This window comes from Anopheles arabiensis, chromosome 2 (genome assembly GCF_016920715.1).
Source record: "Anopheles arabiensis isolate DONGOLA chromosome 2, AaraD3, whole genome shotgun sequence".
NCBI lineage: Eukaryota > Metazoa > Arthropoda > Insecta > Diptera > Culicidae > Anopheles > Anopheles arabiensis.
In genome coordinates this window covers 51,010,187-51,979,031 of record NC_053517.1, presented here as the reverse complement: position 1 = coordinate 51,979,031, position 968,845 = coordinate 51,010,187, and the positions used below count along the sequence as shown (strand labels likewise).

The 968,845-nt window shown below is 43.5% G+C and overlaps 54 protein-coding genes, 4 long non-coding RNA genes and 2 other non-coding genes across 129 annotated transcripts; 28 read left to right on the top strand and 32 right to left on the bottom strand.

Moving 5' to 3' along the window:
* The first annotated feature begins 8,587 nt into the window (after positions 1-8,587).
* Positions 8,588-9,955, top strand: LOC120897054 (aprataxin-like). The gene is made up of 3 exons (XM_040301662.1): positions 8,588-8,784; positions 8,863-9,088; positions 9,158-9,955. Exons 1-3 carry the CDS (start codon positions 8,623-8,625, stop codon positions 9,337-9,339), a joined length of 570 nt encoding a protein of 189 aa, XP_040157596.1. The 5' UTR covers positions 8,588-8,622; the 3' UTR covers positions 9,340-9,955.
* A 2,027-nt stretch (positions 9,956-11,982) lies between these two features.
* LOC120908365 (SKI family transcriptional corepressor 1) lies at positions 11,983-58,645 on the top strand. Its single transcript, XM_040319288.1, has 7 exons — positions 11,983-12,100; positions 12,949-13,850; positions 46,532-48,150; positions 48,954-48,990; positions 51,404-51,512; positions 54,650-54,814; positions 54,885-58,645. The coding sequence occupies exons 2-7, from the start codon at positions 13,821-13,823 to the stop codon at positions 54,947-54,949; spliced, it is 2,025 nt and encodes a 674-aa protein (XP_040175222.1). The 5' UTR covers positions 11,983-12,100; positions 12,949-13,820; the 3' UTR covers positions 54,950-58,645.
* Trnaq-cug lies at positions 54,379-54,450 on the bottom strand. The gene has a single exon. It is a non-coding gene; the product is annotated as a tRNA-Gln (tRNA).
* A 170-nt stretch (positions 58,646-58,815) lies between the features above and the next one.
* Trnav-aac lies at positions 58,816-58,888 on the bottom strand. Its single transcript has one exon. It is a non-coding gene; the product is annotated as a tRNA-Val (tRNA).
* Positions 58,889-60,067: 1,179 nt separating this feature from the next.
* On the top strand, positions 60,068-68,418 carry LOC120894984 (integrin alpha-PS3-like). 3 transcript variants are annotated; one of them, XM_040297917.1, is made up of 7 exons: positions 60,068-60,513; positions 61,476-61,925; positions 63,232-63,602; positions 63,672-64,394; positions 64,476-65,571; positions 65,658-66,630; positions 66,704-68,418. In XM_040297917.1, exons 2-7 carry the CDS (start codon positions 61,714-61,716, stop codon positions 66,770-66,772), a joined length of 3,444 nt encoding a protein of 1,147 aa, XP_040153851.1. In that variant the 5' UTR covers positions 60,068-60,513; positions 61,476-61,713; the 3' UTR covers positions 66,773-68,418. The 3 variants fall into 3 exon arrangements, with proteins under 3 accessions (XP_040153851.1, XP_040153853.1, XP_040153852.1); XM_040297919.1 differs by lacking the exon at positions 60,068-60,513 and adding an exon at positions 61,038-61,370; XM_040297918.1 differs by lacking the exon at positions 60,068-60,513 and adding an exon at positions 61,038-61,387.
* Positions 68,419-70,140: 1,722 nt separating this feature from the next.
* On the bottom strand, positions 70,141-99,892 carry LOC120903403. 2 transcript variants are annotated; one of them, XM_040312823.1, is made up of 3 exons: positions 99,268-99,892; positions 76,884-78,101; positions 70,141-76,798 (listed from the first exon to the last, which is right to left on the bottom strand). In XM_040312823.1, the coding sequence occupies exons 1-3, from the start codon at positions 99,418-99,420 to the stop codon at positions 73,052-73,054; spliced, it is 5,118 nt and encodes a 1,705-aa protein (XP_040168757.1). In that variant the 5' UTR covers positions 99,421-99,892; the 3' UTR covers positions 70,141-73,051. The 2 variants fall into 2 exon arrangements, with proteins under 2 accessions (XP_040168757.1, XP_040168760.1); XM_040312826.1 differs by lacking the exon at positions 99,268-99,892 and adding an exon at positions 78,311-78,691.
* Positions 99,893-101,768: 1,876 nt separating this feature from the next.
* LOC120895427 (putative GPI-anchor transamidase) lies at positions 101,769-103,134 on the top strand. Its single transcript, XM_040298786.1, has 4 exons — positions 101,769-101,901; positions 101,959-102,678; positions 102,746-102,915; positions 103,001-103,134. Exons 1-4 carry the CDS (start codon positions 101,836-101,838, stop codon positions 103,080-103,082), a joined length of 1,038 nt encoding a protein of 345 aa, XP_040154720.1. The 5' UTR covers positions 101,769-101,835; the 3' UTR covers positions 103,083-103,134.
* Positions 102,921-105,088, bottom strand: LOC120895426 (ataxin-10). The gene is made up of 4 exons (XM_040298785.1): positions 104,678-105,088; positions 103,745-104,580; positions 103,385-103,651; positions 102,921-103,316 (listed from the first exon to the last, which is right to left on the bottom strand). Exons 1-4 carry the CDS (start codon positions 104,752-104,754, stop codon positions 103,156-103,158), a joined length of 1,341 nt encoding a protein of 446 aa, XP_040154719.1. The 5' UTR covers positions 104,755-105,088; the 3' UTR covers positions 102,921-103,155.
* An 8,432-nt stretch (positions 105,089-113,520) lies between these two features.
* LOC120893961 lies at positions 113,521-115,425 on the top strand. The gene is made up of 2 exons (XM_040296220.1): positions 113,521-113,982; positions 114,059-115,425. Exons 1-2 carry the CDS (start codon positions 113,679-113,681, stop codon positions 114,976-114,978), a joined length of 1,224 nt encoding a protein of 407 aa, XP_040152154.1. The 5' UTR covers positions 113,521-113,678; the 3' UTR covers positions 114,979-115,425.
* Positions 115,426-122,064: 6,639 nt separating this feature from the next.
* On the top strand, positions 122,065-127,137 carry LOC120898271 (calcineurin subunit B type 2). Of its 2 annotated transcripts, XM_040303877.1 has the most exons (4): positions 122,065-122,377; positions 122,719-122,758; positions 123,888-124,186; positions 124,497-127,137. In XM_040303877.1, the coding sequence occupies exons 1-4, from the start codon at positions 122,375-122,377 to the stop codon at positions 124,665-124,667; spliced, it is 513 nt and encodes a 170-aa protein (XP_040159811.1). In that variant the 5' UTR covers positions 122,065-122,374; the 3' UTR covers positions 124,668-127,137. The 2 variants fall into 2 exon arrangements, with proteins under 2 accessions (XP_040159811.1, XP_040159812.1); XM_040303878.1 differs by lacking the exons at positions 122,065-122,377; positions 122,719-122,758 and adding an exon at positions 123,679-123,807.
* Positions 127,138-127,191: 54 nt separating this feature from the next.
* Positions 127,192-129,734, bottom strand: LOC120898269. The gene is given in 4 exon segments (XM_040303874.1): positions 127,192-128,346; positions 128,450-128,597; positions 128,599-129,029; positions 129,400-129,734. Coding segments are annotated over 4 exon segments (1,149 nt in total). The 5' UTR covers positions 129,431-129,734; the 3' UTR covers positions 127,192-127,807.
* A 296-nt stretch (positions 129,735-130,030) lies between these two features.
* On the top strand, positions 130,031-130,656 carry LOC120898272 (signal peptidase complex subunit 1). Its single transcript, XM_040303879.1, has 3 exons — positions 130,031-130,166; positions 130,229-130,375; positions 130,455-130,656. Exons 1-3 carry the CDS (start codon positions 130,143-130,145, stop codon positions 130,572-130,574), a joined length of 291 nt encoding a protein of 96 aa, XP_040159813.1. The 5' UTR covers positions 130,031-130,142; the 3' UTR covers positions 130,575-130,656.
* On the bottom strand, positions 130,629-131,958 carry LOC120898270 (tRNA-uridine aminocarboxypropyltransferase 1). The gene has a single exon (XM_040303876.1). The coding sequence runs from the start codon at positions 131,686-131,688 to the stop codon at positions 130,711-130,713; it is 978 nt and encodes a 325-aa protein (XP_040159810.1). The 5' UTR covers positions 131,689-131,958; the 3' UTR covers positions 130,629-130,710.
* A 111-nt stretch (positions 131,959-132,069) lies between these two features.
* On the bottom strand, positions 132,070-135,742 carry LOC120898268 (ubiquilin-1). The gene is made up of 2 exons (XM_040303873.1): positions 135,577-135,742; positions 132,070-134,979 (listed from the first exon to the last, which is right to left on the bottom strand). The coding sequence occupies exons 1-2, from the start codon at positions 135,676-135,678 to the stop codon at positions 133,474-133,476; spliced, it is 1,608 nt and encodes a 535-aa protein (XP_040159807.1). The 5' UTR covers positions 135,679-135,742; the 3' UTR covers positions 132,070-133,473.
* Positions 135,743-137,669: 1,927 nt separating this feature from the next.
* LOC120898863 lies at positions 137,670-145,478 on the bottom strand. Its single transcript, XM_040305288.1, has 3 exons — positions 145,324-145,478; positions 144,797-145,237; positions 137,670-138,450 (listed from the first exon to the last, which is right to left on the bottom strand). Exons 1-3 carry the CDS (start codon positions 145,357-145,359, stop codon positions 138,328-138,330), a joined length of 600 nt encoding a protein of 199 aa, XP_040161222.1. The 5' UTR covers positions 145,360-145,478; the 3' UTR covers positions 137,670-138,327.
* A 140-nt stretch (positions 145,479-145,618) lies between these two features.
* On the top strand, positions 145,619-148,710 carry LOC120898862 (leucine-zipper-like transcriptional regulator 1 homolog). Its single transcript, XM_040305285.1, has 5 exons — positions 145,619-146,474; positions 146,555-146,718; positions 146,807-147,283; positions 147,354-147,511; positions 147,615-148,710. The coding sequence occupies exons 1-5, from the start codon at positions 145,905-145,907 to the stop codon at positions 148,553-148,555; spliced, it is 2,310 nt and encodes a 769-aa protein (XP_040161219.1). The 5' UTR covers positions 145,619-145,904; the 3' UTR covers positions 148,556-148,710.
* A 54-nt stretch (positions 148,711-148,764) lies between these two features.
* On the bottom strand, positions 148,765-154,080 carry LOC120898861. Its single transcript, XM_040305284.1, has 3 exons — positions 153,652-154,080; positions 152,636-153,092; positions 148,765-152,554 (listed from the first exon to the last, which is right to left on the bottom strand). Exons 1-3 carry the CDS (start codon positions 153,947-153,949, stop codon positions 150,154-150,156), a joined length of 3,156 nt encoding a protein of 1,051 aa, XP_040161218.1. The 5' UTR covers positions 153,950-154,080; the 3' UTR covers positions 148,765-150,153.
* A 436-nt stretch (positions 154,081-154,516) lies between these two features.
* Positions 154,517-155,525, bottom strand: LOC120896439 (molybdopterin synthase catalytic subunit). The gene has a single exon (XM_040300567.1). It carries the CDS (start codon positions 155,497-155,499, stop codon positions 155,035-155,037), a length of 465 nt encoding a protein of 154 aa, XP_040156501.1. The 5' UTR covers positions 155,500-155,525; the 3' UTR covers positions 154,517-155,034.
* Positions 155,513-155,942, bottom strand: LOC120896440 (molybdopterin synthase sulfur carrier subunit). The gene has a single exon (XM_040300568.1). It carries the CDS (start codon positions 155,806-155,808, stop codon positions 155,533-155,535), a length of 276 nt encoding a protein of 91 aa, XP_040156502.1. The 5' UTR covers positions 155,809-155,942; the 3' UTR covers positions 155,513-155,532.
* A 2,747-nt stretch (positions 155,943-158,689) lies between these two features.
* On the top strand, positions 158,690-187,970 carry LOC120894198 (tubulin polyglutamylase TTLL5). Of its 9 annotated transcripts, none has more exons than XM_040296644.1 (7): positions 158,690-158,869; positions 160,130-160,395; positions 174,055-174,145; positions 181,885-181,965; positions 182,255-183,289; positions 183,380-183,593; positions 183,699-187,970. In XM_040296644.1, the coding sequence occupies exons 3-7, from the start codon at positions 174,093-174,095 to the stop codon at positions 185,610-185,612; spliced, it is 3,297 nt and encodes a 1,098-aa protein (XP_040152578.1). In that variant the 5' UTR covers positions 158,690-158,869; positions 160,130-160,395; positions 174,055-174,092; the 3' UTR covers positions 185,613-187,970. The 9 variants fall into 9 exon arrangements, with proteins under 9 accessions (XP_040152578.1, XP_040152573.1, XP_040152576.1 ...); XM_040296639.1 differs by having other exon boundaries at positions 158,868-158,960; XM_040296642.1 differs by lacking the exon at positions 158,690-158,869 and adding an exon at positions 158,873-158,950.
* Positions 187,971-188,775: 805 nt separating this feature from the next.
* Positions 188,776-213,095, top strand: LOC120895077 (neprilysin-3). 3 transcript variants are annotated; one of them, XM_040298093.1, is made up of 11 exons: positions 188,776-188,892; positions 190,598-191,730; positions 203,939-204,539; positions 204,623-204,915; positions 205,019-205,183; positions 205,916-205,999; positions 206,106-206,381; positions 207,976-208,128; positions 208,218-208,324; positions 209,867-210,307; positions 210,391-213,095. In XM_040298093.1, exons 2-11 carry the CDS (start codon positions 191,572-191,574, stop codon positions 210,488-210,490), a joined length of 2,379 nt encoding a protein of 792 aa, XP_040154027.1. In that variant the 5' UTR covers positions 188,776-188,892; positions 190,598-191,571; the 3' UTR covers positions 210,491-213,095. The 3 variants fall into 3 exon arrangements, with proteins under 3 accessions (XP_040154027.1, XP_040154028.1, XP_040154025.1); XM_040298094.1 differs by having other exon boundaries at positions 188,780-188,892; positions 190,548-191,730; XM_040298091.1 differs by having other exon boundaries at positions 188,780-188,892; positions 190,412-191,730.
* Positions 213,096-213,453: 358 nt separating this feature from the next.
* LOC120894471 lies at positions 213,454-219,296 on the top strand. Its single transcript, XM_040297069.1, has 4 exons — positions 213,454-213,749; positions 216,577-216,690; positions 216,962-217,058; positions 217,252-219,296. Exons 2-4 carry the CDS (start codon positions 216,639-216,641, stop codon positions 217,805-217,807), a joined length of 705 nt encoding a protein of 234 aa, XP_040153003.1. The 5' UTR covers positions 213,454-213,749; positions 216,577-216,638; the 3' UTR covers positions 217,808-219,296.
* A 2,866-nt stretch (positions 219,297-222,162) lies between these two features.
* LOC120896973 lies at positions 222,163-358,245 on the top strand. 2 transcript variants are annotated; one of them, XM_040301525.1, is made up of 9 exons: positions 222,163-223,022; positions 276,005-276,108; positions 295,715-296,406; positions 299,097-299,400; positions 300,298-301,751; positions 348,341-351,385; positions 351,474-351,664; positions 354,198-354,497; positions 355,157-358,245. In XM_040301525.1, the coding sequence occupies exons 3-9, from the start codon at positions 296,110-296,112 to the stop codon at positions 355,308-355,310; spliced, it is 5,745 nt and encodes a 1,914-aa protein (XP_040157459.1). In that variant the 5' UTR covers positions 222,163-223,022; positions 276,005-276,108; positions 295,715-296,109; the 3' UTR covers positions 355,311-358,245. The 2 variants fall into 2 exon arrangements, with proteins under 2 accessions (XP_040157459.1, XP_040157458.1); XM_040301524.1 differs by having other exon boundaries at positions 222,163-223,517.
* Positions 230,264-267,230, top strand: LOC120896976. Of its 2 annotated transcripts, XM_040301528.1 has the most exons (3): positions 230,264-230,281; positions 231,351-231,563; positions 261,111-267,230. In XM_040301528.1, exon 3 carries the CDS (start codon positions 261,118-261,120, stop codon positions 262,651-262,653), a length of 1,536 nt encoding a protein of 511 aa, XP_040157462.1. In that variant the 5' UTR covers positions 230,264-230,281; positions 231,351-231,563; positions 261,111-261,117; the 3' UTR covers positions 262,654-267,230. The 2 variants fall into 2 exon arrangements, with proteins under 2 accessions (XP_040157462.1, XP_040157461.1); XM_040301527.1 differs by lacking the exon at positions 230,264-230,281 and having other exon boundaries at positions 230,288-231,563.
* LOC120896977 lies at positions 313,651-331,152 on the top strand. Its single transcript, XR_005738482.1, has 3 exons — positions 313,651-313,734; positions 314,248-314,455; positions 330,664-331,152. It is a non-coding gene; the product is annotated as an uncharacterized LOC120896977 (long non-coding RNA).
* A 1,150-nt stretch (positions 358,246-359,395) lies between the features above and the next one.
* On the bottom strand, positions 359,396-361,420 carry LOC120896974 (tubulin--tyrosine ligase-like protein 12). Its single transcript, XM_040301526.1, has one exon. The coding sequence runs from the start codon at positions 361,310-361,312 to the stop codon at positions 359,447-359,449; it is 1,866 nt and encodes a 621-aa protein (XP_040157460.1). The 5' UTR covers positions 361,313-361,420; the 3' UTR covers positions 359,396-359,446.
* Positions 361,421-363,825: 2,405 nt separating this feature from the next.
* On the bottom strand, positions 363,826-378,391 carry LOC120908355 (zinc finger protein 184-like). Its single transcript, XM_040319277.1, has 3 exons — positions 377,435-378,391; positions 365,965-366,495; positions 363,826-365,894 (listed from the first exon to the last, which is right to left on the bottom strand). The coding sequence occupies exons 1-3, from the start codon at positions 378,352-378,354 to the stop codon at positions 364,946-364,948; spliced, it is 2,400 nt and encodes a 799-aa protein (XP_040175211.1). The 5' UTR covers positions 378,355-378,391; the 3' UTR covers positions 363,826-364,945.
* On the top strand, positions 366,874-375,186 carry LOC120908407 (AP-1 complex subunit sigma-2). Of its 5 annotated transcripts, XR_005741132.1 has the most exons (7): positions 366,874-366,987; positions 367,205-367,383; positions 367,461-367,569; positions 367,659-367,796; positions 369,555-369,596; positions 369,948-370,240; positions 374,226-375,186. XR_005741132.1 is itself a non-coding variant. In XM_040319363.1 (5 exons), the coding sequence occupies exons 1-5, from the start codon at positions 366,985-366,987 to the stop codon at positions 374,268-374,270; spliced, it is 474 nt and encodes a 157-aa protein (XP_040175297.1). In that variant the 5' UTR covers positions 366,874-366,984; the 3' UTR covers positions 374,271-375,186. The 5 variants fall into 5 exon arrangements, 2 of the variants coding, with proteins under 2 accessions (XP_040175297.1, XP_040175298.1); XR_005741133.1 differs by lacking the exon at positions 369,555-369,596; XR_005741131.1 differs by lacking the exons at positions 369,555-369,596; positions 369,948-370,240 and adding an exon at positions 372,257-373,386 and having other exon boundaries at positions 374,226-375,181.
* Positions 378,392-393,606: 15,215 nt separating the features above from the next.
* LOC120893711 lies at positions 393,607-394,907 on the top strand. Its single transcript, XM_040295762.1, has one exon. It carries the CDS (start codon positions 393,741-393,743, stop codon positions 394,776-394,778), a length of 1,038 nt encoding a protein of 345 aa, XP_040151696.1. The 5' UTR covers positions 393,607-393,740; the 3' UTR covers positions 394,779-394,907.
* Positions 394,908-405,232: 10,325 nt separating this feature from the next.
* On the bottom strand, positions 405,233-589,079 carry LOC120898368 (protein groucho). 15 transcript variants are annotated; one of them, XM_040304139.1, is made up of 17 exons: positions 588,602-589,079; positions 574,362-576,471; positions 512,891-512,926; positions 478,419-478,510; positions 468,174-468,237; positions 449,796-449,840; positions 423,851-423,988; positions 422,655-422,687; positions 410,209-410,412; positions 410,012-410,113; positions 409,226-409,282; positions 407,974-408,153; positions 407,636-407,883; positions 407,307-407,556; positions 406,796-407,219; positions 406,522-406,721; positions 405,233-406,432 (listed from the first exon to the last, which is right to left on the bottom strand). In XM_040304139.1, exons 2-17 carry the CDS (start codon positions 574,395-574,397, stop codon positions 406,325-406,327), a joined length of 2,217 nt encoding a protein of 738 aa, XP_040160073.1. In that variant the 5' UTR covers positions 574,398-576,471; positions 588,602-589,079; the 3' UTR covers positions 405,233-406,324. The 15 variants fall into 15 exon arrangements, with proteins under 15 accessions (XP_040160073.1, XP_040160079.1, XP_040160078.1 ...); XM_040304145.1 differs by having other exon boundaries at positions 406,796-407,216; XM_040304144.1 differs by having other exon boundaries at positions 410,209-410,409.
* Positions 589,080-614,007: 24,928 nt separating this feature from the next.
* LOC120897442 (DNA replication licensing factor Mcm2) lies at positions 614,008-617,095 on the top strand. The gene is made up of 2 exons (XM_040302355.1): positions 614,008-614,151; positions 614,243-617,095. Exons 1-2 carry the CDS (start codon positions 614,146-614,148, stop codon positions 616,937-616,939), a joined length of 2,703 nt encoding a protein of 900 aa, XP_040158289.1. The 5' UTR covers positions 614,008-614,145; the 3' UTR covers positions 616,940-617,095.
* LOC120897453 (zinc finger CCHC domain-containing protein 10) lies at positions 616,946-618,562 on the bottom strand. 2 transcript variants are annotated; one of them, XM_040302377.1, is made up of 4 exons: positions 618,222-618,562; positions 617,971-618,132; positions 617,282-617,874; positions 616,946-617,236 (listed from the first exon to the last, which is right to left on the bottom strand). In XM_040302377.1, exons 1-4 carry the CDS (start codon positions 618,257-618,259, stop codon positions 617,220-617,222), a joined length of 810 nt encoding a protein of 269 aa, XP_040158311.1. In that variant the 5' UTR covers positions 618,260-618,562; the 3' UTR covers positions 616,946-617,219. The 2 variants fall into 2 exon arrangements, with proteins under 2 accessions (XP_040158311.1, XP_040158310.1); XM_040302376.1 differs by having other exon boundaries at positions 616,946-617,874; positions 618,222-618,560.
* A 109-nt stretch (positions 618,563-618,671) lies between these two features.
* On the top strand, positions 618,672-648,707 carry LOC120897446 (synapse-associated protein of 47 kDa). 5 transcript variants are annotated; one of them, XM_040302364.1, is made up of 12 exons: positions 618,672-618,833; positions 619,968-620,007; positions 622,243-622,447; positions 627,160-627,432; positions 633,741-633,752; positions 635,714-635,793; positions 635,878-635,975; positions 636,074-636,211; positions 636,297-636,436; positions 636,513-636,640; positions 637,208-637,531; positions 646,758-648,707. In XM_040302364.1, coding segments are annotated over exons 2-12 (1,533 nt in total). In that variant the 5' UTR covers positions 618,672-618,833; positions 619,968-620,006; the 3' UTR covers positions 646,892-648,707. The 5 variants fall into 5 exon arrangements, with proteins under 5 accessions (XP_040158298.1, XP_040158297.1, XP_040158296.1 ...); XM_040302363.1 differs by having other exon boundaries at positions 627,160-627,441; XM_040302362.1 differs by having other exon boundaries at positions 627,160-627,441; positions 633,738-633,752.
* Positions 638,208-646,240, top strand: LOC120897458. Its single transcript, XR_005738529.1, has 2 exons — positions 638,208-638,662; positions 641,213-646,240. It is a non-coding gene; the product is annotated as an uncharacterized LOC120897458 (long non-coding RNA).
* A 566-nt stretch (positions 648,708-649,273) lies between the features above and the next one.
* LOC120897439 (protein bride of sevenless) lies at positions 649,274-658,833 on the top strand. 8 transcript variants are annotated; one of them, XM_040302353.1, is made up of 6 exons: positions 649,274-649,422; positions 653,422-653,927; positions 655,062-655,943; positions 656,114-656,560; positions 656,654-658,104; positions 658,175-658,833. In XM_040302353.1, the coding sequence occupies exons 2-6, from the start codon at positions 653,861-653,863 to the stop codon at positions 658,514-658,516; spliced, it is 3,189 nt and encodes a 1,062-aa protein (XP_040158287.1). In that variant the 5' UTR covers positions 649,274-649,422; positions 653,422-653,860; the 3' UTR covers positions 658,517-658,833. The 8 variants fall into 8 exon arrangements, with proteins under 8 accessions (XP_040158287.1, XP_040158280.1, XP_040158281.1 ...); XM_040302346.1 differs by having other exon boundaries at positions 653,408-653,927; XM_040302347.1 differs by having other exon boundaries at positions 653,394-653,927.
* Positions 658,834-661,134: 2,301 nt separating this feature from the next.
* Positions 661,135-662,649, top strand: LOC120897455 (lysophospholipase-like protein 1). Its single transcript, XM_040302378.1, has 2 exons — positions 661,135-661,383; positions 661,527-662,649. The coding sequence occupies exons 1-2, from the start codon at positions 661,308-661,310 to the stop codon at positions 662,201-662,203; spliced, it is 753 nt and encodes a 250-aa protein (XP_040158312.1). The 5' UTR covers positions 661,135-661,307; the 3' UTR covers positions 662,204-662,649.
* Positions 662,650-662,769: 120 nt separating this feature from the next.
* Positions 662,770-674,712, top strand: LOC120897443 (hexosaminidase D). 3 transcript variants are annotated; one of them, XM_040302359.1, is made up of 5 exons: positions 662,770-663,602; positions 663,682-663,894; positions 671,800-672,136; positions 672,577-674,165; positions 674,241-674,712. In XM_040302359.1, exons 3-5 carry the CDS (start codon positions 671,860-671,862, stop codon positions 674,403-674,405), a joined length of 2,031 nt encoding a protein of 676 aa, XP_040158293.1. In that variant the 5' UTR covers positions 662,770-663,602; positions 663,682-663,894; positions 671,800-671,859; the 3' UTR covers positions 674,406-674,712. The 3 variants fall into 3 exon arrangements, with proteins under 3 accessions (XP_040158293.1, XP_040158291.1, XP_040158292.1); XM_040302357.1 differs by having other exon boundaries at positions 671,800-672,223; XM_040302358.1 differs by lacking the exons at positions 662,770-663,602; positions 663,682-663,894 and adding an exon at positions 668,014-668,860 and having other exon boundaries at positions 671,800-672,223.
* A 54-nt stretch (positions 674,713-674,766) lies between these two features.
* LOC120897444 (zinc finger protein 436-like) lies at positions 674,767-677,275 on the bottom strand. The gene is made up of 5 exons (XM_040302360.1): positions 676,854-677,275; positions 676,475-676,770; positions 676,099-676,395; positions 675,243-676,031; positions 674,767-675,153 (listed from the first exon to the last, which is right to left on the bottom strand). The coding sequence occupies exons 1-5, from the start codon at positions 677,095-677,097 to the stop codon at positions 674,839-674,841; spliced, it is 1,941 nt and encodes a 646-aa protein (XP_040158294.1). The 5' UTR covers positions 677,098-677,275; the 3' UTR covers positions 674,767-674,838.
* LOC120897459 lies at positions 675,619-684,083 on the top strand. Its single transcript, XR_005738530.1, has 3 exons — positions 675,619-675,710; positions 675,812-676,050; positions 683,833-684,083. It is a non-coding gene; the product is annotated as an uncharacterized LOC120897459 (long non-coding RNA).
* On the bottom strand, positions 677,736-683,157 carry LOC120897448 (UDP-glucuronic acid decarboxylase 1). The gene is made up of 5 exons (XM_040302367.1): positions 683,097-683,157; positions 681,802-682,304; positions 679,089-679,676; positions 678,721-678,987; positions 677,736-678,648 (listed from the first exon to the last, which is right to left on the bottom strand). Exons 1-5 carry the CDS (start codon positions 683,155-683,157, stop codon positions 678,526-678,528), a joined length of 1,542 nt encoding a protein of 513 aa, XP_040158301.1. The 3' UTR covers positions 677,736-678,525.
* Positions 684,084-684,397: 314 nt separating the features above from the next.
* LOC120897451 (O-glucosyltransferase rumi homolog) lies at positions 684,398-685,924 on the bottom strand. Its single transcript, XM_040302371.1, has 2 exons — positions 685,783-685,924; positions 684,398-685,706 (listed from the first exon to the last, which is right to left on the bottom strand). Exons 1-2 carry the CDS (start codon positions 685,922-685,924, stop codon positions 684,649-684,651), a joined length of 1,200 nt encoding a protein of 399 aa, XP_040158305.1. The 3' UTR covers positions 684,398-684,648.
* Positions 685,925-686,166: 242 nt separating this feature from the next.
* LOC120897450 (mitochondrial chaperone BCS1) lies at positions 686,167-687,673 on the top strand. Its single transcript, XM_040302370.1, has one exon. The coding sequence runs from the start codon at positions 686,328-686,330 to the stop codon at positions 687,600-687,602; it is 1,275 nt and encodes a 424-aa protein (XP_040158304.1). The 5' UTR covers positions 686,167-686,327; the 3' UTR covers positions 687,603-687,673.
* Positions 687,674-687,752: 79 nt separating this feature from the next.
* On the bottom strand, positions 687,753-692,533 carry LOC120897438. The gene is made up of 4 exons (XM_040302345.1): positions 692,319-692,533; positions 689,135-692,231; positions 688,759-689,055; positions 687,753-688,664 (listed from the first exon to the last, which is right to left on the bottom strand). Exons 1-4 carry the CDS (start codon positions 692,355-692,357, stop codon positions 688,417-688,419), a joined length of 3,681 nt encoding a protein of 1,226 aa, XP_040158279.1. The 5' UTR covers positions 692,358-692,533; the 3' UTR covers positions 687,753-688,416.
* Positions 692,534-693,460: 927 nt separating this feature from the next.
* On the bottom strand, positions 693,461-709,578 carry LOC120897434. Of its 2 annotated transcripts, XM_040302335.1 has the most exons (6): positions 707,740-709,577; positions 703,167-703,231; positions 700,858-701,226; positions 696,998-700,450; positions 696,646-696,741; positions 693,461-696,432 (listed from the first exon to the last, which is right to left on the bottom strand). In XM_040302335.1, exons 1-6 carry the CDS (start codon positions 707,810-707,812, stop codon positions 694,963-694,965), a joined length of 5,526 nt encoding a protein of 1,841 aa, XP_040158269.1. In that variant the 5' UTR covers positions 707,813-709,577; the 3' UTR covers positions 693,461-694,962. The 2 variants fall into 2 exon arrangements, with proteins under 2 accessions (XP_040158269.1, XP_040158270.1); XM_040302336.1 differs by lacking the exon at positions 696,646-696,741 and having other exon boundaries at positions 707,740-709,578.
* A 1,138-nt stretch (positions 709,579-710,716) lies between these two features.
* Positions 710,717-711,827, bottom strand: LOC120897457. The gene is made up of 4 exons (XM_040302380.1): positions 711,655-711,827; positions 711,308-711,510; positions 710,975-711,152; positions 710,717-710,889 (listed from the first exon to the last, which is right to left on the bottom strand). The coding sequence occupies exons 1-4, from the start codon at positions 711,770-711,772 to the stop codon at positions 710,843-710,845; spliced, it is 546 nt and encodes a 181-aa protein (XP_040158314.1). The 5' UTR covers positions 711,773-711,827; the 3' UTR covers positions 710,717-710,842.
* A 1,254-nt stretch (positions 711,828-713,081) lies between these two features.
* On the bottom strand, positions 713,082-723,592 carry LOC120908341. Its single transcript, XM_040319253.1, has 8 exons — positions 723,384-723,592; positions 721,860-722,091; positions 721,604-721,740; positions 721,237-721,532; positions 719,382-719,400; positions 713,797-714,028; positions 713,591-713,727; positions 713,082-713,492 (listed from the first exon to the last, which is right to left on the bottom strand). Exons 1-8 carry the CDS (start codon positions 723,448-723,450, stop codon positions 713,182-713,184), a joined length of 1,431 nt encoding a protein of 476 aa, XP_040175187.1. The 5' UTR covers positions 723,451-723,592; the 3' UTR covers positions 713,082-713,181.
* A 5,152-nt stretch (positions 723,593-728,744) lies between these two features.
* On the bottom strand, positions 728,745-738,990 carry LOC120897441 (cryptochrome-1-like). Its single transcript, XM_040302354.1, has 6 exons — positions 738,329-738,990; positions 737,792-738,048; positions 737,233-737,687; positions 731,595-731,846; positions 730,613-731,510; positions 728,745-730,528 (listed from the first exon to the last, which is right to left on the bottom strand). Exons 3-6 carry the CDS (start codon positions 737,676-737,678, stop codon positions 728,954-728,956), a joined length of 3,171 nt encoding a protein of 1,056 aa, XP_040158288.1. The 5' UTR covers positions 737,679-737,687; positions 737,792-738,048; positions 738,329-738,990; the 3' UTR covers positions 728,745-728,953.
* Positions 738,991-744,351: 5,361 nt separating this feature from the next.
* Positions 744,352-746,120, top strand: LOC120897449 (zinc finger protein 239-like). Its single transcript, XM_040302368.1, has 2 exons — positions 744,352-744,787; positions 744,857-746,120. The coding sequence occupies exons 1-2, from the start codon at positions 744,534-744,536 to the stop codon at positions 746,070-746,072; spliced, it is 1,470 nt and encodes a 489-aa protein (XP_040158302.1). The 5' UTR covers positions 744,352-744,533; the 3' UTR covers positions 746,073-746,120.
* A 256-nt stretch (positions 746,121-746,376) lies between these two features.
* Positions 746,377-805,409, top strand: LOC120897452 (Kv channel-interacting protein 4-like). 5 transcript variants are annotated; one of them, XR_005738528.1, is made up of 8 exons: positions 746,377-746,547; positions 750,649-751,430; positions 751,609-751,662; positions 790,852-791,043; positions 802,941-803,014; positions 803,113-803,325; positions 803,413-803,674; positions 805,044-805,409. XR_005738528.1 is itself a non-coding variant. In XM_040302375.1 (6 exons), the coding sequence occupies exons 2-6, from the start codon at positions 779,413-779,415 to the stop codon at positions 803,521-803,523; spliced, it is 861 nt and encodes a 286-aa protein (XP_040158309.1). In that variant the 5' UTR covers positions 759,944-760,050; positions 779,171-779,412; the 3' UTR covers positions 803,524-803,909. The 5 variants fall into 5 exon arrangements, 4 of the variants coding, with proteins under 4 accessions (XP_040158309.1, XP_040158306.1, XP_040158307.1 ...); XM_040302375.1 differs by lacking the exons at positions 746,377-746,547; positions 750,649-751,430; positions 751,609-751,662; positions 805,044-805,409 and adding exons at positions 759,944-760,050; positions 779,171-779,683 and having other exon boundaries at positions 803,413-803,909; XM_040302372.1 differs by lacking the exons at positions 746,377-746,547; positions 750,649-751,430; positions 751,609-751,662; positions 805,044-805,409 and adding exons at positions 759,944-760,050; positions 779,171-779,683 and having other exon boundaries at positions 790,846-791,043; positions 803,413-803,909.
* On the bottom strand, positions 777,156-778,366 carry LOC120897460. The gene is made up of 3 exons (XR_005738531.1): positions 778,170-778,366; positions 777,360-777,740; positions 777,156-777,303 (listed from the first exon to the last, which is right to left on the bottom strand). It is a non-coding gene; the product is annotated as an uncharacterized LOC120897460 (long non-coding RNA).
* A 3,694-nt stretch (positions 805,410-809,103) lies between the features above and the next one.
* Positions 809,104-842,668, bottom strand: LOC120897435 (MICAL-like protein 1). 7 transcript variants are annotated; one of them, XM_040302337.1, is made up of 11 exons: positions 842,540-842,648; positions 841,995-842,133; positions 836,396-836,561; positions 821,201-821,362; positions 819,320-819,504; positions 818,320-818,378; positions 810,716-813,579; positions 810,501-810,636; positions 810,357-810,428; positions 810,080-810,280; positions 809,104-809,988 (listed from the first exon to the last, which is right to left on the bottom strand). In XM_040302337.1, the coding sequence occupies exons 4-11, from the start codon at positions 821,350-821,352 to the stop codon at positions 809,923-809,925; spliced, it is 3,735 nt and encodes a 1,244-aa protein (XP_040158271.1). In that variant the 5' UTR covers positions 821,353-821,362; positions 836,396-836,561; positions 841,995-842,133; positions 842,540-842,648; the 3' UTR covers positions 809,104-809,922. The 7 variants fall into 7 exon arrangements, with proteins under 7 accessions (XP_040158271.1, XP_040158275.1, XP_040158272.1 ...); XM_040302341.1 differs by having other exon boundaries at positions 818,320-818,372; XM_040302338.1 differs by having other exon boundaries at positions 841,995-842,227; positions 842,540-842,608.
* Positions 842,669-842,998: 330 nt separating this feature from the next.
* On the top strand, positions 842,999-845,719 carry LOC120894736 (protein-lysine N-methyltransferase EEF2KMT). 3 transcript variants are annotated; one of them, XM_040297502.1, is made up of 4 exons: positions 842,999-843,100; positions 843,656-844,000; positions 844,149-844,983; positions 845,051-845,719. In XM_040297502.1, exons 2-4 carry the CDS (start codon positions 843,890-843,892, stop codon positions 845,161-845,163), a joined length of 1,059 nt encoding a protein of 352 aa, XP_040153436.1. In that variant the 5' UTR covers positions 842,999-843,100; positions 843,656-843,889; the 3' UTR covers positions 845,164-845,719. The 3 variants fall into 3 exon arrangements, with proteins under 3 accessions (XP_040153436.1, XP_040153438.1, XP_040153437.1); XM_040297504.1 differs by lacking the exon at positions 842,999-843,100 and adding an exon at positions 843,176-843,511; XM_040297503.1 differs by lacking the exon at positions 842,999-843,100 and adding an exon at positions 843,176-843,517.
* Positions 845,701-848,257, bottom strand: LOC120894735 (transcription initiation factor TFIID subunit 6). 2 transcript variants are annotated; one of them, XM_040297500.1, is made up of 3 exons: positions 847,271-848,257; positions 846,351-847,182; positions 845,701-846,223 (listed from the first exon to the last, which is right to left on the bottom strand). In XM_040297500.1, exons 1-3 carry the CDS (start codon positions 848,126-848,128, stop codon positions 845,856-845,858), a joined length of 2,058 nt encoding a protein of 685 aa, XP_040153434.1. In that variant the 5' UTR covers positions 848,129-848,257; the 3' UTR covers positions 845,701-845,855. The 2 variants fall into 2 exon arrangements, with proteins under 2 accessions (XP_040153434.1, XP_040153435.1); XM_040297501.1 differs by having other exon boundaries at positions 845,701-846,211.
* Positions 848,258-849,824: 1,567 nt separating this feature from the next.
* On the top strand, positions 849,825-893,963 carry LOC120895423 (sodium-dependent phosphate transporter 1-A). 2 transcript variants are annotated; one of them, XM_040298781.1, is made up of 7 exons: positions 849,825-850,547; positions 885,294-887,233; positions 887,311-887,736; positions 887,838-888,420; positions 888,568-888,939; positions 889,018-889,203; positions 889,288-893,963. In XM_040298781.1, exons 2-7 carry the CDS (start codon positions 887,041-887,043, stop codon positions 889,583-889,585), a joined length of 2,058 nt encoding a protein of 685 aa, XP_040154715.1. In that variant the 5' UTR covers positions 849,825-850,547; positions 885,294-887,040; the 3' UTR covers positions 889,586-893,963. The 2 variants fall into 2 exon arrangements, with proteins under 2 accessions (XP_040154715.1, XP_040154714.1); XM_040298780.1 differs by lacking the exon at positions 849,825-850,547 and adding an exon at positions 876,093-876,409.
* Positions 893,964-900,234: 6,271 nt separating this feature from the next.
* LOC120895422 (serine-rich adhesin for platelets-like) lies at positions 900,235-924,920 on the bottom strand. Of its 7 annotated transcripts, XM_040298778.1 has the most exons (8): positions 922,908-923,145; positions 919,148-920,106; positions 910,617-910,915; positions 910,147-910,557; positions 909,851-910,034; positions 908,894-909,787; positions 907,768-907,809; positions 900,235-906,878 (listed from the first exon to the last, which is right to left on the bottom strand). In XM_040298778.1, the coding sequence occupies exons 2-8, from the start codon at positions 919,224-919,226 to the stop codon at positions 904,276-904,278; spliced, it is 4,512 nt and encodes a 1,503-aa protein (XP_040154712.1). In that variant the 5' UTR covers positions 919,227-920,106; positions 922,908-923,145; the 3' UTR covers positions 900,235-904,275. The 7 variants fall into 7 exon arrangements, with proteins under 7 accessions (XP_040154712.1, XP_040154708.1, XP_040154710.1 ...); XM_040298774.1 differs by lacking the exon at positions 922,908-923,145 and adding an exon at positions 924,802-924,920 and having other exon boundaries at positions 908,894-910,034; XM_040298776.1 differs by lacking the exon at positions 922,908-923,145 and adding an exon at positions 924,816-924,920 and having other exon boundaries at positions 908,894-910,034.
* Positions 924,921-932,300: 7,380 nt separating this feature from the next.
* LOC120897571 lies at positions 932,301-934,210 on the bottom strand. The gene is made up of 3 exons (XM_040302554.1): positions 934,097-934,210; positions 932,936-933,061; positions 932,301-932,787 (listed from the first exon to the last, which is right to left on the bottom strand). Exons 2-3 carry the CDS (start codon positions 933,044-933,046, stop codon positions 932,560-932,562), a joined length of 339 nt encoding a protein of 112 aa, XP_040158488.1. The 5' UTR covers positions 933,047-933,061; positions 934,097-934,210; the 3' UTR covers positions 932,301-932,559.
* Positions 934,211-941,367: 7,157 nt separating this feature from the next.
* LOC120897356 (mucin-5AC-like) lies at positions 941,368-946,059 on the bottom strand. The gene is made up of 2 exons (XM_040302192.1): positions 945,174-946,059; positions 941,368-943,993 (listed from the first exon to the last, which is right to left on the bottom strand). The coding sequence occupies exon 2, from the start codon at positions 943,990-943,992 to the stop codon at positions 941,524-941,526; it is 2,469 nt and encodes an 822-aa protein (XP_040158126.1). The 5' UTR covers position 943,993; positions 945,174-946,059; the 3' UTR covers positions 941,368-941,523.
* Positions 946,060-947,292: 1,233 nt separating this feature from the next.
* Positions 947,293-949,387, bottom strand: LOC120895388 (glutathione peroxidase-like). The gene is given in 6 exon segments (XM_040298700.1): positions 947,293-947,516; positions 947,519-947,545; positions 947,548-947,560; positions 948,376-948,503; positions 948,705-948,939; positions 949,260-949,387. Coding segments are annotated over 5 exon segments (510 nt in total). The 5' UTR covers positions 948,904-948,939; positions 949,260-949,387; the 3' UTR covers positions 947,293-947,373.
* Positions 949,388-950,177: 790 nt separating this feature from the next.
* Positions 950,178-952,122, bottom strand: LOC120895387 (probable phospholipid hydroperoxide glutathione peroxidase). Its single transcript, XM_040298699.1, is given in 5 exon segments — positions 950,178-950,540; positions 950,908-951,029; positions 951,128-951,223; positions 951,226-951,367; positions 951,783-952,122. Coding segments are annotated over 5 exon segments (648 nt in total). The 5' UTR covers positions 951,876-952,122; the 3' UTR covers positions 950,178-950,345.
* A 1,968-nt stretch (positions 952,123-954,090) lies between these two features.
* Positions 954,091-967,417, bottom strand: LOC120896493 (chromatin modification-related protein eaf-1-like). Its single transcript, XM_040300657.1, has 4 exons — positions 967,062-967,417; positions 957,859-958,184; positions 956,113-956,413; positions 954,091-956,028 (listed from the first exon to the last, which is right to left on the bottom strand). The coding sequence occupies exons 1-4, from the start codon at positions 967,081-967,083 to the stop codon at positions 954,635-954,637; spliced, it is 2,043 nt and encodes a 680-aa protein (XP_040156591.1). The 5' UTR covers positions 967,084-967,417; the 3' UTR covers positions 954,091-954,634.
* Between the last annotated feature and the right edge of the window lie 1,428 nt (positions 967,418-968,845).

Here is a 968,845-nt window from a genome sequence, read left to right as displayed (position 1 = left end):
GAAAATTGTGCGGAAAGTTAAGCACGGATTACACACCGATGACATAACAGCGGGCTAGATAGCAAACTTGATGGTGTGCTTTACGGCGAAAACTTTGTGGCTAATTTTTACAGGACTGTTGCAAACATCTAATCCAATTTTTTTGTAAATAATAGTAAAATACTACTAAAGGACCATAGTTTCCTAAATAAGAGGAAATCACATATACTACATGTCCTCATGCAAACGCATGTGTGGTAACTGGGTGTTACAAGGTAATTGTCAAAAAATAATGGTTGTAGAATGTCATTGAAAAGTCGACTCTGTTTCGATTGAAATTTTTATATCGCTTATAACTTTATGACGTGGTAGTGTCGTAAGGAGTGTACAAATAGTTTAATAAGATATTTAATTTTCGGTTTACGTTTGTGCAATTTGTATATATTTATAAGAAAAAGAAAGCTGATCCCTTGGTACAGCGTTCAACTCAGATCAGGCGGCGCTCTGACACCAATCGAACCCGACATCGAACATGAGAGCGTTTCTACATACACCGAGAATGCAGCTGAGAGATGGCTGTGAGAGAATTGACAACTGGTTTCTCACGCCGGTGTGTGTAGAAGCTCCGGAAAGCGCCGAGATGAGACTTTTAAAATTATGTTGAAAAAATCCATTTGAATCGCTAAAATGAAGTAAAAAAATTCTAACACCGCTAATCTTCCCGCTAATTTTTATGTTTTTGTGCCAAATTTCAGTTTTTAATTCAGTTTGGAAATTTAGGAATTTCTGTCCTTTAGTAATGGACTCATTTGTGTACCATTCTGTAGCCTGTTTTTCCATTTCCTTACGGTACAAATCTTTGGCATCAGTAAACCTTATTTTATTGTCTAATTCTACACTTCTTAGGCATCCTTCATTCGCTAATTCGTCTGCGACTTCGTTTTTGTTTATACCTACGTGCGACGGTATCCAAACAATTTGTGTGTTAGTGCTGGTGCATCTTTGTTAGATGTTATATATAATTCCTTCTATTTGTGGTTCTTTTTGTGCTTTTTTTAGGATGTTGCATGAGGTCAGGCTATCAGTATATAGGGTTATGTTTTTTTTTTTATTCAGGAGTAACGATCCAAAAAGGCCGTATTGCTTAAAGGGTTATGTTTTTCATCTTATATTTTTTAGCTATCTCCAGAGATTTTTCCAGAAAATTGTTGGTCCATTATTGTTGCAGTTTTTCATCTTTTCTAAGGTTATTGATTTAATAGTCTCTTTATTTTTGTTTGTTTTGGTACCTATTTTTTTATTCAGTGTTGTGTCTATGTTTATTTTTGTTGCAATGTTGTTCATTTGGCTTATGGATAGATGTTTTAGAATGTTGTAGTCTTCTTCATATATTTTCTCTTGGTATGATTTTGAGTTATTATTGTAGTTATTATCTTTTATCTTATTTATTTGTTTTCTTAATATGTGTGAATATACTATTATTTTTGCTAGTTCTTTACGTGCTATGAATTTAGATCTGAATTGGAATGGGATTTCGGCTGCAATAGCGTGCAAGGTGTTGATGGGTGTCGTTTTTGTGCATCCTGTAGCTTTGCGTATCGCTTGGTTAATTGTTGTATTTATTTTTTTCCTATTGCTTTTGTTGCTATTGTTTAAGTATGATGAGCCCGTTTCAAATATGCTTCGCATAGTTGACCTGTGTACTATTAGAGCTTTTTGTGGGTCTAGATTGTTATTTTTTGCGCATAGTATTTTTAAAATGTTTAGTCTATCTATGGTTTTATTTCTCAGGTATTCTATGTGTTTATGAAACTTAAGCTTATTGTCTATTATGGTGCCGAGGTATTTGTATGTGTTTGTTATTTCTATTTGTGTGTTTCGTATGTTGAGGTTGAAATTTTGGTTTTTATTGTTAAATATCATATATTTAGTTTTGTCCGTGTTTATGGGGAGATTTAGTTCTTCTATTTCGTTTATGAATGAATTTAAAGATGTTTGAAGAATGGTCTTCAGTTCGTTTTGGTCCTTTCCTCTGGCAATTATCACAAAATCATCTGCATATTGTATTAATTTTGTGTTTTCATTTGTTATTTTATTGTGTATATCTTTGGTATATATATTGAATAGAGTTGGGGACATTACATCTCCCTGGGGTAATCCGTTAGTGACTAGCATTTTGATCTTTGTGTTACTTTCTATCTCTACTGTTCTATTTTTAAGGAAATTAGTAACCCATAGAGTTATTTGGTTTGGTGTGTTAGCGTCTATTAATTTTTGTATCAGTGTTTTAGTTTTGACTTTGTTATACCAAAACAAACCATCGCCAAAGAACGGACACTACACTCACACAATCGCACGGCTATCATGTCAATCCTACAGGGGTCGCCTGCCTTAATAATACTGACGAATTATTGTTCCTGTACCAAAACGTTAGAGGATTGAAATCTAAATGCAATCAAGTATTTGACTATGTTTCTACAACCCACTATGACGTTATTATCCTGACTGAAACATGGTTGGATTCAACGATTGATTCCTCGGAATTGTTCCCGGATAATTATACAGTGTATAGAACAGACCGCAGCAGCAAAAATAGTAAAAAATCAACCGGTGGCGGGGTTCTTATTGCCGTTGCTTCACACCTACGTACAATACTTTGTCCTACACAGGATACCGTTGAGCAACTCTGGGTAAGAGTTTATGGTAATAAACGTACTTTTATCACGGGTGTAGTGTACATTCCTCCAGATTTAGTAAACAACACTACTACCATGCAAACTATCTGCTCCACCATAGATAATATTGCTTGTGCAACCACCGATACGTTTCTCCTATTCGGGGACTTTAACTTCCCCAATCTTTCCTGGAACACCGATGATTCTAACGTTCCTGCACTGCGAATCAATTATGAGAATTCACGAATTACGGACAACTGCCGCTCTTTGCTTGACTGCATCTATAGTAATGGGCTTTCTCAGATCAACTTTATACCTAATGCATCGAATAACATTCTCGATCTCATAATTGTCTCTGACGAGATCCTACATTATTGTGCCCCACCGGTGGTGTCACCTTTCCCTATGGTTGCCGTTGATGTTCATCATCCTCCTGTTGAACTACATTTAACTGGTGCTGGCAATACAGCTCGTTCCTGGCGTTCTACCGCACCGAACCGTGAGTCCGGCACACGTAACTACAGGCGAACTAACTTTATCCGTCTAGCTGAACTGCTTCAATCTACTGACTGGTCTTTCCTGGAAGGTAATCCGGATGTTAACTCAGCATTGGAACTATTTAACACAACACTACTGGCGCTTATATCTGATTGCTGTCCTCTAATGCCACCGCGTCGCAGTCCACCATGGTCTGATGCACGTTTACGCCGTCTAAAGCAAAACAAAGCGTCATGCTTTCGCTTTTACAGTACAAATGGTACACAACACTCCAAATTAAGGTTCATTGCTGCCCATAATGTATATAGAAGCTATAACAGACAACTTCATACTCGTTATCTCATTCGAGTGAAATTCTCGCTCATCAGACACCCAACACGATTCTGGAGGTATGTTGAATCAAAACGCGGTAACAGCTCGCTCCCCGATGTTCTCACATATAACAACGTCTCCACAAGCAGTAAGGAAGGCATGTGCAACTTATTTGCTGATCGTTTCAAGGACTGCTTTACTACGGATGATGCAAGCTTATCATTAGAAGCAGCTTTAAATAATGTGCCCCGTGATGTTGTTGACATTGACGTACGCGATATTATTATCTCGGTAGATACTGTACTACGTGCTCTGCAGCAGGTCAAAACCTCATACAACCCTGGACCCGATGGTATTCCTACGGCAATCCTTGCCAAATGCCGCGAATTTTTAGCAGAGCCTCTGTCTCAAATCTACCAACTCTCTTTTGCACAAAGTACTGTACCCACGGCCTGGAAATCCTCTGTGATGTTTCCGGTGTACAAAAAGGGGATAAAAACTCTGCTGAGAACTACCGCGGTATAACCACCTTGCCTTCTTGTGCCAAGGTGTTTGAGATCGTCATACAAAACTCGCTAATGTATCACTGTCGTTCTTATATTTCTACACGCCAGCATGGTTTCTTTCCTCGACGCAGTGTTACCACAAACCTGGTGGAATTCGTCTCCAACTGCCATGCAGCCTTTACTTCCGGAGCTCAGATGGATGCAGTATACACTGATCTTAAGGCTGCGTTTGATCGTGTGAACCATCGCTTGCTGTTGGCTAAGCTCGCCCGGATCGGTCTCTCTACTCCGCTGGTGAATTGGTTCAGGTCCTATATCTCTGAACGTAGCTACTACGTACAAATCGATGGTGTCTCCTCTAACGTTTTCGAGAGTTCATCTGGCGTCCCTCAGGGCAGCAACTTGGGACCACTGCTGTTCTCGCTTTTTATTAACGACGTCACACTGGCCATTACGGAAGCAGATTGTCTGCTTTATGCGGATGATGTTAGGCTGTTTCGTATCGTACGGAACACTTCCGACTCTCTTTCTCTGCAAAGATCGATTGATGTTTTCTCTGACTGGTGTATCAACAACGACCTGCTAATTTCTGTTGATAAGTGTACGTCAATGTCTTTCTTTAGAATAGCTAGTCCGATAAGTTATATCTATAGCATATCAGGGACACAACTACCGCGGTGCAATACGGTCAGGGATTTAGGAGTCACCCTGGATCGCAAACTAGATTTCCGACAACATTACTGTGATATTTTAGACAAAGCTAACAAAATGCTAGGATTTATTCGTCGCCATTCGAGAGAACTCAATGACCCACACTGCCTGTTAACTCTGTATAAGTCCTATGTTCGTTCCATCCTCGAGTTTAGTTCTACAGTTTGGTGTCCGTTCTCTAGTGTTTGGTCCAATAGAATAGAAGCTGTCCAAAAGAGAGTTACTCGTATTGTCCTACACTTCACTCCGTGGCGTAATGTAACCCCTCGTCCATCGTATCATACTCGTTGTTTGTTGTTTGGTCTGGACACACTTGCTAGGAGACGTGATAATGCCCAATGTACGTTTTTGTCCAAACTTATTGTCGGTGAGATAGATTCGCCAGAACTACTGGCTAGAGTCAACATAAATGTCCCTCCTAGAGTGTTCCGTAACTACAGACTAATAAGAACTGACCTTACAAGACGTGCATACAGCGAGAACGACCCAATGACTGCGATGGCCCGTAAATTTAATCAGCGTTACATTTCATTTGACTGGCACCTACCTACTAGATTTTGTTGATCCGTTTTGTCATTGTACACTGCGTTAGTTATTTAAGTTTTAGTTTTAATTCAGTGATAAGGCCGCTTGTTTGGCCAATCACTTAATACAATAAACAATACAATACAATACAATATGCCTTTTCTAAGTCTATAAATATTGCCCCGGTCATGTTATTTTCCCTTTTGTTTTGGTATGCTTGATTTGTTAGGTAATTTATGCATTGATTTATTGTTTTGTGTTTTATAAATCCAAAAGAGGTTTCTGGTAGAATCTTTCTTAATTCTATGTGTCTATTTAGTTTGAGGAGTACTGCAGAGTTTAGAACTTTTGTAGGAGTCGGAATGAGCGCGATTGGTCTGTAATTGTTTATATTGTTTGGATCTTTTTCTGGTTTTGGTATAGCTATAATTTTGATTTGTTTTAGATTTTTGTGTATTTTCCCTTTCATCCACGTATTGTTTGCATCTTTTATGATAACATTGAGTGTTTCTTCGTTTATGCTACGAAGCATTTCGTAAGTTATTTTGTCTATTCCTGGTGCTGTATTTTTCTTGTTTTTTAGTAATTCCGTCCATATTTCCTTATTAATTAATTCCATGTCTATTTGAGTTGCATTGTTTGTATCTGTTCTAAATTTGGATAGTTTATTTTTTTCGAAGTTTAAATCTTAAAAGTCTTTGGCTATTTTATTATCATTGTGTATAATGTTCGATTCGTTGGCATGATTTTTGTTATTATTATTATTGTATACTAAGTCCCATAGTTCTTTGGTATTAGTTTGGGAGTTTATACTATCTAGAGTGCGGTAAAATAGTTCTCTTTTATGTTTTTTTTCTGGCTATGTTTCCATACATAAAGGCAGTTTTTAATTCTTCATTCCACCATACTTTTAGTTTATGTTTTGTTCGGTGAGTATTATTTTTAGTTATCTGTTTAATTTCATTGATGCATTGTTTTATTGTGTTAATTTTTGTGTGATCTAGTTCATTTATTTATTTTTATTTATAACGAATGTGGGTGCGCTGCTGTTTTTAATTTTTAGAGTAATTTTTATTACTTTGTGGTTGCTGCTTGCTATATGATAGTCTGTGATTTGTTTGTTTGTTTCTAGGAATATATCTTTTGAAATTATTGATAGGTCTATTGAAGTTTTTCTTTTGTTTTTGACTGTTGGAATGCATGTGTATGTATTGTTATGTAGGATTATTAGTTCTGAATTTTCAAATTCTTCCAGGATGATTTCACCTTTTTGATCGGATTTATCATCTCCCCAGTATCTGTGGTGCGCATTGAAATCGCCCACTATTAAACCTTTTTTCTTATCTTTGGTATTGTGTATTATTTGGGCTATTGTATTTTTTATCTGTACATTGCTTGCCTGTGGTGCTATGTATATTGATATAATATTCATTTTTGTTTTGAGTGTTACTATTGCTGTGGTTTGAATTGTTTCTACTTGATTTGTGATGTTGATTTCTTAGTATTTTATTCCTTTTTTATAAGGATACAGCATCCTCCACAGCCATCTGATCTATCTGTTTGAATGGTGTTGTACGCTTGTATTTTAATATTCTTATTTTTTTGGTCTATGTCTCTTGTAGGTCCATGTCTCTCCATCAATGTCTTGTGTTTGCGTAAGATGTTTAAGCTCTTCTTTGTTTTTTCTCAGTGATTGTATGTTTGCTTGGATAATATCGAAAAAAATCATTTTTCCTGCTCAAACATGGATATCAACACCATCGACCATTATTCAAATCTCACTTCCCAAGTGCCACAAAACCACTAAACGACCACTAAATGGGTTCTAAACGATCTATTGAGCCATCTATTGAGCAAACCAATGAAACTATGGAGCTTTCGTTTTTTTCCAGTCGTTTTAATCTGTGGTGCTTGGGTTTTCTTGATGATCTTCTGAACTGTTGCTTTAACAGTAGAGTTGGCAACCAAATTTACATTCGTAAGTTGGCAACCGGCATTCCCAGGTATTCCACACGTTTTGATCCAAAAAATTAACGGTTTTTATAGGTAAACAATGCTTTCTATCTTTTAATGCCGTAAGCAAGTAATGTCGACCATATTCTCTTCTTTTTCATTTATTCATTTTTTTTCTTTTTATGATAAAACTAACGGTCTATTTGAAATTTTAAATCGCTTGAATTTGACTCGAAAATAAGCACAATACGAAAAGAGGAAGAAGAGAAACGTCATTCTCCATACAAAATGTATGGAATACCCGGGTATGCTGGTTGCCGACTTACGCGGTAAAGTTTAAAATAAATCAAATTAAAATATTTCCAGCATGTTTAAAAATTACATTTTATGCACCAAAAGTCTGAAATTAAAAGTTGCTGGGAGGCTACGGAAAATTTCAGGTCAATAAAAGCAATGAATCAAAAGTTATTTCAGTTTGAAGTTGAAAAAATACCCGGATATCCGGTTGACAACTTAAAGGTTAAAGTTGAAAAAATACCCGTGTATAGTTTATTCCCGAGTTACGCGGTTTCTGCGTTCCCGGCGAATCCACGTAACTCGAATATCCGCGTAAGTCGAATTTCACGTTCTTTGACTAAAATATTATTGATTACTCGGATTTTTTTATTTAATTTAGTATTTTTATACACTTTATCATTTATTTGATATGATTCGTGCAGAAAATTCTAAAATGTCTGTCTTTTAAGCGGTTTCAACTTGTTAGCAAAACTGCAATTAATTACGAACTTGAAGAAAATTGAACTGATTTGACATTTAATCTATCAAATTTAGAAAACTGCGTATCTCGGAATCCGCGTAAGGCCCGTGTCTGTGCTCCATCGGATGCGATTTTATCGGAAGGCCTGCCAAATTTTATATGAAATTTGACAGATAACGTAATAATTCAAATCATAACTCGAGTTAAAGGATCCTTTATCTTTTTTATCGATCATAGAAAAATTCTGATAAATTTATACAATACTTGTAACATACAGTTCTCAAAACTTTTGAAGCCATTTTGCTATGAAAATTTTATAAAGTACTCACAAAAAATATTTTTTACATTTTGTAATTATTTAAAAACAAATCCTGTCAACTTTGAAAAGCTATAACTAAACAACGGTAGCGAGTTTAACCAATCTATGCACAGTTATAAAAACTGCATTAGTTTATTTAGTTTTCATCAGAATATTGCATCAATATTGGATAACGCATTCAAAAGTTATAAGCCTCCAAAGTCGCTGGCTACCCGGGTAGCCCGGTTGCTTGGAATATGATGTTTTTTTTGGTTGTCAGTGACAGGGTTAAACTGCAGGTTAATTATTGCAGTATTCAACGCATGAATTAAATTGTCAATCAAATGTCATCCTTCATGCCAATTGACGTTACCTTCTCGTGGTGCAGTTTTGTACACAATCTCGTAAATGGCAACTCAGGCTTGGTCTGATGGACTAATTCATGCGATAAGCAACGTAAAAAAACAATTATTCGTATCCGATTTGGCCGTCGTTATCAAGGATAAGTATCCCAAAGCCCTTCATCATTTTTTGGTACTACCCTGGAAGGACATAGATTCGGTATATGATGTGCGTATGCTATACTGAAGCAGTTGCGCTTGGTGATTCGACCACGAATGAATTGCGCACTATCCGCTTTAATTTTAGCTATCGTCCGACGACGATGGACTGTTACAGAACATGTACGAGCTAGGCTTAAAAGCCGTTGGTACGACTGGCCTCACAGTTGATCGGTTCGATTTTGGCTACCATATGAAACCCTCCATGAGACGCTTGCACCTCCACGTCATCTCGAAAGATTATTACTCGCCGTGTCTATCACACCGATACCACTGGAACGCATTCAATACCGAGTTCCTTCTTAAGCATGAAAGTATGTTAGCAAAACAGACGTTTATACCGCGAAATCAGATTATTGATTCCAAAAGACATGTATTTACAGATGTAGTGGAAAAGCTACACGGAGCGGGACACATACATCGACCTTCCTTGCATTACATTATGAAGCTTCTTGAGACACCGTTGCAATGCAATCAGTGCATGTACAACCCGAACAATTTTTCGGACCTAAAGCTGCACCTGAAGCAACACGTGGAAAGTGATATCGAAAGCACAACCAGCTGAAACAAGTGTTCGTGTGAATCAGTCTCAGGGAGGCGTTTTATACACAGGTAAAGGGATTGAATAGTCGAATTTAGGTTGCCAGTCCGATTAGCTTCAAGCGTGCTACAAGAACATTGTTAGAGAGATTCGAGGCCAAAGCAATATTCAGTAGTACTGATTGAATTGGCACGGGGAAAATTTCTCTACGTGTTTTGCTGTATCTGCCTTGATCGAGGCAAATGCCAATATGCGGACAAAGTGCCCCTCAAAATAGCAGAATATATTTTTCAGATCGTTTTTCATACACTTCGCTAAACAAGAACACAAAGCCTGTGAATCGGCGCAACGGAGTACGGGAGCAAAGCTTATGCTCATTCTAGTTAGAAACTTGCGTTTGAAAAGAACTGGTTCCGGCAAAATGAAGCTATATATAAGCTTTGCTCAGGGAAAGCTTAGTTGAAGAATGCAGGAAGTAGGAAAAAGCTCAAACTCATCTTCAAGCCGAAGTGCACAAAGCATCACATACAAGAGATTGCCATTTTCTAGTGCATAATTATTAATTATCGGTTACATTTTCACAAATATTGAAAATAAGTGTACGTACAATTAAAATAAACTGTTTTCCTTTCCTTGGAAAGTATTTTTTTATCAAAAAACAAAATACATAACCTGTATTGAAGTATCGAGCCAGCAGTCCTAAACCGAAATGTCAAACACGCTACCCAGAGAACATATTTCAAGAAACCTATTTGTGCATGTATAACAGCCATTCGTATAACAGTCTCAATATAAACTGTGATACGGACGTCACACGAAGCTTAATTTTGGCGTAAACTGAATTTCAGCCATACAACCCTTTAATTTTTTGACAGGAAGTTTACGCTCTCCCATACAAATCAAGCGTAAACTTGTTGAGTTTACGCCTCGTGTGACGTCCGTATAACTACAGTCAGAATTCAATATAGGCGGTCCAGAGTTGCGCGAATTTTTATTTTTGATAGGTCATATGTCAAATCAGTACAATTATCTCCATTAATTGTCAATTGAAAAAAAAATACGATTTTCCCAAAAGTTTTACAATATACGCGCGGTAATCCGTACCTTTTTTATCCGCATGCTTGATCCGCATGCGCACCTCGATAATTCGCACTTTTGACAACAAAATTCATGAGGTGAACATTAATACACTATCGCATATTGTTTTGAATAAAATGTACGATTTCATAGATTCCGACTCTTCAATTTTGGTTATAAACTTTATATAACTTTATATTCACAGATATTCGACATAAGACTATTTCGACTTACGCCTTGCTTTGAGACATTTTTTCGGTCCCAAATACAGTCGTATCTCGGGGGACACCTGTATATTGAACCAAAAATGGATTTTAAATCATTCAGATTTGTTAAAGCTTAGGCCGCAAATACACGACGCGCGTTTCCGCGGGCGCGGAAACGCGTATAACAATCCAGCCATAGAAATGAAATGTCATTCGAACGCGCTACCGCGGAAACGCAGAGATGCTCAGCTGGATATCTCTGCGGAACTGTTATACGCGTTTGAACGCGCCCGCGGAAACGCGCGTCGTGTATTTGCGGCCTTACAATAAAAAGCGTATTAGGCCGCAAATACACGCGTATAACAATCTAACCATAGAAATGAATTGTCATTCGAACGCGCTACCGCGGAAACGCAAAGAAGCTCACGCTGGATATCTCTGCGGAACTGTTATACGCGTTTGAACGCGCCCGCGGAAACGCGCGTCGTGTATTTGCGGCCTTACGTGTTTTTGAATGTATTTTAGTGAAAAAAACGAAAAGTTTAAGGCCGAAAATACACGGACCGGAATTTTGCGACCGCAGAATTCCGCTTGCTGAAAAATATATGAATATGACAGCTCGGAAAAGTTGCCGTTGACAGTTTGTACATGGGTTTGACAGCAGGCGAAATTTTGCGGCTGCGGAATTCCGCCTGCTGTCAAATCCATGCTCAAACTGTCAACGGCAACTTTTCCGAACTGTCAAATCCATGTACAAACTGTCAACGGCAACTTTTCCGCGGCCGCGAAATTCCGTTTGCTGAAAAATTTATGTCAAACTATATGACAGTTTGGGAAAGTTGCCATTGACACTTTGTATATGGGTTTGACAACAGGCGAAATTCCGCGGCCGCGAAATTCCGGTCCGTGTATTTTCGGCCTAACCGTATCAATAAACGATGCGCAATCTCAGATTTATCTGTCAAACGAATCGGTTTGATATATTTATCTGCCAAAAAATATTTATATATCTCGGACATATAATCTTAGCGCAATCTGAAATTGTATGGAAATGACGTTTATAGCTCAGGGTTGGCTAGAAGGCTTGTTTGAGGAAAAGTTTTCCCCGTTCTGTCAAAAATTGACGTCAAATGTTGTTAAAAAAAACAGGCTATGAGATAGGCTACATACACTTTGATCGAACGTACGGATTAAAAAGATGCGTATTACCGAGCGTATACTGTACACCTCTCAACACATTTGACACATATGGGTTCACGGTGCTAGATGGTTATTGACTGTCAAACGTCTTTGCCTGTTTGTTCGCTCGTGGTTTGCATCACCTGGCCAGTGACATTTACTTTGCGTTCATGTGTTTGGCATCAATAGAAAATAGGTGGTGCGTTGTTGCCCTCGTTGGTGTGCTTTTTCATAGGCTCTTTTTCAATGGTCGAGACTACAGACGGACTCGCATCCGTGGTCATTGTATAGCAGTTGCAATCAATCGATCGTATCCCGTCGAGGTAGTATAGTTTCGTGAAACTGCAGCATTATATCGTAAGCGGAGAATAGCAAGAGTAATATCATCTCACACACCTTTTGCTCTAGCTCGCCAATTCGTCTGTATTACATCGATGCGAAAGTGCGATCGTTTTTTTTTATGTGTGGAACTAAGGCCAAATTAGAGCTGCTCTTGGGAACGAAAAGTTTCCAAGCAGTTCAGAGTTTCGCTGCGTTAACGGTGTGGTGAAAAATACAGACGTATGTGTGTCGAGTGACTGTGTGTAGGCGTTTGTATGTGTGCAGGAAGTGTGGTGTTGTAAAAAGAGGTTTTGGTGAAATTTTACATCTTTCGAAGAAAAAAAAAACGTGTTGTTCGCTCTCAGCCGAGAGCAAACACGTCAACGCGAGAGTGTTGGTTGTTCACGCTGCAGTAGTATTGGTGGGAGCGAAAATAATTCTGAAGTTGCGCCACGACGTCGCACTAGTGCTAGCGCGAAAGCAGCGGAGAGGAGATTGTGTTGTTTGAAAATAATACCAACACCCGTTCAATGTATGGGTGTTTACATTTGTGAGACATCACGGGCAGTGGTTTTCTGGGCTCGTCGTCGTCGTCGTCGTGGTTGTTATTGGTGATTCGCTGGTTGGTTGCTTTAGCAATTCACAATTTCCGTTCCTCTGCTGTCCCAGTCGAGTATCTTGAATTTGAGGGCGATTTTCCCATCGCAACTGCATGTCGTGAAGCTGACGCACACGGCCAAAATTAAATCGATCGTCCAGAAAATACAATCATGCGCAAAAATAAATACCCGTGCAAAATGACGAGCTGCTAGAAAAGGTTTGCTTCAACCGATTTTGTTTGTGTTTTCAGGTGCAGTCCCTGCCGAGCGGGCCAGTGTCAAAAGCGCTCGCCAGTGAATACCTTCGATTAGTAATGGCGAATCGCAGTGCCCTTTGACAAGTGCTCCTAGTGATTGCCATCGCCACAAAATTAAATACCCATCGCTCCAGCGCGAGCTTGCTTCTTGCCCATTTCGCTCGGTTTTGTTGCGAGGTGCATTATTGCATTGTGATACATTCAACAAAATCAAATGATGTGAATTTGTTTGCCCTTCCTTGTGGGTGTGTGCGTGTGTGTGCGTGCGTAAATGTGTGTATGTGTGTGCGTGTGTGAGTTTTACGGTTTCATATGAAGCGAAAATTGGGCGAGAAAGTTCAGAAAAGCGCCGCGTTTAAATGCCTGCTTTGATCAATATCTGTTAACCAATGGTTAGCTAAATTCGAGGCACCAGCGAGGTCACACTGTGAAAAGTGATAGTTTTGAAAAGTGAAGTTTTGTAAAGAATTGAGAAGAAACAAGCACACACCCACCATTACGGCCGCGACAGCAACGGTTGTATTGCCGTTTACCATCTTTTTATTTCGACTGAAGTCTTCTGGGCAATGCTATTGTGCGTGAAGAGAGGTTTTGCATTGGTTGCTGGAAAAAATAGGTAAAAAAAAGATTGAAGCTAGTAGAAGAAAAAAACAACCTTTCCGAAACAGATCCATCAGTGAGGTACGAGTGAAACGTGAGGTACGCAAAGGGCAATAAATAAAGCGGATATCGCTTGGCATTGTCTCGAGAGTGCCGAGAGCTACACGGGGTTCACCTGCACCGCATCCGGAGAACTGGGAAAAGGGAAAACAATAGAAAGCGGATTCTAGCGATTGCCGACCGAGCTGGAAAAGAAGGCAGGCAGGATGTCGTCAAAAAACATACCAGCTGATAAGGTGAGTGGCCTGGAAAGTGCAGGATGCATTTTATGATAGCAAACGATAAGCGTAGGCAAAGGTAAACATGTTTGGGAGACACACCTTCCTGCTCCAACCTGATGTATTCCTACATTACCGCGACTTTCTGTTAAACAGCTTTGAACATCAAATTATGTTTAATTCCATTTTTTTCTGGCTGTGCTACTATTGCACTGTGGAGGAAATTATGCATGATGATTCTAAAAAGTATTTACATCATAGACTAAATCCGCGTTTATCATCAAACATCAAATCAAATTCATCAAATTCGCGCAATTCAAGCAAAAGCTTTGATACATGCAACTATAAATATATAATCAAAGGGAATGATAGACAAAACATTGCAAACTTTGCAATACGATGGTATAGCATGGTCTGTTCCCGTGTTACGTGTTTCTCGACTTACGCGGATTCAGTGATACGCGGGTTTCTAAATTTGACAAACCAAATTGAGTGCAATTTGCTTCAAGAATTGTCCAATTGCATTTTCGCAAAAACAAATCCCTTAGAAGCCAGAAATATCAGAATTTTCCGATGATAAAGTGTATAATGGTTCTTAATGTAATCGAAAATGTCGAGTAATCGAATGTATTTTAGCTGAAAAACGCGAAATTCGACTTACGCGGATCTTCGAGTTCCTCGGGAACGCATACACTGCGCATCTCGGGAACAGACTGTACACCGATAACAGTCGATGATTTAATTACCATAATTCATTTACATTATGATATTTTAGTGTGTTTCGGCAGGGAAACATGACATTATTGTGCTAACTTTCAAACGTTGAATTTAACATTTTCGCGTTTTTTCAATGCCAGTGCATAAAATTGAAGTTGTCCTTTAAATTGTTGTAAGGCCTGTTTTTAGTCTTATGTTGTCTATTTATCCTCCATTTGTGTTGTGGTGTACTTGCACTAGTTACCATGCCTTACTGATCATAAAGGTTGGACATTTTCCCTATTTAAAACTTACTTTAAATCTCTGTAAGCATCCTTTAATGTGCCGGTGACAATCGCCTTGTGATCAACCGTTGGCCCTTCCTCACCACAATATTTCACAGCCAAAAATGAGGGATGCTTTTCGTGTGGACAAATTTGATGAATGATTAATTATGAATCAGGCTCACTCGTAAAATACGATGCCTAGCAATTGCTTTCCGCAACGCTTGACTTACCGTAAATCATGGAGCGAGTTAAAAGGACCTTTAATGCTACGAAAATTCTTTGCAGACCCGAACATTTCCTCCCGTTTCCCATTCCGGAGGATGGGTTTTGATGGAATGGCTAGTGGCCGTGTGAGGATATCGCCAACATCAATAACCACCATTTGGCAGGGGATGGCGTATTTAATTAATTAACTAATGAGCACGACAATAAATTAAGGCGATAACGGAAGGCTATTTTTTTGTTGTCTTAATTGATGTTCCCATTGATCTTGCTGGAGAACCATGTTTCAATTTTTGCATTGTCGATACTGGTTGGCATTTCCGATTGCGGCTACCTTTCGAGACACGGTTACTTGGGGTGGATTTCATTCCCCCAATTCATTAAATCACTTTTAAGCTGATTTCGTACCCAATATTGTACGCTTTGCGTCATTTGGTACCGAGACAACTGTTACTTTTTTTTATTTATTCAGAAGATATCTAACAATATCATAAAATACATCTTCTTGAAACAACACATCTAAAACTTAGCAAAAAAAATCATCAAAACAGCTTGATAAAATAAAAAAAAAACCTCGAAGCAGTATTTAAATTTAATTGATCGTCTCTGCAAGCACAACGGCAGAACAAAGAAAGGCTTCCGAACAACATATTTAAAACAACAACAGCACGCCCGTGTATCGTAGAGCAGCCGATGATTTCCCATTCGATGTTCTACCAACTTCTGCTGGCTGGAAAATGTACCATTCCTTCATTCCGTTCCCCGTACCGTCAAACCAAACGGGCAAAATTTCGACCCGGAATCCCTTTTGCCAACTGACGGAGTGCATGCGCGATGTAACCATCAGGATATGGAAGTCGTCCTTGCCGTCATCACCGTCATTTTCATCATCATCATCATGAGCATCACACACCAGCACTGCCACCATCATCATGATACTATTTGGCGCTCTCTCAGAGCTCTGGGAAATGGTTTGCTCTCTCTCTTTCTCTCTCTTCCGTGCGCTCTCGGTGCAAATTCCAGAACCATTTATTTTCGACCCGTCTTCTACAGCAGCACGTTGTGGTATGATTTGCTCGCATGAGCATCCTTTTTTTCTCCGCTCAACAGCAGCAGCACCCCGCAGAGGTTGCACATAGCATATTTTTTGTTTTGTTTCCGGAAAAAAGGATAATTCAAACACATACCACACAGGGAGGAACGCTGTGCATATCTTTTTGTACTATTAATTTCTCCAGCACACTGCACCTTGTTCTACCGGGGAGAGTTAGCCTGAAGTAAACAGCATCGGAGACGTCCATGTTGCTGCAATTGTATTTGTTTGGTACAATTTGAGTTCAATATTTACGAAAGTATGCGCATTGCGTGTTTTTTGTGTGTATTATTTTATGATTAGTATGTAACAAAAATATGACCTGGTTTATTTGATTTATAGGCTTTCATTCGCCCACTTCCCTTAATTTTATCCGTTCGCTTCCTGCGCTACTTCTTGCGCTGTCAATCGAAATCATCGTAGCGTGGCACGGCTATGGGGGGGGGGGGGGAATGTTTTCTCCGCACATGTAATTCAATGTGTAGGATTTTGATTTGAATTGATTTTTTCTCCTGACTCTTACTATTGCTTAAGCCACTTGTCCATCAAGGCGTGGCTCGGGGCAAATTTGATTACTCAATCTCAGCTGGTGACAGCTTGCAGCAAATTGCTTCCCTTTAGTTGCGCTAGGTGGAACAGGGTGGACCGAATCAGCCTCAGCGCGAGCCTTATGCGCCCAACCACTGGATGGTTGAAATCTTGCCACTGTGATGAACCTCTGTGATGCGATGCTCGCACAGGAACCTTCAAAATGAAGGTGTGTGTGTGTTACATTATCATCGTTTCGGTGCTAAGTGACTGTAAGGCTGGCAAGGGATAAGTGAGGCTCATAAAATCGTTTACCAACAGGCAGGCGTGTGTGGAGGAGGGGTGGGGGCAGGACTCCGTATTCTCACTCGAAGGCATCTCAGCTCAATCGATTATGCGTTCGTTTGTAAGACGTGATTTGTTTGCTTCAAAGTGACTGTGACGTTTAGGCGGTCGCCTGTTTAACACGCTTCAGCTACCACATGTGGCAGCCTTTCCGCCGAACAAGAATGGTAGTGGAATATTATTACGACCTCCTGCCGGGAACATCAAGCACATGATATGGTGGTGGTGTTGTAAGAGCACGACAGAGGCACACGCGGTGGTGTGTTGGCGGACTTGCACTACCCTTGATGTCAGCTGTATGCTAATGGTCTCCACTCTAATGTCCTCTCGGTTGTCCTTTTTTTTGTCCTGTTCAGTTGTATAATATCCTTGATGGGTCTTTTTCTTTACGGTTACTCTTCGTTGTGTTATCCCCTCACCAGAAACTATTCATGAGATTGCGGTTATTTTCTTTCCATTTTGTTAGTTTAAGTTGTACAAATTGTACAATTGTACAATTGTACAATTGTACAATAATGAATGCGAATTGAATATGTCAAAATAATTTGGTTTTTAAAATGACCTGTCGAAGATGACCACTTGATAATAAAATGGGTTTGAGGGAAAAACAAGAATCTGCATCTTTTTCTCACGGCCGGGATAGGTATGTTAAATAATAAAAAAACAGTAAATATTAGGCTGTACGCGTTCTCACCATCCTTTGGTGTAACCAGCCTTATTTCTAATGGCGCATAAATGCACGAACAGCATCCTTACCGTAAGAGTTTCTTTACCGTGCATTCCAAGTAAAGTCCGTCCTCTCAAGAAGTCTTGATTGTAGTAATGGAATTTCTTTACTTTGCTGTGTGTTGTGTGGACTTGGTGCTATCGCGCCTTTCATAAGCCCCTCGCCCTTCACTATTGACGACAGTGTTGTGAAGCGTCGCTCGGAGGTCTCTTGTTAGTTTAGTTGCTCTCGGAGGGGTTCACTTTGTGCGAGGGAGGAGACCCTCCTGTAAATGCTACGCTAGCGCTAGCATTTCATTTCATTTTTTAAGTGCCCGATTTCCTTCCTTTCGATGGCTGATGTCCATGCCAGAAAGGGAGACGATACCTAAGAAGCTCTGTAACGGAACGGAAACTGCATCAATTTGTCTCGAGCGCGCCTAGAATGTTGTTTGTCCGATGCGTCGTTTGAGCGCGTGCCGTGGGAAGCTTCACGTTGCTGGTTTTAATACCATTTTTATTCCCGCTCAGCAACAAATTGCATACCGCGAGGTTCGGCCATCGGGTGGTGGATGATTTCTTTTTTTAATTTTTTTTTTACCGACCAACCACACCCAGGAAGCATAATGGTGTGCGAAAATTGTCCTCCCAGCTACGACGATGGCTAGTAAAAGGACTTTTCTATCCAGCTTTTTTAAAATACGTACGATGATTTCAACGAGGGACTGTAGGCAGAGGGCGAGTTTGGGGAATTTCAATTTCCACCATTGTGTCCCTTCATGCAGGAAACATGCAGAATGTCGATTGAAGATGTATTAGAAAGAGAGAGAGAGAAATAAAACGAAGAAAGAGATGTCGAACAACTTTCTGCGTTTTTGCTTTATCCTTTCTAGGCACTCGGAAGGACAGAGCTTAAACAGGGTGCACACACAATAGGACAAGAAAAAAAATTAAATGCTTTCGAAGTATATACTATGTACAGATGTATGGGTGTGTGTGTTGCGGAATTGGGAAAAAGTTGTTCCATTCGGGAAACGGAAGCCAACGATGGGAGGCAGTAGGGGGAAGTAAATGATAGGGCGACCAGATCTGTTCGCAGCATCAAGTAGCGCTCCAGGAGTAAATGGAACGAGAACAGCGCGCGGGAAGAAAATTTAATATCCCTGCTCGATAATGGTTGGTGAAGATAAAAATCACACAAATGTAAAAGCAGCCGTTGCGGCCAAACGGGACAGCACTAAAATAATTTAATCGTGTAAAAAAAGTGTTCGAACGAAATTTGCTGTGCGATGGTTTTGTCCCCCTGGAAAAGTGTTCCAGTCCAGGGGAAAAATGTTGAGTTATTCTCTGGCACCATTGCTTGGTGGATGGTAATATTTTAGAAGGACGATCGAAAAAATTGTGCTGTATTACAAAGTTGGTGCTAGTGTTGTTCGTTTGGTTCTGTTATTCATAATGATGCCCTGCCACGTATCGTTTATGTTCTCGCCATCGCTATCACGCTGTTGATCACGATAGATGCAGAATCTATGTGTTTTTTTTTATTTGGCTCTTCTTTAATGGTTTGGGCCGCGCTAATATCGCTAAACATCGAACAATAAACTTTAATAATACATTTTTTCCTTTTTTTGAACGGTGTAATAATGCTGAAACATAATTCTTATGAAAATAAGGTAAAACGGGTAAATATTTTGGATAGATAAAATGGACGAAATATTTCGTTATTGTCATAATTTGAAACTGGATTGAATAATGGATCGCATTGAAAGCCACTTTGGGAGTCGCTAGAAATGTATTTCCTTGGACCTTCGCTATCCGTCGTCGGTGGCACACATGCTTCACTCCCGTGTCTCAGAAGTGCCAAAGTTTCGTCCCTTTTCTTTCCGCTACATAATGGAGGTTCCGTTTTGAGTCCCTTTGCTAATTGGATATTGGTTCCCGCTCAGGGAGTTTTGCTACGTGCTTGCTACGGGTGCGATGCCAGTAGAATCCCAGCTGTGGAATATCGCAATGTACGTACACAGCGTATTACATGGTTGTAAAGTACATTGAATGAAAATTTAACATATTTTCGTAGTGCCGTACTGTGTGTGTAGATGCACTGCATAGCTACATTTGAAGAATCGAATAGACTTACCGCCTATGCAACCGCGTACGTCATCTAGAAAAATGTGTTTGGTTTGCGGGAAAGGGTTTTCAGCGCTACGCAACCTCTACGACAGTCAATGGGAACATAGTTGCCAGTTGTGCAGCCTATTAGTACACTTTGAAGGACACGGGCATAGCGAAAGGTCAAACATAGGAAGCGGAACGGTGGCAAATAATACTTTGTGCGGTCCTTTTCCCTTACCCGGTTCTGATGGCAGGATCATCGGTTCGGTCAATTTTCCTATTCCGGGCGCATAAAAGCATTCTACGCTTTGCGTCAGCCGCAAGACGTCACGGACGACGAAAGGGCCTCACAGCTCTGTGGCACAGGAAATACAGTAACGACGTGGCCTATAGTGGGGAACAATAGCTATTATATGCTATTGTTTGTTCACCGTACTGCCATTTTATGATACTCTATCGTATTACTTACGCTTGCTTCCGTTATCTAAGAAGATTTCCGTTTAATTATTTATTCGTACTGCGTTGGTTGGCCATTGTTGTATGTGTGTATCTTATGAGAAAAGACAAGGAATAAGGAAAGCACCAGGCACCTTGGTGTAGGCCACGTATCATTAACCAAATTAGGCGGGGATCAGCATTAGCAGGCTTTGTTGCATAGTTGATAAAGCTGTCGAATTTTGTGCAATAATGTTTTTGTGGAAGAGTTTTGAGACAGAGGCTGTTTTCGGACTGCAGCAGACCACAGTATTAGTTACATTCCAGCAGGCTGGCATCTGTCTTGATCATTAGGAACCTTGATGTTTGTGTTAGGTGTTCATTTTGATCTTTTCACTTTTAACTTTCTGTCTTGCTTTTTCTTTTTGTTCGTTCGTTCATTTGTATATTTTGTGCCGGTCTTGTGATACAGTCGTCAACTCGTACGACCTGTTAGGTCCCATTGAACCAATATTCCCGTCATAGGTTCAAGCCCCTAATGGGGACCGTGCCCGCGTAAGACTGACGGAAGACTGACTATCCTGCTATGTGTAATCAGTAAGTCACTAAAAAGCCAAGCCCACTTTACTAGTTGGTACAGGCAGGATCAAATTTCTGAAAGATACGAACAAAAATATAATCAAGTCAACCCAACTTTACACCACCAGTAGTCTACCTGCAAAGAGATGAATGTAGTCGCAAGACTCAGAATCTCTGTAAACAAATCTTACTACTACTACTACTACTACTACTACTACAGGCAGGACTTAACCAACAACGGTTGTTGTGCCAAAAGAAGAAGAAGAAGATTTGTGTATATTGTACGAACTTTTTTGTTGTGGTCCTATACCCTCTAGATAGCTTTACGTTGCACGAGACCTTCCGTGCCTTTGTGCCGTGGATCCTGATGCTGTGTTACGATGCGCAATTGAACTATTCTAAACTCTCGCAGCTCCTAGGATAGAAAGAAGGAAAGAAATCGACGCGAGATGGTCGCTTAAGAGGGCTTTCTGTTTGCGGGTGAGAGAATTCAAAGGGGAAGAGAGGGATTTGATTGTTCGTTGGTAAAATTCGAAGGTTCGGGATTGATTCGAATGATAGAGGGAAGGTGAATGGCATATTACTGTATTCTTGTTTCCATTTCATCCTCATCCGTATCTCTGGGCTCTCGCGAAGCTGATCATCGTCACGATCGTGCTGCAAACGCTCCGGCGAAGAGTGCCTGCCGGAGTACGATAATCAGGGTTCAAATTGTGAGATTGAATTCGTCGTAAGCGGCTGTTCCATCTATTTATCTATCGTTCCTTCTGCTCCACCCCCTCCCCCCCATCGCTGACCATTAAAGAGAGATTATACTCTAAACTCCAGCAGCTTGGTATACCTGCTCGATGCAGAGATATGTGGCCTCTATGTTTCCTCTGCTCAAAGTTCACCTTTCAGTAACCCCCAGCCTCCAGGCCCCCTCTCACCCACACCCTCTAGAAAGCTGTTCCGTTTGAACGAGCAGGTTCTGTAATAGCTTTTTTTTCTGGTGCTCGTAGCAAAGGTCAATGGCTAGACGCGTACCTCCGTCGTCGTTTCGGGCCGCTTTCGTCTTCAACATTTTGTAGCTTTTTTTAAGAGTGAAACGCGATCCGTCTCGGAGCTTATTATAAAGCATAGCGGTTTTCATTATAATCGTGCACGTAGCCCTTCAATTCACCGCAGCAGAAATACAATGGAAACGAGCATATTTGTTAATTTTAAATTTTGAACGTTATGATAAACACTACGAAAAATCAACCAGTATTACTAGTTGCATTAGAAATGGCCAAAAAATTGTATTATTGAGTCCCGAATAATTACTTAAGCTACAAATGTTTAATTTATATTTTTAAAAAATGTGTGGAAAATAGACCAGTGTCTGAAAAAATCGACACCTTAGTTTCAAATCAATGATGAATCGGTAACGGGTTTTTTTTCTACAGAATCCACATGGAAACATGCACATACATTTGCATCGTGCTTTGTCATCTATCATCATGTTTTATTCAAAGCGAAAGAGATTGCAAAACTCCACTTTCTTTTTCTCGTGTTTGTTTTTTTTTGTTGCGGATCTCTATCTGTTTCTGGAGCGCGGTAGTAGCTGTATGGAGCACCGCCAACAAGTTCGATAGCAAGATGTCTCATAAAAGTGTGTCGTAAATTTTGCCATTAGCGGGGCGCGAGGTGTAACGCTGCCCCCTAACGATTGGTAGCGAGAAAGGGAAAAGGGTGGCGTTGCGCAAGCATATGTACGAAGCAATAATTAAAGGGAAAAAAATCAATCAATATTTGCTTACGAAGTCCAACGACGAACAGGTTGGGGTAATTGTGTGTGTGTGTGTGTAGTGCGCGCGTGCTTGAGCGAGTTTGTCTCGACTGGGGTGCAGCGTGCTGCCCCCCGGATGTATGTATGTGCTTATGTTATACGAACCCCGCTTTTGAGCAGTTGTTACGTCTCTTGCTCTATCTTGACGTACTAAAGCTCCGTAGATCATGTACACCTTCCAGCTGATTGCCAAAACTGTTCCATCAAGCACACAAGGCAGCGGGAGAAACAATTTTAAACAATCGATGCTGGGGCCTGCAACATGCGCTCATGTTTCGCAAGAAGCAATATGTTTATGCTTCGGTTCGGTGTAGTGTGCCTTCGGAATCTCGCAACCTTGTGACCTTCTCCGTGTTGACGCAAAGCGGGTGTGTGTACACGTGTGTTAACGCTCGCGTCTGTGTGTGTGTGTAGCTTTAATATATTATTTACGCTAGTGAAACACGCATTCATCTCGATGACGACTTCATCGAACGGGCGAAAGCATTACCAAGTGAACGTTTCGTCCAGAGCCAGACCCTCCAATTAACCGGTCACTGCTTGATCACATCATCATCATCATCATCATCGATTTGTTCACTTTTGCATGGCATTTGTATATGCGTGCATCCGTGCGTGTCGCAATCGGTGTCAAAAGTAGCGACAGTGTGCTGTTGTTGCTACAAGGTCATCGATCGCGTTCCAAATCGATCGAATTGGACCATTCAAACCCTTGCGAGAGCGCTTGCTTCCGTTTCGATGCGAATGGCTGTGATTTCATGGTAGAACATTCCAAATAGTAGCAAACGCGTCCGCCCACCCTACCTTGGCTTGGCGCCTGGCGAGGACTCATCCCGGTTCCCATTTCATCGAGTTCCTACGGTGCGGCAAAAATATCGAGCGGCAACTTCTGGTACGCTTCACTCAACGCTCGTCTCTCATCTGCAACATTCGGACGGAAGTGGGATGACGCGGGGGTGGTGGTGCGGTGATCGCAAAGGTGGTACCTTGAATAGCAATCTGCGTTGCTCAACAGATCGTATCGATCTGGGGCAATGGTACAGTTGGGTCATTCATTTTACTGATTCGTATTGTTGAAAACTACGTTCGCATTTGGATGTTGGCATAATTGAATTAAATTTTGTAATTCTTTTTTTATCTGCATCTGTAGCAATGGTGAACCTGATTGATTCATAAGTTTTCAAGGTCAAGAAGCTTCCGGCTAATTGTAAGGCCATTGTAATTGTTTGAATTTAACCAATAAATTTAAATGTAACTGTTTGAATGTAAACGATCGAATATTGTATTCAAATTCATATAATAAATTACAACCTTTTTAAATTGGATCATACATTAAATAGAGAGATTTTTAAACACTTCGATGTTGTTTTTTTGTATCATTTTTAAATGCTATAAGTGTTATTATCAGTTATTGCGTAAATTGAAAATAGTAGAAAATCATTCAACAGGGCTAGATGCCTCGCCGCCTTGTATTAGTTATTGTTTAATTATGGCCTAGCCTTCGACGGTGCGCTGTTTCTATGCTTGAAGGTGTGCGCTGTCTCGCTCTACATCCACTGTTTAAGATTGGTGGTGTATTCGTGCGAGTTTCTCTCAAAAGTCCTTTCACCTTGAAGTTGTATGGCTTTTGCAGTGTTGTTTTAAATGCATTTTTTAAAAAGCAGAATCGTTTTTGTGCCATCTAAATCAAGATATATGGTGGCTTGGTTCGTATTATTGTTCGGCTCATCCTTCGACCGACGATTGGCGATGACCTTCGGATGGATCGGCTTGCCCTAGCGTAGTGAAATCGAGTTTACGGCCATCGGCCTGCTCGTGTTAAAGAAGAGGCTAACCGCAACACCTCCATCGGATGGTGTTTGCTATTCGGTAGAACGAATGTGTAAGACGTTCTGCTGGAGCGCGCCGTTCACAAATAGATCGATTCTTTGCCACTCCTTTGCGCTCCTTGGTATGCGAAGCTCGCGTACACGTGCAAATGCAGCAAGCTTGCATGTGTGGACGTGTGCACTATCTTATGCGCTACATCTGTCCGAGGCAACACGCGTGCATGGGCGCTGATGATGCGTTGAAGCTAAATTTATAGTTTACGCCACGGTAGAATGCAAATTGACCATGTACCCGGGTGCATCGCAGCGCAAACGGAAACGCAAGCTATGCCCGTATGATTACACCCGGCTGCACTGAAACGGATCCAATTTAATATCAATTGTAAGGTCCAATCGAAGGCCGTTGTTTAAATGTCTCTCTCTTTCTCTCTCTCTCTCTCTCTCTCTCTCTCTCTTTCTCTTTTTCTCTCTTTCTCTCATCTCTCCTCTCGCTTACTATCTCTATTCCGTACGATAAATAATATTTCATTTCGAGGAAATAGTCGTGGGAAATGGAAACATGTTCTTTAAAGTTGTTGATTTGTTTTATGTTGCTAGAAGTCTGCCATGGTACGTTTCGTTTTTTCACCTTGCTAAAAAATTTGAAATCAACAATACAAGCAACTTATCAGAATGCAACTAAGCGATGCCACATGATACACTTTACGCCCATTAAGGTTATCATTATTCACTTTTGCACTCAAAAAGAAACCCGTGTCTTCTGAAAGTGTGCTTTAAAAAAACCCGTACACCAACGAGTGGGAAGTGAGCGGTCAGCTGACCAAACCGCCCAGTTAAACAGCCTATTGTGTTGTTGCGGATTAACGGGATGCATCGTCTTCCCGTACAGACACACACACACACACACCCGACGGCATTACTCTCCCACTCCCACGGAGCGTCGTGTCCGATTTGCGCATCCACTGATGTTTGCTGTTCCTGGTTGAGATCACGGTGGCCTGGTTCGGTTGGCACTACTGGTACTAACGGGTGGCCAACCCTACACAACTCGAACCCGTTCAAACGTGAAGCGACAACATCGTGGACGAAGCCGGTCAGTGTGTGCATTCATTTCTTCGCTGGTCGCATCGTTGGTAGCGGTTGTGGCACATAAAATGCGAACACCTTCAGAGAAGAGGAATCGGAGCGTAATTGACCCAGTTCCAGGTCCGCGCTGCCGCATTCAATTACCATATACCCGCTACCGCGCCTGCCAGCAATGCCATGCGAACGATTTAGAGCCTCCAAACGCCTTGACATAATGTTTTTTTTTGTTTTTTGTTTTCATTCACGTTAAAGATCCCCACTAGTTGGTTGCCGTTAACGTGGTTCCGGTTGACCTCTTAAGTGTGTAGATTGGAGATGGTTAAACATGATGCATATTTTGAACTTTTTTGGGATTGATGTTACACCTAAATTGAGAACATGCATTGCAATGGTTTTTGCAGATAAAAGCAGACTTATACTTCTTCTATTTGGCGTAACGTCCTACGCGGACATGCCGGGCCTGTGCAGGCTTTCGAGTCTTAATTCATTACCACACAGCCGAATAGTCAATCCTTGCTACGGGGGGACGGTCCGGGCTTGAACCCATGGCGGGCTTGTTATTGAGTCGTTCGAGTTGACGACTGTACCACGGGAACGCCCCAAAAGCAGAATTATACACATCTAATTACTAAGAGCTGAATTATTACTGAAAAATGAAAAACAAATACAAACTGAGCAGCTACGGTATAAAACTAAGGAAGTATTTTGATCGATTGATTGTTTCAAAGAGAGCGGTTTGGTAGGAAACCATGTTGAACACGATATAGAACTGTGTAACATAAAGTTTCTCTCGGCTTGTGATGACAATTACAAATAGCCTATTTTTAAGAAATCAAACGATTTTACTGTCCAGTCAGATCGATGAACAATAACATAAGTTTCCCTAGGATTTGGCACCGATTCAAAACACGCACACGTTTACCATTTCCCATATATATATATATTCGTCCTTTTCCGTAGTGAAATGAAAGCAAAAATTGGCGCACCCTTTGCCGCCGACAACAAAGCGCAAAATTGTAGATCGATACCAAGTCCCTCCATGCATTCCGAAAGAGCAGACCGCATTCCGAACCTGCCCAAAACAACAATCCATTAATTTATTATTTCACCAAAACCATTGTGTGTGCACCCATCTAGAGTGGCGTTCGAATCTTCTAGCCGCGTGTGCTATGGTGGCAAGGTGTCGAAAAGGGCAAGGGAGTAGCAATGGTGGACTGCCCAATTTTCGCCATGCCATATCTATGATTTATTCTACAACTCCAAACGAAATGGCCTTTGTGAACGGGAAGCTTTCAAAACAGTTAAAAGCATTCTGGTTACGGTGATGGGATGGGATATGATGGTAGTAGGTTCGGGACCGCTGGAGAATGAGTTGGTATCGTGCAGGGGGTACCGGGGTCCTTATTGGACGTCGTTGCTCCAATGCTCGAAACATGGAATCCATTCTCGCCGTTCCGGGGCTGTGGAAAAGTGTAACGGCTTTTGGAACGCACAATTTTCATCAACCAATTTCTCTGTAGGGCAATGTACGGCGAGGACGCCGAATGAGAATGTATGGTGCTGATGTTGTTTGAATTACCGTCCAAATGTGGTCGTATAATGTTCCACATACGTCATCTAATAGGGTTGATAGAGCGGTACGTTAAAGGGGACAAAGAAAATGTTGACTTTTCATTCGCTCCTTTACAACCAGACACATTTTCCCGCATCCTCGGGAAAAAGCATCCATTAAAATAAAACCTCCCTGATGGTTTGCGATGTCACGATAGTGTAAAAAGTATTTTAGATGATTTCAACAAGTTCGATTTTGTACGAGACCTTAACTAACGATTTAGATCAATGTATCATCATGTTCGTTTTTAGCGTCTCTTGAACAGATTCCGCATTCCGATTTAGCTTTGGTCCGCGTAACTTTTTCTCCCACTAAACTTCGATTCGCTCTGCGATGGATGTAGCGCAGCTTCTCACTGAGTTTTCTGTAGCCTTCAGATGCGTGACCTACAAATTGAAACGCACAACTTTCGATCATTCGTCGACGACTCGTCAGCTAACTGTGGCTCGCAAACAACGCAGCCTGTCAGCTGATACAAGGCAACCAGTTAATCTGCTCACACACAATAAAATATGTATCGTACTCTCCCATTCATTGGTGTGTAACTTTTGCACACCATGATAGGTGGATCTTGTTTCGATGTGTTTTTTTGTTGTCCAACGCACCCACCGAATGACATTGAGCCACGATTCCGACTGGATTTGAGTCGTCTTTGCTTTTACATTACCTTCAAAAGCTTTCAAAACATCGCAAAGAGGATGAGAACAGCACTTGACGCGCCGTGAATGTTTTGCGGTTATTTTCCATCTATCTATCAGTGCATTCCTTCGGTTGGTCGTCGCGGTTGTTGGGTTCTAGACTTCTAGCGCATTCGCATTCGTGGGGATTGTCAAGTGCAAAATGGAAACGCAAACAAACTCGAGATTGCTGGAGCAACTGAGTATATTACCTTACCGCAGTATTGCATTGATGTAATAGGAAGAATTTTGCTTATAATGAAAAAAATACGTGTGTACCTTTTATAGATTTATTGGTTGTAAGTTGCACATCCATCCAACGGTGCAGACCATGACAAAGTCTATTTTTTATTGTGCTTTGATTTTATTCATATAATGTTATACAACCTTTATAACACAACGCCGTTTCTATAGATTGTATATCAAACTTTTCATCCTTATTTATGAAGAAAATAAAATAAAGTTGAATTATTCGGATTGGATCATCTTTCCGAAGACAGCAGTTATTAGCCATGTATAATGACTCGTCCAGAAGGTATTCAGAAAAAGAAGTTCATCATTCATTCTGGGCTTTAAGGCTATAGTCGATAGTCCTGGATAGTCTAGGAGATTTGGCCCTGTTCTTCTCTGATGGCTTTGTTGGGCATATTTATATTGATTATGCTGCAAGAGGTCTGCGCGTTTGATACGTGTTCATTGAAATGTTGTGAGATGGGTGTGTTTCGCTACAAGTACATAAACCTCTTCTTATTGCCAAATCCTTCATTGGGGGCCTTCACGATTCTAGTTAGCTTTTTGTATGGAGTTTGACAGTTGGAGGCTGAAATCATGTAAACACTACTTACAAAACCACACAAAAAACTAGCCTGCAATTTTCAGTCTAGATTATTCTAGCCACAAAGCTAGAATTAGATTCGAGTACCTGCTCGAAAACACGGTTTTGTTTACATTTACTTTTTGACAGAACGAGTGAAAACTTTTGCTCCAACGAGCTTTCTGGAGGCTTGACGAATACTCAAAACACTCTTAAAATCTTTATTAAGAAGCAGAAGCGATAAAAATCAGTCTTCTAAATTCATACACCTTGGGATAAGCCCACCTGTACATTATACTCACTTAGACAGCTGCTCGAAAACTGCTATACAATGCAAACAGCTGACAGGCTGAAATTTCAGCCTACGAGCTTCAAACGGAAAGGGCCCCATTGACGAAATCACAACAACCAGAATGTTCTAGAATGTGTATTAGACTAACAGTTAAAAAAAGGTATCCAAAATTCATTTTACCGCTTACTGCTTGCGAAGAAGTATCGAATTAGCTGGATGATTCTGCCAATTATCAATGCGCAGATCATGCGAATTGATAAGAGTGTGATTGAACGTTCCAGTACATGTGTCTTTATTGGTTCTCTGCATACATTATGCGAACCAAAAAAAAAAGAAACAGATTTCATGACACACAAGATTATTCACCTCGTTATCTGTGAAACGGTTGCGTGGTAACGGAACCCAAACAACCTCAGTCGTCAAGTGCGACAGTCCGGGAGTAAACAATACTTGAGACACTTCATTTGACAACAGGAAATGGCGGTTTGGTAATGTGCGGACAGAAGAAAAAAAACTAACACACACACACACTCATACAGACACAGCTAAAATTGCGTCGCCCCAGAGCAGACACGGACAGAGAGGCAACTAACTAGCAGCAGCAGTAGCATTAGTAAGGTGTGTGTAGGGTAATTAACATATAATAAGATCGCACAGCCAAGACGATTACGACGCCTCCGCTGCCATGCCGGGTTTTACTTCAGGGCAAAATCACTCCCAATTGCTGGCACCCCCTTTCCGCCAAACCCAGTGTAGGAAACACTGGCACAAACAACAAAGAGGTCATTGTTTTGCGTGGAGTTGCGCAGTCCTTCTTCCACCGGTGCACCCTTGTGTTCGCCCCTATTGCTGCTGGTGTTTTTCTTTGCAGCGTGAATTGCAGCAGCTGACGGTGGCGGTTTCGTTTGCCACTCGCGCATGGTGTCTGCCGCCCGCGAGGGGCCTTTTTTCATCTTTTCCGGTGTGCTTTTTTGTTTCTACCCTTCCCCTGCCCTCTGATGGTGGGGATTTCGCTTTCGCCATCGGTTTCGGTAACGCCAACGCAGGCTGGCGCGGCGAGTTGCTGTATAATGCTGCTTCAGCGGATTTTTCCACCCCGGGGGCTATGATTGCTCAACAGCGAGGGAAGCCTCGTCGCGTTTACCTTTTGCCGGGCAAGCCGAGTGTTTGCGACCGGGCCAACCAGCCAGCCAGCCAGCCAGCCATCCGATTTCTCGCAAATGATGGAGACTGGGAGGCAAGTGGTCCATGTTGTAGTATCTTCGGAATGGGATCGGCAGGCAGCTAATGATAATAATCTTCATAATGAATGCGACAAAACCTTCGCTTCGTTAAAGGCGTCATGGGCCGTGAATAAATGTTTAACGAAGGAAAATCACTGACACGCTAAAGGAAAAAGCTCGCTGGGTGGGATGAACGGGGGCAGTTCCATGTTCCATTTGGCGGGCTTTGTTTTCGTTCTGGTTTAAAAATTTTACCCCACGAGCAACCTGTCTGTCGCAACATATAAGGCCCCGCAGTGAAGCAAGAGGCAATCAGCTCAGAATAAAGGGGAGCGGAACCGTTTCCCACGGCTCACAGGCATTCCGAACTGTTTCTGTGTGTGTGTATGTATGCGGGGGCAGGTTTTGTTTTTAGACATTTTCCTAGTTTTTCCAAGACCCTGCCTCTCCCAATGGTCGACGGGGAGGAGGACCTAGTTCACTTCCTTATGTCTGTCAACACAGCAACGTATGGTGGAGGTATGGGAACAAGTTTTGCATCTCTTCTTCCTCCCAGCTGTACGCGCATTAGCGCATGATCGCGAAGGGCAGGTTTCTGCTTCTGCTCGTTTTATTCCTTTCAGGGTGGCGGCGACACTTGCGCGCGCTGTACGTTGTGAAAACTATCACGGACGGCACGTCGAGTGGTGCCATCTCGCGCGCATTTCCCATGGACGGTGCAAAATTGCGGGCACTAGGCCCTCTTTCGCTCCGCGTACACCCCCCTTTACATTTCCCACTGACCTGCTCCGGTTGGGAATGGATGTTGTTTACGCTAGCGCGCTCCGTTAGCTGATACAGTTTCGATAAGAGCCGATGGACCTTTGGCAGTCGCGGCTTGGTGGTGGGGGTCTGATTGCTGATTGCCCTTGCGCTTAAAACCGGATTAACATGGTTGTTTGGGATCGTCCATTTGCTTATCAGCTTACCGTTTAATCGACTCTGATCGCTGGATCTTTGACTTTGGAATGAAAAATGTTGATTGAAGCTATATCCCAATTTCCGCTATTTTAGAGGGACACAAGTTTGCAATGGGACCTGCGATCACGGAGCTTAAGTGCCCGATAATCGCATTAGATGTTTGAACTCGTTTCACCTGGATTAGGGCTATTAATATTTCATAAAAATAATTCATCTCTGTTGCACTACTTTGTAAACCCTTCCGCTGTCTCTGTATGAATCCGATTAGATTAACTTAGTATGCGTGCGTTGTAAAGGTTCATCCACTAACTTTCTTTTTCATTTTTGTGTTCGTCCCTTCCCAGGTAAGCAACCCCCTCTGGAACCGAAATTGGCAACCACCGTGACGTTAGCTGAGGGAGAAATGTTCCAGAGCACCGTGGAACCACACCGGCAAAAGGAGCACATAATCCTAGCACAGCAGCTTCGATCACGTCAAACATGGGGAGTGGGTTAGACACACAGCTGGTATCCATCGTTTGTTTAGTCTTCCGCATCTTACCCGTGTGGGCTTTGGCTACCTTTACCTTCCCGGGGCACTTTGAAGCTCCCTTCCAGATATGCACAGTTTCCTCAAGCCCTCGCGCGGTGGTACCGACTGTGTGCAAATTGAAACTTTTCTCCGTGTAGCTGATGTACGAGTGTGTGTGTGTGTGTGGATTCACTTTCACGACTGTTTACTAGCCAACATGGGCGAGAAAAAGAGAGTTGCACCGTACAGTAGGCCACTAACACACAGTCGGCGCTTGTGCGTAGATCGTGGTGGTGGTACGCTGGCAGCAAGAAGCAGGGTTGACAGTGACAGGAATCGGTCTAATGACAGACATCGATGAAGGCGGAAAACTTTCTCCTAACTGCTGCCCGGAGGCTGGTTGCACCGGAGCGAGTTTTCCATTTCCTCCGACCCACTGTTTTGAGAGCGGGTAATGCCTGCGTCCCGCGCAGTGCTAGTTTGGCGATGGGGTTAGCACCAGTTTTACTACGCAAAATCAGAGAACATGTGGAGAGCATTTAGTGGGGCACGTATGGCACAATTAAACCGTTCGTGAACCGTTGGGGGCAACTTCGGTCCGTGCGTGTGTGTGAAAGACTTTCCTGGACATTTGGAAGTGAAAAGTTAACTTATCTAGTTTAACAAATGTTAATAACAAAGGACAGCTAGGCGTCAGTGTTATTTAGATGTTATTTTGTTTGCAATCATTACCAATACTTCAAGTTTGCCTTATTTGAGTACGTTTATTTCCGAAGTACGGGGTTGCTACACGCTGATGCTGTTCAATCATTTGTAAGATGCATGTGAAACCAAAATTATTAATCGGTACTTTGGCGCAGAAATTGGTTCAATTTGTGCCACATTTGTGCTTTTTATCCCCGCTCTGCCCGGAGTCGTACGAAGTTACCACACTGTAGCGCGCAGGCCATTACGTTGATTGAATCGCGAACGAGGGAGAGAGTTCGCTCGCTGTCTCCAACCATCGCGTCTGCACACGGCCGTGGATTGGGTATGACTTTTTCGAAAAACCTGTTCCTTCCTGAGCAGCAGACCTGCCTCCTACTCCTCATCCTCCTCTCGCAATCTGTTGCGCAGAAAACGCACCGCCGCTTGATGACGAAACGACGCTGTGGCTGCGGTCGGAAACGCGATTCGCTGCCGTTGCTGGCGCGAGACTAACGAAATAAGCGTTAATTATTGACGGGCTCGCGCTGTACACAAGGGCGGTCGGTGGGAGAACCCGTAAGTAGCGGACATTTTCTGCCGCTATCGGTCGTCGATGCTTTGATGGTCGAACGCCAGTTGGCTGACTCTGGCGTGCTGTTTTGAAACACGTCGTCGGCTCTCTTGTGCATCGCCGTGACCCATTCGTGGGATACGCCACCGAAAAGCTGGTCATGGCGACGGATCATCATTGCTCGGCGGCAGTCCGTCGCAACACGGTATGTTCCGAATCGTGTGCTGGTTGATGCGGGGTCGATCGTTGTTGCCATATCGGGAGGGCACTATTTGCACCGAGTAATGCAACTGCTGGAAATAGGAAAAAGGTTCATGGTTGCTTAACTACGATGAAAACGATAGTAACGGCATCTAGCAGCAGCAGCGGCGAGACATGTTGCCATATAGAGTTGGTAATTTCCCGTAAAATCCATGTGTATTGCTAGCTAGCTGCAGGTCTTACATTTCTAATCCTTAACAACCAAATTGTGTCTTCGGTTATTTTATTCTTAGACTGAAGCAACTCGATGTTTTTCTGGTGCTGGTTCTCAACGTTCTACGCGGTGGCTACGGTTCATTCAGTGACCACCGACTGCTGTGCAGGAAAAGGTTGAAGAAACGTTCAACCATGTTACTTTTATTGGCCTCCCAGCCATCGACATCTGTGTCATAAATTATCCGATATGGAAGTGCGTTCTTTCAACGGTGAACCATTTGTACTCGCTAGCTTCCCATCTTTGGAGCATTATTGTTGGCAATTGTGTGTATGCGCATCTAATGGTATGGTAGTTTTTATTGCTGCACTCCTAATCGCGAACGTTTATGATGATTTTAGCACGAAGTTCGTGGCTGACACCGAATCGTTCGAGCATTTGCAACTATCGGTTGCATTTTGTCATTCGTAGCTGATCTAATTTGTACGAACAAAGTCAAAATTTATGCTCAATCACGACGGGTACACGAGAGCCAATTCACCCATTAGTACATTTCTCAATTTTTGTCTGTATTGGAATTACAATACTTTTTTTATTGCCACTGTGCGAAAGTTGTCTAATGTTATTCACCTGGAGATGTGTGTTCTACAAACTTCCCGTCTCTTTATTCTTTACTCAACTTTACTTTACTGTGAGTTGATAACGATTAAACACATCAACAGCAGCTTGTGTTGTAAATTTGCCGGTTCAATGTACACCAATGCTTACCCTTCTGTTTTCACACTTTTCCGTCTGAGTCACTGTCTTTCTTGCCGGGGCATACTAACTTAGGCTGAACAATCATTAGCTTGATGCAAGATTCATCATGATCGTTGCCCCCCCGGGTGAAGTACCGGTTGAACAAAGAAAAGTAAGTCACGATGATGCGCTTGTTCTGAGACAATCTTAGATAATTGTCGTCCTCCGACCGGATGGTGGAGTACGGTGGGTGATGAATTCACGAACCGTGTGATCAGCGTTAACTCGTCGCCACGCTTTCTTTCAGACTCAGCGGGAGGTGTTGTCCGTGAAGCAAAAAAACAAAAACAAAACACACACACATACTACCCTTTTCTTCGGCGAGAGCATTGACTAGCGCGTGGTGGTGGCATTTGTACTTGGATGAAGAAAATACACTTGTGCGTTTCTTGTTTCCTTGCCAATGGTGTTGTGACTGGTCGTACTGGATGGAGCGCGGTCGCACCCAATCCGTTGTGTTAACTAATACTGTACATTTAGAAACACCAAGCTCTCGCACCCTGTAAGGCCTGTGACGTAGCCCTTCGCTTTGTCTGGAGAGAAAGATACGGAACGTTGGAGCAGAGAACCGCACGAAATGACGTTTCTGGCTCGCGTGCGTGACGCTTATGCCACTCTTGATTGTTATCAATTTGTGTGTAAATTGCATTCGGTCTGTTTCGCGGTGGGATGTGGCTCGCTCGGTGGCAACTCTCTTTTCTTTCTCTGCTTGTGTGCGTATTGTCGTCTGGCTGGTCCTACTTCTCGTTGTCGTTGGTGCCGTTGTTCCCGCTGACTACATTCATGACGTTGGCTTTTTTTTCTTTTCCATTTCTATCTTCTACAGAGGTTATTTACCTTTGATGTACACACTGGTGCGCAGCATTGTATGTGTGTGTGTGTATATATATTAAAGCGGTCCTTGTCGCGTGTCCACTATCCATTGAGACCCTATGGCACCGGACTTGATGGCTTTTGGCGTTCACATTGTGGGTTAGATATTAGAAGTTCCTCACGCGGCATATCGTGTTCAAATGGTTTCACCTCTATCAGTGCGTTTTCAGGCTTTACGAATCATCATTGACGGTCTGGCAGGGCCAATAGAGATCTACAAACATCACCAGGTGCAAATGTGGTAGCACGCCTTTTAAGGATTCAATTCGCGTTCGACGCCAAACTACACTGGCGTGGACCGGAATTACACTTTGCACTGTGCTTCTGTAGCGAATATGCGGTTGGGTTACAAAGCATTCATTTTGGAGTGTATCAAACTTTCATGAAGCGATGAAACTGTTCGCTAGTTTTGGCATCAAATCCTGCAACACAAGTCACGGTTCGTATGTTTTGCGTTACTGGAATTTAAATGAGCCGGATATCAAATCTTTTTAAACTGTTCTTGCTAGTACTGACCGATCATTAGGTTAAGCTTGTTAATGAAGAACGTTCTTAACTTGTATTTTCACCCATTCAACCATTTCGTCTTATTTGGTGCAATGATCCTCAACGGGTCACTCTTCATTATTTCATTTATTTCAGTAAAAATAACTTCATACATTTCATGCGAAAAGGAATATGTAAAAATTGCTCTAAATTACTAACCTACTATAAATAAAATTTAAAATAACTCAAAAGAAACATCACCGGAAATGGACTCAATCTTGATAGTCGGAAACTGTTTCGTGAAATATGCATCCATCATGATCCCGTTGGAACTAGAGTGAAGTGTTAGAGATTATGAAAGAGATTTGTAAAAATTGCGTCGACAGTGTCGTGTGTAAAAATGAAGGTGTGTGTGTGTGTGTTTGTGTTGCACAATGCAGATCGCCCGTGCAGCTGCGCCAACCATCAGCGCGTCACCATTTGCATAACGAAATGGCATTCGCGCAGCACCCACCCGATATACACTACGGCTGGCGTTTGGCTGGCCTTGCGCAACTAAAGTTCACAAGTGAGGCTAATCGGCAGCAGCAACTCCTCTAAACTAAACTAGTAGTAGTAGTAGCAGCAGCAGCAGCTAACGCTGGTAGTGTGGTAACAGCCATATATCGCTGCTGAAAGGGTTGTGCACCGCGTAATGAGGCGAAATGCCTGAAGGTCATATGGCACGGCTCTGGTGTCACTCAGAGCGGAGTGTGTGTCCCACCATCGTCCTTTGACCTTGAAATTGTGTCACCCTTGCGAGGGGTGCTGATCGATAGCTTTCGAATGGGTGCTGTTGTCAGTCGGTGGAAAGTTGTGGCCTTTTTCTACCCACTTTCTACTATGGCAAATGTTTGACATTGATGCAAAATCGAATGTCGGCTCGGTAACGATGCTGCATTTCGTATTCACATCATACGCCAAAATAACCATTGTCGTTAGTGGCGTCAAACGTTGTTGCTGGTTGAAGTGGATGAAAAGCGGAGGTTTTATGCTGTTAACCGTATCTACATTTCTGGTTCCTACATTTCTGTAATTGAAGAAAATTATAGTTTCCTTGAGCCACATATTGTAAACATATGTGTAATTGTTACACTTACGACTAGCCAAAAATGATTTTTCTGGCACGTTTTCTGTTTCTTGGGAATTCCTTTCGCTCCGATCCGACTGCACGCACCTGTCGTTAACGGTGACGCATGCGGCACGGTACAATAAATCTACCGCTGCTTCCGATCGCATAAAAGCCTCCGCACCTGTCCTGAACCATAGAAGCGTGTGACAGGAATCCAATTGCTGTCTTTTATCGCTCCATTGAACCATGCTTCATTATTTGTCCTTCTGTTTGAACGGGAGCGCTTTATCAGCGAAAACGTGACAATTGCATAAACATACTTCTCGACGCTATGAGTTTCCTTAACCCAGACATCAATCCCTACGGAAGCTAATGTCCGAAAGGGTGCAACGTGACAGAATTCACTGCCCGATACTGCTGTCGTATGTATGTGTACGTGCGTGTGTATTTCGCATCACTCTTTTTCTCATACCTTTTGCATCGGCTGCTCGGGTTAACGATGATCTTTTTCGCTTTGTTTCACCGTGGTTCACACTGCTGCACGTGCGATATAAAGCATGCTTTATGTGCTTCTGCTCATACACTTTCTCCCGAACCAGTGATGATGACAGACGATGAATCTGGTTACGCCATGCCTGCCGATTACACATTCCCCTGCGTTAGCCCATATCTGTGACACTTATGCAAATTCTTCGGCAGGAGATTTTAACATGTCCCATGCCGCCACTCCACACAACCACTGCCAGTATCGTTGGCGTGTTTGAGTCTGGCTTGTCGAAGGATCGACTTATTGAATATCGCAGAGGAGGTGTGAGAGCATATGCGAAGAAGCGGCAATCAATTTTAACAAATCTCTTTCTTTCGAGGATTTGTCGGACATAAGCTGAGTTTGGTTGTTTGGTGTGTATTTATTCTTGTGCTTTCTAGGCAGACAAGGCAACTACCTATAATTTACGGTACAAATAGAAGTTGCTTTGGTAGGTTTCTAACGTCAGTATGGTTTCAATTCAGTATTTATTTGATGTAAAGTTTTTGTTCTTTAAAGTTTAATACAATAAGATTCGCTACAATGATCTCAAATTTATTTATCGTACTTCGACGATACAGATAATTTCAGTGTTGTCATAATTTTTCATCAGCACAATTAAAACCAGTTTTCTTATAAAGGGTAAAGGATAGAGAGGGTAAAGATTACAGCTAAACAGAAACGATAGTTTTCACGGTAATAATTAAACAATAACATACCAATGCCTGAAAGGAAAGCATTATTTCGTTGGTCTGACCGTAAGGTGTATAAAAACAGTAGAAAGCCAAACACTTATGTTGACAGTAGTGTCAGAGTGAATGGAACGATGGATTATTAGTGTAAATGTCAAACCCTGTTTATGCTTAAAGAGCATTTTGATCTCCCTGTTAATGTTTATGCATCGTGCTGATGCATCAGTTGCCGCAGACCCTCTCATGTTGATGTCGTTGCTTTTGACAGCTACATGCGCACACAAATCGTTCCTCAAAGGCACAGCAAAAGTGGTGGCGATGAATTTAAATTAAATTTTCATACATGCATGCTTTACACGTACGGATTTGGTTCGTGTTTTTGTTAGCCTTATGCCACTTGCTTTCACGCAAAATACTCTATATTTTACACTCTATTAACAAATGCGCCTGCTCCAGAGGGAGGAAGAGCACGTATTTTGCTAAGAGCTAAGCTTAACTGAATAAATGGGACAGAAAATTACCTTCTGCTACTTTTTAGCTGTAAACCCCCCGTCAAATTTTCTCGTTTCACTCATTCGCTCCATACATCGCAGATGCGGTTCTGTTCGAAAGCCGATAATGGCTATGCTGCGAACGCTCAATTTATGGTCTTTATGTGAGGGAGAGTGTGCACTAATTAAATTTCATAGTAATCTATCAAACCTAATAAATTATGTTCGTCTGATTCTCCATTTGGGATTTCTCTTGGGCATATCCATCGGAGGGTTAAACAAAGATGTACTGTTCCCTTTCATTGTATGACTGTATGAATTTTGTTACATAGGATATGATAAAAAATGTAATATGTCAAAAACTCTTTCTTCTTAAAGTATTCTTACGTATGGAGTGTTCAAATTTGGTTGAGAAACCTGTCTAACGCAAAGCAATTTTTAAATTCAATTGGGTAGTTTCATTTGAAGATTTTTCATAGAAATAAGAGTTGGTTATTCGAATTACTTGCGAACTTACTTACCATACTTGTTATATGATGGTTTATGACATTCTCTCTTCTCTGGCACAACAGCAGTTGTTGGGCAAGGCCTGCCTGTACCGCTAGTGGACTTGGCCTCAGTGACTTATTGATTTCCCATAGCAGGATAGTCAGTTCTTCAAATATGGGGAAGTCAAGCCCCATTTGGGTCAAGCCCCAGTTGGTCCATTTGGGGCTTGAACTCATGACAGGCATGCTGTACAGTCGTGCGAGTGGACCACTGTATCACGAGACTAGCCATTATGACATGATTATGACATTGGCTCTTAGTTTTTCTCAATACTTGACATAGTCAATTCCAAATTTTCGAACCAAACTGTGAAATTTATTACATTTACTATGTACATATTGCTCCAAAATAGTTGCGTCCTTGAGTGTATTAAGTTCGATTCTAATTACGTTTTAATGGAATGAGTCTTTTGAATTCCACCGTTGAATTTCGTTGGGCTATTCACTCTTGACTGAGCATGCATCTAAGTATCTAATAAGTAAGTCTTTACGTAAAATGGTTTATACTCTTTCTATATTTGATATTCAATGATGTTATTGCTGTGGTTTGTGGTTGATGGATTTCATTCCAGTGAAGGTTGGGATATTTTTCTAAAATAATCCTTTCGGGATTAAAACGGAAAGCAACTGTGTTTCACTTAAGAAGTATCTTTCTACCCGTATAAACGAACGCAAGAACGCAAGGCTGAAGTTTCTCTTTTGCAAAAAATGGTCGATTGTGCTTCACTTCAGGGACTCTGGATATGTCCACAGGCATTTAGTAGGGAAAGTTAATGATCCCGGGGGTATTCAAATTCAATATTCCTTTGTACCGCTGTTGCTGCTGCGCAAACGTTCATTTTTCTCCCCTAACTTTCTGCTGTGTGGGCTATTAACATAATTGTAATCGGTATTGTTTCGAGCATTTACGCTGCAAGAGCGGATAGTAGTAGAATACTGTCAAAAGAGGCAGATTAATCATAATTACTCTCCAAAAGAGATAACAATCCTACTGCTTTGTTTGTTGCACGCCAGTTACGGCTTGTTAATCCTTTATTCTTAAAACTTGATTCGAAAAATAAATAATGAAATTGTTGTGGAAAATGAAAAAAAAAAATCCTCTATGAAATGAGATGCAGAATGGAAAATGAATCACCACATACGTTTGTTAATTATTTATTCATTAAGCCGTCTAAATTTAGCTCACAAATCGTCACGCGGTCAACTGCAGGAAGGAGGTGTTGGTATGGATGCACCCACGATGCTTTTCCATATATTGTGTCCCCACTTTAGTGCCGTACGGGCACCGAAATGCAATTGCAAATCTGTGTCACAAAGCAGTCTTACAGTGATCCAGTTGCTGTCGTTGAATCCTAGCCGTTCTTTAATAGTTAAAAGGAAACAGTCGCCTACAGATACAGAAACATAGATACATAGGCTATAACATTGGATAGGGGTTTCTATTCAAAGCTACCATCAGGGGACCAGGTGGTCGTTGATATTACACATCCTTTTTGAAATCTTCTTTTCATTAGACGGGACGCTACGTTACCTCTTTACATGTGCTACCTTTTTATGTTGTCTCTCTTTCTCTCTCTCTCTCTCTCTCTCTCTCTCTCTCTGTCTTAAATTGGATTGCGCAGAAAATGCAAGAGAAAGTTTTACAAAAAGATGGCTAAATTCGAACATTATAATATAGAATAAGCACTACAAGCATGAAAGTTGTGATTGTATGTGGAAAACTTGCTATGTGGTAGATAGTTCGCACTCACAGATTGTTTTCCAATAGTGTATGCATTTTTTATAGCTCTCAAATGCACACGCGTCACGCTGGCTGGCACTGAAAGGTCCATCGTTGCCCTAACTTTGCGTGGGTAGTTTCATGTGTCTGTATGTGTAAGTTACGAGTTCCATCTCAAGGAAAACGCAGCTGAGCAGTAGACTCGGTGTATGATGACGTTGATGGTACCAACGGCCTACCGCAAACGGTTGCACAAATATCAAAGTGCACCCAAGTGAAGATGGTTGGATGATAATGATAACCAGAGGAAAGCAGGGAAAATGTTGACACCAGGTGATGCGAATTCTGCTGCTTCTTTCTTTAACTACTGACGATACTGGTAGCAAGAGCAGCATCGATAGTGGTAACGTTGGTAGTTTTGGTAGTAGTAGTAATAGTTGTTGCAACCAGCGCATGCATTAAAAAATAGCTGCTGTTTTTGTAGGTCAACCGACACACTGATACGATCCGAGTTTAGTAGACCTACGTCATCTCGCAGTCGGCTTGCAATGCGAACAGGCGAAACGTTCTGCAACCCTGCTGAGTTGAGTGTATGATTCCACATTTTTTGCTTGCTCCAGTAACGAATTCTCTGTAGCTCTCTAGTTGGTACAGCGACAAACGACGGTGTATGCCGAGAGTGTTTGTGTGGGAAACCGCTTATCCGTACGTGTACATTTGACAAGTTTCCCATTGAGGCGACAAGTGGAATTTTCATTCGTGGTGTGTATGTGCATGAATCACATGCTGTCACACGTGTGCATTTTTTCGGTTCATGCAGCGTGACATTGCGTGGCCCAAAGAGCACACTTTTTCCATCGAACCGAGTACGATTTCGTATTATACGGCTAGTATTCGTGACATGGTTGCTTCCTTCTCGCAGACTCTCGGTCTGTGCTGGTCATCGTTAATTATCATTACCGCACAGGGAGTGAACCTGGGCTGTTGGTGAAGCTCCCACCATCATGACTCTCTTGCCAGTGCAGAGCGCTGCCAGTCATCAAAGCGTGTGCAAAATTATGATCCGATGTGTACCTCGCTTATGGGCGAAGAACATTAGACACATTTGGAACCGTTTGGGAGAAGGACGAATGAGCGTCTAGTGGTAGTAGTAGACATTTGTCAGGTCATTGTCATTTTTCATCCAATATTGCCGCTGCAAAAGGACTGCTTTACGTGTGTGCCAAGCAGCAGCGGACTAATACGTGTTTTTCCACTACACGTGCCCGCACGGACATGCAATCCGTATGGAGAAAAAAAGAGTACCACCACAAAGACGGTGTCGAGTGCGGCAGGCGTACAACTGTTGTTCGCTCATTGTTCTACTGCACTGACGTAGTGCAGTCACCGATCAATCAGTCGCGAGTGGCACTGCTCTAGAAGCTGCATTAACCCTGTTCGGAATTGGAATGATAGGAAGATAAGACTACATTTTTGGGCTGATTATCCGCAAATCATATCACTCCCCATACCATGCCAATAACTTCTACTACGTGTTGAAGATTTTTCAACACTTGTTTTGCATCGTTTTCAACCTCTTATTCCAAATGTTAGTTTTAACATCATCCTAAAACACTTTTTTTTAGCATTTATTTATTTATTATCCAATTATGGGTCCTCCAATTTTTGGCTTAAACCGTTTAATTTAAACTCAAATTTAATTTCGCGCAGCGACACATGACAAAGTAACAAGGAAATACATCAGATTCTCATTCATTGGCAGGTATCGTGGTACAGTTGTCAACTCGCACGACTTAACAACATGCCCGTCATGTATGTGTTCAAGCCCCGAATATCGTGCTCGCATACGTAGGACTTGACTATCCTGCTATTGTAATCAATAAGTCACTGAAAGCCAAGCCCTACTATCGTTATCCTCGGAATGCCAGAGGCGGATTTTAAGCCAAGTGGAGGCCATAAGCGGTCACACGAATGTAGGTCTGGTTGAAGTATCGTACGTGTACTACAGGTGGTTGTGTCAAAGATAGTCAACGAGAGAATTTAACCAGAGGATAGAGTAGCAATTTAACTTTTTTCCTTTTTCAACAATTTAACCTTTTTCGGGGCCCCTCGAGAACACGGGGCCTCATGCCGCCGCTCAGTTTGCGTAGTGCTTAATCCTCCCTTGCTGATAGTTATAATAAACTACTAATTTTATCATTTTAAATTAGTTTATTTGTAATTAGTGTTTCTTACTTGATAATCTTACTAATTACTGTCAATAAGCTATGTTAGTTCTTCTTCTGTTTGGAGCAATGGTCTACGCAAAAATGACGGCTTATATAGATTTTCCAGACTTATTCAGTACCACGGGGTACAGTTAAATATGTGATTTTAACCCATGACGGGCATGTTATCGAGTCGTACGAGGTTACGACTGCTCCATGGAACCATCCCGTGTTACGTGATTAAAATAAAAATTTGGGTCTTTTAAAATCCGACGACCAGTTACTGGTTACTAGTTTCTGTATTATTTATAAAAAAAAGTTACCTTTCTTTATTTTGTTTAAAAATATCTCTATCTCTAGTGATCTAATGTCATTTTAAAATAGTTTGTTTGTGCTTTAAAACCTACACACTCATTGGTATAGTACAAAAAATCATTGACAAATGAAGGAAAGAGGCAGACTGCGATGAAACCATCTTTAACCGGAAACGACCATCCTTATTGTCTCCAGTGACGGTCATCCACCGGTGGCAATGCGAAAACATCCGTCTCCGAAACGACAACCTGTGGTGCGTGTGTGCCGCATACACACAATGCACAAAACGGGAAATACCGAGAAAAATGTGCACGTGTCTTGAATTTCAGCTTTTTGCGACAGTGGGACCCATTTTTCGACACCCTTCACCCCCTTGCCTGCTATACATTGTACGTGATACTAATGGTTTTTTCTCGTTTTTCTTTCTTTCTCCTTTCCAGGTGAGTGTATATGTGACCAGGAAATGCGTCCCGTTATGGTAAATCGAGGTATCGTAAAAGTTCAACCAAGGTCACCAGCTCCAACAGTAGGATCCTTCCATTATGCACCACGTTTGTATGTGCAATTGAATTTATGTATGTATGTATGCGTGTGTCGAAAGCTACCATAAAGCTTCTAACAGCTGTTGGGTGACCCTTGTACACCCGTTACATTGTTTGTGGTAACTTTTGCTAGCTTCAATGTGATTTCCACGTTATCGACAGTTCATCACGAATTCCGCTGTCATGTTGTAAAACTTAACATTTTTATTATTTTTCCCGTACGTAGTAATACAGAGCAGTTTGCATTCATTTTGACGTATGCTTATCAAATAGCATATACACCAGTGATTAGTTGTATTTGTGTGTGTTTATGATTTAATTTCATCAACGAAGGGCATTAATATCAGATGATCTCATTTACTTATGGAGAAGGAGAATTAACAGCATTACTATGTGCGTGAAGTAATCTGCAAATCAGCTATTTGCAAAAGGAACTAACATCAGAAAAGCGCAGAAAAAAGACTATGCATATAGTGCAGACAAATAAAAGAGAACAGCAAAAAGAAAAGTGTTACACGCAATGGATGTGATTTCACTTATTTAATCTGACGTTGGCATTTTCCGTTACAAATCTGCTGCGGACAAATCTCTGTGCAAATGCTTCGAATGTGGCTACCCTCCGCTGGATCGGAATCAATCGGAACGTAACGTATTGTATGTGATCGAAAAGAGACAGCGAATGACGAAGAATGTTTAATTACAGTTATTTCGATACAGGCTGGTATAAAAATGGATTAGTGACGACTAGACGGCCAACGAAAAGCCCGTGACCACAATCTATATAATCTGGCGAAACAAACTAACAGTGCCGACCACCAGCCACACACACCAGCCAGCTCTTCAATGATTCGGAATCGGATGCGATAGCAATCTACCGACTTTCTGTCCACGGTTCTGTCCGCGCACCCAATCCGGGGCTTTTGGTGGTCGGTGCAGAAATCCTCTACGCAACAACCAGCCCGGTGACATGAGATGAAGAAGCAGCACTAATCCGGTTCAATGGCCTGTCGATGGATTGTTCAATCGAGCATGGAGCAAAACACCCCCAATTCAGCGCCATCATCAGCGGAAGAAAGCAAACCACAACAGGGCCGATCCGATTCGTGTTTATTCACCACGAATACGCCAGAACCCCTACACTCTCCTACGTGGCTAATAATCTTTTGCTAAATTGAACACCGTCTTAGCAGCAATAACTGTAACCAGATAGGTTTCCGGGACAACACTTGTAAATAGGGTTAATGGAGTGAACCTTGCGACGTGCAAAGAGCAGCAAGAGCAGCACTTTCGTTCGTTGACTGCGTCAGAAATCGACCGATTGCATCTACTGACTTGTGGACTTTCATTTATTGTGCGATGGCCGGCCGGTCGGCTGATGTCGCTGATAATGCTCAATTGTGGTAGAATTGGCAGGAATTGGTGAATGGCAAACAACTGCAAAAGAAGGAGCGGGGTAACACACGATCCCAAGGAACCGGCTCGGCTCTCGCTCTCCGGGGACAGCTGCGGGTGTGGCAACGCATGTGATGTGGTTTTAATTAAGGCTGAACTATAATGACCCGTAGGACGGGGCACGCTTGGAGCTCTAGATACATGCTAAATATCCAGCCAAGATTGATCAATGGTCAAGCACATTCGATTAGCTTGCACAAATGCCAAACTGCTAAGACGCACCACCATCAGCTTTGTTTGTAACGTTTCGTGCCTCGTTGTGTATCTTCCGTGCTAGGAAATGGTCATCCTAAGAAGCAGCACTTTGTCCATTGCTTTCCCACGGGATTAATTAAAACCGATTAGCCACGACCTCCCGAATCAGTACTTGACTTGGGGGACCTCAAGACAAGTGCAACCCAGGGAGAGTGAGAGGGAGAAAGAGAGAAACAGCGGGCGTTAGGCTGTTGTTGGTGTGATCAAGTTGCACCATGCCTTCTGGTTGCGTAAACGCCACTGAAATACTTCACAAGTGTGTGCGAGTCTCAAATCTGAAACCATCCCCCCATCCCCTCCTTTTTCCCCTCTTCTACTTCAGACTGTTCTATGGCCATGTGGTCAAACCTCCCCTCATTTTCCTTTCTTCGTATGTCCTTCGAACGTGGACGCGAGCAGAAGGAAGGTCGACAAAGGCTTTCGCGTACTGCTCAACACAATGACCCAGACCACAAAACCCAACGCCGGTAGTACGCTCAATAAATAATTCGTTATTACTGTGTTTAGTGGTCTGTGCCGGTTTCCTGCCAATACAGTACAAATCATGACTGTACGTCGAAGCTCCCCCTATTTTACAGCCTACCCGGGCGAAAAAAAGTATCTTCGGTTGAAAGAACCTGCGGCACCAACTGGTGGGCCTGCTCGAATTACGATCTCTGGGGTTTTGCCTCCCACCCCTGTGCCATACGTTCAGAGATATTTTCCGTTTGTTATTAGTTCATCGTTTGGAAGGTATCATGTTACACGCTGCTCTTTACGGTAAAAAGGCTTGTATCATACTGCACGGGACGTCGTTGGTTGACTGCTGTTGCTGTAGAGTGCGCGGAAAAGATTGCTAGCTGCATCGGCACTTGTAAGGTTCTCGAAGTAATTTCCGCTGGACCCGTTCTACCATCTGCTGGGCGGTGTGTTGTAACATTTGGTGCGCCTTCTTGGTTTTGTTGTAAAACAGCTAATCGTGATTGTGAACATACAAAGAAACAGTAATGTTTAAACGATTGATGCAAAGATGATCATGATCGTAGATTTAAGACCATTTATATCAAGTTTGTATTTAGCGTCGAACAAGAAGGTAGTATCTGTCGGAATTTGGAAAAAAATAATAAAATGTTCTCTCCAATATTGTGTCTTTCCTTTTTTTCTAACAATTTATCGAACTCTACTCACTCACTCATGCTCGCACTTTCATAACAGATCCGCACGGTATACATCTATGGACAACCGATCATCTCGCTGTTTGTGGAGAACCAGGAGCGGCTCTGTCTGGCACAAATTTCCAGCACGCTGCTGAAAGACTTTAGTTACAACGAAATCCACAATCGCCGCGTTGCACTCGGTATCACCTGCATCCAATGTACACCAGTGCAGCTGGAGATCCTACGACGGGCCGGGGCAATGCCGGCCTCCTCCCGGCGCTGCGGCATGATCACACGGCGTGAGGCGGAGCGTTTGTGCAAGTCGTTTTTTGGCGAATGCTCGCAACCGGCACTACCAGAAGGGTTCGCCTTCAGTGTGTACCACGAGTGTGCCTGGGGTTGCACGGGATCGTTCTCGCCAGCGCGCTACAACTCGTCGCGTGCCAAATGCATCAAGTGTGCGTACTGCAGCCTGTTCTTCTCGCCGAACAAGTTCATCTTCCATTCGCACCGGCTGAGCCCGCACGACAAGTACGTGCAGCCTGACGCAGCCAACTTCAACTCCTGGCGGCGCCATCTGAAGCTGCAGGGCAGTCCGCCAGAGAAGATCATTCACGCCTGGGAAGACGTAAAGGCCATGTTCAATGGAGGCACCCGCAAGCGGTACATCCTCTCGACCGCGCGAAAGTACGCCGGTGGCTCAACGCCGGCATCATCTGCCGCGCAATCTTCGGCCGTTTCTAGCAGCGGCAGTGGTTCGGGCGGTTCGGCCGGAGGAGGAGGCTCCGTCACAGTAACATCCCGCCCGTCACCATCGTCGTCGCTGGAGAAACCAACGCCGCTAGTGGTGATGCCAACGCCGACGCACGCCGAACCACGTCAAATTCTGCCCGTACTCGGCAGTGGCATTGTCGTACCGAAAAAGGAATACTCGGACCTGCAGCCGATCGATGCGACCTACAATAGTGACAGCTGCAGCAACAGCACGAGTCCGTTTGCTCACATTCCGCATCTGCTCTCGAGTAACAGCTCGAGTGTGTCCGCACCGTCGGCTGGAGGTATGCGCGCCAATGCGACAGTACCACCGGTGCCAGCAGCCCCAGGTGGTGGTGGTACTCCGGGAAGCATCGCGTCTCCCGTAGCGACCCCGGTAATGGTTGTTCCGGCCACCGTACCAACACCATCCAGCTGTAGCCCATCGGCAACGGTTGTATCAACAGCGGCGGCGGCCGCGGCGGCTGCTGCTGCTGCAGCGGCGATGGTATCAAATCATGCAGCGGCCACCTCCACCGTGGTGACCAGTTCGGCAGCGGTTGCTGCAGCCAACTTCGGATTCAAGCTGTCCTGTCTGCAACCGTTCGCTTTTAACGGCATCGGTCACTTTCCGGCAATGGTGCCGAGTACGGCCGGATACCTGGTGCCGCTGTTGCGTCCCACCAACCCGAAAAGCATTTCGGCAGCCGCTATGTCCGCATTTAAGCCCGTGGTAAGGGCGCGAAAAAGGTATGGAATTGGCACCTCAGCCCTGGTGAGGTGGAGTGGACCAGATCAGCAAGGATCTTTGGGGAAATGTTTGTTAAATCTGCTACTAGGCAGCTTAATTGTGCTATTGCACCACGATTGTTGTCACCCTGTCACACTTGTCACACTTGTCACGAACGTTATTTCAACCGATCAGTAATTTACGCATCATCACGAACGTTATCCACCAATCGGTGCGCCGGATTCGATGTGCCGGTGGTAATTTTTTTTATCTAAACTTTAATACCTTTTTTTTTATTCAGTAGGGACGGCTTTGCCGTATTGCTTAAATCAACTTTAATACCTTAATGGAAATGAAACAAACGGGCTCTTACTAAAATCATAGCAAAATGAATGACTGTGTTTATGATTTTGTTAAAAGCATGTTTGCCCATCTTCCAAAAGCTTCTACCCGTACATCATAGTTTCGATAGTTTCTCTCGATTGTTTCAAAGCTCGCAGAAGAAACATGCTTCCGCGATGCTGCACACTTCTACCGGGGGGTTGGTTTGTGCAGCCCCCCGGGCTGTGGAGGTGGCAAGACATTGTTGTACAATCATGACATCTAGTTGTCTATCCACTAATTGTCGCTTCTGGAACTGGCCAGCCAAAAGAGTGTCCAGACCTTGTCCCTGCCTGGTGGTGTTAGCGGAACTGTCGCAACCGTTTGCTAACCGCCTTGTTTCTGCTTCTCGGTGCTTTCGCGGAAATCCCTTTCTTCGGTTTTGCTGAATTGGCCGGAGTTGAGCGTTTCTTGAAAGGAGAAGGTGGCTGGCGGTGTTGCTTTTCTTGCGAAGAGTTAAGCGAAGATGATGTTGAATTGTCCTGCAATTGGAGCAGCACACGCAGGCTGAATCTTATCCTGCGCTCTCACCGTAATCATGGATAGTCTCGAAAGGAATTAAACCGTAACTTCTGGTTGCGAAAATTGTTGATTGGGATAAAACTTGATCACACAGATTTTCACAGAGAAGTACAGAAGAGTTATCCAGGCAGGTAAGTTTGAGTGAATTTGATTATCCTCAGTGTGTTGGTTTGACATAATATTTATGTTACTTAAAACAACAATCTAAGTACATTTAATTTGATTTTCTTTATCGATATCATAGTTTGCGTTTATTTGGTTTTTTACTCTATTTATTATTTGTTCAGTTATTGATAAAAGCAACATAAATATAAGATCTTAATAAACGGTTTATTTATGTTTTTCAAGCGTTATTATATGCATGAAATGCTTACACCGCTTTGTCAACAGTGTGTCAATTGTATGGAACCACAGTCGCAATCGAAGGTCAATCCGTTTTGACGGTCAAGGACGCGGTGTATGGCGTCATCGCTCGCCTTGATTTGGGCCAATCTTTTTCTTTCCGTTCACAGTTGTGTCATGGGCTCTCCACTGTTGTTTGAAGAAAGCTTGTCTGAAGTATTACAATGTTCTCATTTGCCTTCTTTCTTTGTCGTGGGATGTGTCATAGCAGTTCCTCGCGAATAGAAGAATGTCGAGAAAGGGAAGCATTTTCACTGCTTGACCTTAAGGTCATGGTTATGTGCCATAACGTGTCGATGGTTCTTGAGAATATGTTTTTACGTTCTTCTTCTGCTGTATGTGCGTTCCTTGTGCAAAAGCTTCACTATTGATTCAATCAACAAGAAAAAAAACCCTCTAAACTAGCGCCATTCGCGCATCCCCGGCCCGGTTTGCGATAGGATTTTTCAATATTGAGCGTACTTCTTGAGGGGTTTTAAATCGTTCAGCAACCAAGGGTACTTTAGCCAAGAGTTCTCTCCTGCCATGGAGAGGAAGATCGTTTGATTTTTACCAGTGAGCTCTTTATATGAGTTTAAAGAGCTTATTGTTTCCACGTTTATGACGCATTGGTGTTTTTTTTTGTTTTTGTTTTTTTATGCTAACATTGGAACATAGTAAAATATGTTTTTATTGTTTAGTATTGCGGATCAAATTAAAAAAAATAATAATTTGATGTAACATAGTTGCTAGCATAAAGTATACATTTAACAAATTTCTCTCACTACAAGCATGTAACTTTTGAATACTATTTATCAGCCTTATGTTTAGTATACCTTACACAACTTCGTCAGCTAATGTAAAATAAGCTTGAAATTTCAAAAATCTCAAACTCGTCATAAACGATAAATGCGTACGGGTTTGTGCAATCTCTCACTGACCTCTGTTGATATTGCATAGTAGTATCATGTGTTGCTTTGAAGCTTCCGGAATGTTTAAACTATGAAACCGATGCATTGCGTCATGTAGTCCATCCCGGGGCAACCGCCACCGATACAATTCATTGCGTGGGCCTCCCCGACGCTCACCGAAAGACCAAACCAAGACGCAAAGCAAAGCCTGGCTTTTGCTGTCTCGTTGCGTAGCGCCAAGCTGCCAAGAGATGGAACATTCTTGCGAAAACTCCCACTGACAGCTATCGCTCCAAGATTAACCAATTTTCGCATCCGGAAGATTCTGCTCGAGCACGTGGCAGCAGCTTCGATATTGCGCGCGTGTGTTTGTAAGAAAATCTCCAAATACCACTCCCATTCCACGCGCGTTCCACAAAATTTGAATGCTCCCTCGAGCGTGGAACGGGGATGAGGATGGAGTAGATTGTGGAGCATCAAAGGGAGAAGGGATTGCAAACAAAATAAAACAATAACAACACACTGAAATATGCTGCTTCGACCAAAAACAACAGATAATCGAAATCGACTGCCTCAACGACGGTGGTACCAGCTGCGGCAGTATGTGTGGTTGTTATCCAGATTCGCCCGTTGGTTTTATGTGTGTTTATTTCAGTTCTTATGCATCGCATCCTGACAAACCCAGCGCTCGGAATCATCGATGTGGTGGTCGCCAATACTACCTACCAAGCTCAGAAGGCATTTTATTACAGTTTATTTATGTATGATCAAATATTGTTTTTCGCGTTTCCCATGTGTTGATTGTTGTGTTGCATTTTGTCCCTTTTGCCTTTCGGTTTATGTCTTATTTTGGATTTTTATTTCTTCTTGCATTTCATTTTTGCGCGTTTCAATGTGCGCTGGGAATGGTACCATTTTTAGCTTTAAGTTATTTCATTAGTAATTGATAGTATTTTGTTGGTTGATGTTGTCGTTGTGATAATGAGCAATCGCTATTGATTTATGTCCAAGCATTTTAAAACATTGTTGTTAAACAAACAACCTGTGTACGCTAGAAGTAAGCAAACAATAACCTGATGTTCTACGCGCCAGCATTGCATTGTGTAAGGACATATTGTGCATTATATGGTGTATTTGATATAAATATCATGCCCACGCTCTGGGCAGTCCTTTGTTTGTCCTTTGTCTAATCTACACATGTTTATGTTCTCTTTTCATTTTTCCTTTTTACCCATAACAATGCGCGTTGTAGATAAATCTGCGACTAATACTCGTCAGTGGCAAGACGAAAGAATTCCTCTTCAGTCAGACGGACTCAGCCGGCGACATAGCACTCACAGTATTCGAAAATTGGCCCGATGGTAAGTGTTGTATTTTTTTTTGTAATAGTTTTAACCTACAATAGACCAATTTTAAATGTTCGTTTCTGTATACTGTAAGGTCTATACGATGTATTTTGTAATTAATTGATGCTTTCATGCGTAGCTCTTTGAAACTTTATACAACCTTGAAGAATTTTGTTTGATTTTATTGTTGAACACCAACACTTACAGGGATTGTGTTTTCCTACGGCTGCTATTCGCTAATATTGGTCCTTTTTCCTATTTGCAATTTAACTGAGACGAGGAAATAAACTTACTCTCGCTTACGTCAGGTTCTCGAGTTACCGCTGCAAGATTATTCAGTAGGTGTATCGCTAGGCTGTGTGCTAGGTTCATAGTAGGAAACATGATACATCCAGCGGATGCTCCCGTTTCGATTAGCACCAATGATAAAAATGGAGAGGTTTAAATGTCGGTTGCAATGTTCAAATAAAGCTAATCAATTGATCGACAGTTTCACACACGACGTTGGAAAGAGTGAGAGATGCATGTCAACCTATATTGAGCTCGAAATCCAACCAACACTAACACACATATTCCGAGTACAACAGCATCATCGCTACACTACCCTCGTTCGTAAGCCCCGGAAATGGTGCTGTTTGGTGTAGCATTGAGCCTCTCAATCCACGCGAACAAAATCAATGATCGATACATTGGGGTGGTGGTGATATGTGTTGGAGAGAGGATGAGATAATAGGTGGAGAGATGGATATATGTACAAAACATGCAATCGCAGCAAAACATTGTTTCGCAGATGGCTTCAGGTGTTTCATCCCTGCCCGTCGCCGTTGTTCTGCTCGCCGGTCAGAGCAATGTACGCTACGTAACACAGCAGACTAGATACTAGAAGCGTATATTTTATTTGACACTAATGAAGACAAATCTATGATTTGGGAGAATGCTTTCAACTTTCTCGCGAAAGTTAAAGGGCCATACATAATGGCAATGCCTCCGAGAGCCGCCGTCGTTGAGTAGCACGGTTTAGATGTGTGGTATAACTTTTGGGAGTGCTTTTGCCTGGAGGTGGTAAACCTAGTACCATCACCAAATCACTTAACGCATGCATGCGGATGGTTGTAACGACACACTGGCCGGTACAAACCGGCACACTGGACGATGGTTTTGAGTTTTCTATCTCATAGATAGAAAAGATGCCATAGATTTGCTGTTAATATACATTATTTAGCATAGCATTATGTTTGTGGAACATGTGTACAAAACTTCAATGTTCAAACAGACATCATCAAACGAAAGAGATCTGAACATTGATTGTGCTTGCTCTTCAATATTTACGTTAATTGATGTAAGAACAAATTGATCAAACAATACGTTCCGTAGTACGTGGAAATAAATTAAGCACGCTCTACACGGGAACTGTAAGTTAGCTCTATTACATCTGGAATCATTTGTGACGGTTGCCATTAAAAATTGACGAAACAATAGTTCATTTTTCATGCATGTATAAAGTTTCTACTGTGTAGGTTTTGAGCATGTAAACCTATTTTTATGAAGCCAAACCCGCCAACGGATACATCCACTTTAAGCTTAGTAGTAACAAAACAAAACAGCAGGCAACACTCGACATCCATTCCACCAAACTCTCAAGGTGCCACTTTGTGTTGAATTTATTTGTTCCATTTTTATCTTGAGGGTTATTTTCTGCTTACAGCAAAGATGTGTCAAATGCAACGGTCCCTTCATACATTTGTAATGGGAGTGTGCCTTTGCTAATATGTCTTTGCGGGAGGGAAATGAAGAGCAACGCGGAAATCGAATGGTGTTAAGGCACATGTTTGCTACGTAGGCTGATGGTTGGATGGGGCACCAATATGTAGCAAAATGGCGTAGATAAAATAAATCTTTAACGTGTATGCTGTGAATGTTAGTACAATCGTGCTATTCAGTACAATTTGGGTAAATCAGAACGAAAACTGATCCGATGCAGGAAATTTAACCATTTAACATGTTTGCTACGTAGGCTGATGGTTGGATGGGGCACCAATATGTAGCAAAATGGCGTAGATAAAATAAATCTTTAACGTGTATGCTGTGAATGTTAGTACAATCGTGCTATTCAGTACAATTTGGGTAAATCAGAACGAAAACTGATCCGATGCAGGAAATTTAACCATTTAACACAGAAAAAACTACCAAATAATACATTAGCATTGAAGTACATAACACTGGAAACGTTATAATGAACATATAAAGTAATGCTAAAAGAGTCTGGGAAGAGCGCAACGGTTTGTCGTTATCCCATTTACGGTACACGCTCACGTGCGCCTGAAAAACATTTTTCTCGCTCCTGTATTTTCCATAGCCCTTATGACTGCCTGCTGCAACACATTCTACTACTACCTCGTTGCAACAACATTAAAGTTCCTTGTCGGGGCGAAAATGGCCGAATATAACATATACAGCCAAACATAGCTCAGCAACGATGCTTGGGCAGGAGGAGTCAGAACTCCAGGCCGAACAGGAAGCTAGCAACAACATTTTGGAGGGACATTACAGAAACAGGCCGGAACGCCGTCGTGATTAATTGCCTACATTAATTACAATCAAAGACCGAAGTGAGAACAACAACTCGGCCAAGTTTTACATAGCAGTGTGTACTGTACGGTAGAAAATGAGGATGAGGTTTTGGCTATTTTTTCGTGCCATATTTATTGAGCCAAATCGTTCCAATTTATGTTCTATTAGATTTAAATCTGTATGGCATTGCAAGTTCATTAAACTTTAGCTAGTCTCTGTAGTTGATATTAAATAAAATATGCTGAAATAGACGCAATTCGCTGGTATGGAAAATAAATGTGTTGGTGGGAAAAAAAGATTCTGATAGAGTAGGTTCCACCGAGATTTGAACTCGGATCGTTGGATTCAGAGTCCAAAGTGCTAACCATTACACCATGGAACCCGTTGAGAAGGGAGGGTTTCTAATCCGTACTGTAGCCGCAACGCAGCACACATGTATCACTTCAAATGTTTGACTAACATGAACATCGGATGAACCTTTCGCCGTGCAATCGTATTCATTCGGAGTCGTGTATTATTCCAGATAAAAATGTAATGTTTTTAATAATTCCCATTGTTAAATATTTTCTCTCATTTTACAGATTGGGAAGCGGAAGCGGTAGCCAAGGCCGAAATCTTAAGACTAATATACCAGGGACGCTTTCTACACTGCAACGTAACGTTAGGGGCGCTGGGGCTACCATTAGGCAAAACAACCGTGATGCACTTGGTACCGCGTGATAATTTACCCGAGCCAAACTCACAGGGTAAGAGTGTATCCCCCCGGTGTGAATGCGTACGATATGCTAATCGACATGTTTCTTTTTTGCTTTGTAGACCAGCGACAAAAGAGCAAAGGCGGTTCCAGTAGATGTTGTTCCACGAGTTGTTGTATACTGTAACCACCATCACGACGACGAAGAGATGACACAGGTGCTGCTCCGGAACGGCCATGGCTGGTGTGTATTATGACTGCGGGACGTGCCGGCGGACCATATGCAGCTACATAGAGGGGCGGAGAGCGAGAGAGAGAGCAAGTGAACGTTGAATCATCGATTGGAGGCGATTGATCTGATATGTTGTGTACATTGTGTCATGTTGACCGTTGACAACAGTTCGGCATGTTGCGGGTGCACCACACGCGCCCAGTGCGATTGGAAGCGAGGAACCAATAACGACACCGAGAGAATGGCACCGAATAGCAAAGTGTTGTTGTTATTTGGTTGTTCGTATTTCCCGTAGGATTAGCGCGAAATCCGTTAGCGCGTGTGCGACGCAACGGTGGGGTCTATATTCTATGCATGTTTTTCATCTCCTATGGAGTGTCTGTGTGCTGATAGTAGTGGATGCGGGTGCGTAGTTTGTTTTAGTATTGACACAATTCCTGGTGCACAGATAGAGGAATAGCCCCCGCCAGCAACACCCAGTTTCCAAAGTTCAAGCGTCATTAGTGTTCCAGTCGGCTTCAAAAGCTTTGCAAAGATTCGTCGTTCACAAAACCACTCGAGCAGACACGCAAACGCGACGTCATGTAGCCCCGAGAGTAGCGCCGTTGTGTTGTGGCGCTTTTGTATTATTAGGAAGCAGCGAATTTCGGTAAATGTTATTATTAGAGAGATAGAGAGAGAGGGATAGAGTGTGGGGAATAATAGTGTATTAGCAATCGAGATATGATTAGTGTTATGTTTTTTTTATTGATGAATAATCAATCCATCGATCCGGTTTAATTATGCTTTCTGGTTTTACTCCTTTGTTTCCAATGACTGCCTTATTTGATCGTGGTTTACTTCCTGATGCCCACACCCACATGGATTGATCCGAACGACGGTTATCCAAAATATGGTACAGTTTTAAGGGGAAATATTAGATAGAAGGGAGAACATAGTATCGTGCAGGAAACATGATGCACATCTGCAACGAGTATATAAAAAATCTCATTTGACTGACCAAATTAAAAACGTGTCCGTAAGATGTATGACAACTACGCACTACCGCTGACCCGAGCACGAAGTGAACGCAAACGCCTTGCGTCACGAAGGTTCATGAGTGAACACAAACGCTAACACCGAGCAATAGATGGCGCTGTACGGATGGTGATATTTTGTATTTCGCTCGAGGTGAACGCGCACGGTGAACAGTTTGAGAGAAAATACGTACCAGTCCATTTATTGCCACAATTCTACACAAACACACACACATATCGTTCGCTGTTATTGTTTCTATTCCAAACGTGCGGGAGTGTAGCGTTTTTCGGTACCAGTTTTAGCTCTTGTTTTCTTATCACGAAGGAGAAGTTTTCATTTCACTGAACTAACGATACACGCGTGTGTTGTGTCCGATTTGCTACCATTTGAGAAATTCCGCCGAATAGAAAAGAGTTTCAGAATGAGATAAAGGTTAGAGCCAGATATATAATATTATTGTTTTTTTTTTTGTTATCGTAGCGAAGAAAATAATTGTTTGAAATCACATGACAGCAGCTGAGTGAGAGTTATTCGTTTGAAAAGGGCGGACAAATGGAAGACACATAATGCAGAAACTGAAGAGCAAGTCGATAGTGAATGGAATACGGCAAAAGCAAATGTGGTTGTAGTTATTAAAAGTAAATACAAAAGTATATATATAAATAAAATGAAACCTATAGATGGTGGTATAAATATTACTTTACAAAAGAGCTACAAAAATACTATACCCTAGAGGAAGCAGCCGGACGACGGAATGTGTGTAAGGCACGGGTTGGAAGCGATAGACAGTTACGTTGCAAGCAGCAAAGGTAGATAAAACAGAAACGAATCGGTGTACACGGTGCGGTGGCCGAACGGTACCGCTAAGAATTGGAATCAAATGACTAACTTAGGCAAAAAGAAATTATTATACTTTGTTCTCTTCTGTTTAGGTTAGTTTAAGCAAATGTATTTGAAAATGAATCCTTAACCGGAAGAGAGGGGAGTCACGAGAAGGTAAACTACCAGCGAATAGAGAGAATGTGAGGTGCGTGTGTGTTTGTACTGTTTCGGTAGATTGTAAGAATGGTAGAAGGAATGGAGGAGGAAGAAAGTATAGATATATACGTATATGTATATGTTTCGTGAACATAGCAGTTTGAAGAGTAAACATGCAACCTGTTGTGCTATTATTGCAAAAACTTACCACTAACTAAAACTCATACTAAACACAAACAAATCTTTGCCAGTTTGAGCGTATTCAGGTTTACCAAAAGCGTCAACGGACGATTTAAACTTCTATACTTTCAACTTCTCGACATAATGAGCACAATATCATCATCTCATACACATCCATGTCGTCCACCTCAATAAATTCCCCAGTAAGCCAATAAGCAATGCAAAACCAGACTAGAAGAGGCCATTGCTGTACTACTAGTAGGGCTACATGGAATGCAACTCACTAGAAGAACCCGCATCACCACTCTAGAATGTGTAGGAAGGAGGCAACTGATCGAAGTTATCAACTGGTTACAGCAACCGGCCCACTCGTCTCTTCTTGGAGCGCGCTGGAGCGTTAGCATTACGATGGTGAAGCTCTACTGTTGCTGCTTCGAGCGAACCGAGTGTGTATGTAAATCAAAATCTCACAAATGTTTATTGTTTGTTCATCTGTGTCAGCTCCTCTAACCCAAAGCGAACGTTTGCTCTCCCCGCATTTCCGGAAGAGCCACATGTTGCTTTCCCTTCAACAACCAACATCACCCGCGTTGTCACCACCCCACTGTTCATACTCTACGAGTCCGCGTACGATTGTTTCGAACAAAATCAAGACTAAAAAACCCTCTCCCACTCGCCTAAAATATGTGAAAACAGTTGTATGATTTTATTGATCATCGTTTAAGGTAGTAGTGTGCAGAAAGTAACAAAGGTGCATACAAAGTAATTAGTAATCCAAACATACATGCTATACAAGGATGAACACAAAAGCAAACACTAATCAAACAGAGGAAGAAAAACTATGGATGTAAAATTTCGACGCATGTACGATGATATTGGCTTAGTACGGGAAAGGGAAGCGGGAAAACGAAACTGATCGGGATTATTTTATTACGTTAGAAGATGATCAATTCGAACATGGGCGGCAAAGGGACCTATAGGATGGGGAAAGAGAACGAAAACAAGAATGCTCACGCGGGTGGAGTGGGGTAACGAGAAGATAGGGTAACGTGTTGTGGTTGCGGATGGAAAATGAAGGGAGAAACAAAACAACAAAACAAAAACAAAACAATTCAAATCGTGAACGTGTATTTCCTGCGTAATAGAAGTGATAAGAAATAGTAGCAAATTTAGTTCCGATGTGACAGCGGAAGAAGAGAAGGGAAAAGTTAAGCGAACGTGATGACGATAATAGTAGTGAAGGAACGAGTTGTACGTAAAGAGAAAGCTTGTAGAAAAGCAGAAACAGAACATACACAACACACACACAGAGAGACGAAGAAGAGAGCAAAGGCGCAAGCAACGTTGCGATCAGGCACGGAACAGCAACAGCTTGCCTGCGTCGAGTGCTTGTGCGTATGTGTGCTGCGGAAATCTGCCGGAAGGGGAGGCAGCATGGAAAAGCATAATAAAAGCTGAAGATGTATTGTTAAAATGCGTGATGTGTGTTTGCTTATGTTTACTGCACGCTGTTTGCTGAGCAAATTGAAAGAAATATATAGACAATAGAATAAAGTAATATAATTGGGCACACAAAATAAGGTTCGCGTAAAATCAATGTCAATGCACATCAAACTACAAAAAAAATCGTTACCAAAAAACTTCTCTGTTTCCGCCCGGGATCGAACCGGGGGCCTTCCGCGTGTTAGGCGGATGTGATAACCACTACACCACGGAAACAGCTGACAGAGGGCAGATCAATACGCTATTTAAGCAAGATTGTTTACATATTCATATGATTATATGGTTTGTATGGTAATAATTTACACTGATTCGAGTTTTAATTGGTACGCAATTTTATCTAAACGTTACAGGATAATTATCTTTATCATAATAATACACATATGGTCATGTTCTCCCTTGAGTGCATTCTGTACGAAGCAGTCATTCGGATTCCCTTCGTGATTTTTGTACCTACTTATAAACTTTTTAGGTTATTTTTAGTAACACAATTTACACATATATGTATACTTAATATAAAATGAATACAATTAAAGATTCTTCTTCTCTGGCTCAACAACCGATGTCGGTCAAGGCCTGCCTGTACCCTCTTGTGGGCTTGGCTTTCAGTGACTAATTGATTTCCCCCCATAGCAGGATAGTCAATCCTACGTATGGCGGCACGGTCTGTTTGGGGATTGAACCCATGACAATTAAAGATACAACAAATAAATCTACCTTCATACATAAGACACAGGTGGTCGGGATTCCTGAGTGCTTTTCGGATAGAAAAGCTCGTGTAAGGTAAGAGTAACACGAATGCTTGAAAAAAAAATCAAATAATGATCTGTTTTGTTGTTTGAAATTGTTTAGATCCTTTCACATGTTCTTTTTTATTACTCAAATCGTCTTATGCTTATGCAAATGTCTTATTGCAAATAAATCCAAGTGAATTTTCTGTACAAAGCCAAACTACCACGTCACGACACACATACTTTGTACCCTGCTGAAGATGTTCACCACCATCAGGCGCTCCCATCATGTCCGTCCGATATCAATGCAAATTTGTCTCCAGCTCGATCGTTCCTGTTACCGCGAGTGATTCATCAGTGGAATGCACCTTAATTTATAAACCCGCTAAACCACCCCGCAGCGCAGAAGGCTCAGCTCCCCAACAGTAGTAAACAAAAGCTCTCACCACGCTTTTTCGCTACATAGTTCCTCATCAAGGTGAGTGCTTTTAATGACGTCAGAGCGTGAAATGCTGTACGCGGGGCACCAAACAAGAAATCCCAGACCGGCCGTCAGCATGGATTGTGTGTGCAGCACGTTGCGTATAATTTGCGCGTCCCCTTTGGCGGGTAGTGCCGGTTGGGGTGAGTTCCCGAATAGAGTTTGTGTGGCTAACAGAGCACGCTAAACACGCGCGTAAACGTTGTTTGGTCATACGGATCGGCGAACTCGACGGGTGCGGACGTGAGCGACACACAGCACGCTGCTCCTTTTCTTCTGAAGTTGGTGAGCCACTCGCTAAGGCTTGTCCGGCGCGCCATCATCGTCATCATCATTACCACCATCATCAACATCGAGATTGTCTGCGTATCGGAGTGTAAAGTGTTCGGGCTCGCGCGCGCGCTATCACAAGCTGTGTTTGCGTTATCCGGTGGTAAAGTGGTGTGGTCTTATCATGGTATTTGGTGATACACTGTCAGTGCCGTCAGTTCTCCCCTTTTAACTAACAAGTGTACTCTGATATCATTTGACTCATTTTGCACGTCGAAGTGCAGTGCTGCAAGAGGTCCAGCAAGGTGTGGTTCCGGTTATATGCTGTGCTTCGTTCGGTGTTTCAATAAATGAAGTGAAAAGTGAGTAAATATACCTACCAACACCAATTCCGGCAGCCAATAGATAGAATGACGTCAGGTGCAAAAGAAATGAAATTCGTGCCGTATTTACTCTCGTGCGCGGTTCCGTTTCAGCCAAAACGTGGGTTTTTGTGGAGTCCCTTTTTTCGTGGAATGATCGCGCTCTCAAGTCAAATGCGGCAACCAACGCTTCCGGGAAGGGACTTTATTTTGTTTTTGTTTTGTCCTTTTTTTGTGTTGCTACTGCTTTGCCCACTGCTCCCCTGCAAAATGACCGCAATTCCTGCGCATTGAGCAGTCACCCTCCACACTCCACGTGACTCATCGAAATTACCGAAGCGATCGGCGCTTGGAAGCTGAACCGATCGTTTGGAACGGACCTTAGCAATACCTTCCGATATGCTCTCGGAACGAATGTGTCACACTGTGTGTGCGCGGCGCTGTCTCTCTCTACGTTGCGATTGCGTGATTCACCTACCGGCTACGCCACACTACTGCTACTGCGTAAACGGACACGGGAAAAACGTGTGTTTCGTTTCGTAGCCTTTTTTTGCTTTTTTTGTTGTTGTTGTTGTTTCCTCTCATCAACCGGGACAGCGCGATAGTTCAATTAGGGCGACAAAATGAAGCCATTCAAAAAGAAATTACTGTGACAGAAAACTAAGCAACCACAGCAACACACTAGCCCCAGCCGCCGCTGTCATCGGGAGATGTGTTTTTGGGAAGCGATAATCATGGGAGGGGTTGTGTGTCAGAGGCACCGGCAGTTTTGTTTGTTAATGCTCCACAGAGCCCTTTGCTAATGGAACGGAACCGTGTATCTACGTGGAGCAAAGCGGCAGGCACACCATTCGCCGGTAGATCGGAATAAGATGTAGGCAGGCCCGCCCGATGGACCGCAACGGGTAGCAGCGAGTTCATTAAACGTTTTTTGTTTTCTATTCCCCTCCTCATCCTCGCAGCGATGTGAAACCAGACGCATGCCAAACGGAGAGCTTCAAACCGGTGGAAGAATTATCATCAAACGAAACCAAAGTTCATTGAATCGGCATCGGCACCAAAACCATCGTTTAGCACTCAAAGGCGCGCGAGTGTATTTAAGACATTTTCAAGATTAAGGAAAGAGCTTTTGAGCAGGACTGTGCGTGTGTTTGTGTGTGTGCAAGTGAGATAAAAGAAGATCAACAACAGTTCTCAACAATGAAGTCATCCCAACAGAGGGTGACCCTTGGTGTTGGACAGATCGTGATGCTGCTGCTGCTGCTGCTGCTGCTGCTGCTTGCCGGCGATGGCGATACGTTCAACTTATCGCCAGTGCCGAACTACGTGTTCGGAGAGCCCAACCTGCAGCTGCATATGGAAAAAGGTCGAAGTTCATACTTTGGATATTCGCTTAATCTGCGCCCAGGCGGGTAAGTTGTAAAGTCGTGAAGGATGACTGCGGTGAAAGTGAAATTTAAAAGGCGGCTTTGAATGAGCGGTAATGTCTTTGTTTGTCGTGAAGAGAGACGGTCATTAACGTAACTGTTCCGTATACCTGAAGGTGAATAAATGGCCATCGAATGGCACGTAAAGGATGTCACACGCTTCCGTAATGTAAATATGGCATAAAAAATCGCACTTGAAGGAGTTGGAAGGCCATGGAATAAACAATGGTTACAACAACCCTTTTAAGCGCTGCTTGACATGACTGGATTGTTACAAGTTTAAATCGTAATCTTTTATAATGTAAATCTTATTGGACTGTTTGTTCATCAAACATTTGTCTGGTACGTGGTATATGAAGTACATATATTTGTACGTATTTTTTTATTTCTCAAAATAATCTGCCATATTTAGGATTCGAATCGATTCTGCCTTCTGTTGACCTATTTAACATATCTCTATTTGGAATAGGGATACGAATTAGAGCTTAAAAAAGAAGTCTTATAGGTCTTAGAAATTTTATAAGATGTCACATCGTGAATTCTTATACGACGTCACAATAACTGTTGCCATATTTGCATGCTTACATTCAAACGTTCACAGTATAACATTGCCATACCATGCTAACCGATTGCCGATATGTTTGATTAAGGCAGTCGCTTTGGTTATAAATGTAAAAGGGAAATTAAATTGCGATCATATTATGAAATGTATGTTTTTTGTTCCATTTCTGACACACGGTACTGAAATTTTCCCCAAACAGAAGCGTAACATGCAATGCGCAACGATTCCTACTGGTATTTACCTCAGCAGTTGCTGATTCACAGTGCTCCCCTACTGCTGATTCTTTCTCTGCTGATTCCTTTTGGGAATTTGTACGCTGGTTTGGATCTTCGTTTCCATTTTCGGTGCTGCATTTCCCGCCGAGAATTAGAGCTGTCACGCTAATTGAGACAACTTCATAAAGCAACACTTTTGCCCTTTAACAGAACGGTTTCGTTACAAGCTCGTATGCAAACAAAGAATGCCACACCTGGATAAAATCATAAAATGTATAACAAAATTCGAGCAATTTCCACTTTAACCTTTGGTGCATTAATAACCTGTATTAATGTTTCTATATAAATAAGTGCGTTCCCGTGGGTACACTATTCGGTCATTGCCAAAAAACAAAACAATTGCATAACTAAAGTGCAACATCAATATTGCTCAAAAATAAATAAAATTATAAATAAGAATAAAGCATCGTTTTTGTACTTTGAAGTATTTGACAAAACCTTCCCATCTCCACAGTGTGATTGTCGGCGCACCGAGAGCCCAGTCGGATTTGGCAACGCAGCGGAAAGTGAACGAAACTGGTGCCATCTATCGGTGCCACTTTACAGACGGCGAATGTGCGCCGTACTACTTCGACAAGGCCGGCAACACGAAAGCGGAACAGTCGGACTTTGCGTACAATTCGGAAAAGAAAGACTTTCAGATGCTGGGCGCGGCCATGGATGGCCATGGAACCGATGGTGACCGGTTTGTGGTGTGTGCGCCGAAAACCATCAGCGAGCTGGTCGACTACTATCTGCTGCACGGTATTTGCTACGTCACCGACGGCACTGAGCAGGAGCAGGAGCCGAAGGAGATCCGCAAGATCATACCGCTGCGTGCTAAAGGTAAGGTCGATCCAAACGGACGCGTGAAGCACATTCTGAATTAATGGGGTTGCATCAATACACTTCTAGACAAACAACTGCACAAGGATGCGTACGGACAGTACTACAACTACATGTACGGCGAGCAGGGCATCAGTGTGCACGTGACCGACGACGGGGAGGAGATACTGATCGGAGCGCCGGGTGTGTTCAACTGGCGCGGCACGGTGGTGCGCTACAGACGGCGCGTCAGTGATGCGGGCGGCCTTAGTCGACGTGACGATTGGTCTGCCCAGCATCGTCCAACGAATCGGCACAAGCGGCAGATCATTCAATACGTTAGCGACGTACCGAATCCGTACTTTAGCGCCGTTCAGGACGATTCCTACTTCGGGTATGCAGTCGGGTCGGGCGACTTTCGCGGGGACAAGAAGATTCTGTACGTGGCCAGTGCCCCACAGTCCAGCGGCCAGGTGGGAGACGTGTTCATATTTGACATCATCAATGCTGACTCGTTTTTGGAAACGCAAATCAAGGTGCACTACACGTTTCCCGGGCAACAGCAGGGCGAATACTTTGGGTACGCACTGCTGGCCGAAGATTTCAACGGCGATGGATTTGCCGATCTAGCAATCGCGGCACCGATGCATAGCCGTTTCGGCGACCATGACAACGGCGTCGTGTACGTGTACTGGAACGAAGGGGAACTGAACTTCCAGCTGCAGGGGAAACTTTCCGGCAGCCAGGAAGTGGCCGGGCGTTTCGGCACGAGCCTCGCCAAGATCGGTGACATCAACATGGACGGATACAATGGTAAGCAGGGGGAGGTGCAAAGCACAGCGAATTTGCGGTTGCAACCACTAAATCCACCTAATCTTCCCTCTCCACTTCCAGATATTGCTGTTGGAGCCCCGTTCGAGGGAAATGGTGCCGTGTACATTTTCCTCGGGTCGGTTGATGGTTTGCAGTCAAAACCGAGTCAGCGATTAACAGCACCGGCGAACGAGTTGCTCTCTCCCCAGCCCATGTTCGGCTTTGCCCTGTCCCGTGGTAGCGATATCGATGCGAATGGTTACAATGATCTCGCCGTCGGCTCACCGAACGATGAAAAGGTGTACGTGTACCGAACGTACCCGGTGGTAAAGATCGATGTGGACGTCACCTCATCCAAGCGCGAGCTAACGCTAGAGGACACTACGTTCGATTTGTCGATCTGTATGAATGCAATATTCGCCACTGGCCAGCAGTTTGATGTACAGCTCAATTACGAGCTGAGCGTCGATGCACAGGTTGGACGCGTTACGCTTCCCGGCGTGGGTGGCAACAAGCGAAACGAAACCATCACCGTTACCGGCTCGAACGAATGCCGGCGCATCGACGTTCGGCTGAAGGCCACAGCGGCCAGCATCTATAAGCCTGTGCTGGTCGAGCTGTCGTATGAGCTGGTGCGCCAGCTGCCCGCCGATACGGACGCTGGATTCTGTGCCGAGTGTGCGCTGCTCGACCCGACCGTCCCGAACCGACTCATCCAGAAGATCTCGTTCAAAACGGGCTGCCAGGGAGAGGTATGTGTATCGGATTTGCGTCTGTCCGCTCGGTGGCTAGACATATCGCCCGTGTACGTGCTCGGCAGTTCGAAGAAAGCGACGATAGAGTTTGAGGTGTACAATGCGGGCGAGAATGCCTATTTGCCACAGCTAAACGTAACACTTACGCCGGCCCGCTTGACACTGGCTAAATTGACGTCGGAATGTCAGCAAACGATTACCGTCGAGGGAGTTAATGTGCTGTGCGATCTGAACAATGGTTTGCCGCTGCGGTCATCGCACACCTCCCGGTACACGCTTATCCTAGACATGACGAAGCTGGAGGGCAGCAGTGCCGAAATACGGGCCGAAGCACTGAGCTCCAGCGAAGAGTCGGCGCAGGAGGACAACTTCCTAGAGCAGGTGCTGACACTGCAAGAGTTTAGCGACATCGAAATTATAGGGTGAGTTGTTGGAGATCTGACAACACTATCGTGGGCATTGTAATAATAATTGATTTCGTTTCCACTTTCCCCATTCATCACTCTAGGAAAACGTCCACCTCTGAGGTGTTCCTGGAGCAGCAAAGTGGTCTGCTTAATATCACGTACGAAATTCAGGTCCACAGCAACGGTCCCAGCACGTTCCGTCGGTTGGGCTTTACGCTGGACGTGCCGCTGGTGTATCACAAGCCCAGCGCTGGCCGATCGTTTCAGATTATCAACCTTAACAACATCGCTGTAGCGGGCTACTACAGCTACAAAACGCTCGACTACACCTGGACCCAGAACGAAACCATTCTGTTGCCCAATCCGATCGAGCAGGACCATATCCTTCCACCGGTTGTAGACGTCGAGGAGCTGCATCGCTTACCGAGCGACTTTGATCTCCTTTCGGGCGGTGGCGGTGGAATGGTCGGATATCCGGGCGAAAACCAACCGCACGGCTATGATCCAAGCTCGGTGGGTATGCATCGACGGCGCCGGAACCTGGATGGTGCCCCGGAGTCCACCTACAACCGGTACACCGGCCAGCTAACCAGCCATTCGCGAACCCGTCGCAGCTTGTCGAAGGTGAATGAAGCCATCGTGCAAGCACTGCCCGGCAATCGCACACTGTTCTTCAACTGTGCCGTGGAGGATTCGTTGATCGAGTGTGCCCGGCTGAACGTAGCGGTAGACATCTTCCGTCCGACGAACGTGCCGATCGTGATAACGCTGCACTTCCAGCTCGACCTGGACGCCATCGGTGAGGCGTTCCTCGAGCGGGAAGACATCTTTGCACTGACGATGCTAGCCGACGTGCACAAGGAGGGCGATCCGGACGGTGTCACCTTCCGGCAGGTGCGCAGCAATCCCTTCACGGTGGTGTACCGCTATTCCGATGGCAGCACACCCATTTGGGTGTACATTGTATCCGCGCTCGGGGGGCTGTTGCTGCTCGTTGCGATTTCGTACGGTTTGTATCGAGCCGGGTTCTTCAAGCGCGCCACAAAGGAAGAAATGGAGAAGCTTCATCGGGAGGTAAGCGTGTGTTTGCGTGCAAATTGTTTTTGTGATGAGGTTTTTTTTAATAACTTCATTTATCCTCTTACAGAGCACCCGTCTAAATGAACCAGAGCAGATGAACCAATCACCGGCGGAGGTTAGCACCGAACTGAACTGAAAACCTGTTAGCTGCTTTTTGTTCGAAAAACACGCATAGCGCTTAGTAAAGCGTTTCTTTGACACCAAATCTTATTAATAGCTAAGTATTACATAGTGGTACTGCTGTACGCGGTAGTGTTGTGTTCGATTTTAGTGTAATGCATAGGTGTAATGTTCTTCTGCAAAAGAAGTTGTTTGCAGCTTTTATAGTTTTGAGAGTATGTTCAGCTAGTTCAACATTCATTCCTAAGTAAATGCTTTTACCGCATGCATTTCCTATATATTTTGGAGTGTGTTGAAACTTTATAACTTCAAGGTTTAATGAGCCAGAACAGGCAACTCATCTGAGCATGCACAGGCTTATTATCGTTAACAAGTGGCAGGCTAGCTAATTTCTTTTTTCGAGATTTAATTCATTACCACGCAGCCGGATAGTAAATCCAGTCAACGGTCCATTCTAGGCTTGAACCCATGCTAGCTAACACAGATGTGAATTAAATGCCGTGCGCCGTGTATGTGATGGCCGTATGATACGCTATACGAGGAAATGTTGGATATTTGCCCTGAAAATCAATCATATTCGGACGGTAATATCGAGTTCACGCAACATTGATAATTGTTATTTGATACATGCAAATTGTGCTTTTGGTAGACATTATCGTATAACTTGCGTAATAGCAATTGCACAGCAGAATCAATCCCATTTTCAAGAAACACATCAGGAGAAAAAGGTGTATTTTGGTTTCTAGTCAATTCTTTGTAGCTCTGTTATTATTGATTGCTGACTACAAATCAAGCAACGTAGTAAGGAAAAAACTGTGTGAGCTATACGACATCATTTCGAGATAATAACGCTTTTAGAAATGTAGTTTACTTCTTAAAATAATATATGAAAGCAAGAACTGAGACACACAATGTTTTTTTGGTGCGGAAAATTGTGTTTTTTCAATTGTTTTTCTTTGAAAACATGCAAATAAATTATGAAATGTGCACTAACTGAAGGTTAATTGAACTCCCCAACTAGTAGATATCATCTCTTATCAAAAAATTAATTATATTCTTTTCAGTGATTAGCTAATAATTTCACGCAAAGGGCCGTAGAAAAATTAGGGGCAAAAAACAACGAAAGGGCTTAAGTTTACTAGAATCCATATTTATTCGTGGAGTAATTCCATTTCCTATTAGTTGCATGCATGAAACATCAAATTTTGAATTATTTTACGGAGTAAATAGAACAAAAATACATTTCATTTTACTTACAACGAAAAAAATGGCAAGGCGTGTTAAATTATGTAGAAGTAAGAATTAGAAACAGTTTAATTGGTGATGCCAATTTTTCTGTTGGTTTTCTACACTAATCGGACCTCCGGTTGGCATGTCAAATGGTCATGCACTTTATGCCTTTACGAAAAGATGATATATGCTGAATAACTTAAACTGCGAGGTTGAGTCGCGCTTCGGCTTCAGAGTCCAGCTCCCTGGTCCTCTAAAAACATATTATTTTCATCCACCTCTATACAATTAGAATCGGCAAGTTATTGATTTTAGTTGATTTTAGTTAGCGAAAGCATATGTGTTACCTTTCCTATTTTGAAATATGTTTAATTATTCGTAAATTCTATTGATTGAAAATTGATACAAATAAATATTTTTTTTATTGCATTTTATCAATTTTATAAATTAATACATGAAAGAATTAAAAAGAAGAGCAGTTGAAGGACACCAGCTTGTTCTACAGGAGATTGAAGGAGGCACGGAGCGGGTTTGCCTCTAACACCGCAATGAGCCTGGATGCGGAAGGAAATTTCTTGACGAACGAGCGGGAGGTGATCGAAAGAAGTGAAAGTGCTACTAAGAAGGACATCTGAATGGAGCAGAGGCAGGAGAGGCTGGCTCAAGTGGTAGTACAAGGCAACCACGACAGCAGCAGCACAGCAGTAACAACAGCGACAGTATTGGCGCCGATGACGAGGTGCCCCGCCATATTTGGATGAGATTGCTAGCGCCAGCTTAAGAGCAATAAGTCTGCTGGCAGCGATGGACTCGCGGCCGAGCTCGTTAAGATGGGGCTGGAGAGGCTTACCTTTGAAATGCATCAGCTGATCGTAAAAGTCTGGAAGCAGGAGGAAATACCGGAGGAGTGGAAGCTGGGTGTTATTCACCCAGTCTACAAAAAGGACGACAGGCTGGATTGCTCCTTAGTCCTTAATGCCGCCTACAAGATCCTGTCCCAGATCCTTTTCTGCAGACTTGCGCCCCTTGCTACAAATTTTGTCGGCAGCTACCAAGCTGGGTTTGTTGGAGGCAAATCCACCACCGACCAAATTTTCACTCTATGGCAGAACCTCCAGAAGTGCCCAGAGATTGCCAGATCCCTACGCACCACCTGTTCATCGACTTCAAGATGGCCTACGACACCATAGACCGGAATGAGCTATGGAGCATCATGCAGCGGTACCATTTCCCTGGGATCCGGCTGGTAGAGCCCACCATGAATGGGGTGCAGTGTATGGTGAGAGTATTAAACTTGATGTCGGAATCGTTCGAATCTCACAGGAGTCTGAGGCAAGGTGACAGACTCTCCTGTTTGCTCTTTAACATCGCCCTGGAAGGTGTCATTCGAGGCGCGGGGCTAGACAACGACATCCGTGGCACGATCCTCTACTAGTATCTCCAATTTCTTGGCTTCGCGGATGACATCGACATCATCGGTAGGATATCAGCGAAGGTGTGTGAGGCGTCGAAGTACCCCACGAAGACGAAGTAACTGCTTGCCGGAGACTCAGACCATCTGGAAAGCAGTGTATTAGTTGACGGCGACAATCTCGAGGTAGTAAAGGAGTTTTGCTATCTCGGGACGATCGTTACTTCGGACAACAACATCAGCAGCGAAATCCGGAGACGATTTGTACAGGGAATCGGGAAATATTATGGACTTCTCCGACTGCTGAAATCTAGAAGACTTACGAGCTCTCTCACGAAATGTCAAATATATCGCACATTGATTCACCCGGTGGTCCCGGTGGACACGAGCCTTGGACCACCCGTGCAGAGCGTTTCAAACGCTCTGGGTGTGTTTGAGCGTCGCATCCTCCGGACCAACTTTGGCGGTGTGTTCGAGCATGGAGCTTGGAGGAAAAGCAAGGAACCACGAGCTTGCTGAGCTGTACGGCGAACCGAGCATCCTGACGGTGGCGAAGGCTGGTAGGATACGATGGCTGGGGCGTGTCATGAGGATGCCGGACTCATGCCCCAGCAAGAAGGTGTTCGACCGCGATCCCCAGTTCGGCATAAGGCGCAGCGAATTGAAAACAGAGCCATCTTTCGCATGTTTTAACACATTTAACTCATTTTCTTTCTTGCATCAATCGAACAAACAAGACAATCTTTTTAAATAAATACCCTTTATTTAGTACTTTTCTGGCTCTCATTCAATGTTTGCCTAACTGTGTGATTGGATTTCTCATCCATAATACCGGGCGGGTCTGTTTTTTTTTATTATTGTTATTTCCCCCTTTCGAGGACACTACCTTCCTTCCGAACTGGAACACCGGTGCTTTACCGTTTTCATAGTGCTGTGTTATGGTTAGAAGTGTTTATTATCCTTCCACAATCTCATTGCAACACATAATTCAATCGAGCACGAGGAGTTCCTTCGTATTGGTGTATTCAATTTCATTTACTACTATTGTTTCTGTCATTTTGTCTCCACTGATGAGGTTTCTATCGCTTGATATATATCTATTTCTATACTGTTATGTTGGTGTGTATTTGTTCAACAACAAAATCCATCCGTTTCCTATCGAATGTATATTCTGTTTCTGTGTACTATTGCGTTTCAAGTGCCGTGTGTTGAGAGAAGAGGCTTTACCCAACGGTGCCATAGTTTATCAGTGCGCGCGGTTACGAGTTGAGTGAGTTGTTGTTGTTGTTGTTGAGTATACAGGTTCATGTGGCGCCTATACGCGCACCATTGGAGTATGTTTGGGCGAACTACTACTTGAAGTTAATGGAAGAGTGAGTTGTACGTACTACGCTACGTCTCATAGTGATTTTGCAAAAGTGGGGTGTAATTTTCCATCTCCTCGGTACTGGTGTGTGTACGTGTGTGTGTGTTTATGCATCTAATAATATAGTTTTGCTATACCTCTTTCCATTAAACTACTACTACTACTACTACTACTACTACTACTACTTACTAAATGATGTAACGCTTTCTAACTGCTTTACTCTCTATACACGAGGCATGCGCTTTACCACTGTGTGCTTCTGCTCTCCGTGTGTGTATGGAAAATCGGGTCTATCATGTACAAAATTTAAACCTAAAAACAATAAAAACAACAAACAATAAGCACAAACACATTCAAATGTTGCTGTGCCGTGGTTGTGTTGTTCGGACTAACACAACTTTGCTTTTTTTTCTTCAACTGGGGAAATTCTACTAAATAAAAAAAAAAGGATTTTTTTTGTTGTTTCTGGAAGAAAACAGTACTCTTACAGTAAATTTTTAATACCTCAACTACTTTCTCCCCCCCTCCCCCCCTCAATTAACGTGTGTTGATAGCCTCATTTTCTAACCATTTCTCATTCAAGTTGTGGTGTGTGTGTGTGTGAAATACAAAAGGAACATACATTTATTTGTTCGTGGTAGAGCTTTTGCCACTCAGTATTCACGCGACAAATTGAACCAAAAAAAAGGCTTACTTTAGTAACAATGGTGGAATTAAAACATTTCTAGCGAAACAATAATGGCGGATCCTCTCTATCCATCCATGTGCATATAATTAATAACATTTGTTTTGTTCCTGTTCTTGTTCTTGTTCGTTTGCTTTGCGCTTTTATGTTTTACTACTATATACAAGTTTGTTTTAATTCTAAACATGTTTTTTGCTAGTGTTTTCATCCGTTCTCTCGGCATCGAATGGGCGAATTAATTATTAACAATGTCTTACTGTTTGCTGTTTTTTCCCAAATTGGAATTATTGTGTCTTTTCATATTTTATATTCCATAACATAATACATAATAACATATTATATGTAAATTTCATTTACCTTCTCGCAACGCAAACATTCAAATAGTTTGAAACTTTTCTATAACCTTCCTTCGGGATAGCATTGCTAAATTTAGTTCTATTCCTATTCTACGCTTACATAAATACAAAATTTAAAAAAAAAATAATTAGAACGGTCCTGCAAAACAACCCCCTCGGTCGGGTGCTTTCCAGCCAAAGTTCCGGCTTCAGTCTAGTGGGAATTGTTTTGATTCGCTAAAAACCTATACCAATCGCGTCTAAGATGACGCGACGCTATAATTTATGCTAGACCGGGGCCAGACGACGAAAACACAGACGACGGCTCATAAACAGTGGGCCGCCGCACGGGCACGGGTTGTGTTTGGGTTTTGTTTTTTAACCGCAGCATCAAAATCAAACAGGTTTTAGGGGGTCGCGCGAGACACCAATATGCTGAAAGCCTTGAACGGTGCTAGAAATCGATCATGGCTAGCAGCACCTCTTTCTGTACCTCCTTCCTTTTGCGTGTGTCTAGGCTTCATTAACGCGTGTCTGGGCGGAGCGATGATCGTCTGTTTTCCGTGCCTGTTTGTGGCCCAACGATACACACACACACCGATAAGCGTGCAGAGAGATGGGGGAGCAGTACATTTGAATATTATAAGCATACAAACAGCGATATTAACGTCGTCTGCCTATTTTACTCATCATCTCGCTCCGCCATCCCAGAGGCCTTTAACTCTTTCTCTTTTAACTTTAACCGAATGTAAATAGATAAAATAACGTCACAAGTTCCAACATCCAAGCTCATCTCTGTACCTGTTCCTTTTGTTTTCGTCTCTACTATATGTTCTCCTATCTTTTTCAATATACTAATAACATCAGCATCTTCCAAGAAGACGGCACATCCTCACCCTAAACACGTAAGAACTAATTTTGACTGGTTTCGCACAAGGAATGAAAGATAATTTCAGTTATAATTAATTTCAAAATACAACAAATGGCCGAGTTTGTGAAGTAATATTCTAGAACCGAGCTCGAGTGTCCCGCTTTCCCTTATCCTTCCCTTCTCACCTTCTTCTTCTGCAATCCAAACGAGGAAACGGAACCTCTTTTCCTCCCCTATCTATGTGCGTATACGTGTCGTAGCGTTAACTGTTGTTTTGTTTCAAAACTTGTTAGCGACTGTGCTCTAACTGAAGATTTTTCGAACATTGAAAGTCGCAACCGTTGAAAAAGGAACAAAGTGTCGTCTTTACTACCGATCGCCTGATCTAGCGGCACGATCATTGCTCGTCGTCCCCCTCTATCTTTACCTCTGGCGTGATGTCGATCAGGGGAATTTCGTCACCGCTGGCATCGCCGGACAGTTCGCACTCTTCTGCATCGCTGCTGTCCGGCGGCTGCGGTGCGCCATTGTGCCGTCGATGCAACTGCAACTGTCCACCGGCACCGTTCAGCAGCAGCTGCTGATGGTGCTGTATTTGCTGCTGCAAGCTGGCGGCCGATCGCTGCTGCTGCTGCTGCTGCAGGTGATGCTGGGCGAGCGCATGGACGGCGTACGTGTTGAAGTTTTCCTGGCTGCCAAACACCGAATGGTAGCTAAGATCAAATCCTTCCCCTCCATTTGTACCACGCCCACCACCACCAGCCTCAGGATGGTGCTGATCCCAGAGGGAATGGGTTTCTTCATTGCCACGCGCTGCTGCACTGCTGGCTGTGTCATTCGGCGAACCGCTCATCTGCATAGCGTAGTCACTGTAATCGATCCACTCGTTCGTCCCATTGTGGCCACCGTTCATCGATCCGTTTGCGACAAGGGCGCCGCCGTGTGGGGTGATGCCACCGATCGCACCGCCATTTAGCATCGACGCACCATTCATATTGCGCGCCATCAGCTCGGCAGCATTGGCAAGCATCCCGTTAGCGAAGATACTGGCGCCAACGCCGGGCCCGACACCGACACCGTAAGAAAACGGCACCAGTTCGGACTTTTTCCTGCGACGGCGCCGTCGCGGCTCCCCTTCCGGCCGTATCTCGTGCACATGCTGCCCGCGGAACTGATCGACCGTCCCGTCGGCGTTTAGATAGACGGCCGCGTGGCAGCTACGGATCGCGGAACAGCGCCACACCTTGCGCCCATCCTTGCGGACGTAGTGCAGGAAGTAGCGGCAGTTTTGAAACACGAGCACGTCACGATTTTTCCAATTTTTTACGATCTTGTAATCACGTGTTCCGCGCAGCTCGTCCCCAGTAGGCGGTGCAGTTATTAATAAGGCTGACTGATCGGGCCGATGCTGTAGCGAACGGGGATGGTATTTATCCGGCCCCATTAGGTAGTCGCTCTGGTCGTGATTGTGCGGCTGCTGATTCGATTGGATCACGACGCCGTTCAGGTCGGTGTAGAGCGAGGCGTGGCACTGGTTTTTCTTTGCATCAAAGTTAAAGCATCGGAAGAACGCACTCTGCTCCGTGGGATGGCGCGATATGAAGCGGAATTGAAACCCATCGTAAAGGATGATTTTTGGCAGCATCGATTCCGGTCCGGCGCCGCCCGACACTCTCGCCCCCCGGTCTGCGATCAGATCGGTGTGCGTTGCGCCTTCTTCCTCATCATCGTCGGACTTTAGCTCGATCGGTTCCGTCATTAACTGTCCGACCGATTTGGCGTCTAGCGATGGGGCCTCTCCCGCCTCCCAACCGTCCGCGGTGGGATGATTGTGGCTAAAGTCTTCCGGCACCTGTAGCGTCTTGTTGGGCAGCAGCAGCACAGTCGCCCGGCATCCGGACACGGCCGAGCAGCGAAACACAATCCTGCCATCCTTGCGCGAGTAGTCCAAATAGAAACGCCCGTTGCGGTAAAGCACCAGATCACGGCCCTTGGAGTTCTTGGTCAGGATGAAATCCGTCGTGCCCACTTGCTCGGCTGGCATCCGTACCTGGGGCAGCTCGTCGTCAATCTGTCCGCCGGCCACCTCCGGCCACACGGTCGGTATGGGATGGTTGTGCTCGTGGTTTCGCGTACTGACCAGCTCGTACGTGTCCTCCTTCGTGTGGAACGACACCGGGCACTTGGTTTCGAGGCGCATTGCGCACCGCCAATAGATGGTGCCTTCGCGTTTGCGGGTCGCGAACCGGAACCGATGACCCTGGTGCGTGATGTAACGGTGGTACGTTCCACCACCGGTCAGCAGCATCGAGTCGCCCGTCCCGTCGGCCCCGTTCCCAAGCGAGTAGTCGAGGGAGGAGGACACATCCAGCATGGCTTTCGTGTACTCGCCCCCATCGATCGACGAGTGGCTGATGATCTTCTTCGGTGGCGAGTGGTTGTGATCGACCAGCTTGGCAAAATTGATTGACCCGTCCGGGAAGAGGTGCACCGAGCCGCGGCACAGACGATGCGACGAGCAGCGCCACACCTGGCCGCCGCTCTTCTTTTTGTAGTCCTCGAAGTAACGCCACCCGAGGTAGATCATGATCTCCTTGTTCTTGTAGTTCTTGATGATGCGGTACCCGTTCCGGCGCGCTACCTCTGGGTCTTTGCTCAACGGCTCTATTGCGGCCGTGTCACCGTGGCCTCCTGACTCAACGCCCCGCTTTCCACCCTCGGTCCCACCGTCCGGCAGCTTGATCGGGCTCGTTATCAAGCTGTCCTTGGTGATGTACTTGTCCATATCCTCCACCGGTGGGTGCGTGTGGATAAAGTTCTTCGCCTCCTGGATCGTACTGTTCGGCAGCAGAAACGCTCCGGCGGGACAGTTTTTAAACATCGTGCACCGGTACGACCGTCGCCCGTTCTTCGACTCGTACTGGAAGTAATACCGATAGCCCTTGTAGATGAGGAACTCTCGCTTCTGGCCACTCTTGACCAGCTTGAAATCGGTCGACCCTTCCGTCGCTTCACCCTTGGCTGGCAGTCGAATCTCGCACAGCATCGCGTTCTCGTGCGGTTCTGACGGATCCGGCGGTTCGTGGTTGTGCGGTTGATCGTTCACGTTGAGAAACTCGAGGTTGCGCTTGGTCTGTATCGACGCCAGGCAGTCCTTATCGTGGCGCAGCACGCAGCGCCAGTAGAAGCTGCCCTCGGGCCGTGCATGGCAGTACTTGTACCGGTAGCCCTCGTACACGATAATCTTCTGCGGCCGGCGACGCTTGTCCTCCTCGCCGCCTTCCGCTACACTTCCACCCGCCGTCCTGTACCGATCAGCAGCGCCTCCGTCCACCGGGAACTCCATGCCGTAGTCCACGTTTTCCTCCTTGCACACCTTGGCGATGCAGCCGTTCGAGTGCAGGAACACGGTATCCGTACACGGACGGCCTGCCTCGCCCGACGCCTGCTCCTCGCCACCGACAATGCTCGTGCACCGGTACACCCGCACGCCATCCTTGCGCGTCATAATCAGTCCATGGGTGTGTCCAGCGTACAACAGCAGCTCCGAACCATCGTCCGCCATTCGCAGCTCGTAGTTTCTACGTGGATCGTTCTGTTCGGCCATGCAGCCGTTGTTGTTGTGGCTGCTGCTGCTGTTGCTATTGCTGCTATCCAGCCCGTGCATCGAGCGCTCCAGCTCGGTGGAATCGTTGCGGGACGAGTTGGCAGCCGCCGCCGCCATCAGCGCTGCCGCTGCCGCAACACGGCGCTGCGCAAGTTCCACCTGACGTTGACGCAGGAGTTGCTGCTGCTGCTGCTGTCGCACGAGCCGTTGCTGCTGCATTGCGTGCTGTTGCTGTTGCTGATGCAGCAGCTGGCGCTGCAACTGTTCCGCCTCGACCGGGTCGGGCTGTATCGTTTCGTACTTGCTGTCCGCGTCCGGTTCCGTCGGCGGGTGGGTATGGGACAGCTCGTTCGTGCGGAACAGTCGCCCGGTGTAGCTGCATATCTTCACCGGACAGCCGGTAACGCTGCACGCCCAGTACCACTTGGGCAGCCCGCTGACGGATTTGTTGCGCCGCAGGAACCGATTGTCGTCGAAGATGATGTTGTACGAGTTGAAGCGTGCCTTCACGACCTTGAAATCCGTCGAGCCTCCGTCCTAAAACGAAACGAAATTAAACGATAATGAAAGCGTTCTTACAAGCTGGGGCAGCTTTCCACTCCTCCCGGTACCGTCTACATACCCGAGCGAAGTGCGGGTTTGGCGCACCGGCATTGTAGATTAACTCCCGCAGTCCATCGTCCAGAAACTTTTGCACCTTTTTCGTGGGTTCGATCACACCGCCGAGAACGCGCGTTGTCGTGCGGCCATGCGGAGGGTTTGCGAGCGCCAGTGGCACCCGTCCGTCGGCCTGCAGTCGCGCATTGGCCAACCCTTTCAGCCGTTGCCACTGCTGGTACATTGCGTCTCCGGGATGGTACGGCAAAAAGGTGTTACCACCAACACCACCACCACCACCACCACCACCTCCACCGGATGCGGCCGCTGCCGCTGCCGCCGCCATCGATAGCATCTCCGTAACGAAGCGCTGCGGACGTCCGCGCTTCCCCGTAACATTGGAGTAGTCGGTTATTTTGAGCGTTTTCAGTCCGGACGAACCGGGCTGCGGGGAGAATTCCGTCGTCTTCCAGCCACGCTCGAACAGCTGGGGCGGCTGGTGTTGTCCAGTCGCCAACCCACCAGCACCGCCACCATCACCACTCTCGGCACCATTCGCAACGACAAACTGCTGCCCATCGCCATCGGAACTGACGTCATTGTCTGCATCCTCGCCGATCTCGTCCTCTTCGTCGATTTGTGTCTCCTGGGCGAGGAATTGGTTCGGATTGAAGTACTCTTCCTCATCGTCGTCTTCATCCTCGAGATGCTGTTGCTGCTGATTGCGGTTTTCCTCCTCCCCGTCTCGGTCCGGATCGATAGCTTCCTGCTTAATTTGATACGGTCCCAGGTCAGCTTCCTCACCATCGTTCTCCACCTTTCCCGCACCTTCCCCGTGAGCGTCACCATTGTAGGGCTTCTTTATACTCCCACTGCTGTCATCATCATCGTCATCCGGAAGGCCCCCGGTTCGGTGTCGTTTACGGTCCGTCGATAGCTCGTCGTCGTCCTCCTCATCCTCATTGCCTAGCTCTCCGCCGTCTCCATTGCGTGACAATCGGCGCCGCTTGCTAGACAGCTCCGGTGCCGCCGCCGCCGCCGTCGACTGGTACGAAAGATCGTTCGCCCCGACGATCCCGTCACCTGAATCGGCCGCCAGCCCGAGCTCAGCGAAGAAGCTGACCCGCTTCTTGCGCAGCAAGCGATCGTTCTGCACGCACTGGGCTTTGTACTTGAAGAAGGCCTCAATGCTGAGGATGCAGTTGGCGCATATGTTTGCATCATGATCATCGCGTACGCTTAGCTGCAGTTCCACCGTTGCGCGCAACATCGCCACCATCATCATGCCGGCGGGGATCATTCGTGTTCGGTCACGTGAGCCAGCAACGTTTGGAGGTTCAACCCGCGAAGAGAGCAGCGAGCATGAAAGAAGAAGAAGAAGAAAAAGAAGAAAACGATATATTATAAGAAATGTGTCGGCTGTCTCATTCTGCCGCGGTTTTATGTTCTCACCACAATTGTGGAATTTTTCAATTCGTTTGCATAGAGATAAAAATGGTTACCAAACACCACACCACAGAGTAAAACAGTGTACATACACCACACCACACACACATAAGCTGAGGGGTCTACCAACCGCAGGGTAGCGTCCGGGTGTGCCAACCAAAGAAAAAAAAAAACAGCGGGGCGATAAATTTGGAGTGTTCGCCTTTTACAGATTGTCAATTCAGAATCGAGCTAGGCCTACTACTACTTTCAGCCAGAACATGACGGTGGTGTAGGAAACTGAGACGAAGGCGACAACAACGACAACGATGCGACGATATTGGAAGGTTTTCATTCCCCCCGACCCAAAAGATAAGGGAATCCATCCCGGGCGCTGCCGTTGCCGTTTGGGAGTGAGCGCTTAACTTGCCTTTCGGGGTCGTCTATCAGCGACACTGCCAGTGATGGATGTGGGAACAATAACAATACAAAAGGGACGGGCAAAAAGTGTACCACAATTTTTTTAGGGTTTGTGTGGTTGTGTGACTGTGTTTGTGTGTGTTTGAGTTTTTGAAAACGACTCGTCACACATTAAAAATTATGCCATCGCATGGTGCTGCCGTGATAAGTGTGTTAACCTGTTGGCAATGAGCTGAAGAAGAAGAAGAAGGGATATATGGTTCGAACATATCAAGCCAGTTCTGTCTGGCGGTCGGTCGGACGATTGGTCGGTTGGCTTGCGCGATTGCGTAACGATGAATTCTTTATTTAAATATTGACATATCGATTTTAAATCAAACCTGCCCTTTTCCTGCACACTCGCACTCGCCCTGCCGGTACACCTCACCTCCGTGGTACTGTGTGTTTGCGTGCTAACCCCCCCCCCCCCTGCGAGAGTGCGTAACAAGAATTTAATACATCTCTATCTGTAACTCTCGGAAAACCGCCGCTCGACGGAAAACTGCTGCAACGTGTATCATGTACCATCATCATCATCGTGTTCGAAAAGGAAACGGTATTACTTCAGAGCATACGCATACAAACACACACACACGGTTGACTAACTTTATGTTTCTTCCTGCTGTGTTGCAAAACCACCCCTCCCCCCACCCCCTGACTCCTCGTACCGCATTTTTATTATTATTATTATTATTATGTTGCGCTCTAACCAATGCAAATGAATGGAATGAATGCAACCACGGTGGGGATGGCTGTTGTTGTTGCTGCTACTGTTGTTGTTTCTGTGCAGTTTTGCTGTATTATTTTCCCGTGTGGCTCATCTAATTACACTAATTGTGCAAACGTAAACCGAGCATCGAACGTTCGTTTTACGTTTCACATGTCTTTTTCTGTGTTTTTTTCTGTATAGGGCTGCCGAGGAGCAATGTATAGATATCCGTCTTACTGTACTGTATAATACATAAAATGTGCGAAAAAAAGAGTCACATGATGTGGAAGAACGGCACACAGATGAGGAGGTACAATGCAATACAATCTTTTAAATCTTTTTCTTCACAACACCACACACACACACACACCCATCGATCATCGCAGGAAATGGAGGTATTTGTGTTGAAGCTGGTGGTGTATGTAATAACATTTTTAATCGACCCCGGACAGACAAAGCGCGCATGTGGTTTTCTTTTTTTATCGTTGCTTTATAGAACATATTTGGCATATTGGCGTCCTCGTCGACCCCCATCGTTCGATCGATGTATTGATGTTTTTTTTTTCTAAAAATGTTTGTGTATTGTAGTTTATTTTTACAGCTAAAAAACAAAGGACAAACACACATATACATTTTTCAACGGCCAAACGGTTTTGTACGCTGGCGGTAAGAGGTGGGAGCAATGACAAAAATCAATAAAAAGAGCAATATTGTACGCCCATACAGCATTTTGTAATACAGGGTTTTCCAAGACAGTTTCGAATGTAGAAATTGTTATTCACCGCATGCCAAATGCTGTTCCAAATGGATCTGGCATTTCATATCCATCATATTAATTTTTAATTTCTTCAACATGATTTTTAACACGACTCAAGCTGGATTGAGTTTGACAGTTCTATGTTATGGTGTTGAAAATCATGTGTTGAAAACAAGGTGGATTTAAAAATATCAGGTGGTGGAATCAAGAGCATTTTGACAATTCGTCACTTGACGCAAGGTCCCCAGGATTCAAACTTTGTTTACATTTATTTAATTTGTTCATATAATTTATCTACCCCATTTTTTCGATTGAATATTCTTTAAAAATATATTTTGGGCTTTGAGAGTTCGTATTTAACATTATAACAATGATTTAAGTGTGTTGTTTCATGTTATTCCGTGAATTTATTCTATAATTCATTGTGATTTCGACATTTTTGAAGATAAAAACTAAGAAATCATTTTTTTTTTCAATTTTCATATTAATTCCTCATTATCAACGAGCCCCATGGACAATTTAAGTGACATTAAAACTCTTACTCACATGATTTTACGTGTATAAACAAATCATCAAATCTTTTGTTAATATTTCTCTTTTTTTTATAAAATCAATAGACACACAAAAATGCACGTAGTAATAAAGAAATCTGTTCTATTTGCTATGCTTTGTGTGCGGAAACCATTAGTTGACGGTTTTAAAATGACGTAAAGTACCTCAACTATGCCGCCCCCCCCCCCCCCCAAAGGCCCTTATATCCACCACCTGATATTTTTAATCCACCTTGGTTCAAACTGAAATTTCATTTTGAAACAAATAAATCATTTGACAATTGTTCAAAAACATCTTGGATGCGTGAATAACAATGTTTACATTCGAAACTGGCTTGGAAAACCCTGTAACTTAGTATATGCGTTAAGAGGAACGGTAAGCGTTTAATGTGAGAATTAGACAGGAGGTGTGTGTATGTGTGTGTTGAGGTTGTGTGAGAAGTCTCTGTTCGTTTGATCATGCAACCAACAGCAGCCCTGTGGCGCAGTCCATATTAAAGATTGTAACCGTGTACAGTTGATGTTGAGTTACACAGCTTTACAAAACTAGTTAATTTGTGCTTAATGCATATATATGGGAGCTATTCTTGCAACTCCGATTCACAGGTGTAGTTTGGGATCGTTGATGTTGTATCCATTTTGTATCTGTTTCTGTTCCAATTGGTGATAATTGGCTTTCTGTTCTAGATTATTTTCGATTGAAGATCAAATCCTGTTCTTTAATTAAGATCTGCTTATGTTGAATATCCCGGTTAGTAACTATTATGATCTAAAAGGCTGTGATCACAACTCTACCCTTTCATCCAATCCCGTTCCTGGACGTATACTTGAGCCATGTATTTCGGGTTGTGTTTGGGTTTATTTAATTATTTAATTAAGTTAGTTTAAAGATTCTATCCATAAATTGTACAAAAAAAACGTAAACAACAAAAATCATAGCAATATATTAGTGAATTGGTGAATTGGAAATGATGAAATTAATAAATAGCTTTCTACTATCCACGCTTGAGTCACGGGGTTTTGACCGTCTCTACAGAAAAAACTGCAAAACAACCCAATAAAAAAGTGCATTTCTATCTAAATTAGGTTCGAAAGGAGAAGGAGAGAGAGAGAGAGACTTTTGTAAGATAGTGACGTCAATTCCGAGTTAAATTTGCATAACATATCACATGCCGCATGATACAAGGTCAATAGTATTAAGTTTGAAACATAAATGTGCCATTCTCCGATGGCCTTTTCATTCGTTGCTTTAGCACATTTGGTGTTTGGTGTGTTTTGGTGTAAGCAAACGTGTTTAAATTTCCGTTGAAATCGTAAATTCCGCCACACGCTGCACCAAAACACGCTGTATTGTAAAGGAGCGTAAAAGTTTTATGGAACAGATAAACTATGCTTGTTGTTTTGTTTTGGAACTTTGTTCTTTACTTTTAACTCATTAGCGGTTTCAAGAATGTTTTTTTTTCTGTTTCTTTCGCACACACTTTTAAATGTAAGTAATTTTTCATTTTCTTAACCCTTTTCCGAACAGCATGATGTGTTCACTGCTAGGCCTACATATTCCGTGAAGTGAGTTTAAAAAGAAATAATAACCGTGTATTATTTTACTACCACAAAAACCCCGACCATTGGTGGTCGACGCAATCTTTCTACAGAAACATGCTTTGGCTCGCAGGCATTGCACAACGTCTGGTGGTGGTCTCGGGTATATTTTTCAATTCTCAGGCCATTTGCTTCGATGCCCTGGCGCAGGGTATTCCCCCTCCCCCCCCAACACACCCAACATGGAACAAAAAGAAAGATAGTTATTTACCATAACTACACTGAAGAGAGGAATTGAAAACAATTATGATAGAACCCAACTACACACAAAACCAGTCCCGATGGGGGGACACACGGGTTGGTAAAAAGTTGCAGCTTTTCTTGCGCAGTTTTACCATCGCACCCGACCCGGCCAACCAACCAACCTCCGAACGACTCTGACGTCGTTAGCAGCGCATACTACGATTACTGATGCAAAATGCTAAGTCACGTCCAATTGTGGCTACTTGCTGGAAGTTTGCAACCAATCAGGGGTTTTCAAACGAAATGAACAGGATTTAAATTGCCCCAAGGGGTTCATTGTATTGGCATACGATTGGGCATTCTAGAATGTGATGTGTTCTGGTCTAATTCTCTATCGCTTCTAAGCGAGATTCTTCAAGCATTGAGAAGCTCTGTTAAAAGATGTATGTATTCAACGTTGACAAACCCCGATGGGCAAAACAAGATATTCTAGACCAGCAGAGCGAGCTAGCAGCAACTATTAACCTTACACAGCTTCAAGAAGTGACTACAGGCACACACACAGCTTGCCCGCTTCCACATCGACCACTATATGGAGATGATGTTGCATTGCGACTGGTATGTTGATTTGCATTTTCTTTCTTTCCCCTTTCCCTGCCCCTGATCCTAATTTTGCTTTTTCCTTTTACTGCTCGTTATTTGCGCTATTTCATGGCGTTATGTTTCTTCGTTCGGTGCGTAGTTTTGTACTTATATTTTGTACAGGCAGTATCACATAAATGTGTGTCTGTGCTGTTTGCGCTTTACTCCTCTGCAAACGTTAAATCCAACACAATCGCATTTTATTACTGTGCTACATTGCCTCTCGTTCTCTCTTACACACAAATCTTCTTTCTCTGTTTTTGCCGACCTCCCCATCACTTCCATGTGCACCATGTGGAATGCCAATTTATTGTATGTTTTTATTGTATTGTTTCCAGTTTTGCATTAAAAAAAAACCTTCAACAACAACAAAAAACCCTGCCCCACAACTTTACACCAATCACCATTTTAAACCACTTGAATCGCAACAAAAGATACTCTGACAAACAAAATCAAATAAAACAAAAAGAACTCCATGATCATACACACACACACACATTTACCCACACTAACACACATAATTAAGACAAAAAAAGAGTTTACAATCGGAATGATCTTATTATAAAAATTTAAGTTCAGCAAAACACAAACGCAATGTTATTGAAAAGATATGTAACTTCCCCGTTACAAACATGTTTGTTGTGCTTCAAAAATAATAACAAACGGCATGGTATTAGCCTGTTGCTTGAAAAGGTCAGTCAAGTAATTATTGAATTCACTTTTGTGTGACGAGTATCATGTCAAGAAGATGGCATATTTGTATTTGCATCCAGTTCACTGATATTTAAACACATTTTTGACTTCAAATGTTTGATTATGTGTTTGATTTAACTTTTATTTCTTTAATTTCCTACCTACCAGGGTACGTTCAGCTAATTAATATAAAACAGCTTGTTGTCAAACATGTTTTTTTTTCAAATGGTATTTAAAAAATAAGATGTTTTAACATATCTAATGTGAAATTTAAAAATTATATTTGTACCACCTAGGCAGGTTGAAAATGTTTAATTCGGTTTTGGTTGTACATTTTGTGATGATAACCTGTCATTTGGTATATTTATTGCCAATTACATTTATGTAAATTAATTTTCGAAATCAATTTTTAAGTAACTACACAAAACCAACTATTATTTGCAAAAAAGCAGAACATTTGACAATCATTTTTTGCAAATAAAATATCAAACTCCCTAACAAAATGTACGACCTAACCGGGGAGGTTTATAACCATCAAGACAAGAGTGTAGTTTGGGCTTTGTATGATGATGTTTATTATTCACCGTACGACCAGCCAGACAGGGTGAAATATACAGCGAAATAAACTATTTGACAGGTAAAGCCAAAGGATTGAGGGAGATGCAACATCCGCTTTCGTTAATCATTCACAATGAGTTTCTTTTTAAGCGGAGCAGTCACAAATTGATAGAAATAATGAAAATTAATGAAAGTTAACGAAATGCTTGATTTTGAAGTTATTAGAAGTAATGCTCAAGCTCATTCAATTTGTTCATTTCGCTGTATATTTCACCCTGTCTCACCATACCGTCAGACATAATGGCTAAAGACGATAAAGGGAGTCACCACACGCAAATTTCAAAAATACGCAAATCCTACTTTAAAACGATGATTTACAAGCTTTTACAGCTTTTCAGACATTGCAGCTGCAGAAAATTCCGACTGATTATTCAGAGGAACGATCAATTTGCCGTTCGAATAGCTTATGTTGGAAAGAACGAGAGTTTTTCCAATACAGTTTTCTACAATTCTCAATTTCATATCATTGTTTTTCAATTTGCAGGATAATACAAATTTAATCATGACGCATTATATTTTACAAGAACAACAAAAATCATTAAAAAAAACATCGAAATTCCCTCCAAAATGGGAATTTCCCCTTCGGAAGAAAACTGCTGCTGTATACCATCTTTGAAGAAGGCTTTCCCCGCGTTCATGGGGCAATCCATTTCAAAGTTCCGGGACGAAAACAGATCCAGACACGTACCTCAACGCACTGGCTCCATACTGAAAATATCAAACGGGTTTGTCTCGAATTTCTGAACTTGTTTTCAGAGTAGGTGGACATAAGTTTTGCAAACGTTCTTTGCGTTGTTTTTAACACCTTTCGTAGCCGTATTTCCTTCATCTTACAGCTAAAAAACTACGATGCAAGGCTTTTGTAGTTTTTAGTTTTGCGCTTTAGAGTCTGATTTTTTTAGAACAGCCAATTTTACATTTTCCAAACATTTATTTAAATAAAAAACTGCCGCTACTAATGGCGATAGGACATTAATCGGATACGCAGGGAGACAAATTGATTTTATTAATGATCCAAAATTACCCAATAAAGTAATTAAAAGTAAAAAAAAGTATAATATCTTAAGACCCTCAAAAAATCATCTATTTTACCAGCGGTCGCCAAAGTATACCACCCCAATGAAAAATTAAATGTAAAATATTCAAGTTATTATGTATATCAAAAGGGATATTTTGTTTTATTTTTGTGAGAAAATACCTCGAAATATTACAAAATAATTAAAGCATTTGTTTTGTGCCTCGAGCAAAAACATCGTAAAAATGTCATATAATCATTGAAGCATCCTAAAAACAGTTCATTTTATGATCCTGGTAAGGCATCCGAAATTAAAAAAATAATAATAACTATAATAAAATATTTCATCCAATTTCATCGCAAGTCGACCAATTTCGAACAGAAAAGTCGGGAAAATTGAAGCTCAAAAGAAAGAAGGTAAATATAATTTAGCAAAAACAAAAAGCTAAGATCACCATCATATTGGCAACATGCCCCTTCGCTGTACGACAGTACGAGATGACGGAGGAAAAGTCAAATGGAAAATAACCCCCCAAACCAGAACCACTGGATCCTCAGCACAGCGCAGTCAATGTCTCGAATTTCCGTGCATAATAAAAATGAGCAATATTTCATCATTTCTCATACGCCGAAGAATTGCGTGCGAAATGGATGCGGCGGCGCTCGCGCGTGGAAATGGACGAGGAAATTCGATGCGGCATCTGAGGCCCGGAGTTCGGAACGGGTGGCGAAGGCGCCCCCCGCCGCCCATGAGAGATGTACTACCCAACTCCCTCCGACCCCTTCCTGTCGTCTTCCCCATTTTTTTCTGTCGAGTTAGTCGCTTGTGTGCTCCGGGTTTCTGTGCCATCACATTATTATGATTCGTTTTTCGTTTGCAACACAGAGAGGAGCTTGTTGTTTTTCCACGTGGCCTCGATTTTCATGTTTTGTAGTAGTTTGTTGTTTCGTCTTGTTTTTTTGCTCCTTTTTTCTGTGCGCTATCTGTATTTAACCTTTTTTTAAGTGTGTGTGTGTTTTTGTCGCTTTCGAAAACCGTATTCTACCGTTCGGTTTTTCCGTGCTACCTACTAAAACACTACAAACATACAACAAATGGCGAAACAACGCAGCACTTCTTGCCAAACGCAAAGCCAACAACAGCAGCAAAGCAGCAGCAGCAGCAGCAAGCAAGCAAGTAAAACAACATTCAACAACGAAAAAACATTAAAATATTCCTCCCCAACCGCCCAACGCAACCACCCCCTCTTCCCTCCCCCCTTTCCCCATCACTGCATCAATATACACGCACACACAAACAGACCAGCATTGGCTTATTATGATTTCCATGTTTTTTAAAAAGCTTCTCCCCGGCTTCGTTTTGCTATCTGTTTTGCCATCGAAAGAGAGTGAGCGAGCGAGCGAGCGAACGTCGACCCGGTGGCGTCGCGAGTTCATTCTTTCGATGAACGCGCGGTGGCCGCGCGTGGTGGGCCTTGGGCCGGTTAGGCGGTTAGGCTCCCGCCGGTTCATCATCATCGTTCCCGGTTGATCCGAGAGATCGATCCAGGACAACAGCCGAGAGGTGGGAAGTTGTCTGTCGTTCGTGTGCCGTGGTTGTGGGGGGAGGCGGAAGGGTGGTACACCTTTTTGTTGGTGTGCGCTTGATAGTCTGTTTTATGATTATTATTACCATTAGTCCGTACCATTATTGCTGCTATTCTCGATGCTTTCGATATTCATTCGTGCTAAAAGTTGAGGTTGATTCAAGAGAAGAAATAAACCAAACTCGCCAGCCAGCCAGCCAGCCAGCCAGCACGAACATCCGACCGAGTTCTTGTGCGAATGTTATTCTGAATCGATTGATTGAACACGCCAACCAGGCCGTTTGCGTTTGTGTTTGTAGATTCGTTCGATTGGATTGGAAAATTTTGAGCTCAGAGTTTATTTCATTTCATCTCGTGTTCTTCCTGCATTTTTCATAGTTTGATCCGCACCCGCGGCCGCCAAACCCCGGCTTACCCCGCCCAAATGGCCACACGATTGTGTATTACAGGGTTTGGTGGGGATTTTTATGGATAGTTCCCGACTTTATTTATAGACTGTTTACCTAAAATATTTATTTTCGTCTTTTTTTTTTTTAAATTTGGACTGTTGCCATTATATCGTGGGATCAATTTAAAAAAAATGTATAGAAAACGATAAAAAACCGTAAGACAAGTTCAAAAAAATTTGGAAACTAGCCAATAACGAGTGCGTTGATTTCAAAAATATTCCTAGAAACATCCAAATATTTTTGGAAAACAACCAAAAACCCTTGGAAAACCCTGCGTAATGGGGCTTGCAGTCACGCAGGCAGGCAGCCGGGTGTAGGGGTGTGTGGGATGGATGGATGCGACATAAATCGGATCAACCTCCAGCCGCCGCTGTCCAGCACTCTCTCTCTCTCTGGACGGACAGATTATGTAATTGTGCAACACTGACATATGCCTGCCTTAAGCACCCCTCACGCCTTCGGCCTCCCTTCCTGCTGTCCGTCCCTGTGTCTGCAGAATTCATGAATTCGAAAATGTGAATCGAAAGAACCACACCAGCCAATAGAGTGTATATGTATGTATGTATGTATGTATGTTTGCAACACACCATTAAAATAAAACTTTTCACAATTGTAATATCCTGGAGATTTGACCCCTATTAAGACCATAGTGCCCAATATGCCGGATCAGAATATGACCATCACCGTGACAACTGTGCGATAATCTGAATGTCAAAATAAAGATCATTCGTTTACGGATCGTTGTACTGACAACACCTTCAGCCTTCTGTTTATTCTTCTACTTTGCGATTTTAATCCTTTGTTAAAACTTGAACGCTTAATTCAAATTGGTAAAATTCGAGGTTTTACATCTCAGAAGTGGGATACGTCTTATCGCCTGCACCTGCTTTGCTGTCCAATCCAGCACGGCACAAGATTGTGTATCGAAGAGTTTGTTTGTTTGTGTGTGAGATGACGCTACCACCTGCCATTGCAATGCGCAAAAACGAGAAGCTTCTGTGTGTGCTTGCCGGTATAGGCAGCCAATTCGATGTTTAGGCAACGATTTGCCTCATGGCTAGACCAGATTACGCCAGATTCACCAGCCACAACGATATCGATCCCTGCAACCCCAAAGACACCAGCCTTGCATTTAGTGTGGCCGCCATCTTGTTCATCTTGCACGACAATGACGACACCGCCATTTAGTATGAATACGGCCGCTGGCTATTCTTTTATCATCGCTCATACTTGGAATACTGGAAAAGCTTCGCGCATCACTTCTGTTATTGCATGTGCACCGCACGCCGTGTTGTCATCGCCTCCGATTCATCGTGTGTATTGCCTTCCGCCACTTAATGGATTGACCCCGCTACCACCCTCTACCGCCGCGTCATGTTCGAGTGCTATGGCATCAGTTGTAGCATGCTGAGCTGTTGAACAACAATCATCGTGGTGTCGTTCAGTATTCAGGTTCATCCTGATCGACATTGTCCTTATGCTTGGCTGTAACTTCTGTAAACGTCAGCAAGACTTCTGGAGGAGATGCCGATCAGCGGCAGCAGTACTTACACCCACTATGAGATTGATTCAACCGCACGCATCACATGACGACATCATTCAGGATCAGTTCTTTTCGATATCAGCATCGTCCTCATGCTTGGCTGTAACTTCCGTAAACTTCAGCAAGAATTCCGGAGGAGATGTTGGTCAGAAAAGCAGCTGTGATTGAAATTGACCCAACTTTACGCATCATATGACGACATCATTCAGGATCAACACCTTTCGATATCATCATCGTCCTTATGCTTGGCTGTAACTTCCGTAAACTTCAGCAAGACTTCCGGAGGAGATGTTGGTCAGAAAAGCAGTTGTGATTGAAAGTATGTGAGTTATTCTCATTCTCAGCTCTGTTCAATAAGTATTGAAGATTTCTACAGTAAAGCCGCTCAAATTGAGGTCAATTTGTTTGTCAGGATAGCCGAGCTGTAATATCCTGGAGATTTGACCCCTATTAAGACCATAGTGCCCAATATGCCGGATCAGAATATGACCATCACCGTGACAACTGTGCGATAATCTGAATGTCAAAATAAAGATCATTCGTTTACGGATCGTTGTACTGACAACACCTTCAGCCTTCTGTTTATTCTTCTACTTTGCGATTTTAATCCTTTGTTAAAACTTGAACGCTTAATTCAAATTGGTAAAACTCGATGTTTTACACAATCCACTTTTTTAAGCCGCTACCCACACCCATACAGCAGGGACGACTATAATAATGGACATAAAAAAAAAGACGAAAAACTGTTAAAGCCCCGCATACAACAATTATGATATTGATCATACGCTGCTGATGTTGCTGGGTGTTGTTGTTGATGATTTTACTCGAGAGGACAGATACATACCCGCCCGCCCGCAGAAGGAGATGGGAGATAAAGCTGGTGAGAAAATCAATCCTGATTCTCACTCCTCATCTCACTCGCCCTTCAGTATCTCTCTTTCTCTCGCTCTCTTTCTCGCTTTTTGTCTCCCTTTTTGCTGTCCCCTTCAGCTCCATCCCACCTCTCTACAGAGCTCGCTGCATTGCTCCAACGCAAAAGTACGTGAGATGTGTGTGTGTGTGTGTGTGTGTGTGTGTGTGTGTGTGTGCATGGAATACACAATTAATGAAACGAGATGAGAAACTCAAAAGTGCAGAAGGAGAGGGAAAATTGTTTAAATGAAACAGCTCGCCAAGTATGGAAAGAAATTGACGAGAAGTTGTCTACATGAGTGGCTTGTCACAGGGGGTGGAAGAAGGGAGGAATGAAGGAAGAGCGAGGGAGGATTGGGGGTGGTGTGCGGATGAAGGCAATGAAACTTTAGAAGTACCATTTATCGACCCAGCGCAGCAGTACAATAACAGCAACAATAACAGTAATAGTATGTAGCGGCAAAACAGTACAATTGTGTGGTTATGTGGTGGTGGTGATGATGGTCATGGTGGTGGTAGTAGAAGTTTAGTTATTGCACTTGGGGTAGAGGCAAATGAGGACGCAAATTCCGCTACAGAAATAATGTACGTACGTACGTAAAACTACACCAACCGTAGTGATGTTAGTAATAAAACTCAACTAGACAAAAATGAGCACACACAACCCCATTGGCACATGAGTGCAGGGAGAAGAGAGGGAGGCGGCTGACTGCTTGCACGCAAACACACACCAGAACACAGATAGCGCTGCTAGGCGTAGTAGTCGTACACTAGACGAGACGCGCGCGTCGTTCGTATCTAAAGATTGCACATGTCAGGACAGAGAGAGAGAGGGGGGGGGGAGCGGGAAGCATTAGAAGAGTGGTGTAAGATGATGGAGCAGCACCGCGCACGTTTGGATCAAATCAAATACAATCGCGCAGCCTCTAAAACCCTTCGTTCGAGTGAGTGAGAGAGAGAGTGAGCCGAGCGATAGAGTGAGCAATTGGAGTGAACAAAAAAATATACAAAAATGGAATTTGAAACTACACACAACAGTTCGTAACAACCGAGCAGAAAAATATAACGAGCCAATCAATTCAATCAATTCAATGGTGTGCACGCGGTTGTAATAAAAAAACACAACAGCAACCGCCTCAGCAAATATACCAATACACTGAGAGAGGAAACACAATAAGATTAAACCTATGTGTTGGGAGTATGGGAGCGGAGGGACATATTGGGGGACGGGAGACAGGAGGACACAACACGCAGGATAAGGAAGGCGTAGAATATTCTCTCAAATGTTCAAATGGCTGTGTACAAAAAAAAAAAACAACAACAGCCAGATCGAAAGATGAAATGGAGCCGTAAAGGAGAGGAAATGAATCCGTAAACGAAGATACCAGAAGAAATAGAGCCTGAAAACGGTGCTCGGTGTTATTATGCATCATAAAAAGATCACTAGCGTGCATACACATTCGGGCAATATACACTCACACACAAACACATACTCGCACGATCTATGCTAATGGGGAGTGACGTGGCAGGGTGGAGGCAAGGGGGTTGGGTGGAGCATATAGTTGGTTGTTAGTTTGCACAATGAAACAAATCAAAAGCCGCTGCACAATCGTTGGATACACAACCGTTCAACCTAACGCTGGATGTGGTATTTTAAATGTTTTATTGAGTTAGTGTTTTATACACTTTCTGATATATTTTTCGTTATTTATCTTACTATGTTTAAAAATGTAGAGTTGCAAACAATTGATTTTTTCATAAGTCAGAAGTGGCTAGGGATTTTCATTTATTTATGGAAGAACGGTGACAGACTGAGAAATATGTGCCAGCAAATTTAAAACTAATATACCGACTAATTGGAAAGTGCAATAACAAGGACCAAAATCCAATGACTAATAATTACATAAAACTTAGGCATGATAGGCCTTTGATTTTTTTTGTTAGGTGTTCATTTGGTCATTGAAAATAGTGTTTCCCATGGGTATTTTGAACTCTTACGTTTTATTAATGATTTGTTTCAAACAATTCAGTGGCTGATTCTAAAATAAGCGAGAAACGATGAATAAATTGGTGAACGAATCCTGTAACTGTCTGGAAGCAACCCGAAACATTATAATCTTTAAGGAAAAATGATCCATTTATTTTGTACCTGTCCGTCATTTTGTCGTAAAATGAAATTATGATCCTCGCAATGGACCGGCTTACAGTATCTTATTTCAAAATCTTATAGATTTTTTGTCGTTATTGTTCCAAACCATTATTGACCAAACGTTTGAAGGTACCACCACAAACCCGTTTTTGTTTTAATAGCACCCCGACTAAAGGGCTGTAAAAAAAATGTTAGCTTGTGTGGGGTTTCAAATTTTTGTTTCACATGCTTTGCTTGTTAAACGAATAAAGTCATTGCCCTTTTTCGAGTTTTTGTGAACAAATCTTACACAAAATATGTAGACAGCCTATATACCCAGACAGGATACACCGAGTGTGAACTCGAATATTCTTATACTTCATCGAATAAAAAATACTTCATTTCAATTCGTTCATCTAACGAATCAATATGTTATTTGACAATCAAATTGCGGATGAAGTCAAATTTGATTTATTTAAAATATCAGTGGCTAGGGTAAATTTACCAGTATTGGGCAGGTTAGTGCAGCAGTTTCACAAAAACTGCTTGTAAACTTACAATTTTTATTACTTTTCATCAAAATGACGTTATTTTCGACGATAAACTATCGAATTATGTTGTGCTATTTTTTATTTGCCGTTTCAAATGCATTTTCTAGCGATATTCATGAAAATGCAAACACTGTTTTTGTTCCTATTTTCGGAAGTTTGCTCCTATTTACGGCAGGCTGTGCTCCTATTTTCGGCAACGCGAACACGGATCGGTAAATGTTTTAATTAATGCCAATAGGTAGACAAAAATGTTTAAAACAGTTTTACACTCTTTTTTTCCTAAGATTGGTGTTGAAAAGTACTTAGATTATTAATTTTATGTTGCCCATTTTGGGCATTTTGCTGGCAGTCACTTTGATGTAAGTTACAATCAAAGCAGGCATTGGAGAAATGAGACTGCCTGACGGCTATAGAGTACGGCTCCGACTGGCTTACAAATTATTATTTTTATCTCAAGTTATTGGATGATTTATAGTGAAATTGGTGATGTTTGATACAAGAAATGTGGTTTTATGTGTCGACATACGCGTTACAGTTTTCTGACCAAGTTATACAGGGTTTTCCAAGCCACTTCAATGTTGAAACTGGAAATTTCAATCACGTTAAATGTATGCTGAAGGCTGCACGGGTGAATTCAAGTCTGAAAAGCCAGTTCAATACAAAATGTTTTGTTTTCAAAATCGTTAAACTATTTTTCAATATCGGTATAAGCCATTTCGATCTGTCAGTTTGGCGGGCTCTCGCCACTATGGGATAGAAGGAAATGCAATACGTCAAAATGTTCAGTGAGTGAGGTTTTCTGCATACTATTGGCATACTGCATACCGAACTATTGGCTAAAAGCAAATCTGCCGAAACATGTTGAACTCTGCACATTTTGTTTGATATTTTGAAAAATATGCATGGAAATGATGTGAAACTTTGTATATAAATAACAAATAAGCAAATCTCTATGTAAAAAATATGTGTTGATACAATTTTCAACGCGTTTTTGCATAATTACCAGTTTTTAGTTACCCTGCCGAAAACAGGTACACTGCCGAATACTGGTACAGTTACCCTATTATGTTGTTGTTTTGATTTAAAAATAAAAACATTCGAAATAGCTTTGCCTTTGTACAATTATTGTATGAGAATTTGATTCTTCTTCTACTTGGCGTTACACGTCCTACGCGGACATGCCAGCCTATACAGGCGTGTTCGAGACTTATAAAGTACCACACAGCCAGATAAATAGTCATAGGCTATAGGCTTGAACCCACGCCGGACATGTTGTTAAGTCGTACGAGTTGACGACTGTACCACAAGAACGATCAGAGAATATTATTGGTTCATCTAAAAAAACCTTTTCGCAAGATTTTCCTCATCGCATGGTCACATTTTCCTCGTTTCGTGGAGAACCTGCCGATGGTGTTGGAAAGCGGATGCGAAGGCGGTAGACAGCAGCCAGACTGCGAACACTTGCTGCTTTTACACCACAGCGTGGAATAAGAAAGGCGAAAAAGGGAGAGAAAGAGAGAGAGAGCGAGAGAGAGAGACAGAGAGAGAGAGAGAAAGAGAGCAATCGAATGAGAAAATGCGAGTGAATTGCAAAAATGTGAAACAGATTCTTTCTCACCAAACAAACGTACTCCTCCCGGGGGATAGAACGGCTCAGGCTGCGAGCTTTAGCAAATACAACAGCAACGCAAAGAAAATCCACATCTTGACATACTTTGACCTTTCTCCTATTTGCTAGCGGAATAAATTGATGATCATTTCCGGAGCGGAGAAGGAGAAGCAGGAACAGGACTGGGAGGGCTCGCATAGATGATAGAGATCAGATTTTGAAGCAGTAACAGAGCAGCATGTATTAGTGTGAGTGGGGAATTCATAATAAAACACATTTGAACATCGAATGTCCTGAATATGTTTGCCCGATGGAATCACACAATTTATTCTACCCCTCCCTCCCATGCTGGTGTGCTGGTGTGTATTATTATCATGGATCTGACGATACGGGCCTGGCAAGTTCAGATATCGTTTCATTCGTCTACTAAGCATGGTGTGCCATAAAACCCATACACAAGCCAAGATAAGCGTAAAGAATGATCTAACAATGTGACTCGTGGTTGCAGTCATCGTTGTCGTTGTCGTTGTCGTTGTCGTTGTCGTTGTCGTTGTCGTTGTCCTCTTCACTGACTGACGGTCGGAAGATTGTTAATTTTGTGTCTAAATTGCTTTTATTTAAAGCTAAACTAACACATGCACAGCCAGCAAGAGCGCTATATAGAGCCAAAGGGAATGACGTGCAGGTTCCGGGGCCAGCGAGCGAAGGATTTTAAATGAACCAACAGCACACATATAAAAACGAGTCACAGTAATAAAAAACAATCGTTATAAATGAGAGAGAAAAAACAATCTTTTTTTACAACACACCGAAGGCGAAAGACGAAGTTCAATTTACGTAAAATAAAACTCAAAGATGGGAAAAAAGCGATGGAATGTAAAACTCAATACCACCAGACGAAGAAAAGTACAAGGGGGGGAATAGAAGTAGAGTACGAACCGCACACACACACACACACACACACACACACACACACACACACACACACACACATACATCGCATAAGACTGCATGAAAAAGCAGAACGTGAATACATGAGTCGCCAAGAAAAGAGTAGAAGTACGAAGATTAATGATCGTCTATAAAATGCACATTTTCTTTGCTTCAATACCAAAATTAAAAAAAAAAAAGTGAGAGCAGGACGGCCGATCGCCAAGTTCATAGTTTCGTTCTCGCGCAAACATCGCTTCCACCCATCCCGACCACTCTCTCTGTTCCATTACCCTTAGCCCTTTCAACGAGGAGAGCACTTCTTTCGCTTATCCGATTAAAGTACACCGTACAGCCAGCCAGCACGCGGGGGAACGAGCGAGAAAGCAGCAAAACAAACTCCAACAGAGCAAGCGAGAACGAGCGAGAGAATTTAAGTTAACGAAGCAACAACAAAAAACCATACCGGAGCATATGACAGCAACAAATGGGTTGAAGGGACGCCACGGGGCGTTGGGGAAGGTGGTGAGAAGGCAAAAATAAGTTAATACAGAAGAGAGATAGAGGAAACATAGCATATCTCGTTACCGTTTTCTCTAGTACCGACCACCCTCCTCCACATTCTCACTCCCACTGTATCTAGCTGCCGCCACCGCCGTCGCTTATCCCTTCCATCTCTCCTGCATCCACTAAATCCTATGCTGTACACGGCATTCATAAGTAAGCGCTCCACATACATACATACATACATGCATGCCGAACGTTGTTAACAAACACACACGCAAACACTCACACAGGGATCCGGAGCGCGGAGCTGAGGCAAATGTTTTACAAAACTCATGAAACTAAATTACACTTTTGTAACTTCATGAAAATGGGCTATTTGCGTTATGAGTGTATTTGCGCTGTGTACTATTAAATGGGAGCGCGAATACCACGATGAGAGAAGGTAGCTAGAGAGAGAGAGAGCAAGAGAGTGAGAGAGAGAGGGAGAGAGAGAGAGAAAACTAAGGCGTGTGAGAGTGAGAGCAGAACGGAGTAACAGTGATGGACGAAAGTTTAGTTGCCGGTTGACCGACAGTTTACTAGATTGGATGGATTTTATGCTCATTCGCTAAGGACAGACAGCAAAGGTTGTTGCACAACGGCACCAAAAGATACTGAGACAGCGGGAGGCAGGGCGGGGGGGGGGAATGGGAGGTTGTTTGGAGAAGTATGGAGAGATTGTCGTTAAAGAATACTAGATTTGCTTTTCTTCGTGCGCTTTCAAATGGAGCAAATATGGAGAGAATGGTAACGCAATCCTCGCTAACTGTGACTGACAGAGTGTGCACTTTAGCAGCCGCGGCAGCCCCGATCTCAAAAGGGGAAAAGATAAATGCTGAAAAACTGATGGAGCCGTGGTGTAGTGGACGAGATTTAGTTAAGCGACGAGCGTAAAGAGATAGAACCTTTTAAAGCAAATGGAGACAGAACTTCAACACAGTCCCACCAACACGCCCGTGCCCGTTGGGGGACGGACGCACACACTGCTAAATGTGTTGGAGCCAAGTGAAAAGCATAAAACATTCTTCACAGTTATTGCACTGTACAGAGCCGAGGGGCAGCTCGGATGAGGCGAACGCAAGCAGCAGCTCTGGGTTTGTGCACAGCTTGGTAAAAGACCTAACAATATAGCGATATTTTTCACAACATAGTGTTAAAACGGGAACGCAGCACGACGAACGCAAAGCGAACGACGACAATTGACGCTCTGGTTTCAATTGTCAAAAGGAGAAAAGAAAGATGATCATACCAGGGGGGGGGGGGGGGAGGAAGGGGGGGGGGTAGAAGGAAAAGAGTCTACTGTCCGCCCCAATACCAGGGCTCCCTCTCCAACAATCCAGAGCAGCAATAATGTGAATAAATATATAACAATTTGGAAACTTCAGACCCAATTTCGTCATGTGCCGAGACACGATGGATTGACTTGATTCGTAAATTTAACGAAATGAATTTTAAAGAATGAGCATTAAACCCACGTAGCGACAGCGAAGACGGGCGACAGACGAACGAAACATGCTTCCCGAAACAACCGATCAAAAGGGAGAACAGATCATTCCAAACACGGAAAGTTGAGCTTTTTCCCTCGTTGTTTGGCAAAGCTTCCTACTAAGCCTGTGTTTTTTTTTCTCTCTTCTATTCCACGAACCATCGTTTGAACGGTTTTTGACTTTGAATGGTTTTAGGAATTCTTACACAATTACACACACCCGTCTAAGCATTCATAAAATGATGAAAAACAAAAAATAAAAACCACTTCTACTACAGCCTTCATTCCTTCCCCATGCCGTAAAACCTGAAATGAGAACTATCTATGGGTAACATACCAAAAACATCGAAACACCACTAGCACCAGGGATGATCAACCCGTTTAGGATAAATTGTTTAACCTTTTAAAAAAATATATTTTATGTATCAAAAGGTACCAGGTTCGGTTTCTCCCCGATAAAAAATATATCATGACAAATTGCAAAACAAATCTTCAAACAACACAACAAATTCGACGATCTTCTGTCAAAGTCAAGTAGCAATTGGGAAAAGACCAGTAACAATTTTCCTCCGGATTGGCACAAAATGGTCCCACAGCTTTCAAATAAACTTTTACAAATTTCAAATTTTCTTCAATCAATCAGTCTTCAATGCAAGACCTTCAAATATCAAATCAATCAACTAACAGTTTATTTTGAACCAAACGTATATTACTTTCTACGTACTGGGTTATAGTCATTTCAAGACCATTTTATAAAACAGTGTGTTCCAGTGTCACAGCCCAAAAGCATACTACAAACACAATTGTCATAGATATTGAAAACTCTTTAATGACTGTAACAATCATTCAATCATAAAATTGCCCCTTAAGGCAGACATGTCGTTGCCCATCCCTGCACTAGTCAAACGGCTGGCTTAAACTTGCCTTGTATAGGATGAATGTACGCTATTTCTCGCCTTCCTTGAAAGTTGCCTTTTATAATATGCCAGTGTGCCAGTGTGTGTGTGGGTATGTGTGCGCGCGCGCCTGTGCATGAATGTTTTTGTGTGTTGTTTTATTATTGCTGTTACTCTTCTTACGAAAGCAAGAAAAAACAACAAGTCAGGCAATTAAACTTTGAATTATCCATTTCCCTTATTCATACTCTCGTGCCATCTCCCTTGCGCTCGCACACTGCGTCGTATCACATCTGGCGTGCGCTGGCTCTTTCTTTCGCACGCACACACACCCGCCGCGTGGTGGTTGCACTATCTTTAGCTCGTTCTATGGAACTATGCTGAGGAAGGGAGCGGGCTGCGGGAGGCAACAAGCAACCACTCCACTCCACACACACTGTCTACACCCCCTTTCGCGGGCCGGTCACTGCTCCATGATAATAATAATGGAATTGTGAATGCTCTCGCGCTCTGCGTTTCCGCCACACTACTGCCATTATGTTCCTTTGTATCTATTCCATTCTTGGCCTTTCTACACTTTATCGATTCTTCACTGTTTCGCTAGTACTACTGCCTAACCTAACTTCAGTTCCCTCCCTCCCTCAGCAACCCCTGCCTTTTTTTCTGCCTTTATCCCGAGAATGCCAGCTCTGCTTAAACTGAGCCGCACGAGTTCATGCCTCAGCACCATGTGTATTTATTACGAAAGAAGTAGAAGAAAGGAAGAATAAAAAACATTCGACCCACCCAACGCCCACACGTACACATACATACATAGAATGGCCCCAACTAACTACGGTAAGCGTCGATATCTTGCGAGTAAGAGCGAGAAGATGCATAGATTCGTAGGCCAATCTAAGTAACCACCTTCCGCAATTTAAAGCATACATGCATTCAAAAGATCACATTTCTGCTTCTTACAGTAAGTATTATTGGAATAATAAAATCTCATTCGCTTGCTTTTCTCTCGCTCTTTCTCGGTCGTGTGTTGTTTTTCTCTGCTGCTTCTGCTAGGAATTCCAATCAAAGACAGCCACATTTGAACTACTTGCCTAGTAGAAGAAGCGAGCGAGTGCCACTTACCGTTATGGTGGTGCAGTCGAATATCTTATGAAGCAGCGCTTTGTTCGGAATGTTTGGCGCAGGAAACAAGGGGCACAGGTCTACCGCCTTGTTGAAGCACAGTCGACAGAACTGACCATCCCGCTGTTCCGCCTGCGGATCGGATTCGTACATTTTTGGCCACCGTTTTTTTGCCCGAAGCTGGCACGATCCGCGTATCTGTGTGACGATGTTTTGTGGCCCAAGTTCTATGCTCAAGCTGCTACCACTACCACTACCACCCGTCGACTACCCTCAGATAGCGCGCGCACAATCAACTCTCTCCATCATGGGGGCGATCTCTTCTATTCACCACGCTTGCCCCCCGCCCGCAAACCGATCAGGACAAGGTGTAAAAACAGTCGACAGGGCACCGTTTGGTTTCACTTCCTTCCGATACGGTTGCTCTGTATGGCGCGTCACAGTTTGCCAGTGTTTAGTGATTATGATACTTTTGAAACTGCCACATCCTAGATCGCTGTCGAAGGACCGCACACCGAGCGAGCGTCGGAATTGCACATTGATGCCAATTGGACAACAATGGCGCGGTGAACTATGAGCAGGTGTGGGCGAGTCGTGGGCAACACCCGGGAACCAAAACGACCAGTTGTTTAACGCCGGAACTGACAGAGCGAATGAGCAGGAGCGAACGATTCCGCCACTGTGCACAAATTACACAATTATGATGTTGTGCAGCCCCACCACCCTCTCCACCTTTTTTTCACTGTTTCATTGCATTATACAAGGCTTCCCTTCCCCCCTAGTCGAACCTATACAACCCATCGTGTAGGTTGGTTTAGCGATCTCGGTACGAACAAACAAACAGAAAACTGGCAATTTTCGATTACTCCCATTAACAAGCGCAAATCACAAACACAGACACAATGCACACCGACGACGATGGTTGTGCTTCACTACCGAACCAAGTTTAGCCGTGCGCACACAAAATACCAAATACGACCGCGATCGCAGCAGGCACTACTGCGGTTGCTACTACACCACCGCTTACTGTTAACGGGGTTTGAATGAATATATGCCACCACCGCCCAAAAGCGGCACCCAACGTGACGGTTTGTTTTTAACACGCGTGAATCTATGTTACCACCGCGTGTGTGTCACTATTCGCTTCACTTTCTTGACTATTATGTCTTCGCGGCTTCTAACGGTGGTTCCTTGATCGAGGCGGCGGTGCACCGTTTTGCTGCCGTTCTGTGGTCGACAAAATGCAGCTACTACGCACAATACGGACACTTTGCATAATTTGCCACTTTCGGGTATGTAGTAAACTCAATTGCCAAATCATTTGTGCAGGTAACTTAGTCTACAGTGTATTTTCGTTCACTTTTCTTCGGTACATTTCGTCGAAGAATTCTGGATTATCACGATGCAGGTATCGGCAATCACATTGAAGCACACACATATACACACAGTCACGTGCTTTACGATGTCGTCCGATTGCTTCTAGCTAATCCCGCTTAATTTACGTTGAACAAAAAAATGAGAAAAATAACAATAAACGAAAATAATGCGGAACGATTCGGCAAAGACACGCTCGTACGCCCGCCGCGTCCGTAGAACGGTTGAAGAATGAGTGAAATAGACTAGCAACAACGTGAGCGTACCGGCGGCAATCAGCGTTATTTAATAAGCGCGAAAGAGAAACAGTATGCCAACCTCCAATTATCTGTACGCTTTACTCATGAAGCGACGAAGCGCGTCCAGCTGAGCAGGGAGTACCAGTGCCGTATAACCCCCTAGCGCTAAATATAAACATCGAATTTGAATAGCTTTGTTGTAATAAAATTCCGATCGATTCACTGTATAGACTGCAGGTGCCAAACAAAAAATCGTTCATTACAATTTCCTCCAAATTACATGAAAAACTACTACATCAAAATAAAAGTTTAGGCAGTTTTGATAAGTTTCTGTTTTCTCTTGAAAATTATAGGCCCTATTTTGTATTTGATTGTGTCGTTTTCTTCGCTTGTTGGTAAGATACGTAAACTACACGTTTGCTACCTATTCTTTTTGTTGAGCCATGGTACGCTACTGTTAGAAGCGAGACGAATATATGTTTCAGCATCCTGTGCCCACTCACACACACACACGTATCGTTCACATAAAAACAATTGACAACATGTGCTGGATTGGCCCAAATAACATATTCAAAGAAATTTGCCGGCTATACACACGGGTAAGGAGGATACAACAATTTTTCTCTTATCTAATTTAGTGAACTATCATAAACTAGCGAAAATTGCATATCACATGTAACATAACTAAATAAAACATTTTTTTTGTGAAACTGACGTGAAATTTACAAACACGTTTGAGAAAATAAATAAAATACAAACCTTTAAATACAAACAATAAAATACCTCCATGCCTTATGGAACTTATGGAACCGTACCCGTGTGTAACCCGCCAATGAAAATTTGACGACGTTTGTCGAAATCACACCTGATTTTGACGTTTTCGTTAAAGTGTCGTTAAATAAGGTTTGTTGTGAACTCCGCCCGGTGGAAAGTGGTACCGCCGTTTGCGCAAAGAATGTGGCTTCTTCATGGATTTCTGGTCATTAGTTGGGGTTTGCTCGCTTCTTCAAACGAAATAGAGGTAAAACGGCATTGATTATATGCTGGCAATAAAGTAAACCGTCTCACTTCATTACAGCTACCCGCCAAGTTTGTTACCAGCAGTTCGCACACAAACAACTGGGCAGTGCTGGTTGATACGTCCCGCTTTTGGTTCAACTATCGACATATTGCAAATGTTCTCTCCGTGTACCGTTCCGTGAAGCGGCTGGGCATCCCGGACAGTCAGATACTGCTCATGGTGGCGGACGATATGGCGTGCAATGCGCGCAATCCACGGCCAGCCACAGTTTTCAACAATGCAAAACAACACATCAACGTGTACGGGTCGGATGTCGAGGTGGACTACCGGGGCTACGAGGTGACGGTGGAAAATTTCGTACGACTACTGACGGGCCGAAACGAAAACGGCACTGCCCGTTCGAAGCGATTGCTCTCCGACTCAGGAAGTAACGTGTTGATATACCTGACCGGTCACGGAGGGGATGGATTTCTTAAGTTTCAAGACTCGGAGGAAATTACAAATCAGGAGTTGGCTGATGCGATCGAGCAGATGTGGCAGAAGCAACGTTACAACGAGCTGTTCTTCATGATCGACACTTGCCAAGCCGCCTCAATGTATGAAAAGTTCTACTCTCCGAACATACTTGCCGTGGCCAGCAGTTTGGTGGGGGAGGACTCATTATCGCATCACATCGATCCGGCCATCGGTGTGTACATTATCGACCGCTACACGTACAATGCACTCGAGTTTTTGGAGCGCGTAGAGTGGAACAGCAAGAAGACAATGGGCGATTTTGTAAGTGCATTTAACCGGTTGGGTTCAGTTTTACCGGTTATAGTAATATTTTTGCTATTGTTTCAAGCTTTCCGTTTGTCCTAAGCGAGCGTGCATCTCGACGGTGGGTGTAAGGAAGGATCTTTACCCGAAGGATCCCTACAAAGTTCCTATAACGGATTTCTTCGGTTCCATTCGTCCGACAGAGATTTCGTCCGACGTAGTCAACGTGACACTGTCAACCATTCCAGAAGTATTGTACGTAGATTTTTTAAATATATTTTTTCACTTCTTTCCAATAATGATTAACTAATGTACGCATCGTACATTTATATTTCTTTAGGTCATCGCCAAAGCCAATCAGCAAACCAAATGCTCAACTGTTTTACGAACAGTTTCCAACCAAACTGTTTCAGCGATCCTAGTTTGGGCCAGTAGCAAATAAAATCTGAACAAAACAAACGACAAGAAAATCAACTACTCTTTGTGGCCATTACTTCACGCTTTTCCATCGCTGATTCGAATCGTTCCGGACTTGTACTCCGTTAGCAATGAGTTTTCGGCATCGCCAAGTTTCTTCAGTCCTGCGATGAATTGCTGATTTTCCAAATTATCATCACACAGGTTGTGTATTGCCAGAATGCTCCATTCCTTTATAACTGAAAAACAAACAAACAAATTTTTTTGAAATTATGCAACTTGCTGCACTTTCCGACTCGTTCCTTACGCGGATTGCGAGCGTCCAGGTTGGTGCATTCTAGAATAGCCGCGATGATGTCCATCTCTCGAGCAAGTTTCTGATTTTTCTTTGACTTGTACGTCAAATTGGCCAACCCTTTTACAACTGCCGACCGCAAGGAGTAGGAGATCTGAGATTCAATGTCCAGTTCGGTGTCACCTTGTTTAATTCGTAAAATTTCTTCAATCTTCTGCACCGGTGTAAACATGTTCTTCGTCTCAGACTTGCCAAGAAGCTGCATTTGACGCAAAAGACCTGAAAGCCAAAGATATAGTTCACGAATTAACCATATGATTAAAATGCGAAAACGCTGGCAGATGCTCGCATAGGTCGTATGGTGTTGCTTACATCCAAGATTTAAAAATAACCCTCCGTCGTGGCGCAGAAACGAACCATATGGTTCTACGCACGTCGAGTCTGCCACCATCACCAGCAACGTAAACGCTTCCTCTGTGTCCTGTGCATCGAGCTGTACATTGTCGGTTTTAAGTATCATGTCGGACTTCTTCTTAAATTCAGCCAGCAGGTGCTTGAATACATCCGGGTGGATCGGATGGATGCGCCGATCTTCCTGCCGTATGTACTCGATGAGGTATCGATAGAGCAGCAGCTTTTTGCTAACGTCAATCTTTTCCAGCACCTGCACCATCTCGTTACTTTCAGCAATAAGGTACTCCAGAAATATGCATACGAATTCCGGCACATCTGTTTGAGCAGTTTGATTAGCTTCCACGTTGTCAAGCAAACGGGCCAGCACGTCGTGCAGATTCAAGTCAACTGCTTTGTAGATAAACCCATTGTACAAAATCATTGCCGATGCATTTGCATAGCTTCCGTTGGAGGAAACGTTGGTGAGCAGAAAGGTTTGCATGTACGTAATGATCCTTTCTTGGTTGCTTCTGTTCTGGACGCAAAGGTTGGCCAGCAGTTGCAGACAGTTCGTGCGCACATTTTCCGGTATTGTTTTCTTTTCGTCTACCAAAATATCGCGCACACGCTCAAGGAATTCCACGCGGGATACTATGGCGTTTTGAAATGATTCTCCACGGGCACAGGCACGTTTCAGCAGGTTTAAGCATTTAATGGCAATGCGGTTCACGGTTTCCTCTTCCGAACCATGGCAAACGTAAAAGCTTTCCAACAAGATATCCACTTCGCACCGGAACGAATCGGCGTCCGTTTCGCTAAAAATGGCATATTTAAATTGATTCATTTATCCTAGCACGTTCCTCTTCACACCCCGGGCTGTTTTCCACGAAGAGCACAAACTAGTTCGCTTACCTTATGTTCAATGCGTTCAATGTTTCCAGAACCTTTTCATAGTTTTTATCCGTTATATTTTGCTTTATATCAATCATGGTGAACAGGAATTAGTTTGCTAGTTAGCAATTTACTGTGCGGCAATAGAAGAAAATAAGGTACCCTGCTCGACACTGTGCTTAGAAAACATCCATCTGTCAGATTTGACCTCTGCGTACGAACTGCTACGAATGGGGCTCACGTAAAATTAGGTCAGGTTTATAAGCAATGTTGTATAATTCCTCCCCAAAATTTGTGATTTTTTTACTGCGGATTGTCTGCAAAAGTGGCTTGGTAAGTAATATATTTATTTGATTTGTTTTATATTTTCAAATTTATTTGCCGAATCAAAACACAATGAACTTGAAAACAAAACAAATAGAAAGAGATGCAACAATGTCATTTTTCCCAAGCAACAATTTGAGCCAATCTTAGCACCATGTCTACGTGACGGTGCGCTAATCGCACTTGAGAAAATCGCACATGAAACTAAAACAAAAGAATCTCATAGTCGCGACTCAATTGATTGCGTTGTTGTTATTGGTGTTGTTGTTGTTTGAACAGTTTATAGAGGCTTTGGCTCCTGCGGAGTTCTTTCGTCTCTTACATTAATTGCGTTGATAAATTTCACACCGCGTAGATCAAAGTAGCTCAGTTTACCCAGTCAACCTACTTGTTTTTTGTTTAAAAACATAAAGAAATAAGTTGAAATGAGTTCTAGGGTAACTGTACCAGTATTCAGCAGTGTACCTGTTTTTGGCAGGATAACTAAAAACGTGTAATTAGGCAAAAAGGCGTTGGAAATAGTCTCCACACATATTTTTTAAATAGAGATATACTCATGTGTTGTGTTGAGCCGGTCTCGTGCTACAGTCGTCAACTCGTACGACTTAACAACATGCCATGGGTTCAATCCCCAAATAGACCGCGCCGCCAGACGTAGGACTGACTATTCTGCTATGGGGGGAATCCAAAGTCCATATATACAGAGGTCGATGCATAGCTCGATTTTGGTCCACCATTTTGAAAGCTTATTTTTGACATTTAGATGAAAAAGCGTTCACAAACGATTCCAAACAACCATACACTTTTAAGGGCTAATTGTGCATTTTGTGCTCAAAACTTAGTTTAACTATACATTTTTTTCTCATGAACGTGGCATGGAGTAGTTTTTTCAGTAATTCATCACTTAAAAATGACCACAATCAGAAATCTGGCCCCTTAGCTTTGACTCTTTTGAGCTGCACATGATTTCGTCGTAATTTTGGGCACTGATCTTGTTGTAATTGATAATTTCACTATAATTCTATCTTTTCTTGATATTCGTCAACTTTTTAATGTACAATATTACAAAAAACGATGTAAAAATGACCGAAAATGCTTTCAGACCACTGCATGCACAACAACTAAAACCTCAATGTATGCTACGATGAAGCTATTGAAGCTTTTTCATCCAGCTGTCAAAACTTTCCCACGCTTTTTGATCAAATGTTCTGGACGACTCGACCTCTGTATTATATAGACTTTGGGGGAATCAATTAGTCACTGAAAGCCAAGCCCATAAGTGGTACAGGCAGGCCTTGACCCGACATCGGTTGTTGAGCCAAAGAAGAAGAAGATACTCATGTGTTATTCATATACGAAGTTTCACATCATTTCCTTGCATATTTTACAAAATATCAAACAAAATGTGCAGAGTTCAACATGTTTCGGCAGATTTGCTGTCAGCCAATAGTTCGGCAGGTTTCATTATTAAGAGAACCAGAGCACTAAAACAATGAAAGTGTGGTTTTTAGGAAATATTCTATGCTTGTATAATTTATTCTAGTCCGTTTAGAATTTTAAAATCACGAAAAACAAGTAATTATTCACTTTAAATACTGTCAAAAATAGTTACAAGGTATATGTTGAGTTTTGACAGATCAATGCAGGAACCCTCTTGCCGAAACTTGGAACAATACTCACTTTTCATTTTGATGAATAATCTTTTAAAACCTGACCAGACCTACAAAACACTAACACTACAAAACGTATGTCGACACATAAAACGACATTTCTTGTATCAAATATCACCAATTTCATTATAAATTATTCAATAACTTGAGAGAAAAATAGTAATTTGTGAGCCAGTCGAAGCCGTACTCTATAGCCGTCAGGCAGTCTCATTTCTCTAGTGCCTACTTTGTTTGTAACTTTCTAAGTGCCACAAAACCACTAAACGACCACTAAACGGGTTCTAAACGACTCAAGCTCTCAACCTAAACGGAATATAGAAAGACTTCGTTTAGCAGACGGCAAACGATTCATGCATTCTAAAAATAGCAAAAAAGCTGGTGGGATAATACCCCAACCAGTGGAGCTTCCTCGCTTGGAGAAAGAGCCTTCTCATTTCCTTTGTACTGTTGTATGGTTTCGCATTGAAGTTATGCATCGTTAGAACTAGAACGGCGATACGATTGTTTAAATACTGAACTACAATGGAAACCATCAGCACTGAAGCAAGTGAGATTTGAGTAATGGTCGTTGGTGTTGATACCCACATATCTGACCACACAACCATTGATATAAATTTTTGTTTGGAAAGTTAGAAGGCTATATAGGTCATAATTAGATGAAACTTGTCGAAACACATTGCAAGAATAGGACAGCAATATAATGATGAAGTTATGATACGCCATCTATTGAGCAAACCAGTGAAGCTATGGAGCTTTCGTTTTTTTCTATGGATATTCCATTTTCCAGTCGTTTAAGCTTAATCTGTGGCGATTGGGTTAAATCAAAATGACTGTAAAAATTTGCCAGCAAAATACCCAAAATGGGCAACATAAAATTAATAATTTAAGTACTTTTCAACACCAATCTTAGGAAAGTGAGAGTGTAAAACTGTTTGAAACATTTTTGTCTACCTTTTGACATTAATTAAAACATTTACCGACCCGTATTCGCGTTGCCGAAAATAGGAGCACAGCCTGCCGAAAATAGGACCAAACTGCCCAAAATGGGAACAAAAACAGTGTTTGCATTTTCACGAATATGTCTAAAAAATACATTTGAATCGGCAAATAAAAAATAGCACAAGATAATACGATAGTTTATCGTTCAAAATAATATCACTTTAATGAAAAATAATAAAAATTGTAAGTGTACAAGCAGTTTTTATGTCACTGCTGCACTAACCTGCCCAATACTGGTACATTTCCCCTAATTTATTTTTTGATCAATTATTTCTGGCTCGTAAACAAACTGGATAATTCGACTGTTTCGGATGGAGCAGAAATATCGCAGGAGACGAGCTCTGTTTGCAAAATTGAGATACTTTTTGTCGCGTACGACGTTGTCGCACTAGAAATATTTTAACGATTATCCCCTGTTTACACATGCCATCAAACTCGTGTCAAAATTATATGGAGTTGAGGGTACGATGGGTTCGATAGATCCCAAGTGCCATAAATCCACTAATCGACCACTAAACGGGTTCTAAATGACTCAAGCTCTCTACCCGAACGGAATTTAGAAAGACTTCGTTTATCAGGCAGTGAACGACTGATGCATTCTTAAAAAGGCAAAAAAGCCGGTGGCGCCATCTGTTGGTGGGATACCCAACCAGTATTAGCTTTCCTCGTTTTAAGAGCTTTCTCCTTCCTTCGCATCGCTAGAACTAGAACGATGATACGATTGTTTAAATACTGAACTGCTTTGTGAACCATCAGAAGTGAGATTTTAATAATGGTCGATGGTGTTGATATCCACACACGACCATTCATATAGATGTTTGCTCGAAAAGTTAGAAGGCTATATAGGTGATGATTAGATGAAGCTTGTCGAAAAATATTGCAAGAAAAGGACAGAAATATAATGATGAGTTACAATACGCCATCTATTGAGTAAAGCAGTGAAGCTATGCGGCTTTCATTTTTTTTCTATGGATATTCGGTTTTCCAGTCGTTTAAGTTTAATCTGTGGCGCTTGGGATGTGTTTTCCACTTGCGGGAATTCTGTAGCTCAGATTCGAAAGGTTCGAGAGAGCTAATGTAAACGCACGGTTACTGGGTTTCCCACGATTTACTGGTTGGTTCCTGTCATTTTTCGGTTGTTTCCCACATTCGGTGTATTCCCGCGATTTTTTTTAGCGTTTCCCAGAATTTTTGGTTAAATTGTTCACCCAGCCTGATAATGAAGGATAAACATAGATAAATTATTAGGGTAGGTGCATTACTTGTGGACGAGTTTGTACAGCGTTTGAACTAAAACAAGAATTGTGACGAAAATACTGAATAAACATTCAGTAATAAAGAAAGGTGAAGTATATAGACACATATCTTAGCTAAATTATTGCCTTTCTTCTTCTTCTTCTTCTTTGGCACAACAACCCGCTGTCGGTCAAGGCCTGCCTGTACCCACTAGTGAAATGAGCTTGGCTTTCAGTGACTTATTGTTACCATAGCAGGATAGTCAGTCCTAGGAATGGGGACGCGGTCTATTCGGGACTTGAACCCATGACGGGCATGTTGTTACGTCGTACGAGTTGACGACTGTACCACCAGACCGGCCCAAAACAATATTGCTTTTACATTTTGTAAATTGGAAACTTTTTTACAAAAGTTAAGGCCATTTTCAAAAACCTCCTTCATGTATCAATTGCTGTGCAATGTGTTCCAAATGTTGTGCAACTCCAAAAAATGTGCGAGATATGTTTAATCTAAGAAAATTGATTCTCAGCACTAAGGTTAATGTTCTCAAGGAATGTACAATTGCTAAATTTGATAACTAAACGTAGAAAATCAATAAAACTTAATATTGGACATGCACACTTAAAAATATTTCACGACCTCGGTTAAAAAAACTGCCGAAATCCGTCGGCTCTTTGGATTCTTGCTGATATGTCTGTTGAAAAAACCCAGTAGCCGAAAATCAGTACCATTTAAAACTGAAATATCAGTTAAATAAAAATTTGAACCGAAACTCGGCAACACAACATGCCGAGCACATACGTTAACACTGCTGTCACCGAGATAATCCGTCAAAATAACCGAGATTTCAGCTTTATTATTTGGATTAGCCGAGGCTCGGTATTCTATCTGTCATTCACCATTCTGTTAATCTCGTGCTAATGAAACGAAAACCTTTCGGAGTTATGTTGTGATGTAAAATAAAAAATGTAAAAAAAAGTGAAAATGAGTCTCTCAGCGTGAAAAAAACGAGAATCAGTAGCGTGCGATCGAGCACAGGTATGGAGCGGGGTTGGGGCTAGGAAACTCCATCAGCGCACGCAACCGGTGCTCTTCAGAGCGTCGCTCGGAGCAGTCCCTATTCAAGGATCAGATGTGGAAGCTAATCCGGTTGGTTCAACCTTTGCCAGACCGTTCAAACTTCCAGGATTCATTTCCGGTCACCTACAGGAGGTAAGTATCAACACTCGATCACATGAAATCTAAAAAGGGTTCACTCAGACTCGTTTCACTCTGCCCGCTTTACAGAACCGTGCCTGTACCAGTGCCCGCTCCTTGTCCGGCTCATTTTCCTGTACCGGTACCACATCCAAACGCTGTACCCCATCCGGCGGTTGAAACGGCGCCTGTCCCAACGCTTTCCATCACATCAAAAAAACCCATTTGATACGCAAATAAAATCACTAAAATAAAAATAAAATGTTTTTATATTTAGCCGAAATCTCGATTTGCTCCAACCGAAAATCTCGGTTAAACGTAAACGTCAAAACAAAATGACATTAACCGAGATGTCAGCAACAGAAATTTAACCGAGATCTTTGCCGAGATCTCAGTTGTGCAGATCTCGGCAAAAATTAACCGAGATTCGGCAAAACATTTTAAGAGTGTGGAACTGTAAAATCCTCTCATCGGATATAAAGACCCTTGTTGCGTGTGAAGTGCATGCAGAATAAAAAATAAAAGTGAAAAGACAGCCACGCAAACAATGAGACCCCAAATTTTGAGTGATTCAGGCCGAGGGGTATGAGGAAGCTTGAGGAAGCACGGAGAAACGCGCTGCGATGAGAGTTCGCATTCTGTTTTACACGCGCGCTTCACTAACACCAATACAAATACCGCGGTATTTGTATTGGTGTTAGTGAAGCGCGCGTGTAAAACAGAATGCGAACTCTCATCGCAGCGCGTTTCTCCGTGCTTCCTCAAGCTTCCTCATACCCCTCGGCCTGAATCACTCAAAATTTAGGGTCTCATTGTTTGCGTGGTTTCCACGAAACACCAGCCGCACCCCCCGATGAACGTCGCTACCAGCACGCGCAGCACCGGTACCGTCTACACAAAGCCTGATCGATGAGGAGTTTCTGGAATCGCCGGTGCGAAAAGATGTCGCCGGGAGTGACAATGGAAACCGGGAGCGCGATGGGAGTTGGGGACAAACGGGAATGGGAGTGGGAGAAAGGCGTAGAATTTTGGGTTAGTATCGTGCAGAAAAATTGTGTTGAAGAAATTTTTTTTCGTATATAAAGGCGGCTCAAGCTGGAGCCAAATCAGATTCGAACGATAAGCCAAAACGTTAAGAGCTTCATTTCATAACATCCGAAATAATCCGAATCTCATCAAGGAACGATCCCCCTTTCGTTGGCATAGACTCCCGAGGAAGCGAGGAGCACTAGCTGAAAGGCTTGGAGAATTCCCCGTTGTAGCCGTAGGAGCCGGAACCTTCGCCCGGCGGAGCCCCTCGGCCGGAACAACCCTAATTGCGCTCGATGAGGTCTGGGCCCACGGCTTCGAAATACAGTAGAACGTCGATTATCCGGGCAGCTCGGGACCGGACGGTTGCCGGTTAATTGATTTGCACGGATAATGGTCCAATAAATGTCAAATTCATATAAAAATTATAAAATCCACTATTTTTATGATTAATTCATCTTTAATCAAACGATTAATCGTTAGTAGAATATTATTTTAATCAATAACTATAGGTTTAACAACTTTTCATGACCAAAAATGAATTTCGAAAATACCACTAGACACTACAGAGCTGCAAAAAAAACTGGTTGTTCACTTGACTATCGCTGCAAATGTTCGCTGTACGTTTGAACAGCTGTCATATTTATGCGCACGGTTAAGCCGCCCGCCGGTTAATCCGCCCCCGGATAATCGACGTTCTACTGTAATAGCACTTCAGGAGGTATGCTGGAAAGGCGTTACGGTGCGGTGCGCCTGTACCGTTGCAATTGCACAATCGGATTGCACAGATGTGCAGGTTGAGGATTCGTGACAGATTCTTCAACCTGATCATTATTAATGTGCACAGACCTGTCTGCTCTTCAACAACACCCTGGAAGGTATCATTCAAGGCGCGGTGCTAGACAACGACATCCGTGGCACGATCCCCTACCATCGAAGGTGTGTGAGGCGTCGAAGTACTCCACGAAGACGAAGTACCTGCTTGCCGGAGACTTAGACCATCTGGGAAGCAGTGTATAAGTTGACGGCGACCACCTAAGGAAGTAAAGGAGTTCTGCTATCTCGGGACGGTCGTTACTTCGGACAACAACATCAGCAGCGAAATCCGGAGACGATTTGTACAGGAAATCGGGAAATATTATGGACTTCTCCGACTGCTGAAATTTAGAAGGCTTGGAGCCCGCACGAAATGTGAGATATATTGCACATTGATCCGTCCGGTGGTCCTCTATGGACACTAATCCTGGACCATCCGAGCAGAGGATGCAAACACTTTGGGCGTGTTTGAGCGATGCATCCTCCGGACCATCTTTGGCGGTGTGTTCGAGCATGGAGCGTGGAGGAGAAGGAAGGAACCACGAGCTTGCTGAGCTGTACGGCGAACCGAGCATCCTGACGGTGGCGAAGGCTGGCAGGATACGATGGCTGGGGCGTGTCATGAGGATGCCGGACTCATGCCCCAGCAAGAAGGTGTTCGACCGCGATCCCCAGTTCGGCATAAGGCGCAGGGGAGCAAAGCGAACTCGAAGGCTGGACCAGATGTAGCGAGACCTGACGGAGATCTGCATGGATTGGAGGTTACAGCCAGGGACCGAACATCCTGGAGAATTCGTGAGCAGGCCAACAAGAGAGAGAGGGAGAGGGAGAAAGAGAGAGAGAAACAGAGAAAGAGAGAGAGAGAGAGATAGAGAGAGAGATTTATTTCACGTTTAGTTGTTGCAATTGATGTTCATAGACCAGGGCCTGCGTAAGGGGTTCGAATCATAAGGGGTTTGAATCCATGACGGGCATAATGTTACAGGGGTTTTCGAGTCGTTATTACAGGGTTTTCAAATCATTTTCGAATGTAAAAGTTGTTTTTCACCGCGTGTAAGATGTTAGACATCAATTTGATATTTCATTCCAATCATCATAATTTTTTATTTCATCAGCATGATTTTCAACGCGTCTCATGCTGGATTCACAGTTGTTTATGATTTGTTAGAAATCATGTGTAAGAACTGAAATTTTATTATGACGCAAAATAAACTATTTGACAGTTGTTGAAAAACATCTTGGAGGTGGTGGACAATGATGTGCATATTCGAAAGTGACTTCGAAAACCCTGCAAGTGGTGCGAATTGATGATTGTACCCCGATACACTATATACTTATTTATTTTTCATTTTCATTTGAAATTTTATTGAAATTTTTTTCAATGTTTTTACCATAATATTTTAATGTTACGGTTAGTCAAACTTAAGGATCAGGATAAGAAACTAACGAAAACATAAATATTTGCTAACACAACTTGTAGTGGAATTTTCCATAAATTTCCCGTTTTATAAAGAAGGCGGAGTCATCAGGATACATTTCAATCGGAACATGCGCAGGAAACGCATTTTACAGGCTGCACAGCAACATTCAATGTCGAACTGAGTTAAAATATTCCACCCCTCATTCGTGATTACGACACTTCGCCGAAAGGTTATACTCCTCGGTATTGCTGCAAATGTGAGGAATATTTTTTAAAGTTTTGTTCTATTGTGCAAGTGCTTATCGATAAAGGAAAAATAATCCTTTGTACAATGGAAAACAATACAAGTAGTGATATTGATATGTCAAAGCTTGGACCATCAGCCAAAGGCCTGTTGACAACGTTTGAAAACGCCAATGCAAGCCTAATGGCATCGGCCTTAGTGTCCTCGATTCAATTTGTGACCGCTGCGAAAGATGTGGCCGAAGCAACGCGACACAGTGACTGTGAAGTGCAAAGCCGACCAGACGCTTATTTTAGTCGTAGCCCAATGCAGGACCTTTCCGACGATGATATGTCGGACTTTTCCTCCAACGAAAGTGATGGGCTAGAGGAGCTAGATCTGAAAAATTCCGGTTAGTGTGTTGCTTTACGTTTGATATTTATTTGTTATCAGTAAGTCGAGCATGGTTTCCGTTTTATTCCTGCCAGGCCATGGACCCAGTGCTGAAGAAGAGACTAGTGGTTCGAATCCTGACGGCTGTGGATCACTTGAGACATCCATGCCGGTGCTTAATCTAGCCGGCACTAAGCTGGGAATCGGAAGCAGTAGCATTAATGGGTCCGGTGCCGTCGTCAGAAAAATGTTCACCAATACAAGAGAACGCTGGCGTCAGCAGAACGTATCGGGTGCATTCGCTGAGCTGCGGAAGCTTGTGCCGACGCATCCGCCGGACAAGAAGCTATCAAAAAATGAAATACTTCGCATGGCCATCCGATACATACGGCTGCTTACGAATGTGCTCGAGTGGCAGAAGAAGCAAGAAGCAAACGATCTTCGCACTCCGTTGAAGCAACGAAGCTCACAACAGTCTCAGCAGCTTCTATCGATCTCACAAACGACCGGGCATGCAATACAACAACAGCATTCTAACAACGAGAACCATTTCACCGGCAACTACAGAGAAAATGGCAACAATCTGTTAATGATCGTGTCGCCTAAATCCTTTGCCAAATCTACCAACTCTAGTAACCGCACTGTTAAGCTGGAATCGAAAATGGAACAATGCGTTGAGATAGAGAAGATCAAGTTGGTTAGCAAACTGTGCCCGCCGGGTAAAATGGCCAAGCCTGGTCCTGGTGCATCGAGCGGTAGTGCAAAAAATCGGCGTAAAACCATGAGCAGCACAGTACATATGCGGTCCGGTTTGCATATCAAAACGGATCTGATGGCGCTCGCTCAACCGTATGGTACAGTACCCACTATGATGGAAACTGAAATTAAACGTGAACTAACGCACCACAGTCAAATGGCTCTACTCGATGGAGCCGGACATAGTCGAGATTATTTAAACAGTGATGGAAGCACGCAGAAAAAAAATACCGAAAAGGGAATGGAAAAGCAAAAGTAACTCACACTACAATCAAGGACATGGATCGGAATGATTGATTGAATTTTAACATTAACATCGTAGAACGTGCATTATCAGAGCGAATTCGAGTTGGTGTTTTGCATTTTAATAAAAAAAACTTCATTCGTAGACGACGGGCTTGTGCTAAAAATCTAATTTATGTCTATTTGTACCACTTTGCTTCTTTCACTGAACGTTGCTTGATACGTTAAATGTAAGTTTTCAAGCAGGTGATGTCGATATGTGTATCGTGAAAATGTGATACAATGAAAAACACTTTTTACGATAGTATTAAAGTATTTTAGCGTGTATAACGACACCCTTTTAGGTAGAAAACTACCAAAATTATATTAAAGAGGTAGTAACTTTTAGCTTAGCCGATCTTGTGGTACAGTCGTAAGCTCAAAGGACTTAACAACATGCCCGTCATGAGTTCAAGTCCCGAATGGACCGTACCGCCATACGTAGGACTGACTATCCTGCTATGGGAGGAATCAATAAGTCGCTGAAAGCCAAGCCCACAAGTAGTGGTACAGGCAGGCCTTGACCGACATCGGTTGTTCAGCCAAAAAGAAGAAGAATAACATTTAGCTTACATCTGAGAAATCACATCATTTAATCGACTGGTCATGGGTATCCACAAAGATAATGACTGCAATGAGGGTTGCCAATGCATTAGGAAAAACAAAGAGGTTTACAAACTGAGTAAATAATTGATCCAACTGAATCTCCAAATTGGTTATTCAAATTCATAAAAAAGAATCACTTTAGTGTCGTTAAAAACTAAACTTGTTTAGAAAATACCAAAAGAATATGAAAGTAATGGACTTCCATTCGCTTGTACTACAGGCACGAAACAAATTAATCTGAATCAATTTGGTGACATAAAAAAGTTGTTTTTTTTTTTTTGTTTTTATTGTTAAACGTAAGTAATCCTTTTTCTGAAATTTTGAATTATTTATTAGAGAAGTCGTTATACACGCTAAAATACGGTACTACCTTATTGACTTATTGAGTACCACGCAGCCGAATAGTCAAAACAGCAAGTTATTATGTCAATCACGGGCATGTCATTAACATAATAACTTAATGCTATTACTAAACATGTTATTATTCCAGTGCAATTGCAGTATTACTAGATTATAAGTAGGTGATGGCCTCACTGGCAATTTAAAATGGTTGAGTGTACTATAATGTACCATTCATAATAACTTGACACAATTTGTGGTACTGGCAATATTTAATCAATAACGATTTTTTGCAGTAATTAAAATTGCACCTTTCGACTATGCGACTGAATATTTCGTGAAGGCGGCCGAAAACAATGTTGCAAATTGATTTCAACTCATACGCAGGTTTAATTTTATGTTAATGCATGTTAAGGAATGCAATTAAAAACAAACAAATGCTATCGTTCCTCACTCTCCCGTGCGGCTGGCAGGTCTTTTGAAAGGTGTCGAAACCTCCTTACGCACAACTCATTGTTCTAATATTTTTCAGTTTCATGAGGCAAAACTTGACCTTCTAGGATTGTTGCCAAATAAAAATAAAAATGCAAAATCACTTAAATTATGTGTGCTGTGAGCATTATCAGTAAACTGAAAAGCTGTCTATTTTAAAAAAACACATACAAGAGGTCTTTTTTATCTCTTTTTAACCACCAATGACATCCACGTCCACACACGTGCATGAAGGTAGTAGCAGTAAAAATCATAAATTGTAAATCAAACTCCTCTCCAAAATAACCAAAATGCCGAGATAAAGACTTACTATTGCCACCGTTCACTAATCCATTTTCCCAATGATATCACATGAACGGGCTACACTTTATTTGTACAAAATTCTCGATTTAAATTCATTATACCAGTCTCATTTGGACGATGGCACGTGTTTGACACATCGTTTTGCGTTGAGGTGACAAATAAGCCAACGTGACGAGTGAAAACTACGCTGAGAATCTGGTTCGGTGTAGATAAGAGAATATGCTCTCCTCCCCCTGGTATGACTTTCTGTTCGCTCGAGGGAAAACGGAACCTCGTGCCCACCAACATTGAGCAAAACATCCGAGGCACTTTATGCCGTCGACAGTCCCACAATTACTTTCAAATGATGCTCTTCTTCCTTCGCCACACGCCAATCCCGGACACGTGTCATCATCACCTAGCGCATGGTTATCGATGGCACGAGTGGCTAATAGGATAAAGATTAGTGTGTTTAGTTTATTTTATTGATTAGTGCAAATCACAATTTAATATAGGGTAGATAGTTTCATCTAAACGAACTCGTAGAAGCTTAGGCTAGACCATAGGAAATGGACTGAGAATTTTTAACTCCCCTTGTACTATCCATTATCCTTTGCAAACCACGCCCACTAAAGAAAGTAAAACGAAAGCAAAGTATTTTTGCACTGCAAAGTTTTGAAATTAAACGTAGAAAAAGATTACGTTGTACTGGTATTCAGATTGAAAAGAGGTTCGATTTAGCAACAAAAAGTGTAGAGAAAGGTGTGAAAATTGTTTCGCGATAAGCACCATAGCTGACAGCCAAGGATAAGTGCATTTAATCCTTTAAACACAACAACCCTTGTTCGGCCTTTATCGGTTGTTTGTCAACCATTTTAATCAGATTTTGAACTAGAAAGGTGAATTTCAATCAACAAAAATAGAAGAGATGTTAGTCATTTTAGTTTTATGGACATCAGTTCATTGATTACAATAAATATATTTTAAATTTGTAAACTCACAGAAAACTTGTTTTGTAAATCTAAAACGTATCAATAAGTATCGTCAGCAGTATTTGCTTTAAAATGTTCGTACTATTCATGTGAATTTTATACGAATTTTGATATTTGTATCTTTAAATTAATATGTATGATTTTCACACACAATCAATCTCATTCAAGGCAGACATAGAACAATCTAGAACGGCATTAGAAAAGATGATAAAAAAATAAATAAAGATAATAACTAGGTCTTGCATTTGAGAATTTGGCTGTAATAACATTAATGTGCTTGTAGCACCTCCGCAGAACCATAAACTTAGATTTTGAGTTTTGGAGTGTCATCTTCTCCAAGCTTTTTGGTACAGTGGATCGTAATTGTATAAACATATAAGAATTATAACGTATCAAATACAGTTTAGAGGTTCAAAGCATCAATAAGTCCAATCTACTATTATGACTATGAGCTTCATTGCTGACCGGTGTTTGGAGCGACCCGATCGTATTGCTGATGAAATGAAATTTACTAGACTAATTAGTACCTCGCAACCGGATAGTCAATGAAGCTATTGGCGAACGTCGATGGTAAATTTATTGCTAGTAGACAGTTCTTTGACAGTCACATCATATAATCTAGCAGTGTGAGCCAAAAACATAAGCAATGAGCCGAGTGTAATTGATTTTTTCGATATAATTTTCTATGGATATAAATTGCCATATATTTCCAATAACTAAGGCTTTGGATTGATAGCAACAATGTTTCGAGAACACATATTTGTAGTAAAATGTACAAAAAGACCCTGGTGGGATACTCACCCATATAATATACTTCATTCATACGATAGTCCGTTGAATAAAATTGAAACACTTTATAAAATAAATATAATAAAAATAATACTTATAATAATATAATATAATAATCAAATCATAATAATATTAATAATATAATTAATATTATACGAAGCGGTGTAAGAGGTCAGTAGGCTTAATGTTTTTATAAAAATAAATATAAAAAATACAAGTCGCAAACTACATACTACAGTCCGATCTCACTGGTTGAACTTCGATTCCCTGCCAACTATTGAATATGTGCTTTTTAGTTGCCACGTTTTTCCACACAACAAAATTCTGAAATTTTTCTCGGCAGGCCATGAGATATTTGTGAATTTTTCAAAACCGGTTATTGCATACAAATGCATGCTTTTTAATCGAACTGTCAGCCAACTATTGAGCGTTCAATTAAAAAGCATGCCAACTAAAAGCGTTCAACTATTGAATTGTGACTGTAATTCAATAGAACCAATTAGGTGAGTCAAACGGAAAAGTGTCAAATAAAACTATCTTAGAATAACGGAAACAAAATTGGTATTATACAAACTGGTTAGTGCTTTCTTTATTTCTTTTCAATCATCTCTATAATAAACAGCCATTTTCCCAAACTCGATTGAATTCGGGAACGATCGTAGCGATTGTCAAAATGACACAAAATGATGGTTTCCTTGGATGTTTTTCGAACATTTTGCCATATTGTACGCGTAACTGAGCAAGATACTCATAAAATAAATTAAACCAACCGTTGTATCGAGGCAACAGCAACTATCGTTCCTCTTCGATCGAGTTTGGGAAAGTGGCTGAAAATTCTGGTATCCCGTGTGGCTGGCAGGTATTTCCAGTGGATGCTTGTTCTGGGCTGATCTGGGCTGATCAGCGTTACTTTTCAGCGGATGCTTGAATGCTTTTTGTTTAGTTTACATCCATACAATGGCAACCGCTTTGGTTATGGAAAACGCAACGCCGATTTAGTTTTTAGTGTTTGGAAAGGTTAGGAGAAGAATGATACAAATTACAGTCTGAATTCAATAGTTGAACGCTGTTTAGTTGGCATGCTTTTTATTAATATTAATGTGTGATTTTTCGATTTTTTTTTCATGCATCGGCCTAAATTTTGGCCCAAGCATTGCTAAAGAATCTACGACGAGTGAGCGAAGTTTTTCAATAAGTGGTCCAACTGTCCAGAAAACCAGAAAGTTCCAGAAGTCAACAGACATGCGTCCTACTTTAGATGGCCGCCACTCTAGGCCCGGATGTATAAAAATGTCGCAGCAACAAAAATTATTAAAAAAACAAATAATCTTCTTTTAAGGTTGGTTTTAAGTGGGTTGTACAGGCTTTCGATACTTTTTAGTTTTTACTTTTTTAGTTCCATGACTGAGACAGATTCTGGTACTGTAATTGGAGCCGAATTAAAACTGCAACAGCATCAGGACCTAGATGAGGGTCTTGATCTATTCCAGGTCTGATAGGCAATCTTAATCAGTTTAATAACCAGTATGGGTTTGGGATCAGTTCCGTTGCACACATCCTAAAGATATTAAATACCCCAGAAATTACCTAGTAATATAAAATCAGCATTGTTGAAATTTTCTCTAGCACTAGAGTCTCCATAATTGGCGACATCCAACAATTTTTGATTGCTTGGCATGGGTTTGTTTGACACTTGAACTCCTTCGTCACTGGAAAACTCGAACATGAAAGATATCCTTTCCTGATCTAATTTCATAGAAGCAGTATTGATTAAGAAACGGTTTGAATTATTGTTTTGTTGATTGTTATTATATTTTTACGAAATATTATCTAGAATAAAAAAAAATTATCTAGAATGAAAAATAAAATTTTCAATACGGCGATACTTTTTCATCGTGTAGTCTCGCAATTTAAAATGGTCCCGAGTGCAACACATTGGTTTTAGTGTGTACAACAAACGCTACAATGTTTTTTTTAGCTCGTTGTATGTAGCGGAACTCACCGCATTATTTTAAATAAAACTACTTATTAGTGCTTGCTTACTCTTTATTTAACTTATTTAACTATTTTCAAATAAAAACATAAGTTATTCGCTTCAATGTTCCATCTACATTTTGGCACTGAAGCCTTTTGGCACTGTTCAAATACCTTAAAGATTTTAATAGTGCAGGACATTTTGTGAAAAATAACTACAGATTTTAAGTTCTCTGATAACGTATTACAGTCTAAACTCACCGGTTGAACTTCGATTCCCTGCCAACTATTGAATATGTGCTTTTTAGTTGGCACGTTTCTCCATACAAAAAAAAAATGAATTTTTTCTCGGCAGGCCATGAGATATTTGTGAATTTTTCAAAAACCGGGTTTTCCATACAAACGCATGCTTTTTAATTGAACCGTCAGCCAACTATCGAGCATGCAACTAAAAAGCATGCCAAAAAGCGTTTAACTATTGAATTCTGACTGTATCATAAATAACTTTTTATCACTCATATTTTTGCCGAAAACGTGTTAGTCGACTAACGCGAAAACCCGAGACGCGAATGTCCCTGGAACGCATTAATCGCGTAACTCGGAGAAAGACTGTATTTGAACAAACATATCGCCGTTCTAATTCTAGCGATGCATAACTTCGATGTGAAATCAAACAACAGAATAGAGGGAATGAGAAAGCGCTCAGAGCGAGGAAAGCTCCACTTGCTGAGTATCTCTACAACAGAAGATGCCACCAGTTTTTTGCCGTGTTTAAAATTGCGCCAGTCATTTATCGTCTTCTAAACGGAGTCTTTTTAGATTCCTTTTAGGTTGAAAGCTTGAGCCGTTTAGGGCGGTGGCAACGGTGATCCGATGCGATATTATCGGATGAAATTTATATGGGATTTGACAGATAACGTCGGACGTGCGACTCGTACGATTCGGACGAATCGCACGTTCCACGTTATCTGTCAAATCCCATATCAAATTTTGACAGGCTATCCGATGAAATCGCTAAAATGCATTGCCACGGCCCCTAGGCCCTGTTTGGTGACCGTTTAGTGGATTTGTGGCACTTTCCAAGCCCTAAACTTCCCTTAAACTGCACCAGCTTAGCACCTTTTTGTTTCTTTCTTCTGGCAGAGAAATAACGTTATAATCGTTATAATTGGTCATAAAATTATTTCACACTTGAAAAATACAATTTTCTACAAAATAACGTTACACAAAATTTGCTTTCGTTTTTCATCAAAAGTCAAAGCTATGAATTTAAAATGAGCTCGACTGCAACGTCCATCGATAGAAGAAAGTTAGTTGGAAGTTGTAAATTTACGAACACACAACATCTTGCCGCTTTCAACACACTTGATCACACACAAATCCACAATTTTAGGCGTATCGAGTACTTGTCGAGCAGATGTGTAAACAATTTAAACAAATTCGAGTAAATGTCACTTGGGCAACGTCAACCTTGCTCGACTCGAGCTCGGTAAAAAAAACAGCTCGAACGAATTGTTCGCTGGGTCACCCAGCCCTTGTAGGGTAGAATTGTAAGTCTACGGGAGTGTGTGTGTGTAAAATACTCGTCGCCGCATTCGTGGGGGTGTGTTGAGTGCGCATTGAACGGTCCGACGTCGTTACACTGAGAGTGTGTGTGTGCAACGCTATTCCTCGTCGTTTTCGGTCGTAGCGAATCTTCTTCTAAGCTCACGCAAAAAATCCCGTGCAATTACCATAGCCCGTGTGTGGTTCTGTGTTTTGGCGAATTTGTGGCCCCGATTAGGTATCCTGTAATCAGGACAGCTTAAAGTACGTGCCCAAGTCATAGTTAGGAGCCCCAGCCGTAGGCAACGAGCAGCGTCTTTCGAGAAGCCATAGTATCGAGCAACAGATCAAGAAATGGTAGGTAAAATTCATGTTTCATTTTTACATGTGCAAATTTTCGAGTTCATATCGGTTTACGATCGAAGGAAAAAGGGGGAAAATGGTGCAATTGTACGATTCCCAAAACTGTGTCAATCCTCTGCGTCGTACAATCGGATAACTTTTACTACACCAATATACCTTGGTGCAATGTCTAGGGGTATTGAAAATTGTACTATAGCTTGAGCCCAGATCGCCCTAGATCCAAAGGTATTATGGCGCCCTCTTACCTGTACAACAATTTCGATTGAACGACGGCCTGACTGACTCCTCGTTTGACACAGCCAAACTAACTCAACTATGGTATCTTTCACTTACAGGGAAATGAAACCTCGCTACCGATGGAGCTCTGCTCAAACTGTAAGTAACTATTATATGCTTTTTTTAGGCCAACCTCGAACCCATTTTGTAAGTGCAGTGCATTCTATTAGGCGAAAGAACAATTGCGCTACATAACGCGTGAAGAAAGAAAAACACGCGTATCATTGGTGGGATCAGCGCGTAGCAGTAGGCCACGAAACATCCGTAGTGTACACACGCGCGCGTTCTCTCTCCTTTCGTGTGATTTTGTGCATGACCGTGTGTGGTATGCCAGCGGTGGCAGCAGCAGGCAGCAGCAGTGGAAGCAGCACCAGAAGCATACGGCTATTCTCGAAACAAGCAAGAGTTTATCGATTTTCCCAGTGGCAAAAGACGCTAATAATAAGGCGCATACGACCACAGCATGCAAGATCCATTATCTTGTCTTGCAGCTCTCCAACTTATCCTGTAGCTACTGACAACTAGAAAGTTAGGTTTATTTTATTATGTGTATGTTGGTAAAATGTCCATAATTGTTCCACCACTATATTGGCTGTCCTTTGTTCATGAGGCGCCGTTTATCCATTAAACCGATTCAACAACCACTTATATCATATGATAATCGGTTATTGCACATTTGCCGAATGTTTCTCTTTGTATTCTCTTAATGTTACTTATCTTTCCACTTGCCGACAGCATGGCGCTTGTGTTGCTAATTTTATTCAAACGCTCGATTCACACCCTCACGATCGCCGCGGCGTTTTGCCCAGTGGCTGGCCGAGCGCAATGTTTTTGTTTCTCCCTCGTTTTCGGTATTATTTACATCTGCCAGATATTTGTCACTCGGCTACGGTAAAGCGGCGTGGGCCGGTCACCACTAGCTAGCTGAAACGCTTGCGGACGCGCTACCATGGGAACGGCGACAGTCCATAGTAACACGATCGCTCATGCCCCCTACACAGCTGGATATATAGGGATCAATCTCTCAGTTTCCTTTTATCCAGCGAACGAAGTGGATCTTCTTTCTGTGGTCGCCCGCAGCTGGTGTGTCGTCGGACGTTAGTGCTAATAGAATCTAATTCCAATGGGCCAAATCACATCTCGCACCCGTACGGAGTGTTTTTTTTTTTGCCAACCGTGCATCACATGGTCATTCTAACGTGGTAACATCCTCTCCGAATACTTCCAGTTGACGCGGACGAAATCCGTCGATTGGGCAAACGCTTCAAGAAACTGGATCTCGACAATTCGGGCGCACTGAGCATCGATGAGTTTATGTCCCTGCCAGAGCTGCAGCAAAACCCGCTGGTGCAGCGTGTGATCGACATTTTCGACGCGGACGGCAATGGGGAGGTCGATTTCAAGGAGTTTATCCAGGGCGTGTCGCAGTTTAGCGTAAAGGGCGACAAACTGTCCAAGCTGAAATTTGCCTTCCGAATATATGACATGGATAACGATGGATACATCTCGAATGGGGAACTATTTCAGGTAAGCGGGGCAAATTACGGGCCTACTGATGTAGCGCGATATTATCCGCGCAGCGTCCAAAAGTAGCCGTCGCTCGAACGAACGATCTTTACCACACTACTACTACGCGGCAGGGGAACGTTGAATCAATGCTAAAAATAATCATTCATCGTTCCGGGCTACCTTGAATACCATGCATGCCCGCCAACGTTCCCACGAGCACAAGCGACGTTAGAATATCTGCTCGGGCTTCTTTTTTTTTTAACAAAACTCATATTTCCTTTCATGCATCCGTCGTCGTCCCCCTTGACACCGACACGCCCGGATCCAGGTGTTAAAAATGATGGTCGGTAACAATCTGAAGGATACGCAACTGCAGCAGATCGTAGACAAGACGATCGTGTTCGCCGACAAGGACGAGGATGGCAAGATATCGTTCGACGAGTTCTGTTCGGTGGTGGGCAACACCGATATTCATAAAAAGATGGTCGTGGATGTCTAAAGATTCTCGTGCTGGGTTCGGTTTACCTCTCCGCCAAGGGCATAGGCACCATCAATATGTAGTAATGAGCGGTACAGTCCGTCGCGTACTGGGTAAAAACACACAAAGAAACAATTCGTCGTCCTGCAAGCTTCATTTGAAACACTATTGCAATAATCTGCACCTTAATCTCCCACCCGCGGTGTTGCTACGAACGATGGTGAAAACAGTGTGGGATGATTACGAATGGGTAGTTTTGTCACAATTTTACCATTTTTACCTATTCACCCAGCGACACACATAGCCCCAGATATACTTACACAAACCTATCCTATACAATCGCTTACGTGTCATATTTGGAAACGCTCTCGCATCATCTGTTTTATTCCGTCGTTGATTTAATTCCGATGAAAATGGTAACATATTTGCATCAGATGCAACTATTAAAAAGAAAGGTAAATAGTTACGGTGCGCGTGCAATAAGGGTTTTGTGATGGTACTATCCAGTGTTTATCTTTCAATTTCAATTAATCTACCGTTCATCAATATGTCCTTAAAAAACAATATTTTTGTTTGTTTGTTTGTTCGTAAATGTTTAAGAGAGAGGCAATTCATGTTTTACCTATTTACATATTGTTACAATTGTCTCCTTGTGCGGTTAGTCTGTGAAACTTCGTTATCAACGTTTTTAAAACAGCAAGAGACGATTAATTATGCTTAGCATTATACGTTATATGAGTTTGTTTTGTTTCAATCGATTACACTTACATATTATATAGACCAATGTAGTTAAGTAATAATATTAATAAAAAAAAGTGCGATCTGCCGAAGATGGATTAACTGGTGAATTAACTCTGGCAGAAAGTGGCAGCAGAAAAGGAATGAATGTGGAATGAATAAACACATTTAATCTCAAATCCACCGCCCATAGCCAATGGAAATTTGCAATTGTTTCGTCGTCTCCAACTGCATGTCCAGGATACCTTACCCTTTCCTTTGGTTCCATCGTCAATGGTATATGTTTTTATTTTACTGTTTTGTTACTAATGTGTCGAAAGGGGAAAAAAGCGTCAAGCGAATTGTACTTCATTAATTCAGATAGATCATTAAGATAATTAAAAAAGCATTAATATAATGTAAGCACCATTCTTCTCTCGATCTTTAATCTTAACGTTTAAAAGAGTAAGGAGAAGGGACTACAAGCACCAAACAAATGCGCAGGATCATTTGGAAAAAGTCTAAATACGGAACAGATAAAACCTATACTAAACTATTGATCATCGTCACTTGCGTCATACAATTGTGAAGAATGCTTTTTTTAATACAAACAAAGACAAAATACAATCAGTGGTAGGCAGCAAACATTGTTTTCAATAGAATGGCATCAATTAGCAAACAAAAAACCCAAACCATAGGAAAGTTCATAATGAAACAAAAGAAAGGAAACTACTGTTAACATCTTTTACGAAAAAAGTGGATGTTTTTGGTATCAATTCATCTATTCTATTATGAAACAATTGCGCAAAATGCATACCAAAAACTAGACAAGATGACGCGTTATTCGTACTTACGCATGTTCGAATCAACATCAACTTATGAATGGATTGCAAGTTTGTTAACATAGTTCTTAACCCAATGTTTATGTGCAGGATAACGCGAAGGATACATCTCTCTTCCGTTCATTTTCTTTCAACCTTTTGCTAAAACCACCAACGTACTAACACATTGTTCAATGGCTCTCCGATTAGCGTAATCTGCATTAAGTGAACTTTTGGTAGTATCATCATCGCATGCTAATTTCAATTCCCAACATAACAAAATCATAAGCAAAACCACCACCATCCATTTAGCTGCATCATCGTATGCATCAGTGCAAGAGCCATATTTTCACGTTTGAACAGTTTCTTAGGTTAGGAGTAAATTTACTTACAAAGGAGTGCGTAAGATTCGAGACATATTTATACAACATCCTTCTGTGGATCGTCAAGGAGCGTGGATCATCATGAACCATCAGCACAATTGCATATGGCGTGTCCTTACACTTACGTGCATGATTGTGGTGTGCAAGAGGGACAACTAAATGAAAGCAGTCGAATCACATGACCGTTAAGGGAATGATGCTGCATCATATTACCTGCGCGGCTCGCAATGCCATTGTCTCTGTGTCCCCCCATGCGTTTGTACGTTACATGCACTCAATGCATCGAGGATGCACCACATGCACAGTAGTTTATGTTGTTCATTGATAACGCTCTTGAGACTAAACACCACGAATCTCTCCAAAATAGTGTGTCGTGTGTACACGACGATGCTAAATGACGCTTTTCTGGATTAAAATCTTTGCATCGGTGTCATTTTCACAAGTTCACTAAAAAATATCGATAAAAGAACCATACCGAAACACGGGAAGGAACTCTAAGCGCCGAATGGTGGCGACAGATTATCTCTAACTAATGTGCTACGAATAAAGAAGAACTCTATCTGAAAGATATTCACAACGCTTCGAAGAGAGTCTGATTTCAATGCCGAAATGGAAAGCGAAATGTGTAAGTGTAAGCAGGCATGTATACTTTATTGAGTCAAATATAATCGCCGCGACCGCTATGCGCTTTTGCAACTTTTATGATAAAATTTTAGGCACATGGTACACTTCAAACAAAAACGCAATATAATACAATCCGTAGATTACATATCCACAAATTATGCAGTTTCTACTCACACACGCGTACAAGTTATCTAATATTGGATCAATTTTGTTCCATCGTCGTCGCTTTAGTTAAGCTAGTGATAATCACACTCGTAGCACCGATTGGAATGGTGATAAAAAGAGAAGTACACTTCCATTAAGATCGCGGTGCCGGAGATCACCTGGGGGAAGTTGTGGTGTACATCGATCGCTGTCTGTAGCACCTCATTGTGTACGCTTGGCGTTAAGGTATGTCTTTCCCATCATTAGTGTACAATTTACGTTATCTAGTCTTTTCTTCCTACCTTTCTCTTTCGTAGGATTCTGAATGCTGCTTTGTTTGGACGTGACGCCAAATCCACCACGAGATCGTACTAGTGTATGTATAACAGATAAGAATACGTATATAATGGGCGCTGGCCAAGCGCTAGTGGAACTACTGCAAACGTACGAGCAAACGAATAGTAAATACGCCTCAGCCAAGTAAGGTGCGCGGAAAATGGCCCATATCGATGAAATCCTGCACTATCTCCTCTAGCAGTTCCCTCGTGATCCGGGGACGGCGCAGCTTGTACCCGTACGATTTAAGCTTCTCGTTGCTCAGATGCAGATGCTTCTGAAAGAGCAGCTCCTGGTCCATGTACGGCGTGAGCGGTGTATTTTGCACACCGTCCCGCTGGCACAGCTCGGCCCACGGTCCAAGGTGACGGTCGTTAATCTCCTCGATAGCACCTGCCATGTCGAGCTTCGTCATATTGGACATCGTAACGCCCCAGTAATCGATCTTGATGGCGAACATATCGGCTAGCAGCTCGCTGATCAGTCCCTGGGTAGCGTCACTGTCATCGCACACGTTGATCGTTTCGTGCAGCGTGCGATCGGTTTGCAGCAGCTCCCAAATGCTGCCGCACACGTCCTCCACGTGCACCACGTTCATCTTCATCGTGCCGGTCCAGAGTAGCTTCATCGTTTCCCCGAGATGCTTGTAAATCCCGGCTATAATAATGCGCGGTGCTGAAACGAAACGAAACGAAACGTAAACGATTGAAATGCAATCGAACGGTTGTGTGGAGCGCGTTGCTACTGGCGCTTCGAATCAAACGCTCCAGGCACGTACTCAGCCCTTTCCGGTCTCCTACGCCATAGCATATCGGCAGTCTCAATATGGTGTAAGGCAAATCCTTTATGGCGATAAGCTCCTGCTCGACCTTCGCCTTGTACTTGCCCACCATCGTCCAGGGCTCGATGGGGCAGTCCTCCTTTTTGCGGCACCTTCTCGTCGGAGCACATACTGCCAGTGCTCAGTTCAAGGTAGCGCTTAGCCTTACACTTCACAGCCTCTGTTGCACAGTTTAAGCTTAGCTTCAGTATACCCTCCTGGTAGACGGGATCCGTTTGGCCGGGTTTCGTTTCGGCCGCACAGTTTATCACATAGTCCCAACTTCCGCCGACCGTTTGCGCCTGCTTCTTCTCCTCCTCCTCTCCTCCTTCCTCCTGCATACGGAACGCATTTTGGCACGAGGTTGGATTGATCAAATTGGCACTCGCAAACTCGACCCGTGCGTCCGCGAATGCTTGCGAGTGTCGGCTGTTAAGCCACGCCATTAGTGGCGGCGTCTTATCGACCACTTTAATGCGTCCCGCTAGATCATTCGCAACCAGATGATCCACTAGATGCCGTCCAATAAATCCGCATCCTGCATGTTGCGGTGGGCAGAGGGGTATGAAACAAAGAAAGAAAGCAAAACGTTCTTTAAAAGCGAATCACTCGAAGCAGAAGATCAGAGATTGATCGACGGCACAGCGCGGTGATGGCATTGAACCGTGATTATCGCTTCCGAACCGGCTTTGTGGTAGGGGCAAAACGAGTCTATCGACAGCAGCGCGGTCTTGCGAACGCAGGCTGCGCAGAATATCGATCACGGGTAGCAATTATGTGACATTAACTTAATTATGAGCGGTCGGCAGTCCGGATTGCAGGAAGTGTTGTTGCGCAACGAGATTGTTGCTTCACACCCCCGCACCTTTAGGCCACAACGTTCCAGGATTAATTCCCCAGTAAATTACCTCCAAGGACTAGAACGTTCGGTTTTGACATTGTTTATTCTACACACACTACACAGCTACAAAACTGTGGAACTGAATTGCACACGAAACCGAAACGGCAAACCAAAAAAAAGGTTCAAAATAAGTCACGATGATTTAACTAATCCGTATAGTACGGAACAAAGCACACGAACAACAATTAAATGGCACTAAACAGGAGCTACGGCTTACAGAAGGAAACGAAAAATGTAATGAATGTACAAAGTGCAACAAAAAAATGTAACACAATCGGTGCGGGGAAATTGCGACCGTTGCGGCAGATGAGTTGTTTTTGTTTTCTTTTTATCTCTCGGCCGCGCTTGCTTTATATCATGTGCGGGATCGCTCGAGAATGTGTGCGGTTGGCTCATTGACGATGATTGACATACGGCGTGCGTTCCTTGGCAATCAGTGGCTCGAAAAGAAAAACTAAACGTTATGAATTAAATTTACCCTTTTGGGTGTGATTTTTAGTTTGATGCAGCATTTGTAACTTTTTTTTTGTAAATAATTGCACGGGGAATTATTTTGAGATAACTTTTTTGCTAAATTATATATATATTTTCCATTTGACAAACGAAACGCGTGTGGCCCAGCCTGGATATTTGAATAGTGTCATTCTCGCCAAACTAGTCTGTCTCTGTCACTGTCCCAAAAGGTCTCTGACGTGTTGTTTTGTTGATGTACACTTGGCAATTTAATTCGCAAGCCGCAAAAAGTTAAAAATGCTGAATATCCAAACACATATGGTAAATATCGATTGGGCTACGCTAACGGAAGCTCGCACTACTACGCATCTGTTACTTTTCAGGACTTTGAGGGTCAGGGTAGGGCCGAAAAGCTTTCCCGCATCATCATAACCCTGTTCGGAACCGTCGGTCTAGTGTGGGGCTACATTATCCAGCAGTTTTCGCAAACGGTGTACATTCTGATTGCCGGAGTTTTGCTCGCCTCAATTGTAAGTAGCACCAACGGTATTCTTTTCGGTAAAAGCAATATTCTGTTTTACAATCTTCATCTGGTTCGCCCGCGTACAGCTCACCATTCCACCGTGGCCAATTTATCGCAAGAAGCCACTGAACTGGCAAAAGCCCCGTCCTGATTCTCAGACTGCGCAAAGTGCAGGAGACGAAACGAAGAAGAAAAAGAAAAACTAATAATTCCGATGATGTGCTGAAGGGCTGAAACTACTACTAATAAAAACAACTATGTTGGACTTGTATTCATCTATTTGTCTTAGAACGTGTGAGTAGCGTTTTTTCTGCTTCTTTTTTTTCGCAATGAATTACGCTTCTAATACAGCGGCCGCTTGTACGCTTTAAGCTTTTCGTGGTCGTAATATTTATGTATCAAATTGTACATATGCCGAAAGAAGAACAACACATTGTCGTACTGCCCGTTGTACGGCGGTACTTCGTCCGGGTTCATCTCACCGGGATGCATAATACGCTCCTTCGGAATCTGCTCCATGTTCAGGTGAATGTGCTCCAAGCCCCGATATCGACTGTCCAGACCCCAGGCAGCAATGTGCACCTCCAGCACGAACTGATGGATGGCTTCGACCGTGGCAAGAAACCATCGCGGACTGTTGCGCTGATGGCGCCAGAATTGGGAAATTCGGTTCTGTATCACAACGGTGCGCAAACCCGACAGCCGCTCATCCTTGTAAATACCCCGACACTGGCTCCAGGTGCTGTCGATGAATACGGCTCGCTTTACCGGGAAACTCTCACCGTCGCAATCCGCTGCACCGCCATTCCGCTCATCAGTCGTCTCCCGGGGGTGCAACGGTGTATCCACGATGTCGTTCAGCCGGAAGCGCAACAGCGTGCCCATATGGTATCCTTTGGGAAGACCGTAGTTCTCTTTCATCTGGTACGTTTCGCCGCTAAATAAGCTGGCCACGGTGAGCGCGGTCGGTGTGGGAAATATCAACACCACACCGCTCTCCTCGCGATAGTCCGGGATGTCGGGGTACGTGTAGATTTTAACATCATCCGGCGCCAGGATGGCAGCGTGCACCGCCGTACTTTTGCCATCAATTTCGTTCCTATGCTTTATGACATCGATTTTTACTGGCAGGGAAATGCGCGGTACACGGGCTGCTATTTCCGGGACTGGGACATAGCAGGTGTAGCAGAAAAACTTGCGCGACTTCCCACAGACAGTGCAGGAGCTTCGACCCTCCACGCTCATCAGAAAGTCCGTGTCCGCAATGTGCATACCTTGGAAGGGGTCCGGTCGCTGGTTCGATGGTTCGGTCGCTGCCATCGTCTTTTGTTTCGTCGGATGCAAATGGCAAAGTGTGGCAAAGCGATGAAACTGGTAGTGTTTTGTTTACATTCTGTTCGAAACTGCACATGAGTTTGACAGTGCTAGTGCAATTCAAATGCGTAACGCGTCGAAGCGTTAGGCGTTACACAGTGCCTGGCACACATTATGCTGCACTGGGACGTATTCAGTTTGGAAGGTAATTTTAGTGGAAACAACCGTACGAAGCAAAAGTTAGTTGATTCAAATTGAAATAAAACACACAATACAATTGTTAAATAATCAACAGGGTGGAAATTTAAAAAGTTTAAAAAATAGTGGCAATATACTAGTAACTGACGATTACAATTAATACAAATGAAAGAAGGGACCACAAACATATAATTACTTGCACCGTGCAGTTGGTTTAACTTTTTATTGAATATACTAGTACTGTATGTATATGTATATAGGTATATCTATCCATCGACGCTGGTATGGATGGGAGAAAGTAGACACAGCAGTAGCAGCTTTGCATTCGCTATCCACAAACAGACACACACACACACGCACACACATCTTATATCATTTCAAATCTATTGATTTGGCTGTCCATCTTTCGCTGGCATTTTTATTTCATTAAATTTTCTATTCGTGTTTCAAGAGTCAGAGCAAGATAAAAGTGTATTGTTGTGTGCGCAGCGCGCGCTTGTACGCGCCCAGATTCCAGAGGCGTGTTCTAAATGTGTTTGTGTTTAACTGCATGTTTTGCATTGTTTTACATTGAATAACGACGAAGAACAGGAGGAGGTGTGGGTAGGTGTGTTATTATTTTTTTTGTAGCGACTTATTTTGATAGCATTCTGGAACTAGGAGTTTGTTGCTAATCCAAATTGCTATGTTCTTTTTTTTTTCAATCATTATCCACTATTAATTCACCCTTCTCACTACCATACATCCACCATATTTTGCTACATTCCGTTCTATCCCCACTTGTAGTACAATAAAACATAACCATAGTACAACGTGTTTACCATCCGCCGTATGGAGAAACACTGGCCGAAAACAAAGATGCGATTAAACGGCGCACATTGCAGGCAAACATTGACGGTACTACGGGTGATCCTAGAGTTCTTTGTAGTCAGTTTCTAATTTCGACACATTGCTTAAATTGGGACATTTATCAAAAAAAAAAGGAATTTTTATCGTCAAAAAAGGACAGGACATTGTTGCTCATTACGCTTAAAGCAGATGCCATTCGGTGAGTATCAACTATCAGCAGATGAAGGATACAAACAGAAACGCTAAGCGTCACGATCCGCTAACAAGTGCTGCGGAAAATGAATTGTGTGCTAGGTGTTTTTTTTATAAAGAATATCTAATTTATGTCCTGTTTTCCATCATTGTCTCTGTTCAATAATTACTACCCATTTTTCTCCGATCCGATTCGATTGGAAACATATATATATATCCTTTACCAGGTGTAATAGAAGAGGAAAACAAGAAAGAAAATGAAAATGCTCGTACATGCTCTCGCTCCTGCTGTTCAATGTTGCTTACGATATTATGCAAAGATTACTATTCCTGGTGTGCACAAACACATCTTGCACGGCGTGGGCCAGGTGTATTGCACACAACGGCGTACGGAGTGTGGTGCCCTTCCTTTTCCTTCCCTCCCTCAAAGGGAAGAATGGACCCCCCCCTCAAAACGATACAAATCGGACACAAAAATATTGAAGCAACGTGTTAGCAAAGGTCGTTCCCCTAGTCGTTTCGCTCACCGGTTCAGTTGAGGGGCGCACATTGTTAGCTTAGCGACAGCTGGCCAAGCGCAAGCAATCGCTCGATCGCCGCATTGATGTCGCCGAAGGAAGCAATCAGGGCCTGCAGGTTAGCTTCACGGTTAACAAATCCCATCGCCGTCAGTTGTTCCAGCTGCGCCCGGTAGCGCTCCTCCGGTGGAATGTTCGTATCAGCCGTACCCGATGCCATCCCGTTGATCATGCGGGACATAAACTCCGAAAACAGCGCATCGTTGTTCGACGCCTGTGCACCGGCGCCACCCGTTGCGGTGGTAGCCGCGCTGGCCGTGTTCGTGGCACCCGAGCCGGTAGTTGACGGCGGTGCACCCGGCATCGGCGGAATGCCCATCGTGCTCATTAAGCCGGGCGCGGCCGAGCGCAACTGTTCCATTCCTTGCTGAATCTGCAGGATCGCATTCAGTGCCTGCGGATTGGTGACCATTTGCTGCACTTCCGGGTTTTGCATCTGCCGCATCAGCTGGGGCATCATCGTGCGCAACTGATCCTGCAGACCGGGGCTGTTGGCCAGCAGCGGATTTTGGCTCATCAAGTTCGCGGCCATGGCCGGATCGGCGGCCAACGCCTCCATCATGCTGCGGGTAGCCGGCGAATTCAGCATATTCGACATAATGGATGGGTTCTCGCTCATCTGCTGCAGCAAGCTCTGCATGGCCGGTGTGTTGAGCAGTCCGAGCGGAGTTCCGGCAGCATCCGTGCCAGCACTGCCGGTTCCGGCTGCCCCACGGTTGCCACTGCCGGTGCCGCTGCTAGCGCTGCTCCACGGATTCGGCAGTGGGCTTCTATTTTCGGTGCCCTGCTGCGGATTGGCACCGCCTCCGCTAGTGCTGCCCGACTCGGAGGTCCCGGAGTACGGATTGCGGAAGGTGGCATTCATCATCGGCTCCTGGATGTCGCGATAGATTCGCTGCAGTGCACTGTACCCGCCCGGCACGCTCTCCAGATTCGAAATGGCACGATCATGCGAACGCATTAGCTCCTGCAACATCGACGGATTGCGGGCCAATTCCATCGTCTGTCGCAGCAGTTCCGGGTTGTTCAGCATGTGCGAAATTTCCGGATTGCGTTGCATCAGCTCCTGCATCTGCGGATTCGAGGTCAGTATCTGGCGCATCGTGTCCGGGTTGTTCATCATCTGCTGCACGAGCGGGTTGTCCAGCACCGTGCGCATCAAGTCGGGGTTGTCGAGCAGCTCGTGCTGCATGCGGGACTGCAAATCCATGAAGTTGGTCTGATTGCCGCCGAGCGCACTGAGTCCGGCGAGACCGCCGAGTTGATTCAATCCGAACGGCGTTTGCGACACATCCGCCGGCGCTCGCCGCGCACTCTCCGCATCCGCACGGGGGGCCGCCTTTATGACCAGGTACACCGTCAACCCCTCCTTGATGTTGTGTGTCTTGAGCGTGTCGGTGTCCTTCATGATCTTACCAGCGAAAATCAAACACACCAGCTCCGGGTTGGTCTCAAACTTCTCCGCGACAATGGCCTTGAGCTGAAAGGGGAGAGAGTAAAATCAACATCATTTTCGAATTGCATCATTCACTCGTTCGTGAAACACTGCTCTGCCAGAGATTCCCCCCTCTGTGCGGATTATATTCAATTAAGCAATTCACATAGCAGCCAGCGGTGATAAACACATTCCAGCAGCAGCAGCAGCATTTCCAACCTTCACATCATCGCTACTGGTCAGCTTGTGCGTGTATGTGTGAGTGAGGCAATAGCCGCGCTCCAGCGAATGGCAAACCAGAGAGCACACGCACACACTGACACCCATGTGCCATGTTTTTGTTCGATTTTTCCGAGTCACTCCGCACGAACCCAAAAATGCCCAACATTTTGTCGTCGGCCACACACATTTGCACCATCGCAGGGAGTAACGATAAAACGATAAATACTCTATCGATTTAGAAAATTCATAAACCGGCAAACCTGCCGCAACGCACTGTCTGATTCGAAGGTGGAGAAAATTCTCGAATCACTTAACGCCACACCATCGTACGACGCTTGCAGATTGTGGTCAACACGCCCGCCATCACGAGCGGCGATCGCTTGTTCGGAAATTCACTTGTGCCGCTACCGAATCACTTACATCTTTAATTTCTGCATCGTCTTCGATCTCTATCGATTTTCTATCTTTGGGTGTTTTCACCATAATGGTGATCTTTTTCCCACTAGCTCTATTCTCCGCCATTATTGCTGCTGCTTGTTTGTTGTAAAAATCTTTCGTCACTGAATCTGCTGATGACGGCTAGGTCGGCAAAGAAAGAGACCGCCAGAGTGACCAGAAATACCGATTTATCTGTATTCCTACCGATTTTTTATATGCCTACCGATTCACAGATGACCGCCCTAAAACTACCGATTTTCCATTTATCCTACCGAAAATCACAGATATTTGATTTTTCAGTCGTTTAAGCTTAATCTTTGGCGCTTGGGATGCTATTTCAAGGATTGTTAACCACATTTGTTACTTAACGCTCTGATGCACGTTTGTTTGCCTGGCACTTTTTATCCGTTAAAATTTAATGTTCATAATAAGTAGAAAATGTCAGTTGCGTGGATTCCGAAAATTTCTCGTAAAAGAAAGTCATTTAAATATGAATTTGAATCTCACTCTCACATAAGTTAAAGCTTACCCGACAGACAAAGAGAATGAAATTTTCAGGCGAGGGGAAGGTAGAAACACACGGAGGGGGTCCGGCCCAAGATCGGATCCGAAGTCCGTTGTTTTGGGCTGATAATTAATGAATGGCGGATGGAGCGCTACCACAGGGAGAATGCGCTCTCTTGCTCATTCTTCTTCTTCATTTGGCACAACAGTCGCTGCCGGTCAAGGCCTGCCTGTACCCACTAGTGAAGTGGGCTTGGCTTTCAGTGACTTATTGGTACCATAGCAGGATAGTCAGTCCTACCTATGGGGGGTCGGTCTATTCGGGGCTTGAACCCACGACGGGCATGTTATTAAGTCGTTCGAGTTGACGACTGTACCACCAGACCGACGCTCTCTTGCATGCCTTTAAAAAACACGAGGCGCTCTCACTGAAAAGAACGCTCGCTCGCGCTGTTTCACTGTATTTCCCTCATACCCCTTCCTTTCCGTTTCTTCCCGAACAAGCTGCACTAGTGCGAGCGAGACACCGATACCACCATGCCGCTAGGAGAAAACCAAACTGAGCGCGAAGGCTGAAAGTGAACGCACACATTCACACATGTGTAATTGTGTGAGTGCAAAAACTTTGTGGAAACCAAAACACGCTCGCGGCTCTGCGTAATTCCGTGTTCCAACCGTCTCCCCCTGCTTCTACATGCCCCTCGTCTGAAATTCGCACACTTTTTCATTCTCTTTGCTAGCAGGATAATCATTAAAATAATTGATTAAATTTAAATTGTTGCGTTCTGAACAGTGCTCCTGCCGAAATAATAATGCCAATATAATCTGGCCACACTGGACCGCAGGGCAAAAGCTCACTCGAAAGGTCAATAACCGTCGCAAAACGTCAAAAACGACCGTCGCCAGCGCCTCGAAATCGTTGCGAGTTTCGCTCGCTGGCGACGTCGGTTTGCAGTACATGCGACGCCGGTTTTGACGTTTTGCGACGGTTTTGCGACGGTGGCCGCCAAAAGCTCGCCTTGGCCTGTGGGCAAAGTGACCAGAAATACCGATGTATATATATTTGGGTTTGAAGGAAAAAATCTCAATTTTTTGTAATCGATGAACGATGAAACTCAGCCAAACAATCAAATCAATCTAAATAATCCAGCGAATCAAATCAAATCATAATCAAATTACAGCACGTACGATAAAATCGTATCCAATGGAGCACTGCAATGGCCCTAAGCGGTCGCGTGGATCCCCAAGAAAAAGAACTTGCCACCACTGAGAAAAAAGAATGAGCATCTTAGTTATTCTTTGGTTTAGAATTCCTAGTACCATTTTCACATCAACACTTCAGAAAGACCTTGATTTGTGTAACCGCTGAACCAAATCTAATCCATATCCTAAGTAAAGGATGCTTATTCTTTTGAAATGGAACTTTAATTTTACGCATTAGTACCCCCCCCCCCGCCCCGCGGTTTCAAATACCGTTCTATTGCAAATAGGTTCAATTGCGCGCATTTTTCATCATCGTAAGCATTTGGAGATTTGAAACTTTCTCAATAATTGAATTGTCTTCTCAAGTATTAAAATTGCTACATACACTTGACAATTGCAACATTTATTATCAGATTTGGAAATGGAAATCATAAAATCATCAGTGTCGATCGTGAAAGGAAAGTATATCCGTACTGTAAGATACGTGTTTTATCAGCGGAAACATTAACATTTGAAATAACGCGCGTATCAGTAAATCCTAGAGTTTCATTGAGTTTCAACAAAGAACACTAGAAATCGTCCAGTGAGCGTCATATGGGATTTCAAGTTTCAGAAATATCGAATCTGTTAATTAGTTGTAATCAAATCCTGTTCGATAATTGTTTTCAAGTTTACAGTATATAGATGTGGGTGGCTATTTGTGTAAGTGGGAGTTGTATTTGTGTAGTAATAAATGGATATATTGTGCTACTCAATTTTACTAGTAAAATCTTAACATTCAAGTGCCGGTAGCTAATCATGTTAGCTTTATAACTACAGTCTTTTTTTTAATTTCTTTTAGCTGCTACACCATCAATTAGCGTACCACATATTACTGGATTTATACGAACCGAGTACCGATGCTAAGATGTTGGATGCAGCGTATCTTCGTGCTGTGCATGCTTGAGTATGAATTTTGCTTCCTCTGATCAATTCCTTCCCCGTTGGGTAATATTCAAGGATGTCCCCCTCCCCCTCCGATTCCTGCTACAGTTTGCAGTAGTTAACGCGCAACGTTCTCCAATGTGTTAGGTAAAATACGGTCCAAACCAAGTCAGGTACAAATTGTCCATAGAGTGCACGCAAGGTCCGCACGAGCGTGCGTTTGCCCTACAAGATAGAAATAGACAAATGTCTCTCGTTTTCGCAAGAGACCCTAATAATCGCAGGTGGGAAATGCATCCCGAAGGATAGCGAGAGCTATTCGGGGGCAAAGAGAGCAAAGTACGATTCATGTTTTCTGTCTTGGAAGCAAATTAACAGGTTACGACGACTGGTTAGCCATTAGTCGATCCTAACGTACTTCGCGCTTTCTTTCCCCAAGCATTCCGGTGTACATCGTGCGGAAAAATTCGAAGTTTTACTTGATGTGCCACGAATGATTTTCCAACAGTATGTGAATGTATGATAAAATGAGCTGATGGGGGCACATTGTTTGCGAATGTTACTCATGCATGCACTATGTTTTAACAACAGCGTTGGGAAATGATTGTACGTTCTTGATGGGTTTTTGTGCATATTCTATTGACACGATTGAAGGCATAAACTCAATAGCATGCCGCTGTGTAAGTTCGAGCATTTCATTTGACTAACAACGGTAAAAACGTTAATAATAGAAAAAATAAAGTGCTCAAAAGATACAGGTTGGTAACTGTCCGTTCAATTACACAAACAGTACGATGCAAATAGATGCGATAGAAAACCAAATCTACGTAACACTCACTCGATATTACTTTACGTCTAACGTTTGCTTACGCTACATTTTAACATTGCATCAAATTCAGCTGAACTTTTGCACTTTTTCAACTGGCACATGAAATGGGCTACGTGTATACTAATTATCTTTTAAATGCTTTAGAATATAGTTAAGACATATATTTTTGCGCACGTGAGAGCTTGTTCTGGTGTGTATACTGGGTGCACGAAAGGTGCATTTGAACGTTACTACAGTGTTGGGGGCATTAACACGCACTACTACCCTTTGTTCTAAAACTTAATTTAACATCGCAATGCAAGAGAACATTATCGTCTACGAAATCATGCATATCGTGCATACGGTAAAGGTTAAACTGTGTGAAAATACAAAAAAAAGGAACAATTTTTTCATTTGACTAACAAAATGAATCAAAAGATAGTCTTTAGATGATTCTTGTATAAAACACATGCAGGAGGACATGAAAACATGCAAACAGATTCAACATAAAGGAAAAGAAGATGCAAACATACAGTACTGTGATTACTTGGTTTCAACTGCGTCGGATATATCATGGTTATTCGTGCGTGTTGTTTCCTCTCTGGTCACTCTAGTTTCAAAACATTTGGAACCCTTGCTCGCGTCCTTACTACCCCTGTACTATTCAAAAACTGACCTCCTGCGGTCTCGTCAACTATCCTAGCGGAAAGAGAAGCTATTGCACTTCCTGCATGGGTCAGAATGAGATGTAAGCTTAATGCATGCTTTCATAGGATTCGCTAATTCGCTAACGGGATTCTCTAACGATTTCTGTACGATCGGCTGGTTGGATTTCAGTTTCCAATTTCCGTTCCGAACAGGTTGTTTGCCTGTAGTGTTCGGCTTGCGGGCAAAATGAAGGATGAAGGACACTGACTGGATGATGACAACATGATGCTGCAGCTGGTATTTAAAGCCACATTCGGTTGTGATTGGGAACGAAACCAGAACAAAAGGAAACCGAATGCAATATTATTATTATTATTATTATTATTATTATTTATTTATTTAAATTTGTTGGCCTCTAGGGTTTTACAAATGTGTTCTTATAATCTAGGGAAACATAAGGGATGAGGATTCACGAAGACGGGAGCGGAATTGGGAAACTGGGACGTTGAAGTCGAATAGGAGATATGAATCGTTGAAGGCAGAAAGAGCGCGCAAGAAAGGGTCATTCTGGCCATGACGAGTTTGGCGGGAAGGAATAAGGAGCGGGGGTCGGTCACGAAGACGACGTGAGGGGGCATAGATAGGAATCGAGGATAGGAGGGCGGGAACATCCAAGTCATTGGAAAGGAGGCAGGCAATGAAATATGACTGGATGTGATAAATGCGCGTTCTTAATGTCTCTAGCCCGAGCAAACGGCATCGGATAGGATACGAAGGAATTCGATCCGATCGTCCAAGAAAACGACGGATAGCGACACGAGTGAATTTCCGCTGGATTCGTTCGATCCTATCGACCAGTGTTAGGCCGGCAGGCCACCAAACTACCGACGCATTTTCAAGTATCGGGCGGACCCAACAGCAGTACAGGGACTTTAAACACATAGGATCAGTGATCTCAGAGGACATACGAATAATGAGACCGAGCATTTTATTGGCCTTATTAAGGGTGATTTCGATGTGTTCTTGGAACGAGAGTTTCTCGTCGATCCACACTCCAAGGTCCCTTGTGACAGTAACTCTGTTAAGTACAGTGTCACAAAGAACGTAATCGTGCTCGATCTTATTGGACGAGCGGCCATATGAAATCACACAACATTTATCCGGAGACAGACTAAGACCGTTAGAGTTACACCAAACATTAAAACAATCTATGTAATCCTGTAGACGCGCACAATCAGTTAACGAGGTCACTGGTAGGAAAATTTTGATGTCGTCAGCGTAAAGCAAACAACCATCAGGAGGAAGAACATTAACACAATCGTTGATAAACAGTATGAAAAGTAGGGGACTAAGTACGCTGCCTTGGGGTACCCCAGAAGAGGCAATAAAAGGCTCGGAAAAACTATTTTCGACTCTGACCTTATAAGATCTACCGTAAAGGTAAGATTTAAGCCAGGATAGAAGGGGATCACCAATTCCGAGTTTCTCGAGCTTAGCAAGTAAACAAGCTAGCGATATAGAGTCAAAAGCTGCTTTAAAGTCGGTATATATAGTATCCACTTGAGAGCCACGCTCCATGTTGTTAAAGATCGAGGATACAAGGCACATTAGGTTAGTAGAGGTTGAACGTTTTGGCATGAATCCGTGTTGATATTCTGAAATTACACTTGTAACACACGAACGAATAGACGAATGAACAATTGACTCAAACACTTTGCAAGACGAACACAATATGGACACACCCCTATAGTTAGCACATGAAAAACGGTCGCCCTTTTTGTGGATTGGAATGAGCCAGGCTTTTTTCCACAGTGACGGAAAATAGCCATCCTGTATTGATCTATTGTATAATCGGCAAAGTAGAGGAGCGAAAAATGTAGAACATTTCTTTAATAATGCTGATGGTATCCCATCAGGACCGGGGGAAAAAGATAGTTTGAGTTTGGATAGGGCAACCAACACAGAATCAACATGAATTGAGACATTATTACACGAAATCACATTCGACGGTGTATGAACAAGACAATCAGAAACATTAACTGGACTGCTGCTGGGGTCAACGAAAACACTAGAAAAATGTTTGGCAAAAAGTTTACTCGAGTCTTCGGGAGAAGAAGCGGACTCATTATTAAGGGATAGGTTGGAAGGGATGCCATTCTGTTTCTGACGCGATTTACAGAAACGCCAGAAAGACCGCGGGTTCGATCTAAATTGGACTTGCAGCCGTGCTACAAATGATGAGTAACACCATCGATTGTAGGAGCGGTATGCATTTGTAGCGTAATTATGGATACGTAAGGTGTAATTATTGCGGTTATTGAGAAAAATTCGGCGGGAACGACGTGCCTCGGCTCTCAGCGATCTGAGCGTCCTATTCGACCACAGGGGGTAAGGTGGGGGTTTGAGACGAGGACAACATATAGGGAATGTGGAAGTAATAACAGTATTGAAGACAGTAACTGCATCGTCCATGCTGCCCGCATCTTCGATGAAAGACCAGTCGACATTTGATAATGTCTCGATGAAGTGGGCGTGGTTCATTCTTTTAAAATTGAATCTGCATGCCGGTGTGGATCGATGGGAATGGTGTTGCGGCGGCGTGATGGTTGAACTTGAAGAGACAGGAACGGATAATTCAAGTGCCGGGTGGTGTCGATCCAATGGGAGTAAAGGTGCAACGGAAGGGCTTATGCAGGAAACAATATCGGTAGTTGCAGCATTGGCGAAAACTAAATCAAGTTGACGACCCAATCCGTTTTTTACATCGGATAGTTGATGAAGCCCATTGAACACCATACCGTCTATGAGAGCGACATTACTCGACGATGAACAGCAAGGATATAGGTGTCTCGATGAAGGGTGGGGGAATTCCCAAGCGAGTGACGGCGTGTTGAAATCACCGAATAATATTAGTAAGTCGGTAGCGCGCATTCTTTCGCAAATCGCGCTAATATCGTCATGCATAGCGTCGAATACTGTTGATGATGAGCTTCGGTCCGGAGGAATGTATATAACACCGACATACAGTGAACGGTGGCTGAGTCTGATGCATACCCAAAGCGATTCGAGCGAAGCGTTGGTGTGAGTGAGTACCGAACACGATAGATTAGCCGAACATGCTATTAAAACGCCTCCTCCGCGAGAGTGAGAACTATTCTCTGGGTTACGATCACAGCGAAAAATCTGATAGGAGTCGTCGGTGATGAGCGATGATGGTATTGAGTCGTCTAACCATGTCTCGGTGAGCACCCATACATCGAAATCAGAGTTAGATACGGTGAGCCGGAGATCGTTTAATTTTGTGCGTAAACCTCGGACGTTTTGATAATAGAAAAACAGATCGGTTTTGGTTGTTGAATGGGAAGCTGAATCTGCTGTGGTGTTTAAATTGGTGTGCTGCAGCTGTGGTGCTGCTCTGGTGTTTACATTTGTTCTGGTGCTATTGTTTGCGTATTGTGTGATTGTGCTATTGTGGATGGTGCTATTGTTTGTGTCAACGGATGGTGTATTGTTGTGTTCAAAGGTTGGAGAGGTGCAGGCTCCTGGATCGTTGAAGGTGGGTCTCGAGGTGCTGGTCGCCAAAAATTTGGGGCTGTAGTGTTGCGTTGGTCGATGAATTCACGGTAGATGATTCCTTTGTGCCATGTAGATGCGGACAGAGCCTTGCCCTTAAGGTCAAGCGACATCCCGACTTTAAATGAGATGAAAGTCAATGTGCTTGCCTCTCTGCCGTTTGGTAACAGCTTATAGATGATGACGTCGTCAGTGTCCAGTTGAGTAGTTACCATTTCACGCATTTCCTCGTCAGTAACCGATGGGGCTATACGCGTAATGTATAGCCAGAATCTGGGACCGTTTGGGACGTTCCATGGAACGGTCAACACAACACGAGACGAAGGTGTAACGGGGGCTATACCAGTGTTTAAAACAGCAGCAGGGTTCGCATCAGGTGGCGTGAAGTCTACAAGCCTACGTTTAGGCGCGTTGCGTTGGGGTGCGTTACGGGAGGCCCAGTCGACATCGCCTGGGCGCGAGCTTAGTGGTGTGGTGGTAGTGGTGATATTTTCAGTGCTCGGAATATTCAGAGTAGTGTTGGTTGCATACGTGTTTTGCGTTTTCATAGATGTGTGAGTATCGAACATGGATAATACATCCTTGCGAATGGTATCCAAAGCGGCAGAAACACGAAAGTCAAATTCACTTAGCAGTTCCGATTTTAGGTCCATGAGTGTAATTGACAACTCTTCCAAGAAGGCACCTTTCCCACGGCGGCGAGCATCCATGCAACTAGGACACAACCAGAGCGAATGGGAATCAACCCGCTTCAACTCCAGTACTGCAGCTTCACTAATATCCAGGCACGTAAGATGGTATGAAGACTTACAGTAACCATCACACTTATATGCATCGATATCGTTTACAGGAGCAGAGCAGGATGGACACACTTCCGACATAGTTGGTAACACACTAATACAGGCTCACTCGATCCGACGATAAGCAGCAACAAAAATCGCAAGCAGTGGCGAATTTTTGAACGGATGCAAACACAAAATACACAGGACACCGATTGTTATGAGATGCTGCCAATGGTCGTAGAGCACTACGGTCCATTCACCAACTGAAGTGCAAAATACTTTGGCTGAGCACAACGTAGAAGCAATCGTAAACAGACAAACAAACGGAGCACGATCGAAGCACAAGCACAAGCGCAAGCACCATATTATATATATGTATATAAAACAAATATATATAAAACAAATTAAATTAATTGGCAAACAAACAGACAGCCACACACACACACACACACACACGCATACATGATGAGCGGGCGAGCGGATCGTCACCCGTTTTGGCAGTCGGAGCACCGTTCTGACAGGCTATTGTCGCCGCTATCCGTACTAATCCGGGGAATGTCGATGGCGATGATTGCGTATTGCGTGAGTGTGCACGCGCCATTAGGTGGCGTTTGCGGAATCAACGTATGGGAACGTAATGCGTGATACCCGATAGTAAACGGCAGGCGATGTTTGCAGTAAGCTGATCGATACCAGTGAGGATAGTGCTTCGAATTTTACCAAACGATGCACGGGAACGGTTTACTCAGTTCTTACTGACACTCTTCAGCATGCCCGCGGCACGCCTCGGTCCGTGATCGTGCACGGTAAGGTCTGGTTGGGGCAGCAGATGCGGCGGGTGCGGGTGCTGTTGGGTGTCACGCGCTTCGTGCCCTGCATTGCGGGAAGACGAGCCGGCCGGTGGCGGCACAAGGTGCACCGGTATGGAGTTGGATTCAATTTTCTTCTTCAGCCCCCGGAACGTTTGCGTCATGTTTCGCAACTGGTAGCGCAGCGAGTTGGTCATTTCCTTCTGCAGCTGCTGCACCTCCTGCAAATCTTTGCGCAGGTTCTGGTACTCGTTCTTGACCTCCGTCACGGACTCCAGCAACTCCATCACTGACTCATTTTCGATCGATTCTAGCTCGTTTTCGTCCAGATTGCGCTCCACATCCGTCAGTTTCACGGCCAGTGAATCGAGCTGGACTCCGGCCGTGTACACCTACGGGAAAACATCGGCACAAGCAAAAGAAGGCGTCAACCGCAGCAAGGAAAAGGAGAAAAAATGCACCACCAGTTCGGACTTACACATTTCTCCAGATCGCACAAAGCGTTCGAGATCATGGTTACTACATTAAAAACAACGTTTTACAATTCCACTCGCAGATTATCACACTAAAAAATCCTACTTTAATAGCGCACTAAGCATCGCAACAAACTTTTCCAAAGAGTTTTTTTTTGTTTTCAACAGCAAAAAGGTCCTGGCAGCTTCTGTCAAAGTTGAAACAAAAAAAGCGGTTATCAAAATGGTGGCAGTGTTGCCAGTCAACGGTGTGTTTCAATTGCGGTTTGATGTGCATTTGAAATGGAAATAGCTGTATAAATACTAATGGACGTTAGTATTTTACTGGTACTTATTAATTTGCTGATGAGAAATTAGCCATTTACTGCGCCACTCATCCGCAGAAGCGGAACAATTTGAATAAAGCTCTGAACTTTATGATTTAAACGGAGCCGCCTTCCCACACATACAGACAGAACGGCAACAACAACAAAAAAGACAAAACTATCGATTTGTTGTGAACTTGAACTGGAGAAACAAAGCATCGCAAAGTAGAACGGTATTACAATACGCTTTACGCGATAAGCCAAGTACGATCGCTCGAAGCATGTCCACAGGGCGCTTCGTATCGTCTGCGTCGATCGGCAGCACCAGCACCTCCTCGAGCACGCAAATATCGGCCAATGTGCCCATCTCCAATACGGCCAACAAGTGGAAACGGGAGAGCGATTGCGATGAATTTGTGGGCGCCCGTCGCTCGAAGCACACGGTGGTGGCCTACAAGGAGGCAATCTACGTCTTCGGCGGGGACAATGGCAAGAACATGCTGAACGATTTGATACGCTTCGGCGTGAAAGACAAATCGTGGGGCAGGGCGTTTGCTACCGGGACTCCTCCAGCGCCCCGATACCACCATTCGGCCGTCGTGCACGGTACGTCGATGTTTGTCTTCGGAGGGTACACTGGCGATATTCACTCGAACTCGAATCTCACCAACAAGAACGATCTGTTCGAGTACAACTTCCAGAACGGGCAGTGGACGGAATGGAAGTTTATTGGGCGTACCCCGGTGGCACGCAGTGCTCACGGTGCGGCCGTTTACGACGGCAAGCTCTGGATATATGCGGGCTATGATGGGAATGCCCGTTTGAACGATATGTGGACCATTCGACTGACGGTAAGCAGTGCGAGCCAAGTGCGGGCGAAAGCGTTACAAACACAATTGTTTATCCTTTACCCATCCGACCTTATTTGTAGGGTGAAACGCATCAATGGGAAGAGGTGGAACAGAAAGGAGATCGACCACCGACCTGCTGTAATTTCCCTGTGGCCGTTGCCCGCGGCTGTATGTACGTGTTTTCCGGTCAAAGTGGACTGCAGATTACCAACACACTGTTTCAGTTTAACTTCAAAGATAAAACGTACGTATACGGGGCGATGAATCCTATCCCATAGCGAATGCTGCGTTTAATGATGCGTTTTGGTTTTGTCCTTTGCGAATCAAAACAGCTGGAGACGAATATCGACGGAACATATACTTCGTGGTGCTCCACCACCGCCCGCTCGTCGGTACGGCCACACGATGGTACACCACGATCGCTTCCTGTACGTGTTCGGTGGGGCGGCTGACTCGACGCTCCCGAACGATCTCCACTGCTACGATCTGGACAGCCAGATATGGTCGACTGTAACACCTGCGCCGGAATCGCAAATTCCGAGCGGTCGGCTATTCCACGCAGCAGCCGTCATCGGCGACGCTATGTACATCTTTGGCGGTACGATCGATAATAACGTACGCAGCGGCGACACGTACCGCTTCCAGTTCTCCAGCTATCCCAAGTGCACACTGCACGATGATTTTGGGAAGTTTTTGCAGAATCGGCAATTTTGTGACGTTCAGTTTATCGTCGGCACGGAGGAGGTAAAAATTTCCGCCCACATCGCAATGATAGTGGCCCGGTCGCAGTTTTTACGGTCGAAAATTTTGTAAGTAATATGGACGGTGGTGGAAAGTAGCAAAAAGTGCAACATGCTAACCGTTTTGGCCGCATTCTAGGGCTGCTCGGGATGCGCGTAATTTACACTTTGAAAAACTGTTTGGAACGACCGATGTACGATTGGCGGAGCAGCCGATACTGGAAGTTCAATTGCCGGATGCACAACCGGAAGCGTTCGAGATAGTGCTTAACTATATCTATACCGATCGGATTGTATGTAAGTATGGTGCAGTATGTGATGGACTAGAAGAAACCCGGCTATTCGAAGTGCATTATTGCAACCCACAATGACTTACCAACCTTCCCACAACACGCTCTAGTTAAGGACCCGTTCAGCCACAAACTCGTACTCATCATGATGGATGTTTATCAGCTTGCGGTGCAGTTTAACATTCCCCGTTTGGAGCAGCTTTGCGTGCAGTATCTGGAGTTTAAAATTTCAAAGTCAAACGTCCTCGATGCGCTGTACAACGCGGACCGCATGGGACTAACGCTGATCAAGGATTACTGTCTCGGGTTCATTGTGAAGGAGGATCATTTCTACAACATCGTAATGTCGGCCGAATTTGCCGCCCTGGACAAACCACTGATCGTGGAAATCATTCGCAAGCGGCTTAACCCGAGCAAGCACACCACGGACATGAAGTATGACAAAACGATCGGCACCACGCTCGAGAGTGACATGGCCGTGTTTCTCAAATCGGGTGGCAAAGAGTTCTGTGACATTAATTTGGTGCTGGAGGAGAAGATCATACCGGCCCACAAATCCATACTCGCTGCCCGTTGCACCTACTTCCAGGCCATGTTCCGCTCGTTCATGCCCGCGGACAACACGGTCAACATACAGATCGGCGATATTTCACCATCGCTCGAGGCGTTCGATTCGCTGCTACGGTACATCTACTACGGTGACACCAAGATGCCACCGGAGGATTCGCTCTACCTGTTTCAGGCGCCCTGCTTCTATGGCTTCGCCAACAACCGGCTGCAGGCGTTCTGTAAGCACAATCTGGAGAATAACATCACGTACGACAACGTGCTGCAGATACTGGAAGCTTCGGACAAGATGAACGTGCTGGACATTAAGAACTACGCGCTCAAGATGGTCGTGCACAACTTTAGCCAGGTGGCGAAGCTGCCGAAGATGCAGGACCTGTCACGGGAGCTACTGCTGGACGTGATAATGGCAATCGCTGACATGAAGGTGGAAAACAAGCAGCGCATCCACGACACATTCATCAGCCAGTACAACGATATTTGAACTGAGTAAGTAGTACTGTGCTTGATTTTACCTCCAGATGACTCTGTTACCTTTTTGCTCGCGTGGCAGTAATTTATTTACCGCAACTGTCGCACGCATCAAATATGTTGCAAACTATGAAGTATAATAAAATTATATATTGATGGTTGTACTAACAGGTGGTACAGTGTTTTGTGTCGGTTCGACCGTGGAAAGAAATACATCTTTTCGTTTAAAATATTTATTTTCTGACCATTAAAATAGAAACAGAAAAACACTTTGCTTCCAATACGCTTGCACAAAACACTTTTTTTATAGCTACGGGTGGGTACTGCTCCGCTCCCTTTTGATAGTTGAGACATTATCGTTATTTGCTATGTCTTTACACAATTTCCGAATATACATAGATTCACAATCCACACCAAAGATTGTAGTTTCAATTGCTTAAACACCGGCAGTCAATAAAAGAGCTACTTTTCCACCTGCGCATACACAATTTCTGACCAAATGGAAAACGTTACGAGCGAACGGTATTCCAGCAACAATTTGAAGGTGCTCTATAGGAAATGTATACCAACATAAATCGTAATTATCGTAAGTTTGCACACATGCTGATGAAATTGCGCTAAATAACGACTGTGAATCTGCGTAAGGTTTTGGATGATCGGACCACCTGAGATATTACCTCACCAGTTTGCCAGTTTTCTACCACAGTCGAGGCACTTTTTGAACCTAAAACATTTTCGTTTCTACTTTGGCCTAGGGTTTGCACATACGTTTTCGTAACAATTTACCAATTAGCCTCTCTACTACAAGAAAATGCGCTACAGAACTCACGCACTATCATCACGGTGCGCGAGTTCTCTGTTTTACCTGCCTCTTTTCAATCCATTGTACTATTTGCCTGTAAGATTTGTGTGTGTGTTTGCACGGTTCCAAAAATATATATTATCCACCCCGCCCCCCTTAACCCTAGTACACATAAACTGATGTATCGGTTGCTCTATAGAATCTGTTAATATATAACTTACATAGCAAAAACGAACATTATGTATGTAAAAAACAAAATGGGATTATTTTATCAAACGCATGAAGAAAAAAAAACATAAAACAAAATTGTACTCTAGATGGGGATAAATTATGCTATACACACATTATGGAAGTGCACTATCAATAAAAAGCATGCCACCGGTAGGAACAAGATGTTGAAATGATTTGAAATGATTAAATTGACAATTTTCCCCTAATTCGGAGATGTGGTTTTTACAACGACAAAACAAAAATCACTGTTGGGATTATGCTTTTTCACACTCAACCGGCACAATAGGCTAATTCAAATAGCAGGGGGAATTTCAAACAGAAGAAGGAAAGTTGTGTTAGAATGATAAGAACGAAATTATGAAGTTTTGCGCATTAATCGCACGTAATAAATGAGAAGGTGAGATACAGACGAAATATGATTGCTCACAGCCCTTTCTTCTACAATCTTTTTTTTTTGTTTAACTTTTGTTTTTAACCTACTATTCCTACGTTATCGCCAAACTACTAGTACTACTACTACACACACACCTATTGCCACGGGATGGGATTGATCGATCCAGCGTTCCCTACGCTTTCGGTCATTGGGCACGTCGTAGCTGTTTCGTTCGTTTGGATCTTTCCATCAAATCAATTCCACTGCAGGCGATTGCTTTCCCTTTGCTTGCTTGCATTTGCCGCTGCCGTTCATCATCCAGCTTCATGCGCCTCGTGCTGCATCCGCTTCTGCTTATTCGAGTTCGGTCGTCCGCAGCAATCACGCTCGGTTTAGCCTTGATTGAGTGCATCGCAAGACAACGATTGGGCGCAGTAGTTGAGCTTACCAGATGGTTCAGCAATAATCCTTGCCGTTGGTGCGTTTGACCTGCAGCCCGCATTGCTATGCTGCGTGCAGCATCGCCTACGACATTATCGCGCTGCCCAGTGCCAGTTAGCACGTGTCTGGCAGAATTCACTATCATTCCGTTCGAGCGTAATGCTCTGCGCACGAACGTATCGGCACTAGCGGTCGGTGAACCGTTGTCGGGATGGACAATGCTGGCGGCACGCATAACGGTGGACGCTTTTCGTCGCTTTACTATACCGCCAAATGAGGCAGGTTTCAGGTCCGCCCTTTTGCGACTGCAATCAGCAAAACTGTTTGATGTTTGATTTCGCGCTCGCGACTGACGCCGACTGCTGCGCGTTTCGTAGAAAATCGTTATTACGCGTGACGATGGTCCGGGTTTTCTTGGGCGTTGTTTCACCAGCACCGGCAGCACCATCTGCTTCACGCCGGTCGCAGCATTGGTTGTTGATGAGGCACTGTTCTCTTCATCGCCACTGTCTCCGTGGCTGGTTGTGCTGGTGGTGCTTTCGCTGTCCGAGCTTCCCAGCAGCATCTGCGACGCACAGGCAGCGGTACCGACGTACGACGACGAAACCTCGTTTATTTGGATGCGATGACCGTGGATGGCAATGATCTGGTGCTGGGCCGGTCGATCCGACGATGTGCTGTCTTCCTCCTCGCCTTCATTCGCGCGGGAATGTTCGGCCGGTATGAGTTCATCGTTCCGGTGTTGCACCACCGTTGGTTCCAAGACGGGATGTGCTTTGTCCTTCGACGTATACTTGCTGCACGTTGCTTCGCAAGGCACTATCGTTTCATTGTTGTTGGCCGTGTGCCTGTAATCGTAGCGTTCCATCTGGTAAGCGGTAGCGTGCGGAAAGCCGTGCGGTTGATAGTGTGAGCCACTGTGCTGCTGCTGCTGGTGATAATGCTCATCCAACTCCATTTGGTATTGGTGCAAACCGTGGTGCGTTAAACTTCGCATCGCTCCGCCAATCGTTTCAATGCGGTTCGATTCACCTTCGTTTTCCTGCGAATCGGTACGACCGTGGGTAGTGTGATGCTCGTCGTACTCACCATGCGGTGCATGGTGATAGTTGTGAAAATGCTCAATAATCGCCAAATTTCCTGTCGCGTAACCACTTGGCTCGGTTCGTGGTTGCTGCTGATGGTAATATGCATCCGGAGAGCTGCACGATTCTAGCATTTCTGCCCGCAATCGTTCCGATTTGGTTTGTAAGTTGGTCAACGAGTAGGTGGAATCACTCGCCGTGTTTGCGGCTATTAGTTCATCGTCTGACGATCCGCCAGAGTAATCAAACATCGTTTCGTCGTCCTCCTCGGGCGCCACACCCTCCACCATGGTGGCCTTATTGCGGTACGATTCAGCGACATCCTCGGCTTCGAGGCCGTGCTCCGTGACGGGGTGAAAGAGTGATGTGTAAGAGTGGTCCGTGTTTTCAAAGCTCCTATTTAGCAGCGAATTGTACGATTCGGCAAAGCTGTCTGAGTAGGCAAGGTCCTGATGGTAAGAGGTAGATGGAACGGCGGATTGATTGTACGGATCAGCAGCTTGTAGATGAGACAGTTGGTGATGTTGGTCCGGATGCGGCTGGTGCAGCGCGCTGTGATCGTTAGTATGGCTTTCCGATTCGCAGTATTCTTCCGTGCTGTGGTGTGGATGATGATAGTGGTGCTGTGCATCTAGATTATGATGCATCCTATCAAACCTTGCATCAGCCAGGGCCGGCAGTTCTCGGCGAGAAAGCTCCTCCGACATCGTAGGCATCGACTCGCCCCGTGTGATGCAGTCGAATAGGTGGATAATATTGCTGCCCGCTGCTCCCGTACCCGCATGAGGCTGATCGTTTGCAGCGTGCTGGATCGTATCTTTGACCGATTTCAACACATCTCGCTTCGGTGGCCCAGGAGGGTCAAGCATAATGATAACGACGGAAGTATTATCTGCCTTCATGTTACTGCGACTCCACCGGTCCAGTGCTTCGTTGACTAACAATTTGCTGGGATTTTTCCACTCGTTTCCACCCTCCAAGGCAATGCGTACGTTTTCCATTTCGGCATTCCGAACAATGTCTACCGCATTCTTCGGTGACATCACGTTCCACAGGCCATCGGAACCGAATATGAGACACCTAATGAACAAGACGCGTGTTGAAAAGGAGAAATATAGGTAAATGAACGTTTGCATTATCAGTCTGTTTCGGCACGCTTACCTGTACTTTTTCGGATCAATCTCAATGACCGAGACGTCGGGCACGGGACTCACGACAAACTCATCCATTGCCGAATTATAGCTCCACAAGTCGCCCAGACTTCGGGCGACGGCTAGAAACGGTATTTCGTCGATCGGTGTGCTCCTCCGCACCGGTCCCTTGTGGCCAATGCGTGGCCGATTCCATACCACACGTGGCACGCCCGATTTGGTAACTACCTTACCGCCACAACTCATAATGCGCATCTTTTCTGCGTAGCTTTCCGGTTTGTGGTCTTCGGTGAGCGGTGTTGCCACCCAGCGCCCATCGTTTGCCGATTCCTTATCGTTCTGGTAACCCAACACGATGCCAGAGTCTCCTACGTGACCGATGTAAATTTTGCCCCGTCTTATAAACGCAATGCTGGCCGTCGTTCCCGCTGTGCTCGGCAATCCGGACGACGTTTTTGGCCATTTCTCTGTTTGGGGGAAGATGAAGTTGAAACCATAAGCATCATACATTGTCAGTAGCGTAATCATGCACTAAGTGCCAGTTTCCCGCCCAACAGTGCCCGAGATACATGCAAAATAATAATAAAACCAGCTGAAGTGTACAATTGGAATGACATTAGTTGTCTGCGTGTAGGGTACATGGTATTCAAACACAGAGCACACTCACCCTCACACACACACTATCATGAGCGTCTAGCGTCAAGTTGGTGTGCGTGAGCAAGTAGGCTTACGTCAACCCGTCCGAACAAATGAGTGGGAAAATTAAACAACACGAAAATTCATGAAAACGCCAACAGGATGTCACTTGAACACGGCAATCACTTTCCCAGGGCGCCCTCTGCACCAGATGCAGATTTTGTGCAACTTTTTGCAGCGCTTCAGACACCACAATGCATTTAATAAGTGAAAGGCCACCAACATCGTACAAGGACCCCCCACCACAAAAGAAAGAAAAAGCCAGCACTTTAACGCACGAGAGGGCGTCGGGGGAAGGAGGGAGAGTAAGTTGTCTTCTACGTTGTTTACCTTGCTCGCGCCACATCGAATAGTGTGTCTGGATGTAGCCTTCGCGTATTGATTTCAACACATCATCATCATTTTCCGACCAGAACAGCTTCTGGCTCACTATCGTATTCATCAGATGCTCCTTGGCGTAGAGGGACGCTTCCGCGCCACCATGCCCGTCGTAAATTCCAAAGTACGCGTACTCCAGATTTTGGTCATTCTCCGTTTGCTGATAGGCGACGGAAAAGTAGTCTTCCTGGTATTTGCGGCCACCGATTGACGTGTGGCCCGTCACACGTAAATTCACCCCGATCGACATGTGTAGAATTTGTTGCACTCGCTGTATGTCACACGGTAGGGAAAACTTTCTCGCGTACACAAAAATAGAAAACAGAACAAACAACGACGATGCAGCTGAATCGATCTCTGCCAACAATGCTCGTAAAACCAGGTCAGCTCACACACGGCTTGTTACATATTTGGACGCCATATTGAATTGAAGTTTGACATGGCATCGGAAATGCTCTTCTGTTTGATCTTTTGTCTGGCAACCAAAGTTTACTTTAGCGACTTACTCTTTTCCAAACTATTTTGAAAAAAAAAGTTAATTATTCTAATTTTAGAATAGGAAATTGTGGTAAAATTTTGATTTTTTCTGAAATTCAATTCATTGTTTAGTTCAAACTTTGGTTGATCTTGGCAACACTGCTCATTTGTTTTGCATGTGTCGCATACAGCGTTTCTACACGACAGCGCGCAAATCGCATTTAAGCAAATGGCACGTTCAATACGAACTACACTAGCCAAAAGAATCGGATCAATTACAAACGTATCTGTTTATAAAAATGCTTATAATAAGGTAAAGAAGTACAAAATTGCAAATTAATTGTAATTTTATATGTGTATATTTAAACGGGGTTCTTTTACAAAAAAGATTGCACTGTGTTAACATTTTATAATTTAACAAAAAAATAGTAAACTTTTCAAACTATTCTTTTAGTTCCTGTATTTCATCTTCGGCTTCGCCCATAAACACTCGACCATGTTGATCTTTTCTACGCGCTAGGGTACGATCGGTGCTAGATAAAAGATGACCTGCGAATGGAAGGTGCATCGCCCACTTGAAACATGACTCAGCTAGTTTTGCATGGTAAATACTAATATCTAAATCTATCGGCAATGTCGTTGAAGTTGATTGAAAGCACCGTGTGATTTTCCTACCCGTTCCGATTGTTCGTTTCTGGAAATTCTAACCCTTTTTGTTCCTCTATACAATCTTTGATTGCATGTGATCAGTCATGCATGAAAAGTAGTGTTGCTGCCACCAGTACAAATTATAGTGACTTTGATCCGCTAGGCTGCTTTCGTCACTAAACGTTATGTTCGGTTTGCGAAACCTCATTGCTACAGTATATGGTTGTCCTTGTACTTCTTCGACCATGTGCATTCGCTGTTCTCCTTCCATTCAGAGCTGCCCTCTCCATCGTACAGCTCCTTCTTCCAAACAGGTACGGATTTCTTCAGCTCGTCGATGGTAAAATGCACCGCCTCTAGACTGGACTTGCGATGCGGCGAGCTTATCGCTATCACAACGGACGCTTCCTTTACCGGAACCGTCCCCAGCCGATGGTGTATGCCGATGTTGACCACATCCGGCCAGCGCGCGCGAACCTCCTCGCACAGCAGATTCATCGTTTTGATCGCCATGGCTTCATAAGCCTCGTACTCCAGCAATACGACGGTTTTGCCCTCAAAGTTATCTCTGGTCGTGCCGACGAACAATGACACCGCACCGCAGCTTTCGTGCGCCACCTGATCGTTCAGCGCCCCGACGTCCAGCTTATCAAACGTTAACTTTAGATAATTCATGATCTATTGTATCTCGATGCGTCGCGGCAACGTCTACCCTCCGGAGATGGGTGGTATCACAGCCAGCTCGTCCCCGTTGCGTATGCGTATGGTTTCGCTCAGATCGGCACAGTACTGCTCGTTATGGGCTAGTATAACATTGTTGCGGATGATGGAGAGATTGTACCGATTACAGATCAGATCGAGCAGCTCGGAGCACTTGATTTCAGCGTGCGGCACCAGGAAATCGTCCGTGCCAGAGACTCCGGCTAGCTCCCGGGATTTCGCGAAAAACAACAACTTGACCCGAACGGAATCTGTATTGCTCATAGTATTGCACTACAATTCGAGAGTTTTAGCAGCTGCTAATGCACCATAGCACATTCTACTTCCTGCTTCGCGAAACAAACAGCAGCACCGTGATTACGCGAGAGAGCCACCCTTCCAAATGACCCCACTTCGTGACAGCGCTTCAGGGCTGAGCGTGAAGCTAAATTTAGACAAACATTCGCAAAGTTATTAAAAAAAAATGTCGTCATCAATTAAGTTAAGATCGTAAACACATAGGTGTCTATTTATAGATAAAAACTTTTCTAATTTAAAAAAAAATTGTTCAAAAATTAACAATTCAAATTGTATTCAAAGATGCAACATTTAAAAATATACACAATCGCAGTTCAGCCCTGACCATCGGCACCCGACGTCAACCAGCAATCACTCTCTTGCCTAGCGTTCAAAAAAGGCGGTTTTCAAGAGCTCGCCAACGCTCCAAATCGGTGCGATTTTCGCTCGATTGCGAGCCTTTTTGTAAGTCGTTGTGAGGGAAATTGAGGGTTCAAGAAGGCCGCCAAAATGCTCACGCTGGTGTGCAATTATGTTGGTGGGCAACATTTAACGGCCAAAAAATAAATTCATCCACCTATCCTCCACCTTCCCCTCATAGACCCCACGGCCCAAGTGCCACAAATCCACTAAACGACCACTAAACGGCTTCTAAACGACTCAAGTTCTCTACTGTAGGGATTAGGATAGACAAGGAAGTGATAGATAGAGAGAGAGATAGGACGAGCGTGAAAGATCATTCGAGATGACAGGAAATGCGAATAAACGTCAGTCGTGTTAGATTAATCAACGGAAGAACATGACACCGTGTGTTCCTTAATTTCTTGAATCCGAAAGGTTGCTTTAAAGGATGGTGGCTTGGCCAGATCACGACATCTACCTAAACGGAATATAGAAAGACTTCGTTTAGCAGACGGCAAACGACTCATGCATTCTAAAAATAGCAAAAAAGCTGGTGGCGCTCTCTGTTGGTGGGATACCCCAACCAGTTGAGCTTCATCATCGCTTGGAGGAGAGCTTTCTCATTTCCTCTGTACTGTTGTATGGTTTCGCATTGAAGTTATGCATCGCTAGAACTAGAACGGCGATACGATTGTTTAAATACTAAACTCCAACGGAAACCACCAGCACTGTAGTGATGGGTAATCAGGAGCGGAGTCATGGATCAACTCCGACTCCGGTGCGCAAAATATGACTCCGGCTCCGGATCATAACTGGATTCGACTTTGGATCAGTCCGGATCAGTCCGGATCACTCCGGATTACTCCGGATCACTCCGGTTTACGTTTACTCCGGATCACTCCGGATTACTCTGTCACTCCGGATTACTCCGGATCACTCTGGTTTACTCCGGATCACTCCGGATTACTCCGGATCACTCCGGATCACTACTCTGGATCACTCCGGATCACTCCAGATAACTCCGGATCACTCCGGATCAGTCCGGATCAGTTTTCGTACATATTAGATGTACGACTTGAAAGTCAATGAACTCATCAAGAATTGTCTAAACGATAATGGACAGTCATTCCGGATCCGGAGTGATCCGGAGTAATCCGGCATGATCCGGAGTAATCCGGAGTAATCCGGAGTGATCCGGACTCGGAGTCGATGAGTCCGAGGGTTTTCCCGTACGCACCCCCCCCCCCATAATACGCCATCTATTGATCAAACCAATGAAGCTGTGGAGCTTTCATTTTTTTTCTATGAATATTCAATTTTCCAGTCGTTTAAGCTTAATCTGTGGCACTTGGGGGGGAGGGGGGTCCTACATTTCATGTGTGTGCCATATTAGCATCTGCGCACCGGCGTCTCACTTGCTCATACATATTACGATATTGCATCAGCTGATTCGGTGGTGGCTTTTTATGTACTGTCTGCATTTGCTTGTGGCCTTGAGGCGCTGGGGGAACCGGGTAAAGCCGGCATTTAACTTTTAACGGAGCTTTTATTAATGTATTCCCAAGTGCCAAAAATCCACTAAACGACCACTAAACGGGTTCTAATCGGCTCAAACTCTCAACTTGAACTATTAAAATACTTCAATTAGCAGACGGCAAACGGCTAGTGCATTCTAAAAATAGCAACAAAAAAAACTGGTGGTGCCATCTGTTGGTGGGATAGCGACACAGCGGAGTTTTCTTCGCTTGGAGAGCTTTCTCCTTGCCTCTGCAGTGTTGTACAGATTGTCTCCTTCCACAGAAGCCATGGGTGCAGCAGGTCCGCTAGGTAGAGGAATCAACGACCCAAACGCTTAGTGTAAGAAAACATAAGCGACTCTGTCCCAATGGTGCAGCGAGTTTAGGTCGAATCTTGAACCTATTTTGGTTCAAACCCGACCCGAACTCGCGCCCGAACGAGTCAGAATCGCTTATGCTTTCTTGCACTTACCAGGTTGATTCGAACAACCCCACGATGGTGATGCCAATAGGTCATACATTACTTCGCTCTCAAGCACCTTCTTGACAAGGCATTTGTCCGCAATATGCTTTCTAAACAAGCGAAGTTATCAAACGCGTTGGACTAAGTACGAGTGGCGCATCCTCCGGAACATCATTAACGATTTTGTTCTAGCATGGTTTGTAAAAGGAAATTAAAACATGCTTGGTGTGTGCTTGTGGAGGCGAACACATGCTTTGTCAAGAGGGTGATTAATACAAGATGCTGTACGGCATCATGCGCAGAATCGCATAGCGTCCTCCAGGGCTGGATCAGGTTGAGCTGCGTTTGTTGTAAAAATGAGCGAGATGCAGCGATATTCGAACGTCAAAAACCCTCGCCACGTTGTACGGGGCTCGTGGCCAACCATATGTTCTCTGCTCTCATTTTTGTTTACAGTTGGTCTGTCAGTCTCACCGGGCGATGTAGAGAGAAAAAAAAAAAAAAAGAAAAACACGAACCATCGCCTGCAGGGCCAGCTTTAAATACTCTTTCCACCGGTGGTCCCTTCGCTTTTCACCCGCTGCCTTTCCATCCGGCCGGCGAACCCATCCGCCGGAGTGCGACTGCGGAACAATAGCATGCTCTCACACACAGCGCGCAGTTCGCGGTAAACATCTGATCGATGCGGTTCATGTGGTTCCGTGTGTCACACCGATCGGTCTTCGTGCACTATCCAGGCAGGAGGGTGGTTGGTTCCTGTTAGTTTTTTCCACAACCCTCTCCGCTCTCTTGGTTCTCCATTTGTCTGATTTGTGTGCGGAATCAAGCCAGCAATCGCCTACTGCTGAAACATCGAGAAAGTCGTGCGTTTGCCAATTTTATGCATTGTTATTTTTCCTTTTTTGCACTGTAACGTGTTTGTGTGTGAGAGTGTGTGTATTTTTGGTGAATGGATCCTTTCACAACAGATATACTTGAACACCAATCGATGCGTGTCGAATACGGTGCATGGTTCGTGCTCAAGCAAATTAGTCATGTTTGAAGCAGAAGAAATAAGTAGCAATACCAAAGCTCGTGCTGTTTGTATATTGAGCAACAAACAGGGGATAAAAACTGCCATCCTGCCTCCTCAAAGACACTGACAAATTGTGCTTCCCTTTTCACACAATCCCGAAGAGGCACGGTCATTGCCGTAGTGAGTTTGTGTGCGTTCTATACACACATGCACACCTGTCCTTGTACTTGAACAAACTTCACCTTATCCTTGCCAAGCTGGCAGGAGTAGACTCAGTTCAATTGCTTTACTCTAACAATTAGCCATTAGAACTAGCCATTACTTTGTGGTAATTCAAAAGTGTGTTTATTGATAGTAATAAAAAAAACTTGAACAAATGTGTGCATTTGCAGTGAACAACTATTTTGACAATTGGCCCTCATCACTGCAACCGTAGGTCGCAGTAAACTGTATGCACTGTTCTATCCTAGCAACGGGCCAAACGTGCAAATTGAGGACACACAAAAAAAACACTCCCTGTACAGGCACACTTGATTGTAAATACCTTTTCGACCAGAGTGCGGCAACTTTCACGCACTTTTCGTATTGTTTTATTTCTGTATTTTTTTCCTTCCCCTGTTTGGTGATGTCAGCTACTTCGATAGCATCTCCGCGGACTTCTCTCCGTCGACGTGGGCTCGTCTCCAGCATTATTGCGAGAGTAATATTCGGCTCGGAAAATCTGCAGTGAACCCGACTGCAATCTCTCATCGTGTCTGTGTGCGTGTGTGTGTGTATGTGTGCAAACACGGTGCAGGGAAAACAGGAAGCCCGGAGATTCCGGAAGCAACAAATTTCGATTCGATTTTCGTTCCCGTCGCACGGCAATGGTCTTATCATTCGCTTTTTCTTTTACATTTTTCCGTACTGCAGATATCCCGGTGTCATTCTTGTGTTTGGTTGCGTGTGTGGTAAAAGTGTTCGAAATTTGGTGCTTTTAGTAAAGTTTGGTGTCCATTGAGACCATTTATTTGTGTGCGCCGGCCTGCCGCATGAACCCGCGTCCGGAGAAAGAGTACAGTTGGAGCCGAAAATTTCATCCAGTGTAGTGGTTAAATTGGATTCCGCTAATAGCTGCCAGCCCAGTTGAACACGTCCGAGGCGACAAATCGTTCCGCAGGCTAGACCGTCTCGTCTCGGTAAGTGTGTTTTTCGATAAGTTATCTTGAAGCCGTTTTGCAGATGCATTTTTTTTATTATAAATAATGGATCCATGGGCGATAACGATAGTAACAGATATGGTAGTTGATTAGGACTTTTCGGTGGCTTAAAGCGAAGTCTTATCATATGGTTTTGTATATAAAAGGGTAATAAAAGTAATTGCATTCAATAGGTATATTGTCAGCTTTGCCAAGCAATGCTCATTGGCTCATAGAGTTTGTTAAACGCTTATTAGACTATCCCAAACCTTAAATATAGTTAATTATTTGAACTGTTTACTGGAAAGCAACGCCTCCATAACGATCATCGGAACGTGAATTACACATTCTATGCCGGACGGAACCAATTGATGTTGTGCCACCCTTCCTCGTCATGCTATGATGGCTGTACAGCTAGCAAAACGGTTTTGTCTGATGCATTTTGGCCACCCCACCCGAAAACTAGAAGCATCTAACGCATAAATGGTACATACACAAACACACACACAATAGTTTTGTGAATGCTATTTGAAAAATCATCAATATACGCCATTTAGACCGTACACGAGAACCTATTGAAGTGAAGAAGCTAAATAATTTCAAAAATGTTTGCGAAAACTATTAAAAAACAATGAAATTATTGATTTTTTTTATTCTAAATGTCTATCTCAATTTAAAATCATATGATATGTTCAACCATTGCTACTTATATCGTAGAATAATGTTGATTATCTAACACAAAACCATTACGGCATGCCCCATTTTAATTAACGTCAATTAACACTTGTCTAAATGGGTACAATTTCCCAGCATTCATGTTTTGTTTGTCTAATTTGCACACGGTCGTTGAAATCACGACAGCTATCAAGCATTAAAAAAAGGACTAAAAACAACCAGAAAACCCAAACTGATAATTGATACCAATCAATCGTTCAAGCAGCCGATGCAAATTAAAATACCTTTGATTGATAGTTAATAGACCGAGCCAAACCCCCCCCCCCCTTTCCTCTCCCCTCTCACTTTCCCCTTCCATTCACACATAAAAAGCATCAACAGGTTTAAGGGAACGATGCGCCCCCCCCCCCCCCGGCATGGAGCAGAGAACGGGTTTGCAAATTTTCTTCGTTTAGAACTGTTGAAGAACCGTGGATGACTCTTTCCTCGAGCAGCACCAGGTCTCATTCATACCCCTGGCTGGCTGCTCGCTAGAATGAGCAAAAAACATTGCATGAATGGAAATCACATTTTCACGCAAAAACAATTAAAAGCGGCAACATAATGTGCACGCTTAGGAAAATAAAACGTAAACCTCAAGAGTTTACTTCCATCAACGGGGCAAGGGGGGGGGGGGGTAGGTAATGCAACGGGGTCCGACTATCAAAGTCGTATCGTGTGCTCCAATAAACTTATTATAGTCTTGACTTGATGATACGTACCTTTTGCCGTTCCTGTCCCTGGCCCAGTCCCTGTCTTTAGCTTGTTTGTGTTGTGCTAATTATAAAACAATTCTTAACTGAATAGCTGAATGTGTACACAAAAAAAGGACAGGGAAACACCGTTCGCACTGGTTATAATATCGCGTGCAGTGATATCCCTTTTTAGTGGCATGGCGTTGGCGGACGAAAAAGGCGTTCACCGCAAAACTTTCCCCCGAGGTTTAGGGGCTCGCTGTTAGGGCCTCGCTGTATGTACGCAACACGGAATGACAGTTCTGACTCTTCCATTTCGTTCAGGCAAGGGGCAGAGCTGATCTGGCCGCTATGCGATGGTTGAACAATTTCAAAGTCGCCAGAGTGTTAGATTATGATGTCATATTCCTCGTTGTGATCGCCTGCCGTGCCTCCAACGTGGTGCCATACATTGTTTGTGTGTCGCCTAGCGAAAGAATTCAAGAACTGAGGCGCCACGGGCATGGCACAGGCAAATTCCTTGCTCAAAAACACACAAACTTTTCCTTTAACAATTTATCCATGAGAATACTGCCGGAAAGCACCAAACCCACAATGGTTGTCCAGCATGTGTCACACGTATAAAAAGGAAATGAGCTCGCTGGAAAACAAAATCACTCGTTGGGCGTTATGGTCTTTATTCGTGCCTGGCAAGAATTAGTGATAATCTTAGAGTTGTCTCTTCTGCTAACAAGCAAGGACACACCGGTGACGATGACCTCTGGGCAGTTGAAAATGTACGCAGCATGTTATTATGATTGGGCAAGCTATCGCCGAACGAACCATTTTCTGGCCAGTGGCTCGTGAATGTCAATTCGGTGTGACAAGTCACTCTCCCCAGAGACACGAAGTCGTCCTCTATTCGTCCCAAACCCCCGGCCCAGGCCCAGCCAGCACCGGCCAGATCGACGTGTCGATGAAACTGCTTATTTGCAGGAAGTCATAGCAAGTGAGAGAAAATCGATGCTCATGAAAACTGCAATGGCTTTCGTGTCTGCTTACCCTTGACATGGCATCGCATGCAGTAGTTGGCTAGTGGTCAATTTTTGTGGACAGTATGTGTGCAGCTATCGGAATTAAATAGTTTGTTTTTGCAAAGAGTATAAATGGACAAATTTTTGGAATTTTGTATAAAATTTATCGCTGATTAATGAAATAGCAGATAGAAATCTTTATTCCTCGTTCATTCCAGGGGGGACTTTTGAGGACTGTTCTACGTTTAATGAGTCGTACCAAGGCTAGTACCTTTGGAACAGTATTTAGAAATCCTTTCACGACAGGGACACAAACTGGTGCCCAAACGTTGATATAAAGCTGCCAGCGCTTAAACCATTAGCTAGTAGCACTATCACCACCTATCGATTGGCGGGTATGGCCAGTTGAAATGTCCCCAAAAGTGTGACCGAAAGTTCTACCACGCACAAAGGTCACAGGATTTGCGTTGTGCCAGCATTCAACTATCAAAGTATTTCGTATTTCGAAAAAAATAAAGCATTAATGACATTTTCTCGATCTGCTGGTAGCAGTTCGACAGTTCCCAAATCAATCGATCCTACTGCCGAGGCCGAACAGTAAATGGGGCCAAACGAAACGAAAAATTCCATTTGCATGGCCATACACGTCATTTTACCATTAAGGATGATAAAAAAGGTGCGTTTCCGCGTGTGTTTGAGCATAAAAAAGCACAGGAACGAGGGGGGGGGATGAGATAGATTTGGAGCGTTAGGCACGCCGTGTTGGAACTTTCCAAAGATTTTTGTTGCTGTTTATGCGTGTGTGTGCTCGTGAGTCCTTTGGTGACGACACGATAGCTTGTTTTGACTGTGTTGGTTGAGAAGGACGTGAGATAAAGTTATTGCGATGCAGTATAACAAAACCAGTGCCACTACACACATATATCATACGCTTTTATGAGTCCCGTTTTATTGTGTTCCCTGTGTCGGAGTTCCTGTGTTTGTTCTTTGTTGAGAAGTTGATCATTTGTTGGTTAACGTGACACAGTGACACAGGCTGCAAGTGAGCAGCTCCTGCAGCAACATATGCAAATCTCAGCCTACGCACGTCGCTTGATCGTTATCAAGAGCGCAAACAAGGCCTGCACTACCTGCTCCGGGGAGTGTGAGTTTGTGTTTTCGGCTAGGCTCTCGTTTTCCTTCCGCCGTAACCTACATCAACTTGGGCAGTGTTTGCGATTTGTTTGGTACGATAAAATGGAAGGAAACAAAGTTTCCCAATCCTGGGCGCGTGTTTGGGCGGTTGGGAGCCCAGGCAAGAAGTAGGACAGTACGGAGCAAAGCCACGTAAACGGAAGTTAGTTAAAGTGAATATTACAAGCGGCAAACGGGTGACGTAAGCAGGATCGAATTCACGCTTCCGGTCTGCTGCCGTCCCGTTGCCTGGTCGGGCAGAAGAGGTCAGGAGGGGGTACAAAGAGGGGAGTTAGTTGTATGGGTGGACGGGGCCACGATTAATTTTGACTATTCTGTTCCCATGTCAACCAGCTACGTAGCCTTAAGAATGTGGCCGTCCTCAACAAACGATGAGGGGCAATGCTTTCCTAACCTCTGCGACATGCGGCACACGCCACGACGGAGGTTCTGTTCAAGGGGCTACACTAATTTCCACTCTTCGAAAAGTAAGCAAGGGTTAATGTTGACTTTTTAGGGAGTCGATTTTAATGGGCAAAGTTAAGTTTTGCGTGGAAGCACACTTGAGGAAGGTTCTGCTTTGCGAATAGTTTTTTTCTCTTCATTTTCTCTTCATTTTAAATTAATTTCTCGCTCTACCCTGTTTAAATAATTTGAGGCAATTTATAAAATGGCATATCAAATGGTTGCTTTTAAATTTGAACAAAACAATCGCTTCTATGTCAGCAGCAAAATTATTTTCCATTTCAGTCATTGCTTGCAGACAAGTTTATTCAAATATGCCAATTACTTGTCTGTGTTTGGCAAGGCGATGCGATGGTGGACTTTTTTTCGCATACATTAGAACAATTATATCTGCCGGTGTCTCATAATCATCCTGAATTATCGTTGCTTTGTTTAGTAGACCGCTATTCAGAAATGCCAACACGGAACAAACCGATTAGTAAGCGACATACGGCATACAAACAACCGGCTACAATCGTTAAGACAAGTTTTTTGTGTTCTGTGGCAAGGAGCACATTTATTTCACAAAAACTCGGTAGCAGTGTACCGTTTGCGTAAAGCTTACCCATAAAATATTTGGAATAAAAAATTTGCTCCATATAGGCGACAAAATGTGTTCGCATTTTACGCTCCGTGTGTTGGAACCATAAAGTGATAGGTTATTGTGCCACAAAGAATCCTTTTATCTGTACCATCCGGAGGATGAGAAGCCCAAGCAGAAGGCACGGGAATGTTTGACCGTATTTTTCCTTTCTTTTGCCTCTCTCTCTCTCTCTCTCTCTCTGCGGTGGCATTTAAGTTCGGCACCCAGCAATGGTATGGCGCTTCAAACATACCCGCACACGACGATGGTTGTTTCTTGTTCTTGCGAGGCACATAATAATATTTTTAGAAGCCCGGCCGGCCAACCAACGGGCCGCCCGGGCTGGAGTGGAAATGATCGTCCCCCGGCGCGTTTGGTTATGTGTGAGGGGGTGGAAAAAAGGAGTGGTGGGAGTGACGACGGAGAGGCAAAACAAACCCAAACACCTTCCCAAAGCACGTATTCCCATGACCCATTTGCATTCTAAACGAGAATCGAAACGGCGACGGGTGGTAGTGACCTGCATAATCCGATAATCTGTAATCCAGCGGCCAAAACAATTATCTGCTACCGATGTCACCTTCGAGCGGGAACTCTGCACGGAGACAATGCGCCGAAAAGAGGAGTTGCATGTCTAGTGCCAATCTTGGTCCGTTTGGACAAGGAGCGAATGTGTGGGAATGGGTAAGCAGCATTATCGATCCATCGGTAAATCTGGCGATGGGGAATTGGCTACAGAATGAGAGACACTTTTTCTAAGGCTGTGTTTGGTGATCTGTGAATTTTTTACGTGTTCTAACAATGAAGTAAGTGTTCAAACGATGTTTTTATTTTAAACTAGTAGTGTACAACAGCACTGTTCATTTCCTTGTTGACGAGTTTACTACACCCCTGAAACGCTCAAACGCTTGGATCGAGTAATCCACTCAACATGCTTACCCGGCTTCCGCTGGGGGTACTTAAAATTGTTTTGCATACACTGCTGGCCATAATTGTTTGATAAACACAGACGAACAGAAGACAGCCTAAATAAAACCCTCTCTCATGTCATTCTGCAATGAGCGTGATCGGGCGTGGGATGTTGTTGAGCTGTTTGTTTTTCTATTGTTAATGTTTGCTTTAACATAATGTGTAATGGCTGCTCACACAATTCTTTAGCAATTGGATCGTTTGTGAAGGTTTTTGGTGTGGTGTTAAAAAAACTACATTACTCATTACCCTGTTTGTTTTCTGCCAAACTAAAAATATATAACATGTGATATAAATGATTAATTGTATGTGCTGATAATTAGTGCTGCAAAATGGCATGAGTATCACGAGATTTTCACCAACAAAAACAATGAACATATCCGTGGTAGCTTGATGCTCATTGCTGATAGTCAATAAAAGTGCGTCATGACATGCTGAACACGACATGTGAATTCTTGAGTCCAACGCGATACTCTGACTGACAAGCTTAGCTTAATGCCAGCGCAAGCATAATCATGATTTTTTTCTGGCTGTGAACAGTGCTGGCAAATATCACTGTTTCAGTCATCAACACTCTTGACTGAAACGAAGCTCAAATCAGATCACGTACACAACTGAGATGATCAGTGACGATACTCAAACAGTTGGAAAATAAATGACATGCTTGGTGACATTTTGATTAGCACCCAACTCTTGGTCACTCACTTGGTCACGACATTTTCTCCCAATGATAGTCACGACATTCTTGGAATATACTTGGCGCGTGGGCTCTAACAACAAAATGAGCATGCTTTCTCCCTCTATCTGTTTTGATTATCTGTCGGTTCAAACAGAGCGAGAAAACATGCTCATTTTGTTCCTTGGAACCACTTGCACGTACCGCATATCACCGACTGAAAATGTCGCGACCAAGTGACTGACCAAGAGTTGGTTGCACACAATGTCACCAAGCATGTGATGGTCGCACCAACTGTTTGAGGCTCGCCTCTGATCATTACAGTAGAGCTCGTGACGCTGAGATGATTTTGTTTCAGCCAGAATTTGTCATGACTATGTCATTTTGCAAAACTGATCACAGCAAAAAAAAGTCGTGACATAGTGACTGACCAAGCGATGATCACAAACATGTCATGAGCATGTATTGGTCACATCAACCATTCTGAATATCACCTCTGATTTTTACAATTGAGTACGTGACGCTGGTATGGATTTTGTTTCAGTCAGATTTTTTTGTGACATTGACAGTGACATTTTGCAGCACTGCTGATAATATATTTTTTTTAATTTTGAGAACATCACCAGGAACAGCTATGAGTTATATTAACCTTAAAAAGACGTAAAATTGTTTTCGTAAAAAAAAATTGTGCTTGTAAAATTGTGCTTCGTAAATTTGTACTTAAAAACAAATTATCGAACATTTATGCACTACACTGTACTATCCCTTCACGGTTCACGGGCGGCGCAACTTCAATGTACGCGGGTTAGCGCACAAACAAACCGCCTGCATTAAATATCGCGGCTGCATTTACGATTTCGCTCGCAATGCCCGAACCCAAAAACGACTCGATAGCGATCTTTTACGACATGTTACAATTGCTGCACGGTTCATCGGAGTAGCGTTCAAGCATCTGTGCCGCTGTGCTTCATCCCAGTGTCTAGGTCATTCCGCGATCTCGCACCCTCTGAGATGGGAGGATTTTTGCCATTTTTTTTCCTCGCTTCAAGTTCATACGTTTGTTTGCGTTTCGATGAGCGTTCGCTTTTCAAACAAGAGAAGCGCTATTTGATGCCTGCAGGCAATCGATTTTGGCCATGTATCGTTCGTCACCACATTGGCACGCAAGGCAAATATTGACCGAACGTTTTTATGCGCAAATTGGTCATTCGATAATCAAGCAATCCGTAGGGTGAGAAGTAGTAAATGAGGCACTCGAATGGTAAATCGGAAAGTATAATGAAACGCGGTATGGCGTGGATTGGAGCAAACTTTGGGACTTTGAAGAAATTAATGTTTCGCCGACTGATTTCTTGTGGGATGAAGTTAGATAGTCAGCGTGTTGATTAAATATTGAAAAAAGCATAACATACAAGAACATTAAATATACTTTTAAATCATCGAATGTAAAATAAATTATTTAATTTTCTTGCCGAAGCCGCCAATTTTAAATGTGTTTTTTACATTTTCAATATTATTACAAGTTAATGCTTTTATCATTAATAAGAAATAAGACTTCCGTAAGAATGATAAAACTAAATGACTACAACTCGAACTGTTCGCAGCAACATTAAATTGTACAACTGTTTCCTCCTCTTCCGATATTAAGTGCCGAAAATAATTGTTTTTACCCCGTCTGTCCGAGCATCGAGCGCGCTTGACCGATGTTCAAGCAATTATGAACAGTGTAATGTTCGTACCGGCTTCGGCATCATCTCATGTGAAACACTTCCATCATTGAAGTCCTCAACCGTGACCACACTTTTCACTCGCTTTCGAAGCAAGTGTGGGTGTTGCTTTATTTGTTATCGTCACGTTTGGGATGAAATTTTGGCGCTCGGATGAAACCAACGCGTGCGTGATCGCCGGAACCAACGAGTAGGAAGTTATGCGCGGTGTTAGGAAGGTCTTAAACCTTAACTTTTGTATTTTGTTACTATTTAGCCACATGGTTTCAGCCAATATGCTCTCTCTTGAGCACACGAACGCGGCCGTCCAGCGCTGGGGGCAGGGCGTTGTGTGAAAGAAATGATCAGCCAGCCAGTGTGACGTTTCTCTTTGACCATGGCTCGATGACGGTCGCAGTTGTGCTGAAATGGCCCGATTGCGGTCGATGGTTGGTAGAAAGCGCAAAGCGCAACCCCCCATTCCACCTAATGGCATGGGGTGAAAATGATTAAGTAATCGCACAATGCGCTTTCAGTGGCGCTGGGTTATGAAGCAATGGGCAGCAAGGTAGCGTAGGAAACTGTTTCACTGTTTCGCACATTACACGCATTTCTATAACGCTTCTTTAACGCTGCTTAACTAGTTTCAGTGTGCGCAGTGTTTGGCAATTGCAATGTAAACAACGGTTAAACTATTATTGCCGCATACTCTCTGGTGCAACGTTTGCTTGTAGGTAGATTATTCATACTTTCCCCAGAAACTTCGATTATTTGTAAGTGTGAAAGACGATCATGGGTGAACATATGTCGATTGCCATTCGTTTAAGTTTGTGTGTTTGTTTTTGTGTTACATATCTAGCGATGGTTCATTTTGTTGTGATGAATTACATTTTATGTTTTGCTTTTAACCATTCCCCCCTTCTGCAACATAGCAACATTGACATGTACGGCCGATGTTGACAGTGGATGGAGGGTATAAATGTATTGAACCCTGTGCACCAACAACAACGGAGCAATGGACGCTGCTGAAAAGATTGCCTTTAGCAATTTCCTACGCCAAATACTTCCGGCCATTTTTCAAACCACACGTATATGCTCTTTGAATGCCGTCATTCAATGGTGTTTACCGCATTTGAATGATACCAATCAGTTGGCCCCGATTTGCGCGTTGCCGAATAATGATGTTGTATTGGAAAAGCAGCAGCAGCAGTAGCAAGCAATGCACCACTTTTGACAACATTGAATAACTATGTACGCTTGCAATTGCGTATTTCCATGTCGTTTGATCGTAACATTGGAGCGTAGACAAAGGTGTGTAATGTGTGGTTGGTGGATTGCAGGAAAAGGTGCGGTGGAGGATATCACCAGACTGAATATGCTTACCAGATGGGTGTGAAGTAGCAAAATACCACCACCCAGTTCCATTGTCACTTTGATTGGGCTTTTTTATGGTTTAAGGTTTATGGCATTCTTGGCACTAGAGTTTCGCTAGTTGATATTTGACATTCGACTGCAAATGTTCTTTCCGGTGCCTTCCCTTATTTGGCTGTCGGCTGACTAACGTACACATGCATCACATAATCTCACCAGTTTCTGGTCAGACACCACTGAGTACTGGTGAGTGAGTAAATCGATAATTTGATAAGTTATTGATGGATGTATTGTTGGGTTGGTTGGTTGGTTGGAGGGAGCATAGCGTAAGTTTTCGTTCAAGATGGCACAACACTTTCGACTAGCAGCGGTGCAAAATTTCGTGCAAACGGGCTTCGTGCAAGATAAGTGGTTTTTCGGTTTTTGGCAAGAGAAAAGTAAAATTACCCGCCCAACCTGCCTTTAAAGGACCCGGTTCCCGTCCATCGTGACCTTGTTTCGTCGCTTTGATGGAGCGCATTTTAACACGTCAGGCCGTGAAAATGGGGATGGTTGCCTATGCTTTTCTTCTTTGACTGCTTCGAGACCAGTAGCAGCTTTCCTTCGTGTTTGATCCGCGTAACGGGTGCTAAAGCGAGTTTGCGACAGCTACTGTGCCTACATCGGAAGGTGTGTACGCGTCCGTATTGATGGATGCGATGGAACAGGGAACCCAAATTGCATTATTACAACGCCACATGCACCTGACAGTTGGTGCGCCTGATGGACGGGTTCTAGATTGAACGACCGAAATTTCCTCTAGCAGCTTGCCCGAGCTACCCGTGCGCTTCGAGTGTGCTACGAGCTGTACAGTGCTGCAATTGAATTAGCACAGTAAAGCCTCCTCTCCTTGTGGAAACAGGAAGCAGGAAAATCACCGGACGATGAGCTTCTTGAGTGCGCAATCTGTTCTGGTGGCGTTAGGGGTAAACCGGCTTCCTTGGTGGCAAAGGATTTATGTCTATCTAGGTTCACGCTCAGAAAGCACTTATTACATTTGACAGGCACTGTAGTGTTGATGTACGTTAGCAGTATTTCCCTGCATAAAGGTGTCTACCTTCGTTTCGGAGTTTCGGGATGTCAAGGGACTCTTCATATTATGACAAAGCTGATAATTGAGCACGTTTTAATATTATGATAATGATTCTCATGTCAGCATTTCTAAATGCTAATTCAGAAATCCTCACTTTAATCCCGAGATACGTGATAAATGACCAATTGTTTGATGATATGTACCAAAATCTCCTTCAATTTGGATTTGTTTGAGATTTTATGTTTGAGAAGATACAAATCATGCTATGGTTTTTCATAAATATTTATGAATATCCATGTTTTCATTGAATTTTGAGTTTAATACGCTTTCCATGTGTGTAATTATTACAAGTTGTGGTAATGTAGGGAAAAGATAGAGAAGAGTTCAGGTAAAGATAAAGCCTAAGTCATTTGGGTTTATCACATTATAGACAAGTATTTTTGAAAATCATCGCAACAACTCTTCGTGACGTGCTCTTGCTCTTAAACTGCCCGTTACACAAGTTTTGACAACATTCGTAGAAGAATGCTACACTTCACACCCACACTAAAACAGATCTCACCAAAGGACTCGTACGAGCAGTACAAAGACTCGTCGCAGAATCAGGAACACTTTGTCACTTGCTTAACAATACCGACTTATTTACTTATTCCGCGCTTACTTAATCGACTAAATATTTAAAAATTTATTGTTGGACTTGCTTCAAACGTTGAGTAATAATACAAGACCAGTTATATGCCATACTAAGTGTGTGCATTTGTGTTTCTTTAAAATCATGTGACTACAGCTATAACAAAATTCTATTTATAAGCCACACCATGCTTCCGGTGCTCCAATTTGGTTAACATTCAGCATTCATTTCCTTTGCGCTGGTTCTAAAGGTTCTTAGAGGAACGTTCTTACGCACCAAAAATATGAGACTGTGACTCACGCTTCTTTGGTTTGTCAACGCCGCTGTCAGCCAAGTGTAAGAGCGACAAACGTAAAACGGAGAAGCAATCAACCGATCAATCGGAATTCCAAGCTCTTGTGACGAAAACGGCAAGCATGGCTTGTTTGCCCTGTCAGCCGTCGTCGATCATCCGGCGAGCAATTAGGTATGCACCGGCGCATGTCGCTACCACCGCAGTACGGCACCGTAAGGTCTCTTCAATGTCGGCCGGATTCTAATCTGCTTTGTTCCAGCGCCAACGGCATTTCGTATGCAAAATACGGCCGAATTTGGGCGATGACTTCATGTAACGGTAGTGCACGCATGTTTTTCGCGTTTCTTTCACTTGAAAGTTACTCATTGGCCTACGATGCACACAAGATGGTACCGGCAGTCAGTGAGGACCGTAGGTCTGATCAAACGTTGATGCTTGCTGGCGTCTAATAATAGATAGGACTTGCCGTTTGTACTTTAAATGGAATTGTAGCGAATGTTCTACTGCAGACAACAAAACGAAAGGAAGTAGTATTACAAACGTTGTGCGTGAGTGTCGATCGATAAAATTGATCGTGAACAATTTTTGTATCGTTGTATCGTAATCGTTAAGAAACAATATTATTTCTTTTCTCTTTCAAAGTCTTTGCTTCAAAAGATTTGTTTCCAATACATTTGTTAATTGGCTGGGGTATATTATCGCAAATATATTTATTTAAAAAAAATCGATCGTAATCGCAACCAACTACGCAGAAGGTGAACGAAATTAGTATGTCATATCCTTCTAACCCAGCGATCGACAAAGTACGGCAAAGTATAGTGCCTGCGGCTCGTTGCTGCATTTTAACTCTTGGGTTACCCATTTGGTTCTTCAGGTAGAGCTCTGCAAACATTGTTGTAGAATTTGGCTCTTTAAAACGGCAAAGTTTGCCGATCCCTGGCTTACCCTTTAATACAGTTTTCATTGACTAGATTCGCTAAAAACCATCACGTTACGTTTAAAATGTGTGTGGCATGTAAAAAAAAAAATGTTTTAGACGATGTAAAATGATCAAATACAAATATTTTGTCTAAAAATCAATATGTATGTTGTGTTGAGTCATGATGATAGAGTTACTAGTATCGATAAATTATTTAGTTTAAGTTAAAAACTTAATTTGTTGGTCATTATACTTGTTATTTATTTAAAGTTTTTTACTTCTGTTGAATGTATTGTGACATTTTTGACAATAATACTATTCTGTGCAAAGCTAGACCGTTACTTTGTTTTATTAGATTTACTTTTATTCATTTTTTTATCTACTAGTTTATTAGATTTATTAGATTTACTAGTTGTTTGCAGACGTTGAACGTTTTAAAATCTTCTCTACCTGGTAGTTTAGAAAATCGATACCATCGACACAGCCAGACATGGGACAATAGCGCACCTTACTATAAAAGCTGCTAAAAGCGCGATGATTGATCGCAATTGTGACGGAAATAGCGATAAGGAAAATGGCACCAAATGTGATTTGGAAGTGCTGATAGTTGTGACGCCGAACGTGTCTAATGAGCTTTGGCACTCAGGCGGAAGCAGCGGCCAATGGTGAAAGCGGACGTAGTGATTAATGGAACTATTTTTAACCAGACATTATTATAGATTGGACGATTTAACGAAATTAATTGATCCAAAGAGATTATGTGTTTGTCGTTTACAATTTGTAGCTTTTAAGGGCGTTGCTTAGCTGTGAACAATTTGTATGAGTTGCAAGGATTTCCATATTTTTGGGTTATTTCCCTTTTGTTTTCTAAATTTTGTGCATTCCTCTCATGAATTATTAGACGGTTAAAAATCTTACAACAAACGCCTTATTTGGTGTTTGTGCAACCCATAGTTTATCCGGCAGCTTATATACAACTATATATAGTCTGATTCGTTTCCTAATTAACCATTCGAGAATAAAAGTCTCCTCCAGCCAATCGTGGTCAACAGCTAGTCTGGGGCTTGATTATTGCGTTAGTTGAAGCACGAGTATAAAATATTCACATAATTAAGCAATAAACCGTCATAACGTAGCGATCGATAGATCGATCGTGGTAAGTGCTGTTACATGTACGCTGTATAATGGTTCAAATCATTTGGTGTGCAACATAATCTGTGATTTATGTAAACGCCAGGTTAATGCTACCGTATTATTTCTAGCTCAATCTCATTGTGGCTGTGCTTGTGCTTAAAATCAATAATTGGGGTTTGTTTTTTTTAATTCTTTTCTTTACAGATTAACACCGACATCAGTACAATGCCGCGATAGAGTGTATGCTTTCCACAGCTTCTGGTATCAACTACAACAACAAATTAATTGTTTGTGGGTAAGTTTATTTATACAATATCTATTTATGGATGTAATTAATTGATGCTGTTATTTGAACCCATATTGAAGGTTTACAAGGTTGTTTAAAAAACTATGTTTATGTTTAATCAATTTGATAGTGCAACATTGTTTTGGCGTTGACATGTCTGTTTGTTTTTATCTAGAGGCCCTAGAATAATTGTTATAGGGTAAACGTACCTACAGTGGTGGTAGTACCAATAGTAGTGGTATTGCACTAAAATGCGTCACATGCGATAAATAAACAGTAGCTAATTTATTTATGATAGTGTGGAATGTTCTCTAGCCTTTTACAAAGGATTTTAAAGGTAAATGGGGCCATTCCGTTTCATAGTGACCGAAAAATTCATAATTTTGTGAATGGTATCAACATTTTTCGAAAATCCTTAGGATAACATAACGATACTCATATTTTTGTTAACGTTCTAAATGACCATATAACAACGCAATTATTATTTTTTTAACATAATTGTTATCAAATGATATTGTTTTATTCAAATTCATTGCCTTTTGACCATATTTAGGTATTTTTAAGTGTTTTTTACGATATTGCCATTATGGGTACACCAAACAGGTATGTTCCTATAGTGGTCCTAGTTTTAAAATCAATAAAAACAGGTAATTTTAGATTTTTTTCGATGACATTTTTGACATGTACTGTTTTCATTAAAATAAGCAACATAAATGAGTTTTCTGTAAGTAATTTACCAAACAAAGGCCAAAAATCGCTTATCTGGCTGAGTGAAAAATCGACTTTAAATCAAGCAAACTCTTCTGGGTGTGGGTTGACGACAGGTGTTATTCAGTACTTTAGTCAATATTTTCATCGACCAAATTCAGACATTTTTTATGGTAAAAATGGCTGTGATTGCAAAGATAATACATATTCCATTTGTTATGTGTTAAAATATTCAAAAATTGTCCTTCCTGACACTTTAAATCCATTAAAACACATCTGTACCACTATAAATTTCACCACTGTTGGTACATTTACCCTAGTGTCGTTATTAATGTTTGTTCACATTGGTCAATCGCTTTTGGTTGTCGCTGTAGGTGATTATTAAAGACAGATATTCAGTTCAGTATTCAGTATTATTTTCAATTTCTAAAAGATTGATACAACATACAAAATTGCAAACCGTTTCACTTTTCAATCATTCTTTAAATTTTTTTATTCTATTATTTCAACTAGATGTATTAATAATACGACCGAGCCGGTTTGGCAACCATCCTAGTAAGAATTGTTAGTAAAAATTGTTGGTCGGACTTGAAGACCAATCTTAAGGTAAAAAAATAAACCCGTAATGGGTTCAAATCTCGTTTAGACTGAGTCTTTCATACTTCTAGCATATCTTGCTATGGGCATACCAATCAGTCACAGCGATTTCTCCTTAAGAGAACGGCGCGCGCGTGAAAATACAGTTAATGTATGTACAGAAGTAGACTGCTAAGTAAATATGTAAATGTCGCTTTATTGCACACAATGTGTCATCAGAATGCATATAAATGGAAGAGGAATGTCCAAGACTCGTCAAATGTGCCGTGAATGGCAGACGAACGTCCGTGATTCAAAATGCCAAACCACTACAATCCTCCCTCGTGAAACATCGCCAGCCAAAAACGCTCTGCATGTGCCATCATCATGGATTTTATGAATGGTTTTATAGTGTTGGTGAAAGCTAAAACGGTTAAAACCACCCCCCAAACCTTTCAGTGTATGAGTGCGACTGCAGTTCAATGTTCTCCCACACTGTCCGTATGATTTTCCAATCGGTTCCGAGGATGGAGGCTTCGTTTAATCAGCGAAATTCTACGGTGCAAACTTTTCTAACAGTGCGCACGAAAAAGGACGAATTATGCAAATGTTGATCGAACTGTTCGTGGGGCTCTAGCATTTTCATGTTTGGTTTTATTTTCTCACATTGGAGCATTTTCACTCTCGCTCCGAGTCGCACCCGCGGAGGTCTCGTGTTTACACTTCGTCCCTACCTAGTTCAATCGCCTGGTGGGACGGGCAAACGGTTAGTGTCACTATTACGAGTTTCAAACACTTGCGTCGCCTTGGTGCAGACACCCTCCCCAGGGAAGAGCATGCTGTTTATAGTACCGCCCGCCCAGGTATTCCTACCCTGTAAACATTCTACCATCAACTAGCGCTGTTTGTTATGGTAACTGGTGTTTGGTTGTTTTCCTGTACTCGATTGCATCGTTCCGTTTCGAGTACGATGAGGGGCTGTAGTACGCGGGTATTGAAGGCAATGATCGGATGACGGAGGTGGTTAAGGGATCGGGAAATGGAGGAGGGACCCCCCCCCCATAGTGTACTGAACGATGTGCATCCTTATCTAGAGCGCACCCGCTCGGATGGCCTTTGATGGCAGGCCCAACGCCACCAACGAGTGGAGTTGCTTGAAGCGTTCGCAAGTAAAGCGCCAAGAAAATGCACCAGTGTCTTTTCGGGACCCGTGTTCCGGGAACGGTTGGTCGATGAAAAATTAGGTTAGCCAGTCAGACCACGATACTGGTCGGTGGGAGAAGCACCATCGTTTCGTGGTCAATTTCGCGGTGAACAGTGTTGTTTGGAAAGCCAGAAATTAGTACGAGTAAGAATGCCACCATCGGATGGACCTATTTTTTGGCTTTGGGTCTGTTTTTGCCTCTGTGTTTATGTGTGTGCGTGTGTGTTTATTGAAGCCTTTTTGCTTGCGCAAATTAGTGGTTATGGTAGCAAGGATTTCTATTATTGCCTAAATAAGGTCAGCTGCGCTCTGCAAACTATGTTGGGCAAATATCTACAATGAGTATCGAATACGGTGGCAATACCTAACAAATAATCGTTCGATAAGTAAGGATGGAAAAAGTGAGACCCGTATCTGTGTGTTTTATCGTAAAGTAACACCAAATGAAACTACTTAGTTGATTTTAGTCGACAAACAACTATTCGCCGTACTCGCTGAGAGGTAAAAAGTGCTCGCGTGCGAAATTAGTGTTTGGTGCGTAGTTGTACGAATGTTGGATTATCCATACCCTAGTGCAGTGTGAATAAAAGAGAGAGAGAGAGAGAGAGAAATCCGCCTGTTTGTCGCTACAATCGACCTTGTCCATTACATTTTGCTGAACCTTGTGCCCACTAGGCAGTGGGCTCGCGACAGTGTCCAGTCGGTATAGGTTGTCAACTTCCAGACGCAGACGCCGGCCTCCAGGTCTTGGGACGAAATGTTGTGTCGCGGGCAGCACCAAATATGGCAAAGCCGTCGCCGTTATGCTGTCGTCGAGGACGGTGCAACATTGCCACCGTAGAAACTCCCACCCCGACTACACACGGCGGGCTTGGATCCGTGGGCTGTCTGCCGCAACACAAAAAAACACACCAAAACCTGTAGATACCAGCCAACGAAGCGTCTGTTTTTTTGTTTTGCTCGCCGCGTGTTCGAAGTGCACCGCCGACGACGTGGGGTCGGGTTCCCGCCGATTCGACCAAGGGAACATGAACAACTTCCAGCGCCTCAGCTTGTACAAGTATGTGTGCCCACACGGTGGGTATAAGTTAGTAGCTCTTCTCTTTGCTCTCATCGACATGCATTTATCATCATCGTGCATCCAAAGGCTTGTCATACGCTTACTACACCCTTAGCGTCCACGTGCTTTTGAGGGAGCTGCTATGTGTAAAGCTCGTCATTCGACCCCCATGTTTATCTTTTCTTCGTTTCATTCCCCATCTCGCGAATTGAGGACGGCCTTGCCCGATTTGGAAGAAAGCCGCTAGTGCGCAAGCTTCCAACGCTAAATACTTACCCTTATAAAGCCCTGTACCTGTGTCCGTTGCACACCAGATGGTCAAAGTGGGTTTTGATATGAGCTGTTCTGTAGTTGGGTATATCGTTTAGGCACGGCAAGAGCGGCAAGGCAAGAGCAATCCTCCACACACTACAACTCTATTTTAGTAGCCCAACATTACAGTTTATTTAACCATTTCTTCTTCCCAATTGACTGTACAAATCATATTTGACATTCAATTGTTTTACATATTGAATATAATTATTGTTTCCAACAGAGCTAAACATGTTTTTATCCGAATGAATTTTAGTGATTTTTCAACAAAAAAATCCCTTTTGAAACGCAATTTATTTATTTTGTTTATTTATATTTGGAGGGTCCAACTTTTTTTTCTTTAAATGGCAATTTGGTGTAGTCAATAATGAACAATTTAACTTTAAAAAAATAATTTCGCACATTTTTTCTATCCAAATATGTTGTATTCTATTTGTGCCGTATTATGTTGTATTCAATATCTCGACAAAATAGTCAATTATATGCCCGAACAAAACAACAACTCGTTGAACATGTCAAAATAATCCTCGAAAACCCTGTAATGTTTGCTGGAAACATGTCATTTATTGAAAACACTACTTATTTACTGCATAAACCTATTCTTCTTCTTGTTCTGTTGGCTCAACAACCGTTGTCGGTCAAGGCCTGCCTGTACCACTTGTGGGGTTGGCTTTCAGTGACTTATGGGTTACTTTCTCCCTCATAGCAGGATAGTCAGTCCTACGTACTGCGGCACGATCTATTTGGGACTTGAACCCGTGACGGACCTGTTGTTAAGCCATACGAGTTGACGACTACCACGATACCGACTTAAACCAGTTCAATAACATTTCTAAAAATCATGTAGCTTTATCACTCTTAGTGGATTAATATATATCTCTACAATGAGTTTGTTTACTTCTTTTCAATTTTCTATGTAGGGGTCATAGGTGGGTCAACATCATCATCATCTGTTCATCATCTTATTCTTAGTAAAAAATCACTATACATCTAATCCTCTCATAACGAGTACTCCTTATAATGAGTTTTTCGCATAACGAGCCTATCTAAATGCTCAACAAATACCTCTATTAACGAGTAGAATCTCGCATAACGAGCAATTTCATTGGTGTTTAGGAACCTAGCCTACGTCTAGATCACGATCGGTTAACATTGAGCATTTCTTTAATTTTGATTGTCTTTCAGGCACATGAGTTCCGACACTAAGAATCGTTATAATCGTTAATATAAAACTGGCAACAGGAGAAGAAATGCCGAATAATTGTGCACAAGTTTGTGGTATATTGACGAGTGTTTTTTTGTTGCTGCATTTCGATACTAAGATTGGATCGCATCGCATCGCATGATCTACCAATTTCTAGTGTTATGAAGACATTTTTCAGTTTTTGAGCCTCATATAAACCCTTTCAACCAGCATATTGTCTGGTCCTGGAACTATTTACTTCACTTTTTTTTACAAATTATATGGAAAAGAATCTCTCGCATAACGAGCTTTTGTGATTACGATCACGAGTTGCGATAGCGAGTTTAAGTTTACTTTTTTTCTCATTCAATATACTTTTTTTATTATTTGTTACTTCTCTACATCATTCAATTGTTGTAGTTATATTTAAGTTACGCTAAGATACTCAGTTAAACCTTAAACACAGACTGTGAAGGAAATAAATTAATCGAAATGAAATGAAATTGAATTAACGCGTGAGTCACTGGAACGGATTCAACTCGTTATGCGGAGTTCCACTGTATATCTATGCTCCAACAGCTCTACTACGGTCGCTTCCACAGCTTAATGTTGCTTGCCATAGAACAAGCCATGTCGCTCAGTTGACCTTATAATTTCTATTTGCAGAACATTTAACAAAGTTCAATTTTTTTCTTAAATTTTAATACCACATTTAAGTAATTTGTGTCATTTATCATTTATGTCTTTTATAGCTGATCATTGAAAACTTATTTAAATACAAAATTAATGATTAGTTTACTCAACAGTTTCAAGTCGTTTGGGCGCTTCAAAAATAATATTTATTTAAACTCAATTAAAGTGTATCCTTTGCTTATCGCGAATGGCAATCATTCATGGTATGGAATGGTATGTTGTATACCACAATATGACAGTAATACCATAGTTTCCTGTGCTTTCGTGACCTGAATTAACCTGTCCTTTTAGTTCACACTAATGTAGGGAGGGTAAGAATATAGTCAAAGACGGTCTCTGTCAGGACTAGCGTCGTCGTAAAGAAATTCCATGCGGAAGGAAGCTCCCCAACGGACGGGCGGACGGGGGTTGGTGGGCCACAAACGGAAAGGCAAGCGCTAGACCGCCTACCGCCATTTTTTCCCTACCGTGAGACGTTTGTGTTGGAGCAACGGGTGTGTAATTGTTGCTTAGAGCGGCAGTACCTTGGAGTTGTTGTTTGGGAAGGAGAAGGCGGCCGGTGTGTTGTTTGCAACATGACAGCCGAACGTCAACCGCAGTTAATACTACGGGGTATAAAAGATCAAGTGCTGAATGGTGGCAAAAGGAGGAGAAGTTGGTGGGGAGTTTGGGGTTAAAACCGTCTAAACAACACACGATGCCGCGGTTGTCCTTTGTGTTTGCGGACCTGAACGCACATTCCGACATTCGCGTGCCGTTCTAACAACTGAAAAGTGTGGGAATCCGCGGCAACCAGTGACTGGTAAGGGGAGGTGGGCAGATATAACGAAGGGTCTGCTGGTATCGCGGCAAGCCAGTTTGAGTTCACGGTGTAACACATCCGATATTCAAATCAGTCGAATCCGGCATACCTTGGAGTGCAGGTGCTACTTCCTTATTTGTGATTCCTGCATGTGTGGTTCCTTTAGTCGTTAGTGGGACATTTTTCTAAAAGAGAGATACAACTTACATTACAATAGCCAGTATACGATCCATTGAAGGTGTAATTTATTCCTTGATACAGTTCTATACTTGTTCTGTGCTCCGTCCTGTCGTGTAAAGAGCGTAATTGAAGTGAGATGCGGCTACGTGAACAGTTGGCACGCGAAATTTTTGATCCAAATTCTTGCCTAAGTCAGAACATTATCATCAGAGAGATGGTGTTACAGCATAAGGAAAAAATGTAACGTATATGTTGTGTGCAATGTGGTTTTGGAATATCTTCTGGCGTTGCAATTCGTTTAATTAAAAATTGTTATTATGAAGGGTATTTTTACTCAGAATAAATCAACTGTGTACTAGTGAGCTGTCTTAAGGTCGTTTGAGGGCGGTAAAATTAGGTCGTTTATGAATGTTTCATAAATAAAACAGTTGTACACGTTTTTTTTCTTTTAATAAAAATATGATATTTTTTTATTCAAAAGAACCGCTCTGCCGTAATGCTTAAAAATAGATTACCAAGCATATTTTACTTATTATTTGTATCTGGTTCAAGACTTGTATTGCCAACTTGCTGCTCAGTGTGGAAAAGTCAACGATCTTACAAAAGGATAATCATGTTGTACCATCGTTTCAAGCAGACCAACTCCCTCCTGAGTTAACTGATCGAACATAAATTATTACCCTTCCTTTTTTGCAGCAGTTTCGGCGCACAGCACGGTGTGAGTTGAATTGCCCCGTATTACCACCATGTCATGTGGTTGATTTTATATCGAAGCGGGACTGGCGATGAAGTTTTTCATAATTCATAAGCTTCCTGTTTGGTTGGTGATGGTACACCCGCGCCGAGAAACTGAAAAAGGGTAGCTTTACTTATGGGACATTAGAAATTATGAATTGATTATGAGTGAGTTTCCGATCGGCGCGGTGCGGGTGGAATGGGAATGTGCCCTCGGGGAGTTTTTTTAACAGTAGAAATATTGCTAGTGATGTGATGTTTGATGTAGCCTTTTCCCTTTTTCTTTTACTTGCAGGCGGAAACTAAACGGGTACTCTAGTTTGGATTTATTCGTTATGCCTATAACAGACAAGCCGCGATTAAATCACTCACAAAAGTAAGTATGAAATCGAAGCGCAGTCGAAGTTTTCGTTTCGCCAGTAGGTATGTATACTAGAATTTTGGGGATGATTATTTATGACGTCGGGCACTGCACCGAACAAATTTACGACAGGGACGACGGTTGGAAAACTGATTGACGAAAGTGGAAACTCAAATTAGGGGAAATTCCAATAAGTTTTGTGAACTCGTACTATTTTAATGATATTATTGATACTTTTGTATGCGATTATTATGCGATGAACTCAATAGACCGAGTCTGACACAGTGCTGTTTTCTTCTTTCAGTGCCAAAAAAACCATACCAACTACACCCAACCCATGGGTCATCGGCGGTCCACCGGGTGGCAAAGACGCCGTTCTGGCATTTCGTACCTACGCTCTTTCGCCTGCGGCTTCTGAGAATGGCACGGATCTGTCTCCCGGGGGCAGCCCCTCTGCCACACCATCGTCGGACGCTACGTCCAGCTCGTGCCCAAACGAACCTGTAGCTACCGGTAGCGCAACAACCGCTCGGCTGACCGAGCTAAAGAGCGCAAGCAAATCATCCACCGCCACTGCCACCCATTCTTCACTGCCGAAAAATTTTAACGTTCAGCGAAAAACGCGCGGAACGGCACCGAGCAGAAGCAGTACCACTACCGAGGACGAAGAAGACGAGGAGGATGGCGAAGATGGAGAGGAGGAAGACGATGACGATGAGGATGAGGTAGACCAGGATGAGGAAACTGCAGCACGGGATGTAGACGTGCAGGACGAGGAGATCGACGAGGAAGAAGGTGAGGGTAACGACGACGAGGAGGGTGGAGATGAAACGGATGCCGGTACAACGTCGCAAGAGGAGTCAAGTCCTGCCAAGGGCAAGCCGACTGTCGGCGAAGCGGCGCGCACAAATAAACCCAAAAAACGCCAACTCGAGTCGTCCTCCTCGTCCAGCTCGCTCAGCAATGCGTCCATGTCGAGCGTGAAGGGAGGCTCGGGAGACGAGATTGACACGGAAATGTCGACCTCCAAATCGGAACCCTCGCTGGCGATGGCTGCGCTGGATAAGAAGCTGGCCGCCCAGCGCAAGCAAAAGGAGGAAAACAAGGAGAATCAGCAAACAGCGCCGATGAAAACGGAAATGCCTGCCGCCCAGCTTAACATTTGCTACAAGTTCATCAACACCGAGACGCGACTGCTGCGAAAGATTTTGAATGCGCACGGCATGGGCGAGAGTGGCCCGGAGTGCAATGACTTCAATCTGCTGTGGACGGGAATACACCTGAAGCCGGACATATTGCGTAATTTAGCCCCGTATCAAAGAGTGAATCATTTTCCCAGGTGGGTGTGAAGTTAGCATCACGCTTTTGATAATTTGCACATACCGGGAGTACAGGGTCGTGTTTTTAATATTGTCTTTTTCGATTTTAGATCCTACGAACTGACCCGCAAAGATCGTCTATACAAAAACATCGAGCGGATGCAGCATCTTCGGGGCTACAAACATTTCGACATTGTTCCACAGTCATTTCTACTACCACAGGACTACAAGGAACTCATAGCAGCGCACAACAAATGCCGCGGCCCGTGGATCGTAAAACCGGTTGCATCTAGTCGAGGTCGTGGAATTTTCATTGTAAACTCGGTAAGGAAAGTGTAGGAAAACGATTCGTCAGTTGATACGATGGTTGGCTAATTGTTCTGTGTCGTTTTAATCTTCCATGCCTTCGGTTTTAACGGACAATCGCAGCCGGATCAGATATCGTCGTTCGAGCAGGTCGTGGTGGCAAAGTATATTTCCGATCCGCTTTGCATTGACGGGCACAAGTGTGACATACGCATCTACGTTGCCGTGACCTCGTTCGATCCGCTCATCATCTACATCTACGAGGAGGGTCTGGTCCGGTTGGCGACGGTCAAGTACGACAGGACGGCAGAAAACCTCTGGAATCCGTGCATGCACCTGTGCAACTACAGCATCAACAAGTACCACACCGATTACATAAAGTCGAGCAACGCGGGCGAGGAAGATGTCGGGCACAAGTGGACACTGAGTGCGCTGTTGAGGCACCTCCGCAGCCAGGGCTGCAACACCGAGCAGCTAATGCTCGCGATCGAGGATTTGATAATCAAGGCAATTTTCTCCTGTACGCAACCAATCGTGTCGGCATGCCGCATGTTTGTGCCGCACATTGGCAATTGTTTCGAGCTGTATGGGTTCGACATCCTGATCGACGATATGCTGAAACCGTGGCTGCTGGAGGTGAACCTCTCGCCGTCACTCGGGTGTGATACGCCGCTTGATACGAAGGTGAAGGCTTCGATGCTGACCGATCTGCTCACAATGGTGGGCATACCGGCCATCAGCCCGCTGCAGAAGGCGTGCTACGATAGCAAGGGCCAAAAGATACGCAACCTTACGACACCCTACCGGCGGGTAAACTCGGCCGATTTTGTGCACACCACCAGCGGACGGAAGGAAGGTGCTGCAACCGGTGGCAGTGGCCAGCAGCAGCAGGGAAAGGGAGACGGTGGTGGTAAGCTGCAGACGACGCTGAGTGCGCTGACGGCGGAGGAACTGAAGATTGTGCGCTTTGCGCGATCCCAGTACGAGCGACGGGGTGGCTTTGTAAGGATCTTCCCAACAAGCGATAGCATGAACCGGTACGGATCCTTGCTGGACCCAATCACGGGCATTCCCACGTCGGCCATCACGTCTTCGAGCAGTGGCACTTACCTGATGATCATTCCGCACAACTACAATCAAATGTTGCACTCGCAGCTGTTTCCACCTGGTAGTGAAACTGAAAATCGCATTGTCCATCGCATCCAGAAGTACGAACGTGCACTGGAAAGCTCGCTACCGATTACCATCGGCCCAAAGCACGCGGCCCCCAAATGTGTCGATGAGGCGAAGCGGCTGCGATTGCAGGTGCGCAAACTGATTGAGAACGGGCACGAAATGAGCATTCTGCAAGCGAGGCGTGCCTTCGGCTTCTACCTGGAGTACATCCTTAAGCGCCTCTCGTCCGAGCCGAAGCACAGCCACGAGGAGCTGATCATGAAGTTCTTGTATCGCGTCGGGGCGCACATGAAGACGCCCTTTTTCTTCCGCAACTTTGGAAACAAGGCACTGGGCAAAGATCGTGGCGCTATGGTAGCGAAGCAGCTGGGCGATTATCTGCATTTGTACAACAAGGAAACCGAATCGTACGTTGACGTGTTTGACATCGTCGGCATGCTGCCGATCAAGCTGTTCGACGATTTCCTTATGCAGGCCGGCGAGGCGGATCTCGAGTCCGTGCTAACGCTGCACACTAATCTCACGCAGCAGATGCCGTTCCTGTACAGTGGCTGCTCGACTAGCGTGCCACCGGCACCTCCCATCCCGGTTGGTGCGCACGGATTCCTGAAAGCCCTGCCCAGCATGGCACCGGGCGGTGCTAACAAGGAGCTCATCCGGTTGGATCCGTTCTATCGACGCGTTGAGAGTAGGCTACCGCTCGGCGCTCGAGTAAGTGGACTGTCCGAAGTGCGCGGAGCGGGAGGTGCAGGGGAATCGAAAAGCTCGGCAAGGCTCTCGCCCATGAAAAAGAAACCTCCGATCGGGAGCATGGTGAAGTCTTCGCGCGAGCGAGAGCAGCGTTCGAACTGGCTCTATTGAATTGACGCTAGCGGACGTTGCGTTGTAGACTCGTAAGGGCATTATTTATTTGTTGTATGTTGTTTTATATTTTATGTTTAGTCGAATCATGTGTGCTTTTAGTTCGTGCTAGTTGTATTGTTTTGTAAATGTTATTGTTGTAGGTTTTGTTATTTTTTTTATATGAATATTATCATCACGCAACAAAATGTATTGCTTAGCTTAAGCGAAAGCAAAAGCACGACAGCAATACTCATTTCACTCATACGGTTTTTCTAAAGACGGCTGATAGTAATCATATTGTAGGGCAAAAGAAAGTCGGTTCATACTGTTCATAAAATACGAATACGAGGCATCGATGCCTCGGTAACTAGGCGCATCATCATCATCCGTTCAGGATACAAATTTAGTTCAAATAACGATCGAAGAAATAACGCAAGGATATGTTTTTGATTGTGTGATGGTCTCATTTAACCGGATCGTTTCATGAGCTACAACTTTGCATAAAAACAGCACAAAATAGGAAAGATTTCTCATTGAAATTGAACGATCATTTCATGGCAGCCACACTGAAAACTATTGTTGGTGCATATAGGCGGCCGTAGTTAATCTGGGTGGCAGCTAACACTGGCTCGCCCCAAAAACGTCTAAAACGTCTAGTCATGTATTCCAAAAATGGTGAAATTCGTTCGAAAAAAACAAACAAACAAACAATACAATTAACAGGCTGCGTTGTGATTGATGCCGGCTGAAGATAGTGTAGAAAACTGCAACATTGGCAAAGCGAATACTGAACCTGTACCAAATACTGAATTAGCGAGAGGGCAAACCGAAACGAATGAAACACAAATGCAAAACATTACCCCTCGATTGTGATATGAAATGATATAAGATACTCAGATGCTGCTGAATGGTTGGATCCACAAACGAACAGAATACAAACTAGTGCAACAAATGACATACATTTAAGCAGTTCAAACGTATTCCGTCATATATGAAACGAAATCAAGTGCTTTTTCCCTCGTCACTCGCACAGGAGTTTTAATGTGTTTTAGCCAGGTAAACTAAAAATACAAAACAAATCAATGTTTCAACAAACAAAAACAAACAAAATGCAACGATTGTGAGGCCGTTAAATGAAAAGCTGCTTTTTAAGCGGCTAAATGGAAAAGTAATAAGCACAAAATACAAAAAACATAGTAATAGTAATCTACCTTTTTTGGGGAGAAAAGGAGTAAAAATTATTATACCGCAAGCGTTCATTGTGTGCTCACGATGGGCGCAAGTTTAGCGCTAAAAAGCCATTGCTTAATAGTAGTAGAAGTTTAAACTGATGCCTGCTCACTGATTCGCTTGTTGTAATAAATAGCCAGCGATTTAAGTTTCGGTGTGCATTGATTTCAAATCGTTAGCTCTTGGCTTGATAATAGACACTCTTTGTAACGATACGAAAGCTATACGATGCGTGTGAGCATGTTTCGAACGTTATTGGGCGATCGCCCCTTAAATATGCACAATTTTGAAACAATTGTTCTTCGGCATGCGTAATTAAATAATACAAATCACTCCAACACACACCAATAGACAACTCCAAGAAGAAAACCAGTTAACCAAACGAGCACCGTGAGTGAGTGTGCTCAGCAGAATTTACAATCATTATAGAGCGCTAGTGATATAAAAAAAAATCCGGGCCTGAAGAACACGAAGAGATTCAGGGCAGCAGCATATATACACGGCACAAACCCTGTTGCTTCGAACATACATTTTAAGCGTACATAAAACAGCACAATATTTTGCAATACTTAACGTTTGAACGAGTAAATGGTGATACATGGTGAGGACTTAATAGTGCGGCACAAACATTATGGTGGATAATGCAAATGTGAGGATATTGCAAACGCACCTAGCTCACTGATAAGCTTTGCTATGGGTGATAAGCAACAACAGTTGGATACCGCACAGATTTTTAACATATTCTTAAGTTTTGTAATGTTTTTTTTGTATGAATAATATTATTTTATTGCAACATGTGGCGCTCACTTACGGACTTGTCTAAGAGTAACAGACATTCATACGTTCCGGGTGCAAAGTGTATCGGATTAGAGTGCACAAAGCCGGTGCACACGATACAGTCGTTGAAGCAAATATGTGTATAAGCCGAAGCGAATGGTTTTCCTAAAAAAAATCCTAAAACAGCAAGCAGGAAGAGTTTTTTGGTAAATGAACCGATAATAGGAGAATGCTTTAAACTATCCAACACATTGAAGTTTTTTCCAATCTTTTCAATAATAAAATAAAATGCCGGTAGGTTGTTTACAGAAAAAAAAATCCTTATATTTGCAACAGAAACCACAAAATAAACTACCAATTCAAAAATGATTTTCCATTGCATATTTAATGCTAAACCACGTATCCACGATTCCGAAATTCGGCGGGACTGGGCTGGGCATAAAAGAAAGCAATCAAATGTGCATTAATGTGTTGGTGCCAAATCTTTTGTGCTCCATCTTCCCGTTTGTTTGCGTAATGCGTCACACATTTCGGCAGCGCAAGTAAAAAAAAAGCGCCATAAAATGATCAGCAGATGTGTTTTTAATCGAATCATCGCGCCGCACCGCTATTTCTGTCAGCTGTTTTTGGCGCAAACTTTGTCTGTCAGCTACTTGGAGAGTGGGGCAATGTGGGGTTGATGGCTGCGTAATTGATAAACTTTCGTTCCGCTGCTCGTTTCTCTAAGTAAGCTGTGAGATTTTCGGCGCTGAAGGAAAACGGAAACGCTCTCTCTCTTTACCGTAAACCTTTTGCACTATCTTCCCTCATTCCTTCTCGGCACTGTCCCTTTTTCTTGACTTTCTTCAACTGCTGCTCTCTCTCTCTCTCTTTCATACACACACGCACACTCTTCTTCTCTTTCTAAACTAATTAGAGACGAGTGAGCTTTGCCGATGCACAGCTGGAAAAGCTTTCTCAGCTGTCACCTTGGCCCTACGCGGTTCGGGTCGCTTAGCCGTACACCACCCATACCAGCACAATGGCTGGAATGTGTCCGTGTGTTTCGGCGCCGACGCACTAAACCACACCGAGTAGTTCGTCCGTCGGGCGGTACTGGCGGTTTTGGCCACCGGGTTATTTTTCCCACCCTACCTAGCGTCAGACTGTGCAGCGACTTGTTATCCACGTCAGTAGTAATCGTGGCGTGGTGCACAGATCGTCCGTTTGCGGAGCGCTCGCTTTGGTTCCGTTTTTGCTGCACAGCGGTTTGGCAGGAACGAAACACCCAGCCAAGGGTCACCATTGACTGGTAGGGCTAGCGGGTGGAAGTGCATTTGTGAAGAAGCAAAAGTGTGCTCGAGGGTCGTGTTGATGTTGAGCTGCAGCTTAGTTATAATTAAGCTAGTGGCTGATGCGAGCTGCTTCGTAGAAAGCAGCTGTGGACCCTTATGGCGGTGGTGAGCAAAAAGTTTTTCGGTGTTTCGCTTGTTTTCTGAGCATGTTGCCCTTTGGGGGAAATCCCAGAAGCACATAAAGTACACGGTGTATTTGTTTAGCGAATTGTTGTGCCGAAAAGACAGGAAAGAACAACGCACAACAAGTTGGTTTGTTACACAGCATACACAGCTAGCACACACGGTAAAAGGAAAGGAAAGCAATTTTCCATTCCGGTGGGGAGTAATGTTTTACATGTGCTGCAAATTAGACCTTTATCTCGTGCTTCAATTTGCGATCCATCAACAACCTTTTCAGCGTAATCGCAGTAAGCATCGAAAAATGGGAGTTTAAAAACATTAGTTGATGCTGTGAAATTTGCTCCATGATGACATAATAACCTGTCAAACAGTTTCCATGCAACCGAGTAGCCCGCGATTTTCCTTCCCGAGATGGACTGGGGTACTGTCGAGGGGGGTACGACACGGTAGGCGAGCGATAGGTGAGAAGGTGTAAACGATCGGGCCTGATGAGTGAGTGCCTCTGTTCGAGCGTTTTCCAGTACATGGAAACTTCGCGTGGTCGGCGAACGCGTTCATGTGTTTGTGTGTGTGAGTGTGCGTTTGTGTGTAATTTAAGATTGTTAGTCCGTCGAGGACGTGAGGGGGGCTTTTTGACATTTTAAAGCATTTAATGTTCCTTTTTGTGTGTGGTTCGTACTGTCCATATTACTACTACTACTACTAATACTACTAACACACTCTGAACATGCTTACAACCGGTCAGTTGCTTCACTGTGTGTGCTTGATGGGGTAATGTTTTCGCACGTCGTCGTCTTCACCAGTGGATCGTCATCCCTGTGATGAATGATAGGACGGCATGCGGAAGCGTACGAGTGCTGGAAAATGTTAGTTTTCCCCGGGAGGGTTCAGAGTGTTCTTGTTTCCATCGCATGAGACCTCGTGCGACTGTGGGGCGAGTGGGACTACGAGTGAGATGTGTTTCCCGATGACGAGAGCGTGAAATAAACCAGATGGCCCGATAGATGCGGGCGAACAGTTTGGGCATAACGCGTGTAAATCTGTTCGCCATCACTTCGCGTGGAGAAATATTGTCGAGCTGTGGTGAAAGTCGAAATCGCGGTTCGAATGAATAGCCGCTTGAATTACGTTCAATGGAGCACCGAAACATGATGGATGGTTAAATTGAAGCGAAAACGAACAGGAAAGTTAATGTTTTTTATGTGGATTTAAAATATCGATGGAGACGCATGGTGGCTGTTGTAGAAAAAAAACTAAATGAACTAAAGTTGTACATAAATGACTCCAATAGCACATAAAAACAACTATTGAATTCCAGTACGGGAGCATAAATTTACATGCTCACTGGGGGAGCTAGGGGAAGCGTTATAAAGCATAAAACATTCAGCTCATGCATACACTCCGCGAACGCCACTAACGGGGGAAACTGGCCCCCATCGATAACCTGACAGTTGTTTTCACCCCACGCGTCCCATCGTACACCCAAAAGGCAAATTGATATTCCCAAAGCAGTAACAATTTTGGCATCCCCGAAAATAGAACCGCACGAAAACAGCACCGCGCGCGTGTGGAAAACAAATAGAAGTGTTTGAACGAAATACTGCTTACACACATACACACATACACACATGCATGCATGCATTAGTGGACGCGTATGTTTTGGTCGTAAAAGTTCCCATCGAGTGGGTGGATAAATAGCAACAACAGCAACAACAACAATAAAACGAAGCACGAAAAGCTTCTCAGGATCGAAGCATGCTTCGGATTTTGTTATTTGTGTGAGTGTGTTGAGAAAATCGGTCGGGCGGTGAGTGCGTTACCATACCAGTGAGTGCCAACCATACCGCGGATGAGTGGTGGAAAGTTGTTGTATACGGAGCGTCGCTACTGGTAAGAGGGTGAGCTCCCTTGTTCCTGCACGTGCGCGCCCCTATCGTAGTGTGTCACCTTCGGGTGCCATGTGCTTTTGTTTACGACCCACGTGCTTCGCTGGAACGTCGCTAACGTCGCATTCGACTCACGGCTTTGGTGACGTCACATCGGTGGTATCCTTGTTCGTCGTTTTCGTCGTCGTCGTCGTCGTCGGTGGCAGCGCGTGTTGGACGCTGTCCGATGGTCTGTAGCAGAAGCAGCAGAAGCAGTAGTAACGCGGACAGTAGCGATGGTTGTACGGTTACGGCTGGTCGATCCACTACCACGCGTAGTGCCACTGTGTGAATGTACATCCAGTGGATAGGCTGGCTGGCGCGCTTTACGCTGCTGGACAACGCTGCCAGTGTGGTGTGTCCTGCGTTGGAGTGAAGAAGAGCGTTCGCGTCTTTCGGCGGTACGTTGAACGTGCCGTTTGGAGGTCGTCTGTGACCCGCTGCTGTGTTTGTGTGTGTATTGTGTGCGTGTGTTTGTGCGCGTATTTTTATTATTAGAAGCTTCAGTTGCCTCTCTGCCGCCTTTCCGTTCGAAAGCGCGTGGTGTCCGCCCGCCTTCCCTTGTTCTCTCCGCCGTGGATTGTGCACATGACCGGCGAACCAATGACTACCCGTGGCACCGTTGCTGGACGAGCACCCCATCTACAGCCACCGCACGCCAACCATCCCCTCCAGGCACTGCGAACGGACGACATCGAGGTGCAGGTGCTGGAGCAAGGGATCGAGCTTTGTAGCAGCGAACGAAAGGTAAGTGTGCCGCACTCGACCCACGGCAAGGAACCGTTTGGCTACATAATAAAGTGCTCACCAGCCGCCACTGGAGGTTTTACCTCTTTCACGCACACGTCGTCGTCGTCGTCGTCGCCGCTGCCGTCCCCGTGGACGCAAAACGGGATGTGACACACGCGACGCTCATTAATGTCAGTGTCAATCAAACGGAATCAATCCGTTCCGCTTCACCACATAAGCTTAGGAGGTTTTTATATTGGATATTTATGGCGAGAAAAAATGGAGCAAAAAAGCAGCGTTAGCGGATGTAATAGAAGCAAAGGAAAGAAGGAGGAAGGGGAGGGGGAGGAGAAAAACACAATTTATCCTTTTTCGCGAAAGCTTATATCACTTTCTCATAGGGCTGTTGATAGGAGGGTTGACGATGGTCGCTTCGAGCTGCGGTTCAGATTTCGCTGTGGCGCGCAAAGTGAAGCTCTGGCCAACAGTTACGTAATCGGGTCGTGTGTGATTTGTTTTCCACCACCACCACAAGTGTGTGTAGCTCTCTCTCACTGAAGCGTTGAAATGAGATGGAAGGGCCACCGTTTAGGAATTATTTATGCCAAGAAGCTGTTTGTATAAAGAAGACAGATAAATAACATTTCCTCGACGTTTCCAGGGAAGTGGTTGAACAAAAAAATAAGCTTTTTCTATTTTTTCTTAGTTTGTGAAGTTTTATATTTTACTTTTTTATATTCCTTGAATTGCATTCCGGTACACAAACTTCACATAAAATATAAATGAATAAAAGTCGATCTACTCTCTTACCCTCACTACCCTCGGCACACACTCCCTCCAAACTTTGGAGCTAAAATTACAATTTATAGATTGCTCACCCGGCAAGCTCCGGACGATAAAATTCAGCTCCGGAAGTCGTCTCGCAGTACCACGTTGCTTCAATTATCTTTTTACGAAGCTTTTTCCGAAGATCCGAATCTGATACGAAACGGAGCAGGCGGTGATTTTTTTTCCTTCGTTAGTCCAATTGGAAATTGGTTCCATCTGGCACGCTTAATGGACCGTAGAAAAATTCGAAAGCAATGTGCTCACTCATCGCGGAATGGGGAAATGGGAAGTTGTTGGTGGTATGGTACGCAGCAAGCAGAAGTCACGACGCTATTATAATATTTGCTGAAGCGGAAACTAATGTTGGGCAAAAACAAAAAAACAAAGCAGCAAGGGGAACAAGCGAAAGCGAGGAAGTAGAATGTCTAATTGAGCGGTACTGTGTAGATTTATTGCACGGAAAAAGAGGTTTGCCACGGCCTAGAACGGCTGGTGGAGCTTTTTGCGGCGGTAGTTGTAGTTAATGTTACAAAACAGACTTGTTGGGATTCCGTTCCGTTTCGTAATCGTCTTTATCCGCCGCTCTCTCGCGTTAGTAGGCTTTCTAAACCATAATGTTTTCTTCCACATTGTGTTATATTAGTTAGTGCTGTTTGTTAGCAGTGACCCCCGGAAGGAACACATTTTATCGTACCGTTTTTTCTTCTAAAATCATTAAAAAAGTTCCTCTGTCAAGGTGGAATAAATTAAAAATGTAAATAAACGATTGGGGCCCACACTGGACGATCGTATTGCAAAAACAAGTTTCACCATCAAACATTTTCTGCCGGTAATTATGTGCAGTGTAACAATACTTTTCCCCCCTATTTATCGTTTTAATTGGCACTTTGTAGGCCCATTGCCTTATAAATAGGGAGCCCAAGCAACAAAACCAACAAAAAACTTCGATAAACTTTGTCTTTTTTTCTACGACCCTAGGTTTCGTCGTACGGAAAAAGCTGTCTTGATAATGGGACTACACACTTGATCGTTCTTTATTTTCCTCATTTCATCTAACCACACCGAGGCTGTGGTTTAGGCTCATTGTGAACAGCTGTCGACAGAGTGTGGCGACTTTTTGGCTTGTTTTTTTTTTTTTTGCTTTGCTGCCCATCCCCTTCAGGTTGTCCTGCGGCAAGCCGTTCCACTGCTTTAGCCCAAACACACTGCCACTGTTTTATTAACGGCTGGCAGGTTTTATTTTGTGTGCCTGCTTTTAAGTAATTTACACCTTCGAGCCGGCTCGATCGATCGGCAAATGGGTGGTGGTGGTTCAAGCTGCTGGCTGGCCCCGTTGTTCGCTCTTGGGGAGTGAAGTGAAGTGGCAAATAGATACTGCCACACAGAAAACCCTTCCACAGAGTGGTGTGCTAAATTCACCCTTTGGACGTCTTAAAACTGTGTTCCTCCCCGAGCAGCGAAGCACCGTGTTTGCCAAACACGTGTGTTGGATGAAATGGAAGGATTTCACGTTAAAGCTTTTGTTGGCACACCGGGAAATGGAGCAGCCTGGTGGTTTACTGTCCGCTCGTACCGTACGTGCGCACTGTACCGCAATGGTTGTACACGACGCTGGCTGTCGCACCGTGATTGGAGCCTTTCGGTTGTTGTGCGAAGCAAGCGATACAAAATACAGAGTGCAACGAAATGAGAGTATAAAGAAAAATAAGCAAAAATGCGATCCTTCAGCATTCACCATATGAAGAGGGGTTCGTCCCGTTGTCATTGTCTTCACCCGGCGACCGGAAGCAGAACGCACGTAATTTATGATTGCACAACATTAAATAAGTAACGAGTAAGTCTCGGGAAGTGGCTGGCCCTGCCCTTAGGGCATGGAATTTTGCCAAATGGAAACATGTGCAAGCCCCGAGCGCCACGAAAAGTGCTTTGTTAGCAGCAAACCGCTTGTGCGAATGGGATTGGTTTATTGGTGGTGCGTTGCGGGCAACTCTCTTGGCCAGTGGGCCGTTGGGCTGCTGCGGAGAGCAGCAAGTTGTACCAGCAGCTCTCAGCCCGGTCCGGTTCCAGCACTGATTGAATTGGTAATTGAATAGGGGATAATAAGATTGTTTCGTAGATTATCCACTTATAGCACTTAGCACTCCTGAAAGCCCTTTAATTATAGCGGACACAAACAAATTGTGACACAGTGCGCGGGAGAGAAAAGCACACACACACACACACAAAAGCACACGCACACACTCTGTGTTTTAGTAGCAGAAATAAAAAAGAACAAGCAAAACTCTGTGCGTGTGATGGCATAAGTTTTAATTGCGATTCCAAGCATGTCCCTGTGCTATTCGAACAAAACCCGTTAGCTTGTAAATGTGATGTGCTGCAACTCGACATGTTTAACAATGTTCTTTGCCCCTCTTCCTGGTATCCCCGCTCGAACGCCTCCCCATTGTACGACACGCCGAGTCATTCGAAGTCATTTTGTATTATCGGATATCCGACCCTTGCGTCGGAGAGGCCTTGCTCTCAAAAGTTGTTGACAACCGAACCGAGAGGGGGGGAGAAACTTTTCCACCCTGGAAGCGCCATCCTGCAGCATCAGCAACAGAAGAAACCCACGTAGCAGAGCACACCCTCTTATGTCTTTACTTTCGATTCTTTATGAATGTGTGTGTGTGGGTGCAGATGGGTGCGTATGTGTGATGAATGTGTGTCGTGATGGGACGGGTATGCCCAACACTCCAGCGAGATGAAACTGTTGTTCCCGTTCAGGTACGGAGACACAATGCTCCATTGTGTCGGTTCTCGTCCGTTCAAGTGTCCGCCCTTGCCTTTGTGTGGTGTAATTTTGCCAGCGGAAATATTGATCGAATGTGAGTAAGAAAATAATTTATTGTCCTCTGAAGAAAAGAAATGAAACGCCAGTGCAAACAAAGTCCAAATAACTTCTTCTCCCCATACACACACACACACACACACACACACACACACTCGCACGCGGGCCAGTTCTTTAGAAGTTTGTGGCACATTTCTTTGCTTGTTTGAGCCGATCCGATGATTGGCGAACTTTTCAAACCACCCCACCACCAACGGAGTTGAACTGTACCCGAATGGGGTGTGAAGGTTTATGGATATCGGTTCGGAAATCTATTCATCCTGATATTGTCCAACTTTCCTCATTACCCCGGATTTCACGACGGCGTGGTGCCACTATTTGCTTACCAAACAAACGGAATAGTTTAGCATAGTTTAAGCTGGTCTGGCTTTAGTGTTGTTTACTTGCGGCCAGAAGGGAAGGAAGGTCGTTAGTCGAAGCTTAGCTGGTTTGTGTGTGTGTGTATTGGATATTCCATGTAAACGCTCGATAGAGAAAGTCAAGCTACTGAAAGGCAATTGAAAGTACAATACCATCGAAACCTTCACCGACTGGTTGGAATGTGTGTTTATCGTGTGGCTGAGAACATAATTTCAAAGGCCAACAGTGACATATTAATGGCAATGTAAGGAATCGCATTTCATTAGCGAAATGAAAAGATTAATTGGACAACAGGCCAAATATGTAAACATGAGTAACAATAGTGTTCAATAATGTATTATTCATTTATTTATTCATTTATGTGTATTTTAGCAATAGGAAGTAAAATCCAATAGGATTTTTTAGAAATTTAAGCTTCACTTACTTACTCCCCCTGTTGTTTTACTGCATTTCTAGTAAAGCCTATCTTTAATATTTGTCTTAACAGAACGATATGCAAATGATGATGTTGCATTATAGGAGACATGTTCTTTGTGATATTATTTATGAACGAGGCATGACTCGACAATACTGTGTATAACAAGTGATCATCAACAACAGCAGCTCCAGTAGATATCTAAGCAGATAATTCCATTTGACAGAATGAGAGCAAATAGTAAAATAAACATAAAATCATGTTCATCTGCATCAGTCGCCACTACACAACAGCTTGCTGAACCGCTCCGACCCACTCACCCAACTCAAGCATGGAAAACCATTTGATTTGACGCTTAATCCAGCTTACGTCTGCCATGGTCATCACAAATATTCGATTAATTTCCTTGCCTCATTGCCATCCTCTTAGCCATCATAAAGGGGACATTCCACGTTGCGGGTCAGCATAATCGCTGCCCAATTGTCGTAAATCATTCATCACTCATCATTACCCGATCATTCGTCAATGTGAAACGTGCCCGCCGGGCGGACAAACAACCGGTTCAGCACAGTTCAGGCCCATAAAACCGAAGCAATCGAAACACGCGCACACAAGTAGACGTACACGCGTGGAGCGAAAATGCAATTATCCTTCGTCTACTTTGTTACCGCTTTGTTATGTTTGCACCGGTGTCAGTGCCCCGTTGCCCCGTTGCAGTATGCAATAAATGGACAAACTTTTCCTAACGGCTATTGCGCAACGGGCATGGGGTAGCAGCGGAAATCATTGAAACTGGTGATTTGTACGTGTGCAACGATGCAGATTCTAGCCAAAAGTACTTTATACTTGCAATGATACTTTATCTTTATTGGAGAACACTAGCAAACATATAAACATGGCAACGTACAACACATTTGTTCGTTTTTCTTTGTTTCTTTCATATACATATAGCAATGATGAATTGAATATCATCCAAGAAATTAAAGGGATGTATTCACAACGAAAAGGAACAACGTTTAGCATGTAGATATACTTTTTAAAGCATTAAATATAATTACAAAGCGGAAAAACCTAAAATTTGGCTTATGATTTCGACGAAGTTCTGATATTTTCGAGGCAATAGTTTTTTCTAAAGTTGTGAGCTACGAGTTTGTAATTTTCCCTGTGAAGAAGTAAAAAGAAGTAAGAATTGTTTTATAGATATTATTCAGTGTTTCATGGATTATTTTAACTTAACCTAAGTATAGTACCAATATTGTTTTTTACTATACCTACTTTAAATACGAAATTGTGCATGTTAACACTAGTGTTGGAAACTGTTATAAGGTTCCAACGGACTGCAGCCAAGGCGATGTTTTGTGCGTGCGGCAAAGAGATAAAAGGCAAGTAAACCACGTAAACAGGGCAATAGCAAGAAAATATCCAAGAGTGATTAAGCGATAAAGGAGAATAAAAGTAAACAAATTTTTTGGTGCACCTATAGTGCCAACCTAATAAATTAATTTTGTTCAATTTTTCCGAGTTAGAGCGGCAGTTTCTAACAACTAAGATTACGGACATCTCTTATATACGTCAATTTGACGGGTGGATAAAAATACGTATTTAGATTGATTAAAATCATGAAAACCCCTATTTTATTAAAATTATTAATTCCATAAAAGGTTGTCTGCAAAATGCTAATTTACTGTAACAGTCGTTATTGTTTCACCGAACACATGAACCGATGTTTGCGGGAGTTTAGAAAAATACGATGTATGAGTCGATAGGCAAATCCGTTTGAGGCTACTTTATTTAAATCATTTATCAAGATTTTTTTTATGGTACTCAGTGATTTATAGTTCTCTTTCATCATTCATTCATTCAAAAAACCAAAAAATAGTAGTGGGAGCTCGGAATCGGACCTACCCGATTCCGATTCCGTGTTGGAAGTCAATTCGGGACCGATTTCGATGCTGAAATCGATTTCGATTCCGGAGTCGATTCCAGAGCCGATTTCGTAGTTGTTTCTGGAGCCGATTCCGTAGTTAATTCCGGAACCGATTCCAGAGTTGCCTCCGGAGCGAAATCAGTCCGAGAATCTCCATAAGAATACATCTTTTACAAGTAAATTTTGATTTTTTGCGGTTATACGTAGTATGATTGGACCCAAACGCCTATTTCTATGGGGATGCCGAAACTGACTCCGTTTAGAAACCGATTTTAATTTAGGAGCCAATTCCGATTCGAGAGCCGATTTAGATTCCGGAATCGATTCCGGAATCGATTCCAGAACCGATTCCGATTCCGGATTCGATTCCGGAATCAATTCTGGAGCTGATTCCGGAACCAATCCCGGAGTCGATTCCGAAATCGATTTCGGAAACTGATTCCAGACCTACTTTCCGAAATCGATACCAGAAAACTACGCTAGCCGGAATCGATTCCGAAAAAACTACATTTTCCCATCACTAATCTGAAAATCTATGAAACTTAAGAAAATAATACCTTTGCTACAAACTCATCGTATGTTATGATAAATTTATGAAAAGTAAAAATCAAAAATTAAACAAAAGGCATTTTTTGTATTTTAATTCAAACTTTATATTCTTTCAAATTGACGGGTTCCGTAAACCTAGTGATAATTCTACTAAAAAACCCTCATCACTTGATTGCTGTTTGTTTGTTTGTGAGAGAAAAAATCAGCTATTTTTTATATGTGCAGTAATTGAAGCATCTAGAGTGCAGTTATTCATAATATTCGAATTAGTTTATTTTGAAAATAAACATTAATAAAACAAAAATTTGCAAAATTACGTCAAATAAGATGAAAGGAGCATATTAAATAAATTAAATCTGAACAATGGTTATTCTCCTTTTCTTCTTTAGTACAACAACCGTTGTCGGTCAAGGCCTACTTGCTTGGTCAAGGCCATTAAGTAGGGTTGGCTTTCAGTGACTTACTGATTACACATAGAAAGATAGTCAGTCCTATGTATGGGAGCACGGTCTATTTGGGCTTGAACCTATGACGGGCATGTTGTTAAGTCGTACGAGTTGACGACTGTACCACCAGACCGGTGGCCGGTTAAAACCCGAAAGTTAAATTTTATACGTGCTGATGAGTAAGTTTAATGATACATAACTTGAATATTTGTTTCATCTTAAATTAAATAGACCACCGTATGTTACGAATCTATAATAAATTAAAATAACTTGAATAAAATTAGACGATAACGCACTGATATTATTTGAGCTTTTTATTAGCAAATTATTGACTTACTAATTTTACATATTACCAAGCCATGGGTAACATGTAAAATTAGTATCAGATTATATTAGTTTCTTAATGCATGTTCGTAACACATCTAGTTTCGGACAATCAATCGGAATAAATTTGCAATGATTTTATGCATACAACTTAATGTTTTAGTCAAGAAATATAAAATTTTCTTCAAAATAAATATGCACATATTTTAGTGGCCAGCTTTTCTATCAAATATACTAACGTATCGTCCTTATGAAATACCATTGTGCATACAATCGTATTACCGATCAATTTTCAATATTCGAATATAAAATTTGCTACAAAGTATCCTTCTAAGCAGTTCTTAAAAACATTGTTCAAAATGTTTTATAAAAAAAATCAGTATCAGTTATCTCGATGCTCAAATCTACTGTACATTTTTATGCAGACAAACAACTGAGAAACATGGGGGGTAAAAAGATAATTATTGTGTAGATTATATAAGATTCAGAATGAAAAAGAAACTGTTATGTTTCCTTTGGTATCAGCTTTTCAATCAAATTCATTTTTGTTCAACATGAGTGCTACCAACATAAAAACTTTTGGTTCGAAATTAAATTTATCTGCTTTCTTGGGGAAATATGAATTTGGTACACAAAAAACTTTATATCCCATTTATTTTATTTGTATTTTCTCCACGCTCTAATGCAATCGCTCGACACAGGAGCAAACGCCCGAATGCCAGAAATGTCGTTATGAGAAGCATAACATAAAATATGAAATAAGTATAGATGCTAGTAAAAATTCTCGATCAACTGACCGGGAGACCGAGAGCGCTCTGACAACGGACACAAACATGCGCCCGGGAATGGCAAACGAATGCGAACGGCCACTGGCCAGATATTCAACTGCCACTTACTAGTATGATTGTGCAAAATTAGGTTAAAAGAATCGATCCGTTCGTGCTCCGGCGTCGTTGCTTGTGCAATCCACGTTTTGGTGGAAGTGAACCTTCTGGATGTCTGATAAGAAATGGAAATTGTGCCAAATCGAAATGGCGAAACGACAAACCGCCGGTCCCTCTTGCCGTGTTTGCGCTCCTGTTCAGGAGCGTCCAATATACGACTGCTCTGCTCGAGACAGGAAAGCTAACTCCTGTCAGTTTGTGTCATTTGTTCTTGCAGTGGACAAGTGACGTTAAGCAAAGGAAGCTAAAGCGACGCCCTGGAAAGGGTTTCAATTTTTGAAGAGAAATGTTGCAACATACCATCAGCTACGTGTCCTAATATGCATTGCTGCGTTTGGACGCGTGTACGTGTTGTATGCCCAGGGTAGAAGGTGGCAGCTTTTAGAGCAGATGCGATTAAATTATTCAGCTGCCAAACATGCCATGGTTACTGAGTTACTGAGGATGAAACAGGGGTCGATGAAGGCAGGTGAAAGCTTTCCATGTGCCAGCTGTCAGTAGTTGACAAGAATGGTAGCACTAGTTTTCTATCACTAGGTATGATGCATTCCAGGAAATTGATTTCTCGAATAAACATTTGCCTTTTTCCCATTCTGCTAGCTATTCAACTAACAGTATGCTTCTCAAGAATATTTGATTGTCACTTTTGTGTTTCTTACACATAAAGAACAGTAAAATAGTAAATCTATTTCACACCTGAAGAGTCTTAAAGTCGTCGGACCGTTGAAGGCATGTTGATTATAGAATTGTTAAATGTGGTTGGGGTTTGTGCTCTGCTGAATGAAATTCACTGGCATTAAACTCTTTGGCCGATACATTAAAACATCCCAACATTGCTGTTTACATCTTTACAAATTAGGCTCGGTGGTTTACTGACGGAACATGAAATCATTTCTATTGGTCAAATACTGACGTTTTGGGTCAAACACTAATGCCTTGTGAGTTAGTTGTTGAAAATTTAAAACTTTTATTACACTCTACCAAAACCACTTATCCTGTATAGTCCTATCCTGATAAACTATAAAGTCATGGTGAAATTCATCGATTGTATGCCAATTACAATATATTCCTGAGTTGATGAGTTCTGAAAGAATTGAGTTTTTAAGCCGAAATAGGGGAAGGTAGGTGAGCCGGTCTGGTGGTACAGTCGTCAACTCGAATGACTTAACATCATGCCCGTCATGGGTTAAAGTCCCGAATAGATCGTGCCCCCATGCGTAGGACTTGACTATTCTGCTACTGTAACAAAAAATCACTGAAAGCCAAGCCCACTTCACTAGTGGGTACAGGCAGGCCTTGACCGGTAGCGGTTGTTGTGCCAAAAAGAAGAAGATAGGGGAAGGTAGGTAAAGACGGACACGTTAAGGAAAATGGTAAAAATCTAGGGATAATATATATAAGGGCAACGACCATGAAAATGTGCATACATTATCTTACACCCATGTTTTATCAGAAAATGTGTTGAAACTTTTAAGTTTCCATAGATTTTTGCGTTTTTTCATGAATAAAAAACATGGTTTTTTCGTGCAGTTTTGAAATGTTCGGGTAAGACGGACACCTGATATGGTAAAGATGGACACCATGAAGGGTAAGATAAACACCTATACAAAACGTTGGAAATGGAAGAGGTTTTTAGTATTTTAACATATCCTATTGCTTTCCACGTCCTGGTACGTTTATAAACCAATTCGTGGCGAATTTCAACGACGATTCTTTCATCCGTGAATTTAGTTGTAAGCACCGCTTCTAACATGTCGTAGAATGCAACATCTAAAGCATTATTGAAATATCGCGCACTAACAGCTGACGTTGCTCCAGCTTACAGAACAACAGTCTAGAACTTCCTTTTAGGAAATTACTCCGCGAAAAGTCCACGACCGCTGTATTTTTAGAGGGACTTGTTAATAATTAAAGCCATTTTCCATTCAACAATTAATATTTGTAATCCCATAGAATTTCTCATCTATTCCTGAACAATGTTGTATCAATGCCTCATATTCTTATTGCTTTAAGTTGTCCAATTCGTGACAAGATATTGGATTTCGTGAAGCGCCTCATAAGCGTCGAGCGAGTAATAGCATAACGAATGGCTACTATTTTGACCGGTGTTTCATTTCTCGCTTATTTCAATACCTTATGTAGATGCTAGATGGTTTATATCTTCAGAATACCCTTATTAAAGTTGTTTGATGGAATAGGTTCATCACCAATTAATATCAGCAGTCAAATAAACCAATAAATTCGGTGTCCATCTTTCCCTACAACAAAGTGTTCGTCTTTCCTTCTTTGGTGTCAGGATGTTTAAACCACCAGAAAACAATATTTTGTATTGCTTTTATCCTCGTCCTTTCGCCAGTTTTTTCCTTAATGATCACGACAACTCATTCATGAAATAAAACTTCCGGAAATATAAACAATACAAATTGTAGAGCTTAAGATCCGCAGTATTAAAATTAGATCCACAAGGGTGCACACGGTTGAAAATTTGTTTTGTTCGTGAATTTAACCTATTTTGCGTGGATTTAACCTAAAAATATTTTCAAATGTGTTGTTTCACTTTAAGTTAGGATACGGAATTGTTGATTTTTTCGAAAATTACCTTTTCCATGCATTTATGAGAAGTGTCCATCTTACCCGCAGTGTCCGTCTTTACCTACCTTCCCCTACTTTAGAAAACCAAACAGATAAAATTTTCTATTAAATTTATAAGCCAAACTACAGCTCATACATAACACTTTTTTCAATATTTCATATTTCATTTTTGTGGTATTTGGGCTTTCCATTAAATTTTTGTCCTTTTTTCCTTACAGGGTTTATGGAACCCTGTAATGTTCCAAACAAATATGGAACCCATCCAAAAAATTATGGGAACCAACCAATGAATCGTGGCAAAGCCTATGTTTGACGGGAAAAGAGTACCGTAGAGTCTTCTTCCGAACACATAATGTTCCTCTGTGTAGTATCTATTTTTTTATCGAAACACATATTTTCAATATAAGTGAAAAGGTGAGAACTATTTATAAGAAATTTATAAAGAGTAAGTTGCCCTACTTGAAGAGCATTTCGATGCTTTGAAAGCTTATCTTTAAATTGGTGTGAAAGTTGGCCATGTATACTAAAAATTGGCCTAAATAAACGGGTACAAAATCATCCAGGGCAGTTTTATCACCAATTCAGTAAGCCTCTGTATGACATTTTACTATTTACTATCGTATTTTTAAACCGTTAACACCTTTCGACAGCATTGACGTCAAGGTTCCGCAAAGAACTATTGTTGCCCGTGGGTGCTGTGCTGGCAAATACTTACATTTTAACACCTTTTGTCTTATTCCCATTGTGCCACTACTGGCAATCGTACTGTCTTCCCCCTGCCTAAGTAAACCGTACATGCATATTTTACAATCTAATTAGATACAACCAAACACTACACCTAGGTTCGGATGTGCAAAGTATTGCCACTATGCCTAGCCTCTAGTTCATTCTTCTGGTGCAGTAATTGACTTCAGTTTTGTCTGTGTGTCTTTTTGTTTCTCCTTTGCCTAGACTAACGCCACCAGCGGTCCGACAGCCAGCAGTAGCAGCAGCAGTGGCCCAAAACCTCCCACAAATTTTGGCCGTGGCCGGGTCAGCCTTCAATCATCCACCACCGGTACCACGTCCCTTGTGACGGGCACCAGCGGACTAGGATCGGCAGGGCCCAATGGTCCAGCGGCGGCACCCAGTGGCCCAGTGCCGCCCGGTTCTCGGATAGCTTCCCTCAAAAACCCCGTCGGATGGGTATGCTGTGCGCCGTGCATTTGGCTCCGGAGTTCCTCGGCCGTTCACAAAATGGCAATTACGGCTGCCACACTCCTGGTGACGTCGCTGCTCGTCGCCTCGCCAATACTGTTCCTCATATCGGCCGCACCCTCACAGCTGCCGCGCGATTGCTTCGGGGCCGATGAGGACGACTGCCATCCAACGCCGGCCCCGCCGCCGGTCTGCGCGGATCCGATCTGCCGAGCGGCGGCCATTAGCATATCGTCCCGCATGAACTGGGATGTGGAGCCGTGTCGGGAGTTCAAGAACTACAGCTGCTCCACGATGGAGAGCAGTTTGCGGGCGGTTAAAAGCGCACAGGAGCTAGCCGACGCGCAGATGCAGCGTAAGTCATGAGGGATTTGCATTTGGCAGGTTGAACGGGTTGTCTTATCTCTTGTCACGTGGCTTACTTACCGTCTCATACAGAGCTGCTATCGCTTAACACAACCAGTGGGATTTTCCGTAAGCTGGGCCGGCTGTACGGTAGCTGTCTGCGGCAGGAGCTGAACGATACTAGCATCCGGAGGCGGTTGGATCAGCTCGGCGGCTATCTGCACATCGGATCGGTGGGACCACAAAGCATATCGCCGTTGGTAGCGAAGATCCAAGCAATTGGGCCGCTGCCATTGATCGGCATCTACTACGATCTCAGCTACGGTCGCAAACCCCAGACGCTGCTGATCATCGATGGACCAAATACGCCACCAAACATACTCGAGGTACGTAAAGCGTCGCTTGACTGTTGTAGTTTCTCCAGCTAACTAACGGACGGCGTCCATCGTTCACGGTCAATCGTCGACCAACGATTATTTGTACACGCAGAACCCTGTGCGATGGAATGGACCAAGGGCGCCGCCCTATGACGTGGAGGAGGTGCCGGACCTGCTGGACGAACTAATCAATACGTTTCTACCGTTAGGGTTGAGCAGCGACCAGCGCCAGTCGGAACGGAACCTTATTTTTAGCTTTATTCGTGAACTGAACCAGGTAATAAAAAGCATACACATATCGGATCGAATAAAACTGGTGACGTATGCGTAGGCTCGTGAAAGTCAATTAGTCCTGCTGACGCTCGGTATCCTGTTGATTATTTTTTTTTTGTTTTGGCATTTTTGCATTAAAATAGTCTAATGATAGATTTAACTAGTCGTTTGTAAGCTAGCATAATAACAGAAAGTGTAGTTTGAATACTGAGCTAAGGATGTACATGATTATTTTTATTATTAACATCGCTCTTCTGTCCTTCGTACGCTCTATCAAACATCGGTTTTCCACACAGCGGGAATATGATTCGTTCGCAACACACAATGGTACCGATTTGACCTTAATTTCTGATATCAGATTACATCTATTTGTATCTCATGATTGACATAACGGGTACGAAATTAGGAAATGTGCGTCATAGTCACATAGAGTAACTGCAAAAACGTCACGATGAATTTGATTCGTGATTTGAACACTGTAAAAACTCTTTAATTGGAATTGTAACTGGAAACAATTCATAATTCAACCCGTACAATATGAAAGCATTAGCAACATAGGAATAATTTCAGCGCCGATGAAAGCTCAGTTTGTTTTACAAAACCGACCATTAAATTATGAAGTTATCACTACTATTAAATTTTGTCAATTTTATCAACAACTTCATCGTATGGCACCGCGTTAAACAGCAATGAATGATTTTTTTGTTTCTTTTTTACTCTCCTTCCCTGATCCAAGATCCGTCGAAATTATGTGCAGAAGGACTTTACCAGCAGCTACGTGCTTAACAACGTGACCGCCCTGTCTAACGCCCATCCTTTCGTAAGTGTATTACCAGCAGAGTGGTTTGCAACTCACGGTGCAACTCTCCACTGCTTCGAAGCAGTTCCACTTCATTTGGCATTTCTTCACGCACCGCTCATTCTAGCTCATCTGGACCGAGCTTGTACCGGGCAACTGGACGGGACCGATCGTAATTCGAAGTCCCGAGTACCTGCGCCAGCTGCGGAAGCTGCTGCTCCAGTACCAGAACCGGGTCATCCACAACGCGCTGCTGATGCTGTTCGCGCTCAACACACTTCCCCCGGGCCGACCGTCGCCGTTGGTTTGCACGCGTGCTACCAATTGGGCCCTGCCCGAGGTCACTTCGGCCCTGTTTGTGGTTCAGTACAGCGAGGAGGTCATACGGCACGCCATCCAGCGGGTGAGTTCAAGGGCAGCTACACCACCGACGTGCGTTTCGTTGACTTGCGTCCTTGGGAGCTACGGGGGTCGATTGGATGTAACGAAGTGAGCATGAACGGTACCGTTTGACCGCGTTTGACCGTGACTGAGACCATAAGCTTCATGCACGAAATTATGATTGGTCTAATTTTGTCTGGATTGAATAATGGATGGAATTGAGGGGGTTTAAGGACAGCAGGAGCGTGTAGTACTATTGCTCTTTTCCCATAGCAAAATCAATCAGATCAATAATGTTTGTGTGATTTTGTTTTCAATGTGATCAAAGCAATGATCCACAATTTTATGTTTTTCATAAGTAAAAGGATGGCATCACATAAAATGTTCCTCATATCTGACTGCCTGTCTGATGCTTTTGAGCGCAACTTGTGGAGTTAATAGTAGTAGTGGGAGCTCAATTCCGGAATTGGCTCCGGAATCGGCTCCGGAATCGGAATTGACCAGGGAATCGCAATTTGCCCCGATAATGGAATCATAATTGACTCCTGAATTAGAATTAGCTCCAGAATGTTAACTTGTTCTTGAATTGAAAAAAGAAGTTTTAGAAGCAAAATCAGTCCAGGAATCTCGATGAGAATGGATCTGTTACAAGTAATTTTTGATTTTTTGCAGTTATCAGTACGTAGTATGATTGGACCCAAACGCCTATTTTTATGGCGATGCCGAAACTGATTCCGATTATAATTTAGGAGCCAACTCCGATTCGAGAGCCGATATCGATTCCGGAATTGATTCCGAATCCGGTTTTGATACCGGCACCGATTCCGATTCCGGAATCAATTCTAGAGCCGATTCCGATTCTAGAGGCAATTCCGCAACCAATTTCGGAGTCGATTCCGGAGCTGATTCCGGAATTGATTCCGGAAACTGATTCCGAACCTACTGCCTGGAATCGATTCCGACAAAAACATTTTTCCAACACTAGTTGATAGAGCTATGCTTTATGGTAATTTGACTAGGAAATGTTGTGAAAACAAATGTGATTGCGATAAGCAAATTCAAGCCCCTCAATCCAATCTCGATAGTGCGTCCTACACACGGGATGCGGAATTTCACGCAAGACATATCAACATATTTCCGCCAAATTCATGCCAGTGTCACGATACACAGTAAATAGAACACTGATACGCTGGTCAGAAATAACAGCAAAAACAAAACAAAAAAAGTACACCAAAACATCCCTCACGACATGATTTATGCATGCTCGCCTGGCAACAAAACGATAACATCATTACTCATCCGCTATGTAACATGCGTTTAAAGGTTAATTTACGAGCACGTGAAACGGGCATGTTTGCGACGCAACAACTCCCAATTTCCTCCCTCCCTGGGTCCGCCCACTTCTTTGGCCAGTTCATCCCAGATTATCCATAAATTTAGCCGGTGTAATTTTGTGATTTTCTGCCATTTCTGCCAGTGATTTGATTTACCGCTCAATGGAGGCGCGTTTTCCCCATCCCAGTCGGGTTATGTTGTCGGGAGGATTGGAGGACTAATTTTTCCTTCCCCTGGGATTTGATTTTTTTTCTTTTCTTCCCTGTTTGGCTCTCTCGTAGACGGAAGAGATGTTCGAGAACATGAAGCAACATCTGAAGCGGGCTCCATCGCTACGTGGCGCTGCACTGGTGCGCCTGTCTCAGCTGAAGGTACAAGCGAAGGTTTGGCCAACGCTGTTCAATCGGACGGAGATTGCTTCCGTGCTGGATGAGGTGAGTACAAACTGTGTGTGTGTGTGTGTGTGTGTGTGTGTTGGAGAAGCCGTTTGGGCTAGCTTTTAAATGCGCCTTTTTGCTTGCAGCTCGAAATCAGCTCGGACAATTGGTTCGAAAATGTGCTTAAAATCTACGAAATCAACAACAATCGCACGAAGGCGGTAAACTTTACCGTGGACTCTTCCCAAACGGCGTAAGTAGGGGAATGGAAGGATTTGTATTGGGCGTAGTTTATTCTCCTTAATCGTGTCGTTTCCATGTCTAGCTAATGAAGTATGTGGTGGGAAAATTCCACTGTGGTGTTAATTTCCTCAACTCAAACGAAATTGAAATTGAAAGTGAAGAAGCTGGAGGTTTCACCGTAGCAATGGATCAATGACTAGTTTAACCGTTTACATAGTACAGACAAGGACGTCACGACCCCGTAGAACGTTATGCCTACAAGAAAAACAGCCTAAAATCGGACATCTTATCTTTTCACCTATCTTTCGGCATTGTGGCTTTCTGGACAATTTGACCATTGATCACTTACTGGAACATTGTCTTCGCACTGTTGTGCAAGAATACTCTTTTCGAAATACTCCTGCCGAAAATTAGGTCACTGTGTTTATAATCAAATGTCCTCAGAATACAACACTCAAATATCTGAAAAGTGTAAAATATATGAGGTCCTCTAAAAGTCTGATAGTCCCGATTAATTAACGAAATAGCCATGTAGCTTTCAAAAATAAACTAAATTTGATGTCTAAATTGGTTAATCTTAGTAATTAGTCAATAGTTTGAGTCAAATAGCCTAGATGTGTGAAATAAATAACCTATTTTTAGAACATTAGTACCAAACATTACTAACTACCATCAATATGTTGCACCACCATTGTCAAAAGGTATCCTAATCGATACGTGAAGGTGTGGTTTAATTAATTGTTCAGAAAGTCACAAAATAAGAATTAGTAATGGTAGCTCGGAATCCGATTTTTATTCTAAAATTGCAGTCAGAAGTTCCAGACGCGGAATCAGTTCGGGAATCTACGTGAGAATGGATCGTTTACAAGTACATTTGGCTTATTTGTGGCTATCGATACAATCGTGGCTGCATAGGACTCATATGCCTATTGCTATTCACATGAAGATGCCGAAACCAACTCCGACTCCAGAGCCGATTCTGGAATTGATTTCGGAAACTGATTCTGGACCTACACGGATTCCAGAAGAATTTGGAACCAAACCAGAATCAATTTCGACCAAAACTTCATTTTTCCCATCACTGGTGTATCGGGTACCATGCATAGTCAAAATGAGATGTCCGACTTTAGGATACTGCCACTGTATGTTATCACTGTAAGTCGACAACGAGTTGTTGTATTTTTTGTGTTGATTTGTATGGAAAAGATTAGCCATCAAAGCTGAATTTTTTGACACAGTGCCGAAACAACCACCACTCAATACTGCAGCATAGCTCCAGCATTAAACAAAAGATTCTTCAGAAATAATATACTATTTATCATGGGCTTCCCAAATGAAACCCGCATTGAGTCTACTCAGTCTAACAACAGGATACAAACGCTTAGTTACATTTCACTTTGTCATTCTAAATTGATAACCTATTGAAGCAATGCTTTGGCCATTGACTTTGACACGATAAAGGTTGAATTTATTCTCACAATTTGTTGCAATAGTGTCCTTCGTGCTGCGCATCCTCGACAATTATTATCCTTCCTACATTTCCACATTGCAGATACGCTTACCCGCAAATATCGAAAGTATTCTACGACACGCTGTCACACTCGATCGTCGTACCGCTGTCGGTGATCCTGGTGCCGTACTTTAACCCAGTGCTTCCACCGTACCTGCACTATGCCTCCCTCGGCACGACCCTCGCCAAAGAGATCCTGCGCTCGATCACGAAAGCGTTCGAGACAAAGATCATGCAGTGCGTCCCGGGCGCCGTCAGCGTCTTCTCGAACACGAGCCGCATGGAGCTGCTGATTCATTCTGGCGGACTGCAGATCGCGTACCACACACTCCTCTCCCTATCCGGGCCGATCAAGGGCATGAACCGGTTGCTCGGGCTGAGCTTGACGCCGCCACAGATCTTTTTCCTCATCTCCGCCCAGCAGCTGTGTGCCGAATCTGACTACATTGGGATCGATGTGAATTCGAGTGATTTTGATGAAATGTAAGACGGCAAACGACGGAAACGATCACGTCAATTGACACACCACCTAATCGTGACCTTACTCCTTACTCCTTTCTTTTCAGACTGGCCTGGCTCATATCGCAGGGTGGCAGTGCATCCGATGTCTTTCAGTGTCATTCGACCACTAAGTTAAGTTACCAGAAGAATTGCGATATATGGTAGGCGCGGAGCGAAGGAGCTCAATCCCTGCGCATCATCTCTTGGATCCAAACCGTGTATCCCATCGGTAGAGTAGCTAGTAGTTGTGTATGTGTGTGTGAGACAGAGAACTGAGACAAAACGTGTTCAAACACGGATAAAGTTCTAGTGATAATGAAAGGAGCAATCTTTGGTAGGAACATAAGTATTAGAAACAAACAAAAAATGCAGTGGACAAAAAACATTGTAAAAAACCACGCGATTGTTGCACACTAAATTAGGGGAAAGTATGGAATTTTAGCAAAAAGAAGTAACGTGATAGTGTTTAACATTGACTAGGAGTGTTAAATACTCGCAAATATAATTTATCTTAAATTCTCTACCACGGAAGGAGAATAAAAGGCATGACCGGGTCGGAGAGTTTAAAAGAACGTACAAATCGTTGCGCATATCGTCGTCAAAGCTTTCATAAGATGATTTTGCAATGATTTTTGCCATGTTGTACATTATCCTTCCACAAGCGCAGCTGAGTCAGCATGCGACCCGTGCATGATCGTGCCCGTAGCACTAGAACTAACAGATAAGTCAATTAAGTTATCGGCTTGCAGTGGTCGTCATTGCGTTTGTTTGCGCCTCTCTATTAGTCTAAGCTCGTTGTTAGTTAACAGTTGTTCTTGGTGGGTGTGTTTTTCGGTTTTGTTCCACAACAATGAGCAAAGCTCTCGCAAAGCAGATTGCTTAGCAGATTGTTTCGTGCCGCGGTGAAGGTTGAACTAGAGGCAGATAGTTTATTAGCATGTACATTGTTGACAGACCGTGACAATATTTCCACCACCGAAAGCTGGAGGCTGGAGGGAGGGTAACTAGTGAGGCTTATTATAGGGCAGATTAAGCTGTTAGGAATAGAGAGTGGTGCATTTTGATTAGAACGAATGTTAGGTTTTTATTTTTAATGGCCTGTAAAAGGGGGGAAAACACACACACAGAGAGATACCGTATGTTAAGGGGCCACTCCGGAAAGGGAAGGCACCGCTTGGAAGGAAAGGATAGGGAGTATTTGTTACTACCGTATCCACTGTTGTAACCTAGCGTTGTGCATTTGATATTATGATTTTCCGGGTGGACGTTCACACCCTATATACACATATACACATATAGTGGTTGAGAACTGTCCGGTTAGTAGTGTAACAGTAGATCAGCACGTAGTACGGTAGTGCCGTTCGAATAGTGTACGGTGGTGTATACAGTGGATGACGATAGACATTGTTTTGCGTGTTTAAGAGAAAGTAAGAAGGATAAGATTACAATAATTAAAAAAACACACACACACAATGAAACAAAACCAATTTACAAACGTCCTAAGATTGTTCTTTGGCCAGTGCATTAGTAGGACTTAGTAGGACAGCAACACTAAACACACTCGATGATGTAAAACGCTCGGAATTGAACACTACATTTAGAGGGAAAATGGAGAGGAAAGTAATTCAAAACAAGAAACTACTGATGCTGGGACTCACCGATATCAACGTAGAACTGTAGCTAACACGATGTTTAAGGATGTATTAGCCAACCGATAGGGAATTGACCGAACACGAACAATCCAATCACAAACAAACACAGTAGTAGTTGTTGTTACAAACGAATGAGGAAGCCCGAAAGGACAGAAGTGTACCTTAATGTTACAAAAAAGCGATATATCCCGGAAGAACTGAGTGTAAAGTGCTGTGCGGACAGTATGCACTAGCAATTATAGTTGAAAAAAAAACAAAAACCACCACAATCACGGACATGCCACATCCCGAACCACCCCCGGTAATAGTGCATGGTAATGGTAGCTCATTTTATTAGACATCCTTTTACGGAGCAAGAACACCAACACTTGCGGGGGCGGAGACTTGTTCGACTGTAGAACGTAAACCACGACACATAAAACCTGCGATAGAGAGATGGACTGTAGAGAACGAGACACCTTTTAAAAGCCACATTTAGGATGTGTAGATGCATCACTCACAAATTTTACGACACAGCTATCCAGCCCTAGGCAAACCCCATTTGCAATTACATCCCCTTTCGTTTGTAACGAATTATCCCCAACGTATTGGTGGCAGACGGAATGGTAGCAATTTTAACACTAAAATCCCACTGAGAGCTTAATGACAATTATGGCACATCAAAGGCCACGCACCGTTTGTGTGTATTACAACAGCTGATTGTTATTGATATTTATTTGAAAGTATTCCTGCCCAGCCCACACCCAACTTGAACGGATATGAATGTAAGCGAAGGGGTAGTGATGGGGGGGGGGGAGGGAGGAGTGAAAGCCCGATCATGCGATCACGGGACTGGGCGTGGTAAACCTTTATAGCAATCCTTAGCAAATCGTGCCAAACAAAGAGAAAATCAGTTGCAAAACGAAGTATGTGTGTGTGTGTGTGTGTGTGGATGTTAGAGTTAATAATAGTTTAATTAGCAATCAAGCCGTTCGAAGCGTTAAGAAACGAAGGCACGAGAATGAACTGTTGATAATTATTTCATTTGGCGCATGAAATGCGAAACAAGACGCAACTGGAATGCGATAAATACTGAGATAGAATTTAGCAATAAATAAAACAATGTTCGATAAAAGTAATACATTGTGCGTTATTTTATATTTATTTGGTATTGGATCTAGAGTTGATGAATTTGACCACAAATTTCTGATTTAAATGTGATGTGCACACTTAATTGAGCATTAATTTATGTGACCATCTCCCATTACAACAACTCGATTAAACTCCATCAATCATTGGCGAACAAAAACACGAAACGACTGTCTCATGATTCGCCACCTGTCACCCGAATTATCGCATCTTGTTGTCCATTTAATTGGTGCAAAATTGATGCAACATTTAAAACCAGTCATCGAAACGATGACCGAGAACGAAGGCTTCGGGCGATTCCGATCAATCAGCTGCTAATCATTGACAAATTGACAGTCACCTGCGACCTTGCCGCTTGCGTCCGCGTTAACCGGCCGGCTGTCAATCAACCCGGGGGGTGATGATGAGTGGTAAATTAATTTCGCATTGATTGACTCCCGACGTCGTACGGAAAGTGCTGATTTCGAAGATGACGATCCCAGCAACCATTGCGGTGACGCTTTCGATGAAGTAGCCCGTGCGTGGTGCAGTGAACCGAAGTGGATGAGCTGAAGTGCTGAAATCTGAAGGAAACATAGTGGAAAATATAGATTAATTGGGGGAGAAAATAAAGCAACGCACAGAAGGACGCAACACATAAGCTGGTAAGAAATTGGTGCCTAGAGAGTGAACAAGATGGTTTTGTTTATGTTGATGAACTGATTTATGAAAAACAAGGAACAATGAGCTGCTGTGTAGTTGTGATGAATTAATTGTGATTTTGTTATTTGATCTGGTGTAAATATTTCAGCATTTTCCAGCAACTAAAGCATTTTAAACGTCTAGTTTATTTAGCTCTTTCTTTATCGTTGAAATGATTGTTCCACAAAAACTTTTCCATAGATGCTGTGAAAATGTTTCCCTTCTCTTCTTTGCTATTACAATCAACGTTGCCTTACAGTGGTGGTCACTCTAACCCGACCACCTAATGTTCCTTTTACATTACACCAGATATGGGCTTACGTTGCAGCTTCCTGGGCAGTTCCTTAACCACTTATAAGAACACCGCCTTTACACCTATAGATGATGATACACTTCAATTTTATTGCAGAGTTTTTCTAATATTCACCATACATTCCTTTGAACTGAAAATCTTTTACGGAACCTTAATGATTTACATATAGCCTAGAAAGGACTGTGCCCTTATTACTCATAAAAAACTCTGCGAAAAGAACGAATGTGTTCTTTTTGGAAGTTGTAACGTCAGTCAGTGCTCTATACCAGGGGTTTCCAAACTACGGCCCGCGGGCCACATGCAGCCATTAAGAGCGTGTAATGTGGCCCGCGATTCCTTTGTAAAGGTTTAAATAAATAGCTTATGTTTTAGACTAATTATTGAAAAATATTTTTTTGTACTTTGGAAAGACGAAAATCAAGATTCAATAAAAGAAAGCTGTAGAATTTTGATGTATTTAGTTTGTATTTTCTTGCTAAAACAAGATTTGAACTTTCAATGGCCAAAATCAACAAAAATTGAACAAAAGCAGTTGAACAAAATAGTCCTCAACAACGTTATTTGTGAAGCAATGAGGCCCATGAACTGAAGAATTTGAAGACCCCTGCTCTATACTATATAATTGTACACATATATAATTCAGATATATAACAACACATATATAATTCAATGCTGTAACATGCAATAAGGCCTAATTCAATATAATTAGCTGTAGTATTTTCTATTTAAAATGCTATTTTTTCACTCACTAATACAAAAAAGCTGAAAATATTCAGTACGAGTAGAGCTATGTTTATTATCATCGCTTTTCCTGGACAAAATAACAAACAAATTATGAATTGTACGATTGTTTTGATAAAGGATTTGTATGATATGGTCCCATCTTATTAACATACAAATTGATGCCATGTAAAACACCGTTAAAGATTTTTATTCAACTTTGTTTTTAATTACTTGCTTTTAATTGTTATTAATTGATCAACTTATGTCATACTTCATCAGTTTACTCAATTTTCTTTTCATACATCACTTGCTGTAACTATATGGACAGTCTTTTTTCTCGATGTACGGAAATCCGGAAGAGTTTATGTATGATTTCTACAAAATGAGATTCACATTTTTGTGATTTTTTTTTAATTTTATATCCATTTTTATATGACTTATTAAGAAAAAAACGAAGGATCGTATCAAAACTAGAAATACATGTCGAAAAATAGGTTGTTTGTATTAATAAATGCATTTCAAAATCGTCCAAAAATACAAATAATATATTTTAGTAGGGGTTTACAGAAAAAAACATTTTAACGATTTATAAAAAGTATTGATTCAATACAAATTTTAAGGCTTTATGAGTTTTATTAAGTATTAGAGTTTATGGAAGTTTTATCAATCTGGTAATTTAAAAATTTTAAATTAGGCATATCTTTACTTTTTTTCCAGATGTTCAAACACTATTTTCAAATTGCCATGAGAGCCTTACCAATTTAATGAATAACGGATCAAAACTGATTCGATCAATTACTAGCGACACAAAACCTTCAACAACGATTTTTTAGCAGAACCTAAAGTTTTGCTTTGTTACAAAATTACTTTTCTTCTTTGGAACAACAACCATTGTCGGTCAAGGCCTGCCTATACCACTAGTGGGCTTGACTTTCAATGACTTATTTATTTACCCACATCAGGATAGTCAGTTCTATGGACACGGTCCATTCGAGACTTGAACCCATGAAGGGCATGTTGTTATAATCATAACCTGATATTTGTTTACCTCCCATCACTTACTCAGCATCGATGTTCTCTTACACTGCTATTAAAATGTACAAATCATTCATTTAATGTTTTTATATATGTCTTCCTGATTTTCCGGAAAACGGGAAAAACAACTGTCCATATAGTTACGGCAGGCAGTGTATTTGTTTAATATTTTCTTTTTAAATATTTTTTTTGCATTCTTTCGATCCGTCCTTCCATCAATAAATAAATAAATAAATAAATAAATAAATAAATAAGTAAATGTTCAAATACTGTACTGGACAAAGTGACAGACACACACATCTGTACAACGTTTTACTATAATGCTTACCATGTATGCTTCAAATTCCATTGCATGAAAAAAAAAACACTTAGTAAATAAAATTTTGTATTGAATGTTTGCAGTTTAGTGTAACAATTAGAATGTAACACGAGAAAACAAAGTTTATCGTTGAACGGAGTGTTTTCCAAATTTTGATTTAACACGAAATGATTATTTTTAACAGAGCACCAATATCCTATGAGTTGTAGATTCGCGTATGATTTTGTTTGCTCATCTACTATTCGTGTTATAAGTCCGATGTACTGCAGTACAATCGATATTACATTGCCTAGTTTAATCGTGTGCATGCTCAGCCCAGCATATCGGCATACTTAAATGTAAAAAAATAAACACAAACTTTGCACGCCTTCATTAACGCAAACGTTGTTTAATCGTACAGGTTTCAAGCAATCGTGAAAAAACTCGCTGATTTCTGAAAATATTCGCCTAAAAAAGTTGAGAATGACAGTTTTGGAATGGATATGGAATTGTTTCCTGCTTCTGCTGTGTGTAGGTAAGCCATCATTCTGATTGTAACTATTTTAATATATTTGAACCGATTTAATAGATGCCCTTTCGTTGTTGCTAATGCTCAACTAGACGGAATCAATCCATAATTTGATACTGCTCTAGGTAGCTTTAGTTGTACTTGCTGAGCTCTTGTAATCCTTTCACTCTTATCGGCACATAATGAACAAAATCAGCCATTTCTGTTTATTCATGCATTTTATTACTGTGTAACACCTTTTTCTATCGCACGCTTTAATGACGCTGGTTTGCGAAAGGTATCGCGAAGGCGGCACTATCATTTTATTGGCCGTCGATCGGAGAGTGGAGATATGACGATTTACACCCATCCCTTCGGTATCACGAGTCGTGCAGGTACGTAAGCATATACCCGTTGCTTTATAATGAAAGGCAAATAGATAGATAGATAGATCCTCCGCACACCTCAAAGTCACGCGGCATAGGTTTATAGGGTGTATTTATTCAAAAAGCGATTTATTATATGAATTAACTCATGTCATGGTAAAAGAGCACTCTCACCCTTGAGCACCATTTTTTTTGATTTCAGAACGAAGCAGCTTCTCGTGAATAGCGTCTTTTTCGTTGTCTATCCTTGCGTCCTGGGCGCCCGTTGGTACCCCGCGAACCGGCAGTGGTCGTTGTGGACGGAGGATGAAAAAGACAAAACCGACGCTTACGTTCAGTATTCGCGCGAGGAGGAAGAACTTTTGCGCCATGGTATGCTCCGCGGGCGAATGATAGTACAGAAGGAAATTGTACTGCCCACCGACAGTATCCCGGAGGAGGATGAGCCATCGACCTACAAAACGTACGGTATGGTAGATGATTGCGTTGTTGCAGTGAACGAAGACGAACCATGTAATGAGCGGAATTATTCTCCAAAATCATGTGAACCACTGAACTTGTCGAGAGATGGTGAGGTGATAGATTTAAACGATGAGGACAACATCCTGCAGAAGCAACCTGTCAAAACCGCTATGGAGAGTATGGATTCATCTGCCTCTAGTAGCGAAGCAGAAGATCATGATAACGTAAGATTAATTCAATCATCGCCGAAAACATATCGTGGTATTTTGTCGGTTGTCGCCCGAGATAAAAGTTAGTGCTACGTAAGCTCAGCAACGTCATTTTTCTTTCCTTTTGTAACATATTATTCTGGTTTTGCCATCAATTATTAAAACTAGAAGGATTCGTTGAAAGAGAGTCGCCGGGAATTCAAAGCAGAGCTGAGAATTAGTTTAGTGAACGGGTGAGTGAAGAACAACTGATCGATGAGGTGGCTTGAAGATTTATCCTACACAATATATTACTTCCTGCGACTTGTATTGGTCGATGGGCAGCATAAATCTACGCTTCCAAATCCAAAAATAGCAAAATCAGTTCATTAAATACACAAACTCTACCTTACCCCAGCACCGTAGCTAGCACAACAAAGGGCGGATGGATTGTTTCAACGCCAAGCATCGCACGATTATGTTTCCCCAGCTGATGGATGATGGAAAATTGTTGACTCATAAATGTGAAAATATTTGGAAACAACACCAGCTCATAGCTTGGGCAGCCAGAAGAGAACCAGCGCAATGTGTTGTGCGGACCAAAAATGGAGCAGCACCCACCCCGGACGAGTTTAAAATTATAACACCAAAACGAGAATGCGTTCCACCAGCGGTCATGGTGCGTGAGCGGCTGACTCATTTGGTTTTCCAACGGCCACATGCCACGATGCCACGCTACATGCCGTCGTAAAGGGGGAATGCTGCTGCTATTTTCGAAGATGTCATACATGAGCCGCCCTCGCCAGCCGCTCTTGGTTTTGAAATTTAATTTCCGTCTATCGCGAAGGGTTATTTGGTGGTGGCCATGTCGGATGGCGGTATCTGTACTGCCTCTTCCCGACGAGCGATGCTTTATCTGCCTCAAGCACGCCATCGTTTCTCTTGCACCCACGCACGCAGACGATTAAACCCCCGATCTAAAGTGTTGCTAGATCGCAAAAGTGAACCCTGATCGGGCGGCATGCTTTTTGACCGTGACAGACACCTCCACGAAACAACAGTGTGCCCACGTTAACCCAATATCGGTCCCATTTCCGACGCATAATGATAACAACGGGAGCGTTCTGGGTATGTTGCCCCGCAGACGCATCGAGCAGCATCGAGTCGGCCCGCGATGGGAAATTAAACGAAGCGCAATCTTGCGAGACCCGCCTGCACTTGGATGGTCGAAAATGGTGTGAATAGCAACAGCTACGAGTGTGAACAATTTATGATCCCACTCCTGGAATGCCCCGAGTGGTTGCACAACGGCAGAAGAAGATGTGCCGTCGTTTTCTCGTGATGTCGGATGTTGTGATGATGCTGAGTGTGTGTTGCTTTACAAACTCTGGGAATGCCACGATCTGCAATTTGGATTTGGAAAAAGCGACAAAGCAGCGGCAACCGGGGAGGGTTATGGTGACTTGCATGACAGAGTATGGCTACTTTTGACGACGAGTTGATTTACACTGAACAAATGATGATCCCACCATGGAGTTCGAGAACAGTTTGAACAGCTTCGTTGCATCGTTTTCAGGATTTTCTGTCAATTGCCATTTTTCTAGGTGTGGCTTACAAAGAAATTCTTTATTAAAATTAAATCTTTTTCTTTAAATTAAAATATGCAGGCGAGAGTTGTAGCTGCTTAGAGTGAACTATACTACATTTGAAATTAAATTAAAATAGAACAATGAGTATCAGAGATCTAATGAACCTGAGAGCGAATTAACTTTGTTCTACTGTAAAAGATAAAAACAATGTTAATCTTGAAAATGTTTTTGAAGTTTTCTTTTGCTTCAATTGTTCAAAATGTATATATTTTTTATTGTCTTTAAAAATCTTTCACAGATATATGGAGCAGTCAACATAAGCTAACCTTAATTACTCACAACAAAAGCCGTATTTAAGTACTCAGGTCAAAGATTAAGTCTACTTGTCTGCTCCCAGACTAGCCAACTACTACATGAATTTTCAAAATAGGGGCCGGCCCCGTTACATGTAGAGTTGTCAATTTACACGACTTAACAACATGCACTTCTTGATATATGTGTAATCAGTGAGTCACTGATATTCAATCCCATTATGGATTAAAGCAGACCTAGATCGACAACGGTTTTTGCGTCAAATAAGAAGAAGAACCAGTCAGAAGTTTGAGGCTGTAGATCCTATATATAACAAACACACTACAGACAGTGGTGAGAATTTATCACATTGAAAGATGCGAGCCTAAGGAGGTCTGGGGCTGAGCAATTCTAGCTAGGACAACTACACCTAGCAATCTAGCTAGGACAACTACACCAATGAGAGCAAAACCGGACAGTCCACGATTTTGTTGAAGGAGACTATTGATGAATACCCGTGTGGTATATTGATTCCGATTTGCCAAAAATAGCAGTTTACACGGCAAACACCTAATTCGTCACTCAATGTGGCTTTCCTAGCTATAAGTGCAACGCATAGGGAAGCGTATGAAGTACTCTATCAACAATCCAATAAGTGAACAGAACAGTGTAATAGTCCGTAAAACGATAATGTAATACACGACAGCACAACACACGAACGATAAAATCATAGGAATTGTTTAACCAATAAGGCAGATTAATGCAAGAAAGGACGCCTTTAGGGAAATACAACGACACCATCCGTAGACGCAATGTTAACGGGAACCGTGACTACTACGGACTCCAAAATCTGCTGAGTTCTGGAAGGCTTCGTAAACATACGTAAATCGTAAGATATCCTAGCTGGAACAAGTGTGGAGTAAGTCGGACACCTGTCCTACTTTGAAGGTGATCTAGAACGACTTGCAGTTTGGCACTAGGTATAGAGGCACGCAGTTGTCTTGATTGCGTGATCAGGTGGAAAAGGGCATTTAGATAGTCGGGCGCAGATGAGAAGGATAATATCCTGTGAATGATGAGCCCAATGATCTGAATAATGGTTCGCAACCAGACCTACGGATCAATATGACATGCACAAATTTTAATGGACCTTGATCTTAAGAATTCTTTAAAATAGCAGCGCTGCCATCTGTGGAGGTGATTAAACTGAGATTAAAATGTTGAAGCAAAGAAAGACTTTTAAAATGAATTACCAAAGTCTGAATGCAACAGTCTGAATCTAAATTGCCTGATCATTTATTTAAATCTTATTTTGACTAAATCGCTTCAACTTAATTGCATGCACCCTCAACGCACTATAGAAATCTGTTTCTTTTGTTAGATATTTCCTTACCTGATAATAATTGATCAACTTCGTTCGACTCGTTGAGATGCAACCAGTAATGATAAAAGCACACCACACAAGTATGCTGCAAACGATCAAGCAGTGCATCAAGTGGGCCAGCGCTCGGCAGAGAATAATGAATGCAAGCAGTGTGTATGTATGTGTGCGTAGGAAGAAAGTATGCCCATTCAGCATGCCTTATTTAAGAGAGCATAAATGGCCATAAAGAGCCACAACCACCCCAGAGGGCTGTGTTGCATGTGAAGCAATGAGCAGGCCTGCGCGGTTGGAGCACGATGTCTTCTAGCAGCATCGCCATGCTCATCGATCGCTTTCTTGGCTTTCGTACTGACTGCTGAAACAGACGTCTCCTGCAGCAGCGGAACATGGTTCCCATACCATCCCTGTCCTGCTTTCTAACGGGGAATCGGTCCGATGAGTTGGTTTTGTTTTCGTTCAGTCTCGCTCGTACTTGCGCACAGACCGGGTGGAGCGTCGTTCGATCCTGCTCACACGTTTTCAGCCCATGATGGCGGCGCCAAAACAGGGCGGCAAGTGAAGGGATGTTGAGTGAAGAATCTCGTGAATTGATCGAATCTCCGCTGCAGCGTGGCATTTCCATGGCGACGAAGAGAAGAAAAGAAAAAAAGTGTGAGTAAATAATTAGAGAGAAGAGGCTAAGAGACAAGAGAGGGTGATCACGGGAGCGAGAGAGAAAGAGAGAAAGAGAGAGATCGAAGCAATCCAGCTCCTCCAGCCTCGCTTGTCCTTTGGTCCGTGTACCGTGAAGCGATCAAACTAGTGAAGTCGAACGAGACGGTGGCGCGTTTAAGTGGTGGCAAAAGGAACGAGATGCATTGACCGGTTGCGCCCGTTACCATTAACATCCGCTCCTACTCGCTCTCTTTCTCTCGCGCGCTCGCTTTTTCGTTTCTCGCGCAACGGTGAGCGAGATGAGCGCGCATTTACGCGGTGCGCGCGATGCTGCGGCCCCGGTCGCCACCGCCCCATGGAAAGGACGGCGAAAGGTGGCCCCCACGCAAGCGGGTAGAGGGATGCCTATCCAGCACCGGAGGAGGGGAATGCGGGGAGGCGGGAGGGTTTTCAGGGCGAGTCCAGCGGAATTGCTTTCGGAATCGAATCTCGAAAACTTTTTCTCTTTTTATGCTCAGTATCGGTACACCGTTGGTTTAGTATTGCGGCGATCTTTACTTGCGATCGATGCGCGCGCGCACACACACGCTCTCTCACACGCGCGCCGGTTTCCTCCCGCTCCGTCGAACGCATACATGCACGACGCGTACCGCGCAATCGATTCACACACCACCGCGAGAGCACGCCGGAGAATCCGCAACAACGTCAACAAAAATATCTATAGAAGGTTAATAGCCAACGGGAGGTGAGGAAAGCGAAGAGGAAGAAGAAGAAGAAGAGGAGGCAAAAAATACACGACTTACTCCACACGATCGCGACCGCGCCAGCTTTGCGCCCGTGTACGCGCGCCCGTCCGTCACTCTTCTTCGCGCAACGCGCAAGTGAACGTGTCTCGCACGCGGGTTTGTTTTGTTGTGCTACCGATAGTTAGGTTGTGTGTGTTGTGTATCTTTTTTTTGTTTGGTTCGCCCTTTTTCCGCATCGACTATCCCCCGCGGTAGCTGTGTGTTATGCGAACGCCCAAACGATTCGTGATCCACGGGGCAGCTTGGTTTTGTGTTCGTTTTGGAAACGCTGATCGCGAGACATTTCGTACGTGCAGATTCAGCAGAATGTGAGTTTGTTCGAGTCCGGAGGAGGTTTGTGTGTTCATTTGCCGTACTATTTGCCATCACCGTATTTCGTAAATCGTCAGCCCGCGGGTTCGGGGCTTTGGCAATTGTTGATGGCCGTGCAATGATCGTGATCATCCATCCCACGGCAAGCGAATTGAGTTTGTGTAAACCCCGCAGATGCAGTGCAGTGAAGTGCGCCAGTGAGTAACACACCAGCTGTGCCGTGTAATAATGTTTTGCGCAGGAAATGCAATCAAACGTGCCGGGTTTTGATATTCTCCATCAGCCAGGTGAGTGTTTGCGTCGTTCGTTTATGTGAAATCGAAGATCGTTCGTGAAGCAATTGAAATCTCATTCACGCCGTCACGAAACGAGTGTGGCAAGCGTGGCGCAAAAAATAAAAAAAGAAAGGCGCATCAGTTCCAACGCGATTCCAGTGAGCGCGTTCCAGCGACCGCTGGGAAAAAGTAAATAACAGTGTCAACAGTGTGCTGTACGGCCGGCAAGGTGGTGGAGGGTAGTGTGATAGGAAAAACAGGTTTTTCCTAACCACCGTCGTCTAAGCATCGGCCAGTGCCGTCCCAGCCCTTACTGGGACGGGCAGATTTGTCGCAAGTGATGTGTGAGTGTGTATGTGTGTGTCCGGTGGCAAATATTTCAAGATAAACCAAGTTCCCCGGATCGGGTCCCGTGCCTAGGGGTTGCTGTTAGAAGAAGCGGTTCGGCGCAGAAAACCCGGTGACCGTGAAATCATCCGTTTCTTTGCCAGCAACAGCAAAAAAGAGGTAATGTGTTTCACAGTGTCAGCGTGTATAGCGTTTGCTGTTCCCTTAACCTCCCCTAACCACCAGCAAACCGTCGTCCGAAAGCTGACGAAATACAACCAAAACCATGCGGTGCCGTACAGGCAAATGTCTCTCTGTGTGTGTGCGTGTTGGTGTGTTGTTCCGATCGTGCGCCCTTCACTGCCAAAGGTGAACCCGACGACCGCAATCAATCCCCGGTGCGAAACCAAATCTCCAGGCCAAGCAGAAATCGAATGCCGCACATGGCTGGGGAAAAAGATCATCTCCAGCAAATGCACGATCACCACACCGCGGACTCGATTCGATCCTCGGCCTTCGTGAGGCACGGTCGCAGAGCTGTTGCGTGATCGAAATTGACAACATATTTGTGGCACCTCGTTGTGCATGTCACCCCTTAAAAACCGGTGCCGACCAGTGCGGGAAGGCGCTCCAACGAAAGGTATTGCAAACCTTCCACCAATTTCAAGGCAAACCGCCTCTTAAGGGAACTCTCTGTTGCTCTGTTGCGTGTAGTAGAGCTGTTGTAGTTTTATCTTTTTTACCCCCTTACATGAATGAACGCATACCTTCGATGGGAGCAGGGAATCAACTCATAACCCGGCGAGACCGAGGGCAAAAGACAGCACGTTGCGTTTAGCCTGTCGATCAATCCGGTCTACAAACCATTCCCATTACCAGAGCCGTGGAGTAGAGTTTTCGACAGCGGCAATGCCTCCGCATTGCTCGTGCCACCTCCACACTCTCTCTCCGGATCATGGTGGCGATAGATTTGATGAACTTAGACGCTGGGAAGTTCATCCCTCCGAAATATCCCGTTAAACGTAGGGAGTAAAAGGGGGTTGTGAACTCCGGCTCAGGGTGGGATGGTGGGGGGGATGCAGAGCTAAAATTAACCAACTCTGGAGTGGTCTGGTAAATGCGCGTTCGGTCGTGGTCGGCTAGCAGTTCCCCTGGTGGTTCCGCCCGGTTTCATCTTCCGCCCGCGGGATCGGCTGTGGATGCTGGAAGCTGCGGCGGCGATTCTATAATATCACGAAGCCCTCGCAGCGAAGATCGTTCCAAAACCGTTTCAAGTGTTGCTTAATGTGGAGGTGCTGGTGGTCTCATCTCGGCAGGAGTGTGACGCAACGCTACCACCGGGGGAAGTCGTTTCTCTCCCTTCGGCCAGCATCAACCAAGTAGCAGCTGGTACGGTGGAGGTTAAACTCATGAACGTGAACTCAGGCTCCAGAGGCATAAACGTTAGCGCAGCACTGAAGGAGTGAGAGCACTGAATTAGAATAGATACTGTGAATTGGTGGAGTAGATTGGTTGTAGAAGACACAATTGTACCTTAGCGAATCGTCTGTTCCTTGACAAGGCGCTTATCCATGAAGGCCATTCGGCTCCTCAGCATTAGCGACATTGTAGAGCGTTGAAGTGCGCTAGAATACAAGGTTCCTCCACAAGGTCTGCGATCGTTTCAACGGGTCGTGTACGCTTCCAAAAGGCCCGCGCACAGAATCTCCTCTCATCGACACGCAGGGGGATCGCATTAAAACGAGACTCGAAAATGGTAATTATATGCCTATATTTAACCGGCCCGAGAGACGTCCTCGTCGTCGTCGTCTTCAACGTCACACCGGTTCTCCCACCGGGATCGCGCCACGTCGGGGATAAAACAAAACAAAAGTTCGTAAACACATGCACGTCGATCGCTAGAACGATGCCGCCAGATCGAGGCGATGCGTTCCGATGCCAGAAGGAAGGCAGAAGGAATGGAAGCTTGCTGGAGTACGAGACGAGAATTCCGCCGACATGATCTTCATTAACAACTCCATCCGGTTCGGTATGTACGCCGGCGGGAAGGCATAATCCGCTTCTCTTAATGGACGTAACTCCTACGACCAGTTGCTCCGATCATGTGCTCTTTGCGAGTGTGCCTGATTGCCGGGGCCGGATACAATTTGGCCCCGGTTACTTGGGGAGCGTTGCAAACGTAGCGACGCTCCGCCAAGATCTGTGTTTGCCCGCTTGACAGACTTCCGCCAGGCACTTGTCTTCTTGTACCGGTTGTGTCATTTGAATGCTGTTTGAGCCATAAAAATTAGCCCACGAGATGACACGCGTGGTGAGGTGTCCACGGCCCGTCCGTCCATTCGTCGGTCTGTGTGCGTGTGTTTAAGAGTTGATGAGTGCATTGAGGTACACGAGCGAGCAATGGGGTGTGAGGGCACCACCTATATGTGCGGGAAACCGGTCGGCGGACTGTGTGACGCCTGCTCGCGTTGATTGTGGAATTAGTCTTGTCAATTATCTGCCTGTTTTAAGCTCTTCTCGTCGCATTTTACCCGGCGACACAATGTCAAACTGTCATTTACACGCATGCGAACCGGTGAGCGTTTGTCAAGGGTGGCGATATGGTGGCGCGCGAATGCTAAACAGCCGCTCCAATCACAGCTGGCAATTACGGATCGCGCGAGCCGCATGGCAAAGGCGGAAAAGACCGCAAACTTTGTCTCGCATACCCATACCAAACAGGTATATTGAACGTTGCGTAATAATATAGCTTAGAAGCGGTGCTAAGATGCACCTTGTGCTAAGCGATGGCCGTGACGGACTGCGCGGAGAAAATGATCATTAACTTGATCAGCATGAGAATTGCATACAACGGGGATTGGAAGTTCGTAAAAAAAATATTACACCATAAGTCAACATGACTCTTTTAGAACATGCATTAGATGTGTAAGTAAATTCAGTGAAATAACATATAGCACAATTCTTGTTAATTTATGAATTTGCCGTGCTTGTACATTTACCGTGCCAAAAACTAACTTGTTCAGTATTCTTTATTACATGGTATCCGGCGTTGAATGTTTAAAATCATCCCTCGTACCTGCAAAATTTGATTTAAAGCTGCTTATAGACGGATTGGATGGTATAACAATAAGTTAGTGTTGAAGCTACGAGTATAATTAAACATTTCGTTGCATGTTTGGACCAATTGCGTAGTTGTGTTGCGGGGTAAGGGGAAAACAGAAAACTCTCACCCTTTGAATCCCCGCTCCAGGGTCATTATCTTTCACTTAGAAAGGTGGTCTCACACTGATGTGTGTGCTGACTTTTTTTTCGAACTGAGCCCGATACTCGGGAAATCAAACCCCCATGACTGTTCCAGCCGAGGGAGCACTGTTTTCCCTTTTCTTTGTGCCGGTTTCCAGTGCCGCAACCAGCAACAGTGTTGTTGCTGGTTGCCGGTGAAATGAGGTAGCAGAGATTGATTGACGGATTTAGTTTCTTTCGTTCGTCTCGATGGCGTTGGCTCGCCCCGGCAGCTCAGGTTCGGGATACGGGCTCTAATCAATCAATCCTATGCGCGCTCTAAGATCGATTGATTATGAAATATGTAATTTAATTTTCGTTAACTTTAGTCGATGCAACAAATGCATGCTATAAATATTGATAGAAAAGCGAAAGGTTCCACTAATCGTTCACATACATTGGTACTAGTTTACAAAGTGTTTGTAATAGCTCTCTTATTTCGTCCTGTTTTTTTCCTGAACTAATTAACCAACCATATTATGCTTTATCTTCTTGACTTAAAAAATAGATAAGATATTTAAAAATACTTTTTAATTTGGTAGAAATCTTGCTTTTATTGCTTCTGATGTATTCTTTATTCATTACAAGTATTGCAAACTACTCGTTTTTTTATATAGGAAAATCATACACAGTTGCTGGAATAATTAGCTTAAATTTTTTGGTTCAATTTGTACTTCATTCGGTCTATGTAAGTACCATTTTTATAGATAATCTTTGAGTAAATCAAAAGTGCTGTTAGTTTGTTTTTGTTTTCATATTTGTTTTTTCCTACAATGTTCATACTCAGGCCTACACTCGTGTCGTCGCTTAGGGCCTCCTCTCGTCTTCATCCAGCACTGCTCATACCACTTAAAGGTTTCTTAAATTTTCTATATTTCATTCTATATTTATCAGAATATGGCTCATCGTACACCAAAAGCAAGGATATCAATTCCCCAACTATTGAGATTATAAAATATGCTAAAAAATTAATTAAATGCCTTTCCTTTTCATTCCCCGATGACCAATAATTTTTCACCGTGAACAAAGCGGAGAATCACAAGGAACTGCAATTAATTTATCAATAAAATATTTTTTATAGTGTAATTAGTTGGAAAATTTAATATCCTTTCTTTTGGTGTACGATAAGCCATATTATGATAAAAATTTATTGAAATATAGCAGAAAAACCCAAAATTTCACGATCAATTTTACTGGGGCTCTAACGCGGGCGTAAGAGTTGATTGGAGGAATTATGTTTCTTATTACTTTTTATTTTTACATTTACTATTTATTTTCATTGGCCTATCCTTACACCTACAAGCAGAGATGTAACTTTGTGTGAACAGGTCTTTTGTATTTCATCTTTTAAAATCTCAATTTCTTGAACAACTGTTTTGTTTCTGATCGATCAACATTATTATTTTTCTTTTCACTGGATTATTCTATGATTATATTTATCCATAAATAAGAAATGACAAAATTGGAGCAAATTACTATTTAGGAAACAATATTAAATTTTGTAATCCGAATGATTTTGATTTTTTAATCATTGATTAATGATACCGTCATTGCTTGAAATTTACATGACATTTTACTGGGTATTTCACTTGGTTGCATAATAACAAACTTTAAAATAATTTGGTATAACATTAGTTAAAAGATACTTTGTAATAGAAATTCAAGCTTGCGAAACTTCTAGGACAGGGGTCTTCAAACTTTTCACTTCGCGGGCCGCATTGCTTTACAAATTTCGGTTTTGAGGGCGTCACCCATTTTGGCGTCACCTTCAGCTAATATTCGAACGTTTAAATGTAATTTTAATGAGAAAATTCCAATTGAATATATCAAAATTGTACAGCTTTCTATTATTGAAGCTATATTATAAACATAAAAAGTAAACATTGTAATTATGATTAAAATAATCAAACTAATAAAATGTGTGTTTTAGTCTTTACACAAACCACGGGCCACATTATAGGCTCTTGAGTTGCCATTTTGCCAAATGCGCTCTTGTTCTTCCCTGATCGATAGTAAGGGCTAGTCTTGGCCAGAAGATAGTTCAATAATGGCTACGATTCTTCTTTTAAGCTAATTCAAACAGACCACCCTGATTTGTGCTCCTCTGCGTATCGCACTGAAACGGTTGCTGGCTTCGGTATAGTTTCGTGAGCAGGTAATATGAAGGAATATCCGGTGATATGAAGTGTGTCCAAACTCGGTATTATCAGAAAGGTGTAACAAAGCTAATTTTTAGAAGGATTAGTCCCATCTATTGTGCGATTAATTGAGCGTGGCTATCAATACAACCAGTGATAGAAAACGAATATTTGAAACTATTTATTTTACGTTTTAATGGCGTTTACATACTTATATTTGTGAAGTGAACATATAATTATTTGATTTGAGTTAAAACAAAATTACAAAATATTTTTTTGTGTAAATATCCACGAGTTTTGGCCTATAGCCACAATTGGTACAGCTATGGCGAATTGCTAGGAAAACTAAAGCCATAATTGGTAACTAGAGAAGCAAATTTTAAATGATTTTTTTAACCGTTTTGATAAACACTTAGTTAAAATATGGATTTTTTAAATGTTACCTAACATTTATTTTTACACGACTAAAATCGTTATCTTGACATAATACAGCCACAATTGGTACACTTTCCCCTTATCTTTTATATCTTCATCTACTTCTTTTTTATTTGAGACTGCCTGGAAGGGATCATGTTGGGTATTTATGAAACAAAAATCAATTAAGTATTTCATTTTTTTTTTTGTATAAGTTGATATAATGTGGCACTATGGTATTTTTGTAGCTATATTTTTTTGGCTATTTTTTCCTTAAAAACATTCCATTAAAAATGGGGAGAAAGGCTGAGCGGGAATCGATCCACTTCTCAGCTTGTGGGGTCTGACGCGTCTAGCCTTGTGCTTTTGAAATAGATTTATGTAAATCAAATATTTTATTTCTATAAAAAATACACAAATTTAACAAATTTTATTAATATTTACTTTGATACTACAACCAATACCTCGTGCTTCTAATAAACTAGCATTTTATAAGAATTAATAGTCAATTCTGGCTAAGAGATGACGGTTCAAATGGGAATAAGATCCAGAAATCCATACATCTGACTGCTAGCGTATTCGATCGTGAACACTTATTTTTTTTATATTTCTGTTTGTTTTATGAGTAAAATGCCAGAAAAATTCCCTTCCAATGTGCACAATATTTAAATTCTTCGAACAAAGAAATAATGCAAATAAAAACAATAAATATATAAGAAATTTAAAATTATTTTCAAAATTTCAAATATTTAGATTTTTCCTTATTAAAATATCAGTGAAATGGTCTGGTTTCTTCCACCATAGCTTTTGTTTTAAATCAATTAAAAATAAATACGATCCACTTTGCAGCCGTCGATTTTTGATCAAAACGGCTGCAAGACGGCTGAAAAACATTTGCTTGAAAATATACCCCACGCTAAAACTTGCCTGCACGCAGCAACACACCAGCAGCGTACCTTTGTTTGTGTACGTTTGAAGCGGACGAATCAGAAACGTCAAATGGCCGACTCGGAGATGTGAGCGTTTGGCAGTGTGCGTACCATCGCCGCTTATGTTTGCTGGTGTGCTGTGAGAGCGGGTCGTAAAACTTGTTCGAATGCGAAAAAAGAGGTTGGATTTCCGTCGGACGCTCGTTCGCTTTCTGCTCGAAGCTTTGAACGCAACCGTGTGTGTCTGCTAGGTGTTTGGCGTGATTCTGTGCTGAAATCGACTGAAAATCTTGTCTTAAGTCACCTCTAAAGCAAGCGTGTACTGCGTAACGGTCCGTTGGTGCAGAATTGCTACCATTCTGGTCGAAAATCGAGCGAACTGTGGCGGTTTTAAGTAGCAAACCGTAGTGTTCACCCGACGTCTATCGCACATCATCATCTCCCCTGGCAGACAGCCACGGCTTCTTCACGGTGTAGCAGTTGCACGGTGATTACTATCCACACGAGACGAACGTCGGTGGCGGAGCCATCGATAAGTAGTGTCCTCCCAGTGTGTTCTCACGCCGATCCGCGTTGTGAAATACGGCAGCATCCTTTTGTGCGACGGTGAAGAATCTTCCGCTGGCGGGTGCTTCTGTGTGAAGTCGCCGTGTGAGAGAGAGAGAGAGCGGGAAAGAGAAAGCGTAGACACGCGAGAGGGAAAGGGATCGTCTCGCAGCCGTCATCAAACAACTATTGTGTTTCGTACCGTGTTTGACGTTTACCGTGACTGGCAGACCGTTTTTTGGACGTCGGTCGATTGTTCCGTTGGGTTTTATGGCCAAGAAAAACTAGCAGCCCGACCGCTTTTTGTGCCTGTCCGCGTTGTCCGTGAGCAGCCACATACTCTATCGCGTCATCATCGCCAGCAGCAGTAGCACTACCACCATCACCAACATCATCATCATCATCAGCATCGATCCGTTCGTCCGACTGGCGCAGCGTGTGCGACACAATAGTGCGTGGAAAACAATATCAAACGGTGTACGATCAAAGCAGGCTCGGCTGAAGATTAGTAAAAAGCTGTTAGTCGGCACCCCCTTGCGATAATCATATTGCAGTGTTTCTGCTAAACCATTCGTGGTTGTGTGTATCTGTGTGTGTGTGTGCGTGTGCCAAGTCGTTGGTGTGTGTTGGTGTGCATACGTGTGTAGTGTGTTTATGTATGTATGCGGAATTTTCCACCATTAGCGTCGTGCAATTTTTTCCAGCAAAACGTACCGCGATCTCGCAATAAGGATCCTGTGGAACGAGTGCGGCTTTGTGCTTAAGTGAAATTTGTGCACGGGATTTGCTAACCCATCCGTCGAGGAACGTCAAAGTGTGCTACGAAACAGCGCGAAAGAGAGGCAGTATTACCGTCAGCAAGCGTACCACCATCGCAGAGAAACCCGAACCTTCGATCGAACCAGACCCGGTTAATGGTAAGTTGGAAAATTTAGTAAAGATTTGAGCCCGGTCTGTTTCCCCGTTTTGCGCGCGTTGACATCAATCGCTTAGTGTTTAGCGGGAGCGAAGCGATCGAAGATGAAGCATATCCCCATTTCCGATCCGTGGGTAGCTCTTCTGTACGCGGCTTGAGCTGGCAGGGTGAGAGGGTCACTTGAAGAGGCGTACCGCGACGCACCAGAACGTGTGCGCAAGCGAGACAGAGTACACGCGGCTTGCCTGGTAGCGGTAGCTGCCAAAGTTCTTGTGTGCAGAGACGAGATAAACAGCTGAAAAGTGATCAAGAAAGCTATTTTGAAGAGGCTGAAGAGGGTCAGCCGGTGGACGGCATGGGTGCGGGAGGAACCGGCAGAATTAGAGTAAACATGCAAAAAGGACACATGGTAGCAGGGGGGGGGGTGAGAAGCAGAGAAGGAAACCCTATCAGGTGTGTGTATGTGTGCATTTCTCTCGTCTGCCTTTGGGGGTAGAATTTCCCCCTGCCATCAATTGGGGTTTGGGAAAGACGATGTGAAAGGTCATGGTGTGTGTAGAGTGTAGGAAACGGCGCGGGGTAGTAGGTAGTGCTGCTATATCCGCCATAGCCCTCCTCATCACTCCCACCATGTAATTTGTTCGCCGTCTCATCATCAGCCGCTGAGTGAGTGTGTGAGTGAGCGGAGCGCAATGGACGGTCGACGTCGTCGAAAGCGGTCGAAACGTCGTTCATGGGAGCTGGTGCTGTTGCGATGAAACTGGCAACCCGGATGGTGGCGGTATGGTGTGCGTGAGTGCGAATGAAAGCGCACTAAACGCGTGCATCTCGCTCTGGCACTCGCGATGGGAACAGGTCTTCTTTGTTGCGCGTTGGGATGTGCTTCGTTTCGCTGGAGCGGTTGCTAAGAGTTTGTTGCCGCGGGTGTGTACGGCATAAATGAGGCTAGGCCAGTAGCGTTAGCGTGAGTGAGCTAGCTGTATGTTGGATTGTGAGCTAGAGTGAAAGAGGCCGTTATTATCCCTTGTTCACGCGAATGGTTAACCCTTGAAGGTGATTTTATGAGTTTTGTTGGGTTTTTGTTATTATTTAATTGGCTGAAAAATACCTTTATTCGCGCTTATAAATGGATTTCGGTGCATCATGTAGTTTTCTCAATGATTCGTGTATTACAAGTTATTTAATATTTTGATTTATCATCATTTGATTAATTTATTTTCGCATGTTAGTATGTTTAGCTTACATAGTTATGAGTCCAATAAAGAATTGTCTTTTGTTTACAACAATGTTTCTAATAGACACAGTTGTCTATCACTTGATCACACGTCAGCTGGTGTAAGGTACTCTGTCCAATTTAATAACACAAGTTTCATCTTCGATCCGTGGCACAACTCTCAGATTCGATTGAGTCAGATTGAGAATATTAAATTTCATGTGATGTAATTTCAGTGAAATATATATTTTTTAAATAATAAAAAATCATAGTGAAAATAAGTTGTTTTGTTTAAAGTCGATTTATTCGAGTCAAATGCTAGTCAAACCCGTCTGTATTTTCACTTGGCGTATCGGCCTACGCGGACATACCGGCATGTACAGACTCTCGATACTTATATTCAGTACCAAGCAACCGGATAGTCAAGTCAGTCCTTGCTACGGGAGACGATCAATTCTAATATTGAACCTACAACGGGCATACTATTAAGTCATACGAGTTGACGATTGTACTACGAGACCGCCCCTCTAGCCGTCTTTATGAGTTCTGTAAAAAGACACAGCAGCAGCCTTCATGATTATCAAAACAGCTAGCTCGTCAAGGACAGCTCAAATAACTTAAAAGAAACGCACTAGAAGGCGCTGTAGAGACTGATAATGACATAAAGATATACCCAAAGGCGAAACAACTAGCAAATTAAACTAGGGTTAGTAGCAAATTAAACTAGCAAATTAAAGCAGTTAGAAGAAAGTCTGCCAAGCTACCAAATAAATAAATTGTTACCAGGTGTAACAAAACATACTGCAAGCCAATAAATGTTATCCGTAAATGCGTGTGCAACGTTTGGATGTATATTATAAATCGTTAGCAGATAAGCAGATATTACAGTCGCTTCTCGGTAGGGGGACGAGATGAACATTTTTATAGAAAAAAAAAAATAATAATAATACAATTCACGTATGATTGATTAGGGAAGATTTTAGTAATAATGATCTTCAGTAATGTAGATTTTTTTTGCATTTCTAAATTATTTTTTAGGTTAATATATTTCATATTCAACTGTTTCACTAGCAGAAATTTTCTAGACTTTTTTGTAAAGTGAAACGTTTCTTGTTTATTCTGGTAACAGTTTTATTTTTATTTCGATAAGAACATGTTTGAACATTGTTGTTACCATCTTTAGAATTTTTTGGATGAAACAGAATCCCTATAATTAATTTTTAATTCATTCTAAATTAAAGAAGTGCCTCATGTTAGTTAAGTCTGCTCTGCCTGAAGCATTTTTGCAAAATATTTACTTCAATTAAAAGAGGAATTATGAAGAATATCTAGAAGCACATGAAGTTTTGAAAATTTGAGCATAGTGATAGCGTCGCATCCCGAATGGTCTAATTTTATACTAATATCAAATAACCATCCACCACATGCATTCAAGGGTTGGGTATTACCTCTGCATAGGGAACCGTTGCGCATGGTTGCGTGAGTAGAGTAGAGAGCTTTGCTGGTGTGAAGGGTGTAGTGCTGTAGCACAGTCGGTCGATGTTCGCTAATATGGTGGCAATGGATAGGGGCAGTAGCAACAGCGGCACGGCAGCGCATAAACGAATGAGTGCAGGCAAACAGCGAACCCTTGTAACTAGCTCGCCCATGGTAAAGCAGCAAATCTTCTGCTGTGTGTGTTGGTTGGCTCTGGCATGAAACAGCTTGAGGGTAGAGCAGTCGGCCTTCGTTTTATTCATTTCATTCGTTTGGTTTCTGTTGGGTTTCGAGATCTGATCGCGCTCACGTTCGCATGTGGAATGACAGCCCAAAGCGGATCGAAATAACATCGAGCACAGCGGAGTAGAGAGGGTCGAGATGACAGTAAAAAATGTATATTTTTTCTGAGTTCGCCACCTCGGCTGCTGCTGCTGTGTGGCGCTGCGTTGTAGTGTTGGAGTGTGTGTGTATTTTATTCATGGGCAATGATCGATCGTTTTTCTCTTTGCGCTGTTCTGTGTCTCGCTGTTTGGTGCGATTAAGGTTTCTATATTTAAGAGAGTTTTTCATGACTTCTGTTATTAATAAAATGTCATTTTCCTTTTGGTTTTTTGTACCAAAGGATAGGTAAAAAATTATTATGTGTTCCTATATATTTAATAGTTTTAGAGATACATATTTAGACAAACGTTTCTGTTTGTTTAATGTTTAATGTTTTCTGTTCGTTTAATTTTTGTCCGAATTCCATTCACATTATAATGCAAGCTTTACGTATTAAAGTTGTAATTTAGAAGAATTTTATAAATTGATAAATTAAAAATGTCCTAATTTTTCGCATTCATGAAAACATTGTATGAAACTATGAATTTTAGCAAAAATTTGATTGCATTGCATTATGAAAATTGAATTTTTATTACATAAAATACCTGTCTCGGTCTGTACATTGCTTTAGTTATCTGACTGTTGCATTTTTACTCAGTAGCAATACATGCATTGAATGGAGAATGTTTAGCCGGCACTAAAACATCGCCTGAAATCGGCAATCATCAACAAACCGACACCCACCCACCCACCTTTAACAAATGTGCTAGTTTGTTGACGGTCGAACGATGTTAACGAGGGCAACAAAGCAGGAGAATGCTGTTGGCGTATTGACGTTATGTGTTGTGCCTTCGTCAAGCATCTGTTCCGCGCTCTGTCGTGTCCGGTATAATAATAACAGTAATGAGAGAAGTATGCTACAAGATTGGGTTTGTTGGGTTGAGCAGTGGAGACCGGTAGATAGGTAACAGCATAGCAGCCGCCAAGTACAGGTTGTGCAGGATGTGAATAGTAAGCAAAAGCTGAATAATCTTCTGCGAGAGTGTGTGTTATTTGGCGCACGCTCTGTCTCTCTCTCTAAGTATGTACCTGAGTATCATTGTTACTGACACGGGAAGGGAACCTTTGGCTGTTCGGTCGTATTTCGAACAGTTTTTATGTATATTTTCTAGAAAGCCGTAAAGTATGCTACAACCAGTCTAGAAGCACATGAAGTTTTGAAAATTTGAGCATAGTGATAGCGTCGCATCCCGAATGGTCTAATTTTATACTAATATCAAATAACCATCCACCACATGCATTCAAGGGTTGCGTATTACCTCTGCATAGGGAACCGTTGCGCATGGTTGCGTGAGTAGAGTAGAGAGCTTTGCTGGTGTGAAGGGTGTAGTGCTGTAGCACAGTCGGTCGATGTTCGCTAATATGGTGGCAATGGATAGGGGCAGTAGCAACAGCGGCACGGCAGCGCATAAACGAATGAGTGCAGGCAAACAGCGAACCCTTGTACCTAGCTCGCCCATGGTAAAGCAGCAAATCTTCTGCTGTGTGTGTTGGTTGGCTCTGGCATGAAACAGCTTGAGGGTAGAGCAGTCGGCCTTCGTTTTATTCATTTCATTCGTTTGGTTTCTGTTGGGTTTCGAGATCTGATCGCGCTCACGTTCGCATGTGGAATGACAGCCCAAAGCGGATCGAAATAACATCGAGCACAGCGGAGTAGAGAGGGTCGAGATGACAGTAAAAAATGTATATTTTTTCTGAGTTCGCCACCTCGGCTGCTGCTGCTGTGTGGCGCTGCGTTGTAGTGTTGGAGTGTGTGTGTATTTTATTCATGGGCAATGATCGATCGTTTTTCTCTTTGCGCTGTTCTGTGTCTCGCTGTTTGGTGCGATTAAGGTTTCTATATTTAAGAGAGTTTTTCATGACTTCTGTTATTAATAAAATGTCATTTTCCTTTTGGTTTTTTGTACCAAAGGATAGGTAAAAAATTATTATGTGTTCCTATATATTTAATAGTTTTAGAGATACATATTTAGACAAACGTTTCTGTTTGTTTAATGTTTAATGTTTTCTGTTCGTTTAATTTTTGTCCGAATTCCATTCACATTATAATGCAAGCTTTACGTATTAAAGTTGTAATTTAGAAGAATTTTATAAATTGATAAATTAAAAATGTCCTAATTTTTCGCATTCATGAAAACATTGTATGAAACTATGAATTTTAGCAAAAATTTGATTGCATTGCATTATGAAAATTGAATTTTTATTACATAAAATACCTGTCTCGGTCTGTACATTGCTTTAGTTATCTGACTGTTGCATTTTTACTCAGTAGCAATACATGCATTGAATGGAGAATGTTTAGCCGGCACTAAAACATCGCCTGAAATCGGCAATCATCAACAAACCGACACCCACCCACCCACCTTTAACAAATGTGCTAGTTTGTTGACGGTCGAACGATGTTAACGAGGGCAACAAAGCAGGAGAATGCTGTTGGCGTATTGACGTTATGTGTTGTGCCTTCGTCAAGCATCTGTTCCGCGCTCTGTCGTGTCCGGTATAATAATAACAGTAATGAGAGAAGTATGCTACAAGATTGGGTTTGTTGGGTTGAGCAGTGGAGACCGGTAGATAGGTAACAGCATAGCAGCCGCCAAGTACAGGTTGTGCAGGATGTGAATAGTAAGCAAAAGCTGAATAATCTTCTGCGAGAGTGTGTGTTATTTGGCGCACGCTCTGTCTCTCTCTCTAAGTATGTACCTGAGTATCATTGTTACTGCCACGGGAAGGGAACCTTTGGCTGTTCGGTCGTATTTCGAACAGTTTTTATGTATATTTTCTAGAAAGCCGTAAAGTATGCTACAACCAGTTTCGAGCGGTTCTCATATCATCATAACAAAGTATATCTATTCAGCCGCCTTTGCACCTAGGTGTAACACAGGCGAGACTCCATAAAATAGCGTGGCGTGTTTGGTTATAAAGGTATAATTCAAGTTGGTTTGAACACGACAGAGAACGTAAGCGGTCGTGTAGAGGTTACCTTGGATTTAGTCGTTCGTAACGCTTGGTTCACCGTCCGTCGTTCGTGTATCCGACCGAGGGGCTTCAACTCGCTCGAAGCGGCAACTGTAAACGGATATCATCATTGCCTGTGCCTTTCCCTGTGCTTCCAACGGCAACGAGGGTTGTTGGGACAGAAAAAAGGGGCTCAAACCCTGCTTTTTGCTCTTTTCCGGCTGGTTAACTACGGGTAATGGCTGTGTATGGGTGAGCTTCTCCCGTCACGGTATAACAGTGTCGAGATGCTTGTATGTGTTTGTGCTGTACGGCGGTGCTGACGATGGCGGCCGATTTGCAAACCTACACAACGCCACTTGGGAACGTAGCAACGAATGAGCGAGTGAGAGAAAGCATATTTTCGAAAATCCAGCGGCGGCGGCTAACTATGTTATGTTCCCTTGTACAAAAATGTCCCTTTTTTCACCCTCTGTGTTAGGGTGTCCTGCATGTTTTCGGGTTTCGAAAGAACAATGATTAAATTGCCTTTCCGATTTGGTAGTTACATATGATTTGTCAAATCTTTTCAAATATATTTAAAACAATATTTTTATGTTTTTTGGAACATATCAATTCACCCAAATTCTCTTAATTATTTTTGTACAACTATTTTAATAATGATTTTGAAGTGCTAAATTTTTTACTTCTTATATGGTTGTCTAATAATTATAATAATCTTCTTTGAATCGTATAATTAAATAGTTCAATCTGTTAGGTGAATGTTTCAACCAGGTAGTGGAATCGTGCAAGCTTACTGTGGCTACCGGCTCCCATAGTCTAATGACAGCTTCACAGCCAGCTTGCGAAATTCCCCTATTCGGTTGGAATACTTCATTGTATGATTGCAAACCTCGATTGCTAATTTTAATTCAATAACTCTTGTTTTTTGTTTGAATTCTTTTGAGAATTCTAATAATTGTATTTGTTTGTATTATTTATAGCTTAAATCAATTTCAGTTGATGTTTTATGAACACTGAAAGAGTTATTACGCGTAAGATATAATATTGTATTCTTATACCTATTTGTCTTTAATGCAAACATAATAATTTTCAGTTCAATTTTATATTCCTCTTTTATTCATTAGTTTAAAGAAAGAAAGACTTCACAAAAAAATCATCTGTTAATAAAATCATCGATTTGTAAGCAATAAGGCAAAGTCGTTCATCATGAATAAAAAAAACCATTAAATTCGTTGGAAAAATGTTTTACAAATACGTTGTTGATGAAATGTTTGCTTAACAGATGATAGGTTCCAAGAAAGTTTGCAAGTCGTGAATTTGCACGGATTGAAAAATAAAAAGTAAAACACCTAGATGATTATTTGCTCTGCCCTTGATCCTTGGGTGGATGAGGCATTAAAGATCCTTTTAGCATTTTAGCAGGGGAGAGTTATTTCATTCTTCATCGATGTTGTCATTCTCCCCTGGAATGATTCGTTATTGATCTCTGATACTCGTGCAAACATCCTATCCTATCCTATCCTATCCGAGTCGCTTTTCTTATTTCTGTTTTCACTGTCAATCGCAACTGATCAACTAATGGACGGTTGGATTCATACAACTACTTGTTTTCGATCTTTCATGTTTAATTTTTTATGCAAAATCTTGAGCTTGCTTAGGCATTGTGACACGTTCTTAACTACATAACATTTTTCGATTATATGGTTAATGTGTGTGGTCATTTGTAATTGTAGACTATTATGTATTCAAAAACATAAAAATCTGAAACATAAATCTTAAAACCAGGATCTTTGTTGTTTTTTAATTGTTTTATGGAACGTGATCAACTTTCTAACATACTTTTTGCGGTAATTGTTAGCATATTGTGCTTATATGATAGTGAATATATGTTTAATGAAGGTTGGAATTCGTGATAATTTCCATTCAATTTCTAATTAAACTTAAAAATATGCCAACTTTTCTCTATGTTACTAAGTGAATTTTCATATTATTAAAAAAAAACAAATGGAACAAATGCTCAGTTCATCGACACTTACACTTTTGAATGGTTGGCTGGGGCCACTGTGGGTTGTGTTGTGTCGCTTTGGGAGTGACATGATTTATTTTGCTGCAGCAAATCGAATTTCTGCACCTTATTACGGCATTGGCGGGGATGGTGCCTTCCGAAGTGAATGTGTATATTTTGTTCGTTCATGCTTTCTTTCGTACTTTCGTTGGTTCGTTCGTTTGTTCGTAACGCGATCGATCCCCCACCGCTGTTCCACAGCAAGTTTTGTCAGCTCGGATATTAGATCATTTGAAGGAAGTGGTGTCCCTAAAGACCTGCCCACAGCGATGACCTTTCGTAAGAAGAGTGCTTGCGGCGAAGCTCGACGTTGTTTTCAAGTTAGAAAAGTATAGTCGCTTGGCATGTACACTGGGGTGTACGAATGGCATACATCCTCCGGATAACGTTTGGTTTTACTTTGTTCAGTCTCTACGGAGATAGCACCCGCCTTGACCATTACCTTGACGCAATTTTCTAGTCGACGAAATAGACTCGCTAACATACGTCCGGTGAAATATAGCCGTTTATCGGAACTTTCTTAATTGATTATATCGAAGCGCAAAAGATGGTGGATCTTTGTCAAGAGGTATTGTGGACTACTTTAGACCACTAGCTCGGAAGACACAGGACGAAGATGGTTTGCAGATTGACGTAATAAGAATTTTAAGTCGGAAATCAATTAGGATTAGTTTTCCTTCATTGGATGTTGTCGTCGAAATTTTGTATTTCCATGGAAAAGCGTTATCTAGTTACACGTTATGCACTAAAACCTTTTGGCGAAAAATTAATTTCATTTTGCTGTTTGACAGGAGGAGATGAAATTGTGAACTTCAATAGCAATACTTAGTAAAACATTTTTTATCAGGTCCCGAATGTCTTTCCTCGTGTTCGGGGTTTAAGTATAACGTATCGTATCTTCTCCACTGCTTGTCGAGTAATACCCACAATGCTAATTAGGTTTGAAGATCTATTGACAATGCTCTTGTTTTTACTTCATTGGAGAGCGATCGATACGTCTGTCACTTTGGATGGATCCTTCTATTAGCACTCGAAGGGTTGCAAGTGTTCTTGGAAGATAGTTCCAGAAGTAGTCGGTATATTTTACCAAAGAATTTATTGGAGAGTGTTCGAGAATTGCTCTCATGCCTACCCTAACATTTTAGAAATGAAGCAATATCTTCATAATTGTTAAATACTTTAACGACTAAACGAATAATTATTGTATGTAGTTTAATGAATATTCTTTAATATATTGAACATGTTATGTTGAACAAGTAGGAAAATAAATTATTTACTTGTATTTCTACAAGTATTGTATTGTTGAACAAGTATGAAAAAAATTATTTACTTGTATTTCTTTTTTAACACGAAAACCGAGTCCCCAATAATGGAAAATTGTGCTTCAAATCGAGACTTGAAGAGAAAAAACAACAAACATCATTATCTATATCTGTCCCTATTCATTGTTGCACGGAATTACTGCATGGTTTTAAACATGCAAAAAAGCGAGATTTATTTATTGCCCGCATTATTGCTTTATGGAAGAAGCGTTTCCTGATTTATCTTTCTATTTTATTTATGGTTGGGAGCTCACTCACTCACACGCAGCGCGAAAACACTCATCCATCCAAACGTTGCAAACTGGGAAGAACAAGAACTTCCACACAGAGAAGAACACTCTGAACACATTGTTTATTGAAGGAGGTGCTATTACATCACCTCCAAAAAATGGCCCAGGGTGGCACATAACGTGATGCTATGTGTAAGTATATGATTACTTTCGAAGTAATTTTATTTCTATCACATTTTCCCATTATTTCGTCGTGCGATAAGAAAGAATCAGGACGTTCGTTTCAACACAATCACCCTCACACACTCCCCTTGGTCTCCCATGCTACGTCCTCAGAAAGTAAGTGAAGGACGCTTGTGCAAACGACCGGGCTCTCGAATGTTGTGGGGTCAAGGTCATTCTCGGTTTGTGGGTGGGAGATACACGAAATGATGATGATTACAATAATCGTAAACATTGCTTATCGTTCATTTTTCCTTCATTTTTTGAACTTTCCTGTTAGGAGTTGTTTGCCTATGAGCATGAGCAACGTGTTTAGGATGAAGATTCGAGCGGTAAAGAAATGAAAAGAAATGTGTATTTAATAATTAATAAATTGTGTTTCACAGCGGCAGTATATGTGTCTAGCCCCCTTACTTGTTAATAAAAAATCTCAGTAAAAGAAAAAAACAGACGTTTTGGGCAGGAAAGCGAGACAAACATAAGCTTCTGCTGTTCTGCAGCAGACCGAAAAATGTTTCGCACATCCTGCCCTGCTGCGCTTGATTTTACGGTAAATCCTAATGTAAAGTTAATAATTTCTCCGCAGCGGCACACTTTAATGCTTCCCACAAGATCGGGCCCATCTTGAGAGCTACGGCTGTTTTTTTTACAGTTCTCGGTTGGTTTGTCGCTTGCTGGTGGAGGTTCCTCTTTACCCCGGTGCCGTTTATCTTGATTTTTAGGTCGCAGCGCTTAAAGAACAACATCATTATCATTGTCGCGATCGCTCCCCGACAGCAAGATGTTGCAGAAGCGCGCAAGCATGCTTTTCTCGACCCTTAACTCTCCCACCGTGCGGAAACGGTATGACTGCAGGAAAGACATGCAAAAACAAAAGTAACGACACCGTAATAAAATATTGTGATGTCTTGATTTTGTAATTTCATTTCCAAGACCTTTTGCCCACTTGTTTTGGGGTGCTTGTCTGCTTGTGTTGCTAGAGTTTTTTGTTTGTTTGGTGTAGGTCTTCTCCTTCGGTTTGCCGCATTTTGCATCAGCGACGTTTTGTGACACGATTTAAAGGCTGACTCGTAAGTGGATTGACTTGGTGCGCTTTCCCCTGTTCTGAGCAGCTTGGGAGTATTATCTTGCAAAATAAAAGATGTTGTTTTAGTATTGGTAGTTATTTTCACTACCTTTGCTTTAATTCGAGAGACCTGGAAAAACTAAAGGATGTTGACCAATGATTCTCCAAACTGCAGTACATCTTCATTGTTTGGAATGATCGTCACGATTATGATGCTCATTACATTAAAACAATTTAAACAATAATACAAATATAATATATTTAAAAAAGCTGCTCGCAACTGATCAAAGTTGGTAATATATAAAAAAAGGCTTGTGCGGGCTATAAATAAAGGAACAATTTTGCCGCTCAATTTCGTCGAATAATCGCTTTTTAACTATTATCGTCGACCTCGATGATGTCGAGGCTGTCAAGTCGAGCTTCACAGTGTCGATTTTGGGAAATTCCTTTACCAACTATGGGGGTCGGAGGACTGCTTGTGGTAACGCAAGCAATAAACTTGAAGTCCTCCTAGCACATCATCTAACTCAGGCATGGTAAAACTGATGCTCTTTTATGAACTTGATAAATATAATCGGGATATGAAGTAGTGATGCCTGCAAGAGGAATCAACAGCAAAAGACAGCCTCTCAAGGCCTCTCTGTCTCTTCCACGAACCCTCCCTGCGGTGGAAAGGGCAGCTTTTCTGGAGCACGCACCGAAAGAGCTGAGAACCGTAAAAAGGGAAAGTATCATATTTTTAAGAGATTTTTCTGCTCGGGTATGATTCACGCCTGTGGATGGTGGGGAGTAAAATGCCATCTCATACAAACCCCTCTGGCCTTTGTTTAGTTTTGGTGCACGAGCACATTTTTTCCCTTCCTTTTGTAAGGGGAAGGAAGGTCAATGTCGTCACAATCAGGACATATTTACCTTTGCCTGTGTGTGTGTGTGTGTGTGTGCGTATTTCAGCTCCGTTGGTTTAGGGTGGAACGGCAAACAAAAATAGACAAAGCATTCCCCCCTAGTTTTCCAGCGAGCAAATGGGGGTGGTGAAAGAAAGTGAAAAGGCTCTCCAGATTTCTGTGTGTGTGTGTGTGTGGAATTTATGAGTGGGACATAGAATAAATTTGAGCAGTGTTTTTTTATGCGCTGCTGCCGCACGGCTCCTCACGTCGACTTTGGGGGACGGTTAGTTAGTCAAGATTCTCTTTTCTTAATTCCGCCCCTTTCCTTCGCATCGTAATCCCGAGAGTGAGATCATGTCATGTGCGCTTATTTAGGAGCTTCTTTATCTGCAAGTAAATTTTCTTGCTTTCCGGGATTTTCCGCGGTGCACCATACCGTATCAGTCTTACTTTTCTCATGTTTCAAAAACTGTCCCCTGAATGGAGGGATGGGTCAAAAACTTTTTTTTTTTTTTTTTTTTTTTTTTTACCACTGCAAAAGACAAGTGGTGGGCGAGTTTTCGGTCTGCGTGCTGCGTCCTTTTGTCCATGTGTGTGTGCAGTACATAAACAATGATTTATATCGGTTGTGTTTTCCGATGCGTTCTCGCTGTGTCTATTTCGTGGAGTCTTGGAGCACCACGCAAGGCAGGCGGCTCAAGACGACACGCACAAGACAAATGGTTCTTTGGCACTACAAAACTTTGGCCCTTTCACCTCGGAAATACTGGTGGAAAACTCTCCCCCAAACCATTGCCATACTTCTTAGTCACTTATTGTGCGCGCTCCATAGGGTCGCCTTCGAAGAGAATAATAATAAATGCGCGAGATGTAAAATTCGCTTTCGAAGGGCGAAGCTTTTTTCTTGTTTTGCACTTTTCTCCAGTTCCAAAGTGGTCCTAAGAGCGCCAGAGCGTAAGGGTGGAAAACCAGGACAACAGGAAGGATGGTACAGTTGGTGAAACATTCCAAATTCCCGCCCTGGTCTCCGGGAAAATCGGCAAAGCTAATTTAAACGCTTTTCCGCAAACGGTTTCTGATGTTAAACCTCTCGAGTGTTTGTTGTGTTTAGGAAAATAAACGTCCCTTGTTGTTGATTGCCGGCTGGTTGGGCACATGTGTGCCTCATATGGTGTGTATGCGTCGGTGTGTGTGAGTATGTGTGCGCATTATTCACTAGGATCGCAAGATCGACTTTTTCCCGAGCAAGATGGGGTGGAAGGTGGGTGGGACATCGCCGTTTTCCACAAATGTGCGTGTGATATGCCTCGCTCGTGCTTGTGTCTGTGTGTGTGTGCTTGCAATTGCTTGTGGTTGTCAGGCATCAAGAGGAAGAAGAGGCGGCAAAAGGAGGAAACCGCAATGGATCAAACACACCAACAACAGTGCCTTTGGGAGGAAAATTGTTGTGTGTGATGTATTTGAAGCATCCGAGAAGCGACTTGACGGGTTTCCGTCGTTGTCGTCGTCGTCGCTGACTTTGGCGGTTTTCCGGCGTGTGTCGTCCTCCTCGATGCTTTGAAGGTTGACGGCACGCACGCACACACACATCCACCACCCTCTTGTGCGCGTGTGTTCGCGTGTACTAAGGCGTCTGTGTCGCTTTTCCATTTCCCACAGGAGAATGGTGGAGAAAATTTATAGTCCCGAAATTGTAGTACTCCGCACGAAGCGAGAAGATGCTTTTCGTTACACCTTCTCAAGAAATGAGGATATCTTTTTCTAACTTTCTAACTTTCTTTATAACGTCTTGCTCTTGGTGTAAACTTTGTTCCTTTTTTTGCTTCCGAAAATGTCATCACTTCTGCTGATGCCCGGGGGAAGTCAAAAAGTCGGTCTGGCAAAGATATTGTTGTTTACGGTTCCCAGGTCCTCCGGCCGCTAAGGAGAAGCCACGTGCAAAGACTTATGAGAAGCGGAAAAATCTCCCTATACAAAACGAAGTAAGAGGTGACGCTCACGTTACGCTCACGTTACGCTCATAGGTGACGCTTGCTCACTATAGAAACTCTGTGTACGAAAAAGTTACTCACTATAGAACAGTGTTGCTAATCAAATATGGGTGCTTGGATGATTTTTATTTCTTTGCGGAGTTTCCTTTCTTCGAGGCAACAAGCAATGGTAGAGTGATTGAATCATTGAGGTATTAAAATTGCAAGAAATCATTGTATTCTTCTGCCGACGTATTGAAAGTGTATCAACAATTATCAAATTATTCCCAGTAATTCTAAATAATTCTGTGGTAGAGATTCTACCCCGTTCCATCCATTTGATTATACGTAGTAGAGTTGTGTGACTCAAAACGTTTAAATAATAATAATAAAGTAAAACAAATAATTACTTGCTTCGAACTATCATCCGAGTGCAATCAAATGCTCGCTTGAAAGGATTGCAGAATCGTACACTATGAACGTTGAACAAATACAATTTTTTATTATAGATAATTCAAAAATGCGGGTACAATGCAATATAGTGAATACATTGGAGCTGAAAAACTGGGTCCAAATGAAGATCTTAAAAACATGCATATAACGGGTTTATATTTCCCATGGATCGGGCCTCCATACGTAGATGGGTGGATAAGGCTTTGTACGAGTTGTGTTAAACAGTTGAAAAAAAAAACAAAAATAAATAATTGAATTTTAATATTTATTCATCCATTGAAAGTATATCTTGCGAGAAAAATTATCTTATGGAACAGCAGTGACATTACAACTAAACTGAACTGAAAAGCTGATATGAACAGCAACTCCTATATGGAAAAGTAATGAGACAATAACATACACGGAATAAGGACATTCCTAGGTCAGGGTTTCTTTTATACATGGAAAAATGATAAAGCAACAAAGTTGAATGAAGTTGGCTTAATTGTTTTTATTAGCATTTGGCACTCATGGACATACATGGTTAATTGGTGCTCAAATATTCTTGCCGAAAGTGGGGCACGGGTCAATAATAAGCCGTGACAGTGAGCTTTTCCATAAGTTCAAATCGACTAAATTTTCTGTGGCGTCAACATTACCATACGTCACATCTTAATCAAATGCCATGGTTATACAGCAGAACGCATCACCTGCAAATTAGACCACAGCATCGACACCATCCTCTCACCAGACAGCGATTGCCAGCGTAAACTTCTAAAATGCCTTCTTATTACTAACTTTTATAAATAAATCTAATCAATATCACAATTGTAACAAAAAATAAAATCAACGGATAGCTTTAAGTAAACTGAGAGTACCCGGTAAAAGGTAATGTGTACGCCACAAATGCCTTGCAAAGAACATTGTAAAATAGATTAAATTATGAAAAGAGGTGAATGTGGTCAATCGGCTCAAAGTCTCATTGAAAAAAAGAACGACTAAATTGAATTTTTGTATGTCGTATGTGGTTGTAAAATCCACATCGGGGCTTGGTTTTCAATAACTTTTTGATAACCCATAATAGTCAGTCATACGTATGGGGACACGGTCCATTTGGAACTTGAACCCATGATTGGCATATTGTTAAGTCGTACGAGTTGACGACTGTACCACGAGTCCAGCCGATAGTCAAACATACTGAGAAAAAATGTGGACCATGGTTACTAATGTAATGGAAACAGTAACATTTGCCACATATTGTAGATACAACAAAAATATGGAAGGGCTATGAACCGGGATAAGAATTGGATAGGAACCTGTACCAAGATAGCAACACGGTCAAGATAGCAGATAGAGTTTTACTAAAAAAACGTCAAAAGAGAACAGAATTGTTTATCTACATGTGCATGAAAACCTTTAAATGTGCTCTGCAGGCAGTATACACATCTAAGGTTCTGTTGCGAAATCCTGCAACCGGGCCAAATAAACTAGTAGGCAACAAAAAAACGCAAAAAAAATGTTACGAATCACGCTGCTTTGACACCAATGCAAAATATTGATCACCGTTCACTGAAAGTCAATTAAATTATGATGCAAATTTAATGACTGTCTTCTTTACGGACATCCGTGGGTGCTGGCCAATGTTAAATCGAAGCCAGTGGCGGGTGGTGTTTTTTTTCTCTCACAACTATTAAAAGCATTTTTCATTGCCCATTGCTTGCAACCTAAAAGGGGAGGGGGAGGTGAATGGTTTTGCGCGATACTGGATAGGATTTATTTTACCTGTCCCATAAATTTTAGACGCAACACCATAAATTCTGTATTCTGGACGTAAACTGACTCGTACGTGGTGCAACAGAAAGGCAGTCTGTCTGTCTGTTCGCAGCTTACTGTAGTATCTATCTCGAATTCCATTGCTGTTTTCGGTGGAAATGGTACGTGATTGTGTGATGGCTTTTCAAAAGATAAAGTTCAATCGAGTTCAGTTACGATTATTGAACGATTGTATTTATCTTTTAAGAGGCGTGTCAAATTACGGAATGTCTATTGTACAAGAATATTTCATACTATAATAGATTATAAACACATGCCTATTTGCACATTTAATTGCGCGTATGAATAAAATCAGATGTAATTTGCTATTAATATTTCCAGAGTGTGTGTGTGTTGTAATATTTAAAGCAAAATTAATAGAAAATGATAAAGCACAGCTCTTTACAATGTTCATAAGAGCAGTAAATGAAAAGCGTGTGTAGTTACTTGTGTAGTTGTAGTTGTGAGCGAATTGTGTAAAGTAATTTCGAATCATTTCGATTCCCTTTAGTGAATGCAATGGCCAACAGTAAATGGAAAAAGCCAAAGTTTACGGTTCCTAATTCGATAGCATAACTTTCGCATTATCAATAAACTTATGGTGGTACTTTTGCGCAGATCGCCGTAATATGATTTACGGTTACGATGCGCCCCCTACACCCGCGATGGTTGGTGATCATCCAGTGTTGCGAACAGAGGAGGGTGCAGTTTTTTTATATGCCCTTTTATGCCCCCAATAGCATCTAAATGGCATTGTCCAAGGACAGAAAAACCATCAATCGCACTGGAGAAAAGAAAACACCATTTGGATTTATGTGCTTCCCCGTGCTTCCCATTTCTTAACGAATTGAAGAAGAAAGAAAGTTCGATATTTGGACTTCAACTGTTGATGTTCTCCTAAACTGAAGCCAATTTGCGATAACCAGACGACCCCGCATACTCTCTTTGAAAAGGTAATTTTTGTTTATTGAGTATGTATGCAGTAGCGTTTGTGACCATGTTGCATAACGCTGACCATGTTTTGCTGTCCTATTTTTCGATGTCAATCACCACCGCTCAGTGATTTGCATACTTGTTTGGCACAATTGTAAACCTTTCTCTTGCGAAATGTATCAACAGAAGTTAAAAAACTGGATCAAATTTTAAAATAGCATAGCCACACAAAAAAACGACACATTTCTGCGCCACCGAATTGAGACGAAAGGAAAAGTAGATTAATTTAATTTGATTCGTTTGCTAATATCTTTACAGCATATACCTTGCTGAGCTGTGTTGCTGTTGTGCAGCAATTCGGGTAAACGAATTTATTGCCCAATCGGTAATACTTTCAATTTTCATTTTAATCCGTGTCCTTTCGCCCAATATCCTTCCACAATCTACCGAGCGAGAGAAATGTGTTGCCTATTGTTAGCAACACAAGAGTTGACCACCTCGCTTCTCTAAGGTATTGCACTGCGCGAAGGGGGGCATCTCGTGAAAAAGTAACAAGTTGAAATGGACTGACTTTTCTGCCGCCAGTCGACGCGCTTCGACCACCAACCGTTGTTTCTTGTATTGCTGTGCAGCGCGCCTGACAGCCGAACAAAGCCCGATAAACTTGACTTTGACAGTTAGCAGGGAGCAACGAGTTTGAAAGCAGGTCAAGTGGCCAACGACTGAGACCGACCACCCTTTGCTCCGTCTGGTCCGGGCTGGCGTAAAACACGTACGGCTGCTGCTGGTGGTGGTGGTGGGTGGTAAGGAGATGGCGGGGATATAAAACTTTACCTTTTCTAGTTGGTAGTTTATTGGAGCCTAGCACGAGCAATTTGTTGTCTCTTGTTGTTACCGAATCTCTGGAGGATGTGTGGTGCTGCTGCCGCTGTACCGAAGGAACTTCGCTCTCCACTGACACGAGATTAACTGTGGACACAGATGCTGACTGCACAGGAACTTTTGTGCTCTGTTTTGAAGATAAACGGATGCTGTAAATATTCGATACCGCACGACGTGTTTGATAGCATACGATTTTGTGTTGTTGTCTCGCTGCTCTATGACTTAGTGTGAAGTTTATGAAACATATGCAATGTGAAAAATGTAGTAAAACGTATGTTCGTCTCTCTTGTACAAGTGTCGTTGGTTTAGAGTGATTGAATGGCATTGGAAGAAGGTTCAGAGCACTAAATCATCTCACTTTTATTCCTCCATTTGTTTATAATTACACCGAGAATCGTCCATGCGTGATCATTACGATGTTCGCACCTCCTTTATGTAATGGATGCTTTATTACTGGTAGTGCTTTGTACAATTCTTATGCTGAATTTAAGAAACACATGTTTACTGCTTTTTCCTGCCTTCTTGTGCACGCCAGCATTTCCGCCGGCAGGCATGCTAATGATGAAGACTAATAAAAAAAAACTCACCGCCATAACGCTACTTCGTTGCAAGGTGTGGCGATGATAATGATCATGATGATAGGTGGATAGGAGGAGGCACATGAGGCATCCCTTTTTTTAGGTCACAAGGGTGTGAAAATTGAACTCTCAAAGCTTCTCATGCATTCCCGCAGTGTGAGCCGGGCCGGAGAGCAGACACAGAAGCATTAGTCGATAAGTGTCGATAATCTTGCACGGTGTGTCTCGCGGGTTTGGTTTCGGTTGGTTTACGCCTAACGGGAGGGTTTACGTCTTCCGAGCGACGATCAGTTACACACCGGCTGGGGCTGGATAGCAACAATCACACCTTTTACGGAATGATGCTTCTTTCTGCTTCAAGTGCAATCCACCATATCTCTCTCCCTGTATCGCAGAGCGTTTTCCTGCTCGGGAAAACGGCCAGGCACACCCACCACGACACTGACCCCCCTTGCTACCCCGTAATGTGCTCTTGTAGCCTGGATAGGCTCACAATCGGTTGGAATGCCGGCGCGCAGCATCCGCTGGAATGATGCTCCGTTCGTTCCCTCCATGCGCCAGGGCGAAATGGGAATCGTAATGACTATAATGGTACTTCCAACAGAAGAGGTACCCATTCGCCGGCCGACGCCTTATTGCAGATGCGGGGGAAAAAAGTAATGCTCCGGAAAACGAACCAACACTCGAGGAAAACTATGGAACAATTATTTCTTTCCCTCTCAATTGCTCTCATGCAGGTAATGGGACGACGGTGAGCAAGTATCGTGTGATGGGTTGGGCCAGTGTGTGGAGCTGGCTGCTGGCTCGGTAAAAGGGAGGACCGGACGCAAACCGCGCTCACCTCGAGTGCTGAAAAAAAAAAGACAATCCGGACGGTTGGCGGCTGTGGTGTGTTCCCATGCCAAAACGAAGCAGATGACTGTGGAACAGGAAAAGGAACGTGTGTGTCAACGAGTGTTTATGATGGTGGCCGCACGCTATTCTGAGTCTCTGGGGCAAGCTGGATGTGAGCTATAACTTTCCAGAGACAGATGGAATGAAGGTGTGTGTGTGTACTGCTGGCTGCTGCACACGTTAGACAATAGCGAAATGTTATCTCTATAATTGAGAAGGTGAAAGTTTTCCACTTGCCCGCAGCCTACAAGACACCGATGTGTTTTTTGTTGCTTTCTTTGGAGCAATTTTCTTTCCTCGATTTCTCCACTCCACACATGTGTGTCACAATTGTGTTGTGTTGCGTTTAGATGAGTTCGACTTTTCCAAAGTGATTGTTCATCATCGCCAACATTACGATTATTGTTTTCGTTTTTCCGTTTATTTCGGGGGATTTTGACGTGTTTTTTTACCCACACAAAGCCTATCAAGGTGTTGATGATTGTTACATTTGTTGTGAAGTAGTCGGTTGATGGATATTCAGATAGGTGGCAACAACAAGATGTTTGGTCGAAAACGGTGTGATGAAATACATGCACTTACTTCATGTTGTTATGATGGTGAGTTGCGAGAGTGTGAGTGACACGGAATTGGCAGATAAATGAGGCATGATCGAGATTCTCTTGCTGCATCTACAATGTTACATACATAAGCCATATCGAACAACGGGAAAGAAGTAGCATTTAAATCGATAATTGGTTGATTTGAAGCTATTTTGCATGGTTTATATGAACATCGGCTTCCTGATTTATGATTGCCTAACTGGCTTGGCTTCACCTGCACAAGCGGCTGAGATAACATAAATTACGTGTCAACGGCGAAGTTATTCATCCTTTTATGTAGAAAGAGTTTTTCTTATGTGAATCATTTGAGCAATAGCAAACTTTCCTCTTTAATGTCATTGATAAAATTCGAGCAGAGAGAGAAAGAAAGAGAGAGAACAGCAAGCCCCCCCCCCATAAGGTTCATGCAAGATTGAAATCAATTGGAAGAAAATAGAGACGTAATCAGTCGTGTAAAAGTGTGGTAATATATTATGCACTCCTCCTTTTGCTTGTGTGTGTGCTTCGGGCAGTAGAGCTGCTCTGCTGCTGGTGCCTATGACTAGCAGTCACTTGCCGCACTGTTCCTCCAAACCTCCAAAGTTTTTGTCACCAATGGCCCATGGCATCGACTGGCTGAGGCGACTTCTTCACGATTGTATGCAAATTTTCCACGCTCGATAGGGTTCACCCATGCTCTCACCAGCGTGATATTGCAAAGTTCCAACACGATGATGCTCTGCTGCAGCACGAACGGCGGTGTGTTTGCTGTCCGTGCTAGTCGCTCCCTCGCTGGCACCACCCGGATTATGGAGCATCCTGACCAGCAGCTGCTCGACGCAAAGGAGAAATGGGGAATGATTAAAGTTGTTAGCATAATCTGCAATCGATTGACGTTCGATAGAATGCGTTTTCAGCCCTATGGTCGGTCGTCTCCGGTACACGATGAACGTGGTCGGTCGGGTGGGTGGGTGGGTGAGTTGCAAAAGAGTGCGATGGTTTTAATTGAAATTGATGGTCCGGTGCACAGATAAAGTGAAAAACTAGCAGCAGCAGCAGCAGCAGAGGTCTTTTTTCCGTCGATGGGTGGTGTCGTTATTTCATTTGTTCCTCTGCCGGGTAATTGTAATGCAAACAAGCGAAATAATGCTTCGGCAGCTCTGATTGAAGTTGAAGACAATCTTATAAAGGTAATATTATGGATCGAACCCCTCCTCAAAACCCAACGAAGCTTCTTTCTATAGATAAAAAAAAGGAAAAAATGTGTGAAAAATGTGTATCGATTTATGTAATTTAACGAATGCCTTGGGAGGTTTCATTTCTTGTAATAGTTAAAAATGTTGCATCGCCTTCATCGTAGGATGCAGATAACTTATCAGTGTTGAAGTGTTTAAAACCCATGATGCTCATGCTTTCCCTCATGCTGCTGTGCTGTTCAAAAACTTTTCTTTATGCTTTTTGGCGCGTTTTTTGTTGCTTCAAGTTATTCTAAATCTTGGCAGGCAATGGTTGAATGGTTCTGCACCAGCGGCAAACTTCTTGAGCGTATCATGGTGTGTGATCTGATGTTGGTTTAAGAGCGAATTTAAAATACTTTCAACGATGGATTATCCCAACACATCTCGCTCTCGCTCTTCCTTTAGCTTTCCCTTCTTGTGTGGAAACGCTGTTGAAACTTTCAATTCCATTCCTCAATCAGCGTGCACCGCACATACCTACGTCGCTCGGTGCGCAAGTATGTGCTGAAAGAGAAAAGTTGTCTATGCTTCCATCCATTAATGCTGCCACCGGGAAATGATCGATCGAAACGATTCGTGCTACGACAACGAAACTCAAGTGCTCGATCCCCCCTCCTTTCCCTATTGATCTACTGTAATGCGTATGGATAACGTCCTAAGGAAGTAGGAAGAAGCGTAGGAGTGATTTTAAAACCGTGAATTTTAGTTTACATTCCTCTACCAACTCCATCATCTTGATATTCGTTTTTTTCGCTCTTATTGTAATCGTCGGTTTCGTTGTTTAAGAAAAGCTCATGCTTGAATTTTCCACCTGGCAGAGCAGGATCACGGAAGAGGATCCATCCTCCCCCAAACGGCGGAACATCGAGTGAAAAAGTTTGTGTCTTATAAAAGTTTGCCAGAATTCAATTATATCAATGCTATATATTGATTGTTGCACTTTGCTTCCTCCTTATCGTACAAAGTCGAGCGCAATGTGCTGAGATAATACTCAAAAAACAGGAAGAAAAGCAAAGTAAATCTCATCTCACTATTCGCAAGAGATAAGGGAAAAGTTTTCCCTGTCGTGTCGGCCGGCGGAACTTACATAGCCTTGGGATGGTAGTGTGTGTTGAATTTTGGTAGCATTTTCTTGCGTCCTGCATCGGTCATGGATTAATGGTGAAAGGAATAAAACATGTTGACGGATGAATAAGGCATATTGTTTATCTGTTTGCACCAATAATAATACTTAGTTTACCACTTGAAAACAGTGAAATGATAACTTTTTTAATTCATTTAACGATTCAGCTAGTCAGCTTTAATTTTGAAAATTGCAAACCAATTAACAACAGATGTTTCCCTGTCAGCGGTGTGTTCTACTTTCTGGGCTCCCATGTTTTTGCCCAGAAAATAAACTCAAACGCCGAACGAGAACAGTCCAGTGTGTCATCATTCATCGAACCCCGAGAAAAGGAAAACGAAACCTGTATCATCACGGGGTATGGTCATGCTTTACCTCTATCATTGACTCCCTATCCGCACTGTCATCGGCCCGGGACAACATGTTGTAGGCATGTTAGCGTGTCCAAACCGTCACCACCACCGTCACCGTTCGGCGCCAGTTGAAGATTTGGATGGTGTGTCCGAACCGGCAAAATATCTAAACATAATGTCACATTTGCTCTCTGCTCGCTGCTGTGGACATACAGCACATAGTACACGACGACGGCCCTCGACGGCGTGTGTGGAATCGTGTGCCCCGGTTCACGTTCACAAGACGCGATGCCTTGTGCCTGTCAAATCGCGACCTCATCGTTGTTGTGTTGTGGTGGACATTTCAGCATTAAACTGCAGTAGCAGCGGCAGCAGCAGCAGCAGCTAATTGCCTCCTGGCGCGGTATGAGAGATACACCGGGAGACGGTACGGAAATTGTTCTTTTGGGAGATGGAAGCGATTAAATGTGCTCCCGGAACACGGAAACATGAAGTGGGAGAGGTAGTGTTGGCGTTGGTGCGACTCGGTCTGCTTCTCGGTACAGGCCGGCCCGGGTATGGTACCATTTGGTCGGCAGTGTAGCAATGTGAGTACGTTTGTTATGCGCCACGTGCGAGGGCCGTACAACGTTATGTCACTAGGAGGTATTTATGTGTCCGAAAATTGAACGCATGTGTCACATGGTGGTGTACGGTCGACTGTGGGAGGGGGCCTCAGCGGTTTTCGGCAAATTGCTGTCGAATTCTTCACCCCCCCCCCCCATAATCTGTGTGTCACCGTTTGCAACTGGTGTTTGAATCGTTGCAAGAGTGCATCGCTCTGTTCTCGCCAATGGAGGGAATTATTTGAGGATCTTTCTCCCGCTCGTCGTAATTACCATTTCGCCAGATTGCAGCACACTTTGCAGCTGGGGAGACTTGATGTACGTTTGCCTGTGATTGTCACGATGGTGTGAATCGTGTACAATACGGTAATTGGCCGATGATGTTCGTCAGTGAAACGGAGAGCCTCCATTTTGTGGGTGGTAAAGCTGTGACATCATATGTTTTTCATAAGCCATGTTTGATCATGTGTAAGTTCGAATAGACATTGTAATTGTGATATCGACTTACCAGTTGAGATAAAGAAAGCATTTTTATTTATGCTGATTCTATTAAACCCAAAGTTTCAGCACGAGTTTGAACTGTGTTAAAAATTCAACGCGGAATTTCAAAAATCGATTACAAGCATTACCGGAAAAGTTCGGTGCGCGCGTGTCAACGATCGATGAGAAGAAGTGTGCCATAATCGTAAAACGGAATGAGATGCTCATTGCTTTTGCCCCGTTACCTTTTCGCATTCTTTTTTTTTCTTTTTTCTTTGTGTGGCGTTTCGAGCCAATCGGTGGGTGATGCAAGAAAGCTGCGCACGATTTCGAGAAGCCAGAACATCAAATATCTCGCCGGCGGGTGTTTTAGCCGCAGTTTACAGGAGTTTTTTTTGTTGTTGTTTGGGAAAGTACAATCCTCATTGGTCTCCTTTTCCTTTCCGCCTTACGCCATCCCACCGTACTGATATTACCCGTTCTGTGTAAACGCCACGTGATACGCACCATTTTGGTTTTGCTTCATTTCAACCAAGGATCGTATCCTTTTTCTCTCCGCGCTGCTGCACGCTCGCCATGTCCTGGAGCTTTGCAGCTTTCGCTGGCACGGTCGGAAAAACCCGAAAACGTTTGCCGGTTACATGAACGGTACATCCTGTCCGCATTTTCGATGTCTTTTATTTAGCAGATCTGTTAACCGACTTTCAATGCGTCTAAAGTTCAAGGACTCGAAACGTTTCGGTGAGTGGCAAACAGTTTAACACACACACGCACACACTCTCTGCACCACACATTGCCCAAATGACGACGAACATTTGATCCTTCCCGGTTCCGGTAGAGGACAACAACACAGCACGATTGGCGTTCGAAAAAGTGCAGTAAAATGGGAGCATGGAATTGACTCCTGGGCACTGAACCTGTGTAATGTGTTGCGGGAAAGTGGGGTTAATTTTATAATAAAAAAACAATGGAAACATGAACATACCATACGCTTCCCGACACAATTTGTTTGTTCACAAGGGTCGTGTAATTAACAAGTAGTGAGTTTGTTCGACCTGTCGGACCAGTAAATGTGTAATGCATCGTTTTTTTTGAGGATGCAAGGGATGCATCAATAATCCCTTTGTCGTTGAGTTTTACTTACTCACCATACAACACGAAATCGAGGATAACGTTGAGTGTTTTTTCCGAAAGCAGAACATTTCCGCTTAGAATTGAACGATGCTTACGATGAAAGTCATTGTTTGTGTTGTGGCGTGGTGGAGAGTAACAAACTAAGCAGGAACTTTTCGTGTGTTGATGGTTTGAAATTGTTTACTTTATTTTGGGAGACTCGGTAGTAGTGAAGAGAAACAAGATTGTTAGACGATGTTGTTGCATTTCCGCTCGAATCGTTGAGCTTCTTCTGTGTTAACTCAGGGCATACATCTGTGAGCAAATAGTGCACTTTCTGGATGGATTCTGAGATGAAGGATTCTGAATAAAATGTGTCGTATTCGTTCTATTTTTATACATCTTCAAAATAACGAAGCATACACATACTCACAATTGTAGCTTAATTATCAACAGTTGGCAAAAAACAGACAAATTGTTTGCTTTATTCAGCGTGTGCTCAGCGTGTTTTCCGAAACGCCTGAAACGAAGGGAAGTAACAGTAAATAAAAAGTTAATAAACAAGTAATGCAAACGCACTCTTCCCCGGCCTTAAACTTTACCTGACAGTAGTCAAGTTACAGGACTTTTCTCCTACACCACCGATGGGGTTTCTTCAGTGTGGTGTCCTGAGGCAGCTCAGGGACGTTTTCCCCTACGGGAATAACGAGCACAATAGGGAAATATGTGTTGGAATTGTTTGAATTGGAACGCCTTGCGGAGGCGATAAACCATTGGAATTACAAAGAAAAATGTTTGGCTATTCTCTTGATTATTTTCCATTTCATCTTTATCCAATCTCATTTTCTGCGGGTTAGAGTTTCACTCAGCTTAATAATAGGAAATGTATTCATCGTGTATTATCCTCGCTGGAATTATATCGGCTTGGGTCTCTATTTTTAGATAAACTTAATAAAATTGTGGCTTTCAGTGACTCATTGATTACTCATAGCGGTCTGACCTATGTATGAGGCCTCGGTCCATTTGGAGCTTGAACCCATGAAGGGGCATGTTGTTAAGTTTTGCGAGTTGACGACAGTACCACGGGATCGGCCAGTTGCTACAACTACAACTTCCCTTTTATTTTGGACTGGAAACCAGATAGCTGCTACCAATCGCTAGTCCTCGTCGTTGGTTGGTTGGCCACGGCGAGTACCATGGTCCTAGAAACTGTGCGTTTGTCATAGTCCTCGCGTGAAGGGTTCGCGACATTGCAGCCACAGCAGCAGCAGCAGTAGCAGTAGAAGAACGTGTATTTATGGATAAATCCTTGTCTGCCTTCTCTCGTGTCAGTTAAAACGCACAAGGAAGAAATGCTGCGTTTGATATGTTACAGCAGCTCCAACGACGCTATGTGCGCGGTGATGAATTTCCGCTGCTACTTCACTGTCTGTCTATCTGTCATGTGCGCCCATGTGGTGTGTGATGGCTGCAGGCATCAGCTTGCCAACTGCACAGCAGAACGGCTGACGAAACTGTTGTTTCATTTTGGGTCTGTTTCATTTGTGTGCGGAAGGTTCAGTTTGGTGCGGATGGGCTATGATAAACGAGCAATACATGCAAAAGAAAAATGAGTAAAAGCAACAGCAAAACATGTGTGTGTGATTGTGCAGTGTAAGTTGAACCCATGGAATTGAAATGCAATGCAATAACATCCACACGAACTGGTTTCCACCACCCTGCGTACGGATGAAGGCATAAAGAATTGTACTCATCTTTTTTGTATCTATTGCTCAACGATGTTGTTTGAGTTGCGCCATTAATCTGTTTTTTGTACGAAATTGCATTTAACTTATCCCGCAAGCAATTAAACGGTAATTTGCATTGCCTTAAATTCACGTGCGCACACTCTTTCTGTGTAATTTTGTGCACGTTCTTCAGTCATATGCGGAATTCGCATCCAGCAATTAATAAAAATAAGTCAAACTGTCGAACACCGCACCAATAGCAATCGCCATATAAATTAAGATTTGTGCGTTCGATTTTATATAACTTCGTTTGTTGAAGGAAGCATTCATTTAATAAAACCGTACACCTCCGATGGATGGGCATACGCGCAAGACGTTTGTGGAATACGACAAATTGTGAGTGGAATTGAATTACCGTAAAGTGCCTCCTAAATTCGGTTAAGAATTGGAAGCGATCGGTACAAGATAATAGACCCAGAACGCTGGGTTGTGATTAAATGGAGATACAACTTTTCCCAATGGAAGAGCTTGCATTTTTCTTGTGCTTTTCCACGTTCAATTCTTCTGCTCGTGCTTTGGCCAGCCACGGTATTCAGAGATTCCTCCCATTCTGCTTCACTGTGAGAAAAGTGCGGGCTCGCTGCTTTCGTTCGTTCATGATGCGGCCGTTGGTGAAGGAATTTCGTGCAATTTATTTCTCAATCCCATCCCAAGTACGTACGTATTTTCCCTTCCTGTGTTGGCCTTGATGGGGCAGGCCATTATTTAGCCGTTCGGGTTGCGCTGATCCGGTCAATTCGTCAATGACGAAGATGAATGGATAGAAAAGGCATCATTCTTTTCGCACGCTTCCTCAGCTGTCGCCCCTTAACCATGTCCATGTTTCAGTTCGAGTAAAGTACGATGGGAATTATAAAGTTAATCTTTTCCCTTTACAAATATTCAGCCATCGGAAAGGAAGCGTAAGCCAGTTGTATTTCTGTAAGTTTTGTTATAAGGGGTATCGAGAATAAAGGAGCGAAAAACTAAAAATAAAAACAAAAGAAAACATTCGGTTCCTTCGGGTATTATTTATTACTCTTTTCGACATCGAATTAATCCAGCAACGACCAGCGGGAAAGGATTTGTATGCAGAAGATAAAAGGATAATTTGTAGTTAATTCGCACCGGTTTTGAACGAATGAATGGAACACAGGATTGTGCGTTTACAATGTGACAAAAACGATATTCGATACTCATAGCTAGGCTTTACTTCGTACGATAAATGCACGATTTTTTTTCTGTTAAATCCTCAATATTATTGTTTTCCAACCATGGAGGATGGGAACCCGAAACGACTAACGGATATTTAATTTCCTTGACATGATTCATACAATCGATCAACGGCAAACAGCCACCATTCGCCACACACTGCACAATGCTGTTTGTTGTACACTAAATGCTATTTATTATAACTTCCTACAACTCGCACTCGTTCGAATGTATAGAGTAAAGTGCAAAAAAGCCATATCGCTTTGGCTTGGCGCGTTTGCCGTTGTGTTTTGCACCATGCTTTAACCGACCCGACAGCGGTTGATTTATAAATCGATGCAAATCGATGTGCGGAATTAGGCACGCATTGCGATGCATTATTTATGTGCGATCCGTTATCGTGCTAAGCCGCACTGTTGTCTCCTGCTTCTGTTGCTTTATGCTGACGGTGGTAGGTAGAGCGATTTAGATTTTTACTCTCTGCCTGGCCCGTGCCCGTCGTCTGCCTCGTCTGCAATTTTACGACATCCGGCATCGTGTGCTCTCCACCAGCCTGTGCCTGCGTAATGCATTTGTTTTATTTGGCAATTTCCCGTATTTCATGATGACTGGTTCCGACGATGGCCGCTGCTGGGCTGGGGTGGTGGCATTGCTGCGCCATTGGTTGCATTGGACTTGCTTCATTGAACATTCGGACCTTCCGGATCGAACGGTACGTTGATGTTAGCTTTTTTGCTGCTGCATTTTGCACCTGCATGCACACAAAACCCCATCTCTATCAGACATTATGGGTACGGCGGGCAATTTTCGTCGTCGAGCGACCCTAGAGAGGTGTGTTCTCGTACATCCTGACCTCGCGGGTATGCTTCGTGGGCTTTAGTGTTACGGTGCCATGAATATTTACCACCAAGAGTCGTTCTTTCGCCATTCTTTTGGGCGTCCGCATTTCCTGTTCCACGGCCCGTACTACTACTGATCGAGAGGAATGCAGGGAAAATCGTTGTTGCATAGCGTTATTGACCCAGCAGTAGCATAAACCGGACATGCTTCGCATGTGTGTTTGGCGTACGTGGCGTACTCTGGATGGTACCATTTATGTATGTCGATACATCATGCTATTTCTGTATCCCTTTGCATCCAACGGACGCGTGGATGATGCTGCCGGAATGTGGGAGGTTGATTGCTCTGTACCGTGCAAGATTATGCTTCCGTGACGTCCATTATACTGAACTCAACATGTACATTTGTGTGCTGTCTGACATTTGCTTTAATCAACGGCTGGCTCGGCGGTAGTGTGTAGCAGCTACTGCTCAATACACTAAGCTTTCCGATGTTCCGATCAGAATGACGTATGTGAAAAGGCTTACCCTTCTTTGTCGGACGCGCTTGGAATGCAACCAATAAAGCATTCTCCTTCGCTATCTGCGGTGTTCATTATGAGGGGCGCAATCCGGCTAATGAGATGCTACACTGATGTGACTGATGATGAGTTAGGGTCAAATACATTTAGGGTTATAAACGTTAATTTCATGGAGATCATCGATCATCCATAATACACATTTTAAAACAATATGAAATCCATGGTCTAAGTGATAAACCATGAACTTTGTACATCACTTGTACTACATGCTTCGCACTAAACTATTGATTGATGGCAACTGCGGGACACGATATTATATTTCTGATACTCTTTTGGTCTTAATACTAATTTTTAATACTAATGATGTGTTTTTCTGCTCTTATTTCATTACAGCGAAACAATGGCAATTGTCAAGGATAGTGCAACATTCTTCCAGCACGGCAACTCGGCCCAGTTCGACTACGTGCTCAAGCTGTACCCGAAAGCCCTGAAGCTGAAGGCAGAAACGAGAGGCAACGGCAAAAAGGCAGATAAACTATTACGCCTCGAAAAGTGGTACCAGAACGAGCTGCCGAAGTTGATCAAAACTCGTGGCCGCGATGCTCACCTGCTGCACGAAGAGCTGGTACAGACGATGGAGTGGAAGCAGACGCGCGGCAAGTTCTACCCGCAGCTGTCCTATCTCATCAAAATCAACACACCCCGGGCGGTGGTGATGGAGACGAAGAAAGCTTTCCGGAAGCTGCCGAACCTGGAGCAGGCCCTGAATGCTCTCTCGAACCTGAAGGGTGTGGGAATTACGATGGCATCGGCTTTGCTGGCTGCTGCTGCACCGGAAAGCGCGCCCTTCATGGCTGACGAATGTCTGATGGCAATTCCGGATATTGAGGGCATCGATTATACGACTAAAGAGTATCTAAAGTTTGTCACACACATCCAGCAGACAATGGAGCGGCTAAATCTGGAAGAGGAAAGCAATGGCGCTGCAGAAGAATCAGCGGGCGAAAAGAAGGACAGTGCCACTAACGGCGGTGGCGGAGGTGGTGGCACAGCGGAGGCTGTTGCGGCCGACGGGGAAGGAAGTGAAAGCGCCGCCAAGGAGCCGGCAGGCAAGGAAGGCAAGGGTGATGCGACCGAAAATGGTGCGTCGGACAAGACGGGTCCGAAGCCGAAGAAATGGTCAGCACATTCGGTCGAGCTGGCACTATGGACGCACTACGTCGTGTCAGATTTACAGCCGGAGCTGCTTGGCGGCATGCCTGGAAATGGCAATGGCGTTGCGGCTGATGCTGAGGGCGACGCCGCTCAGAACGGAATCTCAAAGGAAGAGGGAGGTGAAGATGAGGATGATGACGAGGTAGCCGATGAGGAGGAGGTCGATGGAGACAATGGCATCGTCGAGGATGAGGGTAATACGAACGACGAAAACTCCCGCACCGCTATGGTGGAATCGTCGGAATCGGAAAGCAACGAAGCAGCGGCTGCCGGAGGCGTCGTGTCCAATGGCAAAAGTACGCCGGGCTCGAGTGGCTCTGCTCAGGAGGACGAAGAAAAGCTCCTCGATGCTGAGGATACGTCCAAGGATGCCACTGACAATAGCAGCACGGCCGAGGCAGCAGCGGTCACGATGACTGAATTAACGAACAATGGTACCTCGGTTACGGAACAGGTGCAGACAACCGCCGCCGCCGCCAACACACAAGTGACACCTCTCGTCAACGACTGCACGAAAGCATCCGGTGAAAGCTTAGGCGATTCAGCAGTTGCTGGAAAGGACGCGTTGAGCACGACCAGCCCCGTCGCGGACAGTACCGAACCGGACACGCCGATCTCCACCGACAGCAGCAGCAATGGCAGCAACAAACGTCCTCTCTGCTGCGACGATAATGGCGAAGACACGCCAGAACTTAGCGCTCCGAAGCTGATAAAACTGTAGAGTGAAACGAAAGTCAAGAGAGCGACACAGGACGTAGATGTGTTCGTGGGGGCATGGTAGGGAGGAGCGAGGGTTTAAAATGGGGGTGCATATGGTGAGCCATTGTGCTTGACCGGGGATGTGGCGAGGAATATGAGGTGTAATGCGTAGGATAGTATAGTTTTTAGCACAGTACAACAACAATCATTACGGTCACTAAAAGAGGGGATATATCCAAGACGAGACTACAGTAAACGGAAAACAACACGACACGACAGCGATACAATGCCTGTGCATCATACCGTAGAGTGGCGAACCGACTTTTATTTGTACAACACCAATAATATCTAAGAAAGGACGTAAAGAACATACATGCGCGGGTTTATTTAATTGGAAGAGAAAAACGAAACACCTAATGTGCGTGTGAGTGATCGTAAGTAGGAGTTGATCGATTGTTTTTTTTTTCACAGTGAGAATTAAACGATCTAATTAATGATCGCGAGCATTGGCGAAGCTCGATCTAACGTTTGACGACATCTTAAAAAGTGCATCAGCATCCCAACAACACGCATGTGGACATTTCTTTCGAAGGGTATGGCTTAGTTGTATTTTTTGCACAAGCCGGATTCGTTTTAAAATATAGTTCCCAATGTTACGATTGGTTTTGGCAAGATTGTTTGTATTAATCTTGTCGGGCATAGTAACGAAATTTTAAATGAAACAGTTGAAAATTAAGGCGCAAAAAAAACCTAATCCAAGTTGAAGTAGTTTCTGTGTCCTAGTCGATCTCACTGCAGCTGCACATCGTCGAGTTTATTAGCGCATTGCTTAACGTAATGGCACGAAGCACTCTGTGCATTATTATGCGATCAAAATGTCCCCTTCGTTCACCACGCACGCAATACAGACCAATTATTCTCAAATCAGCCGAACGTTTGAAGAAACGGAATGGATGTTTATTTAACCTGTCCGTAGTTTCACTTTATACGTTAGTGTAAGTGAAAAAAAATGCATGTTTATCTCATAGTAGGTACGATCTAAGTTTTTGTTCATTTTACTGTATTTATATACCTTAGGATAACCGTATCCAACATGAGCCGTCAGCTAGAAGAGCACGATTTTGTGTAATGAAATGCTTTTGGGGGCGTTATTCGAGAGGCAATACGAAACATTTCTTTGGAGGTTTGTCCCTTGAGGATTTTACGTATATTCTCATGGTAACCATTTTAACACACAGTGGCCAATAGTTTTTTTGGGTTATTGCTTTTAATTATTCGACCATTAGGTTTCACCGTACGGCAATAGAGACAAAAATAAAACACTGCAAATTTAGACTGGGCGTACACACACACACATCTGACAGTCTACAAAAGCAAAGTATTTACTGAATAAATTGAAATAGACTGTTTACTTTGAGACGAATTTCATCTTCGGTGAACGTTTTTTTCAGAACGTACATGAAACACGCTTTCGAATGTTTTAAATATTCGATTGCATTCATCCGTTAAATTTGTTGCTTCTTCTTATTTGGCGCAACAACCTTAGTCGGTCTAGGCATCACTAAGCCTCTTGGCCAGCTTGGCTATTTGTGGCTTGTTGGTGTATTCATAGCAGATTAGTCAGCCCTACGTATTTGGGGGCTTGGTCCGTACGGGGCTTGAACTCATGATGAGCATGTTGTTAACAGTACCACAGGGCCGGTTAAATTGATTACTCCCAGCATTTTTACACTTTTTTTCTCGGTTAACCGGGGGTAGCCCGGAGATCAATTTGACGGATGTGTCAGCTCCTACAAGGTTGGACTGTTACGGTTGCGTGGTACTAGTAAGCCTGTTTAGGCCAGTATGAGCCCGCAGGTCGTTACGGCATGAATGATCGTTTCGGTTCAGCATGTTACTTTTCACACTGCTGATCATCAAAAGCTTTGAATGGTTGATTGCGTTTATCGATTGTGTTTCAATCCAGCAAATAGTTTAGGTAAAAATCAAACACTGTAGAATATACACATGTCTGTACACCCCTTGCATACAAAAACAAATGACTGAGATTTATATAGAAATACTTGGAGTTGGGTAGAGCTGATGAACACACACACACACAGGACACTGTAAAAAATGCTTGCAATTGAATGAGTATGGTATGAAAGTGTTGTGTGAGTGCCTGTGCATTAATCTTTTTCTACACCAGTACGAGTGAATGAAAGCATGAAAGTAGGAAAAAACACGTGCATGTGATTTGGAAGGAGCTTTGGATGGCTTTTTCAGTTACTGATAGAAATAGTGAATGATAGGATATAGTGAAGTTTGCATCCAATTACCAAGGAAAGAGCATTTTCGGATAAATTCAAGCAAGTAAGAAATGAGAAACAAATGTAAAGCCAAACACACGATACAGAAACACGCCCGAATGTAGAAACTGAAACTACAAAACAAAATAAATAAAACTTAACATCCCGAAAGGAAGGCTACTCTTGCACACGGGTGCAGCATTTCATCCAACTGCGCAGTGTCTCTCGAAAATGGTGGAACGAAAACGGAGAAGGTGTAAAAATACTACAATACAAGTGACTTATTAGAAGAATAAGTGACAATCTGCTGCGGTGTTTATAATTACTATCATTTCCTTGTAATTGTATTTGGGCAATCCAAGGAAATGCTCAACAAAACCGCCCCAGGTCAGACAAGTTGCTCTGCAAACATTACCATAAAGCGCCGAAAACAAAACAAAAAAATCCGTAAACCTCATGACCTCATGACCTTCTGATCGTGTGAAGATCAATTTACATTGCGACCGGAGAACGTTCCACTATTGCTTCCTTCCGACGCCGAGCTGGTGGAATTCGGAATTGGATACTTGCTGTACGTGGAATGAAAAGAAAGGGACATACTTATCACTCTTGGTTTTATTGAACATTGACGATGGAGGAGGATGTAGACGAGACCTGGTAGTGTAGAGGAACAAAACGCGGAAACCTTTAACAGAACCTGATTTGTTTTGTGAAGGTAGTATTATTTTCTATTAAACTGATGATTACAAATACAATGTTTACTGTACGTACGTCCCGATACTACTGATGAGAATGAGTAAAACACAGAGGCATTTGCATTTACAATGCCTGTGTGTATGGTCGCAAACTGTTTGATTGTTTTCGGGTTTACTAGAAAAAGCTGAGTATACACCGTGGACATCTAACCATCATATGCAAGCATCAATAAGACTCATTAAATCTGACTAAGAATAGTGTTAAACGAAAGGTGAATTGTGCACGCCGAGCAGCAGCAGCAAGTGACTAAACAGAAAATGAATGAATGGTGCGCACTCCATGTGGTGATGGAAATGTAAGAGAAAATTGGGGCAAAAAAAAATGGAACAAACTAGCGTAAAGTACATATACCTGCACACAAACAAACTAACTCATCTTATACCGTAACTTCGTACAGCATAAAAATGATGATTCAAATGGAATAGAGACACGATAGATGAGTCACTGCAAATTGTTAGTGGAGTAGAGAGAAGTTAAAATTATTAGTACGTGGTAAGACAAGCAAGAACGATCTGGTGGGGAAAAGCGAAACCGCAAAGCAGAAAGGAACGGCGTGAATGAGTCGTGTGTGTGTGAATGAGTGAATCGGAAACAGTGCTGAAAGAAATGGATGAATGAGTGTGTTGGAAGACAGTTAAGAAACGGTGGCAAAAGGCTAATAAAACATTTTTAATTATTATATGAAAGCATTAAACGGAAATAGAAGAAGGAAAAAACATACAACACACAAACGAGAGGGAGAGAGAGAGCGCGCCGAAACAAACATTTGAACATAATTTGGTGAAACTGAAAACAAAAACCCGAACCCAGAAAGGCGAATGTTAGCGAATAGTTTATAGCGAAAGTGTCGATGGAGAGGAAAACAATATTTACGAATTAAATGTAACGATCACATGATACGATGCTAAAACATAAACAGGACACAAGACCGTAATATTTAAGGATAAGGTAATATTAAAAAGAAGGAGGAAAACCACAAGTTGAAAACCACGGTATCATACATTAATTTTAAAACAAACAAACGCCTGCACCCGTAAAAGTTGAACAATTTATACCTATACAAGTACAGTGCTGCGGCGGTGACCGTTTTGTGGGGGTGGATGGAAAGTTGGCGAAGTTGGCGAAAAGATAATTTATCCTTCTACACTACCGACGCTGATAATAACATGAACCAACAACAACAACAAAGCGGCGAAAAGCAGAGCAAAGTAAAGCAAAACAAAACAGAGACAAACAATAGTGAGTAGATTCTAAAATCAATCAGAACAAACAATAGTGAATAAATAAAGCAAGGAAAGTACAGTTTATAGAATGTAAGAGGAAACCATCGCAAGAGTCAAAACAAATTCAAAACAAGTACATTGGCAAACCAGGCAAACACAAAACAAAAAACGCAACACATTTACAAACACACACACATACACACTGAGACAAATGCAGCCAAGGCGCACCCTTACATGCACACAGACGAAACTTTATAATTGCATATAGAGTTTTATAATTTAAGCAGAAAAAGGAGAATAAAAACAAACAAAAAAAATCTTATCAAAATGTATTTCTGTGTTCATATTTGTGTTCTATTTCTATATGTCTGTTGGAAGTATCATTTTCGTTGTTTCATCTCTTTTTGTGTTACTTTTTAAATCTTGTGCGCCAGATTCATGTTGACCCACTTGGTTTCGATGGATTTTTCATGAACCCTTTATTTCAAATGGATGGAGCAAGAACACAAAATCATCCATATTTGATCAGATTTATTGGATCCCACTTACTGATCGCATTAAAATGCACGCGCTAGAGGTACATGACTGGCACACTTTTTTCCAACGATCCAACAATCCCGCTTAATCCGTTTTAACAAGCAAAACATCCTACACACAAACAAACCCCCCTTCCATACTCACGTGGCCCCGCATGCATGTATGCAGAGCAGAGGTAAAGTACATCTAGAATTATTAACAAAAAAAGAACCGATAAAAAATTGGAAGTACCACCACCCACCCACTAGGCCCTGCTTCACAGGGATGGACTCGGACAGGACACGATCGGGGCACTCCGGGTGCACTTCCTCTAAATCTTCTCTAACTGCATTTCGAATGCATGTTTATGGTACGGCTTTATGGGCGCGCTCCATGCTGTGTGTGTGTCGATGTGAGCCGGCTTACTGCGATCTACTCTTTGCGGCGGGGAGAGCATATCGTGCGCCCGTGTACGTGCAACCTAAAGCCGGCGAGAACAGCAACCTGGGGAGGGTCATTTAACGTATCTATCTACGGGTTCGATGTTGACTAGCAAATGGCGATGCATCCACAACGACCGGGGACGACGACGATGCCGCCGAAGTTTTGGATGCGCTTTTATGTTTAAACGATTATTTCCACTATTTATCACATGTGTGCGCGGTGAGTGTTTATGCTGTTAAAAGGTACGCTCGCTTTCAGTATCCTCATGCTTCTCTCTCCTTCTCTCTCTTTCTCTCTATCTGTCTGCGAGAGGGAGTGGTTGGTGAGGGCTGTGGAGTGTTTTGTTGGTAAATTTGTGGCTTTTTTTTCAAGAGTCACTCTTAAACCGAGAGGAAACTATTGTATACACTTTATCTCTCTTAAATGGTTGCGTTTTTTTGTGGCTCCGTCCGCACTGCAGGGGTTTGTGTATGTGTGAACGGACAAAGTACAGTTCGAATAAAGAGTTCATTTTTCGTATGTAAAAAAAAAAACCCCAAAAGGGTGTGGCGGGGAGCAGTGGTAATAGAGCATCGCTTCCGCGGGAGAAGGAAATGTTTGAAAATACTAACATCGCGTGTATTGGTAACAAAGTGCGTCCCGGGTTGGGGAGAGGAACAAGAGCACACAGCTAAGTAAACACGAAAAATAATCAACGCGAGACACGTTCGCTGGTCGTGCCAGGGGCTGGGGTTGCCAACTTTACCAACCATCGCTCGGTGTGCATCGCTCCCGCCCGCTCTGGCTCTCTTGATCCTTGGTATGACCAGTGTTATTGCACGCCATACCAGCTTCACCACACACCGTGGCAAGCAGGTAGAGAGGAAGGAAAAAAGAAACGAGATAATAAAACGAAACGAAAAACACGCGAGCAATTTAGATACGAACACGCTGAAAAGTGTAATCTCGCAAAAATGGAATAGCGTTCGACAACACCTGCCCACTGCCATACTACCATATAGTGCTGCGCCACACTGTGCTATGGATGCTGGGAGGCTAGACGCATCAAAAATCGGCAACAAGCGCAGGTTGCTTACGGTGGGGTAAGGAGCGGCATGGGGAGGGGGGGGTGTATGGTGAGAGGAAAATGGCGCTTTTTACATTAATGCATCAGACAAGTGCATTTGCATATGTGCATACACACACATTGGTTGGCAAGGGCTGTATGATGTTGCACCATATTTGCTGCACTCGGTGCCTGTGTGCCCATCACGTACCGTGCTGTGTGTTTGTTTGAACAACTTTCATCAATAAAAATAATAATATAGGGTATTTTTGGGTGGATCCTTGTTGATCCTGTGCAGTTGGGGGCAAAGTGTTTGGTGTGCGTTAGTGTAGTATGGGGTAGTTTACACAGTTCCGAAAAGAGAGGGTTAAGTTTTGTGATTCAATTTCCTATTATTTAATTGCAGCATCCGAATTTCCGAACCCAGGAGGTGCATGTGAATCAGATTTAGATTACATTCCATAGATTTTAACGTTAATGCATGCATTTCTGTGGATGATATATTAAACCCGACAAGCTGTTTTTGAGAAAACCATTCACATGGTGCTCGAGTAATGTTTACATCGAGATTTTCATTCAACCACTGTATAATATCATGCACTTTTATTGCATGTATTTTTAATAGAAATAAATCATTTTAAAATGGGTAATTTTCGGGGAAAAGAGAATGAATGTCGGGGTGTATAGTAGTTATGGGTTCTTTTTCCATAGAACGTTCGGTTCAAATGAAAACACAAACATAAAAAATCAGCCTATATGCGGTTGAACATAACAAGTTTAAAATAGACTCTTTCATTGGAAAGGTAATCAAAAATAGGAATAAAGCAAAAACATATGCTCTTTTTTCCTGGAAATTTCAGGTTTTTTGAGTTTTATTATTTCAGGTTTTTAGTTTTCCTGGAGTTTTTAAAGGTTGTTATGTTCGTTTCTTCTCTTGTTATTACTAATTATTATAGCTATCTTTTATTATGATTACATTAAAATTGTTACTCAGTTTTATAATTGTTATTATTAACTTTACTACAGCAAGATATTTTGGATTGCAAGTTGATAGTCGCTAGAAATTCTAGAAAATGCTAGAAAATCCAAAAGAAAAAGAACACAAATCGTGAAAAAAACATGTCAAATTCTAAACATCTTTTCAAAAATGATAAGATGCAAGTAGTAGGTTTAATTTACATTATATGTTCCATTTATTACTGGGTAAAAAATGATGAAATGTACCAATCGCCAGGACATACTAATTCGATCCATTCCTCTGTTAAAACAAGATCGCAAAATAGTAAGTATAAGTGAAGCTTTGTTCTTGTACACTTGCATTTCCCGAAACGTTGCAACTTTTCACATTGAAAAACGGATGATTTAATTGGGATTTGAATTGCGAGGATTTCTCGCTGTGGCAAACTTGCCAACAATGAGCAAAACCCAGGGTTCAATCGTTAACCTCCATCCTTCCCTTAAACCCGTTGCCCAGAATTACTATCTTTATTGCCAGAATATGCCTGCAATGCATAAAGCAGCTCAGAAACGGAGGCTGGTCAACAATCACTGTTGACCCCAAACGTGAAGACCGCTCCCCTTACTCCGTTAACCATTTCCCCTACGATTCTTTAAATCGTAAAACAAACAATTAGGTTGACTGGTTGTTCGGTGCAACCTTTTTGTCCTTTTTCGGTAAGCACCGCCAGCAGCACGCGTGTTTCTTCGAGATGCTGTGCCCGAGGAGTGCAAGCCCAATGCAGGCCACCGATCCCTTATTTGGTCAGTGATGAAAGACGCCTTCGGTGTAGACTCTCGGTCGTCGTCGTCGTCGTTGTATGCGAACAAAATAGCGAGAGTGAGAAGGAGAGCCAAGCAAAACAGGTCCATCGTAACCTCCATTTCGACGACAATATCAAAACGACGACAACACCAACCTCTCGATGGCGTGCTATTATTGTTGTGCGCTTTCGATCGGAGAATCCATTCATTTTCCTTTATGCTTTTCGCTGGTTGTTTCTGTGTTTGGAGCACCGTCTGCTGGTCGGTTTATGGTTGCGGCGGCGATTGCATCGTACCAGCACGCCCTGGTTGGGGGAAGATGGTAAGGGTCGCATTTGCAAGGGTTTGCGTCTAGAGGCGACCATCCCAAGAACGAAACCTTGAGACTGGGCATAATAAAATCACTCTGTTTCTGGTGTTTTGCTGGGCGGATGCTATTCCCGTGCTGTGTCGATCATTATGATACTTTTACGATGCATACAGCTGGTGCATAACGAGTATGGGCGTACCAACAATATTGAAACTACTGTCAATGCGTTTGAAATGCGGGCGAAGATATGGGCACGTAAACATGAAAATTGAAGTCAGCAGTTAAGTGAATTGGTACCTAGGAACGAATGGTTTTTGTTTTGTTGGAAGCGTGTGATTCACGCGTACCACTTTTCAATAGCTTGAAAGCTCATTGGTTTGGAAGTTTGTGTGCCAAACAAAGAAGTCACATGGACGTTGTTATATTTGGGGAGTGTGCAGTTAGATTTGAATTAATTATTTAAATACAGTGAAGAAACTGAACCAAGTGGCCTGTGAATCAACTTTGCAGTATTTAGAGCGATCTTATTGTGCAATTTTTGGTACGATAAGCCTTCAAATGTAGAGTTCAGAAGTAGAGACAACACTACACGAGAATGCGCCAGGGAAATCATTCCACTTACCGATGATTGAAGACCGTAAAAGTGTAAAGTTTTAGCTTCTTCTTTTTTATTATTTATTTATTTAATTATTTATTTATTTTAAAAATGTTCTTACATGTATGTGGCCTAAACAACTTGACAACTATCCTATGCTATGCTGAACTATCACTAATTATTCTATTAAGAGCTGATTCAAAAGATTTAGTAGGTGATTTTGAATAGAATAGAGTGATTAAATTAAAATACACATAGTTTAAAAACTCTAGACATGGACAACAAAGGTTCATTAGAGCTATACTCTCGCCTCTTAATGTCAAAACTGCTATACTGTCTCAGTCCTAATTTACTTAAGAATTCACGATATGTTAGAGTACTAGTTGCTCTATTGATTTTGCCCAGCAACTCTGAAAAGTCTTTTTGGAATCTCGCCCAAACTGATAAGGCTAGTTAGAATGACTATGACCAATGTCATTTGCCTGTCTCCTATTCAATTTGGCGCTGAAGTGGGCCATCCGCGACTCGAGGCTGGAGACTTCGGGTTCCTGACATACGCTGATGATATAGACACCATTGGTATTCGGTTCTTCTATGTAGCAGAAGCCTACCAACTTGATGGACCACTTGATAGATACAAAGATTAATGTAGTTTTATAGAGATAGGGTAAATGTTCCAATAGTGGTGCAATTTGTAGGGGTACAGATGTGATTTAACAGATTTAAAGTAATATCTTTGATCTTCGCAATCATAACCATTTTTACCATCAAACACCACAAATTTATGAAAAAATACATATTTTGTGACTGCTTCGTTATACCTACCGCTATATGTATTTTAGTGAAAACAATACTACCAATCAAAAATATCGTGGAAAAAAACTAGAATGTTATGTTTTTATTGGTGTTATGACTATAACCGCTATAGGAACATGCTAGTTTTGGCAGACTTATAATGGCACGATGGTGAAAATCACTTAAAATGCAAAAAAATATCGTCAAAAGGCAATGAATTTTGGCAAATCAATAACATTTCACGACAGTTATGTGTTATGTTATGTGATCATTTACAGCCATTTATGAAATCCTAAGGATTTTGGAAAAGTGTAGACACATTTCACAAAATAATGGATTTTCCTGTCACTATGTAACGGAATGGTCCCATTTAACTTTTAAACCCTTTGTAAAAGACTCTGTCTCAGATTTAACAACAACATAAAAAACTTAATAACTCTTAAATTTAAGCATCTCGTATTTACAGTCGTTGCCGCTAAATTTTGACTCTAACTCACCTATTTTTGCCTGGAAGGCATCAATTTTTGACAGTGCGCATCAATTTTTGCCTCGAAGGCATCAATTTTTGAATGTGAGTCAATCGTTTTATTTACAAAATTTTACGTTATTTTTGAAACTGTGTGTTCTGAGATTATTGAACTGAATATGAAATTAAGTTAAGTAGTGAATAATTTCATAGATAGCATTTAAAATAAAACAATTGTTTTATACATTTTGAAAAATTTAATGGAGTGAAAAAATTGGCATGTTTTTTCAGCTGAAAACAAGGGCTTTAGAATTTATAAAATTTATTCATTTTTTCGCAAAAAAAACAATTAATTTACACAGTTTATGTATTGTTTATGCGATGTGAAATTTCAATTATTAAAAATCTGCTTGAATACCTTGTAAAATTGTCATGATTCGAACAAGAGTAAAAAATTGAAGACTTACAGACAAAAACAGGTGCGTTAGAGTCAAAAATTGATGCCTTAGAGTCAAAATTATGTAGCAACGACTGTAAGCATCAAGCACCTCGTATTCTATCATATATAATCTATCATAATTTCTATATGGTGTTGGTTCGTGGAAGTAACTATACCACGTTTGCCTTATAAGTTTTATCCGTTTTTTCTTACGCATCAAGTTTGAACAGGAGACAGGTAAAGCGCGTCCCTTTGGCGCAATTTGACGAATTTTCAACCGTCTTGCACCGGACGTTGTACGTGAAATTATTTTCAAACTGGAAAGATATATATTTATTTTATATATATCTATCTATGAAAAACAGCAACACAAGGATTGCAAAAAAAACAATGATTATAAAAAGTGTAATTTTAAAAGCACGTCACAATACCTGACAATGTTGTTAGTGGACTAAACTGCTCAACCCTGTACAGTAGTTTGTTAGCACACCCGGGTACATAATTTGCATCACTTCTCTTTTTATTATTTCATCATGCTTAAAAAAGCACAATATAGCCGATGTACTAGCACCAGTTGCAATAACATTTGCGTATGCAGTCCGGAGACTTTTGCTCCGACTGTAGTTGGTTAGCATTTTCCATTGTTTGGCTTGGTATTGTGACGGAATGCTTTAAAGGATGCACCATAAACAGACACACAAATACACTAGACGCAGAGCTGCATAGGAAACTCGTTTCGATCGTGTATTGCATCCGTTGTTTCACGAGCGGGGTAGCGTAATATGGACTTAATTAAGTCCGGCTATCATCAGGGTAGCGCCAGTAATTAAAACCCTTTGGAACCCCTCTTTACGCGCGCACCGGCCGATTTGGTGATGCGAAATAAGTATGCTTTTGTTGTGGCAAAAGCAAGATTTCTTTTATTTAGTAGCGCCCTTTGTTCCTGAACTTTACTGAGTTGAGCCTAATGGTAATGTTTGGTCTCTGGAGCAGAGCGAGAAGCGAATAAAATTATGTAGATTTTTGCTTTCGTTCGTTTATATTTTATCTGTGCGTTTATTGAGCGTTGGTTTGGTGAAAGGGAGCAAGTTTGGTTTGAATTTTCTTCCATTTTTTTGTTGGTTGTCTTTTCAAAATCGCACCCGTACAAATAAAGCACTAGCAGCTGTGAAAGACATTGTGCCTCCGTGTCGCCCCGTTTCACTGATTACCTTTGATGGCGTTGGTCACACTTGAACCGTAAAATAGCCACCGACAGACAAACGATAAAAGTTGTTTTAATAATGCTAATAATGCTAATATCGGCCAGCACTGGTCGGAGGAACGCTCCGGTGTAAGAAGTGCCATTGTTGCCGGCGCCTGGAATGGCGCTCACGGGAGCAATCACGCGAAAGCTTGCCACAGCTTGCCACACCGCCGCCGCTGGGGTCACGAACGTCGTTGCGCGCTGCCCGATTTTCAATTAAGACTTTGCCATTATCACGTATCCAGCGTATCGTTTGTGTAGCCAGCCACCCGGCAATGGCGGCCGGCATAATGGACGGGAAAAAAGTCAAGCTTGCAATCTCCAATTTTCCACCCCTTATGCTTAATCTCCCTTATGTCGTTGATGTGGCGTGGTGAAGCGTGGGCTAGAGAGGAAGCTTTTCATTCGTGTGCACGGGGCCATCGGCACAGGACCCCCCGTAACGAGGATCACATTTAGTGACAGCTTTTCGGAATTGGGGGATGGGGCCGGTGAAACGGGCAAACAGAGATTATCATCATGGTGTGGAGACTTTGGTTAATTTTCCGGCGACAACGACAAGAAATGTGCTTTGTTTCTGCCCTCGAGACACACACTGTGCGAGATGATTTCGCACACCGCGTTGAGCGAAGATTATGAATGTTGTTGTTAGAAATAATCATTCGTTCAAGATGCAATTGAAATGGCTTTTAAAACGCTTCAAAATAGTAGTTTGTGCTCACCTCACCTCAAAAAAGCTCACCTTGTTCCATAGAGCTCGTTACTTACAGTAACCGTTCATCGGTCCAGCAATGTAACACCAACGTAGAAAGGTATTTGACTCTACTTTAGAGCGAGCATCCGAAACTCCGGAGATTGGCTAAAGGTTAATTATGGGGGCAAAATACCAGTATACACCTTCTGCACCCAAAGAGACAGACAGAGAGAGAGAGGGGTTGGGAGTGGTCTCAGGTAATCAGTAACTGACAAAAACCAACTTAACCAAGGAACAAACTACTGGGATAAGCTTACACGCGCGCTTGCTCCATTGCCACCGAGCTCTGCCCCTGGCCCTGTCTCGGGCCCGCCCACCAGCTAATTTCGTCGAATAAATTATGCATCCCTACGGCTGTGGACCGGTGGGGGTGCAGGTGTGCACGCGCCACCGGCTTTGCTGGTCTCCCTTTGGTTGTTGGGTTCACAAGAAAATCAATTAGCATCATTACTTATGCAGACTAAACCGTTTCCGGGCTCACGCTCGGGAGGCGGACGGATGCGTACATACGCGTAGATGCGCCACATATCAACCACCGGGCACAACACAGGCAGCGCTGGATCCACACCGGGCCCACGGTACTGCACAGATCTGCACAGAAAGGCTAATGAATTTATCGTCGCGTTGCACGGTGTTAACAGCCGCTCCGCTCAATTTGTGTGTGTGTGTGTCGGTGTGTGCGTGAACGTGTATGGGTTTAGTTTAACTAATGTGCTACTATCTTCTCCGTTTCAGTTTCTTGGCCAGGCCACCGTGGAAGGTGTGATGACACAGGGCGAAACGTAAATCTATGGAGGATAATTAACACTTTTGCCATTGTGTTGGGTGAAAAGCGATAGGTAAGTGTTGGTTTACCCGTACATCTTCTCTACAATGCCACTCCGCTCGAAGCGTTCGAACAACCAGTCGTAATAAATGTCAGAGTACGATCGTTTCAATGTAACATGCGTTCCTTCTTCTTATTCCAAGCTTTTTCTTTTGCCATTCTTCTTCGATTTGGCATAACGTTATGTCTTATGGCAATTTTAGTTGTGAAAGCGAATGAAGCGTTTAATCACTATACAAAGTGACCTTGTTTCTTACGCTAATTCCTACGCTTGTTCCTACCTTACAAAATTACTACAGGGAATAGTTAGCCGACGTGCGAGTTGTACTACTGGTTCAAAACAGGAATTGTATCGGTTCCAGGACCGATACAGGTTCAACATTCGTGCTAAATTCAAAAGTAGCTACAGTTTCAGGACTGTAGATATAATATAGATTTCCAAAATCGGAATAGACTAGTGAATGGTTATAAAGCCGATGTGGGTTTGTGATCTGTTGCTACAGTTTTACCTGTTAGAGTAATGGTCAGGCAAAATCGAGCGAAACATCCAAAGCCAGTAAACTTCTCTTTCACTCGACCGAGTGAAGAAATGAAGAGAGGAGTTTCCGGGAAAGCCTCAGTTAATCAAAAGTGTGCTAAAAAGGTGTTTATAATTTATATCTGTACATGATCAGTTCCAGTTCACAGTCAATGGTACAGTTTAACCTAGTACATTATGGATTCGTGGTTGTTTCGAGGAACGGTATGGATTAAGCATCAGTTCCATATTTGTTATTTGTTATTTATTAAGTTAAATTCAACGGACCGCGAGTGACCCTCTTGAAGCGTGTTCGGATTCATTATATTAAAGTCACGTTTCAATCATGGATTTGTCACGTTTAGTCTTAGGTAAAAATAATTAACGCGTAGAAGATCGCACGGCATGAATACAATTTAACAACGCAGCGCGCGACATGTCATGTTGATGACGTTCAGAAATACTGCCCTATGAGGATATCGTAAATCGCGCAAACAAAACATTAGGATTTATTTTTAAGATGACAAGAGATTTTAATGGCCCGACTGCCATTACCGCACTTTATGCTAGTCCGGTTAGATCTATTTTAGAATACACGTCTATTGCGTGGTGTCCTTACACGCACGTGTGGATAGAGAGGATAGAATCAGTCCAAAGAAAGCTATCTCATTACGCTCTTCGGATGTTACCTTGGAATGACCGCTCTCGGTTGTCACCCTACGAATCGCGTTGTCTACTACTGGGTCTTGAGACGTTAAGCAACCGCAGGAAAAATGCTCAGGCTCTGTTCGTAGCAGGAGTTCTGAACCGAACGATAGACGCACCGCGTATCCTAGAGCATATCCATTTCCACGTACCCAGAGTAGCAGCCCGGCATTGTGTATTTCTCTCACTCGATCGAGGCAACACGCGTTACGGAGAAAATAACCCTATAGTAGTGTCCATGTCTAGAAGCTTTAACTCATCCGCTGATTTGTTCGCCTCCGACATAAGTCAGGCTACATTCAGGGAGCGTTTACGTCTATCTCAATTAAGGACCACATAAACCGTGTTTTCTTCGTCTTTTGTCGTTTTTACATATCTTCTTCTTCTTCTTCTTTGGCTCAACAACCGTTGTCGGTCAAGGCCTGCCTGTACCCACTTGTGGAGTTGGCTTTCAGAGACTAATTGATTTCCCCCATAGCAGGATAGTCAATCCTACGTATGGCGGCACGGTCTATTTGGGGATCGAATCCATGACGGGCATGTTGTTAAGTCGTACGAGTTGACGACTGTACTACGAGACCTGGCTAGTTTTTACATATAAAGATACACTTTCATGTAAACTTACACGCGTAAACTAATATTAGATCACCCGTTTAAACCACATGAGTTCGATGGGTTAACTTTCAAACAAATAAACAAATTACATTTAAACTCACGGCACATACGAATAAACGGATCAGAGGAGCCGAAGCGAGTTCTGCGTTCCTCCACGTCGAGTAGCGATCTAGCTCGGAGCGATAGCGGCGGGACATACATGTTGAGCCTCGAAAGAAGCGCCGACGGAATGGATCCGATTGTCAAAAGTCCCGCGACAAACAGCAACTGAGCGTTGCAGTGCTGTTGCTTCAAAGTCTCCAGGCCAAGCAGCGCACAGTGCCCCTCATAGTCCAGCTGGACACTCCAGGAGCGCAAAGCGAACCGCGTGATCTTGCGCTGGATCGATTCTAAAAAGGTCAGGGGGTGAGCAGCTGGTAGATCAATGGTAGATACATTTAACGCGTAGTCGTAGGCTAAAGCCCCAAATCATTCACAGAGTACCAGGACTGGAGGCACTTAGAGTGGCTTGGAGGTGTTTTTTTTTAAAATAGAAACTTTAAGTCAATTGGCTTCATTCGCCTATTATAATCGGTTGATTAATTCTAAGCTTAAAATCTAACATTCTTCTTTGCAAGTCATTTGTGGCTTGCAGTTACCTTATACCGGTTAATCTCGGTTTACGTAAAGTTATTTTCTGATTAGAGTTCTTTACAAAGGTTAGTTATACGAAGGAATTTTAACAGCTTTCGCTAGCATTCGCTGTCTGGTGAGAGGATGATGTCGATGCTGTGGTCCAATTTGCAGGTGATGCATTCTGCTGTATAACCATGGCAGCATTTTTTGCAATAAAAAGGTGTGAGTGAGCCGGGTGTGTAATGGCGGAATCAGTTTGACTGGTCACGAATATGCACAGGAACAGCTTCGCATATGCATATTGATTCACGATCAAGTACCAGGACGAGTATGAGTTGAGTATCAGTACCAAGGCTGGTACGGGTTTAAGATTAGTTTCAGTTTCGGTGTGGTTTCGGTTATAAGTCATCGGATAGCTCGTCACAAGTTCCTGATTTGGATTGGGGTTTCAAACATTTTCTTTTAACATTTACACCAGAGTCACGTAAAATATTTTAAATGTTGACTTTGGGTTTGTTATCAATAACATTTAACAATAATAAAACAAATCAATTTTTGGATGGTTCCCCCTGTATAATAAAAATAGATGCTAGTCACAATCTTTTATAAACCAAAAGCTGTAAAAATACAGGGTTTGTCAAGGTGCTTTCCATAGTTTGTTGGGCTTTTCTCAGATTTTTGTTGGTTCAATTGTAATGATGTTCAATGGGCCAATACCAATAAGTCGTAGGAACGAACCAAAAATCTATGGGATACGATGAATAAATCGCGCGACGAGCCCAAATAATTACAGGGAACCAACCAATAAATCGTGGGAAACTCTGCAATAAGTATGCATGGGCTACAATTGAAATATTTCATGGTATTGTTTAAAAAGCATGGCTCAAAAGAGAACAGTAGTAACAATGAAAAAAGCTTCTGGCAATTATGAATCAATCACAACATGTAGCAGGCATCATATCATATAAAAGAATGGTGGTAAATTCAAAAGTGTTGTAGAAATGTAATACAATGTAGCATTAATATAAGAAAACTCTACACGCTTCCATACAGTTTCCTTTGTTCGGATGGAATAGCTATTCTTCTGTGTCCATGCTAGAAACGATCATCCAATAGCTTCTTTGTTCCGGCGCCTTAAAATCGGCAACCCAAACCGGCCGGTATAATAACCGTTTATCAAACACACGCACCAACCGGCTCGTACAATGGCGCTTCGCACCGTCCTTACGCATGTCTCGGGAACGTTCAACAGTGCCACCAAACGTCGCTCACTTACCCAGTGTCGCCGATATATATATGTGTGTGTGTGTGTGTGAAGATCCAGACAAGCAAGGATCGTTAAGAGCAGAGACCGTATGTGAAAAGTGGCATTACTGCCAACACGTTGAAATTTATTCACAAAACTATACAGCCCCGAACATTCGTGTCATTTGCCGTGGTCCCAAGTAATGGGGCCAAGTAACCGAATAGACCCTCCGGACAGAGAGTAGAGAGGCGAAAATGATACCAATGGCTGTGTCTGTGTGTGTGTGTGTGTCTGTTATGCTACACACGGGAAGTAAATTATTCTCCGGCCAAGAACCGCAGCACTATCCCCGTTCCATAGCCGGAAGTAAGCATGGGCAGAATGTAAAAACAGGTTTACATGGCGTCCGGGGACAATTTTGGGGAAACCGAACCGAACGACGGCAGCGCAAAGTTTCTAATATAACCCCCAATGTAATAAATAAGACAATTCGGCGATGGTGAAGGTGACTGAGGATAGGGTGGTGGTAGAGGCTCTTTTTTCGGGTGGGTCAAAACTGGACCGTCTATTCCTCTACCCCTCGCCCGCCGGGAGGAATCGAAATCGCCCAGACGTGCCTGTGCAGCTTAAGCATCAAATTGATTCGAAAAGATTCGTTCCAGCTTTTCCTTAAGGACCGATTAGAGGTAGTGTGAAAGTGGAGATACTTACTTACTTATTCGACGGTAAAACAGCTTTATGGAATGTGCAAATATGTTACTATTTTTCTAGTAATCACCACAAAACAAGACCACATATGACGTTTTTTGCATTAAAATGTTGGCAATTGAATTTTTCATTGATGAAACATGAATTTCTGTTAAATTAAGCACTTTTAATATTTTTTTTGTAAACAGTCCTGTTTAAATTTGTCCTAAGAGAGAATACAATGACCTCCAGTTTGATCATTTGATTCATTTTATTTTTGCACATTTTAAAACGAAAAACTACCACAATTTTTATTTTCGTGCTTACGCTACCTCTGATCCCACCTTTACAGCTAAATGGATAAGGGAGCAGTCATTCGCAGGGTCAACTGAAGTCGGGCGCATAGCCAGGGATTGGACAGTAATTTTCCCACAAAGTCTAGCATATTGGTAGCTTGTTTTCTTTTGTTTTGTCTGGAAAACACATCGCCCGGTTGCGGTTTGGCTACGGCACAACAGAAGGAAAGTTAAGATTAGAACATATTTATAACGATAAAACAACCGCATGCGTTTGTGTGTGTGCGTGCGTGTGTTTGTGGCCCATTTTGTTACGATTGGTGTGATAAAAACAACGTTCAAAGCTATGTATTTTTATGCTCTACCGATAGCAGCATTTGATTTGATTCGAAACTTCTCGAAACTGACCGACCGGCCGGCCCCAATGGAAACTAATGTGAACCTAAGAAACTCGGTTCCAGTACCTGACCGCACCACCACAACACGTACACAGGTAAATCATGCCGATAAAAGTTGATCCCTATCATGCATCATCTCGTTACCGTTGTGGGAGTCCGTGTGCATGAAATGTCGTCGTGGATCGTGGGCAAAAAGTAAGTAAGTAAGTTCGTTGACCATTGCAACCGTGCTCGTGCGAAGATCGAGGTGACCCGCTGGTGCGGGTCGTGCAGTTAAACTCCCGAAAGTTACAGCCATTTCCGTCTCACGGGTCACGCTGCTGTTAATCATAACATATGGTGCACAATTATCGTAAAGTGCGCCCCAAAAACACGATCTTTTCAGCGCTCTTTCTTATCTCAACGGGGCTGGTGTGGTTGAAGGTTTACTTTCCCTTTCCTGTGATTGCTGTCCGGGTATGGTGGCACACGTGCGTGCACGGGTGTTGATGGGTGATTTTGCGAAGAAAATGCTTTTAGTTGATTGAAACCATTGGGCGGCAAGCTAGTGGGATGGAGTCGGTATGTCGGTGGGATTACCTGCAGGAACGGAGCAAAAAAAAAAAAAAATGTTATTACATGTATCCACATATGGATTGTTGTTGGTGCGTTATGCTTTTGGTTGGAGTGTAAATGTTGTGATGTGGATGGTATTTTACACCTTTGTTTTGAATTGTCTTACGAGATTATTTAGGATATAACGCCACTTAATTGAAATATGTTTGAACCATAGCTTAGCTAATATGCTTGATCACATTCGGTGTTAATTATAGCTATTTTCTAACACCAATCTTCAATGGGCGCAACAACTGTTGTCGGTCAGGTCAAGGCCTGCCTGTACTGGTAATGGGGCTCGGCTTTCAATGACTTATTTATTACCATAGCAGGATAGTCAATCCTACGTATGAGGGGACGGTCCTTTCGGGGCTTGAACCCATGACCGGCATGTTGTTAAGTCGTATGAGCTGACGACTGTACCACCAGCCCGGCCCATAAGAGAGTGAGGAAAGAGTTACGTTGACTAACGATCGTTTGATTTGCTTTGATCGTCTTATTTATTTATTTATTTATATTGTATTTTACATCTGTTCAATTTGGAAGTGTAACACAAAATGGACATTTATTAACACATAACCAAAGCTTACTTCAATTCGATGGTTACTGTTGTAACAATTTATTTATTTATTTTGTATAAAGGGTTTGAGCTTATTTGCCTCATTTATCATTTAAAAAATTCTACTATTAAATCTCTCTCTTTAAATTGTCTACCGCAATGGTGCAATAAGAAGAAGTATACATTGATTCGACGTTCAACCATCGAAGTGAAACAACGTGTTTGGTTTTCAAAGTGACGGTTTCGGAGTGTGTTTGTGTCTGATACAGCGATCCAGTGATACCAGTCGGGATAACGAAGACAGAGGGAGGGAGAGAAACGTGAAACATGGGAGTTCATGACCCAGGAGGGGGCATTCTCCACGGAAACTATTATGAGATGCTCGAGAATGAACCGAAGAGAAAAATCGAGAAGAGAATCAAAATGGTAACATTAGATAATGAATGCTCAGAAGAAGAAATATTCCTGTTGATGGAAGCAACAACGTCTAACAAAGACCTAAGCCGAGTTAATGCATTCCTAATAGCAAAAATACTGCACAATGCGATTAACGAAAAACCGACTCAGGTAAATCGCCTGAAAGATGGTCAACTGTTAATACGTGTACGTAACCAGAAAAAGGCGAAAAAAAATAATGACGATCAAATCAATTCCGAACTATAGAGGGGAAATAGTAGAAAAGGCAGAAGAACACCTCACACTAAACACATGTTAAGGCCTAATAAGATGCCCTGACATTGAGTTTCTGACCGAAGAAGAAATCATGGCAAGACTCAAAGAACAAAGAGTAGAAGAGGTCAGCATCATGAAAAGAAAAGTAAACGACAAACTAGTGAATACTAGAACGGCAATAATAACATTTAAGGCAGGAAAAGTCCCTCGCATGCTAGACTTTCGATTGCACCCACTGAAAGTGGTATTGTACATCCCAAGGCCCATGCGGTGCAAAACGGGCATGAAGCTCGGTCACACAAGAAAATGGTGTAATAAGGAAAGAATATACGCTGACTGCAGCGAGCCAGTGCATCCGAACATATGTAAAAAAATAAAATATGTCTCGTGTGGAGAACCACACAACAAGCTCGACTGCCTCCACTGCCAAAAACTCATCTTCTAGGACGAAAAGGAGATAAGCAAAATTAAAACGGAAAATAAAAAAAACGTATGCAGAAGCAAGACGCATTAGAAGACGGCAATGCCCTGTAATACCTAGACTCCACACAACAGAACGCACATTCACACAAACAGTGAATCCACCAACGAGAACACCTGTGCCCAATACAGACAAGAACACAGAGATCACCAATACCACCATGGCAAAAATTACAGAAAAAAAAACAATTCAAAACACAGAAGGCAAAACCACACCACAGCCAGTGTCGTTCGGATCGGACGAGTCCATCTATGTGCAAGAAATAAATGAGACACCACAAATTGCCATGACAATTGTGGAAGAATATATCATTACAAATGCTGAAACTGATCAATCCGATGAAAATGAAAAATTGCAAATCTTTAAATAGATTACACAAGGAGAACTTCCATGAGATCAAACATATACCGAAACGAAAGAATGATAATAATGAATAGAATATGTCAAGACAAAACTCGAGAAAAAGGAGACACAATCTGCATAGTTCCGTATTTTTGCCATGGTGAAAATACTTATTACTGGGCACTTATAATTTTTTTAGATTTTGAGCAACTCCATATCAAAATATCTGTGTTAGATATGATACATATGGAAAGCTTTATTTACAACGGAAAGTGAGAATTTTTGGAGAATAGATAACGCGTGAACGCAATAAGAGATTGGATGATAAGAAGGCAATGAACTAACGATGAATTCGAATGCAGAACAAAAGATGAAGTAATGTACTCTATATGAGCAAACGAACAAACGAGCAATTCAGAAAAACCTCAGAAAACCAAAAAAAAAAAACATTAAATTGAACTGAAAACCTGGTAATGCCTTAACCTTGCCTTTACAGCAAAAAGGACGTATGGCCTAAATTGCCGGTCCTAGTGTTTATAGAGGTTGGTGAATAAAACCACCAGTTGACCAGGACTGGTTTTAAGCGGGCCCAGGAAGCTGGACTCTGAAGCCGAACCGCATATAACCTCACAAAGAGAAGAAGAAGAAGTAAAGAGAAGAAAAACATAACAATCCTCTCCAGTTATTAAAAAAATAGTAAATTACAATTTAGTTTCATAATATTCATTGAAATTTTATTTTGAAAATGTATCGGATAAATATGTTTACAAAAACAATTATCTAGACAAGAAAATCAATCAAACAGTCAAAACGGATACAAACATAATACAATGGAATATTAAAAGATTAAAAGGATTTAGCAGAAAAGCCTGTGCTCATGATGAAGCGTATCGCAAGTTCTTATTCAGGCTGAATTCTGACAGCAATTGCAAAAGACGAGGAGAGATATGGATGGGAGGTCGATTGCGAAGGAGGATAGGAGAGCAGGAACATAAAGTTAATAAGATAAGCGACTGACGATACATGGGATTGCGCATTTGAATCTCAAAATTTAATGTCCGACCAGCCTGCCCGGTGCTTGCAGTGGATATAATAAGAGGGCCCATGAGTGCTATAACTGTCTAGAAATCTACGCAACGATGACACGCGTCTATTTCCTCTAATTTCCCTAACCTATGTTTTACGGTACCTTCTGCAGTGGGGTATGTTACGTAGGAACAGTCCAATTTGATACGGTCCCAGCAGAAGTACAGTGTCTTGGTTCATGCATGGGTCTCGTTTTACAGTGGCCATGCGTTTATAGTGATTTTCGAGTCAGAATTTGTCAACAAATATGCAACAGCTGTGCTTTGGTGCAATAATTTATTATTGCAGTGGAACCCTTCATAACGAGTGTGACCCATTGCAGTGACTCACTCGTTATGCAATTTTACAATGAGTGCATTTTGCAATTTGTATGAAAAGTGAAATAACTGGATCCAGGACAAGGTTCAGGTATATAGGTGTTATATACACATAAAAAATGAAAAAAATATTAAGATTGCTAATAATTTTGAGGATTTTTCTAGATCACTATTTTATTGTCTTTTTTATTCAGTCAGGTAAAAAATCACAAATAGTTGACTATTTTCAGCCTTTTCTTTGACACTTAACGGAAATTAAAAATAACGTTTGCTTCATACACTCTATTGCTTGTAAAGCTTCAATGTTGTCTGATGATGATGTTTGCGAACATATGTGGAAACAGTATCCCATGCTTTTGACATCTTCTGTATGTCTTCAGTTAATTGTTGATTAATCTTTTCTGTTGATGCGGAAGCTTTCTCTTCGGAATTAGTTTTTTGCATTTCAATAAGTTCTCCTGTTGTTGGGTGTGCCATTTGTTCTGTTAGAACTTCATCGATGTTATTTTTTTCAACTTCAAGTCCAAAAAATGGGAGATATAGTCACGAATGGCTATATAGTCATGGTTCTTGGTTTGTGTCGTTTGGTCCAGACTCCGAATCACGTCCCATATCAGGCCAGAGTTTTTTTTCCACGCAGATCGTTATGTTCTCTTTGTAATTCCTTCCCATGTTTTTTCTATATATTTTATACAAGAAACAATATCAAAATGATGTTTCCAAAATTAATTTAATGAAAGACCTGTTCCTTCTTCCTGTTGTATAAAAGCAATGTTGGAAAAGCTGTTTCATATAATAATAACGCTTTCTCAATGGTAAAACATTGTTGTTAACTCGCCGAGGGTTCAGGTGCTAATGTCTATTCTCTGTCAAATTCACAGTGCTTCTAACTCTTCTTATTTCTAATCTGTGCTCTAATCCTTTATGCACTAATTGTCCTAGTTGTCCTAATACAAATTGCGCCCTGTAAATTGCCTACCGTACGCCGTCAACATATACAGTTTTTAAAAACTGCTGATAATAGGTAACCATAACATAACCTGCTGATCCATAGGTTGAAGAATTGGAGTCGTTTTACACGGAAGAAACTGGATTTTAACGTATTTTGAATTTGAATTTGTTCGTAAGGATCTCAGCCAGGGTTTTGGGATGACCAAGTGTATTACCGAGGACTAGAAAAGCAGGGAGGGGTAGATTATTTTCAATTAAATATGTTTTTACGCTGGGACAAAAAGTACAAGTTATTCGCTCAATAAATATGTTATGCTTTTTTCTTAGATTTCCACAACATTTCCACGTCAATTTTGTTAGATTTGCTCGTTATGCGACAAACTCAGTACAAGAAATACTTATGAGGGGTACCACTGTAAAATGAAATGTAAAGTATCAACTGACGGAGATCCTTTATTGTAATCACGGAATTAACCCCAGATGCACCGGATCGATGCTAATGCGTTGACCATGTTATAGATAGTTACTTCCTTTACAGGTTTTATGACAGATCTAGACTGATAACGGTTGCTATTTTATGTAAAACAATATTTTATCATTATTATTTTGCATTTGCAAATGAATGTTTCTGCTAACAAGTTTTCTAAGCACAATGCTATCAAGAGCTAGGTTAGATTTTTGTCTGTGAACTAGTGAAAATTGTCTCATGGTTGGTAAATGCTTGAAAAAATATTATGAACTACCATCCTAAAACATATCTTAAGTCGTTCAACCAACATTTCATTAGCTACAAAAATCATTTGTATTGATAAAAATAATGTATTTCTTTTTATCATTTCTAAAATTGTTTTTATTAATGAACATAACTACTCTAGTAATGATGTCTCAATAAAAATTGCACTGAACATGCCCATTCACAATCATAAAATTAACCTGCGAAATAATTAGAAAAAGTTCTAAAGCAATAATTAAGCAACTAATAACCCACTACGAACCTAAAGTTTCATGTGTTGCACTCGCTTGGGAGTTGATGCAGCTACCTCTGAATATGTGTATGTGCAACATAGTGCTACTGATTCATCATAAATTCATTAGTGCACACACTCCGCCAGCCAATGGAGTGATGATAAGGCATACAGCTTAATGAGAAATCATTTCCTACATAAATAATGATGCTAATTGATTTTCCCGCAGGCTAGAGCCAGAGCCAGCTCACAGGACGATGCCTTCGCGAGCGTCTTGATCGAGGGAGTCAAAGTTCCGCCCGCTTTTTGTTCGCCTGCCTTGCATCTATGGGGACGAGCAATTAGCTGACTTTAGCTGCGTCTCTGCAATGCATACACTTTCAGCGTATCTGTCACATTCACACAGTCAAATCGTAATGTCCCGAGGATGTGCTAGTGTGTGTGTGTGGGATAGTTATCCTTATGCATTCTTCAAAGTCAGTTTGTGCTGTCCGGTGAATGTAACGCTTGATAATTGGGTAGGATTGGTTTGATTGCGAAAGTTGAATGTGTCGCATCATTAGGCAAGGGAGAATTGGGAAAGTTTTCCACCAAGCCACATGGTTCGCTAACTGGTTGACGTAAACGATCCTGCTTGATGGTTGGAAATTGTACAATGGAGACATTTGGATACCATTTCAAAGTTTTCGTAGTTATGTTCGGGTTTGAAGTATATAAGTGGGTTCGATTTGAAAGAGAAGAATTGCTCTTGCTCTTTATGTTTGCTTACAAAGATCTAATGTTGGAGATGTTTTTGATTTTCCTTACTGTAATGTTAAAGTTGCAACGTTCGGTTTAAATGGACAAAATCCAATCCAATGGCTTTGAATGTTTCTATTAACTTTAACTCCATTCTGAATACATGTTTTAAAGTGCTGGGAAAAGTGGCACTAAAAACGAATGGATGAAAAAAATCTTGCATCCCGATTCATTCGCCACCGTTTTTCTGTAAAGTGTAATAGAAAAGAGATAATTTATATGCATACTCGGTATGTTGTAAACTGTAATCTAATAAAAGTGGTTTTGCATTTTACCAACCCGTCTACCCGCCACCCGTGTTTCGCTCCAGTTAAGGCATCGGAACCGAGCCAACCAGCAACCAGCCAACCAACCCGCAGGCTAACATAAATTATAATCAAGCGGAAACTGTGCCTATCCGCCGCATCCGATCGTAAGGTGAAAAGAATTCATCCCCCAATAGCAGCACATGCTGCTACGGCTAAATGAAGTGCAACGAGCGAAGAAGGTAAAAGAAATATGACGGCTAAGCTTCGGTCTGTGCCGGGTTTGATCCGCAAGCCGTAGCAGCAGCAGCAGCAGTAGCCGCAGTTTGCAACGTGATGCCATGATGCAATTGCTCTCGATTTTTACTAGCACATTGAAGAAAGCTCTGTGCTCTTTAACGATCTTCGCCCGTCTCCCACACACTGCAGCTCGTCTACGGCGACGTTCCGTTCGTCGGCATCGGACAGCGAGTGCTTGGCTTGACTTGCAGACTAATAAAAGCTCAAGTGGCATAAAAACTTGCGAGAAAGAAGAAGAAGAGGGAGGGAGAAACCAACACGCAACGATGCGGATTGCGAAAATCTATCACCGTGCGGGCTACCGGAACCGATACCGAAAAGCGAACAGGAAATGATTTATTCATATTCATTGGAAGGGAAAATTGGTTTTAAACGAAGGATCAAATTGCCATGCGACAGGAGCGTCGTTCTGATCCGTCCCAGCAATTCCAGCGCAGAGACAGAGAGAGCGAGCTTGATCTTCCAGTACATGACAGTGACCGAGTTCGGTACGAGCTTTGTATAGGTTGCCAAGCTAATACGGCCAAGCTTCGATTCGATTGAAGGTGTTGGACGGAATTCATTAGTCACTGGTTTTAGTGTGCTTTAAAGTAGCAAAAGAAGGACAGTACAATGAGATATAGTTGGCGATGAAAAGACTGGAACGATATTCTAGAGGTAGCAAATACCCATCAAAACTCAATTACATCGATGGAAATCAATTCAATGTGCGCAAAAGATTTCTAAGCTTTTTAATGAAATGATAAAACAAACCTATAACAAATGATGTAACGTATTCTTAATATAAAAGGGTTTTACACTGTTAATACAGTGTAATATGAATTCAACAGACAACCCCTATTATTAATAACAACACTAAGTTACATTGGTTGTGAAGATCAAACCAAAAGATTAATTTAAAATTAAATTAAAAAAAAAAGTTCATAAAATAAATATTTAAATTTGGATTCTTTATACTTACTTACTTATTGGATTCTTCATACATCATACAAAATATTACTAGAAGAACCGAAGATTCGTCAATTAGCAATAAAATAACAAAATCATCCTTCAATTTTTGAGCGTTTTATCTTAAGCCTTGAATTCTCTTTTATACAGGATTCTTTGTTTATGATTAAAATATTAAATTTTCTTAAAGTACCATGCGCCTCCATTAAAATGGACATACAGTGGGATGCCGTTTATACCGGTACTTTTTGGTATTGAATAATGAAAGTTCAATAAAACGATGAGATTGCGTGCTGAGGAGCATTTTAGAGAAAAAGATCATAACAAAAGACATTAAATTTTACAGCAAATATTTGCATGGAAGAAAACTGATTAGTTTTTACCAAGACATGAAGCAATTTAACATTAGGTTTACGTTACCCGTCAAAGTGAGAGGTGGGTTTATTAAATTTAGTTTATGTAGTCAAGTTGTAACATTTATCAACAGCAGTAAATGTAGGAATGAAAGAGAACTATAAATCACTTATTACCATAAAAAATCATAAATGATTTAAATAAAGTAGCCTTAAACAGAATTGCTGATCAAATTATTCCTATTTTCGTGTTTTTCGAAACTCCCTCGGACATCTGTCAAAATGTGGTATCGAAAAGATATCGGTTTATGTGTTCGGTGGAACAAGAATGCCTATTACAATAATTTAGTATTTTTACATTTTTTTGGACAACTTTTTATGGAAATCAAACCATGTTAAACGATTAATAATTTTAATAAAATAGGGGTTCTCATGATTTTAACCAATCTAAAATTATCACTTTTATCCATCCATCAAATTGACGGGTGTCCGTAGTGATAGGTATATAAGAGACGCCCGTGAATCTAGTGTTAAAAAAACCACAAGAATCTGCGTTAAAAAACATACAGTGACCTATTATCTGTGTTATTTGAGTATCCAGGTGAGGACGTGTTCAGATGAGTCCGGTTAAAACGACATTCCACTGTATAGTAATTCATTTTCAATTATGTTCGAATCAAACTAAATCGTAACAACAAAGCAGGAAAAAATCGTTCCCAACGACCTACTTTACGCATTCTCCCTACAGTCAGTCCACTGCGGGTGCTTTTAATTAATCGCCCAAATGGCACTGAATAGTTTAACTCCGTTTGTTAGCCATCCCCCATTCCCCATTGACAAGGGTGAGAAAGCAAATGAAGTGAATGCGAACGTTGCCGTTTCTTTTCCTTCCTTCATGTGGGTCTGCTGTTGTGCAGCGTGTTGGTCTGTGATTGTCACACAAATTATAGGCAATAAATCTCGGCACCACGCCCAGCATCGCTGGCAGACTGGCCGGCTGGTTCTGTGCCTTACCCGTGTACCCGTAATTCCTGCGAGTCCTCAAAGCAATTAAGCAGCAGCGTTCGGAACGGAAGCGTGACGAACGTAAAGACAAACATGAGAAAACTCTCGACCCTCGGGAGGATTTGCTGACAGTGAGGTCCAACGGGACACGCCGGCTTACTTATTCACTCGCACGGAACGGCTTACTCGGAAAAGTGGGCATGGTGCGGCGGATAGGACGACGCATGTCACGCATCACTGCCCTTGAAGGCTAATTGATTATCCACCGAGAGCGCAATGGGGAGCACGGTTCGTTTTAGTGAAGAGTTCAACACACTTACACGCCGTGTTGCGCTCACACTCACTGCTAAACGTCGTCCAACATGTTTCAACCGACGGGCATTCCGGGCGGTATGAGCAAACGAGGGATTAAAATGTTGTTCCTGATTGTTTCGTTTTCATTAGATTGATTGATCGGACACACTTGGCTGGGAAAGATCGGGTGAGATATTGAGCGTAGCGAACCCCATGGAATATATGTAAATATATGCGCAACCCATTGGCCATTTTTCCTGGCCTGTGGCGCGGGATGCACTAGTTTGGTTGATCAACTTCCAATTAGTCGAGGGAGTACCGTGACGGGTTTTATGTATGCCAGGAAATTGACACTGTAGAAATAGAGCGAGCCCTAGATAGATAGCCCCGATTACATTTGCTGGTTGGCACAGTGGTTTAACAGCTTTCTATGCAGCATTCCTTGTTTCCTTTTAGCTATGTTAAATAAAATAAACTTGATAAACTCTAATAATATTTGCGACTTATTTTATTCAGCAGGAAGAAGTAGGTTTTATAGATGTAGCGATTTTTTATTGAAAATTCTAATTTTATGATCGAGTTTTGAGTAGATAAATTTTATGATCGATATGATGGTGGTCCTCTGTTTGGTGAACACATGATTTAGAGCATAATTATCTTTCAAAAGTATATTATAAAACAATAAATTTTAACAAAAATAATAAAAAATGATATAATGTTTACGAAATGGTTAAATTGTTCAATATCAGGGAAAAGGAGCTGGTCTCATGGCACAGTCGTCAACTCGTACGACTTAAAAACATGCCCGTCATGGGTTCAAGCCCCAAATAGACCGTGCCGCCATACGTAGGACTGACTATCCTGCTATGGGGGGGGGTAATCAAAAAGTCATTGAAAGCCAACCCCATAAGTGGTACAAAGGCAGGCCTTGACCGACAACGGTTGTTGAGCTAAAAAGAAAGAAGAATCAGGGAAAAGGAGGTGGCGTTGTGTGGAACATTCGATTTGTACAAATTAAGAATAATGGATAAGGACTGACTATCCTACTTCGTGGTACTAAAAAGTCTCGGAATGTTCGTATGGTCTCGGAAATGAGCGCTAAAGTTGTTACTCCAAAAATAAAACAGTTTTACAGTTTTAAAAGGGTTGATTGAACTTTTTTTAGGTTTTTCTGCATATCATGTCTCAAATCATTAAAAAGATGATCATATTATCGCGAGTCCCTATCATTAGGCTGTTTACCAATCCTATTTGATGTGAAAAAATGACTACAAGTGACATTTTTCTGCATACATCTTCCAAACCTTGCCATTAGTAATCTATAATGAGAAATACAATTAGATGCAAAGTCGGTAGATGTTCAATTACACAAAGCTGGACTATGATCAGCTTCTGCTTTGAAATTAAATGAATCGAGGATTGTGTGATCAATCGTTCTGCTTGGCATAATTCCTAGCGTTATTCCTACGTCCTACGCGAACATGCCGGCCTGTTCAGGCAGTGCTTGTTGCGGGGGGACGTCCATTCTAGACTTTAACCAACGGTCGGGATGGTGTTAAGACGGGCGAGTTTACTTCTGTACCACGGGAACGCTCCGTGTGATAAATTATTTATATTTAAATGTTTTAAAATTTAAATTTTAATTTTATAAATGTAGCCGGTCTCGTAGTACAAATAGACCGTGCCGCCATACGTAGGATTGACTATCCTACTATGGGGGGAAATCAATTAGTCACTGAAAGCCAAGCCCACAAGTGGTACAGGCAGGCCTTGACCGACAACGGTTGTGGAGCCAAAGAAGAAGAAGAATTATGTATCTCCCTATACAAAACGAAGTAAGAGGTGACGCTCACGTTATGCTCACGTTACGCTCATAGGTGACACGATTGCTCACTATAGAATCTCAGTGTACGAAAAAGTTACTCACACTATAGAACAGTGTTGCTTACCAAATATGGGTGCTTGGATGATTTTTATTTCTTTGCGGAGTTTCCTTTCTTCGAGGCAACGAGCAATGGTATAGTGATTGAATCATTGATACATTCAGATCAAAAGACATCATTGTTTTCTTTTACACACGCGTAGAAAGTGTATCAATAATTTTCAAATTATTCCCAGTGATTCTAATTAATTCTGTGGTAAAGATTCTACCTCGCTCCATCCATTTTATCATGCTTAGTAGTGTTTTAATGTGTAGTTAATTCAAAACGTTTAAATAAAAAGACTTGCTTCAAACTATCATGTACTTGCTTCGATCCAAGTGCAGTCAAATGCTTGCTTGAAAGGATTGCAAAATCGTACGCTATGTACGTTTAACAATTACAATTTTAATTGTACATTAACCCGAAAATGCTAGGTACTTTTCAATAAAAAGACTTGCTTCAAACTATCTTGTACTTGCTTCGATCCAAGTGCAGTCAAATGCTTGTATGAAAGGATTGAAAAATCGTACGCTATGAACGTTTTACAATTACAATTTTAATTGTACATTAACCCAAAAATGCTAGGTACAATGCAATATAGTGAAACCATCGGAGCTGCAAAATTAGGACTAAGTGAACAACTTTAAAACATGCATATAACGGGTTTATATTTCCCATAAATCGGGCATCTATACGCAGATGGGTGGATAAGGCTTAGTAAGAGTTGTGTTAAATATAAAAAAATGATCTATTTAATTTTAGTATTTATTCATCCATTGAAAGTATATCTTGCGGGACAAATAATCGTATGGTTCAACAGTGACATTACAACTGAACTGCAGTGTAAAACTGAAATGAACTGCAACTCCTATTGGCAAAGTAATGGGACAATACTATACAAAGAATAAGGACATTCCTGGGTCATGTTTTTTTAAATGCGCACATGATGAAGCAACACAGTTGAATGGAGTTAGCTTAATTGTTTCTATCAGCATTTAGATCTCCTAGATACCCATGGCTGCTTGGTACACAAATAGTCTTGCAGAAGGTGGAGCACGGGTCAATAATAAGCCGTGACAGTGAGCCCTGTGGAAGAAAGACTCTGACCAATATGTCATGACATTTAATAGTATGATATAGTAGTCAAACACAAGCAACACGGCAAAGCCGTCCCTACTGAATAAAAAATAGTAGTCAAACATCTTCTTCTTTGCCACAACAACCGTTGTCGGCCAAGGCCTGCCTGTGTCACACCGGAGCTTGGTTTTTAGTGACTTTTTGATAACCCATAGCAGGTAAATAGGCAGTCATACTGGAACTTAAACCCATGATAGGCATGTTGTTAAGTTGAACGAGTTGACGACTGCACTACGAGTCCAGCCGATAGTCAAACATACTGGAAAAGAAAGTTGACCACGATTGCTAATGTAATGGAAATACTAACATTTGTAAATAAGTCAACAATATGGAAGGGTTATAAACCGGGATGAGAATTGGATGGAAACCTGTACCAAGATAGCAACACGGTCATAATATCAGTAAAAAGACAATAAAAGAGAGCAGGATTGCTTATCTACATGTTTGCATGAAAACAGTTAAATGTGCCCTGCAGTCAGTATACACGTCTTAGGTTCTGTTGCGAAACCCTGCAACCGGGCCAAATTAACTAGTTACTACAAACTGCTATAAAAGCATGACATTTTCTGTTCCGATTGTGGGACTATAGGACAAAATATCTTAAATTAAAAAAAAGTACCGAAAGGCAATCATTTTGAATAAACCTATTCGGAAGCATAGTAGTTATATGGTACGAAATAAGTAATTTCGTAGGTTTGCAGTCATTTACAGCGTTAACAGAAGCACGAGTTTCCTTAGAAAATTCTGAGGATTTAGATCCATGAGATCCATTCAACCACCAAGAGTACTGTAACATCGCTGTAAAGAAAGCGAATTGAATTTTCTCCTTGAACCTTGAGCCTAAAATCGTTAGAAAGTGAAAGAATTTCTATTAACGCATTTTTGTTTCACACACTTTCGGAGTATGACGATGCGCGTCACAACTTTTACAACCAGCAGCGGTGAAAAGTTTACCAAGGCGTGACATAATTCACACCCAAAAATTTATTTAAAAAAAAAAACAACAACAACAACAAAACCAACACACCATTCAAACTCCCACGCTCTCCTACCATCTTCATCATTTTGCTCAACCTAGTCTGGCATTCGAATAGGGAAATGATGATGATGATGATGACGTTGGATAATAATGTGGTCGCGAGTATATCAATATTCATAGTGGCACATTTCAGCACGTACACTGGCGGCATTCGTTTGGTCTGCATTTCATGCTAGAGTACACTGATCCGCACACAAGTAACATCTGTGGAATTACGCACATTTACACCGGTCGTGAACGTGGGCTAAGCCAGTGCCCAATGTCAACACCGCGCGCATTGTTTGTCATCGGAACCACAGCGGACAAAAACACCCCTGCGAGGGTCGGAAAATTCAATTATGATTTATTTTTGCATCTTGATTATGTTTTTTTTTTTGAAAAATGCACCCAACAAGAAGAGGTGTGTTTTTCGGAATTTATTCGGATTGCCTCTCTATTGGCAATATGTAGTACCAAACAACTTTTTCACCTGAACGTATTTGCTTCATTGTTCACATTTCTCCGTTTTTTCTCCGTTCCCTCTATTCCACAGCCCTGCTTTTCATCAAACATAACAGTACGTGCCCGAGGTCGACGGATAAGCGTTTCGGATCCGAACGTTGCTATCGGCAAAAACCAGCCGCAGCAGCACAGCAGCAGTCAGCGACCGGAAAATGGTGTGAAAAAAGTCAAAACTAATCGAGTGGTCCTCTTTATCACCACGGCAACCGGTACGGTTGGGGCGGCTTTGTCGTCGCGTGAATAACATTGAAGCGAAAGTTGTTTTGTGCACTGTGTGCTGGTGCGCGCGAAAACGATTGTTCGACCGCCGGAAGCTACCGGGCCAGGCTGTTTTGGGTGAAAAATCGCACCTTCCGCACGAAACACGGGGATATGGGAATCGATGGAACGGTACAGCAGCAGCAGCCAACGCCAACGAAATGAAAAATGTCTTCGCTGAGGAAATCCGCATCGTTTCGTTCGAGAATTCCTGTGCGCCGAACTCGCCTACCGCATAGACGCTGTACTAGTCCGGACAACCGCCAGGCCGGCACGGGCCCGATCGGCAACAGCCACGGTTCGGAATCGTCCATCGCAACCGCACTGAACGACGCCGACACAGGGCTGTTTGGGAAAGCGGTTGGCCAGCAGCCAAAAGCGTGGTACGATCGCAGCCATTGCTACTCATCCTCGAGCTATTCGAGCAGCGACGAAAGCTACGACTCGGAAGCGGCTCCATTTCAGGTGAGTTCTTGTGACGGGTAGTGCCGACTATCGGAAAACGAGTGTTTCACGGGAAGTGTTTTTTAGCCCGCTTCTTTGCACTTCTACACTGGTTCATACGTTTCCAGGGGCAAAGAAAGCAACGACAATGATCTCAATATGTAGGACAGCCTACATTCGGGCGTTTTTTTGCTTAGTAGCTTGTTTGCGATACATTTTATTGCTTGCTGTGTGCCGTGTTCACTATTGACTCTGTTCGTTAACGCATTTATAGGTGAAATGGAGAAGATTTTTCGGTAGGAATGTACGTCTCGCTGTCACAATAGAACTGCAGTTGCGATAATACACTGATACACTAGATTTATGGTGCCAGAAGAAGCTCTCCATTGAAGGGGAAGAACAATCAATCATAATTATATCAAAATACCACCAGAAACTGTTTTCAATAATATCGATCATGATAAAGCACATAGGAGGGATTTGAAAAGAAAAGTATGACTCACATTGGCAATGTCCAAACGCCTTTCTATGGCCTTGAAAATAGAAAATATGGTAGTGTTCTAATGGAAAGACGCACCTGACACGCGCTAGATCGGAAGGTTCGGATATGGAGTTCGAGCTGAATCGTTTTCTTTAATATCTTGTAATTTAAGATGGTACAGGATAAGTTTTTGTCCTAACCGTTAAAACAATTGTTAACTGTAATCTTAGCGATCTTACCAACTTTTTTGAGCCCACAAATGTTTTTGTAGGTTTTTTTGAGTCAGTCCCAGGGACTACTGTGGATGGAGAAGCAATTCGGTTCCTAATTCGTAATCGTTTTCACCACCTTTTTTTTACACTATTTGTGAAGTGGAGCTCTCGCGCGAAGATTTTGCTTGTCCATTTGTTTGTGCATCATATCATACACATGGTTCTTAGATATCGCAAGTACTTCTGCTATCTCGATCAATGTTACAGTCGTTGTCGCTAAAATTTTGACTCTAACTCACATATTTTTGTCTCAAAGGCGCCAATTTCTGACAGCGAGTCACAATTTTTGACTCTAAGGCATCAATTTTTGGCTGTGAGTTAATCGCTTCATTTACAAAATTCAAGTCTTTGGGTTCCAAAATTATTGAAATTACCTTAACTTAATTAATAATTAAATTTTGGAAGTTTTACAGGGTTTTACAAGTCAGAATCGAATGTCAGCAAAACTATTTCAGAAGTCCAAGATCCAATTTAGTTGTCAAAAATTGTTGTTTCATCACACCGATGCTATTTTCACAGGCGCAATAGGATTTTTAAAACGATCAAGCGGGGTTTTTGGAGGCCTTTTACATCGTTTTGCAAATTCAATCACGCGTTATTGTTCAGATTATTGAGATTATTATTGTCGTAAGACCCTGTAGTGGAGTGAAAAAAGTTGGCATGTATTGTCAGGTGTAAATAACGGTTTTAGAACTTAAAAAATCCATTTTTTTCTCAAAAAACAATCAAATTGTCAAAAATCTGCTCAAATACCTTGTAAAATTATCATGATTCCTACAAGAGCTAAACTTTCATGACTTACAGACCAAAATAGGTGCGTTAGAGTCAAAAATTGAAGCGTACTGTCAAAAATTGGATACCTTAGAGCCAAAATTTGGTTACTACGATTGTATTTTACGAATATCAAAACTATTTTATGGACTTTTTGGTCAAACAACCTTTCACTACGGACGTCACCCACTGACAGCTCCCCTGCCAACGGCGAACCCACAGGATGAAGCAGCAGTCTGTACACAACACTCTTGCACTACGTTCGATTGTGTCACTACGGCGACTTTTTAAAAACACGAAGCCAATACTTAATGTTTGAAGTTGATGATGTAGTGTCTGAGTAACACTTATCAAGCCATTGTTTTGTTTGAACAGTGTTTTTACCCACCAAAAAAGCTCCAAAAGCTTTTAACGTTAGTCTTCAATGTCTGAAGATTGCAACCAGCGCATCTTAAGTAATTACGTAGAGTATCCTGCAAATAGTAGCAGATACTTTAGGCACTCAGATTGGTTTGCTTTATTCATATTTGCACTTGAAATTGCGATTAAATTATTAAACAGTTCATTATTTGCGAGAACAACTGGCGGGTTGTGAAAATTCTCTTCCGGGTATGATTCGAGCCAAAAGGGGAAACACAATCAACACCACAACTACTGCCCCTTAGGTATCAGTGATCATGCAACGTTAAAAACCTATCAGCCAATGTGTGATTGCATTGTGACTTATTAATCACTAGTCGGAAAACACTTTGTTGAGTGTTGTTTTTTTTCTCTCGATATCTGTACACGGATTGTTGCTCAGGAGTATCTCTATGAGAGCTATGCATGCTGATTGCGGGAAATAAATAAAACCGTGTAGGGTCGACAGAAGAGACGTGTGTGTGTGTGCGCATTAAATTATGCAAAATAAATCATAACATCGTGTGGTAGTATCGCTTGTTCGTGCCATTGAATCAATTTGTTCAATAAATACGCCTAAGTGGCCACAAAACGAGTGTGCGGATAAGCTGCATATCATGGTAAACAAAAAAGGAAATGCCCTTGAAGCCAATGACCTAATTCACCATCGTCATGAAATGACGAAAAGCATTCCGTATGCAAAAGTGTGAAGAAACGAAAGAGCCACAAAAAAAGCGAGACATTTTCATAAATACTAAAAGCAGATTTATGTGCCATTTCGATTGCAGCATCTCCTGAATCAATCATCATCGGTGGTGGCAACCGGTGCTGGCGGTCTGTACGAAAGGCCGACACAGGAGCACCAACAACGGCAACCCGAACTGCCGTACCATCATCATCATCATCAGGTGCCGCCGTACGGTCAACAGTTTGAGCAACCGTTCCTGCCGCACCAGCAGCAGCAGCCCTCCTTCGCCACGTCCAGCTGTTTGAGCACCTCGACCGATGCCATGAGCCTCGACGGACTGCTGGATTGCGTCAGTACGGGAACGTTCTCCTGTCCGCCGTCACCGAAATCGAAATCATATTTGGGTAAGCGATTATTTACGACGCGTGCTACGTAAAATGCGGTCAGTTTTTCCCCTTTTAACAACGAAATTATGTGCGCCCGGTGGAGGAGGGTCGGTGCAAGAGACGACGTTCCGGCGACTGAGGTGGGTTTTGGGTTTTTGGTTGAATTTTAACTTTCCGACGTCGGCATTGATGCATTGATGCGGAGGACCGGCACCAAAGTGCCATGGCAATGGTGGCGTTCGATTCGGTGCATGTTGAGGCATTGACACTTATTAATTCCTATGAATACGATTTACTGCCATTATTTCATGTCAAGTGCGTGGGTATGAACAGTACGTTCACTGGAATATGGCTCTGTTCGATGTTTAATTAATTTGCCGTCTGCTACTGAAAGGTAAATTAAACAAGCAATCAGGTTAATGAGAATTGGTTTGGCAAAATTTTGATGCTTGATACATTAATATTTTATTTTGGAGTATTTAGTTAAAATATTATTCAAACAATTCAGTCTATTTGCGTTTGTTTTATTCTTTTTGCACCAACGATGAAAATGATCATTGAATTGTTGGGAGAAATACATCAACGACAAGCTTTTCGAGTGACGCTCGCGCACTCGGATATAAACTTTTGGCAAAGAATTCCGGACGGTATTTGGAATGTTTTGGCCGATTTCGCTTTATTGCATTCACGCTCTTTATTACTATCCTTAGACGCCTTTTCGCTGCGTTTTGCCCGTCCTTTCCCCGCACTAGCTGGCATTTGGCCTTCGGAGCTGGAGCTGCTACATCGAAAGCGAACCATTTTCTTTTAAAGAGCGTCTATCGAACCTTCGACGTGCACCCACATTTCCGAATAAAAATACCAGCGTATTAAACATGGTGCACTATTTCATCGCACGCTTTCGCTTCTTCGCAGATACGGAAGATGGAGGTCGCCAGTCCGGATTTTACGAGTCGCTGGAAGAGTTAAACTACGCCCTCAAGACGCTCATAATATCGGACTCGTTTCAAGCGCAACGAAACAACCGGAACGCAACCGCCACTGGTACCGCCGCCGACCTCTGTGTCCCCTTGGCCGATGGGTCAATTTCCCAATCCGGTACGATGGAATGTAAGGACCAATTTGGTGCATCGCTGGAAAAGGGCCAGCAGAGGCAAGGCTGCTACAAGGCGGGTAGTGAAAATCTCGACGCACCCAAGCATCTTCAGCAGCATAAGCAGCAGCAGGTAGAGCAACCGGTGGAGCAGGCCACGGTGGAGGAGGATGATGATCTAATTAAGCAGCGGAAGCTGAGCGATTGGTATTACATCAAGACAGCGCCTTCCAAGAAACCGTCCAGCCCGTTCGAGCGTCGACGGGCCAACGGAAGCCGCGTAGCGCATGAGGCAGCACGCCGGGCGGGACGCATTCCACCGACACTGACGCCCCGGGCTTCAAATCCGGACCTGGTCGGCGTGGGTGCTGACAGTAAGCATCCTTTGCCGGGAGTAATCGCACCGGCAAGAACGGTCCCGGGTGACGAGCTGGGTGATCGTAAATTTCCCTCGCCCGTTCCACGACCGCGTCGGTTGCCGCCGGCCCTACCGGCAGACACACAGCTAAGCTGGGAGCAGGATGGTCGTTGGCGTCAGCAGTATCCCGGTGCGGTGACCAAATCGGCTTCCTCGTCCAGCGTCAACATGGGACTGCGGGGGCATCTCCATTCGCTGGGCGCTGCTGCGTCTGCTCGAGGCCTCGGTGCTGCCGCTCGACTGCACTCCAACTCGGACCTGCAGCAGGCGGGAACGCGCAAAGCCATTGCTCCGGCACTGCTGCAGGACGACTCGCTCGGCAGTCTGGAGGACAGCACGTTGGCACCGTACGACGCAGCCGACGATCGGGAGCGATTTTCGCCCTACTTTCGACGACGCAATCCGCACCAGCACGCACCACAATGGTTTCCGCCGCCACCGCCACCGCCTTACCACTATCCGCACCAGCACCAGCAGCAGTTTGGCCATCCGGCTCAGCAACGGAATATTTATGAGAACTTTCCCGCATCGGCCAATCAGCACGCGTCAATGGCAGGGCACGTGAACAATCGGGCAGCAGAAGCGTCTGAAGTGTCCACCCCAACAGCCCGACCCCGGACGACCACTCACTCTACCGCACCGGTCTCCAACGTTCACCATAGCCTCAACAACCGTCCCGCACCGGCCCTGTACGGCATCGAGGAGAACGAAGTGTTCCAGTACAAAGTGCCGCTCGCGTCAACCGGCAGTGACAAGCGACCGCTGCCCCGGCCTCCAATCGACACCGACTCGGACGAGGAGTCGCCCGGCCACCCCGGACAGCAAGCGCCGGCGGAGAAAAAGAGCTCTCTAACGCGGGTAAGTACGCGAGCTTAGTACTTCCCACTAGCGATCGCCAGCGCATCTCAGTGTGTTGTTGGTGACAGTTTTCCGATTGCGAAGGGGCGAAAATGTTTGTGGCCATCGGTTGTGGCCGCTTTTCTGCTTTCTTTCGATTCGCATACCATCACTTTGAATTCAATATTCATTATGTAGTGCCACAAGAGTTCGCCAGCAGTTCTTCGCATCGCCGCTGTGTATTGGAAGAGGCAAACGAAATGTTTGCGAAGAACAGAAAACAGTGCAAACAATGCATCCCGTGGTTTGAAGGGCGAAGGAAACCAAACGGCTGTGCGCTTTTGTTGGCTCATTTTGAATAATTATTCGTCTCGATCTAGATTGCATTTCCATCGTGTACGTTCGTGCTGCTGCATTAAAATGGCGCAAAATGTTTAACGGCATAAAGAACGTGTTATAAATGGGGAATGATTTATATTTTTGTTTCTTTCTATTAAGCTCATTGAAAAGCTTACTTTAGGTCAAGCGACGCATAAAGTATAGTCGCATAGTAAGAGAAAGTGTGTTTTGTAAATAACTTGTAAATGAACTTTTCTGGATCTACCTTACATCAACTTCTTATCGATTACATGAACCTCGGCAATATAAAAATTCCAAATGTTCCTCGATAATGATACTTTTCATTGTTTCGTACAAGTTATTTGCTCGTTATCGAGTTATCGAATGACGGCCTGTGGGCCTACGAGGAAGCAGTTTAAGATGATCGCTGCAAAATAAACGTAATATCATTGTTTTGTATGTCCAGGAAGATCTCATTCTACAGATGTTTGATATGTCTTACTTGAATTTTTTGCCCAAAAAAACATTTCATTTTCCAGCAGATCTAGAAAAGCATGCAAAAAAAATACTCATCAATATACCACACACTTGTGCAACACGCAAGTCTCTTCCCCATCAGATAAGCTCGGTATGCGAAAAACTTATTATAATAAGTACTCATTATGTGGAGTTCCACGGTATAATCATTGCGCATAAGAGCTGCAGAAAGCAGTGAATTTTAATGGCCAAAAGTCTAATAAGATTTTGAGAGAAAATAATAAGAAATATATAAACGTTACTTTGAAATTTGCGCATCATTTTTGGCCCCATTTTTCATGTTTGATTATGGTGACGTGAAGACCTTGTTAAGTTAAACCTTATGTAGGTAAAAAAAAACTTAAAAAATAATTAGGGTTTCATGTTCTACCTTCGATTTTTATCAATTCCTCTTTAGTTTTCGCGACAATATTGTTGGAGTAGATATTTTGCATCATAATGGTCCAGAAAATTCTCAATTCTCAATGAGACTATGCTGGGCGATGTTAGACTGATTCGCTGACTAAGATGTCACAACGATATTCAGCCACTCCATATCTTCAAATGATCGCATTGAGTTTTGGCATCATTGCCTGCCGCTGCGAAACCAATGGACGCAATTTTCTGCTTGCTGACATGTATGTTCATGTTTCTCAGCGACTTTTTCACTGTTTGGCGGGTTGCATCGACCATAAGGTCGCTTTGCTATAAAGCAAAGCAGACTCAGCGATGTAGCGACTTTTCCCTCGATCTTCATTTTCAGCTTCCATTGGTACTTTATGTCACTCAGGGTCATCGGCGAATGGGTCATCGGCCATTCGAAACCGGGCTTTCCGTCGATACTCTGATTGTTGTCTAATAGTGCCAAGATGTTGTAGATGTCGGAACGCACCTATCCGGCGTCCACAAACTGCCATTCACGGAGGCCGTTTTCATCATGACGTGGTGCCGTTCTTTGATCGCGAATGCTTCTGAATGGCGTTGCTTAACTTTTTGGCCATCACGGATAGCATTTTGACTGATAGAGGTGTCAAATTTTGTCTTGTGGCTCATGGAGTACTTTTATGGGAAGTTTAGTTTAATTGCACGAAACGAAACGAAAGTTAGTGAGTTAAATTAGATAAATCCATGAACAATCAACCATTTTCGCCAATATATTTTTAAAGCAAACGTAAGACTTGAAATTAAATTTAAATCACTATTCTATAATATTCAAATTATCATCTGATTAACTGTATCATCTACCTACATAAATCAACAAGTGTCATTCCAACTGGGTAGTATTAACAATAGTTGAGGACCAAATTTGGAAAGGTTCGGCTATTTCCGTCAAGCTTGATTAAAGTCTCAATTCCGCAATAAATTGCAATCGATATGTTCGGTGTGGTTTTTCGGAGCACAATATATGAAATAGCATAAGGTTGGAGCGTCAACATGCGACCTCTATTCGTTTGGCTCTATCACGAACAGAGCAAAAAGAACGTAAGGGGCCAATATGAAATTGGCAAATTTGGTATCACTGTTCCGTGCTGGAACTAGCAAAAGCTATAAAACATCCAAGGTTCATAAGGCAGTGCCTACAGTCCAGGCTTTACTTTTTTTCATTTTTGGAAGACCGCAAAACGATAGGGTCAAAAGATGCTTCACACTGGAAGCATCGGTCGGGGGAGTCGACTTTCGGACGAACATATAGCAGTTGCCCGACGAGGTGGCATCAGAAGGTATGCGACTGTGCTGTACCCCGGTTGGTGCTTCGGGTGAGAATGGATCCTGATGACGTGCAGGAGAAAGCCACTCTTTTGAGCTTGTCCACCGTGAGCTTTGCTGCAAACAAATTGAAATGAAAGCGTTCCCGCAAATGAGGGTTACAGTAAATGGGAAGGGCAAATGGCGCACCAGTATCAATCCCGCAGAGAGCCCCCTCAAGGCTTCGAGAGCGGGATGAATGAAAGGAGTTAAAAAGAAAATAAAGTGGCACGGAAACTGTAAACGAGGAGCAAATGGGAAGCAAAGGCACGATTCGATACGGTGGAAGATATGCGAACCGAACGAAAGCGTTCGTCCGTCTTCTAGCAGGCGCCCGTTGTCCAAACGAATAGCAACAGCAAAGCAACAGCTGGGTACCGGGGACAGATACACTCCGAGTTTTACGTAGACCTTTGACTTTTGCCTCATCGCATCGAGCTAGAGCTGGGACTGTGTATATGTGTGTGGGTGTGTTTGACTGTGAGTATTGCCACAGATGACCAGAAGAACACATCTCAAGCCCCAACCGAGCACGTCCGGTTCGACGTGAGTTTAGAAGGATGAACGAAAACCACACAACCGCTCCAAAAACGGCAGCCACATTGCGAGCCGTAGAACGTGGTGAAGATATATCCATGCACCGATGTCTTGCCGTTGCTGACTGGGAATGGTGTCAAGCCTGGGCCAAGAATACGGACTCGAATCGGAGCGAAGCGATATGCCGTTCCGAATTAAAAGAAAGAGTCCCCGAGGAACGTTTTGGAGGCCGCCCTTTGAAAAAGTTCGGCGTGTGAAGCTGAGCCTGAGAGGGGGGGGGGGGGGAGGAAGCTGGGCTCGAAAGGAGAATGTATTTATGGTTGCCACCATAGCAGCAGCTTTCGTGTTTCAGAACGTCGTTTTTGCGAGTGCTTTGGGGGGGGAATTTGTATCACATTGTGGTACAGCCTTGTTCGTTTGCGTTGTTGACATTTTTGCACAATAATTGGAAGAGTTTTGAGTGGATCTGGAACAGAAGGTTATTGTTTGAAATAAATTGTTGAAGTTGGTTGTATTAGATGTTATAAATTATCTTTGGTATAGTAGGATTTTTTGGAAGTAATACAATACCTCTTCTAGTTTAAAAGTTTAAAAATTAATTTTGAAGTGCAGTGGTTGAAATTCTGAGGAATGTAACGAAACTTTTTGTGCTAAATTAATTATTACTAATCAAATTATCAATTCGTGCAATGGAAGTCTCTAAATATTCGTTCTGCTATATTAAATATGATTCGATTGTATTTTTTAATTTATTTTGACTTTTTTTATACTTTTTTAAAAATGAAATCCTCTGCTTCAGGATGCATAGTCAACATGGGCATGAAGTATTTTAGCGGATGTAGGCATTTTTTCATCCGGCAAATGTCAAACCCCATATAATGTTACTGGCTGGAATAGCAAGCACTTCTAATACTGTATCGACGAAAATCTATTCCTTAAACTTATTTCGCTAGTCTTTAATGCTCAGTGTTTGGGTTGGTATTGTAGTACAGTCGTCAACTCGCAGGACTATCCTGCCTCGCCAATGGTTCAAGGACTGACATCGACTTCATGGACCAAGGACTGACTTTCCTGCTATGAGTACACCGACAAGTCACATACAGCCAATCTTTGTAGAGGCTTAAGCAGGTCTGAACCGACTAAGTTTGCTAATCCAAATGAATGTTAGGTTAGTTGTATTTGATTATTTTTTGCTACAAATACGGTAATTAGTTACTTGTTAACCGGGATTGAGCATCAAAAGAGTATGATCTGATCAAACTGATAACAAATTTGAAGTTAAATAAAACTGCGCTCTTATGAGTTGTGTTTTCATTGCAATGGATTAAACCTGTAGCTAAACAGTTTTTTTTACGTGAAATCCTAGATATGTATTTCACCTAAAAGCTTTTTTTTTAGTGAAAACATATATTTTGAAAATATTTTCCCCGAGATGACCGCAAAACAAAAGGTAAATGGCAAAAAGCATGAAGGTGAAACGTTGCGCAGTAAAACGAGCATTAATTAAGTACGCTTTTAGAAAGCCTGTTTTATCATCATCTTGCATCAAGGTTCACTTTTTAAATAAAGCTCTTCCCTTATGATGACAACCCAGCTACAAAGGGGGGAACAAGTATGCCGCTTTATTATGATGACCGTGCACGTCACGCGCGGGAAGCAGAAGCATTTTAAAATTTAATTGTAATTGCACAAAGCGCCCCAACCCGAGTGTTTCGAGTCGAGTGCGTTTGTCGGGGCCGGCCGCACTTGATGAACTTTTCGGGTGCGTCGCGCATAATCGTTAAGACAACAGAGATACCATCGTAAAAGGAATTTACGAGCGTAAAATGCAAGATTGTGAGGGACGCACGCTTTGTGTCTGCTGCACACTACTGCGAAGCGAGCTTTACGATGATGCTTAATGATTTCGGTAGTGGTGCTGGTTTATGTGGGTCATGTTTTTCGTTTTTTTGCACACTCAGCTGGATGGTGTTATTTTTGGGGACGCATTTTGGAGATGTAATTAGACGGATGTAATTTTGGGGATTGTATCAAAGCGAATACTGTGGGGGAAACAATAGATGTTTGAGCTTTTGTTTACGAAGATTGTGAAGCTTTTTTTAAAGGTTTTATTACGTTGCAAAGTGTATTTTTTAATGAAGAAGCAATTGAGTATGTCTACGCCATGATCTGTATCTTAAACCGAAATTGTGTATCTTAAACCGAACGTTTGTGGGGCAATGTAATACAGTGCTGGTTAAAAATAAATCCAAACAAAATCAGATAAAGTGATTTGCACAAGTTGTTGATCCAGCATTTGTACCCATCTCGTCCGGAAAAGTTTCGTTATGCTATCTAAACACACCGTACAAACTGGCTTTAGCTTTTGAAGAAAAACCTCGCACATGAACGTTCTTTGTAGGAATCGTCAACCACTCACAAAGAGCTGCTGCTTTGACGAAGGTAAAGTTTGCTCGAAAAGGAGCGATAAAATTCCTCCCGTGTTCTTTATTTAACACTAACTTTACTTCGACTTTCCTCGCCGTCTCGCGACGCTCCTTAGACAAACGGGCCGGCGCGCGCGCCCTGTATTTGAAACTAATTTAACTCTGCTCTCGCTGATTATGCAGCCAGGATGCAGCGCTGCTGCACTGCTGGTTCCCGCGAGTTTACAATGTAAAGCAGCTCACTCCCGGCACACAGCACGGTGCCCAGTGAACGCGGCGGTGTGCAAACTTTCCTCCGAAAAGTCATTAAAGCGGAGTGGCGAAGGTGTTGCTCCTTTACTTGGCTTATTTGTACCCGTGACGTATTTGCGAGGTTTGGGTAGGTTGAAGTTACCGCTCACAGCACACTACATGCGGCGCTATTGGTGGGAGTCGCGAGCGTTAAGGTGTTTGCATTTACGGCGATTTATTTGCACTTGACACCGTTTGAAGTTGTGGAACGGTCCGGGTGGTAGTGGTGCTGCTGCTGGTGATGGTGATAGGTGGACATTGCGTGGGGAGAATCGTTTACTCTCGGCTCCATCCTTGACGAACGTGCGCATTGGGTCGAGCACGTCCGAACGAAAAGGCAGGCGGCTGCCATTCAATTATGAGAATTTATATTAAAATTTTCATTACCACTCTTTGTGCAAGCAAATTTATTCTAACGGTCGATACTGTCCAGGTCTTGAGATAGATTTGAAGGGGTGTGGAGGGAGAGAGAGGGGGAGAGAGAGGAATGTAATAACAGAAGGTTTTCCTAGGTCACCATTGTGATTCACACACACAATATTACAGACGTTGTACTGTTTTCTAAAACAACGCCATTCACTACCAAGGATATTGTATTTTTGTCGATATGGTTCAACTATTATCTTCTCTTGCCAATTAGAATATGTCGCTTTCGATATTTTTGCAGGTGCGTTGGAGAGACGTGTGGGATCTGTTACCGAGCAAATGGGTGCTGTCTTTAGCAATGATTGCGCAGAAAAGTCTGCACCAGATCATGTACGTGGAAGCGATTTAATTAAGCACTGCCAGTTGTGGCAGTTGAATTGTAGGCAATGAAAGGAAAATACCAACATATGATTGGGAAAGAAGGGAAACAAAACACGTCACTGGGTCAATGTACAATGTGTTTTCCTTTGGCCAAAATAGATCCTGCACGTAGTAGTTTGCTCAAGATGTTGTGTTTACTATCATCGCCCATAGCAGTAGCACGGCTCCTCCTCGCTTCGGTACAATTTCCAATCACACTAAGCAAAGCATAGAAATGGAAGCATTTTTCTGTCCCCCACACCCCACTTGCTCAGCACTGGCTCGAAAAGTAAATACGGGACAGAGGGCAGATTAACAAAGTTTTAAATCGATTATTCCACCAGCTTGACACCTTGCTGTTGCCTGCTTGCTTGCTGCGTGCAACGATCGGGCGCTGGTCTTTGTCTTTGTGCAAAAGGTGGTCGGATTCAGCAGTTCAGCATCCTTTCCTTTTGGTGTCGGCAACCCGGCGGGTGTAAAATTTGTAGCAAGAAATCTTGCGCCATGTAGCGCAAAGCATCGACATTTCGTCGGGCGAGTGTAATTGAATTTATGATTTTCCTGCTCCACCCCACTACTCGACGCGGTGTTCATGGAAGTGCCCCGCCTCCTCCCTGCCAACAGATATTCGCTCCGGTCTTTCACTCTGTCCAACAAACAATCCGAACCTGTCAGAGTGAAAAAGCTTATCGGGTTTGGCTCACCGTAACAGCAAGCTGCTGCAGGAGCTGCCTGGGAAATGGATTTTATCTTTCCCTCTTTCCGTTCTGTGTGAATTCAAGCAATTTCAAACTCATTTGTGTAACCCCTTCACTATAGATATTGAGCATTGAGCTTTGGGTTGAAGCACTCACATGTATGTAGGTTGCGTAATTAAACTCATTTAACTTGAAAAACGCTTGCAAAAAGCAGGAACATACACAGGATTTTTCTAAAGAAATGTACATTATAGACCACCAAACTCAATTGAAAGCCATGTATTGCGATTTTTTGTGTCCTAGAACCGCCCAATAACGTTCCTCTATCAATCCAGAATCTGTCATCGAAAAGAAGAATATTCTGGTAATACCGATTGCTTGGGAATTTCGATCCCAAAAAAGACAAAACAAAAATCGATGATATTGTTATTGAAAGCAGTTTAGGTGAAAACTTTTTCCAATTTCCAAGTTACGACGGGATTAAACTGGGCAGAGCAAACGACCTATAAATCTAGAAAATGAAAACAGCACATTTACCGCCGCATCAATTCAATACAAGCATCGCGTAAGTCATGGTATGAATCGTTTCGAATGATTTGTTCCGTTTTCTTTTTGCTGATTTATTTAGTCTCCAGCTGTACGGCGCTAAATTAAAAGGGCACACAATTTGCGAGGGCAAAAAGGCAACATCAGTATGAGAAATGTCGGAGATGGATTGGATATAAATTAACTATCATTACTCAGCGAGAAGTTTGCCCTTGGGCGTCTGAGGACAAATGTTCTTTTTTCTTCGATTATGTTGTTTGTCTATTTACGGTGTTTGTGTCGGTATAATAGTATTAAAATCCATTTGTTGATCATAAAAGGCGTCCCCAATGGGACAAGCAACACTTGCAACCAATCATCATCAATCGGTGTAAGTGTTTCTCGTGGGTAAATATAACTAAACTTTAAACACCCTCATCACTTGTGGAGTGGAATGGAACGAAAATTAGCTCTGTGTGTGTGTGTGTGTCTGTATGTTCGTTCAATCGAATTGTGGATCGATTTCTCTACCGAAATTCTCCCACCACCCAGCACAGTAGTAATGGAGGAAATTAATGCAATCAACAGTTTCAACACGTTCGCAAATTTCGAAATTTCTTTCACCCATACACCCATTCCCACACCGATTCTCGGTTCATTGGCAGTTGGGAAAAGGCAGCAGCCCCAAGTACAGCAACACGGTCACTTTTAATGGTACAGCTGGAAGTGTAGTGTGGAATGTACAACAGAGCGAGTTGGGTAAAATCTGCTAAAAGTGGGAAAGTGTGCAAGTGAGTGTGAGTATTCCCCCCCCCTATCAAATGGCAAACTTTTCAAAACTTTTTGCTTGCATCGTGAAAAATAAATAAAATGTTTTGAAACCGTTTGAAGTTTTCCGTTTTCGTTCGTGTTGCTGTAAACCTTGCTAAGGAGGAGAGGTAAGCGTAGTAAGTAAAGTGTAAATTTGGAAGCGCTTTTGATGGAAAAGCACAAAAAAGGAATGCTGTTTTCTTTGGCTTTTCATTTTTGATGATGGTTTGATGAAACCACCCAAAACATCGATTAAAGAATTTGTGTTTTTATTGAAAAGTGAACTATTATTTGCTTTTATCAGGTGAGCGTTTACGTCGAGAATTAGAACGAACATGTATAATACTTTTTCCCTTTTGATTGTCGCAAAGGTAACAGATTTGATTTTATTCTAAAAAGCTATCAAGATTCACAAGCAAACTTAACTTACAAATATGAATGCACTGAGCATAACACACCCGAACAGAACACAGAACTAAGACGCCCTAAATGGGGAACGTACCACCCTTTATTATCCGTTTGCGCCTGTGTTCAAGCTCAAGCAAGCATGAAAACACTCAAAATAGGGGAAAAAACGAGTAAAAAAATCTTTCCCTTTCTTTCAACTCCAACAACACGTCGTACCTTTATCGTTTAGATAGAAAATGTACGTTTTTTGCTCCCTCCCCCTCCCCACCCAACTACTCCGGCCGTTGCTTTTTTCGGCCATTGCCCACGACAATTTCGGGCACAAGAAAAAGTAAAAGTTACCAACGGTTTCATTGCTATGGGAGCTGTTCTTGCACCGTTTCCTTTTCCCTTTTCCGTGCGCTATAACGCTTGCGAATTGCAATAAAAGCGCATTATGTTTAATACACCACCTCACGTCAAGAGTGAAAGTGTGTGTCCGCCCATTTCACCAGGGGAAGGGGCGGGGGGGCGGGAGCGAGGACATTTTGTGCTTTGTGCAGCCCTCCTTCCTTTGGGTTGGTGGCGGGTGGATGACTTGCAACTAATGCTGTGTTGTCCTGTACCACCGAGCCTGCCTTAAGATCGTTTACTTTTATCGCTTCCACCCGCAGCAGCACTGCCGCACAGTGTGGGTGGGGGGGTGGAACCGTTTGATGCTCGCCCTTTGATGATGGCGTACTGTAGGACATACTTCAGTGGCGTACCAGGATGGTGGCCAATGGTTGGTAAACGATCTGGTCGCATTCGTACCGCAAAGCTGCTCATCGTTTGTGGCATTCTTCTTGTGGAGCAACCCGGTCCCGTCACTGGCTGCAAAGGGGACGCACAGCAAACGCTGGATGGTTGCACGAACCAAGTAAGATGCCTTACGGCCCCCCGCCCCAAAGTATTTGTAGTGACGCACCGGCAACAAGCTTTCTTTAATGCACTCTCTCTCTCTCTCCCTCAAGAATGCTCGTTACGCAACATGCTTTCGATGCGCTACGGAGACATGAAAGTTGTGCAAACAAAGTCCTGCTGGGGGTCGTGCATTGGGCGATGGCTTGGGAATAAATACATTCCCTAGCCGGGTGGCAAGTGCATTAAACTCACAGACCGAGTGAATGTGTGTGTATGTGTGTGTGAGAGAGAGATTCCCTGGTACACAGGGGTAGTTCGTGCGAATTCCCACAGAAGACCTTGCGAATAGGAAAGATCCAACATTTTTCCCATAACCCTAAGAAGGGTGTAGACAAGTATCAGCTTCGTTCGCGAGTGAGGGGGTGCTGCCGGGGAACCCAATTTCTTAACCCTCACAAAGGATTTCCTAACGCAAGGATAACTTTCCGACATTCGGCGCTGTTTTGGTTCAGCTGTTTCACGGCGATGTAGCGTCGAACGACAACCGCGAAACACGAACCACCCTTTGCGCTCGTCCACGCTTGTGGTCTGGCGGGCGTAATAACCTCACCCAGGGTACGGCAACGATCGCGGTACACCATAAAGAAAGGAGAAGAATTCAAAAAGACAAAAAAAAAGCTTATGGCGGCAAAGTTTACCCATCCTCCAAAAAAGTTCACCCATACACACGATACAGACATCGAACCCGTATTTTTCGCTTCGATTACTCCCGATGTGTGTGCGCACGTGTGAGTGTGATGTATGTATGGGAGGAAAAGAAGGGGACGTGAAAATAGGGTAATTTTCCATTTGTGCGACTATCGCTTTCGCTGCGTCGAGAGTCGATTGGGACGCCTGGTGGCGCAGAGCAGAGCGAGGCACACAGCACCAAAACACAGGCCAGCGAGTAGGCGAAAATCTATCTTTAGATGCTGCAAGTTCAGCTTTCATACAATCACAACAAAGAGCAATTGCGCGAACCGACGTCTCTCCTAAAACGTGGAGCGCCAGTGAGTGTCCGCGCGATGGTGAACGTGCCAGTTGTGTACGAGAAGGAGCGGCCCAGCAGTTCATCGGTTCATGCGATTTTGGGTGAGAAGGGCACCAGTGTGTGTTACACGTACCGTGTAACTCTGGTGCTAGATCGAGGATGCATTCTCCCTTTTTTGCCCTACCGGAATCGGGTCGGTCGGGTTGGCTCGGGTTGGGAAAGGCTGGCACTGATGAGCCCATCTGTACGACATGTTACGCACCAGAAGTCAACGCCCTGTGCACCCGGTGAGTCGGAGTGCCGTGCGGTGCATAATTCGATCGGATGGGACCAGCGAACACCAAGGGCTAGACCGTTTCGTTTAAGAGTGGGTTAAATTGGGAATTAGTTTTAATTATTCTGCTTCCTTGGCATGGTGCAGGCGAACATGCACGAGAAGAGCTTGACGGGTACTTTGAATTAGATGAAAAAATATGGTAAAATTATTTTACAGTTAAATTTAATAGCTATGCTATTTTAGTGCAAAAACTAATTTTAAAGATTCCTTTCTCTCTTGTTTAAATTGTTTCCTCGTCCATTATTCTCCAGTTGCTAGTTGTGAATAAAAATAAGCGGTAATAAGCACAAAAACTCTTTTTCGATGCATAGCTTTAAGATAACAACCTTTCCTGTGTCGTAAAAACGATCCTCGCCCTTACCCGATTCCATTTCCGAAGGCACGGGCACTGGTTGCATTCACAAAAAAAGGCTCGCCTCCCCCAGTAACTCACAGATATACGCCGCACCAGCCGAGAAGATGCTCTCTCACAGCGCAAAGAGTGTTCTGGAGCGCCAAAGTCTGCGGGAGCAGAATCGCAGCCCGCAATCGGCTGATTATAAAACATCACTGCCAAAAGTCAAGCCCCACTCAGTATCGCGTTGTCTGTGGTTCGGTAAGGGCTGCGTCCAGTTCGGTCCGTCAGCCAGCGAAGCGTTCCTGCCGTTTGTTTCTGCTCCCATTATCCTTGAGTGTATGTATGGTCCTTTAGTGAACGATCGGGAAATCGGTTGAGTGCCGGCTGGGAGTGTGGATGCTGTGCAGAGCTAAAGAGCTCACTGAGAGTGAGAGAGGGAGAGAGAGAGAGAGGAACAAGCGAATAGAAGCTTTCGCTAATGGTGAGCGTGAGAAAGGGGCGTAAATGAAAGTGAGAATGATTCGGCGGACACTTTCTCCCCTGTCAACCAGTGTGTGTGTGTGTGAGTGTGCGTCTGGAGCGTGCTTTGTGTTGTCGAATGTATGAGCTGTGCCTACTGTGAGCTGATCCGACACACCAAGCCACACCATTGATTCGCACACAAACACACGCCTAGCAGTGGTGTGTATAGAAGCCACGCCGTGGCTCACATCATTTAACCTTCTCACTTGAAGAAGGAGTGTCTCATCGTTATCACATTTCTCGCTCGCTCATTCAAAGCACGGTGGGCGCAGGGAAACGGGAAAGCGCTTTTTACTGGTGAGATAAAGTGTATTGTGCATTTGATAGGTTCGAGAAAGCAGAACTCACACCAGCAGGTGGCCCACAGCATCACAGGTTTGGGTAATGTGACTCGGAAGTCGTCCTCGCAATCAGTGCCTGCCAGACTCGCGGCTTTGCAGTTTAACACTCAACGCTCGGTGTGTTCCGCTCGAAAAGGTTTACGAAAAAAAGGAAAAGAAACCCGTTCCCTGTGCTACCTTGGAAGCCGGTTCTGGTGGGTGATTTCATATGGTACGGGTTCAATCTGTTGGACGTGTGGATGTGCAAAAAGGCGTTCAATTTTAATAAGTGAATACTCGTGTACCGTTGGGTGCGATTTACATTCTCGGAGCACTTTATTATCTACACAATTGTGGCAAAGAAGTTGCCTGTGTAGCTTTTGTTTGCTTAGGTGATTGTGCAATTAGGATGCTCTGGTTAAAGCTGGTATAGAAAAGCAAATACTCAGTATGTTTGTGTGTTTCACAACCATATTGTTTGTGGAAAATGGAAGAGCGAAAAGAAACGATACATTTCAAAGTGTAAAACCGTCCATATGCAATTAAGCTTTTGCAGTTGATGGCAAAAAAAATGCCACATTGTGTCCTATTGTGTTAGTAACACTGTGTGTAGGAAAAGTTGGAAGCTTAACAAAACGGCGGAAATTATCATAAATGTACGATGTTTTATGTACAGTGGAAGTGTGGTTGGTGTTAGAAAAAGCCGCTGCTTGTGAATATATGTGAAATTTGTGTGTGGTTTTGTGAATACATTTAATTGAATTAAGAATAATCAGTTTTAATACAGCTCAAACGTAGCTAAAATGTGTATAATGTGTGTAACATTTAGTGTACAGAGTTTGCCAGTGTTGCTAAATGATGGTGCATTGCGTTTCAATTATTTTCTTGTTCCTTTTTTACGTCAATTTAATCATTTTTCCTTTTTCATTTACCTTCATTAACCATTCATTCTTTAGGTCATTATGCAATGTATAATTAACGCAACAAAAGAGTTCGCCGAAAAAAATCCTTTTGCTGATCGTTCGATGCAATTCAACACAGCAACAACCATCCACAGTTGGAATGGGTTTAATTTATGTTAAGTCCTTTATCCCAGCCAATCATTCCCTGGCACGGAACGGCAGAAAATGTGTAATAATACCAAAGCTCACTATAAAAGCGTGCTCCATACATGCTCATAAACATCAAAGTGCATTTCCTTCAATGCAATCTTTGGTTTACTCAAACTTTTTGAGTAACATTCGCTGCATATCGAAGGTTTTATAGAGTAGCCTTAGAGTCTATCTAATTATTCTATCTGGGATAAAGTCCTGTTCTTCAGTACTAAATAAGATACATTCGTTGTGGTACTAGGTTCTATTTTTTCTATTATATATCTATACAAATTTCTAAAAGGTGTGGAACTGTCTAATGTCACTGCAAATGTAAAGTTTTATTCTTTGTATTTGATGTACCATCACTAATTTGTATTGTGATTTGTATAGGTGGGGCAACTTTTTAATTATTTTGCATTACTTGAATTTTGATTATGTGGTTTAAACTAAGCTACATATTATTTAAACAAGCTACATATTTTTTGTCAGTCTTATGTTCCTCATGCGGAACCTCAAATACTGAAATGAGTGGCCCTTACGAGGATGATTCACCTGAACCAAAACATGTTTTACATACCACTCGGTTACAAACTGACAGCACCGACAAAGCATCGTGTAAACATCATGTCATAGATTTGTTCGGTCGTGACCCACCCTCAAAACAAGTAAAGGCACACACAGTCAGAGCGACCACAATCATTGTTAATGGATTACAGCCAGAAAAGGTTGCCAGCTTTGTTCCCAGTAGTCTCATAAAAACGAACCGCTGAGAGAGCAATAAAAGTTCATAATTTCTACATCCTTGTATGGTGAAGAGTGGCTACACTCGCCTAACAACTTTTTCCTGAGGTCATTTAGAATGGTGCGCATACCTGTTGCCTACATACATCCTCCGAAAAGGATGTACTTTTGCTCGAAAATGGCAATTTATTCTCATTAAAACCTTTTGTATCAAATTGATTTTTGACTTTTTATGTGCATTATTGTGCCAAGTACACTTCTCAATTTATATACTTTTACATACACATTGATATAGAATTCCAAAGTAAAAGGATGATGGACTAACGTATGTTTTATTGTGGGCTTAAGGCTTAAGACACATTAATGCGGTTAAATATAAAGCTAGATATGTTTTATTTCAAATTACTTTAAAATTTAAGTATTACAATCAACTAGAAGATTGAAAGAGAGTAAAACTCATCATAAATACAAAGACGAATCCAAAATCCGGTCGTAAAGGCAATAAGTAAAGCGTAAACCATTACAGCCCTGAAGGTGTCGTTGGTTTTTCTCATTTGCTCCGAGAATTATACAGCCAATCTACGCGACAGGCCACTGCTGATATGAAAAAGCTTATTAACTTGCTGCCTGTTAGCTGCCAATACTTCATGCTTGGTCGTACATTAGGTCGATGTTTTACACAAAAAATGTCCCTTCGATCGATCAAGATCAAAGCCACCGGATAAAGTCGCTTAGTTAGCATTGTAATACCCGCTCGTCGTATGGGTAAATGTTCGGCGTAAAGAGTGACAAAAAACGTCCTGACACCTTTATGCTCACACCTTCTGGTATGCTGTTGGCAGTGGAGAAAAAAAGGTTGGAAGAACATCAAAGGTAAAATTTCCATAGAAGTGTGCTACCAAATGAGCTAAAGAAACCTTAGTCACGATGGTGAAGTGACGGCAGTAAAGCCGGTACCATAAGAGGGGATTAAAGTTACCAAGTACATGCCATAAATCGTACTTATTTGGTTTAATTTTGAACCCATTACCATGAAAGTCAAATGAAGTGGTCGTACATTACAGGTCGGTGTTTAACACAAAATTAATACGACACATTCGACTCACCCACCCGACCCATCCATCCATCCCGCCAACGGAACCGCGCACTTTACCATAACTTATTCGCGCCGCATTGTCGTTGGACGGCACGGTGTTATTTTATTAATTTGTCAACGGTTTCCGACCACCTTTTCGCTTTTCCATCGTTTTTCGCCAAATGGCACAATTTCAAAGGAGAAGCGTGTGGTAGAGTAGCTAAAAAGTAAAAAAAAACTACGTAATAGATTAGTCCTCACATAGACAAGCCGTGTCGTGTCGTGTTGTGTGCGTGTGTGTGCGGATTAAATTAAATTCCTAACGCCGCGAACAAAATATTATGAGCGGTGGATGAACAGCGTTCCCGGCAGCCCTGGTCACGTTTGCCAATGTTGGGCGAAGCGTGTTGCATCTTGTCTAAACCGAACAAGGTGACGCTAAAATGGCATCCAAACAAAGAAGAAAAAAACCCGAGCTTCCTAGGTGGCGTCCGTTTTTTTCGATGGGGCGGAGGAAAACTTGTTCTTTTCCGCTTTTCCTCCCGACCAGTCTCCCAGTCTGAAGAGTTTTGAAAATGTTATACCGGCAAGCTTTGTTTCGCAGCAGCTGGAAGAGTGTGTGTGTGTGTGTGAGTGAGTGTGTGTATGTGAAGACTAAAGAGAAAGATCATGAAAAATCTGCATCAAGCCATCGTGCGAAACTTATCATCGATCGTAGTAAATCACGTTAGAAGAAAGCAACACTTTCTAGGGGTGAGCAGCTGTAGTTGTGCACAGACTGGATAAGTAGACCGAAACCTCCCGGTAACTATCATTTATAAAGCTAGACAAACACACCCGTTGCACTGAGGCATGCGAAGCCGTTCTCATTTCCAGTGTGAAGCACCAGCGGGAAGATGATGAAAGAGCGTGCCTCAAGACACTGAGAGGAACACTTGCCCGGCGGCGGCGGCGGCGTGGTAACATTTTATGCAAATATGTGCTTATTAAACGTATGAGCAACAGTGTTTCGCACGTCGTTTCGCACACACACATTCACAAGGGATAGCATGGCTGTGGTGGTGGTGCTCGGTTTTTATTTGACTGAAACACTGGGAGCTTGTGGTGCCTTTCATTTTTGGCTGTGTGCTATTTTCACTGCGCAATCATCACTCCAGCGAAAGGTTCCCCCGAAAAACGCCCGTTGGAAAGAAGCAGGCGCTGACCAATTTTGCGGTGGTGTTGCAAAGCATTGCGGTTATCGTGGGTGAAAATGTGATTAGGTTTGAAAATATGCGCCCTCCGCTTTCCTTTGCTTATGCGGTGCAGATCGTGTGTGGTGGATGAGAGAGGGTGGATTTGGGTTGTTGGTATGCAACTTTGCGCCCAACTCAGCCTCGTTTGAGTGTAGGTACCTAAAGGCACTACGGAATTATGTGGCGAATGGATGAGGAAGTGTTAGATTAAGATTAAAATGTTTTCACACCAGTCCCGAAAAGCTAATTTTTGTACGGAATGTATAGAAAAAAGACACCACTGAAGGCGAGAGAAAGGTAGAGGAAATTCAAGGGAATAAAACATATTTATTTAGGCAGTGTTTTCCGTAGAAGTAAGGCTCACCGCAAAACATATTATGAGTCAATAGGATTAACATCGGCCGGCCGTAGATAAAGTGCTCAGCATCGTATATAGTCGTTACTTTTATAACTTTATTTTCCATTCCAATCGGAGCTACTTCAGTTGTTAACGTTGCGTACAAGGCAAAAAATAAACACTTTGGCCATAATCAAAAACGATAAATTCGTATGATATGAACGAAAAATGTGTAGTTATGGAACTTTTCTCATGTTTCTGAACAGCTTGAAGTATTTTTATTTTGAAATATCTTCGTTCAATCTTTTTGCTAACAAGGAAAGACCTAAAGCACATACTAATATAATTATAGCACGAGATGCAATCCGAAAATAATCATTAATCTCCAACTGGGTTTGTTTTACTTCAATTACAAATAGAGTTTATCAGTGGAAAAACGAATCCAAGTATTTCCCAATACGAAGTTGCTACGAGTTAATAGAAGAAATGCTGAAAAATTGATTAAATCTTCACCAGCACATTGAGTGATTACATCCAGGAACAGATTTACGCAACCACAGCTCAAACATGGAAGGGCGTTCCTGCCAAAACGGAAAATTATCGGATGCCAGACTGACTGGTTTCATATCCAGAAAGAAGAGATCCTTAATGCTTGTGCCACGTTCACACACACGCTCACGTTCAGTACTGCATACGATCAACTTACCGAGCTGTACCGGGTTGTGATGTTCATCTTACCGTGAAAGCATTTCCTTGTACCTTACTTTCACGACGAAACTTGTGTGCCTGTACCACTCGTCAAAGGATTGTACCGTCCGGGGGATTTTCTTCTACAAGCTCCACCACCGCCTCACTGTCTGTGCCTTGAGTGTAGATGGGAACAGTGGGCAGAAGCGAAACACGTGCGAGCGCAAGCATTCCGCACACAAGGCGCAAATCTACCATGCGTGCCCATCTCGGAAGCATTCATCAAAAATTGATATTGCACACGGTTTGTTTGCTATCCGGATGATGGTGGTGGTGGCGGTGGTAAACTGCTGAGAGCCTGACCGGGGAAAGCGACCGTACGCTTGCCGAGTGCTTGTTTGAATTTCAATCGAACACAACCATCATTATTCTCCACCTTCCACCCGGGGAAGGTGGAAATGTATGGCCAATTTCCGCGAAAACCTGACGGAAAGGCACGAACGAAGCAACAACCAAGCAAAAAGAAAAAGAAGAAGCGTTCACAACAACGGAAGCTTCGTAAACAATTGCAAATAAACTTTGGTGAGAGGGATTTTCCGTGAAACCAATCGGACAAAGTTGATAGTGCGGCGATGGGTAGTGCGATGCAATCCTTCTTTACTACTTTTGCGCAACTTTTGCGCAGCGGTGAGGATAAAAATGCCAGTATTATGATCCAGCTTTTCTTTGTTGAAAGCATATTGGAAACATCTCTCACACAAAGCACACGTTTCCGTTGTGCGGTGCTGGTGCTCACAGTGTGTGTATCGATTGTAATGTAATGTAGGTACACCGGAGCACTAGCTGATACTAGCTTTTGCTATAGAAAGAGCTCCATGGACAGTCGTTATTGCAATGTACTTAGTATTCGGATGAATGCTAGACAAAAACAGTGGATGTATTATTTTCTTTTAATGAAATTACATGTTTTTGCATAATTTTCCATATTTTTCATACCATTATCACACCACTTATTATGGAAATAGAGCTTTAGAGCCGTGAAATAATTATATAGATATTCTTTTTGCAAATCTTAAACAGTATTTCTAACATCTTTTTGGAGGGTAATCTAGTTTTAGTACGCGCTATATGTTATATATTTATAAAAAGTATGTTTTTTCTGCAAATCTACGACAATCAATTTGATATTTCAATGAAAAAAGCTCATCCCGCATATCGCTCGTTCTCGTGTACAGTGCAAACAGTCGAGCATGGAATCATCATACCGGAATGAGTGGTTGAGCTATTTTTAGCAATGAAACGTGAAACGAGAGCTTCACAGAATAATGAAAGGAGCAAACAGCAGCACACTCTAAAGCTGTGCTTTTATTTTTGAAACAATGTTTGATATGCGTTTGTCATATGTGTAGGTTGTGCTTTCTCGACAAGAGTTACACCCTATACATAATCGATTATTGATTACAAGCAATGTATCTGGCTAGAGGACTATTTTTACATGTTTCAGCATAATAATGTTATTGTTTAAAATATTAATTTCCTATAAAAAAAAAATTTTAATAACGCATTAAGGTAACCAATCTAGATCAAGCAGTCAATGTTGCTCTGTTTCGTTTTATATTTATGCAATTTTATACTATCAGCAAATGTTTTATGACAATAGTAAAGATTGATTTAAAACTTATGTTTTCTTCAACACACACAAAACGATTGTTTTGCAGAAAAATGCAGTTAAAAGCAAAACTATTCATTATTAAGTGACTGCTTCAACCTCCTAACGATGAAGAACAATAGATTGAGTTGCGCTCACATGAGCTAGTAATTGATTTACCAAATTAAGCAGCAGTCAATCAGCGTATAGAACGAACCTATCATTCGAACATTCGAGCAAGTCATCTTTATCCTCAAAACAACGAAAATTATTCAACATTAATTATCTGTACAGCGTAGTGCAATTGAGCACGGTGCTATTTGTCCCACAAAAGGTACTTATCCTATCCGTTCCGTCCCACTCGGTATTAGCGGTCGGCTATCCTCGAGCGGCCCATCGACGCCTTTGTTTGATTTCAATTATCTAATTATTGGTTCACCATTTCGCCCGAAAAGCTTTCAGCAGAATATTGGCAGTCATCTCTCTCACTCTCTTTTTGTCTCTCTCTCTCTGCTGCTCTACCGCCCAGATGTGGACAGATCGAGCACACGAGTTAGACGAAATTGTATGCAAACAAAGAGCCCACGGCAGCGTTCTCCGGAGAGAAAAGGTCCCTAGGAAACGGGCGACCGTCATTACTTCCCCCCTTTGCGTCCATCCGGTCCTCTTCGCAATCAATTGGCAGTCAGCTTCGATCCGAGAGCTGTCCATCCACAATACAGTGTGTGTTGGTCAGGATATTGTTTGGTTCGGTAATAAATTTCGTGTATTTATTGAACTCCAGCCTCCAGGTCCCGGTATGGGATATGCGGGCGTGCTGAACAGCTTCACAGCAAGGCTGCCGCAGCAAGGGCATTCGAGAGTAGCACACAATGGGTGGGCGCAAAGTGGCGGTGGAGGGCAGAACGAGTTTGGCACGAGTGTGTTTTCGCACGAGGTAAATAAAAACGGAAATGAAACGCATCTCGACAGCCGCCGGCCGGGTCAGGCCGTAACAAAAAGAAAAGGGGGCGAGCAAAAAGGGAAAAAGTTTCCAAATGAGTGCGCCCAGCTTTCCACCGCATTTCCACCCGGTGACAGTGCCAGAAACCGTTCCGAGAACCTTGCAGAAGTTCCAGACAAAGGGTTTTGTTGATTTCGCATCTCTGCTGCGCGAAAGCACTGCGACGACGACGACAACGACAACGACGACGGTACGACGTTAAGCACTTAGATGTCGCAGCAAGATGTAGAGCAAGACTCGCCGTAGCACCGTTGTCTAATCTGTGGCGGTGACAAAGAAAAACCGAACAGAAAGTTAAGAAGCTCAGCAGTAGGGGGAAATACAGGTCCCATGAAACGAGCGGGTCTTCAATAAAACGGGAATTTCTTTGAAATAAAAGCGAGCAAAGGAAGGTAAAAGAAAGGAGATGGATAGAAATAAAAAGAAAATCCATGCAATCCATGAAGCAAACATCCGGCCGGGCGTCGGGTTCAATCCGAACACGGTCGAACCGCTTGCGCTCGTGTGAAAACAAGTGGCAGTGGCATTAAATTATGCAACAGCTTCCCAACACCATCGATGTGATGCGCTGGTTTTGTACGCACGTTTTGTAGACTCGCAGACTCGCAGCTGTGCTGTCGATGGGGTTTGCTGTCTTTATGATGTCTGAAGCATTCTCCTGCTACCCCCTTGCTGGTGCATTACACTTGTATTGAGGAGGGTGATTGTTGCTTGTGTGTAATGTACGCACATTGGAATGAAAGTTATTCGAAGTTGTTTCTACCCTTTTCGTGCTTCATTGACGAAATAAATGGCGCTAAAAAGTGTATATTAAACAATAATATTTTTAAGCAAACATCTTCAACTGTAGACTTGAATTAATTTTCCTTTTTGCTCTTGGGTGTGCTATCGCTCAAACTAAACTCGTAGCAAAACCAAACGCCGCCAGCTATTACACCCCAATCATGTCCACTGTAGTACACAAAGCAAAGGATTGCAGTGAAAATGGAGAATCATTGCTCGTGGCAAACATTTACCTTCAACGAATCGTTTGTTTTTGCCTGTTTGAGATAGCCTCACCCTTTCGTCCATGAATTCTCCAGTTCATAAAGCACGATAAAGGATGTGACATTTCATAACACACGACGACCCTCTCCCTTCGTCCCGTTTCCGTCGGGTTGGCATTCTTCAAATTGCTCCCCAATGATGTGTGCCCTGGCAGCAGTGGGCCGCACACCTGTCTTTCATGTGTGGTAACTGAGCTTTTCCTTCCCTCTGTACACCACACACGCCTTCCGTTGGCCGTTCCCGCCGAGCTGGAATGTAGCAGCTGTCCAAAGCGCATATTGAATGCCAGATTTTTCCCTGCTGTAGCACACCGAAAGCACGGGTTGTTGTTACTGGGACGATGTGCTAGTGACCAGCAGTAAGCGACACCGACGTCCCTGCACCGGGCAGCAGTTGCAATCAAGCTCTTCGGCAAGGACTTTTTTGCCTTCGTGTTGAGCAGTGGATAGTTTCACTTTTTGTGTTATTTTTCACTGCTGCTGCTGCTGCTTAAAGACTGTACTGTGTGTGTGTGTGTCCGGTGTGGTTGAGCGAGAATTGGTTTTACGATCAGATTTCCTCCTTCCTTGGGTGCCACTGTCACTGAAGCAAGTGAACTGTACCGGGGTGGGTTAAGTCGAACTAGAAACCACCAGCGGGGGAAGTAGAAGTGAAAATTGTCAGTGAAAAATATGAACATGGGAAAACGATTCCCTCGGTGCCACTAGCACATCAGCTGGATGCGAGAAGTGGAAATTATTTTTCACTCATAGCTCATCCAATTTAACTTTCTATTGCCACTCTGCGCAACCCGTTTGTATGTGATGTCCGGTTTGTGCCTGTGTGTATGCTGTACTGCTACACACTCTTTGGAGCACACTTCCTGGTTTCGTGAATTTCCACCCGCGTCAACCACATACCAATGCATAAACGGTTCTCTCCCCTGCACACACACACACACACACACACACACACACACACACACACAAAGAAACCCACATCCGACCAACGAAATCAAACCAGCCGGGATGAGGTGGGAAGGGAAACCATTACCCTCAGCGCTGTCGATAGCATTCCAATTTATTTTTATCGTTTTTAATTTATTTATTCTAACTTTCGCCTCCGGTTGACTGTTGACCACGCTCTGTTTCTGATGGGGAAGGGGGTGGAGGTTTCCCGTCAGGTTAAGCTTTCTGCCGAGAAGCTCATCGGGAATGAGCCATCTCGACGATGGTCATGCCATTTATCGATCAACGGAACAACCGGATCGTCGTCGTTATCCTTTCGCTGCGAATCGCCGATCCTGCCAGCCTTTGTGAAGTTCAGAGATCGTTTTTCCTCAACCGATAAGCCTTTGCAATGTGGCTATCAGGTTATCGTAGGCTCGCCTGTGTCTAACAATACGGCGAAGATTGGGTTTGAAGGGGATGGAAAACCAACGAGACACCCGATAGCTACAAGTTCCACAGCCGCAGGAGCTGAGAAAAAGAAGTGAAGGGGGTTGGGCCGACTCAACCGCTTGTTTAGATCATTCTGTCTGATCTGGGGTCTATCATTTAGCCGGTCTTTGAAGATTGTTCAAGTGACGCCAGTGGAGACCAGTGCGTGGCATTGAAAGCGGCAAAACGAACCAACCAAAACAAAACAAAACACAAAAAAGGGAAAAAAGATTAATGACACACCGCTAGTACTAATTTGAAGATAGCGAAATTCGCCCACCATTTGCGGCCCACCATCATTCATTCACTGATCTAATTTGGTTACACACTGATGAATAATAATACGGAGCGCGTACTGTGCGTGCTGCTCCTTAAGAAGGTAATGATATTACGGAGGCCATTCCACCATTATTTTTTTGTTCTCTACACTCCCTCCCAGTGGCTTTTCTTTACATCGTGCGCTGCCATTCACTAGCTTTTGAAAAGACAAGACCCTCAACCACTATCGAGCCAGCTGATGATGATGATGATGATGGCGCTCGCACGGCCGGGCAACGATGGGCAAGGATTAGGACTGTAATGAACAGTGCCGGTGTCCCGTTGTTTGTCAATTTGTCTCTTGCACTCAAAAAGAAGCGAGCGGAGTGGAGAATGGCAAAAAAAAACAGCGACCAAGCGTCCGTGGGCGGTGCAAGTTGGTAATAAAGTTTTAAGCAACTAATGCCTACCGTTTGTGTGTTTGTGTGCTCCATCGAGGAGGGATTTTTTGTTGGTTGGTTGGTTTAATTTCCGGAAGGTATTCACGGCACAATTGGTAGGATTAAAGTTTGCCAAGTGGTTTGTGTAGCTGAATGGACGCTATTAAATGGCTGGCACATAACAGTTGGGACGGTTGCTTTGGACAGGTATATTGCTGCTGCAAAGTGAAGAGAAAAAACAAGGATGAGAAAAAAGCGCCTTTACGTGGAAAAGTGTGTTTCTTAGAATGTTCAAATACAATTTCTTAACACTGGGTGCTGTTAAGAATTTGCTTATACGTAGCAGCGAAACATATTAAGCATTTTTGTACATTAATAGCACCAAAACAGCCCACACAACAGATAGAGAAAGAAGGAGATCGAACGAACAAGAACATGTAAACGTGTCGCAAAGGAACGGCACAAAACGAGAGGCAGAAAGCCAAAATCCATTGTTCTTTCCATCTTATTAGGGATAACATCTTCACAAAAATGCACACATACACACACATACACAGACACGTACACTGACAATAAACATGACCCCAGGTGAAGCCCGATGGTAACCAAGGGGCCAGAGAAGCTTGCCTTTTTGCAGTAAATCTTTCCTGCCCGGGCACCATAAATTTGATTAATGACAACGGACAACGGCACTGCTGCCACGAGCAACAACCCTATTAGTGCCAGTTGAAGTACCAGCCCCCCCACTCCCTCTTTATTCGCTCTTTTTATGCCATTTGTTTGGGGAAATTATGTTACTTTTCCCTTATCTGCAAACTTCCATCAACCGAGGGAAAGCTGCCCGCACTGGTGGCAGTGTGGCTCAATTGGGGAATCGAGGGCGGAAGACTCGCTTTCTCTCTCTCTCGCTTTCTCTCTCTCTCTCTCTCTCTCACTGTCTTTCTTACCGTCTCTTTGGGGAACGTCGTTGTATGTAGCCTCCGCAGTAACCGTGTTGTTTCCCGGAACCGGAAGCAATCTGAGTGTTCCGTCTGAGGCTATGCCACGGATGCATTCGTTTACTGATTATGCTTTAGTGAAGGGCCGGGAGCTTGAGTGCACGCTGCACGTTTTAGTAGGTGCCGCCTTCGTCACCTTTGCCTGTGCTCCCCCCTCCCCACCCGGACAGCCGGAAGACAAATTTCTTCCCTGTACCGTGTTCACGTACAGCATTGTGTCCATGGTTGGGATGTTGTGCATTCTTATTTCGCAATGCCTTATGCTGCTAGTGGATGTAGTACCACAACCCTGTAACTCACTCCCCCCACACTACTTTTCACCATTTCCTGGTACAAAACCAGGCCAGGCCGGAAACCGACATCTGTGATGCAGAAGGTTTTGCTGAACTGGCGGGTTTTCCCCGGTAATTAGCAAGACTATGCTGCATTCGATTTTCCTTCCTTAAACGAACGAATAAGCAGCAGATAAGCGCTGGAGCAGCAAAGGAGAGGAAGGCTTCGGGTAAAAGTTATTTAGATAATAAATGGGAGGTGGTTTCCGGGTGGCTTGATGACTTTTGTGCCTGCCTGATTGCACCGTCGAGTTCATTCGATCAGAAAGCACCGTTCGCAACGTTGGTGCTTCTCACGGGGCTGTTCGTGCTGGGTTAATAATAAATACGCCTAGCGCCGGGAAAGGAGCGATGCATCTGACAGTCGAGGCACGATTGTCGTTGGGTTTCAGGGTTAATTAAATATTGAGCCATATAATTAGTCGTCCGAGCTACCATGCAGTGAAACCCGTGGCTTCACCTTTACCTTTACATGTCGCTTTTGAATGAAACGCATTTGATGTTACTGTAAAACAGTGTAATGAAAGTTCAATTTACTGTTCTACCTTTAAAACAACATGTGTGCAAGCAAAACAAAAAACAATACGAATCATAATGGAACAATGTAACAGTTTGATCGTGTGCTGTCGAAAACGGTTTCACTCATTCAATCGTCAAATAAGAAAAGCTGAACTTTTATCAACAAAAACACTCACTCACACACACACACACACACTCATACGAGCCGGTTTTAACAATTGTCGCTTCCTTGAATCACCAGTACTCTCTTCGTTAAAAAGGGTACGGAGCCGTAGCAGCAAATAACAGCACCGACTGACTATCTCCAACATACACCAGGCCTTTGCAAGCTGCTTTTGTTTGCGTGTGTGACCATTCTGTACACACAGCTCACCCCCCCCCCCCCCATATTTGCTGAAAAATGCAGAGAAAATCCGAGAAATGGAAAGCGCCAGCATCAGGTACTGCTGAACAATACGGAGCAGGCATGTTAGAAAATAGCCGGAGTTTAATGACGTTTTGCTAATGTGGTGATAAAAGTTGGAAATCATTCCATATCGAAAACATAAACACCCGCCCACAGAAAGAATGGCACATGGAGTGGGAGAGAGAGAGCATAAAATTCAATTACGCGTTTGTTTTTCCGCATTTGAGCCAGTCCCATTCGAGCGAATGTGTTGTATCACACACACCCATATTGGTCGAGCTTTTTGCCCCTTTTTGCATGCAAAGCGCTACCTCCATCTGGGGGATTCTTTGTCGTCTACCGAAGGATCCCCAACGGGAAGCTTCCTTCGGTCAACTGTTGTATGCGTATGTGTGCATCTGTTCACCGTTAACAGTATTTGATTTTCTGCACTGTGAGCGGTCAGGGTTCGTTCGTCCGCAGTTGCTCGTTTTACTTTATTTTGTCCCAAAAATTCCTACGGATAGTGCCATAAAGTTTCAAACTACAAAACTACGGAGCCGTGGGTATGGTTGGTATTGGGTGCTTTGAAAATGGCCATACGAGTTTATCCAGCCGTTACAATCAATGGCAAGAAAGGGCCTGACAGCTTTGTGGGCTGCGTGAGCGCAAACGCAAACATTACGCAGACAACTACGTACGAGCGAGGGAAGACTGTAATGGAATGGAATTGTTTGCCACACACGGGCAACATGGGTCATACTAACGTACTGAATGGTTCAATTTTGAGCTGTAAGACAATTGTAGTGTGCTAGCAGTTTTATGACTTCTTCCTTCTCTTAGCTGTGACTATATATGCCGTCAGGGAAGCTTATCACGTAAATGAATAATCATTCTTTGCTACAGGGAAAACGGATCAGAAGAAAAGCGATCTACACCCGTCGTTGTGTTTACTGAGTGTATTATTTAGAACTGTTTGCAATTTATCTAAAGAATACCATAAGACAAATTAAATTCAATTGAACTTTTGAATAATCAATTTAACACATTGAAGTTCATTTCAACGCTTCAATCAACGGAAACAATCTTGTTTTCCGAACACACAGTTGTACTGCGTTTTATGGCAAATGCTTCCAATAAATATTGGTGTGATTTTATTGACTCTAAACAGACGCGTATAAATTTGAATCAAAAGGGCAACAAACGGCACACGAGAGCGGTACACATATTTGCGTTACATCCTCGTCGCTGCCGTTGTTATTATGGTCCGTGCAGACGAAGATCGCCGACCCACACCCGTTCGCGTGCAGTGCGCGATTGCTCATTTCATTTCCCAAAGAGATAAATCTATTCAAGTGCACCCAATTCAATCAACAAACGAAGCGAAAGCGACCACTCTGGGCCACTGGGTACCCACGTAGCAACTTTCGCAGCAGAAGCGCCAAGAATTCAAATAAAATCGTACATAAATTTTCATTACGTAAGCTTCCTCCCGCACTCCTCGGGGGGAGGAGTGGGAAGCGGATTCACCCGACACCCGCAGCAGGAATCGCGTTAAAACCACCCACCGTCCGTATAAGCTTGCTTCGGTTGGGATCGGAAATCAAACCACCACCAGCACACACACACACACATACGGGATGCAAGCAACAGACAAAGTTTCCGAGCCGCGTGTGCCCCAGAACGCCGAGAAGCTTGATGACAAGAAAACACCGACGCTGGTAGTCGCTCAAGGACGCCACATAAGGTACGCTCTTTCTTCCGTGCGTAGGGAGACAGAGCTAGGAAGGGAAGGCAAACTTAAAAATGCGACCATCGGGTAATTCTCGGTGAAAATAGAACGTCACAACGAGCAATGGCATACAGAAGGCCTTTCGATAATAGGGCCAATGTTTGCTTCGTAGTTCCGTTCTGCTTCGTGCTACATTCTGGCCCAGCCCGACGAATGATAGCGCACTGCCACCAGACACTTTTATCCATTTGCCGCCACTCGCTTGGCGACGGAGCATGAGCGGGGTGGGTGGTTCCGAGTTTAATCCTGAAATTGGTTTCTTATTTCAATAACATAAATTTCCCACTGAATCCACCGTGACAGGCCACCGCCATGTAGGTTTACGGTTCGATAAGCATTGGCACAAAGCCCTCTCAGTGAGGTTGCGGGGTGTTGCTTTAACCGCTGCGATGCAGCAAACAAAAAAACGAAGCAAGTTTGTAAGCCTGTTACCTTTCTCCGGCGGCGATGGTCCCACACTCTTGCGCTGTTTTATGCTCACGGGAAAATGGCGTGGTAAACTCTGACTCATCGAACTCTGGTGGTGGTTTCCAAGAGCTTCAACACACACACACACACACACAGAAAAACACACGTATGCAGTGAGCAAATGAATGCGGTAAAAAAGATAAAATTAAATGAAGCCGAAATGCTGTGTGGCAAACTACTTGCCGATACTTGTTACTGGGTGGTACGGTTCGATAACATGCGCATTTCCGTGACGTGCCGACACAGTCGCTCTATCTCGCGGTTCCCATGGTAACACCGCGAGCGTTGGCAACTGAAACCTTCCTGCTTCGATGGAGGCGCCTGGTGGCGCTCGTAGTTAAGCGATGGAGCCGCCTGGTGGTTCACTAGCAATAGGCCCATTTTCTTCTGCTCTGGTCGTGCAACTATTTGTTAGGTTTGGTTCGATCTCAGGCGCTTGGTTCATCAAGTAAAATTGCGAACGGAAAAAGACAAAAGCTCCATACCGCATACCAAGCAATTCTGTTTCGGTTAAACGAACCGTGAAGCTGACGTTCATTCACAGGACAATGTGCTTTGCACGATTTTCTTTAGTTTGTCGAGAAATGGAACAGCACATCCGTTTGGTTGCTACTCTAAAGATGTCTTGCAATGCAATGACTATGTGTATGTGTGTGGGTTGAGCGATATACTGCAGCAAATTTGTCGTTCATAATGATTTAAAGCGTTTTATTTTGTGTTTTGAAGGTCAATAAAGCGCCAGCAGGCGCTTTTTTTAGCTAAGCATCTAGTTTTTCGCTTGATTTTCTTTTATGTTTAATCCCTAAACGACACTAATTAATCATCCATCCATCGTTTCGATAACGCTTTTCATTGGATTTTCGGAGAGCATTTTTCGGTTGTCCAGTTGTGTAATCCGCTGAGCAGATATTGATTAGGATCTCATCTGTCGTCTTTCATTCCAAAGTGTAAGCAGCTTCCACCGCTTGCGGCAGTGATTAAATGTGGTGTCAATCGTTGACGTTCGTGCAGGGCTTACAGTGAAACGATTGTCGCTGCCACGGCCACTCGATGGCTGAGCGACGTAGAAAGTGGGTCCTTCATGTGCCACCACAGCGCGACACCAGTATGTCATAAAAGCGGAGGCTCAGTGTTCGCGTGCCAGCGTTGTGCATGCTTTTTCTCAACGGCGATCCGCGTTCGGCGAAAAATTGAACCATTTCCCCCGTGTGCGACCGTGACAAATCCTTCCGCTTTTCCGGCCCTTCGACCCCATTTCGTGTGCTGAACAAGTGCTGAACGTGTAAGAGGTTGGTTAGGAACGGCGGAGTGACTACCGGGACGTTTGGTAGCACGTTGCCACACGCACCGTCGGCACCCGTCGACCCTCGCTGTCGGTCGGCCGCACCAATTCAATCCTGTGTCTGTACAGGCTATCGGCGGTTTGGTTGCTGAAAATCATCAACATAGGTTGCCCACAGTCGGTGTTGTGGTGCCCACGGGGGGACACTGCCTCCCCACGCCCACCGAAACCACCGCTATGGCCACCGGAACCGGAACTGCCGCTCGAGTCGCAGTGGGCTGACGCCGGCGAGGGTTACTGGGCCAATCATCACCATCCGCAGGCCGCCAACACTGACCAATGGGTAAGTGAGGAGAGGGGGGGGGGTGGGTAGGGATAGCTTTGGTGGGTAAAAATGGGCGAAACCAACCCAACCGATAAATAACCATTTCTTGCACTACAACGAAACTCGCTTCAATGGGTATGGGAAAGCACTTTTCGTCTTGTAAAAATGTCGAGCGCCACGAGTGGGCTCGAGTGCTGGAGGAACGAACACCATTTTCTTCCGTCGGTTGTATGTGCTGCGGTCACACACACACTCACACACACACATGCTCGCTGTGCTCGAATGTGCACACGTCCCCGGTGGGAATTTGAACAAGAAAATGGAGAGAGAAAAGAAGGAAAAAAAGAACGCCACAACTGGGCTGCTGCTGCGCCATAGACATTTATCGCACTCGTTTCGTAAAGTAAGCCACTTCAATGGCCGTGTTAATATGTTCGCTTATCAGGCAAACGAACTGAGCGCAACAGCAAAACCGATGTTTTGCCATTTTGACGTCCGTTTGCACGCACACGGCACACGGAACCATTGTTGCTTGCTCGAGTTTTGGCTTCTGCTGGAGGAGCCCTAAATTGTACTTGACATTGACACGCAACATGGGGGGAGGGCTGGAGGGAAGTGTGGGAAGTGTGGGAAGTGAGCTATCGGCACCGTTCGTTGGAGTGTGCTGATCGCAACAATATTGCCTCAAGATACAATGATATCTGTCGAAAGGATGTGCCTTTGAGAGTTGAGTATTTATGTTTTCGAACTCTTATCTGCAACCAGCCATGCCGCTTTGAGACGTCGAACGGATTGGCAAGGCAAAAGGGGACGGTGTGAGCGTTTAGCAAAGGCAACAACAATTTCGTTTAGCGTTCTTACTCAACGTGTAATTTAATTTCGATTAAAGTTGTTATGGCATGCCACAACGCAATCGTTTCCGTTTTGAATGTCATATTCTTCTGCGAAGTCTTTGAAATTGTATACCAAACATAAACGTAGCTAGTTAATCTTTTCTCATGTATTATGTTTTTTTTTGTAAAAAAGTATGTGTAATACAATCCCCTACTTATAAAATGTAACTAACTAAACATTTAAAATAGCTCTATCGATTGCAATACCTTCAACATTTTCATATTTCAGAACTCTGTTAACATATTTTCGCACATTTTTCATCACCATAAACGCTACGAGTCGGTTTTGTGATATATTATTCAACTCATACGACCTAACAACATGCCCGCCATGGGTTCAAGCCCCAAATGGACCGATCCTACATACTATCCTACTATGGGTAATCAATACTGGCTGGCCATTTGTTCACCCAATTATCCATTCACGGGCCGTAATATGAACCTCATTGTTTCGATTTAATTTGGATATAAATTGACTAGTTGTTGTGCGATTCCGGTTCGTTTTTTAATATTGTTTTATTTTTGATTTGGTTTGTGTTAGAAGATTTGACTCCTTTTTTTTACTATCGGAATAAAAGATTAAATATTCCACTTGATTTGACAAAAAAAAGATTGAAATTGATTTTTGTACTGTGTAAGAATGGTGCATCGAATTGATACGAAGAGAAATGTAAACGGGAATCACACGATGAAAATGGTCGTAATAGAAATTTGTAAAATAAACTTCCTAAGTGTTAAAAATAACCTAGTTCTTTTAATAAAATTAAAAAAAAATCATGCTTAAAAAATGCACCTGCCGAGTCCTTATTAACACACATCATGGTATGATGCTCCTTAACATTAAGTGCTTAATATTAATCGTATTCAATCTCTCAATCATCGCCATATGGTTGCTCAGAGTGTATTTGTTGCAAAAATCCTAACACATAACATTGACGCTTCAGATCTTAATCTGAATCGGCAAGATTAAGTATACATACTACAGCAATGATTCTTAGACACTATCGAAACTTAAGTATTGACCCTAGGAGGTGACTTTATAGCTTTATCGAACCTTTGTTGTATATATCTCGCAGTTTTAGTCCGTCTTATTCATACTTTGATTAAAATATTTTGATCAATACGTTTAAAAATCACCTATTGGCTTTATATAACATTCTTAATCCCAATTAATGTTAGATTGTGTTAAAATAGTTGGTTCAAGCTGCTGTGTGGGCCATGCAAATATTACTCTAAATGAATAAATAAATAAATAAAATTACATATAATTAAACAAACAAATTAAATAAAACAAACAAAATAAAAGCAGTAGATAATTAGTTAATTGCAGGGTTAAGCATACCTGCTATTCAAAACTCAGAATAACATTTTCAGAAAGCAGTCATGAGTCTTATTTGCACAATAGCTACAAGCCAAGTCTGAACCAATTCTGGTTCATGGTTAACCATGATTTACTACGTTGGCATACGCTACGAGAAGTGCCGACCGGACAATTGAACCAATCGAGATTTGACCTAAAGTGTGAAATGCTATCAAGCAAAGCCTTTAACATCTACACTACAGTCACGTGTTCCCAGTTAAAGAAAACTTTAAAAGTAGAACATCGAGGTGACTATTTCGATGTCTTCAAACGGAAAGGTTTCTTCGCTCGATGTAATCATACATGTGTCGCATCTGCAAGCACTAATACCTTGTAAATCACGTGCTGAAATATCATGAACCAAGATATTTATGTAGTCGTAAAGATCATCGCAGAAAAGAGGCCGGCCAAGACGTTTTAGTTATAAGCATAGCCCGCCAATGTAAATATTTGTTTTTACATTTATATTTGTACTTGGCAATGAATCAGTAATATCCGCTCATAGAACTGTTAAAATATGATATAAAGTATTTGTACTTATGATTTAAAAATGTACATGAAATGAATACATCAAAAGTATCCCAACAACATGGTTCATTTTTGCTACAACTTGATCAATTTAAAGTAAAACTCCTCGCTGACTGGACACATATCTCAAGCACGGTGATAGTATACTATCGCTTCATTAAAAGTAAGTGGGTCGTTTTACACACCCATTTTTTCCCAATAAGTACCACTTTCGCTACAATGTAAAGGCCATCCAGCGCGCTTGGCCACCTTGAACGGATTGTAGTGAATCCAGTGGCTGTAAAAAAAAGACACCGCGGCAGAGCAAAAGCTTTCCCATCACCCCGAGCATGTAAGAAAATCACGCAGCCGAACGAAAGTGTTCCGAACGTCAAGACAGACCCGAGTTCATAGGCTGCCTCCCATCCCCAGGAGTAGTACCATTTGCGCCCGGTGTGCCACATTGTAAGGAAATAAAAGAAGCGAAATCCTTTGCCACCGGTGGTAATCCATCCGTTACAGGACGGCGAAGGGTGCTCAACCTAAAATGTGTCTGTCCGGAATGGCATTATCTTATGGCTGTCATATATTCGCCCCGGTTTGTGTGTGAGTGTGGGATATGTGCTGGTACTGTCGGAGGTCATAGATCACCGAGGAAGCTCTTTTTTTTGCTTCACCTTACGTCCAGCAGCGGCTCTTTGTGTGTCCAGCATTAACGGATTTAGTGGCTTGCGGCTCTAGTGAGGGGGGGGGGGGGGGGACGAAAAATCCCACCCGGAGCGTGCTGGTGGCGTTAATGCGTGAGAGAACTAAAAAATGTGTACGTGATCGGAATGTTGTACGTCCACAGGCGTCCTGAGGGAGCCTGGGGGGTGGATTGGACCAGAAGTCATAAAATAGATTACATACTGGTACGACGTAACTGTTACCTGTCCGAAGGATATTCTTGGCAGGGTTCGTACCCTTCGTTCGTGTGTCAGAGGGAAGGAAAAAATGTATTCCTATCAAATGCAGATGGCCCACCACTAGCGGAAGACGTAAAACGTGGGCGCTTTCGTTTCGCCATTTCCGTCCAGCCCCCTCTGGCCCTCCGTGCACTTGGAGGAGAATAATTATAATCCTAGAATGGATGATTTGGGCGCGCGCGTTACAGTCCCTCGCCAATCGGCCACTCCCTGGGCGAGATAATTCCGTTGCGTCGTTTGTCACCAACACCAAAAGGGGGCCGTAGTTAGCATAGGTGTTAGTGCTGCAAGTGACGTGAATAATAAAACGCGTGAGCAAACCATCACAAACCATCGCGTCTCCAGCTAAACCGCCTCCAATCCCAATGAAAGGGCTCGCTAATCTCAGTACTGGGAAAACTATGCCCAAGGCATGAGGTGCATGAGTCACGCACGCGAATACGTAACGCCCTGTGTTGTGGCCTTGGTTGGATGAAATATGTCTTCCAAGGCAACAGAGAACGGAATTCTGCTTCCTTAATCCTTGCCCTCCTTAGTTGCCCTCCCCGAAACCATCGGGCACAGTTCAACCCGTCGTCACGAGCCTTCCGGCGTAATGACTTTTGGAGTTAATCGTTTGTTTTTCCACGCCATGTGTAAGGGGAACGACTTACCACGGGCACAAGTGTTTGTACGCTACCCGTGTTCGCAGTACTTGTTCACGCGCAAATTTCATTCTAGCGAAAGTCAGGCACTCTGCCTGCGTCTCTCTCTCTCTCTCTCTCGCTACAGCAGCAAAACTCCGAGATAAGTGTGCTCCTTGCTCGAGCCATGCTTTGTGGGCACAAGGCGGGCAACAGACTCCACGATGGAAAGCATTCCTCGATGACGCCATTGCAAATGGGAATCGTCGGGAGTCGTCCTGTCTCCTGTTCAATTCCGGCACTGACTAGTACGAATGGCACACGATGGCACGATAGTCGGAAATCGAACGACATGTTGTGCTGCACTGGATGCTGCACGTGTTGAGCATTCGTCCAACCTGCCCGGAAGTGGTACCACATGTAGAGGCATGTCCTGAAGTGGTTCGCTTCCCCGTTCCTTACTACAGCTCTCCGGGAAGGGTAGGTCGTGTACTACTTCATCGTGTGTGTGTGTCGCCAAGCAGGAACACTCCCCACACATTGCATCGCTTGCCAAAGGTTGCCTGCGTTTAATATGTTCCGTTTTCCGGACCACAGCAACCCTCAACAGCAGCTCTCAGGACGTTGAACTTTTCACAATTCGATTTGCCCCTCGCCACTGAAAACTTCACGGGTGGGGTAGGGGAAGGCGTGTGGTACGGAAGTCGGTGCATTTGTACGGGTATCGGGGTTCATTGGGATTGGAGAGAAATAGGTCAAAAACATCAATGCTCTGTAATTGCACTGCTGAATCCTGTTGCATGTGACGTGCCCGCTCCCTTCATTTTCCTTGCTAATAAACGATGAATCGCTTTTAGTGTTTATTACTTGAGTTTGTGCTGGAGGGGTGGGGGTGTTTAAAAGCTTCCCAAAACTTCATAGTGAGAACAATTGCTTCACCTTTAATTTAAACTCATAACACACTGCCATCAACCCACTTTCCAGCGGGAGGAGGGAATGTGTTTGTGGGTTCATTATATGCTTAGCTTTCACTCAAACTGCTCTCTCTCTCTCTCACACACACACACACATTTGCATTGGTTAAGGGAGTTATGGGACGATAATTTATCGTTTACTGACCAGTGGAAATTTATGCTGCATGGATGCAAATTCGGTCGTGCACCCGGGTCGACCCCGGGAGGGATTTACTTCACCCGAACCCAACATCCCGTGTTAGCAGGATGGCCGAGGGCTTCGGGGGAGCTTATGGGGGTAGGTGGGGTTGAATTACTTTGGCAACAAAAACCCCCACGCTCGCAAATAATGGCAAATTCCCCATCGAAGCACATTAGCGTTATCGATATCGGGTAGGAGGCCACAAACTCAGTCACGCCTCTGTACGAGTACACGCATTCTAATAATAGCAGTTGTAATAGCAATCACACACACACACACGCGCGGGTTCTATGCCTCGTAAGGCACCACCGCTCTTTGTGGGTGGTTTATTTTTCCATCTACCCACATGCTGCTCACCCCATTACGGACAATCCACATGGAAGGCGCACGGTGTCTATTTGCAAGCCAGTTAACCGTTGCCCGGTGCCAGCAGTGTGCCAACCACCAACACCACCACCACCCCCACCGCCCATGATTGTGATGTTTATGAAGGGCCATGGCCATGGACTGTTTTAACAACAACAAAAAAAGGGCGTCCAAGGGTACGTGAAACATTTTCACCGACGCTGCTGATCATAATTTCATGATATCACTCGTCCGTTGAAAGGTTCGCTTGCTGCTGGCACACTTTGCTGCTGGCCAAAGCGACCACGCTCTCGCAGGGACGATCCGGTCCAGGTTGGTCTTTATTACACTCGGGAGGGCATTTTCCCTCCCCGGTGCTAGTGTGTTAACGTAAAATCCTATTACATTTCAAATGCTGAGCGCAGCAGGAAAAAAGACGGTTGAGAGAAGAGCTTAAAATAAAGCACCTTGCGCACCACCACCGTTCAACCCTGACTGTTCAGTTTTTGGGGTGTGTTTACCTTTTTCACCGTCTATTTTTTTTTTTGTGGGGAGGGTTTAATGAACATTGTTGATCCCTACCTTCCTTTGCTCCTTCCTTCCAGTTAGCGTGGTTGTTTGAGGTTACGTGCTTTCTCGCTCGCCCACGAACAATCATTCTGCTGTTCGATTCTGTCGAAAAAAAGAAGGTTAAAAAGGGAGGAAATCTCTATCAACAACGGCCGACCGAGAAGCTGATAAAAATTTTATGCTAAATAAACGGATCGACCACCGCAGCCGTAGCCGCAGCCCGTTGCGATAATCATAATGGGCACCCACGATCCTTTTTGCATGATACCTGGGCTAATAATTACTACTCAAGCACCTTTTGCGCACTCACTTCGACCTGTCGAGTTGGTTGTGTTTGATCTTAATTTTACCATTACACTTACCACGCACCGAAGGAGAAGGTCGAACACACCGCTATCCTCCAAAAACGAAGCTACAAACCTTTATTTAAATCATTTCCACCCGAATTGAAAAAGAAACAACATTCAATTCGCCCCAATGAGCGTGGCTCGAAGCCCCTACCGAGCCCCGGGGGGAAATGGTCCGTGACTTCTAATCCCGTTGCCAGTGATTTGATTTCTTGATTTCCTTCTTGACTCCGAGACAAAAGTCGCGCGGGCAGGCCACCATTGCTCGGCCCTTATCTTGCCACCATTTAGTTTTGAGATCCCAAATGCCATCTATTTTGATTGCCGCCAAGAGAGAGAGAGAGAGAGCTCCGTCATCGTCGCCACCAGCGGTTCATGGTGGGGGAGACCGGGATGGTGGTTAGCATTTATTTATGTTCCAAGCGGCTTCCCCCCCTCTGTGTCGGGCATCCAAACTCGGCGCTCCGTAATCTCTTTTCGAGGACATTCCCGTAATGATCCATTTCCTCCGTCGCCGGACCATCAGTATCATTAACAGTGGCTCGGATGGCAAGTCTGCTCGTGACTGTGTGTGTGTGAGTGTGTGAGACGGAACGTTGACTGACATCACCGACGACGTTTCGCGCTCACTTTCCTCCCCAGCATCCGGAACGGCTTACGCTGCTAGTCTCCGGTGGAATGCGATGATCCGAGGCCCCACCAATGGCTCCCACCCACAGTGAGGAGGAGCCTGTCACACTCGTGTGCTGCTACCGTGTCCATTGTTGATGTTCGCATTTGATACGAGCTAGCCACCAACCAGAAATATATATATATGAGTGTCTGTGAGTGAGTGTGTGTATGTGAGGTGCCTGTGTGTCCGTGTTAACATTATTTAGGCCACCGCCACCGCCCAGTTGTATCCCAGCTATCGGATTATGTCATTTCACATCCACTTGAGTTCGTTCGGCTGGATCGTTGAATCCTCGGCCCATCTCGGGCCGGCTACAGTGGGGGCTAGAGCGGCTAGCATAACTGAATTTCCGAACCATTTCATTCATAATCTCCAAATTTATGATAATTGACCATTTTTAAGCACTCTCTTGCTACTCTCCATGCAGGCCCCCACCGGCTCTCGTACCAGCCAGAAACTGGGGGGGGGGGGGAGGATGAAGGGGCTGGTTCCGGTTTGGAAAATTTTGCCTGAAAAGGTGCGTTGATTGCTCTGGGAACGCGCGGACACAAAACGGAAGTCGTTATCGATGCTGACGTTCGGAGGTGGTCGGACTTTACGGTGCCTTCGATGCGATTTGGCAAAAGGGTCAAGAGGGCCAACAGTATTGAAATGGTTAGTAAATACTTAATGAACGATTTGAAGTGAACTGGGCGGACATTGTGCGATTAAAAACAATTGTGTTGCGGTCGATGGCGTTAATGTTAATGGCATGTGAAAGTTTTGTGTTGTGTCGATTGTGTCGACAAAACGAACAGAACGCGTGTTTAGCTAACCTGCCATAAGCTCACGATTGCAACGGAAATACAAATCACGACCAACCAATCTCGGCCAACAAGGAACGCGGCAGTATGTACGCTTTTCGTGCGAAAACGATGGCAAATTCCGAAACCGTGCAAACCGCAGGCCCGAGATTGTTTTGTGTTTTTTTGTTTCGTTTGCCTGTCCGCAGTGCAAAGCACAGCAAAACGGTCGTCGCGTTTGTAATCAAATCATGCCAATTTTCTTCTTGCTCAATTTGCAGTAATCCGCTTTTGGGGAAAGGGGGTGGCCTAAGAAAAAGGTTGGTCTCGAAGGAGTTGCGGGCCGAGTCACATCGTCACTCCTTTCAGCACAATGCAAAACCCTTCCAACAGAGCGGCACGCCGTCCAGGCTGCCTGGGGTCTGCTGGAGTCCGGCGGGTTTGTGTCGACAAACCTTGACAGATGTTTACGGTCGTGCGCAAGGACACAGATATCTCGACACAGATACGAAAGCTCCGAAACGACCGAACGGCAGCCCACTGGCAGCCGTCCAATTGCGTGCCGTCCGTGCCGTGTGCACTCGTCATATTTGCATCGATTATGAAAAGCGTCCGTCCTGTGGCAACATTACCGTCCCGTGCCCTGTTCCATCCCATTTCGTTCCGGTTTGCAAGTTGTGGACGGTTTTGTGGAGCTTTTCCGAGAAGTACAAACAATCTTCGCACAGACACACACTCACACACACGCGCACACGTTAAGTTGCAAAGTGAGCTGGAAGGACACTCTTGGGGTATTTTAGATGAAAACAAGTCACAAAGGGCAAGGGGTGGGGGAGGGGTAGGGTAATGGTTACGAAATGAATTCTAAACGTAACAAGCCCAACCGGTACAGTTTTGAGCATCCCTTGGAGCAAGGAGCATCCAACCAGCATAGGAGCAAGTGGGCGTGGAAAGGTTTGCTACAAAGGCAAACATAAAACACTAATTCCGTATGTCTTCATTTCAATAGTTTGCCCAAGCCGTTTTGCAATAACGGCTTGGTTTGCATTAATTTGTCTTTTTACGGGCGAGCATAACAAAGGAAGCTTACGGAAAACGTTTCAACGTTCGAGCAGCTTATGCTTTACAGATTGAATTGCAGTGTTGAGTGGTGTTATATGTTATAATGTTTTGTGACTTTGATCATTCTGCAATTTGTTTGTTGTGTCTTTTACAAGTGTTATATTTGTTTAAAATCGTTTTCAAGCCCTTAAGCTGATTTTTAACATTGTTCAACTGTAAGTAAACATTTGAGGTCCTACTGTATTACTTTTTTTTGTTAAAACAATACAAATCCGTATATTTGCTCACAAACTATTCCCTAACTTATCATGACCTTCAACGTGTTTTTATACGTTGTTTGTTTTATTTCATTATTTTCTATAAATTATAGGTAGTTTATGAAAAGACTCATGAATTTTGGGATATTGCTTATTTATGCCTTTAGTTCTGGTTTAGATAATTCGTTGAATGCAAGAGATTTTATGTGGTATGATTCAATCATTTCTTTCAACATTTTCCAGTAATCTTAAATATCTCTGCAGTTTTTAAATTTGTGTTCTAGTGTTTCAGTAATTCCGCAAAAAGAGCAATTTGGACTGATTACCGATTTGTAATTATGTTTGATTTTTGATCATGGGTATTATTTTTTCATTTACTAGTAAATAGTATAAGGTTCTTTGTTTTGAGCAGAGTTCATTTGAATTAATATTTCGCCATATTTTGTTCCATTTTAATGCTGGATATGTATTTTGTGTAATTGAAGGAGAAGGAATAAAGATTATCATTGTTTTATGTATTTCTCTTGCTGTAGGGCTCTCTATCATGCGTTCTGTTAGATATGCACATTCTATAGTTATAGTTTCCAGACATGAATCCTTTTTGGGGACTAATTGTATTTCAGGGGGATTCTCTGTTTTGGGTTTAATTCTGTATGTGAAGGGGATACAGTGTTTTCTTTTAAGTATTTATGCGTTATCAATGATGAAAGCTTTAATTTTGGTATCAGTAGATTTAACCCCCCTCTAGATTAAATTTCTGATACCTATCTGAACATCGTTCGATATTATTAATTAATAATTAATTCAAATATTCAATATAATTCAAAAACTCCACAATTGCTACGTTATTTTGTCCTATTTAATTAATTTTCAACTTGATTTCAATTGTACTAAGTTTTTACTTACATTGTACTGATTTAATAATGAATTCGTGAAATATATTCACTTAAGTACTGGATAGTGATATTAACTGAGTATAAATTTGGTTAGTGAAACGTGCTCCTTAATTACCGGTTGCAACTGTGTATTCATTTTTCCCATAATTCATTACATAATTCATTACAAAGTTCATTCGTGTAGTTCGAGCAGTTCATTTCATGCAGTTCAAATTAGTCAAGTAGTTTTATCTATATCCTATACTTTAGTTCCTTCTAATTCATGTGTGTTTTCTATTTGAATTCATAATGAAATATTAATTGTAAGCCCAAATTCCAACAGAATTATTAATGCTGAAAATATCTATCCATCGTATCTTAAAGTAAAGGTAATAAATAAAAGCTAACAACCTCCGCGAAACAAAAGAATCAGCTTAGGGGTGTCATTTTTTAAGTTACGATTGAACAATGTTTAAATAGGCATCAGCATTTCAGTTGGACGTCAAATGGTTAGTTACAGTTGCAAAATGTTTAAAAGCAGCTTAACATTGTTTACTTGGGCTCTAAAACGGTGTAATATTAAACACGATCACACCAAGATCAAATCCTGAAACAATTAAATCAATTCAAAAAAGTCTTTACTTAAAACATATCCAATCGATTAGCGATGATTTGAATCATTATGTCAATAAATTCTGGAGTTCATCTGTTGTGATCGTAGTTTTGTGAAGCTTTTTTAAATTTGTATAAAATTTGAAATTCTAAACTTAACTTAGTTTTAAATTTACAATTGTAGATACTTCGTAGCTCGAAAATCTGTGTAAATCAAATAAATGAATTTCACTAAAGTATGGATAATTTTAAATAAAGTTGTGATGTTAGTAATTTAAAAAACTGTTTAAAGTTTCAGACATAATTTTTATGCCTAATAAATAAATTTAAAAATATATATATTTTGCATTCACTAGCAATAGTAGATTTCAAAATATTTGTTATGTTAAGCTTGACATTGACTGAGCGGCTGAAATATTGCTAACTTTTAAAATTCTTAACATGCCTTTAATGTAATGTATTAATGTAAAAATAGTAATTAGTCCTTCTATAATTTATCTCCATATTTTCTAGCTTTATTTACTTGTTGAACCCAGCGACTATCACAAAGTTTTAAGTTATCAAACCAAAAATTCACCGCCGCACATACATTTCTGCTCGATAGCAAGTAACGTATTATCTGAAACTTGCACAAAAAATACACTTGATAAAACTTTCCTTATCTGTAGATGAAAGATTAAGCACTTAATGTGCACGAGCAGCAAACTTCATTTCGAAAACGCAATGTATAAACGCGAACGGGATTAGAGCTCGAGGCCTGTGCTAGATAATCGGGATAATCACGTTCGGGCGAGGGAAGAGGCCGGGACATTTTTTATCACACAATGGAAAAGCTTGCGTACTAGAGGGTAAAAGGATGTTCCACTTCCCTACTGGTAGTTGCTGCAGTCCCTCTCGCTTCCGCTATACATGTAAATGCCGTAATCGTTGCTCTAGCGTAGGAAAACAAAAAATACCCCGTTGTTTTGTGCAGTTATCTCCCTCCTCGGTTAGGGGTGGATTTCTAGAATTGTCATTCACATACATACAACCAAAAAAAAAAGAAGTTGTTGTATTACGCTGATGTGTCGCCGTCTATCCTTCTGCCGTACGGCAAACACTTGTGACAGGTGATTTCTACACCAGCGCGCAACCAGCCTTTCATAAGAGGCCTGAACCTCGTGTGATGATGGTGATGATGCTCGAGGGGTGATAAAAATTCATCACACACTCACACAAACTTCCCATCGTTATCAGGTGGCGAGGGAAAGGAAGCTCATCATAAGCAACACACACGAGCGACAAAACGAGCAGCTTGCGGGCAATCATCAGCACCCGGTTGCTGCGTGGCGCTAAACCCTCCCCCCCCCCTTTTCCTCCAAAATTGGCCCAAAACAGATTGGTGTAGTGAAGTGTAAAGCGCGTAAAGCACGGCGGGCACACAGGTTCATCGGGGACAAATGACACCGGAAGGATACGGTACCTAATACATCCAGCCCCGTCGATGCGACTCGACTACGGCTACGAAAACTTGCTCCTACCGGTGGTGCTGCTGGTGGAGATAACTTACTGTACGTGTGTTTGAGGTGGAGCAACTTTTTCACCATGCATAAGGCGCAACACCAACCCACTGCAATTTGCTGGCGTTCTGCAGGCCCGGTACAAACATCCTACCAGTCCCCGGGAGGCCGCTTCTCTCAAACCGCTTCCCCGCGGGTGTCACTAGCAGCCGTTACCGCACCGAACAAACTGGTGAAAAAGATAAGAACGGCAGACAACAACAGAAGACAACGGGAAATAGTAGTTTCTGCTACCGAGTTCCGAGTTGATAACGAGCTTTCGTTGGCGCAACAACGAACCCTCCTCCTCGTAAGATCGTTCCGATATGTGTCAGTGCTCGGCGGCCACTTGGCTTAACGCGCCCCGGTTGTGCCACTGGCATGAGGACGCGTCTTTTCTTACTCACTTCCAAAAACGGAAAGTTTCTCACCATTCCCTCCCCACTAAAGAAGTTCATTTAACTGGCACTGGTACCAACGCAGCCAACCAACTGGTGTCTATCTGGCTGGTGCCACAGCTTGCCTGCCCTATCCGATCCGGGGTCGAACGCACTTTTTGTGCCCCTCAAAGGCTCAAAACGCGCTCGAAAGTGTAATGCTAATGAGAGAGCATTTCCTTGCACATTCTCACGCACGCCACAGCCAGAGCAATGAATGCACAGTTTGTCCGGGAGTTGTGGAGCAGGTGGTGGCGATGTTTTCGCCTTTTCGACGAAACTGTAAAACTTTCACTGTGTGCAGAAAGCACAATGCATGCAACGTATAGTGTTACGAAAAACGAACGGAGAAAGTTTTGTGATGGGCAACAAATACTGGAAGCCAACATGGCCGGCCGGGTGCGCATTGTTTGGTGAAAAGCGAAAAAGTTGCTGCAAAATGTGCATGTTTGCTTGTGCATGGCATATCATTCCATTCCGGTTGGCTATAACGATAATCATCGTACCACCAATCGGTACTGGATGGTTAAACTATAAACAAGCGTGCGAAAGAACCGGGGGTTTGCTAATCGAGGAAAAGTGTATTATTTGGCGAAATGTTATTGAAGCGAGTTGTTTTGAAAAGGAAAAGTTACTTCTTGATCCATTTTCAGCAGTCGTTGTGCAACTATGCACATAAGTGCAGTGTGTTGGATTTGGCTAAAATAAAACTTTTTGAATTAAATTCAAAACAAAGCAACCGATGCGTATGCGTTGTGGTTGAAATATCATACAAAATGCATCCTTGGACAGTTTAGTCTGTTTAGACTTTACTGAGTGTACCGTTACGGACTCGTGACCTACAGAAATTACATGTTGTATGTAATGGTAGCATTTTACCTGGATTTTTGTAGAATTTTTTACCCATTTACGGCGAAACAAATATTTGAACTTATTTATAAAAAACCGTAAAATACTTAAGTTGGGACCGAAACTATACTTAGACATGTTTGTGAATATTTTGTCATGTTGGTTTTCTATGTTGTTATACTTTCTTGAGTAACATTCCTCAAATAGATGTTCAACCATGTCTGGGCCTTGTAGTATTCCGTGTTACATGACTACCAGCTGCAAAGGCTAATTTAAATATAAAAATCGTATATCAAAGTACTTTTTAAAGAAATTAAATTTACGTGACGTGCTATACTCACGAATTAAACGAAAAAAATCAAAGCCACACATCAGTGTTGAATATTACTAACTAATAGTCAGGTATAAAATGAGATCTTTCCGATTGTCTATCAAGATTATAATTATTTCAAGTCTTCTACGCTGAAGACAATATTCTTAATCTTCTAGTAACCTATTGTAATGCCTTTCCTAGATCTCCGGAGGGACACGTTAGGGAAAATGTAAAAAAAATCTAGGGAAACTTTTAAGTTTAAATCGATTTTTATGCTGTTGTTTTTTTTAAAAAATAAAAAACATGTTTTTTTCGTGGAATTTTGAAATGTTCGGGTAAGACGGACACTTGTTATGGGAAAAATGGACACCATGAAGGTTAAGATGGACACCTTTAGAAAACGCTGAAAATTGAAGAGGTTTATAGTATGTTAGCATATCCTATTGCTTTCCACGTCCTGGTACGTGCATAAACCAATTCTTGGCCAATTTCAACGACGATTCTTTCATCCGTGAATTTTGTAGTAAGTGCCACTTCTAACATATGCAGAATCTAAGGCTTTTTTTGAAATATCGGACACTGCCAGCTGACGTTGCTCCAGCTTACAGAATAACAGTCTAAAACTTCCTTTTAGGAAAGTACCACGCTGAAAGTCCGCGACCCAAGCATTTTTAAGGAACTTGTGAAGCCATTTTTTCCATTGTAGTTTGAACATTTTGATATTGGTAATCCCATAGAATCTCACATCTATACCTGAAGGATGTCATATAAATGCCTCTTATATTGATTGAAGTTGTACACGTCGTGAAAAGATGTTGGATTTCGTGAAGTGCCTCGCCAGCGTCGAGCGAGTAATAGCATAATGAATGGCTGGTATTTTGACCGGTGTTCCGTTTCTCGCTTATTTCAATACTTTCTCTAGTTGCTGGATGGTATATACATTTGAAATTCCGGAATACCTTACAAATATTTAAGGCATTTGATGAAATTTATTCACCACCAATTATTATAAGAAGTAAAATAAATCAACAAAGTCGGTGTCCGTCTTTCCCTACGGCAGACTGTCCGTCTTTCCCGCTTTGATGTCATGATGCATATATCGCCAGAAAAATATTTTTTTATCGCTTTCATTGTCATTTTTTCGCCAGTTTTTTGCTTAATAACCAAGACAAATCATTCAGCTAAAGATCCAAAAATATACACAATGCAAGGTACAGTGCTTAAGATCCGCAGTAGTCAAATTAGATCCACAATCGCGAAATTTGAATCGCGAAAATTGGATCAAGTCACTTGCTGAGTAGCAGATTTTTGGATTTACATATGAGAAGTGCATGAGTAGTACGAGTTTCAATAATTATTCAGAAGCATAGCAATGTCGAGATGACCAAATTCAATGAACAACACATTCAGGCTTATTCTAGTCTGAGCATGATTCGATTCGAGTCTAGAAAATTAACTCCAAAGTGAGCTTTTCCATACAAATAAACACTCAAAATTCGTCAACTCGACGTCCAGACGACTCAATTATAAGAATAGAATACGCCTGATTGATTCATTATCAGAAAAACATCTAGGAAAAGAACAAAACGCTTTAGGTTGTTCAGTTGTGTTCGGGGAAACAAGTTCAATATTTGTGCAGGTTCAATAAAACGATTGAAAGGGGAATTGCAATACAGTGCTGTCGTTTTTACTGAGAAAAAATGTAAAAGAAAAATGAATTGAAAAGCAAATTTTACCCACAGCTTTCCAAGTAGCACCTCGAAGGCCTTTTTTCCCGATGTACGATGTGGTTTTCTACATGGAATCAATTCAATCGAAACCCTGTTTGCCCATACTCTTCCCACTTCCCACCAATGACAATTAGTAGACAGCTTCCATTAACAGCAATTCGATCAGATATCAATACAAAAATGTTTTTCGTAAGCAACGCATCTAATTAATTTGCCAGAAATTATTGGATGGATAAATGTGAGGTGTATTGCAATTTAATGGAAACATGATTGCACCACGCAATACATTTACCATTAAACTACACTCCACCTTATTTGAATTTTGCCTTTTTGTTCGTAAGAGTTATTGGGATATAGTTCGAATAAACACTCTTGCACTACAGGTTGAAGCATTATACGCCGCTGTTGTACCCAACAACATCAATTCCAGTAATCCCGAAACTGCAATTATGCTGTTTCAAGAATATCCCGTACTGGTCATCCTGCATCTCGGGAATGCTCGTGCGTAACAAACGCGCACCCGTCCTGATGCAAATCTGCACACCACCAACGGGCGTAGCACTGTGAGCAATGCAATGTAATCTTTGGCTCAGGTAGAACGATATGATCATGCAAAGGTGATTCACGTCGAGTGGTGGCCGAAGGGGGAAAAGCCCAACTGAGCAGGAGGAGGCGAAACCATCCAACTTTATTGAGCACAATTTCCCTCGGTACGGACCAAACTTTTGCCCAGGTTTGAGTGTGTTTTTTTTTTTGTTGAGGGGGACAGAGTCGTTGCCAAGCTCCTCCAACCCGTTGTGTATTAAAGTTTGAACGCATGCGTTTGCGCCGGTACCATCCTCTCCCCTCGGCGGCAGAAGAGAAACGCGCACATGCTTGCGTAACTTGTCATTATTTAAATTGATGGTTCACGGTGTTCGGGGATTTTCCCTTTCGTCGAATAACGGCGGCCCAGAAATAGGCTCCCTTCGTGGAACCATCGGGCCAAATCCCCCTCCCCTCTGTCCTAGCTTCGCATCTGTGCGCCCACCGCGGAGCCGGCTGCTGATAATTCTTAGTATTTCAACAAAATTAACATTTCTAACCGAGTCTATTTTACCGTTTCTCTCTCCTCTCCCTTTAGTGCTATCCAACGAAATCGCAACCATCATCACAACCGCCACCCAGCCAGCTGCCTAACCCAGCCCAGCCAAAGTCGACGACGCAGAGCACGGCGAGCAGCGCGACCCCGACGACACCGGCGCCCTACCGGACGGACTATGAGCTGTCCGGGTCGTACGTGTCGCTCGAGTGCCCGTCGCCGCCCGGTCCGCCCGCCTGCGGACCCGACGGGCGCCGGGGCGATCCGCAGGCCCGGCTGGCCAACTACCTGCGCACGCTCTACACGGAACTAGCTTTAAAGGAGCCGGTGCTGCCGAGCTGGGTGCACCCGGTCGCGCCCGGCGTCCTCTGTCCGGCCCGGCTCGAGCCCGAGCTGCGCCTGCACATACACTCGCACGGTCTGAACGAAGCGATCGGAGTCGACCAGATCCTGACACCGGTGCAAACCAAAGATGGGCCGTTCCTGGAGGCACCGCGCCGCGTGCTGATCGAGTGTCCGCCCTGGGTGACGCGCGGTGCCCTCGCCCTGCGCATCCTGCACGGCTGGAGCCGTGAGCCGCCCTGGCCACCGCGCGGGCAGCCGGTAGCGCTTGCCCTGTTCCTGCCGCTGGCCGAGCTGCGCGGCACGATCGCGAACTACATCGGCAAGGAGCTGCTGCCGCGCGGTCCACCCAACCCGTTCGCGAGCGGGTTCGGCGGGTTCAGTGCGGCCTGGAACTCGCTCGAGGCGCTCAAGGGCAAGCTGCTGATCGTGCTCGACGGCTACGACGTGCAGTGCAAGACGCGCAAAAGCAAAACCATGCCCAGGGACGTGATCGACCTGCTGGAGGGACGGCTCTTCCCGGAGGCGCGCGTCATACTGATCAGCGTGACCGCGTCCTGCACCGAACTGCTGCCGCTGATGCAGCGACATATCACGTTCGAGGGGCTGGTGTGGGGTCGCTCGGTGTCGCTGCTGGGCGGCGGGCAGTGGGGCGCCCCGACGCGCCTCATCGACACGGTGCAGTCCTGCCGGCAGCTGCGCAACATCGCGCGCACCACGCTCGGCTGTCTGGCGATCGCGGCCATGTACGAGTCGTCCGGCGGCGAGCTGCCCACCGACGAGCTGGACGTGATCGCGTCCGTGTTCAACTGCGTCGCGGCCAACTCGTCCCACACGCAGGTCACCGAGCTGGGCCGACTGGCGCTGTTCTGTCTCAAGACGAAGCGCTCCACGGTGACGGCGGCCGAGCTGAAGATGTACTGCTCCGCGCCGGAAACGAACATCGCCGGCTGTCTCGATCGGGCGCAGCTGTTCGGCCGCACCGCCAAGCGAAAGTCGGACCACTACTACACCATCATCTGTCCCGGGCTGGCCGAGTTCCTGGCGGCCAACTACATCGTGTCGCTCGCGAACCGCCCCGGCCTGCTGGCGGCGGAGATCGCCGGCCTAGCGGTGGGCGACGAGGTGGAGCCGGAAATCCTGAAGGTGCTCAACTTCTCGATGGCCCTGCTGGGCGCCCGGGCGCACCTGCTGCTCTCCAAGCTCACGCCCCTGTGGCTCAGCCCGCAGACGATCTTCTCACTCGCGCTGGCCGGCGGCGAGACGGAGGCGAACCTGACGGCGCTCTGCGAGATGCTGGGCATCTCCAAGTCGCCCCCGGTGCCGCCGCTCGAGGCCAAACCGATCTGGGTGTCGATCAAGTCGACGCTGTCCGAGCTGCAGGGCTGGGGTCTGGCGTTCAAGAGCCCGACCTGCACGCTGAAGAACCTGGAGCTGGTGTACCAGATGGAGAAGAACCTGCTGCTCGAGTCGCGCAACGTGATGGACATCTTTCTGGACGCGCTGTCCAAGAACGAGAGCGTCACCACGCTGCGCATCACGTCGCTGATCGAGAACGAGGTGCGCGACTCGGACATCAACTATCTGGCCAGCTGCATCTCGAAGGCGCTGCTCAAGCCGCGGCTCGAAAGCTTCGAGCTCATCCTCACGCTGCTCGAGGAGGACCCGCCCATCCTGAAGCTGCAGTCCGTCGTCACCGCGCTCTGCCGCACAATACCGCGTCAGCCCAAGCTCAGCAACCTGTCGCTCGACCTCGGCCTGTGCACCTCCCAGCTGGTGCAGATCTGCGCGACGCTCGAGAAGTGTCCGCACGTCACGCGCCTCTCGCTGCCCCATTTGCGCTGCGAGCGGGGCGCAGTGGGGGCGCTGGCTGCGCTGCTTACCGTGCGGCCGCTGTCCTACCTGGGGCTGCCGTCGAGCTGGGGCGCCCGGGACGACCCGCCGTCCTCGAGCGGGGTCAGCATGGGTTCCGGGTCGGGCAGCAGCAGCGGCAACTCGGGCCTGATCAAGCAGTCCTCCCTGACCGGGGCTCCCTCGCCGCGCTCCTACCCGGCCGGCATCTTCTCGTCGCTGCCGCGCGGCGTGCTCAGCTCCACCGCCAACATGGGCCGGTCGGCCACGCTGCCCCGCCAGCCGATGGAAGGCCCACCGGACAAGCGCAGCACGGACTCGGTCATTTCGCGTACCTGGTACCCGACGCCGGCTTGCGACGGCGGCCCGCACAACTCCGGCACGCTACACGAGCTGCTGCTGGCCGCCCGCGACACCTACTCGCGGCTGCACGGGCTGGACCTCAGCAAGGCACAGCTGTCGCTCGAGGACTCGATGTGCCTGGGCGAGACGGTGCGCGTGTCGACGACGCTGCACTCCATCAAGCTCGAGGGTGCGTCCCGGCTGAGCGAGATCCTGCCCACCGTGCTGGGGGCCAGCGAGTCGCCCTGCCTGCAGATGATGAGCCTCGGATCGCCCCGGATCGCGCTCGAGGATGCCGCCGTCGGCATGTCCGCACGTGCCTTGGGCAGCTGCATCACCCTGCGCCTGCTCAGCCTGGACGGCTGGAGCTTCAGGATAGAGAACGTCGGGACGCTCGCCTCGGTGCGGGGCTTCCTGTCGCTCACGTCGGTCCGCGAGCTCGGCCTCAACAACTGCCGGTTGAACATGTCCATGTTCAAGAGCGATGTGCCCGTCCAGTCCGGTGCGTACGAGTGCCGGTCCGTCGTCAACCTGAAGCTGGCCGGTGCACAGGTAAGTGCACATGCCGTTTGTTCGCTGCACGGCGACACTCGTATTTAATCGGTCGCTCCTTATCTCCCATCTCCCGATTTCCCTGCAGATCATCTTTGCCGACCATCTGTCGATGAAGGGGCCGCACATGTTGCCGTACCTGGTCGGGTTTGTGAATCTGCGGGAGCTGGACCTTTCCGCACCGTCCAGGACGGGCTTTGGCAGTACGTCCTCTACGCCGCTCATACTCTCCGACAAGGACATCGTCGCTTTCTTCAACACGCTCAACAACCACTTCAGGTACGTTGCATACGTCTCATTACTCGTGAGTTTACCGGCAATGACTCTAAAATGTCTATGTCTGTTTAGTTATTTTTAAGCTAAGCGGGGCAGAAACCATTTATAATAAAATACGATAATTGAAACTATTCGTGTCAGAAGGAATTGCTTCATTAGTTAACGCAGTTGCTTGTGTTGATTATTTTGATTTTGATTTTGAATTTTGATTATTTAAGTTGTCCTATTGGAAAACAAACAATTCAATAACGTGGTAATTTAATGAAAGTGATAATTGGAATTTAATTTACAAATCTCAAACACGAAGACACATGATTACCGGACGCATTCAATCTCTGTGTGATGTTGCTAGTGATAGTTGGTTCATTTCGTTTATGCTTCTTCTGATTGGCGTAAACGTGCTACGAGGACATGCCGGCCTATACAGGCTTTCAAGACTTTATTCAATACCACGTAGCCGGATAGTCAGTCCTTACTACGGGGGCACTGTCCATTCCGGGCTTGAACCCATTACGGGCGTGTTATTGAGTTGTTATATTAAGACACCACTTTTCGAGAAACGGTATTTTATTGTACTTGTTACCGCTCTCACGTTACAACAGAAGAGAAGAGCGATACCCACCACGTGCACACTTATATATCCTGTTGTGAGTGCCCCGCTTGAGCACTCCCTAGCTAATGAGTGTTTTATACTTAACGAAAACTACTTACAGTGCTACCTAAATTATGTCGACACAACAGAGTCGTTCGAGTTGACGAATGTACCATTTTTGACTTCTTTGAATAACAGACACAGAAAATGTGAAATATTGTTCGTTGTAAAAAATCAAATCGTACCTAATCAATTTAGAACGCTTTTTTGTATACAATGTTTGCTTATTTTTACAAAAGAAATAGAATATTAAATTTATCTGCTGAGGAATTCAATTGCCTATCGTTTATGCATTGAAAAGGATTTCAAGCCAAATTCAAACTGCTATTTTCAACAATTTACATTCGTTCAGTTTCCACGAACTGTGTCCAGGAATTACAAAAAAAGGATCTTAATTATAATTAGTTTAGTTAATACATCTTTAGTTCAATGAATATCAAAAGAGTTACTAAATTTGATAGGAAATGATATTCAATTATATTAATGTTGGTAGTCACTCAAATAGTTTAAAGCTTGAACAATCATACCTTCGCATAATTGGTAAAAAAGCTTAAAATAACGGTTTAATTTCAAACTACCCTTTGTCTCATAAATTATAAAAGTACGAATCACATAAAATTATAATGTTTGTATAAAGGATTCAACTTCAACAAAAGTGCATTATCAGTAATAAGACGAAATAGTAGTGCTTTAATTTGGCGGAAGAAATAGGGTCGATCTGGTGGTAGGTACAGTCGTCAACTCACACCGCTTAGCAACATACCCGTCATGGGTTTAAGCCTCGAAGTCTGTCCTCCATAGGCCTGACTATTCTGCTATGGTAATCAATAAGTCATTGAAAGCCAAACCCACTAGTGGTACAGAGGCAGGCCTTGACCGACAACGGTTGGTTGTGCCAAAGGAGGAGAAGAAGAAGATACTTTGCCGACAGTTGAAGGTGCCAAAAACTGTACTAGGTTATATTGCAATCTTAAGCGACCAACAGAATACTATGGTACATATTAAGCCGGGATCGTGCAGGCCAAAAAATATCGTTTTGAAAGAGAGAGAGAGAGAGAAAGAGAGAGAGAGAAAGAGAGAGAGAGAGAGAAAGTATTTTTCAAATTTATCTTATGTTGCCTAAGGGTTTCCTAAGGCCTAAGGATTAAGTATTTTGAAATAAATCGCTTTGTGTAGGCGCTACTGGCGCATCGTGTGGAAACAAAACCACCCAAACTTGGCGCGGTCTTTTTATTACTTGTTAACAATTTTACTTGATGTTTTTTTTTCATTATTACAATTGGAATTGTTCCCGATGATATTTATCAACCAGAAAGAGGTACAAAAAATAATCCTACGCAAAATTTTCCATAATCTCATTATCATCTATTCGTGAGCACGTTATATTTTTGTATTTTCCAAGAACGACTATCACGCAAATGGTTCAAAAGCACACTCTTTGTCTAGCCTTTAAGGTGGAACCAAATTATTAAAGAGATTTTAATTAGTCTTGATTTGCGAAAAAAAACTAACATCATTTGCTATAGATCGTGTTTCGTTGCATTATAAACGCGCAGTATTGGACCAGATGTGACTATGGGCTCGAAGATGTAACCCTTCATTAAGCATCTTTAGTTCCTTCTGCTGCAAAGACGTATTGTCACCGTTACAGCTCTACAAATCAGTTAAATCAGTAATAGATAAATAGATCGCCAAACGATCCGAGTATCGCTCAAAACAGATGAATTAAATTGATATTAAATTACGAATAAGAGCCAACCACCAACTACATTGGACAGATCAACATTTAATGGAATCTATTGGTCAAACCATGTAAAATTGGGCCTAATATTAATTGAAATATTAACTTCTCTAATGACCTCGATTACTCTTCCAACTTTGCAGCCATCTAAACACACTGAAAATGTGCAACTGGATCATCCACCTGGACGAAGCGGTGCGGACACTCAAGTCCGTCTCGAAGCTGCTCAAATCCAGCCCGCTCAGCCACATCAAGCTGGACGGCGTGGTCGTGATGGACCGGCCGAAAAAGCAGCGCATCGAGCCCCAGTTTCTGCACGCGTTCCTGGCCAACCTGCCTCTGCTACGATGGCTCGGCACCACGCTGCACGGGCTTAGCGAGGAACAGATAACGACGCTCGGCAACTACTGTGGCGATATGCGCGGCATGGAGATCGACGTGAGGTAAGAGCAGTTTTGCATTTAAAGCACGGGATGGGGAAGCGTATCACGTTTCTTACAAGAATCGTGAACGAGTAACGTGTGCGGTAAGGGGGCTGTAGCATGTGTGTGTGTGTCAGCAGCAGATAATGGCATCCTTCCGTATCTACTTGACATTTGAAACCTCCTTCCCCCAACTCAGCCCGAGGTACATTAAGTGTGTGTGTATGGGTATGTGTGCTTACTTTACATTTACGAAACATGCGGAAGGAGAATTTACCACACGAAAAAATCGGACACAAATAAAGAGCTCTTAACATTTTAGTGACACGCTTGACATGTCGGGTAATAAACCATTTCCTCGGATACATTTCCGGGGAAAGCTGTATTGCAAAAAAAGACGAGAAAAATCGAAGAAAAGTATGCACACACATGCACAAAAGCTTATACAAGCAGCAAATGGAGGAAAATCTGAGGCACACCTACGCTCCGTGAGCTTTCCGGTCGTTTTCGCGCTCGAAAAATGCTCATGCCATTTTCCCTTACTTCTCAAAAGTGTCGTCTCAATATTACGCAGACTTTACTCATTTCTTACCGTACCGAAGTTTCAATTTTCTAATACTCCTTTTGCTTCCATTTTTTCTCTTCCTCTACACCCTCCTGTTGCCCCTCTCTCTCTCTAGATTATCCGACTCGACGATCGAAAATGCGCGCCTGATGACAAGCAGCCTCGGAATGGATGGCAAGTTTGACATTCGCGTCTCCACGTTCGGTACCACGAACAGCATACTGATCCACATCGAGAAAACTTCGACGAAAAGTTTATCCCGTAAATAATAACTAGAGTCACGATTTATGGTTCTGCCGCACGCCGCTCACTGGGTGGGGCTTGGAAATCGAAGGCTAGATTTCAGCCGGAATAGCCGGATAGCAGGAAAGGATTTTGGGTAGGATTATAACGGCCCGAAGCGGTGGTAGAACACACGCTGGTCGTCGACACGTGGATGTGTTGTGTGTGTTTATGTGTGCTTTTAGTGAACAGATTGATGGGAGGGATGGGAGGAATTACAGCCAGACCCAGTCTCAGTGTAACCGCGATTGGCTGGCACTTCACCATGCGGATGCGTTATTCCGATTTCATCTGTTAGGATGTCTTTATATCTTCTCGACTCTTGTCTTTTGGCGCACTATCAAACACTTGCTCATCCCTCTCTCTCTCTCTCTCTCTCTCTCTCTATCTCTTCTCACACTTTCTCTCTATCACTCTTTCGCTGTTAACGCTTATCACCTTTGAAAAATGATCCCAAACCAACTGAGAGTCATGGATCATATTCATGTAACATGTTATTGCAAGGGCTGTATAGTTGTTGCATAGTTATGGGCTTATCGATACACAAACCACATTTAAAAGAACAACAGATCTGTACCGGCAAGCAAATGCACTGAATAGTAAAACCATCTTTACAACTCGAAAAACAACCTATCTCATCAAATCTGCTAGAGTAAATTCTTATTTTGGACCTTTGTTAGAACAATTGTGTTCTAAATAGTTTATCAAATTTGCGTAACACAACACGCTCGAATCGATAATTGTTGGGTGAGCTTTTGTAGCAAAAACGCCGGTAAAAGCTTTTGACAAAAGCGTAACTCTAGTTTTCTTTTATCTCGTACATCTTGCATGCATGCATTGGTGGGTATAGGAATTTTAATTATCATTTTTTTCGGAACTTCCCTGTTGCTTGACACAGTATTAAAAATACCAATAAAGTATAGAAGCATTTTTGCTTGTTTTTTTTTCTGGCCCTGACAACATCAACTCAAACGGTTTCTCTTGAACACACCTTCTCCTGACGAGCTTTCGAACACATGGTTCTCAGCTTTTCGCCTGCAACTCACATTTTCAGGTGCATAACAAACAAACAAAAATGCATACCTAAAAGTAGATCGAAAAAAGAGACCCCAATTAACAAACGTGCAGCGCCATGCACGATGAAGTACCAAAATTGAGTAAAAAACTTGAAAGGGCAGAGAGGGAAGTGGTATCTTTGAACAAAAAAAGGAAAAAAAAACGTACAAGCGTAGTAGAAAGAAGACAATATTGTGAAAAAAAAAGATTATGATGCGTGTTGAAACTTGAATATGAAATATTCGTTTAATTTTTTTAGCTATTTATATACACGAAGAAATGAAAAAAGGAGAAAACAAAACGGTGAAAAAGCGTACTACAACAAAGCGACGGAAGAACAAAGGAAGAGTCGAGAGAAAAGAAGGGACAAAAGAGGAGATGATGAGATGAGAAAAGTAGAACTAAAAAAAAAAAATAATACACACACATGTATAGGAGTTAAGAAGGGGAGCAATATTGTATTTGTGGGCTTGTTGCTGTTTAAAATAAATGTCCTTGTGTCCTGTGTCGTGCACTCGTCTCTTCAAAAGAACAGTGTGGTTCAATAACAGGAGGGAAAAGATGTCGAAATTACACACACACATACATTTAGATAGGCTTGCGATAGGAAATTGTAAATGCTTCCCTAAAGCAGTAACGAAACGTGTTTCCTTCTCTCTTCGCATGCAGAGAAAGAGAGGTAGAGGGAGAGAAAAAAACACACGCACACACAAGGAACTCAACTTCCTTAGATTTGTACATTATAAACATTTTATCTGTTGTGTAACGAGGAGTTTCAATGTTGATGTTTAACAAGCCGCCCAATAAGGCGCATATAAGATCAGTTAGTGCGATAAGATAAGAGGAAAAGCAAACCGCGGCACTGCAGCACGAAGATGCATGATGATCGTTGTATTTTAAGCTGAAACCGATCGTATTTGTAAGACAACGTAGAAAGTATTCTAAACTAAAAAGGAAGACACGTGTCTGGTTGTGGGTATGCGTGCGCGTGCGTGTGTGTTTGAATATGCGCAAGTGAATGTTTGCTACAGGCGCGAATAATAAGTAGTTCGCAAACGTTCGCCTCATAAAATGAATGGATTGAGAGAAAAAAGCGACCCTGTACAGTAGTGTCGTGCACACCTCCTCCTGGTAGGAGGGACGCTGCAAGTTGTATAAGTTTTAAGTATTATTTATCCGGTGTTGCCTAACGTTACGATCCGATGTCGATAGTTTATTAAGTGCCGCCGCGTTCGTGTTGCGCATATATTTATCAGCTTTATTTCTACTTCTGTCCATGCTCGCCTGTGAGCAGAGGCTAGGAGGAGTTTGTTACAATTTAATGCACGTAATTATGTTGTACGGTTAAAATGTTAATTTTAACCATTCACAGACATTAAGAAAAGGGAAGAGCTTTTGTACGGCTGCATTGCTCAGAGTTACGGCGGCGCGGGAAATGGTTTTAGCTAACGTTTATCACACCCGCACAGTTGCTGTGTTGTGAATCATTGGGTCTAAACACAAACAGAAAAAAAATGATAATGTTTAGCAGAAAAGGTGAACAATAAAGGAATCTATCTTATAAATCTCAATTGGCGCCCGAAAACAGTGTCGATTTTCTATTTCAAAACATTGCTCATAGAGTGCGGAATCAGTTACAAGTGAATACTAATTTAGTGTATGACCTTTAAGAGGAAGCTATTGCAGTGCGGAAAGCATACCGTCAGGAGCAAATCGCTCATTTCTCGTTTGTACGGCAATGTTTTCTAGGGATCTGTTAACGTATCCAGTTGGCTAGTACTGTACCGCACACCCATTGTTAATGTTTAGCTTCACTGGAAAAGATGGAAACTTTTTTTTAAAATAAAATTTAAATGAAACTATTTACTTCCCGCAGGCTATATCTCCATATTGAGCATTTTATATATGCAAATAGAGATGAATTTTTAATTCCTTCTTTTATTTTAAAGAAAAAACTTATTTCCCTCGTTCATACTATCGGAGAAAATAGTTTTGTTAATAAATAAGTGGTACTAGTTTATTCTTCCCAGTTTTAACATACGTTCCTGCTCTGCTTAATATAACCTAGGTTTGTCAAAAAAATTGCAGATGAACAAACACATACAAACACTTTAAATTGGCTCTCGTCGCAACAGGTTCAAGGAAGTAAATTGAAGAAAAAAGGGAATAATGTCAATGTGATTCACTGTAACTGTATTTAAGACTTACCACTGAGAACAGTATCTACGTGTTTTAAAACTTATTGCTGGAAAGCTAAACACTCACCCACTCACTACATTCACATGCTTGCACCTGGTTGCAGCACGGTTTGTCGAAGCAAAACAGAGAAATTACTCATGAAAATATTTTTCATGACTGTGTATCCTGCAGGTAGTGTATATCAAATACACTATTTGTACTATTACTACTACTACTACCACTACTATTACTACTACTATTTCTACTATTACTAATAAAATACTACTACTACCATTGCGCTCAGTGCTAGAAACACGCGCCCTGGTACGAGCAGGACTTTCCCCTTCCCTTTAACTAGCACACGTAATGCACGCGTGTTAATTATTGTTCGTGTCGAAGGAGAGCTCTACATCTACATGAACAGTGTGTTCTTGTGGAAATGTACACTGTTAAAATAAAAAGAAAAAAAAGTTGGTGTTTGTTGCGAGACGAAACTGATTTTAAAAATAAATAAGTGTTGCAACACTAAATAAGGCAAAATAATGTAATAAAACTGTGCAACAAAATTGAAACACACCAAGTGGAAAAGAGGTAAATTAGGCTCGAGCAGGAGAAGAGATTGATGATCTCCGTTTGCTGTTTCGGAAGTTGTGTAACGAACTATAGTTGGAATTTGGGACGGATGAAACGAATGAATAAACATCGTCAGAAATAAAATTGTAATGTTACCACAAAACGGTCGGCCACGCTCCTTTCTGCTGGTCCTTCGCTGATCCGAAACGCCTGCACCTTGCGCGAAAGTCTATTTTCTCTTCTTTCATCCAGCGAAAGCGATTCATTTTCACGTGCGCAAAACAATCCATTTATTTCGGTGCCTCTTTCCGCAACTCTATACAATACGCCTGAACACGTCCAAATTTTCCTGATCCAGGAACAGCAAGTTAAACACGTCGTTGTAGAACTCCGGATAGTATTCGCAGGCCCGCTGGCAGTCGGGCGTAAAGTTGACCTCGAGCAGTTTCGGCTGAATTCTGCTGCCCGCCTCCGTCCACTCGAGCATCAAATCGACGGCATACAGGGCACGCGACTGGGCACTCGCGCCAATGCCACACGGTGGCCCCACCTTCGTGGCACCCTGCAGCATCTCCCGCAGCATTTCGCAAATGTCGGTCTCGATCTGGTCCCAGGGATGCTGCGGGTACTGGGTGTGCCAGGTTTGAACAAACTCGTCGCACTTCATGTGCCGCAGCTGGAACTGGCCATAGTTCATGACGGTGAAGTGCTTCTCGTAGTCGTCGAAATCATCCATCTGGAAGGGTTTGTTGGCAAAGCGCAGGAAGAAGTTGGTGTACACGTAGGCGCACAGCTCGTCAACGCTTTTCACCAGCAGCACGTACCGGACGTCGAACTTGACGCTGGCCTCGAGCTCCGCCCGCTCAAACAGCACCGGATGCTCGATGTACTTCTGGGCGATCTTGGGCCCCGTTTGCTGCAGGCGCATCATCTGCGTCAAACTGTCCGTAATGTGCGTATCGAGCGTGCGGGCCAAATTCCACGGCTTCACAATCCAGTGGTTGTCCAGGCCGCGCTGTGCCCGGTTTTGATAGTAGGCAACGAAGGGAACCAGCTCCGTCTTTAGGTTGTACGTTACCGGCAGCCAGCGAGGGTTGGACGCCAATGACACCTCATCTCCGTCACCATCACCGGATGATGCTGCCGATTTCTTGGCCGCTCGGCGACAGACGATGCTCAACAGATCCTTGATTGTCAGCACGTTCTCGAACGGGAATTGGTTCACGAACTTATTGGGATTGTTTTCGCTCAGCTCGCGAAACTCCTTGAAGTGACTGGTCATCCAGAGAATGTCCGCCTCGGCCGGATCGGATACAAGCTCGTACGATGCATCGGTAAGGTATTGGTTGACGAGCTCGTACTGTGAGTAAACCTTCAGCGGTCTATTGCCATCGATCAGCGGTGGCGGAACGTCCGGGTCTGGCAGGGATTCTTCAATGTGACCGGCCAAAAAGTATTCCTTCGGGGGTTCCGATTGGGAGAAGTCTTCCTTCACGAACGAGTCGTACCGCCAGGGCAGCAGCAGTGCGTCCCGTTCCCTCGATCCTAAGGGTACATTTTCGACGAAATCTCGACACACGTTTTCTCCCTCGTCGATGTCCTCCGTTGGGAAGAGTAAGCTGTACGTGATACCTTCCGGGATGTGCATGAACGGAACGACACGGCAGTTCGGCGTATCGCTGTGCAGAATTGCACTGCCCACCTCATCCATCACGTACCAAATCGGCATACGGTTTTCGACCGACAGCCCATCCGCGTTGAGCGAGTACATATTGCACCAGCGCCACATGTCCTGCAGGATGCGGGGGATGTACGCGTTTGGTGGCACATCGTCGTCCTGCTGCAGTCCCATCATTACCGCCAATCGGCTCACCAGCTCCGGATGGGCGTTTAGCAGCTGACGTGCGTTATCCGTTCGAAAAGTCCAGGCATGGTCGATCAGATAGATTTCCGTTGGGTCGTTCGCCTTCAGCCCTCCTTCCTTCGATACCTGCAGCGCCCAGACGGGATCCTCCGCTGCTCTCGTTTCCTCTCCATAGTCCACCGCGAGCAGGGAGAAGGATAGTCCCGCATCGAACGCCTGCTCGGACAGCTTACGGTACAGCTCTGGCCAGAAGTGTTCCGGCACGCCGGACGATTGGAGCTGAGGCTTGTGCGCCGCTTCGAATGCTTCGTAGTCCATCGTGACTATTCCGGTGTAACTTGCGTTCTAGTGTTTTCGATACAGTAGCGAGCAATCAAAACCCGGCAACGTGCAATGCGGTTGGCAGACACTTGTAAACAAACCGGCGCTGGTTTGTGACCAGTGTGGCCAGATTATTTTGGCAGAATTCGGCACGAGCACTGATGAGAACGCAACCATTTAAATTTAATCAATTATTCTAACGATTACAGGTGGTCCCCCAGATACACGGTACCTCTTACACGCGGATTCGGAGATACGCGGTTTTCAAAATTTGACAGTTCTTTGAGCAAATTGTACTGATTTGACACATCCATTGTGAAATACCAAATAATTTCCGTATTGATCGAATGTAAAATACCATTTGAAAAGGTTTAAAACTGTTCAATTCATTAGAAACATATCAAATAATTAATTTGGTGGCTAAAACCACGAACCACTTGCAAAATTGCACGAAAATTAGTGATATTTTGGCTGGAAATCACGAGATTCGACTTACGCAGAAATTCGAGATACGCGGTATTTTGCGGCCGTTTTCGGTCCCCAATAACCGTGTATCTCGGGGACCGCCTGTAATTTCTTTTTACCTTACTGAGCGTTTCTACATACACCGAGACTGCAGCTGAGAGATGGCTGTGAGAGAATTGACAACCGGTTTCTCACGCTGGTGTGTGTAGAAGCTCTGAAAAGCGCCGAGATGAGACTTTTAAAATGATGTTCAAAAAATCCATCGCTAAAATGAAATCAAAAAAGTTACTTTTACTTTTTAATAATATTTCTACGATTATTAGACGGCAAAAATGCAAACTATAATTGATCGATCGCTATAAACTGCCAATTCAATTTTTTCTCAGCTCCATCGTTCTTTGCATGCCGAGGAGAATTCTCTCACCGAAAATGCTGTCAGTCGCTGTCAAAGCATGCTGTCAGTTATTTTCTCAGCTGCATTCTCGGTGTATGTAGAAACGCTCACTAGCAAAGAGAATGAAATAGTGTGCGTCTTTTATAAATAATGTGTGTGGTTTGGAGCAAGATTGTGTGAAGCTATACATTCAAATGTGCTTTTATTTGCAGTAAAAGTGATAAAATATTTATAAACCAAGTTTGATGTGTTAAAGTTTTTCTTTTAATTCGGGTGCACCAAGTCCGTGTGAAGGGAAGCGCACAGCGCGATAAGGCATCGGTAATCGCTGATGCGGGCGTGCGTGCGTTTTCTGAAAATGTATGGAATTTGAAACCCGCAGCGGGTGACAGTTGTGCAAGCGATCTTTGAAACAGCATCCCAAGCGCCACAGATTAAGCTTAAACGACTAAAAAATCAAATATCAGTTATTTTCGGTAGGATAAATGGAAAATCATTAGTTTTAGGGCGGTCATCTGTGCATCGGCAGGCATATAAAAAAATCGGTAGGAATACAGATACAGTAGAACGTCGATTATCCGTGCAGCTCGGGACCGGACGGTTGCCAGTTAATCGATTTGCACGGATAATGGTCCAAGAAATGTCATTTTCATACAAAAATTATTTTATTACTAGTTTTTTATTAGTTTTCTGATTAATCCAACTTGAATAAATCGATTAATCGTTATTAAAATATTATTTTTATCAATAACTATAGGTTAAACACCTGTTCATGAACAAAAATGAATTTCGAAAATATCACTAGACACTTTAGAGCTGCACAAAAATCTGGTTGCCCACTTGACTATCGCTGCAAATGTTCGCTGTACGTTTGAACAGCTGTCACATCTATGCGCACGGTTAAGCCGCCCTCCGGTTAATCCGCCCCCGGATAATCGACGTTCTACTGTAGATCGGTATTTCTGGTCACTCTGCTGGTTTGTGACATGTGGTTGCGCTCTGGTGCACGGTGAGCAGACTTCAATAACCAAGTTGGACATAGGTAAATTTATAAATATTTACAGGTGAATCCGTAGGTGAATCCTAGCTAACTTTTTACAGTCTTGTTCTGGAGTCACGCGGTTTTCTACTTACCTGAATTTCTAAATTTGCCAATTACGCGGATTTCTAAATGCAACAAACCAGTACAATCTGCTCTAAATTAATTGCTTAAATTACAATATTCTAAAGTATTTACTTTATAACTTTTTTACTAACATTTTTTAACCGTTTTTGTTTAACATCCAGAAATATCACAGTTTCTCATACGATTCCCATTAAATAAATGATTATGATTATAAATGTGCCAAAATTAATCAAAATACCTATTTAACACGTGTATTTTGGATGAAAGACGTAATATTCGATTTACGCGGAAGCTTCGGGAACCCAAAACTCACGTATATTGGGGAAAGACTATAATAAGATTTTAAAACAACTACAATAATAAACGTCTAATATGGGTTTCAAATGATTAGAATTATCCAAAATTTCACCTATTTCTGTAATAAAATTTAAATGAGTAAAAAAATAGAATTTATGTATTCTATTATTATCTTCTAAAATATTATGCTGCTTTTCGGATCATTGCGATATGAAAACACTATTCTTCTTTGCTGTTGCGCTACGACAGTGAATAACTTAGCACTTCTACTTAATTTATTGGCTCCGATGAATAAATACGCGGTCTTACAGATTAACAATAACGATTCACTACGCATAGGTGACGTAAATAAATAAATAAATTAATAAATAATGCAAAAAAACACCGGCGTGGAATAAATACTGGCGGTACAATACAGCTCTCGAAGGTCGAAAGAAACGCGTACGTGTACATAAGAAAACCAACAAAGAAACAATGTGTTCAATGTTTGTGGCACATTCCACCATTGCCATTAACAGTAGCAATTGTAGGCCTTTTCCCTAAATGCTTTAACGAAGCAACTAACCTAGTATGGATGCAACTAAAACGTTTTAACATGTTTCAAAACTCAATAACGCTCGCTCAAGTTTTGCGCTAAACACTAAATAGGGCTAATGTGTTGCTGAAAACAAAATATCCTGCTGTGCCGACTGCTTTCCTGCGACAAACAGTTCTACGTAACGGCTGGCAACTCGACATACTAAATATGTTATCATGATGATGATGTATGTATATGCTAGATAATTTGCTCGAATTGAAGTAGATTTCGTTTAGATTTTGACTAAGACATTTTAATTAGTTTTAGTGTTTTTTTTTGTTCTTTTTGTTGCTGCTGCTGCTGCTGCTGCTAGTGCTGCTGCTAGTTGCGTTACAGTCATGAGCACACAATCATTCGTTATTTGATTTCGATTCCACTAAAACGATTACAATTTCAAATTTTACGTACTAATGTTTTTTTTCCTCTTTTCTCTTTCTTTGTTTTCAGGTACACCGGTAGCTAAGAGAATGTGTTGCTCAATTTCGATGATCAATTGGATCATGAGTATTGAATGCTCATTCTGATCATCTGTTCGTCTGCTTCCTGTCTATATTTATCAGCCCCTTTGCGTAAGTGCTAAGGGTTGGCCGCCGTGTATGGCTTAGTTCGCTTATTGCCTGTCAGTATGGCATTATTAAACGTAAAATAAAAAACAGTATTTACTTGCTACTTACCATTGGGATAGAGAGTATTAATACGAACAAGTCTGAGTATCGTCGGTTGCTCCTTCCCCACACAGATTGTGTTGGTGTTGTTTTGGCCGCCCGTAATCTATCGCACCATGTGAATGCGCTTCGCATGCAGCACCAGATAGCGCTTTTGCTTCGTGCTAAAACCGCACAGTGGACACTGGAATGGTTCCGTCGTAACGTGCGTTAGTTTGTGCTTCTGCAGACATTCCGCCGTGTTGAACTTCTTTTCGCACTGGTTGCAGGAGAAACTCCGCTCATCCAGGTGGACCAGCTCGTGGCTGACCAGATGATTCCGGAACCGAAACTTTTTGTCGCAAAACCGGCAGCTGAACTGCAGCTTATCGTCATGCACCCGCATGTGGTTGTACAGGGCGACGTTCGTCTTGAAGCGCTTATCACACACGGTGCAGCCGAAGTTTCGTTCCCGCGAGTGCAAATTGGCAATGTGGTTGTTCAGCAGTCGCTGGTTGCCGAACTTTTTCTCACAGAATGTGCAATCGAACTTTTTGATGTTTAGATGCACCTGATTAACGTGGTATGAATAGGCGCTACGATTTCCGAGCGTTTTCTCACATATGTAGCAGTACAGATTGCGCCCTTCCACGGCTTTGATCGGATCAGGGGCAGCGCTAGCCACATCTTTTTCGTCGTTCTCTTTGTTCGTGCTACCCTCTCCAGATTTTAGCTCCGTCGTTTGCTGGCTACCTTCGGCTTCTTCCATTTCGCCTTCCGGTTCGTCCTCTCCCAGCCCCGAGCCGGATGCCAAGCTGTCTGGCTCCTGTTCCGTTCCTTCAGTAGCCGAGCCGGGTTGAAGCAAGCTCAGGGCGTGCATCGTCATGTGCTCGATTAGGATAGCCCGATCCAGATAGTTGTCGCACTGCTCACAATGAAATATCTGATCCCAGTGTTGCTCTTTCATATGATCCACGAGCGCAGATTGAGAATCGTATCGTGTGTTACCGTTTGTGGTAGCATTCGTTTGACAAAACGTGCAAATAACAGCTCTAGGTTTTGCAGCAGATTTTTGACTAAAATAAGCAAGAGTACGGACATGAACATAAATTATTAACAACGTTGGGACGGTGGCATGCTTCCTACCTTTTCTTCGATTGTTGATCAGGAGGAGATGCAGCTGATTCCTTTGTTGGGGCATTAGCAGTACTGGCAAGTCTACCATTAGATTCATCATTTTCCAGCGATGATCGACCATTCTTCTCGTTGAACTCTTCATTCTCACCATCCACCGTCAATTCCTTGTGGAGTTGCTCTTCGCGTGATTTCACTATCGATGCAAACCGTTCGTCCATCACACGGCACTTCTCAAACAAATCATGCCACTTGGTAATGATATCCTTACAGCAAAAGCAAATTTTCGTGGGAAGTGTGTCATTTTCCTCGACATCAATGTTAAGATATTTAGCTATTTTGCCCCGTAGGTCGTTCTGATAGCGGGAATGTACCGAGGTGAGCGTATCCTCCGATTTTCCGCAGATGCGACAAATCTTCTTGAAATCGATAAGGGCCATGCTAGAATCACTCGTGGCCGTCGCCGTGCTGGTCGCCTGTTTCCGTGCGTTATCCATTGCGCTTCGTTTGTTTGGTGTGCAATGTGCCGCTATGACGGGGCAAAATTATGTATTTTGCGTTAGTTTTTCACATTTTACAGTAAACTTTTGCTTCATTGTCGTCTACAACAATTTGTTTTCCTTTTTCTTTTTTTCAACTTTCAGTTGTTTTTTCGCTGTCAGCAGCGGTCTGCGTTTAGCTGTTTCTCTCGAATACTTCGCTCGGTACGGCTACCTTCTCTAGCTCTCGTGTCCATCGAACTAAAATAAATGCACTTAGAAATGAGTAAAATTCATGATTGATGTTAAATTATTTAAAGAGAAAGAATATAAGTGTAACGTTTTGAATCAATTGTAAAAAAAGAATTATTTAAACATTTATTTGGTACAGTTTACGTTTTTAAAATTCGCTTTGCCACCCCTGGAAAATTTTCTGCTCGCTGTCATCTTGTCGCTCGGCAGCTTGTCATACTATTTTTCTAGATCCATTTCGTGTAGGGTTTGGTACATGTTTTGAACGAAAAAGTGTGATATCTGTATAGTTTAAAACATAATGGTAAGTTATTTCACAGTCTACGAATAATTCTCATCGATGAAACGAGTGGTCAATTGACGAATTCCTTCCTAAACCACTCACCTGGTCGCCTTTGTTGAACCCGATCCGTTCGGCGGATCTATGACGTCATCAGTTGATATGTGGATGTTCTCAGCGAATAGTGCAGCGCAGCGACGGTGTCCAATGTTATCAATGCTAATGCTTTTCCAACGTTTAGTTGCAGTTCATGCTCCTGTTCAGCCGACAAGGCAAACTTAGGCTACAGAAATGGTACGTTGCACACTCGGACAAGGTAAAGAAGAAGATCACTCGCGAACTGATCACCACAATCCTGTCTCGCAAGCCCAAGATGTGCTCCTTCCTGGAGTGGAAAGACTGTACTATTGTTTACAAAAGGTAAGCACCGGAAGCACCGAAAGGTTGCGAAAGGTAGCCAATAAAACACGGTATTAACTGTTCCCGTCCCTCTACAGATACGCTAGCTTATACTTTTGCTGCGCTATCGAGCAGAATGATAACGAACTGCTAACGCTGGAAGTAATTCACAGATATGTCGAGCTGTTGGACAAGTACTTCGGCAGTGTAAGTTCTTGCTTTTAGAGGTTTAAACGTTTTACAGTGCCGCATACAGTGCAGCATTTCACTCACGTTATCCACAATCGTTGTTTTAGGTGTGTGAATTGGACATCATTTTCAACTTCGAGAAGGCCTATTTCATACTGGACGAGCTGCTTGTGGGAGGTGAAATACAGGAAACGTCGAAAAAGAATGTCCTCAAGGCAATAGCGGCGCAAGATGTGCTACAAGAGGTCAGTACACCCGATGATTCTTACGATATATAAGCTCACACACACAGTAGGCGAGACCCTATTAGTGATGTCATCAAATCGAGACCCTTGCCACCATCATGTTACAGAAGCTACTGCAAACCACAGACACAAACCGAACCGATGCCTTACTTTTGTTAAAAAAAAAAACAAACAACTTAATCAAGCTTAGCATAATCGCGCTACGGCGGCTCCCTCTCATCATCGCTCCGTTTGCAACGTGCACATGCTAAACGTTGCGTAAAATACGCTTTACATATATGATTACTATTTTATGCCTGCTATTCTCGCCGACTCATGCCTATTTTACCAACGCTCCTTTATGTCTGTATGTGTGTGTCGGTTAGGTTGAGTAAGGTTTAGTTTTCTAAAGTCATTGTTGATTTGCGTGCTTTTAGTTGTGTAATGTCCTTGTGTTTGTTTTTGTTATTTTATTTAATTGCCAAATTACCTTCTTGCCTGGAGCCAAAAAAATCCTTCTTGTTTATACTTTGATTTTTGATTTTGTTATAAATTTGATTTGTTTTATTTTTGCAATATATCTTGCGATTAACTTAACGTTCAACAGCCTTCCTACAGTATATTGCGCTTGGGTCGTTATTATTTTTTTTAAAGGACTATCCATCCTGCAGTCAATATTTTACCAACCCAGCAAATATAGAAAGAGGCTTTTGACATTTTTACACAAAACCAGCGTATACATGAATTATCCACATTAGTCTAAGATATACGAGAATTAGCATTAAGAATAGCACATATAACCGCATCCAAATGTTTAACATCCTTTAGAGAAAGTACTGGAATGTGTTCTGTTAAACTGCAAAAAGAGGATCCTCTTAACATGTCTGTCTTAGTATGTCCCTGTATCTTGTATGCTAGTGTAGTAGTGTCTTGTTCATGTGTTTAAATACGAAACAAAAAATAAGCATGTTCGGAATGGGTTACTAATATGTTCAATGGGGTGGGTTTAGAATTTGCTAGTAGTTTTTTGTTGTTTAGTCTTGTTAGTCAAAATTCTGTCCTATTTATGAGTATCATTGTGATGATGTCCTTCGTTTAAAAAAGTATTGTTTTACATGTTGGATAAAACATAACCTTAACTGTTACAGGTACAACTTTTACTTTTGTGCGCAGGAGGGAGATTGTTCCGTTTATTTTGCCTTCGATTTAAATTTCGATGATTATCGAAATCGGTATTTTATTTTTATGTGAAGCAACAATCCACAACACAGTTTACCTTTCATGTGTTTGCCGTTGTGCATTCATTTGATTATGAATTTTATATAATTTCATGCTTTTGAAATTTGCAATGCATAAATATGTAACATTTATTGATTACGCTTCTTTGCGCTTGTCATCGCTTCTTTGCCAATACCTTAAAGGGGTGTACTGCTTCGGGAAGTTCTGAGATTTAAAACAACAATATTTTGGATTGTGCAGCAAATGTATTCTATATTTTTATCTCTTCCTTCACTTCTCTTTTTCTTTCTCTCTCTCTCTTTCTCTCTCTTTCTCTTTTCTTTCACGGGGTTTCAACGAAAATGTTTTAATCTTACAAAATTGGAACATATTGTGACCAAAAACTGTTATTTTCTACGTATTACTACTACTACTACTACTACTACTACGCTAATTCATACTATGGCAATGAATTCGGTTATCCACGATGGATAATATAATTGATCGACATTCATAATTTATTATCCAATTCTTTTGTCCCGCCATCGTTTCAATTATTAGGATTTGAACGAAAACCTTAACTGATGATCGTCCTGCGCTGCTGTAGGTTCTTCCAAACGCTTCCACTACGCTAGACTAGTTTCTTCCAAAGTAAATTAGCATTTCATTCAAATGCTTTAATTGCTCTGCTTGTGAACCATGCAGTTGCTTTTGAATCGCGTAGCAATATTGGCGTTGGTGCTAGGTTGCATTGTAGAATGCTTTACGGTAGAGAATGGTACTGACTAAGTTTTAAAACATTTTTGAAAAATATCAGCATTCACAAAACACACATAACACACACCCACATCTATCCAGGCTGTGTGTGAATGTGCAGCAAAAGTTTCATTTTTTTCGTTTTTACTATTTTTTCTTCCGTTTCCTCCTTGCACACTAACCGCAATGATGATGCAGCAAAAGGAACTGGAGTGCTAATGTATTGTGAATGAAAGAACCATATGCAAAACTTTAATAGGAATAATCGTGTTTATTGTTCATTATTCTCTGCTATTATCATGAGGTTTTTTTTCTGGCACAACGGTCAAGCAAGCAAAGTGTAAGACACCGATCGATCGGTTGGCAATCGCTTAGGGGCCGGCTTTATTCAATCAAGTGTTCTGGTCCTTCATTCGTTCAACAGCAGGATGGTATTATGGCAAGCAGCGGGACTGGCCAGAAGCAAATGTGCATCCACACTCATCAGTGCTGTAAATATGCAATGGTTAAAATTTGGCTTCAGAAAAGCTTCTTTTTATGTTAGTTACATTGTGAAAGATATTGTTCTGCCTCGTTAATGTTTCGTGTTTCCTTCTCTTCTCGTTTAATTACTTTTATCTCGATCGAATGCGATAATTCCGTTTCACTCGTAGAACGATTGTTAGCATAGTTATTTTCATACTTGAAAGCATTACACGCATTGCTTACACGAGTGGTGTTTGGAATTCAAAACTGACATGGAACTGCTGGGCCATGGGTGTTTGTATATTTTCTACTTCACTTTAAATCATCATTCGATCCTTCATCTTCTCGATTACGTTTCGCTTGCGTGGGTAACGCCATTATGTTAAGACTTTGTATCGTCTTGAATCACCTAGCGAACATCGCCGTCAACTTCTTTCTACTTCTGTTGCAGGTCTTAGATGATGAAGATTATTTCCTATTGTACTAAATTCTAGTTGCTTTCAACTCATTCACTCTTTCGGCTACTGGGACGTTTCAAACGTTTCGTCGATCAAGACACTACCACGCAAAACATAAACCAAGAAACATTATTTGATCTACATTATTTAAAGTGAGAGGATTTCTTTTGGAGCGTTTCATGAACAAATTCCTTCCATGAAAATGAGGGTGATGCAGAAAAAAGACATTATCATGACTTAACATTCAATATCATAAGTAAAATAGGCCAACAGTGACTTACACATTGCAGCATTTTGTTTTTCCTTTTGATGTGCAAACGCTTCCACTAAGTGACTATAAAATAGGAAACGATTGACTGTACCATTTTATTCAATTCTTAGAGTTAGACAAACTTGCTGCAATTCTGGTATCACATAATATATAAAGCGAATACAACAAGAACCCAACAACATACACAACACACATGTAACAAACAAGTTAAGTACTTATCTACAATACATATGTCTGAAAAGAAGCAGAAAAAAACGAAAAATATACACACAACACCCAAACTTTCTCCCCTTTTCCCTTCTGTTCTTTCTTCTTTTCCCTTTCTTGTATTGATTATCTTATCACATCGCACCAACAAATGATCATGTTCCGTTGTGGCTTTCTCTGCAGACAATAATGCCTTCCATAATGTTGTTTGCCTTCCATTGTTTACCTTTGCCGGTGTTTAAACCTTTTTGTGGACCTCTTATTCCTCTTTCGAAACTTTTCTTCATATTTCTTTTAAAACTCCTCTACATTTCTACTGTATTGTATCATATTTTGAGAATAAAAACTAATTTACGATTCTGCTAGATTTATTGAATATTAAACAAAACATCTCTATAACGCATGTTTTTAAATCATCGAAGCCGCATTAGCCTGTAGCATCTGTTAAGTAGTTTAGTGTTGCATGTTATATTGATACATCGTTGTTATCCGTTTCCTAATGTACGTTGGCTGATGTATTGTTCTCAACACTTTACTCAATAACAAGGCACGACGGCTAAAAGGTTTGGATTTTTCTTTTAATTTCCTGTGTGTTGATTGCTGCAATACATTTGTATTTTTTTCCAATACTGATTTAGCTTTTATAGCATGATGTGCACTACTCAGAAGAAATCCCTGTTAACGATGTCTAGCTACCGCCAACACGATTGGTGCATAAATTCTTTCTCTTAGATTCTTTCAAACACATCCTCGAAACATGGAACAACACTGTCAACACTGATCCAAACAATAACACACCAGATACCCAGATCCCAAGCTTACATTTCTCCGCTATGTAAATATTGTGCACATAAATGCAACCAAACGGGCCACCAAACACATTCAGTAGGAACTGCATCACGCGTGCAATACCACCTTTTGCTGTATATACTATCCCCTTTACCACTGTTTCTTTCGGTTAGTGTTGATGGTGCTAATTATGACTGAGCAGCGAAATTGTTTAATTAAGGCTATTATTTCAATTCTTCCTATCTATTAGCAAGACTCTAGAATGAAAAAAACACCAACAATTCCTTCCTTGTATATTGTATTTTCCTTTTGTCCAGGATGAAGCGGCGGACGGTGCCTTAAGAGATATTGGACTGCTCTGAAGCAAATGCCTTGTTCCAGCGAAACATCCCACTCTTGTTTTACACTTACTAAACGAACAAATTATTTTAAACATATTGCTAGACATTGAACTTTTCTTCCAATTCCCTTGCTCGTCTCTGCGAATGACTTGGTGTTCTTGTTCAAAAGCCAGTAGTATTACTAAGACCAACGCTAGGTGGTGCACACAGAGACACGCACACGGAACTCTTAGTGGATCTTGCTACACATTTGTTTTTTCCTGGAAAAGCAAGATTTTGTTAGAAAAGCATGCAATGCTGTAATGCGTAGCAAACTTTAGAACGTTTGAATTTAATAAAATTAAAGCTTTGATGTTTATCGAACGCTCTCTAACGTGGCAATGTGGGGTAATAGTGCAATGGATCAGTTTCATATACGCTGCAACAGTAGAACCGGCTATACTTCTAGGTTGAATGATTTATATACCCTTTTGTATATTTTTATGTTCAATGATTGTATTTTTTCCACTTTTTTTCCTCTTTCCCTTTAATGAAACCACTCTTTTATAACAACACTAATCGTAGTAAGAAAAATACTTTAAAAAAAGCACAGTTGTATGCGTTTTAAGAAATACTAGCATGGTTAGTGGAAAAGTAGCTGCACATACTCGGAAACAGCAAATGCACTAGGCTTCTGCGGCTATGCATTTCAATATTAGTGTGTTTTTTTTTAACTCTTTACGATCGATCGACAATCGTTGCATTTAAACAAAGTCCAAAAAAACGTTACATATTTCGCACAGACGAACTTAAGATTCAACAATATCTTCGTGTATGATTTTTCGCCTTAAAGGTAAAACATTCTGGTGTGAACTTTACTTCCCTGCACAAAACCCTTGATTTGTATTTTTCTGACCTTTCCGTTTCGTTTCGTTGGTTCGATTGTTCCAAAACCCCCAAAACCACCCCACGTGCTGTGTTCTACTGCACAATTGACTACTTTACGTACGTGACTGTATTGTGCATTTTGTTCTCCCGTTTTGTGACCCCTTCGAGTTCTGCCTCTAATCGCAACCTCTCCTCGGTACAAAGTAAACTGAAACAAACTCAACTTCCCTCCCGACAAGGTACGTAGCTGTGTATGTGTTTGTATGTTTGTGTATGTGTCCCCCTTCCTGTGCATGTTTTATTTTTGTGTGTTTTTGTGTGTGTGACTTTTCACATCCGATTCCAATGTTTCGTTTGCTGATCGTTGTTCTAATCCTGTTTTACCTTCGAGAACGACGGAATGCAAAACCCGCACGGCGTCTCATGTACTAAGCAAATGCAGCAGCAGCAGCACACTAACAAATAACAAGCAGAAAACTGTTTAAAAAAGTTCCCAGCAGCCTGTCCCGAGTATATCAACCATTCTTTAACAAAGCAAAACTCACTAGTTCCATCCAATAAGGCAACTGCTATAACAAACAGTCATTAGTTATTTTGTGTTTGCTTGTGTGACGCTGGTCTGTTAGTAACTGTATTTGAACCATTTACCATTCAGTATTTTTGCACCGTTCTTGCCGGCACTTGACGTGATTGGGACTAGGTTTCTCCTATGATTTCTTAGTTTTTCATTCACTTTTACACACTTTGATTAATCCACATGTTAACTATTTTCGTACCGTTCGTTCTGATTTGCCTCAATTTGATACATATTTTAACAAACTAACGTTTTGCAAGCATTCGTGTTATCTCCTTCTCTATTTTTAACAATTATTACATTGCTTTACGCTCTTCGTACTCGATTCAGTGATTTATATTATCAATGAGGCTCTCTTAAAGAAAAAAAAGAACAAAAACAAAACGCAAACAAATGTGAAAATGGAAAAAAAATCTATAGACAAACTACATGATGTAACATTTAGCCACTTTGAACTGAACTGGGTTGTACAGCAAAATTAATTCACTCGTATCTTTTTCGTAGGACGAAACGCCACAAGGATTCTTCGAGGATCATGGGCTCGGATAGACGGCGGCCGGTGTCGGTGGAACAAGGCGTATCCTTTCGCTAGCCAAAGCTCGCAACGAATTATAATTTACCGTGTAGTAGTTTCGTTTCATGTGCAAACATTTTATTTTTAGGCGATAATTCCATCCTCTCGCGGATTCGCGGTTTTAAACAATTCTCCGTTTCCGTAGGGCGCCACGCAACACGCGCACTCGATTTGTCCCGCACAACATATCATATATTTTGTTTAACGTAACGTTTTACATTTCATTTACATTTCGTACCTTTCTAACGAAAGCATCCTAAAATCAAACGATTTATCCAACGGCATTTTGTTGTATTATTAATGATTAAAAACGATACGACACTTTCATCAGACACCGTAACTACGCTGCGCTACCCAAACGAGCTTTCTCGATGTATGGAGTAACAATGAGAGGATGTGGAATGAATTCATCGATCCCCATTCCCTTTCACTCTACTTGTACTTAAACATGTGTAAGATACATTCGTCAACATTTCCATCGGCATTATTATTTATCCTCTCACACAACGTGGGGGGCAGGGGGATACAGTGGGAAATGTGCAATCTGCGCAGCTGCGTACGATCACACGTGCGTGCTTTTCCCTTACGCATGCCATGCCGAATCACAGTTTACACAGTTTGCTTCGCAGACGGAACAGGTTTGCGCGGAAATTGCTGTAATTATAGAGAGGATCGCATAAAGGATCGCAAGTCCACGCTCAGTTGATTGCGTAAGACCGACCTACCTACACATACACATAGCATTTATAGATTGTAGATTTATGTCCGTTGACCAAGATGTTTGTTTAACGTAATAGTGAGAACATATTCCTCATACGCACTACTTATTGAACAAAAGAAAAATATGCGATTTCTAATAAAATTAGAAGCTAGTTTAGGACGTAAATCATACGGTACATTACCTTCTGGCAATGTTTGGCACATTGAGAAATATCTACGACATACATTTATTCGCCAATGTCTTCTACTACAATATCACCCTTGTTTCAGCATTCATGGGATAAATATGCTAAAATGGATAAAAAATACGATTAAAAGCTGTTTTTGGAATATTTGTCATATCATTTGCAACAAGGCAAACAAAAAAAAATACTGGGGAAAGGGTCTGTATCTTTATTGCAATAGTTTCATAACAAATCAACGAATCATTCTAGTAGAGCACAGTTGGAGCTGTAGTCAATGATGACATATATTAATAATAATGATGTCAATGACGACATAATTAATAACATATATTAATAGAAGCTTACTGAAAGAAAAAGAAATTAAATTTTAGATGAAAATATACAGCTTCTAAATAAAATCAACTTTATACACAACGATACTTCAACGATTTATACACAGCGAATAGTTTCTATACCCACACTCCTAATTTTCGTGTCATGACAAGATTTTCAAAATGTATGATAACGGTCAGTATGGGGTGTTGTTTGTAGATGGAATTTTCGCACATTTTTAATTATTTTTACTTTGCATGTCTTGCATGCAGCTCTTGCTATAATTAATTAACGTTATCTTGACCGCTCAGTTTCTTTAACCGCAAATGAATACACTACGAGAGAAGGTTAATTTTACCTTTTCTGTACCTTTCATTACATCGAAAATCCTGTTTGGCATACTATTGTCCAAATTGTTCAATATTGTTGAATGCACTTTTCTCAAGCTATCCACATAGTGACTTAACATTTACTTACATCTAAAAATTGCCAAGTTTTTGGCATACAGCCTTATCACAATTATTCTGTCAATATTTTCTACCGAAATAAGAGCAGAATTTCGGAAGGGTCAATGTAAGAAATGTATGTTCTGTAATGTAATGACCCTGGACAACCTGATGGAAAATGTTTACATTTCCCTGAATTCATTATGCTTTATTCATGCCCTGGGTTAAAGCCTCAAATGCACCGTGCCCCCATGCGTAGTACCTATATGACCCAGTAGTACTTCAAGACATTTAAGGGAACCATCTTTAAGTCTTTCAACAAGTCGGCGCTCCGGCGCCAGTACGACCGACATAGTAAAAGTGTGGTTTTGAAATGAATTCGAAATGAATTATAAAGATTAAGTTTATTTATGACCATTTATATTAAAATATCACAGAAATTTCAGCAACACAACAACAGTGTGGATACACGAGCACGGTTACAAAAAATAGATTTACAAATAGAATTCTGACCCTAATTTAATAGAAAATATTTAGGGAATAATTGTGTTAAGGGTATATGCAAACAATAGGAAATTTTTCAATTTAAATGAATTTAAATAAGCAAGTTCGAAAGCTTGGAACTAGTTGAAGACAAACAATGTTGAAAAATTGGTCAATAGTCAATAGGTCAAAGCAGGATTTCCGATGTGACCGAAGGTGCAGAAAATGCAACGAAATTAAAAAAAAACTGAAGTTTGTAGATAAAGATTGTAAAATTTAAGCAAAGTCATTCAATCGTAATTTATTCGGGTGCCGCTATAGTAACTAGACGGCCATAGTAACGTTAATTAATTATGGTGAGAGCTACAGGCATGATAAAAACCATTAAAAATGTGCAAAATTCATTTTTTACAATCACAAACAAATTCCCTGTACTGACCTAAAGCATATGTTTTGAAAATAGTTCCATAATTCGAAAATTAGGTGTGTGTGGATGTAGAAAATAGTCCAAGTGTACAAGGTATTGTGCATAAGAATAGGCGAACTAAGTATGAAATTAAAAGTAACGCTCAAGATGAGACGTTTTCATGTGGGAACTGACTCAATGCGATTGATGGCCAAATGCTAACAATAATTAAGATTAGCATTTTGTTTTTTCTGATGTTCACAACTCGGCCGTTCACTACAGTTATAAACTCGTACGATTTAACAACATGCCCGTCATGGGTTCAAGCCCCGTGCCCCCATACGTAGGACTGATTATTCTGCTATGGTAACAATAAGTCACTGAAAGCCAAGCTCACTTCACTAGTGGGTACAGGCAGGCCTTGACCGACAGCGGTTGTTGTGCCAAAGAAGAAGAAGAAGATAATTTTCACAACTATCGGAACAATTTGAACAAAGAAAGCCAGACTGAAACGTTAACATCTTTGTTGCAAAAAGGGCCCATTTGACCTGGCTTTATTAAATCACCCGTACATTGCTCACGATCACGATCGTTTCACTGCGGCCTGTTTCGGTTTCCGGCCTGGTCGTCCTCTTGCCGGCGCAACTCCAACGAATGCACCGACACCACTCTTCAACTTCCCCGCCGTGCCCACGCTCATCTTACGCTCGTGGACTTTCCGGTGCTTGGCTAAATGGTCCGATCGGGAGAAACACTTTGGGCAGTACTCACACCGGTACGGTTTCACTCCCGAATGGGACCGGAAGTGACGCGACAGTTCGTCCGACCGCGAAAATCGCCACTGACATCCTAGCCACTTGCAGTGATACGGCTTATCGCCTACGTGCCGGCGGAGATGGGCTTTCAAATGCACCGGTTTGGCGTACACTTTGCGGCAACTTTCAAACGGACAAACGAACGTCCCGGTCGAGTCGGGTTCGGCTTCACACGGTTGCTGTATGCTGGACGACACGGCCGCAGGTAGCGTTTGGGACACGAGCTCCGATTGTGTGATTTCACCCGTTGCGGGCGCCGCTTTATCTTCATGTGGATCCAATTGTCGGATAAACGCTTCACAGGAATCATCACAGAGGTAAGTGTTTTCCGGCAGTCGTAACTCGTTTTCCCACAGTTGACTAAAATTTACGCAGTTGTACTCGAGAATGAAATCTTCTACGTTCAGCTCCAGCTCCAGCCCATCCACTTCGCCGCCATTGGGCGTAGGCAGAAGTTCAAGTGAGTTTAATGACGGTAGATCGGTTGCTGCTGGACAAGGATGCACTGTATCTTCTTCGAGCTCCGAGGTTTGGGTCGTGGGGCACGTTAGTTCCGCTAGGGCCAACGCAATGTCCCGATCGTCCTGCAGCTCGGTGTACAGATGGTAGAATCCGTTGGCCAGGAAATCGTCCGACGATTGTTCGAAGCTGCCCAAATCCATGATCGCCTCGATCCGATCGGTGTCGATCATTGCAACAAACTGAACCGCGGGCCGTATCACGGCTTCCTGGGACCGGTCATTTTTCCGCCAGCAACGATGATGTTGATGCATGAAAGATGATACGGCGCGAAGCACTTTGGTGATATTGGGGCGGCGCTGGCAACTACTACACGACCACACAACCCCGGCTGACGGATTTCCCCGGGATCATCGCGACCCCGTAGACACGAGATGTATGTGTTTGGCTGGCTGGCTGGCTGGCTGGCGGCTGAGATAAAGGCTGATAAAATGTCGCACGCGTTGGTCAATGAAGACACTGAAGGCCTGGCATTGGCTCTGGACATCATTGACGTCGAGCATTCTCCTCTAGAGCCATCTGGTTGGCGTTGATACTGAGAAAGTGAGTTCGTTTCGGAGCGCGGCGGAGGCTACGGCGAACTCATTAGTGTCAAATGACAATAAGAATTTTCCCCCTGTTTAACAAACCACAGAATGCAGAAAATTAGGCTCGACCAACGTGTTGCGTGGTGATAGGTAATGGATCGTCATAACACTATTTATCAGCAATTTGTCGCCTTGTAGCAAAGCATATTATCCCGCAACAATAGTGCCCAAATGGTCTTCCGTTCTATCAATTGCTCATCAATCAGTTTCAACGAGAGACGCTACACGGGACGTTTTGTGGTATGATATGGTCATATTTACAGACAGACAGCAAAAACCAGATGTCCTCCCGTTTTATCATCACCCGTCGATGCAGTCATCAGCCTAATGACTTGTCTCTGGGGAGCGGGTTTCTTTGCCGTTGTTTTCTAAATTCTTGTTTTGCTCTGCTTCCCGATAACTGCTTGCCGTTAACACGCACTCATCTGTTCGTCATCGTTAAATACGAGTATTCAAATATTATTGTACAAACGATCAGCGCATTAATTGCAGAGTTTCAGCAATTTTAATAACACTTTAAATATGTCAGCTCAAAGCGATGGAGCGACCAAGGAGACCATTTAGATAAGTGCAGAAATATTAGCAGGAAGCACATCTTAAAGCGGACAAATTCTGTTGAAAACTCACTTGGACGATATTCGTCTAGTGGTTTGGTGGCTCTGGATTCCTCGTCCACAACTTGGGAGACAACTTGCCAAACCTTCCTGCTAGTGCTCCTCGCTGGCTCGCGAGTCTATTGAGATGGAAGGGGGATCGTTCCCTTGTTGAGATTCGAACGGAAAGCGAAAGCCTCAACATTCTATTTAGGAACATTTGAAACAGTTTCAACGTTCTTATTTGATCAATTCTCCAATAAAATTCCCAGTTCTTTTTATCTAGTAGGTTTTTATCACCTATGAAGTGTGGGGTCTGTTTTATTTTATTATTGACTAGTTAAGGCCCGGTAAAATCTACCGGATGTCCTCAAATTAAGAATTATTTTCAAACTCAACACGTTCAGTGGCAACAACCATAACTCAAGGACCTATTTGTTCTAATGCGTTACACCACAAATGTGTTAACCTTGTAACTTCTTGGACAGTTACTGCACTTTGCAGAAACGTTAAATATCGTTGAAGCTACTTTTGAGCCAAGTCACGCAATTTTGTATTTTCGAACTGATACGTTCCATGCCTCTGTTGACACAAATGTATAATTTTTTGATTATTATTTTTTAGTTATCGGCGTGATTTTATGGAAAGCATAGCTAAGTAGTAGCCTCAACAACGCGTTCATTGAATAACGTATTGATGTGCAGTGGATTAAAAAAATTAGGGTGCCGCTACTACATATACAACATGTTTAGATCCAATCCCAATTGCGTACTTAAAAACATACAATTTTTGAAATGCTCACTTCTGCTTCAATCCATTTTGTGTTTTTTGTGCCCATAGATGTAAGATTGAACTATAAAAATATGATATTGCACGTGGTTCGAATTCCATTTCTACTCTTTTTTTCGACTTATGTTTCATATGTTAGGTAATAAGTAATCGATGCATAGAACATATTCAATGTAAATTTTCCCGGTCTTAAATTTCAAAAAGGTCATTTCCAAAAACGCCGTCAAAATTTTATTTTATTATCCTGAAACTGGGTTTGAAGTATTCAATGGAATGGGTATATGAGTATGAGACAATTGTTATTGTTGTGCCAAATATCAGATTTCGACAGTGAACATATCCCCTCAAATAACCATTCCAAATGTGTAGTTCTAATATTCCAATCTATACTGTTATAGAAAAGACTGGTTCAACACTGTTATAGCCTTTCCACATCAATTAACTAAATTCACGTTTACTTGCAAACTACTTTATTTACTCTTGACGACCCACATTTTTCAGATTTTGCTTCTAATTTGACGTGTCCTTGAATATAACGTGGTTGTTCTTAATCAACGGTCTCGTAGTACATTCGTCAACTCGTACGACTTAACAACATGCCCGTCATGGGTTCAATCCCCAAATAGACCGCGCCGCCATACGTAGGACTGACTATTCTGCTATGGGGGGGAATCAATTAGTCACTGAAAGCCTAAGCCCACAAATGGGTACAGGCAGGCCTTGACCGACATCGGTTGTTGAGCCAAAGAAGAAGAAGAAGAAGTTCTTAATCAACACCATAGTACGGTGATAGCATCACATGGTAGATATCGCCATCACTCTTGATAGATACAGTCAGAATCTTTTCAGCCTTCTTGGGCACGCTACAGTAAGCATAGTTTCATTGTGGATCATTCTGCAGTTGATGCTGATCCGGCTAAATGCAGTGTGCACGGTTGTCTCACCTAACGCGCAGTATGTTGCAGCCATGTTGCGCAATGAACCATCTCTCCCTTTAGTGCTTTGTTCCGGATGGACATCCTGAAATAAGTAGTTCTTCCCGCCCGCGAGCAAATCGTTACAAATTTAAATTTTAACTTTCAAGCCATCAACATCCGCCGCTTTCTTGCTCGGAATTTCAGCAAGGCTTTTTAGCATATGGCCGCTTAGGGTCTCTCGGCTACATCTGCCTCTTATTGTCATGCGTTGTCCTTGTCCCGACTCAGCCAATATTGCGGAGTAGTAGATTTGAGGGAGTAGTAGATTTGGGGCGGTCCCGTGGTACTTGGTCGTCAACTCGAACGACTCAATAACATGCCCGTCATGGGTTCAAGCCCATGGACCGTCCCCCCGTAGCAAGGATTGACTATCCGGCTTCGTGGTAATAAATTAAGTCTCGAAAGCCTATACAGGCCGGCATGGCCGCACGTTACGCCAAATAGAAGAAGATTTGAGGGAGTGTACATGTTCGACTTCCTGGGTATAGCCACCCGTTTTACAGGATATTATGACGATGACGACGGTGTAGGTAGTATTCGAGGTGCTTAAGCACCAATAATGAGTATGGTTGGCTTTATTAATGACTGAATGAATTGAAATATCAACCATTTCACAATTAAGCTAATTTGGATAGTTTTCAAACATGTTTTTTTTTTATATTGCCTTGAATATCTTGATTAATAATGGGAAGGGTTATGAGATGGGACACTTTATCATCAGGTGGCTAATTTGCAACTTTAATTATTAAAAAAATCATTATATCCAATACCATATGTTTTCAAATCGGTTTGTGTAAACAAAAAATCTAAGTAACCATTGCCCTCATTTCCCGCAGGATGGCTGTGTGGCATGGAGCAATTCCTTTCGCAGCAACGCGCGTTGCTAAGAGAGCTATGCTCTCACCGCTTTCTCTCTCTCGCTGAATGGTTACTCTCACGTCATTGTGGCGATTTTCGATTTTATATATAGTGAGATAGTTTGTCCGAAATAGATTAAAAATAAAAATTTGCTATGTTTTTGTCGTTTCGCTCTATTCTTTTAGGGTTTCTCTTTAAAAATTCCAACGAAATCCTAAAGATCCTTCATTCTCGTTTGCATGTCTTTTTATTTCTATCTCTCTTCTGTTCTTTTTGCTTTGGCAGGTTTTTTTAAATACCGAAGTTTGGCTGCATACCTTCTACATTCGATTTGATTTTCTATCATTTTGCTTTGGTTTAAAAGATTACGAGACATGCACTTTAGCTGCCACGCCTTATGGATTTCTTCTGAATAACATGGCTTAGGTTCTAGAGTGGCTTTACTTATATTTTTTTATTATTATGCTATTTATATTATTTGTTATGCTATGTCGGTGTTTTCGTTGGCCGATTTTACAATGATTTCCTTAATCAGAGGATATAATAGATAAGTGCCAAAGAACAGTTACAGAACATCATATGGGTGCAACAAATCACAAAACCATAATAACAAAAATAAATGAAATAATACAGGAACACACAGTCACATACACAAATAAATCAAAATTGTTCAAAGAAATAGAAGCAATCGAGGTAAAAGAAACCACGACAGCATACCAGGTAACAAAACAAATTAAAAATTTAATAAAATCTAACAAAATCACATCGAAAAAAAAAACAAAAATATACTGGAATATAGAAACAGAAAAAGCATGGAAAAACAAAAATGAACTTAGAAAAATTTTCAACAATGACAAAAGCACAGAAAATAAAATCAACATGAATAAAGGAATAGCTGAATTTAGAACAAAAAAAAAAGACTTAATAAAATAAAATAAATTGAGGACAAGCTAGAGAAAGTTGATTTCAACAGAGATCCAATAAAACTATATGAATTCTTACAAAAAATGGAAGGGAAATTCAAAAGTAAAACAAAAGCAGGAAACATAATAGAAACTGACAGGAAAGCAGCAAAAAATTTCTTAGACAAACATTTTTTTTAAAATAAAAAAGGAAACAAGAAGCCTTATAGAAACTTTAAACCCAACAAAGATATCATAGATATACATAAATGGAATCGCTTATTAAAAAAGAAAAAAAATACAGCACCAGGTCACGAGGGAGTATCATATGAAATATTAAAGAAAATAAATGAAAAAACAAGACTTGTAATGGTTAATGAAATAAATGAAATGTGGCACAAAGGAATTATAAAAAAAACATTACAAAAAATGAAAATAATAACTTTTCCAAAAGCAAACCAAGATAAAAACAATCCACTGAATTATAGAGGTATAGCTCTTATACCAGCGATTATCAAAATGGCCAATAGTGCAGTGTTGGAAGAAATGAACAGGTATTGGAATATTAATAAAGTAATTCCAGGAACAACATTCGGATTTATCAAAAACAGGTCGATAAACAATTGCACAAATTACATAACGAATCGAATAGGACAAAATAAAAGAGAAGGAAAAGCAACAGGGATAATTTTCTTAGACCTAACGAATGCATATGATAAAGTACGGACAGATATACTTATCTCTAAATTAGAAAAATATCAAACACCAAAAGAAATTATTAGATGGATAGGAGCTTTTTTGAACAACAGAACTATAGAATTAAACACAGAAGATACAATAATCAATAAACTAATATCAGACGGACTTCCTCAAGGAGATGTGCTATCGCCAAGTCTATTGACATGACAAAATAAATAGGTTGGGAATACAAATAATTCAATATGCGGATGATTTTGCAATTATTACACAAAGTCATAGTCATCACATACTACAAACAAAAATGCAGGAGATCATGAAACAGTTTTCAGACATAACAGATGAATTAAAACTAGAAATTAACACAGAAAAAACTAAATTTATGATTTTTGATACGAAAAATAATAATATAAAAATAAGGATAAAAAGGAAAATCAATAGGGAAAGTTGATAACTACAAATACTTAGGATTATGGTTAGATAATAAACTAACATTCAAAAAACAAATAGATGCTATGAAAACAAAAACACAAAAAAGACTAATGACAATAAAAAGAATTTGTAATTATCGCAATAAATTAAATCCTAACAAAACAATACAAATTCACAGAAGTTTTATTAGAAGCAACTTAGAAATAGGAACAGCATCAATAAGAAATGCAAAAAAAGAACTACTGAAACAGTTAGATACAATACAAAATCAATCTCTAAGAAAAGTTACAGGATGTACCAAAACAACTCCTATACCCTCACTAATGGCCATAGCGGCAGAAATTCCTTTAGGCATAAGAGCAAAATACCTCGCGAGCAATGAGCAAGCAAAAGAGATTGCACATTCAAAAATTCACAGAAATCTACGATGTGACACAAACCAAAATCACAACACCAGAAACAACAACAAGCACAAAACATATTACGAAAAATTGTATGAAGAAAACAAAAATATCATAAACAAAATGGATAATATAGTAATAAATGATAACACTAAAAGAGTATCGATAATATCCAATGCCTCGGATAATATAACGAAAAATCAACATACAAACAAACAAATCCTCAAAAAACATTACCAACAAGAAATAGAGTTTTTTAGAAAAACAAACACAATTATTTACACGGATGGAAGCAGAACAGATGACGGTTGTGGTATAGGTATATACATCAAGCCACACAACAACAAAAATATGTACTGGAGTTACAAATATAAATTAAAAAACAACACACCCATTACCTCAGTAGAACTGACTGCAAAAGATAAGGCACTACAAATAGCAGTGGAAAACAACATAATAAATCCTATACTATATACGGACAGTAAAGCGGCTTGCAGCATCATCAAAAGGGAACAATATAACAACAATATAGAGGAAAGTACATACAATATTATTAAAAACAGTTTAAAAATAAATGCACAAATCAGATGGTTACCGGGACATATCGATATCGAAGGTAATGAAAAGGCGGATGCCTTAGCAAAAAAGGGAGTGACGGCAGACAACATTATGGAAAACAAATTAAGAAAATTGACATCAAACTTATGTTCAACAAAGAATGATTTTTGAAACGCAGGAATGGTACACAACGGAAATACAACATAAAGGGAAAAAATTCGCAGAATACCAGAAAGAATTCAAAAGAGATAACTGGCATAAAACGATAAATATCAATGCAAATGAAATAAAGACTACGAATCGGATACTAACAGGACATGACTTCTCCAAATACTGGCTAAAAATACTTAAAATTGAAGAAAATGATATATGCGATGTTTGCCAAGTACAGGAAACGGGCAAACACCAAATATTTTACTGTACAAAATACAACAATGAAAGACAGAAATACCCCAACATCCAAGAAGATCTATTTCGCAAACACTGGAAAAATAATGATGGAAAAATAATAAAGGAAATAATTAGATTCATACAAGACACAAAAATCTCCCTATAATGGAAAAAAAACCGCAAGTTTGAACAGCGCACAAAAACATAGACAACATGATCATATGAACTTTGAAAGACAAATCATAAACACAACATAGAAATGTCAAAACCATCAGCAAGTAAACAACACAAATACAACGGTACCAACATTGGAGAGGTATATGACTCAGGCAGTCGAAAACCTAAGAGCGGTACGTCTTTGAATGTGGCTTTATTAAGCATAGGCTTTATAAAACATAGAAGACTACATCCTGCTCCACAAAAGAAGAAGAAGATGATTTCCTTTTATTTTTTTCTATTATATATATCTTTGGTATGATAATAGTGATTTATGATTTTCGTATGAGTGAATAATTATATCACTATAATATCATGTATTTTTCTGTGAATAAATTACTCTGAGTCCACTATTGTCAATGTGCATGTCAGAGACTTGTCTTATTATGTGAGGAGCAATTGTTATTGATGTGATCGTCAGATCAATAGTTGTGTTTCTTTTTTTGATGAGATCGGGATGAATATACGTGTGTTCTTTTTTATGTATCATAGTGAAATTTTTATCGTATATAATTTTTAGTACGGTATTACTTTTCCCATCATTGGTAATGGTTGCCCCTCTCGACGTGATGGGCATTAAAATCTCCCATCATACATGCTTCTATTTTGCGTAATGTCCTACGCGGACATGCCGTCTACACAGGCTTTCGAGACTTCATCATTAATACATTCTAGTATTTTTAAGCGTTGTGATGAGAAGGGTATCGTTTGATATTTCGTTATTGTCTTTACGGATACGGTTTGTATTGGTGTGCCACACGAACTTTTCCAGCGATCAGTCGTACCACGTTATTTTCTTTGAAGCAGGATCGAAGATATACACAAGCCGCAAATGCATGATCTGATGCATCACCAAATGTATGTATCTCCAGTGGTACTTGATGGCTGATTAATACCGGCATAGCAAATTGGTAGATCCTTGGCATCTTCCACCATGGTTATCCATTATCTCCATTGCTCGTACAGTGAATCGGAAATTTCTGTATCCTAATCAAGGATAATGTATTTAGAAGGTTGATTTTTATCGCTTTTGCTGGGCGACATTGTGAGGGACATCTGTCACTCTCTGCATACAAATTTCATTACCCCGCACCAGCCCTCCCCGATTTTTATACCGGAGCCCCCGGAAGAGATAGTCAAGCCGAGAAATGTCATTTTGCTCTGAACAACTTCACCTTGTCATTTATAACACCTTGATCCTAATCGCTTGAAGAAACGTGTACAGCTTGCATCAGGATCCGTTCATGGATTGTTAGGTAACTGATCAGCCCAAGTGGATCGTACGTTCTCATGACCGCACTTAACACCTCTCGTTTCGCAAGCTTCTTATCGTTTCCGATTTCTGATGATATTCCTTTTAAGTTAGTCTTATAGCCGAAACTGTCTGCAACCGTATCCCATTGCACACCGAGGATTTTCTCCACGTTCGATTGCTTCTCATCCATCGATAAAGGTTCAGGACGTTGTTGTCAACGCTCTTCTGAAATAATGTACATAAAATCCTTATTGTTTGTAATGAAATTCATTATGTGAAATCCTACGTTCTGATGTACTTCGATCACTTGTTGAACAGTATTGACAGTATCTTCCTACGAAAAGAAGCTATCCAAATAATCGCCACCGTAATGTTGACGGATTATTGATTCCACTGCTAACGGGTGCCTTTTTTCGTGTTCAATTGGCGTTAGCTTTCACACTGCTTCTAGACGACCCAAAAAATTTTCTGCGACAATTTTTTGCAAAACTTTCTATCTGTCAAACCGTCCTTGTTTTAGCACGAATGTATGGCTTACTTTGATCGTAATGTCGCGAAAAAACGAGCGTTGCCTTTCTGTGAAAATTTCACAAACCCGCGACAATCACGGTATGATACTCATCAAAAGTTTTATTTCCTGACTTCATCAACGTAGGCTTTCGACTTAGTTGCTTCTCCATACTTTTCAACCGAGTTAAAGTGTTGTAGGTAAAATTGTATTTATTGAAGCAAAAACGATATGCGACTTGTCGCTACAAAAGTACAGGAAAGAAGAAGTTCAATGAATCAAGATTAACGGCATGACTGCCAACCTAAAAGAGAGAAATGCGTTCCCAATGAACAAAGTCCAAATGTCAAAGTGACATCCGAATAAGCAATAGTTAAGCAGAGGTTGCTCACTTTAACACCCCCACTCAACCGATGCACCTTGCCAAACCTATGGCTAAACAGTTTCGCTGAAACGTTGCAGTCGGTAGTCCCTTTGTCAGCATATCTGCCTGCTGGTTCGCTGTCGGGATATACTTGAGGACAATCTGTCTATCCTTCACCAAGTCTTTCAAGAAGAACAGCTTAACATCAACATGTTTCAGCCTTCCCAGTCCCTTGGGGTCTTTCACGATGCTCATCGCTGACTGGTTATCTTCGAAATAGGTCACTGGAAAATCCACCTTGCAGCCAAGGTCATGAAGCAGACGCGACATCCACACCCCATGACGAACAGCAACACATAGAGCCGTCAATTCAGCTTCCGTCGAAGACAGCGCCACGGTTTGCTGTTTCCGGGTGATCCAGGCCACGGTCGATCCGAACATTTTGAAAACGCTTCCGCTCACTGATCGTCTATCGTTGGGGTCATTGGCCCAATCTGCATCCGAATACACCTCCAGCGGTTTTCCTCTGCCTCTGCGATACACGAGCCCCACATCTAGAGATCCTTGTATGTAGCGAAGGATTCTCTTGAGATGTGTCCAATGCTCGTCCGTTGGACAACTCTGATACTGACTGAAGAAGTTCACTGCAGCGGCCAGATCAGGTCTTGTCGTCTGAGCTGCATACATCAGACAACCTACTAATTCACGATAGGGTTGCGACGTACGTTTATCCTCGTCACCTTTCATCAGCTTTAGACGATACTCGATAGGTGTCGAACAAGGTTTACATGTCTCCATCTTGAACCGTCGCAAGACATCTTGAAGATAATGGCGCTGGTGAATCTGCATCACACCTTGTTCCCTATCGTAGCTTATGTTCATTCCAAGAAAGCACTTCACCTCACCAATATCTTTCATCTCGAACTCGTTTGATAGGCATCTTTTCACACAAACCACATCCTCTAAAGTTGAACCCACGATCACGAGGTCATCCACGTACAACACGATGATAACAATGCCGTTTTTCGTTGATCTTATGTAAAGGCACTGGTCGTTTAGACTCCGTCTAAAACCCAAACGTCCATGAACAAAATCGTCAAACCGATCATTCCATGCTTTAGATGCCTGCTTAAGATCGTACAGAGATTTATGTAAACGGCACACAAGATCTCCGTCAGTCTGGAAACCCTCGGGCTGTGTCATGAAAATCTCCTCCGTTAACGTGCCGTTCAAGAAGGCAGTTCGAACATCCATCTGATGCACTATCATCTTTGCTTCATTAGCATAAGCCAAGACCATGCGCAGAGTATCCAATTTAGCAACCGGAGAATATGTTTCATTGTAATCGAAACCGTAACGCTGGCTAAAACCTCTAGCCACTAAGCGAGCTTTATAACGACAAGGTTGGTTATCCATGCTCCGCTTCATTGCAAACACCCATTTGCATGAAATAGGTGTCCTATTCTCCGGTAGCTTTACTAACTCCCATGTCTTATTCCTTTCCAAGGACTGCATCTCTTCAGCAACAGCCTTTTTCCATTCGTTCCAATCATCGCGCTGACGAGCTTCTGCTAGTGAGGTCGGTAAATTCTCAACATAATTTGTGGCATTCAATGCGTATGCTGCATATTCCACCGCATAGTCTTTGTGCCACACAGGAACCGTCCGTTGCCGTTTTGAAGTTTCATCATCAGGAACCACTTCAACATCAGAATTCAGGCTAGGAGCCGTGTCATACCCTTCCGCAGATTCGATGTCATGGTCATTGTTACTTGCTTCATCGTCTAACTCAACATCATCTGATGAACCTTCTCTATTCATTGGTGTCAAAAAGAAATCGTCGTGTGACATATCTTCAACTGCTTCTGAAGTAATATGACAGCCTTCCAAAAATACAACATCACGCACGTGCACAATTTCATGCTGCTCCGGGTTCCAAACCCTATACCCATTCACAGAGTATCCTACTAAAACTCCTTTCCAAGCCTTGGCATCCAGCTTAGCACGTTGTTCTTTCGGAATGTGAACGTACACATCACATCCAAAAATTCTGAGCTTTGTCAAATCAGGTTTCTTACCTTCCCATCTTTCGTATGGAGTCTTGTTGTCATCGATCGCATTCGTGGGGCTGCGATTGAGAAGGTATGCAGCCGTTTGAATGGCTTGCCCCCAAAAGGTGCTTTTGCTTTTGCTGAGGTGTATGTGGAACTGTCCACTCCACAACGATACCACTCTGCTTCAGGAATTGCTCAAACTGCTTGCTTCGGTATTCACCGCCATTGTCACAACGTAAACGGCTGATCCGTTGACCAAACTTTGCGGTAACAATAGCCTCGTACTCACAAAAACGCTTGAACACCTCATCCTTTGACTGAATCAGAAAAACCATACAAAAATGGCTCCAGTCGTCTACGAAAGACACGAAGTATTTCACACCACCGTTACCAACTGGAGTAACTGGACCACAAACATCCGAATGAATGAGCTCTAACACTCGCGACGATCGTTTTTCATTACGCGATGGAAACGGATTCCGTGTTTGCTTCCCGGTTAAACAAGACTCGCACACCACAACATTTTTGTCGGTACATTTCACTTTCAGCCCAGAAACCATTTCATTCCGAATCAATTGCTCAATACTGCGCACGTTTAAGTGACCAAGACGCTTATGCCATAATTCCAGCTCTTTAGACACTCGACCTGTCGTCATCATCGAATATTCACCACGCTTCACATAACTAAAATCTAGTTGATATAATTTTCCAACCCGTGAACCACACGCGACAATTTCCAAACCACGATAAATCTGTACCGCTCCGTTTGCATATACCACTTTCATACCAGCAGCATCGACACGCATTACTGAGAAAAGATTACAACGCAAATCAGGCACATATAAAACATTTCGCACCACGCACTCAATTTGCTTTCCGAACACATTGCTGATGATCTTCACGTTTCCAGAATATTCCGCACGAATCGTCACATCATCCTTAGCAATCGCAATTTCAATCGGATTTTCCAATAGCCACATTTCATCGAAAAACTCTTTGTTATTCACCAGATGATCGGAACAGCCCGAATCTATATACCACTCCATTTTGTTAAAGCATCCCGCATTTACACCAACAAAACTAACACTTGCTTCACCGACGTGTGCCTTCGATGTATTGGTGTCACTTTGCCTTTTGTTCGGACACTCAGATAACTTATGTCCGATAACCTTGCAGCCAAAACACCTAACCTTACTTTTCTGCTGCCAATTTGGCCTCGTGCCAGAGAATGCAGCTTCATTTTCCGATGCGCGAAGATCTACACTCTTTCTTTTTGTTTCTTCGTCAAGCAACCTACATTTAACAAATTCGATGGACAGACTCTCCTCGGGCATTGTTTCCAATGCTGTTACAACGGTCGAATATGACGATCCGAGCGTAACTAACAAATGGCAAACCACATCAAGCTCTTCCAGCACAGCACCAGTAGCCCGATATTCCCGCACTAGTTTATCAAACTTTAAAAATGCTGCTGAAGTGTTCCGCCCTCGAAACGAAGAGTAAGCATTTGTCGCTTCAAATGCATGCGACTTGCAATGCTGCGTCGCTCGAACACACGCCGAAGAGCATCCCATACGTCCTTTGGAGTTTTCTGGTCCTGAATGTACTCCAATTGCGAGTCGTGTATTCTCGATACAAGTAATGATTTGCATCGCCGATCTAACTTGGCCCGCGCTTCACGGTTCCGCTCCTTTTCCCTAGCTATCGCCTCACTATCTCCCGCCTCGTCCTTCAGCACCTCTAGCCCATCCGCGTTCGTATTAATGCACTCTAACAGCTCATGCTCCTCCAAGAGAATTGTCATGCGATACTTCCATGCGGTATAATTTGTGCCGTCAAACAGCGGGAGAAAATGACGATCGTTCTTTTCTTGCTCCATCACAATTTCGATTATTCACTTTCCCTTTGTTCAAAAACGTGCTGGGCCCATAACCTAAAATTGTATTTATTGAAGCAAAAACGATATGCGACTTGTCGCTACAAAAGTACAGGAAAGAAGAAGTTCAATGAATCAAGATTAACGGCATGACTGCCAACCTAAAAGAGAGAAATGCGTTCCCAATGAACAAAGTCCAAATGTCAAAGTGACATCCGAATAAGCAATAGTTAAGCAGAGGTTGCTCACTTTAACAGTAGGAACTGTTCGGAAATTGCGGATCGTTACTTTTCCACAATAGTCCAATTGATGGTGATTCATTATTGGATTTCTTGACACGTTATTTTCATTATTATGCGGTTGATTCCATTGCCTTTGAGCTGGATTGCGTTGTTCGTTTTCTCTGTTTCTCGATTTCTCGGTTCTGGACGGTTGTTTCACCCTGTTGTGGGCAGCCGTGCCGACCCCTGGACTTACCGTGGCAGTTGCGCTGCCACCGGTCAACGTCCAGGAGGACGACAGTGTGTCACGCACACTGTCGCACACATTAAGCGCAAGGCTCAGTGTGTGCCGAGCGCCGCACGATTAGAGTGTGTTAGCGAGCCGATCGAGCAGGAGCTCTCGGCAGGGACGCTCGGTGCGGCTGGTGCGCAGCCGCCGCACTTGTTATTTTAAAGTGTATGTTTTGTGTCATTTATGTTCTATTTATTATTATACGTTATAAGTGTTTGAATAAAGCAAAAGTATCAAACACAACACTCCCGGCTGATGGTTTCGCGAATCTTGTATTCCTACTCTTATAATGGTTTTTGCGATAGGTTTCAACCATTCATTGAGATCTTTCAAAATAACTATTTGGTCGCCGTTCTCTTCATTATATTCTGCCCATTGGTACTGAAATGTCATCGGCAGTTTTTCAACGATCTAGTTAACCGATCGCGGATCGTTTAAATATTCGACATGGGTTAAATTAGTCACGTTAATTACCAGATTTTGCACGAATTCTGAAAGTTACGAAATCTGCTAAAGGGGCCCTTTTCGTTGTAAGTTCGTAGGCGGAAATTTCAGCCCGTCAGCTGTTTGCATTGTATAGCAGTTTTCGAGCAGCTATCTAAGTGGGTATAATATACAGGTGGGCATATCCCAAGGTGTATGAATTTAGAATGCAAATTTTTTATCACTTCTGCTTCTGAATGAAGATTTTAAGAGTGTTTTGTGTATTCGTCAAGCCTCCAGAAAGCTTGTTTGAACAAAAGTTTTCACCCATCCTGTCAAAAAGAGATATTCAAATTTGGTTATAAAAACATGCTATGAGACCACCTGAACTACATACACTTTGATTCTAGATTCCACCACGTGATCTCTTTAATGTACCTTGGGATAAATGTAAACACCACTTTGTTTTGCCATTTTTCGAGCAGGTACTCGAATCTAATTCTAGCTTTGAGGCTAGAATAATCTAGACTGAAAATTGCACGCTAGTTTTGTGTGTGGTTTTGTATGGAGTGTTTACATGATTTCAGCCTCCAACTGTCAAACTCCATACAAAAAACTGACTAGAATCGTGAAGGGCCCCAATGTCTGTAAACTTGGACTTTCTAAATATCCTTAAGAAGATCCTTATATAGAAGATCCCGCAAATTTCATTCGATCGCTCGATGATAGCCGCAACGTATGCTTCGCAATTTCCGAACTTTTTTATTGTTCGAAATTGATGGATTTGTCATTATCATATTAAATAATAAATATTAAGACATGATCAATATGCTCATCCACGCCTATTAAAACAGGTGTGAAACAAAAATTCTGCTTGGGTTTGAGATAAATAGGCGTTACGCATATCGCTAACGTAACGTAGAGGCTCCGCGCCTTACTATGACCATACATTTATGCTACACACTGTAGCAGTAATCTGTCAGTCGGGTATTACCACAGTATAGTTGCTGTTGTTCATTCTCCGACGCACAATAGCCACAGTTCACCACTACTCTTTGCACGCGTCTGTTGCTCTTCAATTTTCAATCAACAATTGAATCTGTGACCATCAACCTTTGAAAACAAAGCAAAGCGTGTCGCTTCGTGAACGGTGAAATTACAGTGATAATGGATATCGTGCATCCGTTCGGTGTTCCCCGCGTGGGAGGCCAGTCGTCCAGCAGCCAGCCCTATTACCCCGGGGCTCCCCTTTTTCCCGCACACACCTACAACGCCAATAGGAGCAGTACGAACGGCGGCACGGCCGGCAGCATCTTCGGAGGAGGCATATCATCCGGCCAAACCACCCACAACACCATGGCAAACGAAATGATGGACACCGTCCCCGTCCTCATAGGCACACCCAACACCACCACCTCCTCCTCCCTTGCCGCCAACAACCAACTCCAACTGAAACCGGTTCTCGGTAAGCTGAATAGAAAAGCGGCCAAGGGAGGAGGAAGTCAGTGGTGCAAGCTGGCCCATCGGGCGCAACCAATGAGCGCATTCGACGCGCTGTGCAATCTTTGCGGCGCGAACAGCTCGGAATTCACCGTCCGCACCAACGGGCACGAGACGATGGTGCAAACCATCTTCAACGCGATGCAGTACCAAGCGGTGGCACCGAACGAATTCCTCGCCAAGGAAAAGGTGTCCGAGGAGGTGCTGCGTGACATTTACTTGCCGCGGCTGGCAGCCCCCCAGGAACAATCGGAGACGGGTGCGACGATGGATACGTCCACGCAAAATAGTATGGAGGCAGAGGAGGACCCGGCGGACGCTAACACAACACTGCTGTTGGCGCAGAACCTGGTCTCGTTTGCGCTGTACAAACTGTTTGCCAAATGGAACGTGCAGCCAAAGCCGACAAAGGTGAAGGAACAACCATCGAAAAATGGTGTGATCAGGTGCCGGGAGCAACTGCCGGTCAATCCAACCAGCCACCATCCGGCGACGCTACTGTCGATCATGGTAACACCCGTATCGTTTGAGGATGTCGGCGAAACCGTCGTGAGTCCGGTACGGACGAACTTTGTGGCCCGGGTGACGGTGGGCGAACAATCGTTCACTGGCACGGGGCAATCGAAAAAGGTGGCCCGTAAGATGGCAGCAGCGGAAGCGTGCAAGGCACTGTTTGGCGTAAACTACGGCGTTCTTCAGGGTTAGAGGGTGACCAATCATTGATGAAGCATAATGAACTGTTTTGCCGCAAAAAGTATGCGCGCACTGTTATTCGTTGAACAGCGAAGTAAAACAAAAGTGGAATTGAATTTGAATAAAACTGAACTACGCCCAACAAAAGCTGTTTCAGAAAGTGTACTTAAAACAGGAGCAGACTTGCAAAACAAAAAGAAAGAAAGTAAGGCAAATTGGCGAAATATGCGTAACATTCATGGGCGACGCCCGACATTGGCGTCAGGCAGATACGATGATTTTTTATCCAGTGCTTTTAAAACTTTCAAACCAACAGTAGATCACTTGTTCTGGAACGCTCCTGGGGTTTGCTGAATTATCTCTTTTTCGTTATACATTTTTAAGAGTTTGCCCCCAGCTTTATTACAATGTGTAGTGTGTCTGATATCCTTCATTCTAGTTGCTCTCGCCCACGGATACAAAGTCCTGCTCGCCGTATCACGGAACGGGAAGTACACTACTGGTGAAATGTGTTTTATAGCAGGGAGTGAAGCATGCCGCTGTAAAGAGGTCCTGCAGGAGATCCAATGGTGAATGCAAAGCGCATTCTAACATGTTGCAAGTTGTTGGTGCCCAAAAAACAAAGTACAATGTCTCCAACGAAAGACAATCAAACAAAATTGATTTTTACGGTTTTTTGGCAATCATTGCGAATGAAATATCGTGATGCTTCGTATTAAGGACTAGTGATGTGCTGTATGGAGCGCACCCACGACTCCGATCCGACTCCGACTATTGTTAGTCCGATTCCGACTCCGGCAAAAAGGCACCACTAGATCCGCCCGGAGTAGGAGTCATCCGGAGTCGCCCGGAGTCGTCCGGAGTCGTCTGGAGTCGTTCGGAGTCGTCTGGAGTCGTCTGGAGTTGCCCGGAGTCGTCCGGAGTCGACCGGAGTCGTTCGGAGTCGTACGGAGTCGGAGTCGTTCGGAGTCGTCCGGAGTCGTACGGAGTCGGAGTCGTTTGGAGTCGTCTGCTGTCGTTTGGAGTCGTCTGCAGTCGTTTGGAGTCGTCTGGAGTCGTCCGGAGTCGTTCAGAGTCCGGAGTTGCCCGGAGTCGAAGTCGTCCGGAGTCGTCCGGTCGTCGGAGTCGTTCGGAGTCGTCCGGAGTCGGTGTCGTTTGGAGTCATCTGCAGTCGTTTGGAGTCGTCTGGAGTCGTCCGGAGTCGTTCAGAGTCCGGAGTTGCCCGAGTCGAAGTCGTCCGGAGTCGTCCGGTCGTCGGAGTCGTTCGGAGTCGTCCGGAGTCGTCCGGAGTCGTCCGGTCGTCGGAGTCGTTCGAGTCGTCCGGAGTCGTCCGGAGTCGTTCAGAGTCCGGAGTTGCCCGGAGTCGAAGTCGTCCGGAGTCGTCCGGTCGTCGGAGTCGTTCGGAGTCGTCCGGTCGTCGGAGTCGGAGTCGTTTGGAGTCGTTCGGAGTCGTCCGGAGTCGTCCGGAGTCGTTCGGAGTCGGAGTCGTCCGGAGTCGGTGTCGTTTGGAGTCATCTGCAGTCGTTTGGAGTCGTCTGGAGTCGTCCGGAGTCGTTCAGAGTCCGGAGTTGCCCGGAGTCGAAGTCGTCCGGAGTCGTCCGGTCGTCGGAGTCGTTCGGAGTCGTCCGGAGTCGTCCGGAGTCGTCCGGTCGTCGGAGTCGTTCGGAGTCGTCCGGAGTCGTCCGGAGTCGTTCAGAGTCCGGAGTTGCCCGGAGTCGAAGTCGTCCGGAGTCGTCCGGTCGTCGGAGTCGTTCGGAGTCGTCCGGAGTCGTCCGGAGTCGTCCGGAGTCGTCCGGAGTTGGAGTCGTTCGCAGTCGTCCGGAGTCGTCCAGAGTCGTCCGGAGTCGTCCGGAGTCGTCCGGAGTCGCAGTCGTCCGGAGTCGGAGTCGTCCGGAGTCTTTCGGAGTCGTCCGGAGTCGTCCGGAGTCGTCCGGTGTCGGAGTCGTCCAGAGTCGTCTGGAGGCGTTCGGAGTCGTCCGGAGTCGTCCGGAGTCGTCCGGAGTCGTCCGGAGTCGTCCGGAGTCGTCCGGAGTCGTCCGGAGTCGTCCGGAGTCGGAGTCGGAGTCGTCCAGAGTCGTCTAGAGGCGTTCGGAGTCTTTCGGAGTCGTTCGGAGTTGTTTGGAATCGGAGTTGGTCGAAGTCAACAGGAGTCGTGTGGTTCAATGTGCTTGTGATCAGACATTTCCTTTCGATGTGTTTTTTTTTTGTCTCTCACTTTGCGCGTGCACTTCCTTTACAAGCCGACTTTCCTTTCCTTTCCTTTCCTCGGTCGACTCCAGATGACTCCGGATGACTCTATTTGCAGCCGATTCTGGATAACTCCAGACGACTTCGAACGACTCCAACTCCGGGTGGTTCTGAACGACTCCGGACGACTCCGACTTCGAACAACTCCGGGCGACTCTAGACGTCTCCTGACGTCGCTTGGCGCTGCTTGGCCTGGAACAGCAGGGTTTGCTGTTTCCTCAGTCGTCTGTAGATCTCCACGTTCTGACGGGTTTCATGCCGTAGCATGCGGGCGCGCGCTGCATTGTTCTCATCTGCACTCTTCGCCGAACAATTCCTTTTTCTCTCTGGTGGTTGAACATAACGAGCTTGAAACAAAGTTCCGTTATACTTCAAATTCCGGACATTCATGAAGTTTTATTTAACTTCTTTTATTTTGACTCTGGCGATTCCACTTTAAATTTTTAGAGGATCGTCATGATGTACTAGAATCAATTAATACGTGTCTGACCCCTAGTAGGCCCTGATGAAACAGTAAATAAATATGTTCTGTCGGTCAGTTCACCACCAGAAGCATTCTTAGCAGTTTTGCTTCAAACTGATGCCAGTGCTACTTCTTCGATAATTCCTACTAATCGTTTTGAAGTGCATAGAAATAAATCAGAATATATTGCACAAACGGTTATAAACGTGAAAATAGCAGTGTTTTATCAAATTGTGCTCTGAATTTCATCCAAACTCAATATTCAATTCGGTCCGGAATTCAAAGTAAGATTTATTACCTTTTTTTATCTTCGGTTCTATTTTTTATAGAGACTTGGAGCCAATTGGCCCTTATTCGCCTCTTATTCGGTTCTATGCTTCTACGACCACAAGAGAAAAGCAGCACCCAAACCCCGTTGTTTTTTAGACCGTCGTTCTGTAGGTCTAGGTGACTCCTACACTCAGAATTGGGTATTTAGAACACACAATAAGTTAAAAACTAATAAAGTGTTAATTTGAAGAGAATAGACGAAATTTTGAGGCTGTCCGAATTCGAATCAAACCGTCCGTAATTTGAAACATGAACTCAAAACTGTCCGGAGTATGAATAAATTTTGCAATTATTAAGGTAAAATTATTGGAAATTTTAATTTTTCTCAAATGTAGCAGGATTGCTTTAGTAAAGTGAGTTTAAATATAAGTTTGGCCGATAATAATTGAATTAGTAAGAAAGTATTACTTGCCAAAAATGGCCTAAGTGTAGTGTCCTTAAGAGTGATGGGTAAAATTGGCAAAAATCCCGAGTCGGCTCCGATCCGACTCCGATAAATTCGGAATCGACTCCGGAAGGTAGGTCCACGCTACAATATCCGGAGTCGTTCGGAGTCGTTCGAAATGGCCCAGAGTCGTCCGGAATCGCTCGGAGTCGTCCGGAGTCGTCCGGAGTCGTCCGGAGTCGTCCGGAGTCGTCCGGAGTCGGAGTCGGAGTCGTCCAGAGTCGTCTAGAGGCGTTCGGAGTCTTTCGGAGTCGTTCGGAGTTGTTTGGAATCGGAGTTGGTCGAAGTCAACAGGAGTCGTGTGGTTCAATGTGCTTGTGATCAGACATTTCCTTTCGATGTGTTTTTTTTGTCTCTCACTTTGCGCGTGCACTTCCTTTACAAGCCGACTTTCCTTTCCTTTCCTTTCCTCGGTCGACTCCAGATGACTCCGGATGACTCTATTTGCAGCCGATTCTGGATAACTCCAGACGACTTCGAACGACTCCAACTCCGGGTGGTTCTGAACGACTCCGGACGACTCCGACTTCGAACAACTCCGGGCGACTCTAGACGTCTCCTGACGACTCCGATTCCGGGCGACTGCGGACGACTCCGAACGACTCCGGGCGACTCTGGGCGACTCCGGGCGACTCTGAACGACTCCGGACGTCTCCGGACGACTCCGGTCGACTCCGAGCGATTCCGGACGACTCTGGGCCATTTCGAACGACTCCGAACGACTCCGGATATTGTAGCGTGGACCTACCTTCCGGAGTCGATTCCGAATTTATCGGAGTCGGATCGGAGCCGACTCGGGATTTTGCCAATTTTACCCATCACTCTTAAGGACACTACACTTAGGCCATTTTTGGCAAGTAATACTTTCTTACTAATTCAATTATTATCGGCCAAACTTATATTTAAACTCACTTTACTAAAGCAATCCTGCTACATTTGAGAAAAAATTAAAATTTCCAATAATTTTACCTTAATAATTGCAAAAATTTATTCATACTCCGGACAGTTTTGAGTTCATGTTTCAAATTACGGACGGTTTGATTCGAATTCCGGACAGCCTCAAAATTTCGTCTATTCTCTTCAAATTAACACTTTATTAGTTTTTAACTTATTGTGTGTTCTAAATACCCAATTCTGAGTGTAGGAGTCACCTAGACCTACAGAACGACGGTCTAAAAAACAACGGGGTTTGGGTGCTGCTTTTCTCTTGTGGTCGTAGAAGCATAGAACCGAATAAGAGGCGAATAAGGGCCAATTGGCTCCAAGTTTCTATAAAAAAATAGAACCGAAGATAAAAAAAGGTAATAAATCTTACTTTGAATTCCGGACCGAATTGAATATTGAGTTTGGATGAAATTCAGAGCACAATTTGATAAAACACTGCTATTTTCACGTTTATAACCGTTTGTGCAATATATTCTGATTTATTTCTATGCACTTCAAAACGATTAGTAGGAATTATCGAAGAAGTAGCACTGGCATCAGTTTGAAGCAAAACTGCTAAGAATGCTTCTGGTGGTGAACTGACCGACAGAACATATTTATTTACTGTTTCATCAGGGCCTACTAGGGGTCAGACACGTATTAATTGATTCTAGTACATCATGACGATCCTCTAAAAATTTAAAGTGGAATCGCCAGAGTCAAAATAAAAAGAAGTTAAATAAAACTTCATGAATGTCCGGAATTTGAAGTATAACGGAACTTTGTTTCAAGCTCGTTATGTTCAACCACCAGAGAGAAAAAGGAATTGTTCGGCGAAGAGTGCAGACGAGAACAATGCAACGCGCGCCCGCATGCTACGGCGTGAAACCCGTCAGACCGTGGAGATCTACAGACGACTGAGGAAACAGCAAACCCTGCTGTTCTAGGCCAAGCAGCGCCGTTTTGAAGAGTCAGACGAACAGCTGCTGGAGCAGCAAGCTCAGTTGGGGGATACCCGCTTGTACTACAGGAGATTGAAGGAGGTACGTCCTAAAACCGCAATATGCCGGGATGCGGAAGGAAATATCCTGACGGACGAGCGGAAGATGATCGAAAGGGGGAAGTGCTTCTACGCTACTACTTAAGAGCTGCTGGACTGGCGGTCGAGCTCTTCAAGATGGGGCCGGAGAGGCTTACCGTCGAAATGCATCAGCTGATCTTGAAAGTCTGGGAGCAGGAGGAACTACCGGAGGAGTGGAAACTGGGTGTTATTCACTCAGTCTACAAAAAGGGCAACAGGCTGGATTGCTCGATCTTTCAAGCCATCACAGTCCTGAATAACAACAGTCTTGAGTGCCGCCTACAAGATCCTGTCCTGTCCCTGTCCTGCATTCTTCAGACTTGCGCCCCTTACTACAAATTTCGTTGGCAGCTACCAATCTGGGTTTGTTGGAGGCAAATCCACCACCGACCAAAATTTCACTCTACGGCAGATCCTCCAGAGCGCCAGATCCCTACGCACCACCTGTTCATCGACTTCAAGGCGGCTTACGACACCATAGACCAGAATGAGCTATGTAGCATCATGCAGCGGTACCACTTCCCTGGGAAGTTGATCCGGCTGTTAGAGGCCACCATGAATGGGGTGCAGTGCAAGGTGAGAGTAGCGACGTCGGAATCGTTCGAATCTCATAGGGGTCTGAGGCAAGGTGACGGACTCTTCTGTCTGCTCTTCAACATCGCCCTGGAAGGTGTCATTTGAAGCGCGGAGCTAGACAACGACATCCGTGGCATGATCCTCTACCGATCTCTACAATTTTTTGCCTTCGCAGATGGCATCGACATCATCGGCAGGACATCAGCGAGGGTGTGTGAGGCGTACACCCGACGAAGAATCTGCTTGCCGGAGACTCCGATCATCTGGGAAGCAGTGTATAAGTTGAGTATAAGTTGAGTCGAGGTAGTATAGGAGTTCTGCTATCTCGGGACGGTCGTTACTTCGAACAATGACATCAGTAGCGAAATTCGGAGACGCATTGTGCTGGAGAATCGTGCATACTCTGGGCTTCACCAACTGCTGAGATCCAGAACACTTCGAGCCCACACGAAATGCGAGATATATCGCACACGTATCCATCCGGATGAACCACGAGCTTGCTGAGCTGTACGGCGAATCAAGCATCCTGACGGTGGCGAAGGCTGGCAGCAGGATACGATGGCTGGGGCATGTCATGAGGATGCCGGACTCATGCCCCATCAAGAAGGTGTTCGACAGCGATCCCCAGTTCGGCATAAGGCGCAGGGGAGCACAGCGAACTCGATGGTTGGACCAGGTGAAGCGAGACCTTTTTTTTTAAATGTCGGGAGATTTATTTCTTATTATTTTATACAAACAAAGTAGAATAGCCCTCCCTCGCCTTTCGCAACATACAATTCCCGCGAGGGTTAGTAAGTGCGATTTTGTAATGCCGTCATGGCAGTTCTCTTGTGTGTGTATTACATTAATAATAACTCTTTGATAGTTCGAAACAAAATAAAGCAAAATGATTTTTAAGACAAAAATAAAGAAAAATACAAATCTATCCAACCCAATTCCAACGGGACACTGACGAGTCTGAAGGAGCTTCCGATTTGTTGTTGTGTCACCGATTAGCGAGAGGATATTTCGGTTTCTGTAGCCGCTGCTGACTCTGCCACCGTAAGTCCTCCCTGAATGGGGTTGGAGGAGTAGACACCCTCACTGATAGCTGTTGCATATTGGGTGACGTCTGAAAGCTCGACTACCTCTTGTTGTTGCGGCATATGTTGCCTGTTCCTGCGCTGTGGTCGTACCTGATCTCTGCGATCCGGCTGGGCTGGTTCGCGCCCTTCTGTTGCTTCTGAAGACGCTGAAAAGACAAGAGATGGGTGTTGTTGCTGTGCCTCCCTCTCACGGGCCCTTCGTTCACGGCGTCTGGCATTGCGGCGTTCACGTCTTGCAGCAATGATCTGGTTTCTATCGCTTGGTCCAACAGGATGCGAGGGTGATAATGTGCTGTAAACTGCCAGACGCGCTCGTTCTTCGTTCCAGTCCCGCTGCAATGCGGAGGTGATCTGCTTCGCAGCTTCAGCGATCCTGCTCCATTTTTCTTGACTTTGTAGGAGATGGAACTGCAGTGTTTCGGGCGTAATCGCGTCAGTGTTGGCTTCACCAAGCAGCTGTTGTCTGATATCCGCAAATCTGGGGCACTCAAACATTGCGTGCTCGGCAGTCTCCGGAACACCCGGACACCTGATGCAACCTGGCGACGGTGTGAACCCCATCCGACACAAGTCGTCACGGAAAAAGCCATGACCGGACAAAACCTGAGACAAATGGAAGTTAACTTCTCCGTGTCTTCGGGAATGCCATGCCGCAATGTCAGGGATGACACGATGTGTCCATCGCACGAATCTGCTGGCATCAGCTTGACTTGCGTCCGCGTCCCATTCTTCCTGCCAGCTTTGCATGGTGTTGATGCGCTCCTCTGCTCGAAGTGTCCCTGCCGAAAGGGCTCCTCCCGCCTCTTGTTGTCGTTGGTAACATCGAGCGTCTTCTTGTACCAACAGACAGATAGGTATCATGCTGGCTAGCACAACTGCTGTTTGATAACGTACCGTCCGAAATGCGCTTGACACTTTTATTGCACAATGATTTTGCACCCTTTGCAGCATCCTCCGGCATTCCTGATTCTTGGTAGCTTCATGCCAAACGGGCGCGGCATAACGAAGGATGGAGTCTACAACGGATGTCAGAAGACGTCGTTTTGCACACTTGGGGCCACTGTGGTTGCGCATAAGACACCCAAGCGCATTTGCTGTTCGAAGCGCTTTCGTCGTGCAATACTCCACATGCGGCTTCCAAGACAATTGGTTGTCGATCACGACCCCAAGGTAGCGAATACTTCGGGTCGTTCTTCGCTCCACTCCATTAATGACCACCGGAACGTTTATATTGCCCTGCCTTTTGCTCGAGATTGTAACCAATTCGGTCTTGGACGGCGCCAGCTCCAGGCAATGATTTTCCATCCAATGGTTAACCGCGGATACCGCTTCTTCTGCACGCTGCGAAGCCGCTTCAGGAGTAATTCCCGGAACTAATAACAACAGATCATCGGCAAAGGCTATGATTTCCGCTCAGGTGAAGCGAGACCTGGCGGAGATCGGGTGTCTACATGAATAAGAGGTTTCAGTCGTGGACCGAGCATCCTGGAGAATGATTGTTGACCGGGCTATGTCACATCGACGTGCTCTATCGTGAGAGAGAGAGAGAGAGATGAGGTGTTCAAAGGTCATAATTTAATCTGAATCATCATGTTGGAAGACAGAGAGAAAGATGTTCAACCACATGAAGGTCCAACAAAATACTTTGTTGACCATTTCCGGACATCATTGACCATTTCGAGTTTAACCGTGTCAAGACACAGTATTGATTTACTTACCCACATTTGCTTCGCACGAAGAATTTGGCAAATTCAATTTTCTCATTTCTTTCAAATTCACACAACAGATGTACGACGCATCAATGTTAATAGTTTTTCGGTTTTCCATTTCTAAAAATATTCATTATGTTTCTCCATTTTCTCACCCCCTCTCCCCGCGCTCCTACTGCTGCCTTCAACGTTCGTTCTGCCTTCACAGTGCGCTTCATTTCTACATCTTTCGCTGCTCTAATTTAACACGCTTAAGTGTCCGCCACCTCCTCACTCGTCCAGTAAATTGGCTCGTGCCTTGGATGGCAGAACACACTTGAAGCAACACATTTAGGGTTCATCAATCAAACAATAAATGCTGTTTTCATCGAATGTCATGCCTCTTATCCCCACCTTTCGCTCGTTTCAGACAGGTGAGATGGTTTTAGATGGTGTGTACTTAAGCTTGTTTGTATTTACTTTGAGTCAATTGCAAATGAGATTTCGGCCTGTTAGAGCAAACATTTAGAACTATATATCTGTGTTCATAGTGTCCACAAGAGCGACACCAAACGAAACAGAAACGGTGTGTGTCATGCTGGCCGTTTATGCAAAACGAGCCGTTGCAGACCGGCAATAAATTAAGTTTGCAAACTTTCTTTGATGCTCTCAATAGAATCATCTTTGTGTTTTAAACTGTTTAGATTAGCCATTTTTGGCTCTTTCTCTCTCTCCCGTCCCATTATCGGTACATGTCGATCAAAATGCTTTTTGAATCAAAAATAAGTATATATTAATTCAACCATTCAATGCAGCAGTGTTTGAAAATTTAAACGAATTTTGTGTCCTTTCCTTTCTCTCTTTCCTGTCAGTGTCTCTTTCTGTTGTTCCGTAGTTAAACACAACTAACATAAACAATTAAACGATCATACAATCTGTTTCTTTTTTTTCTTCTTTTTCGGCAGCATCGCGAACGTTTCCTTCTGCTTTGTTGCCTAGTATGCTGCGTCTTTCTAAACCAATTTACCTAAACCGTTGCAACGTTTTTCACACGGTTTGCTCTGCAACAGGCCAGCGGCGTTGGGTGGGAGGGAGGTGGTGATTTTGGGGAGTGGGATGTTGGGATGTCCATGTGTGCACAATACACGGAGTGTGGTGAGCGAATGTACGAACGCGTACCACACACACACACACACACACGCGCCATTGCCGCTCACCGTTCCGTCCCGGTCCGGCTGAAACCGCTAAGAATGCGCTCGAAAGGGCTCAAAATACTGTACACAGAGCTATGAGAGGGATTAGAATGTTAATTATTATGTGCAAATGTATGCTTCCTCGCTACTAAGCAACTGGATTTGTTGTTTCGCCTACTATATGCAAACGATCACACTTTTCCTCGCGCCCCCTTCCTCCCGCTATACACAATTTGCCGGCCGGTCTTTCTTCCCAGCTGGCCCTCCCTCCGCTCCTGGAAGGAGGATTAATTTTTACATTTTCTTTTGTTTTGTTGATCTTTTACCCCCTTCTTTCTTCTTCTTCTATCTGCTTTCATGCACACACACACACACACAACGCATTCTTTCACTCGAGTTTTGTTTGACACTGGTTGGGGATACGATTTGGTTCATTTCTCTGTTAAGATGGGGAAGAGGTGGTGGTTTCCGTTTTTATTTCTTCTGTTTTGTTGTTTTGTCATATTCATTTTCATATGTGTTTTTTTTTCTCTCTTGTTGCTCTTCTTCTACTCTTTTTGCCTTTCCTTTCATCCTTTCAAATTCAAACTGTTTGTTTCAACAACTAGACGATGCGCTTTTACATCTCATTTCATATGGGATTATCCTGTTTTTTTTTTTAATGTGCTTCCTTCAGATTGTTTGTTTTTTTTTTACATAATGCACGTCAAGTTCTTCACTGTGACTTCTTGCTGTTGGTTGTTCAGTGTTGCCGATTACTAACTTCTTCTGCCTTCTGTTTTCAGTTTTACCTTTGCTACCTACCGCACTTGGACACGCTTAAGTTACTTACTATTTACTTTGTGATTCTGCTTCTTCTTAGCTTAAAAGCTACCACTTTTTCTCTCGCACTTCTGTCTCACTTCGCCTCCTTCTCATATACACACACATTCCCACGCCCGAACACACACACACACACGCGCGCGCACACATGCAGCATACAATTCACATATTATTACATGATTAGAAATCTAAAAAACAAATAATTAAGCGAATCTCAGAGCGAATGCGACACTTATATGTAGCCACCGCTTTCGAAGGGCGCCTTTTTGCCTTTTATTCATGTGTGTGTGTCATGTGGTGGGTGGGTGGGTGTTTGATGCTGTGTGTCTTCTATCCTTTCCTTTGTACATAGTAGCAGCTTGAATGCATACGCGCTCACATGTGCAATTGACGTTAGGCATTCCTCTACGTCGCATTTGGGCTTGAGCGCTCTCTCCTCCCCCGATTCACCACGAACGGCCGTTGTTCTTCCGTCACATTTAAGTCACTTGATGTGTTGCCCGTGTGTGGTAGTTGATTCGTAGTGCCCCGGTGTGTTTCACCATTATTAACATGAATCTGCGACAGAAGCGGCACAGAATGGATCAATCTCTAGGACGCACCACAGTACGAAGCGAGTTCCTTTTTAGCCGGCTGGATGTTCTATACACTGTCGCAAAATACACACACAGACAATTCCTCAACAAACGGGTTGTGGGGGCCTTTTAGTAGATCACCTCGTACACGGTTGCTTTCTTATCACCGGAGCCAGTGACAATGTACTTGTCATCGGTCGAAATATCACAACTTAGTACTGACGAGGTTTCCTTTGACTGTTTGGAAGACAGCAGAGGGAGAAATCGTTCAATTAGAATCGTTACCATAGCAACGGTTGAAGGAGGAGTTGGCGCAGAAAACGTACCTGGAAAATGCTGGCACCGTAAGGCGTACGCCATGCGTTCAGCAGATTGTCCTTTCCGGTCGAGACGAACCATTTGCCACAGGCGGCGAACCGCAACGACAGCACGCAGCTCTCGTGCAGATGCAGCTGATACTTGTCCTGCTTCGTGGCGTGCAGTACCTCCACGTGCGAGTTCTCCATTCCGACCGCTAACCATTCGCCTGTGTTTAGATGGAAAAGAGACGTGTGTTGAGACTGAACCCACTGGAGCGGCACACTGCACACCAAAACTTACCCGTTGGACAGTAGCCGAGGGAGAAGATTTGTGAGCTAAAGTCATGCTGCTGCAACTGGCGACCTTCCCGCAGATCCCACGAGCGGACCGTGTTGTCCAGCCCGCCGGTCCACAGGCGCGACCCGTCCGGGCTGATGTCGATGCAGGACGCACCGTCCGTGTGGCCCTGGAACTGGCGCACCAGCGTCTGGTTGTGCAGGTCCCACACGGCAATGTTGCCGTCGCTGCAGCACGAAAAGCACACCTTCGAGTCGGGACTGATGGCGAGCGCGTAGCAGGCGGGCGCCGCCGACGTCAGCTCCGCCTTTATCCGGGGCGTCGGGCTGGCCAGGTCCCAGATCGACAGGTTGGACGCTTCGCCCCCGACGATCAGCGTTCGGCCGTCCGGGAGCAGCTTCACGGAGCGGATATAGTTGTCTCGCTGCTGCGAATTATAACCAACCGGCCATTAAAGGGGCGGGTCTGCTGGCGCGCAATTTGCCGGCGCAACGCCGAAAGCGAATCCACTTACCAGACAGTCCAGCTGGCTGACGGGGCTCTTGTTGCCCGGCTGCGATATGTCCCACACCTTCACGCAACCCTTGCCGCCGGTGTAGACGTACTTGGTCGGGTTCGAGATGGTGACCGCACACACAACCTCCCCGTGCGAGAGGGTGTTGATTTGGCGGGCGTGTCGCGGAATGCCGGGCCCGGTAAGGGCGTCGGCCGGGAACGGGACGGGCTGCGGGGCACCTTCCCCGTTCATATGGTAGGAGTAGGCACTGGAGTAGGGGAGAGAAAAGCGGATCAGTTAGACGGTGCAGGCATTCCAGCGGGCGCTGGGGAAGTGACAATACTCACGGTTTACCGCTCGACACGGGCAGCGCGATACCGTTGGTGCGGACGTGACCGTGAGGATCGAAAGGCATCGGAGGCCGACCGTACGGGTCGGGCGGCGGTCTGGCGTACGGGTCCGACGGTCGCTGATATGGCGAGGGAGGATAGCCGGCGGCTGGCGAAGGTACTACGGCTTTCGGGACACCGCCGGGTGTGGACGAGTTGGGCGTGGGGACGCGGGCCTTCGCGCCGGGAGTTCCTGGTTTATCGAGCTGCAAGGGGAGGGTAAGGGAGAACGAATCGAAACACGATAAGAGCACGGATCGTCAGAGAGAAAGCGGGGTTCGTCGCTTGTTGCTTACATCCTTCGTTTTGAGGCTGGGCGTTGATCGGGACGAGCTCGAGCCAGAGCGGGACGGGGGTCGATCGTTGGCACCCTTCAAACTGCTCGAGCCTGCCTTATCGCTGCCATTCAGCCCGATACTGTCCCGATCGCCACGATCCGACTGATGGTCGCCGTTCGGCCGGGGTGACGGTGAACCCTGCAGGAGAGGAACAAACGTTCGAGAATTGGAACCAGCGGGGAAACACACACACACAAAAGCTCTTCGCTTAGCGAAAATAAGCATTTACTTCTAGCATAACACACGGTTTGCTGGGAACCACACAAAAAATGGCAACGAATACACAAACTGGGAAGGAAGGTACACCCTACACAATGATACAATGTAAACACAACTAGAAACACAACAGCTTCTACCAGGGAGGGGACAGGCAGATCGAACGCAAACGACGACAACGGATAACAGGAATGTGGTGTGTGTATGTGTGTGTGATTGGTGGACTGGAATTGGTGTGTATTGGATTACTTTGTCTACAGATACGGAAGATGTTTCTAACGATGGTAGGAGTTTAATTACAAACTGCAGTCGATGAAGGTAACTAGTAACGGTACAACACATGTGTATGGTAAGACTAATCACATACAACTAAATGGGAAATGACGACAGAAAGGAGACGAATGAAGTACGAAATAAACTAAAATAAAAATAAAAATGCAATCTAAAAGGACGATGCAGCAGAGCATGGGAGTCGTATGAAGGAGATGGTTGAGCCAGGGGAAAAAACAAACAAACAAACAAAAAAATAAACAAACGATAAACATACGACAAAACAAAGCTAAAGACGCTAAACAGCTTGCACTAGCACTCACACACATACACACACACACTAATAAAGGACACAGCACGGTGGGAGGGGTGGCACGGTAGTGATGGTGACAAAGGAATGATGAGCAACCAGGACTTATCCTTTATTCTTAATCTGACTTCAACCAAATCAAATGCTACTGAGTTTAAATTTTGCGCTGGTGAGAGTGTGTTTTTTGACTTGAACATCTCGCTCTCGCTCTCTGTCTCTCTCTCTCTCTCTCTCTCTCTCTCTCTCTTACTCTCTTTTCGGTCATACAAACTAGAATGCGCGCCACGTTAATTCGAGCGAACGCAAACCTTACACGTACACACACGTACACACACGTACACGCAAACACACACGCACACACGTACAAACACGCTCACACACACACACACACACACACACGCACACAACCCTTACCGTTTCGTTCGCGACGTCCACCACTAAATCCTGATCACTTTTCTCACCATCACTTTCCTGCAAAACAATATAGGGCAAACGGTTCAATACTCGGGTCAAACTGAGAGAATTGAGAGGGAGGGTACGGTTGGACGAAAACGGCACAAGGTGAGCAACGAAAACTGGGCAGGACGCTACTACCGAGGACGAGGACAACATAACAGCATGACATCAATCAAACGGGGAGTAGCATAAAAAGCTTGTGACCATCAGGCGCGATCATTTTAGGTTGGTGATCGACCATTTTTTAACATCATTCTGTCTACTGTTTTGCTGCAAAATTTAAGTTCATTTTGTATTCCTTTAAATAGGGTGTAAATTTTGGGAATAATTTTGTAGACTTTTCACAGGCTTCTACATGTTTGCAATGTTTTTTTTTTACATTTTACAACAATATATGTAACATATAGAACCTGCGCAAATGGTTCAGCCTTGATATATTTGCAAAGAAAACGGTTCAAGAGTTAAATAATTAATGCTTTGTGTGCGTGTGTGTGTGAGGATTGTATCATACTTGCAACCATACGAGCACAACACACAACGAAACGCATTGTACGCATTTAGCGCACAAAAAAAGAAAGAAAGAAAAAACGAATCTTAAAAGCAGACACAGACGAAACACACGCTCTAAGCACACCCTCCTCCTCTCTTCTGACTGAGCTATGATGCTGCGGGGAAAACGGGGGACAACACGCATATATGCTCGATCCTAACAACCTCTCCCGGCACGCGACGACAGCTACTTACGTGGTTAAGCTTTTCCTCTTTCCGCCGCTTTGCTTCGCCGTCTAGTTCGAGGGGTGATCGTGGTCGATACTTTTCCCGATCCGCCGGTGATACGGAGTTGCGCTGTGGAATGGTTTAAAGAGAGAGAGAGAGAGAAAAAGGCACACATTAGGTTCGTCCGCGCTGGCTGAATGGAATTCAAGCTCCGCAACACATACCATACGCTCCTCAGCGGAGGGTCCACCGAGCGGCACTTTCAAGTCCTCCCGGTGCAGATCGGGCGGTGCCTTCAGCATACTTTGCGGCGCTCCGTGCGGCAAACCCATCGGGCCACCGAACGCGGTCAGCGGGCCGGCGAGGGCTCCGAGCCCCGGGATCGGTTGCGGCGGTCCGCCCGGTATCTGCTGTGCGTGAATCTGCTGCTGCGCAAGTGGACGCAAAGGGGGGGTGGTGGTTGAGGTGTGTGTGTGTTTTTTTGTTAGAGAAAGGCATGGAAAAGGTGAGGGAAGAAAAGAGACAAAACACAATTAGTCGATCACAGCTGCACGTTGCATTGCGAATGCGGTGGTGATTGTGGCGGTGGAAGAAGGAACAATGTGTGACACACAATCGGGGGAGGGGTATGGGTGGGGGGGAGATGATGGTAATTAACGTTTAACGCGAAGTAGAATGAAAATAGAGATGCAAAGGCAAATGGAACAAAAAACGAGCAAACCAAAAAAGGGAAAAAAGTCTGACCAAAATTGACTACCATTTAAAGCACACCTGACGACAACACACACACACACACGTTTGATTGAGTGATGTGAATGGGAATGTGTAATGAAGATTCAGAAAGCAACCCAATCCAACCCCCCCACGGAACTGTCATTCCGGAAGCATGCACACACAGCTGTTTATTACACGGCATACAAACATACACAGAAACATACAAACATCATGCTGGGCCCCCCCCCGCCCAAGTCCCATGAACGTGGAGTGAGGATCGTGTGTGGGGGTAGGGGAACTGGGGGTGGTTCAATGGTAGTGTCGGTCGGGAAGCAGTAATTATGATATTTGAGTGATTTAATTAAATTGTTATAATCATTATGTGCGCATGTGGCGCGCGCCACGGTTGGTCAGTTGTGTGAACTGCCCAGGGATATGCACACACACACACAGGAGGTATTTGTTTGTTCGCCTGCACCTGGTTGGGTGGACGGTGTGGTGTGGGTTGAAGTCTGTTTGGGCATGCAAACCGATCATGAATAATGACCATTCCCAACACAAACAACACCAACAGCATCAGAGCGCAGCAGATGGCAATGTATGTGTGTGTGTGTGGTGTGCCTCGGAATGCAACGGAACTTCCAACGGTGCGGAAAGGTGTGAAAATAAATATTTATTTTCCGTCCCGGCACACACACACCCCCTCGTGCAATCTCCCCACATCACAGAGCCACCCTCCTAGCAATGGTTTGATTTTTGGCCCTTTTTTAAAGCAAACTATCACGTGTACAAGATAAAAAGGCATACATATTATTAAACTGGTTAGCACAATGCGGATACAACAGGATGCTGTGACACGTGTTTGGCCTGTACTGGGTGAGTGTTAACTTGTAAATGGCGAATGGCGAGGTTGTCAACATGAAAAAGACAAAGTAGTAATGTTATTTTAAAAATAATAAAAATAAACACATTGAAATACATGATATTGCATATCAAAATATTTGAAGTAAGGTTACTTTGGGAAACTTTCTTGTCCATTTTGTTTTATGGGAAGTGAACTTTATGTACTGGGAATTGGATACTACGGCACCCTTTTTAGGCAGACTTATTAGGAATCCCATAGCATTGTTTCCAATTACCAAATTCCAATATACAGGGGGTTTACCAGTCCAATAAGTAACTGTCCACTTTTTTATAACAATCGTCTTTTTAATAGACACCGCTGTCTACCACTTGATCACACGTCAGATGGTGTAAGCTACTCTGTCCAATTTAATAACACAATTGTCATCTTCGATTGCATAACAGTCAGATTCGGCTCAGTTTGTTGTGGTTGTTGCAGTATTAACAAAAATAATCTTGTGCAATCGAAGATGACAATTGTGTTATTAAATTGGACATAGTAGCTTACAGCTTTGAGGCGGTCCCGTGGTACAGTCGTTAACTCGAACGACTCAATAACACGCCCGTAATGGGTTCAAGCCCGGAATGGACAGTGCCCCCGTAGTAAGGAGGATTGACTATCCGGCTATGTGGTATTGAATTGAACGTCCGCGTAGGACGTTTACGCCAAATAGAATAAGCTTACTACATCATCTGACGTGTGATCAAGGTAGATAACGGTGTCTATTCAAAAATACAATTGTTATAAACAAGTGGACAGGTGTTTATTGGACTGGTAAACCCTGTAAGAAAGGTTTCACTATACTAGTCACTTTTTTACATGGATTTTGACAGTTGACGACTGAATCATCACACAAATCCACACGCCAAACAAGCTTTATTTTTGAGCTTAAAAATGAACAAATGTAAAAGTTTAAGTAAAAAATGTAAAAAAGTTTACAAAATACTTAAGACAAATGCTGTCTTGTTGCAGGCTCTATCAGCTTAGGCACGCATGATTGTTTGTTGTTGTTCGTTGAAGCATCAATATTTTATCATGAAAGCTCAAGAACTCTCTGCCACAACTATGTTTTAAAATGTATTCAAACAGAAAAAAGATAAAACAAATCTATTTTGAAATACATGGCAGAACGCAACTGGATTTGGAAAATACAGCCAGGACGATAAATATTATACCACTGATAGGCAAGTTTTAGCTTTTCAGCTTAACATAGAAATTGGGGCATAAATGTAAAAAAAATACTCCAATGTTACCCCAATTGGGAACTTTTTTTATGCCTTTAACTTCATAATATTGGAAAATATTACAAAAAATCATACATTTACAAGCTATCCCCAACGCTTGACACTACCTTTCTAGTCTGGCTGAGGCCATCATCCGAAAAGTCGAAACCATCATTACGCCATTGTCACAACTCTACGCACCTTAAAGAGCACCTAGTTTTATAATTTGTTTGCTATTATTGCATCGACATGTCGCATGAAGATATCCTCAGTCTGTGCGGTTTCCAGTGCGCTATCAATTTGTCCCGCTTCCGATCAAACACTGATTACGTTACTACAAACTTGCTGTGTTCGGTGGTGTTTGCTTTCACGCGTCCCGCATTTAGGCAACAAAATAAAAAAAGGACCGGGAAACAGGTGTGGTTTTGGCCAGCAGGTTCAAATAGTTTACGCAGGCATTAGCACACCCAATATAAACGCACGTTCACATTCAGTCGCATAATGCAAAATGGTGTGTTGGCGCGCGTTGGGCCGCGGCTGGTACGGGTACTATCCCCGCTGCGGTTTTGAGGTTTGGCGCGAGCCGTGGAAAACTGTTTGTGCGGCTGTTTGTGTGTTTTCGTGCGTTGTGCGGTTTTTGTACCCTGGAATGGGCCATTGGACACAAAAGGTTGTGTTCGATTGGAGGAAGTTTCAGACAGGTGGAAAGGATTAAATGTCTTGCAACACACAACGGGTTTGCGGTTTTTGTGCAAATCGATTGATCGGTTGGGAGGTGAGAGAGAGAGAGAGAGAATTGACGGTTTTATCGCCACAGGATGGCGTTTTTTCTTCTGTGAAGTGGAGGTAAATAAATATGAGGTTGTTGGGTGTGTTTTTTTGCTTATAATTTTATTTCATGTTGGGGGCATTGTAATTAGTGTGCATTAAATTGAACTGCGGGCAAAAGTTCACACACAACCCAACACTTCCGAATTACTACATTATTGTATACTATCATATGCAATGAAATTATTAAGTAAATCTCGTTTAAACAGTCTAAATTGCCATTTTGAAGGAAAAACTAAGAACATTTTAAAAGGTCGAAAACCCGTTTTTGCACCTACCATTCCCCATCCAAACCCATAACGGGCTCGTTTTCCGTTGCAAAAACCATACGCTATCGTCCCAGCGTTTTTTTATTTTTGTGAGCAAAAATGAGCAACATAACAGCGAACTCATAAAGCTCTGGCGCGCAACAATGAATCATTTATTCGTTGGGGTCCTCCCCCACGATGCAGCAGTTGCACAACACAACCACTCCGCTACCATCGCGTGGTAATACTTGTCCCCGCTTGGAGTGCCAGCTTAAAGAACGGCTGTTGAAAATGTACAAGAAAAAATATCCTTCAACGCCTTCAATGAAAACATTCACCTTGCATCCGGGTTGGGAGGGTGGTTGGTGGGTGCATTTGTCCGTGCTCGAATGGCGTGGAAATTACTGCTGTGCACCTCACTTTTCTTGAACGAGGGGTTTTCCGGTTTTCCACCGTCCTTTTGGGTTTCTTTCGTTCTTTTTTTTTTGTTCGGCTCCAACTCCCTAACGACATCGTCATCAGCATGTTCTCTTGCTGATTGTGCGAGAGAGAGAGAGGGACCAGGCAGGAAACAGGGACAGGGCAAAAAGCGCCAACCCAGTGTGGAAGTTGGAAGGAGTTTTCACGCGAACGAAACAAAGGACATGGACACCACCACCACCCTCCCCTCACCAGTCCAGAAGTAGTTGCCTTCTTCTCGTTGGGGGCTTTGTGCTGGGCGATGAAAGGCACTCCACTACTCGACGACGCGAGCAGTAAAGCAGTGGAGTGGGGAGAGCCAAGCATAATGAAATATGAACTCGGTATTGGACCGGAAGCGGTTTGCTGCTACTGCTACTGCTGCCCTTTTAGCCCTCCCACTCCCCAGTGCCCGGCGGGGTGGGTGGTTACGCTGATGATGACGACGAGGAGGCCCACGACGAAGAGGCAGACATGGCAGGGAGAGTTTTAATTGGAAGGAGACCTTTCCACTCCGCTTTCCACAATCGGGGATTCTCGTTAAGCGCGCAACGGTTGTGTGGGGGGGGGGGGAGGAGGGATGTTGGCTAGGGACCAACGAGGAGGGAGAAAACTTTCGCAGTCATTTACAAACGATTGCCGCACACGTCCGCACGAAATACTTCCAGCGGAGGTCAACCGTGTGGCGCACTGTGGGTTTTGTAGGGCTTTGCTTGGGAGGTCGACACGAGAAGAGCATGGGGAGGGTGCGTTGGGAAAACGGCCGTTTGGTGTGACGGGCCAAACACCAGGCGGCGACGTACCGGCGAGGCGCGTTGGCGTTTATTTGCGTTTATGTAGCAGGAAATGGTTCAAATTAAAATGAATTACAGCAAACGAAGCACCCACAGCGCGAACCCACAATGGTCGGAGTAAGTGTGTGTGTGTGTGTATGTGTGTTTGTAGGTGCTGGTGTGAGAAAAGGCAAAGGAAATTACGGCAAATAAAGTCGACGAGCAAAGGCGGGAACTTTAAGCGCCAACTTTACACGGACACAGCGGCGGCGGCAGGAGAGTTTACTTAGCTTCGCGACCCAAAAGGGGAAACCCCTTGGAAGGGGTAGGAAAAGGGGGATCAATGGTTTGTGGGATAAATACTGCGCGCTCACACCAACAAGCAGCAGCGGGAGGAGCGACCGATGAATTTCTGTAGCGAATGAAAAGGTCAATAAGTGGAAAAGTTCTGCAGCCATGATGTGGATTTGCGTTCAGAGAATTCGCTGAACATTATTACTTTTTCCTTTCCTTTCTTTGTTTTTTTTTTCAATATATATTTGCCATGTAAAACATCGATAAGGTGCTTTTATAATTGCTTCCATGTGGATGGACATAATTATCCTGTGCCACAAAGTATCGCAAAATCCTCAATTTACTCTACAAATAAAACAACACAACAGTGCTGCAGGCAAGGCAAGGGCTAAGGCAATCAACAATACAAAACAAGTTAAACAACATTTCGCTGCTTTATACTCACAACAACACATCACGGGTTTTAACAATTGTACACTGTCACGTACGTCACCTCTCCCGCGACCCTCCATTATCCCCTCCATCCCTTGGGCCACTTATTGTTCGGAAAAGGCTCGGGCCCGGTTTGGTCGCCCCAACACACACGCCCACACGACAGCTCCACAAAAGAAAAAACCACAACCCGGTGTGGAAAACATATTAGCAGTCGTTTACGTTTTTCTCGCCCCCTGAGGGTAATCCAAACCCGTGTGCGTGTGTGTGTGTGTACGTGGGCATTCAAGAGTGGGTGTCGGGGTGGTGGTGTGTACGTGTGCCACCAAAACCACCGTTTCGTTTTAGTTGGCAAACATTTCACAATTGATACCCTTGGTCACAGAGTTGTACCGAAGTACTACAGAGCAGTACCAATCCAATATCCACAGAAAGGAAAGCAAAGCTGATAGGGGAACGGGGGTGGAAGGTGGCAGCAAAAAACACTTTACCACCTTCCTTCCTCGCATTCAAAACGGTTCAAATGGGTAAAGGAAACAGAGGAGGGTTGCGGGGTCACGTTGGTCGGTGCAGAGACCGGGGCAGGGGGACCAGTGGTTTTGCCGAGTTTTATAATGCTTCTGATTGTGGCTCTCGCCTGCTGCTGTTGCTGCTGCTGGAGAACTGGTGGAATTTGGCCTCCCCACACATGCTCCGCCACCTTCATCTCTATGCCGTTTCCGTAGCTTGGCATGTGCGGGGAAAAGGGAACGATAAACAACCATATTTTACATCAACTACACAATATCACCCCCCTATGAGGGAGAGGGGTGTGTTCCGAGCGGATTTCAAGCAGGGTTTCGGGCAAGGGGAGTTAGTTTATGAATGCGTGTACATAAACGGTCGATTTGGTCGGGAGTCGGGGGGCAGTGGGTGACTGTTCTCTCTCACACTCTCTCTGCCCCTGCAGCATTGTTTGGCTTTATTACACACAAACAGAACCGCGCACGGAGGAGACGCATTCGGCTGTCGGTGTGTGATGGAGCTGTGTGCTGTGTCCCCCGTGCCCCGATATTTTACCATTTGCTCGAACCTGGTAAGGATTAAAACCTCAAAAGCGGAACAGTATGACGACACACACGACAGAGGGAAGGAAGGTCCTCCCTGTCGGTTCCTCCTCGACTGATAAATGTGATCCCGTTAGGATTGGACCCCACCACTCCGGTGACGAGAACGGAAGGATAAGGTCAGAGACACCGGGGTGGATGAATACAACCGAGTTAAGGATAATAGGATCCATGGTGATGGTGGGTAGACCAGCCGAGCGCATCCAGGACAAACTGTTCTGCTGGGCAGCGTAAAGGAGGACAGTATCGTCCAGCACTAAGTTGCCAACCACTTTCTATTTCACTTTGACTCGTTCTGTTTTCATTGTCTTTCCCCAAACCTCCATCGGGCCGACTCCCTCTCTCTCTATGTTTATGATTCGGTTCATTTGTGTAAGCACGCTTTACCGATGGAACAAACTACTACCAGAGGCCGTTTCACCTCCACCACCATCATACTCCCGCTTCGCTCTACCGAGGAGAGGGAAGGGGACGATATAACAAACTTTTTCACCCGTACACCGGTGTGGCGGTGGTGGTCGTGGTGGCGTAACAATAAACTGGTAACGTGTGGAAAACTGTATCCCAACACTCCTGCCCGTGTGCAACATTGCGTGCTCGGAATTAGTCCGGAAGGAAGGAAGTGGAGTGGAGTGGATCGGAAATGGTGGTGGATGAGGGAGCCGCCGCGCGTTAATGCTGCCCCTGCCCGACTGACTGACTTGCCGGTGCCAATGGTGGCAGTAGTTTGTTGTGGTGTTTCAATGTTGTTCAGCCTAATAACAGGACACACGTAGCAGAGCTATTCTGGGTGAGTGTGAGGTAAGGGAAAAGCGCAAAAGAGCAGCACCCAATCTACATATACACACACATGTACGCACTCAAACAAGGGGGTGGAGTTTGAGTGAAATTAAATAGGATGATTATATTAAAATGTGGTTATACGATTATAATTATGCTAGCAATTTAGTTTACGACGACCGGGACCGGGAGGGCGCGCAGTAGCTGTGTTCCGGTTGTGTGACACGTGAGCAATAGCAATAGGGAGGAGGGGAGGTCTGAGGTGTTGTGTGTTGGCATTCGGGTGGTATTTTACACTGTTTTTCTTCTTCTGCTAGCTGCCTTGCACGACCGAAACAGAACACGCGCGCACCCGATGAAGGTAAATTAGAGTTTTGGTTAGTTTGAGGAAAACCACAAATTTTCACCCAAATCTCCGCCCCCCCCGCCCTACTCCGCGCAAACAGGATGATCGAATAGAACGTTTCGCCCTACAGGATTAATTGCCGGCACACTACTACTACTACCACACTGCTAATACTATCCAACAAAAGTCCAGAGATAAGAGGACGGGTTTTTCGATGGGCGAACGAGCGGCGAGTGATAGCATCGAAACTGTTCGACTGAAACGCAAAACGATACAAGGGCCAAAGGGGTGAAGCTTTTCGCCATTTCCCCCTTTTCCGGCCTCACTCTATTGGTTAATAATCCGTTGAGTGGGGGAAACACACACGTACACCGGGGCATCGATGAAAATGGTAATAAAAAAAGACCCCAAACCGAAGCTTTCCACACACCATCGCGCGCACAACACAGGTCTCAGTATAGGTGGGCAACCAGCTGGGTAAATGTTTTACTACAGCACACGCACCCACACACACACACAGACTAATGTTTTATGACTGGAACCGACCTCGATGATGGGTTAAGCGACCTTTACCTCGCACCCAGCGTAGCAGCAGCAGCAGCAGCAGAGGAAGTGCTCGTGGTGTTGGTTGCCTAACCACCATTGCTTCCGGCGCCGGAATGATGATATTACTGCCATTAGTTTTTCTCGCTTGGATGCGTTTCACTGCTACAGCAGCAAGCGTGGGTGGCTAGCTGGGCGACGTAATGCTGGGATAAGTTTTTCTCGTTTTCTTGAACACTTTATTCAATTCAATTCCAATAGGGATTTGCGCAGAAAGAGATGGTACAGACTCATGCTGTTCTCAAATGACGCGTGCAATTTCATGATTGACGTTATTGTTGTCTTTGAAAATTAAGTCAAATTTTCTATGTAATTGGCACAAACAGCCCATCGAAAGTACGCCAATTGGCCAATTGGTTTCACAATGTGTCGCACGATTGCAATTAATCTATTTATTTATCGTGCGTGTTTTGGGCTCGTGCGTGTGATAATAGTCGCGTGCGTGCGTGCAAACTGCGGCAGAGGAGGGGTCGTACCAAAACCCGAATAAAACATGGTACACCACCCTTACTGCTCCTTTTGCGCCTTGCGCCTCGCCACACACAAACGACTAAACCGTATTAGTCTTCCCTCGCCCTTCAATGAAATTAGTGTCATAAAATCGAATGGTGCCATGGGCCCGGGAAGAATCAGGACGAGCCTGAAGCGTGAGCAGAGAGAGAGAATAGAGAAATAAATACAGAAGAATTCATTGCTCCATTTTCTCGCTGGTATCGTTACGGTCGTCGTCGTCGTCGTCGATGTCGTCCTTTTGGACGGCGAGAGCGCGTTTTATTGTCACGTCCTGGGGACGCAAACATAATCATTCGGTCAGCCACCCTCTTTCTCCTCGCTTCTCCTACTACACTTGCTGTGTTTTACTCGTGTAGGAGAGTGGAAGTGATTTCTGCCAAGGAAAAAAAGAAAATAAAAGGACACATAACACCACTTGGAGCGCTCGGCTAGGCGGTCGGTGCTGTCCCAAGTTCGGGCATTCCCATTTACCAATTTCGGACATTATATGGTGACCTCCGAATAGCATGGCCATGGAGGGAGGGCGAAACGTGGATCGGAGGAATTGGGCTTCAATGAAATAAAGGACTTTCCCCAACAACGTGGCTGAAAGCGAAACTAATATTGGGCAGATGAAAGAAGCGCACCAAGGCGTCCTCGGTGTTCAGCAGCAGCAGCAACAGCGAGAGGTGCCGAAGCATTTTGACCATAAATGAAGCGTACAAATAGAAATAGCCCTGACACTTCCCTCCCATCCATCCACGACCAACACGCACACAACGGTGGAAGTGGTCTTTTGGCTTGGAACATAATCGTTGGGAATTGTGTGCTGACAGAATAAAGCATCGCCGTGCCAAGGGGACGGAGGCAGCGGACAGCGCAGCAACGTGTGTGTCATGTTGAGTGTGAGAAGACAACACACAACAACTCCCAGTGGCGGGGGGGATGGATGGATGGAGAGTGAGTCGGATGTCCTTTCACTATTCAACGGTCATAGGACTCACACACACACACACACAGACGCACGTACACAAATTGTTTCAGCTACATCAAATGAAAGGCAGCTGGAGAAAGACGTTCTTGTGGGGGATGGTGGTGGTGCCCCGAAGGGATGCCGAAAGACCGAGACCGAGCAGCAGGAACGATGCTGGGAGCCACACAGTGTCAGAGGGTGCGGCAGTGTGTGTGTGTGTGTGTGTGCCGCAAGGATAATAGAGAAACTTATGGAACGTGATGATGTTGTTAATTAAATGTTGAATACGGAATGAATCTTTCGGGAGATAAGAAGATCGCTTAATGACTGACATGGGGTACAGGGCGGGACGCAAGGAGCGCCGGGGAGGAAAGTGCCTGTATCCTTCCGAGCTAGTCAGACAACCGAAACGAGGGACGAGACAAGCTTTGGGCTAAATTTTGGGGTAAGTGGAACCGGAAGACCCGGTAGCCGTTGGCACAATTGTGGCATGAGATGTTTCCGCTCCGAATGCCGAAATGGATGGGATGGGAAACGACGGGGAAATGAAGCGACTGAGAGACCTTTCGACACACCAGCATGGAGCATGAAGTTGGACAGGAGCTTGGGAGATAGGGACAGTTTCTTGCTCAGTTTAGTCTTTGATCGATATAAATCACTTTCGCTCGTGTTTCTCAGTCCCAGACGAACCTTGCCCCGGAACCCAAGGTCTTTGTGGAACGCCGCTCCACAGGAATGTTAATGTTTTGCGGTTTTTGGTTGGCAGAGCCAACCAGAACGTGATTTTGGGGAGTGGTTGGGCCGGTTTGAAGAATCAGAGGGTGCGACTAATGGAGAGCGTTCTTGCTGCCTCAAAGAGCCCTACGAGGGACACAAAGCCGTCATTAGGGAAGGGAGAGAAACCGAAGGGAAACGGAGAAGAACTAATCAACTCGACAAATTTTATTTCAATCGGTTGTGCGGATGCGGGGTGAAACTAAAACGAATTTACTGAACAAGGGGTGGAGGAGTTAGAAATTCATGAGATATGTATTTAGCATTGGCTATCAACAAACTGAGCCCAAACGCACTAGCGCTTCCGCGTACGATTGGAACATTTGAAATGTGAACGTTCGCTTTAACTATCTCAAGTTTCTGAATCACAAAAACAAATGGCAATTGCATGGCCAAAACAACAGACTTGGTGAAAATGTCCTTAAAATGGCACGATAAAAATCTAATCGGCCACAAATCGAGGGGATTTCTTTTCGACCAGTCGTAAAACTCGATGAGTTTCGAAATTTCAAAGTTAATTAATTAATCCCTGCCCCGCGCATCATCCCTTCCCCGATGGCAGATTTTGCGGAAGAGATTGTCCGAAACCGATAATCGCTAATTCCCAATCGGTGGCTTTACTGCCAACAGTCAGTGACAACACAATCTCGGGTAAACCATTTACGGAAAACGGTTTTGGTAAACGGTTTGATGATTCGCTTTTTTGTGCTCGTCGTTGCTGCTGCCTTTTTACAAGCCTAATTTCGATCCCATCAGCAGCAGTTTGTTGTGTACAAACCCGAAAATGATGATGTGGGAACGAAAAGAACAGCTTGGACCCACTTGGCTTCTGGGCGCACTTCGTGGAAGAATGGACGATGTATAGCAAAGCGAGAGCAGAGCTTCTGATTAGATCTAAATTACACCCCAACCGATCCCTGACCGGCTTTATGATAATTGAAGGGTTAATGGTACGTGTTTGGGCGTTTCGATGTCGTGTTGTTTTATGTATTTGGTACCAAATCACTATCGCTGAGCATTTTTTAGCGCTTGATTTAGATTTAATTGCGATACCTTCGAACAGACAACGGTTGCAATGGTACAAATCAAGTGTTTGGGCTGGTGGGGGAAGTATTACAGCAGTTGAACGGCTTGTACATGCAATTGACATTTTTCAAACAAAGTATAAGCATGATAACAGAAAAGAGGTTTTTCCCCCTTTTTTTTTTGGACAAAAAGCAAAAATGATCAATTCGCGCCATGTAAAATGGAAACAAATTGTACTGATAATGATTGGTAGTAACATCACAATAAAACAAAAACATTCTACAAGAAGTATAAAAAGCTATACATATGAACATTGTCTTCGTGTGTATGAAAAAGACGTCTTGCATAAACTGAATAAACCAACTGAAAATGCTAGCCTGAACGAATAATCCATTCCTGATCTCACGACATTGTTACACAGACACAGATTCAAAACATTAGTTAGGATGATATATTAGAACAAACACAAGATGATTATGATCTATAGCGCCTCTCTCTCTTTATATTTTATACACGCTCTCTTTCTGTTGCATATTAACTAAGGCTGGTGGGATCGCTTTCAGCATTATAAACCAGGATAAAAGGGAAAAGTGCATTGCAGTTGACACAACAAAAAGAAAAAATGCAGGGTGAATGGGGGGCGGGGGCGAGGGGATAGATGTTATGTGCGTTTGAATAGTTAACACGAAACTTACTAAAAGTTGCTGAATTCCCTGTTGCTGATGTTGCTGCAGATTGGCAGGGCGAGGCCGAGAAGAGGATACATTTGGTTTTCATTTTGCGCGTTTTTCAAAATCGGTCGATTTTTTTCGGAGGGGGTGTCGTGACGCGAATAATTTTGTGGTTTTGTTTAACGTGAGAGTTTGAGTGGTGGTGATTTGTTTTGCGTTTTTGTTTTTGAAGAATTTGCAGCAGCAAAATGAGAGGATTTGCAGCGTGCGATTAAGAGTCAGAAACGGTACAAAAGGAGTAGAAGAAGAAGAAGAAAAAATAGGAGATCAAATTACATGGTGTACAAATTTTTGATTGTTGAAATGGTCCTTCTTATCATACAATAGGTTTTCGTTACAAGACATTCACCCCCTCTTCTTACTAGGACATAAACGATCGCCGCACTTGGGAGATGAATGGTCTCCAGCGACGAAGCGAAGAAACAAAACTCTCTTAATCATCAATTATGGAATAATTCAAATTAAAAAAATAGGTAAAAAAGCATAACGCAATCTAATGAGAATTCACGCGTCTACTAAGCGATCGAGCGTCTACTACTGATTGTCTTGGCGATCGTATTGGGGATGTAGCTTTGAAAGAAAGTAAATATATCAAACGTAGGATCAAAACCATGACCTTAATCAAAGCAAAGCTAATAGAGAGTAGTAAGTAGTTCCAATACATTCCATAATTTTGGCAAAACAATACTAAATACCATATGAACAAAAACCGTTCGATTTTGTACGTATGTTAACGTGGAGCGATGAAAAACAGAACCATACTTGAACTCGAACTCAATCAATGAAATCACTAAACTATGGGCAATCAAATGGTCAAACAAAATGTAGTAACCAAAACAGGGAGGAAGAAAAATCACGCAACTAAGGCATATATCTAGATATAAACTCAACACATAATTAAATGGTTACAAGGTAAGAAAAGGAACAATATCATCAGTATGTGACACTTTGGGGTGGAGGGTAATCGATTAAAACAGGGGATCATCAATCAATCAAGGCTTTGCTATAGCTCGACATTTTTTGTTTTTCATGAGGCCCTGCGTGTTTTTTGTTGGTTGAATCGCTCTATTCGGTACACTACGCATACGTAGGGGCGGAATTGCCTTTTTGAAGGAATACAAGTTTTAACCCTCAATACGTCCGCTAATAAGACTACTTACACCAATGATTGCGTTCAGTTCCGGCATTGTGACCTGTTTCGCTCGCTCCACGGCTGAGGCGATCTGTTGCTGATGCTCCGTTGCCAAGAATGGCAGCAGCTGGCCGATGAGGGCATTCAGTCGTTTGGCAATTTCGGTCTGCAAAGAAAGAAAGAAGAAAAAAAACAATAAATAAAACTTCAAATTATTGTGATTTTATAATGATAGCGATCAAGCTTCTTTGCTTTTCTAAATCCTATTACTGCAAAAAAAGCTAAATATATTCGCAAATATTCGTCACAGACCCAAGAGTCATCTTCTCCGGTTAAAATGCATCAAACAAAGTTGGTGAAGTGTGCTGCTAACACTCAGCAAAGGTTCGTCTAATCTTTTGAATAAATTATTACCACGCTTAGTCCGGCTGCTCCGGAAAAGCGGACTGATGTTTGTGCAAGCAAGAAGAAGCACAGAAAATAAGAAAAATAACCTTCGAAGCTTAGAGGAAAGAAAAAAATAACCGGATGAAAACAGATTCGGCTAACATTCCTCCCCTTCAAGATGTCGAGCAGATAAGTCTCTTTTCGTTTTATCAACCATTATGCTGCCTTAAATTCTATTTTTTATTCAATCCACACCACCGCACCTTCTCGCTATAGCTTGAGCCCCACGCGTGCAGATGGCCGCATTTCATCGAAGGGTTTCCGTGAGCGATATTAAACGTCACTGGCCCATAACCTGCTGCTCTACCCAGCCGAGATGGGGTTTACTTTACTTTGCCTTCCTCTATTACTGACTCTGGAAATATCCTGTCCACTCTTCGCCCACTGGCAGGGCATTCCGATCGAGATCACAAATCTACAAACAACCATCTGACCGTAAACGGGACTCAGGAAAAAGAGGTATATAAAATATTGCGACTTTGGTCGACTTACTTCGAGGAGAGAGAGCGCGCGCGCGTGGTGTGAATGGATGGAGACGCCAGGTAAACCGTGCGGTAACGAGCATATGGACCACGACTGTGTTTTGTGACCCCGGGTGTGGGGCGGCATCGTCTCATCCCTTTTTTCCGGATCTAACACATTGCACCATAAAAAGGGCTTATTCCTCGACCAGCAACAGAAGTCACACAGTTGAATAAACCGGTGCCCCGATGGGCAGAGAAACGCAAAACGGATTCAAACGGAAGGACGGAAAAACAAGAAACGAGAAATAAAAGAATGTTTCACCTAACCGACCAAACCCTACTGTTGCACACACACATACTCACACACTCACACACCTTAAGCTGGAAGAAAACTCCAAAAGAAAAGGGTATTTACTTCCTCAAAAAGATTTTCACCCTCTTCTTCTACGACCCTTCTTCCCGTTCAATAGAAAAATGATAAATTTTTAGCCCTTCCATGGTTTGGAGAATAACCCCGATGCATGGGGTTTTGGATAACCAATTTTAGATGCACCGTTTTTTGGGAGGACGGAAGGACGCGGGAGACCAAAAAGAATGGAGCGAAAAAAAAGTTTCCCTTTAGCAAATTCAACTAAAGTCCAGTTAGGGTGACCGAGCTGTGGGATAAACTCTTGAAAGAGGTGTCGTCCTGTGCAAACCAACAGAATGTGTCTCACGAATTCAGCCGGATTTTGGAATTTTGGGTTAAGCTCCCCTCGTAACGGTTGACAAGTGAATGGATTTTTCTTTGTCATTTTCGGCACCCCCTGCGCCAACTCCCGTATTTTGGCAGAAGCAAACACACCACCGAAGAAAGACTCGGTTTTTTGTCTTGTGCGGTTGAGAGTGCTTCCATCCTTCCAAGGATTGGAAAGGCGAACTTTGAGGGGCAGAGCAGCGCCTTATCCTTCATCATTTTTTAAAACATCCTCACCTTGTACCGAGAAGATGCTGTGCGGTAAATGTGGAAAGGATAGGAAACAGAAGAAGAATCGCCGAAAAATGTTACAACAGCAAACAGCTTTATAGTGTGCCATAAAATCGATTCGATTCTTGTGTCCTTCTCTCTCTCATCTCCCCATGGGTGACTGTTCAATTTTTCGCCTTCTTACTGACGACAGACACACGCCGAACCAAACAACGGTGGTGGTTATATTGATGGTAAAAAGGCGTCGCTGGAAGAGGGAGGAAATTTGAACCAAAAGTTCAAACAGAATCCATAACACGATAGCAGAAGGTATTTTTGGTGAGTACATTTGAGCGGGAAGGAGAAGGTGAAACGAACTCAAATCGAACTTCAATATCGATGGAGCGGCGGAGTTGATTGGGATGTAGTGTGGAGGAGACGAACTGCACCCCCACCTCATGACTTTATTGAAAAATAATAAAACGAACAAAATCATTCTCGAGTACAGTCGGTCCACGAATTCTCGAATCCACCTCTCACTTCTTCCCCGGAATAGGGAGGTGAGCGGGAGGTAACAGAGAATCATTCGCTTGATCCTCTCCCCCTCCCCACTTCGTTTACCCGTTTCGTGTTGTGGGGTTGTATTTTGTTCGATTTTATTTTCGTTAATATCAAACAACGACAACAACTCCTCGGAAAGGGGAATCATCATCCGATCCCAGGGCATGATTTGATTTTTGTGACGATTTGGTCTATTTGTGGCCCTGCGCCACATACGTTCTGGGCATCGATCGAAGTGGGGGGAACATAAAGCTTTGCTGAGAGGGTTGATTTTTTCCCCTGCCAAAGGTGTGTCGGTATTGCCTTTTGTAAACGATTTGCCACCATTCAAACGCAGACAGCTCAGCCAAAATGCCAATCAAGTTTGAGGAAATTATTGATGAATAGTTGTACGGGAAGCCAAACGCAAGTAAAAGAGAAGATTTCACAAGATCACACTTTGGTATGCAAGTAAGACAGCAATTAGTGTTCGAATCAAATAAGAAATCACAATAACGAAATCAGCGAGTTAACTTATTCGATGATTTCCATCATCAATAAAAAGCACGATTTATAAGCTTCATCGCCGTACTGTCATCGACCACCATACCATTGTTGTCATTTGCCTTCGGTAAGCTTGGGAAGCCATTTTGGCTTCATCGCTTTTATCTTGAAGGCAGAGGAAGAAGCTTTTTATTGAGCCGGCGGAGTACGGATGCGGGACCGAGAGAGAGGAGTGCGCCGACAGAAACGTTTCATTCTTGTCATCCTCTTAATCAGCATCATTTTCCGCCGAGACATTGAATGGAAGATGAACAAGAAAATGTATCAAGAGAAAAAAGCTGAAATCGAACCAGCGAGGGAGCAAAGTCTTCTCGCTTGATGAAGACTTCACCTCCGCCTACCATCCCGTTGTTCGGTACCAAAATAAGGCCGAACCTCTTGACTATATTTAACACTATGGTGACCCGCGGGGGGGCTGGGGAGTGTGGAAGTTGAGTGGCAACGAAGTGGACGAATCATGGGCACCTAAGCCATCATTGTTTCGATAGAGTCCGTCTCCCGACAGCCCGGCCCGATCCTATGTAGCAGAGATCGGTATCGATTCTAATCGAAAAACGGAACAGAGAGCCCCGCCCGCGCCCGCTCCGTTGCTCACGAAGAAGGGACAGTGCGGGATGACATCGATTGCGGGAGGACGAGTTGTTTATTGAAGAAGCGTTTTTTCCCGGAAGGATTTTCTTTGATTGAATTAGGCTTTATGACTTCCGCAGGGGTTGGGTAGGGTTGGTTTGATGTGCCCGGTGAGTTGGGAGCAAAACGCATCACTCGAAATGGGGAGCGTTCGAATTGCCGAATGTGGTTCCTTTTACTCTAGACACGATACTCTAGTGCGCAGAGAACGAGCAAACCCCGGGGCCACACATCTTTATCCCCCTCCCTGGCTAGATCTGACTTATGATGAATGATGAGTTTGAGGGGAGAAGTAAATAGAAAAAAAGCCATATCCGATTTTCCCTCCCATTTCGTGCGATGCTTTTTCGGTCCTTTATCTCTCTCTTGGTGTGGCTTCATTCTAGCTCCAACAAATTGTCCTGGCTCAGATTTTTCAAGCGTAAAGCCCACGGCTCATCATCATTCGCTATGGTGAAACGAGCTAAAATCGAAAGAAAAACGCCACATACAGACTCTACCGACCACACGCACCCAGCTCAGCACGCATAGCCCAGGAAGAACAAAGGCACTCACGCAACACCAAAGTGAACGACAAATGATTGAAGTTGATGAGCGTACGCGTACGTACGCCGTTGCCTTTCGCACACAACAACCCATCGCTACTTTGGTGCAGGAGCGGGGAGCGTACACGGTGGCGATATAGGTTTTGGGTGTTGATGAATGGGCTAAGCCAACGAGATTTAGCGACGACGATGCCGGAAGGGATGCGGTAAAGAGAAGTCAAGAGAATGGGGCCGATGACGATGATGATGTCTGCTCTTTGCACTTTTTACTTCCTCCAAAGCAACGGTTCGTGATGACGCCGCTTGGCCTACCCACGGAATTCCGGCCACGGGTTTCTGGAATCCGTAATTCATGATGAAGATGGTGCGTTGCTCATCCATTCTTCCGCACCCTCGTGTCTCATTCCATTCTCGTTCGCTCGTACAATAACATGCGATTCCATTTTTCCCTTATTTTTTGCACGCGCCGTCGCTCTGTTTTCATTCAAACCACGAAGCAAAATCATCTCCTTTATACCGTCGCGTTAACAGGAAATGAACTGCTGCTTGCGGGGGAAAGACAAAGAGAGAGAGAGAGAGAGAGAGAGAGAGAGAGAGAGAGAAAGAGAGAGAGAGAGAAAAGCTAAAGTGGGCAAAAGAAGTGCACGGGGACGGAAGGTGCGTATCATCCCATGGCGTGGCCTTTGGCGGCATTGTTCAGGCGGCTGTTTGCGCGGAAGAGAAACCAACGCGAAGAGATAATCTTTTGCTGCTGTCCCCTTTCCTTCTCCTTGATCCCCTCTCCCTTTCAGCACTGTGCAAAAATGCCCGGATCCAACAGCACCAGCAGGGTAGAGGAAGAAGGTGAAAAAAAACGATATGATTATGATGGAAGGCTGCTGCTCTTTGTTGTTGTGTTGTTGTCCCATGCTCGCCCTTCTTGCACACCCACTTACTTTATCTTTTTTTTTCTCTTCGCTATCGATTGATCCCTTCAAAAATGCGAGATAGTATACAAGCGGGGAGCGGCGCAAAGGTGGGCGGTCTTCTCACACAGCCCCAAAGAAGGACTACAAAAGAGAGAAGTTAATAAAAATGCGTAGGCGGTCAGTCAACGGCAATAACAACACACATACATACACACACACAAAAGTAAATAAATAAACAAACAAAACCAAAAGGGCTGTGCGAGTGGAAAGGACGCGCCGGCATCATCATAATGGTATAAAAAGCGTGTGCAAATGAATGATTGTGATGAGTTGTGCTGAAACTGGCAGGAAGTTGGGCTATTCTCGGTAATAATGGGGAAACAAATGATGAATCTGTTGTAGCAGTAAAACGGATCCGACCCCCTTCCCCCCTCGACTGCTCTCCACAGCGATGACAGCGGGAAAAGGTTGGGAATGATTTTTATCCCTTTTTTATTTGGCATCAATACACCGTAACTCCCTCGTTCCCCTGCCTTCGTGATGCACATTTAATGATTGCGTAGTCGCCTTGCTGGCAGACGTTAAATAATCGTTCAGCGGAAATGTGTATCCGTAAGCATTATATTATAATCACAAAGGAAAGCAGCAAAAGAAGGGTTACGTTGCTCCCAAGAAGCACACACAAAAAAATGCCTTTCATTGGCAAAAAATAACATTTTTTTAAACTTCAATCATAAATTGACTAAATGGAAGGTTAAACAAGACATTTGTTCATTTTTTCATTGTCAAAAAAAAAACGTTTTAAATTCAAACATTCAACAAACAACAATTGAATATACTTTTCTGTCAGAGATCATTAAAAAAACTGAATGATTAAACAAAATAAAAAATAACCAAGCCTAAAAAAATCAACAAATGCCTACCGTATTTGAGTTTTTAACAGCTCATGCATCTTGGTTAGATTCTACTTGACTATAAAAAATTATTACACTGAAGTCTGTGATATGTTTAGTCAGCTGTTGATCCATTGAAAATAGCATTGTGTTAACTACACTCACCATATTTACAGAGCAAAACAAGAGAAATCTACTGTAGCTGTGACTTTTGTGATCAACTTACGCACTGCAAAGGGGACGAATTCATAGGGTAAGATCACGATAACTGCTACCAAAGTGCAAAAAATATTGATCAAAGGGCATACCGAAGAGATTGCTGCAAACGGTTCTCAAAACACATCGATGCATTCGACTTGAAACAGCTACCCTACACATCACGGAACACAGAAGTGTTTGCCCGCTCTGCTGAAAGCCTGTTACAGTTCAATACCTTTTTTGTTGTTTCTATGTTATTTAAAACACCATATGCGGGATGATGTACAGTATGTAGCACTTTTTTTTTAGTAGCACGCGTTAGGTGCACTTTACGTGTCGGGCCTTTTTTCCTTTTTTTGTGCGTGATAGGCAACGAACGCGTTATTGTATTAGCTTGAAAGGTAAAAGGAAAGGAAACGGGCTCAATCTGGCCATAGCATCACCATTGTTCCAGTTGGTTGGAGGATTGAATGGAAAGAAGGCAGGAGAAAATGATCATGAAAACCAACATCAGCTACATCACATCGTACCGTTTGTTCAAAGCTCTGGTAGCAAAGCGAAACACTCTCTCCCCTCTCTGTCTCACACACACGCACACACAGGATAGACACACATGCAAACAGTGAGAGGATGAAATTTTCAAGCGACACAGGGATCGAATGAACTGATGCCTCTTTGGTCAGCTTTATGTCAAGTGCAACAAACATTTGCAGGCATCGTACACTCCCTCTTCCCTTCCATCCCTTTGCTGTGTTCACTGTTTACCGGAAAAGTCCCCGAGGCAAGAAGCTGCCGGTGGGCAGCAAACAAGCCAACCGACCGACCGGTAGCACGTGTTTCAGCTTCCGTGCTTGAATGGAGCTTTGTCCGGCCACCCGGGGCAAAGGGAACAACGACATTTCAAAACACTTCCCATGAGCATCCCACATTCTGTTCGGCACAACGGGCACACGCCCTTGCCCAAGTCCTCCGCTATCACCGCGACGGGGCTTCCACCACAACGTCCTTTGTCCGGGGGAGGGGAGCCAAAGAGTGTACACACGGAAAGCCATCAGACGAATCAGTTCCTGCATTTCTCCAGCATCATTCTCGAGCATCACATACACACACATGTGAAGCGTATTTTGAAAAGCCTCTCCAAAGCAAACCCGCTTTTCTCACCGCATCCAATGCCCCGCACTTTTGCGGATGGTGGGGCTCCAGGCATCATGGCCGTATCTCCTCGACAGTGTTTGGCGCTATCGGCAGGATAGCCATTTTCGATTTCTTTCCTCTTTCTACCACACTCTGCGTCGTTCTCTTTATCCCTCTCTCTCTCTTACTCTTTCCTGTTTTCTGAATGTTTTGGAACAACCTCTCACCATGCTTGCCCGGGGTAGTAGGGAGGGAAGTGAAGGCCCAGCTGGTTGGGCAGTGGGGAGAAAAACATATCACTTCCGACATTGGAGCCTTGGCAAGTAGCCGATGGATGAACTATTTCACTGTCCACATACACGCGCGACCCGAACCCAACACAGCCAGACCGACGGTAAAAGTTAGTCCTTTTTCGTGTTTTTGTGTGGGAAAAAGCTTTACTCTCACGGGCTGCGGGGTGATGGAGCCTCCCTTCCAAAAGGTAAGTCGTTGCGGTTTTGCGGAAATTTAGGATTTAGGATTAGGTGCGGACGGGACGAGGGAATGTTGGAATGTTCACTGTGATAGAACGATTCCACAAGTGCTGTGTAGTCATGAGACGATGCCACAGAACGCTACACAGTACGCACTACAGGTTGAAGAATACATAAATCACTCCCGAGGTGAGGTTGAGTTTGTTTTCCAACGAGGCACAGTGAATTCAAACGATTTGCAAATACTTTAAATTTATGTAAAAATGCACTGCTTGTGTATGGTTAACATCTTCTAATGCGTTGTTTCTTGTCAACCGACTAACTGTCACCACGGAATTGTTATACTTTTATAATTACTACTAAACATATTTCACAACTGATTCCAATAAAAGAGGTTATTATTCTTCAAAGTAAATATAAATTAAATTTCCAAAGCAAACATTTTTTGTCCACCTTTCGCTCGTATCGCTCGTATCGCTACAATTCCAATTCGATGCTTCCAGTTGGAAGCAGACAGTGAAAAAAAAAATGAACGGAAAATCTAAACGAAACACAATATCCGTGTCCGGTGTAGCGATTTAGAGCCATGAGATATTTATCGCATTCGAGTGCAGAATCAAACAGTGACATAATCCACCGTCAAAAACATCGGCAGCAAATGAATACGGGCCGTGTGAAGAGCGATAAAGTAAAAAGCTATGCATTTCAATGTACCTCGTACATTGCCGGTGCAGGTGGGTGGTTGGGGTATGCACTTTTATTTTCCACTCTGTCAATTGGCCGAATGTTTCGATACAGGTCGGTTTTCGTCCATTTTCATAACCACTCTGCACGATTGCGTGTTTGTTGTTGTATTTGCATGTATCTGAGGGTGTGTGTGAAGAGTGGTTTCGCAAAAAGCACGCTTAGAGCGCAAATGGATTCGATTTGGCTACAGTTAAAAATTAAATTTGCCACACATGCTGCGCATAGTTGATAAGCAGTGAACTGAATCAATTCCTCCGTGCACACACACACACTCGCACACACATAGCGAATGAGACATTACCCAAAAAAACCTAAAAGCAAACAAAAACAATACAAAAAACGCATTCCTCCTCATCTGCATTCGAATGCATTGAGCATCATTTTTTTACAATAATAATAATGGACAAGAGTAAAATGCAGCACACACGCGTTGTTACGGCGAGAGGGCCGGGGCAAGCATGGAGCAGCGCGGACAATTGGCGGGGATTCACGTTCAACTCGTGCAATTGCATTTCAATCGGGAGATGTATGTGCAGAAAAGGTATGGGAGAATCCATCTACCGAACAAAAATAATACCCCAAGCGTGTTTATTTATTTGTTCTGCTGTCATGTTGTGTTTTCGCTGTATGTTTTTTTTTCTCTCTCTACACCCACCATTCTACGTATTTGGTGCGGCTGGAATGCGCTCATCAATATAACAACTTCTAGTGTGTTGTTGTTTTTGCTGTTGTTTGAATACGGGTAGCAATTCTGAAGCGCACAACACCCGGTTGATAATTTTATTTATCTGTTTTTGGGTGCCGCCATGGAGCCCCCCTCGGCGGCCGTCGTCCAAGCGAAATGCGATACATTTTTGATGCTGCTTTGTGTATTTTAGTCAGTTGAATGGCTTTACGAGTGGCCACAAAAAAGTGGTACCAGCAAAAGAAGCCAAAACAAAATAACACGCGAAGCTTAAAATCCAATTGAATGTGTCAAATGAAGGCAAAAACAATTATTTGAACAAAAGAGCAAACGGCAAGCAGAGGAGCGACGCGCGCTTGTGGTAGCAAATTATTGCAGTAAAATATTCACACACACATACAATGAGAATGATAGAAAAGCAAAAATATTTGAAACAAAAATATTAACACCAGCCACTGCATCGTGTTGTGGAAAGTGAAAGAAATCCGACAGGACTATAAAAAACGATTAAATAGCAAGTTTACCGGCACGTCCCAGCTAACAAAAGGATAATATAAGGAATCATAATTCTAAAGAGCTTAAACCATAAAAACAAGTTTAAGAAACTGTAAAATGAAGTACATCTTTAATATGTAATATTAATAAATATATCAAACTACTGTTTTGCAATCAGCCATTCTCAGAAAACAGCCACCGACATTGAGTGAGTGTTCTCGCAATCAATCAATCAACGTGTTTCATCAATAGGCTGCTTAACCCATCATCAACCTGCACAAGATGAAAAATGCTGAACAAAAACACCCCCAAAAGCCATTATAATAATCCACACAATCAAAGGTAGGCGCTGTTTGCCTTCCCTACCAGTCCCACTGTCGCGCGATGAATCCCTCGCGGTGGAAAAATAATTAAACTCACACAACGTTTCGTCCTGCTCTCCCTCTCCCTTTGAGCTTCACATTGTGTTCAGCCACATAGAGCAAATCTGTGCTCCATTGCACCACCGCACACAGCAAAACACACACACGCGGTACAAATGATAATTATAAATCAAATTGTTTTAATTGATACAACTATTTATGATCGGACCCAATTAACCGACGGGAGGATAATTCGTATTTATCAACCTTCCTCCAGCGCCCCACCCCTAGTGCACTCTGCACTGTCGCCTACGGAGGCGCTTCGCCGCGTACCGTTTCAGCACATAATCATTATCTTCTTTCGCCAGCGCCACACGTGCTGGGAGGGATGGAGGGAGGGGGGGATATCGGTTACCTATCCCCACACGCGACGGTAGAACACAGAAGCAAAGCAGACAGTGGAAAGGTACGGACAGGAAAGGAGAAACGGGAAGGGCCTTTTGAAATTAATTCAATTCAGCGATTCATGTTGGCGTTAGGTCAATTCACACACTGACATACGGGACGGACCGATCAAGGGGGCGACCGGATCTCGATGGAGACGCATGGTGGCGTGTACCATATTGGCGACAGGAAAATCGCCCGCAATCGAAAAGGGAGTGAATAGGGGGGGATGGGAGTGGAAACCATTGATCAATAAATATTGTACGACCACTGGATGGATCGTCGTGCCATGCGGGTGTTGTGTTTCAATCACGGCCTGAAATAATTATCATGGAGGGGAGGGGGTAGATTTCTGCTTGCTGTTAATTATCTTGTTGATACTTTTTGTTTCATTATAACGAACACTTTCCGCGTATAATATTCGTACGATATATAGGAATCCGAACAATTAATACATAAAAAGGAGTTTTTAAAATATGTTAAACATTTAAATCGCTTAACCAGACATATTTAATGAAACGACTTTCGACCATAAGTGCAGTAGAATTGAGGCATTTTTAACATAATTCATGCAATAAACAATCATAATGTGCAGAAAAATAGTTTTATCCAAACGAGCAAATCAAAGGAGATGAACGATGTACAACTGCCCAAAAACAGTCCATCCCTCAAACGTTTCGACAAGCTCCCTCCACACCGTGTCGATGCCAACTTTTAACACGCCCGTTACACCACCTCCCCACGCGCGGCTTCCTCGCATTATCACATCGGTTTGTTTTAATTAATTGGTAATTACATGTTATATTTAATGTTTAACATCAGCCGCGAAACGTGTACAATACGGCCCAGGCAGCCGCACGGGATGAACGAGCAAACACACACATCATGCTTGACTCCTCTCTTCTCCATCCAGCCGTGCGATAGTGTGATAGAGAAAGGGTGTAGAGAGCTGTACCCGGGACACAAAATGAATTTCCCATGTTAATCGCAGTGAGGGTGGTGGTGGCCGCAGGGGTTGGCGGCGCCTCCTCCGCAAGAGGGCAAGTGTGAATGGGCAACGAAATGGCATCATAAGCCGCAAAGTTGTGGCATTCGGTTCGGTTTTGGCAAGTACGCGCGCCAGCCGTCCCAAACCACCACCGTAGTTCGCCCGCTTCCACCACATACACACATCAACAAGCGTTGGCTTATTGACTCGCATAATGAGCGCATATTTACCACTGCTAACCTACGCAGCACCAGCCCCACCACCAGTACACACCCGTGTCCAACCAGTGCGTGTGCGTGTGTGTATCTCTCTCGAGCACACATTTCAATAATATCCGGTCTGCCCATTCCGTTCATTTCCGTTTGTCGAACAATTTGCAACACATGAGCTGGTTTATTGATGAAGATAATGATGCCGCTCCCCTGCCGATGTGTGGTGTTTGGGGCCGTACGTGTGTGTGTGTGTGTGTGGTTGGCAATTTTGCTCTGTTAGTGTGCCGCCACATAGTCGCGTACGTGTGTCAAACACGCGAACAATAAATCGTACTTCACCCCACCCCCACCATCAATGGCCGCCACATCACCGTGCTGTGCCACATTTGTCCATATTTTTTCTCTTCTGTTCGTTCGGTGAAAGCAGAGATCATCCTGCAGCACTACTCGTGCGAGAAAGCGCTGTGTGGAGCTGGTTGTTGTCATTATTCCATAAATAAATACATCATTATAAATGAAGTGTGCTTCCACCACTTACCGGTTTGCGAGAAAGGGGGAGAGAGGGAGGGGGTGGGTGGCGTTTGTGGACCGTTATATTGAATAAATAAAGTGGATAACAAACAGCTCAAGCGTATGCGCAAACTTTGACTCTCCTGCTCGATCACCGTCCATTACCGCCCCGCCACCGCTATGCTTTTCCCTTCGCCGGTCGCCGGCGGTTTGCAGAGAGCAAATGGAAACACGCAAAAGTTACGCTCCATTTGCATCAAAGCCGCCGGTGACCGATTGCGTTTTTCGGGGCGGGTGGGAAAACAGTACTTTTTAACCATCACACACATATAAATTGCTTTGCTTTCTGCAGGACGGTCCACAGTCGATGGCGGTAAGTTTCACCACAGTTTGTATGTTTAATGGGTACAATTGAAGCGCAATACAATCACTGCTGTTTGTCCTATACATATATTTCAGTGCTTTTTCCAATCTCTTGAGGGGGGAACCTTTTTATTCTTCCTATTCAACAACAAAGTGGAAGTGGCGGAGGAGTGTTTTAATAGCCTGCAGCAGGCCGGGCAACAGGTTTGAAAAGGTGGTCGATTAGCAACTACCACCCATCGTTTTATCGTTTCCACAATCGGTAACACTGGGATTAGAGGGGAATAAATAGCTTACGTAGGAGGGAGGAATTTAAATTAGAAACATGTGCGGTCGGTTGTGTGTAAGGTGTTGAGATGATATGGTAAAACTAATCAGTGGAAATTAATTTTCACTCATACACAATCACAAACTAACACATATAGAATATTTTGAACAATAAATAAAGCTGGAAAAGATTTGAAACATTTTTGAAATAAAAATCCACACACAAATCAAAGCTTAATTCTTCCAAACGTTAGCACATTTTCGCTCCCATAACAAGCTAAAATGATTCCATCATGTCACATCACCTCTCTCTCTCTCTATCTCTCTCTGTCTCACCGATATACTCCAGCATTACCAGCCTCGACCCAATTAAACACCAAAGCATGGCAGTCATCCGGGAGCGTGAACATTATTAATTATAGATATCTAATTATCTCTCCCGCCCCATCTCCCCCTACCGTTGTGGCCTTCCGCAACAGACATTTCTTTTCTATTTACCAAACTTCACGCGAAACCGGTTTGTGTTTTCCTTATCTTCTGCTCCCTTTGCTACAGCGCACTCCACTTTCACCCGCCCTCCCCCCCGCCCTTCCCTAGGCTGTCTTTGGTTGAATTTACGATGCAAAAAGATCCCAATCATTGAGCGAGCGCTGGGGTAGAATTTGGCTAAACCCTGCTTCAACGGGGACCACCCGTGCCGGAGTGTGTCTGTTGTTTTACGAACGCAAACCAAAGGACGACGACAGGACGAGAAGGAGCTGCGTTGTGGGAGAGGGGGGGGGGGGTGGGCGAAAGGAAAACAAATTAAACTTTTCCTCGTTTTTCGCTCGCTCATTTAAGCAAAAGTGACAACGATCTCCTCGGGGGAATTTTTGCCCAACGAAGCCCAACACAAAACCCAACCCACAGTCCAACTACACCTCCCTCCTTCGAGGCAACACACAATGCGAACTAACCATTCCGGGATGGGGGAAGCACCGAAAGCGTAGAGAGGGGGGGAACAAAAAAAAGGAACGAGAAGCTAACGCCGTCGCGCTGGGAGCTGTGCTGTGTGTAACAACTGGCCCTGTAATTTCGATCGAAGAAAAGTGAAAGAATAAGCTAAACAGCAAACAAACCTTCACCACCCTTCACCACTGCAGCACACCCCCCGCGGCCAGCCACCACTGGGGCAAAGGAATTAAATAAATGTAATAAGATCGGATGGCTTTGATCCGTAAAGCGGTGTCGTGGGGAGGAAGACGGAGAGGGCTTGAGAGGGATGGGTGAAGAAAACAGTGCAACAGCAGCAGCAGCAAGCAGCAGGAATAGCAACCGTTCCCGAGGGGAAATGAAATTAGATCTTCCACCCCCTTTGCTACTCCCTTACACACTCCATTCACTACACTTCATTCGCTTCATCTCGTCAGCCTATTAGCATTTTCTCCGTGTACTTTCTTCTCCGTCGCAGAAAGTAAGACAAAGGATATAAAAATCTCGCCCACAAGGAAGAAAAACACGCTTCTTCTGCACGCGCTTGTAATGCCGTGTTGTTTTCGGTAATTGAGAGCAACAGCAACAGCAGCGGCAACGGAAGAAGGAATGTTTTTCACGTTTTCTTAAGTCAACGGTCTTCCGTGTTTTTGCATTAAACAAGATTAGTTATTCATCTGAATGTATAAGGAAAATTCTGTATTCTCACACACTGTATCGTGATTGATTTGTTTGCGGCTCAAAATAAGCAATTGAAGTTTGATCGTGGGACTTACAATACCTAACACAACGTCTATTGATGTAGTAATTGCAGGGATCTTGATAATGCATCCATAATTAACCCTCGCGTCGTGGTTGAACTAACAAAACTACATAAATTTCCGTTTAAATGTTACTCCTTTCCTTCCTTCCAGTCTACGCTCACACGAGTGAGTTCATGCAAGACAAAGCTAATGAAATTCATCCGAGTAAATAAAATACAGATTGCCAAAAAAAAAACCCACGAACAACAGCTCAAGCATGGCCGAGAGCGCATCGTCCTGCCACCGAGAAGGTATATTTACGGCTACTCGTTTTCGCACGCTCACCATAATTCACTACACCCAGCTCACTACCCTCACGGTGGTACTCACTTCATCCGGTACTGCATTCCGAGCGCGTAACTCACCTTCGCACCACCACCATCACCACCGCAACCACGACAACGACGACGACAACGACGACGGCCAAGTCCTTACCAAGTACACGGTTGAGTAAATGTGCTGTGCGGAACTGGCAGGGCGTCCGCAAGGAGAGGGAGAGCGAGAGAGAGAGAGAGTTCCATTTTTCCAACCATTTGCCCGCTCCATTACAATGCGACCACCGCACACCACCGCACACCATATCTCGCCCTTACCTCTCTACAGCTCATTTCACAAGCAAGCTAGCTAGATTGTCGGTGTTGAATTCCCTTGCCCTGTTCCACTGTTCTTGCTCCTTGCTTTCTTCCCCACCCCTACACCCCCCCCCCCCCTTCCGATCAAGGGAAAGCCATCCATCTCTCGGCACGATTTGAGCTACAGCCATTTCCTGGTTTTTCTTCGTTTTTCCACATATTTTCTTCCCTTCGCATCGCCCTTCGCATCGCCCTTCTCTTTCCCCATCCAGCCCGAAAACTGCTCCAGGAGATTGCTGGAAGGAGAGGATGGCAGAGGCAGAGGCAGTAGTCACACTTCATGTTACCGTTGATGAAGGTGAGAAAAAGTATACGAAAAGTTTCCTGATGAAGTTTCCATCGTCCTTTCCTTTTGCCCGATCCCCACGCTTTTCGAATCCATCCCCCGGGCGGCACACTCGCAATAACAAGTGTGGTGGGGTGGGAGAGCAAATGGAAAAGAAGAAAAAAATGGATATAGGGGGCTTATATTTACACAAAAGCAGTCAGCAGCAGCAGCAGCAGGGGGCAGGAAGTAGTGAAGTAGGAGGGCGAGTGGAAGTATCAGTGCAGCAGAAAAGAGATACCCTGTCACGTGCAATTAGAGTGCAAGGGAGAAAGTACGAAAACAACCGGCGGGCGGCGGCAGCAGCATTAGTCCCTGCCCTGCCCCGGGGCCAAATCTCGCCCCGACGCACGTTGACTCAATTGTGTGACAGAGAGAGAGCGAGAGAGATGGAGAGAAAGAGAGAGAGGGAAAGAGAGCGCATGAGCGTGGGAGAACAGGATGCAAACCATAATTGAAGCGGGGAGGAGGCGGCGGCTGCGTCGGCGGCGGCGGCGGAAAGTGGTTGCTTCCCCTCTGTTTCCCGTCCGCCAACCAAACAGCGCTTCACTCCCTTGTGGGCAGAAAACAGCGGTTGAGTTGCCCAACCCACCCACCCATCAGCCCACACCCTCCAGCTGGGGTGGAAAATAATTCAGGAAAAACATAGTGAAAGAGAATTCCATAAAAGAGAAGGAGAGGAAGAGTAGTGAGGTGAGGTAAGGCGGGGAAGGATAAAGAAGAGAAAGGTAGGTTTCGCGCTGGTGTCGAGAACCACCAACCTCCATTCAGTATGCCACCCACCGCCCCATTGGACCCCTCCCCCCCTCTCCCCACAGGGCAATGGTGGAAAAGTTAGGAAAACACAAGGCAACAGATGAAGACTTACGGAATAAGAGGACATGCGAGAGGGTGTACACGGAGGAGCGAGGTAATTGTGGGAATGAGGTTGGGCAGAATGGCGGTGGCGGTGGGTGGATTACTTTCCTCCCCGCATTGCGCCGCTACCTTCCCGTTTCAAAGGTCCCTTTTATCCAATGGTTCTCAATTATCCAACCACCCACACCACACCCACAGCAGGCTGGTGCTGTCGCCGGACGGGGAGGGCGGAGGAAGAGAAGGGGGAGGGAAAACACGGAAGCAAAGGTTCGTCGTGTTTGTTCCTGCGACCCGAGCGAAAGGTGATGGTTGGATAAACGTGATGGTTATTTGTAGGACGGAACCACCGACCCTCAAACGCTCACCAAACCAACCCCCCACCGCTACCTGCCCAGCCACCGCCACCCGCCAACCGTAGGCATGTCCTTGGGCGACAGAAATGCTGGTGCGTATCAACGGAAGCGGTAAAATAAAAGCTTGTAGCTAGCAGCGGGGTTGAGGGGGAACGGTGAGGGCGAAAAAAACCCGAGTGGGATCAGTAGATGAAAAGAGAGAAAAAGAAGGGGGGGAAAGAAAATTGTGGTGGCTTGAGCCGGGATTTGAACGGGAGCGAGAGCGAGATACAGCAACGCAGAAGAGTGGAAAATAAAGCGCAACGTGAATACCATCACGTTAGCAATTGGATCAACCGGGCTGGGGCTGGGGCGGGTATGGGTCGGCGGGTGGAACAGACACAGGAGGATAGAATTCATTACGAAAAGCCACCCTCTATCCCAATTCCCCTTGGCTTCTGCCCTGCCGCGCACCCTTCATTCGTTTTCATTTTTTTCCGTTCCGGCCGACCGAAGCAGTCGTTACAGCAACCACACCCCTCCTCCTGTGTGGACTGCCACCGGGGGGACGGGAGACGACACACAGAAGGAAGAAAATCAAATATGAGCGCACACAAAAAAAAGCAGGAAAAGAACGAACAAAAAAACAGCAACAAACACACGAACGAACGAGCCGTGGAAATCCGTGGAAAAGTCGAACGGTTTTTTGCGCCCACCGAAACGGCACTAGGGGGGTGGAAGGGAGGAGAAAACGGGAGCAGAAATGAAAACAAGGTGGTTCGTTGAGTGAGTTTTCCCTCGATCGTTTTTGCTGTGTCTTTTTTCCTCCCCAGTCCCCAGTTGTTTTGTTTGCTGTTGCTGCTGCTGTTGGCTTACATTCTCGTTCTCGTTCTTGTCGCTTTCGCTGCCATCCCAGATAATGCTCCACTCTTCCTGCACTCGCTCACTCATACATCACATGCTCATGCAAACGTGCGGCGGATAACGGGCGCGTTTTACCCGATGGTTTACCGCGGGACGAGGGGGTGAGGAGAGGGAGGGAAAAGGGATACGAAATCCCGCACAAAAGCGCAGAAGGGCGCGAAGGGAAACCCATCACACTCTCTCTCTACAGTAGCTCAGAACGATAAGCTGCCGCTGGTTACCCATCCGCGGACGCGAACATCATGAGCGCGGTGAGGGCATTGTGTGTGTGTGTGTGTGTCCTTTCGCCACTTGCCGTGATGCGGCTTCGCACGGTTGTTTTTACAGCGATCTTCCTTTTTTTTACAAGAGTGACCCAAACCACCATCAACGCAGGAAAGGCGAGCGGGAATGAACGATAGCGACCACAGTGATGGAGCGACCTAGCAAAAGTGTGCAGCATAAAAAAAGAACATTCAACATTGGTCATAGAGCCGGTAAGAAGACTCCACTTCCTCCCCCCCCCCCACCCCCTAAACAGCAGGGTTCGTTTGTTTTCTTTTATTCATCTCGGGATTTATTATCTCACCTTTCGCGGAATAAAGCATCCGGAGGATTTGTGCGCAAAGTTGACGGATGGTCCTAACGGTTTCCGACTGCTTTCTCGAAAATGTATTTACCTTTTTCGCTTTCCATTGTCACCCCCTCCACTCACCCTCTCCTTCTCCAATTCCATAACCATTTTGCCAATTTTACACCTAACCTCCCGGTGTCGTGTTTGTTTGCAAATATTACACAGAACATGGTAATGAACATTCTGTTTTGTTCTTATTTGCAGCTTTCCCTGCCGTTCGGTTATGCGGTTGAATAAAATCGAGCAGTAGAGGAGAGGAAGCACAAGGCTTGGAAGGGGAAAGTACGTGCATTTTCTTCACTGTTTTTTATGCTGCTAAGATGCCTTGTTTTGTACAGGTTTACAATGTTAAACAATGTGGAAGAAAAGCCACAGCAAGGGCAATAACTAATCCAGGGCGGCACTTTTTATTCAGCTCCATGAGAAGAATGGCGGCACTGGCTATGGCCAGGGGCGCGAGCGTTGGGATGCCGTGAAATTTGTCTTCCTAGCAAGCTCCTCGCCAGGCGACGTTCCGCTTTCTTGATAATGAAATTTATTTAACAATTCGCTTCCTTCCTATTCTGTTGTTGGTAAAGTTGGTAGAAAACGGTTTTTTCATTGTTTTTCTTGTTTTATTTTCTCCCGAAAGAACAACAAACGAACTGTTCAGTACTGTTAAAGGAATATTAAAGTCACCGTAAAGTAGTGCAATGGGGATAGAGCAAAAGTAATGGTGGGAAGGTCGATAGTACAGATACTATGATAGAAAATACTAAGTCTCTAAGGATATAACCAGTTGGAGAGAATGTAATGCATTATTACGGGAATTGATGTACAGGGATAGTCTAAAATAGTGATGTGCTCTCTGGAACACAGACATGACTCCGATCTGACTCCGGTTATTGTTGGCTCGGTTCAGAATCCTGCAAAACCGGAACCACTAGTTCCATCCCGAATCGAAGTCCTCCGAGTCGACGTGAGTTAGCCGGTATCAGAATCAACATGGAGTCGGACTCGCCCGGCGTCGGTTAATGTTGTGGCCGGCTTTTAATTTCGTTTAGTTTCTTGCTTCTTTTGCATTGCGCATAATGCATAGTAACGATAGTAATGCACTGCGACAGTATCTTTAACTCCGGATGAATCCGACTCGGAACGACTCCGGACGGCCTTGGACAATGCTGGAAGGGCCGACCTTCCGAAGTTGGTTCCAAAATTTTTGTAGTCGGATCAGAGTTGACTCAGGATGTTTACCAACTTCACCCATCACTAATCTAAAAGCTGCTGGGCACAATGTAGCAGAAAACGATTGAGGAGTCATGCAAAGAAAAACTCCTATAGAGCTTTTATATTTCGTTATTCATTTATTGTACACGCACTATTTCACACTAGTCAACTATAAAAAGCATGAGCAATATCTAAAAAATATAATAATTAAATGTACAAGATGTCGAAACAGTAACCGACTAACATCGGCCAAACTATAAATAGCAAAACAACTTTCGCTACTTATCTACTCAATTGCAAACACGCCATAATCCTGTCTGCCTTGTAGCCTTTAGCTACTTTCGGTAAGCCTGCATGACGCGTGTGTATGGTAGCTTAATCTAAGCATTGCAATTCACAGCACAAAAGAATAGAGCCGGGGAATAGAAAAACGAACGCTTTCGCTTTATCATCCCTTCCTCGGATGTGCTCGAGTGCGATTGCTGCTTTAGAATTCGGATCGAAGGGGGGAAGCAAAAGTGGAAAATAAAAACATCAGATTCGGCTTTCTCCTTCCGTGCTCTCGGGAGGCAGAGACACAGACAGAATGTTTGTGCGATTTTCTTACTCGGTGGTAGGTAAGCCTTATGGAAAAAGATCATCCATGCCCGAGCGTCTCTAAGCCCTCCAAATGCACGTACATCGTGGTTTGTATGTGTGTGTGTGTGCGATTTGGTGGTGTGTTGTAAGTGTGTTACTTTCTTATCCGAAGCATTGGTATACTTTTTCGTAAGCTTTTTGTGTATTTTCTCCCCTTTTGCTGACGATGTTATGTTGCTCGCTTACCATGGCACACACACACAAAACACGGGAGTGAGCGTTCGTTGCAATACATCTACCCCCTCTCCCCCTCTCCCCCTTCCATATCTTCGTGTTTCTCTTCACTTCTGCTGGAACGGAACTGAGCATCGTTTCAAGAGTTTATTTTCCCGTCCTTTCCAGCACGGCGGCGCGGCACTGGGAAGCAAAAATCCGTAAAAGACACACCACGGTATGATGAATGCGACAGCGCCCGAAACCATTTGGATGGCCCGGTCGAAGGGCTGAAGAAGAGCGCCACGAAACTGAGGGTAATTGGTGTAAGAAAGCTCCGGAAAACACTCCGACGCGGTGAAGGCAGACGTTGGCGAACGGCTCGGTAGATGATTCAAGCCATCCTTTCCGCTGGGGTGAAACTGTTGGAGCGCCGGGAGTGCTGCAGAAAAGTGAAACATGGCAACCTTACCACCATTCGCTCCAGCCCGCCATCATTCCACTGCCTGCCGACGACCGGGGTCGAAGCGCACGGGAGGAGCAAAAAATCTTGGTTTATGAAAAAGGACGAGCGTTGAGGGGGTTGGAGGGGGAGCAGAGTAGCGCGTCAGAGTACGATGAAAAATTTTCCTTTTGTGATGGTTTTCCACAAACAACCGCCCGCACTTGATTCATTCCCCCCCCCCCATCCACCCAAGACCAAGGCACGTTCATCGGGTTTCCCGTCGTTTGGGGTTGTCTTTTCAGCAATCTTCTTCACCCGCCAACAACAAGCAGAAGAAGCCACCATCCTATGAGCAGCCTTCTTGTGTCATTTATTCAACAATTTCGCAGCCTCGTGTTGCTACCACCACTGCCACACCATCACCAACCGCACTGAAAACGATTCACTCAAACCCTCTCTCTTACTCTCTCTTGTTCCTTATTTCTTGGGAAGCAAATTCTTCATCCCTCGAGAGCACTTTCCACTTTTAAAACTGGTAAAGGATCGGATTGCTGCGAAGGATTGCATTCGGCGTGTGTGTGTGGGGAGGGGGTTGGGAGGAGGGATGAAGTGTGATGAAAGTCGGACGGGACACCTTCTCTCCCTCACTCTCTGTTAGGGCTTTTGCGTCACATCCTTGCTTGGTAGTGGAGGAAAACAACATCCTTCATCCCGGCACGCTCTCTCTCTCTATCTTTCTCTGTTCGGCGTTGTGTTGTAGTGGGATGCAGCAGGGCAGTGCGGCGGCAGCGGTGGTATTCTATTATAATATTGTCATCCTCTCGTTTTTATATTCCTGCCAACTTTTACCTCTCCCAAGTCGCCTCACTCAAACACCTCCACCCTTGGGTCACCATCTGATGGGAGGGGAAGCGCGGAAAAGGTGCCCCAAGGCCCATAACTTTTTCCACCGCTCGCTTTTATCATTTTCACGCGACTTGTGACTTCTTTCATCTGCGAAAATACCACCCGTCCGGATGAATCGCAAGAGGGAGGGGGGGGGGGTAAGTAAGAGGGTGCATGGCGCGTAGAAAACTCGGCGCTGGAAAAATGACACCACTGGCAAATGAGAATGTGGAGTGGAACAGCAGCAGCAGCAGCAGTTTCCTTACGGAGTTTTCTCGCTCTGTGTGTGTGTGTGCTCTTTTTTACTTTGTTCGTGAGCAAACAAGGGAAAATTGGAAGCCACCCCATTCCATGGTGGATGGAAAAGCTGGTAGCGGTGGCGGGACGGTGGTTTCCATCGAGCGGAAAAGTTTTCAACCATCGCGCGCGCACTCCCTCTCTCTCTCTCTCTCTCTTACTCTCTCGCTCGCTCGCTCTCGACGTCCCCAGGAGACGGAGGTTTTGGTAATCAGATTTATTTGAATAATTTCCTAGTGATTATACCTTTTAATTATACTGCCAGCTGCAGGATGCGACGGGCGAGCGAGCGGGTGTGGCACAAAACGGGCGCCTCGGAGAGGAGGCTCGCGCATTTACGTGCCGCGTTTCTTTTTGTTCTTGTGTCACTTAAAGACTTTGCTTGCTTGAAATGAATTCTCTTGGGTGGGATGATGGGTAGAGGTGCGGCAAACGGGGACGGGGAGCGATTTTCTTGTGCATATTAAGCCTTTTTTTGGGCTTTTTCATCCACCATCCATTTATTTAACCCCTGCTTCGGCTCGCTCTCCACAATTATTAGCTGCTGCTTGAGGAAAAATGCTTTAGGTGAACATTTTTCACAGTTTCTTTGCGATGTTTCGCCTCGCATGAGGCTGCACACTTTGCTCCCAAAAACACGCTGCGAGGGACAAAACGATTCGTCATTGTTTTTAATTGATTCGTCGCGTTCTAATTGATTTGTTAAGGAAACTTTCCAATCTTGAAGCTCGTTCAATTTTTATTGAGTCTCATTAATCTTTTGCTTCATTAGATAATCAGCTTCTAGTTGAGGTGGTGGTATGTGCGTGGTTGCGTTTTGCAAGCTAATCGTATCGATCCATCATTTAAAACCATCAGCCCGTGCCGGATGAAAAGGAATGTGGCGCAGTTTCACCCGATTCAGCTAACTAAGCTAATTGGACGAACCAAATCTGTTTCGCTTTACACTGTCGCCATCAGCCCAACGCACACACACACACACCCATACGAACTGACCATACATTTTCCCGCCCTACGGCTGCCAATTGATTGCAAAACGCCGGAAACTACGCAGCTCGAAATCCCATCCGGCAGTAAACGACATTTGCAAACGGACGGCGCGCGTTTCGCTCGTGGCCATCGGGGAGGGGGAGAGTCGGTTGACGACACAAACAGGGACGCTGGAGGCGGGGTTCCGGCGATGGAAACTGTTCCACCGCAACGAACACATTTGACACGGGCTAACTAGTAAATGAACAAACTAATCGAATTACCATTTAGTCTTGTTTCGGCAATGATTCCTTCCGTCCGCGTGTCGCATCCCGGAGCAGACCTTCCCCCTTGTGCTCGTGGAGCGCACATCCCTTGATATACCACCACACTGGGCTGGCTGTGCTATACCTCCTCACCCCTGCCAGTCTCTGTTCCGCTCGTCGCCTAATCTGATTCCGTGTATAATATGATTATTATTGCTGTCTACAACAAACTGCCACCGCCACCGCCATTACCAACCAAACGCCACGCGGCTTTCATAACTTTGTGCGGTGGTCCTGGGAGATGGGGGGCGATGGGTGGCCCTGTAAATCTGCTCTCCCTTTCTGTCTCGTGTACAGGGAACCCCGCATATCCCTGCGGGGAAACAAAGGAAAAACGGTGTAGCAGCAAGGCAAAAGAAATTTGCAAGTGAAACACTCTTTCCACACACACACACACACAAACACATTTTTGCGGCTCGTCGCCTGCGAAAGGCATAAAACTTTGTCCGAGAACTGGCGTCGGAATATTTGCCGTATAATGTACGCCCGGCCACACGCCTCCTCCCCCGGCAGTGGATCCCTCTCCTTCGTCACACAATATTCATTCCATTTGCAACGTGCCGCGCACACCACACGGCCCATGGGATTCTATGGTCCCTCGCTTCTGCTTCCCTTTTGTGCCTTTCCCCTTGCGGCCTGAAATGTCTGAAGTTTGTCTGAACCGAATGAAAACTGCTCGACGGATGCCGAAACTCAACCGTAGGGAGGGAGGGGACTCGAGCCGACCCACCAGAGACGAGAGAGGCAACGCTTCGTTGAGCGGTTGACGACTTCCTTGAGTTGATTATTATTCCAGTTTACAACTTCGCTCGAGCACGCTTCACACGCCACGACCGCGCCAGGATGCGGCCCGAAGACTCAGGCGGGGGTTTTGGGGATGTTTTCTCGGTGTCTTCGCCACAGCATTTCATCTGCTCGCTCGCACTCTCGCTCTTTCTAGTTAGTTGGGATCCGCCACCGTCCCTTTCTTCGGGAAACATTTTCTACTTTGTGCACTTCGATGCTCTCGATAAGAGTGGTAGGTAGGTTAGCGCGGGCGGACTGGCATGGGACACGGATGGCAATGTGTTGGCAGCAGCAGCAGCAGCAGGCCAACATAAACATCTTTCCCAACCGTAAACCGTGGCGGCGCAGGCATCTTAGGCACGAAGAAAGTAAGGCAATGAAATCAAGCACTTCCGCTTCCGTGCTAAATTGTTGGCAAAGGAATGGAGCACCCAGTGCGGCGGTCTACAGCAGAGCCAGCGAGTTTTCCCTTGCGCTGCGGGGGTTTGGGAGGAAAATGCTACTTTCCTTCCGCCACCACCGGTCGTGCACCAAGCGCTCGCAAGACAAAAGCGACAACAGAGCGACCACGGACAATAAGGGTGCTGTGTGCGTGTTTCGGTGCAAAACGAGAATGCTAAGAGAATTATAATCGAGTTTGGGTTTGTGGGGTTCGTAGCGCAGCACGGGGGTTGCGCGGGGATTTATGTTTTTCCTTCGACAGCGCACACTGGCGCACAAGGAATGGCGGCGTTATGTCCTTTGCCGCCCATGCGTCACCACACACTGTCACAACGAAATCAAGCATGGCCGGACAGAGGGGGAGCAGGGTGTTGGTGGTTGTATCGCGAGACCTCACGCTACGCCTAACGAGCACATCCTTTCTGGAGTGAGGTTGATTTGTCCCTTTGCCAGAGGATGGTGGGTAAGGTATTTTGGAAACATATATTTAAACTTCGATTCAGCTGTTTTTGATAATTTATTTTTATCTGTTGAAGAGAAATTTACAAAGAAATTGGAGGAACATTGATCTTCAAACAAGCACATGAATAATGGACTGTTAATTAACTGTAACCTCTTGCTCCACACTTATGTAGCACTAACGAAGCATACATGTAAACCGCACAGGTCTCTCACACATTTGGTGAACGTTACGCGCGCGGAGCAAGGAAAAACACTCATAATTAAGTAAACTCGATGGCTTATTCCCATCGCTGCCCTCGCTGCCGGTCTAAAGCTTCATCCAAAGTTATGATGTAGTAGGGAACGGGATCTTAAATGGAAAAGAACTTTTCCATCCTCCCCCAATCCTGTCTCTTTCGCCTGCTTCCTCCTTTGTACACTCACGAGAGATCATAAATGTCATCAGCGATTGCCCTCTCTCTCGGTGTGATAATTTCGTGGCTTCGCTGTTCATGAACAGCGTCGTTTTCTACCAACCCGTCATCCGCACCCACCCTTCCACCCCATTCAATTATATACACACGCGCGCGCAACGTGTAGGTGCCAACCGTAACGGAGAAAGCCACTCGTAGCCAAACTGTGTGTGTGTACGCTTCACAAACATCCTGCTGGGTATAACAAAAATAAAGAAGGACCCGAACAGAGACAGCGAGGACGAAAGCCACTTTGCGAAAGCCAGTTGCAGGGTTCTTGTGCCAAGGTTTTATGAGGCTCCCCAGACGACCCCGAAGCTGGCGCCTCCCAACCCGCTGTGCTGTGCTCGTGGAAGCTGTTATTACTGTTATTTTAATTTAATAACTTTCAACTCAAGCTCAGCTCATCGTCTATTCATCACCGTGCTCGTGGATGATTTCTTTCCGCTTCGTTTGACTGCTCACAATTAGGGCTTTCAGGCAGAGGGTTAACGTATTGCGCGTGGCACCGTATCCGTGGATCAGAAACCGTTCAATTTCAGGCACGGAATGTTACACTAAGTGCAATCTTGTGAGTGTTACACTTCTGGGCTTCTGTAACAACTCGTACTAGTGTAAAGTGTGCATGCGACACTTACCTGTTTGTGCATCTCTACGTTCAATCCATAGGACATCTCGTAGTACTGAAAAGAGAAGAAAAAAGTGATGAATGATTATTATGTAAAAAATGCAAGACATAAAAAAGTAAGGAAATTTCTTCCATCAATGATATATCAACTTATCAAATAATTAAGAAAATTCTGTATTCCTTTGTTCAATTATTCTAGCCATATGCAATGATTCGCGAAGAACTCATTACTTGACATCAACGCTTCCACGTACGGCACACGATGCATAATACACAACGACGATCATTTGTGGTCGTCGCCTCGACGTGTGTGGGGGGGTGTGGGTGCAATTAAATACCTTCACGATTTGCCACATCGCCACATAGGCGGGCAAACATCCACACACCGGACGTAGCACAGCTTTCATATAAAAGCTGATAATGACTGTTATTTTTATCCGACGTACATGAGTGCGCGACTGACCACTCGAACGGACCGGATCGGATGCCAGGATGCAGGTGGCAGGTGGTAGAAAACCGAGTGTCTAATTGCACCTTTTGCTGAAGTCCCGACACGACCGTACGATCTCCTCCTCTCGCCAGCTGCCGTGCCCGAGGACAGAAAGTCAGCAAACTAACAGCCGTCTGGCATGCTCATTCCGTAACATCAACCACACTAGTTGTGTGGTGAGAAAGAGAGGGGAGTAGGATAGAGAGAGAGAGAGATGGGAGAGAGGTCGAGGATCGGTTCGCTATATGCTTGCCCTGGCCCATCTGCATCGTGAAGGAGGAAGAGTTTACTCGAGTCAGGCACCTGGTCGGGCACCAAAAGGACGATAGATGGATTGGTATCCAGCCACTACCTACTACTACTACGCTGCCCGATAGTCCCACCAGCACACACAGTCCCACTCCTTTTCCTCATGCAGCGAGAGGGAGGGAGGGTGGAGAAAATTGCATTTAATTTTCCAAATATTTTATTTATAACCAGCTTCATTGCGCTCGTACCTTCGAAACCCCCGTTGCTGCACCGCAGCAGCGACTTCCGGTGGTTCCAGCAAAGGCGCACACATACACACCCCTAACATGAGGAAGTGGGAATGCGACGGTCAACCAAATGGGAATGCAAATGGAGGATAAACACCGGAGCAAATCGAAGTGGAATTGAAAGCTGATAGGCGTCCCTCATGCCGGCAAATGTATGTGCCGCTGTATTTGTGTGTATGAGAGTGTATGAGACTGTGTACAACAGTTCATATTGCGATCCGTGCACCTTATAGAGCAGAAGAGAGTGCGATTTGTGCGAATGATGATAATAATTTCACAATCATTTCGCTTCGATTTCCACTTCCGATTGGCACATACAGACGCGGGTGGCCGCAAAATCCTTTCCTCTTCAGGCCCACACACGGTGCATACGTGAATGCATGTTTGAATATTTGCTAGAACTGCATTTATGCAGCTTGCATCCGAACGACGATAGTGGGAGGTTGAGCAGGAACGCACAGATCGAAACATGAAAGATGAATGTACAAATTCTGCACCGTTGCCCCAAAACTGTGTGCATCCGAGTTGCCCGCACCGTTCGAGAGGATTTTTGAGGTTCCGTCGGACGAAAGTGATCCCGAGCGGCTGCCCCTTCCACACATCATCACCACCTTACCGTTTCCTCCCACAAAACGAATCACATCATCCGGATCGGAAAAGATGTCGATAAATTCGACAAGTGAGGTCTCGCACACAGCGCACAAGCGCGAGTGTCGATCCAATCAAATAGGGATGAATTTTATGCACGAACCTCTCTGCCCGAACCGTGTTGCGGTGGAAACGGGCAACCCACAGACCGGGCGCGAGCCAGTGACGGATAGGCACGGACCAATATTTGAGTACATTTCGTGCAAACTTTGCCGACACACAAACACACGCTGACGGGTGAAATTTACAATTTCCCAGAATATATCCATCCCGTTACTTGGCGCTGCGTCATGCGCTTCCACCACGTTTCCTGCTCTATTGAGGCAACACCGCCAGCCACGCATCGGGCACATCATTCATCGATCAACGAGTTTTCCGCTTACCCCCCCCCCCCCCTGCTGGCCACCCAGAGGAGCACAGCAGATCGACATCGAGGCGCAAACACACAGACGACGATGATGTACACCGTGAGGAACACGCGGGTGGCGGTGCCGCATCGAATAAATAATATTCAAAATTATTCCTATCGCTCTGAATGCGAATTTGATTGGATTTGATTGCGCAGCGCCTTGTCATACGGCAATTCCCCGTGACGCCTTCCCTTTCTTTGCTCTTTCATTTTGGGATGATTTCGTTTGTATTTCCGTTTGTTGTTCCGCACCATCCCTCGCTGCTCGAGTGACAATTGTGTATGCAGAGATTTTATCGTTAGGATGTCTTTCACTCATTGAGAGGTAACTGCGAAAAGCTTTTTTTGCTTAACTTAGCTTGAAAAACGAAGAAGAAGAAAACGTAAGTATTTACACATCTGGATTACCAGCATCTCTCGTTAATAATCCGCGGATGCGTCTTGCAGGATCAATTATCCAGCAAGCACCCAGACCCGCAGTGCCTAATCAAACACGTGTTTAAAATTCGTGTAGATTCGTTTGGAATTTAGTTCGATATGCCTAACAAGGCAAATGCAAGCTCCATTGCTAATGCAGTAATCGCGATACTTAGGAGTAGTTACTAATATATAGTAAGTACTTGACACTTTCAATACAGAGATGATCAAACAAAAGTCTCCAGTGTAAAGATTTTGTTTTGCCTTCAAAAGCGGCTAAAATTTCGGTTTTAATATTTAATGAACTCAGAATGGAAAAATAAATTACGAGAAAACTAACAGTGTATAAGGTCTGCTAAATTGCGTATTCTTATTTATCTGTATAGAAAATAGAATTTTAAACGTTTAGTTAATCTTTTGGATTATTTTATAATGTATAAAGACCCCTTCTGTTCCAGCAAACTGTTACATAAACAATAGATGATCGAAATACAAACTAAAGAGATTATATTAGGTTGAACAAACATTGAAATATGCGAAACATTTACATTTCATTTCAATTGATTTTTAGTTATTCAAATAAACTACGTTACATGTTTGTAAAAATTGTTCTGAATATTGCTTTTACTAAACAAAATAAGGATGTGATTATAGAATACGCAATACAAGCCTTGTTTTTATTTGTAATGTGTAATATTTAATAATGCAAATGATAGTACAGGTATTCCCCGATATACGCTATTAATGCGGATCGCAGGCGATAACGTATCTCGAATATTAGCGTAAGTCGAATTTCGAGGTTTTCAGTTATATTATAGCTAATTTTCGATAATTTAGCTTGAAGTGGTAGGTTTTAGCCACTATATTAATTATTTGATCTGATTTCAACTAAAGATTACAGTTATGTATCTTGTAAAATGGATTTTAAAATTCCACCAAAAGGGATATTGTTATGTATTTGACATTTGATGTGTCAAATCAGTAGATCAAATCACCAAATTTGCTCAAAGAACTGTCAAATAAAGAAAATCACGTATATCGAATATGTCGTATATCGGGGAATGCCTGTACAGCCCTGTTTTCATTTAATACACAACAAAATTAATCTAATGCATTAAAATCTAATACAAGGAAAAGCACAGAAATTCTCGGAATACAGAGCGCAATACTAAAGGTGCGCCCTGCAATCAACATCTTTCCTTTCTACGGTGGTACCCCTTCCCGCAGCGTCGACATTATTTGGCAAATGCAAAGAGGGTCGCCCAAGAGAGATCGGATTGCAGCGATAAATTTATAATTAATACTGTATAAATACGCAACACTGAGCATGCCACTAACATGCGAGAATCCTGTTCATCCATACACACCCACACAAACCCTTTTCCCACACGTATACTAGAAGGGAAGGGAAACAAAAGGAAAACCGCACGGCGACGAACGACGAACCACACCGTCAGGATTTTCACGCAAAACAAAAATATCCCTCTGCAGAAACAAACGTATCCTTCCTCCTTCCCTCCCACAGCTAACCCGCAGCATCCGCAGACTAACGCCCGATCCTTCCGTGTGCAGTTGTGCTCTCCCTTCCCTTTGCCAGCCAGCTCCACAACTGCAATTCAAACGTGTTGTTGTTACGCCAACGAACCCGGTCCGGTGGTTCTCGTTGTGCACATGGTTTGCGTTTGTGGCCATTGAGCCCCCTCCCCACCCACTACACGGTGGAAGATCGTCCCGCTTCCCAACTCTCCTCCGGGGGAGGACGTAAACGAATCCTTTGGCCAACGTTATGGAATTTGTTCAATCCGTAATCTGGCGACCCGACCTTTTGCTCCTATCACTTAGCACTCAGGGCACACCAAGCGGGGGAAAAGTGCGTACGACACACACACACACACACACACACACACACACACACACACACACACACACTAACTGGTGCTCCGATGCGCTATCTTTGTACACACACACAGAAAAAAGAGAGAAACCAACCCCGTTGGTGATATTGCGGGAAATGTTTTCCCAGGGTTCCCAAACCTTTACCGAACGACGAGAAACGGTTTCGCTCTAACGAACCCGCGCTCCCTCCTCGTGATGCGCACTGGCGCACAGAAGATACGCGAGATGAAGGTCTGTGTGTGTGTGTTAGTGCGTGCTATGTGAAACTCACATACACACACACGCGCATACACACAAAAGTGCCTTTCCTTCACTCTTTTACCTACATGTCCCTCACACGTTCGCAATCGATTCTCGCGCGCCCAACGAAAACGTATTCCACGACTTCATGAACAGGAAGAGCCACGAACACACCCACCACGTCCAACCCCAGAGCCTGCACAGATCCTGCGGATTCGCAGATAGAGTGGAGAAAATTCCGATGCATCGGTGGCATATCGTTTCACAGCCCACAGTGTTCCCTCACCTGCGTCTGCGTTTTGAACGATGGACCAGGACAAAAAACCAAATGACAGTACGGCTCTCCACTCTCCACACCTCCACCCAAGCACACATCAGACGAACAGCAACATCAACAAACAGACAATCCTTCCGGTTTTCCGTGATATGGTACAAAAAAGCGGAAGGGCTGGCGAGCGCTCGGTGTAGCGCTTTCTAGAAAACTCATATTTTCACAAACGACTGCAGCGCGGGACGGGCACAGGATAGTTGGGGAAAAAGCTTTCCCCCCATTCCATCACACCCGAGCCCCGGTCCCAGAGAACCAAGTACCAAATTTTCATTTCATTTACCATTTCAATCTCCACGCAAGCCTGCCATTTCGCATTCGCAATGCGAGATGGAAAGAGACACGATGCTTCACGTTCTTCCGTAGGCTTCAAGTCCTTTCCTGTTTTTGTTGCGTACCCCCGCTTAACATGAGGCCCGGCCCTGGTTCCCTAATCCAGGGTGTTTTTTTGTTGCCTGTTGTTGATGGTGCTCCCACGCTCCCTCATGTCCAATGGGCAATGGGCTACACACCAATGGCGAGATCACGGACACGCACAGGGAAAGAGATTCTGTGAGGCTCGCACAGATGTGCGGCTAGATGCGTTTCGAGCCCATCGTCCTCGCGCTATCGTCAGTAGCATAAAGGCTGAAGATTCAAACGGATGGATACCGACGCACGAGGGGAAGGATGGATTCGCCATCTATTGCCTTTTCCCCTTGCCCGCTTGGTTCGCCCGATGATAGAGTTCGTATTTTATGCTGCTCTAACCTCTAACCTCCATCCACCGTGTACACACGACGCATGTGATCCCGTTGCCGTTGTAGCACACTCTCTCTTCTCTCGTTGCCTGCCTGCCGCGCTTCATCCACCAGCCGCTTTGGAGCGATGGAGGACGGCACACAGCGAGCCGTGGTTTCGAGGTGGTTGTGGCAGTGTCCTTTGCCTCGTTTGAGCGCTGGGCCAGGGCTGGGTTGTGCTCGAGAAACATTTCGTCCACAGTGTGCCGTCGCACTGGCAGGCTGATGAAATTGCACCAATAAGAGCGCGGATCGAACGACGCGGGCCGTACACACCGTACCACCGTCGATGCTTATATCATGTGGCAGCAGGAAGTGCACTCTGTTCGAACGCATCATCCAACGCGCGCGCGTGTGGGCTGGCTGTAGAGCAAGCGAATGGCAGCCCGGTGGCACCACAACCAAGATGCATATCATGGAACATTGGAACCGTGAAGCCGTGGTCGGTATATTACGCACTATGGAATGCGCGAATGCGATTTCCTCCGATGGGAGGGGATGGTGAAAAATGCTCGGCACACATGAGACGGGCAAGGGGGAGCACACATCCCCGCCCTTCCAGCGCACGCATCGCTCCACCATCCGTTGTGTTAGTTTATGTATCAGCCGGGACCGAGCTCTGGGCGTACATGCGAGCGCATACCATCATCATGTCTCGGTTTGGGCTGGTATGGTCGCAGTGAAATGCAATCGAATCTGAGAGTTTGTGTGTGGTTCACGCAAAATCAAAAAGAAAACAACAGAAACAAAAAAAAATGCCATCAAATGAAGGATTTAACAGCCAGATGCTAAGGGGGAACACCCAGAACCAGCACGAGCAGCAGGATCACAATTCCAATCAGCTCGAAATGGGCGAGAAGTTTGTTTTTCCCCATTTTTTGTACATTGAATTGATAACACCGAAAACAATCTATGCGAAGTACAACGAAGGAACGGGACCGTGGAACTACAGAGCTGTCGCACTTACAGATCAAACTGATTTCGGTGACTTGTGTAGAGGGAAGTTTACGCATCAACAGTTCTGTACATTCCGGTGTTGCTTTATTATTGGCAAAAATCTCGTGCTACTAGTGAAACTACGACATCTTGTCCGCCTGTCCTACATGTTTTGCAGCATCATAAAGAATGAGTAAATCTTTTTGTGAATCTGAAACGAAATCGTACATTGTCTTGCATTAATTTCATTCATCTGCTGCCGTCTGCCATTCCTACACAACGCATACAAACCGCCAGAAACAGGTTCATATTGATAACGGCGAACCGACCACACGTCAGTTGTTTAGGTTGCTGCGCACTTTTCAGCACGTACTTGAACATGCCCTGTTCCGGTAGGTCCATCTCGGGCCAGGCTATATCGTACAGCTGATCCTTGAACTGATCGCTTTTCAGCTCAATCAGCGTCCCCAAGGAGCATAGGATAAGCATCTGCATCACTGCAATCGGTAGTATGAACAATCCTGGCAACCAAAAGTTCTGAAATACAAACGCCAGTGAGGATGTGATTGTCCACACAAAGGAAATGGAGTGTCTCGAGACCAACATACACGATGCAGTTCGTTCAACGTCAGCGCAACCTGCAGCGAGTTGCACAGAAACTCCACGAACGATTGCAGCTGATAAAAGCGCTCAATGTGTGTAATGTAGCTGTAAAATAGGATGCCATCATTAATGTTTTGCTTTTTTTTTTTGGAAACCCTCGATCCGGTTGCATACTTTGTAGACTCTTGCTGAAGCTGAATGATCTTCACCAACTGATCGCGCACGGTCAGCTTCAGGTTGTTGGAGCTTCGAATCCTTTCATCCAACTGCTTCAACCGCTCAATCAGCAGCTCGTACTGCAGGCAAATGTTAAACACAAACGCAAAGTATATGTTCTGGGACGGAATCAGCCCAAAAGGACCTGTGTACATGTACGCCAGCTGCACGGCGAGTGTGCACCAAAACCCGAAATCATCCGCTTCAGCAGTAAAGGGTAGCACGATCCCTAGCGGCAAGTAACGCTCGCCACGCAGTAGATATAGTGCAAAGGGCATCAGCGTAAGCACTACCACGCTCAGCACAAAGCAGACGGTGTACAGTTGCACACTTTTGCAGAACAGGTCGGTGTACTTCGCAAGAACATTGCATTCCGCCGGATTTGATCCGTTGGCACGCTGGTACATCTCCTCGGCGATCTGTATCGAGCGGTAGCAACCGGCCGGATTGCTGATAGCTACCGCCAACCGTGTCACACCGATGATACCATAGAAGAGGACCACAATGCTCAGCACAGCCTGACCCATATTGCCCCTGGCTTGGACCGCACTGTACAGCGACAGCAAGACGAAGGAGCAGGCCATAAAGCAGATCGGCACGATGCGGTAAGACACTCGCTCTTTGCCGAGATACATGTAGCATCCGAACAGGGCCAGTACACGGTTTTGCCAAGCTACCATCGCTTGGAAGCGTTCCAGCGAATGTTGCTTTCCGATATGGGTTTCCATTTTTCAGGCACTTGAGATGTTTCTCGCTGCAATGGTGATCGAGTACTGGCTTGGGCCGAGGGAAAGCCAAAGAATTTTAAACCGACCCGTTCCAATTACTACCGAGACGGAGGTTCAAACGGATTCGCTTATTGCATAAGTGTGATTGCTTGGTTCAATTAAAGAAGTTCGTTTCGAATTCTAGAAATGCAAAATCGGTACATCGTGCTAATTAAGGCTAGTACTATCATAAAACATTCATTCATATTTATTGCTTTTGAGTTTTAATTGGCATGATTATACAGGTGTGTGGAGTATTACACAATAAAGGATGCTTTACTATAACATTACCTTGAAATTTATTAAAATTGAATATTTATTAAAACCATGCTTATACATGGGGCATTTGAGATTTGGAAATGTTTAAACATTTGATAACGATTAGACATAAGGTTAAATAAATGTGTCTCATTAACGCACCGCCAGATGGCGTTATTATAACTGGTTGTTATTCAGGATCGCCCCTTTCTGAACACAAAAACGAATCTTCGTGAGGAAAACGATCAGGCAATAATATTAATATCTTTATAAGATCTGTTTACTTTTTCTCAAAACACACACCAAAAGAAAAGGTATTTTATGTGCAAAGTATTTATACCATTATTTACACATTATCTAATCACACTGGGAAAGAATCAAGCTTGTAGTTGCTCCAACAACCCCATATCCGTTGTTCTCATCCAAATACTACCTGTTTTATATTGTGTGCCTTTCTCTCTATGCATCGCACTCCATCTGTCTGACACTTTCACCTCGCACATATAGTAGCGTGAAAAATGCCACATATAGTTGTTACCACCGCATGTTTATGCAGCAACCAACCACAAAAGAAAGGTGAACTCATCCTATAAACCCTCCGTCGTTGTACGACAGTCAGTAAAAAGGCTATATTACGAGTAGCAGACTCACAACGAACGCTTCACTCTGCGAAGATACCATCTGCAATAGATGAGAGGCTGGGCGCTTCCATCGTCTGCTGATATGTACGCATTATTTTATGGACTGTACAGAGACGCTGCAGTAAAGAATACTAAAACCAGCAAATACAGCCTACGGAACAATGAGTATCAAGGGCAAAATAATTAAGACCAGACACCTTCATTCCACTCCATTTCGGCTTTTTGCAACTCGGATGTATGGGAGGGTTTTATTATTTTTATTTAGTTAAACGAATACAGCAAAACTGTGTGTACGTCAGAAGGAGGTTAACCTAGATGTAATTGTTTACCTTATACCATTCATTTCCTGTATATTATTTAAACTTGATTTGCTTTGCTTATTCCAACAGCTATATTTATGCGCTGTGCTGTCTGAAAAAATACAATAATGAAACGATTCATTTCTCTTCCCCAACGACACTCTCCGCCCGGGTGTACAGTAATGGCGGTGTGAAAATCTCGTAAAATAATAATAGCCGTACCAGTTCCGCTTTTCTTGCTACCGCCAAACTAACCAACTCAACGCAGAAGGTCGCAAAAGGTTTTGACTCGCGTTGAGAAAACGTCTCCAATCGTTCGCCAGCTTTCACGTCAGTGGTGCGCCGTCGGATGAACGCGAGGAGGTCAAAATGTTCATCGTCATTTTCATCACTTACAACCACTTCCGGAATGGAACCAGGAGGGCGACCGGGACTCGATGGTCTACTATGGTGGAGGTTTTCCCCGTAGAGTAGAATATTAAAGAGCCGTCATCGAAAGTCGACGTGCCCTTCTCATCTAGAGTACCTTTTTTTGGACCGACGTTCGAGTTGCACCGAGGGCATAGGCCATGACTACCTCACCCCGTACGCCACCCCAGCTGAGACTTGAAGATGACGGCGCTGGGAACGATCCATAACGGGTGGGTGTTATGCTTAAATTTGCATAAAGAATAAAATTATTGCTACTACCCCCCATCGAACGGTACACACGAACCATCGCTGCTAGTGGGATGGCCACGAACACGAGCGGTCCATGATCACGGCACCCGACCGGTGGGGCCATTTCGCGTTTTCTAAAGTTTTATGTTTCTTTCAGGTTCGCTACTACCAGCCACAGCCCGGTGTGTGAGTACTGTGTGCGTCAATTTGCATTGCCCACTAGTCGCGTTGAAATGGCTGGCTGGCTGACTGACACTGACACACCCACCCCTGCAGCACCCCTGAGCGAGGAAATTGGGCGAATGACATAATGGGGAATATGTTGCAAAAAGAATGCATGAAACGTATGATGAATTTCTCCCGCCGGGCATAATAAAGTTATTATGAATTATTATCGCTTTGAGTTAAAAATGAAAAAAAAGTGTCAAGCTTTGAGTAAAAGGGCGAGACACGTGAAATGCACCGGAAGACGGCAGAAAGTAAGGTTTGTTGGGTGTTTTAAATTGCTATAAAAATTCAAAAATCCATTTTTATGTTCAAAATTTAAAATCCATTTTTAGAGTAAAACATGCGAGCAATTTTATCGTAAATTACCAACAGAAAACAAAACAAAATAAAATAACAAAAATGATAGTAATGCATTGTTGAACAAGCATAATATTCTATGCAAATAGCCCATGAATGGTAACGATGCTTCAGGCAAATATTCAAAAGCTTCCCTCATCCTGTCCACATAGCACTGCAGCAGCAGCTGTTTCTAGGTGAATGGAATGCAAAGATGCACAATTTCGTATCATTTTCCCAATAACCTCTTCTACTGGCTGGCTGTCATCGATCGTTCTCGCTTCAGTTCGTGCTGCAACCATATGCGCGCTCAATCCTCAAGCCGGCATTTGAGGAAGGGACGAAGAGTAAACGAAACAACAAACGAACAGTAAAATATATGAATTCTGTATGAATCTACAACTTATCTCCATTTGCAAACATCACGTCTCGCTACACACCCCCATCCCGCCTGCTCCCTACGGAGCCAATAAAAGACTACCACCACCACATACCACATATGTTGCTTTCCTTTCTTTTTTTCAATTTCATCCTCCGATGGGTAGTAAATATCGGTATTCACATCCTAACAGTTATCCTTCCCATCAAGTGAACGTGAAAAGAGCAGGTTAAAGTTTGCTGGCCACCATTCACAGCCAGACGATGGAAGCTTACGATCTCTGCTCCGTTTACATTTTGGATGCAGCATTTTTTTTATTTGATTTCATGATTTATGAGTATGAATTGGCAAGCCTTTTCTGGGCACACAAGTGGCCAGAGCGAGCATTATTAATGGAAATTGTCGGTTTGCATCCAAACACTGAAGTGAAAAATTCATTAAGAACAAATTTGCCCCGGTGCGCAATGCTGTCTTGTTCTCACCTTCAGCACACACACGTGCAAACAATTAGGCAGCATATTTTGCGGTACTTACACCGCCTGCTATCCCCCCTCTTTTCCCATTATCGTCCACTTCTTACGGACTGGTAAAGCGAGACGCATCAAGCTTCCAAAACAACACACAGAAACACGCAAAGGCAACATGTGCTCTTGGTAGTAAATTTACACCGACCCGTGCACGCGTGCTTCCTCCTATTGCTCCGTCTACTACTGCACTGGAGCTACTGCTGCTGATTAGAAGCCAATAGATGGTATGCCTGCATAATGTGGCGAAACGCTGGGAGATGCCTTGCGCGGCGCACAAGTGGTACGACGATGATGCCCTAACCCACTTATCACGAAACAAGCTGGCTCGCTTCTATGAAGTGGCTTCTGACCGATGATGCTCTGCAACCGGCGGTAGTATCACTTCTTACTACCGAGTGTGAGATAGAGACGGAGATAGAGAGACCTAGCTGACCTTCCTTGATCGTTCCGGCATAACCTTGGTTAGCCGCAGATGGTCGAGAGGTGCAATCCCAGGCACTAGCCTCACGCCACCTACGCTGCTACGAAGCGCCACAGTGCCCCCGAGGAAACTAATTTCTTCCGAAAGATTCACTAAAGTGTGCCTGGGTGCTGACTCCTGGGTTCGGGCACCGCGGAAAGAAAGGGCAAAAGAATCTACAAGCACCTTTCCATTCCACTGTCGTAGCTCGCAGCGTGCATCCTTCCCAGACACCCAGAAGAGGATATGCTGAAACATTTCGTACTCTCGGCGCACGAAACGAACCAGTTTTCCACGTACGAGTGTGTGTGCGCTGCCTACTACACCCCAACCTGCTGCGCCATTCTGCTTCTCCAAAAAACCCGGAACAATTCTGAGTGGTTGCCTGGGTGCACCGGGTGCACTTAGAAACATCGGATGTGGTTTTGTGCCGGCAGTGTTCCCGAACAGTGTTCGCCTAGAGCTACAAGAGTTGTCTGACTGTGTGTCTGTCTGTCTGTGCCGTCCTTTCAACCGGTCCCTGTCGCCCCGCTAAAAAGTCCGTGAGGTTGCGAGAAGCGGAATGCATCCTAAAATGCATTAATATACCGGAACACGTTGCTCTTACTTCCCCCTGCTGCTGTGTTACGTTGTAAGCGAACGGAGGATAGCAACAATCATCCCTAGGAGAAGAATAGGAAAAAATAAAACACCAACCCAACAGGGGGTGGTGCCAGTGCATTCGAAACAGGCTAAGCGGTGTTAAGTATGGTGAAAAGGAAGTGCGACGAATGAAGTGGCTGGCAGGCGGCAGAGCTTGTGGAGCCGAGTCGGTTACTTCGTGTGGTTGTTTTTGCGGCTTCGAACCAGCAGCAGCTGAATGCATAATAGTCCCAACACACATGCATCCCTCCCCATCCATGTATGGGTGGTTCAATTTTAGTTTTAAGTTTTTTTCCCCACCATGCTCTTTCCTTCTCTATCCCTGAGGGGTGTGTATGTGCTTCCACCAGTGCACCGTGGAACACGGAAGCACGATGCATCCTAGGAAAAGTGGAATGTATTTTCATACACCACCGCCTCCGCTACCGCGCTCCATCGTCCGCTTTGGTCCGGAACTAATGGAAGGGAACATCCGGCAAGAATGTATCGTTCGATTAGATGCCGCTCCTGTGAGCTGATGTATCGAATAAAATGCAACATACGATCATCGATTTCACTGCTGTGTGCTGATAGGCGTATGTGTGTGTGTTGTGTACACAAGCATTTTGTTCTTCCTTTCCCTCATCCGCAAGGACGAAAAAGGGTAGTTGTAGTGTACAATGCTTAAAGTTACGATGTGTGAAAATGTTGCGGCTGGCCAACAGAACACCACTGCCGGAAACGAAAGGGAAGAAACGTGTGGAACGAGATTTGCTGGAGCTTTTGGATGAAGAGACGCTTTTGAAAAAAAGGGGGCACAATTTGTGGAAAAATATTTACAGTCTCTTTGCTCGTGTTCTCTCTCGCTCACTGCTGTTGCCTTTTCGCTAACTGGCACATCCCGTATGCTGGTTGCAATGATGCAATCCTCTTGGCGTACTAACTCCAACCCCATCTTCGTTCCTCCTTCTGTCGGCATGTGGGTTGGATCCCCGTGCGCCTTGATCCTTGATGCCGATGCCTGTCGGGTGTGTTCCGTTCTGTCGGTCGTTGGGAAACATGCAAGCAGAAACACACCATGACACCATCGAGTGAACCATGCATCTAGTCTACACCATAACCATCATCATCGTCATCGGCGGCCACCGATGTAGCAGCAGCATCGGCATCATTACTGATCATTGCCAAAGAAGCAACGAGCGGGAGATGGTGCTCACATAGCCACCACCATCGAACACACAGAGAGTCGTTAGAAAAATGGGGTGAAAGCGAAGGATATGAAGTGCACCTCAAACACACATACACGTACATCGCAAGATACATCAACAGCTGAACCTTCACCTCGCATTTACCGAGATGCACACAAAAATTGCAGTTTCGTGAGAAGATGCAGACACACACACCCAACGTGGACCATTCGTTGCATCTGACACAAAGCCACGCGCAATGTGCAACAAAATGTTTGCCGGATGTGAACAAAGCGAGCGCTACACGGAAGTTGGGGATAGTCTCCCCCAATGGTCCGTGGTTTGGACGAGCACGAAGCGCCCAGTGGGGTCTTTTGCAAGGGGTGGTAGTGGTGGTGTTCATGATTTTGCACCGACCACTGTGCTTTTGCAGCTACATTTGAAGAAAGGGGCCTGCAAAGCGTTGTACTTTGTGCTAGGACGTGTAGGGGAGTTAACTTCAAGAGGACATACGATGGAAACTATCACCCGGTACGGTGCAATAGCGGAAGTGCTTGCGAGCAGCTAAAAATGGTGAAGGCCAACGCGCGTAATGTAAAATACACGCACAAAAACTGATAGATCACATTGTTTCATCCTCGTCTATTCGTTTGTAGTTGCTCTTTATATGAAGCTTAGTATAGCACTAGGTAATAGCTCGTTTCTAGGGTATCGTTTGCAGGGGTTTTCAATGCAGATTATCATAACGTTAGAACACTCTCATGACACTTTCTTACTGATAGTGATCTTTTTGGAAGGGAATTGAATTCTACGGAACCCTTTACAGATGCAAACACATTAGAAATTATTGTTGGGTTACGAATAAGCCTGTCCAAAAATGGTGGCTTGGAGTCCAATTCCCATCATATAAAGTTAACTTCTCTTATGGGAAGTTGCTATGAAAAATGGTATGAAAAATAACATCATTTCGAAAAGCATTGGAATTCACGACAAATTTGGGATATCCTTCTAAATTAACATGAGATGCATTGTATTTCTATTCATGCCTTGAAAACCTTTTCACATTTATCGCTATCAAGTTTAATAGGTTAATAACATATTTCAGTTTAAATAATATTTTTTGGGAACATTGAATTATTTAAAATTTTGAATTTAAAAGACTGTAATTTTTGGATTATAAACTGATGTACTTGAAATAATAATCTACTTTCTTAGTGTTCGGCTGCAAATAGCATAAAGAACCAAAAACTACTATTTTTTCTGAATTGATCTTGATTATCACACCCAGTTCAAGTCACGACAACACTGTCCAAAACGCTTTACACAGTTAGCCCAGGGAAATGGCTTGTCTAATCACTAGGGTAGGTGTCATAAATCTATCTCTCACGCTCATAAGTTTCATAATTTCAACCACCAGAGCAAAACCACTTCGTACATATATATATATATCGCCATTTCCTCCGTTCGCTCTCTAAAGTCCATTCCACCGAAAACCATCAATTTTCTCATGGCCAACCGAGCGAACGCCCGTCTCAAAACCACCCAACCACCGCAGCGAATGGCTAGACTTTGCACGCGAACACTCACCAGAACATGACCATAAAATGTGCGGCCATCATGTCGTGTGGAGAGAGGGGAGAGGGGACATTTGACTCAGCGGCACACGGCGGACGACGACGCGGGTATGATATGCAGCTCTAACCGCTTACGAGTGAACTTTTGCACTCGAACCTAACAGCATACGCTTGGTATCCTGGCATTCGACCCTTACACACACACACCCTTGAGCACTGGCGCTGAGTCCCGTGCTGTATTAAGTGCAACAAATTTATGATTATGATTATGTAGAAAGTTCTCGATCTCGGCGACGCGGATGGAGAAGAGCGATGCCGCCGTTTTGGAACTGCCGCCTGGGCCACACACAGGGTGGCACAGTTCCCGCTTCGTGGTATATCTGCCCTATCCACTACCGCTCACAGTAGTGTTTTGCACTATTTGCTTGCCATTTGGTGGGCATCGTTCGGCATCAGTGTGACCAGTTTTATGCATCCTCCTCACTTGACTGGCGGTGGCCCTCCGTTCATAACGTATTTGATGTATTAAATTGTATTGTTATCGTAATTTATTACATTGTGAGCGAGTTTTCTCGCTTCACTGCCTGCAAACGAAGCCGGATTTTCTTTGCCACGTAGCAACAGCGAGAGTCGGGTGTCGACGAGGAGTGGAAAACGGAAAAGAAAGCACCATTTTGGCACCATCAGCAGTTACTTTGCTTGCACACAGTGAAAGCGATCTGGCAGAAAAAGCACACTTTTCATTCCTGTGTGCGCGGGCCTGTCGATGTGGAATGGAAGCATCATTCAACACACTTTAGCACCACCTCTTTAGGTTGCGGTCAAGTGGGAACGAACAAAAAAAAAACAGAAGAACAAAACCATCCAGCACAAATCCGATGGTATCAATTTTGGCACAAAAGTGTGTTGGGTCAGCTCGTTTCAACCATATCTTACCCTTCACATTAAGTAAATGTGCCTTTCAAATGGATTGCTTTTTAATTTCAGTGAACCTCGAAATTGTACATCGAAAAGAAGAGAGCATAATAGTAAATTAAACAAAATATATATTTTGCAGCTATCGATGTATGGTTGCAACGGTAGCTCACAATTGATATAAAAACGCTTCGTAGATTATGCAGCAACATAGTACATTGTAGCAACTAATTTCACTTATGCATTACACTTCAAACGGTACAGACGGAACACAACCAAAAGAGCTCCAGGTAGGAAAAGTTTGTCCGGAAACCATAAAACCGAATCCCGTTTCCAGCACTCGAAAGCTTATGCTGCTAATCCCGCTCCGACTGCATACACATGTCCTCGTGTGCCAAGCTGGTACTACAAATGGATGTTTGCTGCTGCGGTATGTTTTAGTGGTTGGTTGGGATGTTGGTGATGGTGTCATGCCGCTCTCACCGTCACACCAGCACTAACCTAGTTGGCTACCGAAAAACTGCCACTGCGGTGCCACGGTGGTAGGTGCGCGCACGGTTGCAAAGGGATAAGGGAGAAAGCCGTCGTTATAGATGTGCTTCTTAATTGATAATAAATATAAAATAATAAAACGAAATTGCTCGTAGCCGACAGGAATACCAATTACGACTGGAGTGTCACCAGAAGTGGCAGTAGTAGCAGTGTGGTGGATCGTTGGATCGTGCGCCTTGGTGTGGAATTATCGATCCTAGTCTGAACTTGGCATGGCTTTTGTTTTGCTCCTCATTTCTACTAAGTCGCCCGGTGCTCGTGTGTTTGCGATTGCAGTGAAGTGCAGCCAGAAGCCGTTTTGCTTTGATTCAGATAATGCCAACTCTGCGTAGCAGCTTTTCCAAATGAACGAACGCATCGAATAGCGAGCAAGGAGGACAATTGCCCAGCAAGAAGATTTAAGCTGCGTAGGTTTGTTGGATTAGTGGCCCTTAAAGCATTTACTTCCACTTCAAGAGCACACGGGCAATGGAAGCGTTCAAGAGTGAAGACTATCGGAATTCCGTTCGAATAATTACTACGTATTTCGATAAGCCATAGCGAAAACAGCACATGTGGCGGATTTTATTCTGAAATTTTTGTTGGTAACTTTATTCTAGGGTTAGATAGTGCTTTATATATGCTCCGTCCGTTAATGCTTTAATTTCTAAATCACAAGAAGAGATGTTTGATGCTTCTAATGACATAGAAAATATGCAACTAATTTAAGGGAATATTGTCGAGTGACAGATTTATGTTTTATGTTTTAAAAGAAATTGGAGACTTGAAAAATAAAATTGTTTAGTAATTTGTGAAACATAGCAACTAATGTAGTTAAACAAGAAAAAGAAAATGTCCAATTCACTTAAACACAGTCGAAAGAAGCACACGTTTATATTGATTGAACTGCCTGAATTGATCCAGTCTGTTTGATATTTCCTATTTGGTCTTCGAAGCAAGGGCCTTTTGTCCCAATGTGGCGATTTTCATGGCCATCACAATTTCCTCCACGGAAAAATGACGAAACGACCTTCCATAGTACACAAAAGCACAAGCTAATAAAATAAAGCAATTTACTTGAACGATCACTGAATGTGCGACATTACAGCTGGCAGCCCATCCTCCAATCGGCGACAGTGAGGAGTACGACAGATAATAGAATGATACGCTTCGTCTCCCTCTCTGCTGCTTCTTCGTCTGCGGTGCTGGTTACGACATCCAATCAAACAAACCGTACGCGTACGTGTGCGAATGATGTTTATTTCAAAAGAAATAAATAGCTCGCCGTATCGATGACAAACAGAAGTAAAAGCACGATAATCATATTTGGCTTTGGGAAGGAAAATAAAAACCCTCTCTGTAGGCGAGCGTTTCTATCTAGGACAGGGGGTAGTAGTTTCCTTACAGCACCAACAATTAGGATTCCTTTTTATAAGACGAATTGAGGAGCGTAATTCCTATAGCGTTAATCCAGCAACGATTATAGCTGATAAAGATATACACTTACCATAACATAATGTCTCTGCATTTCTGTTTTTTCACTCGCCAGCTTATCACATTCGAGTTTTAGTCTGCAACGAAAGTAAATGTAATACAACATTAGCTATTTATGTATGATTCAGTCTACACAAGTCTTTAAAAAATCAGTTCATTAACATAAACGTGTTGCACTTCTCATATATCATGATTCCAATAAATAAAAAAAATAAATTAAATTAAAAGCTTTAGGAGTATTTTACTTCACAGTTAGAAACCCCTTTTGTTATTTAATAAATAATAACGCCGCGATACTTTCTTTCCACCAATAAAGTCTCTTTACGGAATGTTTCAATCATGTTTATTCGGAAGGGTCTACAAAAACCTCCCGCAGCACAAAAAAAAGTGTAATATTAGCAGCATGTGCCCGAGTAATTATATCATTCAATTATTTCACCAAGCTACATCAAATCGTACCCTTATCCATGAACAAAGCAGAACATGCAAACATTTCAGCATACTTTTTTAGTATCTATGACGTGATGTTACGTACCAAAGATTTCAACTAGAATGATTATGTGCTGATCAGTAGCATTTAAGAAAGCAAAATATCTGTAACTAGTGCTTCAAGCACATTTTTCATCCAGTAAAGAATGTTTGTGAGTGTATTTTTCCATCTAACAAACGGGATGCTTCGTGGGCAAATAAATATTTACAGGTATAATCTAACTAGAAGATGAGAAAAACATCACTCTCATGCCATCATCGACGAGAAGCAGGAGTAGATGGAATATAGCAATGCAAAAACGTATGGGAAACCCTACCAAAGCAAACACCTACCATCGTCAACAAGCGATGAACACGATTGAGTTTTTCTTTTTTATTTACTCACAATTTAAGATACATGGACAAGCGACGGGGACATGCTAACCCGCATTGCAAAAGAACAAAAAAAACAGCATCCAGATACACACGGCGGTAACAACTTCGGGTAAGGTTTGTCAGGTTTTTTGGACCCAAATGGACCGAAACATCCATCCCAGCAGCATCAATCCTGTGCCGTGTAGTAGTAGTAACGGAAAATGTAAAAAATGTAAATTTCCCCCTTAAACTCTTCTGTTTTGACGTTCCAGCGAGGATACACACAAGGCAAACACGTCGTGCGGAGAGAACGTGAACTGTATTTAGCACGGCAGATTTGTTGGTGTAGCAGCGTTCCGCGCTTGTTTCTTTGTTTCGACCTTAGCTCAGGAGGAGAGAGTGTGACTAAGGGGCCGCGACCGCACATCATTCGTGTGGTTTATGTTTTTACTTTGGTGTGTCTCATTTTTCACCTCTTTATTTACCTTTTCACCGACTCCAGCTGTGATGTGTGTGAGTGTGTGGTTTAGTTGACTTTTTTTATCATGCGGAATGATAGTTTCACATCCACAAAAGAGATGAAAATCAGGCCTTTCAAGGGAACACACATACTGCGAGTGTGTGAAAACGTAGTCAACTCTACTTTTTTATTCATGTTTTGTTTGTTCATTTTTTATTCACTATGCAACACTCTGGAGTTTGTGTTAGTTTGTGATTTTCGTACGACGAGTTTCTGTGGCTGTAATTGTTTTTTCATAGTTTTTTCACAAACCAAGTTAGTGGTTTGGTTTAGTGTAAAATGCATTTGAATAGTGAAGCATGTTAAGCATAAGGGTTAACTTCCAATTCAAATTGAATAACGTACTCCATCCTGCAGGTTTTTGCTTGTTTGTTTTTATATTAATTTCCGAACAAAATATGTTAAGCAAAACAGATTCATAATAAGTAATGCACAAAAACATATAAAACTATAAACAAAGATTTTTTCTGATAGTTTCAACTTAAATGATAATATTTAACAATATTCCTAGTAAAACCTAACTTGGTATCTAAAATGTCAATAGCTAGAAATTTTATGAAGTTAAAATATATTAATGTTTACAGTAATAGCCTAAATTACTTCCACTAACCATGGTTCACAACTTTTTAAAAACAAAGTACACTCATTCACAGGCTTCACAGTGTAAAATATGAAGAAGCAATAAATGGAAAAAGTAAAAGAGTTTTTGGCTAAAAATACATAATTAAAATAAAACGTCAACACAAGTTTTGTCTAAACCATTACATCATGTTAGGACTTTTTGTAAGTTGACAAAAGTGCAAGCTATTCCTAATTTGTTTTGCTCGATCAGCTACCTAATTCCTGTCAATATGCGAATTGATTGATTTTATCTTCTACCACTGAGCAACAACAATAACACACACCTGCATGAAAAATAAACACTCCCTTTGTTTTCCACTGTAATCACCTTGATTGCTTGTTCAAAAGATTCACCGGTGTTGCTGGTTGGGTGGATGGGTGTATAGTCCGTTTTTTTTTCACTCTTTCAAAAAGATTTTCATCCTACGCTCATATAATCCCCAGCGGCCACCACTTTCCACGAATGTTGGATGAATTCAAAACGCTTCAAAACTTTTACACGGGAGGGTCTCTCGCGGTAACGAAATATCCTATTTTTCCTTTTTTTTTTAAATCGCCTAAACATGGGATCCGCCGGTTCGTTTATTCTTTTCAGGTTCCGCCGCGTTGAAATGGTTCAAAAGGGACTGGGGATAAAGAAAGAGAGATTTGCAATCTGTGCCGGGATATTTTAACAGCCACCCCTACACACACGCGCGCGCCTTAAGCCCTAAACTCTCCGGTCACGGTAGACGCGCGAAGAGGGCACAACACGCAAATGGATCGGCAATCCCTAGCGCCCGGGAATGGAACACGGATCTCTCGAACACGAATGAATATTAATCGACCGTACACATAAACACAAACACACATACATACATACACACACACACTTTCCCTCGGTGTAAAAAGGCCGATGGATTCGCCTTTCAGGAAGGTGATGGTGGTGGCAAGTGATTTAATTTGTATCCATTAGCAAAGCGAAAGAAGAGGAACACGGCGGATATGATTCGTTTTCCCCGCTTTTCAATACCACTCGCGCACCCCTTCCACTAGGCTAACGCGCGGCCGAAAATTAACACAGTAAGTGAGATCCTTACACGGACGTACTGGAGGGTTCTGGAGGGTTTACGGGTTTTTATTTTGATACCGTAACCTCGAAGCCGGAACATTGGAAGTTTGGTTATTTATTTTTCTTTTCTTTTCTAACGCCATTCTTCGTTTCCCGTGCTTCGGTGTGTGTGTGCTGATTTTTACACCGTTAGGGCAATTTTTTACTTTTTTTCTTTTTAATCGCAATCGCTGGCATGATTATTATTCACTTCACGGCAGTTTTTTTTCTCTTCTAAGTGCTTCCTTTTTAGCGTTTCCCCCGTCGTTGCCGGAATGTGTTTGGCCGCATAAGCCGCACATAGAGAGAGTGAGAGCTCCCTAGCCACTTTGAACATTACACCCTAAGGAACAGTTTATGCGGGGAAATCTGTTCATTATGATTGTTTCGAACAAAAAAAAGGGGTTCCGGTTTTTCACAACTAACAAATCGATTGGTACTTGGGTTGATAGCACTGCTTTTTTTTTTTTAAATGGATACGCTTTCAATATACCTTTTGATTTATGATTTTTCTGTGTGAACGAGATTGCTTGTTTCGTGGTTTAGATATTGTTTTCGGAAGTAGCCTTTCATCCGCGAACATGACTCATGCCGATCGGAATCAATGCGATACACCTCTCAATTATAGAGTAGGGGATATCATTTTCTGAAACTGAAATTCCGATTTTCATGTTTTAAATACATGATTGATATTCGTAGCAACTCGTGCAGCAACTAACGGTCACGCTTTAACGAACCGCATAGTGAACAATGCACATCGTTTCATTCAAATTATTTAAATAACTAAACCTCCAACGCTTCCCTTTCGAATGGGAGGATATAATCGTAATAACAATAACGTGCAAATGTACAACTCAACCACAACCGATCCGCACAGCTCTACACAACCGCTACACTACAAGGAGAGAAAGTGAAGTAGCGTGTGGGTTGTAAGGGCGGGTTTCGAGTTTCTTTCGTACTTTTCCACATAATGTAGCCTAAGAGAGGACATGAAAATTCATTTTTCTCCAACGATTCCTTCCTCATCCTGCACCAGACAACCAATACACATGTGGGTTGTACCAACGATGTCACTGCTACCACTACACCACCACCATCTGCCCCCTCACCAACGATATCGTTTTCTCGCACAAAGCTTCCAGCGATGTTGCTATGGAAGGCACAGATTGAATCTGGAATCGATTTTCCAGACCCATACCCACCCAACCCAAACGTCCCGGAAGCTATCTAATCGCTCTTCCAATCTTCCATATCCTTACCCTGCGCGCTTCCCGCCACCGTTTCCCTTCAGAGAATAATTCCCGGCGGCATTGGAAATAGCAACAGCGCTACCTTCTTTCAATCCTCTCCCCACTCCCCCCCCTCTCTGGTGCCATTTCTTTTGGCTTTGTTTGCAATGTTCAACACGATCAACATCTATTCCACTTATTGAGTCGATTGAAAACAGTTGCCCTCTTTACACATTCGACCACTTGGCGCTGCTGCTGTGGGTTCGGCGCAGACGACTACTACTACTACTTCTTCCACTACCACTACTACTTCGACGAAATCGCTTCCCTTTTCGACCGTTTACTTACAATTCGAGCGAACCAGCGGACGGCTGTGTCTGTGCTGTGCTTCAATTTCCAGTGCCACCGTGAGGATGCGGAGGAAAAGGAGAAAAGTGAACTGAGTGGACACAAGTGTACTCGAGTGCGAGATTGTGACTTTATTTGTAATGCAGCGGGAGAATGTCCTAGATAAAGTTACAGCCGTCGATTTCGGGACGACGGCCGCTTGCTCTCCTCGGTGATGCGCTAAAGGCGAAGCGGAGAAGCGGCGATAAAAGTAAATACCGATGTCCGTCTACCTATATACCACCTCCCCCTCTCTCCTTTTCGAGACCGTGCTAGCAAAAACGCAAACTTTTCACGTGTCGGCAGTGCCATTACACACCCCATGAACTGTTGAGCGTAGTTGTGACATTCAATCTGCAAAAGGGGATTACAGGAGAGAGTTTGATAGAAAAGAAAAACAAACCAAGTGTGTGGGTAAAACACTTTGATAAAGCATTTAAATTTGTTTGCATCACACTTTGAAAGATTGCTTTCAAATTATTAAATTCTACATTATTCGTCAGTTCGTTGTTCCAATGAGTACATAATTTATTCTTCAACAGCATTAAGCATCTGATGCAATATAAAAACACTTTTTCATCCAATCACCCACCTATACCTATCTGTGACCACAATCTCACCTAAAAAGCTTACAGTTCTTCTACTGATTCTTATCGAACCAAATCGATCGTTCCCCTCGGCCGAAGGTTGTCATCGTGAATCAAGATATTAATGACGTCCCAGTAGCGCAGGCAGCGGCAGAGCAGCATTGCGCAAATAATCTTCCAAGAGATGGCGGCGATGGTGAACAAAAAAAAAAGATAGGAAGCGCCAGCAGAATACAAAAAAAGGAACGCACTAAACGAACCCCAAACCGCTGAACCAGAAATGAGGAGGAACCGTGTGTACAAGGACGAGGGCAAATTGATGAGCCAGGAGGAAGGACTATAATAACAATAATATTTGATTCCCGTTCAACCGACGCAGGGGCTGCACGCAGCAGCAGCAGTTCCGCTGTCCTCGACCCAACAAAAGCAAACCCATCCACAGCCAAAACGCGTGCTCTTACCCTGCCCTTCCTCTCACGTGCGCGTACCAACAAAACCGAAATGCGAAGCAGGGGATCGAAAACTGTGAACAAAGCAAATCGACACTTTTTGTGTGTGTGTGTGTGTGTGTGTGTGTGTGTGTGTGTGTGTGTGTGTGTGTGTGTGTGTGTGTGTGTGTGTGTGTGTGTGTGTGTGTGTGTGTGTGTGTGTGTGTGTGTGTGTGTGTGTGTGTGTGTGTGTGTGTGTGTGTGTGTGTGTGTGTGTGTGTGTGTGTGTGTGTGTGCACAGCCCGCAGGAGCACGTTAACACGAAGGGAGAGAAGAAGAAAAAAAAATACACGGATCCCCCTTGTAAACGAGGGGAGGAAGGAATCAAAGTCCCTTTTCCGACGGGACGAGGGACACGATACCACGGTGTGTTACCGCTGGGGGATGAAATCACACACGCGAATTAATAGGGGTCGATTGGTTGGTCGACTGGTGAAGGAAAAATCCGTAGAAGTACCGAAACCAAACAAGCTACACACACACACACGCACACACATTGACACACAAAACTGACAGCTGGCCTCGGGGTTGGGTATTTGTTGTGAGCTCTTCTGCCATCCACACACACACGTACACACGCGCAAGAGAGGCAAACGAGTGCCCGGCGCGCTAAAGTGGTCATAATGATGGCACAGGAAACGGTAACGGGCAACGAAAGGGAAGCAATAATGACGGTGAAAAGGAGCAGAATTAGGTATGGGTAGGGTAGGGCTCGACGACGAAACACACCGGTATTTGCGAATCACAGGGCAGGGCAGCGGGAGAAGGAGCGGAGAGGCCAAAATCCTATAAAAGCGCTTTCCCCGACCGGAAAATGCGCACCCGGGATATGGTGGAAAGGCGGGACACACGGCGGAACGAAAGGTAGCGACGTGAAAGAAAAGTTAACAATTTTAGCGCCGTTGTCACGAAACGAACCCACCGCACACACACACTTACCGCCCTCCCCTCTGCATGACACCATCCCGGACAGGGGAAGCCGGGAAATGGAATAGGGTCGCGTCACACACATATCGGGTCGCCCGGCAGGAGATATTATGGGAAAGCCGTTTGTGTGCGCGCGCTGTGTTGGTTTGTAATGCTGAGGAGGGAAACAAACACGCAGCACGGACGGACGGACGGGTGTGGCGTGTGCTGCGTCGAAATGTGGCAGCCTGAAGGGTGTAATTGAAATATAAATAGAAAAATCGGGCCCGCGTGTGCAAATAAGGGCGAAGCGAGATTAATAACTAACCGAACTGTGCCGGTGGTTGTTGCTGTTGAGACGGTTTCGGGTGAACCGCCCCAGCTCCTCCGCAGGGAAGGGAGTTAAGCATGGGATGGAAATCCTTCCAGGCAGAAAGAGAAAGACAGCCAATGACCAGGGAAAGAGGGCAGCAAGCCAAACACGCTAAAAGTTACACTCCTCGCCATCCGTTGTTATGGTGGGCTGGCCGAAAACGAATTAGGATAAACGAACGCGCCACGGGCACGGGGAGAGTTCATTTTGATCGTGTAGAGAGTTGGCAGGACCTACGATAAGTAACGAAATTACTGACACCCCCTACCACCCCATTCGGGTCGTTCTTTTCGGCCCTACGCCGAAAACAATCATGGCTTAACAATTACGAGATTAAGGGTGTTATTTAATTCGTCCTTGTTCGTGCACCACTTCCGGCCATAATGCTACCGTGTGCTTCGTTTGTGTCCGTATGCTCTGGTACGAGTGGAATTCGATTTTGTTTTTCTCAACGCCGTGCTAATAATCAACCCACAATATTGACAGCTTTTAAGGACAACCGCTTTCTAATAGGGACACAGCTTTTAAAGATAGTTTAAAAGGCATCCCATCTGTCGCCAGGCGCTGCATTAGGCACGCACTCGTCCGGGAACGGACGGTAATAAAAGCCGGCGCAAGCTAGGTGAAACAATTATTTTCTTTTTTTCTAATCACAATGGACCTCACCAACCAGCCAGCCAGCCAGCAGCCAAAGGGCCACAAACGCCATAAGGCAGCAAAAAACATCGCGCCAGAGGATTACATAGCAATAACACGCGGCAGCTGCATCGTCATCCTGCTCTCATCGCACGATCGCACACAATCACCTCACCTGGGGGCACGAGGAAGAAGCATCCTCCCTTGCGGTACGGGGTGCAGACAAATCTAAACGCAAGAGGGTGCTGCTGCATTGCCTATTAATTCCATTATTCAAGCTTACAACCTATCCCCTAGTTTCCTTGTGTTTCCTCTTTTCCTTTCTCGGTATTCCGGCAGTCCTTGAAACGTTGCTGCTGCGCTGCCCGCGTTTTTGTTTTTCTTCCCCCTTAGTTTGCCACCTCATTATAAACATTACTGTTTCTCCCTTATCCCGCAGACTTCTACCACCGCCACAACCATTCATCATTTTAAGGCCCCGGCGGTTCAAACTAAACCACCACCACACACACACAACTACAGCCCGCGGCTCGTCGGAAGCGATTCGTTCCGTCTTTCATCGGTGCGCAACTAAGGCGCCATCCATTCTATTCGATGTGCCGTAATAATTTGTTTTGTGCATAATTTCGATCAAACGTTTTCCGGTTCCGGTGCCCTACTAAGAGGGTGGGGAAAAATGCTTCCTTTCTTTTTGTTTCGGTGTTTTGTTCTTTCATTCGTTTCAAAGGCTGAATAAGGAAGCACTTTCGAAATCTGTACTAAAGAACACTTCCTGGCGCATTCATTGAACAATAATTGTAGAAAAATGAATTCTTCATCATGGAGCGTCTTATAGCGTAAAGGTTTTTTATACTCAAATCAATAAATTAGGGATAACACGTTGCTCACGTTTAAAAGTTATTGAACGTGTTCAAAATGTCAAATGAAATATAAACACAGAAAATGTAAACAAATCTAAATTAACTTTGCCCCCCTCGAGCACGATGCAATGGAATTGTTTGTACGACGTATTGTGCCGGCGGTAATGCTCCTTCATAATTAACAAGCTAATCAATGCGATTAAGGATGTTTATTCACCATATCACCTTAATCACTCTTCTTCACCCCATACAAACACACATACACACACACATACACCCGGCAACGGTTTCAAGTTTACATCCGATCCGGGAACACACGCAACCGGCCGGCGGGAACCATTGAAAAGCTGAATCCAGCTAATGTTATTTGATACCTCCAGCGAACCAGCCGTCACCATGTGGCGGGAGTGAGACAGAGGATGGACACTGTTTGGCAGAGAGACAGAGAGCCCGACAGGGATGAATAATCCGTTGATTGTGAGGTAAACCGTCGTGTCGGGGGCAAATTTCTGACATACAACTCACACGCCCCCAGCAGTCGAAGCAACACCAGCACACAGTAGTAGTAGTTTGTGATGCTATCAATTTCAATTTCTATCCTTCCCAAATTTCCACCACCCACCAACGGTTCGGGGAAGGGGCAAAGGCTAGCGATGAGCCGTAAAGCCGTCCAACAGTCGGTGGAGTGGTGTGCTAGCGGTAATACTAATGACAAGAGTAAATGTGTGCCACACGTGAGCATAATAACAATTAAATTAATGATTACGCGGTGTTCGATTCCCATGGTTGGCCCCGGCAGCCGGCTGCGACAAGGGCCCGGAGGTCCGATTAACGACAGTGCGCCCGTGTGTCCGTGCAAGTCGAACCGGTCGGTCTAAGAAGCTTCTGGATTTGGAAGGAAGGGAACACGAACCGTGTTATCCACCAGGTAATCAACTTCTGATCATCCCGAGTGCCGGGTGCAGCGAAACTGAAACAGCTTACCAGCGAACATACGCTCGAGGGGAGGGGGTTCATGCTTTGCACCATCATGCTTGTGTTCCTAGCTGTGTGTGTATGTGTACACAGTTTGTGAATTTAACATCATAATCAGCTGCTAATCATTTGATTTCGGTCTCGAGTGAAGTGAGCGGACAACAAACTGGATCCAAAATCGTTCGTTTGCCGTACTCGTGCAGTATTATGGTATTGATTGTTGGATAAAATACAACCGCGGTTAGGGTGTTCAGTATAAGTTGGAGACAATAATCCTACGTTTGGAAGGATTAACAGTGACTTTGATACGAATATGTTGATAAGCCCTGTTATTTGAGTGTGAAATATGTTTACGCTCGTGTGAAGCATTCAAATGTAGACATGGAATGAAAATAAGTCATACTCTATAAACATCTATACATTAACTAACTAATTTACTTGTTTCATTAAATTTTCAAAAGAACAATTTAAGTAGTAAGATATTTTATGATCTTATTTACTTCTGACATGGAGTTAAATATTTTATGAAAGAAATGCAATAAAAGAAAAACTCAAAAACTCCCAGTTTCCATATTTACAAAATATATAAAAATCTTACTCAATGTATGTACAGGAGAAACAAATTGTTTTTTTTTTGTATATTAAATTAAGACGCAAATATATAAATTTTCAAACGAAATGCGTACAAAAAGTCAGCAATGATTGTAAAGTTTGATTGTTTCCAATTGCAAATCGATACTTACGAATGATACTGTGCCTGCAGGAAATTGAATTCTTCTTTAATCCGTTCCAGCGTTTCCGCTATCGTGAACTGGCGCCCCTGGGGAGGCGGTCCCTGTAAAGATAAAATAAGGAGCATGAAAGAATTACGTTGTAAAATTCGTTTTTTTCTCTGTTAGTTAATTATGCAACCCTTAAAGCGATTATCACACCAATAAACAAAAACAACCCACACATTCAAAGACAAATGACAAATTAAGGGTCAACGTGAATAACCAAAATGTAGAAACCGATCCTTCTTCCTCCACCATTAGTAGGTGCTGCAAACTACCAACCATCGCAGGGGCAAAGTGGATTGAACGCAAACCAACGTTGGTGGCAAACGTCCAACTTGCGGTCGATTCGAACACCCACGAGCGATGCCGCCCATCCTGTTCCCGCCCGACCTCAATTAACTATTTATGCGCACGAATTAAACGTAATTATAGTTAAATGCACCTTCAAATTGGCAGTCATATTATCAAGTTGTTGTTGCTGTTGTTGCTGCTGTTGTTGGTGCTGCTGTTGCTGCTGCTGTTGCTGCTCTTGTTGATACCGCTGTTGATATTGATGATGCGAAAGCAACCGATGGTAGCCGGCCGGAGCCAATTTGTCAACTAGTAACCGTACGCGTTCGGGCGCACACGGTTACCGAAACCACACAAAACAATACAAGTTAACTGTAAACAATCGAGTTTTTCTCTTACAGCAGAGCACTTAAGGCCCTTTTTTGGCCGAAACGTTTGCACACCGCTTGGAGGCGTTTGTAGAACTTTTACACTGTTGGCACTTTTGTATAAGAAAATCTATATTATGTTTTTCGATTTTTAATTTCAAGCTTTTCAAACACTTTAACACTTCACTAAAAGATATCCAAAAAGGGCATATAGTTAACACTTTATCAATCAATCATATGACCACTGTGTTGTTTCATTCGTTACAAGATCACGCAAACAAACAGAAACATGGATAATTAACAGCCTATGACAATGATGTTCCCGGTTTTTCGATAAATAGCAATTAAAAAGGCTGCAACAAATATGCACAACGCGCATGATGCGTTATCTTATAACACAATAATCACAATCACAAACGGTTTATAACGTTCCGTTCTTCCCCTTCCGTTCGTGCAATTCGCCCCCACAGTCGCCCGAGTGAAACATAATTAATTTGATTAATTCCAGTCCTCCATAGGAGCGCTTTATTGTTTCGTCGTAACAATAATAATGTTTTATTCATTAACTGCCTCCCAAAGCGCAGATAGAGAGAGAAAAGAAACCACGTAAAAAAAATGGTATCAATGTCAAACGATTACAAAAAGCTTTAAATAACTTCATGGGGAGAGAGAGTGGTGAATGAAACACCGACGGACGAGTGAAACAAATCGACAACCATTGCGGTCGAACTAACACGAACCGGCTCGTAAAAGAAGAGGAAAAAAACGCACAATGCAAACTGCATTCACTGATTAAATACTGTCAAATGAGCATCATCATATCATCCCCTCCCACGCGTACACTCGGCGTTATGCCACTCAATTAAGTGATCATTTGAACTTACACACGGCCAGAAAACAACCACGACCGCACACATACACTCAAACGAGCACTGTCAGAAAGGACGCCTTTTCCATGACCAGCAAACGATAAACGAGCGTTATTCGCTCTGTAGTCGATGAACAGGCACGGAAAGTTCACGCTTCACTTACAAAAAAGGATACACGTCCGCGAATCCCTACCGTCCCTGGTATGTGTGAGCGTGCGTGCGTCTGTGTGTGTGTGGTCTTGCTAAGTTAAGAGAGAGAAAGACAGAGAAAGGGAGAGAAAGAGAGAAAGTTCCCTCGAAAAGGATACCGGTATTTTCTAGGAAAGCACCCAATTTACAGCACCCAGACGGGCTGTCAGTGTGTTCGTGTGCAATGCAACATAAGACACTGACACGGGCTGAGACACGGGCAAGGCACACGGAGCAAGCGCATCATTGTGGCCTACTCTCGAGGGTTGTTTTGGGGAGGGCCGAAGAATTTTTCCAAACATGTTGGCGGTGTTTTTTTTTCTCTCTTCCCGATTCGAAGCACAGAGCACACATCAGAATAGTCGTGCGAGCGAAAGGCGAGCAAACGAAAGAGAGACGATGCGCGCAGCCCTCTGTGCTTGGCTCGTCATTTAGTGACTTCATTTTCACTCGTGACGATGATGATGACAAACACTCTCACTCTCACTTTTGATGACTGTAGCTCACGTCACAGGACACACACTGTGTGTACGAATGTATTACATATTTAAACTTCCAGCACACACCCTCGCGCACACACGACCCTCGTTTCCCTCCGCACAAAACATATCAACGACCATTCCATACACAGCACAGCTACACACACTCACACAACCAACACCACGAGCATGACGATGGTGATGATTATGATGATGATGACGAGTCGCTTTTAATGCGATTATTTAATATGCTTTAATAAATGATTAAATTATCCACTGCCTTCAATCACACGCGGGAAACGACGACCGAGTGGGTGGGTGGATGGCGAAGCGATGAACCACGAGATTACACACTGTCACATGTTTGCCCCGTTGCTCTCTACTACCCACCGATGGTCACTTTAACAGTGCGCTTTTTTATTTGTGACTTTTGCTTTGCGCCTCTCTCTTTCTCTCTCTCTCGCTTTAACTGCCACTCTGTCATATCCTTTTTTTGCTCAAGGATTTCTCTTTACGCTACGCACACACAAGCCAACATCACTTTGTGCTACCGTAGTAGAAGCTAGCATGTCGTCGTTGAGGGAAGTTGACGTTTAAAGCGATTTATGGTTCGCCCTTTCTCTTTCGCTCACTCTCTTTCAATCACCCTAACTCTCTGTCTCATTCGTTTGTTTGCTGTTTCGTTCGCACGCACTCACACAGCTATTTATATGCCTCGCTTCAGCATTATCCTTCCGTGGGATCGACATAAACGTTTGCGTTTACGATGCCACAGCATAAACCACGGGGCAGGGGCAGAGGCACAGAAGGGTAGCAGCTACAACGGCAGTGACATTTCATTTCGGAATGCACGATTATGTTGTGGCTAGCCGAATCACGAATTGCCAGAATATTTCAGTTAAAGTTGCACAAAGCTTATTGTACTACGCTGCTGGGAATTATGTTTTCGTTTCCATTCTTATCAGAAGTGAACGAGGTACAGTTGCTTGCATCGTGAAGCATTTGATTTACTGTTTTCTTACAGTTATGTACACACTTTGATAAACTGTAATACAAGACATGCTAAGGTATGTGAGAATAAGGGGATTAAGCTCTCTTTTAGCTCAGGTTTTCCTAACACAGCACTTATTTCGTTGTTTACTGTTGTCAAAAACCACAATACACCAAAACCACACTAACATTTTACACAACAAAACCAATAACTGCAAGAATTAAGAAAGAAACTGCACCTCCTCCTGCCCTTTCGGCGAACCACACAACACGCAAACCGAACCAACTCTTCAATCGAATTCGACCGCGCGCGTCTTCATGGACGAACAGAGAGTAAAAAGTTGCCCACAACACACGCACACACAGCAGAACGGCAGCCTCCCGTACACCACGGCGTTCAACACACGAATGAACACGTTCCACGAATCACGGCCACCCATGCGGCCATCATATCCGAACGGCAGGATCTCAGCACGCGCCCAGTTCATCCGCAGCGCTCGCAGGATCCAGTCACTCACGGTGAACGGTGAGTGTCGCATGGGTGAGTTCGCTCTGTGGTGTATCCCTGCGTTGTCTGGAGGCAGTCTAGCGACAGAACGCGCGATTCTTTATCGCGTTTTCCCCTAATCTCTAGGCAAGCTGAAGGCAGTCAACCAGGACAGGGAGTGCTAAATTCTACGCAAAAGATGTGTATCTGTCTTCTGTAGCCCAAAAGTGTTCATTCACACCCTGCGAAACGGTGTGAGGCGGCACACCTATTAGTGAGAGTGTGAACACCGAAAAAGGAACCATTGCGGGAAACGGGCAAAAACCACACTCGCGGCGGTGATGACTTTCGTGAGTGTACGAACGCCGTTCGAATGTTGTGTGGGTGACATACAGCAAAAACGGAATGACATTGCCATGCCGTTGTGTCATCTTCACCGTCTCTAATATCACTCCCATCCATCCCCACACGTTTGCCAACTGTCTGAAAATTATCCTTCCAGCGTGGGTCTGCACGAGATTGGTTGCCGATGCAGCGGCATCAGTTGAATCAACATAAAACGTACTTCTTTCTCGGAGTGCTCTGTGTGATTGCTGCGCCACTGCGATGAGACAGAAAGGAATAAGGGTGATAAGGGTGGGCAAGTCAAAGGGCATGTTATAGTCTTTGTTCAAGGTTCAAGTGGTTCCGTCAGCAGCTGCATCACGGAGAATCGGGAAAAGGGACTGCTCTTGTATGCTAAACTACGCACAAAACCCAGCTGCTCATTTCATTAGCCGCTGCTGCTGCTGCTGCAACCAACCACCCGGGTGGTGTGGGACATGCAAAGGAAAGAAAAGGACTTCGTTACGGGAGAAAAGGTAAGAAAGCGGAAACCCCTACGCGCCAGTTTCTGGTAAGTGTTGAGCTAATTAAAAGAAAGCTAATAGACGGATGATCCTTCGCTGAGTATTAGGACACTTGAAGCACCATTTCACATGTGACGTCATAGCTTAGCTTATTCTTCTGTTAAGGATCATTTAATAGGACATAGATAAATAACAGATTTTACATTAATGAGCTTAGGATTGATTATTTAGCGGTGAGTAAGACGGTTAAGCCGAGTTTAACGAATTTAAAGAAACCTCCAGAAAACAAATAAACCAACAACAGAAAACAAAACAAATTAAGCCAATTTGCATGCTAATGACTACCAGTGACAGACAGATCTTCAATTATGTGTGTCTCTTATTGACACTTCTTGTTTTTCTTGTCCATTTTTTGTGCTACTGCCACTTCTACCACCCCAAATCTGCTATTTACATCCCACACACGGCACTGCACATCCATTCAATCGGCCACCGTACCCCGTACACCGAGAAGTGTATACAAATCATCCGTCAAAACAGCGGACCACACCACATTCTTTCTCTGCACATTTGGCCTGAGGATGCAAAAAAAATCCGCCTCATATGCTCACACACACACACACACATGCGTACGTGCACATAACCATTCGTCACCTTCCGCTATGTGTAAAGGATGTTGTTCCGACTTTTTTTCTCGCACTCTCTCCCCCCCACTGACAAAGGACATACACTGCCGACACACAAAAGAACGAACGCAGAAGAGGACCAACACATACATACACACACACACACACAAACACGAAAGAAAAAAAAAAGGATAAGCTTGTCACACAAAAACTCTCACCCCCTGTGGAATTTGTTGCTCCTGTGACCGAGCTTGTTCCGTTTTTATGGCTTGTCTCGCTAGCTCTACGGCCCACAGGATGGCAACACAGAAACGAGGAAGAAGAAAAAAACCCTCCCCGCCCTTCCATCGTTCCCTTTTCCACCTCTGCACGTTTGACGTTGGTGATACCGTTCGACGGCTTTTTTTTGCTGCTGCTTTAGCCCATTTCCGCACACATAAGCGATGGCACGCATCACTCAAAGTGTACCGAGCGAGCAAACGCACACCGACAACAGCAGCAGCAGCAAAAAAAAAGAAGAAAAAAAACCATGAAGCAAAATCACCCAGAAGCAGTGAACCGAAATTTTGTAAATCAATCCCCCTTGAAGTGTGTCCTCGTCGTCATCGTCGTCGTCGTCGTCATCGTTCGTCGTCCTTGTCGATGTATAATTTCCATGCAGCTTTTTTGTTGTTGTTGTTTGTTTGTTTGCTTCTCTCTTTCTCTCTCCTCTCCTTATTTTATTTGTTTGTTCATCCGTTCGGGGCTGGGTGTATCTCTTGCTCTGTTTCGCATCCAATTCTCACAGGTTTTTATGACGGGCTGTGTATGTGTGTGTGTGTCTCGTTCTGGTCCGCTTTGTCTCTATCACATCCTTCACCGGCGTTAGGGTAGAGGAGGGATCTCGTGACTTATGGGGTCGCTTTTACAATATTGCTTTCCTTTTCCATTATTTCCATTTTGCTCCTGCTTGCTTTCGTTTCGGCGTTCCTACCCCGACTGTGACCCTGTCAGCATATACCCACACACACACACACACACACACACACACACACACACACACACACACACACACACACACACACACACACACACACACACACACACACACACACACACACACACACACACACACACACACACACACACACACACACACACACACACACACACACACACACACACACACACACACACACACACACACACACACACACACACACACACACACACACACACACACACACACACACACACACACACACACACACACACACACACACACACACACACACACACCGCTGTGGGTTTCAATTTTCCACAATCTGTTTCCGACGAACGCAACGGTAGCGACAGTTCACGCAAACTGTTTCGCTCGCACTTTCCACCCCTGGGCGCCGGGAACGAAATAGGCTGGTGGATGTGTTTTTTCTTGATCAATTTCGCTCTCTCTCTCTAGAAAAGCCCCAACTGCACTGTACTGGAATCATTTTCCTTTATTTTTTCCACTCATTTCCACACAGAATCTCTTACCAATTCTATTACCACACGATACCCCAATGTCCCTCGCCATTTCTCCCTGCCCTACATCACCACACACAACCACACAGCCCATGAACACACTCGTGCGCCCTGTCGGAACACTTTCACACCAGCGTACACCAGATCCTTCACTGGTGGTACTCACATTACCCCTAGCGTGGAGCGGGCGGAAGATCAGCATCACCACCAACCAGGGGGTGCTGGGGAAGAATCGTTCAGCTTTGCTGACTCTCGGGTAAAACGTCAAAAAACGTTTCGCCAAAAATGAACAGCAGGAAAACAAAAATCCGGCGTGGTAAAACTCAGCAGATGAACGCCTGTGTGCGAAAAGCAAGAAAATGAACCAAAAAAAAAACAAACCCCGACTACAAAACCATTCGAAATGGCACAGCGGCACCGATGAGTGCAACTGCCAAATGGACCAGGCAGTGTAGCAGCAGCAGCAGCAGCAGAAGCAGCAGTAGCTTTTGGAGAGGATGAGCGAACTAAATGCAATCATGCATGGAACCTCCTGCAGCAAACTACCCCCCTCTCTGGTGGTAGGATGGAAAAGGATGTAAAAAAAAAACTATCAAAACACAATGACAAAAAACACTACCAAAAACAATGTAAAAACGAAACGCGACAATGGAAGCGAAAGGAATCTCTCGTCCATTTTAAATGTATTAGTACATACACATTTCCCTTTTTCTTTTTACTTTCTTTTGTCTTTTGTTGTTATTGTGCGGAACAGATATTCGTGATTCTTTCTCCGAATATTATGCCTTTTGTTGCGGCGAGTTTTTTAATCGTTTCATTCGAAATTCTCATACAGCCTCATGATTTCTGCCTGGGTCCATTTCACTCCCGCACAATGGACTTTACCGAGCATTATGTCCTTTTCGACGCGGTCTCTGTTGAAGTGTATATAATTCCAGCGTCATGATGGTCTCGTCATCGGATGCTCAACTGCCATAATGTTGCCTGAATTTACTCTTAATTTGTGGAGCGTAAAAATATACTTGATTGTGTTCAACAAATAAATATCTTCATACATATTTACATTATTTAACAAAAAAATATTTAATTTAATAGTGATCTGAACGGTGTTTACTCTTAACAATTATATTTTTTTCTGATTTTCCTTTTTAAAGAAGTAAAACAAATCAAAATAAATTCTTACATCATAAAAGCTCACATAAATTACCTATTTTTTAATTTAAAAATAAATTACTGGCAATTGCTTTCACCGCATTTTGTATACGTCAAAAAGACATGCCCGCCACTTAATTTGGTGGTGGCAGACCAGGACGAATTTAATTATTCTCAAGTCTCCACTCCAATCCAACACCAACGCGGCTTGCAGGCTTATTAAAGGCATGTGTACGGTCTTGCACACTTACAGCAAAAGCGCCAATGTAAAAGTGCCTTAGACGAGCCACAACGCTTTCTATTGCGAACGACGACGAAATGGTAACACAGCAAACGTTTTAAACAGGCAACACACCGTGTATCAAGTGGGCTGGTGATGGTAATTACACGATTCTCACAAATGCCAACCTCTAGTGGGTTTTATTCATGTCGAGAAGCGTCTAACACAAAACCGACGTGTGAAGTAAAACCAACGTGAATAGGACACTTCAAACCAAATGTAATTCATATGATGCTGGTTTGCGGTAGTAAAATACAAAGAAGCGTTGGATGTGCCGGAGGTTAGACACAAAATAGTGAGCAATATTACAGAACTTTATTTTTGTCTATGTTGCAAAGAAATATTAGATATTTAAATAAACATCTCATAATATTCATGTGACATCATCTTTTGTTATCATAATCATGCAATGTTAAAATGTTCATCTTAAGCCACACATTTAATACCAAATAAAAAGTTAATCTTTTACATCAAATAAGTCTTGTATAATAATAGGAACGGAAATAACTAAAAATAAAAAGATTTTAATTGAACAAACATAGGTTACGTTTACTTTTTATTTTATGTTAGTACGACATGCTCATCTTCTTCTATTTAGCGTAGCGTCCTACGCGGACATGCCGGCCTATACAGGCTTTCGAGACTTAATTCATCGCCACGTAGCCGGATAGTCAATCCTTGCTACGGAGGAACGGTCCATTCTGGGCTTGAACCCATGACGGGCATGTTATTGAGTCGTTCCCGACTTTCCCGACGACATTCTAATATTAAAAGTAAATTGAATTCTTTTGGCATGTTTGTATACCAAGAATTCTAGATATGAATGTCACAATTTATTCGATGAACGATACATTGAAGGTCCTTTCGTTGGCAAATAGACCAACGAATGTTCCAAACCAGAAACTTTACTGAACGAGAACGAGAACCATCTCGGTTGAATAGCAACAGTCGCTTGAATCAAATTACTCTTCGTTGTGACCTACACAACGATGAGCAACGGCCCATAGTATACTAACATAATTAATTACAATAAACGGAGTACAGGCTACTGGATTGGTTTAATTGAATCAACCACAAGTCGATTCCTTTTCCAATCGAGGGTACATGGCCGATTAAAGTACGGGAAGATAGAAAACCTTCCCTAATCCTTCTTATGTGGAATTCATGCCTTGCTGCTTCAGCTCAATGACGAATTGTCGTTCAAAGGTTGAGCTATTTCTCAACGGTACTCGTTGAATGTAGTTACATACTAGTAGATGTGTGTAGTAGCGGTGGCTAGAAACGGTAGAATATCGATAAATATGGTTGCTTTCAATTAATTTTACCTCACAAGCCGAGAACACACCGGCTTAGAAAATCGTTTCACTGCTAAACGCAAACCAACCAACGATGAGATGGAGAGAAAACATTCCTTTAAGCATCATTTCTTCCCTCTGTCCGTGCGTTTTCTACATGCATCATACATCATAAATTTACATTAGAAAGATTTAATCCTTATCAAAAAGCAACGAGGCATAAGACAGAGGATGAAGTGTCAAGGTGTGCATCCAAACATATGAAGTGGGTCGATTTCTGATGAACTGTTTTTCCCCTGGCATAGGCGTACCAACTTAAAGGACATTTTAATAGGGCGTAGAAGGCAACAAGACCATGATGGAAATTACTGGGCACATTTTTCCGAAGCATTATGTTGCAGGAGGAAAGGAAACCCTTTTCTCATGAGGATCTGCACTAGAGAATGAACCTGAAGGATACACCCCATCAGGATGTAAATTACTCTTCCTCTTTTGTGCTGGTGAGTGCTGGTCTACAAACGGGCCGGTAGGTAGAGTCAAAAATCTCCTTCTCCCTAAACCGCAAAACTCGGGTTTATCCTCGAATCCTTCAACCATCCTCTTTCACAAACACCGACACATAAACACATACACACACACACATACACATCCTAGAGCGTACAAACGTACACACTTGTCTCAATTGTAGGACTTGTGGTTAGACACTCGACACCAACCGACTACTGAAAGGGGGTTTTGCTCTCCCTTCGCTTTAGCCAACACCGTGTGGAACGATCCTGTTATTTTACGGTTCACTTATTCCCCCGAGGATTCTACGACCGACGACGACGGGCGCCGGGAGGAGCACATCATTTCCAGCAGCGTTGGTATGGAGGAATTAGAATTTATTACATCTAAACGTGTTCCATCTTTCACCCCCGGTGCTCGCTCGGAAAGGTCGGCGACGGGTGCGGCGGCACTCTTCTGTGCTTACCTGCTCGAACACCACACAACATATCACATGACAGGGAACATGAGGACTTACATCGGGGTTTTGCGTAGTTTCAATGAATGGACGGTACACGGTGTGCTGGTGATGTTCGGTTTCATTTACCACTCATTTACTCAACACACGCGTGCCTGTAGGGCTATTGCGTTCTTTCGCCGCAGGTTAGTATGTCAAGAACGATAATCGTACGTCGTCTGTTTGCAAGTGCAGGAGTGTAGGGCCTCCGGATTGCGCAACCAAAGGGTAGTATATTGAGAAACTCAAAACAAATTAAGCGCATTATATTAAAGGGAAATTTAAAGTACATTTAATTGATTATTCATACCACACGGCATCTGTATACTTTTCAATATGTTTTTAAACATTTCACACTCAGCAGTTGAAATTCAAATATAATTTAGCAAACAGTCCAAAGTGCAAACCATGTTCTATACAGGTTAAAAGGAAAAGAAAGTGGAAACTTTTCTGTTAAATAGTAGTAGAGCTTGCGTCTCCCTGCTACCGATAGTTTAAAGCTACCACAAGTTGAACAACAATCGAGGGAAAAAATTAATTAGCAGTTATGTGATAAGTATACTCAAAAATTAAATACAACCGAAGGCAGAGAATGGAGGAGTTAAACAGCATAGAAGTTGAAGCTCTTAATCAGTTAAAACACATTGAGTATGTTACATATAAGAGATAGAGATTATTAAACAAAAATTATTTGTTTTTTCAGAAAAAAAACATTTCTGACTAATCAATTACCCTTCAAGGATAATCAATAATCGTACGCCAAAAGCAACCTCTTGCACAATACGACTACACCTTACCCATAATCCATAAAATGCAAGAAGCAATAAACTAAACTTCTAACACTCTGAATTGACATCACAACCATTCTTTCGCTCTCTTTCTCTCATATACACACTTTCTCTCTTCATTGCCCTCGATAAAAATTCCAAACATATTATCCTTCCCTTCGGTGTGCGCGCCGCTACTACTCCTTCTTCATTATTCCGTTCCAAGACACGATTCTTCCCGACCGTGACAGTAGGAAAAGCAGCATCGTCGTGCGAGTGTGTTTTGCCACCGTACGATTTGTGGCACTTTTACCCCTACACCCATTCAACATCCGTTTTCCGACCGGATGCGACGTGTTTACCATCACCACCGACCGACACCGAGTAGAGAAGAAAGGCGAGTCCACCACCCAAAACCAATTTTCCTTTCATCATCAGCAGTAAAGTTCGCTTGATTGTTGTCGATGCTTGCCGGTTGTTTTTTCTTCTTCTTCTTCTGTTGCTCTCCCGATTTTCTTCCCCCGAGTGCTCACTCTTCTAGCTCGATTGTGCTGCACAGAAGCGGTTGTAGGAGGCGAAATTGAGAAGAGGAGGGCAAACGACCTAGACCGTGCTCTCGACTCTACTTTTCTTTCGCCCTTTCGCGCTGTGTCGTGGGGTGGTGTTGGCAGACAAAAGGCTGAAAAGCTTATCCTTAAAAACCTGAATCCGTACGTACGCCCTTCCACCCACTCGATACTGCGGGGGGAGGGCAGTGGGTGGAAGGAGTAGAGTCACAACATCGCCGCCCGCGTATAGCCGACTCTTTGGGGGATTCCTATCGGTGCGAGAGATGAAACCAACTCGCCAGCATCACTTGAGGCAATAAACCGGTAATAAAATAATAGAGTCTATGTTGCTGCCACTGTCGGTCGTGGCGGTGGTGGTGGTTCTCGTTTATGGATTTGGGGTTTTGTTTTTTGCTGTTGCTTTGTTTTTATTCCCTTCCTTCGGGGCATATTTTCACCACGACCACGACGATGCAAGAGACAGCCGGTTCAAAAGCAATGTTGTATCAATGTTGCCAATTAGAAGCGTGAGGTTGCGGGTGTCGCTTTCGTTATTTCATTTCGGTTTTTTTCTTGTGATCAGACGAGCAAAATGTATTTGAACTTTTGTATCAGCATTTTGCGTTGTTTTTAAGGATAACACACCAGTCTACATCAATAATTAGTTTGTAAAAGAAGTATGGTTATTTGTACATAATTGAATAGCACAAACCATCGACTGAAACGTTCAAAGGTAATGGTATCTTGTGACGGTTATACAACAATATATCTCTCAGCAAGTAAATTCATAAAAAATAAATAAAAAATAAATACATAAATAAAAAATGAATAAATAGATAAATAAATAGATAAGTAAATAATTAAACAAAAAAGGAAATAAAAATCAATTACACCCAACGTCCCATACTCCAATTGAATTCCGGCGAATGCCTCTCTATTTTAACAATCTCAAACAAACAAGTCAATCGAAAGAAAGGAAATTGGTCCCACATACACACAAACACACACAGATAAACGACAAATCGAAAAAGCGATACGAAGCGACGCTTGGCGACAACATCACAACATCGCTTAATTGGTGTGTTACCATGGTGCCACCCACCCCACCAACCAGCGCGCACCAAAAATGCTTTCCACAATGAGAAAACTCAAACACCACCCAACCACCCGTTGGCGGAGTGAAACCATCCATGCAGCGTCGTAGAGTGAGAGAGAGAGGGAGAGAGCATACGGGCGAAAATTTGTTCTCAAACCAAACCTCTCCCGCGGGGCTGGGGGAAAAACTTTGGCATCGTCAGGCGCCTCGAGCGACCAGACTCGTTTGTTGATTATGGAGAAGATTTACTAGCAGCGAAATCCGAGAGGGGGGGAGGGGGGAAGCGCGCACGTGTGCGGCACATGGAAGGAGCGCAACGAGGAAAGCACAGGAGCACGGGGCAGCTTCGGCTAAGGGCAAATGATTGCAATAGAACGGTTATTAAATTCAGCCATACTCCGACCCCGATTTTAGTCGCTTCCCGCTGCGCATCGTGTTCTGCCCATTTCGCATCGTGTTATAATTTAATGAGTTTTGATAATTCGGCAGTTTGATCAACTGTCTTTTGATTGATGCTAATTTGATTCGATTTAGTGTTGAACTTGGAAACGGAATCGGATAGCTTTTATGCAGACGTGTCGTCCGTTATCTTTTGCACATTGCACATTTGTATGTTTAACATCAGTTTCTTTTGGGTGTAAAAATATGAACTGTAAATTTGCTTAAAGCTAATATTATGTCATTAAACAATACTTTGTTCGCAGCATCCACACTAAGTAGATGGTAAAAACGAAGGCGAAAGCAAGAAACGTCCCACATTTTTATTTTCTCAAAACCAACCCTCATGTGGCAACGACACCTCCACAATGCCCTTCTTGCTCGCTTCACACACACACACATACTCTCTCAACATAAGAAAAAAGAACATAAGTTTGTTCTCTACTTTCCCTTCCCATCCAAAGTATTTTCCCTTTTACAAACGGCAAGAATGAAATGTTTCAACAAAAGGAAAGGAAAGCACTGCTTAAAAGTAAAAAAAAGAGAGAAAACTTAAAACACAAGAAAACGTATCACAGTTCTCATAACATTAGCTGGAGGGCGCAGGGAATGACACCCCCAACCCCCAGTTCGTCGAGCGAGTGGAATGAGATTTTCCAGAAAAAGCAACATAAGTGGTTTTGGTGTGAGGAAGCGACCCGAAAAACGAGACAGTCAAAATGCTTTACAAAAATACACACACAGACATTCGACACAGAACAACAGCAGAAAAAAACAACAAAAAAACAAACCAGCAGTGCAAGAAACTTTGCAAGAGTGCACAAACATAATTTGAAAGGTTGGAACGGTAGAGGGAGGGGAGGAAATAACACAGAAGCGGAATACGTTGTTCCATAATCTGGCCAAAGCGGAAAACGGAAAACTCCCCTCCTTCCGGAAGCCGGAGGTGGGCAATTTCCGCACACAGACCATCATCACGTTTCGCAAAGGAAGAACGCAAGGCCAAAGCACTGGGGAGAAAAACAAAGGAAAAATGAGAGCAAGGGGAAGGAGAGGAGAAAGAGAGAGAGAGAGAGAGAGAGAGAGAGAGAGAGAGAGAGAGAGTGAACATGAAACTAGTACGAGCGGAGGGAACAATTTCCCGACGACAACTTTTCCCAAACAATCCTAAGCTCTTTATGTCTCACTCGCTCGTCTCTCTTCCTCTCCTTGTCGCCGCATCCTCCCTCCCTCTCCTTCATCCTTTCAGACTCTTTCACATCATTTCTGCATCTTTTAGCACACGCCAGGCCAAGGAGCAAGGTGCACCAGGGGAATGGTGCTTTCTTCCACTTCACACCCGGCACAACAGCCCTACCCTCTACTTCTCCCCCTCACGACTCAAACCCACCCAATTTCTACATACTGCAAGGCTAGATTGTTTTCTTTTTCTTGCTCACCCACCGTTCCCTTTACACCGCCCATTCCCCAAACATCATGCCCTTTATCCTTTTGTTCCCCGTCATCGTCGACCCGCGCGCCACCGACCGAGCCCGAAGAAAGCATGCAGCGAAACGGAACGGTTCTTGATTATGTGTACAATTTATATTTCATTTCTTTATTCGAAATATATTGTTGTTTATTTCTGCCTGTCGTTTCCGAATCCATCGCCCCGTTTCTTCCTCCTCCTGGCATACCGTTTTCCGCCCCTCTTTAAAAGCAGTGTTGCATTCCTTCTCGTTTGCCTCCCCCCCCCCCCCCCACTGGGTGGTGGTTTACGTTTTGCTCAATCTTTTTTGCCCGGTGCAAAACGACAATCTCCTCTTGCTGTGGGCGCATAATAGGGGGATGCGGACGCCACTACTTACGAGAACCTAGATTGGAGAACATGCGGCGTAACACAACAGCTTTACTTCTCGGTCGAGTTGAAGGAGGGAGACGAAACTCTACGACCTTACGGTGGTGCGGAAGGGGAAAAAGGGAAAACCCATCCTAGAAATGGATTATAAAAGCAATGTACCATCAACATATCCCACTTCAGACACTCACACACGCACACATGGAAACCCTTTGATCAGGGGGGGGGGTGTTTCTCGTCCTGCGAGAGTGGAAATGTCAATACATGAAAATCGCTGGAGAAGGAAAAACAACATTTCTATGCATGGAAAGCACCTCTTGCGAAGTTCGTGCTACGTTTCTCGCATTGGCATTGATATAGGTTTAAGGCATATCTACGGGGCCACGTTTACAGGGCTGGGAGGGGCACGTTAAACAGTAGGGAATCGGAAAAATAGCAAAACCATTGCAAAAACAACACCCGGAAATATATTGAAATCCACCAACAACTGACAATACGTGCCGCGCCGCCTGGCCTGTGGCCGCCTTGCCGTGCCGACGAATCTGCCCGCAAGCGATACCATCAATATAAATAAATACATTCAGGGCATCCCCACACTCCTTTCCACTCTCTCTATCTCTCTCTTTCATACTCCTATGTCGAGGAAATGAAATGGAGAGTAACATAAACACGTTTCTGGAACGGGGCGACGAGAATCGGGATCGATACGCGACAGGCGAGAACAATCAAGCGGAGTGAGAGAAAAGCAACGGAAAATAAGTAAATACAAGAAGGTTTCCCGTTTTTCCACATCTTTCAGCCGTTCGTTTTGGGGCCGCTAAGCAGGAGGAAGGGAAAAACAAGCTACATTCTCCTTCCCCCAAGTGCCACTGCGGGCAAAGAAAAAAAAACCCGTCAGCTCAATAGCACCCGAAGTTGGCTAAATCGACCCTTCTTCTTGCGCACAGCGGGATACCGCTCTCCTTTGCACACACTCCCCTCCCTCAGAGGAATCGAATCAAACCCCAAATCGACATACCGATTGCCCTCTGTTTGCGAAACGGCCACAAAGAAACGGTACGGAAACGGTGGCACGAGCGAGCGAGAAAGCAAGCAACCACTTTCCGACGACAGATGGGAGACCATGCGTCTCCATTTGCTGCTTCAGCATCTCTCGCCAGCCTACCCTCCCCCACACGCGCCACCAACATTTCGAGGTGTCCTAATTGGACATTGGAGGCAAGGAAGCCCGGGAAAGGGGGGAGGGGGGAGTAGCAGCCGAACTTGTCCTGTATTCTATTTATCGATTCCTTCATCGTGCGCCATCGAACGCTTCGAGCAGCGCAGAGGAGGAGGCGGCGGCGGCAGTGAGCGAGCGAGGTGAAGGGAGAAGGCCACCACCCTAGGAATCCCGCGCTCAACAGCAGCAAGCGCAATGGGTAGAAAATAAACAGAACTTCGCTTCCGTTCTTCGTACACCACCACTGGGGTTGGTGGTACACGAGCGCTACTTCCCTTGGGGGCTTCGATAAGGAAAACCAATTTTTATTGAGACAGCAACGATACTATCGTCGACATCAACGGCGGCAGCATGCAACGGACATTGAGACAGAGGGGAGCATCATCGTCATCATCATCATCATCGTCGTCCGATAGGTTCAAGCTTATCCGCTTTATCCTTTCGCTCGATTGCATGTTCCAACATACTGATTTGTTTTGCATTTTTCCAAGAAGGATGTACAGCGCACGGCAGCACCGAACGCTAATTCTCTCGAAGCGCAGCTAGAAGCCGACATCATCAACATCATCGTCATCAGCGGCGTCCTTAAGCTGATCGTTTTTTTAAACACACACTCACATACCGTCAACAGAAAAAAGAGCAGTCAGCAGGACTTTGGAACGGAAAACCTTCCAACCCCTTACTACTGCCCAGCAGGGTTTGACTTAAATTCTTCAGCATTTTTTATTTTTGTTTTGTTTGCTCCGATCTGTTTCATTCGCCTCCTCCTCGTTTTGCCTCGAGGCAAACGGTGGCTTTCCTCGCACACATTCACAGCCACGAAGAGGCACAAGAGTGTTTGCTTTGCTCTTGTTCGTAATCTTGTTTTGTGTGTAGTTAAATGCTGAGAGAATAAAGAGAGAAAAAAGCATTCAAGCGTTCGTGTCGTACAACATTTAGACCACCACCAGACCACGGGATGTTAGCGATTCGTGTCTTGTCATCGACTAATTTTAGCATCAGTTGCGCGAGAGTTCTGTTCCGAATGCAAGATTACAGTAAATGGATACAACGAACGGGCGGCTGTTGCTTGTGAGAAGTATAATTAAATATCATCCCTTTATCCCTTTGCGTATTGATTTCACAAAATAATGAACATTTCCAAAATCAAAACATTATTGGATATAACAGAAAAAGGAAATACATTGTAAACATTAAAGTCTTTATATTATAACATCGATTACTGAAATCGTATTATGAACCATTTACAAACGTCCGCATCATAATTCAACAGCCATATTGAGTCAATTCCCCTAATCCCCTCCCCTATCATCCCCACAACGTTCTTCTTATCGATGAGAGTAATGATTTCCCGCACCAGCGCATCAATATTCTGCAAGTGTGTGATCATTGCGAAACATTACTCTTACAATTTTTTTCGCCCTCGCGGTCATACCGAGTATTGAATCGAATTTATCTACCATTTCCACTTGCCTCGCCAAATTCCATTGCCTCCATCGACTATGATTGCTTTCGACAACGCAAATACTGACGCCTCAGCGACGCCCCTGCTGCCCTACTGCTCTTCTCCGATACAACATTATCTGCCCGAGCGAGAGGTTTTTCCTTCCACCGATGTCCGAGTGTTGTTCAATTGCAAAGAAAAACGACCCACACCGCCACACAGGAGAGCGACAGGGAGGGAGAGATAGAGAGAGAGAAGGTAGATGGCACAAGGACGCTCAGAGCAAGTGTATACACCTAAAAGTGGTCCGTACACTCGTTCCCTCCCGGCTCATCTTTAACCCACACCGATGCTGCAAAAAGATGTTCGCCGGCGGAAACGAAATCAAAGGGCACCGACCGGTACACAGAGGATAGAGAGAAGCTAGAGGAGAAGAAGTGATAGCAGTTTCTTTCAGTTTGTTTGCTTCCTCTTTTTTTGCTCCTTCCTGCTCCCTCTTTTATCAGTCCGACTGTCGATTGTAGGAGGGAATGGCGTGTAGCACCACCGAAAAAAGGAAGAAGAAAAAACAGTCGGTCGGTGAAAACGAGAGACCGAAAGCAGATGATGCTTGGGGGATGATAAAATCATGACGCTAACAACACCCATCCTCCGGGGGTTCACGTCACTTTTTGCCGTAAAGGATGCAACATAAATGTTTTATCATGTGAGAAGACGCCATACAACAAGCAGGGTATACGGTCTTTTTTATGACGGTGTGTGTGTGTCTCTCTGCTTTACAAATTCAATCGGAAACAGCACCAAATGGATTGAAGGGTGGAGGATAACGGCGACAACAAAAAAGAAGAGCATAATAGGGAGAGGTCAACAGAGCGTGCGATAGTGGAAGGTAAACGATGCTGAAGCTCTGTCAGTGTTAAACAATTCGAGTTCGATAGTCATTTCAAATGTGTACGGTTTTAATTTTAGTTCAGTTGATATATTTATTTACTGCTCCATGGTATAAAATGGTAACACGGCATACTGTTTAAAGTAACTGATTTATTATCTTGAAAGTAAATTGATGTTTGTTGCAAAGTGCAGACCAATAAAATCTTAATTGAACAGAGCAAGTTATTTTGGAATTATATTTACAAAAAAACACTATAAACACTCAACTATTTTGTTTCCACACACTTCAATCAAACGAAGCACATAAGAATGCATCGACAATACCCACACACAAACGCACACAAAAACACAATACCCGCTCTCTTCACATCGATGATCCTTTGCAATGAATATCGACACAATCCCTTCTTGACAGTTCCGTTCGAATCGTCGAACGTAAAAAAAAGCAAACACTGAAAAAGATAAATTGTACCACCGAGCGGTATCAAAAGCGACTTATGCCCGCTCTCCCACTCTACTGCAACTTTACATTCCGCAAAAGCAAAAAACTACACAACTTATCCAGAGCTACACTCCATCCAACACCAACAGACACACACACAAAAACACCGAACCGTCAACAATGGCTCGTTACGACGATGAAGGGAATTGGGAAATCGACTTTCCACTTGAGCGACATTGAGTGGGACAGGAAAATAAAACACCCATTTCCACAGCTGCCTCACCATTTTGCGCCACACACACACACACACCGCTCGCCCGCCCAACAGAGCTCGATAAGAGCACGATACAATCGATTTCTTTCCACCGAAACGGAGGAATAAATCAACGGAACAAATTTTATTTTCACAACACGACTCTTCTGCTCTTCCTTTGACAGATTTCGCCACAAGAAGTTGAGGGAAAGGGAGAACACACGGGAGAAAAGGATGCAGCTAGCTAGCTAGAACAGAACACGGAACAGATCCCGAAATGTGAAAACAATTTGTGTTTTGTTAGGGAAAACGCCCACTACAACGCGTGAAGAGCCGTAAAGATTGGGAAAACTTTGGCTTTCTTCCTTCAAAAATCGAGAAGATTTTTCAGTTTCACTGTGTTTTGGTGTGCGCATCAAGGAGGGCGGTACGGGTGGGTGTAATCGATAATCCAGGATATTTACGAAAAAACACTTAGAAAAATGTTGAAATGAGATTATTTCTTCAGTATATTGCTTTGAGAAAAAAAGTAAAATAAATTGGTCCTTGAGTTCATTTAATTTAAAACAGTTGCTTTAATTTATTATCCAAATAAATATTCACAAACAAATTCTAAGCATAACACAGCAATTCACAGTGATTGGGGCGAAACAGAAGCCCCAAGCATACGCACACTCTGGTAAAGGGTTTTGTAATATGGACAATTGTGTTTCACGGACACCTCCCTTCTCATTGGTTTGGGATTTCCCATTGGGAAATGGAGTGGAACACTACTGGGAATGGACCGATCTCCCCCCCCCCCCTCTTACTTAGTATCGATTGCCATAAAACATTTATTTCAATTTCAAATTAATATTAAAGAGATTTGTTGTCCGCAACAAACACACAACGCCGTCGAGCAGCAACACACACACAGCGCACCTGTACAAACCCAACCGACCGCAAAACAGATTAGACAGCCCGGCAAACTCTTTGCACATCCCCATCCTTGTCCAGCCAATGTGTGTGTGTGTGTGATCAAATGGCGTACACCGGATATCAGTCCAACCGGAATCAAAACAATCCCTCATTCGTGCCATCATCTACCACACCCGGCTCGACCTGGAGTGAGCCTAATGTTGCAGAATATTCTACTACATCCCCCACTCCCCCCCTACTCCAGCGCCCTCTCCCAGCCCATTCAAACCCAAACACCACTTGAACCGACCCCGGTTGCCTGTGGTTTCCAGTGGTCGGCGAGCACACCGAACGTTCAACCCCGATTCGAAGCCAACATCCGACAAGCGGGAGTGGACCCCTGTGATGGAGCCGCTCCAATGGGAAATGGATGCAACTGTGGCCCCGCCGCTAGAGGAATAAAATGTTTTTTCCGTAACCCAAGCCAACTAATCCACCCAGACCACACCGGAACCAATCAACCGACGCTTGGTAAAAAGGGACTCCTCTCTTGCGGAGGGGGAGGGGGGTTAAACTACAGCATAAAACATGCCGCCCAACTCTCCACCCTCCACACGCTTCCTCGGATGAGGGGTTAAGGTAGGACTGGTCGTTTCGAGATGGCAGTAACATATCGTTTGCTCCCGATTTGATGCTGCTGCTGGTGTAGATGCTAGGTGACCTCTTAACAAGTATGAAGAATGGACTTTCTCTTTCTATCTCTCGCTCGCTGTCTCTGTATGTGATTGCACACACAGTTGGCATCGATTGTTTGTGCCGGTACTTAGCTTTCTCTTCCGTCATGGAGCACAACGCAAGCAGCAAGAGAAAAGAAGCTCAACTCAAGCACCCGTTCCACCTCTCTGCGCGCTAATCAATAAATGTTTTTAATCACCATTCAAGTGAACCTTTGAAGCTCAATTTGCTCAAAGATCCTTCTTGGCGGCCTTGGGAGGAAGAGAAAATCCTTTCCATCGTTCCAGCAGACTGGGGAGTTTATTACCGGGGGAAAACCCCGTACACAAAGCACAAAGTATCACACCAGCAAAACTTCTCCGAAACGTTCCATCATCGTACCCACCAACCGACGACATACCGTAGAATGTGTCCCTTTAGCGCCGGGGGCCGGAAGGGATACACTCTTGACGCTGTACGTCCCGCAAACCGCAGACAGTGCTGCATGATCGAATGTGCGGATATGTGTGTATGTATGACAGTGTTGTGAGTGAAAAGGCTCGAAGTACCAAACCTTCGGGTCGAGGAGATATGCATTGAACCACATTTGTATTCCCTCATTTTGCAGCTTCGCGTACGATGATCCTTTTGCTTCCGAGAACGGGCCGGCTGGGGGGAGGTTAGCAATTCTACATCCTGCTGTCAGGTCCATCAAATCGTCTTCAAGCATCCGCACTCTCCGTTTGTATCGTACGTTTGTCGTTCACGATTTACCGAAGGGCAAAGCATGAACTAGAGCTCGGATGGAGCCGTCCTTCGGCTCGGTTGCGGTTGCTTCTCTCCCTCCATTTTCCATTACGTTCTCGGAAAGTGCCCCCCTCACTCACGTCGGTGGGGATGACAGTGCGCACAGCTGCTCACGCCTCTCCGGCCGCTGCTTCAACTCATATGTTATTCATACATGTTTAACTAACTTTTCATTCGATCTGGTAATCGTTTTCTTCCTCCCACTGGCTAGGCGCACAAACTCTGCTGTCAGTGTGCGCAGGGTTGATGGTGGTGCTCCTCAGTGCTTCACTTTCCATCTCGCCTCTCCGATTAACCCCTTAACCGCTGCCAGTAGTGTAGTTGCGGTTAGACCGACAGATTAGAGCATGCTCGGAACGGGGAGAGGGCAAAATAACGGAACCGTGTGCTAGTAGTAGCCGTACATGGTGGCTTAGCTGGGCTGTTGATTCGTCCGTAGCATCATGGTGCATGGTGGATTTGCTGGTGCTCGGTACGGGAAGTAGTTTACAGTCATCTGCACCGTTCGTGACCTCGGAAAGCTATTGAAATAGTGCTTCATGTGATTTTGAGGGAATAAAGGGAAACGGGTGGGACGGAGGGTGTCCGTTTGAGGGATCAGTTCAATTGTTAACAGTCCGACCCCTGTTTCCAAGACGAACGGATGCAAGTGGCCATTGAAAGGAAGTAGGTTGGTGGATTGGAAGCACTTCGCTTGTGTATTTAATTATTTATATATTTGCTTTTCGTTTGCTCTGGAACGCAGGAAGAAAGTTGTTGTGATGGCAAACGAAACATTGAGTCAATAGATTTCGGAACAGTATCGGAATCTAAACAATGCCTGTACATATCCTCTATACTTACTCAATACTCGAACAGATAAAACAATCATTTTTAAAAGCTCTTTTTCTCTCTTAATGTCTAAAGTATGGATTTCATTGATGGTTTATGACAAATTCTCAAGTTTTATCCATTTCCAAACAACACCGGACCCACTGTGTGTCGCTCAACATATTTCCCCGGCATGAGCATCAAGAATAACTTAAGTAAGTTATCCGCATACTTTGCTTTTACCTTCCTTCCTAAACCACATCAACGAACCGGGCCCGGTCGGGACAAAGAGGCCCCTCCTCTCGTAGTTCCCCAAAAAAGCAAACGATCAAAACCTCAGCCTCAGCATCAAGAGCGGACTTAACTTTCCGGTGTTAGTCACCACCATCATCGTTGCTCGTCGTCCGAGCTCCCAGGCTAGCCTGGTCGAAGAGTAGCCAAACGGTGGTCCACCGCGAAGATGCTAAAACTTGCCATCGGTACGTCATCATCATCGTCGTCGTCGTCGGCATCGTCTCGTCGGGCAAACCGGCACACCAGGGGCTCTCACGCGTCCGAGCAAACGGTCGACGATGAATAGACGATGAATAGTGTTCATTGGTTTTCTCAGGGTACAAATTACGTTAAAGCGTTATTTGAGGAAGCCTCATCCGCGCCACCGGACGCTTTCCATGATGCCCACACTGCCTCTCTGCCATACTCTGTCGTCCGTCCGTGCGTCGCCCACGCCACCGGGAGCAGCAGGGCAAATAGAGAAACATGTTAACAACCGGCAATGTTCTCAGTGTGTGTGTGTGGGTGTGGTTTGTATGAGAAGAGAAACCCTAGGAGAAGGGAGAGAGGTGATGGAAAACTTTTGTTTCCTTCAACTGCACACCTCTCACCGTACGTTGTACCGTTCAAGCCGTCTGGTCGAGAGCTAACCGGACGCAATGGAGCAACATACGTTATCCCTCTGTCGAGTGGGTGGTTCGGGTGCTGCTGGTGTTTGTAAATCTTTAGCACCTCAACCAAGCAGCACACCAGGCACGTAATGCCGAGAAAAGCGTTGCGGTGAAAGTCGAGCTGACCAATCCTCTCCCTTTTTCTTGGAAGCAGTTCGGAACCAGGAGGAACTGACCATCATCACTTCTTATCCCGGGGAACTTTCCTTAGCCTTGCCCTTCCCTTCACCGGCTGGTGATGGTAGCTGCTCTTTCGTATCGAGATAAAGATGCTAATATAATAAGTGACTTTGAAATTGGTTAGCAGATTAAGTTACTTTGTTTCGAACCCGGGGAGCCACAAGAACGTTCAAGGGTTTCTATACAGCTGCCCTGTGTCGGATGATGTCCTTAATGCTCGGCAATGGTGAGCAGAATAAAAGCTCACAATGTTTGAGCAGGACGTTCAGCTCTGCTTGCAACTGACCACTGGTTTTCCCTCGGTGGGGATTTTCGTTTGATGCCACCCGCCTGTGCAAGCATGATGGTGTTTGTATACGTTTCTCTTCACAGTCTGTCGTAAACGGTAATCTTCTTCGCTCAGTTCAAGCAACACAAACTGGTCCTTTATGTTTTCGTGTGGTCGGACTTCTTGGCTTGCACTTTGCCCGCACTGCCCACCACTATCGGTAAACATCAACGAATTAGCTAACTAACATTCTAGTTGAAATTCTGATACTTGGAACGGAAGGAACTTGAAAGATATGTTGATATCATTCACTGAAAGGCTGTAATAAATTACTCGTAAGAATTGCTCTGTTTTCCTTTGTTTTGCCACACATAAAACTGATGATTGGTTCCAACTAAACCAAGTCTAATTAAGATAGATTGTTGGACGAACTTCTCACACCAAACGACACAATCAATTGCTCTCGAAGCCTTACAAAATCAATTCAAAAACACATAGCAACTTTAAACTGGAAAAGTACTTTTGAGCCAGGAGCTTCGTGTATCGACCTTCACGTTGAAAAACTCAACTTGCAAATGGGCAATGCATCTTGTTCCCGGAAAGCCTATCGTACATTGATGGATTGTTCGTTCCATTCGTCTTTTGTTCAACGGAACTGACCGATGGAACCTCTACGCAAAATTTGGACACCGCTCACTAACGCAAAGACAAAAAAATGGTCAGCTAGCAGCGATGATAAATGGTTCATAGAAGAGCACACATCGTGATTTGAACATGAAAAATACATATAAACGTTGCTATTGTATTTCAGATTCACATAAATTTCTGTTACACCGCGCTTGCATGCACTGCTGATTGATAGTTGCTGACTTGTATGACAAGTGTTCTGAATGTTAACATTTTAGTAAGTGAGAGAAACAAACATTTCAAATTGCACAACATTTTATACCTGATCTGAGTGACTCTCGCGAAATATCCGATTGCTATTCCTAATTCCTAAAAATCACTAGGCGTCTCCATCACACTGTCAATTGATGTTTTTTCGGGAAGCTTATTAACGTATTTTCTAATCAACAGTTGAAGTAAGTTGTTGTATAAATACGAAATTCAAATACTAAAACTATAGTTCACGTTTAACCGAAGTGCATTCTTTCCTAGATTCTCAATGTGTCCGCCGCCATAACCCGAAAAAGGAAAGCATAAAGCAAGGAAACCATCCGTCATCCGGGAAAGCAACCCGTCCATGCGTCCATCGATATAAAAAAAATGGTACGTTTTTGTTGTACGTTGACTCATCATACCACTGGCAAAAGCAGTGCTCCATGTGGAGTATGTGTATAAACGTACTGACCCGAACTTTTTTGCAGCAGCGAGAAGGAGTAAAAACACACGAAGAGCAATGTGTCAAACAGACAGCAGGATTAGAGGTTCGCTGGCAGTGCGGTGTTCCGTAACATCAGCATCCATATATGACCTGCATGTTCAACAGAGTGCAGTGTTTCACAGTCGCATATAACACTTGCTTAGTCGCGGGCGCTGTCCCTTCATTCAAAACCACTTTTTGATGTTTCGGGTTTGCTTCGGTGCCATTGCCACGAGTTCTATGTCAGTCGTGCTAGGCCAAAAGAAAACCAAACAAAGTTTAAACAAAGCTAAGCCAAGCTTACGATGTAGGACTATTCTTCGTCTGTTTTTTTGTTTGTTTTTTTCCGTTATTAGAGAAAAGATATTGAACACTGTAGGAAAATAAAACTTTTTCCAACTTTTTAAGTAAATTTATTTAAAATGATTCTATGAAATTGCTTTTAAGCTATATTTAGTTAGCAAATATATCCATGAACAATGTATCTTTACTATGATACAGTTATTATTGAATCATTTAGACCTTATTCAATTTGATTGGGCATACGAAAATCAATCGCTCAATCAGTAAACTACACTGAAACCAACATAAAAAACATCAACCACTCACAACGGTCATTTTCGTTTATCTCCAACACAGGCTCTGCTTGACAATTTGCTACGAAAGCTAGATAGCGATTGAAACGGAAACCATTGTCGCGCTGCGAAATGGGTAGGATGTGTGCAAATAATTGCCCCAAAGTGGTGTTTCAGATACGATCGGGTGCGAAAGCGGAAACGATTGCGGCGCTACCACTTCGTGCCAAAACACCAAAACGCTCCGAGGGAATGTGATGTGCTTCCTCCTCCGACCAGCTTCTCTAGTGGGTCAATGATTTCGCCAAGAAACCACCCCAGCTCCATTATCGCTGAGCCTGTGCTGGGAGCGACGCCGGTGGACGCAGATGGAGAATGTGGCGCAAAGCGCAGCACGGGCAAAACACTAATAGAAACAGCTTGCTTCATCAGAAAGACGTTTATCCACCGTTATCTTGCATCCTCGCAAGCTCGCTCGCACACGAACGACGAGCAGCAGCCCTCGAGCGAAGGACCGATAATGGACCGATCGAAGGCGAAGAGACCCAATTTCGGTTCCGGAGCAAAGAGGATTAAATCCTAAACTTGTTGTGAAGTTGCGCTCGTCGTGTCCGTAGTATTGACGACGTTTCGTTTCGCTTCGAGACAGAAATTGCCCGGCTCTCAATTGAATCCCTTCAATGTTGCTCCGGCTCTGCTGAATGTATCGGGTTGGATCGCACTTTAGATAATTGAATCAGACGGGTCCCCCCCCACCCCGCCTCCTCCTTGATAGCATTTCGATGGAATGCTGAAAAAGGGTAGAGATGAAGCTGTGGAAACCGATTTTGTGGCATGGATACGTGTCTCATTTATGGGGTGAATTTATTTACCTTTGATTGTCCAGCGAGCAGTTGAATGGGAAAAGGGTTTGGACACTTTTACAAATGGCAGATAGAGTGTAATTTCGTTTCGATGTTTTATTTATTTTTACAAGCGAATTGTTACCCCACGACGCATAATGTTTCGCGTTAATTTGTTTTTTAAACACCGATAAATATGGCATACACGACAAGGTGCTTACATTATGGGTAAAATATGAACCAAATACCATTTGAAAATGGCGTCAAGAAATATAAAATGCCACAATGAGTGTAATAATTGCAATGAGAAATGAGCGTACGATACACAATTCAACATTAAATATAAAACCATAAACTCAAAGAGTCATCCTCTTAGTATAGCCCGCAATGCTCCTGCAGTGTGCTAATATTAATTCCAACCACACGAATTAAGTGCCTTGTTAAATCGACTCCTGCTCAGATCCTCGGCTGATCCTGCTGAACGTATGTTTATCGATCGATTGTGTTACCAGAGAACCCAGCGCGACATGCTTTCACAAAACCCTTTTGCCGTTTGGATCGTCGTACATGTTGCGCTCGAGACGTACACGTACGATTGGAAATGACGATGACGGCGTAGCTCGATGGGAGAACTTTTACCAGCCTTTCAGCCTGCGCTGTGCCTCACACAACGCGTTCCACCGTCTTCCTATCGGCTCTATTGTGCTCCACATCTTTCACTCGCCTTTTACCACTCCCTCGGGACACACACACACACATACGCAAGGATAACAATGGGTGTCCAACATGTACATAAGCAAGTGGCACCAAACCGAGCAGGAATCCGAAAGAGGTGCACAGGCACTGCACACGAGAACATGGTGCGTAAAATGGGATGCGAAGTCAAGTGGCAGAATCGATTTCGCGTCCTGAAGCACTGGTAAGCGTTGTGATGCATCATTGATTGCATTTGCTTGCAGCGTAGCTCCCTCCATCAATCGCTCTTTCTCTCTTGCTCAACTCGAGCATCCGCATCAAATCGATTCTTTCAGCCCGGTTCGATTCTGGGCCACACACACAGATACTCCATGCGGTCACGAAACCGCAAGCAAAACCGTACAGCCGAGCGGACGGGTACCTTCTTCCTCCTAGCTGTGGTATCATCGATGGGGTACACATCCCAACAAATCGAATCCTTTCACTGTCCACAACGCTATTCCCGAGTGCTCTTGGCTGAAATCGTTGATGCATCCTGGCGCTAAATTACACACAAGCAACGCTGCCATACCCTTTTACCTCTCAACACTCTCTATCCCTCCTGCTGGAAGTGGAAGGAGACAAGTAGGAAGTGCCACGGTGAAGCTTTCCTCTCTGCCATCAGCATGGCGATGGAGTCAGCATATCTTGTTCTATTACCGTTCCGTCGAAGCTTTTGCAATCTTTTCACCATGCAGCAGCACCGTGGTCGGATGCGCCACAGCTTGGCAAGTCTTGTCCTCTTGTGCATCAGATACTAACTCTCACTTCCTCTCTTCCTCTTCTTCGCTCCCTCTCTTTCTCTCTTTTTCCCCAAACCTTCTAATGCTAATAAATATTTCAACGAGTGGAAAGGGCATCCTCGGGTTGCTGTGTATCCTTTTACATAGATATTATGACCGCTTCACATCCAATTGCCAGCGTTGCTACACGCCACCACCACAACAACGGTGAAAGATGTCCGTTGGATGGATGCGAGGGTGAAGGGTCTTGATTCCATGGTTGATCCATTACCCTGATGAAGATGAATCCAAAAATGATAGACCTTTGAAACGAAATCTCTACAGTAATCGTCATCCGGGAGGGGAACCCTTTCCTTGGTGTGCGAAGATGTGTAAGGCCGGCTCGCGTTCAGTGCTATTAAAAAATGTGATGGGTTAGCCATGCAAATGCAAATAATTAGATCATTGATGTTCATTTTTAACTTACTTTAACCAATCGATGGAGCGAGCGAGTTATGTTGCAGAACGACTAGTAACACTTTCGAATTCCGAAATATCTCAACAAAGATTTTAATTCTCATTTTTTGGTTTATTTTTCGTCTGTCTTTTTACATCTGCCACTGGTTGATTGCATCAGAAGGCTCCAACAATGAATGGCACTCTCTAAATAAATGCATTTGCGTACATGGTCGGGCCGATGCGTAGAACAGAGTGCGCCTATCGCCACTCCACATCTAATGGAAATCGAGTTCCAGGACCGGGGACCGGCACACTACCGGCGTATAAAAGAACTCGGAATCATCAGAGAACACTGGCGTTGCATCCGAAATTGTGGAAAGGATGCATTTCGGACGGATTCACTTGCATTACAAGCATCTATCACACTCCCCTCTCCCTTGTCCAGAGGTTTTGGCGGCTGCGGCGCATGTTGAACTTCAATCAAAGTGAAATACCACGCGTTGTGTGCTCGGGGGATGGAGCAATGCATGAGAACCTTGATATTGCGACTCGCGTCCGGGGAACATTGAAAAACGAGAGCAAACCAGAAGCGTTTGAGCGTATGGCGAGGCATGCCTGTGATCGAGATGTACTCTCCAACCAAATACGATGCAACTTGGACCGGGTACACATACACAAGGGATGTTGTCCATCAACCCTGGGACAGTGGTACGTCGCACCGAGCTGTCTACCGAGACACACACACACACACACACACACACACACACACACACACAGGGCCCACGACCCACCAACAGTCAATTCTGTTCGATAATCGATTACTGCAGGTGGACGTACGCAATCCTACTCTCCAGCAGCCGCACGAAGGATGCGTCCATCGAATGGAGCAGCGCCGAGCCTTTGGCTACAGAGCCTATACACCACGGACAGGAACGCATCATCTCGCCGAGCCGAGTTTGAGAATGTGTCACCCCCGATGCAATAGCAAATTTCGAAACGGAACAAATGGCACCGGAACGGTCGAATGAAGTTAACCAACCAAACATTCCCGATCCACCATCCATACGCATGCACAGCGGTTCGGTACAGCGTACGTAAACTTCATGTTTTAGGCATTTTCTGGAGCAATGGTGGTTCTGTGCAGTAGAGGTTGGTCTTCCGCATCGTCAACGTTGCCCGGGCAGACGGTGGGATGTGTGTCTGTATGTGAGTGTACAGTTTTAATTGGCTCTGGGTGGGCTTAATTTCATCGCAGGATCGATTGACAGACGGGCTGTGAAAGTGTATTACCATATCCTCCTCCGTAGCGACATTCGCGCGTACGTGTTACCATTAGATACTGCACAACCGTGGTTGGTGGTGGACCGGAAGGCTTTTGAATTTTCCATCCCGAAGATGGACCAGGGTAACCAGCACACAGCAGGAGGGATGAAACACCCTTCAAAATTTATATTGCATCGATTGCAAATCAACAATTCTGCAGCCTCTGCAAAGCCCAGTTCGATCCCGTTGGTGGTGGTTTCCATCTGCAGCGGAAATGATTATCCATGAACACTTGTAGTTCTGCAAACTTTCCAACTACATACGCATGTCCTATCAATTTCATTCACAAAGAACAGGCACAGTTGACGGGTGTTGGGCTACAAAACTTTCCAACATACTTCCAACTGCCAATGAAGTGCCTTTTTTTTGTTGGCACCTAACAATACCAAAGGTACTTACAATCCTTTTTGCTGAGCTAAACCTTCCCTCCCTCTCTCTTTCGCTCACCGCAAAACGGCAACCTTTTTCGTTGGAATTGGAACACGCAGCAGCAAAGGGCACAAAAATGTCTTGCGCCTGCCACTACCCCTACCAGCACAAAGCAAAAAAGGGCGTCTTAAAAATATTTCCTTTGGGGTGGTACAAACAAACACACAAAAAGAAGAAAAAAAAAACCGTACTCACAAGTAAGCAAACCCTCCAAAACCATGCTGGGTTGCCTTGGTAGTGTCAGGTCTTACCCGTCTCTTGCCCCAGCTCCATACATCCCTCGCCGCTGCACAGGCTAAAGGAAGCAAATTGAAAACGATGAAAATATGCTGACTCCTGGGCCCGGGCACACCACACTACTGCCCGCCCATCGCCGATATGTCGCTTAGGTTTCAGATAACGTCGAAGAAGAAGAAAAAAGAATAGACACCGAACGGAGAGAAGTAAAAACACACACACACCAACACACAAGGGAGAGAAACAGCAGGACCAACACAGTTGGGAGAAGGAAGCCCGGAAGCGGGCGTGTTGGCAAAAGGAGTTATAAAAGATAACGTTTCCCCTTTCCCCTGTTTGCACTCCCCCTTCCTTGGGCGGTGGTTAAAGCAGGCAAAAAGAATGTATCCTTCTTCCTTCTTGGTTCACTCCTGAAAATCGGGCTCCGGGTGGGGGTCACACCACCGTTAGACCCGCTTCGGCTGGGTGTAACAATTTTCTGGGAACTCTCTCGTTTTTTTTGCCACTGAAACCTTCCAAGATGAGGTTACCAATGGAACGTTTTTTTCCTTTTTTGAACCTTTCTTCTTTTTTGGGAACCTTCTCTGCAACCGTACGAAATGCTCGGTATTGAGACGAGAAAAAAAACGTAAAAACTTTCAGGGGAGAAAACGGAGATACGTTTAACTTTCCCCCCTCTTCCCCTGGTACGGTTTTTGGGGTGTGGAAGGGAGGACATTTCCACAAAGCATAAGCACTGGATAAGACTTTCGATCTCCACTGGGCTGGGACGGTGGTGCTGGTAGCGCGCGAGTTCAATGGCGAAGGAATGCCGAAGTTGGTGAACCGGAATTAGGATCCGAATCACAGAAAACGTCGAATTTCCGAAGCGGCCCTACCGGGGAGGGGGAGTATGAAGCAGATAAGCAAGGCGATTACTCCCCGGAATGGAAAAATGCGAAAGCATGCGCTGGAAAGAGACGCTGCACTGAGGGGCCGGAGCGACGCAGCGGACAACGACGTGTAACGGCGGCTATCCGTTTTTCCTACCATGGAAGCGATTATAGGTTTTATGATGTTGTTACTGCCTTCACTAAACCTAACCTTTCTCCCTTATCAAGATAGGACCACAACGGAAGGACACCGATGAACAAGGGGAAGGGAGGCAGGATGTACCGGGGAATCACTGAAGAAGACCTCCTGCATCTGCCTTCTTCGCTGTTCTTCTGGGTGGGCTTTTTCCCATTTTTTGCCCTAACTTTACCTCCGACCGGGTTCAAACAAACGCTAAGGCGGGCATTCGTTTTCGTGCCGTTTCCGTTTCATTTCCCCGCTCTCACACACACACACAAAACCGAGGGTATTGAGCAGCAGTAGGGCGAGTTTGTTCGAAATGTTGACACCCGCCGCACCACCACCACCAACTCCACACACCCGGGACGGACGGTCGGCAGGCTTTTCTGGGGTTTTGTTGCGGTGCGATCAAATCGGAAGCTCCGTCCCCCCTTTTTCAACCCAAAACTCCATCCTGGAGCTGCTAGTACACCACACTAAAGGGCGCACTTGCTGCTGGATAAAAGTGTAAAGGAAGCGGAAAATTATGTGCTGAAAACCTTGCTTGAAGCCGTTGCTCGAGCTACTTTCCTTCGCATTTCCGTGCGACGGTGGAAAAGCTAGCAGTGGAAAGACAACGACGCTGATGTTGATGATGATGATGATGCTTTTCGGTAGGGTATTGCAAGACCGGATAGAGGTTAAAGCCAACAGAATGGGCGCGGTGTAGCTGTGTGTTTGGTTGGCAGATAGCAATCAGTGATGGTGTCGCGGTGTGGCTGATGACTTCTGAAAAGCAAACCACCAAGACGCAAGGCCCTGGGGTTGGCGGGGTTACAAGTGGGAAGCTTTCTTGCGATGGAAAACATTTCGGTGGTTTTTGCAAAGATTGGAACGAAATGCTCGGAGGGCGAAGTGAATTTAGATCTTATCAGTGGGAAGTAATGGGGATGCGCGGGTTTTCACGTTTTGGATTTCAATTTACTTTGTTGATGCGAACCTCAAAGATGAATGTACAATGTAGCAAAAGGAGCTTTCTTCGATTTCTTTTCAACCAGAAAGTATGATTAAAGTATGATTGAGCGGCAAACTGTTATTTATGCAAGTCTGAGGTTGGATAACTTAAAACATAGCAGAGCATGACATATTTATATTATTGTTAGGTACATTTCGTTTGATTATTAGTATCAAAATTGCATACATTAGAATACATGTGCAGACAGAATTTGTCATTTCTAATGTTTTTTTTTACATTTACGTTCTTAGTATTTAATGGGTTCGCAATTTGCTTTCTTCATTAATTATTTTCTTTTAGCAATAGCTAAATTGTTTTGTCCTTGGTAAGATATCATTCTTATTACCAACACACTACACGACCATTCAATTCGTTCCAATTCAATGATTTTGTAATTAAAAGCGTGTTCATTTCTAGTCACCCTTACACACAACTCTAGCAACTTACCTTGAGGGCACACAAGAAGACAAAAAATAACAACAGCACTTTTCAAACATTCATCAACAACACCACTGTTTCATCCCTCCGGGCTGGACATTTCTTCAACGCACAGCAAGCCCGTCAAAACACATAACCCATCCTACGCACCCATCTCCGCCGCTCTCTCTCTTCCAAGTGGAAAAGATTCAAAATTCCTCCCCCCGGCTGAATGGAATGGAAAACTGACTGACGACACTAATGGGCCCGGAGCCAGTGCCGTCCTGAGTAAGGGGTGAACATAATCTTCGAGTGTTAAATGATCAAAGCGAAAGGAGATTCATTTACCGGTCCACTGTGTGCAAGGATTTTGTTTGGCTGCTGCTCTGGCTTGAAAAGGAACCTCCGGCTCTTTTACTTCTACTGAATAGACAAGGAATCGCTTTCAACACCCGGTTGTGGTAGTGCCCGGAAAGCAGTAATTTTCTTCCCACTTCACACCCAACTCAAACCAACCCCTCAACCACTGGTGACAAAACTGGTAACGTCGCCAGTTAAGTTCGTTTGACTTTTTTTTTGTTGTTTTGGTTTCCTTATCTTTCTGGTTGTATCTTTTTTTTATCCTCCACACTAAAGCCACAGTCTCGTTTGCTAAAGTGTCTCTCGTCTCTTTCAAACAACTTTACCCGCCAGCGGTTGCAAGACTGGATGGATCGTCACTGCGCTCTCCATTTTCCAGCTGCTTCATCAGAGCGCTCGCGCCGCCCCCGTGTTGTGTCGTGGGAATACTTAATGAATATAAATTCGTTTGAAATGTAATCAGAAAAGTAATTATCACGAAAACGGTGAGCAATGATGCTCGGACGGGTGAAAACGGGCGAAGGCGCATGCTGCACTCCGCCACCCGCGCTGGAATCATCTTGGCGTAAATTTGTCGAATAGGCAAAACATTTGCAAAGCCAGTTGCCGGGCCAGGGGGAATGCTAGGACGCGCTCTAGCCAGGTGATTCCAAGCAAAGCGGCAAAAGAAAAGAAACAACCTAAATCTTGATTAATGAACAACCAAAGTGAACTGGATAAGTTGCTGATGCTAAAAATATTCCTTCAATGTCGTCCGTAGCGGGGTTGCGGTTGAAAACACTGTGCACATCAGATGTTTGCGGTTTAAACATTGCTAAGTGCATACTTGCACACACATTTAAGCTAAACGGTACGATCGCAAAAGATCTGGATCCACTTTTAAATGCGAAGAACTGGTGCCCAATTTTAAACCAATGTTTAGTAGAACAAACACAACAAAAATAACATTGCTTTGAGGTATTAGTTCATGCAATTTACGTAATTGATTCTATACTTACGCCCAGATATGAAGGGATGTATTTTGAAGAACTCACCTGGAAAGAAAAAATCAATTTAAAAAAAATCGTTTTAATCACATTAATGTTACAAACAGCATGATTTAAATGTTCAAAAATGCTTAAATGAATTTCGTAAGCGCGATGTAATAACATAAGTTACAAGCATAAGCTTCTTAAACTATCCCAATGGTGTTGCATTCCCTAAGTCAATGACAATAGCTAAACAAGAGAAAATTCTAAAAGCGTCGATCAGTTTAGAGAACAATACCATTTAAAATAACAAGCTAAACCGTTCATACAGGATATAGAAGGATTATGTTCTGTATTTAAGATAAATAAAAAAATCGATTGTCTTTGTTTGGACTTATTTACTACTATGCCTCCCCACCAAGGGAAAGCAATGGTACATCCAAGCAACTACGAAAAGGGACACAAAACCAGTTGCAGAGAAAGGCAAAAAAGTGAAGCGTAACGGAAACTTTCCAGTAAATCGCATACCGAAAGCGCACCAAACAAACACCAACCCAGCGCGGCAAGAGATTATGGATTTAAGGGTAGTGGTGAGTTAAACCCAAGGGTAGGGAGGGGAATTTGGTGGAGCAATTCAAAATTGGCAACTTCTGCAAAGAAATCTGACTCCAGTTTTCGCCCGCTGACCCTGGCACGCCCGCTGTGAGTGGCGGCAGGGGAATGGAGGATATGCCAGGGTGGTGGTTGGTAATGCGACGATAACGGAGGACGGCGAAAAGATGGTTGGAAATTTAATTTGTCTAGCAGTTTGCTAAAGTGCCTCCTCACCCCCCCCTCCCTCCCCCTCCCTAGTTCCATTAAACATTGGGCGCTCGTTTGGCGGGTAAAATAGGGAAGAGAGGAAAAGAGAAGAAGCTACGAAATCACTACGAAAATTCTTTCGAGAAAACTTTCCAAACAGCGCCAAAAAGGATTAGCAGGGGGACGCGGGAGTGATAAATTATTCTAGACCGGCGGCACGGCGAATCGTGCCAAGTGGTGATGACCTTTTTGCTGCTGTTTGGTTCCGCTCGAACACCCCAAAAGCGCTTGTTTTGGGGGGGAAATGAAAGAGGAAAGGTGCACAAAGCAATACACACCCGAATGCACACAGAAATTTCTTTAAATAATAAATGCACATCTCAATAATCTGAACGGCAGAAGCATTGCACAAGAATGACACAGAGAGCCAAATAATACATTGAGCCCTTTTAATTAATTTACCATAATAGTTGATAAATCATGCAGTATTTGTCCTTTCCACGCTTACAATAACTGCAACAGATTCTTCAAAGGGAAATTCAAATTATAACGGACAACGAAATTGCCATAACTAAGCTCACTTATTGCTGATGTTTTTGATAAAATGATATGCGTACTTGATACAAGTGTCAAACACTGATATGATATAATAGCACATAACAAATTAAAATATAGATTAACTAATAAAGACTAGCGATGTACGCATAAAGTACGAGTGAACGAATGAATTAAATCCTGGAAGTAAATACATCAGCTCAGTCAGAGCTGTTGTACGAATATTTACACTAGTGATGTGCTTCGTGAATCTTTCGTTGAGGTTCACTCATATGAATCTTCAGCGATTATGGGGATCAAATTGTTTAATCGCACTTGTTTAGTCGTAGTTTAGTGTACAAGCCTCGCATGAACCGTCGCTGACAACAAGAAGCTCAACATCTATTAATGGGGCCCTTTTCGTTTTAAGTTCGTAGGCTGAAATTTCAGCCTGATAGCTGTTTGCATTTTATAGCAGTTTTCGAGCAGCTATCAAAGTGGGTATAATATACAGGTGGGCTTAGCCCAAGGTGTATGAATTTCTAAGTCTGATTTTTATCGCTTCTGTTTGTGAATGAAGATTTTAAGAGTGTTTTGTGTGTTCATCAAGCCTCCAGAAAGCTTGTTTGAGCAAAAGAATTCACCCGCCCTGCCAAAAAGTGATGTTATAAAAAAATGCTTTGGGAACACCTGGACTACATACACTTTGATTCTAGATTCCATCACCTGATCTCTTTAATGCACCTTGGGATATAAATGTATGCACCACCTTGTTTCGCCATTTTTTCGAGCAGGTACTCGAATCAAATTCGAGCTTTGAGGCTAAAATAATCAAGACTGAAAATTGGAGGCTAATTTTGTGTGCGGTTTTGTACGGAATGTTTACATGATTTCAGCCTCCAACTGTAAAACTCCATGCCTACTAGAACTAGAATCGTGAAGGGCCCCAATATTTTGAAGTTCAAGAACCTTTTGAGATTAATTAATCTATGAGATTCATAAATCTTTCGAGAATGTTAATCATCTATGAAAATCATGAAAATTTTCATCCTAAATTCAGATTCATTAAATCATTTCAATGATTCATTGAAATTCTAGAATCTGAATCAGATACATTCAACATTGCACCGTTTACTATACTTTTTAATCATTTGGGATTTTATCTAAGCTGATTCGAGGAATAGAACCTCTGGGATAGAAAATACATGTGTTAGATGAATCTGATAATAGTGATTGAATGAAATTGAATTGAATTATGCATTATACTTTATGAATTTCAAAAGAGTGAGTTATAGGCTATTCTTCGATTCAAAAATGATGAAAAGAGTGATTATTCTCTACCATAAAACAAACTGTATTAGAGCCAGTTATCTGATTCGACTGATTAACATGCCCGTCATGGCTTCTAGTCCCGAATGAACCGTGTCCCTATACGTAGAACTGGATATACTGCCGAGGATAATCAATAAAACACTGAAAACCAAGCCCAGGAGCTTGAAAAAAGATTTACGAAATAATTAATTGCTTCGAATAGCGATTACAATGCTTCGAATATATATCGCAATAAAATGGAACAGGTCAATCACTTTTTAGAATAATATATTTTTAAGATTTAGTTAATTTAATTCCATTATTTGTTTGATGTTTAAATTTGATGCTCTTTACATATATAAAAAATATCAGGAATTGATGTGAGTCTTAGGTTCTATATCGAAAATAATATAAAATAATAATGAGTTTTTCAACCACCTTTTCGCCCTAACATACCACGTACCCTTCAAATTGCATACTAAACTACAAATTGTCTACCAACACGGATAAATAGATAGCAAGATTAAAAGGTACACGAATAACTGCCATTCCGCTGTAATTAAAACATAAAATATCGACAGGACAATACTTTCTCGCTGTAGGACGATCTCATCTACTATCCTAATTGGCCATTGAATCATTCTTCATTAATTACATTCAAACCCGTGAAAAATCATTTCACCAAATCATCGTTCTTCTATCCATCCGTCGACTGTGGTTCCTGTTTACAAGACACAAATTTACTCACAAAAAAAGGAAACTCCAAACACCAATCTACCATTCACTCAATGAAGCGAGCGAGTGCTGCAAAAGCAGCAGGCATTTTGGAATATTGTTCCCATTATGGCACTAGAAACCGACGCTTTCAAATGTGACCGAAGCGAATGCCGATCGATTTCGCGAAGAACGTTCTCATCCTTCACAGCAAACACCGGGCGGCAGTGGCAGCAGCAGCAGCAACAGCAACAGCGAACTTTCGAGCACTTTTACCAGTGCCACTTGTCGAGAAAATCTCTTTCCATTTGGTTTTAATTAAGCGCAAATTTCCCGTTTCCTGCTTTTGCCGCCCCTCTTCTACAATGCGCACGCGGATGGCGGCCGCCTGCTGCCGCCGTCACGCCCTCCTCTCTCCTGTATACAGAATGGTGGTGAAAAAGTGGCAAAACCGAGGCGTACTCGGGTGTGGAAAATCCGTATCCCTTTCCCCCTACTTATTCGAATCATTGATGGAACGGTCAGAGTTTTATCCCGAGCGCTGGAAAAGAATTCATTAGTGGGGTGGGAGGAATACCCAACGAGAGCCACAGCAAACGCGGGAAACCGAGAGAACCGAGGAAAGGAAAAATAAATAAAATCAAGCAAAAGGAAAACGAGGGTCATTCAAATAAATTACCGGTGTCTTTTTCCGAGCTCCAGTTTCGGATGTTTTCTGAACGGGAGGGCCCTTCCTCCCTTCCTCCCATCGAACCGCTGTGTAGCCGAACTATAGGCACTGGTTGTTGTGCGCGGCAGCTCTTTTTGGAATGCAACCGTTTGGGGTGTTGTTTTAGCAGCACTAGGGGCACCTTCTTCATCCATTTGCAAGCGTCCATTTGCATTGGCCATTCATAAGCAATGATTGTAAAATGAAATTAATCAATTTCGACCAGCCAGCTAGTGCTCGAACTGCATCCACTGTGCGCGCGCGTGTGTGGCAGAAAATCTCAAATTCCGTGCCCCTCTCTCGGCGGCGTCGGTATTCCTGGCTGAAAAATAGTCCCACTCGAAACCGTACAACAGACACAACGGGTGCGAACGTGTGGAAACTGAATTTTACGGAGTGAAAAACAATTTTAATCACGTTTGCTTAACTTCATCTCTGCACTGTGTGTATGTGTGTGCACGGATCGGCTTCAGTTCCGTTTTCGGCCCATTCCACACACACACACACACACACACACAGTATTGGGAAGGCGGCGCCGAACCCTCACCTGCCACCTCAGGTCTTCTCTCTGCCATGTTTTCCAGTCCAATAAAAAGCAGAATGAGGAATGGATGGGGGGGAAGAGGAGGCAAAACGTCCCTTTCACGCGCCACATGACGGTGGCCGAATATTCACCATTTCGAAGTGATTTCATTTTGCGGATTTCAAAGGACCGACACCCCTTCCTCCACCCGCCACAGCTCTTGTACCTTTCTCTTTACTTCTCCACCTTCTCGATTTTGCCAGATTTGATCAAGGCAACATCGTGCGAAGCGGGAAATCGTTCGGAGTGGAGGGTGGAAAAGCAACGAAAGCAAATCCGGGCAACCACCCCCCGGGGGGTGTAGAAGCGGGTAGAAGCAACTCCGGGAGTGAGACGTCAGAATAAATGAAAACAGTACGGTGCATAAAACGAGATCATCAACAACCAGCAGCACTGAGGGAGAGTTTCTCCCCAGTTTCGAAGCGAATTCGGTGATCAGAGCAATCAGATTGTTTGTGTGCGTATACGTGTGTGTGTGTTCAGTCGGTGAGAAGGGTTCAACGGATGAGGCAGGGAAGCAGCAGGTTCAAACGACCATACCACTGCCGAGTCGTTTTGCGTTAATTAGCTCTTCAGCACTCATCCGGCCGACCGACCAGAGTGTCGGAGGGATGCCAATGATGAAAATATACGACTAACGATTTGAATACCACCCGGGCCAACCCCAACTAGACGCTGTTCAAACCCGAACCGGGGGGTCAAATACGAAACCGTAAACCATCTCCGCAGCACACAACAACCCTTCGGAGGCGATCAGCCAACACACCATTGACGCGTGTGACCACGAGGATACAATCAGTACTTCTGCTGTCCGGCCCAAAGGAAAGGAATTGATTCGAGCTCCTGATGTACAGAGGGTTTGTTTCTTGTCCTCTGCCGTCCTGCAAAACCTGGGGTGGAAAATTCGAATAAAATGGGACCCAAATTGCTAAAACGCATACGGTGATTAAACGAAATGTGTGTTCTCGGCACACACACACACACTGAGCCATAAAATCTCGCAGAATTCGTTTGAAAATTTGCTAAACAGCCTTATGCGTTACAGTGTGTTGCGAAATGTTGACGAGATCGCTTTGATTTGCAGTTACAGGTATACGAACATCAATAGCAAACCTTTGAATATTGCTTCATGATTTTAAAACTAGAACTAGATTTCAATGCCAATTTTTAGTCTAAAAAATCAAGTCTTTTTCATCTATTTTAACACCACTTTTGCAAATTAATTGCAAATTGCAAATTTTCTGATACCCATTTACAAATTAAAAAATAAGTTGACAATGGCGAAAAAAGCAAGATTGACTTTTTTCAAACATGTTTTAGTAAGTTCTAGTCACAATTGCTTGACATGGTGCTCTTGTCCCCAATGCCACTACTTATGACAAGTAAGAAAAACTCGGGCTGCGCTAGTCCGTTGTTTATTTGTCGTCTATTTAAAGGGAATGTACTTCGTATCCTTAAACAATGTTCTCATTTGTCTTTCTTTTTCCTTTTCTCTGTCTCTCTCTCTCTCTCGCTCTCTCTCTCTCTCTCGCTCTCTCTCTCTCTCTCTCTCTCTTTCTCTAAATAATGTTTACTCAATAATGTATACATTTTGGCATATTTTTATGTTTTCTTGTTGACAATAACTAAAAAATTCTTAATTGCAATCATTGCTTACATTTCGATACAAACATTTCACATATGTTTACAGCAAGAATAACAATTAAAATTCTTAAAAATACAATTTATACAAAAATGCAATTCTTATTTATTTAAAAAAAACCCTCCCTTAATGCGACTGACTTCATCACAATAGACTTTTGTCTGTCAATCACTGTACAACTTGTGACGCAAAGGGCGTAAATAACAGGTCGTCTCCTAAATAACCTCCCCTTGTTAAATCGACATTCACCACACCACAAGACTCAAACACACGCGCGCATACACACACACGTGTCCGGAATTGTGCAAACCGACAACGTCGTCCGTCAGAGCGTCCGTGGCATGTGTCCTCTCCCAGGACAGCGCCAAGCCACCTTCGCCGCACTTATCCTTTTCCGTTCGATACCTTTGGGAAATGAATGACTTTATCGGTGGCTTGTGTTTGAATATGCTGCTCAGTACACATCAAGGATGACACAAGGGACATTACAGAAGGCGGAACCCAACGCGGAATACATTCCGCCGACACCGATTTCGAGATCAGTCGATGGAATATTTATTGCCAAATTTCACGCCATTCGCAATGGCTGCACACACATGCTGCTTTCGCGTGCGATTCGATTTTGCAAAATTCATTCCCGCTCGCGTAGACATCTTTATGTGTGCACTGTTTTATGGATTGTTTTGAATATATACTGTTTTTTTTTTTTGTTGCTGGCATAAATTGCCATTTGTCACTAGCAATCGACACGCAGATTAAAATTGTATGCATAATGCATCGGCAGATAATGAAGATTGTTATTCTTCATTTGTATGGTAATTATGAAATTTAATACCATCACACTCACGCAGACACCACCAAGAGCCCCCTGCATTTTTTTTTTGTTTTTGTGTGATTTTGGTGTTCCTTCCGAACAGAAGCGCACATTGACACATTGGAATCTTCCTCCATTTCCTTCCCCTCCTTTTGCTCGCATGTTGCCAGTTAATAATTCAGGCAAAACACAATCATTTCCCATCTACATAATTGCATCCCGATCAGTGCTAAAGGCCAAAAACAACCCCTCGTCCCGAGTGCCCCCGAATGGCGTGATGAATCCACGCAGCTTGGCTTATTCTTTCTTTCCCGCTTGGTTCATATGTTCCGCAGGGGGAAATTCGATACGGCAATCAAGTCGTTACATGCGCTGTGTATCTTCCCCCAACAAAACCAAACGGCAAGGGCAAGCAGACGTACACAAACACACAAGCACATGGTCACATTTTCGATATTGAAATTGTGGCCTTATTTATCCCCTCGTTCAGCGGACCGTTTCCCAGTATAGTGCTCGTTTGCCCCTCGCCACTCTAGACACGCCATATACACGGGGTGAAATGGTGACGGACGCTCGGGGAGCACTGGGCGGGTGAGAGATGCCATAATGCACATCAAGCCGCCGGGATTGTAGCTGGGATTTGCTATGACACGGGGAATTATCCTGACCGACGGTGGTCCCGTGGGGACAATTCTCGAGGGGAAAAAACGGCCGACTCGTGCCCTTTCTCGAATGTTTGATGATGATGTTATGGTCGATGACATGTCCCCCTGGCCGTAAGTGGAAAATATGAAACGCAGTCCATCACCTGCCAGTTGCGAAGGGTGGAAAACGGAACAATATCCCGCGGCCGTGTGTGTGGGTGACAGTTGTAGGCTGATTGGCTTACGCTCCGAAGGGTCGAGTTGATGCAATATTGACAAATTTAGCATTCCATTGTTATGTTATTTGAGCGGTTAATTTGATTAGCACGATGTACGGTACTGCTTGTGTCGGAGAAAAAAGCGGAAGGAGAGGATATTACGTAGCTGCATCTTTTTATAGTACTAGTGCTGAGCGTTTATTTAACGAAACAAAATGAAATCTCACATTATGTCGTCACAAACCACATTTAAAAATTAATGATTGAAACCAAAGGATTCTTAAGAATATAAATAAAAAACAATGTACATCCTTGCTCACCACAATCCTTCAACCATAACTTCAAAACCACACCACCCACCATTGCTGCTGCTAATTACTTCATTGGGTCGCACGAGAAAGAAGATGAATACTCGTTCGAATGTGCTCACCAACTCTCCCCGGGGACTATATTTCCCCCGACACAGGGGGTATGGCATGTACTTCCAGCGAAAGCGTTGGCACCGTCGTCTCAACAGTTTAACAGCGTTACCATAAAACCAACTCCTAAAAACCACACCTCGACTTTCCTACGCTCGGTAATCTCATGCCCCCTGCTACAAACCCACCGCACCACCACCATTGGCTAAAAAGTTTACCAACGCCAATTTAATGCTTCACCGTCTTCTCCGTGGCACTGCCTTTACAGGGACGGCGGCCAAAATAAACACAACAAAGAACAACACACTCCAACAAACACAGAAACCGGCAGCGGCAGGCTCTTGCGCCTACATTTCCGCCAAGTTAACTTTCTCATCCCTGTGTGCGGGTTGTCGTACCATCCTCGTGGGTGTTTGCTACAGTTTTCCGGCACTAATCGAGGCTGCAACATTCTCCGCTCTGGTCTGGAGGAGAATCCTTCTTCTTCCATCGCACCGTACACAAACGGATCGTTTTCACAACACTAAAGGACTTTTTAGACACTGGCCTACTACTGCTATCCAGTACCCAAACAGTGAACAACCAGAGCAGAGAAACCGGACGGCATACACAGCACATAAAAAGCGGCCGGAAAATGCCCCCCGGGGGAGAAAATTAAACGACGCCAAAGCGAAAACACCTACGAGAACGACGACGAGGACGCGACGATGACAATGGTTAAAACGACACTTGGGGGGTTCATCTCCGTGCTAGACCCGCGAAGCATGAAGAAACATAGAGCCTTCTTTCCCCCCCGCGGATACCCGGACAGATTAGATAATAAACGAAGTGAAATTAATTAGCTTATCAACGTGCCCGGAATGGTTGAGCGGTTCGGTAAAACATCCCCGCCCGGGTGGATTAAAAACAGCCAGCAAAATGACAACAACGGAGAGTGATGGTGGGTGAACGGTGGCGCTTACGGGAAAGACTACAAAGGTTAGAGCCTTTACAAGGGTAAACAAACGAGGAGTTCACGCAGCAACGGGAACGACCTATGATTTGTGGAAGTAATAAAAAATAATCAATTAAAACTTGAAGAACAAGCGAAACACCAAAGTCCAAATGGTAATACAATATTATTTAAATGATTTATCGTTCTTAAAATGATACTGAATGTTCAAGATTAAGAGTTTAAAGCATGATACAGTGACGCTTCATATACAATAGTGATGGGAAAAAAATGAAGTTTTTGTCGGAATCGATTCCGGCTAGCTCCACAGTTTTCTGAAATCGATTCCGGATAGTAGGTACGGAGTCAGTGTCCGGAATCGGTTTCCGAATTGGCTCCGGAATCGGAATCGGTTCCGGAATCGAAATCGACTTTCGAATCGGAATTGCCTCCTAAATTAGAATCGGCTACCAAACGGAGTCAGTTTCGGCATCGCCATAAAAATAGGCATTTGGGTCCAATCATACTACGTGTTGATAACCGCAAAAAATCCAAATTTGATTGTAAAAGATCCATTCTTATGGAGATTCCCGGACTGATTTCGCTTCTAAAACTTCGTTTTTCAATTCAAGAACAAGTTAACATTCTGGAGCTAATTCTATTTCTGGAGTCCATTATGATTCCGTTATCGGGGCAAATTGCGATTCCCTGGTCAATTCCGATTCCGGAGCCGATTCTGATCGCGGAATCGATTCCAGAGTCGACTCGGGATTCGGCTCCGGAGTCAACTACGGAATCGGCTCGGGAGTCAATTCCGGAATCGGCTCGGGAGTCAATTCCGGAATCGGCTCGGGAGTCAATTCCGGAATCGGCTCCGAAATCGACTACAGAATCGGAATCGAATCCGGAATCGGAATCGACTCCGGAATCGGAATCGAATCCGGAATCGAAATCGAATCCGGAATCGGAATCGAATCCGGAATCGGAATCGACTCCAGAATCGAGTAGGTACGATTTCGAGCTCCCATCACTAATATACACCATTGTTACGTTACGTTTGCCTTAATTCTCTAATTTTAACCTAAAAAAAGATATTAACAGATATGAAGGTGTAGTGAATAGGATAAACCAAAAACCACTGCGATTCGTTCCATTTTCGCTATCATTTACGATTATACATAATATATTTTGGAAAAGTGTCCCGTCCTGCTTTTCCCAATAGTGGAATTATGCGAATGATTGCGGTTGATTCGACGAAGTACCGATTGACGAGTCTGTGACGAAAATGGCGATGAAATTTCCCTTTCCCAGCCACACCACCATCATCATCATCATCAGTAGTAGCGTCAACAACAACAACAACAACAACAACAGTACCATCATCGTGCAAGTAGAAGGCAGGAACTCTTACACAGTTATACACACGCCATGCCATTTCAGGCGTATCTCTTTCGCCTCAAGTGGTGCATGCCGTGTCACTTGTTAGACGGTTTCTTAGCAGCGTCTGATAAACTCTTGACGTGAAACAACTTCCTTTCCTTTCCACAGTGCTGATCTCCTATCACATTCCCATCCCGCTGTGCCGCCGTTGTATGCTTGCGGTTTTACATTCCACCCGTGCCGGTTCCGGTGGTTCAAACTGCCGCCCCAAAGCCTCTACCCACTCTATCTCTTGACATTGGTGTTTCTGGTGTCTAGCTTTTGGAGGCTCCTTTTCACGCCGAATACGCAAGACACAGCAGTTGCAGCCGCGCACCAAACACCTTTTCACCTTGCGTCTTCTCCAACACACCCCCCACACATACAACAAAAGTTTGGCTTTCGACAGTTTGTGGTTCGGCTAGCCCGTCCTACGCAATCCCTGCAAGCCGCGCGTCTTGCTTCGCCGTAAACCCGAAACATCTAACAACTTGACGATAAACCAGGATCTTTCCATTTTCTTACCCCCTTAGCAGCGTATCACGGAAGTTTTAGAAACTCGTCCTATGTTGGGACGAGTCTTGTTCTCTCGCTCTCTCTCTCTCTCCTTACAAGAATGTTTCGGTGGTTGCGGTACTACCAGCAGCTCCTGTTCCCTTGTTCTCAGTTGCGCAACCAGAATCCTTTCGACGTTTTGAAATTTAACCACTCGCCACTATCACCACCATCACCATCAACACCACCACCCACCTTGAACCATCCTCAAACATCAACACCAACGGCAATCACTATAAGTTCTTCTTTTCGGGTTGCGGTTTCATGCCATCAAGCTGTGCGACGTATGCGGTTTGCTATGAACATCAAGCAGTGCGTAGCTTTATTTAAGCTTTCCCCCTAAAGCACACAACCTTACGTACACACATGCACACATGTACACATGTTTGTTATAATATAACACGCATTTGGGATTGAATACATTCCAGAATGGAGCCTTTACGGTGGATTTTCTGGTTTTTTTCGTGCATTTGCAAGTGGAGTTCAGCGCATAATTTGAGGGTAATTTGATACGTGATCACGATGATGTCGTGAACTCTTCTCAGTGATTGAAATTTCAAGAAAATTCACGCATTAATAAAAGGAAAAAATACATAATTGCATTACATTTGTCGCGGGTAATTGATAAATGGCTACATGTTTGTGGTTTGGAAGGAAAGAAATAAATTTTGCATGTGCCTACGACACAACGAATAGGCATTTGATTGCATTTTTTCCGATCGAAAAGTCAACACTTCATGCTAGTTGACATGATGACATAAATTGCTGATTAATTATAAGCAGTAAGATGCCACACATCAAAAGATATTATTGTTCATACACATACTTTACGCTATTGAAATCAATCAACACCAAGGATTGTCCACTTTGCTGCTCGATAAAGCAGGTCAAACTTTATCCCATTCAGCCGAGTGACAGCAGCTTCGATTCCTTGAGCATCGCGCCAATATGGCCAACTAGCCAACCGAAGCCGCCCACCCAAGGCAAAGTGGTTTGTTTCTCCATTTCTTCCCCAATAACCCGGCGAAGCAACACCCTCCTTCCTTCGACAGCAAAACTTTGTCTGCTCTGCCTGTGAATACACAGTGGTGAGGAGCTTCCTTCCCATTTTCACCACCGACGAAGCAACACACGCTCTGTCGCTTTTGTGGAAAATCTGAAAATCCATCCACCGCTCACCTCGAGCGTTTGTCTCGAGCACAGCAAATCCGGTTGATTAGGATGCTGGCGTACCAGATGATGAGGTGGTGGTATGCGAGCAAAGCACGACGAATTGTCTCTCCGGCCAAAGCGCGGAGAAGTGATTTCGCGTAGGACGGCCAAACGAAACCACACGGGGAGGCCAGGGCGTCGAGCGGAAATGTGGGATCAACGAAAATCAACCTGAAATGCCAACGGAGGGAGGGAGTGGTGTTATTTGGAGGAAAACCTCATCATCACTCCCGAACTGATGCCCCGCGATGGCGACTGCCGGGCCAGAATCGCGCAAGGGCAAATGGAAAGGAAACGGAACCGCCGGGACAAGCTTTGAATATTTAATCACCTCGGGTGCCGCACTGGGTGGTTTGGCGCTCTTGTGCGCTCTTGTGCTTGTGCCCGGCCAACCCGACCCGCGGCCCCAATACCCAGAAGGAAAATGGTTGAACGGTTGAAAGTGGGAATGAAAATTTGTTTGAAATGAGACACCACCTACCACCCCACCCATCCACATCCCAGCCGGGGGAGGACGAAATGGCAAAAGGATCTCGATGGCAATCTCTTCCCATTCCCGAGCGTGGGGGCGGAAGGGAGAAGTGTGCCGGCAGTATGCAAATTCTCGGTCGGAGGTGAAATTAACCATACAAATTAGAATAATATACACCGACGGGCGACGGAAGCGAATATAAAGGACGAGGTTGGTGAGCGCCAAAATGGACGAAGAGTCGTCGTGGACTCGTGGATGAGATCCGGGGGGGGGGGAGTGGATTGTGTGAGGAAAAAGTACCTAAAAACACCAAAACCGGAACACACTCGTCGCTTTTCGCCGGGCGGGGAAACGTAGCTTTCGAGCACCCGCAAGCATTTAGACTTTCAGGCGGTGGTTGGTTCGCGCGGATCGAGTTTCTGTGACGGACGACGTGCAAATGTCGCGTCGTCACTAAGCAGGTCACACCACACACACCACATACCCCACACTCCGTCAACGGCAGAAGGATGACGGGGAACCGTTACGCTACTTTAGACGACTTCATTTTCAGACGAATTATTTTTCGCTCACGCTGCTAGGTTGAGGTGGCAAACGTGGGCAAGACAAGCTGTTCGTGAAATGTACGACCCGTTGACAGGCGCAACTGATCGGATGTGTTTTTAGCAGTTTTTTTTTATTAAATTCAATCCAATTCAATTTAATTCAATTTAATTTTATTTTATTTTATTTACTGATCTAACAAAAAGTTATAGTGTATTGTTGTATACTCCAAGAAGACGTTGAAATTGATTTTTTTTAAATTGCATGTTAAACCCTTAAAATGTCGTCTTCGCAGCCTAAACAGGAATTTTTTAAAGTAACAAAAAAAAACAATACAAAACGAAAATGAAAAAAAAACAAATCCAAACATGTTGCAGTAATTAGGTGCCCTCCGACAATACTATTTCTACTCGAAAATCTTCATCTTGCAAACTGTCTCCCTGTGAAGGGGACAACAAAACTTTCACTTGTTACTGATCACCATGAAAATATTTGCCGGCATCGCGAATGAAATGGTTTAAAATTACCGATCATTAAAATAACCATATTTGTTAAAAACTGCTCGGTATTCACATCGCAAACTTCGGGGAGGTACTTAGAGTCTTTTAGTCAACTGGTTTTATCTTTATTAACAAATACATAATTTTAGGCGAGTCATTTCAGGCGAGATGACTTCAAACTATCAAATAGGAGCTAGACCCTTTATTTATAGCAACTGCAACAAACACGTTGAATACAAATACAAATTGACAATCGTTTATTGTACTGCTCGATTTTTTTACTGTTTTGTTACTGTTTTTTACTGTCGTTAGCTATTTTAACGATCGTTTATTTTAAGATGAATAAACAACAAATCGGCAGTCGTGGGGAAAAAATTCGTGGCAAAAGAATCGTATCGTGTAAGGGCTTCTATTGACTTTCCAAAACCAAACTTTGCATAACATAATAGATAATCCGATTTCAGATTGTTTCTCATTTCTAAAAGCAAGAAAGAAAAAAGGGTTCCATTTGTGTTTTTCCGTCGATGAAAGAATGTGATTTGTAGATCACTTTTCTTATTTTTATTATAATAAAACATTCGCAAAAAGCGCACTGATTGATTTGTTACTTGTTCTCTTCGTTCAAAAACTGATACGTTATTGGCCAAATTACTTTTTTTCAACAACGGATATTGTACAATGAAAGACAAAGCCCTACCACATGCATTAAACAGTGCACAATGTTAATATAAACCTTTTAACACAATTTGGCTTCCACTTGATTTTGACATCAAAAACACATCACGCACAATAATGATGATCTACACCTTGCGTACATGCGACATTTATTTCCGCACTTGCAACTCCCCATTCAACAGTGTGGCTCATTTCATTACCACCAGACGACACCTACACCTTCACCCTGCCCACGTGACTGTCACTAAGTCAACCAAACCGACCGATAAATAATTACGCACCGCGGTGGTGAGTGCCGAGCCCGGGAATGGAAAATGTAATAATTTAATTACCATTTTGCTGCGGCATGGAATGGGCGGCATCGAATGTCGGAATGCGCAGCAAACCACCAACCACCACCAATACTCTCTCTCTCTCTCTCTCTCTCTCTCTCTCAAACTCTCGGGCGACAGAGCTCGCGCCCACTGAATGTTGGCCGCAAATCAGTAATTATCAATCATTCATCTGGCGTGATTGCCACATTATTTCTCATTCGCTTGCCCGACGCTTGCGACGACGATGATGATGATGATGATGATGATGAAGGTGACAGAGTCTGCTAAAGTGTGTGGTTGGGTTGGGTTTCGACTGACGCGAATGGTGGATCATCGGGTACCCTTTTTGTGACGAATGGAACAGGTTCCAGTTTCAAAAGAATGCATTGTTAATAGTACTGTCTCGTCGAACAAAGCAATTTAAAAATTGAAGTGAACACACATTTTTATTTGTAACAAGAATTATAAAAAAATCGTTTCAACACACGTAAAAAAACATGTTCCAAATGGCTCAAAACAAGAAAACAATTCAACACGACATTTTTTCATTCTAGAATTTAAAAAAAAAGTATCAAATTTATGCCATAATGCATTGTCGCGCAATGAATTATGCATTCTCCATTTTCATATGAATTTTTTACACGCTTACATTTTACCTTCTTCGTGCCCTACAGGTATTAGACGAACTGGAGTGTTGGGATTTTCTTCGCAGTCTCATAGCAATGCGTAAAACCTGTTATGCGATATTTCTACCAACACCGACCTGGGTTGTCCAGAGAGGGCAAAGAGATGAGAGTTCGAGCTTCGAATTAATTTGTGACGATTTTACACACACAGTTTCTCCTGCCCGCGACCAACAAACTGGTCCTTTTACCGTTCGTAGGGCTTCCGACCACTATCACCAGGCACGAATTATGACCGCTCGTTGTGTTTCGCGACTTTGTTGCAGCGCCATTCGATCTAATTGACTGGAGTGAACACGAACGAACGCGGACGGGCGCGCGAACGCAGCGCGTTGGCCATTTTAATTGCCAGCTGCTTTTATTGGTTTTTAAGTAATTTATTCATTCACTTTACAAAGCGTCATGTTATGTTATTGCGTTCATCTCATGCTCACACCCTTCGTACGTCCCCGTACGCGCGCGCGGGACGGCCCGCAATTGCAGCGGAAAATGCATTGCAGCAGCACTTCGCGCGCGGCTGCCACACCGTAATTGGGTGTATTAAATTAAACTGGTGTGAAACGATTAATGCCACAACGGTTGTGTGTTTGTTTGTCCGTTCGATTACGTGTATGGGTGTGTGTGTGTGTGCGTGTCAGTGCGATGGGAGGGGTGATCATGTTTTGCGCTACGTGTGATCCGGTTTTGTGGTGGTTTTCCTTTTTTCAAGCGCATACTGGCGGGCAGGCTTGTTGAGTGAACTAATGGAATAGCGTAAAGTTGGCTGTTATACCCTCTTCCTCCATTGCCTGATTGATGTGGCATCATCTCACTCACCGCGAAATAGTATCTATTTGTAGTGTTTAAACCAGTTTGATGTTTCATCAATAGGCGCTTAACACACAAAAACAAAACAAAAAAACAAACAGATTTAATTATTTGTGTCTAATAATGGAAATTGAATTTTCAATGTTTACAGAACAATAAAGTTATAAACAAAAGACAAACAAGACTGATCCGTGTAGTTTTAATAAAAGCATAACGTTCCACAGGGATATTTCAAAGCAATCAACATAAAAAACGTCCCTTAAAATAACGAGTTCGTTCACACCCCAACCAGTACACCACAATTTATCGTGGTTACGCCCAACATTCGATTCACAGTGTAGTAACAATTGCGACAAATTTTTCACAAACACCATTATTGTGACATCAATGAGAATTGTAGTAAATACAATGTAAACAGTTCTACAAACATGTGTTGAGGGCAGATATCTAGCTTCTCGCTATTTATTTAATATATTTATTTAGAGTAAAGGGATTTTGCTAGCTATTTTCACATTTCGTTTTAACCTGATCAAAAATATATATTTTTGTTTGAGTTGCATGACATGACAACATGATCATGTATGTTGGTATGATTCCTAAAAGGACGACCTCGGAGAAAATCGATCCAAACCTGGCAGGACATGTCTAGACCAGCGATCGGCAAAGTACGGCCCGCGAGCTTTGATTTCGACATGGCGGCTCTTAACCGTTCATATGGTCATTTGTATAACTTTCCTACATGTTTACTCTTGGCTACTCTATTTAACTCTTCACGAGGAACTCTGCGAACATTGTTGTAAAAATTATCTCCTTCGGTCGCAAAGTTTGTCTAAGTCTAGACAATTTCACAATCCGGGAAACTTAAGGATAATTCACATATATTTTTGTGTCGTTAATATGGCAGGCAAAACAAATACATGTCAAATATCAGTTATTGTAAATTATTCTTAATCATAAAAAAAAGAACATTAATACGTTGGAAACCCCCAGCTACTCTTGAAAACATCCTTTTAACCGGTTTATATTTCTAAAGATTTATTTTCAAAATTCAAATTTAGCAATTTTGATGCTTTGAGAGTTACGGCTTCACTGCGCACCTTTTTGCATAAACATAATAAACATAAGACAAAAAAGAACATGTGTTACCCTTTGAACAGTCAAAGTGAATAGCATCTAAAATTACCATAAAAATCATTTCATGAATGTCGCAAGCGACAATGTTCGGAAATAACGTCTAAATCACGAAAAATTAAAAAAAAAGAACCGTTCGAAACAAGTCCAGGCCAAAACATGTTGCGCAAAAGCAATCAATAGCAAACACATTTACACCTTCAAACGATCGTACCTTCAGGCGTCATGTCATTATTTTCTGGCTTTGTCAACGGTTGGACTTTCAAATTGTTTAACAAACGACCACATTGTGCTTGCGCTATCGTACTCCACGATTGCGTCCTCTGTGACCTGCCAACAAAATACACGCCGGAACGAAGCGTCAAAAAAACACACACAACTCTACATAGTTGCAGCGCCATTGTGCATCCATCAGGAGCAACATCTCGGTGGGAAAGTCAATATAGCTATACACACTGAAAGCAAAACAGTTCCGCGCGAACTCATTACATTGTAAGCGCTGCAACGTGAAATGCACTTTCTTTTTTATTCGATATCTAGCTTCCATGCAGTAGCGCAAAAGCACAGTTAGCGAAACAAAGCGGATAGTTGAATAACCCGCCGCAGTCAATTTATCATCATTCCCAGAGCTGACGGCGCCTGACGACGATGACTCAATTTGCCTGCTCTACTACGGTACCCTCCCGCGTTCGCCGGTACATTAACCACCACTAAGCTCCACCCCCACCCCTCCCCTCATCAGCGGTGTCCCGAGTACCTACACTTGCGGAATGTGCATTGTGCATCAATTGCGGTAAATACCAGCCACCTAATCATCTGCGTTCACACAATTCCAGAAGCTCTTTTACTGCTACGAGTTGCAGGGCGCCACCCTCCTCCACCCCCTTCCCACCCCACACTCTCTAAAAGCTCGCTGCTCAGCCATTTTGCGGCCACCCTTCGTTGTGTGCGCGCTAGGCAGCGCAAGACGGACGCGAGGGACGACAGGCGAACACCCGAGATTGAATGTCCCGGCCGAGGGGACGTCCCGATCGGGTGGGGAATCATTTAATTGGCGAGAAGCATTACGAAATAATACACCCCCCCCCTACCCACAAATACACACACAGACACACTCTACGATACTCAACCGGATTGCATTGTCGAGTTGGGCGAGCAATAGGGAAGGGAGATGCGATCGGAAGTGTCTGAGCATCATTAGCATACCATGCATGCAATTACGGTGCAATTGCACCGGACAGGGTGAAGCACTGGGGGGAGCGGGGGTGCAGCTGGGTGAACAACTTAAAGCGTCAGGGCGTCAATTATCTATGCACTTGGTGCAATTTGCAACGGGCCGGGAAATGAGCAAGCAGTACACAAAAAAGTAAAACAACAAAAACATTCAGCTAACCTTACCACCCCCGTCCAGCCCCCCCCCCCCTTACCCCTCTCACATACTAGGGTTGTGCCACCACAAACCACTCCAACCTGTCGATTGCGAAGCGATAACAATCACATGGGCAATTAATTATCTTAATGCATCAATTTCCACGCGTTTCCCACCATTAGACACAAGCGGCTGGACGAAGACAAAACAAAAACCGTTTACTAGAAATTCCACCCCGTTTGCACTCGCCACCCCTCTAATGCCCTGCACCAGACACAACTTGTAACAATTTGCAATTCTCCCCGCATCCGGTGTTTTCCACTCTGCCCTTTCGACGCTCGTGCTCGTGGAATGAGGCTAAGGTAGAAGCGAATCGATTCCGTTTGCGTTAGAGCGCTGCATGTCGGATGCATTAGTGCAATATCTCGATGAGGTCAGCACGATACGATCAGGTGACAGCTGTTCGGGACAAAGGTGAATGAGGAGAAGTGCTTTTGATGCTTGTTCATTGGAAAAGATAATTGTCCATTGTGCGAATTGGTGTCGTGACCCGCTCAAGCTTAACCATATTATTACTCAAAAAAAAACCCCTACTTGTGTAAATAACTTTACCCACATAACTCATGACTGTAAAAAAGGATAATGCTGTTAGTAAGTGATAGGAGAAAACCCGGTAGAACCGCTCAGAAACAAGTCGCTTAATACGGATTGCACAATTAGACGCAACATTCAGGACCATGCCACCGATGCGTGTGCTGCGCGCTTCTCTGAGGCCTTTGCAGAACACCCACTTGCGCCAATGCAAACACGTCCACATGACGACCAAGGAAAAAAAAAGAATGGCCAAAAATTGTTGAGTATGAGAAGTAGACGAATTGACACAAGTGTACCATAACCATACACACCTTGGTGGAAAACACGTGGATTGTGTAAACGGTCTGCGCGCGTCTGTACAAGCCGAGCGTGCGAGGGACCAACCAACAAGTCCATGTGCGAGTACATTCTGCAACAGATTACACTAACCAGCATTGTTTGAGTTTATTTTAAGGCAAAGTGGGAGGAATGGTTCACTTGAGGGCAAGAAGAAGGAAATAGCCCAACCAGTAGGCAACACATTTTCTGACGCATTTACTCAACATTGATTGTTTTGGTACACTGGAAGAAAAAAACATTTGTTGCTTGTTTAGTCGACTCAAACACTACCACCAACACTTATTCTTCCTACACTTACTGCTGTGTTAGTTGTAAAAGAGCGTAGTATTTATTTGAACCAAAAAAAATCGTTTAGCAAACTGTCCTAAATTTATTTCATAACAGTTAAATACACACAGAACCACGGTCATACAGTTATTTTTTTACCGAATTACTCATCCTCTTGTGTGCTGTGTCCACAAGCACCTCTTGTTGCGATGAGTCTGAGATTTTGAAGCTTTTATGTACACAACTGAAACATTTTAGCTGCCCATAGGAGGCCTAAAGAAGAAGAATTATTCATAAAAAAATCCATACTAAACATCCCTGTATAGACTTATGATGATGACCAGCCCACAATAATGATTTATGGCACTGGCAAATCACTGGTAAATAATAGTTTCATCAACTTGCCACGACACACACACTTCTTTCGAAAGTAAAGCGAAGTGCGGCCCCCATTAGAGCACTGGATCGATTAAATTGAGTGGTTCGTAATAAAACATAAAAAGTAACCCCCCAGCAGCTGAGCCCGGAAATCGGCCATGATTAATGTTGATAGCAATGCCAGCAAACATCGTTGCTGTTCGGGGCTATTGTTTGTTGGCTATCCATTAACGAATTTTCGCCCCCAGCTCACTCCTGTTGCTGCCTGTGGTGGGAGAATCAAAAGCAAGCGTTAATCAACGCATTGATTATCCACTTCTGAAGAAGCTTCTGGTGCACACAACCAATCTACCAGCCGCCATTAACTGCTCTCAGAATCGATTGGCGGTGTAAACGAGGATTATGATGCATCATCGTGACGATGACGATTTTTTTTTTGTGATTTACTTCTGATTTGTTCAAGCAAACATAAAATTTGATGTATACATTATATTCAAATAGCAAAAAATCTTAAAATATAGACAGCGCTTCATCATGCTTAGCATATAAAGATGTACCCCAGCCACAGAAAAGCCCACACCCACCACTATATCTCTCACAGTGGCGCAAACTGTTCTTCAAGTAAAGCCCAACCAACCCCAACAGAACACAACACAGATCGGCGGAAATTAATTTGAAAATGGTTTTGTTGTCTACCTGTCCACCGCACCATCAACACCGCCCGCACAAAACCAACCAGCTTCAGCTTTGGGGCGTACAAACACGCAAATAGCGCTTTTAACGTCAAACATGACAACCCCCCGCGCCATTTCAGTGTCGCATTCGCACGCGATTCAGCGCGCGCGATACGAAGTGCAGCGGAAGTGCATCATCCCTCGCACGTGCCCAGCACGGCGTTTGTGTGTGTTTGTGTATCGTACTCTCGCATTTACACACTCGCCTGCACAAACACAAAGCATTGAGGGGCGCATCGGAGCCAGCCACAGATGAATAGTACGGTGACAACGACGGTAACGGCGGTGGCGGCGACGGCAACAACACCCCAAGCGCCACCGAAGAGCTGCGGTGATTAAACACATATTTCTTCCCCACCATTAACCGACGGATTATACGACGGACATCAATTAGCATGCAATTTGCATAGATTACCGTGGTCAGTCAAACTCGTCGTACCCATATCGTCGTTCCCCTGCGCTCTGCACATCGAATCCCCGGCGCACATTGGCAGCGATCAAACCGAGTAAAAGCAAATACAAACACACACACACACACACACACACACACACACACACACACACACACACACACACACACACACACAAACACACACACACACACACACACACACACACACACACACACACACACACACACACACACACACACACACACACACACACACACACACACACACACACACACACACACACACACACACACACACACACACACACACACACACACACACACACACACACACACACACACACACACACACACACACACACACACACACACACACACACACACACACACACACACACACACACACACACACACACACACACACACACACACACACACACACACACACACACACACACACACACACACACACACACACACACACACACACACACACACACACACACACACACACACACACACACACACACACACACACACACACACACACACACACACACACACACACACACACACACACACACACACACACACACACACAGAAACACACGTGCGATGGTGAAGGCAGTAGGTAGGTTTAAATTATTTACTTCTACGCTCCAGCCAGCACGCACCACGAGACCGCGTCGTCTTTGCCGCTGCTGGAAGCCAATTAGCGGGCGCGCGTTTTGTAATCGGCTAATTGATAAACCGAGTGAAGAAAAGCTACTGTCGTATATTTATATACATTTTTTCATTAACATTATCATAGCGTCAGTTCCTTTTCACTTTCCATCCGATCGTCAATTAGCAAATGGGGATATTTTCGTTGTTTCATTCCCCCCTCGCTGTACTTTCGCAAGTGTTGTGAAAACTTTCCGTTTTTCAGAAAATCAAACGTCAGCTTACCTGTAATGAGAAGGAAAAATAGAAAAAGCAATTTAGTATTTCTTCATTCAACACATTGAGTGATATATTGTGGAACCATAGTATTGCCATTTCGAAGAACTGCCAAGCAGAAGATCATAGCTCAAGAGAATCATTAATTGCATTCGTAACGATAATAATTGTTGCTAATTCAGTTCATAAATCAATATCAATTTATACGTCACTAGCTGGCCTCGAATACTTTGTTATTCCCAAAAAAAACTAAAATATTACATCATTTCTTTGTTACTTGGGATAATTGTATCGTTGTATCCTTGCAGTATCCGATGGTCGAGTATAACCCCAGGCATCTTGGACCAAGTGTCAACAACAACAATCTTGTCCTTTGTATGGGAGTTAGAAAATTGCAATTAAATTAAGTTTAGTGTAACATCTGAAAATGATGTAAGTCTTCAAATCTATTCTTCTATCACCATAAGGTGTATAGTTTATTATATATTACATATTAAACAATATAAATAAACCTTTAAGATTATCATTATCAATATGACCCTTCCTTTATATGTTCTTACAATCTAAATGATTTTAAATAGTGATGGGTGAAGTGGGCAAAAATCCACTTCTATCCGGCTCCAAAAATATAGGAATCGACTCCGGAAGGTAGGTTCGACCAGCTGTCCAGAGTCGAAGTCGTCCGGAGTCTATAAAAACTCAACGAAACGATATAACGCCTCAACACCGACCGAGTCCAGGCGACTCCGACTCCAGTTTGATTCTGATTGACGGACGACTTCGGAGGACTTAAGACGACTCCTACTTCAGACGACATCGACTCTGGCCAACTTCGACTCTGGAAGACGACTTCGAATCCAACTCCGACTCCGGACGGCTCGGACTCCTACTTCATACACTTCCGGACGACTCCTACTTGGGACCTCACCGACAGCGGACGACTTTGTCTCGGATTCCGACTCCGGATGACTCCGTACGACTCTGAACGACTGCAGCTCCGGGAAGTACTAGTGTTTCCTATTTTATCGGAGTCGTAATCGGACAAACAAAAACTGTACTCAGATCGAAGTCGTGGGTGCGCTCCAGAGAGCACATCACTATATTTGACACATCAATATTACTTCCTTAAAACTCCCAGCTCCTTAAAGGTGACATATACAATGAATTAAAATAACTTGACGAGGTAATAAAACACAATAATTTTATTATCTCTTCTAATAGCATCAAAATTAATACTACTCAGTCCAATCAATAGAAAACCCTTCGACTGAACCCCTTGTTAACAAGTCTTCCAGAAAATATGTGTACCATTGCCGCATTTTAAAACCTTCACCTGAAAAAAACATGTACCATATGGTGCCCACACGATAGTAAACACGATAAAGAGGTCCATATTATTCCACCTTGTTTCGATTGGTCCAAAGTCCATGTGGTGATTAAATAGGAACGGCAAGCACCACACACACTCAACATGATCGAAAAAAGGGGTATTAATTGAAAAACGTACATTATCCAGAAGGTTCGAATTCGATCCCGACAATGAAGCCAAAAGCAATAAAACAGCTTGCTCTACTAGTGCACCCCAAACATGATAAAAACAGGTTGCATTTCGGCAATCACTTTCATTTCCTTAATGAGATAATGAACGAAAAGAGGAACAAGAGCAACCAGCAGCAGCAGCAAATGGAGCAACCTTTGTTTTTTTTTGCTCTGTCAGTTGCTCGTTTGCTTAAGCGCACAACCGAGACAGACTGTTGTAAATCATGGGGGCGAAATGATGGGCCCATTTTTACGTTTCCGGAAAAACACAGCTAGCCGGGAAAGCTGGAAAAATGTGAAGCAAGCTGAAAACATTATCATTACAAAAAAAAGGAAACCCATCTCATCTCCTCGCCGATTGCTAGTTGGCTGAAAACATAAGAGCATTCATCCCATCCGACCTCGCAGCCAATCGAGGCAATGTGTATATAGGGGATAGTGTATGTATGGTGTTTGTGCGCGCGCGGTTTCCGAATGATCGAATTAATTTATCAATAAAACGCTTGTTATGCCGCTGCGCAGTGCATGAAGTGGCATGCAAAGGGAAGATGGTGGCACAGCAATGAAAAGTGCAGCAGCCATAGCATATCGTGGCGTACAAATGGCGCACGGAGGAAGGGAGAAACAATTCGTCTGATTGTAATCATCGCTCATATGTTTAAACCAAACAGAGGAAAAAAACAGAACGAGATACGCCACACGGTCGAAAAATGGCCAATGGGAGAAGGCGATCGTACAGGAAAAGGAGAGTAGGTGGAAGGGATGATAATGAGCATTAATGAGTATTTGTGGTTCGTCCATCACCGGCTGTCGTTCGCGGTGTGCAAGAGCTTTCGAATGTGGTTGATGCTGTGTGTGTGGTGGTGATCGGTCGGCAAGCAAGAAGCTTAACCTGTGTCCTTCTCAGAAGGCACCGAATACGGCCACCCTCGAACCGGACGGACGGATGGACCGGTCCAGTAAAATATTCATTTCAACGCAAATCGAAATGAAATCGGACGAAATGGTGCAATAATCCGTTTTCCATTATCTTTCCAGTGTCGATACTTCAAGCACTGTTCCAAATTGATTTTGATGATCCTGCGGAATGGAAATGTCATAAAGAAATTCAAAATGCCACTCTCTAGTTCAGATTATTTAAAAAAGGAATGTAAAAATATTAAAGGAATGCCATTAAAAAAGGAAAAGATACAGTGCGATACTATTATTTCCTTCAATATAATTTCAACCAATTTACTCCCTTTTTCCTCTCTTATCAGTGACACTTCATCGATGTCAATAATCATCCACGGTGAGGTAAAAGTCAGCTCGCGGCCACGAACCATGTACGAAATTAAATCGATCATACAATCACACACACACACACACCCATCGGGATTTGCGAAAACCATAAATAAAAATTGGTCCAATATCAAACCGGTTAAAATTCGCACGAAATCATCCCCTGCTCCTCGGTGGCGTGTTGTGTCGTCTCGTCCGTTTCGTTTTTTACGTTTAATTTGTAACCATACATTTTCTCTCTCTTTCTACCCCCTTTTTTATTCCATCGAATCCATACAACAAGCAGCTGCTCCTCCCCCCTCCCCCCCATAAAACCCCCAATCCGCTGTGAAAACTCGCGTGAATGATTAAACGTATTTTGTTCGATCCGCGACCGACTCATGGGTACCGGGGCACCGGGAGAGCACACCACCCCCCACCATCGCTAAACTCACGCAGAGTGCCATTCGGCTGCTCCGCGAACCAACACGCTCCACACCGTGCGTCATCGCGGCAACCAAAAGCTTGTACTTAATATGGACCATGGCAATGGCACGCAATCGGTCGGCGGCAGTCCCCAACAACGCCCGAATCGTGTGGAAGGGGGGTGCAAGCGAAGTGGAAATGGGTTGTACGGAACACATGGTGGAGCTGGTGCAGGGAGGGTGTTCAGACACATGGAGAGGAGGAGCGGTGCCGTCCAGGAGCGATGAAAACAAAATTGAAAAACATAATAATTCATTTAATTTATCGCAGGCGAGAAACTCACCGCATGGTTTCGATTCCATCAACCACCACCACCCATTCCCCGTGCTGGTGTGGGGAAGGGGGTTGATGAAATTGTAGCAAAAATGGGTGTAAAAGAGAGCTTCAATTCCCATCACCATCCCCCCCATCCTATGCTTCACGTGCAACGAGCATGATGATGATGATGATGATGGTCGCTATTCTGCACCGTGAATCAAATGATGGAGAGGCAAAAAGGCAACAAAGCGGGCAACACAAAAAGGAAAAGATAGCAACAACAACAACAAAAAAGGCAACACCGACCCCGCTCGAAATAAATTTGTTCGCGAGGTGAACATTACGGGTCCACCAATATGGACAGTGAAGGGTGGGAAGGAAGTGAAAGGGGGGGGGGGATTAATGAGAGGGTGCATGATGGGTGGTTGGAACAGGCGAGTGAGAAGGCGCCGCCGTCATGGACCATGAGGAGGATGAGTAAAGCGATTCGATGCTTGGTGTGTGTGTTTTTTTGTTGTTTCGTTTTAAGTTTTGTTCCACTCACTTAACTTGCCGGCTTGCTTCGATTGGAAGGGTAACCCACCGTCCATTCCACGCGTCCCTTCCCACTTCCCACCCGCTCGTTCAGTCGATTCGTTCAGCGACCGGGTGCGCTTATAAGCGCGAAAGAGTCCATTCGCGGCGATTTGTTCACCTTCCTCACCCCTCTTTCTCCCACCTCCTCCTCTGTCCCGGCACGGTCATTGCCGGATGGAGCGCGAATGAAACCACCCGGCGTTGGGCTCATTGGGCCCGGGGGGAGAAATGCAGGGAAAAAGGCAAAGGGCACCCGTAAACCATTGACTTGCGTGACGGAGCTGACGGAGGAGAGAGGTGGAGAGGAACAAGAGCAGGGACACCCTGTAACACCATCATTCGCCGCTGCCGTATTGGAGCGAGCGGCTGGCACAACGACCGGACGCGACACGCCCCACCACCTCCCTTCCCTTCAGACCAACGCTAGTCGTGGCGTAACCCATCCGTTAAGCAAATGTATGGAGGCGTAAAATTGAAACATAAATGAGACCATTTCTTTTCTTTTCGCTCGTACACTTTTTTTTGTTGCCGCTGTTGCTCCAACACACCCCCACCGCCCCTCCCCCCCCCCCTTCTTCTTTGCCCGATGCTCACCACGCGCTCGCTTTTGGTTTGATTTTTTAATGCCCCGTTTCCGTCGTCGTCCCCGCTGTAAGCTTCCTTATTTGCCTTTTAATTCTCATTACATTTTAGCGTTTTGTTTCGCTTGGGGCTCGTTGAGGTAAGCTTTGCTGCCTTCTTTTTTATGCTGCAACACAAAACTACTCCCTCCCCCTTCAACCCTATTGTACAAGAGATGGAGCTGAAAGTGTATGGATGAGGGCAAACAGGGGGAAGCGAAACCTTCACCACACACAGGTAAAAAGAGGTGCGCTTATTTACAAAACGCTCAAAGACAAAGGAAACGGCGTAGGCGAGAGCTTCCACCAACTCAATCCCCTTCTCCCACAGGGCGGGCAAACACACACACACACATGCATCGTTTCGTTCATTAGCTTGGCTAATAATTTACCCTAGCGTGACAAAGCAGGGTGAGAAATTGACGGCCACTTATAGCTGGGTGTAAGCGACCGTTCTGCTCCGGTGGAAGCTTGTTCGTGTTGTGCATTTTTTTTTATTTTCTAACTGTCTTTTGTTATGCACACACACGCACACACACAGACCCAAACTCAAAGCCCATCAAGCAGTGACACTTTGAAGCCCTTTTTGCGTGTGTTTTGCTGTACAGTGAGGGTAGAATGTACATGCTTAAGCATGCCAAACAAACGTGCGAGCGGCTTGTTTGTATTTCCTCCCTTCAGCTTCAAGCTTAATGTTCGATTCCAACAAACAGACACACACGCAAATGCCCATCGAATCATAATATTGCATTGGTTTAGTTCCACGTCCCCAGATTGATACCCATTCATTATGAATAATAAAAATAAACCATCTCAGCGTCTTCTCCCTCCTGAGCCGTTGTACCCAAAAACACCCTCGAAGTGGGGCACAAAAACGCCCCACGATTGGGTTCTCTCCGTTCTGACACTAAATGCAAACATAAACTATGCGATGTGTACCACCGATTCCGCCGTAAGAGCAAAAGGCGAAGCAGAGTGCAAGAGGCCACAATTGAGTGGCAAAAATCTTCCTTACGGCTATCGAACGACGGTCGGTGTTTCTGTGTTTCCTCCCCCTTTGCCCATTCGTGTGTCGCTATCGAGTCGGCAGACAATGACCGAGACACACACGCACACACACACACAACCAGTCCCTGGTTGTCTCCTGACCGCCGTGGCTGAAGTCGATCATAAATCCATTAAAAGAGACCCAACCATCAACCATTCACCTTGCCCCACACCACTCGACTCGAAGCCGCAATGGTGTCCCATCATGCCCCGTGTTCTCTTGTTGTCTGCCAGTTCTCGTTCGCACAGAGCACACACACAGGTCCGACAAAACCGATGAGGAAATAAACGAAAGCCGCGCGGGTATGGAGCGAACGATAGTTTCCGAACTTATTTTCAATACCTTCCCCCTGTGTCAAGTCGTGCGTTCCTGCTGCCGGTGGGCGAGTGTGCAAGCAAAACAAAAAAGGGAAACCCCGAAACCGAATGCTCAACGTCGTTTGGTAGAACACTTCCTCGTCCGCGCCCGGCGTGCCCTGAGGTACCCAACAAGCGGGGGACACCCAATCTGTTCGCCTTTTTCCGCGTGTTTCGCCTTCTTCGCCTTGGTCGCAATTTAGCGCGGCAAACAACATCGGCGCACAAAATCACTAACGTAAAGTCACACAGCACACCGAGAGAACCGAGGGTGATGGTGGTGTGGGGAAATAAAATAACACTACACGAATAATAACGATAATAACTGTAATCAACAACACGCTCGCCTTGTGCACGCCTTCGACCTACGGAAACAGAAACAAAAGAGCCAAAAGCTGGTACAAAGAGAGAGAGCGAGAGCTAAAGAAAGGGTAGAAAAGGTAACGGAAGGCACAAACGCCATGCCGAGAATGCGCAAAAGTGCAACCAAAAAAAACCCACACAGATCATAAGGGAAGCGATGACCAATGCACACGAAAGGAGGATAAAAACACGCTGACCATTCGAAACATGAATTGAACGGAGAGTTGAAAAAAATCCGTACGGTCATGTGATTCGCTATTTTATCAGGGTTTTTGTGTGTGAATACATTTATGTAGCATCGTTCTCCAAGGACGGAGTTGAATGCTGTTTTCGAAATGACAGGGTTGAGGAAAAGGAAGGGAAAAAACATACGAATCCAAGTAAAGGGTATTTATTCTTCACAAAGCAAGATCGTGCACGGAAACCATATTTGTGAATTAAAACGAGGGGCTCAGTTTTTCCCATGATAGATAATCTAAATATGTGAATCGTAAGAAATTGGTTTACGAACAATATGATATATTAAAATATTAAAACATTATTCAAATAAAAAAATGGTTTAAACAGGTTACGCCTTAAGCTACCCCTTGCACATAAAACGAAAATCAGCCAAAACGAATTAAACTAAAATACAAATAAATGCACAGCAAAAATATGAGAAATACACCGAAGAAGAAAACAAAAACACCTAAAACTAAACCAACTTTTTACCACTCCGAATGGCTTCAAACCTCAAACCGCAAACCAATACCAAGAGCGAGCATTTTCCGACGTTAGTGCAACTTGCTAGAGGAACCGCATAAAACGACAAGCTGCAACCGAGCATGTTACGAGGGCAGCAGCAACACAACCCCCTCCTCCTCCTCCTCCTCAACAACAAAAAAGCACAGCAACAAAAACTAAGCTGGAAATTGGAAGATTATATGAGAAAAGAGAACCCTTACCCCCTCCTACCTAAACCATATGGCTGGCGGCTGTGTCTGTGTGTGTCTACGTGCGTGTTCAGAAGTAAATTATAAAATTTTGCACTCCACGTGGAGCCTGCCGGTGTTCGTCCGGTTCGGTTCGGTGTGTCGTCTTCTCGGTTTGGCCATCGGGTTTTTGCGGAAAAGAGGCGAGAAGATAAGGTGGGCCACGACAAAAAGGAATGCTCAACCAACATGCGCCTCCCTTCCTTGCGACGCCATCAACTCCACCAACGTCCCTTTTCCCCCTGGAGAGGGGCGGTAGAGGGAGGGAAGAAGAAGCAAAACGGAACAGGCAAGCAGCTAGAATGAAACGCTTTGATTGCCGCTGCGTCTTTCCCCGCTCTCGACGGAGTGAAACGGACGCTTCTTTTGGCTTGGTGTGGGGTGTGTTTTGAACCGAGCGCAAGAAGAGCAGCGATACTGGCCAATTTTCAAGGGCTTCCCCCCCAGCGGTTTCACATGCTCTGGCCGGTCCTCCTCGGTTGCGCTCCGGACTCTGGTTGGACAATTTACCACCCAACACACTCATTAAACGGAGCAATTCGCTCGCACGGAAAGGAAGTGATGGGGTACGGGACACACACACAAACGGGAAGGACGCGCAGTTGCTTGAGCAAAGTTCTCCGCTCTGGCATCACCGTCAGCAGCAGCAGCAGCATCGTCATGACCGCGCGGCAACAAAACATCATCATCAGCATCATTGTCGTTTCGATTTATTTTATTTCATTTTTGCTTTACTTTTCTGACTTTCTAGAACAGCCGACAACCCGTTGCACTGTGCAAAAAAGGTAATTTTCTCTCGCACGATCCAGGCCCCATCATCATCATTGGGCCGCAGAGAATACCACCGACCACCGACGGTTGCGTGCCCTTGAGCTTTGCCCTTCCTTTCTCTCTCTCTCTCTCTCTCTCTCTCTCTTGGTCAGCGGTATAATGTTGGTGTAATGAAGCACGATGAGATTTATGCGCTATTGAAATGGGACAAAATATTCATTGGTTTTACTATTAATTGGTATTTACAAGTAAAAAGCGTGCTACATATACATTCTCAACAAAACAAGTAATAAATGCTTCGCATACTTCAATAGTAAAAAGTTTATAAAACAAAACAAAACAACTCAAACAACCCACTGTGCCAAATCGGCCCTCACAACATTGTAATTTTTTTGTTTCGATATAAACAGAGCAATTTCTATCTTTGTGGCGTAACCTACCCAATCATCATCTGCTGGGTGAAGGGTTCATTATTATAGAGAGCTGATCAACATTCAGCAACAGAAACAAATTGCATTTCGATTGCTCTTCCATCCCTTTGGTTGTTGCCAATTTTCCTTCCATTTTAACGGAGAGAGCAAGTAAAGGGCACACGAACATAAAAACTTGTACCTCCAATCCAAACCAATCGTACAAAAAAATATCTAAAAAATGCTTTCCCACCTCTGTTCGGGTGGGAACACTCGCAGAGCACAGTCTAGACACCGATCTTACAAAACGTACAAGACATATTGTGCTTGATCTAGACGCGCAGTTCACAGTGCATGATTGAAAACTAACGTTCATAAAACATGCAACTCTTTTGAATATGCCGTTGTGCTGCTGTGTGTCGGAAAAGAACATTACATATTAAGTACCGTGGAAAGAACATTCCCTAATTAAACCTGCTTGATATTTTAAATTACAAAGAAAATACCTGCTTGGCACTGTACACACCATTGTAACGACAACAGAAACTGCACCGACAGCTACACCCGACCCTCCCATACAGAGCATGCAAGAAATTCTCCACATCCCAATTATACGCCTCTTAAGCTGTGAACTACCCCTCTGGCACTGTCCAGTCTCCTCCAGAGCACCGTCGCGTGTCGAGTACCAGCAGCGCGCCACGAGGAGCGATAAATCCGACCCATGCGAAAAACCATCACGCGGAAGCATTCTCTACAAAACATGAGCGATGTAACACACACAAACAGAATGTATTTAAAAAAAACCCTATACAAACCATTTACACAGTGTGTTGCTCGTCTTCCGGCGGCTCTTCGGTGTGTACTCGAGTAACGATTCTACACTCCACCCGCTAACAACACAAGGCAAAAGGTGTCCACAGCCTGTTTTGTTCGCCAAAGCTCGAGCCTCACTCACTTGTGCCTGTCCCATCATCGGTCCTCGGGTGAAGGAGGCAGCTTCAGGAAAAGTTCATACAAAAGTCAAGTGGTAAAATGAGACAGGGGCTGAACACTCGGGCCAGCAAATAGAAGAAACATTTCTCAACACTTGCCTGCACCCAAGCCACCCTAGACAAACACAACGGTCGTAGCGGGGAAGAGGAGAGGGTACGGGTACGGTGAATCGTGCTCAACCCGGGTGCATCCTTTTCTTACACTTGCAAACACTCTTTCCTATTCCTTCCCTTTCCTCCCTCCCTTCCCCTCCCAGCGTGGCGAAAAGGTAAATGAAATAACGGCTGCCAGTAGGCAGCAGGCAACGAACCGGCACAACGAACGATGAAAAGTGCCAAGAGAACCGGGTCAACAACAAAACCCTCCAGCCCTCCGCGCCGTGTTCTACCCGTTGTAAACACAAAGAAAACCCCACTCGAAAATGCCTCGTTGTGTCCCGTAGCCCGCCAGCTACTACAGCACCGCACACTGTTAGAAGGTGGTGGCTGTGGCGCGCGCCCTCGCGCTTCTTGCGGGGAAACACGACGGGGGGGCTTGTAACTTGACGAAACGGGGCACTTGTAACTGGGCACTGGGCTATTCACTGGGCCATCGTACACGGTCTGGAGAGACCACTATTCCCACTCCAGGGCAAAAGGAGAACACTCGCCAGAGTAGCATCCACTGCAAAATGACGACGACGACGGCGATGATGATGATGATGATGTTGTACTACTCTCTGCTGTACCCTCTTGGCTGGGCGTCTTCACTACGGATCGGTTTATTTTGAATGGTTCAAATACCGTGAGAATAATCTCCTTGGCAAGGAGTATTTCTTCCTTTTATTGTACCCGTCACCCGTCAACAGAAATAAATACAACATTCAAACCCCATCTACAGCTCCTGATGGTACAGTTATTCCTGGTATAATAACGATTTCTCACAATTTGATTTATTTTCTAGCAATTGATTTTCATAACAAATAACATAAATTCAATATTATTAACTTTCAATTTAAATAATGCTGAGGTTTACGTTTTTTTAAATACTATCATAATTTTTTTTTGGCCTTGATAAAAATTCAATATAATGCTTTTTCGCGTACTAAACCTGTTTTAGTTTATTTATCAAATAAAAACAACACGTGTTTCCTTTCTGTAATTGCTAAAAAATTCAAAAACAATTTCGTTGAAGCCATTTCATTTCATTTCTCATTAGAATTCAATCGCTCGGTTGAAACACCTTCCTTAATTGTAATGATATAATTTTTATCATTACTGATATTATTATATAGTGTGAATAGTTTAATTGTTATAAATTATTCTTTCTCTTTTTCGCTATTCCGTTTCATTAAATATGCTTCGAGATAAATTTCTTATTAAGGCGTGCCTTCAAAATTAATAATTAAAAGTTTAACTATTAAAACTTGATAACAACAGTTTCTCGAAAGAATACATTTCAGTACAGAGGAAGCATATTTGAAAATAAAACATGTTTTAAATTGCTGTGCAAGATATAAAAGCGGCAAAATCATGAGCCACATGAGAAAAATCGTAAATGGTATATTGCACTGACCCCTTACCAGCATTTCAAAAATATTAAATAATAGCTACCATAAATTAACGAGCAATCTTCTTCATAACAATGTGTGAATAATATTTTTGTTGTATTGTATAATGAATGTGACCACAATTTAATTATGCTTGTGTTTAATATGTATTGTTTATGATAAGTATTATTGCATGGAGACGCATGGTCATCATTGCCAATAAAAAATAAAACGCCGTCAAAGAAATGCCCTTTCCGTGCATCAACCAGCGTTTCATCAGTACGATAGAAACGACAGTCATAATTATTCGCGTCGTCATCGGTCGAATGTCGCTAATCTCCTTCCACAAGCAGCAGCGCGTGCTTGACGCCATCCGTCCATCCGTTCCGTTCGCTGTCTGGCGAGCGACTGAGCTGCCGCCGTCGAATGTAACGCGACGCGCGCGCGGTGTTGGCCGGCGGGGAAGGATCAAAAGCGTGCCGCTGCTACAGCTCGCTCCCCAAAACAAAAACAAATAATACACAAACGACGAACCGGGCAAACGTAATTGCCACCAATCGTGTGTCACCAATAGTCAGCGCCGTCTTCCATCTTTGAAAACCACACGTCCGAGGCACGTTTGTGCGCATGTCGTTCATTTCAGACACGCCGAAGAGGAATTGGGAGGGGGGGGGGTGTTTGCTTATCCCAACACCCCAGCCCACCCAACGCCCGCCACGAGGACGGATTGACGCGGATTCCATGGATCATCAGCCGGAAGTCACCATATCGATGGCCGCAACGACTCTGGCCACAGCGAACGCGATGCTTCATTTTTTCTCTCACTCGCGCGCCATTTTTCTCACTGTCTCACTCTCTCTCTCTTTCCTGTCCTCGCGGTATGGTGGTTCACTCCTTTCGATGATCTTTTTACCACTTTTTTGGGTGGTTGTGTCGGTGAGTGCGTACGTGCATCTATATACATGCATCAACACTTCGCAACGGAGGTGCTACCCTCCAGCAAACGGAGCTCTCGCTCGTGGGAAACTTCTAGTCCGATTAAATAGCTGAAAAAATAACATCACTTTGCGGAGCATCGAAGGGCTGGGTGCTGTGTCCGTTACCGACGATCGTGTTTGTGTATCAAGAAGCAATCAGTGTTCTACAAGCTGCCCCTGCCCTACGCCCAAACTCCGTCCCTGCTCCTACCGCTTGCTACTTCAGTATGTGTTATGTGCTACTAGTCAGATATAAAAAAAACAACTCAACACAGCACAAACAAGCCTCTGCACGCTCATGTTCTTCCATCTCTATCAATTTACATGTCACTTCTACCGCTATCTACACCCCCTCTGCCTCTCTGCCACTCAATTGGTTAAGTGAATCTGAGTGGAAAAAAAGAAACCGAACAGCAAAAAACACACATCCGTGAAACCAGATGAACCGCGAACTCACACCCCACCAAAACAAAAGTTGAACTCAATCACTTTACGTTTGAGCACATTTCGCACGAGAGTGTCGCGTGAAACACATAGGGCCCCCGCGTAAACACACAACCCGCCATCGTCCTCCGCCCCGTCTCCATCGTCATGGTAGTGTGCCAGGCGGCTATTGCTCCTTTTGCAAGCTATCCAAAATAAACGCCGCCATTACTTGTGGAAGAAGGGACGATTTATGTGCACAACACACAAACACACAAACCGAAACAAACCGCACACACAGAAACATGGTGCAATATTTACAAGCGTGAGATTCGATTCTCCTCCGAAAGAAAGAGCTTCCCCTTTCCGGTTGCTGCTTCGGCGGCGCTACTTTACCGTATTAGTGAGAGCTACCATGCGTCTCCATCGGCGTGTGGCGGAGAAGCATCATTTTCCCCACCAACAGAGTTGGCAGCTGCGCGTTAAGATGCACACACTGTGCATGCCGTCGTTGCGTCGTTGTTCACCGCCGTTTATCGGTACGCGCCGAGGAGTGAATTTGTAAATCGTTTGGCGAGAGACGAGCGACTAAAGAGATTCCCCGACCTGATGGTGATGGTGGCGGTGCTGTGACGAAGTGATTCGAGCCGATTTATCACTCAATTTCGCTTTGAGAAACTACCACCACCACCACCCCCACCATCGTACTCCTTCCGGTCCTTCTGCTTGTACAGTTTCTCGCTCGCTCGCGAGGAAGCCGAGCGTGTACTTTCCTCCTTTTCTCGCTTTCCGACGAGCGACGAACACCCATTAGTGGCACTTTAGCGTAACGACATAGCAGCAGCAGCAGCAGCGGGGAAACCGAAACACCATTTACAAATATTTCTGTGTATTGTGGTATTTTGATATGGCCGTCCCCCCGCTCTTAGCATTGCTCGATAAGGAAGGAAAGAAAAAAAACGAAAGAAAGATAACTACGGGGAACGGTAAGTGAATAAACGCAATCATGTCGGAAAATTCAACGCGAAGGCAATAGTAGGGGAATTGTACCTTCTATACCCTCTCTTCTGTGGATTCACTATCACGTCAAATAGCGATATTTAAATTCATAGCCATACCGACGGCAAATAGGCTCTTTAGGTATGTGAAAAAAATGGAATGATATATGAGAGAGAAAAAATGGAAAAAAAGAAAATTGTATTGATTTTTCTCAATTGACCGACAACGTTTCAATCTCCAATCAAATATGCTTGAAGATACGAATTAAGTTCAATAAGAAAATACCTTTTGAAGTGAATGTCATACGAACCAGAAAAATCTTAAGACCTTCATCAATTTGAAGTGAAGTTAGTGGAGTTAGTGGACATTATAAATAGAAGTAATGGAGGCGACTGACCGCATTCGATAGGCAAATATATTTTATTATTTTATTTATTTAATTGATTATTTACTCTTAACATAAACGAAAAATCTAAAACACAATTCGTAGCCGATTAACTCAACTTCTTCTAAACCACATCTTCGATTTCGCTACCAAAGATGGCAACAACACCAATTAATTATCGCTCAATCACTACCACCCCCCGGACGACCAACAAAGTAAATGACACCTAAAAAGACACGCTTAATAAAAGTTAGCAACGCAACAGAGAAACGAGAACGAGATGAAATGAGTGCTTGCCTCATTATCCCCGCGTGTCACCGACCACCTCCTATCCAGGCTCATCCGTTCAGCTAAGCTAACAAATTCTGCTTCCCAAACACCCAGCACCGGCTCCCCGCCAAATTGCCCCGAGACGCGACACACTACGACGCCGGGCAGAAAAGATGTATCTGCGCTCCACTTAAAATGAACATACCAGTTATCGTTTCCCGGGCAGGAGGCGGGTGAGTGAGAAGCAATGCAAAGGGAGGAAAAACGAACAGGGAAGGAAAAGGACCACACACCACACCAAACCACCAATCTGCGAAGGCCGACTCAGTGCACACGACCACCGTATGGCACACCACACCGGTATTATGTTACTCAATTTTCTCCACCCTCCGGAATGGCCTCCCACCCTGGCCCGTCCGTTCGATCCTCCCATAGGGGGAGAAAAAACGCTCCATTAACCACTTGTTAGTCACACTTCTATCGAAATGGCATTCCAGCTTTCACACACTCTCTTTTACACTCTCTCTCTCTCTCTCTCACTATCTATCTCTTTTCATCCCACCAAACGGTGCTCATCTTCGTCTTCCAGCACCTGTCGGCGGCCATCTTGGTTTATTTTTCCCCTGACTGTGATCCTCAGCTCCGCCGCCTCATCCTCCCTCCTTCTCCCCTCACCCCGGCCACCCACGGGGGTTGTTCGTTCCGGGCGTCGCTTATTTGCTGTAAGTGAAAATTAGTGATCAAATAGAAATGCTTCCGACTTTAAGTGCTCTGATTGCCAACATCCTGCGACCATCTTCTCCCCTCTCCCTCTCCCTCCTTGAGAATGAGACACCCTCAGGGCTGCTTTATATCTGTCGCTAAGCAATCAAACTTTACTTTATTCGCAAAGCACCCCCGCCGCAAAGCTTTCGTTGCGCGTTCGGCAAGATTGTACAAGATAAAGCGTATTTTTGCCATTTGAGGACAGAAAAAGGGGAAAACCTCTGATTTCCCCTCCAACACAACTGAGTTGTGTGAGTGCGGGACATACGTGTGTGTGTTGAGAAATAATAAGGAATTTTCTCACCAACACACACAGACACACACCACAGCCAGTTCATCATCTTTAAATTGCGAGCAGACGCTGCGCGGCGCAAGGATTTTCCTTCGCAGAGTAAACCGCTTTCAGTATGTTCGGGAGATTTCCCACACACTTGAATGTTTCTTTCTCTTTCTGTCAGGCTCTCTTTCTCTCTGTCTTGTACGCGGGCTCAATTTTCACCTCGCCCTTTTGGTGCTTGTGGCGGCACTCTTCAACTGTATGCTCTCCGCTGCCTAAGAACGGACGCTGTTTAGAGGAACACAAGTTTTCTAGTGCGCTGCTGCGTTGCTTCAACAGCTGACGTGATTTTCATTTCACCGAAACGACCTTGCTATTTGCAGTGAACGCGTTAAACACAGGCGCTGTTATTTATCTTAGTTGTTTAAAAATTCATCTGAACAATTCCACCACAAGCTAAACATGATTGCCGCCAGCATAATGATGAGTCGTATCTTGACGGAAGAGGAGCTCGGCCCAAAGCGTTACGACGAGCGCAAAAAGGAAACCAACAAGAAGATGGCGAACTCGCGGCTGCAGCAAGTGGAAAAAGGGCGTAAAGTGAAGGAATCGAAAAAATGCTCCACAGCATCGGGAGAAAGCCGAACTAAGTGAACGATTTGTTTGTTCTTTTTATGTTGTAAACAATTCCATCAAGTGCCATTGCAATAAAACATCTATTTACAAGTGTGTAATTCGTGGAGCTAAAACATATCATCAACACCGGTGGCATCCGAAAACGAAGCCGTATGGCTTCGGAAGGTGCACCCACCACCACCCCCAACGGTGGTGATGGACTGAACCACTTTTCCTTTCGTTCGCTCGACCAACCAGACGCAAATATTCTTTCACTGTCGGTGGTCAGGGTGTGCTGTTGCAGATGCAGTTTCTTGCTCCCGGAGCTCTAAGCTCTGGCACCGTCTAGCATTCCAAGGGACCGTCTTTGCAAGTGCGCATGTGCTTACAAACACACTTTGGCGTAGTTTCGGCTTCGCCGGACTAAAAATTGAGAGAAATTGAAGAAATGAATGAAGCTGGCACAATTACAACCTTGACCAGCGTCAATAGGCCATTCTAATAGCACATTAAAGCACACGAGCTTTAATAGGTACGGGGCGGATTGTTTTAAGAACCATTTGTCGGTTTTAGATCGTTTAAGAACAATCCTACGGTGCCACATCTATAAATTATAATATTGAAGATTTTTGTTAGATCCTAAACATGATATTTAATTTAATATTGAACTTTCCTCTTTGCCGTTTATTTTTCCTCAATTGGGAGATCAATTGGGCGCAAAGTGAGATACTACACCTCCATGAATAAAAGCATTATTCATTGGTCTTTCACACATTCTTAATATGAAAAATTCATCAATATGAACCAATGCTGCGGCCTTCACATTAAATGATCAAGAGCATTCGAGCACGGGGTCTCAAATTTCTCGGAACATATCAAATATTCAATTTATTTCAATTCTCGGCTTTAGAGACTCGCAACACCCGGAGCAAAAACCTACACAAACATCGGTGGAAGGGGCAACGAATGAAATAAAACCCATCTCCAGCACACAATTACCCACCAGCTAACGAAAGAATCATCATCAATTACGCTTAACCAACACCCAGACCACAGAGTCTGTTTGGTCGCTGCTACAAGCGCTGTTTGGAGGAAAAGGGAAGTGGGCTGGGGTGGCTGGCAGGAGATGAAGCTGATGGGAAAATAACAACAACCGAATAGAGGGAAAATGAATGACGGTGTGAAATAGGAAAATGCATATGGTCTCTGTCGGGAGCAAAAGAACGGCATCGACACAAAAATAACACCAAAAGCCGTGCACACCACACATTCTCACACTCAGGTTGGGCAACTGATACAAATGGCATTTTTTTTAGCCCGAATGGATCTTTAATACAAGAGGTAAAATAAGCATTTTTTTATTATTGGTTACGGTTGGGAAGAGATTTCAATTACAGATGGATTAAAACTCGTTTTAATCGCTAAAATACTTCATATATTAAAGAAAATTCAACTTCATAATGTGCTCCTGTCGATTTGTTTTAAAACATTCCAAAACAGTTCAACAATTGTATCTGTTATTAAACTCCAAATCTTTCTCTAAACGGTCATGCTACGTTAGATCGAGCACCATTGAAAGATTCCATTCAATTCGGTTTCACGCTTCACGAACCCGACCCGTCAACACCTCTTTCGTTTATCAAAGGCCCTTAAACCAACATAGCGGCACCGATGGAGCAATCGCATCCATTACTCATCGACTTCCGGAGAAATGGTAGTTGGTAAACTCCACTCTCTCTCTCTGTCTCTCTTTCACCAGAGACGACTAAGTGCGTTGCCATAAGATGGAGATTAAAGATTTGTTTACACGAAACTGCCGTAAAATATCCCATCCGGATGCTATTGCCTTTAGTAGTAGCTCGTATATCAACCGGGACAGAAGCGATTTCGCTCCCGTTAGCTGCTGGGTGAATAGAGCAAACATTCACTCCCACCACAGCTTGAGTATCGTAATAATTATTTCATTTTTTTACAATTACTTTTTTTAAATTATATGCAATGGAATTGTATATCTTTAAGCGCCATCGCACACAAAACATAATGAACTAGGGGCAAAGTAAAAAAAGCAAATAATTAAAGATAGTGGGAAAGAAAGAGAGTTTCATGCTATTTTTAAGATAATTTGTGCTATGATTTTTGTTCATTTTTTTAGGAAAATTTAAGTTTTCTTTATGGCTTTTTGGCGTGAAATTAATCATAAAATCTATAGGAAAAAATAAAAACCTCCCAAAAACTTTGATATCGAAACAGACATTGCAATAAGCGAATGAGCGATTGTATGACCATTTCTAAGATTTAATAACTGAATTAACCGGCATGAAAGCGAAAGTTAAGCCTGCCAACTCTGTCTACACACACACATGAAAAGTGCCCATCCATCTCGCACCTTTCAACACGTCCCGACCATTTGAGACGAGAGCATGGCGCGGAGCATTGATTATTTTTCTTCCCATCTCTATTGGATCATGCTGCTATTTCTGCATCCACACACAAGCTTCATTGCATCCGACACACCACCCGTCGACTCGTCGCTTCTCCAAATAAAACAAAAACAAATCCATAAACTGTGAAGAACACACTGGGTGCGTTTGGGCGCAACAAAACCATGACCAACATGAAGCAGTAGGGGTTCACCGAAACCAATCCATCCAACAAGGAAGACTTTGGGAGATCTGAACATTAACCCCCCATTCCTACGCGTTGTCGTAAAATTGCGTATGTTTTTTTATCGATTCTGTAAAATAATATAAATTCCCTTTCCGAACGCTTTCCAGCCGTCGTGAGATGAACCGTGCGCTGTTTGTGAATGTGCGTGTGTGTGTTTGTGTGTTTGTGAAGATGATCGTGATTCAAGCCAAGCGCACGCTAGCGCGGCAAATTTCAAAGAGAATCCCCCAAAACGGCTGAATGGCGTGTGTGTGTGCAGGGGGAAAGAAAAACTCCCATCACTCACTAACTAAACAAACCCCACCGCCACCGGATTCAACAACTCTCCCTCGTATTCGGTGTGGTAATGCGATCCGGGAATCAAAACGCGGTCACCTTTTACTGTCTTTTTTTTTTTTTTTTTTTTTGGGTGGAGAAGATAGGGCCATCCTACACGCAAGAAAAACCCCTCCCCTTGGCTCATCTCATCAAAACACACGCTCGATGGTCTCGATCGGAAACGTCATCAGCTCGTTTGACGTTGATCCCCAATGAGTGAGCGAGCGAGCGTGCGTGCGAACGATTGAGTGAGTGAGTGCGAATGAGAAAAGATGTTGAAATAACCCATTCATCTTTCCCCCAGTCCATTTTCCGGCTGACTGTAGCCACAACGCAGCCACCACGCCACACGGTTTATTTCCGTTTTGTGTAATGGATTTGTGGGATTATGTGCACCAGTTGGAAGCGCACGTCAAAATGCCGACAAATCATTATACGAAGTGATAAAAACATTCTGACGACGCACCATTCCGATTTAATGGTTTAATAACGCCCTTCTGTGTTTGTGATCTAAGCTCCAAGACAAGTGGTTTTATAATTTTGGTGATTTAAAAAAAAGTCAATAAATCGTAGACAAAAAAGCAACTATTTTTGTAGCCCTGGGTGCAGTCCAATTATGGATAAAATATATTTTTTTTAATGTGTTCTCTCGCATCCACCACAGTACCCCCCAACGACACAACAAAGTAACAACCTAACGCGGCTCAGCCCTAAGTCACCTTCTAATGCCCAATTAAACCGTGAAAAGCTTCTGCACCTAATAAATCGTCAACCGTATCACTTTTAAATCCAATTAACAAACCACCACCAGAAGGCAATTAAAAAATGTGTCACCGTGTAACGATCGCAATAAAGAAAGCAACACAAAGCTGCCCTCCGAAACCCCCCACCAAAAACCATTGTCGCTCGAATGTGGGAATCGACGAATCTTTCACATTTGTTCAAGATGTTTATTTATACACTCATCTTCCCATTATTGCTCACCCTCCCCCTCAACACACACACATCCACGCACACTGTTTCTTTAATTATGGTTTTTGTGGCGGCTTCCCGACCGAAAAGTGCGTTCGTTGCCTTCGTTGCGCGTCAGCGTTACCATCCCACGGATCGCACACACGCGTATTGAGCCGTCAGCCGAAAAAGAGAGCCGAAGCAAACACATAAACAAACAAAAAATCCGCACACATGCACATGATGATGCAAAAGGGGAGGAACACAGCAAACGACAAAGACGATTAAAAAGCCCACGGTAAATATTTGTACATTATAATGATATTTATGGATGGCAAAGGTTTGGCGTTTCTCTCCTGCTGCTGCACCGACCCCACGTCTAGGACCGTAATTATTTGATGAAAGAGAGACAACTTACACACACGCTAATCACCGTCGGTTCTTGCCCCTGCTCGGGCCAAGTAAAGCGCCTTTTGTTCGACGCCCTCCTTCCTTTGCGTCAGTCAAGCCAGTGCTTTTATTCTCCGACCGACCCCACACACCAAACCAAATGGCAAACGGGGATGGATTGCAACATGTTTTGCGGCAGTTGTTACCTTCCCTTTTTTACTCTCCCCAGCATTTGTAAAGAACAGTTTGGTGGTGGCGCGCATTCACGTTCGTCTTAATCCCATTTACGTTTGCCTTCGAAAAACGGTCCGTCCGTCCGGCGGGCAAAGCCAAAGTGCCAAAGTGGTGTCATCGTTAGTTATTTTTTGCCGCTAGTTTGACTCGCTGACATGAAACCCCGATCTCCATCATCACAGCTGCACGCGCTCTTCTTTCCATTCCCCGCCTACCATGTCTCACGGTTGGACGATCTTTCACAGGCGAGTTTTGATCATTTTCCAAACGCAAACCCTCTTCCGTTGCCGCAGGGAATATGGATGGTCCGCTGTGCTACTGGCTGACCCCCCGATCGATGACGGGTTTAACAGTTTTCGGCCCGGAGGGTTCTTCGCAATGTTTCTCTTCCCATCCCCTTGTGGTCGGTGGCGGTTTGTGTACGTTTCCTTTTGCGCGAACCAGACGGTAGCAAATGGCGTCAAATTGACGATGACGAGAGAGAGAGATAGAGTGCGAGCGAGCGCTGCACAAGCCGCAGCAGCGCTTCATTCGGCCGTGTGACTGATGAACGTATCTCTCATGATCTTCACCATCAACCACTTCCCCTTTGGTGGCTACCGATGATGGGTGCATGCCGTGCCAAAACGCAACGTTGCTGCAAAGCGGCAAGGAATACATTTCACAGTGCATTGCGTTTCGCCAAGCCACAGCTTAGGCATAGAGGGAGGGGGTAGAAAAAAAAAATAAAACAAGCAAAGGAAAGAGTAAACACCGACCAGAACAACCGGTGAACATCAAGTTGATCGCACAAGTTGAGCCCATCCCTGGCTAGAGGAATGTGGCTAGCCGGTTAACCACAATTATGAATATTTCCCTTGTTTTTTTGCTGTCTTTTCTGAACGGCAAGCAGTGTAGCCACAAACATTAAAAGTCCACCAGAACATTTGGATGCTATTTTTTAAAGTGTCAGAGTTTTATAGTACTGATGCTTACCGTGGGCACTACATCACAGGGTTTTCCAGGGATTCCTATAATTGTGGGACACTTCCTTGACTCTTTCCAATTTGAAGTGAACTTCATATGTTGGAAATAGGATTCTAAGGCACCCTTGTTGGACAGGCTCCTTCGAAACTCCTATTAGATTTGACCAACAAGGTTGCGGTAGAGTTCAATTCCCATTACGTCAATAAAGTATCCCACAGCTATGAGAACTCGTGGGAAACCCTGTATTAGCAACTCAATCACACACCAGCATCAGTGCTTGAAATACCACACGAAGATATGCAAAACATATCCACCACAGTGTGTCATTTGTCTGCTTGCGCTAACGCACCACACACCACACACCACCCAATTGACATGTTTCATAATAAACTCAACTCCGTTCAAACGCAAACGAGTCAAACCCTCTCTCGTCCTGCATCATCATGCCCCCTACCCGTTCGGGGAGGGTTCGTGTCTTACCAGCTGCATAACAACATTCCGCCGTTTCGGACTCCATTAGGAATTGAAGGGGGAAGGGGTTAGATTTCTCGAAGGCAGCTCATAAATCTCCTCACGTTCGGTGGTACCCCTCCCGCCCTATTCGGAACCTCTCCCTCACTCACTCCTCTTCACGAGCACGCTCGGCCAACCGTGACGAAGATCATCCGGACGGAAACACCGGCACTCAAACACAACACCACACTACAGGGAAGCGCAGCAGCAGCAGCAGCCGGGGAGAGGAAGGAAAAGCAAAACCGAAACGAAAACGCTAACCATCGTCAGCACGTTTTACTTACACTTTGGCCATCCCAAGGCCCACGAAATGTCAATTCCTCTGCCGACCGATGTATCGCAGAGGGTAAAACGGAAGGATAAAGGAAGGAGGATCTTGGAATGTTCATTCATCTGACAAGCTCTTTCTTAAGGGTTTATCTGTGTTTTGCCGGGATGTGTGTGTTTTTTTTCCATCCCCATCTTTTGCTTCTCTTTATTATCTACTGCTCGCCCACAGAGACATCATTCCCTCGTGTGGGGGGGGCGATCGTTGCTGATGGCAGCGATGATTAGAATACCAGCGAATGATTTATATAAATGTATTTGTTCAACAAACTCGCAACCGACACCGACAGTCGGGCGAGCAGAGGAACGAGGGCACACCGGTGGAGGGCGCTTACACACACACACACACACGGTGAGTAGCAATTCGCGGAAAATCTCCTCTTCATCATCATGCCTCTCTAACGCTACCCGGGGGCCAGGCTTTAGTGAAGTTGTTAAGGCAAGCGTGCGCGCGGCGCAAAGCGCAAATAAATGACCGGCAAAGCGCGAACCCAGCACCCGACTTAACGCGCGCATGGTGGAGGGCGGAAAAGGTGAAACGAATGAAAGGCGTATCCATAAATCAACCGACAAACCGACTGCTTCCCTTCCCTGTCCGCTCTTCTAACACACGGCACGAGGATCGTCGATCTACACACAACCACCACTCCAACCCCACCACCCCGTCGTCTGACGTCTGTCATTCCCTGCCCCACAGAACGCCACAACAGCATGCATGAGTGAGGCGTGAATATGATTTGAGCTTCGCTGTTCACAGACGGAGACGAGGAAATAAGCACCAAACTCAACCCAACCGACGCCGGTGGCGACACTGACGTGCGGACGAGAGAGAGAGAGACAGAGAGTGAGCGAGGAGATCGTGCCCGGGCCGGCTTCTGTGCGGCCAAACCCACCACCACCACCACCACCCCTGCTGCGGTGAAGACTGCGGTGGTGGTGATCGCATCCCATTTATTTCCATCCCCACAGACAGCGATCAACCACCTCGATACCACCCCGTCAGCTGCCAACCGGTATTAGCGACACGCTCTTGTACGAGCGAGCAAAAAATAAAATATTGTGAGTGAAATTTGTCACATCAGTCATGGGCCGTACCTTCGCACCTTTCGACAGCCCTCCACCGTGCTCTCCCCTCCCTCCGCTCCCGGGGATGCAGAGACGATTCCGTTGTACAATTTCAATAGATTGATGGCTGCACATTTCACGCAATTAGTGCCCATGGTGGGACTGATTTGGGTCTCGAACGCAGGACGGCGCCGTGGTGTGTACACAAAGAGACACATTCTAAAGATGTTTTTCGATTTCCCCTCATTGATACACAACACATTAAACCACTGTGGGGCAAGTGATTCAACTGCCGCTCCTTGATCTCCGGAACGCCGGAAGCCCCACTCCTTCAAAAACCACTCAATCAATTGTTTTTACACTTCGACAACAGCCATCATCATCAAGAAGCAAGCGTAAATAAACACCGCTCAATCTCCCCACACACCCGTCTTCCTCTGTTCAAGCACACCTCTCCACCACAACCCAAATGGGTTGCTTAAGTCTGCCACTTGCAAAACTCCTTCAATCGCACTGGTTCGATCCCGACGGCCTGGTAAATGTGTGTTTGGTTTCTTTCAGTTCAGTTCCTCCCCGTTGGCCCCTTTGGGTGAAGGGTGGGGAAGATCTCGGTTCAGGCGCACACAACACACAATCGCAGCTACTACAACGCAGTACCGCCGCCGGTTTCTTTCGTTACGCCTCTGGACGAGTGCTTTTCCACTCAAGTGGACAATCATGTTGAGCTTTTTTTATCGAACGCTGTCTGTGGTGCGGTTGAGCCAATCGATCGTAGTGGATCGTGTGGAGTTGGTGGAGATTAGCGATGATAAATAATAGGTGTCACAATTACTCGGCCTCAAGTGGATGCGTCCTCCAATTCCATTGCTTCATTCCGGTCGTTACGTTCTACAAACCAGTATTGCAATGCTAAGTGAACAGTAATACTGCAAGGTATTATGAGAATTGTGTCATTACAATGATAACTAAATTAAAATCTATAATTCTAAGTTACCTTTTAACATACTAAAATCTTTTTAACAAATTTCAATTTGAAATACATTGATCGACAGTATCATTGCAGTAATATTAAACTGCAGTATTAAACTGTTTATTATAAAACTTTATTTAATACTTTAATATAAAAGAATAACAATATAATAACAAAAATGGTTTGATTGAAGGCAACCTAATATAGTTACAATATATGCAATACCAATATGGGCGGTCCCGTTGTACAGTCGTAAAATCCTACGACATGCCAGTCATGAGTTCAATCCGCATATGGACCTTAAATGGAAAAAATGTAATTCAGCTGATTCGTAGCGTAATATGGCGGGACGTAACTGTCAAATGGATACAACCCAGACGATTAATAATTTTCCACTGAAAGGGTTAAAAAAAAACTTAAAATATGAGCTGATTTGCGTCAACGTATACCGTTATGAATCAAATTAAAGACAGCTTCAAATTCCGGACATTCGGCATATTTTTAATAATTTTCTTCAAATCCAGTCCCTGGCCATACCGCTTTTAAATTTTACATAATTGCCATGATGTACTGGAATCAATTAAATTCTTTCCGGAGGAAAATTTTTTTATCTTGTTTTTAACTCCGGATATCTGAAGTAAATTGTGAAGCTCGAAACAGTCCGGATTATGAATCAAAATATCGTTGTAATGTTATGATATTTTGCAATGTTTCGGGTAAAATGATTGAAAATCTTGAACTTTTTCTCAAATGTAGAAAGTTTGCTTGTGTAAAGGGAGCTATACAGCGGTTTAACCGGTTAAAATTGAATTAGTTACAAAATATTGAATGCCAAAAATGCCTTAAGTGTCCGTAATTCGTAGCAATACGGTACGTTATATTACACGAGTTTTTAAATCGTTACATAAGAACCAATAATCATTATAATAAAAAATACGTTATTAGATCAAGTCTCACATTCTAAAAAAAAAGTATGACTTACAGTTAAAGGCGACGAAGATTTAAGAACCCACTGCACTATTATTTTAAGAAATGCACTGTTTTCTGGATCAGTTTCCAATGTCAACAGCATTATTTCACGTCCATATCAAAACTGACAGAAATATATGTCAGCTGTTGAAAAACATCTGGTTAGTGTTGAATAATACTATTACCATTGGAAATTGACTTGGAAAACATTGTAAGAAGCATACAAAACATAAACCATTTTCTTCTTGACCAGACGTACATATTTAAGATAGTAAATAAGAGCACTACAACAAAAAGCAATCAATAATAACAATGAAAAACACAACGCTAAAATGTGCTTCTATATTAAAACAATTTATTTGTGTCAGTAATTGTGTGCTGCTCAACATCGAACGCACCCTTACACATTCCACAACCTCATTAAAAATAAAAAATAAAAACAAATACAAACACAAATACACGGATTGCAATAAAATGCTGACAAAATTTTACCCCATAAAACGATGGTACGCAGCAGCAACACACTGTTATCACTCACTCTTCAAGCCACTTATTAAACACACGCACGCCAAACACACACTGCCCCCTCGCGTCGCTCTGCTCCTCCAAGAGTCGTCGTCCCCGAGCCGGCTCAAGCCGCACTACAATCACCCGAGCAAACAGTGGGCCGGTAATGGCGAGAGAGCACCTAGAATCGTCCGCCACACAAGTGGGCCATGTGTGACGGCGCGGCGGCTACAGACGCGAGCGGTGATATGATGCCAACGGAACTGCTGCGCCGGTGAGCGGGATTAGAGCAGTTACGAGGTTAAGTAATGTATCATCATTGCGAATGACCTCGCGCCCCATCGCCGCGACAAGAAAAGCTTGACACACACACGAGGCCGGATGGGACGGGCGACGGTACGGCAATCGCAGTCTATTTGGTTTTATTTTATACTTCCCGCCGTAAGCAAAGCCGCCTGCCTCCTCTTTCTCTGCTCTGTGTGAATAAACACACGCTCCCTACGGCCTCTTGAATCAACCATTTGCGCACCGCGCGGAGGGTGGTGGTGTTGTTAGTTTAACACGATGCGCATTTAACACACACACACACACACGGTTGCCGCCACTGACCAACTGGCGTGTTGATCAAGTGCGAAAGTGCATGCCGCAAGCATGCACCCACCCATCCAAATGACACTACCACCGATGGACTATAAAAGGGGTGCTCTGCTCGCCATGCGTCATCCATTCAATCGAGCTGAAATGGCCCACTCGTCGGCCCTTTTACGAACCGTTTTCCTTCAAATTTTAACTTCAAGTCTCGCGTCAGATGTTCTCCCCGCCGCACCGGGGTTGCTGGGCGAAAGAAAAAAAAAGGTACGGACGGCTGTCCGAAAGATGAACGGACGGCATTTTGGCTTCAAACTGATGTTTATTTAATGCTCTCCTCCCTCTCATTGCGCCTTACTTCGTTCGTCCTCCCCAGCCGCCAGAGGTTGAACCGTGAAGCACACTAAATTACCCCTTTTTCCCTACCAGCGACGACGCACCAGCTACGGCGGCAAGCAACCGCCCAACACCACCACCCCGTGGCCGTATTTCTGCCAATTAAACAATTTTTAACAATCTGGCCAGGGTGTGGTGAATAATTTACGAATTGAGGGCAACGCCGACAGCCACACCGACACGCTGTGGTCGAAAATAGTTTGAATCTTTTCCTTTTATTTGTTTTCACCTCCTCCCCCGGGGGTGATGGTTCGAAGGGGCGGTTTTAGGCTGAGCAAAGTCGGCGCCCTCACGCACTCACTCCATTTACCATCCCACCCACCCTACAACCGACCGACTAAGCTTACCGCAAAAGACAAATGAACGTATTTTCGGCACATAAACAGACACACACACAACCGCTCATACAAGAGCAAAAAATTCAAACATTTTTAAACAAACCTCACCACCCACCATCATCCCCAGCATCACTTCTCGGACGACACCGTTCACAACGGCGCGAACTTTTGCGTGTACCTCACCCCACAGTAATAACAGCCGCACCTCAACGCGGGACTGATCTTCACGCGTCAGAGGCCGAAGCGAGAACCGGATGGGTAAATATTGACACCCTCCTCTTTATTGTTGCCATTATTTGCACCCCGGAGCACCGAAAGTAACGCACCGAGCAGCACACACAAATGCGCAGGATATCTTCCTCCCTTGGTACCACCACCAACACCACAACCATCAGTCGGACAAAGATTGGCAGAATGTAAGGAGGCGGCCGCGACAGCAGCAGCAGCAGCAGCAGCAGCAGTGTGTCTGAAAACACCGCCCCACTGTGCTCTGCACGTGGGTGAGCAAAACACGCGGAAGAAAGGGCTTGACTGTTGATTCTAGTGACAATGTTTACACGATGTTAAATCTTGCGAGGTACGAACGAACGTTGTCGCACTCAATTGGCAAATGTAGTGGAAGAGCAGCAACACGAGGGGCTTATGGCACGATTTTAACACCGGCAATAGTTTTTGTCTTGGCATCTGTTCCTTTTTTTTCATTGTGCTTTCCTTTTTGCATTCTAAATACGGTGATTTTGTGGTGTCTTAACCGCTCGTTCTCGGGGTATATAAGAGGATGCGTAGGATTACGCACAGACAACAGACACGACGAGTCTGTGTGTCTTTTATCCATCTTTTATACTGATATTTTAATGTCCGCCAGATAAACGGGTGAAGTTAAATTATGTGTGATGATAAGTAAACATGCCAACACACACACACATGCCGAGACAGCTCAACATTGCTCCGCCGCGGACCATCGCTGTACGTCAGGGCTCGGCAAATTGTGGCTCAATTCAAGCGAGATGTACTTCTTCAAAATAATAGCTAATTAAAGGGATTTTGTTATTGCAGTGGTTGAGTTTTGAAAAATTATCTACGGAATATACTACACTGCATATGACAAAATAACAAACGATATATGCCAAGTTAGTTATTGTTTTTATGTTTAATGTCAATACCAATGAACAATATGAATGGCTGACTGTTTTGTTCATACACCTCATTGATTAACTGTCATGGGTTTGATGAGCAGCTTACGAATTAATCTAATATGTATTAAAAATTTAATAATACTCGTCATACTCAACATTAGATGAAATTAAATAAATAAGTACTAGTGATAGTAGAGTATATAGGATTAGTCCATAATATTTTGTATAAAGCGTTTATAATGTATAAAATGTGAATTATGATTGATGATTTAGAGTTTTGGAAATTTTATACTATGCAGGTTACCGTTGATCTAATAAATTAATAGTAAATTAACAGTTTTTTTTCTTATTTAAATTAGATATCCTGCATGAACGAGTGTAATATTTAATTTTTTTTTCTTATGTCAAGTTGACGTTTTTGGTATGATGCTTGAATGATGATCGTTTGTTTAGAAATACTCCCTAATGTGATAACTTTGCCATTTACCAGTAAGGGCGAAAGTATGCTGTGTGGAGGTACTTCGGCTTCAGGAGCGAATTGCTGTGATGTTGTATTAGAAATGTAGACCTTGTTTTTCCTGTTTGATAGGAATGATTCTATCAGCTTTATTTGGATAGCCTTAAAAGACCGTGATGCGATTAAAATAATTAAAATGAACATAATAGTATTACGATTTCTCGAGATCTTAAAAAAAAACATTGACATCTTCCCTAAATAATGAATAGCTCAGATCTAATAATTATGAGAAAATATTCAAACATTCAACTAATGGCTAATTATTTGCAAACAAAAATGTTGAAAATATTTTGCATCTTTTCTTTTTAGGACCGCTCATGAAAGTGTCACGTTTTCTAATGATGTATGGTATGAATAATAATCAATATAAGACAATTTGTCCATAGGTTTGCCTGCCCTGCCTGTTCGCCAGACGTTCGTTTAACATGGATTTGCCGAGCTAAACGTCATATATTAAACAAATGCAGCCAACGCTTACGATGCACGCTTTACGAATTATGCTGCCAAAAGAGAATCCGGGAAACACACTTTTCAGCTCGATCTAAGTCGAATATATGTGTGTGATGGTCGTGTCGTGTGGGCCTTCCATTCCGGCGGCCACCCATCGACGGTATGAGAAGTGCAATCAACATAAAAATCCAATTTATCATTTGAAATAATCGTATCCGTACCGATTCCCTTACCCCTGGGGCTCATGTTCATGATTCGAGGTTATCTGTTTGTTTTTTTTACATCACACATAAAGGTTCTTCCTCACGGCTTCATCGCCGTTGCGCCATGGTTTGGGAAGCTCCGAGAGGGAGCTGCAAAATTTATTTTTAATTACAAACCATCGCAATTATTCTCCCGCTTCATCACAAGCACTGGAGCTTCATCAATGGCGGCCCACCGTCGTCGTCATCGTCCGTAGTTGCGCGTCCGCCGGGACCCGGACTGGAGCGAAACCATTTGACCTCACTAGCGGTGTGTGTGTGTACATCGACCGCCGCTAGATTGCAGCTTCTCGTACGCTCTCTCTAGCTAACGCCAACGCGCACAGCACACAACCGACCACTTCAACTCAGCTCGGTCTCCACACAACACAGCAATGAGTGCTCCCCTGGTGTCGTGTGGCTGGAGGAGGGGAACGCGGGCTGGCAGAAGAAAATGCTCTGTTAAATTAACATAATCACTAGCAGAGCGAGATGCATCGGTGTGCAACGGTGAAACCACACTCACAGAAAATTACTCCAAATGACGCCGAAACCAACACACCGGGGGCGTTCCGACGCTGCGGTTGCCGTACACGTCGCTCTATCCTCTGTCGCAGGGATGGGGAAACTCGATGCAAAAACACACCGACGACGACGATGATGATGATGATGATGACACGAATCTGGGGTGACGCTGTTTTCCATCGCCAGTACGGTTAGATCCGATTAAATCCGCTGATTTGTTGTAATTATTCGCCAACCATTCCCGCATCCGTACATTAGAGCGATATTCCCTTTCGCACCGGGCACCGTTCCCTTCCCGGCACAGCAAAGACCCTCCCCCGGTCCTGGTGGCAAAAGACGGATGCATTAAAAAATATATGAAACTAAAATAACACATCAGCACCTTGCGAACGGTTGTGTTCGGTGCAGTCGCCATCATATGCAGTCGCACCGTAGGATGCGTAGAAAACCAATCGTACCATTCAGCAACCGACACACACACACGCTGAGGCCGCTAAAGGTTCGACAGCTTCGCGTTCAAACAGCGATTACGCGGCACCGGTCGCTGGTTCGCTGACCAAGTTGATCACTGTGATTGGAGGGTAAATTAAGTCTCATTAAGCGAGCACCAAATCAACGCATAAGCAACGACCGACCGCCGCGCCATCAACAGCGTACACACACACACAGCAGTGGACGCGACAAACGGCAGCGCAACGGGTCCGTGTCGCTCGCCACATCCACAGCTCCTCAGCCAACCGGGGAGGAAGATTAACCCTTGAAGGTTTCAGGCACGCAAGCTTTGAGTGTTGTTTTCGTGATTTTCAACTATTTACAGGCGAAACATAAAACCCAAATTTCAAACACTCTTAATCGGCCCTTAAAAGCTCATCAAAACAACATTAACGACTTATCGTATCGCATTTCCCTTGCATCAGGGGCTAAGATGGTGCAGCTTGTTTTGCTTTTGCAACCCATTGGTGATAATTTCGCTGCAATAATTATTTAATCACCCCACGCACCAGCGTACACCCCCAAGGGTTAGTGATAATTGGTGCCAGTACCGCCCTTCTGCCCGAGCGCCGAACATTAAGCCGACCACAACCCCCATCCAAAGCCTGGGGACGGGCGGAGAGCAATGCGCGGCCAGTGTGTGTGTTTGCTTTGACGTTCTTCGTGCGCGCGCGATCTCGAGGACGAGATAATTATCCTAGTTCCGGCACTACTTCACATCCCACCACACCACCACTACACCACTTTATCGTAGCTACAGACCGATCGTTAGGCGCAGGAATCATCGCTCGCGAATTGACCAAATTACCTTCAATATTATTGATGGCACTGGTAACGCCAGAGCCGAGAGCCTGCACCGAGCGGCGTAGTAGCACAAATGCAGCGCGACATCGTCGTCACCACCAGCCACACATTCTCGCCAAGAATCGTTTGCACGCCCAACCACCGCGCGGCGCTTTGTAAAAACGAGCGAAAAAGCGAGGTTGGCGAGCGACTGAAATTAGCGCAGCCCATTTCCATTCCCAATTTGTGGACCCGGGCGCACATTACTGTGGCGCAATTATGTAGCTCCAGTGCATCCTGTCGGCTTTGGTCGACGCGCGGTACTACACCCGTGCACAACCAAGTCCAGCCACTCCATCAACCACCTCCACCGCCACCGGCAGATGATAATGGGTATCTCGCTGCAAGGGCGCCACCGCACGGAGACGAATCCCGTCGGCTCCGGACATTAATGATGGAGGAGATTGAGAAAAGCCTTTATGCGCCCCGCGAACGCCGGCGCATACACTTGGTCGTCTACAGCCCACAGTCCCGCTAATGCACAACACTAATGAGTGTACGGAAGCTGGTCGATTCATTTCGGTGCATTACGACGTTACGCGGCGGCAGCAGTCGTCATCGTCTCCCGGCAAGTGCAAGGTGCGGGGACAAAGTGCGCACGCGGGCGCGGACCACCCGAGCAGCAGTAGCAGAGCAGAGTGAGTTTGTTGCGTAAATTGCGAACCCGCCTTACCGCAAACCGAGGAGGAAGGCGGAATCAGGTACGCGCTGGAATGTCCTCCCGATTTGCGGCACAACCACCGGCCGTAAGTAATGAGATACCGAAGAAAATAAATGAAGAAAATTAATTCCCCATTTCTGGGGGAGAGAGAAGAGCGGGCGAAGGTATGAGAGTGAGAAATGTAGAATCATCAGTGAGCGGAACATGTCTTTTTTACTTCTTGTTATAAAAATTGACAGATTTGATTGCATTTTTTTAAATTGTATGTAAAATAGAGTAATGGCGTAATTCGTGATCGGCAAAGTATATGTGATTGTAATAATACAACCTAAAGTTCAAATATGTTTAATTTACAAGCATTTCATATAAAAAATACCACACCACTATACCGTATACGACTTTTTTATAGTATTTTTTAGAAACTGCTGATCAACTTATTCCTCGTGTTTTTTGAAACTCCCGCGGACGTCGGTCAAAATGTGGCATCGAAAAGATATCGGTTCATGCGTTCGGTGAAACAATAACGACTATTACAATAAATTAGCATTTTGCAGACAACTTTTTAAGGAAACCAACCCATGTGAAACGATTTTTAATAAAATAGGGGTTTTCATGATTTTAACCAATCTAAATACGTATTTTTATCCACCCGTCAAATTGACGGTTGTCCGTGGAGATAGGTATATGTGAGACACCCTTAAACGTATTGTTAGTGAAACTAGGAAAGAAAACCTTTAACAAGACGATAAAAATAATAACGGCTCAAGTAAAATATTGAACAAATCATCCTATTTTGCCCATACAAACATTACTATCGGCCACAAAAAGCGAACAGTTTTGTTATAGTCGTTAAACTGTCAAACATCCAAGATATGCACACACGAACGATTGCTCTATTTTTGCTTGCGTGTGCAGATGTAAACAAACACGGCGCAGACAGTTGGTGCAAAGTAATTACGAAAAGCCATTCCGTGCACTCAACAACAAATGCCGATGGAAAGTGCACTTGATCGCGCGCTTGATAGCTTTATTTTCCCCACCCCCTAACCTATGCAAACTTACACTCTTCTTCGCCTCACAATCGCACACACACATTCCATGCATCGATGATTTCTATCTTATTCTCACGCGTCCCACACTCCAGCAGCACCACCGAAACGCCATTCGCCATTTGTGCCTCATTATTGCCCGTAGCCCTGTGAAAGCGAGTTGAAAGGGCGGAAGAGAGGGAGTGAGGGGGAGGGGGAATACTGTCGAACACTTTATCATTGCTCATGCACCTCACCCCCCCCCTCCTTCTTTGGGGTTGGGTCGTTGTCATTTTCGCTTCATCTTATCGCCATCGTCTCAATCTGGAGCGGTGCGCAACACACACACACACAATGCACGTATACATGACAAAAGATCGTGTTGCGATTTTGTACCAACCAGTGTCCTAAAGTGATTTAATTACAACGCCGAAGCGGAACACAATTGAACAACCTACACCACCACCCACTGTTTGCCCACCCCCTTTTTGGTGCGACACACACACGGGTGCGGGGGGAGAGGGGTTCCAGAGCGTTGAATTGCCAAGCGTTGAAGATGATAGACGGAGCGGAACTTGCGAAGGTTTGCCTTCTTTTCTCACCGGTGAGTCTCATGTTCCGCAAAGTGCACGGTGGAAGGGAAGCAGAAGGGCTGAAGAAGTGTGATAGTGCGGTATTATGATTACCAGATGGTTACGCCAGACTTTCCCACCGCCTATAGAGTCGTACCCACTTTAGGAAGGTTGATGACTTGTGGTACGGTGAGAACCGGGAGCGCGACAGGAGGGCAGGGGGCGCGCGAATCCGTCCGCCGCGGTTGATTGATGACATTCCAAATCGAACATATCACCCTCCCCCCACCCTTCGCGGGGCCGGTTCGCGGCAAGGCGGGCGTCTCGCGAACCAATCAAACCCATTTATCGCTCACTCAGCAGCGATACGTACACGCCAATCATTCCGATCGTGCCCGGCGAGCGCGACCAATCAAAGTGAGACATACGAGTGTGCGAGCGGGCGGGCGCAAGTGAAGTGGTTTCCCCCTCTCGTCATACCTCCCTCCGCCAGACCAAATGGCGAGAAACGGAAAGAAACGGCCGATGCGGCGCGTTTGGCAGCAGCAAATTAATTAAACATTGTTCTCTCTACCCCGCTGCAACGCCACTGGCAAATGGCGGCCGGTGGTGCTGTTGATGGGGGGAGGGATGGACAAGCGCCGTTGCCACCACACCGAGAGTGAGCGGTGCCCCGCACATGAAGAACGGTTGAAATCATTGTCCATTTTCGCTATCTAGCATAAGCAATTAAGATGTTGCTGGTCTGATAAGGTAAATTAAATCCCCGCTGTAAATAACACCCAGGGCAGAGGCGGGGACGGTGGTGGGTTTTGTCACAAGGTGCGCCCGCCACTTAACACACATGCACCCACACACGCACACAGTTAATGTGGACTTGCCCGACACCGAACGAACGAACATGGATGTAACACGAACGATGGAAGAAGGGGGACAGAGGGAGGGAGGTGAGTGCCATTGACTACCACTTTCCACCCTACCTTTTGTATGACACGCTTGTCAACACGACCCACCTCCACCCAACATGGGGTAGTGGAGTAGTCGGGGGGTGGTGAATTGGGAGTGGGGAGGGAAACAACGCAAACCGAATTCAAACGGAGCGATCGATGACAGCGCATTCGAACGGAACCACTAATGGCTGGGTACGGGTGGGGCTAGGGGATGGGTGATGGAGGGGTGAAGATAAAAAACGTAGCAATAAAAAAAAAGGAATGAAAACCCCCAACACGACACGACACCCGCAAAAAGGGGGGTTGGTTGAGCGAGAGAGGGCGGAGGTGTGCAGAAACAACTCTCGCATGGCGTCACATGTATCGAATGACAACACAGAGGCACCCCTGTTTGCCCCCGTTTTTGTGCGTTGAACAGTTTTTTTTTTTTCACAGCACACACACACACACATTGTACACACAAAACGAGGAACCGGGTTGTCGGAAACTCGTGCTGGCTGCTGCACCCCTGTTTTGGGCCGGTTGTGTGGGGGCCTTTTTGGGGCTGGATGGCTGTGCCGATGGCTGATAATGACTGATATGACATAAAATGTAAGCAATGTGGGCAGAGTTGGAGTTTTTCTTTTTTTATTCTGGTTGTCTTTGTGTCGTGCTGGGCCCTCCATTTGCATTATCGGCGAACGATCGGGGTACGACAACACGTTTGACAGAACTTGCGAAGGGGGTAGGGGGGGGGGGGGGGGTGGTGTAGAGATGGAGAGTTGTGTCGCGTTGTCTATTGATTTTATGCTATCGTAACTAAACAGCAAAGTGACGAACAGCAGATTGTCAAGTGCGTGGCCCAAGCTACTAAAACGGCTTGACAGCCTGTGGCGTTGTGTCGGTCGGATCGGTCATTACATCGGGGGGCCACATTACATGGTTTCTCAAGGAAACTCAATACCATAAGCAAATATTTCAGACAACAAAATAACACATCAACAACATCTCGAATGATCGATCAGTGCACCCTACGGTCGACAAACAATTGATAATGTTGAAATGAGGTTTTACGGATCGGAAATGAAGCTTAAAGTGTTGTGCTATCTAGAGACAACAGGGGAGGGAATGACGATCAAGTAGAATAATGTTCATCCAGACTGGTTCGCAGTACGAACCGAATAAAAACATGTTTAAAACATGGACAGATTGAATTCAAACTGGCCTGCCAAAGCGACATTCACGAAACTCTTTCATGTTGAAGCTCTTTCATAAAACGTGATCAAGTGATCAGCCTTGGAAGTTAAAGAAGGACCTAAAACTGTGTCCACTCAAGTTGATTAACGCTTACGCTTATATGTTTAATAAAAAGCGACCTTTGGCTCCCTGGTTCTTTATTTTTACATCCTTTTACTTCAAAATGTTGGATATCGACCACCTTCTATTGAATTGATGGTACAGCAGTATCGGATTTGTACTTTAACATGCCTTCAACCAGTCAGTAAAGCTTAATATATTCTAGCAGACTAGTTCTTTTTGTGAAAGTTATGTTGATGTCTTTTTCAGATTGTTTAAGTTTAGCTCAATACAATATATACTTTATATGTTTACGTATTGTATTATTTGTATTGATTATGGATTCGAATATTTGTTAATATACAATAAACTATCATTAGATTATGATGGTATTAGATTATAAGGATTTAAAAGGATTTATTTCCCATGCACATTTTGTCCACAAACAGTTTTGGAGCATAAAAGTGAGGTCAGAGTGTACACGGCTTTGGACCTTTGGCCTTAATTTTATGAATTGTATCAACCAAATCAATGATTTAGTCGTAACCGTCATCCTATCCGTTACTAGTACTCGCTGTTCGTTTACTGTTCTGTCTCATACCTGTCTTGTCTGGGATCTGCATGCTGTTCTATGTGATGAAAAATTATCTATAAACGAGCATGTTGGGTCAACTAACTAGTGATTTCCACGATCCATTCTGGCTTAGCTGCTCGTTAGGTATGCCTCACGCTGGAATATGCCTCGACAGCCGTTGGCCCAATCAGAATTGGTTAGATTTTAAGTTTCGACAGACGTTTCTCAAGATTTACTTTCCGACAGATGGTTTGACATAATGTCCCTATACCTAAATACGAAACGTGCTGCAATGTGTTAGGGCTAGGATCTCCGGCAGACAGGCGTACTCAAGCTCGCGTTAATTTCATAAGGCGCATTCTGAACGGTCATATTGAGGCTCTTACTCTTCTCGCACAGATAGAGGGACGATCATTTTGTTTATTCAATTACAATTACTTCCCTGCATTCAAAGGTTCAACAAAACCTCAGATCCTTTCGTTCTCTGCTTATAGTCTCTGCCTCTCATGCATGTTTGTATTGTCATATCCTTCGTCTCGCCCTTGTTTTCGATACAGGCGGTGCGCGAGATACACGGAAACGAAAACGATCGTGTATCTCGAATTTCCGCGTAAGTCGAATCTTGTAATTTCCAATCTACTTATCTCTAATTTTCGTGTAATCTTGCAAGTAGGAGATCGTTTTAGCCACCTAATTAATAATTTCATATGATTCAGACTAAACTTCACAGTTTTAAACCTCTTGAAATGGTTTTAAAAAATCCGATCAAAAGGGAATTTATTTGGCATTTTACAATTGATTTTGTCAAATCAGTACAATTTGCTCAAAGAACTGTCATATTTAGAAATCCGCGTAGAAGAGGTACTGCGTCGAGGTACGATTTGTATTAGACAGAATTACATTAACTTGAATTGAATTTTCATGAATACGAGAGGACGGTAGTTTTATTTATTTTACTTATTTATCTGAGAAAAATAGTCCAACACGGTCCTATTTATAAAACCATTGTTTTAACAAATAAACAAATAATTTATAAATCTACCATTAAACCATATTCTCCAGCTCTTCTTTTCTAAATCTTAAAAAAAAGCTTCAAACACAAAGACACACAAACGAAGGCAAGTTTCATTACTACGCAAACCCTTTAATTAACTAAAAAGATTCCACTTCCGACCCAATCACCGGACCGGACGAAATGTGTCTACTAAGCGTACGTTGCTTTCAATATTGCTTTTCTACCCAGTTGGCTTTCCGTTTATCAACAGCACGCGATCGCAACACTGCTCCGTTGGAATTTAGAATGAAGTAAATCAAGGTACAAACAGCATCTAAACCTCTCCTCGTTATCGTGTGCTCCATCATCTTCGCCACCGCGCACCTTTCCACCCAGCATACAAATGGAATGTCTTACTCTGCCCTCCTTTGTCAGTGGATTTTCTTCCGTGAGAAATGGCCGCATTAGCAAAACGATTTATCTGTTGATCGCACACACCACCGCCGCACACATTTGCTGCTTCCCCCCCCAACTTGAAAGGCTACTGAAACGAGAGCAGAGCATTGGTATTACCTACCACACAGCCGCCACACTGCCACCGTCCTTTTTCGGCATACCTTCGTGCTCAGCATAGCGAAACGGCTGGCGGCGCTCATCGCACAGCCAACAAAGCCGGAGGGTTGTAGAATTATAATTTGGCCACCGGTAAAAAAAGACGAGTGCGCACACCCGGGTGACCGAAAGTGGATGAAAGGTGATAACCATACACTAATGGGTTCGGGGTTCACGGTTGAGATGCCCCGGCCGTGGCCGGTAAGATTCAGAACGGACAGTGTGGAGTGTGAGTACGGGCCGAAAACAAAATTATGGAGTTTCGCTTCTGCACATACGGCTGCCTCCCGCTAATTAATACCACAATGCTGATAGTTGCAGGAAACAGTACCGATTTCTCTGGCCAGCTAAATGGAACCGCTGACTCTATTTGCTCAACCACACAGAGAGCAAACAACAGCAAAAACAGCTGCCCTCTGCCAATCAGCAAAGCTAATCGTGCTAAACAAAACTAAATTATTTTCCATCTCTAAACATGCCCACCGCTAATGGATTGCGTTTTGTTCGTTAACGACAGTGCCCGCTCTCTAGAGCATTCTTATCGTTTGCATGTGGGGCAGAGGCATTGGAATTTTATTAATTTTTGCTATGCTCCAAATGTTGTTGGCCCCCTAGCCCGTTACAGTCCCCCACGTCTGCGTGTGTGGGTCGGTGACATGAAAGTGGAAATTTATTATTATTTTTTACTTCCATGGATGAGTTACTTAAACTTGATTGCAAAAACAGGACGGCGGTAAAGGGTAATAATAGTAATAATGTTCCCGCGCCCGTGCATGTGTGCTTCATTTCCCCTTTTGGCCCCCAGCTCCCAGGAACGCGATATGATGAGAAAAATTAAATTAATATTAAGAATCATAATGCTCATTTTCTTTGCTTACCGATGCCGATGGATGCCGAGTCGGTGCTGGATACATGGTGATTGATGATGATGATGATGATGATGCTGGTGTAGAGTGTGTTCGTGTTCGCCCGTTAGCTACGGTTCGGAATCTGTGGGCACTCCACCACTCCACAATCTGTTTGTTGTTCTGGCCGGCTTCCAAGCAAATCTATTTCAATCACTGCGCCTATTATTCACATCAATTCGATCGGACCCCGATACCTCCTCGGCCTACAACTTTTTAGCTCAATTATTCGCAATCAGTGGATGGATCGGTGGTAATCTTCACACACTTACACACACTTACACTCAAACGCACACACACACACACAAGCAGCAGCCCGCTGTTGATACACTATGGTAATTTTCTCGATTTTCATCAAATCACACTTTGCTGCTGCCTTTCCTTTTTTGCCTTCTCTAGAACATAAATACACACGATCGGACACTGACTGCGCGCTATTGCACTGGCCGACACTGTTGAAGAACCGAAGAAAAAAAAAACACACACACACAATATAAAAGAAAACAATTCAACACAACACACCCGTTAGTACCGCGCGTTCGTCGGAAAAAAAGATGCGCCGCAATTTGAAACGCACACCGGAAATCACTTATTTTGTTTCAATTTTCACCTTCGCGTATGTGTAATACTTTTAATTCACGCTTTATATCTCGCTCTTTCGCTCTCGCTTCCCCCTGCTCGGGCACACACGATTATCAATCAAGATGCGCGCTGCGCGGCCAAATAGTGTAATCATTCACTTCACCACCGTCGCTCTCTCTCTCTCTCTCCTCTTTCTATCTGGGCGCGTTTTTTCGGGGTTTTTTTGGGAGATTAATTACAATTAATTGGATTTCATTATCGAACAAACAATATATTTTCCCGCGGTGCGTTGTGTGGGATGGGGGGCGGTACGATAAGGGGTTGTGTCGATCATCCACAGCCGCGCGATCGTTACGGCCCACTCTCCTTCAGCAGCAGGAGCAGCATCATCATCATCTTCATTTTGATGTGCACCACAAGCATTATATATTATCCAACGCTGACGCGCGATCGCTTCTCGATTGATTCGTAACGCCTGCTCAAGCGGGTGCTTTTTTCTTTTCTTTACTTCCCACTCAATCTCTCCCTCTCTCTCTCTCTCTTCTTCTTTTGCTTTTTTGTGTTGGTTTCTTTCGCCACAAATGCACCAAAGTAATAACGTCGAGATGGAGGTTTGGAGCAGGGGAACTACTCCCAAATAATTACACCCAGCTACGCCTTTTCCACTCTTGGCAGGCCTTTTTTAAAGCTTTTCTTCATCTTATCGTGCGCCGCTTGCACACACATAAAAAAAACTCAACACACACACACGCACTCGGATTGGCGGCGCCTATCCAACACTTAACCACTAACGATCAATCAATTTATCAATCAACAAACGGTAGAGAGAGAGCAAAAGAACAAAAAATTTGCTCCGATTTTTTTATTAAATTTTTCCTTTTTTCCACCGTTTTTTCTTCCCCCGCTGCTTTTCACCACTTACAAACGAACACAGACATGAAAACGCGCCGCGGCTGTATGTGTTGTTGCTGCTAATAACGAAATTATTTCACTTCCTTCCTTCACCCTTTTTGTGTTTTGTTTTTTTCCGAAACCAGCTCCTTCCGCTATATATCGGAGCGATTGGAAATCTCCGCTCTGGGAGGGAGAGTGTTCAACTCCTTTCACGGACAGATTGGGGGGCGGCGACACAGCGAAACGTACACCCGCGGTGTTCACCGACAGAGTTTGTCCGGTCAATCGGTCGCTCGCGGACACGTAATGATGAACCTTCTTCACTGTTCAAATTTCCACCACAATCGCTTTCCTACGGCACGGAACCATAGAGAGACGTCTTTCCTGTCGCTCAGCTACTTTCCCCGCGTTCGGTTTGTATCTTTAGTTTTGGCCACGGGCAGTCTTCTCTCGTTCTCTTTCTGTGTCTATGCCGTTACATTGGGCTGTGCCGCAGTTGTTCCAACCGGAGCGTTCGAGAACGTTTTTTGTTTATTCAGCTTGATCGTTTTTCTTCATCGGCTGCTCGTTCTCCTGTTTGGTGTGTTTGCTTAATAAAGTTTTCCCCCTAAAAATAGAAAACAAGACGCATAAGAATTAGTGGCGGCGTAGTTTGTTAAGTTAAATACAATAAAGCATTAATAACATTTATTAAACAATCCATTTAATCATGTACAGTAAAATAACACACAGAACAAACACTTTCACACTTCGACGTTTAAAAAACACACACACATTCTTCCCCGCCACAAAACCCTCCACTCCAGTAAGTACTAACTACCGTCACGCGTGCCCCAATCGACACCATGGGAAAATCAATTTTTCAACTGTGAAATAAAACACGCCTGCCACATCCACCCCATCCCTCCCTCCATCGGCGTGAGAGGAGCGAACAAAAAGAAATCGTTTGAAACAAAATAAATCCCAACAAACACACACATTCACATGCATCGAACCGTGGACGTGATCGCTAAACAAGCTTTTTCTTCGCTTCCCTCCTCGCCACACCCCCTCCGTCCTCCCCTTTACGGAGAGGACAAACAAACGGTGTCGCCCAGCTGCCCATCAATATTTACGCCACACATTCGGAGCATGAGCTGCCAACGACGGCGGCAACAAAAAATGGCCCAAAGCAAAACGACTTTATTTTGCCCGAAAAATGCATTCCAAAACCCCGCGAGCAACGCAACACGAGCCGACCACAGCAATTGTATGCTAATTGCAACGGGGGGGGGAGGGGGTGGGCTAGCTGGCTGGTGACCGACGCCGCTGGAAAGGGGAACCCTTAAAAAACACGTATATTTATATTAACGGCCCATTCGAAACGAAATGCGTGCGTCGGCAAATCGGATCGGCTTTCGGAAGGGACCCCAGGGGAGGGTGGTTGGTGGTAGGACAAAGGGACGAACCCCCCCTCTGCAAGCTACTACACGATTGCGCGCTTGCACCACACTCGATTGCGCCGCGTTTCACGTGACCAGAATTGAGGAATTTAACTCATCCGCGAAGCATTCGAACGCAAGGGCGGAACGCGGGGCAGCGGTGGCGCAAAGCTTACCCACCCAAAAAAAAAAAGGAAACAGTTCACCCCGAAACACAAACGTGTCCGCGACGCAACTTGGAGAAGACATAAAACGAGTCGCGGTCGTTGAAAACAATCCGGTATATGCTGGTGTTGCTGCTGCTGCTGCTGCTGCTGCTCCTCATCGCTATTCATTTCGGTGTTGCCTTTTGGTCGGCTGTTTTTGCCCTCCCCACTCATGCTTCATTTCATCGCCCAGCGAGGTCAACAATATTGCCGCCCCTCGAGGGCTCGTGCGCGCTCGCCCCTGCCGCGATTATTGATTTTGAGCGCCTTTGAGCAGAAGGAATTGATTGGCTGTGTCACGCATCGCCGCCAAACTCAAACCGAGCCGAGCGGACTGACCGAACCGAATACGGGACACGCCGCCGCCGCCGCCCACGTTCGGTGGTTTCGATAGCATCAGGAATTAATAACACCTTACAACGCCGGGGTTGTTGGTTGAGGGTGTCGGAGACGATTTCGGAAAGAAAGTCACCCCGCCGCCGGCGTCGAGTGGGTTAAAAGCTACAAATTTTACTCCAGCCCGTTCACATTTATCATGTTACACACACACACGTACACATAAATTATACAAAAAGTTTAGACGTTTTTTCCCCTCGATTCGTAACACCTCCTCCACCCTTTTTCACGGGCTTTTTTGTTCTAGCCGTCGGTTCAATCGAGTGAAACGAAACCTACGATCAAGGTCTCTCCGCCGCCGGCCGCCGGACCACAACTGCTCCTCCGCCGGTGGATTATTATTATAATCCTCCTTTAATTTTCAACATGCCGCGGCAGCCATTCCCCATAAAAGCGACGAACCCACCCGTGTCGTACACGCGCGGTGCGGCGACGAACCGGTTCTCCGTCCGTCTCTCTTTCTCGCTCAATCCCCGGGCAGTCGATTTGTGTTAAAGATGAATGGTGGCGATAAAAAGGCGATCAAAAAGAGTGAAATAATTAATCCTAATCGGCTACTTAGGGCACACACATTGCCCACGGGACACGAAACCGGAGTCAAAACGAGTCGAACGAAGGAGTTGTGCCCCATCCTCCACCACCCGCCTACGGCCAGCAGCTTGGAAGCCAAATGCAACGACGACGTCGAAGAAGGCCACATGGACAAACAAAATAGCATGTCAAAATTAAATTGATTGATTCTTCTTAGCTGCCCCGGGACACCACCACCGATGTGGCGTCGGTGTAGAGGTGTGCTTAGCGAAGAGCGACGGATTAAGCCTTAAATTGACTTCTCTTCACCTAAAGTGCACATAAAGCGGATTAACAATTTTGGGTAAAAGATTGTATTATCTCGTTCCTCAGCGCAAGAGAGAGAGAGATTGAAAAAGGAAAAGAGAAAGAGAGGGCGAAAAAAAGCATAAAAGTTTATCAATTTCAAATTAATTATACAATTTTGTAAATCCGTTTAGTACGCGTGTTGAAAACGCAATAATAGTAAGGATTGGTACATAAAACAGGAAATAAACAATTACTGTTGATTAAACATTCAACTAGAGTTAAACACACAACACTATCACATTATCGATTAATCAACACCACGAACCTGGGAACTCCAAGTACAACACAAACACACACACCACACGCAACAAGTAACAACGGTTAAACCGATTCGCCTCAATGCAAAGCACACCAGAGCATAGCATGAAGCGTTTGTTGCACACGTGTGCGCTTCAAAAATTTGTTTTAATGGAAGGTTCACGATATGGTCAACGCAGATATAAACTACCCCAAACCAGCCGTGTACGGAGGAGGAGACGGTGATGGTGGCGTGAAAATCACTCGACCGTTGGGCACATGGCAAAACCGTCGCGCCTCCGACCAACACAACCCAAAACAACCATATTTCCGTCGTCGTCCTCGCACAAAAGCGAATGCGAATCCAAGCGAAAAGCCAACCTCCGCACACGCCGGAGGGATTAAGCTGTGGTTCCCCCGCGCACACGCATAAAAAATGGAGGGAAAACAGTAGCTGCTAATCAATCGCTAATTAGTGTCACTGATAAACTAGTTTACCGTGAGCCGCCGCGGTGGGGTGTATATGTGTTTTGAGTGGTTGAGCGTGCCCCAGTGTGCCGGTGTGAGAAAAGTACCGTGCCGGCGGTAGTGGGGCGCTGGGCTGTGAACTGGAACGGAACTTCCACTCGCCTTCCAAATGCCGCTGAATTTGCCCGTTCCGATTCGCTGGGCTTTGTCCCGACCGACGGGGTGCCGCCGCATCCAAGGCATGAAGTGAAAAATAGAATTTTAACACATGCCGGCATTTATCTACCCCTCCGCCCGCCCGCCCGCAGGTCCGCAAGCCGATACGTGGTGTGCAGTTAAACGATGCGATGTCGGTAATTGAATTAGCAGCGTTTTAATTCGTTTATTCGTTCGAGCAATACTGTGTGTATGTGGCCTGCCTTCAAAGGTGAAATTAGCCAATAAAAGACAAATCGGTTTGAAACCGCACGAAATTAAGCTTGATACAAATGCAATGGATTGATATTGTACCCGGGCAGAAAAGAAAATCGACTAAACTTTCATCAAATCGTCTTCACTGCTTCCATTCCTCCTCTTCGATTGGTCCCAGCTGCAAAATACAAGTGTAAACCGTGATTTAATCTGGGGTAAACCAGGATTCACACACACGCCATTCCAATCGCCTTGTCTCGTCCCACGTCGGAAGGGCTTGCCTAACAAATGATAACAACCAACCGACAGTCGGCTATTTACACCGAGATGTTATTTATTTCCCTTTTCGCACCCATCCATAATCCATTTCGCAAGACACACAACAACACTCGCTGCTGCCCTCCCCGAAAGGCAAATGTGCAGTGGAGTTTAATGAGCTAATGAGAGGAGGCACCGCAGCAGCAGCAGCACTGGACCCCGCGACAGAAGCTGATAAGCAGCCAAATCGTAAGCAATTATCAATGCCCACAGCGCAGTCAGTACAGGCCTCTCGGTAGGTACCGGATTTATGTTATGATTTGTGTCCATTTACAACGGTTAAAAAGTAAAACACAGCATGATGTCAGTGTGGTGCACACTTGGACGAAAACTTGGAGCCATAATGTTGACCGATGGCTGATAGTGCTGAGGCGACCGCGCGATTACACAAGGGACACAGAGAGCTCCTTGAAAGGCAGCGTGTTTACTAAATAGTTAGAAGCTTGTTTGCAATGTTTGTGACACGAAACCGAAAAAAAGGCGCTTCTAGGACAACATATTTGCTGCCCCACAGATGGGCTGGAAAGATTAGCGGACACTCTACTTTAAGGTTGCTTTCTTTTTAGTTAACAAACGAATCTCAACTCATTAAAAAAATGTATTCGATTGCGCGCATTTGCTTTTGGAATATGTTCTAAATTTGTTCAACATTTTTAAATGAAACAGCAGTAAAAACATTCAACTCCGGTGACCTGATGCTAGATTCCCGCCCGAAAGCACCCCCAGAGCACATCAAGGAATGCCGCAAAGCGCCTATAAAACCGGCTTAATCGTGTGGATCGTAAAACCAAACGACTAAAAGAATGAATTTACCCCGGTCTGGGCATAACGGCTAAATGAGTTTGTATTTTAATGTATGTTGAATTTGAAATAATGACATGTTACGAAATATGGCATTATCAATTTCCGTTTTTTGAAACATAATCATAAATATTATATAGAAGCTTGTTACATACAATGCACGAAATTAAAATAACGCCACCACGTTTTTTTGTTGCAATAATTGTGGAATTACCATACCGATCAAATTTATTTATTTTATTTTTTTAAGAACCTGTCTTACACCTTTCAAGCTCATTACTTTAATATATTAATGAAATATTGGTCGATTATACGGGAATATGCCTAAAAAAAGGGGGGGGGGAAATAAGTATAACTGACACATTAACCCATCAATATATTTAATTAAAGGGCTTGAAATGTGTAAAACAGACTATTTTATCATCCTGGACGAAAACATCTTAATCGGTATGGTAATTCCGCTATTATTGCAAAAAAAAAACATGGTGCTTCTATTTTAATGTCGTGCAGTGTACTGTCTGAATTCAAATACACGCTCGGTGCTTACGAAGTTTTAAGAAAGCTCGCCAATATAAGCTAATATTTCGAAGCCGTCAAGTATATTTCAACAATAAAAATGATAATTCGTATATTCGTATGTATGTAGATGATGAATCGATGATTCGACATACAATTGACAATATTGAAATGGTGTTTGTACGGTTTAAAGATGAGACGGTAAGAGAAGCTCTGTAAAAGCAATCTTTAGGGTAGGTTTTCCGAACTGTTTAATGTGCATTGTATAAAAGGCCTTATTGGCAAGAATTATTGTATTTTATTTTTTTAAATGTTTGAAACGCTTAATTTAATCAGACAAATATTATACAAATAAAAAATGGTAGATTAGCAAACGAAATAGCTCAACCAAAATAAATAAATACATTTTTTTTGTTATGTGCTATATATTATCAGCAAAAAGCTATAGTCTTTAGATCCGTTGGCTGAATAAAGTTTGTTTTATAATGTGTAATATGTTCCGATCTATAGTTTTTAAGCATTTAAGTGGAATGGTAAAAATCTGATGAAAGGTGTTCATGTTTTTCAAATTATTCAACATATAATTGGAAACATAACTTAAACTCCTCATACAGCTTCATTCAACTAAATAATGGTAAAAAGTTGTAACTTTCTGTCAAATCGAAAAAAATAGTTCAAGAACAGTTGGTAAAAATATAAGCACATATACACACATTTTCATCTTCACAGCAAAATGCCCGTCTTTGTTTTAAATCTTGAACATAACACTAACTATCCTGACATGAGTAAGTCATTTGCTACACAACCACAGATGTAAAAGCCCTTACTTTCCTATAGGAAAATTAAAAACAAGTTATCATTTTACTAAAATTGGTTCCCAAATATAGAGATTAATCTTTGCGAAACTCAAACAGTACAAAAGACCCATTGATAACACATAACATAGCCCAAAGTCAAGCACATGCAAACTGCACCACTCTCATTCCCCCATTCTCCACGTGTGAAAATAAAACGAAAGTTAAAATGCAGGAATTACAACAAAAATAGTACAATAGCTTCCACGGTTTTTCACATTCGCTGCACCCATTCGTCTGGCGATTGGATTGTCCAAAACACGCAAAAAGCAAACACATGAAAGCCCACCAAACATATCACACAGCCATTGAACTGAACGGCGCGTGTGTGTGTGTGCGTGGCAAAGTCACACAAAAAAAAACAGGCAACACAAAGCCACTTACCAGCAAATCGATACTAGCGACAAATCCAACACGGAACCAAAACCTGCACCCGCCTTCGCTTTCCTCCCCCGCGCCCTGTCCCACAAGTTGCAATCGCGGCGCCGTTGGTTGAGTGTAACAAATCGATTGATTAAACAATAACAAAACTTCCCCCCGTCCCCTGTAGCGTGCCGACAAAACGCCGCGTCAGTCGCTGCCCTAACCAATCGGCCCCGTCGGTGGTATCGATTGGAAGTGATCGGGTTTGATTGTTGCCTCTGACGCTTCTTCCACACAGTACCCGTTTCCCCCACCAGCCAGCCCACCTGGCCTGGGCCTGGAACATTCGTTTTCCCACCACACAGCCGCCACCACCGCAACAAAATGGTAACATGGGGGGAAAAAATACCCATTACCGGTCACAACAGAGGCAGCAGCAGCAGTGCAGTGCTTTCCACCCTTCGTGCAGCTCAAGCAACTCCACTCCCTTCCCCCCATCTCCCCAGTCTCCCATCTTTCTCCACACCGATGGGTCCGTGAGAACCGAAAGTTCATCCGTCTATTTCCTCGGCGGGGTCATGGTCCACCCCTCTCCACCCCCCGCCCGCTCACGATGAAGGGTCTCGACTTTGATCTACAAATTGAAATGGAAGCAACATTTTCTATTAGTGCAACAACGGAAGGGAGGGGGGGAAGAAATTATTAAATCTAATCGACCGGGCTGCAACGGCGTATGGGTGGGAGAGGGGCGGAAGGGATGGCGGAATCGGATGCCGACCGTCTACCATTAATACACCGCACCACCACCGTGCACTGGGCCGTTTTTCCGTCGCTGGTGTGTTTGTATCCCCTTTTCACACCCATTTTCCACAGCGTGAGTTGTTGATGGGGTGGGAGAAAGGGGGAGAGGGGGGGGGTTAGAGGATGCGCTTCCTTGCCCCCCACTACTTCCACTCTTCCTGTTGTTGGCGTCAATAATCGCGGATTGAAATCGTGAATCATGTACCCCTCCTCCCCATTCGTCTTCTTCCCTCATGCTCTCATACCTCCACTACTGGAACTATTGACGCTCTGGGGCTCTCCAGGGGATTGTCTTGTTCCGAGTGAACCATTTTTCTGAGTTTCATTTCCATTATTTTCTTCCCAATTCCCACAGTTCCCTTCTCCTGGATGACGTGCTGTCCCGCTGCTGCCCCGCCGCTGCCCTGGTACACACACTCATGGAGCCTAGAGGTGCGCCTATCAAAAACATGAAATAGCAATACCGTTGTGTATAGAGTAGCTAAACCGCAACCGAGTCGCGCGTACCAGCACACCCCCCTCCCCCCCTACACTCCATTTTCCTATGTGTTTTTTGTTTTGTTTCTTCTTGCATGCCCATTCTCACACCATCTATCTTGGTACATCATCACAGCATGGTTGTTCGCATTTTGTTCGGCTTTTGTTTCGCATTACATGGGCACGGACATCGAGCTAGCAGCGCCCTGCCGGCCCAAATGCAATATTTCCTATCTATGGAAAAACAAAAATACACGCACCGAGTAGTTGAACTGTTCTGCCACAGCACATCGTTCGTACGTGAAATATTACACAGTTTGTAACGCTATATCTTTAGCTCTAATAAGATTATATTTATTTTGCTACAAGCAGCTGCTGCTCCGCCCTTCGCTCCAAACCAAACAAACAAACGGCAATTGAAATTGAATAAATCAGCATTCAAGAAAAAAAATACACACACACAAATTGAAACACCAACAAACAGCAAGTAGGCGATGGCGAAGAGATTTGTTTATCGCTGCTGCCACGTTACCACCACTGCCTGCTGCCTGCGCGCTGTCAATTTGACAGTCGGTTGCCGATCCAATTAAATTCAACAACCAACATTCGGGGGGGCCCGGGTGTTCCACCACCCCCCGCACGATTGTCTGGCTGCCACACAAGCAAGCACACACACGGGCTCGCCATCCAGAACCGAAAGCAAACCCAATGGCCAGTTAACTCCGGCCGGCGTCGTAACCTTTTGGCTTTTCTTTGCGGCACGGCACACACACACACGCCCAACGAACAAACGACCGCGTCGTAGTTGGTCTGCGGCTACTGGGCTGGCGTGTCTCGGCTCTCCCAATCTGTCCCACCACCCGCCATCGTCCCGTCTTTCCTCCATCCCCAACCAACCCTTCCCCATCGTGCCCTTTTCTCGCTTCCTGTTGATTTTAGCTTTATTTTCTTCTGGTCATGGGCTATGGTTCGTTTCGTTTCGTTTTCTCACTCTTTTTCGTTCCGCTGCCTTCGTCTGTGCGGGGCCACGCTTTTCTAGTAGCCATCTAGATGAGATGGTCGTTTTGAAACCACCCTTTATGGCGCACTGCCTCCCCCCTTCCCGTTAGAAGTGCGAAGGCTAAAAGGAATGCTTTTGCTCTTTCCTATGCCTCATCAATTTCAATCGAGATTGATTGCAAGTTAGCGGCGCAAAGAGTTTGGCCATCAACTTCCAAACGCGATTGCAAGAGGAAGAAGTTTTGCGGTTAGTTAGCAAAAAAAAATCATAAACAATAGATCTGCAAATACTAATAAAATAATATATTTTTTAATAATCTTAATTTTGCTATGTATTTTTTTGTAACCCTTCTTAATTAGGCCATATGGCCCGTTGAAGATAAACTAATAGATAATAATAATAATATACAGTATTTTTGAATAATTGCTGTTTGTAACATGAATTTATGATTAATCATTTAGCATTTCAACCAAAAGTTAATGTGTTGAAAAGCATCAAACCAAAAAAATGCTCGGTGCTATATGTTGCACCATAAATTATGCTCTCCATGAGCATGTTTACAAACACACACACACACACCTCCTGGAATGTGTGGACCCACCGTTACACTACGAAATCAATTATTTATACCGTATTTTTATTCGATTACACATACCACCCACACACCCCACCTCCATCGTCCCCAACACCCTGCTTCACCTTGTTTCCATTCATCCGGAACTGGGCAGAAGAGAGAAACACAAAAAAACACTGCCTGTACCGCGCTTTCCTTCGGTGCTCGTGTGCCCTTGAGCAACTTCGGCGGAGCAGAAATCACTTTACTGAACCTATAAAAAACTTAATCACTTCCCACTGGCGCCGATCGTGTTACAGCGCATTACATAAAACGGACGAATCGCTCCACCCCCTCCCAACCGGCAAAAAGGTGGAATAGGCAAGCGACAGCAAATACATACCCAAGAAAGCAGACGGTCGTCGGAACGCGGGTCGATGAAGCGAACTAAAACGGAAATGTCAATTCGTAGTACCCCTAGCGCGCGCGTAGTGCGCCTTCAACTGCTATTACCCGCGCACCAGGGGGAGAAGGGGAAAAGGGCGTGTAGGGGCGAAGAAGAAGAAAAAACCGACCGCCACGAACCAGCAGAACGTTGGCGCAGCAGCAGCAGCAACAGCAGCAGCACCGCCACACCAAATGGGGCGAAATGAACGGCTGGCATGCATAACACACTAATCAACTAATTAGACGATGTTGACCCAATCCCGACGCCAAAGTGCCAATCCTTCGAACCGCACCACCCACCCACCCCCACCCGCACACACAAAACGCACCGTTTTGAAAAAGGGCGCGAACATACAAAAAGACGGGGACCTCCCCGCCAACAACCAACACGCAGCGGGTGTGAAAAAGGAATGGAGTAAATGGGGGGAAGGGCGGTTGGTCGGATTATTCGCGTACGATTAAATCGTGCTTTGCACAACTTCCCACCCCACCACCCCGTACCAATTACTTCTGCTTTCCAACCCAACCCTGCCCCCCTCGGCAGGGGCAACAGACGCGCGCGCACGCCACTGAACGAGACAAAAGCGCGCGCTCCACGCGAGTCTGCCAACCATGCCGTGGGCAGTGCGAGTGAGCGAGCGAGTGCGAAATCATGTGAGCGAGAAAGTGCGCGGGCGAAAGAGAAAGAGAGAGAGAGAGAGAGAGATAGACCCGTTTCCAAAACAATTAGCACCACAATTTGTGCTCTCGTCGTGGTCGTCGTCGTCGTCGACAGCGCCCCGCTTTGGACGTGTTTGTGTGCCTCGCTCGAGGGTGACTCGCACCACGCACGCATCGGTTGTGTGAGCTCCACCGCCTGGGCTTCCCAAAGCGAGCGAGCGAGAGAGATAGAGAGATGGAGCGCATAGGACACACATAGAGACGGAGCGAACGTGTCGAACGATGTGCGTAGGAAGAGTGTGGTTATCTTCTCGCTTGAACGGGAATTATAAGTTCGTGCTCCCCCGGTCACATTAGCAAGCACTCAACACGAACCGGCCAAATAAACGGAGGTCCACCATCTTCACCCCTCCCACTCCATCCCACCCCCCCAAAACACATAACCGCACTTTGTCCAGCAAGCGCACAGCATCATCATCTTTCGCCGCCGCTAGCGCTGAGCTCTCGACCTGATGGTCAAGCTAACCGCATACACACACGCACGACGCACACGGAAACTACACATATGGAGCACGTTGGTTTTGCTCTCGCTCGCACACGCGCACGCAGATGGAGAGCGTTTCTAGCTCTTGCTCCACTCTTCCGCACCGTCCCCATGTGAAACAGCCAGACACACAGTACACACACACGCGCGAGAACATGGTCCCGCGCGGCTTGGGTTTCGATTTCATGAGTCCGAAAGCGGTGGCAAGAAGCAAGACAGCGAGCGTGTTTTAGTTTTATTTCACTGGTGTCTTGTAGTTTTACCAACCACCTCCCTCTCCCTCCCTTCCTTCCACACACACACACACACACACTCGCTCACACTTCATCCAACCCCTGTCTCCTCTTTTCTCGCATACACAACGTGGCGTGTCGTGCCATGTAAACTTGATTGTATCGATGTGCTGTCGATGATGATACCAACGTGCCGCTGCTGCTACTACCGTCACTACCACCACCACCACCACCGCCGGTGCCCCTGCCCCTAGGTACATTTTTGGTAGATCTGTTTTTAACCTTCTCCCTTTTTTATACACACACACACGGCCCTCCCCAACGCCACTCTAACCCCAACCCAACCGTCGGCCATCACAAACACGCCAGCAAGAACGGAGATGGCACAGCAGCAGCAACAGCAGCAACAATAACAACACAAAACCCGTCCATTATGTTACACACGCTTTCGGGGGTCTCTTTTTCTCTCTCTCTCTCTCTCCTTCTCACTCTCTCCTTCAACCGATCATCGTCGTCAACTTCCCCCCCCTCCCTCCTTCCTTCCCTTCCTCAAATGCCTACGCACGCAAACGGCTTGTGTGTGTTTTCTGTGTGTGTCGTCGCTTTGGGTTGCTACGACCAACGCAACGGTGTTTTTAGCCGGCATGAGCGATTATTATTAACCACAGAGCCGTTTCCCCGGTGTTGTCGGCTGTCTCTATCCACCACAACCACCACCACCACCGTTACCGCCCTCACCATAATCCGATAATTCGAAACAGTGAACCGACAAAACTTTACAGATTTTCTGAAAACGGGCACTGTGTGTATCATTTTTTTGTGTTTTGTTCTTCTTTTTTGTGCACATGTGTGTTTACCCATTCCGTTCCTTCCGCTTTAGATTGCATTCGATCTTCGCACGCGCTTGTGTTGAAATAGTGAAATATGTAGTTTCACCTCCCGCTTCGCTAATGGAGCGTACACCACACTGCTCCACACTGATAGCCGGTAACCACAAACACACACACAGAATGAGCTAAACGAGAACGTTTAATGGCAAATGGGGTCGCTCGCCGCTGCCGCTGCCATTCAACACTGATTTTGACTGCAAAAAGTAGCCCTTTGCAACTACGCAGTACACACAATAATACGATTTCAACATATCATACACACCTCTTTACTCCGCTCCACTTCTCCCTGCCTCTCACCCACCGGTGCAAACGATTAGCTCGATTGAAGACTGGTTTTCTTTTTTGCCAACCGACACCGACGGGCCCGCAATCAATTCCGCGCGCACAACGTAATCGTGCGGTTAAAGCCGCAAATCAAACACAAGCCGTGCTGGGCCGGCCCGCTGCTGTTCACCACTCGACGGTGACACGTTTTTGCTGCACGAACACACACTTTAATTCCGTGAACAACTTACAAACAACCAAACACAACCAACCCGTATCGGTCGACGACAAAACACACCGCTAAATCGACGACGGCACCAAAAACGCGACGCACACCACCTTCGCTCTACTGCCGATGGCAAAACAATGGTGCTGCCACGAATGAATTCCAGCTCTCGAACACTCTCAAGCCGGCGATTTGCCAGATCCGGTGTACGCGTTCAGCGCTTCGCACTACGTAGGGAATAAAAAATAACACGCACACACTACCACCGATGCGACACGCTGGGCGAGAAGGGCGAAACTGAACGCGCTCGAGAGTGAATTCGCTCGCCACACACATATGGCTACCCCGCCGAGAGACAGAGAGAGAAAGAGAGCAATTTCTCAGAGAGAGAGGGACAGAGAAAGAGCACAGCAGGCGGCGATTATTTGTGGTACTGCGCTCTTCACACGCACGCACTGGTGCCGGGACGGCATGTTCAGCCATGCTTTGCTCTTTCTCTCTATTGCCGTCTCGCCGGGGTGGAGGCGATTGTCTTTCTCTTTCTGCACCGTGCTGTAGCTTAGCCCAGTCGATCAACAGCTGATCTGCATAACAAAGTGCAATTGGTGGTTCCGCGGCTGAAATTATTATTTCATGTTTTTGGCAATGTTGTGCAACATAAGCGTTCTTGCTACTGCCTTTTACTTTGTTTTTAAATAATACTTGTTTTAGATAAATTGTTCGGAATGTTTCTATTTTTTTAATATACAGCCCTGCTTTTCCAACTTACTTAATGCACAGAAAAATAAAAATTTACAGACAGATGTTTTGATCAAATTTCAGCCTGGAAGTGTGAATCTTCCATATAAAAAACAGACTTGAATCGTGAACCCCTTAGCAATACTGGTGGGTTTCAAGGAAATTTAGAAGGGATATTAACCCTTTCACGATCAACGAATATATATTTCCCTTGTACAAAACTCGTTATCGCAAGGAAATGGGCTCCGGCAAGCCCATAGATATTAAGAAATACAATAGAACCAACAATGTTAGATTTAAGTCTAGTCCATAATGATACGGCCAACCAGGCCGTCCTTACGAGAAATAAAAAAAACTCGTTAACGGGTAATAATTTATTATTGAATCAATATTTTCATAACATAAATGAAAATACTTTTGAAACATTTTTATTATATTTTAATATGCACTTACTCAATAAAAGCCAGGCGATCGATGAATTGAACTTGAAGCGAGTATGAACTGTAATAGTAAACAAGTAACCAATTGCGTACCTTGGAAAAAAACATAGTGAATCTCGCGCTCTGGATTGCTGGTTGGCATTGCTCAACATTTTCCAAACAATTCACAAACAGTCTGTCTCCAATTTTAATGTTTTCATTCCATAGCACACACTCAACCTGTAACACATACATATGTAGGAGAAGGTAGGTAAAGACGGACACTGCGGGTAAGATGGACACTTCTCATAAATGCATCAAAATGGTAATTTTCGAAAAAATCAACAATGCAGCATCCTAACTTAAAGTTTAACAACACATTTGAGAACATTTTTGGCATAATATATGCAAAATTGGTTAAATCCACTAATAAAATAAATTTTCAATCATGAGCATCCTTGTGGATCTAATTTGACTACTACGGATCTTAAGCTCTACAACTTGTATTGTTTATATTTCCGGAAGTTTGATTTCATGAATGAGTTGTCGTGATAATTAATAAAAAAACTGGCGAAAGAACGAGGATAAAAGCAATACAAAATATAGTTTTCTGGTGGTTTAAACATTCTGACACCAAAGCGGGAAAGACGGACACTTTGTTGTAGGGAAAGACGGACACCAAATTTATTGATTTATTTTACTTCTTATATCAATTGGTACTAAATAGATTTCTTCAAATACCTTAAATAAGAGTATTCCGAAGCTATAAACCAACCAGCAACTAGAGAAAGTATTGAAATAAGCGAGAAATGAAACATCGGTCAAAATAGTAGCCAATCGTTATACTATTACTCGCTCGACGCTGATGAGGCGCTTCACAAAATCCAATATCTTGTCACGACTTGGACAACTTTAAGCAATAAAAAAATGAGGCATTGATACGACATCGTTTAGGAATAGATGAGAAATTCTATGGGATTATAAATATCAAATGTAGAATTTTGAAATGGTGGAAAATGGATTAAACTATTAACAAGTCCCTCAAAAAATACTGGGGTCGTGGTCTTTTCGCGTAGGAATTTCCTTAAAGGTAGTTCTAGACTGTTGTTCTGTAAGCTGGAGCAACGTCAGCTGTAAGTGCGCGATATTTCAATAATGCTTTAGATTCTGAATTCTACGATATATTAGAAGCGGTGCTTACAATTTCTAAAGCCACGGCTAAATGAATCGTTGTTGTAATAGGCCAAGAATTGGTTTATAAACGTACCAGGACGTGGAAAGCGACAGAATTGGTTAAAATACTGTAAAACTCTTCAATTTCCAACGTTTTCTAAAGGTGTCCATCTTACCCTTCATGGTGTCCATCTTTCCCATATCAGGTGTCCGTCTTACCCGAACATTTCAAAACTGCACGAAAAAAACCATGTTTTTCATTCATGAAAAAACGCAATAATCGATGGAAACTTAAAAGTTTCAACGCATTTTCTGATAAAACATGAGTGTAAGATAATGTATGCACATTTTCAGGGTCGTTGCATTTATATATCACTAGATTTTTACCATTTCCCTTAACGTGTCCGTCTTTACCTACCTTCCCCTAACCTACCGTCACACACGATTGAAATGTTTACAAAGAAATAAGAATAAAGTGCTGTGGCCGGAGTAGTCTTTCAAATCACTCCGCAACAAACACTCACCTCTAAAAAATCGTAGCAAATACTCGAGTTCTAGGTGAATTTCTCTATCGATGATGGGTGCAGTAGTGATGTGTAGTGATGGGCAAAACGGCTCCGAAGCCGGAGCCGGCTCCGACCGGCTCCAGACAATTTCGGAGCCGGCTCCGCTCCGACGGTATTGTGCGAGAAGATATATTCGTTTTTTTTTATTACGCTATCATACAATGATGCCTCTATTGAACTGTTAGTTCGGAGCCGTTGGTCTGGAGCCGTTGATTCGTCGCCGGCCCCGGAACGGTGAGCCTGAAGCCGGCTCCGAAGCCGTTGGAACGGAGCCGTGAGTGCAGAGCCGTTCGTCCGGAGCCGGCTACGGAGCCGTTGGTGCGGAGCCGGCTCCGGAGCTGTCGGAGCAGAGCCGGCTCCGGTGCCGTCGGAGCAGAGCCGGCTCCGGAGCCGTTGGTGCGGCGCCGGCTCCGGAGCCGTCGGAGCGGAGCCGGCTCCGGGAAAAAGTCGGAGCCGGCTCCGGAGCCGTTAGTCCGGAGCCGGCTCCGGAGCCGTTGGTGCGCTCCGAAACGCCCATCATTAGTAATGTGTATGGAGCACACCCACGACTCCGATCCGACTATTGTTGGAACCACTAGATCCGCCCGGAGTAGGAGTCGTCCGGAGTCGTTCGGAGTCGTCCGGAGTCATTCAGAGTCGCCCGGAGTCGGAATCGAGTCGAAGTCGTCTGGAGTTGTTCGAAGTCGGAGTCGTCTGGAGTCGTCCGGAGTCGTCCGGAGTCGTTCACAATCGTCCGGAGTCGTTCGGAATGGTCCGGAGTCGCCCGGAATCAGAGTCGTTCGGAATCATTCGGAGTCGTCGGAGTCGTCGGAGTCGTCCGGAGTCGTCCGGTGTCGTTCGGAATCGGAGTTGTTAGGAGTCAACAGGAGCCGTGTGGTTTAATGTGCTTATGATCAGACATTTCCTTTCGTTATGCTTCTTTGCCTTTCACTTTGCGCGTGCACTTCCTATACAAGCCGACCTCGGCCGACTCCAGATGATTTCGGATGATTCCGTCTGCAGACAACTCCGACTCCGGGCGACTTTGGGAGATTCCGGACGACTCCGGGCGATTTCGGACGATTCCGAACGACTCCGGATATTGCAGCATGAACCTACCTTCCGGAGTGGATTCCGAATTTATCGGAGTCGGATCGGAGTCGACTCCGTATTTTTGCAAACTTTATCCATCACTAGTACACCGGAACTTTCCCGGACTTTGATCGAGTTCGAGAGCAAGATCGTTCATCGTAGCTCGTCGGGAACGAAAAATCTATCCATGCTAAGCAATTACCGTCGCAGGAAGCTGGGTTGGACTGCAGTAGAGAGGTACTTAAAGAAACTGGATTAATCGTAACGTGTGTGTTTATCAATAGGTTGGAGTGTGATATTCGTTGATGTAGCCTTTCGCAACGCTTTGAAAGAAACACGAGAACTTTTACTGCTCGAGTATTTTAATTATCTTTTCTTTCTTTGGCACAACAACCGCCGTCAGTCAAGGCCTACCTGTAACACTAGTGGGCTATGGCTATCAGTGACTCAATGATTTACCCATCAGTCAGTCCTACGTATGGGGACACAATCCATTCGGAGGCTTGAATCCAGGGCGGGCATGTTGTTAGGTCCCAATTGACATTTTCGAGCTCGAATAATCGGGAATTCAGCAAATTCCCTTAAACTGGAGCCTTAAACTTCCCTTAAACTGCACCTTAAGGGAAGGAAAGGGAATTCAGAAAAAGTCCTCTAAAATCAACTGTGATACGGCTTTTTCGTTCTTCTTCTTCTTTGGCTCAACAACCGATGTCGGTCAAGGCCTGCCTGTACCCACTTGTGGGCTTGGCTTTAGTCACTAATTGATTCCCCCCCATAGCAGGATAGTCAATCCTACGTATGGCGGCACGGTCTTTTTTGGGGATTGAACCCATGACGGGCATGTTGTTAAGTCGTACGAGTTGACGACTGTACCACGAGACCGGCCAAAACCGAGCATAACCGAAACAATAATTAGATGCTCAGTGAGGAAAGGTGACCTGGAAAAAAATCAAATTGATAGGAAACAAGATTAGGAAATGTATACTTGCAGTTTTTGACTACTTTGTGTCCCAGTTCTGAGAAATTGTACATAAAAAGTACCACATGTTTTAAGGTCAGTCGAGTGGGAGAACATACAGAGCATTGTCATTTGCCCAAAACACCATGCCAGTCGAAACCAAATTGATGAAAACGATTTAGTAGACTGTCAATATGATATTGGATGCCAATTTTTTAATGGAGCTTGGCCACGTCGTTCGGAAATGCAATATTTCTACTAAAGATTGTTGCAACATCAACTGATCTTTGCCATAATCCTGATTGCCATAACAGAGCTGCCAACATCATCTGTTTGACAGATAAACAATGCGGTGTGACGCGCCTAAAGTGCGCATCATTTTCTTCTTCCTTTTTTCTCTCACTTTGCTTTGAACTATCATCAGCGTTAAGACGTGAATAAACTCGATCCTATTATTTTGTATTGTGAACGCTCTGTAATCATTCGTTTATTGTGCAAATACCTCTGCCCAACAGGTTATGGGCCCAGGGCTTTGGTGACGCAATTGTCTAGAGGTTCCTTGATAAAGAAAGGCGAGTGTCCGAGATTGCGAAATCGATTTGCCCGCGTTTGAGCGTGCTTTGGAGAAAGAAAAAGCACAATGGCGGAATCTCATGTGTCTTTGGAAAAGCTGAATGATAAGAACTACTCCATATGGAAGTTCAAAATGGAACTTCTGTTGTCACGGGAGAAAGTAAAGTCTGTGGTGACTGAAGCAAAGCCCGAAGCACCTACTGCGGCATGGCTCGCCGAAGACGAAAAAGCAAGAGCACTGATTGGCCTATCTTTGAACGATAGCCAACTCATTCATGTGATGCAGACGACTACAGCAAAAGAAATGTGGGACGCACTGAAGAGCTACCACGAGCGATCCTCCCTTTCAAGCAAGATCCATGTCATGCGCCAAATGTTTGCTACCAAGATGCCGGAAGGTGGAAACATAGATGAGCACTTGAAAGAGTTATCAACGTTGCGGCTCCGACTGATCGCATTGGGTGAGGAAATGAAGGATCCTTCATTTGTTGCTTTGATGCTATCCAGCCTGCCAAGATCGTACGACGGTTTGATCGTTGCGTTGGAGAGTAGGCCGGATGCTGACCTTACAGTGGATTTCGTAAAGGGAAAACTGCTCGACGAAGGACGACGTCGTGCGGATGGTTCGGATGAGGAGAAGGCGCTACTGTCTGGCAGTGACAGGAACAAACGTGAAAAGAACAAACGAAAGCAGTGTCACTATTGTAAAAAGGATGGACACATCCGTAAAGAATGTCGTAAATTGATGGCCGATAAAAGAAACAACACATTCACAACTAACCAAAACGCAAATTGTGCAGTCAATAGCGAAGACTTGTGTCTGTTTACCGGAAAAACACCTGATAAACGATTGTGGTGTTTTGATTCAGGAGCAACTGCCCACATGACAAGCGATGCGTCCATTCTGGTAAATATTGATGAAACGAAAAGATCAACAATAAGTTTAGCTAATGGACAGTCGATCAACTCGGCTGGTGTGGGAAACACAAAAATAGTTTCTGTAAACGGAAAAGGTACTCGTGTAAACGTGACACTGGGAAATGTGTATCATGTACCTATGCTCACTACAAGTTTGCTTTCAGTAAGCAAAATAACCGACTTAGGTTTCGAAGTCGTTTTTGATAGCAAAGGCTGTCGTGTTGTGAAAGGAGAAAATGTAATGCTGGTTGGAGAACGCTCAGGTAACCTTTATAATCTAAAACATTTTTCTGAGCAAGTCCTGCTTACAGGAATAAAACACAGTGTTTCGTGTGTGCATTTATGGCACCGTCGACTTGGTCATCGGGACCTGAATGCTGTGATGAAAATCGTGAGCGACGAACTTGGCCATGGACTCAAGTTAGACCACTGTGACATGGACTCTGTGTGTGTGTCTTGCTGCCAAGGAAAAATGAGCCGGAGCTCATTTCCAAAGACGTCTACAAATCGAAGCACTGCTGTTGGGGAACTTGTTCACACCGATCTTGGCGGTCCCATGGAGGTTGCGACACCTCGTGGCAATCGTTTTTACGTCATGATGGTTGACGACTACAGCCGTTTTACGACGGTGTACCTGTTACAGCATAAGTCGGACGCAGCGGAAAAGATACGTGAATATTGTAACCTCATGAAGAATCAATTTGGATACTATCCAAAGAAGATTAGATCGGATGGCGGCGGTGAGTATTCGAATCTTTCACTGAAAAAGTTTTTTGTAGATAACGGCATCGTTCATGAGCAATCGGCCCCATACTCACCGCAACAGAATGGCGTTGCTGAACGGAGGAACCGTTATGCAGTAGAATCCGTTCGTTGCATGCTGTCGGAATCTGAAATGGAAAAGAAATACTGGGGCGAAGCGATCAGCACGGCGGTTTATCTGCAGAATCTTTTGCCTTCATCAACAGTGAACTGTACCCCTTTTGAACTATGGCATAAAAGAAACCGTCATATGCACATCTCCGCATCTTCGGATCGACGGCATACGTTCACATTCCACAGGAGAAAAGGCGAAAACTTGACATGAAATCTGAGAAACTAATTTTTGTAGGTTACGCCGATGGACGTAAAGCTTATCGTTTTTGAATCCTATGACAGGTCGCATCACGATAAGCAGGGATGCTAAGTTTTTGGAGTTTTGTAATTTCAAGGAAGCTGTCAAACAGGTACACACAGAATCTGGTGATAATTTTTATGTGCCGCTCGTTTTACCACCAAATACCCAAGAGAACAATGATTTGTTTTCAAGTTCACCACCGATATCAAATGAAAACTCAGAATCGGAGCCGTACGACAGTGCATCTGAAGGAGAAGATTATTCCGGTGATTCTCATGATGATGAAAATGTACGACGTTCTCAGCGCCCAACCAAAGGAATTCCTCCGGTTCGTTTGATAGAGGAAGCGTACATAATCGGAAATGCCCTTGAAGAAGAGCGTGAACCAAGGAGTTTTCACGAAGCCATTACATGCCCAAGCCATTCGCAGTGGAAAGCTGCTATGTTAGATGAATTAAAATCTCACTCGGACAATGGAACGTGGGATTTAGTCGAGATGCCATCAGACCGGAAGGCAGTGGGTTGCAGATGGGTATATAAAATAAAACGTGATTCGTCAGGGCAACTGTTAAAATACAAGGCGCGACTTGTTGCTCAAGGATATTCACAGAAGTACGGTCAAGATTATGACGAGGTTTTTGCACCGGTTATGAGCTATACTACACTCCGTTTGTTGCTGGCTCTGGCTTCTCGAGACAATATGAAGCTCAAACATTTCGATGTAAAAACGGCTTACCTACATGGCGATCTTGATCAAGAGTTATTCATGAAGCAGCCTCCTGGCTACGAAGAAAAAGACAAAGAACACTACGTGTGCAGACTAAACAAGAGCATATATGGGCTAAAACAGTCAGCACGTTGCTGGAATCACAAACTGGGTGGTATTCTCCAAGAAATAGGTTTTGAGCAAAGCAGCGCTGATCTTTGCCTATATATGAAAGGCGAAAAGTACTAATAAAATATACTTGCTAGTATATGTTGACGACATCGTGGTTGGCGCAAAAGATGAGAAAATCATCGATGAAGTGTACGACACACTGAAAAAGAAATTCGACATGATCAACCTGGGCGACCTAAATTATTTTTTGGGTATGGAAATCAAGTGCGAAGCAGGTAGATACAGTCTGTGTCTTAGCAGTTACATTGACCATTTGGTGGACAAGTTTGGCCTTCGTGATGCTAAAGGAGCAAGAACGCCTATGGATAGCGGGTACATGAAAGTTCAAGACAACAACGAAGCTCTATCCGATGGATCTAAGTACAGAAGTATTGTAGGTGTACTCCTTTATATCGCTGTCTGTGCGCGCCCAGATATCGCCGTTAGTGCAGCGATATTAGGTCGGAAGGTTGAAGCTCCAACGCAAGCGGACTACGTGGCAGCTAAACGTGTCATACGATATCTAAAATCGACACGCGATTGGTGTTTGTTATACGACAAAGCTGATAGCGGTTTAACCGGCTACACGGATGCTGACTGGGCTGGCGACACTAGTACCAGAAAATCCACATCTGGATTTGTATTCCTTTATGGAGGAGGAGCAATTTCATGGGCCAGCCGAAAGCAGACATGTGTGACTCTGTCATCAATGGAGGCAGAATACGTGGCTCTAAGCGAGGCAAGCCAAGAACTTGTCTGGCTACGTGGTTTGCTAGAAGAGATGGACAATCCCCAAGATAAACCTACACGTATGTTAGAAGATAATCAGAGCTGCATAACGTTTGTAGGCTCTGAAAGATCCAGTCGTCGATCAAAACATATCGAAACAAGGGGACATTTTGTGAAGGATTTGTGTGACCGTGGAGTTTTGATACTCGAATTTTGTCCAACAGAAGACATGGTAGCTGACATCCTCACAAAGCCTTTAGGAGCTACAAAGCAACGGAAGTTTTCAGGAATGTTAGGGCTATCGGAAAAACATGGCACTATCGATTGAGGAGGAGTGTTGCAACATCAACTGATCTTTGCCATAATCCTGATTGCCATAACAGAGCTGCCAACATCATCTGTTTGACAGATAAACAATGCGGTGTGACGCGCCTAAAGTGCGCATCATTTTCTTCTTCCTTTTTTCTCTCACTTTGCTTTGAACTATCATCAGCGTTAAGACGTGAATAAACTCGATCCTATTATTTTGTATTGTGAACGCTCTGTAATCATTCGTTTATTGTGCAAATACCTCTGCCCAACAAAGATTCACTAGTGTTGGGTTTCATGAATCTTTCGTTGAGATTCATTCATATGAATCTTCAGTGACGAGTTATTCGAATCTCGAGTCGAATATTCAAAGATTCATGAATTTCCTAAGTTTCACGAATCTTAAAAGATTCATGAATCTCTAAAGTTTCACGAATCTCTTAAGATTCATGAATCTATAAGATTCATAAATCCATTAAAATTCATATGTCTCCAGGGATTTATGAATCTTTAGAGATGTATGATTTCTAAAATGTTGAATTTGCCCAATCCCACCTAAAACATGCCTGTTGGGGGTTTAAACCTTGCATGGACTGACTTCCCGTAACAAAACAAACCATCCGGGTGCGTGGTACTTTACAAGAAGTCTCGAAAGCCTTGACAGGCTGACATGACCACGTAGGTTGTTACGCCAAGGAGAAGAATAATAAAAGCCCACGCTTTATGATTTTCTAGATATTTATGAATTCCTAGAGATTCTATAATCTTCTGAGATATAATGATTGAACCTTTGAATCTTTAGAGATACAAGTATCCTTCGAGATTCAAGAATCTTTCGAGATTCATGGATCTTTCGAGATTCATGAATCTTTCGAGATTCCTGAATCTTAAAGAATCATGAATTTTCAAAGATTCATGAATTTTCTGAGATTTTTTAATCTTTTCAACTGAGATTCAGATTCATTCAGATTCATGAATCTAATTCAGATTCACCCAACACTACTAGTCACTAATAGTCATAAATGCAATAAGAAATAAGACCAAGACTTTTTTTGATTCAATGACCTTTGGTTTCTTACGCATAATTGACGAAATTTTGGGGCTGTCTGGAATTTGAATCAAACGTCTGTAATATGAAACATGAAGTCGAAACTATTCAGAATACGAGTCAAAATATCGTTGCAAGTACGAATTTTTGTAATGCTTCGAATACAATTATTGGAAATCTTTAGTTTTTCTCCAATTTGGAAAGATTGTTTCAAAATAATATTAGTTAAGACATTTTTGGTATGTAATATTTTCTACATACCAAAAATGTCTTAAGTGTCCGTAATTCAAAGCAATACGATACCAAAAACTGCTGCTAACGTTTGCATTAAAAATTTGACAAAAATTGTCGCTTCTTCATGGGGTTATCTTGACTTACACTAACAAAACATTATTTGCACTTTCATTAATAGTACCCTATGAGTCAGCATACAAAATTTGACACCTCTATCAGTCGAACTCTAACCGTGATGTCCAAAAAAGGGAAGCAACATCGTTTAGAACCGTACTCTGTACAGCATATTGCGAATGTCATATAAGCCTGTTCAGGCATCTACAACATCTTGGCACTATAAGACATCAGTCATCGAAAGAAAGCCCAGTTCCGAATGGCCGACGATCCTGAGCTACAAGAAGCTCCAAAAGATGCTGAAAATTAAAACCGAGGGGCGAGTCGCTACAACGTTACGTTCGCTTGGCCGGGAAGACGAAGCAAAAAGGCCAAAGAGTGAAATAGTACATGGGAAATATGTCCACTGGCTTCGCAGTGGCAAGCAAAGGCGAAACCAAAACCTAATGCGATCATTTTATGCGAATTTCGGGGGAATGATTCCGGACGACTCCAGATGACTCTGACTCTCAATAACTCCGGACGACACCGGACGACTCTGGATGATTCCGGACGACTCCAGATGACACCGACTCCCAATAACTCCAGACGACTCCAAATGACTCTGGACGACTCCGGACAACTCCCAACGACTCCGAACGACTCCGACTTCGAACGACTCCAGACGACTCAGAATGACTCCGAACGACTCCAGACGACTTCGCACGATTCCGACTCCCAATAACTCCAGAAGACTCCGGACGACTCCGGACGGCTCTGACTCCCAATAACTCCAGAAGACTCTGGACGACTCTGGACGACTCCGGACGACTCCACCTCCGAACGACTCCAAACGACTCCAAACGACTCCGAACGACTCCAAACGACTCCAAACGACTCCGAACGACTCCAGACGACTCCGACTCCCAATAACTCCAGAAGACTCTGGACGACTCCAGACGACTCCGACTCCGAACGACTCCAGACGACTCGCGACGACTCAGACTCCCAATAACTCCAGAAGACTCTGGACGACTCCAGTCGACTCCGACTCCGAACGACCCCAGACGACTCGCGACGACTCAGACTCCCAATAACTCCAGAAGACTCCGAACGACTCCGACTCCCAATAACTCCAGAAGACTCCGAACGAATCCGGACGACTCCGGACGACTCCGACTCCGAACGACTCCAAACGACTCCGAACGACTCCGAACGACTCCGGACGACTCCGAACAACTCCGGACGACTCCGCGAGACTCCGGGCGATTCCGGGAGTTGATACCGAATTTATCGGAGTCGGATAGGAGTCGACTCCGCATTTTAAGGCTAACTTTACCCATCACTAGGTCCAACATGCCCAATCAATTTTTCTGAACGGAAAATGCAAAAGCTCTACTTCAACAATATTGCCAAAGCTGAGGAGAAATTGATAAAAATCACGGTAGTTCTGAAAAACATGTCCACACTCATGTCTTCGTCCGGCAGGGCCAAAAAATATAACTGACGGATAACTGACGACAGGCACGTTCCGTTCGTTTTTTTTTCTCCATGTAGGCTTGAATAATTATCATAAATTATCAGTTTTAGTTTTTTTTATAAATACAGCCAAAAAAGTCCAATTAACAATGCAAATGCTAGATATTGATTGTAATTATTATTATAAGATTGTTTCCCGTGCTGATTCTATGCTTGGTCTTTTATTTTATCTTTTAATTGATTTTGCAAATTAGCTGTTTTTTTGTTATGAAAGTTTTTATGATAAACATAAGGTAGCGGGCCAACGACCCCTGAGCGGAATTCATTGGCCTGGCACAACTATCAAATTTCATCCCAATCGGACCATCCGTTCACGTAATGTGCAACTCTGAAGTTCCTGAAGAAGGTTCGAATTTTATCAAACGTTTTGATAATTTCCATTAAAATTGATTTATTCAACTCATTTACCGATTTGGATGAATTTGGATTTCCAACCCTTTTTCCATTAGTTAGCGCTTGGCGAGTTATGTATAGGATGCTAAGAAATACCGTTGTATTCGATGGAGTGAGACCCATCGAATTTCCTTGATGAAACTATGGCAGTCACCGCCATCGTAGAGATTGGATCCGTCCTCAACTGTTGTAGTGAGGTATTATGAAAGAGGTGATTATGTATATGTTTGAATTCACCCGTTTAAACCAAACGAGTTCGATGGGTTTACTTGATCAAATAAACAAATAAACAATATAAAAACCCTATAATATCTTCGAGCGAAGGTTGAAAGATAGTTTTAGCTTCCCGCACCAGCCAAATGTATACAGTTCAGAAGAACATAGTGCTGTGATGATCCTCTTATAGTTTTGGTATGCAAATGTTTATTCTTACCCAACTATTATCATTATATTCTATCTTACTTTCTATGGGTTTGCGGGTGAAATTGTCTCAAATTTACCTAATTCATTTCCTCCGCATTTTCTATTGGTTATAAGAGACAAATAAGTAACATGGATTCTTACATGGATTCTTCTATTTGGCATAACGTCTTTCTACGCGAACATGCCGGCCTATACAGGCTTTCGAGACTTAATTCATTACCACGCAGCCGGATAGTCAATCCTTGCTACGAGGGGACGGTCCATTCTAGACTTGAACCCATGGCGGGCATTTTATTGAGTCGTTCTAGTTGACGACTGTACCACGGGACCAGCTCCGAGACATATGGATTAATGTCGGCGTTTTATCTGTTACACTCAAGTGACTTGTCCGTAAAACGGTTCTCCCTTCGCGTGCATATGGAAATTACCGTCAGATCAATGTTATTATATATGCCCGCTGCACTTGAAATTGCATTAGCCTGTGTTGGTGTTGCATGATTTTAAACTAATTTTGATTATTGAATTTACTTTCCCTGTGCGTAGTTTCTTTCCAATTTTAGGGACTTATGTAGCATTTTGACAAACATTTTAGTTAGTTAAGATGTTCTACTCTTTATTGCTAACATTTGTCAGTGATATATCCTTTTGATCCTAAGGTTTTTGAGTTTACATAAATTTCATTTGAAAAGAAACCAAAATTTTAATAATGTTACACAGATTCTCATTGACCCTTCAAACGTTGTGTTTTCATTAGCTTGTACCATTTCAAAATGTAAAAGATAAAAAGTTCGCTCAAAAAGGCGCACAGTGCGATCACCCAGAGGAAGATGATGCAGATGAATAGTGGTTTGAGCGTACTGCCCCTAATAGTTTGCTGAGAAATGTTTGTAAGTTTGGCAACTAAGGTCTTAAATCTCCTATCCCGGTGTGCTATTACTGTTTCTCGCCAATATTGTTGCAGTCCGGCCTCGAATACTAACCGTCGATATTTACTAAAGTCGTGTTGAAAAGGACAACTTTTACGAAAGAAGAAGAATGACATTCTTTCACCCAGTATTTCTTCGAGCGGAACGAAACGTTGCTTGCCAGTTACAGGATCCATGGTTACTACATTCCTTGCCATTATGCGCAAACCAATGCCATTGATCAAGAATGCTTTGTCCCATAGCAAAGATGCTGTATTGTCAGGACGTGTTAATCCAGCCAACTGCTCATTAAACTGGTTCGGGGTGAAGAATTTACCGTCGACAAGCACCGGTAAGTCTCTTTCGCGAAGATCATCGAGCGTCTTCGGGTCTGGCCCGGTAGGTACATCGATCATGTATGATACGAGCTTGGTTTCGTAAGCACTTTTGATTTGAAAGAACAGTACGATCAGTGAGATGGCGAGTAACTTCTCGAATCGTCCAGTCGTGTGTAGGCTTCGCTTTTCTATGCCAGTAAGCGCCAATAGCACTAAATCGTTACAGATGAGGCTGGGAGCAAGACGACATAATATATGAACAGCAGCGCAGATGGCTAGGAGTAAAATCCATACGACAGGGCTCAAGGGCTTAACTAGCATTTCCGAAAAGCTCAGTGGCTCGCCTTTTGGTGCTAGAATCAGTATTTTGTCCATTTCGATGGTATCGATCAACTGAATAGAATACGTACGAGCATATATCCGATTCACAAAAATATAATTATTCGTTTGCTCCAAACAATCAATAATATAGTCCTTTCCATCACAGATGGGCTTGTGAAATGTTAACTTTATCCCAAGCCTCTGAAAGAAAAGTTTAAACAGATGAATATCTTCTCCTTCAACACCTGTCTCATCCGGATAGGTGTAACTGCTCTTAGCATAGCTTATTGTTAACGATTCCAGATTAAGCTCTTTTAGTCGATTGTAGAGCAATACCGATGGACGGGGAAACCCAACATGCACCATCGATCGTGTAGGGACGTAGTTGAATGTGAAAATGCGATCTTGATTAATGGAAACCATAAGCAGGTTTAGTATACCATACAAAAGGAAATTGTCCGCAACACTGTTGATGAGCATCTGATTGGTCATTTTAAATAGGACGATAACAACGGTCTTATAAGAGATTGCGTCTAGCCAGGAGCAAAAATGTGCATGGTCCATATCCTCGTCCAAAGCATCGGCGAAGATGATAGCCACGTTGGCCGAGGGAAAGGACGCGCTGTACGATGTGTGTAGATCAACGTGAACCAGAACTGCAGCTTCATCCTTGGAGAGCTCTTGCGCCATTGCGTTGTGTAATAAAGCAGGAACATGTTGCTCACTAAACTGTAGCATCCAGCAAACGAAGGTACCAAATTGTTGATCGTTGATAAAATGCGTTAGGTTTGCCACATATTGGATGGTTTCACTTGTTCGCTTCGTTGTGATAGCCTGTAGCGACGAGATAGTAATTATGAACAAAAACACTTTACTACGAATGTTCATGTTGAACTGAAATAGTTGTAAATTTTCCTTTGCTTATGAGCGCTGAAGTTTATCATTGTCGGCTTTATTTTACATTTAATGACTAATTAAATTAGTAGAGAAATTAAATTGGCAATGATTTATCGATTTAATTGATTGGTTCATAATGAACAGTTAATTCTCTCTAATCGATGGTATGTTGCATTTTCATATTATTTTCATTCTCTAGCACTGCTTCATGACAACCCACAATTCTCCGGGGGAACTTTTTACAACACTTTCACTTCCTTCAATCCGCCATAATTTTAGCATAAAAAAGGCTTACCTTTTATTATTATTGTTATTATTATTATTGTTCTTTTTATTATTGTAATAGTACTAAACTCAAATAAATTGTTTTCGCGTCTTTAGGATCTTGTAGAATCAGTGTAAGCGCAGTTGGTCCCTTCTAGGGTGCCCTTAGAGAGAGTTAACTGTATCACGCCCGATGTTAATTTAAAAGCAATGCTTTGATAACGATCGATTGTAACTACTTTTGTTCGCTTGCATACAAGACAATCCGTAGAATAGGACACGCAATGGTTCACAGCATGTCGTAAAAAAGCTTCGATCTTTATTAGGCTTCGAAAGAAATTAAAATATTTTGTGATATTTAAGCACGTTGTGCTCCATTTCTGGTAAATGCGTAGTATTTACCTCATTTCTCGATTTGATTTAATATGCCAGATAATTGGCTACTGTTTTGTGTATTGTGTCTTGTAAAATCCTCATGCTATAAGTATTTCTTTCGCTTTTAGTATATTACGATCTCACATCACAGCATGTTGGCTGGTGTAACTGTGTTTACAATAAGCGTACGTTAGTGGCTTCGCGCAGGATCTGCGGAAGAAAACAGCTGGTAATGTGTTTAGTTGTTGGATGCTACAATTTTCCACTGATACGAAATATTTATTCCGATGCTATGGCGCTTCTCATCAAAAAGCCTATAGATGCTCTCTGTCCTATCCGATGGCTCCGACCCCGATAGGTTCGGGTCGACCCGCCCATCACTACTTCAAAGCTGCCTTTGATAGCCTACCCCAAAATATACTGCTCCCGATGCTAGAGAAACTTGGTTTTGGCAAACCAATTCTTTCATGGCTCAAGTCTTTTCTATCTGACAGACATTATTCTGTTAGGCTAGGTGATTCACTTTCCTACCCATTTACGGGCTTGTCAGGTGTACCTCAGGGCAGTGCACGAAGTCTTGTTCTGTTTATTATATTCATCAATGATTTTATTAGCATTATTCGTGATAATGGGCATCTGTTATTTGCAAATGATATTAAAATATTTATCCCAGGGTCCTCTTTGTCGGATTGCGAAGCACTCCAAAAACATTTGGACGCGTTCTCTACATGGTGCTCAACGAATCTTTCAGTCGCAGATTAGATAACACAACACTATTTTCCTTTCATTTAGACGGGGCAAGTTTAAATAGAGTGTCCTCCGCGAAGGATCTGGGAGTCTGATTAGACTGTGAGCTCTCGTTCAAGTAGCACATAAACTTTGTTTTCAATAAAGCCAATAAGTATTTAGACTTGAACTCCCGCATGGCTTCCGAAATACGCGACCCAACCTGCGTTAACGCTCGCTACTGCTGCTAGGTACGTCCCATCCTTGACTATGCATGCATAGTCTGCACTCCGTCAGATGCCTACAGCCATGCAAAGGCTTTATTTATTGCCGGTTTACTTACCGATAATATTGATGCTCCTTCTTTACTGTCCAATATTCCGCTATATGCTCCTTCCCGTTGTCTTCGTGACAGACCCCCCATTTTAATCCCTCGGATGCGTTATACTTTCGCACAGAACGACCCTTGGCTTAGAGCGTGTGAGTCCTTCAATAATTACTACAATCTTTTTTTACTTTAAACTTCCTTTATCCCGCTTCCGTGTTCTCTTACTGGATTCGTCCTAACCTATTATCTCCTCACATTTTCCTATCCCTCAATCCTCCTTCCCTAGTTTTAACTAAAAATTGTAAAGCCCAGTGAGGCAAACAATTAAGAAATCAATAAATAATAATAAATAATAATACACAGCAAATAACAAAACCCCATTTGTAACAGACAATAAAATCAAAGGATAGCTTTAAGTAATCCGAGACTACCCGGTAAGGTAACAACTACAAGCCACAAATGGCTAGCAAAGAAGAATGTTAGATTTTAAGCTGTTTGCTATGAGACGTTTGGTTTTTGTGAATTGGGACATGACAGACGTTTATGACGTTAGGATGACAGGTTTTGTTTTTGACAGAAGGAGTTTGGACGCACGTCCAGATAGAGAAACAGAGGAAGAATTAAGAAACACAACGTAGGATCTGAATAAAGGAATTCCAAACTAAACATTGGTGCCGTAGTGACCAAGATTGTGAAAATTGTGGAAAATGACGGATTTCAGTTCGGACGAAGAAGCTTTCCTTGGGTTTAAAGATTCATCTGTTAATGAAACGATATTGCCGGCCTGCCAACCACAGCAACCTATGTCAAGCAAGATGGCGGACAAGTACGATAAGCAAGCGCAGCAAGCCCGTAAAAGTAATGAACAAACGAAAATAGCTGGCAAGAAAGCGCAAAGAGACGCCATCTTGCGTTGCATCGAACGGATCGACAATTTTGCAGAGCGAGCAAACGGCATAACGCAGGAGCAAGCAACGACTCGACTCAATCGATTGGAAAAATGCTGGATGGAATTTGAGGCAATTGCCAACGAGTTGCGACTCTTGGATGATGCATGCCATTCTGATGAAAATGAGCAGTTATATGACGCCGTAGATGAAAATTGTATGCAAATTGCGGATCTCATCAGATTGAAGATTATTAAGCCCCCACCAGTAGAAGCTCCAGCAGTGCGAGTGAAAGAGTCGGCAAGTCAAATGCAAGATAGTATGGGTGAATCAAGCTGCCTTATCAAATTACCAAACTTGTCGCTTCCAGTTTTTTCAGGAAAATACGACGAATGGCTACCTTTCCGCGATATGTTTGAGGCAAACATTCACACTAATACAACTCTAGCGCCTGTGCACAAAATAGCTTATTTGAAGCAATCGTTAAAAGGAGAAGCTGCTAGCCTAATTAATTCTTTTCCATCGACAGGAGCAAGCTATATGCCAGCCTGGAACGCTCTTGTTGAACGATTTTCGAATGAGTATGTACTAAAAAGCGTTACGTTAATTCTTTATTGCAGTATCCCGCTTTGAAATCCTCCAGCCAGAAGGAAATCCACTCATTAGTGGACACGTTTGAGCGAAATATAAAGCTTCTGAAGCAGTTAGGAGAGAGTACTGATGAATGGGGTATGCTTATTATCCAAATTATGCTATCAAAGCTGGATGAAAAAACACACCATGATTGGGAGAAATATGTAGAAAATTCAAAAAACACAGTTTGGATGATTTAGTGAAATTTCTTCATGTTCAGTCTCGAGTTCTAGATGCTGTTACAGAGGATCGTGTTCAAACCGGCAAATTAAGAAAGACAGTAGAACGACAATTGGCAATGAACGTAACATCTCTGATTCAGATTTGCGTAAAATGTGGAGAGCAACACCTACTTCATACATGCAATCTATTTAACAACATGTCAATTGATGACAAATATCAATTTGTAAGCGAAAAACGGCTTTGCCGTAACTGTCTACGCCCGGGGCACGTCTCTATGGCATGCAAGATGAGATTTCGATGTTCCGAATGTCATAAAAAACACCATACTCTTCTGCATAGAGAACAGCTAAATGGATCGCTATCGGAACAAATGAACGAGTTGAACGTGAACGAATCGAGTAGCACCACCTCGTCAGTAAATGCAGCTGTAACCGCATCGCAAAATCATATATTTTTATCTACTGCGATTATTTTTGTTAAAAATTCTTCAGGAAAGCAGAAACAAGCAAGAGCGTTGATCGATAGCGGTGCACAAGTAAATATTATATCAGAAGCTCTATGTCGCAGTTTGCATCTGAACGGAAAAGGTCGCAGCCAAGAGCTAGTAGGCGTAGGCAAATGCCCGGTATTCACAGCTAAAACCGTTGAAGCGGAAATAGCATCAAGGAACTTCGCCTACAAACGTCGAATGAATTTTTCGGTGCTACCAATGATTACTGGCTACCATCCGGAACGTATCGACACGTCACTATTTAATCGTGATTTTCAATTGGCTGATCCCGAGGCTGGCAATGGCGGTCAAATTGATATTTTGCTGGGCTCAGAATATTACCATGAATTTTTGCAGACAAAGGGCCATGGTACAGTCAAGGTTAGGAAGCCTGTCGGAAACATGCCAGCGTTTATTGATTCTGTCTTTGGGTGGTTAGCGACCGGTAAAGTAAAGGGTGAAGCTGATGATAATAAGAGCATCGTTCCGCAGTCGATCATGCATGTTGGTACCAAACCTTCGCTCGAAGAGCTCATTGTAAAATTTTGGGAAATAGAGCAAATTCCAGAGGCCGTTAAATGGACGTCCGAGGAACAAGAGTGCGAGGACAGCTTTCAGCAACAACATGATCGCGATTCCTCCGGGAGATATATTGTGAGATTACCGTTCAAGCACGCTGGAGTGGCTAAAAACTTAGGTGAGTCTAAATCTTTTGCTATGCGACGTTTTCAGCAGCTAGAACGCCGTTTCGACCGAAACCCTGCTTTGAAAAATGAATATGCGGCAGTGATTAGTGAATACGTAAGTCGAGGTTATCTGCAAAAGGCTAAAGGTGATAACGATATATCCGTACAATGTTTCTTGCCTCACCATCCTGTAGTAAAAGAATGCAGCACTAGCACTAAAATTCGTCCAGTGTTTGATGGATCGGCTAAGACAGCGAGCGGCTGCTCGTTGAATGACGTATTAATGAAAGGCCCGGTCATCCAAGATAGTTTGCTGAACCTTTTGCTAAGATTTCGATTGCATCCGATCGCTATAGCAGCCGATATAGAGAAAATGTACCTCCAAATAAAAGTCCATCCAGACCACACCCCGTTACAACGAATACTTTGGAGGAGCGATCAATCTCAGCCGGTAGAAACCTATGAGTTGCAGCGAGTAACCTTTGGTTTGTCCCCGTCTTCCTTTTTAGCGACTCGTGTTTTAAAACAACTTGCTATTGATGAAGGCGATAATTTTCCGGTCGCAAAAAGGCACTCTTAAATGATTTCTACGTAGATGATTATATAGGAGGCGCCGATACAGAAGACGAAGCCTTGCAGTTGTATGAGCAACTCGTGAAGCTACTTGCGAAAGGAGGTTTCCGTTTACAAAAATGGAGTACGAATTCAAAAATGTTGTTAACGAAAATCAACCCTGGTGATCGCACTTCGAAAACTGCTGTTAATTTTATATCTGATGATCCAGTAAAAACTCTCGGAGTCGTTTGGCTACCAGCATCTGATCATCTTTATGTTCAAGCCAACACCATTGAGTACGCGGAGCCTTTAACGAAGAGAAGAATTTACTCCATGATCGCCAGGTTGTTTGACCCGCTTGGTTTGATAGCTCCAATTATTTCTTGGGCAAAAATAAGGATGCAGAAGCTGTGGATTGCGTGTCACGACTGGGATGACCCATTATCGTCAGAGCTTGCAGAAGAATGGAAAGGATTTCATGCTAATCTACCCTTGCTATCCGACATCAAGATTCCGAGATACGTCCGTTTGCCAAAATCGACATCAATGCAGCTTCATTGTTTTGCCGATGCATCCGAAGCGGCATATGGAGCAGTCATGTATTTAAGATCAACGGATGGTGATGGGCAAATAAAGGTCGAAATACTTGCTGCAAAATCTAGACCAGCTCCGTTAAAGAGAATCAGCTTGGCCCGATTGGAGCTTTGTGCGGCAGTGGTGGCGATAAATTTGTGGAATCATGTAAGCAAATCAATGGGCATGCAAGAAATCGAAACATTTATGTGGAGTGATTCTAGAGTGGTTTTGCATTGGCTCAAATCTCCTTCGTATACATGGGTCACTTTTGTAGCAAATCGTGTATCGTTGATACAGGACATCGGAAAGTGCTGCAAATGGATGCACATTAGAGGTACAGAAAATCCGGCTGATATAGTTTCAAGAGGAGCTCTACCCCAGCAGCTATTATCGTCCGATTTGTGGTTCCATGGCCCTAGTTGGTTGTCATCGCCACAAGAAGAGTGGAAGGAAAGTAAGATGATAGAAGTTCCACCTGAGGAAATGATGGAGCGCAAGAAGCAGAACATAGCAGCAATTTCGATTGATTCGGTGAATTGGGTGAAACGTTTTTCTTGCTATTGGAAGGCACTAAGATTCACGGCATACTGTTTGCGATGGAAAGGGTACAGGCGCCAACAGAATCCCTCCAGAGAAGCATTTATTACCACCATAGATCTGGAGAACGCAAAAATAACGTTCGTCAAAATGCTTCAAAACGTCTACTTTCCGAACGACATGCGAGAATTATCATCCGGAAAACCTGTACGTGCAACTTCTCGTTTGAAATCTCTGCATCCTTTTATCGATGCAGATGGATTACTCCGTGTTGGTGGCCGTCTACAGCAAACTGGGATCGAGTACTCTGGAAAGCACCCTTTGCTACTACCAGGAAGTAGTCATTTTGCCAAACTAATAGCAGTCGAATATCACCGCCGATTGCTTCACGCAGGTCCTCGCGCCACGTTGGCTGAAATGCGAAAGGAATATTGGGTGATCGACGGCCGACGAATTGCTAATTCGGTTTGCAAGAGCTGCGTAACGTGCTTTAGAGCGGATCCTAAAACAGTATCTCAACCTATGGGGCAACTTCCTGAATCTCGTGCTACGCCTACGCGTCCCTTCTCGGTTGTAGGAGTTGACTATTGCGGGCCATTCTATCTCAAGCCCGCTCATCGTAGGGCTGCTGCAACAAAGGCATACGCGGCTGTATTTGTCTGCTTTGCAGTCAAAGCAGTGCATTTGGAGTTAGTGGAGGATTTGTCTACGGCGGCATTCCTTGCAGCGTTCCGTCGTTTCGTTTCGCGTAGAGGATTTCCTACTAAGGTTTACTCAGACAATGGGCTAAACTTTCGAGGAGCAAACACTGAGCTAATGGAGTTGCATCGTCTTCTCAACGATCCGCATCATAAGGAGGCTGTACTGGCGGAATGTGCTAGAAACAAGGTAGAATGGCACTTCATACCCCCGCGTGCGCCTAATTTTGGTGGACTATGGGAGGCAGCAGTCAAGTCGGCGAAACGTACCTTGCGAAAGCTTTTTCGCCTGCAACGTCTATCGTTTGGGGAGATGTCAACAGTGCTGGTGCAAATAGAGGCACAAATGAACAGCCGCCCTTTAACTCCCTTATCTGAAGATCCTAGTGAAGTAGATGCCCTAACACCGGGGCATTTTCTCATCGGGACGGCTTTGATGGCGCTGCCTGATAACAACGTTGTGGACGTCCCTGAGAACCGCGTGCGCCGATTTCAATTGCTTCAACAGCTAGTGCAGCGGCACTGGAAGAGATGGAGGACCGAGTATTTGTGTGAACTACACAACAACAATCAACGGATTCTTGTTCCTCAGCGTGTGGCTGTCGGCCAAATGGTGATCTTGAAGGAGGATAACGTTGCTTCCTGCGAGTGGCCACTAGCCAGAATCCACGAAGTTCATCCTGGTTCCGATGGTATCGTTCGCGTGGTAACTCTTCGCACACAACAAGGGTTTCTGAAACGTCCAGTGTCGCGCGTATGTTTGTTGCCATTTGAAAAGGAAGAGCAGTACTAGTAGATGTAAATTTAGGAAATTTAGGTGGCCGTAATGTTTGCTATGAGACGTTTGGTTTTTGTGAATTGGGACATGACAGACGTTTATGACGTTAGGATGACAGGTTTTGTTTTTGACAGAAGGAGTTTGGACGCACGTCCAGATAGAGAAACAGAGGAAGAATTAAGAAACACAACGTAGGATCTGAATAAAGGAATTCCAAACTAAACATAAGCTTAGAATTAATCAACCGATTAAAAGAGGCGAATGAGGCCAATTGGCTCAAAGTCTTTACTTAAAAAAACAGCAAACGACCGCCTAACAATAGTTCACAGCTAGTTATACTATTTTCTTATGCAAAGCTGAAACAAATTTATCACAGGTAAAAAAGCAGCTGAAAAGGGCTAAAAAATTGCCGTGAAATATCATTCGGAAAATGAAGACTCAAGAGTGTGCTTATCTTAAACCAGGGGTCTCCAAACCACGGCCCTCAAGAGCTTATAATGCGGCCCACGAGGACTTTGCCAGAGTTAAAATAAATATAACGTTATTTTGACTTTTTCAAATAAAATTGTATTTTTTACTTTTCTTAGACAAAAATCAAGCTTTAGTAACACGAAGCTGTACAAGTATCGTTAGTATTATTTTTATAAAAACGAGATTTAAACGATCACTCACCAGTTAAAGGTAGCGTCATGTGGCCTTATTTTTGAACCAATGCGGCCCGCGAGCTGAAAAGTTTGGAGGCCCCTATATTAAACTATAACCTATTATTTCTCTTCCCTTCTAAACTTTCTCTTAACTTTATTTCACTTCCTATCAAAAACGATTTCAAATAGAAAAATATAAAAACTTATGAGTTGATTAAACTAAAAAAAAGTAGTTTTCATTACGTTTAATTTGTATTTTTTCATTTCAGATGATTTTAATCAAAGGTAATGTGTTAAATCTAAACATATTTTGATCTACACAATTAGTTTTAGAAACTGATAAATTAAAATGTCACTCTGCAAGGTATATATAGGAAATTTAAAACACACACCTTTTTGCTGTACCTTGTCAATTATTACATTTTCGAACCAAATTTCGAAGATGATCCACCCAAGCAACAAAATCTTATGTGACCGTTCTAGGCGTTTTTTCTCTTTAGTTTTACAGCCTATTCTCATGCATTTTGTATTTTAGGAGTTTCGTTTTATCAAAAAAAAAAAAAAGTTATATCATAAAGCTTATTTGACCAATTTAACAAAATTAATGTTTTGTGAAAAATTACAAAAACTGATTATCCTTGATCGGACTCCTATCCTATCCTATCATGATCGGACGCCTCAACGCCATCTTGCCACCTCAATTTAATCCTATCTTGCCTCCTCTTTCCTCCTCGAACACGACCAAGGAGGTTTCGTCAGATTTGGACAGTGTCGAAGATTGTGTTCATTTAACAAAATTTCTTATTGATGAAAATTAATGTTATTTCACCCATGCAGATATTGGAGTAACGCCGAATTCTATTTGTTTCGATGTCATCCATGAGATTTATAAAATACATTATTTAAAAAAAAATCCATCAAATTCAATTTAAAACACCAGTTTACCACATCTAGCGGAAGCAAATGTAATTTAACATAATAATTCTATTTAAGCAAATTCTTCAAAACCAATAACCGCGCTACTCTAGTAGCAGATGTACATTTTTCCTTCCGTGTACATAATTACCTGTACATAGTGGGACATTCTCCGGTATTTATCGTCAACCGTTGGGATATTTTTAGCCCGTCTGCCAGTTGGGTCTTATTCCAGATGTCAGCCGCTACGACGCATGTCAAAATTGCGCGCGCATTCGTTTTGTTGCTTGGCGTTAACAGATTGTGTAGAGCTGTTTCTGTTGTGCTGTTTGTTATTTTCCACGTTATAGCGTTATTTTTTACCATTTCTAGCAGTTTATTGATTTGTTAACACTTCTAAAGATGTCGGTAAGTAGCTGTGATTCAAGATCGTAAGCCATTTCAGACGGTTAAAGTCAATATACTGATGGTTCTAATGTGCGCCTGTACACACTTGCAGGATACACCAAGCTCCCCAGCACCAAACGTACCGTCGGATATGGATCGACGAAACTTCCGGTCCGGGGCCACTTCTCCGGTCGGTGATTTCGAGCCGTTTGAAGATGAGGCGGAAATTCTTGGCGACACTACCGTCCGTGACGAGATTTACGATGAGGAAGAGGCGGACGGGGAAGAGCTATTTGGGGATAATATGGAGGCAGACTATCGCCCTGCGCCCCATCTCGACCGGTACGACATGGACGATCTGGATACGGAAGAGTACAGCGACATCTCGCAGGCGGATCGCGCAGCGGCCGAAGCAGAGATGCGCCGGCGAGACCGTGATGCCGGAGTGCACCGTGATCATCGCGATCTGTTCTACGACAAGAGCGACGACGAAGACGATATCCCGCGGGCCAAAAGGCGTGCCGCTGAAAAGGCTGCCGAAATCGGAGCCGAAACGGAAACCGATGCCGAGATGGTGGAATCAATCGAAAACCTCGAGGACACAAAGGGCCACAGCATCAAGGAGTGGGTGTCAATGTTGGGCCCACGGACAGAGATTTCGAACCGCTTCAACAGCTTCTTGCGCACCTTCGTCGACGATAAGGGCCATTATGTGTACCGGGAGCGCATTCGACGCATGTGCGAGCAGAACAATTCGAGCTTTGTAGTGTCGTTTTCAGACCTGGCGCACAATCAGCATGTGCTGGCGTACTTCCTGCCCGAGGCGCCCTTCCAAATGCTCGACATTTTGGACAAGGTGGCCAAGGAGATGGTGTTGAGTCTGTACCCGACGTACGAGCGTGTGACGAACGAGATTCATGTGCGCATTTCCGATCTTCCGCTAGTGGAGGAGCTGCGCACCTTCCGTAAGCTTCACCTGAACCAGCTTGTGCGCACACTGGGCGTTGTCACGGCAACGACGGGTGTGCTGCCGCAGCTCTCCGTCATCAAGTACGACTGCGTCAAGTGTGGCTACGTGCTGGGACCGTTCGTGCAGAGCCAGAACACGGAAGTTAAGCCCGGCTCCTGTCCCGAGTGTCAAAGTGTTGGTCCGTTCTCGATCAACATGGAGCAGACGCTGTACCGGAACTATCAGAAGATCACGCTTCAGGAGTCTCCGGGAAGAATTCCGGCCGGACGTATACCCCGCAGCAAGGATTGCGTGCTGCTGGCCGATCTGTGCGATCAGTGCAAACCGGGTGATGAAATCGAGGTGACGGGCATTTACACCAACAACTACGACGGATCGCTCAACACGGAGCAGGGCTTCCCGGTGTTTGCAACGGTGCTGATCGCGAACCATCTGGTGGTGAAGGACAGTAAGCAGGTGGTGGCCTCACTGACCGACGAGGACATTTCGACAATCCAGCGTCTGAGCCGCGATCCGCGCATCAGCGATCGCATCACGCAGAGCATGGCACCGTCGATCTACGGTCACGAGTACATCAAGCGAGGGCTAGCGCTGTGTCTGTTCGGGGGCGAATCGAAGAACCCGGGCAACAAGCACAAAATCCGCGGCGATATCAACATTCTGCTGTGCGGTGATCCGGGAACGGCCAAGTCCCAGTTCTTGAAGTACACGGAAAAGATTGCACCGCGGGCAGTGTTTACCACGGGCCAGGGTGCTTCGGCGGTCGGTTTGACGGCGTACGTACGGCGCAACCCAACGACGCGCGAGTGGACCCTCGAGGCGGGCGCCCTGGTGCTGGCGGATATGGGCGTTTGTCTGATCGACGAGTTTGACAAGATGAACGATCAGGACCGTACCTCGATCCACGAGGCGATGGAGCAGCAGTCGATTTCGGTTTCGAAGGCGGGTATTGTTACGTCGCTGCAGGCCCGTTGTGCGGTGATTGCTGCGGCCAACCCGATCGGCGGACGGTACGACCCGAGCATGACGTTCTCGGAGAACGTGAACCTTTCCGAGCCGATCTTGTCGCGTTTCGACATCCTGTGCGTGGTGAAGGACGAGTTCGATCCGATGCAGGATAAGCATTTGGCCGAGTTCGTGGTTGCTTCGCACATCAAGCATCATCCCTCGAAGGAGGCCGAAGAGCCCGACACACAACCGGAGGACACGATGCAGATCCCACAGGACCTGCTGAAGAAGTACATCGTGTACGCGAAGGAGAACGTCCATCCGAAGCTGTCGAACATGGACCAGGACAAGATTGCTAACATGTACTCGCAGCTGCGCCAGGAGTCGCTCTCGACCGGATCACTGCCGATCACGGTGCGCCACATCGAGAGTGTCATTCGTATGTCGGAAGCCCACGCCCGGATGCATCTGCGCGACACGGTGCAGGACGTGGACGTGAACATGGCCATCCGCATGATGCTGGAAAGCTTTATCGAGGCGCAAAAGTTCAGCGTAATGAAGAAGATGCGCGCCACCTTCCAGAAGTACCTGTCGTTCCAGCGCGACCATTCGGAGCTGCTGTTCTTCATTCTTCGCCAGCTCACGCTCGACCAGCTGGCGTACCAGCGCTGCAAGGAGGCCGGACGGCGAGGCAAGCAGACGGAGGGTGATCGGCCACGAACCACCGTGGTCGAGGTGATGGAGCGGGATCTGTCCGAGCGGGCGAAGGCGATCGACATTTTCAACCTGAAACCATTCCTCGAAAGCGAACTGTTCCGACAGAATGGGTTCACCTACGACGCCAAACGGAAGGTGATCGTCCAGGTGGTTCCGGAAGCAGCCGAGCCGTAGAGTTCGTTCTTTCTGCGCAACTAGCTTTAAGTCGGCTAAAGTTTATTAACGTTTACACCATTATTTCTTTTACACATTTTCTCATTTTACGCTTTTGTACAATATGGTAAGGAATACTTTACGAATAATAAATGTGTGTTGTGTGTGACATCCTGACATTATAAGCTTACATAGAACAGATAGTTTCGTGTGTATGTCTGGGGGGATTACACGTAGATTCGGGGACTGCATACTTACCTTGCACCGTAAGGGTAGATGATGCTCAGCAATTTCATGGCATTTAGGGTAGAAATATCGTTAGCAAGGAGACGCCCGCCCTTTTAGCCGTGCGGAATAGCAGCGGTATGTGGAGGTTCTCAACACGGAAACTTGCACTATTCGCCCTCCTTAGCTCGCCGTTTTCTCTTTCTTTTACGCTCGTTTTCCGAGGCAGAAGAGTCGTCGCTGGAGCTATCGCTACTGCTGCTACTGCTATCACTAGCACTGCTGCTAGCACTATCGTCCTTTGCAACCTTTTTTCCCCTTTTTTGTGTCTTTTTTGCTTTCCTTCGTTTTTTCTATCGCTTCCAGCCTTCTGGCTTCCGTTTGTGGCCTTTTTCCGCTTGGTTAGTCGTGCTTTTTTCTTCGCCACTCTGTCCTCCTCCGAGGAGGAAGCTTCATCATCACTACTGCTGCTGCTGCCGCTAGAGCTGCTACTGCTGGAGGAACTATCGCTAGAGCTGCTGCCATCGTCGCTACTACTGCTACTACCTGAATCGCTGCTACTGGTGCTGCTATCACTACTTTCGCTGCTGCTACTGCTGCCGCTGCTATCGTCACTGCTGTCGGATGTATCATCGGATGCTGCCTTTTTCTTACTCTCCCCACCGGACGACGGTTTTGTGCTGTTTTTTATTGCATCCGATGATTCTTTAGTTCCCGTTGCGGCATCACCACTGCAAAGAAAAACATCGAATGCACAGGAAAATGAGTTTTATAAGAATTTAGCATCGATACCGGCAGTGGATCTAGTGATAAGTCTCGGGACTTACTTTTTGGAGCCAATTTTGTTTAAATTCTTTTTCAACACCTGGGTACGGGATGAACGATGGAGATACTTTCGTTTGCCTTGGCATTCGTAGCTCCAGTGGCCAAATTCCAAACATTTCTGACACCGTATTCCTTTGGGAAATGCAGCCGCAAGTTTCGCTTCTCTGGAGTTGTAGAAAAAAGGAGACAAACACAAATTGTTATGGGCCGATCTGATCGCCAAAGAAAACATGGTAATCATGCGAAAACTTACTTCTGTTTAAGAGCTAGCTTTTGTGCGCCGAGATGCATTTTGAACGATTCTGACTGTGCTCGATACGCTCGTTTTTTTGTTGTCTTGCCGGCAAGCACGGAATATCCTAAATTTTCATTTGGTAAACAACGTTTGCGCTTTTCCGATACACGACGACGAAGGCGACCATTCAGCTGTCACTTGAGACTGGGTACATGCAAGGGGCACATGAGCATAAAACATCCAGCCAATACACGCGATTGAACGGAATAGTATCAAGGAAGTTAGATAAAAAAAACATGCAGGAAAAAGGATGAAAATGGATAATTTTATTAAAGGTTTAATGAACAAATCGAATTTTAGAAAACAAACACCACGTTACGTATGTCATTCCGCGTACACACTGTGACACGATAGTATAAACGCTGCCACCAAAACAGCTGTCATTGTTATCAAGAGCAGTACAAAAGTTGTTTTCATTGTGCGTTTCGAAACGTTCGTGAGCAGAAAGAAGAGTGGCTTTCCTGGTGCAGTTGGTGCAAAACAGCAAACTTTTCAGTGCGTAGTGCAAGTTGCAAGGTGCAGTAAAGTGTTTCCGTACATCCGTTTGTCTCACCAGCAACACGCAACCGTGTAAGCGCCGTTTGACGCCAGCGACATATATATTGATTTCCTGAGCAGGAAATTCCGCTTCAACAGGGGGGTGTGATCGAGAGTGTTGGTGGGACAGAGCAAAATTGGCCAACGCAAATCAAACAAATCAACGAAAAGTATGAAATTCCAAACAATCCTTAGCGTAGGGTGTAGCTGTGTAACTGTAGCACCTAAGGCACGGATCAATAATTGCAAATATTTCTCTAGTATTAGCTTTACGCACAGCCACCGTCGCTGCAGCTAGCTGGTCAGTTAGTATGTACAGTTCCACCAGGATGGGCACGGTTGCTTCCTACCGTTATTGATTTTTCTTTCCTTCCATTTCCGAGCGAGACACGACCGAAAAAGAATTCGATGCTAGCTTTTCTAGCAGAGTGGGGTAGAAGAGTCGATAGCTAAAGGATAGACGCAAAAGCCCCATGGTGCAGTAAGTACGTGGTGATGTAGGATAGTCAACAGAGGTGTGATTAACACATCATTACCATTCGTTCAAGCTCATTAGCTCATCATTGTATGAAACTTCAGTTCCCCTTTCGGTTATCGATTGGCTTGAAATCAAATTAAACAATTTGCTAATAAGCCTTCGGTTGTGTTCATTCGCACGATCGATCCTATCGCTGATAGAACATGTATTACATTTGCGATATACAGGAGATTCACTCAATTTAACACTCAATTTAACGTTATTCGAACAGCTGGCGACTGAAAACGGCTGGCCGTGAATGGTTCATCTGCGCCGAAAGCTTCCAGAAGAGTAATAATAGGATTATTTATGGATGTAGCCCACTAAACGCGCGTCACATGTACGACACAGCCAAGCTGTGGCCAATTGTGTACATACATTCTTCGTTCAGCCAATCATGCTCTCATGTGGTGGCGAATGAGTTTGAATTATTAACCAGCATTGCATTGGCATTAATGGTCTGAATGACCAGCACGCCTCACTGTTACAAAATATTCGATTTCATTCATAAAAATACCGGCAAAGGTCGGAGATGTTTCAGCTCCGCAGTAACTAAAGCGTGTCATTGGGCTAATAATTCATTCCATTCCAAACTTTCTTCGCTGTGTCTGTTTCCTTATTTCTTTCTTTTCTTTTTCTTTCGTTTTCAGCGCGACACGCATCACAGTTCGATCGGTTCGGCCGTTCGTAGTACGCATGTCATGTGGCACGATTCATAGTGTTCCCGCTGAAGGGGCGAACACTCTGGGAGTATTTTGTGTTCTGTGAACACCACAGCTCCGCACCATTGCTCTAGTTGGCGTCCTTTCCGCAAGCAAACCGTCCCAAATGCCAGCGCAATGGTTCGTGGTTTCCGTAAAGCTTCCATGCCGTGAAGCAGTGTTCGTGAAGCTGTCCAGAGCTTTTCGTCCGCATGTGTGCATGCCCCAACGTGCATGTGACGCTTTTCATCGATGCGATTGGGGCAGCATCAACAGCGAATGCGCAATGCTGGTGGAAAGCACTTGAAAGCTCTCCAGCATAAATTACGTGCAAAAGGACGAAACAGGATATCGCACACACATACACACACACGTCCGACGGCACAGCGGATGTGGGGTTTTGCTCTGCCTCGGTTTAGTTTATTCGTTGTTCGGCATCCTGTTGGAACAGACCTAACTCGATCGATTTAGCCAACTTGACTGCCAGTACCAGTGAACGGAAGCAGTTTTTTTAATCTCCTCAACTGTCGTTTCCGGATTTGATCGTAACGGTACGATAGGCTTAGTTGTTCGATTATTTTATGTTGAAAAAATTGCAACCGTTCTTCCATACCATTGTACCGGTGGCGAGTTTACCATCGAACAGATCGAACAGGAAGAACGCATATGTTCCTCGCATGTGTGGTTGTGACACGGCCAGTGTGTGTGTGTGTGGAACGAGTGGTTAAAATCAATAGGAAAACAACATAAAAAAAAAAACAAAATTTTGCAACTTTTCCCATCGACTTTTTTCTCAGTGTAAAATTATGCGCACACGATTAGTGGAGCGTTTGGTATTGAAGCAAGTTTTTTTGTAGACCTCCCTAGCATAGAATCCTTTGTGTAAACAGGTTCCTTTTATGGTTCACCTTGCGTTGCTTTCTCCATATCGAGATAGCCACTTAGAGGCGAAATAGCACTCTGGTGTAATAAATCTTCCCTTATTTGCTTGGGAAATAATTGTGAACGTGCATAGATGTGTGTGTGTAGGTGTGCGAGTGTGTGTGTGTGTGTGGGTGTATAAATGTGTGCGGTGTTCATGGTGTGAAAAACTTCAACGACGGAATAGAGAATTTTTGTGGATGTCGTCGTCGACGACGAAGGGACAAAAAGCTCTTTCTTAGCATGTCGCTTTCGTGTTTGTTCCTACTGTCCTTTCGTTTCTGCCCCATTGCCATGCCTCCTTTACGCTTCCCGTCCCGATTGCCGGTGTTTGTTGAAACAGGAGCTTCGGGGACAACTTCCTCGTTGGAAAGGAAAGAAAATTGTCCTCACACTGTCGTCCGCTCTCTGGGGCGCGCGCTCGTAAAAGATCGGCTAAAAGCCTCTGTGAAGTTCGGGCCCAGAGTATGCGTTGGCGTGTGTTTGTATTATTCGTGGCGCGCGAACAATAGACATCTCGCAGTGACAGGAGGAAGAAAAAGAAACAGAATTTCCACAACTAGGATCAGAGAAATGGCAGGGAGAAATCTCTCTCGCTCTCTAGCTTTTCCACGCAAGCTTCGGATAGATGTACAGCCATACATTCTGTTCGTGGCAGTAGCAAAGTAACCATTGCGTTGGCTTTTCATAGGAAAAGATAGGATTGCCGATACAGTAAAGTCATCTCGGTAGCAGCATCCAGTCTAGTTCTTGCTACCATTGAACAGATACAGGCGTGAGGTGTGTGTGTGTGTGTTCTCCTTAAAGATAAAATCGTATGTCCTTGGCTTGATCCTTTGCATCACGCCATCCAAATAGCCTGTGGTGCAATCGTGTAATAGAGTTATACCTCCCCGTGCACAGGAGATCATCAAACGTGCTGAAGTTGGTTTTCATCAAGCCCTGCAAACCGTAACGTGTCCAAGTTGTCTTAGTACCTATTTCGTTACGAAATCGACACCATATGAAGGGTAGCTTTTAGTCAGTCTAGCGAAAGGACTTCAGTTTTGTATTTTCACTTGTAATACAGGAAGTGACGTTTTGTATAGTGAACGTGCGACAATTACTACTACGGTATTTCTATAGACAGTGGGTGTGGAGGAAGTTTTGGGCAAAATAATATAGAAGGGTACTTTAAGGGCTGTCAAAATCGAATTAGCAAGCCGTTTTTTTGCACCATCCCCTGCACATTCGTAGCTAAACCGTGGCCGTAGTAGTAAGAAGAATCACCCCTATCCAAACGTTTTCCTACCCTTGTTTGCAGTGAACATGTTTTCCGGATTAACGAATCAAGTGACCTCGTGGATTGGAGCGGCTAAGGGCGAACCGCAGGACGAGGAAGTCCCGACACCCCCGAACTCGGCTGCAACCACTGCGACAGCGACTACTTCCGGTGCTACCGCAGCACCGACTGCAGCTCCAGCAGATGCAACTGCCGCTGCAGCGGGTGGTGATGGCGGTGACAAAAGGTGAGTAATGAACAAAAGCAACAAAAAAACGTAGAAGTGTTGATGCATTATTGTAAAAGATGTCGTTTAATGGGCTTGCGAAGGAAATGGATGCTATTTTACATTTATTAATATGCGTCAAAAGCCAAAATAATGGATTTGCAAAGGCATTCATTACTAAAACCGCATTTTCCTCATGGTGGAAAATTCAAATCACATGACATAAAATTTTCTCTCCACCACGGGTTTCTCGCGTAAACCGCTGTCGTCGTTATGGTGTTTGGCTCTCTGGGTAAAGATGTAATTGGATATTCGCCTCAGTCGCAGTATGCTCAGTGGTATTGCACTTTTGCTCTCGCTTTTCTTTCTCTCTCTCTCTCGCTTTATATACGCTCTTGCCCTCTTTGAAAAGTTGCTCCTAAACATGCTCTATTTTTTGCTCACGTGCGAGCTTTCTCGAATTTTGACATTTTCCAACCAAGTATTATGCGTGTACGCGTATGCTTTCGTACATGGGAAAGGCTGTGTTTAACTAACAAAATGTTATTTTTTATTTTTAAACTAGATTTTTGTTTTAGCTCATTTTGTTACTTTTATTAACAATGGCGTAAGATAACGACTCTCCTTACCTTGCGAATATTTTAGACAGAAAATAGGTCACAAATGGTGTCATGAAGAAAAGCAAAGTTTTTCATAAAAAATCGTCACCTTCCGTCCTAATATTGTCAGGATTGTTTGATGTAAATTTGTGTTGGCATCTCTACTTTTTTTTTACTTTTTTTCATTCCTATTTCTATTTCTGCACAAAAAAAACAGGGAAAGAAACAGGCAGAGCTGGATGCGTCGTCACACCAGTTCGGTTGATTTATCTGCTCCAAGCGTTTCAAGGGCACTTTTGAGTGCCTTTTTCGTCAATATTTTGATAGCTACTGAAAGAAATAGCAGTTGCCACTTCAGGCAAAAAAAGCACGTTTGAAATGATATATGCACATACACTCACACATTGGTTGGAAATCAAATTTGATTTTAGATTACCCGATGCTATAGGCATCATTGCCAATATCTAGCATTTTACATGTCGTGTAGCGCAAAATGGTTTCCAAATTTCGCCGAAAATAAATTACATTATTTTGAGTACATCAGTCGTGTGTCAGGCATGTTTATTATCAAATTATTGCTCATTTTATGACGTATATTTGTTTCTCGCGACGCAATCGATACGGCATTTTCGTCCTCCGTCTTCCGCGTATGATGTGCAATTGTATTTTAAATCTGATTTTTTTTATACAATCCAAATTCGGGATAATAATTTTTGCCCGAAAAAACTGAAATCCTGTTGCAAAAAAAAAAAACCCCCACAACCAATTCTCTGTCAGTATTCCTCACAATTTTTAATATGCCGCAAGATGTTTTCATCTACGAGTTATGTTGTAAGCTAAACACTACGAGTAAAATACATGTTAAATAACAACAAAAAAGGCTATGCCCATCTTTAAAAAAAAACTACACAAAGCGCTACCTCTGTCAACTAATCCCGCACGGACGGATGGCTTCACCTTATTTCATATGGAGGATAATCCGTTTGCTCCTTTTATTTTTCCTCCACACTTGTCGTGTTGTTTGTCGACTGTGCGAGGCACGATGAAGCAGAAAAAACGATTGTGACTGTTTATGGTCGTAGAGCTGCAGCCATTTCGGATTGCCTGTGTGCCCATCGAATGTGCGGTGTATTATTAGCTGTTTCATTTCCGTTCTACGCTATATATTGCCAACGTATCCCAATATGGGGTGACAGTAAAAAGGAGGACATATCGCCCTGTTCGGTACAAGATGTTCTTCCTGGGTGATTCGTACCGACAGTAGAAAAGTTATGTAACTGGCAGCTATCAAACGCAAAGCGAGTCCCACTCGAGTCGTGTAGGTGATCTTTTTCCTGAAGTGAGCTGGCCGGTTTCAACAACACCGTTTATACGAAATAGCGTAATTTATAGGTAGAACCGTGAGCCGATTTATGAGTGGATGGCCGAAATGATGATGTTTTGCCCAGCAGTGGTTGTTGTATTCCTACCCAAAAGGTTTAAGGACGTATCGTGTCTGAGCCATGCGTTGATGGATTTCCGCATTCTTCGTCCATCGGGGTTGCATAAAAATGGATCGTTTTCTTGTTGATAAGAAGCAATGGTACATAAACAACACATCATTACATTTGCCTACTGTTCTATGTTTAATGGGTTTGTTTCTTCCAGCTACGAAAACATTGATTTCGCGTAATAAACCTACTTGCAAATAAATTACCAACATTTAAAAAAATAGTACCATTTTTTACATTAAACTATTGTTTCTATGGTTTTGTAATTGTAATATTGTTATTATCCATCTAATGTTACGCTTAATAAATGATAAAACCTTTTTTTAATTGGTCTTTTAATGTTAGTGGCATATACAAAAGCGTGTCAAAGATTCAGACTTGATTATATGAAACCAGAGAGGATTGCCAGACCTTAAACAGATGTTTTTAGTTTGATATGGATAGATTTGTAAACAGTAAACAGAAACAAATAAATTGCAACAAAAAATCCATTACAAAAACAATTTATTATTTAATTCAATTTGTTCTTCATTGTAGTTTGACTTTAATTTGTCCCAAATTTCAAACCAAAAAATCCGACTTCCGCTTTAAATGCCATTCAATAAACCATTCAAAAGAAATACGAATCATCGATAATGTACACAATTTTATATTTTCACTTTGATACTTAATCTCATAATAATGCCCGATGGAGACGCAAGGTGTTTTTCAGTTTAGGAATCAATATAGTAGAGTCTGTTCCCGAGTTACACGGTTCTCGACTTACGCGGATTCGGAGATTCGCGGTTTTATAAATTTGACAGATTAAATGTCAAATCAGTACAATTTGCTTCAAGTTCGGTATTAATTGCATTTTTGCTAACAAATTGAAACCGCCTAAAAGCCAGAAATACTAGAATTTTCTGCACGAATCATATCAAATAAATGATAAAGTGTATAAAAGTAGTAAATTAAATAAAAAATTCCGAGTAATCAATAGTATTCTAGTCAAAAAACGTGAAATTCGACTTACGCAGATATTCGAGTTACGCGGATTCCTGGGGTACGCACAAACCGCATAACTCGGGAACAGACTGTACATCTTTTTATGAGCAGAGTTTATTGTTAATTTGCTATTGTTACCTTTTATTTTTATTATTTTAAAGAGTTGTTTTTTCTATAGGTGAGTTGTTATTACTTCAGTGCAGTAAAAATCTTTTTATTATTTTTTATTATATAAAAATGGAAATATAATCTTATTACTAGAACCATAGTAGCATGCTGTTTCCTAATTGATAAAACATAAATAATTTCAAATGCATGACACTATCTTACCCCACCCGTATGTATTTATGTGGGCTCGTAAGACGATTGAAACGGAATCGATTTCCGAATTTCCATTCCGGGCAAAGAGTCGGCCATTCATAAGATGGCAGGAGCGTTGGTGAACATAATTTGCGATTATGATCACGTCCGCGAGAGTGAATGGAATGTTCGATTTGGAATATTTTGGGCATGAGTACTTATGCCCGGACAGCAACAGTAAGATTCAACATTACTACGCTAAGCTTCTTGAATCATTTGGAGCTTGTAAACCGAGCAAAGCTTGTGTACCATTCCGGCTTGCACGATGGGATGGATATGTGCTGGCTGGCTGGTTGAGCAGATCATTGATTTTCGGCCATAAATTTAAAGATACTTATGGGTACGTGCTTTGTTTGATGATATTTTAAAAGGTGAAGATTAAACAACAGATTATAGAGCAGCAAAAAATGAAACAAAAGGGCGATGCCATAGAACAATGCTTGGTACGGCGAGCAACCGTTAACGCTTGATGCTATCGATAGAAGGATGTAAAGTAGACAATAGTTCATTACAATCAATAAACTGCTGCTGATGATTTATCGGCCTGTTGATATTCCGATAAATTTGGTAGCATGGGGACAGCTTTGTTGTGTTTAAATTGCTTTGGTCCCTAAGGTTGTACCAGGTTTTTTGTTCTTTGTGTTTTAATTGGTTTTGGCTTTGAGGACATTGTGATTTTTTCCTGTGTTATATTTTGGGTAAATGTATCATTTAAATTACTTTGTTATTTGGTTTGTTTATTAGTAGTACAACTCAAAGAATAAAACATTGTTGCATAGCGGTCAACATAATAGGGTGCTGTGAATGTGTTTTGTTCTTTTTGGGTTCAATACCGTTTGATTGATTCCCCATTTGGCCTTTGCAAACAGCTTCCGGCGTTGAGATTCCGGTGCGATGCTGTGTATAAATATTTGTCCGACCTTTTAGAAGCGTTTTAGATTGACTGCATAATGTCTTCATTCCATTTCATTTTTATTAGCTTCGCCTTTGTTTGTTGATAGAAAGTTTAGACACACTTCAGCACTTTTTGAGGGGGGGGGGGGGGTCGTTGTTTGGGTTGGAAAGATGCTGGTGTTTGTGGTATGAGCTCTTGTACGGATTCAACTTCACTCTCCCCCCTTTTATCGATGTATCTTTTATATTTTACTTTCGATTGTGGTTCGTAGGTTGCGCAATTTTAAGATTCTCATGGATTTTTTTTCTTCTATATTTATAGCCACACAACAAACAATTTTCGGTGCCTCCAATCACTGCCTCTTCTCTCATATTTCAATCACTTTGTTTCTTCTCTCCCCTACAGCCCAACCAAAGGTGGTGTTTTCTCTGGTGTGTCGTCGAAGGTGACGGGATGGCTCGGTAATGCCTCGATCCCTTCGATGCCAGCGATCCCGACGGTCTCGATGCCCGCCATGCCAGCGATGCCTTCGATGCCATCGATTCCAGGGCTGCGGAAGGCGAACCAGACAGACGAAAACGGTGGCATCACGAACGAGGGTCTGGTCACGTCGCCCGAGAAGGCTAGTCAAGGTATTGCCGGCTCGACGGATGCTGCCGATGAGGAGGACCGGTCAAGGTATATTAGGTAAATGGGCCTATACATAATTGATTGAAATTTGAATCCCCCAAGCTGTACGAATGTAATGAAGGGCGAGAGAAAAGGAACGAGAGTTGGATAGTGTCACAGACGCAATAATAGAGAGCAATTGCGGGCAATAATGGACAGAGTGGTTATGTCGATCGGATTTTAGAGAGCACTGATATTATATTGTGCCGCTGTTTTAGTGTACCACACTGGACAGTCAAAGAACACAAATAGCGTTCTGTACTTATAATACTACGAATAGAAAATGTTGAGCATGTTCTTTGCCTAGCATTTGACCCACATCATCGGCAACCTTGTCGGCACTTCCTTAAAAATTGGACTTATTTTATTTACATATTTATTGCTTCGACCAAGATCTAACTGGCTAGTGTCTTAGTAATTCCTCCGTAGAGTTAACGAATTGATAGGCTAAAAACACTAAAGAGCGGTCAAATGTGCTTATTTTATGTTTAGTTTTAATTACCTTATTCCTTTAGTAGATAATAGAGTTTCCACTATATTAACTTTAAAATTCTTTTTTATGATCAACATTTAATATGCCGCTTTATGTCAACTTAGTTCTGTTCTTCTGTTCTTAGATATATAGATAAATGTTGTACGTAGCTTTCTCTCTTCTTACGTTTATTTGTTCACATTTCATATCTGTGTTTGAATTAAATTGCGTTTGCACAACTGAGAATAAACTGTATTAATTCAATTCAATTCAAAATGCAGGAAAATGCCCTGATTGTTCTATAGATCTACACAACTCAAGCAAAGATTGCGTCATTCCAAAGATTGCTCTTTTCTATCAATTTCTTTAAAATTTAAAAAAATCTGTCTTTCCTTACGATTCCTTTAAACTTGCCTTAAATATATTTACCAAATGAGACTTATAGGTTAGTTATGTTGGCATGCAAATTTTCAGTTTGAAATTAGTTCTTAGTTACTTAAAATTGCACCATTGCGTAATCGAGTATGTTCTATTGTCTAGCTCTCGATAAGTGTACATACATTATACAAGGCATGAAGTTGCAAAATGTCAGCTGTGCATCACAGTTAGACAACGGCTTGTACTTTGTCGTGTTACTCTGGCTATCTATAATTTGATCAAATCCGATGTGTGAACTCATAACACGCATATCCGGAGATCATGGGAAATTAACCATTCGGGCATAAAAACCCTTCCCCCGCCACGGCTAACGACGTGTGGCAGCTTGAGCAGCGTTGACCGGCTGGTGGTGTGTAATAAAATGTTAATGAAATCATTCAGCATGATTTCTAGTTCGTCTAGTCCGATGTTCCCTAAACGCCGATTTCCCGCAGAGCAGCCCAATGATAGTATAGGGTCTTTTTACGATGAAGTCTCTAACTGCAAGTTAACGTGCGTGGTCCTGGGAAAAGCAAAAGGAAAATCAACCCATTGGGATCTGAATCATGCCGCACGATACATCGATTCAGAAGCAAGAAGGAGAAGTAGAAGTAGAAAAACCCCAAACCCAATTATCTGTACAATCTGTTGACAACGGTCTGCAAAACGTTAGCGTACCCGGGAAGAGGTAACCAGTTAGCCATGCAGTGTGCCACCACTATCACCGTTGACACCAGCGGGCGGTTGTTGTCGTTTCCGGCCTCGCTAAACTTCCGGTCACATCCGTCTCGAGTGTGCCTTTCTGGTTGGTCAGTTGTTATGCTGCCTTCGCCTTTCCTTTACTGCCCCTTGCTGCTTGAGTGGCGATCGTGTTGCGCCCGACATTGCAATATGTCGGTAGGCGCAGTTACAACGAATCGATGGGCTAGCGAACGGGAACAGGAGCGGCTATTGGTTGGTCAGACGAAATGGGAAGGCGCAGATGAACGTCTGTTTACTGTTTTGTTCCCTGCCGGGCGAAGCATTAAAACACTAATCAAATCCTGCTCCTGTCTGTCCTGGCTTGACTGCTGTGCTGCAGGTCTGCCATTTACTGGCACTGACAGATTGCTGGCGTGGGAGAATGTCATTGGGAGTGATGCGAAATAGTGAATTAATTTAGATGCCCTCCTCTTTTTGCCGGGAGCACCAATCTACACGAGGTTGAGTGCACACACAAGCCTCACGTTGTGGATTGTTTTGTATCGTTTTTTGCTTTCTGCAATAAATAAAGAAAGCATCGCAAAATGTTGTTAGATACAGGGTTTTAGATAGATTTTGAGGAGAGTATGAAACTATACAGTTACCATTGTTGTTCTGCTAACAGACAGCATGTCAGTGTAGGGAGATGAATTTAAAGTAGTAGTTTTTGTTGTATATGTGTGTTTGTGTGTGTGTGTAATTCTCCTATCCTTCGTATTCGTATTTATATATTTTTTTTAAATATTTACTATCTTCTTCGCTAATTTAACTTTTGCTTTCACCAACAATTGTTTGTAAATGTAATAATTTAGCACTTTTTACGCTCGACTGCCGTTTGCGCCCTTTCCCCACTTGTTTGGTTTTTTGTTTTTTCTTCTTCTTCTAAATGCAATTGCAATAATAAATCAAACAAACCACAAATGTTCACTATCACTGTTTATCATGCCGTTAGTGGTATTGTATTCATTTGTTCGTTTTGATGCATACATCAGCCCATTCAACCCTTGAACTAGCGATCACGTAAACGTTTTTTTGAACTAACCACTAGTCTTCTCAGCTTAGCTCATCATTAGCTCAAACCGACCAACATCCAACAACTCGTACAACTTATTCTCTCGATCTGCACATCCCTTTGTTTTGCAAGTAGCTCAACATATAGGCCCGAGCCTTTCATGCTATGTATAATCGATCACGTTTCCGTAGAACTTCTAAGCTCCGTAGCTTCATTTGCGCAACGAAAAGTCTAATAACAAATAACCCTAGACAAGAACAAGCAAAAACATAAACAAAACGAACCGAATATAACAAAATGTTCATTGTTCTGTTCAATACAACAGGAAATATAAATACAAAATCGACCTCAACTACCAATCTCAGTCATAACAGCTACAAACAAAATGCAAAATGATTACTATATATCCTTATCGATCTCTATATATATCATGAAAATTTCTTCATTTGTGTATGGCCCATTTGAACTCTAGTTTTAAGTAATATTTGTTTAGTGTGTACAATAATTCATAACCGTTCATTAAATTTATTGGTTTTCAAAATTAACGCACTCTCTCTCTCTCTCTCTCTCGCATAAAAACATCATCCACTAACACACATTCATACCCAACTACAACCAGGACAGGAGCAGAACAGACGGGACGTGTGTGTTACCGAATATATGAGTGATATGTTTCGTCTGTTGCTCCTGAATATTACCCATTTTGTGGGTATTTATGTTCACACACAAAACAAATTACAAAAAAAAAGAAATATTAGTCCACATGGGTAATTTTTTACGCAGATGGAGCAGCCCAGTCGTTCACGGAACACCACCTTGCGCTGCCGAGCATTCGTTGTTATTAGTTTTCTTTTGATAGTTTTTCTCCATCCGTCGAGTTTCTTTCCATTTCATTCTTTCGCCTGTCGCAACATTTGTCCTGTTTTTTTTTTCTCTCTTCGATTTGTTAGTTCATTTTTCAACTTGTGTTCAACACATCACCGTTCCTTTCATAACTTCCATTCACTTGGCCGTAGAGCATTGCGAAGCTGGGCATCCAATATCCTAACAACATCAACATCAACAATACGAACAACAATAATAACAGCAACAATAACAAAATCAACAACAACTACAATACAAATCCCAGTAACAACAACACCAGCTGATACTACACAGAGCAAAAGTGGTGGGAGTGTGAAGTGTGCAGAATCACAAAACGGACTTTATGTTAACCCCCGAAGCACGGGATGAAACGAATATATAACTTTCCACCGCAACGTTAATATCCGCTGTACGGCTATCGTACCACCCGGCCAACGAAACCGGGGAAGGTATAGAGCAACGCGGAACGACGACCAAAAAGGCACCCAGCCCCACTTGTACACGTTTCACTCTCAAGTTCATTCTGGCTAGCACCACCACCATTCATCATCAGTATGTGACAACTGCTAGCAGCTGGCGGAATGCATCCCGCAGCAGCAGCAGAAGCTCACGGAGTGCGATTTTGAAACCATTCTTATTTATAACCGGGGACGCACGGAATCAAAGCTGGCAATTATTGCTCGTAAAAATTGAACTTTATTCCTAAATCCTGGCAATAATGTTCACTTGTGTGTTTTGCTTGTGGGGTCGCTTTAATGGTTTCGTATGATGTCTTTTGCGATGAGGTTGGGGCACCATTACAGCTTTTTGTTGGTTGTTGTGTTCATTTTTTTTCAGTTTGCAATAGTGGCGGACGATATCGCCATATCTGATGTAAAAAATAAACCAAATTGTTTAGTTAACGGATGATTAAGAGTAAGGCCCTTACATATGTAAGGGGTATACAGCCATAATGGTTCTGATAATCACTAGAACATAATGTCTATTAGCCATCTTAGTGGACTGAAATTTTCAAATTTGATCGACCCATTTTTTATTTCTTCATGTACAACAATAAATCGTCCTGGCGCTCCTTAATCTCAAAATACAGAAATGATCGGAAGAACACTTACTTGTATGTACAGCTTAAGGTAGATGGTTAATCCACTTGTTGGGCACAGAATAAAAGCTTCTTCGAGTGTATTTACCATAGTTCTACATATGTAAATCCTCTGTTCAATCGGGTGCAATTTGCCTGTCCGCACCTATCCTCGCTGAAGTGTCCCATCAGAGAGAGAGAGAGAGAGAGAGAGAGAGAGAGAGAGGAGAAAAAAAAAACTAATTCCAACACGACACTACACTACAGCGTTACAAAGAACATGATCCCAAAAAACGATCCACCTTAAATCGTTTATCGAACCGAATTGTATCGGGATTACTTTCATCGCTTCCGTTCGTTCGCAGCGGTTCTTTGTGTGCCACTGCTGTTGCTGCTGTGCCGTGGCAGCGCTTCAAAAGGTGTGTCCTTCGAAAGGAGGGACACTCGAAAAATGTCAACCCATTGAACGGGATCGAATCCCCATTTCTCGACCTTGAACACTTTCCGGCAAACCCCGGCAACCCCGGGGATTGATGGATTGTGACGTGTGTGGATGTTATTTTTTTGCTTCTCGAAGGTTTCGGTGTTCTACCACTTTTTGAGCACGTCAGCTTTTTGTATTGTGAGGTTGTAGAAATTTTTCATTTCAGTTGGGGAAAGGTAGTAAGGCAGTAAATGGCAATTCATCGCGCCACCCTTTCAAACTGTTCTCTACCCACCTCTGCTAGGGTAGAAATGAAATCCTTCCTGAGTTTCCGAGTTCAGCTTTTTTGATGTGCGTCTCCCGTTTCGACAGTAACGTATTTGAGTGGGAATGAGCATTCAACGGAGTTGACCGTATTGCGTGCCTGTGTGACGTTGAATAGAAAAGATGGCGTAGTAACGACCTTTGCGAATGTGAATGTAAATATCTTACAGTACAATAGAGGTTCTGTGCTGAGTTTTGTTGTCTTCTTCAAGCATTTAACAACCACCTTCATGTGATGTAAGCAGCAAATCTAACCACCCTTTGAAACACATTCTGTCAGCTTTTATGTAGGCGAAGAGGATATTTACGTATCATTTCGTTGCGATGCAGCCATACATTTATGAGATGGTTTACATGAAATCTCCGAAATCTCTGAAATCATATATTACATGTGACTGAATTTCATCCAAATTCGTCCTGAATGGTATTGTTTAAAATCATTTAACTCATATGGCGACTCGGTGGTCTATAAGATAGTTGCCTTGAGAGGATCTACAAGATCGAACAGAATTGGTACCCAACCGGACCGCCCCTCGTAGCAAAGACTGATGGACTGATGATTATCTGGCTATAATCCAGTCAAAAAAGTCCCGACAAAAATGAAGAATTCACTTCTATTGATTAGTGACAACGAGTTTCATTTTTATGTTCGTTTTCCAATGGTAGAGCTTTGATGCTTTTTATTTAAAATATTGTGCTGCTGTGAGTAAAATACGGCATAAACCGATCTTATATAAAAAAATTAATATGAATATCTAATTCGAAACTAGTTAAAATTGAAAACAGCGAGTAAATTATACTTTGCCAAATATATCAAAATGTTCCTTTGTTTTCAATCATTCGCCTGAGCTAAACTTAAATAACTAACGTCAAGATTGTGGGCTAAAAACTTTCTTTCTTTCACTTAAATTGTATTTAATTTCCTCCCTTGTCACTTTCTGCACATTCTGCCACTCTGATTGTCTTACCCCCGTATCGTCAGCAGGCCGCAGGAAAGGTAGAGTTGATTGTGGCTTCTGTATTGTACATTCAAGCTCTTATTCCGTTTCCTTTTTCCGTTCCAATCTTGATGGCTGTTTTGTTTCCTACTCTCGTTTTTAAGTCCGTATTATTCTTTCCGTGTTATCGCATCTTCCGTATGATATGTTAATCATCGTGCTTGGCGTACATTTTGTTGGACTGTTTCTTTTTCATTTGTGTCGCAAAAAAAAAAACATATTAAACTTACATGAAAACACATTCCAATTGCTGTCTTCTGGTGCGGTGCCAGTTTGTTTTGTGCCCGATAATTGGATTGTGCCCTTGATTTTTCCGTCCCACTCTGTTTTGGCTGTTTTGGAATTCGGGAAATGTTAACCAGGCAACACTACATGGTGTTTGTGCATGACCATAGCATCGATGAAGTGGATTTTACATTTAATTTGTTTAATCAATTCCTAATGCACTTTTATGAATGGTGGATGGTGTAGGGACTGATGCTGTTAACACCGGGAAACAGGAAACTCGCTGATAAGATGCATTAAGCATTATTGAAATTTCACAATGTTTCCAAAGATGCTGGATTTATTGCTGGCACTTGAAATATTAGCGCCCAGTTTTTTCTTATTTATTCTTGTGTGTTCTTTTGTTTACCATCTCACAGACGAAACGTGTCTTGGATTCGTGGGAATAGATTGGGCAATTTAATTAGCACTTTCTGCTAATTTTCAACAATCGATCCATGTCCCACTTGAAGTGCTATCCATCAATTTCCATCCAGTTAATCGTTATTTATTGTTGCTTAATTCAGAAAGAGTGTCCTTGCTATATTGCAAAGAATTCCTTTTATCAGACCATAAAATAGTACTATATCCCACCTTAATCGCATGCGTGGATACTGAATGGCTATGAAATGGCTAGGAATAGTCGGCTAAAAACAGTGTTTGTTGAAAACAAAACAAATAGATTTATTAACAACACAAGTAAACTTAATGAAAACATTTTCAATTGTTCCATTTTTCACATTCGCATCAATTTCATGCGGTTATTAGTCTTGGCTTTCCTTAGATGTTTTTGCATATCGTTACAATCGTACAATTTGAATTATACTGCCTAGGAAATTATATTAAACAGCAGTTAAGTTTTCCCTTCAACACAGTAGTTCCAATAGCATTTTTGAATATCAATCTATACGTTGATAGTATGAAAAACTGTTCCATCTAGTTTAGATTCCATATTTATCTTTGCTCCTTTACATGCATATGATTACAAACAATATAACTGTATTTGAAATATTCCATAATTCTTGTCACCTAATTCTAATCAGGACTCTCTCCCTCTCTTTGTATCTCTTACACTTTGCTGTTAACACTTGTATTCGAACACAATTATACACAATTTCTTGGAATTCAACGTTACAACGTTGAGCTGTACCGCTTTTTGTTTGTTGTTGATTTTTTTCGGTCTCTCGTCTGTCACTTTATTTTCATCAATATAAGTAATTTCGACTGTTGTTTTTTGTCTCTAATGTTTTCGACCTTTGTTTGTTTGTTTTTTATATCGCATTTTCTCTTAACTACAATACGTTTACTATGTACTTTACATTTTCTCCACTTTCTTACCTTCTTCTACTTCTTCACATTTTGAAATTAGCTCCATATGCTACATCTTTTTTACAATACACACTTTACACACTGACTTACCTCTTTACACAAAGCTGCGTTAATTTTTTTGCGTGTTGAATTTTTTTTGTTTTTATTACATTAACGAATGTACGAGTTAAGCAACTCTTCGAATGCATTTATCAATTTTCTGCTCTTTTTCTTTGTTTACTTTTTGTGGCAAAGAAAGCAGTTTCGCTTTGATACGTATTTTTGCTGTTTGTTTTTTTCTAATTCTACTTAATATCAATCGTGCATCCACCTTTATCGTGCTTAATGTGCATGTGTCTGTGTTTTTGTTTAATTTTCAAACCCGCAGCGCTACGGGAGGAGCCGATTCACGCCCTGCAACCGGCCCGGGAACACCAACTGAAGAAAATGCTGGACAAATTGGACAAGGTAACAAAGCAATGGGACGAAAGACGGGGGAAAATGTAGTCGATGCATGTTGTTGCTAATATATTTGTTTATATTATTTTCCAGTTACACATAAGGTTACTGCTGGCGCTAAATCGATTGGCTCGTTCCTGTACTCATCATTCAATAAAGCTGGTGATAAGATCAAACATCTAAAAGATAACGTAAGACTACATCTAAGACTATGTGGAACGCGGGAAGAAGCTGCTTTTATTAATGTTTGTTTTGTGTGATTGTGTATTGATCTTTACGCTCAAAACAGAGTATTCTGGGAGAGTTTAGCAAGGAGCAGGAAGCATTCATCAAAAATCAACAAGGAGGCGGCTCTGCCGGCGCTTGTCCATGGACGGGTCATGCTAACGAGGCGAAGATCAAGGAGGAAATTCTTAGCCTGTCTGCTGTGAGTTACCGTTTCTTTGCGCTGCCTTCGTATGTCAATGGTAAAAAGCGTAACGCTAAATGGATCGTATTACTTGCTTCTACAGGATCGCCGAAATTTCGTTCGAGCACCGCCGGCTGGGGTTGAGTTTGATTTTGACTACGATTCGTCTTACCCAGTCGCTTTGGCCATTATGAATGATGACAAAGAATTGGAAAAGATGCGATTTGAACTGGTTCCCAAAATGTGAGTGTTGCCACACTGTAGTCAAACAGTATCGTCAGCAAAACTAATGATCTCTAATCCATGCGGTTATTCACAGCATCACGGAGGAAAACTTTTGGCGCAACTACTTCTATCGCGTGTCCCTGATATGTCAAGCGGCCGATTTGGGCACATTGGGCGATAATAACGAGTTTGTCAAACGAGGCGCTAGTGAAGACACAGAGGGTAATGTACAACAATTTCCATTTATCTCATTGTTTCCCTCCCACCCTCCCCCTTTTTTTGTCTGAAGAAACTATCCTTGATTCCCCCCTGATCGATTGTTATGTTTTCTTACGATGGCTATTTTGCTGTGCGCGGTGAAATTAGCAAAATATGTCTCTTAATTTGCATGCTTTCAAAGCCTTTGGATCACATTGCGTTAAGCTTATTTTTTCCTTCCGTTTCCTTCAGTGCAGTTTGTAGTATCTTCAGAGTCATGTAGCGCTGTACGTGATATGATATAATTACGGTATTAGATATAGACGATCACCATAGAATAGAAATAGTACCATGCTTAAAGTTGTTATGCGTGTCCTATGTAAAGAGCCTTGCACTGGTGGTGTGCATAGGTTTTGAGTATACCAAAGGTTCACCTTTTTATTCTTTTTGTTTCATAATAACCGTTATGGATCTATGTTTTTACTATGGTTTTATAAGATATCTATTGTTTCCCAATAGCCAGGTTAGATTTTCTTTTGTTTCTTATGTCTTAATTTAAATTTTAATTTTTCCACCAACACCACCCAAAAGATACCGAACGAACATCGTCTGTTGGGTCAATGCTTAATCAAAGCGGCGACATAAGCTCACCGGCAACAAGCCCAGAAGAGCAAACATCAGCATCACCCTTGAGTCCCGAGCAATCACCGCCGGCACAAACGAACACTAGTGATTTGCAATCCGGCATGACCAATGCTGCTGCTAGCAAACCTGCACACCGTGAGTTCATTTCCGACAGCTTTCATACGAACGAACAAGACCTGGAGGAGGTAAAAGCCGGTATGAAAAAGCTCGGAATCGATAGTCTTGCCCAACAGGCAAACGAATCTATCGGGCTTGAGCACGAGAAAAGTGGTAAGAAATCGAAGCACGCTTAATGGCGGTGGAAAGAACAACAACGTAAACAATTAGAAAGCTGAACGAAAATAACAACAAACTCCTATTGTTCCTTACAATAGCGATCGTTATGCGACTATGTGTGGAACTATGTTAGTGGACTATGGTGTGGAAATATTTAGTAATCTTTTAACAACTCATACTGTACATCTACAGCTACAGTATGTACTATTTACTCTAAGAAGGAACTACTCTTTAACAGCTACAGTATGTACTATTTACATTAAGAAGCAAATGCACTATTGTGGTCAGTACATCGCCTTTGGTTGAACGTTTGCCACATATGTGCTCCGTAGCGATAATTGTTTGATTGCAGTGGGGTGCTAAACCTATAATTTCAGCTATGGCATTACAAGAGAAAACTACAGAAACACTGTATTACGGATGCTTACGTTGCTTGATTTAAAAATTTGTACTTATCAGTTTGTCAGTGCATGGATCTCAGAGGCTCGGTATGATGGTAAATTGTGGAACATTCGCACCAGCAAGTTATAGATAACAACAATGGCTTATAGAACAAATAGAGGCAGTAAAAACTAGTCAATGCAATTTCAGTGATAATGTAAAATGTAAAAACTATTTTTTAACCTTTTTGCAGATAAACAAGCAAACAGCCGCATAACCACCGGTAGGTTGGTTTCTGATTATTAGCATACCCTTTAGTTGAAAATGTGTGACCTGTGACTAATCTAATTGCTTCAAATTTCATAACTATTCTACCTATGTGTGTGTATTGCACCACAGTTTGGGTAAAAGTGTTGAATTCAGCCGGTCTGCAATTGTATTATGTACAGATGATTTAAATAATTACGAGAGGCACTACTAAATACGAACGGATAGTACACGATCTTAAATAGTAATTTTGATCTTGGTTAAAAGGTCCCATAGGAATGCTCGAGTGCACGGGGTGACGGTCTATTACATTCGCCTATCTCATTTTCTGCCCATTCCAGATGAACGTTTAAAAACGGGCCAGTGTTACGGAATTGTTGTAACATTCGTTTCCCATAAATGCTTCATGCTTTTACTTCACAAAGCCACAAAATCCCATCTGGCATCTGGTGATTAGTACTGTTCTATTCGCTAACGGTAGGCGATAGTATTTTAATTCCTCGATTTTTCTTTATCTTTCACTATTTCATATCTTGACGTATCTCTCGCTCTCTCTCTCTCCCTCTTTTTCGCTCTGGTTCATCAACCATCTTTTCTGAACATTTGTATGTAATGTGTGATGCAAAAGAGAACCAAATCAAAATGAAATTAGATTTTAGAAATAGAATTGAAGCGATTGACAGAAACTTCCAAGTTTCCGTTGGTACATTCATGTGTTATCTTTGCATTTATTGTATTCATTTCGTACATAATCGTACATACACATTTACCTCAAGTTTAAGTTTACTGCTTAAGATTATATGATGAGATCACACTTATTAACACAAAACTTGATGAGGCTCAATGCTTGTGCCTCCTTACGCCGGGCTAGCTTAAAGAGCAATTGCATAACGCAGCATCATTCTCATACAATTCGGAGAAAGCGAAAGAAACGATTCCAACATGGAGCTTATCTATAACAATGCACGTCCAGTTCCGTGTTTGTGGCGTATGATTTGAGAGAAAGATTCATTATCATGTATAGTTGTGCCTGTTTGCTCTACATCACTATCACCTCTCTACACTGTCCACTGGATTATGGGCGCTCTTACCCGCACGCCACCCTCTGGCTTTCGGTGCTGATGCTTGTCCGTCTATCACACTTGTCCTTAAGCTGAGATACTGATATGTTGTGTGCGAATGTGAAAATTTGCCTGTACCTCTGTGTGTTTTTGAGTGCGTGTGCCAGGACTGCTGTTGTTTAAATTAAGTGACAAACGCAATACACTTCCAACTCTCTTGCCTTGTAATAAGTTCACTCGACTTTATGAAAGTGTATTTGATAACCAATGTGGTGTTTAGTAGCTCTATTAGTGCATTCAGCTCTTACCGTGCCATTGATTCGTAGTGATTATTTTGATTTGATTTAGTTACCGACCAACATTCTGTAGTTTTCTCTGTAATGCATAGCGACCAAGATGTGCTTCTTTGTACCTAATATGTGTATATGTGTGTGTGTGTGTGTCTTTGATAAGCTTAAATTCACAGCAAATGTGTTACAGTTTGATTTTTCCAAGTCAACAAATGTGGGTTCTTTGGGTTGAAATGTTTGGTAAATCGTTTCCAAGCGAATACACTTGGACATTTCTTCAACATTGCTTGATACTTAACTGAGATGGAACATTTCAAGTTGGTGGTTTTTAATAAATAATTATCATTTTACTCATCTCTTCTTTTTTTAAATTTTATAAGGTCTAACGTGATTGCTTTAGCTTTACAATATTAACTAATGCTGCATGTTTGCTACTGTTTCCTTCCAATTTTTCTGAAATATTTTCAACATCTGTTTCCACTTTGATAAGTTTGTCTGTTTTTTAATTAATTCACGTTGAGTTTGTTTCATTGCTTATTCGTCATATATATTCGTTTTACATTTTAGTCATAGAATAATCATAAGCTAATGTTACATATATATAACAAATACAAAATGCGGAGAAATGGTGCTTCATATACTATCGAAAAAAATTTCTACCTTCCGTAGTTGAAATGTTCATGTGGTTATAAACTAGTGCAAATTTCATCAATAATAATCTAGTGTTATTGTAACGTAATTGTAATTACTATTGCAAACAATTTTGTTGTGCAAAAGTAAATTAAATCATCGTTAAAATTAAATCACCGCAGGCTGCAATTTACCTTCATGTCTACCACTACCGTAGCCTCGGTTCGGTTAGTGTATCGCCGGGAATAACCCGTATTTTAATCGTGTTTTAATCGTACAATAATCGAGTTTTGTTTTGGGAAAATTCTGAGATTTGATTGTTCGACTCGATTGAAAGAGCACGCGCGCACGCTCATATTACTATCTATATTAGGCTGTTTGCGTGAGTTTGACATTGGATCTGCTCTGGCAACTTGGCAGTTCACGAGGAGTTGGAAACTAGTCTAGTGAAGTCGGGCCGTGGTTTAGTGTTTCTTTCGGCATATGCCATTATGCCAACAGAAATTGTGAAAGTAGATGATATTCATACATTTGTAGTCCATTTTGACTATTTCCTCTTGTGCTACATTTTCTATTTCTACTGTTCTCATTCGTCTTCATATGGTATCGCAAAACGCAAACTGCTTTAAATGTTTTGTTTTCTACCCTCATTTAGTTGTTTGATGTTTACATATTTTGCATTAGGCATGAGTTATTCTTTTCGAAAACTCTTTTGTTTTATTGCAAAATGTTATTTGTACTTCTAGTTTAGTACAAATGACATGCTGTTTTTACAAATTATTTTTGTTTGTTGAAATTTAAAACCAATGTGTATGCGCTTTCCCATTCCTCCATGATTTCTATACTTCCCAAAACGATGTGTTGGATGCTTTAGCAGCAAATGAAACCAAAAACAAACAAAACAAAAAAAAACAACTAATAACTGTGAATAATACTAACATACCTTTCTTTTTCTTCTTACTTTCCCATTTTTTGTATCGTTTGGTTGACTCCTTTACTTGCGTCTCCTTATGCTGCCACGCGTAATCCCATGGACCACCAAACAGCCTAAAAGAAGTGTAGCACGATACAAAACCTAAATCTACCGTAATCGCAGTTATTCTTATTGTAAATGAGAAGGAGAGGAAACCTTAATACCGCAAGCATCTCTATTACACGTTAAAGTACTGCGTTGTATGATATAAAAAGACTCTAATAATGGCAGAAAAAAGGCCCCTCCCACAAGAAAACAATGGTGTGGCGCGTTGGGGGGACAAGGAAATGGCAAAACGGCAATAGAGAAAATGCGTACAACGGAACATACATAAACTAGTGAACTTCTTCTCATACTCGGACAACAGAGCTACTTACAGTATCGATGTTCTCGCGCCTAACACACACACACACACATACAAACACAAACACAAAACAAAGTATAGAAGAGTTAACTTCAATGCGAACCTATTTAAAACTAAATAATACAAACCAACAACAACATAAAAACAAACACACACACACACACACAGACATATGAAACAAATAGGACTAAAATGAGCGCGTGCGTGCGAATAAGATGTTAATAAGATATAACAAATTATACACACCACTCACCAATGTATATCGATATCGAGAGTGGGTACCATATTGAAATTAAACACAACACGAAAAACAGCAACAAGAAAAGAGAACAACAAGTAAAACAACATCATTATAATATTTTGTTGGTTGCAGGAAAACAAAAACTTAAGGCACACATACTTAACACACGCAGTAACAGTACACAAACACATACACAAACACTTAATAACAATGAATCATGGTTAAGCCGACAAAGGAAGAAAAACATGAATAAAACCCCACACGTTTAAGCTAATTATACACCAGCAGCAGGGGTTGGGGTGGGAACTGGATCAACACAGCTTCCCTGCCACCCGGCGGCATCTTCTTCCCGAAGCAAACCGAACATATATTATATTATCGGAATCAATTAGTAAACCAATTTCTCGACGAAGACAATTAGTGCATAATAATAGTGCAAGTACCCACTACAATGGGTATATGGACGAAACTACACACATTCCAGCAGCAGCAGCTGTGTGCGGAAAACGGTTCGCAAACGACGGTAATTTATCTCCTTCAGGACAAAGAGACACGCGCGGCAGTATATAAATAACTCTTACCAAACATCGACCTGTAAACACGTTACGTTAGTTATCTAGCTATGATAATCTGTTCTTGAAAGTCAGTCATGCTGGGCAAGCGCAAGGAAGGAGGAAGGAGTGAACGAGAGAATCTTATATCGAGAAAATGATATTTATTGTTGTTGTTTCCAGTGCTTAGTGATTGTTTATGGTGAGGAGAGGGGAGGGCGTGATAAAGCAGAGAGTAAGACATCAATTCATTCTCCCACACACTCTTACGTGATACTCAGCCTTCAGTATGATGATGATGTGGAAATAGACACACACAAAAACCTCCCTCCTATCTAATCTACAAAAACAAATCGGCTGCGATGGGTAAAACGAACGAACGAAAACATACTTTAACCAAAATTAACACCCACCATCACCCACCACCATCACCACCGCCAGCGCGCGTTATCCATCGAATACTCACGAATTATACGTATTACACCATTGAATCTCAACATAAGATGGAAAAATATAACTTACATAGCAAACCCAAAAAATGAGCATTACATTCACACTCTATAATTGTTCCTTTACTGATGTCTAGATGTGAACCGACTTTCTTTAAGCTAATTGTAGCTTAACAACTTGAAGCTGCTCTCCTGCGGATACGCGTGGGGGATGTCATCATGAATGTGGCCGATATTGTTAGATCCATTTCGGGCAAGGCAAGTCCATTACAAGTTCTTCCCCCTCGACACTTTGTTGTATTATCGTAAGGTGAGAGAAACAGCAAACAACAACACCTTTGTTAATTTTGACTTAAGAAGAAGATATGCACACTGGATTAACGCCAAGTATAAGTTTTTAACATACATGCCTTTGTGCACTCGATAACTGTTACTTTATTTGCGTGAGACAGAGGCTGTGGTTTAAAAAAATGACAAAAGGAAAAGGATAACAACAAAGACAAAACACTTGTAGCGTATGGAAGGATGATCGTAAAACCTCCTTCCCCTCCCCCCACCCCGTCGCATTAACAATCATCATATATCAATGTTTGCAAGAGCACTAGAGTAAATTTTCAGTTCGATGCGTACGCGCTTTACCTTTTTCTCAATCAGTTTGCTATGTATGATTCGTTTTGTCATAAACCCACCGAAACACGTTTTTTACGTTTGACATGGCAAAGCCACTTCCACTTTCCATTGTCATTAAATTCTCTTGCGTGTTTGTGTGTGTTAGTGGTGTTTTAATGCTTGTGATTGATTGGGGCGGCACCGTCACCGTCAATGCAACTAAGCGTTTATTATGTGTTTTACGATCGATGTGTGTCTCTCGAAGCGGGGAGGGGGAGGTGGCGGTGTAAAAGTTGTTGTTTCGTAGTGTGGGTGGGAGAAGAGATATATTCTATATTATGGATGTTAAAGTTGATCTTCCATTTTCCATGTAAAATCATATACGTTTCCATGCTTCAAATGGCATGCTACATATTAAAAAGAAGAAGAAAAAAAAAACACACACACACATTCACACATCACCTAACTTAACTAACTTGTGTCCCTTGTTGTCGTCGGTCTCATGTTAGCACCCTTACCCTAATAAACCTGCCTATCAAATGATATGATAAAAGAGCGCGCACGAGCGGATCAGTCGCGTTCGTTAATTTGTCTTTAACTTGATTGCGTTATTATGCTAATGCTGGAGGAACAATGCGCCGTGATCAAGTAAATTCTATTCCCTCACTCTCACACACAGACACATAATACAAGCAATGCAAAGAAGAAAGAAATCAGGACAAATTACCTTACCCAAGCGCGCGCTTTATGGCAAACAATTCCAGTTGAGAGACGATTTCACCAAACATAGAACAATGCTACAGCGCTATAGCCAGTCAGTCAGTATTCATCACATATATGTACACACACAAACACACACAATGCTAGTATTTGAAGCGATCACAAATCAGAGTTTCTCGATGTTATACATATTTGCGTTGATTCTATTCTAGATCAGATATATTGGCCACTTTACGAATGCGCGCTAGAATATTCAGAACTCAAATGGATGCGAAGGGGAGAGAAAACAAGAAGAAAACGCAAACGATCGTTCGAGCCAGGATGAAAGCAGGAGCAGGAAGTCCTAGCATCTGGTTCGGTTTCCACTCAAATAAAGGCATTTCCCGTCCTTTCGAAGGTTTGACGAAAGCGCGGAACATGGGAGAAAACCGGGGCATTGATATAGCAGCCGCCATCCCACCATCAACGGGGAATGTCAACGCGATGCCAACCGAAAAGAGGGAAAGAAAAGTATAGAAACACACACACACACACAGGCAGAACAAGAAAACGTTTTGCGGCGTGCGTGTTAGCGAAGTGCTTCGTAGATATGGTATGGATTTTAAGGATATAATAGCAAACGTATAAACAAAAAAATATGAAAGATATGTAAAAAAGAAAGAAAGCAACAGAGATAATGACAATACAACCGAAAACGTGATGCAACATTAAACAAAACAACAACAACAACAAGGAGAAGAAGAAACAAAAAAGCATAAGAGTGCGAAAACCAAAGGAAAACAAAAATACGAAAAACATATATTTGTGAAGGTCAACAAAACAAAACAAAACCGAACATCAATGTGTGTGGATGGAGGAGAGCGAGATGAAAAGTTCACCCAAGTATCAAAAACAAATATTTCCTTCCCTGGAATTTTCCCTAGTCCCAAACAAAAACCTCCTTATCACCTCTAAAAAAAACATTCCTTTCTCTATCTATCTCTCTCTCTCTCTCTCTCTGTCTGTCTCTCTGTTTGTCTCTGTATGTAACTGTGTGCGTGGTGTTGAGTAAAAATTAACGAACCTTACAAAACAGCAAACAAACAAACAAACAAACTCCTTATTGAGAAAATACTTATATATATATCGGATCGGTTCTATACAAAAGGTGTGAAAAGATTATGATGCATTATAAGCAGTCAGTGACGTGTTTAGGGAAAGCAAAAGGGGTCGCCGGTGCGTACGTGGAGGGTAAAGAAATAGTTTTTAATTTACGGAACAGATTTCATCACCAGAGATTAAGTGACGGGGCAGAGGAATGAGTATGCAATGGTTTAGTTCTCCCAGTACTGTGGTTAGCGAATTATAATCTCTCTCCCTGTAATGCCTCCCACATTTACAACTTTGAATCTCGAATTTCGGGCTTTGAACACACACACACACTCACATCCAATGTCTTTTTAGTTGTGTTTGTGATTGTGACTGGTGTTGTTGTCGTATGTTGTGTTGTGTTGGTTTGCTTATTTAAGACCTGTTTAAGAAACAATTGAACGAGAAGTGTGTGTGTGCGTGTGTTTGAAAGAGTGTTGTGTGATTAGCTAATCGGGAAGGATCTAGTTAGAGCGAACGTCCTTGTTTTTACGTTGTTTTTTTTTTATCTTCTCCACGTTACTTACGTTCCGGCTCGTCTCACTTACGGCAAGTGTTTAACAGAATCGGCTAGACTAACTTCTTGCAATCATGATAACCTAAGAAGAAATACTACATACAACAATATCGTTCCACACTGGACAGGGTGAAACAAGGGGTAGGGGGGAGTGGTGCGATTGCGCCAAAGGATAAAGTGAGTGAGTGATGCAAAGAAGCGGAAAAGGAGTAAAAGTGAAGGAAACACAACAAAACACACAAACGTACATATATATAAATACACCCAACACACCCAACACGTCCTAACAAAAAAAAGGAAAAAAGGTGGAAAAGCAAACTATTGTTGGTACACTCACTCACACACACACACACACACACTCTCACACATTGTCACGAGGGAAGGGGAAAACTAGTCGGAAAAACTCTAAACCAAACACTCACATACGAACAACAAACACACAACCCACAAACAAACAACACGGAGACGATTATTCTGTATAGAGAAAATAAATTTTAAGGCAATTATTGATTCAAACCAAAACGTTTTGAACGTTTCACTGTTGTTGTTGAGTGAGTATGCAGAAAGTTTAATGGAAAGAAAGTACGTTTGTGTTTTTTTTAATAGTTTAAACCATTTTATTATTGACTTGAAAGGAACTTGGAACTGGTAAGCAGTTTTGTTTCTTTGTTTTGCGTAAACGAACCATTAAACCCGGTTGCGTTCTCCTAATTGCACACACAGCGTCAGTTATGATAACCACATGAACATAAACATAAAGACCCGCCCATATCGTTTTGCGTTGCAAACTGCACACACAGACACATTGGTTCTATTGGTGTGTTTTGTTTACTTTTGTTAAGATTTTGTTGTATTAAACGACACGATGCTTTGTTTTCGTTATTTTCGTTGCTTTCTTCTTGTGTCAAAACAGTTTGCAGCTTTTCTTTTTACTCCGTTGCTTTACGTTGTTTGTTACATCCACAAAAATTCAAAAGATTGCCATTTTCTGTTGTTTGCTTATCTAATTTAAACCTCGTTTCATATATTTGTTTTTTAGAGGAACAATGGGAGAAAGATCTGGAGGCGGAGCTGCAGGACTACGAGCTGGTGAACGATGGTAGCAACGAGCGCAACAGCAACTGGGAAAAGGACGTGGATGAGCTGCTGGAAGACGAGGCGGATCTGAAATAAAACGAATGTTTCAATCAATTACTTTGTAATATGATCAACTGCAGCGTCACGAAGTAAAAAAAAAAAGAAACGCAGAGGGACACACCGTTCGGACCGCTTAGCTGCCTAGCCATCACCACACGCGACGGGCTTAAGCGGGTCTAGCGCGGGAGTCGAGGGGGAAAGTTTGAAGCAGGAATTTTGCTATAATCGGTTTTGTTATACGGTAGAACATGTTACATTTACCACCACCGCACTCGTTAAGCAACGTAATTATTAAGTCATTAAACACAGCACGCTCGCTCTGTGTGCTTCAGTGTCTCATGTATCGTGTGTAGTATTGGGTTTAGGCGCACTGTGATGATGGTTTTGAATCGATTTCAACCGAAAATGATCCTGTGTTTTGCTCTGCACCCTCAGAGGGAGAGATACTCTCTGGTTTTCGATGGTTTTCTCCATTCTCCTGTAGGCGTCCTTCTGTGTGATCTGTTTTTGGGGGGAGTGGTACGTGGCCATCCTCCCTGTCTCCTTCGTGATATGCGTATGATTGCGTATTGAATTTAATGCACTCTATTGCACACCCGTTTCCTCTAGTGTATCATTCACACACACACACACAAACACTGAGGTATAATTTTTCCAACATATTTTGCAGCGCGATTGCTTTGGTGTGAGAAATTACTATTTTGGGACAAACGCTGCTTGGTGCTCGATTAGGGCATCATCATCTTACAAAGCAATTGATGTTGTTTGGATTGGAATGTGGGATTGTGCCGCTTTCGCACACTCTCACTTACCGATACATTTGAATTAAATGAGTCCCCATGAGTCAGTACCAAACCTTGGGGGACATATATTGAACATTAACGAAGGACGAAGGATTAGAGTGCAATAGCATGATATCGATGGAGAGTTTGGACTCCGCACACTGCTTTAAATAGACCCACTAAGATAGAAAACCGGGCTGGCGCTGTTTGCATTGCTAGCTGTGTTTATAGCGAGTGAAGCTTACACAAAACATACACTAAACACCAATAGGGACATTTGTACGATTGATGTAAAAAAATGAAGGAGATGCAATTGTTTCCAACTTTCTATACCCCTTATATTATGTGCAAATAGTGCACAGTCGAAGAAAATGTGCATCTAAGAAGGATGTGTTTGATTAGCCTTAAGTTGGTTTAGAATCTATACGATAAAATGTGTTTTGTGTCCAATTTGTTAAAGTGACATTTCTTGTGTTTGAATTGAATTGGATTTGTTTTTAGTATTTAATTTTTATTTTATTTTATTTTGTTGTTCCTTCTTTTCTGTTTGTAAAATCACTTCCAAATCGCCAACTGCATTTCCGCCCCGCATCTATCTAAGCGCGGGTACAGGGAAAGTAATTTTATACCAAAATGTAGATGTGATTGCAAGGGCTTTCACCGTAAAACGATAGCACCATCGATAGCACGTCCATTCCGAGCATATTTCAGCAGTTTTCAGCAGCGCTGCTACCCAATACCCAATACAACACAATCTTAACCAATCAACCTTAACCAAGACAAACGTGTGTAGTTAGTATGCAACGGGGAGGGTGGGGGTGGCAGTTGTTAATCTTCTCAATATTCTATCACAAAAATCAATTTATATCCTCCGTAACCTTAAGCTAAACTCACAACCCAACCCGGAAAAGACGGACACAAGTCAGAACAGAAGATATTACGAGTTTGGAGAGAAGGCATATTCTATCAGGGAATGAGTTGACTTGGCATAAAGAGCAGGCGATAGTTTAAATTGGTAGCGAATAAATAAATATATATCCATATACATATTTAAGCGCAAGCAAGCACAACCAACTGCTGGAAGGAAACTTTGCACGTAAAATATCACAAAACATCACAATCACCATCATCAGTTCGCACGCCAATCCGTGCCAATGACTAATTTGTAATGCATTATTCCGTTCACTTGCCACAAGGGCTTATGTTTTATGATTTCGAATGTTTGGGCCATTCGGCCCTCTCCAATCCACGCAGGCTTTCCGCAGACCTGGGGAAGAGTTTTGAGGCAAAATTCTTGACCGAAAGCGCAATCGGAGCGCGTCACGATGGTAACCGCCGTCGGCACAACAACACAACAAACGCGTACTTTATCGACCTTCGCCCGCGCGGTCTTGGCACGTGGAGTTCGTTGGGTAGCCGCCCGAAACCACGACGACCAACCGAAACCCTTGTGTGCCCTGCCGTTAAGTCGGGCTTTTCCAACCTTGAGTGTGTCTGTGTGTGTATAGCGCATAAGGGGAAGAAGGGTGGTTTTCTTCATGGCTTTCCACCGTGCTTCGTTCGCTCGCGTTAGATTCTACAAGGGAAGGGGCCCTCCCGAAGCTCGGCTGGCCATCTTCACTTGCCACACCGTTCAGTTACGTGCAGGTGCTGCGCCGGTGCGCATCATATAGCGATGCGAACGAATTGGTTGGGCGTAAACGAACCGTGACGGCGAACCGCGATCATCGTGTGTGCTGCGCGAGTTGTCACCATAGTGCCCCGTGCAGTTCCAATCAGTTCAGCGTACGTGTTTGTGTGTGTGTTTTTGGTTGCGATTGCGGGAATCATCGCGGGAATTAGTTGCATTTTTTTTACGGTGGATAGACGATAAATTGGAGCCAGCCCGATCATAGTGTGGGAACTTACACAACGAGTGAAAGGAATCGTGTTTGCTCTATGCTTTCTTAGGCAATCGTTGATACACTTTTTTTGCTTGCGTATCGGTTGAATTGTCACAAATGCGTTAATTTGGTTGCGTTGAGACAGTTTCTTGAAGCACGCGGCATAGCAGAAGGTTCAATGCTGTAGGGCTTTTCATATCATAGGGAAAGAGAGAGAGAGAGAGAGATTTGAAACTACGCCATGCCCCTTGGAAAAGCTCCTAAGTGGATTTGTGACCATCAATCACACTCCATTTCGGTACTTCCGGTTTGCTTGCTTTTGTTGCATAAAATCCCTTGACCGCAGGTCATAAGGAACGCTAGAAGAGCGCAGTCCCATGAAACGTTACGCAACTACAGGCTAGTCCGCAACGCATTTTCCGCGACCGCCCCCAGTCTTTGGGCCAGAAGGACTGTTCCACACAAACCCAAAAGCGCCGCTTATGAGTCTACCTCAATCGATAAAGAAAGTGCCAAACATAATTGTTGCCTCCGTGTGTACCTGTGCTGTAGAGCACGCACCATGCCACATTACCACGCCACGACTGTGACTCATGAAGGTGACGGTTGAAAAACGGTGCTACCATTTTGCACGTCACTGTGGTGGTGTTGTGGTATTGCGATTTTTAATTGTTTTTTCTTTGTAACAAAAATCCGCTCGCTATAGTTATGCAAATTTATTATAAAGAATAGAATAGGGGAAAAAGAAAGCCTAGTCCACCCAAGTCGTGGCGTGTACACTGCGTTGTTGGCGGCGACGTGATGAGAGCGCGTTCAACACATAAAACAAAGCGTTGACAACGCAATGAAGCGTCAGCTGCCCCCCAGCAAAGGGACGGTGTACAACAACTAAACAAAAAAAAAAAATACTTATGGCACCGGGCCGCTTATGTCACCTGTGCGACCTGTGTCCTCCTCCTCCTCCTCCTTCTCGCTTCTTGTTAGGCTGTTAGAGCTGTTCGCAAACGCCCTTGAAAGACGTCGCTGAACCACTTTTCCGTCACGTTTTCGGGTGGGCTTCTGGTTTGTTTGGCCTCCGTGCGTCGTTCGGCATTGTTATGGTAACGGATTAGCTGACGACGGTATGCGTACGTACATAGCTGCTACGGCGTGCTCTGCTGCTACGGTAGTAGTAGGCGTACGTTTCTCGCGCGCGCACACCGCGACTGCCGCTCATTCGCGTAAACGGTGGCGGTTGGCCCATTAGTGGTTAGCGGCCAGCGGACGGTGGGTGATAGTTCGTTGCCCATGAAAAGGTGGGCTTCGATTGTGGTGTAGCTTTCAGGTAAAGTTCAGCAAAGATTTGGTGTGTAAATCCCGATCCCTCCGGAGGTGAATTCCACGCTCAGAGATACCACCAACGTACCGTAATCGGGTTTATCGATCAATCGCTAGAATAGAACCAACCCCCTCGGGGAGACACGGTGCGCCAAGTGGTGGGGTTTTGTGCTGGTGTGTTCCACGTTGTTGCTACCGGATGCCAGTGACTTTAGAAGGCAATACACAATCGAAGCTCATTCTTCACTTGGCTTTGTACACTCGGATATGGTAATGCGCAAAGAGGAAAAAAAAGAGAGAGAGAGAGAGAGAGAGAGAGAGAAAGAGAGAGAAAATATGTGTGTGTGTGTTGTGTGGTTGTAAACATTGGCAGCAATTATGACTGACGAAGCAGCAAAACAGGGAACTTTACAACCACATGCTGCTGGGGGATGTTTTTAAAACTTTGAACGCGCCAAGAAAGCAGCGGGGAACAGTAGAGCAAAACACACACAAAACCGGACATGCGTAAGATTGCGTGTGCGGGTGTGCATGCCCCCCTTCCCCCCCATACCCCTCCATTCGATCCCGTATCACGTCACGTCACAGTAAAGATCGCGCGCGTGTTGAATGGTGCATTGAAACGTGAGGGGGCATTAGCATTGGATGCAACGAACCGTAACCGAATATATGTGTGTGTGTGTGTCTATGTTTTGCCGCTTCGTCCGAGATCGGTTCATCAGATCGGGGGGTTTGCTCTTTGTCGTCATATGTTAGGAATACGCACACCGGAAGCAGCAGATACAACCACCTGGATCCTGGATCCTGGTGTCACAACACGGCTGCACATATCCCTGTTGTTCCCATGGGAAATTGAACGATGGTACTAAACACGGTGGGGGGATACATTATCATTATCGATCCCCCGTCCACATAGCAATCGTTGCTCTATGTTCGAACTACACGTTTCACCCTTTCTCTACTGTTGTCCAACTCACACACAAATACAAATGATGCGTGTCCGTTTTTTCCTCCGTCGTCATGTAGGTTAATGCTTCAGTTTTCACGAACCTTCAAGATTCAACACAGATTGCGTGCAAACGCCTATGAGCCAATGACTGACTGTGTGTGAAACATGAATGGCGGTAAACACATAAAGTGTTAGAAGCAACAGATTGTAGTAAACACTAACAACAGTACAAGACAAAAGTCGTTTAGTGGAGAGATCTGATCCCACTAAAAAAAAATGGGGAAGACCTCACCTCAATCAAGCGCCCTTGGTTTGCTGTTATATCTCCATCACTTTCCAATAGATGACCGTTCTCTTCCTTCCTCCTGTACATAACCGCATAACGAGATTAGTAGGCTACAATCAACGCGTGTGATCATACACAGGTCATCACTCTTATAAAGAGGCTTAAAACTTACTAACATGGTCGTTAAGATCTTGTTACATTGCATGGACGACAGAGTACGGGCGAGAATCGAACTCGTATGATCTTGAAGAGGCACGGGAGCGTTTACCGATTAGACCACTGACTACCCACGCTAACACGTGATTATTTCGTGTATACGTAGATAGACTAACAACAGCGTCGCTAAAGTGCATGCTGTGTTAAAAGTTTAAATCAATGAAAGGACTCTGCTCAATCAACTGACTAATTAATTTTATGGTAAATATGAAAACGCTGATAAGCTCAATTAACCAACGGACCACACACACACGCATAAAATGATTTGTTATCAAAGCAAAACAATGCCTGTTATTTTCCACTAATTTGCTTGCTGCTCTTTCTTTTGGTGAGGTTTTCTGATGTAGCACATTGTCCGTTTTAACGTTTCTGCTGTAACGTTTTGCTTTGGCAAAAAAAACGTTTCATTGGACAGCAAAGTTGTGGAGAGGATATAAATAAATAACAAAAACCCCCCCCCCCCGCTAGCACCAATCGTCCGGAAGAGATACAGCAATAGCAATAATCCTCTTCCATAGGGGGAATTAGTAGAGACAGTGGTGTACCACACGGCGCTTATACTCGCGGGTTGTTTTTATAGGTATTGCAGAGGGAAGGTGGAAATTCCTCACTTTCAGCTTCAGGGCGCGGTGTTCCGCTTCGATAAAACGCCCGGACCTTACTTGCCCGGCGCACATGCAACATCGGCGGCTGCAATGCCATCGAACTCAGACGAAGCCGAGGACAGCAGCGCCCCTTCTTGTGGCTTCCATTTGTTTACCATCGCTCGAACTGGTAGGACCAATTGCAACTACCTAGGAGGCCAACACGATCGTGGTGTCGTCGTTTGGTGGTCAGTTTTGTTGTTATTGTTCTCCTCGCCCCTTCCAAATTGCACGCGCCACGTGCCGCGGGAGTACCGAATGTACCGAGGTGTAAGGGAGAGCAGAGAGGAACAGCAGGTCGCATTAAGCTAAAATCGGTTAAACCCGTGAAGTGGCCACTGTCTGTGGTGGTGGTGGTGGTGTGTGTGTGTTGTGCATATGGATTGGAATGTGGGCTGCGTTCTTGCACCCGTCCGGTCTTGCGTCGTACGCTAATGTGAATTGTGTTTGGATGTGAATAGATCGTTCGTTACAGATTCATCATTACAGTGCACAAGAAGGTGAACCTGTAGGTTCCAAGAAAAGATCCACGATTCAGCTAGTGTGAATGAGGTGATAACGAAATGAAATCAGAAAAATACAGTGTAAACGTTACGTTTAGTGTAGTTGAAGTGAAAATTGCGCCCAAGCACGTGTTTTAAATAGCGCAAAGCGAAGTGTGGATGCCATGTGATGCGAAGCGAGAGAAAGGGCTGCTTTATTGGTGATCGTGATTAGTGAGAAATATCACAGCGGCCGCCCTACAACCAAGCGGCTTAACGGGCGATCTGTATCGAACGATCGAAATCGAAGTCCATCCGCAACACCAAGCAGTAGTGTGGCTAATGAGCGAAAGCAACGGACGCCGCTGCCCGCGCCAACTACCAGCACTGCCCAGTTTGGAGTGTCGTCCGAGTGAAACGTTCCCGCACGGTGGTGCTGCTGTTTGATGATAATGGCGCCAGGAAAATGGTGGCACTGGAGCACACGCCGTGCCTACGTTGCGTGTCTTATCGGTAAGTGGCGATGCTTTCCAGCTTTGATAGCGCACCGGGCGCGATAGGGAAACCTGGGGCCCTTGGAATAGCAAGAAAAGGGCCCGATAGTGGAGCAGTGAAAAACAAGGGGCCAGAAAGACAACGAAAACGTTGTTTGCACATTTAAACGCTTGTCGTGAAGCGTTGATAGAGTAGAGTCTGAGATAATCATTTCGGGCAGTTTGGTCATGAAATGTTCACGAATTAATAGATTAAACAAAGCCTCCGGATGGAAGCAAAGATTTTCTGCTAATTTGACTACATACCCGACCGATTCATTAGTTACGCTTTCCCTGCCTTCTTTGTCTAATGATACCACTCGCTGCGGAAGAATGCATTAGTTATGCATCAGGGCATGATGATGCACTTTTACGTTGATGGTTTTACTTTTACATCTTGTCCCGCAGACGCGGAGGTACGCGATTTAATGATAGGGAAAGAGGAGAGAGAGACAGAGAGAGAGTGAAGGGAAGGAAGAATCGTTTAGAAGGGAGACAAAATAATGTCCATTAAAAGCTATGATCGGTTTACAACATGCCATTCAGTTGCATTTTAATTGCGCCCATAAACTAATGAGCTGTAAAGGCCGATTTAGACGTTGGCGCCGCCGCATCAAAGTGCAGTGCGTGAAGATTTATATACGAGTTCATCAACCGGGAGATGGAATCCTTTTTTGTCACTTTTTGAGGGAACATCGGGAACAAATATATTTGGACTCTCCTCTCCTTCTCGTCATGGTTCAGTGCCCCGTTTTGTCCGAAGTGTCCTGCCCGCTTACCATGTGGTGTTGTGATGCGCATTAAGGGGCGAGCCCGCACCACTCCCAGCTCAATTACACCCTCGGCTGAACACAATCGTTGACGGCGACGGCGAAATATGGAACGCACATTATCCAACTTAGCACGTGGCTCCCTTTCATTTGGGGTTCTTGGCGTACATTCTTGTCTCTTTTTTTTTTTGGGTTGTCTTTATTCGGTCCAGCACGTAAGGCGCGGTAACAACCCTCATATCATTATCGTAAGCAACGAAACAATGGGTTTCTCCGTTGGTTGAATTAAAGAAATATACGTTTTTATATCTTTTTTTGCTTCTATGCCCTATTCTTCCCTACAGGTATTGTACTCACCCTGTGTCAAACGATACCACACGCCAAAGGTCAAAGGGATAATGGTTCGCTGGTGGTGGTGCAAGCGTTACCACCATCGTACTTTAGCGTTACAATGCCTACTGCAACGGAACCGTTGCTGCGACACAAGGCATCGACCGAGCCCGCAGAGCTGTCGGAAGAAAGTTTCACCTCGGAGAGTAGCTTCCTGTCGAGCGAAGATGTCTCCAGCTCCAATAACTCACAGCCGGATCATCCAAACAGTTCGACTGAAACTTCTTCCAGCTCACAAGAAATGGAAGGGTTAAGTGCTCAAAGTGCAGAAGACGCTCAACAATCGATGGTAGTTACAGCTGCCAGTAACAATCAGTATGAAACGAGTTCAAACACATCGCCAAAGCTGCTGACGGAACCGACGGAAGATCATCTCATTGGAAATGTCACCACCCGTCCAATGGTAACTAACGCAACAACAACAACACCAGCATCGATTGCAGAGGATGCAACAGAGTTCCAAAGCACGGAAAGCAACTGTACCGGCCGTCCGTTCATAGACCTGGCTCGCACTGGCAATTTGGAGCGCTATCGGCATCAGCGGACGTTTGCATCGGTACCAACGATACGGGCGGAAAGGAGCCAGCGTACATCGGAGCCCCAGGTACAGCTGCTCAGTGCAAGAAGTGGTGCTGGACAGGAGCTACCTCCGGCCAGTGGTGAGAATGAGGACGTGGAGCTACATGCAGCACAGTACGGCTACCGGATGTATCGGCTCGAAGGTGACCTGATGCTAACGGTGATGATGGAGACGGATGATTTTGGGGCAACGCTGCTAGCGATCGATCGCATCAATGACCTTCGACTGTTGGCCAGCGGGGGAGACGCTAGTATAGGTAAGGTGAATCGAACTAAGGGTACAATATAATATATTCCACTGACCTGCCCGGTCACATTGTTTGGGTCAATATGGGTCAACGAGACGACTGTGTCTCTGTGTGTTCCAGTGACCGCAATACACGGCTAATCGAGAACGTTTGATTTGTTCCACTTCCTCCTGCATTAGGTTTGAACATCATTCACCTCCTCAACATCTCCCTCAGCCAGCGAACACTCCAGCAGGAAGTGAACATCCTTAAGGAGTGTTCCACCAACACGATCGGCATTTTCGTCAGCCCGCGGCTCTGGCCCTCGGTGCGGCTGCTGTCCGAAACGCTGGATTACAACATCTTCCCGCTTCCGTCGACAAACGATGCCCTGTTCACCAAAGCGGCCCACCTGCTGTACGAGCTGCCCTGGACGAACGGCAACTCGTCCGCCATGGTGTACTCGGGCTCGAACGAGCTGTCCACCCGCTTCAATGCCATTTGCCGGCACGAGCATCTCTGTCTCGAGAACTACCCCAGCAGCGACACCATCTACATCCAGCTGGGCCTGGAACCGGCCATCAGCTTTGCCATCAACGGTACGCTTGTGCTCGTCCTCACCGCGCACGATCGTTTGTATCTTCCTGGTGAGTTGAACCCCTTTCTGGTCGTTGGTTTAGGCAAACCTTCTGAATCTGCACTCATTAACATGCATCTTTGGTGTCGTGTTTGTGTTTTAGATCTTCCTGTTGGTGCTTACGTGATTGCGGAAGCAGAGCTGAATGTGGCCTCGCTCGGTCACTCCTGGGAACGGTACGGCACCAGCATCCGCGGCTCGGAACTGCTCGTCACTGGCGGGCTGTTGCTGGAGGTGATCGATCTGCTGAACCGCCCTGGAAGCGACTGTCGCAATGCCAGCATCGAGTGTATGAACAATTGGAAGTATCATGCGAAACGATCAAGCACGGAGGTACTCAACCATCTCCAGCTGAAGAATGCCACCCAGTCGATTAAGTTCGAGCTGCGGCAGAAACGAACCATCGTGCACGTTCGTGCAAACGATACCGAGCCAGCAGCCACCGCCGATGCGGATCCAGACGCGACCGAGCTGAAGTTAGTCGCCAGCTCGAACGCGATCACCAACTACACGACCGTGTACGGGCGGCTAGCGACCAGCCCGGACGCACCGTCGAAGCTCGGCACGATCTTTTACTGCGCGAAAGAGTTCGAAATACGCCATCCGGATTTCATCGAGCGGCACCATCGGCCCCCGGTGTACTACGGCACGTCCACCGACGCGGAGGAGTACGGCGACATGTACTGGCAGCTCAAGATGGAGGCGTGGGTTGCGGCCGGCCTTACCGTATCGTCGCTGGGCATACTGCTCTGCGCCGCGATACTGATCTTTCTGATCGTGCGCGTCTGCATGGACGACATCCTGGAGGGGCACCCGCTCGGTAGCATTTTGTTGCTGATAAGCTTGATACTGCAGTTTGCCGCCTTCATACCGTTCAGCCTGGAGTACACGGGCTACACGACGGATCTGGCGGGCCATCGGACGGACACGATGCTGACCTGGAACGCGCACTGCACGGTGAAGATCTTCCTCGTGTCCATGTGCTACTGCATGACGTTCTCGCTGCTGCTGTGCCGTGCGATCATGCTCGCCTCGATCGGCAGCGAGGGTGGCTTCCTATCGCATATCAATGGCTACATCCAGAGCGTCATCTGCGGCTTCAGCACGCTGGTGCAGCTCGGGCTGTCCACACAGCTCGTGATCGTGCTGCACGCGAACGCACACAGCATCTCCTGCGGCGAGATTTACTACGGCCACTGGTTCTGGGCGGTGATTGCGTACGACGGTGTGCTGCTGGTGTCGCTCATCTTCCTTGCGCCGTTCATTTTCCGCTCGCAGCGCAACTACCGGGAGGGGCTGCTGCTCGTCACGGGATCGGTGCTGTGTTTGGTTATCTGGACGGTTTGGATTCCGCTCTGCATGTTCGGGTACGAATGGCGGGAAGCGGCCATTTCGCTCGGCATGGTTGCCACTGCGCTGGCCGTGCTGGTGGGTATCATGATACCGCGCTGCTTCCTGATGGTGCGCAGCATCGCACGATCGGATCTGGTGCAAGCGCTACCCTCGCTCACGTCGCTCGCCTTTGCCCAAGCAAATCAGTTCATTTCGGACCAGGTAAGTAGCTAGGAGTGTGTTATGGCGAATACGAATTGGTCCTACATCTTTATGCTTTTTCATTTTTTAGAGTGTCTATGAATGCGTCAATCCGGCAATGCGCCAACGATCACCCACGGACGATAGTTTCGTGATGGATCAGGACCTCGACGAGGCGTACTCGGCAAACAGCGAAATTCCAACGCTACCACTGCGGGGCCAGCGACGCTTGCGGCAGGAAAATGGCACCATTACCATGAGCACCAGCAATGGCACGATTGGCGGCAATCATAATGGCACGCTCGTATCTCCGATGGATCGACCGGTGGGCAACGTGACCCACATAGCACCCAACTTTTACGGCATCTCCAATCCGTACAGCTGTTCCGACTCGATCACATCCATTTCGCCGAACAAAATTACCCGATTCTAGAGCGTTCTAGCAGAGCTCCGCTACACTACACAGACTCGGTGCAATCGCATACATTCTAGTCATAAAGAGGAAGCAAAAAAATCCAACCGATGTTTTTTTACACATCGTTGCACCGTTAAGTTGGTGTTTCTGCGTGGCGCGCGCGTGTGTGTGTGTTTTTTTAACTTTCATCACCGTGAGAGACAATGTTTATTTCCATGTACTGAACTTCGATATCTTTCGATGTTTTATTCCGTAAGCTTAATGTAAGAATTAATTTATTGTAATGCAAACAAAATAAAAAATGGACACACGAAACAAGAACAATGACAACCGTAGGAACATTTGTCTTTAATCAAACGATTTTTTCGCAATGGAATTACTTACCCATAAAACTACTTTACATTTAATTCGTGTATTTATACACGCTCTCTCTCTCTCTCTCTCTCTCTCTCTCTCTCTCTCTCTCTTTCTCTCTCTCTCTCTCTCTCTCTCTCTCTCTCTCTCTCTCTCTCTCTCTCTCTCTCTCTCTCTCTCTTATTGGCCTGCTCACGATAGAGCACGTCGATGGGACATGGCCCGGTCAACAATTATTCTCCAGGATGCTCGGTCCCTGGCTGCAGCCTCCCATCCATGTAGACACCCGATCTCCGTCAGGTCTCGCTTCACCTGATCCAGCCATCGAGTTCGCTGTGTTCCCCTGCGCTTTATGCCGAACTGAGGATCGCTGCCAAGCACCTTCTTGGTGGGGCATGAGTCTGGCATCCTCATGACATGCCCGAGCCAATGCCAATCCAATACTTGCTGCTTCGCATTTGAGTCGGGTGTACGCCTCACACACCTTCGTTGATGTCCTGCCGATGTCATCCGCGAAGCCAAGAAATTGGAGAGATCGGTAGAGGATTGTGCCACGGATGTCGTGGTCTAGCCCTGCGCCTCGAAAGCCACCTTCCAGGGCGATGTTGAAGAGCAGACAGGAGTGTCCATCACCTTGCCTCAGACCCCTGTGAGATTCGAACGATTCCGACGTCAAGTTCGACACTCTCACCTTGCACTGCACCCCGTTCATGGTGGGCTCTAACAGCCGGATCAACTTCCCAGGGAAGTGGTACCGCTGCATGATGCTCCATAATTCCTTCGGGTCTATGGTATCGTAGGCCGCCTTGAAGTCGATAAACAGGTGATGCGTAGGGATCTGGGGTTCTCGGCAATTCTGGAAGATCTGACGTAGAGTAAAAATTTGGTCGGTGGTGGATTTGCCTCCAACAAACCCAGCTTGGTAGCTGCCGACAAAATTTGTAGCAAGGGGCGCAAGTCTGAAGAACAGGATCTGGGACAGGATCTTGTAGGCGGCATTCAGGACTATGATGGCTCGGAAATTCGAGCAATCCAGCCTCTCGCCCTATTTTGTAGACAGGGTGAATAACACCCAGCTTCCACTCCTCCGGTAGTTCCTCCTGCTCCCAGACTTTCACGATCAGCTGATGCATTTCGACGGTAAGCCTCTCCGGTCCCATCTTGAGGAGCTAGGCCGCCGGTCCATCGCTGCCGGCAAACTTATTGCTCTTAAGCTGCTTAATGGCGCTGGCAAGCTCATTCAGAGATGGCAGGGGCACCTCGTTGTCTATACCGATGCTGGTGCTGTTGTTGCTGCTGTGCTGTTGCTGTGGTGGTTGCCTTGTTCTGCCTGTTCTGTCCAGCCTCTCCTGCCTCTGCTCCATTCAGATGTCCTTCGTAGTAGCACTTCCACCTTTCGATCAACTCCCACTCGTCCGTCAGGAGATTTCCTTCCGCATCCCGGCACATTGCGGTTTTAGGAACCTACCCGCTCCGTGCCTCCTTCAATCTCCTGTAGAACAAGCGGGTGTATCCCGACTGGGCTTGCTGCTCCACCAGCTGTTCATCTGAATCTTCAAAACGGCACCGTTTGGCTTGGAAGAGCAGGGTTTGCTGTTTCCTCAGTCGTCTGTAGATCTCCACGTTCTGACGGGTTTCATGCCGTAGCATGCGGGCGCGCGCTGCATTCTTCTCGGATAGTGCTCGTCTGCACTCTTCGTCGAACCATTCCTTTTTCTCCCTACGTGATAAGCGGCCGATCTTGTGTTCGGCTGCAGTGCTGATGGCTCGTTCCACTATACGCCTGTGATCTGCGAGGGGCATCGCGGCGATGTTGTTGTCGGCCGGTAGCGCTTTCCCGAGCGCTGTCGCATACCCCTCCGCCACATCAGCACACTTCAACCGGTCCAGGTTGAGCGTTGGGGTGACCTGACTCTGTTGGTTGTTAACCACGGAGAGTTTCTGGCGCATTTCTACACGCATTCAATCGAATAAAAACATATGCGGCATAAATACATCAATTTTTGGTATAAAGACTGCACGTGGTCCCGCTAAGCGCACGTGCAACCGACAGCCGACAGCACATTTTAACGTATACAAACTGACAGCATAGCGTTGCACTGTGGTCGATGCTGTCTGTGTGCAATATTCGTTCGAATTAAATTTGTATGAGCCTATAAATCATATAAAACGATCAAATTATTTTAAATAACTGATAGAAACAAAATTTCCATAGCAAATTTCAATATTAAATATCTTGATAATGTCCGTAACATTGACAAATAGACCCACTATGAAGGGTTTGTTTACATTCTGCAGCACCGACACCAACACGAAATCGGCCACCAAATCGTGCACGTCGTGTTTTCTTTCGTTTGTTCGAAAAGATTTTGTTATTCATTAGTGTTGTAACCGCTTTGCGTACGATATCATTTTTGTTTGCTCAGCCCAAGCTTCATTAACCAATCTTAGCGTAATGCGATTGATAGAGAAGGTGTTCAATCCGACGGGCAAGAAACATGCTGGCACGTTAATCTTCTTTCATGGTTCTGGTGAGTGTTATGTAAAAACCGTACCGAGCGCAAAGGGAGCACCTAGGCCGGGGGCATAAGGTCAACATAGTTGTGATTTAAAATTCAAAAAACCCCGCATCGACCATTAACTGATCGTGCCCGTCGGACCGTCCATTTCACAGGCGACACTGGCAATGGATTGACGGAATGGATTCGGTTTCTGCTGGGCCGGGATATGGAGTTTCCCCACATCAAGGTGATCATCCCGACAGCACCGGTACAACCGTACACCCCGATGGGGGGCGAAAACTCGAACGTGTGGTTCAACCGTAAGCGCATTGAGATGGACTGCCCGGAAATACGGACATCGCTTGCCTCGATCTACGACACGGTGAACGAGATGCTGGTGCGCGAGCTGGCTGCCGGCGTGCCGCTGAACCGGATCGTCGTCGGCGGTTTCTCGATGGGCGGCGCACTGGCCATGCACGCCGGCTACCATCTGAATCGCGATTTGGGCGGTGTGTTTGCCATTTCGTCATTCCTTAACACCGGAAGTATCGTGTACGATTCGCTGGAAGGTGTTGCGCAGGACGAGCACCTGCCGGAGCTGCTGATGATGCACGGCGAGCGGGACACGCTGGTACCGCCGGAATGGGGACAGACCACGTTCGATGAGCTGGCCAAGCTGGGTGTGCGTGGTCAGTTCGTACCGCATCGTACCGCGCTGCACGAAATCAAGCGCGATCAGCTGGTGCGCGTTATCGACTTTGTGCAGAAGATTATTCCGGAACCGGAGGACAACGTATTCGAAACACCGGCACCCGACACAACGAAGGTCAGCAAAAAGGGAAAGCTATGACGGAGTTCATATCGAAGCGATAAGATAAAAGCGCGTTGAATGCGCTTCCAACAACCTTGCGATTGTGGGCATAACGTTACGCGAAATTGGTCTATTGTACGCTGCATTGTACGCGTTGATTGAACAAGATAAGGAAATGGTATAATGTGATTAGCGGAAATCGGTGTGTCGGTTGAGATTTCCTGCATTGGGAGGTAAACAAACGAGCGACAAACGTACACATACACACAGGATTGTCATTCACAACAAAACACAATTTAGTTGGTCTAAAAATAAGGCTGCGCGAATGCAGTTAAGCGCATAAGCGGAGAATGGATGTTACTATTCTTAGTATCCTCGTGGCCGTTCGTGATGGCTCGTGTGTCAGTTTTAGTTTCCCTTGGCTTAAGTTAAGCTTCGGGCAACGTTAAGGTGCGAAGTAAATAAACCCCTTTTCTACAATACAACCGTACAATCGTTCCAATATGTCATGATAATTTCACTTGTAAACCACTTAAACGTGTCTTTTTATACCGTCTGTCCTAACAACAGATAACAAAAGGCTATTTCCTTATTTAAAATTAAAAACTATCCTTAACATAGAAGCAATACACCCGTATCTAAGAATTTCCAAATAGTGAAAGCCATAGATCTAACGTTCAAAGTAATAGAATCTGGCTAGGCTGTTTTACCGACACGTGGACTCACAGTGATGCACTAAATACTTTACAGCGCCATTGGTGCATTATTTATGGTGCATATTACTTTGTAGTTCCGGTTCCTCTTTTACATTACGCTAGCTAACCAATACATTCAACAAAATCCAGCTTGATCGCCATTGGCCGTAGAACTCCGCGGCGCTGCACTTTGTTGCAGCTTTTTTTTTGAAAATTATGGTGCTAACTGCCTTTAAAACACTGGATGTAGGTCACCAGGAATCCATTAGCTATTGATTTCGTTCACACCTGTAGGTACAAACAAATCATGGCACAATGGCACGGGGGTCCCAGACACAATGCACCGTTCCGTGATGCATGAATGATATTTTTTAAACTGACTGATATCACGCAAGTCCCTAGTGAGCCGTATATGTTGTCATCGGAAGAATTACCTAGACGACACAGTTTGCCATGCCTTTTTGCCCTCGGAACACACGTTAGTGTCGGTGTGTGTAGTGTATAGTGTGCCGTGACCAGACCAGACAACCAGTAGTTGAACAAACTTTGCCACGATGGCATCGGACAGTGTTCCTGGGCCGGCTCGGGAACCCTCGCCAGAAGTTGAGGAACATTTCGTGCCTCGTTCCGTCGCCGTACTGTTCGTGTCGCAGCGTGGTTTACAGTTGAGAAAGTTTCACTCCCTACTACCGTCCGGGGGTGGTGCCACCTACACGATACAGTTTTGCGATTTGGAACGCTGGGTAAGTTGTTGAGGGCGTGTGATCGGTAACATCATTATCATCGGTTTTACCAACCGCCCGTTGATGGGTGCTTTCTCAGTCTCCACATCTAAAGCTGGCCTCCGTGGGGCTTACGCCCGACTGTTGCTCCAGCACGGATACAACCGACTCGTCCGGAAGCAATCTGCAAGGCCAGCACGCCAATGTGGTACGCTTTGTCGATTCATCACCATCGGCGGATGGTGACAAACGGGACACAAAGCAACAGGGCTGAATGGAACATCATGGAGCTGCTTAAAAACGTGTTCTACAGGTAAGTGGCATAGCCATCACATTTCATGCGGATTATTATCATAAAGTTGTGTAGACAAATTTAAAAAGCTCTTCATATTTATTACTATACAAACATTGGTATTCCCTACTCAGTTGCTTCTATACGCTCTAAAGCGTATAAGTCTTCCATATCTAAAGGATGTATCGGCGATATAGTTCGTTTAACGAAACAGTATAACGATTGTTTGTAATTAAGGGGTAAGCGTGACTTGATCAATTTAAGACTCGATCCAAGCAACGACACATTTGTATGCCGTTCCGACCCTGTAGTATACAAACATACACCATCAAATGCGGTTAAATCGGTGCATTACGTGAATTACACACTATGGAACCAACTTTCTGGATAGAAGAATAAAAAAAGCTTCATCAAATTACTTTCTGCTGGTTAATTTAAGTTGATACAGTACGATAGGTGTTGAAAAATTCGTAGCCGCTGTATCCTGTGGAATTGGATACCGGTTGCCTAATTCAATCCAATAACAATAATTTTTCAATTCACTTTTCACTCAATTATATTAATTTGAACATTACTCCTCTTCCAGAACCGTCCAAGAAAGATAGTTGTTAAAACGAGTGTGATATTTTCAATTCGTGTTTATCGAATCCACGTTGTGCAAGATATGATCCTAAAAATTACAAACAAATTACTATTATAATTAATTATAATTTTATACAAAATAATGATTTTGATTTGTCGCTTTACATTGCCAGAACTTCAAGTGGTATGAAAATACTTTTCCGATGCAAAAAAAAACATTATTCAATTACTTTTAATTATCGCGGTGGTGCTTAACAAAGCTTTTCATACCACAAACTCGTTGCAAATACATGACGACGGCTACGGGCGCATTTGCCACCCTTCATTAAACGAGCCGTCTAAAAACAGGCAATACATTTGCGAACGTTAACGATTATTGCCGCTCGGAAACACGTAATTAATGAGCTGTTTTATTGCACCTGTTCAAATTCCCATACATTCACATGTTGTGCGAATTTTTTTTTCCTTCTTTAAGCTCAAGGATTTATTTTTGCATACAGCAAAGTGCAAAAAATAATCAATCCACGAGGAAGCGGAAACACGAAGGAGGTGGAAAATAAACTCAGGATTTCTAGTTCGATAAAACTGTAAAAGTGCATTTGCACCAAATGCAACCCATGCATCGTCCTGTATTTTTCAGAGCACGTATCGACGGTTAAATGAATTGGGTTTTTTTGTTGTTCTTCTCGTACGAGCAAATTTATCAAATTAGAGTTTTCCACCTAGAAAAGTTGACCGAGCGAGAGCTTTTAGTTGGGGCTCTGCTCAGCGTACTACAGAGCTTTACATGCTTTACACAAGCACACAAAAAAGTGCTCGGAAAATGGAAAACGTGTCTGTATGCCTACCGTAACATTGTCCAACGTAGGGTGACTTCATCAACCGTATTGGCAATTAAATTTGCATTCATTGCAATCAGCCCGAGAATCTGCACATCTGCACGAGCTAGATCTGGTGAACATGGGAAACGTGAAATGTTTCACACAGCCTTTTTGCCTGCTCATTCTGTTGCGGCTATGCAAACAACGGGCGTGTTTAAACGGGGGAAAGTCATTATAAGAATCCATTCATCCCATCAGGACTTCGTATTAGCGTCAGGGTAAATGTTTGCCTTGTTCGTTAACACGCTGCTCGCAAATCACGGCGCAGTTGCAGGATATCGACACAGCTGGTAATCAACCCTGCGGGAGCAAATCCTTGAGACTGATCGTGAAGACTTACATTGGAGCACAGGTTGGAGTATAATACTTTTTTCAAATACAAATTTTACTAATTGAAATCAAAGCTGTGTTGACGTTTGCATAAAAAAATGACAGCAGTTTTAGATTTTTTATAGATTTATCAGTCGAAGTCTAACCATGATGGCGTAAAAAGTTAAATAACTTCGTTCAGAAGCGTACGCGGTCAAAGAAACCACACCATCACGAAAACGAATATCGTGTGGCTGTTTGTGGATGTCGGGTATGTCCGTTCCGGAATTTACAACAACTTGCCACTATTAGACAACAATCAGAACTTCGAAAGAAAGCTCAGTTTGGAATGGCCGACGACACTGAGCGACAAGAAGCTCCAAAGGATGCTGAAAATGAAGACCGAGGGTAAAGTGGCAAACTGTACTACGATCGCTTGGCCGGGAGGTCAATGCAACCGGCCAAACAGTGAAAACGTACTAGGAACAATGTAACCGATCAAACATCATCCAGCTGTGTTCCAACAAATATATCTGGACCAACAGAATGCGATAGCTATACTCCAACAATAGTGTTACGAAAACTGAGGAGGAATTGATCAAAATCGAAGGTAGAACTGAAACACATGCCTACACGCACGTCGTTGTCCGCCAATAATTCATAAAAGAATCATATTATGCACTACTGACCAACTCCTTTGTTATCAAAAGGCGCACTCTGATAGCGAGAGTGAGCCATACTCTGTCAACCACTGACCCTATGCGCACGAACTGTTGTAGGAACTAGTGATGTGCTCTTTGGAACTGAAAATGGAACCACTAGATCCGCAGGGAGTTGGAGTCGCCCGGAGCCACCCGGAGTCGTCCGAAAACGTGCGGAGTTGTCCGGCGTCGTCGGGAGTCATCTGGAGTCATTAGGAGTCATTCAGAGTCGTCTCCGACTACGAACGACTCGGAACGACTCCCAACGACTCCAAACAACTCCGAACGACTTTAAACAATTCCGAACGACTCCAAACAACTCCGAACAACTCCGAACGACTCCGAACGACTCCGGAGGTCTCGGACTACGTCTCCGACTACGTCTCGACGACTCCGACTCCGAACGACTTCAAATGACTCCGGATAACTCCGGACGACTTCGAACGACTCCGGATATTGCTGAGCGGACCTACCTTCCGGAGTCGGTTCCAAAATTTTCGGAATCGGATCGGAGTCGACTCAGAAGTTTTGCCAACTATACCGATCACTAGTAGGAACCTATGTGACCTATGTTATGGAAAATACCATTGACATTCTCGCGGGGCGGTCCCGCAATTCAGTCGTCAACTCGCACGACTTAACAACATGCCCGTTGTGGGTTCAAGTCTAGAACAGACCCCCCCCCCCCTGCCACCTAGCATGGACTTGAATGAATAGTGAATGGGTCTAAAAATCATGTATAGGCCGGGGCATGTCCGCTTAGGACGTTACGCCGAATAGAAGAGAAAGACCATATTGACATTATGGTAAAATAGTGACACACAAATAATAAACTCTAAATATGACGATTAATTTGAATAGTTTGTCCAGCTGTAAATAACTGCAATATTCTATTCAAACCGTGAAGTCGCATAACATAATTAAGGTCGCATGGTAGCATTTTGAACAACATGCTTGCTAGGAGTTTCCTCAGTTATTTCAACTTGGATTTGGCATATTGGCTTTCAAATAATACATCATAGTGATAACTCATAGAAAAAAACTCCTTTTAAACGGACAAATAAAAAAAACTCTTTAAAATATTAGATATATTTTGTTTCATAAGGTAGTAGAAGAGCCATTACACAACATAACGAACATGTTAATTGATGATGAGAGTTATTTTGTATAGAAGTAGTAATATTAAAACCACACAAATGATGCACTAAGTGAATATAAGTAACAACAACGATAAATAAAAACAGATTATAGCAAGGTAAAGGAAAGGAAAGAAAAATTAAAACAAAACAAATGGATAAACAAATTAAGATATGAAAACATGCAACCAGATTATTGGAACTTGAAACGCACTGAAACAAAATTGGCATACCTACATATACTTATAAAAAAAAAGATAAATTAAGAAACTTTCTCATTCTTTCACGCTACCTTAAGTTAGTTTATGGCGATTTCGTTTATTGTGCAAATGGAAGCAATTTTTATACCTAAAGCATTTTCCTCGAAAAATGGTTTCTCATGTCATTAACGAAATTCTCAAAAAATTTGAAAAACAAACAACAATTAGTATTTCAACGGCACATTGTTTTATCAAAGTAGTACATACATTTGCACATGAAGGTGTTTTCCTATTCCATAAAATCCAACAGAACATAGAAGCTTACTAGCTTTCATTAGGCTACGAAAACAAAATTGAACTTATTCCAGCTCACAGACGAAAAAAAAAGCCGGTTTATACCAACGACAAGCGTTTCCCCCGTTGTCGGAGCGTCAAAAAGGCAGTAGCATAAAAGCAGCCCGTTTTTGCCACCAAGCGCGCGCGTCCAGACAGTGTGTAACGCTTCCGTCGTGTTATTCCGACGTGCAGACGCCCGATTCGGCGCACTGATGCACTTTCCCACCAATCGGGCACAACAAAACAAAAACCGAAAGGTGCCACCGCTGCTGACGAACAACACGGGAGCAGCCTTCGCGCGGACACGGATTGGCACCTAGCGTTTTGCGGAGCAGGAAGATGAAAATGCTGTAACTGGAAAGGGCTTTTGCCGTCGCCGGCTAAGAGACAAGGGGGACGTAAAATTCTTTAAAACTCGATACCGACCGACAGGACGTGTTCACTCTGTGGCTGCTGCTGGGCCGGATAACATTGACCACCAGCCGGATAACATTGGTTAACAAGGTGGTTGTTGTGTGATTATTGCTGCTGGAAAATTTTGCAGCAAAATGGAGAACGTTTAATCAGAGGTTTGGCTCCTGTGTAAGTGTCCTGTGCATTTGTCCGGCTGGTGACAAGTAGTTTCGCGGCTCGTGGTAAAGCATTTTCCTCATTGTGCAGTGTTTGTTTGCTCGGGCGAAGGAACAGATGCGCAACAAATCAACGTGGAAAACGTGAGCCAGATGATTTGTGTGATTGTGGCAAAAAGGGAACTGTGATGCTAATTTATCAATAAAACCACCGTGTCGAAACGAAAGTGAAAAAGAGTGAAGCGCTCAGTTGTGAGATTCATTGTGAAATAGGTAAGAAAAGTGAAAATTGCACCGGTGATTAGTTGTACAGATAAAGTAGAGCATTTAATCTTTTACTTTTCGGCATAAAAATCAGTCACTGCAGTGGTTCCTGGGTTAACTCTGTTCTGGTGTGCCCGCCACGCCACACCACCCAAGGATGCAAAAACGCTTGATTAATCATTCATCCCACTTTTCATTAGTATGGCCTCCCAATGCTGTTTACTAAATCATACAGATAGCTCACAGAATGAAGAGATTGAATTTAATCGACGAAGTATGTTGCTCAACTTTTAAGGGGTAGAGGTTTTAAACATCGGATTAATGAAGTATGCTGTCAAATCAAACCCTACAAAAGGGACCCAAAGATCCAAAGCTAATGTGCTTCTCGCTCGAAGGACAGTAGAAGCAGTTAATTGCCACTCTAATCACGAACCATTCACGAATGAATCTCTTACTGTCGCCTGCTTCCCGTTCCCCTCAGGACGCTCCAACGTGTGTATGTGTGTGTGTGTACCAGCAGAAACACAAGCTGAAGGAGACACCCCTGAAGGAGACACATTTCAGAAATACCAAGCGAAACTTTTTCAAGAATCATGTTTTCCCGTGTGTTCAAATGCATTCCACCACAAATTCTTCCGCGCCTCGAGGAATCGTTCCCGGCTTTCAGAAGTACCACTCCAGCAAACCACCCGTACATGCCCTCCATCCCAATCCCATCAAAAACAAGACCCTTTGATGTTTTGCTGTCCTTTTTCCGGTTCTTTGCTATGTTCGCGACCTCCATCTAATGATCATTGTCCTCGGTCAACAGCGCACTGTTCCAATTGCCCTCGGAAGACCCCCTTCTTTACCCTGCCTTTACCAATATCTCCACTACCGGGGCTTCAATGCCGACAAATTCACATATTTTTTCAAATACTCAATAAACACATTCGCCTGCGCCAGCCTTTTACGGTAACTGGCGGCATGCCACAGTCTTTCGTACTGCGCTCGGGCTGCGCTACTGGAAATACTGGTCCCCCTTTTTGGCACACGTTTTGCGGGAGCGGGTTTTGGATGCGGGATTCGAGCTGAATATTTAATGTTACGAAAATGTTTGGAGCTTTTTTTTGGCCACGACGCGGAATGCAACAAATTAAGGGAATGCATGATGAGAGACGATACGATAATAGGGGGGAAATAACTGTTGCGTGTTGGTGTGGATGAAGTTGCGTTTTGCTGTTTCGTAGAAATTATGTGTTTTGGTGGTGTACAGTGTTTGAAAGGTAATTCGTCTGTCTTAAGAAGTGATCATCTTTTTGCGTGATCGATCTCACAATATTAGCATTGATCACTTATTAAAAACGGTGGTCAGTTTAATTTTGTACGATGATCCATTAGTTTTAGCACAGAGGATCCTGATTTACAGAAAATGTACGAATTTAAATATACGAATCGAGATGTTTCTATTAAGGAGGCTGCAAAAGTTTCAAAAGACTATTACCATATTTTAACATGTGTAATAACTACTAGCCCTTAGCAAGGATAGTCAGGCATATGTATGATGAGGCACATGGCTCAACCTACATTAGAGGTTAAGTTTAAGAAGGGTTGTTTGGTAAGGTTATACTTCTTGATTCCTGTACCCCGAGACCGACTATTTCAAGATTTTAAGATGGACTTAAATGAATGATAGTCGTGGCTAAGAGGTAAATCAACGAACGATATTTAGCTTACTTCTGATACCCTCAGACGATCGCGATAATTGTTATTGTAATGACGCACCAGAGCCGGTCTCGTGGTACAGTCGGCAAGTCGTACGACTTAACAACATGCCCGTCAAGGGGTCAAGCCCCAAATGGACCGTGCCCCCTGTATACGTAGGATTTATGACTATTCTTATATGGGTAAATCAATAAGCAAGTTCACTTGTGGTACAGGAGGCAGTCCTTGACCGACAACGGTCTGTTGTGCCAGAAGAAAGAATAAGAATGACGCACCTTCTCTTACTTTCCACTAATATTCGTTCTACTAAGAAACGCTGACTATCGGGATGAAGTAAAAACAAAATTCTGTCAAACGATAACGTGATTATCAGTTTCACCTCTTACACCAACATAGGGTAAGAAGGATGTAAGAGTTAAAATATATTACCTCAAATGCTGATTCAATGCTACAAATCTGGGGCATATATTTTCATGGAATAATACTTAAAGGAATTAACCAGTTCATACACACATTCAAGACAACCAAAACAGTTCTAACATGGAACATTAGGAGTTACTCCATGGAACACAATGGGGTTTTAGTGTAAATTTTGTGTATCCCTAACGTGGATCGCAAATAATCCACAATCCATTGATCCGCCTCATCATATTTCAGTGTGCTATGAGCTATTGCATCTGGAAATGATTACTTACAATAATCAATTTATAATGATAATCTTGATTTTCCAGTCTGTTTATAGACAATAAATTGACTGAAACTGAAATCTGTGTTGTCTGATTGTGCGCTGTTCCTTATATGTCTATCAAATCTATTTTAAATCTAATTTATCTCATAAAAATGAGAAAAATCTTCCTATCATTATGAAGGTTGTGATGCTCATTATAGGCAAACATTACATGAGACATACCTAAAGATGGCCTAGGACAACTACTTATATTTCACGCTGTATAACGTGATAATATTTTGTTGTTTTGCATAACAAGCACAAATACGATTGATTTCCTGAAAGCTACCCGTATCCATGATTTCATTGGGCAATTTGCTATAAAATTTTAGCCTTTTAAAAAAAGAAGGAGTTCTTGATACGCATTATGATATCACATTATGATCTTATCTTATTTCGCTTCGCCAATTTCCAATTTTTCGACACTTTTGAAATAATTTGATAATTCACTTCTAAATCCCCCATTGAATCAATGATTTTTTTGACCCCGATAACCCCGCCGATCTATCTATTTCAGATTTTAAAAATCAACCAACCCCTCCCAGCCATCACCTACAACCAACAAAACACGCCCGCAATGCATTCCCGCTTGCTGATAGTTTGCTGGCGGCGCAAACTGTTCTTTCTCGGCGCTTCGCTGCTTTTCCTGCTGGCGCTGTGGTTTTGGGGCTTCCTGTACACTACACACATTACCGAGGACGGTGGTAAGATCGTGTCGGTAAGAGAGCTGATGCTCGGCAGCGCACACGGAGGACGGCACGAGAGTTTGCTGCAGCGATTGGGTTTCCACGAGCGACACGACCCTGCCCTGGACGGTGGCAGCAATGGAGTGGAGCCGCATGGTGCAGCACACGGTGAGCAAGGATCGGTTCAGCTTGAGGGCGATGAGGGAGGCGTTAAGTTTGTTAAACCGACACCGGGTGGATTGCGATCCGCAAAGGGTATGTTCACAACTTACCAGCTAAACGATACTAATCAGTCGCTAGACAGTTTCGGTAGATATTCAGAGCCAATTGGCCGGGCATTCTTCAAGTGTGGATTTCTTTTTACGGTTGTAGGACTTGTAGTGTAATACTTACAATTGTGTTTAATAATTTAATAATAATTACTATGAGGTATTCAACTAATTTCCTTAATATAAACTTGAACTAATTTCTATCGTTGCTCGTTATGAATCATTCCAGTAACATGTTGGTTTCAAATCAAAAGCTTCATTTCTTTAACACGTCTAGCTGTTCTACTTGTAGTACCTTCTTTATAATTCGATTTATGGTTATATTTTTCTTTATTAAAGTTCGCCACACCAACGATTGGGATGCAATTATGCAGGATCGAACGGATGAAGGGAAACAGATCAATCAACAACCAAGTGGCAAAGGGCAACCATCACGTCACATCTCAGACGAAATGCGCATGGCCGCCGAGCGACAGAGCCATTACGAGCACGAGCTGAAACGGATGGGCGTCCCGGTGATTGCCGGCCTAGGCCCGGGCGGAAGACCTCCACCGGCCCAACGGTTGGTGCATTTCGATCTGAAGGGAGCGCCACCGAAAGTGTCCTACCTGCGACGACTGATGCCGATCCTGAAAACGCTCGGTGCGACGGGCATTCTGCTAGAGTACGAAGACATGTTTCCTTACGGTGGCTCGCTGCTACCGCTGACAGCACGGAACGCGTACAACAGGGACGAGATATTGGAGCTGCTCAAAAGCGCGTTCGCACTGGGTCTCACCGTCATCCCGCTGGTGCAAACCTTTGGCCATCTCGAGTACGCGCTGAAGCTTAAAGAATTTGCCCACCTGCGTGAGACGGAGGATTCGCCGCAAGCCCTTTGCCCGAGCTACAACGCTTCGATGGCATTCGTGGAGGAACTGTTGACGCAAGTCATTGAGTACCATATGCCGGCCGAAAGTGGGAATCTACTGCACAAGGAAGATATCGAACGATCGACCCCGAAGCTAACCCACATTCACATCGGCTGCGACGAGGTTTACCGGCTGGCTGAGTGTCCACGCTGCCGCCACCGGCTGAAGGATCAACTGTTTCTCGATCACGTGTACAACGTGGCCACGATCGTGCGCCGTCGATGGCCCCATCTGCGCGTCATCGTCTGGGACGATATGCTGCGACATATGGCGCTCGATGCACTGCAAGCCTCCGGCATTGGAAAACTGGTCGAGCCGATGATCTGGGTGTATGCGGAAGACATCTACAAGTTTGTACAGTCGACCACGTGGGAGAAGTACGCAGCGGTATTCCGTACGGCCTGGGCTGCGTCCGCCTTCAAAGGAGCCCATGGCGAGGGATTGCTGATGCCACCGATCAGGCGCCATCTGGAGAACACACTCCGATGGCTGGCAGTGATGCAGGGCGAGGGCAATCGGTTCAGTCACGGACTGCAGGGGCTTGCCTTGACCGGCTGGCAGCGGTACGATCACTTTGCCGTGCTTTGCGAGCTGCTTCCGGCGGCCCTGCCCAGCCTAGCGATCTGCCTTTCGACAGCGGCGAAAGGATACTTTGACGTGAGCGCACGCACCAACCCTATACTCAGCAGCCTAACGTGCCCGGAGCCGACGGGGGAGCATCATGCCTGGTTGGAGCTGCACAGGGACTCGATGATGGTGATGTTTTCGCGCTGCATGTTCCCTGGCAGCATGATCTACCGGTTCATACTACGCCTGGCGACACTAACGACCGAAACCGAGGAGTACACCGATGCGATCCGGCAGAGGCGCGGATGGCTGACGGACTACAATATTCGGCACAATTTTAGCAGCGCAGCACGGGTCGACGATTTGCTTGGCGAGAACTACCGCCTGCTCAACGCCGTCTCGAACCTTGCACGAACGGCTGCCTCCACACTGACGGAGGTGTACGATCACGTAAGTCAACAGATGTGATCAACTATTCGATTAAATTGATGGAAGCACATTCTTTTCCCTTTTCCCCCTCCCCAGTGGACCTATGGTGAATTCATAGAGCAGCGAATTTTTCCAATGCTAGAGGAGCTGAAGCGGTTGGAACGTGCCGGTGAGGGGCTGAAGAAACGACGCGTCTGGCCACAGCGTCCGCTGCCCTATCTGAAGCCGTTTGAAGTGCTTGGAATCGACGAGAAAACCTAGCTAGCCGAGTATGTTAAAATTTCCCTCCATTGATAATCGGATTAAGGAAAAAGCACAAGATTTTAAACCCAGCACTCTCGGTTCGCAGTTTCGGGCCTGTTTTTGTATACGATTCATCTCTTTCTCTACAAAAGTTGGGTGCTAAAGACAACCCAACAGATTTGTCACCCAACACTGACTGACAGAGAAAGAGTGTATGTGTGTGCGCTAGTTAAGAGATAAGTGATTTAGTTAATAGACATTTTGGGATAGTGTGTAGATGAAAGTGTAGCTTAAAGAAGCTCGAAATAGAAACACGAAACGTATGGCGGTGGCCTTCTTTTCTCAATAATCCGAAATAACCCGCAATAACCACTCACCGTTTACTGTAGATGTGTGTATACTGAACTGATGGCTCCTGCCGACAGGTGTTTATTTACCACACCACCGATCACTATCGGGGTTGATCTTGTGCTGCATCGGTGGTCAACTGTTGTTGTTGTTGTTCCTCGATGGGCAACTGCTTTTTACGATCTGCCGTATCGTGTAGCTTTCGGTGAACCTGTAACGGTGTTGGCTGCGAAAACGTTTGACCACAGATATCACAGATGTAAGGACGTTCCTTAGTGTGTGACCGGCGATGCCAGTCTAAGGCATTGCGTCGTGCGTAGGCTTTGCCGCAAAACTCGCACGTGTGGGGTTTCTCGCCCGTGTGGCTCAGCATGTGCACGGCGAGATCTTTTCGCGTAATGTGACCCTTATTACAGACCTGCAAATATAAAGAGAGTGACGTAGAACTAGAAGTATGTACGCGCACCATGTGCTTAGGTCGTCAATTTATACTCGACAAACACTTACCTCACAAACGAACGGTCGCTCATTTCGATGTATTCGCATGTGCACGTTGAGATAGCTTTTGGAAGTGAACTGTTTCCCGCACTCCGAGCAAGGATAGCGCGTTATCGCTTCATCCCGCTTGCCATGATGTTGCTGAATATGCGACTGCAGCAGCGAGTTCTTCGTGTACTGCTTGTCGCACTGCTCACAAGCGAACGGTTTCACGCCGAGATGTCTATTTTTGTGATCTAGTAGCGCTTGCTTCGCCTTGAACGATTGCCCACACAGTCCACACTGGAAGTTTCGCTCCGTGTTGTGCGCCCGCCGGTGAGCGGAAAGGTAGCTGCGGTGCTGGAAACCTTTCGAGCAGATGTCGCACGTATATTCGAAGCTGTTTGTGTGCCGAGCCACATGCTCATCGAGCCCGATGCGTGATTTGAACGCTTTGGCGCATCCTTCGAACGTACACTTGAACGGTGCCAGCCGCAGGTGCGTATTTCTGTGCACCGTCAGCTTCTGGCGGGTGCGAAACGTCTTAAAGCAAATCTCGCACGTTTTATCGTTTGGCAAATCTTTTGCCTCGTTCACAGTGGTGGTGCTGCTGGTGGCAACGCCCGCTGCGTCCGACTCGTCAAAGTCAACCATTGAGAAATAGGAATCGCTAGGTTGAAGGCCCGAAATTTCACTACACTGTACGTCGCCGGAGATTTGTTGCGGAGAGGGAAGTTCTTCTGCTGATTGTAACTGCTTCTCTGCTGTGGCATTATAGACGTCCGCGATTATTTCCTGCACGTGCGCTTCGGACAATGACTGAAAAAGGCGTACTGTGGTAAGCAAAGATGATGACACAAGATGGGTTTCTAAGCGATCTCATTACCATTTCTTGATGATCTTCTAGCGTTGTTGTTGGAATGCCAACAAAATCGTCATAACTTAAGTCATCCTCCTGTTCCACTGGCAGTGTTCTGCCGCTATTCATTATATCCTCACCACACGGTACCGCCATTGTAGTGTACGCATTGAAACAGCTTTCATTCGGTTCCGTTGCTTGTGCCACATTCATCGGAACAGCATCGTGAGGTTGCAAATAGTTTGTGCATTCCTGCTGTAGTATGTCGTTTTTTAGTATTCTTGTTCCATTAGTCGGTATTGAGATTTCTAATTCATGTTTTATCTAAAATTGTGAAAGTGAAAGGGTATCAATGTTGCGTACATGGCGGACATTCATCCCAAAGGGAAGGTTGCAAACTAACCACGAGCTCATCGTCGTTGGTCGTAAAATCGAGGTCATCCTTCTGCAAGCTACGAATGATATCGTCGTAATCCTTGCTGAGCTGATTCTTTTCCGACTCATCCATCATAAACTCATTTGCGGAAAAGTTTATGTCGGCCAGCTCGTTGCTCGAATGGATCGACTGATCCGGTTGAATCTGTTGATGACTTTCGAATACGCTATCGACGGATTCCGGCATCTGCACTACTACTGCCGTAGCGTCTAACGTAGTTTTACTGGAGCAAGGGATCGACTGCTGATAATATTGCAGCAGTCCTGTAGGCCAGAGAAGAGAAAAAAGTAAGTAAACGCTGTTGCGTAGATAAAACAATCGTTATTTGGTAGCAAAACTACGTTACCATTGTAATACTCCTGACACTTGAGACTCTGCTGCCGAAAGGCGTAAAACTGTTCCAGCTTGTAGACGCACCCGTTGCATATGAATTTGGAGACATAGCTTGGCTCCAACTCGGATACCTCGATGGAGACGCATTCTCGTATGATTTTCGACAGACTGCGCTGCACACCGCTCGGTGAGGTGATGTACATTCCGAACAATTCTTCACACTTCATTAAGCATAATCTGCATAAAACGTTGTTCATTCTCGACGCTCCATACGATTAGCCGGCTCTGGGAACTTGTTTGGCGGCCGACAAGGTAGCGTTTTGCACTTCACTAAACAGCTGTTGGTATTTTTGTGAATTCTAAACAAAATAGCTGCACAACCAGAGCAACGCAGGATCCCGTTTGTTTGTTTACATTGTAGGGACGTCAACAGGCGGATGTTGTAACAAATTTTAATGACATGTAGCGAAACTAATTGGCTTTAAATATTTACTAAAACATTTGCATCCGATCCTGCAACCGACAAGCATTAATGGTTTTACTACACTTTAATGTATAAAACAAATAAATACATTTTAAATTGTGCTCTGCATCGACCATTGTGCAGAGGGGCGAAAGGCCAACTGACAGTGTTGCCATCGTGCCACAAGCTAACTACAACCCTGCGTGTATTTAAATGTACCGTTATTTTTATGGATGATCTCCTTTGGCTGCGCAGAGACATGTTTAAAATCATAGCAAATCTCAATTGTTCCTTATTCAATTTTCATGTAAGCTTTGTATTTGAAACTGATTTTTCCTGCCTACCAATATTGTCCGTTGTGTTGGAGAGCGAGATAAATAGTTCCTTGTTTTTCTTATGTGATATTTGCTTATAATTAATGAGACCGTATGCTGATGTAGTACACTTTTGTGACATATTTTATTACATATTTATTAGATTCTCAGCGTTCTTATCTAGCTTTCCCGAAACAAAAACACAAATCAAACACAATCCTTACTGTATGCTATACTAAAACCAGACTAGAAGATATTTACATAACAAAAGAGAATAACAATCACTAATAGAGTTCACATTTCACTCTCCAGACGGTGAAGGCAGTCCCGTGCAACTAAGCCATAGATATGAAACATTTGCTGTACCGATTACCATTTTGCGTCATTGGTTCGTTTTTCATTGCGCTATTTCAAACTATTGCACGTGTGGTAATTGACCCTGTTTTCCAAACCGCTTCAGTCGTGTTGTCTGAACAATGAAAACAGTATTTAAATACCAACTAAGATCTTATCGCCTAATTTGAGCCTCCCATGCCATGATTGCGCAGATATTTTAAAATTATGCAGGACTTAAGACATGATTTTTGTATTGTACTACATTCATAGTAAAATAAATGTTAAAGACAGCTTCAATTTTGGAGAATGAAATATTCCACTCTTTCAGAGACAAGTATTTTCTTCGCTTTTGCACACACCAAGCATCAATCAATAGCTGATACTCTCATATTGCTGCACTACTGCATCGTGCCATGCGACATTCGCCAACGATTCGTATCTACAAAGTTCTTCTGCACACTTCCTTTTGGGAAGGTTTTATCAGAGTGCGCACACAACACACGTGCCGATGGAATTAAATCCCATTTGTCTAATCTCGCTCACTAAACCGTGTCACACCACTATCCCCGATATCATAACAAGCTGCGGAACTCGGTCGTCTCAGGGACAAAGATGTTTCGCTGTGAGTGATTTGAGCGCGCCAGCTCCTTGCGGAAATAGTCTATCGTTTTCATGAGTCCTTCTTGTAGCGGTACCTATAACGGGACAGGAAATAAACCGAGCATGAAAAGTTATCCTTCCCATCCGTATTGGCGCCATTCACTTACCCTTGGCTCCCAGTTGATGTATTTCTTAGCCCTCGAGATGTCCGGTTTCCGGCGCTGTGGATCATCCTCGACGGCAGGCAGCTCGATTATTTTACTCTTGCAGCCTACCAAGTCTCGAATAATTTCGGCAAAGTCCTGTATCGTACGTTCGACTGGGTTGCCCAAGTTCACGGGTTGCGTGTAATTGGATGCCATCAGCGATACCAGACCATCAACCAGATCCGAGACGTACTGGAACGATCGTGTCTGCCGGCCGCTACCGTAGATCTGCAAGTTACGTCAGTTGAATACACAACAGCAACACAAATTAATTTTACCTCGCCGAAACCACCAACTCATCAGATTGGTGGGGCCACCAAGAAACCTACCGTGATGGACTGGTTTTGTAGCGCTTGGATGATAAAATTAGACACGACGCGCCCATCATTCATGTGCATCCGCGGTCCGTAGGTGTTGAAGATTCGCGCCACGCGAACATTCACTTTCTCCTGCTTGGCATAGGCGTAGCTCAGCGTTTCCGACACGCGTTTGCCCTCATCGTAGCAGGCGCGTGGTCCGATCGGATTGACATGACCCCAGTACGTTTCGGGCTGTGGATGCACATCGGGATCGCCGTACACTTCGGACGTGCTCGCGATCAGTACCTTGGCGCCGACACGCTTCGCCAAACCGAGCACATTGATCGTACCCAGCGTGTTGGTTTTGATCGTCTTGACCGGATTGTACATGTAGTGCGGGGGGCTGGCGGGGCTGGCCAGATGATAGATTTCGTCCACCTCGATGAACAGTGGATTGACGATGTCGTGATGAATCAGCTCGAAATTTTCATGTCCCAGCCAGTGCTCGACGTTGCGCTTCCGGCCAGTGAAGAAGTTGTCCGCCACGATCACTTCGTGACCTTGCATCATAAGATAATCCACCAGGTGCGATCCAACGAAACCGGCTCCTCCCGTTATCTAAAGAAAGTGAGAGCGATCAAAAGCAGCAATAGGGGTGAGATAGGGAAGGGAAGTGCGTGAGCGTTTGTGCGTGGATCGAATGTACAATAAATTTCTCCTTCATTGCCATACGACACGGTCAATACACGATTGACATTAACCTTGCCAAACATAACTGTACAATGGCTTTGTGACATCATACTCATTTTGATGAGGAGAGGAACGTGGTCCATCATAGTTGCTGTTGAATATGTAAAAGATGTGTTCACTATCAATCGATTCGTCATAAAATATACGAATTTTATTGAAATTATTAAACCACCGTCCAAAACAGCATAATCGGCACAGTAGACGATGTCGCAATAGTTTGCAGCATTCGACGAAGAAGGTCGTTTGTTGCAGACATATTAGGTGCTTTATAACATCGTTTCAAGTTTTTTTTTTATATGACACGCTATAAATTAGATTTGCATATTACTACATTATCAATGAATTTTCAAGAAATTCTGTCAATTTATGTGACCAATTTCGTAGCAGAATATTTAGAATATAACGCCACAGTGTTGAATTTGTATGGGCAGTAGGTTCTTTTTATGTTTTGGTGTACGGTTATTTGCATGAAAATGTTGTTCCGCAATAATCTATTTTTAAAAAATTATCCTTCTCCAGAACTGGGCAAAGTTTTACGAATTTCTAGCATTCCTTATCTCACACAAAACTCGTGTTCAATGACGTTTTTTTAAGCAGTACACATTATGAGATAAAATGGAAATCAAAATAAAGCAAAGCATCGCTAACATCAGTTGTTTGAGCAGCTATATTTTTACGTTTCATGCAAGGTTTGTCCGTGTATGAATGTGAGCAAGGTCAAGGGCGTTCTGAAAGTACACAGTTGCATCAATATTTTGCTGACTATGACAAAAACTGCGTTCCAGATTTACGCTACCGACATACCCAAAGACAGTACCATAGCTTTTAACGGTATCTTTTTTAATTAAACGTTGCTTTAACTGCTCGTCCAGGTCACCAGCATTGACCAGCAGGTGGGCTCTAGAAGGTACGCGTAACTAAGGCACAGCTGGCAACATTCTCGTAAAAGTTAATAATGCTTTCAACCTTGATATGTATGAGATCGCTGAACAAAACTGCAAGTCAATGTTTATGTTTGAGACTTGGACAACGACGAAACGTACGTATGTCGGATGAAACAGACTTTTCGATCAACCCCGATCGATGACGAAAAGACGATAGGAAAGGAACTGTTTAACACGTGTACGGTAAAATAGAGCACTCATGTTACGTGCCAAAAAGATGACTGCGATAAAAACTAGCCCCACAAGCGACACGACAGTTCCGAGAGGAGTTCGCCCATGTCTTCGCTCCATCTCAGTCAACACTAAAAGGTGAGCGTGTTGCCATAAGAGCTTATGTGAGCTAATGACAAAGATACGACCGGCGGGTGTGAAACCATCAGTAACATGACGATTGTTTTGTACACACTCACACACACACACACACCGAACGGGAGTTTACTTTGCTTTACATGCCTTGCAGCATGGAAGCACAATTATGCTTAAATGATTACTGGGTATCGTTGCATAATCGGTCCGTCCACCCATTTACGGTGGCATCATATGTGGATTTTAGACACTGGTCCATTGAATGTGTCAAAACTTCCTTTACGTGGCACGCACCTCCGCTCCTACTGATCGCTATCCACTTCGTCTAAAGTGGCGCACAAGTTTGCTTAGCCTGTCCGTACTCGATCCTTGCCTCGGTTCGGCCCAAGTATGCTTTAAAGTGTTGGACACCAATCACGTAGACAGTTCCATCACATTTCGGCAAATATTGTCACAAGAGTTAACAGTGCCCAGCCAATGAAAACGCACCATTGGCCAAGCTCTAGGCAATTGTTTGAAAGATTCATTGTTCAGTGTTAAAGCAAAGAAAAGGAAGCCCGTATTGTCACTTAAGACCTCTTGACTATATCAAGGGTTGTACAATAAAATGTTAATAGCTTTAGACAATGTCGTTTTGAATGTTTAGATCATTAACTCTGTTATTGTTTTAATGTTAATGGAGTATGTTTTACCTGTAACCGTACATGTAAATGTGCTCATGATATGCCCGCTTACACACTTACCAGTATCCGTTTGCGATTTTTGTAGTTTAAAAAGGTTACATCGGGATATTTGCGCGGTATCCGACCCTCCAGCTCCTGTATCTTCCGTTCCAGCTCCAGTATCTGTCGCTTCGCCTCGTGTAGCTCATTCAGCCGAGATTCGCGATCGAGATCATCCGGACCGAGATCGTTGAGCGAAGGTACATGGTGCCGTTTTTGTGCACTGCCTGCCACAAAAGCTCCTTTGCGTAGGGGCGGCCGTTGGGGTTTGCTTTGCGCCAGCACTAGCTCAACATCATCGAGCGGCCCTGGTCGACCGGCAGCAGCATCGTTCGGCTGTTGCTTCTGGCCGCTTCGATCGGCCACTGACAACACCAACCGTTCGGGCGATGGACCAGCGCGGCGGTGCTCCTGATCGATAGCTGCATTATCTTCCCCTCCGATGACACTACTATCACCGTCATCGTAAGCGTAGTGTGATACCCCGTTTGTTGGGCTGCCCCATGATTTGTACAAACAAATCACTGCACAGGAAACGGTTTGGCGGCGGAAAATAGAACCAGAAGGGAATGGGAAAAGAACCATCATAATGTGTTTAAGGTGAGCGGGGGTTTAAAACTAAGTATCCCGCCAAAGAAAAGGCTAATGAGGAGAATTCTTCCAAGCAATATGTACACATATGTTACGCAGTATTGCACAAACAAAATGCACGATACAGCCAGCAATATGTAATGTTTGCTGTTGACGAAATGTAAACAATGACCGAAGTGTGGCTGTGTCAGCATACTTGAGCATAGCGTGAACCCTTATCCTAAATAGCACCATGGTAACGGCAACGCAATCGCACACTTTCACTGGAAGTAGATGTTGCAGCAGGCGGAGAACTCGCACACCCACAGAGATTCCACATATCTGGCACCACTGTTGGCCAGAATAGACGATTTCAGTTATTCACAACCGTCACATTACATTAGCTACAGCGCAGTAAATGTTTACAAAAAAAGATAATAATCACTGTTCTTGGATAGCAGTTCTGTGCAAGTCCTCTAAAGCCGTGTCTTGCCTCACGCACGGGTTAGCATACACGGGAAACACAAGCTATTGTCACTGCACCGTATATTCTGGTTTTGATTTGACGAAGGCAACGTTATATGTTGAAAATTGTTGCTTATTTGAACAGTTTGCAACACGAAACGCCTAGTCCAGGGTCTTTATAAAATCAATCAAAGAACAACTCGGGAAAGGCACGCAGATCAAACGCGAATGTACACCGAGCCACCGGAACGGCATACCGTTTCCCTTTACAAAACACCTACCGAGCACGATCGTCACTCCGAACGCTAGGAACTGCTTCATCTTTCTCTTCGAAAACACCATGATCACTCGGTGGTTAAGCGAAAAATTCGTCCAAAAACTCCACCGCCCGCAGCACAGGCAGTCTATCGCTGTTTTGACATGTTTATTTTGTCACTTTCCACCTAGTGTCAGGGGAGGAAAGCTACGCGCCTGTGCGCTGGTAGTGGTGTAGTGGTGCCGTCCGACCGCACACAGCACCAGAGCAACCGCAATGGCGAATGTGTTTTTGTGCCGTTTACGCCAATCTGGCAGAGCGAGATGCAACAACAAACACAGAGATCAGCTGTCATTCGTGCTCAATACGCTAACTCTACTCAAGCGCCATTTACACACGCCAGAAAGCTCACGAAAAAGTTACAAGAAAAGTGGTTGGAGCGGCGTGGGTGGGGTGGGGTAGCAAGTATATTGGATGTAATTTATGCGGTAAAGAAAGTGCATGCTTATTTAAAATGATCCAAGTCATCTTTTTGCTAAAAAAGAATGGTAACCATCCAACCAAGGTCCTTTCAAAAATGCATATTTGCATGTTTCAATCTGTCGGTCACTGAGTCAGCCAACATTGTCCCAGAAAGCAAGCTCATTTCGTAATGATACCGGTTTCGGGATTCAAAGTGGCTCATTTTTTTTGTTTGATGCGAACCCGCCAAGTTTGCTCACAAAAGCGCCGCCGGTAAAACTAGTTTTTTTTTTTTGCAGTTTTACGAAACTCCTAGGCATGGTGATGGTGGCTTCGAAATGTGATATGAAGCACGCAAAGTTTTCAATGCAACCAAACATTTGCATATATACTTTTTGAAGGTTAGACACGGGCGGTTCAAACAAGACTGTATCCAATATCATCTCAAAAGGCATTATTCGCGAAAAGGAGATCTATTTTAACACAATTGATACAAATACAGATGAAAAGATGGAACATAAATAAATCATTTTACCTCATATCTTACCTACCTATCTTCTCTTCATACCGTGTTTTGGAAATGTTTTATATAACTGTCTAATACTTTCATGTAATCGTTACCGGTGCGTTGGAGACTATCGTGGAAACGCAGCCGTTCACGTGTGACGTGAACCATTTCACTCAACCATTAATTGAGGGATCACGACCAAATATCTCTCTGCGGATCAGTAAAAATGCAGCAGTAAGAGACGTTTTTTTTTTCATTCCGGTGAAACGGCCGTTGGGCATATTTCAAGCAAAAACGATGTTTTTAGGAGTGTAAATTTCTCAACGAATGGCCACAAAGAAGTAATACATCTGATGTAACCTTTCATTCATTGCGCGGTTAGGAATGTTTGGCCATGCAATCCTTGCTACATCAATTTATTTGAAAGCATTGATTCATAATGCTTTTTCACTTCCCTTTCGAACCGCTGGGGGAGGGCTTATCAAATGAAATCTTGCGTTGAATTACATCTACTGCGTGTACAGACTTTGTCAGAGAGTGTCTTCTTGTTACCTGCAGCAAATTGTCACAAACATAATACCGTTCATTCGTTTTTGATCATGTCGCTTCATACTTCAATTAAAGTGAAATCGCGCTCTACTGTATAGCGTATCAACTTGCCGTATCGCTTTAGCAGCTTCTTCCAGTAACACTCTACATCCGCCATGCGCAGATGGTTCCAAATGTGTTCATATCCTCTCTCGGCAATGGCACGCGCCAACTGATCGTGCTCGTGAAAGAATGTTATCAAAGCTTCCAGCTCCTCCGGGGTGCTGCGAACCGGGACGGGCACGTAGTGTACCCACGGTTTGAGCGAGGGATAGAAAAACTCTTGCCACTCATCGCCCACGTGAAATACGAGCGAACGGCACAGGAAAAGGTGTTTAAAGCGAAAGCTAGCCGCTACACCGCGAAAGTTGAACAGAAAACGATAGCGGCAGTGCTCCTCCAGCGTCACTTCCCGGGCTGGTTCCGCGTTCAGTGTGTCCTGTGGTGATTTCCAGGCCTGATTTTTCGTGTACTGCGCATCGACGAGCGATGGTTGTGCGCGGGAGAGTAGCACCAGCGGGTCACGTTCATCCGATGTGCGCGACCCGCGGAAGAAAGCTTTCGGTTCCTTCGCTTCCCAGTCCGCACTTGCTTTCGTAATGGTTTGCCGATGCAGATCCCACCGCCCGAGACCGGTCGGATAGAGCGCAATAGCGGGGCCACCTTCCCAAAACGCCCACGCCGGATACATTATGTCGAGGTATTCAGCCGTCTTGCTGAACGAAAGTACGGGGATCTTTTCCTTGCTCCAGTGTCGATGGATCTGGGGCCAGTCGCGGCAGTTCACGATCAAATCCATATCGGGCAGGAGCGGCAACAGTGGTTTTACGAAGTGCTCCACGCCAGAACATCGGGCCGGAAACATGCATTCCCGTTGCCGGTACAGCTTATGGCCGATCACCTGATAGTGGGTTCCGTACTGTTTGGCTCGATTTATCATTTCCTTTGTGATGCCGTGTGCTTTGAACGGTTTCAGGTCCGCCTTCAGCACGTCCGCATGACAGTTGCAATTGGTACTGTTGCAGGCAACGTAACCTGCCAGGGCCGTTTCGATTGCGTTGAAATATTTGTTGTAATCTACGGATAAAAGAACGAAACTAAGGTAGCCACAGAAACAAATGCAAATTGAGCGATAAGCGCCCGCCCACTATACCTGCCGAGTAAAGGCTTCGGCCAGTTGTACTTTCTTCCGGATCCGTGCATTGCTCCTTGGCCATACACATTCCTTCGTCGGAGGTGTTGCTTTGGACCACGCTGAGACTTAAACATATCACTATGCCTTTAATAAAATGCATGTTCGTTGCTGGAACTTAACCTGGCAGTCTTGAGCTATTGCGTGCAGAGAGATACTCGTTGCAGATCTTTAAATTAGGCTAAAATTGTACTACATGCTGGAAGTGCGTAATCCGAGCGAGATTGTTGATGTTTACGTGCTGACCTTCTGTAACTGTCAGTGAAGCTGTTGACAGCGGGAAGCGGCTTTTTCTACATTTTTTTTTAAACTCCGCTTGCTTATTTATCAGCCGGTTTGTTGTGATCCGGTGATTCTGACGTTTATCGAACGCAGATGCGTGCAGAAGAGTGCAAGTGTGGCATGGACCGAAACGGTGTCAAGCATCCGTGTTAAATTTACATTTTTACTCTACAAACGAGCATTTGTACATGGTTTCGCACTAACGACGGGCAACGGCAGACAGGATGACGATAGCGGAGTATATCGGTGCGCTTTCGGAGAATCCCTATTTCGGGGCCGGCTTCGGTTTGTTCGGGGTCGGTGCCGGAGCAGCAATGTTACGTAAAGGGATGCAGGGAGCAATGATTTTGTTCCGGCGGCACTACATGATTACGCTCGAGGTACCGTGCCGAGACAAATCGTACCAGTGGCTGCTGCAGTGGATCACACAGAAGGGAGCCCGACAAACGCAGCATCTCAGCGTGGAGACGTCCTTTGAGCAGCGCGACACGGGACACATCAAAACGCGGTACGACTTTATACCCTCCGTCGGTACGCACATCATGCGGTACGGCGGCACCTGGATAAAGGTGGACCGTGCCCGGGAGCAGCACACGCTCGACCTGCACATGGGCGTACCCTGGGAAACGGTACAGCTGACCGCATTCGGTAGGGATAAGAATTTGTACTTTAAAATTCTTGAGGAGGCCCGGCAGCTGGCGCTGAAAAACACGGAAGGAAAGACGATCATGTACACGGCGATGGGCTCGGAATGGCGACCCTTCGGACATCCGCGCAAACGACGTCCCATCGGTTCGGTGGTGCTTGACGAAGGTGTTTCCGAGCGCATATTGCGCGACTGCCGGGAGTTTATCAAAAACCCGCAATGGTACTCGGACCGTGGAATACCTTACCGGCGAGGATATCTGCTGCACGGGCCGCCCGGTTGCGGCAAATCCAGCTTCATCACTGCACTGGCCGGCGAAATCGAGTTCGGCATCTGTCTGCTAAACCTGTCCGAACGTGGCCTGACCGACGATCGATTAAATCACCTGATGAACGTGGCACCCCAGCAGTCGATCATACTGCTTGAGGACATCGATGCGGCGTTCGTATCGCGTCAGGACACGCTGCAGCAGAAGGCCGCCTACGAAGGGCTGAACCGTGTCACCTTTAGCGGGCTGCTAAACTGCCTCGACGGTGTTGCATCCACCGAGGCACGCATCGTCTTCATGACGACAAACTACCTCGAGCGGCTCGATCCAGCACTCATACGGCCCGGCAGAGTCGATGTGAAGGAATACGTGGGTCACTGTTCACGCCACCAGCTCGAGCAAATGTTCCGCCGCTTCTACACCGGCACGGACGCGGAGGCAAATGCTCGCATCTTTGCGGAGCGCGTAGCGGCCGACGGGCGCAACGTAAGCCCGGCACAGATCCAGGGCTACTTCATGGTGCACAAAATGTCCGATCAGCAAACCGTGCTCGATAATGTGCAGCAAATATGGGACAGCACGTAAGCGGGCGGGGGCTGGGGGTTAAAGAGGTTCTAACTTTACCGTTAATAAAACTGCACATCTTTGCCAACGGTCATGCGTTTGCGTCAAGCATATTTCTTTCCGCGAGAAGTGATTCGGCTGCGTAGTCATCAGAATTGGGTACAAACTGGCAACATTTTGATAATTTCATTGAGATTTAATTATTATTCTTTGAACATGCTGCTACTTCTAGTAATCGTTTGCTTGCCGGGCCATAGTTTCGCACGTGAAAGGATGTACTCCGATACACAAAACAAGGTTCAAGTAGTCCAAATTGTGCTCTTGAAATGTTCTTTTTCTTGCGATCATCTTCTCTAACGTTACTTCCTCGCATGACGTACATAATCTATCTAAGAATCATTTGATTGATATTAGTTGACAAAAATCAATCCATTTAATGGTTATTTAAATGATCCCACCTGGTTCGAAAAGATGCATGAGAACATATTTGAATTTTCTATTTAAATAATTGTACCAACAAAATTAAAGGCTTGCAAAATGAAGCATATTACTGTGCCACTAAGGTTTGAAGTTAGCTTTTTCACTACTAAAACAATAAATATTCAAATATTTTCCATTTTAAATAGCTAGCAGGTAATTAGCTAACGTGATTTATAAAATAAACTGTGCAACGTGCGCGCTTATAACCTTCCACTGCACTCTGCTGTGTGCATCCAATCTGGAAGGTGGAAGATAGATAAAACCAGAACAATCATACGGGATTATAAACCTCGCGCATAAGTCTGTGACCATCGTAATGAGCCGTACCACAAGCGTAGTTTAGCGTCGGCAGTGCTCAAGCAGAGAACGGAGAGATCCATCTAAATTTGTCCTTCGATGATGCATCGTGCAAATCTTTCGACGCGATATCAAAATGGTAAAAGTTACATTCGATCTTGTTAGCGCAATGATTACCAAAGTGACATATTTTCGGATGAAGGAACTGACACTGAGTATTGACGCAGTTAGGGTAGAACTTGCAGACGGGCGGCAGCGGTTTTGCGCTGATCGTTTTGTAGTTTTGCACCGGCACGACGGATGATGCTGCAAGTTACGGGAGGGAAAAGGAACATATTAGAACGTGGGTAACGTTAAGACGCTGAGAGAAGCGACCCACAGCCGCAGTCTAAACGCTTACCTATCGGTGGTGCCGACCGACCGCCCGATGTGCCCGAGGATGCGCTTTTCGAGTGCATAAAATTGCAGTCCAACCGGTGGCAGGTTTGATCGTATTTGCACATTGGATGGAGATACAGGCACTTGTCGCCAAACTTGCAGCTTGGAAATGCTTTGCAAGGAGTGTTGGGATGAAGAAACTCGCAGGCATCGCCCTGGCGACAGTTGGGGAAATATTTGCAGCGCTCTTTCATTGTGCCCCCTCCGGCCAATTTGTTACTCTTGCCATCCACACCGGGCAATGAAACGGCACTAAGCACTGCAATGGATAAAACGTTGTGGTGAAAATTAACAAAAAAAAACATCGCTATAATACAGTACACGAGCCAGTTACTTACATGGGGGAATATCGTCGAATTTACGACTAGATTCTAGCTTCTTAATTTTTCTTCCGGGTGATTTTGGTCTACCCTCGCGGCTGTCTCGCCGTTCTCCTTCGCGTTCCCATTCGCGTCGCGGCTCTTTTCGCTGTTCGTCACTGTCCCGCGAAGGGCTACGTTGCGCGCGATGTTCCTCTCTGCTGCGGGCCCTTCTGTCACGATGGTGATGATGGTGATAATCGTCGTCGCTGTCATGCCGCTCGTCCTCGTCGGTAAGATCGAACTGAATGGGAGAAACTCGCTTTCGCTTGCGGGACGACGGTTCCATTTTGTCGTAATCCGACTTCGACATGTAGATCGGCGACGAGGACACACTGTCGTCCATGAGCTCTTTCGTGCGCTGCAGCAGAAGCTCGTTCAGCTGATTCGGTGAGCTGGAGACATTGCGGGAAGCGTCGACTCGTTTGGACCGGGAGTGGACAGGGGAGGTACGAGTTTCTTTTGGCGTCCGTGGACGCTCCGGGCTGAGCGATGGTGTCCGATCACGCGACACCTCTGGTTGGTTACTGCGCGAGGATCGAGTATTGGTTTTGGGTGATTTCTGAGATTTTGACACGAAAGCGCCATTGCCGTGAGAAGAACCACGTGGAGCAGCATTAGAGGGTGGAGTCGGCGAGGAAGGTTTCTTACTAACCGGTTTCGATGCCGCTGCAGCTACAACAAGCTTTTCGCTGAATCGTTCTTTGCGTTTCTTGAGCGTCTCTTCCATCTCTTTGGAATCTCTTGGATTGGGCGACTTTCTGAGTGGCTCGCGTGTTCCAGCTTTGAATCCAATCCGATCTTTCACCGACATTCTTCCCTTCGTGTGTAGTCCTTCGGCCAATGCTGGTGGCGGCGGTGGCGTATGGCTTGGCGATACTTCTCTATCATCGGACGACTTGAAGGCTCCATCCAAGGTAACTACGAACTTTGTATCCTTGGTCGCGACTGCAGCCAGCTCTTGCTCCGCAATTGCTGCATCTTCTTCCGAAACGGCCATTTCCATTGGATAGTCATGCGAAACGGATGGTTTCGGAGCGCTGTATTCGTTCTGAAGAATTTCCTTAAATTCTTCGTCCACATCGCAATCCTCCATTAACACCTGGTTTGTTATGTCCACCTCATGCACCTCCTCCTCCTCATCCTGCTCCTCCTCTTCCGCTCTTCCTCGATCGCGCAGTGCTGCGCAGTGCGTGTCTGTAATGCGCTCATATTGAACGTCCTTCACCGGAGGATGACCGATCGCAATGCCAGGAATTTCGATCACAAGCTTGCGCTTCATATCCGTTCGATGGATGCTGTTCTCGATGGCAGTGTTATCAATAGTTTTCTTTAGATTTGCTACCGTCGATCGCTGCGCTTCGGCCATCGCTTTGAGCAGTAGATTCTTGCTTGGCTGGGTCGCCTTCGGTACCACGGGACGCGGCTGCACTTTTATAACGCTCGCCACTGGCACCTCGATAATGTCCTCGTTGTATTCCGGTTTCGGTGGCAGCACAATTACCCGTGAGCCGACACGACCACGCACAGTATCGGTGCCATTCTTAACGCGACCCCCAGAACCGGAACGATCCCGGTTGCTGTTGTCGCGAATCCATTCGCGACTGCGCGATCGCTCCCGAGGACGTGATTTGCGTCCGATCGGCTGATCATCTATACGTTCGCGATCGCGATCCCGATCGCGGTCGACACGCCGAAAATTTGTCTCCCGTGATCTGGCTCGGGTGGCGTCCGTGCGTGAGATGGGTGGTAAGCGTGGCGGAGGAGACCTGGTGTCGCGGTGATTCGCTTCACGGTCGCTTTCCCTTTGACGATAATGGGGATCTCCCCTTGTGGTGGGAGGCGGGCGCGCCCTGTTTTTTGATGCCGACTGCTCTTCCGCCGCCTCCTTGCGCCGGAATAAAGGGACGTAGATTTCTCTCTCCTCGCGCCTATGTGCGGATAGGCTTATGATCGTACTTTTCGTACCTGAGGTACCAGCACTGGATGAACTTCCCGCTTTGTTAGTCTCTTTTGAGGATGATTCCCGTGCATCTTTCGTTTCATAGCTCGCACCTTTCTCGCGCTCAGACGTCGCGGTGGAGTTTTTTGTTCCCAGCCGATCTAAAACGGATCGTTTTTTGGCGCCTGCTTGTTGAGCATCCGTTGACCGTGAAGAGGCTGGTGGCGTGGTGCTTCGTGTTGGCGGCGTTTGTTTTATGACGGGCTCCTCGGGACCCATCGTTATTCGTTGCCTGGGTTTGGTCGCAGTACTTTCTGCTGATTTGTTAGGTCGCGTTGACGCTGGTTGAATGGATCGAGCTCGCGGTGGGAGCAGATCGTCCTCGCTTGCCTTCAGAAGCAGCAAATCCTCATTATCGTCATCCGAGATGTCGGTGCCGAGCGATTTCAGGTGGCGCTTTGCCGCACTGATTCTTTCCTCTATTTCCTTCAATTCGCACAGCTCTTTGTGATGCTTCTGGACAACGCTGGCACTGGCCAGCTCGGCAATCGACGGTGGGAGATCCGTAATTTTTGGCGGAGTTTTGCTTTTCGTTCGGTCTTCCGACTCGGATCGCTCGGGCGGCTGTTTCTTCGCGACCGGTGCACTGTCCGATTCGAGCGACTTTTTTGCCTTTTCTATGTACTGGTGTGCGAATACTTCTGTAATGGAGCTTGCCGGCAGTGCCACTGCCGGTCTTGGAGGCGTATTGTCCTCTGTTTCACTCCTGCGGCTGGAGGCATCGGCCGCATCCTCCCCGTCGGTGCTACGATCCCGCCGCTTCAATTTCTTATCTTTCCGCTTCTTGTCCTTCTTTTTGTCGTCCACCTCGGAGGATTTCCTTTTGGCGACTTCCTTCGACTTTGCCGCAACCGTGGCCGGTAGTGTCACTTCCTGCAACTTCTGCAGCACCTGATGCAGCCAATTCACAAATATCTCCGTCTGAGCACCAAGAAACAGTGACAGATCATCGACCATCTGCTGCCGGGAGCGCTTGTTTGCCACCATGATCATCACGTAATCCGGCAGCTCGTCGTCGATGTATCCGCTCGCCGATCCGGTGCCAAGCTCGATCAGCTTTGCCTTCACGGCACTCTGCAAAACAGCGTGCAAAGAAATTTGTGTAAATATCTTACGCTGATCCAAGCAGAGCGTATGTCAACCCAATTTGCCCACACTTACCCTCATTTTCTGACCAATTTCTGTGCCTAAGTTATCCATGATGCTGCGATAGTAATTAACCAAACCAACAGTTGTGTAATATGCCTGCTGAAAGGAGAATATCCAGAACTTCCTGGTTTGGTATTTAATAAGTGCTATTTAATATAGCCAAAAGCGCAAGTAAACAGACGAGGCTGATAAATCGACATGGAAATTTTCGCTAGTGATGGGCCGATTGATTTTGCACCGCGATTTGACATCGGAATGATTCCGATCCGATCCGCCAGCAAATGGAACAGGAACTATCCATGCATCGTTTTTTGGTATTTTTTTAAATGAGCCGTTACTATTGCGCAAATTACAAACTCGAGCACAAAAAATGTTTTTACAGACCTAGACATTTGAGATAAAATAGAACCATGCTAAAGAATATAAGTAAAGTACAGTGGAGCGCCGTTTATCTCGGTTCATCGGAACACGACCTCACCCGGACTTGTGAATAACACGACATGTGTGTAGTCGAAGAATATATTTTATCACAAATTCTTTATTTTGCTTATGTTTTGATAAAACTTACCCAATTTTTATTAACTTCATGCCTTCCAAAAGAGAATATTTGAAATTTGCCATGAATTGTAGTGTTTTCCGGTATGACAATATGCTCTGATAATACTTTTGCAGCCTACATATACATGCATATACAGGTGTCCCCCGAGATACGACTGTATTTGGGACCGAAAAAATGTCCTAAAGCAAGGCGTAAGTTGAAATAGTCGTATGTCGAATATCTGTGAATATAAAGTTTATAACCGAAATTGAAGAGTCGGAATCAATGAAATCGTATATTTTATTAAAAATAATGTACGATAATGTATTAATTTCCCTCCAAAAGCCGTTTACACGACATAGATATTCAAGATCGGGGTAATGTGGAATCTGAGGAAATATGTTTGTAACGGTTATCTGCACAGAAATTTAAAAATATATATCAATTTCGTCTCAATGACATCTTTCAACTGTCAAAATCGAAATCGTCGTATCTGCGAATCGTCGTAACTCGAGGGGGTCGTAACTCGGGGGACGCCTGTACATTGTTCGGCATTGTAAAGGCTGTAAAGAAAACTTTTTAATGCGGTAGTTTTTTTTAATTGTAAACAAAAAAGCACGTTTCTGTATATTTATTAATTTACTTAAGATATCGTTGTATTAAGCAAACATTACAATAGTTCATAAATCAAAGTAAGAAAGAAAACTCAATTCATGGATGAAAACTTTGGCTTCCGTTACGCTTCCCGCTAGTTGGAGACACATCTTCTGATAGTCGAACAATTTCATTTTGGTATACGCAATGTGTACGGTATTTGTTCCAGCTAGTAGTAGTTCACCACACAAACCAAGAAACGGCACCATCGAACAATAACTGGTACATTAACTCAAATAAATAGATAGAAATTAGTGTAACTTATATAGCCACTGGCGGTTCCCTCTGGCGATAGACCACTGTGAGATGGATGGGATCGTTTTCTAAACGACTCATAGATCTCCTCGAATTCAGTTTGGTATGATAGCTATGTACGTTAAACAATAGGTTTTTAATGATTCGTTTCTTCTGCATTATGCTTAAAAACTTTCAGTCAAGTTAAGTTTCGCCCATCCGTTTCCCTTCACTGCATCCCAGAGCGAACTGGTGGTTCAAGTAGGATAGTAAGTGCATTACAGTTTACCTTTTGTATGAACTCCATTATCACACCGCTTTGGCACTTTTTGCTAGGGTAATTGTCGATGCAGATCAAAATCTCGGTGTAAACAGTTATAAATATTGATCCTTAACACTAAGCATATGTTCATTTCCGCTGCTCATTCGTTAGCTCACTCCCTGTCGACTAGAGTCTTTAACCGAAACGAAGGATTATTGAATAACGTGTTGGAACAGAGGACAAAAATTAGCTATCAAAAAATCACACACGCACACACGCAGGGTTTTAGTTTGCCTCCAGCAACGTGGATTTGCAAATTCTACTTCTTAAAGTTATTTTAGCGTTGAAATAACGTGTCAATTATTATTTAATCGAATCCTTTTTTTGTGATTGTTTTATACTGTACAAAAACAAATGAAAATGGCAAGAAAATTAAAGCATACATTTCATTGAGAGAGAGAAACACAATTCTTAAAAATACATTAAATTATAGTGACGGTTAATAAATAGCTGGGTATTATGAATTAATTCAAAATTTAAAACAAAAACGTTCCTGTACGTCTCGCTGTTGGATTTGTTGATGGTACGTAAGAAATTCGTAATAAACAAGGAACCACTTAATGCAAAACAACTTTGATTACGAACAAAATGAATAAATATTTCAAATAAATAAGCAACTTGTCTAAGATGATGCGTTATAACCGTTGCCTGCTACAAAACTATGTAAGAAATTATATAAAACTTTTACAACTCGCGTACTGAATATAGCAAAATTCGATGGAAATTCAAATCAACCAATTCATTTAGAGTCAGGCCGACTACCACCAATAGAGCGAACTAACTTAGTAACACAACGAAACCTCTCCCCTTTGATGCAGCCCGTGTGGTCTCTCTGCAGCACTTGGTTAAGTTGTGTGATAAGCAACACTTTTAGTCAGAGGTGTCATTCGAATAGCCTTTTGGAGAAGCTATATCAGCATTATGTTACCTTCCCCGGTCAGCAGCTTGTCCCCGATATCGTTTGATGAATCATTTGTCATGATATTGTTTTGCCACTTGATCTGCTCCTCACCGAACGGTAGCTCGGCGTCAAGTTTTTCCTGGATCTGGTCGAACGATGTTTTAAACTTTTCCTCAATTAAACTAAACGACTGAATGGTGGCGTTATCATCGAACTCATAGTTGTCGATCGATATGTTCCCGAACAGGCTGTCCAAATTGAGCTGTCCGCTTCCGTCCAGTGCAGTAGCGACACTACTATTGCTCTGGTGCGCATAGCTTTGGTGCGGTCCAGCTGGGCCTTCCGGATGATTACTGCCGTTGCTGTGTGCCGCCGCGTGCTGCTGGGACGATGAAGCGCTCGGTGCGACCAAATCAATTACGGTGCTCGATGTCGCCGCCGTAGGTGAATGAGAGGCTAATTGATTTTTGCGTAAATATCGAAGCGCATTGCCGGTGCCATTGAGCGATGAAGCTGCAACTGCCGAGACGCTGGCGCTATTGTTGTGGCCGCTCTCCTGCAGCGAATTATTGCCATAGGCTTCGTCAGAAGTACAGCTGCTGCTAGTGATTGTTCTGTTGAATCCACTTGTACGAGCACCAGCTTCACCACTAGTGCCAGCGGAAGAGCTACCGGTCTTCATACGCTTACCGTCCACGGTACTGTGCATACCACCACCGCCGGTCGTCCGATGAGCTTGCATTTGATGCTGTAGCCGCTGCAGTTCTCGACCGTCCACCACACAAGCTTTCCGTTTCTTATCCTCATGGCTCCGCACATGGTTGGTTGTAAGATCGTTGGCAAGGTTACTGCTACTGCACGTGCTGCTTTGATCGCAGTGTTCCAGCACGATATGATCCATCTGATCGATGGAGGACTCACCGATGCTACCGCCGCCATCCTCGGCCGGGAAGATGGTTTTGAATGTAAGCATATCTTCAACCTGATCGCTCAAAACTGATTCTGATAACTCATTTTCATACAGAATGATACCACCACCACCATCTTCTGTTGGAATGGGCCCAGGTGACGAGCATGCAAAATTGTCGCTTGGTGATGAGATGTCTACTGTGGTCATACTTTGTAAGTGTTGTTGTTGTTGCTGATGCTGCTGATGCTGCTGTTGTTGCTGTTGTTGTTGCTGCACCTGCTGCTCTTGTTGCTGTTGTTGGTGAATTAGTTTGGCCTGCATTTTGGCGCTCTTGTTGCGAATTTTGCGCTCGTTCTTCATTGCGAGCTCGCGAAGTACCTTTTCATCCGTTACGACGAGGGTGGTGATGAATTTATTTATTTGCTCCTTCGGGGGCGCCCGATCGGCATGTGCGTTGTACAGATGCTTGCGAAGAGAGGCCTTAGCTTTCAGCGGACCGCGATCACAGTATGGGCAGGTGTAGTACACACTGTCATGTATTTCCATGTGTCGCTTTAGCTGGTAGTTCTGCGATGGTTGAAAATTAGAACTAATTAGTACGCTTGAGAGCCACCGTGTAAGAGCGGATCATGTGGCGTTGAAACAAATGTTAAACACACACACAAACACCTAAATGATGATGATGATCAAATTAAATACAACTTTTACTGGTAGCAATGATGCAAAAAAAGCAACGAGACGTAAATAAGGATCAAAAACAGGTTGAAATGTTTGCATTACCTTACAAAATACACGATCACATTCGTCGCAGGGAAACGTTTGCGCTGTTTGCGTATTGCAAGTCTCATCGGGTGTCAGTGTGCATTCGCGATCGTCCTATGCAACGCGAAGCGCAGAGTATTTGCAGTTGGTGAAGCATACAGAAGCCATTTACACATAAAGCCACGTTTGCGATGGTTGCGGATCGAGAAAGGTAATAGAATAATATTTGTTAGTAAAGCTGTTGGCATCGACACACTAACAGGGGTTTAGTTGAGTACACACACACAGACATACACAATTGTTACTTTTTAATCGCTGTAAAAGCATTCTCAATCGCTGGCACTGCCAAAGGAAGCAGGATTGCACTTACCGACAAGTCGTCCTGATGTGCACCGGTATTACTTTTACCGGACAGTCGTTGCCTATCAGCCGTGTTGACATCCTCCGCAACACCACCGATGTTTGCCGAACCGTTCGTTTCGCCCACCGAAACAGTGGAGAGTGTGAGCAGTGCCGAGTTTTGTGCAATTAAAGAAGTGGAAGAGCCCGTTGTCGCGAGTATACTTCCGTTCAGAAAGCGTTGCCCATCAGACAAACTGCCATCGTCGGTAGCTATGCTCACTGATGGTGCAGCACTAACGTTTTCGTGTTTAATGTTGTCTGCCGTCATAGGCGAGGGAACCATAATGGTCGCACCGGAAAGTTGCAATGTTGCCGTACCACCTAAGGCAGCCCCAACAATCTGATTCTGCTGCTGGTGCTGCTGCTGATGATGATGAAACAGCTGACCATGCTGATGATGATGATGATGGTGATGATGGCTGGAAATAGGCACCAGCTTCGGTAGTTTGTCTGTAGAGCTTAATACTTTAAGGTCGATTTTGTTTCCCAATGCGTTGATGCCATTGCTGCTGCCAGTTCCGCTGCCGTGAGATGCGCTTTGGTTAAGAAACAGTTGACTAGTATCGATCAGATTGTTTTTGGTAAGTTCCACATTCGATATGATGATGATACTGTGCGATTTGCCCGCAGTTGAGGACGATGGTGGTGCCACCGTCTGTGCAGCAGCTCCGTTGACTATCGATCCAGATACATCGTGCGGCCCTCCCGCCGTGCCGCCACCTTCCCCCGTACCGGCCGGTAACAGTGGATCGGTTATCCTCACACTAGTGATTGTGCTGTTGATACCCACAATCTGAGCTCCGGAAATTGGCACAGCGTTACTGTTGCAGCTGTACACACCGTCAAGAGTCGTTCTTCCACCATCGCTAATACTTCCTGCCGGATGTTTCTTTTTGCTGTACGCCCGCGGCTGCTGCCCACCATGTTCTGTGGACAGTGCTGCGGGCGATTGTACTGCCAGTGTACCGTGATGCGTTTGCTTCAAACTTCCATCGGACGATAGTGGTGGTTCAAGCGAACAGGATGATGTAGCAGCTGCGGCTGCGGCGGCGGCTGCGGCTGCAGCGGCCGCAGCCATTTCTTCCTGCTTTTTGCTTTTTTGTGACAGTTTCGTGGCTAGTGCCTTGGCAATAGCTGGTTTTATCGGTGACGTCTTCTTCTGGTTCAACTGGCTCAGTACCTTCTTCTCCGATTTGTGGTCATTAGACACGGTATAAACGGTGTGCACCTTGCGGAGATGTTTTTCAAGAGCGTTAGGATTTTTGAACAGCTTGGAGCAAACAATGCACTTGTACAGTTGCTTTCCGTTTGCTGCCTGCACGTTCGTAATCATATCCTGGCTCGAGCTCATATTGGTGATTGGGATAATGCTGGGCGTGATATTCGGCACACATGGTACGGTGGTAAGGGGTGAGGCGGGAGTCGACCCACCGCCATTTCCCGAACACTGCGGTTCTTTCTTTATTTCCGCTTCCGTTAACAATGGAGGATGGGCTTGCTGCGTGGACACTGCCGCATCGTGAGCATCATTTTTCTCATCGCCTTGTGTTGCTGCCAGCGTAGCTTCTAGTGTTTCCATGCACGGTTTTAAATCATCCAGCGGTGCAGGATTGGACAAATCTTCGAATGAAGTTGACGACAGCTTCGAACCGGTCGTTCCATCGCTGGTCAACTTTTCCAGCTGCTCAACGGCCGCCACCATGGCTGACTCATCCTGCGCGAGATCTTTGTGTATTTTCATGTGCCTTTGCAATGACCACGAGTTGGACAGCACCTTCAGACACTTTGGACAGTGCAGGTAAGCGGTTTTGGATTTGCGCTCGCTGCATTCGTGGTCCTTCAGTTCCTCCGCCTGCTGGAAGAGCTTCATGCAGAATACGCACAGGTAGAGGTTGTGTTTGCGCACGTGCTTGTCGAGGTTCGATTTGGTCATGTACTTGCGCAGACACACTTCGCAGACATACTTTTTGTCCGTCTCCATCTCCATTGCTGTGGCCTGGCCTGCAATGCCCGCAGCAGGTGGTGTCGGTGTTGCGATGGCTCCCCCGTGGACCGAATCGTTTAGTGTGATTAGCGAATCGGAGGACGATGAAAACCGGCTATGAAGTTTATCCGAATGGGCGTCATGTTCGTGCACAGAATGGGCTGAGCCCAATAGATCGAAATCGGTACCATCGCCGAATGCACCACCATCTGCTACATCGGTTCCCCTATCGTAGCTTAACAGATGATGCGTGCCGTCGGTAATTCCTGCATCTGCAAAGTCTGTTTCGAACGCTATGTTGATGTCACTGGCACCGAGAGAAATGTTGATCAGATCCGCCGGACTAAGTGTATCGTTCGGTAGACACTGGAACTCGGTCTCTGGAGCTGCTATCTGTCCCATCAGGTGTGGCTGCTGCTGCTGCTGCTGTGGATGGTGCAGCTGTTGATGCTGATGGCTATGGGTTTGTACTGGCGACATTTGTTCCGTTGAGTAAACGTGCCTCTGCAGCGGCCGTTGTTCGTTGGTTGCTTCCAGGTGCAACGAAGAGATCATTCCTCCGGCATGTTGCTGTAGCTGCTGCTGCTGTTGCTGTTGATGTTGCTGGTCCTGCAGCATATGATGCGGATGAGGTTGAATATCGTGAAAATCGAGAAAATGATCATGGTGATGATGATGATGATGATGATGGTGTGGCTCATCATGACTAGAATGCATAAGCGAGGAAGTGTTGAAATAATCATCCACCAGATCGGGCATGTTCGCCGACACTCCTGAATCCAGCAAATCCATGTCGAAGATGTGCTGCTGCGATGCGGAGGTTGAGTATTTTGGCGATGTCGTTTTCATCAAACTGTCGATCGGTGGCAGCGAAACAGTGTCGTACGTCATCGTGGTCGATGTAGGAGAGCCCACGCCGCCCTTCCCGATCGCACCATTGTCGGTGTCCATGCAGAAGCTGTTGCTGTTGTTATTACTGTCGATGTCGATCGAATCTGCTCCCACGATGCTGCTGCTGCTTCCACCACCAAAGCCGTGCAGTAAAGTTTGCTCATCGAAGGCAGCAGATGAAAGCATCAGCGTTGACGTACCGGAGGAAGCTCCATTTGTGGTGAACGTGTTTGTACTGCCATATCCGCCGCTTCCGATATTGCTGTGTGTTGCCGTGCTACGCCCAGAACTGCCACCGTGCCCAACCGTTACGGACGGACGACTGTATACATCGTCGAGCAGGACGCTGCTGTTGTGGCTGTTCTTCTCCAAATCGAAACCGTAATCCATGCTGACAGACCGCAGTATGTTTGTACAGATGTCGTACGGGCTGGGTTCCAGCATTGAGGCACCGATCTTGGCCGCGTAGTTACGCGAGTACCACACCCGTAGTATATCTCCCAGCTCGATATCCTTCACAGCGGTGTAGTAGATTTCATCGTTTTCCTAAAATGAGACAACATTCAATACATTGAAACACATTATTACGAAGGCGTGCGAAGTGTTCAATTTGTCAGTATGGGGAACAGCCGAACATTCTTCAGCCGTAGCTAATCCGCTTTAAACGACTATTTGAAGATAAGCCAACAACACATTAATTACAATTGTTTGGAGCATTCCCTTCATACTACATTCCCCGATCGCGTACTAATGATAAGCAATCGGAGGCATGGGGAAAATATACAAACGCCCTACACCTCCTCTCCTCACCAGCACGCACGGCTGTGCAATCGGTGTTACAAATTTTGTGATAACGCCTCTACCAGTTCCCCCTCGGAGTTGGTGATGGTTGCCCTCGCTCTTGAGTTCACGCTAGGACATACGGGAGCGTATGTGTGTGTATTTTGTCTTACCTGATAACAAATAAGATTCTGCTCGTTGGAAAACCGTGCCAGATTAACGTGGATCATCCAGTTGCACTTGGACTCGTTGCGTGTGTCCAGGTAGATGTTGCGGCTGCTACTGAACAGGGCCTGCAGATCGCTGCTGTACTCGTCCTGCTGCTGCTGCTGCTGCTGGAGGTACGGTCCGGCAAACAGTACGAGCGGGAATGGAATATTCTTGATCGGAACGTAGGACTTCTGGGCAAGCAGCGGCCCGAACCGGGTTCCCTTGGCAAACTTTTGCGACGTCACGACACAGCTGCCCGTCTGCGTTTCCATTATCAGCAGGCCGTTCGGAACCGACGACCTTGAAAGGTTAAGCGCGGGCTTATCCTTAACCTGGAAGGCGTTCGAAAGCGAAACCGAGAATATGATAAGTATAAATAGTAATAACCAAAACATAGATTATTTATGCACTGCCATTGTTGAGAACTGATCTATTCTGGCGCAAGAGAGAGAGAGAGAGAGAGAGAGAGAGCGCGAGAGACAGAGGCATCGAAACTGCAGTGTGAATGTTTTTGGAGCATAATGTGTGCTGGAAAATTCCTGCCATGCTGTCGTATCGCAACATAATATACAGCTGCTCTATTTTGCTGATCATGCATGTCTGCGTGTATGTGTGTGTGTGTGTGTGTGGTATCCCCTACAACCCTACGACTGACACCAATTCATTAAATGAAAAATGTAGGAAAATCCCTGCCACGCAATCGACAAATGATGATGGGAGGTCCGTCCATTGACAAATAGAGGGTGGGGTGAAGAGTGGTAGGAGTGGGCAGCAGAGGCCAGTATATGATGATGTTGCACACCAAAACATAGAGTGCTGCTGCCCTTTACCACCCCCCGCCCACCGGGTTGCGATCCGATCAGACCATTTGCAAAGTGGTCGCAGTTGTCGTCCACCAGACGTCTCTTACCGTCTTCAATCTCAGCCAAAATACAATGTGTTTTCCATACAGTTGTTCCTCTCTGGCATTCTCCTGTTTTCTCTTAGTTTTTCCTGCTCATGATCCTCGCTGTGTGACTCTCTCCCTCTCTCTCTCTCTCTCTCCCTTGCTACCACGAGCACTTGCTCAATCTTACATGACGGATCCGACGTTTTCCACCAATACTTGCACATGATTTTCCCGTGCCTACACATGTACACGCACAGTTTTCCGTGCCTCTCCTCTAACTGTAGTTGTGCTCGCACATCATACGCGCGCACATGTGTGTGTGCTGTTGAGGATAAAAATATTGACTTTTTTTCTCCACCATCACCACCCACCTCCACTCAACCCTGCCAACCATACCTGTGGGAGAAGGTTCTCTGTACCGTGGGCCGTATGTTCCTGACCATTCTTTTAAACCAGTGGTCTGTGTGTCGTCTTTCGGCCCTTCTCTACTCTCTTTATCCGTCAGCAATCATCATCATCATCATCAACATCATCATCATCCATCCAACAGGAGGTTCGAACCCTATCCGCTAGCACGATTTGGACACGGCGCGAGAGCGCACTGCGCAGACATGTACCGAAAACAGCACCGGATTGCGCACATGTGTGTGTTGTCATGGACATTATAAAATGCGTAAATTATATAATTTAATCGGAGAAAGTGCACATTCTGCTAACTGCGCTTGGCACCTTCTCCTCCAGCCAACAGCTGGATGTTGGAGATTTCGTCCGCAAAATGGGGTTTTGCCCCGCAAAAGGATTGTATGGGAGAGCACGAGACGTTCCTTTGCTGCATGGGCGGAAGTGTGCTGCACACACGCGCGTACACAATCACGAGCTTACAAAACACACCAGAAGAGCGACTGGTCGGTCGGTCGGTCGGTCGGGCCCACGACACACACGCAAGAGCGTATGCCTGGGTGGTGGTGGTGTTGATGATGATGATGGTGAGACATAGAGATTGAGTTTTCTTCCATAAAAGGAATACATTTCGCGCCAGACCCTACCGCATGGTTTTGACCCGTGCGGGATTGTCAAACGTGTCAAAATCGGTGGACACGTTTCTGCTCCCGGGGAATCGGAGTTCACCTGTTACCACATTTTCATTCACCATTCTATTTCACTGTACGATCATGTTTTTCATTTCTTTTTCTTTTAATGGTTGTTTTTCCAGCAGAGTTTGAGATTGAGCGAACGAACATGATACCACAGGTGCAATGTGCAACCATCACACAGACACTTTCACACGTACGATGTATTTTTTTTCTTCTAATCAAAATTTCCTTTCTACTACACTGCCTCGGATGTGATCTACGGAGTAAAACACACAAAAACGGTACTTACATGATCGCCTTTGGCGTATTCTGGACAGTTTTGGGTGTAATGCGATGCCCCGCAGATGCTGCACACTAGGATCATTGTGGCAAATACACATACACACACGCACACACACAACGATGCAACAACGGACGGTGTGATGTGGCCCGGTCGGTTGCAAGATCCGGACAGAAGGCAGCAACGTGTTCCGTGTTCCGACGGATGATCGATCAGTCGTCGTCGTCGTTGTCGTCGTCGACAGTGGGTGTTAACATTTAACGCGACACCGTGGCCATACGGAGAGGGGGGTTGGTGGTACAGGATGCGTTCCGGAACAGGTGCACAGTGGGATATTTTCGTTGTTGTTCGTAGGGTGCCCCACACAGCAACAGGAAGTCGCGTATTTCACGGCGGGTGGATGAAACGAAACGGAACGTAGCAAAACGGAATGAATCAGAATGCGTGCGGTTGGTGAATGGTCACTCTTAAAGCCAGGCCACCGCTACTACGGCAGCACAGAATCACCGAGAGAGCTGCGCGCACGCACACGCACACACACACAGATACTCTCCGGCCGATTCCAGGGCCTTGAAAAGGATAAGCACGGTTGGACCAGCAGCAACGCACCAGCCACCAACAGGGCCAGCCAGCGACTACGACTACACTAAGAGCGCTACTAGCTAGTCTGGCGCCGCATAGGCCCGCGCTCTGGCGATAGCTCTCACGGGCGACGATCATAGCGAGGATCGGGCCCGCACACACCTTCACCATTCTGGGATGCTGCGGAGCGCGCTCTCTAGCTCTCTCTTTCTCCTCTCCCTTTCTTCGCTCTCGCCACCATCGAAGAAAGATCGTGTGCGTGAAAGCGTAACTGTGACAGAATATTTGCGTACGCGATCCTACCCACCCATACATGCGTAAACACACAAACTCACACACCCACTGAATGTGATGCTCATTCACAGTTGTGATGCAGGGAAATAGCACGAAGGGGAAAGGATGTCCGCACAGGAAAGGGTGAAGGGAAATGAAACATTGTCTATTTGACTCATGCACCCCCATCGTCTCCCCCCTTATCCACATGCACACACACACACAGAACCCTTGCGCTTGCGTTTATGGCAGATTAATTACATTCCTTGCGCACCCATACGCACCCGTCAAAGGCATATTAACCCTTGATTATGCGATGATTAGTAAACAAACTAACACAAATCTAGTTCAAATAGTTTTCTTTTCAAGATCATGATGGACTGTAAATGGGTAAAGGCAATTAAGTTTTGTGTTTTTGTAGAATTGTTTTTTTGTACATTGTAATTATTTTTTTAATTAATTGTTGGAATATTTATAATTAATTTGTTTTTTGTATATCACACAAGCTCATATCACAACACAGGGATTGTTCTACATAAAAAGTATCTTTACAAAACTCTTACCCCCATACACACCTGGCTATCAAGGGTTAGTATAAGAAGGAAAACATTAAAGTTGCTTTCACAATATTGGTGAGATTTTCACTAGCTGCGCAACTCGTAAAGAAAATTCTCTACACCAAAAAACACCCCCCTCCCCCCTTTTTTCCTCTGCCAGTAGCAGACCTAGGTGAGGGATGGGAAAATTGAAGAAAAAAACATATACCTACAACCTACACACATACACATAGGAGCTCTCCTATACGAGAGGGTTCGGTTGTTTTGAGCATCGCAGTATTAGAGGAGGTGCTTTAGTATTACGGATTAGCATGCAAATGGGAGCAACACACACACATTGGATGAGGCTGAGAAAAAGTAATGTGAGGCAGATGTTTTTTTATGTGTCATCCAGCAATAATGTACGATTTGCAACCGAATGGAACAAATAATAGATTCTAATTGTGAAGGGTTTTTGTTTGTCGCATCTGTTGTTATGTTATCTATTTGCAATAATTGAGCTGTATGCTGTTTAGCAGCGTATGAAGCAATGAAACAATGAATTGGAAAAGGAACTGTATGTGCCATACGCTAATGATCTATACCAGGGATCTCCATACTTTTCAGTTCAGATGCCGCATTGCTTCGAAATTATCATTGTTGAGGGCCGTTTTGACGTTAATTTTAGCTAATGGTTGAACGTTGAAATCTTGTTTTGATAATAAAGTACTAATTGGACATAGGGGCAGATCCGTAATGCAGTCGACAAATCGTAAGAACTGAACATATCAAATTTTAACAGCTTTCTATTATTGAAGCTTGATTTTCGTCTTGAAAAAAAATGGAATAAAATGGTCGCAATAATAAAATATTTAATTTAAACTTTACTAAGTCAAGTCACACGCCGCATGCATTACAGGGGTATGCAGGGATTCTCGTAATTTAGGACACTCTTTTGAATCTTTCTTACGGGATGTGAACGTTATGCAAATGGATTTGAAATCAAGGGCACCCTTTTTTGGACAGGTACATTGCAAATTCCAAATACTGTATTTTAACGTGTTAAACGACTCCTTTTTTAAAATTATCAACATCACATTAAAGGGGTCGTTATATACGAGTAGTGATACTATTGGATAAGTACTACTTTTCGATTACTAGTGAAACATTAGATTCGATTACATACAACTATAGTCATGGTCTTGATTTAACTGATTCTGTAATCTGGCGATTCAAATTCATAAATACGGCAAACACGAAAAGAACAACAAAAATTATCTGAACCAAATTGGTCACATAGACAAAGTTGTTTTTGATTTTTGTAAAACTTAAAGAAAAAAATATTTTCAAAAATATTGAATTATACATTCGGGGGGAGGGCGTTATATACTAAAATACGGGATTCAATATTTTTGACGAAACAAGTTCTTGTTTTCTTGTAATTTTGCATGCATTAATCAAAAACCACTTTGTCCATGTGACCAATTTAATTAAGATCAAAATTATTTTTATTTTTTATTGCTGCTTCTAGTACAAGCAAATGAAAGGCCGTCAGTGTACCTCATGCTTAGGTAGTTTTTTTTTAATAAATTTGAATCATCGCTTTAAAGAATCAGTGAGATCGAAGGTTTCCTCAGTTTCCAAAACTCTTTTTAATTTTCTTATGCAGATCCTTGGCAACACTCCTTGCTTTTTTTAATATTGAGCCATTTTCCAAAACGCGATCGAAGCTGACCGATAGTTGCAGTTTCCTAGATACAATAGTTACTTTAATTCATTTGCGATCTATTGAGTAATGCTTACAATATTGTACAATATTTTCCGTTCCCGCTTTGAACCTTGTTTGGGAAAGTGGCTTATCTTACTGATTTTCTAGTATGGGTATCCCCACTCATGAGTATATTTGTGTGTAATTGAATGTAATGTCTCAGAGAATGTAATATTTTAGAACATCCCTAATTTGATTTTGGTCTTATTCGACATATGTGCCAAATAAGCTGTAGAGCCCAATAAAGTATGCCGTAGAATGGTTCGTGTCTCGCCAGATAAACTTCAGTTCTCTTAAGAAAGAGACAAGTGTCCAAGAGTCAATAAAGTGTCCCAAAATTATGAGAACCCCTGAAAACCCCTGTAAAGGCTCTCGAGGGCCGCAGCTGGTCGTAGTTTGGACACCACCCTGATCTAGACAACTAATTTTCTTAGAGAAGTTATTACATTTTTTACACAGTCAGAATAACAGTGACGAAACTGATTTTTTCACTATTTTATGCGATACACTCACACGACTGTGATTTATTGTACTATATTACGTCGAGTGACAACTACTGGCAATCGTACAAACGAGACAATGAAACTTATTTTATGATTCATAATTGACTATCGATGAACGTATAGCGGCCAAGGTTTTTACGAGATGCTCATTAGCAAAGAAATAAACTACGACTTTAGGGTAAATGTACTTAAAGTGGTGTGGTGCTATTGCAATATTGAATGAAGTGCCTTAAAATACGATCTATACGATAATTTTAAACCAATTAACTTGCTTACGTTCATATGAAATGTTATCTGCTCTTTTTACAATAGATTTATGTGTTAAATGGTGCTAATCCGTTACGTAGCGTTAAAAAAACCATTATTTTGTGGCTCGTGTCAGCGTATTTCCAGAATTCTTAGAATTTAATAAGGTAAACTCGTGATTATTATTATGTTGTATCCAACTACGGCCGATCTCGTAGTACAGTCGTCAACTCGTACGACTTAACAACATGCCCGTCATGGGTTCAATCCCCAAATAGACCGCGCCGCCATACGTAGGACTGACTATCCTGCTATGGGGGGGAATCAATTAGTCACTGAAAGCCAAGCCCACAAGTGGTTACAGGCAGGCCTTGTAAAATAACAAAATTAACGTGTCTTCTCCATAACTACTATAGATTCAAATTGTGTTTTTTTCTTCTTAATTTAATTGTTTATATTTTGACTCTATTTTTCCATACTGATTTTCAACAGGTACAGCAAACTAGCATATTCCTATAGTTATTACAGTCATTAAATAATAAAAAACAGTCCATTTTGGCAATATTGTTCAGGACATTTTTAACCGTATCGTACAGAGCAACGGAATTCTCTTGTTAACAAATCGCTTATCTTCAGCTGAGCTTAGAACACCCAAAAACAGCTACCGTACTTACCATTCTCAACGAGTTGTACATTGTTCAGCACTGATAATGCGTCAAAACATGCGTTCGCCGCTAAATCGGTCATAACTTTGGTGTGCAGGTACGGTCGAGGAAGTGTTTGGAGGCGCTACCACTGTTGGTGCCTCCTTCTTCCCTCGATTATTCACTCAATAAAAAATGATAAACAATGTGCTGAAGGATAGATGTCGATCGCAGCAAGATCGCCGTTGCAACCACGTACTCCAAAATTCACTCGACTTTGCACTTAATGGTAGAAGAGCATCACGTATAGGTCCGCTGGCGCAATGCGGCCCTTATTGGCCCTCGTATTGTTGTTGCATAGGTTAGTGCTTCATAGGGATGGGGATCGATTTGCTACGTCCCTTACGGTCGTAAAGCGATAAGACCCAAACTAGTCGCGGCATTGCCGAAACACTGACGAAAATACGAATCGATCGTTCATCATTTATCAACCCCGGGTTAAATGCGCCGGGGACACGTTACTGACACGCGGGATCATATGCCCATACTGTGTGCTGATTCCCCAAATGCACCTCCTTCCAACAGCACGGGGTAGGTTCGTTGCCAATGTTATTCAAATCAATTAACTAGCCTGCCGGATTCACTTAAGCTCCACACCACGCGCTAAACGCACATGCACACGCACACACGCCGGAAACGGTCCATTTTACTGTGAATGGTCATTAAAACGAAATTAAAGCCCCGAAACCGTTGGTCCCACTGTCGAATGGCACACCGAATGCGCTTGGGGCTTCGATATCGAACCGCGTATCGCTACTTTTTCATTGCCGTTGTTTTCTCCGTATCGGAATGGACGGGTCGGTTCACAGCAGCCAACCAAGTGGTGGTTCTGGCCCGCGCGCACACCTATGTGTTTGTGTAAACCATTTTCACCAAATTTTCACTACTTTCGTGCACACACTAACGCTCGACGAACGCGCACAGAACCCGCATACACCACACACCGTGACCGGGCAGGACACACGCCCCTTCTCATCGTCCACCTGGCAAACTCACACTTGTTGGCGAATGTTGCCTGCAGTTTGGCGGGCTCCTTAGCTATTGTATGCCTGGTTTTCCCGTGCTGTGTACGCCGTTCACCGATCTCCAGTGGCGATCGCGATCTTCATTCCCGTGTGACTTAACTGACAGCTCGTGAAGAAACCCGTTCGGGCATGCGCACATTCGCCGAAAACTGTACAGCGAGCGCGCATCCGTGTTCACTAAGCTAAGCAAGTGTGCGTGCGCGTGTGCGTGGATGTGTGCGCTAAAACATACACACACACACTTGGAAACGGGCCCGAGCAATTGCACTGTGGTCGGCGGCGACGGTGGTGAACGTTTTGGCAGCGGGCACATAAATCTATGCAAATAACACAGCTAAACCAGTAGGGGCAGCGTACTCGTGCATATTATGCATACGTTTTCCGAGCTTGTGTCGCGGCGGGGCCCCGAAATTTGTGTGTTTTCACCTTCCTGCACAACACCCGCCCGCCTATCCGTCCAGCCAGCACACAGTAGGCGCGCGCTGGTCTATGTTTTCGATCGGAACCAGGGTGAACGAGACACTGATATATGGCACTAAAGCAGCACACGATATAGCACACAGCTGGGACGAATTGGTTAAGGCCCTACACTCGGCTAGCACCGCAGGGAGAGGAGAGGAGCTCACGTACTTGTACGCGCACGTTTACGGAGGGACCAGCACACCAGTGGCACACCGAAAAGATACTACGTTATCCGAGCGGTTGGTTCTTGCACGCACGCACTCTCTGGCGGTGTGCGTCGATCGGTTCACGAGCAGGAAAATACGGCGGTAGAGCGTTCTCGCGAGAGCGCTGCGGCTCAAACGGTTGCTCTCGCTCGAAGCGGGTGTTGTGTGTACGCACGTGTTGGTTAACGCTGTCACGCAAGTGCTATGGGCGTATACAGATTGTTCGATTGGAGGTATGGTGGCAGCGTTCGCAAGAAAGCAAGAAAGAAACAAAACCGAGCCGTTTTGTACCATTCAAAAGAACAGGAAATTCGCAAAAAATGGCGCCGGCAGGTCTTTTGTTCCAATGAAACGATAACACAATGGAAAAACACACACATGCATCTGCGTTACCTGTGCTTACTGGACAACTCAGCGAGAGGTAAGCTTTTATCACAATTCTTTTTAAATCAATAGTAATTCAAGTCCTGCAGTCTAATACAATAGTTACATTTGACCACGTCTTTAGACGATTACAATCAATTTCTCAAGCAACTTTTATCTCCACTATAAAGGTGTTGCTAATGTAGCTAATTACAAAAGCAGTGAACTGGTAAGGTTCAATGGTGAGCAAGCTATCGGTCAGGAGGGCAAACGTGCATAGAGGTCATGATGGAATGGACTTACATGGGTCGAATGGACGGTTAAACAGTATTGGACATACATTTCACGAACATCAATACGAACGTCGTACAACTATTTGTTCAATTCAGTCTTTATTTACAGATATTTATTTACAATTCGTAAAGAATCTGTACGTTTTAACACTCGCAAAGTGTTGGTTACAAATGAAGGGAAAATTCTCAGCTCGCTCACACGAACGGATAGACTTACGTTGCAACGACGGGTATGCAAACTTGTTATACATTAAATTCACTCCATACTAACACTTCGATTCCTCATGATACTGGCGTTCTCGGCCGGATCGGTCGTACTGTCTGCTGTTAGATTGTGATGAATTGTTTCTATAGCCTTCGTCCCGACCGGACTGGTGATTATTTCTACGATATCTGTCATTATTGTATGGCTGATGTCTTGCATCGCGCCTATTAAAATGGCCACCTCCTCTCCCTCTTCCACCCCTGTCATTGAAACGTCTTTCTCCTCGCCAACCTCCTCCTCCGCCACCACGGCGATTGTTCCACGGATATACTATTGGCGGCGGTTTCGAGGGACGCTGACAGTGCGCCATAAATTCTTCGTCCAAATCCGTAAACCGATGTGCAAACTCATTGTCGCACTCCTCAATGAACGCCTGTTCCTCTGGCGAAAGGATGTTGATGTGTCTCTTGGGGTCAACCATGGTTGTGACTTGCGTTTCCTTCCTTTCGGTTATATATGTCAATTATCGCGCAGTGCTTTTTCTTTCATAAGCAGCGAGTTCACGACTGGAAGGCAAGTCGAACGTAATCGAATTAGTAATGGAGATTACAGTGGCAATAAAAAATCGCAGCAGAGTGTAGACCAACTTACATCCTTCTGTGATGATGTTCTGAAAGATGATTGCGTAGAAACCCGCCTCCGAAGGGAAACTTTGCTCTGCCGTGGCGCTCTCGACGGGTTCGAACATCCACCCGAGCAGTGTATGACACTTGGGGCACACGCAAACCTTCCACGCGTAGCCAGGGAACCAGGTCGACTTGATTGTCCACTGTAGGGTGTAGAATAGGAAAATAGATCGATAATTCCACGGGCATGAAAGCACACTGCGACATGCTGTATTTATGTATGTATGTATGTGTGTGTGTATATGTGTGTCTGTGTCTTTGCTTGGTGCATGTGTGTGCCAAACCAAACGTTCCTTACCGGGTGGACCTTTGCGCAGGAGGCTTGCTTTACGAGAAAGATGTGAAACCGAATTCCGAGAGGATTCTGCACTTCCTGTATTAGCACGGAACGTGTTTCCGTGAAAGAGTGATTTGTCGCGCTAAGCGCTAGTGGGGTGTATTTGTCGAAGGCTAGATTCGCTACGCTGACATCATTTCCGCAGGTACGACATATAAAAAAGTCTGCAACAAGAGAGTGCAAAAGAAAAGTGAAGGGTTTTAGCAGTAGTGCCGGCAGACCAGTGGGCTGCAAAAGATGCCTCCCAGCGCAAGGCACTGCCACTTCCCCGAGCGCAAAATGATACGTTCGCCGCGAATGGCGCTTACCTTCAATCACGGTTTCTTCCTCAGTATTCTCTTCGGCAGGATAGCCACGCACAAATAGCAAAACTATTAAAAAGATGAAAGAAATTCGCATCAATTTATGCTTTTGATTGCACTTCATTGGATGGCATTTCAGAACGGGAATTCTGCGGAAAAGAAAAGTCGAAAACAACTGTAGCGATGGGCGATTTTACGGTCGACCGTCTGACACTTGTACGGATGGGATGGGAATGGATTGGTTCAGTCGGAACATGCAGTTCCGGAGTAGAGATTTGAAAACATCAGTTTTGTTCGAAATAGTTATTTAGTACAATTGACTTTGCATTCCTACAGTTCGGAATGTAGACAAATATTTGTTTGGTGAAGTTTTGTTATGTTTGTGACAATAAGCAGAATGTTTTTAATACCATTTCAGATCACCAAATTTGAATGCAGTGATGTCATTTAATTTTGATTTGTTGGCAGTTTAATTTTTACTTTGATAATATGCATAAGTAATTGGACACAAGCAGCAAACATGCTTAAAAGATTGTGATGATAAAAGAGAAGTTATTAGTGCATTAATGATACTTTTTTTTTACAACTATTTCATTTATTGTAATTTTATGGTTTTTGGCAGTTAAATTTTTACTTTGATAATATGCAAAAGTAATTGGACACAAGTAGCATACATGATTAAAAAATTACGATTATGAAAAAAGAAGTAATTGTATGGATACATTTTCTTTTGCAAAATCAAGCAACTTAGTACCACTAGTTAAAGCGATTAAAAAAAGTGTTGAACAATCAACGATGCCAAAAAAATACTTACTTGCTTTTAATTAGAACGTTTTTTAGTAAACGTTGTTATCGTAAGTAAACGTAAAGTAAAATTTAATCACGAAAATTGTGATATGAGCTCGATAATTTTTTATAAGGAAGTTCAATGTAATTTAATAAGTTTGTCATCGTATAAATAGTGATTTCCTGGTAGTTATACTTCATTCTAACAATGTTATGTGCTGTAAAAGAGTACATATCATAAATAAATAAAAAAAATCATCACACCTTTAATTTGATTGTCATAATTTATGATCTAATCAAGTTGTTTGAATTAAAAATGAAAAAAAAGTTAATATTAATTTTGAAGACGTATTCTTCACAAAAAAAGTGATACAAATCTACTCGATTGGAGTTGACCAATAAACCATATTATCCAGGATTGGTTGTAATGACACTTACTGGATAATTAATTATGATTCTTAAGATTATTGATTATACATTTTTTTAGTTCAAACTGTTAGCTGTATAAAATTTATCATTTTAATTGTTATAAATATTCAAATATAAATTTGAATTTCGGATGGCTTTTAGCTGTATTAAAATCGCAAACAGACTGCTCAAATGTGTTCTCAAACTGTGAAGCTCTGTCATATGAATACATCAGGTAGTAACGTTTCATCTTGATTGCCTACCAGCAGTCAAGAAAACTAGTTTATTGTACAACATCACAAAACAGTTACTTACATTTAAGAATAGTCGCTATCGCCATTAGGCATTTGGTAAGAATAGCTCTTCATAAGGAACGTTTTCAAAAACATTCGTTATAATAGCACGGAAGATTTTCGTGAAAGCTCCGATGATGGCGGGCTTTAGCTCCTTCAGGATGTCCTCCCAATTGTCGTTCAGGAACTGGTTCATATTGTCACCCAGTGCCTTATCACCGTTGAACAAGTTCGTCAGATGCATGTAGAAGCGAGTGGTATCGAACGTAGCCTTAATTTTGTTCATCTGGTAGTACTCTTTACCATTCGCTCGCTTTTCTAGCGCGCCGTTCCACTTCATCAGAAAATCGCAGTTCACTGCAGGGGTGGGTTGTAATGAAACAGGGAATTAGAAAAAAAATGTCTTGCACAGCGAGAAGGTTGTCACATTGATTCAACTATGAAGATCATCTTACCCATTGTCATGTTGCTGGTACCCTCACCCTGGATAGGTAAAATAAGGACTTTTCCTTTAATCTTGTAACTGCCAACAAGTGATGCAACTGGAAGTCGTAGGTTCATCTCCATCACGTTGGGAGTTTCGGTGAAACCTCTGCAGATGAAATAGAAACGATTCTGTAAGAATATGACAAGCTGGATTATACAATGAACTTGGTCTTACTTTGCTTTTTTCACTGCAACGTCCTTAAAACCGGTGATGTCAACATTTTTAAAATTTAACACTATGTTAACCGGCCCTGTACCCTGCACAATGTCCATCTCATCGATGCGCAATGGATCCAGGGATGCGAGACCCAGTGCCGGAACGCCGCCTTGGAACTTGTGGAATGTATTAGTTATGGCTTGCACGACGCACGGCTCATCGCCCGTCTTACACTGACTGTATGAAGCAGCTGTAAACGATAGATATAATATTGATTTTAATAACACTGAAGTGCAGCTCTCACTTCTCACAGCAATTTGCAATCGAAAAATTCCTTTAGAAAATAGATTGTACACCATTTTAAAGGTCCCTTTTGCCTTTCACTGTGCGAACTGATCATACCGTTGACTTATCATACCGATTGATAAACTAATCGTAGCCATTCTAATGATCATTACGGCAAGCTTCTATAAAAAAATGTGTATACGATTCATTAACAGTTCCTCGGTGTATTTGTTATTGCATCGTTACGTCATCAATTTGTTGCGGAAGAAACAGCAAAAAGCCGGTTTTTATAGGAAGTACAACATTAATAAATGTAACCGGTCTTCACAACTCACGTGCCCTTAAAAGAAGATGTTTCGTTTTCGATTTGTTGGTTGTTTTGGAAGCGGTATTGATTTCGATCGTATCGATTATGATCTCCGATCAATGGAGCGAATGCTTTTAATACATGACACGTTTACATACATGTGCACTAGTAGCCTTAATCTTAGCTCTAATAATTTCAACCGATATCAGATCGTTATTCAATGTTGCATCGATTTGTACAAGCGCTTGATCTCGAACACGAACGAAATATCGAACGGAATCGTTTAAACTCGAACGGAATACCACGAACACGAATTTTGTATTGTAATCACAGTATGTACTTTAGCCGGTCGACTACGGTTCACTGTTTTTAACAAGGGTGCAAGAATACATACGTAATTTGATTCCACTGCCTAAAGCCACCAATCCCTCCAGAAGCACAAACATCACCAATCGATTCATGATGGTTGAACGTCGAGACACTGTGATCGATACTAGCGGATACTATTTTTCTTCCCACAGTTGTGCCTTTAAGCGGTGCTGCTGTGGTGCGTCGTTGGCGCGGCGGTCTAAGTGAAGCTCTAGAAGCTGGCCCATCAGCGCTGGTCTTATATATGAAAACGCGTGAGCGCGCGCGCGCGAAGGCTACTGTTTGTCGTTGTTTTCTATTTGTCGTCCGCGGTAGGCACTCCTTCCCCCACCCGGGGCCGGTTTGCCGATCGTCTGTAGCATGCTGGATGATCGGTGCCGGGATCGGTTCTTACGCTGCCATTAACGCCAGCCAACAACAACGCGTTTGTACGTCATAGCCGGCGGAACTGGTTGTGATGATCTTTACTGCGCTGGGCGAGACGAGACACGCCCGAGACGACGCGCGCCCTGCTCAGGCTTAACCTATCGCGAGTACCGATAGAAACACACAGCTAAAATTGCAAACAATGGCCACACATAAGCCCATAGAAAAGTGAACGAACAGGCATCGCTGTGCGTTGTTGGCTACGTCCTGGAAAGCGAGAACAGTCTAATAACAGGATAGGCAGAACCTTATTTGCACACCTAACCTCGAAGGTGACTTATCGTGGGTTTTTTGTATATGTGTGTGTGTTGTGCTGTTGCAATTGAGTTGTTAAATGCCGGCAGCCTGTAAAACTACAATCTCCAATTATCAAATGGCCAAACTCCAAAGATTGAAACTAATCTGACAGTTCACGTGTGAATGCCTGGTCTGATTGTTCCTTTAAATTTTATGCAAACAAAGGTGCTTCTTCAAATAGTGCCGTGCGGTTTGCTGACAAAAGCTTTACAAATATTGAACATGAAAGATCCCCACCATTCCGGGACGTTCCCGAAGTTTAGCGTAATTTTATGTAATGTTGGAAATTCCCAATAACTGCTTTTTAAAAGAAACAAGCTTCCCTTTGTCATACATGTCGCGGTGAGAAGAAAATGCTTGTTGCTCCAATATCAAATGTATGTAAAATTAGTCCGAGCACACGTACGCCGGGATAATTGTGGCATCGGATAAGTGGTATTGCCTCCCCGAAGTGATAACCGTTATTAAATCTAAGATAGGCAAATGGACGAGAAATGTAAAAAAAGAAGCCCGTACAGTGTAGAAATCTGCCATTAACTTAACGAACCGAAGGTTCGTGACTTATGCGTCATGTGGCACATGTGAGATGCGACACGTTCTCCCAGTTCTACCTCAACTCTCTATACGAACAGTCCTACCAATGGATGAATCGATGAACGGCCAGACGCGGAGACAGCGTGTTGGTGATCCATCCACGACCAGGGACATAAAAGGTTAATGAAAAATAGTCCCCTTCAAGCGAACGGTCACTACTGTCCGCGTGGCACGCTCTATACTTTAACAGTTTTCTATTTGTTTTCATCACTTTGATCGGGCCACGGGATGTGTTTGACCGGATGCGTTCGGGAAGATTTGAGGTTCATCCATAAACGTGTCAGGTTGAAACGTTCGTGTTCCTTTTAAACTCGTACCCGGTGTGCACGGTAAGAAAGTAATTGGGTGTGCTCCTAACTATGGCAGGTAATCTGGAGAGTAGCGGAACGATCTGTGCGCTGCAATGACTATAATTGTTCAGGTTGTTAACATTCGTTTGTCGAGCTAAACAGGAAATGGTGCACACACGGCGCACACTGAGAAGATGCCTTTCGGTCAGTAGATAAAAAACAACAGATACCGCCTAATGAAGCCATGTTGCTAAGGGGCTGTTGGGTGGTTAATGTTAAAGGTGAAAAGGTTGTTAAATACAGAAAAAATGATGCTACAATCCACGTGTTCGTCGAACGTTAAGCACTGCAGCTGAAATAGTAGCTTATAGATCGATTTGAATATTGAGCAATTTGTTGTAATATAGAAACTGTAACGAAGATGATTAACAGTATTCCCTTTTACTTCTAGTTCGTTCCACATAAGTATTTAGCACATTATAAGAAAATGTACTCGTAATTGAGTATATATATTTTTAATGAAAATTATCTGAAAAATGAAATAGTGACTATGCTTACCAACTCTCCTAATCTATTTTAGTAATATTTTTAGAATCAGACATAAAAAAGTTGAAAAGTTATCAAAGAAAGGGAGTGAATAAATGTATGAGAGAGCATATAATATATAGGTTTGGTAATAGATTAGATCAAACAAATCATATTGATGCAAAAAAATCACTTGAACTGTGTTTCTATCACATTACGTGAGTATAGATGTGATAGATAAAGTTTATTGGTTTTTGCTATTGATCAAACGTATGGTTCTGACACGTGGTACACTTAATGTATGCATCTGTTGCTTTCTGCCCACTCGTTTGGTACATAAAAGGTAGAAGGTATTTGAATAAGTCAAGGAACAGATTTCTTTAACACTGTCACGGATCAACAGTAGGTAGGACATATCAGGAAACATCTATCTGCACCGTTATGCGGAATTAAATCCGCGAAGCATAACAACATTGCTAGACATTCGTTAAGGTTAACCATAATGCTGATTGAATGAATTACACTCACGGCTACTATTTTTACATGGTTTTACTGAGTATATTGACTCCCATTGGTGAAACCTTGTATTCAAAAGATGTTGTGTTGAACGTAAAGGAAACAATCCCTTTATATCTTGTTACATTCAAATATTGATATCAGATATGATATTTTCTCTGATTTATTATCTTTAACTTAATTATCTTAAATTGATATCGTTAGTAGGCGACTGCTAATTGGATGTGTTTTAACTCGAGTGCTTTTTAACTTAATGTTCGCTAACTGAAGTGATTCTCAGTTTAAAGTAATGTCAAAACATGAAACATCCTAAATCTTACGAAGAGAAATTCTTAGCAAATGTGCACTTTTCTCACAAATTTAACCTCTCAGTTAGCGGTCACCTACTGCAATTAGTTAATAACGATTAAGTTAATTAGCGAATCCCCGGACAAACAAGGTCAGGGAACTGAGCAAGGGAACGTGTTAAAACGTGTGGCAAAAACCATACACATCTTATATGTCTAGATATGCTTCCAGTTTTCCGGATATGTTTAATGTAAAAAGGCCAGCATAATAAATGTAAACTATAGGGTAAATGTACCACTAGTGGTGCAATTTGTAGTGGTACATATGTGCTTAAAAAGATTTAAAGTGTCAGGAAGGTAAATTTATGAATATTTTAACACAGCAATCGGAATATGATTTATCTTCGCAATCACAACCATTTTTACAATTAAATACAATAAATTTACGAAAACATACATATTTTTCTGACTGTTTTGTTGCACCTATAATGGTGCAATGGTTCCTATAGTCGTCGTATAGTGTTCCTATAGTGGTGGTAAACAAATAACAAACCTCAAAACCTGTGTATAAGATGGAACTTAGTTTTGAAGCTGTTTTCATATGAATAGCAAGGATTACTACCATAATATTGAATTCTTACATAATTTGATCGTAAAATAATGTATTAATTTGAGTGTTGAAAATATTGACTAAAGTACTGAATATCACCTGTTGTCAATCTTCACCAGGAAGAGTGTACTTGATTCGAAGTCGATTTTTCACTCAGCCCGATATGCGAATTTTGGATTTTTTTGTTAAATTATTTTCAGGAAATTCATTTCTGTAGCTCATTTTTGAATACAATACGACATGTTAAAAATATCCCGAAAAAAATATAAAATGTGCTGTTTATACTGATTTTCAAAATATAACCACTTCAGGAACACACCTGTTTTGTGTGTTATAATAACACTATGCTAAAAAAAACCCAAAAATGCGAAAATATGGTCAAAAGGCAACGTATTTCATTAAATCAATAACATTTCTTAAAAGTTAAGGTAAACAAAAAAATTCCGTTGTTATGTGGTCACAAATATATGAGTTTTAGTATGAAATCCTAAGGATTTTGGAAAAATGTTGACACATTCCACAAAATAATGGATGTTTCTGTCACTATGTTACGTTTCAACGTTTAAACCCTTTGCAAAAGACCAGATAACATTTCACACTAACATACATAACTTAAATACTTTTAAATTATCATATGAAGCGCATTTTAGTGCAATACCACCACTATTGATATTACCACCACTATAGGTATTTTTATTATTATTCTTTATTCTTATCCAAGAAGAAGAAAAAATATAAAGAGAAGATTGCATCACGTAACACGTGACCACAAAGGAAATATAATAAATATGTGTTTTTTATTGCCTAATAGTGCATAAAACTATTAATAGCGAGAACGATTGTTTATTTTGTTTACTTCTCATGAATTTGGAGGTTGGAGGAACCGGCTTACCGGTAAAAAGTATTTGAATCAGATAAACATTAATACTCAAAAGAGCCGATTGTGATCGATTGTGTTACCAAAACCAACAAAAAATAGTATGATACTACAGAAAAAAATCTATAACGATATTTTCATTATCAGGCAAGACACGGTATACATTACGTCTTGGATATTACTCCAATAAATCTGTGAACAAAACGAAGCCACGACTGACCACTTAGGCCATAATAGAACTATGAACATGCGCAACATAAACAAAGTTGTCAGTTGTGATGGGCATAGAAGGTTTACTTTTGTTTTGTTTAATTGAAGAACTGAATTTTCTTTAGGAGTCTTTTTCATTGCTCTTTAAATAAGATTAATTTGAAATGGTAATGTTATACCATTGGTTTTATTTGATAAATACTTGAGACACCTCTTACAATTCTTATGAATATCCTTTGAGTTTAGATGGTTTCTATCATATGTGCAGAGTGTTCCAACCTGTCGATGATATTTTCTAACATGTTGCAGATGTATAGAATTGAACTAATATCGCCTACTTGCACTAGGTCTAATCTCTAATAAACCGAAACCACCTATTCCTCGGATTTCCTATATTGCTATGGGGTTTTCATTAATGTTTTGAAAAACCAGCTATTGTTAGAATGCCCAGAGACCTTAGCTCTAGTATTGCTGCTCGTTGTAGCATATGTGCTCATTAATGATGCAAAAACGGCCTTTCTAAATCTTTGCTCTAAGGCAGAGATGTCAAACATACGGCTCGCGAAGCCTTTCAGTCCGGACCGCGAAGAGCTTTGGCAGTTATTTGCATGAAACTGAAGTAGATTGTAGAGTAGTAGATTGTTAGACCAGATAGACCAGAAAGGAAAAATGGGTTTACTAATTTTTATCTACTGATGAAGAAGATTTAAATATTCAGTCTCAATAGTTCGATTAACGAAGTGCGAAGTAAGCTACTCATAGTGGCTGTTTTTGGGGAGGTATCCGCGAAGATGGCATGTAGCATGTGTTTTAGTTCTTGTTTGTTGGTGGCTCCCCAAAGTCGGACTCATATTTTCCCATATTTTCATCCATTTTCTGATTTTTTGGCTTTCTGGAAAATTCGGAAACCATAAATCGGAATATCACTTTTTCGCTTCATTGATGAAGGTACTGTTTAGTTAGGCCTCTGCAAAAATCAGGCCGGTATCTTTAAAAAATCACGAAAAACCAAGCATTTAAAAAAGCGTGAATTAATGATACGGCCAACCAGGCCGTCCTTACGAGAAATAAAAAAAAAGCGTGAATTGTATGAGGCCGATTGGAAGTTGTATAGTCTCTTTTGTGGCCTCATAGCTAGCGAATATTTGCCGATATAATGCTAAAACGACGAGTTATTGTTATTAGTCATTCGCGTTGTCAAAATGAAGCATTTGTTCTTCGTGTGGGTGAATGAAATGCATTTTTGTTACCCAGTGGGCAACAAAAAATTGACCCAAAACTTAAAATATCTTAATGATATAGTTTAGAATTTTCTTCACCACAAAACTCCAACCACTAACCTTCCTTTCATTTCATGAAAATATACTATCAAATACCATACATCGATGTTATTCATTCGAAATGCATGAATTTAAAATGCTTCCGCTAGGCTATTGACTCGGTTGGTGTTTCACAGGTAGGTGTGCTGTTCTTATTTAAACTCAAAACTATCAGTTATATATCATACAGCGCTTTATTGACTCTGCAATTTTGGCGATCCTCTGCTTAGTTCGACAAAAACCAACAACAAGTGGCTTTTGATATTTTGATCTAAAAGCTATGTTATTTGGTTTATTTTTTTTTATTCTACTTAATATGATTTTACAGATCTGTAACAAATAATCCAAAACCAACCATTCAATATTGAGTATTTTTCCGATGTGTATGAATGTTGTTTTATGTAAAAAATAATAATATGTTCATAACCAAATCAACTGCACACCTGCTATGTTTGTAGTGTATTGTTTTATTGCACATAATATCATCTTCCAAATGTTTCTTAGTTCTCTAATGTATTTATAGTAGACCCCACTCCCCACTTAAGCGAGATAAAGCTCGTTGTAAGGCACTTTGTTGAAAACGTTGCTAACAACAGCCTGGAAAATCTTTGTAAATGCCGCTGATATCGCAGGCTTCAGTTCCTTTAGGATGTCCTGCCAGTTATCATTCAGGAACACATTCATATTATCGCCGAGCGCCTTATCACCGTTGAACAGGTTCGAAAAGTCCATGTAGAACCGGCTGGTGTCGAAGTGCACCTTAAACTTGTCGACTTGGTAAAATTGTTGGCCACTCTTCTCCACGAGCTTACCGGTCCACTTTAGCGATATATCACAGTTAACTGCAAAAGTTAATTCGATGATTTCGGGCAACCATTGCTATATATGAAGAACCACCAAGAAGAGCACTTACCCATAGTCATATTGGAATTACCTTCACCTTGAATGGGAAGGATCAACACTTTGCCATTAATTCTATAACCTCCGACGAGTGAAGCAACCGGAACGAGAAGGTTCATCTCCATCTTGGTAGGATTAGAAGTGAATCCGCTAAGAATAATTAAGAGAAAAAACGAACATGAAAATAATACCAAAAAAACCTTCACGTTTAGAAGCGTGCTATGTAAAATTTTGCATGATTTGTAATGTCGTATTTAATGGTTTATTACTTGATTTTCTTAATTTGAGCCTCCCGGAATCCACCTAGGTCCACCTTTTTGAAGTTTAGTACGATGTTGATTGGACCATCTCCTTGCACGATGTCCATTTTATCGATGCGCAACGGATCTAGTGGTACCAGCCCAATTTCCGGAACTCCTTTGTGGAAATTCCGGAAGGTGGCAGTGACCGCCTCCAGTAAACAGTTGCCATCCTCCTGTTTGCATCGCGAGAAGGCATTGGCTGTAAAGAAAATTTGTATGCACCGCAATTAGTAACAGCACCCGCTGACTAGTCACCTTTTATCCACGACGAAGATTACTGTCAAACAAGTTGCAAGTATATGGAAATCTAGCACGAGTAATGCCCCAGAAGCATTTAGTAGCTGGCAAGAAATAACGATCAAGAAAACAATTAACAACAGCACGTGGTACAGTTTTAACCGGTCACATGTTTCAATCCCCGCACTTGATGCATAGTCGAATGCTCCTAGCTAGTTTCTAGTATAGAACCTAGCTACAGGCTATTCCATATTGTTTCACTAATGAGAATCATATTATTCAAATCACCTGGCCTTTGCAATGTGGGCTCCGTACGGATCCTGTATGATTGCAAGTGTTGTTAATCGCTGAGAATAAATCGGTTTCATCACGCAAGGTTTGTTGTGAGAGGGGATTGGTTTTGAACGTACCACCTAGAGATCACAACCGAATGACTTGTTTAAAAGTGTAGCTAGCTATTTGCAATATTGTATTTAGCTCGTGCGTAATTATGCTAATTTAAATATTTACTCTCTGTGTATTGCCGAATGTTTGTCTACTAAAAAGAATGCCGTTGCCATGTTTAAACACAAGGCTTTGATCGAACTGCGTGAAATTTTTTCTTTGCATATTAGTGTGACCTATGTTTCACTCCAGCTCTAACGACGTTTGCTGGTAAAATTACATTACAAATTATATATAAATGAAAACTAAGACATTTTATTTCTTCCCGAAAGTTTATCTTTTAAATAAATCAAAACTGCTTCTTGTCAGATTTCATTATTCTCTAACGGATAATATCTAGAAGATATGCAGTGAATCATCCTTATTTAATCGATTACATGGCACATGGAGAGTATGCAGAACTAATTTGGCTAAAGCAAACAGTGGCCAAAGGTGACTTCTACATTTGTACTGCTATCTTGCTTAATTTAGTGTTAATGTCCCGTGAACAATACGCACAGACAACTCCGGAGCGTCCAAGGGCACAAACCCAACAGATGCGTCAGGTGCGTTCAAATATTAGCAAAACGAATCAATCGACCTATGGGGCTAGTGCCCTCTTCGTGTGTGTTTTTTTTTTGTTTTTGTTGAACTCCGTAGAGTCGTTTGTGATTCGTGTTTTTATTTTTGCTGTCTTCATACCACCCAAAATATGATGCACCTAACCCCGCCTAACCAACGACACATTATTTTGCTGACGTTAAACGAGAACCGCACAATCCATGCCGTAAAGCGCTTTGCAAACAAATGATTAAAACACCAGATACGTACGGAATTTGGCGGCGGACCCGGTTCCGATAATGGCGACGGTAAGTAGTAGAGCAATTTGCAGCTTCATGTTCACTTCGGCACTGGACGGTAAATGCACTTTACACGCACCGCTAACGCCTAACTTGCAGTGAAGGATTGATCACACGCGAAAGGGCACGCGACTAGTTAGCACCGATCGCACGATACGGACTGGGACACTCCAGTACAGTGCGGGTCTATCTTATATGCGCTACCATGCGAACTCGCCGCAACTCCGCGAATCAATCGAGATTGGCCGATAAAACAAAGGCGTAAAGCGTAAATGGCGTGGTGGTGGAATAAACAAAGCTAAAAAAACCAAACCGAAAGTCAATAAAACAAATCACCAACACCACTAAATGCGGGACCACATTTTTGCGTGCTGTGCTGCGTTATAGTACGTTACTAACACCATTGCTTCCCATTCATTAGTGGTGCCGCGCGCATCAGGATAAGCATGTACGATGGAGCAGGGCAGCGTGTGCGAATGAAGTGAACCGAATCGGCAGAACAGATTTGTCAAGTGTTTGCTTTATGCTGGAGCAGCGGCCTGATATGTGTAGGTGCCGGGCAGTAAGGTATGCTTCGCCTTCTCGCTGTCGCTAAAGTCGTTCGTAGCGCTAGCTTCCACTAGACAGCCGGTGGAGAGGTTGGCCTTCCCTTTCCAGCGTGATGATTACCGTTGGAAGCCACGGTATCTACCGTGAACTGGTCTCGATAGCGGCGGAGCAGGGTGGATAGGTGAACGATGTTTGATCTTCTCGCCATATCATACCCATACCGGAAGAATCTGGTTAACCGGTAGCCGGAGAGGGGTTGTCCATCGCACCATCGCAGCATCGAGCTGTACGTTGAACTTGAACTTGAGACTACTGTTATACTATTGGGGTAGACAGAATAAGGATCCGATTGGTATTGGTGATTACAGTTGTAGCTAGGATCTAAGAATACCTACTCAGTGTTTGATGCATTAAATACGCGTTTGATGCATGTTTCAGATGAGTGCAGTGACCGTAGTAATACAGTGTCCTATCTCAAGATCAGTTCAATGTTAACTTCTAAAAAATTGCATTAATTAATTAATCCCACTATACGCTGATACTAATGGTTCATTTGATCGTGTGGTTCACGTATGTGATGCACCTAAGCATATGATGCGTACACTTTTACATGGAAATGAGATTCACCACCCTCCGCGAAGTTGATGCGGAACTCAAACGGCAAAACGAGTTTCACTAATGATGTCGCTTGATAAATGAATTTCGTCGAGGCGCCGAGCCGTACCATTGCGGACCACCACCGGTCGTTAAACTGAAAGGGTTGTCCTTGACATTGGGACGGACACTCACAAGCTTTGGGTTTCGTTAGAGGTTGCCGTGACCTACAGACTGTTGACCGATTATTTTTGGTTAGTAGTAGGACGATATCATCATATTGGTGCAGAAAACAATCGCCCCATTTTAGTGGAACCGTAAAGCCGTAAAGATTCGTTAATATTCGCCTAAAAGTTAGAGATTATTTTGGAAAAAAGGAAGTAACAAATCCAAAAACACAACAGTCCGCTGAATTGGCGAGGAATCACAACAACAGATACAAAGTAAACGGTTCAAGTTCAATGGCCGGTTGTTTGTTAACATCATCTTTGTTGAATGGAATGTACGCATCATGTTATGCTTTTTGTGTGATGTAACATCTGGTAAATACAGCGCATGCAACGCAATAAGAACCAGTACAATGCATTTAGCAAATATGTAAATGCACGTTCAATCGGTTGGGTGGGAAATTTCCACCGAGTTACAGACGTTTAAATTTTTTCATACAAAGCAGTAGCGCGCATAGTTGGGTTATTAAAATCCTCATCTAATGATCGACATTTACAACGTCCAATAGATTAAACACTGGGAGGGGAACATGGATGCCATAGTGAGTTCGAGTATGGCGATGATTAGCATAAATTTACGTGCGTACAAGCGTATTATAAGGTTCGTAATAGTACGTAACCGGTTTAGTGTTAAGAGGAACCGGGTCGTTGAGATGTTTGAATTATGAAGCAGAGGAACGAATTCTTCCAGAATATCAGAAGAGTTCCTCTACTGAGCCGAGACGGTTGAAGTGCAATCGATACGCTTTGGGATTTTTTTGGCATTTTTTAAGTGTTTGTTTTGTCTGAACCAGTAGGAGTGTGCTCAAAATAGTTGTGAAAAATGCAAATCGTCATTGTTTTGGTGGCCTTGATCGTTATGTTTGTTTTGTTTTTTGTTTTGTATCGCCCACAACTTAGTATTAGATCATACTGTGTTTTTCATGTTGTTCAAGAGTTTAGGGGGGGGGGTCTATTTAAATTCTAGTCTATTTACATTAATATAGCCTATTTACTAATCGCCACTGGCTGGACGAGCAATTTGCTTTATACTTTTCTAATAGTAGATCAGCATATTGTATTATTTTTATTATATTTGTTCTTAGGTGAATGTCACTAGTACTATGCAAAAGTGGTAAATGAAAGATTCGTTTAAGAAATTTGTTTTGGAACACATGGATTTTCTTTAAGTGTGTATAGGCACTTTTTCCAAACTGGGTATGCATATATGCATATATAGGCCGATTAACATTCTTCACATTTTCGAAATGATATTAGAGTTATTAGTGAGAAATCTATTGATGATACACACATGATGTATTCAATCCCCAGCAATCTGGATACAGACAGGGACATTCCTGTGAAAGGGCACTAAATCTACTCTTGTCAAAATGGAAATGTTTTTTAGAGCAAAAGCACGAAGTTTTGGCAGTATCTTTGGATTTCAAACGTGCATTTGAAACTATATCAAGACCCTTATTACTGGAAACTTTAAACAAATTTGGTATTCTGGTGGTATTATTTAGGAGTTGAGGCACAATGGTTCGCAATTTATCTTGAGGGAAGAACACAAACGAAAGCCTTTATGAATAGTGTATCAGATCCGCTGGAAAACACACTTGAAGTTCCGCAAGGAAGTGTCTTGGGGCTGATTTTATTTTATTTTGTTCATTAACGACATGAAAATAAAATGTTGCGTGCTTGTGAAATCAATTTATTCGCTGACGATACAGTTTTATTCTTTGCTATGCGTGAGGTTCTACCTGCTTCACCCTTATAAACATCGACTTAAATGCCTTAGATGGCTGGTTAAAGCATACAAAATTGGCTTTAAACGTAAAGAAGACAAAATAAATACCGCTCTCAATTTGTATTTTTTTTATTCAGTAGGGACGGCTTTGCCGTATTGCTTAAACTCAATTTGTATTAATCAAGGAAAAAAAAAAAGAACAAGTATCTGAAAATGAATATCTGAAATTATTTAGGGTCAACAAAATAAGACATATATGAAAGCTATTTAGCAATACCCAAAAATAGTCGTTGATTACAAAAAAAAAAACTTTTTTAACATTTCCACTTCATAAGCTCTACCTAGGGTAGTCCAGTGGTCTATTCGCTCCTACAACGCTAGACTGAATAGATTACCAACCGGACGTCCCTAGGTAGCAAAGGTTGGCAATCCATCGATTGTGTGATACTAATAAATCTCGGAAATCTTGTATAGGCAGGGATGACCGTCAACCACGTCGACACCTGTATAGGTAGCGTGGTGGTCGTTGTCCCCAAAAGAATAAAAAGTCACAAGATTTGCATTTGTTTAGCTATCGTATTGATTATCCTGCTGTGGGTTATAGATGGTATAATCCATTTACGGTATAATTTTTGTTCTTATTATCCTGAATTTTCTGAAGGAAACTAATGATGATGTGCAAGAAAGAACATATATATATATATTTTAAATTATTCTTCAACCACTGTTTATATTGTGAAGCTATACAAGTATGTGCTAAGTATGTAATAATTTTTTCGATGTTATTAATTAAGGACATAGATTAATCATATTAAAATACTAAATTTGATAAAATCGTATAAAAACTGTTTGAGAGACAACAGCTCAATGGACAGCTTGGATCTTAGGCCGCTGCATGGTTCATCCGCTGCTTGGATACTGCTTATATGGATGGTAAAGCTGAATTTATGTCATCACATTTGTACAAGAAGAACATAATGTTGACGATGTACACTATTTTATAGATCTAGATTCTTCTTCTTCTTCTTCTTCTTCTTCTTCTTCTTCTTCTTCTTCTTCTTCTTCTTCTTCTTCTTCTTCTTCTTCTTCTTCTTCTTCTTCTTCTTCTTCTTCTTCTTCTTCTTCTTCTTCTTCTTCTTCTTCTTCTTCTTCTTCTTCTTCTTCTTCTTCTTCTTCTTCTTCTTCCTCTTCTTCTTATTTTTTTTTTTTGGTGGGCTTGCTTTTCAGTGGCTTACTGATTACACATAGGAGGATAGTCAGACTTACGTACGGAGGCACGGTCTATTCGGGGCTTAACAAGTTGATTTAAATTTTTGATTCAATTTTTGATTTTTTCAACGTTATTTCCTTGTTTTAATATTTAAAGATCGTGTTCACCAATTTGGTTGCACAACGTATTCAACACTTAGTGTGGATGAAGCAATTACATTCAGTAGGAAACGAAACCCTTTAAATTTTGATTTGTTTGTCATCAGTCAGGGATCTTGGTGTGGTCCTTGATTCATCACTGTCCTTTTGCGAGCACTATCACTCTATAATTACCAAAGTCAATAGGATGTTACGATTTGTAATTAGACAAACTTTTGAGATAAAAGATCAAATATGTCTGAAAGTATTATACTCCGCATTTGAACGATCCATCCTAGAGTCTAACGCTGTTGTTTTATCCCCATACTGTGGTGTGTTGACGGTTAGGAAAGAAAGCATACAAAAAGATTCTCCAGAATAGTAATATGCCGATTACAATGGCTGTCATCACAACAATTAGATTATTTTTACGGTAACAGCATCTTGGTCTGCAAACATTAGAGCTTAGACGACAGGCATTACAGGTTAATTTTGCCGCGAAGTTAATCAGCGAGAACAATCCAACAATCCTGTGCACGACACTAAATGACAAATAAACAAATAAACATAAACAACATACATTGAATTATAGTAAACGATTTTAACCAGTTTGACTTATTTTTGAATTTTATAAAATTTGTTGATACTCTTATGTATTTGTTGTATTAAAAAACATAAAATATATCGAGTAAAAATGGTTGAAAAATTGAAGGAAAACTCAACCGACATAGCTGTTTTCTCAGTTTTGTCTTCAAAATTTCTTCTGTATAATGCAAAGGAGTTTGTCAATGTGACTTACTCTATCTGGGGAGCTATACATAAGTACACCTGCAATGTTTGTTATGGTCCACTCAAACACAACACCAAACGGTAAAGAGTCTATATGTTCTATTGTATACTATTACATTTTATTCAAGTGTGTTCTCAAAAGCAGAATAGCTTTGTTTTGTAAGAAAATATTTGCGAAATTCATTCGTAATACATGGAATTGATGTTAGATAGGCTGCGAGGCAGGGTCGCCAATGAACGACGGAACCTAAAACGCCATATCATAAACGTGTGATTTGCACCAAACGTTACCGATTCTAATGCAAACTAATCCCCCGCACCAATCTTTTCTTCGTTGCAAGGTGACTCCTGCATTGGTTGATCAGTTCCTTGATCCATCTGTGACGCTTCCAGCCTTTGTTGGGTTGCTAACATTGAATTCTGCTGCTGTTGTTGTTCTTGTTCGTGTTGCTGCTGCTGTTGCTGTTGTTGTTGCTGCTGCTGCTGATGCTGCTGACGATAGTTTTCGGCCAACAGCTTATGACTTTCTGGTTCATAATCACAATCGGTGTGCATGGAGTGTGGTGGCAGCGCTTGCGAGGTGATCTGCTGTTCCTTTTTAACCTGCGAATCTGCGAGGTGCGAGCGTGCTTCTGTCGCCTCGCACCGGGAGCGGTGTGGTTTGGCTCCCCGGCTGGCGTGGTGCGTCGGTGGTTCGAGAAACATACGCGAGGACTGCTGCACCAGTGATTCCTGTTTGATTTTGGATTTGTTGGCCGCAAAGAGCAGTGCATGTGGCGCCGAGTGTGCATCCGTGGCCTGGAGTGTGGTCATGGTGGATTCATCATCGTCGTCCGTGTCATTGGGCACTGCCCGCTCGTCGGCACTGTTGTCGCCCGCGAGCTGATCGCTGTGGTTGTTGTTCATGTTGTCCGCTTTGGTGTCTTCGTTCTCGTCCTCCCGCTTGCCACCGTAGAACACGGCATTGCGCAAACCGTAGCCCGAGTTGAAGTTGTCACTGTACTCCACCTTGAACTGGCTGTTGTAAATATTCTGGTTCCGCTCGTACTCGTAGTTGTTGGGCTTGAGCTTGGTCGCCAGCGCATCACACTCTAGCGACATCAGGCTGTTGCTGAGCTGATCCTGCAGGTTGGAGAAGCGCGTCCCAGCGGATGTCAGATTGCCGGCCCGTATCAGCGTACTGAGACTGTCCGGTTTGATTGCCGCGTACTCGGCGACGGGCAGTGTCCCGTACCGTTGCTCACTGTTTGCCACGCTGTTGCTGTTTTCCTGCGACTGCTGATCCAGGCTCTGTGCTTGGTGCGAATGCTGCAGCTGTGATTGCTGGTGCTGGGAGATCGACTCTTTCCCGGCCATGAGATGATTGCTACCATCGGTACCATCGCCGTGTTTGGTGTCGTCAGGCGCACCAGCATTGCCTCGATCCCCACCACTGCCATTGCCACCGAGCGCTGATCTTGGGTCCGGGCCGCTAAGCAGCTGATGGTACGTGATTACCTTCCCGTTGTGGTCGCTTTGTGCGGGCGGATTACTGCGGCACATGTAGTTTCCCGAGCTGTTTACACTCGTCAGGATAGTAGTGGGGCTGGGGCTGTCGTTCATGCTGCTCGTGTTCATGTGCTGCACCTTGGCCGCCGTCATGACCCCCGCGATGGCGGAGCCGCCCTTTTCGGTACAGTCGCCCTCGTAGCACCCGCCGCTCGGTGTGCGGTATTTGGCAAGATGTTGGTACACCTGCTTAATGCGTTCCATGTTGGCGCGGGAAGCAATCGCATGGTTGACCATCGGCAGCGGATAGTCCTTGCCAATGAGACACTTGGCCGCCCGCTGCACACTCTCGGAAGCATTCCAGGGCTCGTGGATGAAGCGGGTAGGGAAGTTCTGCAAAAATAAAGCACGACGTTATGAGTAATGTAATTTTTATGTTTTGCGTTAGTTTTGTTGTTCGTGCACTAAATGCGTTACCTTTAATACCGGCAAATATCGCCGGATGTAATCACCGTTCGGGTCCGCCTTGCGACCAAACTTGACCGGGCAGTAGCAATGGAAGAACTGCTGGAAAAACGATGAACACGACAACCACATCCACATGCCCGCATTGACCGACCAGTCCGCATCGAGCAGTAGCTCCTCGAACACTTTCATGCCCTCCTCCCACGATATCCAGAGGTCGCCACGGGTCAGGAAGCAGGCAACGGCATGCCGCGCCAGATGGTGGATCCAACCCTCCTCCCGCAGCTGCGTCATGATCGCATCGATCCACGGGAAGCCGGTCTGCCCGCTCGCCCACTTGGCCAGCGCTTCCGCGTTACGGTCCCACGGAATCTGCACGCAGATCGGATTGCCGGCCATCTTGTCGAAGGTGGGATTTTTCGTCGCAGCACAGTAGAAAAACTCCCGCCACAGCAGCTGCCCGTGCAGCGACAATGGGGGGCACGCTTTCTTGATCTTTTTGTACAGATCGGTTAGCTGATAGTAGAACAGGCGCGTACTGAGACACCCGAAGCGCAGGTAGGGCGACAGACCCGTTTGACTAGCGAGCAGCGACTGCGGCGTCATCTTGGGCCGGCCGAACGAGGCGACCCACGCTTTCCGTTCGAGGTGCCGTTCGAGACGGGCGAGCGCTTCCGTTTCGCCGCCAATCCAAACCGGAGGCCTAAGGGCTTCCGTCTCGAAACCGAGCTCCTCCAGCGTCGGCACACCGTACTTGTCGTCGTGATCGTCGTACTGGGGCGTGTTGGCGTTCCCGATCACGTCCAGCGTGATGGCTGCTTCCGGCTGCGGTGGCGCATCCATTGAGGCGATAATGGCTTGAAACTGGTGGTACGTTAGCGGTGCGCGGCCTCCGTTTTTTTCGATGATTCTAAAAACAGTCCGCCAGAAAGTGCGCATCGTTAGCATTGTGGGCCGTGGTTAAAAGTGTGCAAAAGCCATTGCCATGCCAAACCTTTCCAAATTGTAGAGTGTGTGAGATGCAGCGGAAATGACCTCGATTCCAAGCTCTTTGCACATTTCCGAGATGTTGTGGTCCCGCACGCGGCCGAATGGTTCGGGGTCTTCCTCGAACGTCAAGCAGGTTGTGCCCCATTCTTTGAACAGCTTTGGCAACGCGTCCGCCGGTTGACCTCGTATCACAAACAGCCGCGAATTAAGCTTTCTTAGGTTTCGATCCAAATCGTCCAAGCATTGAAGAAGGAATCTAAGGAATAAAGAATAAATAAAAGAAAGAGAGAGAGAGAGAGAGAGAGAGAGAGAGAGAGAGAGCAAGAGAGAGGGAAAATAATTGAGATAGTTAATATAATTCAGTATTTCTTTCCAAAGTCTATTTGTAGATCGTCTATCGCAGCAAAAAGTTGGAAAATAATATATCGTTTTATTTGGTATTCAACTCTCTATATTTCGCTGAGTGTGTGGACTAGTGATGTGCTCTTTGGAGCGCATCCACGACTCGGATCCGACTCCGGCTATTTTTAGTCCGAATCCAACTCCGGCAAAATTTGAACCAGTAGTTTCGCCCGGAGTCGGCCAAATTCCTCCGGAGTTACCCGGAGTCGGAATTATTCGGAGTCGTCCAGAGTCGATCGAAGTCGGCCGGAATCGGAGTCGGTCGGAGTCTACAGGAGCCGTCCGGAGTAATTTGCTTGTGACCAGGCATTTCATTTCGTTGTTTTTTTGTCTTTTACTTTATGCGTGAAACTTCGTATGCATGCCATTGTTTCGTAGGTCGACTCTGGACGACTCCGGAATTCTCCGACTCCAACTGATTCCGGACGACTTCGAATGACTCCGGACGACTCCGGACGACTCCGGTTTATTCCAGACGATTCCGAACGACTCCGGATATAGTTGGGCGGATCTACCTTTCGGTACCGGTTCCGAAATTAGCGGAGTCGGATCGGAGCCGACTCCGGATTTTTGCCAACTTTACCCATCAGTACTGTAGACCTTTAGAACAGTGATGTCAAATTCATTTCTCATACGGGTAACTCAGTAGCTTTTAGGTATACAGTTACATACACATATTCCTGTGGGCCTTAGATAAACAGGTGGGTTTGCTTGGGATGAGCATTCCAGTTTTAACAATATTTTAAAAATTATGTATTTAAACAAAAATTTTACACAACAGTCAGGAAGGATGAGGTGGTTGAGATTCCTTTTAATTGTTTTAAATTTTTTAAATAATTAATGATTATGAAACATGGGTATGTGCATGCTTCTTGCATCAGTTTGTTAACAATAAAAATTGATAACTTTTATTTTTTGGTCAATTCTTGGTTCCTCCATTACCCACTACACCACATGGTGCTTTTGATCACGAAAATCATTAAAGACTTATCATTGAACCTAAAATCAAATCTTCATTTTTTTGTAGCTTCTAACAAATCTATGCATATCAAATTCGTCACAATAAATCTCTGATTATATAGAAATGAGAGAACATGGGAAAAAAACATACTAGCAAAGCAGTTTATGATATTTACTGTGGCCGTCGCCCTAGCTCGAAAATTTAATAATTCTAATTTATTGCTCATTTTGAAGCATCCTGAACAGTTCTTCAAATCCTGGTTTCAGAATATCGTCTTCGCACATTGATGAGAATACTCTTCGGAAATGAGAGTGCGAAAAATCCGACCTGTATCTGAAAAAACTCATGGAAAACCAAGCATAGCTATTCAATATATTTTCAGAAATTGTGGTCATTTTATAGCCACAGGAAGTGCAGCCTTTTGATAACGGTAATGATTAATAGCAATAGCTCATAACTATAGCACTACATTGGCTAATATCCGACTATTGGCTAATATCCAAGAGACTACCCGACCCCGACGTCCTCGTAAAATACACATTTTTTAGGTGTTTGTTTTTTTCGAAAATTTTGAATATATCGGTCTGATTGTTGTAGAAGCATAGTAAAAGAATATCCTAATGAATGAAGCGGTGAAAGTGTTTCAGAAAGCCTCATAGTCAGGAAATGGATGACAATATTAGGAGACCGACTTTAGGGTGCCGCCTCTAAACAGCTATTAAAATCCATGCTACATGCCGAACTCCAATCAAACTTACTCCATTCTTCGTTAATCGAGCTAACTGCCTAAGTTCTTCGTGGAACGTATGTTTGCAATGTCTGATTTAGAAGGAGATAATCAATAATAACTCATGAACTGTGCATGAAACATCTATAAACAAGCGTTGAAGATATTAATCTACTTGCAATAATTTTCTATTTTATCCCACATTTCACCTGTCACGGGCCCCGTAGATCTCTGGAAAATCATGTGGATGTATTGTGACGGAACTGACCCAAAACATCTCGTAAGTAACACATTATGACTTAATCCCAAACAATGCAACTTTAAGGTTAATAATAGTGTTTAAAATGCAGTTTTACGTTCTACGTACTGTAGCAAACTGCTTTTTCATCATTATTATCAGAATATGGACCACATTCCTTCACGTTTCTTAGCTCTACAGCGGTACGTGTTTATTGCCAATGTCTTAGCTTACGTGGTGGAAGCTCGATTTACCTAGCAGTCCGAAGTTGGATAGATGCCACTTGTTGAATCAAAAGATGTTTAGGCCTTTTTTCTCACATAAAAACACAAATTTTGTCCCAACTGTTACGGAAGTCGATTCATATTGCAATAGGTAAATAATGTCTGCGAAACAACCATAAGCTAAAGGACGTTGCGTGCAGAGCAGGGCTGCATTTAGTTTCATAGTATAAAATACAAAGTTTTCGAAAGTTTATGTAAGATTTGATAGTAAGTTTCAAAAGTGGATGATGATATGTATCGCAATTGCGACGTAAAAGTCACAGCACTATTGTGCACTTTAGACAAACTTCCCAACAAAGGGTAGAATGTCGTTTGCCTCAAAGAGGTGTTGTCAGTATCACATTTGGTCATGTTTTTTTGTTGTTTTTGCTTCCTTTCCCCGACTTATGTTCTTGCGGGGTAGAAATGCTGAGTGTGAGAGGGGGGAGGGGGGGAGGAGAGCTACACAACAAGTACAGGTGACACACAAATCCAGCCACATCAACGCACTTTCAACATCTCACTCCTCCTCACTCCCCGCACGGTGGGCGATGGAGCGGAGGGATGAGGTAGTGTGTGGATCGAGGGCCGGCAGGGCAGGTTTGCGTGGAAGTAAATGCTACGTAACGTTTAGGTACGAGCGTAGTTGCGCTTCACATTGTCTGCCACGTGATTGTTTGTCAAAGGGGGGTCTCCACGCTGGTGTACGGCGACGAAGAGAGGAAGAGAGAGAGAGTGTACTCTACTCTGCCTCTAAGTAAGGGTGGTTGGTTGCAGAATCGTCAAGAAGATATACGTGATGAAAACGCTGGGCCCGGAGCCGTTGGGTGAGATGGATAGCAAATTTTCGCGATACATGACCAAGTTCGCAGTTGGCAGCCGTTTCGACAGGCAGGCGCAGCTGGACGCGGGAAGGGGGCTGATTTTGTGTAATCGAAGGAAACCGCTGCTGCTTCCGCCGCCAGCCTGTCCTGTTGTCACCTGATTATTGTCAACGCCATATCTGCGTCTCCTATCGTCGGTTTTTGTCAGGATTGGCGTAACCGATCGGGATCGGGTGATTATTGAATTGCTTTTCCGGTCGTGAAATTATAACGACATGTTATGCAACAGATTGCCGAAAAATCATTGATTCCGGGAAGTTGGTTCAAGATACTAAGGGAAAGCTCAATGTTATGGTGATTTATGTAACTGTAACGAAATGCTATAGTTTTGTGTTGTAAATGGGGTTTTATTTGTTTGTTTATTTATTTATTTTATCAAGTGAAGCTTTATACAGTGGAGCGCCGTTTATCTGGGTATCTTTTATCCGGCTGTCCGTTTATCCGTGCTGTTGAGAAATGACAGTTCTCAATACAAAAGAATACATTGAGTAATGAGGAAGATATTTAAAAAAATCGGTTATCAGAGCACATTGTCATCACAAAAAACGCTATAATTCATGGTAAATTTGCAAATATTCTCATTGGAAAAACATGAACTTAATAAAAAGTGGGTTATTTTTATCCAAAAATAAGATAATTTTCCAAAAATTAATCAGGAATTAGTGATAAAATATATCATTTGTATTGTATTGTTGTTTATTGTATTAAGTGATTGGCCAAACAAGCGGCCTTATCACTGAATTATCTGTGTTATTCGCATATCCAGGCGAGATCAAGTCCCCAGAAGCCCGGATAAACGGCGAGTCACTGTATATTTGTCCACATTTACTTACAGGGTTTCGCACGATTTCTTGGTTGGTTCTCATATTTTTTTGGTTGCTTTCCATATTTCTTGTTCCCACTATTTTTTGGTCGTTTCTCAGAACTTTTTGGTTGAATTGTATTGATATCCAATCGGACGATATCAATAAGTTATGGGAATGAACCAAATATCTATGGGACACGATAAATAAATCGTGAGACGAGCAAAAATATGGGAATCGACCAATAAATCATGGAAAACACTGTAAAAAGCTTCCGAGTCACTTCCAAATAACTCGATACGTTAAACTCATCCTCAAACAACTGCTATTTTAAATTACTAATTCATCTCATTTTATTACCGTTGACTCTTGTGCAATAGTATAATAATCAAGCCTCAATATGTATTTGAATATGGGACGCAAAAGATATTCAAAACATGAATTTAAACGTTTTTTCGTTCTTTTAATTTTTCTGTTGAACACTTAGTTGCATTTTGCACCACAGCTCTGGGCAAGTGAGATAATAAATAAAGCTCAAAGTGCAATACTAGAGATACAGGAACGGTTTTCGAATGGAGAGTAAATAGTGCATCTAACAGCGACACAATTACATTCGCTGTTACACTGGCAAATGCTCTGTGTGTGTGTGTTAAAAATGCAGTTGACGGCGATAGTATCATTAAACACTCGAGGCCAAATGGCGAGGTGTGTATGTTTATCAGAGCGAACGTATTCGTTCAACAACAAGTCGGCAGAGTAAAGCCGAGCAGCTGATAAGCTACCGATGCACAAGCGTATGCATTTGTGGAGCTGCAACACCCGGGGGTGCATGTTGCACTCTTGGCGATACTTTGCGGCGTGTGCAATTCTCGGGCAAACAAATCTACTAACACACATCAGTCGCTTCTCTATGTGTTTGTGTGTACACAGAGCGTTTGATTTGGTGCATTCGCACAAAGTACATTTTCAGGGTTTATTCCCCCCCCTCCCCACCTCCGGTTGCTTGTTACTTTCCATGTGGTTGTGTGCGCAGTCGGTTGCATGTGTGTTTAGTTCGTACGCGTATGCATCAAACTGTTGTCGTCGTGCTGCCCTGCTCTCGCTCTACACGCTCAATGACGAATGGCGTTGACGATGATAATGACGGCGATGAGGATCATCATTTGCTAACGTACGTAAAACCGAACCATTGCATAATGGTTGTTGATGACACGGGAAGTGACAATGCACGTTTGCACATGGCCATCGTTTGCTTGTTTGCTGCCAATGTTCTGATACCGGTTTGCTCACATTTTGCAACAAGCGTGTATCGTTTTATAGTAATAAAAAGCACAACTAGCGAAACAGTACGATGGGTAGCTTACCTCCACTTGTTAATGCCCACGTTGGAGCTGCCCGCGAACCAGGGATCGATGATAAAAACACACCGAAACGTTCGCGCCCCACGGAGCCCTTCGCGCAGGGCCGGATTATCGTGCAGGCGCAATCCTTTGCGAAACCAGTGCACGGTGTGTTTGTCCCGCATTTTCCCTACCGAATGCTGCACATGGTGCGAATGGTGGTGATGATGCTGGGAGTGATGCTGGGACTGATGCTGGTGCGGGCGCTGCTGCTCGGAGCCTTTACCGCCGATGCCGGACGGATGCTCGTGATGCTGGTGAGCCTGCTGCCCGGACGACGATAGGGCCTGCTTGTCGGTGCTCTCCATTCCACTGGTTCCCGTGCCAAAGTTGCTCATTCCACCCGTCTGTCCGACCGTGCCGGAAGTGCTGGCCGAAAAATGGCCAATGGTTGACGTTTTTTTCGTCATTTTGTAGATCTACCAACAGGTATTAGACAATAAGTTTGAAAGCTTTAGATTTGGATTTGAATTTTCTCTCTTTTAGTTGGAGATTTTTGAGAGTATTAGGCATCATTCCTTACCTAATAGTAAATACACTTTGTTTATTAATGAAACAGTTTACACAGATGAATGTGCAATCACACAAAAATCGACGAGAAACGTTTAAGTAGGGTATCGTTTTGTAACCATGTTGTACAGGAACATTCACTATTGCACAAATCTATGCTATGAGTTTTAATATTTCCACATAAAAATCACTTCACTCCTATTGTAATAAGTGTTTTACCATTCACCTTTATTTTCCTTTCGTAGAATCCTTTATGGGCTGTTTTATTCACTGTATCGGAATAATAATGCAAAAATAAACCAACTGTTAAATGCGTGAATGTACTAGAATGTGTTTACAGGAATCCGTGCTAATCGTTTGTTACACTAGGTTAGATTTCACAGATTCACAGATTTCACGATGCACAGTTGTATGAAATGCAGCATTTTTTAAACACCTTGCTGATGGTGAATTTATTTTGCATTACTTGCAAAAGCTTTTAATGAAAAGTTGTGTATTACTGTTCGAACAATGTTTGAAATAAATGCTACGATTACACTGATTTCATAACCTGCATTTTAGCTGACATTGCACTACAAGTTGAATTCCTCATCGCTGTACTGTGTTGTTTGTGTTTGTGTTTTGCTCGTGCACGCATTTAAAGCACAACCATTTCCACCATCATCATCATATTCGCCTTGATCATATGGCAGTACGCGATCGACACACTGAAGCACTCGCCAATGAGAACTTTAGTAACGGGTTACCGTTTCAATGCACACACACATACAGTATCACACACTTTATACATAAGGTACGAACTTTTAACACATTCAAAAGCTTAATCCGGCTAGTAAGCAACACACCATTGCCATCATCATCGATCACACTATTGCACACAAACATCGACAAACGACTAAACCGTTCAAAGGGTTTATGTTTTTTGCTACGCTGCCACACCGTTCCGGAACCGTTTGCCTACTAACTCACGTCGGCGGGACACGATAGTAGTAACAGTAAGGCGTCACACTGAGCGCGCTGGTGAGCTGCTGGAGAGCGTTAAGCACCAAACACGGAGCGGAAACCGTGTACAAGAGAACATGGAACTGATATGGCTTCGGAGGGTGAAAAACGTTCCGGCGCACACTTTCAATGGCCGACGATGGCTTTCACGGGGTTGTTCTCGGATTACGCAACCGTTACAAGGGGAATTCACTGTGTGTGTGTGTTCCTCTCAGTTCCGCCAACCTTACATAGTGGTTGTTCCCAATCAGCGTTTAAAACATTTCAAGGAACAATTTCTAGAGCGATTCACGGCAACTGAAAGAGATTTTTTTGTATTGATTTTTGGTACCAACTGAATTTTGATATGTTAATGTGCTGAAATGCGGTACACGTTTCCCAACAACTGATACAACTGATACATAGTTTGTCACTCTTGCTGCGCATACAAACGATCACTTTGTAAAGCTAAATTTTCAACCTAACTGTTTCAGTGGTAAAAGAAGATCGTAAACACGAAACACACCATGTCGGTTGACACTTTGCTCTGTTTTTCACAACATGTAACAATCAAGTTAGACGTGGATTCTTTATTTTTTGAAAATTTTACACACCACTAATTGACGAGCGTATGTACGCTGAACACGCTAGACACATTCACATCGTACCGTGGACGGTTTTGAGCTGCCCGGTCTTGTTTGAAAATTCACCCACAGTCCGTAACGCACCAAGGATAATTAGATTGAAATCTATGCACTCGACACACGAGACACGGTCGACTTCCGTCGCCAATTCTATTGGGCGGCTGGACAGCGGCTGGAATCTCCTTCATATGAATGTAAGAAAGGATTCGAGAAAGATCGATGCGATCGAGGTGATCGTCACGGGAAGGAAGCGGGATCCTCTTTACCAGACTTTACAAACATTTCACAGCGTAGTAATGCGTTTGCTTTAGTTTAGTATTTTTATTTAAGATTCTTTTTAGTAACGCTTTACAAGTAACTGTTTATGTACTTTTTCACTAAATGAAACTTTAGTACATGGGTTGCCTACCACAGAGTAACTTTCATCCGCACTGTTGAACGGCCCGTACTGGACTGCACTAGGAGAGCATCCGGCAGAGTGTCGCAACTGTGTCCGAGAAATGTGTCTCTCTCGCTAAAGGTACAGGAGCCTGGGCCAGACGGTCGGCAGGAGAAGGTGTGAAGCAGGATCCGGCATGCACACCGAGGGAATGTGACCCATGCAAGCCGATGCGAGGGTGGAGATAGAAGCATGAGTAAGCATGGTGGTTAGAGGGAGCATGATGGGAAGCGTTGTTTGTGGCTCAGACACGACGCATTCAACGTGACTTGGTACAGTGGCTGATCGTTATGTATTTATATAAACGGACGCGAGGGGAGAAGCGTTCTCTCTTCAAGCTACCGCTACACGTCGACCACTCCGGGCTGCCCGTTGCCACAATTCCTCATTTATCACCGCCCCTTGGGTGCCATAGCGGTGCCATAGCACATCGTGGTCTAGAGTGATGAGCCACCAACGCAAACGCAGGCATAACTAGAACAACAGCGACCAGGAGCGCCGCGGTCAATGCAAAGATGCATTACAAATCGTTACAGCAACGTAACGCGAAGTGTTGTCGCGCCTATGTTTTTGACCTGTTGCGATTGATGCGGACAATGTAAAACCCCCCGTGCACATAAGTAACATCTTTGAATGGCGTCTTGCGAATGATAATGGTCGTCCCGCTTTGAAAAGATGTCGTAACGCAAGCTCGGAATGTGCATGCTGGGAATAACAGGATGAGCCGTGCTACGTGTAGGAGTCGTGAGCAGAGCCAAAAAGTAATTCTTTAGAAACCATCCAATGGTTTTGTCGTGTTTGAATGGGTATTGTTTGCTGCCTGGTGCTTCAATCGGTACATGAAAATGCCGATACATTTGAAAAATGAATTAAAATTAATACTTTTGCTGGTTTTTTTAATTGGTGGGGTGAGTTTAATTGCTCTTGAACAAATTCGGTGGTGAATGCTAATTGACACATTTTTTTGCCTATTTTCCGTAACTTAAACCGTGATATGGACATAGCATGGACAGAGTTTTTTATTGTTTTCTATTGTAATTTATTTATTTGTTTTGTGTATGTTTGTTAGAAATTTGATTAAATGCAATCAGGAGTCATACATATATACTTGGCATGTTTGTAAAAAAGTAACTTTGTTTTTCAATTATCGTCAAGCCAAAGACTAGCTTTAGAAAATTCAGAATATTTAGAAAATAGAATTTAGATAATATTTTGACTAGTAACATAGAGTTGATTCAGCTTCTTGTTTATCCATGTATTGTAATGATTTTAAAGGCGTTTTAAAACTTTAAAGGATTTATCGAAGGTCAATCCTGGAATAAAAGATGATAGTTCAAAAAGCAATTTTTATGTTTTTATTTTATTGGCAAAATAGGAACAAAACTTCATTATTCTTTTTTTAGTTTTAACGTGCACGGGTTTGTTAAATAATTCCAAACATTACATGGGCTGAATAATTTAAGTTATTATGATTTTTTTGGTATAAATATACCACTTTATCCATGGCACTTAAAACACTATTTGCCACTTGGCTATCTATAACTGTTTGATTAACTAATATCAGCACCACCAATTCGCCATTTAGCATCAATTCATATGACTTTTGGAGAAGATTTTAACAAAACGAAACCTAAAACTATTTAAAAAACAAGCAAAACGCGTTCGAAAATGGCTAATAATTGTGAAAACCCTATAGTTTAGGAACCCTTTAGCTAGGAAAGGAATCAGATAGAGTTATAATTGCGATAAAAATATGTCCACGCTGTACATTATAAAAGAAAATAAACCTATTACCTCATCAGCTAATGAAATGTAGTCATATGATTGTACTAAATTTTCTCAATATCAAGCTCCACAAAACATCTCTCAAAAAATGAATGATTTATTAGCCCGCTTCTCCATGCACTTTCTTCATGTGCTGCGTAAGTCGTAACCTGCGCCCATAGCTCACACCGCACTGGTCGCATCGGAACGGATCAAGCCCTTCGTGTACAGTAAGTCGATGAAATTTGCGAGCCGTTGGATTACCGAACCATTCATCGCATGATTCACATTTGAATGGACGCGGATTCCGATGGCGATTTTGGTGATTTTTCAGTGCTTGTTTCCGCTTGAACCTAGCCGGACACTGATCACAAGGATAAGGCTGTTCCCCGGTGTGTGTTACCATGTGGATGGTGATTTCAAACTTTTGCTTAAACGTTTTGCCACACACGGGACATGCGAATGTTTTCTCCGCTTGATGCAGTTTGCGGTGGTTTTTCAGCGTAATGATTTGGCGGAACCGTTTGCCGCACTCTTCGCATGTATAGTTCTTATCAACTACAGTGCACACCTTTTCGTGCCGGTTCAAGGCAGAGTTCGTGAAATAAGCCGACCCACAGGACCTGCAAATGTGTGACCGTTTCCGGTAGGGTCGTGTTTGATGGTGTTTCAGCAGCGATGGTGTTAAAAACCGTTCAAAACAAATGTTGCATTCGAAGGGACGAATTGAACCATCTAAGACACGGTACTTTTTGTGATGTTGATTGAACGTTACAAATATTTGCATTTGTTTCTGTTGGTGTGAATATTTCTTGCTGTTCGCGCTCGCCATAGTTTTCCTTTGCTAAGGACGGTATGCTAGATAACAACCTGGGTGTTAGTCTATTTCTTTTCCTATATAGATCGAGCAGAATTTTATCCGATGCCAGACACCTTTCTCGCAGTTGGTTAAATTTGACCACATCATTCCGGCAATCGTTGCATATTTTGTTTGCGATGTTGGTTGTCTTTCCACGAACCTGCAATGAAATTGCGATTATTATTTTTAAGTGTATGGTTGTTTTTTAAATACTAAGTCTACCTTTATTCCGGTACATTTGTTGATAATTGCCACGAGCGAGTCAGATTCATGTGCATCAAGGGAAACGTATTCAGAAGCGTCGTAACTGAGGCATAGCCTACAAACCGCCGCAGATGCACTGTTTATGATCGTTTCTAACATGGCAATGTTCATTTTCAGGCAACTTTTCGAACTTAAATTGGTAGCATGGTTAGTGTACGTTTATTAACAAAAATTAATTGCACTGGTTCGGTTATTTGCGTTGAGTTTTTACGAAACGATTTGTTCGTCTGCAAAATGTAAACAAACAAACTTGACGTTTCTGCGAGTTGCAAATCAGCTGTCAAACGCGATCGAAAAACTGTGTTTGTAAACATGGATCTCTCGTCCATCTATTTAGTGGAAAACTTGAGTAATTACAATTTCGAAGATGTAGTATTTCTAGCAGCGGATATAAACTCTATAGTGGAAGCTCTTATGCAGCCGTTGGTGATGAAAGAAACAGAGAAAACGATGTTTTTAGCACAAGTGTTGAAAACAGCGCTACACATCTGCCGTACAGTCACCTGTAACTACACCACGCTGGAGGAGCTGCTGAAGATGAACTGGAGCTCGGCGGAAAATTCCACGCAAAAGTGGACATTTTTCGAGCAACTTACGCTGGAAGATCCTGTGCAAGTGACCGCAAGAAGAATACTGCTATCGAACCAAGGTGTGCTGTGTTTGGGCATCATACAGGAGTTTTACAGAATGTATTACTCGAAGGAAACATTTAAGGAAATGTTGAATGGCGTTTGTAAACTGGTCCCTGCCAGCACCGCAAATCATGCATTCCAGTCTTTAAAGAAGACAATGTCCGCCACAGGAGAAACCAACGCACCAAGCCATCAATCCAATGAAATGAACATTGTTACGCTGGCAAATCACTACAACGCGAAAGATTTTAAGAATTGCGTAGACAAATTGCAGGAGAAATTGAATGAACCTGACAAAGAAGAGCTGCTCAAAGCACAACTGCACGCCTTGAAAATGTTGTTTAGCAGCGCAACATTAATGGGGCGGTATGAAGAAGCATTGAAAAGCGATGTGTATTATCAATTAAATTTGACTCTCCTAAAGCTGTATCATGACAATTTATTGACAAACAATATTCTGTACGATACAAATGTTATAATGTTGCTGTACCTGTTACGCCAAAACGGTGTCCATGATGTACTGCTTAAGAAGGAGTTTTTAAACGAAACCAGATTAGGTGGCCACGAGAGGATGCGAGTCGTATTACTAGAGTTACAAAACTTTAGCTAGCCTGCCGCTTGGATGATCGGTTCAGGGGGTGATAATTATGTAAAAAAATAAGCCAGAACGCCGAATAGAAATGGAAATAAATAGATCAAAAGAGTTCTATAACATGACGCCTTTTTGGAAAAATGCCAATAAATCCGAACATATTGAAATTATAAAAAGATAAATAGTAATGAACATATGTCAATGCTTAAACATAAATCGATAGCGATATTTTAACTGCTCAGACTGCAATATATTTTCTTTCTTTAATCCATGGTCTTTAATTGTTTTAAGCAATGCAGTATAACCGCTACGACCACGACAAGATACGATTAAGCATAGTTGACTTCATCAGACGCAAAACACAATGGACGTGTGTTGCTGTTCATTCGTTCTAGAGCGCGGCCTAAGTCATTCAGCAACATCCGCTGAATCTGACGACTATGGAAAGGGAGTATTCTACTATGGCGAACGCGTAAACTGTCAAACGGCGTAAACAATCCCAATCAAAACAAACCGCGCTGCGTACGGCAAAGCAACGAATAGAATTTGGATAGCGGTCGTTAAATATATCGGTTTTACAATGAAAACGTGTCGTGCTTGTCTGCAGAAGGAAGCAGACGAATATTGTTCGATTTTTAAGAAAATCAACCAGGTGACTCTTGATGAAATGTTTCATTCGCTTACCGGTATAAGAGTTTCCCGAGGTGACGGTTTGCCCGATTGTGTCTGCCAGGAGTGTTCCGATTTTATTGTAATGTGTAACAACTTTCGGAAAAAATGTTTAAAATCAGACGTACAGCTGCGGGCTCTTCTTCCCGCAGAGGATAGCGAGAGGTATGTTGTTTTAGTATATATTTAGTATAATTCTTACGACTGACTTATTCATTGTCTTTCTGTTAACAGGGAACATTTCCAAACCACGCAAGACAGCGAGCGCCAAAGTGTTCAAGAAACGGACTGTTCGGAAGAGAATCCTCTAACAGAAGAGGAATGCCAGCTAGTTATCAAAGATCATGCAGATATATACGAAGAAGATATATGTTCTGAAACAGAAATTTTGGTAGAACAACTGGATGTAGAAGATGGGAAAAGTATCATAGAACAGACAGCTGACCATGAATCGTACTACGAGCTTTATGATGTTGTAGAGGATGTTGAATTTGGTGAAATAGAAGCGCTTAATGAATGTGAAGATGATGCAATAATAGAACGCATCGAAAGCACACAGGAAACCAATGAATCCTCCGTGGACGACCCGGTAGAAAGTACGGTTCAAGCCACCGAGTTCGTTGTTGCGTGCTGCGGCTGTCCTGGTGTGCAGTTCCCTTCCGCTGGCGAGCTGAAGCAACACACCGCCCAAGTGCACGAAAACGAACGAATCCTCACCAACCTACGGCCCTACGAGTGCGACATTTGCTACAAACGCTTCATCAGCCATGCTGCCCTATCCAAGCACCAGGCCGCACCGTATCGCAAGAAAAAGTATGGTTGCCAAACCTGCGGCGCTAGCTTCTGCAGTCGCAGTGCTCTACACGGCCACACCAACAGTGCACACACGCGCGACCGTAAGTACGTGTGCGACGTGTGTCAGAAAGGGTTCTACACCAGCAGTACGATGCTGTCGCACCGGCAGATACACGGCGAAAAGAAGTACGAATGCAGCACGTGCGCGAAAAAGTTTCTGCGCCAGTCGGACCTGCTGAGCCACCAGATGACCCACTCCGACGAGCGACCGTACGGTTGTGGCGAGTGTGAGATGCGTTTTAAGTGCCGTAGCCACCTGCGCGATCATCAAACCGTGCACACGGGCGAACGTACGAAGAAGTGTAGGATTTGCGGGAAAGGATTTGGTACGTACGGCGATCGGCGTGTGCACGAGCTGCGGCACGAAAATGTACATCCCTTCAAGTGTGGCTATTGCAGCAAAACGTACGGCCGGAACTACAAGCTGCAGGTGCACATACGGAAAGAGCATACCAAGGAGCGTCCGTTTGCGTGTAGTGATTGTCCGGAACGTTTCTTCCAACGGTGGGAAATGTTGGGCCATCAGAGGGTTGAGCACGGCAAGATGGAAGGCATCGAGAGCGTCGAACTGGAGACGGAGTTGCATGATACCTGAAAGCAATAAACAAAACTTTTATACTTCACCCATTAGACAATCATCTTACCAGATCGTCTCAATAGCTTTGTGAGAGAAAATCGTAAACTAGAGAGAGTGAGAGAGAAAATGCTGCTTCCAAGGGAGCTGCTTGTCATACGTGAGAGCTGTGTAAATTTAGCCCATGACTATGGTTAAGCGCAAGACCCGCGTGGCGCAAGGTGCGGAATCTAACGAAACGAGGACTGATCTCACGGAAACCAAATAATCTACTACGTTGCGTGTGAGCGCTCGCCGATGCTCGGCCCGGCATCCACGGCAGTAGTAGGTGTACCGTGCGCTAGAAGATTACTGGCCCTGTCCACGATGGACACTCACTCACTCGCAACCGTCCGTCGGGGAATCCGTGTACGCACATTGTGTGTTGTCAGTATAGGCCGGGATTTTAGAGCGTTTGCATTGCACCGTGCACCGGTCGTGCAAGCCGTCCTGTTCGGTAAGGCTTGGCAGCAAGTGGTAGTACACACGGTTTTCTCGCGACGATCGCGCGTACTCTCGAGTGTTTGTTCTACTTCAGTTTGCTCTCCGATCCGAGGGCGGCTATTTGGTTTGGGAAACCAATCACTCCGCACTGTCCGGCACGTGCGGTCAATTGTAGCATGTTGTAGTAATACGCGGGTTCAAGCGCAACCAGCATGACGGATGTGTGACGTTATCATTATTTACTACAAGTTGCGATCTTCCCGCGGTTTAGTGGTTAAAAAAACACGACTCAAAAACGATAGGAATGCGTACGCATACACGCAGACCGCCGATCGGGTATAATTCGTCATAATTTATGAAGTCTGAAACAGAGTGTATGCGTAAGCTGGGCAGCGATGCGATGATCGTTCGCCGTATAGGTTCGACGGCGTGGCGGAATCTAATTTGAGGTGTGAAAAATCAACACATGACGGCCTGTGGCGGGCAGAGAGTGATCGAAGGAAGCAGAATCAAATTTCGTTTCGAACCGGAAAAAGGCAAACATAACCGGGTTGATAAAAAAAAATGTATAAAATGGTAGCAATAATCATGCTCACCACCAACCTCAGACGCTCAGCTCGGGACCGAACCACAAAGTTGGTGGTGGTTCCCTGTGTGCGCGTACCGTACCACACGACCTCCAACTGTCCAACGGGCGAACTGTTGGCTGTTGGTTGTTGAGATTTTTCTCCTGCGCCAACGGCAGTTTTTGTGGGAGGTCAAGGGGGGACTAGCAAGAGGTTAGTTGATGTATTTATAGCGTATTGAAAATTTTGTGAACTTTATATTTCTAAATCGGAGGAAGGTTCAGAGACCGTCGGACCGATCGTGGCACAGATGTGCGGCAGGCAGTTAATGGTCCCTTTTGAAGAGGATTAAGCGATAGATCTTTCTCGATCGTTCCGCTATCTGGCGTTGTTTACTGCGTTGATATTTGAAGCTTCCTGTAACTGTAATTAGCGCAAGAACTTGGACATTCAATTTCTTACACAATTTGTTCATGGGAACTATTCTTTTTGCTTGAGAAGTTTTCTCTAAATCGTTAACAATATGCTTTCTTTTGTGCCATAAAAATAATTTTATTGGCACATGGGAATTTAAAATGGCGTGGATTTTTGTTTACCGCTTTTACGATAATTCCCTTAAGTGTCGGTGACATGTGATGTGAGCTTCCGATGCCGATGTCTTGGGCGGATATTTACGATTTACGGCGATACCCGCCGTGCGGCACATTAGTACCGTTGACGCAGCTGCTGCCCCGCAGGACGGTGACATTGGGCGGAAGATTGCCGGTAGAACATATTCCCCACCGACCATGACCGAGCAACAAGCTGGCGCAAATTTCCAAAACAGGTTCACTGAAATGGGGTTTGCTGAATGCTGCTTAAGCTGTGTGTTTTAGAATATTAGACAGCACTTCTCCTGCCGTGTCCCTGAGCAATGAATTATGTTAAACCCCTTTGCCAGGTTGTTGGCCGCGGGTTCAATGGGGGGAAAACCGGCCGCTTCGGCCATCGGTGACGACGGAAACAAAAATGCGTGACCTTGAGCTCACTTGTCCACACCTTCGCGGTGTTATTTGTCTTCACCGTTTGTATGTTTCGAATAATAAAGAAGAGTAAAGAGAGGAGTCATAAACTTGAAAATGGTAAGATTGAGACGCGTTTAAAGTTGAAAAAGGATTAATTCAAATTTACTCTCCCGCACCCCGGACTTTGTAGCATTCCGGCTCTAAAGTGAAATCACAGCATTCGATTGATCGTCATTGCGTGTTCGCTGTCAAGAACAAGCGTTCGAACAAATCGAACCTATCCATCAAACATTCGTAAGCGACTAATCGCAAATAGTCGGCATGTGTACCATCATTTCCGATTGCTTTAAGGCATCAGAAGAGAAAAAAATCGATAGTACGCGCCAAACGCCTGTACGCGATCGATGCCGTCCGTTTCAATCGAATCACTCTGTGCGGGGAGTCATACATAGACACACACACACGTCCCATCCACTAGCCTGGTTCCGTTACACGAGCAGAGCATCCGTCAGGCACGACCATCTTCTTGCGCTGCCATCTGTCGACGAAATGCAGATTGCTTGGCAAAGTTGCAATATTTGTCAGGCCCATTAATTACGCCGGGAATGTTCGGTGCGAAAACCCGGGCGCACGAATCGTGGACGCTGGCCATTAATAGTCTTGCCCCCACGACCGACCCGGCCCGCGCGCGCGAGTTAAGGACCACTTCGATGCTTTGGTTATTTTGCCGGTTTTTTATTATTTCTTCAGCTTGTTCTTCTTTAATTTGGCCGTGTCTCAAATATATCACCTCGAGTGGAGAGAGGTTGGTAAGAACGGGCTCGGCCGTACTGGAGGTTTCGAGCAAGCGGAGTCTCTTGGAGGGGGGAAGCTTCTTCTTGTGCATTTCAGTAGCTGCTGCGGCTGCTGCTGTGCGTTTTGGCCACATGGCACTGCCAGCATCGGTTCGAACGGAACGGTTGTTTAGAGTAGTGTCAGTGTCAGTGGGTAAATTGATTTGTAGAACTCGCTGGCAGTGGCAGTGCGGTTCGATACTACTACACAAACCTGTACCAAGGCATACGGCGCACAGAACTCCCCGACAAGGTTGGTCTTGCTGGGGAAACATGCGAAACAGCAAACAGAACCTATATCTCGGATCTGGCAAACATTGTGCCAATTTTCAATGCCAATTTGCGAAAGGATGTTTGCTAAATTTCCGTGTGCATTAATCATTCGGTGATTGTTGTGAGAAACGTTTTTTTAAACATCCAAAGCAGGAAGGGATGGAAATTGAAATATATAACGATTGCTTGTTTTATTGAATCTGGATTGTTTTGGTTTTATGGGCGAGCTATTGGTCTATTCTATTTGTGTGACTCAATATGACTTTAAAGCATCGGTTATTGAAGAGAACATAATGCGGGGTCAGTATAGAAATTATAAAATTATTTTAAAAAGAGGCTGCTTCAATATGCATCTACGGAGCATCGTATTGTAGAACCGAGGGAACCTTGGACAGTTACTCGTCCATGGTTGTTGTGGTTTTTATAAAGCTTGTAATTTTATGTGGCTTTTGTAAGATTCATTTTTTGTTTTCCCTTTTGAATCCGAATCATATACACCCTTGCAATTTCGAAAAATCCAAGATTCGTTACTGTTACACTTGCTAGCAAATCAATTGGAAAGTGATGATCTCTATCACGGCACTCGATCGCAGCGTTAAATTTGCTGGCTTTACACCAATGTTTTGATGTTGTTTATTTCGATTTTCTTGGAAAATTAATCACAAGCAATGTGTTTCAACTGCCCCGAGTGCTCCGAGCAGATAGGATCTCGAGCACACAGGCACATGATTGCAACAGAAAACAGACATTCGTTGGTGGGTGAGACGATACAGGCCCTATTGTAAAATGATTTACCTCAACTCGGCACATCTTCCGGACAGAGAGTTCTCCAAACCGTCTCTAGTGGGAGGGATGTGGAGTTCATTCGGATTGACTACTGTGTTTGTTGAAGCAGTTGACTGTCATAACCCGTGTCCATCTGTTCTTAGCCTACGCTCATCTGTAACGATTGGCTTGGCGTAGACGACGCTAGACACTAACCTTTCTCAAGCCCTCCGGAACTGTCCTCTCTTACTCCCTTTCTCTTTTGCTCAATCTTTCCCTCTCTCTATCTCTTTATCTCTTTGCCCTACTTGTGGAAGATAGAGATGGTTCCTCACCCGGCAAAGGTCCGACACAGCGATGAATGTTTATTTTTGGATGCAATCCAATTATAAACGCACCACACGGGACGAAGCTACGCGCCGGGCGGGAGGTTTGTGATTTCACGATCGTGGTGACGAGCGAAATGCTACGCCGACTGCCGAGGACGGCGGTGTCCTTGTGTGTGGCGGTGGAGTTGAACTAATGACAACAACAATCATCTCGACCGGCCGACGAGATTGCCGTCACGCCATTGAGATTGACCATCATCGAAGCGGATCGAATCATCGTCGTCGCTGCGAGTGCTAATACTCCAAGAGAATGTTCTCAGCGTTCACTTTTTTGTGTTTCCCAGCCTCAGGTCACTCAGCTCTTGATTGCCGTGCCGTGCGCGCGTGTGTGTGTGTGATAAGAATTCGTGTGTGTGAGAGAAAGAGGAAGAGCGTTGTTTAGGTTTTTCGTGAGTGAACCAACAAGTGCGTGTGAGGTTGATTTTTCTTCCGTTGAGTGTGATCAAGTGTGCGACTGGCTGCATTCGATGGTGTGGCGACGGTGGGCATTCGTTTGATCGTGTGCTTTGTACGGCTGTGGCGTGAAACACACACACACATCGAGTCATGCAGCTCGTGAATCGTGGCCATCGCAGCAGCAGTACGGTCAGTGCCGACGGGCACCAGTTGCCATCAACGACCGCGACGGACATTGCACTGATGCGATGGTCTTCGCGCGGATTCACGGCCATCCCGGTTGAGCCGGACGATGCCGCATCCACCGGCGGCAGCAGCAGCAGCAGCAACAGCTCCTCCTCAACCGTGGGCTCCCTCGTGGCCACCTCCCACAATGGGTCGGCTTCGGCTGGCGGTCCCTCGGCTGCCGGCGGTGGTTGTGGGGAAGCGCGAACCATACAGTACCTGACCCTCGATCACGCGGCGGCAGCTGGACAGTGTGGGAGCGGCATGGGAGATGCCGCCAACCGCTTGCGACGAGCCGCGCCCCAGCACAAAGGGCCGTGGCGTACGAAACAGCAGCGACACGGGAAGGGGACGTCATCTTCGGCCTCCGCCTCGATACAACCGTCGGTCGCGTCGTCCTCCTCCTGCCTGCGCGACTGTCTGCTGTGCCGATGCTGTCGAAGTGGTCAGTATGCGTTATCGCTCGGTGACGATCAAACGTCCCATTCGATCGAGCCGTTGATCGCGATCGGGCAAGTGCGTGAGAAATCGTGTTGCCTCCTCCTGCCTAGCGTGATAGTTTGTTTACAACGGTGTTTGGTTGTTTCTTTCTCTTTTCCGATTTGCCGATGGTGGTGGTGTAGCGAACATGGACGAGCCGAAGGAAGTCAGCGATCCGGAGGAGGGCAACTATGAGTGTAAGTAGATGCGCGGTAGGGTGTAATGTTACAAATCGTTAAAATATTTATTTCATAATACCACAAAAATGGTAAAAATGCGATTGGATGTGCATATTGCAACACCAAACATACGTGGGAAGTTTGAACGATATTTATATCCTTTGAGCAACGGTTCAATATTGATCAACAAAAATTGCGTATGAAACAAATGCCCCCAAAAAAAAAAAAACTTGAAAGACAAGGCCAGCTACGACACAAAAAAATACAAGCAAAAAGCTGATGTGTGGGTGTCAACCATTCCGTTGACACAATCACACGTCTCCCATCGTTGACATGATTAAGCAATTAAGCATTTTTCCTCCCGGCCGTTAGATCAACCCTCATGCTCTTGCTCCAACAATCCTTTAGCTATGCGAAGACGCGATTGTTTCGACGTTTTACACCAATTTTCTTGGCTGAATGTCTGAAGGAGACGATGTGTTTAAATAATCAGATCTGGGTTGTTGCTTTTTGAGCGGATGGTGTCATCCGTTTGAGACAAACACGCTACGATCGGGTGTATGTGTTGCGATTATTTATTATTTTCTTGATTTGTCGAAATTTTAATTTATTTATTTTCTCATGATGTTTGGAGTAATGAAACGATTTAAAATAATTGGATTGACGTTTAAAGTATTCTCATTTTCAAGTATTTGTTACATTTTCTTAAAACAGATCTCCAAAATCAATCTCTTGCTTCTTGTTTCATTCTTGCTATGTTGGCAATTAAAATGAATCACACACGACGGGAATCAATTTCATCTGCAATCATATACATTTTTAAAGAAAATATTCCATTGCCAATGCTTGCACAAATGAACAAAAAGAAAAACACGTGGGAATTGTTGTCTGAAGGTGCTGTCGGGACGGTACAACAAGAACCGCTCCTGAGCATATCTGCACGGCCCGCTTCTGGTACCGCGGATGGCTTATGAATACCGAATCAACCCGAAACTGTGGGACATGGGCAAGCACGAGTAGCAGCTACTACCGTTTCTCTCTCTCGCTCTCTCTCTCTCTGTCTCTATATCTCTTTCACCCCGTTCTTGCGTTTGGTGGCTTGCCGGTAAACAAATCAAAATGAATTTGTGAAATTTTTTGGTATGAATCTTTGCCAGCTCGTTAAGCCGGGCCGAAATGTAGACCGAACCACGTTGGTGGTTGATTTATGATTGGTGAGTGTGTTTATCGCTCGTGAATTCATAACCGTGAATATTAAATGGGAAGCAGTATCGCGATCGGCGCAGTTTTTACTTGTTTTTTTGCTCTTCTTTTTTTGGCAACAAGTGGCAAAACGGTCGACGAAATAGTACCAGAAAGTTAAATGAAATACAAATTATACGCCTGTTTGAAAACATTTATCTTGATTGATTGAAATTTATCGAGTGTTTGGGATAAGAGTTATGTTCAAAAGCGTGTGCACGTGGAAAGATGGCACGGTTGGTGACGACGAATCGGTAGTCAATGATTGTGTTGACGACTTTTGTTCATTTATTTTCCCACATTCCATAACTTTCGGCAAGAAGTGATGAAACGCATCTACTATCTACTGCAGATGACGTGAAAATCTTTGCTAGAAAGGAACCAATACTCTTCGTCGTCGCTTTATACCCAAATCGATCGAAAGTGTACCAAGTTAGCCCCGATGACATGTGCCGGGCCTGACCAAATGCAATGGCCAAAATAAGAGTGGGCCGGTTTAAAAAATTTCAGTCACGCTCGCTCTTTGGAGGACTGGCTTTAAATTTTTAACACGCCACGACTGCGAGCTATACTTCTTTTTTTTCTTTTGGTAGCAATCTTCACGAGCATTTTCTACGGCTTCACGGGCCAAAAGGAACGTGTGCTGTTTTTTTTTTGCGTGTACCTTCTTCATTCTATTTGCACCACGCCCAAGCAGCTGCGGGTATGAACGTTCAATTTATCACACATTGCCCACAATTCTTTCAAGGTGGGATTAAAGACAGAAGGTGAATTTCGCAGAAGCAAACTGAACCTATGCAGCAGCCAATCGATAAAGCACATTTCGCCGAACATTTCGTTAGAATGCGGGAGATGATTTGGTGATTAGTGTTTTATTTTGTTTTTTTGTTCCACTCTCAGGCACAAGTAGTGATAAATTCCCCTGATTTCCTACGAACCGTCTACTAATTCTTAAAAAATACTGGAATGATTCATTCAACCCCTCGATCGATCATTATGAATGTATTTTTAAATCCATTGCTGCTAAAATCGCAATTAAAAATCTGTCTTTTAGGAAAAAATGAAAACAAATAAAAATTGTTACAAAAAATTATGAAAAGAAGGAGCTATACCATTCCAAGCTATACCTGCAATAAAGGTTAGATAAAACCATGCAATATAAAATGTTGTTATTTGTGTATTTTAATTGAAAAAAAGTAATTAATTTGCAGAACACTAAATACCGTATACAGAGTTTCTCAGAATTTTTTGTTTGTTTTCCAAGGATTTGTGAATGCTTTCCGATTTTTTGAGGATTTGGCCCACGATTTTTTGTTTGTGTTTCCCAACACTTGTAACAACAAACAACGGTCCTTGTAACAGCATAGGAAACAAATTATCTTTGAAAAAGAAAAAAACTGCCTGCGAAATACGCTTATTCTGATAAAGCTGAAATGAATCAAACTCATCCAACGACCACAGCGTTTGCGAAATGTCCCTAGCCAGTCATTTCAATCCGAATAGCCACAGCTATAATGTGCCGTAGTTCCGTGCCACAACTCGCTTCCACCGAGTGTACATGGGATGATTCAATTTTGATTTGATTTTCCGATCGTTCCATCGACACTTCCTGGCAAAAGTACACTTTGGACTAACGCTTCACACTCAACTGTTTGAGTGTATGTGTGTGTGTATATTACAAAAGCCGTAAGTGGTCAATACATGCATGGAACGTGGTGAGTTATCTCACGTTTTTCCTGCGTGACAGAAGCAATAACGGTAGCAGTAGGAAAACAGTGTGGTTTGCTGGATAAACATTTATTTAGCTATCACACTGAGTACGGCTATGAGTGGTCATGATGTGACCATGATCTGTTTGCCGGTTTTCGTTGTTCTACACACGTCTACTACACACGAAATCAATTGTTCGGAAAATACGTTTTGAGAAATAACTTTTTTATCGGTTGCGTGAAACGAAATGGTTTTTTACGTAAAAAGTTCTTTGAAAATTGTTTAGAAACTTAACCTTAACTATATTATTTGAGGTCAAATGCTACAAAGGTCGATTAGGAATGTTTTCAGTGGAGCCGCCTAGTACTTGATCTCAGTTCGCGAAAAGTTGTGTTGCTCTGATTGATTGTAATATGTCGTGAAATCGTACGGTCTAATAATATATTAATCAATGGATCCAATCTTTTGTGGCCCTAGCCTTACGTACACAGGACTGACTATCTTTCAACAGGTACAAGCATTTGTTTTGTAATTCGTAATTTTTTAAGTGACATTTAACCAAATTTTACAGCGTAAACTGTAAGAATAAATACACGATGTGCACGATAAATTTGACAATTACGGTTTGTCTCATAATCAGGCGTATTCTATTCTTATAATTGAGTCGTCCCAACGTCGAGTTGATGAATTGAGTTGTGTGTTCATTTGTATGGAAAAGTGCATTTTGCAGTTCATTTTCTAGACACGAATCGAATCGAGTTCAGAATAGAATACGCCTGAGTAAGTGATTGCCTTGACATATCAACACAAGCGATACGTCAATTGAAAGCTAACGTTGTTTACTAACAAGACATTTTTTTTCATTGAATTTCATGAAATATGTTTAACCGGCATGTGGCCTAATGTGGAAACACGGATCACGTGCATTATGATGATACACGCCGGAAAGAAGCACTGGCACATCATTGTGTATGCTATGTGTTCCCTGAAAATCACGAAAACGATTTGTAACGCCCATCAGACGATCGGAATGTGCTCGTATCGACGCTTTCCTGACTAATCTGCAAGAAAAGTACTACAAAATGTGTGCGATTAAACTGCGTTTTGGCTAAATGGGACGTGGTTTCACTGTATTTTTACGATCAGGGCCTCAAACTCTATTCAGATAGCTGTCGAAAGCTTCTGTAAACTGTATTATAGCCATAGATTAGAAAAGAAACCAATGGCAGGTTGTATGCGTGGCAGTAGGACACGAAGCTTTACCACGTGGCAGCCAAATGCTAAACCACCACATTTGATCTCCCAACTTCCCAGCACTTAAACTTTTTGTCTATTTTGTTTTTGGCAAAGTTAAAGGAGATATTAAAAGATCGTCCCGCAGCACAGTAACGCGCAGCACAAAAAAAAGTCCAAAAAATAGTCCTTTCCAGATACGGGGTTAAAAAGGCTTGCTCCAGATTCTGGGGTCAGATAGAGGCTGTAATCGATGTCGAGGGCGGATGTTTTGATCAATTTATGTAGTATTCCTCAAATACAGGATCTTCGTGTAAGAAATGCAGACTTTACTACCGTTAGAATGCTTTGGGCTTGGGAGCAATCGAACAAACATGTTCAAACACGAAAAAACACGGCCTGTCAAAAGATTGCAAACAAAGAATTGTGCTATCCATCCAGCGATCATTCATCAAAGGCTGCTAAACTTCCCCTTACCTCTATGAAAAAGTTTGTTTGACAGGTATGTTCTAGCAGGAGTATGGGCTGTGAAAACGCGGCTAATAAAAAAATAATTTCCACATTACAACTGTTTCTTATCGGCTACATAAAGGACTGAGCATACGATCGAACGTATTAACGATTGTTTAATTGTAAACCTAATCTTGAATTAACGAATTAAAGCGCAATAAACTGCTGCATTGAAACGCTGCGCCTAATGACTCTCTAATCGTACCATCAGCGTTAATAGTTATGAGTGCGTCGAAAACACACGCAAACCGCTACTTCGAACTGTGGTCTACTTTTCTAAATAAAAAACCCCGAACGAAGCGAGAGAAACATGTACCGACCGACTACCACCTTTTTACACCGACCCTTCTCCAGTAGTTCGGGTACTTTTTGCTTACCAATCGCTGCGCAAGTGTATTCATATATTCCTGAGTGTCGGGTCTATTTTTGGACAACCACTCTCCGCATTGATAGTTTTGCTTCACTTTCTACTATTTCCATAACAAAAGGAGTCGCAATTAGAAAAGTTGTTCCGAACTTTCAGATTGCTTTCATAACACTCTCACCCAAACACCCACCCGCACAAGCTGTTCGATTTCGTTTCTGGCTGTCTCTATTATCATCCGCTGGCACCACACTTGCAAAAGGTTAATATTTATGTTTATTGTTGTTCGTTGGCCATTTCGTTTTGCCCTCGCCATCGTCAGCGGAACGTGTTCAGGCGTGTCGATGAGTGGAATTTTCATATTTACTATTTACTCACAGGCTTAACGCTTCCGACCAAAGAGGTAACGTGGTTTCCGCTGTGGTGTTTATGAATGGCTAATACCTATCGGTGTTTTCATACGCTTCTACTGCTTCGCTGTTGTTTCGCTTTACACCATCGTTGTGTGTGTGTGTGTGTGTAGCATTGTAAGGGGTTGTTCTCTTGCTGTGTTCTCACCCTCCTTTACGCCTGCTTTTGTCTGCCCCAGTTGTTCATATGACCACTGTTGACTGGGTTTCACGTTTGGCCAGCTGCACGGTCATGTTGACTTTACTTCGGCACGCAAAATCCGGCAAACAGAAGCACACAACAGTTGAGGCGTGCTTTTGTTCATAAGCGGATCACTTTCAGCAGTAGTTCGTTTTGATGCTTGTTTTTCATCAAACAAACAGCTCAATCGTAGGGCGGTAGTGTGAATGGATTTCATGCGAGAACTAACTTTGTGTGCCTATGTAGGAATATCTCTGTAATGTATGAATTGTAGAAATTCATACAGAAGTGTGAAGTATGAGTATTGTAATGAGAAAAAAATATTATTTAATACTTCCTTACTAAAAATTAACTTTTTTTCTATTGGCAATGATAACGTCATTGCCGGAATGCTTGTATAAGTTTTAAGTTTTTGAATTTTTATCATGATTAAAGTGTATGATTATTGTTTTGAGATTTTTATGAGCTAGTTTTATATTTAAAAAAGTATTGCTTTTATCTTCAACATAATCTTTTCTAAGCTGTAACCAGAACACAACCAGAAACACAAACGGAAACTCTTGTGCTGGAGTGTGCTATTTTTGTTTTCTACCATCATCACGCTCCATTATAAGCTGCTACCAATAACGATGGAAATGGTGTTTCAAGCATGCCAAAAAGTAGCGTTCGTTTTTGCATTTTTTTCAATACTAATCCTATTGGTTTTTAGATTTTGTGCACCAATAAATCACAGGATTGTGTCAATTGTTGATAATCTGGCGCATGAATGGTTTCCATTTCTGATTCAAAGTTTTGAACGTGCATGTTTCGGTTTCCATTTACAAACACGTGCAATAATATCATGTTAATTTGTTCAAGTTTGTTTGTAATAGGTAAAATAACGCAAAAATGTTGTATCAGCTAATAAAATATATTTTATTTTTCAAAATTTCTGATACTTCATGCTTCGCATGTCTATTTCAACCAAAATGTTGTCTTATTTTTTACATTGTTTTTGTTGTGTTTATTTATCATACTTCGACTCTGTTACAAAGCGTATATTATAGTTCATATGACGCTTTTTAACCTATGTTTATCAAACCTAAAAAAATTCAGTTATTTTAGATTATTCTTTACTGATCTTGTTTAGTTCATATTTAAAGCCAACTTATGCTTGTAGTTAAGCAGGGCTGCAACTGCAGAAATAAGATAACTTTTTAATTCAATTAATTCTGTGCGTTTCTCTGCAATCAGCGGTATCAGTGACATAGTAAACAATAATCAAAAAGAGAGTATGTGTTACTTTGCTACAGCTTGCTACAGCTACAATGCATTATTGTTTGAAAGTCAGTTTGAAATTTCATAAGAAATCAATTAAGGATACATTTTACTTGGTGCTATTTGTTCTCACGTATGCAAGATACACTGTACAATACTACACCTCCTCATAAAATATTCTTATAACTATGACGATTAAAACTATCCCTAAAAGGAGTTTTTTCTTTAAATTTTATTATTTTGATGGAGCCGCCTAGTAGCTATCATAATCGCATTTCCATTCTATTTTTTACTTTAATTTTACTTTAATAATACCCTTATTATGCTTAAAGTTGAATTTTATATTTTCTATGAAATGAATATAGAGTTTTTAAACTAATAACTTAATATTTGTAATACTACTGATATTCGTAGTACTAAATGGACCAAATAACCTAATCGATGTAAGATTCATAAACTTGTACAAGAAAGGAATTATCTGTATGATTACTGAAACTAAACCGTGCCTGCACTGGGAAGAATCGGAAGAATAATCAATTTCACTAATATATACATTGTTGTGCTGAATCATTTCTTTTGAGGTGACGATCAACATACTGACGTTTCTGCAGAAGGTTTATACAAGATGTGCATGACTTTCATATTTTTTGTCCTATCCGGTACACTGATACTGTCTGCAAGCATGATCCAACATAAAAAACCGTACACGAAAAGACACTTAAAACAGACAATTGATCGTAATGTTTTGATCGTTCCCGCGCTCAGTAGGTACATAGTTCACGATCGTATTATTTCAATTGGCACTCACCTTCGCTCACGCTCTTTCCTTTGCTTTGTTTTTCTTTTTTGCCGAAAGTACCTTGTCGCGTACCACGTGAGAAGGGAAACCACTCACATCCGATTTAAGCCGATTTGAACTGCCGTTATCTACGTACCGTATGGCGTGGAAAAATTTGACATTGAAAAGCAAAATGAAAAAAAATACACACTCAGACACACACCTTCTATTCCATCTGATACCGTTTGTGAAGGGTACCAAACATGCTCCCACCGTGCGGTAGTGTTTGCGCCGACGCGAGCACTCAATGAGCAAAACGGCGGTGAGTTAACAGATGTCAGGAGTGAGTGAGAAGCCATTCGATGAGAGCGGTTCCGTCTCATCTCATTTGCCCTATAGTATTTCTTCGGCATGGGTGAGAAAATGCGGCTCGCACGATTTTCCACCGCTACAACACGCCCCATAGTGAGAGCGACGGCCGTCGTTGTTGTCGTCGTCGTCGTCGTTGTTGTCGGCGTCATCAACATCTTCGTAGTGCTTCGAGTGCACACCCGAAGTGAAAAGCTTCGGAGTGGTTGTGGAAGCTTCTGCCATTCGGGATCATATGTTTATTGTCAGACGGTTGTATTTTTATCAACGGTTCAGTGTTCCGAGGACGGTAGATCGCACCGCAGGTGTCCTTGCGTGTGTCTCGCCGCGTCACAGTGACGACGTATTGAGCGTGAGTGTGTGGGTGTGTACGGTGGTACGGTTTCGATTGATTCTTGGCTGAAGCGTGAACAGTCGCACGCCCGGTTTGTCCACAAACTCCCATGCACAAACGGTCGATGAGTGCACCCAGCACAAGTTTACCCCCATTTCGGATGAAGACTAAATTAGTTTAACACTTTCGTACGGGTTGTCGGTGCTGCCCGTGCAGTAGCGAATGCATCGGAAAGGTTTCGCCGAAACGTTACGCGTGCGTTTCGGTTGGTGTGAGTGAGTGAATCTTGGGTTGGTTTAGTGGCACCGCGGAATCCGGCTCCTCTCGCTTCGTTCGCCATAGGAACGGACGACAGCTGGGGGTTGATGCGCTTTTGTGGCCGGAGAGGGTAGACTATAAGTTATGCTAGATGTAGCATCGTACAGGACGGTGTGAAGTGTGTACTGCCAGCGAAAGCTTAACGTCAGATAGTGTCATTTATCTTCGTAGTTTGCTGCTGTTTATTTTGTTTTTGTGTTGCTAACATACTGTCCCTTATTGCAGTCTGTTTGGCTTGATACAATCGCTTGGTGAAACCAGCTGTCGTACGCTGCCGTACTTGTCTTTCCTCAAAGTTCGCTGATTGCATTCAGATTCGGCAAGAATTGTGTCATGGGGTACTGCAATGTGCAGACAGACAGACAGACAAGCACACACCCACAACGATTGTGCAGTATCTGCCAACGAGAGCCAGTGCTCACTTCTTTTCGCCATTGATTATTCTTTCTGCTGACGGAGTTGGTTTTGTTCTTCGCTTTGCATCCGATTTGCACAGGCGAGGAAAGGGGCGCAAATGTGCATATTCCTTATCGCCTTTCACTTCAACGCCAGCCGTAGACGAGTGCTTCAGTGTGGGTGTTTGGTGTATGCCAGTGTGTATGTGTGTGTGTGTGTGTGTGTGTGTGTGTGTGTGTGTGTTTGTATGTGTATGTCAGCAGATCCTTCGTCATAGCTCGCTTGGCATAATGTGCCTTTCATCCACCAGCGCCTGACAGCACTCTCACTTCTTATTCGTTTTAGTGTGCTTTAGTGACGAGCTGCATCACCACAAAAAAAAAACAACAACGAAATCTCAAGTCAAATCCGCCGACTAGCATTAAACGCCCACCGACAATGTCCTCGATGCTGGCTTGCTGCTTTGCTTTCGACCGTCTGTAGACCGTCACGCCGGCACACACCAGCCGGAATGTGTATCACTCGAGCTTTTTGGTGTAAGTGACGAATTTCACAGAATTCGTGCTGATCTCGCTGAAACGTTTTCTCGCTTTAAGACACATTATGTAACGCTCGAATGAACCCGAGCTGGGGATGCGGATTTTGCTCCACCCGTTGGTCCACAATGTCACCAGCGTGCGTCTAGCGGCATGCCGGTGTTTTCGGTGCGTTCCAAAGAGGAGAGAGAAAGCAAAAGTGACAGAGAAACGCACTTCCCGGGTTATGTCTGTCTATCATTGGTTCGTTTCTGGCAAAGCTCGTCCTAAATCATCATCATCAATTCTGATGAGACTGTGTCGTAGTGATGCCATCGTTGGCTAAATCCTTGCTGCATAAGATCGAAACAAATTTTCGACCACCCGTGGAACCAACGGGCATACTACAACGGGCTGGGTTGCGGGGGTTTGTTTGTTTGTGTTTATTAGCTGGAAGTGATGCTCGTGGCTGGCAAACGCGATGATGGACGATGCGAACCGTGCGCTTTGTGTGTATGATGTGGCTTTGGTGGGTTGAAAAGGAAGCGCTTATTAATAAAATCGGACGGGTGCGTGAATTAATCGGGCAGATAAGCTTCTGGCTTGTGGTGAGTTTGGCAGTCGTGCCTGTCTGTTCGGTTAGAAGTGGGGTTGAATAATCCAGTTCGCAGTTGGACGGCTGGAAGTCTTTGGGGCAACGATAATGAATCATTTTGTTGCATATCTGATGCTTTCAGCTCAATTCTTTTAGTGGAATAGGAAATAAATGCTAAGACTAACAGGTAGAGAATTTCTTCATTAAGGTAAAAGTTGTGATAATATTGTAAAAAATACATCGTCACGGTATGAGTTCTTAATCATGCACGTTTTTAACTTCTCTTGTCCCAATTTACGCTCTAAATGCTCTAAAACTGTGATTACAACATGGTATAAACTCTCTTAAGCTTATGCTACACAATGTAATAACTGTTATATTACAAATACTAACCATTATATAACAATATTGCAATTTTGCAGCAATATTATCATATTCATTTTCATCACTATCGCTATTACTATCATAGTTGAATAAGAGGAACTGAAAAGGATGAGCATCCGGAATTTGAACCTTTATTCCTCCACCCACATGGAATCAATGCGACATCACACCCACTACTGCACACACACACAACGAAATCGTTCGAAGTAATCGAATCAAGCAGTAATCGTTTAGTGAACATAGTTACGACACATACGCTATCTTGAAGTGAAAAAGCCAAGATAACATTGCTGCTATTTCGGGGGTGACTTTTTCACCAGCAACGTGAAAAAAAAAAAACACACGTCCAAATCGCAATCTGATAAGGGCGGAGTACAAATTCGTGTCAGCTTGAGATACGTTACAAACGTTTTCTTTCATATCGTTTTCATACAGTTGCTTGCTTTTTTATCAAAATGATTCAACTCGGTTCAACTCGGTTCAACCTAATAGCGGCACACCACGTTTCGTAGTACAATCTGTCGATAGTTTTCCGCTCGATTTAGCACAAAAGGGCCACCAGAAAAAGGGTTTCTCACCGTAACGCTTCCACCTCAAGGCGGCTACGGTATAAATGATGTCTGAACCGAATGTTTCGCTTGTTTCTTGTTAGCCCATAAGTGCTCGAAGTTCGGTGGAGACGCCTGGTGGTTTACACACTCTGTGTGTGTGTCCCAAAACCCTTACACGATGTACGGAACGCCTAGCACTGCTGCAAGGCACGATCGGCATAGCAAATTGATTGCCATGGGCTGAAGTGTTCTCTATAGCATGATAACTATTCAACGTTTGTTTGATTGCTTTTCGTGATTCTAGGAAATACCACGCGCGAAACCTACGCATTGAATGTCGCGGTAGAACAATCTGAGTGTAAATTTGTTGGGTTTTTTTCCTTGTGACGCTCTGTTGTATCATAGAATTTGGAATTTTCAAAGCAAAAAACGAAAGCTGTATGTCATACACCTCTTAAGGAATGAATGGCAGTTTGTTTCTCTTCACGATTTGTCTAGCTAATGAGAAACATCAAAGGACAGATTTAATTCGATTTTACCTCTGCATTATCTTTGCAGCTTTGCTTCTCGAAAAAGATTTATAACGAATACTGTCAAGATGCTCAAGTAAATCACCAGTCAAAGGATTGGATTGTAATCAGAGAGTTATCGAATTCAGAGAGCTTACAATTCTGGTGAAGTAATTGATATAAGCTGCAAAAAATGTGTATCAGTTTCGTCGAATTCTTCCAACACATCAACTTGAAACAAATAATTCTAGGAACATTTTGGGTACTTTAAATTCCTTCAAATGAATTAGTAATTCAAAAGACACATTTGCAAAACGAAAAGCAAGAAAAAAAGAGATTTGTTCAACGAAACAGAGATGCGAACGATCACCTTGTGAGCGAACAAGCTGACAAATCATCCTTGAGCGGAGCCCAAGAGCAAAGGGTTACCATCCCCAAAGTGATTGTATCGTTACCTAAATTGCATTAGATAACGAAGCAAGAAAGTGAAGAAGCTTGGTAGAGGAGCCATAAATATGGTTGGCAGCTCCAAATGCTACAAGCAGCAACACCGGATGCAAAACCCAGAAATGCTCGGAGCTTATCACCCCCAAGGAATAGATATCTGCCAGGGAAGCCGGGGGGTTCAGGGTGCCGTCAGTAGTGCTACCCGTACGCGACCGTACGCTGTAGAGTGTTTTGCCTGGGTGTGAAAGACGTGCTAGGTAAAGGCAAGATCCCTTGATTCTGAGAATATTTTCTTGTACCAGGTTTTCCGAATTTGGAACGAAATAAACTTACGACCAGTCGTGGTTGGAGTTTGAGAGAGTGCTGTTAATGGAATCTGATAGCACTCATTTGCATAGAAATAAACACAAATTTATGTTTCGTTGGCTCGTGACTAGAAATGAAATGTAATGTAATGAATGAATGACTGAATGAATGAATACTACTTCCGAACTAAGGTTTGTGTGAGCGTGATAATGTGTGTGTGACGCAACTTTTCCCTTGATTCATATCGTGTGCCCTCAATCCCGTAGGAACTATTAGTAGCCTTGAAAGCTCCACATCAAACATATAGAACACAAATGAAGTAAATCTATTTGGGTAATGCGGCCTTCATTTTTCAAGTGAAATACTTCAAACATCTTGTGCTGGAGAGAACAAATTTTCCGCTCGATAAAGTAATTGAAAACAGAAAACTTCCAACGCCTGCAAAGCTTCGATTGTGCGTTAAAATTTCACTTAAATTCATCACCAAAAGCGTGACATATTGATTTCCTAGCGCTCTTCGCACTGGCGAGGTGGAAAGTAGCAGAAGCGCGAAAGAAAATAAAGAAAAGCAATTCTCTACATCCATGTACGTTTGTGTGTGTGTCTCCTGTTGCTATGTTGTTTTATTTATTTTCCGCCGAACATGATAAATGTTGTCATGGCAGTAAATTCGTCTTCTTCGCCATCGTGTGTGTCACAAGTAATAACAGCCAGTCTCCAGGGCACACGCTCTTCTCGATGCTAAGCTAACAAGGTAGTTGTACATACTACATACTACTTCATATGGCATATGGTGTGGAGATGACATTTTTCGGAACCATTTCTCAGTGTGTCATCAAATATTGGAGCAAAGTTCTTACTGAGAAAGATTTTCTCCGCTTCAGCGCCATCACCCTAATACCAACTGATTGGCTTCCATTGTCTGCTGAACTTAGATTCCTTTCCGGTGCCAGAGTGTCATTTTGTTACCCATTCTTAGAACGATTATTTATCAGACTGCCGATACTAATACCGTTTTTCTCGGGAAAAATTTACACCTGTTGGTGTGCCTTTACACACGGCAAGGTGAAAGCGTGTTTTTAACAAATGGTTGCCAAAGACACTCCACAGCTGTGTTTCATTCAATTCATTGTGTGTGCGTGTGTTTAGCAGCAGTAACAAGAAATACGAAACTGATGGTGTGGAGTTAAAGATGTCTAATTTATCGTTCAAAATAGCACCAATGGTTGAATTCGTTTGACTGAAGATAAAAGCAGTTGTTATTCCCTTTTTTGTACGTTGACTTCTTGTTCTAAATTATTGTTCAAAGTATTGTACTGTTAAGACAATTAGACGATAGGCACATGCCAATGGAACACAATGGAAAAACAATAAATTTTCCTTTGTAGAGCCTAGACCCCTTAAACCATCAATTGATTGAAGATTTGTAAACTTTATGATGAGAATTAGTCTTCTTCTTCTATTTAGCGTAACGTCCTACGCGGACATGCCGACCTATACAGGCTTTCAAGACTTAATTCATTACCACGCAGCCGGATAGTCAAATCCTTGCTACTGGGAGACGGTCTGGGCTTGAACCCTTGATGGGCATGTTATTGAGTCGTTCGAGTTGACGACTGTACCACGGGACGCCCCTGATGAGAATGAGAATTAGTAGTGGTTTTATGTATATAAGTTATACCGTTCATTACCATAATTTTAAAACAAACGATTAGTTTTTGGAAACAACTAATGTAACCAAAACTGTTCCTCCTAACGTTATACATTGAAAGGTTCAAGAATGGGGTAAAGTGGAAAACTATCAAATGCGCAACTTAGACACGTTGATTTACAACACTTCACCGTGCAGATTGCATTGCGCCGATCCGTTCTTAATGTGATAATTAAAGAGAAAACTTTTCTCCCACCAGGTGACGTTATCAAACATTCCCGCCCGGACTGACGCATCAACACATCCAATCCGACTTAGTGCGCGTTTTATTGCCTCTATTCATCTCAATCCCAGAAGCGGCGCACATACATCACACAAGCACACACACACACGCGTGGGAACATATCCCGAATGTAAGAAGTTGGTATCGAAGTCATTATCTCGCCCGGCTAAGAATGGGTACTCGGGACACTTATTCCGTAGCGTGCGTTCTCCGATGGATGGAACGGAGGGATTCTGTCAGGCATCTTCCTGAATCTCGGCCGAATCAGTCGATTCGGTCGATGGCACGTCACCTGGGGACGACATGGTGCGAGTGGCTGTGGTAGGGTAAGGTTTAGTTGGTTGGGTAATAAATTATTCCTTCGTCTTGGGAAGTTCCTCTATGGCACGCCAACCGTAAACCAACGTCGTCTTCCTGCTGTCGAAACCTGCTGCTGCCTAGTAGTAGTGCACGCGATCGTCGTACTTGCCATTGTCTGCGTCGCTGTGCTCTGCTTCATGTGCTGGCCGACACATCCTTAAATAGCGCTCGATATCGGTTTCTCGCATCGTAGTCACGTGTAAGAGCATCCGGCAATGCTTGTACCAGTGCTTGGGCCGAGATTCTTCGGGATGAAGCTGTAAAACACGTACAACTCGGGGATGGGGGAGCATGGGGAGAACATCATCAGTCAGACCCATACGAGAGCGTCTGTGTGTGTGGGTGTGTGCGATCTCATGTTCGCATAGCGATGGAGCATGTAAACGCACATTCGTCTCGTGCTTATCGGTTGTCCTCCGGGCTCCAAGATGAATGCGAAAGTCCTTGTACCAGTCGAAAGTGGCTTCATCAATGATCGGAAACGCCAGTAGTGCGATGGCGAAGAAAATGGCTCTTTTCGTTCCGCCGTCCAGTGCAGTGCTAATGGAACTTAAGAAAATGAGCAATATTTCTTGTGGCTACCCCAATCACTGGAAGATGGGTTTTGTTATAATTTTGAAAGAAACATTCGTGCGCAAACAAAAAACAAAAAAGAGATGCGTCGGATGAAACGCCTCCGAAAAGAGGTGGTACCCTTATCAATCTTAAATATGGCTTTTGTTTTATTCTTTTTCAAGTGCGCATCATGTTTGGATTTTACTTGTCATTAACCCTTTCTGCTGGTGGAGCAATTTTTCTTGCGCATCTCCATCCCACCAGCGATTTGTGCGCTTGAGTGGGCAATAATTTTACCATACTGTTTTCCAGCCGCTTGACTGCTGCTTGGCTGGTGCTTGGCTCGAAAAAAGACAAGAGCAAATAATACTCACGAGTTTTGAAGGAGTTTTAAAAAGGCGACATTTTTTGTTCAGTGTCTCCTGTCCCAGTGCTTAACGTTGGCGGCAGGGGGAAGCCAACGGGGATTCGGGATCGTTAGGGACTCGCGTTGACACAGCGTTTAGCTCCTTATAATGTCAGCCACTGACACGGACCATAACGTACCGGTGGTGTGAGAGACGGTGTTGGAGAGAAGCCTGGTGCCATCCTACCCAGTGGCATGAATAATTCAAATTGCCCATCACCACCGTGCCCATTTCTTCTGCCGTATGTTTGCCCCCCTCTCTCACTCCCTTTCCTTATAGGGCCACATTGTAGCAGCCGGTGTCCCTTTAGGCGCAAGATTTTATGCGTTTGTGTTGACGAAATTATGACGAGGCCAGCCGCGCGGGAGGAAGAACGGCCCGATGGGACATAGGAAACGTTGATAGTAGGATAAGAGGCAACACAAATACAACCTCAAAAAAGGGGAGAGAAACGGTCCGACTTTGATCGAGGAGGGAATGTAATAACACGACCTTTTTGATCCAGTGAAAAGCGGGTTGTTTGCCAATCTTCATCCTGCAACGGGGTCGGTTTCTTTTCTCTGTGTGTTTGTGCTTTCTTGTGCCGTCCGTCCGCAAAGTGAGACTGAGACGAACGAAGTGTTGAAATATGTTTCTACTCTGTTGGGGGTTGTTTTATCTCACTGGACCAACGGCCGGACACCAACAAGCTGGTCGACCGTAGCAACATAACACAACAAAAAAAACACACACACACATCTAAAATGATAGTACTGGACGAATGTGAATGGCGGCTAGAGAGAAGCAGGACGTGGTTAATTGAATAATTAGCTCGATGGATGATAATAACTCTCCGCATCGGTGGAACTTGTTGTTGGGCATGCTGTTTCTGCGCGTTTTGTTTTTCCCCGCTCATCACAGTCGATTCGATAACACATTAACCGCGTATCATAAATCATTTGCAACACGGGCATGCTTCGAATGCCAATAATGAAACGTTCGATGGCAAGGTTCGCGAAAGGTGGTGTACCATCAATCAATCTCGGCAAAATTATGGTTGTCCCCGCTGTCGAACAAGTTCATGTTGATCCGATAGCAACTTAAAGCTTGGTCGGGCTGCGTGTTGCGTTAACAATTGAATAACATGGATGTTTTTTTATGTTTAATGTTTGCTGTAAAAGTGAAGGCATTTCAAAGGATAGCTGGTGGAAAATGGTATAATCTTTGCTGTTAGCTTTTTCGATAAAGGAAATATTTAATCCTGCTTTAATTGTGCAAAATTTTTGTTTATCACATAATACAACTCAGAAGTCCATACTAAGAAATTTGATTTTGAACAGTGGTTACCAAGTCAAGTGCAGTCGAAGAGCACAACTATTACAAGAGCTTTGGTAAACATCGAAAATAAGGAGGGAATAAAGTTTAATATAGCTTCCGCTGACATCTACGTTAACAACTTACCTTTAATGGCGAGTTTCGTTTAACTCACAATAAAGCCATAAAACTGTTGATTGAGTCGTTAGCCAATGGATGTGACGATTCGAGGAAACAGCTTAATATACAAACATGATTAGCTGTTTATTTTTCTCATTTCTGAACCTTTTTGCTTTGTCAGCATAGATATGCTTCCATGAAGATGTTTATTAATTATTGAATAAAATTTGCCACTTTATTGTGCCCTTTGTTTCGGTGACATTCCGCAGTCAATAGTGATCGCACTTTAATTCACTGCTTAATTAGCAACTACAGCTCGTGAACAATGGACGAGCTGAATTTCATTTGCATTTGCTAAATTATAATTGATCTAAATTGCTCGATTAACGGTCACTTAGTATCAAAAAGTAAGACACGCGCCATTGAAATATAGTTGCACCAAGCTGACAAAGTTAAAGTCGCGCTAGCTATGCAGCGAAATTGGGATGGCATGCACGGGAAGCGAACTTTGTATGATGCCGCAATAGGGTAGTCGGAGTCGGCACATTCCAAGGGCAACCGACCGGGGGTGAGCTCGGGCTTAGAATTTTCAACCGTTGCTCTCCGTCCAATCTCCCCGCGCACGAATCGGCAGCCGGAATGGCGCAGAAAATTTCTCCAAAAACCAAAAACGACTCTATAGCCGATTCGAGGACCGGGCAGAATGGGACAGCACAGGATGCTGATTCTTGAATTCCTTCTGCAGTTGGGCTTTCTCCTCCGTTTCTTCACACCCTGGAAAACCGGTACACGCGGGCGTGTACCGTTCTGTTCAAAGAAGCACACCGAGCTAGTTGGTCGGTTCGTTTCATACCGATTCATACTGTTCGGATTTGTGTGGCACTTATCCTTCCGGCAGGCTGTGTTGGGTAGTAGAAAACTTTTCCTAACTCTTCTTCCTCTCTCTCTCTCTTTCTCCTCTCCTGCTTCACTTTCCAACAGATTGGGGTGGTAAGGATAGTTAAAAGACCACCGCTCGAGCAATGCAAACCGGGTCGACCGGAGAAGCCAATTCATGCCAAGCAGGCGTGTTTTCCCTAAAGGGCGCACGCCTTTCTCTGCTGGAATGGCAAACCGCCGGCATCTTCTTTTAATCGCCTATGGAGGCAAGCACACGTCGTTTGTTATCTTTCGACGAGGCATGTGTGAAGAATGGGGTGTGCCGAGGGCAAACGCTAACCAGTTTTGAAAAATGGGATTTAGTGGAAGAAAAATTGGGGCAACAACTTAACTTTTGGGCTTTTGGGTGCAGCTGACGATAGTTTAAATAGCTATTAAAATAGGTGTTTGAACATCCAGAATGTTTTAAATTGCATTTTATTCTTTTAGGTGGATCTAGTTCCATTTGATGCATGAACAGAACAAGATCGTTTTGGCTTGACGAACAAATTCAAAAGAGCCATAAAATCTAGATGCAAATTTTTGAATGACTGACACACAGTGAACATCGTCGCCATCTTGACGTTCAGCCCGCAGGAACTCTTGGTTGCACAAAGCGTTGAATAGAACGCCCCCTGGAAAGTGGATGGAAAGAATCGTTTTCTGCTCATACGATACTCGGCCAAGGGTTGGGTTGCAAGGGTGCAGAGTGCCTTAGCACGGCAGTGTTTGCTTCAAGCACTCTTTTCATTCAAGATTCGTTCCGAACACACCTTTCGGTTAAATGGTGGAAGACTTTCCCACAGCGAAATGGTAAGCTGCTCGGGATAGTACTTTCACACATGAGCCATTATTCTCCGACTCAACGGGCCGGTCGAAGGACGAAAGGGGAAATGTGTTATGCAATTGTTTTCTTTATTTGTTTGATAACCTTTTCACACCACATTGTGCTGTTATGTATGCTTTGAATCGTTTGCTTATCTGATGGGAAGCGAGACGCAAACAGGTTCGTATGGAAGGTCCTTCAAGGTACCGGTTAGTGGTGTTAAACAAGAGCAGTGTTGCTCAACACAGATACGAAATGGATAATCTGTAAACAAGACAGTGTTGTTAAGAGCCTTTGAGATGTAGCACAAAACAATGTAACGATTTTGAAGATTGTTACCTTTAGAAATGTTAGGTCGTACCGGTAATATGTTTTAAATACATTAGAATTTGATGTTATATTTTAGAAGATAATGTTTTCATTCATTTTCTAATATATTGTAGTAAGTTTACTACATGACAACCGCCCCAAAATCGAACAAACCACATGGCGACCATAACTATCTCCAAACTTACTACAATATTTTAATAGTGATCTTTGCTTTATGTTAAGCCCTAAAAACCAACATCTTACATTGGGGCCCTTTCCGTTTTAAGTTCGTAGGCTGCCTGTCAGCCTGTCAGCTGTTTGCATTGTATAGCAGTTCTCGAGCAGCTATCTAAGTGGATATAATATACAGGTGGGCTTATCCCAAGGTGTATGAATTCAGAAGGATGATTTTAATGGCTTCTGCTTCTCAATGAAGATTTTAAGAGTGTTTTGTGTATTCGTCAAGCCTATGAGACCACCTAGACTACATACACTTTGATTCTGGATTCAATCATCAGATCTTTTTTATACACCTTGGGACAAATGTAAACACCACCTTGTTTTGCCATTTTTCGAGCAGGTACTCGAATCTAATTCTAGCTTTGAGGCTAGAATAATCTAGACTGTAACTTACAGGCCAGTTTTATGTGTGGTTTTGTATGGAGTGTTTACATGATTTCAGCCTCCAACTGTCATACTCCACACAAAAAACTGACTAGAATCGTGAAGGGCCCCATTATCATATTTTATATTGCGCACAAATGGTAATAATTTATTTAATACAATCATTAGCAAAGTGTTCATACGTGTTCTCTCTTGCAAGCAACAGCTTATCGTTCTTCAATATACTACCGCTACCATTTCCTTGCAATAAATACAAATGATTTCTTGACATGAAAATAGGCACCAATGGGCCCATAGTTACCCTATCTCAGCCACGCAATGTCCCACACAACAACAAATGGAGTCGTTTAGCGTAATTCAACGGTTTCAATCTACCTTTCCAAAATTGTAAGCAATTTTCGTTATTTCTCCAACACGAACGGTAACTCCTCTCTGAATGGTAAAGAAAGTGTTTACCATTTTGCTTCACAGCGGAGGCACCTTCCGAACGATCTTAAGGCTCCCAGCCCAGGCCGGAGCCGTCTTGAATTGTTCTCGAAAGGCTAATCAATCATAATATTACAAACATGCAGGCAAACCTCGAATTAGTGGTCAACCACGGTGTTGCCACGGGGTGACTACTTCCGACCTGAGTGGGTCTTAATTTTCTCCCCCTTTTCTCTCCCCGTTTTCCACGTTCATTGCCATACCACGTACCCGTTCGTTCCTCCTTGTGCTTCTCAATGAATGCACGAAAGCCGAAGGGCACGCTATAGTTTTCACATTACCTGTCCCCGCGTCCTCTTTGTCTGTCGTACCGTAATGGCTTGCGATTGTAAGGGGGGAAACTAATGTTTTGTAGATTTTTTTCTCTTCTCTCTGCTCGTGAAAAACTAATCCACCACAAGGTTGGTGCGGATTACGACGAAAACAGGACCACCTACTTCTGCCGGAATGCGCGGCTGAAACTAGGTGGGTCAGTGTTCCATTATCCTGTGCTAATGGGTGCGACCAGTAGTGTATGTGTGTGTGTGTGGTGTGAGGGTAGGCTTTACGTGCCAGGCGCACCCCGTTTTGCTGGTGGGAAATTACTTTCATTTAACGTTATCCGATATGCACAAAACTGGCAGGGGGGATTAGCCAAATGGGGGCCAGTGCGTGTAAGCATAATTGGTTTCGCTTTCGGTCGTTAAAGTTTGCATCTTTTTCGCGCTGTTGCTGCACGTTGCTTGACGCGAAGTAAAAGTCATCGGCACGGAAGAGTGGCTGAAAATTGTAGTATGAAAAATGTGTTGAAATTTTGAATTTGTACCTAGTGCCCCAACACTGGCCGTTTTACAGAACCATTACCAATTCTAATCGAGAATGTAAGAATAGAGTAATAAAATTGTTATTTATTGACCCACTGCTCTTCGATACAACGAAATTAGGCTGTTTATCGTCTCCAGCGTACCACTTTTGTCCCAGCCAGCCCGAAAACAAAGAGTTAGCGAAAAAGGGGGGAAAATTACCCCAGCCCGATCGGTAAATGGAACCGGCCTGGTACCGGCATGCGAAGCGTAAAACCATAAAAATAGAGCCTTCTTGCTTGCGTTCTGTTTAATCTAATTAAATTTTATTGATTTTTTTTTATTTACACACTTTACCCCACGGGGTTTGTCGTTCTGCTTGTCCAGGTTTTGCCACTGGTTTTAAGGTGGATCGGCGTGTTGGGTTGGCTGCCGTAAGCACGTAAGCTTTGTAAAGTAGCAGTGTGTAATAAAATGTTCTTTTGGATACAGTACACGCAGCCGGACGGGTGAGAGGGTTTCGGTTGAGTAGAACGCACCCTTCAATAAGCGTGTTGGTTTGATTTTTTTATGATTTGAACTAATAAGAGTATATTATTCCAAGTACTGGCGTGTTGAGAAAGTTGTTTGCTTTGTGTAAGAATAAACCTTACATAAACACGACATGTGAAAATTGAACCATTTCTACACGTATAAAAAAGGCTATTTGCATCTTATGTTCCATTATTTCGATTACTATTTCATGGGCTCAGTCTTTTGCGTAGCTCATAAATCTTGCGCGCCCATTGTTGCTAGTAACGCGTGCTATTAGATACGTTTTCGCTCCAACAACGAATCGAGTTGAAATTCAAGTCCAATGGCAATAAACGTTTTTTCATGAAGATTGACTATCATCTGCCAGCAAGTGGTTCGCTAGTGGTCTATAATGCTCTGGAGAACAAAGTGGATCGTCCCTGAAACGTTACCTACCCGAATCATTTTTCACGATAAAACACACTTCAGCATTCCAAGTTCCAAGTCTGTGTGAATTTGTGGCCTGATGGCGACGGAGTAATGCTCACCAACATCAGAGGATGATAATGGTAACCGGGGGCTATAATGAATAGGAGCTCTATGGCTTGTTGAATGGAGTACGCTCCGCTCTCCGGCAAACAGTTGCCTCTGGTATAATCGGCTTACACGCAAAACAGGCTTCGTCTCAATGGTATTAATACTGGTTACATTCTAAAGGACCGTCTCGGAGAGCGCACGAGCATCTTTCGATGGAATGTGCTATAGTGTTGGCAGTTGGCAGCTATTTACCGATCTTGTTACATCCACAGGGCTAAGCAGTGAATTTCCACAAAACTAGTCCAACCGGTACCGGAGTCCATCCATCGATCCATTCATTGAATCCAAATTGGGCACTCTAATACCATTTAAGATCTTCGTGCTCTTGGGACCATTTTGGGAAAAATAGTAAAGAAAAAGCTGACAACTCCCCGCAGGTGGACACAAAATTCCCCGTAAGGAGGTTCATAAAGTTGAGCGAAAGAAAACAATCAACAACAGCTTGGGGGTAAATAATCATACCAAAAACCGCTACTCGATGCGGATTTTCCGTAGTCAAACACGCACCCAATACGCAGCCACATATTCCCATGCCTGCCTGGCGGGGGCGGAGGAGAAGTGACTCTCTCTCTCTCTTCCTTTGATTGTGACCTGCCGGGAAGGGGAAAGAGCGAAAAGTCAAACCCGTTTCCAAATCCGTACACCGCAGCCTGTTGCTGACTTTTGGCAGCTCGTGTTGGCTTGGCTTTGGCGGAAAATGCACGCCACACGGGGGCCAGGTCGAAGGGCAAATGTCGGCTCCGGTTCGATGGAATTCGAGCGACCGCTCGAAACAAACAAACCGGAAAGCGAAAAGACGACTGTTTCGCTCGTCTTCTAAATGGCACTGCAGTACAACACGCTGCCAGCGCGGACGGAAGCTGCTTCGGTTTGGGTCGGAAAAGGGTTTCACCCGCTGCCTGTCACCGCAAGGGCAAGTGTGTCCGTTGGGCTCCGAGGGCGTACCGAATCTCGTTCTGGCTGGAGCACCGGAATAGGCAATGAGCTGACTATGGATGAAATGTCAACAATTTTTGGGAGTTTTAGGAAAGCTCGTTTACGGTTGAACTGGCTGGTGCTGTGCAGATGTGGTGGTGGTGGTGGTGGTGCAGCTCATTGGATTTGTTTCATGTGTACGATTGCCAAACTCCTTGTAATGCTGCTTTGGTTTACAGTGTGCAGTGAAGTTGAACGACAATCACTGATTTGAAACATTGAATAAATATTTGCTTTAACCTAACGTGGATGATCAACATCTGAAATAATTTAGAACTATTAATGCCAAAACCTACTAATACATTTTAATCATGTATCGTCCCCAGTTCGATGGCAATAATACAGTGAGGTTTGCTGACAATTTAATACAAGCAACCAGTAGTTCGTCTTCCAGCACCAATGCAAGCAAACGCCCTTCCATCGAGTATGGTTACGTACACATATTTCCAATACCAACCGACGCAAGGAAAATGTTGCAACCGAGCCCAAAAACCCGTGGCGGTTTCCCGTGCCGGATAAGCAAATTTTCTTCTTGATTCACTCTTCCATCCTTCCGCTTGCCCGGGGGGGGGGGGGGGAGGTGGCCTCCTCAGAGACCCCGAAAGATGTGGGGCTCCAGTAGCAGCAGTTCCACCAAAACTCCAGCTCTTGATTGACTTTCATGAAGTGCTCTTGTGCCCCTCGTGAAACGGAATGTACCGTGGTATCCCGAAAATAAACCAAACCAGAAAGGGGCCAAACGCCCCGCGCTCGCGTGTGTGTGTGTGTATGGTGGTGTGCTCAGGGCAAGAGAGAGTTTTGAATTTTAATGGAAATTCTATCGACCTTTGCAAGAAAACTAGCGGCTATGGAATGGGCCTAACCCCGATCGATTGAAACGGCAGCACACACACCGCACCAGCAGAGGAAGTTGAAGAAAGTGAAGGTTGCCGCCCTTTAACCCCGCACGTGTGAGAGAGAGAGAGAGCGAGAGGTAAACGACAGCAGGGTGGGTGGTGGGTGCATAGTATGAACGATAAAAATATGGAATAATCAACGATCAAAATATGGAAAATGAATATGGCCTGGAGCCTGGTAAAGGTTGAGCAGAACAAAAGCAACATTGTGGCACTTTGTGTGCGTGTATGTGTTGGTCTGTTACGTCAGCAAAGGGAGGCTCCGGGTTTGGAAAGCGCAAACAATTACGATCCTACCGTTCCCGGCAGTTCCAGATGGGGAACACTGAAAATACAAAGCAGTGACGAAAGCATGGTGTTGTGAGGTGACGTGAGCTGTGCTGCTCGTGTGGTGGCGTTGAATTTCAAAGCGCGTGGTTGATTTTTTAAGTCCACTTGTTACATGAAAAACTGGTAAATGGTCTGAAAATTGCAAATCAACAGCTATTTTTATAACACAAAACGTGTACGTTGAATAGCCTTCACCCAGGATTGGAGGTATTTATTTTTATTACACAAAAAATGTACATCTATACCCAGTACGAGGTATGATTCTTTAACCTTTGTCGTTTAGATACGGCCGATAACTCGCCGCCGCCACCGCCACCGCCACCGTTGATCTAAGAGCTGTGCACGATCGGTGCAGGTTTTACGATCAATTTTGGGGCTTGTTTTATTGCTTCGATTAAGTCATTGGAGTCGTTTTCATTTTCGTGATAATTTTTCCAACGACGCGGCCTCTGACAGGCAATGCCAATAATAAAGGAACGACCACCTATAAAACGAAACACGGAATTGGAAATGGGGGAGAGGAAGGCGGGCGAACGGCTCCCGGTGAGTTGTGCTGCTGCTGCCGGTGGCAAAACCCCATTTAGTGCCAGCGGCACGTTCGCGTTTAACTCCAGCGAAACCGATCCTTATCGGCTTCCGCCAGTGTAAGGCTCAGAAGGCGATTCCGTTCCCTCCGTTTCGCGTTCCGTTCGCTCACAGCTTTAACACGCGGCCTAAGAATGCACTGGTTGGATACGTTCGGTTTTGCCAGTTCGCTCCACCGCTGGTACAATAAATTTTCGGGAAAAATTTTAAGGCATTTTTCGTACGTTGAATTTGACCGTTCATCATTGCCCAAACGCCCAGAAGGAATCGGGTGGGATGGTGGTTGGTGTAGCCTGTGTTGCTTTTTCCTACCATTGCGTGACGATAAAATACCTCCGAATCTACGGCACCAACCATTGGCATGTACGCGAAGGCCCCTCGAGGGGCCAAAACAGACATCAAAACCGAACGCTAGGGGAAAAGTGTAGAAAGAACGAACACCCGATAACACCAATGGGCAGCGCTGTAGTCCGGGAGAAAGCAGGAGTAAGAACAGTTCTGCAAAACGCAACAAGCGCGTGGAGGAAAGATAATTTTAATTTTGTTTGATTTAATGTTTCGTTCTACGCGATTTCCTCTTCCAATCTCTCTCTCTCTCTCTCTTTCTCTCTCTCTCTCGTGCATCGGACACAGCGTTCTGGTGTGGAAATTTGACCAACGGGAAGTGGAAGTGTTTGTCCACCGCACCAACACGAGTGTTACGATTTGCTGGACCGTTTAAATCGTTTTCCCTTTTTTCCCTGTGTGCTGGAAAATGCGAATTTTAAATCGGATTAAAACCTTAATTCCTCCCTACCTTGCGGAATGGCTGCGGGATCCCTCTGTGCGCCAATCTGATGTCATTATCTGATTTTTCGCATCAGGTTTTATCCCACCCCCTTCCGCACACGCTGGGAATGTGCTGCTCTATTTATGGAAAACATTTCAGCTCGCAGCAGAATTTATCCGTTTGATGCAATTCCATTATCTGGGCTCGTTCCCCCTTCACTCGTCGTTAGCTAGAGTAAGCCATTTACAATTGCACGAGCTTTAAAAGGCTTCCCCGCTTACACGCTTTCACACACATGGTTAGGTGGCTTTAACCTCTAGTCATGCTTAAATTTAAGCCCGTGTTGTGCTATACACGGCACGGATTAAACGAGCCGAGACCGCTGTTTCCCCCCGTGCTCTCGGCATCCTTGTGTTGGGTAGATTATGATAAATTAATTAGGTTAAACCACCGAATTGTGAGGCTAACGGAAAACGCCGATCCTCTGTCACACACGTACAAGGTGGCCAATAAAGTGGTAATAAACTCATCGAGATATGGCGAATGAGCCAACCAACCAGCGCACACTGCGATCGGTGCTGTGGGAGATATCAAGACACAACGCAGCACACAGACCGCAGACAGACAGACAGCCCAGCTCACACAGGTTAGAAATCCCTGCTAAGCGGATGAAACCGTGCGTCATAAATATCTATTAACCTGCCGAAAGACGAGCACCAGCAGCACCGACCGGGCAGGAGAAGGTGAAATTTTCCACACCTCGTTAATAATGGTTGGCTTGGTTTTTGCTTGCAAAACTCATCTCAGATATACACACTATCGCAATCATACACTCACCTGACGCTTTTACCAGCCCTGGGCAGCAGGCTTTTAGTATCTTTCATCTCGAGCGGAGGGAGGAAGGGCAGAAAAAACGAACTAAAACCCCTTCCCCGTTTGCCAGCCAACGCGCCTCCATTCTTGGAAGAGAAAACTCACACTAACTTGTTTGCTTTTTCGCTTTCTTCCTTTCGCCGGTTGCTTCGATGTTACGGCGTACAGCAGCGGCGTATCGGCGTGTTTGCTTGCCATTTTGCTTTAAATAAAGTGCATCACAGAGTAATGGATAGGGGATAGGACCTAATGTACACGCTTACTTTGCAGCTTTACATCGGAGTGGAAATGATGGTGAGTGGGAATTTTATCCTTGCCCGTTGCACAGCACGCTGCTTCACCTCCGCCAGATTTGGCTTTGGTTTGGCTGAAAGGAAAGATTGTGCAGTTTGGAACATGGATGTGTGTATGCTTAAGTTATTCTGCACTTTTGGCCCAAACGACCGGCCGTTCGGCACACACATTCCAGCACTAACCGTCTTCGGCTTTTTTTATTTTGTTTGTGGGGGCGTAAGTGCCGGAGTAATCGTGTAAAATGTTAAGTCATTCTGATGAAAGCCGCCGACACTGCAGAACCTTTCATCAGGGAGAGATGAATCACGCGACGTTGTGGTGGGTTTTTGCCGGTCGATTTTTAGGTGTGAGAGTGTTTAATGTCGGTACGCAGAGTGGTTTGATCAAATTGGAAACTGCGCACACTTCAGCCAGTTAAGACAATGAATGTTTCAAAACACTTCGCACACGCCGGTAGCATTGGTCGTGGGCTTGTATGTGGGCCGACCTATCGAGTGGAATAAGACATTGAGTAGGCGTTGTTTGGTGATTGTGTGTGCCATCGGAACATTGTGTGTTGTGAACGCGCGCGCGATACAAGACACTCGGCCGCGCGTGCCGGAATCATAAAACGACAAACATAACATAGTGTGTGAGTGGGTGAAACTAATTCTAATTTAATGTGCTTTCAGCGGTTTTTCCATCGCGTGGATTTTACGTATGCGCGTGTGTGTGTGCTTCCCTTTTACAGTGTGTACATATGATTGTGCGGTGTGTGTTGTTTTGTGTGCTGTGACACCCGTTTGATACGATATCCGCGCAAACAACGGTGCGTTTGGCACGTGCGCACGTGTTGTAGATTGTTGGTGTATTCGTGTGTGTGTTCGTGTGTGTACGTGTGTGTGTGCGGTCACTCGTCCCTGTATACAGAACGATGGCGGGACCACATCTGGAAGAGTCCACCGTTACGACGCCCTCGATTACGGGCGGCGTGGTGGTGAACACGGCCTCCCTCAGCCTGTCCCGCCCGACCAACCTGGAAAGCTCGATCTGCACCATCGACGATTTTCTCGCCCACTTCAAGCACAAGGAGCTGGAAAACGACGTGTCGAAGTATCTGTCCCACAAGCAGCGACCGCTCTGCCGCCGGGTGCTGGCCTACCTGCGGACGGCCTGGATGGGGGCCAAGTTCACCTCGAAGAGTGGTATTTATCTTATGGCATGGTGGAGGAGTTTGGGCTGTTGTGTAGTGGTGAGGGTAGCGGATTGGAGGGAATGTGGTTGTGGTGGTGCTAAGCAACAAAATTAATGCTGCAGAAACAGTCAGTTGCCAGCCCTGGAAGCTCGTTAGAAAAACACATGTTTTTAATGGGTTTTTAGTTTTATTTTGTGCATTTGTTACAGTTCATGTCGCGGCTTGGTTTCTTTGGTGGCAATCTACAGAAATAATATTCTATTCTACTCACAATATTGTGAACACTTCCAAACCATAACTATTCTTGCCTTTTGTGTCTGTTTTCGAATGGTATAGTGTTACTAACCAAGTTTTAATATTAATTTTTGTGTTTCCTTGTTTATATTGAAGATTGTATTATTTTCTGGAGCTAATGATTTCTATAGATGGGTACACTGGTGGACATTAAAATAGGAAAAAAAAATTTGTGTGTTTTTTTTGCATACACTAGGTGTGTCATCGCCAACAGTTCGAGGCGTACTGAATTTGTAATAGCCAAATTTTGCCTTTTATACTCTCATTTTTGGTGCGCTACTTATCTGAGTTTTGAGTGCCGGCAGCGTTTTGCGGCAGTATAAAAGGAGAGCCAAACCGTGTTGTGCTTCATTCTTCCATCAGTGGTCAAGGTGAAAGGTTGCGATTTGAAAATTCCACAAGTTCATCATGGGTCGCGGAAAGCACTGCACACCAGAGGAGCGAAAACACATTCAGGGGCTGTATCGTGAGAACGTGCCAATCAAGACAATCTGCAAGGCGTTCGGCCGTTCGCGGACGTTTGTGGACAACGCCATTCGTAGCGAGGCTACGGGTAAATCGACAGGTCGTCCGCGAAAAACAACGGCCGACGTTGACGCGCGGATTGTTGAGATGATCAGGGCGGATCCTTTCAAAACTTGCACTCGTATCAAGCAGGAGCTTGGTTTGCAAGTTTCGGCGAAAACGGTGTCTCGCCGTTTACACGCCGCTGGGTTCTGTGCCCGGAGACCGAGGAAGGTTCGTAAGCTGCAGCCGCATTCGGTTTGCCGAAGAACATTTAGCTGCATCCATCTTTTGGTGGAGCAAAATCATTTTTTCGGATGAGTCCAGAATCAATCTGGATGGTTCGGACGGCATTAAATACGTCTGGCGCTTTCCTAATCAGGCGTATCATCCGAAAAATACGATAAAAACCCTTAGTCACGGAGGCGGCCACGTAATGGTGTGGGGTTGCTTCTCCTGGCATGGCACGGGTCCTTTGTTCCGTATCAACGGGACACTGAACTCGGAAGGGTATAGAAAAATACTTAGTCGTGAGATGTTGCCATACGCCCGACAACAATTCGGAGACGAAGAGCATTACATCTTTCAGCATGATAACGACTCTAAGCACACATCGCGAACAGTTAAATGTTATTTGGCAAACCAGGATGTGCAAGTTCTACCGTGGCCTGCGTTGAGTCCTGACCTCAACCCGATTGAAAATCTGTGGTCAACTCTCAAGCGTCAGCTTAAGAACCAGCCTGCACGTTCAGCCGATGATCTATGGACACGCTGCAAGTTTATGTGGGATCGCATAGACAGAAGCGAATGCCGTAATCTCATCGGCGATATGGCCAAACGCTGTCAGGAAGTGATAGCGAATAACGGTCACCAGATTGACCGTTAGAATGTGTTTTCGCTCAGTGGAACACCGCAACACCTCCTCCCAACAACCACTTAAACAGTCCTTTTCAGGGCTACCAAATATTTCTGACAAGAACTATGTCTTTCGGTCACAGAAAAAAGTTCCTATTTTTATGTCCACCAGTGTACATTCTGCCAGCACAATGATGAGCACAGAAATGTTCAATGATTATTCTGCATTAGGCTGTTTTTGTTCTATTTTAAATAGTTTTCTTGATATCGTATAACTACTAAGAGACTTATATCGCGGTAAATGATCTAAGGTATTTTTTATTTTTTTAAATGCTTTGAAATTTTGGTTTTTCTTTGGCACAACAACCGTTGTCGGCGAAAGCCTGTTTGTACCACAAGTGGGCTTGTCTTTCAGTGAATTTTTGATTTACCAATAGCAGCTCTACTACGAGACCAGTCACGAGACTGTCATAGAAATAGCATTAAATGTTGCGTGTTTCTGTATTTTAATTTATGTATGTACTTATTTATTTACTTATTCATTAATTTATTCATTTATTCTCTAGCAGAGGCTTTATATGATACCACTTATTTACATACTTACACTTAACGTACCCACAAAACGTCGAGGCTATCAATGAAGGAACGAAAGGCAACTGAAAGTTTTGAGCAATTGGTTTATAAGCGCATTAAAAGAATGTGCAGACCTAGCAAACGAAAATCTCAACAGCTTACGTAACCTCAGAGATCGGTCGGAAGCATATAATTTTCCTAACGGCGAGAACTATTGGCTAGAGTCAATATAAATGTCCCTTCTAGAAAGTTACGTAATTACAGACCAATAAAAACTGACCTTACAAGACGTGCATACAGCGAGAACGACCCTATGACTGCGATGGTCCTTAAATTTAATCAGCGTTACATGTTTTTTGACTGGCACCAACCTACAAGTTTTTGTTGATCCGTGTTGATCTTGTACACTGCATTTGATTTGCTGTTTGTTATAATTATTTAAGTTTTAGTTTTAACTTAGTGATAAGGCCGCTTGTTTGGCCAATCACTTTAGCACAATGCAATATTAAACAATTAAACATTAAAGAAATTAAGTTAATAATGCATCATTGTTTTGCTAAAGCTAGAATATTTGAGCTAGAGTTTTGTTTTTACTTGTTTTACGTTTTATTAATATTTATCGCAAACTTGTTGAAGCGGGCCTACGATTTATGTATTATTTTTCTAAGTTGTTTAAATTATTCGCACGATTTATTGACATGATGATGTCCCAATATGTTGGGAACAATGTATATTATTCAATAATTTATAAAATGTGCTAAAAAAATTAAAACATTCAAATATTATTGGAATGTCTCAATAGTTGTTGTTGTTTTTATAATATTTTTTGAGAGTTTTTTTTAATTCATTTTCATCTCAAAATTATATTTAAATAATTAAAGAGTACTAACTATACATGAAAAGAATGTGCATGTTTACGAAAGGTGTAACATCTGGACTCGGCATTTGCATGACTAAAAAATGTTAAAAATGAACATCAATTATTGCTTCTTTTAATAAATAGTAATAAGTAGCTCGATGATACCAAATTTATTCATCCACTGTACGATAACTTCTAAACAAAAAACGCTAAATTACTTTATACAATTTTGAAACCAATCAAATGGTGATAATAGCTAATTGAAATACCTCACCTTTTGCTCAAAAATTTAGAGAAAAAATGTAGGGAAAAGAAAATATACACGAGGGATGTTTTGCTCACTAAATAAGAGTTTTCATTGAACATTGTTAAAATTGTGTAAAAAAGTCAATAAGTTAGCATCTCACATGTTACATGTAGTTTTGCTTGGTCAGTCAGTTTTTGCATGGTTTTGAGTTGTTCTCGCGTGCTGTATACATAGTGTATCAAACAGAAGCACAAACAATAATATTTGCTTCAAATATTTTCAATCACTCAACCGTCACGATGAGTGTTATTTGAAGTTGAAGCAATGAAAACCTCGCGCTCTGGTGCGTATCATTTTTCCTTTAATCGCTATGAGTAATACGATCTCACTTCCTCCCAGGATCAATATAATCCATCCGGTGTGCAATCCCCTGACGTTTGGGGCATATGTTTCGCTGATCCGTCCTTTAAAATACAAATAAAATAGTTTATTTTTCATCCTCCCCCGGCTGCACTGCACCTTCTGCTCGCGATTTTATATTGCAATATATTGAGCTGGCTGCATTGAGCTTGCGAACACCCGGAAACCGATTGGCTTATGATGTATTGCTTTGAAATAACAAAAAAAAAACCTGTTCATAACATGCACCATAAAAATATATATATATGTATGGTTGCCATATGAACTTGAGCGGCAGGGCGTGTGTGTGTTTTTATCGCCAGTAATATCGAAGTCAATATTTTACAATTTACGATCATTGATGCTACGTGACGGCGATTATTGTTTTTTGGGCAAAGTTGAAAGAGCAACAAAAACATACGAATGACCTGGTGAAGTTATAATTGTTTTGGGAGATAAGGGGAGGGGATTCCAATTTTTGTGGAAATATGAATGCCAACGAAAACTCGATAAAATAACAATCCTTTTTAGGGCAGAAAAGGGCAAATAAAGAACTGAGTGTTTGAGGTGGTTTTCACGGCAAATGGAGAAATAATTCGTTTGATAACACGAAAATCGAATAAAACACGTTTTCCCTTATGTTGCTGTGGCGATGAATGGATGTATGTATGTATACACGAACACAAAGCAAAGGATGAGCAGCAGCATTCACCGTGGATGGGCGAGCGCGTGGCCAACCAAAAGTGGACAAACGCTTGCGTTGCTTTCCCGCGTGTGCACCGCGGCACACGGTGGTCATAAAAACGGAAGTACGTTTGCCATATTTCGCTGCCCCCGCGGCCATGGGCACTGCTGCCGTATGTAATGAAAAAATGCCACGAATAAAAGAAAACCGTTCGCGTCCTTCTCATGCCGTCATGCTGGTTCGCACCGCTAAATACACATTTTCCTCTCCCCAACCGATGCGGAGAGAAGGTTAGGGCCGTTTCAAGCGCCATGTGCCGTGTCGAATGGTGAGTTTGCAGCAGCACGTGTTCGGATGGTGATGGTTGTAAAGGCGTTTTGCTTTTTCACCTCCCCTTTGCAATGCTCTTCCTGGCACGGGCAAGGGCACGGAAGTGTTGACCGGTGTTGGCGTTGGCGGCCTGTGTGTGTGTGTGTGTGTTGCTGCAATTCCTTCCCTTGGTTTGCCGTGAAAATTTTCGCATCGCTTGTTTGTACAAGATTACGGCCGATGCGATGCTGTTTGGGATGGTCATGACCGTGAGGATTCGGCCGAACGACCAACGGCTTTTGGAGCCAAACGGCTCTCAGGACGAGTCACCGTCGGACCCGGGCAGGGAGGAGGTGAGTGGATTGTGGTGTTGTGTGTTGGTGGGCATACAAAACAAACATGCCGGCCAAATTCCCGACCCGGCGATGGTCGTTCAAAGTCGGTGACCTCACACTAACAACCTGGTACGGCAGGTGGTACGGCAGGAAGGACAGGTCTGGAAACGAAAAAAAAATGAACAAACAGAATGTTATGATGGTAGTGGTAGTGGGTTAAACATTTATTTTTTGATCGACTTTTGCCGGAGCAAATGTGGTTCTGCCCGTCCCTGAGAGTCCACTCCACCCGGTGCAGCAGTGGGTGCCGAGCGTCAATAAAATGAAGTGAAATGTATATTTTCATAAGCAACTTACTCGCTGTTTTTTTTTAAAGGTGGGATAGGTGGGTGGTGAAGGGAGTAGAAAATATGATGCTCCGAAGTTCATAATGCAAAAGGAACATTCGCTGCGCTGCTGCTGGGTAACCGTTTTCAGCACGGTCGCACGCAGAGAGACGGTAAAAGTTTTATCCCTCGTACATGTGTGTTTGTGTGTGTAGGTGAAGTGGTAACATTTTAGAAGAGAGGCTAAACGACGCAAGACGACATATACTATCGGTGGTATCGACAGCCAGATTAAAAGCGGACTAATGCTTGTGCTAATCCTTTCCGGACGGCGCCCGGTCCGGATCACACCCCAAACAGGGGATCATCCTTTTTTCACGGGAGCTTGAAGCGGGATTCAGTGGCTCTTTCCGCAGCAGTTTCAACACCGAAACCGATCGGAAGCAACCTTTGCTGCTGCGGGGTAGATGCGATGAATGGGTTGTTAATTTATTATTTAAATAGGGGTTCCTTTCCCACGGCGACGACGACGACGACAAAAAGGCGGTTAGTTTGTGTGTGTGTGTGTGTGTGTTTGGGTGTTCACGTTACAGGACACCCGAACTCTTGTTTTACTGCCTTTTGATTGAACAGCTTCGGTAATGATGAGGAAGGTGTGTCTGACCGATGACGAAGGTTACGGGAATGGTTGGATGTTTTTGCTCAGGTTTTTCGACTCCAGCTGTCCGACAGCCGTGTGTACAAGGGGTTTCCATTTACACGAAGTTTGTTGGCTTGTGCTTAGGGCAAATTAATTGAGACATGATGGAACGCATCCGCTTCATGTATGTGTGTGTGTGTTTGTGGTTTGTGTGAATGAACTTCTCACACCGGCGCAGGAACTAGCGCCACATACGACCTAATGATCAACCACTTTGACATGGAGTACAATCGCCTCACAATTAACGCTACGATAATATTGCTCTACAATTACGCAGCCTTCGTAGTATTTACACAGCAAAGCAGTAAAGCAAATGCCGCAAATGATCTTAAGCCAACATACGACAACGTCGTCCATGGTGTCGCTTTATGTGTGTCCCCCCGTCCTGGAGAGTACATCGATACACACACACTCTGCACTGCCGTTGCTGCAATCAACGTGCTTTCTCGTTCCCCACCGGTCGTTCCCCACGCACGAGGACCCATGTGCGACCGGAAAGGGTAGAGCGCGGGTACAGGGAGGGTGTCCCCGGATTGGCATAGAATAGAATGATCATCCCCTCGAGGGATGTCACATGGGTTTAATGGGTGGATGGTAAAATTAGATTTCACCTTGCCGCTTGCACCCACCCACCCGGGGGCCATGTTTCCACCGGAAGAGATACTTTTTTTCCTTTCCACCCCTCCCCCTTCAAAGTCTGGACCCATCTCAACCGTCCACACGGGACCGGAGAATGGAAATGCAAATAGCCAAAAAGGGACTCGGGATTGAGATGCAATCCCGCACGTCTATGTCTGTGTGTATCTATAGAGGACACGCGTGGATGTCTCGGCCAGCATGGATGGAGGCGCTTGGTGCTTTAAGTGCTGTCTTAACGACATATGTGTTCGAAGCGGTAAGCAAGGTAAGCGTGTATGGAACGGTACGGTACCGGATCGTGAAATGTTTGCAAAGGAAAGGAAGGAAAATAAAGCAGAATTTTTGGTCATTTTTTCTTCCCCTGTCTCCCCCAGAGGGATATGGGCCTTGTGTGTGTGTGTGTGGGTTTTTGTGTGTTCTTTGAACGCCGTCCCAGAGAGCTGGGAGCTTGGGTTTTGTGCTACCTAAAATCATATTTCATGGTAATTTGAGACTTAGAAGCTTTGGAAGTATTGGAACGCATGGAACTTAACAAAAAGAAGAAGAAGCACACATTCTTGGAAGGTTGCCGTAAATAGAACAAGCTGGACAAATCGATTGATTTCGAATTGAAAAGCTGGCTTATAATGCTGCTTAACTGTAATAAAACATGTTATGCTGCAGCTGTGTTTGCATTTTAAATGTTTGTTTTTAATTCACTGCCGCTCCATGGGTAGTATAAGCATTAGTATGGTTCAATAAAAAAAGTTTCTTACCCTACGCCACGCCAAATTGAGTTATAAATTTGCTGTTCCATTCGTCTTTTTTGGCGTTTTTGCTTCACCTTCATTTTGTACCATTATTATAAAAACGGTATCATAACGATCAAGGTACATACTTTTGCATTTATTTATTTTTTAAAGAGAATGGAGTTTTCTTTGAGATACTTTTCGGTTTCGTTACTGTTTAATGGACACATTTGTTGCTCCAGCAAGCGACGGCCACCGTACCGTACCACTGTCAGTTTGTAACTTGATTACACTAATTAAAACCACCATACCAAGCAATACCATCGCATGCCGTTGCTCTCAGACGCTTGGCGCTTGTGAAGAGCCGGGCATAATATAATTTGACGATGTTATGAGCTTTAAACGTGACACAAACTTCCAGCTCATTCGGCATGTGCAATAGCGCAGATGGTAGCGAAGTAAAAGTGAGCGCTTTGCAAATTACTTAATGTATTGCTTTTTATCCCAATAATAAAACACATTTGCTTCTGCCTTCCGAGGAAAGAAATGGGTGGCGAAACAAGAAAGATTTCCTATTGCACTCATTCCCTTTTCAGTTAGCCTTGTGCGTGTGTGTGTGTGTGTTTAAGAGGGGCTGTTTCTCCGCTTGTTTCTCCTGTAGCCGGTTTCGGGAGCTAATAGCAGCTGCGCTCAGCTGCTGCTGCCCGCTCAAGCGGCGGCGGAGCTCGGCCAAATTCGGATGACCAATTCGGTGGTGCCCAAGCCCAAAATTTAATTTCATCAAACACTACACTCTCTCCCGCTTTCGCATCCTCCGGCTGCGAGTTGGCGTGGAGAAAGCAGAAAAAGAACGGTTGGGAAAGAATAATATGCCCAAACCTTGTAAAGAGTGGGCTAATTTTCGGAGAATTGCGGCTTATGCAGTCTTTTGACTGTTTGTTTGACGTGCGGTTTATTTTTTCTGCGGCCATTGATTTGCCTTATTTTTGTAAATGGTGAATCATTGGACATGTTTTTGGCATGGGGAAAAATAATTCATTTTATGATAATAATCAGTTTTCTGATTTTATTTAATTTTATTTGTGTTATCTTTTAAACGCTTTTTTTAATTCCAATTTGTTGTTTAATGATTTTCGTTTGCCAAAATAGTTTATTAAACTAAATTGTACTAAAATTTTGAATATTTTCACTTCTGTTTTTTTAAATATATTGTTTTTTGGTTTGTGGGTTCCTTACTGAGCAAATGTCTTTAAAACTGCAATTTGCTTATTAATGTACTCCCCATAGCTTGCGGATATTCCGACTACCATACGCCATCAAAACATTTCCGGCACTTGTTATCGATCAACAAAACAGCGAAAAAAGGCTACCTAATTACGTTGATTAAAATTACTGTGACACTTTAGCATTTGAGCACTTCCATCACGCTATCAAACTGGTCGACTGTTCCGAGCCCAGAGCCCCAAAATACAGCCTACAGAGACATCTCCGTCTCCCAGCTTACACACGGTTTGGTTGGTGGTTATAAAATTTGCCCAGTCGTGCGGTCATAACATAACGCGAAACCGACACCGGCCCCGGGACGACTCTTTTATCTTCGATAAAGACCTAAAACGGACAGCTCGCGCTCGCGTAACATCCCATCCCGCCCGTGACCTCGTGTGTGTGTGTGCCAAGGAGCCGTTCTTCAAAGCATGGCAAATTTATTCATGCTGCAGCGGCGGCCACCAACCAGTAACCAGCAGCAGGATTTTACATCACCTTTGCTCTCCCACCCGCTACCGTTGCCCACTTTGTCTTGTAATGGATGGTTTTGTGTCCTCTTGTTTCGCTGAAGCATTTGTTACTGATGCTAGAAGATGTACGCGTTAATTTTTTTTGTTTCTTCGCAGCTTGCTTGTGCGATGGTGCCCCAACAGCCCAGCTGAAGAAAAGGCAAGGGCCACCATTAAAAACATTAACAAACAACCATTTAGAGAGCGCACGGTTGGACACGCGATAGGCCCGTGGGAGAGAGAGAGAGCGTGGGGACAGGAGGTTTGGGGGCACATTCCAAGGTTCAGAGGGTCCTTCTTGTTCTGTTAGTCGTGATTAGTGTTCAACGTTTCTTTCCATGGTACAAGCTCTTTTGTTTTGCGTCGGGTTTGGTTTACTACCAGCATGAAGCATTTTGCTTCAAGACGCTCTTCGTGCGGGTACACTTTGCCGACACTTTTGCATACGATGACGCACCACCACACCACTGCGTTCCGGGCATGTCATCGTGGGTGAAAAATTAGTACGCGCAACGAACACACGAAGCAAAAGATGATTTACTAGAGAGAAGAGAGAACAAGCGCAATGGTTGCGAAAACATGAATGCAAAAATCCGCCAGCGAGGAAGTCGTGCGCCGGCGGAGGGCAGATGTGTCTTTCAGTCGCTACGAAAACATTTATCACAAGAGATAAGCATCTTTTCGCTCTGCACGGAGGAAATGAACCGTTTGGATGGCAATGTGCATCGTGCACGGTGGCGGGTCAGTGGGAAAGCACCATTGTACAACTACGGCCTGTGTTACATTGCGTACAAATCCCTTCAGCCCGTTGGGCATCGGGTATTGGGTAAAAAATAATGGGGGACGCGCAGGTTACATGAAGTGTATGTGTGTGTGTGTGTGTGTGTGTGTGAGAGAGAGAAAGAGAGAGAGAGAGAGAGAGAGAGAGAACTTTTTCATCGTGAAAAATACTATAGCAAACCATTATGGAAATAGTTTTGAAAGCACCATAAAGGATGGAACCCAACGGGAGCGGATTTTATTTCATTTATTGTAAAGCAATATTTTTGTACTTGTTAAAATAGTTTGAATTTTCAAATGATTTTTTTCGAACATAAATAAATTGTCTCATTAGTTGTTTTTTCTTTTGTTTTTAAGCTTTTCATGTTTGACCTGATTCAACTCACGATCTGTGCTGGCAAAACATTATTAAGTTGTCATAACGTCATACTCTGTTGGCTTTCCAATAGATGTTTGTTTCCACCGATGATGTAAAGCTCTGGAAACTTAATGTCACTGCCACTGTGTTCCCCCCCCCCCGTGCTTTTCTCATCCTCTATCTCTCTGTCTCACTGAACATATAAAACAGTCTCCCGGTCCAACGACCCAACAATCAGCAGCAACAAACATTCTTCTGTGGAATTTTGTAATTCAAAACCCTGCGGGCGGTCAAGCCGGTTGGACCCCTTGTTTTCGATACATATAAAAGCTGGGCTGGGCTTCGCTGCTTAAGCTATGCCCCGAAGGATGATGAGCTGACAGTATCAGCAACAGCAGCAGCAGCAGCAGGAGCAACAGTGTGACGGTGATGATAGCTTTAATAGAAAGCAACGGGATAGACGGGGAAAAAAGAATGAAACGGTTCCATCACGCCCGAGGTTCAAGTGTTTTATTTGTTGTTAAAAGCAGTTTAATGAAGTTTTGTTTTTTCCCGTCCGAAAACTCAGGGCTCAGGAAACTTCACTCACACACACACACTGAACACCGAACGATTAGAATGAGCTAAACAAAACCTTTAAAAAGGGAGGGATTGAAAACATGCTCACCCGGTGGAAATGTTTTTGACATCGCAATACATGTTTGGAAGCACAATTCCCTTTGGGTGTTAATTTTAACCCTCCTACCGTCTACCACCATCAACCCCCGGATTGTATTAATGTGGTTCCATGTTTTTTACCCCTACATATCTAGACTGTGAGCTGGAGGAGATCGTGTCCCCGCCGAAGTACCGGCCAGAATCGATAGCGGCCCTGTGCGAGGCGACTCGTTTCACCGAGGCAGAAATCAAGCGAATCTACCGCGGCTTCAAGGCGGAGTGTCCGGCCGGCATCATACGGGAGGAAACGTTCAAGTTCATCTACTCACAGTTCTTCCCACAAGGAGGTAAGCGATATTCTACTACCCCATGACTTTGAATGTTTGTGACAAAGCGAACGGTTGTGCTGAAATGAATTGAACGCATCAGACTGCTCCAGTCACCCTCATCATTGCGGTGAGAATTTCTAGAAAGAGATAGAGAGAGAGAGAGAGAGAGCAGCCGTTGTCATGCTGTACTTTGACACTTCTTTGACACAAGCCTCCGTGGCATGGCAGACTCGAAGAACAGTGCTACTACTACTACTACTAGCTAGCAGGGGATGCAGTGACAGTGTATCATACAGAAGCGATGGATTGGACGAACAAGCAAACAAGAAATAGCGAAAGAAATGCAAACCTCATCCACTTGTGTGCATCCCTTGGGAATGGACGGAACAAACGGACGGTTTATAACGAACAAAATAACTTAGCTGACATGTAATTGACACGAACCAGACAACAGTCGATTAGAAAACGGCTGAACGGTAAAACGAGGATGTGAAGGAGAAGAAATGAGAAGAAATGTTTCGAAGAATTTTTCTCGATGTTCAATCAACTCACCCACAACCACCATCACCCGGTCCGACACACAGTCACAGTTTCGCCGATGGGATTGTTTGTGTTTTGGCTGTGCCCGAGCAACATTGGCCGGTTGTTCGATTTCCCGGAGGTGTTTGCTTTTGATTCTGTGCTGTGGAAGCAATTCAGTTGTTTTTACAATAAATTACAATATTGCTGCCCCCGTTGCCGGTGGTTGAGTGTGCTTGTGTTACGTTTTGTACTATAGAATAGTGCTTAGATAAGCGAGTTGATAAAGTGAATTCAATTCGCAATTAAAGTCTTCGAGACTCTTTGTAGGAGCAAAGCTTCCCAGTACACTATGCCGTTCGAAGTATCTTCGAGCTGCGTGTTTTTTGCGTCTTCTCGTACGCACTACTGACTATCATTATATTGATCTAGAAGTAGGTTAATGATTGCTGGTGGAAATGAAACAGGACTGACCCTAACGAGATGGTCTAATTAGTGCACGAGTTTTCTTTTTGATATGCTACAAGCACCTTCATGGGACTCGAATGATTGTTCAATAATGACATTGTTTCATGCTTTGCTTTTGTTATGACATTTTGCGATACCACATCAATAACAACGAACGGATAATAATTCTATTACTTCAAGATAACGAAAGAAGCTTTGTCGTTCAACTACAGTTACTAATAGTGACTTCAGCTAGTATTTTACTCTTCTTGAACGGGATCGACTTTAATCGACAACAAAAACAGGACCGGAGCATTTATTAAAAAGAGCACCGTGTCACCTCCGTTGGATTAACAAATGTTGGTGTATTTATTTCCTTGTTCTTCGCGCTATCTTGCCACCACAACTTGGCCTACCACGCCACGGACAGAGAGTCCTTGTAGAAGGCTTAACTGAACTTTACGAGGTGGTTCATCCGGTTCCATGCATATAAAATGGTCAGCCCGCTGGAGTCTGGCGAGCTTGATACGCTACAGGTCAGTAAATTAGCAGGACATTCGTGGTATCAGCTACCCCATTGTCCTTCCGAATATGTGGGAGCAAAGATTCTTCTGAGCATGTTCCTTTCGAACACAGCCAAGAGCGTTACGTCAGATTTGACCAATGGCCGTGTCTCAGAGGCGCATATAGTAAAGGTACGACGCAGTCGCAGCATCGTCCTTCGTGACAGGTTCTTTGAGGGGAACTGCTTTCTCAGGCTATAGAATGACCAGGTGGCAGCCAGAATCCTTTCGCGAAGCTCAGTATCCATGCGACCTTTGACTCGAGATGGGTGAAATTTTTAACGATCTCAATAGTTGGTTTACATATTCGTACGTCCCGCCTGTGTAAGTTTGGAATTGTTAGTAGGGCCGCTGGTCTTGCCAACATCAGCCTTGTCTTTGTTTCGTTTATCTGCAATCCGATGTTCTCTGCCGTTTGCTCAATCCTTTACGAAAACGATGCTAGTGGAGCATCTAGCCAGTATAGACCAGTTAAACTGGTCGTTGAGTAATTCATGAATGTACTAAACCCAGTGCATGAGGCCCAATGGCTGGTTACTAACCAGATTTCAGTCCTTGTTACGACAAAAGGGGTACCTTAGGTGTAACGTTGTTTTGCGATGTTTAACACATTTAAATGTTGCACATAGGCTACAGAGAGTACATACTTACTTGTCCGACGCTACAACCGCTTTGCGGTCTTGGCCTGCCTCAGGAGTGTCCGAAACCGTTCACGTCTCGCCTGCGTTTCGTCTGCCAATCCTTTATCCCGGCCTTAATGGCGGACTCCTCCACGCCATCTTGCCGCCTCAATTTGGGACTACCACGTCTTCTCTGTCCTTGTGAACGGCCTTTACTTTACTTTAAAGACTTCACGGGCTGGGTCATCCGTTTCCATGCGTACAACATGGCCAGCTCATCGGAGCCTGCCGAGCTTGATAGACTGCACGACAGTGAGGTCGCCGTACATCTCGTATAGCTCGTCGTTATAACGGCTCCTTCATTGTTCTTCTACACCTACGGAGCCAAGAATTCTCCTGAGCATCTTCCTCTCGAACGCGGCTAAGAGGGTTTCGTCAAATTTGGACAGTGTCCATGTTTAAGAGGGTATTTTTGTGTCCATGTGAGTACCGGCAGCATATAGGCAGGGGCGAATTAAGCACTAAGTAAACTATGCGGCCGTGTGGGGCCTCGAAAAAACGGACCCATCCCCCGCTCACAAGTAAATTTGCTTCTCGGTTATCTTTTCCTATCTTATATCTGCTGCTCTAATTTAGAATTCTTCATACAACAACTCGTTCATCACTTCAGACAGACCTGCAATCGTATGACCGCTCATGTTAATCTGCCACTGTATATAGGTGCTATATAGTACCAGCTTCGTCTGTCGTGACAGGTGAACTGATTTTTCAGGCTGTAGAAAGAGCGGTTGGCAGCCAACATCCTTGCGTGCAACGCAGCTTCCATGCTATTGACGTTGCTGACCTTTGACCCTAGATAGGTGAATTCTGAGACAACTTCAAAAGTGCGCTCATCTATCTGGCCGAGGTTCTCTGCGACCTGCTCTATCCCTTGGCAGCCTTCTAGGCTTTTTGGACATAGGAGAGCCGCAAACCAATGATCTCTATATTATCTGCGTATGCCAGGATTTGAGTTGACTTATAGAAAATGGTTCCCGAAGTCTCCACCCTCGAGTCCCGGATGGCCCTCTCTAGCGCCAAGTTGAATAGAAGGCAGGCAAGCCTTTCGCCCTTGGCGCAGACCTTTGGTGGTAGTAAAAGGCCCTGAGAGTTTTCCATCCACCTTTACCTTGTAAGTGACTTTGGCTACAGGCTAGTGATTGCAAAACTTCAAAAACTGCAAAACTTAGGAAAGGGAGCTCATCATTTCTTTTAATACTTGCAAATATAAGGAAACTCATTCTCGGTAAAACCCGAATCTGTTACTAGAATCGTAAAAACTTTCTTCAGTTAATCTCAAACTCACTCACTCACTTACAAGTATTATCATTACAGCCAAACTCACTATCAAGAAACTAATAGTGAATAATGGCGATAAACCCAAACCCATAAAACACTTCCCAAAAGCAGAAACAAAAACTTCTGTTATAAATTACCAGCAAGAAAGGGAAAACCCATTAATTGTTTCGAAAAATGAAACTATACAGTGTTGCAATTGATTCCTAGCCACGAACGGGCGATACCACCAATAATAATTATGCAATAAATTTAAAGCGCATTCACGTGTTATCATGCTGCGGAGTGCGCGTGTTTTCGTGTCCCAATCTCGCCCGCGCGCAAGCCTCCTAAAAAAACGCGAACCGTGCGATAATTAATTCGTTTCTCCTGCATGATTTATTTTAATTGTTTCTGGAAAGTGGTGGCCAGTCCAGCTGCTGATGTATGGTCACAATGTTGATGACCATTCGAAACGTACCGGCTCTTCCTGTTCCCGTTCCGGTTGCACGTTGTGGCAGAGGAGAGTTGTTTTCTTATTTTCTTTTACTTTCAACGAGGGAAAAAGCATGACACATCTTTGCGGACACAAGCAGTGCTACCAACCCGAACCTCCGTACTGCAAACCATTGACGTACACTTATCACGATCGAAAAGAGAATTGCTGGGGAATGATGGATATTTTAGAGGTTCCACTTGTACGGGTACGGGCTGTGCGATTCATTTCATTTCCCGCAAACGAATAGATTGTTTTTGAAAAAGGAAAACGAACGCTTGCATACAAAATATTTAAAAAAAAAAAACAAAAAGTTCCACTCTGGGTGACAGTGCCGTAACAGTATTGCGAGCAGCGAGAAACAAGTAGAAATAACAACCTTCTCGAGATGCTCCATGCCAGCTTGAACAAATGTGTCTAAGCAAAAGAGAGAGGTAGAGAGAAAGAGAGAGACAGGGCACGGTTGGGTACACAGTCAGCTGCCCCTGGAAGTCGTCGAGTCAAGAGGTCAGGGCGCTGTGTGCAGTACAACCATTTTTGGTGGAAGAATTTCAACGCGACTCGGTGACTCATTGGAGGACATTTTTGGTCGGCGCGAGCACAGTCAGTGGCAGAAAAATGTACACACCGTGCAATGGCCGACGTTCGTGGTTCAATAAGCGTTTATTTTCATCTGGTTTAAAAAATTTTTTTCGGTTTCGTGTTGGAATTTGTTGACTGTTCTAATCACGAGTTTGTCAAAAAAAGGTTTTACTTTAACTTAGGCTATTTGGTGTATAACAGCCATTAATTTGTTTCATAAATCGTTTCTGTTTCGTTTTGTAACATGAAAACACCAATTCGCCAATATTTTTAAGGAAATTTTAGAAGGAGCAGTCCAACATTACTGTTCGTCAATATTATGTTGTGCATAGATTTGTGCATAGATAATGTAAACAAAGTAAGTTTAAATTTGTTTGTTTGTTTATTGGATATTTTGTGTAATATTTGCCATATCTTGTTATCTTAAGCCGGTCTCGTGGTACAGTCATCAACTCGTACGACTTAACAACATACCCGTTATGGGTTCAAGCCCCAAATAGATCGTGCCGCCATACGTAGGATTGTGATTATCCTGCTATGGGCGGTATCAAGAAGTCACTCAAAGCCATTCTCGCAAGTGATACAGGCAGGCCTTGACCGACAACGGTTGTTGAGGCCAAAAGAAGAAGAAGAAGTTTTGCCATATGTTAAATGGTTAAATGGTACATCCAGAATATATTTAGCTATAGTATATTTATTCAATATTTTCTTATACAAACTCTTGCCCTGTTATCAAACATTGTATGGACCAAGCTACCCATACACGTTGTATTTATATACATTTATTTAACAATTTATTTATTTATTTACTTGTTTGTTTATTTATTTATTCATCAATTTTTTTCTTTGAAGAAATGTATACGAAACTGTTGCAGTTGGACCGCTAACATAACAGGAAATGTTTAAAGATTTAAAGGGAATTGAAAACTGATATTACAGTCACAATACAATAGTTGAACGCTTTTTAGTTGGCATGCTTTTTAATTGAACACTCGATAGTCTGCTGACAGTTCAATTAAAAATCTTGCGTTTGTATGGGAAAATCGGTTTTTTTAATTCACAAAAATCTCATGGCGAGAAAAATTTCAGAAATTTTTTGTATGGAAAAACGTGCCAACTAAAAAGCACATATTCAGTAGTTGGCAGGGAATCGAAGTTCAACCAGTGAGTTCGGTCTGTATTGCGTTTAAACATCGTCTCGTGTACAACAACCCTTCTGATGCATTATTCAATATTTTGGAGAACTGTTTTTTTTAATAAAAGTTCAATCCAATCTTTCTAAGGTGAATCTTCAAGTTCCGTCAGCTAAGAAAGATATTCTTTATAAGGAAACTAATGGAGACGTTGCTATGAAAATTATTACATTATAACATTTTAAATACAAAAAAATAAATGGGTAATGATGTAAAACAATGCGATTGGTGTCATTGCAGTTTTTCTATAATTATGATCTAATGGCCAAAGCAAACATGGTTCAACATTGCTACCTACTTTAAAACGAATTGTAATGTTAAATCATTTGAGGATCGGCAACAGAGGGGCAAAAGTGTTATCAGTCAAAAATAAAAGCAAGAGCTATATCGCTTCTAAAAGCGCCCATCCTCTCACGCCACAATGTTCGTTTTTGTATTCAAATACAACCGAAAATAGTCCCAAAATATATAAAAATGAATAATAACTGATTTGTGTGAATTTAAGAATAGCAGAATACTATCGCGAGGAAAAATGCATGGAGCTATATTAATTAAACATTACGTGGATCACATATCTAAAACTTTGCATAAATTTACTGCAACCAGACTTAAGTGTATCTCATCTATACACAATTTTGTATGTTACTTCCTCCATACAGAATGTCTTATTGTTTATGTTAATATTTCTTACAGGGGTATTGACCACGAGTTCGAACATGCGGATTGGTCCGTCATTCTATATTACTTTTAATTAAAGTTAAAAGAGTACGATGGTTTAAAATCTCATTCTAAAAGATCTTCAGTATTTTGTATACAAATAATTCCAAAATCAGTATAATCCTGCTCTAATGTATAATTGATCAGTTACCGGTTTGTTTATTGAATTAATTTTAAATTATTTTTCCCAATACTTATTTTACAACTGAACGAAAACACTTTAAAATCAACTATGAGCCAAACTAAATGAGCAAACCTTCCCCTTTCTCCACACACACAACGTGCTCTGTTGCTGTATGCAAATGTTAGACAAGCACTGTATTCTTTGTATTATTCTCCCATCACCATCATCATCATCATCATCATCATCAGCTGCAACCCTCGCAGGCGGGCAGCAGCAGAGCCAGCACGAACCTCTTTCTTTCGCCGGCGAGTGATTCGCAATGAAATAGTCAATTTACATGAAAATCAACAACATTCCAAGTACACCAAGCAGGCAAGCAGCAAGCGCAAGAAACCTCGGCCCGAAAATAATGCTGCACAAGCTTAACAGTGGGTCCGTTGGGAGTGTCGGGAAGGAGGAGGAGGATTGGGGCACCACCACCATCAAAAAGCAGCAAACTTCAACAACCGAACTTCAACAGACCGGCGGCGGTGCTCCGTACCCCGTAGTCCGATGTACGCTCTCGTTATTTTGCCATTTCGGGAGCAAAACGGCCCCCAACCCTGCCCCGATCGAACGAGTTTGTTAAGAAAACATGAACAGCACATTTGTCTGGCATGTGGGGCAAAGGGCGTGCGACGCTAAAGGAAAGTGACAGATATTGCAGTGGAAGTTGTACTTTTCCTCGCTGCACCCCATCATTTCATCGTTCGCAGCGCGGGCAAGTGTATCATTTCCCTTTCGAGGCTGTCAAGAGGGAGCATATAGGGCGGGTGTGTGTGTGTGTAGTAGAACATCTGAAAAATCAAACCTAACAGCGACAACAGTTTTAAAGAAACGCATTTAAACAACACGTCCATCACGGTTGTTGTCGGCAAAAGCTTCAGCAGAGATTCCCATTGCATAATGCCGAAAAAGTCACCTGCTTTGAACGACTTTTGAAGTGCACAGCAAGGGAAAAAATACTGAAAATGCAGCTTCAAAGCTGAACATTGCGCTTTATCAAATGTTAAGTGTGGTATGGATTGATGAAGATCACACAGCCCCACAGCGAATGCGCACTGCGAGACGATAGTTGATGCTGCTCCTAAAATCCCGTTCCCTTTTGATTGATGAGTGTGTCTGAAATGAATGTCCTCCGACTGTGCTGCTACATGAAATATCAATTTAAACTTCCGAACCAATGAGCTTCAACCGGAAAGAGCATGGTTTGGTGCTTCACGACCTCAGGTCCTTCCCACTCCGTCCCTCCGTTCTTTACATCAAACAGCTTGTGGCCACAAGAAACGGAATCCAGAGCGTTGCACAATTACTTCCTCACTCCTTTTCTCTCCTTCCCTTTTCGTTCTCTTTCTCTCTCTCTCTTATCAACTGGACATAATGCAGCTATGACAGAAAAAAGAAAAAAAAATCATAAACATCCCACCAACGAGATTCGAAAAAGCGAATGAAAGCGTAAAGGAAATCTTCACCGCACAGACAATATTAACGTTGGTGATGACAGTGAGAAAGGGAGGGAGGGGGGTCAGGGATACAATTTGTCCTCCCTTTTTTTTGCAGGAAATGAGTTCGGATGTCCTGAAAGCTTGGCGGTATTACCGAAAGTGAACAAGGCGAAATGCAGCAGCAAATTGCAGTTGCGCGCAATGAAAGTAAATAATAAACGAATGCAAGGAACCGCAGCAATCAAGCGCCCCTTTGCAATGGGTTCAGTGTTTGCGGGGGTTTGGGTAAAGAGTGTTTTATGCTGTTGGTGCATAAATGTAATGTAAGTTAAGATGTGTCTCCTACGCTGCATCGCGGGTAGAGGAAGGGTAGCCTCATCGGTATTAGCAGACATTGTAACACAGTTTTGGCGATGATTGCAAAGGGAGATGAGGGACAATCTTTGTATACCTCGGTGCATAGTCCGCTTCATAGATGAATCAAACATAAATATGTAACAGTTGTTTGTTCTTTTCTCAACAGATTTACAATATTACTATTATTATGTAAATCTTATTTTAGTTATTGATTGAATATTTTATTTATAATCCTTTTTATTTTTATTGAATATTAAAGGGCCAAGGTAATTGATATGAATGAACATATGATACAACATATTTAAACAAATAATCATGTCTTGTTATGGAAGCAGTGTTGTACCATCCCTTCTCAACCATTTTTTGGGTTTAAAGCATTAAACAAATCTGAAAACTTAACATGAACTAGATGTAAAAATAAATTCGAAACTGATTTTATGGCTTTATCATCTCATATTAAAATCTCGAATTAAATGAACCCTTCTAAAACTAAAACTAAAACAATATCCTTAAAAGCCATTTGGAATCGATATCAGGTGCATTGAATATTTGACAAACTGACGATCTAGTGATCTATAACAGCGGTCGGCAAACTTATGAAGCAGAGGGCTTAATTTATTGAATTATCAAGTGCTTCCGGCCAGGGGAATGCAGATTTTTGTTTTTCACATACATTATTTCACTACAAAATTTTAGAAAACATGATAATTGGTTTTTTAAATTATCATTTCATCCAAACAAGGTTCACATTTTTATCATTAAATCACAATCCTTAAAATTAATTAATGATTCGTCAGTTTAGATTCGGCCACATAGTGCACAAAAATGGTTTAAAGTTCCAAACAATAAAGCAATAGCAATATCGCTGCTGGATTAGCCCCTCGTCCCATGCTGCCTCAATTATTGGTGATTTAATCTGAAAAAATATCGAGACAAACGTACATCCATTGACTATTCTAATGCTTTACGTGTAAGCAATACCATGTCAGACAAATTGATTACTGATACCCTTATAAACAAGCTCTTTAAAAATCGTGTACCCTTAAGAAACAACAGTGTATAATCGTTGGTCTCGTACAAACAGCAAACCGTACCGGGTTTTTAAATATTCGTTTTAATTTTCAAATGGAGATGAGCATTGTCATGTAGAAGCCGCATTACTGTTACATATAGGATTTTTTAACCTCAAGTTCAACCATATTGATTAGTCCGTCAATAAATGCTACATTAATAAAATTTGGAAGAGTTCGACAGTATGAAATGTCATACTAAAAGATGTTCAGTATTTTTTATACGAATAGGTTCTTTCTATCTTTAAAAACCAGACATCTATTTTCTTGATTGAATTGATTAGGATTTAATGTTTCGACGGGCCGCATTTGGCCCTCGGGCTGGACTTTGCCGATCGCTGATCTATAATGTATAGCTAAAAATGGAATTGATATAACCAAAGTTATACTACAATAAAAGTAGGCCAAAAAAAAAATAAAAATAAAAAAGGTCGGTCTCGTAGTACAGTTGTCAACTCGTACGACTTAACAACATGCCCGTCATGGGTTCAAGCCCCAAATAGACCGTGCCGCCATACGTAGGATTGACTATCCTGCTATGGGGGGAAATCAATTAGTCACTGAAAGCCAAACCCACAAGAGGTAAAGGCAGGCCTTGACCGTCAACGGTTGTTGAGCCAAAGAAGAAAAGAAAGAAGATACTACAATAAATCAGGTTTAAAACATTCGATCCAAGGAATAATACGATCGTATGAATATTTGGAAAGCTAGAGACCAAGTTTAATGGAAAAGTTTCGCTTTTATTGACGATTATTTCTGGTGGATTCACAGCACAACACAGCATAGTTTAGCTATCACCGATCTAACAGGAAAACTTGTAAATATGGCAACAAAAAAACATCAATTGATGTAGATGAAATTGTACATCGAAAGTTATAATCTTTATATGAATTTGACATTTCTTGGACCATTATCCGTGGAAATCGATTAGCCGGCAATCGGCTGGTCCCGAGCAGACCGGATAATCGACGTTCTACTGTAATACACAAATTTGAACACTTCCAAACAACTTTAGTTAAAACTATCTTTTATAATCAAATAATGGTTAGATATTTATGCTCCAGAAATCGCAACAATAATTATTTGTTTTTTTTTTGTTTTGTTAAAGCACAAAGCACACGTTCGTAACAAAATGTAGAATGATAATGACTGTACAGATATATACGCTATTAATGCAGATCGGATACCGAATTTCAAAGGCTTTAGTGAAATGTTAGCCAATTTTATAGTAATTTTGCTTGCAGTCACAGGTTTTAGCCACAAAATTAGTTATTAGATCTGATTCCAACTAAAAATTACAATTTTGTACTTTTTTAAAATAATTTTAAACATGAAACCAAAAGAGAATATATTTTGCATTAGCATTTAGAATATCGCGAATATATCGTTGGCGTATATCGGAAAATACCTGTAATTGTTTGATCATTTTTCTTTCACTTTCACTTCGTAACAAAATGTAGAATCCATTTTAAAAATCAATTTTAAATTCCCGGTGAAATTAGAGATATTGCAAATTGCTAGAAGTGATTTTTTTTACTTATGTAAATATGCGAAACAAACAGATTCACCAACAATTTATCGGAATTTAGATGCGATTACTAAATAAGCGTTGTTATAATATCTAACGAGAAGATTTCGTATCATAATTTAAGAAATTAGATTTGTTTAAATTGAATTAAACACTTTCAATTTGTCAGTCGGTAACTTTGCATTAGAGCTAGAATGTCTGTGATTTTTCATATGTTTATAAACGAATAGTCAAATATTCCTCACCGCTTTAATGTTATCCTTCCATTACATTACATGTTGTCGTCGATTCGCGATTCTACTCTTGATTCTCTAGTCAGTTGCTACGCTAGACTAATGTGCTCACATTCTGCAAACACTCGACACATACATACATGCTTGTTAAAGTAGGTTGTAATTAATTTTACGCTGATCTGTGAAATAATTCCCTTCGCATCATCAGTGAACATTCGCTACCATGTTGATCTGCTGACGTAAAGTGCTCGAAATGCAAATGTGATCGTAAAGTATTCCACTCCAAGCCCATGGGGTTGCGCTTATGGGGAATGAGCATTTTATGCAATAACAGATGAAAAGAGGAAGTATTGAATATGGTGATTTGTGTGTCAGTGGGCAATTGGTTTCTTTATTCCAATCGATTATATCAAAAGCTCGTTTACAAAACGAGATGTTTCAGAGAAAATGGTTCTATAATAAATAGCTATCCTTTGATGGTGTAATTTTATCAGAATTTGTTTCAAATTAATGTTTTCAATATATGATAGATGCAATTTTAGTTGATTGTATTTTCTAGAACACATGAATTAAATTACCAATTGTATATAATTTATCTGTAAACTAAACCTAAAAGTTAATAAACTCCTTCTTAACTCTCTTTTTCTCTTTCTTTACCTTTCTTTCAGCCAATACAGGATTATATGCACACTACGTGTTCAATACTTTAGACAAGGAGCATACAGGTATTCTTAGCTTCGAGGTAAATGCATCCCGGCCGTCAACACACGCGCGCCAACTATTGCACTGTAGCCAAGTTTGCACTAAATATATGCTGTGTCCCCGTTTTTTTTGGTCCAGAACTTTGTCCAGGGCCTGTCGATACTGTCGCGGGGCACGCTGGAGGAGAAACTGTGCTGGACCTTCTCCCTGTACGACATCAATCACGATGGCAAGATAACGCGCGAAGAAATGACGGACATCGTGACGGCCATCTACGAGCTGATGGGTGCCCGGGACGACGGTGGAACGGATGAGGTTAACATTAAGAACAAGGTGGACACCATTTTCCAGGTAAGCGTGGATGGTCGAAATACTATAGGCAAGACACGGTAACGTATGTTAATCTTTACACACACACACTGACACAAAACCCCACAGAAGATGGACACCAACCGGGACGGTGTGATAACGATCGAAGAGTTCCTCGACTGCTGCCGCAAGGATCAGCTTATCTCGAGCTCGATGGGTGTGTTCGACTCGACCATATGACCGCTGGAAAGACTGTACACGCTGCCGGGCGGCTACGGGTTCGTGCCGGGCATCAGCGAAGTGGACGCGGACGAGCTGCCGGGCAGTCAGGAAGGACCGAAGGACGACGGAAGCAACGAAAACTCGAACGAGAGCAGTCTACAAACGGCAAGTAAGTGTGCAGTGTGAGAGTAGTTTGGGCACAGTTAGTGGCTCGGAAGTATGCCACAGAGAGAGACACATACACGTCCAAAAGGGAGAAGCGTACGGGGGAATTGCAACACTTTGTAAGCATCTTTTGTTTTGTGCATCGGCAGAGGAAAAGATTCTTGTTTAATAATTTTGTAATGTTTTTAACCCCACAATAAATGAAGTAAGCTTCTGTGGAACAGAACTTTTTTTTTAAACCATTGTAGATTATATTCTTTAGTTTGAAGCAGTTTTTTGTAATATCACCCTAGGAAATGCTTTATTTTCTTCTTCGTTTCATTATTTTCATTTTAAAATCATTTGCATTTCACATTGCTGTAGCTCTCAAATTATAATAACTGTCAGCGGGCTTTATCCATCAATTTAAATATTTATCGTTATGCATACAAGTAAACGCCAAAATCTACAGTGGTCCACGTGCATTTAAGATAACTTGCAATGTTCGTACAATTAATTAACAGCCTTGACCTTTTCGTGGAAGTTGTATTGGCATTGCTTTTGCCAATTTGATTTAATGATTCACTCAATTCAATATGATGTTTAAGCATTTCTATTACTTAGTATGAGCAAATATATTAGCCGAAGATAATGAATCATAGAATGATAAAAATGTAGGATTGAAAAGGCTTTCAAATGATTTATTCCATTGCACAGTTTGTCTGTGAAGTTTGTAGTAAGAAGTGTTGAACAAAAATTAATTGCACAATAAAATATGGCACGAGTGTACGACTTCGAACCATCACCATCCTCGGAGTTTATCATTTGTTTCTTTTCGCTGTCATTTTTATGAGTTTTGCACAACTCTTATTGGCTAAAATAGACATTCTTCATTATTTATATGTAGTCTGAGAAGCCAATGGTCCCCGTTGCTCATGCAAACAAAATTTTGACCTCAAAAGTAGTACATTCGTCATTTTAATCGTATTGGTGCAATGGATTGTTTAACTTAATGTTAAGGAGTTTTTTGTACAATTTGGCTAAAATAGGCTCTGGCTAGCTTGAGAGCTGGTTAAGATATTCACAACAAAAAAACCGCGAAATTGTGACTGAATCATTTATTTAGTGAGCCACTGCATACAAAAGACATCTTTGAACGATAACCTTGATTTATTATTTGTGTAAAAAGTGTATGACTTCAAGTGTATCAATTGTTACCAATCCTTATAACCCACTTTTGGATGGAAATCCTAATTTTCACATTCAAATTCATATCCCTAAATCCAAGATGGATTTAAATGGTATTCACTGTAACTTTATCGGGTTTTTCTAACCGCTTCTTTCCCCTCCCCCTTCCCATCTGCCTTCGGATGACGGTTCGTTCACTCGCTCAGTACTGAAATCCGACACATCGAACGGACCACCAACGACAACCGCGGAAAGCACTGCGAAACGAACGGAGCAGGCCACAACCACCACCATCAGCGGTGGCCATGAGAGAACGCAAACAACAGCACCGACTGGTGCTGCTGCAGAAGCATGCTTGAAAGGGCCCACCGGCACTACGAACACGATCACCAATGGCGGCACGTCTAAAGGATACCGGACGTCCCGGACGAGCAAACAGTCGATGATACTGGCCAACGGGCGAGCCAAGTCGAACGCAGCCACTGCCGCGCGGCACCAAAACCACGGCGGCTTCCATCCGACAGCGAACCATCTTCTGCATCACCATCATTACCACCATCATCATCATCTGCTGCTGCATCCTTCATCAGCGTTGCCGTCGTGTTCTACAGCGCCGCCACCACCACCACCACCACCACCACCCCCACTGAAGCACTATCACATTCCGCCCCAGGACACTTATCACTCGCAGCAACCGTTGCAGCCCCTTCACCTGGCCACGCTGCGCCTTGGCCAGGGCTCGTGCTACGCTCCTCCGCCGCCTCCAGCACTGCCATCATCAAGGATGCAACCACCGCAAACGCTCTCGCTCGCTTTGCCGCCGTGCAATGGGTCGTTCCTAGGGCAACTATCCGCGTCCTCGTCTACCACCTCCTCGCATCATCACCACCACCATCTTCATCATCATTTGCAGTCATCGAGCGGCATTGCAACGATTTCGTCTCCAATGTCACCGCCCGGCTCTTGCTGCGGCTGCATTACCCGACCGCACGAGCTGCACTGTTCCCAGTGCAAAGTGCCACCGGCCCCTTTGCTTCCAGGACAGCAGCAACAGGGTGCACGCACACCGACCGACGTTCCTACGCCGACGCTGGTGAAGGTGAAGGCCTGGTATACGGTCACTAAGCAGGGCCTAACCTATTGAAGTATGCCATGATGCAAAGTGAAAACCATCGGTAGCGCTTCCTCTTCATACGCGAACAAGCGACACTCTTAGGATAATTCAGGTTCCATTGTCCCCTCGTTAGACCTCCTGATCCTTCGCGTTAGCGATCTGTTTTATTACGATGGTGTAAGGGAAATGTATGTTGTGGAATGAAGATGCCACTTAATTGCCAAGAAGACACTTCAATAAGGAAGCTTTCTTCCTTATCCTAATCGTTTTCGTGAGGAAGAAACGATCATATCTTTAGCACTGCTGAACGATCCAAGTAGTCTGATAAGTTGAAAATTTGAATCGAATTACAACTCTTTCTTCCATGTTTCCGCTCGGTTAGCTCCCGAAATTACCACGCCCAGTCCACCAGTGCATGATGATGATGATGATGATGATGATGATGATGGGAAAGGAAAGGGTAACACATATTCTAAAACTGATCGACCGAAAGCGTTTGCCCCGAGCAAGATCTACAAAGGCTACCTATAAGAGCAGCAGGCTAGAGAGAGATAGAGAGAGAGAGAAAGAAAAAGAAAGAGAGAGATAGAAAGAGAAAAGTTGATAGACGGAGAGTAAGGTGTTAAAGTTCCCACAAGTCCACTTATGTGCCTTCCTAATTTCGACTCCTAAGTGTAGGTTTAACTCGATCTGTTTTACGATAGAGCGTACGATACATACAGAAACACACCCAAACACACAACCACTCATACTCACAAACAATTGTATGCAAAGTCTTGACATTGCACTTTATACTGCAGCAAACGTAAATTGGAATCCTTTATGCATGGTTAAATCCTGCTTGGAAGCTGGCAACCATGCTCACTGTTAAGCCATTTACAACTGAGACAGCCAACAAGAGAGAAAGAGAGAGAGAGAGAGAGTTTTATGATGCAGCCACGTTTCCACGAACTAATAGTGGAGCATGCTTGGATATCCTTAGAACTAGTCAAAACAATAGGAGGGAAGCCCACCTACCCCACACAATTCTGCTGTTATGTAAATGGTGCGCAACCTGACCACCATGCCGACATTAATTTGTCACAGGGAGAAAAGAAAGATTTCATAAGGTATATATATATATATATCAAACACAAATACATAACTATGCCAGTCATCTCGAGGGACTCAAACGAATCAAATAAATAAATGAAAAACTAACTACTACTGCTGCTACTAGTTATTACAACCACTGTTATGCAAAACAAGCAACGTATAGAAAAGAGAGATTACAGATTACAATTATAAAATACAAGCAACTATAGAAAAACAAAACATACAATAAAAAAAAGATGAAATAGTATGTAACGTAGTATAAACTGAACTGCTCTTGCCGTAAATGTTGACAAAAAAATAGAATAAATATACGTTCTGAACGAACTCCCAACCAAAGACGATACCCGCAGTCGCTCGAAATGGTTTTGATTTAAAGTTTAAATTAAAAGGTAATAAAAACAAACATTTTCTTATGCGACTTTCCAAAACAAAAGTTACAAACACAATAACAAAATGCCACTTTACTCAAGCAAAGGCAAAACGATGTATCGCAAGCAATTAATGAGACGAAATAAAAATGTTAGTATTTACTTCCACGTATTAAAAAAACAAACAAACAATATTATTGCTGTACAAGTGCACCAAAACCAAATTCAAAATCGGTCATGCACTGCACATAAACAATGCTAGGGGAAAGTAAATCCAATCCCTCGCCTCCAAAGAGCAGTCAACGTTAACGTTAACGAGTAATAGGTATTCTTCTTGTAAATCCGTGTTTATTGTTACCATAAGTGTCTCGTAACAACGTAACAAAACCAACACTCAGAAAGGAAAGGAACAGAACAACAGAGAAAAAAAACATACACGCAAACACAGAGTAACGTGAATTGTTAATCGGTATCCGTGTAAGTCGCAGTGTAATGTTAAACCAAATCGTATCGAAATCGTATTTTTCTTATCAAAACTGTAGCCATCAAAATGTGTTAGTTATGGGAGCAGAAACTAGTCATTTTCGTAAGCCCGGACCGGTGGGGACAGTCGTCGGAGCGAATCGAGAGTGTTCTAAGTGTTAAATAATCTATTCGAATATTGTGTTACTGGTTAGCAAGTGTACGAACTCTATAAGCTATCGAATCCATATTGATAATTAAAGGTGATGAACACTCTTTGTATCGCATATATCATCATGAACTAATATTATATATATATTCTACGGTAAATGAGACAAGAAACGTGAAACAAAACAAAAAAACTCAAACGAAGCTTAAAAACGGTGGTTTGGGTTCAAAACCCTTTGCAAAACACTGCAACGATATCATAGTGTCTAATTGTTGATCTAGATGTATAATTTGTAAGAGAGCGTAGACAAGACAGTTTCGTATGGAAAAAAGGATGAACGAATGTTATAACTGCATAATCAAAACGATCAAGCTAGTTTCAGGCGTATGTTAATGTGAGTAGAAAACAACCAATCTACGTAGAACTATAATTTTTTACTAGCTAGAACAATTTAACTATGAGTTAAATTCATTTTAGTTTTAGTTTTATATTTTCTAAGGAAAAGCTATAATATTACTTCCCTATTACAAATACTTTCATTCGAGTGAGCTTTAAAACAATCTGTCTTACTTGTGTACTACTAGGAGAATACGGTTTTCCTCTAGAGCCTCTGTGCGAACTGGCTTTATAGATTGATTGTTCAATATTCGATGTAATCTTGCCGATCTTGCCACGAAACCGTGATAGAAAACAGGAATACAGCAGCAGGTATTTAATACGATTTGCAAGAGAAAAGCTGAACGCAGAACGAATTCACTCATTACTTGTTCCTAAGTACTTGCTGGCGCGTTAACACGTTATGATACGCGATACCGGGGTGTGGTGTGTGAACTCTCATCATTGTGGATGGACAACAAAATGGGTGTCGGAATGAACCACCACTATTGTATGGTCATGGTACTGTTCTCAATAATAAATCCTGATGTGTATATTTGTTAGAAATTGATCATTTAAAGTATTAATGAACAGTGTAGTCTGTGTTGAGAATACAAAATACGATCGGAATTTCAACGCAAAGGCAGTCATCGTGATTGTGATCAAAACTCGGACCAGGGATCTGTTTTTCTCTTCTAATCAATATATCTAGCTTCAACAGAAGGTAAGCTCAACCAATGTTTTATTTCTTATAATAGTAGACGAATATATGTATGTATACTTCATCGCATCGCAGCATAATCGCGCGCACACACACACATCTATCCTTTCACTATGCACACTTTCACTTTCAGAAGAAAGCACACTTAACTCGCGAATATAATGGTTTTATTTCTCTCTCGCTCTCTCGCTCTATATATGTATAGGTAGAAGTAAAACATGATTATTTATATTATCATCAGCAAAAACACGCTATTTAAAACTATGTGCGCAAATGAAATGGATTGATAATGAACGAAAAAATGTTTGTTGAATTGACAAAAAAACGGCCCGCAGAATCGGGATGCAAGAGCAAGCTTACGCATAATGATTGTTCCCGATCTACTACAGCAGCCGTCAGAGTTAAATGCGATGATTGACATATCTACAGCAGGGGATACACAGCGATCATGAAGCGGGACACGCACGTTTGGTAAAGTGCGGGCAACCACCGCTAAACCGATTCAATCAAACAAAAGAAAACCTGTCTAATCTGGCTAACGAGGCTAATGGTAGCGCTAATGAATCGGCGCGGCAAACCTGTAGGATCATTCTACGATCGTTTGAGTAGGGAGGTCATAATTGAGCCCGAAACTGATCGCACAACAAAGAACAAGGTGATAGTAAGTGAGTTGATAGCTGTTACAGCAACGCAGTTGGAACAAGTTGGACGGATCTGCGGATCTATCAGCGATCTAAGGGAATGTGTACGTTAAATATCAACCGACGCGAACGGATGGCTTTTAGAAAAGAAACTTTCGTTTCTTTTTCTTTTCCTTTGTTGTGTTGCTTTCCGTCTCATCAGCATCCTGGCAAACAAAAAAAAGGTCCCCCCGATTAGAAGATTGCATACAGGAGACACATTACTTGTTGTCCCTCTTTTCCTGCTTTCCTGCTTACCTTTTCCGAGTCAATTTTTTTCGACTTTACCAACTTCTTCGCTTCCTTCAGCTTCTTTTTCTCTTTCTTGGAAAGCTTCGTCGAGGAGTCGCGCTTTTCTGCATCAGTAAGCGGAAGTGTGGTGGAGCTGGCAGATGAGTCTTTCTTACTGTGCTTTGACTGTTGGCTAGCGGCCCGCTCTTCAATGCTTTGTTTAATCGACTAAAATTGTGCAAAAGCAGGAGAATAATATAAATATCTCGTGCGTCCCGGTTCGAACACACACAAAATAACGTACCAAATCTTCTTCCGCTTCACGGATTCGATCCATCTCGAGACACTCAACGACTTCATTTCGCAACTGAACGATCTGAAAATGGTGGTTACAATCACAGTTACACTCAATGCACCAACGGCGGTTTTTTTCGACAAGCATACATACCTCCACTAAGCGCGTAATCAGTGCTTCTTCCTTTTCTTTGTCCGAGTCCGTTTTGTTCCTTTCCGGCTGTGCCATCAGTAGCCGAATTTCGTACTCCAGATCTGCCTGCTCCTGTTCCAGCCGGTGCATGCGGCGTCTATCGGCATATGAAATGAGATAATAAACAGACACACTGTTATAGAGCGCCGCCTTACATTCCTTGCATTCCTACTTACAAGTACATCAATTCGGCCTGCCGTCGAAACAGTTCGTTCTTTTCGTTCACCAGTTCGAACAGCTGCATCAACAGATCTTCCACCTCCTTCGAGTTTGGCTGCAACCTGATATCGAGATCGACATCCGCTTCCACCCCCTCGCACCGCTCACGTATCATCGTCTCCAGCACAATGCCCTGCTTTTCCAGTCCCTGCTGCTGCGTTTCGATAATCTGCAGCTCCTGGTGTATTTCCTTCAGTGGTAACATTTTGATCGGTTTCCGTTCCGGCAGCGGAGCGGCCATCATCGGCAGTGCCGGGGCCGGACCCTTGCGCCGTTTCCACTTGCCCTGGGAGGATTTGTTCGACAGAATCGAAAGGTTTCCCCCCGGACTACCGAAGCTATTGCTGGTGGCCTCGCTGGTGGGTGAACTTTGCGATTGACGGTTGCGGTTTTGTGCCTCCTTGTTGTCTTTCATTTTTTCCCACTGTCGCCCGCTGGTGGTTGTGGTGCCGTCCAGGTGTACTGGCGATTCGGGACCGTCGTCGTCCAGTACGAGCGGTACGATTGTTCGACGATACACGACGGATTCGTTGCTCGTGCCTCGGCTCATCGTTTCGGACATGTCACGATCGTTGTTGCTTAACAGACTCGCATCCACGGCAAGCAGACGTTGGCTGGGGACGCGTGTTAAACCACCCTCCTCCCGAACCTGCAGAGTCGACGATTGCTTTGGAGTGGACGAGGAATTGGGTATTGGGGGAGGGGCCGGTGCAAGGCGCTTCTTGCGCGGAGTTGTCAGGGTGCCGCTTCCGCTGCTGTTGGAAAGATTTTCCACCGATGATCTCACCGCACTAGACACTCCCATTTGCTGCTGCTGGGATACGATGGGCGTGGATGCACCGGCGACGGCCAGTGGAATGTCGGGCGCCTTTCCTTTCTTGCGCTTCGGCACGATCAGGGACGAGGGGCCACTCTCCAAACTGGACGTTAGTGACACATTCGAGCTGCTTAGCCGACTGCTGGACATTAGAGAATTGTCCAAGGAACTGATGGAGTCGTTGTAGGCATGAGCTTTTCTCGGCGTCGGTACCGGTGTTCGGCGCGGGGAAGGTTTGGATACTGGCACTATTTCCGGCTCGTCCGTCGGTTCGTCATCGTCGTCCTCATCGAACGGATTCGCCGGGACCGGTTTCGACGATGAACCACCAGCGGATGGCGACTGTACCACCTTCGGTGGTGGCGGTCTCGGCGGTTTCGATGACGGAGACTGTTGGACGTCCTCATCTTCGTCTTCGCTGCCGAAAGGATTTGTGCTGACGCGCCGCATGGTCGGAACGGGTTTGCCGCCCGCTGGAACCTTTCGTAGCTCTACGATTTGTTCCCTTCCCTCTCCGTCGTCCTCGTCACCGAAAGGATTGAGATCGGACGGATACTGCTCTTGCTCATTTCCATCTTCTTGCGTGCTGACAGCAGGTAAACCTTCATCATTATCAACCTTACTGCATGCTTCGGGTGTATCGGTAGGTATGGTGGTCTCTTCTTCGTTCACTGACACAGGCACTTTAGATTCAGAAACCGCACTTTCCACGGTTTCATTAGGCACCATCGAATTGCTCCTCTCAGTCCTTTCTGTTGCATTCTTCGATTCTTCTGAGGGTGTAGTTAGCGATTCAGTACTTTCGTTTTCGTTAGGCACATCCAAATGCTCGGTAGTAGATTCCGATACAGGAACTGATGCCACCGACCCATTTTCTACTATCACTTCAACGTCTGCAGCAGGGGTATCATCGTTTGAGATCTCGGTTGATGGCTGTTCTTTCGTCTCGGTTCGCTTCGGTTCGCTGTTCTCAACAACGTCCTCTATGGTATGTTCGGGTGTCAAATTACTGCTCTCGGTCGTCGTGGTAGTTTGTTCCGTAACCGGTGGAGCTTGCGGAATTATTTCCTTTGCCTCGACAGTTGCCTCTGCAGGAAGATTGTTCGTCAATTCCGAATCGTCCTCTACCTTCACCGGTGTTGCTTGTTCAGATTTCTCTTGAACCTCCAAAGAAGTTGTTTCCAACGCAGATTCTTCTACCACGACCTCCGTTTGCAGTACTACTTCAGCAACTTTTTGCTGTTCTTGTTCATTAGGCTCGATGGTATCTGTCTGTGCTGTGGGTTCAGATTCCAAAGCAATTGCATCAGCACGCGGTGGACTCTCCGGATCTGCTAGCAGAGATTTACTTATATCTAGGTCCGGTTCATCGAGATCCTGTACCAGTTTTTCGAACTCATCTTCCACATCATCCACATTATCCGAATCCGAGTCGTCCGTGTCTTCCTCTTCTTTCCCGTTCAAGCTGTCATTCGTTACCGAACTTGGTGGCCCCGTCAGTGGTAAATCGGGAGGTTCATCATTGTCCTGCTCTACCGTTTTGAGCGATTCCTTCAGGAAATGGCTCATCCGTGCCTTGCGCTCTAGATTGGACGATTTCTCCTCGTCGCTCAGCGGTGCCGACTCAAAGAACGATATCCGATCGAGCAGCTTGCTACTGCGTACATTCTTGGGTAAACCAATGGATGCAGCAGCAGCAGCAGCAACTGGTGTGCCATTGCCGGTGACGTTCGCGGAACTGCCGTCGGGCGAAGCGGACGATTCGCGACGCTGCTCCAACTGGATCTCCTCATCCGGGCAGGTTTCGCAGCAGTACTCGCCATCGGTTTCCGTTTCGTAAAAGCTTCCCACGGTCAGTTGCGTACCGCAGCGGGCACACTTGAGACACGATCGATGGTAACTCTTCTCGCCGAAGCTGATCCGTTCTGCCAGAAAGATGGGATTACTACAACGGTTGCAGGAAGCACGCTTGGGAACGCCCACAAATGCCGCTTTGTTTGCCATCTGTGGATTAGTAAAAAGCGCATTGCATTATTTTGCGGAAGGGTCAGTAGTCAGTTTCTGTACGCGTAGCAATATTAATAAGAGCATGTATCAACTGGGTAGCTGGCAAAAGAATCGTTTCGTTTCGAATCGTCAACCATGATTGATGATTTCAGAAAATATCGGACAAAATGTTGGTATCCACATTACTTAGGCCAAAGAAAATTTCTTAAGCAAATGGGAAAAGACATTGAAAACATTTAAACGCAAAACAGTTACTAATTACCAGTTCGAACACAGCTCAACCGGATGAAGAAAATAAAGAAAGACATAACAAAGCGACAAACGCTGAACGAACGAGAAACGCTGAACGTGACAAGTAGAAAGCAACAGACGACTGAAAGCAGCAGTATGGCGTAGAGAATGTGTCCCTGATTAATTGTGGCCGTGCGCCCTATTATCGTGTGTTAAACTTGCTACCACTCGCACAACAAAGGAAATGATCAAATTAGCTCCATCAAGCTGGAAAAAGCCGAGTTTTCTGTTAATTTTTCGCACTACACGCATTATTGGTCGATCGGTTTTGTGCTTAGCCGTGATCTTCGAAGCTTTTGTCTACGTATTAAACTAAGGATGATGAGGGGCTCGTGGTTCGAATACTGTGGATCTTTAGAGTTTGTGTTTTGTGTGTGAGTTTGTAAGTGAGGTGTGTGTGTGTGTTTGCCAAGTTTGCCAGTTTCGTACTCCGTTTTGCATGAAATGTAGGAAGTTACCTGGTAATAGACTATGTCCGTACGATTACACCCAATTCCAAACCGCAGCCGTTTAGGGTTGCTCCAAACTTCCGCTCACACTAACTCGCCCACCGTTTTGGTTGAGTGAACACTGTTAGATGCAGAAATTTGCCAGCTATTTAGTACTTGTGTCGGCGACAGTTGATTCTTTTCTACTCTCGATTGATTGATCGGTTATAGTGACGATTGCGTGGTTGGTAACGTGCGCTTTCTTGTTGCTTGCAGTATCTTTTCTATTCGCCGTTTGCGTATTATAGTGATATACAGACTGGTAGATTTGTGGTGACGTTGATGGCGATGGTAATGGATGAACGTAATAGTTTACTACTGTCCTTCTCTTAACTGTCTACGGACGATATTAGACACACTTTAACACACACACACAAGCGCAAAATAATTATGACAAAACACGACTGGAGATTTATGCTCAGATTTGGTATAGGAAATTATTTGTTCGATTAGCTCTCGACGGTCCGGTGTGCGTTTCAACCTTCCACTGGATTTAGATGTGAGATTCTTCGATGAATATTCCGATGGTGAAAATGTTAACACACTCTGCTTCTGGCTGTGCCGTGTTTGTTCTGTTCTGCTCTCCGAAATCGGTATAGGTGTGCAGTTTGGAGATTGATTGATCGCAGATCGATATAAAGTATTCAGTTTTACGTTGACTCTTCTAAGGCTGTATTTGGTTTGTCCTTCCTATATCTGCTACTGCTTGTACTGCGCCGCGCCACTTAATGAGCGCAGTGTCGGTGTTGGCGCACACTCTACCACCTTCCGTTTAGCAGAAAATCTCTGGTTTGTATTGTCCTACTATATCCAAACTGTTGCTATCCTCCTGTTATTATGGTGACGGAACCAAACGCGACGTTAGGCGGATGGATGAAAGTTGCCGGACGAGCAATTGGCACATTCGCAACGTACATTGTTGTTGTTGTGGAGCACAGATTACGATGCATACGGCATTGGCAGTGGTTGGAAATGAGATAGAAAAGACAGTGGAAGAGAAAAAGAAGAAAAAAAATAGTAAACACACACAGTGAGCATATATGCGTGCCATTGGAACGCATTCACACCACTCAGCAACGGTCCGAGTTCTACACTACACTACTATTGAACCATACTCCAGATTACTCTTTGCGTAAGGATTAGTTTGGATTAGTAATTGAAAACGGTAAAGTGCAGCATTGCCGTTGTGTGTGTTGAATTAGTTTACAATGTTTATTCACTTTTACATGCACTACTTCTTTGTGGGCAACGGAACAAACGCTCGTGTCATCTGCGTGATGCACGATCATCAACTAACTATGAAATCGCGAGCAATGCGTGTGTGGCGGCACAATGTTTCTCTCTTTCTCTCTTTCCCCCATTGCGAACAATTACAACAGTCAGTCGCCTCTGTGGTTAGTCATCTTTCTCTCGCCTCATTGACATGTAGAAGAAGAAGAAAAAAAGCCCCACCTTATCTTCCAGTGATGACTCAGGTGTGATGATCAGAACATAGCACTGTGGCGAGAAAGAGAAAAGCCGCCGGCTGCACTGTTGTTTGTTTGTCCAACTCATGCCGAGCTCCAAACTCTGCTCGCCAACGTGCTTGCTCTGCCGTACGATGTACAACTTTCATGCACAAGAGCTGTGGTCATTTGCGCCACACATTGACGCGGCGCCCTGTGCAAGCTTGAGTGGGTGCGTATGCACGTGCGCGAGTGCGTAATGTTTGCCCAGACCGCAAGCGCGACTGGATGGATGACGATGAACTTTACTCAAGAAACATCCCACCGTACTTTAGGGGGCGACGGCGGCAAATGTCGACCACCCAGCCCTTCAAAGCGATAACTTTATGTTTAGGTAAAATATTTAATGTTTTACTAAGCATCTTTACATAATCTGTGACGACCCTCTTCAAATTGCACTTTATATGGAGCAGCGCGATGCTTTCAAATATATTTATACCATAAAACATGTGTTTTTTTTTTTCTAAAAGCGCATAGCGTGTCCATGTGTGAAAATTGACACATTTTTACGAAACAACGGAAGCAAAGTCCATTTCCAAGCCGATGGGCACACAGCACGCCCATTTCCACGCAAATCCATTCGACTCGCCTTCATGTTTTTCACTTCCATCAAGAGGGAATTGCTTTTTAAATTGTCATTCGAATTAAAAATCACTCAAGCGCACAGCAAATCGACCAATTTTGAGACACGCACACGATCATGCACAAAACAAAACAAAAACTATAGTGATTCTTCCCGCGCCAGACGCGAGCCATGACACAAGTGCCCGATGCATGAACAATAGATTCGACTCTGTTTGATCGTTTGAACGTACCATGGCACGGTATGGTAAAATGATATGGCGTTCCCAGTTTGACGGCACTCTTTCTCCAACGCCCAAATCAATGAATTATCTTCCGGTGAGTTTTAGCTGCACTTCCGCTGTGCTTGAAGCAGTATTGTAATTGTGCAGCCGTGTTGCACTTTTGTGTTGCAATTGTGTTTAAAAAGAATTGACAAAAGATGAAAAAACTGTCATGATTGTAATTCATGAAGGTTTTTTTTAGTTTACAGGAAAAAATCACATTGTTTTATACACTGTCATTTGATGTTTATAACATGTAAACTATTTTTACATATATCATGACGGTATGATAAAAAGAAAGTATTTCAAAAGATGAATAAACATAGTAGAAAACAATTGTACAGTTTGTGAATTCGCCCAAATTATTTCTACATAGATAGTGCATGCCTAAACTTAAATCCAATTCCTACATCTACATCGTTCGGCGTGAGATAAAATTGCACCGGAAGATTGCGGGTTAAATCACGGACCACGGAGGATAGTGAAATTGATATCTAACATAACCTATTCGTAGCCTCCGGCGGTCAGTATGAAGCAAGGAGAAAAAAAACACTCTATAGAAATAGAAAAAAGCGCCCCACTAGATGTGTGCAGCGCCGTGCGCAGTGCCAAATGCCATATACATGAATACGATGCCTCTACCGCCCTGCCTGAGCACGCAAGCGGCTCGGAACTACATATAATTTGCCATCATTATTGTACATTTCCTTTTCACAAAGCATTTCCCACTGTGGGGTAATATTCTATCACGGGTTACAGATAGCGTGAGCATTTCCCTCCGGTCGGTCCTTCTCCCGACGATATGATGCTTTCCTGTGTCTGTCAGACTTGAGAGGTCGATTTTTTTTCTTTGCTTCCCTTCTTGGGCCGCCGTTTTTGCAATCCAATTATTCCGCATTCGGACGGTTAACCTAGAAATTCAGCCCGCCACCAATACCCTGCACCAACGGAGGAGACAGCATAGACCGACGACCAAACACCACACTCTGATACAACCGTTCGATGTGATTATGGTAATGATGATATTATGGGCTGATACACCATGAAGACAACGATTGATGGATGGGAAAAGCGCAAGCACGGTGAGAGAGAATGGTCCCACCAGCCGCCGGATGCTGTAACGGTTCACTTAGTTTAACTTACTGAGAGTTTCAATTTTCTTCTGTTCTATGGAAGTAAATGCGCTGGAATTTCACACAGAGCACAGACACGCGGGGTTTAGATAAAGTTATTTAGTTTGAAATAAAAGCTAATTGTCCTTCTGTTTCGTGTAGATCGCATTCAGATTCACTACACAAGTTACGTCTTAAGCTAATCAGAGTCATTAAGATTCTTGTATGCTGGGCCTACCACCTCACCCTCTAAAACAAAGAAACCCCCGTTTTCGCAGAAAAGCAACCGTTAATCGCAAATGATGGAACCATTCTCAACGTGATATACGACAGTTCGCACCGATAAGGACGTTTCATACACCACCCTAGTACCATCACCAAGGCAAAGCATTAGTTAAGACTTTCTTTAGTAGCCTCTTCTATTACACAGATCGATCGAAGGATCGTGCCGTTCGAGTTGAATTTATGGTTTATTCATTATTCGCGGTGCGCTTACCTTTGAGGTTAGGTCATCGGTTTTGGTATCCTTTGCGACGACCTTCTTACTTGCTGGTTCTTGAACATTGAGTATCAGTGGTGATTTATGACACGGAAATGCGGAAGAGGAAAGGAAGAGAAGAAGAAAAAAAAATGGAAATAAAACAGTTAATTAATTTGATCGAGTTTATAAGCAGAATCATTAACGATTAACGTTGGGCAAATGAAAGAACAATCCGTTCTACTACAAATACTTCTAAAACAATAACATGAAGCAGTTAACTTACAGACTCAATGCTACTTTACTAGCAAAAAAAAAGAAACCTTCGAGTGTTAATAAATTGAATTTGCATGCATTTGATTTTATTGCAATGCGCAACTGGCTAACAAAAGCTGACACAGGTGTTGAATCGCAAACGGTTCTAACGTGGCACCCGAAGGCTTGGCAATTGAAAGTTATCACTTTGCCGTGATCGCAGAATCATTTACCATTACGGATCACTGTCAACCGATCGACCATTAATTGTTAGACACTCCTGTGTATTTCACTCCTTTCGCATGCCCCGCGGCCACACTACCGCAGCTGCAATACCGGTCAAACAAACGCTCGCTGTTGGGAGGCTTGATCATAAAGTAGAATTACCATCACCACCACCAACACCACCACCGTTGGACGGGAGAGGTCGTGCGGAATCGTGTGCTATGCTCCAACGATTATTCTTTTTTCATTATAAATGGATTGTAAACAACACACACACACAAGACCCGTCAGCAGTGACTGGCTCTGGTGAGGCTATGCGACATGCGCCCAGGGTCTGATTAGTGTCGTTGCAGTTCGGGTGGTATTGGTGGCCCTCGCGTCAAGATGGTTATGATTAAAAGCCAATTCTAATGTCCAGCTGCTGAATGTATGCAAGCATGCTTGATCGGCGTGCTATGCGAGCATTGCCACCAGCCCCCACCCAAAACACATGTTTGTGTGCAGTATGTGAGCATTTGCACGTTGGCTGGGAACCTACCTTGATTGCTGAACACTCGGTAGTACTGGGACAGGTAAGTGAGAATTGAGAATCGATCCGGCACCTCGTATTTGACCATATCAGCCGGATCCAGCAGCGACGGTATGCCGAGATGTTGCTCTGCGATCGTGAACGCTAGTTCATTGTTGTAGTACACGTTGTCCTTGCTGAGGCTTGCAAAATCGCTGCAACGGTGCACAAGCCGGATGCCGGATGTTTTCAAAACAGCAAAAACCACACGAACCAAAATATGCAAACCCACACGTAAACACACACGGACACACACACACACAAACCAAGCAAAGTGCATAAAAGGGATGAAATGAAATAAGAAAAACAACAAAATAGCATCATTAGTAAAGAAAATCATAGTAAATGATTGAATGGTGAATAATGTTAGAGAAATAAGATTAATAAGGTACAGAGTAATTGAGAGATGAACCAGATGAACCACACAATTCAAATAATAATAAAAAATAATTAATTCGATGCAAAACCAATGTTAGATTATTATGAAAAACTCAGGATAAAACCACGTACGATCCCTTGACCTCTTGAACCACGTACATGCTACAGCTTCTTTGTTCACTATTTCACACACTATCAAAACAGATTTGAAATTGAAATTACGGTTCCGTAACGGTAAGATTTGAAAGCTCGAAAGGGACGGTCTCAACGGATTCACCTCACTAATAAATATTCAAAGAAGCGCGCATAATAATATTCGATCTCGGCAAGGTACGTGCACCAATGCGACCACATCCGTCCGTACACTACGACAAACGAACTCCAGAGTCGAACGGTGCTGCTACGCGTCATTTCAGTACGTTTCGCTGCGGACATTCGGTGGTATCACGTTCGGTGCTTCAACACAATCAACACTCTTTAATATTAATCATTCGGAAGCAACAACCACCACCGCCAGAACCGGCGACGCCTTTCTCTTCCAACGACGCAACACCCCATTCCTCGGTCTACTGGTTGCGCGTTTCGCGGCCGTTTTTGGGTTGGTTCACATTGCAATCATCATCGGCATCGGCATCGGCATCATATCTATTCACCGTTTAATGCACACATTTTTAACATCAAACCAACCGCACCTTGGAAGCTTTCGTTAAAAACTGGATCTCTTTTTCTCTCTCTCCTTCTCTATTGAAGACAACCACAGGGGTGGATTGAAAACACTATCATAAAAAACAACACAAAAATCACACAGCAAACTGGAGCATTACACCGGGTGTGTCGAAAAAGTTCACTACATCACACCCCCAAACACACTACACGAAGCACGTGCAATTAGCCTTAAAATCCTCCCCCCCCCCATCTCTACACACACACACACATAGAAATACACAACACACTTCACACTGGAAGACCCACCTCCCCCCCGTTGGACAAGAGGTGGTGGTTCTCCGTTTAACAACAAACGTGAAACATATACTTACTAGTGTGTAAAGACGATTGTTTAGTATCTATCGCATGTGAAGAGAGTGAAGATGGTTGTTGAGGGAGAGTTTTTTTTTATTTGGTTGTTGTTGTTGTTGTTTTGGTTTGGATTGGAAGCAAGAAGCCGAAAAAATATTCGATTAGAAAGCGTTAGTCAACAGCGTGTGGCGGCGGAAGATACATTTCGGGTTAGAGAGTTGTGTACCGGACAGGGTTTAAGGCGCTGTGTGTACTATTGCGGGATTCTATTGTGTGGTGTACTGTTAGTTCCGCGATGTTTGTGTTTGTAGCTCTGTGTGTTTGTTGTTTTGTAGACTGGCTGTGAGGAGCTTTCTCGTGATGTAAGCAAGCTCGTGGTGATAAGGTGAGAAGAAGCGCGAAATATATACAAACGCACTGGGTGAACATTAAAACCCCCGCTGTGCTCATACTTACATCAAATCTGGCCGGAAGTTGTGGATGATGGCGCAGAAAGCTAGACCGTCACGCCAGGAGGTGCTCATGTTCGTGATTTTAACATCCTTGTAGCCCTCGGCTATTCGGCGGCACCATAACTCTAGTGCCTTCGTTCCACGACGCTCGGACATGCTAAATTTTCTGCAGATAACAACCACCATGCGCAGCGCCCGGACATAAAATAGAACGAGAAGAAAAATAGAAACACTTTCATTAGTAACAGAGAAAGAAACACATGGATGAGGAGAGGAATGGTAGTATGTGTGTCCCGTCCACCATTTACTCAATGTCAAACTGACTTAGTGTCTGTAGACGGTGGGGTTCGTGCGCAAAGTCTTCGACGGATTACGTCCGGTCTGGTAGGGCTCTCGTTAAACACTGACTAAATCTACGACCGCGATCGTGCGAGAGTGCGCGAGCGCGCGCACCCGAGCCCGAGCCGCGGTGACGCGGGGGCCACCATGAACGCACCGATGCGTGCAAGACCGACCCCGCGCTTCCCCGGCTCACACCGTATGGTCAACAACGCGAACAACAACAACAAAATACGTCCCTAACCCCTGTCTTCCCTCTCTCTCTCTCTCACTCTCTTTCTCCCCTTCGCAACACGCACTGCTCTTTGATATGACCCAAGGAAACGGTTAGGTTCAGCTGAAAGGGAGGGGAAGGTTCGTCACCTGCACGCCGTCACAGTCGTTATCGTCGGAGAGGTTCGTCGCTTGTTTTTCCGCTGTTGATCGGTGGAGAGTGCGGCGCTAGTGCTGTCCGACACCGTAGCGTGCGTGACGCTTACCAACCCAAAACTATAGTTTGGTCTTTGAGCTACGATGGTAGTGTTTAATGTTTTTACTTTTATTCAACGAACCAACCAACAGCAGCCTTAAGTAACTGTCGCTGTTATGGACTGTTACCTTCAGGTTTTACACAACACAAACCTTCCGCCTGCAGTGATTTTATTCTTCTTTCCTTCCTTACCATATCATAGCCTTGGTAGATGGCAATTTACCCAAACACACACACACACACATATACCAGCTAGTTCCCTTTCCCCGTCAAGGATAGTAAAGGTCGGCGCTATTCTGCAACCAATCCATGAATGAATCCGTCGCAGTCAGAGACATCGTTCATGGTTTCTTTTCTCTTCTCACCTTTTAGATGAAGTCGTCGAAACGTGATGTTTACAATAATTCATGTAATTCCACAAACTACCGGATGATATGGGAATACTATTAAGACCTTCCCATCTTGGCAAGGAGGGGAGGGGTATCTCCTTTTTTGATGATCGTAGGGGCTCAGCGCATGGTGTACAAATACGAAAGGGAGATCGCTAGCTTTCGAAGCGCTAAAAGGAACAAACTGCCGGTTGCAGAATGGTCTATGCTTGAGTCGGAAGTACGTTTTAGCCTTCTTCTCCTGACAGGCCCAAACAGTCCTGCTGCTCTTCCGTATTATATGGCTTGTTGCCAATCAGCCCAACGACGACCACCACCAATCAGCAATCCCATTTATGGATATGGACCTCGAGCGCCTCATGGAGGAACTCAAGCGACCGGAAATGGCGGGAAACAAGTTCTTTGTGCCGAACCGACCCTACTGCGTGTTGTTGTGCTGCACAGACAGACGACAGCGTTTGATGTGATTGAGTAATGTATTTTTACCATATATGGATACATCTCGTGATGGAGTTGAAGCACAAAAGCTTCTTATAAGATAAGTACGTATGGGTATATCACAAAAACAACGCACATTTAAGACGTAAAAAGTAGTTTTAGTGTTAAGTGAATATTAAAAACAACAACTATTAGCAATACATCAGATTCGCTACAACTACTAACACTGTTCACGAACATGTCCGTATGGGAGAGATTGAGATCGGTAAACAATTTCGAACGGTAAAAATTAATTACACGCCACTATGTACCGGCGCCGCATCATGCAGCCGCCACCTGTTTGAACGGTTATTCTGGTATATCTTGTTCTCGGATGAGCACAACAGCATGCAGATTAGCGATTGGCCCAGGGAGCTTGTCGGTGATGGTGTTGTCCGATAAGGGATGGCCTACATTATGGCCTGATAGCAACGTAGTGCAAATGATACGACACCGTTGATTGAATCTCTGGAGGAAAAGATTCCTTCTAAACTTGACAAAAGAGTTACACAGATAACTGTGTTTAGAGCAATGATGAAATTTTAAAAGATTTTTATTAAAAGTTTATAACGATTCATTTGAGTTTTAATTATAATATCCAGCATGTTTTGTGATAATAGATTTGATAGTGCATATAGTCTACTCTGGACATCAATTTGCAGATTTTTTTGTAAAATGCTTTAAAAAATACATATAAATAATTACGCCTGAATATTGGGATGTAGTATATAGCAATATATAACAAGATTCAATTCGTTTTGTAGTTTATCGGCAATTTTGTATAAGTGACAAAAACAAATAGAAAATTGCCTCGCACTCTAATTGACGTACAGTGTCGACTACATACTTCAGTTGCAGTGAGAGCCCAAAATTACGTTGCGGCAGAAAAGGGACGAATTAAAAAGGGCGAGATACAAAACATTCGGCAACAGTGTGGTCCCTCTAAGGTGAAACCATCCTCATCGTATAAATGATGGCAGTAAACGCCCGGCAACCAACGTGCATGGCCAGGCCATGCTGAAAGTGTCCGGGACACTGGAGAGCCCGGCGTGGATTTATCGTGCCGAGTAAGCGTAAACAAACAGCGGCAGCAACAACGAGCACAGTTAACTGTGACTCTCTTCGCTGACGAAGCAGGGCGGAAATAATCATTAGTTTAATTACTTTATTACCATACGAGATGTGTCACCGTGCAGCAGATGCGTGTGTGTGTGTGTGTCCTCCACTGCACTGTAGCGTGCACATCGAGTGATCTTTCCGGATATACCGGATTCGCGTGGAAATCCTGGTCAATAAAACTTGATGATGAACATAGCCCGCGTCGAGTGTACGCTGAACTGCAGCGGCACGGAAAGTGAATTAAAAAATAATAATAAGAATAACAACAAACCCCTCTTCTTGCAGTCTACAAAACAAGAATCACAACACCAACACACACTTATCGGCAATCGGTGATCGGGCGAGCAAAATGGTCCATGTGCTTCAACACACATGGAGCACTTTTCACCGAGCGTTTTCGTGTCAGCTTCGTAACAGCTACTAGCCGTACAGGCTGGATAGTGTTATCAAAACGCACTACTACTTGCTGTAATGGAGAAAGCTCCATTAGCATCCCCGCGTGCAAGCGCACATATCGCCATACAAGCTCATTGACCATGCGGTACTTTGTTTTAGTGGTAGTCCCCTTCCTTCTCACTGCTCTGGCGTACCCGCTATTAACGGTCGGCAACCGTAACGTTCCTGGCAGATGGCGCCATCAAAGCTTCGCGTTCGGAATGACCCACCGTATCATACGCGCGGAGAAAAGAAAGTAAAGAAAACTGATTAGCATACACGCTACGGACGTTACTGCTGCTACTGCTGCTGCTGTTATCCAACATTTGGCCTGCACCAGAACACACTGGAATGGATGTCTCGTCCCAGGTAAATGAACCTTTAGAACGAGAGTTTTCTCTCATTTTACTTCTGAACAAAGCAAGACTTTCCGATGAACGGGACAAAAACAGCATCGACAAATAATACAAAAGATCATAGAGGATATAGACTATTTTTCAAGTATATTTTTTCAACCTAGTTCTAATGCTACAATTCTATCGTTCGTTTGTTCGTGCAGAGTGTGCTTATGTGATAAAAGGTTCGTCGATTGTTCTTCACTAGAATGAAAAGATCCGTTACAAAGAACAACGGATACGGATTGCGCCCTAATCTCGGAACGCTTCACAATACCTTCCAAGGGAGCAAGAAATCCCAGGAAAGCCTAACATTATGATCGGATCCGTCTGTGCATGATTTATTCCGACGCTGGCGCTGTAATGTGAAACCTTGCAATTCAGGTTAATGATATGATTTACGAGGGGCAATAAACTTCCAACAGTTCTCTGGCGCTACTACAGCCGCACTTTTAAGCAACGGCCAAACTGGCCATCATTTGGTGGACGCTGCTACGAGAATCTTCTCACTCCTCACTTAAAAAATGCTCCCGAGAACATAACACGAAGAATTTGTACCGTGGTTTTGGTTGTCTGTTGAAGTGTGTTGTGTCTACTGTTCTTAAGAATTGAAGAACGTTGAAGATATCATTTAGAGTGGAAATTCTCTGAAACGTTGTTTAAACCTTTCGTAACGATGAGTGTCGAAAACAATCAACCATTACTTGATGTTAGCGACTACAAGCAGTGACTTTTTATGATGTTTCGTGTCTTTAGAATTGGGAGCATTTAAATAAATTGGATACATAACTTTAGTAATTTAAAGTCTTAAACATCATATTAGCCCCACACATTATTTTATGAAAATGACTCATGTATAAATGTCCCGGCCTTTCTGTTCAGTCAGTACCTATCACGTTCAGTCAGTACCTACGCATTACTAAGGAACAATTCGTCAACAATTTTCCACACCTCCGTTAATTGCGGTAATAGCACACGTCGTAAATTACAATGCGCTGTCGCCCGTACTGCGGTTTCCAAACCACACAAACCATAGCCACAGAGACGTGAAAGTAAATTAAAAAAAAAGCTCATCCTTTTCATTTCAGTTCCATACACCTTTTCTAACTCAAATGCATCACGAAAAAGGAAAAAAACAACACAAAAGCGAGAGGACGACACGTGGTGTAGGTGTGCCTACGTCGCGAAACTTGAAAGAAGACATCAGAGTTATGAACCACCGTTCACGTAGCGTATCTCACCTACCACATTAGACACACGGTGGATTATGAGGTACACCACACCACATTGCAACAAAAGAAAGATGACATCAGTACAATTTAACACAGATTGCGACGGAATATTAAAATTATCGCTTTTCACTGCCAAGCCGCTTCCTCTCATCGCCAAACGTTTGAAAGGAAGCTCCACAAAAAGAAAAGGTAGTGAATGTTTTGGTGTACAATAACAATGACAAAAGGTCTTAACCACAAACCCCAAATCTGCGCCATTCGTAAGGTATATGTAGCAACAAAAAAAACCGAACCTCTGTTTTCGAGAAACAAACACACCTGCGGACACACACAAAATCCCTCGAATCTTTGGAAGAGGCAAACATGGCGGCAGTGAAGACAGTGGGAGAAAAAAGGCACCATCATAGCACCATAAAAAAGACACCCCAACCCCAAAGTACAAAATAATGAAGCATGAATTGCTGTGAGAACGAAGCAAAAAGCACAACTCACAGAATATGAACGTAACAACACAGACCCTTCTCTCCTTCCGGTAAATGCGAGGAGAAATGTGTATGTGGCGACGTGAACAGACGTGAAAATAGAAGGTACAATTCGCGTCTTCAATCTAACAAAGCATAAATAAACATATAAATATACGCTGCAAAAGACAATCTTCTGCGGTTAAGACCTCCGAAAAAAAAGGAAACAAGGAAAAACGAAGAGAAAGATACGCTACCCCTAAACGCCAGCGCAAACAAACGCCACCGAGGGATGGTGGTGGTTGCGGTTGTTGTTTCACATCAACATTTTCGCTCCCAACACATAACGTGTCTTAGGAGGAGTTCGCCGTCCACTCGAGCTGGGCAAACGAGCTGCGGTTTGCAGCCAGCGTACAGACGGCAAGGGCTTTCGGAGGGTTGGGACAGTCGAGCGCGATTTTTCTTCACGCTTCACACACTATCGCTGGGCAGCACCCGACCGGGTGAGTCATAGAGAGCCGGGCCCGTGTGTTGGAAAGAAATCATGACAATATCGTAGTGCCGATTGGCCGTGCCAACAGCTTACGAGACAAAAAAGAAAGAAATAAAACAAACTGCTAGGCCAAACCACACCAACGGGGTTAATAAGTGAGAGCGAGCAGCTGGGAGACCTTGGAGACGCCCGCACCGTAACCCGAAAATGAAGCCATTCAAATGAGAACGTAGAATGGATCAAGTCCAGCACGAAACAAACAATCAACAGCAAACAGTTAAAACTCCTTCATGCACCACTCCAAATGCGACCATCGACCTCGGCCGAAAGTGATCGGTCGTTTGGTTTGGAGCGAAGAAACAACACGATCGTGCTTTCGCCTTGCGAGCGATTTTGGGCTTGCGACATTGCACACAACAAAGAACTTCAACGGCCTCCAAATCCGCTAGACGACGAACCTCTGGAACACCACCATCATCAACGCTTCGCCGCGTTTGACGTCAAGTTAAACATGCCGGCCATTACTCGCGCCGACACAGCACCCCAAACACACACACTTACACAGACACACTAAGAATGTTTCTACCTGGCGTACATGTGCTACTTCTCGTTTGATGGGTTTGAAATTATCCAATTGGCCACCACTTCAACCACACACAGCAGCATATACCCCCGCAAGGTTGGTGAGGCAAGCGAGCGCAATACGACTGGCAGGCAAACAACTACTGGTATTGCTGGGCGCACCAGATGAGGTGGAAAACCTTTTTCCATGAACTCATTCGCAGAACAACGACGCACTGCCACGACGAGGCTGCATGCAAATTAGAGTGCAACCAGTTTTATTCTCCAGCTCGAAGCTCTGACCCGTCTACCCGCCCCAAACTCCCGTCAAGCAATCGCGAGAAGACTATTATGATGATGAAACGCCTTCGGCAAACCTCCGCGGAGCAGAAATTATGGAATCGACAGTTCCATAATTGAATTTGGCGTGAAACTACCATGGAGGCCGCCGTGTACGGTGTGGGCCGAGAAATTGGGCTGGCGGTGGTACAGTTGGCGGCGTTGGGAAGCTGCAAAAGGAAGGACTCGATCAACGAATGACACACGTTGCCCCTTGCTCCGTGCGCCGTTCAATACACTGGTTGCAATAAACTACCAAACGGGCCGCCGCTGGGTTGATCGATGACCCGACGAAGTCTGCACTGAGGTAGTGGCATCGTACTGGCAGCGAAAGAAGCTTCCCTTGCTTCATCGCGGTTCGAGTTTGTGCCCGTGACACAGATGGGTGTGGCATCAATGACAAGCGGGTCATCATGAAATCGAGCAAGACGTTAAGGGGGAGCTCGATACATCGTACACGAAAAATATGAGCCAAATACATTGTTGTTGCGTAACTTAGAGATGGATTCGTTCAAAATGATCGAAAGCAATAAGCACGAAGATACTTCGTTCAGTTAAAGACGCACTATTAGGTTGATTTCATTTAATCAAAAAGAGAAAAAAAGACCATATGTATGAAAATAAATCATTTGAAACAAATTAAGTGATTTTCTTCCCATTGCGTTTTGGAAAATAAATCCGAATAAGCGATTGAGACATAAATTCCAAGTGTCTTAAGCATATCTGCAACGTGTAGCCCTCCTCGAGCGAACAGTTTAAAGGCCATTAAAGGGTCATAAAGACAAATGACATTGGCACCGAATAACAGCTGACATGGCAGACAACTTGCATACACGTATTTCTACGACACTAAACACCTCTAATGGCCGTAGGAGCATAACAGTCGCGTGTGCTAATGCTGAAAACATTCCTCGGCACGCCGGAGGTGGACGGTACGTCGCGTTGTGGTCATTGCTCTTTGTTCATTTTGTCTTGCGGTTCGGTGTGCAAATCCACTCTAAAACATAACCGACGACTGTCTTGGAATTGCGTTATTTGTACACACCGCCAGCGTGCAATTACTATCTGTGATTGCCTTCATGAGTAAACCCACTGGATTGGAGGGCGGGATCTCTACTTTGGTGGTGCGAGATTGAACAGATTGACTAACTGGGCGAGTAAACGAAAATAGAAAAGCGAAACCAACGATCGCGCTCGTCGCAAGTTTGTATTAAGCGCTATGTTGGTATTAGAAATGCATTTCAACTTGTTTGTAAATAAGCTCAGGATCAAAAGATCTTCTGTTATTCGTATTACTATTTGCTTAAAATCATAAAAGTGATAAAGAAATAGAAAGGTTGTGCATCTTGGCGCACCTTACATTTACCATGACGGTGGAAACATATGCGTGATTTATGGCATCAATCCATTCCCCTTAGCCGGACGGTTTGGATTAGACATTAAAGTGAAAATGAAAACGAAGCTGTCATGCAGTGCAGTGGAATCATGCAGGGTATGAACATGCCATTTTAATTTAATTTATTACTGTAGCGCTAAACACTTTCTTGCAGCACATTTTTTCAGGATTTTACGGACATCCATCTAAGATATCCAAACGAACGTACCAGAGAACGAGCATCATTGCGGAAGTGCTAAGCGCATCAACAGAGATCGATCCCAACGATCGGCAAACTAAAGCGAACACAACCGTAGTTGGTCCTTCTGCCCTAGCGGCCTGCTCTCTTCAGCAGAATCAGGTCAGCAAACTGGTTTTGTTGCCTTTGGGACCGAAGAGCATTTCGTCCAAGTCTGACTTTTTCGGTCAGAAGAAGATCTGCTGCGTCGCACTCTAACCCGCAGGGTGCTGCAGAAGTTGTCTGAAGTAGTCAGAAAAGAGAGCTCCTCTGTTGACCAGAGAGGGGAGTCAGCATAACGGAGGGCAGGTAGGTAGGGCACCTTGACGAGGGCCTGTTGTTGATGACTGCTTCCCGTGCGCCCCCGTGCACAAGAATCGCGTTCGTTCTACTGCGAACGCTGTGCAGCGCATAAGAAATGAGACTCTCTCACAACAGCCACCGAGCTCGGCCCCTGGGGGTGGTCAACGGTGGTTTGGCATCGGTTTTCGTCCGTGGTTTGGGGAAACAGGGAAGGGAGGGGGCTTGGTTTCGAAGTGAGGCATGATTCTTGGAAATCGACGAGTGCCTGGAACCGGTTTGTTGCAGGACAGACTTGACCGCTGGCGGGCAAAGTCTTTCGGTGACACGGATACTGTAACTGTGTGTGGCTGCAATGTTGCAGCGGTAAAGACCAGCCCCAATCGATTTACCAAACCCCCCCCCCACCTCCTCCCTGTCATTTTGCAAGTGTGCAGTGCAAGATGAAGCCTAAAGATAATAGAGCAGGCAACAACACGGCGATATAAAAGAAGCCGATCGGATTGCCGGTCCTGAATCTTGCCTAATTGAACGATCCCTCTTCATACGTCGTGCGTTGCCTACTTTCCGTACGCCGTCCGAGAATGCACATTATACCTTTCACAAGACGACGAAGACGAAGCCTCAAGTATTGATTTCTTCATCCTGGATGGGCAGGGTGAATTTTGAGAAGGACTGAATCGCCCATAAATAAGGGACAAGGATACCGCCGCCGCTGTTGCTACGCTGTGTTTAAATTATGCGAGGTTAAAGTTTTGAGATCCAGAAGAAGTGATTTATTTACGCAATTATCCAAATCAATTCGAAGCAAACAAATTTTAAATTTACCTACAAACTTTATAAATAATGTTTAGGATGTTTCGTGCAGTTAGCAACCATTATGCCGTGTTGATTTCTACAAGAATGAAATAGAAATGCAAAAATGAAATACACCACGTAGAATAGTTTTAAACATTGGAAACAGCACTTCCTTCGCACGAACATAGCAGAAGTTAAGCAATGTATATTTAAACGGGAATCAAAATAACTCGCCACAACACACAGCAGGAACCATCCAAGAATATACCTTGCGCCTTCCAAAAATAGGATACATGCATTCAACGCATTAGCGTGCATCTCCTGATGGACAAACACACAGCGCACTCGCCAAAGTAGATACTTGCTGCCTCAAAAATAAACCATTCTCTCTCGCTTGCCGTCCGATCTCCACTAGACACTACAGCACGACAGACACCAGACAAACTTCTCACACTCATACTCGTTCTTGGGGGTCGGGGTGTGACGGGTCAGATTGATTTACTGAACAACCGATAAGTTGCTTGACTATGTTGTTTAGTTCAGCACTATCTTAAGGATCAGCTTGTAAACTTCATTCGAGCCGTCGTTATAAATAAGAAGTTGTAGGGTTTCTGCGACCGGTTGAGGTGGTTTCGTGCCATATCTTTCCAACGCTTCCCATACCTACCACCTAGGAAAGCCCACAACTGGACAAGAGCCCAACGTACAACCAGCAACACACGGGGTACTGTAACTCATACGTATTCTTAAACCAGTAGTTGAAGAAGTCCATAGTTAATATTCCGATGTCGGACTACCACCCCACAGTTGGCACACTAGCATTGTGTCCATGGAAAGTTGTGAATCATCCACAATCTCTGAAGGTGGCAGCAATCTTTCTAGGTAGAAGAACCAACCGCATCAGCAACATTGACTCACCGTGACCTGCACGGGCGCAGAAATTTGATCTCGCGGCACATTCGTCTCATTCTGGGCGAGTTGTTGCGCCAGCGGCCGACACTGCTGTTGGTGGAATCGGCACTAAATCGTCTTAGCCTTGAGGAGAATAGCGGCAAAGTCAGCCGGATACAGCGCACCTCGTGCAACATAATCCACCGCTCTCGCACTCATGTCTCGCTAAACGAGTTCACACATAGACACGTGCAGCGGCCAAATCGAGCCATGTGTACACACACACACATTCGGTACGCGCCGCTTAGTTCGGTAGCTGCATGGTCGCGCACTATCATCGCGACTAAACAGAAACGTGGTTTATCGGATTTGTGAGTGTTTGTTTCTGTGCTTCTTAAATGCACCATGACGGTCACCTTTGTACACTAGGGCACAAAGTATGTTAATGTAAGTTTTAACACAATAGCCCTAAAGCAAAACAAATCCACGAGGGTTACATGGTTAGCATACCTCCTATCTTCATTCAAGTGTTATGTACAGCAACATTGCCTTCTACAAACAAAACTCAAAACATATAAACTTTTTTTTCATTGCATTTAATTCGTTTTCCCCCGTAATAGTTGCTGAGTTGCTCATTAGCGACTGCGTTGGTTAACCGTTGCCCATGCTAACTCGTCAACATTAGCAGCAGAGCGGCAGTGGGGAAGCAGACACGGCGCGCTCTCTATTTCCACTTTCGATTTCATAATATTCACTATCAGCCGATAATTTGATTTATATAGCCGCGTTCGTTAGAGATGGAAATTTCTGAACCCCATTCATCAGCACCCGGGGTCGGTCGGTCTTGGTCTTGGAAGCATTGAGACGCGTTTTTATCGAATAGTCACTCTCACTTTCTAACATCTAACTTGCTGCCGTTACTTTGACTCGCTTCAAGTTGAAGCTGTGAGGGTTAGCAAGAGCTCTGTTTTGGAAGGAGAAGATCGCATTTTAATACTCCTTTCTCCCCTGACGGGAGACTGCCGTTGATGATTGCTAAATTAATTAATTAACTTGATTAATTGAGCCGTAATCGATTACGTGATAGCGACCAACTTTTGCTCCATTTTCTTCGGGCGCTCAATTTATGTGTGCGTGCTGCTGCTTAATTATATCCAGTTTACGGTGGATGTCAGTAGCGGACCGTACAGGAGTGGCCAATGTCATGGCACTCACAAGATGATTTTGGCTATGGCAAATTGATATCATGCTTTTATATCCAAGGATGTTCTAATCTTTTTCTTCCTTCTTGGTATTTTTAATTAGCAAATTGCATGCAGTCTGATGTAAAATTTCTCATTCAAACCATAAAATTATTAGTTCAATACTCAGATGTTAAAGATTTATTTGTCTTATCCATTTTTTCCTCCCAAAAGTTAATCAATTCATCAATTCTCCCCTCTTGCCTTTCCTTTGGCACGTTTGCAGGCGCATCATCGATCGAAACGAAACGATGTGAACTAAAGAGCCGCACCTTCTACCAGGCATTGATCGCCGAAAGTGAACGGGGCCTGGCTGTGTAGCATAAACAACTCGAGAGCATAAAGTTAAAAGGCAAAACGACAAACTATCGCAGCATTAGAAACATGGTGCAGATTGTATGCTGACTGTACGTGAGTGTGTGTGTGCACATTTTCATTTTGGCTGCACCTTCTTTTGCACAAATCACCTTCCTTTTTTTTGTTGTACCGGTTTTCGATTTCTTGTCTACGATTGCTGTCATTATTTCAGGCAGTGAGCTTTTGCCCTTAGAAGGGAAGAAAAACGTTCCCTTTCACCTGGGCCCAGTCGCACACGTGCACGTTTCTAACAACAATATAGCACAATGTTTCCCTGGCGCTGTTTATTCCAAGACATGCGAAAATTGAATCAAGATGAGGATAATATTTTTAAAAAATATTAAACACTAAATATGCCTATCCCAGCTAAGACAAAAATTAATTTTTATATTTTTTTTGTAATACTTTGTTTTTACATTTGCAAACCTGAAACTTGTCCACCGAAAGCATTGTAATGAACCGTCGACGAAGAAGGTTTTTGTTTTGCTAAACGTCGTATACAACGAACCGCCACAAACACAGCGACTGTACCCATGCGCTTAGAGGTGCGTCTTGTCAGACAAAAATAAAAAAACCGAACGAAAGTCGGTCCGTGCTTACAACTTTCTAAAACCAATACTACTCCCCCCTCCCTCCCTTAGGACCAACCAACTCGGACGGAGCCGAATGGTCATTTCCTGTCTAACGCAACGAGAAACGTGTGCACTCTTCGGCGCATGCCGGGGTCGTCGTCATCGGCATCGTCGTCATCATTATGCACTCACACCCTGGCGAACCTCTCTCCCTCCATCGATGCGATTGAACATCTGTGTGCTGCAGTAAGATCTTGTACGATGGAAGAGCGTGGGGTGAGAGGGAAGGAAGAGGAGGAAACATTAGCGCGCGTTCGCAACCGGTCGTCGCGCTGAATCGAGAAGCAAGCGCGGAAGATGAAGCGAACACACCAGTCAAACGTTCACTAAACGCAACCATTGACTAGCGCGCAACAGAGTTTGGTCGTGGGCTGGTGTGGGGGGCACATGAGCGCTCGTGGCAACTAAACGCGGGATGCCCTGCGACTAATAAGCTGCAGGCGCGCGTACATAATGTCTCCGGATACGAAAGTACGTTGTGTGTGTATGCCTAGGAAACAGTGGGTCTAGGGTCACTGAGATGAGATGAAAGCCAAGCTGGAAGAGGGAAGTGTACGGAGCAACCGGTTTTAATTGCACTGCAATTTTATCGTTACTTAATCGAAATCTAATTCATTCCATACTTTCTCCACAGATTCTAGGCCTTGCAAGCGTTATGCTTTAGTGAATGTTTGTGTTATGTATTGGTATTCCTAATTATAGCTAGAACAATTCCTACTTCAGTGTAGTGGTGTAGCTCGGAATCAATGCTGGAATCGATTCCAATTCCGAAGTCGATTCCGGAGTTGGCTACGGAATCAATTCCAGAATCGGAAAGGCTCCGGAATCAAAATCGACCTAGGAATCGCAATTTGCTCCGGACACGGAATCAGAATTGACTCAAGAATTGGAATTAGCTGATAATCAGTTCTTGAATTAAAATAAGCAGTTTCAGAAGCGAAATCAGTCTGGGAATTTCCATGAGAATGGATCGTTTACTAGTAACTTTTGATTCTTTGCGACTATCAATAGGCAGTCATTGGATCCAAACGTCTATTCTTAATAAAAAGCCGTAACCGACTCCGATTTCAAAGCCTATTCCGATTCCGGAGCCGATTTCGATTCCGGAGCCAATTGTTGTTCTGGAACCGATTCCGAATCCGATTCTGGAACCGATTCCGAATCCGATTCTGGAACCGATTTCGTATCCGATTCCGGAACTAGTTTTGGAGGTGATTCCGCAATCGATTCTGGAAACTGATTCCGGACCTACTATCCGGAATCGATTCCGATGAAAACTTCATATTTCCCATCACTATTTCAGTGTTTGTAGCCCTTATTGTGCCCAACGTACGTTGTCACTCTTTATTCCAGATATCATCAATGTTGTCCGCTTTATTGTAAGTGAACACTGCACAACGTACAGCAGATTAAACCATCTGCAAATTGCAGACAGTGTTGTACAACACATACACACTCCGATGCGAGCACTAGGACGCGTGCAAAAGTAATGGCGAAGAGGGAGGTATTGCTAAATTGTTGCACTTTCTTTGGGAAACGTCGAAAACCAGACGCCGAAATTTCACCGGTGTTTTTGTTTACATTGTGTTCCCCGAAACGATCGTACACAACTGCCGTGCCGCACAACATTAACAACCTCGTAACCGTAAAACTCATGGTTCGTGTTGAAACGCACACCCTTAGCAGCTTGCTTCTATTTTCCCGCCAAAATCGAAGGAGTGGCCCAGCGATGCACATCGAAACTCGCGTATGCGTAAAGTGAGACGAATCGGTAAAGTCTTGTAGTTTGTTTTTTTTTTGTTTTCGGAAGAAAGTTTGTGCAATTGGCGCAACGACGCCGAAGCGCATGCATGTAATAGCATATGCCCGATGACATGCGGCGTGACAGATGAGCTTTTTAATGATAATGCCACGCGAAACAGAAAATGGCACATCGGTGGCCCCCCTCGCCATGAATGGAGCGGTATGAAAGGACGGCATTGACTAAATTAAACTACGGGCCAGCTTTAATTGGATACTGATATGGGGGTCTCATTCGCGATAAAACTTTCGACAATGTGAAAGTGTGGCCGGTCACAGATTGTCGGTACATATTTTGCACACTTGCACTTACAGCGGTTTTTCGGTAAGAAGTGCAATTAATTTGTCAACATTTCATTTCATTGTTTTCTTCTTTTGTGGAACATACGATTGATCACGCCTAATAAGACATCAAATATTAATTAAAACGGCTCTAAAAACATATGTTAATAAAACTGATTGAAGTGGAAGTGTTTGATCAGAAAGTACGTATTATTTAATCCTGACAAAACTCTATTCCAACAAAATCGTTTCAAATAACCTCTCGCCACAAGAAAGAGAAAGAGGAAACAAACACCCCGAAAAAGGTAAACATACGAAAAATAGGACAAGCCATAAAGCAAACCCCCCAAAATCGCTGTGACGCAATCAACACCACCACGGCGGACGCACGCACGCACGCTTTCGGGTGGGTGAGATTTTGGGATCGAATCAATCAAATCGATCCCCTAATGAGTTAAATAACAACCCACTGCCCGTCGTCTCGGACCAGAACTGGCTGAGCTGGTAAACCGCGTCTTAGACGCAACAAACTCCGCCGCACCTCACACATATGTAGAGATCGTGGCAAACACTTACCAAATATGAGAATAGTCAACATCAACTTCAATTTACTGCAAACAAGGACACGGGTACGTGGACGGTGCGGTGCGTTGCGTGTCAACTTTCGTTCGCTGTGAGTGTGAGAACAAGAAAAGCTCGCCAAATGTTGTCTAACTCAATTGAAGGTTGTTTTTATAGCGATCTGAAACGAAAAAAAGAAAAAAAACCACAATTAGTTTGACAAATGCTATATCAATGCTGATGATTCAAATAACTGTTAGAAATGCCCATTGAACGCAGCCATAACGACTTCTTTCAGGATCGAATGTAACAAATATAATGTGATTTGTTTATTTCTTCAACCTCCGTATGGTTCGCGCCAGCCTAATAAGTGTGTTTCCATGTGGGACGATTATCGATCTCGATTGGTGCTCCCTTGGGGTGTCTTCCCAGCATGGTGAAGGAAACACACACACACCCAGCCAACGACGCAACCGAAACCTTCGTGGGAGCGAGCTGGTTTCGCTATCGATCAGCAGCGTCACGACGAGTCGCAAAAACAGTTAACAAGTGGATGTAGAGATCCTACACGTATACTGCGGGTGCCCCTTTCTGCATTGCCTCAGGACCTGCATCTTGTGCAACCCTCTTAACCGAAGCACGGCGGCTGTGAAAGTGTTTGGCGAATCGTTACCGCTCCCCACCTATGTATAAATGATGTGCAAAACGTTTAACTTGTAACATTTTGTGGGGCCAAACCCTCCGGAAAGCTCGGCAGTGTTGTGTGCAGAAGGTTAAAAAGATTCAGTATCTTCAATCGACTAACGTTGGTTTCACACTAAAACTGTGGTTGTTTCATTCAACACAAGTCGAAGACATTGGATAGTTTATTTACTAAGCTAACTCATACATTGCAAGGTTTTCGAAAAAAAAGGCTAAAACATGTTCGCATGTCGATAAAAAACCATCCGCCAGTGAATAGCGGAAATGTACAACGCTAAAGGAAATTGCGGGTCAATAAAATCTCCCAACCCCCCTTTTTTCTACGCGGCATTAGGTCCTGTACAACCCTTCAGCGCAAGCTAGAAGTAACTATTGCACACTATTTCCATGTCACGGCCTTTGCGTAACGGTTATGTGAAAGTAGCGAAAGGGTTTTGGACGAACAACCACCACCCTTCAGCGTGGCCCGCACGTACTTGCGTTCATTCACCGGACGACAGCGGCACAGCGGGGCAAGCGAAATTCCGTTCGATTGCGCGAGATCGCACCAGAACCGCGTGCATACAGTGCAAACCATGCAATCACGAAGAATCTGCGCCGGCTCTGCAGCGAATCGTGAAAAACTATGAAACACGATGAAGGTCCACCACAAAGTCCATCGTTGGGAGGTTGGGCCCCCGCCTCGTGGGGCATCGAAGTATCAGGTCATTTAACTTCGCGCATCGATCGTATCGCACCGATTGGACAATTTGCGGCCGGGAGTGGCACAGTCAGACTGTAATCACAAACTTGCTCCGTTTCGCGGTTAGGTCAACGAGAAAGTACAAACCCCCGAAAACGATAGATTATCCTCGGGTGAATCGATGTGCCTCGGTGTGCCTTCGAATTGCACGATCACGAGCGTTGAGGTTAAGTGGAGCAACTGCGGCAAGCATCGATGGTGTCGTGCCGTAACCGCCAGGAGTTCAAGAGCCAAACGCGATAATTTTCTTTTACTTGACCGATCGTTCGTTCGTTGATCTTCGTTTTTAAACTTGGCAGGCAATTTGGGTACCTTTCCAATCCAATTATGGCAAAAGTAAGCTAAATGGTTTGGTAATGTTAAAAGCATGAGACATTCGTCTGAGAAACTAAAACACTGATAGTAGCCTTATCAATTCGTTGTCACAAAACAGCTTGACAATTATTTTATAAGGATGATCTCAACTAAACCAACAACTTCAAACATGTTGATGGCTGATAAGCAACCTTTTTTCTATAGACATTCGAAGCATTTAGCTCAATGATAAGAAATTGTGTCTGCTAATGTGTTTTTTTGTTCTTCCCTAAAACACTGTAACTGTCTGTTACAGTCAAACACACATGCATAGCAATTAGCTTTAATTCCACAATTTATCATCGTTTCATAATTAACGGGGTTTGTAAACGGGATTAATTGGTACGAGCACCACGCCTTATTAAACTAATTCCATGTAAACGGGAAATTAATTTTCATTACGATAGAAATCAAAGAGAATAGGTAAATAATAGAAGGAAATCTCAGCCACGTGCACGAATCTTACTTCCTCTACCAAAAAAAACACAACCCAATCATCAATCGATACCGATTCCATATCGTGCTACTTGAGGTCATTAAAATAAACAAAAGCAACGAAAAAAGGTTCGAAACGAGAAACTCGAAAACCGCCAACTCATTTACCCGCGCCTGCACAAAGCCTCAGGTTAAACCTGGTGGGAAATGAACTGAAATCGAAGAACGATCGGAACGGAAAAAAAGCTTCAATAGATCGGCACGAGAAAACTGGCGCTCGCCGTAGAACATACGGAAAAAGGAGCGCCCAAAGTGTTTTTGGTGAGCAGAACACGAACCTAGACCGAGTGACCTCCGTCTAAACATGTGAAGTTTGTAAAAGGCCCGCGGAGTAAATTAGGTTTCCGCTTTCGAACGAACCGACGGGGCGGCGTGTCGTGTCGTGCCATACAGTCACAAGCTGGGTGGAAAAATAACCTTCACATACACGCAAACAATAGTGTTGTTGCACGGCAACAAAGAGGAGTTAAAGCCAACGTCGTTGGTTGAAAATGGAAAATTGTTTCACGGTCAGGTGCTTTCGATGGGGGACCAATTTGGTTAGTTGTTTCCTGATTTCTGTGCAATACAGCGAGAGAGAGTGAGAGATAGAGAGAGAGTGAGAGAGAGAAACAGAGAGAAAGAGAGATCGGCTTACCGATCGTTCAAATATTAATTGATGTACAAATATAGCGCACCAGTGAACGAAAATGATTCACTTTCAGCTTATTAGACCGAACTTTGTAATAGCTTCATTCGTTCCAGACAAATCACACTTTTCTACACAACAACAGCAGCGATGGTACGATAACCTAGTTTGCATTTGAAGATAGTGGTTGTTGCTTGCTCTCCCGTCGTGTTAAAAGGGCTTTGATTCGTGTTTATCTGTGCAAACAGAAAGCTGAGCAGTACAGCTGATATTAAAGCAACGAGTGGTAGTATAAAAGTCTAATTTTGAACACCGCAACTATCATTGCCAACACACATACAAACCAAAGAACAATCCGTTAAGGGTCTCCAAGGGGATTTTATCAAGAGGCACCACTTGCAAAAGTAGTGAGAACGAGTGTTCGCACTGAATTTCGTGTTCCGCTTAACAAGCACGAGATAATGTCAGTGCAGGCAGCTCGGATTGTGATTCACTCATTACAGTTTCTCCTCTTCAACTGTATCATTGCATGATTTGTTAATCTTTAGCGCTTCTAAAAACCAGTGCATTTTAAAATAAAACAGTTAAACAAATTAGTTTTTGAGCGATCTTTTCAAACAAACGATCTTGCCTTTATAGTTTGTGGCGAAAGTGGACGAGTGAGTATTTTGGGGGATGTGAGTAGCGGGACAAACACTCGCACACACACACACGAAGATAGACAAACAAAACGACAAACAACACAAACTGGATCAATCACAGCTCCACCTTAGGGCAGAGGGTCGCGGTGCAGCACACAGTCTGGCCGCTCGTAAAGCATATTCCAAGTTTCGGTTTAAGAAGGAAAGGCGTAGCAAAGAGCAAGAAAACAAAAAGTCAAGTCAGTAAGCTGAGCGCGTCTTGCCCCGGTTGCTGCTTCGTCCCAACGATCGCCATATCCGTTCGGTAGAAAGTCGTCGCTTTCGTCGCACCTGCCGCCATGGTGAAACAGTTGGCAAAGGGTCGGTGTGGCCCGCGTGGTCCTTCCCTGACCTGTCTTCACCGCGAGAGCTTGCCTAGGTCCGTCCAGTCCGTGTGCGCTTTTTGGTGCTTGCTGTGGTGTTGAACCCTTCCTGCTTGCTTTCGTGGCTTTTAATCTGTTCATTTTGGTTTCGTGAAATGAATGAAGTTAAGATGCCGCTACTTCCTGTGCTATGCTTTCCGTTCGGTTAGGATCGTAGTTCATCCTATTTCTCGCACATTCCCACACAATCACACACACATACACACATACAGACGCTTTACCCGATTTACGCCTGCGTGTTCTAATGTCAGGGGAACGTCCAAAAACGGAAATGAGATTTCACTTCGCTCTGACCGGTCTTGGGCACGGGTTGATTACAAGGAATTGGGCAAACCTTTCAGTTTGCTGTTTGGGATTTTTTTTTGCATAATGATTTCTATTTTGATTGTGTGTAGAAATCCTTCTTGTCTTTCATTCGATGGTTCGGTCCAGATTGACAGCGGAATGGCAACAACGCCTAATGAGGGGCTTGTTGTCTCTTTTTTGACATTTTCGAACGTCGATAGGAATCAAAATACCATCATTTTCATAGTTAATTTTTAACTCCCTATTGGCGATAAAAGTATGGCACGTTAAATCAAAAACGAAGCATTTACAATAGCCGATAATCTACAATCAGATTGAAATGATCATTTTTGAACAAAAAAGCTTACAACGTTGTTACGTTTACTTGCAGAGATTTCGAGATTTCTAGACACTGTTAGACACAATACTGGAGTTTCCAAACGATATTGAAAGAAGCAAGTAGCGGATGTTATTCCTCAACGATCTTCGCACGACAATACCAGCCACCAGTCGTTTCTGGTGCGTGGGCAGCTTTAATCACAATTATAAATGACCACTATGCCCGAAGGTCAGCCCAGTGGTGGATCGCAACGACGAAATGGAAAAGAAACATCGAGACGAGGGAAAGAACACGCTAGCAGGGAACCTGTTTTCAAAGGGTTTTAGACGGCCGGGATGCAGGGAGAAGGACAGGGGAAGGAAGCTGGCCAACTGGTGCATCATCCCCAAACATTCGATCGTCACTGTATGCGTGACCGTTGATGCGTATGACCCTCCAGTTTTCGGTAACAAGGGCATAATCGAGAGCTGCTTTATGGGCATATGTTGTGCTTGGACAAATAAATTTTAAACGTCAAACATAGTTCAAAATTGACAAAACTTTTACAATATTTTCTATCAACAGTGAATGCTGATACATCCAATGAAACTCTTTCTAATGTTATCACAATTAAGCCATCACAGCAGCACCATTCCTCCACTGCCCTCTGTGCCGTTTCCATCGCAACGGAGGCGTGCCACGATCTTAATTGAATTCGTGTGACCTACGGGAGGAGTTGAAATTGGCACGATTCCGCTTTGAAGTCGCGCGACAGTTAGCCATTTAACCTGACTTATCGTCAATTAAGCGCCATTAAACCTTTCTCGGGTCTTTTTTGATGACTAGATCAATGTTCCAGGTTTTTTTTTATTTTATTTTCATAAATATCAAAGTTCACGTACCAAAAGTACGTTCATCCAACATTGGTCTTGAGCGGTGAATCATCAAAAAAAATAGCTTGAAGTGTTTGTGTGTGTGTGATTATTTGTTGATGTGTGCATCTGTGTGTTTGTGTTAAAAACTTACCGTTCGTAAGTGAATGGGGTTTCGGGGGATGTTCTTTACTAGCTGGGTTTCGATAGATTCAAAATAACACTACTGCACTGTGGGGCACAACATATCACTTTTGCCACATATACGTACGCCAGCAAACATATTCAGCACGCTAAAAGACGAAGAAACAGCATACCGTGGCGCACATACGGTTGTGGAAGAGAAAGAGAACGGAATGGGTGTGCATCAGAAAGTGCCGCTACACGCTGCTTGCCACACGTCAACGAATAAGAAAAGCAGAAAGTATCCAAAACTATAAGAAACGTGAAGGAGAAAATCGTCCTCCGCGTCCAGTGGCCCCCGGTGGCTTGGATGGATCGATCGATCGATGGGAGAAACTGCAAGGCCAAAGCTGAGGGCAGCAGCTCTACCAAGGCGCTGGCATTGACTCGCTACGGTATGTAATTATCCCACTAAGAATCGCAACCCACTAACACACATACACACAAACACTAAGGATATGCAAACGGTTGATGAAAATCTTCCAGAAACACGCAGGTTCATCACCACAAACTTACATTCGATCACGATTTGTTTGTTTTGAGACGAGAGCCGACGATGAGTGTGACCTCACGGCACGACGGTTCAATTTGGAATGGCGTGTTGACGTAACGGCGCTAGCGTTTGAAGCAACAGTCAGCTACACTCAGTAAGTTTCCACAGCCGACGGTCGGAGAGACATAACGCGCAGAGTGTTTTCTGCAACTGTATGGTTTATTTTTAAGCTGAGTGTAAAACAGTGGGTTGTGCTGTTCCAGCGAAATGACAAATAAAAAAATAATCGTTTTGTAGAAAATGGAATGAAATAAACACATTTTTGTCCTGTTAATTGGAAAAAGGGGAAAATTAATTAATAGCATAAAAATAAATTTATAGAAATGGAGCATTAATGTAATAAAATAATATTTAAAAAAATAATAAATGAATCCGCGCGCATCCCTTTGTGCATGTATTTGACATTCTTCACCCTACCCAAGTAGCAAATCTAAATTCACAACAAACGCACGCGATAAGTTTGTTTTTAATTTTATTGAAACGTACAAAATAGGCATTTTCCCGCGAGTAGCATAAAAGGAGAGGTATGTTTTAATATAAACTATTTTCATCAGTTGATGGTAAAATATATTCAGTTTATGGCTCCATTCCGCTATCACACTGAGTGATTGACCCGGGTAGATTATCGTTATCATCGAAAACAAAGAAGCATTAATAGAAGGGGAGGCGAGGAAAAATCAAATGCAAAAAGTTTGGGCGCGCGCACAACTGCAGCGGAATCACCACACCGCAGGACAAAGAGAGCACGGGTCAATACGGGTGGACCAAACAAATGGCAAGGAAGACAAATTGGCACCACCCCGCCATCACGGGCGGTAATAAACTATCTCGTGTGCTCGTTGCGTGACGAGTTGTCTCGTCATTAATAAGCGACAAAAAAAGAAGGTTTACCGAAGAATAGCTTCTACACGGAAAAGCGACGGAATAGATCATTGGTGGGAGTACATTAATTAACATTAATTTTGACACCAGCCAAATACCATCGCTTGTTTGTTGTTTTTTTTATTGTGGTTTTGCTATTTACGAAGGCGAAGGAAAGTAAAAATAACCGCAAGAGTATTTACTGTTTTCTGTCGCAGGAAAATTCACAACAACGCCGCGAGTTGGACGCCCAGCCTCGGCAGGCATCGGGGTCTGATCGATAATCCCTACGGTGTGTGCATTTATTTGTTGGCCCGTACGTGCAGTATGAGTTTAATAATATCTCAAGGAACTCAAGCAACACAATCGCTCGTGTCGACGGATGCGCGGAAGTGCCACCGGTGCCGGAAGGAAAAGCGAATGCCGTGTTACCGAATGAGCAAGGTGCAATAATGAAACCGAATGACGGACTTAAACCAGCAGACGGGATCGACGAAAGTCCGCTAAAGCTCGTGAGCAAACAGTTTCTCTGCTGCACTCCGATACGTTTGATCCGCTGGCATGTGAGTTGTGACCACGACGTTCGTTGCGTGTTGTGAGTGAACTACCTCCCAGTAGCAGTGTCATTATCATTATCATTTCTTTAATTTTCTTTCACATTTCACTGTGCTGTTGATTTTGCTGCCGTGTGCGAATCCAATGGTGGTGTAGGGTTTGCTAGAACACGAACTAAACTGGGACGAGCAGGCGGCACTGCTGGACGCTACTGTAGATCATCCGCTGGTCCAGCGCTACCCACTCAGTGCCGAGTATCAGGCCGCCTTTCTAAAGTACATCATCGCGCAGCTATCCAGCATGAACGCGGAGCATCACGACCGGCTGATGGAGAAGTATTGCGCGATGCTTTCGCCCGGTACGGAGCTGCCCCTGGATGATCCGTCGATCGGGCTCAGCTACAAGCACTACGAGCTGCCGCACGGACAGGGCGTAATATCGCTGAAGGAGTCGGGCGCGTTCGTATCGGAAGGAACGACGGGTCTGTGCAGCTGGCAGGCGGCCAAAGCGCTCTGCGAACACATATCGAACAATCGGGACGATTTCCACGGACGGAACATCCTCGAGCTCGGGTCGGGCGTGGGCCTGTCCGGCATCTATCTGGCGAAATGCTACGAACCATCGATTATAGTGATGTCGGACTGCCACTCGTCGGTGCTGTCGGCGCTGAAGGAAAACGTTCGGCTGAACTTCCCCAATGCTGCGCCGGTAGAGTGTGACAATCCGCTGGTCAGCTTGCTGCTGGACAGTGGCAATACGCTGATGGGTGTGATGGATCTGGACTGGCAGTACATCAGCGCATCCAATCTCAGCCAGCTGATCGAGCCGGACGTGATCGTGGCGGCTGACATTGTGTACGATCATACCCTCTTCCCGGCACTGCTGTCCACGCTGAACTACATCTTCTGTCTGTCGCACAATCGGTGCAAGTTCGTGCTCGCTTGCACCGAACGGAACCAGGACACGTTGAACGAATTTCTGCAGCTTTTGAGTAAGTGGTAGAGTTGGCGCTGGCGTGTTCACTGAGAGTCGTTATTTATGTTCATTTCTCTTCACAGTAACGGCAAAGTTCCGCATTAACGAAGAGACGGTTTCACCATCGCGCCACTTTCATTGGGATAGTAGCGCGTCCAACATACGTATCTTCACGATATCAAGAGCATTCTCCTAAGCTACTCACATTCGCACCGCATTACACGATGATCAGTCGTCGAGAGAAAGAGAGAGAGATATCATTTTCTATTACACTTCGACGCGGAGTACCTTTTATCACACTTCACCACCGCTACCACCAAAACGCTATATGCTTTGGTTATGCTTCTATCTAAAATGAAAACTTACCCAAACTATACTTACTCTATTGTCTATCTTTCACTTTCTAAATGAATGTTGCAAAAAAAAAAAACGAATGGAATTGTAACAATTTTCATATTCTCAATGCCAGAGGGACCACCAGAACCAGACAGCAGAACCGTACACATATGATACAACACCAAAAGGGAAACCGCAGAAGAGATTACGATTCAACCTGAAAAAGACAAAAACACCTACAAAATTACTCACACACACACACACACACACCCACAAATACACTCCCAAACATACCACGGATCGGAACAAGTTAACCTGTGTAACCTGTGTTTTAGATACAAACAAATACGTCCACTTTAGCTCAACACTATGTGCTAGTTAATGTATGCTAAATATATGTATTTTAGTGCAATTTATGTACCGATGTACACGTTTTATTTCATCGCATGTCTAGTTTTCGGAGTTCGGACCCGAAAATTGAACTGAACGGACTGCACTTACCACACTATAATACATACATCTGTTGCTTCATCACTTTACCCAGCAAACATCTCATTCCAAATGCGAGAGGTCATCCAGTTCGGGCGGAACCTGGATGATATCTTCGTGAATCTCTTCGTGCCCATTGTTACCTCCGGATGAGCCCGAGGAAAGGAAAACCGTCGGTTTGGCGATTATGTTAGCAGCCGGTCCGGTCTGGGTTTGGTTTATGATAACCACCTTCTGGCCGATTGCCGTACCGCTGCTTGGTGGTGCGTTCGTGTTCGATGATGACGTCATCGGTGCCATGCTGCCGCTGCCGCTGCCAGTCACCGGTTCCAGCTTAATCATGTTGGGCTGAATTTGCAGGGTGGTTGTAGCGGCCGGTGCACCACCCGATACGCTGCCCTGGCGCTGTATGATGGGACCTACAAAATCGTCTACAGTTCAGTAAACGGCGTTCGGATGGTGGGATGCAAAAACAATAAACAATAAACGAACCGATCGGGAAAATAATGAGAAGATTTTGGGAATGGTACCAAACAGAACATCGATAGAATCACATACCTTGAGATGGGGACGGCGTTTGAGCACGCTGGGGCACTATCACAAACTTTTGCTGGGGTGGTTGGGACGCCTGACTGCCGGTGTTTAGTACGGCCACGCCACCACCCGCTGCCGTTCCGGGGCGCTGTATTGAGGCTGTAGCGGCAATCGTTTTGGCCGCCGAAATAGCTTGCGGTGTCTGGGGCCTGGAGGGTGTTGCCGTCAGGACTACGGTGTTGCTGCTATTGTTGCTTGTGCTAACCGTAATGGATGTGGCGGTCGATGGCGTAGTACTAGAGGCCGATGAGCCACCCGCCCCACCAGCACCGGACGAGGGCGATGCCGATCGTGCCTTCACCACTGCCTGGTGCAACGTTTGCCCCAAGCAGCCGTAGTCCCGCTTGTACTCTTCCACCAGATCGGGTGGATTTCGCAACGTTTTCAGTATCGGCGGGACGCCTTTCTGCAGTATCGCTCGTATGTGCCCGGCAGCAATCTTATCCGTATTGCTAATGTTGCTAGTGATGCCCTGCAGCAATGGTTCCACGCGCTCGGAGATGAACTTGAGACGTGGTATGATGAACACCTTCGTCACCTCCGTGCCCAGCTCGGACAGACCCTGCAGCGCGCCGTACATGGACGACAGTGGTGTCTTATCGTTTTGCAGTGCCGCACTGAAGAGCCGCGTCACACGCGTTTGCAGATTGTTCGTGGAGGTGTTGAAGGTTTTACAAATCTGTGCCATCAGCCGGGCGGCAAAGTCACGCAACGCCCAGTGATTGTCCAGCTCGGGGCGCATGCAGAGCTGCCGCGAAACGATGCACGTTGACACACAGGGAATGAGCTCGTGTAGCTGTGGGTAGAAAAAGCGCGCGAAGGGAAGTACATCAACAGTTGCGTCTTACTGCGCCTACTTCAGGGACAAACGATCCATTACTTACATATTTTTCCAGATACAGTGCCGGATTATCCAGCAGCGCGCGTACCATTCGCATGAGATAGATCAGCAGCGCAAGGTTGTTTTGCACCACGTTCACTTTGACTCCTTCCGCGATGAACGTGCACATTCGCGGTAGCATTTCGTGCAGACCTGGATCGCTGGACAGCGACGTCAGAGCTTCCGCACGACGCGCCTCATCGGAACCGACACATGCCTCGGTTATCTCCTTGTAGTACAGCTGCTGCTCTACGGAAAGTTCGTGCTGCGCCAGCTGCTTCACCTGCACAGTTTCCGAGTTTTTGAGCTTGTGCTTGTTAATCGTTGGCTTGCCGGTGGTATCCTTCTGATTGGTTTTGTCCAGCTTGTGGGCCGGATTGACCGAATCCAGCGCCTGCACATCCTTCGAAAGGGGTGGCGGATTTTCCGGTACGGTGGGCTGTACGCCCTCCACCGCCAACCAATGGGCACGTAACGATGGCTCGAGCGGAATCTTGGGCGTTTGGCCCTGCACCATTTCCGTCAGGTCGACTTCTTTTTCCTCTATGAAGTGCAGTTCGCGCCCACCGCCCGAGGCAAATCGGAAGGGAATGAAATCCCGCGCCACAAACCCGTACTGTGGCTCGATGTTACGCACCTTCAGCGAGTGGTCCACGTCGGCAATGGACAGCTTCATGCGCTTCGAGTGGTGCATAAACTTTACCGCGTCTTGTACAATCTGCTTCAGCTTGTAGGACACATCGTCCGCCAGCTCCTTGGCCGCGTCATCCGGCAGGCTTCCGACGCCGATGCTTTCCGCAATTACCTTTATCGATTCCAACGAGAGCGTGGAGCCGTACATAGTTTTGTCACGATCGCCCATTTTTTTATTGTTCAGCAGTTAGTTTTCACATGAAATTGGGTAAACAATAGACGGATCGCGTTCCACTGAAGATGTTTACGAGAAGCCGAACTTGTTTGATTGTATTTTTGCTGCTCTCTTTGGAGCTCGAATCATTTACCCAAAGAGCAAATTAACATCCAGGCGTAGATGTCAACAGCTCGATTCCAGTGCTCGAAGTTTATTTAACCCTTAGGCAACCGAATATCCAGGTATTTCTTTCAACTTTAAACTGCAATAACTTTTGATTGATTGCTTTTATTGACTTGAAGCCATAGCCTCCCAACTTTTTATTTAAGATTTTTAGGTGCATATTGCAATTTTCAACATGCAGTAAGTATTTTATTTTGATTTATTTTCAACATTATCACGTAAAGCTGCGCTCTGGCACCAATCGAACACGACATCCGACTCGAACAACCCCATATAATCTTATGGAGGTGCACTGTCAGACACAAACAAGACAAACATGTCAACTCCCATACGTTTTTCATGTTCGATGTCGTGTTCGATTGGTGCTAGAGCGCCGGGTAAGTTTGTATCCAGCACACCTGGGTATTCCATACTTTTGTATGGAGAATGACGTTTCGCTTCTTCGTCTTTTCATATTGTGCTTATTTTGTGCTTATTTTATCATTTAATTCAAGCGATTTAAAATTTCAACTAGACCGTTAGTTTTATTATAAAATGAAAAAAAACGTTATGAATAATTGAAGTAGAAGAGAATATATGGTTGGCATTACGCACGGCATTAAAAGATAGAAAGCATTGTTTATCAATGAAAATCATTAATTTTTTGTGTCAAAACGTGCCAACTTACGTATGACATTTGGTTACTACAAGGTCCATCCTTTTTCATTTTAAAGTTCAATATTTCTGAAAGCAGGCACAGCCACAAATGGAATTTTATGCTGAATAATTATTATTTTCAAATCAAAAAGTCGTGATTCTATATCAATAATAATTAATAAATAAATGTTTCTCATAATTTTATTGTCTAAAAACGAAAGAAACAATAGCATAACCATAATTTTACAATTGGTGATTAAAAAAAATTTTTTTTTTCATTGTTGAAATGAGTAAGAATCGGGAAAAAGTTGACTTGGAAAATATCAAACATTTCACGACTCGCAAATAACCCTTTTGTCAAGTTTTGATTGCTGCTCGATTTTGGTTTTGTTTGCTGGGCCAATTTGACATTTAGATTGACCACTTTTTGTAGACCGCTGTCAAATGGGCACTCAAAATTTGCCACAGTGCAGTGCAGAAAACATCATTAGCATGAAACATTCATTCTCTTGACTTGTTTAAAAAAATCTTCCGACTGAAAATTTATATCGAAACAAGAAAGAGCTGAAAACAACGGGCACGTTAAAATGCGCCGCATGTATCTTAAACTATTTTCCTAGCTCGTGTGCATGTGGTTGTTTGTATGCATATGAGAATAGTAACAAATTAAATGTTTGCAATTTAACCGCACAAAATCGTTTCTTTTATTTGTGTCCCTTGCCTTGTTGCTTCATATGCATGTCTCGATTCGATGAATTAAGCTTTCTTATCAACGGCAATTTTCACACGCCTGGGCAGCGGGAAAAATCAAGTCGTCCTTGAATTGCGTCGACTGCGTGAGTGACTGTCAAACAGCATGGACGCGTGAGTGCCCCTGTCGACGAGAAATAATCATCGCTTTGGTCCCATTTTTCCAATTTCATCGGTTTTGTGTTGATTGGCTCGCGGTGCGACGGGTGTGTGTTTTCTTTTACCTTCGGCGTACTGTTGTCTGAAGCGTCGTGCGAGATCCTTTGCCGGACGAACCGACCAGCCCCGGGGTAATCGATACGCGAAAATCCCGGAACCTCGCTGCCTTCACCTGCGTGTGCTGTGCGCCGTACCCCGTTGATCCCGCAACTTTTCTTCCGGCGACAGTGAATTCTGCGACCGGGTCGCGCGAGACGGACACGAGGAACCACCATCCGACCGGTCGCCACCTTCCACCGACACGCACCTTCTCCCGGGGTCACTTTCTACCTCCGGTCCCGCGTTATCCCTCTGGTCTCCCCCTGTTCCCCGTAGAGGACAACCCGCGTCAATCCCGTGTATCGCGAAAGTGTGTGCATCTAGAAAGCGGACCGCGTGTATCATCACCACTTCCCATGTGCGGTACATTTTCCCCTATCTCTTTCCGTCTCTCTGCGTGTGTATCGCGTGTGCGCGCCATTCTGCAAACAAGTGTGAGCGGGACGGAAGAGGCGTAAAAACTCGCTGCTCTATATATTGTGTGGTGCTGCAAAAATCGGTGCTGCCCGGCACAATCCGCATTATTCCCTTGGTGCACTCCGGTCCCGGGTCCGACCGGGTCTTGTTCGACAAGCCGCACGAAACAGTGTCCACAAGTGGTCAGGTAAGTTGTTGTAAAGCGACATTTTGCATAAGCATCATCGGCACTTTTTGCACCAGCAGCAAATTGCATCTATATTTCATGGCCGTCTCTGCATGTGCGGTGTTTATTTTGCGGGACTACCAGGGGCAGCGCTGGTTTTGACGTGTAGAGGTTAGCTTCGAGAAATCGCGTGGATAAAATGACGTTTGGAGCATTGCTTGGGTTGTGTTTGGATATTAGTTGAAGGGCATTTGGAGGAATGTTTTCTCTCATAGCTTTGGATGGGGAAATTCCTAGGATGATGAAATAATGTTCTACTTTTTCACCAAAAACGTGTCTCTAATCAATTGATTTTTTTTCACCATGAAATAGTCTCTTAAACGCACTCGAAACCATGTACGTGTACAAGGGACTGATTTATGCTGCTCATACACCGGTTCGCACACGGAGGATAATCCTTAAGCTCCGTAGAAATAATTAAGCTGTGCTACGCTAGTACATACGTGTGTGTGTGTGTGTGCGTGGGTGCCTAACGAAGCCTACGAAAGCATGATAGAAGCCTTGAAATTTGGACAACAGCTGTCGTAACATAGTTCGCACACGTTCCGTTGTTGTAGCTGCTGCTGCTGCTGCAGCTGCTGATTCGACTGCCAACACGTACCCACATACCCACGCCACTCCTCCTTCAACCCCCGGGTAACTGTCCTTCCCCGAGTCAACGGGCTGTTACGGTTTGTGCAATGCGCGTTTTTGTGTGGTGTGCACAGTTTTGCCTGCTGGTAGAACTTTCTATTTCCCCATTAGAAAGCAAAAATTTGTTTGACAACAGTTGCTTCTACCCGGCGAATGTGGTGTGTGGAAATGCTTTTCTCAGCATGATGGGAAAGTTTTGTTCTGCCTCTTTTTGCCTGGCGAAATCAAATTTATTGGGAAAAATGATTGCTAATAAATCGATATACATTTTATTTAAGTTTTTTATACTATCATTATACTTGTCCAAATAAATGAAAAGTACACAAAAAAATGTTATTCGTTCGCCCATTACTGCCGTCAGTAATGCGATGCAGTGCGTAAGAAAGAGCAAACGAACATATCAATTACCACAATTGGTTCTTCACAAATAGATAGACAGAGATAGACCGAGTGACAGATAGCTTGTTGAGCTTTTTTTGTTCAAGTGTCTTTCGCTTTCGCTAATCAGGATTTTGAATTGACCAAACCGTACCCCCATATAGCCTCGGTTAGGAGCTCGGTTAATGGTAGTGGTGCTAATGGTGTACCGACCCAGGATGGAATGAATGACGTAATGGGATTTGCGTCATCACTCCCAAGGAGTAGGACTCCATCGCCAAACACCGAAACCACCTCCAGGTTTGTTTACAATGTGGTGTGCAGTGCAGGAATATGGAATCGTTTGTAATGGGATACACAGCAGTGGTATCCAACCTGTGGTCCGTGGCGTTAACAGACGTGGTCTGCAAAAAATTACTATTTTGAAAAAGAAAAACGTATTACTTATTATACATATCGTGCATTTTTCCCCACAATGAAGGTTAAATTTTAAAAAGGCATGTGTAGAATAAGATTTAAAAATATTTTTGAGCAAAAACATTGAACCAAGTTTAAAAAATGTATTTCCTCAATAGATGTGGGCCGCGGCAAATGTATTTCAAAGCCAAGTGGTCCGCAATCCTAAAAAGGTTGGAGAGCACTGGACAACAGCAATGGGTCTTCAGAACGCGATAAAATATTCTGTAAAACTTAACACATTTTGTAAAGCGTAAAACGAGAAAGACTGAGAAAGGAAGGAGAGGAGACCGTGTTGATCTATTCATGGGCTGTAAATTTGCTTCTAGTTATATTTAATATTCCATTAGCCGGTATCCATTATTAGCGCGCACGCGGATTGTATGAGTCATCCACGGCCAAGAGAACCAGATTGCAACCAAGTGTTGTTGGTTTTTAGCAATGTGCCTTCTATAGGCGCAAAGCGAACACACCGGTCACTCTTACCAAGCAAATTTCAAAGAGAAAAGGCAAACCACCGTGTCCTGCTTTAGTAGGTGGTGCCTCGCTCAAACATCATATTCGCAGCGCGCACTTTATGACGAGGAAGCCCCTATTTTTCCCAGTGACATTTGTCGTTCCTCCTTTTCCGCCGCATACTATTCCGGTTTTGTTGCTTGTGATGGTGTTGGTGGTGCGTCCTTCCCTGCCTTGCCGCACGCGGGTGCTGTTACAGCAGCAATGGGTTACCTTTTTGCAAATGTCAAAGCTCAAGATCTGTACCCCGGTGGACGACAATGCGAATGCTTTGTTTCTCTATTCACTGTCTTTACTATATGGCGAGTGTTGCGGTTGTTCTGTCAGGTGAATTTCAGGGGTATGCTATGAGGAAGGGGAAGGGTCGTTTGATATTAACTTTGGTGTACCAAAAAGTGGTCAGTAAATGGTTGCTAAAGAGATAACGTTCCTGCGAGGTTTCTTGGGGCCATCGCTCTCGGTGCAATGTTGAAGCTTGAGCAATTCAGAAAAGACATCAGAAAAGTTTTAATTATTAATTGCTGTGAATATGCTTTAATCAAGCGTATGAGTTATAAGCATCGGTGTCGTATGCAGTAGTGTTGGGTTTTATGAATCTTTCGTTGAGATCCTTTCATATGAATCTTCAATGATGAGTGATTCGAATCTTGAATCGACTCTTCTAAGATTCATGAATCTTCAAAGATTTATGAATATTCAAGTATTTATGAATCTTCAAATATTCATGAATGCATAACATTCATAAATCCATTAAAATCCATATATCTCCAGGAATTTATGAGATTATCAAAATTATTGAATTTGCGCGATCCCGGCCTATAACCGTTTCCTCGCTTGAGCCGTTTCCCCGTAGCAAAACAAACCATCCGACTGCGTGGTACTTACCAAAAAGTATCTAAAGCCTTTTTAGGCTGGCATGATCACGTAGGTTGTTACTCCAAAAGAAGAATAATGAAAAGCTCAAGCTCTATCAATCTTGGGAGATATGTGAATCTCTTGAAATTCATAAATCCCTACAGATTCGTAAATCTTTCGAGATATATTAATTTATCGAGATTCATGAGTCTTTTGAGATTGAAAAATCTTTGGATATCCACACATCTTTAGAGATTCATGAATCTTTGAAATTGAGATTCAGAATCATTGAATCATTTCAAAGATTCATTCAGATTCATGAATCTGAATCAGATTTACCCAACACTAGTCCGCAGTGCAACGTACTGGAAGTATTTGTTTCCCATTTAAAAAAAAATCCGAAATGCCGTTTTAAGATAGACGGTATACAGTGGTTTCCAGCTGTTCTCATAGTTGTGGTACACTTCCTTGACTCTTATGGGAAGTGTACTTCATATGTTGGATTCATATTGGACTTTATAGCACTCTGTTTGGACAGACTCCTTGGAAACTCCTGTTAGATTTATCCAACAAGGGTGCGATGGATTAAATATGAGAAACGCCGGCACGACTCTCGGTTGCAGATTGTTACATTGTGTTTGTTTAATTTTTGAATGTGCTTTAAGCATTAAGGTTTGGATGTCTCCTCGCGTCGTCGGTTGCATCTTACTTTCGGGAATGTTAATGAAGACTAGCATTTTTCTACTTTTCTTGGTCTGTTAAAAAAAACAGTTACGTATGTAAAATAATGATTATTTTAAATTCATTTGTACCATATCCTTTTTTTGTTTTGCTTATGAACTGCAAATTATTTTGCATATTTAATTTTCGATCCATCGAATTTAGTACTGATCATGGGTCTGGTGTGAAGAAGGAGTACCTTCATTTATTTAATAGCCCCTGCCCTACCTAATGGTAAAATGCGTATCATAACATTTTATGGCGCTTGTGAACGTGCTTTCTAAATATTTGATAGCGTTACTATATTTGCAGCCACCGGCAATGTGTTTTCCGCTTAATGTAGCGCTGGCTTTACCCAACCGTCTTAAAAAAGGTAGTCGATTGTGAAATGATTCGCTTCATTTCTTTCGATTTGTTGGCAATTTCGAGACACACACCCTGTGTGTTAACCCCGCGGATAGGTACGATGGATGGTTGGCACCTTCAAGTAAGGCAAGTGTCGTAGTCGTAGCCTATCGATGGTTGTATAACAACTGTCAAAACACTTCCAAATTAATCGCTTGGCCGTTGACCAAGTTGGTTCTAATCGGCAGAATATACAAGTAGGATTAACCGAGCTAGGGGGAATATTTCTTGGCCACAGTTCACGCTAATGCAATACAGCCAATTGTATACTAAAAACGGTGAAAAGGAAATGGAAACCTTGCAAAACAGCAAACTGAACAGTGTTTGGCAAATGTGTACACAACATAGGATGTACGAAAAAAAAAGAAGCAAAACAAATGTCTCAGCTCGTGCCTGGGATGCATTGGCCACTGCACGTTCTTTCGCACAGCCAAGAAGTGTTGCTTTCGCTGATCGCTATTAATTTGTGATGGTAGCAAATATTTCACCAAATGATGTGTGAAATCTGTGTCGACAGCAGGCAGGCCGTTTTCGATTAAAGCTCCACTGCTCAGCCACAAACCGCACCAACAGACCGGTACCGTGCTTGTCGTGGGTTGAGCTAAGCTAGCCATGTTTTCCGAATGGAGACGCCTGGTAGCGCGCGCTGTTATGGTAAATCTGCCCTGTGAAGTGTACGAAAACAAGGCGTAAGTTGTGCAGCACGTGCGCCCGGAAGGTTGTAAACAGTTTCTCTTTTCCGTCTCTTTGCCTACCGTTCTATGCTAGCTGCTAGGGTTGAGTTTTATTATTATTGTGGGTGTGTGTGTGTGTGTGTGTTTTAAATCCTTTCAAAGAAATCGGTACATAAACAGTGTAGCAACAGTGCGATGGATTAGCATAAAGCTATCCAGTAAACTTTGAACATCATTAGAAGGCTTATCGAACGTAGAAACATAGCGGATATTGTTGATTAATAATTAATGTGCTTTAAATAAATGATAAAGTATTTCGCTTTTGTCTTATTCCCTACTTCTTGGTAAGATAATTAGCCTCGGCCTACAACTCGTATAAACCACCTACATGTAATATAAAGAGCATACACAACACGTCTATAAAACTAAACTAAAAATATTTTACAATTAAATACGTTGACCGTTAGTAGTTGTGATAATTATATTTTTTAATAATTCATCCTTTACTACTTTGACAAAAAACAAGGTAACCATTACTAATATTAGTTTGATCGTGTAATTTTCATCGCTGCAAAAACCAACAACAAATAATTGTTTATTACATTTTCTGGTTGTACCAGCTGGGATCCCAAATGCACGGGGTGTACACATCTAGGTGGAACAGATTCAGCTGGGATCGATTTGGTTGCTGAGCAACAGGAGATATCGAACGCTGTCAGGTTCAAGGCCTCGGCTGGTACTATGGAAATAGCTATGGAATCCTGTGTTCACCTGCAGCTCACAAGGCGCCATACTGCACCGATTGCATATCAACGTGCGATGCTGTTCTTGCTTATTTGTTTTCCTTTTATTTTTTTTAGGATTGTGCGTTGAGCCATGTTTACTCTGTTTGCCGGCTCAGTTTTCAATGTGAACAGCATTATTCGAAACTTGCAAGATGTTTTTCAACACACAACCCGATCTGTTTGGAAACAATTTTGCAGCTATGCCTTGTAATATCCTGCCATACTTTTAATATTTATGTTTTTTATGGCATACTGTGGAACGCCGTTTATCTGAGCTCATCGGAACTCGATCTCACTTTGTCAGTTTTTATGAACTTATTTAAAATAAATATAAATATTTTAAATTTGACGGGATTTTTATTGTTTTTCGTTATGAAATTGTGCTCCGATAACGTGATTTTCAAATATCCTCCTGACCACGGGCATACGGACAGCCGAATAAAAAGTACCCGTATAAACGGCGTCCCACTGTATTTATTTTGATTTTCCAAGTAGCGATGCAGACATTATTCGCATGTGCAAAGTGCTTAGCCCGTCCCATTGTGCTCACTGATAACATAAATTACTTTCTTCATTCAGCACCCTCGAAAGCGCATGGCTCCCCTGAAAGGCGGCAATTGGCAAAGCTTTCTTATCATCAGGTGACATTTCATAAATACAGAGCCCATTACACGCAGAAATATATTGCCAGAGAACTATTTTGCCTTTTTAGTAGGTTTCTAGAATTAATATGCCATTAATGATATCGTTATAACGTTTTGTATAATAATTTTTAACCATGTGATGAATCAAAAATCTTGATTTTCTTAATTATATTAAACATATTACCACAGGCCCATGCGAATTCTTTGTGACATGTTTGTAGTGTATGCCTAGAATGTGGTACCCAACGATAGGATACAAGAAAAAAAAACTATCGCCAATTCCGGTGTCAGATAACCCTCGTTGATAAACTGATAACTCATGTTTGCTCTTATCTTGATCATAACAAAGTTGTGCGTAATGTGAGGCTTCGTAACTGTTTATGCATTTACAGTCATTCTACTGCCAGAGCGTTTGACAAATCATTTTGATTTTATGAAAATAAGCTGTTTGCAAATTGTACAAACACTTCAGTCGTAGGTACAGTGCGTTGTTATAACTGTCCAATGAAAGTGCCTTGACCCTATTCGATCACGCCCGTCGCCGCTTGAATCTTATTTTAAAGGCTGCACACACACATTGCGTTTGAAATTGGCCTCTTCCGCTTTTGATGAGCACAACCATCAAGTACGTTTCTACAATATGACTGTAATGCATCGCATAAACCGCAACACAGCGAGGATTAAATTGCTGCTTAATGACATACCGATTGTCAAATCCCGGTATAACCACAACCTAAGCATTGAGCAGCTCGTAACGATCGCTTGGCAAATCAACGTCATCGGTTAAATATTTATGAATCATAAATTAATTGGCAGTGCTCATTATCACAAACGCTTTTTTCTCTCGCTTCGAACGATTATTTGTGAAATAGGAAATAACGTTTACATTCCTTAGTGACCAACCGTGAACCGACCATGAAAATATTATTCGTTGAAGCCTATTTGATGGACGTTCTGTGTTTTTATTTGTGTTTATTATATGATTATATGCTACGCTCCTAATCAGTGTGACGTAGTATGGAAAGCGTTTAATGTTTATTGCTAGTGAGAATTTTTCGAAATAATTGCTTGTTTGCAGAACGAAAACTTCGAACGGATGCAATTATTGAAGCCTATTTCTTTATCTATTTAAAGCCTATTTATTTATTGAAGCCGGTCTCGTAGTACAGTCGTCAATTTGTACGACTTACCACATGGCCATCCTGGATTCAAGCCCCAAATAATTAATTAATTGAATAAATGATTTAATAAATAAAAAAAATAATGAATGTAAATACACTAATTGAATAGCGAACGATCTTTTTATCATAAATTTTTAAGAAAAGATGAGATGAAAACGATTGTTGTAAAATAGAAGATATGCTTGTCGCATTATAAAATATGTTTAAAATATGATTTATTCGTTGCAGATATTTGTAAATTAATTTAATCTTTGTATTAAAGCTCCTTGTTATATTGCATGTAGCAAAGTTTCAGATAAGACAATGGAATATTCTCTTGTGTTTATTTCTATTCAGTTTGTGCCCGCAGCCAAAGCTCCAGTTGCAGCACTGCGTTGATGATTTGGCTTTCTGCTCAGCGTGCCCCAGTTGCAGTCTATTGGCATTGCTGATGGTAGCTTCTTGTGGTATGTGCGAGTGAATGATGTCTGTCACCAGTTTCCGGCGCTTCGGCGTTTCCTGTCCCGGTGCCAGGCGTGTATAATCGTACCGTATCGCTTCCCACGTGAGCTATGGATTTCACTTGTGGCATTTCAAGACCATTGATATGGCAGCGCAACCTGCTGTACTCTTGTGTTGTGTTCATGTGAGTTTGAGGAAAAATTTATGGATTTTATTGTTCTATTCGGACGAGGTATTTGTGTCCAACCGCCATATCATAGTGGTGGTACGATCGAATGTATCTACGTAATTTACGAAGGACTTGCGAGAAATATTTGCACATTTGTTTGTCTTCTGCTAAAAAAGATTATGCTTGTAATTGTTCAATAAAGTAACTGTTGATGTAGTTGTGCAACCAAGTAAAACTAATTTTGGTAAACTCTTTAAGATATTAGTAAATGTCAGTTAAAGCAAAGCAGTACCAGCAGTAATCGGTATACTGTTTCTTAATCTGAAGTTTGCCGGTGCCGGTTCAATCCTTTTCCCTACGTCGTGGGCTTTCATGTCGTGACCTTGTGCAAATTGTGACGCAAATGGACAGCATAATGGGCTTCGAGAGTAGCATAAGTGCCGCCAACAGGCAGGTAGTGTGAGTGCTCCGTAGCCGTCGCTGGTCGTCGACAGGTTCGCAGCATCGTGAGCCAGCATAAGATGCGAATAGATGAAAGAAGAAAAAAAAAAGCAGGCGCTTACAAATAATGTAATGTACTTGACAAGGGTGCGGCGCGGGTGATAGAGCAACGCGCAGCGCACACGAAGCTGGTGGGACAAATTGAACCTAGCATACTAGCACCGGAAAGGTAGAACCAGATTCTCTTCCCATCCCTGTGATCCAATGGCCGTGAGTGTTAGCGAAGGCATTGGCGGGGCTAACCAAACTACCGGCCGGGTTCGGAAGTTGTGTGTGTTAACCACTCGTGGCGTGTTGTTGTTGCCTTATATTTTCTCTCGTCTTTGCCCATGGAGAGAGAGACATCCGTCGCGCTCCACTGCACAGCCACCTCGAGTGGCTTCTGTTGTGTGTACTAGCCTGTCTGCCTTTTATTTCTGAAGCCTTACCTTCGTCAGCAATTAGCGTCCATTGGCTTTGGCAACAATTTTGTGCTCACCAAGGACACGGGCGTTAGCAACGTGCCAGTCTGTCGCTTTTCTTTCCCGCCCGGTCAACCGTTAATAAGCGGAAAAGGTAGACACTGATTGGTTGGCCTGTTATGATGTGCCCCGATGATGGTTAATAAGTTGTTGCGCCTTGTTGATCATAGAAATGGTACGGAATTTTATTTTATTAATTTAACACCAATCTTTACAAACAAAACTTACTAACGCGAAGCGGTCCCTTTGTACGTACCAAGTCGTCAACTCGTACGACTTAATGACATTCCCATCGTGGGTTCAAGCCCATAATGGACTGTCTTTACGGCTGCGTAGTACCCTGTTAAGCCGGCATGTTCACGCCATATAGAAGATTGCTAACGCGTGATCTTAAATTTTGTTTTTGTTAGACAGGTAATCACATTAAATAAGAATGCGAGAACAACAACAATATTACCACAGAATGCGTCAATGTGTAGTTCAGATTTCTTTCTCATAACTAATCGTTTCAGTAGATATCTGAGTCTTTGCAGTTTGGAAAAGGCTGCTAACCATTTTCAACCATCATTCTCTGTCGAAAAGAATGGATGAAACGAAACCATAAGGATGCGGCGCAGCTTCTTCTTTGCCGTATTTGTGAATAGAGCAACGGAAAGAGTTGCAAAAATCCGCATCGGGCCTTCCCCTACGTGTGGAATGTGAAGTGCGAAATGTTGTCCTCGAGCAATGTTCTATTCCAATGCCATTCGCTCAAACAGTCGGCAAAGGAGATCTAGAATGAATGATACGAGGAATAGTTTGCAAGCTAAGGCTGAAAGCAAAACGTCCTTGGAGTGATGTATCATTTCGCTTAGACGGTAATTGTAGAAGCATCTATCAATAGAGCATAACTCGAGAGAAAAAAAGGGTAAAGGAAAGAAAACACCAGATGCGACATATTGTGGGTTTGGTTGAACGAATAATTAATTGTGTTTTCTCAGTTTGCCTTTGCTTTGCGTTGCATTAAAGCGTTCCAACGTATAGTATGAAAAACGCCGGTCAAATGAAGGATGATGATAGACGATTCTTGTTGGAAATGTTCACAAAGAGTAGAAGTAATATAGAACCAACGATTCAACATTAATAATGCCAGAATCTTGTGGCTTTGAGAAATTAGTGCCGTACTGCATTATTCCATGAAGTGAGACTAGTGAGAAACAAAAAGGTTGTTAAGAATACGGTATACATTAAGGGTTTTACAACTGAAATGTTATTTGTGTTATTTTTTGAATGTATAATTCATAAAACATTTTTATATGAATTTATGGGGTCTCCGAACTTTGCACTCCGCGTTCCGCATTGCTTCATACATATCGTTGTTGATAACCGTTTTGACACTACCTTTAGATAATGGACGAACGTTTAAATCTCGTTTTAACAAGAAAATATCAACTGTTTGTATTCAAAATTGTACAGCTTTATATTATTGAAGCTTTATTTTTGTCTTGAAAATTAAAGATTTTCATTCAAATTTTCAAAATCATACACTTTTTGTTTTAGAATTTACAAAGTCATCGAGGGCCTCGTTACAAACTCTCGAGGGCCACATGCGTCTCGTGGGCCGTAGTTGGGAGACCCCTGTTTCAGGCAATCGGCAATCAAATGTGATTGGAGAAAACCGTATCGACTTAAGTGCGTACCGCGTTAAGTGGTGCAAATAAATGCAGAAAAAATTTGTATCTCCCTTGTTGACATATACGGTCGCACAGGACTTGAACTGGCTTATACATTGATTTTATCTTTTTAAATACAATTTAAAAAAATGGTATTAGGCTGGATCGTTGATTTCACAATATATGGAATACGCGTAAATTGGTATTTGATTGGGAAAACTCGAAATGTTCTACGAAATTCTGAGATATTCTGTCATATGTTTGGTAGATGTTCATAACATGCTGATATTGATGTATTTTGACGGATGAACAACGTAAAATTTATATTTTTTATTGAAACAATTTTTATTTTTCATTGCTTCACACTAGAATACAAATAATCGTTTCTGTGTGCTATACCTCGCTACATTACTATAAAAGCTGAACCGAAACATAGTAGTAGATGGAAGAGTTAATTTTATCAAATACTGAATTAAGGTCACGCATTTGTTATTTTAGTATGTTGTTATTGTTATTGCCATCTTTGGACCCGGATATTTTTAGAGCTATATGCACTGTTTGGTGTTACATTTTATCTGAAAGCCAACAAACATGAAGTGCGTTGCATGATTAGTGTTCCCCGTCCTTGCCCTTGCTTTGAACACGATAGTAGAATTTTACTGTTTGTTGTTTTTCTTACATCTGCACCTATCTTTCCTTTATGATGACTGATGCTTATCCGGGTTCATTGCAATTGACGGCAACGTTGGTGTCTTGGTTAAACATCCTGTTTACGTGTTATGCTTTGTTTCGAAATTGAAAGTGCGGACAAACACATGTATATGCACTGTTTTGCTCTGCTAGAGAGATTGTGTCAAGTTAGCTTAGTAATAAACATACATGATATTTAACTATAAGCTTACGAGAACATGTTTCACGTGAAAAATATGCCTCATTAAAACATAGACACGGTATATTAGGATTGTTTTGTGTCGTGAGCTAGTAGTACCCAGTTAATACTATAACTATGAAATGAAATTAAATAACAACAACTGAAGCTTTGTCTCGTCTAATTGGTATAAATAGTGTGTTTGCTTGAATGAATGAACAAAAATGCCAAGCAAAGCAATGAAATGCTTCTAAAGCAGATTTCGTTTCTTTTTATCTTTAGTTTAATTTTGCGACGTATGTAATTTGACCGAACGGCAAGTATCGCGCGATTGCCCCGATGCATTCTCCCACAAGGCACAGTGTTGCTATAAAACGTTTGTTTTTGTATTCCCTTGACGATGCCAGTCGAGTTTGGCTCAATCCTGCAACGGTAGCGAGCGAGTATGCACCGTAAATCTTTTCACTGTCAATAACTGCGAACTTGACATGGATCCTGATTCCAAACAGACGTTATTTCGTTTCTTCTAAAGTGGTCGTGAGATGGTTGGCGGAGTTGTTTGGAATTAATTAAGCTGGCAGGAACCTTCTATCGTTTCCAAATAGCTAGCTTGTAGCAGGCGGGATGTGTGCTCTTGCTTATCCGGTCTTGATATGTCCTTGTCCGAAAGGAGGGGTTCATGTTCATGTCAATGAAAATCCAAAGTTCACCATGAACCGCCACTAAGTTACGGTAAGTTTCGCTGTATCCTTGCACCTACCAACACCATTGTATGTTTTAATATCAGTTGTTAAACGTTATTTTAAGTTATTCAAAAAGATAAAAGAATATTTTTTTTTTTTTTTAAATGTTTATTAAAGTGTGTAATATCTTTTACCGCCGCCATGCTTCGCTACTATCTTGTTCTATCGAAATACGATCGATGTGGTTGTACTTTAATATTGCCGATAAAAATGCTTCTCGGTAAGATTGTTGTTGTTGTCTGCCTTGCATTTGATTCCAACCGCTTCTTAACTTTGTGTTGTTGTTTGCGTGCAACGTTAGCCTGTTGCGTGTAGGTGTTTGAAAGGCCAACTGTAGAAGAAAAGAGGTATCTGGTATCCGTTAAACGGGTGGCAGAAGCGCACGTGCTTCCTAAGTGCTGACCTTCGCCAGATTGGCTTTTTGCTCGTTTTTTAAATGTACAAAACAACCGAGCATTACAAAACCGCACATTTGCAAAAGCACGCCCACCCTTTACCGTGCTGCCCCTACCCTCTGAAACTGTTTCCGAACTGATTTTTACGTTCCATTCCTGCCCAAACTGGTTGCTAAGGTGGCCGGTTATATTCCTTCGGTTATTGGAATTTGCGTATATTTTTATTTGTATTTTCATGAAATCATACCATGATGGTACTGGCTGACTACACACCGTGTCGTTCACGCCGTTCTACGAAACACACGTGACTGACTGGTTAAATTCCTCGACATGGCTTAGGAGCCAAAATTATTTATGCACACTTATTGTACCTTGTTTGAAATTTTACTGGGTAAGGAAAAGCAGCTGAGTTGCAGAAAATGACGGTTCCGGGGCCTTTAAATATCTCAAGAATTGCCAAACCTCGTTACATATATGGTAGCGGGCGGCGTAACTGGTTAAGAATGCAGAATGCATTTTTCACCCAAAGCGCATGAGTTATGTGCAATGCAGCGCTTAATGGCAGTATACAATCAGGATTAGGTTTTAAATATATTTAAAAAAATACCAGTTTTGTGCGATCTCATTAAAGCGTGGTAAAGAAGTGGTAAAGCAGAATGGTTAAGAATCCTGCTTTTTCTTCAATGCCAGTCAGTGTCCTGCTGTGTTTAAAAATTCTTGATTTTTATACCACTGTTTTCAGCACCAAATGTAAATTTTGTTGTTGTTGTTGTTGGCAAAATCGACAGTTTTTCAATTGACCGTGTTCTACATCCTATTCCCGTTTGCACAGCGAGCGACACTACTGCCTGTCCTTCAGCTTCCCTTGGTTGCTGCTGCTGTTCGTTCTGATTCTTTTTGTCCGGAATAACGTTTTCCAAGAAATATTCGTGACTTGTTGCAGCCAGCTGTGGTAGATTAAAAAGAGGAGATACATTAACTGCGAATAAATTGCCAATGGATCGGCAGGGTGCAAAACTCGCTCAGCGGTACGACGGCATGTTCTGACTGACCTCCTCCCCTCGGGGGGGTGTACAATCAAAGGGTATGGTCGGTAGTGTACCCGGTGGTTTGCACGGAGAGATAAATTTATTAGTCCAGCGTTAGTTGGAAATTAACCTGCTGAAAGGTGTCTGCATGATTAATGATCCGTCAGCTGGGGTAGGGTTGGTAGGATTGGTATTGCTTCGGTTGCATTGCATTTTGGCGCCATTTCAAATGCCAGATAAGTATGGTAATATTCGCAGTAATGTTGATATTATAAAACATACTAAAATTGTAGCACATTTGGAATGTTTCACCTTATTCTGTAACAAGTTTTTGGTAAGTTTAGAGTCTAATAAAAGTATAAACACATCCAAACTCTTCACCTTGTAATTAAAGTCACTGTTGTTATCTTACATTCGCTGAATAAAGCCTGGTATATGAAAATATTTACACCGGACAAACAACAATATTGACCTGACAATGTTGTGCTGTGCTGCAACAGTTGCATGTTTACCAGCATTAGTCCCTTTTATGGGTCATTTGCAGACTTGGAAATGTGCGCCTCGCTATCATACGCGCCGGGAAGTTGGGCATAAACAGCAATGACACGAAACGTAAACAGTAACTAGGTTATGAACTTGAAAATTGCTGCAGCAGGAGTAAAATCTCTGCTGAGCTCTGCAATTGGCTTAGTAATATAGTCGCTTGTTTACTATGGCGGTGGGGTATGTGCCCATCCCTTTGCAGGACGTTCCAAATCAAGTTCACTGCTGCTGCGTGACGTGCATTTGCATTCCATTTATATTCATCCATTTCCAGCTTCATCAATCGTTTTCAATTCGCTCAGTGCATCAACATGCGGCGATTTGTTCCGCAGTTTTGTGTATCTTTTCTTTCTCTACTACCACCGCTGCAGTATCTGTTTGTTCTGCACTAAGAAAAATTGATCGGTCATCAGTGCACCGCACCCACCCAACATCATCATCATCACCACCACCGCCGCTGCCGAACTGGACCGGTGGTAGACCGTTGATGGAGGCCACCAACAGTCGGTGCCGTTGACGTTGGTGCGTCCTTTTAAATTTAGATTTTACGGTCAAGGCTAACAGTGTGCATGTGAGAGTGCCGAGTTGGGCGGGAAAATGAAATAAATTGAAAATTCCTCGAAGAGCATGCTCCGAAGTGGATTTTTTCAGCTTTCTTTCGAACGAGTTGTTGCTTTTCTTCTGCAGCGAAAAGTCATACCCCCCTTACCACCTCCCCCTCCCCCATCATCCTATGACCGGAGATTGTAGCGGAAAAGTTCTTTGTCCTACATCTGGCTGGACAAGGAAGTTCAGTGGTGTACGGTTAAACTCGTAGCCTTTTTCTGTGAAAGTGTACCGAACCGACTTTTTAAATGATCTTCACGTGTGCTCGTTTTTCACGCTCTTCTAGTGGCGGAAATGACCTCTGTCCGGTCAGCTGGCTTTGGTGTTGCGCTTCCGTCACTGTTGCAGCTGTTGCGGTACGTACTGTGCAACGTTTTTTGTTTTCGTTTTTCGACTCACAAACTTGACAGCACGCGCATTTGATGAAGAAAGGATAGCTTATTTTGTTTTACAACAAAAAGTGGATGTATGTTTATTTTCAATTGTTCGTCAGTGTATATTACCTTGTCATACACTTTCCATTTATAATAACCTTTTTCTACTCTAATTTTTTATTGCTCCAATACTAAACCGACAAGTTCTACTCATAACTACATAACTAATTCAATCATGGATTTGGATTTGAGTAGTGTTTGCTTAACGCGCTTTCTGCTTCGACTAGTGTAAATAGGTCTTAAATTAAAAAAAGCTGCTCATAAACATCACATAGAAAGTTCAACAGAGTAATACATCACGTTAACTGTCCCGAGCGCACGTAACCATATTATAGTATTTTATTCAGTTATTTGTGTCCTTTTAGGTAATACAATATCAATTTTTTTTAAGAATTCCAACTTCTTTCATTATTTTGAAAATTCTTGTTCACCTGATGTAAAATGACTCTGACTTCCTTTCGTTTCATAGAAAAACTGATGCGCTATTTAATTGTTCTAGATGGCGTGAAATAACCAGGTGCGTATTTACAGTATGACGCCAATAATTGCCAATAATAAGATAGCAAATGAAAACTTTATCAATTGCCATCGCGAAAGGTGCACAGCTTCACCGGTTGTTGTGGGTTTTACAGTTGTGTGGACGATTGTTCGCTTATCTTAGTTGTCAGCGTACGAATTTGCCAATTGGTTGGATTAACGAAAAGGCGTAGATCAAATTCTACGCTAGAAAAAGGGGGTATCAAGCGATAAAATTGCGAAAACATATGCTACGCAGCAGACAGATGTCCTCATGCATATCTGTGTAGAGTAGATTACGGCAATTGCGATGCGGTTGTACCATACGTGACCTACATACATTGTCATTATTGGTTCGGTGCAAATAGCAACGTTGAGAAGATTTTGCCAAAGGTGTGTTTTCGGGCGGGTCATTCGACAAAGTATCGTTTTGAATTACTCGTAAAATTTAAGAATACGTATGATATCCATGGAAAATTTATGTTTTCCAGACCAATATTTGAACTGTACAAAAAAAAAGTGTCTCTGCTATATACATGCACACAAGTAGAATGATAAAAAAGACATTTTTAATGTGCTTTTTACCTGCACCTTATCATGCACAATTAAGGTCAGTGGTGATGGACATTCTGGTGCAGAAAAAAACTCTACCTATGCAACAGTAAAATGTAGCCCTTTTTTGGTTTATTTATATTTTTTTATGGAGAAGAGTGCAATTAAACACCACGACAGTAAATGTGCTGCAGATACATATATACGATGCAGTCCGCTTATTCCCCTTACCCCGAAGCAGTGCGAGATTGCAGCTTCCGTTTGTTTGCTTCTCCAGCTTGCAGTAAAAATGTGGCTCCTGGAGTAGCAGCTGGTGGAAGTTTTAAAGCTAGATCCAACACCGAGATCATTACAATGTAGGAGAGAACATATAACAATCTAATGCATTTGAATGTGATGAGTAAATGTTGCGCTCATTGCACCAAGCCAAGTAAACAATGGCGCACGACGAAAAATAAACAAAATTATTAAAGCGTCATACTTTTATCGCAGATATATCTCTGTTCGGTGGTCTACGCTTCGCTGTCTTAGCAGTGGGCTTGTCTGTTGATTTGTTAGTATGCGTATGGGGTCACGATTCATTTCAGATTTAATTTCAAATTCAGTTGGAAACCCCTTACCCGGGCAGAACATTTAGTTGAACACAAGGATAACAGAAAGAACCGTGTTCACGGAATGTACGTTTTAATCGGAATGTACGTTTATCGAACGTTAAACAAATGTCCTAAGCTTAACGAATGGTGAAATATAACCGTCACCGCCATCATTCCGTGTCAGTCACGACATGCTGTGGTAAAGCTTTATTATCGCAGGCTTGATATGGGTTCTCGATAAGCTTACCAATCGAAAACTCATTCATTCCAATTGAGCTGATTTCTTCGAACCGAAACCATCACCATCCCGGCGTACTCGAGTCGACCGATGACGGATCGGTATTTGATTGCTGTTGAAGGTTTCGGCAATCTTTCGCACCCTCCACGCATAAGCTGACATCGACGTATTACCGATTAGATATCTGTCCCCAGACCCCCTCGCTACATTTGTCAAAAATCGCTCAATTGCGGATGTAAATATATTGCCGATATTTCCTCAGCTTGCAGACGACGGGAAATGGGACGATGAGCGGGACACCACGCCATTTTTAAGCGCATTCCAGTCACGTTTTTATAACTGCGGTGATTTTGCGTGCAATTAAAGAGTGACGAATTGATGAGAAATCATTGGAATGGTCGTACGTAACATTTTATGGGACCACGGAGCAATATGGAGACCCTTGATTTAAACGGCACTAAACGTTTAAAATCTATTCCCGTGCTACAGTCGTCCCCGCGCCCGGCCTAACAACATATGCCCATCATTCAAGTTCAAGTCCCGCATAGACCGAGCCCTCCTCATATGTAGGACTGACTTGTCTATTATGAGTACACGAACAAGTCGCAGATAGCTCAGCCATGCACAGTAGTGGCTAGATCGTCCGGAATTAAGGATACAAAATAATTATCTTCGTTTTACAACTTTTCACTCTTCAACAAAAATATATTTCTTTATTTGGTAATGATAATAACAATCTTGGACAAATTGGATATTCCACATACATATAACAATTCTTCATAATTTTTTTTCATTTTGTACTGTTCGTGGGACATCAACCAACGAAAAAATGTGTTGTAACTTAACTTGTTGGCTATGTTCTCCATCAACCTTTTCACATGCTTTATATGATCCTTGTAATTGCGAATATTCTGTAATTATCTCATTGATATCATTTCAGCGATTCGATTGGATGAAAGTGTGAGTGAAAAAGAAGAATAATTCTGTACCTTTATATCTCATATGGATATCTGTAACCGACATTTTTGAAGCCGGATGTGTGGAATGGGAATACATCAGCTGTTAGTATTTTAAATTCAAATAATTCAATGAAGTCATCAATTCAGTAGCTATACATCTTGTCAAGCTAGCAATAGTGAGTGAATACGAAGCAAAACATGCCAATGTCGATACAGCCCCAGAACACATTCGTGGACTATTTTAATCTTAACGTGCGCTCAAAATTATCCAGCGCATCTGTCACATCACGATTGATCACTGCTCTGAAGTTCGGAATTCAACATGTTCATATCTGATTTGCTCCAGGGGTTTTCTGTTAAAGTCGATAGAAGGATTTGCATTTACTGCTGGTGTTCGATGGAAACAATATTAATCATTAATATTGTTTTCATCAAACAGTGATTGCTTGTGTAAAACTCAGAAAATGAGTAAATTAGTAGAAAAATGTGAAAAATGAGAACAAAGTTATCTTGTCCTATTACACTTAAAGCAGGATTTTTTGAATCGGGACGAAAAATAGCAAATGAAGATGACAGTATTTTACTTCGACTATTAACCCTGTTACACGAGTCAGCTTTTGTGGAACGTGTTTCTTCGCTATAACGGCGCTAATGAACGACAATGTCCGCAGTGATCTTGCTTGTTTTGATCGGTATAACTATAAAACTCATTGGCACCTGATGTACCGATCAATGGCACATCTCTGTGTGTGTTGCGTTGTGTTGTATTGGATCGATGATGGCTCAACCACATTCATTCATACTTTAACAAACCGGCTCAGTATGAAGAATCATCACTATCAGCTCAACTAACCCCTCTCTCTCTCGCTCTCTTTATGGCTCGCATCACGACAACTGATCCCAACACGAGCCGCTTCGGATTGTTAATGAACTTCGATTTTCTCTGTATGCGTGTTCGTCAGTGACGCACGAAACCAGCACGTGATCATCACTGCTTTGCACGATTCGTTAGTTGTGGTGAAGTTTCTGAAACACGCACTCTCTTGCCCAAGCAGTTCGGCGCACTGTACTGAGTGTACTACTCGATTTCGGATCAACGATTCAACGCTCAGATTTGGTATTGAAGATTACCACCATTACTGACGTCATGTGAAGTTCATGTGAGGTAAGACCCAAAGGAACGTTAAGACATTTTCGCTCGCCCGGCGCACCTGATTTCGATCTCGATCGTATCATATCAACAGCCGAGAGCATACTGGAGCGCACAGCTCAATAACGGTGCGAGTCTCGTGCCACAGTGTGAAAACGTCTTCCATGCCTGTTTGTGAGTGCGTTTGTGTGTGTGTGTGTGTGAAGAGTCTTAAAAAGTTCGCTTTTTCGAAAAGACCTTGCCGGCGGTAAGTTAGAGTGGGAACGTGGGGTTAGACTTGTGTAGTAGTGCAACAACCCTCACCCTTACGGTGCGAACTGCTAGAATGGGAAGTTTCATGCTACGCTCCTTTACCCGATTCGTAGTAGGCATTGCTGATAAGAAAACAGCTCAACAGTTGGTGGTAGTGACATCACATAACAGCTCACCCCACGCAACGCGCTGTGGTTGTTGCCGGTCTTTCGCGCACGTTTGGTGCGAGATAAACGCTCGCCGTTACCAGGCGCAATTACAGGGGCGTGGAACAGATGGGGCAGGTATTGAGGTGGCAGGTTCGAGGAGCCTAGATTCAAAGTTGAATGTCTCGTAGTGTGAAGACTCGTGGAGGAGGCTCGTTTGAGTTGGGGCAGTTTTTAGCGCGGTTGTGAAATTTTTCTACCCCTTTATAGAGACGGGTAACGAGCTGGAGGATGGAGTTAGAGCTGTGGTAATGGGGATGATGAAAGGTTGGGATTTTTTTTAATGGGATGATGCCATGCAGTTTCTTTTATGGGAACAAGTATGACTGGTAGACTTGTTCAAAGGGGATTCTATGAACGTTTTAACGATTAAATAGCCTGAAAGATATTTATTTTTTCTCTTGTTTTTTGATAATTTAACCGCTTTTTGGTATAATCATTTTTGCCTTCTAAATATTTTGTAATATGAACTGTTTATCATTGTGCACTTTGCTACTAAAAGTAATTATCGATCCACAGAATCAGAAATTTCGTTCACACTCATCATGATTGTTTATTTCGTCCGGTACAAATTCAGTCAAACACAATCGCAAGCTGCATTCAGCGTGATTCAAGCGGGTGGGTGGGTGTGATGTGATTTGCTGAAGATAAATAATTTTGTCACCTGCTTGCCGAGCTTAATCCGATATGGACGGGGTGGGGTGTACGGTTGTTTGCGGTGGTCATGCACCATTGGCCTGACAGGCGCATTTATTTATCAGCGTTTAACCGCAAGCCAAGCCCCGATCGCAACCCTCGCACACCGTTGTGAAATTGTGATGAATCACGCAGAATCACCCAGACCTGTCTGTTTGTGGAGAGTTTTTGTCGCACGGTGGTGAGCACGGGATGAGCGGTTGTTTACAGTAACCCCACTCACTCCGTTGGAAATTATCAGCTGTGGCATACCCGTTCGGATGCCAAATGTCACAACGCGTGTGCTGGACGGCAACGTACGCTGCCGTCAAGTTCACGTGTGGTGCACCAGCGGAAAAGAAAGCGCGCTCGCGCAAACACAATCTGTCACATTTTTCTTGATATTCTAAGTGGCATGATGCCCCGTCGCTTCACTTCATCGATTCATCGTCGCCCGTCCCCCGGAAGCCGCGGCCCGTGGTACTCGATTCTACTTGTCATTTAATTCAACTAATTAGTGTGCGATTGAATGACTGTACGCGGTGGTTTATTGAGGACCCCGTCGGTGGCGGTCGGCGGTACACAGCGGTAGCAGAAACGCTGATGAAGATCGATTCATAAACGGACACGGTGGTGGTGTTGCGGGCTGCTGATAGGCGACGACGACGATGAAGATACGGAAATATATTTAGCTTGCGCACACGTTTCATCGAACGCGACAAAAACGTGATGAGAACGAGGGCGGCTAACACACGACGGCTGTTTGTTGTTCCGTTGCCAATAGTTGTCGTGAACTTGATTCGGGAAAAAAGGAATGACAACGTTAAGAATGTTTTCATTTGAGCTCGATCACTCTAATCAGTGGTTCACGACGCGCCATTGAATCATCATCCGATTTAGTTCCGTTTTGCCTGCTTGCAACGGTAGTGAGCTTTTGGTTTTGTAAAAGCTAGAAAGCCCGCCGTCTATTTGTATTAGGCTTTGGCCGTATTTCGTAATTTTTCGCCACAGTCACGGCTTCAATATTGATCAAACGAATGCTCCGACTGCGGTACCGCTGCTGCAGCCGCCAGGTGCTATTTCTACCTCTCACCACCCACCACCGACATTCGCTTAATAGGGTGTTAGCCCTTGAGCTGCAGATCTCCACGCAGTTTGCAAAGTTTTAGGTGTCGCAGGTTTGAAGTTGGCAACGATCATATGGCTGCTGCCGGCGCCTGACCCACGCGTTGTTGGCTGGTGGCTCGCGCGTGCTCCCCTTTCGTGCCCGTTCTAAATTTAACACGTCTGGTGCGGGTGGTGTGCGGCCATTGTCTGCGCTGATCACGCTCTTTATTGATACAATTTATTTGCGGCCCGTTTTGCGCCCCTAAATGGACGATAATCGATGTCAATTGAGGTTGGACAGTTGGGGACATGGGCCTGTGGGTTCAGTTTGTTGGTTGGTGCGCGGTGCAGATTTCGTTGCGAGAATGTTTGGGGAATGTGGTTCGGATGTATATGCGCAAGTGAGGGATATGCTTTGATACAATTGTATACAGCACACCCTCAGCGAACTGATGATTGATCACGAGGATCAGGAAATGACGATATTTCGTTACTTTTTTACGCCAACGCTGAACTGTGATTTGTTTCGCATTCTCGTTCCGGCTGCAATGTGTTTGTAGAGTTTGACGTACCCTAGGCACGTTTTGCATGATGACGGGCGGTATGATTGGTTTCACGTGAAGAGAAACTGTGTTTCCCGTGTCCCCCTATCCCCTTCCTAACTCCTGGTGTATGGCCATTTTGACTAGTAAAATGAAATCATTGTGCTTCTATGACTGTGCCGCGCACCATGATTAGTATCTGATTGTTTCCAATAACAATAATGCTGTGTCATTCGCTTTATTTTACTGCCAACGTGTGCACTAGCAAACATTAGAGCACCAACAAGCTCATACAATTTGCCATCAAGTGGGATGGGGAATGTGCCTCCAATCATTTGCATCCAGCACTCTCCTCTTTACTGCTGGCGTGTCCAACCGTGTTGTAGTTCACTGTACTTTTGTAGTCATTGAACTACTGGTCTATTGCTGATGCAACAGGAACATCAAATACAATTTTGTTCGTTCGTCAAGTGAAGCTAACGTAGATTCACGGATTCAAATCTCATATTGACTAGGCTTGACTATTGTGTTTTTTTTATTCAGGAGGGACGGCTTAACCGTATTGTCTAAGAATATATGGTTCATTGTTGAAGAACTTGAACGACTTAGTTTAAAGAACTAAATGAAGCATCGTTCAATCGTTCGATCGTTAGTCTGTTCATTCGTTCATAAAATCTGTCGGCTCAGTTCATCGTTCAATCGTTTGTCCTTTGAACAGAAAAGTTTCAAGACTTGTAGACTAACAGAGCAATATAATTATTGGAGAACACAGGAATGTAGCAATTTATTTATCTTTTTAAAAGAATTGAATAAATGAATGTTTTACTTCATGAATCATTCGTAAAGAATCATTGTTTTGTTTTTTGGGTGATGAGTGGTTCGAATATTGCATCAAATGACCTATAATTCATGATCCTCTAACGACCAGTCTAAAGTCTAAAATCTTAAGTTTTGCTCAAGTTTAGATATTCATGAATCTACAAAGATTCCAAACATCAAAGATTCCCTTTGAATCTTTGTTCATATTCATGAATTTGAATCAGTGCTATCCATATATAAAACGAAATGATCAGCGTTCAATCGATCATCTCTAGTATGGATCAGCGAAACGACCCTGTTTTGAGTAAATGAATCAAATCCATAAGTGTCTGATAACATCCTACATTAATTACGATTGTTACATCAAATAGTGGATTGAACAAGAAGAATAAAAAGCATATACTGTAGTGGAGGTATTCAAAAACATAATTTTTGTATTCACTTTGGTTTATGGAGCAAAATACCAAAAGAGTGAGTATCTAGTAGGTCCAAAGACTGAGTTAAACCCCAAAATCGTTAGTGTCGCAGTCAGTCGCAGTTGCAAAGGAAGGAGTAGTGTTATAGATTTGTGTAATGCAATCTACTTACTTAAAGAGTAAGTTCAAAATTTAAATCCATGTCCTACTTTCTCTTTTACATAAAGATTTAAACAACAAAGAAAAAGTATATTTTCTGATCTACAAACCGAATCAGGAGTTCCGGTTTACAGCAATGGTTCAAAGTACATTTAAACCCACCTACTTATGGTTGTAAGGGTCGAATGTTTAGCTATGACTGCGTTAATTCAGTTTCATTGTATTTTTGTAACTTCTGGCTAAAAGCATTATCGCATCACTATTTTTTGTTGAGCAGTATAACTGGCCCGTCGCTTCATACAAGTTATTTTACGTCTAACCGCGATAACGCTTCCTAATGCCCCCGAACCTTCTCACAGTTAGTTACCAGACGGACCACGTCTTACGCCGCGCTGCATGTGAGAAGCACGTGAGTTGTTGGTAATGGTGTATGATTCGTGTTCACACCCAGGCCGGGTTGAAATACGGTTCTCACGCACATACTCGCACTCGTACAAACGAACCACGATCCTATCCGCTTCCGATCGGTGACGTTGTACCCCCCTATTTTCGACTACGATGAACCTCTTCCGACTGCTCGAACAACGAAGCATTGCGGATCAGCCAGTGGAGCAGATTAGTCGTTGATGTTGTATCGCCCCTCGCTGTAACCGGATTTTATCATTTTCTTCGCGAGAAGCTGGCCGCGCGAAGAACTCGCGAATTCGCAATTTGTTTCACGCTAGCGGGATGCCTCTGACCAGTCAAACGCTTTGTCGCGAGGATGAGGAAGGCTACCGAGCAGTGCCAGTGGTGGTGTCTCCCTTTTGGCAAATATTTGCGCATGGTGGTCGTCCGGTCGCCCAACCGCTGAGAGCGAGAGAAGAGGGTACGACGTCCCATGGTTCGCCTGCTCTACACTTCGAGGTTTTGGTGAAGGTTGAAGCCTGAAGCGAGTCGGTGATGAGGAGGTGGGGCGGAGACGAAGGAAAATAAGAACCAGGAAAGGGCTTGAAGTAGGTGGGAAGGAGGTTGAAACCTGCTACACAGAGGGTGAACTTTGGGCATTCCATTTGACCGAAGCGAAACGCAATCTGTGTGAGCCTCTCCTACCAACCCGTCCCTTCTTGAGACGGTTTTTCCCCAAAAAGTGACTTCCTCCAACCAAAACACCCTCGCTTTCTTCCCGTCCCCGTCAAAGGTGTTCGCGACTCATTCGCGAGTGGGGCGCAGGTTATCACAGGTACGTCTATCGCTCCACGCGGGTAGCACCACTTTCCTGCGCTCCGTCGAAAAACGTGCTTACGTAGGAATCTTCGCAGAAGCAAAATTACGCATGCCGGCCGGTTGCGCTTGATGGAAAAAGAAAGAAAAAAGTGAAGAATGAAAGAGAGAAAAAGAGAGAGAGAGCAAGAGAGTTCGACATTGGGCCAACGTGTTCTGCAGTGGGGTTGCAAAAAGGGCAATGCGAAGGAACATGGGTAGCACCCCCCGTCCCGACGTTCACGTTTCTTCCGCAACCCTCCTTTTCTCGGGGTTCTCTCTGCGGTGCTTTGCGCGTTTTTTGGGGTGTTAGTGAGTGCAAAATACGCGCGAAGGCAAGATACGCCAATGTTTGTGGAAGCCGACAACGCGCCGCGTAGTGATGGGGTGACGGTTGGACCAGGAAAGGGAACTGGCGGTTCAAGGGATGGAAGACCACTCTGCACCCCCCACCTTCTACCCCCTGTTTCGGTGCCTGTCAAACAACCCCCCGCGCAGTGCGACTGCGCGATCCGCTTACGTCGGCATGATGTTGGTGATACGTAGAAAGAAATAATATTTAAAAAAAAATCCACACACACTGCCACCAGACTCGGCTCTCGGGTGAATTTGAACGTAATCGGACGGTGCGCGCGATCCGCATGGCATTGTGCGGCCCCCTCGACAAACACACAAACACCAGCGGGCTATAGGGGCAACTTCGTGGCACCCTCCGAGCCTCTAGATCGCGTTCCTCCCCGGGCCCCGCGAGGTACAGTTCCGCGGTAGGTTGTTTTACCACCACACAATCACCGGTCGTCGGGTCGCGTTCGTCGTCGTAGTCGTCGTCGTGTTTCCTCCCGTCCGCAATGTCGGTACTCTGCTGGTCTATGTGCGGCAATGGAGGACGGGGAAGGAGTAGCGCCAGCGCGCGGTATCGCCGGTCCCTTATGGTAGCGGCGCGGTGAGGCGATTCGAGCAGAAGTTGAATAAAACCAAATATATACTGCTCGAATGATTCAGTCTTCAGACAGTGGTGCTGATTGATTACGAGCCGCCAGTGCAGTAGCGGGTGCGCGTGCGCAAGCTCTCGGTGTGTGACTCTTTCTCACTGACCGTGTGGTTAGAGCAATTAGTTTTTGTTGTTCCGGGACAAACGCGAAAACGGACGGGAATACACGCAACCGCGTGCTGCAGTTTGTTTTCGTGCGCAGACAGACGACGGTTCAGACGAAGTTCTCGCTCGCGTTTGTCAGTTTACATCGGTTTCCGGTGTCGAGCGTGTCTACCCAACCGGAAAAGGCGCCGGCGGAAAGTGAGACACACAAAAGTGAGTTTTTAACTACCTTCCTACAACAATAGCAGCAGCACCATCGGTTTGCGGATTTTGCAGTTTGCAGCTGTTCAGCAAATGGCAATCAATTCTTGCCGATTTCGATCTTGATCCATCTTGACGGCGAATAAGGGGTGATTGTCAGCGATTCGCAAGTATTGTGTAATGTAACAGTGTCTAGCAGTTAGAGAAGACGAACCGCAGAACCGATCGGCACGACTACGCACCAATACCGGGCGGTAGCAGCAACAGCAGTAGCAGTAGCAAACGTGCTCATCTTCCGAACGTGCTGTGCAATCCTCAAGGTTTTTTTTTCGCTTTTCTATTTAACGTAGTTACGCGTTTGGTAGCAGAAATACCTCGATGACTACGACTACGCGCCAGCACGTGGCTACAATGCGCAAACTAATGCACGCTTTCGGTCTCTGCGTCACCAGAACGTCTTTGCTGCGGTGTTCGCTTCAGCACCTTTTTCAGCCAGTTTCGACAAAAGTGGGTGTTGGTGGTGTGCGTTTGTGTGTGGTGTTGTCGTGCGTTCTAATAAAAGGACAAGAAGAATTTGTTCTGGAAACTGCCTAGTGTGTCAACCGTTCCTGCAACCCAGTCGAGAGTTCGAGTAGAAAGCGTTGTACGATGACCCTGTCTAATCAGCAAAATTTTGTGAATCCATCCATGTGTAGCGGTCGAAACGCGAGGAGCCGTAATGTAGCTATCCGTTACTGAACAATGAAATTACAGTGGTAGAGGCTGAGTAGTGAAATTAAATAGTAGTACTGCATTATGGTACAATGATAAGCACATTGCCATTGCTACTGGCAGATTGTGGTATGGCAATGCGGCGATAGTTCCCAGGTAGCCGTATTAGTTTGTATTTCAATGAGGGGATGCTTCAACTTTACATTCACCTCTCTGTCTAGTGTGTACCTTCCGTGCAAGCAAGCAAAAATGGCGCGCAATCTCATCATCGTCGCTGAACTGCGCGCGCACGTGGCAACCTGAAAACATACTCGCGTTTCGTTGGCTTATCTGTCCGTGCCGATGATTCCATGCAAGCAGAGGACTTGGACTTCTTGTAGTAGATGTGTTCATCAATGAGTCAAGAATCAAGTGTGACAAGTAGACTATAGTGCAGCTAGCGAAGCGTTCTTGGTTTCTGGTTTATTTGATTTCAATCTTCATATAGCACCTTGTTTGGGAGCATTTTAGCGAATCACTCCTAAGCATCGTTACTCTACTGTTCATTGACACTAACTGTAGCGTGTTCTGTAATGATTATATGCCAAACAATTTATTGGAAAGCATCGTTCGTTATAGCCATCAGGCAGTTAAACTGTAGTTGATAAGAGTTTGGTATTTTGCAAACGCGATTACGCTAATGTTTGAAACGTGTTGTGTTATGTAGCGAATGTGTCGATTGCTAAAAGACCTGAATTGATCAAAAAGTGCTGACTGCTCTATATTGTGGTAGCTATTTCTGTATTTGTCGGTCGATAGCAAAAGGGGTTTTCCATCTTTCTTTCTTTTATTGCAATTGTTGTCCTGTCAGACTTATTATTTGATCAAAACGAGCTACCTTTTAAATTCTTCATTTTGGTTCATGTTACAAAATGTCGCTGACGGGGGGTGTCTTAAAGCACACTCCGCTCTAGCTCCACTGTATTTGTTGCCTTTTTGTCACATAACAGTTGTTTCCTCGTGTGCTTCCATTACTACCGATCGGCTTTACTCTCGTCTGTGCTGTGTAGTGCAAATTTTTTTGAATGAGCAGTTTCTTTGAAAATGGTACGTCAATCAATCACGCGTTTGTCGCGTGAAGCTTGAATGGTTGGTCAGATGGGTCAAACGATGGTGCGTGGGTGGCGTGGCGGATGGGTTCAAGTAAAGAGCTGCAAAAACTGATGCTCGCATAGAGTTTTGCGGCACACTCACATGAACCTGCTGATGCCGTCGTGTAATTGCTTTTTGTTAGTCTCTTTCGTTTTGAGAAATCTTTTGTTTGTGCATATTTCGTTGAAGCAAGATGCTATAAAGTACAGCTTTCTGCACCCCCAAAAATTATCACGCCACAAAAAAAGAGAAGCAAAATTTTATCTGTTCGGCGAAAAATTGGCGCATGTGTTACTTTATCCACTCACTCACTCGCGAGGAGAGGATGTTGGCGTTTTTTGCTGTCACGTTGATACATCGACTGCTTGATACTGATTTATTTGATCTTTGCTTCATGACCCAACAGTGCTGTGCAAGTTGGGTAAGACATTTTGGGGGATGTTTTAATTACGTCTCTACAAATACTCTGCGTTTGCGTATGTGTGTTATACTTGTACACGTAAATTAGTACCATACACGTAGCAAGTTATTCAAAAGACAATATAACAAACGATCGAAATCAATCTTAGAAGATTACGTTTCGGTTTATTTATGTTTCTTGTCGTTGGATGCCATACCATTTAACAGTAGTAAGAAATACAACTTGCCAAAAGAGTATCAATAAATAATGCATTTTCAAAGTCTTTGGTGTTTAGTACCTCTGCAAACCATTCCCGGTAATTAGTTACTAAAAACGATCAAGTACCTGTCTTTAAGACCTTCAAATCATGTTCCTTTACTTAAGCCTCTTTGCGATTTATTGGATGACTATATTTTCAGAGTTGGCTGACGTGCATATGACCACATTTCCACGTTTCATTGCCATAAATCTGTCGCTGCCTAATCAAAATCAGAATTGTGCACAGCTTAGCAAGATAAGGATTGCCATTCTGTGACGCAGCATATGGCAAGGAGAGAGCCGCCCAACCTAAGGTATCGCATACGCCAGCGTACGCGTACTACCCTATCAAAGCTAACCTTTAGCCTAACCGCGGAGAGAGCGAGAGAAAAACAACCATTTCCTTCGCCCACCCTTTGTTCCTCTGTCCGGTCCATTTTGGGGTGGGTTTGGAACAATCGGTACCGGTACTAACGGCCAGTACTTTAGCCAGTCTCTGTCAGTAGTTCTTGCCTGATGCCTGGGGGTGTTGCCATTGTGTGGCTGGGCAATGGGCTGGGGCGATTCTGGTTCTACATTACTGGATACTTGTCAGAAGCGGGTGGCTTTGCTGCACATTCCTAGTTTGGTGTTGGCCTATATCCTCGTTCAGCCCGCGGCTCACCAACGTGTTGTGGCACTTCTGTTAACCTTGAAATCCCGGCGTAGAAAGTGATCTAGCCAGCCGCTAGCGCACAACCTACACGATACCGCATGTGCCACCGCCGCCCCGGCTGCAAGGTGCGGGGAGCTTTAATCAATTTGCTCTAGATTGGAGGGCGGGCACATTTGCCATTAAACCAGTTAGTTTACCAACCTGGCACTAGCGGGACTAGGTATCTGGCCTGTTTTTTTTTTGTTTGCCTCGGACGGTTGGAATCTGGTCTTGATCTTGTCCCGATTTACATTAGAACGGTGTCTCATGTTTTGATATCAAAAGACCATATCTTGGCATGCTCACCCGTTTGCGCCCCCAACGAGCTTAGTGAATACACTACCCACCTTAAATGGTGGTGATCTAGCCGGGTGCGACTTGCATGCCCTGCCTCCCACCACTCCCAACAATGACAAAGTGCTGGTCAATTCGTGCCCTGCCAATAGTATGGTCACTATAGGCTTTTGGTTGTGCCGTGGGAGTCGTTCTAGTCCTGATCCGGGTCCGCAGCGGGAGGAAAGGTCCCACGAAAGACCTTGCCATTTTTCTCCAGCAGGAAATATAGGAAATGCACGGGCGGGGTGGCTCGGGCGCACACCACTCACCACGCTTCTATCGCCGCATTATGTGACAAAGCGGAGTAAACCACGTTAGCTTATCAGCATCAGCAAGTTGCCACACCTAAAGCAGGCTGTTGGGGTATATCTTTTCATTTTTTTGCTAACTGGAACCTTCCACGTTTTTCTTTTTTTTTGCTGAATCGAAAATAGGACCCTTGTTGTTGTTCAATCAATTTCCAAACAAACGCGCTATGTGGCCCGTTGCTGCTGCTGCTGCAACTCGTATCATTAGTGCGCAGATATGCTATCGCCACATGGTTCGGAGCAATTTCGCAATACCCCAGTCGGTACAAAAATTCGATGACGCTCTGAGTTAATTATCACATTTATGTCTCGTTCGTGACGGCTGGTATGGGTTGGGGAGTTTTTCTTTCTCATTGTCCGCAGAGTACCACTTTTCGATATCTCATTTTTCATAGATAACGTGCAAAGATATACCCGTGTACAGCAATACTGGAATACACGGTGCGGAAAGGGGCAATCATTTCGTTCGATTTACAACGACCACGGCAAATTGTATTATTCGGTCGTGTTTTATTTTCTGCTGCTATAATGAAAATGTTTTTTTTTTTTTATAATTGAAAACTGTTCCCTGTTTTGATACTACAATTGACGAGGCTTTTTTCAGAAGCGGAAGTTTGTGGTTACATTTATTCGTTGTTGTTAGTTTTGGTAGCGTATCGTACCGCGTCCCGCAATGCGCAGCATTGCGACAGTTTGACGGATAGTGATAAACAAATGTAATATCATTAATTATACCTGCTAACCATGAAGAGCATGTGTGTGTGTACGTTCTGTTATAACTACAGCTTATCTTTCAGCTTAAGGGTTTGTTTATAAAGTAGAGACAAAAACACATTTTTCATTCACCCTTTTCCACCGTATACATACGAAGCTGCTGTTAGCCAGAATAAAAAAGTAGAATATGAATATAATTATTACATATAATGTAACATATCTTAAATACTTCAGTGTAAAGATACTTATTCTACGCTAAACACGATACATTTGAATGATGTAACAAAACATCGCATTCTGTACATCCAGCTCATGTCAATAAAATCAATGTGAATCTTTTTGTGTGGTTGTGATTGGATAAATTACCTAATTGTAGTTGATTACCATCTGGAATTGATTTTATACTTGGGTTGAGGGTGTATCTGTCATTCTTCTACCTTCCAGCAATTGAATGATGCTTTACACATCGAACAGCGGTGCCTAACGAGTTTACTGCCAAATGACATCATTTATTGTCTGGTGTGTACGGGAAATGAGCTGCTCTTCCATTAGAGCATTGTAATGCGGACAGTGCGACATTGTCATACAGAACGCTTTGTCTGTTTCAAACTTTTTATTCAGATTTGAAGTTTTGTATCATTAACTGACACTATCATTTTTATTAGGTGTACCATGATTCTACCTTCTGAGCTCTAAGTTCCAGTGAACTCAATCGAAAAAGCAGAAATTTACACCCAAACGGCAATGTTTGACGTCACCGGAAGTGACGGAAGGAATAACAAATACTAAGCAAGACAGCAAGAATGTTAGCAGAATCACTGGATCCGGTTACGCACAACAAATGTCCAGAGAGCGGGGCAGGCTCAGTATATTTAGCATCTCTCTGTACGGTTTGGTTTCGGATGTTGGCAACTGTCGCATCTTCTCAAACTCAACCGACAGACGATCGTGACTCTATCATGACCATTGACGGGGAGAGTACACGGCGGGCGCAAATTGTGTCATGATCAAGTTGCGCTATTTCTTCGCTGTCCGTTTTCCTGACAAGGAAGGCCATCGTGGTTTTGTCTCAGGCGGCGACAGTGACATTTGGGTCCGGAAGGACGATTATCAATAGTGTGCAGCAAAACCTGTTTGCTACACTGTCCATCATCTTTTTGCAGAATTAATTGTGAAAAATGGCTATTTAATGACTACAAATTTAATGTGCAAGTAACCAAGAAGGTGAAGAAACAAGTTTGTGTCGGATGGTTGTTTCCATTGGAATATGAATGTATCTCTTGATACATCGAACTACACGTTGAAGAGTTTAAGCAATAAGGAAAAAGTTGTATGCTAAACTTCACCTATCTCAAGAATATTTCATCGTTGATGGTGGGATCAAGGTTTTAGCCTCTTGTGTTCGGTTTTAGGAAGTTTAAAATAAGGGTTAATTGATAGGAAAAGACAGAATGATCAATAGTTAACCCCCGGTTAAAGCAAAATATTGTGCGGACCATGTTTGAATTAACGCAACGTTGCTTGACCATCGAAAAAGGCTGGAGGTAGTCATTACTTCCTACTGTGCCGGCCACAACACTAATGATGCGATCTTCCTATGGACAGCCAAAAGCAGAAACGTTATACGTGTAAAGGAAGAGGCGAGTTTTGAGAGAAAGCAGGAAACGTGCAGGTCGAAGATCGCGTGTCGTCTTAAAATATAACCCGTTGGCGGTGTATGTGTGTATTTTGGACGCAAAAAAAACTAACGTTTTTGTCAAAAATAAAACATCCCAAATAAATCCCGGGGTGTGTGTAGTGGGGAAAGGGAATGAAAGAAACGAGGACCGAATGGATACTTTTTTTGCAGAAAGTGACTTGGTAGATCATCTGATGCATTTAGCAATATTGAAAGTTTAGGTTGATTTTGAGAGTAAACTGTAAGAAATAAGTTCTTAATAAATCATGCATTTTAATTTTTAAACTGATGAGATTCTACTCAGATATACTGTTTGTTGGGAAGAAAAAAAAAAGAAAAAGAAAGAACGGAAATTTATTTGAAATTAGGTCATATATTTATAACCATCGTGCATGGCATGACTTTGGCATGAATGTGCACATGCTACGAAAAGTTACCTGTTTCGTTTTATGACCACCAACAGTTGCAAAGTGATAAGAACTGTGAGTGATGGGTGAAATGAAATAATTTAATTTTAGACTAGAACATAACAAAGTTTCATGTAAAACCAACGCAAAGAAATGAAAGCAACTTGAATCGAAGTAGATGAAAAAACAGACAGCGATAATGGTTTTTATTAAAAATAAGTCAATCTAGGTTATCTCCCGCCACACAAGGGTAGATTTATTTGCTGTGATTTGGTTTATTTGTTCAAGTTGTCTTCATTTCAGGACTTATTTTCTTCAATTAGATTCTGTATGATGCAATAGTCCATCTATGATGAAGGAGGAAATGTACATGATCTTCTGGAATTGGGCAGTGATTTTTGATGTTTACTACAAACCATGATTCATTTTTGACACATGATCGATGTTATGTTTTGTTCACTGTCACTGTGTGATGCCAAACAAATGTGCCAAGAAAAGGTATCCGACTTGTGCGGAAATAGACTACAAAAGCTATTCAAATTAATAAAAGATTCTTCTAAACTACGCTGCAATCGTGTCGAGTCGTATCATCCACTTATAACACTGGCATTGAGACATAAGTGTCTAGACATCAAAATAGAAGCACAACAACGCAAAGCAATGCTTTAAATGCAGACATCTTTAAAAAAAACCCCTCTCACACACATTTAAGCGCCCCTTTCGTACACTCAAACCCCAAGAAGGCTTTTTCTGGCAGGGATGATGATGGTCGGCAGGCCATCACCCCCATTGCCGCACCCAACAGGGCAGGGGTACGGACGATCACGCGAATCGAGCACGTTATTTATTTTTTACTGCCACCGTCAGCACAGCAGTTCATCTTCGTCGACGTTATAGCATTGCATGTGGTCGCGTGTGTAAAAAGGTCAAATGCGCGAAAAGACGTGTGCGGTATTTAAAGAAATGGATCTTCTCTCACCAACACTATTGCGGGAAAGTGAAACGATTTCACGCACATCGGGGCAATGGTTCATCCATAGACGCGCCAGCACGATTGGCGATGTTGTTAATCTAAAGGGGCTTTGTAAAGAAGCAAAGACTTTCGTTCTGTTTCGCCGGTCTCTCCGGCCGGTAATGCATCGCCATGGATTTTTGAGTACAGTTCGAAACTGTTGCTGCTTTGTTGATGATGTGTGCTGGGTACGTAGTAATCGTGGAGGTTACATTCTCCGGCAGGGCAAATAAATTCGATTATTTCGCTAAACACTAGTAGCCAAACCAAGCGTGGAGGCGATCCATAGCATTTCGTTCTTGATCATTGCGCACATCCATTAGGAGAAACCTTGACCTCACTTTTGACGTATCTGGAGCCCATCATCAATGGAAAGTGATTGGCCATTTGCTTTTGCGGTACTCAAACTTTTTTTCCCTCTATCGTTCAAACGCTATGCTGTGCAATTATATACACTTTATAGTATAGCAGGAAGTGGACCGCGGGCGTCGCAAAAATATATGACGCAAGTAACCTAGAATGAACTGGTTCTGTAAATGTTCTCTCTCTCTCTTTCTCTACGCATACCCCTAGAGTGTAGAGGGCGTTAAAAGTGTTCTGAATGAGCAAAAGTAGCCTGAAAACAAACGGTGGCTAAACGATCCGCCTGCGGCTAATCGGGATTTTCTTAATCGTAAACCAGTTGAAACATTGTAATTGAAGATCAAGTGCATGCCTGATCGATGAAACTGAGCGATTGAGCAAGTTGAATTTTAACGATCATTGGATTTTATTTTTTACATTTGGTGTGTGAGGGAGGTGGGCAAGTTCAAAACTAAGATGCAGTGAATGTGTAAATGAAGCAAGTAAAGTAATGCAGCTGCACGATTTTGTCCACGGAGAAATAAACATCAAACGTGTAGGCCGGGCTATATTTCACCTGAACTTGACCTTCAAAACGTTTGGTGCGGTTGTGTCCTGTGACAAGGGTGGTCTGAGCTGGCATCAGCTGTGGTGTGGCGTAGCGTTTCGCGATCAAATCAACAATCAACAACCGGATGCACTCTTCTGCATGAAGAGTGTGTTTGCTTAATCTTGGTCAGGCGGGGGATAACACTATCACGTCGAAAATTATTCAAAAATAATCATGATTAGCTAGTACAATTTGTATTTACTATTTATATCATATGATGCTATATAAAATGCATGACTTTCAAAATGATTATGTGGTAACTAATGTTTTGTTCGTTTCTTTTCTATACTTTCAGCAATGATCATACATCTGCAAAGCCTCAACAACAAACGGTGAAACTTCGCATTGATCGTTGAAGCAGTGACAAAACATTGTGTAATCAGAAACAACAACGTGTGACGACGATACTTAACGAAAGTCCTGAGAGAAATTACCATTAGAAAAGGAAGCATCCTATCATTTTTTTCAAAAGAGTCCTTATCAGTAGTAGACCAGCTCTAGCAGCCAGCGATCACAAACCGGTGCCAGGAGTGGTGTTCACGTTGGGAACACAACGCATCTAGTGGTCTAGTAGGAAGTCCGTTCAGAAGGGAGGAAAAGTTTCTCGAGTAGCTTTCCGTTTGCGGAAGCTTGCGTAAGGGTTAAACCGGCAACCGCGTTCCGCTGCGCAATCTGCTTGTCTCTGGGGCGAAAGCACCACCGACAGCACCCACCTCCAAAACCCACTTTACAAAACGATGGCTGTTTTTACGAAACTCTGCCTACCAGATATTGTCAAATTAAAACGCTAGTTAGTAACCGCTGTCTTGTCCATCTTCGTGCTTGTCGGTGGTCATTACAAGAATTTACTAATTAACGTTTTTAAGGTACAATATCTGCATTCTTGGGTTTTTTCCATTCTTTTTCGTTCACTCGCACATTACTTGTACTTGTACTAATTTAGTTGTTGCTGTTTTGCGTATACATTGTCACACCACCTCCGCTACTTAAAGTACGAACAGCATCTTTGCATCGATTGTGATACTGTTTTGTTTTATTTTCCTCTTTCCCTCGTCTTCTACTAACTGTTGGCTAGAAAGCATCGCTTTCTTTCACTTTCAGTCAATCGTGTGCATTCTGAATTGTTGATCACCTGTTTTTTTTTATACATTTTTGTGTGTGTGTGTGGAAAAGTCAGCTTCCATTCTCATCGCTGATTCCGTTACTTAACATATTTTTTTAAAGGTAACTGCTACTTTAAAGTTCACACTCGTATTAGGCATTACTATCAATACTTAATAATTTTAATATTAGTAACGCTTCGAGCACAATCACACTACTGCCGTTGTGTGCTGTGTACGTATGTGTGTGTAGTGAAAACAAACAAACCAACAACATCAGCGTAACACCATTGTTTGAGAACGTTGGTGTGAGCTCGTGAGAAAGTGTCGCATTTTTTGTTCAAGTTTGTGATGCACTAATCGCTCTGGACATCATCGTTAGTGTGGTGTGTTGTATAAGAGGCTGGAATTTGCAAATTACGGAAGCCCTATTTTCGTGTGAGGGATTGCTTTTAGCTGTGGTGAAGTAACGGAACCATCAGCAACACGAACAAACTTGCGGCTAGCGGGTTGAATAACTTACGAAAAATCGTACTAGAGAAGACATCTTCCTTTTGAACGTGATTTAACAAGACTTGATACACCACGCTGCATACCGTCTGATCGATTTAAGGCAGAAAGCAAAGCTTTTCGTTGTTTGTTAAAAACCAATATCTTGGATTGTAATCTTATTTCTTATTTGCTTTGTACGGCTTGTACGAGCAAGTATTTTAGAAAGACAATTTCTGTTTGTCACTTAGAGAAGAGGTATTCTCACTAAACACACTCAAAATTCGGCTGCCTGATTGGAGCACTGCTATCCAAAATCTAGGGCTCAGTCAGACGACGTTAAAGCTTCAATCCTCAACTCTTCCAATTCTGTGTGGTAGAACACTCTCAAAGTCGATCGTTTAAGTTCGTCGCCTTAAACAAACCCAAAGCGCATCTTGTAAAGCAAGCAAAATGGATCCCTTTGATCCCGATATTCTGTGGTTGGTGATCCTGGGCTTCGTAATAGCGTTTATTCTGGCATTTGGTATTGGTGCTAATGATGTTGCTAACTCGTTCGGTACGAGCGTTGGGTCGGGCGTGCTGACCATACGTCAGGCATGCTGGTTAGCCACCGTATGCGAAGTGTCCGGCGCTGTTCTCATAGGTAAGGATCGGTAATTGAGTGGATGGATTCTTTTTTTTTTATCTTATGTATGACACTATTCGCTATCTATTTTGCAGGTTACAAGGTGTCCGATACGATGCGGAAAGGTATCCTAGAGGTCGAGATGTACAAGGGTAGTGAAATCGAGCTGATGCTTGGCTGCCTGTCGGCTCTCGGAAGCTCGGCGCTGTGGCTGCTGGTAGCAACGTTCCTTAAAATGCCCATCTCCGGCACACACAGCATTGTTGGATCGACGATCGGTTTCAGCCTGGTCGCCCGTGGCACGCAGGGACTCAAGTGGAACACACTGCTCACGATCGTTGGCTCATGGTTCATCTCGCCCGTGCTGAGCGGTTTGGTGAGCGTGCTGTTATTCTGGATGATTCGCAAATTCATCCTGAACGCGAAGAACCCTCTGCGGGCCGGACTGTTCTCGTTGCCGCTGTTCTATGGCACAACCTTGGCTGTGAATGTCTTTAGTATCGTGCACGATGGACCAAAATGTAAGCAACCATTAGATACATGGTAGTGTGGAATAGCGCTATCGGTAGATGAAGTGGGTGGTGCCGTTTGACACTCACCACTTTAATTATATCGATTCCAGTGCTGTACATGGATAACATCCCGCTGTGGGTGGCGCTTGCGGTCAGCATTACGCTTGGTATCGTCGTGGCAACGCTGGTACAGCTGTTTATTGTGCCGTGGCAAAGGCATAAGATACTCAACGGCGAGAAGACCCAATTCACGGTCGGTGACTCAGATGGAGATTCGTCATCGAACGGTAGCCCGCGCCGGGCGAAGCGACCGCTCTCTCTGGTGGCCAGCGATGGTAAACCGCTGCCAGCAATTACCGAGACAACCGAGCTGGTTTCACTGTCGTCGCAGCATCAGCAACAGGCCTCACAAAATGGGTTGGTGAAGAAGCTCTCAAATGAGCTTTCGCCGAGCGGACCCTACAGCTTCAATCCGGAGATTGTAAAGAAGGCAAACAGCTTGCTTGGCGCGCACGACAAAACCAGCTTGGACAACACGGACCTAACGGTGACAAGCCTGAACTACATCGACGAGTTGCAATCGTACCATGGCAATGGACGCTTCCATCTCGGCACGTACTTTGACCGTCGCAACAGTACCAACGTATCGCCGAAATCACCCGACTCGGGACATCTGATCAATGGAGGAATGAAGTAAGTAGTTGTATGGTACTGTGTAAAAAAGAAAAAAATATCCATATGCGATGAAGTTGTCTTTCGATTGAATGCCAGACTTTTGAATGCCATTGCAAGAAAGTAGTTGAACAGTATTTCATTTTACCCTACGGTTTCCCTTTTCAGAGAACAACCTACCGTAATCGCACTGCAGAATGGCAAATCACCCACCAGTCCGAAGAGCGACAGTACGCTTCCGATAACCGACTACACGCTAATGCCACAGAACGTGCTGCTGAGCAGCACGGAGCAAGACATCAAAAAGACAGACATGTGCAAGATTGAAGCAGCCGCCGGTTTGGAACATCCGCTCATCAGTGCAACGCTCTCACCCAACTCGAGCAAAGTGCCATTGATTGGTGCGAAGGAAGGCTCCGAGGAGGACAACCGAAGGCAAAAGCCGGTCGAAGAGAGCGAAGACGTGTCAACCCTGTTCTCCTTCCTGCAGGTTCTCACTGCTACGTTTGGCAGCTTTGCGCACGGTGGCAATGATGTCAGGTAAGTGTAAACGATGGCTGGCTGGCGTGGTGTGTGCCCAATTCTAACTTCATGTGGTTTATTATGCACACATTGCAGCAATGCCATTGGACCGCTGATCGCGCTATTCATGATCTATCGCGAGGGTTCGGTGCTGCAAAAGTCGGAAACGCCACTGTTGATCCTGTTGTATGGAGGATTGGGCATTTCGGTCGGTCTGTGGCTGTGGGGTCGGCGTGTGATCGAAACGATCGGTAATGATCTCACCAAGATTACTCCTTCGACGTAAGTAGCTGTAACCGCTTGAACATCTTCCTAATGATAACATTGTAGCAGCACCAAATTAATGCGTTTTCTGCTTCATTTCAGTGGTTTTACCATCGAAATCGGTGCCGCCTTGACTGTGCTAATAGCGTCCAAAATTGGTCTGCCCATTTCTACGACTCATTGTAAGGTGGGTTCAGTTGTGTTCGTTGGGCAGGCGAACTCACGGCCAGCGACAGTCGATAGCGGTAAGCATGCGCATCATGCCGTGACTGCGCAACAGAAAGCGGTTGATTGGGGGCTGTTCCGAAACATCGTGTATGCCTGGGTCGTCACTGTTCCGGTGGCAGCCCTGCTGAGTGCCGGTTTTATGGTTGCCCTTCGCGCTATCGTGTTGCCTTAAGAAGTGCGGAAAGGCTTTCGCTCCTACAACCAACATCAGAACAGCAATAATTAAGTGACAGAAAAACACAAAATGCAACCGCGCTACGAAATCAAGCGAAGATGGGCAAGAAGTCGGCAGGGCAGCGAAGAAGCCGACAGGCGAAGACACCATCCGGAATTGCTGGACATGCTGGAGTAAGCATTGCGCTACATGCACGTCTGTCACCAGACTCAATCAAACAAATGCACAACAGCAATTGTTACACTCAGCTAGAGAGAAAAAAAAGGATGCGAGGGGGCTGTTTGCCGTTCCACATCGAAGGTTACACATATTCTTATCTCCAGAACTTTAGTTACTTAAGCAACCACACATCCTTAAGATTTAAGTAGTTTTGTACTGCGATATAATAGTTAGTTCATTCTCATCTCAGAATATGTTTTTCGCGCAACACAACACTAGTCTCCAAAACGAAAAGTTACAGGGTTTTTGGTATACACAACACTTGGGGAGAAAGCTTTATTCAACCATTGGTAAGCTGGTAAAGACTTGCCTTCTAATATGATTGGATGTTTGAAATGAAGCCTTTTTTACCATTTGCGGAGTACTAGCACAGTATCGTCATCATTCATTCATCAGTTAGTTCAAATTTTCCTATAAGTTGTGATTTTATAATTTTTCTCACTAGGTATAGCAGAACAGTTCAATGCTACGGTATATACGCAAAGTGTGCAAGCTCTTACAACAAGCTCAGCAAAGTAAGAATATTACGCATACGCGTTGAATAGGCAGGCGGAAAATCTGTTGCGGGACAAACAGATGACAGAGTGGTCGGATTGTAGTAGTTGACAGTTAGTTACTTCAACTGAGGCGTTTGTATTGATTGCACAGCCAGATAGAAGGTATATCAAACGATACACACCTAACAGCAGCACATGGCAGGAAACAAATATCAGAAAAGCATGGTATTGAGAGCGGGAGTAAAATTCGATAACAATTAACAAAACACACAACAAAACCATAAACAGATTGTAGAGGTATTGTAATTTACTGATCGTTAGCAGTTAGTAAATAGCAGCTAAAAAAGCTAGTGTAGAGTGAGATCTATGTAGCATTATGAGCCGTGCAGATGAAAGAAAAGATAAACCTATACAAATACCAACCGGCTCAAGCAGAGAGCATAAAAGTGCCGAAACAGGTGCGGCGGAGTACATTAAAACAAAACAGATGAAATTTTGTTCCGTTTTCCTTTCCTCTTTCCGTGCCCCAGACATGATGGTACGTGGTGAAAAGAAATTTTCCATCTAAAATGCGATCAGCTTGATTTGGGAATTGATTGTACGTCTCAATTTCCATGCTCTCCATCCTTCGGTTTGCTATGTTAAACCTCTAACTCCCATCATTGCAAATTTGTCAATTGTGATCATAGTTCATCCTAACATTGGAGGGTGATCGTGGGCTGAATACAATAATCGAAACCTCATCTCATACACTAATACCATTAAAACGGCGCAAATCATTTGAACCTCTCACTCGTCAACCATTGACAATGCTAATGCTGCCAAATTGTTGCTTTTGTTTTCACTGATACCATACACTTTACACTAAAGCTCAACGTTACTCGAACGCCAAATTATATCAAATGTCGCAACAGTCGATTGCGATCGAGTTAGCTACCCGGACCTATAGGGCTGCAAATGTCGGGCTACACTGTGACAGTTGACCCTAGTGTGGTGGAGAAGACACAGAGCCGATAAAAACAGCTCGAGGATCGATCTCCATAGGAAGCTAGTAGTTGGTGTACTTGTCTAGGTTGTAAAATCCGATCGCTTCCGCAGCCAAACCATCCTAGGCGTTATATTGTACCGTAGATTCCGTCCTCGAGGAATCCGTGTGAAAGCAACTAAACAAACAAACAAACGTAGTTGTAACTGCATAGTAGTTCATACCAACAATCTGTCTGCAAAACCGTCAGCCTCTACTAATAATACCGTTAGCATTGCTACACTGATCCCAAGGAGAAAAACGTCGATAAAACCCATAAGGTGAAAAGCTCAGCGAATTGCGCATCAGATGCAAAAGTACTTACAAATCTACACGGCCCCCCATCCTAGCATCCTACAAGAGAAGGCAAGGCGATCCAACGCAAAAGAAAAAATACAATTTCAAACCAATATTAGCCAATGTGATTATACAAAAAAAGAGAAAAAAAAACTCACCGTAATAGTTAACACACGGCGGTCCTTCGCATTGCCGTGTGTATCGATGTGTGTATTGTTACTGTGTAAAGTGGTGAGTGTGAAGCGGGTGGTGCTAAAACAAAACAAACAAAACAAAAAAAAAACAGACAAACTAACTAACACATTAGTTCCCTGCCACCTCCTTGTCATTAGACCGTTGTTAAACATATTACATGTTGAATTGAGGATGCAATTCCTGGATAGCTGCTATGCAGTCTTCATCCTAATGCAATGTTAGTTGAAGAAAACAAAGAAACAAGAAAGAAAACATTTGTCGTTTAGAGAAAAAAACACTAAAAAACACATACACACGCAGTCACAATTCAAAGAAAGACGAATTGAAATTGAAGTAAAAGAAATTAAAGCAAAACAAACATACACTCCAACTACAATATTCTGGATGTTGGGTTACAGAAGTGATAAGTGTAGTGCGATGAGAGTTTCCTTGATCTGACCATCAGGCGAGCATGTCTCAGTAGTATGGCTTTTTTCCGTTACTTAATTATTGCTTTCGGTAGGATTAAGAAGCTTATGTTCTTTAATATTACAGACATTTTTTCAACTAGCGCACAGTTGTATATGATGTAATTGCAATTGTGTGTGTGTTTCTTAAATTACGATTTTATGTTAACTAACGACAGACAGAAGAAAGAGAGTAAACTTTCTCCATGAGACTGCAATGGGAATTTGTTTAAAAATAAACACACAAACAATTCACCTAAACTATGACTCTGAAAATTCTATACATTAGACAAGCGCAACACGTACCATTCGCAGAGAGGTTTTTTTTCTGTAGTGACCAATACGAAGTGCATAGGGCTGCAATGATCTCACACACACACATACACACACACACACTTCCATACATGCACTAGGAAACATTCAGTTTGCAAAATTATGGTGTACTTTTTTACCAACACACCTACAAATAGTAATTTTTCAACGTGTGGCACTGTATTGCTAAAATAAAACTTACTTGCATGACATGTAGAAGAGCTTCAATAGTAATGAAAGTAGAACGAATTTTTGCCTTTTTTTTGTTATTTTTTTGGGAAGAGTTTTCTTTTTGAAATGGTAATTGACAGTAAACTGCTAAGCTGTCCCAATCACCCAATTGCGTACCGTACACAGTAGAAGTGCTGAATTCTCCTTCACGACCTAAATCCACCAACCTCGCACGTTACTCCAATACAGTCTTCTTGCTTGCGAAATACGTTCAAGTTTCAAACCCGTGGTACCGATGTGTTCCATCTTTCGTTCTTTCGGTATGCTTTCGCTAGGTTTTTTTCATATTTCCATTGAAGGTGCGATCTTTTGTGTTTTAAAACCCTTCGGGAATCCTATAACAAAGCTTCACTAAAACGAAGAACTCCCAAAGGAATTAGTAGTAATCAGAATGTAAATGTACTAAACAGACAAAACAAAATGTTAGAAACATTATTTCGACGTGTATTTAACAAAGCTCCATCACAATAGAGAGAGAGAGAGCGAGAGATGTAAAACAACACATATGACCAGGATGATGACAGAGATACATAAGGAGCAGGAAAGATTAAAACAACACAGAAAAAGAAAGCAGATAAAACATGCCCGTACATCTTTCATCATACCTTGGGAAGTTATACATAATACCGTACGTCAATGGAAGTGTGAAACTGATCCATCAAAACTATTGAGAGTAGGGAAGCGAATGGATAAGCAGAACCGAATTGTTATAGACCAGAAGTTGGAAGAAAGCTGGGGCAAAGGGACACAACAATACCTGATAGCAAAAGATAACATGTAAGCAAGCAACGAAAAGGAAAAAAAAGTACCGACAGAGTCCGTAGAACATTGTTCTACTAGTAGTGAACATCTTTTGCTGTCGGTAGCACGGTCTTGGTAACATACGATAGCAACAAATATGATGTTTGGGATGAATGGATGAGAAAATAATGGAAACAAAACCGTTGGAACCGTTTCTAACCGTGCGGTGGCAAGTGAGAAATAGGAGTATGTGTGAGCTGCGTGATTGGGTTAGGCATAGTAACGCAAGGAATTCAACTAATGTGCGAATGAAACCAATGTAAAAGAGCGGAAAAAACCAGTACAAGAATGCAAGAGCTCTCAAAATCAATAAACCTAAGTCTGATACAACAACACGGATGCAAACCATTGAATTTTGCTCCTTTTTTCTTTCTTTCTTTTTGTATGTTTTCTTCCGAAGACGCAGACGTGAGTTCCGCAACACTGCGAAGTAGTTGCAATAGCGGGAAATAAACAAGTGTTCACTTCCGGGACTGTATGAGAGAGACAGGAAAAATAAACATTGTTTGACATTTCGTCCCAAAAGTAAACAAATAAATCGGCTACTCGGTCACTGCTTTGATGTCTTTTGGGGATTAATTTGGCCGACGCGGGGTGCGTTATCCAAAGAATTAACATCTAGCAAGCTGTTGTAATTACTGTTTGATCGTATTGTGGCAATTGCATTGCAAAAACTCAGTTGTGCTTACAAGCTTAAACGTGAAGGTTGGGATTCTTTAAAAAATAGTAGCCGATTCTGATTGCGTCCGATTTTTGTAGGATAAAATCTGCTTTTGTGCATTATCCATCGGCAAAACAACCGTATGGATTAGTTAAGACGAGTGAACCGTTGATGGGACATATTATGTACATATTATTCACTATGTACATGTAATATGTGCTATCAACGCCCAAGTGCGCCATTTTGATGAAGTAAAAAGTTCTTTCATGATGCTAACAAACAATACTAATAATGCACAGCGATAGATACAACTGTTGTGAACGTATCAACTATTTATTAAAGAACAATATACGCCGAAAATCAACGTCTTCTGGTGAGCAGCGATTTTACAATAACTTAGCATTTTATAAATCAAATTTTCGTTACCAATAAACAGCGTCCATTTTCCAGGGTGGCAGTTCCTACCTGTAGCAAAAAAGTACAACTGAAAACAGGATCAGAGAATAAGAAACAGCAGTGTAACAGGTGGTAACAAAATTAAAGTATGGCTCCACGCATGAGCCCACTGCTCGCAAGAGCCACTATCAATGTCCGGTGTTGTAAGCGCAACTGCTGGCGACTCCTGGTTCAGTCCCGGCGGGATGGCGGATGCGCTGGATATGGAATCGTCATCCGAGATGGCAGGTAAGTTTGCCTCATCCGTTACCTCATGTATTACTGACTCTTGCGGCACCAATGGTCGTGGCGTAGTGGCTAGTACTTGGGTTTCAGTGGTACTGCTGTGAACTGCTGTTGTTAACAGTGTCGATGGGGCCGTTACTAACGCAAGGACCGTAAGCGCAAGAGATGAATCCGTTGTGCTTGATGATATTGGGGCGTCCGTTGCTTCTTTCGACATCATCTCAATGGTAGCTAGATCGATCGGTGCAGCAACTTCAAGTGACTCAGCTGCTATGCTGAACACTTCTTCGGCAGAAAACGTAGTGCTTGTGATCGTTGTATCAGCATCAATCTGCTCCCTGGACGAATCTACCACAGAACTCGTTGTTGGTGTTTCAGCAGCCGGTTGTGCAATCTCAATTGTCGAATCTGTCACAGTAACTGTAGCATCCTCTGTTTCACCCGAAGAAACTTCTAAACCGCTTGATAATTCCGTTGTAGTGCTTGATATCGTGTCATCCTGAGAATATTGCCTATTTTCGCTAAAAGAAAATGAATCAGTTGGTGTTACCTCACCATTTTCTTCAAAGATCATGTTGGTGGTTGTTTCTGGGGTGACGGACTGGGGTTCTGTTACCGTCACAGCCGCAGGAGCTTTCGTTGTCATTTCAAAGCTACTTCCAACGACCGTTGTGACGAAAGCTACATTATTTTTTTCTGTAATAGAGAAACGTTCTACTGAATCGGTTGTTAACTCTTCCCTATCTTCTCCTTCGGTGGGTATAATTGTTGCGCCTGGAACAGTTAGTTCATGTTGTAATGCAGTCTGCGCAACACCTTCGATCGTTGTTGTATGATAAGCTTCAGTTTCTATGCTAGTTACTTGTTCAGTTTGTTCGTTCATCATGGTGGTTGTATCTGTTATCGCTTCCAACGTAGATAAAGTAGACAATTCAATTGATTCACTAACTGTTGTTTGGGTCGTATCTCCGGTGAAATCATCGCGGTTAGGATCGGTAACAAGTATTTGTTCAGTTACAGCTTCAGTTACCTGTTCTGCACTTGTTGTGCTTAATACTTCACTATTTAGAAGGAAATTTGTTTCTTCAGTAACATTTACAGCTTCAGTTACCTGTTCTGCATTTGTTGTGCTTAATGCTTCACTATTTAGACGGAAATTTGTTTCTTCAGTGACATTTAAAGCTTCAGTTACCTTTTCTGCACTGCTTGTGCTTAATGCTTCACTATTTGCTGGCGTAGGGAAATTTGTCTCTTCAGTAACATTTATAACTTCCGTTTTTTCCTCTGCACTCGTTGTGCTGAATGCTTCACTGTTTGTTGACACAGGAAAATTTGTTTCTTCAGTAACATTTATAACTTCAGTTGCCTGTTCTGCACTGCTATTGGTCCATGATTCGCTATTTGTTAGCGTAGGAACATTTGTTTCTTCAGTAACATTAACAGCTTCTGTTACCTGTTCTATACTGCTTGTGGTTAACCCTTCACTGTATGTTTGCGTAGGGAAATTCATTTCCTCAGTAACATAAACCACATTTACAATTTGCTCTGCACTCGTTGTGCTTAATGCTTCAATGTTTGTTGTCGTAGGAAAATTTGTCTCTTCAGTAACATTTTTAATTTCAGTTATTTGCTCTGCACTGCTTGTGCTTGGTGCCTCACTATTTGATACCACAGCGAAATTTGTTTCCTCAGATCCATCTACAACTTCTGTTGTTTGCTCTGCACTCGTTGTACTTGGTGCTTCACTACTTGCAACTAAAGGGAAATTTGTTTCTTCAGTAACATTTACTAATTCAGTTACATGTTCTGCACTGGTTGTGGTTAATCCTTCACTATTTGATACCAAAGGGACATTTGTTTCTGTACTTGATGGGGTAGTAGTGGGCTCATTTTCTATTACGGTTTGAGTATTAATTTCAAGCTCTTCTTGCGAAAAAGTGGTTGGGATGGATTGAATTGTTGTTTGAGCAACGGTAGTCTCTATCTCCACTGTTGTTTTCGCATTATCAACATTTTCTGTTGCCGGCAAAAGGGTAGTCATTGTTTCACGATTCTCAATATCTGAATTAGCGGTACTCGTATCGGATAGAATATACTCGATTGTACTAACTTCCATCGATGCGGGCATTTCGGTTACAATTGCGTTCACTTCGTTAGCTTCAACCGTACTTACGATTGTTGTTTCTTGCAGATCTGCTCTATCTGTTGTGAGCGGTTCAGTTGTCGTGGTTGTTTCACTATTAGCGGCAGTTGTTGTAAACGGTAAAATTGTCGTTTCATCTGTTATCGAATGTTCTGTGCTAGTTACAGGAGCATTTGACTCACTGGTTGGTTCTGGATGTTCGCTTGTAAAGATGCTGCTCTCGAAATCTTCTCGAGTAGAAGTAGTGGCTGCAATGATCGTTTCTGTTGTTTGAATTAAAGCATCAAAACTATCCTCTGTTGATGCTAAATATTCAAGGGTAGTGGTAGTTTCAATATCACTTTTAGTAGATGTCGAACTTTCTAGGCCCATTTCAGTTGAAGTATGCTCGGAAGGAGGCATGAGTGTTGTACTTAACATTTCCACATCCCCCGTAGAGCTCTTTTTAAAACCACTAGCATCAATGTACTCTGTTATAGTTATTGCTGGTACTGTAGTAGCTGTAAAAGATGTTAACGTGATTCCTTCAGCAAGCAGACTTCTGTCCTCTTCTGTCGGCAAAGTAGTTGTAATGACATACATGTCGGTGCTATCAATCAAATTCGATGATATCGATTTTTCCTCATACACACTTTCAGCATTTTTCTCCGTTTCATCATTTGTCGTTGACTGGCTTGGCAATTTTTCCGTAGCTACCACAAGGCTGGTAGTTTCGGGTTGCACTGTTGATGTTTCACTTCTCAAATTAATATTATCACTTGTGGCAGTCGTAGCTTGTGTCGTAGCGGTTTGTTCAACGTTCGGCGTAACATCAACAATTGGAGTTAACGCGTCGGTAAAATGAGATGTAACTGTATCATCCACGTTCGGTAAATCATTCGATGGAATAACAGTCACTTTAGCCACCGGCTGGGTTCGTTCTGTTGTATTCGTACGTTCGTTCGAATCGGGGCTTTCAGCACTATTTATCTCCGTGTGGCTGGTTACACTGACGTTACGTAGCTGTTGCTCTTCCTCCGACACATCGATTAGCGGATCGATACGATCACCGTCGATCCCGAGATCGGAAAACTCCACCTTATTTACCACATTTGTCCTGTGGAAAGAGTCGAATCACCGTTAGTAATGCTGAAATAACATTCATGCAGGGTACTTTTCACACCAACAAAACTTCACCTTTCGTATAATAAAGGAATTCCGCAAATGAAGTCCACTTTCAGCATCATGTAAAACACCAAAACTGCAAAAAGCTGCATTATTTTTCTGTGTAGTGTAAAAAATGTAAAACCACTGCCGGAAACAAGCAATCTATGCGATACACAAAAACTCTAGACCAAAACGTCGTAATTTATGACATATTCGTTTCACTTGCAGGAGACTAAACGCTCATTCAACGATGCTTAATAGTTGCACCTCACTGCACAAATGAGCAAACTTTCGTGCTGATCGTCCCGTTTTACTTTTATCTCTAATGGTTCGGGGCGTCCCAAAAAGTCGGAGATGGAAGAGAATGAATCAGATTCAAAATTCACCATCCCCGTCAGGCGCCTGTCTGACTGTCGCATCAGGCATTTGCCAATTTTTCCGCTTTTCACTAATGCGATGTAATATGATGGGCAAAAATTAACGACACAGCTATCCATCCATTCCGAGGGTGTCTGGGTGCAGCCACCGGTAACTGACAACTGAATCGTATGGGTCCGGCGTCGATGCCTGCGGTCTGAAATGCCGGTGGCACCGGTCGCGACTCTGAAAACCCCGTACCCCGTGATACTGCCTACTGATTGATTTTTATCGAACCCCGTACCCGATAGGTGATTAGCTTACCCCTCATGTCCTTCACTGTCTCCCAAACACGATGAACCAAGACCGTACACAAATGAGCGCACCTTTTCACGTGTTGTAATGGAGAACAAGAACAGGTGCCAACGGTTTAGGTGTAGGTGCCATTACTACCGCACCTGTGTAATGAGGTCCTTTACGAACAATCGTGACAATCTCCCAAGGGTACGCTTTTGGAGTGCTTTCACCCGTTCCGTTGTATGTGTGAGTAAACATGCAGCAGCATGGCGCTTATGTAGCACGGAAGGTAGTCAATATCGTCTGGCAATATGCGGAACAGGCCTTTCCATTACATATGCTACTCTCGCACTGTCTGCTACTGTTGTCAGCATTGGATGTCTGTCTGTAAAAAAATGCTTCCTAAAAGGTTGGGTGGGTAGCTGTAATGAATTTGGTCGCAATGACTTCCTACTTTGAGGTTCTGTCTTTCAGTCAGACTTTTTACTTCCTAATTTGGGATCACTCCAAGGAAAGTTTCAAGGACAGCAAATTGCATGTAACATTGTTCTTTGCAGTGAGAGTGCCTTGCAACGTTTGAGCGACGGAATGGGCTCATTTTTTGCTATGTATGTGCCATCTATTAGCAATTTGTCACAATGCCGCTCAGTAAAGAGGTGAGTACCACTCCGTTTGTTTCGGGCAATTACTTTTTCATAAATGCCGGCCGGTAGAATAGGTCGAACGTGATGGGTCTGATCGTGACGTTAAAAAGGCACTAATGTTTGCATCAATCGATTGATTGCTTATAGATTGAAGTTATTGTCTTCTTGTTTTTCTGGTTTCATTATCTGCTAACCATTTTCCGTGTCCTGCAAGAGGCTTTCTCCGCTTCCTTTAGCTGACCAGTTACATTCAGGTTTAGTTAACCTTCAGAACAGTTGTTTGTCTGCAATATGAAGGATTGGTGAAGGTATACATTGATCAATAAGTAAACTAAATTACACACGGCTGGATTCGGTTCGCAGATTAAGCAATTTGACTAGTAGTACAGGTGCAAGGCTATTTTTGCATCGACACACCTCTCGCTACGGGTGGAAATCAAGAGCCTGGGTCTGGACGTTGTCAACAAGGCCAAGGTGAAACGGAATTATTTATCTCAATTGTTCTTCATACAGTTACAGTTCATAAATGGTATTGCTGAGGAAAATGGGTCTTCTTTAATGGTTGAATCGATACAACAATGATGTAAATGTCATTAGACTGTTTTAGGTGATAATCAATCCCGGAAGAAAACACTTGTGTACATTTCGAAGTCATCAAAACACATAATAAAATGAGTCGTTTGCGCCAATCGTTGTTATGGTTGGAATATACAGGCGACATTTTTCGTAGTAATGTTTATTTTTTCCCCCTTTTTCGTTTATATTCTTTTCCGCAATCACGCAATAGTTCCTGTTCTACAATGTTCTCGTGTTGTTTGTTCCGCCTTCGTTACACTTTACTTTAGCTAGTTTTCAATCAGTAGTTTTAAATTATTTAACATTACTCATAGCCGTAGGGTTTTCGCTACAATGCTTCCGTCAATAATCCCGCCGCTTGTACGGACAGGAAAGATAGACGTTGTTTTATTCGTTAGTTTCGAATCCTAGTTGGGGTTATAGTTTCACTGTTTTCTTAGACTAATTATGCGCGAGCCAAGGTTTGCTCGATCCAGGGCGTGTTTCGCACAAACAGTGTGCGAAAAAAAATAATTAAAAATAGCCGACAAGAAAAGAAACGTATGAGTTTTTGATGTTGTTGTTGCTTTTTGTCAAATACGGAGAATATCGGTAACGATCTACGTGTCTAAAGACTTTATTGTATTAGCGTGTTAGAACAGCATGTGTGGTATTGCAAAAGAACACAAGTGTTTTTTATTTTCGTTTTCATGTTTTTTTCTGTTCTTGTTTTTTTTTTAATAGAATGCTGAGCTGAGCGGCTTATTTGTTTTGTTGCTGTGGTTGAGTTGTGTTAGGTTCTGTTTTTTTGTTACCTGTATTTTTTTTTCGTTCTAATGATTGTTGTTAAACTTTAGATTATAATAGTAATAGAAAGAATGTATGTCTATCAATTTAACCTCGCCAATTCATACAACGCCGTCAATGGAAAGTTTGCTTTTCCTGTTTTGCATAAAGTGTTTCGTACATAGGTTTATAATTTTGTCTTGTATGAAGAAAAAAACATGTTCTTTAATTCAAATATTTCTGTTTCATGCAACTGCTGCTGTGGTCTCTGTTTAGATGCTTTTCGTTTCTGATACGCCTTCATCGTTCTCTTTCATTCGTTTCATTTAGCTAAAATTTACAGGGTTTCGAAATTTATGATCTATACTTTTTATACATTTACTAATTGGAAACGCGGTACGTTCGAATGTTTTTTTGCTATTACCGATATAAATATACAACTCAACTTTGCAGATCAATAAAACGAACTTTGTATCTAAGCTAGCAACATGAAAATGCATATCGTGTTGGAATAATGAAATAAGAAGAGTCGTAGAAAATGTATTATTGTACACACATGCATAGAAAACTTTCAAAAAATAATTATAAAACTTTAGGGGTATGTTCGATTTGATATGCATGCAAATAAAATATACAAAACATAAAAACATCTATAGATTCCTTTTTTGCTTCATCATCTATAAAGTTACAGTTGATCACGTTGGAATAGTAATTGTAAAATGGTAATAGTTATTGTTCGAAGTTCGAGCCAGTTCAACCTGTACATAACATTCATTCGCCTTTTGCTGCTTTTTTATTTGTTATCGCTTCCTATAAATAGCCTTGAAATTTTAGTTCGTTTGTGTATTATTACAGTAAATAAATGCCTGCATGAATTCTGTGATCGATGGTCTCTTTCTTTGAAACAGGCCATCGATTGAACGAAACATTATCGTGCCCATGTTTTAAATCTTACCAGGTTTTTTTAAAAAATAACGTAGCAGGACGTAACATATTATTATATTCTGATTGTAACTGTAATACTTGCAATAGTATTGATTATCCTCCAGATGAAACGAATTCTGTCGCAGGTTTGATGTAGTGTGTGCTGTACTACTTCCTACCCTCGGAACTGACTCTAGCGTACTAGTACGTGGAGCTAGTATCGTGGATAGATTGTAGCAGTAGTAGTATCATTGTGTTTACTAGCATCCGTGCACCCGGTCAGCTATTCTTATCTCTGTGCGTTTCTTTCCATCTATGTTGCTTGAGACGATATTTGTTAAGCTTCCGATTTCGATCTGTTTTCTTCTTTGGCTTTGCGAGTGTTTGTTATTGATGCTATTTTAATGTATTTGAAATTTATGCTGTCTGTTTCTAGTGTATGGCGGCTGATTGATATGATTGTTATTCATACTTTTTTGAGTGTTTATTGTTTCGTTGCGCAATTTATGAGTATAGATAACGCCCAAAAGATTAGCTGAACTAAACAGGGGTTCCGTATTTTTGAGCGCGTTGTACTGATCGATTTGTAACATAAATGCATTGACATGAACACCTCCCATCTTAGGTATGTGCATGTGTATATTAGTTCTTGCTTAAATAATGGGCTTAACCTTAACGCAAGTTGATGTCTTACTAGTTCAACATCAACCAACTCAATGAGATGATAACATTTATGGAAATGATCTTCATTCACCCTGTATCTGTAGCTCCAAAATATCTACACTTTCAATGGTGATCGTTCGTATGGTTGTGTTTTTTTTTTATCTGACAGTGTAGCGGGAACGGTGTTGAACTATCTCTATTCCTACGATCATTTTATGCCTAAAAGAGAAAATGGTAGGCCTTCACTGGTTCTTGCTAGCAGGTAGCTTTGTGAGAGGAAATTAAACATTTAGCTTAATATGTAGTGATGAAAAGAGTTCATAAAGTGACGAATGAAAATAAAATTACTTTATACGGTGAATGTGCTATAGTTTTGCCTGTTTTTGTCGAAAACCGGCAGTAAGTTTAAATCAAAAATGAAAAACTATAAAAATTGCCATGCTTTCGCCTTACACTGATTCAATGCTGTCTTTCTGCTATGTACAAAGAGATGCTTTAAAGAGTTGTGTGGCTTATGATCTCTCTAGCAACTAAGTGTCAATAACAGCATGGAGCTGAAATGTTTCGCAATGAATGTTAAAAAAAAAAAAACAAAAGTTTTTTAGGAGTAGAGCGTCGTTGCAAGAGCGTGGTTGTTAGCGACAGTCAGTAAGAGAAAATAAGAAAATTGGAGAAAAAGGTTAGCAATTGCAACGCACTTATTGAAAACTAGGAACTTATTGAAACTGCACAGGTTGGATGTTTTTCATTCCCATGGCAATTAACAACAATAATTTATCCTAAGGTACGCTTTTTACACCTTCTTTTGGAGGAAAATAATCAATTTTCTAGCAATATGGTTGAGGTCTGATTTATACAGAACGGCTTGGAGAAAACTAAACTTTGCGATCGAAACAACTACACAGTTTGATACTGTCGAAGGTTTGCATTGTATTTAACATTGCTAGAATTACTTTTTTTGCTTGTTTTTTTTTATCGAAAAGAGTGAAACAGTTACGTTGTAACTTGAATGATTTAACAGACACGATTAGAATTAGCTACGGCTATCGTGTTCATGCTTTGTTTAGTAACATGTTTGTCAGTTACTCAAATAAGAGGGAGCGTCTGAGAAAAATAGGGGCTAATTGAATATCTACTCTCCACTGCACATGATTTTCAACATATCTTCATAGTATACGATACGTGTAGTTTTATTATGATTTATCCATTTTTTGTTTTGATAATACTAATACTAATGTTTTCAAGTCAATATAGATCAATCACAGAGATTATTTTTAAGTAATACAGTACCTTTCATCGCGACAATAGCTTGCGACGCACGGTTCGCATTAATGAAGCGCCCGGCCGGGGATCATCTCTCACTTTTTTCCATTGATATTTAGCGCGAGGAAAGTGTAGACCGTTTTCTAGCGTATGTGTTTCGTTTACTAGTTCCTTCCTGTTTTTTTTTTTGTCAGATTAGCTTAGATGTTGGAATTGTTTTCGTTGCCTTTTCGTAGTTTGCTAACTTAGTGTCGCAAAATGTGAGAATTGTAATAGTTCGTAGCAGTTTGAAATGAAAATTGAGAAGGGCAATTCTTGATGTATGGAAAACAAATTATTTGAGAGCAAATGTAAAGTCTCTTACTGCTCGTCGAAGAAACTATACATCGTATATTGTGGTAGTGGAATTAAAAGAACGTATTAATTGCGTTGCCGTATAAGCAGTGCACAACGAATTGTAGCAGTTTTAGACCTAACAGTCGATCATACAAGCGAGAATATTTCCATCGCGCATCGTCGCATTTGACGGTTCCTAGCTCGGATTCCTAAATTGTCCATACGTGAACTTTCTCCGCAACGACACACCAGGACGCTCGTTCGTAGTAAGAGGAAACGATGTGTAGACTGGTAACGTGATGGTTGATCAACGCGTCCAGTTCTCCTTCCCGGAACACGTGATAATATCGATGGTGCGTCGCAGAACCTCCAATCGACGGACTGTCCAGCGACGCGGTACTGGTCGAATGGGCCCACGAGTCAACACTGGCGTGAGATTCAAAGGAGGGTATGGAGGATTTTTTCGTTGCTGATAATGGTTTACGTTCGCCGCCACAGATCGGTATACCCGAACAGGTCGCTGGTGCTGGCGGCACATGTGCTGCGGATGAGCTTCCCGCTGTGGTCAGCCCGGAGCTCAGTGAGCTCGTCGTTGCCTGCATCGTTGCCGTCGTCGTCGTCGTTGTCGTCGTCGTTGTTAATGTTGTGAGTAGCGACGGTGTGACAGAAACTGAAGCACAGTTCCAGCGACCACATGGATCGGTCGCATCTTTGCCACTGCCACTATTGTTGTTACTACTGCTGCCGTGATGGAAGCTTCCGCCAGCCTGGCTCTGTGCCGTCAACTGTTTTGCACTGCTAAAACTAGACACCTTGCTACGTCGTCTACAGTTGTCTGTTGTGTTGCTTGTCCCACTAGTTGCCACATTCGCTCCCGACACTGTTCCGGGGGGACGCTCTGGTTCAAGGGACGCGTGAAGATGCTCCTCGGAGCTGTCTTCTTCCTGTATTAGCAAAGTCGTATCGTTGGACAGTTCCGGATCATCCTCGTCCAGTTCCGGTATGATGACAAAGTCGTCGACCGTCTTGCCACCGAGATTCTTACATTTTAAACTTGACACTACCTTTAGCACGCTCGAGCCTGCCAAAGGTTGACTGCCTGACGATACATTTTCCAACCCGTGCATGCGGCGCTCTTCAAGTTCATTAAATTCTTCATCGTCATCCGTCTCCTCGTGGATGATCGGGGCCATAGATGAACCGTAGCTCGGGCCGAGCGAATCGTTGCTCCCACCGAACTGACCTCCCAAACCGCCGCCCGATCCCATGTTGGACAGGTTTGCTAACATTAATCTCCGCTCGCGAAGTTCCGCCCGTAGCTGATTTAGATCTCGCAGATCACCGTTGAGCTTCTTAAGATAGGGGTCGACGATCGGAGGCGATTCGATTGCGCCACCTGGGCGTATTCTGCAATCAACCGCAAATACGTCGTCATCTTCATCGAAACTTTCATTCCGCTTTTTTTCGTTTTCCAGCTCCTTCAGCAGTTGCGCGCTTAGTTTTTCGGCAAAATCCACCAAATGTTGACGCGAGTCATGGTCGTCTACGTCGGTAGCGTGCGACAGTACGGATGAGCCGGTCGTCGTATTGCGCAGTCCATTGAATCGCATCGGTTTGCCATCGGTTCCGACGCGTTCCGGTATCGCCATATCCACAACGTCTTCCAGCTTGTGTGCGACAACCGCAGCTGCTTCAAATAGTGGCGGAATAGTAGGTACTCCTACAGCGGGAATCAAAATGCCCGCATCGGTAACGCCTGACCCACTGGGTTGTGGTTGTTGTTGCCCAGTTCCGGTTGCATTGCCTGCGGGAAGCGGAGACAGCGAAGGGCGGAGTGCACTGATCACACTATCAATAGAGTCCGGCGATGATGGTTCGCTCGAGTCGCTGTCCAGATCGTCCGTCTCCGGGTTAAACAGCTCAAGCGAGAGAAGTTTTGGCACAGGTACGGGAGCCGCCGTACTACTGCCGGCGGCTGCCGAGGTCTGTCGGCGCAGGATTGGATAGTTGCCGCTGCGGCGAAATTTGGGTATCGGGGGCAAGTCCTTGATCTGCTGGCGTGTGATCTTTTGTGAGTTTGCCTTCTGAGGTGAAACATGTGGTTTGCCCTCAGTGCTGGAGTTTCTTCTACTAGCTGTCCTGGGTGGCTCAGTTTTGCTAGCGCAACTACTCGGTATCGCTTTAGTGGTCGTCGAAGCGATTGCATTGTCGGCAGCATTCGTTCCAGCTGATGTACTGCGTATAGCTGTTTCGGACACGGAAGGTTCGGTGGCTCCAGTGCTGCTCCTTCCAGGAGGTTCCTTAGTGGCCGTTTCTTGCTGTTCAAGTTGCCAGGGTAGTATAACCGTATCTTCGAACGTGAATTGGTTGCTGTTAGAAGCAGTAGAGGCAGAGCTGAACGGAATTTGCTCGTCTGCCGAATCGGAAGCAAACCCTACACAACCGGATTTGGTTCGGGGAGGCGCCGGGGAGTGGGCCGGTGTTGGGCAAGGCATCACCAAAGGCGATGTTGGCACTGATGAGGAAGGCATACAGCTCATCGCTGCTCCGGGGCTGAAGAAATCGGCCACACTGTTCGTTACACCGTTAGCACCATTTCCGCCACTACACGTACTACTACTACTACCATTACTTCCGCTTGCCATACTGCAGCTGCCGTTCGATTGCACTTGCTGCTGCTGCTGTGGTTGCTGCTGCTGCTGTTGTTGTTGTTGTTGTTGTTGGTCTGGTTTAGGAATGTAAATCACAGATGCAAAACTATCCTCTGATTCAATGCTGGTATCACTCTGCAGACTACTATCCTTGGATGAATCTGTACCATGAGCACGAGAAGACGGGAAATAGAACAGAAAAGAACAGGTATAGATGTTAGTACGCTCTATGTCAACAAGTCTTACACTACGTGCCACAAATCTAATAGAGGCAAGCGGAAGAGTGGTTCTCAATAATAATTGTAAAACAAAAATTAGAACTAAAAGGTAGAATGCCAATTCAGGTAGGCTAATGCATAGAGCATAAATAGTCAGAAGCATGACACTGGAGCTTAGTCTGGTGCTGTCCGAGGGGATGAGGTGCAATATCGATAGACATGTAAATTTTACGAGTATGTAATTTATACAAAGAACGGATAAGGAGCACACAGTTTGGATGGCTGATTCTAAGGCAAGGCGTGTTATAATATAATAGGATGACAATATTGTCGAATGATAATGATGCGACCGAAAGATATGTGATCAATTTTAACGCCATTGTTGTTTTCTAAGGGCGCAATCGGTGACAATGAGCAGCTAATGAATTGTTTGCAATGTAATGTAACGTGAAAGGTTTTTTCACACATTTGATGATAATGTTTGCAAAGGAGCAAAGCTAAAATCAGCTATATGCTATTATCTATCTATCCAAACCGGTCACGATAACGCTATATCTAAACATTGCAACTAATACACACTGAACAAAAACTACTCGTCAATCTAGGTTCATCTAGGTTTGTAGGATTGAACATGCTCATCTACTAGCTTTCGCTAATTCGCTATGCTTTCCGTTCGGGCTCATGCAGACATTGACGCTTTACTTTACTAATTACGCCACTGGAAACCACATAGGCACTAGATCGAACTAATGCTACCGGTTATTTTGAGAACCAGACTAATACGTTTAACGATTACTACTACGAGCTAGAAACTGTACGGTTTTGTAGGTACCCGCAAAACGTTGTCGTTTAATGAAAGTAGAACGAAAACTGTCTGTAGAAAAGAAATAGATGAGCATTACCAATAGTAGAAGGATGGAATGTCATGGTTGATCAAGAGGTTGATAGAAAGAGAGATAGAAAGAGAACAATAGAAAGAAAGAGAGAGAGAGAGAGAGAGAGAGATAGAAAGATACAAGGTATAGAGAAGAGAAAAGGGAAAAGTGAGATAACAAGAAACAGTGACGACAGGTTACTAATAAAATAGGACGGATGTTGACGGATGTCAAATATTGGAAGGATGTTGACTTGTTTCGGAGCTTCTTCTACTTGCGAGGGAAAGAAACGTGTGCGTGATACAGAACAATAGTAAATGAGATATCTTTTGTGTGGGTGTGTATTTGGTGTGTGTACGTGTGATGTTTCCTAGCGTGATCGTAACGTGATCGGTGTGTGCTGTGAAGGGATAGATGAGTGAGGCATGTGAACAACATGACATAGTACTAGATATAGAGACCATTCGCAGACAATACTTGTACAAATTGGATCGAAGCCATCGAACAGGGATGGCCTCAAGCACAGTCTGCATTCACAACAGTAGAAACACAATAAACGTCATATTTTAAACACAGCTCATTAATGCAGGATCGAGGATCACAAAAACGGGTAAGGAAATGGTGGAACAGACGTAATTGCTGATACACAGCCCCGTGAAGTGGTTGCAGGTAATTAGTATATGCAAACAGTGTGACATGTTGCAAGAAAGTATAGGTAACAGTGATAATAGTAAAGTGTGATGAACACGTGGAAAGAGTGAGAGAGAGAGTGAGCGAAAGAGAGTGGGGAATGTGATTGTCGTTATGCCTCAAATCGTCTCTCGTTCCATCACCGAGAAGGAAACAGTTCATTTTCCTACTTCCTTATCGTGTGTAATGGGCGTAGACATGAAGAGAAATCAAAGGGGTTGTTTCAAAACTTGAACTAGAAGAGAGCGTTTGAACTAGATCGATTGTTACACGTCACGGATGGAAGGGTCAGGATGTTAGAGACAAAGAGATGGAAAAAGGGGTAGAAAAGGATGAAAGTGGTAATAATTGCCGAGGTGGCTGCATTGCGAAGCGCGAACAGAGGCAACTTACCGGAACCACTTTCCCTCGAATGTCGCCTCGGTTTGGACGCTTCGTCCTGGCTGCTGCCCATCGAGGCGAGGAGCTTATCGTGAGCGATGGCGCCGTTGCCGTTACTGCCAATGCCATTGCCGTTGCTGCTGTTGCTGCTGGTGCCGCTGCCGCTGGCAGAGTTATTGCGGGACAATCGGTGGTGCCTACCGGAGTCCCCGAACCGACCCGTCCCACCGTGCTCCGGATACATCCCGGCCAGGCAGCTCGGGCAGGCAGTGCAGTCGCCCGAATCGTAACCGTACGGCGGCCGACCGCTCGGTGGCCCATGCGGATTGTGATGCAGATGGTGCGGGTGATGATGGTTGGGGTGGTGATGATGGGGATGGTAATGATGGTGATGATGATGGTGATGCGGATGGCCACCACCGGTACCGCTGCCGCCGCCGCCGCCGCCGGTCGGTCCACCGTGGTATGCGGCCGGCGTTGCCGCCTTGATGTTCTGTATGATCTTAACGAAGCCGTTCTTAGTGACCCGCTCGAGGCTGCCGGTCGACGTTTTAAGCTTGGTCGCAAAGCCCTCCTTGATTACCTGCAGCCGCTTGGTAAAGAGCGATCGGCACAGGAAGCTCTCGTTCAGCGAGATTTGCTTCTGTATGCGCTTCCGGATGCGCTCCTTTTCGCGCAGCCGGCTTTCGGCCATCAGCTCTTCGTTAAGCGAGCTCTGCTTGCGCAGTAGCTGGACGCGCGACTCATTGCGCAGCCCGTGCTCCCGATAGGCTTGTGCGGAGGACTCGGTAAACTTATAGTCCACGTCGTCGCATAGTGACTGTTTCTGTTTCACAAGCTTTGGTCGGCGGGACACTGGCGTCGGTTCCGCGGCGGGGGTCGCTTTCGATTCAGGTATTTGAGCACCTAAACTTGGTACACTTGAACGTGATCTAACTATGGTTTTTGGTGGTGGATTTAGTATACTACCTAAACTCCGGCTCTTGAGGCCAGCAGACAGCGGCGGTTCCGGCAGGTCGTCGAAGTCTTCCAAGCGCCTGAGCTCGATGGGCAGATCCTTCGCGTCCTCGTAGTCGAGGCTGCTGTCATGCTTAGTTTCCCGCGAGCTCCACGACTCCAGGAACCAAGGACTGCGTTTACTGCCTGCGAGTTTCTGTGAGATCGAGCGAGAAAGAGAGATAGAGAGAGAGCATGCGGGATAAAATTAGCGAACGCTCGGCAAAGAAGGTGAACCTTCAACGAGCAACCCTTTCTGAGTATGATACCTGTATTGCACGGCGCACAAAGCTGTAGCATGTTTCACCAGGCGAAGATGAGGACAAGCTTGAGCTGTCCCCATCGCCGGCCGAACGACTCGAGTTAGTCGAGTCCTCCGTATACGCGTGGTACGGCGGCAAGAAGTCGTCGTCATCTTCGTCGTCCGAAATGCCGCCAGTTTTACAGCGAGGTGGTTGCCAAGGTACGAGTACGTCCTGTGACTCAAAGCGCCGGTGTCGTTGCTCCAGTGCCCACACGGTTATGATGACGCGACCCCCAATGCGTAAGATGCGTGCCAGCTCGCGTATAGCTCCGACGCGCCGTTCCGTGGTGGCGAAATGATGAACCACTGCCAGTGATAGAACCGCATCGAACGATTCGTCACGAAATGGCAGTTCGAGGTTATCACATATCGCTACCTAAAAGAAGGTTTGCATTAGTTTAGTACCTAAAAGAAGGTTGCATTTAGTGCACTCACTTCACCACCCTTCCCATGGGCAACCTGCGTCAGGCGGTAGCACCGATCGACACCGATCGTGTAGATGAGTGGATTGAAGCCGGAAAGGTAGCGTCCGTTGCCACAGCCGACATCGCACACGAGCGAACCAGGCTCTAAACCTCCCAGGAATTGTGCTACCTTTGGACGAATCTGTCCATTCGGTTCCTCGCAGTTTTCGTACACGTCGTGGACGTAGGCTCGCTCGAGGGCCGCCGAACGACCACTGGTGTCCGTTCGGCCGCTTCGCTCCGTCATCGAGCGGGTTTCAGTCGTTTCCTCTGTTAGTAAATACAACACAAATAAGCCAGAGAATAGTTAACAAATGGAAAACTTGTTTACAATTTTATAAAAAAAAATCAAAAGAAATATCATTGATTGTACATGAAGTTGCCAACCATAATGCTAACTGACTATACGAACATAGCTTTCAAATATTCTTCAAGATGCTAAAAAAAGCTATCCAGGTTAGGAAACTCATATTTCTTTTATTTACTATTTGCAAACATATTTCTTTTATTCACTTGATGGACAAAACGCTGTAACCATCCATTACATTAGCTATTGGCTGGCTCGGCGTTTGTCGTCATCACCGAATAACATAAATAATCAGTAGAAATTTAATTTAGAATAATTTGATCACTTCTCACGATTTTCATATACCGCTTCGCGCCGCTTTTTATCATCTCATCATACACAAAATAGAATTCATTCACGGAAATAGCGACTGGGACGTGTCACCTTGTAAGCAATTCTGCCTCGACATCGAAGCTAGCAGGCGGGCTTGCGGGAACGAAATGAAAACATATTTTCACAAATGGAGATTTCGTTCCTTCCATGTGCTGCGATCTGTCGTTGACAGATAGCACGACACGAGGAGGAAACGACGACTAAATAAGTCGCACGTAATGTATTTCTATCGCAGTAAAGCGAGAGGGGTCTTTTTTTCATTCCTTGATGGATTTATTTTCTGCAGAATCCCATTTCTAGCGCCTTCGAATTACTCCCGAACCTCAGATCACTAGGTATGTATGATAACAAGGAAAAAGTGGGATGCAAATACTGTATCCGTTTCTGTTAATGAAATGGGAAATTAAGGAGATGTCAGCTTTACCTAAGTTATGTTTAGAGTTGAACGATATTTTCTTGGTTTGCACACTGTTCACTATGGTGAGCAGTATTATGCTCTTTGAAGCCTTGTTAGGCTTAATAATTCTATTAATAAGTATGAGTCTCCTGCCACATCGTTTTTAGGGATTTGTGTTTTTATCACAAAACAAAAATGTGAGACAAGAATCTTGTCTTTTTTAACATAGTGCCGTTCATACTGAGCTGCGTGCGAATATTCCGTCGTTACATCGTATCCACTTATTCAGCGCAAGATGAAATATTTATATTACAGTACTGCCGTACTAGTGCCTCTTAAGGCCGGGCTACATTGATCGTACTCGCAAGCGTAATTTTGATTTTCACTAGCGCATCTGGCGGCGACTGGTGGAAGCTATTTTTGGTCATCCAGGGAATGGTCATGCCGGATCTCAAAATTAAGTAGTTTTTCCATCGTTTCCCATTGCAAAAATGGATGCAATGCGTGCAAGACATGTGTATCTACGTTTTACAAAACTTTTCTCCTCCGAGTTAAGTAAAAAACATGGAAAATTAACATATTTTCTGAAGCGGCTCCAAATTGTTTGGCAAAATGCTTCGGTCAGCCGTCGCCAGATGCGCTAGTGAAAATCGAAATTACACTAGCGAGTACGGACAATGTCCCCCGGCCTTTACTCTTTTTTTCTTGCCGTTGTGTTGTCGCTTCCCCCTATTTTGATTAATGTTGGTTCCCGGTCGTACTTGAACCCATTACGTATGGGTCAAGGTACAAACGAGTACGAAAGAAACGCTCATTCTCCTGTACAGGAACCTTAGCTTCCCGAGGGTTTCTGTGACTTGCAACCATAAGCGCTGCTTTTTCGTATGCCCCTCTATCCAGTTAGTACTGCGCCTGAAAATAACTTCAAACCTTTCCCTCGCTCGTCTAGTTATGTTGGGAGACGAGAAAAATAGACGTAGAGCGAAAGAGAATAGCTCCTGTCCAAGAAACTCGACTGCATTAGAAAAACGGTGTAGGTTTATGCACGCAAACGCTTTCGTTGCATGCCATCCCCGTGTTCGCCTGGGTTTCCTTCACAAGAGGTGATGCTAATAAGACCAGCGAATCGAGGCAAAAGCGAATGCGGGCACACGGAAAGGAACATGGCCTGGGCCACGACTCCTGCTACTACCCTGACCTCGCCACTAATCTTGCGATCATTATCCCTGCCTAGGCGAGGACGTTGGGCGAGAACAACCGAACTCCGGCGGCGGCTTCACGTTTACTTACTCTAACGATGGTCAAATTTAGCACCAATCTGGTGCATTTGGTCGATATATCTTTCGTACGATGTGTACCATTTGCTTTCTCGCTTCATTTTTTCTTTTCTTTTTTTGGTCAATGGCTCGGAAGTGAGTGAGTGTGTATGATTGCTTTACTTATCGTTACAACACTCAACGTTGGGCTGGGTGAGGGAACAACATTTGCCGCAACGAGAACTATCTAGGCCGCAAAACGGTGCGGAAATTTGTGTAGAAGGCCAACCGTCGGTTTGGTGGCGATTTGTAATTTTACGGATGGAAAACAATGTTTTTGCTGCAGTTTAATTAGGCGCTTCACGCTGCATGTTATGCAGTGCTTGGTTTTCGTTTGTTTTCCGTAAGGATGTTACACATTCGTCCTTGAGACTCTGCAATTTGACTGACCTGAGTGTTCGATACGCAGTGCTCGTTTAAACTTGTTGGTTTACCACAAGCGTTGGGAATTGTTTAAATTTTAATTCTGAGCTTCTTCCGAATACGTTACAGTCTGATTAGGTCGATAAATAGTTCAATCAGGTTAAACATGTATACTACTGGGCTTTCTGCATACTGATGTTGTGAACTCTATCGCACGATTGTGTGTTGTAGTTTAACACGTTTTACGAACCTTTGCTATTCGCGTTACAAGATTGTTCACTAATCCAAAAAGCAAAGGAACATGAACTCGATTACCGCTTAAATAAGCATAAATAGCTATAAAAATAAGTTTCCTGTCAGTTTCCACTGAGCTACTGTTTTTGCTGCAGCGGTTCCATACCATTACGTTTACACGGCACAAAAAACTCCGTTCCCGAGACGTTAATTGTATTTTTGTCTCGTCTTGGTGGTGGCAAATTAATTCCATCTGGGTAACGATCGGCAGCATCTGTTAAGGTCCTGACCAACCCAACGGCTTGGGAAGAATGAATATTAAATCAGGCGTTAGTGTATCCGGCCAGGTGGTCGGAGCATTCAGTGTCAATGAGCCATTCCGAGGTTGTGCGACAGTTTCGAGACTGTTGCTCTAATACAATTGTTGGAAATCAATTGTAAAAGAGCATTAAATTTCCACCGCAATAGTAATCATTAGTAACCGCAATAGTAAAGAAAAGCCAAAACCATCAACATTGAATCATTTAATACCAGTAGTTAGTTTACGAATACAATTATAAAACTAAGTGCAGCCATCAACTAAAAAAAGCCATATTTTTACTAAGTACTTATCTTAGCTAATGTTTGACACCTTTTCGATTTGCAGCATTACTAAATGGGCAAGATATTTCTTGTTAATCATTTCTAGAAATTCAGACACACATGTGTACATTACGGCTTGGGTCTATGAACATGTTGCGGTAACATTTGTTCAATGGCAACATGCATGGATTTTCCTATTTATTTAAAAAAAACTGTGCTCAAATTTGCCCGCAAAAACATTTTAAAATTAAGTTTAAATTACTTTTTATCAGTTTTAGTGTGCAGACAAGTCCGAAAATTTTCCTGCAACAAATAAACATGAAACATTCATTAAACATCGATTTGTTTCACTTGCAACAAAAATGTTCCCATGACACGAGTTTGACAGTTCGTCCATACGATTTGGCAACAAATGTTCCCGCAACATTTGCATAGACCTGGACCTAAACCGAAAAAGGACTTCAATGTCTCATGTATTGATACTTCATTACGACCTCTCACTGTAAGCCATGACGAACCGTCAAAAACGTTCGAGAAAAACTGTGACGAACATGTCATCCATCAATATGCACATAAGTAAAACTTATGTGCCTCTATATTTGTAAATGATTTTTTTTTTGTGATCTGCAAAAGTGTTTGTTTTATAGAATTATACTTTAAAAGTTTTAATAAAAACATCAATGATCTCTCATCTGCTTAGGTTTAGGGATCCGTATTGCTAAAAATATGTTTAGATATAATTCAAAGCATTGACAATTAAACTCCTATTAACTAAAATAAGGAGCGCTGCCGTCAACAACACGCACAACTTAACAATATACCCGTGGTGGGCTAAATCCTAGAATGGACCGTCCTCACGTGGCTGCGTGGTACTGACAAAGTTTCGAAAGCCTGTACAGGCTAGCCTGTCCGCGTAGGAACGTTACTCCAAATAGAATAAAAACTAAAATTCGATGATTAATTCACAAAGAAGGCAACTAGTAGTAAATTTTATCATGTCAAGCACTTTACGAGTGAATCACATACTCTGAGAAATCATAGTATTATATATATACACTCGTATGAAAAGCAACTGTAGCATTTATAAATTGTTTGCCACTTTTTAGGACTTCGGAAACTTTGCTTCACCATTTCCTGGCGATAACACACGTAGCTCGTGAAAGAATTTCATTTTTAGAAAAGCTTGTTACAATTTGTTTTCCGATAATCAAGATTAAATTGTCAACAGGCATATCTAGCATAAAATTTAAACATATTTGATCAAGAAACATTGAAAAAGTCCTCAATATATGTCAGCCGCGAAAAATATGCATACAACGCTAAGTGGTGATCCACAACAGGTTGGAGAGTACTGGTGTAGATGACGTGTTTTTTTGCGTTGGTTCTTGGTATCTTTCCAGTAAGAAAATTTGTTACGAATAACAGTGTCTGAAAAACACGGAAAAGAGTTTGTGTTCCGAGCATTCGTTATTATTGATCACCAAACGATTATTCCTATACACTCGGGTCGTCACAAAGGATGAAAAATATACTATTACAGGAAAACAAAGCGACAGTACGGATGAAATCAATAGGGTGAAGGAGAGATTTTTCTCGACCATAAATGCTACAAAGGTCAACCAGGCCGCTAATAGAAAAGTATGGTGGTCCGATGTGTATGACGGTCATTGACGCCTCCGTACGATGTCATTCGTCGATCCATGTAAAAGGATAAGACTCCCACACGAACGACAATCATTATGTTACTCCTCCACGATCCACGACAAAACTCGTTACCGTGTCGGAGCTGTTTCAGTTGCACCGTTTCGTTGCGCCTGTTTGGTAAATTGCTGGCCACATTCCAACCACTGCGTATTTTGGCATCTTTAAAACATTGCTTGCTGGTATGCCGCTAGTGCAACGAAGAGTTTTGTTGTAGAAAGGGATATAAGGTTCTGCCGGCCCTTGGTAACAGCGGTGCTGTTGGGGAGATCGTTGCAAAATGCAATGAAAGCTTTCGTCGTCAATGGTAGGATGTTTGCGACAACATCCTTGTTCAACCCACAACGAGCGTCGACGAGACATAAAGGGTGGAGGAATATTTATGTGGTGCACCCACGACACTAAATGCTTTTAAACAAATACATCCAACCACCCACCATTCCAGCCTCATGCGCGCTGATAATCATAGACCATTTTTCTGCAGAAACGACATTCGAAGGATTGTTGGCTAGCGTTACTGGGCAATCACTACAAGCGAGGCAAGAAGACTTCGAATCTTGGCTAACTCTTGGGAAAGCGAGAAATCTGAAACAAAAATCTCATTCCACCCCACCAATTCTCTTGAACGACGGGCTGGAAGCAGAGGCGGGGGCGAGAAAATAATAAAACAAATTGACCCTTTCGAAGTGGCAGAATGGGTTGAAGTGGCTTCTGGCCTAGCTGGAGCCAACCGTGCCGACTACGGTGCTGAGGTCTTTCCAGAGCCAACCAAAAGCCCACCGCAAGCAAAAGGACGGCAAAGAACGCTGTGAAAATTCGAGGCGGTTTGGCTGGCGCCTGATTTACGCGCCTACCAAAGTGCTACGGCTCAGCGGCAATGACCATCTGTGCGCCCGATGGCTAGACGATGATGTCCGGAATCTTCGTCCCAAGCGAACGCACGGTGCGACGTACGGAATAGCGCGACAACGGTTCTTCGGCAGTATATCCTTTGGTATGTTTCGGGTCGCCGTAATTTCCGTACGGGTTGGACTATTTTCACGTGCGTTAGATTTGAAACGTGCGGTGTTTGTGGTTGCGTCATCCATCGGAGGGTGGTTCGGCGTCAATCCGATAAGTGCTCTGGAAAGATTTCCGGAATGAGTGAGCCATCAAACGATCGGCTAATAAATGACACCAATCGGTCGAACGTTAACCATTGGTTTGCTCATCGGACCGCCGCTCCTCAGCCGTCTAGCCGAAATTGCAGAACGGCAGTTCTGGGATTGAAATTTTTACCCTGCCATATTAAACCACTGCAATTGAGCGGTGGTTCATGGAATGGTAGGAACGGTTTTATTGCGATTTGATTATATTGGCCGAATGGGAAAGATGGTCTGCGAAGCAGTTTAATCATTCGGTCAGTCCCAAGCACACTAGTTGGTACCAAATATGCAATGCCGCATTGGAAGCAACGCTTCAACTATATTATGTGGTAGTATTTGAGGAACAGCGTAATTGCTGCAGAATCGGCCCTTTTATTATACCACACGCGTACAGACATTATCCAGACGGCCATTTGGCAGCAACTGATGGCAAACTATTGCGTTCGTGTCTGATCTTTTTTATTGTACAGTTAAGCAAAGTTGGCCTTTTCTGAGTTGATAGACTACAGCTGAGATCTTGTGAGATTTTTAAATTATGACCATCGTTTGAAACGGTGAAGCCCAAGTGGTCCCTACCAGTGAGCGCTGGAAAATATATAGTCGGTGGTAGGAGTGAAATAGTTTACAAAAGAGTGATGTGGATGATCGATATTGACAATTTCAACGTCTTTTGTTTTTAAAGTGTCTATCTGTATTGCTAGTTTGTCACGTTTAATACCCACTGAGTTAATGACTTGATATAATTCATTGAATTCATAATACTGTGGCTACATCCATAACATGATCGGAACTGTCGGTTCCTTAAATCTATGAAAGGTATGAATATGAAAAACATATTTATGTATTTACTCAGTTCTTTAGTCCAATCAGACTGCTGCAATGGCGTCTACTAAGCCCAGACCTCAACTTTATGGGATATTTGCGTTTTTGTTACTACAAAAAAAATGATTAAAATAGACGTTTCTCTGGGATAACTTTAATACCCTAGAAATGAGAGCAAGACAAAATAATTAAGCGATGTAATAATATGAACCGGTCTCGTAGTACAGTCGTCAACTCGTACGACTTAACAACATTCCGGTCATGGGTCCAAGTCCCGAATGCACCGTGCCCCCATTCGCAGGACTGACTATCCTGCTATGGTAATAAATAAGTCACTGAAACCCAAGCCCCCACTAATGATAAACGCAGGCTTTGTCACCAACAATGGTTGTTGTCCACCAAAGAAGAAGATAATATTGAAAAGCAAAAACAATTTTCAGCCAGATTTCAGAAATTTCAGTAATCGTAGTTTGTAGATTAATACGCTATATTGTACAAAAATAATTTACGAAATAATTTGCAAATAATTTATGAAATAATGTGTAAAAAGGTAACGATAGTTTTATGTCGCTGTGACTTTTTCCTTGTTCGTATTCATGTCTTCTTCTTCTTTGGCTCAACAACCGATGTCGGTCAAGGCCTGCCTGTACCCACTTGTGGGCTTGGCTTTCAGTAACTAATTGATTCCCCCCCATAGCAGGATAGTCAGTCCTACGTATGGCGGCGCGGTCTTTTTGGGGATTGAACCCATGACGGGCATGTTTTTTTAGTCGCACGAGTTGACGACTGTACTACGAGACCGGCTTATTCATCGTATTCATGTATAAATATATAAAAAAGTAAAGTATGAAGTAGAGAAATGATAATTATTAATGACCTGATTCCACTTGGTTCGAAAATCAAAGGACAGGAAAGGAAACAAAGGAACATGTTAGTATTAGACCGATCAAATTGTTTAAACGTATCGTGGAGTGTTCATCCTATTGTTGGTGTCTCGACCTATGACATCAAGCCTTATACATGTTTAGTAGTAGACCTAAAAATTTGTACCACGTAACCGGGGGTAAATGATTTCGGTTTAGGTATCGAAGTACACAAAAAGAATTGCTACACTTATTAGCAAAACTATTTGCCGTACAATATCACGCTGTTTTGACGTACACAATATGGGAAAAACAGACAGCTGATGATGGTAATACATTCTATTTCATATACTATTTTCACATATTTGTGAAACTTGGTGGTTTGTTCGAAATCACTTACCCTCATAGCTGGCACCTCCGATTTTGGACTTAACTAACGAAAAGCTGGATGCAGTTGAGGAGGTTGTTAGGGTTCCCATCAGCTTTCCGTTGCTCGGCGCCTGATCGTCTTTACGTCTGTACACGTCTGTTTTGCAATTCAACTCTGCCGCCTCTGTTCTAGCGTCTGCTGCAGATTGGTTGCTTGGGTCTGTTCCTGGGTTGTCCTGTGAGCGATGGCTGCTCGATTGTAGAGTCGCTCGGTTGGGCACACCTTCCGATGCCTACAGCAGACACCTTTTGTGGCACTAGCTGGTGCCCCGTGACTGTCGACTGGCGCAATCATTCGTCATTCGTCCGTTTACTGGGTTTCCGGTGTGCAAATACGAAGATACGATGACCAGTAGCAATTGATTTAAATCTGGGTACTTTTTCTCCAACACACAGCACTGGCTAAACGCAGATCGCTCTTATGCTTGCCGATCAACTGCTCTTAATCCCTTAAATCCCACGATCACTTCGATCACGATTGATTCGATTGGTAGTGCGCTGTTTGCCGATGCTGATATCGTTTGCTTAATTATTCGTGTCGTGAGCTTTAAATCATCACAGGCAATAAACTACACATAGCAGTGTATCAAAACTGTAGTTGCTACTCTTTTACTTTAGACACAAGATACGTTAACGAAATCATACGATATTGCACATTCTGAAAAATCACTTCAACATCACTGCAACTATTAAGATGTTCACTGTTCATTCGCTGTTCAGTGTTTCGTCGCTAATCGAATCGACTGTTTTACAGAGGCTTCCTTTCCGGTATCATTCCAAAACAGATCTTGAACCATTTATGCACGCTGCTCATTATTCACAAAGCCCTCCGAAGAGAAGGATTATTTACGTACCAAACATATTTACACTGCTCGACTACACTCACACATTTCCGGCGATAAAAAACTACACTTTTTGTACGATGCCAGCCTGGAAAGAAATGGAAAAACCGTTTAACGGAATAAGACATAAAAATTGCAAAATGGCATGGCTAAAAGCCCTACTAGCTTCCTGGTCACAGTAAGTTGTTGAACTGAGGCTTCATATTTGGGAGCTGCCCCCGGGCAGTATATTCCCTCACGTCCCAGGACATTTTATACTAGTCTTCACGCACCGTTGCTCTGTCGCTTGTACCGAACCCACCACGGCCAGATTCTGCTTGTGTGTGTATGTACGTGTGTGTGTGTTTAAGTGTATGTTGGCGTTCCTGAAATTTTCGCTTCGCGGTTTCCGTTTCTCGATCACGAACATTCAATATTTGCTCGGGTTTGGCTGGAAACTGGGAAACTGTTCGTACAGAGGCAAATCAATTTTGCGACATTTTCATTACGCTTCAAAATGCCGCCAGTTTGCAAGGGGAGTAGATTAAGCGGGGAAGAGTGTCTCACCGTACTTGTGCTCGGGGTTAGATTTCATGAGCAATCGCTTTTCCTATACCTTTTGCTGGGTCCTACAAGCAGCCGCCGTAGTACCGCTACTCTTATCGGTCGGGATTCATACATACCTCCCACCAAAGGGTACAGAAGGGGTTGGGCACACAGGCGAGGGCGGAAAATCACGTAGTTCCCACGTGTCGGTCGGGAAGCCGAAATCTTATAGCTTCTTTTTTCCCATCTCGATTGTAGGGCTCAGTGTGTGTGCATGTGTGTTTCCAAAGTTGCTGCAGTGGTTCAGTATCATTTTGCTACGGTGAAACCGTCGTCGACGTCGTCGTTGCTCGCAAGCAGTCGCCACACAGAGTACAGAGGGTAGACTTTACACGGCCGGTCTCTTTCCCGCAAACAAACTAAATCATACCGAAGCTTACTACAAGCGGGAAACGACGGGAACAAAGTTTTTCTCCCCCATTCCATGCGCGCATCAACGGAATCGTCCGCATTCGGACGTCGTTAACCGGCTGTGATTGTGCAAAAAATAATAATAATAATAAAATACAAATTGCGGCAAGATAAAGAAAAAAACGCTACGGGGCTCGTCAGCGTGTTTCAGGTTGCGAGTTTATTTCTTATCATTTTAGATGAGAAAAACTATTTTGCAGAAAGTAGAGTATTCAATTCAAACGTGCATGTTTTAGTTTGCTATTTTAGCTTCGTTTTTTTACAATTGTTTAAACGTTAAAAGGTTATTAAAACAGCTACAACTCAGTTGCAGTTCAGGGAACAGCGAATATATGTCTTCGTTGAAAGTATAATGTTGGTTTCCACAAATGAAACACCAACCATTCTTGACGGATATTACCACATACATAAAAGCCGTACGAAATAAAAAGCAAATATTGAACTGCTTCCCTATCAGCCAGCCTACCTGCCACGCTGTGGCAGCTGCTGTGCCTTTATTACCAAACCTTCGCCTGGTGAAAACGTACACATTTGCACGCGTTTTTTTTTCGATAGCTGTACAGTATCATACATGCACTGAAAGCCCGCGACACGCACACAACGAAGTTCGTAAACACTAATGTAACTGCGGGCGCAAACTCACAACTGCTCCTACTTGCTTGTGACTTGATGTTGGAAGCATCAATCATCATTATTTCCACCTCATCAGAATATAATCTAAATAAATGGGAAAACTGTTCATCCTAAGGCTAAAGTGTGCCAATGAACAAAGTCTTTGTTTGTGTTTTTTTTAACAGAAAGCGTAACAAAGTAATGCAAAAGTATGAAAAGGCATTTCTGTTCGTATTGTATTGAGGGAAAACTGTAGCTCGCTCGCTTTCCCAACACACAAACGTCATACTCACAAGTCTCACGGGTGCACGACCACATATATAGACACACACACACACACATATCGTCTCAAAACGTGGAAATGAAAAGCATTATTTGCTGGTGTGGCGTATAGGATTCGCGTCAGAGTCAGGACATGCCCTTGTCTAGTTTGAGAGAACCATTTCTAGAGAGGAAGTTGGAGGATATTAAGCGTGAGCGAAACTGTTATACTGATAGTGACGAACTGTGGAAATAAGATTGTAATATGCACTAGCGTTTCATCTGCCCGGGTGAAAACGTTTCCATGACAATCCATTAGCTCAGTAAATCCTTTTCCGTTAACTCGATAGCCATCTTTGTTTTATGATTGTCACTTCCACAGTGTATTGAGCTTATTTATCTTCAACCCGAGTGGAGCAAAGAAACATACTCGTTGCACAAATTCACACTCAAAAACACACACACACACACACTCACGTACACACAAACATGAGAGATTATCCTGGCCACATTATACCGCCCCATGCTGATGTTTGTTTGATGGAATTGGTTTCCTGGAAGTAGGTCGAGGCAGAAAATAGCTCCAGATACTAATGGACAGCACGAAAGAGACAGCGCTAGTATGGTAACGAAAACTAACTTTATTGCAGTGGAAGGTGAATCCTCCCATTTAAACTGATTTAAACTGAAATAGCTTTCTCATTCTGACATGCTGTAGCTGTTCACCAATTTGTTCGGTAAAGTTTGCCTATTACTGCTGCAAGTTACCCAAGTTGCGACGAACATAAAGTACAAAATACGCCACTTACACACTGAAAGCGAGCTGGGATACGGTTATGATGGCGCACATTCTTTCACGCACACTTGCGACAGGCGGGAACGAATGCGTCCCACAGCCCATTGTTCACTTCACAGTTTTGCTGGTTTTGACATCAAAAAACTTTTCACCCCATATGCACAACACTAAAGACACTGTAAAATTGCTTCAAGTTGTGGCACTCGGTGAAAAAAACCTCTTACCGTTTGGAGGGTAAATTAAATAGCCCGACGGATTCTACTATGACCACTTGCACACACTGCCTATATTACCAACACAAGGATCCGCAGACCACCACTGCACTGTACGCTGGTGTTGGTGCAATGATGGGTGATTTGAAAGAAGAGAAATAAAAGAAAACACCACCCGTCAGGCCAAACAGGCTTCCTGTAGTTGAATTGGTGGCCGTCGCGATCGGATGCGAAAACCCTTCTGACCGAACGGGACGCGAACGGAAAACCCTCAACGCCATCGCCATATACATCGTGCCCTCGAGCACTAGGGCTTGGTGTTCATCCGAAACCCCGAACCAAACACGATTGCCAACAACGTTCGCATGCGTTGGAACGATGCGTACGGGGTTGTAGGTGGCAACGTTTTTGTGAATGAATCTGATTCGAACGGCTATCGGACTTCGAGAGAAGAGCGCGCGAGCACTTGGCTTTGTAGCACACCGGATTTCGTCATCGGGAAAATGGTGAGGATTGCTCATCGAGAAATTCATTCGATTCATGAAACGCTATGCCAGAGTCCAGCGTTATTATTTGTTTCTTTTTTTCGTTATTATTATTTCTGGGGACCAGCGGAACAGATGCTCATTAGCCTTTGGAGGGTTGGCACGATGAAACGATGAATGAAATGAACACGATACACAAAACACACACACATCCCTTGTTCGCTTGTAGGTAGGGAGGGGATGGGAGATGTTTCGTTGGAGCAGGAGGTCCTGGAGAAATGTTTACTTGATACGAATTTAATTCGACTTACACGTTACTCAAAACTCTTAAAAATCAGTTCCACCGCAAATAAGATATTTCTTAATCCACTTGAAAGACCTGGCGTCTCCATTGACTATCTTGAAAAAGGTATAAGATTATGTTGACTTAAAAATATGTGTTAACTGTACTACTCAACGATATTCTAATTAGCAAGTTATTAAATACCCTGATACTCTTCTCACACGCGAGGTACGGGCGTAATGGTAGTTAAACTTCGACATAAACGCACAGCAGAATCCAGCATACATCACGCTCGATTTCCCACAAAACCGCCGAACCCATCAGTCTAAACGGTTAGATAACAGTGCGTCTTATCATCTCGATAAACCCATTTCGGTCGTCCTGCTGGCGTGATGTTCTCTTCCTTCCGGGGTTTACTTCACGGCGATGTACGACAAGAAAAAAAAGCACCGCGCACTGCGTTGCCGGCCACTTTCAAACCACACCAGCGCCGGTTGCGGTTGACTTCGAATTACAACTGCGTCACATTTGGGGTTCGGGTCAGCTGCAGCTAGGGCGGTGTGAGTGATAAAACAGACTCGAATGGAAATGCCATCGCTTCGTTTCGCTTTGGCCTACGAGAGAAGGCCCGGTAAGAAGGGCGTCCGTGCTGTCCTAGCCTTTGCTGCTCTGTGTGTTTTATCTCTGGCGTTTGTGAGTCTGTCTGTGTGTGTGTTGCAATTGATGTCAGTTTCAAGAGCAACCGCACATGCGCTTTTGTCACAGCGGTAGACCATTTCCGAGGTTGATTCCTTATCGTAGCTATATTACACTGTTTTGTATTTCCCTGTCGTCCTAGGTCATTAAATAGGTACGAACTAGCAGAATAGCACGCTTTTTGTATTTTACCGAAACACAGTCGTTGATGTTGGGTGATGTAAAAGCATAGAAAATTGCAGAATACTTTTTCTCCACGAGCATATGAGCTGGGAAAGTTTTGAGTATTAATCACTGTCCGTATACATGAAAGGAAAATTACACATTGTTTTGCAGTACACACAATGAAACACAAAATTAAGCCTGTTTGTTCAATTGTGATACAGTTTTTTATCTTTATCAATATCGTGGTTAAAAAGTATAATAATTATAAAAACACTACTCGTAAGACTCAACCAATAGCATTGTTGGTAAAACGGTAACCAGATCGCTTTGCCTACAGGGATGAACATCTACACACTACAACACAATGCACTAGACTGTTTTGGAGGTGCTGTAGTTTGTGGCCACCGGCAGTGCATCCTAGACGACACACATGCACATGCACTCGCGTCATTGTCGTACGTGAGCTGTGTTGCTTCGGACATTCTGGGGCTGCTTTGATAAACTGTCGTGAAGAAGAGGAAGAGTTGAATCCTTTTCCGAATACATGCCGCCTGCCACTGCTCAAGCGGGGGTAGTATCCGTTACGGCTGCAGCCGTGAACTTGAATGAGCTGCGCAAAGGATTTCCTCCGTTGCACGTAATACTACGTCCGTATGTATGCCTGCAGTGTTAATAGTGGTGAGGTAGGATAGGAGGGAACAACCCAGTCAAACGTGTAAACGCTCACACCGAACAGGGCGATCCGGGACGAGCGAACAGCAGCTGCTATAGAATGGAGCTTTTACGGGTGACATTCGTTTGAAACCGCCCGTCAGCCATTACACATACGCATTCACAACAGAAACGCACACAAAGAAGCGCAGAAATTTGGTGAATGGCGAAAGAGGGATCAAATAGTGGACGGGGAGACGAAACAACAAACCATATCCCGACACATTCGGCCACGGGATGGTTGTAGTTTGCGTGGGCAGCAACCGAGCCGAGGGCTCGATTTACGTCATCGAAAATGGCGCAGTTGATACTAAGTTGGACGGCCTTGCACGCCCTTTGCAGGAGGAGCACGGGATGGGATGTAAACTATTTGTTTTTTTTTTAAGTATGTTTTGGGCTGTTAGGTGAGAGAAAATGTTACATACAGATTCTATTTAACCGCGATTCCACGATGATACGTTATTGTGTATTCGCTCGGCTGTGGTACGACGAACAGTGCGGTGTTTGTAAGTATAGACGCGTTCGAGAGAATGCCGGCAAAGTTTGTTTACTTCGTTTTGAAGATAAAACGACAATTTCGTATAAACGAATTGCACCAGGTGATAGATTTGTGCGGTTGTAGCTTGCATGACATTATATTGCAAACCATGTAAAAACGATATTTGGAAGTAAAACATACACTATACCTGTGGAAAGACTTTATTTTAACAAAGTCTTTTGTCTTTGTCTTTTTTGTTATTACTAGTTAATTTGGCCCGGTTACAGGGTTATGCAAGATAATTTCTGGGGTATATAATAACCTGCAGGCAACGGATTTCTTAAAATACAACGCAAATTCCATGTGGTTTTTAATTCCAAGTGATGCATTAATCCCGAACTCATGTAATCCTGAAATTTTATAGAACTTATTCTGGTGCTGGAACTGATTCCATTCCCGTATAGGTATTATAATTAGTCATGAACCTGATCGTGGAACTGATCCTAACCCCTTACTGATCCTTTTACTGATCCTGATCCATTCCGGTCGGGAAGTTGATCCCATTCCCATACCGGATCTGAAAAATATCTTGACCCTTAGGGTAAACGTACCTATAGTAGTGTAGTAACAATAGTGGTAGTATGGCTCTAAAATGTGATAATAAGATTATTAAGAACAATTAACTTATTTATTTCATTGTTTAATGTTCTCTGTTCTTTTAAAAAAGGCTATAAAAGTTAAATTGGGCCATTCCATTGCAGTGATAGAAACACAACATATTTTGTGAAATGTGTCAGCATTCTTCCAAAATCCTTAGGATTTCAAAACTCATATTTTTGCTAACGTTTTAAATGACCACATAACAATGCAATTATTATTTTTTTAACACAACTTTCGTGAAATGTTATTGATTTACTAATATTTATTGCCTTTTGACCATATTTTCGCATTTTTATTTGTTTTTTTACCATAGTGCCATTATAGGTACAAAAAACAGCCATGTTGCTATAGTGGTCATAATTATAAAATTAGTAAAAACTGAACATTTTAGATTTTTTCCGCGATATTGTTAACATTTCGTATTGTTTACACTAAAATAAGCACCGGAAATGAGTTTCCTGAAAGTAATTTACCAAAAAAGTCAAAAATTCGTATATTCAACTGAGTGAATAACCGACTTCGAATCAATCTTACTCTTACTGGTTTTTAAAGACTACAGTTATAAAGTTTTTTAGTTAATATTTCAATCACTAATCACACTTAATACATTTTTACGATCAAATTATGTAAGAAAACAATATTATGGATGTGATTGTTACTATTCATTTGAAAACAGCTTCAAACTAAGTTCCGTGTGTATTATACACAGTTTTTAGGTATCTTTGTTTACCAACACGTTAGTAACACAATACTACGACTATAGGAACCATACCACCATTATAGGTACAACGAAGCAGTCACAAAAATATACCTTTTTTCGTAAATTTGTTGTGTTTGATGGTTAAAATGCTTGTGATTGCGAAGATAAAACATATTCCCATTGCTTTCTGTTAAAATATTCATAAATTTACCTTCCTGACACTTTAAATTTATTACAGTACATTTGTACCCTTACATTGATATTTTTACCTATATATACATTGTACTTAAATTGTATATATATATCGGTATAACAGCTCCAAAAACCGTACCGGCCTTGGAATTGATCCCAAACCCACACCAGAACCTACACTGAACCCATAACGGTCCTGGAACTGATCCTGACTCCATGCAGATCTTGCAACATATACATTTCGGTACTGGAACAGAACCCCCTAGTGATCCTTGAAATGATTAAAATTCCATGTCTGTCATGGAACAGATCCTGATTCCTAGCCCAGATACTGCTTCCTTATATATTTCGGGACCTGAATAGTACCTGAATCTGATTCACTAATCGAACCACCCAGTCCAATTTTCCTATTTTTATCTCTTGTTGCATCGAGGGGTCCCGCGGTACTACCGTCAACTCGGACATTTTAATAACATGCCCGTCCCATGGACCGTCCCATGGACCGTCGCCCTAATCAAGGATTAACTATCCGGCTAAGTGGTACTAAGTATCGAAAACCTGTATAGACCGGCATGTCATGTTACTCCTAAAAGAAGGTTATTTGTTTCAGTTACTTTTTCGTATAAATGTTGTCACAACGTTTTCATACATCCGGATCCAGTTCTTTTTGGACCACTGATTGGAACATTTTACTTACATGTAGTAGAAGACATTCTTTAGCTTTGCTTAAACCAAAAATTAGGCTCATGCATAGAAAAGACCACGGAAAAAGTTCAATTATTCAATTCTGACTGTAATTTGTATCATTGTTCTCCATACGTTTCAAAATACCAAAAACTAAGTCAGCGTTGCGTTTTCTATAGTCGATGTGGTTGCCATTGTATGGATGTAAACTAAGCAAAAAACATCCAAATGATTTAATTATTTCGTTTATTAAACCAAATTAATCAATGGCTGGTATTATTGAATCCGTTCGTAGCGGCGGCTTACGTCTCGACACTCATTTTCTTAACGTACTAGATGGTTGCTACAGTTATTCAACGCGGCGTAGTAGGAGCGGGCACAAAAAATGTGTTGCCATCCATAGAATTTCATGTGAGCGCCGTACGTTCCCGCTACGAACGGATTCAATAATACCAGCCAATATAATCCAAACATTTGTGTGGAAATCCAAATTTCGATAACCCTTTGCACGTATCCTAAAATTATTAAATAACCCCGAAATTAACTTAATTACCCTTGTAATCGGACCAAATTAGCTAGTTATAATAAAAAGAGTATTATTGTTATAGAATACTTACAATGATCGTCATTTTCGATGTATGTAATTTTTTATATTTTTTTTTATATAATTGATTAACTTAACATTGCACCTCAAGACTAGCCCCATATCGGATTTTTGCGAAAGAGAATAAGACAAGTTTGTCTAACCAATCAATATATTTTGTGGAAAAATTTAGAATTATCTTCGAACAAAAGTCTTGATAATATGTATGTGGAGTTGACTTAGTACATTTTTTACATAAGCCATCGAGACTATTCCACACATTTGCTCACAAGTAATAAAATTGATAAAATACTAGCTAAATCATAGGACTTATATGCAATTATAAAACAATTAAATAAATAGAATAATCTTATCTCGTTGACATTGAAAAACTTCTAGCCACATTTACATGGTTCACTTAGTTCTTCATCAAATCATTTGTATGTAGGGGAAGGTAGGTAAAGACGGACATCGTATCGGAGGAAAATGTTAAAAATCTAGGAACATATAAATGCAATGACCATGAAAATGTGCATACATTATCCTAAACCCATGTTTTGTCAGAAAATGTGTTGAAACTTTAAAGTTTCTATCGATTTTTTTTCATGAATACTTAGTAAATAATCGAACTTTTTTAATTTTTTCGTGTAGTTTTGAAATGTTTGGGTAAGACGGACACTTGATATGGAAAAGATGGACACCATGAAGGGTAAGATGGGGTTGGAAATTGAAGTGGTCTACAGTATTTTAACACATCTCATTGCTTTTCACGTCCTGGTACGTACATAAAAAAAATTCTAGGTCAATTGCAACGAAGGTTTGTTCAATATGTTTTATTGCTTTCATTCTCGTCCTTTCGCCAGTTTTTTCATTAATGATCACGACAACTCATTCATGTAATACAACTTTCGAAAATATAAGCAATGCAAGTTAAAGAGCTTAAGATTCGCAGTAATCAAACTGGATCCACAAGGGTGCGCTTGATTGAAAATTTGTTTTGTTTGTGAATTTAATCAATTTTGCATATAATATGCCAGAAATGTTCTCAAATGTGTTGTTTTACTTTCAGTTTGAATGCTGTATTGTTAAATTATTCGACAATTACCTTTTTCATGCATTTATGAGAAGTGCCCATCTTACCCGTAGTGTCCATCTTTACCTATTTTCCCCTATATCTTCAGGTTACATTGAACAGAATAACCTGAATATTATTGCGAAATTTGAATTGACGTTTATTTATTCTTGATTAAGTATCTGGACGCCGTATCCTACATACATCACTTAAAACTAATGGACCTATAGCTAATCGTTCGTATGATCTAGAGCAGCGATGTCAAACTCATTTGATTTGATTTAAAAGAATGTTTGTGGGAGATTATTTTCATTTGTCGATAGGCCTCTGATTTCTTTTTAAAATATGCCAGCTGACAAGATTTAGTACGCAAAAATAATGGCAATAACTGGGGACGACTGAGTAGGTTGGTTTATTTATTGCAGAATAGTCAATTTTATGTTGATATTTATGTGATTTTAATTATCAGTATGTTTTTGCTGGTATTGATTGTAAACAGCAGTTGCTTAACATTCCCTATTACGGCGACCAAATACAGATCTATTAGCGCACCTGTAGTCTCTCTAGTTGCCGACCTTTCCCAAATAATAAATAATAATAAAAATAATAAATAAATAAAACAATATGCCAAAAAAAGTGCGAAAGCTTACGTTTTTCATTCCTGTTGATTGAGTAATTTTCTTAATTCTTTCTTATTTTCTTTTTTTTCTTTTCAGGACAACCAAATAATTTCGCGATCCGGTATACATCAAAGACGTCTACTGCAGCATCGTTCGTCCGATGCTAGAATATGCGAGCGTGCTCTAGAGCCCTACAACTATTAATACTATTGATCGGAAGCTATTCAGCGCAAAATTACTCGCTATGCTCTACGCTTTCTTCCCTGCGCCACCGTTCCAATCTTCCAGGGTATGCTGCACAGTGCCGTCTTCTAGGCCTTGAACCTCTTGCCGTAAGGAGATATAATGTACAGTGCCTTTTCATCGATGGCCTTCTCAACGGTGTCTTCGACTCATCGTCTCTGTTGTACCGCATCAACATTTTTGGGCTGGTGCCTAGGACTAGAAATACTCTGCGGAGCTTCAATCCAGTGCTGGTCGGTCACACCCTATGATTCGTTTGTCTGCGGAGTTCAATGCTAGCTTTGAAGCATTTGACTTTGGGATATCTTCAGCGCAGTTCAACGATAGATTCCGACTACTGCCATGCCACTTTTGTAATAATTGCTTTTGTAGTGTAACGCCTTTATTTAATTTGTAAATTTTGTAAACGGTTTCTTTTTTTAAATCTTCAATTAAGCCACTGTGCCTGTTGAATTAAATTAAAGATAATAACATCGAAGGGCAAATCGATTACACTTGAAAAGACATAAAAAGTTTTGAACATCAAAAGCAAAGGATCCCTGGCACAATACAAACAAAAACAATACAAATTGTCTGTTTCTAAAATTTTTATTCGGGACTTACTTATTGACAGAAAGCAACAATTTAGATGTATATATGTGACCTTGAATAACATCACAATACTTGAAAAACAAACATGCACTGTGCAATTAGTTTTCTTTTATGTAATGTTTCCATATACGAACAGTATTTCTTCATTGCCATACATTCATTCATTCATGCTGCCGTTTTATCGCGATGCGTGTGAATTTTTATTGAATAGTTTCTAACCTGTCAATTCCACTTACTTGTGCAGGGAACCAGGCTACTGACGCATACTTAATAATTGGACGTACAAAAAATCAATACAAAGATTTCAAGCACAGTGGATCGTGAAACATTCTACTTTTCCTTAGAACAATACCTAGCGTCCTGTTAGCTTTGGCTATTACCAGTCAACATGTTTGTCCAAATAAACTTTATTTTCAAGAAAGACGCCTAAACCATTTACTGTTTCAGATTGTGGTAGACGCTTAGAGGTCAGAAATGGAATAAACAAACGTTATTAGGGCACTAGAACAAGTAAATAAAATCAGTGTAGATTGTATCAACTTGCATTGCTTTTAATACTAAGTTTGTTGCTGTATATTTAGAAATTGAAGATCTGTTTTATACACTGGAAAAATCCAGGATTCCTTTCAGAGCGCTTCAGGCGCTTCAGAATGAAGCGTTTTGTAAACATTAAGTGGTAATTCCAAAACTTCAATCCAGGAAGTTTTTACTTGCTTTGGGATGTTATCGACACATCTGGATAAAATTGGTTTTAATTAAGCAGCTGATGAGCTAACTTTGATCTTTGATAGTCAGAATCGAAATATCCACAGAATCTGAAGGAACAAGACATAATACTTCATCAACATTTTGGCTTACCACGGGTAAAACATTACTGCTCTGCGCGAATAAGGCTAGCAAAAGCAATGCCTATCTTGTATTCCTCCGCTAACGTTTAATCGTCAAATGTCTTACAGGAGGAGATTGCGTCTCATTTTCTGGTCAATAAAGCTCCAAAACCTTTTGGGGCAGGATCGAATCGCAATCTAGATTTAGGGAAATATAATTAGCTATGAGAAAGATGTATGATGAAGCTACGCGGTGCAAGCTAACACAAGAGTTATAACCGGAACGATTTAGTATACCGTGGACACATATGCCAATAGGTGGATGGTAGGAGTCTACCGAAACAAGGAGGAGGTATAAGATCTGTCAAAATTGTTGTCAATCAAATTAGATACGAAATCGAGGTGCAATTGATCATTGGTAATTCCACTGATTTGATTTAAATCATAATAAATAGTTTATTGGCACAATAAATTAACGACTATTTACATATGAACATAGACACAAACATCACAAGCATTCGACCGGAAAATAGCATTTTTCCGGAACACGCAGAAAGTAGGCAAGTTGAGCATATATTGGTGTCCCTTTGGATGAGGTGGTCTGGTGCACTGATCATTGAACTGATCACTGACATCTCCGTCATCCGAATAGTTTCTGTGTGTGTGCGTGTGCTTTAGCGGCGTCGCACAAATCCGGCATTCTTGAAGATCTTCACGATGCGATCACGCGGAATCTTGTCGGCTTCACGCTCAAAGACGGGCATCTCCTTATCTCCGAACCACGACTGCTTAGCTAGTGCGTCGGCAATATGCGGGTTCTTGTAGAAGTTGTTGCGGAACTGATCCGGATATTGCGCCTCGTGCAGGGCATTTTCTACCACCGCTGGATGAGCGAGGGAAGCCTGTAGCCAAGAAAAAAAAAAGAATGTGTTAAGCCTTTGTAAAGAAAGCGGGCCAAAACTGGCGAAGCAAAAAGCCCTTATTGATATGCAAGCTCCCGGTTGGTACGCTTCGGACATGTGATGTAACGGCGAACCGGCATGTACTTACCTCTCGCACGGGAGCCGGTTGGTGCAGCGCGAGCGGGATTGGTTGGTTCAGGAAGACTTGGGCCGAGGCGCACGCAAGCACGGCAGTCAGGGCGATGATGATGCGGTTCATGTTGGAAATTAGGTGCTAAAGGAAAAGGGAGGGTAAAGCAGAGAGTAAAGAAAGAACATTAAACGAAACGCTCAAAACCTGCTACCCAACGAGACCGGCTGAGATTAGTTTCACTTTCGTCGAAATTTATAGACCATCTCCGAGTGCGTGGTGCGTATACGAGGTCGGACTTATCGTGATCCGTCTCGAACCAGTGACGTAATTCCCCACCCGGTGCTATCAACCGATTGCAGCTGGGCGCTGCAATGCATAGGGATTTGAAAACGCAACTGCATGCCAAACCGACGCGCTCAGTCCGGGCGTAAAAATTGCAGTTTGAAGAAAAACTTCATTTTATGTAACATGCAGCATTTAACCTCTGTTAGACTGTCCGCGCACGATGCAACGAACCGTGTTGCGCAATCTACACCCAACCCAACCAGTCGTTGTCAATCGGTTGACAACAAGCTGGACCTGGAAGTGAGGAAAGCACACACCAGGTCCATGTATCGCTGCTAAACCCAACCGAAAACCGTCTAGACGCACTGAAGCAGCAGGAATATTCTTGGTTTGGTTGGGATCAGCTTCCTTGTAGCACTCTCTGCGACACACAGCTTATTGTAATTACAACCGTGTTCGAGGCCATCCAGTAAACTGGATGGAATGCCAACTCAATTGCACTACTGCTCTAGTTCACTCTCAGGATGGTATCTAGTTCAAATTCGCCACTTGGCACACATTGCATAGGAAAAAAGTTAAAAGAATCATGTGCATTGAAGCGTATCGTAAATAACTTCACTTTGAACGAAAATGTTCATGTTTTAATAATAATTGTGTGCCTCAAAAACACGCTTGCGGCAAGGCAGCCATCGTTAAAGAATTTCGCATTTTTAATCACTTGTAAGCCATTCTCGTTCAGGTTCTTCACTTGACGCACCGTTGAAGTCTTTCGTTCTGTGTCACTGATCATGGGCGATGTAGCATTGTTTGTTTGTTTTTTTTTATACCTATTTTAAACACACTTGAACACTCTTCCGCAAATGGTACGCGCTGTTTACACTTTGCACTTACCAGGGTTTGCTTTGCTGTAGCACAAAAGACAGACGTTGTGTCGAATGAATGTAACTGGAAGCTCACACTAAACTGTCGACTAGAAAACGGGTCGGGTTCTTATATATGTATGGCTCAGTTCGCTGGCGTCCACACTGGGCCGCTGAGGAGGTAAGCAGTCATTCCTCTCGCCGTTACTCGCGACCGTCATGCTATCGCTATCGTAGCGAGCAACCACTGCACGAGGCAAAGGAGAAGGCTACCGCACGACCACCGGCTGTAGGCGGCGTGAGCAAGAGCGTCGAGCCGATAGTGTTTGAGGAACCGATAGGAGAACCATTCGATGCATGGTGCGGTGGTGGCTGGTTACTTTTTGTGTACTGTATTCGCTAACGACGGCTCCTGCGATCCACCGATTGGAAGGGATATGGACCGCATGTAGGCACGTGACTCTCGCGATCCCGATCAGTGACCGATCGTGGAGACACGAGGACAGGCACGTAGTTGAGAGCGCGGTGTGGGTATCGGTCATGTTCGCAAACAGCGGCGTAAACTTCCTTTTTGCACTCAAGGAACAATCGATAAAAATTTGTCTTGTCTGCGATCGTGTGCTTGCCTCCCGGGTCGCGGAAAGGGTCACCTTTTCGGGGATGGAGATTGTATGCCTGGTTTTTTGCTTTTTTCTTGAACAATGTGGCCGTTGTAGGCAGGGCCGAACGTTGTGAGCTCCTTCCCAACTCTAATAGCTACAATACCGGAAGCGTCTGGCAAGCAGCAGGTTGTTTACCGACAGCGCCACAATTTGAAGATCAAGGTTACGGTACGGTTTGCAAGAAAGTATAATCGCACGAAGCGTTGCCGGAGCGTCGACACTGTTTCGGTGAGTCGTTTATGCTGAGGTTGGTCGCAGTCGGCGCGCCGAACGTGACTCTAATTATTATGTTGCTACAGACAGATGGCTGTCATGGCTGTGTGGGCAAGCAGATGTTACTGTATTTGCGCATTTTGTATTGCCTAAGGGTGCGTAAGCGGACTGCGACACGATTGAGAGTGGGTTCAATTAAAGCACAACAAGTCACACGAAGCGAGTTTGCGTCATTTATCAATACAAGAATGTGCACCTCCTACTGATATTGTTAACGATTAAGTAATCAAGGCAATGTTTGTTCATTTCATGCAGAGCACGTGTATAGCAAAAATATGTTTTTATCTTTAAGCCACTTGATAGTAACAACAATAATTGTTATTTGCTTATGGCTTTATTGCACGTATTGCTTGGTCAAAATAGAAATTACAAACAATAATCTTCATTGTTTGACCCAAACAAGAGGTTGTATTTTTCTACTCTACATTGTTCAAAAGTTGAGAAAAAATAGAGCAGGGTTTAAAGGTAGCGTTGTTTATCCTTAAGTGTTTGTTTTTTAACAAAAGCATATTTACTTTAACATATGTTTATTTAACAAAATCGTATTGTTATAATGTTAAACAGCTATCCAAATGCAATCTAACTAAGTCATTCTTAGCAAAACATTTTTTCTCCGTTTATCGAGCATCGAATATGACCTGTGCGATGCTAAATTACTTTGATCCAATGTTTGAAGTGCATCGAGATCGTTGACCCAAACGGCGAATCGAAAACAAGAGCAAACGAGTGTACCTAACCTGTGGTCGCAACCGCAACCGATCGGCAACTTTATCCAAGGGCACCCTGTTTGTTGGCGTACTTTAGGCGCTCGGTTGAAGAACAGTATTTATGGCTGTACCGTACGGAAGCCGGCACCTCCAGTTCCGTTCGCTCGACCGAATTGTCACCCTTACAGGGCTTCGGAAGCCTTCGGGCAATTCCGCCGCAACTAATCAGGGTCGGTCGACCAACTTGCAGCCCAGCATCATCGGCCCAGCAGCAGCTTCCACCAGCAAAACCGTCGATCGGCAACAGGAGAATCGAAAGTGAACCTCTTGAATCATGCTACCAACACTTCTACTTCGCCATCGTGAGAGAAGCCCACACGGCTCAGGCGTAGTTAGCGTACACTAAAGATCATTACCGAGGTCAGACGAATTGGCTGAGCTGAGGTCGCAGCACTCGTGCTCGATCGTGATCTCGAACGTGCACGCGTTCGCGGTGGTTCGGTTTGCCAACCCACTGTCGAGAATGGTGAGTGATCTCGCGGGGAGGAGGATATTGTTATATATTTTTACCCTTGCCTTTGCTCGCTCCACTCTTATCAAGTGAGCTCCGCTGGTAGCAGGTTACTTCCTTGTCGGTTCCTTTCACTTTTTGCTTCTGATGTTTTACATGTCGATTACCCCAGTGGTTTATTTTTATGGTGGGAGCAGTTGACGAACCGAGGGAAGTCCACACGAAGTGCCGTTCGGTTTACACGAAATTTACCGTTAACAACATCATTATAAACTTTTCGTCACGTGCGTTTGGACGTGAAAATGTGCGTGAAGATATTAGTGAAGATCATTGGGCTAATGTTCTGATTAATGTGTGTGAATGATGTAGCCATATTAAATAAAACATATTTTTAATTTTTAATATTTTTGCTAATCTACTAAGATTGCGAATTTCACAATTTGCATAAGTATCATTTCATCATCTCGATGCAACTTCTTTTTTTTATTATGTGCCGAACGTCTGTATATGTTGTGATTATCGCTCCAATGAATGCAGTTGCTTTTTAGTATTGCATGCCATAAGTGATGCGCGACAGTATGAGTATGTGATACCTCTATTAGGAAATGTCATAGCCTCGCTCTACTTAGTTCAATGTTTAAACCTTGCATAGTTCTACATTATTTCCCTTTCCACGATTAGATAACCTTTCTCACTAGCTCACATACTTGAAATGAAACCGCTAAAGCTGAAAATGTATGTAAAACACAGATTACCTAACAAGCTTTTCGGTTAATTAGTTGCAATTCATAATATTGCATGGATCTGATTTCAATGTAAAGGGTAATCATTCTGGACTGTTCCTCCTGAATAGAAAAAACGTTACATCGAGTTTCCATGTTTATTTATTACCGCAACATGTTCGGACGAATTTGCAAACTAGAAACAAATAAAAAATCCTTTCCCGTTTTATAAGTCATTTTTGTATGGGCAGATCCTGCGCAGTTTTGAAAGTAAACAGAACGAAGTGTTGCTTTTGAACACATGTAGCAGCAACATTTGCATAGATCCGAGTCTTGCAAATAAAATTGATAAAACGATATACTTCACTCTAATGATGTAATTATAAAAAAATTATTAATACTGAAATAAAACAATTATTATTTTGAGTTTTTTTTATTAATTAAGTTACTTTTCAAATAAAATTTTAAAATTGTGGCCGATTTCTTGACTTTTCATCCACCGTGCTACAGTTCTTCATGTGATTTCAAGGCGTTGGAAGCGAGTGCGTAACAACGGTTTTACCATCGGACATCATTTTTAATCGACTTGCGACGATGGTGTACAGTAAAGTGCAGAAAAATGGTACACTTTTGAAATTTTACGTTTAATTATTTATTCATATATGAAATGTTTACCTTGTACATTTGGTTTACTCTGGTTTTAGTTTTGTATTTTTGTAAGAGTCATCTTGAAAATTACTTCTACGAATGTGAACTTGTTTGAAACGCTAAGATCGGATGCCTACTATCCGACTTAGCCAGTGAACAAAAAAACCAAAACACTAAAGATCGTTTTGTAAAATATCGATGGGTAATAAAAATTTAGTTCCATATTGTATGTCTTCTTTTAAGCTGGTTTCATTTTTATGGTTAGATTATTACGTTTGTCTCGATTCTAGTGCGTACCGTTGTTTATAGATCCATGGATTCATCTAGATTTTGTAAAACGGCTACGATCAGCAAAAATTGACTTTTTCTGTGCGTAGAACTTTTTTTTAAACTATATTAATGATTTACTTTAAATTACTTATTAAATAGTTTTTCAGTTATCACCCTACATTTCGTACAAATGAATCCCATTTATTATTGACAACGGTTCTCTGACTAATTCATATTTAGGTAACTGCTTATTAACGAATTACTTTTTAATTCTACTTAAGTGTTAATTGACTTAACAGTTAAGTAAATGAAAGATGATGCTTATAAAAAATAAACGAAGAATGTTGGACTTTTCCAGCCTTGTAAAATTACAACTTTTGTGTTAGGATGTTTTTAGATAATGGCTGGTATTATTGAATCCGTTCGTAACGGCGGCGTACGTCCCGACACTCATTTTCCTAACGTACTAGATGGTTGCTACAGTTATTCACCGCGGCGTTGTAGGACAGGGCTCAAGAAATGTGTTGCCATCTCTAGAATTTCATGTGAGCGCCGTACGTTCCCGCGACGAACGGATTCAATAATACCAGCCAATATCCATTACAGGTTATCTTGTAAAATGTTCAGTACATTCCATCAACGAAAAACTAAAAGTTACAGTTTTAAGATTAACACAGTTTTAGCAATACGGCAAAGCCGTCCCTCCTAAATTGAAAAAAACACTGTGCCGTTTTCTTGAAACGAATATTTCGCAAAAATCGGTACTGTAAAAGTTCCCGGCTAACAGTAGACATTTGAAAATATTTTTTAGCAGTATTATCTCTGCATAAATGTTGACTAATACTTACTACTATTTGTTTCATATGTAAAGTAGTAACTCATTTTTGAACAAACAACACTTCATGGCAATCGAAAGATTTAAATCCTTTTGTGCAGAAACTACACTTTGCCATCAAGTTACATTTTCATTTTAATTTTTAGATTCTAATTATTTTAATCGCCAATGAGTTCCTCAAAATTAGTTCGTTTTGTAGTGATTTTAAAATAAGATATTAAGTTATGCACCTTTTGAACAATTTTTGTTATTAAATTGTTGATGAAAGTGGTGGTGGTGGACCAAAATTAATTTCAATTCATCCTTTAAGTTATTAAGTTATGCACCTTTTGAACAATTTTTGTTATTAAATTCTTGATGAAAGTGGTGGTGGCGCACCAAAATTAATTTCAATTCATCCTTTACTCCTCTAATGCATGTAATATATTTCCTAAATGAAGCCATTCCATTCGTTACGTTTATTCTTCCTACGTTATTCTGGGTTGTGGCCGGTCGCAAGGTACAGTCGTTGCAACTCGCACGACTTACCAACATGTTCGTCAGATGTTCAAGACATACATAGGACTGACATGCTATGGGCAATCAACAAGTAACTGATGATGAACTGAACTGAACTAACAATGGTTGTTGCGCCAAAGCAGAAGAAGTCTAACTTTTAATTACATTTAGGGACTTTAAGTCGTGTTTTTAACTTAACAACAAACCAGAAGCTAATATATTTTGTAATATTCAATTCGGATATGATAGTTGACCTTTATCGTACACATAACTATGCTAATTAGTTTTGATCAATATCCCGTGTAATTCATATTAATCCGCGTTATCCAATCATTGAAACAGAGTAACGTTCGAGCTGAAGGTCAATGTCAAGATGCTTTCGTTGTCATACAGGCGAGCGTAACGCCAAGCTTTCACTTTCGGGTGCCTCCCGTGGACTGGAAACCTGTTGATGAGCATCCACCCGAGCAGGAGTGCTTGCGCGATTTAACTAACCGGAAGAGGAATCATGAATCTTGCAGTGTCCTTGCTTCCTTTCACTTTGTACGGTCCAGATCAGTGCATCTTCTATGCAGTCTGCACTGCTTCATGCAACACATTCCACACCCTTAAACAATCCTCCCAAACACCTACCGCCTGGAAATGCCCGGTCGACCTTCGGCAGAAGAATCCCGAAAGGTTACTTGCTCGTCAGGCTTAGAGTCATCCGGTGACCGTGTTTTCCCCCAGCGTAGGTTCGCTCAAGAAGCTTACCACGCTCAGCAAGTCGCGTGACTGGGACAGCCATGGAAGAAGAGGTCGACAAGGAGGCGCCGTGCGTTTCCTGGGCGGTAGTAGAAGATATTTTATATAGAGCACTGTCGTGGCCGGTGGAAAAAGTAACCGATTGCTCTTTGCGATTGCAGATGCTGTTGTGGCGTGGCAAGAAGGCCCTGATCCCGTGCCGATGCGCTTCCAAAATGGGACAGGTGAACTTTAAATCCATCGTGCATCCTTGAAATGTGGAACAAACGGACACCCCGATGAATGATTAATAGTAATAGTAATAATAATAATAAAAAAATAATGATAACTCGCTTTTTCACCACGGTAGACTCAAGTTTGAGTTCCGGAGGAAAGGATTAGCACAAAGCACAAATTTTAAACGAACAATAGAATTTTACTATTATCGATCTTTATTAAAGTACAGGCTTTAACGGTAACGCATGCAGATGCATAGGTTACGAAATAATCGAGATTTTGAGTCATCGTTCCTTCGAAATCACTTCCATCACATGCCATTTATTTGCGCCATTCTTCGCTAAAAGGCGTTGTTCGCGTTGTTCGTAACGAGCACGTGCAGCGATGCAGACGCGCGTGGCTCTGGAAGGGCCATGCTTCCGAAAAGGTCTAGGACGTCGATTGCGCTGCCAGCTTGAATTTGTTACGTTTTGCTCTGGTTTATTTTTTCTGCTCTTTCATCCCGTGCATTGTGGATCCCGGAGTGGATTGCATTTAACCGAGCGTATGTAACAATCGGTCACCACCAAACTGGTCTGTCGTGACATTTCGTCTGCATCTTCGGAAGTATTCATTTGACCTGTTTCGTGTGCTCGTGCGTTTTCATAGGCGTGAAAAGATCGTCTGCAGTGTAATGCGAGGAATGTTCTGGAGCAAGTCCAATGTCTTGGGATAATATCAAATTCAATTAATTGAACTGTGAATGTTCAAAGGAACGCAATCAACGTTGAATAAACCTAAATATTTTCGTGTGATTTTTTTTTATTGGCGATTTATATTGTGCAATCAATCACTGTTGATTATTCTTAGAAAAATTAAAACTCAAAAAGACATTAAATTAAAACTGCAGCAATATATTGAAAATGTTTTGAAAATGCTGCACACTATTGTGTTATTATCAATTCTTGCTTTTGTTTATTGTTTATATGTGCTGCTATGCAACATTGCGTGAATTGATACCTACCGGATTCAATGTACAAAAAAAACTTGTGATATTTTAATTTTCAGTTTAATGGAGTATAAATTTAGAAACCTTATAGCTACGCTTTTGGGAAGAAAAGTATGAATTACAGTAAGACGAAGTACCATACACGATTTTAAAACTTACCAAAAATATACTGTAAATGCTTACAAATTAAGATTACTTCAGAAGATTCAGAAGATAGCAGAAACAGTATTCATTTTCTATAAAAATAGTGATTTATTAAAACATACAGAACAAACGATAAATATAACAAAAGCGGCAAGTTGCCTACAAAATGCCGTCTGTTGCTTGCTGTGCGTAAATGGTATTGTCTCGTGCGGTTCCTGAACCAAACGCAATTTCGCTAACCTACTGATCTCGATCATCGGCGAATGCTGGTGGCTTAGCATTAACGTACACCGGCGGTTGCTGTCCTCGATCGGCACGTTCGGTCGGGGTCACTTCGCTTACATCCCGCTTGTGCTCATACGGCGGAGGTGCAATAGTGGTCGCGTACCCTTGCTCACGCACCTCGACCTCCTGCTCGGTTTCCACTGGACGTGACACGACAATGCGCCGAATGTTGACGGTGCGTGACGTTTCCTTTGCATCGCGGGGAGCAGGCGTGGCGGACAGGACACGGCTACGCACGTACGCATCGATCAGCGTACCGGAGGTGTCTCCTTTCGGTCCAAAGCCAACCTCCGCAATCGAATCCCGCTCGGACAGCAGCTTGATGAACTGTTCCTGGTTGGCATGAATCTGTTCCTGCGTCAGTCCCTGCCCAACAACGACCGATTGCGAGGTAATGCCCGATGTAACACTTTGCGATTCATACGCCGTCCGTGCCGAAGATGTGCTCTGAGAAGTGGAGTCACCCGTTTCGCTGAATCGTGCCGACACAACTGTGCGTGGCGTGGTAGGAGAGATGATCGTCACGGAGCGCTGTGGCGTACTGCCGCTGGACGTTGAGCTGGAGCTGGAACCGACCGTCGACGGTACGTTGGTGGTGCTCGGTGGGAAGGTAGTCGTTGGGAAGGATCCACGGAAAGATGGTCCGAAGTCGAACGCACCCGAAGCGGTCGATGGATCAAACGCAACGATGTCACTTGCCGGTGTGGTGCGTGTGGCATAGCTCACCTCAATCGAAGACGATCCACCCAGTCTTGTCTGAGTTTGTTCCTCCGTGCCGCGGTACTTTTCGTGATGGTAGACAAGCGGGGTAGTGGCTGAAGTTGTGGCCGCGGTAACCGTAACATCTCCGTCATCAGAATCCGTGGAAGAGTAATCGGAGTAGTTAGTTCCGGCACCGCTTCGCGCATCGATCACGATCGAGTCGTCGTACTCATCGTCATAGCTTGGGTAGGAATCGGGCGTGGCGCTAGTCGGTGGTGTCGGCGTCGTAGTGGCCACGGGTGGCTGTGATGGTGTGGTCGGCGACGGTGTCTGACCGGTGGGTGGAAGATACTCAGGCGCTTTTCCATTACGATCGCAGTCGTCGTTAGTGGTGGCGGGCGTGACGGGATAGAGCGGAGTAGACGATGGAACGTGGAAAACGGTGGCCGGATGTGCTGTGGTGGGATGCGTCGCCAAGAGAGCTGGTGAATGCTGATCTACGTAAGCTACATGGTGCAGCAGATGGCCAGCATTAGCCGGATGGTACACGAATGGATGGGGCGCCAGGTGGGTGGCGTATGGGTTGATAAAAGCCGGCTGCTGGTGACCATGGTAGATGGCATGGCCTTGCGTGAAGTAAGGCCTATCGCTTGGTGCGTTGGGTTGCTGAGGTTCGATAAACTCAGCGTCCGAAGCCTTGCTAGTAGATGCTGCCGTCTTTTTAGATTGGGCGGCGGCCGCCTCAATGCGGTCGTACGTGCCCTTCAGCGGCGGCCGTTCCGTGTAAACCGTGGTGGTCTGCGTAACGACCTGGGGTCTTGCGACGGTACGCGTTCCATAGCCTTCTTCCGCGATATGAACTTCCGGCGCAGGGGCCGGAGCACTGTACACGGGGCGCTTCTCCACAAACGTGGTGGTGGTTTTGGTAGTCTTTGTCTGTGTTTCCGTTTGCGAGATCGGTTGCTCCAGCTCCACCAGTGCCGATCCGACAGGACGAATGATGACGCGCTCCTCGATATCGTAGAACTGGTTCTGGATTGCTGGACGGCGCACCTTAAACTTACGGGACCGTACCACTGGGATTTGCTTCTCCTGGGGCGGGATGTACGTTGGACCGGTGGTGACGGTTTTGGTGTATGTTGGCGTCACCGGCACTGGGACCGGCACGTGAACGGGCACGTGCACTGGGACGGGTGTCGGCACGGGCACCGCGACATGATGGTGATGGGGAACCGGTGTCACGGGTACGGGAACGGGTACGGCAGCTGGCGTGTGATGGTACTGGGTAGTCGAAACCGATACCGATGGGACGGACTGGACGGTGTGGGTAGTGGGAACGCTGGCACCCTGCACACCGTACACAAAGGATTTCGGTTCGTAGACACGCACCGTAGGGCTACCATACGTCGTGTGGTACTGTACGGCCGGGGTGTAACTGGCCTTGCCGAACACGGGCTGGGGCTGTAGGTTGTAGGAGTAGTAGGTGGGGGCTGGGGCTGGCGTCACCGAAACTGCTGCCGAGCGTGCGTCAACCAGGGTGGCGGGAAGTGCGGCCGACTGTTGCACAGCGGACGTATATCGTACCGGGCCGGCCAGTAGTCCAACGTGCTGCTGCGGGTTCACATACGTCACCCCGGCTGGACTGTGCAGCGGAACTGTCACGTAGCCCGCCGCGCACAGCTCCAGCAGCGCCAAACACGGCACGAGCACCTGTAAGAGCATTCTGGGAAGAAATTGGGCGTACAATGGTGAATGATATCCGTTAAAATGTTATGAAATTGAAAGTGCGTCGAGCCAGTGACCCGATTGCGTAAATCTAGAGGCGTCACGATTGGCGCATAAGAAATTGGCGTTCGATCAAACAATAGTCCCATACGCGAGGGATGTTAATGTGGCACGTAGCCACGTGGTGCCCCACGACTCACGAATGCACGTTTCGATTAACACAAGCTGTAATCCTCAGAATGGAATTTATTTATGAGCAAGTGGGCAAGAGTGAGGTTCAGCTGAAGTGTATTGGTATTTACTTCTTTCGAGTTTTTTTTGGTTGCTCACTGAACTAGTTATACCTCCTAAAATGTCAAACAACAAGGTCTGGAAATGGCCTATACAATCTGTGTGAGTCAGTTATTACAGGAAATTCCTTCTTTTTTTATGTCAATCAAAGAAGCTGGTTCGTACTTCCCAGTTAATTGGCAAGATTATTTAAATGAATACAGTAAGGCTAATTTCTTGTCACATATTCAATGGTTGGAAAACAAAAACAAAATCGTTTGTTTCGTCAAACACAATATGACATTTAAATTGGGTGGCTGGGGTATGATTAGATCATTAGCTTTTGGGGCAGTGGCATTTAGGGAAGATTAACAACCCCCAAAAAGCATCCTGAACTGGTTTTCAGCACAAACGATAGAAACAACTTCAAACTTCTAGCCACTTTACCGTGATCTTTACACTTTGTTACTGTTTAGTTCTAACAGGTTTAAAGCATCTGGCACTTGAAAACGATGCTTCGTGATGATGGAATATTTTCTGTATATTTGAACGTTCAAATTTGAATAGTTCATAGTTTTGGAAAAATGCTAACAATGATGTAAAAAACTGACTAACTTAAGAAAACCATTGGACGCTAATCAAAAGATTTTTGTTTTAATTTTTAAGTATACTAATCAATCATTGTTTGACATAAAACTTCAAATACTTTCTATAAAACACAGTGCATTCTTCTATGTATCTTTAAAACATGCAGGTAAAATTAAACACAAAAAACTTCACAATTTGCAAACTATTTTTTATTAAAAATTAAAACATATTTTTTAAACCCATTGTAAGAACAACATTTTTGTTTGGAATATTCTTGATGCATTTTACACAACTGCACAGACAATTTTCTTTTGACTCACTTAATCACTATCCGCTCCAAAAGATCCGGTACAACTTAACTTATATTAACTTGCTACAAGTTTTCTTGCACAACAACACCACTGAGCTGCGACAAATTGTCCACCAAATCCAGCCAAACACCCGAGTGTGTCTCACTGCACGCGCTGCACTGAACCGTACTGACTAACTCGATCGAGTGATCTGCTTTTATAGACTTCCTTCCTTATGCCAAGAGCTTTCGCGCGACCATCGATCCTTTCCGAGCTTTTTCGGATGGCGCGGTGGCAAGGGAAGACGCTCTCAGCAGTGGCTGCCCTCAGACCGGACTTGTAAGGAGGCACAGCACGGTGCAACTTGTCGTCGGCTGGCGGCTGCGACTAGGGCGGTCTCTGTATGCGTGAGCGATGCTTATTTTCACGCTCTGCATCAGCAGCATTGTACTTGGACTTGCACTTGGGACACGACGCATCGGGTTGTCATAAACAATCTCGTAATCACTCGTAGAGCCATTGCAGTTACGCGCAATTTTTTCGTTCCTTACCAGTTCGTTTGGATCACAATGTTATATACTATTGCAAGGAATCGCAACGGGAAGAAGGATCTAGCATTTGTTCCTCCATCGGAGGCGTTTGACACTGGATAGCACCGTCTTTTTGCCATGCTGCTGAGATGATAGATACCTCCAGCCGGTTAGGGATATTTCAAGGTCGTTCACTTGTTGTACGGTGCTCCAGTGCTCCAATCAGCGGGTTGTTTGAACTTCAAGCTATTATCACATCCCTGCTTCCTGTTCCTGCTCTGGTACTTTGGTAGGTTGATCCTCTTTTGCTCTAAATAATAATGCCCAAGACATGACCGCTAAAAATAAAATACTTCAACTACAAAATCGATCTGTGACACGCTCAAAACATGTTAATATTTAAGTTAAATATTGATGGAATTCAATTGTGTTGTAATTTATATCATCTTATAGCTTTTGTAGAAAACAAAATTAATGGACCGCATGGAAGATAGAACTTTCCTTTTTTCTTTGTGTTAGCATTTAAACATAAAATATTCAGCAGCCAAAGGCGGAAATATCATTTTTAAAATGTACTTAAACACTTCAATATACTTTGATTTTTACAATTCATGTAAACCTTGGAACCTATTCCAAGTACTGTCAAATTTGAAAAATGGCGTCATTTGAGGATCGTGAAACATAGAATGAGACTGTTGAAACTGTTTGTAAGTTGACATTGCCAAGATGTTATACATTGGTCGGTCACCACCAGCACAATGAAATAAATGAAACCCATATCTCAAGATGCTATAAATAAAAATTCAACATAAAATTGCTAAGTTTAAATTGGTTTTACTTGAATAATGGTTAAATATTCAAAAAGTACACTCATTGAAAATGTATGTGTTTAATATATTTGGTTTTACATATACATAAGAATCATGCCCGTCGTAGGTTCAAACCTCGTATGAACCGTCCTTCTGTAGCAAGGACTGAATATTCGGCTGCATGATATCTAAATAAGTCTTGAAAGCTAGTAAATGCCGGAAAGGCATGTTACATTATTTGCATGTGGTCGTTCACGCAGAACCACAGTATGACATTTAAAAGTTTGGGAACTTTGTGGAATTTGAATGTTAGAAAACACATTCGGTTACAATCAACCTGTTTTTGCTCCTCCGAGTTGCCTGGTGTGCGTTAATCTTTAAGTCTCGCCTACAGCTGTGTGAAGAGAAGAAGTTAAAGCAACGGCATGCCGGTTATTGGTGTTTGTTCATGGAGCGCACTTGGACAGCCAAAGTAAGAAAAATAAAAAAAAAGTAAAATAATAAAAGTATCTTATTTATTTTTTTCTACGTTTGGAAGATATTCGATGATGCCTTGTCAATTTTAGAACTAGGATAGCAGTGTTGTCTTTTATTGTACGGTCATTACAAATGAACTTATCCATAACGAATGCTTTAGGTACGCAGTGATGGTTTCACTAAACATTTTGTTTAATGTACTTCATTAAACTTTAATCGCGAAAGCTTCAATGATGCGTTGGCAATATATGAATGTTTCATGCTCAACACATTTTGTGAATGAAGTCAACGACTCGTTATGGCATACAAACAAAAACAGAAACGCTGTAAAACTAACACAAAGTCAAACAGCCCGCAGCTGGCAGCTGGATTTGTTCTATGCTTTATTTCTAGTAACACGGTTAGCAGTACAGTTTAGCGTAACAAATTCTCGACCATGTCCTCGAGCGTGTAAGGATGAATTCCAGCATTTAACCTTTCCACCGGTACGCCTTGGCGGTCGGTAAGAAAGATGGTAAAGTTGCTGTTGATAAATCCTCCGCAGTTGCCTGGTTTTTCGCCTTCAGATACTTGTACAGTCCGGGGCTTTCGAACCGTTCACCTGTTGATTTGGAGCAAAACGAAAAGTAAAGCTAAAAAGTATCGTACACAATTCAGGATTGAAGAAGATAGAATGAGAGATGTGTAAATGGAAGCTGAAAAAGTTTGCATAAGGAAAGTGATTAAATTCTTAACGTATTCTAAACCCTTACAGCGACAGAGTTCTGTATGGTGCCGTCTGAATCAGATGCATGACCAAATGTAACGCTCAATTTATATGTATCAAATACATCGCTGCCTATATGGAAGAGAGCAAAACAAAAAAATACACCCCATCTTGAGTGTGCCCACTGCGAAGGCAAGACAAGAGACAGCTCGATGTTGTGTCGAGAAATAAAACGAACAAAAAAATGAAAAAGTCACAAACATACAAAGTCCAAATAAAACCTATCGGCTGCGGCCGAGGAGATGCCGAACTTGATAGATAACAGTGAGAAAAAATGTGCCCGAAGGTCAGCAATTAATCATCTGGCACTTGCGCGATGGGCATGGCGACACCCGGCGCCCTTAAATGAAGCTATGTGACCCAGATCAATTAAGATGAAACTCGCGTGCGACGATAATCGTCGAACGCCCAGCGGTTCAAAGCTTGATGATAGTATGGCGACAGCAAAATCGCATCTATCCGCACATAAGGATGCGTGAAACGAGCGCTGTGAGAAAATCTCTCCACCCCAAGAACACTGCCCACCAAACGGTGGAGGGGCTTCATCGTCCAACCACCGGTGCATGCGTACGGTATGCTCTTCCTTATTTGATATCTATCGCTGCTACCCTCTCGCGGATGCCAAGTACGGATCGGATGCTAGTTCTTACCTCAATCTCGGTGAAAATCTCACCGATCATACCGCTGCTATCGGTGCTGCTCTCGAAGCGCTGTACGATTTCGTCCGGCGATTCTTTGGAGCCGAATTGGAAGCATGGGAAGAAGAGGACGTTCAAATCTGCGATGCCGTATTGCGACGGTGGAACATGGAGGATGGGGGTGGTCGATACGAAGCACGATTTTGGATGGAGGTAAAAATAAAAAAAGATGTTTGAAAATGCTACTACAGTCCAGGCAGTAACGCCCTACGAAAGATGCTGACATTGGCCTGAAAGTACAAAACCATGCCGGCACACTGGGCGAGGTGGTCATTTAGTACCTTTTCGGGTGTCGTTGTGATACTTTCGCAACAGAGGCGTGAGAAGACTCAACACCTTCTCGAAGGTGGCATCCTTGGTAGAGAAGTTCACGATCAGGCACACCGATCCCTGGTAGCGGTCGAGCGAAACCTCATTACCGTTCAGATCGGTGACGGTAAATTCAAAAATTGATTTTGCTTTTTCCGGTGGTGACTGCATGGCTTGCAGTGAATTGATCTGCGATAGAAATGCACACTAATGAAGATCGTAAGCTGGTTTATTCACTGTTTAATAACTACGATAATTCAAACTCCATTCCACGCCACGTGCTAATTGACCTCACAGAAAGGTAAAATTATATTAAATACTGTACCCCGACGACAAAACACAACACTGTGAGCAACCGTTTCACTAGCGACCCGGTTAAGGAGGTTAAAGGTTGTTGTCACACGACACGATGGAACCGGTGCGTAAGTTGTCCAAAAACATCACTGCCGATTTGAACTTCCGCATCAGTGTTCCGCGTAACCTCGCGCCACCCAATGCATGCAAAAACGCTTTATTCAAATGCTTACCTGTGTTTAACTGTTTTTGAAGAATTTTTAACCCAACCAAAACCACTCTTACCAACTAATCTACTCGTGCTAACAATTCGCGCTGTACTGGAAATGGTTCGGGACACACTGGTGGATTAAATAGAATCGGTACGACCGCGTCTGTCGATGTGTTGTTCTATACCACGTTCTGTTTTAGTTAAATGAATAATGTAAATTGGCTTTTCCTGGTTGTATTGATAGACGTGCCTTACCATTTCTTTCTACCCTTTGGGGACCATACCCGCACACATAGACATGTCAAACTACGGAACAAAGTGTTTATTTTTTTGTGAATTTTGAAAACACTGGTATGTTAGATGAAAGAAGCAGCTGAAAAGAATACACAGTAATACACAGAAGCAGCCCATGCATGAAGCACGTGTCGTTAAGAGAAGTGTAACACAAATGCAAATGCTCGTACCACAACTACAACGAACGATTACAAATTACAATCGTTTGGTTCGTTTGACCCTATACTGTTAACATCTCTACGCTTCCAGCAGCTTATCGATGTCCTTAACGATACTCTTAGGCGACGTGGTCGGTGCGTAGCGGTCCACCGGCTGTCCGTCCTTGTTTACCAGGAACTTGGAGAAATTCCATTTAATTGAATCACCCAGAATTCCACCCTGCTTGTGCTTCAAATATTTGTACAACGGATCCGCATCGTCTCCGTTCACCTTAATCTGAAAGTAGTTAGAAAAATGTATTCTTTTAATTTTTGGTCAACTTCAATAATCAGAACCATATCGCCGACTGATCAATCTTTGAGAATTATTGTGCAAAGTATGAAAAACGTTTACCAAAACTCCATTATGCAAATACCAATTCCAGTATGCGAATCTAATTACACGCCCTTCTCCTTTTCGAACAAACCAATATGTATGATAAACATGCTTCCAACAGTTTTAAACACGATTTTATTGATTCTCTCAATTCATGATTCATAAACAAGCAAATTCAATCAAGCAAGTGCATTTGCGACCTTAACAACTACCATTACTGTCCCCTGACTGAGCCCCCTTGCCAAACTGGAATACTTTTTCGGCTTCCTGTTTGCTCCCCCTAGCCCAGCAGCTTATCAATGTCCTTCACAATGCTGCTGGGCGACGTTGTAGGCGCATAGCGATCCACCGGCTGACCGTCCTTGTTTACCAAAAACTTGGCAAAGTTCCACTTGATCGAATCACCCAAAGTGCCACCCTGCTTGTGCTTGAGATATTTGTAGAGCGGATGTGCGCCGTCACCGTTTACATCGATCTGGTGGAATATAAAAGATGTGCCGGAAGAATGGAACATACATCAGGGCTTACTTCAATTTTGAATGGAAAGTTCGTTAACGTCCTACACTGCGAATAACGTATATACAAAATGTGTACCAAACTGCATGCAAAAGGTCTTAAGTAGCTCTAACAGATCGAAGCGCTATTGTTCGCTAGCGGAACGCAAAGTATTGTTGTATAATAAATTACATGCCAAATACCCACACACACACGCACATAAAACTAATACGCAGTAGATGTATGGAACTGTTAGTACTAAGGTAATCGTTTTATCGACCGAACGCAAGGACAAACGCAGTACCAACCTTATGTACACACAGAACAAGCAATGAAAATTCACATACCTTAGCGAAAACGTCTCCTACTTCCGCTTTGGCCGAGCGAAGATGACACACCATTTCCTCTCCGTCGCCTTCCGGCATTTGGCCACCGAACTGATTGCAGGGGAAGGACAGGATTTTGAAATCTGAAATCAAACACAATGTATAAACATTGCATCACAATTGGACCCCTCTCCACCGTTCAGGAATGTTCTGGAGGCCAGAGTCCCGCGGGACCACCTACCCTTATCCGCGTACTTCTGCGATAGCTCGGTCAGCTCGGCATAATTGCCCTTGGTTAGCCCGCACTGGGAGGCAATGTTGACGATTAGCAGCACCTGCCACGGTACTTCTCCAGGCTGACGTCGGCCCCTTGCGAATCCTTCACCGTGAAGTCGTACACCGATTTAGCATTCTTGTAGTCCTCCATCGTGCCGTCGGTTTGCGTTGTCGTAGACTGACTGTAGAACCGATTTACTCCGTACTATTAATGAACCACGGGCAAAGAAGAAATATGGACTGCGTGAATGGAGGGGCAATCGTACCATAAGCGATATGCTCTTATCTGTAAATATTGAATGATGAGAAAATGTGCACAATTGCTCTAGCTCCACACGCGCGGCGCGCGGATAACGCAGCACCAACTATCGTGACCACGAACAAATCGAATCGCATGGTGACTTGCAATAATCGCATGTCCAGACGAAGGCATGAAAATGAGTCAAGCGTATCTTCCACACCCACACGCACACCCGCGGCCCCGTAATGCCCGGGACCGGACCACAACTTAGGCGCAAAGTCCAAATACTTACTGCTATTAATACACCCACTACGAACAGAAGGACACTTTTCGTCGAAAACATTCGTACCAACGCTTACTGCTGATAAGAATTACTTACTTGATTTGGATACGAGAACGCACAATACTGAAATCGCCCGAGCGTATTACGTCCGATTGTGGCTAGCGTACGGAAAGTTGTGAAATTCGACATTAAAACCAAAATGGATTGTTTATGTACGCCGTTCGACACCGGGCAGTTTTCACTGTTTACTCGAAAGACCGGTCACTCCAGTTCGCGTTCTGCGTGCGTGTGTGTGTATGTGTTGGTTGGAAATGTTCAACTAAAATAAAACACTGCCGAGGAATGGATCTGTGATTTTTTAATTTATCTGCCAAAATTGTTTCGTAACAATTGGCAACAAATTTCTTCCAATTTCGTCACTTTTTGGGTAATGTCTGTCCAAAACGAAAACAAAAACACAATTTGGTGAATTTGAGAGATGGAGAACGTTTTTCGAGCTCGAAAAATGTAAATGACATTTTTTCAATAATTATTTCATCTTTCTTTATTTTTATTGCACTTTTTTAATTTAATTTAGTTTTATCCATGTAATGGTATGATTTTATGAAATTTACTCGTGTTATTTTCACTGATATTATTATTGCTTCATGGACATGAAAAGGAACATTGTGAATGTGGTGAATGTAACACTCCATATTCACCATTTGTTCAAAAATTAAATTCACCAACAAAAAAATCGTTATCTGCCAGTAAATCATCGTTATCTTAGCTGGGCATAAAGTAAATGATAATAGCAATACAGCGGCTAAGCTTTACGAATGTATATACACTACAGATAATTTATATCATTAACTTTAATAACTATAATCAAAACTACATCTTTACATCTATAACTAACCACCTGTGGGTCATACGTTTTATACAAGGATTTACATATTTATTGTGAAACAAAGCCTTACCTTATTTTATGATTTTACTTGTTGATTTGGTCAGGTTACAGGGCTCTGCTACTAAATTTCAAAGATCCCCTCAATGGACCCATATCGGCCCTTGAACCAACCATGGACCCATACCGAGAAAATTTTATCGTAGGAATCAGCGTAGAAAATAGCGTAGGAATTTGAGTAGAATTTTTATGGTGATGATAGCAATACTTGTTTTTATTATTGTTATTATTATTTATTTTATAATTATTTGCCTCACTGGTCTTTACAATTTTTACTTAAAACTAGGGAATAAGGATTGAAGGATGGGAAAGATGTGTGGAGAGGATAGATTAGGACGAATCCACTAAGAGAGCACGGAAGCGGGATAAAGGAAGATTAAAGTCAAAAAGATTGTAGTAATTGTTGAAGGACTCACACGCTCTAAGCCAAGGGTCGTTCTGTGCGAAAGTATAACGCATCCGCGGGATTAAAATGGGGAGTCTGTCACGCAGACAACGGGAAGGAGCATACAGAGGAATATTGGACAGTAAGGAAGGAGCATCAATATTGTCGGTAAGTAAACCGGCAATAAACAAAGCCTGAGCATGTGAATGACGAGTCTTGCCGAGATGCCAGTCAAACCCAACAACCGGCAGCGTACCGAGTATGGAGGCATGCTGCTATTGTAACATGGTATGTTATGATTTTATGATTTATGGCTTTTAGTTTCATAAATTAAATGCTCCATGAATAGTTCAACTGTTATTTACAGACCATAATGTCATCATGACTATCGGGTCAAACATTTCAATCTATATGAATTTAGAAGATTATTTGGAGCTGGCCATTTTGTAAAATAGAAACTACAAATATAAGTACACGAATTGCTATTGCTATGATCACAAATACTAAACTGCGTTATTACATGTTTTGTACCTGAGCTGCTTGATGGCAAATGTAAAGTGTATGATTTTTTTTTATGAAACACTTAAGATTATTTTTTAATAATTGAACAACATTTTTGGGCCTCTGTTTGAAAACATGTTTTTCTAGAAATCCTGAACATTTCGGAAGGATTATTTAATAAAAAGTTATTATGAAATGGATGAGCAAATCATACATGGGTAGGTGGTTATAAAAATGAAGATTGAAGTTACTTAAATATTAAACAATATAAATGACAAGGCGAACCTATTAAATCCAAAACTCATATAATTGTAAAACAACATTACAATATAATAACTACTGCATGGATCATTTATAAGCATGTCGAATCAACCAATTAGTTACGAATAGTAAAGTCTATTAGAAGAATTTATAACCCGAAAGTACGACAATTATGGTATAAAAATTTGATATAAGTCTTTGACGAATATTTGATCAAACGATCTAACTGTGACATCTGTGCTTGGATATCTCATATTGTCAATTAACACTGTTTCTTTCACACTTGAATTTAAACTGAGCAAGGCTGAGGGTAGTTTGAGTAAAAACTGGGCTGTATTTATTTTATGCAACACAACATATTTTACATCTTTCATACAGAGAGAATCAAAATGCTTACATCGTAGTGTAGTAATCGAGCCGATAACTCCTGGCAGCTCACCAACCTACCGTCATCCTGGCGTGTGGCACAAGAACTTTTACTGCTTGTGTTGAAAAAGGTTGGACGTAAAATCAATATGAATATGTCTGGAAGGTTTCGTGTTTCCCTTTAAATGACATAAAAAGTAATGGTAAAATACTGCTCATCGCTACTGACAGTAACATATCCACGGCACATTGGCCACTTTCCGTAAAAAATATCTACTGTTTGTCGATAAATTAATCAAGGCTAAGTGCTATTTGGTTCTGCTACGCTAAATAAGCTGTGCGCTTGTCTTTCGTGCTAGGTACACCTGGCGCACCGTACGCGCCATTTGTCAGCCCGCAGAGGCTATACGGCCCTGCTGGAAACCGTCTTGTCCTAACGTCTAGAGTGTCACAATCCGACCGCACGGGTCGTTTCTTTAGGGAGCAGCTTTATGCGGTCCTCGAACACCGGCCGAAAAGGGATCGAGATGCAGTGGGCGTAGGTAGGTGACGACCTGATTCGGGTTGTTCTCTGCCGTCGCTAGCTGGTGCAGATGGTAGCGGGAAGCCTGAGCGGCCTGTCGGGCGGCCGGTGTAGGATGCGGGTCCACCACGAGGTCCTGGATGTGGGACACCGGCATGTCCGGCGTGATGGGCTGCGGCAGCCTGCTGCTGCTGCTGCTGTTGCTGCTGGTATTGCGAGATTGGCACTGGAACGGGCACTGGAACCGGCACTACTGAGTATCCGGCATCGACCAGAGCCTGGAATTCTTCCTGCGTGAGTGGACGGTCAATTTTCGGTGGAATCTTGTGGGAGTGGGCCGAGGGTGCCGGCGTGGCTGCTGCCGTCGCTTGGTTTACTCCGGTCGACTGCGACACAAAGATGGACGAACGGGACGGTGCGTGGGATTCGTCCGATTCCGGCTGCTTTTCGCGCGCTCCATAACGATGCTGGTGAACTTGCTGCTGCTCAGCGGGTTTCGAGCGATGGTGCGATTGAACCGTTTTCTGTGGCTTCTCGTTCTGTAGCTGAGGTGCCTCCACGATCTTCATCGGATGCTGGGGCGAGTGCTGCTCGATTGCGGCCTGTTGCTGCTGTTGCGCTTGCTGGTAGTATATCTGCACGTTCTTCTCCTTGGGCACGTAGTACTGAATTTTGGGCGAGGGAGTTCCCGCTTGCTGCTTAGGCGATACCTCAGCAAAGTACTGCTGTCCCTGGTGGGCCGGAGCATGATGATGATGATGCTGCTGTTGCTGATGCTGCGGCTGCTGCTGTTGATGATGATGCTGATGATGCGCCTTCGATGGACCCGACTCGGGTTGAGCGATGAACTGATACTTCTGGGCAGGCGGGGAACTGTCAACGAACTTTTGCGGTCCCACCTGCAGATGAGCGGGGCTAATCTTCGGCCCGTTTAGCGGCAAACCTTGCGCGAATGGGGCAATATATTGCGCCTTGATCGATTGCTTTGGCGGCTGCTGCGGTGCACCGTGCTCACGACCTGGTCCAGCCTGGACGTAGGTGTACTCGTGCGACTGAGGACTGGGCGTAGGACCGGCGTACCGTTGGGGAGCTTCGTGATGTTGCGCATCGTGCTGGCGACCGGGGTGATGCGGGACCGCATGATACGCTAGCGGCCGATTCGACTCTACCAATTTAGCGAGTTCGTTTTCGAAGGAAAAGGAGCTAACTGGCTTGGGGACTGGTGTCACTGTACCGGCCTGCTGGATGCTCTTGTACTGGATACGGTACTGCTCACCGTCCGCCTGTCCGTACGCTCCCGGTTGGTCTTCGGCCGTCTCTAGCAGCTGGATTGCGGGGCGATACTTGTGAGACGCTGCAGCTGGGTGAGGAAGAAACAAAAATCAATTAACATTTACTGTTCCTATCGTACGGTCAGCCTCAGCCTGCATGGAAGGACACATACCTGGAGGGGCACCTGGGTGAGACGATGGTCTTCCGTACGCCTGAAGACCCTGGGGCTGTGGTTGGTGCTGGTGCTGATGCTGATGATGAGCTGGGGCTGGACCGTGCTGTTGGTGTTGGGCTTGCTTTAACAGCTGTGCATACTCCTCCTCGGTAATGTACTGAACCTGGCTGGGTTTCGCATGCTGCGGGTGGCTTTGGGGCTCGTAATGCTGGCCGACGGCCTTGCCTTGCTTCAATGCAGCCGCTTTTGGCTGATGCTCGGCAAGCTGATGCAACAAGCTGATGTACTCGGGAGGTAACTGTTAGAATTGCAAGAAAAATCGTATAAAATTATTCATCATTTCACTGATGTGTTCGTCGCTCGCACCACCACTCCCTGAAGCAATAGACTGTTCTTGAACGTAAACGTTTCCTATAAAGCCCAAGGAACAAATTAGTGGTGATCGTGATACTATTGCCGTTATCCATACCCGCTGGCAGTCGCATTGAATACGATGACTACAGATAACCTAAGGCTCACGAGTTACTTAAGGTCAGACGAACCATTTTGTACCAGGATGTAATTTAACATAAAAAAGTTCTGCTCTCAAGTATTTTTGTATCAGCATATTTAAAAAATTAAATAAATAGTACTTTTCTTCACAACTTTTAAAACCATGAATTTGTACGTAAATAATTCACAATAATAAAACTACTTTGGTAAACTCATTACTGAGTGGAAATTACATGCAACTCAAAATGATCACACTGTGAACAGAACGGTGGAATCGTGATCGAAGCTGAGATCATGCCAGACGCAGAAGTTCATGTTTTACGATCGGAAAATGTTATGGTTAATGCCAATAGAATAGCATGATCATCATCATCATCATCTGCTTCTACAACAACTATAATTAGAGGTCATCGTAGGTCGTACCTGTGCCCGCATGCCAACGTACAAGCGTAGTGCAATATTGAAAATAGCAGAACACATAAAACATAAACACTGCCATTTCCTAACGGATCAATCTACAGTATTACAGTGCACGTAGCGGCACGTGATTAGCTTACAGACCGGGCCACGATCACGACTGATCGTCCATTTTGTGTACCCTACCAAACGAATGTTTTGAAAAATGTGATCTATCGAAAGCATTTCTTCTGTGGTTCTTTCTTACTATTTTTTAGATATTCGATTAATTGTTTTACTTAGCAAGGAACCTTCTACTCAGTACTTTTGCTCAGTACAATTAAAGAAAATCGCAGCCACTGCCACAGTGGCGCACGGTGTTCAATATGGTCAAACGAAGAAGATCCAATTGCCACATCGCTGGCCATACTACACGTCCCTAGATGCCCGCCGATTCTTGACACAACCGTTGCGGTTGTAGGTCGGGATCTTTCTGTTACATAAGACACGCTGGCATCTGGTCGTTTTTGTGTGTGGTGGCAAATGGTAAACGTGCATCACGACGTTTCGTTCCGTTACGTTTCGAAAATGTCTACAGTTAGATATAAAAAAAGTCAAACAAAATACAACAAGTAGCAAACTACTTGCGCGCTCCGAGCATTCGTACTATAACCCCGGAACGGAATGATGGACGTAGGGAGCACTAAGTGCACTCAGACACATCCAAGATGGCTCGATAGTACCTGGTTCGTGAATCGATGTCGATTCACCGACATCGTCTTCCCACGTTTGATCCTACTTGTTAGTTCGCTCGCGCCTCTTCAAAATTAAAGGTTACTTGTTACTACTACCTACCTCCTGGTACTGCGGTTGTTCCTGTGAGGTGGCGGGTTTGTGAGCGGCACCGGCCGATTTGTAGGCGATCGATGGTTGACCAGCACTCGGCTGGGCTGCATAGAATGAACCTTCCTCACTCTGATAGTACTCCTGCTGTTGCTGTTGCTGCTGCTGCTGCTGGTGCTGATGCAGAGCATGCTGGCGACGGTTGTCAATTAGGGACAGCGGAACCGAGCGCGTTTCGTGCTCCGTCTGACGCTTTTCCTTTGTGCCGCCGAGCGCTTCCACCGACTTTTCGGTTACGTTCTTCTTCTCTGCCAGCGTTAACCCTAGCAGGAATGTTGCTGTGGAAGTATAAAAAGAAAGAAATTTATTTTAAAAAATGTAATCATCTCATTAACACTCGTTTAGTGAAGGATTCGCTGCCAAATGTTTATAAAACGAGTATAAAAAAGCAATTAAGCGGCAATAATTGGTCTCAAACGTGTGCCTAATTTAATTCCCCTCTCACAACAATGCACACGTACGCTTTATGTAATTCTGTTACATGACGCCATTCAGAGATGCGGCCTCCTCACACCTGTTTAGTTTTATTTCTAATCCAGCTTAAACGAGACATGAATTATGCAACGATCAGTGCCGCGTTGCTTTACCATCGGAATTGACATACCGTCTTGCGCAGGTAAACCTTTGTCATTCATTGTTCTACCGATTTCATATGACACAAGCGTGGTTGCAAGCGACGAAAGTGCCCGCTGCAAGCATACTAGTACACGCATGTTTTTCTTGATTGTTCAGTTTTGCTAATGCTAAACGTGAGAGACTGGTCCATGTCCACGGCAAAAGGCGCGTGTGTGGAAACAACTTTTGATGTGTTGTTTCTTGCGAGTGCGTTATTCGATGAAATAATTGTTCATTGCTGCAAATGCGGTTGTCAGTGGAGGTTTTAAACCCCAAACTCCCATCGCTGTTGGTGTCGTCGCCACCAATTGAAAAGCCACCTTCCCAGCGATGATATAAAACGGCATTCAATTTGTTGGTCATCGATGTACGCAAGTCTCAAGGTTTCGGCTTTCGTCTCATGGTGCAATTGATGGTGGGAAAATCCATCCCGTTAAACTAAGCCGAATCCGCCAGAATTGGGTACTGTTAGCTGATAAAACTTTATTTCTATGGAGGCAATTTTTGGAGCTCTCAGTGCTGGACTGGGTAATAAATATGGAGGACAAGAATTTAAATTCCCACGGCTCTAGGCAGCAGCTGATTACGATCGTTAATTAATTTGTGGCAAATGGCGACAGAACCGACTTACTGCGTGCAACTGTGAAGAAAATGAAGCCATTGTTGTAATATTGGCTCTAACTAAAAGTGTCATTTGCCACCCCCTCAATGACATTTGAACGTTTTTTTTTTCCTTCAATTTATTATCTCATCTCCGCTTCGAGTGCTTACCTTCGAAAATCCATTATGTGTTGCTGCGATAGTGATACATATACTTTCCCAACAGCCCACTAATCATGGACAAACCCTGATCGTCACGTTCCCCGGGTGAACGGTTCTAGGAGTAAAAATTGGGTCAAAAACAGAATGAACCCCATGAAAGCAGCATGATGGGGCACATTTTGGGAATTCAATTTGGCACCACACCGCAAGTTAGCCATTCCCAACCCGGTGCGTCAGTCACGTAAGCGGCTAAAACTCACAATGTGTGCGGAAAATTTAAATACCGACTGACGAGTTCGCTGCTACTACCGTGTTCCGTAGCGCACGATTTAGCTGATAGCAAGAAAAGATTGAAAGAAAGAAAAAGACTACCCTGCCGGTTTCGGATAAGAAAGTGGCCCAGGATCGTTCGAACGCAAGTGAAACATAATCGCGCACGGAAGGCGATAATTGTATGCCGCTGTCGAAGAATTTAAAACGTGAAAATTACCACGTACCACGAACTTTATGTCGTGTCGCTGAATGGGGCTCCCTCCGTGTCGCTCGTGTTCGGTTTACAATTTGAGCATAATCGAGAGAAGCCATTGAAATCACGCTGTGTGCTTCATTCAACGATCGCCACCTCTTTTCGGTTGAAGATGGCGGCATTCAAATGTGTTGTTGATTTTTCTACTGCACGAGTGTCTTCTTGTTCGCCCTCAACTCAGGAGCAAAGAGAGCTTCACGGTAAGAGTAAACGGAGTGATCCTCAAAACACCATCAACTGCCCATCGTCTTAGCCCGCAGGCTCGTCAAGCAACGTGATCGTGATCCTTTTCATCCGGTACGCCACTTGGCTGGTGGCAGATTGATTTAGCAGCAGTAGCAGCAGCAAAAAAACCCCGAACGCTCACTTTGCCGAATCGAAATTAAGCCCAACATTACACGCTCAAAAGATTTGCGCACACTTTAGGCACAGTATTAGAGAGCATAATTGGGGTTTGCGAAAAGTAAAAATGGCAACTGGCACACACGGGGTACGGTCGCGGACGCGTACGGCGCAGATGATGATCACCATTAATCTCCATAAAATGGCAGTTCAATCACCACACCAACCAGCCAGCCTACACACACTCAACCTGGGGGCGCATGTCAGGCATTAATGAGCGCAATGTTATAAAAGAAACTTTCTTTCTGTAATCGTTACCCATTCGTAGCAGTGATTTGCGGTACATTTGAGCGAAAAACAAGGTGTAATGCTCAAACCATCGCAACAGGGCGGACACGAGTCACTTGAGGTGTTCCAGTTCCGGTGAAATGGAATCTTGCCTGGGATCGGGATCCCGTGACTGCTGGACGTGAGGAGGTAGTAAATTAATTTGTATTCACGAGCGCAATCACTTAGTCTGGTCCGGCCCTAAGATCAGCCGTGTTGCATACGGGGGAGAAGGATAAAGCTTAACGAGTACCTTTTCTTGCCGTGAATTATTAATCACGCCCGGTATCTTAAAAAGGTGCATTTCACTGCCCATGCTAATCTCTTGAGGTGTTTTAAATGTGGATGATTGTTTTCTCGCCTTCTCCGCGTCTGGTTTAACCGGTATCCACACGACACCACACGACCGGCCTGAGGAGTGAAAATTGACCATGTTCCTTATTGATTTTGCTACCGAAAACAAATCTTTCTCCTTCGCCCCTTTAGAGCCCGGTCTTGGTGGATGAAACTTTCGTCTTTTTATTAAGTTTAACCGTGAGTACCGTAAGTGTCTCGGGTCTTAATAGTGAACTCCCCAAGCCTTTCCGCGTGTAGTGCACCCTTCAGTCAATGGAAAGAAGGCCTTGGTTTGGATATTTTGGTGCCTTTGGAATGCTTTTTTTCCTGTTTCTCCATAGTCATCGTCAACCTCATCAACCGGGACCGAGACGAGGCGGACCGGTTTCTTGGTGCAGTTTTCTTCGCACCATTCCAAACTGCCTAGTGCGCGGACACGCAAGTGCAGCCACAAATTGTTGCGCGGGTTTGATCCGTCCGAGCGCGTGTCGCGATCGTAATCGATGCGTGAAAGTTTGCAAAAGCCGATCGATCGATCCGTCTAGTGGTGGAGAGATATGGTTGGTATGGTGTGCGGGATGAAATCAAGTTCAAGTTTGCGTGCAGTCGGTTTGCCAATCAAGGTGCGAATTGCGCGTGCGGAGAAATGTTTCGAATCGCGTGCCATGCTGTGTTTTGTTGGCGATTTGTCAGGAAATTAATGTGCGAAGATTGATTCGAGGCGCCCCGTGGAGACATTAACAGGCTCCTGTGACATAAGCATTTATGCTAAACGTTGATGGAAGGGTTTCACTGTGCTCTGGAGAAGATCAGGCAGAACATCGTGAATAAAATGTAGCATTTATAACTGGTAGTTTAGGTAAATAATTGAATCATTTCTAACATATGTCATCTCCATGCTTAAATTGGTAGTAGAACCAAACGAACTTCATACGAATTGAATTCATTTCAACTCCTAATGAACCGTTGCTAAAAGTGATAGGATAAACGATTTTCTCTGTGTAATTAACCATTTAATCAAGTTTCGTTGATGTTATGGTGAATTCAATTAGCTCCGGGCGCAGGTTTTTGTCTATTTCCATACGATGTTACGCCACGAGTCTGTTACGCATCCAATCATCTCATCCAATGTACAATACAAACTCTTAGGAGGGCCAATTTTGGAGCAGATTTCAAACCTGCTAAAAATCAGTAAACCATTTCATTCAATTTGGGTTACCGACTTTTTTACACTCATTGCTTACTGCACAACCCATCTCGTAGTGAAAATGATGAACGTGAGAAACGGGAATGCGCGAGATGAAAGGTGAGGTCATTAGTTGTTTAATTATTATGCCGACCGTATTACGTATTAAATAGAGTAAAAAGGGGAGAGCTGACGGTGATGGTTGGTCTTCCAAAGGGCTTTCCTTTAGGGAGCACAATCATTGCGAGAAAGGTTTGAAACGATCGCTTTCGCTATGTGTGTGTCACTGTGTAGCAGCGAAAGTGCTTCACGTTGACGATTGGACACCATTAATTCATCAGACTGTCAATCATTGGAAGAGAGCAACAAATGAGACAGGTTGAGAATGCACGGGATGGTGCGGTTTCCTTCCACACGACACTATCGGGACAATCCTCGGCCCAGGGTACGTCGAACTTATTATCATGCATCCAACGATCATCTTACACACACACAGACACACACAGACATACTTGTCTTTCGTGAGATTTAATTTGGTGGATGGAGGAGTTAGTTGTACACCCTCAATGTTCACAAAGCGTGCGCAGTCTATCGGAGTGGAGTGCATCGAATTTTCACTTTCTAAATTGTTTCACTCTCTCGAACCAATGAATGCAGGCGACATTGTACACCCCACATGATGCATACCACCTCACAAAGAGCCCAGCCACTTGGCTGGATATGATGCAACTGGAATGGATTGAAGACGCAAGTGTGTTAGGATAATCTGATAGTGCAACCATCAATCGTGGATCGCGGACAATGCAAATTGCATCACATTGCAGCCCGGAAACGATTGGCAACAGCGGATGCGATCAAGGGATGAGGAAATGCCGCTAACCACTTCCAAACACACATTTCCTCGGATGACAGCCAAATTGCCCGGACGGAGATGGACGGATCCCGCCAAACGTCACCAAACGGAAGGAAGGTGTACATTAACAAAAATTAATAATTTAATATGAGAAAATTAGCTACACGATTACGCACGATTGGTTGGGGGCTATTGGGAGGAGATGAGGAACAAAACATGGGTGACGACGCGTTAGAAAGTGTGAGAAAGTTCGGCTGTATTGGTGGCGCAGACGGTTTGCCGCGCGCCGTTTACTTCCTCATTATGGGAAATTTGCCGCATGGGATATTAGCTCATAACGCCACTGGTTCGATAAGAGCAAGAGCTTTGGTGGCAACATGAAATTCGAAAAGATTTGTTATTTAGAGCCATCCCCAAATGTTGATGCTAGTGGTTTGCGGTTCGTGAAAATTATGTCATAATTTCGAGCGAGCTATAATTGAACATGGAAATTAGTAGCATTTTGTGTACCGGGTTGAGGGTGCGTGGGAAAGCAAGCTGAAGAGAAATCAGGATCTGTGTTATGCCACGGTATGAAAGAAATTATAGACGATCGCGTTAAATTGACGGTGTCTTTCGACTGTAATTTTGCATCCCTATGCCCCCCGTGTACCATGTAGCGCGAATTCTACATGTAGCGCAATAAACAATAAACAATGCTAATTACATGCACCAAATGCACTGCGCAAGAACGCAATGTACCCATCGAAACGGCTCATCATCATCAATTCGTACCTAATCTAGTGAAAACGATCTCCATCTGTCTCCAGACCCGTAACCGAACTTGAGCGCAAAAGTGTGTAGACACTGCACCCTGTGTGAGTCGAATTCTCTGGTTACGATACACTTCTTCCAAAACCAACATTATGCAATTGTTTTAACCACTGTGTGTATGCTCCAGAAAGGAAATGGGGCTCACGGGTTGTGTGCAAGCTACGTTACCGAACGGTACCGAAATGAAAGCAAACGACCGTATCGTGATCTTCCTTCGTATAGCACGTATAGCAGCCGGGTGGTGTTTGGGGATCTAAAGGAAAGTGTTTACATACAACAAAACATAACACACGCTTCCAGGCTAGTGGTAAGTGCTTTTCCGACGACGCATTTTAGTCCCAGGAACGGTCGTTCGTACACATGCACTGCCCTCCCCCTCCTGTGCCAAATGGTTTCACATGCCTCGGTAGGCCAGCTTGCGGGCATCTCACCGTTTGGGCTTTGCGGTGTTTTCTTTTACCCCAACATGCCGTAGGAAACATGTAGCGTTGGGTGTCGGAAAATGCAAACTAATAGTAAAAGTCGGAACCCTGCTCGTAGCCTGGGTTTGATTGATTCGTGTAGAAAGTACATGGAAGAAAATGCAAACTAATTCCAAGTGAAAATCGCGTTGTTTTCACTGATTTTATTTTGGTAATTAAATTAGAGTAGCTTTAATAATGTTGTGTGCACCATACAAAAATTGGCAAGCAGTGAGTGTTGAGATACGCGGTTAAATAAGCAATCAATTAATAAACACTAGCATGTAAACCTATGTACTTGCTGAACGAGTTATTTTGTGAATGGAGTTCCCATTCCATCACTACTGCCGATTCTACAGAGCGCAAACCAAGTCGGTTACAGCATCAGACCGAGCAGATGACCCATTTCACATCACCTTTGCTTGTTACATGCCTAGTTGTCAACCTTTTCGAGCTGCTAAGGTAACCCTCCCACTCTGGGCGCTGGGAGTATAAGTTCCGTACCGAGCCGAACCACCGTTCTTTCGATGCCGCAGCGTGTCTTTGTTTAGAGCGTTTGCCCTTCAAGAGGATGGGCTCTCACGCTCGCATTTTCTCATGTTGCGATGCCGTCCAGCAGATGACCATGGGAGTTAAGAGAATGAAAGCTAAAAAAACAAACCGTTCAAACAAAACCCTAATCAGCCCGTAGCGCCGCGCCGACACGGACGACCGGGAAATGGCCCTCCGCCAGTGAAGACAGGCAAGTGAAAAACTGACCCGCTCTGGGATGATGCAGCTGGCACTGTAAACTGATCGTTCGGCATTCACTTTCCACCATGATAGGAAGAAGAGACGGTGTAATTCGATAATTAGCATCACAATACACCTGCGCTCTGTACGGGTGAAGACAAGGGCGAGTGGGATGCAAATGCAATAGAAAATGCAAATGCGAAATGCTCTCCAGTGCACCTGATCATCGATTCATTTTCATTTCAAAGCGTCCAGAAGCATGACCACCGGGGACCATGGGGTAAAAGAAAGGCTTCTTTGTTTAGTGTCGTTGCCATTCTCTTCCTTCGCCATCTTCACTGTAGCACCGGATCAGCAGGGTGATCGGGCGGTTCGATTGCGCAATCAAACCCCGGCAGCAGACACATATCCGATTGAAGAAATGAGCCAAGAGAAGCAAAAGACACAGCAAGAAGGACGATCTCCTACTCGATGGGGGCGAAAAGAGTTGATGACATGTTATTATTATGAAGTAGTTTCCATAACATAAACGCGACCACAATATGTGTGATGCAGTGGTACGAGAGGCAGATGCAGCACCTTCGCTCGTTGTTGTCGTCTGCATCCCCTCTCCCCACCCTCCCAACGAACCTGCTTAGGCTCGAAACCAAAGACGGGGAAAACGGGGCGAGAGGATACACGGTTTTGTTGCTTTCTAAAAATTGCAACAACAGCAGCAGCAGCAGCAAAAACCGGATGCTGATGTTTGTTTTTCCCCTAGTCTGCTGGCTCGCTGCACCACACCACACCAGCAAGATTATGTACCAAACGCTGAACCTTCTCCAAACCGTTCCCGGAAAACAGGTGGCCGTTTCACAGCGTGTGCGCAATAAGCCTCAATTTGGAGCACCCAAGAAGAAGAAGAAGTGTGCGATCTTGCCACCAAGACGGACGGGCGGCACGTGTGTAGGTTGGGTTGTGCACATTTCCTGAGACGATCGTTGGCGTTTTTCCTGCTCCTCCTCCCCGGCAAGATGTCATCTCGGTGTCCGATCTCGCGAACTGCTTGCGGAAGTAAGCAGCAGGAAGAATGTGATTGAAATATGAGGGTTTGGAAAATGCTGTCATATTAGTTGGCTGGCCTGGTGTGCAATTCGTTGGTTTTGCCCTTTCGTTGCGTTTCATTTTAGGCGCTCCATTGTGCTGGCAGGGGAGATCTCGGGAGAAATGTGATCGTGTGCAGTAAAGAAAGTGTTTCTTTAGCGTAGCACTGTCTCATAAACGTCACGTTTACGTGAATTGTTGCTCTCAATTGCGTTGTTATTCACACGAGTTTGATTAAGGAAAAATTTATTACACACATAAAAATTTGCTCTGTTGGGCGTGAAGCGGCGTTAGTGTTTATTTCACAATGAAATTTACTACAGTGATTAAAAGCCTGTTAAAACGCTTTAAACGACCATAACAGAAGTCTTTTGTTTGGTGTGACCGTTTGACATTATTTCCGGATAAATTATCTGCACAACGCTACACACCGCTCAATTCTCATCGATCCGCTCATTCAAATGAGTCAGCCAAATGATTATGCAAACCTTGGCATAGAATGCCTCCTATCGGCCCTTTGGCTGTACAAACACACCCGATCCGCCCGTGAGCGGCTGTGTGAATAACGCCCCAAGTAGTACAGTACAGCTCATTGCGCATAGCCGACAGCGTCAGACACCCATTGACACCTTACCAACGGGCGCGCGCTCGCACTGCAGCCACCAGAGAAAACACACCCAATTGTGCCAATTTTCCATCAAGCAGCGAGAACCTTTTGGTGCTACCGTTGCAACACACGTACACGTACAGTTCACGCTCGATGTTCGCTACATAATTTGCGCTGGTGATTGGCTTTAAAATTCTTGCTACAAGATTGCCGTGGTAATTACTAAAACCCCGAACGGAGCGGCGTAGAACGTTTCAAACGGCAAGGAAGCTGCATTTTCGCCTTGGAACCTTGTCGTCAGGTATAGAGCAGTGTTGTTCGCTTATGACGCTTGTACTTAGGCGCAAAGATCATCTGCAGAAAAAGGTCACTTGAAGCGTGGGGACACGTTTTCGCCAACTGACTCCCCTGTCGGCTGCCCTTAACGTGGAACGGTAGTTTTGTGTGATGTGGACGTAAGTTGACATTTGCACGTTCCAAATACGATCAGAAACGGGTAAAAAGTCACTCACCTAGGAATATTTTGGACCACATGCTGGAAGCCGTTCGTTTCAATATTGCTTACGCGTACAAACGTTCACCTCGCACTTGTTCACTAATGCTCAAGATACACTGCTAAGCAATCATACAGCACAGCACAGCTTTCGATTATTCACTTTACCACGCTGAGCCTTCCAAATGCGTCCGTCCAACGCGACGGTTGGACACGGTTTGAACGGATCGTGCTGAATTCTCTGCACAGAGCACACTGTTACGGCGCACTAAAACCAAACTGCTCGCTCACTTGCGGTCCCGGCTGTGTTGTGGGGCACTTGGAGAAGGCGGTCGTCGCTGCTACGTGTCGATCCGTGCTGGTTGAAACCGATGCACAGATTAGGCAAATATTGCATCTGCACTAGGCATTTATAAAACCAAAACAATTCATCCACCGAACGAACCACCGACGCCTCGCTCCAACCCGGGACCGAAGTCGTGATGATGGGTCTCGCGCACGTTGTTTCGTGGTGGGGTGGTCTGACGTTCGGAATCGGGCTTCGTCGTTTACCGCCAGCTAAAGGGTCCCAAGTTCCGGATGGCTTCGGTTAGATGGCGTTGGTGCCGAACCGAAGCCCCAGAGCAGTGTTTTGTTGTTGTTGTTGCCAGCATTCCCGAACCGGGCCGCCGCAAGCGAAAGGAAAAGTGCTCAAGCCACAAAGACGCGTCGTGGTGTGCGGTAGGACGCTATGGTTGGGTGACGATGAATCAAGCGGCGTCTATTCGGAACACACGGCACAAGACAGGAAGAAGAATGTCGCTCTATTTGAACGAGTGTAGATTTGAACAGTAGCACAAGCGGGGAAATTTAATTGTTAAGCTAGTGATATAAGCAATTTTCAAGGCGAACATTAATGTAAAAAAATCACATAATTTTATATCAATTTTGTCGAAGTATCAAATATGTCTTTTTTGCACAACTGTTCAAACATACATATAATTTTCGCATAGTTTATTCAATTTGAATTCGTTATTGTGTAAAAAATATATATTAATTTCATTTTTATAATATGAATTATTATAATGTTCTTATTTCAATTGTTGTATTCATAAGACATGCAAATTTCAAAACACAACAAAGTACACACTTTTCTTGCGAATACTTTTGCGCAATCGATTGACAGCTTTTACCCCATTATCATGATAACTCATGCAAAATATCTTTGCATCCTTACGCAAAACCGTTCGCTTCCGTGTGTGTTGTCGATTTTGTCATCCTTCTTCAAGCAACAGTGTAATCTGTCACCAGCATCTTGAAAAGCGTCTTAATTTCCTTTCTCCTAGATAGGCCTAGGCTGGACCGAGGCTGGTACGATTCTGTGGCGAGATAAACAAATGGAACTTCAAAAGCGTTCCAATTGGCTAATTAATCAGTTGCGGTTGATTTGTGGAACCAGCCCGCTACCATTGTGAGTAGAAGTAGAAAAGAAAAGCAACTTGGAAATATTTCATATTTCCAGTTCCGTTTGCCGTAGTCAAAACCGATATGCTGATGGGGAATGGAGCGAGCTGCTCAATAAAAATTAAAGCTCCAACAAGACGTACAACGTTCGCATCGCATATTGATCAGGTCACCAGATCAGAAAGCAGCGAGAGGGGGTGGTGTTTGGTTTGGTTGTAGGGTGATGTATAGTTTTGTTCGAGTGTTAATTACCACTGTCACCGTCCTAACGCCACATTAATTAAATCATCTGTGAGTAGCGCCATTTACCCGCACAGCACAACCAACAACACCTGGCGGGTAAAACAAAATCGTCATCGA

Excerpts from the sequence above, each read along its gene's own strand:
- LOC120897054 (XM_040301662.1), top strand. The coding sequence starts at position 8,623 with ATGGCAACTCAGGCTTGGTCTGATGGACTAATTCATGCGATAAGCAAC. Across the intron at positions 8,785-8,862 it reads ACATAGATTCGGTATATGAT|CTATCGTCCGACGACGATGG; the intron begins GTGCGTATGCTA and ends CTTTAATTTTAG. Across the intron at positions 9,089-9,157 it reads GTTCCTTCTTAAGCATGAAA|ATGTAGTGGAAAAGCTACAC; the intron begins GTATGTTAGCAA and ends ATGTATTTACAG.
- LOC120908365 (XM_040319288.1), top strand. The coding sequence starts at position 13,821 with ATGTCGTCAAAAAACATACCAGCTGATAAG. Across the intron at positions 48,991-51,403 it reads CAGAAGAGTTATCCAGGCAG|ATAAATCTGCGACTAATACT; the intron begins GTAAGTTTGAGT and ends TGCGCGTTGTAG. Across the intron at positions 54,815-54,884 it reads ACCCGAGCCAAACTCACAGG|ACCAGCGACAAAAGAGCAAA; the intron begins GTAAGAGTGTAT and ends TTTGCTTTGTAG.
- LOC120894984 (XM_040297917.1), top strand. The coding sequence starts at position 61,714 with ATGAAGTCATCCCAACAGAGGGTGACCCTTGGTGTTGGACAGATCGTG. Across the intron at positions 61,926-63,231 it reads CTTAATCTGCGCCCAGGCGG|TGTGATTGTCGGCGCACCGA; the intron begins GTAAGTTGTAAA and ends CCATCTCCACAG. Across the intron at positions 66,631-66,703 it reads TGGAGAAGCTTCATCGGGAG|AGCACCCGTCTAAATGAACC; the intron begins GTAAGCGTGTGT and ends ATCCTCTTACAG.
- LOC120903403 (XM_040312823.1), bottom strand. The coding sequence starts at position 99,420 with ATGTACGAATCCGATCCGCAGGCGGAACAGCGGGATGGTCAGTTCTGT. Across the intron at positions 78,102-99,267 it reads TCGACTGCACCACCATAACG|CTAAGCGTACGCGATGATCA; the intron begins GTAAGTGGCACT and ends GTGGAACTGCAG. Across the intron at positions 76,799-76,883 it reads CAAACCCGCACTTCGCTCGG|GACGGAGGCTCGACGGATTT; the intron begins GTATGTAGACGG and ends GTTTCGTTTTAG.
- LOC120895427 (XM_040298786.1), top strand. The coding sequence starts at position 101,836 with ATGTGGCTTCTTCATGGATTTCTGGTCATTAGTTGGGGTTTGCTCGCT. Across the intron at positions 102,679-102,745 it reads AGAAGACAATGGGCGATTTT|CTTTCCGTTTGTCCTAAGCG; the intron begins GTAAGTGCATTT and ends TATTGTTTCAAG. Across the intron at positions 102,916-103,000 it reads TCAACCATTCCAGAAGTATT|GTCATCGCCAAAGCCAATCA; the intron begins GTACGTAGATTT and ends ATATTTCTTTAG.
- LOC120895426 (XM_040298785.1), bottom strand. The coding sequence starts at position 104,754 with ATGATTGATATAAAGCAAAATATAACGGATAAAAACTATGAAAAGGTT. Across the intron at positions 104,581-104,677 it reads TTGAACGCATTGAACATAAG|CGAAACGGACGCCGATTCGT; the intron begins GTAAGCGAACTA and ends TGCCATTTTTAG. Across the intron at positions 103,652-103,744 it reads GTTATTTTTAAATCTTGGAT|GTCTTTTGCGTCAAATGCAG; the intron begins GTAAGCAACACC and ends TTTGGCTTTCAG.
- LOC120893961 (XM_040296220.1), top strand. The coding sequence starts at position 113,679 with ATGGAAAACAATACAAGTAGTGATATTGATATGTCAAAGCTTGGACCA. Across the intron at positions 113,983-114,058 it reads GCTAGATCTGAAAAATTCCG|GCCATGGACCCAGTGCTGAA; the intron begins GTTAGTGTGTTG and ends TATTCCTGCCAG.
- LOC120898271 (XM_040303877.1), top strand. Across the intron at positions 122,759-123,887 it reads GATGGAGCTCTGCTCAAACT|TTGACGCGGACGAAATCCGT; the intron begins GTAAGTAACTAT and ends GAATACTTCCAG. Across the intron at positions 124,187-124,496 it reads CGAATGGGGAACTATTTCAG|GTGTTAAAAATGATGGTCGG; the intron begins GTAAGCGGGGCA and ends GCCCGGATCCAG.
- LOC120898272 (XM_040303879.1), top strand. The coding sequence starts at position 130,143 with ATGCTGAATATCCAAACACATATG. Across the intron at positions 130,167-130,228 it reads TGAATATCCAAACACATATG|GACTTTGAGGGTCAGGGTAG; the intron begins GTAAATATCGAT and ends GTTACTTTTCAG. Across the intron at positions 130,376-130,454 it reads GAGTTTTGCTCGCCTCAATT|CTCACCATTCCACCGTGGCC; the intron begins GTAAGTAGCACC and ends GCCCGCGTACAG.
- LOC120898270 (XM_040303876.1), bottom strand. The coding sequence starts at position 131,688 with ATGGCAGCGACCGAACCATCGAACCAGCGACCGGACCCCTTCCAAGGT.
- LOC120898268 (XM_040303873.1), bottom strand. The coding sequence starts at position 135,678 with ATGGCGGAGAATAGAGCTAGTGGGAAAAAGATCACCATTATGGTGAAA. Across the intron at positions 134,980-135,576 it reads ACGATGCAGAAATTAAAGAT|CTCAAGGCCATTGTCGCGGA; the intron begins GTAAGTGATTCG and ends CTCCCCTTTCAG.
- LOC120898863 (XM_040305288.1), bottom strand. The coding sequence starts at position 145,359 with ATGATCTCGAACGCTTTGTGCGATCTGGAGAAATGT. Across the intron at positions 145,238-145,323 it reads TGTGCGATCTGGAGAAATGT|GTGTACACGGCCGGAGTCCA; the intron begins GTAAGTCCGAAC and ends GTTTTCCCGTAG. Across the intron at positions 138,451-144,796 it reads CCGCGGGCATGCTGAAGAGT|GGCAAACGCACGCTCGTGCG; the intron begins GTCAGTAAGAAC and ends TCTATCTTGTAG.
- LOC120898862 (XM_040305285.1), top strand. The coding sequence starts at position 145,905 with ATGTCCACAGGGCGCTTCGTATCGTCTGCGTCGATCGGCAGCACCAGC. Across the intron at positions 146,475-146,554 it reads TGTGGACCATTCGACTGACG|GGTGAAACGCATCAATGGGA; the intron begins GTAAGCAGTGCG and ends CCTTATTTGTAG. Across the intron at positions 146,719-146,806 it reads TTTAACTTCAAAGATAAAAC|CTGGAGACGAATATCGACGG; the intron begins GTACGTATACGG and ends GAATCAAAACAG.
- LOC120898861 (XM_040305284.1), bottom strand. The coding sequence starts at position 153,949 with ATGTCGATCGGGGTGAATTTACGTGTGACGGGCCACACGTCAATCGGT. Across the intron at positions 153,093-153,651 it reads TTCGATGTGGCGCGAGCAAG|AGAAATGGCCAAAAACGTCG; the intron begins GTAAACAACGTA and ends TCCCCCAAACAG. Across the intron at positions 152,555-152,635 it reads ATTGATCCGAAAAAGTACAG|GTGTCTCATATTCGGTTCCG; the intron begins GTAAGCGTGCCG and ends CTTGTTCATTAG.
- LOC120896439 (XM_040300567.1), bottom strand. The coding sequence starts at position 155,499 with ATGAATTATCTAAAGTTAACGTTTGATAAGCTGGACGTCGGGGCGCTG.
- LOC120896440 (XM_040300568.1), bottom strand. The coding sequence starts at position 155,808 with ATGAGCAATACAGATTCCGTTCGGGTCAAGTTGTTGTTTTTCGCGAAA.
- LOC120894198 (XM_040296637.1), top strand. The coding sequence starts at position 177,428 with ATGCTGTCGTCGAGGACGGTGCAACATTGCCACCGTAGAAACTCCCAC. Across the intron at positions 181,966-182,254 it reads CGATTAAATCACTCACAAAA|TGCCAAAAAAACCATACCAA; the intron begins GTAAGTATGAAA and ends TTCTTCTTTCAG. Across the intron at positions 183,594-183,698 it reads GAATTTTCATTGTAAACTCG|CCGGATCAGATATCGTCGTT; the intron begins GTAAGGAAAGTG and ends GGACAATCGCAG.
- LOC120895077 (XM_040298093.1), top strand. The coding sequence starts at position 191,572 with ATGACCGGCGAACCAATGACTACCCGTGGCACCGTTGCTGGACGAGCA. Across the intron at positions 191,731-203,938 it reads TTTGTAGCAGCGAACGAAAG|ACTAACGCCACCAGCGGTCC; the intron begins GTAAGTGTGCCG and ends TCCTTTGCCTAG. Across the intron at positions 206,000-206,105 it reads TGTCTAACGCCCATCCTTTC|CTCATCTGGACCGAGCTTGT; the intron begins GTAAGTGTATTA and ends CGCTCATTCTAG.
- LOC120894471 (XM_040297069.1), top strand. The coding sequence starts at position 216,639 with ATGACAGTTTTGGAATGGATATGGAATTGTTTCCTGCTTCTGCTGTGT. Across the intron at positions 216,691-216,961 it reads CCTGCTTCTGCTGTGTGTAG|GTATCGCGAAGGCGGCACTA; the intron begins GTAAGCCATCAT and ends GGTTTGCGAAAG. Across the intron at positions 217,059-217,251 it reads CGGTATCACGAGTCGTGCAG|AACGAAGCAGCTTCTCGTGA; the intron begins GTACGTAAGCAT and ends TTTTGATTTCAG.
- LOC120896976 (XM_040301528.1), top strand. The coding sequence starts at position 261,118 with ATGGCAATTGTCAAGGATAGTGCAACATTCTTCCAGCACGGCAACTCG.
- LOC120896973 (XM_040301525.1), top strand. The coding sequence starts at position 296,110 with ATGTCTTCGCTGAGGAAATCCGCATCGTTTCGTTCGAGAATTCCTGTG. Across the intron at positions 296,407-299,096 it reads CGGAAGCGGCTCCATTTCAG|CATCTCCTGAATCAATCATC; the intron begins GTGAGTTCTTGT and ends TTTCGATTGCAG. Across the intron at positions 299,401-300,297 it reads GAAATCGAAATCATATTTGG|ATACGGAAGATGGAGGTCGC; the intron begins GTAAGCGATTAT and ends GCTTCTTCGCAG.
- LOC120896974 (XM_040301526.1), bottom strand. The coding sequence starts at position 361,312 with ATGGACTACGAAGCATTCGAAGCGGCGCACAAGCCTCAGCTCCAATCG.
- LOC120908407 (XM_040319363.1), top strand. Across the intron at positions 367,384-367,460 it reads TGTACTATTGTTTACAAAAG|ATACGCTAGCTTATACTTTT; the intron begins GTAAGCACCGGA and ends GTCCCTCTACAG. Across the intron at positions 367,570-367,658 it reads TGGACAAGTACTTCGGCAGT|GTGTGTGAATTGGACATCAT; the intron begins GTAAGTTCTTGC and ends TCGTTGTTTTAG.
- LOC120908355 (XM_040319277.1), bottom strand. The coding sequence starts at position 378,354 with ATGATCGACACCGATCGGATCGAGGCGATCATGGATTTGGGCAGCTTC. Across the intron at positions 366,496-377,434 it reads CAGGCCGCAGTGAAACGATC|TTGCCCCGTCATAGCGGCAC; the intron begins GTGATCGTGAGC and ends AAATACATAATT. Across the intron at positions 365,895-365,964 it reads GATCAACAATCGAAGAAAAG|TCAAAAATCTGCTGCAAAAC; the intron begins GTAGGAAGCATG and ends TGCTTATTTTAG.
- LOC120893711 (XM_040295762.1), top strand. The coding sequence starts at position 393,741 with ATGGATATCGTGCATCCGTTCGGTGTTCCCCGCGTGGGAGGCCAGTCG.
- LOC120898368 (XM_040304139.1), bottom strand. The coding sequence starts at position 574,397 with ATGTATCCAGCACCGACTCGGCATCCATCGGCATCG. Across the intron at positions 423,989-449,795 it reads ACGTAGAGATGCACAAACAG|ACCGAAATTGCCAAACGACT; the intron begins GTAAGTGTCGCA and ends CTTTCTTTGCAG. Across the intron at positions 406,722-406,795 it reads CCTCGGCTACTGTCCAACGG|GCGAATGGTTAGCGGTCGGA; the intron begins GTAAGTTTTGGT and ends ATCTAAACACAG.
- LOC120897453 (XM_040302376.1), bottom strand. The coding sequence starts at position 618,259 with ATGCATCTCGGCGCACAAAAGCTAGCTCTTAAACAGAA. Across the intron at positions 618,133-618,221 it reads AAGCTAGCTCTTAAACAGAA|AGAAGCGAAACTTGCGGCTG; the intron begins GTAAGTTTTCGC and ends CTACAACTCCAG. Across the intron at positions 617,875-617,970 it reads AACAAAATTGGCTCCAAAAA|TGGTGATGCCGCAACGGGAA; the intron begins GTAAGTCCCGAG and ends TTTTCTTTGCAG.
- LOC120897446 (XM_040302362.1), top strand. Across the intron at positions 622,448-627,159 it reads GGTGATGGCGGTGACAAAAG|CCCAACCAAAGGTGGTGTTT; the intron begins GTGAGTAATGAA and ends TCTCCCCTACAG. Across the intron at positions 635,794-635,877 it reads TGCTGGACAAATTGGACAAG|TTACACATAAGGTTACTGCT; the intron begins GTAACAAAGCAA and ends ATTATTTTCCAG.
- LOC120897439 (XM_040302353.1), top strand. The coding sequence starts at position 653,861 with ATGATAATGGCGCCAGGAAAATGGTGGCACTGGAGCACACGCCGTGCC. Across the intron at positions 653,928-655,061 it reads CTACGTTGCGTGTCTTATCG|GTATTGTACTCACCCTGTGT; the intron begins GTAAGTGGCGAT and ends TCTTCCCTACAG. Across the intron at positions 656,561-656,653 it reads CGATCGTTTGTATCTTCCTG|ATCTTCCTGTTGGTGCTTAC; the intron begins GTGAGTTGAACC and ends TTTGTGTTTTAG.
- LOC120897455 (XM_040302378.1), top strand. The coding sequence starts at position 661,308 with ATGCGATTGATAGAGAAGGTGTTCAATCCGACGGGCAAGAAACATGCT. Across the intron at positions 661,384-661,526 it reads AATCTTCTTTCATGGTTCTG|GCGACACTGGCAATGGATTG; the intron begins GTGAGTGTTATG and ends TCCATTTCACAG.
- LOC120897443 (XM_040302357.1), top strand. The coding sequence starts at position 671,860 with ATGCATTCCCGCTTGCTGATAGTTTGCTGGCGGCGCAAACTGTTCTTT. Across the intron at positions 672,224-672,576 it reads TGGATTGCGATCCGCAAAGG|TTCGCCACACCAACGATTGG; the intron begins GTATGTTCACAA and ends TCTTTATTAAAG. Across the intron at positions 674,166-674,240 it reads TGACGGAGGTGTACGATCAC|TGGACCTATGGTGAATTCAT; the intron begins GTAAGTCAACAG and ends CCCCCTCCCCAG.
- LOC120897444 (XM_040302360.1), bottom strand. The coding sequence starts at position 677,097 with ATGAACAACGTTTTATGCAGATTATGCTTAATGAAGTGTGAAGAATTG. Across the intron at positions 676,771-676,853 it reads GTGTCAGGAGTATTACAATG|GACTGCTGCAATATTATCAG; the intron begins GTAACGTAGTTT and ends TCTGGCCTACAG. Across the intron at positions 676,032-676,098 it reads TAGAAGATCATCAAGAAATG|TCATTGTCCGAAGCGCACGT; the intron begins GTAATGAGATCG and ends CGCCTTTTTCAG.
- LOC120897448 (XM_040302367.1), bottom strand. The coding sequence starts at position 683,157 with ATGGTGTTTTCGAAGAGAAAGATGAAGCAGTTCCTAGCGTTCGGAGTG. Across the intron at positions 679,677-681,801 it reads AAAATCGCAAACGGATACTG|ATAACGGGAGGAGCCGGTTT; the intron begins GTAAGTGTGTAA and ends CACTTTCTTTAG. Across the intron at positions 678,649-678,720 it reads ACATCAACTGGGAGCCAAGG|GTACCGCTACAAGAAGGACT; the intron begins GTAAGTGAATGG and ends GTCCCGTTATAG.
- LOC120897451 (XM_040302371.1), bottom strand. The coding sequence starts at position 685,924 with ATGCATTTTATTAAAGGCATAGTGATATGTTTAAGTCTCAGCGTGGTC. Across the intron at positions 685,707-685,782 it reads CCGAAGCCTTTACTCGGCAG|ATTACAACAAATATTTCAAC; the intron begins GTATAGTGGGCG and ends TTTTATCCGTAG.
- LOC120897450 (XM_040302370.1), top strand. The coding sequence starts at position 686,328 with ATGACGATAGCGGAGTATATCGGTGCGCTTTCGGAGAATCCCTATTTC.
- LOC120897438 (XM_040302345.1), bottom strand. The coding sequence starts at position 692,357 with ATGGATAACTTAGGCACAGAAATTGGTCAGAAAATGAGG. Across the intron at positions 689,056-689,134 it reads ATTCGACGATATTCCCCCAT|TGCTTAGTGCCGTTTCATTG; the intron begins GTAAGTAACTGG and ends TATCCATTGCAG. Across the intron at positions 688,665-688,758 it reads TCGGTCGGCACCACCGATAG|CATCATCCGTCGTGCCGGTG; the intron begins GTAAGCGTTTAG and ends CGTAACTTGCAG.
- LOC120897434 (XM_040302335.1), bottom strand. The coding sequence starts at position 707,812 with ATGACCGATTTAGCGGCGAACGCATGTTTTGACGCATTATCAGTGCTG. Across the intron at positions 701,227-703,166 it reads AATACGCCAAAGGCGATCAT|GTTAAGGATAAGCCCGCGCT; the intron begins GTAAGTACCGTT and ends AACGCCTTCCAG. Across the intron at positions 700,451-700,857 it reads AGAATCTTATTTGTTATCAG|GAAAACGATGAAATCTACTA; the intron begins GTAAGACAAAAT and ends GTCTCATTTTAG.
- LOC120897457 (XM_040302380.1), bottom strand. The coding sequence starts at position 711,772 with ATGAAGTGCAATCAAAAGCATAAATTGATGCGAATTTCTTTCATCTTT. Across the intron at positions 711,511-711,654 it reads GGAAGAAACCGTGATTGAAG|ACTTTTTTATATGTCGTACC; the intron begins GTAAGCGCCATT and ends CTCTTGTTGCAG. Across the intron at positions 710,890-710,974 it reads GAACATCATCACAGAAGGAT|TCGTGAACTCGCTGCTTATG; the intron begins GTAAGTTGGTCT and ends CTTGCCTTCCAG.
- LOC120908341 (XM_040319253.1), bottom strand. The coding sequence starts at position 723,450 with ATGAAGCTGCAAATTGCTCTACTACTTACCGTCGCCATTATCGGAACC. Across the intron at positions 722,092-723,383 it reads CGGGTCCGCCGCCAAATTCC|CCAATGCCTTCTCGCGATGC; the intron begins GTACGTATCTGG and ends TTTTCTTTACAG. Across the intron at positions 713,493-713,590 it reads TACCAGCAACATGACAATGG|TGAACTGCGATTTTCTGATG; the intron begins GTAAGATGATCT and ends CCACCCCTGCAG.
- LOC120897441 (XM_040302354.1), bottom strand. The coding sequence starts at position 737,678 with ATGACGAAAAAAACGTCAACCATTGGCCATTTTTCGGCCAGCACTTCC. Across the intron at positions 731,847-737,232 it reads GTGGGCATTAACAAGTGGAG|ATTCCTTCTTCAATGCTTGG; the intron begins GTAAGCTACCCA and ends TTTATTCCTTAG. Across the intron at positions 731,511-731,594 it reads ACACTCTACAATTTGGAAAG|AATCATCGAAAAAAACGGAG; the intron begins GTTTGGCATGGC and ends GACTGTTTTTAG.
- LOC120897449 (XM_040302368.1), top strand. The coding sequence starts at position 744,534 with ATGAAAACGTGTCGTGCTTGTCTGCAGAAGGAAGCAGACGAATATTGT. Across the intron at positions 744,788-744,856 it reads CCCGCAGAGGATAGCGAGAG|GGAACATTTCCAAACCACGC; the intron begins GTATGTTGTTTT and ends TTCTGTTAACAG.
- LOC120897452 (XM_040302372.1), top strand. The coding sequence starts at position 779,413 with ATGGCGGGACCACATCTGGAAGAGTCCACCGTTACGACGCCCTCGATT. Across the intron at positions 779,684-790,845 it reads CAAGTTCACCTCGAAGAGTG|ATCTAGACTGTGAGCTGGAG; the intron begins GTATTTATCTTA and ends TTACCCCTACAT. Across the intron at positions 803,015-803,112 it reads CAGGTATTCTTAGCTTCGAG|AACTTTGTCCAGGGCCTGTC; the intron begins GTAAATGCATCC and ends TTTTTGGTCCAG.
- LOC120897435 (XM_040302339.1), bottom strand. The coding sequence starts at position 821,352 with ATGTCCGAGCGTCGTGGAACGAAGGCACTAGAGTTATGGTGCCGCCGA. Across the intron at positions 810,637-810,715 it reads CAGGCCGAATTGATGTACTT|ACGCCGCATGCACCGGCTGG; the intron begins GTAAGTAGGAAT and ends ATATGCCGATAG. Across the intron at positions 810,281-810,356 it reads GTGAAGCGGAAGAAGATTTG|TCGATTAAACAAAGCATTGA; the intron begins GTACGTTATTTT and ends GCACAATTTTAG.
- LOC120894736 (XM_040297502.1), top strand. The coding sequence starts at position 843,890 with ATGAAACCGAATGACGGACTTAAACCAGCAGACGGGATCGACGAAAGT. Across the intron at positions 844,001-844,148 it reads TACGTTTGATCCGCTGGCAT|GGTTTGCTAGAACACGAACT; the intron begins GTGAGTTGTGAC and ends ATGGTGGTGTAG. Across the intron at positions 844,984-845,050 it reads CGAATTTCTGCAGCTTTTGA|TAACGGCAAAGTTCCGCATT; the intron begins GTAAGTGGTAGA and ends TTCTCTTCACAG.
- LOC120894735 (XM_040297500.1), bottom strand. The coding sequence starts at position 848,128 with ATGGGCGATCGTGACAAAACTATGTACGGCTCCACGCTCTCGTTGGAA. Across the intron at positions 847,183-847,270 it reads CACTGTATCTGGAAAAATAT|CTACACGAGCTCATTCCCTG; the intron begins GTAAGTAATGGA and ends TTCTACCCACAG. Across the intron at positions 846,224-846,350 it reads AACGCCGTCCCCATCTCAAG|ACGATTTTGTAGGTCCCATC; the intron begins GTATGTGATTCT and ends ACTGAACTGTAG.
- LOC120895423 (XM_040298781.1), top strand. The coding sequence starts at position 887,041 with ATGGATCCCTTTGATCCCGATATTCTGTGGTTGGTGATCCTGGGCTTC. Across the intron at positions 887,234-887,310 it reads GTCCGGCGCTGTTCTCATAG|GTTACAAGGTGTCCGATACG; the intron begins GTAAGGATCGGT and ends TCTATTTTGCAG. Across the intron at positions 887,737-887,837 it reads CGTGCACGATGGACCAAAAT|TGCTGTACATGGATAACATC; the intron begins GTAAGCAACCAT and ends TATCGATTCCAG.
- LOC120895422 (XM_040298774.1), bottom strand. The coding sequence starts at position 919,226 with ATGGGAACCCTAACAACCTCCTCAACTGCATCCAGCTTTTCGTTAGTT. Across the intron at positions 910,558-910,616 it reads CCCATGGGAAGGGTGGTGAA|GTAGCGATATGTGATAACCT; the intron begins GTGAGTGCACTA and ends ACCTTCTTTTAG. Across the intron at positions 906,879-907,767 it reads TAAACGACAACGTTTTGCGG|ATTCATCCAAGGATAGTAGT; the intron begins GTACCTACAAAA and ends CTCATGGTACAG.
- LOC120897571 (XM_040302554.1), bottom strand. The coding sequence starts at position 933,046 with ATGAACCGCATCATCATCGCCCTGACTGCCGTGCTTGCGTGCGCCTCG. Across the intron at positions 932,788-932,935 it reads AACCGGCTCCCGTGCGAGAG|GCTTCCCTCGCTCATCCAGC; the intron begins GTAAGTACATGC and ends TCTTGGCTACAG.
- LOC120897356 (XM_040302192.1), bottom strand. The coding sequence starts at position 943,992 with ATGCTCTTACAGGTGCTCGTGCCGTGTTTGGCGCTGCTGGAGCTGTGC.
- LOC120896493 (XM_040300657.1), bottom strand. The coding sequence starts at position 967,083 with ATGTGGTCCAAAATATTCCTAG. Across the intron at positions 958,185-967,061 it reads GTGGTCCAAAATATTCCTAG|CAACATTCCTGCTAGGGTTA; the intron begins GTGAGTGACTTT and ends ATACTTCCACAG. Across the intron at positions 956,029-956,112 it reads TCACCCAGGTGCCCCTCCAG|CTGCAGCGTCTCACAAGTAT; the intron begins GTATGTGTCCTT and ends TTCCTCACCCAG.